The sequence below is a fragment of the Phycodurus eques genome, chromosome 11 (genome assembly GCF_024500275.1).
Source record: "Phycodurus eques isolate BA_2022a chromosome 11, UOR_Pequ_1.1, whole genome shotgun sequence".
Classification (NCBI taxonomy): Eukaryota; Metazoa; Chordata; class Actinopteri; order Syngnathiformes; family Syngnathidae; genus Phycodurus; species Phycodurus eques.
Window position 1 is genome coordinate 7651045 of NC_084535.1, and position 1153433 is coordinate 8804477.

The 1153433-nt window shown below is 41.2% G+C and overlaps 35 protein-coding genes and 1 non-coding gene across 75 annotated transcripts in view; 18 read left to right on the plus strand and 18 right to left on the minus strand.

The window, feature by feature from the left end:
• Positions 1–10968: 10968 nt before the first annotated feature.
• Positions 10969–15766, minus strand: hmx2 (H6 family homeobox 2). Its single transcript, XM_061690480.1, has 3 exons — positions 15687–15766; positions 15207–15549; positions 10969–11696 (listed from the first exon to the last, which is right to left on the minus strand). The coding sequence occupies exons 1-3, from the start codon at positions 15738–15740 to the stop codon at positions 11155–11157; spliced, it is 939 nt and encodes a 312-aa protein (XP_061546464.1). The 5' UTR covers positions 15741–15766; the 3' UTR covers positions 10969–11154.
• Positions 15767–24873: 9107 nt separating this feature from the next.
• hmx3a (H6 family homeobox 3a) lies at positions 24874–26768 on the minus strand. The gene is made up of 2 exons (XM_061690447.1): positions 26471–26768; positions 24874–25529 (listed from the first exon to the last, which is right to left on the minus strand). The coding sequence occupies exons 1-2, from the start codon at positions 26766–26768 to the stop codon at positions 24874–24876; spliced, it is 954 nt and encodes a 317-aa protein (XP_061546431.1).
• A 21304-nt stretch (positions 26769–48072) lies between these two features.
• Positions 48073–52521, plus strand: ikzf5 (IKAROS family zinc finger 5). The gene is made up of 4 exons (XM_061690130.1): positions 48073–48408; positions 49054–49214; positions 49572–49745; positions 50207–52521. The coding sequence occupies exons 1-4, from the start codon at positions 48347–48349 to the stop codon at positions 51094–51096; spliced, it is 1287 nt and encodes a 428-aa protein (XP_061546114.1). The 5' UTR covers positions 48073–48346; the 3' UTR covers positions 51097–52521.
• Positions 52522–61663: 9142 nt separating this feature from the next.
• agt (angiotensinogen) lies at positions 61664–68408 on the plus strand. Its single transcript, XM_061690900.1, has 7 exons — positions 61664–61926; positions 64140–64578; positions 64879–65233; positions 66541–66665; positions 66836–66984; positions 67202–67358; positions 67983–68408. Exons 2-7 carry the CDS (start codon positions 64162–64164, stop codon positions 68160–68162), a joined length of 1383 nt encoding a protein of 460 aa, XP_061546884.1. The 5' UTR covers positions 61664–61926; positions 64140–64161; the 3' UTR covers positions 68163–68408.
• Positions 68409–68566: 158 nt separating this feature from the next.
• Positions 68567–79769, minus strand: cog2 (component of oligomeric golgi complex 2). The gene is made up of 18 exons (XM_061689980.1): positions 79634–79769; positions 79309–79470; positions 79031–79096; positions 78345–78425; positions 78138–78241; positions 76417–76525; positions 76163–76342; positions 75360–75484; positions 74269–74395; positions 74047–74186; positions 72607–72668; positions 71554–71705; positions 71285–71470; positions 70498–70570; positions 70261–70403; positions 70030–70169; positions 69416–69617; positions 68567–69331 (listed from the first exon to the last, which is right to left on the minus strand). Exons 1-18 carry the CDS (start codon positions 79688–79690, stop codon positions 69233–69235), a joined length of 2208 nt encoding a protein of 735 aa, XP_061545964.1. The 5' UTR covers positions 79691–79769; the 3' UTR covers positions 68567–69232.
• A 409-nt stretch (positions 79770–80178) lies between these two features.
• pgbd5 (piggyBac transposable element derived 5) lies at positions 80179–93934 on the plus strand. The gene is made up of 8 exons (XM_061690986.1): positions 80179–80237; positions 81061–81665; positions 87222–87652; positions 89242–89376; positions 89975–90155; positions 90980–91177; positions 92646–92751; positions 93511–93934. The coding sequence occupies exons 2-8, from the start codon at positions 81275–81277 to the stop codon at positions 93707–93709; spliced, it is 1641 nt and encodes a 546-aa protein (XP_061546970.1). The 5' UTR covers positions 80179–80237; positions 81061–81274; the 3' UTR covers positions 93710–93934.
• A 19331-nt stretch (positions 93935–113265) lies between these two features.
• Positions 113266–123717, minus strand: klf5a (Kruppel like factor 5a). The gene is made up of 4 exons (XM_061689505.1): positions 123542–123717; positions 121870–122833; positions 118612–118671; positions 113266–115432 (listed from the first exon to the last, which is right to left on the minus strand). Exons 1-4 carry the CDS (start codon positions 123701–123703, stop codon positions 115254–115256), a joined length of 1365 nt encoding a protein of 454 aa, XP_061545489.1. The 5' UTR covers positions 123704–123717; the 3' UTR covers positions 113266–115253.
• A 1753-nt stretch (positions 123718–125470) lies between these two features.
• pibf1 (progesterone immunomodulatory binding factor 1) lies at positions 125471–155515 on the minus strand. Its single transcript, XM_061689504.1, has 18 exons — positions 154771–155515; positions 153630–153730; positions 153369–153567; positions 153182–153301; positions 149678–149811; positions 148306–148414; positions 147511–147630; positions 147378–147439; positions 147179–147304; positions 146990–147088; positions 138113–138278; positions 136353–136503; positions 136082–136172; positions 134274–134376; positions 131369–131499; positions 129240–129324; positions 126673–126852; positions 125471–125561 (listed from the first exon to the last, which is right to left on the minus strand). The coding sequence occupies exons 1-18, from the start codon at positions 155029–155031 to the stop codon at positions 125508–125510; spliced, it is 2292 nt and encodes a 763-aa protein (XP_061545488.1). The 5' UTR covers positions 155032–155515; the 3' UTR covers positions 125471–125507.
• Positions 138695–138776, plus strand: trnas-acu (transfer RNA serine (anticodon ACU)). Its single transcript has one exon. It is a non-coding gene; the product is annotated as a tRNA-Ser (tRNA).
• A 300-nt stretch (positions 155516–155815) lies between the features above and the next one.
• dis3 (DIS3 exosome endoribonuclease and 3'-5' exoribonuclease) lies at positions 155816–167314 on the plus strand. Its single transcript, XM_061689503.1, has 21 exons — positions 155816–156372; positions 157016–157173; positions 157251–157435; positions 157512–157585; positions 158252–158419; positions 158745–158906; positions 158983–159096; positions 159412–159549; positions 159647–159793; positions 160094–160210; positions 160287–160388; positions 160527–160591; positions 161024–161108; positions 162005–162132; positions 162215–162301; positions 162966–163122; positions 163825–164039; positions 164236–164404; positions 165295–165453; positions 165519–165641; positions 166404–167314. The coding sequence occupies exons 1-21, from the start codon at positions 156154–156156 to the stop codon at positions 166470–166472; spliced, it is 2841 nt and encodes a 946-aa protein (XP_061545487.1). The 5' UTR covers positions 155816–156153; the 3' UTR covers positions 166473–167314.
• Positions 167315–167618: 304 nt separating this feature from the next.
• bora (bora aurora kinase A activator) lies at positions 167619–176628 on the minus strand. Of its 2 annotated transcripts, XM_061690443.1 has the most exons (13): positions 176611–176628; positions 176434–176484; positions 175814–175966; positions 175626–175732; positions 175483–175528; positions 174629–174707; positions 174501–174542; positions 174380–174436; positions 174062–174312; positions 172410–172563; positions 170618–171141; positions 169533–169673; positions 167619–167790 (listed from the first exon to the last, which is right to left on the minus strand). In XM_061690443.1, the coding sequence occupies exons 3-13, from the start codon at positions 175964–175966 to the stop codon at positions 167770–167772; spliced, it is 1575 nt and encodes a 524-aa protein (XP_061546427.1). In that variant the 5' UTR covers positions 176434–176484; positions 176611–176628; the 3' UTR covers positions 167619–167769. The 2 variants fall into 2 exon arrangements, with proteins under 2 accessions (XP_061546427.1, XP_061546428.1); XM_061690444.1 differs by having other exon boundaries at positions 175823–175966; positions 176434–176617.
• A 104-nt stretch (positions 176629–176732) lies between these two features.
• mzt1 (mitotic spindle organizing protein 1) lies at positions 176733–177956 on the plus strand. Its single transcript, XM_061690441.1, has 3 exons — positions 176733–176993; positions 177084–177229; positions 177361–177956. The coding sequence occupies exons 1-3, from the start codon at positions 176942–176944 to the stop codon at positions 177385–177387; spliced, it is 225 nt and encodes a 74-aa protein (XP_061546425.1). The 5' UTR covers positions 176733–176941; the 3' UTR covers positions 177388–177956.
• A 13307-nt stretch (positions 177957–191263) lies between these two features.
• On the plus strand, positions 191264–233513 carry dachc (dachshund c). Of its 4 annotated transcripts, none has more exons than XM_061690846.1 (12): positions 191264–192031; positions 209374–209483; positions 214487–214594; positions 219630–219811; positions 220181–220210; positions 220760–220883; positions 220974–221087; positions 227168–227343; positions 228814–228964; positions 229904–230035; positions 230226–230297; positions 233168–233513. In XM_061690846.1, exons 1-12 carry the CDS (start codon positions 191448–191450, stop codon positions 233203–233205), a joined length of 1821 nt encoding a protein of 606 aa, XP_061546830.1. In that variant the 5' UTR covers positions 191264–191447; the 3' UTR covers positions 233206–233513. The 4 variants fall into 4 exon arrangements, with proteins under 4 accessions (XP_061546830.1, XP_061546831.1, XP_061546833.1 ...); XM_061690847.1 differs by having other exon boundaries at positions 228817–228964; XM_061690849.1 differs by lacking the exon at positions 220181–220210.
• Positions 233514–236826: 3313 nt separating this feature from the next.
• ubac2 (UBA domain containing 2) lies at positions 236827–244846 on the plus strand. Its single transcript, XM_061690042.1, is given in 11 exon segments — positions 236827–237017; positions 238256–238380; positions 238610–238648; positions 238650–238730; positions 239025–239131; positions 239206–239329; positions 239407–239454; positions 239857–239965; positions 240047–240189; positions 241482–241610; positions 242538–244846. Coding segments are annotated over 11 exon segments (1044 nt in total). The 5' UTR covers positions 236827–236986; the 3' UTR covers positions 242646–244846.
• Positions 244847–261310: 16464 nt separating this feature from the next.
• LOC133409578 (ankyrin-3-like) lies at positions 261311–387337 on the plus strand. Of its 14 annotated transcripts, none has more exons than XM_061689784.1 (52): positions 261311–261437; positions 261539–262162; positions 320261–320362; positions 321308–321406; positions 324038–324136; positions 324722–324820; positions 326849–327034; positions 327190–327210; positions 329828–329926; positions 331036–331134; positions 332255–332353; positions 333485–333682; positions 334495–334593; positions 334965–335063; positions 335145–335243; positions 335502–335699; positions 337904–338002; positions 340346–340444; positions 341332–341529; positions 342089–342187; positions 342921–343019; positions 343095–343193; positions 343303–343398; positions 345200–345272; positions 345394–345450; positions 349979–350102; positions 351593–351604; positions 354911–355013; positions 355551–355601; positions 356335–356444; positions 357591–357623; positions 359244–359468; positions 359550–359704; positions 360784–360995; positions 361543–361750; positions 361836–361932; positions 363307–363535; positions 363656–363781; positions 364662–364784; positions 365290–365316; positions 366640–366721; positions 367929–375131; positions 375960–376034; positions 376142–376273; positions 376442–376585; positions 378875–380120; positions 380194–380356; positions 381498–381578; positions 382164–382247; positions 382348–382452; positions 383637–383734; positions 385406–387337. In XM_061689784.1, exons 2-51 carry the CDS (start codon positions 262079–262081, stop codon positions 383706–383708), a joined length of 13821 nt encoding a protein of 4606 aa, XP_061545768.1. In that variant the 5' UTR covers positions 261311–261437; positions 261539–262078; the 3' UTR covers positions 383709–383734; positions 385406–387337. The 14 variants fall into 14 exon arrangements, with proteins under 14 accessions (XP_061545768.1, XP_061545776.1, XP_061545769.1 ...); XM_061689792.1 differs by having other exon boundaries at positions 381501–381578; XM_061689785.1 differs by lacking the exon at positions 357591–357623.
• Positions 387338–389365: 2028 nt separating this feature from the next.
• Positions 389366–401653, plus strand: LOC133410042 (coiled-coil domain-containing protein 6-like). The gene is made up of 9 exons (XM_061690766.1): positions 389366–389737; positions 391727–391876; positions 393545–393673; positions 394525–394628; positions 394729–394889; positions 396581–396737; positions 397924–398024; positions 398602–398723; positions 400428–401653. Exons 1-9 carry the CDS (start codon positions 389483–389485, stop codon positions 400617–400619), a joined length of 1371 nt encoding a protein of 456 aa, XP_061546750.1. The 5' UTR covers positions 389366–389482; the 3' UTR covers positions 400620–401653.
• Positions 401654–403004: 1351 nt separating this feature from the next.
• On the plus strand, positions 403005–418208 carry LOC133410121 (monocarboxylate transporter 9-like). Its single transcript, XM_061690885.1, has 8 exons — positions 403005–403049; positions 403144–403714; positions 406962–407030; positions 408414–408665; positions 411771–411914; positions 413324–413419; positions 415175–416053; positions 416756–418208. The coding sequence occupies exons 4-8, from the start codon at positions 408473–408475 to the stop codon at positions 416941–416943; spliced, it is 1500 nt and encodes a 499-aa protein (XP_061546869.1). The 5' UTR covers positions 403005–403049; positions 403144–403714; positions 406962–407030; positions 408414–408472; the 3' UTR covers positions 416944–418208.
• A 2125-nt stretch (positions 418209–420333) lies between these two features.
• Positions 420334–428821, plus strand: LOC133409400 (protein FAM13B-like). Of its 2 annotated transcripts, XM_061689301.1 has the most exons (5): positions 420334–420397; positions 421819–421897; positions 421986–422192; positions 424816–424890; positions 428800–428821. In XM_061689301.1, exons 1-4 carry the CDS (start codon positions 420371–420373, stop codon positions 424836–424838), a joined length of 336 nt encoding a protein of 111 aa, XP_061545285.1. In that variant the 5' UTR covers positions 420334–420370; the 3' UTR covers positions 424839–424890; positions 428800–428821. The 2 variants fall into 2 exon arrangements, with proteins under 2 accessions (XP_061545285.1, XP_061545284.1); XM_061689300.1 differs by lacking the exon at positions 420334–420397 and having other exon boundaries at positions 421775–421897.
• A 6102-nt stretch (positions 428822–434923) lies between these two features.
• On the plus strand, positions 434924–447219 carry fam13c (family with sequence similarity 13 member C). 2 transcript variants are annotated; one of them, XM_061689297.1, is made up of 10 exons: positions 434924–435731; positions 437241–437484; positions 439288–439417; positions 439570–439651; positions 440688–440905; positions 440998–441081; positions 442390–442494; positions 442991–443181; positions 444406–444507; positions 445911–447219. In XM_061689297.1, exons 1-10 carry the CDS (start codon positions 435506–435508, stop codon positions 446035–446037), a joined length of 1509 nt encoding a protein of 502 aa, XP_061545281.1. In that variant the 5' UTR covers positions 434924–435505; the 3' UTR covers positions 446038–447219. The 2 variants fall into 2 exon arrangements, with proteins under 2 accessions (XP_061545281.1, XP_061545282.1); XM_061689298.1 differs by lacking the exon at positions 442390–442494.
• On the minus strand, positions 444555–464281 carry phyhiplb (phytanoyl-CoA 2-hydroxylase interacting protein-like b). The gene is made up of 5 exons (XM_061689299.1): positions 463848–464281; positions 455479–455675; positions 454332–454506; positions 452856–452973; positions 444555–450373 (listed from the first exon to the last, which is right to left on the minus strand). Exons 1-5 carry the CDS (start codon positions 463954–463956, stop codon positions 449830–449832), a joined length of 1143 nt encoding a protein of 380 aa, XP_061545283.1. The 5' UTR covers positions 463957–464281; the 3' UTR covers positions 444555–449829.
• An 8030-nt stretch (positions 464282–472311) lies between these two features.
• Positions 472312–540768, minus strand: LOC133409397 (protein bicaudal C homolog 1-like). Its single transcript, XM_061689296.1, has 21 exons — positions 540294–540768; positions 522795–522841; positions 510891–510960; positions 503046–503125; positions 501374–501532; positions 498655–498708; positions 494321–494503; positions 491534–491785; positions 488041–488172; positions 484910–485117; positions 483101–483256; positions 482662–482840; positions 482444–482585; positions 480432–480585; positions 479080–479239; positions 478964–479003; positions 478068–478222; positions 477793–477955; positions 477028–477191; positions 476512–476611; positions 472312–474849 (listed from the first exon to the last, which is right to left on the minus strand). Exons 1-21 carry the CDS (start codon positions 540490–540492, stop codon positions 474722–474724), a joined length of 2925 nt encoding a protein of 974 aa, XP_061545280.1. The 5' UTR covers positions 540493–540768; the 3' UTR covers positions 472312–474721.
• Positions 540769–543268: 2500 nt separating this feature from the next.
• LOC133409971 (ubiquitin-conjugating enzyme E2 D4-like) lies at positions 543269–549940 on the minus strand. Its single transcript, XM_061690626.1, has 7 exons — positions 549784–549940; positions 549272–549335; positions 546134–546165; positions 545732–545809; positions 544196–544301; positions 543708–543801; positions 543269–543606 (listed from the first exon to the last, which is right to left on the minus strand). The coding sequence occupies exons 1-7, from the start codon at positions 549805–549807 to the stop codon at positions 543561–543563; spliced, it is 444 nt and encodes a 147-aa protein (XP_061546610.1). The 5' UTR covers positions 549808–549940; the 3' UTR covers positions 543269–543560.
• A 5376-nt stretch (positions 549941–555316) lies between these two features.
• On the plus strand, positions 555317–617084 carry rgs7a (regulator of G protein signaling 7a). Of its 2 annotated transcripts, none has more exons than XM_061690708.1 (18): positions 555317–555526; positions 558685–558805; positions 591742–591838; positions 595767–595817; positions 598732–598838; positions 600813–600864; positions 602632–602696; positions 602981–603057; positions 603926–604007; positions 604968–605042; positions 605162–605260; positions 605344–605405; positions 606403–606513; positions 608277–608402; positions 610332–610518; positions 610718–610807; positions 615105–615141; positions 616116–617084. In XM_061690708.1, exons 2-17 carry the CDS (start codon positions 558728–558730, stop codon positions 615123–615125), a joined length of 1380 nt encoding a protein of 459 aa, XP_061546692.1. In that variant the 5' UTR covers positions 555317–555526; positions 558685–558727; the 3' UTR covers positions 615126–615141; positions 616116–617084. The 2 variants fall into 2 exon arrangements, with proteins under 2 accessions (XP_061546692.1, XP_061546693.1); XM_061690709.1 differs by lacking the exon at positions 555317–555526 and adding an exon at positions 555891–556012.
• Positions 617085–618191: 1107 nt separating this feature from the next.
• Positions 618192–627805, plus strand: grem2a (gremlin 2, DAN family BMP antagonist a). 2 transcript variants are annotated; one of them, XM_061690710.1, is made up of 4 exons: positions 618192–618631; positions 623989–624041; positions 625960–625997; positions 626074–627805. In XM_061690710.1, the coding sequence occupies exons 2-4, from the start codon at positions 624003–624005 to the stop codon at positions 626642–626644; spliced, it is 648 nt and encodes a 215-aa protein (XP_061546694.1). In that variant the 5' UTR covers positions 618192–618631; positions 623989–624002; the 3' UTR covers positions 626645–627805. The 2 variants fall into 2 exon arrangements, with proteins under 2 accessions (XP_061546694.1, XP_061546695.1); XM_061690711.1 differs by lacking the exons at positions 623989–624041; positions 625960–625997.
• On the minus strand, positions 620963–674241 carry fmn2a (formin 2a). Of its 4 annotated transcripts, XR_009769482.1 has the most exons (18): positions 672231–674241; positions 668553–668710; positions 664676–664819; positions 662301–662947; positions 661296–661437; positions 658372–658459; positions 652354–652415; positions 647207–647298; positions 647000–647129; positions 646728–646874; positions 645545–645604; positions 644787–644907; positions 641153–641245; positions 634164–634215; positions 631914–632063; positions 628420–628501; positions 623137–628304; positions 620963–622909 (listed from the first exon to the last, which is right to left on the minus strand). XR_009769482.1 is itself a non-coding variant. In XM_061690705.1 (17 exons), exons 1-17 carry the CDS (start codon positions 674215–674217, stop codon positions 628278–628280), a joined length of 4182 nt encoding a protein of 1393 aa, XP_061546689.1. In that variant the 5' UTR covers positions 674218–674241; the 3' UTR covers positions 620963–628277. The 4 variants fall into 4 exon arrangements, 2 of the variants coding, with proteins under 2 accessions (XP_061546689.1, XP_061546690.1); XM_061690705.1 differs by having other exon boundaries at positions 620963–628304; XR_009769483.1 differs by lacking the exons at positions 620963–622909; positions 623137–628304; positions 628420–628501 and adding an exon at positions 632605–632938 and having other exon boundaries at positions 631978–632063.
• A 4578-nt stretch (positions 674242–678819) lies between these two features.
• chrm3a (cholinergic receptor, muscarinic 3a) lies at positions 678820–748137 on the minus strand. The gene is made up of 3 exons (XM_061690707.1): positions 748003–748137; positions 720155–720269; positions 678820–681284 (listed from the first exon to the last, which is right to left on the minus strand). The coding sequence occupies exon 3, from the start codon at positions 681263–681265 to the stop codon at positions 679319–679321; it is 1947 nt and encodes a 648-aa protein (XP_061546691.1). The 5' UTR covers positions 681266–681284; positions 720155–720269; positions 748003–748137; the 3' UTR covers positions 678820–679318.
• Positions 748138–769308: 21171 nt separating this feature from the next.
• ryr2b (ryanodine receptor 2b (cardiac)) lies at positions 769309–838354 on the minus strand. Its single transcript, XM_061690819.1, is given in 104 exon segments — positions 769309–769799; positions 770100–770151; positions 770660–770760; positions 771352–771416; positions 771829–771985; positions 773938–774072; positions 774279–774425; positions 774771–774831; positions 775803–775939; positions 777888–777930; positions 778513–778643; positions 778754–778945; positions 779194–779295; positions 779389–779524; positions 780083–780144; positions 780257–781509; positions 781988–782069; positions 782166–782270; positions 782360–782488; positions 782586–782674; positions 782819–782899; positions 783021–783094; positions 783352–783428; positions 783595–783674; positions 783842–783941; positions 784053–784106; positions 784334–784382; positions 784485–784591; positions 784867–784963; positions 785480–785606; positions 785904–786057; positions 786519–786581; positions 787031–787192; positions 787245–787346; positions 787432–787519; positions 788281–788518; positions 789229–789528; positions 789653–789783; positions 791051–791132; positions 792356–792603; positions 793238–793298; positions 793474–793523; positions 793703–793824; positions 794502–794578; positions 795087–795202; positions 796177–796300; positions 798600–798675; positions 798750–798827; positions 799040–799177; positions 799372–799461; positions 799580–799658; positions 799781–799932; positions 801711–801851; positions 801925–802015; positions 803042–803262; positions 803517–803686; positions 803780–803900; positions 804374–804482; positions 804932–805118; positions 805816–805951; positions 806977–807080; positions 807282–807414; positions 807521–807635; positions 807713–807989; positions 809240–809380; positions 809526–809637; positions 811995–812195; positions 812590–813153; positions 813246–813459; positions 815107–815333; positions 816080–816166; positions 816306–816465; positions 816597–816757; positions 816976–817087; positions 817227–817359; positions 817603–817783; positions 819105–819313; positions 819405–819579; positions 819763–819971; positions 820224–820371; positions 820514–820673; positions 821414–821497; positions 821610–821713; positions 821828–821932; positions 822337–822556; positions 822635–822827; positions 823101–823342; positions 825629–825762; positions 826633–826751; positions 826867–826962; positions 827095–827230; positions 827315–827498; positions 828247–828368; positions 828514–828678; positions 830005–830161; positions 831752–831826; positions 831911–832007; positions 832262–832385; positions 833343–833455; positions 833537–833615; positions 833712–833779; positions 833946–834096; positions 835497–835616; positions 838251–838354. Coding segments are annotated over 104 exon segments (14787 nt in total). The 5' UTR covers positions 838299–838354; the 3' UTR covers positions 769309–769703.
• A 1392-nt stretch (positions 838355–839746) lies between these two features.
• Positions 839747–866043, minus strand: actn2b (actinin, alpha 2b). Of its 3 annotated transcripts, XM_061690016.1 has the most exons (21): positions 865747–866043; positions 858984–859098; positions 858732–858851; positions 858559–858645; positions 856048–856135; positions 855655–855733; positions 851877–851958; positions 851170–851255; positions 850441–850533; positions 849510–849740; positions 849269–849416; positions 848334–848484; positions 847104–847212; positions 846394–846534; positions 843943–844125; positions 843738–843872; positions 843324–843503; positions 842974–843120; positions 842283–842348; positions 842044–842202; positions 839747–841278 (listed from the first exon to the last, which is right to left on the minus strand). In XM_061690016.1, the coding sequence occupies exons 1-21, from the start codon at positions 865876–865878 to the stop codon at positions 841120–841122; spliced, it is 2691 nt and encodes an 896-aa protein (XP_061546000.1). In that variant the 5' UTR covers positions 865879–866043; the 3' UTR covers positions 839747–841119. The 3 variants fall into 3 exon arrangements, with proteins under 3 accessions (XP_061546000.1, XP_061546001.1, XP_061546002.1); XM_061690017.1 differs by lacking the exons at positions 855655–855733; positions 858559–858645; positions 858732–858851; positions 858984–859098; positions 865747–866043 and having other exon boundaries at positions 856048–856115; XM_061690018.1 differs by lacking the exons at positions 855655–855733; positions 856048–856135; positions 858559–858645; ... (1 more) ...; positions 858984–859098; positions 865747–866043 and adding an exon at positions 855166–855271.
• A 131-nt stretch (positions 866044–866174) lies between these two features.
• On the minus strand, positions 866175–881243 carry p4ha1b (prolyl 4-hydroxylase, alpha polypeptide I b). 2 transcript variants are annotated; one of them, XM_061690105.1, is made up of 15 exons: positions 880958–881243; positions 877066–877145; positions 876894–876990; positions 876678–876829; positions 876443–876580; positions 875439–875678; positions 873613–873845; positions 873341–873517; positions 871949–872019; positions 870179–870278; positions 868987–869040; positions 868836–868901; positions 868657–868725; positions 867497–867593; positions 866175–867415 (listed from the first exon to the last, which is right to left on the minus strand). In XM_061690105.1, exons 1-15 carry the CDS (start codon positions 880969–880971, stop codon positions 867345–867347), a joined length of 1659 nt encoding a protein of 552 aa, XP_061546089.1. In that variant the 5' UTR covers positions 880972–881243; the 3' UTR covers positions 866175–867344. The 2 variants fall into 2 exon arrangements, with proteins under 2 accessions (XP_061546089.1, XP_061546088.1); XM_061690104.1 differs by lacking the exon at positions 871949–872019 and adding an exon at positions 872373–872443 and having other exon boundaries at positions 880958–881242.
• A 6937-nt stretch (positions 881244–888180) lies between these two features.
• si:ch211-248a14.8 (uncharacterized) lies at positions 888181–893267 on the plus strand. The gene is made up of 2 exons (XM_061690145.1): positions 888181–890180; positions 891475–893267. The coding sequence occupies exons 1-2, from the start codon at positions 890012–890014 to the stop codon at positions 891873–891875; spliced, it is 570 nt and encodes a 189-aa protein (XP_061546129.1). The 5' UTR covers positions 888181–890011; the 3' UTR covers positions 891876–893267.
• Positions 892247–899645, minus strand: ecd (ecdysoneless homolog (Drosophila)). 2 transcript variants are annotated; one of them, XM_061690142.1, is made up of 14 exons: positions 899549–899645; positions 899242–899467; positions 899053–899170; positions 898863–898950; positions 898323–898501; positions 897881–898073; positions 897671–897799; positions 897365–897490; positions 897202–897287; positions 896193–896296; positions 895611–895857; positions 895105–895172; positions 894827–895035; positions 892247–893047 (listed from the first exon to the last, which is right to left on the minus strand). In XM_061690142.1, the coding sequence occupies exons 2-14, from the start codon at positions 899444–899446 to the stop codon at positions 892844–892846; spliced, it is 1956 nt and encodes a 651-aa protein (XP_061546126.1). In that variant the 5' UTR covers positions 899447–899467; positions 899549–899645; the 3' UTR covers positions 892247–892843. The 2 variants fall into 2 exon arrangements, with proteins under 2 accessions (XP_061546126.1, XP_061546125.1); XM_061690141.1 differs by having other exon boundaries at positions 892248–893047; positions 895105–895175.
• Positions 899646–899945: 300 nt separating this feature from the next.
• Positions 899946–911042, plus strand: fam149b1 (family with sequence similarity 149 member B1). Of its 5 annotated transcripts, none has more exons than XM_061690136.1 (16): positions 899946–900336; positions 901144–901257; positions 901552–901696; positions 902944–903092; positions 903189–903338; positions 904398–904547; positions 904623–904804; positions 904879–905015; positions 905976–906038; positions 906387–906505; positions 907118–907342; positions 908290–908413; positions 908510–908635; positions 908709–908790; positions 909604–909744; positions 909963–911042. In XM_061690136.1, the coding sequence occupies exons 1-16, from the start codon at positions 900290–900292 to the stop codon at positions 910043–910045; spliced, it is 2037 nt and encodes a 678-aa protein (XP_061546120.1). In that variant the 5' UTR covers positions 899946–900289; the 3' UTR covers positions 910046–911042. The 5 variants fall into 5 exon arrangements, with proteins under 5 accessions (XP_061546120.1, XP_061546122.1, XP_061546121.1 ...); XM_061690138.1 differs by having other exon boundaries at positions 906387–906493; XM_061690137.1 differs by having other exon boundaries at positions 905979–906038.
• Positions 910505–913616, minus strand: dnajc9 (DnaJ (Hsp40) homolog, subfamily C, member 9). The gene is made up of 5 exons (XM_061690144.1): positions 913364–913616; positions 912050–912190; positions 911698–911952; positions 910918–911004; positions 910505–910843 (listed from the first exon to the last, which is right to left on the minus strand). The coding sequence occupies exons 1-5, from the start codon at positions 913535–913537 to the stop codon at positions 910739–910741; spliced, it is 762 nt and encodes a 253-aa protein (XP_061546128.1). The 5' UTR covers positions 913538–913616; the 3' UTR covers positions 910505–910738.
• A 2985-nt stretch (positions 913617–916601) lies between these two features.
• ndnfl (neuron-derived neurotrophic factor, like) lies at positions 916602–925207 on the minus strand. 2 transcript variants are annotated; one of them, XM_061690500.1, is made up of 4 exons: positions 925122–925207; positions 920334–920566; positions 920139–920260; positions 916602–918379 (listed from the first exon to the last, which is right to left on the minus strand). In XM_061690500.1, exons 1-4 carry the CDS (start codon positions 925164–925166, stop codon positions 916971–916973), a joined length of 1809 nt encoding a protein of 602 aa, XP_061546484.1. In that variant the 5' UTR covers positions 925167–925207; the 3' UTR covers positions 916602–916970. The 2 variants fall into 2 exon arrangements, with proteins under 2 accessions (XP_061546484.1, XP_061546485.1); XM_061690501.1 differs by lacking the exon at positions 925122–925207 and adding an exon at positions 924070–924136.
• Positions 925208–938931: 13724 nt separating this feature from the next.
• Positions 938932–986584, plus strand: ccser2a (coiled-coil serine-rich protein 2a). Of its 5 annotated transcripts, none has more exons than XM_061689779.1 (11): positions 938932–939590; positions 943972–944015; positions 947123–948515; positions 948592–948797; positions 952548–952641; positions 956444–956546; positions 957862–958042; positions 959452–959520; positions 962794–962904; positions 966719–966856; positions 979668–986584. In XM_061689779.1, the coding sequence occupies exons 3-11, from the start codon at positions 947165–947167 to the stop codon at positions 980250–980252; spliced, it is 2838 nt and encodes a 945-aa protein (XP_061545763.1). In that variant the 5' UTR covers positions 938932–939590; positions 943972–944015; positions 947123–947164; the 3' UTR covers positions 980253–986584. The 5 variants fall into 5 exon arrangements, with proteins under 5 accessions (XP_061545763.1, XP_061545767.1, XP_061545762.1 ...); XM_061689783.1 differs by lacking the exon at positions 943972–944015 and adding an exon at positions 974567–974651 and having other exon boundaries at positions 979668–979830; XM_061689780.1 differs by lacking the exon at positions 938932–939590 and adding an exon at positions 943562–943598.
• A 45144-nt stretch (positions 986585–1031728) lies between these two features.
• The window catches only part of grid1a (glutamate receptor, ionotropic, delta 1a), a 269061-nt gene continuing 147356 nt past the window's right edge, over positions 1031729–1153433 (minus strand). For 2 of the 3 annotated variants that reach the window (XM_061690419.1, XM_061690420.1), the window contains 14 exons: positions 1150747–1151031; positions 1132335–1132540; positions 1092539–1092592; positions 1080305–1080478; positions 1074588–1074749; positions 1073705–1073824; positions 1059171–1059272; positions 1055005–1055202; positions 1054064–1054394; positions 1050138–1050276; positions 1045647–1045842; positions 1042049–1042215; positions 1038533–1038773; positions 1031729–1032645 (listed from right to left, as the gene is read on the minus strand). In XM_061690419.1, coding sequence (XP_061546403.1) covers positions 1032211–1032645; positions 1038533–1038773; positions 1042049–1042215; positions 1045647–1045842; positions 1050138–1050276; positions 1054064–1054394; positions 1055005–1055202; positions 1059171–1059272; positions 1073705–1073824; positions 1074588–1074749; positions 1080305–1080478; positions 1092539–1092592; positions 1132335–1132540; positions 1150747–1151031 — 2810 coding nt within the window. In that variant the 3' untranslated portion in view covers positions 1031729–1032210. The remainder of the gene's footprint in view (positions 1032646–1038532; positions 1038774–1042048; positions 1042216–1045646; positions 1045843–1050137; positions 1050277–1054063; positions 1054395–1055004; positions 1055203–1059170; positions 1059273–1073704; positions 1073825–1074587; positions 1074750–1080304; positions 1080479–1092538; positions 1092593–1132334; positions 1132541–1150746; positions 1151032–1153433) is intronic. The other variant, XM_061690421.1, reaches the window with a different exon arrangement.

Consider the following 1153433-nt stretch of genomic DNA (forward strand, 5'->3'; position numbering starts at 1 on the left):
CCATTGAGAGTGAAACAAGCAGGACCAACAAGACAATAAAAGAAAAGCGCACTAAGAATGTGAGAGTTCAATCCAGCACTAACCCTGATAGCGATGCTAATCTGGGGGGGGGGGCAAGGTCAAAGAGCCAGTTACACACCAGAGGCTACAGGGGCCCATGGGTGCTGGTCAGACTCTGATCCCTCTTGGAGGTTTTGACCTGCATGGTAAAAGAGAGGTGGCTAGTGCGGTGGCAGTCATTTGCCCCGATCAGTCTTCTATGGAAGACTTCTATAGGACGGCTGCGGGGCCTTGGGCGAGGGGGCTATCGTATGGCCACTGTATCATGTCTTTAGCTCGCAGTGGAGATTTATTGTAATTAGAAGATTCCTTCACAAAAGCTGAGGGGATCAGCGTTTCTTCAATGACCACCCCCCCCCCCCTCCCAGTGCGCTCTCCCATGAGGGATACCCTTTGATCCAGACCTTCCTCCCCTCAGGGGTTAAGCCGTGCCTTTGCAAATGAGTTTGACATGATGGGCCACTTCCTAATTGGCCAATTGGCTGCCGCTCTTTCTGCTTTAACAAGTGTATGTTTTCCTTCTCCGTCTCGACGCATTACCACTGAGTGAGTCCCACCGTTGCCAGATGCAGGATGACTTGCTTGAAATGCTCTTTTTCAACGTGAACACACAGTTACCTTCATGTAATACATTGGTGTGTTATCTACATAAAATTATGGGGCAATAATTAGGCATGTCTATAACTGCGCATAGTTGGTGATGTGTTTAGAGCGTGATTCCTTTGCAAGTTTGCCTGTCTGGATGGATGGAAAGGCACCAATCTCATAAGGGGAAATTTTAATTGTCAACATAGTCTTCCCCCCCCCCCCCCCCCCCATTTTTTCCCTTAAATAGGATTTAAGTAATAAAAAATAATTCAATATTAAATATTTTAAAAATTATATAAAATGTAAAGAATGCGTTGTAATAATTTTTATGATTAATTATTATATTATTATTCTTAGTTTTATTGTTACTATGCTGTACCGTTGTGTACAATTTTATTTTATTTTTTTATTCGTATTATTATGACTAGTTTTCATTATTATTATTTTACACTTTAATATGCTATTTTGTATTATTGAATTATTTATTTGTATTGTATTTTACATTATTATTAGTAGTAGTCGTAGTAATAGTAGTCGTAGCCTTTGTTACAATTGTTATTGTGTAGCAATACTAATAACAGAAAAATTGTAAATTATAGTAAATGATAATAACATAGCATCTGTTACATTTTAATCATAAATAATATCAAATGTTTAGCATGGTATTTTATTATGGATTAATTTTTGTATCATTATTATTATTATTATTATTATACTGTAGTAATATTATATACTAAAATACAGTATATTGTATTACCATTATTATATATGAAATTAGTTAGTAGCCGTAGTAGTATTACTGTTGTATTTATTTATTCTTTTTTTTTTTTTTAGTAGTGAAATATTGGAAACAGCTCACAGCACGGTACAGAGCAGTTTGACACCAATGCAATAATAATAAACACATTGTTATGAGTATTATTAACTACTGTTGCACTTCTTGAATTTCCTTAAATTCTGCAGATTGAATTTGCAATTTCCTGGGTTTCTCGCCCGAACAATCTTAACGGACACTGATGTTTCGCAAGTGTGTGTCATCGCTGTATTCCTATGCGAGTCTTCCGTTTTCTTTTTTGTGCCTCCCACTATGTGCTCGTCATCATGCTGAAGGCTACCACGGCTTTTAAACCATCAGAGACTAGATCAGAACGGAGGCCTGGCGGTGTCAAGTCCCACCCTGCAGCATGCTGCTTGTAAGACACCAAACCTAACCCCAACCTCCAACCCTCCCTCCAACCTCATTCCCCCAATCAGATTAGTTAGTCTAATAGTGAGAGGAAGGCTTGTTGCCAGTGAGGCCCTGCAGGCTATGCGAGAACAGGTGGCCGTGTGATGAAATGGCTTCTCGGGGGCCTGACAAACAGGGCATCCGCTTCGGACTACGGACTCTTCAGTGTCCAACACTGGAAGAGTTGTGCCGTTATATGAGATGAAAATTGGATGATTTTGGTGCGCGCTTGCTTCACAAAAAATTATGGAATGAATGAAACTCTCACGGCAAGGTAACGCTGTACTTGCTAACCTACGGCCACTTTCCCGGGGTGCGTGGCTGTATGATGTCTAAATCCACCTGCAGACCGTTACTCAGATGGATTACCCGGCAACCTTTCCCGATGACCTCTTAAGGTTCGTCCACCTGCACTTCCATGGGAATCTCCCTTCCCCACAAAAGAACTGAACACCCTCCCCTGTTCCGAGAGAGCACGCCTGGCCATCCGCCTCACGCCAAGACGGATTGTGAGGGGGCTCCAAATTAGTCCGGTCAGGGAATCCTCAGCCTTTGGGCACGGCTAATTACTTTCTAATGTGACGACGGGTCTTTCTCGCTGGCCGAATCGCTTTAAAAGCATCTGGGCAGGCCAGAGGGCGTGCTTGGGTTACCGCCGTGCCTGCCGTGACGTATTGTCGGTGGGACGCCCGTGCTCCAAAGGACACCGTCCCTTCTCCACACGCCCAGAGAGGTTGCTGCAGAGTCTCGCAGCGACTGTGATGGAGGCTGCACTCTGCAGCTGAAACCCAACACTCAACTAATGGTTACAAATGTGTTTGCAGAAGTCTCTCGCATGAACCCACACATAACGCACCGGAGCTGCACGGTGGCATCAGCAGTCTGCTACTGTTGTTGCTGAAATAGAAATAGATTTAATGAGTTTTAAACGTAACTGGACAGGTTCTATTTAGGAAGGATTTAGCGGATAGTTGTTCGGTGTCATTTACTTTAAAGCCACTACATTGAATTTCAGTGCTGGCAGTGTAGATGTGTGGCTGAGGTTCAAACTCAGAACCTCTAGACTGTGAGGCAAATGTGCTAACCACTACCACACTAAGCTGGCATTTAGTGCATATATTGCTTTAAAATGGTAGCTGAATGGCGAATGCGACCAAAACTAAATATAATCATAATAATCAATGCCAGGGAATTGCCTCTTGGAAGATGCAGGTGTCTTGAGTCTTTGATGGACACTTCACAGGGATTTTCTGTGACCTCTCAAAAGGCGGTGTATTCCCTTCCAGCGGAGCGATCCCTGATTATCTGTCAGGTGATAGCGGGCCGCCCTTATTGTGCTGCTCTGCAGGCCATGTGGTCAGCAGTCTCCCGGGCTGAAGTGACGGATCATGACGCCGTAGACATCTGAATGAGACCACTTGGTCCTTACAAAGAGACCCCACCTCATTGTATTAAAAGGAAACTCACTATTGAATCTCATAGGAAACAGATCCGTTTGGTTGGTTGTGTGCTGTAGGTCAGGGGTATCAAACGTACGGCCCACGGGCCAGAACCGGCCCATCAGGGGCTCTAATCCGGCACATTGGGACGGAGAACACATTCACTGCTTTTTTTTCCCCCAATAAAAGTAATGGTTGTTGCTAATCGTGTCCACTTGAGGGCGCATTGACAACACTTAAATGACATTGCTGCACTTGTGAAGGCCAAACGATGCCAAGTTTCAGGAGCCCGCTAATATAAAATGCTGCGCCACCTTCGCATCAGAGTTCTGTCAAATTAAATACCACCTGTAGAACTATTTTAAGACATTGGGTATTGAAAACTTTCAGTCAAAAGCTTCAGTTCAAAAGAGGTTGCTTTGCTGGTTTGGTTGGGTCAGGTGGTCTGTTGTTTGTCGGTTGCTTGATTGCTTTGTTGGTCAGTTGGTTGGTTCCTTTGTCGGTCGGTTGGGTGTATGGTTAGGTCAGTCGGTTTGTTGGTCTCTTACTTGCTTTGTTGGTTGCTTGATTGCATTGTGAGTCAGTCGGTCGTTTGATTGGTTGCTTGCTGGTTTTGTGAGTAGATCAGTCGGTCGGTTGGTTTGGTTTGTTGGCTTCAGGCAGGTGGTTGGTCTGGAACACATCCGCTGCAATTAAAAAAAGGTTCAGTGTACCGGCAATTGGCCAGCGACCTGTCCAGGATTTACTATGCCTCTCGTCTAGTCAACTGGGATATGCTCCAGCTCACCCGTGACCCTAATGAGGACAAGGTATAGAAAATGGATGAATGGATGTTTGTTGTGTAGGATATATTTTCTCTATCATATTAGGACCATTCTTGAATAGGACAAAAGCTTTGTTAGCACCCCTCTGGTGTTTTGTACTTGTTTTCCATGCAGTTCCAGTATCAAGACATTCCAGCTGAGGGACCTTGTATGAAGGTCATGTCAGCAACGGGGCGTAAACATTAGACCTTTTTGTGGTCAGGGTAAATGTATGAGGTCGCCTCACGGGACCACTCCTTCCCTCTCTTTAATCGGCATGTAACGGGCCCTTGTAGAGCCAAACTGTCTGCGACACATCAGCACTTAGAAATAAAAACCTCCCTCAGCCAAGTCTGTCACGGCTGCGGTCGGAGAACAGACAGACAAACACGAGACACCCTCCATTGGAAAATACACTCCGAGATGAATCCCGGATCCAAACCAACATTCGCTGTCAATCAGAACGAAGACCTGTCATGTGATTATGAAAGGAGTGTGAAAATCAATTAACCATTGTAATACTAATATGTTGAAACGGTGGTTCTCAAACTTTTTACACCAAGTACTACCGGAAAAAAGAAATACTGAGCTCTCCAAATACCACCATCATGACCAACATTAAAATGCAGTAGTCAAGGTTTTAGTCCTAAAATGTGTCTTCAATGTCATTGTAAGCCATTGTAACATCATGTACAGTTTGAACATAAACACTGCTCTTAAATAAGGGAACATTAAAAACTGTACTAAATAATTTTATTGAAATGTGTTGCACAGAAAAGTTTAATAAAACTGAATTTAATAAATGTTTAAATACAAACACTTCCTAAAGATTAAAATTCAAATGTATTCAACTTAAACGTTAAAAAAACTGCCTAAATGAAATTAGGCAGTGATTCTTTCACGTACCGCATCAATTATGGAATGTAGTTTCAAAATAAAAAAAAACATTGGCTACACCGCCAATATTCTTGCACATTTCTAACGGCATGTCCAAGTAGTTTCAAAATAAAAGAAGTGGGATACGCATTGAATGTTTTTACACATCTGACACATTTCAAAATAAAATGCATAGAATACACATTGACGCTGTTATTTTGAAATGTTTGCACATTTCTGAAGCGGCCTGCTTGACAAAATAGTTTGTAAATAAAATGCATCAGATACCAAATGAATAAGTTTGCTGATGAATACAACCAAGTCAAACTTATTGAATATTTTTATGCCTTCTGACACATTTTTCCCAAAATTGTAGGATCTTTGAGGTTCAAGTGAATAAGACAGGATTTTGTGTCAGGGTGTACCTTCTGTTGTGGAGTGTAGTACGTATTTACTGGATGACAAAGTATGTTCATGGAGACCTTTTTATTTTTTTATTTTTACTTTTCATGTTCTACACACGTGTTCAATACTGTTTGATTTGAATCAATGTTCTGGTCCAAAACACAGGCCCTTAAAGCTGATTGCAATGCATTAAGCCAGCCAACTCTCAAGACGTGTTTGCTCCATAAATGAATTTGAAGGGGGGTGGGGGGCTAACAAGGTTTTGGGGCGTACCTTGTCATCCCAGCTCCTCTATTTATGGATTATTGTTTAAAAAAGTAGATTCATCACCATTCTGTTTTATATCAACTGGGAATTAAGGAGCTGAAGGCAAATTGTGTTTGCCTCCCTCTAACATGAATGGGGGGCGAGCAGGCACATGCAGGGTAGCAAATGCGGTTATGTCATTGCTCTGGGCAAACTATTAGCTACTGTAATCCCTTCATGTTCACGGTTCACCATTCAGCAATTCACTTTTTTTTGTTCGCTTTCTGAAACGCTCTATGATGCCACATGATGCTGGTAAGGCCATGTCTACATAAGAATTGGTGTCAAGGAAGTATGTTGAAATGATAAATCTCCACCGAGAGATGAGCTTTACATGTCGGGGAGGAGCTACGTTTAGCCTGGGTTGTTAGAGGAAGTTCCGGGGAGTCTTTTGCTTCATGTGCATGTTCACACTCATTTTCAATGCATCTTTTTTTTTAAATCGGATCATCTGTAAGCCATTTATTTTGAAGGGGAATGAATGCTGTAAGATGAGTTTGAAATGTATCACAGGTGAGTCTGGAATGTATACCCTGCAATAAACAGGAGATTATAGTTTGTGGTATACTTAGTTTAAATGATTAATATAGGCAGTTGTTTAAAAAACGTAGGTGGGGCATCAGTTACTCATTGAACAATGAAATAAGCATGTACACGGAAGAATGTCAAACTTTTCACTCTTTGCTGCAAAAAGTGTCCTGTTTGAGACCTTCCGAGTAGAATATCAACAGTTTTGAGAATTCCCCACATATGCCGCTCACAAGCAAAGCGTTCCTGTCACCTCGTTAAACCCTGGGAGAACAATATTGAACCACAAATCTGAATCTGCGGTTTAATGGGCAAAAATGTACGCGGGGGGCCTCATTGTTAAAGTAGCGAGCATTTCTTGAACGGCCAATTTTTAAAGTGGCCCTCGCCCGTCCAATATGCATCTGACTATTTAGAGGCGACGCTATCCTGAAGAGAAGCGAGGGCTATTACTGGCCAGATAAGTCCATTAGCATTACCTTTGACACAATAATGGATGTGAGATACAATTTTCGTCTCTCCATTTTGTATTTCTAAGGATAATAGGGGGATTATCTGGAAGGCCTTCTGCCGCCGCACTCAAGAGCGAAGACCACGTTGAGGACAGGGAGCCCCAGCAACAGTTGTTTTTACACAGGGGGCTCTCTCCAAGACCCTCTCGCAAGATAAAGCATGTCATTATTCTATTAAAGACCTACAATTTTTGTAATGGCTCTCGCAGCGGTCGGCAGAAGTGCATGCGGCTTCTTCAATATCCTGGACATTATTTGCTCGTTTAGTTAAATGATCTTTCTAATTACTCCTAATGAGGCTGTCTCCTTCAGTTCTGATGCGGCCACGTCTTAATACGGCATGGCATTCTTCTGTTTTTTGTTTCTTTTTTATTTGTGGGGATAATGACCTCTCAGGAGGCTCGGCCACGCGCTGCACACGTGGCAAATTGCCTTGTTTCCTGCCATCTTGCCTTCCTGCAAATTGCTAAATTGAGTTTCAGGGGCCGGAGCTTTAGAACGCTTAAGTTTGCTTTCTCGGCTCCTTCAAATGATTCGCTCAGCATCTGGTCATGTTTATTTGCAGAGTGCACACTTGTGTACGGTGTTTACATTGTGCATATATAACTCAAAACAGGGGGTCATGGGTTCATGACCGAGTTCTTTTCTTACAGTGGTGAAGTACTGTAGTCCATCACTAGCCTACGCCAACACGGTAGTAAAGTCATAAGTACAGTACAAGTGGTGCCTTGAGATTGAATTTGTTCCGTGACCACGTATTAACTCAACTTGTGCAATATCTCAAATCATCTTTTCTTATTGAAATGAGTGGAAATGCCTTTAATCCATTTAGCTTTCCCCAAAGCACAACAAAAGATGTTGTAATATTGTTATCATGTGTATTTTAATGAGGACAAATAGCACTCCATAATGTTGTACTTTATAAAAAGAAATAGTCACGATGTAAATAAATAGAATTTAAAATAATTAAACAGTTTTTGTCACACTGCATCAATTGAATGGCTCTCGTGCTGCTCCTTCTGGTGTGCCCGCCGAGCCCACCTGGGGGCAGTATAAGACTGGCTTGTATACTGTCCATTGAGACGTCTCAGCTCATTAGTATGGCACTAATGTTAGTCATCCTACGCAGAGGATAAAGATTATGACTGTGAAACCTGTTATATTGCCTGTCTACATTTGTTGCTGATGTACGAGTCACGGAACAAATTGAACTCTTATGTCAGAATGTACCTCGCCTCTCGCCCAAAGTCAGCCGGGTTAGACTCCAGCCCTAATGAGGACGAACGCGATAGAAAATGGATGCCATTAGATTGCTAAGGTGTACCTAATGTTGTGTCCACCTGGGTTCTCTGTCTTCTTCCCACAGTTCCCATTACTTCCATCATAAATTACTAACCCGCGTGACTTACGCTTGAATGTAAAAAGGCACGACGCACCATCTCGACAAATCTTCATCCGCACGCCACGTCCGGCTGTCTCTTTGCACTTTAAACCACTTCAAATCATTTTCATGGTCCCCGCTATTAAAATGTGGCACCTCCACCTATTCATCTTTTTTGGGGTGGGGGGTGGCTTCGCATTCTGTCATTGCGTCTGCAAACATGCGTGCAGGTGCGTGTGTGGCTGTAAATCAAACCGGTCATGTCGGATCATGCAGATTTCCCCATGAACATCCATCCCGTCACGGTTGATGACATAACGACCACTTTGGAAGCTCGTAAACAGCTTCATTCAAGCAAACCCTACTCTGCTGCTTTTCATAAGCTCCCTTCCTCGTCCTCCTTACAATCTGTCACAAATTCATCTCTCCTCGTCTTCTCAGCCGATGGCCGTAAATCACTTCCGCTCTCTCGCCATTTTACCTGAAACACAAGGCGTCCTCTGCGTACCCAATTGGGTCAGGTGTAATCTGCGAGATGACCGGGGCTTGGCTGATTGTGCTACATGTGTAATTTAGCCATTAGTTTGTGCACATAGAGATGTGTGTGTGTGTGTGTGTGTGTGTGTGCGCGCGTGTGTATCTGTGTGAACCCACTTCAAGGTGGTAGACGATGCAAAGCCTTAAAAATGGTGTAAATCAAACATTACATTTAATATATAATAGCTGGTAGACATCATTTGAACAAATGGGGAAAAGATGGTCAGCACAGTGTTCTGGTGAGAAGCACATCTGCCTCCCAGTCGAGAGGTTTTGGGTTCGAATCTCGACTCCGGCCTTCCTGTGTGGCGTTTAGTGGGTCTGTTCTAACAACTCCTCATAATATAACATAATAATAAACATTTGTTTGTTTACACACACAATCACATTCGCACCTATGGGCAACTTAGTCTTCAATGAAGCTAATCTAACCATGTTTTTGTAATGTGGGAGGAAACCAGGGTCGAAATTCAAACCTCAAATTTAGAATTGTTAGGCGGATGTGCTAACGACTAGCTCACCTAGTTTAAGCAAATATATTTCATCATTAATCCATATCTTCATCTTGGCTGGATTACTGTACTGCACTTTACTTTGGAGTCAGCCAGTCCGACCTCAAACCTCTCCAATTGGCTCAAAATGTTGCTGCTCGCCTTAAAACTGGAACATGTAAGAGGGAGCCAATGTTAAAAGCGTAAAAGCATGTGTCAAGAAAATGTGTCAAAAAAATTCAACAAACACAAAACAAACTCACACAATTTGGACTGAAATAGAAAATTTATTGAATGAGGTTATTCCCAGAGCGCTAAATGGCAATAAAAATAATGACATTTGTGTTCCTTAAAATGGAAGAATTGTGTGTTCATTAACAATAATATAATGAGAGAAGGAATAAACTAAACTTTGTTTGAATGTGATATGAAGGCTGAACTGGAGGGTAGGGGTAACACCCCCCCCCCCCCAAAAAAAAAGGTAGAAAATGATTTGAATTAAGAATACACATGGTGTATTGAAATACATACAGGGAAGCTTCGTTGCCTTCTCGTGAGACTTGCTGCATATGAATGCCTCCTCATAGAATCAATATACAGGCAATGGCAACGGTGTCCAAACTACGGCCCAGGGGACATTTGCATCCATTTTCTAGCGGCCCGCAGCATATACTAAAAATACCATTTGACACGGCCTGCAACGCAATCTTAAAAAAATCAAAAGGTGGGGAGGGGAAGTCGGAAAGGTATGGGTGTCGCAAAAGTGAGGCACACCCACGTCAAACTACTACGACTAACAAATTGGTTTGTTCAGAGCTTTTCCAGATATGCAAAGATGCAAAAAAAAAATTTCAATAATTTCAAACTAAAATAGTAACAATGTCTCTGTGTAACCGAATGAAAATACAGTGGTGTCTTAAGACTCAATACGTTTTTCTCAAATCATCTTTCCCCAATAAAATGAATGGAAATCTGTTCCAGCCTTGCCCGCTCAAAAACCCCAAATTTGTAGTTTGTCAATAAGGAAGTAAGTACTCTATAATATTTACTTAATAAACCATATTGAAGAAAAAAATCTATATATTGTAAAGAATTCAAAAGTTTATGCGTCGTGTATGTGAATTGGACACTTGGGGGCAGTGTAATACAGTCACGAAGACAGACACAACTACTGTAAATGATAGTATACTGCAGTAATATTCATTTTTCTCAGAGGATAAAGAAAATATGCCCGTGAGTATTGTTATATTGTCTGCCTACTTGTTACCTCACCGTTCAAATAACTGTTGCTTCAAGGGTTATGACACCGCAGCTACCGATGCTAATTGTTAGCCCATCTGTGGAGTTCAGCGTTGTAGCAGTAAGCTAGTTGTGGGCGAAGTTGCGTGGTAGCTTGAAATACACGTGTAATTCTCTTTGTTTTATATTTAGTTTGAGAAGGTCTGCTTAGTGCAAAGGCGGAAGTATACTATCATCTTTAACAGACAGCTTTGACGTAGTTTTTGGCTTTTTTAACTTACTATAAAATATAAACAATATATAATCGCTTGTAGCATTGGTTTTAAAGCGTTTAATAAATAAAGTCAAAGAATGTTAAAGTGGGCAAGGTGGGCGACCGGTTAGCATATCTGCCTCACAGTTCTGGGGACCGGGGTTCAAATTGAGTTTGCATGTTCTCCCTCTGCCTGCATGGGTTTTCTCCGGGCACTCCGGTTTCCCCCCACATCCCAAAAACCATGCGTGGTAGGTTGATTGAAGACTCTAAATTGCCCGTAGGTGTGAATGCGAGTGCGAATGGTTGTTTGTTTCTATGTGTGTAGGTGTACCCCGCCTCCCGCCTGAAGATAGCTGGGCTCGGCTCCAGCAGCCCGCGACCCGCGTGAGGAGAAGCAGTAAAGAAAATGGATGGATGGATGGATGGATGAATTTTAAAGTGGCCCTCGGCGAAAAGGTTTGGACACCCCTGCAGGGCTATAGGAATAAGAATGTGTATGTCCGTATCAGTAGTCGACCTTATTGTACAGGTTGTATAAAGGCAAAGCCGGCAGATTGCTCCCGGGGTAGTACAGGGGCGTGGGGAAGGCGATGGAGCGGGGCACCGGGACACGCAGCAAGGAGTTCTCCCGGAAAACCAGCGGCATACCCACGAGAGTCTGCGCCGAGGCGTGCGCCATGTTTGCCGCCTCCAGCTCGGCCGAGAGCTGCCGCTTCCATTTGTTCCTGCGGTTCTGAAACCACGTCTTGACCTGCGTCTCGGTCAGCTGCAGGCTGGACGCCAGGCAGGCGCGCTCCGAGCTGCTCAGGTAGCGCTTCATGTCGAACGTGGACTCCAGCTGGTACACCTGGCTGCGGGAGAACACGGTGCGCGTCTTCTTCTTGGCCGAGGAGCCCTGCGTGTGCTTGTCGGCCGCGTCCGACTGCCTCTCCTCGGACAGGGGAGACAGCAAGGCTCGTTCCTGCTCGTCCTCCTTGTTGTAGTCGTGCAGGAGGGGCGGTCGCCTCGCCAGACCCTCGTTGGCAGACAGGAGCCCCTTGGCGGAACCTGCGGGACCACCAAGCGTACATTACGGTTATTAACACCGTTTAACATTGTTTCAAGTAACTACGCGGTGTCCGGAAAGTTCCAGGACTGGCGTCACAATAGATATATTACAAACTACGAGATTCTGCGGCGTTTCCTGAGAGTTGCAGCAGGACATCCACTGGCTGCTTCACCATGACAACGCATCTGCTCACAATGCCCTGAGCATCTGACAGTTCCTGGCCGAGAAGAACATCGTCACGCTGACGCAAACTCCCCTTCACCTGACCTCGGTCCGTGTGATTTCCTCATTACCAAGCTCCAGGGGGTGATCAACGGGGACCTGTTTTCAAGACGTGGACGACGAAAAGATGGCCGTGATGACGGAGATCCGGAGGATCCTTCCAGGAGTGCGTGAAGGCGTCACTGAGAAGGTTGGGAAAGTGCATTGGACTCCAGGGAGATTACTTGCAAGGAGAAAAACTAGAGTTTGGAGTTCAGATTTGAAATCTTATCTGCTGTGACGCCAGTCCTGCAACTTTTCTGACACACGTTGTAACTTGGTTTAAATATATATATATATATTTATTCTACATCACAAAAAGCATAGGAGCAGATGTGGAAGGAGCAGAAGTAGTAAGTATTCGTACTACTCTGAATCAAATCATTCCAACTTCCAAAGATTTACAAAAATCAGGACAATGGGGTATTTAATACTCCAAAAATTCTACATTCCATATGCTGTGGCCTTGTGGAATGAGACAAAAAAAAAAAGAATTTGAAAATTAGTATTACTACTACACTATATTCTCAATTTAAAAAAAAAAAAATAGAATTCCCAAATGAAGATACTTTTGACATATTTCCCTGCCCTTCCACATTTCTTGACCTATTCAAAACATTTCAATACTCACAATTTACATGTTAACGACTTAATTAATTCCACCGCATTTCAGGTCAGCTTTTCAGCATTCCTACACATTTTCGACAGAAATTGTATTCTCTAGTTTATATAGCACTTTTCACAGAGGACCCACAAAGTGGTTCACCTCGTTGTAGAAAGCAGTCAAACATGCGGCTTTGGGAAAAATGAAGAGAGCACTGCAAAAATAATCAGCTTATGCTAACAAAAAACTGACAACTGACAACTAACTACTCTCTCCACATGACCCCACCAATTCAAACAATTCCCACTTGAAAAGATACACAAAATTCAGGACATCTGGGGTATTACTTTTCACCTTCCAAAAATTCCCACCACTTTTCCCAGAATTCTACATTTTCCAACCCCCCCCCCCCCAAAAAAAAAAAAACATTTGAGTGAATGAGACTTTCAACCAAAAAGGTTTTTTCCCATTCCAAATGCAAACTGTTCAGCTCATTCAGAACATTGTGGAAACTATTATCCACATTCCAAAAATTCCCCAAATTCCAGACAGTAAAATGATCAAATTTAAGAGAGATTTTACATATTTACCACCTGCTTCCATATTTCTTAATTGATTCAAAGCAAAACTGTTCTGCTCTTTCAGGGGACTTTGGGAACTATTCCCATTCCCTACATTCCTAAACTTTAAAATGAAATCAAAACAAATCAAAGCAATCTAATCTTTCTGGAATGCCTCATACCTTAACAAATGTGTTCCTTGCCCGCTTTTCAAAAATGCCCACTCAAGAGACAGCTCTTATCTTAAAAGGAAGTGCTTGCCACAAATTTGGGGCAAGGCCTTACCACCTTTTAGTTTTTAATTTTGTGTGGCGTACATTAAAAGTAAATAGCATTCAAGCAGACCGCGGTGACTTAACAGGACAATCAAATGCAAGTATGCACTCTTGCACTCAATCAAATGACTTTATTTTATTTTTTCAGTTTAAATCAACAATTCTCAAGCTGTCTTGACGGGACCTGCGTGACCTCCAAGAGTGCATTAGTGTTTTGTTGTTGTTGTTTTTTTACGCACGAGGATCATTAACGCGTTTTAACACATAATTGCTTTAACTTGCTGGGAGTGAGTGGAGTGTGCACTCTTGCACTAAATCGAATGTGACTTTTTTTTTTTTTTTTTTTTTTAAATCAACAATTCTCAACCTGTCTGTATTAATCCAAGCCTGCACACGCGCGCATACACACACACACACACACGCGCGCGCACACGCACACACACGCTCTGCGCGCCATTTAACGCCCAATTGACGACGCAGGCAGCAAACACGTCCCATCAATTAACCGCCTCAATTACATTTGAAATAAGAGCGAGCGAGAGCAACTCATTATTTTCACCACCACTGTGGCGAGGAGGAGGATGGAACGAGGGCTGCACCGAGTGTCACCCATGAAATTCAATTAGAGCCCGATGCAATTAAAAGCTGACATGTTTTACTTCTATATATGCAAGGCAAATAATCGGCTTATTTTTAAATCGGCACAAGCAAATTAAATCGACCTCGTCATGATAACTACAATGCCGGCCAATAAAAAACAATGTAAGAGAATGATTAATTATGTTTAATAGCGAGTATTTTGGTTGCTTCATATTGGGGGGGGGGGGGGGGGGGTATATTTGAAGTCATTATTTACAACTGCAAATTATAACAACATTGTTACAGTTAATTGTCGTCTTTGCAAGGGCAGTACTTCTTTATTAGATTGTGCAGTTAGTGTCCCTAATGCAGCTTTCTAAGGTGACCAAAATATTAGAAGCAACTTTGTGTACTGCATCATTTACAAAGAAATATAAATCATTGAATTAGTAGTACCAAAACTGAGCATTATCTTTGTAAAAACAGCATTCTGTGTTACATGCCATTAGATTGTGCTGCTGTGCTTAATAGTGTCATCGTGCACCTAAAAAAAAAAGTGAGCAAAAAAAAAAAATCCATAATAAAACGTGGAATTAATTAATTAAAACCGAGCAATGGATTTTACAAGGGTCCCCAATAAAGAGTTACTCTAGCTAAATAAATGAACAAGAATTCTAGAATTAATAATCCACAGTAATTAAAAGTATCGCTGAATTAATAGCATTAAAACTGAATATTATTTTTGTAAATGCAGAGCTGTTGGATCACGCAGGTGTCCCGAGTTAAGTGTCATCGTGCAGCTAAATAAAGTCACCGACTTACTCGAATTAATTATCCGTAATAATTCATTAGGGAATTGATAGCATTGAAAAGTGAGCATGATCATCTTTGAAAATGCACATTTCCGGTGCAGCTCTTGCATTGGATTGTGCCGGTGTACCTAATCAAGTGTCGCCATGCAGCTAAATGCTGGCCAAAAATACTACAATAAGAATTCGACACTACTGAATTGATAGCATGAAAACCGAGAATTATTTGAAAATGCAAATTGGGAGATTTGTTGTGTCGATCTCATTGGCTCGTGCAGGTGTACCTAATAAAGTGGCTGCTCGGTCGCGTCATCGAAATATTAGAAACACTTTGTGCACCACAGCGACCGCAATAATAAGCATCATGTTCAATGATTATGGGAATTGAAACATTTCAATAATCATGAGAGCATATAGTCACCTAAGCACGCGAAAGCGCGATGTTGCCGGTGCCGGCCGCAAGCTCGTCCGTGGACCGGCTCGGAGCAGAAGCAGTCCGCCGAGTCCTCTCCGCCGCTGCACTCCTCCTCGGAGGACACGGACAGCGTCCTCCTCCGCGCCGCCTGCACTAGTCCCTTGGCACCGGAGCGCGGCATCGGCGGCGGCGGCGGCGGGTGCGGGGTGGGCGTCGGGGGCGCCTCTGACGGCGTGCCCAGGATGGACTGGATGGTGAAGCTGCAAATGGGCCCCGTCGTGCCCTTGCTCCCGCTGTCTTCTGCGCTGCTCATGGTCGCCTCATAACACTTACCGACTGGGAGCTTCTCCTGTGTGGCGTTATTCCGTTAGAATGACAACAACAACAACAACAAAGGAATCAAACAAAAAACACACACGCTGTCTTTTTTTTTTTTTTTTTTTTTTTTTTTTTTTTCGTCTGCTAAATCGCGCGGGGGGCTTTCACATTGAAGTGGAGTCGGAGGTGTTTTTTGTCCGGCGTCGGGGAACGTGAGTGCATTGGCGGGTCCTCCTCCTCCTCGGAGGCGCCGATGCCGGCGTGGAGCTCATTTGCATGAAGGTAAACTCCTCCTGGGCCAATCCCGGCATCCATTATTGGCCCGCACATTTTAAAACGCTTGCAGAAGCAAAGAGAGGGAGAGAGAGCGAGAGAGAGAGAGAGAGAGAGCGAAAGAAAGGAAACAATGCTCCCACTTTTTTGCCTTAACAAAAATCACACCACTCTTTTTAAGGTGACTGCACTTTTAGGGGGAAAAAAATCCTGTGATGGGGTTTCCATTGTGCTGCATTGATTTAATCTCACTGGTTGTATTTAGATATTATTAATATATGTATTTATTTATTTCCGCCGTGGGCAAGTACCGATACGAAGGTCTCGGTATCGGGCTGATACTGGCTTTATTTCAAAGTATCGTGTACTCGCGAAGGCTGCCGATACCAGTCGCCGATACTTAAGGCAAAAATTTGACAGTAAGTTCTCCTCGCCAGTAGTTGGCGCTACTTTGACACGTTTGCAAATCCTCATGCGTGTCGGAAAGGAAGAAAGGTCTTTGTTCACAATTATGTTGCATTCTGTAAATTGAAATGTTATGTATCAAAACAGCTTCGGTATCTGTCTGAAAAAAAGTGGTACCGAACATCGGATCTTTACCGGGCCATCTATGATCTTGCCCTTCTAAAGGGAAATTTGCAATTTTCCACCCCCAGCAATCACTTTTTTGTCCTCGTTGTTAAAACTGCAATTCCAGCAGAGCCCTGCTATTTGCGACTGGACCAGATTGCGAATGGCTAAAACCGTGAACAAATGACGCTTGAAAGCGTGAATAAGTGGGACATTGGGAAAAGGATTGCCCTCTCTGGCCCAATCTTTTACCTCTAATTAGATTTTTAGGAAAACACCTCACCTGTGGAAAAACAACCAATCAAAGACAGCAGGCGTGGCAAACGGGAGGGGCTTTCCCACTGCACGATCCTTTGCAGGAACTTCCCTCGCTACCCTGGTAGCTTGAGTTCCCACCCGTGCCGCCACGAAAAAAAACTGCCAGGATACAGAAGGTTCCCCCTGGATTATTTCGTTCCTCGTGGCGGGTAGGGTCTTCAGAGAGCTACCAGGAACTCTTTGAGGGGGCGGGCTGTGCTAACGAACGCTGATCGGTCGACAGAGCTCTGTAGGCGTTTACCTTTTCATTCACAGAGCAACCATTACTGAATGCGGCGTTGCGCAAGGCTAGAAATACTTATTCATTGAACCTTATCCAGGTCAGGCATTTGCAACACCGACCTAGCTGAAGACAGCAGAGTATAAAACAAAGCAAAATAGAAGCAAACACATATACAAATTGTACAATGTGATCAATTCAATTAAAATAATACATAAAAGGCATGTGAGCAGATGTTCTCTAAAGCTGGAGAACTTGCAAGAAGAAAAATGTAATTGCCTGAATGCCGAGACATTAGAAAAACTTATTTTTGAATGAATACATAAAAATGTAAATAAATGTCAAAGTCTACAGATGACTATCGATGTGATTTATTGTTCTCAAGTTTGTCGTGGAACTGTGGAAGGCTTCAGGCTCCCTGTTGCTTTTTCCAGCTGAGAAATCACAGCTATAGTCGTCTGCAAGCTTCTGTTTGCACAATATATTTAGGTTCGTATGTTCTCTCAATAAAATAGAATATATTCACATTTATTGAAATGTATAATAAATATAATAATGTCCCTACCTCAAAGAGTGTCTGCAGCCAGGTTGGCATAGCAAATGAGAATCAGCTCTCAATTGCCTCACTTGGATAAAGGGTTAGATTTTAAAGGTATCAAAAATATATGAAATTTAGATTAACATATAAAATAAGACATTTAAAGCTTGAAAAAAAACAGCCTTTTGGGGGAGATCCTGTAGGTGTCAGTATTGAGCAACACCCGCCTCATTTGCTTAAACTACCCTGAACTAATGAGTGCGATGGAAACACACAGCACATGGGCCACAGGAACCTTTTGCTACCCCAACTATTGCTATTATTATACCAACTATGAGCTGGAAGCTAGCATCCTCGCCGTATAAGGGTAATATTGTACGTTTGAAATGTTATTGAAGTGTTTGGGGATCCCAGTTTGTGGTTAATATTTAGGGGTTTAGTTATTAATACAATAATTGTATTTTACTAGTCACCTGATCTGATGCGAAATGTGTGCGTCGTTTGCTAGTTTGTGCCACGTGATTCATTACCAGCATTTAAGAATTCATTTGATCATTAACAAGCTAATCTGCCTTTGAGTTCAGGACGCCGGCTAATTGATTAATTGGCGGTGATGGCAAGAGGGGTGAACTGTGCATGTGGGTGGAGGGGAGCGATTTGGAAGGTGGGTACCCATCCCACCACCTTTGCCTCCTCTCACCCATTAGGCATCGTAGTGGCGTTTGCGAGACAGCTGCAGGGCTGGAGTGGCCACATGATGCCTGTTTTACTTCTTTGTAAGGGTGGCCCAGACACATTACAAATGGTGGCCTTTAATCATGGTGTCAGCGGCTTTCACTCGCGGCATGAATGTATCGGGACGGGCTGGAGGGCGAGAGGAAAGTGGGGATTCTGGTGATGCGAGAGGTCGATTTTGACACCTTGCTGATTATCCGGATTCAATCTTGACAGTATATCATAGCAATCCCGACATACAATGCAAATATGGCCCCAACGGAGAAGATAGAAACGAAGACCTGACGCAAACTCCTCGAGCAATTGACGCCCACCCAAAAACGGTTTGTAATTGCCTGTTGATGCCACAAGATGGCGGCGAAGCACTTTTTTTCCTATTAGACAAGGCTATGGCATGAGCGCAAAATAAAATAAATGAATACCGAAGCACAAACATGCGGAGACTCAATGTATAGGGACTGTGAACAGTTTGGGATGACATCACTGCCAGTGCATTGGTCCTTAGTTTACAACAGTACCAATATATCATTAGCCTAATAGCATAGTTGCTCATTTTGCACTTACATTCACAATATCAATAAAAACTATCAATGTGCGTGCTGAAAATGTATGTCTGTGTAGATTGTCAGTCATCCAGGTCATTTGCAAAAGTTGAATCGAGGCAACTGCACACGTTAATTGTGTTTGTTTTTCTTTTTGTTCAAAAAAAAATTTTCAAAAATGACTTCGTTCATATATAATCGTTCATATCGTTCATATATCATATATATGTACGCAATTTGGCTGAGGATATGATGTTTCAAGGTTACGAACGCCGTGCATTCAACTAGTTTGAACAAGTGCGTAAAATTACACGCGGCTCACGCTCCACAAGAAGGACCGCTCAGTTATTTACTCACGTAGTCTTATTACATTATACAGCAAAACATTACGTACCATAATGTAGAGCAACTGAAGTCATACAATTACCAATATCATCAAATTTCTCAGTAATAAAAAGACGCATCAATAGTTGCACAAACCTACAGAATTTCAATCGTCGCAATAGAAGTGGTCAACTTTTTTTTTTAACATTTTGCAGTTTTACACGGACAAAAATAACATTTGTTTTGTAGTTAATGAATTTTGCATGCAACCCAGACATAAAAAGTCCTCGGTTTCTGATGGTACCAACATACGGGATTCGAGGTTACGAACAGGAACAGAACAAAATTCTATTGGTTAAGCAAAGACCTCCTGTACTAACGTGAGTTTGAATGTGATTGATTACACAGCCACACCTGCAGTTATAAGAGGGTGTGTACACTTGTGCAAACACATTTATCTCTGTTGTTTATTTGTACACCCCCTGTCGAAAAGATTATAATTTTTTTCAATTACATTGTACTGGTTCTCAGTCACAATGGAGAAAATTTTTTTGAAACGATTTATCTTTTTTTTTAATGTCATTTGAACAGGGGTGTGAAGACTTTTCATACCTCCGTTCTCACTCACAAATTTGTGTGACGTTGCCACAGTGGTAACGGAACTCCGTAGTCAACTAAGCCCCCGCTTTACTAGCCTGGTTTGAATAGCACTGCCTTAGTAATTGCGGGAAACTGCTAAATCCATGCCGCATTGAACACACCAGTCATTAGCAAACAGCATTGGAGGAGCATGTGGGCTGCGTTCGTTTTATCATCGAGGAGACTAGGGGCAGAGTTTTGCCATAAATCGTTTGTCCAATATCTGTTGCATAAAGGATTGTAACACTGCCACGTGGATGCTAATCCTTAGCCCGTGCCTATGGTGCTTCCTATTGTATGCTAGCATTAGCCGTAAACTAGCAGACGAAAGGCTACGCTATGTGGTTGTTGTTTTTTTGTGTAGGTTTTTTTGCCTTGATGCCTTTCCTTCCCTCTATTATTTGCTAATATTATCTGCGTTCCCTGCCAACATTCGGCGCTTGCATCTCAAGTTTACGCTCTCAAGTCAAGGCAAACAAATCGGCCAAACGACGGCTTGTATCTCGAAAAACTCCCTCGTATCTCAAGGCACCACTCTATTAGATTCCGTATTGAGATAGTTGACGGAAAATATTGGGGACAAAAAAAAATCAAACCAATAACAATAAATAGTAATCCACTTGAATGTACAAAAGGCAGAATGTTTAGACATATAGCTTTTTGTATTCGGTTTCATCAGTTGCTAGGTAGATACTTATGGAAGCGTATTGCATTCACTTGGATAAAAAAAATAAAATAATAAATCCTGTTTTTCTGAGTAATTCTTTTGATGGCTTTGTTTTTTTGAGTATTTTTTTCTGTTTTTCTGACGAATTATTTTTCTCAGTTTTTCTGTCTATTTTTTTCCCCCTGTTTTGTGACTATTTTCCCCCTGTTTTTCTCAGTAGTTTTTTCCCGTTTTTCTGACTGTTTTTTTTTTTTCTAATGACAAATAACAATACCGTCTATGTTACTCAAAGACAGGAGTATCTCCCAGTGTCTTGAAACCCATGTGAAAATAATACTTGATCAAACTAAATAAGCCGGTCATGTTGCTTACTACGGGGTACCGCAAAGAGTCACTTGCAGTTCGCAGGTTCTCGCGTGAGTTCGATGTGTGCCGATAACTCAGGGAAAAAATAACTCAGAAAAAACAGAACAAAAAATGTTCAAAAAAACAAAGCCCTCAAAAAAAAATACTCAGAAAAACTATTTTTTGTTTTCTTTTGTTTTTTTATCCAAGTGAATGAAATACGCTTCCGTAGATACTAGTTTATTGATCCCATTTTATATAACTATTTCTAATCTCTTGTCACTAGTATGGCAAAGTGAGAGAGGGGTTCATCATGAGATAGTGAAGGGGACGTATGCTCGCATGCTGCCGATGTTTCACAAAGGGAGGAGGGGGGGGGGGGGGGCAAACGTTAGGGACCCCCTTCCCCTCCCCTCCGCTGTTGGCTCTCTATCACGATGATGGGTGGCGTCCGGCCCCCCTTTTACCTACCGCAACAAGCGAACAAGAGCATCCTTATCTGGAGGGACGGCTGAAGTTATGGGCGCGCTTCGATGTGGAACTCAAGCCTCGATAAATATTAAACAACGCGCCTGGATTATGATCTATGGCGTGTCCGGCATCTACAATAAGGAAATTACCAGAGAAAATGATATCGATAAATTCTCTAAGTATAAACGTTGATTATGTTTCGATTTTCATTCAAGAAAGAAAGGGCCTTGCTCATTTATTTATTTCATTTATTTTTTTCTCCCCCCCCCCCCCCCCTACTCGTGTTTTGGGTGAGGGAGAGAGTTGTAAATGCGAGCGGAGCCCCGGAGGTGCAGCATTTATGTAATGCGAGCGTACGAAATGAACAGGGTAATTTATTGGAAAACACAAAAGTCAGGAAGATTGGATCAGCGCCGCCTATCCGAGGGCTCCCATCCATCAAGTTCCAATTAACAAGCTAACCATTGACTTTTAATGGCTTTCCAATCTACTGCCCTGATAGACTCATCAATTCCTCGGGGAGAAATTAAGAAAATCGACCGCCAAGCGCCACCCTTCGCCCCCCCCCCCCCCCCAACCCCCCACCCGAGGCGCGCCGGTGTCACTCTTCACCGCAACTATATGTCAAATTAAAAACACAATTAAAATTGAAACTGTTCCGATCAGAGGCGGCCTCGCAACCTATGTTTCACTTAATGGAACCTTGATGAAAATCGGATGCTCGCCTTCCATCAAGGACGCAGACGTTGCAAAATGGGGGGGGGGGGGGGGGTTGTTTAGCAAACAAGGCCCTGCAAGTGCAACTGTGTATGTTTATTACGAGCGGGCTTGTACACAAGTGCGCTGTAGCAGACGGTTTCTTATATTGTGCGCCAAACTCAAGGGATAAATCACCTGGGATTTTCATTTCTGCGCGCACATGCGCAATTACGCGCGTACTTTTATTTATGTGTTTGTTTTTATAGGCGCAATAAAGACGACCCAAAACTATGTCAGGCCTAAAAATTCAGTAGAGTATAATAGGACTTTTTTTTTTTTTTTTTTAAGTGGGAAATTATCGAGTGGTAATTTTATTTCCAATGTATGCGCACACATCAAGGTCATCATCCGCGGATATGCGCACGGGTCGATGCACGCTGCGGCTGCCGAGTGTGCGCCGGAGGAAGCGAATAATAATCATGCGGGCCATCCAATCTATTCATCGGCGCTAATGGAGCCGCACGTCGATAACGATGACGGCGAGGATCGGGTCCGAGCATATTGTCTCGCTGATGAGGTCACCATGCGCCGCACACCGCAGTCGGTTTGAGCGTCACTACTAGTATCATTATTAAGATTAGTAGTGCGCAGACCGTACACGCAAAATGGACAAGACTTGAGTTGAAGCATGACATGCATGAAGCGCCTGCAAAGTTTGCGCGTTGATTAAAAGAAAAAAAAACAAATTGGAATTAAAAGCTATACATTATGATGAGCTCATCACGCAGATAAGATTGTATCAACCCTTTCAAATACAAACTTTCATCCCGACAGTGTTAAAATGCATAATTAAAACAGAATGAATATTTTTTACTATCTTAATAGTATGTCGAAAGAATATTGTGTTGCTGCAATGTATTTGTAAAAATAATATATAGGCTGGATGGCTGAACAAATATGTCATTAAAGCATATTCAACATGCTTCGTTGTGTTACTTAGATTTTTTTTTAAATCATATAGAAACAAATATTCTGCTAAAATGAATGCATAACATAAATACACTCCCAAAAATGGCATCATTGTAGCGCATTAAAAAGTAATAATAATAATCCAAGTGCAATCAAATGCAAAGTTACTTTCCTTGAAATGAAACTGAATTAAAATTAAAAATAAATCGCATTATAAGTGTTTTTCCTCCCCCATATTTGGATGCATTAGTTTCTTAAGTTACACACACACACACGGACGCACGCACGCACGCACGCACACACAAGGAGGTCATTGGCTGTTTAGTGGCATCAAGTGTCGGGTGACACTTGTACGATCGTGTGTGTTACAAAGTAGCAGCTAAATAATTCATCCCTTATATAGTTTGAAATGTTACACATGCTCGTCGACATTTCTTTGCTTCAACTAAATCGCTAAATCACTAAAAAATAATAATAATAATAATGAAAAATACATCGATCTGATCAAAAATATTACTAAATACTAAATAGGCGAGTAATATGTTTTTTATCGATTTTTATTTGAACTGATTCAAATAGAAAATTCATTTGCTGAAGCAACAAAGAGATGTGGCGAACACACACACACACACACACACACACACACACACACACACAACTCTTGTGAATGCATTTCTGACGATTATTTTGACAAGATGGTGGCAATTAGGCTTCTAATTGAAGGGACCATTTTTATGCTAAGTGTATTTTTTTTTAAACCCACCTGTCCTTTAAAAAAAAAATGATATCAATTCAAATAAAACATCACCAGAGCAGCGCCGCATAAATGTAGAAAAATAAAATAAAAACGATAGGCGATATTCTCCATTTATTTCACCACTTGCTCCATCAATACAATATCAAAAGAAACGATGCGTGTGTGGTTTTTTTTCTGTACAAAGAAAGAAAGAAAGAAAGAAACAAACAAACAAAAAACTGTCTCCCCGTTCATTAAATATATACATTTACATAACTTTATACAGCAGTGGAGTCTACACCTTCATCAAATCAAAACTAAAACTAATTACACACATAGCAACAATCCCAGTCATGTACAGTTGAGAGTGTCTTGATTGTCACCCGTCACGAGCTCTTTGCCAGAACAAATAGTAATCATAACAAATTAACAAAAAGTACAAATTCTTGTTGGTTGGAATGATGTATTGCACATAATGGTTCAAAACAACAACAAAAGTGTTTTATACATGAACAAGCCAGTGGGTCTTGTTTTGGGCCCTAAACAAGGTGGTCACAGTGTAAAAACTCGAACTTAAAAAGTAGTCGAAATTAAACCAAAAAACCACAAAAAATAGACACTCTTTGGGCAGTGTAAGCAGGTAGACTCCTGAGATGATGATAATAATAATAATAATAATAACTAGAGCTGCAACAATTCCGTTCATCGACAACTAATCGATGATCAAATTAATTGATAACTATTTTGATGATCGAGTCATCATTTACAGACCTCCTTTCCCTTCAAATTGTCCAAATCCTCAGATTTCATCCTCTCGCCAGTAAACATTCGCACATTTCTGCAGTCCTCCATGAAAGCAGGCGGTTCTTTGTTTTCATCACAAGAACACATTTGTAAAACATCAGCTTTACTTAAGTACTACTTGTGCATTTTCTGCACTCAATTTGAAAACGTGTCCTGTTTTTTTTTTTTTTTTTTTAAATGGATAGAATTTTAGTTTTTTTTTTTTTTTTAAATCCAATTCAACGATGAATTGAAAATAATATACAGATTAATTGATTATTAAAATAACTGTTAGCTGCAGCCCAAATAATAATAATAATAATAGTAATAATTATAGCGTGGTTGAATTGTCGGATCACGTGTAAACCGTAAAACAAGAGGTCCCTGCAGGCCTTACAGTTTTTTTTCCACCCCCTCGTTCGTTTCTTCATCGAGTATAAAAATATTTTACTTCTTTTTTTTTTTTTTTTTTTAATTCATTCCTATTCTTTTGTGTGTGTGTGTGTGTGTGCGTCTGTGTGTACTTTCAGACGGGTCTGAGCAGTGGCACGGAGGTGACGATGGGGTGCGAGTAGAAGACGCCCGGGTGCGGGAAGGTGAGCAGCGGCTGGCTGGCGGGCGCGCTGGGGGCGGCGCCCGCGCCCTCCGACGCCGAGTTCTCGTGGTAAAGGATGGGCACCCGGACTATCCTCTGCGCGGCGGCGTGGCTGAGGTTGGCCGCCTCCAGCTCGGCGGCCAGCTGCCTCTTCCACTTGTTCCTTCGGTTCTGGAACCAGATCTTCACCTGCGTCTCGGTCAGGTGCAGCGAGGCGGCCAGGCCGGCGCGCTCCGAGCTGCTCAGGTAGCGCTTCATGTCGAACGTGGACTCCAATTGGAAGACTTGGCTGCGAGAGAACACGGTGCGCGTTTTCTTCTTGCGGCACGGTTTCTTGTCTCCTCCTCCTCCTCCGCCGCCGCCGTCGTCGTCGCGTTTCTTCCAGTCGTCCAGCTCGTCCTTCTTGCAGGCCTCCTCGGAGTCGCTCTCCTCCAAGATGATCTCGTCGCCGCTTTTGCTCGCCGCGCGCTCGTCGTCCTCGTCGTCGTCCTTGCAGGCCTCCGGCTCGGACTTGAGCACCAGTTCCGGAGAGTCCCGGTCCGTGCCCGACGTCGGGGACGAGTCTCTGGCTGTCACTTTTTCTGTGGCTGCGGGAGTACATGCAGACATTACAACAGTACAGCAGCATGCACGTGTGTCGCCCCCCCCCCCCCCTCCCTTAATTCATTCGTTATCATTTTATATTACTACCTTTAATTACTACACGCATGATGTCATTTTAAAGATTGCAATCACCACGTGACCTTAGAAATCACGAGCAAAAACGCACTTGCACAGCTGCAATGTTACATGTTCGACGACCCCGAAAATCTTCGAAAGAGGCCAAGCAAACTCCCGCATTTATCTTGAGTCAATGAGTTATTATTGATATTAGCAGTGGTTTTAATCACCCTGTGACATAAAAAAATAATAATAATTCAAAACACACTAATTGCAATACAGTATATGTTCAATTACAATAATTTTAGTGGTGCACCATTCAACTATTCTGAAGGGGGCCAAAGAAACCGCATTCATCATTATTCAATTAGTTCTTATTATTAGTGTCTTGCTAGCTGAATATCCACAAAGCCTCTTTACAATTGAAAAAATCATAATAATAATAATAACTCTTCTTTTATTATTATTATTTCTTGCCTTTGCAACACTTTTTTGTTGTTGTTAAAATGCAAAGACACTTTTATGGACACCCTCTATATAATGACATCTTATATTATAAATAAACCCTATGTAGCTTAGATGTCCAAGTCATTATTTTATTTTCATATTTCATTTTCATATGACAAAAAAAAATTCAAACAAACATTTCAGACGAGTCGAGCTGCTTCGATGCATTGAATGACTGAGAATCTACACAGACATAAAAAAAGCTACATTTGATCTATCTATCTATCTATCTATCTATCTATCTATCTATCTATCTATCTATCTATCTATCTATCTATCTATCTATCTATCTATCTATCTATCTATCTATCTATCTATCTATCTATCTCATGTATCTACGGTCGAATAGAAGTCTTATTACCTTCACTTCTGTGGATGTGCGCGGACGAGTTGAGGGCGTACGGGTACCACCAGGCCGATGTGCGCTCCAGGTAGTGGGCCGGCAGAGTGAAGCGCTGCGCGGGCAGCTCGAAGCGAGGGAAGCCGAAGTCGGCCACCTGCGCCAGGGAAAAGCCTCCGGCCGCCGCCTCCAGGGCCGCCCGGTGGGCCGCCAGCGGCGGCGGCTTGGGCTTGTTGGGCGGCTTGCTGTCGCAGTTGAGCAGGTTCTTGATGAAGAAGGGCGAGTCCTTGGCCGGAGCCTCCTGCGTGGTCTCGGGCATGGCGGCGGAGGATCGAGGGTTTTGGGTTTAAAAAAAAAAAAAAAAAAAAAAAAAAAAAAAAAACACACACCAAAATCTTTTTTTAAATGTATTTTTTCTTTTTTTTTCTTTGCAAGTGGTGACTTCCACTGCTTCTTTGGGTGAACTCAAACCAAAGCGCACGCACGGAAAGAGACGGAAGGCGGTCGAGGGGCAGCGGGAGCGTGCACAAGGCGTGCCGGATGGATCATCCCGGGGGCTCGAACGCCGAACCGCGAGCCGGTGTGCTAATGACGAAATAAAAATGTCATCCAAGTTAAATGCGGAAAGTACAGGCGATTGGGCTCGCACAATGGCAAATGGGATTAAGGCAGACTGAGGAGGGAGGAGAGAGAGAGAGAGAGAGAGAGAGAGAGGAGAGAGAGAGAGAGAGAGAGAGAGAGAGGGGGCATCCTCCCCTCTTTGGCTGCAGGGCAGGCGTGCGTGCGTGTGCACGCGGGCGTGCGTGTGGGTGCGTGTGTCCCCGTGTTATTGCTCTCATAAAGTCCCGTTAGGCAGCAAATGAGCGCCAGGCTGTTAACGCCACACACACAAAAAAAAAAAAAAAGTTTGCACCTCAACGCTACATTTATAACGCACACTCGGTGGACACTTCATTAGGTACACCGGCACCATCCAAATTGCACCTTTACAAAGACAAAGATAATAATTGGTTACTTATGAGACGGTTAAAATATTGGGAACACCTTCACCCCTAAAATGAGACCCTGTACCACAATTCTGCATTTACACACATAATACTATAATTTGTTTTATATTATTGGTGTTGTTCTTTGCAATGCGTGATATTAAATGTGGTTTCCAATGTTTTAACCATGTCATGAACTAACCAAATATTAGAAAAAGTACACAATAATAACAACTTCTTATTGCCAGAAAATGACTATATACATTTTATTTATTATTATGATTAATTATTATTATTATTATTGTAAAGGCAGAATCGTGTTATATTGGAACTTATATGGTGCAGGTGTTCCTAATATTGTGACCAGTGAGTGGATACCAAGACAACTTGCAGCTACCTTTAATACACCCAACCTCTAAAATGCATTATTTTCAATAATAAGTGCAACAATAAGTGACTATATTACTATTTAACGAGGCAATTGGAACTTCTGAAGTTGATTGGCAAAAACAGCTACAGTAAGTATTTAAGCAAAAATAAATATAGGTTAAAAGTCTAAAGAGGCTTGTTATACTCCTTAGAATAGTTTAGATTGTACTGAAAATAAAAATCATTTATTTGTGTGGCCGCTCACTGTGTTACACAAAAGGCCGATTAGATTCATATTTCTAGTCCATTGATTTTTTTTTTTTTTTTTTTTAACTACAGTGAGGGCCACTTCCAAGGTTACACGGTCATTTATTCCTCTCCAATCGATGTGCTTAATTCATTCGTCGGATTGTAGCTCGTTGTTGTAGATGTGCCATGAATATTCTCTCACTGCTATTAATTGACTTGTTTATAAAAAAAAAAAAAACGTGTGGTGGAGTCTGTTGGGTGAAGTGGACGAGGAAGGGTGGGGAGGCAGCGCCCTCTGTTGGTCGAGAAGTGGAATTGTGAATTACGAGCATAGATGTGCGGGACGCGTGGATATATTGGAGGACTCTGAATAAATGGAAATAATAAATAAAAATAAATAAATTCAATAGTAATAAGAAGTGGTGTTTTTTTTTCACAAATTGTATACATTTTAGTCACTGGATGGGAGTAATATGCACATAGTATTACCAGTATTAATATTGTACAGGCTATGATTTGTATGCAACAGAAATGCACCTCCAGCAACAGGTTTTTTTTTTTTTTTTTTTGCAAATATCGAGGTACTACTGCTAAAGTGTACAGTACACAAATGCTGTACCAATAATCGTGCCAAATTAGAGCAATTTTCCTCCTTTCTGATCAAAGTCAGCAAAGGGCTGATTATTGAATGAGATTATTCTCAGCGATTATCTTGTGGTGTGGGGTGTTTTGAGGGTGATTTCTTTTTTTGCTTGGGAAAAAAAATATGGTCAGGGCTAACGATGGTAAATGTTAAACTTGTTCAATATTTACGATGGCAAATCTTTATGTGTCTGTGTGTGTGTGATTACGGCGTGAAACGTGACAACAGCCAATTAGAAAGCAACACTCGGAGGAGCAAATTTATGTCGAGTGTTTGTGTAACATGTCTCACAATTCATTCACTACGATAAAAAACAACAACAAGAGTTTAAAACCTCAATATTGTTAGCACATAAGCTAACAATTAGCTTAGCTTTTTTTGAATTCTTCTTCTACCACTCCTCTGTTTTTTATGGATGTGGCACCAGGCTGCCTCTCACAGGTCAGTCTTGGTACTACGACAGACATCTGATTGGATGAAGGAGACTTGCTATTCTCGATGTTGATAACGCTTTTGTGTGCATGTTGTGTTTTGTATCAAGTGCACCACACGTGATGATTTTTTTTTTCCCTCCTCACGTGTGGGGTCTCTCTTAATTACGGTAACAACTGCAATAGCTCAAACTGTTGCAACATAAAACTATTTTTTTGTAGCTATTCAGGGAATGTCGCAAGTCAAATTTGATTGTACAAGGATAAAGACGAGTTAACAGCTGTATAATGAAAGTAAAATCAAGTAAAACACCTCAGCCATTAAAGACGATATCATCATCTCGTGGTGTTTCATATGTAATGTATCGTGAGTGTTGCAGTAAGTTCCATTCTTTCGCACTTTTCCTTTTTGCCATTACTTGAAAAAATAAAAATAAAAAGCAAAACACGTGCACGTCACGGAGATGACGTCTCACAGAATTTGCATGCTGATGCCTTGAAGTCAGATTTTGTTTGACTTTCAGGGCTGATAATGTTGGTAGAACTCCAAATCGTAGCACTTTTGGAGTGTTCTGTTGTACCTTTCTTTCGGACTTTGTCTTCACCACACAGGAAAATCCATTGAGTGTGAAAGTTAAATTCAGCTTGACTGTGTGAATAGTCTTAAATAATTCTGGACTCTATCAGACGCATTGATTAAGAAAGGCGCACGCTGCATAGACGTTAAGCACGCGGGCCTCTGGCTCGAGCCCCGTAAGTCTATTTTTGTTGCTCCTCGGGTAGGTTAACGTGACTTTTGATTTTATTTTTTTCAAAGCGGCCAGATATTGATTATTTCACAGAGAGGTGGTGAAAAAAAAAGACAAATGGCAGCGGGGAATGACACGGTCAGCAGGTTCTATTAGAGAAATGATAGTGTTGCCGGCGCTTTGTTAAAAGCTGCAGTTTAGATACTTTATAGGTTTACATCCATCACGGTCTAATGACCTGTTTGATGAAAAACACGCGCTTGGCTGACAACGGCCGCGTGCAGCCAACTTTGCAGTGTAATTGCCCCCATATTAAATATAGATTTTTGTTTTGATATCTTGTGAGAATTCATTCTGCGGGTGATGGGGGAAAAATTTGGCTAAAGCTTGGGAAGGAGAAAAAGGGAGTATGATGTTCGTATGGGGGAACAATAGGAGTCTATAGTTTTAGTATTAGGATAGCAAAAAATAGTCAGATACATTAAAAGAAAAAAAAAGCGTTCTTGTTGTTGTTGTTTTGTCCCCAAATGTTATAGTACGACATTTGCAATGTGTACTATAACAAAAAAAAACAAATGTTATAGTACGACATCAAGAGCAATATAATATTATGGCAATGCATCTGAAGTTATAATCTGTTTAGTGGATATAAAAAAATATATATCTAAAAATATAAAAAGTCTACATTTGGCATTTGAACAGGGGTGTGTAGACTTTCTAAACCCACTTTAAATACACTTACAGACAATAAGCATATTCTTATGATCAAAATTCATAAAAGGACTCAAAGGTAGTGTCAAACTGCTTTATTTTGCTGAAGTACAATGTTGAATTAAGCAACAAAAATGATGAAACAGCATTACAGTATGATAAATCTCTTCCATTTTAATAGTATTTATGTTGTTTTCTTGCAACAGGTGAGCCAGTATGATGTTATATGGTACGTTTTAAGGCAGAAAATGAAAACGATATCGACTGTGTAGCTATATATCAGAATTTGTATTCCTAAAACAACTTTAATGACATGTTTTGTAATTAAACCTCCAAATAAACATTTTCTTTTTAAAATACAATTTCAAACAATGACAGCCTATTTTAACACGTACATTCAAACCATAGAAAAGCCGGTGTGTCTTTGTGCTCTTGTAGTAGTCAGTAAAGTTGACAAAAATGGCCGCTTCCACAGTGGCTGCCACATCGATTGCAAAAAGCGAGGCGCCCCCTTTGTCCTTCTTGCACTTTTAACTGGACCACTCCTGTCGGGACGAGCCATTAAACCCGTGAAGGCCACGCGGAAATTGCTTCGATTTAAGTATTGCATTTAACTTGTAGAGGAATTGGTGGCCCTCCGCTGACCCGGCGCGCTTTAATTGGGATTTTGTGGGCATCGATTGCCGAGTGGCCGAGCGGATCTTGAATTACGGGCTGACTGGCTTTTAGCTCGGCGTCTCGCGCCGACCATTCGAAGGAGCTCGATGTCTTGTAGGGCTGAAACGCTTCAGCTTGATTGAAGGAAATCAGGTTACTTCCCTTGAAAACAGGAAAACGTGGATTTAAGCGACGAGACATGAGGCCAATGTGTTAAAAAAAAAGTACTGTCTTTAAATATCATTCATAGCAACAATTGCATGTCCTCGATAGCCTGTTGTGGCTCGCCTTTAACTAGGGGCAATTGATTAATTGATCGTTAACTCATTCAATGCCAGCCTTTTACAAGACACAGTACTCTCTAATGCTAGCCACATTGTGTCAAAAAAAGTGGAGAAAACAAGCATTTGGTGAAATGAAACATGTCAAGCAGAACAGTACCTTAGTCAAGGTGGGAGGCAATTAGGAACAGTTCCAAATAGACAGTCAGTGAGTGTTAGCACAAGACCCTTAAGTTTCTGCTCGAAGGCAGATGGGGAAAAAAAAAAAAACACATCAGGAAAAGCATACTAGAGCATCTGAAATTCATTTGGGGAGGCGCTTTGTGTGCTGACTTCCATTGAACAAGTTTGAATGTAATTGGTTAATGCTGAACATTCCCACATCCCCAGTTTTAAGAGGGTGTGCACACTTGTGCAACCACATGATTTCCATTGTGTGTTAAATTCAATTGCGCTGAACAGGTTACAGGTAACATTCATGGTCGAACGAGTTTTGAAAGGCGTTAACTTTGGTCTAATTTATTTTATATAAAAACAAAAAACAGCTATTTGAACAGGGGGGTGTAGACTATTTATATCAACTGTTTAAGGGTATTCAGCAGATCCAAGACCAGGGTTTGAAGTTACATACCGACACTAAATTCTTCCGTGTTTCGTCGAAAGCCGTTGTAGATGTTTAGTTCAAACGTTATTTGATTGTGGAATGCCGTATATCTGTGTGAAAGCGCATATATCCACCGAATATCTGGTTTTGCTGGGTTGCGTGTGAAAGGCAAAAGCGGCTAAATGTCTTGTGTACGTGCTATTACGTTCCCATTCAGTCTCTTTGTGTAAAAAAAAAGTCTTTGCCTGTTTGTGTCATGACAACAAACGACAACAAATGAAATCCTGATCAGCATCAGACTGCGATAAAGACACGGGCCAGGTTCCAAACGGTCAAACGAGCATGCCATCAATAAAGCAATTTCTGGTGTCATAACAGCGCCACACTTCCCCAAGCCAACCTTTCCAAAACTTTTCCCACTGCAAATCGCCGCTGCACCGCCATTACAGCCGCACCTTGTGAATTTAATGGATTCTGTACAAATAATATTCCGCCATAATGGAAAAGGTTGAAGTCACCGAAGACAGATGAAGCCATAAACACGTATAATTGAGAATCAAAGACCGATAAATTTTAAACTGCGAGCCATTCTCTCTTTTTAGATGATGATCTATGAGGCGGCGGCAGCGGGAAAATGGAAGAGATTATGGGGGAAAATTATAACAATAAATTTTCTAAACATACACCTTGATTATGCTTCGATTTTCCGGAGGGGTGGAGGGTGCAGGAAGGAAGGCTGTGCCGGCTTGATGGCTGGCTGGCAAAATGGCACCATAAAATAGGCTCCGCTCTCTTTTGCCTGCAGAGCGTCGGCATGCCTGGAGGTGCAACCCCCCCCCCCCGCTGCCCCTCCTAAATGGGGGAAACGAATTGTGTAATTTATTGCAAACGTGCACACAGTGAGATTAGATCAGCATATCCCATCAGAGGAACAACAATCAATCAGCCTCTATTTAACAGCTTGAAACACATCAACCAGGGCTCCTAATGGCTTTCCAATTTAACAGATTGATAGACTTATCCGCTCCTAAGGGATGAATTAAGAAAATCGAGTACTCTCACACAAGTAATGGCACTTTTGACAGGATCTTTTCACCCTTTTGGCACAGTTACTATCTTTACTTATTTATACGATGACAAGGGTAATCTGAAAATGAAAAAAAGTGGAGTTGGATTTCCTTTTTTTTTTTTTTTTTTTTAAATCTTTCAGTTTGAGAACGCGCTTGAAGAGCTGATTTGTGATTCAGATGAGGCCGGGCTGGAAGTGTGTCACATGTGCAGTGAGAATGGGCTCATTTTAATGACCTGATTATCGCGGGTCATTTGGAAAGTGTGAAATCCAGGGAGCTATTGAAAGCCACTTAACAATATCAAAATGTGACCGGGGTGAGCCACTCAACCAAAAAGCGGAGTTGGGTGAAAAAAAATTGTTTTTTTGACTTGTTAGTTTAATTTCACTTGAAACACACCATTGATTTCAAACTAAATAAGCAACAAACAATTGGAAATGACGTTTCTCCATGTGTTGTATGTGCACCTCAAGGACTTGAGAAGCGTAATCCCTTGTGGACTAAGAACTGCTGCACCTCTAAATCTGGATGGTTCACATTGGATTATGAGAAGACTAAGAATGGCTCAGTAAGTCTACATAGTTATACCATCCTTAACTACTGTTCTGCAGGGCTTAAATTCAGCTCTTGCTGCTTTTTCTTATGTATGCTTACACACAGGAAATGGGGTGTTGAATGGGTTCTAGGTTTTAAACAAGGATCATTTCTTCCAGTGCATGAAATCATAGAGGACTGGATCAAAACACACTTTCCTGTCTTTGGGTAGAACCATTGGCAAAGCAGTCACACGAGTGTCGAAGGAAGTGTGCAGTGGCTCCTGTAAAATGGTCATTGTGACTTTAGTTATACATGAAACATGAAGCAGTTTGTTTCACAATCTGTAGTAAAATGACCTTTTTTATGATCATTGTGATATGGTCAAATTTCGGGCCGAGATAAGCAAACCATTTTTGCTTATCTTTATTCACCATCATGAAGAGAATTTTATTTATTCATGTATTTTACTGTTTTAGTTGCAAATGGTTTCTTTGTAACTTTGCATATTCATAGCCTAATAGCATAATCTATCCATGTAGATTGTCAGTAATCCAGGTCCTAGTAATCTGTTGTGCAATTTGTTGCATTTTTTTTTCTTGTTTTCCGAAAATGTTAATAACTGACTTGGGCAATTATTCTATTAGGCAATAAATAAAAATAAGCGATGCGGGCCTTGTCCAATGTTATTTTGAGTGTATGCCGCAGGCCAGCAAAAAATGGAAAGTGGGCCGCAAATGGCTCCCTGGCCATAGTTTGGACACCCCTGATGTAAGTGAAAGGTGTCAATTTATTGAGGACTTGGGAAGTTCAGGGAATTGATCATGCTCCAGGAAAGGAGCGGTAACGGTTAACTGATGGATCAATGATTCAACTCATGAATTGCCTGATCAATCAAACCAAATATTTCTGCACTGAACACAGGATGAGTCCGAAAATGCTAACAGGAACAAGATTCTCCTAATCAACTGGAGTGACTCCGCAGATGCACTTTCCTTCTTAACCTCAACACTCGTGTCTTCCCCGTCAACACAACATGCGTGACCCTATTGTTTTGGTCGGCGGGTGTCAAGTGACCCCCCCCCCGCTCACCCCCCCCCCCCAACCCCCGCCTTCACCGTGACAGACAGTAATTGGCGTTTGTTTGCTCCGTTATCTCCATCTGTTTGGCCACACTATGGCTCGTCTCGCGACCCCGGCAGCTGTCAGAGCGAAACTGGGCCTCGGGCAAAAAAAGGCCATTGCACGCACTCAATTACACAGACACCTATGACAATAAACAACTCTGCCTGATATGTACTTCATTTGTTAAATGTATCTTTACATTTTGGCGCAAAAAACAACAACAACAAAAAGACAAACGTTTATTTGGCCTCGTAAAACATCATAATCGACAGTAGAATTTTTGCCATTCAAGATGTTTTTTTTTTTTTTTTTTAGTGTTTGCCCTTTTTCAAACAGTTTCCTCGGCTCATTCCCAAGTAGGTTTGTTCAACGCCAATTTGAAAGTGAAATAAACTTCCAATTAATAAAAATAAATAAATAAATAAATAAACGATAACAAAAAAAAAATAGACGTGAAACCGGGATAGGGACCAGCATAAAATCTAAAGGGGTCCTTCAAAACTGCTTTCTTAATAAATCAAGCATGGAGAGCAGAGCCGTGACAATTCCATCTTCCTCACATCTTATTGGCCTCAAAGACCCGGGGGGCATACAGGAAAATTAACCATTTAATAGCAATAAATAACCGATTCTGACTCAGGGGGACTTTACATCAGCCGGACATATAAATAAGAGCATCAAATAGCAGATGTAACACCAAAGGGCCCAATCAAATGTTTTATGACAGAGCAAGAACGCCATACGCATTTTCCATTAGCTCAACAAACACTTTCAACATTAATACTAAAACACGTGCGCATTCTCGTACGACTCATATTCTGCGCCTGTAAAAGCCACCCTGCACCGTTTGCCTCCTGCTATTTATCTCCTCTTTTTCCATCAATGCCACTGTCATTAATGCCTCTCCCTTAACCCCCCACCCCCAACCCCTCCCATTCTAGTGACGTATTTGATATCACCTTGTATTAGTCAAAAGGGAGCATTGATTATTTGTAAAAACATAAGTGCAAATCAAATCAACATTCTTCTCCGATGGTTGCGGGGGGCCTGGTCACCTACTTTTACGCACGCAAGGAATGGGGGCAGTTATTGACCAATTGACTTGATGTGAAGAAGGGGCATTCTTCTCCCTGCAGTGTAAAGACCGACCAGCGTATGGGAGCCTTCCGTCAGCGCCGCTATATATTTGGTTTTCTATTTTCCTTTGATAGGGGAGAAACGGGCAACATACGCCTTTACGCGCTCCCTGGCGCCATTAGAAAGCCCGCTGTCATGTGGGTTATTTATGAAAAACTATTTCCCGCTTACTTACATTGGCTGCTTATTTCTTCCCCCGCGTGACCCGCTGTAGATCCATTCCTGAAAGCCTTAAAGATAAAGACATATTCTCGGTGTCCACGGGTCAGCCTTCTCAATTGAGCCTAGATTGAATACCAGTCTGTAGTAGCGGGAAAGGAACGCTACGGCCTTTGTTGTGTAGGGAGCGAAGGAGTGCAGGAAGAGGTGCGCTGAAAGCCCAGTAGAAGGGTTCATTTCAGGATGATAAAGACTCCCGCAGAAATAAGAAGCGATGCACGCTGGTAGAACTGAAGTCTGGCCAAGAATGAGTCAGCAAATTGGCACCGAAAGCAACAACACAGAACATGAAGTACCTCAAACCCCACTATATTTCATATTTCCTCCACAAACATGTCAAATCTCAGCTACCTGCAGGGTTTAGCTCCACACCTCCGTGGCTGTTATATAGCGGGGTTACTCCAAAGTACATGAAGAATCCATAAAATCATTTTGCTTTTTTTGTCTACACATAGAATCAACATCATTTCCCTACAAATAAACTTTTGGGACCAGGACATATCAGACACACACCCTTTTTGGATAATACATCAACACGAAGTTCACAGTTCGGTCCTAAAATACATCTGCCTCGAAGCTCCGTCTGGATAAAATAAAATAAAACCACCGGAAGTAATGTTTCACACAGACATTTATTCCAGACGGATGCATTGTTGAGCCACCGTTAAAACTTTGCCAAAAATGACAGAGGAGCGTCTCTACGTGATTTTTAAGAGACTCTTTGATATCCATCCATTTTTCTGTAGCGCTTTATCCTCACTGGCGCCTATCCCAGCTATCTTGGGACGAGAGGCGGGGTACACCCTGAACCGGTCGCCAGCCAATCGCAGGGCACATAGAAACAAACAACCATTCGCACTCACATACACACCTACGTGCAATTTAGAGTCTTCAATCAGCCTACCACGCATGTTTTTGGGATGTGGGAGGAAACCGGAGTGCCCGGAGAAAACCCCACCCAGGCACGGAGAGAACATGCAAACTCCACCCATGCAGGGCTGGGATCTGAAGCCCGGTCCCCAGAACTGTTAGGCAGATGTGCTAACCAATCGTCCACCGTGTCGGCTACTCTTAAATATGTAATGTGCATATAACATGATTCATGAATGAGCTGAATAGTGTTTTTGACCTAAAATGGTAATCGATAGCACGCTAATGCTAATTGCGATTGCTAACCATTTAGTATTTTGCTCTCTCAAATTCTGTACACCAAATTTACACCATACACTCAGTACCAACATATGCAGTAGAAGAATTGAAGTCTATCCCTCATAGACGAAAATAAAATGCATCATAGCAAATAATAATAATAATAATGGTAGTGGGGATGTGGGGTGATGATTATTCAATTATTCGACCAATAATCAATAGGAGAATCAATTCTTAAAAGATGAGATAGTGACAGCCCTATTCAGAATTCAATTCAGGCATATGAGATTTTATAAAAATGTTGTTGTATGTTGAGCTTAGCTCCCCCCCAGAATGGGGAAGCTATGCCTTTTTAAAAACTGTTTTGTTCCAGGACTTGGATAATAAAGTGCGGCGTGGCCAGGCAGGTTTGTCACTGTCACAGGTAAATGATGTAATTAATGAGTGTGTAGAAGAGTGGACGGGCACCTGGGCGTTAGCTTTTAAACACCTCTCCAGCTGACTGGGTTTGGGGAGGCCCAGCTGGACACGGCCAGCGGATCGATAGTGGGAGGGTCAAGGGTCAGTCAACCCTCCCATTATGGCCCAAGTAGCTCCCATCATCATCTGCCTAACGATGCCTGCAGGAGCGCCAGACATGAAGCCTGGAACTGCAGCTAGTTTTGTGTCATTAATTAAGAAACGGGTGGCTGTAAACGAGCATATTTGATGTGTTGCTGTTGCTGAGGAATTTCATACTTTTTTCCTTTTAAAACAAATTACAGTTGGCAATTTAACCCTACCTTTCAAAAAATAGAACTCAAAAATAGCCTCAATGACTAAGACCTCGAAAGCATTTCATGAATTAACCATGAATCCATTAAATGGGGGCTCCTGTCCTGTCAATTTGATACCACTGACTCAATAACTGCTTGAACAGATCCATAAGGAGAGCGGAGCTCATTTTCAAGCCTAACACCGTGGGTGCTCCAAGGACATGGGACCGTTTTTGTTTCATGATGTTGATGCATTGCTAATATTACAGCGGGGGAAGCCTGGGAAATCATTCCCGGTCAGATTGTGTTTGATCAATAATCTCGGGTGAACGGAGGCCTCATTAATCTCAAACTTTAACTCACATTAGCTCGACTTTGGATTTCTGTTCGATACATTCAAAATCTTTGCATGGTAATTAGGCACATTCATCTCATATGATAGGAAAGACATAAGGGAGTATACAGTATATGTGAAATACAGTGGAGCCCTGCTATTCGTGGCGGACAGGGACCGGGTTGGATCGCGAATAGCAAAAATCTGCGGATAATTGATGCCCATTATAATTGCACAGAGAGAAAAAAAATATTGAATAAGCTAAAACTGCCAATAAACGTTTTCGGGGGTTGCTCCCCCCCAGGAAAAAAATAAATAAATAAATAAAAGAAAAAAAAGAAAAAAAAAGAAAACACTTTGAAAAAAAAAAATGCGGATAGGTGTGTCCATGGGTGCTGAACCACCAGTATGTGGGAGGCCACTGTTTTGAAGCTTAATTAAATGCTAATAATAATGTAATACTGTATGTTTATCAAATGCTCTAGCACTGAGTGATGGTGCACAACAGTTAACGGAATAATCCAATGTCTATCTGGCATAAAATATCAGATGTAGTCTGTTTTTTAGTCTGGGGAACTACTGAAGTTGAATGCACAAAACTTGAGATTTTGCACCGCCATGATGTATTTGGTCACGTGAGACCTCAGTAAACCTTACGAGACCACCGTTCAACCAGCATCATAAGGTTTATTCTGTGCGCGTTTGCTTTTTATTTGACTTATGGGATGCTTTTCGCTACACTTCCTCCAAAAGAAGCAGCAGCCTCAGGGTCTTAAGAGAAGAAGAAGCATACAATAGACCCCCGCAATTCGCCTAGGATAGGGACCGCGCCCGACCGCAAATAGCGAAAATCCAAGAGCAATTGATGCTCATTATAATTACTATGAAAACAAAAACTCAATTTATCCATCTGTTTTCTGTAGTGCTTGTCCTCATTAGATTTATTGATGAGCTGGAGCCTATCAGAATCAGAATCTGAATCATCTTTATTTGCCAAGTATGTCCAAAACACGCAAGGAATTTGTCTCCGGTAGTTGGAGCCGCTCTCGTACAACAGACAGTCAATTTACAGAACACATTGGAGACATAAAGACATTGACAAAAAAAACAATTGTGCAAAAAGATGCAGAGTCCTCTAGCACTTAGAGCAGCTCGAATGACTAATATTGCAATAGTCCGGTGAAATGACCATTGTGCAAAGGGCGCTGAGACTTCAAGGACTGTATGTGGTTTAAAGTGACGAGTAGTGCGATCATCTGGGACAATGTCGGTTGTGCAAATGTTACAGATACTCCTCAATCAGTGTGCAAATGGAGCAGATGCTACTCTGGCATGAGTGGCCAGTGTATGCAAATAGTGCAGCATGGCGAGACAACTACAGTGAGTGCACGACTAATACATAATTGGGCCCACAGAAATGTGACAACGAACTCAAGTCAAAAAATTGCCAGTTTGTTGGAATGGAATTATAGGTTAGGGCGTTTAAGAAGTTGATCGCAAGAGGGAAGAAGCTGTTGGAATGTCTACTAGTTCTAGTTTGCATTGATCGGTAGCGCCTACCTGAGGGAAGGAGCCGGAAGAGCCGGTGACCGGGGTGCGGAGGGTCCGAGAGAATTTTGCACGCCCTTGTCTTAGTTCTGGCAGCGTGCAAGTCCTCAATGGTGGGTAGGGGGGTACCGACAATCCTTTCAGCAGTTTTGATTGTCCGTTGCAGTCGGAGTTTGTCCTTTTTTGTAGCAGCACCAAACCAGACTGTGATGGAAGAACACAGGACTGATTCGATGACCTCTGTGTAGAACTGTCTCAGCAGCTCCGGTGGCAGGCCGTGCTTCCTCAAAAGCCGCAGGAAGTACATCCTCTGCTGGACCTTTTTGAGGACGGAGTTAATGTTGGTCGCCCACTTCAGGTCCTGAGAGATTGTAATTCCCAGGAACTTGAAGGTATCGACGGTTGACACAAGGCAGCTGGACAACGTGAGGGGCAGCTGTGGCGAAGGATGCCTCCTGAAGTCCACGATCATCTCTACAGTCTTGAGCGTGTTCAGCTCCAGGTTGTGCCGGCCGCACCACAGCTCCAGCCGCTCCGCTTCCTGTCGATATGCAGACTCGTCACCGTCCTTGATGAGGCCGATGACAGTGGTGTCATCTGCAAATTTCAGGAGTTTGACAGTCGGGTTCGCTGAGGTGCAGTCATTCGTGTTGAGAGAGAAGAGCAGCGGAGAGAGGACACAACCTTGGGGCGCCCCAGTGCTGCTGCTGCGTGTGGATGAGGTGGCCTCCCCCAGCCTGACCTGCTGTGTCCTGCCCGTCAGAAAGCTGTAAATCCACTGGCAGATGGCAGGTGAGACGCTGAGCTGGAGAAGCTTGGTTGAAAGGAGTTCAGGGATGATGGTGTTGAACGCTGAGCTGAAGACCACTAGGATGAAGTGCAGTCCCATGTTGACTGCATCATCCGCAGACCTGTTCGCTTGGTAGGCAAACTGCAGGGGGTCCAGCAGGGGACCTGTGACACTCTTGAGGTGGTCCAGCACAAGACTTTCAAAGGACTTCATGACCACAGATGTCAAAGCGACAGGCCTGTAGTCATTCAGACCTGAGATTGCAGGTTTCTTGGGGACTGGAATGATGGTGGAGCGTTTGAAACAGGATGGAACTTCACTCATTTCCAAAGATCTATTGAAGATCTGAGTGAAGACTGGAGCGAGCTGGTCCGCGCAGAATTTGAGGCAGGATGGGGACACATGGTCCGGGCCTGCCGCTTTGTTAGTCTTCTGTTGTTTGAAGATGAGTCACTGACTGACTTTGGTGCAGGCAGCGTGGGTTCAGTTCCCACTGAGTGAGGGTGTGAATGTGAGTGTGAATGGTTGTCTGTGTCTATATGTACCCTGTGACTGACTGGCGACCAGTTCAGGGTGTAGTCCGCCTTTCGCCCGAAGTCAGCTGGGATAGGCTCCAGCGTCCCGCAACCCTAACCAGGATAAGCGGTGTTGAAAATGGATGGATGGATGGATGTTTGAAGATGCGTCTCACATCCTGTTCATGGATGGTTAACGCAGAAGTCAGAGGTGTGGTTGTGGTCGCGGTGCGGCCGGGTGGGTGTGTGGTGTGAAACTGTCCTTTTCAAATCTGCAGTAGAAGGTATTCAAGTCGTTGGGTAGTGTGCTATTGTTCTCAGCTTGGGGGGATCGTCGCTTGTAATTAGTCAGCGATTGGAATGCATGCCAGCTGACATTGGGTGAGAGGCAGGGTAAACCCTGGATTGGTAGCCAGCCAAGTCACAGCAAAGTGTACATACAGCAATTTAGCTGTAATCGGTGTTGCGAACATTGCGATGACTGTGTAAGACTTGAATTCTCTGGAGTTTAAATGAAATAGTTAAAGGAAAAGGTCAAGGTAATCCATAAATGATGACCAAAAAAAAACAGTTCTTGTTTGCTTTGGTGAAGGAGAAGCGAAAGAAACACTAGAGTTGTTCACGTGACCGTGACCCACTGGCGTGTGAGGATGGGCTAGTGGACGCGCTATATTATCGTCAGCACGACAGGCTCATTCATTACGGGCCCTGTTGAGGTAAGAGCGCGACGCTGGTTTTAGGGCAACTGTGCGTTCAGACGCATCAGTCAGGACAATGAGCTACTGCCAGAGTGGCGAGCGTTAGGGGGCGGTAGTCCGGTGGGCGGGGGCGAAAAATGACGCCACTTTTCCACCGCACAAATGACGTTGGACCGCGATAACTCACCGCCGGACACTTCATTTCGAGTCACTGAGCGGTCAATAGCGCCGATGCTATCTTCTTTATTTGTAGCTTTTGGTTGCCGGGGTGTCGAATAAATACTCCTAAAATGCCACGTGGGTAAAAAATATTGGCCAATTCTTTTTTCTTTTTTTTCGCGTGGTGACTGGCTCCGGATGGCAACCTGTTTGTTGCGGCATAAAGCTTCCGCAGTCAAGCAAACAGAAAAATGGCGTCCGTCAAGCCAAGTGTGAGTATCAAGTGGATATATCCATCCATGAATCCATTTTCTACAACCCTTGTCCTTATAAGGGCGGCGGGCGAGCTGCAGCCTATCCCAGTTGACTTTTGGGTGAGAGGCGGGGCACACCCTGAACTGGTCGTCACCAATCACAAGGCACACAGAAACAACTATCGGATATTTTTAGAATCGATTATTCGAATGGATCATTCCATCGATAAATCGAATAATCACGTAAAAAATTATTTTGCATTAAAGTTTATTGCAAAATAAATCTGAGAGCATTTACTGTTGACAGGCAAAAATAGAGGATTTGGACAAATTAAAGTTTACCAATGGCTCGGAACGATTAATCGATTATCATAATAGTTGTCGATTAATTTTGGAGTAGATTAGTTGTTGATTAATCTATTAATAGTTTCACCTTTTTGGAATGTGGGAGGAAGCCCGATGAGATCCTCACACCGGAAGGCCTTATGTGAGATTCTAACCACAAACCTCGTAACTGTGAGGCAGATGTGCTAACCACTCGTCCACAGTGCTACTGAGTTGTGAGCGTGAACGAAAGAGCCCAATAGCAGTCTTGTCTAGGCTAATAATCAAATGAATTGATTAAAAATCCATCACTAGTGATTTTTTTTTTTTTTTTTAAAGACTGAAATGGCTATGAATCCATTTTAAGAATCTTTCAGGAGTAATAGTATAATTTGTCACTTGTGACAGTACATCAGATTGTTGCCGATATTTCAGTCCAGGTGCAATATTGGAAGGAATCACTCCTGCTTGTGTGTGCGTGTGTTAGTTTGTCAAGTGGTGCTTGAAAAGTGTAATAAGGCAGTCAGAGGAACAGTTCCTGGGTGACAGCGGCTTTATCGCGCAATGCCTCATAAAATCCTATCATATCTATTCACTGCCGTTATTATCAAATGTCTGTTTAGCACTCTCATGTCAGTCAGTCAGCGTCGTTGCGCCGAGGAAATACAGAAAGACGCCATTCATCCTTTCTAAAGAAAAATAAGCCCGTCGTGTGGCGCATTACTCAAGTGGAACATTTCTCTCTTCGCCGCCTTAAGGACCAGACAGCTGTGGTCAAACTAAGGTCAATAAAATGTCCGTCTGTCCATTGAGTCGCCACATCCATCAAGAGATAAAATTTTGTCTTTCAGGGAGGGGACCCTCTTCTGCGAGACACTCAGGAAATTAATCAAGGAAATTGGGTTTTTTGGTGCGCCTATATCACATCTAATCTATCCCTTTGTCCACGTGGCAGGCTCCAAGTCCCGCCAATCAAGGGAGACACGCTGGCTTTATGAAAAGCCACTTGTTCCCTGCATAATGTGGAAGACAAGAGGAGGGGGGGGCGGGGGGGGGGGGGGTCGTTGCGGAGTTAAATGGGAGGTGGAGGTGGACGGAGGGGGCAGTCTTGTTTGCCCATGTAAGTGTGATCCAGATAATCGCGTGCTCATCAAAGGCGGCAATTACATTCATGACGAAGCTGCGAGGCGCGCCTGCGAGGAAATTAAGTGGTGAGAGGAGAGAAAATCTTAATATCTACCTCCTTTATGCCCACGCACACGCACTCAGCTCTTTTCCCAAATGCTCCATGTGGAGACTCCCAAAGAAACACTTTCCCATCTAATCCCCCCTTCACCTTTTCCGCCTGTCCGCCGTTACTATGGCTGCACTTGTGTGGGATTAAAAAGCTTTTACACGCGGGTAATCCTCCAATGAGGCCAACAAAAATGACGCCGCGTCTTTAAGGAGCTCGCTTCTCCAAATTAAATTCCAATTTGAGGCGCAAAAGAGCGGCCTTGTGTGTGGCTTCAGACACCGCTAACGGCCCACGAATCAAGCGGGTTAAGAGACGCCGCGGAACCTTTTCATTGGCCTCGTTGAAATGGGACGCAAGGCGAGTGGACGACGCCGCGGCCTCCTCAACGACAGGTGGCGCCGCGGAGCTGGCCTTGCTTAAGAGCCGCGCCTTTGCAAAATGGCAAGTTTAAGAGTAATTGTAGAACTTCCTCACGCCCACACAAATGCTGGACTAGTACATTTGATTTAGTGCATCTCCACAGTGCGCTGCAAAATGATTACTTATTACTAGAGATAGACCGATATGTTTTTTTTAAGGCCGATTGTTAGAAGAAAAGAGAACGATAACCGATATTTGGAGCCGCTATTTGTTTGTAGTAAAAGGGAAAATATTGTTGTCAAAATTTTGCATCATACGAACTCCAATACTTTGTTAAAATCCCTTTAAGCATATGTTTATAAAAACGCTTTTCAGATTTGCAACATGTTTTTTTTTTTTTTTTTTTTTTAATCTTAGAAAATAGGCAAGTTTGTTTTGAAATTCTAACAAAAAGCGCAGGGAGTTCCCAGGCTCAGCAACATGTCTAAGAAAGTTACATGAAAACATAAATGAATGAAAAGCTCTCTGCAATTTTCTAGAGTAAATAAAGTTTTCCAAAATTTCAATATAACTAAATGTTTAATCTTTCACTTATCATTGTTTTAAGTAAAAATAAAAAATAATAATGTGCAGCATCTCTAATAAAGTTATGAAATATATAAACAGATTGTGCTGGTGGGGGCAAAAGGTGTAAAAATGGCTGCAGAGCTAAACAGTGGAGGTAAGAGACAATAGTTAATACTACTTGAAGTCCAGCAAGCAAAGTGCACCAGAGGAAAAATCTCAATTCTGTGTTGTGTTTGAGTTTGGACGTTCCACTGTACGACATATTAACAAATCCAGTAGCATATTCTGTGTATTGAACAAAATTAGAGCACGTTCCGCGTCTTCTCGCTAACAAATCATTTTGTCTGCGTGTAAATTATTCAACAGGATCCGGGGCCCGCTGGAAACCTGTGCATAATTAAATTGTAATAAAATAACAGAAGTGCAGACTGGCTGTTGGGAGGTGATGCTAATTGGCTGCTAAAATGTCTCCTGCCAGCACGTGAATGTGCATGCTGGTGATCTGTGGAATATCATGGATCAATATTGATCATGTAGTAGCTCCCAAAGAGCTTCCTCTGCACATTTGGCAAGGGAGTGAGTACTTGTGGAGTTGGGAGTTGATGTTTCACCATTAAGACATCTGCACCATCTTGTGTACAATTGTTGTAACCACATGTAAGGAATACTGCAATTTTGAATGTTTGGTTCATTTTTTTTTTTTGCGTTTGGACACATTCACATCCTAAATAATCTCAGTTGTTACACTGTCATACCTTTATAGGAGGATGCATTATTATGCGCTCATATTACGCAGCTGGAGTTGAATGGTGGCAGGTTTACATTACTGTAATGTACTGCTGTAATACAGTTGGCCTGATGAGATGCAGTAAAGAGATAAAGTGCTCTCACTCCACTCGTGTCCATTTGTCATCTTCTCCTCGGCAGGTTTTCCTTTAACTTTGACATTAATAGAGCAATGTCATCTTCTTCTTCTTCCTCCCAAATTATTGACGGCGATGAAACATGAATGAGTCGATAGCTTTTTTGAAAGTGTTGTGCCTCTTTTGCCACTTGCGCCTAATTACACGCGGCACACGTTGAAAGTGTCTCGTGTCATGCTGGATGTGAATGGGGTCAGTTAGCTAATTACCCGGCAGGGTGGGAAGGAGGTTTCATATTCCGCAGTGTTGCGGTTGTGGACAAAAATGGGGTAGGTTGAAATAAACAGTGAATAAATGCTTTGCAATAAAAGTTTCTCGTTGAAGTTACATTCAAATGTTAAAACAAATATTGGAAAATGTAATTGGTGATGATAACAACTTTTTGTCTAAAGTAAATACAGCAACTAAAGCGGGATACTCATTCTGATAAGATGACTTAATTTGAGCATTTTCATCTCTTTTGATCAAATTTGTCTAAATCAGCGTTGGTGAGCAGTTCTCTTTTGCAGAGATAGTCCATTATCGAGATACCCTTTATTCGTTCCACAATGGGGAAATTTGCAAGATGCTGATTAGACAGCATGATTATTGCACATGGGTGTCTTTGGCTGCCCACGATAAAAGGCCACTCTAAAATGTGCTGTTTTATCACACAGCACAATGTCGAAGGTGTCTCAAGTTTTGAGGGAGCGTGCAATTGCACCAATGCTAATTTATGGAACATGTGCCACACTTGTGAGGTGGATGAATTATTTTGGAAAAGGAGAAATGCTCACGAAACAAATTTAGACAGATTTGTGAACAATATTGGAGAGAAACAGGCCTTTTGCCGACATAGAAAAAGTCTTAGATCTTTGAGTTCATCCATCCATCCATTTTCTGAGCCGCTTCTCCTCAGTAGGGTTGCGGGCGTGCTGGAGCCCATCCCAGCTATCATCGGGCAGGAGGCGGGGTACACCCTGAACTGGTTGCCAGCCAATCGCAGGGCACATACAAACAAACAAACAACCATTCGCACTCACATTCACACCTACGGGCAATAGGTGTGGGATGTGGGATGGAAACCGGAGTGCCCGGAGAAAACCCACGCAGGCACGAGGAGAACATGCAAACTCCACACAGGCGGGGCCAGGGGATTGAACGCCGCACCTCAGCACTGTTAGGCAGACGCTCTAACCAGTCGGCCACCGTGCCGCCTCTTTGAGTTCAGCTCTTGAAAAATGGGCGAAAAAAACATTTAGATTCCACCTGGTTAAAATAAATTAAGTGGGCGTGGCCACACTTCCCACCATTTTCAACCAAGTAGTGTGTCTTTAGTAATAAGCCATATTTAATAGTTTTTGTAACCAACTGTTTACATAGTAATGTCATGATCAGTTCCATATTGCTCGTATATTTGGGAAGCAATTTTTTTGCTGTGTATAGCAACAACTCCCGGAAGTAACGCCAAACGAAGTATGATCATTTTCCTCATGTTTTTTTTTTAAGCGATAAAGTGAAATAATTCAACTAACCTTAATTACCGACAGTCAACTGCGACGTGTCTGTTCTGTCATGTTTTCCAACTCATTTTAGGGGGCACCTACATTGAAGAAAAATATTTGTGTTGATAGTTTATTTTGTGAGACACTACACTAACCAATTCTGGAAAGATGTATCCCAGTGTTTTTGTTGTTGATAATATTGACTCTGACTTTGACTCTGAAATTGTATAGTTTGGTTTCTTCAATAATGATAGCAACAAAACTAAACAAGGCGTTGCGGTAAATTCAATAATTGTTCTTGCAAAATGTTACTTCCACAAATCCAAATTTTGGCATTAAAACCTCTTTTTTTATTTTTGAAAAGGAAAAAAGACAATACGTTAGTACAATATTTAAATATAAAAACTAAAAGCAGTTAAAACTGTTATTTCTATGCTCTTAATTTATTTTTTTGCATCCCTCTGGGTCCTCTTTTGTGTTATTATATGTGTTAATGGCTATTGCCTGTTTCTTATTTATTTATTTATTTTCTTGTAACTTGAATATTTTCATTAAAGATTGTTTAGAAAATATCTCACGGGGCGCTGCACCCCGGAAAAAAATACTGTAGTGACGTAATGTATTTCTAAAATAGAAGAGATTATTATTCATGTATTTAAGTTGCAGTCGCATATCTCACTTAGTAGTGGGAACCGTTCTTCGAGGACCATTTTTTGTGTGGTGGTCGGACTTTTGTCGTCGATGCACAACTCCAAGTCGTCTTGTTTTGATTTAGAATGCTAGGTTCTTAGCGTGAAATTTAGCAAAAGGACCGGGCGTAAATACAAATGACAGCGGGGACATTTGAGGAAAATTTACCCGTACGCGATAGAGAAGGGCGACAATGGCGCTGTCAAGAAGAAACTTGTCGCTCCCGCTGACAAAAAGATGCTTGTTTTAACCCGATGCTAACGTTAGCTGTCAACCTAATATACTTCCTGTCAACATGGCGGTGATGAGGAGCGATGTGTAGCACTCACCTACTGGACACAGTGTATGTGTTCGCCTTTGGTTTTCACTACTGGCCTGGATATTTCACACAAGCAAATACAACGGATGTAAGTATATAAACATATTCGGGAGGTTGTGGCGTAGTTTACAAAGGATTCAATTCTTCCGCATTGCTGCACTTATTATGTAGGTGCAAGTAACCTCCAGGTTTATTAGTCACGTTGTGTCGTCAACCAGACATTTTTCTATTATAACATTGTAATGATCTTTTCACAATGACGTCACGCACTTCCGGGTGGCAGTCATAACATAAACCTCTCTGACATTTGACCAAGGCAGAGTGTTTGAGAAAACAGGATAAAAGCCTTGATGATTGATGATGATTTTAACCTTCTTGTGAGGTGTCAGTCGAAAAGAAGAGATTATGCTCTGTAAATATCTTTGTAGGGAGACGGAACGCCGGCTCTAATTTACCTTTTCAACAGGTAGGTTGATTTAAAAAATAGACAATAGTGGACATTTAGACAGTTAACATGATCATTGAGGCAGACTCGATATCCACACGACATTCTGCAGGATTAATTTACATTATTTTTCTGAAAGAAAGATTTATCTAACAGCGTACGTTTTTGTCATAATTCTCAGTTCAGGTTAGCAGTAGATGCTCACCTTTCTGTCACCTGGAAGTACCCTCTCCCCTATCGTTTACAAACGTTGTAAAGTAGTCTATACTTTTGAAAATGTTGTTGCAGTGTTGGATATTTCCATTCCTTGCTTTCAATGGGCGAGGAAAAGCCAGACACGCTGGACTTCGTGAAGGATTTCCAGGAGTATCTGAGCCAGCAGACGCAGCATGTCAACATGATATCAGGCTCCGTCAGCGGCGTCAAGGAAGCGGATGAGCTACCGGCTGGTAACATTGATGCTTCTTCAGTTTTTATTTTTTTCATGAGTCAACGTTGTGATGATGACGAATCATATAACAGTGAATCCTAGCTATTCACGGGGGCTAGGAATAGCAAACATTTGCCTGTAGGAGACAACCCCCCTACTCACAGATTGCTATTCTTCACCTCTTTTTCTGTAGAGCCTATCCTCACAAAAACTTCTCCTCCGCTAACATGAAACCTTAGAAGGCGCTACAAAAGGACACGAAACATGGATATGTGCGTTTTTCAGCAAATAGTTATACGTCGTACTTAGGTTCTACAGAAACATTTTCGAGTCGGTGAGTTTGCGAATGGCTGAGTGTTTATCCCTTCATGTGCAGACTGCAGTCAGAACGGGCTCGATCACCCGACGGTGGACATGAACCTTGAAGATGGATCTGGGATGTTGGTGGATGGTTTTGAGAGAACCTTTGACGGCAAACTCAAGTGCCTGTACTGCAACTACGCCACCCGAGGCACAGCGAGACTCGTTGAGCACATTCGAATGCACACAGGTATGGCTTTACAGTTTAATTTAAGGTTGTCACTATTGAATCGATCATTCCATCAATTAATCAAATAATCTGATAATTTTTTTTTATTTTGCATTGAAGTTTATTGCAAAAATCTTTGTATTACGTTAATTGATATTTGGTATTGTTAATTATTTATCAACAAGAATTAAGCAATATCACACGAGGGAGTGATTTACTCACCAACATTTTTGAAACTGAGAGCGACTTCTTGGATACTGATTAATGCGAAGCTTGATATACGCTTCTTAGGCTGCTTCAGGTTCAACTACTTGTCAATTACAGGCTAATTATGTTACAGCTGCAAGTAACAATTTTTGTTATAATAGATTGAACTAACAATTTTTTTATAAATCGATTACAAAATACAATATAACGGAATAAATGTAGCGTGTTACTGCCCACCCACCTCTGGATATACACCTGTTTCCTCAATCCACCAGGAGAGAAACCTCACCGCTGCCACCTGTGCCCGTTCGCATCGGCCTACGAGCGCCACCTGGAGGCCCACATGCGCTCGCACACGGGCGAGAAGCCGTACAAGTGCGAGCTGTGCTCTTTCCGCTGCAGCGACCGCAGCAACCTGTCGCACCACCGCCGCCGGCGCCACAAGCTGGTCCCGAAGAAGGACGCCCATTCGCTGTCCCACAAGAAGATGCTGAGCGTGCTGCAGAAAAAAGCTGGCTCGATTAGCTACGGCCGCCGCCTCCTCATCGCCTCGTGCTCTTCTTCCGCGATGACGCCTAGGGGCGACGACGTCGACGACTGCTCCCGTGAGCTGCCGCAGGAGGTTGATGATGATTGCGCAGGCGAGGAGGACACTCAAACTTGCCATCATTCGAACCTGATCATGGACAACCCCCTCAACCAGCTCTCCGCCCTGGCAGGCCAGTGTGCCAGCCTCCCTGCTTTGGTCCAGCCCCCCGTGTCCCCAGGAGCTGAATCCGTCGTGGATGAGAAGCCCCTCCTGATCCAGCATCCACCCGCCTCCTCCTCCCCGATCACCCCCGAACCACGCGCCCCCACTCAATCCAGCAACTGTAGCCCCGCGGGCAGAGCCTGCAGCGAGCACAGCGTTCACGCCAGCACCCCCAGCGTGTCCAACAGCCAGCCCGGCACGCCGGCCCCCGGCCAGTCGGCCCCCCTGCTGGACCACCGCCGCGTCCTGCATCACTGCCAGCACTGCGACATCTACTTCCCCGACAACATCCTCTACACCATCCACATGGGCTGCCACGGCTACGAGAACCCATTCCAGTGCAACATCTGCGGCCACAAGTGCAGGAGCAAGTATGACTTCGCCTGCCATTTTGCTCGCGGTCAGCACAAGTGACAAGTTTTGATAACTTTACAGGATTTTTATTTATTGATTTGTTTTCTCCCCACTTGGCCTTGATGTAGCATTTATCCTTCCAAAAAGATGTCAGAATTCAGATGGAGCCCTTGTCTCTGATCAGTGAACGTTTTTCACAAGCGGAAGGAGTCATAATTTTATGAAGGAGTCAATAGCGCCACTGATGAGAACACATTTGTAACTCTACAATTAATATTTTTAAAATTTCGAGAGAATAACGGGGAATTTACTTTGGAAAAGAGTTGCAATATTACGAGAATAAGTACAGGAAAAAAATGCAAATTTTAGACAGAAAATGTCACTTGCAAATTATTTTATAAGAGTAAAGTTGTAACATTGGAGAAAAAAGTTTTCATTTAAAACAACTCATAAGAATAGAGTCGGAATACTACAAGAATCAACTCATATGAGGAAAGTGCAATATAACACGAATACAGTGAAAATGTTCTAACATCACAAGAAAAGTAGTAATTTTATGACAATAAAGTTGTCTTTTAGGAGGAAAACAGTAAAATCACAATTGAGGAAAAAAAAACATTTTATAAGAAGGTTGTAACATGAAAACTGTGTAATATTACATAGAAAATATTAGATTTTCTGAGAAAAACAAAGAATCTGAATATTTCCTGAATAAAGTGAAAATATTGAAAAAACGTCAACATTTTACATGGGAAAAGTCTTAAAATCCCATGGGAAAAAACATATTACAAGGAGAAGTTAAAATGGTACAATAAATTAGTCAAATTTTACCAGAGAAAAATGTAATATTTCACAAATAAAGCCAAAATATTATGGGGGGAAAAGTCGCAATTTTTTGGAATTTTATAAGAAAAAGTTGATTGCTGATTAAAAGTATGAAATAGTTGTCATATCACAAGAATAAAAGTCCAAATTTTACGATAAAAAGTCCTTTTGCGGGACTGAAGTAATTTACGTGCATACAAAATCTGAATGTTACATGGATAAGGCCAAAATATAAAAAGTCAGAATTTAATGAGCATAAAGTTGTAATATTGCAAAAATCATTATTTTACCAGAAGTTGTAATTCTATGAAACAGAAGTCAGTACGAGAAATGAGAAACTAAATTAAATTAAATGAAATAAATGAGAAATTGTCATTTCAGGTGAAACTATTGTAATATTAAGAGAAAATATTTATAAAATGAGAAACAAAGGTACAATTTTAAACAAATGAAATCTTTGATGTGGAAAAAATATTATATGACAGTAAAGTGGTAATCATCGTACGAACAGTTTAGTGTTATTGTGCAAACTTTTTTTCTGGGGAAAAATATAACTTAGCCCATAATATTCCAATTTTGCTATGGGGGAAAAAAATACTGCTCTCACAAGTCTCTTTTTTCCCCTCACCTTTTTTTTACTCTTTCATACAAATTAAATAAACCAACCATGAAGGAGATTTCTTTTTTTTTCTTTTCTTTTTTTTTTTTAAACATAATATACAGTATTTAGGGATGTAGCCTCTACTCTCCTGGAGCTAATCCTATAAGGTTGCCTCAGAAACACAACTTTGTTAAAAGTGATGTGGTGTTGAAATAATGCCAGTATTTCTTTGCAGTGCCTGACACTTGACTTTTGTGAGTGAAATAGGAAAGAATCTGAAGTATCTCCTGTATTTTGCCAAAATCTTCCTTCCTTAATGCTGCTATGACTCTTTGGAATAAATTCCAGCTGCACCACAAGACAATGAGTGGCCACTGTGGCAATGTTACTAATGCCCGGTCAGCCACTGAGGTGTAAACTGGACTTAATAACTTACTTTTAAATTTTTGTGTACTGTAGTTCCTGAACACACCTCACCAGGGGCCACCAGAAAATTTTGCTTTCCTTTAGTAACATAGCACACTGAACTTGCCATTGTCTGAAGTCACTTTAAGAACCGTATCCCCATGGCCTTACAACCTTACTGATGACAGTTTCCCCAAATGTATCCCACTGAGCCTGGTGCTTTTTTTTCTTGAATATTTACTACATATTGTATTATCAGTGGTTGATTTGATGTTCGGTGTAAAAAATAAAAATAATAATAATTCTAGCGGGGTACACACATACCGAACCTATTTTTAAAATGTGAGGGACTTTTATGTAATTTCTTAGTCATCCAAGTCATGATGATCCACAAAAGTTGACTGGAGGCAACTGGACTCTTCTGGGTTGTTCAAGACGTTGAAGACGTTTCACCTTTAATCCAAAAGGCTTTTTCAGTTCTAAATTTTTGGTGATGATTCTCATTCTGGTTGGTGTGTTCCAACGACTGTTTGTTATGCAGAAAGACACACCAGGCAACAAGAAACAACCTAGGGGGACTCGACAACTAAAATTTAGAACTAAAGAAGTATTTTGGATTAATGGCGAAAGGTCTTAAACAACCCAGAGTCCCGTTGCCTCCATTAAATTTTTGCAGAGTAGTACTCCAAGAAGAGAACAGAAGAAACTATGCTAACTCTTAGCTTGTCTGGTAACTTCTACTACTACGAACGACTTGTGAGATGTTTTACAAACGCTCAGCACAAAAGTTTCAGTTGGCTTGCTAGTTTGCTATCCTTCAGTTTTACGTCAAAATCGCGGCGTCTGACTCTGCTTAACTGTGTTGAATCAATCGACCATCGATTATTGCAATTGTAAACACTGAATAGGTTCAACATTTAAGATTGTCAGCCGAACCGTTTTCCAAGCAGATCGGTGAGGAAAAATGAACCCCACCCTCGCCCACAGGATAAATGGCTCAGGATAATCTTTTAGAGACATGCAATACTCGGGCCTTTGCTGACTCCGTTCGCAAAAAGAAGGGAAAATGCACAAATTCGGTCCAATGTGTGTACCTTGCTGAGACCTACATTAGCAAGTTTGTCCAGTTTGTTGGGTTCTGTTGTCTTTTGCCAAGCAGAGTGTACAGTAGTGACTTGCCGCTGTGCCCAGCACAAGGAATGAATGATGCCTTTTGTCATCACTGTGTTGTCACTTCATGGGTAGCGTTTGTGTCAAAAGCCCTTTCTTCCTTTGGGATGCTAATTTGATGAGATCATTTATAAGTAAAAGTGTGTTTTTTTAACTGTGTTGAGTGTCATCTGATGAGTGTGTGAAAGAAACCAGATAGTCTTTCCTGCAGCTTTTAATCAAAGGTGAGTATGTTTCACACTTTCATTAATGATTATAATTACAATAAGTAGAGGGGATCGTGTTAAACCGCATCCTCTTTTGCAGATCTCTCTTCCTTTTTGTCCGGGTCTAAGAACGAGAAAACATGGATAAATTCATGACTTTGTTCCTATATAGATGTCAAATGCGCTACGCACCGATAAGCTGGATCGGACCCAGGACCAGAGTCTGGCTCTCGTGTTTGGCACCCACATCTCTGGCCTTGCGCTTGAGGCAGCCCCGGCGGCAGCGGGAGTTCCAGTCGTTGTCTTGACATAGGAGGACCTTGCACTGGATGTAAACCTCCTCTGCGCGCCTCAAGAACTGGAAGGCCTTGAAGGAGAATCGAGCGTAGCGGGCGCTGCCACTGACATACGCGTGATAGGTGTTATCTATGGGACACCTGTGTGGGGGTAAAAGATCATGTGACAGCTGAGCTACCCCATGCGTGGCCAACGTAATGAAGATAAAGAGCCGCAAAACAAATGGTTGACCACGCTACTATGCATTCACTGCAGATTGGTCTCAGGTGTGTTGTGTCGTGTCTCACAGGGCTGAGGCAGCTTCATTTCACTGTGCGAGTGGGAAATGAATTGATTCTTATTGTGATCTATATTGTGGTTGAGTTAGAAGTGTTTAAATAGGAGTGTCATTTTGGATTCACACTCGTACTGCTGCAAAAATGAGGTGTTTCCCTTTTAGGAAGACTTTGTGCCACACTCCAAAATGCTAGGGGGCACCATACCAGTAATTTGGGACTATTGGACCCTATTGCAGAAACTTTGGATGAGATCACAAGCTTTGGGTATCAGGAAGAAGACAAAAAGGACCTGCACTCAGGAGTTGCTTGGCGGTTGAGTGGGTGCTGATCTTACCCATTGCGGACCAGGTAGTAGGTTGTCGTATGGAAGTCGTAGGAGGATGGCGAGGCCACACAGGTGTCAAGGAAAATATCCAGGTAGCTGCTGCTGCTGCCTCTCAGTTCCATCTGGATGTAAAGGTCCTGGTTGAGAGAAACTTTGTATGGGAATTCAGCCACCTGGTGGAGGAGAGCATCAAGGCAACACTTTAATGGCTTGTGTGGAGTTGAGTGTCTGTGTAAAAGAAGTTTTTCTGCCTTATAGTAGAAGTTGCTGCTTGTGTAGAAGTCCATGGAAGTGTTGAACATTCCTGTGCCTGTGATGCTGGTGTTGTCATGATTCTGTGCCAGGTACATAATCTGTGCCACAGAGAATTGATCCATCCGACACACCACGTCGATTTTTAAGTTGGCCTTGCGAGTTATGTCTCCGGAGCTAGAGGTGTAGCCCCGCACCTTGTTGGTATATACCACTCTGCCGTTCTCGAACTGAAACAAACATTTATTTGTTTTGTTATAATTGCAGATTGTTAACCCTCCCACATCTGCTGTCAACCTTTCGACTGGTGCCACAGCTGTAGACACGGAAATTGAAGACCACCTCCTTGGTAAAAACTTGGGGTCTACAATACTGGTCATTGAGGTAGAGACTGTGGCCGTCGTAGCCCAGTGAATTCAGGTACTTCCGCCCAATCATAATGTTCATGAAATCCGAGGAGCAGTTGACTTTACCTGGTAAGAGACCATGTTGTTTTACAGGACCAGTAAATACAATTTATTGCTAAATACAAGCAACAACTAGAGGCTCAAAAAGGAGCACTTGTCACCAACCTACTCCACTTACAAAGTTCTCGCCAATCTTCTATCTTCCAGTCTTAATTTTACCTGAGTCCTGCGGCAGAGCGCTTGTGAACTCCGCACGGAATCCTCTCCCGACTACCGATGTGTCGCTCCGGAAGACCACAGTCATGTGGTTGGAGGTCGAGTAGAAAACATTCAAGCTGTTGTTGTTGTTGTCGTTGCATACTTTTCCCAAAAATTGTGAGTTTATGGATGGTCCGTCGTAGACTGAAATGTAGTCACAGTTGCAGCAGCTCTCCAATCTGCCCACAAGTTAATCAATCAAACAAGCATCATCAAGTATTCCAAGCAAACTCTCATGAATTATTTCTCTGGAACAGCTAACTAGGACTCCACTGGTTACTATTCTGAACTGATACTTCTTTCACATTTCTTGGGTTTCCAACATTGTTCAATGTCAAGCAAGAACCCCCGGATCATCATCCTTGTGCCTTTTTTACGTTATTGTCCTCTATCCGAGCAATAACTTTGTTTTGATTGTTTTCCACTACTCAACTCATGTCATACCGATCAGGTGTCAAATTTCAGTGAGCCCCTAGACCTACCCTAACTCTAATCCTAACCCCCAAAATACCCCGACCCTCCTTAATCCTAACCCAAACTACAGAAACCCAAAATCTACACAAACATCTAACCCTAACCCTAATCATAACGCTACTGAAACCCTAACCCTACCCAAGATCTAGCCCTACCCTAACCCAAACCCAACCCTCTCTAATCCTAACCCCACACTGCTCAGAGTAATTTTACCCTATCCAAACCCACCCACTAGCCATAACCCTCAGTGAGCCAACTCTTTACCCTACGCAAACCCTAACCCTCCCAAATCCATACAGTTAAACTGCTCAAACCTTAGCTCTACCCAAACCCTAACTCTACCCTGAACACTGTCTCTAACCCTACTCTAATCTTAATTTTATCTACCATACCCGTAACCGTAGTATTAATGTTCTGCATCAGACTATGATCCCTGCCACTTTAGCATTACGTATGATCCAAGTAACGTGTGGTAGTTGAGCGCTAAGGACTTTTGACGAGCATTTTTATCAAATATAACGAAAACATTCACACACTGCAGGTATGAGAATTCTAGCAGTACTCTTTGGTCATGGAAAGATCTGAGGTGCCAAACACAGTTGGCGTTGTCGTGGTAGTAGTCAGGGTGCCTGGGACTGGAGAAAGCACCAGAGCCAAACATGGAGCCTCCGCATGGCCCCTCTGAAAGTCAACGCGTTTATTTACATTCCGCTTGTGTGTTAACTTGAGGTTAATGTCCATGCAGAAGATCCTACCTGTGCTTGGCATGTGAGTTGTGGAGTAGCAGTGCGCTGTTTCAAAAAAGTCAAATGAAAATACACAGATGTTACCACTTTTTGTGTGCTGGAGTTGTTTTAGGGGCATTTTTTACTCACAGTAGTAGTCAGAGCAACAGCTGCCATAGTACTGGCACGAGCTGGAGCAGGAACAGCTTCCCAGGTCCCTGCCACAGTTGTAACGACACGAAGGCTGGGCTGGACAAAATAAGTGGAAGAATATTACCAAATTACAAACTGTACCTCGTTTAAATGACAGATTTTGCCCGAATATGTCGATTAACCACCTGTGGTCCATGGTTCTGCAGTCGCCCTATCACAGTAATCTGAAAGAAAGAGTTTTTACGCATTTCATGAAGGGCAACACCAAAGGATGTCAAGCGGCATTTGTTAGGGTATTTTAGGGCGGTGTTTCACAGTGTATGAGCACTAAAATAATGAGAATCTTTGACTTGGATGAAATCTGGGCCTTTTTATTTGAACAAAAAGCTAATGATTTTTTTTTGCTATGTGACGCGAGCCAACATTTGAGCTCAAAGCAAGCTTCGGGTATGCTGTCGCTTAAGTGAAGTGAAAAAAACAAAGCCTTTAAATGCACTGTAATGTCTGTGCATTCACGTTCAGCGTTTTGTCACTGCCATCGACGGCCTTTATTGTCAAATATCCATGTTAACTGGAAGGCAATGAGTTAAATAGGACAGTCGAACACACAAATAGATCATAAAAACACTCGCAAGGAGCTGCTGTAGGCCACAACTGACGCCCAGGCACTGAAACGCACACCAACCGGCCAACCCGACTCCAGATCCTGATGTCACTCATGCTACAATAATTCATTTCTTTATATTTTCTTTTATTATGTTTTTATGCAATGGAGTGCTATTTGTCTTTATTAACAATCTACAATAGTCTTTACTATTTATTGGAACAAATTAAACTTGGAAGTCAATGTACCATTTTATGTTGTTATCTTAATGGTTAATTGTACCTTCTGGCATCTAGGGGAAGTACTTTTTCTGTCTGTCATTATACATCGCTGGCATAGATAGATGAACAACGATACATTGTGTTGTAAATAAGTAATGGTTTTTGAACCAATGAAGTGAAATTGGCGAGTGAGGAGAAGCGATACAGAAAATGGATGGATGGATATTTCGTGATCATCTCTCATGGCACAGTAATGTACCACGGCAAAATAATGTACTACGGCACAGTGGTAAGGAATCACTGGTTTAGGGACATAAACTCACAGTTATAGTCACGGCAACAGTTGCTATAGTACCGGCAGGAGCTAGAGCAGGAACAGCTTCCCATGTGACTGCCGCAGTTGTAGCGACACGAGGCCTGACCTGGAGGAATCTCAGCATTTTAGTTCCCATTCATCCTGAAAACTTTGTTTTTGACTGTTAATTTTGTCAAGCAAGTGATGAAGTACCTGTGGTCCATGGTTGCGGAGTTGTGCTACTGCAGTAATCTGAGAATAAGGATGATAAAATGGGATTTTCTTTACCCATTTTTGGCCAGAACAACACCAATGAGGATGTCCCTCAGCATTTTCTGATACTCACAGTTGTAGTCTCGGCAACAGTTGCCATAGTGCCGACACGAGCTGGAGCAGGAACAGGTTCCCATGTGACTGCCGCAGTTGTAGCGACACGAGGCCTGACCTGGACGAATCTCATCATTTTAGTTCCCATTCGTCCCGAAAACTCTGATTTTGTCAAGCTAGTTATGAGGTACCTGTGGTCCATGGTTGTAGAGTTGTGCTACTGCAGTAATCTGAGAGAAATGACAATAAAAATGTTAATTTTGACCTATTTTTCCCGGGAAAACACCCGTGAGGATGTCCCTCAGGATTTTCTGATACTCACAGTTGTAGTCTCGGCAACAGTTGCCATTGTACCGACACGAGCTGGAGCAGGAACAGCTTCCCATGTGACTGCCGCAGTTGTAGCGACACGAGGGTGCAGCTGGAAGAGGAAATATTCAATCAACAAACAATAAAAACTGAATTGCTGGGTGACGACATGACTGAAATGTACCAAATGGAATCAACTTTTAATGCATTTTCTAACGCACTCCTCATTAGGGCTGTGTGTGCGCAGGAGCCCATCCTGCTGAATTTGGGAGAGAGGCAGAGGGTAGACCCCGGACTGGTCACCGGGCGGCCGGAGATCGATAAACAAGTATTCACATTCACACCTACGTATGGAGAATTTAGTCTTCGAACATCGAACCTCAGAACTAGGAGGCAAACAGTGACTCGGAGGTCACTTCCCTCTGAGAACATTCAGTCTGAAGCCACTGTTGATCGTTTGTTAGGTGTGGTCTAGGTCTCATGATTTAATAATTTCAAATTATGAATAGGTCTGTTTAAATACCAATTGTAATTGAACCAGGAAATGTTTTGGTCCATTCATGGATCAAATATCTTTCATGAGTTTTGCCATTTGGCTCCTTGTTCGAGAAATTGTGCAAAAGAACTGCAACATTGCACAGTTGAACTTTGAGAAGCATAGAGAAGGTCAAATTAGGCTCTAAAGGTTAGAGTGCATTTTAAGATGATCCTGTAATGTCGGCAGAAAGTGGAACGTCTCGAACTTTTGTGTATAAATCTTACTGGATGTACCTGTAGTTCTGTACAACAGTGCATCGTTGAGGGCACCATCACCTGATTATGAAAGAACAAAACCAAATCAATACTGAATCTGTCAGCTCAAACACAGTTTAAAAATAACACACAATACCTCGCACTCCGTGTTGGACGACCACGCCACAAACGACCAGGAAGGTCCACATCGTGACCAAGTTCACCTTCCGAACTGCCTCACCAAGAACCACAGAACAGCTTATATGATAATACAAGCGCCTCCTTTCGCTAGCCATAAATTATTCAAATATCACATGGTGATTGTTGCGCGTGAGAAACACACACTTGTGCTCCGTTGTAAAGAGTCAGCACAGGATTGTTTGAAGGTATTTGCTTGTGTAGCCTAATGGTACGATGCTTTCTGGGAAGAGCAATTAATCACACAGAATATATCGGCTCTGACACTGATGGTGAGTGATTATACCTCACTCCTGCTGCAAACTGTTAGTTTTGTCAAATATTTTTTAAACAGGGTCGTGTAGGCTTTTTTTTTTAAATTGTAAATATTTTTGAACAGGGTCATGTAGACTTTTTTTAAACCCACTGTTTATATTTGTTTTGGTATTCAGACATTTGCTATTGCTATTTAAAAGGGAAAAAATGGACAAGATAGTGAGTTTGGTTGACATTTAATCATAGAAAACACCTAAAATATTGTTTTTCAATCATTTTGTATGTTCAATATTTTTATATTAACAGTCGGCATTAACTGCAAATTCTGGTAAGGGAACAATTTATTGTCGAAACTGAAAGATAATTATATATTGATATAAATACTATTTATATTAATACACTACACTGTATATATTGTATTTTATACTATTTTGTTGTTTGAGCCACTTTTTTAAGACTCATAAATACTATTCGTCCACAAACCCCAAATATTGAGTAAATGTTTGACTTTATAAAATGTTAATTTATGGAGCCTCTGCAGCTGCAATCTATTCAAGAGGCTGTGTTGAAGTCAGCCCATAAAAAAATGACATAATATTGTTTCATTTATGATGAGAAAATATAATGAGTGTGTGTGCAAAGGAATTTTCCTCCTGATCTCCCGGTTGTTGGCTTTTTGATACAGTACTTGATAGTAAAGTGTTGTAAAGTGAAGTGTACCATTTGCAAACTAGTTGCTATTTTCCCAGGCCAATTTATGAGAGGCAACATTTCTTCACACTTACATTCGCAAATATGGACAATTGTAAATCTTCACTGAATGGTCGCCAGTGATCGAATGGTCGCCAGTGATCTGAATGTTCGCCAGTGAATCGCAGGGTACAAACAAAGTTTTCACACTCACTTTCAAATTTATGGACAATTTTGAGTCTTCTTCTTCTATGTGGGTAACGTATGTTTTTGGAATGTGGGAGAAAACCAAGCAAACAATATGCAAACTCAGACTAGAAGTTCAGAGCCAATATTGGACCCCAGAACCTTAGAATTGTGAAGCAGAAGTACTAACCACTGTTTCATCGTTGCTGCTCATAAGACTGAAGTCATCCAGTCCACCAAAGAATAGCAAACAACAGCAGAGTAAGCTGTTTTGCCTTCCTAGTAAACATTTGTTATATTTTGACAGTAGTTTTCCATTTCCTTCCACGTCTAGTGATTCATGTTTGTTTTCGTGTCCTGTTTACTCGTTCCGGAACACGATTCCCACGTCACGATTGAACATCTGTGCAACTTTTCGCTGAATGGACCCTTCTCTCTCTGCCTTTCCTATTGTGGCCGCCGCTCTCAGGCCCCTTTTCAGGATGCACTTACATCATGCTCCTTAAGTCAACACGTCAGGGGCGGAGGGGGCACACGGGGAGGGCCTCTGTCAGAGCCGTTATTGATCGCTATCAGGCGGCACAACCAGCCTGAGTCAGTCAGGGCCTGGTGTTAATCAGTAACCAGCACGGTGGTCCGCTTTAAAGTCAGGGGAGCAGAGCAGTTGCAGATTCATTCGGCAGCAAGCCCGCACACGGTAAGAGTCGACTTCACTGTCTCTGTACTTTACTATTTGAAAGATGTTTGTCTGTAGGTTTAACGGGGGGGGGCGGGGGGGGGGGGGGGGGGGAATAGCAAATCATCCAGGTTATCATCAGATCGTTTTTCATAATATGAAGTAGAATAAGGTAACATATGTCATGATTTCACGGGTTTGAAGAGACGGCGTCGAAGTGCATTGATCAGAGACCAAGGCCATGTCCTGCGGTCCATCCGCAGAGTCTACAGAGTGTTTGCTCACTTCGCAAACTCGAGAGGGTAAAGTCCGAGTTTTTCTGCACTTAAAAAAAAATAAAATAAACATTTGCCTAAATTCTTTTTTGCAGACTTTCCTCCAAAAATATCAATCAGTCTGCTTTCTTTAAATCGGCTTTTATATTTGTCGGACCGCTCAGTGGGACACTCACTACAATATGTCACAATTTCAAATCTTGATGATGAATTTGAATACATTAAAAAAAATTATATATACAACGTGTGTGTGTGTGTGTATATATATATATATATATATATATATATATATACGATATTAGTTTATACTTTTATTAATACGTTATTTACTTTAATATATATATATTTTAATTTATACTTTAGTATTTATATATAGTACATAATAAAAATATAATTAAAAAACAAATTATGCATTTAGTCCTTTTGAAATTATTTTACATGGTTATATAGATATATATTTTTGACGTAATAATTTTAAAGGCTTAATTGTACTGTTAATACATGTTTTAATTATATTTATAATTTTCTTATTTTATATATGTAAAATATATTTATATTTACTTCATGTAAATATATTTAATAATACAATAATAATAGCCAATGTAGTATATGTGTATAGAAAATTAAATAATTAAGTAATATACAACAATAATAATATAAAAAAGCAATAAATAGTCTTTAATTCTTTGAAATTATTGAAAATTTGGGGTTACTCGAAATTTTAACCACAGAAAACAATAAATTGTGATTATTTTTTAAAATTATTATCAGTTCATTTGGTTACCAATTTGGAGGAGTTATACACACCTTAAAGAGAGGCATGTAGCGACCCTCTTGACTTAAATTCGAGGTACCAAATATGGTTCCTTGCACTATTTACGTGCATGAAACTTTATATAAAAAATAATAATAATGAAATGTTCCAGGCGATACGGGAACAAAATGTATGATAATTCCACTTCAATAATCTCTCATTTTGCCCCTGACACCCTTGACGCAAATGCTGTAATTTTTGGAGATGGACACCAATGTGCTTCATTGTCAAAGCGACCCTTGTTGCCGAGGGCGATGCGTGCCTTCATTCAGCGGGCAGCGGCACAAAGAAGGTTCCATCCATCACTGACACGTCGTCTCGTCTCCACTGTTCTTGCCGGTTAATGGCGTCGGAGGCTAAAAACCAGATCCAGCCAGATGTCGTCTCATTGGGACACTGAGTCAAAAGTCAAAAGTTGTCAATAAGTTATTGCGCCCCGAATATTGACGGTTCGGCATTCGCGTATTCCACGATGCGCTGATTTTTGCGGGGAACCTCTGTTAATCACTAAAAATGTCACCTATTTACTGTTTTTGTGCTCCGGCCAAAGCCATGTTTAATATACAGTAAATAATAATATTAGAGTATCGCTTTAATAATACTTTCTTGGGGCAAAGGAACTATGTTGAAGTGAGGCGGGGAGCCTCGTTTAGTCGGGCCATAGCTTCATCTAATAGAAAGAAAAAAAAAAAAAGCTTTTCTGCCATCTTGTGACATTTTATAGGCAATTACAAAACTTTTTTGTGTGGACACAAAATGCTCAATTGATTTTCGCCATTCGCTGCAGGGTTGGGTCCGTAGATTAGATCAAATTCGATTAGATTAGATAGATGGAGCAGGGCAGTTGCAGCAGCCTTGTCGTTGTCGCTTAAAACTTAAACGGTTCCTCTGCCTGGAGATGGTGCTGTACAGTGGATGCTTTGGACTGTCCAGGTTGGACAGACGCTTGTTCAGTATTCTCCGTCCTGCCACAGATGTCAGGCTGTCCGTCTCTACGACAGAGGCTGCCATACGTCCTCACTTTGTCCGGGCGCCTCGGTTCGTCCTATGTCCAGCGAATACCAGGGGTTCGCTGCATCGCTGTATTTGTACTTCCCACCATCGACACAATATTCATAAAGTCTTTCTGTGTTCTCTCTGCTAAGGATTCCTAAATTGACAAACAAAATGCAAAGCCTACGCCCAGCTTTCGTGGTCCTGCTGCTGTGGTGCTGCCTCCCAGGAGGCCGAGCCAACCGCGTTTACATCCACCCCTTCCACCTCTTCGCCGCCGACAACGTCAGCTGCGAGACCCTTCAGACCCAGACGGCAAAGCCCTTGCAGACCCTTCCTTTGGCGCCCCTCGACATGGCGGTCCTGACGCCGGAGCCCCGAGATCCGTCGCAGCAGGACACTCAGAAGCAGAACGTCACGCAGAGGACGGCGGTGCTGGCTGAGCTGCTGAACTCGTTGGGTTTGAGGGTGTACCAGGCGCTCAGCGGCAAGCAGCGAGGCGCCAACACGCTCCTGTCGCCCGTCAACACCTACGGATCCCTGGTCACCTTCTACCTGGGGACCTCCAAGAAGACGGCCAGCTCCTTCCAGGTTTGGACCTCGAATTGGCGGACTCGGTTTAGTGCAGGGGTTCTCAAATCTTTTAGGCCGAGGGACCCCTTACTGGGGAGAGGTTTTTCTACGGGCCCCTTCCTTATCCCAAGGGCCATTAAACATTATGACAAATGCCATTGGAATTACAGTAATCGCCTGCTACACGTGGGGGATAGGGACCCCACCATGTACTATGATGTAATGTATTATGTAACTATTGCACTGTACAGTTTAAGGTATAGAAAAAAGTTGTATGGACTTGATCCTTTTCTCTCGTCTTCCCTTCTTTCCTACCAGCTTCTGCTGGGCCTGAGCAGCGGCACCGATCGAGACGACTGCGTGTCCCTGGTGGACGGACACAAGGTCCTGAAGACTCTGCACAGCATCAACTCCCCGGTGGGCGACGGACACAAAGACGAGATGACCACCCAAGTGTGGCTTTTCAGCCACCCGCACGTCCGCCTGTCCGCCGACGTCGTAGAAGGCACCCGAGACTTCTCGGACTCGTCCTTCATCCGTGGCGTGGACTTCTCCCAGCCCGAGCTGGTGAACACTTTTGTGGAGAAGACGTCCGACGGGAAAGTGAAGGACGCCTTCAAAGATGTGGATGTGAACTCCAACCTTCTGTTTGTTACTTTCTTCAACTTCCAAGGTTTGTCACTTCCTGTCGTTTCCTCAATACAGTGGTGCCTTGACTTATGAGTTTAATTCACTCCGTGACCATGCCCTTAACTCGAACCTCATAAATCAAGTCTAGGCGAGGCAGCTTTATTTATATAGCGCATTTCATACACAACGTAACTCAATGTGGCTTACATGATTAAAATCATTTAAAAACAAAGTACAGAAAATAAAAGACAGCAAATCCAATTCTCTTTACTTATTGAAATGAATGGATATGCCCGAAACCCAAGGGAAAAAAATAGCACTAATCTATAGTAGTGTACTTTATTTAGAAGAAAAAAAAAAAAAACAGGCACTAATAACATCAAATAGAATATAAATATATATATATATATATATATATATATATATATATAATATCATGATTTTATGCATAAATTGATTGTGTGGTTCCTTGTGTGCTTCCCTTGGCCACCAGGGGGCAGTACAATACTATATACATACGTATACAGTCTACACACAAAAGAAGATGGTCACAACTGCTCAATAAGATGCAGTGATATGAGTCGTTTTTTTTTTTTTTTTTGCAGAGGATAAAGAATATATGCCTCTGAGTATTGTTGAAATATACGTCTACAAATATGTTGCTTAATGGTTATAACACCGTATTGTTGATGCGAGTTTTGTTAGCCCATCTATGACGTTTTGCATTGTGTGTTAGCATTAACTCTCGTCAGACAAAGTTATTTCGTTTGGTTAAATACACAACTTGTAATTTTCTTTGTTTTATGTTGAGTTTTACAACTGGGAGTAGCAATAAGCAATAAACTTTTTGGAAGAATTGTTCACTATCTGCCAAACTGTTGCTTGTTGAGAAGTTTGCTGGCACCATCCGGCGCGTTAAAATTTAGAGTTAGGGTTAGAGCTTAATTGTTTGGGTTAGTGTCTGGGTGAGGGTAGTGTATATGTGACACCTCAAAAAACATTTTCCCAATAAGAACACCAGGGATTGCAATTTTTCAGTTGCAGCGAGTTGGTTATGTGTGCATTGGTCCATCGCCAGGTTTGTGGGTGTGAGTCTCTGACTGTATTTTGTATTTAATTTTTTTATTTTTTTGCGATTGTCCAGTTAATTGTGAAGGTTTTCGGTCCAGTTGAAATGAAAACAAATTAATTAATTAACTGAGAAATTAAAGCCTTAGTTGAAAGGGTCTCGTTTTACATTTTTGCATTGATAAATCTGGAACCAAAAAAAACAGAAAAAGCCCTCGAATGGATTAAAGAGACATCTTAGTTGTACCCTGCAATCAATCCCGCCTGTCTTTGTCTTTCTAGGCAACTGGAAGACGACCTTCCAACCAGAGAAGACCTCCTTACAGGAGTTTTATGTGGACGAAACAACCACGGTGATGGCTCCGCTGATGACCCACACGGGCCTGTACCACTACTTCAATGATAAGGTACTTCAAATACCTTATAAAGGTCTGTTTAAGTCAGTGACTTTTTACCTAGAAATCCAATGTTTAGGTGAATCTTCTGGCTTGTGTTACCAATACTATATCCTGACAAGCCAAAGACATAATGTATATCTAATACATCCGCAGTAATAATCCATGTGTGTTTTGTGTAGGTGAGGAGGTGCACGGTGGTGAAACTGTCACTAAGTAAACGCTCCTACATGTTGGTGGTGGTGCCCCACGAGGGCGCCAAGCTACACGACATCGAAGCCAAACTACGCACTGACGTCATGTCCTCGTGGTGCCACAGCCTCCAGGAGGGGTCAGTCTGACTGTCTACACTATTGAGCCGTTTATTTCCTCAATAATGAAGTTTTTAGAATCATTTTACCATTCAATTCAGCAATAATAATTGATAGATCAATTAATTAGGTGGAAACGTGTACAGTCGAATGACACTTCCTCCTCCGGTCATAAAATAAAATGAAATAATATCAAATTTGATCAAATGCTGTATTGGTCGTCATGCGGTGTTGCAGGCTGCTGGAGCTGGCGCTGCCAAAGTTTTCCATGTCTTCTGTGAACGACCTGCGTGAGCTTTTGAGCAACGTGGACGCAGAACTGGAGGCCAAACTGTTGGGCTCGCAGGCCGAATTCAGCCGACTGGGCAACACCGACCAGTTCACCATCGATAAGGTAAGCGAGGGGCCACACGACTACTAGCAGCAATTACCGGTTAATAGAGACTGGCGTATGGAGCAAGGACAGAGTCAACTAAAAATGTTTGAATGAGGTAGTTTATTTACATGATTCACCTTCATTTTTTTTAACAATTTTTGTCACCTGTGTCAGAAATGTCTAACCAGTTACATTAATACTTAAGTATTTGCTTGATATTTTACTTAATACAGGGGCTGAGCCCTGCACCGAATCCCCAGCAATTGATCCGCCCCCTCCCCCCAAAAAAGCCTTGCAATTGCCAAGAGATGCCACAAGATGGCAGCAAAGCATTACGTTTGTCGAAGTGAAGCTCCTCCACTTACTTCACCTTTGTTCCTTGACACCAAGATGCCACGACATAGCGGCAAAACACTACTTTTATCCAAATGAAACTCCTCAACTCAATTCCACATAGTGCCTTGGCACAAGATGGCGGCAAAGCACCACTTTTGTCTAAATGAAGATCCTCAAGTCACTTCAACTGACTTGCCACAAAAGGGTTTCAAATTTTGCTAGATGGCCGTTTGGGCCGTGGGCGGGCTTAAGATGTCAAAAAGTATTCCAATTCCATGTTGCGTGCCCTCTTCTTGGCGCTTCTAGGCGATCACCAAGGTGTCGTTCGAGATGTCCGAGGAAGGCGCGACGTCCCGGGACAAAGCGGAGGAGGCGACGGGCACTCCCCTCAAGATTTCCGTCAACCGACCCTTCTTGTTCTCCGTGGTGGAGGGAGAGTCCAACGCCATCCTCATGTTGGGAAAAATCACCAACCCGACGCTGTGAAAATAACCACACTAGACTTAAAATGAAGGAAATCATCAGTTTTATCATCATTGCCATGTTGTCAGTATTTATGAAAACACGTTACTGCTTTTCCACTTTTAAGTTCAACTTTCATTTTTTTTTTCTTTTATCGATTCCTCTCCAGTACTTTTCAATAGAGTTGTTACAGTTCATCAGATGAGCCTTGTATATTGTAACTAAAGAGTTTATTTTTGTTCCGAATAAAATGTTTGTTCCTCAATAAAATTCAATTGTAGTCGTTATTCTGTGTTAGGCACCCAGGGCAAAACATAACAAGCTGAAGTCAAGGAGGGAAAAAAAAATGCAAAATGATTTCTTCAAATTCAAGCCCAAAATTCAACATCAGTGATTCTCAGAGTAGCACTTAAGAACTGTTTGCTTTCAATCATTTATTGAGGTACAATTTTCAACTCTTATGTACAATAGATATTCATTGAATTGAATCCTTTAGTTTGTCTTTTTATATTTATATATATTAAAGAGCTGCATTAACATTACAGTAACCAAAAACACTTTTTAGTGTAGTCTTTTTTGATAAACACGTCATAATTGTATTTCAGTTGTGAAGGTGGTACTTGGAAAGCTGAGTATTTGTTTCCTTCAGGTAGTACTTGGTGTAAAAAGTTTGAGAACCACCGTAATCTCCATAAACTAAACAGCAGAAATGAGTGCAGTGTTGCACAAGCACTACAGTAATACTGTACTAAGTCATTGTACTAGGACCCGATGACACAAATTGTAAGTATTTATTTCACTGCCGAGCTCATTTCAATACGCGGTATAAATAGTCAGTTTCTTGCAGAACACAATATGACCAGTCCACACGTTTGCGTAGAACAGCACCCACGATGATTCGGCTCATCTCGTCCAGCCACTTCGTATGCGTATTCATGTATACATATACATTATACACGATCCAATCACAGTTGCACATTCTGCGTGCACTTTGGCTTTACAATATCTATTAAAATGTCCTTGATCTTCCTGATCGAACATCATTGTGAACCCATTCCCAAACCCTGCGCGGCAGTTATCTTGTTTTATTTTTGTCAGGGGTTGTGCTCAGCGAGATCTCTGGCTTCTTTCACCAGCTCCATCAGTGTGGAGAACATGGAGATGTCTGCCGGGTCCAGGCCCATCTTCTGTATCTGAGGGACAACACACACACAATTTGGGTGATTAAGTGCGAAATGTACTTGTTCACTGTACACGTGACGCCCCCACCCACAGACCTGTTCCCCCAGGTACTCCACATCTAGAGCCAGTTGCAGGCGGATCTTGGTGTCGTCCGACGGGGCGCCGTTGGTTCCGGCCGCGCTGCCGCCGCCGCCACCAGCAGCGGCGGCGGCGCCCTTCCTGGCTTGCTTCAGTCGCTTCAGACTCTCCTCCATCTTCCTCACCGAGCTCAGAACCTCAGAAATGGTCTCATAGTACCTAGCACACACGTGTGTCCATGTAGTTAATTGTGACCCCAAAAATCACAAACAACCTGAGGGCGGCCGACTGGTTAGCACATCTGCCTCACAGTTCTGAGGACCCGGGTTAAAATCCGGCCTCGCCTGTGTGGAGTTTGCATGTCCTCCCCGTGCGTGCGTGTCTTTTCTCCGGGTACTCCGGTAGGTTGACTGAAGACTCTAAATTGCCCGTCGGTGTGAATGTGAGTGCGAATGGTTGTTTGTTTATGTGTGCCTCTTGCCCGGAGTCAGCTGGGATAAAACCAAATCAAACAAAAAATAGAACCATATTTATTTAATGTATTTGTTTTTAACCCTGTATATATATATATATGAAAACTGTATCCAGTAAGTTCCTCCACGGAGAAAACAAACAAAGTTGGGGAGCTCACCTCTGCGTGCATTCCGAAAGAGTCACTCTCAGCCACTGTCGCGCCGTAGCCGCGTCCACCAGGCCCGTCGAGTCGGTCAGCAATTGATGCAACGGCTGCAAGGCGTTGTCCATGTACGCCGACGCTCGCACGGGCGCCCCCTGTCCACGTGGAAAGAAGAAATGTGTTCGACGGCGCGTCAGGCTAGCAGGTGGCGGCGGCGGCGGCGACTTTGGTCTTCCGGCGACCGACCTTGTTAGTCCTGCGGTAGAGTCGCGGCACCTCGGACGCGCTCTTCAGGAAGCGGCAGCTGCGTTCGCTCAGGTGGTCGGTCATGCGGGTGCTGAGGGCGGGGATGCTGCTGGACAGGCACGCTTTGGAGTCCGCTAATGCCTCTAGGGGGGAAACATGTTCCTTCAAATCGGTCACCTTTTTAAAACCTTCCAGTAGCTACAGAGTAGTAAAATTAGACATTTACTTGTCACGTACCTTCCACAATGACAAGGTTTGTGAACCCGATGACTTCCAACCGCTGTCTGGCCATTTCTGACACTTCTGGTAACTAAAAGACAAAAGGAGACCATTTTTTAAAACGTATGGTCTTCAGGGTTTATAATTGCTTTAACAGTAGATGCCACAAGATGGTTGCAAGGCACTACATTCTTATTAGACACATTTACACCTTATTTTAAAAATGGACACATTTTGTTATTTTTACATATCATGCTTTAAAAATGTCAGCACACAATTGTATTTTTTGCATAAAACTTTGATTAATCCAATATTTTTTGTTAACACTTAAGAAAATATTGATTTTGTTCAGTAGAATTCTTTAGTAATTAACTTTTTTTTTTTAACTGTAATAACACAAAATATAATCAGATTTATTTTAGTTAGGCATTTACTTTAAACCTTAATAAAAAGAATTACAACCTTATTTATTGTTATTTTTTAAACCTTATTTAAAAATAAAATGAAACATTGACCAAAGGTTACAAGCTAATTTCTTGTACTTTATTTATTTACTTTGAAACCTTAAACCAAAATAAATTTACTAAACTACTACACATATTTTTGACAGTGGACATAAAATACTATATACATTGAGGATACATACACAAGTGTGAAGATTGTGGCAAAATATGATAGTAAGTGGAGAAAACTAATAACCCCCCAAACGGAGCATTTCTTCGACACAGCTCTTATATTGGTTGTGTTTAGCACGTGCAGGTCTACCTAATGAAGTGTGTAGTGCTATTGTGATCGTTGCGCTTACTTGCTCTTGTAGTTTTTGGACGTCGGCTGCAATGTGGACTAGCTTTTTGGTGGACAGCGAGGCCGGACCTCCGCTCTCGCTGCCCGTCTCCTCTACGGACGTCCTGCTGGAGGTGGACGACGCCGAGCTGGGGAGGGCCCTGGCGGGCTCTTTGCTCACCTCGGGCAGAGTGGTCTTGGTCAGCACCTGCTCGCCGAGCCGATCGATCAATCGAAATCAAATCAGTAAGTCTTGAAATGATAATTAGTAATCTATTATTAAAAGCTGACCTCGTCCAGGAAGGTTCCGTATCGCGAGTAGAGCTGCAGCGTGAGCTTCCAGAAGCGATGAGCCAGCGGCGCCAGGTAGATTTTGTCGGCCCAGCAGCGCGTCAGGCAAGACCACAGCGACACCGACGCCTGAAGGTGGTACGCGCTGCCGGCTGGATGCACGGCGGCACACAGACGAGTGTCGAAGTGGTATTAGTAAGTGTATTATACTGTAGGTGTTATTAAGCTTGGATTTATACTTCAAGTGCCTAATTCCGATTTAATGCCTGTGTCATCTGATTGAGTGATAAGAAAGAAAAACCATCAAATCTCATTTTTATAGGTGTCTTCTAAATGTTTTGTTTTTTTTTGGCCAGTGTGCAATCCATTGAGGATTCATGACATCATCGAGTTGAATTGTCTTGCTCCCCGTTAATCCCCTTCATATTCGCATCTGCATATTGCTCTTTCTGAAACACCCTAAATTGTCACAACATACCACCAAAGCGCTGTCTAAATTGGAAAGTAGTACAGTGGTACCTTGACTTACAAGTTTTATTCAGTTAGTGATTGGGCTCGAAACTCAACGTACTCCTACAGTGGTGCCTTAAAACAAGAGTTTAATTTAATCTGTGACTATGCTCATGATTTAAAACACTTATAACTCATATCACCTTTCCCCAATGAAATGAACGGAAATGCCATTAATGCGTTTCACACTCCGCCCCCAAATCCTTTTTTTAATTTTTTTTTTTCCTGTAAGTTTTTGTCACTTTTTGTTTTGTTTTTTTGCTTCAATTCAATGGGCATTGTGCTGCTCCTGGGGGCAGTATAATCTAATCTATAGAGATGCCCCTGTACAGGTGACCAATCTGTGTATCTGTGACATCGAGCTCACAATGATCAGGTATTTCAGTGCATTTGCTTATATCCTGTACGTATCAGGTTGTTATCCACATTTGGAAGAGTCCTGATTCCGATCTGAAGGTACTCTATTCCACCCCCCCCCCATAACGCATATCCCAATTGTGCCACTTGAGAGCAGAAAAAAATAATGCAATCCAAGACACACACCTGGCGCCGCCTGTAATCCGTCGCTGATGGCGTTCTCCAGGCTTCCTGCTATTTCCTTATACCTGGAAAAGCATTCGCAGAGGAGAAAGGAGCAAGTAATCATTGTGCAATATCAGCTGTGATGTGCAAACGTGAAGGAACACAGTGCTTTCTGAAAAAAAATGGACTTTTCCCCAATACTGTCTGTGGCGTGGCGTTGTGCAATCTTTGTGTGACGTGCAGCAATGAATGTCTACAGCAGTCGAAGTGTACTTTGTGTTGCATCCGTGTTGTGCGTGTTTACAGAAGAAGTGGGTCACAGTCAAACATGAAACCACACGTCCGCAACGCTCCCGCTGTGACGTGCTGCTCAGTTTTTGTTCCGGCATCAAACACGTGTGCGATAGGCGCATCCGTAAATTTGTTTTTAAGTAGGCGGGATTGGACGTGCCGCTGTGTCGCCATACACTTCATTAGGTACACCTGCACATTCTAATGAGATCCAATACAAATGCATAACTGATGAGGGGTTTCTGATATACTGGTCATCACCATCTGAGGGGGCAAGCTAACACATCCATGTGATGCTTTATTTATTGTACTTCTTTTATTATTTTTAAAACTTAAAAAAATATATAACCTGACTTATTTTCCAAATCTTATTAAACTAAATATTTTTGAAAACTTGAACAAAAAGTTAACTTTATTTCTAAACCTCATAAAAAAACTGACTTTTTATTTTCTTTTAATTGTATTTATGAATCAGTTTTTAAACATTGTTGTTTATTGTTTAAATATTAAACTAAACTTAAAAGCTAATTTATTGCTTATTTACTTTTAAACCTTACCTTAACATTACAATATTATTTATTTTTAAAATAATATCAAACAAAAATAATAAGATAATTAGTTGTAAATAATAGTAATTAATTGTATTATTTATTACTTTTAACCTCAACCTAAAATGATCAAAAATGTAACATTAAAATTCAAACTACTTAATTCTATTTTTATTAATTTTGTTTTCAACCTTATAATTACAACCATTTTTAAACATTTTAAAAATTACAAATATGAATTTACATTATTAATCTATTTTCAAACCTTACCTCAAAATTACAATCGGATTCTTTTTTTTAAACCATTAAACAAAAACTACAACCTAATATAAATATTTTAATTATTTATTATTTTTAAACCTCAACCCTAACTATGTTTTTACACGTTTTAAACTGATTTATGTATTGAATTAAGAAAAAAAAAACTTTTTTTTTTTTTTTAACTAATTACCCATAAATTACAACCTTTTAAATTGATTTTCTTGTTATACAGTACAAATTGGAATCCTTCAATTGTGAAGGGGATGCCAAGGTGCTGCTCGATTTTGTTAACTCTAACCTTAACCCACACACACACACACACACACACACACACACAATAAGCACTGTGCAACTTATTTACCTTAGCTGAAAGTATACGGGCAGGTTCCATTTATTGTGGAAGCCGACGTATGACGGGTGCGCTCTGAGCCGTCTCACGCTGGCCTGCGAGCTGCACTGGCGCTCGAACCGGCGTACAAACTCTGTGCTTGCGCTGTAACGCTAGAAATGAAGAACACTACGGTAAGACGAGGAATAAATGCCAAGTAAGCTGACGTCATTTCTTGTCCCCCATCCGCTGTACCTCATAGAATATGTCGGGGTTTCCGGGGTTGAAGAGGTAAGACAGCCTCTCCTCGATGCCTTTCACCATCTCGGGCCACACCGAGTTGACCAGGAAGTCGTAGCCGGGAATGATGTCGGCTTTGTCGCTGAGGAGAGAGGGCATTTCAATGAAGGATCTACAGATGAATTGGGTTACTCATTTGGCATTGTAATCAGGCCCGATTCTGTATACTTTGTCTTGAAGTCATGGGAGCATAACTAACTCGACAAGGGGTGCAACTACCAAATATTTTTAGAATCGACTCTTCTCCCGATTAATTTATTTTGTATTATTAAACAATAACGTGCAGGTGAGCTGCAGCTATTATTTGTCCACTTGGGGTCCCCATCCTCACTTTCTACTGTAATATCTGTGATTCTGAGCGTGTATGGCTTTAAAAGGCAGGGCCTGGCCTGGTGAGTGACATGGGCGTCAGAGAACGCGAGTGTAGATATGGCTCACTGTTAACCGCCTAATGCAGGTTGAGTGACTCGCCGTGAGTTGTGGCCATCGGCAGCTCATGTATGAACATGTTTATTTATTTATTTTTCTTTCCTCCAGGCTTGCCACCAACGCACCAATTTATTTCTGGGACTGCAGTAACATTAGTCTGTGTGGAAAAAAATATCCCTGCTTCAAGTTTTTGAACAATAGTCAACAGAGAGGTCAGAAAGGTCGCTAAATATAGCGACCTACTTCCGAAGTTGGCAAGACGGACTACTTTTGTGAATCAGCTCCTCTCTGTTGGCAGCTATGTTGTTGTGTGCACATCAGCAGAGATACACTTTCAATTACAGAAGCCACAAAAACAGAAAAAAATAAAATAAAATTTAATCGTCCTGACAAATAAAAGTTAGAGAGTTAATCTATAAAATCAATTAATCATATATACAAATAGTTGTTCCAATACTGTCGTTTCTGTCTTCCCAGTTTTCCGGAATGCAGCACTTACTATTCCAAATTAGCTTTTGCTATACCAAGCATGTGCATGTTTATCGAAAAATTCTCTGATTGCACATTTTTCCAATTATGACTCAAATAAATTTATTTCACTATGCACCCTTACTAACCTGGATATGGCTCCTCCGGTCACTTCTCTCAAGAGTCTGCAGTGATGAGGAACAAACTCCAGCAGCCTTGAGTACATCACCTGGAGACCATTGGGACTGGACTTGACCACCTCCTCCACAATCACCTTCAAACATACGGAGGAAGCCATAAGTTCTCACACAGCAATCCCAAGTACAGTTGTACCTTGACTTACCACAGTGCCCCAATTTACAAGTTTTTTGAGTTATACTTTTATATTTGTTTTGCTTTCGGTAGTGAGCCAAAATTCAAGGTAGGAATGAGCTTCCGGTACGACGACGCTCGGGTAAAGTGAAGAATAAATAAATAAATTAATTAATTAAAGATAAAAAGGAACAATTAAGGGGATGTAATGTAAACGTTCATGTGGGCAAGGTGAGCCACAGTCAAACACACAAATACAAAATGAGAACACTTGAACTGCTGTAGGCCACAACCAGCCAACCGGAGGCCAGCTCCCGACGTCTCTCACGAGGCCACAAAAACAACGGAACACGCAAAACACTACATGAAGCTCATCAACTTATTTAAACATAGTTCATGGACAGCAAGAAATAAAAACATGGTGGCAAAGCAATATTTTTTCAGCGAAAAGAGTACAGGTTAAAAAAATAACAAAAATGCAAGTATCAAATCACAAATATGCAGGGGAATATTGTAAGGACATTTCAATTCATTTTAATGGGGAAAATGTATTTCATATGCGAGAAAATTGTGTCACGAACTCAGTGACAAATTAGTCAGGGTACCACTGTAGAATCTTCAACATTAACGCCATGTTTACCTGATCCATGAAGGGTTTGACCAGCACTTGTCCCACCAGCGCCTCAGCGTCTCGCATCTTGTCGATGGTGGCGTACGTCCTGAGACAGTGTCGCACCATGTCCACGTTGGATGTCTGCAGACCCTCGATGAGCAGACCCTCCAGGGAGCGCTGCAGCATGGAAGTGATGCCGGCGATGCGCTGCGGGGGCGGATGCAAACGTTCACGGAGGACCTTTTAAAACGAAGCGACGGTGCTTTCAGATGAAGACTCACAGGTCTGACTTTGTCCAGCAGTGGCATGCCTTTGCTCTGCACGGCGTGGAACTGAAGCTGGTTGAACTCGGTGGCGATCCTCTCCAAGATCTGACCTGCTAACAAGGGGCTGAACACGGACAGAAAGACAAGACGCACAATGTCACGGATTTAAAGAATATCTATGACACAATGTGTCTATTGTTAGGGTATCTTATAGGTTAGAGGAAGCCAGATGGAAGACTTTTTAAGAGCTTTGTAAGGCCACTTCAAACAAAAGTCACGACCTATCATTCTCTAAAAATTATCATGAGGAACAAGTGTTTTTTTTTTTAACATTTTAGAAATTTGAGGACATTTTCTTTGCATGTATGAAATAGTTTACAATGCAGATTAATTCAAAATACATCAAATAAAATAAGGCATTTTATAAAAACCTTTCAATGGGACATTTAATGATTAAGACATTTTTGAGCCTAATGAAAGCCTTCATTTTGAAAAATAAAATTCAAGATATTTTAAGCATAAGGCGACAAAACACTTATCAAATTAATACAAAATTACTTAAAAAAAAAATTTGTTTAGATAATTGTGAATACTGAAAATAAAATAATAAAATATTAATTTAAAAAAAATGTTTGAATGTATGTACAGCAGACTGAACAATGACTTCCTAAAAACTATTTTCAACTTAAATAATTGTTAATAAGTTGAAAATTAAAAATAATAAATAAGACTCATTTGTACAATTCATAAAACAAAACATAAAATGCAATATAAGAGCCTTAAAGTTTGAAATTCTCAAATTAAAATGAGTATGATAGTTATTGTATTTTAACAAAATTCATTTATGAACAGTATTTTCATGCAATGCATTTACTTTTATGTTGTTATGCATCTGTACTGTTGGAATCAAAATTATTGCATTGTAAATTACATTCATTTGCAAAATCCACCCATTTTCTACACCACTTATCCATCCATCCAGTTTCTGAGCCGCTTCTCCTCACAAGGGTCGCAGGTGTGCTGGAGCCTATCCCAGCTGTCATGGGGCAGGAGGCGGGGTACACCCTGAACTGGTTGCCAGCCAATCGCAGGGCACATAGAAACAAACAACCATTTGCACTCACAGTCATGCCTACGGGCAATTTAGAGTCTCCAATTCATGCATGTTTTTGGGATGTGGGAGGAAACCGGAGTGCCCGGAGAAAACCCACGCAGGCACGGGGAGAACATGCAAACTCCACACAGGCGGGGCCGGGGATTGAACCCGGGTCCTCGGAACTGTGAGGCTGACGCTCTAACCAGTCGTCCACCGTGCCGCCCCACTTATCCTCATGAATAATTTAAAAAAATGACAACTTATTTTAATTGTTTGGAACTATTTCTTGTTGTTCCTTGCTGTACAAATATAGTGCTGCACGTGGCCAGGTGGTGACCACAATTGCCTCACTGTTACGACACTAGCTGTTAAAATATAGGTTTCTTGTGTGGAATTTGCATGTTCTCCCTGCGCTTGTGCGGGTTTTTGGGTGCACTTTGGCTTCCTCCCATATTCCAAAAACAGGCAAATTAAGTTCACTGAAGACTAAATTGTTCATCGGTGTGCATGCGTGTAGGAATGGTTGTTCGGCTATGTGTGCCTTGCGATTAGCCGGCTACCAATCCAGCCTAGTCAGCTAAGGTAGCCTTCAGCTCACCGGAGACCCTAATAGGAACATGGATGGAAGGACATTTGACACCTGTTGATTTCTAACGAGTTGGACTCTTTGGGGTTTTGCGAGTTGAGGATTTTCTCAATCTTCTCCACCGAGCGCACCACCTGGATCAGCCTCAGGACGCAAACCTGACGGACAGAATGGAATGCATGTGAATTAAAAGATATTTAAAATGAAATTTGATGGTGGCACAGATGATTCTATAGCAATAGAATAATGTAAGAGCCCAACCTTTTTCTTCTGCAGGTCTTCCTGTTTGGATAGCTGCGCGTCTATGGCTTGTATCACCTCGCTGACGCACGACCGCAGGCTCTGCACCGACAAGGTTCCTCAGCACTCATTCAAACGGTTGTACACTAACTACTAGTGATGGCGAGATGAGGCTTCATGAAGCATCGCAACACTTCAGCCGTTGGTTCGAGTAATGGTTCATTTCTTGATGCTTCATGTGCTCACGAAACATGTTCATAATCACAGGCAGCTGTATCTTATCCACATATGTTATGCGTATGCGTCTTTTTGGCTCTTGGGAATGTAATACAAAACAATGCTTGACCAAGTAATTTTCCGACATAGAAGTGTAAATCATATTATTTTTTAACATACTCTGTGTGCGTAAAACGTTCATCATCATTGGTCTGGCAGGTTGTAAACTGTTTTTCTGTCACTTTCGGAAAATGTCATGTGCTTAAGTGGGCAGAGGACTTTGAAAGTGCTTATTTAGAACTAACAGTTTATCGCCATTTTTGCCGGACAGCGAGGCTTCGGATGTCATCACTACTGGCTCCTCCCCGAAATGAAGCAAGCCTCGATACGCGCTTTGTGGAAACGCCCCTTCCATTACCCGACAGGTGGCTTGAAAACGCGACACATCTCGTAACATCACGACTGACTACATATGCAATTCAAACACGTACCATGACCTCCTCGCGTAGCTGTCCCAGTGGCACGGAAAGCTGATTGAGGGTTTTGTCCATCCCCACCTGAGACAAGATGAGAAACTTGTAGCAATCCAGATGTAAACATGTTGTTGTTGGGTGCACCGCGAAATCTGAGCTGGATAACAAAATAAATATAGTAATATTCTACCTTGAAACAGTACTAAAGTGGAAAAGAACTGGTAAATTCTGAGAATATTGATGCACAAGAAAAGAGTTTACAGTTTAGAACCACATATGATGCAATAAGCACTCACTAGATTGGTGGAGAGGTTGACAAAGTCAGCATAGTCCTTGTTTATTAGCTCCACCATGGCTGTTTTCAGCAACTTGTAGTAGAGCTCCAGGTCCTCCCTCATCTCCTCCAGCTGCACCTGCTTCCGACACTCGGCCACGAACTGGTCCACGTCAAAGTCATCCTGGGGGCACAAAAACAACAACTAGGAAGCCTCTCGGGATGATAGTTACTATAGAATGCAGCCATGATCAACTTTTTGGCGTCGGCGATCGTTTAATTTGGAGCCGGTGAGTGTCTTTTCGCCCACATCTACGATCAATTACGTTAATACAGACGACCCTTACCTTCATGAAAACGTCCTTGTCGAAGCACAGAGAGTCGGGGCCCTTCGGTAAATTCATGATGAAGTCTAAAATGCAGCTACAACATAAGAAGCAGGGAAGGTACAGCGGGTAAGTATTGGCGATTACTTCCGCAAACATGGCACATGAACAGCGAAGAAGAAATTTCAGGCTTGGATAACCGCAGCGCCCCACAGAGGGTGCCGGTAGTAACTGCACCGCGGTACTGCATTGGCATTCTTCAACGGCAGCTTTCTGAATTACAAAAAAAATAGATTTAAAAATAAAAACATGATGAAAAATACAAACCTAATCTTAATCTTTATTTTCCTCAAACATGGCACAGTAGTCTGACAATGGCCGTAGACCGGCGGTACTTCATTGCATGCTATAAATATGCATGTGCTAAATAACCTCTTTTTTATGTGACTTTATAGGAGGGAATAAATCTTACAGGGCTGCAACAGTGTCACGCCATGCAGGAAGAGAAATTACTCCAGCTCCAGTGCCAATGCGATACTGGCTCGTAAATGACGCGTTCAGGGAACACTGGGTCGTCGGAGAACTCAAGTCTTTGACTCGGGGGAAGATGCATTTCTTTGGACAGGTGTGTGGCGTCACTGCGGTAACGATGGCAGGGCCCATGTAGACGCCCTAAAAGAGCATACTAAATCGTCACCGACAAAGTTTATTGATTCTACGCTCAAGAATTCCATGCTAGAAACTTACATCAGTAATACTCGCTGCCTGGCGATGGCGTCAGTTAGGAAAAGTGGAGTTAAATTAATTTCAAACTGCTGTCTTTTCCTGTTCAAAAGGAAGCAATTTTCGTCTTAGCTGGACCTGTGATGTTTTCGACAAAGGCTAAGGAAAGGTGGTGTAAAAGTCAGGAGATTTGACTTTGAGATTCTCAGAATGTGGTACACAGACTCCCTCGAGTGGCACACGAAAGAATCACTGCCAAAGTATAGTTCAGTTGTATTTAACTTTTGTTGTACAATTCATTTGTATTTAATCCTGTAGAACTGAACGTTTTAAAACTTAAATTTAGGTGCAATTTTTATTTAACTTTTGTGTGCAATACTTGTAACCGAATCGAATAGGACAGTTTATTTTATATGCTCTATTGAAGAACAATGTTAATGTTCAAACTAAACTAGATAAGTAGATGTGCGGCTGTACAATTCCAAATGCAATGTAATACAACTTACTGCGATACGATATACAGCATCGAGAGGAAATCGAGTCCACAGGTTACTTGGGTAAATAAAGTTGTCCACAAATTGGGTTTATTGTAAGGACTATTGGTGGTCGGAAGTGAATCTTCAAAAACAAAGATAATCCATGTAGTCATATTTTAGTTCACAGTTGTTTGGTGGGCATAAATAAATAGGTTGTATAGTTCCCAGTTTCTATGAATGCACCAACAGGTTGTGCCCACCAGGGGGCGCAAACGTTCCAGAATCCTTGAGGCGGACCAGCCCCAGATCGTCAAAACGAAACAGGTGCTCCCGAGCCATCCCCGAGTGGAGAAGGTGGCGCTTTCCTCCGACATCGTGACGACTTCCGCGCAGGAGGGAGGACCGAGTGAGTGATCCGAGCACCGCCACCACTACCGCCGCAGAGGGAGAGAGAGAGCGAGAGATGGCGGAGTGCGGCCGGAAGGCGCTGTCCCTCCTGGAGGCGGCCCGCTCCCGATACGAGAGCCTGCAGATATCCGACGACGTGTTCGGCGAGTCCGGGGACGACAGCAGCGACAACCCGTTCTACAGCACCTCCGGGGACTCGGACTCGGACGACTACATCGCCGAGGTGGGCGAGGAGCAACAGCACCACCACCGCCGTCATCATCATCCTCACCACTACCAACACCACCAGCACCAGCACCACCAGAGACGGGCCGACAGGGAGAGCTCACACGGCGGCGGAGGAAGCCCCGGTCCGCCCGGTGCTCTGTCCCGCAGCCAAGCCGAGGAGGAAGGCTGGAAGGAGACCGTGCAGGACGTCACGGTGCCGCCGTTTAAAGGCTCCTACGGTGAGGCGTGATGAAAGAAGGTCACTTGTCACTCACAACACTATCACGTTTTATGACGGCCCATGCAGCAACAACGATGGCAACTCGAGCTCATTTTACATGATGTGGGTGCGTGGGGGGCGCAGGATGACGCTGCAGCATTAATTGCTGTGTTCATGCCTTCGACGCTAATGTTGTTTCATGCATGCATGCATGCATGCTGTGTGGCCTCCCCTGCCACATGCAGTCATGCAACATTGCATTAGATATAATTTTCAGTTAGTAGACAAAATATTCGGGGATCCAATACCATATTAAAAACGACCTTCAATTTAACAGTATGTTACCCCCCCCCAGTGATGGTGTGAATGTAAGCATGAATGTTTGTGAGTTTCAATGTACGCGTCTCAATGTACGCCTTGCGACTGACCAGTTCAGGGTGTAGTTAGCCTTTTGCCTGAAGGCAGCTGGGATAGTCGCCTATTATTGTAGTAGTTTGTAGTGGTGTAGTATAGCGCTGCGTAATAGTGAGAGGTGTCTTTAATATTTTGACTGGACTAATAAACATTGACAAATTAATATAGGCGTGATCTGACAGAGCATCCTGACTTGTACATTTCATATAAAATGCAAACCAGCTATGCACACGCCTGAATTGTAAGGCACCAACGTGGATTTTGTCTTCATCTGATGTATTTTTCTCATTGTGCACTGCGGGCAGCACAGAGTCCTAGTGGTTAGCATGTCTGGCTCATATTTCTGACGTTCAGGGTTCAAATCGCTCTGCTCTGGTTTTCTCCAGCTTCCTCCCACAATCCAAAAACATACACATTCGGTTCATTGAAGACTGTAAATTATCTATTGGTCTGATTGTGAGCACGGATTGTTGTTTGTTTAGTATATGTGCCCTGCGATTGGTCGGCGACCAGTTCAAGGTGTACCCAACCTCTCACCCAAAGTCAGCTGCAATAGGCTCCTTCTCAGCCGCCACCCTAATTAGGACGCGCTATAGAAAATGGACGCTTTGTGCATTGCGTGCCATTATTTTATTACTCAAAGTGCAGTGTCAGGGAATCGGTGAGTGAAGTTCAGTGCAGCACACCGCAATTGGTATAAATGACTACTTGTTGACACATTGCGCCATTGGCCACCGCGTGGAGCACTTCAGAGAGAAAAAAACGCAGCAATCGTATCTTCCCGGTATACACTAGGATGGAGGTAATTGTTTTTGTTGTGCAGAGCACGATATAAATTGATTTGGACCATGCTCTCATTCCGTGCGACAGCGGTACTTGAAATCCCAACATGGACCTAAAATGGCGTCCCTTTCTCTAATTTTGAACACTTAATGACATCAAAGAAGCTATTGTTAAAGTAGCCACAACACAAGAGCAACTCCACTCCAATCGCGCTTGTGTATTGGAGTGCAGAGAAGAATCTTGAAGATATTCTGTGGGATACATTGTCAGGGGTGAGACTTTGAGGCATGCATAAATTTAGAGTCTTCAATTATCCTAACATGCATTTGGAATGTGGGAGGAAGTCCGAGTGGCCGGAGACAACCTACGCAAACACGGGGAGAACATGCTAAAGGGATTTGAACCCAGATCTCCCGACTGTGAAGCAGACTTGCTAACCATTATATTGCCGTCGTTCCAGAGGTCAGGCAAAATACATTTAAATTGTTAACAGGATTATGCAAAAACTATAAAACCAGTTATTTCAAAATTTAAAACATTGGGTGTTTGGATTGGGGCAAGGAGTCAACATTTTGGTGTGCGATTCCATTGTAAAAATATATAGCGCTAGCGGAATTGGTGCTTTATTGCTGTCGATTACAGAAATTCGCCTCTTTAATACCCAAATTTCAAGCGGCTTAATGGGTTTTTCTGTGAAGTCTGAAATCAATCAAGAATAACGTTCAATCACTACTTTCTTGGTGCTTACATGCACACATTTTAATAAGATTCAGCCCTATGCAGGAGGTGTTCGAGTTGGTGTTGATCTGATTTAGGATCGTTTTGCTTTGGAGGAGGTCTGTGCGCTACTACTCTAGTTGTTGTAGCACTTGATCACACTGAAGAAAGTCCAATTAAAGTCATGGATCTTGGTCGTCATCTGCTTCTTTAAAGGCACATTAATGAGATCAATACTACAGTGCTTGCTTCAAGATGTTTGTCACTCCCAGTTGAAGACGACTGTAAAACTAACGCATTAAACAAAAGAGAATTAAACGTATATTTGAGCACCAAAATGTTCAACCAAACCAGTAATGAAAGTCTACTAGCTTAATGGTAACAGATAATGCAAAACCCAATGAATGGGCCAGCATAGAAGAATCGGATGGACGAAATTAACATAGATTACAGTAATTATAAACCTTGAACAAACTGCTACTGTAACACACACAGAGCGGCATCACATCCAACAAAATTAAATTTAAACATGCTATATTTGAACACCAAATGTTCAACCAAACCAGTAATGAAAGTCGACTAGCTTAATGCTAACAGATAATGCAAAACGCAATGAATGTGCCAACATAGAAATATGGGCTAACAGAAATTAGCATAGTTTATAGTAATTCTAAACACTCAACAAACGGCTATTCTACCACACACGGAGCGGCATCACGTACAACACGATTAAAGTTAAACATTGTATATTTGAACACCAAATGTTCAACCGAACCACAAATGAAAGTCTTCTAGCTTAATGCTAACAGATAATGTGAAACGCAAAGAATGGGCCAACATAGAAAAATGGGCTAATAGAAATTAGCTTAGCTTACAGTAATTCTAAACACTCAACAAACTGCTACTCTAACACACTGAGCGGCATCACATACAACAACATTTTATTTTAACGAATATTTGAACACCAACTGTTCAATCAAAGCAGACATTGCAATATTGCTTACATTCACTCTGCTTTATCTTCTTCTCTTCTCTTAATTACACTGCATCTACATCTAGAGAGCACAGTGCAGCCTGACACGTTGTGGCCCAAGGTGGTACTGCACGGAAGGCACACAACTCTCCATTTGGAGTTGCTCGTATACTGTAATTAGCCGTACAAAAGCGATCGACTCAAAATCAGCAATATAGTTGAGGGTTCACCGTAATATTCAAAGTCTGCAATTGATTAGCGACTAGTCCCAAAGTCACCAAGGTTAGGGTCAAGCTCGCCTGGTAGTGACCCGAATGAGGACAGATGCTAAGAAAATGGATGGATGAATGGGTATTCAAAGTTTTTTCAAGATGCTTTGCATCCTACTCCTGTTTGGTTGGTGGAGACATAGCAGGTGTGTCGTGTTTGTGCAGCATTGTTGTGTATTTGCACAACCGCTGCGAGTGCGGTCAGCCGGCCGGATGATCAGCTGGCTGCAGGCACAATCATAGCCAACATTCCAAAAACCTCAAATGGACAAGGTGTGTCCTTATTGCTCTTCAGTGTGATGTTTCTTTATGAGTTTCTCCTGCAGTTGAAGTGAGACAGGACAAGGTATTAACTGTTGTGGGAGTGCATCCCGCATTGTCTTTTTTTGTCAGCTGACTGGCATTTAAGTGACGGCCAAGCGCCGTGTACATTAATCATCGGCTGCCGTCAAAAATCCAGAAATCAAGTCGGCCTCGCTGTAAAATACCATCTGGTTCCCACTCGACTTGGAAATTGTAGTTTGAAAGCGTCGGAATTTTGTGTGCGTGCATGTTGTTGAATTACTCCAGGTCAAGTTTTTCTTATCTTCATCTCGGGGTTGTTCGAGGGTGAAGCAGGAGGGCCAAGATTACAAAGTGATGTAACCGCTTAATCGGGATGTTGTAGTAGTAGGGGATTTAAAACACTGATTATTCATTCGCTTTTAAGAGCTTAACCCCGGCCTCCTCCGTATGCTGTGTTTTAATGGTCGTCTATGTGTTATGCAATGCGACGGAAATATACATAACAGAAAATGAATGTTATTGTTTTATTACAAATGATACCTTACAAAGAGTACATTTCATACAAGCAGAAAATCTCTTCGGAGCTTATTTGTCCATATGTGCCCAGCGACTGGCTGGCAACCAGTCCACGGTGTGCCCCAGATCTCACCCAGATGTTAGAATACGCTCAAAGTCAGCTGGGATCGGCACCAGTGCTGCCCCGTACCGTCAACATGTTCAACAAAACAATCAAGTTCCCATAATGTCAGCTAAATGGTACTTTGTGTGTAGTTCAGGTGTCCAACCAGATTGTGGGAAATTAACCCGTTAATCCGCTGATCGAAGTACTTTGTTTCTGTTGAGGCAGGGCCATATAGTCTAGACATAAAGTGCTCTGTCAGGGCTGCGTAAGGATAAATCCACAGGGAGCAAAATACATATTTGCTCAGCACCACATGAAATAATTTCATTATCTTCCTCTGCTTCTGGTGCTCTGGATTCTCTCCTGCCAGGAGGAAGAAAGGAAGGTTGGTGAGTCACAGCCCAAGGAATGATTCCTTTTGGCTGAATCCTACTTCCAAGTTTTCAAGTCTAATGGAATGCAAACGCAGATGCGTTCGGAGCCATCGGCTGAGTGGGCGATCTCATTCTCCACGCGCGTGCCGGTCTGCTGCTCTCCCACGTGTTACTTTGTACCACCCGAGCTGCTCCCTTTATCTTTAATTCGGCAGCCTCTTACTAGTTTGTTAGCCGTATCCACTGAACGATACATGATGGAGTGTGTGTGAGCACAGAGATAATAACGTTGTGCCAAGCACTGACTGCGTCATAAACATGTCGATTACATTCTGAAATAATGAAGGAACAAATCCTAACGCCAGGTTTAGTGATTTTCACTGGAGTTGGAAACTTTCTATGGGATGTTATGGGGGGTAAACGGGAATAAACCAAGAATGAAAAATTCAAAAGTGATGGTTAGCTTTTAATAGGAATTTTAGAATAATGTTGAGCATAATCCTGAGTAGGCATGGGGCAGTTACCGGTTTCAAGGTTTACCATGGTTTGAAAAAGTCACAGTTGCAAAACTGTCCATTACTGGTATGAGCTTTTTTTTTTTTTTTTTTTTTTTTTCTTGACATGACCCCTCCCCTCTCTTGCACCAAAAGTCAGTGAGACCTACGACTTTTTCGCTTGTCAAAAAAGTCATCTCTTTTGGGAATTTTTCGGGTCCCGTGAAAAATATGATGTCACAATTACAAGAGTGCCGCCCCTAGGACAAATTCAATCGAATTAACCTCAATTCTGAAAACTTTCCAATGTTGAATATTTCCAAAGTGTCTCATCTTAATTTCCCATTTAAAAAAATTACCAAGCAGTTCCCACCCCTTTGCAGCCTTACTTGTCATTCGTTACAGCATAGTGACACTTCGCAAGTGCAGCGACGGCACACTGTGACATGACGGCGGCTGTCATCTTGAAATAAATTGCCCTCACAGCCCCGAGCTTGCTGTCTTTGCATTGTGTTAATGGCTGGCTTATCACGGAGGTGCTGCACTCCAACGTTCTAAAGTAACGTTTCCCTATGTGTTTGTGATCTGCTGTCTCAAAACGCTTCTGCCTTTGAGACTTCCTTCTCTCCATTGTCGTATTCCAGGCCCCGCTCAGAAGATGCCGGCGACCGCCAGCGCTCTCGACTTCTTCCAGCTCTTCGTCCCGGACAACTGCATCCAAAACATGGTGACGCAAACCAACATGTACGCCAAGAAGTTTCAGGAGCGCTTCGGCTCGGACGAGGGCTGGCGTCCCGTCACGGCCCAGGAGATGAAGGCCTTCGTGGGCTTCGTCACGTCCACCAGCGTTCACCACTGCGAGTCGGTGCTCAGCATCTGGAGCTCGGGCTTTTTCAGCAACCGCAGCATCGCGCTAAAAATGAGCCAGGCGCGCTTCGAGAAGATCCTCAAGTACTTCCACATTGTGGCCTTCAGGCCGTCGCAGGGAAGCAACCAGGGCCTGTACAAGATCCAGCCCTTCCTGGACTCGCTGCAGCAGGCTTTTAGCTGCACGTTCAGGCCTTCGCAGACCCAGGTGGGTGCACACGAGTCGTCTACATACGAATACATTTATTTTCTGTAGCGCTGTTTCTTCATTAGTGTTGTCATTCTTTATTCGGGCTCTAGTTTTCTAGAATGCCTCACTTGTGGAAATTAGAATGAATGTGAACCTGTACATCGAGCAAGAATGGGAAAGAATTCCACCTACAAAGCTTCAACAATTAGTGTCCTCAGTTCCCAAACGTTTATTGAATGTTGTTCAAAGAAAAGGTGATGTAACACAGTGGTAAACATGACCCTGTCCATTTAGAACGTGTTGCAGCCATAGAATTCTAAGTTAATGATTATTTGCTCAAAACAATTAAGTTTATCAGTTTGAACATTAAATATCTTGGCTTTGTAGTGTGTTCAATTAAATATAGGTTCAACATGATTTGCAAATCATTGTATTCTGTTTTTATATGTTTAACACAACGTCCCAACTTCATTGGAATTGGGGTTGTACACAATAGCTGAGAAAATTAAATTGCACTTTGTACTGCATGTAAAACGAGATAACGCAACGAAATGTGCTCCCGAGATTGAGGTCGAGCCAAGTGAGTCCCGCAAGGAACGTCAATCTGAGCGCAGTCTGCACATCGCATTCAGATGTGTGTGCCTGCATTGTATAAGTGTATGTGTGTGTGTGTGTGTGTGTGTGTGTGTGTGTGTGTGTGTGTGTCATGGGAAGGGAATCGTGCATCTAGGACAGCTTATTTTATCTGTTAGCCGTCCATGCCAGCGGGTTTGACGGCTGTCCAAAAATCTCTATTTCACTCAATTTGACCCAGAAAGCTCAAGTTTGAAGTTTCCCCTTATTAAATTGATGATTAAATAATGCTCAGGTTCCATTGACACTGTCCGAGAGGTATTGATGTAACTAATATATTTATTAGTGTGGTGCTAGAGTGCAGTACTGCGTTGCACCATACTGAGACTTTGTTCTAATATCGTATTGGATCTCATTATATTACGCAACTGTACACTGTAGCATTAGTTAGCATGATGATTATTACCAGCTAAAAAGATGATAGTGTGCTTCTAATCCAAGCGAACAATGTTCAGCAAACCAGCACTGACACTTTTTGTTTGGACCAAACGATTCAACCAACCTGACCAGTTGCTATGGTAACAGTCACTACAGTACACCAATGTGAGGACAAATATGCAGGACAAGGAGGAATTACATAACGTTCCATGTTTAGACTTTAAAATCCATCTTTTGGATGCAGCAGTACATGTGAGGGTGTGAGCGGAAATCCTCCATCCCGAGCGCGGTCCAAAACATTTATCACTTTGGAAAAACAAAAACAAAAAAAACAGGGAAATGCTCTCCAAAGGAATACTTGGAGAGGGACCAGAAGAATTATATAACAACGTTCCAAATGAATAATGAAAGAATAACAGGACAATTTAGGATAGGATTTTCTTTGAGGCAAAAATAAACGATGTATGAAGTGGCTATAAAAAATCTACACACCCCTGTTTGAATACCAGGTTTTTGTTATTAAAAAAAAAAACAACTTACACCATGATAAATAATTTCAAAACGTTTAACCCGCAAAGTGGGATTTTGATTTGCAGGTTCTTCACGAACCCTTGATCGACGAGGACCCGGTCTTTATCAGCACCTGTACGGAACGTGAGCAGAGGAAGAGGAAGAAGAGGAAGTTCAGTCTTTGGGTTCGACAGTGCACCGCCACTGGATTCATCTGTCAGGTACAGTATCCATTTTAGACTTACTTACGTACTACTTCCTGTTTCGGTTTCAACTTGCCAGATCTGTATTGCACCCTTTGGTGGTTACTGCTAAATAGTGAAACTCATTTTACCTAAATTATTTTAAGTAACAGCAACACAAAATTATTTGATGTTTTGATTAGTAACTGCAGCCCGATTGATTGAATTAACTGAGCACTCTGCTGATTGCCGTGGAATCGATTCTGCTCGCATCGTTTCAAGAAGTGGCGATAACACAGCATTTGCATCGTTCATGCGAAAAATTCCTTGTAATGTGTCCTTGCAAACCTCATCTCGTCCGTTCAGCAAACACGTTACACTTCTGACTGACGATTACCAGTCAACTGAAGCGTCTGCTCTGACTTGTGTTGACGTCGAGACAGAGAGAAGGGAGATGAGTTAATGGAGCAAATCAATCAGATTCCATTAGCCACCACACAGGCACACGCGCGCGCACACACACACGCGCACACAGGCCACTTAGCGGGATAGCCAGAGGCAGGCTACATGTTGGTATGCAATATGTGTCCTCAACAAAAGCCGAGAAGATGGACGTCTCTCGTGTGTGTCTGCGCAGATTTCGGTGCATCTGAAGGAGGGCCAAGGTGCGGACGGCCTGGCTGCTTTGAAGTACAAACCTCAGCTGCACAGTCTGGTGGCCAAGCAGCTGTGCCAGAACATCTCGGGCAAAAACACCATCGTCTTCACGGGCCCGTCCATCACCAGTCTCAGCCTCTTCACAGAGTTCAGCAAGCAAGGTCGGCGCTCTCCAACGGCGCTGTAAAATAATACACATAATTCATAATAAAGATAAAATGAATAAGGAATACATCTAAATAAATGAATAATTAGCCCCGTTTGCATCATTGGTGTTTCATAAACCGAAACATTTATCCTGATATACACATTGGCCACAATATTTGATGCTTCTATCCAAACTAATGCTATTCACTACAGTTTCGAATATTTTGCTAAATTAAAGGGCTAACAGTAAACAAGTAAATTGTAAAATACAGCTTCAGTGTCATGTTTCCATGCCTTTTTAAATAACGTTAATAGGGCACAGCACTAAGATGCACCACAGATATATTGCAGCTAAATGTATTTAAATGGGATGCTTTAAAGACAATTATTTGACACCACAGAGCAGTGATGTTCAGCCTCATTATTGGAAAGTCTTTTTTGGTGTACGACAGCAGATGTGGGTCAGTGTGCTGCTCAAATAAGATTAGACTCATGTGATTCAGCAGAAAAATCCTCGTTCTGTGAGTTTAGTGAGCTTTTTGCATTACACAAGAGACCGGACATTTTAAACTCAATTGGGTTGAGCTGCAGCCTCCAGACAAATAGAAGTTTGGAGATACGATCAATATTTTGTCATCCTAATGAGACCAGACAAAAAGGAAAATTCAATGCTTGTTAAGGCTTTGTTTGCCAGGTTTATTGCAACTTCATCATGCTAGATGAATGAGCAGTTAACGCACAAATGAAGGGACAGGATAGCAAGAAGAAAAAGATGGCTACAAGAAAGCAATGGACGTTGTTTTACGGCTGTGTCACTGCGCTTGGTGTCCCTGTGCAGACATCTACTGCTGCGGTCTGCTGAGCACCAGGAAGAGCGACTGCACGGGTCTGCCTCAGAGCATGCTGGTGTGCAGCTCCACGCCGGCGCAGCGCGGCCAGTGGCGAGTGATGATGCAAGGCAGCATGTCGCTCATCAGCTGGTACAACAAGGGACACTTCAGGTTCCTCACCAACGCGTACTCGCCCACTAAACAAGGTAGACTCTGCTTGGAATACATTGTTACCTCGCTGTTTTGCTGTTCATCGTTCGCATCCCCACTGTATTGTGATTTTTCTTTTTTGGTAAGAGGTCTTTTATGAAGAATGTTATTTTCTGTGGTCTCTCTGTGTCATGGCTTTTTGATCTGCAACGTACAAGTTTATACGTTAAAAATCAAGCACAGTGAAACACATGGTAAACGGGGGTTCACCGTACTTGACTTTTGTAAAACTGCTGTCAGTGGTGCAACAGTAAAGTGGTTATAAGTATTGCTTTGCAGTTGTCTTGTAGGGTCTCGGTGTCAAGGAACTAAGTTGAAGTGAGTTGAGGAGCTTCATGTAGTACTTGGCCACCATCTTGTGGCATCAAAAGGCAATTCTAAACCTTTTGGGGTTATTTACTTGCTGATTTTCACTATTTGTGGCAGGGCTCTGACCCTATCCCCCAAGAATAATTCCATAATCCCATCACTTGTTGCTAGGCAGAATTTGTATAGCGAAATAATTTGTAACCCCCTAAAGCAGTGTACAGATTTTTTTAACATCTAAACCGAGACCCAACAAATGACAATACAAAATATTTGTGTGTGCTTTCTGCTCTTATCGTGTGTGGCGTAGTCAAGACCAACACGGCAGACAACACACATAACGATATCGCCTCCGACAATCAGTGCTCACCGACACAACCAGTTTCTTAAATCTTTGTGTCCGGCAACAATGCCAGCTTCAGGTCGCTTCCTAATTGGCTTTCGTTCCATTTCGCATCACAATCAGAGTCTGTGGCTCAGGCCAACTCGGTGTTGACAACACATGTAAGGATTTGTGATCGTGAGGGTCAAATAGGTTTAACATTAACGATTGTCAGCCTTGACCGTATTCCGAATAGAGGATAAATCACTCCTAACCCACCCCAAACCACAGTTTAATTGCTCTGGGTAATCTTTTAGAGACGCCTGGTAATTGGGCCTTTGTTGACTTTGAACAGAAAGTGTGAAAAGGTTCAACTTCGGCCTGATTGTTATGTAAAACCACAACTGGATTAAAGGACTCAGGGGCCCCGAGACTCCATTTATTTGCAAACTGTCTTTTCCTGCTGATGAATTACCAACCTTTGCAGTACTTTAGTTTCATCTACATAATGCTGCAATCATAAATTCACCTGTCTCCATTTATGTTTCTCCTTGGAATCATTCATTCATCACCTGAAAACAAACAAAAAACATTCCCACAGCCCAAGTTATCAGTTTACTATAGACAACAAACATCACTGTAATGATTGTAAGACACGTTTGTTAATGCATTTTAATTGTCCACTGATAAATGGATGTGTACTACATACCGTTTAACTACTAGAAGCTACAAAAAAATAAAATAAATAAAAAGTCACCCTCAGGCTAGAAACCACAAGTGACGCATTTTAATTTAGTGTGTTTTCACTGACTTTGTTGCATGGGTGTTTGTGTCAGGTCTGATCATCAAGAGGAAAAGCGGCGAGGTTCCGTGTCCCCTGGCGGTGGAGGCCTTCGCGGCGCACCTCAGCTACATCTGCAAATACGACGACAAGTTCAGCAAGTACGTGTGCCTGTTCAGTGTTGACTGGAATATCTCTTCTAATTCTTCAAAGCATCTTGGGTCAGATATAATTCAAAACCAATAGTTTCCTCGCTCACTTGTTTGAAATTCAATCAAAATCAAGGTGGTTCTTGTTCAGATATGCTGCATAACAACACTACCTTTGCTTGGAAAAGATCAACTGGGGATTGCTGATTGAGCAACATTGTCGAGAAATCCCACCCCTACAGATACAGATAATAAAAAAAATACATAGAAAATGTGTCACAACTGTTGTTGTCGCTTAAAAACATTTTACAAATTAACATTTTTAAAAGGAGTGGTGGTACTAATACAAATATATAATATAAAGTTAATAATCATCATTTAAAAAAAATATTTTTACTAAACTTTTCTGAACAATGCACAGTAGTAAAGTGTCCCCATAAAAGAAAATCAATAAATGGTGGCTTTTGAGGCACTGGAACAGATTAATGGAATTTCTATTCATTTCAATGGGGAAAGATGATTTGAGATGCAAGTGTTTTGAGACGTGAGCGTGGAACGAATTCAACTTGCAAGTTAAGACACCACTGTACTCATACAACTTATAATGATTGTGCATTTTTATCCTTTTAAAGATATTTAACGTAACCTAATTGAAACGCATTTTAAATTAAATTTTTATTTTTTATTTTTTACACGTTGTGACTTACGTGTCCCTAATGAAGTGTCCAGCAAGCGTCTATTAACTCGTTATGTGTCCATGTGCGCGGTCAGGTACTTTATCTTCCACAAGCCCAACAAGACGTGGCAGCAGGTGTTCTGGCTGAGCATCAGCATCGCCATCAACAACGCCTACGTCCTCTACAAGATGTCCGACGCTTACGCCGTCAAGCGCTACAGCCGGGCGCAGTTCGGAGAGAGACTGGTGAAGGAGCTGCTGGACGTCGACGACGAATGTTCGCCCACGCCTTGAGGCGACGAGGGGTTCCTTCACACACTCCCCCTACCCGACACACACATTCACATTCACACAATTCCTCGCGCCTGTACAGACTGTGTGTCACCATGCCGAAGCAGTGCCAACTTGTGCTCGGGTCCTTATCGGTTGTACTGTAAAAGATATGTAACATCACTTATCCAGTTGGAGCAGTTGCAGGATGGAGAGGATTGATGCCTATAAAGATTTGTCAAAACATTAGATCACGACAGTACTTTTCCCCCTTTTAATGTTAAAATGCTGAACAAATATACTGTATGTTATTGTATACCAAAATTATTTCTTTTTATTTTTATTCCCAGCACTTTTTCGCCACTCCTTCCACATTGCTCACCTTATTGAAATTTCAAAAGAGTCACAAAATACAGGAAATCTTGGAAACCGTTTTTTCACTTTCCTAAAATTCTCTTTTTTTGCCCCCACATTTCATAGTTTTTCACTCTGCCTCCCTCCCCCTCCAAAAAAAAAAACATTCAAGTGAATGAGACATTTAACAAAAACGTTCCGAATTCAAACTGTTCAGCTCAATTAGAACATTTTGGGAACTATTTTCCACTCCAATAATTCTCAGAATCCCCAGAAATTCTACACTTCACAGTAAAATTCCAATATTTAAGAGATATTTCACATACAGTAGACTCCCGCATACTCTCGGTTAGGCACCCGCGGATTCACCTATTCACCATTTTTTTTCTTTCTTTTGCTTTTCCATTTTTGGGGAGGAACACACCCCGAAAATGCTTATTGCCAGTTTATCCCTGCTTATTCAGGAATTTTCTGGGTTGAAACTAAATAAAATTCCCAATGCAATTATAATGAGCATCAACAATCTTCGGATTTTCGCTATTTGCGGTAAGCTTGATCCTCATCTCCGGCGAACAGCGAGGGTCCACTGTATATGCCTCGTCCATCGACATTTCTTGAACAATTCAAACCATTCCAACTTCAAAGTTTTCCTCTTAGTGCGAACAGCTTGGGAACTTTTTTTATTTACCAATAATTCCCACATTCCCAAAAATGCCACACTTTTCAAAGTACAATTCCTAAATTTTCACTTGTGTCACAGTTTTTGTTTGTCACTGTTTTCACTCCGGAGACACAACTAATTGCATACAACCAATTGAAAAGTTCATTCTCACTTTATCCCCCTTTAAATACCCTTAAAAAAACCTTTGTGTCGTAAATATGGTTCCGGGGAATGTTGTAACCATCCATCCATTTTCTGAGCCGCTTCTCCTCACTCGGGTCGCGGGCGTGCTGGAGCCTATCCCAGCTGTCATCGGGCAGGAGGCGGGGTACACCCTGAACTGGTTGCCAGCCAATCGCAGGGCACATACAAACAAACAAACAACCATTCGCACTCACATTCACACCTACGGGCAATTTAGAGTCTCCAATTAATGCATGTTTTTGGGATGTGGGAGGAAACCGGAGTGCCCGGGGAAACCCACGCAGGCACAGGGAGAACATGCAAACTCCACACAGGCAGGACTGGGGATTGAACCCGGGTCCTCAGAACTGTAAGGCTGACGCTCTAACCAGTCGCCCACCGTGCCGCCATGTTGTAACCAGTCTTTTGCATATACATTTCAAAATCCAACTGTGATTGATCAAACGGTGACCCAAAGGAACGGATATTATTGATGACTGAGAGGTTCTGTACATATAGATGTATGAAATTGAGCCAATCAATTTGCTGTCATCAAGTCATCACCATAGTTTTAGTCTGTTTCTATTTTGTTTACAAATCGCACTGAGTGTACGTCACACAGACACAAGATTGTCCTTTTTTTAATATCACTAATCCAAAGCAATGTTGTCATCACTCGTGTATGTGTGTGTGTGGGCGTGTGTGTGTGAACTACTAAATGTCCCGTACTCACTTGCAGTAACCTTCACTTCAATATCAAATACAGGCACATGTGCATAGTAGCTTCTAGTAGTGATGAAAGAAACAATATGTAACAATGTGTCCATCAACCAGCGTGTTGTCGAAGCTACGCTGGCATAAACTACGAAGCGGAATGACTTTGTCGTCGCCACGGTGACCCCTGGTTTACGAACGTCATCAGACAATAATACTGATGTGTGAGTGTTAGCATTAGCATTGGCGCTAACAAAACACTTTGCGGCCAGATGCATGCGTATTTCAAGACCCGTGTTTGTCGTTTAACGCGTGTATGTTTACGATTTACTTACCAGTGTGGCTTAATAGACGCAAATGACTTATTACAACAGTTTGCTGAGTCTTAAATTTTAAAAGGGTAACTAATTTTTTTTTTTTTTTTTTTTTTTATGTTTGCAGCTGAATCAATAATTATCTAATAATGTGACCAAAACATAAAACATTATAATAATACATCATACTCACTAGAGAGACTGATTATTAAATGTGTTAATCTGTGCAGATATGTCTCGCTAGTTGAACTTGGCTGGAACAAGTTTTGCTCAGATCAACCAATCAGATGACGGAAATGGATGACATCATCGAGGACCAGCTCACTGACCCAGTGAGGACAAATTTAAAATCGGATTGGTTAAAGAAACAGTCCTATTGCTAATTCAGTTTTACGTTACGGTGGCCAGCACTACTGTTTCTAATGGCCCTGGGCAGATTAGATTTACATGGCAACATGGAGAGGCTGAAATCTGATTGGACAAAAAATAAAAATAATTAATTAATCAACATCCACATGCACTGGGCATAGTGAAGCCAGGAGAAAACTATAAAATGAAAAGAAAGACTTATGCGAATAAATGAATCCAATTTAATTAAAAATGTGAATTTAGGTTATAAATGTAAATCAGTGATAGTATTTAAGTATTTGTCAAACCTCTTATCACCCCTTTTTTTGTTTGTTTGTTTTTTAAATCATCTACCACGTTTATGTTTTTCAGTTCTGAAAAGGTCCAAGTGGCTCAGAAATGTGACTTTATTTCTCTTTCTGTAATAATCCCACACATCTATCGTTATTGTGCCTCTCCTTTTCGATTCGCTCCCCATGCAAACTAATGAACGTGTCGGCGGAAACGTGCTTGACACTAAATTACTCGCCCTAGTCGTGGGGTATGAGAAGATGTCCACGTGATGTGAAATGTGTGCGTGTGTGTATCTGCAGTGCTTCATCTGTGCGTCCACCGAGTCAGTCGAGACGTGTAATAATCAGCTCTGATGATGAAAAAGAGTGAGCTCAGGGCACCTTTGCTAACTAACCGCACTTCTTACGCGACACTATTGATAGCAGACTAACACACCTACACTTGGTGGACTTATTTAACTCATAACCGGGTGCTATCAGTATAAAGTCAACTTCAATGTTATGACATCTTAGCAGCCATGTTGAGGAGGTGAATAAAAAAGTAACATGGTAAAGGTTGGTAGAAAAAGAAAAGACCAGAGTTTTAACTTCATGCACCTGATGAGCTGGACAGACGTGTGTGTGGGTGTGAGTGAGTGTGAGTGTGTGTATGCATGTACTGTTAACACTGGGTTGAAATGTGTACAATAACTGGACCAAATAAATTTCAGAAATGTGTGTGGTGACGAGTTGTACAAGACCTTTGTGTCATTGTCATTTTTAAGAAAATATTATTCACTGGACAGCGAACCTCCACCAGTGTAAATCTGCGACGTAGCGAGACGATTAATAGTTTTACCCCCCACGTGCATTTAACACATTTAAACTTACTTAAACGCATCAAAAGATACTTTTTGGAAGGATTTCTTAGCTCCTGTTCTCACTGTCGCTGTCAAGAAATGGGAGACTGTCATATGAAATAACTTTGAGGGAACAAAAAGAACACCCGCTTGCACAGATCTCCAAGTAAGAGACAAAGCGTGCTTGCTTCAAGTTGTTTATTCATCACTACCGGTTGAAGTTTCATGTAAAGATTGTATATTTAAACACCCAAATGTTCTAGGAAACTATTTCATCTAATGTAAGTACGCTAGTTTAATGCTAACATAATGATGACATAGATGGGGGTAGCAGAAATTAGCATAGCATAGATGTTACGGTAATAATAAACCTACCTCTACTTTAACATGAGGCAGCAACGCATACAGCAAAATATAATTAAATATAGGATAGTTTAACACCAAAATGTTCAACCGAACCATATAATTTGTCCTACCAAAGGTCTGCTAGCTTAATGCTAACATGGACCGTGAACCTATCAATATTCACGGTTCAAACTTAACAAATTTATATATCCTCCATTATTTACTCAATAACTCACCTATTAACAGTTGGCATCTTAGTGCCAAAGAACTATGCTGAAGTAAATAGACAAGCTTCATGTTGAACCAAATTTGTGCTTTTTGACCACCTTGTGGCAAATATTGGTAATTATGAACCTTATTGGAAGGGCGTCAGTTAGTCATAGATCTTTGTTATTCGCGGCAAGACTCGGTTTCTATCCCTTGGGTGAATAACGGGGGAACACTGTAATGTAGACCCGCTAACAGAAATGAGCGTAGATGTTAGCGCATTTATAAACCTTCAAACAACTGCTACTTTAACACACACCGGGCAGGCAACACTTACAAAGGGAGCATACAACAATACAGACAAGCATAGTTTCTTTGCTCAGTGGGAATACGACTCTGACTCTTCTTCTTTCTCTTTATTACACTACATCCACTTCCAGTAGAGCTCAGTGCTGCCCGCCATGTTGTGGCACAATGAGGTATTACACCGAATACTGTAAATTTAGACTTGCCTGGCAGTATATTACACAGTACTCTAAAAGAAAAAAATATGAATTACATATTGTACAAATTCATTAAGCACATGGTAAAATACTTTACAAAAGCCAATTACCTAATTTGTATTTTAATTTTTTTTATGTAATATTTTCATGAGATGGTGAATTAGTTTTCTTTTTAGCCATAAGCAATTATAATCCAAATGATTAAAATATATCTGAAAAAGGAAATTTAGTTTTCTACGTAATTCTAATTTATTAAACTACAGCTGGACATGTTACAAATGAAACAGATGTAATACCCAATATGACCTGAGGATGGCAGCATGTCACAGCCCACAGCATTAGGTACACTTGCACAATCTAGTAATGAGCGCCAATGCAAAACCTGCTCACTCAGTGCAATATGGCTCAAGGGGCAATAACTCGAACATTAAAAAAAAAATAAAGAAAATAATAATTCAATGTTGATCGCTTCGTGAGATGATTTTAGTCTTAATGTGAAGAGACTCTCCTCCCCGGCAGAAGAAGCAGTCATCTCCCACATCAAGTTATGGATGAGTACGCAAATGTACAGTGCTTAAATTCTTTTTACAGTTGTATGAGAATTAAAGTTGGCTTCGTTTCCCAGGTTTCATCAAGTGGTGAATAATTTTATTTGTTTGAATCATACAGTGGTTAGCATCTTTTTACACTAAAATGTCACCTAAAGCATTGCCTGTACAGTTGCTAAATGTTTCATGATGGTCACAGTTGGACAGATGTGCTGCCCATGTGTCATCATTAAACTTTATGTCCTAACTTTGTTTCAAAATGCAAATGGAGCTCAGTTTAATTTAGCTTTGCATGTGCAATAATAATACTGTAATTACTCTTTAATATGATCACATGAAGGCAACACGATGGCCACAGTGGCCTAACTCCTTCCTGTGTTGACTTTGCAATGTCTGCTTGCGTGGGTTTTCCCTTGGTACTCACACCCACGTTCCAAAAACAAGCATAAAGACTCTCATAAATTGTCCGTAGGTGGGAATAGTTATGTGATAAATGTCCAAACCGTGCTTACTATTACAGTGGCCTAAACTTTTTTTTTTTTTTTTTTTTTAAATCCAATACATGACATTTGTTATATACAGTTCAGCTGTATTTAACTTGGAAGTATAATACATTGGCATTTAATCTTTTAGAATTTTTTGTTTTAGATAATAAAATGTATATAATTTACATGTGCAATGCATTTCAATTCCTTCATTATTTAAGTACAGTTATTTTCTTTTTGTTCTATTTTCCTATATTTAAATGCAGTGTTAAAGTTCAAACTGTGCATCACGTTAGAGCGGCTTGCAATAATATTAAATATACTTTTTAGGAATAAAACCTTGGGCCTACTAAGTGGTGGGGCCAAGTATTTATTTATTTGTTAAATTTTTTTTTTAGGCGTAAAACGCTTGTGAACCACTTGCTGTCGGTGTGAACATCCCAATACTTTTATCCATGTAGCGTCCATTGAAAAGCGATGGGGAAGACATTAGTCATGACAGGTCTCGTTTTTAAGACATTAATCCTGCCAAATCACCTATAATGGCTGGCAGCAAAAAAAAAAAAAAAAAAAAAAAAGGGCGTTGTTGTTTTATTCCCCTCCCTCCCCCTTTCCTTTCTGTTCTTTTTAGAACGATATCGTAAAAGATTAGTCATCGAGTCATCATGAAAAGCGCGCCGGCGTTTTCATGAGACTTTCCCAACTTTACAACCGTCGTCTCCAGGATGTCTAGGGCTCTCCACCCAACACGACAGACGCGAGGTTAGGACAAGGTTAGGAGTGGAGATCTCACACTTCTCGCCTATTGTTACGGTTCACTCCGTATTTGCGATGAGGAATTGTTTGGGGGACACCATGATCACTTTATGAACAAAGTTTTTCAACAGAAAACAAATTGGAAGGCCTAATAACTACGATATAGACAAATAACACACGGGAGACATCCATCCATCCATCGATCTTCTGTACCGCTTCATCCTCACAAGGGTCGCGGGCGTGCTGGAGCATAATCCCATACAAGTAAAAAAAAAAAAAAAAAAAAAGGTACCTAAATAAATGTTTAAAAACAAACTTCTTAAATATTAAATGCAGTTTACGAAGCATTTGTGCAGGTAAACACGAAATGCACCCATTGAAATGACATGAATTTATTAATTGTATTTCTTGAACACATTGAAAATACAAACACTTTATTTTGTGTTTTTTTTTTTTTTTCCCACCCTGGTTGTATGATCTTGAGTGGCAAATATTATGTCAAATATTGTTTGACCCTTTTGTCCCCATGGTGTGCAGGAACGCAGGCGATTGTTGGTGACGCTCAATGATTAACCCCAATCGACGTCCCCCGTGTTTGCCGTCCCTCTTGCGACACGGCCGCACGTGGCCGCCACGAGATTCTTTTTTTTTTTAAATTGCCGGACGCCCATTTTGACATGAAATATGACTTATGATAAGATTTTTTTCTTCCGAGATAAGGCTCGTTCGGACCTTTGAAACAGACAAGGACGCTCATTAGGCCTGAATAATACGCCGAGGAGGGCTTGAAACGCTCTAGACTGCACGTTTTAGGCCAGGTGCTGTTTGTGTGTGTGTGTGCCATTTCCCCCTTAGGACAAAGTGATAATTACAACATCATAAAACCTTCATTAACTTTACAGGTGATGTTTGAAGTAATATTTTAACATTCCAAGTTTCACAATAAGATCCACACTTTTTCTATAGTTCTTGTCTTCATTATGTTCAAAGGTGAGCTGGAGGCCATCCCAGTAGACTGGATCCAGGGAACACAATGAACTGGTCAAAGGTCAATTCATACAATTGAAATAAGTGTCATAACAAACAAACAAAAACAAAAAAACAAAAACTAAGAAAAAGCCAAACATAAATTGCATTTTTGTGAACAATTTAGCAGAGGTCAGACTTTCAATAAGAATTGCAATGTGCGGAGAGGATTGTGCGTGCGTGTGTGCGTGCGCGTATCGCGTGCAGATGGAGCGCCTCGTCTCCCACTCAGGTCCCGTCCCGACACGGGGGCCACTCGGGGTTGCAAACGGAGCCATTAGCCTATTAGCATGATGATGTTAGAGATACTCGGGGGCGGAATGAGCGGCATACTTCCAATTGCATGCAGCTGCCAAAGAAGAAGAAGAAGAGGAGAGGCGGTGGAAGGGTGGGGGTCATCATAGCACCCCCCCCCAACCCCCCTCCCGCCCCCTTCACATGCATGTGTGTGTGCATGAGAGCCATATGTGCAGCGAGTGTGTAGGTGTGAAGGGATCATGCATCGGGGGGATTCAGGCATGACATCGTCGTATAATAGAATAATGTTTTATGTCATCGGAAGGAAGGGGCGGCTTTTGAGGGGGCTGATTATTTTCATAAAATGCACACACACGCATACACACACACACTATGGAAAGTCATTTGAGCATATTCGATAGTCTTGATATCCAGTTTCGGGTCCATGGACCTCAGTAGGACAGCTTTGGCATTCTAGTAGGACAACTACATATTACTAGCAAGGAAAAACTGTGTACTTGTTTGAATCTGCGTGGTGCTTGCACTAGTGAAGCACTAGAGGTTAACGAGTACATTTCTTTTTTTTGGTCACAAGTAGCACGCAGTTGTCAACTAGTGCACAGTTTTGCCTCATTCGTAACATGGCGTTGCCTTACGAGCAAGGACTAAGAGAATACTAGTACATGAATCTTAAGCTAGTAAAACAATTCAACACGACAATATCGTACTACTAACTAGTAATTTTTTTCCTCACTAGTTTATGACATTTTTTGCACACTAGTAGAACAACTTTGCCATACTATAAACGACTACTAAATGTTGCTAGCGAGGCAGAACTGTGCACTAGTTGGAATCTGCATGCTACTACAGTAGCACTATTAGTAAAGCACGAGATGTTAACTAGTAGAGCTCAATAATATCACTAGTACTACCAGAAGCATTCAGTTGTCAACTAATACTACTAGTTTTGCATCACTATTAACATGTAGTCACTCTGTTAGTGACGTCAAAGACCGTATTAGTCCAAGGACATTAAGCTACTAGAACTATTCAGGGCACTAGTAGAACGATGGTGTCTTACCAGTAATGTTTTTGTCCACTAGTACTGCCTTCAACTACTGTATGGCATTTCTGCACACTTGTACAGGACATCTTTGGCACAAGTGCGATTCATATTCAGCATAAGGTCCATGGACTGGTACGCTCTTTGTCCTCTTTCAGATACTAGTTGGACAACGACATGTCACTTTGTGAAGCAAAACTGCACTAGTTGACTACAGTGTGCTACTAATACAAGTAGGGGCATTCTGGTTGACATATGGCATTTCATAGTAGTAGCAGTAGCGCATAGATGTCAACTAGTGCACAGTTTTGCCTTACTAGTAACATGTAGTTCTCCTATTAATATGACAACATCTTAACGATGCCAAATTACTATGACTGGAAATAAAAGGTTACCCGTAAGACATAGTCGGTGGTTCTATTTGCGCACTCAGTTGTCTTTCCAGCGAGGACAAAGAGTGTACTAGTACGTGAACCTTAAGCCGATGCCCATGACATGGAATAAATGCTCAAATGTCTTTTCATCCACACGCACACGTTGGCTTCCATATGATGTACATCAGATGTGCGGAGACAGATGAGGACGAGCAGCAAGAGAATTACACGCTTCTCCATTATCCCGACAAGAGCGCGCATGCCTGGCCGTGTGCGTGTGCGTGCATGCCGCGCCATCATCATTTTCCCGATGCCTCCTCGAATCAGCGGGGATTCGTCAGCACATTCACGCGTTCCCGTCAAGGCCTCGGGGTGCCTCACAAGTTCATTTAGTCACACGAGAGCAGGTGGAACATAGTGGAAGGAGATTTGTGCTGCTTTTATCCAAACTCCGCTGTAGTAGGGCTTACTTTTGCCACCAAGTTTTCACTTGTTTGCACATAGTTTATCTGAAGTGAACATTTTTAATGGGTTTTTACTAGGAATGGGTGAGTACTGATAACAGGTATCAGTATCGGGCCAATGGCGGCCTTATTTCAAGGTATCGGTTACTCGTGAACCACGGAATATTCACGGTTCGGTATTCGCAAATTCGCATAGTCACATAGTCAGAGTTTTTTTTTTTTTTTTTTTTCAAGAACCTAAACCGAAATAAATGGAAAGTTCTGTTTCGCTTCTCTGCCGATGCCGCTATTAATAGCCTGTGTAGTCTAGAAATAGTCCCATTGCTAATAGTCGATCTCACGTCCGCTAGCACTACAGATTTTTAAGGTCCTTAATCAAATATATAAATCTGCAAATGCCAAACTGCAAATACAGTATGTGGAGGTTCATTGCGTACTTACGTACTGTAATCTCATTTGTTTCTATTTGAAAAGAGGAACATTCTTGCATCAGTTTTCATCCAACTTCAAATTGAACACCATGGCTTTGAGATGTGGGTGGTGTGTGTGTGTGGGGGGGCTGAGACAATGAAAATCGAGTATGAATGTTATTTGCTTGCTAGGTTGTTATGATCCCTGAGGTCAGTTTCCAGACGGGAAACATTTGCTTCCACCGAAGGGTTATGACTATCTGTGTCATGTCATCACAGCTTGTTTTATTATAACGATTGTTATTATTAGTAGTATTAGTAGAAGCAGTAGCAGTGGTACTAAGTGATGAAGAAAATTGCAAATAGTATGGTGAAATAGTGGCCAGCAAGTGTTCCTCACTATTTAGAGTTTCTAGGTTTGTATCGCAGCTTCGGCCTTACTGTGTTAGGTTTGCGTGTTCTCCCCTGTGCTGCGTGGGTTTTCTCTGGGTACTCTGGCTTCCTCCCACATTCCAAAAACATGCATGTTGGGTCCATTGAAGTTCAACCAAGATTTGTTGGAACAATGGGCCTCAAAATATTTTTCAGGGAAAAAAGACAAATGACTTGGAGTTCATCCAAGATTTTTTGGAACAATTTCGAATACAACCAAGATTTGTTGGAAAAATTTGGAGTTCAATAAATATTTTTGGAACAATTGTGAGTTCAACCAAGATTTTTTTGGGGAAGAATTTGGACTTCAATCAAGATTATGATTTTTTTCACAGTTTGGAGTTCAACCAAGATTTTTTGGGAACAGTTTGGAGTTCAACCAAGATATTCTGCAACAGTTTGGAGTTTAATCTTCCTCAAAAGTTGGAAGGGTATTCTTCAACCAAGATTTTCTAAAACAAAAAACAAAAACAAAAAAAAAAGTGCCTCAATTTCAAACAATTCGAAGTACAACCAAGACCATTTTGATTTTTGTTTGATTTTTTTGGGGGGGTGGAGACATCTGTGTCAGAAGTTAAACAATTCGAGTTTAAAGCTTCAACTATACTAAAAAAGGAAGTCCATTGTATATAGTAGTCTCTTTATATCGCGGCTTTTCACCTATCGGCAGCTTCAGAACGTAACTCCCGCGATGAACAGGGGATCAATGTGCAGTATATGCTCGTTCCTTAAGCGCTTGTCCTAAATTAGGGTGGCGGACTTTGGGTGAGAGGTAGGGTCCACCCTGACAATTTGGAGTCTTCAGACTTCATTTCAGGCTTTATTTTCACTTCATTTTTCCTCCCGCCTCCTCCGCCACCTTGCATGCTAACAATAAATAAAATAGATCATCTGGTACGAGGCCACATCTTTTGTTGTGTGCAGCCGCTTGGCTCGGCCGCGTGCCCTCCGTGCGACCGCTCGGGGAAGCTTTAAAGAGCACAAATATTTGACTTTATGGAGGGCAGCGTACACACACACACACACACACGCCTTCACACATGCTTACGCGCAATTAAAAGTGTCATCCGCACAAACTGCATGTTTTGACGCGCGTTCACAGGGAGTGGAGAGAACCGACACGACTCCGGCGTCTTCACATCTGGCTCCCGACCAGATGCGCTTCAGGTTGCTCGTAAAAAGAACGAAGACGCAGGTTCAACGAGAAGTGTTTTCTTTGATAAGTGCCCTTTACATTCTTGCTGATGAAATATAGCAAGCGCTCGTCATTTCCAGGCCTTCCAATTCTCCCATATCTGCCTCCCTGGTTTTCCCAGCCATGTCTCCGTTGGGAAAGATTGTGAATAATTCCTGATAATAATGATAATAAATCAATTTAAAAAATAAAAAAATCCAACTGGAACAAGATACTTTTAATTCTACTGAATCAAGTCACGGACGTCGGATGGTTTCGACACCGCTATGTCTCGCAGGCACCCTAAATCCTGGAATCTTGTTTGTCTTCCAAAGAGAGCAATAAGTAAGAATGAAAGAAACACAACAACGACATGATTGTTCCTTATCACTGGGCTTTTGTTATTGCAAGACCTAACATTGCTCCTGTGAGAGATGTCGCATTAAACTGATTGGTTCCTTAAATGTAGCTATTATGATGACAAACAGCTCCAGTTCAATCTCCATTGGAGACTGAATGCCCTAAAGTGAAAAAAAATTTCTGGAAGCATTCGCTTCAAAAGTCAAACAATCTGGTGTTCAAACACATTTGGGGAGAAATATAGGCCTAAACAATATTTATTGTTTTTAAATAACCTCAAAATCGAACGATTTGGATTTCTTTCAAGATTTTTTGAAAAAATATGCCTCAACTGAGATTTTTTGGGGAAAACGATATCTCAAAAGTCAAACAATTTGGAGTTCAACTGAGATTTTCTGGAAAAACATGCCCGTGTTTTCAATTTCGAGGTTTGTAGCCAACATAATGGCTCGTGCTCCAGTGTGATGTAAAAGCCGCCGCTGCGGGACAACAAATGCGACGATAGGCACGAGACGTGGACGAATGAATCACGAGTCCATTAGCTTTTATCTTTTTCCGATCTGCAAAACCATAAAAACGTTTAATTCACGACTGTTTGGCGAGGGAGGTGGGCCACGCGTACGTGTGCAAGTCAACAGCCAGCAGTGGCGTGTTTGTACAGTGTGACTCTTTGTATATGTATGAATAATAAGATAGCATCGTTCTCTTTTTTTTTTTTTTTTTTTTTTTTCAGGCGTCCCGATAAGAATTCACAGTAAAAAGGCCCCCCGGGTCAAAAGCTTCTTTCTTTTGCGTTGCCATGGGAGTCATTGCATAGTGTGCAATACTTAATGAGCTTAAATGGGTTTGTCCTTTTGAACTGGGAGGAAGGAACCCACCCAACACTGTCAACAGGTGACTTTTCTGACTGAGCAGTTCACTTCAGTCCAACATAACACACACTTCCGCTTAGCTAGAGCCACTCTAGTAAAAAAGGTGGAGAATGTAATTGATTTATTACAAACGTTCACAAATGATGCAGTACAATGACTATCCAGGAAGCAAGTCAGTCTAATTTATCACATCACATTTTTGAGTGGTCATTTGTTGCTAGGCATTCTTCAAAGGGCTCATGCATAACTGCCCCATCGGCCAATGAGAAACAATGCTCGCTGCAAATTGGAGGCAACGCAAAGTCAGGCAATTTTGAATTAATGCTCGCTATTAACTATAAAGATGAAAGTCTAATTTTCCAACAGTTACAGTAATTAATGCTCTGTTATTGATTACAAAACTCAGTCAAGTCAGAATTTTGTAAAACCCACAGGCAAGTCATTTTTTTTAAACATTTGAATCAATGCTCTGTATTCACGATACAACTAATAGGCAAATCTTTTTTAAATTTTTTTATTAATGTTCAGGATTGCTTATAAAAACTCACAGACAAGTGATATTTTGAATGATAATATATAATAATGAATGAATGCTCTGTATTAACTATAAAACTCACAGACAAGTCAGATTTATTTGAAAACATTTGAATTCATGTTCTGATTAAGTATAAAACTCACGTGAAAAAGTTGATGTCAACATTCTGAGAGAATAACATTTATTTGTTCATTTGAATTTCCTCATGTTCAGCATCCTTTGATTCCCATGAAAGGCACATTATTAATATAATCTATCTATCTATCTATCTATCTATCTATCTATCTATCTATCTATCTATCTATCTATCTATCTATCTATCTATCTATCTATCTAACTGTAGGTAGCTTAAGAACTATAGTCAAAAGGACACACTGCTATGAAAAGCTCATTTTGAATAGAGAATAACGATGTTTGGGCATATTAGTATTAGTTTGAGAACATTGTAAACTAAAATAAAAGACAACGTTTGCGTACTGTTGGTATTCGTGTCATGAGACCACAATAGGACAAAAGCCTCACCTCTTTTGAACGTGTTTTCTATTTTGCCTTTTCCTTGAGCGTCTGTTTTTACTGACTGCTTCTTTCCGATTGGCTGCAGCTTTTGTCCATTTAGTGGCCCACTTATTGCTCCTCTTTGTTACATATTGTCTTTGATGAAAAAATGGTTGCAATTACCATTGCGACATGTTGTTCAGGCGTCAATTACTTTCTGTTTAACAGGATTTTAACTTTACCAAGTTTCTTGGAAGTAATTATCGTCGCGAGGCATTTAAAAGTCTCGTTTTTCAGGTTGATCAAAAAGGTCGAGACGTGATTTAGTGTGTGAAAAAAACACCACACGCTTACTTCTTGGGTGCTTTTATTAAATGGAACAATTAATATGTTAAAATTAACAAGTCAGTTGACTTTAGGGGATTTCACATGCTCTTAATTAGCTAATGACTAAAGCTGCACAAATCATTTATATTTTGGCCACAATACCCACAGTAAAAGTCCGCCAAAACGTGTCTTCGAGCAACATCGTAATGATCGTATATACAGAGACCCACCTGCAATAGCTAAAATTACACGATATATCGAAAAAAACACGTTCAACTTATTAAAACACACTTTTTAGAGTATTTCGAAGTGCCTATTCTCATTCTGTCGAGAAATTGGAGACTATCGTACAACATCACGTTGAGGAATTTCAAAGACATCTCACTTGTGCATAGAGTTCTCCAAATACGAGCCACCAAGGTGAATATTTATCACTACCAGTTGGAGTTTACTGTAAATTGGCCACATAAAACAAAGCAGAGTTAAATCTTCTTTGAAACGACGACATGTTCAGCCCAACTGTATCATTTTGTCTAACGAAGGTCCGCTCGCTTAATGCTGACGTACTATACAGCGTTCCCGTATGCTGAAATTATTTGGTGGTAAAATAATGAATGACCTGCTAGCTTAATGCTAACATAATGGAAAAAATGCTATTGATGTGCTAACAGTTAGCATCAATAGTAGCAGTTTTACAAACCTATAAAGCAAACGCACACAAATGATGTAGACAGATTATATACCAACACTCACGGGCATATATTCTTTATCCTCTGTGAATAACGACAACTCTTAATGTAATTTACTGAGTTTGTCACAAGGGTTTCGAAATTGCCTCCTGGTGGCCAAAGTGGGCAAACCAGAAGGAACAGTAAAATGAATTGAATTGCAACATCATGATGAACAATCTGTTTTATTCTTTACATTCGATGGAATTCTGTCATTATGGCATTCTGTTTATATGAAGTACAATACTATAGAGTGCTATTTTCCTTATTAAATACACAAACACAATTATTAATATTTTTTTATAAGGTGTACAACAGTCACCTGAGACGACATCTTCTTGTACATTGAACTCTTTACTTTTAGCATGTCGGATCGTTCCAAAACTGATAACACCATATTCTATTCTGAGAGTATTCTGAGAGTTTGTGTGTGTGTGTGTGTGTGTGCATGCGTGTGTGTGTGTGTATCCGGGCTCCCCGTGGTCCTTCTATTGGTCTTCTGGGTGGGTGGTCTGTTCCAAGAGAGGAGCATTGGAAATATTACACCTACCTACACAAGCATGCACACACACACACACACACACACACACACACACACACACGCGCACACAAACATATGCACACGCACGCACACTCAAGCAAAGTGGGAATCACACCAACGCAGCACAGCGGCGGGCGGAGCAGGCGGGAGCCGTCTTCCAGATGTGTGACGTTAATTTGCTCCATGCAAAAACATGAACCGGTAGCTCCCACTCACTCATCACCACACTGTGTGTGTGTGTGTGTGTGTGCGTGCGTGCGTGCATGCATGTGTGTGTGTGTGTACTACGGAGAGATAAACAACCTTGTAAAAATTAGGCTAGTGTTGGGAAGTAACGAAGTGCAAAAAGTGTTTGTCACTATACTTGAGTCGATTTTTCACGTATCTGTCCATCTTTTGAGTTGTTTTTTTTTCGATTTTCACTTTTACTCCTTACGTTTTTCGCTGATGATAAAAAAAATAAATTCTTTTGACAATTGTTTTTATTGTCTGTCTACATGTGTTCCTGCATCGTTTGTGTTCACATATCCGTTGCATCAAACGGTTGTAACTGCAACGTCAATGCTATTTTCATTAGCCTATATATGGCGTTTTGCATTGCTTGCTAGCATTAAGCTAGTGGACATTTTGTAGGACAAAGTTATATGGTTTATGGAAATACTCAACATGTAATTCTTTTTTGTTTTCTGTCCAATTTTACAGTTAACTTCAAGTGGGAGTGGCAAGAAATAGCTTGACAAAAGACCTTGGCCTTTGATTTTTAAGAATTGTTCACTGCCAAACTGCTGCTTGTTGTGAAATTCGCTGCCACGAACGGTGAGCGCTCGTAACTATTATTTTTTGCCCCACTTTAAATTTTTTACTTGCTATCAGAGTCTGCACTTTGACCTTTTAAGTCAGCTCTTCAACCTTTACCAGATTCTGTTTTTTTTTTTTTTTTTTTTTTAATGCCGTCTGCGGTGAAAGGCCCATCCACCTGTGAGGCTCCACCCCACGATCGCAGGTGACGGAGAAGGTGAGAGGATGTGGGAAAAGCGTCCACTCTGACCTGGAGTGCATCACCCCGGGAGGAAGACGAGGAGGAGGAAAGGGGCGCATGAAAGACAAAGACAGAGCGAGTGAGGAGGAGGAGAAAAATGAAATCAGAAGAGCGGAGGAGGAAAAAGACGGAAGAGGTTGATTGGCTCCCCCGTGAGATTCTTTTGTTTAGATTGTTCCTCGCTCCATCTCTTTTTTTTTTTTTTGGGACATCTGAGGCACATTACAGCAGCGAGGCCTGAGTCACATTTAGGACTTAAACCAAGAACATATGCGCTCTGTGTGAGTGTGTGCGTACGTTGGGATGCAGTGGGATTCCCCCCGCGCCGTTCCCAGAGTGCTGCTGGACTTTTATTTTCTTGTCCATTGTCTCATGCTGCGGTATAAAAGGCTTATTGTTTGCGGAACAGCCAGGGTGCTGCTGCAGGTTACCGGACTGTCCCGAGCGAGAACATTGATGCTTCTCCTCCACTCTTGACTCCTGAATTTAGATTTGAGCGGCTCCGTTTCTTGGGCAGCACGGTGAAGGAGTGGGGAGCACATCTGCCTCACAGTTAGGAGGTTCTTGGTTTGAACCCCACCTCAGGATTGCCTTGGTTCTCTCCGGGTTGTCTGGCTTCTTCCTCACTACATTTGAAAAATATGCATGTTAAGTTCAGTGAATACTGTAAATCACAGGTGTCAAACTCAAGGCTCGGGGACCTGATTCCGCCCCACTAAAGCAAATAAAGTGTGTCTACATCACTTTTCTTGGTAAATGCAGAAATTGCAGTTATACTTCATTTTTAATTGATATCACAAGCATTTTTTCCACCAAATCCCTTCTTAACATTAGTTGAATAATAGTTTTATCCAGTGTTACTTTCACTTACGAATAATCTCGCTCCGTGACCAAGCTTGTAACTCAATTTACTCAAATATGAAACGAACTGACATTTCGTTCTATCTCCCCAACCAAAACACAATATTTATTCTGTTTTTAATTTAAAAAATAGCACTGTATTGTATAAAACATAGTGAAGCACAATAACTGAGAATGTAAAGAAATAAACTGGTTTCATGAAGTGTAATTACTGTACACAACTGTATTATTCCGTATATTTGTTGGGAACACGTAAGTGGGAGCAAATATCTCCTATTCAGGCCTCCTTTCACGGGCTGCCAGTGCACTTTAGAGTTCATTTTAAGATTCTGCTATTTGTTTTCAAAACAATGCTTGTGTTGGGCGCCCACTCCATTACACTCACAGCTGTTTCTGATATTTTGCCCCCCCCCCCCCATTGCATGTAAGTAAAGAAGGTTTTCAAAATCATATTGTTAAATTAATACCTCTCTAATCGTGTCAATCAAAACAGAGTATTATTATCAATGTGAAAGCACATTTTTTGTGTGTAGATGGTAATGTACAGTAAATCTCATGCGTGTTACTCCTCATGTATATTTAACATGTATGTACATGGACTTTAAATGTATGTTGGTAGATGATGGTGTTGGTGTTTACTCTGGAGCCAGCTCATGCACAATACACTAAGTGCAAGAATCCCACTGATTTTGAATGTATAACACATAAGTAAGATTTAATAGTAACGTTTTATTGTCCCCTCACATCATTGTTTTTCAAAGAGAGGGTTTATTGTTCAAAGGTCGACGTAAGATCCCTGCTGATTTTGTGGGGCGAATACAGTAAAAATAATCCAAAATTGACTTTCCTTAATGTTTTCTTTTATGTCCTACTGTTCCACAACTATTATTTTAGTTAAAACAAATGAAAAGTTCATGTTGGATCTGCAGCACACTCACTAATGGTGAGCACATATGCCTCACAGTTCTTAGGTTCTGGATTTGAACCTCTGTGCCACACTAAAGGCACTACAGAAAATGGCCATTCATGAACATGATAAAAGGTCATTCATGTATCATTTTCACCCATGCTTTTGGAATCAGTGAAGTGTAAAATGCACTTGTGAATGTTATATTTTGACCTGTATCAGCCTAACAGTATGCCTAAGTCATATTTTAATATTTTTGTAAAAACAAGAAAAAAACAAACAAAAGAGCATTAAACAAGAGTCCAGTTGTCTCGATTCCACCTTTGCCGGTTATAATGACCAGGATGACTGAGAGTTACACAAACATAAAGAAAAAACACAATTGATATTGTGACAATAATTTAAAAATAACTTGAGTAATGGTGCTAGTAGGCTAACAATTTGTAATTTTATGTCAAACTACCTAACCAGGATAAGCGGTGTTGAAAATGGATGGATGGATGTCAAACTATTTTGTCAATTTAAAATATGTCAGTTAGGCACAAAAACATTTTAAGTTTGGATCGACTTTGTGTCTGGAGCTATCAAAATGCAATTGTGTGGAACACACTGACATAAAACAGAATATGTAATTTATTTATCTCGTGAGTTGATCTAAAATAAAGACATGGATGATTAATAAGATGACTGACTCAAATTGACCATTTTCTCAAGCTGCAAGAATTCAGCACTTACTCATGTCAAACACGAATCTGGTTTTAGGTGGGAAAATGTGACAAAACATTGCAAAGCATGTATAGAAGTGACAGTTTATTTTTGTATTTTATTTGTTTTATTAGGTTTCACTCAGTTGAAGAAAAAACAACTTTTGTCTTTGGAACGTTAAACGAACGAGAGAAAAAGGCCCAAAAAAAATACAAAGCAAATTGCATGACAAAAATTGACATGAAAACAATTTTAAATGTGGGGTGACTTCCTTTTTTTTTTTTTTTTTTTGCCCTTTTGTTTACAAAAAAAGAAAAGCTAAAAAAAATGTATTTACAGTGCGTCTATATATTTACATTAAGGCATTTTTGCTGGGGCCAAAAGAAGACGGCGGGCGTAATACGAACCCCACTTGTACACAAATAAATAGTCAGATCTAGTGTGATATTTACGTTTACAGTGCTATTCTCTGGTTGCTACCTGCTGTGGATGAACACACACACACACACACACACACACACGACCGACAACATTTTGGACTGATTTGCACATCGGCTGAGGAAACATTTGATGTCTTCTGTTGTGACAGTATAAACAAAAAACAGCACCGTGATTGTTTTAAAGTCTCAGTGCATCACAGCTCTGCTACAATTTATTCACCACAAACCAGACTATATAGAGGCACTTTTTAATAAAGGTGGAGATGACGACAGGCTTTGGTTCAAGAACATACCAAATGACATGGGAAGTGGGAGTGTTTTTCAAGCTGCTCGTGTTCGTGTCTGCTTCGCTAAAAGACAAAATGAATAATTGATCAGCTAATTGCTGCTCTTAAGCAGCCTCCCTCTTGGCAAAATAAAAATAAAAAATAAATCCTTCCATATGTCCGCCCACTTTTTCCCTTTCTTCCATCCCCGACACATTGATCGTCCAGCAGTTTAGTTTTTACTCATTCGTTTTTCTGTATTACCAATTTCTAGTGCAAACCAAAGGATTTGGTTCAAAATAAACAAAAAAACAAATAAATGAATAAAGAAGCCCAATCTGGATATTCCAGTTCTAGGAGGTAACAAAATATGATTTGGCTTGACTAGTTTCGCACATCCATCCGTCCATTTTCTATAACGCGTATCCTCATTAAGGTCGACTGGAGCCTATCCCAGGTGACTTTGGGCGAGAGGCGGGGTACACCCTCAACTGGTCGCTACCCACTCGTAGGGCACATATACACCACTCACCAAAAAAGATTTTCAGGTGAAATTTCTAGATGAACCAAAAATGCACTATAACCTTAAAACTTTACAAAAATAATAATAATAATAATAATAAAAACCACCTAAGGTTTCAACCTTTTCAACTGACACCGAATGTGCATAACCAACAGCAAGAGCCAGACGCTCGTTCCGCTGGCATTAGCACTGCTGTCGGTGTTAGCTGAGGAGGATGCAGCAGTGGTAAGTAAGAGTAATATTGAAATGGTAAACTATATTAAATGTTGATTGATGTTCTTATCAATTACATTAAAAGATTACATGATTCACTTGTTATATAATAATCCCCAAGAAGGATTTTATCTAGCTCAGTAAATACAATTTTCTCAAATTCCACACTTTTTAGTTGATAAAAGTTAATGTTCAAAATTAATTTGGCGTACGTGGATTTGGAGGATTGAGGACGACTGGGTTTGCCTTGGGTCACCAAATGACTAAATACGCCCTGGCCAAGGACGTTCACTTTATGCCTTTCTGTGACTCTTCCAGTCTCTCTGTACCTCTGTGGTAACCTGCTGGTGACTCTATTTCAGTGGCCACTTCCCTCCAGGAACATCGTGTTTGACGCTATCAAAGGTTAATTTTGTTGTTGATTGTCAACATCTGTTGTGAATTTTGAGGCAACCTCAAGTTGCACAATAAGCACAGAAATATTGAACATCAAATTAAGTTCACCTGTAAAGGTTACAGTGTATTTTAGGTTCATCCTGCAATTTCACCCGAAAGGTGAATATCCCAAACGTTTTGCGAGTAGTTAAGACAAACAAGCAGTCACACTCACATTCACACCTATGGACAATTTAGAGTCTTCAATGAACCGCACATGCATGTTTTTGGAATGTGGGGGGAACCTGGAGTACTCGGAGAACATGCAAACTCCACACAGGTAGAACAGAGCTGAGATTCGAACCCCGAACCTCAGAACTGTGAGGAAAACGTGCTAACCGCTCGGCCATCGTGCTGCCTAGTTTCGCACACCAGACACGGGTTAAGTGCTTATCATTCCAGTCATAAAAGGACTACGACCTTTTTATTTCCCCAGTCTGTATTGAGTGTATCTGAAGCTCATTCCAGTTGCTCCTGCACCACCAGTGGGAGTCGGCGAGACCTTCCCCATCGGCGGAGGGAGGGAAAAAAATTAACAAAAGAACAAACCCCCAAAATGTCATGAGCGAGTGCTTTCCGCATGGTCAAGTGTTAGTTCTGGTGCCTCTTCATGTGCAGGGCCAGATGGTCCGAGCGGGAGAAGGAACGCGAGCACACGGGGCACTGGAAGGGCTTGGCGCCCGTGTGTTTGCGGTAGTGGCGGGTCAGCTCGTCGGAGCGGGCGAAGCGCCAGTCGCAGCTGTCCCACGTGCACCTGTAAGGCTTCTCACCTGCAGGGGGGCGAAAGGAAAGACTTTGTGAGCAAGTTTCCAGTGGTGGAAGAAGTATGCGCACTCTGTACTATGAGTACAAATATAGTGACAACGTTGAGTGCCCCAACTTCTCTGCACACAAAATAGTCTCCCTTTTTATTAAGAAAAACATTAACAACAACAAAACACGTTACATGTTACATGTTGTTGGGTAAGCGCTAGCTAGCACTGGCTCAACCTTTATGCTATCAAAACATGTTCCTAAACCTAACAACTGTGAACTAACAAAACATGCTAACTTACCTAATGATAACTGACAAAATACCTTCCTTGTATGTGTTTTTTCAGATTAGATGGAGTAGTTTTAAACAGCAGAATCTTGCGGTTTTAAGGCTGGTATAAGACACAACGTATTCGCCACAAATTTATTCATCTGAAGCCAAATCTCCGAGACTGTTGTATCATCGTCGTTATTGCTCTCTGGTTCACATTCTTCCATGTTGCTGTTCAACCTGTTTTTTTTTTTCACCCTAATATCTCAAAGTATCAATCAATCAAGAGCTCAACTGCAGCCGACTTCACATCTCTCTATTGACATCTTTTTCACATTGTGCGGTCATCCGTGAAGGTTGAAAAAAGTAACCTTGTTTGACAAAACAAGAAGTAGAAAGTACACGTCTTTTGTAAATGCAAAAAAAAAAAGTCGTCAGAAAAAAAAAAAAAACGTACTGGTACCTGAAAATTCTACTCAAGTCTAATTTGTACTTGAGTACTGTGAGCAAAGGATAGCAGCCAAATTAACGAACACCGCGTCGTGGTGATTCACACTATCGGATTAGCAGGAACTGGAAAGGCTGGTTGGCTGCGGTACACCGTTCCCCCCAGGGGGCAAGTGGCCCGGAGTGTCGGGCATCTTCTTGCATAAGGACCTTTGTCACCTCTCATCTTCAAAAGGATCTCATTTGTTTCCTTTTTTGCCCCCAGGGGCTCCACATTACTGCGGCGGCCACAAATACCGAGCGATGTACTGTGTGCTTGGGTACGGGAGGGCGTTACCCCCTCCAGTAGCTTTAAGTGGTGTTCACAGATATTGATAATTGGGCCAAATTTAAGCACCCCCCCCCCCCCCCCCCCCCGCCCATGTATTTACAGTTTTCACCATTCTTTTCACAATTCTTCACTGAGACATCCCATGCTCCTACTGCCTTATGGTGACTCATTCATTTCCATTCCAATTCATGTTGCCAAATAGGGTTCCTTAACTTGTAAAGGGCACACAATTTGGCCCCCTAGTTCACCTGCTAAATGTGCTTCATTCTGATTCTGATAAAAAAAATGTTTTTGCGTTTTATATTCATATATATTTTTTTAAACATAGGCAAGATTGTGCAGAAAAAAAGAATGAACAGGGCGGGGAGTTCATATCCCGCAACAGACTCTCAAACACACACACACACACACACACACACACACACGCACACTCACAATCAGGATAATGGATGTTGATGGAGATTAGAGGGGGAACTCCCACGGGAACCCAAACGCATTAGGAATCATCTCATACAGATTAGTGACAGGTGTATGTGCGTGCGTGTGTGTGTGTGTGTGCAGTCAAGTGTCTGAATAAGAGCGGTGCATCGAGTAACAAAAAGAAAGGCGTCGAGGGAGGGTGGGGGCCGAGGGCAGCGGGAGATCCTGGGGGGGTTTTGAAGGTGGAAGAAAAAAAAAGACGGTGAGATTGAGTGAAAGCTACAAAGAATAGACAATAAGGAAATTGGTTGTGTGTCTCTTTGTGCATTGAAGCAATGTTTAATTGTCGTGTTCCAGACCCCCAAACCCCCTACCCCATCACCCCATCCGACTCGCCTAAGGTGTGTGTGTGTGTGTGTGTGTGTGTGTAAGATGTGGAATGTGTAGATATCAACAGAAGCTTTGTTTAGTTAGCTGCTCCGAGGTGGGGCCCAAAAAACACCTTCCAGGGCTTGTTTGTTGCTTCTGCTCGTCCAAACTAACAATTCGGACGACAGGACGGGCGAACGGGAGAGGAGGACTGGAAGCGAAAGCGACTACAAGGGCAGTCCGTTGCTCAATGGAGACCTCCTCCAAGGCCAAATATATGCCAATTTGGATCATGAACAAATTGTACATCTTTGTAAATACCTAGCTTGTGATTAATGCCTGATTTTATCATTGACACATCAGAAACGTCATCATTTTAACCTCAGAAGATTTTTTATTACATAATAATGTTTAAAAAAAAATAGGAAGCAGTAGTAAAAACAAACCAAAACAAAACAGTAATTTATACATATTTTTCATTATTTATTTGTATTTAATAATTAGATTGTCACTCGCATTCTTGGCTGGGAGCAATCTCTTGTAATGAGGTGTGTGGCGTCCTTTTTGACTCAAGGTAACAAATATGGTTCCTTGCCCTAAATAGGGCTATGATTCAGTTCTAAAAATTAAAAAAAACATTTCCCTCAAGTTTGATTTTAAAATAAAAATGGTTAAAATTTAATTTTGAACTAGACTTGATCATGTTTGCGTGAGTAAACATAATGCATTCATTGCTCCGACTTTATTGAAAAAAAATTCCAGGATTCCCACCTTTCAGCGGGGTAGACGTATACCAAATTGTAACATCTTAACTAATTATTAGAATGGGAGAGACCCCCACACATGACAAGGAAAAAAAAAAATAAAAAATCTGTTTTCTGAGCACTCTCAACACACACCACACTACAACAATTGGGCCCTTACGACCTTTGATCAGAAAGGGGAAAATGCTCAAATTCTTTTTCGATTATTGGTACGTGTGTACCATGCTTAAACTATAACGTAGCCAAGTAGATATTGATGCATGTGTGCTTAGTAACAAAATAGATTTCGGCGCAGCATGGTAAGCGAGCTGACATTGTACCCCATACCCTGAGTGTCATTGCCCCCCCACCCACCAACCCCGTCACATGGCAGAAGTGTGTCACTTCCACCTGCTTTGATGGAATAGTATATTAGGCAGACGATGCGGAATGCTGCAGCAGGCTACATTTACACATACACAAACACATGCCAGGAACACAACACTCTGCCTGGCAACACGGTGCCAGGCGCAAACGCCGAAATACAAGTCGCGCGCTCATTTTCTTCCCGGGCAATTATTCTTATTATCGGAAAGGGACGAAGCGACGTCTTACCCGTGTGGGTCCTGAGGTGGGCTTTCAGATGGGACGACTTGGTGTAGACCTTCTTGCAGCCTGTCGGGACAGATACCAACGCAACTCAATCACATGTCATGGGATACCTCGTGGAAACATGTAATGAGAGCCAATTATTGAGCTGTATCAAAAAGTATTCTACTCATACCGCTATGTAGTGAGATGTTTCTCATCATCGGATACCTTATGGCAGTGTTACTCAACATTTATTGAGCCCAGCCACATAGTTCACATTTGAAAAATCTCGCTGTACACCACCAAACAAAGTATTTAGCTACTGAAATAACAATGATGTCATCTCAGTTTACTCACAAATTGACTTTGTGTGCAATCTGGGCCTGTTTAGTTGAAGCTATTCTGTTGTATGAATGGATACAAAGGTTAATTCTTCCTTCTGCCATCTTGTGAAAAGGCATTTCATTGTTCTACCTGTCACAATATGCCGCTGACATAACGGAAACCCGTTTGAGCATTTATTCGACTAAGTTCCTAACTTGGACGCTCTTTGTCTTCACTCGTGAAGAATTCTGTGCACGAGTAGAATGACTTGTATCTTAGTAGTAACATTTTTTTCCCCTACTACTACTGACACATTTGGCCTACTCGTACGGAATTAAACCTTAAGAGTAAACTATTATTATTACAAATTAATTATCAAACGGCTTTATGAATCCTTTAGAGCGTTTATTCGACAATCCTGATAGCCAACTTTCAAAATTCTGGTCTTAAGACACTGGCTTATATTGATGAAAAAGGATACATTATTTGCAAGAAATTAACAACAGAGTTCCGACCAATTATGTCAAATGAAAATTCTGCGGCACACCTGATGATCTCTCACAGCAGACGAATGTCCCAGTAATTTCTTTAATCAAACTCGGCTAATAAAGCAAGCGAATGAACACGCATGTCGAGACGGCAGTCGAACAGGTTGAACCACTCTTGCTCATCGTATGACATCACAATTGAGAGAATTAACATTCACGCCAGCATTCTTAATGAGGTTTTGCCACAACATGGACTAAGGGGGGTCACCTTGAAACACGTCCCTATGCGTTAGTTTCGCATTGAGACAATCTCTCCTTGACGCGTGAGAGCACTCTGCATCATTTGAATTTTAAGACGTTGGACGTGCGCAAACACGCATACGGGAAGCTCCGCTTTTAAGCCTCCTTTTTACACGCTGACGCCACTCGGCCTGCAAGTAGCTGCACATCAAGTACCTCCCGTGAGAGCATTGAGATGATTTTTGGGGAATAAAAAGATTCCAGTGAATGAACGCAGCTAGTTAACCAAGTGAGCTGGGAGCCGTCGAGCTGACAAAACAGGCCTGCTTAATTAACACAAATATGCCCACAGGTTCATTCCATCATCATACCAGTAATGTCTTTAACGCCGCAGCCATCTGTGAGAACTGACTGCAGAGTGCGCTGCGGCTGTAAAACGTGTGATAATCCACAAAGGGACGAAAAGAGAGTTTAAAAAAAGGAAAACAAAAGAAACTCTAGTAACCAGTTGTAATAACTCATCAGCCTGCTATGTTGTACAGACAGTAAACAACAGTGTCAGCACAAACAATCCCGATTTGGATCAGGACCAAATTGTACACCATCGCCCCCTTGCAGATTCCTGAATTTTGTCATTAATACTCAAGCATTTGTCACTGAAAATTGAAGGAATAGTTTCAACAAAACTAGTTGTTCCTCTAGCTGTGTCAGGCAACAACGCAGGATTTGCGATCGTAACTATTGCACCGGTTTAACATTTACTATTGTTGGCTGGCACGTAAGGATTTACATTTTTAATGTTTGAATAGGTTTCTCATTTATGATTTGATGGCTGGTCCTAACCGCCTTTTTCCAAGAAGACTGTGCCGGACAAATGCATCCCACACCTCAGGATAAGCACTCAGGATAATCTTTTAGTGATGTCCGATAATCGGACCTTTGCTGACTTTTATCAGAAGGGAGGAAAAAAATACTTATTCATTGAATTGTTGGTATGATTATACCCCCCCCCCCCCTTTAAAAAACATTAATAAATAACGTTACCCAGTAGATATTGATGTGTATTGACTCTTACCACAAGCTCATCGTTCACCATAATCTTTGGGTCTTTGCTGACTTTCATCAGAAGGGAGGGAAACGCTCCCATTCATCAAACTATCGGTATGTGTGTACCCTCCTTAAGGCTGTTTGATGTAATATAATTTTAAAATCACAGCGATAAACGTCCAAGGTGGTCCAAAGCAAAATGCTAACACCTTCAAAAAAAACGTCGTCCGACCATGTTAGTGAGTTCGTTTGTCCCATCACGGCACACATCTGGGAACACTGAGAACTAAAATTAGCACTGATGTTTTATGTCTGAAATTGGTCAGTAATTTTTAAAAACTTGTAGGAATATTACAAGAATATAATTCTGGATCCATGTCAAAATGTAATGGGCCTGTGACACACCCCTCTGCAAAGTGCTTCAGTAGTTTTGCCGAGGACAACTTTGCCACTTACACAAGTAGTACAACTACATGTTACTTGTGAGGCAAAACCATGCAATATTAGTACTCGTGCACAGTTTTGACTCACTAGTAACATGTAATTGTCCTACTAGTTATGACAAAGAGCATACCAGTACATGGACTAGAATAAAGTGCTCAAACTTTTGACTTTTTGACTTGACAAACTTTTTCCCAGCCGTTTGAGCATTTAATCAATAGATATTGATGTGTAGTGACTGCGTATCCTTGATATCCATCTTCAACACAAGCACTAGTAGAACGACAAGGGCATACCAGTAGAACGACTGTGTCTCATTAGTAACATTTTCCCACAACTGCTCTGCACACTAGCAGGACAACTTTGACACACTAGACTAGACATACTATTATTAGTGAGGCAAAACTACTAAAGGGCATTTTGGTGCGACTAGTAGGGTCCAGGAGGCTACTAGTGCAGGATTATGCCTACTAGTTGGGCCGACTAGTGTTACTAATGGAGCACAGTCGTTTACTAGTAAGGTTTAAATTTGTACTAGTAGGTCAAAAGTGGCACTAGTAGAGCAAAAATAATTACTAGCAAGGAAAAAGTTGTTCTACTAGTGTGCTGAATGGTGTTACTAGTGAGGACAAAGTGTGAAGTAATATATGGACCTTAAGCTGGATATCAAGGACATTGAATGACTGCTCAACCAGATTTCCATACACAAGCAACAAAGCTAAGCATGTGATTTTGTTCCAACCTGGATAATCACAGTGGTGGATCCGTCGCTTCTCCAAGTCCGGGTTGTTCCTGCGGTTGTAGCGGGCGGCGGTGAGGGCCTGCGTGGCCGCGGGGGCGTGGGGCAGCGGCGCGGCTTGTCCCGGGACTGCGGGAGCGGCGCCCGAAGCGAGGGGCAGCGCCATGGCATCGGGCGCCAGTCCGGGGCCGCCGCCCGCCAGCTTGGAGGCGATGGTGGCCGCGTACGAGGGCGGCGGCGACATGGTGTGGAGGAGCTCCTTCTGCCTGTCGGGGCTGCCCGGCTCGGAGCTGGGCGGCGAGGGCGGCAGGTAGGGCTGCTGTTGGAAGAAGTGGGCGTGCGGGCGCGAGTAAGGGGCCCCGCCGCAGAAAGAAGACTTAGCAGTCTGATCTTGTTGGGTGGTACAGAAGGGCGTGCGGACGGTGGAGTGTGGAAGCTGCTGCTGGTGCTGCTGCTGAGGGTCATGATGATGGTGAGCCTCCATGCCGTCGCCATGGTGATGCTCCAAACCGGAGATCAGGAGCTGGAAGAGCGAGGCGCCGCCGTCGTGCTGGTGCAGCTGCTGCTCGAACGGCGACGACATCTCCTGTTTGATGAACACCTCCGGTAGAGCCTCGCCGCCCGGTTGATTGAAAGCGCTGGTGAAGTCGGGCAACCCCGCCATGTTGGTTTCCATGGCGCCGCAGCTACTCGTGGGCACCTGGAGGTTCTGAGAGAAGCACGACGCCGCCGATTCCCTCTTGACCTGGACGAGGTCCCCGTCCGGCTGAGGTGGCCGCGGCGGCTGGGCCAAGCCCGACCTCGGGTAGGCCACATCGGGGAAGAAGAGATTCATGTTGAGGGTGTACGGAGACCCCGTGTGGTCCTCTCCGAAGAAGTGATCCACCCCTGTGGCGCCGTCTCTTTGGGACTTCTGAGTGTCTGGAAGCGGCTGTGGGGAGAGATAGCGGTCCATCTCACACTTTGCCTGTCGAAAGGACCCCAAAAAATATATAAGCATTTCACTCAGCTTTTGACAAGGTGTCACACAACCATTTCAGATTTGATAGGCAAGTCACCACTAAGACATTTATCAAGTAGTCATCAATAGGCGGCTGCCACATTCCCACTCTGCGTGTAAGGCTGAACTCAGAACACCTACAAGCCTTCCTGCATGGGCTCCACTTTTTACTGCTATGACTTTGCACATTTCTTGTAAAAATTCTAACAAGGATTTAGCTTGGAGAAAGAGCATGCAAGAGAATAAAGGGAGGCGAGGGAACACCCATGGATCTGCATGCAGTGGTAGTAGTAGGAGTTGTCTGGGATGGGCTCCTGCTATTTCTAAGCTCCCGTACCGGCTGTTTCCACGGTCCTCTCGCCTTCTTTGCTCTACTGCGGGGCAGTGAGAGTTTGCGGGACCTTTCAGACCAGGGTCAGTTGGTGCGAACCGACAACTGCTCGCCAACTGGCTGCACATGCACAACACGAAAAAATGCGCGGGGATGCCTTGCGTGTTTACCGCAAATGGTTCACGATGTATTTAAAAAAAAAAAAAGAAAAAGAAAAAGAAAAAAAAAGTGGCGCGTGCGGTGTTGTAATGGTGTGGCAGGCCGGTTAGGAAAAACAGCCGCCACGCCCATTGAATCCCAAACACAATCGATCACAATCCGTGTACGAGTGGGAGCTTTTTCACCTGTGTGTAGACGCTGTGTCCGCCTCTGTCCGAGTCGCCGATCTTGCACTCCAAGCCGAAGTCCTCCAGGTGAAATCCTGCGGGCAAGGACGCCTTGTGCAACGGGTAGAAGGGCTCCTCGTGCCCGCCGCCGCCTCCGCTCATCGCCAGTGTCGCAGCCATGGAGCAACGAAAATGGGGGAGAAAAATAAAAAAACAAAAACACTTGGGCCCCGATTTAGTGCGCTGAAATGAGGAGGAGGATGCTACAGTCGAGCCGGGGGAGGGAATGGAGCAGGACGATCTTGCTTACATCCCCGTTTGCACTTGTCTCGCCTCCTCCAGCGGCCCACCATCTGTTTTCTATGCGCGGCGTGCAGGGCGGAGCGGGCCTGGTGTAAATAGAGCACACGCACCGCCTACCAGACCTTTAAAAGGCTGCCCATCACTCATTCCACCGCGGCCACCGCCCTGAACTTGCCGTCTAAATACATTAACGACGCCAGCACCGCACATCCAATAGGGTACGTCAAGGTTGAACAAACCTTGACACACATTGATTTATTTTTTTTTAAACTCAATTTTAAATAATTTTAGATGAGCTCAATTTATAGTGAAAAAAGGAGAAGATGAAACTGAGGCAAAATAAGTATTGATATTAATAAATATTATTAATATATATTATTAAGTCATTGTATGAGATGTCACATAGTCCTTCCATAAAAAAGTCAAATAAATCAGGTGGCATTTATACTAGTGGTGTAAAGGCAATCACATTTGGTAAGGTAGAGATAGGGCCTACTCCATAAACAAACACAGTACAGCTCAACCTCAGGTAAGTTACATGCTTTTGGCAGTACAGGGAGTGCTCAGATTACAACTGAGTTCCGTTCCTACGGCGGCGATGTAACCCATAATTTGTAAGTGTGACATATAATAATCAATCGATAATCTACGCTAACACCGTATTAAAGTCATAATTACAGTAAATAGGGAAAACACTTGTAAGCCAAACACAGTAATTAACAGCAGTTATTGAGCGTCCCTCCTTGTGGCATATGAATGACGTATTCTTACGCCGCCGCGCAAACTAGTTCGTTGTGCGCCGTTAGTGACCTGGAAAAGTCATAATTACAGTAAATATTTGTACGAAAAACACTTTTAGGCCATCATAACAGTTAAAAACTAACTTCCATTGTGCATTCTATCCATCGATCTATGTATAGATCGGTCTATTTATCCAGCTATCGATCGATCTATGTATCTATGTATCTATCCATCTATCTATCTATCTATCAGAAGTGTTAAATATTGGGACAGTGATAAAGGGAAAGCTCAGGTGTGCCTGATAAGCACATTTATTGTATTGGTTGAGTTCGGATGTGTTTGGAAATGGAGCCATGATGACACACACTTTTCCTCAGTAGAAACAGAGCAAATGAATGCCTGTCTGTCAGCATTCACGTGATGAAATCTGTGAATAGAACTCAATGCCAATTCTTGGATTTAGCTGGAAGATTAGGGCGTACATTACAGAATAAAATTGAAAAGCAGATGAGAATGTTAAAAAAAAAAAGTCAGTATAAACTGGCAAGGTACCAAAGAAGGCATTCCAGCCCTGTTGTTCAGCAATGTACCGTGAACAATAATTAATGTGCAACAGCAGCCGCCCTTTAACTACCAGGTGGATTTCACTTTGTACAATATGAGGTCATGCAAAATATGCCAAGCGTCCAATTCCAGACTAAAGCAGTGCGGAACAGATAAGAAGATAGATGGGCTCAAAAACAGAGACGTGTGCCAAGAAAGATGAATACTTGGGCACTTTTACGAGAAATGTGTTACCTGAGGAACATCTGATTGTGTGGGAGAACAGCTAGTAATGGCTATTTCAAAACCTATAGAAGATTTAGGAATCCAAAAGTGAGGGACAAACATTTCAATGTGATTTTTTTTTTTTTTTTTTTTTTTAAAACACCACACATCATTATTTGGGTTTCTGCTTGAGTCTTTGGTACCAATCAGGAGCTTCTCTTTTGGTCTGCAAATAAAACAGAGGGAAAATTTGTTTAAGAGCATGATTTCTTTTTCTGTGGTTATCTAAAAAGTTTCAGACAATGAAGGTATCTTGTTTCAGAAAGAAGATGAACTGGTGTACAGCATTTGATTTTCTTGATAGAAGAAAATCAAATATTGATTTTATTGACAGAAGAAAATCAGGCGACACAAATAAACCCTGCTGTTATGTTGTAGGTCAAATTGACCCATTTAAGAATCTATATATTTTTTTAAAAATTTTACGTGAAATTTTTACGAGAATAAACCTTCTGCTGCTGCCCTTATTTTGTTCTTCATGTATATATTTTATTGTTGGATTTGCTAACACCCCATTACGTGGTATATTGAAGATTGTAACCTGGCAGCAACAGAAGAGGCTAAAAGGAAGGCGAGCGTGGGTGGTAGAAATGAAGTATAAAAGAAAATATACATTCATTCTCCATTTCAAATGCAGATACACCTCAATATTTTACAATATTGCAGAAAATGCGTTTTAATTTCAGTTGTTCAATTCAAAAAGGGAAAATTCATATAGTATTATACAGATTTTCATCTTTAATAATTTTGATGATCTTATTTAAAAAAACAAAACCAGTCACTCTCTCTAGATAGAAAATGAATAAGGAAACTATAAAAATGAATTTTTAATAGAAATGGATAGGAATTGGCCTTCTGAAAAGTATTTTGTGTGTGCATTTCATGAATCTGTATACATTAATGAGTTTTACTTCTTGACTTTAGCTACTGAAATAAATACAATTTTGTACAATATTCTGATGTATTCAGATGCACCTGTATGTCATATACACACACACACACACCTAAACTCACCCCAAATGAACACAAACATAAAGGAATATGTGATAAATGCTTCATCTCCACTTATATAACAGGAGGGATCAGGAGAATATCACTATTCCCCTTTGTGACACTTTGTCTCTTAACTGTTGCTCAAATGAAACCCAACTGTCAAACCCCATTTTTTTTGTTTTTTTCTCCCTTTCTTCTACTTCCCTGCCAACGTAGCGCGTTTCCCTTGTCTCAGGTTGAGGAGTATGACTCACGCATGGGCATTGGCCCCGTCTGACACTTACGAACACGGTGGGTTTAGGTTTGCCGGGAGACTCGTCCTCGGTGGGCCCGCTGTCCTGCTTGGAGCGCCACTTGTCTGAGCGGGAGGTCCTTGGGTCGGCTTTGTTCGCCTCCAAGGGGCTTAGAACGTTTTCCTGTTGGGAGCGCATGCTGATCAGGACCTGCTTCATCATGGCTAACTCCTGCGGGATCGAATGGAGGGATGTGTTAGACTCTATTATGTGGCTTATGTATCATAACTATTTGTCTAGAACATTGTATCCCAAGCTTTATTAAGCCAAGGCACATATTTTACATTGGAAAAATCTCATGGCACACAACCAAACAAAAATGTCCCAAAACGTACAGTATGTACAGTGTTTGTTTTAGTGGTTTTTATAGTGAATAGTCAAGTCTGAATTTAGAGTTCTACACTTTCAGTGTAGTATGTTGTGCTGCAACATGCCCGGAAGCGCTGAGCTCTACTGGGAGAGATGTAGTACAATTAACAGCAAGAAGAAGAGGCAGAGAAGGTGCCCAACTAACTTCCAGTAATATTTGTTGTTTCCACAAAGCAGAGAGAAAATATGCCGGTGAGCATTGTTATATGCTCTGTTTGTATATGTTGTTTCTCCACGGTTGTTAAGTTAGCAGTTGTTTGAAGGTTTGTAATTACTGTAACCTCGATGCTAATTAAATGTTAGCATTAAGATAGTGGAGTTTTTATTAGACTAAATTATATGGTTTGGTTGAACATTTTGGTGTTAAATATACAATGTTTAATTGTCTTTTGTTTCATGTGTCAATTTTACAATAAATTTCAACTGGGAGTGACAAACTGGTTAAAGCAAGCACGCTTTGCCTCTTATTTGGAGAACTGTGCGAGAAAGATTGGGAACAGGTGTGAAGGAATACTTAAAAAATTTGTTTTAATTAGTTTGAGTGTGTTTTACTACAGTATGTTTGAAGCGTGCTGGAGAGGTAAAACTATTTAAAACTTCTTTTTATATAGACTCGCAGGTGGGTCTGAAATGTATCTGCTGCAATAAACGAGAGGATCATACTGAAACGATGATCTCTCAATCTACTCACAAATTTACTATCTCAGTGTGAAATCTGGGCCTATTTTGCCAAACACAAAGCTATTCATCTGTTGTATGAATGGCAACAGGTGGATACACAGGCTAACTGTACCTTCTGCCATGTAGTAAAAGAGCATTTAATTATTCTGCCATTATTCGGCACTGACATACTGTAGATAGATGAACAAATATTATTTTTTTGTGGTAAAATATTTTATGACCATTTAATGAAAATTGGACAATTTCCTCCGGCACACCTGATCATCTCTCATGGCAGACTAACATGGTTGGGAATCACTGGTCTAGGACAAGCTCTTAAAGGCGGCCACAGGGCTCAACGAGCTTCAAGGGTCTTGCAGGGTGGGCTAAGGGAGTGGGGCAGAGGAAAGGACTCTGGACCATTTCGCTGTTCTATTTATCACCCCTGAGGACATGAGCCCTGGCATGTCACACACACGCAACAACGTGTGCACACACATACACACACACACGCTGCAGTGGCATCTCAAACAGGCAGGCGGAGAGGAACAGCTGTCTATGACAGGGCACATACTTAATACAGCAAACAGCAAGCGATGGGGAGAAGGGGGGGACCTGTTTTCACGTGCGCGCGCACGCACACACAAACACACATACTCTTAAAGGAATTGTTGCAACACGGTGAGAGAACTCGCCTGGTGTGAAAAGCCTGAATGTTTGTTTAAAAAGCGACTCTTGCGCACTGAAAAGAGGCAAACAGGCACAACTGGCTCAATCATTGCTTTCTTGGTTTGAGACCTTCTATGCACATGTGAAACTTTTCGGCTGTGTGAGCGAATCCCGACAACATCCGTCGGATAAACACAGCGAGGGGGAAAACATTTAATATGGTAAACCACAGGTGTCAGACTCAAGGCCCGGGGGCCAGATCTGGCCCGTCATATCCTTTTACGTGGTCCGCGTAAGCAAATCATGTGTTCTTTTGTACCAAAATTTTATATAGTCGTTACTTTTAATAATATTGAGAAGTGGCGAGTACTGAACAAATATTATTATTTTTTTAAATAAAAAAGCGGTGACGCGAGCAGGTGGGTGTGTTTGGTGTTTGGACCATTTTCAACTGTACGAAAAACCAAGCGGATACACATAAACTGGGACATAAAAAATATAATTAAATGGCTAATAGGAAAGTAGTAATTGGTATGGGTTGAAAAAAGGGCACCATTCCATTCCATTTTGTTCCAAAATCAAATCATCTAAGGCATTTATTTTTAAGGGTAATGTAAAATAAGGTTAGTTTGAAATTATAATAACATGTTTTGTGGATCATAGTTATATATATTATGTATATGTATATTTACAGTTTAAACTATTAATATAGGCAATTATAAACATTTTCAGTGGGGACGTCTACAGTATAGTTCACACATTTTTGCTCTTCGCGGTAGGTCTTTGTCCCAAACCCTTAAGAATACCGAGGGTTCATTGTACTGTAATTTCCCATACAGAAGGGTTGTCATCACATATACCTCCCGATGGTTGAGGAGCCGTTCCAGATCGGCAGCCATGTTGTTCTTCACTTGCAACAGAGCCGTCCGCTCTTTCCTCAGAGAACTGGTGACACACACGGAGTGCAAGAGATCGGATGTGAACATCACAAAGTTCAATTGAGCTCAACTTATGAAATGAGTCAGACGGTTTACTGATGACTAAGAGTGACTCAAAACAATAGTGGGACATTCACTTCAACTGAATGAGATTTCTTTTGTATCGGGGTGGAGTCTGATTATTATCAGTGCAGAAAACGTGTGGTAATAAACTGCGTCACCGTCCTTAATGACAGGTATGATTGAGGAAAGGAAGACATGAATGGGCTATAACCCTGCATAAATATCAAACGTGACAATAGCTGCTCGCCAGCCTCACAGACAACTGTTGAACATGTGTGTTAATCTCAGCACAAAACTGATTCCAGAGTTGGGAAGTCAGCGTTGGTGCTAGCAGCCACATGTAGGCTAAATAAAAGTAGAGCATTAAAAAACAAATGATGCCACTGTAACAAAGCCATGTGACATTCCACGATTCACAATGAATAGCGAACTGGCGTGCTAAATACTGACTTCCTCTCCGCCCCGTCACATGACCTGAAGCTACTTGTGGGTAGTGGAGTCTCAGGGGCTCCCAAAAGCTGTATTTCATACTTCCTGTTAGGTTTACATTGCTTATATTACATTTAAAGACGACACGGTGAAGTGCTTTGAGGCAGACTTGCGTTACTGGGTTGCCGTGCTGCCAGTAAGGCAATTAATTAAAGAGAATCACATTTTTATATACTGAATAAAAATAGGGCGGAACGGTGGACGGCTGGTTAGAGCGTCAGCCTCACAGTTCTGAGCACCGGGGTTCAATCCCCGGCCCCGCCTGTGTGGAGTTTGCATGTTCTCCCCGTGCCTGCGTGGGTTTTCTCCGGGCACTCCGGTTTCCTCCCACATACCAAAAACATGCAAGAATTGGAGACTCTAAATTGCCCGTAGGCATGACTGTGACTGTGACTGTGAGTGCGACTGGTTGTTTGTTTGTATGTGCCCTGCAATTGGCTGGCAACCATTTCGGGGTGTACCCCGCCTCCTGCCCGATGATAGCTGGGATAGGCTCCAGCACTGCCCGCGACCCTAGTGAGGAGAAGCGGCACAGAAAATGGAATAAAAATCGAAACCCAACACTTTTGTTTTCGTGTGCTGAAGTCCAAGATCTAAAACATTGTCTATGTACACACAAGGCCTATTTCTCTCCAATATTGTTCACAAAAATGTCTAAATCAATGTTAGTGAGCACTTCTTTGCACAGATAATCCAGCCACCTCATAGTTGTGGCATATTGAGACACTGATTAGACAGCATGACTGTTCCACAGGTGTGCCTTAGGCTGCCCACAATAAAAGGCCACTCTAAAATGTGCAGTTTTACTGTATTGGTGTTGCTGGAAAATGAGGGGATGGTGGTGGATCAATGACGCAACTAATCAACCCTCCAAAGGAGCTGTGTTGCACTGCGTGAGACAAATCAGATACTGACTGGCTTTTCTGAACCCCTCAAGTTTCTCCAATATGGTAAAACCTTACATCATAGAGTGGTACTTTATTGTGGGCAGCCTCAGGCACACCTGTGCAATAAATGTGTTTCACTGCGTGAGGCAAATGGTGGTCACAGCGGATATTGACTGGTTTTCTGAGTTTCGAACCTTGGAACCTCTCAACTGTGAGGCAGATGTGCCAACCACTTACTGTACTGCCCTTGGATTTACTGACATAAATGTGTTCGAAGTCTTTTTCCATCATAATTGTATATTGTGTTGTTCTCACCCCCATAAAAACACAAACATGGAATAATAAAGGCGCCAAAGCCATGGAGAGCCATGGAGAAAGAAAAAGAAGAGCTAAATCACCCAAGGACTGGGAGAGATGGAGAACTGCCAATCAGTCATTTACAGTGGAGCAAATTAAATTAGGGTAATGGCCTCAAATTAAAGGTGTTGTTTCAATATACGGTGGACGTTGTGTGAGTGTATGGGTGTGTATGAGAGAGAGAGAGAGAGAAGAGAGAGAGAGAGAGAGAGAGAGAGAGAGAGAGAGAGAGAGAGAGAGAGAGTGAGCGCGTACGTGACATCGTCTTCAAGTGAAGTGACTCGTTGCTTCAGGCTGTTGATCTGTGCGTCCTTTTGTCTCACCGTCTCGATCAGGTAGCTGTAAGGCTGCTGCGTCTGCTCCAGCAGCTGGTTGGCCACTAACAACTGTACGATGCACAGAAAACCAAGAAGGTCACTCACAGGATATCACAATTGCAATTGTTCTGCTCGAGCTGCGCAACAGTTGTTTCGTGTGCTGTCCACTTGGAACTTTGCCTCTGTTAACGAGCACAGTGGATGTGGAAAAACAACATGGTTAAAGTTTGGACTCAGCTTTAATACAAGGGGTCTCATATAAATATTACACAAGGCCCTTTAAAGTGATTGATAAGGTGAACATTTTGGAGTGGATTCCCATGTTTTGCTTCACATTCTGCCAAGCGCTGCATAATTCTGGGCCACGGCCTAGTGGTTAGGAATCCCCCTTCCCTAAATTGCCCTTGTCCTGGGACAGATTTTGTTTTTTGGGGGGAGGGAACTGGAATCAATGGAGGTTGTGAGTGAAGGGCTCTGGACTGAATTCTCCATTGATGCATTATTTTATATATAGGTCCAACTAGATGAAGCAACATCATGATCATGGTTACTTTTCCTTCGTATCACAGTCGAAAAACATGTATGTTAAGTGGGGTACACATATGCTGAAATTTAACATCTTTACCGATTTTCGAAATGTAAGAGAACCAATACATAAAGAGGAAAAAAAATCAGCAAGTGTGTGCTTACTGCTCTTATTGTTTGATGTAACGGAGAGGACCCAAGATGACCCGAGATGGGTGGGATCCTTAAATCTGACCTGATTATCGGTATGGGTGGACCTGCTTAAGATTAACTGAAGACTAAGAAAAGGATGCGAGTGAGAATGGATAGAGTCCATATTTGGCCTTTCTTCCTTTCTAATATGTACATTTACATACTGTTGTTGATGGAGGCATGCTCGCTTCTGTCAAACCTACAAAGACTGTCTCTTGATAATATCGGTTAAGGTGGGTACAAGCCTTAACTTTATTTCTCTATTTGTCCTTGGACGGCAATTGGTTCTGCAGCAAGACAGCAAAAACAAACAAAATAAAACAGTAAAGTACATAAGAAGAGGGACATGGGGGTAAGGAATACAATAATACACAATCGGAAGCAGGGGTGTATATTTATTAGTAGCCCAATAGGAGATTAAACCATTAAAAATACATATATAAAATACAATTAGTGTTCAAACAAGTGAGTCCTGCTCTTACTTCTCCCCTTCCATGCATTTAAAAGAGGTATACAGTAGTAATGGGGATGAAGACGTTTCTGAACCTATTGCTCCTGAAATGGGGCAATCTTTACCTGGAGCCGGAACGCAAAATCGGAAACTGCATTTAAAGGGAATGCGTGATGTCAGAAAAGATGGTTTTGGCCTTCCTCCCAACCTGCCTACTGTACAGATCCGACAGTGCACTTTGCTGTATTCCTGTGATTTTACTGCACATCTTTAGTATTTTACCAAGGCAATGTCTGGCCTTTATGCTGGTATGGTCCAAACAACAAATCACAGAAAAAGTTCAAACAGACTCAATATAATACTTGAACAATGAGCGTTTTGTTCACATGGAATTGTAACACTTGCAGTTTACAAACGTTGCTGGCCCTTCTTGCACATCATCTCTATATTAAGGTTAAAATGAAGTATATTGTCAATAATGGACCCAATATATTTGTAGCTGCCTTGTGATATAATACAGTAGTTGACTCGGAGGCCAAAATGCATGAAATGGAGACGCGACAAATGCAGAGGCAAAACCAGTGTTAGAGTGCCCTTGGTTGTGCTCAGCTGCTATCTGGTCTAAAATCTGGGGGGGAAACAGATAAAGTCGGCTTGTCACACATTAAACCATTTTTACAGCCCATGAGAGACCGAGCAAAAGCGGGTAGGAGGCCGTGCCGAAGTGGGTGGGAGGTTGAGGACAATAGTAAAGTTAGTCAGGGCGTCTGTGTGGGTGATGAAGTGGTTAACACCCTTGGCTTTTCTGCGAAGAGAAACTAATTTTTCATGCTCCCCTTTCATACTCAATGAATCCTAAGGTATTTCTGATGAATGCCATTCAGTCTTAGCTGACAGGTGAATGGCTGGTTTATTTAGCTTCAAGTGGGGCCCCACCTTTTTGCTCTCAACCATCTCAACTCTCGTACGACTCGAAAAGTTAAAAAAATAAAAATAAACACGATAAAAGGACAAAAAAGTGAAACTAACTGGACACCTGCACCGTCGATCTGGCATTTTTTATGCCTTACGATGACTTTTGAATTGGCGCACGAGCAGTAGACGTGAGCTTGCACACACCCCGAATTAAAGTTGCACATGCACAGAAACACAACACAAAGTAAGCCTGTGATTGGTGTGCAGAGGTGCCGAGAGGATAAGAACGCGGCCGTCACGGTTTGTGACCCTGCTTTCCCATTGAGTCAACAAGTGTGACAGACAGACACTACGACTCTGGCTTGTCACACTTTGTTGCCTAAGCTGTTGTGTTTGCCCCAACAAAAACCTGGCATTTTCGTGAGAGGATATAGAGCCAATTGTTAGATGACCGATTACAGTGTGCGAGACCAACCGTCACTGAACCACCAGTGGCTGGCCTGTGCGATGGCATGAAGGTGTGGTGATGAGCGAGGAGGCGGTGTGCACGGCTGTGTGATAACTGTCATGCCATCAAAACACTTCGTGGTAAATCATTCAGACTCTCGTAAAACCGGGGAATATCCGTGTTGTCCAGGTGGAGGATGGAAGACAATGTTATGGATGTGCATGATGCAGGTGGAGACATGAAGGCGTATAAGTTAAAAACAAACACACAACGCATAATAGCGAACACCGAGGTGCGTCGCTTGGTGTTTACCTCCTCAGATATTTGGCCTGTTTGGGTCTGGTGCCTCTCCAAGTCTCTCCTCAGTGATGTGTTCTGCCTCTCCAGCTGCAGCACCCTGCGGGCCAGGTGAACACTGCACACACACATACACAAGCACAAAGAGTGAGGAGAAAATTCCAAAACACTGCAAGTTACCACTAGTGTTACTTCAATATTTCCCTCATGGGTTACGTAACCATGACAGATGAGATCAATATGAGGTTTTTAGCTTGTTTTGACTATCAAAAAGTGCACACGGACTATAAAAACACATACAGGACACACACATGCAATACAAGTCACAACACAGTGAGTAGTAGTTGACTGCAGGAGGAAGCAGGGAGGTGGGGGCCTGTGTGCAGATGATGGCTGTATATCACACGGCGAAACGTCGACATTTGGCAACGAGAAGAGAAAAAGCAGGAGGAATTTGTGCTGGTATGAAGGCTGTCATCCACCCGGGGAGGTCTAATGCCACTGCAAACACGAGTATAGTTGAGGAAGCACTTCTTCACACGGTCGACACACAAAGGAGCAAATCACTCTGCTTTTATAAAGTGAGCTTTTCAGTGAGAAATGACTGTAAAATAAATACAAACGTGAATGTCTGTGAGTGTAGCTGTTTTCAGGATGATGCAAGCTGGCGCGAGTTGCTAGGACGACACAAGGCTTCATATTTGATTTGTACTGACTGCAATGTTATTGAGTTATTGTGAGTTTTACATAATAAAAGGTAAAACCTCATACTTCAAAGGATTCAAGCATAACGTGTGCGGCTTTGGACTCACTGGACTAACATGTTTTATGTAAGAACTTCCATCATGAAAAATGTTTTATTTTAAACTACAGCAGTGCCTTGAGATAAGACTCTTGCCTCTCCAAAAAAACAACAAAAATGTAATGTTTTTCCCCCCCCAATAAGGATAATAGCACTCATAGCGCACATACAGTAATATAATAATTGGAATGTAAAGAGTCAAAAAGTTTGTGCATCATGATTAATTCATTCAGGCTGCTTCTGTTGTGCACGATTTGGCCAATGGGGGGCAGTATAATATAGTCATGCAGACACAAACGAAGAAGAGTTTCACAACTACTATGAGTGACTCAGTAAGCTGCAGTAATATTAGTCATTTTCCGCAGATAACATATGCCTGAGACTATTGTTATATTGTCTGCCTACATTACCATTGCTTAAAGCGTCACAACACCCCCTAGATGCTATTCGTTAGCCTGTCTATGGCGTTTTCCATTGTTTGTTAGCATTAAGCTAAGACGATATTTCTAAGGAAAAGCTATGTGGTTGTTGTTGTTAATTCTCTTTATTCTATATTTAGTTTGACAGTAAACTTTAACTGGGAGTGACATTAAACAGCTTGAAGCCTTTTTTTGAAGAATTGTTCCCTATCTGCTGCTTGTTGTGAAGTGAGTTGAGCTCACTGCCACCATCCAGTGCTTGTATCTCAATTTTTTGCATGCAAATCAAAGTAAAAAATATATAAATTGAGGGGACGAAATCAGACCAAACTTTGGGGGTGAAAAATACAGTACAGCATATAAGTATCACAAAAATTGATGTGATGTTATGCGAAGACCTTAGCAAGTCACAGGCCTGAAAGCATGAAGCATGAAACTATATTTTTGTTGGTGTCATTTATTCCAAGTAAAAAAACAGTCTCAACAAGGAGGAGGAGAAGCGGTTTCGCTGTAGTAACAATACGCAATGTGTTATTGTGTGTACCACTGTTTTCTTTGTGTGGCTATTCCCAGCAGTGTGCGGTGTGCCTCAGGGTCTGTACCTCTGCTGAAGTCTCCTTCTGGCTGTGGTGGGAACGTTGGCTCCATAGCCGTACGAGAAGAGGATCCTCTCTGCTTCCTCCTCATTCTCAACTGGACAGACACCAAAACGAACACAAGCTCGTCAGAAAGGTTTAACATATAGTAGATATAAAAAGTGTACACACCCTTGTTCAAATGCCATTTTTTTGGGATATAAAACAAGTAGACCAAGATAAATCATTTGAAAACCTTTTCCACCATTAATGTAACCTACTCAGACTACAGACTCACTTTCAGCAGCCTGCATGGTGACCTGGTCCAGCTCCTGCTCGAGTTTTTCATACGTCTCCAACCGGGATGCCTGCTCGGCATTCTGCGCATGAAGCTCAGCAGTGCGCTTCTCCGATGACGTCTGTAGCCTGTAAAACTCCTGTGTGAGGACCTACCACAGAGGTGGAAACAATGATGAAACAGATCTCCATTATAAATGTTAATTTCGTCTTTACCACATTTACGTTTTGACGTAAATTGTACACACACCATCCACAAACATGTCAGAAAAGTTGCACTGAGAGTGGTACACATTTGACACAAAAACATATATGGTATTAGAAATGTTAATTTAGTTTTACCACATACTGATTTAAGTTTAGTAATAAACTGTATAAAAGAGATACACCACCCGCAAACATGGTGCACTAAAATGGTATACTTCTGACACTTTTACCAGTTTTATAGCATACAGGTGCATCTCAATAAATTACATTATCATAGAAAAGGGCGGCACAATGGTCGACTGGTTAGCACATCTGCCTCACAGTTCTGAGGACCCGGGTTCAAATCCGGCCTCCCCTGTGTGGAGTTTGTATGTTCTCCCCGTGCCTGCGTGGGTTTACTCCGGTTTCCTCCCAGGTGAGGATAAGCGGTGTAGAAAATGGATGGATCATAGAAAAGTTCATTTATTTCACTTCTCAATAGTTAAACAGTAAATCACAGGAAAATACTTTTCAGAAGGCCAATTCCTACCTAATTTAGCTATCAAACATATTTTTGCTTGTTGGTTATGTAATATTAAAATTTGTTGAGAAGCTAAATTTTGCTTTGTAGTTATTGAAGTACTGAAAAAAAATGTCAGCCATGATATTCCAATTTATTGAGATGATGATGCAACGCAATAAAAAAAATGAAAATAAAGTTTCAGAGCAACCAGAATTCCCCCCGATTAATTACCTGTACTTTTTGTACGGTTTGTTTAAGAACAGCACATTTTATATAAAAAAAGGTAAAACCACCAATGCTAATAAGCAGCAATAACATGTTGAAAGATGTTCTTTTCCCTCTCTTCCTAATTAGTTTTTCCTGAGAACCGCTTGGAGGCAGCTGCGTAAGGCAAAGGAACGAATGTAGCAATCGAGGAGGGCCGTCTGATGACTACTGCTGTGAAAGTGTTGAAAGAATTTTGCCTAATGACAAAGTGTTGCTGACAGCCAGGCAGAAAAACAAAGCAACGATGTATGAGGAAGAATAACTTCATCCATCCATCCATTTTCTGAGCCGCTTCTCCTCACTAGGGTCGCGGGCGTGCTGGAGCCTATCCCAGCTATCACTGGGCAGGAGGCGGGGTACACCCTGAACTGGTTGCCAGACAATCGCAGGGCACATACAAACAAACAACCATTCGCTCTCACAGTCACACCTCGGGGCAATTTAGAGTCGTCAATTAACCTACCATGCATGTTTTTGGGATGTGGGAGGAAACCGGAGTGCCCAGAGAAAACCCACGCAGGCACGGGGAGAACATGCAAACTCCACACAGGCGGAGCCGGGGATTGAACCCAGGTCCTCAGAACTGTGAGGCAGACGCTGTAACCAGTCGTCCACCGTGCTGCCGGAAGAATAACTTTCAGACAAAAATCATAGTGCTGCTCATCTGTGTCACGTTAACATTATAGCAGTCACATTCTTAGCTTCTTTGTATTATTGAATTTAAGCAAATTGTTTTTAGCTCTGTTGTATCCACTCTGGGGATTCTTCAACTTTTTGGGGAGTACCTCCAGTTTTTTGCACTGTTTCTCACACTCGATCTGGCACTGAGCAAGAGCCTTGTCCGTCTCCTCCTTCATCATTTGAGCACGCTCAGCTTCGAAGGAGTGCAGCTTTGCCTGGTTGGACAACTCGGCGACCCTGCTGTCGGTGCCGAGCTGCAGCTGGCGAAACCTGTTGAGTGGAAGGAGAAGAACTTAAATGACTTTTTATGATCCACTTGAGCATAGAAGCATTTTTCTAATAATAATCTTATAATAGTATAAGTGTAATGTCATAGGGCAGCATGGTGGAATGGTGTTAGCACGTCTGCCTCATAGTTCTGAGATTCGGGGTTCGGATATCAGGATTCCTGTGTGGGGTTTGCATGTTCTCCCCATGCTTGTGTGTGTTTGCTGCGGGTACTCCAGCTTCCCCTCACGTTCCATAAACATGCATGTTAGGTTAACGGACGACTTTAAATTGTCCAAAGGTGTGAATGTAACTGTGAACCTGCAAGTAAGTGGAAATAGTTGCTTGTCTAAAAACCCCAATTCCAATGAAGTTCGGACAATGCCCGATTTGCAAATCCTTTTCAACCTATACTTAACCATGAGGTGGCCGAGAGGTTAAGGCGATGGATTACTAATCCATTGTGCTTTGCACGCGTGGGTTCGAATCCCATTCTTGTGAGTGTAACATTTATGTCTCACAACACAGTGGTGAACATGCCCTTTTTGGGAACATGTTCCAGGCACCAAATTCAAAATGAGCAACTATTTGCAGAAAAAAAAGGTTATCAGTTTGAACACAACCTGGAGATGAACACGCTCAAGACTGTAGAGATGATCGTGGACTTCAGGAAACATCCTTCGCCACAACTGCCCCTCACGCTCTCCAACTGCCCTGTGTCAACCGTCGAGACCTTCAAGTTTCTGAAAATTACGGTCTCTCAGGACGTGAAGTGGGAGACCAACATCAACTCTGTCCTCAAAAAGGCCCAGCAGAGGATGTACTTCTTGCGGCTTTTGAAGAAGCACGGCCTGCCACAGGAGCTGTTGAGGCATTTCTACACAGCAGTCATTAAATCAGTCCTGTGTTCATCCATCACAGCCTGGTTCGGTGCTGCCACAAAAAAGGACAAACTCAGACTGCAACGGACAGTAAGGACTGCCGAAAAAAGGCAAGGTTAGGCGCTATCGAACAATGCAAACCAAAACCAGCAGACATTCCAACAGCTTCTTCCCTCTTGCCATTAACTTCTTAAACATTTGAGTTACAATTCCATTGTAATATGCTGCTAATTTTGCAGATTTCTGTTGAGACACTCCTACATTATTTTTGTACTCACTGTAGTAGTCTCATCACTCTGCACTATTTGCATATCTGTTGTTGACCAATAGTGGCCACCCATGTGCTTGAGAACTATCTGCACCATTTGCACAACTGTCACTGTACCAGAATATCACACTAATAGTCACTTCAAACTGCTCTAAATTTCTTTAGGACTCTGCACCATTTGCACAATTGTCATTGTATCAGCATTACCACATTACTGGTAACTAGGGCTGCACGATTATGGCCAAAATAATAATCACAATTATTTTGATTAATATTGTAATCACAATTATTAATCAAAATTATTCCTCATGTTCGGGAAAAAATATTTATATTTTTTATTGCACTACGTTTCAACAAACAATATGTAACAGTTTTCAGTGCAAAATGGATCTTTAAATAAGAATAAATGACAGATAATAATAATAAAAAATACATGTACCCAAAGAAATTCTACTTTACTAAGAGCTGAATAAATGTGCTTTTACAAAGTACAACCAAATATTGCAACTTAATGGAAGCAAAGACATGGAAGCAAAGCATGAAACCATAACATTAGGCTGTAAGCACCGACTTTTCATATGAAAATCCCCATCGATATAGTGAATTGCACGTCTCCACTGTTCTGATTGTCCATTGGTCAGTCATGCATGGTCACAAACTGGAAAGAGCTCGACAGTTGTGATTTCTCTCTCTATTTCCTTCTGGCGTTTTTTTTTTTTTTTTTGACTGCGGTTAGACCAGCTGAAAAGTTGAAGGCAGCCGCTACAATGATTGTTAAGTGTCTTACCTTGACACGGCGCCTCTCTGCCAATGTGCTGAGGGGGCCAACTTCAAAATAATTGCTTGACATATTACTACATCAATAACATTTTATGCTTTTATTTTGAAGATGGCCACGAGCGCGGTGCCTTCATGAAGCCTCAACATTATGTTCGCCCCCCTGCTGGATGGCTGGTTAGGTTGTGGGTACTGCTACAAATGAAGCACATTTCATATGCAGCAGTGCTCGCATTTTAAATGTTTTAAAAAAACAACTACGATGTCAATCAATTGGGCACAGATGCCTGTTTGCCCATCTGTTTGTTAATTAGCGGGCTCCTTCCTGGTTCACTCAGAATGATGAAGAGACGGGTGGTGTCATTATAAATCTGGGAGGTGGATGCTTCCACTCAAACAGTGAACTTGAACTCCTGGATCTGCACCGTTATATCCTATCCCTCACCAAACTTAAATGGGTTCTTATTAACAAAACTTTTTACACTGTCCTGTATATTCGTACCTTGACTTCCAAGTTTAATTCGTTCCGTGACCATGCACTTTACTCAAATCACTCGAGCCTCAAATCAACTTTCCTCATTGAAATGTATGGAAATGGCATTAATCCGTTGCAGCCCCCGCAAAAAAAAACACCAACACATTTTTGTAACATGTACAGTATTGCACTGGCTAAAAATAGAGTACTAACATAATACAATAAAATGAACGTTTAAACAGTTTGTAATATATTTCTTTCATTTCCCTTGAATCGTAATGCAAAGATGGACATCATTCACTTCTTCCCAGCACTCACTTTCTTAGGTCCCATGGCTAGAAAAACAAAAAAATGAAAGGACAAAACAGAACAGATACTTGTAATTTCACTGCAAGGTAAACAACGTGAACTTGTAGTGGCCAGATGTTGTAAAGCTCGCTGCGGTGCTGTCTGAAGCTCACTCGCAAGTAAAATTTTTGGTCGCAACACAAAGCCCCCCCCAAAAAACTCCAAAATTGGGGCACTTAGCCAAGTCAAGGCACCACTGTATAGCATTTTCCAGTGGCGTGATGTGCGTTGCCAGAGCCCTGTGGCACTCTCGAGCCTCTTTTACAAAGAGATTGCAAAATCGTTTCATCTGAACCGCCTTACACCTTTTCCACAGAACCCAGAAAAGCGCAGGATGTGAATTGTCATACAGTGACAAGGCATGACAGAATTTCACAATTATTTGAACAGCGACAATTGCTTTCAACGCAACAAGGCAGGAGGAGTGAGTGTCATGTGTTAATTCCCTGATACAGCGGCATCCTCCGTCCTCTGATACTAAATCGTAGACTACCCACCCCACCCCGTTCCCTATAATCCATGTTACGAATTGTACCTTTTCCTCTCTTTGCAAAGATTTTTCTTTTTTCCTTGTAATAAAAACCCACAAAGACAAGATTGATTCTTTACTTATTCTGTCAGAATTTTTTTGCCAAAACAGTGTCATTTAGACACAACAGCAACCAAGGAAAAGGTCGAAAAAAGCTTTTAAAGGCCGTGTAAAGGGGGGGTTCTGAGTCCCTTCCTTCAGTAAAAGCACTCAGCTTCCACTTATTTCAAAAACTCTTCAATGTGCAAATGACTAGCTGTAAAAATACCAAACTACTAAAGATCTGTTAATCTCATGGACATAATAAAACCCAGTTGCTCACTGGATAACATCTTCATTATAAAAAGCGTCAGGGAAGTAATCATCTGATGCTCTTTTCAATTCACAACTTGGCAAGTACAGTGTCGCCCAACAGGCCGGGCGAGTTTTAGAACATCAGGCTGAAGTGAAGCGCCCACAGCGATGCTTGGCGTCGTTTGATGTTCTGTGATTGCGTTTGGCAGCCGGCACAAGGAACTTAATGAGAACGAAATGTCGAGAGCTTGTATTCTTCTCAGAAGACACGATTCTGAGTCAAAAGTGGTGTAGCCAGTGAAACTGCAAGCTTGCACGCAAAGCCTTGAATCTACTGTACTGGCTTTAAAAAAACAAAAAGTTAATTTTGCTTGCAAATCTAATTCTAATTGATTTAAGTTGTGAGGCAAAAATGTGGATGCAGGGCTTCTTTCCATACTACATTATAAATGAATTGAATGAAATTATATGAAATGTATTTGGATTTGAGCGCTTTAGAGAAATAAAAGCCAAACAATACACACTACACACAAAAGGTTTGGGATGTTGGGGCATCAGGTTAAAATTCAAGATGAACCCAAAATGCACTTTAACCTTGACAGGTGAACTTAAATTGACCTTCTCTAAACTTTTGAATACAATTTTCAATACTTTTTGCACAACGAGCTGTTCTGTAACATGGAGCTCAAAGGCAAAATTCACAACAGGTGCTTGATCCATGAATGGACCAATACATTCCAAGGGTGTCTACTTCTATGCCTTTCTCTGACTCTTCCAGTCTCTCTGTAGCTTTGTTTCAATCTGGTAACGACCCTCTGTCAAGACTCTAAGCTCAGTGGCCACTTCCCTCTGAGAACATCCTGTTTAAAGCCTTATAATGGCGAGGTACTGTTCAGCAATTCTTGTGTGTTGTTAGGTGTACAGCACAATGAAGAGTACTGTTTTAAATACTAATTTTAATTGAACCAGGAAATGTAATGGACGAGTCACGGCTTCAACACCTGTTGTGAATTTTGACATTCAGCCCCTTGTCAGAGAACAGCAATTTGTATAAAAAGTACAGTGAACATCTGGGACATCTGCAGTTCAAGCTAAAGCCGAATATCGCTAACTTTTAACTTTTGTAAGTAGTGTATGTTTTATGCTGCAGTTAAAAATAACAAAGTCGCTGTACTTTAAAAAAAAAAAAGTTGAAGGCAGATTGGAGAGATGTGTGTTTGCTTCCTCAGGCCACAGAGGTTGCTTTAGACAATATTAATAACTCTCGATTACAGCTGACCTGATAGAATTTCATCATCCATAGAGTGCTCTGGGCTGAGCTGTGCATGTGCGACGTGACGGACAAGTGCACATGGTCGCCGTTTTATGTCCTCCTTTATTGATGCCGGCCTGCTCTTGAGATGCAAGCAATGACTTCATCTGAATGTTCTCGCTTGTCTCAGGTTATTTCTTCATCCCTTCAAATGAGATTTTGGCATGGAACCCGATGTGGAGAATCCCGGATTTTCCGCCATTCTGTGGGCTCGAAACAGTGTTTTTAACCCGAATGAAACATGGCTGTGAAGCTAAGTGGCCTGCCCACGCTACTGTCGTCTGACGCCATTTCAAGCTTGTCCGCCTTATTCTTTGCCCCAAAAATAGGGGCATTTGTGGGGTTAGGGGTTAAGGGCTTGTGGCAAGCATCTGTCGTTGCTGGCTTGCGATGAGCGGTGGGAATGCGATCGTGTCAAAGAGAGAGTGCAAGGGACAGTGAGTGTGTGTGTGCATGCTTGTGTGTTAGTGTGCATGGAAAGTAAGACCAACAGCTGGTGGTTTGGATCTGGAGAAATGACAAGCATGCAGTAGTACCCTGGAAACAGGGACCCTGGTGGTGCTGCTGCTGTGTGTGAGTGCGTGTGTCATTAATAGCCTATTTTACATATTATATTTCATGTCAAATATATAAAAAAAATAATATTGGACACACTTTAAATTGTTTACATACTCTGGGCCACATTTCTTTTTCTACATACAGCACATGGAAATAAAGTATGCATGATACATGTGATTTCTTTGGACATAATTTTCTACCACTTATCTAATTCAGGACAGTGGGTGAGCTGAAGCCTTTCTATACTGACGTTGAGCGAGAGACGGGGTACATGAGGACTGGCCATTCAATCACAGGTACAGAGACAAACAACCATTCACACCAAAGGAATACTTTAAATTTAATATGCATGCCTTTTGGAATGAGGGATAAAGCCGGAAGAAACCCACATAAGTACGGAGGAAAAATGAACACGCCACACAAAAAGGCCTGAGCTGGCATTCGTACCCATAACCTTTGACTGTGAGGCAAAAATAAAAAGCATGCTTGTTTTTCAAAAGAAATTACAGTTTAAAACTACAGTATTAGGTTGATTAGTTCAGTGATTCCCAACCACATCACAACATCATGTGTGCTGCAGTCTAAATTGGTCTAAAAATTATTTTCTAAAAAGAATGTCCATCCATCGATTTTCTTTACCGCTTATCCTCAAATATTTGCTAGGGTTTAGAGCGTGTTGAGAGGCTGTAACCTGAATCTCCCATGCACCCTCCTCATGAGTAAAATGACCAACGTCTTCATTCCTTTTGTGTTTATTCATTATAATGTTTGGTGAGATAAATCCAACATCTGTCTATGCCAATAATGTACAGTAGTGACAGGCAGAACAATTAAATGCTACCGGGGACCTAATTAACTTGTGTATCCACCAGAGATGGGGGGACTCGAGTCAAGTGACTTGAGTCAAGTTATTTGACTCGAGTTGACTCGAGTTGCCAGTTTTATGACTTGACTTTGACTTTTGACGAGCTTGATTTTTTCCCCCAATTACTTGGGACTTGGTTGAGACTTGAAGGTTATGATTTGAGACTTGCACATATATGACTTACTCCCACCTCAGGTATCCACTTTATTTACAGTTTTTTTTTTTTTTTGGTGGTGTGCCATGACATTTTTGTAATGTGAAATAACTGCCTTGGCTCAATAAAGTTTGGGAAACACTAGATTAGTGGGCATTTTACAGTAAATCTTATGTGGCTGTGTCCACTTTACCTGCACTGAGAGTAATTCCTTCCCTGGAGGAGAGACCAATAACAAGAGGCGTAACATCCCCCAAACCACACACACCACCTGCACTGAATTGACTTCTGTGTGGCTTTTGAATTTGCTGCTTTGTCTTCCGTAAGAAAGGGTAAATCAAAGTGCCAGCGTGTACTAATAATAGGTTTCAGATATCACACAGAACACACTGGCTTCAATCAGGTACTGTATGCATGTCAGCTGCTGTTTTAGTAATTTACTGCCCATTTTCATTTTGGAAGTCAAGAAGGCTGCCTTGCTAATTACACTATGTAATAATAATTAGACATTTTAAAAGAATGTGAAATAACGATGCAGCTCATAAAAAGAAAAAAAACTGCACCGACTGGCTTAGAGTTCTTTTTGAAAATTCTAAGCATCATCCTCAGTCAAATAGCTCTGAAAGGTTTCTTAAGTTTAAACCACAACCTTGAAGTGACCTTCACGCTATCGTTTTAACGTCAGCACCGTAATGGGCCTGCTGATGTTTCCCCGAAATGCTTGCGTGCCTGATGCAATGAGACAATGCAATAGAGGTATCAAAGATACTGCTTTTTGTTTTGACTGACGCTGTCAGAGAATGATTAATTACCTTGTTGTTGTTTTTTCATCATAGCTTGTTTGCTAGAGAAATAACTGCTTTATCAATTTCCACTAAGGGTTGCCGAAAGGTGGGACATCGACCACCGTGAACTTAGTGGACATTTTTGTGAAATATAATTATGTGTTTTAAACGCCTATGAACTTGTGAGGCGACATGGTGAATAGTGGTTAACGTGTCTGCCTCACAATCAGGTTATTAGGATTGGAATCTCTGGTGGAAGTCATCATGAGTGGATTCTGAGTACTGTTTAAATGGGACAGTCTTGGTAGAAAAACGTGCCTCTCAGAACAAAGAATGTGCAACACCAACCATGATCAGAAGTTTTGTGGCAGCACTGTGTGTAGTAGTCGACACTTCTACCTCAGTGTAAGAGGATCTGGGTTTAAATCTCTCTGGAGTTTGCACGTTCTCCCTGTGGCTTGCGTGTGTTTGCTCCAAGTACTTTGATTTCCTATCACAATGCCGAAAACATGCATGTTAGGATTACTGTAGATTTAAATTTGAATGGTTGTACGTCCATTTGTGCCCTGCGATTAGGTGGCAACCAGTCCGGGGCGTACCCCACCAGCTCACCCGCAATCCAGTGGAAGACAAGTGCTATAGAAAATGGATGAACTTGTAGACCAGTCTACAAAGGGTAACCGTCTGAAGGATGATTGAATCAAAAGCTCAGGTTGCAAGAACAGATCAATTTGGCACATTAACTGCAGCATAGGAGCAGTAGCGCACATTATTGTCTAAGCTTGCTGTTATGTTATGCAATGACACACCTACATTTCACAATATATATATTACACAATACAGTACACTATACTGTATACAGCATGAGCTGGGATAGGCTCCAGCACAAGTGCAACCTTTTTTGGGAAGTAAATAAATACAGTAGCTTTGTTTAAGTAAATACTCATTTCAGATTTCCACTCCAGTGAGGATCCATTTTCTTGTTTTCGTAACCATGTACTGTAAGAGGAGGCATTTGCTGCGTTTCCTCTCAATTCTTTTGTGAATTGTCCATGAATCTAGATGAAGGTGGGTATTTATGAAGGTGCCCAATTTGATGCTGATCAAAGTTGGGATGGCTCAACAGGTTGGGATGGTTGGCCCACCCAACCCGTTTATTTACGTTTGTAGTTTGCGGCAGTGTAGAACTGCACTGCTTGATACTGATGTGATTATATTTTCCCCCTTTGCTGTAGCTAAAAAAGGAAACAATTTATTAGAAACACCTCTTTGGGTAGTTCGACACCACTGCAAATTACAACCACAATCGTAAGTGTTCAAGTAATGCCACTCTGTTACAGAAAAAAACAAAAGGTATTTTAGTAAAGGCATCATTTTCAATTTATGCCGAGACTGTAGTAAACCGAGCAGCCCCTGTACATTGATCAAAGACTTCAGCAATCGAGGTGTACGGAGTTGTCAAACGTACTGTTCCAGAAGCTGGTCGTATCGCGACTGCGTGTCCCTCTCAGCAGCGAACGCCCGCTCCTTCTCCAGCACCGCATTGTCTCTGGCCTCACGCAGGTTTCTACCCAACAAAAACACATTGAAAGAGACCAGTTAAGACACCTGGACTTTCAACCCGGAGAATGAAAAAATGACATTGCGGATGCTGCACCTGTTCTCTCTCTCGTACATCTCCCTGGATGTTCTCTGCAGGTTGTCGATTTCCTGACCGGTCTTTAGACGGATGTTCTCCAGCTCATCTCTCAACTTCCGTTCATACTCAGACTTATAGTGATCGCTGAAAAAGAAAGTAAAAAGGCAGACCTTACACGTCTTTTCCTGACTATTTGTGGCTAAAAACAGAAGCCAACCTGGATGCTATATATTTTTCATAGGCGCCCTCCCTGGCCTTCTTGGTGTCCTCCAGTTGCACCTGGAGCAGGTAGGTTAGACGTGGCCTGGCGATTACGTAAGGCATCGACCGATGTGTGAGACTGTAACAACCTGCAGGCGCTCCAGGCGATCTTCCTCATGCGCACAGCGAATGCTCAGCTCCATGTTCTGTCTGTGCAGGTACTCCTTGTCCTTCTGCAGCAGCGTCGCTGACTGCTGCAACGTCGCCATCTGTAGGACAAAAACAGCACAGCGGGCGTGGCAGGGGATGGATGCTAGAGTTGACTACAGCAGGAATGCTCAACCTTTTATGGCCCAGGGATTCCTTACAGGGGATCATTTTTTCCCAAGGACCTCTCATAATCTGAATACCAATTACACAGAACTACCATGTGTACCCCTAAATTCTGTAGGAATGGAAAAAGTGGCCAATTTTCGACAAAATAAACAATGGCAACATGATATTTTAGCGAGAAAACAAAGATGTTGTCATTATAAAAAGTGATAATCTTATGAAAATAAAATTTTATTTTTCCAAGATAAAGTCTAAATGTTTAAATCTCGACTTGAGATTTATTTCTATACTCTCACATTTGATTAAACCACACTTCATACTAGTAGATGCAAGTCATCTCTCGCCCTGCCTCACCCCCTGACATTTAGATTTTGGCCTGTTTTACTGCCGCTTATCCATCCCCCCCTTCTCTTCTGCTTGGAGAGGGGGCGAGGTGGCGATGACCGAAGTGAGGCTGTTGCTGTGAGGATTTTGCATCGACTGACCAAGACAAGGCCTGAGGAGGACTACTACCACGGAGGAGTCTACCTGTGGCGCGTCATTCCATTACATGGCCTCTGTACCACTGGACTAGAATATATATATGTGGGTGTTCGGTTTGGATGACGCACCTCTTTGCTGAGGGCCTCTCTCTCCCTGCCAAGGGCCGCGTGAGTCAAGTTAAGCGTCTCAAATCTTCTCGTCACCTCCTTCAGCTCGGCTTCCAAGACATCACGCTCACTACCAAACAACACATCACACACATCAACTTACTGTACATTCATGAGAAGGATCCATCCATCCATCCATCCATTTTCTACCGCTTATCCGAGGTCGGGTCGCGGGGGCAGTAACTTTAGCGGGGACGCCCAGACTTCCCTCACCCCAGCCACTTAATCCAGCTCTTCCGGGGGATCCTGAGGCGTTCCCAGGCCAGCCGAAAGACGTAGTCTCTCCAGCGTGTCCTGGGTCGTCCCCGGGGTCTCCTCCCGGTGGGTCGTGCCCGGAACACCTCACCAGGGAGGCGTCCGGCAGGCATCCGAATCAGATGCCCCAGCCACCTCATCTGGCTCCTCTCGATGTGGAGGAGCAGCGGCTCTACTCTGAGATCCCTCCCGGATGACAGAGCTTCTCACCCTATCTCTAAGGGAGAGCCCGGACACCCTCCGAAGGAAACTCATTTCGGCCGCTTATATCCGGGATCTTGTTCTTTCGGTCATGACCCACAGCTCGTGACCATAGGTGAAGGTAGGAACGTAGATTGACCGGTAAATCGAGAGCGGCTTAGCTGCTTCTTTACCACAACGGACCGATACAAAGTCCGCATCACTGCGGACGCTGTACCGATCCGCCTGTCGATCTACCGTTCTATACTTCCCTCACTTGTGAACAAGACCCCAAGATACTTGAACTCCTCCACTTGGGTCAGGATCTCATCCCCGACCTGGAGAGGGTACGCCACCCTTTTCCGACCGAGGACCATGGTCTCAGATTTGGAGGTCTTGATTCTCATCCCAGCCGCTTCACACTCGGCTGCGAACTGATCCAGTGAGAGTTGCACATCAAAGGAGAAATTATGCATTTTTTAAGAATTTAAGAGTTCCCTGGTGGTCAAAATATACTAAGGATAAAGAATTACGGCAGACTTAATATTCACTTGTCACAACGTTTTGTCCCTTGCAAATGCTAAGTATAAAATAGCATGATTGGGCGAAGCTAGGGCATTGCGACGAAGCCAGGGCTACTAGAGCCAGCTTAGCGACGGCATGGATACATTATGCCTTTCTGAAGCTGTGAAGACTATTAATCAAAAAGGCTGTGTTGTCAATTAATATGCGGATGGATCTGTGGCTGTGGTACATCTTGCAGACACAACACCATTTGGAATGGCTGGCTCAGACACATTTTCAGAAATGGGCAGCTAACAAAAGATCAACTTGGTTGTTTAACTTCATACTTGATGGACAGGCACTCCACAGACACATGCAATTGAAAATCTGTTACCGTTTGATGTTGGGGTAGTTTTCCCGGCGGTAGTCTCCATCTTGGATGTGCTGTTTGGTGTCAGCCAGCTCCAAAGTCAGTCTCTGGCTCCTCAGCTCCAGCTCTGTGCGGAGACGGCGTTCATCCTCATAGCTCTGCGCACACACACACACACACACACACACACACACACACACACACACAGTATACAGTATGTGTGCACATATATTGTACATTACATACGGTATATTGAGCTGTGATCATCAGCAGCCTGATTTACAGGGGACACATTACGTGTGGTGGGGCTAAATGACAAGCACCTGGTGGTCAGGCCTGAACCCATGGAACCCCGTCCACAGCCCCAAGAAGCAATGTGGGACTCTGAGGCGAAGTTGAAGTCACTGAGGTGGATAAAAAGTTCCTTTGTTACAGGGCCCCAGGGGTGGATGAGATCTGGCCGCTCTGGATGTTGTGGGGCTGTCCAGGTTAACACGCCGATGCAACATCGCATGGACATCGGGGACAGTGCCTCTGGATTGGCAGACCAGGGTGGCGGTGCCCCTTCTTAATAAGGGGGACTGAGGGTATGTTCCAACTACAGGGGAAAACACACTCCTCAGCCTTCCTAGGAAGGTCAACTCAGGGGTGCTGGAGAGGATGGTCTGTCGGGAAGTCGAATCTCAAATTAGGAGGAGCAGTGTGGTTTCTATCTTTGCCGTGGAACATTGGACCAGCTCTTCACCCTCCGCAGGGTCATGAAGGGTGCATGTGAATTTGGCCAACCAGTCTACATGTGCTTTGTGGACTTGAAGAAGGTGTTCGACCAAGTCCTTCAGGATTATGGGGTACCAGATCCACTATATGGGCTGTTTGGTGCCTGTACAACCGGTGTCAGAATTTGGTCCACTTTGCCAGCAGTAAGTCGGATTGTTTCCAGTAATGGTTGGACTCCGCCAAGGGTACCTTTTGTCATTGATTCTGTTCATAAACTTTATGGACAGAATTTTTAGGCGCAGCCAAAACGTTGAAGGGGTCCCATTTGGTCACCTCAGTAATTCGTTTGGGTTCTGATATCTCCATCAAGCCGCAATCTTTGACACTCACTGGAACAGTTCGCAAATGAGTCTGAAGCGGTTGGGACAAGAATCATCACCTCCAAATCTGAGACTATGGTCCTCAGTCAGAAAAGGGTGGAGTCCTTTCTCTGGGTCTGGGATGAGATCCTGCCACAAATGGAGCAGTTCCAAGTATCCAGGGGTCTTGTTCACGAGTGAGGGAAGAATGGAAGTGGGAGATCGACAGGTAGATCGGTGCAGCTGTATCAGTCTGTCTTGGGGAAGAAAGAACTGAGCCGGAAGGCGAAGCTCTCAATTTTCCGGTCGATCTGCGTTCCTGCCCTCACCTATGGTCGAGGTTTGTGACCGAAAGAAAAAGATCACAGACACAAACCGGCCAAAATGAGTTTCCTCCGGATGGTGTCTGGGATCAGGTGAGAAGGTCAGTCTTTCGGGAGGGCTTCAGAGTCGAGCTGCTGCCTCTCTGCATTGTGAGGAGCCAGATGAGGATGCCGCCCGGATGCCTCACTGGTAAGGTGTTCTGGGAACGTCCCACCGGGAGGAGGCCTTGGGCATGACCCAGGACACACTGGAGAGACTATGTCTCCCTGCTGGCCTGGGAACAAAGTTACGAAATTCATACTCGCCAGTCACCCTCTCAAGTGGGATAACCGCAGACAAGAAATAGAACACGATGTAATTCTTGATCCTTGGGGGTATTTTGACAAAAGCCACAAACGTGTTTTTAAGACACTGGGGAACTTTTTTTTTTTTTTTTTTAAATGCATGTCTCCCTCCAGAGTGAGGACATTTAGTGCTTGTTTCACATGCCTCGTGCATGTGGTGCTAATGTCACTGATCTGTGTGGCACACAAACAATTTACATCACTAATGAGAGGTTGTCACATTTTCTCTGCCCTCGGCGTGTTGAATCAGTCGATGGGAGGTGGGCGAGGTTTGGGGGAAAGGGCTGTCAAAATGGCCAACAACTAGTTTGGTGATTCTATAAATCAGGAACCACGCTGAGGAGCCCGCAGGTCATGAAAGAAACCTTATCTGCACTAAAACTGTCAGAAGGAGAAGCAGCTGACATGTTGTTTTTGTTTTTACAGTCACTTTCAAGAAACCAAACCTTTTGACCCTGCATTTTCCATCACAATTCCACCACTTAAGGTCGAGTTTGTTTATTGTGTTTGCTCATGCAGCGCTTGAGTATAATTCTGACAAAGTGGGACAAAAAAAAAAAAAAGAAAGAAAAAAAAGCAGCATGGTGAGCATGATGATATGATGTAGTGTTTATTTGTGTTGCACACAAGCCTTTTTTGTAGAGGGAGATGAAAGAGATGAAAAGCGAGATAATGTCCGTAAATTGATCTGCGGGGTCTCGGTTGGTGTTGAGCGAGCGGTTGTTCAGTCACACGGGAGTGGCTCGTCAATCACGTGGCTGATAAGCGCCGTTGCTTTGACACGTGCCTGTGATTCCTGCCCTAATAACTAAAGTTGTCAGGGTTATAATGATCGCGACATCTAACAGGTCATGGACAATTTATGAAAACAAATATTACTGAAGAACAGATACAGTGAACTTCCGATTTATAGTGGTTCACCATTTGCACCACACGTTATAACGTAGATTTTACATGAGTTTTTATAGTATACAGGCAAGTCCAAATTTAGACTTGTGTGCCTTCAGTCTATTACTACATTGTGCCGTAAGATGCTGGGCAGCAGTGACGGACTACTGGAAGAGATGGAGTGCTATTAAAAGCAAGAACTGGAAGAGACGGTCCACAACTAAGCTCCAGGAATTGTCATTGTCCCATAAAGAGGAGAGGTGTCAGTTACATATATGTCAGTTATGTCAGTTACACTAAACTGCCACTAAACTTACTGGCAGTGACAAAGCAAGCACAATTTGACTCTGTGAACAAGAGAGTGTGAATAGGCGCAAAGAAATAGTGTGCTGCTGGCAGGGTGTTCATTGCGCCATCTGTAAACATACTGTGTGTGTGCATTGCTAAAAAGCTCTATTTTTGTTTCATCTGTCCATAAAATATTGTTTAGCATTTGCTCTTTTGTATCAAACACAAGTTCTCTTTAGAAAAATGTTGTTCGACTTGATTCATTTTCTCCAGGAGATAGTCCACATTTAGTACTTAAACTTCATGGGTGCCAATAATGGTTAGCACGACTGTACATGTCAGACCCACCCACATTACTATAGGTGAGAATCTGAACTATAAAGAGATCATATGAAAAACTTACCCTCCCACACATTTTAAATAAATTTTAACTTATGAAAAGCACACTTTTTCAATTAAAAGATCCTGATAATATGTTTGGTACATTTCCATTTATTTCTGAAGTTATTGTACAGGTGATGCAAAAAATGAAGCGGTGCCAATAATGGCGAGCATAACTGTATCTCCCATGATAAACGGGGATTGGCTGTATAAGCACAGTGCAGTACCTCCATCAGAGCCTTCATTTGTGTCCGCTGCGTTTCCAGGTCTTCCTTCAAAGTGTCTTTCTTCACACGCAGCTCGGCCACCTGAGCCCTCAATGGAGTCACCACTTCGTAAAAGCGCACCTGCAAACATAATGGAAATGGTCAACAACGTAAGAAATGTTCATAAAAGAAGTACCAGGCAACTCACAGCAACAAATTCCTGAATAGACATGGTCTCCTCGGGAAGGTCGCGGAGCTCCTGGTAGCGCTCGTGCGACATGTCCAAGTCCCGGAGAGACCGGCGCAGTTCTCCGGCCTTCTCCCGCATCTGCTGGTTGGCCTCCTCCAGCTGCTGCTGCCGCAGAAGGATGCTGTCCACTTCCTTCTTTCGCAAAGCATGCTGCTTCCTGAAGACCACAGTTCGGATTCGATGTGTGATGTGTCGTATTCGTAGTGCATCGACGCTCACCTGTTGTCTTCCTGAGCAATCTTCAGCTCACTGTCCAGCCTCAGCGCCAACACTTGTTTCTGATGGAGAGCATCATTCAGCTGCTCCTCCAGGTCCTCCACCTAATGGAGCACAACAGAGCACTACTATAACATATGGAGTATTAAAATATGACTTTTTTTCCTCAAAACAAAAATACGACTTTTTAACAAAAATGTCAGGGAAGCATACTACAACTTCTGAACTTTATTCAGGGTCAACCAGAGGCAATTTAAATGGTGCCAAGCGTGTTGTGTACTGACTGCCTTCGCACCCCCAATGTGGAGCAAAGTGTGTCCTGGAGAACATTAGGAGAGTCGGCACTAGAAAGTACAGCGACGCGAGAGAGATGACGAAATGGGACAAGAAAAATTTGAACTAATCTTTCTGTATATTTGTTGCTCGCCAACGCACGAACTAGATCGGCTGTTGGAGGACTGCAGTTGGTTGTTGACTTTCAAACTCAACTTGTAGTGGGTGACGACACACACGCTGTGATCACATCTTTGATCCCAGCGCCCTCATACTGGTCAAAAGGCGACTCATCTCTTATCATCTAATATCAGTTTTTATATTTTAATTAGAGAAAATGATTTTGACACTTGACTTCATTCTCGTAAGACAACTATTTGTCAAAAAATTAGACTTTTTTCCTGGAAAACATACTCCTTTTTTCTCATAATATTACATCTTTGTGATTTAAAATAAATAAACCATGATAACTACTTTCAAATTGTTTCCACCATTAATGTAACCTATTACCTGTACAACTCAATTAAAAAAATATATGTATTTTTAGAGACTGTAAGTAAAAATAACTGAGAACATGTTGCATGTGGTTGAGATCAAGTGTGCACACCCTCTGAACGTGGCTTGTGCTGTAAGATGTGACACAAGTGACAGGAAAAGCCTACTAGAACTTCTGAACTTTGTGTGGTGTCAATCAGGGACACTTTAAATGTGTGCTGACTCACATTTAAGATGAGTTTGAAGTCGATTGGTTAATTCTAAACCACATTATCCATCCATCCATCCATCTAACCTGGCACTCGAACAGGGGTGTGTAGAATTTTTATATGAACTGTAGGAACATGTGGACTGGAGAAGAACCTGCTTGTGTTACCTTGGACATGTAGTCTGCCTTCATGTCGTCTATGGTGAGGTTCTTCTGGGAAAGCTCAATTTTCAGCAGCTGGACGTTATGCAGCAATTCCTTCCTCTCCAGCAGCTGTCGGATGAGCTTCTGCGAGCCGGGTCGCGTCTCGTCCGATGAGGAGACGTCCTCTGCGGTGCGCACGGTGGTCTCCAGGCTGACATCCTCCGACTCCAGGTCCAGCGAGCTGGAGACGTTGGCGGCGCTCGACTTTGGCTTCCTCGGGGGCATTTTCTTGTTCGACTCCGGTTAGCTAATGCTAACGAGCTAAGCGCGGAATGACAAAGTTGTGTCGTTCAAACTAGCTCGGAAAGTGCGCCATGTGATTCTATACAGATACGTCCGATAAAATATTATGTAAGCATCAAACGAGACGACATAAAGACGAGAGCTGTCAGAAACACACTTTATTATTTTCAAGGGTCCCGCTTCCTTCCGCAGCGGTCCCGGGTACATCTTATTTGCAACTGTGTTCTCCTCCTCGATGTCCGTGTTGGTAAAATGCCGAGAGCGGAACGAGAATCGAGGCGTTACTTTTTACATATACAGAAATGAGATGAAGTCGTAGTGGCGATACATTGCCCGAGATGTATAACTTACAGCGCCACCTGTTGTAATATAGGCGCAGTGCAACCACTAGTTGCCTGTCAGTATGGAAATTTTAACATTTATTCAATATCAATATGCACCAAAAGTTCCTACTAATGGCCAAAAGTAGCACCAGCACTAGTGGAGGGAAAAAAAACAAAAAACGTTATTAGTAAGACACATTCGTTGTACTAGTGCACTCTAGTTGTTCTACTAGTTGAATTGTCTTACTCGTGTTGACAAAAAAACGTATTAGTCCATGCACCTAAAGGTGGATATCTATGGAGATATCAAATATATCGTATAAAAGCTAAAAAAGATTTCATTACCACGGACACAAACATGCAGTTACTACCGCCAAACAATAGGGGCGGTGTGAATAATTTGCCTTGACACTGCCTACTAGCCTGGTTTTATCTTCCTCGTTTTGTTGCTAATCAACAAGATAGCGATGGCCGACCAAAAATAACTCCAACGTACAAGTAAATCGTTCACATATGACGTACAAAACCTTTGTGTGTTATTGATGCTAAATTGCCTTGCATGTTGTAGTTTATGACTGCATGTCATTAATTTGAACAAAGTCACGGTGAATACAGTTGAATTACATTAGGAAAGAACACCGAAGAGCATCCGGCCTTGTTTTAGTCGGCCCGCAGAACGGTTTACACATCCCTCTCACATGGGAACTTCAATTTTTATTTGTAATCAAATGTGAACCGAAAAACGCTCGAGTTTTGCTTTTGAAATATCTGTGCCGTCGTCATGTTGAAGTCTAAAACCTTCGTTAAGAAGACGCGGTCCGGCCGGGTGATGAAAATAGTGCGCGAGCATTACCTGCGAGACGACATTTGGTGCGGAAGCGAGGGGTGCGACGAATGCCAACAGGAGTCCACCGTGCTGCAGAGAGAAGCGTGCATCGAGAGCAACTTGTGCTCATTTTCGCATTACCTCATCCCGGACACTAATGTGGTGTTACACCAGGTAAGGAAACACATTTTGACGCTGTACCACGCTCGCTGAGGTTCTAAACCAAACAAGAAAGATATGCAAACATCCTAAAAACAAGAGTTAACATTATGCACAGTTGGAACATGAACACTGCCTATATACCAAACCATTCCTCTTTTGAAAGTCTGCTAGCTTCATGCTAACATATGATGCAAAACGCCATAGATGGGCGAACAAAAGTTAGCATAGAAGTTACAGTAGTTATAAACCTTCAAACAACTGCTACTTTAACACACACAGAGCCATAACACATTCAAACAAAGCATACAACAATAGTCACAGGTGTATATTGTCTGTTATTACTTGAGCTCCGTTGTGGACCTTCTCTGCCTATGTGGTTTAATTCCACTGCATGTTTTCCAGTAGACCTTCGTGCTGCCCAGTATGTTGCAACTCTAAATTCAAACTTGCCTGTAGACTGAAAAACTGCACGATGAGTTAAAAGTCTATGATATAATGAGAGCATGAACGATGAACGGCGATATAGCGAGGGTTCACTGTACTGTATATGGGTAATGGCCGTGATTTTTTTTTGGGGGGGGATATTTATGTTTTGGCATGTCAGCAATATTGTGTGTTTCATCCAAGTCATGCACATTGTTTTGGTATCCCACAGATTGATGTTTTGGAGGACCCTGTGATTCGTAACGTGGTGATCCTCCAGACCGTCCTCCAGGAAGTTCGCCACCGCAGTGCGCCGGTCTACAAGCGTCTCAAGGACCTCATCCACGAGGGAGAAAGACACTTCTACACCTTCACCAATGAGCACCGCAGGTAGCAAAGTGCATCTGCATGTCTCTCTTTTGGCTTCGCCTTTAGATGGGGTTGTTATTTTACTTTCATTCCCACAGAGAGACATTCGTCGAACGCGAACCGGGGGAGAGCGCCAACGACCGTAACGACCGAGCGATCCGTGTGGCGGCCAAGTGGTACAACGAGCACCTCGCAAGTCCCGATGGCCCTAAGGTGGTGCTCCTAACTAATGACCACGCTAACAAACAGAAGGCGCAAGAGAGCGGTCTGCTGGTGTACAAATGTGAGCTTTTTGATTGAATCTATTAGAATTGCTAGACTAATAATCGCCTGATAAAGCGTCTTTGTTCACACACTAGTTGAGGAGTACATCAAGGGCCTGATAGCAAACCCCGAGCTTGTGGATCGCCTGGCGTTGTCAAATGATGAAAAGGTAAGCACATCAGTCCCGCCTGGATTTCACTGGCTTTTTTTGTGATTGTTGTGCGCTAAAATGACTGATATTGTGGCAGTATATAACAAAAGGGCTTTTTTTAAGGGCTTTTGTTGTGATGAAATATAGACATTTAGGTTTTTTTTCCCCCCTCTTTCCTCTATCTCAGTGACATATAACGCACACATTCATGCACCTTATCTCTGATTACATTACACATTCTACTTGATATTCTAAAGAGGAATTTAGGTTGAATACGAGGAAAAATGCTGGTTCCGTATGAAGGTGGTGAGTTAGTAAGTCATTAATTATTATAGAACAGTGGTTCTCACACTTTTTACACCAAGTACCACCTAAATAAATACTTGGCCCTCCACATACCACCATGACTAACATTGAAATACAGTAGCATAGTAGGCCCACATGTTCATCAAAAACAAGGTTTTATTCTTCAAAAGTATATTTGTTATTGTATGCCACTGCATCGTTATGTACAGTTTGAACATTAACACTGCACTAAAATATAATTAAAAAAGTGTACTTACTTAAATAATGATTCAGATGTAAGTTCAGGTGTAGTACACAGGGATCGGTTGAGTTTCCTAAATTGTTGCGATCTCGACATGCAAAATCCTTATCTAATATTTGGCCTCTGATTCTCCTCAGAACGATATCACCTACAGTAGGGTGTTATTCCCCGAGCACCTCCCGCTGTCCAAGATCCAGGCCGGCATCAAAAGCGGCTCCTTCCTCCAGGGAACCTTCAAGGCTAGCAGGGACAACTACCTAGAGGCCAAAGTCTTTATCCAAAAAGACGAGGAAGACGACACAGAGGTATGCCATTTAAGCACTCAGAGGAGACATATTACAGTAGTACATTAGGAAATCAATTTTCCCCATTGAAATGAATTGAAATGCCATTAATCTTTTCCAGCCTCCAAGAAGCACCGCACATGTTTTATGTTTTTAAATGAACAGCACTGAGCACCATACAGTTTTATTTAAAATCATAATAAACTAGAATGTAAATAAATATTTTTTTTAAAAATAAAGTGTAATAACTGTACATACTATAAGTCAAGGCACACAGTACATTTTCTATATTATGTCTCCTTTAAGTGTATTTTGTGTTAAAACTCGCTTTTGCACATTTTCCCAGGTCCTCCTCCAGGGCCTACAGAACCTCAACCGAGCCGTGCACCAAGATGTGGTCGCAGTGCAGCTGTTGCCACGCAGTCAGTGGGTGGCGCCCTCTTCCGTCATGCTCCAGGATGTGGGCTCGGCCAAGGACGACACCACCGAAGAAGAGGAGGAGGACGCTGTAAATTGGCATTGCGCGTGCAATAGTCCAGTTTTGAGTCTGCTTCTGTACTTGATGATCGTCTGTCTGTGAGCAGCTGAGAAGTTCCGGAGGGGTTGTAGACAGGAAGCCCACCGGCAAAATAGTGGGCATCATCAAGAGGAGCTGGAGGCCCTTCTGCGGCATGCTCAATATCTCCCAAATCAAAGAGGTAATGTCAGACTAAGGCTGGGCAATATGGCCTGAATATAAAACCTTTTTTTTTTTCTTCCCCCACAAAAATCTGATTTCTGATTTTATATACGACGTTCTCCAGCCTATTCGTGAGTTACTACTCACAAATGGGTCAATTTGCAAAGTTCAGTTTAACTTTTCAACAATTTAACATGAAAAACCACCACGACAAATGAACTCAAATAAATTGATTAAATTCGATTCACCGCGCAGCCTTATGTTAGACCGTTCAGTCGTGTCACCTTGACGCCAGGCATCCACGCTCATGGCGTCGTCTTTGCTTTTCCTTTAGTCGACGCGCCACCTTTTCACGCCCGCGGACCGCTGCATTCCACGCATCCGCATCGAAACTCGCCAAGCGTCCACCTTAGCAGGCCAGAGGATCATGGTGGCCATTGACGGCTGGCCCAAAGACTCCAGATATCCAAATGTGAGTTGGAGCCAACTCCATTTACCACTTTTAAGTCATTGACATGTTGCATCTTAAATATTGTAATTGAGATTAAATGGCATTTTCTTCTCATTAGGGTCACTTTGTTCGTAGTTTGGGCGCGGCAGGGGAGAAGGATACAGAAGAAGAAGTCCTGCTGTTGGAGCACGATGTTCCCCATCAGACCTTCTCTCAGGCGGTGCTCAGTTTTCTTCCCAAAATTCCATGGAGCATCAAACCAGAGGTAATTGACGTCAATAGGAAAAATTGGACTTTGCCTCCTCTTTGCTGCTTTATCTTCCACTTGGGAAGACTATAACAACTCAGTACCTATATAATAATTTGAATTTAGTGCATTCATAAGACAAGGTACCATTGTATATACCTTTTCAGAAATTGTTGTTTGGTGGTGTGCTGTGAGGTTTTTAAAATGTAAAATTTGTCCATTAGCTCAATAAAGGATGGGAAACACTGGCCTTGTCCAACCACTGATTTGAGAGGTGTGTCTCAGTACTTTTGTCCATGTGTGTCTGTGTACATGCAGGACATGGTGGGCAGGGAGGACCTGAGGCATCTGACAGTGTGCAGTGTGGATCCTCCCGGATGCACAGACATTGACGACGCACTCCACTGCAGAAAGCTGTGCAACGGGAACTTCGAGGTAGATGTCTCATGCGCGCGCTCCTGTATGCAGTATGTAATGCGTATGTACGCTGTATAAAGTGTGTCTGTTGCAGGTGGGAGTCCACATTGCGGACGTCAGTCACTTCATCAGACCCGGGAACGCTCTGGACAAAGAGGCCGCCAACCGAGGCACGACGGTTTACCTTTGTGGGAAGGTGAGGGGAATCCATGCGCTAACTGCATAAAGTGGGGCACACTGACTGACAACCGGTTCAAATACAGTACATTTATAAATAAGTCATCATGTTTTAGCTGGGCAATTTACTTGCATGTGTTGTGTGTGTGTCCCACAGAGGATCGACATGGTTCCTGAGCTGCTGAGCTCCAATCTGTGTTCGCTACGCTCCAACATGGAGAGGTGAAGGGCGTTTATCCACATCACTGTCTCTCCAAATATTTTGGACCGACTGACTAACCTGGCGGCACGGTGGTTGACTGGTTAGCACATTTGCCTCACAGTCAGTTCTGAGGACCGGGGTCACCCTTGTGGAGTTTTCATGTTCTCCCCGTGCCTATGTGGGTTTTCTCCGGGTACTCCAGTATCCTCTCACATCCCCAAAACATGCAGGTTGATTGAAGTTTCTAAATCGCCCTTAGGTGTGAATGTGAGTGCTAAAGGTTTGTTGTTTATATGTGCACTGCGATTGGCTGGCGACCAGTTCAGGGTGTACACCGCCTCTTGCCCAAAGATAGCTGGGGTAGGCTCCAGCACGCCCGCGACCCTAGTGAGGATAAGCGGTACAGAAAATGGATTGATGAATGACTCTAACCTGGTTTTGTTTTATGCAAGGCTGGCTTTCTCATCTATCTGGGAGATGACTCAAGAGGCTGAAGTTCTAAAAACACGTTTTACCAAAAGTGTCATCAACTCCAAGGTATGGCACTGCCCAGACATGCACATGAACACGCCGTCGTACATATCTGCACTGATATGGGTACATGGGTGGACCAAAAAATTCTAAATCTATTGAGTGCAGTGGTATGTAAGCCACACGTACAAAATCGAATTTGTATGTGTACATAGTACACATGTAAGTGTACATAGTACACATACAAATGAGAGAAAACCAAAACTGCCAATCTTACTACAGGAAGGAAATACAAGTGGAACCAACACTAAGTAACACAGAAGTGAAAATAGATAAAAACATTGTTTTCCTTTCGCCTTCTCCTCTTCCCCAGTCCACTGGAAGAACTCTGCTGCATTTTCCTCACAGCACGCCAACAAGTTTGTTCATCTGAATCAAGTCTGCATCTGCGCAGTAAAAAGATGGAATAGTCCACTGAATGAGAAGCGAGTGGGGCACTCAGAACGGTTATGATAGATTAAGCATTTTTATTTATTTGTAAGTGCGGGAACAAAGACTAAAACAATAATAATTGCTCTAAATGGAAGAAAACTTTATCAGTCTTTATGAGACTTTTGAGTGGGCCCTGAAAATCTCAGCGCCACAGGCAATTGCTTGTGCTTGCCTAATCTAATAGTAAGTCCGCCCTTGTTTTTGGGCATGATGAGTGTGCGCTGAAGATTGCATGCAGACTTTATTTATAAAAGTGAACAGTTAACACACTGCTCATTAAAAAAAGGTCATAAACAGTAAACATGATTTGCCAAGTTAAAGAGTAGCTAAGAAAATAATACATGACACTCCTGAGATCAGAAAGATCCGTAAATAAGCCGCAGGGTTTAAAACTGGGGATGAAAAAAATACAGTCTTTAAGGCGGAATTTATAGTATCTGATTGTCAATTTGTCTCCTGGTTCAATGCAGGCATCTCTGACCTACGCAGAGGCCCAGATGAGGATCGACGACACCAGCAAGAAGGACGACATCACCAAAAGCCTACGCAGCCTCAACAAGCTCGCCAAAATCCTCAAGAAGCGCAGGATCGAGAAAGGGTGAGGTCTACGTAGAAAGCGGGATTACTTGTGTTATCATCGTTTACTGTACATTCCTCATCATATTCATGTTCTCCTTCAGGGCACTGACGCTGTCCTCCTTGGAGGTCCGGTTCCACATGGACAGCGAAACCCACGACCCCATTGAGCTTCAGACCAAAGAGCTCATGTGAGGACTTCCAAAAACTTATTACTAAACTAACTAAACGCAAAACAAAAAGAAATAAACGTGTATTTAAAACAACCACATAACTTTGTCTTAGTCCGCTAGCTTAATGCTAACACTTAATGGGAAAGACCATTGGCAGGCTATACGAATAGCATCCATGTTGCAGTGTTATCTTTTAAGCACAGATATTTGAATACATGTAGACAGATAATATAACCATAATCACGGGCATATATTCTTTATCATCTGTTAAAAATGGCTAATATTACTGTGGTTTACTAGAGTGACTGTCTCCATGTATATCTGTATTATATTGCCCCCAGGTGGCCAAGGTGCACACACCAACAGGAGCAGCATAATGTCCATTGAATTGCAGCAAAACAAATTGGCAAAAACTGTTTAATTTATTTTCATTCTATTTAAATAAGTCATTTAAATGATTTTTAGACCATTTGCGCTGTCCATTTTTAGGCAGCTGCCAGCATATACTAAAAATAATATCGACATTGCCCAGAACGATCTTTAAAAATAAAATGTTATTAAGAAAATGGCATTTCCATTTATTTCAAGGGGGGAAATTATTTCAGATACAAGTGTTTTAAGTTACAAGCGTGGTCACAGATTGAATCTCAAGGCACCACTGTAATAATCTTTTGGTCAACAGGGAGACCAACTCTATGGTTGAAGAGTTCATGTTGCTGGCCAACATATCAGTCGCCCAGAAGATTTACGACGAGTTTGCAGAGTGCGCCCTGCTGAGGAAACATCCGGCACCGCCGCCTTCAAACTACGACATCCTCCTGAAGGCAGCAAAGTCCAAGGTAGGTGAAGCACCCAAAAAAAAATAGAAAATGCAAATTTTGATTGATTTATTTTTGTTCTCCCCCCCCCCACACACACACACTTGGACCTTTTTGTGTGACTACAAAAATATCTGGAAAAGCGTATGAGAACATCTGGACTTTATTTTGGGTTATTCAGTAGACGGTGGCAGATTTGTGCTAACTCCCGTTTAACATGAGTTTGACTGTGATTGGTTAATTCTAAACAAAGTTAAAAGAGGATTTGTACACTTGTGTAACTACATTGTTATTTTTACTTTGCACTATCAAAGACTTTTTGTTGAGTTGTACAGGTTATCGATCACATTAATGGTGGAAAATGCTTTATCTTTGTAAAAAAAAAAAAAAAAAAAAGAACTCACAAAAAGCTGGGACTTAAACAGGGGTGTGTAGTCTTTTTATATCCACTGACTGTACAAAGCTTGTCTCTCACCCGCGATGTATCAGTTCAACGTGCTTACTAAGTAATACGATGGTCAACTTAAAACTTTTTATGGATTAATTTGAGTTTTATATTTCTAAATAAGTAAAATTAATCCAAAATCTGAAAAGAATTGGTGGAACAGCCTCCTGGAACAGATCATGTTCAAGTTCAGGGGGTCCACTGTGCATGCATAAAAATTCCCATGTTCATGTTCAAACTGAAATGCAACACTTTCTTTGTTTGATTGTGTGATTTAGGATGTGCTGATCCACACGGATTCGGCTAAGGCGCTGGCTGACACCCTGGAAGCGGCCAAAGTGGACGGCTTTGCGTACTTCAACACGCTGCTGCGCATCCTGGCCACTCGCTGCATGATGCAGGCCGTCTATTTCTGCTCGGGCATGGACAGCGACTTCCACCACTACGGTCTCGCCTCTCCCATTTACACGCACTTCACGTCGCCCATTAGGAGGTATTACTCACTCTAAACCGCAAACAATAGGCACCAAGGTACATTTGGGTGAAATGAAAATGATGATGACCAAAGCCTGTATTTATGGTTGGACCCCTAGATATACCTCAATAGTTTTTTTTCCACCCTGAAGTACCCTAAAAGGTGTATTTTGACCTCTTCCCAACTAAATATCAACTACTATCCTGATGCGCAGGTACGCTGACATAATAGTGCACCGCCTTCTGGCTGTGGCCATCGGAGCAGACAGCACCTACCCGGATTTGACGGACAAACACAAACAGTCGGCGCTGTGCAACAACCTCAACTACAGACACAAAATGTCGCAGTATGCTCAGAGGGCGTCCGTGGCCTTCCACACACAGGTTAGTGGACAAACACAATGGTTTCCTGGGTTAAAGTGGTCCAGTTCAGGAAAATTGTTAATTTAGGGCAGGTCAAAAACACCATCATTTATAGAATGCATTATATAATTCAGTCCAAAATATTCTCTTCTCACAGCTTTCTGGCTCACACATATCCACTCGGCAAGCAGTCAGAATAAGTAGGCCGACTAGCGTCACATGGTATTGACTTACAATGCACACGATTGGTCTATGTATTTACTTTTCCACATACATTTTCAGTACAGTACCAGTGCCGTGACTATAAAAGCTGCTAAAATGTTGGGCAGGTAAAAATAAGATTATCTTCAATCGGCCAAAATAAAAAATTTAGAAATTAAGACAACCTTGTATCCACAAAAGTTGCGCTGTACCAGTTGCAATAAGACTCCTGTAAATCCACCAAAAGTTGCATCTGTTAAAATGAGAAAATAAACTAAAATACCATAAATCCATCATAAACTGCACAGGTTAAAATAAACCAGGCCTAAATCCTTCAAAAGTTGCAGAGGTTGAATGTGACTACCTTAACGCCCTCATTAATTGTGCCAGTTAAAATAAGACTAGCCGAAATCCCACAAAGTTTGCTCAGGTCTAAATAATATTATCGTAAATTACCCAATAGTTGCGCAGGTGAAAATAAGACTCTTAAACCCTCCAAAATTGCCTACATTAAATAGGAAATGCAAATGTATTTAAAAGTTAAATATAACTGAACTGTATTTGGGCAGTGGTTCTCTTGCATACCACACTGGGACCTGGTATTATCTGCATTTACACTGTTTTAGTGTAAATGCAGATAATACAAAAACAAATGTGTCCGCATTAGTGCTTGTAGCAGTCAGTTTCACCCCACCCCTCCCTCTTTCCAGTTGTTCTTTAAGAGCCGAGGCATCGTGAGCGAGGAAGCATTTGTCCTGTTTGTGAGGAAGAACGCCATCATCGTACTCATCCCGAAGTTCGGCCTGGAGGGAACGGTCTTCTTCGACGGCAAGGACAAAAGCGGCCCTAACCTCGTATTTGATGAGGAGGTAATAAAGGCGCAATGCGTGTTATGAGGTTCTGCTGTCTAACCACTGTCACGTTCTGTATTCAGCGTCCATCTCTGACTGTGGAGCAGCACACCTTCCATATTTTTGACCGGGTGAAGGTCACTGTCAGCCTGGATGACTCCAATGTTCAGCACCAGAAGATACGCATGGCCTTGACTGAGCCCGTGGTAAGGATTGACTCCACTTGTTAGCGCAGAAGTGGGCAAATTTTAAACCCAGGTCATTCATAGATAAGATTTGTTCTGAGTTACTAAACTGGTCACGGAACAAATTGGTCTACCATTGTACCTATAAATAGCAAAATCAGAAAAACTAATTTGCTCTTTGTATAAATGTAAAATTATATTTAACCCATTATCCAATAAAATTAAACTGTTGGATGAAATAAAAAATTAAGATTAAATTAATACAATTACATTTTAAGAAGAAAAAAACATCTACCAATATAAATATACATTATAGTGATGTACAGTGCATCCAGAAAGTATTCACAGCGCTTCACTTTATTCAAATTTGGCTATAGTGGATGGAATACATTTTTGTTGGGGGCGACATAGTATACTTATGTCCATGTATTTGTTTTTCAAAATACATTACACTAAAAAATAGTGTAATATACACTATTTTATAGTAATACACTAAAAAAATAGTAATTACACTAAAAAATATTTTTCTCATGTCATTATAGGGTGTTGCGTGTAGAATTTTGAGGAAAAAATATTTTTTTTCATCCATAACAAATTTGATTGATGTAGATGTTTTTTTTTGTTTGTTTTAAACTGTATGAATATAACCTATTTTGGAATAAGGCTATAACATAACACAATGGAAAAAGTGAAGAGCTGTTAATACTTTGCCCACTACTGGGTTAGCAGCTAATAATACAATGTTATCTTCCCCAAGTGAGATTCCCTCAATTTTCCCTTCAGATCCCAGGTGTGAGTGTTTCAGCCACGGACGTTGAAACGCAAAAAAAGAAGCCCAAACTGGACCGTTGAGCCATCCCTTTCCATCGAGAAATGAACTTGTGATTCTTCTTTGGACAATTTAATGAGACTGCCATACAACCTTGTTTTTTCCTCTTAATTCAAAGGGGTTTTATGCTTAGATTTATTTTGTTTGCACATCCTTACATGATATCTAAAATTCAATATTTTATGTTTTAAAAGGTCAAAATAAAGTGATGGGCAGTGTGCTTCATCACCTCCAATGTCACTATTGAAAGCAGTGTTGGGGCGCAACTAATTATTTATAACTAGATTACATAATTACAAAATGTTATTGCAATCAATTTTATTACTGGGAGAAAATGTGTAATTAAATTAGTTGCTTTTTGAAATTTTCAAGGTTACAATTTTAGTTACATTTGAACAATAGCCACAAAAGCAAATTTGTTTTCCCCCATGTCACTCTCTCTGGTCATGTGCCATTATGCCATAGTCTCAACTTTCTCAAAACATTTTTTAGAGGAATCATCCAAGGGTCATGTTGGTGTATTCATTTGAAATTAAGTAGTCAAACGTAATTATTTATCTTACTTTAAGTAACTGAAATAGTTACACTATTATTACATTATCAACAGGGTAACTTGAAATTGTAACCAACACTTTTTACAAGTAGAAACATTTCTTTTTTAGGGTTCAGGCAAACAGCATCATGGATTTCACGAGTTAGTTATAATTTTTGCTGTATCACGTACTGCAGTATGTGGACATGAGTTGCTTCTTTCCAATGAAGAATGAATCTTATAATCTAATTTTTACTCTGCCATTGTCGCACTGTCATGTAAAAAGAAGCGACGCACCACCATATGGAGGACTGTCATGTTGGCATTCAATAAAGTGACAAGTATTGTTCAGCCATGAGTTTTGTGACTTCAATCATAAGCAAAAACACTCAGGATCACAAATAATACACTAAAGACCAAGAGAGTCAGTCATTCAGGTAATTTCAGTATTCATTAATTGTCATATTATTGGCATACTAAAAAAAAAAAAAAAAAGCCACCTGAATCTTTGAGTAAAAACATTATTTAAATACTGTATAAAAATTGTTGTAATAAAGTTTAACTTAAACACATGGAGTACAAATCTGATCATCACTAACATGATTGTGTCAGCACCTAACAAAATTGCAGCCTCACCCACCCACTACGTTTCCTCTAATGTGCCAGCACCACCGTGTGAAAACCGATTGTACAACTTCATTTAATGCCTCCAAAAACGACTGTATTGTTAAAAAAAAAAAAAAAAAAAGCTGCAAGAAGTGGATGTCCCTTTTGATGTGTGAAACAGTTCATTGATGAGGATACCGCACCTGGAAAAGGACAAAGTCAACAGGAGTTTAAGAGTTTCAAAGTTCCAGACCCACCCGCAATAAGTGAAGAGCTGATGCATCTAGATTCGAGATACTCTATACTGTACTGTATAACAAAATGGTTAGTTTAGTTCCACCCCACCCACAGGCTTGAAACATTATTCCGTAGCACCTGTGCTCCAAATAAGTGCCAAAGTGTGCCTGCTTCAAGGTATTTGTCACTTTCAGTTGAAGTTCGTCATGGCCCGGTTACAGATTTAAAGGTAACTGCTGCTTTAACACACATAAACAGAGCATACAAAAATACCTTATGTATTCTCTAGGCTCTGTGGGAATGACTCTTATTGGAGCTTTCAGCAGTTGGGGACCTTCTCTACCTCTTCATCTTGCCCTAATTATGCTGCAGCTCATCCAGTAGCACCTCAGTGCTGCCTAGCACATTGTGGCACGTGATACTACTCTGAAGGTACGAAACTCTAAATGATGGAGGGAATGTAAGTGTGAATGGTCGTGTGTCTACAGTATATTTAACCTGAGATGAATGATGATGAAAATGAATGGATGTATTGTATGAGAGCATTTCAGTATTATGTGTGAGTGCATTTTAGTACTATGTGAGAGTGAGTCGGTAGCGTGTGAAATTGATTTTTTTCATTTGTGTTCTGAGAGGATTTCAGTTGTGTATGTGAGTGAATAACTGTTCAGTTGTGTGTGTGGCGTGTTTTAGTAGTCTATGTGAGAGAGTTCCAGTAGTGTATCCTTGACAGGCCCTCGTATTACACATTGGTTGTTCAAAAAATCCATCAGAGAGCATTTCAGGGCTGGCTGGAGAAAGGAATACCTTGAGTTTCTATTTATAGTCTGAGAGCCTTTCAGTTATATGAGAGCATTACAGTTGTGTGTGAGAGGTAATCCCAAATTATTTCCCTGACGGCCCCTCATATTGTTTTTCATCCCCAAAAATACTTTTCTGCGTTTTTCTTTTTACGAGAGCATTTCAAAATTTGTGAGAGGACTCCAGTAGCCTGTTTGAGTGTTTCAGTAGTGTGAGCGAGAATAAAATTATTTGGTGTAGTGTTATGTTGACTTGTCACTCATGTGTGTCGTTAATTTTTCAGTAATGTGTGTGAGAGAGGTTCAGTAGTGTATGAGTGAATAATTTTTCAGTTGTATGTGTGAGCGCATTTAAGGAGAATGAGAGTGTGAACAATTTTTCCGTCAGTGTGTTTCAGTAGTGCATGTGAGTGAATTATTGTGTGTGAGAGCGTTCCAGTCCCTGACAGCCCCTCATATTACAGCGGTTTTTCAAATAGTTTTGAGCTTCTCTTGATATTATGAGAGCATTTCAGTTGCCAGTGTGAGAGCGTTTCAGTAGCATGTGTGAGGTAATCCTAAATTATGTCTCCACACACTGCGGTTACTGAGAAGAACATTCTTCTTTTATCTATGGGTAACAGTTAACAGTTTTTAAGTGACACCACATCAGCTTCATCACTAAACATGGACTGTGCGCTGACTACCATCATTTTCTCTTATCCTAGGCAGATGCTTTTGTCCGACTTCGTCATCCTCTGATATAATCAAACAGGAACTATGACCCTGAACATAATCCAAAGTTTAAATTAGTCATTAGCTGGCAAAAGTCAGTAAATCAAGGTACCACTGTACATCAAACCATGAGTCACTGTATAGATTTACCCTCAGAGTTTCTGTACTGTAACAATCAAGGGTGTTCGTGGTACCTTCACTTTTGAGGGTTTGTTGAGGTGGAAGGTATCTTCCGCAATGTTGGTGCTGAAAGACTCTTTGCCGTGATAGTCAGAGCCGAGGCCGTCGATCAGACTGCCTGCCCCCGTTGAGGTTGTTTGGTACCCGCTGTCCACCTGCACAACGCCACATGTCTGGTTGTTATCCCAACATTGATTAAAGAAGGGTTTGAACATGTGAGTTACATACAACATTACATAATTTTTTTACAGTCCTGGGTGAACTGGAGCCTATCCCTGCTGACGAGAGGCAGTGTACATACATTTAAAAAAATATTTTTAAAAGAGGAATTAAAAATAAACAACTGAAAAAAAATTTGGTTGCACCAGTGTGCACAACGGCTTAGAAATGGGGATATGGCTGTGTTCTGAATTTCTTCACATTCAAACTCAGGACACACCTGCCGCAATGTAGAGCGGGTCTGATTAACCCCAAATAAATTTCAAATGTTCATGCAGCTGCAGGAAAGCAAAAAAATAAATAAATAAATGTCAGGAAAAGCCTACGAGAAGATCTGAAATGTATTTGGTCTTCAGTATCCCCCCCCCCCCCCACCACCACAAAAAAATACCATATTTTTTCCAGACCCCAACTACCAAACTTCCCAGTTAAAAAAAATCTGTTACTTCGATGTTAATTTTTTTTTTAAATGAATTTGAGTAACTAGATGTGTAGTATGTAAATCAATCAATCATCCAATTAATTGTTTGTTTTCATTATTCAGAATATGAGTGCCAGTATGTTACCAAATAATTCCAGAAAACTAGGTAGGTAATATAGCGCCTAGATTACATTACATTAAGACCAAACCCAAAAATTTTTAATGTTCAATGCATGGCAGAAAATAAAGTGGCAACAGTCTTGGAAACATACATATTTTACGAAATATGTTTCCATTTCCCATACTTTTCCAGGCCTGAAAATTTATCGAAACCAATTCCATACTTGCATAAGTACTCAGGACTGTGCTCCACTGTACTGCCCAAAACATTTGGCGAATCCCCCCCCCCACACACACACACACAAAAAGAGGATTAAAAAGTAAATAAAAAATACAAACCTGCATACTGGAATCAAAGTGTATACTGCTGCGCTCCGCCAAAAGAGAGACAAATATTTGAGAGGTTTCCATGGCCGACACATTGCCCATACGAGAGCTGGTCAGCCTTCCAGGAAGGCCTCCGTTGTCTCCCTCCTCATCCTCCTCTTCCAGTTTGCCATCCATCCTCGATTCCTGATCCTTCTCCATCTTGACAGGCTCCATGAACCCCGAGCTTTCAGCGTTAGGAGCAGAATTGTCCTGAGCCAGAAGGGAGGATCTGTCCGGCTCCACCGAGAGGACGGAAGGCGAGACCTCTGCCTCCTGGGGGTCTGGCAGCCTGGGGTTGAGGTCCGAGGAGATGAGCGGCGGGGTGGTGCAGCAACGGAATCGAGGCCTGGGATTGGCTCGGGGATGGTGCTGGTGTAGAGAACAGGTACGGATGGGAGAGCAGCCTTCCACGTCTGGACTCATGGTAAAGGAGGGGAGATCCACGTCCAGGGGCACGCTGTGGGGAGTCAAACTGCTAGGTCGCTTCCACTCGGCTGAGGAGGATCAGAAATAAAAGTGTCACACATGAGCTTTAGAGCAGGGTGGGAGAACTTTTGTGCTCAAGGGCCAAATTTGATTTTTAAAGAGAGCCAGGTCATTTGTAGATGATGTAAAAGTCAAAATGTGGATGTAAAATAGTTTATTTGAATAATCCATTTTCCTTTTATTATTATTTATAATTAAATTAATTATAATAAATCCACTATTTAACACAATAAAAAATGTTTTGCAGTAAGTCAACGAAACAATTGTTTAATTAGATGAATTACAAAATTTTTAAAATTTGTTTTAATGAACCCATTTTAGAAGTTAAGTTCTAACCACTCGGCCATACAGTCATGATGGTTAACCTACAGTCAGCTGAAAAGTGATGTCAGCTGAAAAGTGATGTCTGCTTTCACAGTGCAGGCAACAATTTAATAAAATGTGTCTGTGAACTAAGATCTGAATTTACCTTCAAAATTGCTTTGAAATCAATAAATAGTTTCAACATCTGCACCTCTGCAAACTGGCTGGCTGAGATTGCTGCTTGAGAATATTACCGCAAATGGCATGGGCTGACTCGGCTCCATGTCTGGGAGGTGGGAGGGTTTAACAGTAACTCCATTTAGCGTTATAGGCTAGAAGCCACCATCTTTTGTACTGCACATGTCAAACATTTAACGAGAGTCATTAGCTAAAGTGTTTATGCACCCTAAACCGGACGTTGCGTCAGTATATGTGACAACCACAGGTAAACGAAACAATTTTATTTATCATTAATTGTATACTACTTATCCAATTCATCTAAAAATAAATATCACTTTTGTCCTTTTCAAGGGGAGTCTGTAGCATTAACCAAGAGGAGGAAAATCACTATAGAAAATGGATGGACAGTTCTTGAATAAAGTCAGTCCAGTATCGTTCCTTGTCGTCCCAAGGTTGAAACGCAGGAGAGGCTGAGCTTTTTGCTGCCGCAGCCCCCGAACTGGAATGAGTTGCCCCTCCAGGTTAGACTAGCTCCCACACTCCTTATATTAAAAACCAGTTTAAAAACCCATTTGCTCTCCCTGACATTCTCAGAGCCTTTAAGAGAGTTGGCAGTGTGTGCTTTGATTTTATGATTGTGTTGTCTTTTTATGTCCTGCATTTGTTTTATGTAATTGGTGCTACAGTATACAGTATGTTATATTTTATATCTGCTGATGTACATCGCTTTGGTTAATTCTATTGTTTTTAAAGGTGATTTATGAATAAACAGAATTGGATTGGAGTACCATACCTGAGCCTGTGGGTGTGCGCAGCGTACATACAACGATGGGTGAAATGGTGGGAGAGGCTGTGCTAGCAGGTGATGACCTATCAGGGAAGAGCGGGCTGGCATTGCTGCTGTCCCGGAAGTAGCCAGTCTGGATCGGACTGGATGAGAATTGACCCTGTAGAGCAGTGCAGAAAATGAGGTCGTTTGAATGTTTAAGTTACAGTGGTCCCCTGATTTATGAGTTTAATTTGTTCCATTACCAAGCTCGTAACTCAATTACCGTAATTTCACATGTATAATGCGCACCCCCCCCCCCAAAAAAAAAATTGTCAAAAGTCAATAGTGCGCATTATACATAGGTATAGGAGAAAATGAAAAAGACTTTCATATTTTATAATGTATGCCACCTTCTAGAGGTTATGAAAAAGCTGTACACTTGCATTCCAATATGCCACCGCCCCCTAGAGGTTATGACAAAGTTGTACACTGTCATTCTAGTATGCCACCTAGAGATTATGAAAAAGGTGTAGCCTACACTTTCAATCCAATATGACAGGGGTACATATGACTGCATATATATATATATGCATATATAAAATTGTGCTGATAAGCTTACATACCCAGGTAGAATTTGTGAAATATTGTTTTTTAATACAACTGATGACTGCAACAACAACCATCATTAATTTATTTATGGTTATATATATTTTTTAATGCTTTTATTTATGGTATATATTTTTTTAATGCTTTTCTGAAATGCTTGACTGTTTAATTTGAATCTCATTAAAATAAAATTAAATGTGTTTCACCTAATCCATGTTTTCTTTAAAGAATTGTACCCATCTTACAAATTCTGCCTGGGTAATCAAACATATGAGCACAACTGTGTTTTCTCATTTACTAAATAAAAGTAGGGCTGTGAATTTCAAAATAAGTAAATAAAAATAAAGTATTATGTGTTCAAATAAAGTGCTTAACTTCATCATAATTCTTGGGGAAAAAAACTAAAAATACAGATAATAATTCATATTTTGATATGGGTAGAAGCCAAATCATGCATTGTAAAAATGCATTATACCTAGGTTGAAGGGTTTTCCAGAATGTTTAGGTCAACTTTGGGGGTATGCATTATACTTGGCTGCGCATTATACATGAGAAAGTACGGTATCTCGTATTATCAAATCATATTTTTATTACATAAAAAAATAGCACTGTAAAAAACAATGTAAAGAAACAGAGGTTATGAAGGGTAATTACATACTGTAGTTTTTGTATGTTGGATGTGTGCATTTAAGGGGCGGGGTCCAGTGAGTGACAGCAGAAGTTGTAGTTGGATGTTCGTTTGTGTGTAAGCGTCTGAACATGAGTTGTGGCCTACAGCAGCTCCTTGGGATTTGTCTCATTTCGTATTTGTGTGTTTATCTGTTTGTCTCATTCAATAAAAAGCTGAAAGTGCTTTGGGGGCTGCGGGGGCTATGCCCACATGCGAGGGCATTACAGTAAAACAATTCCTTAATTTTTCCCCCCACCTCACTTCAGCGGCGGCGTGTCTGAAACGCGATCGCAACAAAGCAAAAAAAAAAAAAGACAAAGCGAGGGCTTGTAAGTTGAAAAACCTGTAAATTGAGACACTCGTAAGTCGAGGTACCACTGTATTTGTGTTTTGGACTCACCGTAGAGGGAGTTGATCCCGACACACTGCATGACAATGGAGATGAAAAGATGGCAGATTGTCCCACAAAATTCTGGGTCAACAGCGGCCTCTCTTCCCGGGAGTGCCCTCTCTCTGGGCTCGGGGGACTGGAGCTGTCTGAGCCACTGCAGCTGCCTTGGCCATCCAGGAAGAGTTTGCGCCTCAAAGAGGAAGAGCTGAGGCTCTCCTGAGAGGCATCGCTCGTCGCCTCTTCACTGCGGTAATACTCCCCTAGGAGACGATCACCGTGAGATGACAACGGGAGAGAAACATTCGGACTGGGCTATTATCGGCTTACCAAGAAGTCTCTCCAAATCAAAGCCCAACGGTAACGAGAGGCTCGTCTGACAGGCAACTGCAACACAAACTAGTTAATTACTGGTGAAGGGAAAAGTTCCTAACAATGAAAAAGTACGGACCTGTTTTTTTTTCCTGCTCCTCTATCATCGGCGATAGAGACCCTGAAGATACACAACAATACGCTAAGATGAAAACAAATCTTTTAAATCCAGATATGTCTAGAAAACAATATGGCGAGGAAGCAAACCTGTCTTATACATGTGAGGGGCTTTCTGGGTGTCTGACAAAGACCATGGCGAGGGCACAATTGCTCCCTTGGTAAAAAACTGGATGGGGACACGAACAATACACATTATATCCATGTCATGCATGTACATATTATTCACTATATTTCCATCCATCCGTTTTCTATACTTTGTTGTCATTAGGGTCGCGACTGAGCTGGAGCCCAGCTGATTTTGGCCAACAGGACACATGCTCTATAGATAAGCAACCATTCCCGCTCACATTCAAGCCTACGGACAATGTCGTCTTCAACGAACCTAATATGTATGTTTTTTGTCATGTGGGAGGGAGCCGAAGTACCCTTACATATACTATTAAATTCATTGCATTAATTGTCCTTTTCTGATGTTTTAATATTGGTGTTGTTCCATGCTTGATGATCACAAGGCTACATGGTCACACAACTGTCCTGTGTTCCAGCCGCATACCCTGGATTGTTTTGACTATATCACTAACTATGTGGATGTTCACTTGCCTGACATCAGGTTCAGTCCACCTCAGTGATGGTGTGAATATAAGTATGACTGTAAATGTTTGTCTGTCTGTGTGCCCCGTGATCGACTGGTGACCAATCCAGGGTGTAGTCTGGCTTTTCCCTGAAGTCAGCTGGGATAGGCTCCAGCTCCCTCACATCTCTTAACAGGGTAAGGGGTAAATTAAATAGATGGATGGACATTTTGACTACCCATAGCTTTAATAGGATTTGCATCACCTTAATACAGTAGCACACATTATACAGTAGCGTTGATGCGTAGCATATATTGACAAAAGGGGTGTAAAAATGTATAAATTGTCTCATCTTGCATCACAACATACCTGCTCGATAGCATTCTGACGCTTTTCTTCAATGTCGAAGTCTGTCCTTGAGATTTCAAGAAGCAAAAGATACTTTTAAGCCAACTTGTTACCCTACCTGGAAGAATTTCACGCACTTTAATTGAAGCATTTAATTTTACTACCTTGTCTGGCTAAGGTAAAACGACTGTCGCTGGATCTCCTCTTGATCTATGTGCACTGGGAGAAGACTGGCCATGTCGTCGATTGACCAGTTGAAGCCGGGGGGAGCCTGTGCAAAAGTGGATCGACGCTTACAGACACAATATGATACAGCATTTGTCATGTAATATGAAATGAGGGTAGGACTTACATGACTTACATCTTGTGATAACTTGAAAACGGATGGACTAGGCACCAGGGGCTCACGGAGGTGGTGGTAGTCGTTGGGACTCTCGAATGGATTCCTTACTGAAGGTTTCCCTGGTGTTTCTGGAGTGATGTGTGGCTCTGGGTTGTCCCCCATCTTTTATAGTCACAAAAAAAAAAAAACCACAACAAAATATTTTGATCAGCAAAAAGGTCATTGAACAGATCCCAAACAGTAAGGCACAGCATATTAGTGTGCTGTGAGAGATCATCAGATTCCCCACGGGAAATGTTCCAAATACAATTAACTGAAAAGATTATTTTTATTCATTCTTACATCATGCAGTACATACACAATATATATATATATATATATATATATATATATATATATATATATATTTATTTATTCAGCTAAGCCAGCGACGTATAGTAGTGAAAGGTCGAACAAATAAATGCTCTTCCACTACCAGCCACATTATTATTATGTCAATATTAAATACTTTATGTGACATGTTTTGCTTCGTGGTAAACCGTAAGATTTTTCTCATGTAAAATATGTGCTTTGGCTCAATAAAGGTTGAGAAATACTGTCCTACAAGACGACATCTTGTTTTACCTTACCTTAGTTTCCTGGTTTTCGTTCGAGAAGAGAGGATTCCCTTGTTTTTTTAGCTTCAAAACGATATGATATATATATGTACAATTTACGTGATTGTCACATGATAGAATAATCCAATATTTTGAAGCCACAGACGACCAAAAGCCACCCGAGAATTAAGGTAAAGGAAGCGTCCTTACTAGTGAAGCGCTTTTGGACTTTTATTTCAATTTCGCCCTCGGGACCCACCGGCCAATAGAAACATTCCAGGATGTCCGTTGGACCCAATCAGTGCTTTCTATCGTCATGTCCGCTTCCTGTTTCGCCAAGCTAACTCCAGCAGGCTAAACAACGCGAGTGTAGAATATTGCTTCGTCGTCTATTTTCACGAGACAATTCTGTTTTATAACCTTCATAAAATGACCTGAAGAAGTCATTGACACTCAATTGGGTAAATTGTTAATATTCTCGTGTGGGGTCTGTATAAGTGCTTCGTTAGCGCCTGTAGCATGTTAGTATCCATTCAAGGCCATGGCAAGTGCATCCAACGCTAACCTGAATGCTGTCCGGGAGACTATGGACGGTAAGAGTGGCATTTTAGTGACTTTATTGTAATTCATTTGAATGCTTTGTTGGGTTTAGAACGTCTGTTTTCCTGGTATCCTTCTCCCAGTGTTACTGGAGATCTCCAGGCTGCTAAACACTGGCTTGGACATGGAGTCTTTGTCCATCTGTGTGAGATTATGTGAGCAGGGCATAAACCCAGAAGCTCTGTCTTCTGTCATCAAGGAGCTGAGAAAAGCCTCCGAGACCCTCAAGGTACACAGACTTCATCAGTTGAGCTCCGATGTGTTCTGTCAAAATCTTTGCAGTATGTCAATTTAGGAGAGGAATTTAAACTGAAGAAGCGTCACCGAGGTGAGCTAACATTGTTTATTTTTGTTTTACAGGCTCCTGAGAATTGCACAAATGGATGAAGCCTTCACTTGGGGGGTTTAACTGGAATGCACCCGTTTCTTTACCCGAATCATGGAAGTTGCAGCCATTTTGTCCTCACACTCTTCCCTCTGATGCAGATGTCAATCTGAATGTTTTTCTTTAAAAAGAGCACTATCATCTTAATATAAGCAAACACATGACATTTGTTATAATCCATTTTTATCGTGTTTAATTTTAAATGTTAGAGAAGTGTCATTTGTTTTTTGGGTTTTTATATTTTGTAAACATCCATATTGTGTATGTCTAAATCAAAACAACAATCAAAGCCACTAGATGGGGCTGTAACACCCTTTTTATAATCTGCATTTATTTTAGTTCAGGTTCAAAATGGGCAACAGCCACATGTAAAGAGATTAAAAGTAAAACATCTGTAGTGTTTACAAATCATTTTCAGTATTACACATAAGGAAAACTGGTCAAATGAAAAGTCTTGAATAAAAAATTGCATAATACAGTTGAGTCTGATACTATATCCCATAAACAATATCCGATAACTGATACTGTTGTAATATAATTCTGATAATTGACTTTTTGGACAACAATAAAAATGACCTGATACATTTTATACTGTACATCTTTAGTGCACCAACCCTATACAAAAAGCAATTCAATATGATTTGGACGTTATTTTTAAAGTACAATTGGTCAGGAATGTTGACTAGTCATATGAAAGAGAATCTCAAAATACTGTGTAGCTCAACACTTCATGGCCACTTCTTTGTGTAGGGTGTATCCTTTTACCTAAGAGGGGCTATTTGAATTTTTATGACGTCCTCAGAGGGACATACTAAAATATATGGAAAAAAACATGCTCATTATTATATATATAATGAAGATTTTAATGACTTTTTATAGCAGTTCCTCTCTGTGAGGCTGATGCAGGTTCCCCACCTCTGGTGTACACATACATTAGAATCGATGCAAGAACTGTATCATTTGGTATTACAGACATACAGATCATTGGGTTGAATTAGAAATGTTCTCCATTTCCTATCAAAGTCAGCAAAAGCCCGATTATTGAATGTCTCAGAAAGATTATCCTGGGTGATTATCCTATGTTGTGTGTTTAGAGTAATTGTTGTGTGCGTGTGTGGTGGAGAGTAGAGTACATCACAAACGGTAAGAGCAGCAAGAAAACACATGCATCATAATCATCATGTGTGTTGTGTCACACTTAAAAAATATATGTACATACAGTATGTACCCCCAGCCTAACTACAGTATATGTTAACCACATATTAAAGATTTTCTATTGTAAATATTGAGCAGGTTTAACATTTATAATTGGAAGCAGCAACCGTTTTCCAAGCAGATCCTAGAGGGAAAATCACTCAACACACTACACCACAGGATAATCACTCAGCATAATCATTAGAGTCGTCCAATAATCGGGCTGACTTTGATTGGAAGGGGTGGGGGAAATGTTTAAATTCAGCCTGACTATCGGTGTGTGACCCCTTCACACACACCCAACATTTCTTCTGGGGGTGCAAATTCCCCATATGAACGGCAATGATTTGAAATGTAAATCATCGCATCGTCGCATTTTTTATTTTGGGGGGCACGTTGCGGCCTTCCCAGAAATGTTGTCCTGTGTAGCTGCACATATTGCACATACCAGAAACGACCACTACACTTGTGATATATTCTTACAAAAAAAAAAAAAAGTTATCCAGATATCTGGCGAAGATGATCAAGCTTACATCAAGTACTCAAGTGCACAGTGTATTGTTTTCTTTTCTTCACTGTCTGCAAAATAGCTCTATTCATCTTCCAGAAAACATGCTGAAAGCACACAACTTTCCTCCACAGGCCAATATTCAGGCTTGATACAACCTCTCATCTGCGACGGCTTGTAATACTGGCTCATTGTGTGTGTGTGTGTGTATGGTGGGGTCCACTTGCATGCGGGCAAGTTGATTTGCCAATGCTGCTTTAAGATGTCTACAAATGAGGGTTCACCCCACCCCCTACTCTTCCCACCTTTAAGCCATCTGACAATAACGCCCCTCAGAGGAAGTCAGCGTGTGAGTTCAAGGGTGTCGGCGTAAGCATTTTCTACCTTGACTGACAGGCCGGCGCTTCGAACGCTCCGCTTGCTCCTTTTTTTGATCTGTTATCACACTTCTCTCTGTTTTCCTCAATAGGAACGTCATGTTTGACTCGTATGAAGCAGACGGGGCAAACACTCAAGTAGAACTACAGATACTGTACTTGTGTTTAAAAAAAAAAAAAAAAAAAGAATGGTAAAAGTAGAAGTACTAATTCAACTCCTTTAACTTAAACAATACAGGCTGAAATGTAATTAAGTAAAAAAAAAAAAGAGATTTTTTTACTGTCAATAATATATAAAGCAGTTTTGATAATTGCACAATGAAAAGAATCTTGCTAATGACAGTAACTGAAAAAATAGACCTTATCTGTATATTGGCTTTTTTCAGATTAGATGGATAATTTTCGAACACCGGAAGATGTTGGTTTTTAGGCTGGCACAAGACAAAGTATTCACTATGAATCATTCTCGGAACCAAAATCAAATAAGTCTCGTAAATAAGGCCATGGATGGGTAATATGTTGCTTATCCGAATCTGTTGCATCATATTTGTCAATGATCCCTGCCTCACATTCTTCCATATCACCGCTGTCTCTGAGAGAAGAGTCAAACTAATTTTTTCCGTGGCCACATCTTAGTTATGGTTTCCCTCTGAGGGCTGTTATGACTGTGTCATTTAAACATATTCTGTACAGGCGGCCATATGGGCTATAAACAGTTGCCCCTCATTACATATTGTTGACAAATTGACTTTGAAATCAGTAGTCATGCAATAATGTGGCATGCTGTACAACTATTCAATTTATATTAAGGGATTTGGTGGAAATTTTTTTTCTTTGTAAGATCTGTTCAAAGTGAAGGACAATAGCAATTACTGTACAGCTTTTTTGCCCGAACCCCCCCCCCCCCCCCACAAAAAAACTTGACAAGCAACACGAGGTAGACAACATGAGGGCCACATAAAGTGATGTGGCGGGTCAGATCTGCCCCCAGGCCTTGAGTTTGAAACCTGTGCCCTATGGTCTCAATCAATTATTCAAAATCTCAAGAACAGTAAACTTTTTGTGTCGTAATCCACGAAGGCTGGAAAAGTAACAAACCTATTTTGACAAAGCAAAGAGTAGAAAGTACAGATATCTTTTTCGTACCTTTTTAAATGTCAGAAGCAAAAGTTAAAAAGTAATCAGAAAAATAAATACTCAAGTAAAGTACAGATACAGTGGTACTTGGTACTACTTAGTTTAATTTGTTCTGTGATCAAGCTCATAATTCAGTTTACTCGTGACTTAAATACATTTTCCCTTTTGAAAATAACTCAATGCCATTAATCCGTTGCAGTCTAGCCCAAAACACCACAATTTTTTGGCAACGTGTTTATAATAAAGAAAAAAAAGCACTGTATTGTATAAACATAATAAAAAATAACAACAGAAACTGTAAAGAAATAAACTGGTTTTATACAGTATAATTAGCATACGTTGGGAAAAGCCAAGTCACGATAACAACAGCCATCCTATTGTATGCGACCTTTTAAGGGGCGTGGCCACTTAGTTTTGGAATTTTGGCTTACTGTCGCTACTTGCGAGTCTTCTGATTTTTCATTTGTGTGTTTGAATGTTTATACTGTTCACTGAATGGCACTCCATTTTTTTCACTTCAATCGAGCGGCAGCATACCTAATGCTCACACGGAAGTCAAATGTTGACCTACAACAGGAAAATAAGTAAATAAATAAAATAAAATAAAAAAATCAACCAAGCGATGCCACCTTACTAGAAAAACTTGGAGCACATCTAAGTCAAGGTACCACTGTACCTGAAATACTGTATCTACTTCAGTACATCATTTAAGTATTTGTACTTGGTTACTTCTTGGTTACTATACCATTGAGTATGAGTGAGGCATTCAGATGTGATGCCCCAAAGTTCTAAACACCCCCAGGCCTCCACATAGGGAAAAGGGGGTGTGGGGTGTAAATGGCAAAAGCCCCACAGTGTGAATACTTTTCTTTCTTTTTTTTTTTTTTTTACACAAAGCAAAAATACTTGCTTGATTGGCGAGTGTGGGCGTGGGAGTCTTCCGTGTTTGATGTGTTCCTCCTGATCCCCGCTAGACACTTTGATCTGCCGTAAAACAAAAATATTCCCAAATCCCACAGTCCTGACTGGATAGATTAGCAGCCATATATGCATAAACATCTAAAGGGGGGCTGCTCAACTAGGGCAGTGGTCAGGTCACATGACTGCAGCAACTTCAAGCGGGCCCTCGCATCCAAAACTTCTAAAGGTGTTTATGTTTGTATGTCTGATAATTACCCGGGCCCCGTACGTTATTATTTTTTCTTAATAAACGAGGGCATTCTCATTTAAAAGCGCAGGACCCTCGCAGTGCCATAATGGTCCTGGTGCGAGAAGTGGATGGTACAAGAAATAATTAGACTGATTAGTGGCTCCTTGTATGCGAAAACCCAAATTATGGACAGTGCATCTTGGTGGAAAAACAACTACTGTTTATGCTCAACTTCTGAGTGAGAAATGAAGAAGAAAGTGGGAGGCTGACCAATTTATGACATAAAAACAATAATTGAGCCTTTGTATGATGTTGTTTTGATGAGATTGAAGTCCAGTTTGGGTGCTCATTAGATGATCAATTAAAGAGCAAGGCTTTCTTCATGTTTGATGCACCTTTGCGTTAGCATTCGTCTTCTTGTCTCGTTAATGTCTCGTCTCGATTGGGGTTGTGAATGTGGAAATACAGGGTAATCTTCCTTCCATTTTCAATTGTCAATCAAAAACCCAAAAAAAAAAATCAAAAAGTGACTGATTATTTAGTTTTTTGTTCTTCCATCAAACACAAAAAAACAAATACCAGATTTGATATTTAAATTTGAGATCAAATATCATTTGTTCATTGTATTTTCAATTGGCAATCGATTCAAATGAAAAAGTAACTTATTATTTTGTTAATTGCTTTTAAATCTATCACCATTTTTTTACTGCCTCATTTCTCATAGTAAAATTTGGGCTCAGCTCAAAAATACAGAACTGAAAAACTGCCCACAGGACTGACTTTGAGTTTTATATTTCACATTTTCACTGTGACCTGCAAGTTTGGTAACAATCATTGGTGAAGTTGCATTAGCTTGTTAGCCGCCACAATCAGTCCGGACCACGACCATGATCCATCAGCCATATTATAACATTTGATTGTTTTGAGCAGTAATTCTCAAAGTGGTACTAGTACTATTAGTGGTGCGTGAGGTCCCTCTAGTGGTACACAAAAGAATCACTGCCTGACTACAGTTCAGTTGTATTCAACTTTTTAGGACAATACATTTGCATTTAATCTTCAACAACCGTTTGTTTTAAAACTATTATTTGGGTAATTTTTTATTTAACCTTTATGCCCAATAAATTTACAATAAACCTCTACTTAAGTTAAACATTAAACCTTTTGTAACATCTAGTTAAAATTTGAGATAAATTGAGCGACAATTGGCCATGTTATTATTAATTGTATTTGGGGAAAGGTAACTGATTAATTGGACTTTGACTCTTACCGATGGGTGATCTCAGAGCGTCCCGGAATGGATTTTGTTCGACCTTGGCGCTTTCACTCCGTTAATATTATTATTAAGAAGAACACATAGCATATTGGAATTTTAATGCACAGCTGATGTCTTTGGGGGATTGGTTGTCCTTGTCAGAGCAAGAACACATTTGAATGATGTCACAAATTGAGCCCCATTGGTCCGCGTTTTAAAAATCCAAATTATCAGAGTATTGAATGAGAGAGATGTTTTCATCAGTCACGCAGGGTATCCATAAAGTCTCTTTATAATTTAACAAAATGTATACACTCATGTTTCATAATTGTCATCATATTATGTGTGTAGTTGGATGTTGTCAAGCTTAACATGTCCACTCTGTCATAACGTGAAATATCAACTGATATAAAAACCTTTCAGAAATTCAAAATATGTTTTTTAAACAGTACACAGTGGACTTGCTAAGTGATGTTGCTGTGTGGTCCATCATGTGCTCCTGAAATGCTAACATTTGCCAAAAAAGACCACCTTGTCAGTGTCTACCCTGTCAGCATGCTCTTATATTTTGCTCTTTGCAAGTATATTGTCTGCTTGCAGTTCATTTACAAAAAAAAAAAAAAAAGAAGTGTGTGGACTTGGCCAGTATGCATTTCTAACAGCATTACCCTAGAAATGTGTGAAAAGTACAGTACATCAAAGGACTACTTGGTGCTACGTTTGACCTATGTAGGCCTACAAAAATTGGTATGCATATGTAGCACCCCCCGACGCACAAAAAAGACAGAACAAGCCATATCCTAAACCCAACAGAAAGTGACCTATGACCTTCTGAATATAACATTTGGGAAATATTTGCATTTTTGAAGGGTTCATACTTTTGCAAACTCCTCCTACAACTTTCATCCGATTCGCTTCAAACATGGTCTGTACCATATCAAGACCTGGGACATTAAAAGTTATCAGTTTTTTTAGATTTTTTTTCCCTAAATACAATATGACAGGGGTGTGACTTCAATCTTTGTATTTAAAAATTAATACAATGAATATGAAGTTAAATAGAAAATGTCAACTTTTCAGGGGTGAAAAGGGAACGTCTCAAAAGCACTTTATGCTGATCTTGACTCTTATGATTTGCTTAACCCAAATAATGACTTGACTTGTTTGAAATTTAGTACGGACTCGACTTAACTCGCCCAAAAATATTTCCACACTAATTTGGACTTGCTTGAAACTTGAATGTTAAGACTTGAGACTTACAACTTGCTCATATGTGACGTAATTCCACCTCTGAACCTTTTCATCAAATGAAATACTGAAATGCCATGTGATTTTTAAAAAAGAAAAAAAAAAAAGAGAGAGGGAAGCCAGAACTAATCTGATTAACATACTGTATCTCATCAATTGCTTTTGTAATACATTTTTTCTTTAATTGTAAAGAGACTTTGTGGACACCCTATTGTACTGTCTATCTCGCCACACAGTGAGGCTAAGACAGTATGAACAAGAAGCAAAAAGGGGAGAAACATGCTTAACTGCGAGGGGACTTCAATAATTGATTTATTCACATTTCTGTAACCCTCAACGCTTAATCTCTGCGCCTCGTGTTTGCCCTCAGAGGAGTTGTATGACCTTGTTACAGCTGACGCCGATATACCACCCTTGATTAAATACGGGACACACTTCTAAGCGTTTAATATTAAACTATTTAGCTCCCAATTAAATTCATGACGAGGAAATTGGATCATAAACTCTTTTAGGGATCGTTAGCAGCCATTAGACGAGATAATGGCGTGACAATCAAAATCTGTTGGGAAAAAAATAAAACAAGTTCTAAAGTCTTTTGGTGACTTTGTTGTTTTTGGATCTTTTCCAAGATGATTAATGTCGGATTGATTGATTTACAGTTGTAATTAGCCGTCTTCTGCTCAGACGCATAGTAATCATATATTTGCCTGCTTGTTTTAAACTATTAATAGGTTTCATTAACACAATCGCTTAATTGAATAACAATTAGCAACCTTGGCTGCACCCCCTCTCTCATGTTTTCCTCTGCAATGATAATGAAAGCGGCTTTTTTTTTTTATCAGATTGCAATTTGGAATGTTGGACTACGTAATGAAGAGTGTGATGCTGGGCTTGTTAGTTTATTCGAGGGGGGCTAACTGAGGCGTTGAGATGGCATTGAGCACTTTGTGTTTAACAGGTAGGCACCATATGCTGCCGTAATCAGCTGCTGGAATCACATTTGGTTGTAAAATTGTCTTCTAATAAAAGCGGCTAGTAAAACAACATGGTCTAATTCAATTTCGGTTCAGGCTGAAAGTGAACAGCTGGTCGTGTTTGTTGGATTGTTGAACATTCTCGCAAATGCACTGTTAGTGGACAATGACAAAGTTTTTTTTACGATTTGGCCTTCTTAGGACAGCATAATGCTTTTTAAATATGATGGAAGGGTATACTTACGGGTTTCACTTAAGAGGTTTCACAAAAATATGGCATTTACCATTTAGGAAGTAAAGCCATTTTATGCAGACTACCTCCATTTTCAGGTAACTGAATACCTTGGTTGCTGCTTGATTGTGCATGCTCTGCCTTCACTTTTGTCTTCACTAAGTGAGAAGCATGCTCTATTGGGTTGAGATCAGGCCACTTGTCTTGGCCACTGAGGAATACTTCATTAATTTGCCCTCAGAAAGTAGACGTAGTAGTAGTAGATGCAAATAAATATTTAAGAACAGGGGAAGCTAAAAGACATTTAGAGTATTTTCTGAAAACATTCTTTTTACAGAAGAAACCACGGTCAGTATTAGAATGATGGGAGGAGAAAGGTATGGGGACAAATAAGAGAACAGCTCATGTTTTAAGGCATACCAAACCATACGTCAAACAGTGGAGACTGCGTTATGGCTGCTGAAGGAATGTGCTCACTGGTGTTTATTGATTATGTGACTGTGCGGACATAAGTAATGCATAATGGAAATTGTGAGGTGGAGAGGGCCGGCAAAGAGTGAGCCAACTGATCTCAAGGAGTTATTCCACTGATCTCAACCCTATAGAGCATGGTTCTGACTTACTGGAGACAAAAGTGTACACCGGTGTTTCGGACATCTCCTCGTCCACGTAGCTCAGTGGACAGGATGTCGTTGGCGAGTGTATGGTTTCGGCCATTGTTTCGCTGTCTCCTCTCCTCTTCCTCATCGCCTAGTGGTTTTGGCTCTCACCGGCGAGTGTGCTTGTTCTGGCCAGCGTTTTGGCTGTCTCTTCTTCCGCATGACTTGACGGCTTGGATCTCATCGGCGAGTGTGCGAATTCCGGGCATTGTTCGGCCTTCTCTTCTTCCTTGTTGCTCGGTAGCCTGGAGCTCGCCGGCAAGTGTGCACTTTCTGGCTGTTGTTCGGCCACCTTTTAGTTGTCTCCGTTTATGCTTTGCTCGGCGGGCCCTCGTCCTCTCACTAGTGGGTGTGTGCTGCGGCCAGCTTCTACTGGAGCCCCGGATGCGAAAAAAAGAGACCGCCCATTGATAGATAGCCAGACAGACAGCTAGACAGACAGCTAGACAGACAGACAGACAGACAGACAGACAGACAGATAGACGGATAGATGGATAGATGGATAGATAGATAGATAGATAGATAGATAGATAGATAGATAGATAGATAGATAGATAGATAGATAGATAGATAGATAGATAGATAGATAGATTCTTTTTTCATCTATCCAAAAGGAAAACTCATCTGTGTGTTTGTGGCACATGAACACATCACCATTTATTTATTGTGTTGGCGTACAAAGGCAAAAGCAAAAAAGCAAAAAATAAAACAAAAACAAAACTCAGTCATTGTCAAGATACTAGTGGACTGAACTAACTGGATGTTTTTTTTGTTTTGTTTTTTTTTAATCCCACTTAAATCCCACTGTAGATTGCTTTTTCATCAAGTTTTCTGGCAGAAAATAAAGACGGGGGGTGGGCGAGCTGTCCACTCCACTTTAAAGAAGACAAGAGCAGGCACATTGTAGTGACAGCTCGCATTGTGTGTGTGTGTGTGTATGTGTGTGTAAGAGAGACAGAGACAGTGGACAAGGCAAAGAATGTGTGTGTTAGGAAAACAGAAAAATAGGGAATGTGTGTGAGGGTGTGTGTGTGTGCATGTGCAAGTGTGTGTGCCTGTGTGTGTGTGTGTGTGTGTGTGTTACAGTGACAGCTTGTATTCTTTGTGATTAATGATGTGCTGTGTGACTTGATAAGTGCTTCGGAGGACCAACGCTTGTTTCAATTAGACCTTGTGAAGGTCGCGACGCTGTGCCGGCCTCTCATTATCATATCCATAATCAATCCACATTATCATAGGGCAGTGTGCAATGGATGTGTGTGATATCTTGGTCACACGCACACACACACACACACCGAGACATCTAATCACATATCAAAACACAATGACATCGTCTCTCATTCAAAAGAGCACACGTGCGCACACACACGCACACGCACACACACACACACAGCCTTCACTCCAAGTTGATTTGAATCATAACAGTGGCTGCTGGGACGGATTGTCTGTTCATATTAAAAGTGTGTATCAGAGAATTAGGCGGCGTTGATGGTGGTGGCATTTCACATCCCCTCTGCAGACACAAATGCCAAAGCATCATTCTGTCTCCCCCTCCTTCACTCTGATATACTGTAATACCACACACACACACACACACACACACACACACGCACGCACACACGCACGCACACGCACACACACACATACACTTATCCAAGACCCTGGGGCTTTTTTAATAGAGGCGAAGCCATTCGTATGGTTTTACCCCTCTAATGAGAACAGATTGAGTGGTATTTACACTTCATCGGCTGTTCTAGCCACCTACACATTCTCCCCCCTCGCGTTTCTGCTCATTGGCCAAAAGAGACATGCGGAGAGGACCAGGAGTTAGGTTGAAGGAACAGCGTAAAGTGTGCATGTTTACAAGGGAAAACAAATAAGAAGTGTTAAAAGTAAAGTGCAGCCTGGTTTGAGAAAGCAATAGGTTGAAATTATGGTATATTATAGGGGTCAAATTAGAAAGTAGCAATTTTTCATTGGAAAATTGCTATATTTGTACGTAAAAAAGGGTCGCAGGACATAATAAGCTATACTTTCACCTGTCCTTGTGTGTTTGTTTGTTTTTTAAATATTTTCATTTTAGCATTAACTGTAGGCTGTAGGCTTTATTATTGTTTGATGCCCAATTGAGGTAAATAAACAAACTGAAGCGGAACTTTTATTTGCAGTACATTTGAACCGAATCATTATTGAGGATTTTTTTCCCCCTACATTTGAGTGCAGTCAAACTGTACATAATGCTACAGTGGTTTGCAATAATATTAAATATACTTTAGAATTTCTTTTAGGCTGCAGTTGGTGTAAAAAGTTTGAGAACCACTGCACGACAAGGTAAAATATCTGGTTGAACAAAACATGTCTTGCAGACTGCAGATATTTTTGCGCTAATCAGTGCATTGTTTGATTTAAGGGGATCTTAACGACAATAGCTGCTGTGCAAATTAAACCTGTGACCTTCCTGTTGTGAGACACAGTCATTTCCCCACCATGGTATCCTGACTGCACGGCTGGAAAAATTGCACTAAAATCTGAAAAGGTGAGCACACAATGACTTCATGGGCTTGATCGACGATTGACCTATAGATGAGACAATTCACTAATGTGGCAGGAGGTTAAACGCCGCGTTTAAGGTGGGAATTTACTAATCAGCGCCGACGGCTGCGTGCACGTATCTCCGACAGATGGAGAGTGCGAGAGTCGTGACATTTCTATTTGGCAAAGAAAAGGCCACACTCAGCAGGAGTTATCAAAGGCAAAAAGTAAAAAGTTGGAGTTCGCTATCTCCCCCCGCTCCCCTCTTCCCCCTGGAGATACTCATGTTAAGCATAATTAAGCAGATTTGATTAGCATCAAGCCTGGCTTCCTCTCTTGACTTTTAATGAATGTAAATCTACCATCTACATCCTAAAGATTAATTTCTGCCAATTAAAAAACACAAGAGGGCTTATTGGAGAGGGTTAGGTGGGGTGGGGCGGTGGGGTTGTCGGAGTTGGAGGGGAAAAAAATGCGTTCGAGTCCTTTGAGTTGGGAGTACAGTCGGAGTTTTATCCTCTTCCCCCCAGTTGTCGTATGGCGAGATGGTCTCTGGAGATCTGTGTCGCTCCCTCGCCGCTGAGATCGTTATCAGCACAATGTTCCGTGAAAGCCACTTTGAAAGGACTGCAAGCTCCATATGTAAGTGACAGCAATGTGTGTGTGTGTGCGCATGGGAACAGGTAAAAGGGTCAATTTGTCAAGACAAGGTTATTGCTGAGTGATGATGAACTTTGGGTGTCTTTGGACGCCGCCTTTGCTGAGCCACCTTTTTAATGGCGTTAAGATCAAATGGATATTATGACTGAAATTCATTCCCACATATTAGTGATGACAGGCCTAATTTGCTTGAAGAAGGTACCTGTTTGTTTGAAACGTGCCTTGGGATTCTACTGTTTTTATTTTTGCGTGTGTATTTTCTTTATCCCGCAGAAAAATCTGTCAATCTACCCAAGCAATAACCTTTGTTGATTCCAAACCACAAGTGGCTGAAATATGTGCACAGTATTGGAAAGTTGGTAAATGACACTTTTTTGGGGGGGAAAAAAAAATTATTTATCAAAACTGAAAAGACAATTTTTGGCCCATGTTGAGACATCAATAACTGATTGCACACAAAGTGAACATTTGCAATCTCTGTGTACAATAGGCTAAAGCAGGGCACACCCACACCGATAATCGGGCTGAATTTGAGCATTTTCACACCTTCCGATCAAAGTCAGCAAAGGCCCGATTGTCAGACGGCTCGATCTGCTCGGAAAATCGTAACTGTTCAACCTGTTTAATATTTATGAATGCAAATCCTGCCGTAACATAATGGAAAAATCTTCGGTAGCCCCTTACCCACCCTTGAGGACTTGCACGCTGCCAGAACTAATACAAGAGCATGCAACATCCTCTTGGACCCTCCACATCCTGGTCACCACCTCTTCCAGCTCCTTCCCTCAGGTAGGCGATATCGATCAATGCAAACTAAAACAAGCAGAGGCTAAGTGACTCTCCGTAGTGTGTTTTTATGTCTCAAAAGTATTTTTCTTTTTACCAAAATAGCTGTCTATTGTCAGACTAGAGCGGCTCCAACTACCGGAGACAAAGAAGTCTGCTTCCCTGTTATCCGGGTTTGGGCATGTGACGCTCCGCATATTGCCGATTTCACTACTTATTTACTACAATGAATGTATCTTTGTTCATCTATCTGTACCAGCAACATATAGTGATAGGCAGAATAATTAAATGCTCTTCCATTAGATGGTAGAAGGTATGATTTACGTGTACTCGGTTTTTGTGACATTTTTGTTTGGTGGCGTGCACCAAACAAAAATTACATTACCAGTACTTTTTTGTACTGGTAATGTAAAAGTTGTGCCTTTGCTCAATGAAGGTTGTGAAACTGTAAGCTATAACACCAATGACCTCATAAGTTGCCCGTGTGCCGGTTCTAAAAACAATTTACCAGTGATGGGACATGGTGATTTGCTCGGAATGTCGTAGAAGTGATCATTTGAAAATGGAAACAACTTGCAGAGATTTATAGAAATAAAGTTTTTATTATTATTTATCTGTTTCCTACATTGGTAAATCATTGCTGTGAATTGTGAGAAATCATTAAAATGATGTGTCTTAAGTCACATAATTAATATCCTGTATTTGTAACACCAGAAGCGTATATCCAACTATATAGTAGCACTTCGCAATAATCCGTACCCAAGAAGAAGCTCTCAGTTTCCAAAAGTTGTACTTTCAAATAAGATTAGGCTTTAAGGCATGTTTGCTTTCAAAAATAACAATTTGTTTCTATTTTTGAAGCATAATAGGAGTTCCAAATTGTCAGGGGAAGATTACAGTGATCATACCTCAAAGGTATGAATGTATTTATAAGAATTGCTTTGGGTGTTACAGTTAGATTTAGACTCATCATCGGTATTAAAATGAATTATGTGTATTAGGCGTTCATAAATAAGCTTATCTGAAGTTTATGGCGCCTAATCTGTCTCCCTCTCTCTCTCTCTCTCTCTCTCTTTCGTGTGTGTGTGAGAATATGTCCAGACTCCTCCTCTTTATGATAATGTGACAGGAGCATCTCTTTCTGTGAGACAACCCTCCATTCCCAATCAACTATGTGATCTCTTTTCTCCCTCAAATCTGCTCTTTCATCCTCTCAACTTGGCTCCATTACCACCCGCAAAGCATTCAAGCGACAAAGTTACTTTCTTTGACTTAAAAGTTTACTTTTCGCTCCTCTTTTTGTTTTGTTTGTTTTGAATCGCCACTGGTTCGCTAACTCGCGCGACCAACATGGCAACTCCGGCCGCTCCGACTCTTCTCCCCGTGGCTCCGCTCGGCCACCACCCGGCGGCGAGCTCCGCGTCCCCGGCCACTCACTCACCGCCACCTGCGGCCACCTCTGCCACTTCCTCCCCGGCTCCTCCGGCGGCGCGTCCGGCGCTGCTCCACCATTTCCGAGCGGACCTCTTACTCCCGAACGGCACCCAGTTGAAGCCCGGCGTCGGTGTCGTCCCGGTGTCCGGCGGCGGAAACAAGCCCGTGTACGCCACCCCTTCCCCGGTAGAGAGCACCCCGCAGAACAACGAGTGCCGGCTGGTGGAGGTGAAAGGAGCCAAACTGGCGTCGTTCACCGTCAAAGACACGGAGCTCATTTGCCTCCCGCAGGCCTTCGACGTGTTCCTCAAGCACCTGGTCGGCGGGCTCCACACCGTCTACACTAAGCTGAAGCGGCTGGACATCACACCGGTGGTGTGTAACGTGGAGCAGGTCCGCGTGCTCCGGGGACTCGGGGCCATCCAGCCCGGCGTGAACCGATGCAAGCTCATCTCCAGGCAGGACTTCGAGACGCTCTATAGCGACTGTACCAACGCGAGGTGAGGCCGGACACGAGAGGGGTTCTGGGGCGAGGATGACTGGGTGACCCCGGTGGTGTGTTCTGGATGATTGCAAAGCAATGTCGTAGTCCTAGGTGCCGTAAACGCATCACTGTTTTTATTATTATTATTTTTTTTAAACCAAACTTCACTACAGTGTTCCCCCGCTCATTCGCGTTTTTCCCCTTATTTGTGAAAAACTTGCCTATATGCTGTGTAAAAGGCAATTTTTTTTTACAGAAACATTTCACCACCAGTTGAAATGTTACTAAATCTAATGTATAGACCACTCCTGGGAAAAAAAAATAAAGCGAGCAAAAAAAAAAACAACAACACTTTTAACATTTTTGGTATTTTTACCATGTTTTATTTCACATACATAAATGTTCTAAATGACAATACAGTGGATCCTCACATATTCCCTATTCCTGGGTTTGTGTGGGGAACCTTTCCTCCTTTTATTTGCAGAAAAAAACTAAACTTTAAAAAAAATTTTTTTTTTTACTAGTTATATTTTGTCATCATTTCCATGGCAAAATACTGTTTATACTATGTTTGTAAGCATTTGAAATGCTATGAGCCTCTTCCCAAGTGTTTTGAGATCATAGTTTATTATTTAGTTTATTATTTGTAGTTTAAATTATGCAATTACAATCACTTTAAAGGTAGCGTCAATTATTCAAGGATTTTCACTATTTGCGGTCGGTCTCGGTCCCTATGCCCCGCAAACAAATGTTCATTTTACTCAAAGATACCCATAAATAGCAAAATCAGACAAACTGATAATTTTGCAGTGATTCCTTGTTTTGTTTTTCCAGCGCTGCATACTGAAATAATGATGATCTTGTTTCAATTTACTCACAATTTACTCATGCAGTGTGAAATCCGGGCTTGCTCAGATTGACACAGAGCTATTATTCAGTGTTATGAATGGCAACAGGTGGATACACAGGTTAGTTGTACCTTCAGCCATCTAGTGGAGGAGCATTGAATCGGTCTTCCTGTCACTATACGTCACTGGCATAGATAGATGTACAAAGATACATTATTTCTAGTGAATACCAATCATTCTAAAAAGTTAAATTGGACAATTTACCACAACACACCTGATGATTTCTCATGGCACAGACGTTGGGAATCACTGATTTATGGTGAGCTAACCTCAGCTTGTGTCTTGGATGTCAATCAAGTCAAGGCTGTGGTCATAAAATCCCAGGTGCCATGCACGCAGCACTGTTTTTCCCCAAATTCCACTCCAGTACAGTACATTCCAAATTGAGTGTTACTTATTATGGCAAATTAATCCCGTAATAGCTCAGGATATGTCATCTCTGACCGAGTGGAGCCGGTTAACTTTCTCTTTTTTGACTTGCCACATTTAATTTCTTGCTCTGTTGCTAATCATAATTTTAACGCATGATAAGAGCGCTGATGGCGGAGATAATGGACTCGAGTAATCCTCATTGGAAAAAACAACACGTAAACTTTGTCGTGTTATCGTAGGCTGTGATCTCTCGCTCTCGGTGACACACACACACAGTGTTTGACATATACACAAGCGGGCGTGCACGCGCCAAATCTGACACTGTCATTCTTAGAAATTGATTCTTCACAGAAATTAATTAATTTTCATTTGGCCCCAAGCGGCAGCTCAAATCAGGACAAGCTCACTCTGTGATCCCTTCACTCCTGCTCTCTCTCCTCCCTTAATAACTCACTGTCTTATCATATCAACACTCTTTAGCCCAGAGCCTCAGAACAGAGGAGATGATTAAATGAATTCTCGGTATTTATGATGAGATTATGCAAATGAGCTGTTTTTCCACACAACTCCAGTGGTGACCAACCCACGTGGGTCATCAATCCAAAATACCGCAGAGATGTTAGGATAAAGGGGGCTGAATTGGACGGGATTTGTGGCTTCCCGGTGCCTCGCCATTCCGTGTCGGCGACCACATGCTCATAACAGCACGAGTTTACCAGCAGAAGTTTGTGGATTAGCCCCCCGTTTGGGGAATTGGTATTGTTTGGTAGCTAATCCTCGCTCCCCGGTGCGTGAATGATCCAATTTACACCTGCCGCTAAATGCAGATGAGGACATGTCAACAGGGATGGGGATTGAAAAACCTTCATCAGCCCAACTGTACATCAAACCATGATACTGTACTGTCAAGCAGCTGGCCACTTGCACAATGTAATAAGATCCAATACGGAAGCTGTTTCAAAACCTCTTCCCTTAAAAACACAATAGTAATGTTTTGATAGTGTTAGTCATATGCAGTGCGACATGGAAGAATGCAATCCAGAAGTTGTGGAATTTGTTTTTGGAGGCAACAAATGGAACTGAAGAGGTCAGTTTTTTAATAATCAAACCAACATTGCTCCTCACATTTGCTAAAAAAAAAAAAAAAAAAAAAAAAAAGTCCAGTCACAATAGCAGTTATTCCTCTGTAATCCTATAACATTTAACACCAAACTTTATTCATTTATCTATTAAAGGTGGGTCAGAATATCGAGATCGTCATGTATCGTTATCTCCCACAGTACAGTATCGATACACCCACATCCAATATCGATGTTCTCCGCACTCCAAAAATGTTGCGTTATTCCTTTTCCCACAGAAAAAAAACAGTGGGATCTTGATTGAAAAGTTTAACCCTTGACCTTGACCAAGCTCTTAACTCAATTTACTCCGATATCGAATCAGTTTTCCCCAATGAAATGAATTGAAATGGCATCAACCTCAGCCTCCCCAAGTTTTAATGAAGAAAAATAACACTGTATCGTGAAATATGAATGTAAAACATAATAAAACAATAAAAGTGTATATGAAAAATAAACTGGTTTTAGAAAGTGTAATTAAGTCAAGTCACATACACACACACGTGTTGATGTGTGCCTTTAAGGGGCGTGGCCCGGTGAATGACATCAGGACCCTGGGTCACTCGGGTTTGCCATTTACCACACAGTTCATTGTGAGCATCTGCTCCATGTTCCTTGCGAGTGTTTTCATTTTGTATCTGCGTGTTTAACTGTTTGCCTCATTCAATAAACGATTGAAAGTGCAACGGCGACTGTTGCTCTCCTTGCCCACATGCGAGGGCATTCCAGTACCTTAAAGGTCCCATATTTTGGCTATTTAGAACTCCATAAAGTGACTCTCTTCACATGGACTTAGTATAAAAGTGTCAATTTCATTAAAAATAACCCAAAAAAAACACCTTGGTTTTGTCATATTAGTGTCCAGAAAAGCTCCTTACGTAGCTTATTAATCCGCTTTGTTCATATTTGGCTAAAGACCGCCCCCTTTCCTCTGATTGGTTGCCTCCGTGTAATAGACCCACTTGTGAGAGCACATGTGTATTGACATTGTCTATTGACAGAGAGATAGGCGGAGATCTTCGCTAGTGACATAGATAAGCTAGACAAATTCAAATGGCCGGATTTCAGGCCTCTGGGCGCAGAAAAAAACCCCGTCTGGAATTCAGGAATGTGTGGCTGATTTGAATTCATATTTCACCTGTTTACTGAGGCACCATAGAGACAATATTACATCCCAAATACCAGAAAAAGTTGGTTTGTCAAAATACGGGACCTTTAATTGCACTCCTTTTCTTTCACTCTACTCAAGCAACTCCAATTTCACCTCGCGACACAAAGAATAAAATCGACACCTCGTAGCTTAACAAAACTCAGTTGTTCGGGCACTTGTAAGTGAAAGAACAACTGTGATCATTGTATTCATTTTACTATTGTTTTTCCTCCAATCTTTTTGTGAATTACCACACAATCGCTCTATTGCGATACTATTGTATCGTCCATATCGTCACCCTTGGAATTCCGAACCCTTATTATCAGTTGATTTAACAATGTCTTGTAGTCTTCAGTAGTGTATAACTGCATTGCATCATATTACCAAAGAGATTGTCCCTCTCTTGTAACTGAGTCAATCAAAACCCAGTCATATTATCTTATGACGTATTTATAGAGCTTTTGATCCTGACCTCATTAGATTGTGCAGGTGTACCTAATGTTACGGCCTGTTTAATTATCAAATGTGACCTGGCAGGTTGAATAAAACTGGAATACATATTAAAAGCAAAGCAATTACACTAAACTCCAGTTTCCAGTACCGCCACCCACACGTGAAACCCTGCAGCTAAAAAAAAAAAAAAAAAAAAGAAAAACGACAAAATCCAGATCCCTCTCAGGGTGTCTCTGGGGGATTTCTTCCATGTCAGGTGTTAATGGGAACACGGCTATACACACGGCAGAAAAGTGCAGATCCTCCGCCGTGTCTCAATTATCCACACAACACCCTAACAGTCTTAAGTTAATGAGATCTGAGGAGATCACTCGTTAGGAGTATTCAAACGACTTTGGAAGGACTTATTCGTGCTCTTGTGTCAATTTCCTGCTGCGGTGGTCGGAATCTGTAAGAAAAACACACACAAAAAAAAAAAGTTCCAAAAACTTCTCTCTCGCAGCGGGTTACTGATTAAGACGGGCCTTCACTTATTAGGTGTCGGACCGGAATGGTGGCACAAGCAGCGAGGACAAACAACAGCCTGGCCTGGTTTCTTTAAACACTAATGACGGAACAAGTAAACATCGATTTTAGACGCTTAAATGAAAGCGTTTGAAGGAGCAGTCACGGAAGTGTCCTGTTTATCCATCTTTGTCCCTTGCTTTCACCCCTGCTGTGCGCACGCACACGCAGACACACACACACACACATACACACACACTAACATGAGCGTGCATACTGACTCAACCATGAAGAAGAAGGCCCGACTTTTCTCACTGCCAAAGCCTAGTTATAATTCATGGAAGGTAGAACAACACACACACACACGCACACACGGTCACGGCTGTGTGTTTGCTTGGCCCCGCTTGCTAAATGACATTAGTTCCACCGAGGGAACACGGCGGTGTAGGAGGCAACCCGATCCTCCGTCCTTTTCTTTCTCGCTCACAAAGGAACAGTTTCATTCTCTATTAGAAGCACACATCAGGTCAAGTTGTGTATGTGTGTGTGTCGTCTATGTATGCTGACACATAAAAGAAGTGTAATGTGACAAACCGGAGCTCTTGTTACTATTAAAAAAGAGAGCATGTGTCATAGGCAACACACGGTTTCGACTTTTAGACACACAATGACGTGAAACCTAAAGCGACGATACCAGTTGTGCCAAACTACGCAACTTTTCTCCTTCATGTCACATTCTATATCCCATGTAGATAGTGGCGAGTGAACACACCCGTTGAAATATCACTGGTGTCTAGTTTTGTTTTGCATCAAATATCGGCCCATTTTCTATAGCAATTGTCCTGATTAGGGTGGCAGGTGAGCTGTAGCCTATCCCGATTGACTGAGGCAGTACTGTATTTATCAAGGTCTAGATGAGATTCGAACGCAGGTACCTCTCAAGTGTGAGGTGTATGTTCTAACCACCACTTGTTTTAATTGGACCACACATTTATTAATTTAGTGCAAGATTTAGCTTGGCCTGGGTGTTTTTCATTATAAGAAATACTAGAGGAGGGGTCACCAACGTGGCGCCCATGGGCACCAGGTAGCCCCACAAGGACCACATTAGTAGCCTGCGAGCCCGTTCTAGAAATACGGTAACTCACTATTAATTTTCTTTGTGTTGCTTTTCTTTAGAAAAAATAGCACCACTTACTAGTGAATTGCATATAACTTTTTTTTTGTTGCTATTGGTGTACATTTGGAATAACAATATTAAAAAATATATATATATCGATAAAAAGTTAATATGGTAGCGCATGAACAGACTATTATCATTTGTGGAGACAAGTAAGCAGGGGGAAGGAAAATAAGGAGATGATTTACCCCAGAATAATTTGAGCAAATTTGCTATTTCAGAAGTACGTATCAAACTTCACATTAATCAGTACCCAAGAAGTAGCTCTCTGTTTCAAAAGGGTTGGTGATCCCTGTACTAGAGAAACACAATACCCACAGTTAAGCAGTTCTAAATCGGACTCCATTATAGCCTGAAACCTTTCAGCATGACAATGACCCCAAGCAAAATGGCTACACCAGAAGAAAGTGTTTTAGAATAGCCCAGCCAGAGCCCAGACCTGAATCCAACTAAAAATGTATGGGATGACCAGCAATCTGAGACATTCAGAGCAGAGTTGGCATGCTGATAAATCCAAAACGTCATAAGGAGCATAAACAAATGATGGATAGTCTCACCAAATCTTGGATGCATGGAAAAGTCTCAAAGTTCCATGTCCTAAGATAAAGAACAAGTTAGCCATCTTAGTTAAATGCGGCAATGTTGGGCCAATTCCAAGCGTTGTACTTGAACCTACTCCTGAAGGTAAGTCAGCCACACAAGCCCAAATCCGGTTTAGTCAACAGATGGTCCATGATAAATTGTAAAGGATTGGAACCCACACTTCTTTCTTTTTCAGTGAAAATGTACGGGTTTAAAACGGTTCACATTTAAAAAATTTTTTTTACTACTGGTTCATAAGAGTGGTGTGCGTTCACTTTCTGTATCCACTCTATGGTTGAATGTGCCCATGTTAGTGTCTCCTCTCTGATGCAGTGTTTTGCTTTTTGTGACTGTGGATCACAGATTAGGATGGAGATTCCTTCGCATATTTTGGCCATTTCCGGTAGCCCTTTTTACTTTCCTTTCCGTAACAAGGAACAAAGCGACAACAATAGCGACCGTGGAACATTGAGTACTAGAACAAATGGACCTAGATGACCAGATGATATGTTTACTTATGCTGCAAAATCGATAAAGAAGGCGGCGGCGTAGATGGTATGTAGAACCAAGGGGCATGCTGAGTACGTCATCACAGCATGTGACTAAAACGGAGTAATCACGAGAGATGATCTCCGCGGCATTCTACGTGCAGCAACAATTTTTACTGACGCAGAGGGGTCGGGCGGGCCAATTCGTCGGTCACGTGATGCAATGCGGGCGTTGTCGAGTATAAAGAGGCCTTTATACTTCCATAGAGTGACCCTCTAACATGGATTTAGGATAAAAGTGTCAATTTCATTTCCAAAATCACCTTGGTTTTGTCACACGAGTGTCCAGAAAAGCCCCCTCTTACAACTACTTCTGTTTGACCCTGTTTTGTATCCACTTTGTCCATATTTGGCTAAGACTGCCCCGTTTGCTCTGATTGGTTGCCCTCGTGTAGAAGACCCACTTCTGAGAGCGCACCTGTTCGTTATGTTCACAGCGCTGGCTCGGGAGCCGAGAGTTAGGCGTAAATCTTCGCTAGTGATGTAGATAAGCTTGAGAATTTCGAATAATGTGATTTCAGGCCTCTGTAGAAAAACCTTTTGAAATTCCGGAATACGTAGGATGATTTAAATTCATATTTCACATGTTTACTGAGGCATCATAGAGACAATATTACAACCCAAATACTAGAAAAATTGGTTTGGCAAAATACTGGACCTTTAATGTTTGACTGTTTGTTTTTCAAAAAATATTTAAGTACAATTTTTATTTAACTTTTATGTAAGATACATTTATTGAATCATTATTTGAGTAGTTTTATTTTGTTACATTTAAGCACTGTATTAATGTTCCAACTGCATAGTGTTACAGTGGCATACAATAATAATACCTTTTAGGAATCTAATCTCTATTTTAATATTGGTCATTAGGGTGGTACTCGGAGAGCTCAGTATATATTTGGTGGTATTGTACTTGGGGTAAAAAGTTTATACCACTGCTGTAGAAATTACATTCAGACAGGAAGAAATTGCACAACTTCAAGTGTGCAACATAGCCTACACAGTGGAAGAAAGTTTCTCATTTTTGAGGCAAACTGGCCCTTTAAGAGGCTCACCACAGATGGACTGGTGCTGAAACAGAATCAGCACTTTGTAACCATGTTTCGTGCGTGTGTGTGTGTGTGTGTGTGTGTCTTTGAAGCGGGTCATTTATAAAAGAGCCAAATGTGAAGCAGGTGGAGAATAAACATGAGACCGAAGAATCTGTTATGATGATAAATGATAAATGAGATGAGGTGGCCTGCAGAGTGCAACAAAAAACGCTCTTTGTGTGTCTGTGTGTGGTATGCGAGCCACGGCCCAAACAAGTGTGTGTGTGTGTGTGTGTGTGTGTGCGTGTGTGCATTTGTGTGTGTGTGTGTGTAAAAACACACTTGTCATTCTAGCATTGTGTGGCTCAACCCTCGACATCCAACCTTTTTTATTGTGGGGACATTTGTCTTTGTGGGGGCCAGTTTGGCTGGTCCAAATGAGAAAAAATGCTAGGATGAGCTCCTTTCACCCCATTGTGTGTGTGTGTGTGTGTGTCTGTGCGTGTGTGAAGGTGGACTCTTCAAAGCCGAGCCCCATTGCTATATCATAACTCACTGTCAAAGTGAGCTGCATTAGAGTGAGGGGTCTGGGAAGGGGGGCATTGTGTCTGTGTGTGTATGTGTGTGATTGTGTGTGTGTGTGTTTTCGGGTGCTGTGTTTAGCTCAACTTTAACCTTCGTTCTCTTTTGATGTTGTATTGAGAAGAGTGGGGTGACATAGGGGACCTCCACATCTCTGACAGGTCGTAATGGAGTGAACACACAAACACGGACGATAGTATACACACACACACACACACACACACACACAAACGCACAAACGCACACACACACACAGTCTTGACATCATCTTGACCCTAGAATGTAGGAGAGGAATGCAAGGCAGTATCAGTCTCGGAAATCGGATTCTTGCCATGATCAAACGTCCTCTCTGTGTGTGAGTGTGTGTGTGTGTGTGTGTGTGTGTGTGTGTGTGTGTGTGCGTGTGTGCGCACGCGCGAGTGTGTCGTCCTTCCTGCTCCTCTCATGACATCATCCCTCAGGCCTCTCTAATAACAATAGTGCATTTAGCTTTTTTGCCGTTCGCGATCCGTCTTTGTTTTAAGAGGCGGAACGCGACGATCAATCTTACTCGGTCTTCCTTCACACAGCGGCGGCCATTATGACGGTGATGATGGCGATGGTTATGATTTATCAAAGCCGACCGTGACGGCGAATACAAACGCGGTGTGATAAACACAGATTGAAAGGATGGGGATCATGGGAGCTGTAAACGGTCGGTTAATGTATTCCAAACAAAATCTTGTTTGAGCTAGTTCTGTCTTTCCTCTTCCTGTGTACTGTATTTCAAATTTTCCACAAATAGTGGCCTCCGCTCAAACAAATTAGCTCATTTGCAGCCAGAATTTGCATATAAGTCGGAACGCGCCCTAGTCTATCACTAACCTATGCTAACGCAATAGTAAAGTCATACTATCAGTAAATATTTGGATGAAAAATACATCTGGGCTGAAAATAGAAAACAGTCAAATGAGAAACAAGTATTATAACACTGCTGTGCATACTGCAAACGAGTTCATTGCACCATTCGTAACCTCAAAACATCGTACAAGACAGGCATCAGTAAAGTACCCCCTGTATTATTAATGGCGTTACAACAAAATTATTCATCTCTTTTTGAGCGGCCTTTAACGTAACTGTAAATTCACAACATTTTTCTGGAGCACATATAATGGCGAACATTTTAAAGGTGCTGGATTTTGTTTTTTCCCCTGAGATACTAGTTTAATCGATAAACATGGAAGTCTCAAGAACCCATGCCTGAAAACAAACAGGAAGTTCAACATTTTGTTTTGAAACGGCCATCTTTGGTATGTTAATGACGTCCTCCAAGGGAATTTAATCTACACCCATCAAACTTGAACCTCGTATACAGTAGTAGTCTAGTCGTTCCTCGCGGCTTATCGTGGTTCAAATATTGCGGTTTCACTGTATCGCAGATTTTTAAACCATAGATGTCCAATTTTATATTGCAGAGTTTTCCTTCTATCCCTGGATTTTGTAGTGATAATTCTACTGGAAAGTGATGTAGTAATAAGCCCAAACCAGGAGGAAAGAGTGCATAAAAGTCAGAGAATGTCCAAAGTTTGGGATAATTTCACACTTAAAAAATTAATTAAATAAAGTGCAGTGTGTCTATTGCAAAGCAGAACTGTCTTCCGCATCTGCAAATCTACAGTAAACGTTCTTAGCTCATTTAATATAGCCTACCACTGCTAGTTAACTAACTAGAACGAATTGTAATCCTTCCAGAGGTGGTCAAAGATAGACACAGCTGCCGGTGCAATTTCAATCACTTTATTGAATAAACGGTCAGTAAACAAACACCTAATAAGAACATTCATTCACGAGCTGCCGATGGCTACAACTTACACCGAGTAATTCGAGAGCAGACTGGCTAACAGTTAGCCCCTTAACAGGCAGCGCTATCTGGAAACAACTCTACACTCTAATTCGCTGACTCTAGCGTCAATCAGCAAACTAGCTCCCCCCCTTTTAAAGATAGACACATTCCAAATCACACTACTACAGTGTAGAATGTGACCCCAACTGGACAAAAATAATACCTGCACCTTACATGCATATTTTTTTTGTTTGTGTTGCTACTTCGTGTGTTAAAGTAGCACTTGTATGAAGGTTTATAATTGCTGTGACAGCTACATAAATTTTTGTTAGCCCATATATGGCTTTTTAGCCCATCTATAAGCTAGTGGACGTTTGTTACACAAAATTATATAGTTTAGTTGAACATTTTGATGTTTAAATATACAGTGTGTAATGCTCTTTTGGTTTATGTGTCAACTTTACAGTTAACTTTGACTGTAAGTGACAAACAGTTTGAAGCAAGCATTCTTTGGCTCTTTGGAGAACTGTGCGAGCGATAAGAGTAAGAATAGGAATTATGGAATAATACTCGCTGTTTGGCAGCCACTGGTTCACTTATCCATGGATTTTCTTGATGGATTTTTTTTCTTTTTTTCAAATTTTTTAGAGTTTCTTGGGGGGGGGGGGGGGGGGAACCACGAAAACACCTTTTGGCGGGTTATCCCCACTCATCACTTATTTAAGAATTCTATGGGTTTAGAAAAAATTATATTTTTTTTCAGTGCAATTATAATGGGCGCCAATTATCTGCCACTTGTCGCGGTCCGTGAATCCCCCGTGAATAGCAGGCGTCCCCTGTACTTTGAAAAGTGTGTTTTAATGAGTATAAATGTGTTTAAAGCATGTGGGAGGGGATAACGGGGATTTTCTTTGTACAAATGAAGGCCTTACCCTTAAAAGACACCGAGTACTCTCTGCAGTTGAGTAAAGAAAGTCTTCCGGCCACTATATGTGGAAATACAGTACACGCACGCATGCATGCACGCACACACACACATTTGTACATGCAGCTGCTCCCTATCAGCACCTCCTGTGAGTCTGTAGCCGTTCCACTGTTTTGACTGTCACACTTCCTCTTCTTTCATTACATTTCTCCCACTCTTGACTCACCAGTGTGTTTTTGGCCAGATCTGTCATCTTTGTTATGTTTTGTTTCTGTTCCACCTGCGTTAAGCTCCAGCTGCCATGTTTGGCGTTGCACACAGGTAAGACACACAGTCGGGCACACTTAGAGAAACACTCGGTAAGCACAGAGGACAGAACCCAATGTCCTGTAATGCCTTTCTGTGTGTTTTTTTTTTTTTTTTTAAATAAAATGTGTGTATATGTGTGTGTGGCCAGCGCTGGCATGAGGGAGGACGTCTGGGTGAGATTTTAATTAAAGTTTGAGACAAAGAGGTCATAAGCCATACACCCCCTCCTCTGTGCACACCTTACACACACACACACACACACACACACACACACAATGCACTGTTTTCTCTCTTCCCCCTCCTCTCTCTCATTCCATCCCCTCAGCTTGATGACTTTTCCATGAAAGGCTTTTTCATTAATCCTACCTCGGGGAACCCAGCGCTCTTCAACCTCACACACACAGCACACACTTACATGAGCAACAACACACACATACACCTCCCTCTGCGGGTCACTTTGATGTATCAACACACTTGAAGACTAAACACAAAATTAGGTTCCCATTTTTTTATTTTTTTTTTGGTGTCTAGTTGATTCTTCCCCTTGTAAACGCAAAAAGGTGCACCGAGCCATCAGCACGCACAGGCCATTAATTAGTGTGTGCAAATAAACAGTTGTGAAGGAAAGGGAAGCGGCTGCAGTACAAAAAAAAGAAAAGAAAAAACAACCACGCTCTTTTGCTGTCTTATTTCCCTCCAGAGATGGTTTTTGCCTCTCATTTGAAGTGTGTGTGTTATCATCTGAAGGCGCTTTAGCTTCAAACTAGCCGCCTAAAAATATGTATCCTGCTTTTGTGCAGCACAGTATGTCACTAAATGCACTTTAAAAAGAAACAAAAAAACCTAGGAACTCCCAAAGTCAAATGCCCCTATAACTGTACAGTTAAATTTCTTGAAAGATATGTCTCAGAAGTAAAAGAAAACTTGAGTTCAATCTATTGCCTTGTCAGCAAACTTGTGAAGCTCCTGCTCGAGTGTGTTAATCTTATGGGAAGCCATTTGAGCATTTTTTCAATATCTTTGATATCCATCTTAAAGTCAATGTACTAGTAAGCTCTTTGTCCTCACTAGTAAGGCGATTCAGCGCACTGGTAGAACAAATTTGTCTTCCCCGCCCCCCCATACTGCCTTGCACTGCTGTATGACATTTTTGTACACTAGTAGGCAAAACTTTGCACTTGTTGACATATGGGTGCTACTACCACTCATTGGTGGTGCGAGGTTGAATTGCATCCTGTTCGAGACCATCTTTGATATGAAGCATGCAAATTAACACGTGTTATGTTACATGTTATTAATCATCAATACTGGAATACTCTCAATAAATAGTAAAAAAGAGGTCCCCATTTAATTGCACATTGACTACTTTTACAGTTGAACTTACAGTAGATCTACACACTACCACCGACGTTTCTAAGAATACTAACTTACTCAAAGGTAGAGGAAGTCGGAACAAGCAATAACGAGACCTTTGCCGCAGGTTAGCTTGTGTTTTTAATTAACCACTCAGCAAAGCGAGAACATCCACATGCTGCCATGAGATGCTCAGTTACTTTCTAACAAAAAATCTCAGCTCCTTCCCCCAATACAGAGATCGTTGAACAACAAAGATGTCATACTTGACAACGAACACCTCTCACTTCAACATTTATGAGCAAAATTCTCAGAGACGCCTTATAATGTCCCCACAACGGGATGCAAATTCCTCATACAAACCCCAATGGATTTAGATGTCATGATTCCAATAGAAAAACATTTGATGCAGGATTTAGTTTTTTGGTTTTTTTTTGGGGGGGCTCTGTTGCAGCTCCCTTTAGTAAATTTAGTGACTAGCTTGGTCACAGAGGGAATTACAGTGTTGCCTTGAGATACAAGTGACCTGACTTACGAGTTTTTCAAGATACGAGCCTTTGTTCGACCGACTGTTTGCTTTGGCTTGCGAGCAAATACTTGAGATATGAGTGCTGTATGTTGGAATTGAGTGTGACTTCACACCAGGCAGGTTTGCAGTGAATATTTTTTAAAAAGAGGCTTCAATCTGTTTATTGCCACTCCCAATTGAAGTTTAATGTCAAACATAGAACAAAGATAATTACATATTGCGTGTTTCAAACAACCACATAGCTTTACCTTAGGAAAGTCAGTTGAGCTTAGTGGTAACAAACAATGCAAAATACTATAGATGGGCTAATGGATAGCATCAATGTGTTTTTTTTTTACCCTTTAAGCAACAGATATTTGAACACAAAAGGTAGAGAAAGACATCTAGACAGACAATATAACACTACTCACAGGCATATATTTGTTATCCTTTGTGAAAATTGACTGAGTCAGTTGTGAAACTTCTTTTTATGTGTATGTACTGTATTTTCTCGTGTATAATGTGCGCCCATGTTTAATACGCACCCCCAAAGTTGACCTCAAAATTCTGGAAAACCCTTCTACCTATGTATAATGCATTTTTGCAATGCATGATTTTTCATCTACCCATATGATCAAAACATGAAGTATTATCTGTATTTTGTTAGTTATTTCAAAGAATTATTCTTAATTAAGCACTTTATTTGAACACGTACTACTTTCTTTTTATTTACTTGCTCTTATCTTGAAATTCACAGCCCTACTTTTATTTAGTAAATGAGAAAACACACAGTTGTGCTCATATGCTTGATTACCCAGGATGAATTTGTAAGATGGGTACAATTCTTGAAAGAAAACATGAAGGGCCAGGTGAAACACATTTCATTTTATTTTAATGGAATTCAAATTAAACTGTCAAGCAGAAAAGCATTGTCATCAAACAAAACATAACCATAAAGAAATTAATGATGGTGGTTCAGTCATCAGTCCTATTAAAATAAATAAATAAATAAAATAAAATATTTCACGAATTCTACCAGGGTATGTAAACGTATGAAGTACAACTGTACATATATGCAGTCATATTGGAATGAAAGTGTAAGGTACACCTTTTTCATAACCTCTAGGTGGCAGTGGCATATTGGAATGAAAGTGTAGAGCTTTTTCATAACCTCTAGATGGTGGCATACATTTATAAAATGTGAAAGTTTTTTTTTCATTTTCCCCTATACCGATGTATAATGCGCACTGTTGAAAAAATGTGGATTATACACAACAAATTACGGTATGTTTGTATTATACTGCCCCCAGGTGGCCACAGCGCGCACACCAGAAGCAGCAGCACAATGAATTGAAGCAAAAAAGGTGGCAAAACTGCTTAATTTCTTACCTGTGATTAATGTATGTTTTTATAAAGTTGAATATTATAGAGTGATATTTTTCTTATTAGAAACACTTTACACAGTTTTTCTTTTTTTTTTTTGACTGGATTGGATTGGATTAATAGCATTTCCATTCCTATCAATGAGGAAAGTTGATATCGCAGCACACTGTACATGTCTGTCAGGCATCTTCCAAGGGTGAGTAGTATACAGTAGGTCATTCTCTTTACACTTAATAGTAACAGCAGTGTGACAGTGTAAGGCTGGAACAAATTCATTCGCATTACATTACTTCCAATGGAAGAAATTGTTTCAAAATTAGAACAACCTCGAAGTTAACCATCATATCGGCATGCATCTGCCCCCAAGAAGACTTAATACTCACATTTGCCAACAAATCCCTATTGCATGTTCCTGTGTGAAAACCTAAACGTGTCTCTGTGCCGTGCATGTGTGTGTAGGAGTGCGTGTGTGATATCTGATGTCAGCTGTCACATCCCAGTCGGTCTGGGCCCATAATAAGAGACAATAATAACAACTCATTAAAACCGAGGGCAGGAACTGTGGAGCTCATCGGCTCATCAAATTAACCTTTGAACACTTCATATACACACATATTGCTTTGAGCTCACACACAGACACGCACACACACATGTGATAGAGCTACCTATTTTTCGCTCTTAGTGGCTACATAATCTTTCTGTCTTCCACACACATACACACACACACACACACACACTCACAGCCAGTGGGTGTGTCAACAGGGGATTGGTCCTTTCTGCTGGGTAATTGATGAATTATATGCAATATGCAAATGAGGCACCATTAATCTCCTGACTGACAGCTTCGTTTATGGGGCCTTAATGACAGCTGGATTAGATTCTAATTAAAATCTGCTCAAAGACACCCCACGCTAGGAAGCTGCTGCCGCTCGTCTATCGCCCTCTTTTTTTTTTTTTTTTTTTTTTAATCTCTCGGACCCTCCTCCATAAATTTCATCTCTCCATCCACATTTCCTCCTCCTCTGCACACTTTCTTTCGCCTCGCTCCGTCTTTTAATGTCCCTCCTCGCGGGCATACATGCGCCCACAGGCTCATGTTAGGAAGTGTGTAGTATGAGAGGAGATGAGCCGCACTGCTCGTCATTAAGCCTGATGTGGCCCGTGTCATTCCCCCTGTCAGGACATTCACACCATTTAGTCTGAGCCCAAGTGATGTCTGACAGCTTTTAACCAACTCCGCACCCCCTCACGCCACACCCCTAACCCACAAATAGGATTGATTGAGCATGTCCGGGCCAATCAGAGCATAGAAGGGCGCACTCAAGTCCACAAGCCAGACTGTACGCAAGAATGCATGAAACATGACGTCCGGCTCGTTGGACTAGTGTGAGTGCTTTGTAGCATGCTTGAGCACGGTATACTACCCAGGCTCCGACACAGTCGGAAGAGGTGGCGCCTTTTACACCAAGTACCACCTTTTACACCAAGTACTACTTGACGCTCCAAGCACCACCATCATGACTAATGACTTTGACTTGACTTTACCTTATGTAAACCTTTGAATGCACTACTGTTCAAAGTTTCAGTACATTTTGCACACCTTGCTGTTCTCTAACAAGGAGCTAAATGGCATGATTCACAACAGGTGTTTAGTTCATGAATTGACCAATACAGTTCCTGGTTTAATTACAACTGGTATTTAAACAGACCGCTTCATCATGCTCTTCGCATTTTGATATCACGAGACCAAGACGATACCTAAAGCATAACAATCAGACTTCAAACAGGATTTTCTCAGAGTGAAGTAGCCACTGATCTTAGAGTGTAACAGAGAGTCATCAGGATGTTGCAAGCATTTTAGAAAGACTGAAAGGTATACAGGTGGACTTCATCAAACACCTGTTGTGAATTTTGCCATTCAGCTCCTGCAGCAAGTTGTGCAAAACATACTGAAACATTCAAAGTTTAAAGAAAGTCAAAGTTCACCTGAAAAGGTTATAGTACATTTTACGTCCATCCTGAATTCGTTCCTTTTTGTGAGTAGTGTACTTCTTCATATACTGTACTCAAAATAGCCAGAACAACTTGTAAGAAGTCCGGAACGTAGTCATGCTCCCTTTTATCACAAAGTAAACGTGCTTGAGCACGGTTGAGTGTGGGTCAGTGGGGGACAATGCAGGTAGGGGGAAACTGTGCTTCAGCGCCGTCCAAGACAATTGGCCCAGTGTGAGTCTGCTCGAGGTAAGAAGAAATTGGGGGGAAAAAAAAAAAAAGCAACGAATGGCCATGTGAGACAAGAAGGAGTAGTGGGCGAGCGCACACATTTAATAAGCACACAAATTAATGAGTAAGCTGAACAGTAATGAGGGGCTTTATTGATGCCGTAGGGAGAAACTCCTTTTTTTGCTTTGCTCGTATCTACAGGGGTGGGAGGGCAGATTTGCTGTGCCGCAGCCTTCCAGGAAAACACTCAGATTACACTTGTTATTTCCCCCTCCCCTTTTCTCATTGAGTTTTATAGACTTGAAGGCCAGTTTTTGTACACACAGGCCACCCATCTCAGTCTCAGCGTGACTCAAAAAAGAGCAAAAATCACTAAAGTGGCTAATAAGTGATGTTGTGCTCTGCAGTTCGAGGCCCGGCAGACCGCCCAAGAGGCTGCAGACGGTGACTGACGGCGGGGCTCACCACATGCTGTCCCACGGCGGTCTGATGCACGCCGGGATCATGCCTCCCGCAGGTGACCACCCAGCACTCACGCATACACACAGTGTGTCTTTTACCTGCAAACACACAAAACACACGGGAACTGTATAATGTCACACATACAGTATGTATGGAGACACCAGGCACCAGTTGAGCATGGTGGTTGATCCGTTTGCTATCTTTCTCAAAGTAAAAAAGCACTTCACAATCGCCTAAAAACACACCTTGTGTACTCCTGGTTCATAAAAGCACTCTTGGATGAGTTTGTGTGAAAGATCTTGATTGACCTCACCAACGTTCTTCTGGAAGAATGGATGAACACTCCCAATTGTTCTAGAAAATCTTCCAGAAGCTGTTTTAGTTGCAAAAATAGCTATAGCTCCATATTGTCTTCCATTTTTACTTCCTATAGGTTTGGGTCATGTGTCCCCATACTTTCATTAATACATTTCTTTCCTCCAAAGCTTTTGTGCTCAAATGCCCTGTTTTATTATCAAAATAAACAAATGAGCCAGATCATTGAAGATAAGGTTAAAAAAATTATACATTGAGAATTAATTCAAATTGTTTAAATTATATATAATATTAATTATTTCATACAATATAAAGTGTAAAATATACGTGTAAACTTCTTTATTAGACTTATTATTAGATTTTATTATTTCCAATAAATCAATATACGAATTATTTACTCAACTGCAAAATGAATGGAACTAATATTACAGGACTGTTGAAAGTGTGTTGAAAGTGTAACTGCTTGGTGTGCCACATTACAAAACAGAGTGGGCCAAATTGTGCATCTGCTGACCCAATACTTTTGTCCATTAATAGAATCCCCGTTTCATCTATTGGCAGCCATCAGATTAAAAAATAAATAAACAGGTTGACAATATAGCAGCATAGTAATATGGTGGTGAGCACTTCTGGCTCACAGTTACGAGGTTCTGGGTCCGAATCCGGTGTTTCTTCTTCCTTTCGCATTTCCCAAAAAATGCACGCTAGGTTCATTAAATACTTCATTTCCGTAGGTGTGAATGTGAGTGTGATTAGTTGTTTGTTTTTATGTGCCATGCAATTGGCTGGGGACCAGTCAAGGGTGTACCCCACCTCAAAAGTCAGCTGGAATAGGCTCCAGCTCACCCACCTCTCTAATGACGAAAAGCGCTATAGAAAATAAAAGGATGGAGGTGGCTTACATGCAGAACTGATTAAGGATGATGTGACTTTTGCAACTTTCTTTCAATGACAGATAAGTAGTAGCAGCAGAGGTAGAGGGTGGAGTTGAACGAGGTGACTGATTAATAAGATTAACACACACTGCTGACACCTCAAATAAAGACTTGCCTGCAACCTTTTTTTCCTCTAGTTGAACTACAAAGTTCACAAAGGTCCCTTGTAATCTTCAAACCTGCAACATTTGTCAGCTCTTAATTATCTCCTGATAAGTTTAAGCATCATTTTATTTTTGAAACTTAATATAGCAGAACTATAAAAGCAAGTTTGTGGAAGATAAATGCTGGAGCACTTGCTGATGGGTGTGAATGTGAGTGTATGTGGTAAATGCCTGTATGTGCCCTGGGATTAGCCGGTGACCGGTGCAGGGTAATGTACCACACGTCTTGCCTAAAGTGAGCTGGGATGGGCTCCCAATTGAAAGCTTCCCCAAAGAACAAGTTTTTATCATGTGTTTTTATTAAAGAAAATAGCACTCTGTGATATTGTCATTTATAAAAACGTATAGTAATAGTATAATTAAACAAAATGTAAAGAATTACTCAATTTGCGCATCATGATTAATGCGTTGCCGATTCTTATGGTTACTACTGTGACTCAATATGATACAGTAATGTGAGTCATTTTTCACAGAGGATAAAGAATATATTCCTGTGATTATATGTGATATATTCTGTCTACATTTGATGATGCACTGTTGGTGTTAAAATAGCCGTTGCTTGAAGCGTTATAACACTGCCACATAGATGCTATTTGTTCGGCCGTCTATGGCGTTTCCCATTATGTGTTAGCATTAACCTAGCGGACTTCAAGGCAAAGTTATGTGGTTGTTTCAAATACACAACGTGTGATAATTCTCTTTATGTTCACTATCTGCCAAATAGCTGCTTGTTGTGAAGTGAGTTGAGTTGAGTTAACTGCAACCAAACAGCGCTCTGATCTCAAGTTTTTGCTCGTAAGTCAAAGAAAGAAATCGGCCAAACGACGGCTCGTATCTTGACAAACTTGGAAGTGCCTGATGAACATTTTATTTATTCATCCAACATTTTATTATTTAGTATGAGTGTGAAAGGTTGTTAGTCCATATATGCACTGTGACTGACTGGAGACCAGTTTTGGGAGTATCTTGCCTCTCACCCAAAGTCAGCTGGGATAGGCTCCAGCGCACCACAGCCTAATAAAGCGCTATAGAAAATGGATGGATGGAAATTAGTCTTTAATTACTCAAATCCCTCATAAAGGTCATAGCATAGCACTGTGTTATTAAGCTTGTTTGTGAGATGTGTTTTTTGCATGCGTGTCTGTGCTTGTGTGAGTGTGTGTGTGTGTGTGTGTGTAATAAGAGAGTCAAAAAAGTAATTGTTGGCACCTGACCGATCTCAAAGTTGCCCTTGTCTTTGTATCGTCTGTGCGAGCTGATCTTTTCATTCTGCTCCTCAAAAGATTTTCTATTAGCTGCCGCTTCCGCTTCTGTTGTTCAAAGGTGTGTGCGTGCGTGTGTGTGTGAGAGTGTGTGTCGTGTGATTGTTGCTCGAGACCGTCTCTCGCTGGGAAAAAAAGAGTTCTCTTTCCCACCTCAAGGAGAGGGCACGCGGCAATGTCAGCACTCCTGATTAGAGGCAGGCCCACATGAGAGAGGAGAAGAGAAAGAAAGACAGTGTTCTGGCGAGGACATTTGAGCGTAAAAGAAGGCGGCGGGAATCGTTTGATGCAATCACCTCCTTAGTGTCTCACTAGCACACACAAACGCAACATGGCGGCCTGGTGTCCCGCTGTGATGCTGACATTTTGAAAAGGTAGAAGTAAAGCGAGGAAAAAGGGCAGTGGAGAAGATGAGAAGAAAAAAGGGGACAATTTGTTGTGGTTGTCGGCGGTTTTTGGTGGGACAGAACGTCTTTTGTGTGAAGAAGAAGAAGGCGGAGGAGAGAAAAAAAACAACAACAGAGCAGTTGAGCTTGGTGCTAATGTTTCGATGTAGCCAAGATCCGGAAATGAAGACTTAAGGCCTTGTTTGTATTTCCTCACTGCTGTTTGCACAGTTGTGCAGCTTTAATAATTTGCTGTGTTTGTCTGCATTAGTGCAAGACATACTTAATTGTATGAATCTGAAAGGTTGCCCTTGCGGGTCAGAGTACTCTCAGAGGTTTATCGGAGAAATTGAAATGTGCCCCGCTATTCTCCACACTCTCGAAAGGCAAAAAGGGCACAACCTCTATTAAAAAAAGTATCTTGTTTTGTTTCAAATACTGTGTGGCTAAAATGGTGAGTGTTGACCTGTGTGCTCCATGTGGGAGAGATGAATGTCTCTCTTGATTCCCTGCCAAACTAAATGACCGGTGCAGCGGTGCAGCGAGAATGAATGTCTTCCAGTGACAACCTCCTGCACATCCGCAGAGCTTAATCTTCCACTGGGGCCATTGATCTAACTGCTATTGATCCCCCTCCTTTCGCTATGTCTCTTCTCTCTGCTTAAGGAGGTTATGTTTAGTTACATCTGTGTGGCGTTCATTTTGTGTTTGTATGCAACTTCCTGTCCACCATTTGTTTTTTTTTGTTTTTTAAATATACAGTGGATATGAAACATCTACACTCCCCTGTTCAAATGTCAGGTTCTTGTGATATAAAAAAAATAGGACCAAGATAAATGCTTTAAAAACTTTTTACACCTTCAATGTCCCTTATAATCCCTACAATAAAATAAAACAAAAAACTCTTTTAGAGCGGTTAAGTAAAAATGAACAACTGAGATAATGCACACACCCTTATAACTGGGAATGTGGTTGTGTTCAGAATTGACCAATGCCATTCTGGCAAGTACAAATACAACAATGCTCATCACCATAAGAACACTGTACTGACAGTGAAGCATGGTGGTGGATGTTTTTCTTCAGTTGGAACTAGGGCCTTGGACGAAAGTGGATGGAATAATAAACAGTTCCAGTCAGTGTAAGCACGAGGGCTCGGACTCGCCCTCTAAATCCTAAATCGCAATTCGCATTGACAGTAACGAATGACTTGCGAATGGAATCGTTACTCCTCGCACTATTCCATTTTGAAAACTATCTGTTGAACTCAAAAGAGAGTACGCTGTCACGTTTTGGCCGCCACTTTTTTTTTTTTAAGTTTAAAATGGCTTACTTTAACCAGGCTACATGCATCCATGATCAGCTGCAGGACTACAGTGCAGTACTACACAACTGAAGTAACATTTGAAGTAAAAATGGCGTCGGCTATGAACAAAGGCTAAACATCGGGAAATATTTCGTACTTTTTAAAGTAAATGTGGCGTGGCAGCAGTTGCAGCTCTTGTCAGAATATAAAGTAGTAAGATATTCTTAAATTCGTTCTGATTCGAATCTGAAAATTCTCATCGGATGATCGCTTTTCCACGCCCATTCGAATAACAATTCTAGTCACCACCCATTTGTCAACAGCCCTTGTGAGCACAAAACCTTTAGAATTGAACTAAAAAGAGGAAATGTCAGGAAAAGGTTATAGAACTTCTGAACTTTATTTAGGATTAAGCTGAGGCACTTCAAATGGTGGCAGGTGTGTGGTGACGCCCATTAAACATGGGTTTGAATGTGATTGGTTAATTCTGAACACAGCCACATGCCTACTGGAAAAAGCAGTCACATGCTTTTTTTCATCACAGCTCCATCTGCTGGATGTGGTCATGCTCTGCCCCTAATTCAAAATTTTTACTGTAAAAAAAACCAAACAAACAAAAAAAAAAAAGTATTTTAAACCTAAAGTCCTAGAGGAGGTCAATTAGATTTGTCTCTCTCTTATCTATTCCCACAGATCTGTCCGCCCTGGCCAAGAAGATCAAACTGGAGATGGGCGGTTACCACAACAACCAACAACATGGCGGCCACAACGGAGAGAATGGCGACCACAGTCCAGGATTGGGTGGGTGTCGTCTTTTTTTTCTGTGCACGCACACACACACACACACACACACACACACAAAGACACAATTTTAATCTTTAATGACTCTGTTACAAAACACCGCCAAAATTGTTCCGTCTGTCAAAATTGTTCCGTCAATGCGAATCATGCAGCTGTGTTTACATGCAGCTGATTGGACGCAGGATGTGACATCAGCCGCGTTGCTATCGTGTTTCCTGTTAGAGAGGAAGTAGTCCAACACCAGGGAAAATATAGTGGTACCTTGACATTCACGTTTAACTCGTTCCATGACCAAGCTTGGAGCTTCATTTCATAGATGAGGTGAGAAAAATGTTAAAATCATCAATTTTCTATAGTGCTAGTCCTCATAAGTGTTGCAGGTCACCTGGAGCCTCTCCCAGCTAGCTTCAATACATGTTTTGTAATGTGGGAGGAAACTGGAGTGTCCAGAGAAAATGAGAAGGATGTGCACACTCCACACAGCATGGGCCGGAGAGACGAACCTGGTACCTTTCGACTGTGAGGCAGACGCATTAACCACTAGGTTGCTGCTTCCCAGCAATACATTCATCCGTTTTGTATTGCTTTTGCACTGATTTGGGTCACAGGTGAGCTGGACCTAATCCCACGTATGACTTTGGGTAAGAGTTGTTCACCTTGGACAAGTTGCCAGCCAATCGCAGGATTCATATAGACAAACAATAAAAATTTAGATTCTTTAATATGCATTTTTGGGAGTGTGGGAGGATGCCAGAGTACCCTGAGATTCGAACGCAATAGCTCAGAACTGTGAGGCAGACGTGCTAACAACTAGGTTAGTACATCATAAGTTAAAATGGATATGTAAATTAAAAAAAACAATTAATAATTTATTCTAGTTTTTATTTTGTATTATTTATAATTTATTTGATCATCATTAATTAACCAATTATTTAATCCCAAAATAATGATGCATTTTGCTGGCAAGTGACAGAATTGTTGGATCTCCAAACCCCCACCTCCCCAACCACCAAAAAAAGTCATGTTTCTTGAGCCATTAACATGGCATCGTTAAAGAGAAGAAGCCATTTTCAAACCTTTAGATTAGTCAAACAATTTGTAAAAATAACAGACCCATGCTTTGGAAATAAAAATAATTTGGACTCAGGAGGTTTTGGCACGAGATGTAAAATTATGTATGTTTAATATTTTTTAAAAAAATTATTGTCTGAATGAATACAAAAAAAATGATCGATGCATTTTAGTTACCCAATTACAGGTAAACATTTTTTTTAATTAATACAAAAAATATTACAGGATTTGACTTGATATTACAGGTAAATTAATGTAAATGCTCGGTGGACCGCATTAAAGAACAGGGCAAGCCGTACGTGGTCACACGGGGGGCCGTGCTTTGCCCACCTCGTGGCCGAGATGGACAGATAGCGAGATGGCCAAGAAGAGAGGCGGAGGCTCAATCAATAGCCTTCTCTCTAATTCACTACCTTGAATGCAAACGACAAACGGGCGCACGATCGATAGCACACACAAGCCGGATGCACCGCCCCCCCCACCGTTATCGACAGGTTAAAGCGACATCAGTGTGTTTAGACAGATGACAGGGCTTATTCGGAAGCCTGTGTGGAATACACTATCAATGTAGGGCACACACACACACACACACCCGTATAGTTAAAATTAGGCATCTCTTTATATGTTTCTGTCATTACTATTATTAGTTTTCTATTGTACACTTTTCTCCTGGTCCTCACGTCCGCTCGTAAGCTTTGTTTACCACCGCCGATAGCATCTGTGTGGAGTTAGGTGGCATGGTTACCACCGCCCATTACAAACCTGTAAAGCTTAATCACTCTTAATGGTAAAGTCAAGTGGAAACACACAAACACATGCATACAACACAGTTTTGTTTTGTTTGTTTGGTTTTTTTTTTTCGTTTTTTTTTTTTCCTCCATAGCGCCACCCCACTGCCTTCTGGGAAGGGTAGAGCCCCTACTAGGGCTCGAACCACCACAAAGACGGATCTCGCGCACACACAAATGCATGCGCACAAATGCTGAGTGTGACACCTTTCCGGGCGAGAGCGAGCAGCCATTTGTGCGTTTAACAAGATCTTCTGGGAAATTTACAACGACTGTTTTGTTTACAGTAATGGTTTGTTTGGATAAACATGAGAGAGCCACTTTGACTTTTGATGTTTTTTAATGAAACATAAGAGAGAACGATGGGAGGGCCAGAGAGAAGAAGGGGCGGGGGAGAGGTGGAAAGTTGGAGCGAGACTGAAATGATAGCAGGAGGTGGAGGTGTTGGGGGCGACGGAGTCGAAGAAAAATGCACACAGTGGCTGCTAGTTCATTGTGGCAGCAGCTGGTTGTTGACATCCAGTCACATTTTCTTTTGTTTGAAAGCATCCAGTGTGCCAAAACACCAAACATATGTTCACTTACTCACCATGCATTCACCTCCATCTTCCTTATTTTGTTGTTATTCTTTCCTTTTTTTCTTTGCAGTTTGCCATTTTGTATTGCTGTTCAAATGTGTAGTGAGTACGGAGAGTCACCTTGAGATGAGTTCTTCCTTCCTTCCTTCCTTCATCACATCCGTTTCTTTTTTCCTCTGTTCTTCCTTCCTCACTTCTCTGTTAATTTATTTGCCTTCCTTTCTCCATTCACTTCATCCCTTCCTTCCTGTCTTCTTTTACGTCTTCCTTCAGTCGGCCATTGAGTCTCCTTCCTTTATTTTCCTTTACCTCCCTGTTTTCTCATTTACTGTCATTCCTCCTCTGCTTCCTTCCTTCCTTCCTTCCTTCCTTATTAGCTTTCATTTATATTTACTTTCCTCCACATCTTCTTTCTTCCCCTTTCCTGGGTTCTGTCCTCCACTTACTTCTTCCTACCCTTTCTTTTCTTCCCTCATCTATTTTCCTTCTGCCCACTATTTACTTCCTTCCTTACCAACTCTGTCCTTCCTTCCTTCCTTTCCTGCCTTCCTTCCCCATTTACTTCCCTTTCCCCAACCTTTCTTCTGTTCTTTCTACCTCATTTCATTCTTGCTTCATGTATTTTCAGTACTCTTTTCTATGTAGTGTATCTTCCCATCCTTCCTTCCTTTGCATTCCTTCTTTTCATCCTTTATTTACATTCAATCGTATCTTCAATTTCTTTATAATTTGTCTTTGTTCCCTTCACATCCTTCCTACCTTATGCCCCCTGTTTCCATTGCTTTCTTCCTTTCCTCTCACTCTCCATTCCCTCTTCCCGTTCCGTAGCTGTCCTTCCTTCATTCCTTTTTTCTCCCTAACCCCCTTTCATATTATTTATGACAACTGTGCAGAAAGGCGACCGACATTGTGTTTTTTCCCCTCCTTTGTGTGCATAATTACCCATCATGCATTGCTGGCCCAGCACCAGCACTGCCATCAGCTTCTTTTGTTCCACTTCCTCTCCGTGTGTGCCTTTTGTTTTTGCTTGTGCCTTTATTAAATGATAAATATTTATGTCAAAGCCTTACTGCCCCCCCCACCCCCACCCCCCAAATGGAATTGTTTGTGTCCTGAACAGAGGGACATCAACAAGCCACAGGGGTGCTGTTGAGAGAAGGGATTTCCCTTGAAGCGAGTCAATTCTTGACTTAAAGAGAGCTTTGTGAACAATACATCGGCCGAGATGAGATGAGGTGTGCTTGGAAGTGGCGAAAGCACGTCAGGACATCGAAAGGGACAAGTGGTTGTTGGACGCTAGTGAGGCGGACAGTGAGAACATCATCTTGTCTTCGTCTTTGTGCTGTCGTGAGCTCAAAAAGAATATCAGTTTAACGCAATTGAGGAAAAGTGGAATGCAGAAACTATCCCACTTGGGGATCACGAAGATCTCAAAGTCTTCAAACTAGCAGCTTTTAGTCCGCTTTAATGCTAGGCCTACTCTTGTTTGCTTTCCGCCTTGATGCTGTTCACTTGGTCAGGTGTGAACACAGTAATAATTACGGATTGGTTCTGTTGCGGGTCTTTCCTAAAACGCGGGAAATTTCAGGCAACGTTCTATAAACTTTGAATGTACAATTCAGTTAAGAATTTTTTGAAATGACATAAACCTTCTCAACAATCACACTGACAACGAGAATATAACATACAAATATATATATAACAAACAAATAACCAACAGTCTGACCGACTGACTGACGGACTAACTAACTAACAATCTGATTGACTAGCTAAACTACTTACTAAGTAACAAACTAAGTCATTGGTTAACGACTCAACAATCTTACTGACAACTAAGCAATTACACAAACAACTAATCAACAATCTGATGGAAAACTGACTAACTAACTAAACAAAAACAACAATCTGATTTGACAACTAACAATTTAAAAAAATAATCAACAATATGACAGACAACTGACTAAGTAATTAACTAACTAAACAAAGTGACTGACTGACTAAAACAACAAATAACCAACAATCTGATTGACTATCAAACCTACCACAACAAACGTTTTGCAGAGCAATTATGACAGTTAATGGGAATTGACTGGAACTTGTATCACATACAAATCTAATACACATTTTGTTTAGTCAGAAGCAGACTTGTATGAACAAATGAAATAATAGAAAAAACAAATTCCGTATTTATGTAGGACTGCACAGTGCACGACAAAACAATTCAACAAGATTTTTAAATCCGTTTAAACTGACAGATTTGTTTGATTTTTAAATATTTTTTTTTCCAACGAGAATTATTGATCTACAACCTGAAAATTTCCAGTATAAAACTCCAGTTGATTCGCATAAATTCCTGTGGTCTGTTACAATTTGTTTGTTTGAAGAAGCCCTGACTTCATTATATGAGTAAGAGTGCCGTTCCTTTGCATTTTCTAGTTTTCTGGAGTGCTTGAATGGGTTTAGAAGCAGACTAATCATCAGTGGGTTGTATTGTACCTCACCAGACACCTGAAGAGATTACAAAATTCCCCCTCTTATAAGTGTGTGTGGGGAGGGGGGAAATGAGCTTCTTCATTTTATTGTTTTCTTCCTCTCAAGTTCTGGACCAGTTGCCCTTCATGATGATGTCACATCCCCTGATCCCGGCCAGTCTGGCACCGGCCTCCGTTTCCATGGCGATGGGCCAGATGAACCGCTTGAGCACGCTGGCCAGCATCGCCAACATGGCGCAGCTCCACCACGCCAACCCTGCCGCCCGGCCCCCTGCCTCCGTCATTAAGGTGAATGTGCACAGACGCTTGTCGACCTAAAACCGAAAATCATATTGCATCGCTGACTATAACCATGTTGTTTCATTGCTTATGGCCAGTCACATAGACTAATTTTAGTCGGGAATCATACAGTGAAAATGAAAAGTTGACTTTTTGATCTTTTCTCATATTATTATGTCAGCGTGTTCCACACAATTGCATTTTGTTAGTTCAACATGAAAAACATACAGTACAGTATAGCCAACATTGTTTTTGTGTGTTTAAAACATTTTCGCAACAGGATGCCATAAAAGTTTTTTTTTTTTTTTTTTTTTTTTCAGTGTATAAGAAGCGCTACACTGTATTTGAACTGGACTATTTTTGTGTGTCTCCAAATAGATGCAGCAACTGACATGGTGCACTCAAAAGGTTATATTTTTCCATGAAAGAAATATGTATTTTTCTAGTGTTTAATGTGAGGACATGCCCTTCCCTGAAGAAAACTAAACTTTTTGAAGTAAGCCAAACTATATAGTTTTAGTTTTTAGTTTTCTTGATACTTTTACTACAAAATCGTACTAAATTGTTGTGAGAACAGATAAATTTATTTGACATTAATACATGTGACCAGAAAGTATGACGCCAAACTTGTGCTTGCCAGAAGCAGGACATCTTAATTAAAAAAAAACAACAACAAAAAACATGCACTCCTGATTGCAAGGAGGAAGACTGTTTTTCAATGGCTCACGGTTTGCTCACAGTTTAATTGCAACTATCCCAAATTGTTCTGGACAAAGCTTTAGGATAAAATTCACATCACATTTTCCATTTTTATGAGACCTGCATTCACCGGCCAATCCATTAGGTACACCTACCTAATAGTGTGGTTGTCTTATGAAATGAGAATGGATTCAGGGTAAAATTGTGTTTTGTCACATTGTTGGTTTCAGAAATGAACGTTCTCTCATTTGCCAATAGGAGCGAATGCATGACGACAGCCCTTCCCCTTCCCCCTCGCTGGAGGAAGCTCAGATGTCGTCCAATCACAGCAGCAGCGTGTCCAGTTCGCCCTCTCACACAGAACGTGCTACGGAAAACACACGTATGTCCTCAACCTGTGTTTCCCCAAACACCGAGTGATGGTAACGACCGACAAATGCCGGTATTGACTTGGTATACGTTTTGACTTCAGACCAGCTCCACGATGGCGTCACATTAAGTCACTGCGTGTTGGCACAGTCGGGGGTCAGAGAGTCGGACTCGATGGAATACAGCAAAGAAAGCAAAAGGGGGCGCATTGACAAAGGTAAGATAATGTCATGTGGGACATACATACGTACAAATAGGAATTGAACCTAAAATAAGAAGTTGGTTAGGTTTAAAAAGTAAGGCTCTAACTGTAAAGGTAGAGTAGGCACAGGCACAAAATGTTTATCTTTTAAATGAAGCTCATCTATTTTTTATGTCCCAAAATTTTTTTTTTTAAAGTATATAATGAAACTTGAAATAAAGTTATAAAAGTTCTAATATGAATTTTAATAGAAATTGAAAAAATAATATTGGAGGAACAAAAAATTTGGTTTAGGGAGAAAAAATGAGGGATTCGGGTTATGATGGTTAGCGTTAGTGTTAAGGGTTCTGGTTGTGTGGCCTGCCGCGCACTAGGCAACGCAAATAAACTCAACCGAACGGTCGCGCAGTCTGCTGGGTTCTGCAACTAATTTTCTTGAGTGGGCCACCATCTCTAGTTTTTCTGCACGTCAAAATTTGAATCGCAGGTGAACTGCGCCGCAACGTCGCGGATGTAACATGAGCTTTCATGACAAAAATGTGTTTCCGAATATGAAAAAGAGGTTAAGACAAGACAAAGCTGATGTCATCAAAAAAAAAAAAAAACATAACTTTGCGATGTTTTAGGATGCTCACATTAGAACCTACAACATCCACTTTGGGTCAAACTGTTTTTTTCCGAGATTTTCTTGTCACTGCAATTAATCATTTGTAAATGCTAAATCAGTAATGATTATTCCACGGACAAATCAATAGGCAGGGAACAAAGCTTGCCAATAGGATGTTTGGATACTTTGAATAATCCATGCAAACGCTGTGTCCTTTGCAGGATTTTCAAAAACTGTTTAAGTAACTTTTTTATATATGTATATTATTTTATTTTTATATTTATTTTGTTCCTTTCATGAAAGTAGAGAGTACAATACAAAATGATGTTCCACAAAACCATGATAACTTTTGATTCAACACTTTTCATGATTGGAAAAGAACAGTAAGAAGAATATGTTCTTCTTTATATCAAAATTGTAAAAAAATATCAACCTTCGTCTCATTACACACACGCTAAAACGCATTTAAAAAAAAAAAAAAAAAAAAAAAAAAAAAAGGAAGCGAGGTGGTTTAAACATCTCTAAATTTAAATAACCAGTCAAATTTCCAAAGCACACTGGTAATTGTAATTTGTCTCTCTTTATCATTAAAAAAAAATTAAAATATGGTGTACAATCCTTAAAATAGTTCCGCTGAGAATTCCAAGATTCTACTCCACCAACAGAAGTGTGCATTTGTTTTAAGGTAGTCCGAGCAACAATATCATTTCCAAACAAGAAGTCGATGATGTCCTTCCGCTCCCCTGCCGAGAGCGAAGGCGAACAGTTCTGTCCAATGGCGTGGCGTTAGCCCGGCATTTGCCGGGGGCGGTTGGGGGGCCGTGGTCTAACGAGCCGGGCAGCGCTCCCGGACCTCATCTGCATAACGACCCGCCTCCCTGTCGTTAGGGCCCCAGCGTCGACTCGGCGCTGCAACGTCAGTTTGTTTGCTTCTCTCTGTCCTGGAGCTTTGCATTAGCTTAATGAGGACTGCTCAAGGACAAACAGTCAGCAGAAAAATAAAGAGGGGAGCGCCTGTGCAAATGTATTCTAATGCCGAATCGCATTATTCCGTAAATCAAATCTCCCAAATCACAAAGGCATCCTCAGGTAAGTTTTTTTTTGGGGGGGGGGCTGTCAGGTCGCAGTGAACATATTGACAAAGACGGCGACGGTGGCACGCAAAGGCCTCTTTCGGGAGGACGCCGCATTTATGCAATTGACTTTGAATTGATTTTCCCGCATGCAAATAAAGCCTGCGTACATTTGCCGGATTACATGCTTCTTCTGCGGATTGGGGGGAGCAAAGTTTTCAAAGGGCACTTCGGCGCTGTCATTCTGTCAATCCATTGTGCTTAAATCTGTGTGTGTGTGTGTGTGTGTGTGTGTGAGAGTGAATCAGATTTGGCTGTGTGTGCTGTTTCGCGCACGCTTTGAACAACGTATCCATGCAGTAAAGATCAGAGGCCATCCCTGACACCTCACTCCCATTAACCAAACATCAGCAGAATTTTATTCCGTCTCTGTCTCCCCCGCCTCTACTCACCTCTCCTCCATCCCTCCTCCCTCTCTGTCTCTCTCTCTTCCGCTGACTGGCAGTCTTCACGTGGTGATGCTCGATGCCCCCTGGGGACGGCCGGGAGAGGAATAAGAGCGGAGGAAAAAGAGCAATGAAGTTTAAGAGGGGGAGAGGGGGGAGAAAACAGACAGTGACCTTGGTTAGGTAGATGGGTAAATGATCAAACGGGCCAGCAGATGTGTGTGTGTGTGTGTGTGTGTGTGTTTATGACTGATGTGTGTGTGTGTGTGTGTGAGAGAGAGCGGGAGAGAGAGTGAGGTAAAGTAGGCGTAAAACAGTAACTCAATAAAGGATCAGTCACATCCAAGGAGCCTTGGGAGCCCACGCTGCTGACTGCGCACTTCATCGGGCTATCAGTATGTATGTGTATGTGTGTGTACGTGTATGTATATACGTGTGAGCCTGTGTGTGTTTGTGTGTCTGTGTGAGCCACAGGAGTGTCGTTGGATGCCCTCCGCTGAGCTCGCCAGCACCTGCTAATTACCTTTCTCAGCAGAGCAATGCTCTTAGCTAGAAAGTAATAGACGAAGGTGTATGCGTGTGTGTGCGCGTGTGTGTGCGTGCGTGCCTGTGTGTGTACGTGTGGTTGGAGGGGGTGAGTGGTGGGGTGGCAATGCTTCTCATCTGTGAAACACCTTGAATGTGACAGTTGCCAAGATGTGAGGCCGAGGCGGGAGTTTTTTTTGTTTCTTTTTTTTGGGGTGGGGGTGGGGGGTGGTGGGGGGATTGAAAGATGCTGCGGTCAGCTAAGTGGATAAAACACTGTCATTTGTCACAGATAGAAGAGAGAGAGGAAAAAAGTGTCAGGATATCAAAGTCCACGTTTAAGCTCCACTAACACTCCACCGGCGCTCACGAAGCAAAAAAAAAAAGTGTCTGACACGGATTTAAAAAATGGCACTTTTTCATCACCATGCACCAGAGGCAGAAAAAGTACTCATACTCTGTACTTAAGTAGAAGTACAGATATTTGCATGGAAAAAGACTGGTATTACAGATTCAACTCCTTTAAAGGGGGAGTTCGCAGTGTTAAAACTGCTCGTAAGATTTCAATGAAGCTTCACTTCACTAACAGCGGACCGCGGGGCGGTGGGGTCCTGACTCAGTTTCCCTCCTATAGAAACGCAAAATAATATGTTTAGTTAGCTTTTTACAAACGGGAGACAAGGGGGCTAGGTAAAAGGTATTTCCGGTCGTACGTTATTTACGGCGTGCCAGCAAGTGCGCGATCCGGGAATGTCACCGGTCGACACGGAATATCAAAGATCAAAAACCGAAAAATACAGCAAGATGTTTGAGGAGCTTAATCAGCATTGTGTCATCTCCTCTAGTAGTGGCTTGGGTCAAAGATTTTTTTTTAACAAAAAAATTATGCACTGCAGCTTTAAGTACAAAATTATGCTACTTTTGGCTTGCCCACAGAAGTAAAAAATAAAAATGTATTTTTACTTTCAAACAAATCTCGAATATCTTTTTTAGATAACTTGGGAAAAAAACAACAACAACAAAAATCTCTGAATACAAAATGCTGTCCCTCTTATTAACTTGCACAGTGCTCGCCAAAACCTCTCGACACAGCTTTGCTACAAGCTAGATTCTGACAGGATAATCAGGAAAGAACTGACAACTCCTGCGTAAGCAAACCAAAACAACAAAACACTGCAAAATTAGCTAACGATCACAACTGAAAATATACATCAAAAAATATTTGCGTCAAAGTCACCGTTTTGCATGACGTTCCTTTTCACAAAAAGCTTGTTTTCTCCGTTTGTTGGTCACAAACACATGTTTTTGGTGAAATCAACCTATGTTTTACTGCTGATTTACTACAGAACGAAAATAGGTAGAAACAACTTTTTTTTCCTGGTGAAAAAAGAAAGTCTAGTCTGTGTTTACATATTCCTAAAACAAAACATTCTCTGGGTCTTTAAAGATAAGTCACAAATTCAAAGTGCTATAAAATGGCGTAAGGACGAAACAAAGTATTTGTACTTTGTTACTTCCCACCACTGCCATGTACAGGGCACACGAGTGCTTCTCACGTGTCCAAACAGATGGTCATCCATAATGCAGCTTCTTCTTTGCTGCTTTTTATGGGCCACGTCAAGCTCTGATGCATTATCAATAGGCGCGGTGCCATGTCATAAAAGAGAAATCCTCAACCAGGACAAAGATTAGTGTAAACACACATTTAATATGTACTTTTATCTGTTTACAAGGAATTCACTCAACAAATTAGAAATTTGTAAATTATTCAAATGTGTTGCAGAGAACAAAAATATAATTTGGATGAATTTGTTTAAGTGTGGCGAGTGCTCTGCTCACGTTAGTCACAAGAACAAGACTTTAATGCAGAAGTACTTTATGCAGCAGCTGTCAAAATGTGGCACGTTGCAATAAAAATGCTTTACAGGCAGAATAAAAAAATGTCTTGGTGATTTATTTGGGTGGGCCTTTCTCTTTTTTTTTTTTTTTTTTTTTTTTTTGTTGAAGTTGGAGAGCCTTTGTTGAATTCAATTAAAGGCAAAATATAAATTGGAAAGCGGTGCATTACAGTGTACTTCGGCAGAACCAAAATCAGCACAGTGAAGACAATAAAATAATTTTCACTCGTGTCGTCAACACATCATAAAACCCCCGCAAGCACGAGGACAACATGCGAACTCCACACAGGAAGGCCGCAGGAGGGATTTGAACGCAGAACTTCTCAAATGTGTGGTAGATGAGCTTACCACTATCTACCGTGGTACCCTTGGATACATGTCAATTTTCCATATTACAGTTCTTTCATGACAGTGGTGCCTTGAGTTAGATGTTACAATACAATGCTCATAACCCAAAACACTCGTTCTCCATTGAAAAGATTGGAAATGCCATTCACTTAGTCCCAGCCTCCCCCGTCAAAATAAAAGTTTGCAATGTGTTAATAAGAAAAATAGCACTCTATAATATTGTACTTCACAAAAACCTACAGTGATGACATAATCAAATAGAATGTAAAGAAAATTAACAGTTTTTGCTTCAATTCAATGGTCATTGTGCTGCTCCTTCTGGTGTGCCTGCTTTGGCCACCTGGCGGCAGTGTAATACATCCATCCATCCATTTTCTGCGCCGCTTCTCCTCACTCGGGTCGCGGGCGTGCTGGAGCCTATCCCAGCTATCATCGGGCAGGAGGCGGGGTACACCCTGAACTGGTTGCCAGCCAATCGCAGCAGTATTTTACAGACTTACAGATATACTTTACACGGATCCGGTCTCAACTCAGTAAGCCGCAGTAATATTAATCATTCTTCACAGAGGATAAAGAATGTATGTCTGTGAGTATTGTTATATTATTTCTACGTGTTGCTCTACCGTTTGTGTTCAAATATCCGTTTTAACACAGTGCATTAATGTCCCTTAGCTTGTCTGTGGCGTTTCCCTTTATATTAACAGATGTTAAGGCAAAGTTATGTGGTTGTTTTAAACACACAATGTGTGATTTTCTTTAAGTTGAGTTGAGTTACTGCCACCATAAAGTGCTTGCATCTAAAATCTTTGCTCACAAGTCAGTGCAAAAAATTGCCCATCGGGTCACTTGCATCTCAAGGTACCACTGTATGTCCATTTTAACATCAGGAAACAGGAAATCTTCACCTCTATATGAAAACTTAATGAATTCAACTCGTAAAACCCTTCACTGATGCAACAACTACCTTTGTGAAATAAGTATCTATTACAGGTTATTGGATGAATGTGGAAATGAGAAGTGAACAAGCATGTGAATGCTGTGCTTTGGACTTGTGCGGAACAAAAGAGAAGTAATCCACACTATATCAGGTTTTGGCACAGCATGCAGGGATCACGTCTTTTGTTGATTTGTTCTTTTCAAGAGAGTAAAAGTGCCTCCTTATTCGGGCCTGATAAATGTTCGCTTAAATGTCTCACAGAATCCAACCCGTTGGCCGGTGATAGACAAGTGTACCAACACCCCCCGCCGAGCAGGGACGGCTGCGAGAAGGCGCCGTACCCCGCGGGACAGAAGCTCCCAGCAGGTCTCCACCACGCTCCCTTCATCTTCCCGGAAGGCTTGTGCTCCATAGAGACCCTGCTCACCAACATCCAGGTGAGGCTCTGCCGGGGCTTTGTTGCCATTATCATCATCGCCACTATTATACTCGAAGATGAATAGAAGGGCGATGACGAGACGCTCTTTTAAGAGTCCCCCGGATGGTAAATAACAGTGTAGGCAGACATTTAGGAAATGGTCAAATTGCAATGGGCGTGCGATGACCTGCTTCTAACATGTTACATGTCTTTGTTATGGAGGAGTCACCGCTAGTTTGGTTTTCACTCTATAAAAAAAAACAAAAAAAAAATAATAATTTTTCCACCTCTTCTGACCCCCCAGTACGAAGATAGCTACACTTATACCCACACTTATAAAAATATACTTTCTTTAAATAAATAAACTATGCATTTTTAATAAATAAAATAAACCACAAATGATTAATTATTGAATACATTTTATATTTTGTATTCTTATGAATTATAATTTAAATCCCCTAAAATAGCGAAATGGAGAAATAAATACACGACAAACAGGAAAATGACTGAAGAATATTGAGAATAAATGAATCAATAAAACTATAACAATATATATAGAAACTAAATTAAAATAAATACATAAATATATATTATTATACTAATAGTAAAATGCACAATTAAACCAATCCCCCAAACCAAAAAAAAAAAAAAGAATCAATAACTTGACATCCTTGGCAGGGTATAATATTCTGTAAATATAAAAATTAAATTAAATGAATGTCTCATAATTATTTCACCAAATAAATAACCATTAAAGCATCTTAAATAAATTTTAATAAATGTACATTTTACATCAATATTTTAATTATATTTTTATTTTTGTTGGTTTTTATTTTTATATGTTTCATGTGTACAGTATTATACAATTTTAATATTAAAAAATATGTTTTTATATTTGTCTTACTTTTTTAACATTAAAAAAATCTCATCTCATTTCAATATTTATTGCTATATTGGTATTGAGACATTTGTCATTTACAGTATAAGAAGCCAAAACACAAAAGCTCCTATCCGAAAAATTTCCTTTTTTGAGAAAATGCACTAAAAACGTGTTTTCTTGCAGAGTGCTAGATGACATCTGCCAATCATAAAATCCTGCAGAAAGAAGGTTTTGTGTTTCGGCCATCGTTATATATGTATTTGGTAATTTGTCAATTAAAAATACTTACTTTTAAATAAAGATATTTTGCTCCATAAATTCCACCCTACGTATGTCTAAGATGGTTTGGTATCCTTCCGATGTTAATCTCTGGTCCTTAAGTAGGTTTTCATTGCATTATGACACTTTGGATAAAAAAAAAAACAAAAAAAAACTCCTTTTAGTAATAAGCGCCGATAAAAATTGTCCTCTTTTGAACTATTCCCCCCAACTAAGTTTAGATGTTTTGTTGGGCCGTGAGCGGCTGCTGCCAAATGTTTGCCGTGGCTCCTGGCTGGTGGTGTTCAGCGTGTAACCTGTTGTTGATGTGCGCCCGTGTGTGTCTCCAAGCAGGGTCTGCTGAGGGTTGCCATAGAAAACGCCCGGGCGCAGGAGAAGCAGGACCACCTGGAGAGGACCGAGCTGAAGATGGAGCTGGTGCGCGAGCGAGAGCTGCGAGAGACGCTGGAGAGGCAGCTGAGCATGGAGCAGAAAAACAGAGGTATGCCGCCAAGCCCCCTGCGACCTTTTTATGTCTCTTCATATTTTTGGAGTTAGTGGGCTGTGTAGTTTGCTGTGATGTACACAATAATAAACATATTGTCAAGTGAATGCATTTCTAACAAAACTGATTGTCCAAGTAAATGAGTCAATTTTATTTATATACTGTAGCACTTTTCACAGAGGACTCACAAAATGTGTCACATAGTTATAAAATAGTTATACAAAATACAGAATCACCGAAGCATCAAGTGGGCAAAACAGAAACCGAACACAAACTTTTCAGAAGTCATTCTTCTTTTATGTGTTCAAAAGTGTAACTATGAGTCTAACCGTTTCAAAATCTCAGACAAACGAATAGATTGGACCACAAGGTGCCGCTTCGAGGTCAGATTTGGAAGAATGTCATGTTTAATGGCACATGACCAGAGAGAGCCGATCAAAAGCATCGGCATTCGAAAGAAGTGACATGAAAAGACAAAATCTGAGCTTTTTCATCTGTTTTTCTGATGTAACTAAAATTTTATTCATGGCAATTTCCAAAAGCAACTGTATTTCAATTACTCATTTTCTCCCAGTAGTGTAATGGATTACAAGTAGATACATTTTAAATTAAAATATTTGCATGATAACAACCTAGTTACTCCCAACATCTATTTTACTTATATATATATATATATATATATATATATATATATATATATAATATGTTTAAAAACTGGGTTTTAATCAATTTCAATGTGCAAAAAAAAAAATCTAATAATTAAAGTGTTACTGTTCGAAGCTAACCTCCTGTTACAAAGAGTGAGTGCAACAACACTGACCTAATGCATAATGATTTCATCTGACTCTTCATGATATGATGTCAGCCTACAGACGGGCCAAAACTAATAGATGGTTTCATTGTTATCACTTTTCCTCCTCCTGTGCTTTCTTTCAGTTATCATCCAGAAGCGACTGAAGAAGGAAAAGAGGAGTAAGAGGAGACTTCAGGAGGCCTTGGAGGAGGAGGTGAAACTCCGAGATCAGGCAGAGCAAGGCTTCCTGCAGCATGCCGTTGGCGCGCTGTCGGGTACGCCGAAAACACAAAGCGTTCTTTCTTTTCCTTTTTTTTTTTTTTTTTTTTTTTTTACGAAAATGTCATGTCAACAAATGTTTACTCGCGACAGCCTTGACTGTTCGTTAGCCTTATAATTAACTTCCTTTATTCATTAATGACCAAAGCGCAGCACATCAATCATCAGCCGCTTCTCTCCCGACAGAGTCTGTGACCCAGGACGCGGACGTTGTCAAGCTGGAGGACGACAGGCTGGACGCTAACGCAACAGTGCAAGGTATTAAACAAAAGAGCTGTCTGACTGCGACTCACAACAGCTTGTGTCCTTGTTAGTGAGCTTGAACTCAACTGTGATATGATGTATCGTGCTGCATGTGCAAAAAAAATTACATTTGACATGGGCTGCAACACTATTTTAAAAAATGAGGGTGGGGATGGGCAGCGTGAAAAGTGGGGAAGTAGGGAAGTGGAGAATTATGTTGTTTATTTAAAACAACCACCTAACTTTGCCTTTAAGTCAGCTAGCATAATTCTAACCCATAATGACACACCATGACTAACGAATAGCAACTATGTGGCGGTGTTGTAATGCTTAAGGGATGGCTAATGGAACACGAACGGTGTAGCAACACATAGACAGACAATATAACAATATTCCCAAGCATATATTCTTTATCCTCTGCAAAATATTACGACAGATATTACAGACTTGATTCAAATTTATGCTCGCAACACAAAGCAACAAATCGACCGAGCGGCAGCTCGTAACTGGAAAAACTACGTTCGGCCACTTGTAAGCGAAGGTACCACTGTATATTCAAAACTGTAGACAGGAAGCTCACAACCAAACACATAAAACTCCCGCACAACACCCTTGGCCAGAGCTAGTAATTGATCATTTTTGCCCACTCAATGCCTCACTGATCAGTCTGCTGGAAGGACCTTTGAGTGATTTTTTTTCTCGCAGGGAGGCGCAGCACTTCTGAGAAACACCGCTGAGCACGACTCGCTTGACTGCGCCTTCTGTTTTAATGCACCGCGACGTTTAATATATTTATTATTTGTCCCACGCTATTGTCTCCACGGCCATTGGATTAACGACACAATGCAACGTGTTGGACAGACACAGAGAGACAGAGAAGAAAAGCTGAAGTTCCTGGCTGTACCACCTCTGTTCTACCCCCCACCCCCCAAATCCCCCAATGGAGCGAACGCAGGGCCCGCCGCAGCAGTCAGCGAGCTTGTTCCAAGGAGCTTTTTTTTTTTTTTTTTAATTGAATGCCAGTGAAGCAAGAAGAGAACTAGCCACTAATTAACGGCTGTCTTAATTGTTCTCGTGATGAGTTTGTTTGGACATCATTTGCATAATTAACACCCAGTAATAAATCATTTAAAGGAGAATTGTCTGTCAGACGGCGGGGGCAGGATGCGCTTCCTTTGTGCCAGGAAGTTTAATCGTGCAGAAACCGGGATCAAATGCCTTAAAAAGAAAAAATTAAAACAGCTTTCAGCTGAGCCTCTCTTATTAACAGTTTTTTTTTTTAATAATGCTCTTAGGTCAAAACAATGTAGGACCATGTACGTTAATTATCATACTAACGAATTGATCGCGCAAAGCATATTCTGTCATAAGGAATCCCACCTGATATCTGTTGTTTTCTCCTGTGTTTGCCTGAGTTTCCTTCAGGTATTAAGGCTTCCTCCCACATTCTAAAAACATGCATTTTAGGTTCATTGAAGTCTCAAGCCTAAATTGTCCATAGGTGTGAATGGTCATCTTTCTGTATGTGCTCTGCAATTGGCTGGGGACCTGTCCAGGGTAAACTGCACCTCTTGCCCATAACTTTCACCCGCAACCCTAATAGAGGGAGGACAAGTGCTATCAAAAATGAATGGACGGATGTTTGAATGGTGTCCTAAGCACCTGGCAAAAGGCCCTCTTGGATTCACTATAATAATTATTTTTGCCAATCTACCAATATTACCTATTTTTGCACTTGTGTGTATCCTGGTATAAGTGTGTGTTTTTAGGGGTTCCAACACAACTCCCCTGATAATTTCACTCAGTTGGGAACTTGGAACATGAGAAAGATTTATCCACTGATGCCATTTTCAGCAGTTGACATGAAATTGGGTGGACTTGTCTGTCAGAACAGTCGGTCATTTTGATTTGGGCGTATCAAATTTGGGCACATTCCAGGGCTTGTACTTTGATAAACTCCTGCTGAGGAATTTGACAAATTGAGCCGCAATCGAAAGCAGGTATCCTAGACAGGTGGGCGACTAATGTGGGCGTAGCATATCATCAGAGCTTGATTATCATTTCGAGATTTCACGTAAAGTAAAAAATAAAACTCACCCCCTGACACCAGTTTTACCAATCAACACCAAATTTAGTGAGCATCTCTATTATAACAGGACACATATAAATGTCTCAAGTTGGGCCATTTTGGTTTGAAGCAATTTTTGCGCGATTCCAGATTCCAGAGCTCGAACTCCTACTAGAAAATTGGTCCAGATATGTCCATGTCAGACATGTCCATCATATCAGGACACATGAAAACCCTGAAAGGAACCATGCCCGAAACTGAAGAGGAAGTCGTCCATTTTGGTTTGATGCATCGATTTGCGGTGAATTGCAGGGCTTGTACTTTGATCAACTCCTACCAGTTAATTGTCCCAAATGAGCCCCAATAGGAGCAGGTATACTAGACAAATAGATGACACTAAATTGCCAAGCATTTTTGCCTAGGCCATCAATTTATGGGTGAAAAACAGCATCAAAATGTGATTATCATTTCGTGCAGTCTCGGAAAGTAGAGGAAAAAATTTAGCGGCGGGCACCAGTTTCAGCAACCACTATGAAATTTGGTGCATGGAAAACTCTCAAGGGCCCGTGCACGAAGTTGAAGAGGAAGGCAGCCATTTTGGTTTGATACATTGGTTTTGGGCAAATGTCAAGACTTGTACTTTGATAAACTCCTATAAGGGAATTGTCCAAAATGAGCCCCAACCCCGATGTTATATTGTGAAACATTTCTTTCTACCCTGTCCTATGTGGGCAGACTATGTCGTCAAATCTGATGATCATTTGGAGGATTCACCATAAAAACGCTTGAATTGATCTTGCGTTTGCATGTCTTTCAGAGGGCCGAGTATTCCTGCAGACGGCTGGGATGTATTGAAGAAACACACTTTTGACCTTTTTCCACTGTTCTCTACCTTTAATTTATTGCATTTATTACCCAATCCTGGACTGTAGTAGCTGCAATTCCTTTATTCTGATGATGCGTTTGTTTGTGTTTCTTTCACCCGAGATCCTATTTGACGAGGAGCGTAGTTGTTATTTGTCTGGACACAAGTGAACGGTATAACTTGTAACCCAGCTGTGTACATATATAGTTATTGCTTTATGTTGTTATAATCCAGAAAAAGGCATGTTGTATAGTCAGTACATGTATGGTGTATGTTATGCAGTAGGGCAGTTTGACAAGACAATACAAATACTTTTTAATATTAAAATGTGTCTTTGCCTCTCCATCTTTTTTCTCCACATCACACAAAGCATTTTTTATTACGGTTGACATTTTACCATTAGAAACATGAGAATGTGGGGCGGAAAAAGTCTGGAAGTACATTTTTTTTTTTTTTTTTTTGGATGATTATAAGTGGATTCTGACCATTATTTCTGGGAATATACTTGGTAGAATACATGCCATTTGGAACAAAGTATGTGCAACATGATCAGCATGATCAGAATTTTGGGCCCAAAATTTTGTGGCAGTGTGGTGTAGGATTGGTTGACACATCTGCCTCACAGTCATGAGATCTAGGTTTGAATCTCTAATGAAACATTTATTTCTTTTATTGAAACTTTATTTAACGAGGTAAAAGACCAGTTCAGTGGTGACCTGGCTAGTCAAAGTCAATCACATACAACAACATTAGATACAATCAGATCCAACTATCCACACAACAAATGATGACCAAGCACTATGAAAAATATGAATGGGTGGGCGTAACTTTTGTGCTCTAATCTGATGATAGGCAACTAAAAAAAAAATTAATATGGACGTATACATCCAGGGTCTCCATTTTCTATGGCTCTTGTAGTCCTCACTAGTGTCGCAAGTGAGTTAGATCCAAGCTGGTTTTGAACGAAAGAAGCGGGGTAGACCCTGGGTTGTGTGAGGAAGCCGGAGAGCCCAGAGAATAAACACGTAAGCATGAGGAGAACTCGCTAACTCCACACAGGAGGGCCCGAGCCGAGATTCGAACCTAAGAACTTAAAAATGCCACATTGTTGTCAAATGATGGATATAGATAAGGTAAATCGTTTCAATGCAGAATTTCTTCAAATGTTGTGATTGAATATTGAGAGCACGTTACCCACTCCTTGTGGTCATGTTACATACAGTACAAAGTTGCCTTAAAACTGAGTCTTTGGTTTTCCTTCCTCTGCCGATACCATGTTAAAGTTGGGTAATTTTTGGGTTACATAACGCTAGATCTGTTAAGAGGTGGCAAAAAAAAAAAATCACCGTAAGTAGAAGTACAGATTAAAAGAAGACTGCTAAAATTAGTACTGATTAAATAGGTGTCGAAAGTACATATATGTGGAAAATCTGCTTAGAGTCAATATTTGTACTTTGTTGCTTCTCACCACTGGAGCTGATATATGGATTTTTTAAATGTGGCATTTCCTGGAAGAGGTGACACACTGTGTGCTACTGTACTTTTTGTCCTCCTTAAATACGCAGTGTGACTCACAAATGGATTAACGAATGAGTCATTGCCTTTTTTTTTGGGGGGGGGGGGATGACCACATAGAGTTAGGCGAGGTGTGGAAACGCTTTAGTGTGTCTTCATTGGGCACAGTTCTACTGTTTCATACTCCCTTGTCTTTCATTTACACACATACACGCGCGCTCACTGTAACATTGTCCTGCTGAAAGATGTGTAATGGAAAAGATAAATGGAGGATGAAACTAAGGTGACAGGCCTGACTGTGTATGCATGTGTCTGTGTGTGTGTGTGTGTGTGTGTGTGCGTGTGTGTGTGTGTGTGTGTGTGTGTGTGTGCACAACAGAGCAGCAAACCATCTGCTCATCTCCTCTTAATGAACAAAGCAAACAGCAGGAGTCAAGGCTGTCTCCAAATCTGCTCTCTCTTTATTGGCACACTCACACACACATGCAAACATGCACGCACGCACGTACACATCTTTGTGCCGTTTAATCTGATTATCTTTGATTGAGAACAGGGGCAAAGCAACCTTTTTAGACCCGACTCCTACGCCGGTGACAGAGAAGGTCTGAAACACAATTAGCAAGCTGTTCCTCGCACTCAACGTCTGACCACCGGCAAGCAAATAGAGCTAATGGGCAGGAACTAACCAATGGGAACTAACGGGCCGCTGCGTCCCCGTGCACGCAATACTATTAGACAGCTGTTGTACTTGGACATAAGACGGCGCTCAAGGATCAATCGGAGCCACCAGAGCCACACATGAGGGCCTCGTCCCCTACGTTTGATCTGGAGTGACGCAAAGCAGCAGGGCCTACTTGCAAGGAATCTGCACCGTGACAAGTTATGACACTGTGCGCATTGAGGCTACATGGAACAGATGGCCGGAAGTGCTACGTACAGGTGCAACAATAATAACATGGAACACAGTTAAGACTGCGTTATTCAGAGTGGGTGGTGAGATGACTCACCAGGTTTCCCTTTATCGGGAAAATCACGTGGGCAAAAAATACTGTATGCTTAGACGGTAAATCCCAATTTCCATGCATCCATGCATCCTTTCACCGTACCGCTCACTTGGGTCATGACTCTTGGGTGTGCTGACTTTGAGCAAGAAACGGGGTACACCCTGAACTGGTTGACAGCCAATCGCCGAGCACCGACTGTATCAACAAACAAACATTCACACTCACATGCACACTTACGGACAATTTGGAATCTTCAATTAACCTGCCATGCATGTTTTTGGAATGTGGGAGCAAACCGGAGTACACAGAGAAAACGTACGCAGGCACCGGGAGAACATGCAAAGGTCAAACATGGAAGCCGGAGCCCGGATTTGAATCCACGACCTCGGGAATGTGAGACCAATGCGCTAACCAGTCGGGCAGCATGCCACCAAATCCCAATTTCACTCCCACATATAGATTTATCCTAAATTTAACATGCATTATATAGATAAAAGTACATCTCTTAGTAAATAACTCAATCGAAAGTTGGACCACAGTCCCATTTACCAGAGGAACTTAAATGTAACATGTAAACAAAATGATATATTTGTATGTACATATGTATGCTTTCTACTTTGTGGATCGAAAGTCGATGAAAAATCATATTTTTGAATCTATTACACTGTTTATAAATACTACTGCTACTATTATAATATTATTTTTGTATTTTTCAATATATCATACTGGTTATTATTAATTATGATAATATATAGAAAATGATGGTACAATAATATTTGTTTTTAATGTATTACACTGATGATGATGGTGACGATGATGATGAAGATGAATGATTATACTCATTACTGATATTGTTAAGTAGTAATTAATAAACACTCCGCGGTGTCCTGTGTGCTACTGACTGCAACACCTGAATAAGAACGTTCGTTCTTTAAGACTGTTATTATTTTTTTCAGTCTTTTCAGGTTTAAACGCAATGAAACACTTCCCTCTAGTGACCAAGTTGCAGAAGAAAAGTTTAGCTTCCGTTAAAAAAATAAAATAATAATAATAACTCTTCTGGTCTTGTGGGGCTTCCGTAGTAGAGGTGGCGCTCCCCTTTCTGTCCCTACTAGCCAGGCAGCCTCCACAACTACTCCACTTCTCATCCCAGCATGGAGCGCTTCTTCAACTTCACCTCATTGTTTCGTTCGTAGTTTTTATTGACACAACGCCGTGTGTCTTCTCGCGTGTTCTGAAGCCCTTCGACGTTATGTTTAGCACCACTGGTTCGCGGGGCCTGTGTGAGTATTCCCGTCTTGGACACTTAGATGGCTACATAGCTAGCTCAGTTAAGTCGATTAGCATCGAGTTGTCATTTTTTTATTCCCCCCCCCTCGAGGCAGAAGGTATAAAACGCAATTACTTGCATTTACGCTGTTGTTTTTAGCGTGTTGGGTTGAGCCAGCTGAGATGTACCTGTTGAAATATCCAAAATTAGTCTTGTGGATTTAAAGTCAAAGCTACATCTTTGACTTAAAATGAGCCTTTCCTCAGTTTTGTCAAAACTCTTCAAGAAAAATCCAATCATCAAATTTATTGCCAACGGAGCCGAAACCGCATGATAAAATGTTTTCCTTTTGTTCTAATGAACTACCGTTTTTCAAAAATTAAAACCTCAAGATTTCTTCAGAAAATAGTTCTTCAGTTTAACGTTTACAGGTGTGCATCATTCATAGCTGATCATAGTGATTGTATAGAAAATAATTTGAAACTGAAAAAAGTACTGCGCTTTAATATTATATCAATATATAAAGGTTTTAGAATATTTTACTCCATTTTCTACATGAGCATAATAACAATCAAAATTCTCCCCTGCCACTATTACTTATGTAATTTTCCCACTTTCAAATTCACCCTACAGGACTCGATTGACCTTGATTTTGGCCCATTAGTAGCTTTTTTTCTCATTTTGATTGATTGAACTTCTTATTTCCAACATGATGAACAAAAGAGGAAATGAAAAACCTACAAAATAAACACAATGTACTGCTGGTTCAAAAAGGAGTAGGAAGAAATGAAAATGTTTTCCGATCCTACATCTTCATCATCACGTCAGATTAATCATCCGTCCAGAAGTAAAATACAATAAAAGTGCACATTTTATAGAGGCCTTTTATTGTGGGCAGCCTAAGACACACCTGTGAGGTTGATTAATTATCTAGGTAAACGAGAGATGCTCACTAACACAGAATTGTGACAATATTTAAGAGAAGTAGGCCGTTTTTGTACATAGGCTTAGGTGTTTGAGTTCAACTCATGAAAAATGGGATTGAAAAACAAGTGCTGCGTTTATATTCTTGTTCGGTATACATGCATATAAATATATATAATAGTGTACGTACATGAATACATACTATAATATATTTCTAAATATATCTGCCCATAATGCCTATACACATGTACCACATATAAATACATACATGTATACAATACATACGCCCAGCAATTTAACAATAAGGTTCTGTTTTGTGCTTTCTAGACAAGGCTCCTCTGTCCAAAGGCCTCCTGCTAGTACTGAGCGGGTTGACGGTGATGCTCAGCCTGCTGCCAAAATACCAGCACATGTTTGAGTACAACATGCTTGCCGTCAGCCACCAGCAACAGGTATAAAGTCCTCTCAGGACTGTCTTTTATAAAGTACCTGAAAGCAATACTAGGGTAAAAGTACTGTACAAGTACCTTAACAGAAAAGTAAAAGTCACCTTGCAGTATATTACTTGAGTAAAAGTCTTAAGGTAGCTGGCATTTGCTGTACTTGTGGACGAAAAGTCATTTTCTAATATTCAATTATTAATGGGAAACAGTGTCTCACAATTGGGATGTATCATTGTAGGTGTGGCGGTTGCTGTGCGGCCGGCTGGTGTGTCTGGACTGTTAAGGACTCCTTTTGCAGCGGCCTTCTAATATACAACTTCCGAATCTTTGAGAGGAGATTTGGCTCCAGGAAGTTTGCTGTACGTATCAATGATGATCAAACTTTGATGATATGAGATGGTGAAGGCTACTTGCTTCCACTTGGGGCATCGCATTTGCCTGAAATGGCTACTACAAAGCACAAAACGTTATTTATGAGGGCCTCTAACTTCTATTTTCAGCCATTTATTGCGGGCTAGATTGGACTGGTGGCATTTCAATTCATTTCAATTGGAAAAAAAAATGATTTGGTAGTGTGATTAAATTGGTAAAATTAAACTTGTAAGTCAAGGTAGTAAAGGTACCTACTGCCTTCTGTCTGTCTTCCTGTGAAGTCCTTCCTGTTGGGCACTTGGTGTCTCTCTGCACTGCTGGACTTCCTGTTTGCTCAGGCGCTCTCCTTGTTCTTCAACTGCGAGGTGGAGGAGTTGCCCGCAGGGTTGTGAGTAGCATCGACATTCTTGCAAATGAAATCTTATCATAACAAACTTGATCGTTGACTCCTGACTTCCACAGGCTGGCCCCAGTCTTTGCCCTTTTTGTGCCTTTCTACTTGTCCATCCCCAAGGTGCCAGTTTCCCAGGTCCTGGGCAGCATCAACATCAGCAACAAGACTTTGGTCTACATTGTCGGGCTGCAGGTATGGTTCTATTCAGCTCTCTGAATTGTCTCCCTTTTTTCGCACGTCTAATTGTGAACCTTCCACCGTCTTTATAGCTGTTCACGTCCAGCCCCTTCATGTGGCTCCTGGCGCTCAGCGGACTGGTGAGTCACATGATTGTCCAGAGGCCTAGTAGAGGACCAGCGTAAAGTATGTGGACCCTCGAGTGGTTCAGTAGTTCAACAACTCAGAATTTCAAGCTAAAATGTCAGGAAAATCTGGTGCAAACATCAAACATGAATACCAAATCTTTACATTTTGACTCTGAAGTATTTGTTTACAAACAAATAGTGAATTTTCCCTAATAAAATATGTCTCCGAAAGGATGACCCGATTTGAAAGTGAATTGGGTTCCCATTATTTCTTATGAGAAATATTACTTCGAAATCTGTACATCCAAAGTAGAACATTCACCTCAGAGGGTCCACTGTAGTAAGCTAAACTGGGCTAAAAATGTCAACACACCATATCATGACACAATATATTCATTTATGTATGTATTTCAGATCTCAGGTGGTTTGTACCACTCCAATGTCCTCTGGCTCCAGAAGCTGCTCTTTGTGCCTGCCTGGCTGTGTGCTGTGGCACGTTACCTCCTGGAGCCCCTCTTCTCCAGTGAGTCCAAAACAGAGCCATCGCAGTTCACACAGCAGCGATGTACAAACATGATCATGTGTGTTTATTTTACCCTCGAAGCTTCTCAACCAATCAGTGAGGCGCCTCTGGGGATGGGCGCCACACTTGACATCCAGAGGCAACAGCGGATGGATCAACTGGATCAACAACTGTTGCTGGCCCAGTTCAACGAGGCTCGCGCGAACTCCAGACACCAACCACAAGTAGGGCCTGCTATCACTTATTCTTAGGGTCGCGGATGAGCTGCAGCCTATCCCAGCTGACTTTGGGGAGAGGCCGGGTTAGGGTTGAAAAATTCCAGGAACTTTCAAAGTTGGAGTCCATGAGAATTCATGGGAGTTAATTGGAATAAAGCTGGAATTTACAAGATTGATGGTTGGCTCTTAATAGGGAACTTAAAAATAGTTAATGTTTTAGCATAAGCCTGACTAAAACAACTAGATTTTATGGAAATATTGTGGTACCTTGATTTACAAGTGTCCCACCTTGAATTTTTTTAGTTCTGAACCGTTACGTAGTTGATTAATTAATTAATTAATTTTGCTTTGTGTTATGAGCCAGAATTAAGAGCGAGCTCCAGGCACGCCACAGCTCAACTGAATAATAAAAAAAATATATTACAGCACTCTAATACCCTTACATATGGGCAAGGACAGCGATCTATTTTGCAGTATGCTTATGACAAAACAAAATGTTCAAATGTATCTTTTCACATGATACATTTTTATTAGATCAGCCTCAATTCCAAGTTAATCTTGCATATTTGCAGTTTGGCTTTCACAAATTCACCTAATTGCAGAATTTTATTTTGGGTACACATTCTCCATTATTTGCTCAAAACTCAACTATTTGGTGTTTTTGTGCTCAGGTCAAAGCAATACAAGTATAACTTTGGCATCATCTGATTGCATTTCTGGTCAAGAAACTATCTTGAAGTGAGTTTAGGAGTTTTATTTCGACAAAAATAGTTGTCATCTTGTGGCATCTTTGTGTTAAGGAATTACTGTATGTTGAAGTGAGTTTAGGAGTTTCATATGGGAAAAAAATAATACTTTCCTGCCATCTTGTGGCATCTGTAGGCAATATAGACCTTTTGGAGGGGAGGGCTTACGGATTTTCACAATTCGCAGCAGGGCTCCCTCTCTAGCCCCAGTGAATGATGGAGGTTCACTGTATTTCCAAAATTCCACATCTTGACTTCCCATGGTGCCCTGCGATTGGCTGGCGACCAGTTTAGGGTGTACCCCACCCATTGCCCAAAGATAGCTGGGATAGACTGCAGCACGCCCGTGACCCTAGTGAGGATAAGCGGTTCAGAAAATGGATGGATGGACTTCCCATGGAAATTTACCGAAAAGTTTCTTGTTTTAACTTTGTCTTCAACAAACCTAACTTGCATGTTTGTGGAATGTGGGAGGAGGCCAGAGCTGCCATCACTTATTCATCTTAAGTGGAAACAATCTAAATGTCCAAATTTGTTTCCTTTTTGTCTCAGCGGACTGGGTTGCTCCAGTGGATCAGGTTGTTCCCCTCCTTGAGACGCAGAAGACAGGCCTCGCCGCAGGCTCAGACACAGCCCTCGGCACCTCCGCCACCATTAGACAACCCAGTCGTCGAGGAACAGGTGCAGCCATGTTTGCCTGTGCTTTCTGATTTGAACACTTCTAAAGAGATCCAATTCAAGAGACATATAAAAAAATTCTACCTTTGTGACGCTAATAATGCTCATTTGGATTGGTACTGGATGCATTACAACAGGTTTTTCTAATGTTGACCCACTCCTGAAACTAGACAAGGTACCACATTATTAGACATAGTTCTCAGTATGATTCAGTGCGCTTCTACACCACTGAAAACTCTAACCACAATAAGAAATATTATATATTTTCTTTGGAGACAGATAATTATTAACTGTGGATTCTTTTAGTAGAAAATGTCTTTTTAAAGGAGACATTATGCAAAGTGTTTTTTTTGGTCATTTTTCTGTGACATGCTTTTTGTCAAATTACCCCTAAGGATCAAGAATTATAGTTTACTTTTCTCACACTTTTCCTAGTCTTGTTGAAATTTGTGTGATTTGAGGAGGTAGTCCTTTGTCATGCAAATGAGCCACTGCTCCCCAACCCCCTTTACTCTGGGCCAATGTAGAGGGGTACATCCAGCGGATATGTGGCCAAACATCAGAGGCAGTTATTTTTTTATTAACCCCCAAAGCTGAAATGAGAGTGTGAACTGCGAAGCACACACAAGACAGTAAAAGCATCGATAGATATTTTCACTAGTCTTGGCAGCACTTCATCACCAAGCTGTTGACAGTTAGGGCGTGGATCTCTGTATGTGCTACATACAACAGACACATCACCAAACACAAGGTTCAAAAGGAAATATGGCAATAGAAACAAGTCTTGTATAGCCCTACATCGTCACAAGGTGGTGCTAAAGAGCTTTGCTCATTAAGCAAGATGTGCTTTATGTCTATAGCTAAATGCTAATGTCCGTGCTTACATGATATTACATGCCTCTCACTCTATCAATGGCTCGCCTCCTGCAGGTTGCCAGGTTGGTGGAAATGGGCTTCTCCCGGATGGATGCCCTCGAGGCCCTTCGCGCGTCCAACAACGACATCAACATGGCCACCAACTTCCTCCTGCAGCACTGAGACCCCCGAACGTGAGCGCGGGATGAGCAGCGAACCAAAGCCGTGCAGCTGAAAACAAGAAGGCAGAGAAGAGATGGTGACAAAGGAAGTAGTGTATTGTGCTTGTGCAGATAACTTGAAGGCTGCGCACGGCTGATCACGCCTCGAACGGAACAGTTCTTACCAATCGAGGAGGTTTGAAGCACAAAGTGGGATGTCATAGTGGACAAATGTACAAACGGCAAGCCTCACATTACAACATATATAAAAAAAGATCTGTCATTTGTAGAGGGGTCCTTGGTTTATGACAGACCCGACACACAAGGTTTCGAGGTTATGGACTGGTCACAATGAAGTATTTTTCGCAGCGGCATAAAAATACACAGAACCGTCACTATTTGTGAGGATTAGGGACCAAGCCCTCCCACGAATAGCAAAAATCCGCTAGTAATTGTCGCACTCCATATTTGCCTATGGATGTCACAAGATGGTGGTAATGCAATACATGAAGCTCCTCAACTCATGTCAACATAGTTCCTTGGCACCATTTTACCACTTGATGGTGGCAATCCACTACATGAAGCTCCTCAACTCATTTCATCCTAGTTCCTTGGCACCAAAGTGCCACAAGATGGTGCCAAAGAAATGCTCATATACAGGGCTCATCTCAACTCACAGGATTACAAATAAATATTCATAGTTTACAAATGAGTTGATTTGGAAAACAATCACTGGAAGTGTGAGGACCCTGGTGTGTGTGTGTGTGTGTCTGTGTGTGTGTGTGTGGGCAGGGGTGTTGCAGAAAGAGCATAAAAATATGTGGATGGGTGTGAATACTAGTACATTTTAATCACGCAGCACAAGAAGGCGCACTTAGTTACTGCCGTACTTGCTGTTTTTCATTTGGTTGTTTTATTTTTAAGGACTAGAAGCGTTTTTCATCTAAATGTTAGTTGACCTCTGCCATAGTGTGGGTTAGTTTCAGAATAGGGCACGATCCGACTACAAATTCTGGTTACATCGCCATGGTAGAAATGGACCCCTTTGTACTCCATTGTAACCAGTGACCCTCATAACTGTGGTGACCATATGCAAAACATGCCAGAACAGATCCTCAAGGCAGAAATGATATATTTTTTTTTTATACAGTTTTCATCTTACACTGGAATAAAAGGTGCATTGTTAACTTGGCAAGGAGATCGGATAGTCTTACTCTTAATGCCAAAACATTTCGATTTGCAGTATAAAACTATGGAGCACATGAGATGCATTAGCTTTCTTCTAATACACGCTGTCCATATGTTGTGTCTCTAAAATGTTTTTTTTTTTTGTCTTTAACAAGTCAGCAAGTGTGACTGACTGATTGCAGCAGATCTTTGCGAGGATGCATGCTCATTTTGTCTTACAGGTTAGCTGCGTCATCTCAGGTGAGATCATGTGTTCTGTTTAATCACGGAATGTTGCTCTTTCGCACCCCCTCACAGAACACATTAGGTGCACCGGTACAAAAACATGTCCTCACTATGTTCTACTGAGAAAATATTACAAATACAGTAGCTCCCACAATGATGCAGTGCAAACTACAACCACAATAATATACAAATTTTGTCCTTTTTTTTTTTATCATCAAGCTTTTCTCTTGCAAAGGCAGCTCTTGTACTCAATCTCTTTGCAGCTGTACCTAATGTTGTGGCCATTGAGTGCAAATGCCCTTGATGTATTATATTTTCCAATGTTCCCCTATTTGAAACAAACCTTAAATGTTTATTTATTATGCAGTAAATACGACAGAGGCTATAGCACATACCACAATGTGTGTGTGTATACTTTAAATTTTCAAGAGGCAGCAGCTGTGTATTGTCAGTGAAGGGTACCAGTTCTGTACTTTGGTACAAAAATAATATCGCTAATATGTGACCGCACTTGAGTGGAGCCTGATGATTTGTAGTCGAAGTGACAAAATCATGTGGAGATGTTGCTTGGAATCACAATGTAACAGAGCCTACTTTTATTTATGAAATAAATCAACTTGCTGATTGAACTACGCCATACACGGGAGACTTTCACCAAGGAACACAAACATGACTTCCGCATTCCAAAAACTTGCATGTTAGGTTAAATTAAGACTAAAATGTCCATCGGTGTGACTTTGAATGATTTTGTCTGTATATGTGCCCTATGATTGGCTGGCAACCAAGCCAGGGGATGATATTGGGGCCCCGGTCTACCCCGCCTCTCTCCCCAAGTCAGCTTGCACACACAATTGCAACATATTATAATACACAATAAAGGCAGGTGGCACAATACAGGCAATTAAGTTTTTAAAAGCTCTTGAGTAGTATTCACAGATAATATTCCCCCCCGCCCCCTTTCAATGAATTCATTATTCACCTGATTGTGGAACATTTCGAAACATTGCTGAAATTCCTGTATTTACCTTCATCCAGAATTGTGTGAAAATGTAATGGTTTCTTCCTTTACCCAGCCCTAAAAATTGGTTAGTTATATTAACATTATGTTAAGTAGCTCCTGCTAAAGTGAAAGCAAGTTTATTTGTACAGCACCATTCATTCACAAGGTAAATCCATCGTGCTTTACAGAAATTAAAAAAAATATTAAAACGAGATTGAATTAAAAGGTAATAATCAGGACACACCTTAATATAAAACCGCTAATGAGAAAAAAATGCTTAAAGAATTAGTCCATTTGTGGTTGTATTGCAATAACTATACAATCAGTGTTCAAAATCACTATGCTGTCTTGACACACGATGGCGCTCTTTGGTTACAAAATGTTCACCGACATAATATCAGAATTCACCCCCCGCCCCCAAAAAAGTCTGGATTGTTCCATTTAAAAAAAAAAAACAGGCCTCTTGATTTGATTTGTAGCCTCTCATCTAGTTAAACAATGCCACTGATATATTAGAAACAGCAGTGAGTATATGCAGTGCAGTTCCACAACCATAATAATAAGCATAGTGTTAAATGAATACTGAATTTTTGATATACCTTTTTCTTGTATTGGATCTCAGAATGCCTAGGTGTCCCTCATGAAGTGTCCAATGGGTGCTCTGGCCAATAGATGGCCCCATTGAGTCAGCTATTGTTGCCAGGTTACTGTGTGCCACGTCCACCGGCTCCACACTGAGCAGACGACATCTGCTTCGTCCATGGAGTTTCAACAATATAATACATAGTGGGGAAACCACCATTGTTTTAACAAGTGCACTGTGTTCTGCACTGCAAGCTTTTTTGTTTTAATGACGGTTTTTTTCACAGTAGTCATTTTAAAATGGGACAGATATATTTTTGAGGCTCCATTCAATTTAAGGGCAGATCACAGTAAATACTTAAAATACCACTTTAGTACAATTCCCCCCCCGTTATTCCCAGTAATGTAGTCTGATCAGAAGTCTTGCGTGAGGTACGCCTGAGAACACTCACTTCAAAAGCCAGTTAAATTACTGTCACTTTCAATTTGAATAATAAAAAAAAGGCTTAGCGATGATAATCGGTGTCTTTGTGTCTCAGCCGTTTTTTAATTAAATGACGATGAAAGAAAACAAATCCAATGAAGACCAACCTCTTCTTTGAAATAAAATGCCTCCTCACCGTGTAACGATCAAGTTTTGCGCAATATTACCTTTTAATGTTAATCAATGCCACATTGCTAAAATTGGGCCCGATTGTCGTCGCTATGCGTGTACCCTGTATTAAAAAGTCAATTTCGGAGTATTTCAAGAGTTAAAATTAATCATTTAAGGAGAAAGCATGTCAATCATAGCACTTTACATCCTCACCTTACCACATCCACCTTAAATTAAATCACAAATAACATTGGGAGGGACTCTAGTGTTAAGCACTTGGGATTATGCAGTCAGTCAGGTTTGAAACTCTGCAAACATCCACTGCTATGATGCACGGAAATAACACCTTGCAGCTATATTATTAGCTCGGGGCGTTTCCTGTACTTGTAAATAAGATTTCAAGATGGCACACTAGTGCACAGTTTTCCTCACAAATAACATGGTTTTCCACATGCTGTACACATACCTTGAACAAACATTTTTCGTTAGGTATTTACATTTCAGCATGTTTTGTTATGAGTTTGTTTATTTAAAGAACCAATATATGGTTAACTCCAAAATAGTGATCCATGGTTTTACTTTACTTTTTGTTTTCAAGGAAACATCCAAGGGTCTTCTTGATGCATTCATTCAAAATTAAGAAAACTAATCCATATGTAATCACATGTAATTAGTTATATTACTCGAAGAAAGTAGTTGAAATAGTTACACAATTATTACATTTTCAACAGTGTAACTTGTAATTGTAACCAAGTGCATTTTCTACGTAATCTTTCCAAAACTGCTTACTAGTAATGTTTTCCCCCCTCTACTACCTTCCACTGCTGTAGGATATTTCTGCACAATTAGGACAACTATATGTTACAAGTGAGGCAAAGTAACATTTTATAATGTTAATAATAGTACTAGTAGCACGCAGTTGTCACCCAGTGCACACAGGTTTGCCTCAGCAGTAACGTGTAGTTGTTCTACTACTGTAGTATGCCAATATTGTCCTACTAGTGAGGACAAAGACCAAACTAGTGCATGGACCTTAAGATGGATATCAAGGATATTCAAATGTATTTGCTATCCTTGATATTCAGCTTAAGGTCCATGTACTACAAATACCATGCTCTTTGCCCTCACTGATAAGATAATTTGATTAGTAGAACATGTGTAACATGTTTTTCCACCACTGTACAAAATTTGTGCAGACAAGTAGGACAACTTTGGCATACTAGTAGGACAAGTACATGTAAATAGTGAGGCAAAACGGTGCACTAGTTAGATGCGTGTTACTAGTACTACTAGTATAGCGCTAGATGTTAACTAGTCAAATTCTATAATGTCACTGGTCGCTTTGCAGCTGTTTGATCATTTAAGTTCACTTGTAAGGTTTAATTAGTAGGCCAAAGGTGGCACTAGTAGTGGTAAAACATTATTAGTACTGTAAGACAGTTGTTTTACTAGTGTGCTGAATTGTCTTACTATTGATAACAAACTATTGACCTTAAGCTTGATCTCAAGGACGTTGAATAAATGCTCACGCGGCTTTCCACACAAGCTCTATCCATGTCTCAGTCTGAGTGGCCCAGACGACAACTCCGCCGCCGTTCTCTTCCCTCGTTGCCGGCTCTGTTGCCATGGTGAGTGTGTGCCATGGCAACGCTGTATGCAAGAACCTTCCGTCCTGCTCTGATTGTGTGTGCGCGCGTGCGTTCCTGTGAATCATTTTGTATGGCTCGCAGCGATAAACGAGTGATCCCCACACTCAGTGACTTGAATTGTCAAAAGTATGAGAGGAATGGAGAACAATGTCATGTCTGTTCTCCCGCGTCACATGAAGCCGTCGTTACATAAGACAAGAATGCTAAATGCCTCCCACTGGTGTTCGTAACTAGTGGCCACACGTTCCTAAGAACATATAGGAATGTTCCCATCACGTTTTAGCGGGGTGCTTGCCTTCAGGTTGTGCACATGGTTTTGCGGTTCTTTGTAACCATCAGGCCTTAGCTGGGTTCACTTGAGTTATTGTGGTTTAAAGTTATGCTTAACTTGTTTTTCCATACCTCGTTAAATCTTGTTGATGCTGTAATTGTTTTATTTTTTTATAAATCTGATAGCGGGTCTGTGCCTAGACCTGCTACGAGAAACCAAGACCGCAGAGTCTGGGGGGGTGGAGGGGGTGGGTAATTAGTAAGTTAAATAGCTTCTACAGTTCAGTGACAAAGCCAATGGTCATGATGATACTGATCAACCGCACAATTAAATTATGTACAATATTCTTGTAAAACTACGACTTGAATATAAAAAATATCCAACTTTTCATCTTGAAAATAGATAATTTTATTATATAAAGGTTACAGCTGTAATCTAAAAAAATATATATATTTTTTATTTGAGGGGATGTTTTCCAGACCGACCCACAATATGTGAAAATCTGCAAGATACAAACCATATAAAACTTCTTAAAAATTAAATAATTTTACATCCCCCACACTTGCTTTACTGTGACTGAGGAGTGAATGAATAATGCTTGAAATTGTTGTGTCTTTGAGTGCCGAGAAAATTGCTACGTATGGGCAATGCGTTATTATTATTGTTGTTGTTATTGTTATTAAGGTTACGACTTTAATCTTGTGCTTTTATGGGGTTCATAGCATTCCAGTGAAACCAAAGAAGGTATTTTGTACTTTAAAGAGCAAACCAAATGTAAAAGTCATTGTCTTAGTGAGGACACTTTAAGGGAAGTCACTTGTCACTGGCCCTGGCACTATCCTTTGGACACTGACACATCGCAGACATTCGAAGTAAAAATGTAAATGTTCTCTGTTGACAAGAATGGAACCAGAAGCAGAAACCCCCCATTAAACCTCAGCATGGCCCCTTGTAACACCGCCCACAGCCACCCTCTCAAGAATCTCCCAGTGACATCTGACCTTTTACTGAGGTTCATTTCCTCTGTAACTGTACACACACACACACACACACACACACACAGCAGTGCAAGTCAGAATCATCTTTATTCGCCAAGTATGTCAACAACACACAAGGAATTTGTCTCCGGTGGTCTTAGCTGCTCTAGTACGACAACACACAGCCATTTTGACAAAAAATACTTTTGAGACATAAAAACACACTACGGGAAGTCACTGAGCAATGAAAGGGTACTGATAATGCGGTAATGCCGATACAATGATAATTGTGCAAATGATGCAGAGTCCTCTAGCAATTGAGAGCAGTTTGAAATGACTAATAGCGTGATTATCTGGGACAGTGACAATTGTGCAAATGGTGCAGCGTCGTCAAGAAACTAAAGCAGTTTAAAGCGACTAGTAATGCGATAATCTGGAACAGTGACAATTGTGCAAATAGTTCAGATAGTTCTCACACACATGAATGGCGACGATTGTTCAACAACAGATATGCAAATTGTGCAGAGTGACGAGACTACTAAATGATGTTTCCTCTTCTGCGGAATATACACAGCAGATCTATTGCTACCCCTTTTAGTCTACGGAAAGCCGTTTGAGCATTTATTCCATCCAGCTAAAGGTCCATGTACTAGTAATGTACTAAGGCGCTCTTTGTCGTAACTATCCAGCCCAAGGTTCATGTACTAGTACAGCGGTGATTTGAGAGTTTAATTCGTTCCATCACCACACTTGAAACTCAAAACACGCATATCTCCAATAATCTTTCTTTAAAAGAATGGACATGTCATACAAATAACCCCCCCCCCCAAAAAAAAAAAAAAAAAAAAAAAAAAAACACCAAAATTTTTTTAACATTGAAAATTGTACAGTGGTACGGAAAGTAATCAGACCCCCTTAAATTTTTCACTCTTTTTTAATATTGCAGCCTTTTGCTAAAATCTTTTATGTTCATTTCCCCCACATTAATGTACACACAGCACCCCATATAAACAGAAAAAAACTGAATTATTGAACTATTTTGGAGATTTAAAAAAAAAGAAGGGAAAAACTGAAATATCACACAGCCGTAAGTATTCAGACCCTTTGCTCAGTATTTAGTAGAAGCACCTTTTGAGCTAATACAGCCATGAGCCTTTTGGGGAATGATGCAACAAGTTTTTCACACTTGGATTTGGGGATCTTCTGCCATTCCTCCTTGCAGATCCCCTCCAGTTCTGTCAGGTTGGATGGTAAACATGGGTGGGCAGCGATTTTCAGGTCTTTCCAGAGATGTTCAATTGGGTTTAAGTCAGGGCTCTGGCTGATCCTCTGCCATTCCTCCTTGCAGATCCCCTCCAGTTCTGTCAGGTTGGATGGTAAACATGGGTGGGCAGCGATTTTCAGGTCTTTCCAGAGATGTTCAATTGGGTTTAAGTCAGGGCTCTGGCTGCGCTATTCAAGAGCAGTCACTGAGTTGTTCTGAAGCCACTCCTTTGTTATTTTAGCTGTGTGCTTAGGGTCATTTTCTTTTTTGAAGGTGAACCTTCGGCCCAGTCTGAGGTTCTGAGCACTCTGGAGAAGGTTTTTGTCCACTGTACATTTGCTCTCCACAGAACCTGGATAAATGGAAAATGTGAGCACAACGCGCCTCTGTAATTTCTTGTTCTTGTTGGGGTCTACAGTGGTAGATGGACGTTAAACTTCAAATCAAGGATGTCAAAAGCGTTTTAGTATTTGTTTGATATCCTTGACATCCTGAAGGTCACTAGTAGGCTAAAAGTTGCACTTGTAGTAAAAAAACAAACAAAAACAAAAAAAAACATTACAAGTTGTTGTAATGTTTTTGTGCTGCATCATCTACTAGGCAAAGAGCATACTAATACATGGACTTTAAGATGGATATCAAGGATACCGAATAAAATGCTCTAACAGCTTTCCATATACTGTAAGTCTTTTCCTGGATAAACCTGCTCTGCACCTAAATATAGGAAAATTGTACTAAAAAGTTATTGTGATTTCTAATAATTCCAAAGAAGTTAGGGACATTTATGGATTTTCTTTTAACAATTGCATTGATTATTATTAATTATTAACTTGATTCTATTATTAATTATTAACTTGATTCTATTGGTGTGAAACTGCTCAGTTTTGTCACCATTTTAAATAGGTTAGCACAAAACAATAGTTTATTTTAATATAATTTAAAAAGTAATTCTGTTTAATATTAAAAACTATAAATGTTATTAAGATATTGTATTAAATATTTGTAAATATTACAAAAATATTGTATAATTAAAAACAAATGAAAATTTTCAAAGCGTTTAAGTAACCATTTTTTAGTGCATCAGTTGCTTTTTGTTTTAAGTTTTATAAAATTGCCCTTGCATTGAGGGAAAAAAATGCAAAGTACTTAAATTATCTTGACACATAGTGAAAGTGTTCATCAGTTAAACAAAAGGATGATATATGTACATTTCATTCTGCCTGTCTGACATTACAGAGACAACTGTTATGAAATATTATGGTCTGCTTATCTCAGTCACATCTGTAAAGCCAGTTGATCATTGGATTTTGAGTTGCCCAATGAAATTGAATCTATATTACAAATAACTGTAGAAATACATCTCCGATTTTGCGCATTTTGAGCATTGCCATTCATCTTTTCCGTCCTTTTTGCATTTGTCTGTCAGTGTGAAGACAAAGATAACCCAATGTCCCCCCCCCCCCCCCCCCCCAGTTATGTTGAAATACAAAGACGTACACCGCCCCTCCTTTCTTGTCTGTGCTGATTCACAACGGTCAGGAACCTGCCAGCTCTGGAAGCACGTCTCCATGGAGACAAGGGTGGGAAAACGAGTGATGATGTTGCTGGGAGAGAAGCTGTCCCATGTGTCACTTGTGTGTGTGTCGTGCACGCTACGTAACAAGGGGGGAGCTAGAGAAAAAGCGGTCATTTGGTTGTCCGTAGCAACGCTTGACCAGATTATTTTTGTCCTGTGGTCATTACATTGTTAAATCTTTCAAGAGAACTCGAACAGTAATGATATGCAATGCTGCTGTTTGTCATTCGTGGACAGTACAGCTTCTGGCAAACCTTGTGACATGCAGGTTGAAGACATTTAATGTAGCATCTTCTTCATTGTTATTTTAAGCGTATTATACAGTGTCTGTGGAAATGAAATCTTTTTTTTCGCTCCACAGTCACGTCACATGTGGGTAGCATGGTGGTCTAGTGGTTGTGCCTCAAAAATATGTGCCCCAAAAATGGCTGACGACCAGTTCAGGGTGTACCCTGCCTCTTGCTGAAAGTCATCTGTGTTTGGCACCAGTTTACAAGTGACCCAAATGAGGATAGGCATTATAGAAAAGGGATAGATGGTCAAGCAAGTAGCTGCGTAACACGCCTGGCGGTTTTTAACGCGATCATTTTTTCTAAAAATTGCTTTTCACGGTATATTTATTTACTCTAATGCCCTCACAGGTTGTCGCCAATGCACTTTTCAGCCATTTATTAGGCCACCTGAAAAATAAATAAATAAAACAGTGATTACACACACAGAAGCTGCTGTTGGCCACAGCTCTCGCCCAGGTACTCACGCAGACTTGTCGGTGTCACATGCCACCCTATCAAGCCCCGCCTCTTGAAGGCACATGTAGTATACACACTCTACAATATTTATAGTATTTTAAAACGTTGTATGCTTGCCATCAGTTTAAAAAGGTTTAAAAAGTATGTTTTAAAAGGTTTAAGTGTAGTTTAAATGTCTTTCAATTGTGTAGGAGGGGTAAAACAATAGATTCTTTTTTTAATATGGTTTCTCTATTTCACAGATTTTCACCTATTGTGTGTGGGACATAATCTCTGAAATAAACAGAGATTCACTGTATAGATTATGTAATTTACCTGTTGACATGATTGTATCTCAAGTGCATTCATTTGGATATGAAACTGACTGGGTGTCTTTCAGCAGTTCCTCAAAATTTGTGCCGTCCTCACCTGGCTTGAGTGATGCTAAGAAAACTGCTTAAATGCTGCTAAAAAATAAAATAAAAGTCCTCTGCCAGACAACTGCTGATGGGACAGTAGCACAAAAACCAAAACGTTGTTAAACAAGAGGAGGGCGCTTCCTTGTTAACCCTCTTCTGAAACGAAAATGGCTCCTCGGTCTTGTTCTCCATCCGATGACAATGCTGCATCTGACTTAATGGTGCAGTCAGGACAAGCAAATTTAATTTCTTGTGTATTCAAGTGATTTTTATGTCAAGCTATGATATGGCTGGTCCTACAGGAAGTTGTTCGATACATTCAGATGAGTTGTATCGTTGAGTCAATTTGCCAGCGGATGGTACTCAGAGCAAAGTGTAAGTAAATGTAATATTTGATTGTTTTTACTGACTTTAATGATCATGCATCTCACCTGCATCTCCCACAGCTAAGACACCCACGCTATCATGTCAAAGCCAAAAGGTAAGGAGAGATGCATTGGATTTTGTTGTATGCATAGATTATTTTTAGCTACTGAAAAACGGCACATACTTGATTGGTCGGTGAAGAAGTCAACGCGGGTTGAGAGGACAATTTTTGTGTTTGATGTGCCACATCAAGACAGTTTTGTAGTTTATGAATTGCTGCATCCATGAGTGAAACTGTTTTTGTCTTATGCACATTTTTTTATTTTTTTTATTACTCGCGTAAGTCTAAAAAGATGGTAATCCTTGTCAAAAACATACTTTCTGTCTATATTGTGTCAACTGTCGCAAAGAAATGCCAAATGAAAAGCAAAACACATTAATACTTTGATACTGAACTGAGCTCCCATAACTGACATCCAAAATATCGTTTGTTTACATATGTTTTTAACACATTCACTGCCATTGACGGCTTTAGAAGTCAAATATCCATGTTAACTGGGAACGCTGGCAGTGAATGAGTTAAAAGGCCCTACAGTTAATTTTCCTAAATCCCACCCCCAGTGCTTAATTGATTCTTGTAGCCAGTAAACTATCTACCCTCCCTAGTTAGTCTCCCACCTGTGTCATTTGTCTGACATTCGGTTCCTTCCGGTCACAACTTGTTCATCTTTCATCTTTCCACCTTTCTCTGCACTTGAGTTATTGCGCATTTTGCGCTGGAGTCTTGTCAGTATTATTTCACTCTGACTCACTGTACGGTACCGTACATATATCAAAGAGGAATGTAAAATCATGTCATCAAAAGTAAAAGTTTTACCCACTACCATTATAAAAAGTGAAACACTCACTTGAAATCCCCCCCCAAAAAAGAAGCCTTTTTTCCCAACCCTCTACAAGCTGATCATCAATTACTTCGCTGTCCGTAGTTAGTTTCTTCTTTTCAGCTTTATAATTTAGGGTGTTGGAATGAAATTATGATTTTTTACACTCTACTGTCTCATTTTTAAGTCTATTCATCATCTCCTTTTTATTCTACACACGTTGAAGCTTGTTGACTCCGAATGCCAGCGTGGGTGTTTCTGTGTGCTTTACCTCTGTCATGACTTTTTTTTCGTAAGTTGTCCCTGCACTCTGAAGTAGCAATTTGGAGAAATTAAAGTAATTATACATAGTTGCACTTTCCGTTCAAGGCAAGGGAGCTTTAAAAATGACCCTGAATCAGCAACAGTTTCTCAGTAAAATCATCAATATAGTTATATGGCTCTCCTGGTGAAAATAGGGTGTACATGTTAACGATGCAATGTGTCCCTCGAATATTAGGGCTGAGGTAAAAATGGAGCCCCTTCTTCCCCATAGCTCTTTATCAGTCAGGGAGCACCTGTCTGGACTTGACCTGGTTGCAGCACAAAGTTAGGGCTCTGTTGGAGCACCTGGAAGGATAGTGCTCAAAGTCACACTCTTCAAATTAAAGGTTTTCACCCATACGTGATGTGCATGCCTGGCAACACTAATGTGGGTAAATGGTATAGAAAATTGATGTATGAACAATGTGCATTGAACATATTTCTAAATATCATTTTCTTAAGTTTAAAAGGCCATTTTACTCCCATTTCTTCTCAAGAGATATTGTTGAGGCTTGGTTACAGTCACAATGAGGTGATAATTGCATTGTGGATACAGTGTGGAGTTTTCTGCACTTATCCACTCTATTCCAATATTGTTGAACAACTACAAATACCTTGCATTCTTTTTTTTTTTTGGGGGGTGGGGGTTGTTTCCAATTTGGCAGCATGGTGAGCAACTGGTTAGAGTGTCTGCCTCACAGTTCTGAAGTCCGGGGTTCAATCCCCGGCCCCGCCTGTGTGGAGTTTTCATGTTCTCCCTGTGCGTGGGTTTTCTCCGGGCACTCCGGTTTCCTCCCACATCCCAAAAACATGCATGAATTGGAGACTCTAAATTGCCCGTAGGTGTTAATGTGAGTGCGAATGGTTGTTTTTTTTATATGTACTCTGTGATTGGCCAGCAACCATTTCAGGGTGTACCCCGCCTCCTGCCCGATGATAGGCTCCAGCACTCCCGTGACCCTTGTGAGGATAAGCAGCTCAGAAAATGGATGGATGGATGTTTCCAATTTAATAGTATTGGGACGGAACTGTCTGAAATGGTAAATGGACTGCACTTAAACACATGTACACTTACTGTATACACATACATTACACACAACGGACAGATTTAAACAGCCAGAGAACAAGCTTGCATACAGCTGTAACAGCAATGATGGATAAGAAGGGGAATTTTTCAGTTTTAAAACAGCGAGCAATGTTCGAATGCAGCCTCACTTCACTAATTCATTTCTATCAAGAAGAGATGTGGATAATTCCACGTCGCTTCTGAATCCTCAGCCCCTTCGCTCTGCTTCTGTTTGCTAATCTTATGCCCAGTTGTTGGCAAAAGAAGGATGGAGTTTTTATTTGCATTATTTTAATTTTCCCGATAAGGATATTCCGCAATAGTTTCAGCAAAGCTCCTGAAGCCCAAGGCAACAGGTCAGCGTAAGGTTGTTGGGGTGTGTCGGCTATGAGCAAATTGTTAAATTGTTGATACTGTCAGTCATGCCTTCTGTCTCTTATTGGTTGTTTCTCCTCAGATGCGTTGGTTTTGTAAACGTTAAAGGTAAAAGAAGAGGGAGAGAAGGATGATTTTTTTTCACAGATCATTTTACAAATACGATTAGTTCATACCCGCAGTTTTAATAAATACGACAAAACAAATTTGTTGCTTCTCAAGTGAATAAAGTCAGCAATCAATAATATGGACAAAATGTATGCAGTCAAGTATGTGTGGTGTGTGTGCATGTAATTAATGCGTTTCACAATTATTTGCAGCAGTAAAGATTTAATGTTTACGCTGTAACAGTAGTAATAAGGTGCCTTAATAATAAAATGATTGGAAGACATACAAATAAAATTGGAAAAAAATGCAAAAATATCAATTTACAGTAACTAAGATTTTTTTTTACAAAATTCCTCTTTGGGTTGAAATAATATAATAAAAACCAAATAAATAGAAAGAACGATGGTTTCATTTGTTAAACATTTTACTAGTATGGAGAAAGCAAATATGAGTATAGTAATGTATGTATGGAGTACACATAGTATGTATTAATCCTGCGAGTGTGGGAATTTCGTTGACAGTTCTTTCTACATGCTTGACAAATAACACGAAATTCGCTTCCCACACCCAGCGCACATGCACAAACACATCCCACAATGTGAAATTCACTTCAAATACTGGGATTACTATAGGAGGGGTTATACAGCGCAGGGCAGTTTTGAGTGGTTTAGGTGCCTTGCCGTAGGGCACTTTGGCAATCCTCAGCGACCACCTGGATCTTAAGCCTTCCATGCTTTCAATACATACACACATTGCATGTTCTGGCTCTGTTTTACACTTTCACTGTTTTTAAGGTTCCTCCATGATCCTTCTAATCTCAACAGGTGCATGTGAAAAAGAAAATGGGAAAGTCTTTCAAGCACTTTCTTGAACATTGTGCCATTAAATATGTGTATTTATGGCAAGTAAAGTTTCAGTTCAGTCATTGATTGAACACACACCGGTAAATCTAAAATCCATTTTTGTGCACAATACCGTACAGGGGTCAAATTTGACCCGGATTAGCCTCAGTATACATAAACTTTGTACTAACTGTACACAAGAATGATATTTTTGTGTATTTTGGTTCATTTTATGAAGCATCAAAATTTCATGATGAAAGCGAGTGAGCCCTCCACCTCTGTGTACTGCACCGATAACTTTTATTTTCACCTCAACACAAGGATTTTACTGATAAAGTCCTTAAAATCCTTCTCGAAGGTTATTATCTCACAAGTGAATCATCCCAATGCTTTTCATGTAATTGAGGATTTTGCATTCTTATTATTTTTTAGGCGTCACGGTGGCCGACTGGTTAGAGCGTCTGCCTCATAGTTCTGAGGAGCGGGGTTCAATCCCCGGTCCCGCCTGTGTGGAGTTTGCATGTTCTTCCCGTGCCTGCGTGGGTTTTCTCCGGGCACTCCGGTTTCCTCCCACATCCCAAAAACATGCATTCATTGGAGACTCTAAATTCCCCGTAGGTGTGAATGTGAGTGCGAATGGTTGTTTGTTTGTATGTGCCCTGCGATTGGCTGGCTACCAGTTCAGGGTGTACCCCGCCTCCTGCTCGATGATAGCTGGGATAGGCTCCAGCACGCCCGCGACCGTAGTGAGGAGAAGCGGCTCAGAAAATGGATGGATTATTATTTTTTAAGATCATTGCAGATTGCTCATTCAAAAAGGTTATTGTTGTAATGATAACCTCACTTGCTCTTGATTCCTGATAAACACATTGGCCAATAGTCAGATGAAAGCCGCATCTGCCGTTTGCAGTGATGCTTGATGTATGATTCATGGGAAGATGCAGTGTTCATCATATGTGATGATTTGATTTCTGGTGAAACTGAATTCGTACCGGCCCACAACGGGAGGAAGATGCCACCCAGAGCTTTATGTCATGCCGTATCTGTCCTCGGCGCGCAGCATTGCTCGGAGAGGTTCGATCCACTGCCTGATAGATGTGAGAAGACATTTGGAGGCTGATGGCTTCAGTCACAGCCTGGTTGAAACTGACATTTCTTTGCAGCTGTGGCTGAGCTGCCTTCACGTTTCCTTAAAGATCAATGGACTTGTATTTATTTTCTATAATAATGACATCATAGGTTGCAAGGTGAATTTTGAGCAGTGTTGGTAAAACTAAATTATTATTATTATTTTTTAATTGCTTGTTTTCAAACAATTGGGTCTCTGGAGGGCCTACCCACCTGCCCAAGAATGAAATTAAGCTACAAGTAAATCTTTTATCTGCCTATTTATAATAATGTTTGTGGTAAGCCAGTCCTTCGGAATTTTGCTGAACTCTGCTGCAACAAAATGACAATTCATCATGCTTAATGTAAATTCTTCCGAGTGGCAAAAAAAAAAAAAAGCTGAAGCATTCCCTGATATCATCACAAGAGCGATCGAGAAAACAGGAGAAATGGCTTGAATGGCTGATTTACGGGAAGCCTTCTTTACCGCTATAGTTTGAATGCGTGAAGTCTTAGTTGAAAAGAAGATGCTACGTGAGGTAAACTGCTTGAAAAGGGAAACCCAATCGATAAGTTGATTCAAAAGAAGACATGGTGGAAGTTCAGACAAAGTTTTTGTGACCAATGAAAGTATAAAAATCAGATTTCATACTTTTGTATGTTAACCTTGGGGTCTTCTGAAAGCCAGGCAGTATATTCATCAGTCATCTTCCTCTCTCTGAACCTTTGTGTGGTGACTACTGAGAAAGCCACAAGCGGAAAATTAGGTTTCCGTGCATGACGCCACATGTCTGGGTTTGGGATGATCATAGTCACATTAATGGCAAACGCAGAGTCTGATCTCATGACATTGTCTGGTCCTCCCTGCAAGGACACCACTAATATAATATTTTTTTTTACTGTATTTAAATCCATCAATGTGTACGAATATTAGAAACAGCTGTCACCATGATGTCGTACAGTTAGAAGATCACAGTAGCCGAAGTGTTGATTATAGGCCTTGTCGTCTTCCAGTTTATAAATTATCCAGTGAGTGAATAATGCTAAAGTCTTTGCCCCAAATAACAGAAATAAACTCACACATGGCTAATGAACAGACCAACTAAGAGAGTGTAGGCCAGTTTTTGCTTGTTATTACTAAATAATCCCCATGTTTATAATAATAATGGGTATTTTAATCACTGTCTTATTGTGTACCCGAAACGTAAATGTAAGCATTCTTTTTTTAAGCGCTTTCCCTAATAATTTAACCACAATTTAGATGTGCCAGCATGAATGAGCAAGAGCTGTGCGTTTTGTTGTGAAAATCCAACATCCTCAACTAATATTATGATTCATCAACATTAATAAAAATGGCCACTGGGTGACGTTCGTGTTTATCAGTGAAATAAAATTTTAATACATGCGAAGAACAACGGCTTTTTGACAAAATTGGGGAAATTGAGGGATAACATCACAAGCTATAGTTATGATGGTTTTATGACAATGGTTCTCGAAGTTCTGACACCAAATACAACCTCCAAAAATACCAATAAAATGACCAACATTGAAAAATAAATAATAATAAATAAATGCAAATGTAGTTTAAAGTTAAATACAACTGAACTGTACTTAACAAATGTACTCCAACTGATTAAAAAGAAAGTTCCTGTCATGTCCAGTTTAAAGATTTAATTCAGTAATTCAATTGCGTACCACTAGATGGAGCCTGTGTACCACTTTTGCTATATGCACAGTACTACACTTTGAGAATTAGTGTCGCATACCATACAGTTGTTCCTGCTGCCTATTTACAGTATCTGTTTGGAAAGTATTTAATTTTTTTTTTTAAACATGATATACTATCAAATAACATTTTCCTGAGAACAAGCCAACTGCGCTATACTGCAATGAATAGAGCGCAACATATTTGTTTTGTGGTGTTTTCCAGTGTATGTGTGTGTGTTCCCGAATAAACAGCTCGCTGATGGAACTGCCACCAGGTCCCAGATCAATAACTTCTGGCACCGACCTAAAGCAACCGACCACACCCTCCGCATCCACCGTGTGTGCGGCCATGAACATTTGCACGCACCCAATGACGCGCAGGCTCGGCGGTCCCGCCGTTAATGGAGAAAGGAGGGGATGATGGAAGAAGATGACAGCGTTGACAGGTGTGTCATGTGACGACACGTGTCACTACATATGGCCAGTTAGCCTTTCACTGAGGTGAACGCTGTCAAGGTTGTCGAGTGTTTATTGCACATAAATCACCCTTTCAAATGGTTTCTTCCTCATGTGAAAGGTGATTCCGTACCTGTGATACATAGCGTCATTGTTAAATGGCAATACAGTGTGATGAAGTTATCAGTCATTTCAATCATGCAGCTACTTCACCAACTGCCATATTCAACAAATGAGAGGTATTTTTTGGTACCATGTTACAATAAATATACACTTATAAAGGGTTTTAGAGAGTTTATAAATTGGTAAGTAGTTGAACACTTTTGAAAGACTTAATTTAAATAAAGTCTTTATCTAGTCTATTCTAAACAAGTCGATTTTTTCAAATGTTTATTTTTTGGGGGGGGGGGGGGGGGCGGATTTGCTTGATTTCTCCTGATACCAGACAAGCTTCGAAACGTCACCCCCCCCGGCCAAACATTACCTTACATCAAGTTACACAGAAATAATAGAAACCCCCATTTACCTGTTTGTTGCAAACTCGCGACCCACTTTCATAGAAGTTGAGAACAATAAAGAACTTTTTTGTTAAAAATAGTCTCTGAAAACATTGATACTGCATATCATATTTTCAAATGTCATTTCCAATGAGTGTGCGCTGCTCCCAAGGGCATATGAAGGCTAAACTGCGCTGTGGCCGGAGAACAAGGAAGTAACATTTCTTGTCACTCTCCTAATATGTTTCAGGTGCACGCGTCTTTACTGAAAATCACAAAATCTATTTTTTACTAGCTGTCTGCGACCCAACTAAAATGGGTCCGCGACCCGCCAGTTGAGAATCACTGCATTAGAAGAAAGGACCTGTTGTTCAGATGGCGTTTTTAGCTGCCCTCCCCTTTGCTATGTCCCCCCCTCTGCCTCTTCTGTCACTCTATCACATTTGTTCCCTCACCCTTTTTCCCTTCTCTCCCCCGCTCTGATTTGTAGCGCTTTTATTTATTAATTTTTTCGATCCCATTCCCTTTGCTGGCTTTCTCCTCATTCCGAGCGTCTGCCTCATTAGCCACAGTATTCGCTTCACTGTTGGAGGCGCTTTCAAGGCGTGCTCTCCAGCCCACCTCCCTGGCCTGTGAGTAGCTCTTGTCTTTTACCATTGCAACCTTTGCCCCCTGTCTGTGTGTGAAAATCTCTTCTCTTCATCCACATCTCTATCCCGCTCTCTCTTTCCAGTAAGCTGATCTTGCGTGTTGGCAGAGTGTGGAGAGGAGTTCCTTTTCTGGAAGGACCCCCGCCACCTCGCCACTCTCCCCACCTTGAATACACACTCGCCTGTCAGAAATGTGGAAAGCCTCATTCCGTGTCACGCCTGCGAGAGAAGCGCATGGTAAAAAGGCAGGAGGGAGTGGATCTGTTTTTTTCCACCCTTCCCCGCCACTTTCTCCACTTTCCCTTTTGCATCCTTCTTTTTCTTTTCCTGAGCTTTTAGGGTACTCTCAGGTAGACACCCTTCCTTCATCAAATCTTCTCTCTCTCTTTTTTTCTCTGCCGCTCTATCTCTCAGCGTCTACCCCACCCTTGCCAGAGAGCGCCGCTAATTGCGAAGGCAGCCGAGTGGGAGTGGACCTTCGTGGAGAAAGAGGAGGAGGAGAGCATCATCTCCTCTCGATGACTGTGGCCATGGAGCTCCACTGACGATGAGCTCCCAAATGCTGGATTAAACAAGGCACAACAACAAAAAAGAAGGGACAAGAAGAAGAAGTGACTCTCAACATGAGTGAGGAGGCAAAGGAGAAGACGGCAGTGGGAGGAGGAGGAGGGGGAAAAGGGGCTCATCGCAAAAAGAAAGGCAAAAAGGTGAGTTTATTTTTCCTTTGAATGGAAAGTAAGCTTCAAACACATTCCTAACGATATTCGAGCACATGACAGGTGATGTTTCAGTTGCGCAATGGAGCCTGTCAGTCACCGGCGCTAACCCTTAAACTGCAACCGGTCGGTCCGGTTGTTTTCTCTCCTCAGGTGATTGGCTACATGAGCGGAGCTATGCAAAGTAGAGGGTAGGGGCAAGGGGGCTGGGTGGGGTCGTGTTAAAGTGAACAGGCATCTGTTGTACTGTCAAACTCCTCCACAGCTGTATGTATGTGCTTATGTAATACATTACCAGCCTGTTGGTTGGCTCCCGGCTTGTTATCAAGGCGTTTAAAACCCGAGCTGCAAAAACATGTTTTGACTGATGACTTGGAATGTTGAGGTGCGTGTGAGCCTGAACACACGTGTGTCTTCTTTTTTCACTTAACACAAACCCAGTGTGTCTTCTTTCAGAATAAACAAACCTAAAAAGCGCACCTATCGTGCCGTGTCTCCTTTCTCTTTATGCGCGTCTGGCTGTAAAATACACACCAGGACTATGTTTCCGTCTCAGACGGGATGAGGCTTAGAGCTTTATTTGGGGTTGGCCCTTGAGATGCAGGATTTATGAGACAGGAGGCAAAGACCAGAACGGAGCGCGCTGTTACACAAGATTGCCGCCATACATTTTAACAAGGTTGGAATGGGTGTTGTTGTTGAGAAGTGGCACATTATTTTCTTTGGTTTGCAATTAAATTCATAGGCGCCCTGGTATCGGTCACCCCTCTCGTGGTGCAAAAACGTTCTGAATGATAACGCTGGTGGCCCGGAATTCCACCAAAACAAGCGTCATCAAGGATCATTTGAACATTAAACTTGATCATTAACAGGCAGAATAATGTAATTAGCATAACGTTGTGGTGATACACAAAAAGGTATTTAAATTAATGTGGTGCCTTGCGATATGATTTCAATTCATTCCGTGATCATGCTCATCGTTCCCCCTTGAAAATCAACGGAAATGCAATTAATCTGTTCTAGCCCCCCGCCCCCCCAAAAAGAACAGAAATTATTTTTTAAAATAATAAAAATATCACTCTACGATATTGTACTTTAAAAGCATACAGTAATAACATAAATAAGCAGAATGTAGATAATTAAACAATTTGAGGCTGTTTGTGTCTTGTGATTTAATGATTCGATTCTTTGTGCTGCTCCTTCTGGTGTGCTTGCCTTGGCCACAGAGAGGCAGTATAATGCAGACACAAATGAAGGAAAATAGTACTTCTACTGATACTTTAAGTCACTCAATAAGATGCTGTAATATTAGTTAATTTTATTAAGAAAAAACGCCTGTGAGTATTGCTATAATATCTGTCTACATGTGCTGTTCTAACATTTGTGTTCAAATTTGTGTGAGACAGTAAACTTCAGCGAGGAGTGGCACAAAACAGCTTGAAGCCTCTTTTTTAAGGAAATGTTCAATATTTGCCAAAGTACTGCTTATTTTGAAGTAAGTTGAGTTGAGTTCACGGCCACCATGCAACGATCGTATCTCAAACAAGTCAAAGCAAAAAAAATAAATAATAATTAAAAAAAAAATAAAAAATCGGCCAAACAACAGCTCATAAGTCTGGTCACTCGTATGTCAAGGCCACTGTATTGGAATAGTCCAACGGAAACTGGACTTTCCGATGCATGTAAACACGTTCGTCCAACTTGAATGTAGCATAGATGGACAAAAGCACCTGTGTAATTCACCTAGATTTTTTGAATTCATTAACAATTAAAGAGACTTGGTGGGACACATTGTGGTTGTTAGAGAAAAATGAAATAATAATGAAAGGTGATTGGATGAAGGTTGTCAGCCAAGTACTCCTCTGTCTCTGTTTTTCCATCCAATAATCGCATAAAGCCTTCAGTGATGTTCTTTCTTCGTCTTTAAGATTTTGTGTCCAGTTCTGATAAAACTGCTGCTAAGGGAACATTAAGGGGTACACCATTAGATGCTAGTCTGGCTACCGCTCATTTTTTGCCCTATCAATGTGGAAGATATGCAAAATTAAATTCAATGTACGCATGAAAGAAAAATATTTCTACAAATCTTTTAAACATTTCCCAGCATTGTCTTAATCTCCCAGTGGATAGTTGCATTGCAGGTTGGTTTAAATGAACCAATAGGATTATCGCTAAGGCCCAAAGTTCCCTACAGACGTATCTTCTTCCTCAGCAAGCCCATGGTCTGTTATCTCCCTCACGCAGACTCCACTCTGCCGCCACAAAGCACGGAACAGCTCTGAAAATCATGCATATTGATGTTTTTCCTGGTTAGATTCTGTTTGTTGGTTGTTTGTCGTCAGGTCACCGTGTGCGCATGTGCGTATGCAACATCATAACTATGCCAGATGTGTTCATGATTGTAACCATGGCAACTAGGCTCCCTTTGGAGCGAAAGATGTCGAGGGTGAGCGAACGGAAGAGGGAGTGGAATTAAAGAGAGAGCGAGATGAGGAAGCGGAGGCTGGGCTGGTTGAACTTGTTGGCCAGAAGAGAAATACTACATTTTTCATGAAGCAGACGTTCTGATGGACCTGGTAGATCGAACATCCGATTTAATGTCTGTCTGTCTGTCCAACGTGACGCGGTAGTGCTGTAGAATAATTTAAAAAAAACAAAACGGACACAGTCATTTGCATTTTTAAGCAAGTGTCAGTGCTCCTACTTGGGATCCATTTTATATTTCTCCTGACAACAAATCACGATCATGCAGTTAATCTGGAGCCTATCCCAGTTGACTTTTGAGAGAGGCCAGAGACACACTGGACTGGTCCCCAGCCAATTGCATGCCACGTAATAAACAAACAACCATTCACACTCACATTCACACCTGAGGACAATTTAGAGTGCGTTTCAAACTCAAGATCTTTGGTGTTTCAAACTCAGATCTGGCCCGCCATATCACTTTTTGTGATCCACTAAAACAAATCCAGTGTCTACGTCGTGTCTCTTGCTAAATGGATTGGTTCATTTCATTTTAGAATAAAATCTTTACCAAACCTGAACCCCCCCACCCTTTTTTTTATAGCTATTGCAAAAATGTTTTCTTCCCAAATCCCTCCTTAGCATAAAGCATGTTTTTCTTTCTCAGAATAAGTCACACGTGTGCACACAGCATTAAAGTCTAAAATAAATGTGATTTTTCTAATGCCAAAATCATAACCATAACATAAAGTGGAGGAAGCAAAGACTGTGTTCAAAAATACATTGAGTTTAGTTGCAAGTAGTTGCGCAACCGCTACATCGATGCTTCAATAGTCAATATCAGCTGCTGAGGAGGTGAACTTAAGGTTGTTAGGAGGAGATGCTGAAAACAGCAGTTCCCTGTTCACACAGTCCTGCAAAACAACAGATTGGCAATTTTGTAAACAAACGTGCTTGCCTCCCAGATCTTAGATGGAATGTTTTTGTGGTTGGTGTTTATTGTCATTTTAGCTACTCTGGACACTTGCGTTTACATGTCTCGGCTTTTAGCCTTTTTAAAAAAATTTTTTTTATAGTATTTACACAGCAACTAGTTTCCTTTTTCACTTTCAACTTAATTGAAATTTTTCATCGGCTTGCATAACGGTGTGTATGTATTAAAAAAAACCCAAACAAAAAACACCTCCCACTTTGAGCTGGGTTGTCAAATTCAAAAGTAAAATTGGAGAAAACGGCCTTTAAAATTTACTCTCTAGAATGTATTTTCCTCAATACATTTTCTGGTCCAAGTAGATTCTGGATCACTTTAAAGGGCTCCATGGCGGTTCTGTCAGAATAACGTCTGACAATTCAGCACACGAGTAGAACGAAGGTGTCTTCCTCGTAACATTTGTCCACTACTAGTGCTACTTTTGGCCCACTAGTAAGTTGTTAAGATGGATATCAAGGATATCGACGCAGCTTAAGCATTGATTTGTTATTCTTGATTCAAAGTCCTTGATGTGAGCATTTATTTGATACCAAGGATATTGAATCAAGAATATTGAATAATTCACTAGTAGCATTAGTAACAAGCAAACAGTTTTGCCTCACTTGTAATCTGTAGTTGTCCCACAAGTATACCAAAGTTGACCTAATATGGTGCAGGAATGTCATACATTAGTGCAAAGGAGTAGTGAAAAAAATATTACTAGTAGACACCGCAGTTCGACTGGTGCGCTGAATTGTCTTACTAGTAAGGACAAATAGCTTACTAGTACATGGACCTAAGCTGGTTATCAAGGATATCGACTAAATGCTCAAACGGCTTTCCATAGTCTCGTCCATTTAGTTAAGTCTTGGAGTCACTTTGCTGCTATTTTGTTGATCAAGCACGGTCTTCCAGCCAAAGCTGGTGTTGCATTTTTCGATCTCTCCCTCACTTTCTGTCTCTGGTCTTGTCTTGCGTCTAACGAGACGGTCTGGGTCATCTCTCATCATGAGAAGCATAGCTGCTGGAAAGAAGCTGTTGTGTGACTGTGTCTTCAAAGAGGGATGACACATGACGCATGCCCCCCAGTTCAACAGCAAAGCAAAAGTGCCGGTGTTTGTGTGTTTTTGTGTGCACGCTCTGTTTTGATTTTCACATTAGGCTTAATGGACTTAGATCACATTCTTAAGAGGGTTGGATTGTGCATTATCGGCAATCGCAAGAGGCTTTATGGCGATATTATGTTTGCTCAGTAGTCAGATGCGTTTAATGTGCAGTTATGTTTGTGTTGTAGTTCCGTACTGTATGTTACACAAGCTGGAAATTGGGACTAGGTTGTGCCAAAGTGCACATCCATGTGATTTCTTACATAAAGACGCACATGTTCTCGATCAGGTTGTGTGCGGAGGTGTGAGCGAGTGCACGTGTGGGCTTCCCCCTCATCCCAGTAGCGCTATAAATGAATGCATGCATGTGTAGGTGGGTTATTCCTGCCCTTGCCTTATGGATCCTGCAGGGAGATTGAGGCAGGCCTGGGGAGAGAACACGGGGGTCAGCCTGGTGGAGCTCCACCACTCTCTCGGGGATACGAGTGACAAGTGGATGAAAACTGTGATGAGGAATAGATTGGGAAGATGGTTGTTAAGAGGAAGACTTTATAGTAGTTGCATTCATTTGTTATCACTGTTGAGGTTGTGTGTAATGGCTACGGTGGAGTAAACATACTAATACCTCAATTTGGGTTGGTTCATTGGCCTTTTGTAAGAAGTCTGGTTCGCCACAGTAATCTCATTTTAGCCAATTAATATAGTTATAATATAGTTACTGTACTCCTTTTTTTTTTTTTAGCCACTCAATCAATGTTTTTATACCGTCTCATCTAAATTAGTATAGATTGTACCTTTTCAGGGACCAAAGCAACCATTCAGATCCAAACTGACACACGAGAGTGAAGAGTGTCCAGCTAATCAACAAAAGAGACTCTCCTCCACTCTTTCCATCCAGCACTCTCCAAATCTCGCTGCTCGGCCCGCCTTGCAATCACCAAGCACACTTTTTTCTTTTTCTTTTTTTTTATGTTCTCTTTGCAAGAATAAATCGATAACACGGCGAGCTCAGCACTATTTAAATGGCTTTCTCTCCCCGTGTACGAGATGGTGTTCGCAGCTATAGGCCTCTGTCCATGTAAAACCCCGTCGGGCCTCAGCCGGCAAGTGTAACTTTCATGACATTTCGAAGCACACCTTTTTAATCAGTTCTCAACAGTCGCCCCCATTCTAGTTCATTTCAGCGGTTTTTGATGGGTTTCTTTCACCCCCAAACTCACGGACCTTGCTTTGGGCAGAACAGAAATTCCCCAAACTGTTCCCACAAAGTTGTTATTCTCCTTGCTAGGAAGGAATTAAGACTCCTAGGCAAACATTAATTGATTGATTTAAAGAATCTATTAAGAGGTATGTCCCCAAGACTTTTGGCCATATCTTGCATAGCTGCAAAGAGAGGAACATATTCAAGTATTTTCCTGTATGCACTTGCCTGATTATTTTCTGTGCAAGCATCTGCTACTGCCTCATTATGGCAGCCTCTTCCGCTTCCCTCTCTTCCCCTCGTGTTGTGTTTATTCCATTCCTTTTATTCCTCTCCTCATTTCAAAGACTCCACAGTGTGAGGCAGAAAGAGGGGAGGGGAGGTACAAGAACTAGAGTTGCACTGTTGGATTTGTTTAAAAAAAAAAAAAAAAAAAATCTCAAGAATTTGGGATCCTCTTTGAGCTTCCGCTGGATCGGCATTGCCATGGCAACTGCTAAACGCGAGCAAGCGGGACCAAAAAAAAAGAGCATTTTATTAGCTGCCTAAAGAAAGCGGTTTATGGCCGGTGTTTGTCTGTCGACCTCGTTGTGACTGTAGCGACTCTATTTATGGCAGCTCTTATAAAAACACTTCAATTTATTTGGTGGCGTTCTCGCCTGACTTCAGTTCCCGTTCCGTGATGTTGTGAATGTGAGTGGGAATGGTCGGCTGTCTCTATGTGAGATTGACTTGGCGACCAGTCCAGGTTGTCGTCTGCCTGTTGGTCCAAAGTCAGCTCGGACACACTCCAGCTTCCCGCGAGCCCAATTAGGACAATGGCTGGATGGTATTTCCCATGGAGATTAATGGGAATATTTGGTCATTTACAGAAATTAAGTGAACCCTGAATTCACTTAGTTACAATTTTCTATAACGCTCTAAGATGCCACATGAAGGCCCTGAAAGTAGGAATTGGTGCCAAGGAAGTATCTTGACGTGATACATTTCAAATGAGAGAGAATTATTGTTTTATGTCAGGGAGGAGCTAACTTTAGCCTGGGTTGTTAGTGGAAGCTACGGAGAGTCTTCACTGCATATACATGTGTACTTAAAAAAATAATTAAATAAATCAAAGCATCTGTAAGCCATTTTGTTTTAAGGGTAATGTAAAATGAGTTTGAAAAGATATTAAGGTGTTTTGGGATTATCATTTTTTCCTGTCTAACCCAGTAACATGGTCAAATAGAAACATCTTTAGGCTGGGTGTCAATGACTCACACTGTTTTGCTATTCACAGCAGGGCTCTGTCCCTATCGCCCTATATTTACTGTAAACCGAAAAGTCTCCAGATCATAGAAAGTTTCTAGAAATTTATGACAGTTGCAACAGTCGTATTTTGTAGGGCGATAAGATAAATGCTGGAGGTTTAGGGATGCTTTGACTTGTGCCCTGAGGCAACGTCACCCTGCGGATGAAGGGGTGAGTGACATTAAAAACTAGGAAGGCAGATGAGAAGCTGTGCGAATAGAGTTTGGGTTATAGGCAGGAAAATGGCAACCCGCAAGGATAGCAATGTGCAGCAGATCACAGCAGGGATCGGGAGATGTTAAGCAAGCGCAACGAGGATGGGATGCGACGGGTGAAGATGAGAACGTGTTCAAGCCAAACATAACGGAAACTCCGCAGTCCCTGATGTGGCTTTTCACAATGTTACGTAATTTTGTGAGATCACAGTCCTCCCTGCTGTAATCATCCTGCCGCCTTATTTAAGATTTCGAGGAACACAAGTTTTCACCTCATTTCAATTTCCCCTGCTTTTCTTTGCTCTCAGTGATGCGGAGTGGAGACAAACTTGATGATGATGAAGATAGGAATTCTTGTGCTTTGGCTTTTTTTTTAGACTCCATTTCCTGGCAGCTGGTTTGTATGATGGTGCCACCGTTGACTATTAATTGTCAGACACCGCCCGCTCTCTTTTTTCCATCACATCCAACCGTTCTTCACGCCATTGATTTTAATGAGTGGCCCCAGCTTTTCCTCGGGCTCAGACTCACCCGGCGACACAAATCTAAAGCTGTTATTGCTGTTCAGCTCCATTTATGACGTTCTGTTGTTTATGTTCAAACAGCTGATGTAATGAGCCAATAAATTAAAAAGTTGCAGGCCTCGATCAAATCGGTTTCTCAAACTTCTGTCCATGTGTCGAACGAGACCAGCTCCAACACGGTTATTAAATGCGAACGAACCTCAAATTTCAACCGCACAAGTCGCTCAATTTGAAAATTTAGGACGATTATGCCGCAAAAGTCGCACAAAACCTTTGAACCATTATCATGTGACATCATATTCACATATTTTCACATTTTTTTTTTAGCTTTCTGAAACAGCCAAAGAGGCCGCCGAAGCACCTTTTAAATAAGAAAGTAGTACATAAATTGGTCACAAGGAAGTCTTTGTCGCATGTGCATGTACACACACACACACGTCTGGTGAATTAATTTATTTAAATCAAATCCTCTGTTAAGCCGTTTAATTTTAAATGCAATGTAAGAGGAGTTTGAAATGATATCAAAGTGTTTTAGGACCATAGGTTTTGGTTAAGGTTAAGGTTAAACTATTTATAGACACTATAGCCAATTATAAACATTTTGGGGGGTGTAAATTACTCTGTATTTTTTATTTATTTATTTATTTTTGCTATTCGCAGCAGGGCTTGGGCGCTATCCCCGGTAACAATAATTACGGTAACTTTGTTTTGTTTTTATTTGTGGATTTTATTAAGATTTTGAGGCTGATCACAAGGCGCTAGCTAGTCACGGACTGACTTGTCGCTATGTATGTATGTATGTATTCATGTAACAATGCTTATTTTTACACTTGTATGACCTTTAAGAATCTTCATGATACTTGAAACACTGTACTGTTTCTAAATGTTTTATAATGGCACCTCTTTGACCCAAGAACAGATTCATTCAATGTCAATTGCTTCCTCTTGGGAAGTTTTACAATTAATGTATCATGAATATTTGCTGGGAAGCGTAGCACAGCCCTCGCCAAAAAACTGCATCAAAAATGCAGTCTGATACATACAATTACAAGCAGTGATTCCAGTTATACTGTAAACCAGGGTTGTTTTGACTCTAGCAAGTATTCTTTTCAAAAGCTACAATTTGAGTTGCTGTGTTTGAACTGACATCAACAAGGTGACGTGGCAAAGTAGCATGGCTCCAGGCTCACGGGTGTCTGCACCGGCTACCGTTGTCATACATAAGTGTTTGTGTGTGTGTGTTCTGTAGAATAGCCTGCGTGCGTGAAGCGGGTGCGTTTTTGGTTTTGCGAGAACAGTCGCACGATGTGACAACCTCCAGCTGTGAGGGTGTGAGGCTGCTAATGAGATGGCCTCTGGACGTGCATGCGTGTTTGTGTACGTGTAGTTCACGGAAAGACAGTGGGCCGCATCCGAGAGGTTGTTCCCGAATCAGCAGAAGCATGAGCAGAGTAAGCGTCTTCTTGAGCCTTTAACTGAGCTCCCATTAAATATGTAAGGATGATGAGCTGGTAAAAAGGGTGAATATGGGAAAAGGATATTCAGAAAGAATGAATGCGGGGTTGGGGGCGGGGGAGTGGGAAGATGACTAGGGAAGGTTAGATGGAGAAAAAGAGTGACCAGTGTTAAGGGTGAGCAAAGTTATAGCTAACAAGAAAGGATGAGGAGCGAGAATAGTGTAATAGTGGGTAGAGGAGGGATGACGAGAAGAGAGAAGAATGAGTTGGGAGGATGGATGGATGAAAGGAAGGGGAAGTAGGGAGGACGAAGGGCGTGTATATTGGCTGGATGAGAAGGACATAAAGAAACCTTTTGAATTGAATGTGACACTTGACACACACTTGAAGGTAAGCTGAAGGAACAAAGAAAGAAAGAAAGAAAGAATCCGGAGTGGAATAAGAATGAAACAGATTAATTCATCAATTGTCATTCATCTCAGGGGGCCGCCATGTTTGGCAATATCGCCCGCTGCTGTCGACCGAAATTAATGTCACATCTGCTCTCCCGCTTGCGTTGCGAAGGTCACGTGACTAAATCCGGAAAACATCCCGTGTCTCATACACTGTGTATCAAACCCTCATGTCATCACCCCGCAGTTATGCTAGTTATCGCAGCATACATGGGGAGTCCGCCAGTGTTTTCCAGGTTTCATTCTTATTCCACAACAGCAATATCAATCCGAATACTGTGTTTGGACCAGTGGTGGCACATACAATGTATTCTTGCAAAAACATTTGGGGGTTTAGTTCCCCTTGAAGGAAGGAAGCATAGCCAAGGAGGAGATAGGAGAGGAAGGATGCAGTTGTGATGAATGGGGAGGAATGATACACAAAGAGGAAGTGTTAGAGGGGAAAGAACAACAGGAAAAAGGGATGGGTGGTATGAATAGAGTGCAAGGAAAAATGAGTGGGAAGGAAGGATGAGTACAGAGGAAGGATGTGGTTATGATGGTGGGATGCGGATGAGTGATTGCAGAGCTGAGGTGTCCAGGAAGTGGCCTCGGAGAGGCACAGCGGAGTCTTCCCTCTGTGGAGTCATGAATAAATCACTGGTGAGATCTCGAGAGGAATGTCGTCTTAGTTGCGACGCGTCCCAGATGGCCGAGTTCACCCAGAGAGAGGACTTGCCAAGTTGTAATTCCCCAGCTGAGGACACTTCCCCATTGGACTCATCCATTATTATCCAAACACAAGCGTCACATCTCCTGATGATGACCTACCATCAAGTGCTTACGAGAAGAAACATATTTACAATGGTACCTCGGCTTAGAAATTGAACTCGTTCGTATCTCAAATCAACTTTCCCCATTGAAATCAATGGAAATGCCATTGATCCATTTCAGCTCACTCCAAAACACCCCCACATTTTTGTAACATGATTTTTGATGACAAAAACAGCCATGTGTAGTATTAGAACTGTATAAAAACATACAGTAATACCATAATTAAATATAATGTGAAGTATGAAACACTTTTTGCAAGATTTTTTTTATTCAATTCACAAATACACGATACATGCAGTTTTTGATGATGAAACATGAAAAAGCCCGTGTGGCTGCAATAATATTAGTCGTTTTTTTGCAGAGCACAGAGAATATCATTAGCCTCGTAGCATGATTGCCCTAGACATTGTTAACCACTGTCACACTATTAATAGAAAAATACCAATGGCACCCATGGTTAGAATAAAGTAAACTTGTAAATCCAATCAAGGTGCCACTGTAAAAGGAAAATATCAACAGGGAGGCCGAGTGATGACTAATTGATTGTAGAAAGCATGTTGCACGTATGTGTATCATTAAAAGACTGCACTCGCGCAGGAAGTTGTTACGTAAAAAGCGAGTGGGTGGACGAAGATGAGGAAAAATGTTGACAGATTCGCTTAAATGATGGAGTCGTGTCGGCGCTCACGCACCCGTGGAGACAGTAATGGAATTGCGAGGGAACAAAGGGAAAACCATTTCCTCCCAAAGCGTCATTAAAAGAATGGAGACAATCTCCTTCTCTCCGTGGCCGAGACGCAGAGCGATTGAGTGGTTCTGGTCCACCTGTCTTCCACAGTTCTGATTTATTGTTCACCCGCGTGTCTCTCGCTCACTCTCTTGTGGTTCTTCTATGCGAGATGCATGTAAGCTTCTAATTAACAGCATGGAGAATAATGTAAACAAGTTATGCAGGACTAAGCCTCAGACCTCTTGAGCTCTTTCAAATATAATAAATAGATGTGTGGCTCAGGATGTCCATGATAGTTGAACCAAACACACATACAGTAAAACCTCTAAAGTAAAAGGTGTTACAGTTGGGAGTCGCATACAAATTATGAAATGAAATTATATGCATCCATAGCCACAATATATATTATTTTCTAATTATGTACAAAATCATACTAAATTCTCGTTAGAAGAAAAATGGCTCCCTCATTCACAAAAAAAAAAAATCCCTGAAAATGCAATCTTCCAGTCGATGTACATTAGGGGAGAATCATTGATTGATTTTTTTTTTTCTTAGCAGTGTAGAATATGAATTGCTCTATTTGCAAACAGGTGGGCCACCAACGTTTCTGACTCACCAATTCTTCCAACTATAAATGTTAAGGTTAAACTTTAGAGCGTTGCTTACTTTTTCTTCAGGAATAAGTTGCAGAATTGAATGCATTTCAGTTTTAAATCACCAAATCACCTCTTCACCTTCCATGATGAGGGCGCATCACCATTACGAACATTCGAAAAAAGTTATCTGAAGCATCCTCATGAAAGCCCCGCATGAGGCTCTCCCGCCAGCCAACGAGCATTTCTGAGAAGTCGTCGTCTCCTAAGTGAAAGTGGCAGCTAATTGTCTGTTTAGCCAGCATGGTCACAGTCAGAAGCGGATGAAAACAGTATTAGTATTGACCCCACGCCGCCGGGTGGCCGTGTAATCCTCCGGGAGTCGCGCTACAAGCGATGCGAGTGCACTCGCGGGCCAGTGAGGAGGACGTGACTTGTGATCCACTCGTGAAATTAACACCTAACTGGAAAAGAAGAGGAAATCACGGCAAACGACAGATTAAACATCCGCGGGGCCAAAAAGTGTCTCCATCTTTAATCTGCGCCCATTGAAGAAGTGTCGAATGAGGGATTTGGAGGGAATGAGATCGGAGAGCACGGATGATCCTTGTTCATCTTATTATTCCATCTTCAAGAGCGGCTAATTGGAGCTGTCAAGCTTCTGTTAATCCGCACCAGTGGAACATTCCGAAAAACGCCGTACCACCTCAGTCATAAACGGGATTATCAGACGGCCGACCGAAAAGCGCTTTGACCGACGAAAAATGTAATGTAGTCAATCTGTCCACTTGAATGGGAAATTACCTTGAATGATAATTGCATTACCGTACCTTGATTTACAAGCTTAATTCGTTCTGTGACCATGCCTCATAACCCAAAACAGTGGAATCTCAAATCATCTTTCCCCAATGAAATGAATGGACTTGCCATTAATGCGTTCCAGCTCCATTTTGTGTCGAGTGTGTGCCTTGGCTACCTCTTGGCAGTGTAATACAGACATACAAAAAACAAAACTAAAAACAAACAAACAAAAAAAGTAGTTTCACAACTAAGTCACTCAGTAACCAAGTACCACCTCTCAAAATGCCACCATAATGACCACATTAAAATAAAGTAGCGTAGTAAAAACAAGGTTTTATTCTGAAAGTCTGTCTAATATTATTGTAAGCCACTATAACATTTAAACATTAACACTACAATTAACTCAATAATTGCCCACTGTGGGCCTCAGAAGCTCTTTGAGTCTCTTTTGTGATTAAGGGTTTAACAAATAAACTTGACTTAAATATGGGGGCGGGGGGGAACGACGGCACTTTAACATTTAAACAATAACACCAAAAATAATTATAGGGAAGAAAACTGCACTTAAATTATGATTAATTTAAAGTGTGTAGCACATAAAAGTTATATACAAACTATACCTAAATAAATGCTTGGAAACAAACCGTTCTAAAATGTAAAATTTTAATGTATTGCATTCAAAAATTAAATACAAGTGAACTGTACTTAACTTAATTTACTACATTGCACTGTACTGCATTAAAAAAAATAATAATCCACTGTAACATGATGTACAGTTTGAACATTTAATGAGGTGATTCCTTTGCATACCACTAGAGGAAGCCCACATACCACTACTAGCTATCGAAAATGCAAGTAAAAAAAAGAATGGTCACCAATAAATTGGTACCTCGAACACAATCCATTCGTGGAGTTTTCATCTGATTCTCAGATCTATCACCCTTATAATAGCTTTATTAAATGTACAGGCAATGTTTCAGTAACATCTAAAAATAAGTTAACCGCTGTTAATATTCAAACATAAATGCACGTCAAGCAGGAACTTTCATTCTAAAGTGATCGTGGATGTATGGTGATGCTGGAATTTTCTCAGGAATCTGATTTGGATGAAATTTCTGCGTGTACTCCATGTGACTTCCTGTGTATATTCTTCTTTTGTCTCGTTCTTGCCAAGTCATGGGTGAAGAATGGGAGTGGTTATTATGTTAATTAGCTCCACTGAATGGCGGAAGTGTAGAACAGCTCACTCCCAGACACATTTTCAGAAGTAGGCTGATCAAAGGTCTAATTCACCCTTGATTGGCGGACCAGGCACTCCAGAGACCCAAGCAATGTTTACAAGCAATTAAAAAGTAAATTTTCCATTCGAGGTCCCCTTTTAACTAATATGGTTCCTTGCCCGCACAAACTACACTATATCCTTGGTGATGTATACTGTTTATGGGGCAGTGTCACTCTCGGCGTGTGTATTTTCCAAGGGAATTAATTCATCACAATGACGAGAAGCTGCAGCGAAAATGTTCGGAGTGGCTGGTGGACCGAGTGTATTGATCCGTCATACACATCCGTTAGCATCCCTGCGAATCCGAGGCGGAGCTCCAGCTGCCCCATTTCTACACGAGTACATCTTTATATTTATACTTCGGCTTGAGAGCAAAGCAAGCGCCACCGCCGAGCAAATGTGGACATATTTTATTTAGATTTGGCAAGCGTCCTCCCGTTGTCACTTTTGTATCTGTGAGTGATTTATAATGGAAAAAATTATATATATCCGCCGTCTGACCTCCTTTTGTAACTCCTCCCGCTGCACCAGCCTGACTCCCTCGCTTGGCAAGGAGCTGTTAAAAACATGGTGGAATTTCTAAGATGGAGCAGACGTGAGAGCAGACACACACTTTTTAGGTGACGACTGCAGCGGAAGGGTGGGAATGATGTAATGCTCTCGTCTTTTAGATCAGTGTTCCCCAACCTGTATTGAGCCAAGGCACACATTTTACATTAGAAAAAAAAGAAAATAATCTCATGGCACACGACCAAACAAAAATGTCACAAAAAGTGGTGACCCGTGACACGTTTGTTGTGTTGGAGCAAACCATTTAATATACCCAGCAATATAGTCACAGCTTAACCGGCTATGTTGCGACTCTAGACTGGATTGTGCTTTTAATCCGAATTAAAACCCTAATAGCGCTTTTCGCATCCCCTCCTGTTGTTCTGGTAAATAATGGCGACGGCCCGCTCTATTGTCTGTGAGGTTGTGTACTCCTTTCCAGCTCTTGAGTGGCTCATTTGTTGATCTCCTAACCAGATTAGCACTTGTCTGATTAACTGCCTGAAAGCGCTGCTGTCATTCTGGGCCTGCAAGGAACGTGCGTTGGCCTCGGCTTCATGTGAACTCTCGGCGTGTCGGCGTTGTCATTGTCAGCTGGCTTTTGTGTCGTCTTTTGATACGCTCTCACTCTCTCGGGGTCCCAAGAGGTCCCAGATGGCGATGATGAAGTGAAGATGCAAAGAATTGAAAAGGTGAGATTTGAAAGCCTCGCCACATGGATCTCTGATGTATCAAGACTTTGTTATTTTCCATTGGGACGCTAAGAGTTGGTGAACAATACTTTTTTCCACACCTCATATAAAAGTGTATCTCAGTAAATTAAAATATCGTAGAAATGTTCCTTTATTTTAGCGGTTCAGACTCTTGTATTATACAGATTCATTAAACACTTTTAATGACTGGTAACCACGTAATGACAGTTTAACAACAGTGTAATAACAATTCAGTGGTACCTTGACTTACAATTTAAATTTGTTCCATGACCAAGCTCGTAACTCAGTTCATTTGTATATCAAATGAATTTCCCCCATTGAGATGAATTGAAATACCAGTAAACAGTCTGCTCCACGCTCTTTGCGAGTGTTTTCACGTTGTATTTGTATTTGGGACTGTCTGTCCCGTTCAATAAATGGCTGAAAGTGCATCAGCGACTTTTTTTTTTTTTTTTTTGTCATAGGTAAGGCAACTCTATGGTCAATACGATACATCTAGCCCATTCTAGCTATATTACAATCTTGTAATTCTAGATCGCTACAGAAGGTGGTCCAGTGTTGCCATGGAAACGGCTAATGTTATTTTTCTCCTAACAAGCCACTATCGGCAGAATTTACCCTCTGCATTAAAATGATCTTCTGCTAATTTAAAGACTAAAACCTGATATAAATTATGAACAAGCCCTGAGGCCACTGGAGGCTTGCTTTTAACCCCTTGACCTCGTCCCCTTTTCAATGCGGCCCCTGCCTGAGCGGCCATGACAGGTTGAGCTCTGGGGATGAGAATGTGAGGACACACTTTTTGAGAGGGAGACTCGAGTCGTCGTCGCAGATAGATCCACGCGCGGCTGGTCAAACGTGCCCTCGGGCGCCGAAAGTTGGGGACTGGGACCCCGGGGCGAAGGCGCCGGTGGGGAGCAAACAACGCGCATCTGCGGCCTCGGCTGAAGCGCTCCCCGACAATGCAATCACTCTCACCGTCAAACGGAGTGACAGATCTGGAAATGTACACTGATGTGAGACTGCGGGCCCCAGCTGTCAAGTCAGAACAGCAACGGGCGGGGGTGCATGGCGGATGGGTTTTTTTTTGGGCGGGAGGGTGGGATATGCTGTTCAGGGTGAAATGAGTGGGAGGGGAGAGACGGAAGTGCGTTTGCTTATCAAACTTGGCAAGATCTCTCAGCTTTTTCGGCTTACGGAGTTTGATAAGTCGTCGCTTCCTTTTTGTCTCTCCGGGTTATTGCATTCAGTGATGGAGCCCATGATAGGCTCGGTGTGAGACGCGGCCTTATCGGAGCTGACTGACGGCGGTGTCGGTTTCTGAGCTGTCGTAATGTGACAATGAACCACACTGAATGGCTTTCTGGTCAGGAGGGTAGAGTTCTCAATTTTACAGTACAGTGGTGCCTTGAGATACAAGTTCAATTGATTCCGTGACCACGTTCGCATCTCAAGCCATTTTTCCCCATTGAAATAAATGGAAATGTCTTTAATCCGTTCCAGCTTCCCCCCAAAAACAACTAAACAATTATGTAATGTGTTTTTAATGATAATAAAAACATCTAAAATATTATACTTTGTAAAAACAAGTTTTTGTCACATATTTTCCTTCACTGCACGTGGTGCTGCTCATTCTGGTGCGCGTGTAGTTGTTCTACACAGAGGAGAAATATCATATGGCTGTGAGTATTGTTATGTTATCTGTCTACATGTCTTTATGCAGCGTTTGTGTTCAGAAACCTATTGCTTAAAGCTGCAGTGCGTAACTTTCACCCAAGCCACTACGAGAGGGAGATGGCTGATTAAGAGGATCAACTCCTCTTACAACTTGGTGTATTTTTCAGTATTTGATCTTTTACATTTCGTGTCGACAGTCGACATTCCCGCACTCCGCACTTGCTGGTGGCCCTGAAATTATGCATTTTACCTACGGTAGCAATGGGAAGAGCGCAGCCCCCTGTCTCCAGTTGGTAAATGCTAGCCCTTAGCGCTTGATCAGCTGTTAACTTCTACCACTGCCAATCGCGATTCTGATCTTTCTCTGCATCATCTGGGTAAAGTTTACCACCCTACAGTCTTTGCATGTTATAGGAAACAAATCATTTTTTAGTATGGTGGATGTTATATTCAAAGACTACTGGCAAAACACATTATTTAGGAAATTAAAAACGCCCCTGACGAGACGTAATGTTTCTTTTTGAAAATTCATTTTGGAAGTATAACTCTTAACGTGCGTGTTACAGCCCTTGTAGCAACACATTTTACATGCTGGCTGAGTACAGTATGTTGTGAAATTAAGAGTGGCGCACACGCCAAAAAGCCTTAAGTGTTCTGGCAGCCCCCTTTGTTTTTTACAGTGACAAATAGCGTCGTCTGTTAATGAATACTTTCCATTGACGGCTATGAATTATATTTTGGTGTAAATGTATCCATGTGTCCTGAATAATATACAAACTATAAATGCTGAGACAGTGTCTGACCTTTGCTCTGGAATAGATGTGGAATTGTGTGACAGTGTGTAAGTGGAGCGTGTGTGTGTGACGTACGCTGATGGCGCGCCGATGCGCTGGCCCAGTGCGAGGCCTCCTCAGGCGTAGCCATTCTTGGCACGTCTCCGCGATCCATCATACCGAGGGGAACACGACACTGGGTGAGGATGTTCCACCAGCTCGCAGCTGTGGGCGAGGCTTCACAAACACGCCGCTCTCATGCCGACGTCGGGTTCCGCACGTCGACACGCACCCCGACACAAACTCACGTGGCTTTTGCGTAGGTTATTGTAAGCGGTGGAGTAAGTCTGTGAAAGTCAGAAGTCTCAAGTCGTAACAAAAGAGCTACAAACAAGGCCTAAGTTACTGTGGCAAAAATCAAGCAAGTCCAGTGGAGTCCCTGCAAAATTTCAAGCAAGTCAAGCCATTACTTGGGTTAAGTTAGTCAAGAGTCAAGTCGTACACGGTTGCTCAGTCTCATCATATATTTGCAAATTGGCCACTTTGCACTCAAAATCTGTACTTGTAGCTGTAACACAGTCACAATGGCATCATTTCTTTAATGGTTCCAAAAGCACTCTCTGTATTGTCTATTACAGTGAATCCCTGTCATCACTAAATGAAAATCTGCAAAATAGAGAGCATATACATTTCTTAAATATGCTTTAAACACACACAAATGTACTACAACGTACCTTTTAAACACATTTTAACATATTTGAACACACATACAAAAGATCTCTTAAAAAAAAAAAAAAATACAGCGGGGAACACGATACATTGTCTCCTCAATTAAACGCAGAGCAGACATGATAGTTCCTATTTGACCCACTATCAGTGAGCATTAAGGTAGCTTACCTGTCTTTGTGGGTTTTGTAGTAATGGATAAATTTAGATGTCGTAGTTGTTGCCTGTAAATATTCTCATTCATCCAGGTCATAGGTTGTAGATGTTGGGTCTCTTATCTCTCAGTTGCAAACCTTGGCTGTTTACATTCTCTTTTATCAAATACACAATTCTTGAATCCTCCCACCAAAAAAAAAAAACTATCTTGGGCGCTACCGCCACGTACTTGCTTCGTGAAAGGCCTCTGCATTCCACATCATAGCATTATTAGTGGGTTGTTAGGTGTGTGCACCCCGCACACACACAGACACACACGCGGACACACACGCGAATCCCTTTTCTTTTTAAAACAAAACAAATGGCACACTACGTTGAAAAATCTGATTTTCAAATGCAAACAGGCAAGATTTGTCGAGTCATTTAACAAGTGAAAGTCAAGTTGAGTCTTTCATAAGTTTTAGCCAAGCAAGTCCCATGTCCAAAAATTGTCGACCGAAGTCTGACTCGAGTCGTCATGTGACTCGAGTCCCCTCACCTTTAGTAAACACCATTTTAGGCCCTCGCTGAATGACTTGCCAGTAATGCACACAAACACCCCTGGACCGCACTAATGAAGGCTCCCGCAGACATGGAGATGACTGGCACAGAGAAAGTATTAGGCCAGCACATTCAGGCACCCACTGACGGGCACACGCATATGGTGGCGGTGGCGTCCGCTGCTTCTCATGGGGAGGAAAGCACCGAGCTTGCCGCCTTTGATCGGACTCCAAATCGTAGAGCTCACACAGACTACAGCCAGATTTAAAAAAAAAATAAAATAATAATAATAATAATACAAAAACACTTTCCCCCTTTTTCACTTGCATCATTTTGTCCCTTCGGACTGCAGTTTCTCCGCTCTACTGTCTGTTATGCAACATTTGTGTCGAATTTCAATCTGGTTTCAATACGCTGTACGGGCGGTTACCATGTCTGCTTCACAGTTATGAGGTTCTGGGTTTGAATTAGTGGGTATTATTATCTTGGTTGATTGTTGCCACGGTATTATAATAAACGCACACACAAATCAGAAATGTAGAATTCTGCCGACTCCCACCATGCGAACTGCTATCTACTCTTGAGGCTAATGATAGGCAAAGTCAATGGTGTTTTAGCTAAAATCAGCGTTATTAAGCGTCATTAAGTGAAACGGTCTCGGTTTTCCTTCCGCTTGCCTTCACATACAGGCGGTGAGAGACGTTTGAATTCTGTAGGGATTGTAGTTGTTTAGTTAAGTTGAGTTAGTTTAGTTTGTGTTTCGCAAATCTAAGGAGATTGAAAACTATCTGTATATACAATCGCACAAATAATAGTCCACCTCCAGATAATTGACCTGACTGTGATGTAATGTTTATTCTTTCAAATAGAAAAATAATTGGAAAAAAAAAAACGTTCTCAGAATAACTCAGCACTTCGCCCACCAGAGTGGCGGAAGGTTTCTTCCGAGTTGGGATTAGCAGTGGAATCACCCACGCTGGTGCGGAGCCAGTTCCTGTTCGTCTGTAGGCGACATATGCAACATTTCCGGAGTGATGCGACCATGACGTGACAATTAAATCACATTCTCTGCTCTGTGTCCTAATTTAGTTAATTACCACGAATGAATGTGAAGCCCTTTCTTTTGAATCAACCTGAAGTCTCATTATGGTGTTCTTCTCCTCCGTTAAAGCTGTTAAAGGAAAAAAGTATGCACCGTTTACGATCTATTTCCAATTAAAAAGCACTCAAGCCTCCTGGAAATGGTTCGAATCGGAAAAGGATGTTTTATTAATGCCCAAATTGATCTTCCCTCTCGGCCGCAGGTCGTCCATCATTTTGTCTGTAACATATTTCTGGGAAAGTCCTAATGTGATTGGACTTCCTGCGACGCCACAGCAAAGTGTTGTGCTTTGATGGATGCGTTTAATAGAAAAGGAATGGAAATGTTTTCTTTAGGTTTATTTTATTTTATTTTATTTTGAAGAAGAAATGATGGAGACATTTTCATCACTGTTATAGCGGTGGCTACTTTTCAGCTGCCCTGCACTTTGCGGGGAAGACTTATTGCACCACTGTGGTTACAGGCAGACACTGGCCGCGATTGTGCGAGGCGTCCTCGGTTTTGCGCTCGCCAACAGACCGTGAAATTATTATTCCTCAACCTTTTTCCGTAGAAGACGGCGGACCGAGAAACATTCTCCCGCACTGATACAATTCTTCATTAACAGGCGGCTGTTTTGTTCTCGTTGTTCGGCTATTGCGTTGATGCCATCGCTGTAGCCTGGAGGCATTGCAAGGAAAAACAATTAAGATTATTGACATCTTTTTCTTTCACAAAGCAATTTCATGATGAAATGGCACATGATGCAAAAAGGATGGAAGCATTTTGTTTTTAAACTTGAACATTGTTGTCATTTTTAAATGGAGCCTTGCTTGGCTCCAATTGCGGCTTGTGGTTGTCATAGTCTTGTTCAGAAGAGAATTATGTTGGAAATTTTATGAAAAGGAGGCACCACGGTGGACTAGTGGTTTGCACATCTCCCTCACAGTCAAGAGGTGCTGGGTTTGAATCTCAGCTGAATGGAATTTGCAGGTGTGTGGCTTTTCTCCACGTACTCTAGCTTCCTCCAACATTCCAAAATTAGGTTCATGATACTGTAATTGGTGTGGAAAATGGACATGTGGATGTTTTGTTGAACTACTTTTATAGTAAATACATTAAACTTACGAAAATGACTATTACAGCCACTTGCAAAACACAAGCCACAACTTGGTTCAAGCAAGGTTCCAATTAAAACGGAAAAATAAATGTTTGCATATACATTACATTATGTGCCATTTATCATGAGATTGCTTTGTAGGGAAAAAAAATAAAAAAAAAATAATAATCTTAATAGGTTTTCCTTGTAGTGTCCCCAGCGGACAAACACCAAAAATAAGCAAGTAATTGACTCCCCCTAAAATGTTCATAATTGCCCATATTAATAGTTTAAACCATAAATGAAACACAAACTATGATCCCAAAAAACGTTAACATAATTTCAAATTCATCTTCATCATGTTACCCTTAAGAAAATGGCTTACAGATGATTTAATTCAGAGAAGAAGAAAGAGGAAAAAAATGCACCAGAAGTGCACATGCGGAGAAGACTCTCCTAACTTCCACCAACAACCCAGGTTAAATTGAGCTACTTATACAAAGATCTTAGACTCTCAGTCGAGATTTGTCACTTTTACTACTTTGACACCAATTGCTTTCCAGGGCTTCGGCGCCATCTTGTGGCATTTTAGGGTGTAAAGATACCCTAATGATATGCAAATAAGTGAGTTTTTCAAGGAATAATTCAGAGTAGTCAACCTTATAGCGAGAGTTCACTGTATACAAAAAGCAACGCTGGGGTACATTGCGCTCATCTACAACCATGCATTTGCGTTTCTAAATGCTATTGCTCCACTATCACCTTTGAAAGAAAAAACATTACCTTCCACGTTTACATTTTGAAGAATCAGCTGCGGTGATGATAATATTTTCAAGAAAAGCAAATGACATTGAACCACACAGCCCTGTGTAAATACCACCTCCCCTCCGTCTATGTATCCTGATGTAACCTGCTGTGTTCACCTCCTCGCGTACTTAGTTTGGGAGGAGGTCCAGCTGAGGCATGCTTGGTATACTCGGTATGCATCGTGACAACAGATGCACACGTGTAGTGCATTCACGGCTTTTGTTTTTAAAAGACGTGGACTAAAGGGGGGCACGGTGGTCGACTGGTTAGAGTGACAGCCTCACAGTTCTGAGGACCCGGGTTCAATCCCCGGACCCACCTGTGTGGAGTTTGCATGTTCTCCCCGTGCCTGCGTGGGTTTTTTCCGGGCACTCCGGTTTCCTCCCACATCCCAAAAACATGCATTAATTGGAGACTCTAAATTGCCCGTAGGTGTGAATGTGAGTGTGAATGCTTGTTTGTTTCTATGTGCCCTGCGATTGGCTGGCAACCAGTTCAGGGTGTACCCCGCCTCCTGCCAGATGACAGCTGGGATAGGCTCCAGCACGCCTGCGACCCTAGTGAGGAGAAGCGGCTCAGAAAATGGATGGATGGATGGATGGATGTGGACTAAAGGCAATTCTAAGCTGCAGTTTGTCCTCCCCAAATTCATTCATATCTGGTTTCGTGACCCACATTTTGGTTCTCATAACTGATGCATGAATGAGAGCGGTGGAAGACCCACTTTTTTGTGTGGAAAAATAAATAAATGAAAAATGACAAAGACACATCTGTTCACTAGTTCTACTCACCTAGAATGACACAAAAACAAACCTACACCCCAGCCTCAAGTCATTCAGTACTCTCCTCCTCCTCCTCCTCCTCCTCCTCCTCTGCAAATGTATGGCTGCCCCTCTGTGGGTAAAGTGTGCAAGGACACTTTGCTCTTGTTTTTGGTCATGACACACATTTTGGTAGGTTAGTGGGAGCAAAGTGGGTTACGTCTCGTACTTTTTCTGCTATCTGGAGGAGAGACAACATCATTAAATGATGGAAATGGGCGAATGATGCATATGAACGGATAGTATGAGGAAGTGTGTATGCAGCCTCTGGGTCGTAAACCTGGACCGCTTGTGTATTAATGAGCGGATTTAATATAATGTAATATAAATACACTAAATTGAGGCTGAAATTCATCTCTTAATTGCATTTGTCATAAAAGGAAATTCCCCCATTCTCATCTTTGCATGACATCATAGCAAAACCCCCTCAGGTTATGTGTAGGTGTTGTGTTGGTGGATCTATTACTATTCCCCATCAGTCAATATTGCTGTTTGCCCTTACACCTTTCATTCTCGTCTTATGTCTTCCATTTGATTTGGCTGGAAGGGTTTTCTTGTCCAGTCTGAGATCCAGTGAGATACTGTAAATATTCACGCTTAAAATAAGCCTTTGTGCAAGTCGAATCTTAGTGATGATCAAAAGTGAGGCAAAATAAAGAAATATTACGTTCTCGAGGTATTGGTGTATCTTTTTCTCTTTTTTTTTTTTTATTTGCAGAAGCCTCTGTAGCACATTTTCAGCATTCCATAGTACAACACTAGAGGGCAGCACAATACAAAAAGCGGCCAAGTGCACTCAGGATGGAAGAGGAGGCTGAACATTTTCCTGTTTTCTTTTCTTTTTCTTTAAAAGAATTACACATGTGCCTTCTTGAAGATAGGAATAATTTTAAAAAACCTGTTTATTTACTTGTTTATTTTTTGATAATTTCACTATTTGTATGTTTACAATTTTTCACTATTTGTATGTTTACAAAAAACGTTATGCTCTTTGTCAATTTAAGCATACCTAATGTTCAAATCACCTTAACACTTAAAATACTTGTTCTAGAAATTCCCAAAATTATTTAAAATGATTCAAAGATATATTTTTCTCCAAAAATTAAATGAGAGGGAAAATATGTTATATGTCATTTTTTTCGTGTCCTTTGCCAGACGATGCCATTCAAAAGAAGAAAAAAAAAAAAAAAAGGTCATGAATAATTTAAGTGTATATTTGCTTCGAGGGACTAATGATACTTCAAAAGCATCATGAAGCCAAGCTTTAATATTATTAAAGCTATTAGTGTAATTGCTTATTGTGCGCCCTCAGCGTGACCTGTCAATCTCAACCCCCCAAACACACACACATGCTATGCCCCCCCCCAAACTGTTGGTTCCCCAGCCGGGATGCACTATTGTGGCTGTAAAGGTCAAACGGTCAATGAGATTGTTGCCTCGCTTGGCCAGGTTGCACTCTGGGGAATTTTCCGAGTGGGAGCCGAAGTCTATGAGCAAAGGAGCTCACCGGCATTGATAAGAAATGGACAAATGAAGTACAATACATTTCACAGCTGATTTCTGTTTTCAGCGAGGCTCAGGAATGACTAAAATTACAGTAAGAATTCATAAACGTATTCTATAAACTACTATAACCCCCTTATAATAAACTGGTTTATACACAATAAGGACTATAATCCCGCTAGACGCTCAAGTACCAAACTGCACAAATACAAGAATTATCAAACATATTGTAGCCAATATTTTTTGGGTTTGTTTTCTAGTTTTTAATATTATTAGACCTATAGAAGATAATCAAAATACAGTATTAGGAACAGCTCTCAATGCGATATACATTAGTTATACACCATTCTAAACGACCACTGCGATTATATGAGTTTTTATTTTATTTTATTGGATATTATTAGACTTTGCAGGTGTGTCTGTGATGTAGCTTGTTTTAGTGGGCAGCACAGTAACCTAGTGGTTAGCATGTCTGCCTCACAGCTCTGTTTGGGATCTCGGCTCCTTTGAGGAGTTTGCATGTTCCACCTGTGCTTGCGTGAGTTCTCTACGGGTACTCCGGTCAGATGGATGAATGGTATTTTATATTTTTGTGCTGCCTATAAAAATACAAGTGACAGAATGAACAGTTATTATTGTCACAGTGGTCAGGCAGTGTTACAGCCTCTTTTGGGTTAGGAATTACATATTTGGGACTATTTCGTGCCAGCAAATTTGTCATTTTGTGTCCCGTGGCTGTAATATTTTGGCACCTGGGACTAAAAGTCAATGGCCTTATGTATGCCTGGCAACATGCCCGGAAACGGCGGGTGGAAAAGTTCCAAAAGGCCTCAACTCTGGAGCTGACGTGTGTGTGTGTGTGTTGGAGTAAATGTAGTGCCGTGATTTGACATCTACCTTGGGAGTGTTTTTTACTATACAAAGCTTTCCCCCTCCCCGGCCAGCTGTTAGGCTACAAATGGACTTTTATCAATGAAAACCTTTATGTCTTGCAGCTTTTTACATTTAATCGACCATTGCACATTCCTAGATGATTTTTGGTACCACCACCATCCATGTGCACATGTAACCAGCCCCCCTTCCAGTGACCCCCCCCCCCCCCCATCCCAATCCTTTTTCTCACCTCTCTGCTCTCCTTATCCATCCATCCTATCCTCCCCGCAGCCGCTCCATTGGTCCTCGCCTAGCAACAGCATGATCATTTGGCATAATGTGACACCCCCTGATGCACGATGGGGGCTGAGAGTAAGCGTCAGCCCCCAACATCACCACTTTCCAAGGCTGGTGGTTGCATGGTGTTTGAAAGAAAGATAACAAAAGAGGGATGGATAGAGTTGGAGGAGAGAGAGGGGAATTTCACGGGTGTCCACCGGCTATGCGTCCCCTGAGGCTTGTCCGAGCCCACCACCTTTCAGCAATTTCCCTATATGGTCCTGAATACTCCCTCTACGGGTTCAAGACGTGTGCATTCATTATGCTGCAAAAACGACAGGCACATGCTGAGGCCGCCTCACGCTAGTGTCAGGACCCGGACAGGCTCCATGCGACGCCGCACGTGCAGGGATAAACACAAAGATGGCTTCCACACGCGCGGCCAATCGGCTGCGTGTGACGTGAGCGTGGCGGCTGTGAAGTACATTTTAAATCGGGCAGCATTTATTTTTATTTATTTATTTATTTATTTTTAACTTTATTCTTAGGCAAAACAAATGCACCTCTGGTCCTTTTTGACCTATCACGACGTAATATGGGGATCCTGAGCTTTCAAAATGCAAACGTGCAAACATTTATTCAATTCCTATGTTTCGTATCGATCGCTACTTGAATCTCATGGCGCAAGTAAGTACATGCGAGTAATGTGGATGGTGGTCCCCTCTTTCCTCCTCCCCCCAAAGTGACATTCACAACCTCCTCTCAATCACAATTGTTTTTCAACATGTGGTTTTATGGTGTACAGGCAAGTCTGAATTGAGAGTTGCGCGCCTTCAGTGTAGCACTAACTTGTGCCGCAACATGCCACAGTGTCGCCTGGCATGTTCTACTGGGAGAGATGCAGCATAATTAGGAACAAGAAAAAGAGAGTGAGAAGGTCTCAACTAAACTCTAGTATTAGTTGTCACCACAGAGGCGAGAGAATAAATGCCTGAGTATTATTGTATGCTCTATGAAATTGTTCATATACATACACGCACACACACACACACACGCACACAGTAATGTATGTGTGTGGCGCTGCCCACAGGAGTCCCTCAGAAATTTGGTCACCCATAGAACATAAAAACCAGAACATATTATGTACATATGTAAATTTGAGTCTACAGCATTCACAAATTCACCAGTCCACAAATTTTGGGCTCAGTCCACTGTGTATCCACATAGTCCCCTTACAAAATATCTTATTTTGTTTATTTTTAACTTGTAAAGAGACTGTGGACACTCTAACTCAATACAGTGGTACCCACTAGTAACATTCCGAAATGGAACATGAAAACCTGACCCTTGTGTGTGTGTGTGCGCCAGCTGTCGTTTTCTATGAGGGGCCGTTAGGAACATTATTCAGGATTAGCGCTCACGCAAACTACTTAAACACTCTTTCACACACACGAGTCTTGCTCTCATTAACACTACTCAATGCTCTCATTTACACTACTCAAATGCTCTCACACACACGCGTCCTGCTCTCGTCAACACTACTAAAATGCTCTCATTTACACTACTCAAATGCTCTCACACACACGCGTCCTGCTCTCATCAACACTACTCAAATGCTCTCATCTACACTACTCAAATGCTCTCACACATATGCGTCCTGCTCTCATAAACACTACTCAAATGCGTTCATCTATCTAACTAACTAACTATCTATCTATCTATCTATCTATCTATCTATCTATCTATCTATCTATCTATCCATCCATCCATCCATCCATCCATCCATCCATCCATCCATCCATCCATCCATCCATCCATCCATCCATCCATCCATCTATCCATCTATCTATCTATCTATCTATCTATCTATCTATCTATCTATCTATCTATCTATCTATCTATCTATCTATCTATCTATCTATCTATCTATCTATCTATCTATCTATCTATCTATCTATCTATCTATCTATCTATCCATCTCCCTCCCTACCTCCCTTCCTCCCAAGATTTTTTTTGTATGTATGTGAGCATTTGTGATGGAAATGTGAAAGGATTTGAGTATATTTTATGAATAGTTTTGAGCGTGTATTTATATGAGTTGAATAGGAAGTGGTTTCAAAATAAAATATAGCATTGACCAACTGCCATAAAGTACAATAGTAAGCCTAACTTAAGCAGTAGCGTTACATAGCATTATACTGTATAGTACATACATATATATTTTTAATATATATATATATGTCGTATACTTGTTGATTATTATCTTACAATAACGCTTTTCCTCATTGATTTAAAATGGCTGCTTTTAATATGTAAGTGCTGTACGATATGACGTAATGGTCGGCCAATCAGAAGCCGTGTCGTGTATGACGTAGGGGTAGGCTGGCTCGTCTATCAAGAGCGAGACGCCATTATTCGGTCGCGGAATGCTTAAGCGCAGTGGACGTGTGTTTACTCCTGGAATCAAGGCAGAGTTTCAACACCGCTGCGTTACAATCTGAAATGTACACGGTTCGTTGACGCCAGGATGGCCGGATAGTCGTGTTTAAGCTCCCCTGCGCGTGTCAAAAGGGAATGAAGGAATTTAATTGTCGTTGTGAAACTTGTGTCGTAGATGTGCACTACAGACTACACACAGTGAGAGTAAAATTTGCATGACTTTTTTTAAATATAGGTACATCTCAATAAATTAGAAAATAGTTGAAAAGTTTTTCTTCAGTACTCATAGAGTGATTAAACACTGAAGTACTTTTCAGAGGGCAAATCCCATCCTAATTTCTACATTAAAAATCACTTTATTTCTTGAATTAATTGACTATTTCGTTTGACGTTATATTTTAGTTACTCAATATGGGGATTTTTTTTTATTTGCTATGTGCTACAATAATCAAAATAATACATATTTTTAATTTGAAATACTTCACTCTGAGTGTGTGCAACATGCAGTACATGTCTATAATTTCACTTTTTGAATTGAACTACCTAATAAAAGATTTACACTATTCACGTGTGAGCATGATTATCATGAACTCGTGAATGCCAGTGATGTGAGCGAGAATGTGATTGACGTGCTCGCGTGAGTAGTGTTGATGAGAGCAAGACGCGTGTGTGTGAGAGCATTTGAGTAGTGTAAATGAGAGCATTTGACTAGTGTTAAATGAGAGCAAGACTCGTGTGCAGGAGAGTGTTTGAGTAGTCCTTATGAGAGCCTTTCAGTAGTTTGTGTTTATGTGCAAGCATTTGAATAGTAAGTGGCCCCGCATAGTTTTCACCTGTGCCTTCATTTCATTCATTCTCGCACGCACACACGCACGCATGCACGCATGCACACACACAGAGACACGTGTGTATGGTGGGGCCATTTAGGAGGATGGAGTGAAACAGAAGGTGGTTGCCATGGTAACCACTCCCCTCGCAGCCGCCCTCCATTCTCTCTCTCTCTCTCTCTCTCTCTCTCTCTCTCTCTCTCTCTCTCTCTCTGTCTCTCCCTCCCTCATTCCATCCATCCCGTGCCGCTCTTCCCTCCAACCCGGTTTGTCCTCACCTCTCGGCTCACGCTGCCGCCCGAGGAGGGGGAGGAGGAGGAGGAAGAGGAGAAGACTCCTCTCCATCACTTTGAAGTCTAGAAGAAGAGAGGGAACGGACCTTAGCAGGGCAGCAGCCACAAGGAAGGACAAACAGGATACTTGCAGAAACACCCAAAAGAGAGAGCCTACGCTTCTCCATTCTCTTTTTCAAAGGAGGGCATTTTTATTCCCTTTCCCCCCCTTTCCTTTTCTACACTGATTTTTCCCTCTGGGATCCCGGGTTTGTCCACTGCGGCCACCGTCGTCTAACTTCTCCGGGATCTCAGGTGAGGCGCGCGTGCTGCAAGCGCCGTCGGCCGTCATGGCTCACGCGGCCTCCCAGCTGAAGAAGAATCGGGGGGAAGTGGATGTGAATGCGTTGGAGGACGAGAAGGAGAAGCGGAGGAAGAGCAGGAGAGCCACGTCCCGGGAGCAGAAGCGAAAGGTAAACGTAGGAGAGGACTGGCTGGTCGGCGGCTTCATCTGCTCCCTCTCCACCGGCATCGCTGGAGCGTGACTTTCTCTCAATTGTGTGTGTGTGCATGTGTGTGTGCGCGCGTGTTGGACTCTTGATATAGGATAAGGTGCGCTTGGAGGTCACCTCAGTGCACACAGTTTCATCTAAAACACATCTCTGCTAATCATTTAATATGGACTCTCTTCTTGAATGTCACGCTGTCTATTTAAATTCATTGCTGACCTTGTGTGTATGCATGTACTACATGTGTGTGTGTGTGTGTGTGGGGGGGGGGGGGGGGTTGTGGTTGCACGTGCTTCAGTTCTGAATGTGTCCTCCAAACCTGCCATGAATTTTGTTGCAGTTCCTGTGTGATCCTTTTCTAGCCTGTAAAGTAGAGGTTTCCAAACTTGGGGTTGGGTCCCAAAATGTGTGGGTTTTTTTGGGTTGCTGATTGTCAGAGGAAAATGTTGCGTAAGAAGGCATGACATTTCTTGGCAAACGGCTTTTTGACTTGTAGGTTTTTTTTCTGCGTTCTTTGTCATTAGTTTATGTACAATTTGTTATTTTTGGTAGGTTCAGTCCATTGGAAGACTCAAATGACAGTGTTTTCCCAACATGTACAGATTTTTTGGGGGAAACCTATCCACCATTATTCACTGAAGAACTCCGCTATTTGCTGTTTTAGTGCTCAGGCCAAAACCCCGTCTAATATGAAATTGTTTTGAGGCCATCTTGATGCCAAGGAACTATGTTGAAGTGAGAGGAAGAGCTTCATTTAGTAAGGCCATAGCCCTGTCTAATATAGATGTAGTGCTTTGCCGCCATCTTGTGGCATCTATAAGCTCAGTGCCCCTTGAATATTGGAGGAACACTATATAACTAGCTAGATCTGAAAAAGTTGGAGAGATCAAAGTTGGTGTGATCTAAGTAGACATCCATCCGTCCATTCTCTTCGCCTGCTTATCACGGAGCCCACAACCTTTTGAGCTCAAGCAGATGTGCTAACCGTGCTGGTTCAAACCTCATTATCCATTTTCTATTGAGCTCGTCTCATTAGGGTGACGAGTGAGCTGGATCTCATTTGCCTTTGAGGGCGAGGTGCACTCTGGACTGCGGGGGCTGATCGTACAATGCAAACATGCATGTTTTGGGGATGTGTGAAGAAGTTGGAGTAAACTCAGGACTTTGACTGTGAGGCAGATGTGCTGACTGCTGTTTCACCGTGCTGCCACAAATAAAATTAAGTAAGTAAACACCGCAGTGGCAGTGATTGTAAGCATAGAGATGTAACTGAAAACATTCAAATAACCCTCAGCTCCGACAATAGCACCTTACGTAGAGCATACACATTTGCACAATTGTCATTTTCAAACATTGTTGGAAGAATGACCAGCACAGATGTATATATGGCATTAATAATAGCAGAAATATCCTCTCCCGCTGTACTTGATTTTGAGTGCTGAGTAGATTTGTTTTTGCAGTTTATTTTTGTGTAAATGTGTGGGCGCACTTGTGATGCACAGACAGCCATGTATAATGCATACACGGCTGATTTATTGATGACTGTGCTTTTCATATGATGGAGAGGATGCACACGGGCATCCTCTCCATCATGTCATCTTACATGTCCAATGACACACACACGCGCGCACACACACACACACACATGTACACGAACACACACACACACATTTTGGTGAAAAGACTATCAATGCTTATTAATGACCCGGAACCACGGGTTGATCCAGTTGTAACTACTATTGCGCCGAATGAAAGCAGCAGTTGCGTTCCGTGTGCTGACCACAAGGGATCTTGTTCGGTAGTCTAACGGTGACATTTACTGTACTCTACTGTGCCCGAGGGGTGCCTCGGTTTTAAATTATGCTGCTGGCAATGTTATTTGACCCGAGCATAAACAACAAGGGAGTCATCACGGCTCTAATCATCGTCATTGGACACAACATTAGGTACATCATAATATATCATTCGTATTAGGAAGTGAGGATTGTTATCGCAATATAAGGAGACATTTGGGTGCCACTCATTATAGTATTAATGCTTATGTTGTGACTATCTATCCATCCGTCTTTTACATAAGCGTATCCCCACTAGGGTCGCCTATCCCAACTGACTTTGTGTATAAGGGAGGATACACCTTGGACTGGACCCCAGCCAAATTTTCAGACTCCAGACTTAAGATACAAGCGCTGTATAGTGGCAGTCAACTCAGCTTATCTCACTATAAGCAGCAATTTGGCAAATAGTGAACAATTCAGTATAAGTTCCATTTGTGTTGAAAGGATGTGTGCAACACATCCTTTCCTATTCATCACTCCCTGTCCTTTGAATCACTTTGTCCATTATCTCACCTTGACTTGGCTTATTATTAGCTCTGAATGTTCTCTGGCTGATGCTGTGAAACTGGTACCCTACAAAGTCATCGGTCACCCCAGTGAGTGAGTGGATTTGTCACTTGTCCCCAAACTTTTTTTTTTTTTTTTTTTTTTTTTTAAATACTACTCTTCCTCCTGCTTGGTGGCCTTCCAACTCTTTCTGTGTTCTAATGACGGATGACAAAGTCAGAGATACATGCATCATTAAAGAAATGACAGATGTAGTTACAATAAGGGCACTGGGGAGGGAGTAAAGTGCATAATAAAACATGAAAACTCTTATGTGCGCCTATTTAGTATGTCCATAGATGGAATTTCAGTTGTACATGTATTCCAGGTCAGGTAATAGCAGAAGAAGCTCCCTTATATCATACTGCAGCTGCCATGACTAATGTCTTTGCATCAAACTGCTGTGAGTAAGTGTTTCTCGACTCTCAACGCCATATTTCGCTGGTACGGAGCAGTTATAAAAAGTCCAGTATAGATATTGCAATCTTCCGAGGGCTCCGTTGTTAATGTATGTTTGATTAGATGTGAGTGGCATAAGTCAAAATGTAGTGAGGGATTTTGTAAATGAACTTGCATGAGGTGTTTCGAATGAGTCCTGCTGCTTTTATCAGGCACCACTCACTCCGCTGTGGCACTAATGGAGTCAGTCTGCGATGGCACAGGCCAACTATTGAGCAACTTGGTCTTTGTGTGTGTGTGCGAGCGCGTGCGTCTGTGTGGGTTAGCTACACGTTACTGGTAAGGCAACACTGTGTACTAGTTGAAATCTGCGCGCAACTGCTGTAATACTACTCGTGAAATTCTACTCGGACAAAGAGCGTACTATTACATGGAATTTAGGCTGCATATTTAGGATATTAAATAAATGCTCAAACAGGTTTGCTATCATTGATGTCAAAGCTTAGGGCCCAATTCGACACACTAGTAAAACAGATGTGTCTTACTCGTCATTTTTTGCCACTACCAATGTCGAGTGGAAGTCAGTAGCAGAAAAAACTTAGACATGCTCTTAGGACAACTACATGTTACTAGTGAGACAAAAATAAAAAACTAGTGAAGCGCTGAATGTTATTCACTGCCAGCCTTCCCAGTTAACACACATATTTGACTTCTAAAGCCGTCAATGGCAGTGAATGTGTTAACTCTTAGAATTGACAAGAATCGAATGACTGCTGTAGTTATAATCTTACGACTAGTACTAGCAAACGTAAACTAATAAAGTAATGAAATGTCATACAGTAGTGGAGAAATTGTTACTCGACAGTTGTTGTACTAGTGCGTTGAATTGCCATACTACTGAGAGCAAAGAGCTTACTTGTATATGGGGTGGCAACTATGGCCTCTTGCATGTCCCCCCCAAATACAAAAACGATCTGTCAAATAATTGTCCAACATTTTTTTTTCTTTCTTGAAGTGAAAATTCTATTTAACTAAAACTATTACTTTTGATTCATTTGAGAGGTGTGACGTTTGCCTTCAGGTTGGAACTGGAAACCTTGCTTTTCAATTGAACTAATGGCAATATGCACTTTACAATGATACAGTTGCTCCACTTTATTCAGTGTGTTCATCCCCAACTTCCGATAATGTACTGTAGTTCCACCTTCCTGGGATATTTATCGGACGTTTGCCCGTTTGTGTGTTTGCTAGACCTTGGAATGACTCTTAGCCGGAGAATGGCGGTGTTTAAATTGGGTGTCAGCCCTCAAGCCCGTTGGCAACAGTGGCAGCAAGAAGACTGTGCTTGGCCGAGGTGGGAAAAAAATTAACAGACATCAGACTTCAGGCAAGGCAGTAGGCGAAGAATGAGGCCATTTAATACATTTGTCTCCTATTTGTTGCTTGTCTTGTTGTCACTTCTATTCACCTACAGCTGAAACAAAGCCGGCAAGCGTGTTGCATCCCTTCCACTCCTCCTCCTTTTCCTGAGGAGCTCATAAAAGATGGAGGTTAATGAATTCGGTGCTCACGCTTGCCTCGGCTAATTGCGTTGGCTGTGGGAACTCCTCCCAGTGTCACAGAATGTTTGCATGCACAACGCCACCGGCTAGACGGTCGTCTAGTGTGGCCATTGCCAAGCTTCTGCTACTTTAACTCAGTGGTATTACGAGACGTGTGATACGATAAGAATGTGCAAGCAATTTTTTTGGGTTGCATGTTTTTAATAAATTAATATAGCACTATACTATATGAAAACAAAACAATCAAAAATAAATAATCATCTAAAGATATCAACTGTTTTTCTTAGTATAATTACTGTATGTTGAGACAAGCAGGATCAAGCGCCACCAAAACAGGCAATTTCATGAGGCTTAAGAGGATGAGAGGATTTATTATTTGGGATGAAATATTGTCTCTATGGTGCCGCAGTAAACCTGTGAAATATGAATTAAAATCATCCACGTATTCCTGAGACGCAGACGTTTTTCTGCTGAGATTCCTGAAATCTGGTCATTAGATTTTCTCGAGCTTATCTACGTCACTAGCGAAGAGCTCCGCCTTCGCCTTCCGCTCCCCAGCCAGCGCTGTCACCATAACAAACACATCTGCTCTCACAAGTGGGTCTTCTACAACCAATCAGACGAAAGGGGGTGGTCTTAGCCAAATATGGACAAAGCCGTTACAAAACTGGGTCAAACGGGAGGAGTTGTCAAAGGGGCTGTTTCTGATTAGTTGTATGACAAAATTAAGTTTTATTTTATTTATTTTATTTTTTTTAATGAAATACACACTGATATTAAGTCCATGTTAGAGAGTCACTCTATGGGGGTCTAACTAGCCAAAATACGCAATCTTAAAAAAAAAAAACATATTACAGTACGCCTCCTGTTAAAATGGGTCAATTTGAGCTGAAACATAATCAATTTAAATCAGTTCAATTTTTGGTGTTTGCCAGTTCATGTGCTGAAGCTTTGGTAAATTGATCAGACACTTATTCAAGATATCAACAAGGCACTTTCCATTAATCTCTACATTGCTGTGACCATTAAGACAAGAGAGCAATATCACGTGGTTTGTTGTGACACATTTTGGTTCACTTGTATTTTATAATTTTTTTTAACAGTGTGAAAAGAAAACCAACCAAGTGTATGGACTAAATTCAACTGAGAAAAAAGCGCGCTACGGAAGCACCCTAAAGCCAAGAGAATCATGGCCTGCATATGCAGTGATCAACTCGGTCCATTGTAGTTATTCGTTTTCATAATGAGAAGCATTTCTTTTAATCGACTGCACGGTTCCATTGTTCTACATGCTACATGCAACCGCAGGTTGTACTAAGGATTGTTCTCATTATTGATCCACTTCTTTGGGGTCCCCTGGTGGTGGCGTAAGGGGGATGGCGGGCTTGTGCTGTTTTTCCTCAGCGAGTAACTGGAAACCAGCACATGTATGCATTTGTCTGTCCTGTGTTGTGTATTGTTGTGGTCTGCCACACTTGACATTATCCAGCTATTTACCGCACTACTCAACATTAAATGTGTCTTCCAGTCGCATTTGGCGGGAGTGCATTGAAGAGTCACAAGGCAAAGGACTGGAGAAGTAGGTCTACTGTAGAAGAAGAGAGTAGATAAGCACAAATAGAGAGAGAGGACATTTGTGTAAAAAAGAGAGATAATGCAGACTGCAAATAGTTGAAGAGAGAGAGAGAGTGAGAGCGAGAGAGAAAGATGGCAAGCCTAAAGGTCATTTGAAGGTGTGAGTCGTCTTTTCTTGCCTGTCCTCTTCCACTCCACGTGAACGCTCCCTCCTCGTGCTCGCTCTGACGATGTGCTGCCCTGATTGGGAACCGCCAGATGGGCCTTTATGCAATCACTGGCCACTTTACTGGGGGTCCTCGATAGAATTTCGGTTCCTACGACGGCAAACTAACCCGTATTTGCACGGAAGTCGGAACCAGTCGTCAATCACGAATCGCGAACACAGTTGTAATGTTACAGTAAATATTTGTGAGAAAAACACTTCTAGGCTGTCATTATAAGACAATCAAATAGCCACCACTCACAAAGGTATAATATGCCCAATAGCAAAATGGTAATGACCTTGAGAGGACATTACAAAATCAAAATATCACCAAACGTATTCATTATTTTTGTACGCTGGTATGTAAAATGAAACAAAAAGTACAGTACAAAAATATCTGTCCGGTTCCTCCTTGTTGTTGCTATGTAGATTTCTTTGAGTTTTGACAAAATTCACCTTGACATTATGAACACATGCTAATGAGGACACTTGTACCTTGTAATGATGTCATTACAGTGGCTAGATGTGTTGGGGGCAGGGGAGGCCCAAGATGGAGGGAAAAGAGGTGGCTATCGGGCAGTACAGACTTAATGAGGCATCAGTGGGATGGAAATCTGAATAAAAACTCTCAACTGTGCCTCAAAAGCTTTTTTTTTTTGTGCTATTTGTATGTATGTGATATACAGGTACAGCTCAATAAATGATTTGATTTCAGTAGTTCAATTGAAAAAGTCAAATTCCTTTTATAGATTTATTGAACAGATAGGAAAATGCATTTCAGAAAGCCAATTCCTACATAGTTTCTACATTGAAAAACATTGGAATTGTTTCTTAAAATTGAAAAATTGAAAGTTGTAAAATTCAAATTTCTTGTCAACCGAATTTGGGGATTTCTTAAAAGATGTAAATGATCACCATCCAAAAAAAAATAAAATAAAATAAAATCATGAAATATTTCACGATGTCATGTGTGTAGTGAATATGTAGTTAATCTCTATAATATATGAGTTTCACATTATGACTTGAACCAATGAAATACAGTAAATGACATTTTCCACGATGCAGTACACTATTCTAATTCATTAAGATGCATATGTGCACCAGTATATAGAGATAATTCTGTTCCTGTGGGAAAGTTAATTCACTCCGATTATTAAAAGACTGGCTTTGTTAAATAGATTTTCTTATTCTTCTGCATTTTTAATTATTAATATATGGCACCATAATATGATATTTGCTTTTGTAGGTTTGCGGTACATCACTGTGGTGTGTTTGCAAATGCATAAATGGCAGGTGACACTGGGAGATAAAGGTCATTCTATGGAAATGACACACATGTATGCATACACACGCACGCAGCAACTGACCAGTGGGACTCACGCCTACTCGGCTTGATAATTACTTTTTTTCCCCTCCCCTTTTTGGGTCCACCCCCACCATGAGGATGCTCCCAGTCCCCCACTTAACCACATGCCATTCTGATGTCACATCAGAATCATCTTTATTTGCCAAGTATGTCCAAAAAACACACAAGGAATTTGCCTCCGGTAGTTTGAGCCGGGCGGCACAGTGGCCGACTGGTTAGAGCGTCAGCCTCACAGTTCTGTGGACCCGGGTTCAATCCCCGGCCCCGCCTGTGTGGAGTTTGCAAGTTCTCCCCGTGCCTGCGTGGGTTTTCTCCGGGCACTCCAGGTTCCTCCCACATCCCAAAAACAATAAAACATTTTGACAATTGTGCAAAAAGATACAGAGTCCTCTAGCACTTAGAGCAGTTCAAATGACTAATATTGCAATAGTCCGGTGCAATGACCTTTGTGCAAAGGGCGCCGAGACTTCAAGGAGTGTATGTGGTTTAAAGTGACGAGTAGTGCGATAATCTGGGACAATGTTGATTGTGCAAATGTTGCAGATACTCCTCAATCAGTGTGCACAGATAACAAGAATAATGTAGCCAGCCACTCTATCACTATTTTGAAAATTCTTACAACAGCAAGCAATAACTTTGTTGTAATGTCACTGCCAACTTCATAAAATAAAAACAAATAAAAAAATAACGTATTTCTGATTTTATTGATACTTCTGGCCCCATCATCCAGCCCAGTCTTTTCTCGTTTTACCCCTAGTAGAAAGCCTCTGATCTTGGGGAAGGGCCTGGAGGTGCCCCCCCAGTAGACTGTGGAACTGAGGACATACATATGCTGTGTTAGAACAGATCGATGGCAAAAACACCTCTTCAGCAATAGTGCTTGCACGTGGCTGTGTTGTTGTTGCCTGCTTGGGGGAGGATGGAGAAAAGGGGGCGTGGGTGCGCAGGCGTCCGGAGGGGGAGTTTGGTGTATGCATGTGTGTGCAAAGCAGAAAGACATTCAGATTCATGTTGAGAGGAAGAAAATATCATCATCCTGCACCTTGCTCCCTAATGAAATTCCAAACATTAGACGCTCCCTAAACAAGCTCCAACCTGAGTGGAGAGTACCTCTTTTTAACCTCGTGTTTGCTTCTTTTTGTGTGTGTGTGTGTGTGTGTTAAAACACATATTACTATTACTGTGTGAATCACTTTAGCCCCTCTATAATGTCCAACTAATAGTCTCATATATAACACATGCTTTGTCATAACACACTGGGTGTATTTCTGCTTCTGTCTTGAAGCCAACATTTTTTATTGTACCCTAAAGAGGGTAATTTACAATGAAAAGGTACCCTTTATTCCAGTATATATATATATTTGTTGTTGTTGTTCAAAGTGTTTTCACCTTCACCGTGTGGCTTTGTGTCGTTTTATGTGCAGCACTGCAAAACGTATGAGCCTCGTTGAAATAATCAGATTTGTCATCTGCTGGCTGGTACAGTATTATAGTTGCGCATCTTTAAAAGCATGCACAGGCCCTTTGCAGCAGGAACTAATCCAGCATAACGGTATCTGTTGGGGAAAAGGTTGATTGTCGCTCTAAGGTGGGATTGGTATTCTATATTTTGCACAAGATATGTGATGGCTAGGGATAAAAATAGACCTTTATACAGATTATTTGGCTAGATTTTTTGAGGACGCACAAAATAAATGCTGTGTGTTCTGTTTACAAGATGCTTGAATTATTCACAAATGCGCAAAGCGCTTGTTCTTCACAAACATGTCAGGGAACCTAACATAGTGAGGGATGGAAGAGAATTTTATCATCCCTCCAAACACTGAGCATAGAACATACCGAGAAGACACAATACCGATTTTTAACATCTTATCGATTTGAATTTTTTTTTATACAGTGTTACTCCGCCTTTTCACAATTCATTATTTGCAGCATTTTTTGGGGAACATATCTGCCGTTATTCACTGAAAATGCAGCAAAGAGTGATAAACACAAACCACAGGATAATCACTCAGGATTATCAATGAGACACGAGCCTCTTGTGATTTGGATCCCAGAGAAGAGGTAAAATGCTCAAATGTGGCAAGATTATGGGTTTGTGTGTACCCTGCTTGAAAGATACATAGAGCAGGGGTGTCAAACTCATACTTAGTTTGCGGGCCGCATTTACCCCCAATTAGATCTCAAGTGGGCCGGACCACAATATTTGTGGCTTAGATAACAGCTATCCAAAAATTCAGTTAAGCATCCTTTGTAAATGTATACATAACAATTTAAATTGTGGCAGTGAATGGAAAAAACAACAACAAACCAATGTCTTTTGAAGTGAGGCTTTTGACTGAAATTTTGTAATATTCAATGTCTTAAAACATTTCTACAGGAGGTATTTGTTTTCACAGTGTGAACATGGCACACCATTTTACATTAGTGTGCTCCTGAAACTTGGCATTGTTTGGCCTTCACAAGTGCATCAATGTCATTTATGTGTTGTCAGTGCACCCTCCAGTGGACAAAATTAGCAACAAAAATTACTTAGATTGAAAAATAGCTGTGAATGTGTTCTCCATCCCCACAGGCCGGATTGGACCCCCTGGACCGCCAGTTCCGGCCCGCTGGCCGTATGTTTGACACCACTGACATAGAGGATTCTTACAGTATCAAATAGCTCCACAATGTATGACATGCAAGAATGAGGCCGGAGGGGGAAGTGATTTTCACATTACGTTACATTATTACATATTACAAATTCCATTTTCCACACGTCAAATGTATGCTAGCATGAAAATGATCATCGCTTCAATAAATCCACAACCGAGCAAAGGTATACTGTAACTTGACTGATCGGTGTTGTCAACCAACCATTGGAGGGTAGTTGTAGTTTTATTACGCTATGTTATGCGCTCTGCTTGTACACGTTGTAAATCTTTGCCCCTCAAGGCCAGAACATTAATTCAGGGTGGGTTAGCTTGTGTTTGATGCTATAGCAATTTAGCTCCGAGCTCCGCTTATCTTGCCAGGAGTTCACTAACATTGTATGGGATGCATTTTATTTAATTTATGATTATTTTTTTCAGGTATATGTACTTTGCTTCAGTATTCATTTTTCACAATACTTTTGTTAATGTTGTTACTTTTACCAGTGTGTGTGCTTTTTTTTTGTACACAAATATTTTTACTTCTACCTAAGCACATATTGTGTGTACATACGTTTATAGCTGATCTGAACAAGTTTTGTATTTTCACATTCCAAAAAGAATGGAATACCAGCGCGAATCCTATGTGAAGTAATGCTAACTTCCTTAGCATGTTTTAGCATGGGGTTTAGCTTCTCTGTTTAAAATATGAATATCATTCTAAATAGATGCTAAGCGTAGCAGGCTACGAGAGGTGTGTTCAAAGTTGTGCCTTAAGCGACACTTTTGTCACTGGTCAGCATGATGTTTGAATGTGATGCACTGAGACAAAACAATTTGAGTTTGACATCTTGGTAGTGGCGTTGTTGCTGACAAAGTGGCTGTCACCATGTGTGTGTGTGTGTGTTTGTGTAAATGTGCATGTTTGGTTGTGTAAGTGTCTGTGTGTTGCTGATAGGCACACTGTCAGCTGCGTTGACACTCATGGCGGACTTTTAACTTTTGGTGGGACCTTGCCTCCAGACAGCCAAAAAGCTTAAATGGCCGCTTCAGCCATTAGGAAAGACACACGGCAATACAGAATGAAGGGACACTTGCTTAATTGACCAATTCCAAAGATAAAATAACACAGCTGTTCCAGCTGTCCTTCTATCGTATCATCTACCTTTCTTGCATATGTTCGTTCTGTAGTTCATTCTATTGTTTGTTTAAAAGGACGTTGGACTGTTCATTCTGTTGTAGTTTCATTCTTTTTCTTGTTCTATCATTCTTTCTTTTGTCTCACGTTATATCATTCTCGATATCGTTCTATTGGGCAATTGTTTGTTCTGTTGTCCAAGCAAAAGTTTGCACATTTAATCTATTTTTCAATCACTTGAGCTGTCGCTTTGTTTATTTGTTCTGTCGTTTGTTATATTGTCTATCGTTCCTATCATTCAATTGTGATTTAGTTTGTACTGTTGTCCGATCAAACGTTCTTTCTATTGTCTAGTTGTTCTATCATTTGGTAAATCTATCGTTCTATAATTCGTTCCAGAGGTGGGACCAAGTCATTGCTTTGCAAGTCACTAGTAAGTCTCAAGTCGTTACACTCAAGTCCCAAGTCAAAAGTCCAAAGTCCAGACTGGGAGGTTTATCGCTCTATTTATCCAACTACTCTTCTCAGTTATTGTTCCCTCTATTGTTATCATCGAATTATTCTGTTATGCTATCTTTTGATTTGCTGTCTTGTTCTATGTTTGTGGCTGCATTCTTCTTCTTCTTCTTCTTCTTCCTCCATCTGTTGCTTTATCTGGCGTTCTCGATTTCTATCTAGTGTATGCCCTATCATTTCATGTCGTCTAAGAATATAGGCATTTGGTGGCCAAAACAGTTCATTTACAGTACGATGCACTATGATATGAAAACACAGAGTTAGTGGACACATGTCAAAGTGGATCATAGCACATTCAAGGTTGTGAGTGTATTGGAGGCCCTTAGTCTCTCTTGACCTTCACGAGAGCCTCTTGTGCCTCAATGTCAACTGTAACAGGACACACAAACCCAAAAATGTGACCACTATGCCCATCCATTCCCTGAAAATCCTATCCTCCCTTGACGTATATATTTTTTGTTGTTCAAGGTTTGTGTGTGTGTGTGTATGTGTGTTTGTGTGTGTGTGTGAGTCTTCAGCCTTGATTATCGGTCTGCTAAAGCTGCATGTGATGGATGGATGGATGGTTGGTCGTGGGGTCAGAGAGGGTCAGCCAACACGCTCTCACACAGGGTGGGTGGTGGTGGTGGGGGGACTCACAGTAATGTCACTCATAGATTTTAGTGCCACACTGCAAACGCTCTTAAGTAAAAGTGCTGCCGCCCGCAATATAAATTGTCTGTCCCGCACGAAGGCGACGTCCGCCTGCCACTGGCTATTAGCTTTATTTTTACCACTCAAATCTAAAACGATGATTATGTTTACACTCACAGGATACAACATTAGGTACACGTAATGAAATCCAATATGAAAGCTGCATGCCTTTGTGAAACATAACACAGTAAGCCTTCATTTATTGTAGGGATGCATTCCAGACCCACCCAGTGAAAATCTGCTATATAGAGAAACCATATAAAAAAACATTTTTTTAGAAATACTTTTAGCTCTTTGACATGCTTCAAATGCATTTCAATTCATCAAAACCTTTTGAAAGTATTCCCTTAGCGCCTGTTCGTACCCAATGGGTGTCAAGAAAGTGGAGACTCTCGCTCACAAGTTCTCCAAATGCTTGCTTCAAGCTGTTTGTCACTCTCAGTTTAAGTTTACTGTAAAACTGACACATAAAAAAGAGAATTAACCACCGCATATATTAAATTTGAATTGATATTAAACAAAATGTTCAACTAAACCATTTAATTTAATCAAATTAGCTTAATGCTAACAGATAATGCTAATGGAAATTAACATGTTGATGTTATGGTAATTATAAACCTTCGAACTGCTACTTTAGTACAGATAGATGGAGCAGCAACACATGCAAACATAGCGTATAACAGAACAGAATCCAACATTGTATATTGAAACACCAAAAGGTTAAACCAAGCCATTTAATTTTGTGTAAGAAACGTCCGCTAACTTAATGCTAACATATAATGCGAAACACCATTGACGGGCTAACGAAAATTAACAACGATGTAACGGAAGTTATAAACTTCCAAACAACTGCTACTTTAACACATGTAAAGCAGCAACACATGCAAACAGAGCGTACAACAATACTCACAGGCATACTGTATATTCTCTACTCTGTGGGAACAAAACTATTTCTGGAGATAGTTGGGGACCTTCACAGCTTCTTCTTTGTTGTTCTTTTGCAGTTGCATGTTTTCTAGTAGACCTCAGACTCGCTGCAATACAATGTGATCCACAACTCTTAATTTGGACGTGTATATTGTAAAAACCCACAAAAAAGGACCACTTAAAAATACATGGTGTAGCTGAGGCGCGAAGAAATAACCACAATATATTGGGGATTCACTGTAATGCTCATTTCTTTCCTGACACTGTCAGAAAGCTATAACATTATGTGCTGTTATATTTTCCATCTCTTCCACTCTGTAATTGATAATAAAATGCCCCCAACGCCTTGATTTTTCATCGATGCCTTCATTCTGTCCTTGGCCTGGTGTGAGATGGATGAGAACACCGTTCCCTAAATTTAACATGTTTACTGGCCTTGCGTATGTTTGTTTTGTGCACCGGTGACCGAGTGTGTGTGATTGTGTACGGTGGGAGGTCTGGTGGAGACAGATGGCTACAGTCTGGTGCACCGTACCTGCCAAAGATTCATTGAAAGCGGTCACTCTGTTTCTTCTCCCAGCTATTTTTGTTTTTATACTGTAGATGATTTTACGAGACATTGCATTGTAACAACAGCACATTTTGTTCCGTTACACTAGGAGGTAGTGTTTGGCAATGGATGCTTTTGATTGCTGAAGGCCTGATACGCATGCTGCTGTTGTTGTTGGTCACCATTATTTCTTCCATGCAAGAATGGAAAGAAAGATACTTGTGGAAGCATTTTACAGTGATTTCATATATGATTGCCCCGCATTATTCAATATTATTGTTTTAGAAATCAAGAGATACACAATACCATCCATTCCATTTTCTGAGCTGCTTATCCTCACAAGGATCACGGGGGTGCTGGAGCCTATCCCAGCTATCATTGGGCAGGAGGCAGGGTACACCCTGAACTGGTTACCAGCCAATCACAGGGCACATACAAACAAACAACCATTGCTCTCACATTCACACCTACTGGGCAATTTAGAGTCGTCAATTAACCTACCATGCATGTTTTTGGAATGTGGGAGGAAACCGGAGTGCCCGGAGAAAACCCACGGGGAGAACATGCAAACTCCACACAGAATGTTGCAGTGGCTTACATTAATATACTTTTTAGTAGTAAAACCGCTTTCTCATTTTTGATGAACACCTACTACTACGCTACTGTATTATAATCTTGGCCAAGATGGTGGAACCTGGAGAGCCTAGTCATTTTTTAGGTAGTACTTGGCGCAAAACGTTTGATATCCACTGATCTATTTTATTGGTTTTATACAATATGAAATGATCACAAGACAGCTGCGCATTCGGCTTTTCTTCTCCGTTGTCTGGAGAGGAAGCTCCTTTGTCTTTATCGGCATTACAAGCACGCACAAACACACACACACACACACGCACGTGGCTATAAATACCTACATACTGTAGATCTAATCCAGTTATCCTTCCGTGTATGTATCTACCAAACATAATTACCTTGCAAATGATGACATTAGAAGATCATTGAGTGGTTTTATTTCGCCCACCCCCTGTCTGAACACTAATAAAGTTACAGACAAAAAGGGACTGGTATTCATTTTAAGGATGCTAGAGTGGCACTCAATGGACTTGTTCAATCTGCCAGTGGTGGCTTTTCCTCAAGAGCCAGGAACTTCTGTGAACGTCTCCTTTTCTGGAGGGAGTCTCAGAGTCTCCAGAAGTCTTCAATGATGCCACAAAAGTTTTTTTTTAGATTTTTGTTCTTTGTCGCTTTTTTAAAAATTGTTTATTATTCTTTTTTTTATATAAGTTGGTAGAAGGATGGGGAAAGTAGCTAAACACAGTGGTGACTTGAGATACGAGTTTAATTTATTGTGTGATCAGGATCATAACTGAAAACATTTGTATCTCAAATCATCTTTCCACATTGAAATGGAAATGCCCTTATTTGTGTTCAAATAGCCTCTGCTTAAAGTTTTATAATATAAATGTTTGTTCGTCAAAGCAAAAAAATCATCTGAACGACTGCTTGTATTATAGTCGCTAAGTTGGGAGCACTGAGTAGTTTTGCCACATGCCCCAACTCCGCCCCCAATTGTCATGACGGCAAAAGCCGTATTTGGCATTCACGAGACAGAACCGAAGAGTGTGAGAAACCGTTTTAAGACACCTGCGAACTGTTTTAAATTGTAAAAAAAAAAAAAAGAAAGAAAGAAAATTGCAAGTAAAAAAAGTAACATTTTGACAAATATGTGTTTGAAGAGAAGGATGCAGGTTGAATGCAGTCATTTTCCATCCATATGCTCATCCATCACCACTACATTTTTTTCCCATCTTGAACACGGCTCCACCATCATCACTTATTGCGAACGTGTGTCTGAAGCTGATGAAGTGTCTCCATCGCTCATCTTTGCAGAAAGTGATTTAGGGAGACGCCTCTCTTGCCTCCTGCGACGTGAACGACCCACACATCAGGTAGAATTATTTCCTCATCTCGCATTTTAGTCAGGAACTCCAGAAATACCATCTTACACCTACATTGCAAACTTGTTGCCATATGCTGTAAAATCAGTTCAAGTAGACATAGAGTATGCAATTTTTGCACAATTTAACAGAATTTACAGGTGTCTTAATAAAAGGTCTCAAATCCACTAGTCCCACCCCAGTTCAAATCAATCTGTTTTTGCTACCATGACGATAGGGTGGAGCTAGGCGTTTAGACGAAGCGAGCTGCCACTCGGCTATGTTAACATTGCAAATTGTTCGACCGCTCTTGTGACTATTTTTCAAAAAGGTGTTTTGAAACAAGTCTCGCGACTTACTGTGGTGTTATTGGAGACTCTGAGACTCCCTCCAGAAAAGGAACTGTTCACCCCTCTGCGTCCAGACTGTAAATGAATGGTGCTTGGCCAAAGCCACCACTGGCCGATTTAACCATAGACATAGAATTTCACATTAGATCGGGTCAGTTATTGTTTTGTATTATGTCTGATTGATGTGTTTTGCTGCTGTTGGTGTTGCTGTTGCTGTCGTTGTCTGCAGAAGACAATGCAAATGTGTGTATGCATCTACTTTATTTTGAGGTTTTTTCTTTTTATTTTCTGTCACTGTTGATCATATTTAACTGTGTAAATGATTGACTTTTATTTATTTGTTGGGAACTTATGGCAAACCGCAAATGTGTTTTCAAAGTGTTGATACAACAGTTATAATTTATGTTTGTTTTCTGAGTTGTATGTAGGTAACCAAAGAGATGAACGGCACTGCAGCCACTTTATATCCATCCATCCATCCATTTTCTGAGTCGCTTCTCCTCACTAGGGTCGCGGGCGTGCTGGATCCTATCCCAGCTGTCATCGGGCAGGAGGCGGGGTACACCCTGAACTGGTTGCCAGCCAATCGCAGGGCACATAGAAACAAACAACCATTTGCACTCACAGTCACGCCCACGGGCAATTTAGAGTCTCCAATTAATGCATGTTTTTGGGATGTGGGAGGAAACCGGAGTGCCCGGAGAAAACCCATGCAGGCACGGGGAGAACATGCAAACTCCACACAGGCGGGGCCGGGGATTGAACCCAGGTCCTCAGAACTGTGAGGCTGACGCTCTAACCAGGCGGTCACCGTGCCGCCCCACTTTATATCGTAGTGTTAAAATCGCCCAGTTCCTAGAATATAGTGAGTGTGCATTAATATTAACCATATAAATCTGCTGTCATAAGAATTTAAGATTTTGTCTGAATAGTAATGCAATGTTATGCTTTTTTGTATGCAAATGAGGAATTGAGGGGCTTTAACAGCTTCAGTGATGTTCATGTTGGGAAAGGTGTGGTTTGAATATAATTTAGTGTCATTCCATTCTTTGTCCTACTAAATTTTAACATTCAGAGGGGATTACAGGATCCTTACCTCAGGAGTTAGTAGACTGGATAAGGTAATTTTCACCTGGAGCGAGAGAATTGGCTTGATCTCTGCACCTACTGTTTGTTAAACATAAATCATTTGATTCGGCGCACACATTTTTGGCTCTGTATTTGATTATAAACTAAATAATAATAATAAATTATAAGTGTTCGTTCACTATGACAGTTATCAGTCAAAAATGTGACCAATTGCTGACTATGGCCCGTCACCAAGCGGCCTGTGATGTCCAAAGTGACCACCAGAGTCCAGTGTTTGACTATTGGATGGACTCAGAGGAGAGGTGAGGGCCACAAAGCTGACATCACATTCATCACTTTGACTTGATGCCAGATAAAAATTCATTTCTCCAAGGCCTTTCCCCAAACTCACCCTTTTCTCTGAGCTCATTTATTTCACTGCTACTTTCTTCCCATCAACTTATCTTCGTTCATCATTTTTTCCTATGTTCTTTTCTGCTAAATCCTCCTCGTCCTCTGTTCTTCGCTGGGAACTTTTGTTCCCCTCCTTTTTTGGCAGGATGAATATTGATCAAGGGGCTTTCGCCTTTACAGCTGCTGGTGAGCTGCTGGAAGCAATCCAAGCAGATGTTCCGGTTCAGTTTTCTTTTTGCATTGAAATAAACTCCTCACTTCATTTATCATTGTTATTGACAGCCCCGGAAAAAGGTGCTTGTTTTTAATAAAGAAAAATAGTACTGTATTGTATAAAAACATAATAAAACAAAATAGAAGAGAATCTTAAGTGACTGATTTCATAGTGTAATGACTGTACATACTGTAGTATTGGTGTGTTGGATGTGCGCCTTTAAGGGGCCTGGCCTAGTGAGGATCAGGAGTCAGGTTGACAGGTTGATTCTGTGTGAGGGTTTGGATGTGAGTGGTGGCCTACAGCAGCTCCTTAGGAGTGTTCACATTTTGTATTTGTGTGTTTGACTGTATGACGTGCTCACACTAAACGGCCGTAGGCTGTCCTCAGGTGGGAATGTGCGTATGTTCGTTTGTCTATATGTGTCCCGCTATTGACTGGCAACCAGTTCAGGGTGTACCCGACCTCTCACTCAAAGTCAGATGGACCCCAGCTCACCGGTGCCCCTAATGAAGAATGTTACAGTCGAGTGCAAAGTCATTGACAGTACAATTAATATACAGTGTTGGTGATTGTGACACCCTTGTCGAAATTAATACAGAATTGTTTCTAAACATGAACAAATCTGAGGTCGACCTGTGTCCTAGATTTTACTAAGGAGACACTGTATGTATACCCCAAAATGTATGTCCTCTCATTCCCTCTGGCATCTTCCTCTCTCACTTACTATCCTCGTCCTCCTCTTTGTCCCTCCCCAATGGTTTCATGTCCCAGGTGACAGAAAGGGAAGCCGTGCCCTTGAGCGAGCACCAAGCAGCAGAAGCAGTAAATCTTGCGCATGGTGTGTTTGTGTGTGTGCGCGCTGTTCAGATAGCCCGCATGCAGAATGACCGCGGCGAGATGTTTTACTGCTCCTCCGAGATGGCCGAGCTTGTCTTTTGTGTAGCGAGAGAGAAAGAGACAGAGCGGAATAGTGCAGGCGGACAGAGCGTTTGGATTTATAGGCAGGTTGTGACAAGCTTGGAAGAGTCCTGCAGAAAAGCGCTAATTCCAATTAATCGTGTTAGGTATAGCCATGGAAGCGTAAAGCATTTGGGAGTGCTCGAGTTTGTTTTTAGAGCAGATTTTTGTCCTCAAAATATCATTAATATCACTCCATAAAGGAAGGCCCAAGCCAAGATTCAAACCCAAACATCTCAACTATGGGACAGACGTGCTAACCGCTAGTGCAGCGTGCTGCCATGATAAGAATGAATATTATGGGTTACTTTCAAATATTTGTATTATCACAAAGCAGTGTGTTGGAGCACTGGTTAGCATGGGCCTCACAGTTCAAAGGTCATGGGTTCAAATCCAGGCTAGGGGCTTCCTGTGTGGAGTTGCAAGTTCTCCCCATGCTTGTGTGTATTTCTTTTATTACTTTTTTACGGGTACTCCATTTTCCTCCCATATTACCAGTACATTCATTTTAGGCCAATTGAAGACGCTAAATTGTCCATAGGTGTGAATGTGAGTGTGAATGATTGTTTGTCTGCATTATGTGCCCTGCGATTGGTGACATGAATGGATGAATCTAAGTTAAGTGACCCAAGAACTATGTCCTTTATATTTTGTACATTCTCATGAGAACAAGCCCTAGAAAAATTAAAGGGGCACCGTGAGTGTACAAGCACAGCATGAGTCAAAATCATTTTCCCATAAGTAGTACTTTTCTGCTGTAGCCTCCCCCCCATCGTCATGGCAACCCTGCATTCTTCTTTTTTTTTTTTTTTTTTTTTTTATATATATACAAGCAAGGCTGCTCACTGCAGCGCTATCGTGAACAGGGCGCCTGTGATCCACCAATCACGCGCCCGTGTCGCCTCCTCCGGAGTCGGGAGCATCTGTCGCTCCCTCGGTCAGCTCGCGGTCTCCTCCCGTGTCTCAGTCTCCTTCCAATTGTCTCACACTGGCGCTGACTAAGAGCAACAAAATGTACCCGTGATGGTGTGTGAGTGACACCATCACGCTCACTGCTTGACAAACAGTATAAGCAAAAAGGTGAACAACCATTGAGCAGCAATGCATTTGTTTACTCCAAGCAGGCAAGGACAATGGAATTGAAACACAATTCATGGTGGGCCAGTGGTTAGCACGTCTGCCTCACAGGTGGCTCTGTATCTGGGTTCGAATCTCCGGCCTTCCTTTGTGGAGTTGACAGGTTCTCCCCATGCTAACCCGGGTTATCTCCGGGTGCTCCCACTTCCTCCCACTTTCCTCTTCTTTCTTCCACCCTAAGGTGGGCGAGCGCTGTAATGGATGGATAGGTTTTTAAAGCAATATTTCAACAATCTTAACAGCCATACAAGTGTGATATTAGTATGTTAAATATAATAATTAAAGGCACTATTGACTATAGTCAGATTATGTTCGCAACCATCTACCAGCATGACTCGACTTGTGTTTTTTTTTACAAATGTTGTGGCATACTTTCCACAAATTGACAATTTAGGCATTACACTGTATTCTGCAGTGGGTGGCCCTCCTAGATAAAATCCCTTCACCTACCACCCACAGGTATAATACCCCCGCTCTCAAAACACATATGTTAGCTACGCTACACGTTCTGCTTAATCGCAGCCCTGTTTTCACTTGCAAGCAGATAGTGATCAGCTCCACCATGTTTCAATATGCATTTTTCCACGTGTGTGCACGTGTTACCTTCCTGTGTGGCGTTATGACAACCCAGTATGGAGCAGTAGAAAAGAAATATAAATACTTTGGGACTATACCTGAATAGATTTTTCAAGTGTTGTAACTTTGCTTGAGCGTTTACTGTATGTTTCTGACAACATTTTACTTTTATGCCCTACTTTCGAAAACCGATATCTGAGCTTTCTACTCCTAACCCTGTCGAAATACGTTTGTTTCTTAATTTAGCCTGCCGGATGATTGCACAGCACGTGAAAAGAAGAGAGAGCGGTAAAGTCAATTGCGATTGAGATCTTGATTGATTGAGATTTTGGGGTCTTATTTTATAAGGTGGAAAAACAGGATTTTGTGGATTTATTATTTTTTTCCTCCCCCTCCAGAGATCATTTACTAATGTACTACTGTTAGGTCATACTGACAGTTTTAACAGATATGAGGAAAGTGGTCGGCACGGTGGCCGACTGGTTAGACCGTCAGCCTCACAGTTCTGAGGTGCGGGGTTCAATCCCCGTCCCCGCCTGTGTGGAGTTTGCATATTCTCCCCGTACCTGCGTGGGTTTTCTCCGGGCACTGCGGTTTCCTCCCACATCCCAAAAACATGCATTAATTGGAGACTCTAAATTCCCCGTAGGCATGAATGTGAGTGCGAATGGTTCTTTGTTTCTATGTGCCCTGTGATTGGCTGGCAACCAGTTCAGGGTGTACCCCGCCTCCTGCCCGATGACAGCTGGGATAGGATCCAGCACGCCCGCGACCCTAGTGAGGAGAAGCGGCTCAGAAAATGGATGCATGAATAATGAAAGTGATTTAAAAAAATAATAATTTCCGAGTATGTACTTTTCTACTCTGACTTATTTAATTTTTCTTTTTTTTTTTAAACTTTTGTATCTGTACTTGTACTTGAGTACAGCGTGTGAATATGAGTGCTTTGGCCACCTCTGGAATTGGGTGAGCAGCTCATCCCTATCTGTGTGGGTTGAGAGGTGGGAGGACAGTGGGGTGGGTGTGTGTGTGGGGGGGGGGGGTGTCCCTAATACCAGAGCGAGAGCCCTCCTAATCCTCTGTTGAAGTGTCCCCATTGACTGTTTTGTGGGTGGCGAAGGGGGAGGGTAGGCACCCCACATGAAAGTGCCTGGTGTTATTGTCGTTTTTCTCTATGAGACAACATCACAAGAAAAGAAAAAAAAAAACACTGCTCGCTCCCACTTGCTGAGTCCAGGTAGAACTGGTGTGGTGGGCACTCACAAATGCACACATGGTCTTTGTTGGGAAGAAAACGGCTGATGATCAGCGGGATGACAAAGAGTCGCATGCTGAAGGAGGCAGGGATAGTGGGAGGGAATGAGGGATGGTGGGTGGGATAATAAAATCCATGGTGGGAGGGATGGAGGTGGGTGGGGTGACACATCCCCGGCGTAGTCATTTTGGCTCAAGGATTTGCACCAGCGTCTATTTCCAGTGCGCTCGCCTCCCTAACCTTGGATATCCAGGACCACAAAGACCCATCCTCTTCCTCTTCTTCCTCCTCCTGCTGCAGAGTCAATGAAGGTGAGGAAGAAAGGGAAGGAGGCGGATAGGGAGGGAGAATCGGTCGCTGTCATGGTAAGTCCTGGGGTCTTCCCTCCACGCTTGTAATGTGCAGACGCTGCAGGGTTTAAACTGATTGGGAAAATGAAACGGGAAGGGGGGGGGGGGAATTTTTGCATTGTGGAGACTGCTTTACTGCTTTGTTTACTCACCAGTCAGCATCCTCATCAGCTTTACCTCCTCCGCTCTCTCCATCCCTGCAGCCTCACTGAACCGCACTATGGATGGAAAAAGCTCCTTTTGTTGTTAGGGGTCTTTCTTTGTATTATTGTAGTATCTGTCGGTACTCGTGGCCGCTCGAGTGGAATGGATGCCCACGAGGTTGGGATGAATGTCTGAACGGTGACAAGCAGGTGGGCTTGCCGGTCTGCTCTTGGGGGGGATGGTGACGTGGGGGTGGGGGGGGGGGGGGGGTGTTCAGGTTTCACTCCTCTTCATAGAGAGGAGAGAGAGTGACAAAGTGTAAACAGTGAGAGAACATGGCTATGGAGGAAGGTGCTGGCTTTCTAACACGTGTGAGTTTTTGTTCGTCATTTGTCTTTTGAAAACTTGATCGACCTTGAAAAAGCGACACGCTGACGGATTTTCTCAGACGAATCCAGTTTTCTACAAAAAGGCTGTTCGCATTAGGTACACCTGCAGTATTTGATAATGTGATCCAATAAGTGGAATTGCACTGTGTTATACTGATTCATTTCCTCCAAATAATATAATATTTTAAAACCGTTTCGTAGAGGTATTGAATTGGGTGTAATTAGATTGTGCAGTTGTACCTAATGTTATGGTCCATGAGTGTAATTTGTTGTAATATTTCTTTGGCCTTATAGCATAGTTGCTGAAGTCATATGTGAACGTTTTTTGGTGGGAAAACATAACAATTTCAACAAAGAAGAAGAGTCCAGTTGCCTCGATTCGACCCTTGCAGATTACCACAAACTGGATGATAAAGATTATACACAGACATAAAATAATAAAAAACACTATCTAGTATCTATCTGTCCATCTGTCCGTTTATGTGTTTGTCTGTCTAACCTATCTAACCAAACTATTTACTTGATGCAACTGCATTACTGTTGGACAGAAACCTCCTATGTACAAATTTGGTTTGTCTCCCCCCCAAATTTATACTACTGGTAATTCCATAAGAGGCTGTTTTTTGTTTGTTTGTTTATTATCCGCCAGTGTAAAGTGTTGAAAATGGCTTCCTCTCTGTGACCATGCAATGTCAATGGCGCAACAAACATGCTGTTTTTTTTTTGTTTTTTTTTTTGAGTTCCTGAAAAGTGATGGTTTTGAAAATGTGAAGATTCCCCCCGACAAAGCGATTTCCAAAATGTATTGTAGTGTAGTGTAGTGACACTGATCCTGTGACACCACTGAAGCACCTCAATCTGCAGATTTGTGCAAATTTTGTGTGGTGTTGAATGCTGTTGTAAACTGACTACATATGATATGGCATTAAAACAGCCTCCTAAAGTCCTAATTTTACCTATAGACATGTTTATGTTTACGATATACAGCACATAGGACATTTCGAAGTTACGAACAACGTGCGGTGCAAGTACATGTTGTGATGTGGCACAAGAAGGATAAGTATGGAGATGAGTGCGACAACTGAGCAAAACTTACTGCCACTGTTTTGTCTTCGTGGCCTAAAAGATGTTTTAATACAAAATATTTACTGTAATTGTGACTTTAGAACTTACTGTTACTGTAAGTTCGTGATAAACTAGTTGGAATGGAACTCTAATGTAAACTGAGGAGCTCCTGTGCTTTCCAGTATTCCTAAAATCTGCTTTCCTGTCTTTGGAGCAATGGTGCAGAGACATGTTTGGTGCCCAAAATAGCAGCCCCTGTAATTGACAGTCATAAGTGCATTGTGTACTGGAGGGTTTGTACATTTGAAAGCAGAGAAGGGTTTAGAACACACGTGTCACACTTGAGGCCTGAAGATTAGATTATGTGGACCACGTAAGGGTAAAAAATAAACATAACCAAAATTCAGAAGCAAGTATGTGATGTAGGTTTATTAGGTGTATTAGGGTTCCCACATGGGACGTACAGCTCAGGAAAAAAATAAAACACCACTGAAACATTATCAATACACATATTGTCATCTAGAGCATTTATTTGCAGAAACTTAAAAATGGTGCTTTTTTGGTGCGCTTTTTTTAAAGTAACAAAGGAACAAGAAATGTAATTGTCTGACGAAACGAACTCATTGCAGCTCAGCTTCTGGCTAGCAGATGTCCTGGGTAGCCAAATGTAAAACGACAACAACAAAACAATTAAATTATCCCGGGCTCTTCAAAAGGAGCCAAAAGCAATCACAAAAACCCATTTTTAGTGTTTCTATAGAATAACAACTCACACTGTTTACTGATGCACTTGTCTGCATCATTCACTTCCTAAAAAGAAGACAAACCATTGATGTTGTTGCACTTTCCTAAAAAGACAAAAATAAGCAGCTGATGTTTCATTGGAACAATTATTACATCTTCCCATACTGTACAAAATGTAAACCGAACCACCAATTGAAACCAAGGTGTGAACACCCAATAGCAATTATACATTTACTGCATGTGGTTTCACTGTTATAAGCAGCCCCCTGAGGGTAACTCTAACTACGATATGGCCCCAAAATAAGCTGTTCTTGAATGTAAATAATCCTTTCTAAATTTTGCCGTACATTGTGTCTTGCTGAGTTCTTTTCGTCACGAGTTTCGATATGAGAGGAAATAACATGGCGGCTGTAAAGGTGTTTGGCACCAGACGCTGTTTGGGGCCAGCCGCTGTGTGCCCCGGGCTTTTTGGAGCTCTACTGTGTGGTTTTTGTTTAGTCAGGATAGTGGGGGATCAAGTGAAACAATACAGGCGCTTCGGCCGCTCCACTGCTTGTTCTAAACACTCTCAGCTCAGCCAGAATTATCAGCACATGACATCAACCCTCCGTGCCTGTTTGTGCACTTATTGCTTGTAGACACATTTGGCTGGTTCGCACTTTTTTATGATGCCACATACCATCTTAAAAACAAACAAAAGCTGCATTTAAAAAAATCTTTATTGTACATTCTTTTTTTTGTAGTGGTGGAACAATTTTCCTACATAACAGACTCGAATTAGTTGTCTTCCCCGTTATTCATGGGGTAGAGGGGCCCAATAGCAAAAATCCGCCCCAAAAAAAAGTCAGCGATCCTGTCACGTGCCATTCTGCATATAGCGGCTTGGTTTGCATTATCTTTTAAGAGATATCAGACACTTGAGCCTTCGCCGACTTGTTGTCAATTTCCTGCATTGTTTCTTGTTTACAATCATTACCGATGGAATCATCATTAGAACATCTCAAAATATCTTTTGTCATTCATTACACTCATCATAAACTCATGGAACTGTATGGAGGTGTAATATGTTAGTGTATGTCAACTTATAATGTCTAATGCATCTTTGTGTTATTTTTCTTGGGTTGCAACCTTTTTTAGGATTCTTATTTAATACAATGAAGTTCCTGTAATCTGAATAAGATTACATGGCTAAGACTGCCACTGTATAACCTGAGGAGGGAGGCCTTTATAATCAGACGTGGGATGGTAAATTCTCACGTTTGCAGTAATTTTCCCCGCAAATGAGCTGCTTTTTTTCGAGCTCACCAGGCTCTATTAAAAATAAATCTACAACGCTTGTCTCTTAATGTCATCCCCTCGTGTGTCATATTTGTCTAATGCCGTCCTCTCAGGCTTAACCTATAGTCTCTCACGGCGCCATTTTCTTCCAATATCCGATACCGCGGGGGGCTTAGCGATATTTCTCTTATAAATCTGCCACCCCTGCCCTGCGTGACGTACCTTCATCTTGAATGCCGATATATCCGGAGGGCGGAGCCTCCGACATGTTGGTCACTAGGCATTAAAGGATAAAGAGACGAGATCCATGAGTTGCGACTTAAACTATTTAATCTGCCACTTAAGCCGTTCACATAAAGAAGAAGAGAGTATGAAATCACGTTTGAGGAGATCTGCCACATGATGCTCTCCCTAACTGGACTGCAACCAGAACTGAGACATTCAATGTGTTTGACCTACATAATAGTATTTGTGGGCATACATCGCGACGTCACATTCTAACCTGCAAGCTCGTATGTCAGAGGCATGCTGTTGATCATGCAGGCAAGCTACAGCGTAGCGCATGTTTTCAGGCATCAGGACTGCTTATGTAAGAAAGAGGACAACTGTTTGGATTTGTACCAGCAGACACACACACACACACACACACACACAAGCAGATGTTATCCTCCATGGGAAACTTTGGCTTTAATTCCCAATGAGTGAAGACAAAATGGTGCAAGGTCATCGGAGAGGCTATAGTTAGGTCCAGAAGTATTTTGACAATGTTTTTTTATGGTTTTGCTCCAACTGATTTGAAATAAAAATGTACTTTAATTAAATGTTTCACAAATGGACGGTATTCACCATTAACAAATTACAACCATTTTATACACAGGACCTAAATTTTCAGGAGCTCAGAATTAAGGAGATGCCTTGCCAAGCCACCTTCACCTGTTACTTGTTTGTGCGGCTTCACTTTTGTCTTATTTAAGTGAAAGGCATGCTCTGTTGGGTTGAGATCAGGTGTCTGAATAGACAAAGAAATGTTTTTGCTTTGTGACTAGAACTTTGATAGTGTTGATGTTCAGGGATTCAAAGGTTGTAGATGCTTTGCCAGGCCATCAGTGACGCCACCTTGACTCGCTCCTTGTTTGTGGGGCTTCGCTTTTGCCTTCTGTGAATGAAAAGCATGCTCTGTTTGGTTGAGATCGGGTGACTGACTAGACAATGAAACAATATTTTTTTTGCCATGTTATTAGATCTCTGACAGTGTCAATCTACAGTTGCTGAAAAGTAGGAGATGCTTTGCTAGGCCACCTTGACTTGTGGCTTGTTTGTGGGGCTTCAATTCTGTCTTCTGTGAATGAAAAGCATGCTCTGTTGGGTTGAGATCAGGTGACATACTTGGCCATTGAAGAATATGTGTTTCCCTGTAACTCTCTGACAGTGCCAATTTTCAGGGGTTCAAAAGTATGAGATGCTATGCCAGGTCTTTGGCCATGACTTGCTGCTTTATGGTGTGGCATAAGTAAAAAGTAAAAGTAAGTAAGCAAAAGTAGCAGATGCGTTACCAGGCCTTTATTGCAGCCACCTTGACTTTCTGCTTGTTTGTGTGCCTTCCCTTCTGTCTTCCATAAATGAAAAGCATGCTCTACTGGGTTGAGATCAGGTAGCTGGCTTTGCCATTGACAAAATATTCTTAGCTTTCTGACTGTATAACTCAAAACAAAGCATTATTATCTCTGTAAAAGCAGAATTTTGAGTATTCTCCAGGACTTTCTTCAGCTAGTCAGCTGATGTTGCAGAGGCCATGAGAGTCGGGATGTCCTCTGGGAGGGTGGGAGTTTGTCAAGTAAATGTTTCTCGATAGGGGCTGTGATGTGATCTTAAGTGTAAAGCTCTCAGTAATCAGGAAATGACTTAGTGACAAATATTTTCCATTCACAAATTTGCACAGTGAATTGCTCTGTGTCGTTTTTTTTTTTTAAACAAATTTTGTTGTTGGATCAGGCACTATAGTCAGTTGTCGAGCAGGTTCCTGTGCTGAATAAGATTCTGGAATTAGGCAATATTTGGTGATCCTCTATTATGAAGCGACACCTCTCTCGCGCCTGCTGTGTATAAAAGGTACACTTTTGTCATGTGAACCAACGAATGTAAACGGTGCAAAAAGCAGAGCATCGTCTTCAGTTTTTCAGCTTTTCCTTTTGTCTGCTCTTCTGCCCGCCCTCCTTCCCTTGCTCACATTTTCTTATGGGGGCAAAATTATGCTTGCCTCATCATTTTATTTTAGTATACAAAGCGGGCAGCCCAGCACATTCGGGGAGGCTGCAGCCGAGAACTCTCTGTGTCAGGATTGTGCCTCTGGGAATCAAAACATGCTTTGGATTTGAAGGAAGTTCACTGTCCGCTGGGACGTGACGGATGACGTGCATGGTCAGGATGAACCAGCATGCAGGAGCACTGCTGGCTTCCATATGGTTTCGGTCCACAGGATGTTTTGCTTTTCAAATCTTCATCTGGCTAGGAGGAAATCACAAATTTTAAAACATATATGCCATTGGGATGAAGTACATACATGCATGGATACCATCTTTGCTCTTCTTATGATGTTGTTTGCGTTGAGGAATGATGACTGAGTTTTACCTGGTACATGGAAATGCAGATTTTTGTTTCAGTTTTTCAGCATTTTCTGTTTTAACTCATTGTTTCCCTCTGTCCTTCTTGCCTGCCTCTGCAGTCTGACAGTAATGCCAGTTACCTGAGAGCTGCCCGGGCTGGAAACCTTGAAAAGGTCCTTGACTACCTCAAGTGTGGGGTCGAGATTAACATTTGCAATCAGGTGAGCTGAGCACACTTTGCTATGATCATATGCTTTGATTTGGTGAATTTGAATATATAATACAATATATCTAGTCTATGGGCAGCATGGTGGACTCTGGATTGTTTCCAGTTTCTCCAACTTCCTCATACATTTTAAAAACATACATTTTAGGTTAAGGGAGGACTTTAAATTTGTTTATATGTGTGAATGTGAATGTGAATGCGTGTCTATATGTTCCCTGCGAAACCTACGATTGACTGGCAGCCAGTCGAGGGTGTATTTCCCCTCTCATAGAAACAAATAAATACCAATGATTAAGGCTACAACTCACTATTTTGCTGAATGTACTGAATTTGTTGTAATTAGAGAGAGTTTCCTCCTCACCTTGTGTTCCATAATATAACGTGTTTTAAGACTGGACATCGGAGCCGGGCTCCCAAAAATGTAGTGTTTCTCTGTTTCTATATTTACTTGTGCTTTTGTTGTATTTGAGGATGGACTTTCATATTTTGCAAGTGACCATGCAACTGGTTTCATTTTTGCTAAAATATTTCCACACACTTTTAGCTTACTACAGCTGTATGCCGTACTGTGACAAGTGTTACGAAGTGTCCTGATCTTGGCTGCTGCGTGTTGTGATCTGAATAAAGTTCTTATTATCACACAGTTGTTGCCCAAGCATTTTTGCACATAACATTTTGGTGACAAAGATGGAGCTTTATGTACTTTGCGCCGCTGCCCTCATGCTGGCCAGACATTTAGTTGCGTCATAGCGCATTATAGTCCAGTGGCGGCAGCAGACGGTCAAGTCGTAAGTCCTGTGTAAATTAGTCGATTGGAAAACGAGATGCCAAAAACATATGATTAGCAATTAGTCGACTTTAAGCTTTAAAGGAGTAGGGTTCAACCCCTAACCTACAGTCAATATTATATGTCATATCATCTCCTTGTTTCCTTTCTCAGAATGGCTTGAACGCTCTCCATCTAGCCTCCAAAGAGGGGCACGTGGAGGTTGTGGCTGACCTGCTGAAACTCAGCGCCGCTGTGGATGCAGCTACCAAGGTAAGCCACACTTCCCCATTCACCCAATGCAGCTCCCATGATTTAGAAAGCAACATTTGGATCACATATTGTTTTGCTGATGGGCTGCAGTGATTAACAGTGCAAAGCTACTGTAAGAGTGGAGCCTCTGCCTACTTAATAGGTGGGCATAAAGGCAATTTATTTTGGATTCTAAGTAATTTAACAGCCCCCCCGCTGCTGGGGTAATGATATTAAAATATGCTTTAAGAACAAACAAGGCCACAGTGCACGCTTTTCTTTGGGAACGATCTGAACAATAAATCATAATAGTATGCATTATAGGAGGAGTCTGCGCTTTTCAAGCCGCTTTCATCTGATGCTAATAAACACTTCTGGGGGGAAGAAATATTAGCCCCACTAATGTCTGGCAGTCGTTTCCGTCGCCACGCCCATCCGCCACAGGCTACAAACCCGCTGCTGACAAACACATAATGTGATGAAATATTCAAGAAGAATGAGAGAGTCTCCCCAATTAAAGCCTCACAATTGTGACCCCGAGCGGTCTGAGGGATTAGTGGAAGGTCTTGGGAATTTATTGTGTATGCGCTCAAGCCTTTTACACACGTAGTTTTTTACTTAAGACGGTGAGGAGGAGGTGGAAGCGATAGTTGTTTAAATATCCCGCTAATGTGGTTCATGGTTAAGTTCAAGCGCAACATTTGTGTCACCTTCAATGGCAAAGGGACTGATGCATATTTTAACAAAAACAAATACATGAAATAAGATGTATCTGGGCGGCACGGTGGACGACTGGTTAGAGAGTAAGCCTCACAGTTCTGAGGACCCGGGTTCAATCCCCGGCCCCGCCTGTGTGGAGTTTGCATGTTCTCCCCGTGCCTGCGTGGGTTTTCTCCGGGCACTCCGGTTTCCTCCCACATCCCAAAAACATGCATTCATTGGAGACTCTAAATTGCCCGTAGGCATGACTGTGAGTGAGAATGGTTGTTTGTTTCTATGTGCCCTGCGATTGGCTGGCAACCAGTTCAGGGTGTACCCCGCCTCCTGCCCGATGACAGCTGGGATAGGCTCCAGCACGCCCGCGACCCTAGTGAGGAGAAGCGGCTCAGAAAATGGATGGATGGAAGTTGTATCTGAACTGCAAAGCACACTGGTGACACCACAAAGACAGCATAGATTTTATTTTCCCTCATGGAGGCAGCACTTCATCACCAAACACCCAAATTACACTTTTCAATTAGTGCAGGGGTCACCAACCTTTTTGAAATTGAGAGCTACTTCTTAGGTCTCAATTTGATACATACTTCTGATATATCAAAAATGTGCTCAAATGAGCATTAATGATATGTTATTATTAATAATTAACAATATTTGTCTGAGTTAAGATATAGATTGTTAATCATTTCTGACAATAATTATCAACAATGATTGAACAGGGACGGCACGGTGGACGACTGGTTAGAACGTCTGCCTCACAGTTCTGAGGAGCGGTGTTCAATCCCCGGCCGGCCTGTTCTCCCCGTGCCTGCGTGCGGTTTCTCCGGGCACTCCGGTTTCCTCCCACATCCCAGAAACATGCATGGTAGGTTAATTGGCAACTCTAAATTGCCCGTAGGTGTGAATGTGAGTGCGAATGGTTGTTTGTTTGTATGTGCCCTGCGATTGGCTGGCAACCAGTTCAGGGTGTACCCCGCCTCCTGCCCGATGATACAGTCCTCTTCATCCTGCTGTTCACATTTTGACATCATGAGACCGAGACCACAACTAACATTTAATAAATGGCACCTCGCCATTGTGAGGTGCGCAACACAATGCTCTCGGAGGGAATGGGCCGCTCACCAGAGTTTCATCAGCAGGTTGTAACACAGAAACAGAGAGACCGGAAGAGTCACAGAAAGGCATAAGCGTGAACATCCTTGGAAATGTTTCATGGATCAAACACGTTTGAATTTTGCTGTTCAGCTTCTTGTTAGAGAACAGCGAGTTGTGCAAAAAAAAGTGCTAAAACAGTTGGTTATGTGCATTTAAAAATTTAGAGAAGGTCAAATTAAGTTCACCTGTCTCGGTTATAGTGCATTTTAGGTGCACCCTGATTTTTCACCCGAAAGCCAACGATCCCTAACTTTTGGTGACATGTGTAGGTTGCCAGTCAGGTAGGATAGATCCTATGTCCCAGCAAAGAACAATTGGTATGTTATATACGTAATATGGATGGATGGTTATACAGTAGATATGCAAGTTACTTTTTGAACAAAACATTCCTTTGCGGTCATGATTATCTAATTTCCCTGCTAAACAATATTGCACATGTGTCACCATCGTGCAACAGCGCAGCACGAGATGGGCAACTCACGGGGTCGTCTTTGCCATCATGGGGTATGGCGCAGTTTCATAAAAGCCTCCTGAGAATATTTTTATGGCCGAGGCTCGGAGAGAGCTCATTTATGTACGGGACGTGTGGCATCGGAAGTGACACATTGTTGGCAGTGCAAGCAGGGAGAGCTGGAGCCACTTTGGAACTTCAGTGTGATCGGTTTGAGGGGGGGGGGGGGGGGGGGGGCATGGATATAAACAGACTCGGCTGTACACACACGCAGAGAACAGGTGTGTGAGAGCTTAACAGCATTCCTGTGGCTGTTCCGTTTAATCCAGAAAGGAAACACTGCCCTGCACATAGCCTCGCTGGCCGGCCAAACGGAAGTCGTCAAAGAGCTGGTCACTTACGGAGCCAATGTCAACGCACAATCTCAGGTGAGTAACAAACAATGCACAAATCATCTACGCAAAAGCAGATGCAAAAAGCCCCAGCGTGCCTTCCCGTCCGTTCACTTGATGATATTTTATCATGAAGTCCCGGGAATCACTCAGCTGATAGTTCCTCAGTCTGGCTTTGTGCCCAGTAGGCTTCTACCTTTTACAGAGCCGCCGGCGTCACATTTTACTGCATGCTCTGTCACGTCAAGGTGAAAACGAGGTCTTCACGCTTCTATTTTTTTTTCTGCCATCAACAAAACAGTGCTGATGTTCACTATGTGAATCCAAAAAAATGAAAATTTCAGTACGAAGTTAACGTTGAAGTGTCTTCCCCACATATTCGGAATTCCCAAATCCACCCATAGCCATAGCCTTGTCTAATAGAAAAACTGTGAAAAACTGGTTTTAGTTAAGAACTTTAAAATTGATGCATCTAGCTGTAGTGTGTTTCAGCGTAATGCGGGTACACACTAAGCAATTGACACTGCTGAGATTGTTCTAAAAGTATTTGATTCTGATGGGATACGGAACATATTCTAAAATGGTTTTCATTTTTATGCATGCATTTTATTTGTGCTGCAGAATGGCTTCACTCCTCTGTATATGGCGGCCCAGGAGAATCACCTGGAGGTGGTACGCTTCCTTCTGGAGAACAGCTCCAGCCAGAGTATGGCCACTGAGGTACTGTGCATACGCCTGTATATGTCCACTTCACTTCCCCCCTCATTCGTGCTTGTTCTATGCCAGGAGTGTCCGAACCTTTTCCTCCGAGGGTTTAACTTATTAAACATGCTAGAATGAGTCAATCACGCAAATTGTAAAGTGTTCATCAAAGTTATTTTGATAAACTGAACATCACAACTTTCAGTGAAAGGTGATAAGGCAAATAGCACACCGCTCTGTATCATACTAGAATAGATCCACCCCTGCACTTCAGAACCAAAACAAGTGTAATCTGTAATAAGATGACCGTTTTTAAAGCAGTAATTTGAGGAAGAGAGATATTGGTAATTGAAAGAAGTTTCTTTACGTCTTTCTCGAAGAGCTCTACAATGACCCGACAAGTTTTTTCAAGATACAGTATGAGCTGTTGTTCGGCTGTTTTTTTGTTTGTTTTGTTTTTGTTTTGCTTTGACTTGCGAGCAAAAATTTGTGATATGAGCACTGTATTGTGGCAGTGAACTCAACTGACTTCTCAACAAACAGCAGTTTGGCAGACAGAAAGCAATTCTTCAAAAAAGCGTCTTCAAGCTGTTTATTGCTACTCCCAGTTGAAGTTTACTGTCAAACGAAACATAAAACAAAGGAAATTACAGGTTGTGTATTTAAAACAACCACACAACTTTGCCTTCCGCTTGCATAATGCTAACATGATGAAAAACGCCATAAATGGGCTAACGGATGGCATATGGTATATCTCTTTAAGCAAGAGATATTTCAACACAAACATGTATCAACATTAATATTACTGCGGTTTGACCCCCCCACCCCTACACACACACAACATTTTCAACACCCACACTTTTTTGTTAAAGTTAAGGACCGTTTCAAAGAGTCTATTCAGTATATGAGAGGCCACCAATGGCCCCCGGGTCGAAGTTTGGATACCCCTGCTCTATACTGTACAACTCAACTGTCCTTATCATTTCCGACTTCTCTTCCTCTTCATCCTTCCATCTCATCCCCCCTGTCTCACATTCTCTTCATGCAGTAGGCGCAGTTTCATTGATTGGAAGGTACCGTGACCTTGAGTGGATCAATGAGTTTTGCACCGCTCGGCTCTGATTCAACGTTGCTCAGCTCGTGCAGATACACACAAATGCATACGCACTTACCAGTCACAGTAGACTGATAGGGTTAATTGAATAACCAAGGGATCTGAAGTAATGCATATAAGTCAGAAACACAGAGTGCCCTTTGTCATGCAGGCACATCCACTAACACGGGATCACATGTATACGTACACACACGTTGTAGGCTACAGTACTATGCTGAATTATGCACCTTATGTAAAACGTGCATGGATGAAACATTCTTATTATGTAACGTACATTAGTGTCCTACACGGAAGGGCTTAGAAATGTAAAACAATGCAATAACCTCTTCATTTGTTTGACATGATGTAAGATTTATTATTCATGCAGCTTTTTTTTTTTTTTTTTTTTTTTTAATACTACAAGCAATAACATTTTTAGAAATGCTGGTCTGCGTAATAATTTTTAATGTTTTGCAAGTTTTTCATTTTTGAAAAAAAAAAGCACTGTTATCAATAGGAGATTTGTTCTAAAACATTAGAATTTTACTCCAGCGATGGATGACTTGAAAATTAGGCTGTCGTTTGCATCGACTATTTAGGGAAATCAGAGAAAAATATAATTTGCAAAATAATTTGGAATGTGGTGTGTTTTCCACAATGATAAATTAGATACTTTATACGTTAACAATATGGGGCTATATAATGCATATAAAATATGTACTCAAAATTGCAAATGACTCTTACATTACATTGAGCAGCTAGCTGTTAGCATTAGCAACTGCTTAGCTTTCAACACTGTCAATAGAGGGATGCAGCTCTTTCTCTGTATCATCTTGAGAAGTTTACCAACCTGCTTTATCAAGGAGCATCGCCTGCCTGTTGACCTCTTCTGGAATGTGACTGAGATCTTTGTCCATCCATCGCCGACTCCCTCCTCTCCTCACTATCTGCAGGATGGCTTCACCCCTCTGGCGGTGGCCCTCCAGCAGGGCCATGACCAGGTGGTCTCCTTGCTTCTGGAGAACGACACCAAGGGCAAAGTGCGTCTGCCTGCCCTGCACATCGCCGCCCGCAAGGACGACACCAAGGCCGCAGCCCTGCTCCTCCAGAACGACCACAACGCAGACGTGGAGTCCAAGGTGAGGCCGCCGTGCTCGGGCGCGACTGTTTGTGTTCTTTCATTTCTTGCAACCGCTTTTGAGGATTTTTATCTCCTCAGCTCTTCCGCTCACAATGGAGGCCGTTGTTTTCCTCACTAATTATACATTCTCTCCTCTCTTGGCTGACTTTGTAGATGATGAATAGAACAACAGAGGTACACCTCAACTATTACTTAGTCTCTCCATCTCAGCTCATAAACAGTCTGAAAAAAAGAAACCCACCCAAAACAGTTCCCTAGACTTACTGCAGTTTTGAAGCCCCTTTGTCCCACCCTTACCTGTTGTTTCCATTTAACATCATCCTTCTCCTCTTCCATGGCTTCACTCATGTAGCAGATAGTCTTGGAAAGAGACTATAACGGATTAATGGCGCATGTTTCGTTGCCTTTTGGCTGGACTCTGGGGTATCCAAGCGCTCCTTGATTTTAATGGTTTCATGGTGCCTAAAATGTAAGCTTCGGCTGTTATTTTTGGCAAACGATTTGAGTCTAAAAGTCGACTTAAATGGCATAATTCGCTGATCCATGAAACTGATTAATATGATAACCTGTATGTCGAGCATGTCGAGCGGTTATCAGCAGTGGCTTGCCCTCAACCCGCATGGCAACTGATTCTCCATGATGCTACAATGAGCCCAGCCTGATAGTTTACCGGTCTACCCTTTTTATTTGGTGTGTGTGAAAACTGAGAGAAACGTGTTTACATCAATGCTATTTAAGGCCTTCTTGGAATGGCCGTGTTTATTATTATTATTATTGTGATGATTACTTGCCATTTGGGTGGGCCTCAGCGTGACTGAAAACTCCTTTATCTTGGTGAAAATGGTTTGTATATCATAGGAGAGCAAACACGACCCCTCAAAACTTAGTCACGCCCACTTAAAAGTGAGGAAAGAAAATAGCCCCTGACACTACTGTTTAATCGATTGACAGGAAATTGGGTGGACATGTCTATCAGGACAGGAAGAAGTCTTAACGACCCACGCCAGAATGTGAACATGAAGTTGACCTTTTTTTTTTAAGTGGCCATTTTGGGAGCAATTCCAGTGCTCGCACTTACTGTAGATCCGCTCGTACAAGGGAATTGGCCCCCATCTGAAGCAATTATCTAAGACACATTGCCAAGATTTTAGATTTCATGGTGTCAAGGTTTGCTGGTCATTTCAAGGATTAGCCTTGAAAAAAAAAGTGGGTACAAGGAGCCGTTTATTGCTGCGGGCAGCTTTAATTTGGTCTACTATACTTCAGCTTGCTTTTTACCCCCTTAATGCCAATGCTGTTCTTCAAGAGAATGTCCAGCGTGTTCAGTCCAAAGAATCCTTAGCTCGCACACTGATCTGTTCCTAATTATTGGACTCTAACAAGAGGGCTTGTTCGCATGAGATCTGCCAATTCCTTTGACATGCTGTGAATTAATTTGTCTTTGGCATTTTTGGCTTTGGTGACTCTCAGCGTTCACACGCCATTTCCAAGGGAATTTGCACTTTCTAGTTGCCTAAAGCGTTTTGCGTGGTTACCAGAGTAGCTTTGCTGCTATGATAATACAAAACCACATAAGGAAAAAAAAGAAAAGAAAGGAATGTGTTATGGTTTGTAATGATTGTATAGTAGCGTTAGTGCTTTTCTTTGCCTTGGTTGTTTTGGACGGTAGATATCTGTCAGCAAACACCTTCTTTCCCTAGGCTTACCAGTAATGTGGAATGATTACATAGCTTAATGTGGAACTGTTTCGTCATTTGGACAGCTGTCGCTCACTAAGCCAGGAAATGACTGTTATGCAGGATGGTGTGTTCATTTTCAGGGTAATTTTTAGCGCTCTTAACTAAACAACTAAATTTGATTTAGTCCAATTCATCATATATGATGTCTATTATAGTGTAGTTGCAGTTTTATTTTTTTAATAACATTTCGGTATGTATAAAGTTTACTGTCGGGATGTGCATTTGGTACATGGGCCTTCAGTGGGGGACTGAACTCCCTTATGTTACCTCTTAATACGCTACTATCACGTTGCAATTATAGAAAATATCAATACTATACAAAAACACAATTTAACACGTACGTCAGCTGCACCAGTTCAGAATCAACATTTATCTAATTACATGACGAAAACATAAAACATTTACACTAAATAATACACATAATACTCGCCAGAGATGCTGATTATAAAATACATATAAAATGTATTAATGGGTGGCTGTAACAAGTTTTCCTATGACTAACCAATCACTGGATTGAAAAATGCTGACATCATCAAGGGCCACTGCTCCGGCCCTGTGAGAATGGATTTGAAATCTGATTGGTGAGAGAAAAGGTCCCATTGCCCATATAGTTTAAGTCACATTGATCCTGGGCAGATTAGATTGACATGGCAACACAGAGAGGCTCATATCTGATTGTATAAATAAAAAATAAAAAAAATAAATTAAACAAAATCTACCATCCACATACAGTACACGTACTGGAAGCAGAGCAGCCAGGAGAGAAAAATGCTAGGAAATGAAGAGATTAGACTGTAAGGTTGTAAATGTAGGTCATTGCTTCTGATAGTGTTTAGGCCTGTATAAAGCAAAATCATACCCAAATGGTACACTGAAATATATTATCTGGTTGTCAGTATACCATCAATAACGATGCTTCAATTAAAACTAGAGTGAGAAAAGTCAAGTGTGTCATTGAGTGGGCGTGTGTGATGGCACGGCTTTGTGTGCGTGTTTTCATGGTTTGTAATACAATGTGTTTTCACTTGTATGTGTGTGTGTGTCCCAATCAGAGTGGCTTCACCCCACTTCACATTGCAGCCCACTATGGCAACATTAATGTGGCTACGCTGCTTCTGAACCGAGGGGCTGCCGTGGACTTCATGGCCAGGGTGAGTTTAGTGCAACCTCTGCTGTCTGGGAGGTGAACTACATACTGCATATGTCCACCAAACAGGATGCCATGCTACAGTATATTACGATTGCCTCTAAATAAAGTCGTTTACGCCTTCAAATTTTCATGATAAACACAGAAAACAAGATCATACTGATCATGCACTCTAATAAAATTAAAGTAATACAAATGTTCAGTCAAATTTAAGTTCCAATTCAAAGTAAAATAAAAAGATAAATTTGGTTCTAAGCATGATACAATAGTAGGGAGGGAGGTAGCTAGGTAGCTAACAAGCTGGCTAGCTAGCTAGGTAGGTAGCTAATTAACTAGCTAGATAGATAGCAAACTAGGTAGCTAGCTAGCTAGGTAGCTAGAGAGATATTTGTTCAGTAGGTGCAAAGTGGGAAGCACAATATCATTAAAAGTGATATATAATCATATAATGATGTTGGTACTGTGTATGAAATACAGGTGCATCTAAAAATAATTTTGACTATTATAATTACGTTATACTGTATAGACTCACTACACAGTGAAATATTTCCTGATTTTGAAAACTAATTTTGAGGATTATAGTTTAACAGCTAATGAAAAAAAAGACAGATTTATCATCTGACCACGAGAATACGACATGAGAAACAATAAACATTATTTTGAATATTGAAATTAGGTTGGAATTGGTGTTTTGAAAACTGTTTTCCCATGTGTTTTGTGATTCTGTATAGGAATTGAACTACTAAAATAACTTTTCTGCGATATTATAATTTATTGAGATGCTTCTGTTCACAATGGCGATAAAGACTTCCGATCAAAAGCCAAGACACCATTTTGTTCCAATAGTATTTGCTTGTGGCCATTAAAGTGACATCAGCGAACCATAGTCAGCTAAGGTCTGTAATTACATTAGCTAATGTCTGGAGGAGTGTTTGTGCCGTTTTCTAGCACTAATCACGTTGGCCTGTGGAAGGAGGAGGCCTGCAGATAGTGATAGACACACACGCGCTATGTTATCATAGTAATTAAGCGCCACACGATGTTTGTTTTGGTGTCTCGCTGATGAAGCATTGCTTCTCGTAATCTACCATTGTTTCTTTTTCCCTCGTTCAGAATGACATCACGCCGCTCCACGTGGCCTCCAAAAGGGGCAACAGTAACATGGTCAAGCTGCTACTGGACCGAGGCTCCAAAATAGACGCCAAGACCAAGGTGACAACATGATTCTTTTCATAACGGGAGGCTAGTGACATTTAATCAAATCCTGCTGGAGGACTTTAATGCACAACATAGTTGCAGTAGACCTGGGGATGCATTTAACCAATAATATATAATAACCCTTCAAAAGGCACGCATAGCATGAAAATATTTTTTTTTTTACCCTAGTGATTTATTGTAGTTCATTACTAACCATCATTATTGGATTGGTAATATTAGGATATCAGTATAACATACATTAGTTTCTTTGTATTTAATTACAATGGTGCCTTAAGACACGAGTGACCCAGTTTGTTTTTGAGATATGAGACACGATGGAAAATGCCATGGTGGATGGAATCTGTACAGCGGTGTTGTAACGCTTTAAGGAACAGATATTTGAACACAAAAAGGACAGAGACACACACAGATCAACAATTTTAACAATACTCACAGGTATAAATTCTTTATCATTTGCAAAAGATGACGACTGTTACTGCCGATTACTGTGTCACAGTAGTTGAAAGAAACTTTTCGCTTGCCTGCATGAATGTGCTATGGTGTCACCTGGTGCTCAAATCATGTACACCAGAAGGAGCCGCAATTTGTTATTCATGATGCACAAACTGTTTAATTATTTACATTTTATATTTTAATTTTGTTATTACTATAGTTTTTTTATGAAGTGCTATTTTATTTATTAAACAAATGATTTGGCAGGAAGGCTGGAACAGATTGATGGCGTTTCCATTAATTTCAATCAGTAATGATGATTTGAGATAAGAGTGTTTTGATTTACGGGCTTAGTCACGGAACAAATTAAATGTGTATCACAAGGCATCACTACATGGGTATATGGGTTTCACTTTTTGAATTGAACTACTCAAATAAATGACATTTTACAATATATTTTAATCTACCTGTGCTTTACTTAATTTCAATATTTGCTGAATTTACTTAATTTCATATGCATATTTGACATCTAAGGACATCAATGGCTATGAATGATTAATTTGGTGTGCCTTCAAAATTCTCTTGGTGTTTTTAACTTTTATTTTATTGTTTGTTTCCTACAGAAAGACTTATATGCATATGTCTGGCAGGATGACTAAAAATGCCATTGTTCTCCCTGCAGGACGGTCTGACTCCACTTCATTGTGGGGCGAGGAGTGGCCATGCACAGGTGGTAGAAATCCTGCTGGACCGAGGCGCTCCAATCCTCTCCAAGACCAAGGTAGCTACTGGGGAGCGTCGGTTCCGGAGAGGAAAGATTCTTAAGAGCAGAGTTTGTTTTCCAGCTTTCTGGTACCAGGATACAGTGGCACCTTGACTTACGAGTGCCTCAACTTTCAAGTTGTCGGTCAATTTGTTGCTTTGTAAAGCAAATATTTGATGTGGGAGTGAGCTTCAGACACTCCACTGCTATATGGCGGCAGCGAACTTCACAACACATGACCCCCATCAGTTCACATTAGTTACCTGAGTGAAAGTGCAGGTATCTGTTATGTTTTGTGCTTGCATTTTCTGTGTTTTGGGGCAGGTATTTTTCCAAATTTGTAACCATGGGTGCTAAGAAGTTCAGTGCTTAGAGAAAGCAAATGATGTCCATTGAGTTAATGTGACTCAATGGAACAAACTGGAACAAACTGAGCGAGTGTGGTGAAAAAGGCAAAAAAAAAAATAGTCAAGCAGGTTAGGTTATAACGTTACATTATATTTTATTATACTTATTTTTATTTTATGGTATTACTACATGTTTTATACAATACAATGCTGTAGAGTGCTACGTTTCTTATTTGAAAAAAAATAAACCAAAAACATTTGGGGTGGTTTTAGCAGCGCTGGAACAGATTAATGGCATTTCCATTAATTTCAGTGGTGAAAGTTATTTGAGTTACGATTGTCGTCTTGAAACTTAATAAACTTGTAAGTCAAGGTACACTGTATATGACGTTTCACACTGTCACTGACGCTTTGAATAACAGTCAGTACGTTTGAATGAATTAGCTCTCTTCACCATACTTTTCCAGTCACATAGCAGAGCTTTTGTTGTTGCCGTGGTGACGTGGCGTTGCCGTGGTGACCCGAACAGAACGCGTCTGCTTTGACCTGGCGGGACCACAAATGTAACCACGTAGACATTGTTGTAATGGCCTTGTTATAACAATGCTTCCGCAGTCTCCCAACAAGCTTCCTTCACAGTTTTTCTCCACAGCACCTGATGTCCACTTAACTGAGTTTTTATCCATCTCTCTGTCCATCTTTCTTTGTATCCGTCTGTGTGGTTCTCTCTCTCTCTCTCTCTTTCTTTCTCTCCCTCTCTTGTGTCCTCTCCATTTCCCCTCACCCGCCCCCGCTGCTTCAGAACGGCCTGTCACCGCTTCACATGGCCACTCAGGGTGACCACCTGAACTGCGTCCAGCTCTTGCTGCAACACGACGTGCCGGTGGACGACGTCACCAACGACTACCTGACGGCGCTGCACGTGGCGGCCCACTGCGGGCACTACAAGGTGGCCAAGCTCATCGTGGACAAGAAGGCCAACCCCAATGCCAAGGCCCTGGTAGGAGGCGAAGCGAACTCGGAAGTTCAAGGCTCAATTCTGAGATGGATTTTAATATTATCTTGTGTATGGAGGGGGAAAAAATACACACAAAGGTGGATCAGAGATGAACTAAAAAAATAATGATACCAAATTAACTAACTAACATTAGCTCACATTCCATGTTAATAATTCATACATGTATACAGACATGCATTAACTAAAACAAAATAATAAAATGCATTAAATAAATTAGGAATACACCGTGAAAATGGACTTACTGGACATACAAATACATTTCTCTCACTAACCAAAACATTATGTACACAATGCATTAAATATCAATTTTGCCTTTGTAAATATGCTGATCAGTGACAGTGACAAATTCTGCTTTATATTATTATGTTTATACTTTAAATTATGTTGACATCCATGTGGACAGATGGCAAATTAAGAATTTCATTGTACAGGGGAAACTCTTTCCCAACTGTTCATATGATGCTAAACACTTTGAATCTTTAAATCTTGAATCTAATTTTGTAAAGGCAGAATTCTTGATACAGCTGTTGCACTGGACCAACTTTGGACTGGTCAGGTCCACCTAATGTTATGGCCCAAAAAGGGAACTATATGAGCCAGCATACACTATAAAGTGAATAATAAAACAAATTGAAACATGAATCAGAAGGGTGCAGCTGATGGGAAAATTCCTCATTACCGTTACATTCCCTGGCAGCTCATTTGCTTCCACTCTTGTCAGCAGTCACAGATGTTTTCCTACTGAGGAAAGTCCCCTCGTTGCATACCCGCTATGACTTTTCATTTCCCCGCAGAATGGTTTCACCCCGCTTCACATTGCCTGCAAGAAGAACAGAGTGAAAGTGATGGAGCTGCTGCTGAAGCATGGAGCGTCCATCCAAGCTGTAACAGAGGTGGTCCTGCTCATCTTTATTACATTCTACTCTGCATCAAATTTGTAGTGACGGACACGTTCCACACCCAACGGCGATGGGTGAAAATCTGCAATATAGAGAAATCCTATTAAAAAAAAACACTTTAAACACATTTCAACATCATTGTGAGAAAACTTCAAACAGCTGCTTCTTTTTCACACAGAGCAGCAACCCATACAAACAGAGCATACATCAAATGAGAATAAAAAATTGTATATTTAAACACAATCATGTTCAACCAAACCATACATTTTGTTTTACGAAAGTCTGCTAGCTGAATGTCAACATAAAATGCAAATCGCTGTATTGCATACTTTGCTGCAACCGCTAAATAAAGTGTCTCTCCGCAGTCTGGCCTGACGCCAATCCATGTTGCGGCCTTCATGGGCCACGAGAACATCGTCCACGCGCTCACACATCACGGAGCTTCACCCAACACCACCAACGTGGTGAGAGAATCATTACTGCGTTGTTACATGTGGGAAAGGTGTTACTTTCTCTGTAGAAATCTCTGTGTGTGTGTCGTGCAGAGAGGCGAGACGGCCCTCCACATGGCGGCCAGGGCGGGCCAGTCCGACGTGGTTCGATACCTCCTCAAAAACGGAGCCAAAGTGGAGACCAAATCGAAGGTGCGCACTCTGACCGCCAGTCTGAATGTAAAGTGGGTATTAAAAAGTCTACGCAGAACGTCGGGTTTTCGTAAAAATATTTAAGCGCAGCGGGCCTTCACGTTATTTTATCTGGCTTGCAAAAGCTAACACAATTTCAGACTTCAGACTTACTTTAGACTTGCACATGTGATTTGACCGCAATCATAACTATGAAGTGTTTGTGTAGCAGCGTTGTGTACCTGCGTTAAAATACAACATTAAAATATTACTTTTCAGGACGACCAGACGGCTTTGCACATCTCCAGTCGGCTGGGGAAGGTGGACATCGTGCAACAGCTGCTGCAGTGTGGCGCCTCGGCCAACGCGGCCACCACCTCAGGTTACACCCCCCTACACTTGGCAGCCCGTGAAGGTCACCAGGATGTCGCCACCATGCTCCTGGAGAATGGAGCCTCACTGTCCTCCTCGACTAAGGTAGCCTGGTTTTCTTGCTTTTAACTGATACAAATTTACCGGACAGCAGCCACGCATTCGCATTTGTGTTGATGGGTAAAATTTTGTGAGTTACAAGCGAGCTTCAGATACATGGTCGATCAAGTGAAGTGAGAAATAATGGCGCAATTAAGGTACTCTAATGTCCTCGCACATGGGCAAGGAGAACTATAATTGCCGATGCACTTCCAGCCATTGATTGAATGGGACAAACAAATACAAAATGAAAACACTCGCAAGGAGCATGGAGGTGACACTCACACAGAACTAACAATGTGGCAAACGGCCAATCCTAGCAATATAGTGATATTTTTCACATCATGTCTTCATTAAAAGCATGTAACCCAAAAAAATGTTTTGGGGCTGGAATGAATTAATGGCATTTCAGTTAATTTCCATGGGGAACATTGATTTTATTTTGAGCAGCGAATGGAATAAGAATACGTGCAGTACTTGTTTTATATTCATGAGCAAGAAGTGTTTTTGCATACAAATATTTAATGTAATTATGACTACACTACTACTACACTACTATGTTGGCACAAAAATTTGGGTTACGTCGTGCCTTATGAATGGTAGTCCGAGGACCTGCTCTACCTGCAAAATCTGATGAGGTCCAATGCAAGAGCTCTATCAAATATTCTGCATAGTTATGCCCTTTTTTTCAATTTCAACCCACTCTTATATTTAAATACTACAGTCAAAACCTTACCAATAAAGTAAGTGGTAGAAGTTTAAGCGGAGTCACTGATGGTGTAGTGGTACACTGGCCTGACTTTGGTGCGGGCAGCGTGGGTTCAGTTCCCACTCAGTGACGGTGTGAAGGTGAGTGCGAATGGTTGTCTGTGTCTATATGTGCCCTGCGACTGACTGGCGACCAGTTCAGGGTGAAGTCTGCCTTTCGCCCGAAGTCAGCTGGGATAGGCTCCCGTGCACCGCGAACCTAACAAGGCTAAGCGGTGTTGAAAATGGATGGATGGAAGTTTAAGCAGATAATTTTCACGCTTTCAGGGTTTCTCCATCCACACAGTCGAGGATGGGTAGTCACAGTTTCCCAAATGACTAACTGCATCGAGGGAGGTCATAACGAACTGTGAAGGGCAATTTGATCATGGAAGTGGTTTAAGCATGTGTGTGGTATGTTGCTTTGGGGCGTGCCTTTGTGAGGGTGACCTCTGTCATTGGAACAGATTAATGGAGGGTGAACCCCTTAGTGTGCATCCATGCAAATACACACGCACACACACATGCCCGCGCACACACACACACACACACACACACACGGCATCTATTGGGACATCACCCAAGTTAGCTGTTCCGGAGAAATTATGTCACCGTCAAACTGCCCCATTTACATTGTTCGTGGAGCAATTAACTGAGCATTTACAAAACTGTCTACAGTTTTCATATCCAGATAAATATAATGTAAAATCCGTAGTTACAGCACAGGTAAAGACTTCAAAAAAATAAGGTCAAGTGCTTCTGAGCTTCCTGAAGTCCCACATGCGTGCAGGAAAAATTGGAACCAGCATATATATGTACATATACTGTATATATATATTTGGTTTGCATGAGGAAATACAGAACTAGAAGCTTTTCAGAATAATCCAATACAGTTTTATGCCGATAAGGTGCTTGTTCGCGTCCCCAGTATATCATGTTTTTTTTTTAACGGGTTTATGTGTATATATGTATATATTAAGTATATGTACTTTAATGGCTTCAGAGGCGGGAAAGGAGAGTCAGTGATTCACCTTTCTGCCGTTTGAATGCCGAGAGAACAGCAAAACATATAAATACAAGGAGCGCACTCACGTAGAAGCTGCTGTCGGCCACAGCTCATGCCCAGACACTCACGTAGACTCGCCGATGTCACACACCACACCAGGCCCCGCCTCTTGAAGGCTCATGCATGTACAGACACTTTAATACATACAGTAGTTTCTATACATTTTATGCTTGCAGTTTGTTTGTTAAAATGGGTTTAAAAATGTGTTTTTATTAATGTGTGTTTTAATAAGTTTAAATGTGTTTAAAGCATGTGAAAGCGGTAAAACTAAATTTTCAAGGGTGAAACCTATCCCAGCAAAAAAAAAAAAAAGAAAACAGCGTTCACTGTCATCTAAATATTCCCTTTCTACCCTTAAAGCTAAATCTTATTTTTATCGGGTTGTATGTTCCAACAGAAAGGCTTCAGTCCGCTACACGTGGCCGCAAAGTACGGCAAGATGGCGGTGGCCAGTCTTCTCCTGCAGAAGAGAGCTTCACCTGACGCTGCCGGCAAGGTGAGGAGTCATTTAAAAAAGACGAGTTAGATGCCAGGAAGGGTCTCTTTAGGACGTCTACTTCATTCCTGATATGTTATACCACAAGGAACACTTCTCCTTAAGACCTTTTTTTTTTAATGTTATCATTACAATTGAATGACAATTCAGTCCTGGTTCGGCAAAAGGAGAGCTTAAAAATTGGATTGCTCATTCGTGGAAATCAGAAAATGTAGGTTTTGCATAATTGTGCAACCAAACCAGCTAACAACAAGACAATACCTCTAGCCTTTGCGCGTTTGCTTGGCGGTGGTGATAAACGTATTTAACTCTGTTGTTTTGTTTGTTGTATGAGTCAATGTGATCTGGTGCATGTTAATCAAAAGAAGACAATAAAAAATGTATATATATTGTTAGCCTGAGAGCATAATTGTCCAAGTCATTTTTAACTTATTATTAACAAATCATACCAGTGTACTTGCTGAAAATTGTGTGGGTTTTTTTCTTCTTCTTGTTTTTGGAAAACACTCAAGGATGACTTAGGCTACTATGCTATTAAGCTAAGGATTTATATAATAAAAATAACAAATAAAGGCCAACCAAAGTTTTAGCTAAAGAATGTGTGATTTTTACTAGTCAATTTGACCTGCAATGTAAGAGGAGGGTTAATGCATTTTTATTAGTAATCATTTTTAAAATGACTCCCATAACATTTTTATCCGCTGATTACAAATCATCACACTGTTCTACCTCCTTATAGTCAAGTGTGCAGGGCTCCAATATGAACTCCCACTATGTGGCAACCAAATATGGTTTTATAGGAATATCTGTCTAAAAAAGGGAGTGTTCTGACATTGATGCAATGTGTCAGGCTGTAAATGATGCTCCCACACAAAGAATGGATGAACTACTGACCTCAAATTCCATAATAATTAACCCTCCAGTTACCGTTTTTTTCTGTGGTACACCAAATATGTTGATAATATATCATATCAATGTGATGTATGAATGTATGCTGGCAAGCTTCTGATGCATTGTTAGCTAGCGGTATGTGTTCACTACCATCTGAAAGCATTTAGCAGCTCGTAGTGTCAGTCAAGTATGATAATGATGCTTCTGTTAGACCTTTTGGATAACTCAGCAACTTTTTAGGCTCCCAAGCTCATGCTCCCTCATTGAACTCTAGTACAAAATACCACATAATATTTTTCCACTCCTGTAATTTAAGTGTTTAATACATTACAGTATGGTTCAGTATCCACATATGGTGACTACGTTGTGCTCACTGTTGACTGTGTGGGATGCTGCGTGGGTGTAGTTAAAAACACGTGGGACCGCATCATTGAACAGTGGGTCATTGTTCTGGGAAAATGATAAGTAACCTATTTATACAGGTTAAGATCTTTTAACCTAATTTTTTATTTTGATTTTTTGATTTTTTTACATAGTTTTTTTAAATTTCAAACAACAGTTCGAACATACCCATCCATCCCTCTTTATAACACAGTTTTCTGCTGAGCGTTCTTATTTTTTCTGCCTGCATGAACACACACACACCTTTTAGATGCACGTATACACTTACACAACTCCAATTGCACACAAACACACACATACGCACAAACACACTATACAGATACAGAATACATCACAAACTCAACACACAGTCACATTAACACCTACATGCTTACACACACTCTTAGACAACACACTCACACATTCAACACAGACACACACACTTACACACAAAATTACAAACACTTATAATTGAACCTCGAATCTGACACACACACATACAGTGGAACCTTGATTTTACAAACCCCGATTTAACGGACTTCAGATTTGAACTGATAGAAAATAGTTTCCAGTTGGAACTCCAAATCACCCAATATCACCCCTCCCATGCAACAGCGAGGTAAGTATGAATAAACTTGAAAACTTTTCAAACATTTTAAAGATATTTTATATTTATTTGTGATATATTTGTACATAATGGGTGTTTTCAGGCCATTAAAAAAACAGTTCATAACTCTAATTTTGTGCAGTACTGGTGTTTGCAGGCCACAAAAAAAAAAGCGCTTCAGTATAACAGACAATCAACTTTAACGACGACCACTCCCCCCTATTAGTCCGTTAAAACGAGGTTCCACTGTACCTACAAAACTACAGACACGCACACATGCTCACTCGCACGCCTACACAAAACGTCCTTCTGGCGGTTTTCAACTTTGGCATTTACTGACCATGCTGTCTGTCTGGCTCATCTGCGTGTTGCGTGTGTGCACATCTCCATTTAGTCAGTGAACTTCTAACCTGCTGCTCGTTGTGTTGCATGCGTTTTGTCCGTGTCCGTCTGGGGTGTTTCAGAGCGGGCTAACTCCGCTGCATGTAGCCGCTCACTACGATAATCAGAGAGTAGCCCTGCTGCTGCTGGATCAGGGAGCTTCCCCACACGCCGCCGCCAAGGTACACATAACACACAACTGTGACGGGACCATCGTGGTGCGTGTCCAAATAAAAGAAAGCCTCCCATTTCTTCCATTCCCAATTAACAGTTGCTCACATTTGTACTCTTTGGTGATGCTGTCGTGAAGTCGTTTTACCTCTCAGCTATGGGCAATAGGTGAAATCCACAATGAATGTATGAACCTCCCCAGACTCTTATTAATCTTCCGCACACTCCTATAAACCATACTATTATACACTTTCTATATTCTTAAAAACACCTTTTAAACTCTTAAACACACAGTAATGCACTGTGGTACTCCATATTATGTGCATTGTATTCCTTGTAATATGTTTTAATTTTCTTTTTTTTTAGTCTTAATGTTTTATGCTAGGAAGCGTTTATTTTTACCACCAGAAAATACAGCATACACTAACAATCCTGCAATATGTTAAATTATGCGCGATATGAATATGAAAATAAATCTGCAATGCACTGAATCCGCAATAGGTGAACCGTGCTTTAGCGAGGGAATGCTGTAATTGGATTAATGCTTTGGCATAAAATCAGTTTAAAATCAGCTCCTATGGGTAATAGAAATGCTTGAAAAATTATTAGTACGACAAAGTGCCGTAAAGGGCTTGGAAAATCATAGTACAGTGGTACTTTGACTTGGAGTTTAATTTCTTCCGTGACCACACTCATAACTCAAATGACTCAAATCACGGATATGCGAGTAAGATGAGTTATGAGCTCGCTCACAGAACAATTTCAGCTCATATGGTAGTACTGCATTACATGCAACTTACACTACTGGACATCACAACATTTAAATGCAGTCAGTATAAAGTCTGCCCATAGAATAGAGTTCATCATGCAAAAACTTCATTTCTCTCTCGCTCCTCAGAATGGCTACACGCCGCTGCACATCGCCGCCAAGAAGAACCAAATGGACATCGGCACAACGCTGCTGGAGTACGGCGCCGACACCAACGCGGTGACGCGGCAGGGCATCAGCCCCATCCACCTGGCGGCGCAGGAGGGCAGTGTGGACCTGGTGTCGCTGCTGCTGGCCAAGAGCGCTGCCGTTAACTTTTGCAACAAGGTAATCTAAATCAAGAAGTGCCTTCAAGTACACGCGTAGGCCACAATACTAGGTATTTTTAAGCGATTGTTTTTAATGGGTTTTTGCAGTATACGTACTGTCAAAGGAGAGCCACAGTCACCGATACAGTTTTCAGCCGTTTATTGAATGCCGAGAGAACAGTAAAACACACAGAAAACACTCAAGCAGAAGCTACTGTCGGCCACAGATCACACACAGACGCACACCTGCAGATTCGCCAGCGTCTCACGGCACCCCACCAAGCCCCGCCTCTTAGAGGCACAAACACTATATTACATCCAGAATTTTCTATACATTATATGCTAGCAATAGCTTTTATTTGTGTTCAAATACATTTACGAGATGTTTAAAAATGTGTTAAGCGTGTGTGAGTGTTCATTACAGCATAACCTTTACGTTTGTATTTTTATACCATTATTCTTCCATTTTGTGAAATTCTGCTGCACTTTATCATAATGCCTTGCAAGATTCCATGGTTTATTCATTTTACTATTAAATGTTTTTTTGTGTGTGTGTTTCTTTCTTTGGTCACGCTCAGAGCGGACTTACCCCACTTCACCTCGCGGCTCAGGAGGACAAAGTCAATGTTGCAGAAGTCCTTCTCAACCACGGCGCTGATGTCGACACGAAAACAAAGGTACAGACACTGTCACCACACACGCAGTAGTTGCTTGAACGTACACTTGCAGTTTAAGACTACAAGCATATCGCTGGTGTCTGACAGCATCATCACGTCTCCCAAACCATCGCTTTTCAGGAAAGCAAAACAAAAAAAAATGCATTAACATTGAATTGTCAAAGAGGCCAAGCCATTTCAGAACTTTAAATTGATGAATCATTGCTAAAAACAACTAAAAATGCTGCTAGACATACACTTACACACACCTACACTTACTCACCACAGACACCTACACCCACGCATCCACACACCTCCACACCAAAGTGTCCTAGATGCAGTGATGCACCTTACACACGCCTACAACCTTGTACACACAGATATACAGTAGAGCACACAGTATCTGGCAGGCAGCTCACGTTCACACAGACCTCACTAGCTGAAGGTTATACTGGTGTGTGTGTGTGTGTGTGTGTGTGTGTGTGTGTGTGTGTGTGTGTGTGTGTGTGTGTGTGTGTGTGTGTGTGTGTGTGTGATACGGTGCGTGCATTTGTGCTGACAGGACAATTGTTGACAGTGAAGAGGTTTTTCACTCACTGATGCACCCTACACACGCAACGCAAAGGAGTCTTTGTTCCATTTTAAAAACATGCCTTCTAAAATGACTCGCAGATTGCCACTGAACGCTTTTTAAAAGACGCGCCGACACGTCTGATGTGAGAGGGTGAGTCAATAGTCTCTCACTTTCTCACAGATGGACTACACGCCGCTGCATGTGGCTTGTCACTATGGCAACGCGAAGATGGCAAATTTCCTGCTGCAGAATCACGCCAAAGTCAACGGCAAAACCAAGGTAGAAAAGCAAAAATAAAAATCACATAGTAATGTTTTGTTTGACTATTCTTGTTTTCCATCCGCTTGTGTCCAGAATGGTTACACACCTCTGCACCAGGCAGCTCAGCAGGGCCACACGCACATCATCAACCTCCTCCTCCAGCACGCCGCCTCGGCCAACGAACTCACGGCGGTCGGTCGAACTGCTTGGCCACTGGTCAATTCATTTCTTTTCTGTGCGCGTCAGTCATTGTGTGGCTAACTTCCTGTGGGTCTCCCTCTCTCTTTCGCTCTACGCTCAGAACGGGAACACGGCGCTAGCCATCGCCCGTCGCCTTGGTTACATCTCGGTGGTGGACACACTGAGGCCCGTGACGGACGAAAACCTAAATACTGTGGTGAGATGTGTCAATAACATCAAATGTATTCACTTGATACAGAGTAAATGATTTAAACCCGCTTATTTACACTGCTTTCTTTGACCAAGACAAGTACTTCTAATTTTAGATTATTTATTTATATTATTACAAAACTTACATTACATTAAAATACTTTATTATATTTAGATGTAATAATTAGTTTATTTGATTTGATGATTTTTCTTCTAATTTATAATTAATTTTAATCAATATATTGTGAATACTTATATGTTGTTTAAAGTATTAATAATAAAATCATTTTTTTTTAAATAACAACAAATGCTGAACTATTTAAACAAGATATTAAAGTATGAACAATATATTGATTCTAAAACATTCAAATTTAAGCTTATATATTTATTCCATTATTCTGCATATTGAAAGCATTTATTTTATCTATATGTAAGAATTATTTTATGCTAGATATGTTTTCTTATTTTATGAACAAATTATTTGATTTAATATGTTACTAATACTATACGATTTTTATTTACATAACAGCAAACACAGAATTATTTAAACAAAATTAAAGTATTTTAGAATTATTTTAAAAGAAATTATAAAAGAAATTCTCAATACATACTCAATATATACAACCCAAAAATATGAAATGTTTAAGAATTATTGATTCATATAAATTATAAAATAAAATGTATAAATTCCTGAAATAAAATGTAAAAATAATTAATACATTATTAATACTTAAATATTTTGTGTGTATATATATATATATATATATATATATAATATTGCATAGCCAGATTACACAAGTAATTTGGATAGTTTATTTATTAAGGAACCACATTTACTATTTACACTATCGCACTAAACTTGTGTAAGCATCAGAATAAGTGTGCGTGTGTGTGTGTGTTTGTGTGTGTGTGTGTGTGTGTCTCCATCTGCTGTGATGTAATTTAATGATCAAGGTTGTTTCCTTGCGTCACACTGGGATTTATCTATTATTCACTATGCAGAGGCATCTGCTCATATTCTTATATGCCTTCATTGAACATGCAGCTGCAGTCTGCTTTAAAGTGGAGGTGTTGATTATGCCTTTATTATTATTATTATTATTATTATTATTATTGTTATACTGTAACATATCCCTGTAGATGGTTGCGTAGCATCACTTTTGATTTGAAATCAGCATAGCTTTTGAGTAGAAGATAAAGATTAGGGGGTGACTCTCACGTCGATTAAGAGAGAGAAAAATTGTAAGACGGCTAAATTTAGGCACCTCACACTCAAGCAGAGTAGGATAAACAGTATGTGTAACAGTAGGTGATAGTGTGTCGCGATCGTGACAAAATATTACGTAGTTCATGGAATGAAAAGCCACTGACGTTCAACTCGAGCGATGCGGTTAGTCAGCGTCCATCGTGACGTGCGTCAGAGTATCTTTAAATAAATTATTATTATCGTTGTTTTATAGTTCGAAGTGTCATAAAAGCAAAAGATATTAGCGTCAAGGTCACTGTTCTGCCTGAAATCTTTCTGTTCACAATAGGCTCATTTTCTCCACTTTTTGACTAGACAATTGCCAATTTTTGGTGAAGCCAACATACTCACAAGGAGATAGTCGAACCCGAACCTCAGCACTGTGATGCCGATGTCTATACAATACATCACAGTACTGTCCTTAATCTGTTCAAATTCATGATTATCCTTATAAAGGAAAATATTTGTATTCTTAGACTGCACATAGATCATGTATTTTGGAACACATAGATCATGTATTTTGGAACTTACTTTTTATCTTATCTTCCTCTCACGTTGACAGAGTGCAGCTGAAAAACACAAAATCAATGTCCCGGAAACCATGAATGAGTTCCTGGACATGTCAGATGACGATGGTGAGCTAACAATATCTTCTTTTTTTTTGGCTGCACTGCATGATTCTACTGTAGTAGAGACTGTGCTTTGTGAAGTCATAACGTGCGCATGTGTCACCACATATGCATTCAAATCACACAGTTTGGGCCAATGTGCCTGAAAGTCTCGAGCAGGAGTCAGTGTCAGATGACGATGAAGGTACTGGTTCATTAGTTTGCCGTCTGAACCGCTCTGGTTGTGGGTTTGGTTTGTTGTGTGTGGTTCTACTAATTCTTGTTTCAAAACCTGACTTTTCTCTTCATGATACTCACCCCAGGATAAGTTGTGCTGATTTGAGCAGGAGTGAACAAAAGTATTGGGACACTTACAATTATGGGAAGTTATAATAAAAGGAAATACTTAGTGGTACCTTGACTTATGAGTGCTCCACATTACTGTATTTAGTTTTATTAATATTTAGTTATTTTAGTTGTTTTTTTCTTTTCTATTGGTGGTGCAAGCTTTGGATACGCCGCTGCTTAAGGGAATTGTGTATTGTACTTGAACAAAAAAAAATGTTTCATACACAATAACTGTTATGGTTAGTTTAAGCATTTAATTCAGTAATTCTTTCATGTACCAATAGAGGGAGCCTTCATACCACACCACACTTTGAGAATCACTGGACTTGTACGAGACCTACTATGTGTGTGTGTGTGACTGTTCAGCTTAATTGCCCCTCATAAAACCAGTTGATTTTAATTAATTTTACGATGCAATGCTATTTTTCGTGATTAAAAATGTGTTTGCCCCAAAAATGGTGGTGTTTTGGGGGGGCTGTCTGGAACAGATGAATGGCTTTTCAATTTATTTCAGTGTGGAAATTTTATTTCATATAGTAAATTAAGCTACAAGCTTGGTCCACAGAACAAATTAATCTTGTAAGTCAAGGAACCGCTGTGCAGTTTGAAGTTGCTACGTTTCTACAAGATTGTGTAGTGTCTGGGCTGTTAGATAGGCTTGATGTTCGGGTTCCGTGCTTTTTTCTTCCAAAGCAAACTCACCTAAGCTTAGGTTACTTTGTGAAGTGGGACACAGTCATGCAGGGACAGGAAACGGCTTTGCCCAAACTATTCCGACAAAGCTGGAAGCATCCAATGCAAGGCGCTTATCAATTAATTCACTAAGATGTGTGTGCTAATACTTTTGTCCGTTGGGCGTACTAACATTATCATTCCAGAAAACTACAAACGTGCCTTTTTGATGCTGGTTTTGCTTCCGACGTGAGCCTTCGCTGGGTTATTTTGGAGTTCCATTCCTCTCCTTGCAAACTGACAGCACTGATGCTATTTTCCACTAAAAGTTCATTTGTTATTTTTAACACCACCTCGCCGTTCTCCACTTTTGAGAGGAGAGTTGAAGAGGCCTACGAATCTTGTATTATCTCATCTAATTAGAGATAATATAAAGTGCCGCGAAGCTACCCAAATATCAACAACCACGACAAGAAGCTCTCTGGAGATTTGTTTCCAACCGCAACACCCTTGTAAAATGGATGAGCTGCTTCATGGACGTGTTGCCTTGACAACTTTTGTGTGCCTGGAGTTACACTTTGTGTGTCAAATGATCTGGGACTCAACAGGTATGATCCAGCACTGGATGGAAGCTCCCTCGTAGGAGAGTTTCCAGCACGATTCACAGGTGGTGTGCTCGTGTAAAGAAAGAGAGAGTGGATGTATAGAGCCTCTAATCCTATATAGAGGTGGCAAATCTTGTTATGCTGCAGGGTGGTCAGGGTGTGTGGGTAGAAGGGGATGATGGGAATCATCAAAAGACAATTTCAAGAACTATTTATATGAAAAACAGTAAAAACAGTAGTTGCGCTGCTGAGCTTCTTGATGACGTATTCTTGCACAGCTTCGTAAACTAGTTCATTGCATGCCCTTCCTAACCTGGAGATGTTATACAGTAATCCCCAACTATTAGCAAGGCAGGGATAAGGAGAGATTGATAATTGCTTATAGATGCCACAAGATAGCAGCCAAGTGCTATTTTTGTCAAAATGCAACTCCTCAACTTATTTTAACGTATTGTTCCTTGGCCCCAAGATACCAGAAGATGGTGTGTAAACTGTGGTCAAATGGAACTCCTCAATTCACTAAAACATAGTTCCTTGGCATCAAGATGCCACAGGTTGGCGCCAAGGCTTTTATTTGTTTTGGCCTGAGCAGAAAAACGGCAAATAGGTGAGTTTTTCAGCAAACAACGGAGGACCAGTTTCCCCCAAAATTGGTGAATTTGCGAATGCCAAACTGCAACTATGTAGAAGTTCACTGTACAGTGGTGCCTTGACTTCTCTAATTTAATTAATTCCAATTCATAATTATTCATCAATAATTAACAATTAAGAAATAATTGCTCTTTCCCTATTGAAATGAATGGAAATGCCATTAATCAGTTACGCCCCCCCTTCCCATAAAACACCAACAAAAATGTAAAGCGTTTGGACAGCGCTCTACAGTATTGTCCATCCATCCATCCATTGTCTGAGCCGCTTCTCCTCAGTAGGGTCGCGGGCGTGCTGGAGCCTATCCCAGCTGTCATCGGGCAGGAGGCGGGGTACACCCTAAACTGGTTGCCAGCCAATCGCAGGGCACATACAAACAAACAACCATTCGCACTCACAGTCACACCTACGGGCAATTTAGAGTCTCCAATCAATGCATGTTTTTGGGATGTGGGAGGAAACCGGAGTGCCCGGAGAAAACCCATGCAGGCACGGGGAGAACATGCAAACTCCACACAGGCGGGGCCGGGGATTGAACCCGGGTCCTCAGAACTGTGAGGCTTTAGCTGACATCTCAAAATAAAACAATCACAGGTAAGCTGATGTTAACTGTAAATAATACCAGCAAATCTAATTTTAGACCCCACTGTGCACGTTTAGGTCACAAAATGCTGCAGTCTCTTATGTTCCTTAAATGCAACCAAACTCTTCTTTAAATCTTCACTTTTAATACATACAAGGATGGTTTTTTTTTGCAAGAATTTAGCTGGAAAACATTGTGTGTTTTGTGCTTTGAAAGAGTTACAGACATCATTTTTTGGGTCTTGTCTCGGTCCCGGTGAGTTCTGGAACTCGTTTAAGTCGTAACATACTCCGTGCATAGTTGAAATGACTTGTCGTGCATCCCAAGTTGCACAGTTGGACTCTTGCGCAAAGTTTGCAACAAGTGGACTTCCTCAAATTGGTTTCAATTGGCTTCCTCCATGTGTGGTCAGACCTCCCCCACCATCGAAGAAGAAACAATGGCAGTTGGTGCTTGTTTATGGAGGACCACTTTCTCCTTCTTGGTGCGTCAGAAAAGGCGTTTGCGGGAGAGGAGTGCCGCCTCTTGAAAGCCAACGAGATGATCTTTCTTAAGGGAATTAACTCTGGACTTTGCAGACGTCAGATGTCACCGGACTTTACGCTTCTTCCTCTCTGTTAGTGCACCGAGAGAGCAACTTTTTTGTTTTTTTTGTTCGGAAGTTATCAAGTAGATTTTATTGCGTAGACGCAGTTTCATTTGAGATGTAAAAGGAGTCGTTAATTCTAAATTTAAAAAAGGAGTTATGGCAGCGTTAGACAAAGGTAAGTCACTCGAAATTAGATGACGGATTCAATGTAACCATGTCGTGACAGTATTCCACCGTTACTTGAAATCGGTGAGTAAATGTTACGTTTTAATGTTGCATAATATTTGAAGAATAAGAACAATGACGAAAAAGAATTCGAAAAAAAAACCGCTTCTGTGAACGTGAAAGTGGGTTGTCAAGTAACACAATGGCGGACAGTGACAACAGGAAGTAAAGGTTCTGAAAATAAAAGCACAACGTTCGTCGCTGAATACTGTACCATACTAAACTTTGGCATACACGTCTCGCGTTATTTCACATGTGGTGACAATCGTGACTTAATTTTTCTGGACATCATCCAAACCATCCCAACAACTACACTTGTGTCGACTCAAACGGTCAAAATGACCACAATAGTAACTTAAATTGACTTGAATTTCCAAAATGCGGTGACGAATTTAGAGCCTGAACATACATTCGTGGTATAAAAAAAAATAAAAAAAAATGTTAGGGGTTTTATTGTGAAAGGTGAATCCGGAAACGCGTCGAGTGGGGCTTTTGTGGAACTCGAGTGCGATTGTAGTGCGGCACCGGCAAAGGCGAGAGGGGAGGGGCTGCGGTGAAGGAGCACTGTGTTTGCGGGGCTGTGCGGTGCACACGAGCACCTTCCAGGCATGAGGGAGAAAGGCAAGCACGGTCGCCGCGCCGCCCGCTTCGTGGAGCGGCGTGTCATCGTCCACCGGTCCGCCGATCGAGGTGTTCCTCACTTTTCTGCCCATTCTGTCATTTGTGCCTTCAGGCTTTTGGTGGCTCTGCTGTCAGGGAGAGAGAAGTAGAGTGACTATGGATATACCTAAATGGATGTATTTTACATTTTTAATGTTTTAATGAGTCCTGTCTATTGCATGTTCTTCTAGATGCTTTAGTGTCACACAAGAAAAAAGTTGTAGTGGTCTATGCAGGTGCATTCTGCTTATAATTGGGGCAGATGAATGTCCCAAGGCCTCCTGCCTAATTAAAATCTTACAAGGGACTACTTTTGCTGCCGCACTTTTTAATTTTTGTTATTTAATTTAATTAATTATTATTATTATTTTTACAATTCATAATGCTATCTATCCCTTACCAGGTGAGGATGCCATGACCTGCGACACGGACAAGTACCTGCGGCCCCAGGACCTCAAAGAGCTGGGGGATGACTCTCTCCCTCAGGAGGGCTACATGGGCTTCAGCATCGGACCCCGCTCGGCTAGGTAAACGTCTGTCGTTTGTTTTGATGAAGCTGCTCATGGAAACAAAAAAGCATTACACTGCTTGATCCATACATCAGATGTATGACACCTGGTGAAACAGTGTACACTGTACACTCTCTGCTAGAAAGTTGCAATCTAATGATCAAGGGACAGATAAAATGATTCAGCATTTTTCAAACGTGGGGTTACAAAGTTGCCCCAATTAGAGCAATAAACGCGCTGAATATTTGAGCTCGGATAGGCCCTGTGGACTGGTACGCGGACCTGAATCCAGGGGAAACGCTGCAGTGAAAAACACACTTCATCAATGTCAATATATTGACATACTGTGGATGGTCAGGGGAAAAAAACACAGTGACAGTAAATGGATAACATCAGTGAGCTTGGAAAACACTTTTTTTTGTGGGGGAAATTTTCCATTTAAACAACAAGAAATAGTTATGTCATAATTTGTGATTCTGAGTAACACTCGCAGGCATTAGGTACACCTGGACAATCTAATGTGATCAATACATAAGCTCTATGTTAACCTTTACAACCTGCAGTGGTGTAGAAGTGCACTGCATCATATCTGTGTCCGACAACAGCGTGAGTCCTAATTGGCTATACATATACTATATAAATATATAATATACTATTCCATTTCACATTGGCTGAACTCGAAGTTGACCACACACACAAGGATTTGTGATAGAAAGCCCAGACCTTTTTTCGAGGTGAACAAAAAAAATATATATATATCACCCTTAACACACTCTACACTGCTGGATGATCGCTCAGGATAATTGTTTAGAGACATCCAATAATCAGGCTTTTGGAGACTTTTACCAGTTGGGGGGGTAAAATATTCAAAATTGGCTCGCTTGTATGTGTTTATCCCACTTAAATGTATTTGTTTTGTTTCACATCACAATCACAGAGTCTGTGGCTTGGCTCAACTTGGTGTTGACCACTCACATAAGTAATTGTGATCGTAAATATTGAGCAGGTTTAACACTTATAATTGTCAGCCCGACCATTTTCCAAGCGCTTGAGGAGAAAAAAAGCATCTCTTGTCACCCCACACCGCAGGAAAATCACTCAAGACAATCTTTTCGAGACATCCGATAATTGGGCCTTTTTGTCTTTTTTGAAAGAGAGGAAAAATTTTCTTATTGCAAAGTGTATACCCCACTTTAGGGTAAATACCATTTTGAATACAGCCATTGTATGTGATCCTATCAGATTATGCAGGTGTTCTGAGACTTTAGTATATTACAATATAGTCATATGAAACTTCCTGATAACTGTATCATGAGATCTGTTGTTTCTGATGCAACTGAATAGATTTTCCAATGTGTATTAGAACTTTTTTTTTTACTCTCTGTAGCTTTCTGTGTATGACTTCGACACTGCAACCACACAAATTTGGGTTTCTGAAGACTAAAAGTCAGACTTTGCTTGATGCTCTCTTTTGTTTTCTTTTCCTTGCACCTCATCTCTCGCTCTAGCCCTAGAATCAGGTAAGATAAGAGTAGTGTTGTAGGAATCTTTAGTTCTGAATGGCATCCGCTGGCACCCTGCCCTAAACTCACACCCCATATATCCCCTTAACGCCAACTGAGACCTTCCCTCTGTGTCCCACAGTGTTTGTTTGTGGTAGTTTTGTCCCTGTGTTGCAGTGTTGTGATCACATTATTTCCCTCATGTGTTTGCCTGATCATCATATGTGCTGGAAGAATTTTGCAATGCAGGCTCTGCTACATTATATTTACCTGAGCCTTCTTCAGTTTAGATTTTTGTGCACTAATGCCGTAACGTTGACATGGCTTTTCTTTTAAGCGGCAACTTCCAGGGATCAGGCACACAAGTTATCGGCAGGAATCCGTAGTTGTTACTTCAAGGAGACAAATTATGCATTTTATTCAGTTCACAGGTGTCTTAAAATACCCCAAGGATCAACCGTTTGGGTGTTTCTGCATGATAGCGTTTAAGAGCGTGCAGTCTGGTGACTGGACTTTGGCTGTGGCTTGAAAGTGGCTCTGGATTTTCTCCCTGGTTTGTTGTGTCATGGGTGGAGAAACTTGGTTTGGTAGTGGTTATTATGTAAATTAGCATCACTGTTATGTAACAGTGGGGCGGAAATGCAGAGTAGCTCGCTCATGGACAACATTTTCAGAAATGGGCAGATGATTAAAAAAAAAAAATGGCTATTTAAAACTCATTCAGTGCCAGCCCTCCCAGTTAACATGGATATTTGACTTCTAAAGCAGTCAATGTCAGTGAATGTGTTTTCACACTTGAGGGCCCTCGATGGCCAAAACGCAAAATCTCCTATCTGAAAATTTTACCTTTTTGAGAAGACTAAAACAAACTTGTTTTCTTGCAGAAAGCTATTTGTCAAGGTGAAATCCCCCAATCAGAAAATACTGCGTTTCGGACAGCGCTATTAAACAGGCAGTTGAGAAGTCAGTTTTCCATAATACATCCCCTTTAAGCTACCAATGCACCATATGTGACAACGGTTCAGCTCTATATATGTTAGAATATGTGGAGAAAAAAAAAAAAAAAAAAAGTCATTCACTGACCAAACTGTCCACAGCATGCCAAGAAATGCCTCAATGCCATCTTCTACTTACACATTTCGTCTAAAATGAACTCCGAAGCTTGTTCCCCCAAGTATGAGAGTCCGTTCTTGGGAACTTTCATACTGAGAAGTGCTGAACTTGTCACAGGCATCTTCTTCTTTGCTGGTTTTAATGCAAGTTAGTCATGTTGATTACTGAGCACACTCTGTCGCGACCAATCAGTTATAAGTCGATGTGGAAGCTGTTGGACTGTATCTACTGTCTCTTAGTGGCTTAGCGACAGTGTAGCAGGCTACCTAAAGCCCTTTTCCAATCTCATTAACTCTCCTCTCGGCCCCTTGGAGCTGGATTTATATAATCGTAATGTCGAAATCGATGGCCTTTCTCTGCCCTTTCTTTTTCGACTGACACTACCTATTTTTCGCTAGACATACTGTAATATGGTGTAGCGACTGGTGTAATAGTGTCTGTAAGAGAAACAGAGGGGACCTTGGGAAAGACAGCCAAGCTGTAAACAAAGTCGTAAGTTGCAGGGGCCGTAAATCAGTGGAGATGCCCTGGCAGTCATCAGGAGGATTCTGGATGTTTTGTCAATAATCGGCAAAGTTGTGAATGTAACTCATAGTATCAAGTAATCTGGATAATATGCTGTGCAGCTTCAAGAAAGGATGGCAGGCAAATTGATCTCCGGAAAGATGAATGGAGCAGTGTTGAAAGAAGAGGAGGATGAACCAGCTGAGAGGGATGAAAAAGTGCTAAGGAAAAAGTAGCTGAATGAAAGGACTATCATTCTGTAGAAAGAAAGGCATGGAGGAGAGAGAGGGAGACAGGTGATGTGACATTCTGGATACAGACTGAAACATTGCATAACGAACACCGGGGAAGCGACTAGAAAGGAAGGACGACCCTTTGAACGGATGTTGGCTTGGGAGACTTCCAACTGGGAATTGCCACTGAGTCCATTTTGGCTGCGCAGAGTTGCTCGGTAACGCGGCGGTGAATAAAAAGGCCTTCTCTTTGTGCCAAACTGCGCCCCAGCTCGACATGCTGAGCTCCGCATTTTCCTCCCTCCAACCCCCCGTCACAAACAGGCAGCTTAGTTGTTTGTCTTTTAGGACACATGAAACTCTCTACAGTCTTAATTATGAGCCAAAAATCACATATTAGTGGTGTGGACAGACTCAAAAAGACTTTCGATTTTAGCCTGAGATACTCCACAAAATAGCCAGGGCAAAACACAAATCAGCATTCTGTGTGGAGTCAAGTCGTGTAAAGAAAACAGACTAATACTAGTCAGGCATATACAGGGTGTTGCCCAAAAATCATTTGAAATATGATATCACAAAAATTAAATAGGCTTCATGTTGTAAAACAACAGACTTATTCCTCAAAATTCCAACTACATATTCAAACGGGTATAGATTTTATAACCTGTTTCACAAACCTAAAAATGTTTTTCAGTATTCACACTGTAACATAACATAATACGTTTTCCCTCAATCTTTTCAATCCGCTTTTCTGCAGTTGGCAAATTTTTAGTGAAGTTCCTCCAACACTCCTCTTGGATGGTGTTTGAGCATATTCTAACACCCCAAATGCCTTTTTATCACAAGTGGATGTCTTTCTTCATCTTGAAAAAAAGAGAAAAAAGTAAAACATTAAACTTAAGATCTTAAAATTTGAGATCATTTGTGTGAGAATTGTTATAAGACTATGATGTAAATATGTTTGAAACACCCTATACAGTGTTAATTTACAAGTGCTCCAACTCCAGATGCACGTTCAGCTGTTTCTCGAATGGTAAAAACAGTCTAACATGCACATACAAAATGACAACACTCACAAGGAGCCGCCCCAACACACGAATGTTATAGTTTGCACTGGAATCAGTAGAAACCACAGAAGCTGGCCTACTTTTTTATTTTTAGTTTTTTTCTGTGCAAAACCAAACTGATCTTACTCTAGCAGCAGCAGTAGTAGTGGTAGTAGTTGTGATCGTAGTAGTAGTAATATTTCCATCCCCGAATAATCTGCTTCTCCAGAATCACATCCTCCTTTCCGCCTCCTAATTTTCTACTCTGGACACTCTCTCTCTAGTTAGATTAAAAACAAAAACATGTTCCCTGGAGGTTGCATGAAGTAATGTAATTCCTTGCTTTTTTTGTCCTGTATGTATCATGTTGCCCTGCCGCCCGTCGCTTGTCGTTGCCCCGCGACGCTGGCTTGCGTGGTAACATTTAGCCTCCGCTCCTTCAGTTCGGATAGGTCCAGCACCCTCAACCGCAGCTCCTTCGCCCGGGACAGCATGATGATCGAGGAGATCCTGGCCCCCACCAAGGACACGGTAAGGCACGCCGCCATCTCAAAGTCCCCCCTCACACCTTTCTGTGCTGAACAAGGACATAAAAGTGCCAATACAATGCTTGCCAAAGTGTTCAGAATGTATATGTAGCACCTAGAATTTTAAGTTTACCTCAAACCTAATAGGAGCGCACCCCCCTCCTCCTTTCTCTTGTTTGCTCATGGAAAATCTCAGCTCCCCGCCTGTCTGATCATTGTTTTGGTGGTCAAGAGCTAAACCAGAAACTGTAACCTGTCGTATTATAAACGGCAACTGTAATGTAGCCTACTAGTTCAGTGACGACATCACCCAAGAACCCAAACTATACACGGCTAAAATAGGCACTCAAATTGATTTAAAAGTTAAATGAACACATTTACGCGGGTTCAACTATTTTTCTTTAGTAGAGGTCCACTCACATCTGATACATTTAAGTGTCATTACGTATGGTTTAATTGTAATAACGTCTCATCCTCGCTACAAACTAAACATCATAAATTGTGATTAAGCGCAACTCTTGACTGTTTCCTCTTCCCGAAGCTTCAGAGTATCTGTAAAGACATTTCCTACCTGGTCGACCCACTAAATAAGGTATTAAAAAAAAAGAGACCTGACATCCATTCTCTGCTCACCCATGCTTGTTTTTATGTCACACACATTATCATGTGAATCAATTAGAATATTGTTGAAAACTATTTAGTTGAGTCGTTCAATTAAAAGAGTGAAACTCATCTAGATTCACTGCACACAAAGTGAAATATTTGATGATTTTTTTTTTAAAAACAGCTCATGAAAAGCATCTCAAGGAATGAGATTATTGAATAAGAAATATCAAAATAATGAATATGGAAACTAGGTGGGACTTGGCCTTCCTATGCCTATTTGTTTAATAAATATACAGTGAACCCCAGATGTTTGCGGGGGATCGGGACTGTGCCGGACCACGGATAGCGGAAATCCGCAGACAATTGTATATATTGTATATTTTTGTATGTCCATGTATTTTTTTTTAACTCAAACAAATTCTTGAATAAGCGGGGCTGAACCATAGGTAAACCGTTTTGGGGTTGGTTACGCCCAAAAAAGAAAACAAATGAAGAAAAATGAAAAAAAAAAGAAAATCTGCAAATAGGTGAATCCACAGGTGCTGAACCGCAAGTATGCGTGGGTCCATTGTATATGATATATGGGCGTGACTTCTTTTAATTGAACTACTGAAAGTAACTTTGCCACGATATTTATAATTCATTGCCATGTACCTATACCATCACATCCTTCAGCTTGCACCTCTCTTCTCTCTTCACCCGCCTCTTTCTATTTCCAGCACCTGTCAGTGACGCGGGAATACAACTCAGAGTGTATGCGTCGCTACAGCTGGACCCCAGATACCGTGGACCACGGCCACAACATCGCGTCCAGCCCCATCCACTCTGGGTAAGAATGTCAGAGGGCATGCGGATATGTTTATAAGCGTGTGTAAACATGTTCCGTGATTGCATATACAGCTCCACATACGGCAAGGCCGGGTAGTCAGCAGAGATCTGCAGCGCTGGTGCAGGATTTTTATGTTGTGCTACGGTACATGTAGATAGTAGATTTATTTTTTTCTCCTATCAGATTTCAGCCTCTATGTGTTGCATGTCAATCTCATCTGCCCAGGCCTTCACAATCAGCAGTGCTGGCCGATGTAACTTAAACTATAGAAGTAAAGGGACTGTTTCTTTACCCAATCAGATTTCAAATTCATCCTCAATGATGCCAGCATTTTTCCATCCTCTGATTGGTTGGACGGAGCAAAACTTTGACTAGCAAAACACGTCTGTGGAGGTCTGCACACAGGACTGCCAGTCCTCCATATTGACATGGATATTTGAATTCAACAGCCAATAATGGCAGTGAATGAGTTCATATATTTATGAATCGGCATCTCTGGTATCATGTTTTGTTTTTGTCACATTTGTTGTTCGATAAATATTGATTGTGAACTCCTCCAGATTATGTATGTGGCACAGTTGTGTGCCGTTATGTTGTGTTTTTGGATAGTGATGACTGTTTCTCTAATTGCGACATGATAGTGGTGGTATTAAGAAGTGTAATAGGTCGATCTGTCTCTACTGATGGCCCAGCTACCAAATGCACAAACAACAACTGGTGGTGTCAAGAGCTCGGAATTTACCGTAGTTTCTCACTAACCTACCCTAATATAAAACAATGTGATTCAAAGCAGTAAGTATGGCAGTCAGTGACCATGCCCTCTTGTGTCACGTAACGACACATTAGTCATTAGTCGCTTGCAACTTTTAAATCCAGGTAAACTAAGGAACCTCAGTAATTTTTTATATGAATGATGCTTTGGTTCTTTTTTGTGCAAACTTAAACAACACATTATTTCCCTTAATGTGATCCTACATTATTTTGTTAAAACTCCCAGTCAGTGTGTTCTGTTTTCCGTCCCGATGTAGTGTGTAATCTTTGTGTTTTGTCGCCATAGATACCGACAGCGATTGTCAACCTTGATACTAAAACTAGGTTTCGGGGGTTTGCCTCCTCCTGCATTGTCTCCATGTGTTTATTTTACAGCTTCTCCTCCCCGCTCCCTCAGTATGACTCCAGGTGAAGACTGTAATGCGTGACTCCTCCTCTCCCCTCAGTGATTCCACTCACTCATTCACCACTGCCTCCCCTTATCTTTTTCCCGACGTACCCTTTTTTTCTCCCACCCCTTAATGTGTGCTAGTGTCATCCGTGTGGTCTGGTGTTTCATTTGCATTGCCTAGAGATAGTACAAGTGTGTCATCTTGGTGTTATTGATGTGCCACCTTTCTCTTACAGAGTACATGAATAACCTTATACTGCATTTACAGAAAACTCACACTCACTCACACTTACAAGAAGAATATATACAGTGATCCTCCGCTTCAGACCCACTCACAAATGGCAAAAACCGGTGCTATAGAGAGACCATTAAGTTTTTTAAAATACATTTTTGTAATGGGATAAAAAATAAAAACATTAGTTTCATTGTTCCGGCCTTAAAATACCGCTCCCACACACTGTAATCACATTGAAAGGTATTTATAAATGTAAACACAAGAACTCAAGAAACAAAAAATCAGCAATACAGCGGGGGATTACAGTACTGTACTCACTTTTCCAGGTGTCCGACATTTTACTGACGGGACGTACACAACTCACAAAAAGTGGAATATTTGGTATTGGGTAAAATTTCAGGGTGAATCTAAAATGCACTAGAACCTTTACAGGTTAACTTAATTTGACCTCCTGTAACTTTTGAATGTACTTGTCCAACTGTTCAAAGTTTCAGTCCTCTTTTTTTTACTTTTCTTTAACAAGGAGGTGAACAGCAAAATTTACAAAAGGTTTTTGATCCATGAATGGACCAATGGACCAATTTCCTGGTTCAATTAGAATTGGTATTTAAACAGTCCTCTTCATCATGCTCTTGACATTTTGACAACACCAACCACTGACCAACAGTACCTCAGTTTTTTTCAAATTGAATTTTCGAAAAGAGAAGTGACTACTGAGCTTCGAGTGTCATCAGCAGGTTGCTACAGAGAGACTGGAAGAGTCACAGAAAGGCAGAGAAGTTGACATTCTTAGAAATGTAATAAAAACAAACACCTGTTGTGAATGTTACCATTCAGCTCTTTGTTGGAAAATAGCAAGTTGTGCAAAAAAGTACTGAAACATTGAACAGTTGGAAATTTATTCCATTGAAATTTTTTTTTAAGTCAAATTAGGTTCACCTGTAAAGTTTGTTTTAGATTCATCCTGAAATATCACACAGAAGTAAAATATTCCAAACTTGTTGTTAGTGGTGTATCACCTTTTATCTACATTAACCCTGTTGGTGAAACATCTGTGCAGGTGTGTAATATTTGATCACTGACTGCTGCTTCAGAGGATCTGAAACGCTGGCATCAATCTCACCTTTTACCTCCAAACTAAACTAAACCCTATCGCTGTTTAGTTTTCCCCTCAATTGGAGGCATTTCATGTGAGCCAGCTCTCGGAACTCAAAGCACCTTTCTTTGTCGTGTCTCTGGTGCTTTCGCTATTATTTTCCTCTCTCTTTTCCGTTCCGTGTTTGGGTGTCCAGTGATCACAGCATGGGGATCATCCTGCTCACTTTTTTTGTCCATGGCTTCTGTCCATCTTGGCCTCGGCCTCTTCTTCCTCACCCCTCACATCTCTTCTTTTCTCACACAGGTTCCTGGTCAGCTTCATGGTGGACGCCCGCGGCGGGTCCATGAGGGGCAGCCGCCATAACGGCATGCGCATCATCATCCCACCCAGGAAGTGCACGGCGCCCACGCGTATCACCTGTCGCCTGGCCAAGAGGCATAAACTCGCCTACCCGCCACCCATGGTGGAAGGGGAGGGCCTGGTCAGCAGACTGGTGGAGGTCGGCCCGGCTGGGGCGCAGTTTCTTGGGTAAGTTTGAAAAATTATGACTCAAGGAAAGCAGTCTAGTGGCACTGTTACTGAGCTCTTTGATCCCGTGCTTTCTTTCAGTCCCGTGATTGTCGAGATTCCTCATTTCGGCTCCATGCGGGGAAAGGAGCGGGAACTGATCGTGTTGAGGAGCGACAACGGCGACACGTGGCGAGAGCACCAGTTCGATTCCACTCCGGAGGAACTCACGGAGCTGCTCACTGGGATGGATGAAGGTGAAGAAGCGGTTGTGTAATCTTGAATGACCATTCAATGTGTTGAAATAAACTGATCCACTCTGCAGAAATTGTCCTGAATGACCAGAGACATTTTTGATAACTAAAAATACAACAAACAGGACATTATATCATGCATTCTCTTATGCAAGTAGTTGAAAACATTATATGGGGTCCTCGGTTTATTAGGCTCACAACATTAAAATTTACAAACGGGTTAGCATAACGGCTTATGAAAGCATGTAGGGCGGTCACTATTGAATCTTTTTAGAATTGATTCTCCTATTGATTTTTGATCAAATAGTCAAATAATAATCGCCCCTCCTACTATTACAAAATATATATATATATATTATAATTTAATAATTATTAAATATTTTTTTGTTACTAACATGCATTTTATTCTTATTCATGAGGGATGGACTTAACCCTTAAACTGCATATGTTGGTGCTGAGTGTATGGTACAAATTTGATGTGCAGAATTTGAGACAGCAAAATGCTAAACAGTTAGCAATCACGATTAGCATTAGCACGCTAGCAATTACCATTTTAGGTAAAAAAAAGCTAACTACCATTCAGCTCACTCATACTTATCAAATGTACATTAGGCATCTAACAGTGTCTTAAAAATCACTTACAGACGCTCCTTTGTCCTTTCTGGCTCGACACATTTCCCCCCCACTGCCCTAAATACAAGGTCATGCTGCAACAGAAGGCATGGTCATTTACCACTCAACTTAGTTTTTTTTTAATTTCCTTGTTTTATATTTACAGCCTACATGTTTTTGTACCCTTATTTACTGTAATTCTGACTTTAGTACTGCGACTGTGGTGTACACTAACGTAGCAGTTAAGTCATAACTACAGTTAATATTCATAAGAACAACATGAATAGGAAAAAAATCAAATGAATAACAGGAAATATGGTGGTAACTTCTCAGCCTTCTTGTGCCACATGACCATGTATTCCTACGCCGCTGCACAAACTAGTTCATTACGTGCCGAAATTTTGTTCCATTGTCGTAAACGTGTCGTAAACATTTTTCGCTTTTCGCCACTCCTGATCTCCGTGTTGCAGAATTGGACAGCCTTGCCGAGTTGGAGAAGAAGCGCATTTGCCGCATCGTGAGCAGAGACTTCCCCCAGTATTTTGCTGTGGTGTCAAGGATCAAGCAGGAGTCAAACCACATGGGTCCTGACGGGGGCCTGTTGTCCAGCAGCACTGTGCCCATGGTCCAGGCGTCCTTCCCGCAGGGGGCGCTGACCAAGAAGATCCGCGTCGGCCTGCAGGTTGGTATGACATCAGCTCATAGTCTTCTTAATGTGTAGGCTGTTTTGTACCATGTGTGCAGTTTATACAGTGATACATTGACTTATACAAGGGCCTCAATTTACGGCTTTTTCAAGTTACGAGCAGTCGCTTGGTCAATTTTTTAAATGTTTTTTGCTTTGTGTTGTGAGCATGTAAACATGGATGTTAGGTTCATTGAAGACTTGTCCATAGGAGTGAGTGTGAATTGTTGTCTATATGTACCCTGCAATTGGCTGGCCACAAGTCCATCGTGTACCCCGCCCCTCACCCAAAGTCAGCTGGGGTAGGCTCCATCTCACTTGCAATGGTAATGAGGATAAGTGTTATAGAAAATTGATGGATGGACAAAACATTTTTTTTTTTCAAATTAAAAACAGGTAGCAATTTGGGGAATGGGGTTTGTCATTTCAATAGGAAAAATTGATTTGATATAAATAAATTCAGTTACAAGCTTGATGACGGAACGAATTAAAGTCATGAAGTCAAGGTACCATTGTACATGACAATTTTATTTCCTTTCTTTAGGCTCAGCCTGTTCCTGACGATATGGTGAGGGCGGTCCTCGGGAACAGAGCCACCTTCAGCCCCATTGTCACCGTGGAGCCCAGGAGGAGGAAGTTCCACAAGCCAATCACAATGACCATCCCTGTCCCGCCTCGCCAGGCAGAAGGCCACCCCACCGGCCACCGGGGTGACGCGGCCCCTTGCCTGCGTTTGCTCTGCAGCATCACAGGCACGGACACCTTGAAATTATCGGAGCGCGCAAGACATAATGGATTGGCTTTATTATGGGATGTTTTGTCCTTTGCCTCGTATAGGAGGAACGTCCCCCGCCCAGTGGGAAGACATCACGGGAACCACGCCGCTTTCCTTTGTGACCGATTGCGTCTCCTTCACCACAAATGTGTCGGCCAGGTAAGTTGAATTTGAATATACAATACCTTACAACGAACCACTGCAAATTCATAGTTCGGTGGTCGGGAATTCACATATTGTCAGATTTTGGGGGGGAAACCTATCCTCCATTCCCCTTAAAATTGACTTATTTTTGTGCCGTCTTGGTGCCAAGAAACTATGTTGAAGTGAGTTGAGAAGCTTCATTTTGACAAAAGTCGTGCTTTGCTGCCATTTTGTGCTATTTATTGTCAATTATAAACCTTTGTGTGGTGATGTCACTTAGTTGCATATTTTCACTATTCGACTTGGTTACTATCCTCCGGGAATGTTTTTTAAACGCATTGTAAATGATTTTCAACACAAAAAAAATAAATAGGTGTAACAGAAAAATCTCTGATATAACCTGACAGAAATGGGTGAGCCAAGATATCACTGCAGAATACTGTGTTTCAATTTGAAAGCTAAATCAGCGGGAATACTGCTTTTTTACTAGCACTGGTCCATAATAATAATGGCAATAACTAAGGCCCGAGCACCAGGCAGAATTATTGTGTATTACTATTCTTCCAACTAATTTATGTGCCTTTTTGGAGGCATCAACATGCCCGAACACTCACCAATTTTTTCTCTCGTGTGTATCCTAGTGAAAATCAGGATGCTGAACACGAACCCCCAACCTCAGTCAGTAGCACCCTCCACGAGAAAGTTATAAATTATTGCTTATTGACATGAAATTTGGTGTGTATCATAACAGGACGTAAGTTTAAAAAAAATCAGCCCCCTGACACCAGTTATACTGACACATGCCTGAAATGGAACAGGAGTCAGCCATTTAGGTTGGAAGCAGCAATTTTGTAGGAGTTCCAGGGCTTGTCCTTTGACGTACTCCATCCATCCATTTTCCGTACCGCTTATCCTCACTATGGTCACGGGCGTGCTGGAGCCTATCCCAGCTATTGTCGGGCAAGAGGCGGGGTATACTCTGAACTGGTCGCCGGCCAATCGCACAGGCACATCAAAACAAACAGCCATTCGCACTCACATTCACACCTACGGGCAAAAAGTCTTCAATCAACCTACCATGCATGTTTTTGGGATGTGGGAAGAAACCGGAGTACCCAGAGAAAAACCACGCAGGCACAGGAAGAACATGCAAACTCCACACAGGCGAGGCCGGATTTGAACCCCGGATCCTCAGAACTGTGAGGCAGGTGTACAAACCAGTTGTCCACCGTTCCACCCCTTTGACGTACTCCCAATTTCCCAAATGAGCCCCAATTGGAAGTATTTATCGTAGAGAGATGGAAGACGCTAAAAGGTAAATCCCCATTCATTTCACTATCCTTGATATTCCTTAACAAAGTCTCTCTCCTGCCGTCTCGTCCTGGGCAGGTTCTGGCTCGCAGACTGTCACCAGATTCCTGAGACGGTGGGTCTAGCATCTCAGTTATACCGGGAGCTGATCTGCGTGCCGTACCTGGCCAAGTTTGTGGTGTTCGCCAAGATGAACGACCCGGTGGAGGCGCGCCTCCGCTGCTTCTGCATGACGGACGACAAAGTGGACAAGACCCTTGAGCAGCAGGAGAACTTTGAGGAGGTGGCCCGGAGTAAAGACATCGAGGTGGGCTTGTGTCATACTTGACTAAAATGGACCCAACCCCTGATTGTTTGATTAATTGATTAAGCTGTGTCTCAACACTTTTGTCATCATTGTCACTTTTTTGTTAACGGCCTCTTGCAGGTTCTGGAGGGCAAGCCCATTTATGTGGACTGCTATGGCAACCTCTCTCCGCTGACCAAAAGTGGACAGCATCTTGCTTTTAATTTCTACTCCTTTAAGGAAAACAGACTTCCTTTCAACGTGAAGGTACAAGATTTTTACTGCAGTATATGATGCCCGCTAACCCTCTCCACTTTATGAAATGTAAATCGAAATAAGTTCTTTCTTCAAAATACAGTGTAGTTATTCTAATATACATCCAGGTGCATCTCAATACGTCGAAAACGTCACTTATCTTAGTTTCAGTTAGTTCAAGTGGAATTCATTATATCGAATCAATACACATATTTTAAAACTAACAACAACAAAAAAATCACCATTTGAAGAGAATTGTAATATTACATCAAATATATAAATAAGTTTTAATATTGTAATTAGGTAGGAATTGGGATTCTGAAAAGCATTTTCCTATGTGTATATTAGTTTCAGTTATCCCCTTTACACAATTATACTATTCACGTGGAAGAAGCAGGACTGAATGACTATTAATGTGGGTTGTGAAGGTGAACTGCGAATATAAAATTTTGCTTATGTCTGTGTTTGTGATTATTATCTGTAAATGTACGAAAGCTGGATTTAGTGATATGGGTGGAGTTATACATGGGGAAAAATAATTATTTCCGATTTCAAGTTATGTCGAAAATGCTGTGGGATCCAGCAACTGATGTCAGAACGGCAGTCTTTAACAGCAGCTAGGCTTCTCGTGTCCTCTGTTCTCTGTGGAAGAAGGTACACTGGATCTGTTTGTTGTCTGCATTGCAGATGAATGCCTCTGCTGGTTGAAGCCAAGTAGTTCAATCCATTTCACCTCAATTACTTCCTGTGACGATTAATCAACAATCAATTAGAGTGAATTGAGCAATTGATCGGTCATAATTGGTATACAACATCGTATGTCAGGGCAAAAAGCTGTTATATAATTTTGTTTCCCCCCGCTCACCAATGCAGTTCCATGTCTTTTCTACAGATCAGAGATATGGGCCAAGAGCCCTGTGGCCGGCTGTCATTCCTGAAGGAACCAAAAACCTCTAAAGCTTTTCCGCAGAGTGCCATATGCAATCTGAATATCACACTGCCGATACACAAGAAGGTAGGCGTCACGTTATCAAGAGTCCTGCGTGCTTTTCGGCTCATGCCATATCACCGACATGGTATTCAAATAACGAAGAGGAGATGGCCATTGGATTTAAGAGATGATAGCCTATTTGTCTTTTATTGCACATATTGAGCCAGTAAAAAGACCCCACAATGTGCGTGTGTGTATATATATGTATATTTATATATATATATATATATATATATTAGTGCTTTGCTCTGCTGCTGCCTGGCACTATGTTAAGAGGGGTTAACACTTCTCATTTGTTGCAAGAAAATTGTGCTTTTGCTTGGTATGTTTTGCTATTATTGTTATTATTATAATACTGCTAGGTTTTTTTGTTGGTTTTTAAAAATTTTTTTTTACTCCTGATGTTTTCTCTCATTTGTTTTGTTTTGCTGCTCCATTTTCATCACTCCATCTCATTACAATGTCCCCGCTTTCCATTTTGTCATCTCTCTCCCTCCGCCTGCCGCAATGCATCTTGGGAATTCCACAGGATATGGAGTCTGATCCTGACGATGAGGTAAATAGTCTCTTCATCATCACACTTACAACTGCTTCTGTTTTTTTTTTTTTTTTTTTTTTTTTTTTTTTTTTTTTTATAAATTTCTCCCGCTCTGTTAGCTTTTATTGAGTAAAAATGCTTCGTGCATGAATGGAAAAGGTACTTGTTTCAATCAAATTATTTTTATTTACCCTCTTCATCTCAAGTCCTACGCTAAATGTTTCACACCTCTCACCACGTGTCCTCCTTTGCTTGTAATCGCTCAAGTGCAAATCAACAGCTATAAGAACATCCTATTTTTTTCGTCCTATGGTTCTATAACTTTTGTCAAAGTGGAATATTTTCACCAATACTGACAGATAATTGAGTGTCTAGAAGTCCTAACTTTTGCAACTGTATGCCACATTTCTACAAATATATTTTCTGTTTGACGCAGTGACCGCGTGTGATATTCTTAAAACAAAAGTAGCATTGAACGATTTTAATAAGGCACCATGTCAACCTAGTAAAGTAAAAAAAAAATAAAAAAATAAATACAGTGATACCCTGATTTAAGAGGACCCCAACTTAAAAGATTGAGTAACATAACTACTCGGTTTCTTTTTTTTTTTTTTTTTTTTTTTTTATGCTTTGATGCAAGCCAAAATTGGAGTTAGGAGCGAACTTCAGGTACGCTGCCGCTTGAGTGAAGGGAGGGAAAAAACTTGCCCGTGCACTTTTACCAGTCAAACACACAAACAGAAAATGAAAGCACTTGCAAGGAGCATGGATCAGACACTACACTGCACTAACTGTAGTAAGCAGCTCCAGATGTCACTCACTCGGCCACACCGCTGAAAGTCACACATCAACACACAAATGTACTACAGTGTGTGTGTGTGTGAGACCTTTGGGTAAATTACACTCGATAAAACCAGTTGGTTTATTTAGATTTTCTTTTACATGTTTATATTTTACAATACAGTACTATTATGCATTATTATATTACTATTTTTCCTTATTAAAATAAAGTAACAAAACAATTGTAGTGTTTTTTGGGGGAGTTGGAACCGATTGAAAAGGCATTTAAATTCATTACAGTAGGGGAAAATTATTTGATACACGAGTAAATTGAGTTACGAGCTTGTTCCCGGATCGAAAACTGTAAGTCAACGTACCACTGTAGTTACTGCTTTATGTTGAAGAGCATATAGACAAAGTTGTCTTTGGTTGCAACAATGGTGATTCACTCGAAACAGGGCATCTTCCTACTAAATTAACAACTTAACATAATTGTCTTTTAGGTTAGCATAACCATCTGACCATATTTTATGTTCAAGCATCTTTTTGTTTTTGTTTCAGAATGAAAGGCCAGAACGACGCCATACCTTTGCCTCCTTAGCTTTGCGTAAGCGCTACAGCTATTTGACCGACCCTGCGGCGAGTGAGTTCCCCTTTTCTATTTATAACGTGCATGAAAAAAATATATATCAATTAAGATTTTCTACATAATAAACACAATCAGTTAAACTGTCTGAAGGTCCCTTTATATAGTACCTATAGATGTTGCTTACATTGACTTCGTCCAGAAGCAGTATTTACTCGCAAACATGCTCATTAATCATCATTTTCCCAGCCTGACAAACATTCTGTCATCGCTCTTGCATGGTTTAACTGTGTGTCAAGCTTGGCTAAGCCTACTGCATTATGTACTGCCGTTTAAACTCTTGTGTTACACTTTTGAAAATATTGAGCAGGTCAACATCATACATGTCATTCATTGATTTATTTGGACCAAATATTTTTTTATTTGTGTTGTATGAAAATGTTCTTTTTATTTGTTCTTATTCATTTGGTGGCGATTCTCTTATTGGCTTTGTGACTGTGTGGCTGTGTATAGTTTTGTCCTAATAGGTTGCACTTTACAGCTTGATGCTACTATCATTTTGGAACAGATTTAAATTCTAAAACATAAAATTTCAAGAAACTCGAGGATGCAATGTTCGGCTTTTTAATTTGGATCCATCTTGAAACTTTTGGATGCAATTTTAAGATTCGAAATATCAGACAGTAGGTATGACAAATTTGTAGAAAACTGCACAATACGTAAACCGTAGTGGGCATTTAACGGCTGATATACAGACATTTTTTGTAAAGTGCAACCTCATTATTTATTCTAAGTTATTGCCAAAAAGGTAATTTAATATTCTTTTCCAAATGCTATAAACTTGTGGGGTCATCTCTGGCATTGAAAGTGAAGCAAATGTAAGGAATTGCCTGTCAAGCAAACATGGACAGTAAAAGGCACTTTAGTCGGAACAAGTAAGCTGAGCACATTAAGCACATCAAAAGTCAATGGAATTGTACTTTTTGGTTATCATGTTTTGTACCTCGACCACATGTCATGCATTTTTGTTCCACACACACATGCTGTATTTTGCCATGTATGTTTGTTTTGATACGTTCACTTCTCGTGTCATCCTGGATGTGTAAAAGGGACCTTCTGTAAACTACAACTGTACATTTTTGTCTCTTGTCTAAGTGAAGCCGTTTCTGACTGAATTTCTCTTTCTTTTGTTTTCTTTTTCAATTATTTTATGTTATACTTTCTGTTTCCTCCTTTTTTCTTTTTATTTGAATTATTGTTGAAGAAACATCCGATCGAAGTCCGCAAAGAACACAGCCTTCTGGCTACCCTCACAAACATGTCTTTTCAACGAGATCTTATCAGGCGTGGCCGCCTGTTCCTGTCGCCGTCCCTGGCCAAGCCAAGTCTGGGTTTGGCTCCCTCTCCAGCTCATCGTCCAACACACCTTCTGCCTCTCCACTAAAGTCTGTCTGGTCCATCAACTCAGCCTCCCCCATTAAAACAAACATTCCCGGATCACCTGTCTCTTCTGTTAAGTCAGTTAGTGACATGGTCTCTCCCATCCGATCGTACAGAACCAGCTCCTCTCCCATCAAAACTGTAGTTCAACATGCACAGTACCCAGGCCAGGTTACCCCAAGTCCCCTGGCGTCACCTGCAAAAAGTGCTTCAGACAGTGTGTCTATGAAAGGACTTGCAGCATTGTCAGCCAGGACTTCCCCTCCAGGAGGAAGTCCTCTTCTTGAGAGGAGGTCAATAGCAATGACACCTCCAACATCTCCCAAATCCTCCCTCAGTATGTTCAGTTCCCCTCTGTCATACAAGACCGTTGTGGGGGGTTCTACTGGTACGGTATCATCTTCCTCCCCCATCAAAACTGTCCCCGGCCTCTCCTCTGTCCGTTCCTTTTCCTCAGATGTGTCAGGCCCCGCACGGAACCTCTTCTCCTCACTGTCGTCACCACTTAAATCCAACACCCCTCAAAGTGCTGCAGCTCTGATCAATGGAACTGTGTCACCAGCACAGTATCGCTCCTCCTCCCCAACGTCTCTCCTCGCCAGCAGTCTCCAAGAAAGAATACAAGCAACCACAAATGCTGCGACAACAAGTGTCAATGCAGCATTTGATGAGGTTGAAAAAACATTCAATTCTTGCTCGGCTGGCTATGGCACCTTAAAATCATTGTCCTCATCTGCATCCTCCTCATATCAGTCCATTAGGTCCTCAGCATCTAGTTCCCTTTACAACTCATTAAGGTCCCCTCCTAATCCCACCACTGCTGGAACATCCAGCACAGTGACGGTTCCTGTGTATTCTGTTATCCATGTACTGCCAGAGCCCCAGTTTAAAAAGTTACCAGAGGTGTCCGGGTCAACTGCTACTATTCTGTCCCCACGTAAGACTGTGCCCACAGAAATTAATCCTCAATTGCAGTCTCCCTTTGCCAGAACTCTTTCCCCTACCAAACCTCCACTTCTCTCGTCTGGTTTGAAGTCAAACACATCGCCATTGTCATCCAGCCAAGAAATTCTGAAAGATGTTGCTGATATGAAAGAGGACTTAATACGAATGTCAGCTATTTTGCAGACTGATCCCAACTCTACTACAAGTAAAGGATTTCAGTCTGGTTCTGCAGTGAAGGTAGAAGACGAAGAGCCATACAGGATTGTGGAGAAAGTAAAACAAGATTTGGTAAAAGTGAGTGAAATCCTGACTAAAGACACGGCCAAAGAGCCAATGGTAAGGGGGCCCTTGGATGACATTCGCTTCTCAAAAGTACCTGTTGAACAACCACCAAGCAACTGGAGCTATCCCCCAAGATATGAGACTGTGGTTCCTCAAGCAAAAGCAAAAACAATTGAAGACAGAGATTTCAATCTTTCAAAAGTTGTCGATTATCTGGCTAATGATGTTGGTAGCAATTCTTTCTCCAAAATGCACGACACAAAGCATACAATAGATGAGGGCAAGAGAGAAGCGGATGGCAGGGAGAAGCAAAAACGTGTTCTGAAACCCACCATAGCAGTTCAAGAGCAAAAGCTCAAAATGCCTCCAACAAGCATGCGATCATCACCAGCAGACAGAGAGCTAGGTAAAGTGGCTGATGCTCTTTTTGGAGCAGACACTGTGCTGGAATCCCCTGATGATGTATACCATGAACAGGATAAGAGCCCCCTATCAGACAGTGGCTTTGAGACCAGAAGTGAAAGGACCCCTTCTGCCCCCCAGAGCGCTGAAGGCATGGGCCCAAAGGCCCCGTTCCAGGATATCCCTGTTCCCCCAGTGATCACTGAGACTAGGACTGAAGTTGTTCATGTCATAAGGAGCTATGAGCCCCCTGAGGATAATAAACAACCTGCAATGGTGGAGGGAAATCCCATCAGATATATTGATACTGAGTCTAAAGGACATCCTAATCAAGCTCCATCCACCTCTGAGTTGAGTAAGGGATATTCAGTTAAAGTAGTCCCTGATGAGGATCCAATGGGTAAAGGCATACGATTGAAAGAGGAAACGCACATCACTACTACCACCAGAATGGTGTACCACAAACCATCTGGCAATGAAGCTGTATCAGAGAGGTGTGAGGAAACTATGTCTGTTCATGACATAATGAAGGCTTTTCAATCAGGAAAGGACCCTTCAAGGGAACTTGCTGGACTCTTTGAGCACAAATCTGAGGAAACATCGCAGAGATTCTCTGAAGACGTCAAACCAAAGGTTGAAAGAATAATCGAGGTTCACATTGAAAAGGGCAATAAAACAGAACCAACAGAGGTCATCATCAGAGAGACTAAAAACCATTCAGACAATGAAATGTATTACTACCCAGGAAATAGACAAGAGGACAGGGAACCTGAAGAACTTCCTGTATATTTTGACTCCAAATTTAACACTGCCATGGCACATGAGGATAGTCGCCCTAGTTCAGTCCAATTAATGGCAGACGAGTCTTATAAGACCTTGAAATTGCTTAGCCAGCAATCTCTGGAATATAATGAGGATGAATCATCAGAGTTAAGGGGAGAATCTTATAATTTTGCTGAGAAAATGTTATTGTCGGAGAAATTTGACCAGTCCCATCCTGACACTGAGGAACATGTTAGAGAAAGGTCTCACTTTCTCTCACCAGGCAGAAGTCGAAATGAGAATAGGTCAGTAGGCCCAAGAACAGAATATATCTTTCGGTCGTCACGAAATGTGTTTGACACATCAGGTAGAATGGCCAGTGCTGATGATAACTATGACACAATGACAGTTTTGCAGCATTCTTCTGAGCCTGGTAGCCCAAAGCAGTCCGTTTGGTTGCGTGTGTCAGCAGACGACACAGAGAGAAAGGAAAGAGAGCAACTAATGTATGAGGAGAGAGTGGATAGAACTGTAAAAGAGGCAGAAGAAAAGCTCAGTGAGGTATCTCAGTTCTTCAGAGATAAAACCGAGCAGCTCAATGATGAGCTCTCGTCTCCGGAGAGAAAATCTCGCAGACCAGATTTTAGGGAATCACGATCCGGGCCTAGTTCCACACAAAGTAGCCCAGAGAGATCAGTTTATAGGAATGGTGCTAGTGGGGAAGAGTGGAGCAGAGAAAGATTAAGAGACAAGTTTAGCTCTAATGACAGGAAATGTGCCAGTTTACCCAGTAGTCCGGAAAGGAGAGTACTTCTGCAGTCTAGTGATTCAGACTGTAGAAAGCAGGGAGATGGGAAAAGTGAAGGCTCAAAACCTTTTCAGATGTCTTCTTCCAAAGTAAGCGCAGTAAGGCTCAAGTTTGAACAAGAGGCTCAAAGACAAGCTACGGGTTCTCAAGGTGACCAAATTTCTAATCCTCCAGTAAGGAAGCTCCATGAAAGTAAGCTTCCTGTGTACCAAGTATTTGGTGGTTCTAACAATCCCAAAACACCAGACAGTCCAATAAGCCAGAGAAGAGGTCAAGAAAGTGACTCCAAGCTCTCACCCACACATCAAGCCTGTGGGAAAAATCAGGAGGACAAGAAGTTATTCAAAACATGGGAGAACCATGGATATGGGAACTATAAGCCCCAATCCCCAAAATTATCTCAAGCATTAGTCCACGATTCTCTAAAAGATGATAATAATAGTGATTTACAAAGAAAGGAAACTACTAAGAAAGTTATTTACCATGAATTTGTTGTCAACGAGAGTCCAAATAGCAATGACGGTCTAAAAAAAAACTCGGAATCTCAAATTCCTGTAAGAAAATCATCTAATTTTTCTGAAAATCACAGAGCCTCATCTTTACAATTAGATGCCACTGTTGAATCACATGAGAAGGAAAGCTCTCGTACGCCCGTCCTAGTTCGAAACCTGATGCATAGTAGCTTTGAATCCAACAAATCTACTTGTGGATCATCAGGGAAATCCACAGACTCAGACTGTAGCCAGTCAAATATTACTTGTAATGGTATTGACAGTGACCAAATAGAGTATTTGGATCACGGAACTCCTGCAGTTATCACAGAAAGTTTCAAAGATATCAAACCCTTACCTGTGTACGTCAGCATTGACGTGGGCAAGCAGTATGAGAAAGAAACAGCTTCCGGGCAGCTGGGAACATACAAAAAAATAGTAAGCCATGAGAGTAGGACCATACATGAGACCAGGGGAACATTTTACACAGTCAAACAAAAGCAGTCTCCATCTCCTCAAGGTAATCCAGAAGATGACACTCTAGAACAAGTGACATTCATGGACAGCTCTGGGAAGAGTCCTATTACTCCCGAGACGCCAAGCTCAGAGGACGTTACCCTGACCTCAAGAATGCCTGACTATGTGATTGGCTCCATGGCTGGCATGCCAAGTCCCATCCCAGAGGAGTCAGAAGAGGAAGACGGTAAGACCTTCATCTACAAGGAGCCTTCAAGGGAAAAATCTAAGCAAGTAGCTTCAGAGAATAACAGCAAGAAACAGGAAGTGGGGAAACAGAAGTCAAAAGGGGAGAAGAGAGTTCCTTATATAGAGTTTCCACCACCTCCTCCTTTGGACACAGAGCAGTCAGACCCTGAGAAAAGAAAGTCTTGTGCATCCTCTGAGACAGAGACAGAAATGATGGAAGTAAACCTCCAGGAGGAGCATGACAATCACTTTTTAGCCGAGCCGATCATAAGGGTCCAGCCTCCATCCCCCATTCCTCCTGGAGCTGATAACAGCGACTCCAGTGATGAGGAGTCTGTCTTCCATCCCATCCCTGTCAAAAAGTACACCTTCAAAATGAAAGAGGAGGGGGAGAAACGCTCAAAACACCGAAAATCAGAGAAGAATGGAAATAAGGAGGTTGGGATCAATTGTGTTGTCAAGGGGGAGGATGATGAAATAGAACAAAATGGGAATGACCAAACACTCACTGACTGCTCCATAGCAACCACTGCTGAATTTTCCCATGACACAGATGCCACTGAGATTGACTCATTAGATGGTTATGATTTTCAGGATGAGGACGATGGACTGAGTGAGGACCCAAAAACATCCAGTCTATCCAATGATGGAAAAACAGCTGATCGCTCCTTCGGTCTTTCTAAGCTGGAAGTGATTGAAGAAGAGAAGTGTGAGGATGGAGGAAATACAGGGACTTCAAAAAACAATCCAACTTCTACAAAAAGCAGTGGAGAAGAAATAGATTACACCCTTGAAGGAAGACATCCAGAAAGGCAGAGCTTCGCAGACAACTACTTTGGGTACCAACTTGAAGAGGAGCTAAACTCAACCTTTAAAACAGTAGCCACAAAAGGCCTCGACTTTGACCCCTGGTCCACCAAAGGGAGCGATCATGATGGAGTTTATGACTCCAAAACCAAAGACGAAGATCCCAAGCCCTTTGGTTTATCGGTGGAGGACAAATCACAGGCTACAACACCTGACACAACACCTGCTCGAACACCGACTGATGAGAGCACACCAACTAGTGAGCCTAACCCCTTCCCTTTCCACGAAGGGAAGATGTTTGAGATGACCCGCAGTGGTGCTATTGACATGAGCAAGCGGGACTTTGTTGAAGAGAGGCTTCAGTTTTTTCAGATTGGTGAGCATTCCTCTGACCCTCTAACAGGGGAAAAGGGGAGAGGGGGCAAGATCCTGGGTGTAATTTCCTCTCAATCAAAAACAGGGGAGAGGGCCACAGTAGATGGGAAGGTGAAGGTTATAGATACAACCACAGGCAGCAGCACAACACCAGCAGCAGCAACAGCAAAATGCAGCCCTTCGCACCCTGGCAGTGACACTGGCTATGCTGGTACTGAAGTACCCCCCTGTGAAGCCATAGTTGAAACCGCATCCTCGTGCACAATCACAGCCTCCAAGGTTGATCCAAAATTACGCACCCCTATTAAGATGGGCATAGCTGCCTCTATAACTGTGAAAAAAGACTCAGGGGATCGCACCGATTTTAAAGCTGAGATATCAGAGGGCCAGATGGTGCCAGAATATATAAGTATAGAGGGTCAGTGTACGGAGGGCCTGTCTAGCAAAGACATAGAGGCCAAGTCAGAGAGAAGAGATTACCCCTCTGAAAACAGCAACAACAATAATAACCTCGAGTCCTCCAGCATTCAGGCCAACTACATTCAGTGTGGCAGTGTGGTGTTCAATCTGCAGTCCTCCTCTGAGCCCACACTTCAGAAAGCCAGCAGGATAGAAACATTGTGTTGTAGGGATTTAGACGAAAAAGTAGAAATCAGTAATCGCAGTCAAGTGCAGCCACAGCAGCAGCAAAGTGTACCAGTTAAAGAGAGTGAAGTGAAGCTGCCCAGGTCCAGGCTTCCAGTGAAAGCATCAGGGCGGTCGATTCACACCCAGGGATCAGCCATAGGCAAGCAGAAGCCCAAACAAGCAGTAAAAATTGAAACCAGGAAAAGGGGAGAGCCAGCCATTGCCAAAGTTGAACCAAGGTCTAGGATACCAGTCAAGGATATTAAGAAGGGCAGCTCCACAGCCGCAGCTAGCTCACCACATTCAGTTAGGGTTACCTCACGGCCAACAAGGCCATTGGCTAGTGAAAGAGCAGCCATAAGGTTGCCCTCGAGGTTACCACTGAAGGATAGGCATCAGGTCGGTAAGGCGTCAGGTGAGGGAACGTCCAGGCAGGAGAGACAGGAGAACCCTAGCGAGGTTTGTAAGCGCACCATTGAATACTTTAAAGACATTAGCGGAGAGACGATAAAGTTGGTGGACCGCCTGTCAGACGAGGAGAAAAAGAAGCAGACAGAGCAGTCGGAGGAAGACAGCACCTCTCGGAGCACCTCTCTGTCAGACACCTCGCAGCCTTCCCAACCGTCCCAGCCCTCCCACTCGTCCAAGTCTGGTAGAAGTTCGAGGGCTGAAGCCGGGGCACCATCCGTAGGGGCAAAGGTGGCGACGATGGACAGGGCTTCTGGCAGTCAGAGGAGCAGGAGGAGTAGGCGGACTGGTGGGAAGGAGGGCAGTCAGGGACTCACAGGGTCTCGAACACCTCCCATCGCAGAGATCAAGCCTAGTTTGTAAAATTTTCACACTATCAAATACATATATATACATATATATATATTGACCTATTTCACTTATAGTTGCATGATGTGTTGTGGTCGTTGAATTGATTGACTGGAATGCCTGTGGCGTGTTTACATATATGTATATATATATTCTCTTAACACAGTGGGTGTCATTGCACCATGAGCACCGATGTACTTGTGTCCTGTATCGTCTCTCTTTCAAGATTCCTTTTTACTCTGTCTCCTCCCCCCCCCCCCCCCCCCCCTTCCCCTTTTCTCCAACCTTGTGTGCCCTGTGTAGTAGAGTAGCAAGCCAGTTGTAGTGACTGCTACACTGGCACAACCTGTTTGACAATTTCTGGTTTGTTTGTCTCTGTTCAGGGCAAAGTTGTCGTAGTTATGGTTGTAGTCTCGTCAAAATTTTTCATACATTCAACTGTCATAGTAGTTTCTGCAAAGAACATCATAAAGCGCATGTTGACCATTTAGATTTAACCTAGAACTTTCCACCCTACATTTTTAGCTTAAAGTTGTGGTATGCTTTGTTTTGTGTGGTTCTCATGATAGTTAATGCCTGCTAAAATGTTACATAACACAAATAGCTGTAGAACACCACATGAAGTGTGAAATGCCTTTTCTTGCCATCATGCAAAAGAACAATTCAACATTTTGTGCAACCACTGAATTATAGTAAATAATTTTACTTGCAATCCAGTTATCTTGAAATGTAAACTGGAAAAATGGCCAGAAAAGGAGATTTTTTTTTTTTCTCTTAACATGTGAGTAAAGTAGCATCCATAATCTTAATGACTCATTGTCCTCTGTTTTTCCAGGTCCCCAAAGTCCTTGTGAGCGGACAGATTTGCGTATGGCCATTGTAGCAGATCACCTGGGACTCAGCTGGACAGGTGAGGAAATTGGGGAGTTATTATGATCCAATATTCTGGCCAGTGGGTGTACACTACAACGGTTATGTACTGCTTCTAAGAGTCTCAGTTTGTGTGTCCCGTCACAGAGCTGGCTCGGGAGATGAACTTCACGGTGGACGAGATCAACCACATTAGATTGGAGAACCCCAACTCACTGACAGCACAGAGCTTCATGCTATTAAAGAAGTGGGTTAGCCGGGAAGGGAAAAACGCCACAAGTAAGACTTTTTATATGTGAAGTCATATCTTCTGTCTGTGTTAGCTCGATGTTTCAGCACACCTTTCAGCCTCCACAACCTTCTGCGTAAGGTTATCTTAAAAGGTTTACCTCATGTTTTTTTGTATCATGTTGACTTTATGTTTTTGTGTCATTTCATTTTCCACAGCGGATGCCTTGACTGCAGTGCTGACCAAAGTCAATCGGATGGATATTGTGACTTTGCTGGAGGGCCCAATTTTTGACTATGGTAACATTTCCGGCACGAGATGTTTTGCTGATGATCATGCGGTTTTCCGGGATCAGGCTGATGGTAAAGTTTAGCTCTGATTAGCTGATCTATTACCTCTCCCTGCTACCATGTTGTTGTTGTTTTTGCATGCACCACATTGCATGTATCATGTCTCGTGCTAATGCCTAATTCTTTATATTTTTAAAGATGATGTGGGTTTCGTAGCAGACTAAAAATTGTGTTTGGACAACTGGTTTATACATTTTAATAGCACTTCTGTGCTTGCAGGACTATTTCTTGCCTGAATTAAGATTGAATACATGACTACGGTGTAACAGTTGTCACAAATGAACAATCTTTACAAGAGTATCGTGTTTTAAGTGCATGCTTTAAGATACTAAGATAATATTTTCCATCACATCTGAGTAAAGTGTAGATTATGTGACTGTTTAACGGTTTTATACAGTGTAGTTCCCCTAGTGCTCCTCCAGTTCCTCTGAGCCTTCCTTGGATAGATGACAATACCGCTTCCTCTCTTCCGGTTCCTCCTGCCTCCCATCACCTCCCCCTCAGCAGCACCCATTGCTGATAATGGCACATAACAGCTCCTAACTTTTTAAGTCACAAATTGCTGAGATCCATCCCTCTGCACAAGTCACACTATTTATTCATTTTCCTGTTTTGTTTCAATTCAGCACTGACAGTCATTTTCCATTCTCTCCTGTTCTATTCTTTTTGTATCAATCCATGCCTACCCTTTAGTGTGTGTGATTATTCCATTGATTCCGAGCAGTCCTGCCTTCATCCTGCATACAAACCCATCCATCCCATCCCCTCCCCTCACACCTAGAGCCTTGACCCCACGCCGCTCTCCAAGTTACGAGTTCTCCATTTCACTCAAAGACTTGGCACCCCCTTCGCGACTGGAAAAACACTTCAACTTTCTTCCACCGCCTCTTAAATGCCTCAATCCTCAGTGCACCCCTTATGACCCACGGCATTCCCCTGCCCTTCCTTTCTCACCGCATCCATCCTCCCCTATCCCACTCATCACTTCACCAGCACCTTCATATTTACCATCCTCACCCCCAGCCTCTCCCGCTCGAACAGACCCAGCAGCTGCAGATTTATCCCGAAGCGCCTCTGAACTCACCTATGATGCTAGTACCTGTTTTGAACCTACACCCACAGTCTTCCCCATTGCACCCCCCCTTGCTGCCCCCAACCTACTTGAACGTGCTATGACACCCGTTTCTTCAGCTTCCGTCGCCGGCTCGCCTAGCGGGGCTGCTTCCTCTCGGCCGGTCTCCCCTCTCTCCATGCCTGCTGTGTCTCCCGGTGGGTCCTGCTGCCCGAGCCCAAATCCCCTGTCCCCACCCCTCCTCTTCCTGGTTCCTTGCCATGCATGCCCTTGCGCTTGTCCGCCTCCCACTGGCACCCGCATCGACCCAACTTCATTAGAAATATTAATGTAGCATGCTCTATATGATTGGCTCTCAAACTAGGGTCCCCACACCCTCAGGGGTCCGCAAGCCGTAGCTTGGAGGTCCTCAAAATAATTTACGATGGATTTTTTTGTATCAAAGAAATTGCACACCAACTGTACAAATAGGGACTGGAACACCAATAAAAGATACATAATAAACCAGTTACTACCCCCTACCATAGCTTTGAGCCACTTAATTGCTCTAATTTCATTTTGACGTATCATCTCATAAATCTGACATCTGTGCCTGGTTAACGTGTTTTTTTGTTTTGTTTTGTTTTTAGTTTTTTAGAAGAAAATTCATTTATTGCAGGAATAAAGCCGTACATTTTCATCAATATAGTCTTTATTTATTTTTTGGAGCATAAAGATGTCTTTTACAGGATAAAAGGGATAGTATTACAAGAATAAAGTTGTATTTTTTTAAATTCACTTGTTAAAATGTGACTTTCTTCCCTTGTTAAATCTTGACAATATCATCACATCGCAGCTTTATCTTGGGAAAATACGACTTTATTCTCGGAAGAGTAAGGCTTTTTTTTATCCCTATAAAAAGGTCATTGGAACCAAAAGATTTGAGAACCCCTGCTCTATATTTCACCTCTCATCTGTCAACTATCTCATGTGAGCATGTAGCCGCCACTGTTTAATATGACCTGCTGTATTTTGCTCCTTTAAAAACCCGTGGGTTGAAATTCAGGTTTACTTAAAACGTATACAGTACTTTTTTTTTCATACATTTCACTGGTTATGTCTGCTGTTAAGCTACCTGCTTCCCACTTAAGCCTCAGTGCCATTGTCCATGTCTTAGACGTATGCGTGTTTGTCTGTGTTTTCAAATCTTAGCATGTTTTGGTGTCCATTTATCATCATGTCACCCACAGATTATCAGAGCATTCTAGCCGAGTTGCATTCCCCCGCTGCACTGCACTCCGACCCACATTTCCTGGTGCCTGAACTTCCCGTCACACCCAACCCTTCCCCTGTCCACCACCAGCACTACCATTATCCACAGCCCGACTGCCCTTGGCCGGTCGACTCCCAGCCTCAGCCCCCACTGTGGAGCCCAGAGATAAAGCCTGGTAGCTCACACGAGAGTCCCGCTAGATCCTGTCAGCTTGCCCAGTCCCTTTCGGCTTTTGACCTCCCTGATCGTGTCCCGTCCAAGGTGCAAAAGCCCCATATCGCCCTGAACGACCAGCTGCTTTTGAGCGAGGAGGAGGACAGATCTTATCAAGAAATGGAGCGGAGCCGCAAGCCCAAGTCACACACTGTCCCCGCAATGTGTGAGTTAGACGTCAGCATGGCCTACTCAACATCATCCTCTTCAGTCTCATCTGCATCATCAGTAACCCCTTCAACACCTGACAGAGCACAAATGGGAGATAGAAATGTAATACATGTGGACATGTATATTAGAGGAGAAGTGTCAAAAGGAAAGGGTAAGGTCGATGAGACGGTTGCGGTGGAGGGAAATGTATTTGTGGAAAGCTGGGTAGAGCAGGACTTGATTAAAAATGTGGAAAGAAAATGTGAGATGGTGACAAAGGATAGGTGTCACCACGAGGCGGAAAAGAACATTTTGACAGGACAAAAAGAAGAGGCAGAGGAGCAGATTAATGTGTTTGGAGCTGGGTTAGTAGTTGAGACTGACAAAGAGGGTATAGATGAAACAGCCAAGGTACAGCAAGTAGAAGTGAACAATGAAGAAAGGGTCCACCGTGGGGACAGTACGGAGGTTGCTGAGAAAGTACTGCGATGTGAAGACAGAGGCACTTGCCAGGACAAGTCTGCAAGCAACTTGACCCTTCAGGAATGGGCTGAGGCCCTTTGGGACCATCAGCCCACCAATTATGAGTCTAATGAGGAGGAGGATGGAGGAGGAAATAATGAGATCCCAAAAAAGTATTTTGGTTCCCGACATGAAAAGATGAAGACTGAAGGCTCAGAGGAGAAGGAGGAGGACCTGGAGATGACTACCAAGGCCAGAGATCTGGAGATTCCCAATCGAACTGAACAGCCAGAAAAAGACATGTGCTCGCTTTCAGGTTGGCAGAGTGACTCATCCAGCGTAAACGTGGAGCCACCAACGCCGGGCCGCAGCTCGGATCTGCTGGACAAGCGGGAAAGGTGCGTTTTTTCCGTTTGTTAAAATCCAAGAGCCACTCGAAAACGTCCGTCCTAATTCTGCGTCTCTCCTCAGCCACGAGAACTCGAGCGATTCAGTTACTTCCTCATCCAGAGGCGAATCAGGGAGGTCCCGGCAGAACGGCGACAACTCAAGAACCTCACCTCAGAGCGGCTCATCAGAGTCAGTGAATGGCAGAAAGGAAGAGGGAACGCTGGTGTCTGAGAAGAAAGTCCAGGTAGTTCTGACAAACCTATTTGAACAACAGTTTGCTTCACGTGAGTCTAAGGCTGGATTTACAATGCATGTCCGATTGCCCAATTACGATTTAATGCCGATATCCAAAAGTAAATTTCCATTTACATTTTAAGTGACACCGGAATGGCTGTCTGCAATTATTTTGCTTATTTAATGATCAACACACTTCTAATCTTGCCAATGTAGACCATGTTATGTGTCTGTAATCTGTCGGTGTATCTTAGATTTAGTGAATGTTTTTTTTAAATGCGTTTGGTTTGTATGACATTCGTAATTGACTGGATATGTATGTATGTATATATAATAACTCACATTGGAACACATCAATACACAATGTATCACATTTTTATCCACATTTGGAAGAGTCCTGGCAGCACGGTGGACGACTGGTTAGAGCGTCTGCCTCACAGTTCTGAGGACCGGGGTTCAATCCCTCGGCCCCCGCCTGTGCATGTTCTCCCCGTGCCTGTGTGGGTTTTCTCCGGGCACTCCCATTTCCTCCCACATCCCAAAAACATGCATGATAGGTTAATTGACAACTCTAAATTGCCCGTAACTGCGAATAGTTGTTTGTTTGTATGTGCCCTGCGATTGGCTGGCAACCAGTTCAGGGTGTACCCCGCCTCCTGCCCGATTATAGCTGGGATAGGCTCCAGCATGCCCGCGTCCCTAGTGAGGAGAAGCGGCTCAGAAAATGGATGGATGGATGGATGGAAGAGTCCTGATTCCAATATGAAAAAATATGGTATGCCATGATCATGGTATACCTCCTCAAAAAAGGGTGCGACCAAATCATGTGTTGGTGCGACCAAGTGAAAAAGTTGATCGCACCAGTGCTACCATTGCAAAAGTTAGTGTTGTCGAGCCCTGTCCCAACCGTGTCACTTGAGAGCAACAAATTAGAATTATCACTTGAACAAGGCAGTGTAAATCCAGCCCTTTCCCTTTGGTTCTGTTAAACAAAACAAAACAAATCTATTGTATAATTGTGCTCAAGAACATTAACTAGGTCTTTCGACAGTGGTGCCGATGGAGCCAAATTGCATGCCTGCGACCACTTTCCCTGCTCCTGACTTCCCCTTATGAGTTTGTGTCATGATGTTTAAAATATGCCTCCTCAGCAGCGAGTTAGTGTAGAGTCCGGATCCGAGGAAGAACAGACAGTAACCACGAGAATCTTCAGACGCCGGCTCATTCTAAAGGTACCCTGCGAGCTTGGGAAGCGACGCTCTGTTTGGCTTGAGGCTGATGTGTTGTTTTGTGTGCTTGGAGTTGGTGCCTCTTTGGGTGTGGTTGCATTAAATAGTATAGGAAAGTATATTTGCATTCCTGAGGTTGTCCTGGTGTGCCTCACTGTGAATACTTTGAGTGTCAAGCATTTGTACTGTTGCTTTAACAGCACATAATAGCGTTGACATTTCTCAATGGATAAGATTTGATCAAACAAGAAATTCAAGGTAGGTGGGCTATTACTGCTCTCAGTAGAAATGCGTTTTGCCTCAAAAATGTTGCGCTTGCAAAAGCAAAGACGTCGAACTGATGTCATAACATGGCCTAAATGCTCAAAGCCGATAGTTGTGAAGCCTCTAGGGGCATATGTCCATGGCATCTGGGGATTGCTTTACGTTTGCTGTCAGAATTTTTCAGAGGGAAATTCAAGTTTGTCACGCTGTTGGAGACTAACCAAATGCTCTATCTCGCTCTCCTCTTGGTGTGGTGATGGTTTGTTGGCAATATTTAGGTGTGGACTGTTTTATTTTGTGGCACTAATGACCAAACATTCACAGGGCGAGGAAGCTAAAAACATATCAGGCGAGACTGTGACCGAGGAGCACTACTTGGACCAAGACGGTAACCTCGTCAGTAGAAAAGTAACGAATCATTTCATGTTCGCGTCCCATTCAGTTACATGGAGAGAAGCAATCTGTAAAACCATCAGTTCTTTTCTCTCTTTGTTGACACACTGAGCAGGTCATCAGGAAGGTAATCTGCCGAATGTCTAGCTCCTCAACAGACAACCACAGGTGCCACAGGGACCTTCACAAAAGTTCCATCCTGCAGAACGACGGGCCTGAGGTTGGCAGAGATAGCCGTCTTGGGTGCAAAGTCTTGATGGCATGCCTATCTTTTGGGGAAAGAATATCTTGAGATGGCTCAACGCTGCAGTCCTCTTTGACAGTAGAGATCTAAACTTCAGAATGTCTTAATTTATGTATGAAAGACCTTCAAAGTACATGTCAGTGCTATGACACGGCAGCTTTAAGTGACACAAATGTTTGATTTTACTGCGTTGGGAAACATTTCGTTTGCTTCACACCGCCGAGATTCTGGGTTTGAATCTCATCTGTGACCATCATGTGTGGGGTTTGCATCTTCTCCCCATCCCTGCGTGGGTTTTCTCTGGGTAATCTATCTTACCCACAACCGAAATGAGGACAAGCGCTAAAGAAGATGGATGTATGGATGGGATGCTCTTTTCTTTTTACTTGACTAAAACACATAAATGTTGCCATTTGAGATGCAACCCTGGATGTTTTGTTTGGGACTGTGTGGTGTCTATTCTACTTTACAACAAAGGAGCTGCTGACTCCGCTTACCAGCCATGGTATTATGTACACCTGCACAATAAAACCCGTTACCTTGATGGGTTATCTTATTTAGCTTCATAAAAGGGTTAAAGATAAGACACAGTGGGCAGTATGATTCAGTAGATTTGTGCACCACTGTGAACTAAAACTACAACATCAATCCATATTTTTTTTATTGCTTACTGCTTATCTGAATCAAGGTTGCAGGGAGCTGGAGCCTATCCTAGCTGAGATTGAGCGAGAGGTTGGGTACACCCTGGACTGGTTGCTAGCCAATCACAGGACACATAGAGAGACAAAGTGAGATGGGCTAAAGCAACTATATTTGTATTAAAATAATATAAATGTAATTTATTTCAATGCAACTCTTGCATTGATTCCCATTACATTTTCAGGCCTACCTAATGTTGTAACTGAGTGGTTTCAGTGGTGAAACCACCTTGAATGCATCTTTCCACTGTTTTCAGTGGAAATTACTGACGAATGAATGCTGTGATTGTATTTTAATAATATTTCCCCCCTTCTCTCTATAACAACGTATTTTTCCTCATCCAGGCGTGGTGTTGGTGTGTAAATAGAGACTACTAACACTAGCTGCTTTCAGATTACAGTGGTTAATGGTTAGAAATTCCTTGTCTCAACTTTATTCCTGTGTGTTCTTGCGTTTTGCAGAAAGAAGGAGGGTCGAGGACCAGCAGGCGAATGGACGAGAGGAGGCCCGGAGATAAAAAGTTTCACTCATAGGGATGGATGGTTGTTCTCTCCACCAGGTAGGCTACAGCAGCTCCATTGCCGTCATGTTGGTACAGACATCAATATTGTAATCCAAAGTTAGGATCGTTTAGGATGCCCATGCTCTGCGCCTCCAACCTACATCCATGTCATTCATTCAGAAGGACCAAAAAAACTGTATTTCCTCAAATTTATTGACCGAACCTCTGAGAGTGCCAGATTGTTTATGAGAGGTAAGGCGTGTATAAGAAAGGCTTTACGAATGATTATGAAGCTTGGCTACGTTAGCTTGACTGTTGTGATTCTCTTACACGGACCTATTATTTTTGAATACATAGAGTATATTGTATATGAATAGCTTCCTATTTCATTATTATTAAAGTCAAATCAGTACTCAGTTTTAGGGGTAGGACCCAATAAGTGTTTTACTTCTTCCTACTCCTATTGTACACTGGCATCGAAGGACAAAATTAACTGCTGCCTTCTTTTATTTTCTTGTTTTGTAATTTTTATTTGATAGCAACCATTCTTGTGTTGAAATTGTTCGTATGTGCTCAATAAAGTTATAAAAAAAGGGGACGTTGCACATGGTGATTTATTGCGTCACAGTTGATTTATTTGAGGTAAGGTGTTTGTTCAAGTGGATGACACACAGGGTGATTCATTGAGTCCCAGTTAATTTATTCATAGTGAGGCGTTTGTTCAAGTGGATGACACAACCCGTGATTAACTGAGACACTGCGTCTGTTAGAGTGCAGGCAAAAATTTGAGGAAATACGGTCGAAACATGTTTTTCCCCAAAATGGCAAAGCATCGCACTATTTGCTCTTGTCTGTGCAAAAGGATTAGTAATGTCTGAGCCTGCTCATTCTCTGGCAGCATTTGTTTTTACAAAAAAAAAAAAAGGTAGGTATATATATATATATATGTGTGTGTGGGTGGGTGTATGTCAATGGGCATCAGTGACAAAGTGCTGTTGAGCAATATTTAACCCTGAGACCTGTGCCTCTGTCTTTTTTGTCCGCCAAATCCCTGACTCAGAGCAGTGTGTCACTTCCAAAAAGAGACCGTTATCCCACTGGCCTCACTGTTAAGCCACACTGCTGTTCGGCCGTATGCTACATGATCGAGGCAGTGCTCCTTCTGTACCCGTGAGAAAATATATTGGCAATGCTGTGAAGTCAAGCAGCACACCCACAGAGCATCAGGTGCTACCATCATACTATAAAAAAAAAAAAAGAAAAGATCAGGACCTGTGTTATTCATGTATGAAATGTAATTCCAGGGCTCCCCCTGGATGTGTGAAGTTTTAAAGCAGACGTATTATGCTAAATGCTCACAATTTAAAACAGTGCCCAGGTGTCGTAATAAAAGGTGTATGAAATAATTTGTTAAAAATACACAAAGGATAAAGAATCACAGCACAATTGGCATGCACTTCTAACACTATATATATATATATATATTTATTTTTATTTTTATTTTTTTTTGCTTGACTGTCCAGTGCTGGGACACTTGGAAGTCAAGTTACAACTGTAATGGTAAGATTTGTGCCTTGGCTCGATAAAGGTTGGGAAACACTGGTCTGGCCAATACTGTGCAGCAGCATCCGAATGATTTTGATGATGATATTTTGAGGTCACAATACAGTATAACATTGTTTCAGCTTTAAATTGACTGATTTGAATGCACTGTTTTGTGTCCTACAGCCATATGGGGACATATTCCACGTTGCTGGGAACAGGGGATATATGAGGGCTGAGGTGTTCCAGTTTGAGGACTTGAGTCCAGCCAGCATCCGCTGCCAACGAGCGGGCTTCACGAGATGAGAGGAGTCAAACCCTCCTCTTGACCCTACAAGGCATGAGCATGAACTAACTCCCTGTCAATCAAAGGGCCTGAGAGGGTGAACGCTCGGACCACAGAACCCACGGGCGAACATTCCGCTTCCTGTTTTTTGGCACGAAAACGGTAGAATCTCTCCATTGGTGTTTCGCTAGGGCTTTCAGGGGAAGCCCTCTGGGGTGCAGGGGGGCTCCTTCGGTCACATCCATACAACTAGGTGCAACCGTTGACCAAAGACGGCGCAATTCACTACAGAGGAAATATGAAGAAGACACAATATGATCAAATGGAACACGTCAGCCAACGTCAACATGTTCAACACTGGCCTTATAGTTATTCTTCCTGAACCCACTGTTGTCAGGATATTAACCGTTTAGGGACTTTTTTCTTCCTTTTTTAAACTAAGAAAACAAGACTTTCTGTATATAGAGTCAGAATGTGTAAAATTTTTGTAATATACTACTGGTAGGGTGGGGTAGGGTCACATTGGGGTGTGGGATCTTTTCAAGTGCTTTGGTAATCCGCTGAAGCAATTACACTTTTCAAAGATTTGCGTGTAACACAGGTTCTTGTAAAAAAATAATAATTTAAAAAAATAAATAAATAAATAAAATAGAAGACATATTAAAGCAGGTATAATGTTTGTACACAGACTGGTTTGATTTTAACTGGAGGACATTTCCAGAAAATCAGTGTTGGGTTAGTCCCATAGTGGGATCTAATCCCGCACCCTTTCAAGAGTATTTTCACGCATGCTGTTCACATTATTTTAAGTACAATTTCTACAAGTTTGCAAAAGCACTGTATGAAAAAAGGCCCTTTTATCTGTGTATACACGTATAGACCGAATGTTTGTCACTGGTTTTATATTTTAAAACGGACAAGGATGGCATTGAAGCGTTTAGCTTTTGTTTGTTGTTGTTGTTGTTTGGTAGGGTAAGAATGGGGGGATAATAACGTGTGCGTGTGTAAAACTGGAGGGGCATCTTGGGAGCGGAATAATCTCGAATGTAAGCACTAGTAGGCGGGCTCGCTATACAACACTGTAACCGTATATTGTGTGTTATTGGCTATAAGGTATAAGAGTCGCTGTACACTGTTTAGACCGTGTCGTCTCACAAATACTGTGTGGTTTCAAATGACAAAAAAAAAAAAAAACGGGCATCCCCCCCAATCAATCTTTTTGGGTGACACAGCTCTCCATTTAAAACCCACTCAGAGATTATTTTTGACTGTAGCTCTATATAGCATCTTGAAAAAACACTGGATGGTCAACAGAGGCTGTTATGTAAGCATCAAATAAATTGTGTTTGACTTGAGACCGTGTGGTATTTAGGCAAGAGATTCTGTATATGCAGTGTCGATTAGAATCATTTCCATCTTTTGTGTGTTGGTTTTCGCGGACCCATAGATCAAGTGTGTTCAGTATCAATATGCTGATGCCAATGCTGTGGACATTAAAACTATGTGACTTTTTCTTTTTCTGGTGGGTGGTACACATCCCCTTACTCCTCAAGTCTATCAGGGGCTCGATGATCCTTTGGTATGGTTGGACTATCGATTTTCTTTCATATGTGTTTTCACCCAGGCGAACTTTTTGATGTACATTTCTTACTAACAGAGTGAAGCCATTGAAATGTAATAATAATTCTAGCACTTTGGTTACCCGAGGTCTTTTAGAGGCGATAACAGCGGCGAGGACACCACAAATGTTTAAAATGTCTTTCGAGATAAAAAAATAACAGACTCAATATTGACCTAAAAAAGACAAAAATAAAAAAGCATTGGTTTTGCAATACAGTTTCTCTTGTGGTCTGTGTGTGTGTCCTTGTGGTGAAATATCGACATGAAGTGAATTTTCATGAAAGGAATTGGGTGGTGGCGGGATCCTGATGTTCTTGGATGCATCACTGGAGCAAAGAGGAAGTTTCCTCTGGGATTTTTGCAAACCGTGACTTAGATCATATTAAACTGGGCTTTCTAAACTAAAGTCAAGTGGGGAGAAACTAAATGTATGTTGCCTGCCTTGATGTATATTAATAAGGATCATAAAAACGTTACAGAGGTCAAATGATTTGGGGCTTGACAGTCAACCATCTATTTCGTATAGCACTTAAAGTGGATTTTTCTCAGGTATCCACTGAACTTACGTATTTACTTTTCTGATGACTTTTGTCTTTTTCTTCCTCCATTTGAAAACAGATCTACTTTCTACTTATGTCAAAGTAAGCTCGTTGTGTTTTTTTTTTTTTTTTTCAACCAGATGCAAATAGAGGGAGGTAAAGTCACCTGCACTTGAGGTCTTGATGGACTGAGTAGATGTTGGGGATTTAGAAAGCGGGGAAAAACTGACAGCACCGACATGGAGGAATGTGAACAAGGAGCATTAGCGACAACAGCAACAGAATCAGAGAAGCAAGATATTCCCCATCCATGGCCTTTTAAGAGAATTGTTTTATGTTGTCGGCTACAAGAATGATTATTGGCAAATGCATTGCGTCTTGTGCCAGCCCAAGAATCACCATCATCTTATATGAAAAAAAAACACATACAGGCAAGGTATTTTTTTCTGTTGTTATCATTTGTTAGTTTCGCATTTTTTTGTCAGTACACAGTGTTAGCTAAGCTATGGAAACACATTTTGATAGCATAAAGGCCTGAGCCAATGATAGTGAGCTGTTTTATTTTTTCTTTGTGCCAAGTTATCAAAACAGGTACTGTATACAATTGACAATAATAATAAAAAAAAGTAATTTTATTTTACATGCATCTGTACAAACCCAGGATATATATCTGAACTTGAAACCCTAACGCTGGCTTATAACTTTACTTTTGAAACACTGGCTAGAAACCCTATTTTAAAACCGTAACTCTTACTTAACACCCTATTCTGCTCGCCAGTGTTGTGTCATGCGCTTGTGTAAAGGCTGCTTGGCCTCGCCAATGTCGAGATCCTTTTACTCTCACCTGCACTGCTCTGTAAAAATAACATTGCTGAGTTTGCTTCTTGTAATTTTGTCCTTGGGTTGTTAGTGGCCACCCCCAGGGTACACGCCCATTAGAAACATAAATTGAGAAAATTAAAATTTAGAACTTATAAGGTTAAAGGTGAAACGTCTTCAACCAACAAGAAAAGTCTAGTTTCCTTACTTTTTCACACATGACCAGGTTTCTTTGAATTGTTTTTTTCCTCAATAAATAAAATCACCATTTAAATTTAAAAACAGCTTTTTTATATTGACTTGGGTTATCTTAGTCTGATATTTACATTTGTTTTATGAGCTTAAACATCAAAGTGGGGAAAACTATGCAAAAATGTAAGAATTTGAGAAGGGGGCAAATATTTATTTCTATTGATTTAACAACTTATGAAGTGTCATTCTTGACTCTTAATGTTTTGTTTTGTTTTTTGTTTGATGCATGTTTTAGTGCCTAATCAAAACACATCACCTGACCGCCATCCTCAAACTCTGTTTCTACCATTATTTTGTTAAAAAAAAAAAAAAAAGTTTTGTAGACATTGGCCTGTGCCTTTCTATAATTACTTTAAGTTCATCATTATCTGTTTGTGTCCCACTGGCCTTTTATAAAACAGGATAATTGGGGCATTTTCACAGGTTTTAAAGACTCATAATTTTCTTAATATTTGTCACAGGAAAATGATACATCACTGGAATCGTATTTAAAAGATTTGACTGATAATGCTGGTCTCATATATCTATTATTTCTTTGAAGTTTTACACACATACTTTATGACGTCAGACTGAGCGGTTTTCATGGAGTCGCCGCGCTTCTGGAGACTTCCACGCCGGGGCGCTGTCCACGCGGCGCCCCAGCAAGGTGACACGGCGCAGGGGGGCAGAGCGGCGCCCTCGAGCTGCGTGGAAGAAGCCCGGCTCGTCTTCTTCTGCGCGAACCTCTCCTCCTCACACACAGTCGCCATGGCGGACAGCGCGAGCGAGAGCGACACCGACGGCGCGGGCAGCAGCTCGGCCACCCCGATGTCGACCTGCGCCTCCAACTCGGGCAAGCCGAGCATCGTGATCTCGCAGTTTCGCCTGGAGGAGCTCACCAACCGGCTGGCCTCGCTGCAGCAGGAGAACAAAGTTCTGAAAATCGAGCTGGAGACGTTCAAACTCAAGTGCAAAGCGCTGCAGGAGGAGAATCGAGACCTGCGCAAAGCTAGCGTCACTATTGTGAGTAGCTTTAGCCGCTTAGCTCGCGGGTTAGCGTACGTGACAAGCTTATCGCGACGTGGGTTTTTTGTCATCTCGTCGCATGTTAACTCAACTATTTGCACACGTAATGCGTGTATTTTATTTCCCAACACGCCCCTCTCGTGTTTTTGATAGCGAGTTGGCTAGGTGGCTATGCTAACGGAGTTTGCGTGCTAACGTCTAGGTTGGGGTTAGCCAGCCTAGCTAGTTTGGCTTTGTTTTGTTTCTTTTTTTCCCGCCCTTCAACTAATCTCCGCCAACCTTATCTCAGGCGTCCGAACTAGTGTTGACCCCTCACGAACTCATTAATTAAGTCGGCGTGAGCTGTTTTGTGGGTTTAAGTCCGAACGCGCACACACACGCGAAGGATGTGCTATGCGAGTTAAAAAAAAAAAAAAAAAAAAAAAGCGTCGACACGGAGCGAAGACATCAAGTGAATGCATTATTGGCCCTGACGAGATGTGTAACTGATGCTGTGTTGAGATGGAAAGTATGTAGGCCAAACTTGGCCAAGCTCAGCCGAGAGCGAGGCTCATGTGTCGGCCAGTTGAGCCCCACGCTGCACCCGCTGCAATCTCTTCGGGTTCGAGGGGAGGTTCAGCCCGGGTGTCTCCTCAGCTCTGACCTCCCCATTCCAGCTCCTATAAACGCATTGCCAGGATGATTAATTTGCGTGTGCATCATCGTGCTGAAATGTTAGCTGCCTCCTGATTCCACCCCCACCCTCCCTTGAGCCTCCCATTACTGCAAGAACTCAGAAGCCATTAGGGGAAATTCTGTTTCCGTTTTGGATGCCAGTGGAAAAACAATAGTGAATCACCAGCCTACCATTGAAACATTTTGGCCACCGTTCAGTTATGCAAGTCCACCCTGTACAAGCAAGCGTCTTTGGCTGGTTTGACACAGTTCAAGTGACTGGAGCACCGGTGGACTAGTGGTTAGCACATCTGTTGCACAGGTCTGAGCTTTGGGGGTTCGAATCTGTGCTTCAGACCTTTGTGTGGCGTTTGCAGTTTCCCTGTGCTTGTGTGGGTTTCCTCCCACTTTACAAAACCATGAACCTTAGGTTCATTGAAGACTAAATTGTCCATCGCTGTGACCCTAGTAAGGATAAGTAAGCGCCATACAAAATGGATGGTTGGGTTCAAGTGGCACAATTCCTGTTTTTTTTCTTTTGTGTGTGGGTGTGCTCTCAATTGGCTCAAATAGTAATGACCGTATAATGAGAAATTAATGAATATCAAGTCTATCTGTAAATATGGCCAAAGATGTGATGCACATAGCCACCAACGTGAGTGAGTGCATGCCCCCCCCCCCCCCCCAAAATGTTTATAATTGCCTATATTAATAGTTAAAACCCAAAATATACCTAATTATCTTTGGATGTCATTTCCAACTCATGGTACAACATTATCCTTAGCATGTACAGTATACTCTCTCAATTTTCACACTGCACACTAAAGTTTTGCTTTCTCTCAGCATATCCTGGAGGCTTACCTTCTCCCGGAGCATCTTAACCTTCTTTTGGCACTTAGGCTGTTTGCCAGAAGCCTTGGAAAGAGCTGGCTGCTTGGTTGCCATTTAGGGCATTACAGAACGAGTACAAAAATATGCTAATAGTAATAGGTGTGACCTGGTGTGTTTTTCAGCGAATAATTTTAGTTATAAATTTGCAACTAGGATTAGCAAATCAGCCAGTGTTTACTGTACACTCAGATAAACACATGTGAATCAAAATACAGCAAAATAATAACATTTTAAATGGGGTCTAAATATGCTACATTATAAGTGTATGCATCATTAAATAAGCAAAATAGTTGGCGACACCCGCCAGTGGGGTAATGTGAAGGGTAAACCTTATTTAAATCGCTTGGGAGGGAGTTACCCCAGGTCAACTAAATGTTTAACTTTTCTACTATGTACCGTATTATTGTTTACGTCTGTGTTTTTACTGCCTGTTTCCTGCAGCAAGCCCGAGCAGAGCAGGAGGAAGAGTTCATCAGCAACACCTTGTTCAAGAAGATCCAAGCCCTCCAGAAGGAGAAGGAGACCCTGGCTGTCAACTATGAGAAAGAGGAGGAGTTTCTCACCAACGAACTGTCCAGGAAGCTCATGCAAGTGAGTCGGCCTACAACGGCAACCATTTTAGTCACTTCCATTGGCGTTAAGGTCCAAACTTAATGGCACTGAAGTCATAACAAGGAATAAAAAAAAATAATGTTGCGTCTTGGCTGCTCAGTACAGGATGGCAATGAGTGATAAAAGTAGACCGGAATGTACATTGCCAAGTTGGCTATGTTTAGTGTTAATGTGAAGCAACTCTCCACCCAGGCACACTTGGTAATCTCCATGGCACCCCGCCGTGTGTCATCCTAGTTCATGGTTAGTACCCAGAGTATTGCATTTAGGTTTGTTATACAGCAGTTAACTTCCTTTTATACTCATATGACAGTTGAGAGCTTTAAATGCGAGTCGAATTCCACTTCCCTAAATGCTACAAATTTGTTGACTTGCCCTCAACAGTCTGCTTTCTGTCTGCATCCCTAAATGCTCCAGCTTTCATACGTCATGGAGAGAGTGAGTAGTAGAGAGTGGTTAACTTATTTTTACACGTCTGCAGTTTAACACAGGAAAATTATTTATGTTCATATTATTTCCGATGTGAAAATGGAACAGTTTAACAGAGGAACAATAATTACCTCTAAATCGGATGCTCCACTGTGCGGAGTTACCTTGAAGGACTTTTGTTTATGCATACACAACACGACATGATACAGTACTTGTCTTCAGTTTTAGACTCTCTAAATGCTGACATTGGGGTTGGGCTTTTTGCCAGAACCTTGCGGGTCTGTTGCGCCTTTCTCGGACTCACCTTGAGCCGATGTAGGTTGAAGCTGACTGCATCAGGATACCAGATGTTGATGTCGAGGTAGTGTCTCAGGCTGGATTTACACTGCTGGTCTAAGTGACCAATTCTGAATGAATGCCCACTGTTTTACTTACACTGCCAGAACACATGAAACAACCCGTGATACATAAATAATACCATTATTAAGATGTTGTTTTTTTAGCAGATCTGTGTGTATTCACGCTCTCGTTGACGAACGTGATCTATGTGTCCAATTTGAATCTGATTTTTGTCCACATTTGGAAGAGGCCTGATTCCCATCTGAAGATATCAGATCCCCTGCATTTTCTATTTCCACCGCCCTGACGCATATCCAGATTGTGTCACTTGAACCATGCAGTGTAAATCCCGCCAATGTGGCCTGTGTTTGACATCATCCGTCTGCGTCGTCCTTGTGTATACAAGCCGAGAGCAGCTAGTGTATTATCATCAGCTGTATTTTTAACTTGCCCGGAGGCTGAGCGGGCTCGTGATGACATCACTTTGGCTTCTAAACGACTCTCTAATGACTCTCCTTCCATCTGTCGGTTATTTGGTACCCCTCTGCCTTCTGTCGTGTCTGTGCCAGTCGTTCCTGGTTGCCGTCGCCAGTCATTTCCCACAAATTAGTTTGCAGTTTTCCTCGTGATGAGTAATTGTTGCTTATGTAATCTGTCATTCTTGTTTGTCTGGTTTATCTGCCAAATGTGGTAACCATGGTTGCCACGCCGGTCATTTTTCACAAGCCATACTATTTTGCTATCCGCTCAATGTTTGAGCTAATGTAATGATCTTTTTCACTCCCGTCTTCAAATAGTTGACGAGTGACTCATCGTCCGTCGCCCTGTCGCACTTTTCACCCGCCCCGCTCACTTTCCCTTTTCCCTTGTTTCCTTGAGCTCCAACATGAGAAGGCTGAACTGGAGCAGCACCTGGAGCAGGAGCAGGAGTTCCAGGTCAACAAGCTCATGAAGAAGATCAAGAAGATGGAGAACGAGACCATCTCCAAGCAGCTGACTTTGGAGCAGGTATGTATGTTTCAGTCAGAGTTCAACATTCAGTGTTGTTTATTTTTCTATGATGCTTCCTGAACAGGAAGTATTTGAATCATCTCCAGGTCAAATCTGTGCCTTGGAATTTGTTCCTTTGTCATAAGATTTTTCCCATTATGTCTCTGATGTCTGAGTGATGCTTGTGTAATAACCTTCCTATTTCGGAAAAATTGAAAATTGATTTGATTATAAAAGGACATGACTTGTGTTGCCAAATGGTATTCTGAAAGAAAAAAAAAATCTAGATTTTTGCTTGATAGACTACTGGGGAAATTAGCAAATATTTAATCACTTGATGTTTAAAATTTTTTTTCAAATTGATGGAAGAAATGACAAAGAGAATGTTGCAGTTAAAAATGTTTTTCAAATTGATGGAAGAAATTACAAAGCTAGAATAATGTTGAGGTTTTTATTTCAAGGATAAAAAGTAATTGCTTTTTGTAAGTATTTTTAGAGTCTATAAAATAAAGTGCTGACTTTGATCGGAAAGGGAGGCAAAATTCTAAGTCAGTTATTGTGTGTATACTGTGCTTTTTCCATTTGTCTGTTTCTTCCTGTACAACGTCCTGGGTGCATTTAAATATTTGAGTAGAATCGACACATTGAGGAAGTGATTAGATGATCAACATTTCTTGATAAATCACTTTACCTAAACTGAACCGGTGAAATGGGTTTGAAAACTAGTTGGCAAATGTTGAGCAGTGTTTTATTTTACATTTTTTTGCTCACTGCGTCCTCAAAGTGAGCACACAGCAGAACTTTTCTTTACTTGAAGACCTTGGATGTGCTTTGTCTGAATGTTTTTCTTTTCCCCCTCTCCCCTCCAGTTGAGGCGGGAGAAGATCGACCTTGAGAACACATTAGAGCAGGAACAAGAAGCCCTCGTCAACAGACTGTGGAAGCGGATGGACAAGCTGGAGGCAGAGAAAAGGTGCGTATTTGAAATAAATGTCTTCATTGACATTTAATTCAGCAGTCTTTTATTATTATTTTTAAATTCGACTGGTTGATGGTGACTTTTTATTCAACAGGATCCTACAGGAGAAGTTGGACCAGCCCGTGTCGGCCCCTCCGTCCCCACGGGACGTCTCCATGGAGATCGACTCCCCAGAGAACATGATGCGGCATATCCGCTTCCTGAAGAATGAGGTGGAGAGGCTTAAGAAGAGCTTGCGCACCACCGAGCTGCAGCGTAAGTGGGCTTTCACTTCGATGGGACAGGTGACGAGATGGGTGGGGGCTACATCCAAGTGGGCCTTCTTTCAGAGCGGCGATTCAGAACAGAATACTTGCTTGCATGTAAACGGGTTCCCCTTCAACCAAACGTATGTATTTTACAGCCACTTTCTCAATTAAAAAACATTTTGTTTCTGTTTGAAGCAGGAAGTTGCATCCTAGCAACTCGAGACATGCCGTAAATCACCGCAATGTATTATAATCGAGTAGAAAACGTTCAGGCGGCCGTGTGAAACGGACACAGCTCAAACAAATATGATACACAAAGTTTTCAACCGCTGAGTATTGTCTCAGTTCCATCAGTTTCTAAATATGTTTAAGCCAGGGACATGTTTGATACCAGTGGAATGTCATTGATAAAATTCCATTCATATTTTATAGTGCTTTTCCTCATTAGGGTCATGCTGGAGCCAAGCCCATTGGGGCGAAAGGCCGGATGCGCCCCAATTGCCAATTATAGGGCACATATATTTTGGGGTGTCTGATCAAGCCACAAAACCCAAACAAGCACGTGTAGAACATTCAAACCCCACACAGGATGGCACAAGCTGAGCGTTGAACCTGGAACTGTGAGGTCGATGTGCTAAGTACTAGTTCCACTGTGCTTCTAGTTCCATTGACATGCAAAGAAATACATGATTGGTTTGTCAAATACATCAATATTTTAATTTCCGTAGTAGTAGTAGTCATTTCATTTGTAAATAGAAGTAAATAGTTATACTGGGTGATTGAAAAGTAACTCCCTATTTTAAAATACTTATAATTTATTCATATGTTGTAATATTTTTCTCAATTTTTGTTGCGTAGGTTCCATGATTAAAGGAGCAAGTCTATTCTACCAAACCGACTTTGGAAGAACTTGAAGGGCGAATGCGAGAAGTTATGTCTTCCATCCCACAAGAGTTATTTATGAAATCAGTTAATGCGGTTCCGAGGCGGCTTGAGAAACTGGTGGCTAATGCTGGCGCCAATATCCAATTTGAAATTAAAACTCCATGCAATACACTTTCTTCTCATGTTCATTTCTTATAAGAATTATAGTTCAGAAATAAATTCTAAGTACTTAAAAATAGGGAGTTACTTTTCAATCACCCGGTATATTGCCGCACGGTAGGCCTAGTGGTCAACATATATGACCCACAAAATTTAGGTTCGGAGTTGTAATCTGTCCCAAAAAATGTCTATAGCGCGTGAAGGCTTGTTGCTGGGGACCAGTCCTGAGTGTACCTACCCTATGCCCAAAGTCAGCTGGGATAGGGTCCGGTGTATCCATGACTCCTAATGAGGAAAGCGGTATGGAAAATGAATGGATAGAAAGTTATACATTCATAGTGCTTTGAGTTTTAATTAGGTACATTGTCAGTGCATTGGTGGTGATCCTAATTCTAACTGTTGGTTTGTTCTCTCATCTAATTAATGGACATTAAATAGCCAAAACCAGAGAGCCTCTCCTGTGATTCTTCTTTCTTTTTTGCGTTGGCCACTAGGGGGAGCGCTCATCTCAATCATAAATAAGAGGAAATTGTTGATAGGGAAATATAGGCATTTTGCTTCCTTTATGATACAGGAATCGGTCATTGACCTGCTGTTTTGTTTATTGGTGGTGAGTGCATCCTGTCATAAAAAAAATTGTTTGTCTCCTCGCAGACACGGAGAAGCGTGCGCAGTACATCGAGGAGGAGCGACACATGAGGGAGGAGAACGTCCGGCTGCAGAGAAAGCTCCAGAGGGAGATGGAGCGTCGGGAGGCGCTGTGCAGACAGTTGTCGGAGAGCGAGTCCAGCCTGGAGATGGACGACGAGCGGTACGAGCCGCTCAAATTAAGCCACATATGATAAGTGTTTTGAAAGCAGTTGGTGATACAAAGCAAATGTGTCAGATTGCGCATGGCAACTGCTCTTCATGAGACAAGCCCCTTTAATGTGGCATTAGGCTCTTCACTGCTGACTGCATGGCACAAAAATAAGAGGTGGGGCTGGATTTAAGCTGCACGTCCAAGCCCCCAATTCTGATTTAATACCTACATCCGATATTTTCAACTGTCTATTTTCATGTACATATCAACTGACACATACCCGATATAGCTGTGAACACCTGAAACAACCCAGTTTTCACAATGTGCCCAAAATAAGGCCGGGGTAGACATCTTTTATTTGCAGGAAAGGGCCTGACAAGTGTCAACACCTTGCTGTGACAATTCACAAGTAAACAATATGTAAATAATACAATTATTCAGACTTCATATCGTGTTTAGTCAGCCTGTACTTTGATTTTAAATGAGGGCTCCACTGGCTGCTCTCGCCAATTATCTTAACCATATTTAATGATCAATGCTTTTGCTGTAATTTAGAATTACAGCGGCTGTTTATTAATGTTTGAAAGACGCGGGTGTGTATAAGTCGGCATTTGTATTTATCGGTGTAATTATTCTACAATACTTGGTGTATCCAATCTTTTTGTGCTGCAATGGCACATATTCTATACTTACTGGGTTTTTATCGACATTTGGAAGAGACCTGATTCCTGTCTTTTAATATCTGTGTAATATCTATCTCTTTCTTGTTTTCTTCATGGAACTTCAAGCTGCTCAGCACATGGAGGCAATATACAGAGCTATTATAACATTTCCAAAATGTCCATATTTTGCATTCTCCGCATTCCACATTTCTTCACAGATTCAAACTGTTCCAACTTCAAGGCTCACATTCTACAGTTGAACTATTTCATTAATTCAGTTTCAGCTCTTCAAGCATTCACATGCAATTTGTACACAAGTATGTGAATTGTGTCACGCGATAGCAAAAAAATCAAAACTTGAACCATGCAGTGCAATTCCAGCCTGAGTCTGTTGTGATTGCATTTTAGCCATGCTGTTGTGTTATGTAACCTCATAAAGCCCTATGGTGTGAGATCACCTAGCAGAGATAATCATTATGGCAGTCATCATGTTAGCCGACAACATCCCTTTTTATTTTGTGTTGCCTCATCAGGTACTTCAATGAAATGTCGGCGCAGGGTCTGCGAGCGAGGACGGTGTCCAGCCCCATCCCGTACACCCCCTCCCCCAGCTCCAGCCGCCCCATATCTCCAGGTAGGTGCCCGGTAAGATACCTGCTGCTCAAGCGGTCATAAAGCAGCCAACAAGGAACGTCAAAGAGAACTGGCATGAATACACTTCTTTTTTCTTTTTTTTAAATAAGCTATCATAAGAATCCTGGCAGCAGCACACAGACCAACATCATAAAATCATCTTAGATAACATCAATTTTTATGATTATCATAACTTCGTCATGTCAGCGTTGTTGACCTGCAGTTTGACGTTTGAATTAATCTTTGGACCGGAAGAAAGAAATATATTTAATTTCTCTGGACTCTGTGTGTCAGGGGTTTCCCAGCATCTATCACTCACACAAACAACAGGCCTGTCTCACCTTCTTACAAATAACAGAAATGCATTGTTAACTGTATGCTTAGTGTAATACCCTTGCATGTTTTCGCCTATGCGGGTAGGTCTTGAACATATCCCCCACGATAAACTGGGTTTCACTGTACAAATAATTTTGCTACATGTAGAAAAATGGCGGACATACAAATCTGTCGTCATAAGTCTGGGCCCTGTTGAATTGAGCCATTTTCGTTGAGCAACTTTCACTTCCCGTCCCCTGCAGGTCTCTCATATGGCAGCCACACAGTCGGCTTCACCCCACCGGCCACTCTGTCCAGAGCCGCCATCTCCCACTACAACACCCCCGCCCTGCACGTCCACGGAAGCTCCTCCCACTCCGTAGCGGTGAGTCACAGCCGCCCGCACAGATGTGTTGTGTTTTTTTAGATTTTGAAGGAACTTTCTTCTGGTTCATGTTTTACATGAAAGTTTAGTGATATTGAGGGTTTATGGTGAAGCACCTGGTTCGTTAAAGTAGACATACAAAATCCTGTTTCTTAACATTTGCCTTTGTAGTGATAACGCTCAGGTTTAATTTCAACAGCGTTTTATTAGTGTAGTTAGCATTTAGGCCATATGTTTTGGTTACCGTGTTTGTATATATAATAGAGAAATAATGTATATTGTTGTGGGCTACTGCATCATACTGAGGGGTCTTATAGTTTGGTTATCTTATTTAACTACCTGAGTGGCAAAATAACCCAAAAAATATATGATACAAATTTACAAAATATAAAACATAAGTAGACAATACAATTACAGTATATATTTTAAAATGAAAATAAATGATGGCATTACAGTATAGCATGCCCATGTCCCTAGTGAGGATAAGCGGTACACAAAACGGATGGATGGACGAGTGGCAAAATTATATTTAAAAAAAAACATACAAATAATTTAAAAAAAATAATACATTGTGGCATTGTAGATTGCAGTGGGAAATCGAATCAAGAGTGGCAAATGTATGTAAAAATAGTTAAAATATATACAGTAAGTCCAAAACAAATACATATGACAAAATAAATTGTGAGCTACTGCATTATAGTGAAAGGTTATATTTGGGTTTCCCTACTTCACTACGTGAGTGGCAAAATTATTTAAAAAATATAAATTCAATTTAAAATTGATATGCAGTGATCACCCCTCCATCGCTGGGGTTGCCTTCGACAGACCCCCTGCAATAAGTGAAATCTACATTATAGAAATACCCTATTGCAATACACCCCAGGCATGTTTTTCATTGTGTTGACAGCATTTAATTTTTTACGGTCTTTAGACACACTCTTAAAAGAATACGAAAAAATCTAAACACATAATATACTGAGAGAGAGCAACAGCTATGGAATGCACAAAAGTTTGTGCAAACAGTATTAAAAAAAAAAAGCAACTGTAAAGACAAAAAAAATGCCATATATCGGGACTGCAATGCGTGAACTGCGATATAGCGAGGTATTTCTTTAATACAATATGGTATGTTTTTAAAACAAACTACGCTACTGTAGATCAGTTTTTACATTTTGGTTACCTTACTCAGCTACATAAGTGACAAAATTACATTAAAAAATATTACAAACATAAATTGAAATACAAAAAACGTTTTTAAGATAAAACAAATTATAGCATTGTAGTTTGTAGTGTATACTGCATTATACTGAGAGGTGTTTCTTATATTTTGGTTTCCTTATTTTGCTACAGGAGTGGCAATATTTTTAATAAAAGTACTAAAAATATTTAATTCTATTTAGAATTGTATAGGTAATACATTTGTAGTTTTCAAATAAAACTGGTGGGGAGACTGCATCATAATGAGGTGTTATTTTTTTGTTGCCTTATTTTTCACGTGTGGCAAAATATTATTTTCTTTGAAAAAAATACATATACTGTGTATCTAAATAATCCCAAACTGTTTTGACAAAAAATAATTACATACAAATAAATGCTTCTGGATATTCTTTTTTGAATGCAGTTCTGGCATTGGAGCCGATTGTGAACATGTACCGCATATTGTGGTTCATATGTGTGATTGACTGTTTTCTCTCTCTTACGCAGAGGCCCTCGCCAAGAAGAAGCACCAGCCCTGACAAATTCAAACGTCCGACTCCCCCACCGTCCCCCAACACACACTCAGGGGCCCTGCAGCCACAGCCTCCGCCGCCCCTGCCCATGGTCCAGTCCATGTCTTCCCCGGCAGCCATGTCGCAGCACGCCGCCGGGGCCCAGCCGCCTCCCTCCCAGCCTTAACGGCGCACGCTCGCACGCACACACGCACACGCACACAGACACACACACACGTCTCCGTCTCGGGGGCACGAGGGCGCCCAGCGGATGCCACGACGCCAAAACCGCAGCAGCTTCCATCGTTAACAAGCTCTGGAAGAAGCGCTCAAAAGCAGCTTACAAAGTTTTAAAGAGAGAAGCGACACAGCCCAGCCAAAACCCACGCGTCGGCATTTCCTAATTGCTCTTAAACGAATGGATGTACTGAAAAATAATCGCTTCTGGGACTAGTAGGCCAATTATCTGTCCGCCCTCCTGTCGTGTATATGTTTTTGTTTTTTTCTTTGCTTTGGAACTTTAGCTGGTTGGAATTGTGTTTGTGGCGCTTTTCAGATAGCACAAACGGCACAGAGCTTCACCGCGGCTTTTTTGTCGACGATTTGGTTTGCGATACATGGATGTTTGGGTCACCTGATGGATGTATGGCCGTCTCTGTGGATGTGATCGATTGTTTCTACGCCTCTAACGTGGCATTCAACTGCAGTAATGTCCTCCACCACCACCCTCCCCCCACCACTACCTACACTACCACTCCCTTTCATCTGTTCAGCAATTGTCATCGTTCACTCACTTAGCAAGGTCGGCCTAGAGGTGTCATAGAAGACCACCAGGGGGTCTTTGTTGTAGCGTGTTCAACACTGAGCACGCATAGCTGTTATTTCTGTTCCTGCAGACATTTTCCAAGCTCGTTGAAGTAAATTTGGGGATGGGTGAGTCGGGTCGTCTCTGTGGATGCACACTGGTACATAAACCACAGATAAATGTCGCCTTTAAGGTGTTAAATAATGTAGTCTGAGGTGTTACTTCGTCATGTACTCTTTGCTCTTCTCTCTCTCTGAGTGTATTTCTCAACTCTTTATCATCAGATAATGGCAAAAAAAAGAAAGAAAACACATTGTGCTCTTTACACTAAATATACATACTGCTAAAACATTCTAAATGAATGGTACTGTCAAAACAAAATTTCTATGTATGATTAAAAGCTCGAGATGAAAACTTTTGATTTGTGAGACCCATCCAATTTTTTCATTGAGACATTCGGACATGTATGATTGGGCGACAGTTACATCTTCAGGTTTTCTATCGTGTTGAGGTCTGGAGACTGACCACAGACGTTCTCCCAATACTCCTCTAAGCTATTTAGATGCGCACTGGCTATCTTAAGACGGGCCTATACATGTGCCACCTTGAGCATGGCTACGTAATGGACTCATATCTTGCGGTGCCCGCAAGGCCCCCCATGTTCAAGAAAAGATCTGAAACTGGCCCGCCTGAAGATAGCTAGTGAACATCTAAATGACAGTGTGTTACCAACTGTTTTCTTGGTGACAGGTCTCAATTGCCTTCGGATCAATAAGTTCCCGATCGTCCTCACTCCATGAGGCAAGATCATTGATGGTCATTTTGTGAGTTTTCCACTATGGAATAATGGCAACAATAGTCATCCCCTTCTAAGCAAGCATTTTCCTGATAATTTTGTAACCCATTAAATCCTTGCACAGATTTTGATTTGATTTGTTTTTAGCTTCAAACTGCTGGAATCTGATCTTTGTGCCTTTTTAAGTAAATCCACACAGTTCTATCTGAAGAGCTGCAACATATAATTGGGCAGATACAATTTTACCATGTATTTAGTACCCGGGCTTTCAATGAGTACTTATTTAACGTAATCCACCTTTTAATACTAATACCATCATGTCACAATTCTAGAAACCATAAATACTCTACGAAAATGGAATTTAACAGCGTGTCTAGTAATGTGTCAAAAACATTCAAATGTAATAATAAAAAAACAAGCCTCACAAGAGATGCTGATTAATAAATGTATTGTGTATCGGTAGTCGAAGTTGCCTGTAACAGGTTTTGCTTCGACCAACCAATCAGAAGATGGCAAACTGCAAATGTCATCGAGGGCCAGCACGATGGCCTTGCTTGGACAAATTTGAAATCTGATAAAAACAGTCCCTTTGCTAATACTGTAGCCTTACTGATTCTGAACGCCCTGGTTAGATTGGATTGACAAGGCAGAAGATTGGACATACACATAAATAAATAAATTCAACATCCACGTACTGAAGCAGTGCCGCCAAGAGAAACACTTTTGACATCAATTGAATAGACTATTGGGAATATATGTATAGTTTCATGGAACAAATGTTACAATTTATTTTGTCAATGTAGGTCCGTGCCACTGGTTAAGTTATATATGTTGGACGTTAGCCCCCCTTTTCAATTCCAAGAACCTCTGTTTGTTTTCGACTCCCTGTAACCGGCTGAAAAAGATTTGTTCTCAGGATCAATCCACTGCTCATCTTACCATGATGTGCAGTGACCTTTTGAGGGCGGGGTCAGCACATCGGAGGCCTTCATTGGCTGCTACGAAACCACCTCAAGGTGACGGTTTGCCTTTAGTCCCTCGAGAGTCTCATTGTCTTATCTTTCTGTGTTTTTTTTAATACTTGAATGTGTGATCTGTGTTCTCTTCCAGTGACTGTAGCAGTGGGGGGGTCTCCCTGTGTTGACGCCCCCTATGGGAGAGAACAGCAGGTTGCAGCTCCTCCTATGTCACTGCAGAGAGATGGTGAAGCGCATAACATCTGCACATCACTGACGTATGTGCACTAGATGTTAATCGACCCACACTGAGCTTGCAGCAGATACATGACAAATAATATTTTTCTTCAATAAATCATGTATGAAGTTATACAATTACATCACACATGATTTTTTAAAAAAACGTGGCCACAGAGGCAAAATGTTATGAGATATCAGGCTATTTGCTTTGTAACGTTTACGCTATGCTGTTTGTTTATTTTATTTATTTATTTTTATAGGACACCTATCAAGTGAAATTCAGCAACAAAGTAATTTTTTTTTTATCTGCCTATTTCTGAAAATGGCGGCACGGTGGACGACTGGTTAGAGCATCTGCCTCACAGTTCTGAGGACCTGGGTTCAATCCCCGCCCCCGCCTGTGTGGAGTTTGCATGTTCTCCCAGTGCCTGTGTGGGTTTTCTCCGGGCACTCCGGTTTCCTCCCACATCCCAAAAACATGCATGGTAGGTTTAATAGAAGACTCTAAATTACCCGTAGGTGTGAATGTGAGTGCAGATGGTTGTTTGTTTGTATGTGCCCTGCGATTGGCTGGCGACCAGTTCAGCGTGTACCCCTGCCTCCTGCCCGATGATAGCTGGGATGGGCTCCAGCACTTTCGTGTGCATGCATGCATGTTCATGACAATTTAAAAAAATCTTCTTCTTCTTCCCGCGACCCTAGTGAGGATAAGATGTTCAGAAAATGGATGGATATTTCTGAAAACGTGTCTTTGAGCAAGCCATTCTGACTTTGATGTCACAAATTTACGTAATAACCACCCGAGTTGTTTTTGATTTCCCCCCCCCATGTCTTAGAGGCTGGGCTATGTAAGGAGCCGTCATATTCAAAGTGATGGTCTGACTACAATGTTCGAAACACACGTAAAAGCCAAAACGTAAGCAGAGCTGTGTTGATTTTTTTCTGATGCAAAGTTTATCATTAGCTGAGAGAAAAAAAGAATCTCGTGTTACATTTGAGTTATTCCTGATATTCTGTATGTGTGAAACAGTTATTGAGTGTTTTACCATTAATATATTTTAAAGCATGATTTAACTCTTCAGAGGCTCAGAGATATTAGATTATTTTGATTGACGGTCATGTGATCCTGGTAGGGGCCCTGATTGGTTCCTTGGACATCAAACCACCTGATGCAAAAAAAAAAAAAAACAAGGCCACTACAAATTGTTTTTTATGTATGTAAATGTTTACCAGGGAGTCAAGCTATTTGTGACTTTGAACAAAATTTTCGAATGCACTGGTGGGTTACGTCTGGGTAGAAAAGGGAGTTATTATCAGTAAATGAAGTGTACGAAGTGCTGCCTACATGAGTGAAAATGCTTATCCCCACCCACACACACTCTTGGCTTCACTCCTCTAAGTAGACCCCCCCCCGACCACCTACTTCCACCAAAATTGCTTCATATGCCTCCTTTGAATATACTTAACTGCTTACTGTTAAAATGTTTCATGTGAAGTAGTTTCATGGTCCAAGTTGTGGAATCGTCGTTTTAAAATCATTTACAGGTACTTGCAATGTGACTTTGCACTTTTCCACAGCCTTAGTAAGGTCACACAAAAAAGGTAATCACGAGGGAGTCGCATAGGAACTCAACCTGATGAAAGAAAGTGAACAAAGCCCCACTGGGGGGGGGGGGTGAAGATAAAATTCCTCAGGACCTTTGACGCTTCTAAGGCAGTGCTTTGCTGTATTTTCCCGAAAATAATTTGGCCGTGTAATCCTCCTCCTGCCAGGAAAAGTGACAGGAGCAAGAAGTATTTGCGCTGTGCTCACACTGGCATTAAAGTGACATGTTGCCTTAGACCAGTTCCAACCAGATAAAGAGCATGTGCATGGGTGGCGGGCGTGGGGAATGATGTGCAGGAACCCGAGGAGGCGCTTAAAACACTAGAAGCGCCCGTCAATCATCAACAAAACATCAAAGGTAATACTGCTATGCTGTTATCCATAACAACAGCAAGGTTAGAAATAGCTGTACGTCCAATAGAAAGGATGGAAAAAAATATTACAGTATATAAAGATCTTGATTATATAACAATAACTATCATCATCCCAAACAAGTTTTCCGCAGTCACCAAGTATCAAGATGTGTTATCATCAAAGGTCAATAGATGTTCTTCCTTTGAGACAGATCATAAAGAAGATAAGTTATTTTGGTCATCATGGCCTTGCCCCTGACAATGAACCTCATCTAGCAGTATGATAGATCCTTTTACTCTTTAAAAGTAAACATGGTTACAGTTTAAACACATTTATACATATCAAAAACACTTATTACAATACACTTTTAAACACATTGTAAACATATTGGAAAACAAACAAAAAAAACTGATAGAAGAAACATTATTCATAGTGTTTGTGTGTTAGATATGTGCCTTTAAGAGGCGGGACCTGTTGGGGTGGCTTGTGATGTCAGAGAATCTGTGTGCAAGTTTCTGGGCGTGAGCTGTGGCTGAAAGCAGCAGCTGTGTGAGTGTCGGCCAGAATTTGAGGTCCGACCAAGCTTTCAATAAAATGCCACTATAAAGGGAAGTTTAAAAAAATAAATAATGGAGCAAATAAGGTACTGTAATGCCCTCACGCATGGGCAAGGAGCGCTACAGTCACCGATGCACCTTGAGCTGTTGATTGGACACGACAAACAGTCAAACAGACAACAAAATGAGAACACTCACAAGGAACTGCTGTAGGCCGCAACTCGCATACAGACGTTCAACGCCACTCCAGCTCCTGACATCACTCACACATTACATTATGTACCATAAATAGACTTTATAAAACCTGTTAATTTCTTTACATTTGCTTTTACATTAAAATTTTTTTTTTTTTTTTTTTTACCAAAAATCGTGTTGTTTTCCTTTATAACAAAAGCTACTTTGTTTTTTTTTGGGGGGGGGGGGGGCGGGCTGGAAGGTATTAATGGCATTTCAATTAATTTTAATGCGACAAATTTATTTTGATATACGAGTAAACTGAGATATGATCTTGCAACAAATGTGAGTAGACCCCTAAGTGAGAAATTTTTTTAAAACTCCTATGTAGTGTACAGCTTGTACAACAGTGTAAATTTACTGTCCCCTCAAAGATAATGCAACAAAAGTGAGAACACCCCTAAGGGAGACTGTCAAAATGACTGTGTATATGTACGCCTATACACATTTATCTGTTTCATGGGGAGGTGTTCTATACATGCACTCTTCCCTAACACAACAACACAAAACTCCCCTCTTTATATTCCTCAGCTCGTGAGACCCCTTTAACTTCCCAGCTTGCACATATGCAAGTGCACTTCATGATTTAATATACATTTTTAAAAAATATATTTATCTATTTATTTTCCCCTCACATTTTGGGCTCCTATCAGGTAAATATTATTAATATTGAATCATGTATAAAAGAAGGCGTGGCGTGTTTTTATGGCGTATAAAGAGCATCCGTGTGCTTACGGGTTGCGGAGCTCCTGCTGGCCGGCGAGAACAGCTTCGAACCGGTTTGCTCGCCGATCACAAAGCCGCCAGGAAAGAAGGAGCAGGAGGAGGAGGAGGAGGAGGTGGAGGCGTAGTGCGCTGATGCTCGGCGTCTGGTCGTCACTTCTGCTACTAGACGTCACCAAAAATAACACCCGAGGGTTTTTTTGGGGGGGGGGGGGGGGGCTCACTACAAAACCGCTTGTCTTTTTTCCATCCCGGAAGGTCCAGCCTACATGGAAAGTTGCCGTGGACGAGCGCGCATCAGCACCGCAGGCACAGGCTGCTGTTGAGGTGAGTGCCGCATGGATTCTTGAAGAAAAAAGGCGATAACAAATCAAATCAATTAATATGAAATTTTAAAAAGCAGCCCAGCCCGTTTAAATATACTCGTTTCTACCATGCTTGTTACCTGCGTTTGAAATAACCGTAACGGGAAGGTAGACATGTGACAGCTGAACACTGTTGTCGTTCCGTTGTAAACAAAGCGCACCCTGAAGCAGGCTGAACGCTGCCGTTGCTGCAGTGGTGCGTTGCACTTGCTCGCAAAAGTAGGGAGGCACTTTGGAGATCCATTTCCTGAAGGGCAGGATGCCGTGAAACGGTAGAATTTGAAACCGCAACCTTTGCGTAAAGAAAACACCAACCGTGATTTGAAACCCTACCTTGGCGAGGAGCCCCATTTTGAAACCATAACCCTGCCTTGAAGTCTTAAATCTTCCACAAAATTCATAACACTGGCCTTGAAACGATTATTTGAAACCCTAAATTGACACCCAATCTCTGGTTAGTAACTCTGAACCACAAACCCTGTCTTGAAACCCTATTTTGGAACCCTACTTTGAACCCCTAACTCTGCCTTGAAACCCTGCTTTAAAACCATAGTGCGAAGCTCTAATCCTGTTTTAAAACCTTAGTTTGAAACCCCAAACCTACCGTAAAACCCTAACACAGGCCTCTATACCCTAATTTTGAACCCACTCGAAACTGTAGCTCAGTTGGTAGAGTGGGCCATCCACCGGACTGAAGGTTGGCAGTTCAAATCCTGGCATTGACTGTCCTCTGTTGAAATGTCCTTGGGCAAGGCACTGAACCCTAAATTACCTCCAAGGTCGGCTTTGTAAATGAGAAACTGTTCTCAATGGCCTTATGGGGTTAAACAAAGGAAACTGTGACCGTGCTTTGAAACCCTAATCCTGTCTTGATTTAAGTTTTTATTGAAACTAATACAGGTGGGAATTAGTGTAGTTCTTTGTTTTGCGGAACGTTTCGAAGAATATTGCAATTCTGAGGGAGTACATTTTGAACATCTACAAAATTAAACTGTTTAGTGAATGAAATTTCAATAAATGAATGGAAATGGAAGAAACGTTTTTTTCAAAGTGTACTGCGTGCATGTTTTTGGCCCACCCTGCAGTATATTTTGTATAAAGAGGCTGCTGAGTCGAGATGAAGATGCTGGGGGATGGTGCCGTGTCACACAGCAGCAGGCCTTTCTTTCTATTTTTTTTTTTTTTTATTATTTACTTTCCCCTCCTCCAAGGTGTGCGTGCTTATAAGAACAAAAAGTGCACTGGCTTTGTGTTCAGAGACGCATACAGGTGGCAGCCTCAGAGAGTGTGAATATGTGTGCTTTGCGAACGATGACAACTAAATTGACTTGTCGCCCGCTCCAAGGAACCCACCCCTTCCTCACCCGGCGGGCGAGCAGGAGCGGCAGCGGCAACATCGCCGACATGGCTTCCAAAGCGCTGGACGGCGGCTGGGGATGGGCCATCGTGGTGGCCTCCTTCCTGGCCCAGCTGCTGGCCTACGGTTCCCCGCAGTCGGTGGGCGTCCTCTACCCCGAGTGGCTGCACGCATTCCAGGAGGGCAAGGGCATGACGGCCTGGGTGGGCTCCCTGGTGGCCGGAGTGGGCCTCATTGCTAGTGAGTAGGAGACACTTGGACATCTTAACTCTGCGCAATCCAATACAAAGATAAACATGCTCAGTTTTCATTGGCGCTGTCTGTAATGCATTAGTTTAACAATGCCGTGGTTGTGAGTGCTGTTTATGGTACTTTGCTTGCCTTATTTTGCTACATAAGTGGCAAAAAAAGTACATAGTACAAAAAAACACAGTCACTATAATCAGTTCTTCTACACCACTATAATAAGGCTCAGAAATGGGGGGGGGGAAAGCACACGTAAAGGACAATCAAAAGCATTTTCACTCGTGGCGGCACCACTTCATATGCTTGTCAATTAGTGTGCATATCTGTGCATGTGGTGCGTCCAAATTAAATGAACTTTCAAAGTTTATATAAGGTTTAATACACCAGTATGTAGAAGCTTTTTTAATTCAAAAATATATTTTTACCCATGAATTTTCAAATGTATATTTTTACAAAAAAAAAAAAAAAAGAAAACAAAAAAACATGTCAACATGTAGAATCACGATGACTGAACACAGAAATGAGGTGTAGTGGTTGCATGTTATGCATTTGCAGCTCTAATTTTCTTTTTTTTAATTGTCATTTTTACTGAAAATGGTAAAACGTGAAATTAAGAGTGCATTAAAGCACTTCATTATGTTGGACGCTGTCTGAGGAAAATAGGTTTGCTGAAGGGGGAATTTGCAATTTAAATTAAAAATAGATATAACAACAACAACAACAAATCACACTTTGTCATAGCTGTTAAAAAAATCATTTGATAGTAAAGCAGCAGAAATATGATCTTTGAAAAAAGCTGCCATCTCCGTCTCCATCTTGTGGCTCTAATTTGATGTACAGAACAAAGAACCACCGCACCTGAGGGAAAAAAACAATGAGACAGAACGAGGTGCCAACCATTCGTCGCGCACTCGTCGTGCGGTGGTTTCTTCAAGTTATGACTGTTTTAACAAATATGACAAAAAGTGATGTTTTTTTTTTTTTAATTGCAAATTCCCCTTTCAGCACTGTAGCTTGTCTATTGCGTGCTCTTTAGATTGTGGCGCAGTACCTCGTTTTGTGCTTGGATGCCAATTGTGATAGACCATAGATCACCAAGGAGTGGCTGCGCCCTCAAAGAGTAGCAAAAAGATGTTTTGGCACCGCGTTTTATGCTTTGGCATCATCATCTGCTGATATGCGCGATCCGCGATGCGATAACGACCCCGCGCCACTAAAAAGCATCACCTTTACACCTGACCTTGTTTCCAACCCCTTGTGATGTCGCTGATAAAGCAGATACTGAATTAAAACGATGGCGTTACGCTACAGGTGTTTTCTGCTGTGTTGGCAACACGGTGGAAAGCGAAAAAAGGGACGTCAGTCTGATGAGCACTTAGCGGCTCCCGGAGCTGAGCTGAGTTGCTCCTAATGATTTTAGATGGAAAAGCAAGCGCGAGTCATCCGAGCAGTGAATGTGAGAAGATGACATTCTACTCACACGACAGTGGCTCACATCCGAGGAGGAGAAGCACAAACGCAAATAGAGTTTTGCATACTACAATGGAGCCGAAAGGAGAAAAGTGTGGTCATGTCATCACACAGTAAGCAGCCAAGACTTAAAACCCCAAGTAAAATGATCTTAAAATAATCTAAATCAATGCATGCAGCAAAACAATGTTAAATTGCTGGATTTTCAATATTACAAACAAACAAAAAAAATCTTCCTTCAGTGATTATAATAAGTATAATGCAAAGTGGGCAACCATAGCAGCATAACATTTGGTTCAATATTTTCTCGACAAACAGTGTACACAGTGCAAATTTCATGAAGGTCAGATGTTTTGATGGGTTGAAAAAAAAAGTATTATGGTCTTTTATGAATATTACTATATACATTTATGTAACAAATACAAATGGATAAAAAAAAAAATATATATATATATATATATATATATATATATAGAGATGTGTATTTAAAAGTGCATTCCAGAATTGTTGTTCATTGTTATTTTAGAATGTTTACATTGAATTACAATATATATATATATTATAAATATTATGATATAGTTACTCCCTGCTCTGCACTCTCAATGTAAGCCTGCATGTGTTTGATCTGATTCTTTCTCTGGTGCTCGCGACACAAATATACAGCAGCGCGTACGTTGAATTTCTCTGAGTATCAATAACAGTATGAAATAATAACAATTAATACAAATCCCGAAATATAAAAAAATTTTGGCCAACGGGTGGATGAAACTAATTGTTCATTGGTGTGCAATTCACATAGAAATAGATTATTATACATTATAAATAGATTATTACAAAGCGTTGTTCTAAACACACACACACACACACACACACACACACACACACACACACACACACACACACAAAGGATACATATGTATATCTAGGATGCAATACAATTTTTCTCCAGTTCAGTACATACTTAATGTGCTTAATAGCTTGAGGTCAAAGAATGCATCATCGGGGAAGGTTCATGGTAACGAATAAGGGAAAATTCCGGTTCTAGATGCCTCGGACTATTGTCTTAATCCTCTCATCCGATCAATTTATGCTCAAAGATGAGATGGGACAGGTCTCGTCTAAGAGGGATTTTGTAGGAGTCACGTTCATTTGGACCCAAGTATTTATCCTCTAAGCTAAAGAGGTACGCCCCATCTAAGAATGCTTACTCTCTGCCAACCAAGACAGCCGTTTGGGTTGAATCTCTCTTGTTAGTATTCCGTTTAGTTGTCACATGAAGGCACCTGAAAGAAAAAATGACGGGTCGTATTTGTTGAAGGCTCAAATTATTTAATCTCTTACGGAGGACAGTAATGCATCTGGTGTTTTGAATCAAGAAAAAAAAACAAATTTTAGCTACAGGCAGGCAGTGTAGAGGCCTGCCCACTTTGCCCGCCTTCTGCTGTCAAGAGGTCTGGACTGAGGTGATCGAAAGAAGGAGGACCTGGCCTGGGGCCTGATCAGGTTCTGGGCCCACGTGACCCGTGGCCCACGGGGACTTTTCCCTTTGGCTTCTTCGGAGGGATTTGTCAGCACTTCTGAAAGGTTCCTTTTGCCTCTGTGATTAAACAGCATAAACTCTCTTTGCAGGTCCCGTGTGCAGCGCCTGCGTGGACAACTTCGGCGCTCGCCCCGTCACTATCTTCAGCGGCGTCATGGTGGCCGGCGGCCTGATGCTCAGTGCCTTCGCTCCCAATGTCCAGTTCCTCATCTTCTCCTATGGCATTGTCGTCGGTAAGGTGGTTCGGGCGGGGGTTAAAAAGGAAATGCCTTTCAAGTCAAGGCGGTCATATGATTGGCCTAAGCTTCTTATCCTTTGAAATGCCCGGGAATTTTAACAAGTTGGATAATCATCAGAAACATCCATCCGTTTACTTCACCGCTTATCCTCACTCGGGTCGCGGGCTGCTGGAGCCTATAGCAGCCATCTTCAGGCGAGAGGCGGGGAACACCCTGAACCGGTCGCCAGCCAATCGCAGGGCGCATAGAAACAATCATTCGCACTCACATTCACACCTACGGGCAATTTAGAGTTTTCCAGTTAATCTACCACGCGTGCCGGCTTCATCAGAAACAGCATCTATTATATAATGCAGGAGCCGATAACAGCTAATTATGAGCATCATGAAAAAAAAAAAAAATTGATATAACATCAGGGACAGAAAAATAACATCCTTTTATTACCCTTTGCCACCTGTTATCTCAGTGCAGTGAAGTGCAGCACGAGAAATGCTGTAGTCAGCAGAGGAAGCGGTGGCCGAAGGTGGACGCCATGCATATTTCAGTAGCCGTTTATTTATGGAAATGCCTCCTCATGCACGTGCGGCTTATTTACTAGCACACTTTATGCTTTTGTGTGTGTCTGTGTTGCATAAGGTCCTGCACGCAGAGTGCCCTGTGTCGATGGATTTCACATAGCAATGTCGTATATCACAAACATGCAGAGACATGTACGTTTTACAGCCTTTAAAATCAAAGAATGTTTAAAATCAGTGAGCCCCTGATGTTTTCGGATTCCGAAAATTAAAAAAAATCCCACAGTAAATAGAAATAATCCATACCAACGTCAACTGTCGCCATTATAAAACTTTTCTATAAACTGTACATGCCATGTTTAAAGTCACATTTTAAAATTCACTGTCACACAATTGTACAACAGTAATATGGCAGAATGTTGCCATCATAAAACCTTTGTGAAACTGTGTAGGCTAAAACAAATTTCTAATGCCCGCCGGGGGTAATATGGCGAATCGCATTATTGCAAGGAGAAATAAAAGTCAAAATTCAAACTGTCACCGACATAAAAGCCTTAATGAACTTTACAGGCTATATTTTGAGTAACATAATCACAGTATATTCTTTTTTCCTTCTCACATTCTTCTCTGAATGCCTGAACAAGAGACTCCTACTTTTGAAATGTGTCACCAAAAACCAAAAACATTTGAAATGTGTCACCAAAACCCCCAAAACTAAGCTAAGCAAAACCTGCCCCGGGATGAGTGTGTTCAACTTAAATGGTTGCTCTGTAGCCCCTTTAAAAAAATAAAATAAATGTAATTTGCAGTTGACATAGTAGTGCTTTTCTTTACTAATAGAAATTCCTCTCATGTCTTTCCCTGTCCTCTTGTCTCCTCCTCACAAAGGTCTGGGTTGCGGTCTGGTCTACGCAGCCACCTTGACAATCACCTGTCAGTATTTTGACAAGAGACGCGGCCTTGCCCTCGGCATCGTCACCACAGGTACTGCCCCCGCCTCCTCTGAGCTCTATTGGTGCTCAACAGTTCTCCATGCTTACTGCTTTCATATCTGCACCGCTGCTTGGGAACCGCAGAAAACATGTGAGCTAAGCATCTGCAGTGAAGAGTGTTCTGGGAAGTTTGGGAAGTGACAAGTGGGCAAGTTTGGCTGGCAATGCCAAGTGCAGTGATGATTTTTGAAAGGTTTGCAAAAATGCTAATTTGTCAAAAAATCCATTGCACGGGGTGGATTTAAGGACCGCAGTAACAGTTTCTCTGATGGGTTTTCCATTACACCCTACTGTTTATTATGGTCTGCGTATCAGCCATCTGTAAAACGGTCACTTTGCACAAGCCAAACATCCAAAACGTGGATTGGCCGCCAAAGGAGCCGCACCCGCAGCTTCAAAATAGCCGATAAACGGTCGATGGGTGACGCCACGTGAACTCTGTCCACTTCCTGTATAAAGTCAACGTCCACACCCAGCAAACACAGGATGTTATGAAAGCTGCTGTGCTATCACAGTATTTATTTTTCGTATTTATTTATCATCGTTATGGAATCTATTCGATCCTGTGGAATGAGGAATAGGTTGATGGTAATACATATTGTTGCTGTCGGGTGTAACATCAACCCAGATTTGGTCAACTTTGTATTTCACAAATCTAAATCGTTGGTCAGAGTCCACGTGTGTCTAGTTTTTGTTTTGTTTTGTTTTTTACAAATTATTAACCAGTCTAAATAGACCAGTCTCTTTAATGATACAAGCACAAAGAAAAATAGGTTTTTCAAATTTCCTGAAAAATAGTTGGCGATGCGAGGATTCCGACTGACATTGCCAATATGTAATTTGTGATTTTCACATAACTTGATTAATAATAGTAAACAAACTTGTAAAAATGTTGTTTGCTCATTTAGCAATTATTTTCTTTTTGTTGCCTTGGTTTTATACATGTAAATGTGGTTTTGTATATGTAAATATCTCCCATGCTGAAACAGCCATGCTTGAAGTCTCATTTCCAAAAGGTTATTGATGTTTTAAAGTCATAACAGTAAAGACCATCAAGAGAGGAATTCACAAATTTCATGCCAGTCAAATGCAAATCTAATATTAACAAGATTTCTTAAACTTGTATAGAAAGAACTCAAAACCAGTTTTGTGTTAAAAAAAAGTTTGTATTGAAAGTGTGAGAATTACTATCGAACGTTTTTTCTTAGAAACAATTATTATCTTCTTCGAATGATAACTGCCGGTAATTCAAATACGTACTCGTATCATTAAAACTGATTTTCAAAATGAAATTCAGTGGAGTATGGCTTTACTGTTATTGATCAAATTATATGAAAATGACCCTTGTACTTCAGATAGAGGTGTACATATTAAATGACACACCTTGCAAGGGAATGTGTTTGAATGTGGGTCTTGTGTTTACCACGTCTGCCTCAGAGTCGAGAAGTCGCGGGTTCAAACCTCAGTTCAGTGTGACTGTGTGGCGTTGCATGTTCTCCCCCGTGCTTGCGAGGAGTTCCTCTTGGTAGTGTTAGGTTCATTAGAAACTCAATTGTCAATAGTGGTGAAATGTGAGTGTGAACTGTTGTTGATCGAAATGTGCCCCATGATTTGCTAGCGATGAGTCCAGTGCCAAAGTCAGACTGAATAGGCTCCAGTCACTTGCGACCGTATTTGAGGACAAGTGCTATATAGTAAAATAGTGAATGTATGGAAGGATGTCTTTGAATGCCCATCTCTCATTCAGGCACCAGCGTCGGAGCCTTCATCTTCGCCACGGCTCAGAACGAGCTCATCGTGCTGTACGGCCTGGACGGCTGCCTCCTGATCATCGGCGCGCTGGCGCTGAACCTCATGGCCTGCGCCGGCTTCATGAGGCCCCTCAACATGCCGGGGTACTACCTCAAACAGAAGGCGGCCCTGGAACGCAACACAGAGGGGCAGCTCTTCGAAAAGCACCAGCTGGACGACCTAAAGACGGCGTCGGGTTCTACGGCGTCCACTCAGGAGAAGAGTCTGATGGTGAAGGAGCTTCTCATCACCATCGACGGCATGGACGCCAGCATTCAGGTGGAGAAGAGGAGGAGCAGCTTCCTGGCTGGGCTGGGCGTCATGAAAATCATCAAGAAAAAGAGGCAGGCTTACTCCAAGTACATGACCTCTATGTATGAGATACTGCAGGACCAAGCCATGGTGGCCTTCTGCATTGGCTTCTTCCTGTTTAGCCTGGGAGCGTTCCCTCCTGTGCTCTTAATTGAGGACGTGGCACAGAGCCAGGGACTCATCGAAGAAGTCAGTGTCATTCCTCTGGTCTCCATCGGAGCCATCGCAACATGCGTGGGCAAACTGGTCCTAGGTATGCTGGTGGACATCAGGTGGATCAACAGCATCTACTTGTACACCTTCACCATGTTTGCAGGAGGTATCATGCTATTGCTCATCCCTGTCACTAAAAGCTACATGGGACTCCAGATCCTCTCCGCCATCTTGGGCTTCTTCTCGGGAAACTGGTCCATCACCTCGTACATTACCACCAAGATTGTCGGCTTGGACCGACTCACACAAGCCCACGGAATTGTCATGTTCTTTGGTGGATTTGGGATCATGCTGGGACCACCTGTTGTTGGTAAGTAGCATTTGCAGAAGGAGATGTACGTCAGAGTGTCAGAACTACCTTAGATTGGGTCTACTTCGTACAAAGTGACAGAACTACAAAAGAATGAGACCCGCTTAACTACCTAAGAAATTGGAAAAGTGATAGAGTACCAAAGAACTAGGCCACTTTGAGAACTGCGTTCACTTCGCATGTTACGGAACTACCTAAGAATTTGGCCCGCCTTGCAGAGTAACACAACTACCATGGAACTGGGCCCGCTTTGTGCAAAGTGACAGAACTACCTAAGAAAACATTGACTTTGCATGTGACAGAATTACCTACAGAACTGAGTTCGCCTCATGAAACCTGACAGAAATACCTTAGAACAAGACCCGCTCCCTGCAAAGTGAACTACAAACCTGACCCACTTCGCATAAAGTGACAGAACTACCAAAAGAACTGATCTCCCAATATTGGGGCGATTCACATGTGATAGATCTGCCTAAGTTGCCAAAAGTAACAGAACTACCAAAGAACTAGGTCTGCCTTGCTCAAAGTAACAGAAATACAGACGAAAACTAGGCTTTCTTTGTGGCGAATGGCAGGACTGGCTAAGAACTGTCATCTACGAACCGGATTTGCTTTGCTTTAAGTGACAGATCTATCCAAGAACTAGGCCCGCTTCATGCGAACCAGTAATCCTTACTGTGTTTGTCTTTCATCACTTATTAGGCTGGTTCTTTGACTGGACGCAGTCTTACGATTTGGCGTTCTACTTCAGTGGGAGCTGCGTGTTGCTGGGAACGCTGGTTCTCTCCCTGCTCACACTGCCATGCTGGAATAGGAAACCCACGTCCGAGAACGACAGACCGGACGTGCAGTACACCAGCAACTGCGACAAAGTGGCCTCTGTCGCGTGAATATGAGCACATAGGGTGAACGTGCCAACACTCCGGGCCCCATTGACTGCACTGCAAATGCTGTATCTGAAGGACCTCGGACTACAAGCACGGTTTGCCCTCATAACTGCTGCCAGGTGTACATGCACCAAGACACTTAACTGAGAAAATACAGGCCTTTCCTCCAAAAACCATACCTGTATTTCTCAGGTTCACGCCAAACACACATTGCACATCAGTTGAAGGTACAACCCTGCTGTAGGTGTCGGTCCTCTTTTATAGCCTCATTTTACGAGGTGGTCCAAACAATAATCTAGTTAAATGGCCGTGTGCTGAAACTTGAATCCACTGCAAATGCACAAAAAGAATTAAGAGTGAACTTTTAATAATCTTGACTTAAGCAACAAGTTTTGATTTGTTTTTGTAGCTGCATCTGACATACACCTTGTACATTACAAAAGCATCAATGATAGTTAATTCCTGTCAACACATAATGCCTGTTTGAACAATACACATGCCTTGCTTTATAGATATTTTACTTTTCAAGTTTTTTACTTTTAGAACCAGGAATTCCACACCATGAGCTACACCTGCACAATCCAATAAGCTCCGACACAAGACCTATGCCAAAAAGATAATAATGCTGTTTTGATTTGACGCTGTCAGAGGTATTCATTTAAGAATTCTTATTTTTCTGGTTGTATAACTTAAGATATTTACGACGCTGGAGTGTGCAGGTGTACCTAATGTACATAATTTTTTTTCAGGATCAGCAAGTAAAAGCTGATGTTTTTCATTCTTTCATCTTTGCGGCATATTGCGGCATAACTATTTTGACCAGGCTGGGCCTTTTTTTCATGCATTTCTTTATGTTGTGTGTGTTAGTACTGCAGTATAATGCACACGCACACACGTGCGCAGATTTGTGTATTGTGTGATATACTTTTGTATTAGCACTAGTTTGAAAAGTCCTACGTACTCCAGACTTTTATATGCACCTGGCTGTAGATATGTAAGTCATGTTTTAAGTTAGAACTGTGTATGCGCAATCACACGTAGACTTGAGAATCACATGACTTGTTGTTCAGGAGACCACTGAAAATACTTCCAGTAGCAGGTAAAGGTTGTTAAGTGTTTTTAGTGGGATTTTTATGTCTGTGAACGCAGGACAGGGTGCAGACATGATGCAACTGGCACTGACCTTGCATAGAGAAAGTTATGTCTGTTTTCTTACACTTGTTATTTCTAGTCTGTTATTTTGTGTGCGTTGTGCCAATAAATGGAGTTTGGAAGACGTGTGTTTTGTATATGCACTATACAGATACTAGTCAATCAATATAGCAGTTTGATTACTGTACAAAAGTTCCTGACTGATGGATAGCATTCAGCTTTACACCGATCTGATCGGCTTGATAGGTATCGGCCGATAATTAGCATTTTATGCTGATCGGCTTTAATGCCATAATTCGCCGATCGCTCCGCCAAAGACATTTAGTCCGTATCGCCGTCCTGTTCAGTATATTTGAATCCAAAAGTTAGTCGTGTCTTTTGATGTAGTACTATAAATATCTGACCGCCAATAAAGTTATTTAAAATAAACATGTCGGCGGTGTGGGACAGACACGTAATGCCCGGATCAGACTAAAAGACAATTGGTCTTTCACGATTGCACTGTCAGACTACTGCAATAAAATCTTGTATTCCGATACCACTGCATCCTGTCTATTACGAACACTGGGCTTTATCTTGTCAACTCAAACGTGACCGGATACACTCGTTACCATGGCGACGACAATGGATCGCATCGTGTGTATTAGAAGAAGAAAATGGGGGGGGAAATGTGTGCTGGTGGTCACCGGCGCTTGGGAGATGATTTCAATTCAAGGATTGATTGAGCTATGTTCACATACTTTTAATACGATAACCGCTCGCAAGCAGGCAACAAAACATTATGTAGCCGAGCAAGCTAGTGCTAGCACTAACGTTTGTATGTAAACATGCCGGCGTTATGTCAAATCATGCTCTTAAAAGTTTCGGTCTGTGTGTGATGTAGAATAAAGTAATTTAATTATAGTAAGTTAACACCCATTATTTCTGTCGTGTTAGTTTGACCTGACTGATTAGAATACATGACCTGAATACTTTTGAAGGTACTCCGTATACGGTAAACAAGTATATATAGTAAATGAACAAGTCATTTAAATAGACACATTGCTCCATCTTGTGATCGGATCGATGATCGTTTTTTTAAACTCGCTGAATCCTGACCGTGTAAAGCCTAGATAGTACAGTACGTGTGCCTCACAGTCGACAGGTCCCATTCCCAAGTGTGAATTTCGTGGGTTTTCTTCTGGTATTCTGGCTTCCTCCCACATGATGTGGGATGTGATGCTTGTAAGGTTAATAGAATACTTAATTGCATAGAGGTGGATGTGAGTGTATATGGTTGTCTATGTGACTCGCCCAAAGTCAGCCTGGATAGCATTCGGCTCACCACCTGAAGTTGAAAAGCGCTATAAAATAATGGATGGATGGGTAGTGCACTGCCCATTCCAGAAAAAACACTGTCAAAGAGGTATTGATTAAACAAAATATGTATTGTTGTAATTGTCGTTTCCTATACTATTACTAGAGGTGCGTTCGGAAATTCAATCTGGAGCCCTAACTCAACTCTTACGAGTACACATTCCAACAGCATTCTGATTTTCCAAACGGTGCGGAGTGCAGCAGAGAGACATTTTCGAACGCACCTTATATTACGAATGCGACGTCGACAGACACGGAAGTAGATGACCGCAAGTGTTCCTCAAAGAAAACGTCGGCGTTACGCATATTTAAAAGGATAACTACATCACCAGAACACTATATATTTTCTACATATGAGCTGATTTCACAAAAATCCGTCGGTCGGTCATTTCTTTTTGTATGTTTATGTAAAACCCGGAAGTCGTAAGCGTTCAAAACGTCGCGCAAATAGTTCCGTGTTACGTCAAGCAATCAGGTGACGTGCTACAAAGAAAGTACAATACAAGCGCTCTATGTCGAGACCCACGATATTTGCTTTACCTTAAAACCAAATATACTCAAGTGTCGTAATTATTCAGTTTAGTCAACTATATTTTAATTGAAAACAAGCGAGCGTTCGGGTACGTCACGTCATGGTATTGCTTCATATCCATCCGCTAGTCTTTTTTATTTTTATTGTTTATTTTTAAAAAAAATTAATACAGCCGAAGCTAACCTCATATAGTCCCAATCTAAATTGATGTCTTTAGCTAATAGATTAAGTGAAAAACATATTCACACTCACAAAGAACATAATATATATATTTTGTAAGTCAGAGGTTGTTTTACATTAGGCAACTCTTTCCGAGACAAAATGGCAGCAAATGAGAGAAAATGCCACCCTCAAAAGATTGCTTGACGTCCCAGTCAATCAGTCTGCAAAATGGGAGCAAAACTTTCATTAATCTCTGTAAGTAAATCTTAAATAAATTATTTGCACTTTGTCTTCTTTGGGGGGTATCTAAGAGATTGAATGACCTCAAAACTATCAAGTGTAATTGAGTATGAAGACTAATATTTACATATGTTACAACTGCCTTTATGGAATTAGTCTGAGGCATGGTGCACTAGTGTTTAACACGACTGCCCCACAGTTCTGAGGTTTGGGTTTGGAATCTTGGCAAATCTGCTTCCTGCGTGGAGATACAAAATGATGGATGGAATTTGTCTTTGTTGTTATAGGTTAAATTACAATAGAAATTGATGAAACTACGACATTTACATTTCTGCAAATGCAATCACAAATTGGTCCTATGGGAGATCAATAGAGCCAGTTGTGTATCTGAATGATTTCTAACCTCACTCCATAAATCTTGTATTACCGATTTAATTGAAAATCAGTTGGGTTCTGGGAGAGCGCAATAATGGTGACGGTTAGGTGCACTAAAATATTCAAAATCAAAAATGAAAATGCAAAACAAAGTATTACAGCACACACACACAAAAATGAACACGGTCAAATGTATTCAAGGATGGTCATTCTGAACCACCAATTTCAATAATTGATCTGAATTTTTTTTAATTTACTATAAATTGTCTTTATTCATCTATCTACGTGTGTCACGAAAAAAAGTTTTCACAAAAAAGTAAAAAGTAAATTTCCATGTTTTAAGCGTAAACGAAACCCAAGTTACCAAGCCATATCAATACAATATATGCTGTTCAGAATATATACATCTTGTGTTTTACAATAATACTTAACAATATTTATAATTTCATTTTTATGTGCCTGTGGCTAGAAATTAAAGTGTGGACAATTTCTGTCGCCGCAATGCATGAGTGTAGTCGGTGAATGGGGCAATTGATCATTGACAACTGCCTCTCAAAATATCCATGCTCTCTCCTTATTTTCCTCTTTGTGGCTATCCGCTTCTTCCTTGACAATCGCACCATGTTTTTGTGGCTCAATTAAAAGGAATACAGTACAGTTGATTATATGTGGATCCTCAAAACCCGATACAGGGTCGCAGTTTTTCCGTTGCAGTGTGTCAGTAAATGTCAGGTGCTCATTCGCTTGGTGTAAGGTAAAGAGTAAGAAAGTAAGTTTTGTTTTTTTTAAATCATGGTTAATTTAAAGTCACTTTCAGCTGCATCACTCGGTTTGTAGTGGGCATAGTGTAAATTAAGTGGCTTGGCTCAATAAAGGTTGGGAAACCCCGATCTAAGACAAAAGTAAACCACTCATGTTGTATATCTCTCCCCTTGCAGCATGAAAGGTCTTCGGCGATAAAGCTTTGGTTCAGTATTCATTTCAACCGAGATCCAGCTGCTCCTGTCCAGATCTCAAAGCCTGGAATGGAGCCCAACTGTGTGTTTGGTGTTTCCCTGCAGACGCTGAGACAAAACGGGAAGATGAGCCATGGGATACCGCTCGTGTTACGAGATATGGTGGAGTTCTTGGAAAAAAATGGTAACTGATGCACACACCCTCTGACACTTTGTCGTATTCCCTGATTAATGCTCAAACCATTAGTGACTCCATCTTCTTTCATTATCAGGGATGGGCTACCAGGATCTTTTTTGTGTGGGCGGCTCAGTGGTGCAGATCCATCACTTGAGGTGGCAGCTGGATCATGGCGAGAATGTCAAACTGGATCTGGAGCAAGTGTCAACTGTAGCTTCGCTCCTCAAGCTCTTTTTTCAACAGCTGCCTGATCCCATAGTTCCAGAGTACCAATGCAGACATCTCATCCAGAGCTTCAGAGGTACATCTTCTTGGCAGGGGATAATCTACAACCCCAATTCCAATGAAGTTGGGATGTTGCGTTAAACATAAATAAAAACAGAATACAATGATTTGCAAATCATGTTCCACCTATATTTATAATCATTAATATAATAATCATATATACATAATATATAATCATATATATAATAAAAAATCATTAACTTAAAATTTTATGGCTGTAACGCAGTCCAAAAAAGCTGGGATAGGTGGCAAAAAAGTTGAGGAATGCTCATCAAACACCTGTTTGGAACATCCCACAGGTGAACAGGCTAATTGGGAACAGGTGGGTGCCATGATTGCGTATACAAGGAGCTTCCCTGAATTGCTCAGTCATTCACAAGCAAAGATGGGGCGAGGTTCACATCTTTGTGAACAAGTGTGTGAGAAAATAGTCGAACAGTTTAAGGGCAATGTTCCTCAACGTACAATTGGAAGGAATTTAGGGATTTGATCATCGACGTCATCGTCATCAAAGGTTCAGAGAATCTGGAGAAATCACTGCATGTAAGCGGCAAGGCCGAAAACCAACATTGAATGCCCGTGATCTTCGATCCCTCAGGCGGCACTTCATCAAAAACCGACATCAATGTGTAAAGGATAGCACCACATGGGCTCAGGAACACTTCAGAAAACCAATGTCAGTAAATACAGTTCGGGGCTACATCCGTAAGTGCAACTTGGAACTCTACTATGCAAAGCAAAAGCCATTTATCAACAACACACAGGAAACGCCGTCGGCTTCTCTGGGCCTGAGCTCATCTAAGATAGAATGGTGCAAAGTGGAAAAGTGTTCTGCGGTCTGACGAGTCCACATTTCAAATTGTTTTTGGAAATTGTGGACGACGTGTCCTGTGGGCCAAAGAGGAAAAGAACCATCCGGACTGTTATGGATGCAAAGTTCAAAAGCCAGCATCTGTGATGGTATGGGGCTGTGTTATTGCCAATGGTATGGGTAACTTACACATCTGTGAAGGCACTATTAATGCTGAAAGGTACATACAGGTTTTGGAGAAACATATGCTGTCATCCAAGCAACGTCTTTTTCATGGACGCCCCTGCTTATTTCAGCAAGACAATGCCAAACCACATTCTGCACGTGTTAAAACAGCGTGGCTTCGTAGTAAGAGAGTGCGGGTACCATACTGACCTGCCTGCAGTCCAGACCTGTCTCCCATTGAAAATGTGTGGCGCATTATGAAGCGTAAAATACGACAATGGAGACCCCGGACTGTTGAACAGGTGAACCTGTACATCAAGCAAGAATGGGAAATAATTCCACCTACAAAGGTTCAACAATTCGTGTCCTCGATTCCCAAACGTTTACTGAATGTTGTTAAAAGAAAAGGTGATGTAACACAGTGGTAAACATGACCCTGTCCCAGCTTTTTTGGAGTGAGTTTCAGCCATAAAATTCTAAGTTAATGATTATTTGCTAAAAACAATCAAGTTTGTCAGTTTGAACATCAAATATCTTGTCTTTGTAGTGTATTCAATTAAATATAGGTTGAACATGATTTGAAAATCATTGTATTCTGTTTTTATTTATGTTTAACACAACGTCCCAACTTCATTGGAATTGGGGTTGTATCACTGGCATGGTCTTGCCTGGAAAATGCCAATTGCCAATTACAGCCAATAGTCGATTTTATGACTGGTGCAACTTTACAATGACGTCTACTAAAAGGGCCATAGAGCTCAAAATTATGAGAGAAGTAATCAGGCTCTATAAAGAAGAGAGAAAATGAGAGCTATATTTATGGTCTTATAGGGGGAGTATGCAGTTTTAAAACCGCTAGCAAGATTTGAACGTGGCCTAACCATAGCCGCGCCCCTCACTGACGTACGTACACGAGCGCCATTCTCAAGGCCATTCATAATGGCATACAATTATAAAAGTACATAGTTGTGATAATAGTTACAGAGAAGCGTTCTTCCTGAGACTTTTTTCATCAGAAACCTTTACAAAATGTCTCAATCGAGGACTCATCGTCATAACTAATTTTGATTTGAGATGGGCATAAAAGTTGATGTTTTTTAATTTCAAAACTGTAGTTGTAGAAAATCAAGCTAATCATTGCTCTCGACTTGCATTTTTCCTGTCCATATTGTTTATGAGTGTGTTTAAGCTATACTGAACGTTGGGGCTAACGTTGAAATGTGTGAATTTATTTCATGAAACTGACTGTGGGTTGTGTATTAAACAGTGGCATTCCGGTCATGTTCAATTTGATGTCTTTCCAAAAGTATGAGTTGAGATTACTCAGTAAGGTTTCTTTGTCTGCAAAGAATAATAGCCCACTTGACCTTATCTGAGTCATTGTTGCTGTACTAAAAACAAGTAGTCAATTAAGTTAACTGTATCAGAGATGTGCAGGTGAGGAACTACATTAGACTGTTCTATAAAAAAAAAACTGTGTTGCACTGTATAAACAATAAGTGAACCGTAATATAGCAAGGGATTACTGTACTGTCCTTTTTCATGTTTACTCCCTAGGTAATACAGACGAAGCCCATTTGAACATGTCCATGAAAAAACACCTAAGCCGCATCCCGGACGAGAACCTCACTGTTTTGTTGTACTTCGTTAACTTCCTGTCCAGAGTGGGGGCTTGCAGCCAGTTGAATCACATGACGGTGGACACTCTCGCTACTATTTTTGGACCTTACATCTTTCAGTAAGTTGTTGTGAGGTACATTCAGGCTTCCGCACTTTAGACACAGAGGTGGGACCAAGTCACTCCTTTGGAAGTCACAAGTAAGTCTCAAGTCTTCCCCTCAAGTCCCAGGTATTCTACTGACAATTCTATCAGAATAATCAAGTACAGTATAAGGAAAAATATATTTTTGCTTGGTTAAAGAGCAATTATGAATACACAAGAGAAAATGAGACTTTTCACTTAATAATCAACAACTAATTGGTTTCCTGTTTTAGATAATCAACAGTATTTTTCTTGAATTCACAATGGGCATACAGCAGGAAACTGCATTTCCTTCTCCACAAACATTTCTAGTGAGGAAATTTCAAACACAAATATAAATAGATTTCAGTTTAAACTTGGCATTTCTTGTATCAACAACAGAAGGAATTCATTAAAAAAGAAAATAATTTTCTCATTTTGTTATGAAGGCACAATTCTATCCAACTGGGCAGCACGGTGGATGACTGGTTAGAGTGTCTACCCCACAGTTCTGAGGACCGTGCCTGCATGGGTTTTCTCCGGGCACTCCAGTTTCCTTCCACATCCCCAAAACATGCATGGTAGGTTGATTGAAGACTCTAAATTGCCCGTAGGTGTGAATGTGAATGCGAATGGTTGTTTCTTTCTGTGTGCCCTGCGATTGGCTGGCAACCAGTTCAGGGTGTACCCCGCCTCCTGCCCGATGATAGCTGGGATAGGCTCTAGCACGCCCGCGACCCATGTGAGGATAAGCGGCTCAGAAAATGGATGGATGGATGTATCCAACTGTGGTATCTCAGTCAGAACACTAGGGGGCACTACATAAAAATATTACGTCAAAAAGAGGCAAAGATAAAAAGGACACGGAGAAGAATGTAGTTTCATGTCAAATAGATACTAGCTGTGTGCTGATCGATCGGAAAATAAAGTGGATAAAAAAAAAAAGAAATACAAGACTGATTCCTGCTATGCTATAAAAAAATAATCACTGGTAGCATATGTAACACTGGACCTCAATTTCTAAATAAGCGTGGGTGGTAAAGGGTGATTCTTTGGTGGCTTCATGAAGAAAAAAAAATCATACAATGTGTCCTCAATGCGTGGTTACGGCATACGACATAAAAATATGTGATCGCACGGCACAAGAAGACACCCATGGTTAATGTCATGTCCGACAAAGAAGAACATCCAAGCCTGGCTACATTTTTCAAAAACACACTTGGAAGCTCCCAAACGCATTTGGCAAAATGTGATATGGTCTGACGAAATTACGGTTGAACTTTGTGGCAAGAAAGAAATTTATGTTTGACGTAAACACAGCAATTTTGAGGAGCGGTGGGGAGGTTGAGGGAATTATGAACTGTTGGCACAAAACCGTCAGGCTTGGCTTCTGCTTGGAAGGAAAAACAAATGTCTGGAAAAGCCTACCAGAACATCTCGACTTTATTTGGGGTTAATCAGAGGAACTTTAAATGGTGGCAGGTTTGCGCTGATTCCAAATTTGATTCGCATTTGCATGAGTCTGAATTCTGAACACAGCCACATCCCAAATTATCGTTGGGTGTGCACACTTCTGCAACCCTATTATCTCAGTTGTTTGTTTATTTCCCTCCTTGAAATGATTTCATTCATTGTTTTAATTGGATTGTACAGGTTATAGGTTACGTGCTCTGCGATTGGCTGGCAACCAGTTTTTTTATAAGAAAATGCAAACTATAATTTCACTCACTTGTCGGCACTCAAATGTGTGAAAGCATGTTGCGCGTTATGAGCACATGCACTCGCCATGCCGCCAATGTCGCAGCTTGTTTTACAGCTCGACCTCAGTCACTCTTGCACATATTTGCTACCCGAGCCTCTAAACATCACCATTTGCCCATCCGTGCCTATTATGTAAGCCACCCTGACCTGTCATTCTGACTGGCCTTAGTTCACACTCCCCCTTGCTAGTTTTGCCTGTACCTTGTGTACTTTGTCTACAGAGTAAAAGGTTAACACGTGAAGACGTTTTATTATTACACGCTGCATTTGAGGTTTGGAGGACTTCAAGCCGTGCGCGTCACCTCGAGTCATTTTAATTCACATATTGGTGACGTTAAAGCAATTACTGCAAAATAGCAGCTTCTCAGCCACTTTTACGCTTGGCGGGCTTGTTGCCATGGCGACCCCCTCATCGTCCCATTGAACGGTCTATAATGTTGGCGCCGACGGCACAGGGAGCCCAGTAGTGAGAGATTAAAATCCCACTTGTTTCAAACTGTCAGTTTAATAGCAGCACCATTGTGCACATCTGGCTTAGACTTCTGAGGTTTGGAGTTTGAATGTGGAGTTTGTGTGTTCTCCCTGTGCTTGCATGAGTTTTCTCTGAGTACTTGGACTCCCCCCAAAATAATAATAAAAAAAAAAAGTCACGCTCAGTTCATTGGAGGCTCTGAATCATTAGGTGTGAGTGTGGATGCTTCCTGGTTTATATGTGCCCTGCCATTGGCTAGTCCAGGGTGTGCCCGCGTCTTGTCCAAAGTCAGCCGAGTACGAGTACAAGTACAAGTACTGACATTTGAGTACTCGCCGATAGCGAGTACCGATACTTCATAACAATACTTAATATTAGTAATTTTTCGTAGACGCTAATGAATATACTGTATGCTTGCGAGTTTTATATTATCTGTCTCAGACACATGCACAGATATCTTTGGGGGCAGGTGCTCAACCCAAAAAAGGGCTCTTATTTATACAACTAGGAAAAAAACAGTAGTATGTAGTAAACTTGTGTGTTTATTTCACTTAACACAATCAACACACAAAAGAGGTGAAGGGAGGCTACAGTGAATCTAGAAAGTATACACACCCCTGTTCAAATCTGTCTCAGGCACATGCACAGATATCTTTGGGGGCAGGTGCTCAAGCCAAAAAAGGGCTCTTGTTTATACAATTAGGAAAAAAACAGTAGTATGTAGTAAACTTATGTGTTTATTTCACTTAACACAATCAACACACAAAAGAGGTGAAGGGAGGCTACAGTGAATCTAAAAAGTATACACACCCCTGTTCAAATCTGTCTCAGGCACATGCACAGATATCTTTGGGGGCAGGTGCTCAAGCCAAAAAAGGGCTCTTATTTATACAATTAGGAAAAAAAACAGTAGTATGTAGTAAACTTATGTGTTTATTTCACTTAACACAATCAACACACAAAAGAGGTGAAGGGAGGCTACAGTGAATCTAAAAAGTATACACACCCCTGTTCAAATGACAGATTTTTAGAAGGAGAAGGAGGGTGGCTAGGGCTCGGCAGGAGTATATGTACAATACTCACAAGTAGTGAAATAAATGCCTGTCAGGTTTCCAAAAACTAGGTAAAATTGATGACAGAGAGGGTAATTTTCATTATTGTTTTTAAATATTGATGAATGAAGGGGGGACAAAGCGGCTGCTACCAAAAAAGGTTACTTTTTTGTCGAGGGCACGAAGGTCAGGTGCTTGACCACCTAGTGGCTATGTGTGCATGTGTCTTAATAATTCTGTCTACATGTGTTGCTCCACCATTTGTTCAAATAACCGTTGCTTGTAAAACTGCAACTATCGATGCTAACCTTAGCATGTCAAGGGTTTTGCATTGTTTCTTAGCATTAAGCCAAGCGCACTTTACCAAGGTTGTTGTCAATGCACAGTGTGTAGTTGTCTTTGTTTTATTTTTAGTTTAATGGTAAACATCAACAGTTTGTAGCCCATTTGTTGATGAATTGTTCAATATTTGTCAAACTACAGCTTATTGGGACACTTCCAGTCAAGGCACAACTATAAAATCCAATGCTACTTCTCCACTAGATGGGAGTGTTTTGAAATATTTTAAGTTGTAGTCATGACACGTGGCGCAAATGGGTCTGCCATCTCTTCCACATGCAGCGTTCCCGCAGGACCTGAGATGCTGTTGGAGCAGAACGTGTGCAACACCGTGTTGGTGCATCTCTTCAGGAAGCACAAAATCATCCCACTACCCCCCGCCATCTCCCGCCCACCTTCTCCGATGTCGTCTGAGCCTTTCTGAGGTGACTTTTTAAATTCTTGTCAATGTCAAAATAGCCAAGTAATTATTTAAACAAAAAACAAAGAAACAATCTCACATTGAAGACAGAAGCTGAGCCATTCCTACGAGAGCCCTTCCTGTAGACAACAGGACGACGACAGTATGTTGCTTGCATTCAAAGTAGTACTCATAGACTCTATAGGAGCGTAACCAATGCAAGTTAAGAGAGCCGTGATTGACATGCATATTCTTTTCTTGAATGTGTCTCAGTATGGAGCACAGCAGCAATAAATGACATCGAGTGGTTTGTTTGAATGTGAGTGCTCATGTGTACACACTCTGCGGCCTACTTGCAGCTCATTCCTAGGGGCTCCAACTGGCGACATCCCGCTGTGTGTAATATTTATGTGTGTGGGCTCACATTCTAATTGAAGGCAGCCAGTGAGCCGCTCTGCCTCCAGGAAGTCGCTGGTTGACTATGGAGTCATCATCATGTGTGCACTTTCCTTCCTAATGGAAGTCGCCCTCGTGTCAGCTGTTTGCTTGACTGCTGGGCATTTAGATGGAAAAGCATGTTGTTGCTTTTTTTTGTTGTCTTCTTGTGTGCTTCATCTGTTGCTACAGAGAACGTGTGTCCAAACCTTTTGTTACAATACAGAAAAATCAAAGGATGCAATGATCACGTTAAAATTCCTCGCGATAAAACAAATCTTTCAGTGTATATATATATATATATACACACACACACATATCCATCCATCCATTTTCAACACTGCTTATCCTGGTTAGGGTCGCGGGACGCTGCAGCCTATCCCAGCTGACTTCGGGCGAAAGGCGGACTACACCCTGAACTGGTCGCCAGTCAGTCACAGGGACACATATAGACACGGACTACCATTCGCACTCACATTCACACCGTCACTGAGTGGGAACTGAACCCACGCTGCCTGCACCAAAGTCAGGCGAGTGTACCACTACACCATTAGTGACCTACAATATATATATATATTTTTTTTAACACAGAGTGGTTCCTTGAGATACGAATTTCATTTGTTCCATGACCATGTTCTTAACTCAAAATCAGAATGTCAAATCACCTTTCCCCATTGGAATGAATGGAAATGCCATTAATCCGTTCAAATCCCAAAAAACCCTAACAATTTTTTTTGGGAATCTGCTTTTTTTCTAAGGAAAATAGCACTCTATAATATTTAGCTTTATGAAAACTTAAAGTAATAAATCAATAGAATGTAAAGAATTGAAGACTTCTTGCGACATGATTAATTCATTGCGGCTCCTACTGGTTTGCGCGACTTGGCCAACGGATGGCAAAAGGGCTGCAACTAACGATTATTTTAATAATTGTTAATAATTGTTGTATGTATATTTTAGAAGGCAAAGCCCAGTTGAACATGGCACACACACCGTACACAATGCCCATTGAATTAAAGCAAGAAATCATGATGTACAACGTGTTTATTTCTTTACTTTCTACATTCTTACACTTGTTCCATCCATCCATTTTCTGAGCTGCTTATCCTCACTAGGGTCGCGGGCGTGCTGGAGCCCATTCTTACACTTGTTTTTGTTATTAATTTGTTGTAATAAAGTGCAATACTTTAAATTGCCATTTTAGATGTTATGAAAAGTAGACTTTTTTTGTTTGCCTACAAATACCTGAGATCTCTGGGGTGCTTGCCCACCCATCAAATGTGAAATTGAACAACCAAGTAGTCAATCTCTTTATCTGCCCATTTCTGAAAAAGTGTCTGCGAGTGCGCCGTTCTGAAATGAATTTACATAATAACCCCATTTACCCCCACATTGATTATCTCCACCCATGACCTAGCGGCTAGGCTGGCAGATGCTCCAGAGCCACTTTCAACCGAAGGCATTGGGGATTTGCTTTCATTAGCCAGTGGTTGTGTCGGGCAAGGGCATTTGCATTCGGGCCGCAGACGGATGAAACACTACACAAGATAAGCAGAGCTGCACTGAGGTTTGTGGGACGTGCAGATTAGCATTAGCCAGCAGCACTAGCTTCTGATAGTATTTGATAAGTGTAGTTCGGGGTTGCTGCCTCCACAAGGGAAAAAGAAAGATGCTCGCGTGTGCTTCGCAGTTCAGTCGCTTGCTTAGATTCTGAGATTTGGATGAAAGTGTGTCACAGACATGTTTTTAAGACACCTGGGAGCTGTATTAAATTGTAGGAAAGAATGCATAATGTCTCCTCTAATGTGCTATAATGAAGTCATCTGTCCTTTTAGGCATGTGTTTGTTAGGCAAATGTTTACATATTCACCCAGTGTGCTTTGTTTTTGCTGCGAGCTGTTCATTAGAGCTTCATGAGTCGTGTTAAAAGTGTACCAAGTGCAGCACATTTCTGCTGCACACTTGTTTTCTAAATCTAAAGTAGCCGCTGGAGAGGCCCTTCAGGTCTGTTTGTTATGGAGTGCGCGACTCTACAGAGTGTACTCCAGCACTCAATTTTCTATTGTGTTTGTCTGTGGGTGAGCCTATCTCAGCTGACTGAGTGAGAGGCATGGTACACCCATGGTACGCAGAAAGAGATATAACCGTAAACACTTACATTCACAACTGTAGAAATGGAATTTGCAATTGTTGTTGTTGAATCTTAAATAACAACAACTAAAACCCATTAGTCAATAGTATATCAGGACTCCGCACAAAAACGACACAAGTCACAAAACTTTGTTCATATTTTTACAGTAACATGCCAACCAACACATGAACCAAGAGAGCCCATTCAATTTTAGTGAGAATCTCAATACAGGTTCTGATACATATTATTATTATTATTTTTTTACAGCATCTGAGTCACAATGCAATCTTTTTGCCATCCTGCGCTAACAAATATGAACAAACAATCAAATATTGTATATCCTTTCGTGGTTAGCGCGTTTGCCTCACAGTTCTGAGGTTCTAATACAGGAATTAATTTACACCTTCTGAGTCACGGTGCAATCTTTTTGTCATCCTTGGTGAATAACCATGGACCAACAATTCCACATCCATATTTTTTTTTTCAGGCCAGCACGGTGAGCAAGTGGTCGGCATGGCTGCCTCACATTTCTAGGGTTCGAATCTCAGCTCCAGCACTCCTCTATGCATCCTCGCACCTTCCAAAATAATCCATGTTAGGTTCGTTGGAGGTTCTAAATTGCCCATAGATTTGAATGTGAGTGTGAACTGTTGGTTGTGTGTCCCTGCGATTGAGTGGCTTCAGATGTGTGAATGGATTATCCGTTTTGTTAACAGTTTAGCCTTGGAGGAGGCCTGCACTCTACTGAGTGACATTCTAGTCCTGTAGTATAGTCATTATTTTTAGCATTGCCAAAATGCCAAATTCTATTCATTCACAACGGGTGAGCCACATGGCTGGAAGTAAATGGCAACTCTGTAGGTTGATGTACTGTATGTGGTCCGATTGAATTTGAATGATGAAGTACTTGTCTGATTTGCGTGACAAAATAGGTCACCTTGGTAAAGTTGTCTTTGTGAAACTCAAAAAGGGCTGACTGACATTGTTGTTTACATCTTCATGGACGTGATGTGATTCCTCGGGACGCTGCGGTTGTCGCTGTCCTCCTTTGCGCAAGCTCGACTCGCCTTCGCTCTGCTCGTTGTGCGGCCGCTGTGACAAGTGGGTTATTGGAGCAGCGCCATGCCCACAGACACGTTTTTGATATGATTCCAGTCCAAATAACACGGAGCCGCCGCGGGGTTTGGGGGGGTGGGGGTGTCACGTGACAGGGAACTGGCTACTTTGGGCTGACCTAGTATGGTGGGTGGCACGCTGCTTCCAGAGAGCAGAGGTGCAGGAAAGGTTGTCTCGGTTTTGCCTCACTGATGTCGCACATGACTAAGCCAGAACCTTTAATGGACTTGCCAGGTGGCCTCGGAGCAACACAACATCAGACCACACACGCACATACACACACATGGATGTGCACACACTTTGGTGCAGATATGATACAGTATTGATTCGAACTATAGACTGCATTTGCGTCATGATCTAAACATTTCATATTTTATCAATGACAATACTCAATATTTATATGCTATTAACATTATCTTCATATTCATATAATAAGATTCCTATCTATATATAATATCAAAACAGTCACAAAAGTCAGTTATATATGAGCAGAGCTGGAGTAGCCGAAGATTGTTCTCAAGTAAGAGTTCTGTTACTTTCAAACAATATGACTCAAAATTGAAGTAAAAAAATAATCCTCCAAATATTACTTGAGTAAGAGTAGGCACGTACCGAAAAAAAAACTACTCAAGTATTGAGTAACTGGTAAGCATCTTCTGATTTTTTTTATTTTTTTTTTAATCAGCGCATGAATGTCAAATTGACCAAAATAAAACTCTTTAAATCTTTATAAAATACCTCGCACCCTCCCTCCACCCCCCAAAAAATAGATTAAGGCAAATTCAGCCACAAGAAATAATCTGAAAATAACTTTCTTTGTTTACACACGTGAAACAGCACAATAGGCTCCCCAGGCAGAGATTAAATAGAAAACTGGAATGTTTTGTTAAGTTCAAAGTGAAGTTCTTGTAGGCTGAAATGTCAAAATTTTTAGACAGACACATATGACGGCGTTTGAGATCGCTGTTCTTTTTCGTAGTCCACCCATTTTTGATGCTTATCCTCACTTGGGTTGCGTGTGAGGCTGAAGCCAATCTGTACAGTAAATATTCATTTCTGCCATGTTTCATGAAAATCAATCTCTTTGAAATGTTTGCTTCTGTGCGAGGCCGCAGCGTGGAGACTGTGCGGTCATGTGACTCTTAAGGTCCGTTGAATTAGTCAAATGGAGTCAAACCACGAGTAGTTACGTTGGATTGGTGAAACAGTCTTGTGACGCAAGTTTCTGACGAACCGAAATAGTAGTGTTTCTTCTTACCGAAAATACTGAAAGGTAAAATGTATGATGCCTTAAAACTATTCTGACAAGTACAATTTATCCCAAAAGTTACTTAAGTAAACGTAATAGAGATTAAGAGTAACTAGTTACTATCCACCTCTTTATATGACATACACATCTATATTTATAGCATAAAAAACCCAATCAATATAATTGTACTATATTGTGTAGTCTTTTAAAGCTCTATCCTGTTTTTATTATTATTATTTTTTTTAATCAAACACAATATTTATGGTGTTCCACACAGATGATTCTTATTTATATCAGAGAGGAAGAACAACCACCTAATAAAACATAAAAGGTAAATTGATAACTCATACCTCAAAATTAATAGTAAAAGCCAGTATTACCCTGAACTGTCGACAGCTCTTGTATTGGACCTCATTAGAATGTACGTGCACCTAACGTATCGGAATTCAAACCACATGAACACGTAGCAAAATACACTTCGTTTGGCATGATGCTTATGTCACACCGTAAGCCACATATCACATTTCATTGTGTGTACGTGCCACGTTCAATCGACTGCAGCACAATGACACATCATCACTGTGCTGGTCCTCCTTCAGGCAAAGAGGAGGGGGATGTGGTGCTTCTCCTGACGCACGCGCGCGCACACACACACACACACACACACACACACGCACACACTGATAATTACAAAGGCTATGACGTACAATTGATCCCTCCATCCTTGCTGCCATATTTAGACTTCAAATTTGTGACAACAGGGCACCTTCAAAGCTTATGTAAGTATTTATTTATTTTTTACTGTACATCTGTAGTCATGCTTCATTGTTGGTGTCTCATCTGTAGATGCCCTCTCCCTTCATCCTCCTCCTCCTCCTCCTCCTCCTCCTCCTGCCTCCTCCCATCCCTACCCTTGTGACGCACCAGGCTGTGTTTTTTATGAATGAACAGTGCAGGAGCGTGAGAAAGCAGCGTTTGAAGCCGTGCTGATGATGATGATGTCATACATATACCCCGCCCGTATGCCCTCCCGCCCCCAAAATACCTCAAACCAATACTGCTTTCCATTGCAGCCTCCATATTCGTGAACGAGAGCTACGTGACTCCCGCAGCGCCGTCGTGTAGCCGCCCTAGCTCGCGCTGACAACGTTGCCGTGGCAACCCCCTCACATCATCCTCCTCCTCTGATCTCGCACACGGACACACACCCACGCCGCACGCAACGACCCGAGCGGTATTCCCGCCGCGCCCCTTCTTGCGGCGCCTGATGAATAATCCATGTGGAGGCAGTTGAGCAGCGGGAGTGCAGGGAATGCCGGCCGGGAAGGAATGCCATGTGCGTATGAGGATCATCTGCTCGTCGTGTATTCCTGCATAATGGACTTCTGTACTGCATCCAGCACTTGGACGCCGACATATGTGGAATGTGATCCTTCTGACTTCTTTGGTTTGAATGCCATCATGATCAAGGTGATGTTCGAGACGTGAGGAACGCCGAGGGGGAGGACACCACGTTCGATAGGATGCGTGTACTAGCATTTACTATACTTCCCCTTGCGCCCTAAACGCTGCGTGACACCTTTTCCAAGAAGGACTCTCCCTTCATCCCGCTGGAGGACTTTTTAAGATCAGGAAAGACACCTCTTTGCTTGTAGCCATGTTCTGCTTCTGCTTCCAGAGCCCCTCCCTCAAGCTACAAGCCCTGGAGGCTGATTTTAGTCCCCCGGACCCAGAGCACGAAGACCCCCGAGAGCAGAAGAACCTGCCGGCCCACCAGCAGTCTATTTCGAGCAGGCAGCCAAGCCTGCGTTTGGACCACAAGCCGCTTCTCCACTCGCCTCCGACAACGCCAGCTCAGGACACGGTTGACTCATCACAGCACAGTGAGTGCATCCACACGTACTGAAATATCACATTTAGGCATAAATGTGTGCAGGGTGACAGAAAAGTAACCCACTATTTTAATACTTGTTGTTTATAGTGATTTTCTTCTCCTTTTTTGGGGGTTTGTTCTTTAATGCAAGGCACTCATTCGAAAATGTCACGGCACACCACCAAACAAATGTCACAAAAAGTATGAATAGGCTATCTCTTCTCAATTTACTCCCAAATTTACTCGGTGTATATCTGGGGCTGTTTAACTGAGCACAAAGCTGATATACTCACAGGAATCCATGATTTAGTATTAATGTGTTTATTTTACCTTTTGCCATGTAATGGAAGCTCTGCCTGTCACTATAGATTGTTGAACAAAGATTCCAACAAACCAAAGAAGAACCTGAAGGGAAAATATGACGAGTTATGTCTTCCATTCCACAAGAGCTCATGGTAAAATCTAACTGAATTCGTGGGCAGCTCGAGAAGCTGGTCGCGTATTCTGGTGCCCGTATCAAATTTTAAGTAACTTTTCAATCACCTTGCATTTGAAATACTCTTACTTGTAACTCCTAATGTATTGTAGATACTGTTGTCATGGCAGCAGTAAAAACACATTCTGAGGACCTGGCTGACAGAAGGTGGCCAGTTCAAGTCCCAATGGCCCTAAAGTAAGTTGATTGGAGAGGCCGCAAGAGAGATGACAGTTCAATTTCTGTGCACAGCCGATGTGCCCATGAGCAAGACATCGAGTTACTTGGTGCAATCCTTTGCGTGTTGACCCCCCGACACTCCCGATGTGGATTAAGTGGAAAATAGTACAAAAACATCTATGCGATATAGTCCCACTAAAATGCATGTTTTCATTTTCCATTGTGAAATGTTTGCATATTTAAATATTAAATTACAGCTACAGTTTTTTGGCAGGAAATAATTTAGAGGGTAAAATATTTACTTTGATCTTTCCATTATACTGCCACACAATCCAGCCATCCATTTTCTATAACGCTTTTACTCATTAAGGTGAGCAGGAGAGATTTGAACCCTGAATCTCAGAACTGTGAGGCAGACGTGCTAAATTTCCACAGCGCTGTGCTAAATAAATAATTATTATCATGTGTGGGATTGTCCATGGTTGTTTGCTTCGGATGGCAGAAAGATGAGTCACAAGGTGTAAATTAATTCCTGCTCCACATGGGCCCCAATGGAAGCTGACTAACTGTCAAATGTGCAAATGAGTTCTTGTATCAGTGCCTTTGTTTGGATTATCTAAATTAAACAAGTTCTTGTTTGGCACCTGTGGCACCCCTTCGGACAAGTTTCATAAAAATCAGTTTTAGGAAAGATGTGCTTTCTTAAAGAAGACATTTTTTTTTACCCACATTTTAATGCAGTTCCCAGGTCTCTTAATAAGGTGACACATTTTACAAACATACTTACTTACTTTAAATGGTATGCAAACAAAAAGCCAATTTTCCAAAATACACCATATTGTATCGTTCTTCTCTGTCCTACAGTACCTGCCCCATCCCAGGACTCTTCGTGTGCTCCCGCTCCGTCCACCGCCTCCCCTCCTGAGGGAGCCCCCGGAAATGAGGACCCACCACCCAGCTCTCCGGACAGTCCTCCCCTGCTTTCCACTTTCACCACCAGCGAGTGTCCCGTCCCGTCGCCTCGTTGCCCCAACCTGAGCAGCAGCCTACGCTACAACCTGGACCCCGATACAGCCCCGTCGCCGCCTTGCTCGCAGCACATCCGCATGTAAGAGGACACATATTACCATCATTTCTCGTGTATAATGCGCTCCCATGTATAATACGCACCCCCAAAGTTGATCTCAAAATTCTGGAAAACCCTTCAACCTATGTATAATGCATTTTTACAATGCATGATTTTGCTTCTACCCATATGATCAAAACATAAAGTATTATCTGTAGTTTGTTAGTTTTTTCAAATAATTATTCTGAAGTTAAGCTCTTTATTTGAACACATAATACTTTATTTGTATTTACTTGGTCCCATTTTGAAATTCACAGCCCTACTTTTATTTAGTAAATGAGAAAACCCACAGTTGTGCTCAGATGTTTGATTACCCAGGCAGAATTTGTTAGATGTGTACAGTTCTTCAAAGAAAACATGAAGGACCAGGCGAAACACATTTCATTTTATTTTAATGGAATTCAAATTAAACTGTCAAGCATTTCAGAAAAGCATTATCATTAATCAAAACATAACCATAAATAAATTAATGATGGTTGTTGTTTAGTCATCAGTCGTATTAAAAAAGAAAATAAAAATTCACAAATTCTGCCTTAGTATGTAAACTTATGAGCACAATTGTACATATATGCAGTCATATTTACCCCCTGTAATATTTGAATTAAAGTGTAGGCTACAACTTTTCTATAACCACTAGGTGGCGGTGGTATATTAGAATGAAAGTGTACAACTTTTTTATAACCTCTAGGGGGCGATGGCATATTGTAATTAAAGTGTACAGCTTTTTCATAACCTCAAGACGGCGGCATACATTTATAAAATGGGGAAGTCTTTTTCATTTCCTCTATACCTATGTATAATGCGCACTATTGACTTTCGACAATTTTTTTGGGGGGGGGGGGGGAAATGCGCATGATGCACGAGAAATTACTGTATGTTTTTTTTTTTTTCTTTTTTTTTTTTTTACAATTTAGAAGACTGCGAATGTCTCTGATATGCTTGCGTCAAAATCGGGCCTATTTAGTCATTTGGACTGCAGTTTTTGGATATGAACGTTTCTAATCAACTAAAAGGTGAATTTCAAAAAAATCCTCCTACTTTCCTGAGCTAGATAAAGTCCTTAGTATCCTTCTTGAGGATTATGAGCTAACAAATCATCTCAACACTTTTCCTGAAATTTGTAAGAACATTAATCAATATTTAATAGAGTTTACCATTTTGACCGCTTTAATGTTCACATCTTCATGACGAAAGACGTCACTCGTGTCAGTCATCTCACTCGTCTCTTTATCTCCACTGCGCCCTGCTTGGCTGTTATTGAAAGCAGTGCGAGCACAACTGCCAAGAGCGTCTGGCTCTTGCTGTTGTCAGTTATGCACATTTCTGCACAAGTCTGCACATGCGCAGGTAGACGATGGAATAGTCCAGTGCATGAGAAGGCACATGGTAGTGGGCACTTTGATGTTCTTTTAAGCACGGGAATGAACACAAAAACAATAATTGCTTTAAATCAAAGAAAAGCAATCATTTTAGGGCTCCTGGAAATCTCATTTAACTTAATGGTATGTCCGCCGCTGGTCAGAATACCACAAGAAACAAGAATTCTAGCTTAGTTTACACACAATATTCACACACAATATGTATTGTCTTGTGGAAATAAGCTTGTTTAAGTCGTGGGGAATAGTGAATGCACAGAACTTTGACTTTACTTTTCATGGTGACCACTGGCAAAAGCTCAGTCATTTTTTTTAGACTGATTAGATAGTTTAATCATTGTGGATTGTCTCTTTTCTTTTGGATTGTTTAATCATTGTGGATTGTCTTTTTTCGTTTTTTCATGCGCAGGGCACGCTGCGGTGTCCGTGCAGAACCAGACGACTGCTCCTTGTCCGTGTCCGTGTTGAAGAGACACGTTCAGACCTTGAGGAAGAGGATCAGACAGCTGGAGGAGCATTTTGAGCAGGAGAGGCTCAAGGTGAACACCAAAGTCGAACTGATTGAGTCACGGTCTGCCTGGAAGCGAGGGCCAAATCTCACCCCTGCGTCACACACATCATCTCATGTGTTTTCTCTGAGTGTTAGGGAGGCCTCTTACGTGGTTTCTGTTTTTGTTTTTGTTTTTTTCAGCCTTCCTATTATGACAAGACCGCACATCCGGAGGTCGCCAGACTGATCAAGGAGCTCCTGAAGAGCCGCAAGCAGTTGAAAGGTCTGATGCAAACACTCTCTGTTTTGCATGCAAACCACAACAAAACACTTTGTTGTTCATCACAAAAATAAATCACAAAATTCGGAGTAAATTCTTTTTCATATGGAATTTAACAAAATACAGTTTTGGATAAGAAACAACTCACAAAATTTAGGGGTACTCTCTTTCCAAAAATAAGTTAGACAGTAAATAGTCACAACAAAAGCACATTTTATGTGTTAGATAAAAATAAATAACTCAGAAAATTTAGTAATACAATACAGACTTATGTGGTTTTCCTTTTTTTCTTTCTTTTTTTTAAATACGAAACGTAACAAAATTTCTTCATGTGAAAAGAAATATCACAAAATATGGAGGTAAAATTTTTTTTGTATTTGGTATTTAAATTATTTTTATTTCATGTGAAACATATCATAACACATTTTATTTGTGTTAGAAGAAGTAACGAACAAGATCTGGAGATACATGATTTTTTTTTCCCTATGGAAAGCACAAAAAACATTTTCTTCATGTTTTGTATAAAATGATTTTTTTTCTTCCGTTTTGTGTTTTTATATGAAACACACACAAAAAAAAACATTTTCTGAATGTAAAAACAAATAGACATTTGGGGATTGTTTTTGTTTTTAGTTTTTTTAGTTGTACTTTTTTGCTTTTAAATGCGAAACAACAAAACACATTTTCTTCATGTTTTGGAAAATATAAACAACTCACACAATATAGAGGTACATGTTATTTGTGATTTTGGAGTTTATATGCAAAACACAACAAAAAAAGTGTCATTGTTGTTAATGAAAAAAATTACTCTCAGAATGTGGACGTAGATGATACATTGTTTCATGTAAAACATAGAACACATTTTCTTCATGTTTTGGATCAAAATAGTATGATACAGTGTAGTTTGATACCACTGCAAACTATAATTGACAATAATAAACTGACCATTGCCTCTCACTACATTGTGTAATGTTGCGGTGATACAATACAACACAATACAACACAACACAATACAATAGTTCTTTGTGTGGTCCTGCAGACCTCAAGTTGTGTCATGCCGAGGAAGGCGACTCGAAAGGAGGTTTAAACCATCCACAGGAAAGGACCAATCAGGGTGAGGCCGCACTTTCGGGGCTCGAGTTTCAACAAGTGAACAACAACAGCAACGCCAAGCCAAGTGTGGAGGAAACGGTCCACGTCATGACCAAAAGACTGACCGAGAGCCGGCGAGAGCTCAGCCTGCCCGACAGCATCAAGGTTGGCCTACTTTCGCTTTTCAATTGACAACACAGGGAAGAATGTTCCGTAGTAATACTGGCCAGTGTTGACCGTAATATTTTCATGTGCAGGAGATGAACCATTCCCAGATTAGCATGGAGAAGTCCAGCCTGCAGAAGTGCTTGCTCTACTTTGAGAGTCTGCATGGACGCCCGGTAAAACAAACTTTGGATTTGGCCTTGTTCTCACTCCACTACTGTAACTTTATCTCATAATAACTCCACCAGTACCAGTAATAGCTTTTTAGCGATTGTCTTCAAACATTTAGTTTTTACGTATACTATGTAGTGTAACTACTGTTCGTAACCTTAAACACAATTTTCAATGCAAGAACCGTATCAGTCTTGAATGATGTCAAAGGTCAAATCACTCTGTGTTCTTTGTCATCTTTGTTTGTTTTGTTGGTTGGTTGGTTGGTTTTGCAAGACAACAAAAATACGTTTTAAATTGTTCTGGAAAAACACTCAATTTTGACATACATTTTTGCTTTTTTTTTTTACTTTTTGGGGATTTTTAATTCATTTTTATTTTTAATGCAAAACGTCCATCCATCCATCCATTTTCTTTACCGCCCATCCTCACTTGGGTCGCCGGAGAGAGACGGACGGGGCACACCCTGAACCGGTCGCCAGCCAATCGCAGGGCACATAGAAACAAAGAACCATTCGCGCTCACATTCACACCTACGGGCAATTTAGTCTTCAATCAACCTTCCTTTTTGGGATGTAGGAGGAAACGGGAGTGCCCAGAGAAAACCTGCCCAGGCACGGGGAGAACATGCAAACTCCACACAGGGGGGGCCGGGATTTGAACCCTGGTCCTCAGAACTTTGAACTTTGAGGCAGATGTGCTAACCAGTCCGTCCACCGTGCCGGCACAAAACATGTTACAAAAACACATATTCTTCACTGTTGGTCAAGAGACAACACTTGGAGATGCATGATGTTTTATTATATATTTTTGTATCCGTCATTAAGCCAAAACAATTACAATATTTTGAGATTTGTGATGCTTTTTAATGCCAAACACAGTCAATACACGTTTTGCTAGTGTTTGCACAAAATTTGGATATTTGGATTAAAAGAAATACATGTATATTTTTGTTTTTAGTTTTTATGTTTTTCATACATACAAAATTGTCTTTTTTATTCAAATGTTATGTGTTTTATGTTCCATCCATCCATTTTCCATCCCGCTTATCCTCACTTGGGTCAAAGTAATTTTAAGGTAATAGGTTTTATGTGGTGCAGGACGAAAACATCTGTGCTTTTGATGAAACAACATACTGAGACATGGGATTTTTTTTTGTCATAGCAATTGAGTGATATTTCACCTTGCCACCTGCTTTCTTTCCAAGTAATCTAAGTGAATAACGGTTTCATTCCACATCCTTTTAAGTACTACGATCTGCGTCAACTGGACAGTGCTGTCAGTAACACAGTGGTCTATGTTTGTGTCTTTAGAGTAGCGTGAGCGAGCAGATTCTGGTCAAACCTTTCTACGAGCGCTACCACATCCTCAAACAGCTGCTACGTTCCTCCAATACTTGTACACTCATTACCACCATTGTGAGTAGAAAGCGTCAAAGCTTGAATTCACTCATACTGTAACCAAAATCTTCCGCGAAACACAACACAACGAAAAACAAAATTTCTCTGTATTTTGTACAAAAAGAAATACTGTACAGTGAACCCCAGATTATAGCGGGGCACAAATTCCAGACCTTTATTTTCAAAAAATCATGTTTTTCTTGTTGTCAATCAAAAGAAATAACTCATAAAATTTGGCTTCACTCATATTCAAATGATCATGAGCAAATTATTGTGCTTTCTTTACTGTAAATCTAAATCAATAGCTCAAGAAATATGAAGATACATGATTTTTACACAACCAAAAATGACTCACCGAGTCACTCATAATACTCATACTCTGAGTATACTTTGCTGTTCTCTAGTGGCCATATGGCGACACTACATGAATTCTGTCAAGTGTGCATCAACCTAGCTCTTGCTAGAACTGCATTGTGTACATTGTCGTTCTACATGTTTATGTTTGTGACGACAGGAGGAAGAGGAGGGCTCCGATGACGATCATCCCAAAGAGCAAAACCCGAGACAGCAGTGCGTGTCGTCAGGGGGGCCGCCGCCCCCTCCCACCTCGGAAACGTCCGACACGCCCCTGGTGTCGCCTTTGGAAGAAGTCAAGTGTCTCCAACCGCAGCTTGTCACCATGGCAACACTCCATGAGGCTTCCAGGTAGGGATTGTGTGCGATCAACCTTTTTTCCTCAAACCAAATGTTGTAATCAAATGCATCTATAATCTCCCAACCGTTTGGATGGCTTTAACATGCCATAAAACTCACCAATTTTTGCAGGTGTGTGAATCAATTGACATGACAATTTACATATTTCAGGGGTCCTGATCGTGATTCCAAAAAAATTCACTCAGTCGCACCGTTTGAAAGTTAGAAGAAAGAAAAAAAAAATCCCCCGACACCAGTTTGTTTATTATTGACATAAAATTTTGTGGGCATGTCATGAAAAAGTCTCAAGGACCCACGCCTGAAATGAAAAAGGCAGTCGGACATTTTGGTTTGAAGCAGCCATTTTGGGCACATTCCAGGACTCAAACTGTGAAGAAGGGGGTTTAGGGAATTCCTCCAAATCAAACAAATCGGAACAGATTTCTCAACCTATATTGCACATATTTTACATTAGAAAATATCGCCAAACAAAAATATCACAAAAGTTATATACAGGGCTGAAAAAGGAGTTATACAGTTGTAAAAGTTACATCAAGATCTTTATTATTGAACATCTTTATGAATTGTTTTTCTTCTGAATCTTTTCAGATAACCATGGCAGGAAATGTAACCAACGGCCAACGCGAGTGACCAATAAAAAATTAAAAAAAATTAAAAATCTTGACAAAAATGGCCTCAAATATTCAATGCATTGAGTGGATTAACAATTTATAGATTACGGGATAAATTACATTACGTTTCTGTCAAACCTTTTCAGTATTTTCTGTCTTCCGGTGATGTTTCATTGGCGACTGTCATTAGTTCAATGATCTGCCATAGTTATTTGAGAAGAAAGATATATAAAGAAAGTAAATAATAAAGATTTCTGACCACTTTATACCTACTTTTGCGCCCCCTGGATACTGAAAAATTGCTCGTCTCAATTTGCCCCTAAATTTACTTCCTCAGAGTGAAATCTGGACATGTTTAGTTAAACCCACAGTTCCACTGTTTTATGAATGGCAACAGGTGGATTCACAGGTTAATTTTATCTTCTGCCATCTAGTGGAAGCACATTTAATTGTTCCACTATACGTTCCTGGCATAGATAAACAAAGATACATTGTAGTAAAGACATATAATATTATGTGTTTGGAACGATTAAGTGAAATAGCTTTTTTTTTTTTTTTTTTTTTTGCCAGCGCGTGTTCATTGTGACTTATTTTCATCTTGCAGATCAGAATTATTGGATCATCTTCGTGTCACCCGTTTGGAAAAACGGAGGCTTCATCGAGCACTGCGGGAGTTTGAGGACCTTTTCCACACCTTGAGTGGCAGGTATACACACACACACACACACACACACAGAAATATACACAGCTATCTCACGTTTTCATTTTATTCTGTCTTTAAACAAGCCTGGCAGCATTTGGTTCAAACAATGCGTGGTGAGAAAAAGAACAACTGTAATTCAAAAAATGTAATCAAATACAGTGGTTGCTTGACTTACGAGTGACATGATTTCCAAATTTTTCAAGATTTGAGCTGTCGCTCGCACGATTTTATGAAAACAAATTTTTTGTCTTGTGTTGCAAGCAAAAATTTGCGTTACAAGCACCAGATTGTGGTTGATTCAAGTTGTTTATTGCCTCTCCCAGTTGAAGTTTACCTGTAAAATAAACAAACAAACAAAAAAGATGTAGTGTATTCAACCAAACTACATACAAAAGTCAACTCGCGTAATGCTAACAGTCTACGCAAAACACTGTAACTGGGTTAACAAAACTAGCATTGATGGTGCGGTACTTCCATCCATCCATTTTCTGAGCCGCTTCTCCTCACTAGGGTCGCGGGCGTGCTGGAGCCTATCCCAGCTATCATCGGGCAGGAGGCGGGGTACACTCCGAACTGGTTGCCAGCCAATCGCAGGGCACACACAAACAAACAACCATTCGCACTCACATTCACACCTACGGGCAATTTAGAGTTGTCAATTAATCTACCACGCATGTTTTTGGGATGTGGGAGGAAACCGGAGTGCCCGGTGGATTGAACTGTGAGGCAGACGCTCTAACCAGTTGTCCACCGTGCCTCATAAAGCTTTGAAAAACTTATATTTGAACAGAAAAAGTAGTTTACTCTCATTTTTTTTTATCCTCTGTGAAAAATGACAGCTTACTTCTACTACTTGTTTCATCATGAAATGTATGTGTACTGTCTGCACACACACCAGACACACAAAGCCCATTGAATTAATGCATGAAATCATGATGCACAAATGGTTTAATTCTCTACATTCTATTTAATTATGTTATTAATGTATTTTTTTTATTGAGTAAAATAATGTACAGTGCAATTTTTTTTTTTTAATTAAAAAAAAAAATTGTCTCGAACAGATGGAGGGCGTTCATTGATTTCAATGGGGAAAAGATGATTTAAGATACAATTGTTTTGGGTGATTAAACTTGTAAGTCAAGGCACCACTGAATAGGGGAAAAAAAGCATCCACAAAAGTAAATCCACTTGAGTACAGCACAGAGCTCAGGTAAGAAGTGAACTCTACACACCTTTTTTTTATCTGTACACATTTGGCGTAAATAGTCATTTTTCTTATTTGGATTACAATAGACACTGTACAAAACTATCGGAGTAAGGCAACATAGGGAGCATCGACCGGTTCAGGAAGCTGCTGCGGGTCAAAAACAAACAAAACGAGTTGAGCATCCTCTCTCCTCCCACAGGGTCTGTCAGAAGGAGGACCGCGGACCCATGGCGGAGGAGTACTGCCAGTACAAGAACCTCAAAGCCAAACTCCGCCTGCTCGAGGCCCTGCTCAGCAAAAAGCAGGACACGGACAAGAGCAACTGAGCTTCTCACAGTGGAGCTTTTTTCGTCCAAACCCAAAAAGAACTTGATGATGATGATGGCGGTGATGATGACGATGATGCACTTTACAGGAGGATAATGGCGTGGAAAGTTTTTTTTTTTTAGTCTAAAAAAAGCACATGAGGATGAAGCAAGTGTATGTTATGTAGCATACTAAGTCTTAACTTGATGATGAAGTTAATGTACATTGTGAGTTATGTAAATATTTGTGTAGGTGTATTATGACACTTACTTTGTTTTTTTTTGTTTTTGTCATTATTGTGGAATATACAATTTCTAAATATCTTGGCAAAAATAGGCATCAAATGCATGAGGGGGTATTAAGGACATGATGAACAGAAGAAAATTGTACAATTATGAGAAAAAGTCACAAAGCTATGACAAGTAGCATTTTTTTTTCAAGAAAAAGTTGTAATACTACTTGTGAAAAAGTAGTAATATTTGAGAACAAAATTGTTTTTGTCCCGTAAAGATTTTGTCCTGAAAATACAAATGTGTTTTCATATATTACAATTTATTTTCCTCGACTATGAGTTTTTTCATGTATTACAATTTTTTTTCTTGTAATTTTGCCACTTTTTCTGAGAAAATGAACCTTTTCTCAACAATATATTTTGTGAAATTGCTACTTTTTTCCTTGGAAAAACAATTTTTTCTCATCAAAACTATGACTTTCTTTATGTAAAAGTCTGACTTTAATTTAAAAAAAAAAAAGAAAAAAGATATATGAATTCGGTTGCCGTACTATTCCGTTGCCTAATTCTTTTTCAAGAAAAAAAGTCATTTTATAAGAATAATAATTTGAAACATCGGAGGAAACAATAGTATTTTAGTGGCAATATTACAGGAAGATAAATAATGCGTGAACAAAATCATCGATAAAAGTCGTAGTATCACGAAAACACATTTGGATTTTTTTCAGAACCAAATCAAAATTTGGGGAGAAAAAAATGTTGTAACATTATGAGAAAAAAAATATTTTCAAGAAAGTCACAATGTTAATAACAAAAAAGGTGAAATATGACTTTTTTTTAATTACAAAAATGGGAACACGGTATTTATGTTAGGAAATGTTAGTTTTTTTAAAATATATTTTCAAGAAAGAAATGTTAATGTTCGAGTTTACAGCAATGTTATGTTACGTTTTCCCCCTCATAAATACAACTTTTTCTTGAAAAAATATGCTGCCGGATTATGACTTTATCCTCGTACTGTTCTTTTTTTTCCCCCCCTCGTCAGTGTGACCTACTTTTCATATCAAAGTCAATCATCGAGACAGCGTCGGATTTGAGTCCTTCATTGTGCTATAATGTGCATATATTTTGAAAACAATTTTCAAAATATATGTTTGCTAATGTTGACTTTGCAAACTGCTGAATGTTGGCATTGCAGCGCATCACAGTTCCACCTCACATCTCGTCATCCATGTCTCTCCCCCAGTTTGGTTGATGGGATTTCCTCTTAAATGTTGTCAGTGACATGAATCAGAGCCCTGTGCACTTCTGGTTTCTATAGCACTCTATATACCCTATATGTACATATGAATGTTTCAATAAAAAATAAATATTTTTTTTCACATTTATCCCGCTGAACAAAGTTTTTACTTTTTTACACCTTTCCACCGACCACTGCACAACAACGACAACAGACTGTTGCAGAAAGGGTTGCCATGGCAACTACACACTCACAGTATATCCGTGCTCAGACTGCATCATGCTTTTTTTTTCTTTTAAAGGTTATCACTCTTGTTTATCACAGTAGACACCTAAGAGGCCTGCTGTATGAGTTTCAGTCAGATTCCACAGCTTGTTGTTTTTTTTTTTTTTTTAACTTTTTTTAAAGTCTTCGTTGTTTTTAATACCTTTGGTTTAAGGAAATAACAGGATGCTGCAGCCTCAGAAAGTTGTATTATCAATTCATGCCATAAGTGGAGGTAGCGAGAACGTGTCCCTCCCCCCCACACTGGAACAAAAAAGGAGTCGAAAAACGAAGCTATAAAGAGTAACGATGCTTGACAATAATAATAACAAAGCCAAAAAAAATTAAAAAGTAACTAAAGTAGAGAAGTAGTTGTGTTAATGTTGGTTCAAAGTGATCCTCTTCATGGATGAAATGAAACTATGTTGACAGATGTGCTCGTAGCACGTGTGTGTGAGTTTGTATGTGTGTGGGCGCGTGTATAATGTATATTTTCTCCTAATATTACACATTTTTCTCAGCACATAACTCTTGAAAAACGTTTTCTTATGAGAAGTCTCTTCTTTTTTTTTTGATGAAGCCATAATAGTTTGAGAAAAAAGTTGTTTTTCGATTTAAAAAAAAATCGCAGTGTGACAAGACTGATAATATGGTGGATAATATGGTATTACATACGTTGAAATACGTGAAATGTGAAAAACGTTTTACTGCAAGAACATTTTTCTCAATAATTTTCTATAAAAATACACAAAAAAAGTGGGCCTAAAACGACCCCCCCCCAAAAATTATTTTTTTAAGGAAAAAAAGTCTTTCTTTACAAGAATAAAGTTGGAATATTATAAGAACGTCATTAACTTTCAGCAAAAAAAGATGTAATATAATGATAACAAGTTTCAATATTTAGAGAAAAATAACTTTTGTTTTCTGAGGAAAAACATAATACCAAATTTTTTAAAAAATTTTTTTTTTATGAAGATAATAATAAAGACCTGTTTTTTGGGGGTGAAAAAGTTGTAATAGTACAAGAAAAAAAGTTGCACTGCGAGAACAAAGGCGTTTCTGAATAAAATGGAAATTGAGCATAACGAGAATGTCTTTGTTATGTGAAAAAAAGTGTTTTCTCGAGAAATATTAGCAATATGACGAGAAAAATGTTATGAGAACAATTCTGTAATCTTATAACAACAAAGGTTGTTTTTGTTTTTCCAAGACAACAGCATTTTTTTAAATTCAAAAAAATGTATTTGCAATATCATGGAATAGAGTAAGATTTTGTTTGTGAGCAAAAGTCGTAGTAGCACGAGAAAAACATTTTGTACTGTGACACTGAAGTATTGTAATTGAATTTAAAAAAAAAAAAAGGAAGAGTGGAACGAAAATTAAGTCATAATTTTGCGCCAGTAAGTCAGACTAACAGAAATAAAGACATTTTGGGAAGTAAAAATGTCCTCATGTTAAAATAATAAAGTAGGAATATTATGAGAAGAATTGCAATATTACGAGAAAAAAAAGTTGTGATGGGAGAAAAATGTTATATCATGAGAGAACTAAATGTGGGAATATTACAAGAATAATGTTGCAATTTTAACGGTTACTTTTGTTTTTCCAAGAAAACACAATTTTTCTCTCAAAAATATACATTTGTAACATCACGAGAACAAAGTCAGCTTTTTGGGGGGAAAAGTCCTAATAATATAAGGAAAAAATTGTTGTACTGCGAGATTTTATCAAACAAGTATAACAAGAATTAAGTCAGAAAGTCACTATTTTGGGAGAAAAGAAAAATATTATATTACCAGAAAATTGAACTTTGTTTTTCGAGAATTCTGTTTTCCAACTTCGTTCTTGAAAAAAATGTGAATATGTGACGAGAACAGAATGTGATTTTGGGGGGAAGAAAAAGTCGTAATAGTGCGAGAAAACAAGTTGTGTTCATGGTTGTGGTGCGTGCGCGTGTATGTGCGTGTGTGTTTTCATGCAAGTGTTGCTCTGCCGCAGCGCAAGGGGGGGTGCAGTCCCCCCGCAACACCCCGCCGAAGTCCCGCCCCCGGCCGAAGTCCCGCCCCTCGCTCGCCACTAGCGTCCCACGCTGATGTTGCAGGTCTTGCAGCTGGGGTCCTTCTTGGCGTTGACGGTGGACAGACTCATGAGCTGGTGCCCGCTGATCTCGGCCACCGTGCCCAGCGCCAGGTCCACGGGCTCCGTGAAGATGACCTCCAGGATGACGTCCTGGGCGTGGCGGAACAACAGGCCGTCGCCTCCGCCTTCCTCCCGTTGGCACGTGAGGAAGCGGTTGTCGGCGATGTCGAGGGCGGGCAGCCTCTGCTTGCAGAAGTCGTCCCCCCGGGATCCCTTGGGGGCCAGGACCAGGATGACGTAGTGGTAGGCCGTGTACATGCAGTAGAAGTCCCCGAAGTAGAGGTTGGTGTCGGGGTTGAACAGGGCGTCGGCCCGGACCTCGAAGCGGTGGCGGCCGTACGGGGAGTCCTGCGGGGTCTTTCCCGTGTTGAACTCGGTGTTGCAGCTGAAGAAAAGACCCTCCAGCTTGCCGCTGATGGGAGAACCGTGGCTGCCGCTGTTGTCCTTCACTGACGGAAGCATCCGGTTGCCCTGCTCCTCCCTGGAACAAGAAGGAACAGAAAAACATCGCAGATGCAGTGACGACCGAAAGTTGAAAGCATGACGGAGTTGCACCACGGCCTCGATGTCAAGAGGTTCTGGGTTCGAATCTTAGTTCAGGCCTTTCAGTGTGGAATTTGGAAAAGAGTTTCTCATTCTTAACTGTTATGTCAACCCCTAACCGCTTTGACAACATGTTTCTTTCGCGTTTTTTCTTTTACGTTTATGTTTCTGCTTCTCTCCCAATGCGACCTGTGTCGTCTGTTTTGCTGTCCCTACAATTATTATTGGTAAAAGGTGAGTTCAAAGACCTAATACTGATTGTGCAAAGTGCTCGTGTGCATATTTGTTCTGTCGCATCAATTTTACCCTGCGTGTATTTAGGCTAGCATGCGAGCTACGACTAATGATAAATCATGTGGAGGTGGTTTGTTGGTGTTGATTAATGGAACTACTCAATACAGTTATGTAACATGGGTTCCTGATTGTGTACATGCTAGAGGCATGGTGTTGATGCTTTATGATCTCGCGGAATCGATATCAAATTACGAAATACTTTTGGAGGTGGGGCAAGGGGTGTCAATTATTCAGGAATCTTCGCTATTCGCGGCGAGCCTTCCAAAAGCACGCATGTTAGGATCATTGACGTCGCTACTAAATTCTCCGTGGCATTAGATTAAGCATGTGTGTCCAGAGAGTATTTTGCCCTGAAAGCACATTCCGAATTCCAAAAGGGTTTGGCAAATGAAGGGAAAGCTGATTTCATTTGCAGAACTAAATTAACTCAATTAAACGTAGCTCTTGTGTCGCTTTGCTGCATTCTCTGAGCTGCTGTAATGACATTAGCGCAGTGAGGGAAAATTGCTCAGAGGGAGAGAGAACAAAAAAAAAAAGGATTTCATTCTGACAAAGTGCTGGAAACAAAAGCAGCACGTGAGCCAGGCTCGCCCTCTCGTGTTGTGCGACCGGCATTTCTGCCCTTTGAGCGCGCCGACACTCCAATTCTAAAAATTGTGATGACACACCTCCCACGTCGGAGGCTGCTGTACAGTCCAAGCTTTATTGGCGTCATTAAAAAATTACAAAACTGGATGGAAGTGATTTGATACGCCAGGAAAGAATCACTTACATGAGACAGAAAATCTAACAAGCTAACTATTAAATAACACAACGCTAACAATGCATGAGTTGCATTGACTTGTTTTCATTCTTTTTTTTTTTACCCTTTTCCTGTTAGGGCAGTTTCATCAAGTTTTGTTGTGCCGGCAGTACACTCACACTAAATCCTTGGCTTAACCCTCTTGTTATGTTATCGGTCAAACGGACGCGTTAAAGTTTAACACTCCTGTTGTGTTTGTTCAGGGGTCAATGTGACAGCATTGTTGGAAGATAACAAAAGGCAAATTCCTTTTTGTTCAATTATTATTTTGATGAATGTGAGAAGGTGAAAAGAAATAGGCCATCAGTATTTGTATTTTAAAGAGAATTTCAAATGGTGAATTTGACCTACAACATTAATTAATATAAATAAAATTAATGGGAATTAATACGTTGCTTGATAACATTTTTTAAATATGAAATAAATGACTAAAATATTTGTAATAATTAGATATCGTAAATACACTGTACGTGTGAATATATTCCAAGACCAGGTTTTGTAATATTAAAATGGTATTTTTAAAACAAATCTTATTCCCCCCGTAGATTTTAAAATGGTGAATTGGATCTCCAATATCACTCGAGGGTACATCAATTTACAATATTGTATTATAATTTTAAAAATATTCTTTAAAATACAAAAGTGATCATTAAAAAAAGATTAAATAATTAGATAACATAAACATAGATGTTATAACCAGTAATTAAAAAAAATACATTTCAAGGAATAGTAAAAAAATAAGGCCACAAAATGTAATGCTACATTTTTATGATGAAAAAAAAAAGATTTTTAAATAATACATTTCACCTGCAAATACATGTAAAATAACATTTTCCAAGTTTTTAAACATGATAAAAACATGATGATACAAATACAGGTACAATTAAAAAATATATTTCATATTTGTTATCATTAATAATTAGATAATGTCATGTTCATTTACGTATATTTTATGTCAATCATTAGTTTGGCGGTTATTTCTTTTAAACATTTAATAAAGAAAAATGAAAGAAAAAAGGCCAGCAGAGGGAGATGAATCCAAATTATTTTTGTCTGGAACTTTAAAATTGTCCATTTGACACGCAACATTAGAGGGTAAAGATCATATTATATGTTAAAGTAGCACTCAACTAATAAATACTGACTAATAAAGACCAACAAATTAATTGTAGACAGGCCTTCATTTTTTTTTTTTAAAGGCAATGTGCTCATTTGTTACCTAAAGAGTGACACAGACAAGCAAAACCTCTCAGACAAAGAGACAAACTCACATTACAGTAGGAATACAGTCACACAGTATACATTTGAATCGTAAAGTGGCTACCTGGCATGGTCGAAGTATTCCTTATTCTGGTTGCGGTAGAAGACGGAGAAACGCAGCATCCGGCCGGAAATCACCTCGGCCTTGGCCAGCAGCTGGTTGAGATGCGCTGTGGAATAATCTGGAAAGACGAGGCGTCATTCGAAGGGACACACACATCCTCCGGCACACATCACCATCATTTTGTGCTAACCGTGTGCTGTGTGCATTTTAAAGGACTATCGATTTGCTGTTATGCTCAAATAACGCGCGTCTTTTTTTTTTTTTATTTTTTTTAACGAAAGCCTCACAATGCTTCCAGTGTTGATTTTGTGTTTCTTTCAGGCCAGCTGGTGCAGAGCCCCCCTCCCCCCCCCAACCCTGCTGTGTCACATGACCTCCTGCCTCCCCCTCCCCCAACGTCAACCTCTAGCGCCATTAAATGCATTGACCTCTGCATCGCCAGATAAACCGCAGCGCTCGCCTCGCTGCTTTATTTCATCCCGCCGTCCTTTCCTAATCTTAACACCCTCCATCTGCAAAAATCCCGTCCCTATTCGGCTCTCGTAACATCATGCGGACAAAAGCGGCGGGTCGCAGCTAACACTAGCGGTTAGCACATCTGCCTCACAGTTGTTTAAATCTTGTCTCGGGCCTTCCTGTGCGGCGTTTGCGTGTTCCTGGCGGGTTCCCGACACGTGCATTGGACTCCAATTTGTCCATAGATCTGAATGTGAGTGTGAGTGCTTGTTTCAGTGGTGCCTTGAGGTACAAGTCACCCCACTTATGAGGTTTTTTTTCTTCAAAATACGAGCAACGGCTTCAAGCTGTTTAATGTCACTCCCAGATGGAATTCACAGATTTAAAAAACAACCAAACAACGTTACTGTGTTGATAACGGTAAATGGCATTGACGTGCTAACGGTTAGCATGGATAGTCACCGTTTCGGAGCCCTTCAAGCAATGGATATTTAAACACAAACGGTGTCGACAGATCAAATAGCAATGCTCACACACATATATTCTTTATCCTCTATGAAAAAATGACTAAAATGACAGAATATCACTATGTCACTTACAGTAGTTTTAGTACTATTCCTTTTCGTTTGTCTCTGCATGACTGTACTGTATTATACTGCCTCCTGGTGGCCAAGGCGGGTACAACAGAAGGAACAGCACAACACAATGAATTGCAGCACTGAATTGTGATGGACCAAGGGCTTAATTAGTTACATTTAATTACATTATTACTCATGCCTTTATACAGAACATTATTATAGAGAGAGATATTTATTATAACAAATGTTTGTGTTATTAATGTGTTGTTTGTGTTATTAATGTGTTGTTTTGGTGTGGGGGCTAGAATGGGGGAAAGATGATGGACAAGCGGTTTATCAAATCAATTCAAATCTCAAATGAGCACTCTTCATTTTCAGTAGAGTTGGTCAAGTACAAAGCATGTTGTGTTACGTTGTGTCGTGTCGTGTTTCCACAGCTCACCGGCGGTGCAGAACTCGACGATTTCGCTCCACTCCGAGACGGCGTAGTCCCCGTCGGTCTGCTTGGACGCCGTCTGGACTGCCACGGTGTACTCGGTGCGCGGGCTGAGGAACCAGTGGCCCCGCACCGTCATGGGCAGGGCCACCGCCTTGGCCACCAGCTTGGTCGGCACATCCTGGAAAAAGAAGATTGAAATGCGTTCGAGCCAGCAAAAAAAAAAAAAAAAAAAAACACCACCATTTTTTTTATTTAGAGACAAACATATTTTGAACCATACTCACAACATGTCACACATGTCAGGTCTTTAAATGGTAAGCGGTTATATAATGAACTTTATTTACTTTTATTATGCGGACCGATTTTTAAAATTTAGAATTGTCTGTATAGTTTATAATGATGGTGATGAAGGCTGAATCCAACCTTATTAGGTGCTTCCAAATTCACCTTTTCACAGATTTGTTTTTTTTTGGAACCTATCTTACATTATTCATTTTTTTTGTGCTCAGGCCAAAGCCTTGTTTTACACAGACGTGTTGCTTTGGCGCCATCTTGTGGCACCTGGTACCAATGAATTCTGTTGAAGTGAGAGGAGCATATTCATCTTCACAAGCCATAACCTTGTCAAATCTAAAAGTATTGCTTTGGTGTCATTTTGTGGTATCGTGTTGCCAATGAACTATGTTGAAGTGAGGGGCGGAGCTTCATTTACACAGACCATAGCCCAGTTTCATAGAAAAGTAGTGCTTTGGTGCCACATTGTGGCAACTTGGTGCTAAGGAATGATGTTGACGTGAGGGGAGGAGCCATAGCCCTGTCTAAAATAAAAGTATTGCTTTGGCGCAATTCTGTGGCATCAGGGTGCCAAGGAACTGTTGAAGTCAGGGGAGGAGCTTCATTTCCAAAGGCCATAGCCCTGTCCAATAGCAAAGTAGTGCTTTGGCGCCATCTTGTGCCATCTATAGGCAATTACAGAGTGCAAAGCGCTATAGAAAATGGATGGCCGGATGGGGATGTACTGCTGCTAATGCATTAGTCGACCATTATGCCTTCACCGCACCTGAACAACAAACATCAGCGAGCCACACAACAACAACAACAACAACAACAACAAAAGCAAGAAGAACAAAAGGCTTCCCTGGCGCGTTACCTTGTGTTTGAACTTGTTGGAGTTTTTGTTCTCCTTCTTGTTCAGGTCAATGAAGTAGTGCGTGATGCGCTCCTTGCCGCGCTGCTCCATGTCCCAGCAGATCTTGAAGGAGTCGCAGGTGATGTTGCTGATCTTGATGCTCTGCGGGACGGGCAGCTCCTCCATGTCGGAGAGGGCGCCGTCCTGGGATTTACTTCCTGCGCAGAAAGGAAGTCACGTTTTGAAGACGATCACAAACGCCCGTGAGCAAACAATGTTGACATTTGACCTCGAAGTCCTGCTTGTGCATTCATTACTCACGACTTTCGGTCTTTTATGCTGCTTGTGATGATTACCCCTCCCTGATGGTCACTTTACAGTATAACCAGCAGCGCGCAGGTTGCCATGGAAACAAATCACCCCCCCCCCCCACACAATACAAACTTATCTGCTTCCACGAGCAAAAGCCGCACTGAATATATCAAAACGGAGCTGATTGAATGAATCAGCGGATCAGCGGCTCCATCGCTAATCGGCGATGAGGGCTGCAAAAAATGACATTCGGCTGTCAATATGGTCCAGTGCGTCCCATATTTCTCAACTGCGATCGCGCACGTAGGCGTGCGACCCACAGTGCAAAGCGAGGGCAGAGAAAATGTCGGCGTGGCAACGATGCGACGTGTGTGTGTGTGCGTGTGTGTGTGTGTTTGTTGTGCATACTTGTCTATGGTGTGTACAGCGTAAAGAATGCACATCTAAACAATGGCGGAAGCAGCCGAGCGTGGTGCATCCATCTCCATTCATCATGGGCCAATATTAAAAGAGCAATTCCATAATTGGACTGCCTCGCGACCACACGCGTGCACAGACACACACACACACACACACACACCTACACACGCGTGCACACTCAATTTGATAACAAGAATGCAGAATGTGTAGATTCCTGTTTGGAAATAGCCAATCAGAAAGCAGCTTGATGAGCAGCTCTCTCTGGAGTACTGGACATAAATACTAAATGTAAAACAGAATCAGCTTTAACACAAAATAAAAATGTGGTAGTGTTACACATATAGGTAAACACACAACTAAATGTATAAAGTGGAAAAAACGAAAAAGTGGATATTGTGGTGATATTTCCCCATAGGAAATAATGGGAATAGACAAAATCCGTTTGTTAAACTGTGGCCATCATATGAGCGTTTTCGACTGTGCTCTCGTTTTAAAGTAACATTTTATCATGTCAAGTGTCAGACAGGTGTAAAAGTGCAGTAAGGGGACAACAGTCAGTCTTAACTTTTATGACCAATAATGATTGCATTAAACGTTTAAGAGTAAAAAAAATAAAATAAAAATAAAATATTTTTTTAAAATAAATAATTCATATAACCGAGTATACTGTATAATCGATTTTTTTGTAATAATATATTATGAGATTAAAAATATATATATTTAAGGACTAAGGGGTAAGACTAGATGAGTTATTATTATTTTTTTTAACTTCCCTTCAACTACTTTTGAACATGACATATAAACTACAAAGTACATAAAGTACATAAATTGGCACATAAACTGTACTTTTTTAATTTTAAAATGAATGACCGAGGCATAACGTAACATATAACAAGTTAAAGTGTGTGTAAAAAATTTGTATCCACTGTAAAATGTCCTCTCACTTAATCTCTTAAAACCCTGAACCTCAGAACTGTAAAGCAGGTGTTCTAACCACCAGACGACCGTGCTGAAAATTATTGATTGCAATCTTACCAGTGGGGAAATATAAATCTTCCCACTTCCTGTCAGTTTGTTTGAATAATTTACATGGTGCATTATGCTGGGCTGATAGTAGGGCCACTGGGCGTTTTCTTCGGCCTTGCCATTCTGCAGTAAACAGCGCAGTGTGCCGTCCCACCTTTTGTTGCTGACCTTTGATTAAAGCAAGGCCCACCGGCACCCCCCCCCCCCCCCCCGCCCAGAAAAAAAAAAAAAAAAGGGAACTACTGTATAACCGTTGAGAGCCTCAATACATCATAAAAGTAATTTTGGCACGCAGCGGTTCTCATATTTGAATTTGGTGAGATCGTACAGCGAGCGAGCGTGGCCACTCAAGTTAGATAATGACCTCGGCAGCAGATACCGCCACTATATTTCAAAGGAGGCTATTATTTCTTTCGTAGCGTAGCAGTCCTCTGCGCAGTCATTTACCAAGATCCACGAGGGCTCGTAAAGTTGAGCTATCTGTGTCGTCATTCGCTATAACGATGAAACGTAACAAGGTCTCCTCCTAAAATGCAAATGTCAACACAGACAGGGACGTTCTTGGCACATCAACAATGGCGTTCACATTATCTACGTTTGTTTGTTTTTTGCAAAAATTTTCTCATTTTGAATTTGATGACTGCAACAGCAGTTGAGGAATGCTCCCCCCCCAAAAAAGAAATTGTTTGGAACATCCCGTAGGTTAATTGGAAACAAGTAAGTGTCATGATTGGGTATAAAAGGAGCATTTTCGACAGCCTGCATTGCTTATCTGCCACCAATACTCCAGGGACGGCGAGTATGAAAGATGAAAGAGGACCAAGGTCAGATGGAGGAAGTAGAAATGAACCCTTGGTGGTATACAGCTCGCCTGGGAAGACTAAGTGTCACCGTGACTCACATTTGTTGGCAGGTAGACTACATTGTAGCATGCAGTATATCCACTTTGTTGCATCACCATTTCGCCGTAAAAGCCGCGGAACTACTATTACTGCCATCTGAGCACATTTACTACTTCACTAAGAGCGTTTGCAGAGAAGCAAACATTCCTTACGTTCACGAGCATGTTTCAGGAGTTCCCTTTTTTTTATTCACCGCGCCATCAAAAAGTACTATACTGCACAGCAATAGATGGATGCAGAGGGATCAATAAAAATCTTGTTAACATGCAAACACATCACCCTCCTAATGGCTCTCCCTGCTCCGATCAGTCAGCAAGCTTTTTTTTGGTTGTGTTTTTTTTTTGGGGGGGGGGGGGGGGGGGTGGATTAGAAAAGCTTGGAAGTAAGTGAAGCATCACAGAAGCGAATGTGTTTGGACTTTGCACCATTGGGTCATCATGAAATCGAACTAAATTATTCTCACATTATCTAGGACTGTACTCCACTCTGACAAGCCTCCCAACTTTTTTAGGTTAAGTGGGCCGCAGTGGACGCGGACGTTGGCTCGGCCTTTACAAAAACACGTCTTTGTTCGTCTCGCTACACGGACTGCGAGCCCGACACGGACGTCACGCCGGGAGCGTGAAGCGGCCAGAAACAAGAGCATCTTTCTTTATAGCGGGCAACGCAAACAATGTCCCCGTTCATCGGCGTGTTTACCCATCAGCAAGCTCCTCAGCCACCAAGTACAGACGCAGTAAAACCATAATAATAATCACCACAATAATAACAATAAATATACCTTTAGTGGGGTTGGAAACAACCTTTGTCTAAATTCCATCCATTCATTTTCTAGAGCACTTGTCCTCTTTAGGTCGCCCAACTATCCTACAACCATTCACAACAAACACACCATCAATTTCCATTCCAATAAGGAAAGTTCATCCGAAGTATGAAAAACTCAAAGGTTGGACAGTCTCCTGGAACAGATGGTGTTCACATGAAAGTACTAGGACCCATGTGTACCAGCTGTCGTAGCCTGACAAGTCATCGAGTTTCGTGCACGAATCCATCGGCTAAAGTAAGCAGAAATGTGATCAACTACAGTAAAAGACTGAATCACAGAGCAACAACAAGTGTCGCTTGTTGGAGTCAACCAGAAGAAGAAATACCCATTCCAATAAAACTGCGGCTCAAACAACATCCATACTAATCTTGCCACACTGCCCACCATTGTTTTCAAGATTGTAATTCGATTGTTCATCCACCAAAGAGACAATCTATTTGCCTCGATGTAGGATGGCCTTTGGTCTGTTTTTAAAATTATTATTATTTTTTTGACTGTCTCAGATTTGAACAAGAGGGATTTGCACAATTACATAACTGTGTTCTCCCTATCAGTTAAGTAAGAAAGTTTGAAACCATCCAGAGAGCAGAGATGATTTTTTTTTCATATGACTGCAGTGTAATGAATGGATGCATAACACATAACTGTCAATCTTGCCATCACAGTCATGTTGTTGCACACGGCCTGCGCGAAATGTCAGCTGAGTCACACGAAGCATTGCAATTTATGCCCAATTACCGATCGACGCTGACGTTAATTTTAGCAGTAAGCGCACGTCTGAGGCCGACAACATGCATTTCCATTGGATTAAAACTCAGCTCTTCGGAGAACAGCGCAGGCTAATTTAGTTGCCGGTTGACCTTCCATGATGAATCAAAACAATCTGCTTGAAATGGTTACAATAACGCTCAGGTAAGATGGTCAGTACAGAGTGAAATGACACATCACTGATATGCACTATCATGCACATGCACTAATATACCCTTTAGGGGTCATTATTGGAGTCCAACAGAACCGTTTGTACCTTTGTATTACACAGAGTGTGTGAAAAAGTAAGAAGGCATTAAAAATTGGTAGTAAAATGCAATTTCCTTGAAACAAATGATACATGCTCTTTAATATATGGGAAAATGAAAGTAAATGCTCATATTTCAGCATAAGCAATGTTGGCGTCAACAACAACAGGCAAGTGACTGCCCTTCTGTAAAATAATAAAAAAGAAACAATAAAATATTTTTTTTAAAAAAGGAAATAAGACAACAAGAAATCCTCATTTGTGTTTTCGTAATGACTTCAGTGATACTAAAAATTCTGTAAGCAATTTCTAATGCCTCGCTACTTTTCACATACGCTGTATATTTATTTTAGGGTACCATCCCAGTGACAAACCATTGCATAATGTACCACCAAGCAGAGTGCACACGTTGATTTTACGAGTTTGGGGATTTTCATTAGTTTTAGTTTTTTTTTTTTAAACTTTGTTTTGACATTTTATTTGTTAAAAGTTAGGTAGTTAGGACAGACAAATAAGGAAGCGTATTGCATTCACTTGGATAAAAAAAACCAACTCATTTTTGTCTGAGTATTTTTTTGAGGGTTTTGTTTTTTTGAATATTTTTTTCTGTTTTTCTGAGTATTTGTTTCTGACTAATATTTTTCTCAGTTTTTCTGTCTAACTGTTTTATGACTATTTCCCCCCCTGTTTTTCTGAGTAACCTTTTTCCTGTTTTTCTGAGTAATTTTTTTCCCGATGACAAATAACAATACCATCTTAGTTAGTTTTGTGAGCAGACAATGCAGATTCAATTAGTTAGCGTTTTATTTTTTAAGTTGACAAAATTATTTCAATTCTAGTTTTCGTTATTTCATTCCTTTTTATTAACTATAATAACATTGGTCCACGCGTAGCGATTTTTTTTTCCTTTACTGATTTTTAAAGTGAGAGATCCCACACCTTAGCGTGTGTGGTGTACTTAAGACTAAAACAGCCCGCACTTAACGACTGCACCAGTGCGCTCACCCAAAACGGGTGTCACACACACTTCATGTTGCCGTGATTGATCTGTCAGAGGCAGCATGGTGCCACATGGTATCCAGAAAAAAACATTTAGCAGTAGGAGAAGAATTAGGAAAAGATAGGTTAGCTGAGTTTTTCTGGTATCTACATTGCATTTTCAAATTCTTGCCATTTGTATTGAATTAATGACTGAAAGACACATCGCACAAAATGTCAACACAAACAGTTGGTCCTCTATTTGTGTCCTGCAACAGAGCAGGCTTCAGGTCGCTTCCTGATTGGCTATTGTTCCGTTTCACGTCCCACTTGTGGAGGCCGTGGTTCGAACAAACTCGGCGTTGACCGCACACACAAAACAAATTTGTGATCGTAAATATTGAAGAGGTTTAACATTTGCAATTGGAGGCCCTGACTGTTTTACCGAACAGATAGGGGAGGGGGGGAAAAAAACTAAACACTCATAACACACCACAAGATAATCGCTCAGGTTAATCTTTCAGTGACATCTGACAATCAGGCCTTTGTTGACTTTGATTGGAAGTGAGCAAAAAATAAATAAAAAATAATCTAAAACTCAGAACTCAGCCCTGGAAGGACAAATCCTGCATTTAGACTGCAGTATTTTGTCATTCACCGCCACACACTAACACAGTTGTCCCGCCACGTGTTTAGTGCATCGACATGCACTGACAGTTCTCTGTCTGTGTGTGTCTGTGCGTGTGTGAGCGTGTGTGTGTTCCGTTCCCACAGACAGGAAGAGGCCCAGTGACGCTGCACGCACTCCCATTTGCTGGCTCAGCGTGGCACCACGCAGCCTCTCATGTTGCCAATTAAATATTAATGGCTGTGAGAGGTAAATTTAGAAAGCAGCGAGGTATGGCAATGAATATGGTCGTTAGGAAAAAAAATAAAATAAATAAATAAATGAAAAAGTTTTGCGGATAAGGACACTGGCTATTTCCAGGGAAATCAATGCGAGTACTTTACATGCAGGTCACGTTCAGGGTCAAGGCTGCTTTGCCAGTGTTCCAGTCTATTCTCTTCATTTTGTAGCATTTCTCTTGGCTGCACTGCCTCCAGTACATGCATGTGGATGTTCGATTTTTTTTGTTTTTGTTGTCCTATCAGACTTCAGCCTCTATGTGTTGTCATGCCAATCTAATCTGCCCCTGCAGCCCCTTCAGAATCAGTAGTGCTGACCGATATAACTTCAACTATATTAGCAATGGGGCTGTTACTTTAACCAATCAGATTTCAGATTCACTTCACAGGCCACAATAACGTTCGCATCGTTTGGTTGGTCAGCGCAAAACTGTTTGACGAGCAAAACTGGTAAAACCCGTCTGTAACTTAAATGCAACTTGAACAACGTAAGTTGGGACTGTTTCTTGAACCAGTCAAATTTCAAATTTACCCTCAGAGGTTGGTCAGAGCGAGTCAAGTTAGCAGACTTAGTGGATGAGCAAAAGACATTAATATATTTAATCAATCCCTTGGTGAGTTTTATGTAGTTTATTTACGTTTTTGTCAGGCGGCACGGTGGGCGACTGGTTAGAGCGTCAACCTCACAGTTCTGAGGACCCGGGTTCAATCCCCGGCCCCGCCTGTGTGGAGTTTGCATGTTCTCCCCGTGCCTGCGTGGGTTTTCTCCGGGCACTCCGGTTTCCTCCCACATCCCAAAAGCAAGCATTAAGGCATGACTGTGAGTGCGAATGGTTGTTTGTTTCTATGTGCCCTGCGATTGGCTGGCAACCAGTTCAGGGTGTACCCCGCCTCCTGCTGGGATAGGCTCCAGCACGCCCGCGACCCTAGTGAGGAGAAGTGGCTCAGAAAATGGATGGAAGTTTTTGTCATGTTGTTACAGATTTTTTACACAGTCCTCCAACTAATAAACCGGTCTCTCCGCTTCTCCGACAACCGTTGTCGTTCTGCATAAAAGTGGCCAGCAGGTGTGTTTGTTGTGCTGTAAACAAACATCACGTGAGTGTCTCAAGGACACATAGGCTATATCTACTTGGACCACTCGATGAAAAGCGCCTGCAAATGCTATGAAAAATGCTCCCGGGTTGTAGCTGCGGCCTACGAGAGAGACCCCCCAAAAAGCTGGCACCGAGTCGAGAGAGACCCCCAAAAAGCTGGCACCGAGTCCAGTCCTGACCATTATGAAAATTAAAGCTTTCCAATGAAGCCAGCAAAGCACTAAGAGGATATAAAGCGCACCGTGGTGCTGCGTCTTGCGTGATGAGGAGTGGCTCGGGAAGCACAATGACCAGGTAGAAAGCACACACACACACATGCACGCACGCACACATGCATTTCATGTACTTCAGGTTGTCATTGATCTTTTTGGCGCTGTTGTAGAAGCTTTGCACTCACATGTGGCTGCAGCCATGTTGGTGCCTCACAGACCCCCCTGATGATGACTTGCTTTTTTTGTTTTGCACCTCTCAATTGAGGGTTCAGCACCTGTGATCTTCAACCGTGCGGACTCATTACGGCATCGCGTGGACTGCCGAGGCCACCTTATTAAGAGCATCCACCTTTCATTGAGACTATTCAACTAGAAATTGGGATGTTTGCAGTCACGGTGCAGCTTTAAGAGAAAGCAGTTAGGTGTGGTGGGGCCTGCGGGAGTGAGATATGAGCTTTTTTTTTTGTGGGGGGGGGGGGGGGGGGGGGGGCGGGGTACATATAGCGACACCAAAAGACGTTTGTTGCCACACAGCAGACACTCTTGCAATTCCACACACGCACCAGCCATCCACAAGACCCCCTGTTAGTCCCTTTAAAGGCATATACGTGCAAAAAGCAATCAAAAGCAGACTGCACATCACGGGAATTTGGGGGGGTCGTAATGCACAGATGCATACGTGAGGAACTTGCTTACCATCTCGCTCACAGAGCTGTATGGCGTCCAGACTCAGGTCCTTGATCATCCCCTCGCAGGGGCTGAGCGGGCTGCTGATGTCGCGCGCCTGCAAGCCTGGTACCTCCATCTCGGGGCGTGATGCGGATGCCGCAAACGGTGACGCTCGAAGCTGCGCTGCGCTGTGCTCCTCGATGGCCGGCGGAGTGTTTCCCTCGCTGGTCCACGGGGGGACGTGGGGGAGGAAGAGGAGGAGGAGGGGGACAGTGGAGGAGAAAGGAATCGACTCTCACTCTCTCTCTCGCCGGCTGGCTGGCTTTCTCTCTCTCGATTTGAAAAGAAAAAAACAAAACTCCCCTTTACACCCAATTGAATGAACGCAAGTATATTTTCAAATTGCTGAATCGTTTGCTCTTATTTGCTGTATCTTCTCGCTGTGCATCCACGCAGAGCCACAAGTGTGCGCGCATGCGCGTGGTGCATGAGCGTGAATAGTTCGGCGGATGAGAGAGAGAGAGAGAGAGGGAGAGAGAACGAGAGAGAGAACGAGAGAGAGAAAGAGAGAGAGAGAGCGTTCCGTGAATTGAATGGTCGTTTACGTAAGAAGATTATCCCGCAGGTTCTCCTCCTCGGATGCCTGCTGCAAAAACACATCCGAGACGTGCTTATAGCGACATTCAGGACATTTTGTCTGGCGTTCTGTCAGTCTGGCTGCTTTGGACCTCAGCTGCAAGAGGACCAATGAGATGAAGGAGTCACCCCCCCCCCCCCCCCCCCCCCCGAGTGCCTCGATTGATGCCTAATTAACGTCTTTTCTGGACAAATGAGCAAATCACCCAGGAGACAAAATGCCGGAAAACCGAATTTCCTATCATGAATGGTCAACGGCCTATTTGAACCACAGTTTCAAACCAAGTCTTGATAGCATGTCTGCTTTTGTCAAAATACACCAAGGGTCAAGAATTGTAGCGCACTTTTCACTACCGATTTATTTTAGCTTCGCTGAAGTGGGCCTTATTTTGAGGGGAAGGTCCAGTCCCCCCTCTACTGCGTGGCCAATGCCGAGTACAGCTTTTGTTACGATATGACAAACAGGGGCAGAGTTAGTGACAGTCGGGGGAAACAAAAACAAGCAAGTGGCCATTTCATACCCTAAACTGCGTGTATGTGGCACATGGTCAGCCCAGTATTTAAGCCTCCTATTATGCAGCCTTTGACACGCGTGAAATTGACAGTTCACCCCACCGCCCTCTGCTGTGGAACCAACGCAGAGTACTGGTTTCATTACCATGACGACCAGCGGTGGAGCAAGGGGCGTTTGAGGCGAGGTGAATGATTTAAATAGCGACGGTTAAACTATTGATGATGATTATTTTTTTCATCAGCGGAGACAGCGCTTCATTACCGAGCATAAGAATATCGCAGCACGCGACGCTTATCAAAACGAAACGATGATACCGGTGCATTGTAGTTGTAGTTTGTATCCCACTGTTCATTTTATACATAACAAACCCCGCCGTGTACAATTGCACTGCGTCAAACGAAGACGGGTGTCTAATGTTATATAACCTCAATAATGTGTATGTTATTAGGACCTGTATATCTTTGCGAAGGCAGAACACATCCATCTGTGGATCTGATTCGATTGTGCAGTTGTAGCTAATGAAGTGTTGGGTTTGGTGATAAAAGGTGCACAGCTGGCTGTGTGTGTGTGTGTGTGTGTGTGTAATGCCGATTACACGCAGGAAGGAGGTCTCGCAGAGGTCAAGAGTATGATAAATGGAAGGCAAAGCGACGATTTGCAGGCTCGGGGCCGCCTCTAAACAGCATTTGGCCGTGTGAGAGTCAGGAGCGATTTCCGTGTGCGTGGCTCCCAAAAGCATTCAGTGTCACTTTGTATTTGTTTTTGTCTTCCTCTCTGTTACACGAAGCACCCCGAGGAGAGACGACGGGGTTGGACGACAGAGTCTGTAAATGGGCCCCACGAGACCCCTGAGTCACCGAGTTTAATATGACCGGGGGTGCGGGGGCTAACCTTATGTATTTGCAAATACCGTAGCTGTAGAATAGTTATTGTCATACATTGATTACTTTCTTTTTCTTGTAAGACAAAAAAATGGACAGGAAATCAATTCCTAAAGCCGAATTGATATCAGGACCAAAATGTAATGGCTTCTTCCTCGTCAGTTTCATGACAATCGGTTATGTCATTTTGGCAGAGTCTCGCTAACTACAGGGACAGTCTAAAACGCTTAACGTAAGCGAAAAAAGTGTCCAACAATTGCGATCGATCGTCACCCAAATTTATGTGGACCTCTGCACTCGTGCCCACTTGAACTTCTGAAAATATCAAAACGATAAAGCCAATATTACAGATTTTGTGCACATTTTGTCCTTTTTCCTCATTAAGCGACATTAAGCTTTTTTTCCGGATAGTGAGCACCAATGGAGAGAAAAAGGCGTAACATGTACAAAATCGATAACATTGGGGTTATCATTTTTGATATTTTCAGACGTTGAAGTGGGCATGAGTAGAGATGCCCCACAGTTCCTTTCGGTGTCGATTGATCTTAGTTTGTGGACGTCAAGCGTTTGAGACTCTCCCTAACGACAAAGCACATTTCTCACCGCCATGCTTGAGAAATGTTTTTGCAATATGAAAAAGGAAAGAGACATTTCATCAAATTTCACAAGACAAAAATTCAATCATGAGCGAAGCAAAAGAGGAGTATTTGAAAAAAATGGGTGTCCGGCTGAATTTGGGCGACTGGTCAACTGGCAGTGACTTCATTTCCTGGCGGCAATGAAAACTCTAAAAATGGACGGGTGGGTGGATTTGATGTCTATCTAAATTTCGGGCTCATCCGTGCTCCATTGGCAGTTCACCGTACTTATTTTGGACTCGATTTGTCGGCCTGAGTCTACAGATCCACAACCTGAGTTGTGCTGGGTTTGTATTCATTGTAAAAATCAATGAGGTATTCTGGGTCTAAACAAATGATTTGGGAGGTACAGTATTTGTTTTTGGTGATATTGCCATGCGCCACATACACACAGTGTCGTCCATGTATGAGGTGCCGACTCCATGAGTGAAAATGCATTTATTGCTCCCCCCCCCCCCCAACCGTCTGGGGCAGGTTCTCCATCATTGGCCGGACAGTATATGGGGCGCTTTCCAGTCACTCACTGGCATGAGACAGGACCGGCCTGTAAATCTAAGGCTAATTTCACGCCTTAGATTGTGAAAAACAAAAAATACGTCTCCTTTGAAGACCATTGCGGTAGCCTAATTGAGAAATGTTTTTTTTCTTGGTGTTTTTGGAGGCACCACGCTTCTCCATATCATGACATTTTCGATCACTAGGGTTCAAATAAACTTAGCACACGCAACACACTTCCGTGATTGGCTCACAAAGAGTTGCTTCAAATCACTTAAGGAAGGATTGTATTCCAGATTTACTGCCAATGAGTTCCTGGTCAAAGTCAGCGGTGGGCAGGATCCGATTTTTTTGTTTGTTTCAGTACTTCAGCAGATTTTCCAGTTATCTGTACTTTTCTTCAATATTTTGCTTTTACTGCCCTACCTTGAAAATAAGATGATTTTTGTTGTTGTATGTTGTCTAATACAAGAATGATTCATTGTGAATATGTTGTGTCTTGTGCCAGGCTAAATAACATCAATTATTTTAGTTACCGTGAGCTAATTAAGCATGTTTTGTTTTGGTTTTGTTGTTACTCTAGTCCTGATTATCCTGAAATTATAGCTTGAAGCAAGTTGATTTTTTTTTTTTCTTAGTACGAGCACTATATCAGTGGATAAATGTGCGCATAGTTGTTGTTTTTTTTGTACTGCCAAGTTACTAAAATGGGTATATATAGCTATAATAAATTTGTACTTTTGTAATGTACTTTTTTTTTTTTTTTTTAACTTATGTACATGAGATTAATTACGATTTATACAGAAAAAAAAGGAAAAAAAACTGTGCACAGTCCAAGTATCTGTACTTAAGTACAAAATGTGTGGACTTTTGCCACCTCCGTCCAAACAATGCGGCAGTGAGCGTTGTTCTAAAAGTGTCACTTTGAGCTCTTGGTTACAAAAGCGTGCCGTTTGACCTACATGTGGACTCCGCTTTGATTGCGAGAGAAAACAAGCTGCATTTCCATTCACATTGCGGGATTATCACGGACGGCTTATGCGGGCCAGCGGGATCTAACTCCAAACTAAGCTCATAATCACGCTGCATTCAGTAGGAAGCGTTTGCGACGAGAGGAGCGAGGCCTCAGGTCACCTTTTCAAAAATCCCGGCAGGGCAACCGGAGAAAATCTTGGCTTCCGAATTCCTTTCCTGAAGCTTGTGCGTGCTCATGCTGAAGATGCAACACAATGTACGTACAGAGAAGCTTGTTCCACACTTGATGCTCTTAAGCACACTTAATAGGACCCAGCTTGTGACCATGACTTACCAGCTACTCCCTGCTGTGTTTAAATGCCTTCATTGCTAAAACAGCTCAGTCCCCTGACAGCCACAGATTGATTAGCACAGAAGCATTCATTTAAAGGACTTTTTCACTTCATAAACAACACGCGTTACATCATCAAAAGACTTCAAAAAGCTCCGACACTGCACACAAAAAAAAGGTCATTGTTATGCACGCCGTGCATCGTCTAGTTCTCTCTTTTCCTCCAGTTATAGAAGAGGAGGAGGAGGAAGAAGAAGAGGAGGCGAGTGGCTGGCTGATTCCGGAGGTTTCCTACCTCCATCCGTCAGCCGGGCTCATTCCCTCCAGCTAGAGTCATTATGTGTTAAGATCAGTGCTGGGCAGCGAGGGGAGGGCACTGACACAGCATCCTATGCAAACTAAGATCAACCCCTACCCCCAATCACACACACACAATTCTCCTCCATCAACTCGCTTTGTTCTTCGTCATCATCGCTTTCCTAAATCCCTGCCATGCTGATACTCATCTACTTTGTGTGTGTTCACGTGTCCGTGCGCGTGCGTGTGATTGGCTCACCTCTCCTGTGAGCTCAGAGGCCACACGGCAACAGACGGAGGACGTGCAGGGGAGGTGCAGCATCATCCTGCAGCATATAAATGGATGAGCTTGTATATGGAGCAATATTGTAAATTAGTGGCGAAAAACACTTCATTAGGTACACTCGCACAATCTAACGAGACCCTGACACATATTCAAGTCTACTTTAATTGTATTGTTTCACCAACACCTCTTTGACAGTGTCATCAAAACTGAGGAAGAGGTGCGGCGTCATGTTGTGGCTCCAAAAGCTGAGAATTGCAAACAAAAAAAGTAACATTATTTTGCAAAAGGAATGCAGTACTGTACACCTGCAATACTATTTAAAGGAGACGTACGTATGACGGCCTCGTTATAGACAATGACATGACAAGGTAAGATCCAGAGCCGCGTTCATGCGACGGCTTGAGTCACACAAATTCGTGCTTGGTGATGAGGCCATGCGCCACATACACACAGTGTAGATTGGCGGCGATTCTCAAACTGTCGCACATGGGCTCCCTCTAGTGGTATGCTAAAGAATCACTGCTGAAGTACCACTTCCGTTGTATTTAACTTTGCATTTAGTCTTTAAGAACTCATTTATTTCGGTACATTTTTTTTATTTATTTGTATTTACAATACATTTTATTTGAATCATAAGTAAAGTTGTTGTTTTCCTATGTTGAAGCCCACTGTTAATATTCAAACTGCACATAATGTAACAGTAACAAAATGTTTTTAAAATTCCAATAACATGAAATATACTTTTTTAGTTTTGATGAACACTGATGGCTGCGCTACTGCATTTTAATATTGATCATTAAGGTATTAATTGCTTGCGGTAATTCCAGGTCAGCAACGAGCCTTGCAGTCGCTTGCGGTCTGGCGTCTGATGTTGGTGTCCGTTTCCTGGGTCGGATTCTCACCTCCGCGGACAAACTGTCCTCAGACAGTAGGGCAGGAGGACAGCGGATTAACAACTCCGTCTACTCGCCAGCATAGCAGGTTTAACAGGTTTACCGGCCTGTTGTAAAAGAAGCAAATGGAGTATATACAAGAATGAACGAAGATGTGCATTTTCCAAATATATTGTAAAACCACATACAAAAAAAATAATTAAAATCACACCGTATCTCGTCCACACTTTTCCTGCAGTGGAAATCTGCGGACAACATTGTGGACCGTCAAGTGGGAAGCTTGCCTACATGTTGATGGGTGGTTAGTCATTAAAGTTATTTTCGCTCCGCAATTTACAGCAGCTGTCTGCCCTCACATCACTGACGCAACCACACTGTCCACTGACAACGATTGTCTCATATGTGCTCTTGACTTGATTGACAGCTTTTCTCCACCAATGTGACGTTTGATTCAGTGAGGATGTATTTTATTTTATTTTATTTTTTTATTTTTGGGGAGATGTGACATGTTAAGAAGCTTCGAGACATCAAGTGAGATGATTTGAGAGCGAAACCCAGTAAGGAGATCATCATTTATGTCACAAAAAGTCATCGATATTTCAAAGTGAAATTACTGGATGATTCCTAAAATGAACTAGAACCGTTACAGGTGAATTAATTTGACCTTCTATAAAACCTTTGAATGCACATGTCCAACTGTTCAATCATCCTCAGTGGAGAGCATGGTTGTTGCATTTCTTTTTTGCCCCCAAAAGGAAGCTTTAAAATCGCTCTAATCCCCCGCGGTGCATCCATGTGTGCAACTGGCACTGTAAATGTTTTCCCACTGCAGCCTCCTGCATATTAACTCAGAGAAAGCAGTATTTACACAGTCATCAGTGCGGCGCTGTTACACAACAAACAAAGGCGGGAAAGCTTGTATGGCGGAAGGAAAAAAAAAATGGTGACGGAGGGAAAAAGTGTAAGTGATTCACACGCTGTTGACGAACAGACGCTTCGGTGGTGCCACCTGTTCCTACGCCCTCCTCACTACCGCCACTGTCCATCTGACACTTGGATGACATCACACGTAAATGATTAAAAACATTCTGAACATTCAGATAAACACAATAACTTTAAATGATTGAACTAAATAAAAGCAGATAAATGCAAATGTAATTAATTTGATTTAAAAAAAAAAAAAAAGAAAAACTACACCCCATGTATAAAAAGCGCTCATATCTAAAGCAGGTTACTTTTCTTGTGGGTTGGGCACCAGCTAGCCAGATAAACGCCGAAAGATGTGCAGGTTTAGGATTTTATAGTAAAATAACATTACAAAATGGGCATTTCTCCTCTCCCAAATTTAAACGCTCAGTGACAAATGCATCAAAACTCTACAGGACAACATGGAAACTTAAACGTGAGTCAAGATGGATCCCACAAAACTCACTAAAGTCCACATGTGGTGGCCTATAAAGGCTCAATGTCAGTATGTATCTATGACCGTGTATGGTGCTGATCCAAATGAATAATTTGGTCTCAGTCGACTCACTACTGCTATGATTGTGCACCACCGCCTTTAAAACGTCTGTTTTAAGCATCAACACTGCCCCCTTGAGGCTTGACATGAAGTCATTGCTATTTAAGCAAAACTCAATGGACAGCATGTAGAGGCAAATAACCATTCACTGGAATTCAGGCCGATGGACGATTTTGAATATTTACTGAACCTAACATGCATGTTTTGGGAATGTGGGAGGAACTTTTGGATCCATGAATCCACCAATACATTTCCTGGTTCAATGTTTTTTTTTTTTCCCCTTCCATTTTTAAACAATCAAATTCACCATGCCAATCACATTTTCACATCATGAAACCAAGACGACACCTAACAATTGATCAGCAGTGCCAAGGCTTCAAACAGAGATACAGAGAGACTAGAAGAGTAACAGAAAGGCATAGAAGTGGATGTCCTTGGAAATTTGTGGCGAATTTTGCCCTTCAGCTCATTGTTAGAGAACAACAATTTATGCAGGAAAATACTGAAACACTGAACATTAAAAAGGTCAAATTGAACATTAAAAAGGTCAAATTAAGTTTACCTGTAAAGGTCAAAGTGCACTTTAGGTTCATCACGCAATTTAGCCCCAAAACCCGAATATCCCAAACGTTTTCTGAGTAGTGTACATGTAATGATCAGCTATTAAATATGCGAGTAATATATGACAGGGTTCATGGAAAAACAGAATTTTGGTTCGCGATACTACAATTCAAGTCGTGTGCATACGTTACGATCACACCAATTGGATTAAATCGATATCTTCCATATGGATTGAAAATTTTGAATTTATGATAAGCATAAGAGACAGAGTTGATCAGATTCAGCACTCACAATTGCAAGAAAATGTGCATCTACTACCATATCACAGCAAAAAAATATTCTTTTTACTGGCTTCATTCTGCCTAAAAATACACCAGACACAGTGCAGAACCGTTTTGCATATCAGCTGCATGAGAATGTTCTGGAAGCAGAAAGGTAGCAAGAGAATTAAAAGCTTTTCGATAGCGAGAGCGATGATTCTCCACTCTGAGCTTCCCTGGAGTCTCACTGCAACATTTTGAAGATAACCGCACACCAGATGGAAGAGTTCCCAGACAAACCACAAGAAAAGAATTTGGCATACATTTATTACCTTCAGAATATCAATGTTTGAACATGTTTTTTTGTGTGTGCCTGATTCATGGTTTATTAAAAACTAAAAAAAAAAAAAAAATACTTCGATATGATAAGACAACTGGAATATCAGACTGTGAACAAGAGCTTTTTGGCCACGATGCACAAATCCTTGGGTGCAGAATTGTATCTTTTCCTAACAAAAAACAACAACAATTGTTCAGGATTGAAAAGTTGCACAAATGTTCCAGAAATCTCTTAGTGGTTTTACATGAGTTATAAATGTACCAGAAAACTGCAGTACAAAGACGTCTTCAAATAGAACCTTTTTGGCAATAAACAATACAACCACACATTGACGGCTGTATGACTTAATGAGAGGAGCCGCTCGTAAACTTTTTTGACAGAATGAGTCCCTTAATGAGCCATGGAAAAAAAAAAAAAAAAAAAAAAAAAAAAACATCACACCTCGGACGAAGCGCTTTTTTATAAACAACATTCACCGGTTAAGACGAGAAGCTGACCTTGGAAGGACAACAAAACGAGTCACAACATTTTCCATGTAGTGCTTCAGGATAAAGTAACAGTTTACATTTTGTATTTTTTTTTTTAAAAGACTTCTATATAAAAAACTAAAATATCCCGTTTGCATCGGCAACCTTGTCAGAAAATAATTCACTGCACTGTAGAGTTATTAATAACCGTAAATAGACGTCAAACAGGTGAAAGTGGTTGAAAAATTAGAATTAAACGGAAAGGCACTCATTTATTTCCTGCTGGTATTTTCCGTCATAGTTTAGATGCTTTTGATGCATCTGCGCTCGACAGGCGGTCAATCTTTTAAGGCACCTTTTACACACACAAAAAAGAAAATCTTGATTCTTCATTTGTAATACTGAAAAATATTAACACGACGACTCTTAATTGCACTTGAGCTTCAAATCTAGCGTCTAAATCTTCAATAACATGTCTGACAAACTTGAAAATTATGATTTACTGTAAATATGATATATAGTCCTCTCGTTTAATTAAATGGTGCTTCACGGGTATTAAGATGACCCAAAAATATGATAGTGGATCATTGTAGCTTTTCATTGCATTCCTTCAAATACCGTTTTTATGTTCACTGTGAGATGCAGTCATTTTCAGAGCAAAACATCCCTTCTTCACGCAAAAAAAAAAAAAAAAAGTTAACTGGCACTTGAGGCTACAAAAAGTTCTCTAACGAGGTCCTTGCTCCACAGAGAAGGCAGAGGAGTGCATTGTGGGGTTTCGAGGCCACCGAGAGGCCTACGCTGACAAATAACAGACGGGACAGGAAGAAAGAAGAAGGAGGGAAAAGAAACAAAAAAGCATGTGCTATAAACAAACAGACGAAAACCTGCTGCGGCCATTTAAGCACTCCACAGACTGAGAAACGAACATAAAATGACAATAATAATACCAAATAATCATATTAAGTCATTCATGACGTATAAAAAATACACATGTAAACTGATTACCATTATACATCCTGCCCCTTTCCCCTAACATGGTAGTTAAAAAAAAAAAAAAAAAAAAAAAATCACAAAAAGAGTACAAATTTTTGTCTAAGAAATACACGGACGCAAACGATGGCGAGATGGCGCAACAGCTGCTGAACATAAACATTGACTTCGGAGGTATGTTCCTAATCAAAACACTCTACACTTCCCTTTTTGGTACACGACACGACTTTGGTGCGCTGACCTACTTTGCACTTTGCTTGGGCATGCCCTCCCACCCCCAAACGGGCAAGCTAAGTGCTTACATTTGGCTTGGTACACAAAAAAAAAAAAAAAAAAAAGATCTGTGCTTTTTAAGTCCAATGCATAATTATTATCAATATTCCAATCTAAGCAATGAAGGCGTTCACAGGCAAAAGTCTAGTAACATTAAAGTGCATGTCACCGACACAGCTGCAGCGGCGTCAGTGGGTAAAATGATTGTACTAATCATTCTGCCTGTTCCCTTGAAATACTGGAGTACCTTTAGTCAGAAGCGCCACAATAACTTCCACACAGAAATGCTTCGGATAGACTTAATGGCTCGGACAGGAGTGAACACTGAACCTCAGGAATCCCTCCCCCCCCCAATGTTGGTTGGTACTTGGAAGGCAAACTATGGCTTTTAACTGTATGTTTCTACAAGATGGCGCTGTGAACAGTCTGAGCTTGATAGAGGTGCAACAACCGAATGAAAAAGGTGGTGCTGGGCCTTGAAAAAAAAGGACGCCGCTGGGACGGACGGGACAGGACCGGACAGGAGGGGACGGGACGGCCTACCACCGCCCGCTGACGCTGGCCATGTCGGCGTGGAACTGACGGGACAGGCGACCGCTCGCGCCCCCTTCCAAGAAGGACGACCGGATGGGGGGCTCGAATAGCTTCCGCCGGTTCTTGTTAAGTTCTGAAATGAGAGCCCACATTGGAAGCAAGATTAGCAAAGGAAATCAGTCACAGTACCTAAAACCCTACTCGCAAATTCACCAGCTTTTTTTCCCCCTGTGGAATCTTATCCTTAGCTATTGGCCCGGAAGTCTCTTTTTACAACCCTACAGGATGACACAAGGTGGCGCCAAAGCCCTTGGCTAATAGGAAAGTAGTACCGTGGTACCATTTTATAGATTTAGTTTTTCAAGTTCTGATCTTGGTTGATTTTTTTGCAAGCAAAAATTTGACTTAGGAGTGAGATTCAGACACTCCACATTAGATGGCGGCAATACCTTTCAGAGCATCCGGCCACTATTAGTTCACATTGCGTTACTCGCAGTAAAAGTACAGGTATCTGCTGTGCTTACTGACCACATTTTTTTTTACTGTTTCCAAAAACAGCTTGTGGTAGATCTTTACATTGGAAATCAAATCGTCAACGTTCCAAGAGGCAAATTTACATTACAAATAATTCCGTTGTCTCCCGAGAAGGCTAAGGGATTTTACAATTGTGAGCGGGTGAAAGAGAAAACAGCCAGCAGATTCACAGTTGAGAAGTTCTGGGTTTGAATCTCAACTCAAATTACTCCTGCGGGCACTTTGGCTTTCTTCCACATTCCAAAAACTTGAATGTTAAGTTCATCGATGACTCTATCAGGTGTGTCAAACTCGTTACGGTTTCCCTCGGAAGACCGTTATAACTGTGAACCCAAATAAATGTATGATCGCCTCATATTATTACATATATACGAACAATTGAATTGAACTATTTTTGAAACCAGAAGCCAGTAAAACATTGTTTGTTGAACTATTGTTCAGTTTATGTTGAAAGGGGGGTTAGTATACATGCCATTTCTCAGTGTTATTAACAAAGAAGACAATTTGCCATTTTGGTATATTAGCAAGAAACATGAAGTTGACGTACATGATTTGCTTTCGTGGACCACATAAAATGAGGTGGCAGGATGGATTTGGCCCCCGGGTCTTGAGTTTGACACCCGTGCACTTCATTGTCCACAGGTGCAAATGTTTGTGTTAACGGTGGTTTTGATTCAATTGACTGGTGACCCCTGCCTCTCACTCAAAGTCAGCTGGGAAAGGCTCCAGCTCACCCGTGACAAGCGTTATAGAAAAAAGATGGATAGAAGTGCTTATATTTTTCAGCCCATTTTCCCGTACACGCTCTCCTGCCTTGTTCCAGTCAAAATCACTGCAGCTACACTACTGTCGAGTCCAAAAACATGACATCACTGACCAAGAATGACACCCAAACATGAGCGTTGGAGCCGCTGTGTCAACAGAACAAAAGCAACATCACAGAGCGGAAAAATGTAAAAACACAGACACGCTCATCCGCAAAGAATGTAAATGAATCCATTTTACTGTAATCTTGCTGCTGCAAACAAATATTACTTACTTTATTTTCCACTGACTGAGCGCGATCCGCCATTACTAATGCGAACACGCAATAGGGAGACTATAGTGGTAATGGATTAGATAGTGGATGAGTAAATTGAGTTAGGATCTTGGTCACAGATCGAATTAACTTGTAATACAAGGTACCACTGTAATTGACTGATCTGCACAAACGATTATTAACAGCACTTCAACACGATAGAATTTGCCGCTATTGAAATACCTGAGATGGCCAGTAGCATTTTCCTGCGGGCGCCAAAGGTAGTGATGCCCAGTTCCTTTAGGTCCTGGTCGGTCAGAGTCAGGAATGTCTGGAGGTCGATCTGGAATCCGCAACAAGTTGCTTTAATGACTAGTTTCACAAGACACAAATGTCAACCGATTAACAGTTCAATTAAGAAGTTACACTAGATTCCTGAGGTTCCCTTGAAGGTAAATTTTTCATCATTGCCCAACTTTATGGGGAATTTGTCGAAAACCCTTTTCTTTTCCCAAGGTCCATAAAGGCATGGTTGGATTAGTTTAATGTGGAAGAACTTGACTTAAGCCCTGATATCAAGCTCATCAAAACTCGTGAGGCTGAACTAGCCCCTCCTTTATCAGTGAATGGGGAAAGACACCTGTTTAGACGGTCTTCCCAAAGAGTGTAAGCTCTTATAGCTGCAAAGAAAACACACATTCTTCCACTTCCTTATACATTTGTCCACATTACGGGCATTGCGTCTTGCTCCCCGCTCACCTCCTGTTGTTGGAAGACGTCGGTGTACTTCCCCAGACCCAGCTTGCTGAAGAGCTCGGGCAGGTCCGAACCTTTGAGCGAGGAGTTGAGGCTGCAGCCGTTGCTGCCCGTCACCGATGAAATGCAGTCCATGTAGTTGCTGCTGCTCAGGTAATGTTCAGCGGCTGTCCGTCAAAGAAAATACAAAGGAAAAAATAAAACAAGATGTAAAAAGTTGGCACCTAGCAAAGAGGTAGTTGTAGTAGAAGTTTGAGTAGTGTATTTTATCATACATTTGTCTTCTCGCTTAGATGTTTAAATTATAGAACATAAATAAATGGATGGCATTTTGTAATGTGCATATAGTTTATTAAAATGGCAGACTTGCAAGAGCGGAGAAACATTTTGCTGGAAGGTTTGTCGATATTTGACATAAAAAAAAAAAATGCAGCCCACACCCCAAAAAGTCATGGAGGCCAATTGCCATGGCAACCGTGCAGAGAATTGGGCTCACTGACCAAGAGTAATGATGCGGAATCGAGAGCAGCTGTCACCCGAGGGCAACTTTAGTTCAATAGAGAGAAGCCGTTTTTATTTAGTATAAGAGCACATAACTAACACACGTAACTTTACGGCTAAACCTGAACCTTTAATAGCTTTATCATGATCACAGATAATAATAATAATAATAATAATAAATACAATAAATACATGTGAATAGTAACCAAGCTTCCAGTTAAATTTAATAGAACTGCGCTCCATGCAATGCAACGTCACGCTGCTGACCAGATTTGTTCTGCTTCCTCTTGGGGCTGCTCACAGCGGCGGGGAACTCAGTGTGGGCCTGCAGCCCGTTCGACGTGCCGTTCCTCTCCCGCCAGTTGTCCGAGTCACTGCCGTTGGCCACGCCTTCCCGGCTGCTGGCGCGGGACAGGGACAGCGGGGAACCCTGAGGGAGGAAGTTCACCCAAATATTACAGGTGGCAAACGCATCTGAAAAGTCAATATTGGGTACAGAGACATTGATCCGTAAGGTCCAAAAGGGGAGGGTGGAGCCAAACCTCGTAGGTGGTGCTCATGCTGGGCTTGTAGGGCACGTGATTGGCTCTCCTCAGCTCCTTGATGGTTTCGGCTGGCATGGACTTGGAGAAACCAAGACCGCTCCAGGTGTTAGTCGGAGTCCGCACCTCCGTCACCACGGGCTTCTTCAACATAGCTGCGTGAACACGTGTACATATTTGATTGCACCAGTTCATTTCCTCCCTATTTCCCCCACATTTTAAAAAATTAAAGCTATATTATTTTGCAATTTGAGAATAACAACAAAGCGGTATCTTGACTTATGACTGCCTCAACTTCTGAGTTTTTGTGTGTGTGTGTGTTTTTTTGTTTTTTTTTGCGAGCCAACGAGTTATTTACACGCTTGGTCATGCAAATAAGTAAAAGGTACCAATATATAAGGAGTAATAAGTTAAGTATTTGAGATTTTGACGACTATATTTTTAATATTTGCACATGCTAAACTACATCTGACTTTTAACAACACTGTTCTGGGGTGAGATGAGGGGCATGCAAAGTTTTTGTGCTCAAGTGCCAACTTTGAATTTTAAAACAAACAGATGGGCCAGGTCATTCGTAGATTAGGTAAAAAAAAAAAGTTTAAATATATATGTAGAAATATGAAAAAAAGTGCTTTATGAGAATACAAGAATAAATCATTCAAATTTGTAATGCTATTATTTACATTTTATTTAATTACAATTAATTAACCAATCATTTAATAAAATAATAATAAAATAGAGTCAAAAACAATTACTATTATTGCACATACATAAATAAATGCAGCACAGCTAATACAAGCCAATCCGTGCTTATTGGTTAATATAAAGACCCTTTGACTGACATTTGAAAAGGAAGGTATACACGAACACACACACACACACACACGTTAACTCACCTTTGGTTGCCAGCAGCTTTTTCTGTTCATAGTCAAATGCCTGTAAACAAACAGTATTCCTTAGTATCGAAAGACCTGTTTGTATTTTTGTACGTACAGTATGCGTTTGCACGAACCTGCATGTTGGCGAAGGAGGTCTGCGGGGCTAATCTGATGCGCTCCCTTTCGTTTTGCTGCGCCGCCCTCTCGGCCGCCCGCTCGCTGCCCGGCGCCCTCTTGTCGGCCACAGGGCTGTCTGACGAACTGGACTCGGCGTCCGACAGGAGGCAATCGGAACTGCACAGGAAATGCGAATTTTGTGAACAAAGAGAAATGGCACTCCATTTTATACATCAATTTTCTAAAGGCTCATGTGCAAATACATATAATATATCTGCCAATATTTAAACCCAATTTATTTTAATTAACATTTAAATTACATGTGTATTTTTTTCATTAACTATTCAATTACATATTAATTTACTTATGTAAATTTGTATTTCACATTACTGTAATGCCCTTTACTTTGGAGTTAGGCAGTCCTTCCTCAAACGTCTCCAGTTGGTTCAAAATGCTGCCGCTGGCCTCTTAACTGCAACACGTAAGAGGGAGCACAACAACTCCACTGGCTGCCTGTGCATTTTAGAGCTCATTTTAGATTCTGCTAATTGTTTTCAAATCTCAAACTCGTCTCATTGCTCCATCCCTACACTCTTGCCTGGTGCTTTAGGTGACCAGCTGCTCATGGAGGTGCTAAAGTATCAGGGGAAGCTCAGAGGGGATAGGGCTTTTTGTTGTTGTTGTTGTTGTTGTTGCCTGTCCCAAACTATGGGATGACCTCGCAGTGTACTTTAGACAAGCTTCTTTGCTGTCCATTTTTAAAGGCCTATTTCTGTTTCTTAGCTTTCTACACAACACGAGACTGCCCTTGTTTTAGTGTCTTATTTGTTAAATTTTTTTAAAATACATTTATTGTTTTTGAACGATGCTATGTTCAATTGTCTTATATGTTTGATTTTTATTCAGGTACAGCCGTTTGTTTCAGCTGAGGTTATATTTAAAGGGCTCGACAAATAAAACTCAAATTGAGAATATTTTTTGCTGTTGAATTTAATAGGTGGTTCTTCAGTTTTTAAACTAAATTTGGAATTAATAATCTCTTAAACTAAATTTGGAATTAATAATCTCTTTTTCCTTTTATTACATGATATAGTTTATTTATTTCATATGAGCATTTAACATTAATCTAATGGAAATATTGCAGGGGACTATACAATTGGTTGTCAGTTTCTTACTAATTTCAGTGTATTTTGTATGAATCTTACAAAATTGTTATTGTTGGAGTTTTTCAAATGGCAAAGCTCAATTGAAATCTTCTTCCAAAGGCGTCAACAGGACTTCTAAGCATCATGAGTGTAGCTGTGAATGGTCGCGTGAAGGCATTAAACACACAAAATCTAGTGTCAACCATTGCTTAATTTTGACATACTGTAGGTGGGAATTCTTGGTGCCCTGGAGGAGCTCCACGGCTTGCCGTTTTCCCGACGACGTCTTGCACGAGGCCAGCATCTGCTTCAGCTCGCTGCCGCTGGCCGAGTGCGAGGGGCTCCTTGGCATGCCCACCTCCACAAACGTGTCCGAGCCTGGAAGACATAAACCAAGACTGCGTTAAAAGTCCTGGCAGATTTGTGGATTAGTGAAATCAGCAGCTGTAAATCAGCTTTTCGCTATATGCTGTGCAACAGGATGTGTGAGAGTTCACATGCGTGTAATCAACACTGTATGAATATGCATTTAAGTTCTGCACGGCCGAGAAAAAGAACATGATGTCAGACGATCTCATAGAGCTCTCGGGGGATTCACGATGGAACAGCCCACCCTGAAAAAAAAAAAAAAAAAAAAAAAAAAACTGAGCAAAGCCGGGGGGGGGGGGCAAGCCAGTCCAAACACTGTTAGACACAGGAGGAGGTGATGGAAGGATGGAAGCAAGTAGGGAAGGAGGGAAGGAGAGGAAACCTGCGCGTGACGCACCAAGTCAGGGAAGACGGCTTTGGTAAACACGCGAGGAAAAGGAGACGCGTGAGAGAGAACGATTCGAGGGGGAAAACCGCCTGCGTGCACCGCGAGGAGGGCAGAAACTCTCGCACGAAATAAACACACACTGTGAGGTTAAGAACTGCAGAGGGAAATAAGTTCATTTGAGGTATTCTTCAAGGGGCTTAAAAACTTACATAAATCTTTAGATATTACTAAATTATATATTCATAGATTATCTTTTTGGTGTTTAAAAGGAGACATTTTATGCTCTCCTCCCCACAATTTAATTCCCCAGGTGTATTTCTACTAGGGCTGGAGCTATTGAATATTTTTTTATCATCAATTATTCCACAGATTATGCCATTGACTAATTGAGCAATCAGATTTTTTTTTTTTCCATTATTGAAGGACAAAATGTACATGTGAAGTGCTGGTATTATTATTGTCCACTTGGGGTCGCAATTCTGATGTCGTAAACTGTATCATCTGTGACTTTGCATGTTTATGGCTTTAAAATGCCGGGCCTGGTCTGGTGAGCGACGTGGGCGTCAAGTGAATGAAAGCATTAACAGTTGTGAGCTCGGGTGAAGGCTGGCAGTTAAATGTGAAATAATCCCAAATTCTCTAGTCTTTTACCGCAGCATTCGAAGCAGAGATTTTACTTCCGCATTTTTTGTTTTCTCTTTAGGGACCAGTCCTTTCTCATTCATGTCAGTCACTGCGTAATGACACTGTCCAACTCTTTTAGGCAGTAGTTCAATGTGTGGATGTAGGCATGGACATATCACCAAACACAAATACTCCCCTCTCGAAAGGTGGACAGGCATATTTGTATACAATCCATTAAAAAGTATTTCGAGCCTAGCGAATGAAAGTAGTAGAATCAGTTTGATAGAAGGATAAAAGAGGCCGGCTGTAGTCCGGAACTGACCCAGACGTGACCCAGAATACAACAACATCTGCAGAATGTGCTTATATGGCACATAAATTACACTTCATATTTGAGCAGCACTTTTGTTTCTCTACGTGATGACAAATGATGCAACTTGGACAGACTGCAGGCCATTTTGACCTGGCCGATATGTGAAGTAATATTTCACAAGCTGACCGAGTGACTGTCATGGGGGGTAGGGCCCAAAAATTCATTCATAAAATTCAAAATTCATAGAAAAACAATATTAAAGATCGTTATTATAAATAATTACCATTCATAAATCCTGTTGGATGAAAGTACATAGAATGTATACTTTTTATTTGGATTCAGTTTAAGTGAATTGATTTGTGTTTTTTGAACTAAATGTGAAACGTTGTTTATGCATTTAATATATGGATGACTGCATGAAGCAATTTGTAAGTCCTTTCTGTGAAGTGTTCTGTCTATAAAATGTACATACTTAGTTACTATAGTAATGCCACACATTTAATTGATAATAAAAAGAAAAAATGTGTGAATGCGATGAGTACCTTCATCGGCACTGGACTTGCTCGACAGCGGTTCTGATGGACTGTGTCCGCTGGCCTCTTGGACAGAGTCGCACGGCGCTGGACTCAAAACCGTTTCGGCGAGTGACGCGGTGGCTATCCTCCCGTAGACGGAAGCCGGATGCTGCGCAGAAGGTGCAAAGTCAATATATGAAATTAAGTCATTTAAAAAGAACACAGAGTTGAGAAAATGGGCTGACCTTAACGTGACCGTTGAGAGCGCAGGCTGCCTTGGCGCAGTCCGGGACGCCGTTGGGCTGCTTGTCGATGGGCGCCAGGCCCGGTGGAGGGGAGGGTGTGCTCTGCGTGTAACCCTGCACGCCTGACAGCAGGATGCTGCTCAGGGTGGCCGGGTGCAGCATCAACTGGGACGTGAACGCTGAGAAAGCATAACGAGTCAAATATTTGGAAGCAATATCCATCCATCCATTTTCTTCTCCTCATTAGGGTGGTGGGTGAGCTGCAGCCTATCCCGGGTGACTTTAGGCGAGAAGCTGGGTACCAGCCTGGACTTGTCGCCAGTCGCAGGGCACATAGAGACAAACATTATAGTCCTCAATTCATTATGAACCTAACATGCATGTTTTTTTTAATCTATATATATATCTATATATATATATATATATCTCATACACAGACCTTGGGTGCTGGTAAGCGAGCTGGGCCAGAGGGAGGGCGTGGGGGTGCCGGGACTGGGGGCCTGCAGGGGGCTCATGGATGAATTTAAGGTGTTTAGGACGGTGTTGGGGCCCGCCGAGTTGGCCAGCGAGTGTGATGCCGTTGCACCCAGGAAGCCTGTGGAGAAGATAGATAGATTAGCGGAGGTCTGCTCAAAGCTCAAGATTTTTTTTTTTCCTGTAACAAATCACATGTTACGCCAAGGCCTTTGGGAAAATAATTTCACTCTTCCTGCTGTTTAACAAAAATTCCATCGAGGCAGCAGGCAAGTGTGAGAAGGAATTTCTCGCGTCTCTGCAAGGTCGGTACCTAGCCGACGTGTCTCGGTACCCAGTGAAAGCTTGTTATTGAGACAATGTGCCGTTGAGTGCTTTAACCTAAACACAGTGTATGAAAACACAAAGAAGCAGGTCTGTGGCTTTAACAAGGGGCTAGTTTGGCTCCGGGAATAAGGCACGGGACTCTCCTGGCAGGCTCTCCTCTGTAATCTAAGCAAGAGAAGCATGTAGCAATTACTAACGGCCAGGATGTGGGCCCGTCCACAGTTTCATCCACCAACTTTAAACCAATTCTACAACACTGGGCCTGCACGGAATGATATTATAATTTTGCGACCGATTATTTACATTAAATCTACTCCCCCCCCCCACCCTCCATTTTCATTTGGCAGGAAAAGTGAGGTCAGAAAATGTACGTTCATTGGGTTTAAACAGGGAGCACACCGTCCATAAGGAAGCATATATTCTCTTCTCTCAAAAGGCAGAAGCGTGCAACACAAAAGATACAACAGGAAGACTTTAGCATTAAGGAGAGTAAAATAAAAAGACAAGAGTAACCAGGGGAACAACCCAGAGCAACTTTTTGCGTGTGAAAATGACGCTTAGCTAGTAGGAAAAAAACTGTTTTGGGATTATTTTGTACGAGGTTTCTGTACAATTAATGACACGGCAACTTTAAGGCATTCTTAAAATCCAGTGTTCCTTCGCGGATTCGCAATTGGCTATTCACAATTTCAACTATCCACAGATCTTTTTTGGGCACCTGCCCTCTATTTGGTTGAAAATGAAAAGTAAATGAGCTCTGAAAAAAACTCCACCTGATTTAATTCTTTCTGTGTTGGGTTCCATTAAAAACCAATTGGATTCTTGTATTGGCAAAAAGAAATAATCCTGAAAGTTACCATGCATGTGGAAAGTATTCACACCGCTTCCCTTTTTCCACATTTTGTGATGTTACCGCCTTATTATATTAACAAAGACCAGGCTCTAATTGCTGCCAAAGGGATATATTAACAAAATATTAAGCAAAGGCTATGTTTTCCCAGTTTTTTTTTTCCCATTCATCCATCTTCTTCACCAGTTAGTCCCACGAGGGTGGCGAGTAACCTGGAGCCTATCCCAGCTGACTTTGGACAAGGGGCGGGGTACCCCCAGGGCTGGTCGCCAGCCAATCGCACGGCATAAATATACAAACGACCATTTACACTCAATGAAGCTAACATGCATGTTTTGGGAATATGTGAGGACGCCACGGGAGAACACGCAAACTTTATTTTTTTCATTTTCACAATACGGCCTGCTGTGTGTAGAATTTTGAGGGGAAAAAAATGACTTCAATCCCTTTTGGAATGAAGCTGTAACGTAACAAAATGTGGAAAAAGGGAAGTGTTCAGTTTCACTTTCAGGATGCCCTGCAAGTTAAAATAAATCCAAGAGTGGCAATTTCCCACGAGCAGTCCACTTATGACAACTTTCTATGTCTTATTAATACCCAGGTTGCTGAGCCCCAGACCAGCTGAGGCCAGGATGTCCAGGCCAACGGGGCAGATGAGGGACGGCGAGGGCACGTTGGGAGCCGGCGGGTTCAAGGCCACCGAGGGCGAGCAGCAAGACACGCCGTTGCTCTCCAGGCCCAGGAGGAACTTCCGGGCTTCGTACATGTTCACGGCGTTCCTCTCCACACTCTTGACTATTACAGACTGTAAAAAGGTTGCACAACAAAAGTGAGAGCAAAGAAAATGATCAAATGTGTGTGTGTGTAAGTACACGTGAGGCGCATGGGAGGGGATCGCAGGGTTTGGGAATGTTGGACGCAGCGATAGGGAGTGAAAGGGAGGACGAAGGGGGAGACAAACAAGATGGAGAGGAAGGAAGAGGGGAATTAAGAAGAGATTAGAATGACAAACAGCGTCTGTGTGGGAGCAACATTTGAATGATGGCTTTTTTTTTTTTTAAAGCACATCACGCTCACTTAGATACACGTGGAAATATTAAGGAGATATTGTTCCTCCCTTTGACGTCACCTTAGGAGGCATAAACGTCAACAATAAAAAAAAAAACTTTATGATCAGGAAAGCTGAGAGAAACATGTGGGGACAATTATCACACACATTTGACTACTATGTAATAATGATACCACAAATTGCTGGTTTATCCAGCTTTTATTTTAACATTTTTTTTTATGGGATTTTCAACATCATTAAGTGACACAGCCAAACCTTAACCATCATATGCTAGTGATGGCAACTACTGCAAGTTTTTAAAATGCTGCTTATGATGATGCTGATAGGATGGGAAAATATACTGCAAAAAGCATTAGGGGACGTCAGTGAGCAAACCGCAACAAAACAGGATCGAAATAACTAAAAGGACATCAGGTTTCATCGAGAGCAAGAATTTGTGGATATGAAATGGGATCATAGAAAAACAACTAATTACACGCTGATCTGATGAGATATGCCAGAGACATATAGTAAGTGTATACAGAATAAGTTAAATGGGCCAATTGCTGCCAAATGTCCAATCTGGATCAGATCTGAAGGAAAGTTGCTTTGATTTTATGTCGCCCAAGTTATGGTGACATTGGATACAAAGGACATGATTTCTTTGCATTTTTTGATTATTATTTTTGATTATTATTAAATGATCTGTTTTACATGATGTGATCAATGTATTAAATCACTCAATTTGTTCAGATCTGGCTTTGAATTGCTTTGACTACAACTTTTGACGTTGTATATGTTGAATTTGTTCAAAATCTGCTAAACAAAACACATTTGAACAATATAGGAATTATATTATTTCTATGAATTGATCAATGTGTTACATCACCTGAAAGCATTCAGATATGGATTAAATCTGGTTTCACTTCTGACTGTATACACACACAGGAAGTTTTGTTGCTGTCATATTTTTTTGCACATTACAGAATATATGATTTTCTTTCATTTGTTTACAAATAAAGTTCCATTTTTTAAATACATTTTCTATTCAGTGATCAGTATGTTAAATCACCAAAATTGATTTAGATCTGGATTAAATCTGGTTTGACTTGCGACCTTGTATAAACACAGCACATTTTATTTGTATTTTCCTAGTATTAGATTTGCAAAGACATATATTTTTTGTCATTCTTTTTGCACATGATACAAGATATAATGTTATAAATGTTTAAAAATATATAGTTTTATTGTTCAAATGACATCAGGGAAAACCTGTGACGCAAAGTACCAACCCATCAGAAACAGACAGCCACAATATTTGTCAATCCCATGCAAAATAACATATATTCTCTTTGCCTGCACTAATACATGATGTAAATATCTTCATAAAGACTCATAGAACTTAAAGCCACACACTCACACTTACCAAAAATGTTCCAAAAAATTCATGCAATATGTGTTATGCAGAAAGCGTGGCTGTTTCAAGCCAGGTGACAAGCGCCGCTTTCTTGGATGACAAACCATCATAAATGCAGGCAATAAAATTAAAAATAAATACAAAATAAAAAAAAAAAAAAAAAATCATGTTTGCATTTTGCCAGTCTTCTAAAAACAGAATCTAAATCTTTTCTTTAGGGCTGTGCCAAAGCGCTGAGGGAGTAGAGTGTGTTTGGACGAGCCTACTGCTGTCACCTCGTTAACATATTTAAGTGAAGGGTTCTTAGGAAGGTCGGGATGGGGTGGTGGGGGGGGGGGGGGTGGTGGTGGTCTTGGAACAGTGTTTGGCATCTTACACTAGTCCCAGTACGTCAATATAGGTTAGGCACTCCGCCCCAGGCCCACTGAAGGACAATTGGGGTGTCTTGACTGCTCCAAAGTAAGCAAAATATGCACTGTGGAAGCTTAGCATATACATACTGCTGATAAAAAGTGAGAGATACTGGGAGAATTGTCTGGAGGAACTGAAAATGCACTATGACCTTTCCAGTGAACTTTTAAGTACGCATGTTCATCTGCTCATTGTTTCAGTGTTTTATTTGCCATTTGCATTTCCTGGTTCAATTAGAATTGAAATGATCCTCTTCATCATTTAGGTTCATCCTGAAATTTCACCTGAAAGCCAAATATTCCTAACATTTTTGCGAGTAGCTTTTCTGCTCTCTCTCTATGTTTTGATATATATATATATATATATATATATATATATATATATATATATATGTGTGTTTTTTCCCTTCCTAAACTTAACACTATGTTGGCCTCCATGTGGAACGCAAAGTTTGAATTTCACTGTACAGCGGAAAAATCTTTCCCTACTGTTCATACGATAATAAGCACTTTGAATCTACACGCGTATTAACTAAGAATGCATGCAAGTAAGTCTTCCTGATACACAAAACGGAGCCGGTCTTTCCTTTGCACGCAGTTTGAGGACAGACTGTGGTTCTCTAAAGCGGCAGACGCTGAGTGAACATGGCACCATTCCCTTTGATTTTCCCTTCCTGCTTTTTCCTTTTTAAATCGCTCACATACTGAAATGCGACCTGTCAATATGTTTGTTTAATACAATTGGAAAGACCGACACCGCCCTCGCTCGCCTTTGAGGACGCGAGACGCTCATGATGGAATGTTGTTCTTTCCGTTACAAGTGGCACAAGGCTGGCGATTCCGACGACCATACCTTGCTGGGCTGCTTCGGCTTGGGTTTGATACTGATGAAGACATCCAGCTGTTCCATGAGGGCCGTGATACACTGCGGCTCCACCTCCACGTCCTCTTTAATGTCGAACATCAGCACCAGCGGCAAGCAGCCCTGAGGAGCGCAAAGAAAAAAGGGACAACGCTTCAGCACTGCAGGCAACTACACCGGGGTGGGCAAACGTTTTGTGCTTCTGAAAAAAATAGATGGGCCAGGTGATTTGCATATTAGTTAGAATGTGTACGTAAAATTGTTTATTTTGACAATGATCTAATTCATGTTTTAATTGTATTAATTATATATATATATTGAATTTTTTATTTAGAATTAACCAATTTAATGAAATAAATAAATGTACTATAGCTATAAAATTGTTTATTTTACAACTCTTTTTACTTTATTATGTACAATAAAATTGCACCAATTATTTCATAAAATAATATAAAATGTTAGGGAGGAAAGAGGGAAGGAAGAGAGGAAGAAAGGAAGAGAGCAAGAAGGGAAGGGAGAGAGAAAGGAAAGCAAATTGAGGAAAGAAGGACAGAAGAGAGGAAGGAAAGCAAATTGAGGAAAGGAAGGAAGGAAGTAAAGAAGGAAGAGAGGAAAAAAGGAAGGTATAGAGAGGAAGGAAAGCAAATTGATGGAAGAGGGAAGAAAGTACAGACAAAGAAGAGAAGAAGGAAATCAACCTGAACGAAGAAAGGATGCGGGCACACTTGAAATTAGCACTGCAGGAAACTTTGGCGGGGGGATCAAAAAAAATAAGTTGCACTGAACGTATCATTCAGAATGAGACTTACCAAACAAACAACCACTGTTTATTTCATTTAATTGTCCGCATTCAACTGTTCGCCACAGTGAAGAGAATTTGTTCATTTGTTTTTTTCCCTCAGAGGAGACTAAGGGCAGCAGGAAATTATTTATTTATTTTTTTGGTCCTGTTCGGCTGACAGTCGAATCACCTCATCATATTATTACACCCGTAATTTATAAACTAGTTTTGGAATAAAAAATCAAGGGTAATGGGATTTTCAACTATTGTTCATATTTGGTAACACAAAAATGCTTGCAATATCTCAATGTTATTTAGGAAATATGACAATTTTTTAACAAGAATCATGGAGTTGACACACATGATTTGCCTTCGCGGGTCACATAAAATCATGTGGTGGGCCGGATGTGGCCCCCGGGCCTTGAGTTTGACACCTGTTGGTCTAGCACTAGCCAACGTTAGCGTGTGCGTTTTTTTTTTTTTTTTTCGCTCATTTTTTTTAAGCTGTAAATGCGAGGGGATGACTGCCCGACCAGCAGTGGTTTATAGTACATCACCAACATAGAACCGGCTGGGCATGCTTGGAACACTACCTGAGCAGGTAACAACTGTAGCACCTTGTAGTACCTGCGTTTGCAAGTGGAAATGTGGCAATTACGAGCAGAAGTGTTCAGTGGAAGACAATTCGAAGGACATCTGTAGTCGGGTTGTTGCACTTTTTCGGACTTGGCAGAGGTCAGCATTGTTCTAGTTCTTCATAATGGCAGAATTTCTGCCTCTTTGTATTGTGCGGGTGTTTTGGCCAGCGAGCGTATGTTTGTTGTGCACATAATGTCTAGCTCTTCCTATAAAATCAGCTCCCGGAGCAACGGCATATATCCTCGATACTATTATCACTTGTAGACTGGGAGGTAAACCCAATCCAATAAATACTCAGACTCCCCGGTGGACTTTTTGCATCTTGAGTTTGGGGAAACTCCGCCAAGTGCAATATGCTTCACATTATCACCACCACAAGACCACGGACATCTATATTTTTGGGGCCGAGCGCTGCACGGCCGCCGCTCCTATTGCGAGTAGGTGTAATTAGCAGCAGAGTAGCGCTGCTTCTGACGGGCTTCGGATTGGAGCTGTAATCAACAGTCTGACTGTGAGTGGCCAAATCACAAAGTACACACTGACAGGCAGGACTCCCCGTTCCGTACTTCCACTTGACGTTTTATTTTAGGCCTTTCTGCCTTACTTCTGCGCTTTTTGTTTTTGGATCCCTCGACCTCCCGTGCCTGCCCTTCGCCACATTCATAAAACAGTTTTTCTTGCTGCTTCTTTAGTTTCCAAAGCATGAAAAAGCCCTGTTCAGTCACCACAATAGCTCTGGCATTTGTTCAGTGTGCTCCATGGCAAATAGGCGGCTATAGGAAGAAATTAGCCTTCATTATGCACCAGTTCAGATGAAACATTCCATGGGTGGGCAAATTTTGGCAATCCAGCCCACTTAGAATTTACCTTATCCAGAAGTGCTGTCGACTTAGTAGTATATTTTTTTTTTCTTAAAATTTGTTAACTAAAATAAATGATATACTATTTATTTTCATTTTTATTCACGTTTCAACCTATAATTTGGTCAATTAACTTATTGTGAATAATAAAATGTAAACAATTGTTCAAATGTTTGGCATCAACCAGACAATTTCATGTTTTCCCTCCGAGGGCCGGTAGAACAGTGAAATGTTTAATCACCAAATCATATTATTACCATTACACAACAAATTGAGGGATAACTAGTTTTGAAATCAGAAGGAGGATAATAGTTTGTTCAAGTACTGTTTAAGTTACTGTAGAAGAAGGGTTTGGTAACAGAAAAATGCAATATCTCAACATTATTGTTTATTATTATGACAATTTGGGTACAGATTTGAACAAAAATCCCGGAAGTTGACGAGCATGATTTTGCTTTCGCGGGCCACATAGAATGATGTGGCGGGCCGCATCTGAACCCCGGGCCTTGAGTTTGACACCTATGCCCTAAACTTTTAAATGGTAGTGTAGGTTTGAATTAAAAAAGTAATAATTCGTTTATTACTTATAATTATAAGTAAATAAATTAAAAATGAGAATGAATTATTTTATTATTTATTCAAATTACCCAATATTTTACATACACATTTAAAAACAAAAATTTTAAAATCAAACTTGGCCCTTCAGCACACCCCTGATTTAGTAATTGGCCAAAAATGATGACAGGCCAAAGTAGATTTGCCTCAAGGATTTCCTAAACAAAATGTGAACCATAAAGCACTTAAGGAACCCAAACAGAATGGACTAAAAAGAACTCGGAATTGCTATTTGCAAACCGAGCAAACCATTATCATTAGCAGCAGTCAAGATAATTTGTCTAACTAGCAGCTATGTGGCAGCTTAATAGTTGTTGTTTAACTGCACATGCACATTTTTAGCCGGAGCCAAAGCAAAGCCAGCCAAGGTTCTTCCCAAACCCCAAAGGTCATCGTGGTTAAGGTCCCGAAGCCCGCGCATCCCTCGCATACCAAGCCGATGTTAGTCCGACTGTGGCATCCATCATAGCTACCACGCAGACCGGGGAATCAGTATATGGTCGGAACAGATGCCCGGTGCCAAAACGTGACCACAAAAAACAATCTTAGAGGTTGAAGTCATTCCTGGTAACCAGCACGAAATACGCACCATGAGGTACTGCCGGGCGAGGCACACCGACTCGATGGTGCCTTGGATGTAGACGGTGGACTTCTTCTGGGGGCTGTTAGGGTCGGGGAAGTGGATCTGGGCGCCCGTCCTCTGCATGATGTGCTTGATGTTGCTGCCGTTGCGGCCTTTCATGAAAAGGTGGTGCTGGGGGGCGATGTCCAAGTGGGTGGTGACCGAGATGGTGCTCACCAGGCTGCCTGCCAAGTGCTCCAGAAGCAGCGCTGTGCCACGCTGGAAAGGAGAAAAAAAAACAACAACACTAAAAGTAAAAAAACAAAACAAAACAAAACAACAACAATAAACTGTCTGCATTGTCACCCTCATAGCAACAGTAAGGAGAAACTTAACAGTGAACCCCCCGTTTATCTTGGGGAATACGCTGCAGAACCGCATGCAATTAGTGAAAATCTGCGATAGAGAGACAATAAATATTTCTTTTATAGTTTCACCTCTCCCACACCTCTCCCACATACTTTTTAAAACACACTCAAAACTTAATTAAACACACTTTTTAAACACATTGTGAATGTATTTGAATGTAAAAAAGCAAATTCAGAAACCGATGCGGAATTAGCAACATTCCTGCTCGACAGGTAATTTTATTTATTTTTCCCCAATCTGGAAAGTCAGTGAGTGGGCAGAAATGACTTGTGTGTGACCTTATAAAGTCCACAGTAGAGTTAGGGCTAATGTTACTGTTCAGAGTTGAGTGCAGAAAAGCACAAAAAAAGACTCCCCCCCCCCTTACTGTTGCTTTACCACCTATATAAATATTGTATCGACACTAAAGTTATTATTTCTGGCTGGAAAATAAAAGCAGATTTAGAACACTGTTTCATTTAGATCTGCGTCCACACCACATTATAAAATAGCCCATATCCTTGAGAAAATACTCATGTTTTCTAACGTCTTTGGAAAATTTGATATGTATCTGTCAACGGGTTGAGGAGACTCACTCGGGGTTGTCTCTCTGCGATGCAAACTATCGCTCGGCCTTGTAAAGCCAAGTCTTTCCCGTCGTGCGAAGGGGAATCCATGCCCACACACGTTGGCCAACGCAACCCGGCCCATCGGCGGCGGCTTTGGCAATCCTCGAAGGTAATCCCAGGGTCTCGCAGCGCCGCATAATGGCGCTCACGCATTCCCCTAATCATGGCGGCCTTCGTCTGCCCTCCTCACCCTCTCTGACCTACCGCAAACCCGTCGACACGCTGACGTTTGTAGCACGTTTACTGTACAAACTGCCTTGATTTAGCTCATATAAATATGTGACTGCGAACGTAGATGAATAAATGTATATACGGAGACTTGGAAATGCAGTCGCGGGGAAACCAACACGAGATCCGGGAGGCTCAGTGTAGTTGCTGGGTATGATTTATTGGCAAAAGAGATGGGGAAACTTCTTGGCCAGTTGAAGAAGTACAGTATGTGTGTTTAGTATAGGCATGCACACGAGAGATGGCGACCATCCTGCGGACAGAAAATGAGCAGATCATTTAGGCCAGTGCTTCTCAAATTGGGGTCCCCGGACCTTCGGGGGTTCGCTAGTTGAAGCTTGGTGGGGGGGTGTCCTGCAAAATAATTCGTTTTGAACAAAAAGATAATAAAGCACAATATAAATAAATAAAGCCGTTTTTTGATATAAAGTGTAATTACTGTACATACTGTATTATTTGTGTGTTGGATGTATGCCTGGTGAGTTACGTCCGGAGTCACTTCCTGTGCGTATGAGCGTGAGTTGTGGCCTACAGCAGCTCACTGAGAGTGTTCTCGGTTTGTATTTGTGTGTTTGACTGTTGGCTTCATTCAATAGTCGGCTTAAAGTGAATCGGCAACTGCGGCTCTCCTTGCGCAATTGCGAGGTCATTAGAGTACCTTAATTATTTTTTTCCCCCACTTCACGAGAGCACCGGCTTACGTGAAGTCAAATTTTGGTTTGCAATGCAGAGCAAAAAAAATTCATCAATTTGACCAGGTCACTGCTCAAAACTAAAAAAAAAAAAACATTTAAGTTGGAGCATTCATAAATACAGGTACCACTGTAAATTATTATGCATCATTTTAAATAAATCGGGACTGGTGTGGCAATAAAAGAAACAAACCAGTTGGTACTCCTTAAAAGCTCTGATATGATTGTGATGTACTATCACATAAATCTGACCTCCCTGCATCAATAACGTCGTTTTTAAAGGTATGTTATTACAGGAATAGAGTCCTGTTTTTAATCAAGAACACAAGAGAATGAAGGCGTCTTTTACAGAATCAAAGGTGTAATATTATGAAAATAAAGCTGTATTTTGAAATTCTCTTGTTGAAATCTGACCTTCTTTCCTTGTTAAACTTTAACTTTATAACATAATATTACACTTTATTTTGGAAAAATACAATGTTATTCTCGTAAAAGCATGACTTCTTATCCCGACAAAAACATCTTTGTTCTGGTAAAGAGTAGGACTTTGCCTTAAAACAAACTTTATTCTCACAAAATTACAACTTTTCTTCTGTAAAAAATATAAATTTGTCATCATGACATTTATACTTTTTCTCAAAAAAGGCAATGTTTAAATATCAATGGAATTTAGGGTACACATGGTAGTTGTTTGTAGTTAAATTGGCGGTAGGCTTATAAGGGGCCTATAAGTTTGAAACTCCCGTTTTAGGCCTCTTATGACCTTATGATTTGTTCTATTCATAATTGTTCAAATCAGCAAAGTGATAGAGACAACCAATACCCATCCAGCATCAAATCGCAAGGTCACTCCTCACCTTGACGGCGTTGGCGTTGTTTTGGGAGCCGCGCACCACGCCCGTGGCTCTGTAGAGCCGAGTCGGCGGTTTGAAGGACACGGCGAGGTTGTAAGTCTGCGAGATGGCCTGCACGCTCGGCGAGCTGGGGTCCGACTGCATGATGGCTGGGAGCTCGAAAGACAGCACGAGAGGGAGCAGCTCCTGTAAGTAAGGCACGTACGCATATTAGGGTTGGGCGCTTCAAGCAGATAACTATGCAAAATGGACTTTTTCATGATCTGTGTACAAATAATTCGGCCTCTGGAGTGGATACCGAATCGAATCGAATCGATGCCGAAGTGTGAAATTAAACAACCAAGTCAATGTTTTGCCATCTACCTATTTCTGAAAATGTTATCCGTTAAGTCATTTTACATTTTCCTCCACTGTGACATTACAATGGGGTAAATTTACATAACACCGTCCCCACACTGAGTTTCTTCGCCCATAACTTGGGCCGGACTACTCTGAAGCACTAACTACCACGTCAATGCCAAAAGGTAAGCAGAGCTGCACATATTTGCATTACTTAACACCGTTACCTCCTGATAATCGGTACATATGCGAATGTTCGGCAAAGTCTTCGATGTGGGTGTTAAGTGTTAAGCAATGTGTCTGCTGCATGTGCCACATGCACAGATCACTGAATGGCAATGCGTAATTCGGCTGCTTAGCAACGAATAATTAGATTTATTAGATTCATATAGCGGTCGCCATAGTAACGAAAGCCGTACTCTGCGATTCCCGTAATTTACATTTGATGTGATTTTCTGTGTCTGCTGCATGCACCATGGATCTAACACTAATTGATAAGTTACAGCTTGCCTGGTTGCAACGCCCTGCCTCTGCTACCAAAACCGACTGGTTTCAAACAGTGTGACAAGTAGATGACAAGTGTGCTCTTATTTATGAATTTTTTTTTGATCAAAGAATGTCAGATACTTTTGATGAAGTGTTTCAAGTTGAGCAAAGAAATGAATGTTTCCTGAAATGTTCTATTTTCATTTCTAGCGAAATTTGTTTCGCCAGCAAGTTGGTGGGATTTAATTCCGTTTCAGGTTGCTGGGCAATGCCATTGTTCTGTTCTGACCCGCCATAATCAATTAGGCAGACATTCGGCGAACAAATGTCAGTCATTACTGTAAATATGCTCCAGTGTCTTCAACTTTATTACATTTGAACTATGAAACCAAAGTTTTCTTCGAACCCAGAGACATTTTGCCTGTTCGTTCTCATACATGACTTTTTAATCATTGATGGTGACCACAGCAGCAGTGGCAGATATCAGCGGTCCAACAAATACCGCACACCGACGGTACGACCTCAATCCGTGTTAACCTATGCGTGCAGTTACACACACAAAAAGAGCAGGCTATGGACGCACACACATACAGAAACACACTGAGTTAACCAAACATTGGCTGTTGGGCAGAATGCCACGATGGGTTTGGCTTCCAGTGAAGGGCAAGCAGCATGAATTGCTCCCACCAACGAAATGCTTTCCTGATCAGTCCCATATGCGCTTGGCCTTAGTTTTGCATCACGCTTCCACATTTGCCCTCTGAGGGATCGAGAAATTTAGGTCAGAACAGAAAGGACAGCCGAACGCGTGGAATGAATGAAGAAAAGGCCGACTTTTATACTTCAAGCTGACCACAGCTTTACTCAAAACTGAGTACCTGGAGTACTGTTTCAAGTTGAGAGCATGGGTGGGAAAACCTCGGTTAGGGATAAAAGACGATGGAAAACGTAAATATGTCTGAGGTAAGGCGATCTTTCATCACCTGCCCGTTTAAGTTTAGCACGCAAAGCTTCTTGGAGCCTCCTGACAACCCACCACCTCAAAAACCCATTTGTTATACTTGAAAAGAGACGGCGACACAGGAGCACAGAAAGTCCATAAAGTTCACCATGCGTCTGTCTGAATGCACATCAGGCTCGGTCAAGGGGGTGTGAATGATGAGCCGCGATATAGTGTATGTTTCTATGTCTTTGTTAACAACCATGCCAAATTCGAAGGATTAAATAAATTGACAACTATATAAAATGAGTATTCGTCGAGCATCTTTCTTATGCCTACAAATAACTACATGTTTGAGCCGCTAAAATACAGTGTACTGTATGTGCTCAAAGCCTCCGGCGGCTGGAATACTGTTGCACAACGAGGCGCTCTAAAGAAGCCACACCAGCGTGAAGCCCTGGCTGTCACGTTGGACTTTATTCCCAAACTTTTGCAGTTCAGGACCCAAAGTGGACCCTTAAAAAAAAAGTATGACCATAATATTGGCACAGATGTGTAAATTCATAATAAAAGACAGAACTTATCACATAAAACATTATGTTAAATGACAGTCAAAAAAAGGTTACAGAATTTTACTCGACCCAATACGAACTGACCAAGACCCAATTTTATTTAAATTTCCATCTAAGGGTACTTTCAAGACTCTTAAGGTCTTTTTTTTCAAGACTTAAACTGAAGCTGAATAACAATTTCCTGCAAAATGATCATTGTTAAACCGTACACAAAATGAGTGAAAGGCAAAATCAACGACTGGCCAAGTTGTCCAAAGGAAAACACGCCTCTGTCCCGCCCCTCTCTTCCGCTGACTTGGTGTTCTTTGGATGAACATTTTTTGGGACGTTGGCGGCGGTATTTGTTGCCTGTGCAAACAAGGGTTAAGCTCGCCGAGGTACGGCCAGAAAAACCAGGACGCGTTTCAGCAGACACCGCACAAATATGCGGCACTTCAAATCTCTCGCACACAAGCAGAGTCGTGTTAGTTTTGGCGTGCCGTCTACCATAACGACCACAGTGATGAAACACTTTAACAGTTGACGGACAAGTCACGCAATCATTAAAAAAATTGCAAAAGTATTGCCCCATGGGAATCTTAGGAGCTTTAAAACGACGAAAGTCACGAGACTTAAGGATGAAATACAGCGGTACCTTGACTTTCAATTTTAATTCGTTCTGTGACTACTTCAAATCACTTGTATCTCAAATCATCTTTCCCCATTGAAATGAATGGAAAGGCCCTTAATCTGTTCCACCCCGTGAAACAACACCAAAAATGTTTTTTTTAATAAGAAAAATAGCACTTTACTGTACACTATTGTACTCTGTAAAAACATAAATGATAACATAACCAAATAGAATCAAAAGAATTGAACAGATTTTCAGAATTGAACATGCTTTAGTCCAGTGGACCTTGTGCAACTCCTGTTGTGTGTGCCTTGGCCACCAGGGGGAGTATAATACATTCATACATAGTGGCGGCTTGTAACTTGAAGAACTCCCAAGTTGGGTCACTTGTAAGTAGAGGTACCGCTGTATTATGGAAAAGTGATTTAATTTGAATATGAATAGTTGGATCTCTGGAGTGCCTGTCCTGAAATTAATCAATTGAGTACATCTTTTCTTTATCTGCCTACTTCTGAAAATGTGTCAAGAAGTGTGGCCTTCTGCATTTACGGCCCACTGTTACGTAACAGCACGGCGAAGATCCTGAGCCACTTTCAAGGGACTACACTGTCTGAAACGACACCAAGCAGAAACACCCATATCCCTCACATGTGTGACGCTTGTGCTCTCATGTCAAAGCCAAAAAGGTAAGCAGAGCTGCATTGTGTTTTGTTGGATGTGCAAATTACAGCTATTAGCATTCGCTTCTGAGCCAAATTTAATTCCGTTGGTGAACTTTTTGACACGGTGGAGTGTGTTTGGTGGTGTTTGATGGTGTACTCGAAGAACTGCCCCCCCCCCTCACTCCACCCCTGACACACACACACACACACACACACACACACACACACACATACACTCTGGGGCCCCAGCCATCGAAAGGCAACGAAAGCGGGACTCGCCATTGGCCCCACAGTATATGAGGATGACTTTGCATGGGACTGTAATTCTTCCTCCTCGTCCTCAGGGTATTTTGACAAAAGCATTTCACAGATGTGTTATTAAGACACCTGGGAACTGTTTTACATTGTGAAACAAATATGTGCGTAATGTGTCTCCTTTAAAACAAAACAAAAAAGAGCTGAGTCAAATGAGGCAAATGAGTGAAGACAGATGTAAGGAGTTCTAAGTTGTGCAAGTAGGAAATCGGAACGCGTGAAACCAAAAACGGGCACTCTCAGGTCCAAACATTAGTTCAGAACGTTTAAAGAAAAAATATATGGACGTCCTAAAATCAAACGTCTGGAACTGACGCCAGAACAAATAACTGTAGCAAGGATAGGAAGTGTTCCTCTAAATGGTTCTGGTGGGAGTATCCCTTCCTGACACGTCAAGACTCGCTCCAACTTACCCTGATCTTAGCTCGAGCCGCCTCCACCCCTCCCGGCTGCCCCGCGATAGACACCTGTTGAGAATAATAAAAAGCAACACATCGGAAAGGAATCCAAGACAAATACAAGGTCAGATCGTCGCATAGAATCAGACTCAATTTCAATGTTGAGAGCTATTGCAAAAAAACCCCAAAAAAAACTAAAGAACACTTTGGGTTTTTTTCCCTACTTTATCTTTGCTAGTAATGCACCATATGTGATTGCTGCTCCCTTCGAAGTAATTCTATTTCATACAGCTGCGATTGCATCTGAAAAGGCATCCACATGCACGTCACACTCATACTACCGCCAAATCCCATGTCAGTAAATAAACCGGCAGATTGCGTTTGAAGCGCTTATTCACTTCCTGTTTGGTGCGTTACATCATTGACTGGACTTTAAGAGCCACTCAGCTGCACGTCTATGCAGTCCAATATGTTCCGTAGCGCCGTGGCTCTTATTACACACCGGTAGGCTTTTAAAAGAAGGAAAGGAGGCTCTCGAGTGTAAGAAGGAAGCCCCTCGCCGATTCTCTGCCGAGTGTTGCGTCATCAGACAGAATGAGAGTGGAAGAGGGTTGAATGCACTCCAGCAATCATGCAAATTGGGAGAAAACAAGGATTTGCTCTGTGTATTTTTATTTTAAAAAATTAAACTCTTATTCTTAGCCCTGGTAACGTGTCAAACAGAGTTCAGTGCTTAAACGTTCAAACGATTGAAACCTCCAATGTCATAAAAACAATACAACCAAGGAAAAGCACTGAAGGCTTTTCTTCATGCAAAGGACGACTTAAATTTTACACCTCCAGGGTTTACACAACAAGATATGTACCCATATTCCAATATACATATATATTTTTTTACCCATGTAGACCAGTTAAGATATACACTATGGTACCTTAAAATGAGAATATTCAAATTTTGGAGAAAAACATGTCTTAAAAGATGCACAACATTTGAATCGTCCTCTTTATTTGTGAGTGAACATAGTAAATAATTAAATAAAAAAAAAAAAAAAGTGAAGTGTATTTTGACATTTGTCTAGCCATTAAGTTACTTGTACATTTACGGTTGGATTTACACTGCAGGTACAAGTTCCCAATTCTGATTTGATACCTATATCTGATTTTTGGTACTGTATATTTCCAAGAGAGCGATATGGCTGTTCACACTGACGGAACACATGAAACAATCCAAATACAATCCATTGAAACTGGAAGTAATTCAACAATCGTCAACATCTTGAAGTGACCTAATGGAAGTAAACAATAATAAATAATAATATACATAATAAATATTTCATGACATTTACATAGTTGACCTGGGCTAACTCTTCCCCACATTGATTTAAAGGAGTGTAAACCCAGAATTACTCCACTGGTTTCCCTCAGCAATTATTTTGCTTATTTAATGATGGACACACCTTTACTGTAATTATTATAGTTAGGCCACATGTATAAGTTAGTTTAATGTAATTTAAATTTAAAATGTATTTTGATGTTGCTGTTTGACCAGATGTGCATTTAGGAGGTATATCTGATCTCTGCATTTACCCTGCATTCGGTTGGCACATTTCCGACACTTATTGGATGCACATTTGGAAAATGCCTGATTTCGATCTAAGTATATAAGATTTCATGCAATTTTTACATTTTTTTATTTTATGCTACCATTACGCATATTCCGAATTGCACCGCTTGAGAGCAAAATTTAGGAATTGTGTCAACTGAACCATGCAGCGTAGTCGGCCTTAATAACGGTTTGATGATGGTGACATGAGCATTTCCATTATTTTCTCTGGAAACATTTGCTGACATTTGAACGAATTGGACGTCGACCAGCGTTCCGGAAAAGATTAGCATTGGAGGTTCCACTGCACGTCATGACAGAGCAAGCCAAACAAAAACAAAAAAAAAAATGAAAAAAAACAGATATCCTGACACATAGACTCATGCACACGCCAGTAAATAAGGAAAATGATTACCACCTAAAACGAAATTCCAGCCATTCCTGTCTTTTTCCAAACACTTTCTATCACCTAATTCCCACATTGATTGTTGAAACAAACCATCTGCCATGCGGTTATTTCCTCGATGCCTTTAGCAGAGAGAGAGAGAGAGAGAGAGAGAGAGCGAGAGAAAACAAACAAAAAACAACAACACTATTTCATGGTCACAATTTTGCCCACCCCAACAGGGTAATTGCAACAACCTATATCTTCATTAAAAACCAGCATGTTTGCAATTTTGCAATCAGCAGGGGAGTTAGGGTCATTATAGCCCGCGGTGGGTCGCAGCTAATCTGCACAGTTATCAGCCTTCAACAGTCGTCTGCTTCTCCTGTTCTTCATCACGTCTGCATGGCAACGCGGCCAAACTCACAAGGTGATTGCTGTATTTTGCATAATTCTTGTTTCGGTGTGAGACTGAGAAAGCCATTAACTAACCTTGGGGCACCGACATTTATTGAGACGATGCATGTTTTTACGAAAAAAATAAATTCATAACCACGTAAGTGAATTTAGGTGAAGCACCAAAACACATAATTGGGGGGGGGAGCGTTCAGCCAGCAGTTTGACAATGACTTTTAAGTCCAAACATAATCACGCAGCAATGTTGCGGTTTAGTCGATCAAAAGTAAATATTTATTGCAGTGGATGTCTCAAACATCTGCCACACGTGTCAGCGCCAGTGCACGGACCTGGTTGCTTTTCTCCGCCTGGTTGTTTCTGTTGGAGTCGGGGAAGTGGATGTGGCAGCCCGTCTCCTCCATCACTCGCTTGATGTTGTTGCCGCCCTTGCCGATCACGTGGGAGTGCTCCGTGTGCGACACGTCCATTTTCAGTGTTACCCTGTTACTCTGGGGAGATCGAGAAGAGATTATTCTTTATATATATATATATATATATATATATATATATATATATATTTTTTTTAAATATATATTTTGTATATATATATATAATATATATATATATATATATATTATATACATATAATATATATATATATAATATATATTTTTATATATATTACTAAAATTATAACCTGCGCTCTTTTTAACTTAAAATCTAAAGCAGCCCACTCCTGAAGTCATAAGCCATAAGAACATCCACACATCTTTATAAAAATTTATATAGCATACCAAAAAAAAAAAAAAAAAGCGTTAACTTGCATTTCCATGGCAAATCCGTATAAAATGCTATTTGCTCATCAATATGTACACCTGCACCATCAAATGACATCCAAACCAAAAGCGCTATTTATTTTTATTTGTTTAACCCTTTATTTATGCAGTTAAGGCAATTGACAACAGATTCTCATTTGCGACCCCGACCTGGCTGCAGACAGCAGAGGAAAACAAAGCAAAGTAAAAGCTAATATATACAACAATTATCCCTTGACAAAGATAACAATATGTTTCGTTTGGGTGGTTAGAAATTGCTACCATATCTTATACAGTTAATAAAAAATTATGTCGACAGGCTTTTTCTAAAACAAGTTTATTTTATTACGACTAACTATTGTGACTTAATTTGGATCTTTCTTCTTTTATATGAAAAATATTATTGTTTCTCTTTTCAATGAGGCCCCAATACCCCCTCGCAGTTTGCACTTGTGTAGAACTGCAGCCTGAACCGCACCGAGAGGTTTCTAATTGTATGGTTACTCTATTCAGCCGCATGAATCTGGTAAAATATGACAAAAGAGCGCTCAGTATGATGCAGTGCACTTCTACACCTATGCAAACTACAAGCACAAGTATATACTGTCCACGTGTTACCTTTGAGACGGTGGATTTTTGATCCAGCTCTTCTATTGGATGTCATGGGCAGGTGTACCTAATGAAGTGTCCACTGAGCGCCACTTGAACGCGCTTGTCCTATTTCGTCGCCATCCAAAGTGCACGGATGATTGGTTGCCCCCAGGGGGTGCCACAGCACAAGCGCATCACCTGGGCGATTGTGCTGCTGCCATGGCAACGAAGCCTTTCCCACATACAGCAGAAAACCAGCATGTCGGATTGTGGGAAATTGGCAACTGTGCCATGTAGATCACATTATTAAATGTATTACTGTGCGCAGATGACTACAGGTGTGTTTTGCGAGTCAAAGTTAGCTGAAACAAGTTTTGCTCCAACCAACCAATCAGATGACAGAAAAATGCTGATGCAATCGAGGGCCAGCGCTCTCGCCCTGTGAGGACGAATCTGAAATCTGATTGGTTAAAGAAACAGTGCCATTGCTAATATAGTTATTAGTTAAACCAGCCAGCAGTTCTGATTCCGAAGGGCCTGGGCAGATTAGATTGACACGGCAACACATAGAGGCTGAAATCTGATTGGACAAAAAAAGTTACGCAGCGATGTTTACCTTCGTATCCAGCACTGACATAATTCTCTCTTTGGCGTCCTTCACGTGTTCCCTCTTGCCGCACACCTTGATGTGTGGATCTGCAGGGGGGGGGGGGGGGGGGAGAGAGAGAGAGAGAGAGAGAGAGAGAGAGAGAGAGAGAGAGAGAGAGAGAGAGAGTCAGGACAACATGGCCGCTCGGAGTCACTTAACCCAACATCCCAGCAGTCTGCCTCCGTCGACAAATTACAGGCGGGACTGAAAAGTTCTGCGACGGTAATTGCAGCTTTTGATAAGCGGACGGTCGCATTTTGAGTCTGCGAGCGACAGCGTGTGCGAAAAGCGGGTGCGGCGGGGCGTCAGGCACCAGTCTGCTGACTTACACTCAGTCGATCTGTCAGTCATTCGGAGATGGCTGAGCTGAAGATTATTGCTTTGCATGTCACATTTTAGCCTGAATAGATGACACGAAAAGGTCACGTGACGCTTATCACGATAATCAACTTCATTCTGTCACTGCAAAACCCTACGATACGTCTAAACAAAAAACATTTTGAATGCTTTATATGAATGTGTGTTTGCTTTATGTTTGGCTTTTTTTTTGCAAAACACATTCCAAAAGAAGAAGCGACAGCCACAAGGGGTCCTAAGAACATAATACGTTTTATGTCTTCCTATTCCTTTTCGGACCGGCATTACACGGTTTTTCATAATTTCATATTCATATTGTTAATGAATTATCTAATATTTCTAGCATTCTAAAAATAAAATGTTCAATCCGTGACAGGCTTTCATCAAAATACATGAATCAAGAATTACAGTACGCTTTTCACCCTCTTATTACAGTCCGGGTCCCATATCTTGCAAATGGAGCCACTGCCAACACAGATTAATGATTTTGTTACTATGACAACCGGGGTAGCACTGAGGGTAGCTGCCACAAAGCGAGCACCTCCTACTTGCGTAATGTGGAATTTTATTTTATTTTTTTTAAATAACCGAGTGCTCATAAAGACAGTAAAAGTATGGATTGCATTTTCACTCGTGGTAGCAGCACTTCATCACCAATCACTGCGTGTGGCGCATGCAGCGGACACATTGCCAACCACCACAATTTTACATTTGTTCTCTTCTATTCCTAAATGGTGTTGTTGTTAATCAACTCAGCAGACAGGTGTGCGACTCTTTTCCATAAACGCGACTAGCGAGTTGCTATTGCTAAGAAACCAGCAGAGTCATTTTGACATTGTTTTCTGGATGACAAGAAAGGAGCCCTGTGGGAGGCAATCACGCTAAACATTGTCAAAAACATGGTGCCCTTCTATAGCTTGCAAAAACAGTGATATATCAACATGCTGGAAACTTTTCACCCAACGTATATTTTGCAGAGGTCACCTTGGGTCACCTGTTGAACTCTACTTTGAGTTTAATCTGTAAGAGCGCTGGAGGGGTTGCAGCGTGACAGACATACGTAGCGGCGGAGTCATGCCCCGAGACGGCTCATTTCATGATGTGAAACTGTTGAACACTTAAAATGTTGATTTCTGAAGAATCATGTTTACATCCATATTTTGACAAAAGGGATATTTTTCAAGAAGATGCTTATCATCATCTATTATTTCTATTATTACTGTATAAGTTGATTTTGAGTTTTGTTGATGCGTAGGAAAAAAAGAAAACATCTTGTTTGGTATCAGGAGAAATAACACAAATCAAAGGGGAAATAAAAACAAAACTCGATTTAAATACTATCATTGTCATGTTTTTTCATAAGCGAATGGAAAAAAAAAAAATCTGAAATTGAATTTACCTAGGCCGTATCGCCTAATATTTGTGTGAAAAACACTTCAAGGTCATGAATATACAGTAAAACAATCACGACTGTACGACACTGAGTGTGCCTTCCTGTTATTACAACATTACGCATACTACTTCATTGCTCGCCGTTCGTAACTCCGAAACTTTGTAGCTGTTTGTCGGGACCATCATAAAGCGAGGCCCCGTTGTACTTATTAAAACTACGCAGACCACTTTCAGGTCGTATAACCAAACAGTGCAGTGGCAGCTAATGGTTCCATCTGTGCAACATTGGGTACGCCTCCCTTTCGGGGCCCTGCAAAATCAAACCCACACGCACTGACATACAATGGTGTACTACACGCATTGGAGGAAGTTCGCTCAGGCCCCTTTCCAGGAATCTCGCTGCCCTCCCTTATGCATACACACAAAATTACTTGCAGTATCTCAGATTTACAGTTACAGCCTTCAAAGAAGACTCGCTAAATCCGATTTATTGTTACAAAGTCGCCCCACACCTCCGTGGACCTCACGGTAGCATGTTTACACTTTTCGAGGAGCCCGGGTGGGGGTGGGGGGAATCCTGGGTGGAGCGGAACAATTTGTGATGACGAGGGGATTCTGAAGTGTATGGAAACAACAGAGAGCCAGAAAATAACATGACAAAAAAAAAAAAAGAAGAACAGCCTTTCACATTCCTGTATTAGCTTGGAATAACCTCTTGTAATACACAATATGAGCGTTAGAGGGAGCTCCTCCAGTGTCCCCACTCTAACCTGCAGTGCACATCTGGCAAACATTAGTCAGCCTGCAGTTGTGATGTAGAACATCCCCCGCATTTTTTAAGCGAAGTGTGGCATAGGCTTTTTTTTTTTTTTTTGGGGTGCGGGGGGAGTAAAAAATGTGCACCTAACAGCTTAATATGGCACACGCAACACCTACAACAACAAACAAAAATAAAGTGCAGACGTTCAGCTGCAGAAGGTGAAGGCTTTCAGTCACACAAAGAAGGAACCTTTTGACCTGCAGCTCAGTACTGGAAACAGATAGTGTCCTAAAAATGAAAGGAAACGAGAAATGTTGTCTTTTATAACGGATACGTCTTAATAGTATTCAGACATTTAATAAATAAAGAGTAAATAGACAGTGTTCCGGGCGGAAAAAAACTACGGCATTTCGTAGTCGGATAAAAAAAAAATAATAATAAAAAAAAATTAAAATTGTCAAAGCTAAATTTAATGTTAAACTTAAGTCGAAGTTTGTTCGTATGACAGTGAGCATGCCATGTTCAATTTTGAGCAAATTCAATTAAAATAGACCAACTGAAAAGCTGATTTGGACGTGCCACAAAACATTAAGAGGAACGTGATGCACATAATGAACATTTGAGAAGCTTCATGAAATTGGTTATACAATTATATACATTTCAATATGTTGTTGAAATTTTGATAAAGAAATATTTTTGTTTTCAAAATGAAGCCTATTCAATATCGTTTGTGGTTAAGCGGTGCTTCAGCCCCCCCCGCTCTAAAGTGGGCTAGAAACGTCTATGGTTTGGAGCGAACCATTTGAGGCAAAATTGGGAGGGTGCTGTTGTTTTTGTTGTTAAAATATGACATTTCAAGCACATACTGTATGGTTTTACACTTATCTAGGCTGCTTAAAAAGGACATACAGTTTAAAAATTTTTTTTTTAAATCTTTCAAATTTTAGGGGTGGTGAGATTTATTAATTTAAAAAACAAGAAACATCTACAGCTTACAGTACCTTACTTGCTACATTTCTTTTCACTTCACTCAAGTGGCACTGTATAGGAAACCCCCCCACCCAATCGTCCCCTTGCAAAAAAAAACAAAACAAAAGAAAACAAACAACCAAGCTCCGCCTCGTAACTCAAAAAACATATAAGTTGGGACACTCATAAGTCAAAGTACCACTGTATTCCTATTTCAAATGATGTGAAAAAAAATGGAATAACCCTGGAAATACACTTAGGGCCAAGGAGTGACTGTTGCAACACATAGAGAACTTCATGTGTTATTTGGTTCCTTGGAGCATTAAATCACTGGAGGCGCGCGCACACGCACACGTGCACACGCACACGTGCACACACACACACACACACACACACACAAACAGACGACAAAGTGAACATCTGCTCTTATCGCGACCATGCAGGTGGCAGAGACGCTTGGCCCGTAGGTAATAAACCAAACAGGGCAAGCTCACATTTTGATGGAGAGCAACGCTCGCTCAGGCAAAGGTGACAAACATCTGCCGCTCGCCTGCGGAGTTCGAAACTGTTTCCAGACTTGGCGCGAAAGACGACGGCGGTGCAAAGTTACGGGAAAAATGTCTAGCCTGCTTTTGAATGGGAAGAGCAAAAATAACAAGCAGCCCCGTGCCTCACGTCATCAGTGAGTCTTAGGTTAGTCAGTCACTGGTTAGAACAAGCTCGAGTAAACCCTTTTTCTTTCTTTCCAGAAACACTGTTGCCATTATAAAAATTGTACTGTAAAGATGAAATAAGTAACATCTTAATATTCTAAAAGGAAAAGTTTAAAACTATGTTAACCACTATATGTACTGAGTACTGATATTAACTCAGTTTTGTGGAACTTTCAACTTTTATGAGGTGCCACTGCCATGTAAAGTACCAATGCAGGGTTTTTATGGCATTGCAAGCTTCGTGTAAACACGTCACGTTACCTTGCTACCAATTGTTACAAGCTGTGGCAGAAAATAAACAGGAGACTCGCAGCTCCTAACTGCACTTTTCTTTCATTGGAATCCATGGTTAAAGAAATGTTTGCTTTCTGCCATGACAGTTTACACAGGACTGCTAAACACATTAACCAATACACTAATGGATATGAAAAGATAAGATTACATTACTGGTGCAAACCCATCTAACAGTATTTTGTGTTTTTTTATGAACTGCTTTATTATTTTATGAAATATGAAGAATATTTGTTTTCATTGGACACCACTTCTTTTACTGATGGTTTTTTTCACCACCAGATGATGCATCACTGCTTTCATTTTGCCCTTGAGACCAGCTTGTTAAAAACGTGCGGTCAGTCAGTTTCTCACGTCGTCTTCCAAGAATACATGTGCTCACAACTATAAGAGAATGCCCAACATACCCCCCCTCTCTTCCCCCGAAAAAATTATGACACCACTCTGGAAAACACACGACGCTTCCACAGATGATTAAAACGTTGTCTATTTCGCACACAGAACACGCGTGCCAGGTGATGACGGCGACTACTTTGTGCAAGACGGCTTCTTATGTCATTTTGTCAAATACGTTCTATTCCGAGTGAGTGACGAAGTTACATAATGCCGATGGATTCCACATCTGGCTTGAGGACTCGCGTTGGCGAGTCTCATTGTCGAACTCATTGTCGAACCTCGCCGATCGCCACGCCTGCTGGATGAGCTCCGAATGAGTGTAATCACGTTTTATTACTAACAGAGCATTGAAACAACTGACCGATAAACACAGGACCCGTCGGGTTCCGTATCCATCACTATTGATTCTGAAGGAATGGGCAGATTAGATTGACATGGCAGCACACAGAGGCTGAAATCTGATTGGACCAAAAAAATAATAAAAAAATGTAACTGCAGCCAACAGAAAATAGACTGCTGAAATAAATCAATACAATTTCATGGGACATATATTAGCATTCAGATTGTAAATGTAGGTCAGTGGTTCTGTTAGTGTTTAGGCCGGCAGAGAAGGCCTGACCCACCAGCCACTGCCAACGAACCTAACGTGCATGTTCTTTGAATATGGGAGGAAGCCGGAGTACCCGGAGAAAACCCAGAACCTTCGAACTCTGAGGCAGGCAAGCTAACCACTGGCGCACTGTGTTGCCCCGGCTCCACATCCAAATCTCAAAATTCCTTAAGTCGGGCACGCACAGTTTCAACATTTACATTCCTCATCCTTACGTGTGGTCAACAACACTGAGTCACAGACGCCGTGATCGTGACGGGAAACGGAACGATAGGCAATTAAGAAGCGACTTGAAACTCATACACAAATAGAGGAGCAACTGATTGTGGTAAGTGTTTGTGCAATGTGCCTCACATGTCATTCGTCACAATATAAATGACAAAGAGAACAGTTTGCAAATGCAATGTCGTTACCAGCGTACCCTCTAGCTACAAGCTAGCTACAGTTAGCCTAGCTTCTTGTTTTTGTTTTTCTACTATACTAATACTCTCGTCTGGATTCCTCATGGCACCATAATTCTTCCTTGTCGTGTGTGGGCGTCTCTCACATTTATCATCATTGGTTAAGATGTTAATAATAAGAAATAGCTCTCTTCTTGTTGTTTGACTGCTGTTTCTCCCCCAAGAAAAACACCACACCACACCGGCTAATTAACGCATTGTTGGCGAGTGAGGTGTGATAACTACATGTGGATTTTACTTAGCGGTCATTGTTGCTACTACACATGATGGTGCTATGCAAAAATATGACTCAGAACAAAGTATTTTGGTTACAGTACGTCTACACAACATTATGAGTACATACACAATGTAACATGATCCAATACAAGAACTGCTTTAAAAATGTTTGCCTTGATGTTGATCTTGTTATTGTGGACATAACTTGCAGAACTGCACTATATGAAGCGTGATTGTATTTTGGTTAGCTTAATTAGACACATGGGAGGGGTAAACCATCAGAATCAGGTTTCAGTTTGATTTACCATAATTTGTCGTGTATAATGCACATCCCCCCCGCCCAAAAAAAATATTTGTCAAAAGTCAAGAGAGCATATTATACATAGGTATAGGGGAAAATGAAAAAACTTCCCTCCATCCATCCATCCATCCATTTTCTACCACTTATCCGAGGTCGGGTCGCGTGGGCAGTAGCTTTAGCAGGGACACCCAGACTTGGCTCTCCCCAGCCACTTCTTCCGGCTATGAAAAAAACTTACATTTTATAAATGTATGCCGCCATCGAGAGGATGAAAAAGCTGTACAGTTTCATTCCAATATGCCACCGCCCCCCTGCGACTGACTGGCGACCAGTTCAGGGTGTAGTCCGCCTTTCACCCGAAGTCAGCTGGGATAGGCTCCAGCGTCCCGCGACCCTAACCAGGATAAGCGGTGTTGAAAATGGATGGAATGATGCCACCGCCCACCTAGAGGTTATGAAAAAGGTGTACAGTTTCATTCTAGTATACCAACGCCACCTAGAGGTTATGAAAAAGGTGTAGCCTACACTTTCATTCCAATATGACAGGGGTACATATATATGTACAGTTGTGCTCATACAGAATTTGTGAAATACTGTTCTTTTTTTTTTTTTTTAATACGACTGATGACTGAACAACAACTATCATTAATTTCTTTATGTTTATGTTTTGTTTAATGATAATGCTTTTCTGAAATGCTTGACAGTTTAATTTGAATCCCAATAAAATAAAATGAAATGTGTTTTGCCTGTTTTCTTTTCAGAATTGGACAGATCTTACAAATTCTGCCTGGGTAATCAAATTCAAATTATTTGAAAAAAATCTATCAAAATACAGATAATACTTCATGTTGTGATCGTATGGGTGGAAGCAAAATCATGCATTGAAAAAATGCATTATGCATAGGTAGAAGGGTTTTCCATAATTTTTAGGTCAACTTTGGGGGTGCGTATTATACATGGGTGCACATTATACACGAGAAATTACAGTTCTACTATCAGAAAAATTATCATTATTATTGAATTAATATCTCTCTGACAGTGTCAATGAAAAAAATTGACATCCAGAATGCGTGTTGGTTCAGCAGCTATGCCTAATGAACCGTCGGGTAAGAGTGCTGTACATGGTCGCGTTTGCTCAAGGATCATCCAGCATCATGAAATGCTTTAATGCAGACTCAATTCAATTTTAGCAGGAATAAAAACCCTTTAAACTGAATTCACCTTTTATACCCACGTTTGAACTGCTCACAATAACACCAATTTACTGGGTAATGGCCAAATACTGTAAATCCAACATCCGATCAAGTGGTACATAACACAGTAAGTAAAGCAGGGAACGTTCTCACCTTTTTTCGACTTTGCTCCAATCTTCAACTTGGAAGGCCAGGCTATTTGTGTTTGTGTTTCATCCATAATCTGCAACACAATAAACATTGATTAACATCATATGGTGCATCAGGGTTAAAGAGGTAGTTGAGCAGGTGCAGTTTTGTTTACAATCAAAACAATCAAAAAACCATCCAACATTTCAAATGTGGGTATGGATGTAAAAAAACAAAGTAGCTTGAAGGTTTCTCCATTTTTTTTAACGTAATACACATTCAATGTACCTCATTACTGCTAAAATACAACTACAGTGGTACATTGACTTACAAGTGCCCCAAGTCTTTCGAGCTGCGAGTTGTTGCGTTGTCAATTTCTTGCTTTGTGTTACAAGCCAAACTCTGACTTACAAACTTCAGATTCACTGCCACGGAAGCAAAGTGGAGGGAGGAAGGAGAAAAAATAAATAAAAATAAAAAAGGAAGGCAAGCAAAGGAAGGCACTTTCAGTTATTGAATGGGACAAACGGTCACACACACAAATACAAAATGAGAACACTCACAAGGAGCTACAGTAGCCAAAACTTGTGTTCAGATGATCACACAAAGACTAACCAGTCGTGTTCCTAACGTCACTCATTAGGCCACACCCCTCAAAGGCACACATAAAACACTGCAGTTGTTGTGACTCGGGTTGTTCCAACGTACAGTAATTGCACTTCATAAAACCTGTTTATTTCTTTACATTCTCTGCAGTACTTGTGAAAACATTTGTTAGCGCCTGTTTGCTCTCTCACAATGTCAAGAATTGGGAGACTGTTGTATAACATCACTTTGAGGTAACGAAAAGAAGACTCTCGCTCGCACAGTGCTCCAAACAAGAGGCAAAGTGCGGTTGATTCACTTCACTGTATGATGCTGATAAGATCATGAGACCACTCAACTAAAAAGCAACTAGTTTTTGGTCAATTTTCACTTGTTTCAAGCTATTTTCTACTTGAAATAAGTAGGAAAAATGTCAGTGGAGTAAGTTTTTTTTTTTTATTATTACAATGGCATATTTCTCAATTTCTTTCAAGTGAAATTTTGCTTGAAACAAGTGAAAATTGTATAAAACAAGTTACTTTTTAGCTGATAGTCTTATTTTAAGTGTGATAAGTCCTCAATGTGGCTGTGGCGGAATCCATTTTAAACATGTATGGTGATAGAAGCTATACAGTATTGTGTATTGGTACTGCGCAGCACAGAAATCATCTCAAAACGAGTGCAGAAAAAGAAAAGCCCAAAAACTTTGGCTTGGCTACCTGTGAAAAACGCCAAGGACAATCTGCGTGAGAGGCCCTTGACAAATCCAGTCGTCGTAACCGGGAGCACATGCACGGACGTTAAGAAAGCAAACCTCCAACCTCCTGCTCGTCCTTTCAACCACAGGAAAGCTCACCTTGCTTGGCTTTCTGGTTACAAATCCACAGACAAACCTCTCGAGAGCAGCTCGCCAGAAGTTAGCAGAGTGGGGGAAAAAAATTCAGACCTTAACATTGAAAAAAAGATGATATATATTCTCTCTCTTTGTTTTCATACTTTCCAGGCATCTTCGGGGTGAAGAAGGCAAGAATTTCTCCAAAGTGCTCCCATGTCTGACACCGGAGCACCATTTAAAACTACTTAATATTCCTCAGTGGTCTGCGGCAATAAGAAATAAAACACCTAATCTCATTTAAAAGTGCACCCTATCAAGATTAGCTGGACAGATTAGCAACACCACTACAGTCATCATAATAATTCCCAGCTTTTCCCAGCGTTCCCCCTTAAAAACATTTTGGAATTCTAACATTTCTCTCGCCAAAATATAAAACAGTCTGTGTCCTTAAAGCATGCCTTTGGGGACACAAATTAAAAAAGGGAAGTGCTTAAATTCCACCATATGCTCTTGTGGGAGTAGCCCGGTCTGGTAGGCGTCGTGTCTAACACATACTGACAGCTTGTCCTTCCCAAGCGTGACACGCATCACACGAGCCCGTTTTTCCTCACACTGCGCACACATGATGGTTGATTGCAAGTGCTGTCGCATTAAAAAAGGACAAGGAACAGAACACATCGCTCAGAAGTCATTAGCAAAAAATAAATCCAAAACAAGCTTGCTGCTTGTCTTTGAAATCTAATTTGCACACATTTACACAATGGGATTTTTATCTTTTTTATTAATTTTTTTAAATACTAAACACGTCATTATTTCCTCTTCTGAAGTAATTGAGTCAAGCTGTGGACTTTGCAATTGTTATCATCTAAAAGCAACTAAAATAAAAATAGCAAATAATCAGCAACTTGTGAAATATGAGGCTGGCATAGCCAGATTTCAGCAAATGCAAAACAGCCAGAATTCAGCAAATGCAAAACAGAACTCCGTTTTGGTATGATAATGGGGAATGAAAATAAGGCAGAATTTGTTTGCAGAAAAATTGTTTTTAAGGAATTTGTTGGATTTCTTTTTTTTTTTTTTAAAGCCAGGGTAACTCTGATGCATCCATTAAAAGACATACGACAGCAACTGTGAGTCAATGCATTTATTATTATTTTTTTTTAATTACACTAACTACTGGACTAACATGGAGACTATAGCATCAGCATGTTTGTGGTGCAGCAATGGAAAAACGTTAAAAACAACAACACAAAACGAAAAGCCACAACGTCCTGAATTGAGTGAATACGAGCAATCTCGATTCGGCTCAGCACCACATTGTCCACCTTTATGTCTGACATTGTGTATTAGACAATTTTCCCGCACAATTTAAAAGCAGGTCCCAGGTGTCTTCATAAAAGGTCTCTGACATTCGGCAAAAAAAACACAAAGCATAAAGAATTGCAGTACACTTAACTTGGAACACTGGTTGAAATCACTTCGTTTTGGGGGTTCAGTTTTCTGGCAAATACAGAGTAGGGTTTCCCATGACAACCAGTGGTGGGGCTATATGGAGTATTCGTCCTAGTGAGCAGCTACTCGGTGATGCCAATTTAGCCGACTTTTACGACTCTCTTGGGGAACTTTTTTGAAAAGCAAGTTGAAAAAAAATCTCATGACTTTTTGTGGTGTTATTGGAGATTTTTGGACACTGAGACTCTGGAGCAGATGTTCACCCCTCCACGTCCAGACTGCAAATGCAGTGAACTCAACTCAGCTCACTTCACAACAAGCAGCAGGTTGGCGTAGTAAACAATCCCCCCCAAAAAAGTGTGTTGTAATGCCACTCCAACTTGAAGTTTACTGTCAAACTTAAAACAAAGAAATACACAACGTGTATTTAAATCAACCACATGACTACTTTAAAGTCAGCAGGTTTAATGCTAACACATCATGAGAAACAGCGTAGAGATAGCAAACAGCAGCTATGTGGCGGTGTTGTAACACTAAGGAACAGATATTTGAACACAAATGATGCAGCAACACATGTGGGCAGACGATATAATAATATGCACAGGCAGCTATAGAATATATCGTTATCCGCTGCGAAAAACGACTAATGTAGTGCAGGTTACTGAGACATTTTCTGTAGTTGAGTGAAAAAAATAAATAATCCATAATATCATCAAAATGTTCAGAGAATCTGGAGAAATCACTGCCTGTCAGCGGCAAGGCCGAAAACCAACATTGAATGCCTGTGACCGTCGATCTCTCAGGCGGCACTGCATCAAAAACCGACATCAATGTGTAAAGGAAATCTGTTATGGACGCAAAGTTCAAAAGCCAGCATCTATGATGGTATGGGGCTGTGTTAGTGTCAATGGCATTCGTAACTTTACACATCTGTGAAGGCACCATTAATGCTGAAAGGTACATACAGAAAAATGTCTTTTTCATGGACGCCCCCGCTTATTTCAGCAAGACAATGCCAAACCACATTCTGCACGTGTTACAACTGCGTGGCTTCGTAGTAAAAGAGGGGGGGGGGGGGGGGGGGGTACTAGACTGGCCTGCCTGCAGTCCAGACCTGTGTCCCATTGAAAATGTGTGGTGTATTATGAAGCGTAAAATACGACAACGGAGACCCCGGACTGTTGAACAGCTGAAGCTGCACATCAAGCAAGAATGGGAAAGAATTCCACCTACAAAGCTTCAACAATTAGTGTCCTCAGTTCCCAAACGTTTATTGAATGTTGTTCAAAGAAAAGGTGATGTAACACAGTGGTAAACATGACCCTGTCCCAGCTTTTCTGGCACGTGTTGCAGCCATAAAATTCCAAGTTAAATGATTATTTGCTAAAAACAATATAGTTTCTCAGTTTGAACATTAAATATCTTGTCTTTGTCGTGTATTCAATTAAATATAGGTTGAACATGATTTGCAAATCATTGTATTCTGTTTTTATTTATGTTTAACACAACGTCCCGACTTCATTGGAATTGGGGTTGTACAAAACTTTGTGTAAAGTAGTTTTTCCATAATCCTGCTAGTAAACACATTTACTCACACATTTACTTCTGTGGAATGAATACAAAGCAGAATTCCTTTCAAATGACCCACCCTCATCTATTCTAATTCGGTATCCTAATGATTTCAAAGAAGAAAAGATGAGGGTGCTCAGTGATGTGTCGAAACAAACAACGATATCCTCGTTCATGTCCTGTAGGAAAGTCCCCTTGGCTGCAACAAGTGTTGCAATAACAGCATCAGTGCAGGGATTACGAGCAGCTTTTCAGAACATTCGGGGCTGAAAACAAAACAAAAAAAACCCTGATGATTTCTGCGCTGGCCCGAGGCCCAGGTCACCGTTCTCTGCTGCATGTCAAGCAGGATAAATAAATAAAAATACCTCTGTAGCTGAATAAAATCTTTTCATCATTAAATGAAGCAAGCGGCATTTGCTTCTCAACAATAACAAATGGAGTGTGTCCTAACGTGTGTTATTTGAAACCAAAAGAAATAGATGTCCTTGGTAATTTATAAGTCAAGCTAAATAAAACTAATACAGCCCAATACAATACATTATGCAATCTATTAGTAGCAGGTGCTAGATGTTGTTTTTAGACTGTATGTTTAACGGACTTACTCGGTTTGACATAACATTTGGCGCATCACTCACAAAGACCTAGTTGAGGTCAACAGCAACCAAAAATGTGCTTTAAATATCAATCAACCGCAAGCTAATTCCATAAAACGTCAACACGAAGCATCTCAGATTTTAAGACTTTTGTATCACACGGAGATGGTTTCAGGAAATAAATTCACCTGAGGGTGAAATGATGCTGCTCACTTGACAGTAACAGTATGGAGACAAATGGCAAAAGCATTTCTAAAAAGTACAACTTAACACAAAATGAGGACAAGGCAGGGCAGCACCGTGTCCTAGTGGTTAGTGATTTGGATGGGGAAAAAAATTATATCAATTACAAAAAATACACATTACAGTTACAATCCAATTAATTTAAATTGAGTTTAAATATGGGAAGAGATGCTTTACATACAAATAAACGTTTGAAGATGAAAAATTATGCAATGTGGCAGCACAGAGTTATAGTGATCAGCGTGTCTGCCTTACAACTGAGAGGTTCTGGGTTCGAATCTTAACTGCGGTCTTCCTGTGGGCAGTTTGGATGTTCTCCCCTTGCTTGTATGAGCTTTCTCTGGGGACGTCCGCCCACATTCCAAAAACTGATGTTAGGTTCATTGAAGACTCAATTGTCCATTACTGAGAATGTGACAGTGAATTATTGTTTTTATATATGTGCGACTGACTGGCAACTAGTCCAGGTTGTACCCTGGGGTACACCGTCTCTTGCCCAATGTCAGCCGAGATAAATGCCAGCTCAGTCGCGACCCTAAGGAGGACAACAGGAAATGGATGAATGGAGGACAAGGCACAAGTAAACCCTATAAGGACGAGAACTGCATTTCGAAAGAAGACACTGCTTTGATTACTTCCCAGAAGTCTTCAAGCTTCCTGAGCTATGCTTCATAAGGGATGTCTTGAAAAAAAAAAAAAAAAAAAAAAGGTCCTTGTTCAGCGAGCGGGAGAGACATTTCCTGTTCAGTGCTGCTGTTCTTGGCGGCGACGTGCAGATGGGACTGATTTCTGACAAGACCACACACAGTTTTAATTGGAGAATGCTGTTTATTTTTGATGCGAGGACTCGCGTACAACAATCCCAAAGCACAAATTTGGCGAGCTACACCTTTAATGCCTCACCTTTCTCTGCCTACGCCCCTTGTGGAACGTATAAGTAGAAAACGTCGCGTCTGATCAGTTTAATCGCACAGCCTTGACATGCTGATTGGCTCTTAGAGGTTTCCAGTTGCTGTGCGAGCAAAATCAAACAGGATTACATTAAATAAATAAATAAATAAATAAAGTCCCGGAACGCAGCACATGTGGCGGACACACGTGACTGTGCACGTGCACGTGCATGTTCCTATGCTGGCACATAGTACATCTACAGCTACAGCAATCAACATGGCAGAGGCATGTTTCCTCCTGGCCCGCGCTGCGATGGTGCAGCTGTTGTTTCAGCTGGAATGTGTGTGTGTGTGTGTGTGTGTGTGTGTGTGTGTGTGTGTGTGTGTGCGGCAGCAGGACACGAGGGGCTGTCGGGGGTGTAAAGATGTGAGCAGACCTTGAGGCGGCATCAACAGAAACGATGCAGTTGACGGTTTCGATACAAAACGAGAAACTTTCCTGGCATCGTAGTCGTTCCTTTCGGATGATGCTTTTACCTTAACTTAAAGTTTCATTAGTTCCGTTACCAAGCTCGTAAACCCCATTTAATCGTTCAGTCGATCCCCCGCATTCTCGCGGTTCAGCAACCACAGATTCGCCTATTTGAAGACCCCCCCCCCCCCCCCCGCCTAGTTTTTTTCAATTTTATCATGCTTTTGTTGTTTGGTGTTTTTTCTTTTTAGGGGTTGTTTCCCCCAAAAACGCTTAAAGTGGCAGTTTGTCCCTGCTTATATAAGAATTTTTGGGTTATAAAAAACAAACAAACAAAACCTTTTTACATTCAAATAGTTTATTATTATTTATTTTTTTTACAATGGAATTATAATGGCAGTCGGTTATCTGTGGATTTGTGCTTTTCGCGGTCTAATTAAATTTCCCGAGTGAAATGCAGTGAAATAGCATTACAATTAACCGTTTCGTCCCCAAAAACCATCGTGCGGACACTGAGCCGGGGGCCTGTCACCAGCCGAGTCACTCTGAACTAGTTTGCTGTCTAAAGACGACAACAGGAAGTCTGCTTTGAGAGTTTGAACTACATCCATGCAGACCTCCGCAATGGCTCGACTCCTCCACGCAGAATTATTGTGCTTTAATACAACACTGGCACGGCAGAACATTCAGATACAGTTTCTCCCATCCCATAAAAAAATATATATGTATTCAATTAAATTACCTAACGTTGCCTGACCAAAGTCTGCTAGCTTAATGCTAACAAATGATGTAAAACCCCAAAGGCGTGCTAACCAAATATGTATCAATGTTGTTGTAGTTATAAACCTTTAAACAGACAAACATTTGTATTTATGTTATGCAAAAACAGCAAATACATTTGCAGCTTAGTTGTGACTATCTTCATGTTACACAATCAAATGCACTTATGTTAATGTGTATGTTTTATATTGCCCCGATTGGCCAAGCGTGCACACCAGAAGGAGCAGCACAATGTCTATTGAATTAAAGCAAGCAATCAAGATGCAAAAACAGTTTAATACTTAAAATTCTATTTAAGTATGTTATACTGTGTGTTTTGAGTCAATACCATACCGTAGAGTGCAATTTTTCTTAAACGTTACAAATTGTATTCTTTTTGGGGGGCTGAAACAAATTAATGGCTTTCCCATTCATTTCAATGGGGAAAGATGATCAAATTAAACTCATAAATCAAGGTACCACAATGATGATCTTGTCTCCATTGACTCACAAATGTACTTAGTCTGTGTTAAATCTGGGCCTGTTTAGTCTAACGCAAGGCTAGACCTAATGATCTTTTACAGAAGATTAATGCGATTGGGAATCTCTGAATTACATTAACACAACACATTAGACAGCTCAGGGGTACCTAATGATGTGTCTGGTGTGTGCAGATTGTATTTCTGCCCGCTGAAAGGAACAAGAATAACTGGCTTGAGATTTGGCACTTCAACATCACGCCTGGTCTTATTTACAGAACCGCAACTGTCGGGATGGAGAAGTGGAAAAGGGTTCAGGGACCAAGTGGCCAAGGCTCACTTCAAATCCCCTCCAAGTTTGTGCCGAGAAGCTCTGCGGTCAATATACTGCAGTGGTTATTGGTTTAAAGCCGCTGGGTTTTTCGCAAGTATCACGGTGAGCCATGATTTTACACTCATCGGTGACACAAGGCCTCTGATGTAAAAAGGTGCGTGAATCTGCGAAGACTTTGTTTGACTTTACCGCTAAAGCAGTATCCTGCGCTTCCTGCTCCTTGGAAACCCATTTGAGCGTTTATTTGCTACGCTTGATATCTCACGTAAGTTCAATATACTAGTATACTTTTTGTCCTCACTCCCAAGACAATTCAGCGCTCTAGTAGAATGACTTCCTTACTAGCAACCTTTTTTTCACTACTGCCGTCTACTACTATAAGACATTTCAATTTTCTCGTATGACAAATTTGGCATACTACTAGGACAACTACATGTTACTATTGAGGTCAAACTACGAGTAGGTATTTTGGTGCTACTAATAGTGTCCAGAAGGCTACTAGTGTGTGTAATGCCTACTAGCTGATATCCAACTTAAGGTCCATTTATTAGTACTGTATGTGAATTGTCCTTGTAGACAATTCAGTGCATTAGTCGAACAACTAGGCTAGGGCACACTAGTAGCCTTATGTTTTTTTTCCACTAGTATATGACTTTTCTGCACACTAGTAGGACAACGTTTCCAAACTAGTAGGAAAACTACGTTACTAGTGAGGCAAAACTGCACTAGTTGACATGTGTGCTACTAGTAAAGCACTAGATGTTAAGTAGAATTCTATAATGCCACTAATAGTGCTAGCGGCATGCCGTTGTCAACTAGTGCCCAACTGTGCGTCACAAATAAGATGTCCTGTAGTTGTCCTGATAATATGCTAAATAGTATACTAGTACACATGGGCTTTAAGCTTGTAAGACAAATCAGCGCACTAGTAGAATGACTAGGGTGCCCTAGTAGAACAATTCCATCGTCCTAGGATAGTTTTTTTTCATTACTATATGACAGGTCAACTTTGGAATACTAGTCTGACACGTATGCTACTAGTGAAGCAAAACTACTAGTGGACATTGTGGTGCTACAAATAGGGTCCAGGAGGCTACTAGTGTGTGAAATGCCTACTAGCTGACGTCCATAGTGTATGACCCATGGCTACTAGTTAGGCCTAGTTATGTTATTCATGCAACACAGTAGTTGACTAATTGCATATTAGTAGGCCAAATGTATTATTAGTGTCGCACTAATAGTGGGGGGGGAAAAAAAGATTCCTCGTAAGACACAGTTGTTCTATTTGTGCGTCGTAGTCATTCTACTAGTGTGCTAAATTGTCTTGCTAGTGAGGCCGTTTTTGCATACTGTTGGTCACCTTGTTGGTTTTGTGTTGACACCATGAGGTTTTCTGCCGCTGTGGAGTCAAAGGAAGTCCAGTAGACGGTGAGTAAGAGCTAGTAACTGGGCTTGGGGAGAAAATGTGGGGGCGGACATTGTGTCTGTGTGTGTGTGTGTGTGTGTGTGTGTGTGTGTGCGCGCATATTGCTGTCTTCAGTTTCTACCTCTGAGTCTTCCGGCAACTGTGGTACCTTTACGAAAAGTAGCATGTCAGTCATTAGCCAAGACGAGCATGGGCGTGATAGGCCGGCAGGAAGTGGTCAAACATTTTCCATTTTTCATCAGCTTGAAGGTATCACGCACACACACTTCATTCATTTACGCTCGACAATACACAGTCCAAAGCTGTGTTTATTTTCCAGCCTTGAGCAGAGCATGGACACAGATCACGCTATCTGAGGGGCAGTTGCAGACAAATGGATCAGAATGGAAAGACTGTACTTGAATGAAAACATTGTCTTTTGCGGTCTTCCAACTCAAATAGCTTCACTCTAATTTCGAACTGACGATTTAACCTTGAGCCGTGACTACTTCGCTGAGGTCTTGAGATCTTGAGGGGCAAGGTTGAAACACTTCCAGGCAGATTTTCCCCTAATAGCTTTGCGGAGCACCAACGATATTTCAACTTGTACTGCAAAATTTAAAAAAGTGGAGAGTTGCCAACAGTGGAGAGTTCTTTTAAAAATTCCTTCCGCCTGTTTTGCATTACTTGCCTTTTGAAATGTGCTTCAGGAACTGTTAAATTGCCTTCCCCACTCTGCTTCATTAAGTCCAACACCAAATACTTTAAACAAACAGGAGGACTGCTAAGACACTGAAAACCTTTGGCAAAAAGTTCATTCATTGGAGCCCTCGAACCTTTTGACACTTCTGACATACCCTTTGGCTGACAAAACTCCTTCAGTTTTGAATTTGTTTTCATAAACATGACAGGATTAAGTTGTCCATTCGTCCTCCCTAGAAAATTCTGATTTGGCCTCAGTTCCCCACGTCCACACCAGTTCTTTGAAGTGCAGGTGATTCTCCACCAATGTTCCTCAAATTTTCAGGGCTTATTTCTCTATGTCAAGTCAAGGTCCCAATTCCATAACTATAGTATTACAGTTACAAAAAATAAACCACAGAAACCCAATATAAAAAAAAAAAAAAAAAAACGAGACCAGTTAATCCATTGATAGTCAAAGAACTGAGATCCAGTGAGATTTGCCGACATTTTGTGGCAATTTGAACTCCCAAGTTTTGTGCAACTTTAGAGACGTATAACTTCTGGAAATATTGGTCCAATAACTTTTACAACCTTTGAGAGTCCAGTTTTTTTTATGATGTTCTAATGAGAAAAACCTTTTCTCACCCTCCCATTTCTCATTTTCAACAAATCTCCTGTAGTCCTTCAAGGATTATCGTTCACAGCCAAAGCAACAACCCGATACATTTTTAATGGAATCCAATACAAGATGTTTGAGCTAAGTAGAAACAAAACGGGTTGCAACTTTCAACCATTCATTCATTCATCTTCCGTTCCGCTTATCCTCGCGGGCGTGCTGGAGCCCATCCCAGCTATCTGCGGGCGACAGGCGGGGTACACCCTGAACTGGTCGCCACCCAATCCCAGGCAACTTTCAACCAATGACCATAATTTCTAATCTATTTAAATGACCTGAAACTATGGTAAAGGTTCACAAAAGGGGCACTTCGCACAATTTGCCTCAGTGTCGAGAGGTCTCAGGATCAAGGGTCCTTCGTTTACGTGTTCTCACACGCTTGCGCGGATTTCATTATAGTGGTACTTGGAGCGCTGAGTAATATTTGAAGTATTTGGTGTAAAATGTTTGAGAACCACTGCATTCAATCGGTATAGGGTCACATTCTTAAGTGACATAACATTCCATGAGTCGTACGTGGATGAGAGGGTGTTGTTGACTAAAAATATTCATGGCACTCAAAGTTCAGAACATTAATTAAATCACGGATGAAGTCAATGAGGCAGAGCCTCTACGTTCAACCTGACGCACATGCTTTAAACTTTTACAGCACAAACGTGTACTTTGTGTTCCGTTACATAAGTGAGAAAAAGGCCCAGTGTTGTGTCAGCTGCGTTACGGGGAGCGTAGTTGCCTGCGGTGATTCAACGTCAGTGTCAGTTCCATCGTTTTATGTTTTGTTTGGATTTTTAATCAGGAACAACCGGCCAGAGCACCTGACATGTGCACGACAGTGCGTCCCCCACCTTCCTCGCCTCCCACTTGCAAGAAAAGACACTCAGTGGGCAACAACACAACCCAAAGATAATAAAGCAAACAAGCAAGTGTGGACAACACTCTTGACACTCACCTTCTGAAAGAAATCCTCCCCGCCATTGACTCTCCCCTCTGAGGCAGCTATAGTGGGACAGAGAAGCATAAAAATGATCATTGTTAATCATGGCCACAATGACCTCTCTTTAAGATTGTGTCTTCACATGGCAGCATTTATGGTTGATTTCACTTTCTTGCTCATGTTATGCTTGGCGAGTTACTGGTACCGCTCATTTACAGGAACGGTATTAAAGTCATTCTCTATAATCCCAAAGACTGGACAACAATCCCATGTGACTAATTGACGGATGTAGGGCAATCATTATTACAGGATACAGAAGCCAGGAATGGTCTAATAAATACAATGTTTGAGTCAATTGTTGTGGACTTGCACTTTTTTCAGATTCTTAGGCACAATTCTGGGAATAACTTGGAAACTGCAGTTTAGGAAAGAAGGGTCCCAGTGCAAACAAAAACCAAAATGTACAAGAGCTGGATGCTTCAGTCATTTTCCGAGCACGAAATAGAATACGGAGGAATTCCCTCAGCCTGTCCAACGAGTTGAACTGCCACTGGCTGTTAATTAATGTGAACTAAGTCACTTTTTTTGTAAAATAAGACTGAAGAAATAAAACTGAGGCTTGTATATTATAAGGTATCAACAATGCTGACTTCAGGCAATACATGTAATCATGCTGTCTACGTAAAGTACTCTGTAGGGTGATTCATTTTTATAATATATACTGAAGCAGAACTCCAAATACTTTCAAATGGATGATAATTGACAACATACGCGATGTTAGTTACCTAGGTACAGCCATTTTCTAGGTCACTAGCTAGAGAAAATGACTTTAGTTTGTGAGCTATGAAAATTACTTTAGCAGCAATAAAATAAACTGAATTGTAATGGATCTTCATTTGCCATTGACAGTACATGAAGAGGACAAAACATTTTTTTGTTTCTCATCCAAGTCCAAAGTTAAACAGTTAGCTTGCGAACCTTGCCCTGATATTTCAAGAATTCGTCCACATATTTGCTCTTGCCATGTGAACAGTGATCGAGATGAAACACTCGGACTACAAAAACTGTTAGAAAACACCAGATTGTGCTTCAAAACTTCTAGGAAAACAGTTCTATATACAGTATTGAAAGGTATTACATTGCTGACTTCAGGCATTACATGTAATCATACTAGCATTCATTTATAATATACCTGTATATAGTAGTCATGACGTTCGATTCTATCAATAATATAAAGATAAAGGCAAAAAGACCTTATCTCTATGTTAGAGATGCTTTTTCTGCTTTTACGCTATCTAGCTGCACCAACCAAATTAAAACATCTGATGAAACAATTTGAATTAATGCGCCATTTACATGAATTGCATATGGGGGAAAAACATCTGGTTTCAAATCTGTGACAGTGAAGACAGCCGATAGTTAGCTTGCAAGCTAGCGCAGAAAATTCGAGAATCTATCAACACTGCGGCACATTTTCTCTCGACATGAGAAGAGTGATCGAGATGAAACACTTGGACCACAGTAACTGATTGAAAACAGCAGACTTTTATTCAAAACGTTTTGCGACGCATCTTTAAAACAAATGACATCTATCCAGAGTCAAATTTCTGCTTCATACGATTTCAATTCGGGCCAAGGCTGATGCAACAGGCAGCAACCCGTGCAATTAATCAGTTGTAAAATATGACAGATGCAGTTTGAGTTTGATGAAGTAGTGCTTTGATTCTACTCGAATTGGAAGAGCGACCCACGCTGGATTGAAGACGGAGGGCCAAACACCAAAGCGAACGAGGCTTGTCGTCACTCCAACACATCTGCAAGTCTTCCAGATTGTGGCAGCTCTGCTGATGTAAAATACATATCTGTCCTCCGAGGAGAATTCTCATGTTTCGCTATCGTTTGGGAGAACAGGAAGTTTTAATGACGTCTCTTAACCAACGTTCCCTGAGATAGATATGTTGCCGACTGTCGGAATCTGGGTCAGGAGCATCCACGGATGCAAATGTTGGTAGTTGTATCAAAACTGCCCAGACATTCCCATATTAACATTGATATTTTAGATGCATATGCAGAATGTGAGAAGCCTACTTAAAAAAGTAGCTTTATTTCCATTCAGAGCAGACATTGTGGCCTTTGGCGATGCACATCTACATCATCTAGGAGATATTACACATTTAAAGGCTGCCTAGTAAACAACAACCCAGGAACTTTATGATCACATTGAGAGCGTTTTGCTGTAGCTACATTTCAGACGCGATTTAGGCCAAGCAAATTCTCAGTCTAATATTGCCTCAAAAACAGATGCTGTCTGGATATTTGCTGGATTATTACTGAAAATAAAAAGGGAAAACTATTGGCTGTTGTGTGGAGTTACATAGGCTTAAAATGAAGTTTTCCGATAGCAGTCATATTGCAACCAAGGATCACCATCCTTCTCGTGAGACTTTACCAGCAAATGAAATGGGCAGCCAATCAAAGCTTATGTAAGTCTTTCTTTCAAGACTTATTCTTATTCTCTACAATAAATAATCCAATAGTAAATGTAAGATTAAGAAACCAGGGTGGTTTAACAGGTCTCGCTCAACTCCAGATAGACAAAAATCGATGGATTTCAAGTATATCACGGCACATTTCATAGACAGATACAGCAGATCACAGAGACAATGAGGCTGCAGACTGACAGGAAACTTTGAGAAAACATGAGCAAAAACCTCAGATATGCTGAAAAGGGAACATCCTGTCGACAGATGTGTGGCATGCAAACCAGCCGTGGGAGAACCCAGACACAAGATGGGAATATTACGACACACACTGGGGCTCTTATCATGACAAGGACCCCATCGGCACACCCTTTACAACACGTACTTCCAAACCGAGATCGGATGAAATGGTTCACTTCAAAGAGAGACTAGAAAGACTATTGCAGTTTGTCGATATTTACGGTGCGTCATTTTGGAACAATGCTAAGAGGCTTGGCATGGTGGGGACAACTGGTTAGAGCGCCTGCCTCACAGTTCTGAGGACCGGGGTTCAATCCCCGGCCCCGCCTGTGTGGAGTTTACATGTTCTCCCCGTGCCTGCGTGGGTTTTCTCCGGGCACTCCGGTTTCCTCCCACATCCCAAAACCACACGTGGTAGCTTAATTCACAACTCTAAATTGCCCGTAGGTGTGAATGTGAGTGCGAATGGTTGTTTGTTTGTATGTGCCCTGCGATTGGCTGGCAACCAGTTCTTGTAATTAGATGAATTGAGTGAAAAATAATTTGGGTGTTTTTCTATCAGTTCAGCTCAAAGGTTTGTAACAAAGATGGTTGCAGTGGGGAAAATGTCTTTGCCAGCCACTTGAGGCCTACAATGTCTTTTATAGGCCTGCAACAATTTTGTCTGACAAAAATCTCCTGTATAAACCTAGAATATTCTCCAATATAGGCCAACAACAAACTCCTGTGTAGGCTTATGACAATTTCCTGTACAGGTCTGCAATAATATTTTGTACAGGCCAACAACAATCTCTTGAACCGGTCTATAATAATCTATATAGGTCTATAATAATCTCCTGTGTGGTCCTAAAATAATGAGAATCATGAGGTCAAAGGAACTGCCTGAAGAGCTCAGAGACAGAATTATGGCAAGGCACAGATCTGGCCAAAGTTACAAAAACATTTCTGCTGCACTTAAGGTTCCTAAGAGCACAATGGTCTCCATAATCCTGAAGACGTTTGAGACTATCAGAACCCTTCCTCGAGCTGGCCGTCCGGCCAAACTGAGCAATCGGGGGAGAAGAGCCTTGGTGGGCGAGGTAAAGAAGAACCCAAAGATCACTGTGGCTGAGCTCCAGAGATGCAGACGGGAGACGGGACAAAGTTCTAGAAAGTCAACCATCACTGCCAGTCGGGACTTTATGGCAGAGTGGCCCGACGGAAGCCTCTCCCTCAGTGCAAGACACATGAAAGCCCGCATGGAGTTTGCTAAAACACCTGAACGACTCCAAGATGGTGAGAAATAAGATTCTCTCATCTGGTTAGACCAAGATAGAAATTGTTAGCCTTAATTCTAAGTGGTGTGTGTGGAGAAAACCAGGCACTGCTCATCACCTGTCCAATACAGTCCCAACAGTGAAGCATGGTGGTGGCAGCATCATGCTATGTGGGTGTTTTTCAGCTGCAGGGACAGGGAGACTGGTTGCAATCGAAGGAAAAGATGAATTCGGCTAAGTACAGGAATATCCTGTACGAAAACCTCCAGAGTGCTCAGGACCTCAGACTGGGCCAAAGGTTCACCTTCCAACAAGACAATGATTCTAAGCACACAGCTAAAATAACAGACTGGCTTCAGAACAACTCCGTGACTGTTCTTGAATGGCCCAGCCAGAGCCCTGACTTGAACCCAATTGAGCATCTCTGGAGAGACCTGAAAATGACTGTCCACCAACCTTCACCATCCAACCTGACAGAACTGGAGAGGATCTGCAAGGAGGAATGGCAGTGGATCCCCAAATCCAGGTGTGGAAAACTCATGGCTGCATTAGCTCAAAAGAGTGCTTATGACTGTGTGATATTTCAGTTTTTCTTTTTCAATAAATCTGCAAAAATTTCCATCCCTCCATTTTCTGAGCCGCTTATCCTCACCAGGGTCACGGGAGTGCTGGAGCCTATCCCAGGTATCATCGGGCAGGAAGTTGCCAGCCAATCGCAGGCCACATAGAAAGAAACAACCATTCGCACTCACATTCACACCTACGCGCAATTTAGAGTTGTCAATTAACCTACTATGCATGTTTTTGGTATGTTGGAGGAAGCCGGAGTGCGCGGAGAAAACCCATGCAGGCACGGGCACTCCACACAGGCAGAGCCGGGGATTGAACCCCGGTCCTCAGAACTGTGAGGCAGACGCTCTAACCAGTCTTACATTTTTTTCTGTCAGTTTTTTTCTGCTGCAATATAACAAAGAGTGAAAAATTTAAGGGGGTCTGAATACTTTCCGTACCCAGTGTAAATGATAATTATGTTTTTTTTGACACAATAATGAGTTTGTTTTTTTGTCTTTGCATTTGTCATGCAAAGTTGCTGCCTCTCAACTGAGACAGCAGGGAGTGCTACTCTTTACGCCACCAACCAAAATTACAGGCCATTGTGGAGACACAGTGACTGAAGGATTGAACAAGGGCTGCAGAGCACATCCTTTGTTTTAGTATATTTTCGGCATTTTGTTGGAGAGATAGTTCCTTCTATTACGATTTTAAAATAGAGCGTTCTTCCTTTGTAGCTCAGGTTACACAAGGACATGGACAGGATTTGTCTGCGTCCAGCATGGAGACTCATAAAAGACTCAACTGGACAGCAATAGCCCAAACCACAGATCACATGATGCAACAATAGTGTTCCCCTGTGGTTCATCCTTTGCACCTCTCAGTAGCACACTCACGCAGAAGCTGCTGTCGGCCACGGCTCTCGCCCAGACACTCACACATAGACTCGCTGATGTCACTAGCCCCCCCCACAGGGCCCCGCCTCTTCAAGGCAACATGCATTTATAAAGACACTAAAATACGTACGGTATTGTCTATACATTTTATGCTTGAAATGTGTTTTATTTGCGTTAAAATACATGTAAAATGTTTTAAAACTGTTTTTGAATAAGTTTAATGTGTGTGAGAGGCAAACTATTATATATATATATATATATATATATATTATTTTTATTTTTTTTACATGGTCTCTCTGATTTTCACCTATTGGGAGTGGGTGTGAAACGTTCCCCCCGCGATGGAGATTCACTCTACTGTCGGGGAAAAAACTAATTACACAATCTTAAATGGCTCATATTCTCCTTTATGTCATTATGTCAACAAAGTGAGCAGCAGTTTGTCAGAACCACACCCTACAACTGTCATAAACAATAATGTAATGCAGCAAAAAATATATATTTACATCAGCTCCAGAATGTGCCGAAGGTTTACTAGTCAAAAAGAATAGCATTCTTCCCTAGAGATAAATATCCCGGACAGTTTGAAGACAGTCGCTTGAGATTTCAAACCAATTGCAGGCTGACAAGAAACAGAGTTTAGGTCCTAACTCGTCTTGTCATTTTAGGGCAGGAAAGCCAATTACTGAACGTATCCAATGAGAGTATCTGTCATGACATGTAAAGAACCAATGAGCTGCAGAGAAAACATGAAGGCCTAAACCCTGGCAGATGAAACCAGGGTCTGTTCTCCATTATTTCATGGAGAGAGACTACATTTGGGAGATTCCATTGTTGTGACACCAGTGGAATGTAAACAGTGTTGATTTCTACATTTGTGGCTTCGATCCACGTGCAACAATCAGGCAAACAATACCTTCTAACTCCATCCAGAAGTCTTGGATGGGTTTTACTGGTGGATTCTTGCACTCGCATACAAGTTCAGGTTTGATGGGAAGGGTGAAATACAGGTTGAGGGAAGGCGAAAAAGCCAAAAATATCCACTCTCATCCAGAAACAGCATTGGTCACAGTTGTGATATAAAAAAAGGGTCCATTAATTCTAACTAGTTTACACTTTTCAGTCAGTAATAAACTGCAGATTAGCCAGAGGGTTTCCCCAGAATGTATCCTGTCCATTGTGTATCATAGTCTATGATGAGTACTCTGTCTTCAATAACAATTATTTTAAACCAAAATAGCTTTATCCTCAACTATTACTATTCAACAAAATGGGGAACATGGTGTACATGTGGTTAGCCCCTCTGCCTCGCGGGACAAGCGCTATAGAATATGGATGGAAGCAGTAATTATGCAAATAGTCGAGGGAATTCAACAGATTCAAATGACTAGTACAGTGAATCAATCAATTGAAAAGAATTAAAATGCCAGTAATAACTTCCAGGCCCTGAACTACTACAACAATTTTTGTTGTTTCGTTTTTAATGAAGAAATATAGTACTGTATTGTATAAAGCACAATAAAACTAACGAGAATTTAAAACATTTAAACTGGTTTTATGAAGTTTAAGAGCTGTGAACAATTTTTGGATTACAACACAATGCAAATAAAAAAATGAAAAAAAGAGATGGCTCGTAGTTCGAGAAACTTGTAAATTTGGGGACTTGTAAGTCAAGGTACCACGACTGTATTGTTGAATGAATACCTTTATGACAGTGTGTCAATCAAAACTGAGCATCGTTATCTTTTGCTGAATTGTTTGGTTCACCTCTTGTATTGAATTTATTAGATTGTGCTCTGAGGTCGCACAGGAGGAAAAAAAAAAAAAAAAAAAAAAAAAAAAAAACTCTTTAACCCTACAAAGACTCAATGACGTGAGCAAGATTTCGAGAGAGAAGTCCAGATATCAAGCCGATGCTGCTAAAATTTCATTTCTCGCCTCCTCCCGCATCATCCTTCATAAGTGACGCCAAGCGATTACACAAGGCAAGCGCATTCCTGGTGCCTGGTATCGCCGGTACAGTATCAGGTCCCCTGCCGAGCAGAGGGAGGAAGCCTCGCTTGGAGACTGCTGCTGTGTAAACATGACATTGTTGGGAAATCGCCGTTAATCATATTAGAACCATCGCCGCAGTATTCTTCTCAAGTCTACTTGGCAGATCTCACCGCTCGACTGTGTCTTCTGATACCAATCAGATGCTCTCCCTGCATAACTGGACAGAAAATTAATATTAAGTTCAAGCAAATCATATTTCCCTTCTCTGCACTGAAGTGGAGTTCTGTCCAGAATGGACAGAAATAGATCCAAAAGTATTCAAAAAAAACAAAAAAACAAAAAAAAAAAACTTCTCTAATCAAGGCAAGAGGATGAAATGCAGCTTGGAGTCAATGCTAAGTGATCAGAGAGAACAACAAACCAAAACCAGAGCTTCTCCCAAAAAACTAACACCAAAAGCTCTCGAAGGGGAGTGGTTAAAATGCTGAGTAGCGTGCACGCATGTACGTATGTGTATATAAGTCAGGGTTGCGCACCATTTCATTTCATCTCTGCCCCCACCACCGTCCCACCGTCCCCCCCCCCACACACACACCCTCAAAGAAACATTTCTAAAATAGCAACCGCAAACCAGACAGAATGTAAATCTGCACTCTGACAAGGACAGAAGAAAAAGACGTTGGAGGGCCGTGGAATAACAGATATTCATTTACAGCTCCGGCAGCACAGAAATGGGTCAGAGAGCTGTGCAGCGCTGAAATAAGACTCCCCAGGCTTTATTTTATTTTATTTTTTTTCTCCTCTCTTTCTTTTTTAAGTAATGAATTACAGGTTTTTCCACCGACTGGAGCTCAATTATATTACAGCTGCTGAGAGCTTCATCATGGCCGTGATGGAGGAATGCGGCACGCAAGCAAAGTTTGAATAGCATGAAAAGAAACGTTTAATTGTACCAGCATGTTATTGTGGGGACGGCGGGGGTGGGGGCACGACGAGAAGGTGCGAGGAGGAAGGAAAAGGTGGCGACAGATCAGCAGAGAGTCCTGCTGTGAAATCAACTTGAGTTACACTGTCGTTACTGGCGACCAGTCCGGGGTGTGCTTTTAGCTTTGCTGTCCAATGAACTGCACGGATACCTTGGAAGTGAAAAACGAGCCATCGCTGAAGAGTGGGCCCGCGGCAAGGCAGCAGATTTGAGAGAGAGAAAGGGAGAAAGTCGATCTCACTAGCTAGTGCAGCTAGGTAGCCAGCAGGCTAAGTAGCCATCAGGCTAGCTGGAAAGGCCGGAAGCTTAGTCTGGTCCGTGAGAATTTATGGCACCCGTGACGAGCGCAACACAGACCCGGCCGGGATACTTCCTGTAACCAAGTTACGGAGAGGGATCCTCGTAAAAGTAAGCCATTTTAAACTAAATTTTATTTTTTTTATACGGAGACGCAGTAGCTAAAATACGGAGACACAGCAGCTAAAAAACATCAGTCAAAACGTGCCTGCGTCCTGTCTTCCCGGTTCAATAGATAGATATCAAACAATCTAAGTGGATATTTCATTTGTTGGATTATTATTTTGGAATAGTACAAGGAGTAACGATTTGATTGTTTGCGATACCGATTGCAAGGAGAGCCACAGTCGCCGATGCACTTTTAGCAGTTTACTGAACGGGACACACAGTCAAACCCACAAACACGAAATGAGAGCGCTCACAAAAGGATGCTGTAGGCAAAGCCATAAAAAACCAAGTCTGGACAGTAACATGCTCTCCTGCCATATTGTCACCCAGCTTGACATAATGTCACTATGCAAATGAATTACAATGCAACGCAATTGACGAGTTCCAAATTGTACCATATGTACCACAGAAACCTCACAATATATATTTTTGTAAATATGAGATTATCATTGAAACAGGTTACAATTAAGACAACACATTTTTTGACCAATGCTGACAGAAGGGGGCGGGGGGTGCGTTGTTGATCACACTGCATAGTTTTTGACACAAAATAATTTCATTATTTGTTAGAGTAATAATGCTAGAATTTTTTAAATTCCTTTTTGATTTAATATAGGGTTCACCTCCCACAGGCATTGTCTTTCTGGGGTTTTCAGGAAACAATGCATCTGCACGCCATGTTCGGGATGAGTGGAAGAGCCTAGAGCCACATAACAAACCATTTTGCCAAAACCTGGCATAAATCCACTTAAAAATGGCGAAAAACAGACCGAGGCTAACGCAAGTCAATGCCGGGATTGGAGAACATAGCTGAGACCATAGAGCAGTGCAGTGCGAAGTCTTCAATGAACCTAACATGCATGTCTATGGAATGTTGGCAGAAAACTCACACAGGTATGGGGGATAACATGTAAATTCCACAAAGGAAAGACTCAAACCCAGAACCTCAGAACTTTGAGGCAGACGTGCGAACCACGACACCATCGCTTTAGATGTAATACTTAAAATGCCTTGTCGGAGATTGGGATCAAAGTTTCATCCATTATACATTGAAATCAATTGTTCCACCAGTCATTTTGGGTCTCTAAAGCTTCAACTTGTGCATTAAAACAACTCCGGCGAAAGGTATTATTGAGGAACGAACAAGCCGCGAGCTGGAGGAACATCTGCAGAAGGAACAGAATCAAGACCAGATCAAGTTCATTCTAATCCAGGAAGGTCATTGCGTGCTTCTGCGGCTTTCACATTTAAAAGGCCTTTCACCGTTGACAGCCGTGTTTGCTTTTATTTTGAAATCGTCATCGGAAATGTAAAGCGACCTGTCCTCCGAGCAGTTTTGTTTCGACAGCGGGACCCGTTGGAAATGATGCGTGGAGTAATGTTACAAGAAGGAGCGGCCTGATGGGAGCTATGCGGGGCTCACAGGATGATGGAAAAAGGACAAATGCCCAGTTCTTTATTTAAGAAACACAGGTTTGATTTGAAAATAAGTGCCATCATGTCAATGAAGACTTTATATAAATAAATAAAAAATCTTAATAAAATAAAGAAGTGTTTAACATCCTGTAACTTGTCAAGATTTTTGTTTGGTTAAGTTAGAAGTACAGCGTGAGGTTTTTTCTCATACATATGAAGAATTAGGACAACAGACCACTGTTTAAATCCTCAGGAGGAAGCAAAAGAAAGGCAAGGACTGTGGCGCATTCCCCCTCAAGGCACCCACTTCCTGTCCAATGGTCTTACTCAGCACCCGAGAGGAAGAGGAGGATGAAGCCTCAAAAGGACTTTTTTTATTATAATTTTTTTTTGGTATGACATGACAGAACAAAATAAATATGGTGAGAGCTGTGGAGGCACATTGCCGTGTGTGTGTGTGTGTGTGTGTGTGTGTGCACAACTCATTATCTATTGTCCGACAAAGCTGCCGGATAATAGTTTGGAGTTTCCGAGGTGCTACACAAATTAACTTCATGGAGAAAATGATTCACTAAGCTCAATTGCAGCTTTTTCTCGCAGTTAATGTGCAACCCCATGGACAGATTCTCGTTCACAAGAGTGGAAACCTCATGGGGTTGAGAGTAGGGAGAGTAAGTTGAGTAAGTTCTGTCCTCTGCCCGCGGAACTGTTTTTGTGCCCCCGGAACCAATGTTGCACACACATTTATTGCAGGCGAACGCAGTAGTGATTTTTAGAACACTGTTGGATGTGTAATGTACATATAACATGATGTATGAGTGAGCTAATGCTGATAATGTGACACTCGAGTCACATGACTTGACTCAAGTCAGACTTAAGTCGACAACTTTAGGATTTGAGACTTGCTCGGCTAAAACTTATGAAAGACTCCACTGTACTTGGACTTGAACTACATGACTTGACAAGCCTTGCCTATTTACATTTAAAGATCTGTATTTTCAACATAGGGTGCAATTTGTTGTCTTTTTGAAATAATGTTCTTGTGTGTATTGTGTGTGTGGACCAGGCAGCCCACCACCAGGCTATGATGCAGAGTACGGAGGTCGCCTCATGAAGTAAGTGAGTATCATGGCGGGAGCTCTGGAGATTATTCAATTGTGACTTATGGAGTGTTTTTTTTGTTTTGTTTTTTGGGATAAAATAAGAACAAAAGGAATGGCAACATGCAAGGTTTGCAACTAAAAAATAAGAGACAACAACAACTACGACATGTCAACATCGAACTTCAGCTGTCACGATTGAACCCGCAAAGAATGGTCATTCATGAACTAAGTTTGATGTCGGTTATGTGTTTAATTGAGAAGACAGAGTGACAGACAATACAGAGATTGGGTTTAGAACCATTCAAGAAATGACGTGATTGTGAATGTATATTTGTTGTACAGTATAGATACTGAGTCCAAAGTGACTAATGTATGAATATATGTTGTGAAAAAGCAAAAGTGTATGACGAGCCTTATTATACGACTCACAGAAAGGAATATTGGAATATCCATCCATCCATCCATTTACTGAGCCGCTTCTCCTCACTAGGGTCGCGGTCGTGCTGGAGCCTATCCCAGCTGTCATCGGGCAGGAGGCGGGGTACACCCTGAACTGGTTGCCAGCCAATCGCAGGGCACATAGAAACAAACAACCATTCGCACTCACAGTCATGCCTACGGGCAATTTAGAGTCTCCAATTAATGCATGTTTTTGGGATGTGGGAGGAAACCGGAGTGCCCGGAGAAAACCCACACAGGCACGGGGAGAACATGCAAACTCCACACAGGCGGGGCCGGGGATTGAACCCGGCTCCTCAGAACTGTGAGGCTGACGCTCTAACCAGTCGGCCACCGTGCCGCATATTGGAATATACAGCAACTAAATGGCAATCACTAGTACAGGGGTACACCGGCTTACACGGTTCCCAACGTACGAGGTTTGGAGGAATGAACTAGTTTGCACAGCGGCGTAAGAATACGCGGTCACCTGGCAAAGCCGGCCCACGACTTCATGGGGGCCAGAGGAAAATTGGATTATGGGGCCCTCTATTTCTGCTAATAAAATTTATTATTGATCATTCATCCACCGACTATAACCTTATTGCAGCAGTGTTACACGGCAAGAGAGGACTGAGAAAGCACGATCAGTTACAGATATTTTCACACGATTGTTTTATATTTATGGCCTAAAAGGTATTTGCATACAAATATTTACTGTTATGATAACTTTACTACTGCAGCTTTACTACCGACCTACATACAAATTCGGGTTATTTCGCTATCATAGGAATGGAGTTCCATCTTCAGCCAAGTACACCCTGTATTATTTAATGAATCGCATTTTGGAAGTTACTTGTCCAGCACTGACTAAAAAGGGAAGACATGAATCCAAATGTAGACAAGGTGGATAACTGGCCCAGGAGTAAATGTTAATGCTTTCCCACCACACCGTCTTGTCTCTTAAAAGATAGAAGGGGAAAAAAAGCAGAAAAGTGACCACACAGGATTTTCTTGTCCACATTAAGCCGTCTTTCAAGCTTTCATGCTGCTGTCAAGCTCTCCAAGCTGTTACAACTTGGGAGTTCTAGTCTGCAGTGCCAAGAAGACAACAGTACACTTAGATGGCTACCAGGGTGAGATTCTGTTTTTACTGTTTTCCCCCTGCAAAAAAAAAATCTATTTACTGATTTGACCTGCCAAGTCCAGAGACGGTCAGAAAGAGTTGGAACTGCTGGCTTCATAGTTTCCACTTTCTCCTGGAGAAAGTGGGCCAAAAACAGAGACAGCTGCAGGGATTTCGAGTAACTATGAAGTCACGCCAGCTAATCATCTTTTTAATGGTCATTTTTATTTTCCAAAAGTCACACAACCCGTGACGACATGCCCGTGCACCGTCATGAAGTTCCTATTTCCAAATGACACCTTTTTCTTGACTACTTTTAGCTTGTTTGGAAGGCTTCTTTAAATTTTTGACTAATGGTTCATATAATTGCAGACTTTGATACAGTTCCATTTTCCAAATTCTAAAAAAAAGTGTTTCAATCCATCTTAGATAGCCACTGTCGTGTTATGGGATGCTGGGAAAATGTGATTAAAGACTATATCTATCTACTAAAAATACATTTTGGTCCTTGATCCTCCAAAGGATGTGTGTTGTGTACCAGGCCACAATTGGGATGCAGCTTTGTTGGCAGAGTGAGTGTACACGACAGATTTTTGGGCCCTTCGGTCTGGCCCAAGTCAAATTTGCCTGCACGCAGCACAGCGGTCACTTAAGTGATCGTCAGTGCGACCACCACTGTACAAAATTTCCATCAACAGTTACGTTTGTTGCAAAATTGCAGTTAATGTGTTCTCTATCCTCACGGGCCGGATTGGCCCCCTTGACGCGCCGGTGCTGGCTCGCGGGCCGTACGTTTGACACGACCTAGTCTAAATGATGAAAACAGCAGTTTGTAAAAACGGACGACACGTACGTGAATGATACAGGAAGTGTAAAATTGTCAAAATATCAAATTGTAATTAGCGTTAATACTGTATTCAGCGCAATGCGCCTGTGTGCGCTGTCTGTTATAATAATACACTTTCATGTACATAATTGCGTTTTCAATGGCAGCAATCTGTTTGTGTATGTAATAGGTCGATGGAAAATAAACATTTGTGATTGAATTTTATTATGTTCAGGTATGTCTACTCATTGACCAAAATCTAACTGAACAGTAAAACGTTTGTGTTGAACATACAGTATTCTGATTTGATATACTGATTAAAACGAGATAAAAAGCCTTCAAGTTCATATAAAATAGATTAATAGCTTAATAAAGTGCTACCACAAATAAATGGTCATTTAGTCATTTTAAATATGTTTCGTGGGGTCTTCCATGCGTAGTAATTCTAATTTCAAAAACTACATTGGGTTGTGTGATGATTATCGATTATTATTGTACTCAAAATAAAGCGGGTTGCTATGTTTTTAGAGGCTGCATTTGTCATTTTTTGTTTACATTACATGTGATATTATCATTTTAGCCGTGACAATTGTGAAATTTAAAGACAGTTTCATCTACGTACCATAAACAGTAAGTTTATACACTGACAGGTATTCAAAAGACAGTTTTCAGATCAGATTTGGGATGGAAAGTTACTGGTTTATATAACTATTTTTACAATATTTACTTTACTCTATTGGCTGTATTTTATCTACTGTGTGCCGTTGTAACACCCGAATTCCCCCTCTTAGCATCATTAGAGGATTGTTTTATTTTATCTTGGTTTAAGTGCTTCACAAAGAGTCGCCACCATTCTGAGCAACTTCACTCTGTAACAGCCAGTTGGGCATTCAGGCCGCCAACTCGTGCAAAAATCGCAGATGCAAAGCTATCATTTGTGCAGTGACCGCAGCATAGTTTGACAGTTGCTTTCGGCCAAACGTCGCATTTTTTTTTTTTTTTTTTTTTTTTTTAAACAATGGAGCGAGCCAGCAATATGGTCACACACAATTAAAGCAGACATAAAAATACCCCAGACCTCTCGTGAAATAATGTCCATACAATAAGAAGGGGTTATAACATGTCAAACAGCAGCTAATCCAATGAAAACACAGCCAGATGTAAAGACGGCTCAGTTTTAGGACAAAACGCTGAATCGAACAGGAAAGAATTGTTTTTGGGGTCTGATAGAAAAGCGAAGTTAACTTCATAATAGTCCAGTTGAATACAAAGTTAACAAAACAAAAACAGTGATGTCATACAGTGGACGTGACTCAGTAAGTAACTTTGGTTTTTGCTTGTACAGGATGCCTCTGTTTGTATGTGTTGCTGCTCCTTTTTTAAAAATGTTTTATTAAATTAGCAGTTGTTTATGCTGTGAGAATAGATAGCCTTTTGCATGATATATTAGCATTAAGATAGCAGACTCGAGTGCTAAATTACAAGGGTTGGTTGAACATTTTGGTGTTAAAATACACAATGTTTAATTATTTTATATGTGCCAGTTTTATAGTAAACTGCAACTGGGAGTGACAAATGACCAGCGTGAGGCAAGCGTGGTCTTTTATTTGAAGAACTGTATGTGCGATGGAGTAAGAACAAGCACTGAGTAATACTTTAAAAAGCGGGTCTTAATAAATTCAAGTGTGTTTTAATAAATGTGAGTTTAAAGCGTGTGTGAGGGGTTTTTACTATTTTTCTTTTAATATCATTTTTTTTTAACCTATCCTGGGTGGATTTGAATCGTATCCCCTGAAATAAACAGGGTTCTCTATGCTGTGCACGCAAATAATGATGAGTGAATTTTCCATGAAGTCAGTTTTCAAGGACTGAGATCAGAATTTTGATATGACCCATTTGTCATCCATTCATATGTTTCCATGCATCTCTGCAACTGGAGAAAAAGCGTAATAGTGGAGTTGTATCTCGAGTAACGAAAAGACGCCTCGGACTGCCTACTGAGAAATAAGCAGTACAACATGAGCAGACATCCTGCATTATTCCTGGAGGCAGGATGAGGTCAAGGGTTAAAGAGGTTGCATGGTTCAAATAATGCGGCCTCCCGAGCTGAACTAATAAATAAAGCAGAGGAGTGCGGTTGACAAAGGAACGCACGCAACATTCTGTGCTCCAACCCAGCCAGAGTGAAACCATGGCTGCTGACAAACCAAGAAACCAGGAACATCCAATCAACTAGGTCCGTTTACACACAACACGAAAACATGACGCATACAACAAAGTGTGACGTGGCGCACGGTATGTCCGGGACACTTGGATTTTGGGCCGCTCTCGAGCTAAGTTGTTTTCCTGGAAGAGTTTGAGATGACATGGAGCTTTGAGGAATGCACTTGAGCAAGCGCAGCAGCGCCAGACATGGGCGACGACATGTGCGCCGAGAGATAAACATCAACTTAAGCGGGGTACGGCGAAGCCCCCTTTGTTGCAGGGGATGTTTCAGAACCGCATTCAATAGTTGAAAATCTCTAAAAAAATACATGTTTAAAAAAATTGTAAATGCATTTGAACACAAAATAAATTACCAGCATGAAATGTATAGAAAATACTGTATGCATTGTAAGGAGTGTACGTGCATGTGCCTTTAAGAGGCGGGGCCTGTGGGATGGCACGTTACATCGCAAGTCTGCGTGCGAGTGTCTGGGCAAAAGCTGTGGCTGACAGCAGCTCCACTGTTCAGTAAACGGCTGAAAAGCGGTGTCGACTACACACACGGACATGCCATTGTAAATACCGAAAAGGTTTACCATTTACAATTGTCAGGGACGAAAAATCGCACGGAACACACCCCACAAGATAATCGCTCAGGATAATCTTTTAGAGCCATCAGACTATCTTGCATTTGATGATATAGCGTGTACCTTGCTTCATTCGGAACAACAACAACAATTTAACCGAAAATCCTCTAACCTAAAACAAATCCAGAGTTAACGCATTGCTTTCACAATACAATCCAGGTTACAACCTCAGGTACACGTACACACAAATCCTGCCTTGACAATGCTTCCACCTCTTAATACCACCAATATTACTTCACAATTACAGAAACCATTACTACGATATAATAACGCAATAAAAGAGCACCCAACCGGGCCACACATCTGGAGCAGTTCAGAATCTATATTTATCTAATAGCGTGACCAAAAAAAAATAAAAAATACAAATACATATAGCCACCACAGATAAATGTATTAACGTGCAAGTATTACTTTTGTGCAGACCAGCACTACTGATTCTGAAAACAGATTGACATGACAGCTCAGAGGTTCAAATCTGACTGGGGAGAGAGAGGAAAGAGAAGAAAAGAAAAAAAAACGCACTGGAAGCAGTGCAGCCAAGAGAAAGGCTACGAAATGAATAGACCACTATCGGTTCTACAGGTATAGTAGAATACTTAATTTGTTTAGTAATAGGTTGGCTCACTGCATGCCAACCATTTGAAGTCAATTGCTCTAAGTGGCTCGTTGCTGATCATCTCCGTTATGATGAGATGATCACATGGCAATCAAAACAAATCACGCGTGTACTTGAACATGACTCAAATGGGTTCAACGTGACTTAGGTGCAACTTTTTTTTTTTAATGCAAATTAAACAAAGGCCCATTAAGGGACGTTGCTCAAAAGCGAGGAAAATAATAATAATAATAATAATATGTTTTTTTTTTTTTTTTTTTTTAAATACCTAGTAACATGAATTCCAGCTTCTTTCGGTCCACTCGAAAACGCTCCTCGGTCCACTCCGGGTCGGGCAGCTGGTGAGGTCCGCTCAGGTCCTCCTCAGAGCCCGGCAAAGGCGAGTCTGTGCTGCGCTCGCTATTGGAGCCCTGGTCCGACTGTTGCTGCTGCAAGTATCCGCTTAAAGCGTCGCACTGGGCGGCCATGGCGGTGCTACTCGTCGGCGGTGGCGATGCTGGAGGACTCAAAAAAAGTTGCCGAGTTGTGTTGCACCGCGTGTTCCGTCACTCGGGAGCTGGGCCTCGCGAAATCTTCACGCACCGTCATTTCCCCCCATTTGACCGCCGATTTTGGGGGGGACTAAAAATAGGCAGACTCCGACCTCTCTGCAGGCTGTGTTCAGAAGTGCAGCGGCTGCAGCCAACACGCCGAGAAACTCTTGAAGAAAAGTTTCACATGTCATCCTGCACCAAAACTCCTCCCAGACTTTTCCCTTTTTTTCTCCTCTCCCCCTGGCTTCAAGCATCCATTTTTTTTTTTAGTAGGTAGTGTTTGGAAAGCCGTTTGAGCATTTATTCATAGCCTTAATATACAGCACAAGGTTCATGTACTTGTTCACTCTTTGTCCTGACTAGTAGAACGATTGTCTCAGTCATAACATTTTTCCCACTACTGTATTCTCCACATTAGTAGGACAACTTTGGCATACGAGGGCATGTTACTAGTGAGGCAATACTGCAGTTGTTGACAACTGCTCACTACTAGTGCTACTAATGAAAGCACTAGATGTACTACTAACACACAGTTGTCAAATAGTGCAGTTTTGCCTCAAAAAAACATGTACTTGTACAACTAATGAAGACAAAAGCATACTAGTACAGGAAGTCATTCACCGTCATTGACGGCTGTTGAATTCAAATACGTTAACATGGAGGAGAGGCGGTTATTTAAGCTACGATCCACAACTATTCTTTCAAAAATGTAAAAAAGTAATTTTCACACAAGTCACTACAAAAGTAGATGACAGAATGCTGATTAATCCCATCAGCTTCTCACATATCTTGCTATATGTTTCAGTATATATTTTTATTAATTTAGTGACTATCCTATACATTCTCACGCTGGATCACTTAATGGCTCTCTAAAATGACGTAGCGGAAATGGCGTATTTCATGGGTAGGCCCGTATATGGACAACACGCAGGTCGACTGAGCCAGAGAAAGCATACGGGTTTGGAAGTAGGAGGAGGCTGGACACGCATTTAGTCTATGTCATATCAAAGCAACGAATGATTTGTTGTAATGCCGACTTCCAGCATTAGGGGGCGCTGGAAATTGTGGATTATAGCTTTAAGATAATAGACTACTAGTGAAGTGCTAGATGCACTAGCAACACAGTTAACTAGCACAGTTTTGCCTCACTAGTAACATCTACGACTAGTGAGGACTAAGACCATAATAGTACATCGACCTTGTAGAACTACTATGGCACTAGTATACAATTTACTGAGTTTTTTTCCACTACCGGATGACATTTCTGAACGTTAGTTGAACTACACAACTAGTCAGGCATAACTAGCACTAGTTGACAACTGCATGCAATAAGTACCAGTGACATGAAATTCTACTAGTTAACATCGAATGGTTGACCAGTAGTACAAGTGCACCTCGTCTTTGTTTTACAGAACCAGATTGTCCAACGAGGGAGGTCAAAGAGCGTACTAATTGACAACTGCTCAGTAATGAACTTATAAAATCCAATTAGTTAATCTCTACCACTTCACTAGTAGTATTTGCAGGGCACAGATGTCAACTAGTTCAATATTCTACCTCGCGACTAACGTAGTTGTTCGACGAGTACGCCAAAGTTGTCCCGACTAGTGCGCTGAAATGTCATCCTACAGTCGCGGAAAAAACTGTTCATTCTAAGAGCCAGTCGTTCCACCATAGCACTCAAAGAGTGTTATAGTACATGACCTTAAATTGGATGTCAAGCATATGGAATAAATGCTCAAACTACTTTCCATATCAGTGATAATACATACTCTATACTGCTCGTAGTACATGAAACACTGCAAATGGTTTCACGTGGGCAGTCTTGCGTTCAGGCCATGGATTATGCACCACACAACTGGTTTATTGGCCTGTAGAGGAAACAATCCACATCCTGTAAGAGGGAAAGAGGAAGCAATACTGGAAAGTTCAAGCAAAACAAAACACGCCTACGCCACGTGAAACGGACCCACCAACCGAGTGCAAGATGCAAAGTAGAACACATTCTGGAGTTAATTGTGTTGCTGTTTCTGTTAGGAAATGAGCAATGACACTTGTATGCTCTTTGTTTATAGAAAAAGACACTTGTTTTTCCCCTTTCAAGGATTTGCTTTTATTCCTTAATTAAAATTTGAAATGTTCCAACAATTTAACAAAAGTGAGCCGGCTAACTGCATAGATTTAAAGTCGCTAGTCACTTTTTGGAAAAATAGTCACCGGGGGAGGTGGATAAAGTCAAAAATACAGTGACAAAAGTTGCTGATTTGGCAACACTGACTGCTTTTGTAAACTAGCTCCACTACGTACGCAGCCTGATCCATAGTGTGTATTCATTTTCAGATCAGTCGTATTCATGTATAAAAAAAAAAAAAAATGTAACAACTTTTGAATGGTGAATTGCCACCATACAAATCAATTTGCTTCCATGCTATTCTAAATGAGTAAAAGCCAAAACGACTCGAACAGACATAACTTTATATACACCGATTGCAAAGCAATTCAATAACCTTATGCTCTAATGAATGTAGAACATAATTTCTGACAAATATTTCATAAACACAAAGGCTATTTTGTACTGGAGTGAATTTGCAAGGCCCTCAAGGCATGTGCAGAAAAAGTTGAGGCTGCCCCCTAGTGCTCACCAAAGTTATAACTGACATGCAGGAACTGATGGGCGTGCTTTTCTTACCGGAACAAAATCAAATCCAACTCAAATTTCCATGCGTTTAATGCAAAGTAAAATGAGCATAGTTTTATTCAATATAAATCTCTTAAAAGTAAAATAAAAAGAGGTATGATCATCATCATTGCTAATAACATAATAAAAAAAAGAATTCCAATTTAATGAAATCAGAATAAACTTAACAGTTGAGAACAATTGGGTCAGGTCAAGTTTGAGTAGTGAAAGTGCTCCCAGCACAGACAAGAACCAGCGTGACTAAAGTACTTTTCTTTTTTAACTTGAGGTGTCCAGGGGACTGTTGCAGAAACTTCACTTGCCTTCACATCGCAAACTTCTTAGTCCATTCTCTGGCGACTTCGTTGTACCTAGACGCAACAAAACCACAACAGTACAATTTGTTAAAAAGGAGTTTTGACCGACTACAACAACAACAACAAAAATAAATAATTGTGCCTTTCACACTTACTTTTGTCTGTCTGATTTGTACGTGTGCGCTATGTCAGGGACTAATGGGTCGTCGGGATTGGGATCGCATAGCAAAGAGCATATGGATAATAATACTGGAACGGGACAGAACAGAGAAACGCGTTACTATCAGTAACGGGCAACTCAAACTTGGGCATCAACAAAACTAAAATATGTGTACATAAACATTTTTAATTGACTTTTTGTTATATTTCACCCCAAATCTTAGGCTGGGACACAATTTGAGTGTCTGCGCATGCGGGTTATTTAATGTGTTACGTTAGTATAAACACAGTCATATTGGATAAGTGTCCCTTGAAGTGGACATGGAAATAGTCAAATGGGACAGATATAGACAATGAAACGGAAACTTGGACCTGCAGTGTAAGCCCAGCTGTAATCCATATTTGATTAAATACAGTAACAATCTAAACAAAGCATTCCTGCTGTCACCACTGCGCTTAGCATGAAGCGCTAACTTAATCATACCTTTTGATACGGTAAGGGCAGGTGACCACTGCGACCTTAGGATGTCGAGGCAGATGCTTCCATTGCTGTTTATATTTGGATGATAGATTTTTGTCGTGAAAGCCACCTGTGGGAGGAACGAGTCAAAGAAACAGAATGTTAATTGGTTAAATGGCATGCTTTTATTGTTTTACATAGAATGTTACAAGGACCCAAATGATATCCTAAAATGCCTTCAAGGTGACATTATGGAAAACTGAATTTTTAATTGCTTGTATACAAATAGTTGGGGGTGTGGAGGGCCTAGCCCACCCAAAAAGTGTGCGATTAAACAAGTAAATATTTGATTTTCCTATTTCTGAAATGTGTGTGAGTGAGCTGTTCTGCACTCCTGACATTATCATGTCAAAGCCAAAAGCTAAGCAAAGCTGCACTTGATCTCTGGGTAAAGTTGTCATTGCGGTGGGGATCGGGGGTATTTGTCTTTGGTCATGTGTCACTGTGTAATTCAGTGGCTTGGTTGGTAACAATGAAGTGCTGCCTCCACGGAGGAAAATAGAATCCATGCCATCTTATAGTGTGCTTCGCAGTTCACGGTCGCTCTTTTAGAGAAACAGAGCTCTAAGTGCAGCCACCTCCAGTCGGCCAGGTAACAAAAGCCATACTCGCTACGGGCCCCACAAGTATGTGGGGCTGGAAAAGGGAGGACTCACTTGTATGTTACAGGGTGCCCTCCCAAACAGGCTCATCAGCAAGACACGGTGTGTAAAGTGTGCTATTATGTTTTATTCTTGGGTTATTATGACAAAAGCATGTCACAAACGTGTTATCAAGACCTGGGAACTGTTTCAAATTGTGAAATAAAAATGCTGTGGTACCTCGAAACTAAAATTTTCCAGCTGTGAAATGAACCAAAAACCTCTGGAAAAGTAAGTCTCATACCCACACAAAAACTGCAGCGGTCAAACTAACTTAAAACGGTGCCTGTAAAGTTAATAAAAGGCTTTATTGTGGTGAGAGTTTGACCCGAGCATTGATTAATCTAGTTTCCATTATTTTCTATGGGGGGAAAAAAAGCTTTGAAAATCAGTAACTGATTCTGTTAGACATATAAGGTTTCACTGTACCCAAACTGGCGGGACGGTGAACGAATGGTTTGCGTGTCTGCCTCACAGTTCTGAGGACCGGGGTTCAATCCCCGGTCCCGCCTGTGTGGAGTTTGCATGTTCTCCCCGTGCCTCCGTGGGTTTTCTCCAGGCACTCCGGTTTCCTCCCACATCCCAAAAACATGCATGGTAGGTTAATTGAAGACTCTAAATTGGCCGTGTGACTGCGGATGGTTGTCTGTCTGTATGTGCCCTGCGATTGGCTGGCTGGCAACCAGTTCAGGGTGTACCCCGCCTCCTGCCCGAAGATAGCTGGGATAGGCTCCAGCACTCCTGTGACCCTTGTGAGGATAAGCGGCTCAGAAAATGGATGGATGGATGGACCGAAATTTGATTCATAACAAAGACTTCACTGAAGGTCGCAGCTAAATCTGTGAGATTAAAAACCTACCTTGGGTGGTTTGAAGGGATAGTCTGTGGGGAAATGGACAGATAAGAAGAAAACCCCTCCATGATATGGGCTGTCATTCTGAGATGGAAAGGAAAACAGGTCAATTGAGACAGCGAACATTTTCATTAGCTCTTGCCATCCATTGAAGTCATGACAAAGAAGACATGCTGATATTAAAAAACAAAAAAAAGAAAATCTAATGCTATTATCTTAGCAGTGTCACAGGACCACCATATGTTCCACTGCGACAGTGTGTGCCAGGTTAAACTCTTTAAAACAGGAAACGGGGTGCTGCAAAGTCAACATAAAGCCCTATTGTCTACACGTTCAGAAGCAGCATGCCTAAAAGAAATACAGGAGAAGAAAAACAAAAATAAAAACAAAAATCTAGAAAAATCTTACCGGTCCTGCGATGGTGGCTTGCCAATGGAACACTATGGAAGACAATAAAGGTTATTAAGCAACTAGAAAGACAAGTTACTTCAGAGATTGTGTGTGTGACTGCCGAGAGTCCATGTTACTGTGTAAGAAGTCAAATACCATACATATTGTAACAAGAACCATGGATACTATCATGCAAACATGCCGCACGAGAACTACAACCCCAACCTATTCGCGATTTGCAGACTCACCTACTTGTGATTTTCCCGTGGAACCGGACTAACAAGTATTTGCTAAAAAAAAAAAATACGCACTATTCACGGTTATTTACATATTTCGTAGCTCTTTCTACAATGCCACAAGATGCCATCAAAATGCCCTACTCCTCCGAGGGTGGCATGTTAGTGGAGAGGTAGCTAGCCCCCTGGCTGATAGTCAGCCAACATCAGCATTTGACATCTTAGGCTTTGCAGTTTTTATAAACAGATCATTCCCTTGCCCATGCGTCACCAACTGACACTGAAGCAGCAAGGCAAAAGTGGCCACCCGGTAAAAAGTTTTTATGTCCCTCGACTGAAGTTCAGCACCAGTTTGAGAAGCTTTATGGCCGTCACACTCCACCGCATTGTACAACTTACACCATCCATTGCAAGTTTCTCGAAACAGGATGTGTTCTTGACAAACCAGACAGAAGGCCACTTACTAACACTGAACTTCTAGAGCAGGCGTTCACGCAAAGCCAGGGAAAGTCTATCCAGAGGGCTACACCGGAACTCGGTATCAACAGAAGTTGAATTCAGTGGGTGCTTCGGAAAGTGATAAAGCTTTACCTGTACCGACTTCAGGTTGTTCAAAGGCTTCAAGCGGAAGATTATTGATGCTCAACAACCTTATCGGTTTACCAAGAACAGATCCCGTTTCAAGAAACTTGCAGCGTAAAATGGACAGCGTAAATTGTACTACGCAATGGAGCAGGGTGACGGCCAAACTGGGGCTTAACTACAGTTGGGGGCAGAAAAACGACTTGCCTGGCAGCAATTTTGCAACGCTGCACCAATGTCAGTTGGCATGCCCTGGGCAAGGGAATGATTGGCTTACAAAAACTGCGAAACCCAAATTGTCAAATGTTGATGGCCTCATGTTGTCCCAGTGTTACCTTAAATAAAATAGAAAAAAAGTAAATGTACAGTGACTTTTGGGAGACCCTATACTATACAGTGAACCCCCGCATTCTGATGGCTCAGATTCAACTATTCTTTCCCCCCCCCCCCCCCCCCCCCTCTACTTTGGAGGGAACCAACCCTGAATCGATTATTGGTGGTATATCTCCTCCTTATTCAATAATTTTGGACTTATCCCCCCACCACCCACAAAGCAATTATAATGGGTGTCAATTATCCACTGATTTTCGCGAATCAAAGTCCAGGAAAATGACGTCATTGATTGGCTCCGCAAAAGACATTGACTCCTCGTTCCCGCGTGCACAGTATATTTGAATCCAAAAGCTAGTTTACTTTTAGCCTTGTTGCGTGTCTTTTGACATAGTACTGCAAATATCTGACGGCCAATTAAGTTATTTAAAAAATGGCGGCGACATGGGACAGGCAACACGTATTGCCCGGATCAGACAACAATACAAATTGGCTCTTTCACGATTGCACTGTCAGACTACTTCAATAAAATCTTGTATTCCGATATCACCGCATACCGTTTTTTACGATCATTGGGCTTTATCTTGTCAACTCAAATGCGACTGGATACACTGGTGACCGTGGTGACGAAAACAAGAGTGGAGCGCGTCGACTTTGTATTATAAGGACAAAATGGGGAAAACGTGTGTCGGTGGTCACCGGTGCTCAGGACAGGAGAGGACGTTCGTTTAAGGCTTGCTTGAGGTATGTTCACGTACTTTTAATACGATACGGTTCACAAGCAGGCAATAAAATGTTATGTAGACTAGCAAGCTAGTGGTACCACAAACGGTTGGACGTAAACATGCCGCCGCTCTGTCGAATCATGTTCTAAAGTTTCGGTGTGGGTGAAGTCATTTAATTAAAAATAAAGTAATGCAATTACAGTAAGTTAGGACCCATTATTTTTGTCATGTAATGTTGGTTTGACCTGACTGATTAGAATACACAATCTGATTAAAACAGTGATTTCCAACCGTTATGGAGCCAAGAAACATATTTTACAATTGAAAAATCTCACAGCACACCAACAAACAAAAAGGTCACAAAAAGTGGATACATTAATTACTGCATTTACTTCGTGCCATCTAATAGAAGACCATTCATTTGTTCTGTCTGTCACTATGCTTCACTGGCATAAAGATAGATTATTTATTATAAATATATTTTTGGAGCAATTAAGTACACAAGTATATACAGTAAATGAACAGGTCATTTAAGTAGACACAGTCCTCCATCTTGTATCGGATCGGTGATCGGTTATTCTTTTATTTTAAACTCCCTGATCGGTCCCAAAAATCCTGAACATGTAAAGCCTAGTTATAGTGCACTAAAGGGTAGGTTAATTTAGGATTTGGAATTTTAAATATCTAACTTTTTTTTAGTAGGGTATGTATCACTTAGGGGGGCGGGGGGGGGGGGGGGGTGAGGCTAACAGGAAAGTAGTAAATAGTGTTTTTACAGGTTGACAAACTCCAGCATCTAAAAATCCAATTAATGTGTAAGCCATTTATTTTCAATTTTAATTTTGTAAGATGAGTTTGAAATTTTTGCTTTGAGATCACAGTTTAGAGTACATATGGTTTTAACAATTACTATTGACAATTGTAAACTTTTTGGGGGTATTTGGCAAAATTCCATATATCACAAGCAACCCTGCATACTATGTAAATGGGATTATGAGATGTCATTATCATCAAACAGCTATGATCTTTTCAGTAATGCCATGACATTGTCACGTTTCTGTCCATGATCTGTATTTTTTCAAAAAGTCAAATCAGGGAATCAGGGAGGTTTAAAAACTGTATCCGTTTTGTCGCACTATGGTTTCGACACTCAGCATTAGAGGGCTTTAAAACAGACCTGCAGGTATTAACACACGTCTGTGTATCACCTACAGGTATTTACTTGGGGAATAATAGAAGTAGATGACGATGATTGTAAAGACAAACCATCTTATATGACTCACTGTCGTCTCCTACGGGTCCAGCCGAACACGAAGCAGGAGGGTCCCGCTGCAAATCCGTCAATTCCTAACAACAAACACAATTTGAGCCATTTTTGTAACACTTCCAGGACTTGGGTGAGGAACCCGACGTTGAGCTCAAGTGACGACCGGTGGTCGGACGTGTAAAAAAAAAAAAAAAAAAAAAAACACACACACGATGAAAAGTGAGTCAAAACACAAGCGAACACGCCTTACATCCCTTGCTAGGCCAATTTTAGCTCGCCGCAAAGTTAGCTTACTCGTGATTGGAACTCTACGTGCCAATGACTTAAATGTTAGGATTGTAGCGTCAGGGGTTGTTAAGATTGACTGCGTGTCCGTTTTACGTAAAAAGTTAAATCCGTCCACATGAATGTTTATATTAAACTAGTTACCAAACAAGGCGCTAATGTTTGATGAATTAACCGGCTATATCGACGTGTCCTAGCGACTTTAAATCAAATCAAAATAGAGGCGATATGGGGAAAACTCACCTTCTTTATTCTTTTCAAAGCCATGATAAGTCTTCGGTGTTGGGTAGCGGAGAGTGTGGCGTCAAACCGACAACTGTCAAGGCGTAACTAAGCTCACTTTGACCCGACTCGATGTTAATTGTTTGGAGACGAAACGGGTTCGCTTTTGTTTCCGCGTTTTTGTTTGAGCTTGGTGCATTGTGGGGATTGTAGTTAGCGAGGCCAGCCTCTCTTAAAGGGTCCGCGCGCTCAAGACCTTCAAAGTCAGAAAGTAAGGACACTTTGCGAACTCACCGCACTGCTCTGTCATTGGTTACGTATGCGTCACATGGGCAATGGGCACCATGCTGTTACCAAGTGTCTCCATGTCCCCCGTCGGCATGCGGTTAAGTGGGGTGTCTTTGCGAAATTTTTGCCATTCTCTGAGGGGATTTTTGTCCAAATGGTTTGCTGTGTGGCTGGAGGTTGTTCAAATCATCCTGGACACGGCATGAGTATGCTTTGTTTCCCAAGAAACCCAGAAGACTACATCATTCATACTGCATTCTTTTGAAAAAACAAAAGAATTAAATGAATATTTTTTTAACTTGAGGCTGATTGTTTCTTTGTGGTAAGAAGTAGCTTGTCGCTGTCAAATATTGCTCACATTCAATTGTTTTAGCTTGTTAATAATTAACTCGTACTTCCGTGTTGGCTGCAATGACGTGTCAGTAAAGTTCATTCAAACCAAGCACAGAACACGAAAGCTGCATAAAAATACATGTATTAAATACGTCATTGCATATTGAGTCAACATTATGCAATATTAAACACACTGCATTTCCATAAAGTGTTTGTTTATTATTGTTAGGGATAATTTGACAGTGAACGCAATCATAAGGCCCATGCTGGCTACTATATAAGGTGGGTAACAACATGGTGCCCGCGCACATAGCTGTCCAGCCTTTCTTTATAGACGACTTTAGAGATCTTTTCACCGTGACGTTACACATATTTCTGGGTGACAAACCCTTCTATGTCAGTCATTCGACCTGGCAGAACAATTGGGAAAATGGGGTCAATGGCCTTCAATGATGATTTTAGCCTTCTTCTGTAGTTGAAATGTGTCAAGTGTCAGTTGAAAAGATGTTACGGAAGGTAAATGGCTTCCAAGGGAGATCCAACGCTGGCCGTAATTTACATTTCACCAGGTTAAGTTAGATGTGGTGGAAATTCAGACATCGCTAACGTGATCTAAGAGTACTGTTACTTTAGAATAACATGACTCAAATAAAGTCAAAAAGTTGTCCCTCTAGTTATTACTTGAGTAAGGTTGAATAAGTATTCAGCGGGGGGGAAAAAAATCAGTAATATTCAACTACATGAATATTAAAGACACAAATATAAAATAGGAATGTCGAAATTCAGATAATGCCCAACAATATCACTTGAACTAAAACAAGATCTTTTTATGAAAGAAACTGATGCAAATTGAGCCACCAGAAATTATCTTAATTTAAGTGTTTCGTTGTTTACACACTTGCAACAGTGTACTGTAGTTCAACAATTTGCTTTCACGTATTGCAGTTGACCTGCTGGTTTTATTCCACCGAGCATTGCATTTTGTAAACGCAGAGCAGGACAGCCTCTGGTCTTGTTTGTTTCTCAAGTTCCAAGTGATGTTCTTGTAGCCTGAAATGCCGCCATTCTAGGCAGACACAGGTACAGCTTTTGTTTTCTCAAGTGCATCCATCCATTTTCTATTTTGCGTCCCGTCCCTCGGGTCGTTGGTCAGCTAAATATAAATTTTCTGCCATGGTTCACCAAAATGAGTCACTTTAAAAACTCCGTTTGATTGGTCAAATGGCATCAAATGTCACTTGCTGTTACAGTGGAAGCCAAAATTGATCACGCAAGCAATAATAGGTTTGGTAGATAAAAATACAAGTAGCGAGCGGAATGTAGTCCAATGTAACAGAGTAAAAGTAATATTTTCTGTCTTAACTAAAATACCAGTAAAAGTAAAATGTATATTGCTTTAAAACTACTGTACTCCAAAAAGTCATTAAATAAATGTAAAGGAGTAAATGTGGTTTGTTAAGATCCACCTAGTGGTAGTTAATTGCTTTCTGTCAAATGTAATACCCTGGCACCTATTATTTACAAACATGAAAAGGTCTATTTATCCTCTGAAAAAAATCAAACCATGAAAACAACAATCTTGGCACATGTAAAGCAAAAAATAAAAAAATAAAATAAAAATAAATATATATATATATATATATATATATATATATATATATATATATATATATATATATATATATATATATATATATATACATTTCTAAGATTACAAGCTTTGAAGGGTATGTTTTCTGTATCTTTTTGGCCTTAACTGGCTGGCTTTGAGCATGGTCATCCATTTAAACAGCTTTTATTGCCCCACAGGTGCACTTTCAAATTTGATGCTTTGGCCTAAAATACCCTTTATGATTAATGCTTGACCTTCAAAGCAGATTTATGATTGACTTGGGCAGACAGTTGCTGATGATCAAATTATTATGCATTTAAAAAAAAAAAAAAGAAGAAGAAGCATGCATGCACATGATTGCGTTCAGGTTTCAAGCCTAAAACTACTACAATTTCATGAGCACCGATTCAAGAGCGTTATCAAAAATTTCAAAATTTACAAAGTTAACAATGCTCAGGGCAGGACGTTGAATTAGTGGCTAATATGTCTGCTTTATAGTCCTGAGATTCTGGTATCAAATCTTGGCTCCGGCGTACCACTATGTTGTATTTTATTTAAATACTTTATGTTCCCCCCCCCCCCCCCCCCCCCATTTGACCGCTTCCCAAGATAGGGAGACGGGTCACATCTCCAATTTTTCACACCTCGGCTGCGCTGGATAGCTAAAATGATATTCTTACTATTTGTTGCCACCGCGTTGATTCACACAGAATCAAAACAGCGCATTTCTAATTCACAATATTTTCTCAGAGTAATCAGTGTCTGATGCAGTTTGAGGAAGAACATTGTCTAATCAATTTCTTTGCAAAATGTTCGAGCCATCTCTCTTTAGAGGATTCAAACTCTGCTAAGGAATATGAATGAGGGATTATTCGACAATCCCCTATAAAGTTTCCCTGAGACCCTATTTTTGTCAGCACAGTTCATTTGGAAAGCAATTTGAGTGAATGTTAAAAACAAAAAAAGTTACTTCCTAATATCGGAAACTATTCCAATAACAATAAATAGGAAGAGTCACTCCCAATGTATAGTCACATCTGAGTTCCAAATGCATTGGCTGTTTGTTATATGTAAATACAGTATGATATTCACTTATAATATCGTCTCCTCTCGAGGATTTGCCCACCGGAGGGACATGAATGCAATCTGCCAAATAGTAGTGCAAGGATATGTAACATATTGCCAGTAAAGTTAAAAAATCTGAGTGCATCCTGTGCACAGCAGTGCCAGCTGGGGGACATCTAAGACAAACTGAATCAATAATCAATTTTATAGGTCAGATCGGGGTACTTGGATTGACTCTTTCCAAATTTAAATGTTTTATTTTGCAGGTTTGTGTGTTTATTAGCAAAATGTACACTTACAAAGTCATGGCATTTGGTACAACTGCTCAACTGAATGAGATCCAATGCAAGAGATGTATTAAGAATTCTGCCTTTACAAAGATAATTATACACAGTTTTGATTGACAGATGTCAGAGAGGTGGCAATATAATGCTGTTCTCCTAAAGGGGTCATATTATGGAAAATTGACTTTTTAATTGCTTGTACAGTGAACCCTCATTTATCACAGGGGATAAGTTCCAAACCCACTAGTAATAGATACAAATTTGCGACAGAGAAATAGTATAAAGAACATTTTTTTTTTAATATACTGTAGTTTTACATGATTTTTAGAAGGAAACGTCTTTAAATTGTGAAAACATTACATAATATGCGGGCTTTCACATAATCATTACCGAATCCCTTCTCCAAATGGGGCTTTGCAGGTCTTACATTACAACTCCGCCAGTCTACCCAATGTGGTGGTCTGCGCGTGAATTCAACGCACAAAAAGTCGCATAAAGCAGTTGCCAATGGCCTCAGCGGAACAATAATAATATTCAGTATAATGACAGGCCACAATTCAATAATAGAGCTGGCTGCGGCGGAATTAATTTCCACCTATCTCGCACAAGTCAATGGATGGGTGCTGCAATTTCCTCAAGAGGCACTGCATTGCATTATATACCAATTTAGTGGTGAAAGAGAGCATAATTAAAACACTGACGTGGATGTACATCAACATACAGATGCTATTCCTGTGTACTATTTGTACTATATTAGCTATACCTTTCAGAGGCAAAGAGGCATATTATATACAGTGGCGACTTGAGATACAAGTTTATTTCGTTCCGTGATCACGTTTGCAATTTTTAACACACTCATATCCTAAATCATCTTTCCCATTGATATGTATAGAAATGCCATTAATCTGTTCCAACCTATCCCCAGAAAGAAATTAAAATAAATGTTGGATGGTAATGTTTTTTAATAAGGAAAATGGATGGATGGATTAACAACATAGGTAATGACAATTAAATAGAATGTAAATAACCAGTTTTTGCCACAATTCAATGGACATTGTGGTGGTCCTTCTGGTGTGCACTCATAGGCCACCTGGAGGCAGTATAATACAGACAGAGACACACACGAAGATGTTTTATAACTGACTCAGTAAACTGCAGTGATATTAGTAATTTTTCGCAAAGGATCAAGTATATATGCCTGTGAGCATTGTTTTATCGTTTGTCTATGTGTGTTGCTCCACTGTTTGGATTCAAGCATCCATTGCTCAAATGGGTATAACAGAGCGACACCGATGCTATTTGTTAGTCCGTCTATGGGATTTTGTATTGTCTCCTGGCATTAAGCTAAACATACTTTAAGTGAATGCTATGTGGTGATTTTAAATATACGACCTGTAATTCTCCTTGTTTTATGTTGAGTTTGACAGTCAAAATCCAACTCGGACTGGGAGTGGAAATAAACATCTTGAAGCCTTTTTTTTTTGAAAGAATTGTTCACTAGCTGCCAAACTACTGTTTGTTGTTAAGTGAATTAAGTTGATTGCCAACATACAGCACTTGTATCTCCCTCATATCTCCAAAAACTCAAATTTGGGTTTTGGGGTACTAAAAATAATAATCTGCAATTAATTAATCTCGACGTTTATGATATGCTGTGATGCACTAACCAGCATAGTCAGTCAATTATTTGGCTATTATGACTCATATCTAAGATTCAATACCTGACGTATTGTGAGTACAGCAATTTTTAGGTATAATTAAGACAACGCCGTCTTGCTAGGAATGCACTATAGGTTAATTCTATTTCCGAACAAAACGTTCCTCAAGAAAAATATCGGCGATATAGGCGTGTGTCTCCAAAACGGGCTGCAATTTATTCCGCACACGCGATTGGATCGATGCGCGTCCACGGTGCTGCGAGAAGGGTGCGCGCCCGCGTGCTTCGCAGCATAGCAGGGAGAAAGGAGCGAGGCAAGTGTGGGGGAGAGAGAGAGAGAGAGAGCGTGAGCCGGGCAGCGAGTGTAGTCCGCCGAATGTCCGCCTCCTGGAACCGCCGATGAGTCCGCCTTGCGTTCCTGTGCGCGCCGCTTGACAACGCTCAAGGCCAGCTGGGTCCACGGCGTCCGCGCGCGTCCCGATCCCCGGGTCCCACCAGCCTTGGGGGGCTGCGCGTTTTTTTCAGGTGAGCCAAAACCCACCACCCCCCCACCCCCCAAACACACACACACAACTACCACGACCACTCACAACACACACAACGCCGTCTGTCCTCGTCTTCCTCCTTTTTCCTCCTGTGTCGTGTGTGTTCATACGCGGACGAGGGGCGTTGTTGATCGCTGTCCAAGGTGCTGGCCAAGAAACAAGACAGCCTCATGCACGAGCAGCTCGCATGTATGCACCACTTCGTGCTTTTTTTTTTTTTTTTTGCATGCGACGTAAATCGTGGGGAGTGCGCGATATCCACGCACGAATGCACTGTGCGGGGCATAAATGACAGCAATGACGACGGAGCGGAAACGTGCACACGCTCCATTTGCCTATATGTGAGCACCCGAGTGGCTGCTGTGTCTAAGCTGCATTGTGGAGTACCTCCTCCAGGGACGGTGTGCTGTTTCGACAACATCTGCCTCTTGTTCAGCCTATTCAGTTGATGAAGGTTTTCTACAACGTGAGTACAAAAATATGAAATTAGTGTACAGTGGTAGGTCACTGATGGTGTAGTGGTACATTTGGCTGACTTCCGTACAGGCCGCGTGGGTTCAGTTCCCACCTACTTCTGGTGTGAATGTGAGAGTGAATTGATGTTTGTCTCTATATGTGCCCTGTGATTGACCGGCGACCAATCCGAGGTGTCATCAGCCTTTCGCTCCCCGTGACCCTGAACAAGATAAGCGGTATAGAAAATGACTGGATGGATGGATGTACAGTGGTCCCCTCCCTTTTTGTGAAGAATTTCTTCAATCTATCCTCGGTTATTTGCTGAGAAACTCACCAATTTGCTATTTTCTTTCTATGCCAGCAATGTCTAGTGACTAAATTAACCTGTGTACACACCTGATGCCATTCCTACCAAAGAATAACAGCTTAGTGTTCAACTAAATAGGACCAGATTTCAAACCGAGTAAGTACATTTGTAAGTAAATTGAGATAAGAACATTATTATTTCGGTGTATACCGTATACTTTTTGCAAGATTTTTGAATGAGGCAAGCGGATTCTTTTGGCAGAAGCTTAGCCTAGAGTGTGGGAGGGGTGGGTGGAGAAAAGCAGGAGCCCTGACAGAAAAAAAGTATTTTCACTCTTGGAAACAGCACTTCGTACTCTACTTCATGCACTTGTCAATAAGTGTGTGGATCCGTGTATGCGGCGCATGCAGCCGACATATCGCCAAACACAAATACCCCTCCACCATCATCATCATGTCGACAACTTCACTGAGCAATCAAGCTTGAAGCAAATGTTGTGAGTTATGCAAATCTGTGCATCCACTAAAACACAATGCAGCTCTGCTTACCTTTTGACTTTGACATAGTGGTGTATCAAACCGTGTAGTTCGACCGTGGCTTGAAAGTATGGGCTCTTCACCCAGGCTAGCTGTCAAGTAATTAGTGGAGGTGGCGGTTATTATATAAATTAGCCCCACGGTTACATAACATAATGGCAACTTAACAAAACAATTGACTTGGTTGTACCAAGTCAATTGTTTTGACTTGGTACAACCAAGACAAAGTGACAAAGTACGTGACAAAGTACAATTATGTTCTGTACATTTTTTTGAGCGTGTCTACTGAAGGTCTATTTCTCACAGTGACAATGCAGTGTTCGGGTCTTGAATCATGCTGATGAGTTCTCTAGCATAGCAACATAATGAAAGCTTAAAGCCTAGGGTATACAAGCATTCATCTAGTAGGGGTGATTATGGGACTCCTGTGTAACTGTTTGTACCTTTTCGGGGGCCAAAACGGTAGAAGCAATAACAGGCAAAATGTTAACGCTACAGAAGGAGTTGATGAGAAGTGTGCTACTGTACCCCTAAACATGCAATGTACTGTATGCATACAATGCTGTCTTGAGATATGAGTCACCAGACTATATATATGAGCTGACGTTTGGCCCTTTTTTTTCTCCTTTCACTTGCAAGCAAATTTGAGATATATGAGCGCTGTATGGTGGCAGTGAACAACTTTACTCACTTTATAACAAGCAGCAGTTTGAGAGATAAGGATTCTACAATCCTGAAAAAAAGTCATGTTTTTTGCCACTCTCAGTTGGAGTTTACTGTCAAATTAAACACAAAACAAAGAGAATCACACAATGCGTATTTAAAACCACCACATATAATTTGCCTGAGACAATGTCCGCTTAGTGTATTGTTAACAAACAACGCAAAACACCATAGACGAGCTGATATATGGCATCGTTATCAGTGTTATAAACCTGTAAACAACTATTTGAACACAAAGGGTACATCAACAGACAATATAACAATACTCACAGCCATAGATTCTTTGCACACTGCGAAAAAGACTCGTACCGTATTTCTGCAGCGTACTGAGTCACTTACAGTAGGTGTGAAACTCTTCTTTGTGGGTGTCTGCATGATTGTATTATACTGACCACTGGTGGTCAAGTCCCACACACCACAAGGAGCCGCAATGAATTCATCACGATGCAGATTAACAAGTAAACCATATTGAATGCTTTACATCCTATTTAATTCCTGAATTTTATGACTGTTTTATCAAGTACAATATTATAGAGAGAGCATTTTACTTCTTAAAACAGATTCGGGAGGCTGGCATTTTTATTGATTTCACTGGATGAAGATGATTTGAGTGTTCTGAGTTCCCTCACGGAACAAATGAAACTTGTATCTCAAGGCACCACTGTTCTATGGACTAATGTTGCTAAGCCTCTAGTTTTGAATTTAGAACCAAGAGCACTGACCCGCATGCTGGAATGTAACCAAAGCAGTATGACTGAATAGTGAAAGCCTCTTTAGGGCAGAAGGCCCCCGAGGGCAGTCTACTTGCACTACATTACATTTCCTTCCTGAACTTTTGCCTCCTCCTCCTCCAAGGATTCACATTGTGTCCGCCTGCCCTGACAGTCCTGGGGAAAAAATAAAATAAAATAAATAAATCCCCGTCCTTGTGGGATGTGAACAGGTGCACAGGCAGTCAAGAGAGCAGCACATTTGTTCCACGTGTAAATGTCAAATATGTTTAAACATGATCCAGGCTATTCTGTGGCGTTCTCTTTGCGGCCAGGTAAGGGCAAGACAGCCTTTTGGCTTCATTGTCCTTCAAACAGACTCAAATATCCGTTCTGCCCATCACAGGAGCACCTGACATTTCCTGTGGCAGACCGACTTATACTGGAGCATGGCGCAGACCAACAGCGGCGGGCAGGGGACCAACGGGGTGGCGGACGAGTCCCCCAATATGATCGTGTACAGAAAGGTAAGTTCGCTGATGTTATGTGTGCTTTTGGTGTCTTTTGCAGAATTGTACCTGACTACGAACTGTGTGAAGGGAGTAGCCCCAATTGTAACTTGGGATGGGACAAAACAGGAATATATACAGGGTGTTCCAATGTCATGCTTTTTACATAATTTGAAACATGAATATACAGTATAAGTAATTACATGCCCTAGGCCATATACGTCAAACTCAGGCCCAGGGGCCATATTTGGCCCACGTTGTAATTATATTTGGTCCGCAAGACCATATTAAATGTGTATTAGAGCTGGCCCGCCAGTATATAGCACATGCGCCACTAATATTACAAATCCCAGAATCCTTTGCTAGTGTGTTGGCCCATCAGTCTAGACCGGCGAGCGGCCATTTCCTTTCTGTTGCAGTCGTTAGCAACTATGCTACCAGTCTTCTTGAGCAAGTTTACTCTTCTCCTTTCCAAAAATGGCCAAACGAAAGATGGAAAACAGTTCACTTCCACGACAGGTGGGAGGTACATTATCTTTTCACGAAAATAAAAGACAGGCCTGTTTGTCGTGTGTGTGTGTCGTAACAAAGAATATAACACAACTAAATTAATGTTTTTTTTATGCCCTTCATCAACTCCTAGACAGGCACTATTAATAGTTTGGGGTTTGTATTTTTATTGAATGACGTTCTTATTTTGTTGTTGTTGTTGTTGGCCTTTGAAAAAATATTTACATAAAAAAGAAAGGTAGTTGAAGATAGATAAATAGAAGATAGAGAGACAGAAGAATTCATGTTATCTATTTAAATACAAAACAACAAACAAATACCACTGATGTCTTTTATCGCAAATTTGATTTCTCGTGTTTATAATTTATAATTAGTTTATATATTATATATATTTAATTAGTTTATAATATTAAAGGTTGTTTATTCCAGATTCTATCTATTGTAACTATCTATTGTATCTTTGTCAATCTATGACAGTGACGTATAGTGACAGGCAGAACAATTAAATGCTCTTCCAATAGATAGCAGAAGGTACAATGAACATATGTATCCACCTGTTGCCATTCATGTAACAGAATAATAGTTTATTAAAGCTTAATTAAACAGCATTTGTGAGTAATTTGAGATAAGATCATCATTTCAGGAAATATTGAAAGCATTTTTTGGTGTTTGGTGGTGTGCCGTCAGCTTTATCTAATGTAAAAAAATAAAAAATAAAAAGTACCTTGGTTCAATAAAGGTTGGGAAACACTATTAAACTTTGAAAGTATGTAAACATTTTTGGAACACCCTGTACGTATAATGCATTTTCACCTTATCTCGTGATACATTATTGATACGGCAGCATCGAATATTGATTCATTTGATTCATATTCCCCCCTTTCGCTGCAGATTTTGTTTTTGTCCCATTCAATTCAGCAATTTCTAACACAATGCTCCTACTGTATGTCTTAGCTAATTTTGGGGCTATATTGCAACATCAACTGATGAAGCGTCTTGTAGTTTTCCTATCTCACAGGCAGCACACTGTCACCGTCAAAGCTTTATAGAGCACGCGTGTGCGTCTGTGCGGGGGCCCCTGTACGTGCACAGGCTGTTTGTACAGGAGCTGACATAGTTAACAATGTTGGTAGAACGCACTTTTGTCCGCATTAATGGAGGAGAAACGACACCGCCGGGATGTAAGAGCGTTATCGCATGTATTTCGGGAATAGCAAAAAACAGGGAGGGGAGTGCATTGCAGTGCTGAGACACCTTAATCCAGCCCTGCTTCACACATCAACCAGATTAATTAACCCATTAAAATCTAATGAAACATTCACGTTGGCCCCTCCGAGCCTTGTTGCAACGCGGGGTCCGTTTGATTGTGCTTCTTGAGTTCTTGTTTTTAAATATGTTCATGAACATAAAGGCAAAGGCGATATCATCCAATTCAATCCTCAGTCTTAAAGATGCGTATGTATTATGCTGGCAGAGAAAAAGGATTTCGAATTGAGCGTTAGCCGGAAGATAATATATGTTTAAATCTTGAGGTAGAATTCTAATTTTAATACCTGTAATGTGACACAAAGATGTACGAGCGTGGACACTGCTCATTTGATTGCAATCTTTTTCTGCGTTTAGATGAAACCATTTTTGGAAATTGCTTCCCTGCCAACAGGAGAGACTTCTGTTCCCCGGTGGCCCAGACTTTATTATCCACAAAAAGATAACAAAAAAGGGCTGATCCATTTTAGTTTCCTACTTCCTGGCTCGTAACACCTAAAGCCACATTCACTTAGCCTAGATGGTACGGTTCCATAATGAAGTATGATCTACAGTATTACAGCGTTCGATTGGTGATAACGTGTATCGTTGCCTCATGGACCATTTAATGCTTTACTTCATGTGCAGGTGCACCTGTAAAGTGGACATTTTCTCATTTTACTTGTGCATGAGTCAGGCGTGCAGTCAATTTTCATCATTTCGTCCGCTTCACCCTTCAACGAGCGCCACCGTTCCATCTGCTCCCGCACGGCGGGAAGAGGATACGCTTAGCATGATATCATAGATCGGCGCTTTTTTATGGCGCTTGCGTGCTAGGCAATATCGTTGCCAGCGTGGGACCGGATTTTGTGGGTAGTGGCACACAAAGAGCACTCGCTATTTTGAGCCATAACCAAAGAAAGTGACAGGATCACTATGGTCAATGAAGTAGGTTTTTTTTTTTGGAAACATTTTTTCTTGGTTTCCATATAATAATGTTCTAACTGTCAGTCTTTGTCATTAAATAAATGCATGTTTACTGTAGTCCAGTGATTCTGAGTGAGGTACACGGCTTCTCTCTAGTGGCATGTGAAAGAATTACAAATACAGTTCAGTTGTATTTAACGTTTAACTGCAATACATTTGCATTTAATCTTTAAGAACTGTCTGTTTTTAATTTAATTTAGGTGCAACTATGTCCAGTACATTGGAATCGAATCATGTACAGTTTATTTTTAAAATATCCTATATCAAAGCACTTTATTAAAGTTCCAACTGTGCATAATGTTACAGTGGCTTAAAATATTATATTTACAGTGAACCCCTGCCACGAATAGTGGAAATTTGTGAATAATTGTTGCTCATTATAATTGCCATAAAAACAAATATGAAAAACATAAATAAGTAAAAAAAACAAAAAAAAAGATAAATTAGGGGGGAGGTGAATTTGCGAATGCCGGAGCGGGAATATGTGGGGGTCCACTATACTTTTCAAACATTTGTCTCGTTTTTGAGGAACACCTAGGCCTCCTATGCTACCATATTTTAATGTAGGTCATGATGGTTATACTTGGAGAGAAGTATTTTTTTTTAGGTGGTACTTGATGTAAAAAGTTTGAGAACCACTGCTGTTGTCCATTGGAAAATAAATTACAATGGCGGTCAAAGCGTAGACCTGTGCAAAGATTAAAGGAAATGTATTATTACAGTATATATTATTAATTTGTGAAACAGTTCCTAGTTGTCTTAATACCATGTCTGTGACATGTGTTCTTTCAAATACTCAAAAAAGCTAAGAATAATAACACAGTTTACAAGCCATTATGTAGGCCTACGGAAACTAGTTGGGCAGTTTTGTTGGCCTCTTACTTCGGAACCAATCCTGAGTCCGCCTTTTGTTGCCATGGTAATGGAAGGGTAAAGCTAGGGGGTTCAATGAGATAAGCAGCTTCTACTGCCGGAACATGAGCTCAGAGCTCCCCTAAATACATAACATTTTCACTCATGGATGCAGCACTTCAAACAAGACATAATTAGTGTAGAGATCTGTGTACAGTTTGTGATGCATGCAGCTGACACGTCACCAATCATCAATATCCCCCCAACCACCAGGACAACTTCCGCTTATCAGAAACTAATGCCTATTGATCTGTTCATCAAAAGTGCTAAACTTTTGCCTTCGCTCTGTCACACTGTGTAGCCCAGCTGTGGCTTGGTCTAGCTGCCAAGTTAGGCTGGAGAAACTCACGTGTGGGTGGTTATTATATAAATTGGGGAACATTCAGAACGGCTAGCTCACTGGCATATTTGCAGAAATAAAAGACATAACAAAAGATTTAACTTGCTGTTTGATTTCACACAAGATGGGTGGACACCCTAGAAATCCAAGAATGTTTTATACAGTACAAGCAATGTACAAGTCAATTTGCTAGAATAGCTCCTCTTCAAACAGATTTGTGTTTCTATATGTTAGCAGGCAGCAATCCAAGCAAAACTGTTTTGTATTCGTCACTTTAGGAATTACATATTTCTTACTAGTGTATTACTCTAGGTTACGTTATATTTCTGGCCCGATGTAAAACTCAAGCTTATCTGAAGCAAAGCATCCTTAGTCCACTTTGAGCTCCTTCTGAATGTATTTCTTCAAAATCGGGGGGTTCGGGTCACGACACTTTCACACACAATCCGACTCTCTGCTTCTAACGAACTTTTGTGATGGTGCACACTTCCTGACCTACATATGCCGCACCATGAAAGGGAGAATGCCGTGATGGCAGCCAGGATGAAAACACCACTTCTGGTGTTGCTTCGGGTCAAACTTCAAGGGGAAGGCTGCGGTCTTCGGTCAGGCAGATGCCAGATGCTTTTTAGATGGAAGTCGAGGCGGTGATCCCCGCTCTGACTGGGCCGCGCTGTCAGGGAAAAAAAAGAAGAAAAATAACATTCTGAAGTGGAGAGAGATGGTTTTATCGGTTACGTCTCCTCTGCCTTCTTGTGCATGAATGTCATAAACTCACTGTGTAAACACTGCGGTCAATGTTGATATTAGCTCGCTCTCATCTCCTCAATAGTTACCGTTGAGAGTTATGTAACAAGAGCACAGGGAGTTCTCTGGTTAAGGACAGTGGATGGTAGTTGGTCCTACCACCAGGACCGGAGCTGTATCCTCTTTCCGTAGCCTGTCCGCTGTTCCACTTGTTCCAATAACCTCTAATGAAAATGGATGGACAAGTCGAGGTGTTGACCCGCTTTCCTTGCAGATCAGTACTGTAGCGATGTCGATTTCCCTCAAGGATGCCTCAGCGAGAGTAAATCCAGGCACTTGTTACCAGAGGTGGCAAAAGTACTCACACTGTACTCTGTCCTTAAGTGGACACAGACACTTGGATATAAAAAAATAGTAGACTTTACACCGATTTGATCGGTCTGATCGGTATCGGCCGATAATTAGCATTTTATGATGATGGGCTGATCGGCTTTAATGTCATAATTCGCCGATCTGATCAATGCGCCGCAAAAGACATTTACTCCACATCGCCATCATGTACAGTATATTCGAATTAAAAAAAGCTAGTTTATTTTTTGCCTTGTCGCATGTCTTGACGTAGTACTGTAAATATCTGACCACCAATAAAGTTATTTAAAAAACAACATGTGAGACAGACAACACATAATGCCCGGGATCAGACTACAAGACAAATTTGGTCTTTGACGATTGCCCTATGTCAGACTACCTACTGCAATAAAATCTTGTATTGCCATACCACCCGTTTTTTACGATCACTGGGCTTCATCTTGTCAACTCAAACGCGACCGGATACACTCGTAACCATGGCGACGACAGCAATAATGGATCGCGCCGTGTGATTATGGAAGAACAAAATGGGTAAAAACTTGTTTTTGGTGTTGTTTAAGGTTTCCTTGAGGTATGTTCACGTACTTTTAATACTGTACCGCTCGCAAGCAGGCAACAAACCGTTATGTAGCCTAGCAAGCTAGTGCTAGCACTAACAGTTGTAAGTGAACATGCAGGCGTTCTGTCGAACCATCCTCTAAAGTTTTGGTGTGTGTGAAGTAATTTAATTACAATAATTTAATTACAGTAAGTTAGCACCCATTATTTCTGTCATGTTGTAATGTTGGTTTGACCTGACTGATCAGAATACATGATCTGACTAGAGCAGTGATTTCCAACCTTTATGGAGCCAAGGCAAATATTTAACAATTGAAAAATCTCACGGCACCTCCACAAACAAAAATGTCACAAAAAGTAGAAACATTAATTACGGTATGTACTTCCTGCCATCTAATAGATGAACATTCATTTGTTCTGTCTGTCACTATGCCTCACTGGCATGAATAGATTAACAAAGATACGTTATTTATTGTAAATATAATTCTTTTGAGCAATTAAGTGCACAATTATATACAGTAAATGAACAAGTCATTTAAATAGTCACATTGCCCCAGCTTGTGATCGGATCGGTGATCGTTTTTCTTTTTTAAACTCGCTGATCGGCCCCAAAAATCCTGATCGCGTAAAGCCTAAAAAAATAGTGTTGTAAAAGTAGAAGAAAGTAGAACTCATTTACATATTACTCCTTTACTTCCCTTAAGTACAGAAAACACAGTCTCGTAGAGAAGATGAACATGTCCAAGTGACCCTGGACATTGCATCACTAATGTCATTGTAGGAAAGACGTAAACTCTTCAGATCAACAAATCTAGATAAAAGTAAAACTCCCACTTGCCCCTAGTGCATGTGTATGCCTGCTCACCTGTGCGTGGCATAAATAATATGGCGATGCATGCGTGAACATGGTGTCGTATAGCGTTATGTAGGGCGAACGCTGCGTAGACACTAGAGAGAGAGAGAGAGAGAGAGAGAGAGAGAGAGAGAGAGAGAGAGAGAGAGAGAGCGAGAGAGAGAGCGTGAAAGAGAGAGAGAGAGAGAGAGAGAAAGAGAGAGCACTTAATTTTTAATACAAGCCTAAAACACAAGTTCACAGCTACTCAGCATGAGGAGGGAACATCGTCGCTCACCAGCCGGGGCCTTTGTGTGCTTCGTGTATACCACATAATACACTACACATAGTGTAAAATATAAATCTTTTTGATACAGGATTAATCACCAGTGTCTTACGACTGTGCAGCTCAAAGGCTGAAAATATCTAAAAGCGCCCCTCTTTATGTCCTTGGCGCTTGCCGTTAGTATTTAAAAAAAAGTTCTCTCTGTATTTGCACCAATAACTGTCAGTTTCTTATGTGAATGCTGAGAATCAAGCATTCTCACAAATGCAGTTGTGCACTCATATATATTGTGTGAACTTATCAAACATCATCGAACATTCATTGGTATTGTGCTCCAAAAATTCTTCTTGCCACAAAAAAAATGCCACAAATGACCCTTGTGAGACATATTTAGCACTAAAAACATACAAACAGACATCACTGTATGTTGTACATGTCAGTCGAATGTTTTTAATTGTTTAAGCAGACTTAGATGTACAAGATTGCTTTATTGTCTTATTATTCTATGTTGTATTCATCTTGCTTATATCTGCAAGAATATTACATGGACTGAGATCATGGACAGAAAAGAAATGGATAGCCTGGCATTGCCAAAAAGATTCCCTGGTTTTATAATGGAGTTCCGTTCCTTCCTTTGCAACATAACCTCATAACCTCAACATAATCATAATCTCATAACCTCTAGGTAGCGGTGGCATTTTGGAATGAAAGTGTACAGATTTTTCATAACCATTAGATGGCGGCATACATTTATAAAATGTGAAAGGTTTTTTTCCATTTGCCCCCATACCTATGTGTAATGCGCAGTATTGACTCTTGACAATTTTTTTAGGGAAGAAAAATGCGCATTATACACGAGAAATCACGGTACTCTTTTGCTCGAGTGAAGTGACAAAAAAAGGAGAGCCATGGTCGCTGATGCATTTTTGGCAGCATCATATGCCACTACACTACAAGTCCTTCCTTACCTTGTGTTTTTTGGCATTTCAGGTTAGCACTGTTTTTACAAGTGTTACACAGTTCATTTCTCTCGTTTGCATTTCAGCTCGTCAACAGTACCTCTCAAGATTGTAATTTTCGGAGGGAATCGCAATCATTGTGTAGCACCAAACAGTACATTATCCTGTGAAGTATCTGGCTGCCGAGCCACCAGTCCACTCATATTTACATCTCAGCTGCCGATGGGCGTCCAGTAATTGTTCTCACAGCAGCCACTTTGGCTTCTGTCTGTGTGTGGATCCATTAATCCCCAACTGTACCTATACTGTTTTTGTCCCATGCACCAGTATTTCTCGTCAGTCGATGAGGGAAAGTGTACTGTTTTACATTCTGGTGCTTACGTGTGTCAATATGGATCGCCTTTGACGTAACCAGTCCCCTGGTGACATGCGGGCTTTGCAGCAAATGAGGTAAAAGGAGCGTACGAGTCTGATTTCTATTGTTTTCCTCCCCCTTTAAGCACTTAAGGGCTGAAGCTCAAACACAGTCACATGTGCAGCATGTAACCTTTCATTAAATATAATTACAGTCATTTTTTTATGACAGTAGCACCAGGATGAATCATATACACCTCCCTTCTCGCCGTCTCTTCTTACAAGTTAGTGGCATCATAATTTAACGATATCGGTCACATGACGAAATATTACACTTTTCTATACCTCATATTCTCAGGGTGTATTCACACTATTCCTGTTCAGTCTGTGAACCTCCTTTGTGCATTTTTTGTTGTTTCTGGCTCAAAAGATTACTTTGTAATGTAATTTCCACTCAATAAATCTATTCACTGTGCATTAAAAAGTATTCAAAGTACTAAAACTAATTGTGCTTAGGATAGAAATTGAAAATTTGGATGAAAAATAAAGTCAATACAATAAAAACAAGATCCGACATGACTAAAACAATACGACTGACTTTATTTTTATGTTATCCTCGACAAGTGAGTCTCGGAGCCTCGCACACTAAAGCCAGGTACACGTATCCATTTTTACATATGAAGTGATTTTCAAAATGTGCGAGACCCCACACATGACAACATCACACTGTGGAGTGAACTTTTCCACAGGGCATACAGATTTCTAGTAAATCAAAAGAAGAAGAAAAACTAGTTGTAGTAGTAGTAGAAACAGCACAATTCCGGCCAATTCCTATTATATCGATGAGGCAATATTTAGTAGAGGTGAATCGCTCAGGATAATCTTTTCGAGACATTTGACAACCAGGGCTTTGGAATTGCTATGAAATTAGGCACCACTTTTAATATTAATCAATCACAGGGTGAAAAATACTAAATGTATTGTACATATGTTCAATATTAGGCACAGTACAAATGTCGATTTTTTTTTTCTTTTACATTTATTACTGTGATTCTTTGGCAGCATGGTGAAAGTGGTTAGCATGTCGACCTCACAGTTCTGAGGTTGTGGGATCAAATCTCAGCTCTGGCCTTCCTGTTTGGATTTGCTGGCTCCAGCTCACCTACGACTTTAATGACAGAAAGCCCTATACAAGATGTATTTTGTCTTTGTCATTTGTACTGCATTTCAGATGGGCTGTGTTTTAATATTTTAGCCAGATGGGCAAATTATTAGATCAGAATTGTTGACAGTGATGATAATAGTATCCTGGCAGAATTAAGGTTATGTATCATTTTATGCGTGGGCCTTCTGGTTACTACTGACTAATACAAGAGCTAGAGGATAAATTATGAAAAGAAAAAAACTAGAGCTGCAGAGAACATTGGAGAAGCCATACAAGAGCACAAATAGTGATAAAATGAAGAAGGGCTTGCAGTCAAATCACACACGATCTCATCAGCGCCGCCCGCCTTAAGTGATTGTCTGATGGGAGCGTGCCTCTTCCTGCCGGTGTCTATATTATAACATTATTTATTTGACGCCGCCTTACCAGACGCTCATAAGCGCGATCCCTAAAAGTCAACTTGTATTCTCCCTGGCTGGACCGTAACCCTTGCTATGCTTCAGGTCATGTCACACTACATATTACTAATATTTAGGCCTGTCATGATCGAATCTTTTTGGAATCGATGATCCTATAGATATTTTGTCGGGTAATAGCTGCCACCCCCCCCAAAAAAAAAAAAAAAAACATTTTACTAACATGCAATTTATTCTCATTTTTGAGGGTTGGACTGAAACTGCATATGTTGATACTGAGTGTATGGTATAAACTCTGTACAGAATTTGAGACACATCAGCCTTTACTAAACGGTTAGCGTTCGCGATTAGCATTAGCATGCTAGCAATTACCATTTTAGGTAAAAAAAACTCATACATGTTATATGTACATTACACAACTAATAGTGTCTTAAAAATCACTGTTGTTTTTGGTCAAGTTTATCAGTGGCCCAACCCTGTGTCCATCTGCAATAAATGTCCGTGTGAAACATTGGTTCCGGTGGCGCAATTATGAGCGGAATGCTGCTGTTCACACTTTGGAGAAGGTGTTGATGCTGCACAGTGAGAGCTACAGTGTCTGCCCCCCCCCCCCCCCCCCCCCGGTGAAACTCACTAATGAAGCAAGGAATAAAGGGAATTAACAAGCAAGGCAAAGGTATTAGTGCATGCTATTGATCTGCCCATTGCCTAGGCGACATTTTGCAGGAACAAGACTTTGCCTCATGCCTGCATTACTGCAACATGGCTGTAGTACAGTATTGATGGATAATGTGCGACTAGAGCCTTTATTGAATGCATACATTCGGTGTGTTGCTCCTTCGACAGGAAGTCTCGCCCTTTAATCTGTATAGCTACTCTATACTCCTTATAACGTCTTATCGATATCGTTTCCTAACCACCCTCAATCGTTCATGTGTCATAACGTGGCTTTTTGCTCAAGAGTGAGATTGACGGGCTTTTTCACCCCCTTTCTCCCTTACTTTGTAATCAGAAGATTAGGAAACAGAGAGAAAGATGAAGGCGGGATGAGGTGGGCTGATCTATAATTACAAGATTAGAGAGAAATATTTTGTACATCTGCTCCCTGTGTCGGAAAACATGCATGTTACCGCAGCTCAAACTGCAAATTATCGAACCATGTGAAGCCGTGGCCAAACTAATCCATCGTGTCCATATTTGCCGTGGTCAATACCTAAATGCCAATTAGAGGGGCTTGCATCACACACGCATGCTACAGTCAATAGCGGCGCCGTCCTGCTATCTCAACATGAGATAATCCCCTGGACCGTCTATGTGGCTATATGTTGTTTACAACACTTTAACTGTAAAGTCTCTGACGATTAAGCAAGGAAAATAATTAAAGCCATGCAATTTGCCAGACAATAGATTCACATTGTGCAGCATGTTAAGCTGTAATCAAATGAGTGGGTTACATTTAATTAACGTTTGAGTAATCAACAGTCAAATTAGTGTCGAACTAAGATAACTGCTATTAATATTGAGATGGAAAAACAAAAACCTTAAAGGAGACCTATCATGGAAAATTGCCTTTAATTGGTTGTACTGTATTTAAATAGACATTCTGCACTTCTGCTTCCGTGAGGCAAATTTACATAATAACTGCCGCTACACTGAGTTTCTTCACCCAGGACATAATCAGCGAGGCTGAGCGAAGATTCACAGCTACTTTCAAGTGAAGGCCTGAGTCCACCCATCGGACTATAGTGTCGGAAACACTATCGTACAGAAACGTTATTGTGCAGAAACATCCATATCCCCCACGTGTGCGACTTTCCATGCTATCATGTCAAAACCGAAGGGTAAGCAGAGCTGCGTTGCTTTTTTCTTTTCAATACTAAGATTAGCATTTACCAACAGTGGTAGATTTTAATCAGCGGCACATACTTAAGCCACGAAAAGCAAAACATGCTTTGAGCCGACGTCTCGTGACGTCATGTGTGACATTTTGAATTTAGATGTGCTTGTACACCACCTTCATTTCATCATGTTTCTAAAATGGCATTTTCTTGAAACTTTTGCAACTGGTTATCATGATCAATGCATGTCTAGACAGAACAAAAAAAAAAAAGACATTGGATCAGTACCTGTGTTGTCAGATACTCTGGGGTGCACCAGGGTTAACGACATTGGACATGATTAAAGGAGGTATCGAACCATCCCTGGAAGAGAGTACTATTGATCGGCCGGCCCATCTTCCAATCTGCAAGAAAGCAAAAAAAAAAAAAAAAAAAAAAGAGAAAAGAGAAAACTGACTATTTCCCATAATGTTAAATTATTCCTTGAAGTTTCTTTCTGGGCCACACTGCTAAAGCTTCTGTAAAGTTGTGATTAGATGTGATAAAATAAAAAGTTTTGCCTCTTAACAGGATACAAACTGGCGCCTTGGGTATCAGAACTAAACAATCAATCCCATTAGCACACCTGTGAATATAAATGAATGCATATGATTGATTGAGTGGATTCTCTTTGTGACGATAAATAAAATTTCTAATCGCAGCGTTCTAGTTTGAGCTGCTCTGTGAAGACAGCGAAGATAAGGGGGGCTCTGTCTTGTTCTAACAACCCCCACATCTGTATGTCTGCCACAGATGGAGCCTTTAGTCCTGTCTGTTTGGATTATATAAGGGTCGAACGCAGCCTGAGCATTAAGATAGCAGCTGACTCAGGCCTCGCCTTCGTCTGGACATTTAATTCCAGCTCAACATTTAGGGAATGATTACAGGAAAAACCCTTGTCGGGAGCTGTGATGATCTGAACAAGGACTAAGACGCTAAAGCGGACATGAAGAGGGAAAAGGAAACACTTTTGGACGTATCGCTTGGTCTTTGTGACCTTGCATTTCTTTAAAAATGTCCGTCCTTTACTCACTCCATCGGCATGATCTAGTCTCTATTTCTAACCTAGTTCTTAACACCTTTGCCATGTCCTTTAAGCAAGTGTTTCCCAACCTTTAATTACCCCAAATATATTTTACATGAAAAAAAATCACATAGCATACCACCCCCAAAAAAATGTGAAACAAAATGTACGGTACAGTGAAACACCGGTTATTTGCATTTGGGCGTTTGTGAATTTGCAAATTTGCTAATTTTTGGGGGAACCAGTTCTCTGTTATTCGGGAGGGGGGGGGGGGGGGGGGTCTAGCTATTTCACTGTTTTGTGCTCAAAACCTGGGGACATCTTAGTGCCGAAGAAACAATTTTGAAGTGAGTTGAGAAGCTCCATTTACACAAAAATAGTCCTTTGCTGCCATATTATGGTGTTTACAGGTAATTACAAACCCTTTGGAGGGAGAGGCATCAAGGGAATGCTGGGAAACTGCGTGAGACCCCAAGGGGAGGTTACTTTTCAGGTCAAAATTTTTAGTTTGGATTTAAAATACCGTAATTTCTCGTGTATAATACGCACTCAAGTATAATGCGCACCCCCAAAATTTACTCCAAAAAGCAGGAAAACCCTTCTTCCTATGTACAGTATAATGCACACCCATGCCTTTTTATTCATTGATATATTTATATGTTAGTGGTGACCCTCTCCTAATTTTTTGTTCTAATCAATTCTGCTCAGTAATATTAATAATACTGAGGTTTACTTGTTCCCTAAGAATGTATTTAATATTGTGGCACACCCTATAATGTTTAGTTTTAACACTGCGGTTTTAAAACTTATTTATGGCTGTTCGAAAACATATCCACTCATATACCTAATTTCACTCGGAAAGACTTTTCTAACTTTTACTATACCTATGTATAATACGCCCGAATGAGTTTTGAAGATTTTTTGGGGGGGAAAAAAATGTGAGAAATTACGGTATATCGTTTGTGACACCAGTCCTGGAACTTAGGTACAGAGTAATATATACAAACGTAGGCAAAAACAGTGACCATCTGCCTCCGAGTAGCAAAACAAACTTCTTTTGCATTCACCTGATGAAAGTATTCAGCCAAGGAACAACAGCATTACTGGAGGAGAGCACTCTTTCTCTACAACTGCGCCTCTATGTACATTTGCCCACCGCATCATTTCATTGCCAAAGCCCAAATCGTATTTGCAGCCTTCAAAAGTCAACAGCAATAAGAAATCTTGTCATCGACTCGCAGTATTTCATGCATCGCCTCCGCTTCGCTGCAGTTTATTTTGTCAGCCGGAATCAAGGATGTTGTTTTCTTCCCACTAAGCATCCTTCTTGTGATTCTCTCGTCAGTCTGTCTCATAACTTTGGCCTTGTCCCCACTTCCTCTGCTTTATTTTACGCTCCCTTCCCATTTCTGCTCCCTGCCATGAACACCCTAACGCTCCCTTTTGTTCGCCTTTAGATCTTTGATGTTGCCCGTACACCTGCACTGTAAAACTGACTTTCTCTGCTTGCTTCACCTGTGTAAAGTAGGTATGCGCCTCTCGCTTTGGTGCCATCCATCCCGACAACCCCCCACCAACCGCTAACTCCCGCCGGTTCCATCCTCCTCTCACATCCCTCTCGTCTCTCTTTGAAGTCGTCAGAGCCCGATTCGGAGCACTGTGGCACTCCAGTCGGCTTTTATCCTCACAAAGAGATGACGGGTGGGGGGAAAGAGCAATGTATTCAGACCCTGCTGCAGTACAGTCATCCCTTCTCCTTGTGTGAAATGATTCAATTGTGACTCATAGCTTTATTGGGCACTCGAGCTAAACAAAAACAACAACACTGGATGTGTTGTTTTCCATCCTAGCTTTTTGCAACTGTTACCCAGAATAATGACCTGATTGTCTCCCATGCAGCTTTGCACAACTCAATAAGAAGTTGATTTCCCCCAAAGGAGGAGCATTCCACTCGAGAAACTCTTGCAAACTAATGAGTAAAGCGGGTACACACGTACAGCGAATCGGGACGAATGTGAGGATTTTTTGTTTCCTCCCTTACAATCAAAGTCTAGGAGGAGGTTAGGTTATCGGAAGATTATTTTAAGCGATTATCCTTTGGTTTGGTGTGCTGAAATGTTGCTCGCAAATTCTTATGTGTGTGGTTTAACACAGTTATTGTGATGGGAAACGGAATGATAGCCAATAAGGAAGCGACCCGAATCTTGTGCTGTTAACTGACTCAAATAGAGAAACAACTGGTTGCGTTGTGTTAATATGACGTGTCTCACAAGTCAGTCATTTGCAACCGCAATTAAGTTGACAACAAAGCGAACAGTTAGCCTTGTTCCTTCTCTCCTACAACTACACTTTCTTCTTTTTTGCATTTTCCGTCAGTCTTGGTACTACTACCACGTTTGGAGGAGGAGTCTTACGATTGTTGATGGAGATACGGTTGTGTGTGTCGTGTATGTGTTGGTCTTCTCGAGTACACCACACACTATAAGAGCAGTAAGAACGCACGCTCATTTTTTCCTTGCCACGTTCAGGGTCTCTCACATACGTAAAAAATGATTAAATTCCCTGGTTAAGTGAAAATAAAGATGTATTTGATACACCTCAGAGAAGAGTTGTTAACAACCCTGCCAGATGTAATTTATTTTCAAAAATCGTTTATATATGGCTCCGTTGGCTGGAATATATCCCATTAGGTCATCACGAGACTTTTCCACACCGTTACAATGAGGCGCTCTAAAGCGGCCACGCCAGCCCGAAGACCAAATGCTAACTGTCACGTCTGACTATATTTTCAACTGCCTTTTCTCCCTGACATGCTCACGGCTGACAACGCAGTGCTCGAAAGTGGCCATGGCAGCTAACTATCCAGAGGGAAGATGCATTTTCGGGTTGTAGGCATCACTAACTAGCTAACTGCACATCGCAATTGTGCCAGATGACCATTTTCATGGTCTTCGAATCTATCTTCGCACATGTTAATGTATTTAGAAACAAATCTCTGAATTCACTTTACAGAGTCTTTTCAGGTATGTGTACACTACTTAATACAGCATTCATTTAAAATAATACGTAGCCGTTTCTGCAAGCTGACAGAATATTAAGGACCTCACCATGGAAGACAATTGAGTCTAGACCCAAGGAGAGTCCAGTGCTAGGATCCCGCTTCTGACACAAACATCTAAGAAAGATCATCGAGGTTAAGATTTCATTTGGATCCCTCCACCTGCCTGAGCCGAGTAAAGGACCAAAAAACAGAGACGACTCATTAAACATACATTATATGGTACCCAAAACAGTGACAGCATACATACTTGTGTGAAGCCATCGTCTTCACCGTCGATGGCCTTTCCACACACTGCCTTGTTCATGGCACATAACAACAGACAATGAATTTCATGAGGAAATGACTACCCAGTGTCCTATTAGGTATTCCGTTTTACCATTACAGCTGAGAAACGTCTTTTGGCAAACACTTTGGGACTGGATTTGCATAAAGCTGTGCCTGTTTGAAGTCATCATCAGAGGCGCACAAACACTCACAGCTTGCAGGTTAAAAGTAGCTGAGCAGCTTCCACCCGCACCCGACTGAGGCACACAGCGTTGCACTGTTAGCTCAGCTTAGCGAGCACACCAAACCGCATCCCGAGTCCACATGCTGCTGCTTCTTTCTTTTCTTTAAAGGAGGCTTTGTAATCATGATGAATCTTTTGCTTATCGTCATTTGTATCTAATGTTGTGCATTGCTGGTGAGTGCATATTTAACTAAAAGGTAAAACATACTTGTTAGACAGTATTTACATTGATGTTTGGATCATATTCATTTACATAATAAGATCAAGACTCACGAGTCATATTTCCGTGCATTTCTTTTGGAATACGCAGCTCAGTGTGTTTCCTTTTCAAAAGCACATTACACTTTATTGTTAATGCACACGGTATACAGTATTTTATAGTTTATTTAGACTCATATGCAAAAATAATCTCATGGACAATGTTAGCAGTCCAAGCCATCTCCTAATTAACCCTCAGTGCAATTCTCCTGGATATGAACGTTGACAGAATTATCTGAGCTTATGTTCCTACTTTGTTGGGGGAAAAAACAAATCTTATCTGAGTTTGCACAAACAAAAGGCAAGGTCAAGGTTACAATATTTTGGGTTTGAATAAATTCATAAGGTCCCTTGTGTGCAATGCAGTCTGCATCAGTGTGTGTATAAAGCAAGACAGATAGGATATTTACCCGCTGATTCCAGCAAGACAAGGCTGATGGCAAAAACCTACAGTTGATTACAAATTCTGGGACCGTTTGCTTGAAATTTGATGGAAAGAGATACAAATGACAGTTTGTTTCACTATGGATGTATTGTAAGAGGTGCTGCCCTGTATCTCACCTCTGGTGCAATGCAGCTCTAAAATATCCACTTTGTGTACAGGAATCTGCTACATCTCAAACATTTAACAACATTTGTCAATCAGACATAAGAGGTGCACAATACTCACGAAAGAGATTTCTGTGCTGGTGCACGTGGTCGATGTTAGTGTGCATGGTTCGATAGATGACATGATCACCGCTTTAACACATAATTGCTGTCATATTGTACATGGTTGCTGTTAATGTATAGGGTTGCTGCTATCACACATGGTTGTTGTTATTGCACATTGTAGCAACGAGGGCATACAATCGTGCTTTAGCAGTAACCTTGTGCAATTCCAGCAGTCCCAAGGTTAGCACAAGCAGTGTTCCATAGTCTTGCTGTTATTGCACAGTGTAACTATAGCTAATGTTATTGTACATGGTTGTTGGTAGTAATCGTGGTTCTTGGACATGACTATCTCCTTTAGTTGCCAATATTGCCTATTGTTGCTCTTAAAGCACGTATACAGTGTTCCCCTGCATAATTATGATTCACAAATTCATTAAGTCATTTGCTTCTCTCGCTCGCTTTATTTATTTATTTGAAAAAAAAATATATATATATATCCTCCGTTTTTTGGAAAAACTCCCCGATAGGGAGTTTAGTGTTCAGGCCCTGTCAAAAAAGTTGCTTTGTGGCATATTGTTGCCAAGGAACTATGTTGAGGTGAGGAGCTTCATTAAGTAATAATAATAATAATAATAATAATAATGCATTACACTTATATAGTGCTTGTCAGGCCACAACTGTGTGGATTTTTTTTTAATTGCCCAGTATTGTGTTCGTTGTTTACTGTTTGTGAACACATTTTCTTTTTTGTTCATGTTAGTTCTGTTAGTCTGCCTCTAATTATTTGTGCTTTCCAAGCATTTCCAGAATCTCTTGTTAACCAAGATATCCTGCATCCATGTATGCCTTTCTCCTCAATGCTACCATCCATCCATATTGTAGCAAACCTTATGCCCCAGCACACCAGCATCAAAAAAATAAATAAAATAAAATAAGATGCATCCATCACTTTTGTCAACCTTTTATGGGCTCGCACAGCAGCATGGTAGAACCACTCCAGAAGTGACTGACGTTGTGAGGTGTCCATCATCTTCATTGCTCCATAGTACAAATATCAAAGTGGCGATGCGTCCTCAAGTGTTTGTGTGCGCCCGAGCAGACACTTCTCCTCTCCTTGTTGGGTCTCTCCAGACGGGAAAAGGCAGAATGTCAGTCTGCCAGCATCCAGCTGCTTCTTTCTTATTGCTATTCAGGACACTCGCACGTCTATTGCACGTGCCAAGGAGGAATGTGGGAAATGAAGGATGGAGAGGAAGGAGGAGTTGAGGAGTAAGCACCCCCCCCCTCCTACCTCTCATATCTAAAAATAGAACATCACTTCTTTTCTATTCCCAACACACCTCCGATTCCATACTCACTCGACTCCCTTCTCTGTTTTCCTCTCACTCGTTTCCTTGTTATTCTCGACTCTGTTTGGTCGGGGTAAATTTATTCCCTGCTGCCCAATAAGGAGACTCTTCAAATGTACAGACACTTTGGACACTGCTAACAGGCTTGCCGTGATGACAGATTCACTCTACTGTACACGCAAATTGAGTTAACTCCCATGATCACAGTCAATACACTTTAACCAATAAAAATAACTACGTTAACGTAAACGTAAAAAGAATGTAATCCCCTTTAACTACCCTACGTCCTAAAATCTTAAAGGACCAAACCATCCATCCATCCATTCATCCATTTTCTACCGCTTATCCGAGGTCGGGTCGCGGGGGCAGTAGCTTTAGCAGGGACGCCCAGACTTCCCTCTGCCCAGCCACTTCATCCAGCAGCTCTTCCGGGGGGATCCCGAGGCGTTCCCAGGCCAGTCGAGAGACGTAGTCTCTCCAGCGTGTCCCACAATAGGGGAAGGGATGAACATAGACCACCACGATAAGGTGACGGCTTCCAGGAGGGTTAAATGACCAAACGATACCGACCATAAAATGAAAACCCCCTCCCACAAGCTCTAAACACATTTGACACGTCAAAACATTCTTAAATTTATCAAAACACACTTTGTAAAACACATTGTAAACTTATTTGAACCCAAATAGAAATTCCAAGCAAAAAAATTTACAGAAAATACTGTAGTGTCAGTGAAACATGCATGTGCCTTTAAGAGGCGGAGCCTAGCGGAATCTCATAGTGACATCGGTGATTCTTTGAGTGAGCCTCTGCGTGTGAGCAGTAGCCGACAGCAGCTCCTGCGTGAGTGTACTCACATTTATGTTTCACCATTCTGCCGTCATTCAATAAACAGCTGCGACTGTGGCTCTCCTTTCCCACATGTGAGGACATTCCAGTAAGTATATTGTGCAAAGCCATTCCAATCGCCTGAAAACATGTGATACACTGGGGGCCCAAATGTTGAACCGCGCTATATCGGCGGTGTGTTGCGAAAAAAGAAAAGCAAAACCGCGCTCAATTAAACCTTTGGCGGTTGGCCACTGTAAGAGAACAGCAACAGTTGTTCAATTGTTTCTGTTTTTGGGGAGAACTTTAACATTTACCTCCTAATCTGAAAAAGCGTCAGTGCTTCCTTTATCTACTAATTTATGATAGCATGCTGTTTGAGTGATGAAATCATGGTGGGTGAGCAAGCGGGATATTTGCTTTCAGTGGATTATGTTCCAGCAAATGGCCAACCTTGGCTTAGTCATCGCGCCCACTGCCCGCCCACCAAGATGATGTGTGTGTGTGTGTGTGTTGTGTGCATGTGAATTAGCGAGAGTTCCTGCCCCAGGAACACTATTGCACCATCCAATCATTAGTTTGGGAAAGAAAAAAGAAAATATAAGTTTCCAAAGGTGAACGTGATGGGGAACAGACCTTATACGATGCCTTCCCAAAACAGGCTAACGATGTAGCCTTATGAGGTACACCTGCACAATCTGACGAGATCTGATACAAGGGACTATATATTTTGCATTCTCAGTGATCATAATGCTGATTTTGGTTTGACACGGTGAGATTAATTTAACAATGTTTATTCTAAGTGACGCAAAACTGCGCAGTGTGCAGGGGGTTTGGAAACTGTTTTCAAGAGTGACAATCGGTCGTTCAACATTTGAATCGCAGGTGCTCGATGCAGCAATTAGCCAATCAAAATGTACATAAGCGTTCACTCCCGCTAAAAATACATTTCCGGGTTTTAAGCGAGCGAGAGACAGAACGGCGTCCGCGCCACCCAAAGGCCATGTAAATACAGTGTATCAAGTATCAAATATTATGTTTTACAACAATACCTAACTATATTTATAATTTATAACGCGTTTGGATGAAATAGCAAAGCTTAAGGCTGGGTATGTTCAAATGAATGGGAGCCAGGAAGAGAGATATCCACACACTCTCTTTTATTCTCGTCCATGTCCTATTTCTGTTTAATCTAATTTGTTATGGTTTAGTAAATGTGATAAACTACAATATACTGTATGTGTAGCATCAAACGCCTATACAGGCTGGCTGTTCAGGGCATCCAAATATTCAAATCGCTCAGCTGTCGTCTTTTTTTTTTTTTTTTAAAGCGATGATGCCGGGTACGAGCATATCAGTGTGGCACACATTCAACACATGGATACTACACATTTTTATTTCATGAAATTCTCTTTTACGATGTTTATTTTTTATTTATTTTTTTTTTATATAGTTCATTGCTATTTTTCTGTATTAGAAACAAAAACAAAATGTGTTTCTTGGTGGCTGGAACAGATTAAAGGTATTTATCAAGTTATTGTTAACTTAGTATTGTTAAATGAGTGACCTCTCTGACAGTGCCAATCCAAACTGAGCATTATTATCTTCGCAAGGGCAGAACTGTTGGTGCATCTCGTACACTGGATCTGATTGGTCTGTGCAGGCATCTCTAATGAAGTGGAAGGCTAGGCGCATGCTGTGATGACGCGGGTGTTAGTCACACATTGCTGTAGGATGCGGGGGGTCAGTTTTCGTCAGCTGTTGTCTGCGCGAGGACGGGCATTGCTTAAAAAGGAATGCAGCCACGGCATGGAGATAATCATCACGTACTACGTACCGTCAAATATAACAGGCATTTAGGTTGAGCTAAAAGTGGCAGCATGATATATACTGTAAAGCGGGGTACAACATGCTGATAATCAGGCCTAATTTGAGCCTGATTCCCAACCTTCCAATTAAAGTCGAGAGTCAAAAGATGTCTCGGAAAGATTATCCTGAGCGATTATCCTGTGGTCTTGGGTGGTGTGTTAAAAGTGATTTTGCCTTCCCGATATGCTCTGAAAACAGTCAATCGAGACCCGAGACGATCAGTGTCAGTGGAGACAATGTCATGTGCGTGGGGTTATATCTTGGTCATCTGAAGGACACCACCCACAATAAGAGCAATATAAACTTTAAAACTTTAAAAATCTCTCATTTTTAAAGTCGGTTAAGAAGTTAAACAACGGTGTGTTTAAGAAGTTACAACCAAAAAAATGGTAAATTTATCTCCGTAGACCCTGTAAGACCTAAATGAATTGAAATGTAGCTCCTCCTCAGACTTCAAAAATTGCCAAATTACATTGTGTATTGTTATAACCTACACTTTTCAAATGAACACTGACCCTTTTTGGACCCTAAGCTTGGGGAGATCTACTTTAGACTGTGTTATTGGTCACTTCAATGTGATGCCCAATGTAGGTGGTATGTATCCATTTGGAACAAGTCTACTTTGAGCAAATCTGTCAAATGAGGATACATTCCCATGTTTAACCAGAAAGAAGCAAACCATCTCCCATTTATGATTCAAAGCGTGCCTCTTCGTCTCCAGTGTGGGGATTGCTCCTTGGGGAGGGAGATGTTTGGCAGTCAAGGACATATTGCACGTCCTCCTGCTGCTGCTGCGGCGCGCCAGGGACGGCGGGCCTCTGGGGAAACACAAGCAGGAAGGGGGGCCGAAAAGGCTGCACGGTTGATGGCAACACCGAGGGGAGGGGCGAAAGAACTCGGTGCGCGTTGGCATGAACACAACACAGCAACTTGTGTCCGCTACTGAGCTGTTTGAAAGTTACAGTAGTTTGTACACAAAACAGTCCAGCTTTGAAATATTGGCTATGATGCAGTCAATGCACCTCAGTCATTCAGGTCTCGGGTCTCTTACAAACATCATATTTAATGACATTGGTCAAGTTTTTCCCTGAAGTTTTGTTGATTAAAAACAATTCTACGAAGGGATGAACCCTCAACAAAATATGAAAAAAAAATAAAAATAATTGCTGCTTATTAACTTTTTACTTCCACACTTACCCAGTATCATAGGATTTATACTGTACATTCATCCATCCCTTTTCTATATCACAAGCATTCACACTCACATTCACATTAGGCACACAAACATACCTTTTTCTGGAATGTGGGAGGAAGCCAGTGTGCGAAGCAGAGATTCGAACACCTCAGAAATATGACGCAGATGTGCTAACCAAAGTGCTGCCATCATTAATATAACAAATATTCCTTCATAATTTTGATTGCTTTTGAGCCGACACTGGAGCTGTGTGGTATTGGCCTTTGGGAAAACAAATTCCAACAGGCATGCAGGAATTAAAGTTACCATTGGCGAATGAAAGACATTGTTAAACTACTTTGCTGACAGATTTAATCAAAACTGAATAACATTTTCTTGGAGACAGATTTTTGAATACAGAACAAGTGAGAAGCAGAACAGTTTACAAGGTGATGCTGCCTGAATTGAGTTCTATCAGAGGTCCAAACATTTCGGTCATCTTTAAGAATTTAAGGTGTATAAGAGTTGCACATTTAAAAGTGAACCTGGACAGTGAGCCCCTGACTTATAATGATATTAGAATTTAGAGTCCATTTTGATTTGAGTCGAAATTCTGTATTCATCTGTGTGTAATCATCATTGTTCAGGACTCACAACAAGGTAGACAGCTGCAGTGTATTTAAGCGCAGACACGACAGCAAAACATGCACCTCGGGAACCCTAAGAGTCGCCGCAAAAAAAACCAAAACAAAAACAAAAAAAACAAATCACTCCACCTTCCATCCATTAACAAATAAGATCAAGCCATTAAAAGGCTTTCAGTCACACCTCGGAGGAGCATTTCCAAGCTGACGAGGCATCATGGCTGACAACATCCATTTGTAAGCGTCCGAAGAAAGCCTCTCACTGTCCATCAGACGTGTTTACGATAATGCTACTGCTATCAAGAGTGTTTAACTGTGGCATTAGCCTTGTCGTATCACTCGCCTCCATTACCCGCTGAACATTTTTCCCCATTCTGAAACACACAATCATGTTGTTTGGTGGTAGTTCCGTGGTAAAGCATTCTCGTGTGAAAGTTTTTCACACGAGAATGATTGCCGGAAATATGAAGTCGTGAAGAGCAAAACAAAAATAAACAATAATAAATAAATAATATGAAAACGCCACGCCAGAGATGCACTTTGTCTCCAGGCTGTGCAAATGTAACGGAATGATGAATAAAGACAGCGAGGGGAACACATTCCGAGCAGCAGATGCTCCGTGTGACTAATTGTGTACACAGAGGGGAAACTACGTTGATGAAGACGAGTGACAGCGGGGCTTATCAAGCACCAAACCGCAGATGCTGTTAAATGGCCGACGGCAGAGTGTGCCCGTAGAAATAAACTTTCATGTTGGATGGCGCAATCGCCGCCTGACGCTTCCAGGCACCGCCGTCACCCCGGCATCTGTTGCTCAGGTCTTTGCCGGATGTCATACGGCCCGCTCGTCATTCTACAACTCCCAGGTGGGAGATTTCAAATTTCATGTAATGTATCATTCAGACAGATATGACGCCATCAACATTTGACAGTTTGGGATTTACAGGTTTTGTAAGCATTTCATTCCCTTGCCTGTGGCTTGCAACATTGGAGCAGTGTTGCAAAATTGCTGCTTGGCAAAATGTTTTTCTGTCCCCGAATGCAGTTCAGCGAGAGTTTGAGAAGCTTTATGGCTTTCAGACTGCTCCTACACTTAGCATAATTTACGCTATCCATGGCAAGTTTTTAGATAGAGGATCTGTTCTTGACAAATCACGCTACTACCACAACTGATGTAAACACTGAACCTCTAGAGCAGGCATTCGATCCCTAACAACCTGAACTCGGTTTCCACCATACTTTTACTTGGTTTTATTCATACTGTTTTCCACTTAATTGCTTTAAATTTAGGGCCTAGGAGTGTTTGTTATACAAATCTTTACTGTATTTATGAGTTTACTCCTGCGTCAGTGAATGTTAGTGACACACTATGGCGCGTTCCACCCTACGTATAAATTCAGGTGACGTCGCGACCGTACGAACCTCTGCGTATAATAATTGTTTGATCTTGAAAGCTTTCCCGGCCATCGAATCCCTTTCAAAATGAATAATGTTCTAGTCCGGATGAAGAGAAAGTCTGAAACTGATCCGATTACAATTATGATAAGGAGAGCAGATCTTGCAGGGATTCTACGGATCCAGAGTCCAAATGTTCTAACTCCAATAAACAATAACCCTCCAAATTTATTATAAAAGATATATGAGTTTTCCTTTTGGCTGACAAAGTATTTAACGATTACTAAAACATGTCTGCAAAGTTTGTAGAATAAAATATGTAAGTGCAAAGGTCCATGTTCTGTGTTTCTCCAAAAGTGTATAGTGCGCTCGTGTTTCTTGCCCCAATGCGTCCCCCGCCGACAGCCGCCTTCTTTCGTCCTCGCTCGTGAATGAGCCACAAGAAGCTGACAGAGATGTCCTTGCGATTGTGGTCGGACACCGCGTTGCTGTGGTAACTCACAAGTGAAAGGCAACCTCGGAAAGACTTGAGATTCACGTCATCGACTCGACAGCTTCGTCAGCATTAGCTCACTAATGGCCCCCCCATCACCACCACCATCATCATCACACCCGCCTTTTCCTCCGATTAACACAGTTGTTTTATTGTGAGGGTGCATTGTCATTGAAACTTTATATAATCATAATTTGTTGTCCTGCATTGTGTGAGCCACAAAATGCTGTTATGCATCTCATTTAGAATGCAAGGCTGTGTTGTTCATCGATTTCATTTCTGCCTCAGTAGAGACATAGTGCACCCCCCCCCCCCCCCATTTAAAACAGTACTGATAATTTCATTAAAATAGCCCAAGGATCACGAATTATAGACCACTTTAGACTTAGTTTGTTGTCTTGCTGAAATTAATCCATTTGAGAAAGCATCCCTGTGTAAAGTGTAAACTGGGTTACTGGACAACCTACACATATACTGCTGGGCCAATGGCACGTACGGATTTTCTTACCATGACGTCCGGGGGCGGAACCTAAGCGTTGGACGACAGTGGCTGCGACTTGCAAGAGCAGAGCCAGAGTGTGGACAGAATAAAATAATTTTCACTCAAGGAGGCAGCACTTCATACACACATGGGCACCTCACAAAACACAAATACTCCCCTCCCACTGCGTCGGCAATTTCCCCGAGCAATTAAGTATGCTCTACGTATCAGAAGCGAAGGCTTATCGGTTAGTCTGACCAAACTCAATGCAGCTCTACTTACCTTTTGGCTTTGACTTTTAAAATAGTTTTTCAGACAGTGTTGGACGTGGCTCTGGATCATCGCCCGAGCCGAGTCGATCATATCGTTAGTGGAGAACCTCTGTGTGGGGGCTGTGATTATGTAAATTAGCACCACTAGTCATGTACATGGCGCTGCCTTTTCGAGCAGACGGCCCGAGATCGATTTCCCATTATTCAGCCACTGCTGGTCCCAAGCCTGGGTAAAAAAAAAAAAAAAAAAAAAAGGTGCTTGTGTCAGAAGGGGCATCCAATGTAAAGACTTTGTCAAATCAAATCGTGCGAGTTACTCTCTGTGGCGACCCCAAATGGGACAAGCCGAAAGTCACAACAACAATAACATAAATAAAGGCGGCACGGTGGACCACTGGTTATAGCGTCTGCCTCACAGTTCTGAGGACCGGATTTCAAATCCTGGCCCCGCCTGTGTGGAGTTGGCATGTTCTCCCCGTGCCTGCGTGGGTTTTCTCCGGGCACTCCGGTTTCCTCCCACATCCCAAAAACTTGCAGGGTAGGTTGATTGAAGTCTCTAAATTGCCCATAGGTGTGAATGTGAGTGCGACTGGTTGTTTGTTTCTATGTGCCCTGCGATTGGCTGGCAACCGGTTGAGGGTGTACCGCGCCTCTTGCCCGATGATAGCTGGGATAGGCTCCAGGACTCCCGCGACCCTTGTGAGGAGAAGCGGCTCAGAAAATGGATGGATGGATGGAATTCTGTTTAACCAATATGGTTGGCAAGGAGTTGCTCAGTTTTATCATTGTAAGGTACAGTTGGAATCAACAGACGCTATTGCATGTAAGTCAGCACACGTGGCGTCTTCATAAACTGGACCCCTGCATCCTTGCGGTTCATCACCCGCGGATTCAGCTATTTGCAGATTTTTTTTTTCCATTTTTTTCTTTTTCCCGGTTATTCAATAATTTTTTGGGATTCAAAAATGTAATTTTATTTTTTTCCAATGCAATTATAATGGGTGTCATTTATCCGTGGATTTGCACTATTCGCAGTCTGGCCTGCTCCCTATCCCCCATGAATAGCAGGAGGTCCACTTTATTCCTCAGTGGACGCATGGAAACAAGCATTGATCATCCACTTGTTATGTTTATTACAAAATTGGCCGCCCTCCGGCATTGCAATCGAGGCCACCACTTTATAGTATGCTTTGCATGCATTCTGCTATGTAACCTTATACCATCCCAAAGGATCCCATAGAGAACATTGTACCTACAGGATTGTCCAAATGGACCAGTCTGTCAAGAGGAGATGCATGATTCATATAGTATATGGTGACATTGATTGCGGCGTGCTGTAATGCATCTTTGAATGCTTTCACTTGCCTTGATCGGGTAAAGGAAAGACCGGGCGAGTGCCTGCAATGATGAAGTTGCACTCCTCTGTATTTTTGATGACGTTCTGGGTTGTGTTGGGTCTTGAGGCAGACTTTCTTTTTTTTTCTCTGCAAACCATTGCTGGTTTTTGATAGGGCATAATATATGAATTATCTTCCCTCACTGCTTATGGTGCTGTCTTATTTATTGGACAGCTTAGAGGGGAGTTATGTCAATGAAATGCAAGATGTGGTTGCCTGTTGATATATTACGCATTTTTTTTTGTAGCCAGAGGTCTTCCAGATGGGCTGAGGCAGCAAGATTTTTGGCCTCGGATTTTTTTGAGGGTAGGATTTCCTGATACAGTTTCATGCGATCACTTTGATCTGCTTGTCAGGTTTTAACAAATGCTCATTTGTCTCAGGATTATTATATACAGGTAGTTATAATGAGCCAATAATGTTATCATTCTGTTATCATTTAGTGTTCTTTATTGTAGCAATTTTCCGATTTATCAAATTTCTTGCACAAATCAAGTTGATATTAATTGGAATAGCAAGAGACAGAGGCTGTCATTATCTATCTCTTCTTTGGTAAATGGGGTTCGCTTGTATACTGCTTTTTTCCCAAGGTATTAAAACTGTCTCCTCGTTCACTTATTCTCTTTATGGAGTATGTTGCCGTCGAAGCGTTCAAATGCTGGAGATTGCAATCCTGAGCTTGCTGAAGAACCCAGGGAATTTGGGGATTGAACCCACAACCTTCCGATTGCGAGACTCCACCAACGAAGGAATGGATGGATGGAGGGTAGGAAGAGGGACTGTTGAGAGGTTGGAATGATGAACGATAGATGGAAATAGATGAGTGGTTGAACAGGGAATTGAAGGATGGATGAACTACTACTGTTTTTCCACTACCTCTCCTACTTTCCCATTGCAAACTACTTTCCCCTCCTACCTCATGTTTGGGTGTTTGTATGGATGTACAGTATAACGGGGATAACTACCTTCATCGTAACAGACTAGCCTCCTCTTTTCTCAACTTTAAGACGGATGAATGGGCATAGAAAGGACAGGCTGTCGCTATCCCACTCTTCTTTGGCAAATGGGTTTCGCTTGTATGGTGCTTTTTTTTTTTTTTTTTTTTTACTTTCAACGTACTCACCTCATTCACACAATGATTAATGGACTCTGTTGTCGTGAAAGGAGATGAGCAGTATTCAAACACTGAGGACCCAGCATGAATATCCTTGCTGAAGGATATTTAGGGGGCGGGGGGTACGACAACCTTTAGATTAAGGGACTTCCACCTCTTAAGGAATGGATGGATCCATGGATGTTGTGGTGGTCGGATGGATGGATTGTTAAGGGGGTTGGTGCTATAGTTAAAAGTAGGCTTTAGAAGATCAGGATTTTTGGGGCCGATTACCGATCAGTGAGTTTAGAAAACCGATAACAAGATGGAGGAATGTGTCTATTTAAATGACCTGTTCATTTACTGTATAGACTTGTGTACTTCATTGCTCAAAAAATTATATTTAGAATAAATAATGTTTGTTCTTCTATTTATGCCAGTGAGGCATAGTGACAGATGGAACAAATGAATGGTCTTCTATTAGATGGCAGGAAGTAAATACAATCATTAATGTATCCACTTTTTGTGACCTTTTTGTTTGTTGGTGTGCTGTGAGATTTTTCAATTGTAAATACGTTCCTTGGCTCCATAAAGGTTGGAAATCACTGCTCTTGTCAGATCGTGTATTTTAATCAGTCAGGTCAAACCAACATTACTTGACAGAAATAATGGGTGCTAACTTACTGTCATTAAATTACTTTATTTTTAATGAAATGACTTCACCCACACCAAGACTTTAGAGCATGATTCGACAGAATCATGCTCGAAAGACATTTACAGTACTACGTCAAAAGACATGCAACAAGGGTAAAAATAAACTAGCTTTTGGATTCAAATATACTGAGCACGTGGCGACGCGGAGTAAATGTCTTTCGGCAAATTATGACAAAGCCGATCAGCATGAAATGCTAAACCGATAAACCGATACCGATCAGCCCGATAAAATCGGTGTAAAGTCTTGTTAAAAGACTGATATTTGGAATAATTAATGGATTGGAGGTGCAACGGTGAATCATTTAATTGACAACTAATCGCTTATCAAATGAATCATATTCAATAATTGCTGACATAACTTAACTTAAAATTTTCCAAATCCTCAGAAGTTCAGCCTCTCAGTAAATATTCTCCACTTTTTGTAGTTCTCAATGAAAGCAGACAGATTATTTTGTTGGTGTTTCATCAAAATAAGACATTTGGAAACATCTGCTTTTACTTTGGAAAGCAATGATCAACATTTTTGCCAATTTTCTGACCGATGTTAAAGACCAAACCAGTAACTGAATCATAATCAGTATATGTTTGTGCATTTTCTGCGCTGTCGATTTGAAATGATATCCTCTCTTTGAATAAAGGGATGAAAATGAAAAATATATAATTTTTAAAAATCTGATTAATCGAAAAACATTAGCAATTGATTAATCGATTATGAAAATAATCATTGTTTGCAGCCCTAGAATGGATGGTTGAAAGGGGAATTGAACCATGCCTCACTATGGATTGCGGGACCGGTGGGCTACTACTTCGACTTCCCCTTCTCTTTCTGTTGCAATCTACTTTTCCTTCATACCCCAACATGAAGATTGCTGGCTATAGAGTAGAGGACAGAAAGGCAGACACTCCCACTCGCAGCAGACTGCTTTGGTCTTCCACTCAACGTGAAGCTCCTTGAAGAGCTTTGGATGGTGAATATTCACGCCGGTGGCATTTTAGCATGTGTAGGCGGGTCAACGTTTGTGAAGAAAGAAAGAAAGAAAGAGAGAGAGAGAGAGAGAGAGAGAGAGAGAGAGAGAGAGAGAGAGAGAGAGAGAGAGAGAGAGAGAGAAAGAATTGATCAATCTTGTCCCCATTTGGTCTGAGGCTCTCGAGCCAACAGAGAGCAAAGACACCGAGGCAGAGCGATGGTTGGCGTCCTGTGGCACAAATCTTCAAAAAGTCATGAGATGAAACCAATTTGGATTAATTAACAGAGATATGATGGCAGGGGGGAAAAAAAGGGCCCATGTTCCGTCACACATAAAAGAACCCTCTTGCATGTCTCACTGAAACCAAGCAACGTCTTGAACTCCCTTGGTCGGCGTAAAAGGGAAAGAAAGCCACTTGCATTATTTTGTGATGAGCTCCTGTCACCATTTTTTTTAGCCTTTCATTATTGCAGCCTGTCTGCAAGCTCCTATTAGGCAGAGACCTGAATAACCGCAATAAATAACCAAGTGAAGAGAGCGACTCCTCGTTAAAAATGAAAACCGTCTCCTGACTGCACAGCATTGCTGGTCCATGAGAGCCCCTGTTGTGGTGATTCTGGCCTTGCTCGTACCAATAATAGTCCACAAACAAGCAGCCGAATGGAGACACACACTAGGGGCTGTTTTATCTTTAACTTGAAAATCCAACCAACTTTCGAAATAAAGTGCTACAGTCCTGGTATGTGAAGTGCTCAAGCCAAAATAGTCCAAATACATATTCAAATTGAGCTCTTTCATAATAAGAACTCTGCTATAAAACCACATAAATACCACATAAATTCATTTTCAAAACACTCACAAAACACTCATTTGTGCAATCCAATTGCTTTCCCTTTCCCGAATGAGCTCCACTGACAAGTTTTTTTTTAGTGTGTATCTTTCATGGACGGGGTGGAAATATAACACTGTAGCGAGTTATAATCGGACATGTCCGTGCAACAGAACAAAGGTTCAGTATGGTGAGAGCACTTCCGAGACGCCACGTTATACACCACAAGACAATAACAATTATGGCAAAATGAACAAACATTCTGATGCTGGACATTGTTTGTGGACACGTTTCAAATCAAATCTGAGTAGAGTTTATATTGATCTCTGCTTGGCTGCCAAGGTTCTTTAGTTAATCATTGTGGGACAAAGTGCTCATTAGGGACTCCTTGCTCCTGTTTAAATAAGATCATATCATTTAAAAAGAGTAATCTTGGGATATCCCTCTCTTACTCCATGATGAGTCATGTGGTGTACTCTAAGGACATGTATCGAGTCCCATATTCCTAATTACGCTGCATCTGTTCCAGTCGACCTAAGTACTGCTCGGCATGTTGCAGCAAAACACTGAAGGTGTGCAACTCTAAATTCAGACTTGCAGAAGTGTTTGTTTTATTTTTAATTAAGGCCCGCCACACACTGAGTGACGCGGCCAGAGCCGACTGAATTGTCATGGGGTTCGGCAATTAGTTTTCACGAGTGGCAGACTGTCAGCCGCCGGGTTTGTTGAGATTCAAGGTTTGAAGTCGGTTTATGGCATCGCAATTTCGCAGACGCAACAGCCAATCAAAAATGCACAAGCTTTCACCCCAAAAAAAAAAAAAAAGTTTGTGGGTCTAAGCATAAGCAATATCCAGTCAAGCCGTACCTATACCCTAGTCGTATACAGCATATTTATATAACATATATAATGTAATGTATTTTACAATAATAATCAACTATACTTATTTTTATTTATGGTTACTCTCCTTGTGGACAGCCGCTTGTTCTTTGAAAATTGTGCCGTGTTTTTGTGGTTCAATACAAAAATAAAATAATCAACTGTACTGTTTGCGGAGCCTCAAAACCTGATAAAAACGTGCAGTTTTCCGTTGCAGCGCGTTGGCAGATGTGCGCTACTCAATCTCGAGAGTCGCCAACTGGAATTTTTATTTTTTTTTGCAATGGTCCTATTCAGTTGCGGTCCTCCATGTTGCTCAGTGTGCGGTGCGAATGTTCATAAGTAGCATTTGAAATCTGCGCTCTAGCGGGGGTCGAACGATGAACCCGCGATATAGTGTGGGAAAACTGCATATCGTGTAGTAAAGTGTTAAAACACGGGGTTAAAATGGTAGGTAAAAATGGGAGGAAACAGGGAGTCAATCCCCTCTTTTGCAGCTATGACAGCTTTCCCTTTTTTGGAGTGTCTGTGGGGAATTTTGGCCTTCACCCAGAAGAACAATTGGTCAGTGGTCAATGACGTTGGACCTGTGAGAGGGCCTGCTGCTTCTGCTCCAGCCTCTGTTGTAGCTCATCCAAGCATGTCTTTATGGAGCTCGCATTGTGCACTGGGGCTACAGTTATGATGCCACAGAAAAGTGCCTTTCCCACAAGGTTGGAAAATGTGTATCTCAGTAAGATGAAGAATTAAGATTGAGGGGGGAACTGGTGCATGTATTCATCATTCATTCATTTCACTTTCTCGACACTCAGTTTAAGGCCGCGCACCCTTGACAAAACTCTCATAACTTTTCTGTCACCTTGACGTGCGCAAATGCTTTAATGCGTCTGTCATTTGTTTTTCCCTCCACTCTGCAGTTTAAATTTGTCACTCAGTCAGGCACACTGAAGAACTAAAATGTGTCTGCTATGTTGTGCCTGCGCCTTTTACTAGACAAAATATACTGTGATGGATAATGACAGGAATGTCCACTTGACAGTACCAAAGTGTACCTTTTTTGTTGCAGCGTGCAGCTAAGAATATGACAGCAGGGATTGTTAGTCACAAACATTGTCTGCCCTGCAGACATGATTGAGCAATGTCTGGGGTTCAGGTGGTAAAGTGGGTGGCAGCAATCACAAAGACGGTGCTTGAACCGAAGACGGTGCCAAAGCATTCTATTTCGAGTATGCTTATGTATGACTCTCAGCCTGTAATTGCTCCTGATGAGCAATCCGCATATGAACGATGTCATAAAGCAGGGCTTCCCAAATGTTTTATGGCTTCCATTCCAAAAACATGTCTGCTAGGTAATTACAAGTCTCTAAATTGTCCATAAGTGCGAATGTGAGTTTGAATGATTGTGTATTACTTTTGGTAGAATTGCACAAAGTATCTTTTTAGTTGTGATTTTCTAATCCACAGCATCTTCTCACATTTTGCCTCTTCTCTCCCACTGCTTATCTCCAGATGGAGGAAGTAATAGCGCGCATGCAGGAAGAGAAAAACGGAATTCCGATCCGAACAGTCAAAAGCTTCCTCACCAAGATCCCCAGTGTTTTTTCAGGTGAGGCTCTTATCTCAACTTTTCTTGTCTCATTGCGGGCAGCGATGCCCCTCACCTTGCGCTTCTCGTCATCTCACAAAGCGCACGGCGACTTTACTCCTTTGTTCTCCCCAAACAAAACACACAAACATTTTGGTAATTCATCTAGGGCAGAATGTCAGGAATACGTCATCGAATGAGGACCTGAGCGAGATAAAACAAACAATACATTCCGTACTCTAATATATTATTCTAAAACTGCTAATGTGATCCTCTAATGAAATAGTAAAATAAAGACGCTTGCACGTGCTTTTCCATGCTAGATTAATAGCAGATCCATTATGAACAGTTATTCAATAAAAGCCAATGCTTTTAGTATTAGTAATGACCCGGTTAGATGGTATCCCGAAACCTCAATGCACTTTTATTTTTCCTGTGAGGGCCTTGTTCCTACTAATTGTGCACAGGGTTATTTTTATTGTGTGTGCGTGTGTGTGTGTGTGTGTGTGTGTGTGTGTGTGTGTACAAGATGTTGCCACCGAGGCTGCAATAATGCCAGAATCTGCACTGGTCAACACTGCTAAAAAAAAAAAAAAAGGGGGGGGGGGGGTACTGGCTTGTCAAAACCACAATCATGTCGAGACTGCATCCAGTTTGTTCACAACATCTGTGACCCCCACACACCATATTATGCACACCTCAGTAAATTAGAATATTTTAGGTAAGCTCATTTATTTCACTAGTTCAATTAAAAAAATGAAATTCAAATTACAGATATTCATTAAACAGATTAAACACACAGGCCAATCCCTACCAAATTACTATCTTAAAAAAATAATTTTATTATTTTGTTATATTCTATTTATTTATTTATTAATTTTTTGCTAAACTGTAAATTATAATCTTCCAAATATGGTTATACAAAAAAATACAATCTGGAAATATTTCACTCTTGTATAGTGAATCTATAAAATGTTTCACTTTTCACCTCTGAAATGAATTGAGTTTTCCCATAATATTCTAATTTAACGAGATGCACCTGTATACAGTATATGACTAGTAAACTGTAGTGATTTGATGAAGCAATTCCAAATAGTTGGACAGTTTGACTGTCTTCCCTTATTAACATTGATAAGAAGCATACTAACGGTGGAAACAATGGGTTCCTGATTCATTACGATTACAAAGTATAGAAATGGAAATAATACAAATTTAATTAATCCATTCCAGATTCAAATTCCTGCAATCAAAACAAAATTTACTGTATAGGCAATGTTTTAGGTAACGTTTTTTTTTTCTTTTAAGCATTAACACGTATTAACCACTGTAATATGGATAGGTTAAAGTCACACCTAAAGAATAAAATGTAAACAATTAAGGCTTAGAATCATCTCTGTGCACACTAATCAGGTAACACAAAACATTGTATCTATTAGCTTGTTTTTTGTTTGCTATTTTTTCAATATACAGGTTTTGGCCTCACCTTTATTAATGTGCAATATAAATTCCCATCAACTTGCTTCTCAAATTCTCAGTTGCGCACACGCACACATGTGCACGCGCGCACGCACGCACACACCCACACAAATGCAAATCTCGGTCCAAAGGCATCATATTAATCAGGCCTTGTTTGAAGATTACCTTGCACATCTCGTTTAAGCTCGCTCTTGGAGAAGTGGGTCACGCGTGACGGTGTGAAAACGGAGCTTTTGCTAAGGATGGTAATCCACGGAAAAACTCTGGTTTTATCGGGGGCACCGGGACGCAAGAGGGCACAAGGAAATAGGAACCAAACACACATTAATAACGGTCTAAAACTAGTTATGATGGGTGGACAGCCTGACAGACAGCCGCGGGGACCGTCTGACATTTCACACTCTCGTCCTCTCACCTGACAGCTCGGTAGACAGCAATAACCGCTTGGAAGATATATTTATTTATTATGAGATATATTTAGCCCAAAATGACTAGTCGCAGGTTTTGATGGCGTGTGAAAAATTACCGAGGGGTGGGAGAGAACACAAGGTGCTGCTGTGCACTGCTCGGATGTGAAATTACTTTAAATCAGGTGTGATAATTACAGCATTGTGCAAAGGTCTTACGGCGCCATTTGATACGTCACTCCCCCTGTCCTATCCTGTACGATAAGCTACTTGTCGCATCCCTTCCCCAAAGGGTCTTGGAGTGCCTGGATCACTACACTGACCTGTCCTATCTGCTACTCGTCGTGCCCCTTCCTCATAGGTTGTAGCACTGCCGTGCTAACTACGATTGCCTTGTCCTGTACCGCCCTGTCCTGTTTGCTATTAATCGCGTCCCTTTCTCACAGGGTGTAATACTACCTGGCTCACTACCCCTCACTGGTCCTGTCCTATTTGCTACTTGTCATATCCCTTCATACCAGGGTGTCGCACTGCTTGGCTTACTACCCCTGCCCTTTCCTGACCTGTGTTTCCCTGTCCTGTCCTGACCTGTCCTATTTGCTACTCATCGCATCCCTTTATCACATAGTGTAGCATTGTCTGGCTTTCTACCCCTGTCCTGTTTTGTCCTATTTGCTATTCAGCTCAGTCCTTCCTCACAGTGTGTAGCGGTGCCTGGATCACTACCCCCGTCCTGTCCTATTTGTTTCTTGGCACTTCCCTTCCTCATAAGGGTGTAGCATTATTTGCTACTCATCACATCCCGTTCTCACAGGGAGTAGCACTGCCTGGCTCATTAGCCCTGTCCTATCCTGTCTTATTGCTACTTGGCACTTCCCTTCTTCACATGGTGTAGCACTGCTTGGTTCATTAGCCTTATCCTGTCCTATCCGCTATTGATTGCATCCCGTTCTCCCAAAGTGTAGCGTTGCCTGGTTCACATCTCCTGTCCTATCCCGTCCTGTCCTGTACACTACTCATCGTGTCCCCAATTTACAGGATGTTGCACTGTCTAGATCACTAAACTGCACTGCTCGGTCCTATTTAGTAGTCGGCGCCTCCCTGGGTCACTACCCCTATACTGGCCCATCCTGTTCCTATTTTCTACTCATTCCATCGCTTCCTCACAGTCCTGTGTGCTACTTGGCGTGTCCCTTCCTCACAGGGTGTAGCACTGAATGGCTCAAAACTAGTGTTTTTCCGGTCCTGTCCTTTTTGCTACTCATCGCGTCCCTTCCTCACAGGTTCGAGCACTGCCTTACCAGTCCACATGTGAATAAAATAGATCTCCTTTGTAATATTAGTATCATTGTTTCTTGTTCTTTTAGCTCTGTCCCCTCTCAAACCTCCTTTTGTCCTGCTGGATTTTGGGAAAATATCCATCGCAATGCAAATAACAGCAGAGGTAGTATAATGTATCAAACTCTCCCGTTGCACCGCAAATCTGTTCTGTAATGAAAAGGCATACAGATTCACCATACTGCATGACTTAACAGCAAAAAGGATAGGCTGATTAAAAAAGAAAGAATGTAGGAACCAAAACCAAAATAATGCATAAACAATAAATAGCAGAAAGATGCTGCTCTTCAACCTAAATTAAATGTGACCATAATTTAAGTGTATTCAATTATTTACCGTTATCAAAACGACTGTTGGTGGTAAAGTTCATTAAAGCAACAAAAGGTAATACCGTTTAAAGCCCACTCTATCATAATAAAGCTAAGCTCCTGTAAGAATTGTTTGCTGTGAATCATCCTCAATTGTTTTGTTATTGTATTTAGTAAGCACTCCATTATGCTGCCGTACCTGTGGTCATTTCAATTAACGGGATGCAGCTTTGGAGAGGCTGTCTGAAAAAGAGGAGCTGGGATGTCATCCGCCCACACAGTGTAAGGCGAGAGGAATTGCCATGCACTGTGATGATGTACAGTAGGAAGGGTTAAGAGTGGCATCGCTATCATTTCCATGAAAATCGGAGGGATACACTCCCATTTCATACTGATGAACGCTGTTTTTTATCCTTTCAGGTTCTGATATTGTACAGTGGATGGTCAAGAATCTAGACATTGAAGATCAAGGTAAGAAAACTCATTTCTCCAGCAAGTATACAGTATGTACTTAGCATCATGCTAAAAAATCAAAAAGAGGTCCATGTTTTCCTTTGATGCCTCTCCTAATTACCAATCATTACCATCGTAACATATTTGGCTTTTTCTCATATTGCTTTACATTACAGTTAGATTGAAATTTCTCTGTGGAACCTTCACTGTAGTTTGTGAGCACTTTCTATTCCACTCGAAGATGTTGGCGCCAAAGCCTCCTGACTAATAGGAAAGTAGTAATTGGTGACAAGGAAGTATGTTGAAGTGATACATTTCGAATAAGAGGCTAACATCTTTGTATATCAGGGAGGAGCCAAGTTTCGCCTGGGTTGTTATCGGAAGTTACAGGGAGTCTTTGCCATATGTAGGTTTTTGCGCTGCTGAATGGCTATTAAAAAGCCCATGGTAATAAACAAGTCTAGAGATTGCTTGACAATATTTTTTATGGGTTGCCAAAGGTGCACTTCAGGTACATATATTTTATTTTTTTAAATCAAATCATCTATAAGCCATTGATTTTATATTATTATTATATTATTTGTATTATTTTTATTTTTAATAAAATAGTCCTAGTTTGTCGTGTAGTTATGGTTCATATCAATATTGTAAGTATTAATATTGGCAATTAGAAACCTTTTTGGTGGGGTGTCAATTACCCACGTTCTATTTTTGTTATTAATGGCAGGCCTTGGTCCATATCCCTTGCTAATAGTAAATATATAAAAGGAGGTAAATGCTTTATTAACGGTTAGAAACCTAACGAAAACAAACATGGCTGTGAATCAGTTTTAGGCACAAGGCTGATGGACAATAATAAAATTATATATATATATATATATATATATATATATATATATATACATACACACACACACACACACAATAATAAAAATATAAAAAGTGCAAAACACAGCAAAACACAAATGGTTCCGCAAACAGTGCCGTGAGATGTGGAGTTAGCCGTTAGCGTGACATGGTAACTATCCCAAGCATCAACGTTAACATTGACAATAGACATGAAACAAATGAAGCTCGTTTTACTTTTTCACTCTAACGTGGAGAGTTTGACTATTAGTCCACTGTACTTCAATTCGCGTCATGCCTTTATGTCATTTAGTGGGGGCTCCACACCCAGCAAAAGTTACACAAAGTAGTCCAGAAAATGCTAAATGAAGCCAATTGATCGTTAGCCGCGTTAGCATAATGGCCAAGAGTCCGCTCCTGTGTGTACATTAAATGATGAGTGTGGCTAGGGGCTTGCAGTGACATCTCGGGGCCTCTCTCCTTCCCTTTGGCTTTATCTGATGAACATTCACACTTGCTTGGCTTGAAGAGCTTTTGTGTAGTGTATAATAAATCAATAACAAAATACAATAACTCTTGTCTTCGATATAATTAAGTCGCTTGAATACTCCCACGTGCCACTTGGCGGGGCTCCAATCAGTTTGTATTTTGGCAACAAAAAGGTAATTTGATTAAATCAAAGGAAACTTGGCAACTTGAATCCTTGTTCATTTAATTTTAATTTAATTAACACATTGAATCACCTGTAATTGCAGCTGACTGTTGTCCTAAGCTAAGTTGTTGTCGTACGTCTGTGTGGACAAACCACACCTAAAAATACACGTTCTACCAAACCCACCGCCACTGTTCCTCCTTCCTCCATTCCCGACTGATTCTATGAACTCAAACACTGGATCTCATCCAACTTTCTGCAACTCAAAAGTAATTACTGAAATCTCATTCATAGGTACCAAGTCCATACTAGCCAAAATTGTTTCTCCATTACACTTGATAATTCCTCTGTTTCTCCCACCCCTCAGGTTAAATGTCTGGGTGTCAACCTCGACAGCACACTCTCCTTCCAAGCACACATAGCATCACCCAGTCTGCATACTTTTGAATCTCAGAAGTGTGAGGCAGACGTGCAAACCAGTAGTCCGTCAGGCTGCCTGACTGTACTGTATTAGAGTACAAAATAATGCAAACAGTAAAGAGCTAAAACTGTGTGCGTTTCTGTGCGAGAGAGGTGATTATATAATATAATCCTTCAGGTTACGCCACAAAAGGGAAGTGTTTGTACGTAAACGGCTTTGAATAAATTATGAGTCATTACGTATTGATAAATGGAGCCCTGTTACACACACTGATGCACACGCATACCAGCTACAGCTACATTTGTGTTTGCTCCAGCAACATCATTTGCCAAGATGTAACTGTAAGATCGCCCATTTGGACGGAGTCAGATATTTCAACTTTGTTTTTCCACAGTACAAATACTGCTGTACAAATTCAACACCAGGCAACATGTAAACAGTTTGGACTATGTATCGTGACACAAACAGGTGGCCAAAGGCATGTAGAACATGACTGTTGGGTTTTGACATCATTAAAGGGTTGGAGCTTGAGCTGCGCGGCAGGTGGAGGGCAAAGATGATAATGATGATGGTTAAGTGTTTTCATTATGTGATGGTTTAAAATCACGGACAGTCGAGTGAACGCCGTAGGAAGCAGATTTTCTACGCAGCCACCCGGGCAGGCACAACATGGGTGATGGGACTGATGAGTTTCTCCTCTCAAAGTGAAGGTGGAATCATCAGCGAGAACTCCCCGCTGTGCTGTTCAGTTCCAGTAGAGAACTGACTGTCCTCACTGTGATACAGTCCAATAATAATGGACATATTGTGAAAAGAATTCCTCTCTTACAGTGAATCAAAACTGAGCATTCTTTTGCATTGTTATGCATGAATATGCCATCTGACAATACACTTGGTGTATTACAGAGTACTGTAACCTCTGTAAGACATGGCTTTGAGTGAAAAACAACAGAAAGGCAAACACATAAGTGATGGAAGACTTCGTTTTTTGTGTGTGTTTTTCTTCTCCCCAGTTGAGGCTCTTCACCTCGGAACGCTGATGGCCGCGCATGGTTACTTCTTTCCCATCTCAGACCATGTCCTCACCCTCAAAGATGACGGCACGTTCTATAGGTTTCAGGTGAGAATGAGGCGCGAGATCCCCACATTTTTGTCGAGTTGGTCATTTGCCTTTAACACGTCTTTGAATCCTAAACACAGTTTCTGTGAAAGCTGTAGTATTAGGAACATCTCTCAGTATAATCCCATTCGAAATGAAGAACCTTGAAAATTAACCTCTGAAGAAGATTTGATTCGACTAGAGAACCATGAAGGCCAGATTTAATGCGGGATGTTGAGTTATACCCATCTTTTCTTTATCAGCCCTCAATAAATCAACACACACACGTCCTTGGTTTACATTGGAGTTCCCGTCTTACTGCAATGACGTAACCCAAATTTGTATGCAAGTTGGAATGCGTCATCATCTTATCACTAACCTACGTCAACGCAGTAAAGTCATAATTACAGTCCGTATTTGTATCATGCATATAAAACAATCAAATGGAAAACAATAAGTAAGGCCACAACAGAGCCTGGTTTCTTGCGCCGCATGATAATGTCTACTTACGCCGCTACCAAAAAAAGTTCTTTGGGTTCAAAACATCATATGTCGGTGCCGTTATAAAACGAGGACACCCTGCAGGTGCATAAGGGAGCAATGCAAAGATGCTCAGTGTTAAGGTTTAAACTAGTAAATTAGGCTATTAAAAACATTTTTAGAGGGAGTGTCACTTACTCATGTTTTTCCGCTGTTCCAGGGCTGTCAAACTTATTTTGCTCGTGGGCAACGTAGTTATGGTTTCCCTCTGACAGCAGTTATGACTATGAAAACCATACACAGTAATGTATAATCAGTAACATGTATAATTGCTTATTACCTCTCAACCTCCTATGTCCCATTATGGTCCATTTCAAAATTGTTTTCACAAATCCACACTATTGGTCAGTCACCACACGTGTCTGTTCTGAAAAGTGATGGTTTTGGTGATGCGAGGATTTCGCCTGATGCCAGCGTTGTACACATTTGCCCCTGAATTTTATTATTATATATTTTTCTAACAATAAATTGAGTAGTGTAAACCAATGTCCAATTTATGTTAAGAAGTAATTTGGTGAATATGCAGTAAATACTTGTAAAATAGTTAAAGTGGTGGGAAAAAAAATAAAATAATGCAATTTCAGTCTATATTTTCCACCAAAAATAAAAACAACAAATCAATTTTGCCAGAAACGGGAAATAGACACAATTTCAATGCTTTAGAGGGCCACATAAAAGGATGTGGCGTGCCAGATCTAGCCCCCGGGCCTTGAGTTTGACACCTGTGCGCTATTAGCTGCAGGGCTCGCTCCTTAGCCCCTGCTAGGATTTTACTGTACTTACTAAAAGGAGGTCTGAAATGTTTTGTCTGACCCATTAACATCAAATATTTACTACATACAGGAACATCTTTTATTAAAACAAAAGCTATCTTTCAACTATCATTGTACAATTGTGGTTAGTGTATTATGCGTACACGGTATTCACACTGTTGACAGGCTAAAAGTACCACAGCGCCATTCTACAATCCACTGAATCCAATGTAATGAGGGCCCTGTGTTACACTTATGGCCAATAATTTATACAGTCTCATATAAAAACATGGACACAAACACCACACTGAGGTTTGTGTGAACATCAATTGCAGGATTGACACCTTTAGCGTTTTCCGCCCAATGAGCTGCCTCTCGTGCGCTACACAATGTAAGTGAACCCTCAAGGCTGTTTGTGTTCCTTACACGATTCGCCTTCTCATTGGAAGCTGCTCACAGTGTCGCCCGAAGAGTGGCAAGATACATGGGTGCGCTGAGCGCTTGCTGAAAAGGAGCTTATGCGCTTTCAACGATGTTATAAGACAAAAAATGTTTTATTGTGACAGATGCGATGATGCTCCTATACCCCCGCATCCTCCACCTCTCTCTCCTCACATGACAACACACCATATGGTCCTCTGTCAGAGATGTTTAGGTTTCTTCTTGGTGTGCGCTGGGTTTCTTATCAAGTTTCTGCTTCCAGACTCCATACTTTTGGCCATCAAACTGCTGGGAACCAGAAAACACAGACTATGGTGAGCACTATTCAAAATTGCAATTAAACTGAGAAATAGCTTGCAAATACTGATAGATGTTGTGTCGCATTTATTAAATTGGGTGGGGGGATTAGAAATTACAATCACAATTAAAATGTCATGTTTATTTGCCAATTAAATGATTAAAAACGGCTGCATAAGTGATTCATAATAACTTATTATTAAGATAGGAAATTTGAGTGGTATGCAAATGCTGACAGATGCTGTTGCCAGAGCTGAAATGGCAATGAGAGAAAAGAATAAATTCAGTACTACAACACCATTGCAGCATATCATGGCAACCTGTATATACACTACAATGTAAATATGAATAAATACATGCCCGGCAAAGTCGTGTGTCATGAGAGATCGGGAAATAATCCAATTTCACTCAACTGGTCCAAACATTATGATTAACTTATCACAAAATATATCTCTGTTCAACTATCTATTCCAGTGACATATACCAGGAGGCATAACTTTGAATAACATTTTCTGGCACTCATCACGATTTCAATAAATGTGTATAGAGCTGCGCGATTAATCGATTTAATCAATATCGTTTTTTTAGGGTGTCACATTGATTTTGTTTGTTTACATTTGCAGTGCCAAAGGTTACTTTTGTTTGGAGGCATGACATTTTTATTCATGTTATGTTCAGCGACAGTCTTGTTGTTACATGTCAATTTATTGATGGTAAACTGTCGGACATTTCAAATATTTTGTTCAAATGTATGAAGAGTTGTGTTCTAGTTTTGAAGAATGTCAGTCATTCACCTTTTGTTTTTTTATTTTGTATTTTATTTTATTTTTTATTTCAATTTCTTTTAAATGGGGTTGTTATTTTAAGGCCATTATCGCCCAACCCTATAAATATGTTCTTGTGAAATTTTGTTTGGGAGTGTGCTTTGAGATTTTTCTCATGTAAAATATTTTTTTCATGTAAAATACTTTTTTCTTGCTTCCCTTGGTCTCTCCCCAAATAAGATTGGTCACGTACAGCGGCCGACAGTCACATGCGCAGAACTAAATACACTAAATCTGCGTTACTCTATTGTTTTTGTTTGTGCCTCATTGCGACGGATGCGTTCAATGCGGCGTGTTTTTCCTACTTTCCCGCCATGCAGACCGCTCTAGAGTTTGAGTGTATTTCTCTAGTAGATTTGCAATAGAGTTGCAGAGATGAAACACAAGTGACTTAACTGTATCACAAGCTAAATTGGAATTTAGCCCTCCTCTAATTTCATCAGACAGACTGATTACAGTGAATGAAAGCAGAGCCATGGCTTGTGTGCAAGCACCTGCTGAGCACATTTAGGAGGAACATTTTAATGGTGACACAGAGATGGGCTTTTGGCAGTGTATTAATTCCAGCGGTGTTTTTTCGGTTGGTCTTGTTTCGAGTCATAGAGCGGGAGATGAAGTAGGTCACGGTGATGTTAGGGACTCATTACCAGACCAGTGAATGATGTCGTTTGAATTTTAAAAACAGTCTAAGGGCTTAATGACCACCTAATGGTCAGTTTTCAATGGGATGAACGCAGGATGATAATACACAGAGACATCAAAAGTCAGGCACACACATACACACTAAGTAGTAACAGAGGCTCAATGCGCAGCCAATGACCTTTGTGATTTACAGGCCAGTTTAAATGTGCAGTTGAGAGGATTAAATGAGTAAAATGGAGGGCCACTTAAGGCCGAGCTGAGATCCAGTTGTCTAACCCACCTCTATACACCCGCTCTCCCTCTGTCTCTCTCTTTCAGCTGTTTACCTCTGCAAAAGAACAATGCAAAACAAAGCACGTCTGGAGCTTGCAGACTACGAAGCAGTAAGTGAAAGAGCATTTAGCGTTGGCGCCACTTTCCGCTTTTCTCTCGCACACTAATACCAAAGCATATTTGTTTGTCTTCTGTGTTTCTGCATCATTTTAACTCCCTCCAACAACCAGAGCTATTAAAACACCCGGCCCTGTGTGTGTCTCCTCTTTTGTACATAAGCAGGGATCATTAGTAATGCTATCCAGCCGTGCACTGTACACGGCGTGTGCAGTAAACATAATCAGTCCAATCACCTCAAAACCTTTTTTGGTTTGTTTATTTATTTTACTTGCAGGAGAGCTTAGCAAGGCTACAGCGAGCTTTCGCCAGGAAATGGGAGTTCATTTTTATGCAAGCAGAAGCACAAGCAAAGTAAGTTTCTGTACAGCTCTGTATAGTTTGGTATTGACCAAGTGGTGCAGTTCAGTTGAGCTCAGCACTGTACGATTCAAAATTTAAGATCAAAACTTAAATCCTGCCTTTCACTTCTTTTGCTATGAAAATAATGTCATAGAAATGCCACACACGAAGGACAACTTGAATGACACTTGGTGTAGAGCAGACTTAAGCCAAGGTGGAACTGTTGTCAGAATGCAATGATGCATTCCAGGGAACTAGGACATCTGATATTTCTGAGCACCTCCTAGGAAAAGTGGACTAGCAAATATGAGGGAAAATTGATGGACCCACTGACAAAAGATGAAGACCTCAAAAATAATGTGTTTGTTTTCAGTAGAATAATAATAATACATTTTATTCACTTTATATCACCGTTTCCGTCAACAGGAACATTTTGAGGTTCGACCTCGGAGGTTCCAAGTGTGACATTTCCTAGTTCCTGGCAGTCAGGAGTCTTGGAAATGGACTGGCTTTGTAGAGGCAGCAGTGAAGGACATTAGGCAATTTGTGTTCTTTCTTCCTGGAATATGACAATTTCATTGTAAGAAAAAAAAGATAAGCTTTGATTGATTCAAAATTACGCTCCCCACCCCCATTTTTATACATTCTTTGCAATGATTTAAGGTCCTCACTTTAGTTACTGTACCACTGTAGTACTCCAAACCGAGGAGTACCAAAGTGCTGTGTTGTATTGTACCAAAATGAACAGAACTACACTGCTTGGTGGAACTCGGGCATAATTGGGTCCTTTTAGCGCCTCATTATGTCATGTTCCAACGTCCTGTGTCATAGCTGCACTGTTCTAAGCTACATAGATTAAGTCTGTCCTTGTTCTCCTCAGAGTGGATAAGAAAAGGGACAAAATCGAGAGGAAAATTCTCGACAGCCAGGAAAGAGCCTTCTGGGACGTGCACAGACCAGTGGTGAGTGCTCATGATTTGCCTTGCAGAAGACAAAAATACCTCCAGTAGAGCATAATAATAAATGGTACCGGTGGCCTATGAATGGTGTGAAGGAGTATGCACCCCGCCCCCCCCGCCCCCCCCCCATACACACACAAATGCCAAGTCGATAAGCGTCACAACACATCAGCATCACCGCTGCTCTTTAACCACATGCTCGTTTAGCATTAGCCTTTAACTTCCCCCCCGAGGTTAAAAGACCTTCTGCCGCCGCCATCCCCAAATAGCATCAGCCTCTCGCTTAATTGGCAAATAACACATTCAATTTATGCGTCCTTGGGGCAATACAATCAATATTAATTCCGATTTTACACCGACGCCGTCACACAGAGCAACTCCACACGTTTGTTCCTGAAGAGATCTGAGCCACTTACTCAATCAGAATCAGAATCATCTTTATTTCGCCAAGTATGTCAAAAACACACAAGGAATTTGTCTCCGGTAGTTGGAGCCGCTCTAGTACGACAACAGACACTCAATTGACAGAGAATACTTTTGAGACATAAAGACATCGGAGAAAAACAGTCACTGAGCAATAAAAGGTTGCTAGTAATGCCGGTACAATTATTATTATTTTTTTGACAAATGTGCAAAAAGATGCAGAGTTCTCTAGCAATGAGAGCAGTTTGAAATACTAATGGAGCAATAGTCCGGTGCAATAACAATTGTGCTCAACTTTGCACTCTTTAAGTCCCCTCCAGGTTCTCTTGCTTTGCAAGAAATGGCGGATTCAATGTTTAAGTCACCAACGTCAGATACAACGTCTGCGCATCCCGCTAATTTGACAAACACTTGGAGAATTTGGATGGTCACTTTTTGTATCAGCATTTTTGTTGGCAAAGCAACAGCAGACAGAATCAAAGGAAGTGCTCAGAAATGAACACTTAATGAATTCAATTTCTTCTCCATTCTTTCTCCCAGCCTGGATGTGTGAATACAACAGAGGTCGACATTAAGAAGTCCTCCAGAATGAAAAATCCACACAAAACCCGAAAGGTGCACAGTTGGTTCACCTGCCTTTTAGAGTCTGGGGAAAATAACGTTCGGCACAGACAGGTTTGGAGTTGAATGCTGTGCTACCGCTGCTGATTTATTTCATGTTCATTTTGTCGCAGTCCGTGTATGGCCTGCAGAACGATATCCGTGCGCACAGCCCGACCCACACTCCGGCCCCGGAGGCCAAGCAGCCGACCGAAGAGGAGCTGCAGGAGCAGGTGAACCAATGTCACGCTCATCTCGCTGCCTAATAGGCAGACTGTGACCGACGCCGGCTAATTTATGGCCACTTTGTTTTCAGATCACATTTTGGCAATTGCAATTAGACCGGCATCGACTGAAAATGTCCAAAGTGGCGGAGAGGTGAGCAACGTTCATCGCCACTTCATTCAGTAATGATCCGACTCCCTGGCAACGTGACACATGTAATGTGTTGTGATCCATTGTCTTCGTCAATTACAATCTTTGCTTTGGGATGATGGGGTGTTTTCATGATTTTTGTTTTTTTACCTCATTTACACTCATTGAAAAGGATAACTCCTTTAAGCGTATTATAGCGACACCATACTATAGTCAGAACTGTACATCCATTGCGTGTATTCCAATTTAACGCCACGGCGATTAATCGAATAACTCCCATAATTTGATTACAAAAAAAGGTTGAAGCAAAATCTTTCCCGCGAAGCTTCACAGGGATAATTTTTCTCACGGACGAACTAACTAACTTAGCACTTTCAATCACGTTATTGGACAAAGGGTAAGAAAACACGTGATAAGCACATTCATACATGAGCTGCTAATGGCCACAACGCACATTGAGTCAGTCAACAGCCAGCCGACTCGACACTCTGATTCGCTGACGGCCACGTCGTTCACCAGGACAGGCCCCGCCTTTTAAAGTCATACACACTCCAAGTCACAGATACTACAGTAGAACGTGAGAATGGCAACCACAAGGAGACAAAAATAATACCTGCACCTCACATATATGTTATTGTGGTCAATAATGCAAATTAAATGTTTAGCCGATTATTGGATTATGATTGGGATATTTGTTAGAATATGCGATATTTAATTCACCCTGGACTGGTTGCCAGCCAATTGTGGGGCAAATATAGACAAACAACAACTGTTCACGTTCACAGATAATTTAAGTCTTCACTGAACCGAACATACATATTTTTGTAATGTGAAAAGAAGCCAGCATACCCTGAGATTCGAACCCTGAACCTTTGAACTGTAAGCCAGATGTGCTACCCACTACCAACTCACCGTGCTGCCCTAAGCTGAGCTTTACAAAAATGCAAAAATATCACATGCAGGCAGTAGTCACACATTTTGTCTTCTGTGTTTCCCTTAGTTTGTTGGGTTACACAGAGCAGTACATAGAATACGACCCCTTCCTCACGCTCCCAGATCCGTCCAACCCCTGGATCTCAGATGACACTACACTGTGGGAGCTGGAAGCAAGGTGGGCGCAGAACTAAAGGACCTATTCGCATGAATATTAAGTGCTTTTAAGTCACATTTTAACCAATTTGGGAGTCAAGAATATTTCTGCATGTGAAAATCCATTTGCAACCTGTCAGATTCATGTCAATGTAACAGGTGGCATTTTAAATTCTGAACTTCTACTCAGATGCCTACAAGGGCGCCAAGTGTGATCAATCAGGAAAACCCAACAAAAGCAGGGTTGGATTCAAGAGCCTGGAATCAATATCGGAGGACATACTGTACACCCACTGAACACTATCATTGGATTCGCATAATCAGTACAACAAGGATTTTAAAATAACGACATTACACGATGTTATTGATTGATGTTCTTTTGTGAGGAAGTGAGAGTTCAGTCCAGGAAAAAAAAAAAAAAAAAAAAAAAAAAAAGATTATTCAGTTTTATTGGAGAGAAAAAGGTCAGGATGCACCAATACCACAATTTTCAGACTGAGTATGAGTAAAATGACAGCACTTACATTTGAGTACTCACAGATACTTGATAATGCCATTACATCTTGCCATTGAGAGAAAATGAGTCTTATTTTAAGCAAATAATTGTTTTAAAACACAAACTTTTCTTAAACATAGCATGTTTCACTCAAATATAATACTTTTTAGAGTAACAACTTCTCATTGCGACACAAACAAAATAAATCCCATATTACAAAACAAAATAAGCCAACCAAAACTAATCAACTGTGTGTTAACTGAAGCATTCCAATACAAATGTTAATTCACCCAGTAATCCGTTTTATGATACTGTACTGAAAGAAATAAACATCAGCTGAATTTGACAAACAAGTGAAAAATTTAAAAAAACAAACAAGTGAAAAAAAACAAAAAAAAAAGAAAAATCTAACCATGCTGACAGAGATGCATGGAGTCACCTACATCACGTGTTTCTGTCTGGAAAACGTGACTTTAAATAACTGAATAATTAACGAAAGCTGTTATGAGCACATTACACGGTAAAATTCAAAACACAAGCAGAATATGAACTTCTATAGATATTGATGACCGTCAAAGAAACGCGACTCACCACACAGGAACGGAGCGGGCGGCTGGGTTCACGAAACTCAGGGCTTGCCAGTCAGCGGCCGCCACCGCAACTTGAAGGGCAGCTCCCTCTGTTGCCAACAGAGGAGTTCATCATCAAATAGTATGCAGAGCAGAATTTGCAGTAGCCTAGAAGTTTTGTCATCCGTGTACTTAAAGTATCTCCGCACACACACAGCTGATATGGCTGGAAGGTGGTGATGTAGTATCGGTGCATACAGTATTGGATGAATTTTAAGAGTACCGATTCTGTACCTCCACCCTATACTGGTATCGATATCGGTGCATCGTTAGGAATAAGTAATTTGGAGAAAACCACCACTACTTTAAACCTTAAATACACCACAAACTATGGCCACAAATCACTTTAATATAATTATATCATAACATTACTCTTAAAAATAAATCAATAAAAATGCACCAGAAGTGCGAGCGTACACTTCCACTAACAACCCAGCTCTCCCCTGATATGCAAACTCAAAATCTCCCATTTGCATAACTTAAACATACTTCCTTGACACTGATTGGAGCGGTATAGAAAGAGCACAAAAACGTGAAGTAGTTGGGGTTTTCAGTGACTAGTCGAGGATAGTTTCCACAGAGAAAACACAACTGGGTACATTAGTGTGGGGGTTCACTTTATGATATGCACATGTATGTATGTGTACTCCCTCCGTCCAGTAAGGAGCCCGGTCAGCAAAGGGTAAAAAGGTGGGCTTTCGGCATTGACGAGGTTCTCAAAGACCCCGTGGGGAGGGAACAGTTCCTCAAGTTCCTCGAATCTGAGTTCAGCTCGGAGAATCTCAGGTAGGATATGTTTTTTTTTTAATTTCTTTTTTGAATGTCCTTAACTGGCTTTTATGAAGCCAACAACCGATAATAGGCACCCACACACAGGAAGCGACACTGTGTAATCAAAGAAGCCTCTGATTGCTGCTCATACTTTCATCTCAAGCTAAATGCACTGTGCCCTCTCGCTGAGATTTAAATGCTTCTCATCCTACTACAAATGTTGAACCTTCACGGGGACAAGCCTCCAGTTCCCACAGTGGGAGTGGGAGAATGTGTTTAATATGCCCAGGCTGTGACTGTGGAGGATTTAATTCACACTTTTCCCTCCCCCAACGTGTGTGCCCACACACATTTATTGATGCAGTACACGCATACCTATGCATTAAAAGACAGGAATCCCTGAGTCTGTGCCAAACTGGAGAAGAAAAGAACTTGGGGAAACTTTTCCTTACTATTTGAACAGATCCACAATTATGGTTCCCTAATACAGTATGTTAACGAGTGTATCAACTAACTGTCATACAGGAAGTGCATGTACAGGCGGAGAAACCCTCTGAGGCTAGAAGGTGCAGTATTTTTGTTAATAGGCACAACAGCAGCTACGTGCAGATGGCTGAGATTCCTATGCTAATTGGTTTATTCATGGCAGCATGAATACTGCACAAGTTTTAAAAATGCATGCAAACAGCCATTTATGAATTAAGCATGGCTGTGCCACGAGGCTTTTGCATTTACATCCATTCAAATCCCACACAGGCGGCTCCTATTATGGAGCGTTTTGTGGGAACGTACCATTACCGCTATTATCCTTCACTATTTTCCTCAATTCAAAACATGATTCTTTTACTGATTCAGAAACATTGAAAATTGATCAGAATCTTCAAAATAATTCATGGGTTGTAATAACAGTGGCACCTTGACTTAAGAGTGATCAGACTGTCAGTGCTCGATGGAGGGAGCGAATTTAACTCACTGCACAGCAAGCAGCAGTTTGGCAGACAATGCTTCCAAAAAAGTGGTTTCACGCTGGTTAAGGCCACTCTCAGTTGAAGCAGTAGTTTGCTTACTGCCAAACTAAACACAAAACAAAGAGAATTACATGTATATGTATGACCACATAACTTTGCCTCAGGAAAGTTCACCAGCGTAACGCTAACACACAATGCAAAACGGCAGGCTAACGAATGGCATCGATTGTGGCGTTATACCCTTTAAGCAATGGCTATTTTTACACAAAGTGCAGAAACACACGGAGACAGACAATTTAACAGTACTTGCAGGCATATACAGTATTCCGTATCCTCTGCCAAACAAAAAAAAAACCAAAAAAACCCTGACTAATATTACTGTAGCTTACTGAGCAGTTGTGAGCGTCTTCTCTGTATACAGTTGTATGTCTGTATTATAATGCCCCCTGGTGGCCAAGGTGCGCATACAAGAAGGCGCACAATGTGGGGTTGAAACAGATTAATAATACCGTATTTCCATTCCATTCCAATGGGGAATATGATTTGAGATACTAGTGTTTTGAGTTGCGAGCGTGGTGGAATGAATTAAAGTCGTAAGTCAAGGCAACGCTGTATAATCATTCTACGTACAGTACATGTAGCCCAACAATCACTGAAATGGCATTGAAAAAAAAGATGTGGGGAAATCTAAAGATAGTGCAAAATATTTAATAAAATAAAAATATAAATATTGAATATTGTATTTTCTTAATGTCTTTAATCTTTTTCAGTGCCAATGCTCGTTTTGGTGCCAGTACATCTTTCTCTACAATGCCAAAAACAATGATAACTCTGGTCTGGCTCCATATGACCCCATATGTGCTTAACTAAATGTGGTTTGGTCTCTTTAAATGAATGATGTATTATCCTTTCTAAATAAGTAGTTAGGGTTGTAGTTCAGATGCGTCTTATTTACTAAATGTCACATGTCCGAAAGGTTCTGGCTAGCGGTCCAGGAACTAAAGAAACGCCCCATCCGAGAAGTCCCAACTCGGGTTCAGGAGATCTGGCAGGAGTTTTTGGCTCCGGGCGCACCCAGCGCCATCAACGTGGACTCCAAGAGCTATGACAAAACCACCCAGAACGTCAAAGACCCGGGACGCTATGCCTTTGAAGACGCACAGGTATGTGACTGAAGTTTTCTTCTGCACTAGTGTGCTTCCATAATGTCGAAATGAATAATAGACTCGTTGCCAGAGGTCTTCTGCTGTGTCTTCATTTCTGCTTACGAATGAGTCACAGCTCCGTTGTGAAGCTATTCGGCATAAACACAATGTGACACCCGCGTTTGATGTTTTTATGCATTACTGTCATGCGTTACAGGAACACATCTACAAGCTGATGAAGAGTGATTCCTACAGCCGCTTCATTCGGTCCAGTGCCTATCAGGAGTTATTGCAGGCCAAGAAGAAGGTAACAAAAATCACATTTGGATTTTAGTGTTTTTTTTGTTGTCGTTTGTTTTTAATGGAATTTATTTCAGACAACACTATAATCATATACAAAATTTACAACATACAAAAAAATAATAATTCCATATAGCTGGCCTAAAGGCTTAGGGCTGAAGCTAAACGCTTATAAATGCCCTAACCCAGATAACAATGTATTCTTTATTTTAAAAACATTTCTACACAAACATTTAATTTAAACAATAAATATTTAGAAATGTATATTTGTTTTCCATTTTCCCGTTCATCCATATATTTTTTTAACCAATTTAAACAGTATCCAGGTTTCTTAATATTTTTCTGTGACATGCTAGGATCAAGGATCTAGAAATGTAGTATACTTTACACACCCTATTTGTTGTTTTGTTGAAAATAGCGCATTTCAGAGGCGCGGCCCCAACTCATGCAAGTGAACTGGGGCTCACCCCATTAACTGCTGGGCCAACAGAGAGTACGGCTTTTGTTACCATGATGACCAGGGGTGGCACTAGGGGCTGGAGAAAGACAAATGGCTTCTACTTGCAGATGTGTAACCCAGATTGTGAAGGAAAAAAAACAATGGGCATAAAGACAACAACAGCATTTTCCTTCATGGAGGCAGCACTTCACACGCTTGTAAAACACAACTTCACCAAGTAATCAAATATGTGCTGATTATCAGAAGCTAACGCTATTACGTAACACTGTGCATCCAACAGAACTCAATGCAGCTCTGCTAACCTTTGGGCTTTGACTTAGTTTTACAGACAATGTAGCTGATGGAGAATCTATACAATCATAGTTTAACACTTGCTGACTCTATGAAAACTGACTGATGGAGTATGTTTGTGATTGAGGGAGTTCTCATTTGATTAAATCAAACCATCATCCTAACACGTGAGGAGACGATGGTAGATAGTGCACGGTCCATGTTTGGTGAAGATAAAAAGGTGTGACTTCCAAATATATAAAAGGAAAGCCCACAGAATTACTCTTTGAACAACTTGCTGTGTACACTGCTTTTGCTCCAGGTTGTTGTTCCTTCTTGCAAAAATTGAATATCCTCTTAAAGTTTACCCAGGCCTCTGAGAAATTTAAGTCAAAGAGTAGCCCGGCAAGCGGACTCTGCCAGTCGCTAAAAATGGCAGATCTTCACCCAGCGTAGCTGCAGAGTCATTTCTCGTCACGGTCGAGTCACAATTTAGCAACATTCACAAAGGCACACTCAGAAATAGGCAGATCAAACATTTGTGTAATATGAGCAGGCACTACAGATACCAAAATGTTTATATCTTAGCAATTATGTTTTGTAAACCTAACCAGGAAGCTGTCTACAAACTAATAATCTAATCTACTGATGGCCTAAGACTTTTGCACAGTACTGTGAATTTAATTTCTAGCTACTGTAGTATAGTACTGTTTTTTTTTTTTTACACAAGGTTTTACACAAACTGGTACACACAGTCACCCTTTTTCAAAGTGTGTTGGATCACACTTTAAGCCTGCTGCGGCTAATCCCTACACGTACGCAGCCAGTGTGGATGCGGAGGTGCTGTCGCTCGCACCTCAACGGGTGCAAGGTCAGTGTACAATGTTGTCCCAATACCAGATTTAAAACACGGTTATTTTTGTCATCACAGAAACCGCATATCAGGTCACTGATATGCAGTTTGTGGGGTAAATTCCAGCCAGTGATGAAGACAATTCAAAAGCATTTGCATGAAGATGGAAACAAAATTTGGTTTCATGCCCAAGAATTACAATCCACTTTTCACCTGTTTTGAGAGGGCAGTCGTGTCTCATCCAAATGAGCCACTGCTCAACTCGCCTCCTCTACAGTGAGGATCTATGTCGAGTACAGCATTCGTTACCATGACGACCGAGGCGGAAGTAGGGTGTTGTGACGAGGCGAATGGATAGAGCCCATAGCCTGAAGCAGTCTTTTACAAACACCTAAGGAGACCCAACTATTTGTATAAAACCAACGAAAAATTCATTTTCCATAGTTGTAAACTCCACTTTAATGAGCAAATTTGCTAATGATAGAAATTGCCTCACAAACACTTAATTACAAGCAATAATGGTAGAGCAGCCGCACACACACGCATACACAAACAGCTTAGTAAAAGAGCAACCACCAGGCAACCGAATATTGATATCACGCAATGATCGCTGTGCAAAACAGACACATTTACATCGTTAATGAGAATGACACCTTACATAGCAATGGCACAGGATGAACACTTTGATAAGTGCTAACAGGCTAATTGTTAGGCTTCCTGCACATCAGCTGTGGCTGAAATATGTGACTGACCTTGTGCTAATTACCCCAAAGGTTTTCTTGAGCTTGATGGAAGATTTTGCTGTTGATGCTGGTGTTAATTTATTCTCCTTTTAGCTGCAATTCTTTGCGCTAGTCGCGCTAGCTTCCTCCTGATCCTGTTAGACTATAATGCTAATGCTAGTGCGAGCTAGAGCCTTACGAGTGGCATTTTTTTCACTTTTGTACATTAAAAAAAAATAATAATAATAATTACTCTCTTCTGGTGCATTTTGACACTATTTTGTGAAACTTGGTGCGGGGGCGGTTATTATGCCCAAAACAGCTTGCTCACAGACATATATTCAGAAATGGACAGTTAAAAGATTTACTTGGTTGTGTAATTTCACACTTATGGGTGTGCAGGCTCTCCAGAGGCCCAACTATTTGTATTCGAGCAAGTAAAAAGTACATTTGACATAATATGTCCCCTTTAAGTGTGATAAGTCATTCCCCTTCTCCCCCATTAACCATTGTGTCTTTTCCTGAAGTGAATTTCTTCCGGCTTCCGCCTGGCTAAATTGCTGGGCAGCTGGCAAATGCATTTTTTGTACATAGAAAAAGAACATTGGCTTCCAGAACAAAAGCAGAGCTGGGTGTTGTTTCTCTGTGAAATCCTTTCATACGCTGATCTCCCCCCACCCCCTCGGAATCCTGAATAAACCTCACAGAGGTTCATGAGCAGTTCAGTGTGAGCGGCGTGAAATAGACAGCGCTATGTGTGCAGAAATTATAATATATCTGTGCCGCATATAACAATTGCAGAGGACAGCCGTGTTCGAGTCGGAGTTGCTGAAACGTGCAAAGCCCCGGTCAAATTGAAGGACGCGGCAAACAAAAGAGGCACCCACGCACCAGTTATACCGATGAGTTGCACGGGGAGGATAAATGCCGCTTATTAATAGACTTTCCTTTCAGGTGGGGACAACGGGGTGCTTCGTCAGGCCTGTCTGGCAAGTAGACCACAATGAAGAAGAACATTGAATTGTGAGGCTGTCGTCGTTAGATTAATCAGCGTCAAATGAGTCTTAGAAGTTTCTGCCTGATCTCCTCGCAAAGAGAACGTTGGCATTGAGGTTTGAAATTCGAAAAACAGAGTTTCATGAGTCTTTTCAGTAGAATTCTGTAGGAAACAGTACAAAAAGTTAAGTACCATATTATACAGTGTAACTGGACTATGTATTGGTTCAATTAGCGGCAGCTCTCTTTTATAGTCCTTTCTACGGATGCCAGTATCGGTGTCGATTGGATACTGAGACTCGTAAAAATGCTCCGATACTACGACACCTGATATCAGCCAGTCATATACGTACCTGTACGTACTACGTGCAGTTTGGCAGATTGCAAACAGTTCTTTAAAAAAGGGAAACGTGTGCTTGCTTCAAGCTGATTTTTGACACTCCAGATCAAGCTTACTGGAAAACCAATCACAAAAGACAATTACAAGCCTTGCATATTTTACCAAACACATACTTCTTACAAATTGCTTTGTCTCCGCTAGTTTAATGCTAACAGATAATCCAAAACGCCATAAACAGGCTAACAAAAAAAAAACGTAGTTATCGCAGTATAAACCTTTATATAATTAACTAATTCACTGTCAGTCCTCAATATTACAATGGATATTTGAATTCAACAGCCGTCAACGGCAGTGAATGAGTTAATATTGAAACACAAATGGTACAGCAACATATACAGAAAGATGATATAACAATACTCACAGGCATATATGTTTTCTACTCTGTGAAAAACAAGTTATACTATTACTGCAGCTTTGCTGGAACATTCTGCATACGAGGAAACACTTCACAAACGTGACATTCTATAGTGAAAATGTATTTTTGAATTATTGGTTGATTTGATTTGATTTGGGAGTTAACAGATATACAGTATTTGCCAAGGTGTATGCTGTGTTAACATGTGTTCATTAAAACATTTAACGGTCTTTTTCTTTTCCTTACAGAAGAGTAAGAACCTCTTCTGAAAGCTGTTCTTTCCAGGTAAGGCTTAGGACTAAAACATGATGACCACTGTTCGTTTTCCATAGCGCTTGTTCTCATTACAGATATAAACTCATCAGCCACTATACTATGCACACCTGCACAATTTTGTGATCCAATACAAGAATTGTATCAAATAATCAGCCTTTACGAAGACAATAATTTTGATTGAGGTGTTACAAAGTACATTATCTTTTATTTATTATTATGGTGGACTGTACTTTTGTGGTTGTACTTTTGCAGTGTTGTGGTAACCAAAGTATTAGATAACAGCTCTCAGGATGATACAGTGCAGTTCTACACCACTGCCAACTACAACCGCAATAATACAAATGTTCATACCGCTCTGACAATGTCAATTAAAACTGAGCATTATTATCTTTGTGAAGGCCGAATTTTTGACACAGTTGTTGCATTGGATCTTTCTGGAAGGTGCAGGTGTACTTAGTGTTGTGGCCAGTAAGTGTGATCCTGTAATTCAGTGGTTCTTGATCTTTTTACACAGAGAACCAACTCGAAAAATACTTGACTCTCCAAGTAACCACCATAATGACCAACATTTAAGATCAGTAGACTAGTAGGCAAAATAATAATAATTTCAAACACGGCAGATGATGTATTTGTAAAAAGTATATTTGTGATTGTAATATTATGCAATTACACTGTGCATAAATAGCTAAATGAAATGTATTGCATATAAGTTGAATAAAACTGTTTTCTTAAATGTTCACAAGCAAACAGTTCTTAAAGAGTAAATGCAACTGTATTGTACTTTAAAGTTAAACACAACCGAACAGTAATTGAAAAATGTACTGATTTTGTTTGCATTTAATTTGGTGACTTTGTCACTTCCCACAAGAGGGAGCCCGTGTACCACACCTTGTGCATCCATTGCTGTAATGTAATTAAATTTATTTCCAAATAGTGTGTTTATTCCTCTTCGTTCCACATCTTTGCGTTTCTTTCCACTGTAGGAGGAGACCACGGGGATCCAAGCGGCGGAGCAGTCGTGTGCCATCATGCTAAAAAAAAATGTTAAAAATAAAAAAATAAATCAATGCCATCTCTCTCTCTCTGGGACATGGAGAGCAGCCATGTCATCGCTCCATCATCGTTGTCTATCGGCCCAGCCGGGTAACGAGTGGGCCGGGCCCGATCTGTTCGTCTCTCGTCCATCAGCCGTTGCACATCCGTGGAGACTGGGATGCTCCTTGTCCTCTCTCCTCCTCTTACAATAACTGACATTACAAGATTACTTTGAAGAAACAAAACAAAAAAACAAGAAGCATTGCTGGACTTGAGAGGATGCTGACAAACTTGGAGAGATGGGGGAGGGGGGGAAAAAAGAAAAGAAAAAGGGGCTAAAATCCGGTTTTGTTCCGGTGCTTTCCATTGTCAATGCTGGATCTGAGGCCTTCTTTCACTTCCTGCTAAAACAAATGATGTCAGAGAGAGAGAGAGAGAGAGAGAGAGAGAGAGAGAGAGAGAGAGAGAGAGAGAGAGAGAGAGAGAGAGAGAGAGAGAGGGGGGGGGGGGGGAGGAGGGGGAATAAAAATAAATTAAAACATAGACAAATAAGCTTCAAATGATAAATCTAGCCAGTGTCATTGCTTTACATGATATGGTGAAAGACTTTGTCACACTACGGGAAAGTGTTGTGCAGAATGAATATACAATATATATACACACACACACACACCTATATTAATATGATTGTTTAGTGTGCATTTATTTATGTTTTGCTTTGCATTACTTTATTGCACTACAATAATCAGCACATAATTGGTTTCCATTTCACTTGTAAAAGTCCCATCCAAACCTGGAGGAAGCTACTGTCTGCTGTCTTATGTAAAACATAACTAGGTTTTTTTCTCTCTGCATTTATTTTTATACCATATTTAAAGACACTTTTACTTACTTGTGTTATTAAAGTCGGCCCTCTGTCTGGTCTTGTGGCTCGTCTGTGGGGATTGTCAGCCCTCCTGCATGCAAGTGACACGGAGGATGCAGGATACGAGTGTACTTGAGCTTTCAACCACTAGAGGGGGCTAGGTTATTTTCCAAAGAAATGAAGGTAAGTGGATGGGAAGAAGGGGGCTTCTTAAGACAGAACAGTGGAATGCACGATGGTGCCGTCATCAAGATCAGTCACGCAAATATTTTGACTGGGTATAGTTTTTATATAATTACTCATCTATTTTTTCGATGTTTCCAGAGCGGGTTTTCTTGCGCATTTTTTTACCCTTAAATGGGGGGGCTTTTCCTCCCAATTTTCAGTGTCCCCCCCACTTTTTTATGTTCCACATTTCTTTCGTTTTATAGTTTTCCTTTTCCGTTTTCAATTGCCATTTACTTATTTTTTTCACTTTTTTTCCTGTCTTTTACTTTCATTTTCAGCGTAGGTTGTTTTTTTTTTTAAATTATATAGGTTTCAATTTCTTTTTAAAAATGTTTTCAGAGCAAGATATATATAGCGTAATGCATATTCTATATTCTTAAAATGTTTCCCCTTTTCAATTTTTTGGGGGTTTTTTTCACTGAGTTCTGTTTTAGTTTTCACATTTTTACATTTATTTTTTTCTCATGACTTTGTCTTATATATTCTTATACATATATAATTACTAGGTCTATTTTTTACTGTTTTCATTTGTTATTTTTTAAAATTTTATTTGCTTAAAAATTAGTTTTTAATTATTATGTTTTTTTTAATACTCTTTTTGCAGTTTGTTTTCCATCAATTTTTTTTTTTTTCTTTTTCCAGTCATGCCCTGGAATGGTCTTGTCATTTTGTTCATTGCATTCCACCAACTGTATTGATTAAGCAATACTTCAAATAAGAGGTGGCAGCGTCAAAGCTTGTAATATCCTCCACTGAAAAATGTGAAATATGTGATGAATCATCTGAAACTGCAAATATACACGACTTAAGTGTGGCTTAAGAAAGATTGGAGGGGAAAATGATAGATGGAAAGCTTTTTTTTTTTTTTTTTTTTTTTTTTTTTTTTAATATAAATCAGACAAGTACCAACAATCACACAAACACAAATAAAATGAGTGCGGGCTGCTTGAGCACACAAGGACTAGACCAATAGGAAAAAAAGCCTCCCAGTCTTGAGGAGGGAAGGGGCTGGTGGTGACTCAAAGCAAGTCTAGAGGCTTTACAGTGAGTGGAACACCTCTCACGGTCCCACCACACACACATTGATCCGAGAGATTTTTCCACTGTAAGACCTGAAGTTGCTCTCTAGAACCTTCATAGAGGAGACAATTATCACGACAGACCGGAGAAACAACAACAATATGACGGAGAACTCACTGCTTTCAAGACTTTGACTCTCAGAGAAGAGCGGAGTGGAGAAAAGCAAGCCTCGGGGATAATTGCATACTTTGTTGTCATGGAAACCGGAGCCTGGCAGCGGACGCAAGGACCGCCGAAGGTGGAATGACCTGGCCGGACCGCATCCTTGACAAGTTACTGTCACGCTGAGAGGTATTACTCACTTTCCATACTCTTTAGCACTTGAATGCATCACAACCACATAGCACTGATAACAGCACTAATTAATTTAGAGCTGAAATAATGGCTGGATTGACTCAATTCAATGATTAGCTGTCAGCTGCTAAACTGATATTTAGCATAGAAAAGTGTTGTTTTATGGAAAATATGGTGTCCAGATTCTTATAGAGAGATTTTTCTGCTTCGTTTTCTCTTCTGTGAGTGCAAATGTCTGAGTTGTACACCAAAGGTTAAAGAAGAGGTCAAAGCTTTTCCAAATTTGGTGACATCAGGCCAAAAACTGAACTTAATATAAAATCTCATGGGAGTGCTCACTAGAGTGAAGGTGGATGAGATATCTTGTGGAGCTACAACACAAGTGGCCAGTCAAGTCATGTTATTAAAGATAATCATTTGAACTCCTGTTATATGAAAAATAAATTTCCAGATTTCTGTACTTTTCTCGGAAAGCAAACTGATTTTAAAGAATATACAGTAACCGATAGGAATCATTAGCGGTCCAAATGTAACATTTAGTCCCAAGAATGGGGGGGGGGGGGGGGGGGGGGGACAATCCAATGTTAGGTCTGTTTCCAGTGTGCAAGACGTGAACCCTTGTTCTTTCCGCCTTGTAAAGCATGAGGAGTTCAAAGCTTTACACTTTTGGAGAACTTTATATCAAAAAGTGAACTAAAAAGTATGAAATCTGTTTACAAAAGTGAAGGTGAATCAGATACTGCATCATATGGAGATACAAAACAGTCATTTTATTACAAAACGGTCATTTCAATTATTGTTATGGGGAAAGACGTTTAAAAAAAAAAAAAAAAAAAAAAAAAAAAATAGGGAAAATTAATGTTAGGGCTGCTTCCAGTGAACAGGACGTAACTCCTTGTTCCAAAGCAGCGTGTAATCGGAGCATCTGTACTTATTGAGTAACTCAATGTGGGCTGTTTGACTCCCACCAGGGGCCCACCCAGAGCCCAAATGTCCTCCTCGATGGTTCCGTAAGGTGCTCTGGATAAAAGTGTCGGGCAAAATGACTGGAATTAGTGACTGCGGATTGCTGGGAATTAGTGGTAAATTTGTGATGACAGTACATATCAGTGAGATGAAGCGTCGTTATGGGAAAAACAGTAATCACACCAACATAAGTACAACCCACACAATCTACAACCCCAATTCCAATGAAGTTGGGACGTTGTCTTACACAAATAAAAACAGAATACAATGATTTGGAAATCATGTTTAACCTATATTTAATTTAATAAAATACAAAGACAAGATATTTAATGTTCAAACTGATCAACTTTATTGTTTTTAGCAAATTAACCTAGAATTTTATGGCTGCAACACATTCCAAAAAAGCTGGGACAGGTGGGAAAAAAGACTGAGAAAGTTGAGGAATGCTCATCAAACACCTGTTTGGAACATCCCACAGGTGAACAGGCTAATTGGGAACAGGTGGGTGCCATGATTGGTTATAAAAGGAGCTTCCCTGAATTGCTCAGTCATTCACAAGCAAAGATGGGTTGAGGTTCACCTCTTTGTGAACAAGTGTGTGACAAAATAGTCGAACAGTTTAAGGACAATTTTCCTCAATGTACAATTGCAAGGAATTTAGGGATGTCCTCATGTACGGTCCATAGGATCATCAAAAGAGGTAAAGAACCATGTGTTATGGACATAAAGTTCAAAAGCCAGCATCTGTGATGGTATAGGGTTGTGTTAGTGCCAATGGCATGGGTAACTTACACATCTGTGAAGGCACCATTAATGCTGAAAGGTACATACAGGTTTTGGCAAAACATGCTGCCATCCAAGCAACGTCTTTTTCATGGACACCCCTGCTTATTTCATCAAGAATATGCCAAACCACATTCTGCACGTGTTACAACAGTGTGGCTTCGTAGTAAAGGAGTGGGGGTACTAGACTGGCCTGCCTGCAGTCCAGACCTGTCTCCCATTGAAAACGTGTGGCGCATTATGAAGCGTAAAATACGACAATGGAGGCCCCGAACTGTTGAACAGCTGAAGCTGTACATCAATCAACAATGGGAAAGAATTCCACCAACAAAGCTTCAACAATTAGTGTCCTCAGTTCACAAACGTTTTTTGAATGTTATTAAAAGAAAAGGTGATGTAACACAGTGGTAAACATGACCTTGTCCCAGGTTTTTTGGAATGTGTTGCAGCCATAAAATTCTAAGTTAATGATTATTTCCTAAAAACAATCAAGTTTATCAGTTTGAACATTAAATATTTTGTCTTTGTAGTGTATTCAATTAAATATAGGTTGAACATGATTTGCAAATTTTTATTTATGTTTAACACAACGTCCCAACTTCATTGGAATTGGGGTTGTATAAGTTTACGCAGCATTTTCTCTTTGCGTGCGACCAACACTTAGCGAGTTTTGCTTTCTGATCCCTCTTACTGCTGCGGCGACTGCACCACCTTGTACAGTCGGCGCTGACGGTAAAAGAGGATTTAGCCAGCACCCTGACACATTACGATTTCTTAAGCGACACACAACAAGTCCTTTCCCCTAAGGCTAAAGACTTTCCAACTGCAGTTTGATGGGAGCGTTGACACATGAGGAAAGAGAGAGGCCTCAGCCTGCACTGGAAAGGGTCTCTTGAAATTGTTTCATTTTGGCTATCTCCAAATCACTGAACTAGGCACTATAGAAGTTTGGGAAAATTCAGTCCCCAAAGCCAGTTTCATTAATCTTAATAGGCATGTCTATCATGGGTAGACCCACAATAAGGAACCCATAATTCTAAAGACAGAGGAAGTTTACCATTTTGATGATATTTCATTGACTTATAGTAGGCCTACGTACCACTAGACAAAACTCACTAAAATGTCAGTTTTTGTCACTGCTTGTGGGCGCAATATGACATCAAATTTTGATGACTTGCATAAAACCTGAAACTGTACACTCATAGGTGCCCTCTACTGGCGGAAATTTATAGATGCAATACTATACTATACTGATACTCTAATTTTCTTCAAACTTTGTATACTTTCATCAAATTCTCACACGCTTCCCAACTTTCGGCACGACAGGCTTGGGTGTTCATAGTTAAAGGTCAGGGCCCTCAAGTTCTCCCACATCAAATTTATCCAAGCAGCCGTTTTCCTGAGTATGCATAGGGTTGAAAACTGTTCCCACAGAATTGTACAGATTGTGCATAATGTCCAAGTAAATTTGACTGATAAATTAGCATTCATGAAATTATATTGAATTAGATCAAACTGGGGAATTTACTTTTGTGCCTTTTGGACAAATGCCAAAATATAATTTGTTTAAAAAGCGTTGTTAAACGACATCACTGATTGGCCCAGTCCTGATTGAACACACGAAACCAAGAAGTCTCTCTAATTGGCCATCATTCACTTGCAAAAGGTTCCATTTGGCCACTGAGGCGAAGGGGTTTTCTCGCACTCGAGTCAGTAGTTTACAGGGAAAGGCTCAATATCTACGAGTCATTATCAAGATAGATTGTGATGACAAACAGGCTGACCAATCAGCCTGGAGCAACCTCCTGGCGATGCTAGCGTTTGTCACATTGACACAGCGGCGCAGACCCCACCCCTCCTCCTCCTCCTATGAGGGAGGGGGGAAAAAAATTAAAAACATTCACCCATCCCAACTGTTAATGGGCCAACAGCAGAGTGAAGTTTGGGAAAATCCACAATCCAACGCAGATAATGACACACTTCCTCTTTAAGTGGAAGAAGAACATGAATTTGGCCAGGCCTCCACTCTGCAGGCATGTGTGGTCACGTGTGGAAGTGTGAGTCAAACGCAGCTCTCCTATAATTAAACACACTTTGCAGCATGTGTTTGAGACGCTCTGACAATTGAGACATCAGGTTCTGTTTGTTTTAGGTTTCCTTTGCAGACTGGTCGGGACAATGTGGGTCGTTGATTATGGCGTCTTTTCAAATATCCTGCCACGGCTTTGAAAGGAGAGCCATTAGCGTACAGCATTGCTATTTAAAGTGCCGTTCGGGAAAATAAAATGCAGCAGAGCCTCATGGTTGTTTTCTCTCTGGTATTAGTTTCTGGTATTTGTAATTTCATTAGAGGCCTGAATTTTGGAAGCAAGGTCTGCCACACTTCAGTGAAGCATGTCCCCCAAAGTATTTGTGGTTGCGCTGCAGTCACAGAGATGTTTACGTGGGCGATATTAGTCTTGCGCAGACAGAGAGGTTCGCTTCGCGTCGGTTTTTTGACCACAGTCTCCTTCCATCGGCAGGACCCTGGAATGATGAGTGCAAGTGTCAGACGGAGTGACAGAGTGGGGAACGTTGCAAGGGGGGAGAATAAAAAAATAAAGAAACAGTTGTGGGGAGAGACCCCAAACCTCAACATCTCATTCCCCTTCCTACTGTCTCCTTACATTGACCACTAACCACTTCACCTCAGCAGCCACCCCCTCCCTTTCCAAAGCCTCAAATCCCTCAACCGAAGCCTCAGATTGTCCTACCGCAGGATTGATGAGGAGAGCTTGTCAGGACTGGCACTATCAGGCCCGGTTTTCAGGCGTGGAGACAGGAAACTCGGCTGCAGACTCTTAGGGCCATCTGTCATGTCCTGCGTACACAGTCGGTCAGATAGTCCCTTCAACGTCTCTGAGGCTTTTGGGGAGTTTGACTCACCAAAGTTGAGGGGAGGGTAGCACAGTGGCTTCAGAGGTTAGCACTTACCGGTCGGTATCCATCGCAGCAAGAAGCTTCCGGGTTGAAACCTGTGGAGCTTGCAGGTTCTCTCTCTACACAATCACTCCTGTTAATGTGGCTTTGTCTCGCAAGTCCAAAAACATTGTTCACTGAAAAGGTCCAGCACAAGCTGAATAACGTGGATGGATGATGATCATAAACTCAACTTTACAGCATTACCCTGAGAAAATAAAATGGCTTACAGATGATTTTATTTCGAAAACTGCACCAAAAGTCCACGTGCATGCAAATGCAGTGCAGACTCTCTGTAATTTCCACTAACAACCCTGGCTAAATTTAGCTCCTCCCCTAAACTGTAAAAAGCTTTTTCCACAGTTAAGATGCATCACTTCACCATACTTCCTCGACACCGATTACGATTTAGACAGGGCTTTGGCAGCATATTATGACATTTAAGAAGCAACACACCGCATGTTTCCCATCAGGCATCTGTAAATTGTTACCTAAAAGTTGTCATAACTTCCTTTTTTCAAGCAGCAGAGGCATAGCCCTGCCCAGGTCCACCAGTACATGAGCAAGCATTTTTTCGGGCAACTGTATAGCTTACATTTGGCAAGGCGGAGATAACGGTCATGTCCTATTTGTTTGTGGCATTACAGGGGGTCCTTGGTTTATGACAGAGTTCCCTGCCTACGGCGGTAACGTAACGCAAGTTTGTATATTTCTAAGAATGTGCGTCTATCACTAACCTGCACTAACACAGCATAATAGTAATGTAATTGCTACAGTAAATGTTTGTATGAAAAACACTTCCACGACGGAAAGGAATGAAAAACAGGGACGAACAGGGACTCTTAAAAAGATAGGAGTAAAAGCAGAAGGCGAGGGTACACAATGTTCTTAAAGCACTCGTAACTCTGAAATTTTTGAAAAAAGACCACTGTGAGGGGCCTGCCTCAGTTTATGATGGTGATCCATTACTACAGTGGCAATGGAGCCCAAATCTGTATGCTAGTCGGAACACGCCATAGTTTATCACTTACCTACGCTAATGCAGTAGCAGTCATAATTAAAGTAAATATTTGTAGGAAAAACACTCCAAGGCCATAAATAAAGGAAGAAAAATATTTGGCATTTGATGGTATCGTATGTTGAGCCCATCATAAACTGAGAACCCCCTGTATTCTGTCTGTATAATGTAAGCGGGGAAAAAATAGTGAAGATCCAACCACAGAGATCTGATAGCTTGCTACCTATAAGATGGACAGGGACTCTTAACGGGTAGTAGAGGGAAGATCAAACATTCCAGTGCCAATACTGAGATCTGGGTTTTGTTAAAATTATGACCACTGTACTATTACTCTCTTATGTACCACGGAAGTGGTCAATAAAGTACAGCAAAAAATAAAAATAGAGCTATAACCATGTAATTGTTCCAAACCTCAGAAATTAAGGAAGGAAGGATTCATTGTAGGAAGATACTTATTAGAATTCATCTGGCGTCTAAGCAGGATGGACGAACGTCTGCCGAGAGTTAAAAGCGATCGCTCGTGGCACGACGACACGGCCGCCATGACATCAGGATCACGAGCAGCACAAAATGAGTCAAAAATCCCAAAGTGGATTACCATCAAGTAATTTGTTCCAGGGCAGGGTGAGTCGCAGGTCGCAGAGAGGAAGACGTAGACACTGAGCATAAGAGAACTCTGTGAATAAACAGCACACGATGGCCTTGAGGCACTTTGGATTTCTGTCAGTCCTTTTCAGGAACATCTGCTCAAAAGATGCTTGAGTGATGGTCAAAAATGTGCTGGCACAAAACACTGACAGTACGCACGCTGGCAGACGTGGGATCAATTCTCCCTTTATGGCATGAGGACGATACAGAAGACAATCGGTAGGTCATTCTCAGTTCATCCTTTAAACAATAATATATCAGCACAGAGAATAAAAAGAGGACAAGGTACTGTAGGGTTCCAGTACTCCTCCCCTAATGGCATGCAGATGGCCCTGGCCAATCCCGGTTTACATATCCATGGCATAGTTCATGACTAAAGTAAGCAAAGGCCTAATTATTTCACCCGGCGACTGGACCAATAAAATCAACTTCCCCTTCTCGTTATGAGTGTAAGTGAATCCTTTAATTGGAGGGCTTTGTTTATTTTAGGGAGGGTAGCATAACCAAGAGAAAAAGAAAATACATGAAACCCCCGTTTGTGGGTGATGGGTATCGAGCCCTGCCGCGAACAAACAAAAAAAAAAATGTGGGGAAATGACATCTCCCCCAAAAATCTTTTAACTGCCAATATAAACATTTTAACTGTAAATATAGGACAAACTATGATCCCCAAAAACTTATTATTATATTATTTAAAACATCATACATTACCCTTAACCGGGAAGTGCGCGTATAAATACACATGCGGCAAAGACTCCGTAACTTCCACTAAACCAGGCTAAACTTAGCTCCTCCCCAACATATAAAGCTTGTCTCAGGCGTGATGTATCACTTCGACATACTTCGTTGACACAAGTCACTGTACTAGTTTCCTATTTATTGGGGGAGATGCAAATAGGCAGGGGTTCACTGTAGAAGTAATGACATGCTGATGCTGACCAATTCCTTTCAGAAAGGCCAAAACGTAAAGGTGGATAACATCAACATGAGGTATGACTCCAAATGCAATAACAGATGTTCTGCATTTTGTTCTTAACACGCAGTCATTTGTCTCTGTCCGATCTAGAATGCTGTGGAGAATAACCATCGCAGCCATACTGGCTGGAGTGCTCTGCATCACGGCAGAAACCAAAAGGTCCCGCCCGCAGGGCTACATCCCGTCGCCATACAAGACCAAAGGGAACCTGTCATCCGAGCGCCACCACCGGCTACTGCAGCAGAAGCCCGAGGTGCTCTCGTCTAGCCGCGAGGCCTTGGTGGTGACCGAGCGTCGCTACCTGCGCAGGGACTGGTGCAAGACCCAACCCCTGCGCCAGACCATCAGCGAGGAGGGTTGCCGGAGCCGCACAGTGGTCAACCGCTTCTGCTACGGCCAGTGCAATTCTTTTTACATCCCTCGACACATGGGCCCCAGCAGCTCAGGACACGGCCAGAATCGAGGACAAGGAAGAAAAGGCCACAATAAGGCCCAGGAGCCATTTCAGTCCTGCTCCTTCTGCAGGCCGCATCGCGTCACGCAGCTCACGGTGCAGTTGGATTGCCCAGACCTGCAGCCCCCTTTCAGGCACCGCAAAGTGCAGAGGGTCAAACAGTGTCGCTGCAGGTCTGTGGACGTGAGCGGCCACGGAAAGCTGTGAAGACCATGATGAAACTCACCAATGATGCCAAAAAATGTCCTGTCTCCTTGCTTGGAACTTAATGTAACACAGAACGAGAAGACACTGATTAAATCAAAGACTACAGGACATGTTAAGAGACTGGTATGTGTCGGTCTGGACCAGACATTTTCCTTTACTGCCAGGGGAAGGAGTCCAAAATCCCCAAAATATCCCGGACCCAAACTGTGAAAAGGTGTTTACCTGTAGGCGATGTTCAGGCGTGCTACTTTTCTTAATCCTTCTCATCTTAAATCTATTCAGTGTCCTAAATGATACACAGTTGGTTGTCAAGAGGCGACACGATGAGGACTATTTACATGTTTGGACACACAGTATACGAGAAAAACAATAAGAAAAAATAATACTGCTCAACATGTTCTCACAAGAATTTAGTAGGAAATTATACAAAAACAAACCATTTTACTAGATATGGTTGACATGCTTAAAATTATTATTATTATTATTATTATTTTGCTGGTTTTGTAAATTTTTAAAGCATTCTGCATTCACATCGTTAGAAACGGTTCAAGGTATTTTCTTTCCTAGAAATACCCAAATACAGTACGCTTTCTATAGCATTTGCTTTTTGTATAGAATTCTACTAAATTCGTGTGAGGACAGGCTGTACTGCTGCATGTGTAATTGAAGTGCAATGCAATATATATAAAATACAATATATACATGTATGTGTGCATATGTGAAAAAGTATATTAAATCTATTTCATATAAAACATTTTTTTCATGGCTGCTGACAAACAGGAACACAAAAACCCCACCCAAATGTAAGATTACTGTATTTTATTCAATAAATATATATATATATTAGCTTTTTCAGGTTCAAAAGGAATTCAATCCAAAACATGTCATGTAATCCTCTCGTTCCGTTAGCACATAGGTGTATGATGTGAATATGACAAAATGGCAAAACGAGCTGATGGGAATTAAAGCATAAGACAAGCAATAATAGCTTGATGGCATTACATCACTGCCACTTTAAGGGAGGTTGTGGCCTTTTTAGGGACAAGCGAACGTGGCGGGGGTGCTAAACATGTGGCTACCAGTATGTGATGGGATGAAAGTAAAGTATGTGATGGGATGAAAGTAAAGTCATGTCTTAACCACCTTTCCTTTAAATAGAAATGTTGAATTAAAAATGATTTGTCTCTAAAATCATCACTGCACTTATTTGTCAACTACTGTGTGTAATAAGGCACTGTTTCACGGCGATCTATACCTGGTATATTTTGATAAACTAGAAAAAAAATGTGCTTTCTTGTAAAGTAGGGTGGGCTATTGTAATACAAGAAAAAAACCCTCCACATATGGCTTATAAAATACAACGCAGGGATACAGTGTTGCTACAGTGTGAGCATTTTTTGGCATCTACACCCTAGTCCCCAATGCCTGACTTTGTCTTTTGCAAGCAATAATTTAAAAAGTGCTGCCAGAAAGGGGTTGAGCATTCCACTCTCAATACGCCTAAAATGGGCCAACTCGCGCTAAGAAAGTTTTCAAATCCATTTAAAAATATACATATACTCGAGTAAAAATGACTAATGTGTCACATCTGATGGTACTTGCGCAGTAGCCTCGTTGATTAGCGTTCTCTGCTTTACATCTTCTGGTCCAGTTTTGCTTTCTGTGGAACAGAAAAGTTTTTTTTTTTTTTTTTTTTTTTTTTTTTTTTCATGAGACTACTAGACAAAAAGCAGATTAGACTAGCAGAATTTTGACAGACACAAAGGAAGACGTACTATTCCAGTTGCATGTTTGGGTTTGACGTTGTAGGATGCTTTCTCCTTGGCCTGTCTGAAACACTCCTCTGCCATTTTTAGCCTAAAATACAGGGTAGAGAATACATACATAGACATGAACACCTCAGAAATATTATTTTTGCCACAAGCTTATGAATTTGTTGTACAGGGCAAGGTTTAAATCTGGCATGTGTATGTGAACTATGACATACTATTGTATTATTGGGCCACATTGAAAAAAAAAATAAATACACTATGGGGGAAAAGTAATTTACTGAGAATAATTTTATCAGGTTCAAATAATAGTACAAGGAAAAAGTTTTAATTTTAAGGAAGTGTGTCAGAATTCTACCAGAACAGTCATACTGTGACAAAAAGTCATACTTTTTTTCTTGAAAATGTAATATTTTTCTTTACCAGAATTACATCATATGAGGAAAAAAGTATTTGAAATTCTGAAAATTTCAAACAAAGTCACAATCATTTGAAAATTGTTTTGCTACCATTTTACCATAGTAAAGTTGTCATAGAATGACAAAAGTCCGTTTTTTTTCAAGTAAAAACAAAAAAAAGGTTGCAATATTTTGTGGAAAGAAATTGTAACGTTTAGGATACTTGTAAAATCCCTATAGAAAGTCATGGTTTTTCAAAGACTATTTCCCCCCACCACAAGAATAAGGTTGTTATATTTATATAAAAAAAAGGCAAAATATTGTTAGAATGTTCAGATAATAAAGTAAACATTTTCAGGTTAAAATAATAGTACAAGGAAAAAGTTGTAATTTTAAGGAAGTGTGTCAGAAGTTTACCAGAACAGAGTCATATTGTGACAAAAAGTCATACTTATTTTTTCTTGAAAATGTAATATTTTTCTTTACCAGAATTACATCATATGAAACATTTTGACATTTTCAGACAATAGTAAAAGGATTTTTAAGGCTTACTTCACAAAATGAGAAAAAAAGAATTTCCTGAGACTAAACCTTACATTAAAAAAAAATTCAAAATTTTTAGGGAATAATGTAATATTACAAGGGTCAAAAAGTTTGAGAGCAACATTTTTTGTATAAGAATAGGGTCACAATAGAAGACGAAAAGGTTGTAGAGTCAGAGAATATATATATATTTTTAAGTAAGATCAAATAAATTTGGAATATTAATAGAATAGAAAGTCGACCACAATGCACCCACTCCTCTCATTGTTTATGATACTCAAGTATATGTATCATTATGAGGTGTTCGACAAAACCAGAAAAAAACTAATTAGCTCAAATCAACAGTCAATGACACTGGATTAAAGAAGCAAAATTCATAAATTTATCAAAATGGAAGGGGTTCCCACCTTGATATCTCAACTATAATTACAACCTCCCAGAACTTTTTAACATGATCCTCATAAAACTGTGACCTGTGTTCTGCTCACAAAATCTCTTCATCGGACCAATAATTATGAACGAGCAACTATCGATTCAGCCCTAATGAAAATGCTGGTTCTCCATTTCAACTGTCCTATGAAAGCGAAACAATAATGGATGAGGCCGAGCATACTAGCGAGGGACTAAAAGAACAATTTGGGGTCTTCGATTCAATAAGACAGGAAAAAGCAGCGTGTGAGCAACAATAACTTGATTTGTCAGTGCTGCTTTTGCCAGCACTGTGTGTATTTGCACGACAGTGCACGGCGGGGGAAGATAACAATCTTTCGTTGTGCTTGAGTCTGACCACCACCACACAGCGAGAGTTGCCATGATAGCTAGGGGCAAAGGCCAAAGAGTTAATGCTTTCAAATTTTGTTTGTATTCTTTCCTGCCATACAAGCCAACCTTTTACCCAGGCCCCTCTGAAGAGTATCACTGTATCACTATGTGATCTTCATGTAGCATAATGGAGCAATTTGCTTTCTGTTGACATGCATTGTTATCTGTGTATCCATCACACTACTGGAAGCCAAGTGGATGCTGCGTGTGTTCTTTTCATTACAGGGTTGAAGACCGGGATTTGGGTCATTTCATGTCTTTTCCCTTCATGAATTTAAATGACCATGATAGGATCTGCAGAGGACACCTGATACATTTAAACTTATTCACGAGTTGGGAAAAATTGTTTAATTCAAGTAGAACTAATGACAGTCAAAAAAAAGTCTCCAAATGAACTTTCCAAAGACAAAGACAAAAAAAACAGGATGTAATTTTCTCCACTCAAAAAACCCAAAAACAAACAAACAAAAAAACCATTCAAATTCAGCATAAATTTTACTAACATTCAGTAGCTGGGAGCTTGCTATTTGTTGAATGTTGAAATACTGACAGAAATAATGACAGTTGGCAAGGACCCAAAATGCCTCACCTTTCCAAAGACAAAACAAAACAGAATTTAAACTTTAAAGGTTTCACATTAGGCATAATTGTGAGCACAAAGCGCTAAATGAGTGATTCTCTAAGAGTGGTACGGGTACCACTAGTGGTACACTAAAACTTCTATTTAAATTTCATGTACAATACATTTAAATTGAATCAATATTTAAGTTTTTTTTATTTCTATATGGAAGTGCAGTGTTTATGTTTAAATTGCATACATTTGCAATGGCTTACAATAATATTAGATATAACCTTAGGAAATAAAACCTGTTTATATAATGTTCATTAAAAAAACAATTGTTGTAGCAGTAGTAGTTTTAAAAAGGTTATTTTACAAGTGTAATGTCATAAAATCGAGAAAAAGTCAATTTTCTCAAAGTATTTGTTTTTCTTAAAAATAAGGTCATAATCTTATTTTCGCTTATGAAAATACAGTCGCAAAATTATGAGAATAAAGTCCCACTGCGGTCTGCAGTAGATCAGCTAAAATAAAACTGTTTTTGAATGGGATTTTACCAATGATGGAGAGAGAAAAATTTTTTTCTTTCCTTTTCATTCTCCATAGTAGCTAACATGTAGCTAGCCATTACCTTTCTACAGATGTGATTTTTTTCCCTCACTATTGTTGGAGAACAACTGCTAAACTGACTCAGTGAAGCAACAACAAGTAAACTACAGTAGCATTTGTGCTAGTTGTTGGTATTACCATGTAATAATTCTGCCAACAAACCACATCTTAATCTTCAGTTTTTTTCTTGTTTACATTAGATTTTGAATTTCTTTAAATAACTCCTCAGTGCTGCTATTTTTAACTTGTACTTTACTATTATTGAGTATATATATTGCTGCTGTAATCATCTATTTCCCCCTCACAGAATAAAGTATCTGCCTTTCTGTGCCAACTAGAATATATCCGGCTATTTATGTAGCTAACTAGCTAGCTAGAAATGTATGTATGTATTTGACTTTTAGCTAGCTAACTGAATACGCTAAACTAGGCTAACTTTGCTGTATTTGACTAAGCTCATCTATGCTAACTTGGCTCCATCTTACAATTTATGTAGCTAGCAAGCTATCAAACAAGTGGACTATCCATCTATTCATCCATCTATCTATGCAACCCTCTGTGTAACTCACCGTTCCTTTAGCATTAGTTTATTTTGCTTCTTCCACTGTTCTTTAAAATCCGTGGAAAACTCATGCCAAAGACCGAAAAGAGTGTTGGGAGACGCCTCCTTTTCTCCCGCTTTGGGTTTGACTGAAAAGGACGTGCTCAGTTCCAAGAAGCTGTAGGAGGAGGAGACCAAAAAAAGAAAACATCAACGTCCAGACAAAACTATTACAGCATGAGATAAAACAACAATTCACAATCATTGCAAACATTTGGAGGTGTCAAGCAAATACACAGAATCCAGACACTTATGTTGTAATTTTGTGCTTTTGAGAAACAAACCAGTGAATTCAGAGAACAGACCCGAATTTGTACTTTAGTCAGTATGTGCTGTAGTTTATCACTAACCTACCGCTAATGCAGTAGTAAAGTCATCCATCCATCCTATTAATTTTCCATAGTGCTTGCACCAGTTAATCTCCACAAGGTGGCTGTGGCTCAGTTGGCAGAGCAGGTCATCCACTGACTGCTTCGAATCCCAGCTATGACTGTCTGCTATCAAATTGTCCACATTAAAGCATACTGTGGAGTTTTCAGATCTCTAGACACTATAAAATCACTTTTCTTTCAAAAAACAAACGGTAGACCTTAAAAAGGATGATTTTCGTACGTAAACCAACAATTTTTATAAAGTGGGACATGCCCGGAGCACCTCACCCTGGCGTCCGGGGGGCAGGATGCCCCAGCCACCTCATCTGGCTCCTCTCAATGTGGAGGAGCAGCGGCTCTACTCTGAGCTCCTCCAGGATGACCGAGCTTCTCACCCTATCTCTAAGGGAGAGCACGGACACCCCGCGGAGGAAACTCGTTTCGGCTGCTTGTATCCGGGATCTCGTTCTTTCGGTCACGACCCACAGCTCGAGAGACATAGTTCGACCGGTAAATTGAGAGCTTCGCCTTTCGGCTTAGCTCCTTCTTTACCACAACGGACCGATACAAAGTCTGCATCACTGCAAGTCGTGACTTGAGTTCCACCTCTGCTGGTAACAGTCTGTACATGAAGACATAACCAAAACAGGCCTCAAATCTTTGCTTACTGTTAAGAACATTTGTAAAATCCCCAAAACACTGACATGCATTAGGTCATGGCCTAAGCATTCATGTATGTTTCAATGCATTCGTAACCCCGTTGTGGTGGATTACACTTTTTAAAAGAGTATTTGAGGCAAATCAGACTATATTGATGATCTTTTTAATTAATTATTTTTTTTAACAGAGCAAGTATAGGATCTGTACTGACATAGAATTGCCAGCTGGTACGGTAACCGGGATCTTTCAAGTAATAAAAATAGCTGTAAAGGTCACGGGTAATGTCCACACTTCTGAACACCCCTCAGGTAATATTTGAACAGACAGTAAAAGTGGCTCAAAAAATATTATCTGACCCTCTCTGCATGTACTGTGAGTACGGACTATTAAAATCTGGCCTCAGACAGAAGGTATCACTGTGCAAATATAAGAGATGTAAAAACATTCATTCCTCAGTCAATAAAGATAATCAATATGAACAACCAATAGGATGAATATGGATGGGAATAACAAGGTATATTGCACTAAAGTAATGTGTATGTTGATGTATGCAACTGCCCCTTGCCCAAAGCCAAATTTGCCCTTAGGGAGACAAATAATGAGAAACCTTGAAACCTAGAACCTTGTTGTACACCTTTAGGCATTAATGAGAGGGAAAAGCGGCCAGCCGATGAGCCATCAGAATCGCTGGCGCCGCAGGGTGACGTACGCCAAGGTGTTGAACGGTGAGACCGTTTGCTGTGGATCAATACAGTGGACAGGTTGGGCTCTCTTTGTTTGGAGTGCGCAGTAGGAACACATTCCTCACCAGCCGTAACAGAAGCCTGGAGCCAAGGCTGTCTCCTCTCGCTCCGCTTAGATAAACAATGCAGACTCCTCACGGGGGTGGCCTCCCCTCTACTGAGGCCCCCCGGAACGATGGCCTGCACCGTACTCATAACTGAGGGAACCAGAAGCCCTAAATATTGACAAAGCGGCTAGATTATGTTCCTCCTTGAATATGGCATTTAAGGCTTTGTTGGATTTATCACCCCGTGTTGCCTTTACTTCCAAACTCACAAATCGGGGCTTTGACGCACAAGGAGCAGGCCTTATGTAACCTGTGAAATGGAATAAGAGGAATGGCCTACCGAAAAGAGAGGTGAAGAAGCTGCGGGAAAATCATGAAAGAAAGATCAAGGGCTTACGTGTTTTGAGTGTCTGCCAACTGTTTCTCTTGTGTTTCCAACTCAGTTTTGGCTGAAAAAAAGAGAGAGAGAGAGAGAGAGAGAGAGAGAAAAAAAATACATTTTTGGGGAAAATGAGAGCTTTGCGAGGAATGCATGCAGGGATGAGATCACTGGCAGGCGGACTTGTATGTACACGAGCATTCCCGCCTGCCACCGTCGCTTAAACTAACAGTCATCTTCATGGTTGCTGGTGTGCCACCGAGCGGCAGCTTGCTTCACTGTTCCACAATTGACAAATGAATCGCGCTGAGTGCAGCACAAGTGCCTCTTTGTGCAGTTGCCTCCAAATGGAGACGGATGGCTGTGTGGTCATCAGTGCAAGAGGTGCGAGACGGAACAGGAGGGTGAGGAAATTACGATCAGCACATGACAGTATCCATTAGTCCAGCAGTCCCCAACCAGGACCAGTTGGAGACTGAACCGTAAATATTTTGTTGATCCTCAGAGGAGTGGCATGGCGGATGAGTAGTTAACGCATCTGCCTCACACTTCTGGATTAGGGTTTCAAATCTGGGCTCTGGCCATCCTTTGTGGACTTTACATTTTCTCCCTGTGCTTCCGTTGATTTTCTCCAAGTACTTGGGCTTCCTCTCAAGTTCCATAAACACACTTCTTACGTTCATTTAGGACTAAATTGTCCTGTAAATGTGAGTGTGAATGGTGGCTTGTCTATAAGAGCGCTTCCAGAAGCGGCGGAACAACTTGTGGAGGTGGGGGGCACAGTGCTCAGGGAGCATTTCCAACAAAGAGGGCAACCATGATCAAATGCATACCGTTGTTACAGTTACTCTTTGATGGGCTGCTACATCTAATTATGCTATTGATGAGCAATATACTGTATGCTCAGATAGGCACCAGCCAGTGCAATTAATTAGGGGTGTGAAAACATAAAAAAACAAGAGCAAAGGGACACATCAAAGGCAAGGCAAAAAGTGTGTGTATGTTTCTGCGTGCGTGCGTGTGTGTGTGTGTTTAGGTGCTCCCAGTGCCCCCCCTGTATCCGCTGCCTCTGTGCCCTGCAATTGGGTGGCAGCCAGCCCAGGGTGTATCCCACCTCTAACCCAGTCAGCTCGGATAGGCTCCAGCTCACCCGCGACCCTGGTATTGAAAATGAATGGATGATCATTGGTGTCTTTTATTTTGAAAATCAGGTGCATCCACCAGTGCCTCTGTACACAAGTCAAACCATGAATCTGTCCCAGTGTTTTTTAAATTTATTTTATTAAATAAAAAAAATAGGACAACTGTTTTTATATGATGTAATTACTGTACGTACTGTAGTATTCGTGTGCTGGATGTATGCCTTAAAAGGGTTGTGACCTAAGGAATTTATGTCATGAGCTAAAGTCCGGATGGCCGGGTAGTTCAGTGTGAGAAACTGGGTGTGAGTTGTGGCCTACAGCAGCTACTTGCGAATGTTCTCATTTTGTATTTGTGTTTGACTGTTTGTCAATAAATGGCTGAAAATGCATTGGACACTGTGGCTCACCTTGACCACATACGCAAGGGCATTACAGTACATTAATTGCTCCATTTATTTTCCACTTGAGCAGCGATGAGACAATTTATAACAAAAAAACAGAAAGCTGAATTTAAGAGACAATATCAGCAATCTTAGTTTAAATATGGATTTATCGCAGCAAGCCCGCTCTGTGTAATATGTGGCAACAGGCTCGCAAATTAGGCAATGAACCCTTCAAAACTACAAAAAAAACATTGCATACCTTCCTTCCATTTCCAACAACTTTGTGAAGTGGAATTTCCTGCAATGATGGCGACCAATACAAGATTACAGATTAGACAGGACAAAAGTAACACGTCAAGGGTGATTATCTCCCATTACCCCCAAATGGGACCAGCTCATTCAAGAGAACCAAGTGCAGAGCTGGTAAATTGTATTTTGAAGCTTTTTTTTTTTTTCCTTCCTCTCCTTCTTTGCTTGTCCTTCAAAATACTGTATGTCTTTACGTGAAACCGGCCTGTGGTGCGAAAAAAGTTAGGGACGGGAGCATTAGTTGAAATTTCAAGCAGGCTACAGAGCGCTAATCTCAGCGGCCATCAGGGTCACTTGGAACGGCGAAGTGTGACAGCCTGGCTCGATGTAGGTTAACTCATCTCATTTCTGATCCGCAGGCTGCCCATTTGCAAATAGAAAAAGGGCGACAGTGGATTCGATCGAGTGGTGTGTTTTTCCCCCTTGGTCCATACCGTCAATGGTGCTGCCGTGTAATTGTCAAAGAGGGAGCCAGACATCTTCGCAGCCCTCTCAAGGTCAATAAATATATGCTAAAACTGCATTAAACTGTCAATGATCAGACATGTCCTAAAGTCGAGTATCCTCATGGATTCTTTTCGCGAGGCAGACATGACAGCAGATAGAACCGACAATCTTTCCTGGCGCAAATATATGTTGAGCTCTTATCCCGGGAATATCTGGTTGCGATGTGTAATTGAAGCCAGAGCAGCATCTAAAGATCACGGAGAAACCCACTGGGACCGATGCAATTCCACAGCGCTAAATCACCCATCAGCCCCCAGTTCCATTCCAATGGGATGACAGCTCATCAATATATTATGATAAATCTGTAAATAATAATGGGGTTTGATATCTGGAAGTTGCTTTGTTCCTTGAGAAAAAGTATTTTAGTAGTAACGTGAACATTAATGAGAGATGTAATGTTCATCCGATATCAGTTGGGTTCTTTATTTGATGAAAAAAAATACTCCCTAAAGGTTTGTAGTTAAAAAACAATGGTGAAAACCTAAACAGGTTTCCTGCTCTAACAAGGATAAATAATCCCTTGAAGTCCGATGTAGATTAGTGGAGCATTGTGTTGACTACAGACTGGATATCACATTACAAATTTCCATCCATTTTAAATTGCGTGGTTGATTGGACTAGTTTATTTCAGCGAAAGGCGGTGTGCACTATATATATGTATACGGTCTTACAGTACAACGCATACACGTTAAATTGCATAGCATATCATTAAATGTATAAATGCAGATTAGTTATATATTTCATTTATCACTTTGGAAAATATAATTGCAAGGGTATGATGGACATTCCTTCTTCCACCCTCCTCAGCCTCCTTGGTAAGGTCTATTCAGGGGTGCTGGAGAGGAGGGTCTGTCAGGAAGTCGAATCTCAGATTCAGGAGAAGCAATGTGGTTTTCGTCCTGGCCGTGGAACAGTGGACCAGCTCCACACCCTCGGCAGGGTCCTCAAGGGTGCATGGGAATTCGCCCAACCAGTCTACATGCATTTTGTGAACTTGTAGAAGGCGTTCGACCATGTCCATTCCTTCTTTGTTTTAGTTTATTTTAGCAAACGGAAACTCATATCTGGGCAGCACGGTGTACTAGTGGTTAGCACGTCTGTCTCACATTTCCGAGGTTTGGGGTTTGAATCTCAAATCTGACCTTCCATCGTGTCGTTGAATGTTCTCTGTGTGCTTGCCAGAGTTTTTTCCGGGTACTTCAAAAACATGCATGCATTGGATTTAATTGAAGACTATCAGTCAATTGGTGTACTGTGAATGGTTATTTGGACAGTATATGCCCTGTGACTGTGTGGCGACATATCCAGTGTGTATCTCGCCTGTCACCCAAAGTCAACTGGGAAAAGCTCCATCTCAAGCACAGCTGCAATACTCATGAGGACAAGTGCTGTTGAAAATGAATGGATATTTTTTTTTTACTGTCTGTCCATTGCAAAGCACGCATCTCCAAAATTGGGGATTTTACTATCACGCGGAAAACTACAACATTTTTCTTCGTGTCTTAGACATAGTTAAACTGACAAACTATTGAAATACATGCTTTTCTATTGGACAGTGGTGATAATAATAGTAATACAACACTGTAGTTTAGCTTAGTAATAATATGGTGGGCTAAACATCAAAAACGTTTTACAAATGTTTTTGAAAGAATTGGAGAGAATGGGATGCAATCCTATCCTCTCGTAATCTGGATGTCCATCAGAAACAGATCCAACAAGACCCAAAAACAGAGCATCAAAGAGTCGAGAGAGAGAGTTTGTGAAGCGAGCGGCGAAAATGGAGCGAGACCAAACAGCGGACTTCCAACATGTCCGCTCCCACTGTTATTCTGTGGTTAGTTTCATGGTCAGAAAAAGGCATCTTAAAACTGTGGAGCCAGAAACAGTTTAACCCCCGGGCCTTTTGGAGATTAGCGAAATAACAAAAAAATAAGACATTTGGCTCTTTACATGTTTTGTTTTTAGTTCCCCCCCTTCTTTCTACCGCCTCAGTGGCGGAACCCCAAGAATCCTGTCTGGAGCCATGCAAGTGAAACTTCCACGCTCACAATAGTCTCTCAGAGGAAAAACCTTGTCATGTGAATCAAAGCAGGAGCTCCCATATTTCTCTCCACAGCGAAGAAAGGGAGCACACGAGAGAGGGGATGGAGGGAAGCAAGGAGGTGGAGAGTAATGGGGCAGGGGCGCCAGGAGCTTTCATCTGCAGACTTTCTTTAGAAAAATGGACAGCGAGCTTTAGCGCCACATATGCTCTGTATTATACACCCTCATTTGAATACAAAAGCAGTCGGTGCGAACCCTGTGGCGTGTTCCTTCACAGAGATTGGTCACAGTCAGTTAAATGTAGTCTGGGTCAAAGCCAACAGGAGGCAAATACATTTATTGTTATGTAAAAACACTCAGCAAGCAATGGAGTACAATGTTTGGCTGCTGTTGCACACAACTGTGGACCAGAAGGGACACAATAGATGTTTCACAATTCTCTTGACTCCCTATTTAAAAACATATGATGTCAGTGTTATAGTTATGGCTGTCCCTAGTCGAGGCTCCTTCAAATTTATTTTAGAGTTTTTGTTTGCTTGTTTTTTTGCAGGATGCATAGCAGCCATCTTTCAGGGCCATAAAAGCTCTTCAGAATATTTGAACACAGCAGCATAAATGTAAATGCTTCATTGGGCCTTAAAAGTCTAAATAAAGTGATAAAGAATTATAGCACACTGATTTTGTTTTTTTTAACCTCCTCCTGGAATGAAGATTTTCGACTAGGCGATCCTGTCTCATGCAAATGAGCCACTGCTCACCCCGCCCCCTCTACTTCATGGTCAATGCCATGTAGAGCTTTCATTACCATGACAATCGGAGGTGGAGTTATGGGGTTGACACACGGCAAATGGCTACCGGAGCACAGAGTGTGAATACAAAAAGTGACCGCCTATAAAAATAAATAAATAAATGTAGGATACACAGCTAATGATTAAGTTCATTTAGTACTTTGTGTATTTACATTTCACTTTTACGCATAAATATCTTTATACAGTATGATTTTTTTGTTTGTTTTGCCCATGGAAGATGTTCCATTGGAATCCAATACATATCCATCTGGGGAACAGTGTACATTGTACCTTAGGGGACAAATATCTACTCGACTGTACCGCTTTCTGTCATTGGATGATCAGTTTAACATCTATTTGTTTTAGGGATGAACCTCAAAAGAATTGGCTATTCAGCTTTGGTTGCAAATTTCAGAAGTTATCAACTTGATAAAGATCGTGTTGATCTGGCGATGGACTGTGATGTCTCAGAGTATCATGTTCACATTTTTGGTTTGTTTAGAATAATATGAATACTTTTAAACCTAAGAATACACTGTACTCTTATGGTACATAAAATACACTGCATGCACCAGTAGATAGTTTACGTTCAGTAGATTCTGGTTGTTTTTGTCAGGCTGACAACACATTTGATGTAGCGGGCTTGGCGTTACATGGGGGAGGTAGGGAGAAAATTAGAAAAATAAAAAAATCTGTTTTCAGTTTTTAAGACTTTTCCTCTAATCTTTGATTTCTCTATGAGATACTGGGTCATTTGAACATTTATCGAAGCAAAACCATGTGCAACCATGGGAATGGAAAATCACTAGTCAGTGGGGCTGTTGACATCTGAAATGTGACACCAAGTCTACGAGCCTTTTTTTTGGAAGCTGGATTCCATTGGTTAATATATCCACATCTTTAAAAATAAGTTGCACGTTAGTAGCTTGAAAAAGCATACATTAAAGTACTTTTGTACAAAGTTGTCATTGGGTAATAGAATTCTGAAACGACAACAGTGGAAGAGGAAGTGCACAATTCAATTCACAATTCCTTATCTTTTCAACTGCTCTTTTGATAAACATCTCATTGAGAAGGTTGTATTTAATTTAGATCAGAGTAGAAATAGACGGAGAAGAGGTCAACAAGGTGACAGGGTTCTTTTTTCTTGTTTTCAATTTGCAGTTGTAACTGCATCTTACTGAAGTGTTTCAAATATTTTGTCACTCCGATATCTATCCATCCATTTTCTGTAGCGCTTATCCTCATTGCGGTAAGCTGAGCCTATCCTAGCTGACTTTGAGGAAGAAGCAGGGAACACCCTGGACTACTGGTTGTCAAACCAATCGCCGGGCATATATAGAGACAGACCATTCACAATCGCATCTTTGGACAATATAGAGTCATCATTAAATCTAAGATTCATGTTTTTGGAATGAGTTGGAGGAAGTCGGCATACCCGAAGAAACCCCACATAAGAAGAGAGATTCATACCCATAACCACATCACTATGAGACAGATGTGCTAACCACTATGACAACGTGCTGCCTTTGACAGAGATAAATAATGTCAATATTAGCATATGCGTTTGAATAAGAAGGGGGGTGGGGGGGTAGTGTTTTAAGCACGATGTGCATTTTATCCAAAAGAATAAAACTGTAATGTGCACAATGTTTGAGCTTAAAATAGCTTTTTTTATTTTGTTTTTTTTGTTCCCCCCTAAAGTACACTTAGTAATGGACTATTTTCACCAGCATATTTACTGTATCCTTTGTCCTGCCTGCATTCGTATACATTTATTCAACATTCTGGCTGTGGATGCATTTCCAAAATGGGACAAAGTGAGAATAACTCACCTTGGCTAACAAACGCATCCATCTTGTCCTTGAAGGGCTGGACGTTGTCTTCTGAGGACACCTTGCATACGTTTTCTGTCTCTCTGGAGCACGCTGAAAGAAAAGGATGTGATCACCATGTGAAGATACGCAGTGGTGTAGCACGTCTTCACAGGTTATACTCCGGGTTGCTTGCAAGCATAGACTTTATGACCCTGAATGCAGTGGTGCGAAGTAGAATTATTAAAAAAAAATTTCACTGTACTAAAGTAGATTTTTCAAGTATGTGTATATTTGAGTTATTTAAAAAAAAAAAAAAATTCTGACAACTTTTTACCTTTACGCCCCACATTTGAAACAATACATGTTGTAGGGCTGTGGGATGTGGGGATGGGGGGGGGGAAATCAAATAACTCTGCTAAGTCAGCTTGAAAAAAAATACTGTAGGTCGATGTAGAATTTCTGCCACTAAGCTTCACCGGGACCAAAAAGAAAAAAAAAAAAAAAGAAAAAAAAGAAAAGAAGTTTGGCCTGGAACCATGCTTGCGCCGCCGGAAGCAATGTTTCACACTGACATTTATTACTGACGGACACAGTGTTGGGCCACTGATAAACTTTGTAAAAAAGACAGATGTACATCTGGAAGTTCCTTTTAAGACACTATTAAATGTGTAATGCACATATTACATGATGTATGAGTGGGCTGAATGGCAGTTAGCGTTTTTCTTTTTTTTTTTTTTATTCTTTTTACCTAAAAGGGTACTCGCTTGGACGCTAAAGCTAATCGGGAATGCTAACCATTTAGCAAAGACTGATTTTGTTTCCTCAAATTCTAAAGAGTTTATACCACACACTGAGTACCAACATATGCAGTTTAAGGATATAACTCCAGCCCTCAGAAATTAGAATAATATGCAGTTAGTCGTAAAACAAAATTTTTTTTAATTAAAAACGATTTTTTGGGGGATGGGCGGGTGGCAATTAGTCGAGTACTCAAGGAAATATTTATAGGATAATAGATAAGATACAGACATAAGAATAAAAAGATTAGATCCTGATAGCCCTAATATGTTGTACTTTCTACTCCTTATTTGGTCAAAATAGGTTTGTTCTTTTCAATATCTGTGGCTGATGACACAAGTCAACCATTGCTGAGATTTTGATTGAGAAGTTGGGGTCTTATATAAGGTGAGAAAACAGGGACACGATATTCCTCCATCCAAGGCAAGGAAGTGTTTGATGTTGGCTCCAAGAATGATTGGTGGCAAATGCTTTGTTTAAGCCTAGAAACCACCAGCTTCTGGCGTTCAGAAATTTGCCGTCTGAAAAAAAAAAACAGATACAGGGTGTATTTTTTTCAGTTGTTATCACGAGCTAATCACACATTTTTAATTACTCAGTTCACAAGGTTAGTAAAGCCATGTGTACACGTTTTTTGGTGTTTGTGTATGAAATTCAGAAACCATGTCGCCGTTCCTAGTGGGACAAAATGACTTCTTCCATGCTCACGTCCGCTGCACTTGCTGAGGCCATTTAAGCGCTTATCGCTAACACCCCAGCCTCCCATTTGGGAAGTCCACGTCTGTTAGAGAACTCAGCGGACACTAGGTCAGGAAGAGCTCTGCAGGTCCTGCAGAGCAGGTGATGACGTTTTTATGTGCCGCAGTTTGCGGCAACGTTGTCCAGAGGGGGTAATGGACACAAGTCCACCCCCAGCCCGCGCACACCCCCCACCCCCCGGCAAGAGTGATTAAATGTTCACGACTTGCAAATTACAATGTTGAATAAACATTATCGGGCAACGTGGATTGGACAAGCTAAATAGTTTAGCAGCAAAGATGAATAAAACATCCCAGAGACCAGACCTTGTTTGGGGACTTGACGAAGAGAGACAAACTCACACAATATTTGCACAAAAATATATTTATAACTGCCCCTGAACATGTCAGTACTTGGAAAGTGCTGCTCAGTGTTCATGACCCATTTCCCAACAGCCTCATTCATTAGTTCTTCACTTCCTTGTCAAAGCACAAGCCAAGCAGCGCACTTTCTTCCAGAGATCTTGATCTAGTTTTCCGCGTTCATTGATGGAATATCTAACCAGATCGAGGTATCTTTTGTAACCAGAAATGACGACTGCCTCAGACGTGAGGAGTGATGCTGTTGCCAACGACAAAATGAATTTAGAGCTATAGGTGTATAAGACATCACAACATATTATAGACATTCCCAGATCAAATTAAAATGGGCTTCTGCAGTGAGCAGTAAAAGGTATGACATCAGAAAAATACAATTGGATGTTTTGTAACCACTTTTGAGGATTCTGGCGCTGTGAGACTGCTAGGAAGTTGGAAATATGCCACTTAGAACTAACAAGATCCAGCTTCATGTGTTCAACATGAAAAAATGGCTGACAGACACTGTACAGTACATTTGTACTGCATTTTTTTTCTGCTTGCCTTGATTATGATGATGTAAGATTCCTGCATCCCTAACCTTCCCTTGTCGGAGGTCAATCAAAATCCCGGATTATCCATCCATCAAATTTCTATACTGGTTTTCAGGTATTAGAAATTAGGGCACCGGGGGGTCATTCACAGGGTGATCGTGGGTGGGGTACTGAGTGGGAATTGAGCAGACACCAGCTGCATGAAAGTCAGCTAAGTGAACCACTATACTACAAATGGCCGTGGGGCTCTTCAAATATTTTTGTTTAGCTACAAGAGAGAAGCGTTTCTCGGTATTACGCAATGTTATTGCTATCGAGTATTCCGATGAAAAGCACCATGTGTTTTCAGACTATGCGCGCTTTGTGTACCACAAACCTACCAATGGCCCTGTGGTGTTTCCAATATTTTGATTTCGCTACATGAAACATGGCTCAGTATGATGCAATGTAGGCCTATATCACGACAATGTACCATAAACATGAAATGATGTTGTTCTTACATACTAAAGATTTTTGGGTCTCAGATGATAAGTATAATGTATTTTTAGGCTATGTCAGCTATGTGACCCACTATACCACCAGTGGGCCTGCGTCTTTTCTAATATTTTGGTTTAGCTGCATGAGAGAAAAATATCTGAATATGGCAAAATGTAGTCCTATGTCACACCAATGTACAGCAACCATGATACTTTGTTGTATCATAGTTTCTGTATAGTCTGTCTGCCGTTTTTGTGGCGGGTGTTGCAACACGACACTATGAACAAAATGCTCAAATCTTAAATTTTCAACTAATTTATTCACAGGTTTACACTGGGTGAAAGTAAAATGAGCACCCCCATCATGTACGCGGATCTCAATTTCATGAGCAGCTCTGCTGAACCCATAGGGGTCTCATCCTGCACCATTCACATCTGTTTCTGCTTGTTGTCTCGACAACAACCAGATGTTATCTCGCAGTTGACACACCTCCGCCAATCTGACCTCGGCCGTAGCATGCTCGGTTTTTGAGAAAATTAGTTTCCGTTTCCGACCGAGAAGTTATGTTAAAGTCCTTGTGCATAATTCATGGCTCCACATGTTTCCTCACGCGTTGCCCATAAACAAATAACACCTCAGGGTCAAGGTAAGCAGCTGGGGAAAATGCAGGCAGCAAGCGTATGTCCAGGCTGTTCAGTAGTTCGTCGGCTAGCAGTTGGGTGACCTTACCGGTCAGGTCTCTCCGCAGCTTGCGTAGATCTTTTTGAAAGTCCTCAAACTTCATCTGGGATGCCTGGAAAAGGTCATGTGGCTCAGGTAGAGGGTAGGCACACGTCTCTCTTCCAGCATTCTGGAGAAGCACAACATACACATTCATGCAGAGAAACACCTAGTGCCTCTTGACTTGGGGAAGGCCTCTCTGGTGTACATTACAAACACTGAGCCAGATTGATACAAATGTCTTCAATGACCCTTGTGTACTTATGAACAAAGCAAACAATCCTGAAAAGATATGTTTGATTTTACAACACATTTAGAACCATTTAAGGAGGGCACATAGGAAAAAAAGCATCACAATCCTCTCCATCACTGTCACTCCAAGGCCATTATGAGTGCTGCAAGCATGTAATGTAGGTTGATTTTGGCAGGCAGCACTCTGGGCTGAGTTCATCTCATCTGGCGAAAACTAATTATTTACACCAGCCTCGTTAGATGCCTTGCCAGTGAACGGACGACCAGTTTGAACGAACCCAGGCCGAGAGATGAAGAGTGAAACACAGACAGAAAATCACAAGCCAGCCAGAAGAGGAGGAGAGAGATTTCTCAGTCTGCCGTATATACGGAAAAGAAAAATAAATAATTTGATAAAGGATAAGTCATTGTATCCTCTGGCGAGAGAGGAGATGAAAAGAGGGCTCTGGAAGGATTTCTGAGGGAATCGGACCCGAACGGAAAAGTGATTCAAATAAACAGAAATGAAAACATACCTCATCAAAGTGCCTCAGATAGTAAGCAACAACGTAGGACAAAAGACTCTGGGAGTTATCCTGAAAGAAAGGAAAAGACCTAAATAAATAAACCTAAATCCCTTTATTTATTAATCTAATCATCTCGGAGCAGGACGTTTCAATTTGTGCGTGGGCACACCAAAATAGAAACAGCACCCTTAGAAGGGGAGCATCAATCATGACATTAGGGGAACAATGTAACAACACGCTTGGCTGACTGTCATAATTCAGAGTGGGATGTTCTTTATGGTTGTAACGCTTGGTCCACCTCCAGTACTGCGCAAAGCATCATGGCCTTATATGGCGGTGCCAAGGGCAGACTGGGACCAGTGTGATATTGAGCAAGAAGAGTAAACACAATGGCCTCTCCTCCAAAGCTCTGCAGCTCATGCGGACCAGAGGTTCCAAGACTGGACTCTAATCCCAGGTCTGTGGAGTCACTGGAGGTCAAGACTTTCCGATTACTCTCTCTCTCTACTATTTTTATATATAGCGGAACCTTTAAGCTTGAACACAATCCGTTCTTCTCTTTTCAAAACATTTTGTTCCATAGGAAATGTCAAGTGAATTCAATTATTCCAGGCGCAAACTGTCTCCATCACAAAACATATGCACATCCAAAGTAATAATTTAAAGTTTAAAAAGTTAACACGGAGTTAATCAATCTAAAACTAAAATAAAGTAAAGCTACTCACCATTTGACGTCAACTGACATATGGAATAGAAAGGGAACAGGAGACATTTTGCTGTCAGGTTTCATAATGTTTGTGCTAATCATTAGCATTGTTCGTTCAGCTACTTGCTGTGTAGCATCTGGTTGTAAAATTAATTTGTGTATCTAATTCATATTGAATTATTGTATTCCTCATGTTCTACTAAGCAGCCAGATACTATGTCACGGTAGGTTTCATTTCCGTTTCTATGGTTACATCATACTATAACCATCATTGGTAATATATTTCAGGGTGGCTTTACAAAAAAAAAAAAAAAAATAAAATAAAAAAGGTACCAAAAAGCCAAAGATGTTGACTTTTGAGGTATAGTTTTTCCCAGAGAAATTAGTCTGAACTCCAAATAGTACAACTTTTGGGTTGTCGTTTCATTTTGGAGGTTCCACCGTACCATGAAAACTTTCCCTGAGCATTTTCTTCTCAACACTTACGCTGCTCTTTACATCCTTGAGCTTGGGCAAAATGTCCAAGGTGAAGCCGTCAGCCTGCCCCCGGGTGCGATTACCTCCATTCATGAAGTTCCCGAAAGCCAGAATCAGGCTTAGAACCTGAAATACACACTTGCCACTCTGAAGAGACTGATCACACACACACACACACACACACACACACACACACACACGCACACACGCAAACACACCCATATACAAATCAGGGAGGCTCATGCTAATAATTAAAAAAGATCAAGATTATGGTGGCTCACCTTGCATGTTTTTTGAAGGATTTCCATTTTACGGGCAATTGAGGTAATGCATTCAGAAAAAGTGGACTGGAAAAGGATGCAGAAAACCCTTTCAGAGAAGTTGGGGATCTCAGATAACTGCAACAGAAACCTGACGAAAGGATGAAGGATGTTCACTTTCATCCACTGAGACGACTCCAAGTAGCTAGTAGCGCACTGTAGACTTACTGCTCGGGCTTATCCAGTGGCTTTGCGTCCTCCTTGTCTTGCGCTGACTTCATGTGTTTCGTGATGCTCTGCAACTCATCGTTTTGGGCTCTCTAATTGACGGAAAAAAAGTTTCATTTCACTGTAAATTTCGTCAAACAAAAAGGGATGCAAAATTAAAGTAGACTAAATCATTGGCACTGAGGGTTTACAACTTTTGCTGGAACTCAGAAACAGCGTCACGGTTGACTCGTCGACATACTCTACTATTGTATTGTGTCGACATTCATGTGCCTTTAAGAGGCGGGGTCTGGTGGAGAGTGTGTGCCATCCGTGAGTCTACGTTTTAGTGTATGGGTGTGAGGTGTGGCCAACAGGAGCTTCTCCGTATATTGTTACTGTTCTCCTGCCGTCCACTCTGCGGCCAAAATGTGTCACAGTGACTGACGCTCTCCTTTTTACAGGGTCTTACAGTGGGTATACATATTGTAAAAAAATAAAAAAATAAAGATCCCAAAAAAAACATGGGGGCGAACACTATATGGCAATGTTTTTTCCCAGCCCTTGTCCATATCAAGTGAAGATGAATATTCCAAGCACAAGTGAAATATGTTAAGAACACAATAAATGCTTTATCCTGCCAGTTCCACAGTTCTTGATTTTTATGATGAAGCTGGACAAATGTAAACGTGCTGCTCCCCCAGTTGTCCATAGAGCCCGGGAGCAGTCCGGCCTTTGCGTGGATCCTCGGTAGACATCAAACACGAGCATCAAACGTGCCGAGGGTCCGATTAGTATTCTGCACACCGCTGCCTTCTTCGGGCGAGGGCGAGCTCTCTTTTGCCCTCCTCTCGAGACGTTTTCAAGTGTAAATATATTTAACACAAAGCAGATCCGTTTCAAAGGGTGGCAGTACAGCCCAGCAGTGTTTGGCGTAATTAGGGACAAGTAGGCATTAGCGTGTGATCTTTGAATTGCAAGGGCATGTTGCAACGGTTGTTAGCATGGGAATACAGTCCCATGTGGAATATCAAATGCAAAGGAATGCAGGATGATATTCGTGATGCCAGATTTCAAGCAGTACCTCGCCAAATGGTATTTATTATCCGCTTTTCTAGTTCTGGGCAAAGGGAGCAGACTATGGCTAATTCTCTCATTTATGTCACTCAGTTTCCTCTTTATGAGAGTCTCCGTGCACTGAAGTGCAAATAATACTTTCCAAATGAGCGAGGGTATAATGTAATAAACATATAAAGACTTCAGAAGCCACACGCTATGAGGAAAATAAAGAGACAGACAATCATGAAAAGATTGTACAAGAGGGGCCGTGGTTCTGACTGACCTGCGTGACATTTAGCTACAGTCAGCAGTCTGAGCTTCAGACAGCCAGTCTGGGCCCAGATTACGGCTTGTGATATTGCAAGGGAGGGAGCTGTGTCCCACTATCACTGCGACCCCCTTTTAATGGCTTATTGTTCAAAGCACAGGAGCAACTATAATCCACAAGATCGCAGACTGAGCGACTCTACGCCTGCAGAAAGAAAGAAAAAAAAATCTCTGTGCTTGAATTCAGTTTGTTTGCGAGCGTGTTCGTGTGCGAGCCGAGGCGAGGAACATGAGGGAGAGCAGCCTTCTTTCACGAAGCAAGCAAGGGCGTAACCATTAGAAGCCCCCTCGCATTCCTCAAGACAGGCTGACTGTGCTGCCAACTGTGGTTTAGGGGTCTGGAGACCCACAGACAGGATGGAGTCTCGCAATACAAAAGGGAAACAATTTGGCTCCTCGACTCAATAACACAGCCCAAGGCAACGATGGGCGGGGGAGGAGAAGGGGCGAGAGGGCTTCCAAATCGTGGGGTGAGTGGTTGAGAGGTTAGAGGAGACTCTTGACACATCGATTCAGAACAGCAGCTTGTCTTGTTCCCATGATCAACATCAGCAAGACACTGAACACCCACAATTTGTGGTTCGCTATTCATGAATTCACCTGTGGAACCTGAAAATGTCACATATTCCACATGTATTGTGCTCTTTATGTAAAAGCCTAAGATGCCACAAGATGACACCAAAGTCCTGACTTAAAAGGAAATAAGTACTTTGAATATAGTGGTAACTTGACTTACAAATAGGCGAGTCCCAAGATGAAAAACAAGTATTAGATTATATCAGATGGCATCTAAAATCTCCAACAGAAGGACTCAGATACAAGCACTCCATTTCAGACTGGGCTCCAGCACTTCTATTCATCCATCCATCCATCCATCCATTTTCTGAGCCGCTTCGCCTCACTATGGTCGCGGGCGTGATGGAGCCTATCCCAGCTATCATCGGGCAGGAGGTGGGGTACATCCCCCTGCACTGGTTGCCAGCCAATCGCAGGGCACATACAAACAAACAACCATTCGCACTCACATTCACACCTACGGGCAATTTAGAGTTTTCAATTAACCTACCACGCATGTTTTTGGGATGTGGGAGGAAACCGGAGTGCACGAAGAAAACCCACGGAGGCACGGGGAAAACATGCAAACTCCACACAGGCGGGGCTGGGGATTGAACCCCGGTCCTCAGAACTGTGAGGCTGACGCTCTAACCAGTCACCCACCGTGCCAGCCATCACTTCTATTCTATTTTTTCTATTCAGTTGTAGAATATGCATGTTTAAAGCTAAATATAGTGGTTATTTTGCAATTAATTTTTTTTTTATTTTTATTTTTTATTGGATTTGTTGGTGATTTATTTCAGGATTTTCTAATTTATTTTTTAGATTGTAGTTTAGTGTCATCAGAATCATCTTTAAAAACACACAAGGAATTTGTCTCCGGTAGATGGCGCCCCACTAGTAGGACAATAGACAGCCACTATGACAAAATATACTTTTAGGACATAAAAACGCACTACATAGAGTCATTGAGCAATGAAAGTTTACCAGTAATGTGCACTAATGGTGAAAGTGTCCTTTTCAAATCTGCAGTAGGAGGTGTTCAAGTCATCAGCTAGTCCTTTATTGCTCTCCGCTTGGGGGGGGATGGTCGCTTGTAGTTGGTTAGTGATTGCAATGTTTCAGGTTAAACTTTATGCAACCCATTGGTTAACAATAAATGGGTCAGTTCATACTTACTGCTGCTGATTATTCTCTGAGTAATATCACTTGATTGAAGCCTTTTCTCACATTTCATATTACATAAGTACGGGTAATAAAAGTATGTATGATTAGTCCTAGGCGGCACGGTGGACAACTGGTTAGCACATCTGCTTCACAGTTCTGAGGACCCGGGTTCAAATCCAGCCTCACCTGTGTGGAGTTTGCATGTTCTCCCCGTGTCTGTGTGGGTTTTCTCCAGGTACTCAGATTCCCTCCCACAGCCCAAAAAACAAACAAACAAAAAAAAAACCTGCATGGTAGGTTAATTGAATACTCTAAATTGCCTGTAGGTGTGAATGTGAGTGCAAATGGTTGTTTGTTTATATCTGCCCTGCGATTGACTGGCAACCAGTTCAGGGTATACCCTGCCTCTTGCCCGAAGATAGCTGGGTTAGGCTCCAGCTTGCCCGCGAGTGAGGATAAGTGGTACGGAAAATGAATGAATGAATGATGTGTTGATCTGATACAATCAGATCGATATCAGTATCAGCCAATACTCAAGACTCCAATGTCTTTATCATATCGGAAGTGAAAATTGTATCAGGACATACCTACTTACAAATGCCCCAAATTCTAAGTTTTTCAAGTCATGAGCTGTCACTTGGTCAATATTTTTGTTTGTGTTGCGAGCGAGCTTTGGCAACAGTGCTGCTCGAGTGAAGTGGAAACAAAAAGGAGAGCCACAGTTGCCAATGCACTTTCAGACAATTTTTGTGCAATGACAAAGAGCTGGCAGCATTGAATTACTTTGGTTTTGAGATCAGCACAGCTTTTAAGTAGAGGAAACAAATAAGGCACTGATTCTCGGCTTGTCACATCAATTATGGATAAGACAAATGCCTACACGTTGGAAGCACCTGAGAGTCGAGTCGAACAGTATGTATATGTATGGAATAAAATGTGTCTTGGTAGTGAGTTCAAGGTACCCTGTACTGTATGTTGAAGTGATGCATCTCAATTTAAAGACAAGCTTTAAAATATTAAATTCTAAATGTTTTATTTTTGAAATACAATCTTCGCAGCAGGGTTCGGTGTACATCCCTTGCGAATAGTTGTGGTTTACTGTACCTTTCCAAAGCTTTCACAGCATCTTAAAACTGGAACATGCTCATTTTTAGATCTTTATTGTGTGGGTTCCAAATGGTTTTCTACCGGTTGCAAGAGAGCCCCTGTTGAACGGAATACAAGGTACGGTTTTATTGTCAGAACATCGAAACATGCTTTTGTGCAAATATTACAAAGGCGCTTGGAAGTGTCCTCCTCAAACACAAAGACACTTTGAGGGAAGACGAGCGATCTCCCAGAGCAAAATGAAGTCGATCAGGTCCAGCGTGACAAAAACATGTTTACCATGTAAAATCATCACTCCCGAATTCATGCCCACTCCAACATCACATGGTTTGTGGCTCGCTGCTTTGCTTTGGTACTTAATGCCCATGTCCTTTAGTTCAACCCTTTATAGGGAGGCAGGAAACTCCAAATCTGAAGTGAAAAATCTCTTCACGATGGAGTGGCGTCGAGTGGAAAAACATGACGCTTGATTCTGGAAACACAACAGACTATTTTTTTTTTTTTGCGCACAAGTTCAGCATTTCGCTTCTGAAGGACTGCTATTGTGTGAATTGTGGTTTCAGAATTTAAAAAAAGCAACACTAACAGCTGACGGACGCCTGCTTGGAAGTGCAATGAATCACAATCTCACCAAATCCTTCTCAGGTTCCCTTCCGTCATAAAATAACAGCCTGTTTATTTATGTAGTTGCCGTGAAATGTGCAAGTATGTCTTACTGTTTGCCGTAAGCTGCAATTTAAAAATAAAAGCTACATGGAAAGGAGGAGGAAAAACTACTTAGATGTGTTGACGTGTGGCTTTTGTTGCTCAACTTTGTGTATTTATGTATTTTTGCACTGGCGGGAAAGTGGAAAAAAATTTTATGGTTTGAAATTGATGACACAAACCGCCGTCTGTGTGACACTCACTCATTTTTCCCTTCAAGAAAAAAACAAAAAGCTTTTGATACTCACGTTCTCATAAAGCGCTTGTAGGGTCTCCAGATCCACAACTGCGTTGTCCATATTGAGGATGGCTGAGGGGGGAAAGGAGAGGGTGTTAAAACCAGGCAAGGGCTTGACCTTTTTTTTTTGTCACAGAGCACAAATAAATCATAAAATGTATCATTATAACAAAATTATAAGAGATATAATGCAATATTTTTACAATTTAAAACCATTCCTAGCTGTCTTAATAATATGACTGTGCCATGTGTTCCTCAAAAGAAAGAAATGGGCTAATTTTAGCAAAAGCAGAAGTTGATTACCTCATTATTGGTAGCCTCATTGCTCAATGACTCCTCGTACTTGTGTTTTTATGTCAGAAATATATGTTTTACCATAGTGGCTGTCTGTTGTCATACTAGAGTGGCTCCCACTACCGGAGACAAATTCCTTGTGTGTTTTAACATACTTGACCAATAATGATGATTCTGATCCTAGGAGTAACGAGTAAGTCAAAGACAGAATGTACAGAGTTTGGGATAATTTCACACATAATAAACAAAGCCAAAATGCAGTGTGTCTATTGAAAAGCACAACTGGCTTATTTTACACAACTGCAGGTCTACGGTAAAGTAAACATTGTTAGCCAATTTAATATAGCCTACCACGGTTAGAACGAATTGTAATCCCTCCACCAGTGGTCAAGGATAGAAAAAGCCACATGTGCACTATCAATCGCTTTACTGAACAACAGTAACAAAATAAGCATAAGCACATATTCACATGAAGCCTGCCATTTGTCACAACTGATAGAGTCACTCAACACGCAGAGTGGCTAACAAGTTCACCAGTTAACAACCTAACCACCCTCAACATTCTCATTCCCTGACTGACGTCCCTCGACAAGACATGCCCTGCCTTTTAAAGTCACACACATTCAGTTACAGTCACAGATACAGTACTTCAGAACGTGAGGATGGTTACCCCGATTGGACAAAAAATAATACCTGTCCCTCACATGCATATTGTACTGGTACTGTGCATAAAGCTTTAAAATATATAGCCAGATTTATAAATAAAAGACATACAGTATGTGGTCGCTATTTTGTGGATCGCAGGGGTGGTCTGGATCATAAGCCCTGCAATTAACCTGTACATATTTTGTTACCAAGACAACTAAAGCCGGAGCGAGGCAGGTGGACTTAGAGTCTTGAATATAAAAAAGCGACCCACCAACTGAGAAGTACACACCAGCCCCTAAATGGACAGGATGGATTCTATTTTCCCTTATGCAGGAAGCACTAAGCTGTGTCCATTACTGTGTGGAATCATATGCGGCGCATGCAGTGGACACATGCACAAATACACCCCTCCGCATCGATAACTTCACCGAGCATTAAGGGCAGTGAAGACCTGCATATTTGCAATTTAGCATTTGCAAATTCAGAGATTTTTGGGGAATGTATTCTCCATTAGTCACCGTTTTTGGGCCCAGGCCAAAACAATAAAACTAGAATTTTAATGCGGAATCTTGGTGCCAAGGAGCTATGTTGAAGTGACTTGAGGAGCTTCATTCAGACAAAGGTAGTGCTTTGCTGGCATCTTGGTGCCAAAGAACTATGTAACTAATTAAGTTGAGGAGCTTTATTCAGACAAAAATGGTGCTTGATCACTATCTTGTGGAATTTTGTACAAAGGAACTGTTGATGTGAGTTGAGAGCTTCATTTAGACAAAAGTAGTGCTTTGTCGCCATCTTGTACCAAGAGACTATGTTGAGGTGAGTTGAGGATCTTCATTTAGATAAGACAGTGCTTTGACACTATATTGTGGTATCTACAGTATCGGCAATTACGAACAGATTTTTGCTTTTCACAGGATCAACTGGGTTTTCGCTGTCACTTCTCAGAAGCTAAAGCTGTTCGCAAACGCTAATCTGTGCATCCAACAAGACTCACTGCATTTCTGCTTACCTAAGAGAGTGTTCTGTGTTCAGACAGCAAATGAATTGTGCTTGCCCAAAGCCACCGCTAATTTAACTCTAAGGTTGAAAGTGGCTCTGGATCTTCACCCAACCTGGCTGATACTGGTGTGAAGGTGGTTATTATGTAAATATTTTTAAAAAACTGTTACGTTACAGTTAGACGGAAGTGCAGAATGGCTCACTCACAGACACATTTTCAAAATGTGGGAGATAAAATATTTACTTGGTTGTTTAATTTCACAGTTGGTTGGAAAGGCACTCCAGAGACCAACTATTTGTAAACAAACAATAAAAGTCATTTTCCCATATGTCCCCTTATGATAGCTGAGATCGATGCTGTGGTTTGAAGCTGGAGGGGAAAACATGGCTTTAATTCCCACCACATAGCCAGGCGCGTCGCATGAGGCCATTTTCATATTCATCAGCTCTCGTCGTGATAGCTAGAGAATGGGGCTGCAAAGTACAACATAAATACAGAGGTCTTACAAATGTGTCAGTGCTACACTGACGTGTGTTTGAACTCGTGTGTTTGAATTCCTGCCGTCGCCTTTTTGTCTCGGCGCGAGGACCCAGGCGCCCGCGAGCATTAATCCTTTGAAAGTAAATGTTTAAAGACAAACACAGCACCAGGGTCTGCGGTGTTGAGTCCGATGTATAGTCGCTCTGTGCATAATCGCATGGCGAAGAACACCAATACAATATTATATTCAGTATTTCGTCATGTCACTTATGACACCCATTGTTTTCTTGTGCAAAGTGTCAGGAGTGTAAATGCAACATGGTGCAGAGGTAGGTAGGAACGCGATACATTTACTCAAATAACATTTTGGATAAATTGTACTTGTCAGAGTAGTTTTAATGAAACATACTTTTTACTTCTACTTGAGTATTTATGTTAAGAAAAAACTTTCACTCTGTTACAATAATCTACATGCCGCTCGCTACTTTCATTTATCAATAATTGGGCACGCGATCTATTTTCAGACTTTTCGTTTTCGACTTCCGCATCGGGTGCCGTTGCGCCAATCCACCGTGTCTACTAATGATGTTTGACGCAAAATCACCAATCAAACGACAAGAAAGTCACATGTCCACACACAAAGTCTTCTATTGGGCTTCGCGGGCCAATCAAAGTGAGTTGTGACTAGTTTACATTACAGGCTATGAAAAACAACAGCTTTAACATGCAGTGTATAGTTTTGTTACTGCCCAAATTTGGACATTTCAGCCCACTTTTAATGTCAGAAAATACCTTTTGGTAAGTTGCAGATGTCTGCCGTTGTTTTGATTGCGCTTATGGCAACATTAGCCTTATTTTATGGACAAGTAACTGTAAAACATTATCTTGTTATCTCTCAGACAACAGAGAACTGTTTTTATTTGTGGGAAAATGGCATAATATGTCCACTTTAAAACATTGGTTTTATGAAGATGAAAGTTTGGAATGAATTATTCCTTATATAACTGATCTGTTTGTTTTTAAAATCAAAATTTCAGGATTGTGATGATGCAGGATTGCGGTACCCACTGCAAGAGAAGAGCCTCTGGCAACTAATACAATCAGTTCTGCTGAATGTCTTTAACATTTATATGTCTGCCATTTTATTCTCCTTAAGAGTCTGAGGAATTCCAAAATCGTAGTTCGTCACTCACAAATAACTCCCTTTGTTGCCCTCTTTCTCGCTTGCTTCCCCGCAAACCATTTGGTTTTCATTCAAACTGAATCAGAATCTGGCAGGCTGTTTTCGATGAAGGCACGTTTTAAAAGATTGCAACACAGACCGATCGCCACGTTGAAATCAGACACATCAGCCATCATCTCTCGGGCCGATGGACACGAGACAACAAACAACAACAGCCATATGTGGACTGGTCACTGAGCAACAGCGCCGACGAACACAAGGGAGCATCTGAACTGGTGATTCAGAGGTTGTTTTCCTTTGGAGATTTTGAAACGATGAAAGCCGGCGCCGTCTTTATCGTCGGGAAATAAAACGCATGATTAACAGCATCAAAAGTGACAATTACTCAAGTATGTGAAGCAGGGTACATTTCCACTGTCTCGTGAAGTTCAGGATGAACTTACATTATTGAGAAGGGCCTGAATTATATGTTGGAAATATTTTCTTACTGATTAAATTGAACAGTATGGTGTACAGTATTTTCATTTGATTTTGTTTTGAAATGACAGTGGCATACATCCCCCAAGACTGCTGACACTATCACTTTTGTTGTTTGACATAACTGGAGGATTGGAACTTTCATTTTCAGAATCCGATTCAAATCTTTTTGAGGTATCGATCTGTGGCCCACGTCAATTGCACGGCACAAATGTTCACTTAGCCCTTTATCCAGCCATCAATTTCTCCATTGTTCATCCATCCCTCACTTGTCTATCTATCCAGTCTTACAGTGATGACATTGGGGATCTGACTGTCATCCATGCCTGTTGATCCATCCCCACCCGTCTATCCATTCACTCAAACAGTCATGACATCTGGCATCGGATCAATCAATTCATCTAATCAGCAGAGCCACCCACCAACCAATCCAACCCTCCTTTCACAGGGACTCTGGGCGGTTGCCCCGGCTGCATAATTTTCGGGGCCTCCGCAAAATTATACATGAGTTTAGGAGTCACCGGCTAAGAGAACTTTGCAATCCTAAACATGATATGTTCAGACTTGGTTCGCCTCAGAAAACAAAGCCTGAAGAGGGTCAGAGTCCATTGGTTGAGTAGCACAAATACATTACATACTAATGCATCCATCTGATACCATCCGAAAGTTCCTATGGAGAAACTGCAATATAACTAACAATTTAAGTCTTGTTCGCTAATAGAATGAAACATGTTAAGGCCCCAACTATTTAGAATACACGCATTTGGCCGTTATGGAGTTAGTAGTATGCAAGGCTCTTTGTTTGAGTTTGACTAAGTTCGACCTCACCAAAGCTCTTTTATCTTTTCTCCCATCTTACCCTCTATGATATACTGGTTTCCAATTAGCGCTAATGGTGGGCTATGGTAAAAGTTGTCCTAACATTGGAGATGAACGACAGCGCTAATGAGCGTGGCCCTCACACGCCCTCCAGCACTAACCTGTGATGGATGTCCTTACGTTCAAACATGAATTACAAAAGAGTGAAACCGTCCCAGAATGCTTCGAGGGCAAAACAACACACCTCAGAGTGAATTACTGTACCTAAAATGTTTCCGTATCCACTTTTTTTTCATGGCGTACATCCATTTTGATGAAAGCTTCACAGTGAGGACAGAGCTTTCACCGCAAAGCGAGGCTTCTTTGACGAGCGCAAGTGTTTAGACACGTCAATGAGTGACGACTGCAGAACAATCAGAGACAAACTAAAACAGGAAGACAGTCCTTTCTCATCATCATCTCCTAAGTGACATCACTGACAAAAGGCGGCTCGACAACATGGTGACAAGTCGGAGAAAAACAGAGTCGTTTGGTTGTTAGAGGGGTGGCAAACAAAAGAAAAAAGCAAAATGGTGAGAGGAAGGAGCCAGGGACGAATTTATTGAGGTCTGTACTGTGATGCAACATTTATTTTATTTTTGCACCGATGCACAGATGATTCGTTTTTTGTTTTTGTTTTAAATACACCCAAAGTCCGCATGTACTGTACATGCAGCAAATACTTTCTTTGACTTCTGCTAAGATCAAGGACTGAACTTTTGCTCCACCCCACACTCCAATCACTACTTTCCTATAAGCCAGGGCTTTGGCGCCATCTAGAGGCATCTTATGCCATTACAAAAAGTGCACAAAATATACAAACAGTTGAGTTTTTTAGTGACTCGCTGAGGATAGAAAAAGAGGGGGAAAAAATAAAAGTAGGTCAATTTGTGAGTAGCAAACCATGAGTACACATGAGAGGTATAAGTTTATCCAACTTATTTTTTTAGTCTTGCATGGCTGTTAAGACCTTTAAGACCACTCAGGAATCAATTCATTGCATTTCTCTGAGAGATTTTGACCAATTGGAAAAAAGTGTTTCCTCATTTAGCAGACACATCCACATCACTGTGTGTGACATCACTCACCATTCTGGATGTCCTTCATGTCTAGATGGATGCTGGACATCAGGATACCAACAGCCTGAGAACGCTTGTTGCTCAAAAGCTTTACCACCTACAGTCAGAGTAGATAAGACAAAAAAGACAAAAACCATGTGAGGGAAACAGCAAATAAGAACAAAACTGGTGAAAAGATTTAATAATTGACATGTTACAAAAGACAGAATCATTACTTCCCCTTTGACATTTCTCGCGTGGGTGTGCAACACAAGCCTACTAACCACAAACATTTATATTAAATTATAATGCTGTCACACTGATTTATGATGTCTCAATTTACTTTACCGCCACTATCATCTCCATCACTCATCTCCCAGTCGTGATGAAGAACGTCTAGGACTGGTAGGAAAAAGGTTTCTATCATGTTATTGCCGAATCAAGACAAAGCAGTATCAAGTTCATACTGACGAGAAAGGGAAAACGATGCTGCCTGAATAAATAATTTTATTTTATTTGTTAAAAAAAACAACTACTTCTGCCCTCCATGAGCATGCTGTGTGCATTTCTTCAAAAAGACTCCAACTGTGTTTACTTCAGGTTGTTTATTGAGACTTCAAGTTTAAGTTCACTGTAAAACTAAACATAATAAAGAGAAAAACACATCATATATTTAATCAAACACACAGCTCTGTCTTCCAAATGACTGCTATCTTAATGCTAACAAATAATGTGAAACTCCTGAAACCAGCTTATGAAATTTGCATTGATTTGTCGGTAGTTGTAAACCTTCAAATAATGAATACATAAATGGTGCAGCAACATATACAGTCGATGATATAACAATAATCATAAGTATTTGTTCTTCCTACTCTGTGGAAAAATGAGTTATATTACAGCTTAGTCACAATAGTCTTCGTTTCTTTTCATCCACCTACGTGGATCAGCTACATGATTAACATTTACCTACTAGATACAATTCTCTCATCCATTAAATTGTAATGTAACTCAAGGAATAGTTTCTGCCTGTATATCATTTGAGGATGAAAATTTCCCTTCCAGAGTTGTTGCCTTACACCTTCACCTTCATAGGTCTTCCTTTAGAGGATGCGTCACAGGTTCTCAATAGGGTTGAGATAGGGGGATGATGATGGTCACATCATTACTTTCGTTCCCGTTTTCTCTGGTTTAGTTGTATAAACTTCGATGGTATTTTTCACAGCGTGGGAAAGTGTGTTGCCCTCCCATGTTACTCCAGATAATTTTTGCCAAAATCCCTCTGCCACCTCATTGCCGATGTCACATCGTGGTGGGAATCCACCAACCATCAAGAACTCCATTAATCTGGACCAACTACAGTGGCATGGTGAAGAAAACTGTTTGAAAATTAGTCTTCACATACTGTATATCTGAGCCCACTAACAACATAATGTCTCCCTGTGAGATTGGGTAGGGGTAGCCGAAATGAAGCTTTATGCATGACTGCCAACCTTTGGAGGATCATGCATCAAGAGAACTGTACTGAATTGCTCTCATAAATGGAAAATGACATTTCACTCTTACGATTTTGTAATGAAACAAACAAAGGGAAGTCATGATTATTTTAGTTTAGTCATTATAAATTAAATGGGCTCAGGCACAATCTTTTTTGGTCTTTTTCTCATTTGCGCTTGTGTGTTTGAGAGCATCCAAAGGCAGTACCATCCCGTGATGACCACTGGAATCGAGGAGACTACATCCAGCAATTTGTCACTGAAGTTTGTCATGTGTCTTTCCTAATTGTGGCCACAGAAACCACAGAAAGGAGTTGCTTCGTGAGTGACTGACTTTTCAAGAAGGGAGTGCGTAATTGCAAACAGGGAAGATACGTCTACAAGCAAGCAATGCATATAAGGAAATAGCCTTTGTCATCTGCTACATGGACAAAATAAATAGCTAGATAATCTAATCAATGGCAGTCATTTTAGGCATAAATGATAAAAGCATTTTGCCGATGAAAGCTAAGAGCTTTGGATGGTATAGTTATATTCAGACACAATCTGGTTCAAAATCATCAAATAAAAGAAACACAGGTACAACACTTTTGAGCCCCGTAGTGCAAATGTTTGGCTGCATCACTGCCACATTCTGTACTCACTATGTTCACAGGGAGTGATGAACTGAAGATTAAAGTGATTTAAAGTCCACTTAAATGTTCTCAGACCTCTTTGATAAATTAAATAAAAACAGAGGGCAGATACGAAAAGAATTCAGGGCTTTTGATATGAGATGGCATCCAAAAAGGAGTCGATTTGACTATTTTCGAAATAGATGTTCAAGGAAGTGTCCAACTTTCACTTCAATGGAAAATTTTTGGGAGAGGTTCACGTCCGTTGGAAGTCACCCACTCCCATGAAATCATTTTCATTCCTGAAAACCACATTTCCTCTTCGCAAACTGTCAGATGATTCCTCACGGATGGGAAAAGCAATATTTGTGCTATTTGGGATTGAAACATAATTTAGGTGTTAAATACATTAAACATACAACTCCTGACAAGAACATGTTTGAATTGAAGCTCAAGCATTTCTTCGCTGGCTGATTGATGGAGTAGCATGAAGCGCACTGGCAAACTGAGATGCTTTGGCTCAGAAAAGTGAATCACACAGTGAGCACAATGGGAAGAACCACATCATGAAGTACGGCTCCCAGGCTCCTATCCCCCAAACCTCATTCTTTTTCTCCCCCTCTCAATGAGGAGTCATTGCCACCGCGAGGTTTCTTTTCGCCGCACGCAAAACACTGGCTGGCTGCCATAATATGGTCGGGGGGATTCTGACAGGAGCCAGAGCTCACGCCACATAAAAACTGTCTGCCTGTGAGCACTCCTCAGTGGGACAAGATTGAAGCCTTGAGGTATCCCCAATCATAGATATCAGAGTACACATCTGCATTGACATTTTAAAAGATCATACCTGCTTGGCTTTGGATTTGCTGATTGTGTCGGAAATTGGCTTTTTCTTTTCTTTGACAGCAGTTTTGGAGAAGAGATCCACAAATTCTTGAAAGTCCACTGTTGGTTCTTGAATTTTCTCCCAAACTAATGAGCCGCTTGGCCTGCGGAAAGAGAAATGATAAGTTAAAACATGCAAAGACAGTAATGTGCAAAAGCTATCATTAGGTCAGTTTTACACCTTTGTTGGCCTAAAAACAAAAATATTTTTGCATCGCACAAGGACCAAGTAAGAAGCCATTGTCTTTTTGTTTTTGCCCAAGTCTAGAGTTTGGTGCCTTGCACAAGCATTATTTCACTGTGAGCGCAAATCATCCTTGTCAGACTTTCACTTTATAAACTGACATCCATCTTTTGACACACTTCCTTATTTGGGTCATGTGTGAGCTGGAGCCTAAACCCATCAGACTTTGGGTGAGAGGCTAGATGCACCCTGGACTGGTCTCCACCCAGTTGTAGGGCACATATACAGTAGACAACTATTCCCACTCACAACTATGAACAAGTTACAGTCTTCAATTAACCCAAAATGCATGTTTTTAGAGTGTGGGATAAAGCTTGAATGTCTGGAGAAAACCCATACAATCATGGGGAGAACATGTTAACTCCACACAGGAAGGCCAGATCCAAAAATTTGAACCCAGAACCTCAGAACTGTGAGACGGACATGCAAACCACTGCCTGACCCAATGATTTGTGAACAACTTCCAGCCATTTTAATGACATTGGGAACTAGGAAGCCTACTCCGAGATCTTAGTATGTTCTTTTTGGTACCAAAATATCCTGCACGGCAATTCATTTGTGGTCACAGCGCCTGGACTGCGTCACATCCATTTTCCGCAAGGTTTAGCATCCCCATTGCCTCACAGTATGCGGCAGATCTTTATCTTAAGTGGACAAGTTTCCTCTCTCCTGCATGGAGAATAGCTTGATGCCAGCGATGCATATCTGTCTCTGTGTTCTTACTTCTTAGTGTGCAACTGAATGCGCGTCCAGTAGAGGGGCTTCATTGGCTTGGGGGGCTCGATCGCAGCCTTGGCAGGAGCGGCTTCCTGTACAGTCGTGGAGAACCTGGGGCCCGGCAGTGGTGGCAGTGGGGGGCCAAGGCCTGGGGGTGGGGGTGGAGGAGGGGGGCCCATTCCGGGAGGAGGGGGCGGCGGCGGGGGGCCCGTACCTGGGGGAGGAAGAGGTGGGGGTGGAGCTCCAAAACCGGGTGGTGGAGGAGGGGGAGGGGGACAAGATCCAAGCTCAGGTAAAGGTGGTGGAGGTGGAGGAGGGGGAGGGGGACAAGATCCAAGCTCAGGTAAAGGTGGAGGAGGTGGTGGAGGTGGCATAATCTTGTTCTTCTGCTGGCACGTGCAGACAAATCTTCCCTCAGGTTTGGGAAAGCCGGTGGTCATGTCCAACTTAAGCCCATCCCCTAATGGCGAGGTCTGGGCAAACGCTTCCTGGCTTCTGGAATCATCCTTGCTGGCCTTCGCCGAGGAAACCTGCTGGTTCTGCAGCACGGCCATCTTCACGCGAAGGTCAAGGATTGTCTTCTCCAGCTGGGATATGACGCTACCTTCGTCCTCGGAGGAAGACTGACCAGACTTCAACCTGCTGGAGTCTGTCTGTCGGTGCACAAAGGACACAAAACCATTACAATGAAAAAATATACAGTGCTTGATACGTTCATTAGACCAGTCTTTCCAACCCTTTAATGAGCGAAGGCACAAATTTTACATTTGAAAAATCTCACAGCACATCACTAAACGAAAATGTCACAACAAGTATATTGATGTGCTGAAATAATGAACTCCTCTCAATCTACTTAGAAATCAATTTACTCTATAGGAAATCTGGGTCTGTTCAGTTGAACATTGACCATTGGCTTGGAACTCGAAAAACTTGTAAGTTGGGCCACTCATAGGTCAAGGTACCACTGAATTCTGTTGTATGAATGCCAAAAGGTCGATACATACAGCAGGTTAATTATACCTTCTGGAAGAGCATTTATTTGTTGTGCCTGTCTCTATATTCACTGGTGCAAATAGGGGAACGAGGGTTATTTGTCAAATAACGAATAATTTTTAGACTAGTTAAGTGAAACTGGATCATTTTCTTCAGCACACCTAATGCTCACGTACTGTATTAGACCACCTGGCACGATAATGAAGAGATAACACAGCATTATGTAGTCTTTTAATGGAGAGGCCTTAAATTTCGACAAGCTCTTGATTAGTCTAACATTTTGAAAGGCAATGGGGAATTTCAGGCTGAATTCTCCTTTTAATAACTAAACTAGGACATTTTTCCATTTATAAAAGGAATGAGGAATTTCAAACTGAACTCACCTTTAAAACCCATATTTTCAAACTGAATTCGTCTTTTAATGCCCAAATTATGATGTTTTACCAATATGAATAGAAAAAGAATTTCTAAATAAATTTACCTTTTACAGTAATACCCACATTTTAAAAAACTAAATTCAACATTTAATCCCCAATTTTGTGTGTGTTTAACTCCACATATGAACATTTATGGATCATTGTTTTAAATGTTTTGTTTTATTTTAGCGTCACAAGTATTAACATTAAAGAGCTTCAACCGTACATACTGTTTTTAAATGTTACGTTAACATTAAAAATGACTTTTTTTAAATCAGTATTGTTCATTTATGGCAGATGTGGCATAAACACTGCATTGAGAGGTGGTCAAAAACATTTGTAGAGTATTTCAACACTTTAATGTACATGAGAAAGAATAACACATCCAAGTTTGGTTCTTCATATTCACTGCATCCCTTATATTGAGAGACTTTTCTGAACATGTGATCTATTATCTTGATATAAATTCCAAATTTAAAAAAAAGAGCCAGCTGTAAGGTACATGAAGGTCAACAAAGTCTCCAATGTCTAGACTCCAAGAGACCTCATGGCTCCAGACTGGATGAGTGGGATAGCGAGAGATTTGACCCCAGAGACAGTGAGTCTCGTTGGGCCTCAAATAAGGCGAGGGGGCAGGGTGGTCTCTTAGTACCACAAAACATTTGCAAGTTGCGGTCGCATAGTTTAATATTAATGAGAAATGTGGAGCCATCCTCTTATTTATTAGTTCTAGGATTAAATAAGGGATGCCCGTGTGCTTGGTCAAATGAGACAAGCCTGACCTCTGGTGGCAGCTTTTGGATTTTCATATTTTATGCACACAATCCTGGAGATGCATACTGGGGGCGTTGTCAAGCATTTGAGGGCCCGTGAAAATATGTCAATTGGCCCCATATTGTTTTTGACTGTCAGTCATGCCCTCTTAGAATCATCATTTTTCTCCTCCTTACAGCACCCATGGATGCCACCAACCTGAGGGTGAGATGCTGCTGTTGACTTGGCCTTCAAAGGTGATCCGGAACTCTGTGCTTTGGTTGGTGTTTTCCCGCCGTACAGCTCCCATAGGTGCGAGGACACGGGCAGGCCCACAGTGGCCCAGGTGTACAGTTGTTCCCCCTGCATGCAGGTAAGGCATCATGACAACCACATGCTTGTGTATTAAAACTCATTCACTGCCAGTTCTCCATTTTCACATGGATATTTGAAACAGCCATCAACGGCAGTGAATGAGTTTTTGGTCGCTTTCTACGTCAAAAAAAATCAAACTGCACTTTCCCTCCTTTACATCAGGCCATCCATTTTCCATAGCACCTGTCCTCAATAAGGTCGCTATCGGGTTAGCTGGAGCCTAACACAGCTTACTTGGGGTGAGAGGTAAGCAACACCCTGGACTGGTCACTTGGTGGGCACATACAGTATAGACAAACAGCCATTCACACTCACAGCTTTGGACAAGTTAAAGCTTTCAATGAACATAAAATTCATTTTTTTTGGGGTGGGGTCAGAGTACCCAGAGAAAACTCAGACAAGCATGGGGAGAATGACATGTTACATGTACCCCTTCGGCTCCCTTTAAAATGCTGCATCAATCCATTTACATTCTATTAACGTCTCCTGTTCAGGATCACAAGGAAAACTGGAGCCTATCCCAGGTGACTTGGGTTAAGGGCTGTTAGGACTATAACCATATAAATGTAAGTCATATTATGACATATACACAATTGCCCCTACATTTGATTGGTATTATATTGTTCACAGCCAGGATAAACTTTATTGTTACAGAGCAAAATTAGTTTTGAGCACTACAATAATGCTGTATACAGTATGTATACAATCATTCATATAGAGGACAACTCACAACATTAAAACACTACATAAACAGACAACATAACCCACAGGCACTGCTAACATAGCAGACATAATACAGCTACTGATAATGTTAAATATGCTTGCAATAAAACAGTGGCAACAACAGCGAATATGAAATTATAAGTTATGGAAAAATAGGAAGCAAATATTTACAGTAGGTATACAACTATTGTTCCATTAATGCTAAGAGATTTTATGACTCAAATTAGCAGGAAGCATGAAGTAGACATTCTTGATTTGCTTTAGTGGACCATATAAAACAATGTATTGGACCAGATCTGGCTCATGGGCCTTGAGTTTGATACCTGTGCCCTAGACAGACCACCTGTCACTCAGAGGACAGACACGTTCAATGCATATTTAGGTTATGACTTTCAGGAGACGTAGTCATTGTTAATTTACAGTATAATAGATTATTTTAAAGGTGAAAATACAACCAAACCGTTTTTGTATTTGCCAACACAATCATTGGAGATAGACTAGTAACATACAACACAATAGAATAAAATGTTATTTTCCCCCGGGCACATATAGTACAAGGTCTAAATGGGATGCAATAGTTAATTTTTCTTTTCATGTTCAATCAACAAATTGTGCTTCAGTTATTCGTAATAAAAAGCACAGCTCATGTCTGTCTCCATGAAGCGAATTAATTTCAGCCACTTTAACGCTTTATGTTGCCTAAATGTAATTAAATGTTTTTTTTACCCTTCCCTTTACGGCGCTCACATGATGGTAAAGCTTCGGTCTTTATCTCCAGTATGTACAGTAGGCTGTGTGTTTAAAAAGAGCGAATAATTGAATGCACACTGGCCCTGCTTTTTTTTTTTTTTTTTTTTGGCAAAGCTATTTAATTGAATAATGAAGCACTGTAGTGGTCCAAACCTCAGACAGAGTTTTTTTTTTTTTTTTGCCTGGGAGGAGCAAGTTTGCTGAGCTGGATGGAGGCACGCGGAGCGATTACATAACGTGGTCAGCAGATGGTCCATGCGAGCATCGCTGACTGTGACTGTGTGAGTGGGTGTCAGAGACATTTTAATCCACTCATGGGCAGAAAGCCCATGAGCATGGGTAAGTGCGTTCCAGGATGGTATAAGAAGAATATATTTCCTTAACAAAATGCACACATCACTGGAACAAATGAAATGAAACTGAATCTGTTTGCAACCACTTTAGACTAAAAAGTAAACAGGGGCTTTAAATATATTGTGTACTGTACTGTATATACTTATTTCAGAGAGCAAGCTTGTGACATTTTACACTGACAACAGCCGTCTTCGCTGCATGCGGACATGCTGCTCGATATGTACAAAAGTAAAGGGTGAGGATGATGAGAATTGCAGTATTTTGTATGGTTTTTAAGCATAACCTTGAGCTGTGATTTAATTATGACAATTCTAGGCAGGCCCATACCTTATTTGCTAACAGCAGGACATCAGACTAGCAAACAGAACAGAGGGAAGGGACCTAAGGCAGCTAAGTGGATTCAGAAGCAAGGTGGAATTTCTGCTCGACAGGTACGTTTATCCTCTTTTTGAGTTTTAATCAATTGTACATTCAAAAAATAAATAAAACTTCAAACCAATAACATTTAGTGTTATGGTAACACGCTATTACGAATAAAGTCATGCTACCAACTTAGCAGCCATGGCTGACGTTGGCTTGTTTAGAGTGCTAAAGCTAGCTTTGTATTGCTAGCACCGCTCTTTTATTGCTGCTGGACAGCATTCTCTGGGACTATTTATCACAACTATGCATTTTCATAATCGCATGCCATTATGAATGGCCATGTTTGAGAATTGTGGTCATGCACGTTAGTGAGGTGCACAGTTTTGCTCAGAGACTCGAGAGGTGGAGGGATTAGTGAATTGAGGCTACATTTAAATCCTGCTATTTGTTTGAAAACTGTAAACTCCCTTTTTAACTATATTTATCAGGTAGCTGTACTTTACTGTAGTATTAAATTTACTGATGACATTTTACTTGCACTCCCTATATTTGAAAACTATACTTTCTACTCCTTACTTTGTCGAAATAGGCTTGCTAATTTTTTCAACCCGAGTGAATCACAAATCACAACACAATTGTTTTAAAAAAAAAAAAAAAAAAAAAAAAAAAAGTGTAAATTGAAAAGTCGACCGTGGTAGAGATCTTGATTGATTGACTGAGATCTTGAGGTCTTATAAGGGGGGAGGGGGGGAACAGGAATCGAAGCAACATCGAACCAGGGAGAATTTGTGATGACGGCAACAGATTTGAAGACGCAAGATTCTCCCCATCCATTGGCTCATTTAAGGAAATTGTGTGATGTTCTTGGCTACAAGAATGATTTGTGGCGAATGTCTTGTGCCAGCCAAAAAAAGACACCAGCTTCTGGTGTTCAAAAGGTCGCCATCTAACCTGGAACAAAACCAGTGAGGTGTATTTGTTTTTTCAGTTGCTATTAGGTAATTTAGCATTTTTTGTGACACAGTTCAGAATGTTCGCAAAGCTATGTGAACACATTTTGAAAGTATAAAGGTTAGCTAGCTCTAGTTAGCTAAAAAGTGGATTTAAAAAAAACAAACATGCAATGTAACAGGATTTTTTTGTTTCTTCTTTCTTCTTGTTTTAATATATAAGGTAATAAAAAAGGAAACCATTTTGTGTCCAGAGAAGTTTTTTTTCCCCCTCCTCTCCAGGGTGCCAAGTAACAGGTATTGTATAAATAATTGACAGGAGAATTTTTTTTTTTTACATTTGTTCATTTCAATGTCTGCATTTTTACTTAAGTAAAGAAATAAAATTACTACTTCTACTCTAACCCAAGTACTGTACTTCAACTTACAGAGTGTAAGTACTTTAGCCACCTCTGCCCAGGACCCTAAAGAGGACACGCGCCATAGAAAATGGATGGCTGGATAGTTAGCTATTTGCCATTAGCCCCCACATTTACCAAATATTAGCATTTTAATTAAATATTTCTGGCATGCGGGCTTACGTTAAAAGCGGGCTTTGCATCGCCGTGGCGGTCCCTTCCGTTGTCACTGAAGGGGTGCAGCAGTCCCTGAGTCAACATTTGCTGACACATTTCCTTGGCCTGGTCCTCTGAAGAGCCCTCCTCTTGGTTCATACACAGCCTGTCCAGCAGAGTACGGCCTGAAGACACACTCCCATTAGTGAAAATCACATTCTGGACGGGAAAGACGTTGCTGTTCAGACACAGAATGTGGACTCGTATGATCAGTTAATTAAAACAGATTGTTTAAAATAGGGCGGCACGGTGGCCGACTGGTTAGAGCGTCAGCCTCACAGTTCTGAGGAGCTGGGGTTCAATCCCCGGCCCCACCTGTGTGGTGTTTGCATGTTCTCCCCGTGCCTGCGTGGGTTTTCTCCGGGCACTCCGGTTTTCCTCCCACATCCCAAAAACATGCATTAATTGGAGACTAAAATTGCCCATAGGTGTGACTGTGAGTGCAACTAGTTGTTTGTTTGTATGTGCCCTGCGATTGGCTGGCAACCAGTTCAGGGTGTACCCCGCCTCCTGCCCGACGACAGCTGGGATAGGCTCCAGCACGCCCGTGACCCTAGTGAGGAGAAGCGGCTCAGAAAATGGATGGATGGATGTTTAAAATAGATGTGACAGTTTCAGAACACTGCAAATTCCAGTAACTTGATGTGAAGGTGTTAACACACTGAGCAGCACCACTGCTCTTTTAACACTCTTTTAACACACTGAGCAGGTCCACTGCTACTTTTAACACACGGAGCAGTGGAGCTGCTCCGTGTGTTAAAAGTAGCATTTTTATTTATTTATTTATTTATTTTATTTTTCTTTAAGTTTACAACTACAACATGAATGCTAATTTCTATTACTCTCCAGCATTTCGCTCAAATGTTAGCATTAAGCTAGCATACTTTTGTTTGATAAAATTAAGGTACTTATTGTTTAGTTGAACATTTTGGTGTTTTAACATTTAATCTTTCATTCCATGTTGTTTTGTTAGTTTTACAGTCAACTTCAACTGGGATTGACAAATAACTTGAAGCAGAGTGTGCTACTTTGCCTGTTATTTGAATGATAAGAATGATAATTGCGGCGAGGCAATAGTACTTTAAAAGTGCATTTACATATGTTTGAATGTGTTTAAAGCTTGGATCAATACAACTTTTAAATGAATATTTTATATGGTCTCTATAACAGAGATTTTCTCCTATTCTGTGGGACTTGACCTGTGATAAGCAGGGGTTCACAGTATGATTATCCTTAATATTGTGAATAACGGATGCTAAAAAGTGGCAGAGGTAATTTAAAAATTAAAATAGTCATATACAATGACTGTACACATTGCAAAAGCAGAATGTTTGATACAGCTCCTGAATTGGGTATGTAGATTGCTATATTACATTATGCAAGTGTAATTTAAAAAGACTTTTGGGGACAATTACACACAATATATTCTGTAATAATTCTACCGAAGTCTAAAACTTGATTCCAGTTTCAGGACTAATAGAGTTCATTAAATTTAAACAGAATAATGTCAATTTTTCCTCATGGATGGCTGTTGCAAATAGTTTTGGCTCTCCCTCCTCAGACGCCTTCACTCCTCAGGGCTGCGTGTGACCTGGAAAACTCATAACAAATTCCGCAGCATCACATGCAGTGCAGAGGCAGTGAATGGTAAGACAAATCACAGACACTCGCACTGTCTGATTTCTCCGGATTTACTACACCTAAATGGCACCGATGCAACTTGTTTATCATAATAATACACTTAATACACAACCTCTTTGTTAGGTCCCATCTGATGAAATGTGAAATGACGTCATGTCATGACTCATATTTATCACGCAGTTAAACTGTCACTTTGGTTTCGCATCACCGGTGTTGCACTGTGGGTAAATCTGTGCATGTGTGTATCACCATGTCGTCAGTTGTGGGGCATACACACAGACAGACAGTGGAGAGCAGCTGAGCTCATCTAATGCGTCAGAAAGGAAACAAGGTAGCATTGTTTTAATAGACAGGCCTTATAATGACTCACTCAATGGAGAACCTCTGTTTTTTTATTTTGTTTTGCCATCACTTCTAATCAAAACTCAGCTTTTCTTGCAATGATTATTTTCATTACGGGATTATTTATCATTAGGATTTAATTGTCAGTGCAATTACGATAAACAGTTTTTTTTTTTAAAGCAGTTGCATGACAACCTATTGTCACATGTAGATTGAGCTATGTGGTAAACAAATGCTTTCTTCCCAAAAAAATGTGGACTGTTTTTGCAAGATGAGCAACAGTCGTGTATGTGCAAAACAAGCACAGGCGCACAAAAAGTAAAGGTCAATTATGAGACAGTGTAACACACAAATAGGGTTTTTTGTTGTTGTTTTTGGACATTAAAACAAGAAAAAAAATAATTTTGTCACAATTTGCCATAATAAAGCAGTTAGGAGTAGGGCATTATAATGAAATGAATGAGCAATAACTAATCAAATGAAATGGTTATGCGGTTTTTGATTATTCTAGTAATGTAAATTTTCACTTTATTTAAATCAACCAGAAAAAAAAATCTGTCGTTTTTCTGTTAAATAGACGGTGTCCCCTAAAGTCTCGACACAGGGGCAAAAATGCATATTTTGAAATGCCAATTTTCAACATCTTCAATGTGATTTCCGACATTTGTGACACAAAGGTTGATGCAATATTTGCTCTCGGTTTGTGGAAAATGTTAAATTATACAGAATTATGCAATACTTTCAAGTGAATATAAAGAAGCCTTACTCAATGAAAATCTCACTTAATTGAAAGCATAACGAGTGACTGAAGTTATTGCAGTTATTCCAGTTCACGTCAGTCTTGCTAAACGCATCAACCTTTGCATCATGACTGTCTGAAATCTTATTGAAGAGGTTATTTGTTAAATTAAATGTGGTTCTTAATTTAATTTCTCGTGTCTGTGTCCAGACTTAAGAGACACCATGTAGAACATTCTTTTGTTGTTGTTGTGCAAAACCCTACTAAGTCTTCTACAGAGTCACATGTTCCCCTTTGTGGAAAGATTCAGTGCATTAAAGAGATTAAATGATAAACTAAAACCTGATGTTCCTTTTCACTGGATCTATTTTTTAAATCTGGGCTTCTCAGGGCCACTTTGCAAAGCAGATGTCTTGCTTTATGCTCTACTTCCTGTGAGACATGCCTCCGTTCATTCATACTTCATTTACAAAGTCTTGAAGGCAGCATGCCACTGTTCATCAACATTTTATTTTTTTAAACTGGTCAAATAATAACCAGTCAAAGTTCCCCGGACTAAAAATGTATTAGGTAAAATCTCTGAGTTTTTCATGCAAAGTCAGCACAATTGTACCATTTCAATAATATCAATAACTATTTTGCTTTTGAATGCAACCTTTTAATCATGTTTGCTCTGTTGTCATCTATGTTTCTGTACTATCCCTTTTCCTTTTGGAATCACTAAAATTAAGGGCTTGCCCTGAAGTATCCGTCGAGATTGAAATAAAAAGTTTAAAATACTCTACCCCACATGCGTACAGATCCTCAGCCTCTAGGAGGCCCCACAAAATATCTTCAACTTCCTCAAACCTACAGCTGAAATCACTTCTTTTAAACCTTTAGCCAGCAGAGACTCAAACTACATAGGCGTTGTCACAACCCACCAGAGAAGATATCAAGGTAAGACGTCGTCCCCCTGGAAGACCTGGACTGTGCATACTGGGCTCTCCTGGAGCCCAGCGTCCAGTAAGTGCCACCTGTAGCTCCCTTCTCGGGTTGCTGCTGCTCCAAGAAGACAGCTCCATCACGACCGTTGGGCTCGCACCAATCCGCCGATGTGCCGAGGGGCCCCGCGATGGAACTGGACCTCTGCTTCCGCCCCTTGACTCCCTGGGCCTCGTCGCGTTCCCCAGAGTCTGTTCTCCTAGGCACACAGGGGCTGGTAAGCGGAGAGCCGATGGGGGAGGTGAGTTGCCTCGTGGTTGTCTTCACGTAGGAGGGGTGCACTGGGGGGTAGAGTTTGACAGTGGATGGGGAGATGGCAGAAGTCGGTCTGGTGGGGCTCTCGCTGGTGAGCAGGCTGATTGATAGACTACTCTTCTTCCTCAGGGAAAGGAACTCATGTCCAGCATTATGGTCTCCCACCCCTCGCTCTGAAGACAAATCCATACTGCTTGCGCTCTTGTGAGCCCCGACGGGCCCTGCGACTACAGATTCCACCTGGACACACGGCACACTTGGGAAGTTGCCTTGAGCCGTCCAGTCTTGACCAGGACGCACGGCCGGACTCTCCAGGTCATCCTCAGCACTCTCATAGGAGGTGGTGGTGGTAAAAGTGTCCGGGAAGCTGAAAGTGCTGTTGGTCTTTGGGAACAGGCTTCCACTGCTCCTCTCCGTCTCCGAGGATGGTCCACTTTCACTCAGTGATCCGGGCACGGACGGATCTCTGGACATGAGCTCGCTTTCGTTCTCTGATTTGTTGTTCTGACGGGAACAGACGTCCTTGTCGAAGTTCAAAGCCTGATGGGATAGAACCTTCTCATCGGCTCTGCCTCCTTGGAAGGTCGAGTCTTCACACTGGACCCTCATGGCTTGTTGAATGTCCGAGAGCAGATCCTCGGTGTCAGCCGCAGCCGAGTGGAAACTGTAGAGGTCCACGTCCGATCCAGAGCCGCTCATGTGGCACATTGCATCTAAGATGGATTGCTGTTTGCCTGCCGTCAATCGGCTCAGATCGCCCTCAAAATCCGACAGCGTTCCCATCTCGTCGGCAGACAGGCTGGTTTTTGCTCCAGGCTTGAGACCTGCATTTACCAACCTTTCGTCCTCCAGCAAGTCATCCTTGGACAATACCTTGGCCTTTGAACTCTTCCTGATCTTCATCCCGGAGAACACGGAAACCTTGGAATCTGACTTGGATTTCTTTTTCTCATTTTGTTCCCCTTTGCTAGTCTTGTTGGACCTTTTGTATTTCTTCTCCACTTCCTTCTCTCCGGCCTCGCACAAGACATCCCTGCCGCCTCCGCCGTTCCCTCCTTTCTTCTGCTTGGCCTCCTGGTTGCCCATGCTGCGTAGCAGGCGGACCCCCCTCGCTAAGAGGCCGTGCTGCTGAGGTCGAGAGTGGGCATGGGGCTGGGGGTCCTCGCGGGCTCCTCCGCCAAATCCCGCCTGCTTACGCACCGCAGTCAGAGGCAGCTGTGAGGATGCTGCAGCCGATGACGACGAGAGGAGGCGGAGACTGGCGGTGACAGCCGCTGGCTCGCAGCCACCGACGCTCACTCCTCGCTCACCCCGCCTCCCAGTCAGGGCTTCTCTGGCACTCTGATCCTTCCTCTCCCTTTGCCCCTCCTTTATGTCCCCATCTGCTCCTCTCCATTCAGATCTGTTGCATAACGGGCTGCTGTTGGAACGAAAGCGCCGCTGCTCCTTGGCACGGGGTTGCTCTTGACCACCCCCAGAGGGCAAAGGGTAGAGATCCTCAGGAAGACCAGAAATGTATGGCGCTTGCAACTGTTGCTGCGCGCCGACAGAGTGCTGTTGTCGGCGTAGGAGGCTGGTGGCGCTGCTCTTCCGCCTGTCTCTGAAGGTGCTGGTGAAGAAACTCTCTTTAAGAAAGGGCACTTGGGTTTCCACAGTCTTAATCGTGTGCATCGTGACCACTGTGGCGTCACCCTGGGGGGGAGGACTGGCGAGGTGGGCTGATGCTAAGGGAGAAAAGACAAGTTTAGCTTTTCTATTTTATTGTGAGGCCAACCAAAAAATGCAAATGTTATGACTGCAGTCCGTAGGTTTAAAATGAGGGTTTTCTTCTTTATGGCTTGTAGTTTATAGTTTCTCAACATGTCCATACCAACCACCATTACCAAAACTTCAATAGAGTAATTAAAATTATTCGAGAAAAAAGTTTGATAATGATATATTTATGATTGTGACATATCATGATAATGATTAGGATAGTGATAATTATAAACATCACAAATATAGTAAGAGTGTAAATAATTTATGTGGGATTTTTCTTTTTCCGTCCTGTTTGACTGCTTGGTTGCAGAATAATGGATCTGGATGCCTTTTTATGCCTGAACGGTTTTCCTGTGTACCATGGGAGTTTGATAACTTCTGTTGTTATTTGTATCATGATAGATATTTATTGGAATTGTAGTAAGACAGAACGAGGTTTGAGAGGGGACAAACAAAGGCAAAAGAGAGCACATTGAAAAAAAAAAACTACAACAATAGCAGTATAAAACAATATATAACTACTGTAACGTTTTATGGGAGTAAGGTTCTATCTATATTATGTGGACAGAGAAGGCAATGGTACACCATGAAAGAACGGGACACAACAAGTAGCAAATAGGATAATTTCAACAAATACGATCACATTCTAAAGTTTAAAAAAAAATATTGTAACATGATCAGATACTGAAGGCAAAAATGCAAACAAACACGGCCATATGATTAGATATACAACGGTAGATATTGTAGTACTTTTTTCTGCACAAAAGAATATTAAGGTGGTCCGATATCAATGACGAAGATTTTAAGTCGACATTTCATTTCTTTGTGTACAATTACACACCCGGCATTTAAGTTACTTAGCGTCCTTGGGTCTGTTGAAAGGCACTATTAAAATCCAAGCTGTTATCATTATTACTTAAATACTTACTTACTTACTGGATGTTTCTGTAATCAACTAATTAATAAAGCATGTTTAAAAAAAAAAAATTCCACAGCATATGCAAAACAAAAGCCCACCAGAAATGGAAGCAGATGGTAAATAACTAAATTAAATTAGACGTCAACTGAAATGTACATCAGGAAAGCTAAATGCTAAATAATCGGGACTTTTTAATTCATAATTTTATTTTCAAAAATACACGGTACAATTTTGCACTTTAAATTGAGATGGCAGCTGACATGTCAATACAGCAGCCAAATGGTAAACAACTGACTAATTTACAAACTAATTTTCAGGAATACATTTGGCACCATTTTGCGTTTGCCAGGGTAATCACGCTTTTGGGTGTGGTGCAGCAAAAGCAACACTGACTAACTCTAATGAGCAAAATGTTGCTCCTCTTTATGTGTTTTTTTTATTTAAGTGTACAGAAAAAAAACATGAATCAAACATTCGAACAGTTAAAATGTCATATATGCCCACTGAGGACAAAGATGTTGTAGTTAACGTGTCTAAACCCATGCATTTAATCTTCCCCCTGAACACATCCTCCAAACATGTGGTCACCTTCTTTCAAACAAATTGTTTCTTTAAAAACAATATAATGTAAAATATGTCATTCAAAAAAAGGAAGGAGAGTGAACTTGCCTGAGTGCAGCGCTCGCTGACTGAGTGAAAATAACAACACAAGCGGGTGTTTGTCCTCTTCTACAAGCCGCCCCTCAGCCATGGGTCACATGAAGTTGCCATTTGCCTCATCACATGTCTACTTTCCTCAGCCATCTTCCATTAGAATCCCTCACCCCCACAACCATCTCTACCTTCATCAGCAGCTGTGGACATGAGAATCCTCCACTATTGGGAGAAATCACACATATTTGTTGATGTGACACATTGTGGAAAAATGGGAAATCGCATGTAACATATAAGATATGGCCCTCACAAGATGTGCTTACATCCTGGTGCCTTCTTTAAGGCCGTCCCACTAATCAAGACACAGGTGAGCCTGACCTATGCACCAATGAGCTGTGTCTTAGGCCGGTGTTTTCCAACCTTTACTGAGCCAAGGCAGATAATTTACATTTAAAAAAATGTCACAGCCCACCATCAAACAAAAATGTCACCAAAAGTATAGAAATTGAAATAATGATAATTGATAATAATAATAATGATAACGGCAGCAGGTTGACAGGTAAATTGTACCTTCTGTCATCAAGTGCATTGGTCCTTAAACTTTGTACATGTACCACCTCAAAAAATACTTGGCTCTCCAATTACATCATCTTAATAACTAACAATAAAATAAAGTAGCATGGTAGTGTTCATGAAAAATGAGGCAGAGGTTTGATTCCCCCAAAATTATTGAAGGCCACTGTAACATTATGCACCGTTTAAACATTAACACGTTGCTTAAATATAGAAAATAAAAACGTTAAAATGAATTGCACACGTTAAATACAAATTGCACCCAAATAATTTTTTTTTAATGAACAGCTGTAAAAGATTAAACGCAAATATATGATACTTAAAATTCAAATACAACCAAACCTTACCTAACAAATGTACTGTGCTGGATTAAAAAAAAAAAACTATCATTATGCACAGTTAGAATATTTAATTCAATGATTTTTCATGTGCCACTAACTAGATGGAGCCCACATAACACTGCACACTTTTTTAATTGCTTAAACGTCATTAGACTGGTCTAGTGTACCTAATGTTGTGACAGGTCAATGTAGGCAATATGAAGCCCAAGTTGAAAACATAATTAATTGATGGAAATAACACACTTGTGACACAATCATTTTGGACTGTTTATTGACTTAAAAGATGAGTATGATTGGCATATTTGAAACGTAACAAAAAGACATTTGCAATCACCATGTTTACATTCCCGATATTTGAGAACAAACGTTCCGCACTGATGTAAAAAGTCTGTGTTGGATGCATATCAAATACAGTGTTGAAAGAACAACTTTTTTTTTTTTTTGTACACAGCACATAAAAGTAGAATGGCAGCTGTCTGTCAATGCCTCTATACAATATTCATTGTGACAAGCATACACTGTACATAAAGATGGATAAAACAATAGCAGCTGTCAATCATGACATCACATTCCCTGTTTATACCAACAAATCCATCCATCTAATTTCCAATCTCGCTGACTGAGGTGACAAGAGGTGAGATGCACCCCTGACTGGCCACCAGTCAATCTCAGGGCACATAAAGACAACACCAAACATTCGAACACACAGTCACTACTATAGGACAATTTAGTCTTCAGAGTACGTAACATTATTGTGTTGGGAATGTGGGAGGTACCCAGAGAAAACCCACTCAGGCACTAGGAGAACAAATTCCACGTAGGAAGGCTGGAGCCGAGATTCAAACCCAGAACATTAGAACTTTGAGGCAGACATGCTAACCCCAAGTACACTGTGCGAACTATACCAACAAATGTAAATTTTTCTTTCCTCAATTACCCAAACAAAATTGATCAAACACGTATGTAAGACAGCACAGTGATATATTTGTTAGCGCATCTGCTTCACAGCTCTGAGGTAAGGGGTTTGAATCCCAGCTTTGGCCTTCCTGTGTGAAGTTTGCATATCCTCACTGTATTTGTGTGAGTTTTCTCAATGCAGTCAGGCTTCCTCCCACATTTAAAAAATATGTATATTTGGTTCATTGGAGACAAAATTTTCCATGGGTGTGAATGGTTGTTAGTATGGATGTGCCCTGACATTGACTGGTAACCGGTCCAAGCATCTACTTATGTTTGGAATTTGTGTGTAATTGTTTGTGGTCCCTGGGCCATTTATTTATTTATTATTCCACACTTTATACAGAGTCAAACCAATAGAGTTTCTGATAATGTGGATTCAAATCAATTACTTATAAATAAAATATTACTAAAACAGTATACAAGGTACCATCAAGTGGGGGTGGTAAATTATAATCATTAACAGAAACACAAAAAAAATCTGAATAAAAGTTCCCTTGGTTTTATTAAACTTTCTTTTCTCAAGGTCGACTGGGGTTGTGAATGATACTACACTACAGAAAAGCTAAATTGGCAGCGAGCACATTGGGTCCTCCACACACCACTAGAGTCCGCCCTGGCTCCACAGGTAAGCAAAAACAACTTCACTGTATTCTGACAAAAGCATTACAGTAGAAAGTTCAAGCAAGGCCTTGTCAAAGAAAATCGAAGTCTTTCTGTGTGGGAACGCTCCAAAAATACATCAATAGAACCATTATCATCATCACAATGACGTCAAGTAAATGAACACAACCGGATGTACTTGTTGTCTCCATTGTTTTAAAAACCACAACAATCACATTGAACACAACAGCAGTTCACTGACTGTGGTGCCACATGGAATACTCATAGAAGAAGAGTCATTTGAAGACTGGCTCAAAAGTTCAAGATGAGTAGCACAAAAATAAATGCTCTCTGTTGGACACAAAGAATATTTTATATCCCATCTAACACGTTATATCTATGTAGGAAGGCAATACACAGAAGGTCTGATACAAAAAAAAAAAGAAAAAAAAGAAAAACATGCCGGTCAAAAAGGCCCAGTGAACACAACACAGAGTATTGTACAGAGAGTCTTGGCTTTTGGTGATAAATTACAGATGCAAAGTTTGGTTTGTTTACAAAGGCGAAAGCACTCGAGTTTGTACGTTACAAATCTAGCTACCGACAAAGAGAAAACGATAAGAACTGTCAAGCCCTAACCGTGTGACAAAGCTGTCCTTTTACCCTTCAATTGCACTTAAATACTCCACTCCAAAACAAAACATTGTGTTCTGTTTAAAGCTCTTTTTTCTAGCAAATCCCGCTCGGTTCTCATTATAAACCTGCATGAAATGGTAGAGTTCTTCAAGACAAAATAGTCTTGCGTCTCTGGATCCCACCTTGCACAGCCCTTCTTGCATGCACATGGGCACAGGGACATACATCGAAACCACCGCAAATGTTTGCTATGGTGCCTCAGACTAACTCCCGAAAGAAGACTGTGGATGTTTTTATTTTTCATTACATCATCAACCCACTCTCTTGTCCTTTACGTGGACTCTCTGGGAATCCTCCTGTGGAAGACCACTGACTGCCTTTGCTGGAACTGCAGCTTCCTCCGTTTTTTCTGGTCCCAGCGACACAGCAGTATCATCTTAAAGGTTGTACGGAATGTCTTGTTGCACAGGGCGTAGCACATGGGGTTGACGGTGCTGTTGACGTAGCATAGCCAGTAGCCCACGGCCCACAGGGTGTTCGGAATGGAGGCTTTGCAGAAGGCATTGATCAGGACCATAATGTTGTATGGCGTCCATGTGATGATGAATGCAAAGAGAATGGCGCTGAGAGTCTGAGCGGCCTTCTTCTCTTTCACTAAAGACATGCGCTTTCTCTTGCTGATCTGAGTCCGAGCTCGGGCCGCAAAACGCTTGGCGAGAGCTGCCTCTTTGAAGGACATCGGGACAGTGGAGGATTTGGTGGCTGTGCTGGTGGTGGTAGAGTCAGGGGCCGCGGCCGTCGTATCATCCAGAGACCCAGAGTTGGAGAAAGACCTGATGGTCGACATGGACTGGATTTTACCGGAACATAAGCGTTGGTGATAGCTGTTTTCCGTATTATTTGCCCCATCGGGACTGGTAGCCGCGCTGGTGTTGGTTGCGACCATGGCGAGGCCTTCCCTGTTATATTCCGCTCCCCTCAGTGGGTCCTGTTCTGAGGCTTCATCCAGGTCCTCACAGGAAGTGAGTTGAGAGTTGACAGCTGCCTTTAAACCAGGCAGACTGAGAACGATAGAGAAAATAGTGTGGCTGTCTCTTCCCCCGCAGTCTTCATCATCTGATGAGCCCGACTGGTCCAGCGAAACCGCATTATCATTATTGTTCCAGCTATCACTGCTGCTTTGGTCCGGATCCTTTTCTCCTTGCCGGATACTACCGGGCCTCCAGGATCGTACACCTGGCCAGCAGTGCAGGCGACTGACCAGCTCCCGACACACGCTCTTTCTTTGGGACAACCTCGTCAGCTCGTAGCTGTTGCAACTTCTGGAACTCCCAGTTTGACGCACAAAACGGGCTCTATCAACCCCACCATTGCCGTTTCTTGCCGCTATCCCACCGCCGCCACGAGCCCCTGAACCCTGCAGTCCCGCTAACTCTTTTGAGCGGTTCTCAGTCTCCTTGTAAATCCGCCAGTAGAGAACACTCATGATGGTTACTGGTAGGTAGAAAGCTGCCATGGCTGTGCAGAAGGTTATAGTGGGCTGCTGGAGGAACTGAATGTAGCACTTATTTGGAGGCACTGTCCTTTGACCCTCAAAGTACTGCCACAGAAGGATGGCCGGGGCCCATAGAACCAGAGAAACAAACCAGGCCAGGCCGATCATGATCCCGGCTCGCTTTGTTGTCCGTTTGGCCCGGTAAGTCAGAGGCCTGGTAACTGAAAAGTAGCGGTCAAAGCTGATGACCAGTAGGTTCATAACTGAAGCGTTGCTGGCGACATAGTCAATAGCCAGCCACAGGTCGCAGGCCCAGTTCCCTAAGGCCCAGTAATCCATTACGAGATAGGCTGTGTAAAGGTTCATGGAGATGACCCCAATAATGAGGTCGGCCACCGCCAGACTCAGCAGGAAGTAGTTGTTGACCGTCTTTAGCTGCCGATTGACCTTGAAGGACACCACCACCAGGATGTTCCCGATGATGGTGACCAGCGAGAGCGTTCCTGTCAGCAGGACAATGAGGACCACCTGCCACACGGTGTGCCCACCCAAGGGATCCGGGGCTGATGCCCCGTTCCCATCTGGTGATTGGGTGGAGTTGAAAAGGGAATTCACAGAAGAGGAATTGGCACCTGGGGTAGTCACGTGAAAAACCAACCAGGGTCCTGTCCCTGCTTGGTGGAGAGAATTGGATTGTGAGGACAATCCTATTGCTGCTCCTGCTGCTGGGAAGGTATTGGAAATCAGGAAGAGACCAGAAGAGTCTGTGCTGTTGGAGGTCATTGTTATGTCCTGGCATATTCTGAAGAGAAACAAGTGCAGAGGAAGAGAGACATAAGAGACAAGGGAGTCGTACACGCACAAAAAGTGTTGAGAGCATTTTTATTACAAGGCAGGACCATTAAGTGTCCACTAGGTGGGCGTAGAAACCTTTTTCATCTTTGATACTTTTTTGGTCAATTGGATTTAGATTGAGAAAATTACCACTCAATGCTGCTTTACACCAAGTACCAACTAAAAAGAACACTTAACTACGATGCTCTCCAAGTGCCACCATCATAGCCAACATTAAAATGCAGTAGCACAAGAAGGCTTAGGTGTAATATTATTGTAAGCCACTGTAACATTAACACTGCACTGAAATATAGGAAAATTTTAAAAATGTATTGAAAAAATTATTCATTTAATGTATTGTACAAGTTAAATAAAAATGTAATCTTAATAAATCTTTAAAAACAAAAGGTTCTCAAAGATTAAGTGCAAATGTATTTATCTTAACAGTTAAATCATCTATCCATCGACTTTGTGAAAATGTACAGTAGCTCTACTTGTCTATGGCTAATTACTTAAGAAGGGTCCATAAGGACTGGCTGAGTTTTTTTCTCTCCAATAAAACTACGTTATACTGGCACTTATTTCTCGCTTTTAGTTCAAAACAAAGCCAGCGTTTTTTCTACGATTCAGAGACGCAAACTTGCTATGCAGGCACTGAAACGAGACCAATGAAATACTTCATCACTAATGGCTTGTAAGTGGTGTTTTCAATTTAGTTCGAGTGTGACTTAAGGAAGCCCATGCCAAACAACGAACATAAGATCTTGCTTTTTCTGTCCAAGCCATTTCTTTATAATTGGATTATAGATGGGAAGAGTGGCACCATGCTTAGCCTTGTAATTACCATTTGCATTCAAATGTTTGTGCATTTCAACCAAAACATTACACAGCAGATTTTGCTTCGTTTATATCACGTCAGCTGTCGAGCAATTGTATTGATACCTGAGCTCACCTTCCTTTGTTCAAGGAAAGGAAAAATACAAAGCATTATTTGAGCACAGTTAAAGCTGGATCAATTTAAGTTCGGTGAATGAGTGTTCATCGGATGTCACACTAGAATGTGTGAAGATAATAATGCATTAAAGCAATGGTGGTCACATTTTTTACACCAAGTACCACCAGAAAAAAATTATTGGTTCTCCAAGTACCCCAATTATGACCAATATTAAAACATAGTAGCATAGTAGGCCCAAGTGTTCATCAAAAACAAGGCCCTGGTTTTATTCCTAAAAAGTATATTTAAGTCTTTTTTGGTAATCACTGTTACAATGTGCACAGTTTGAACATTAACACTAAATATAGGAAAATAGACAAATGGTACTCAAATAATGATTTGATTCATTTCAAATGTATTGTGCATTTAAAAGTTAACTAAAAAAGAATGACAAAATAAATTTTCATAGAAAATCTATTTTAAATCATTAAATGGAATGTATTGTACTTAAAATTAAATACAACTGAACAGTAAATACAACTGAACTGTACTGGATTTTTAAAAAGTTGAAGCCACTGTAACATTATGCATAGTTTGAACATTTCATTCAGTGATTATTTTTCATACCACTAGAGGGAGCCTGCATACCACGAGTGGTACTCATGCCAGACTTTCATATAATGTAAAATGCACTTTTTATAGGCTTGATTACAATTGAATTTATCTGCTCCTTTTTTAGGTACTTATGCTAATGCTAAGTTCCTCTGCATGATATGATCAGCTAGGGTGGGGGAAGATCCAGAGCTACTTTCAAGCATCCAACTGCCGGATTACACTGTCTGAAACACTGTCACGCAGAGGTATTTTAATGCAGACACAACCACATCCCCCAAGGGTGCGGCAACCCATGCTATCATGTCAATGTCAAAAGGTAAGCAGAGCTGCTTTCAGTTTGGTTGGCTGCGCCGATTAATGTTTGCTAACAGCGTTAACGCCTGATATGTGGCACATTTCTCGGTGAAGTTCCCGAGCGAAGGCCACAACATACCACGTCTCCATCACAATTTGAAAAATGACTAAATTGAACACGGAAGTCAAGGGACCACTGCATTTGTGTTTGCTGATGTGTTCATGCACCACGTACACACAGTGTAGTGGATGTAGTGCTGCTTCCATGCATTCACCATTGGACTATGAGTATAGGGTGTGTAAAGTCCGCTATAATTCTTGATCATTAATCAAACGTTATTAAAGACACTTGGAAACGGTTATAAATTTTGACGCACAGAGCAAGTGATCCCACTGGGAAAGGTATTTGGAACTGAGAGCGCTCCCACAGAGCAGGTAAAGAACTCAAATAGCCCGAAGCAAGCTCACAGCTCACAGTATGCTGACTTGTTTGAACTCATGCTGAACTCCACTTGAAATATATATATATATATATATATATATATATATATATATATATATATATATATTTAGGGGTGCCGCATTTGCCAGCAGAAAGAAGCTGATGCTCGAATGCAATATGGAAAACCGTACATATTCCACTATTGTGACTGGGAATTTTCAAATGACTAAAAATTCATTCAATTAACTGACAGGGAGTTCTGGGAAGGAGCAGGAATAAAGTGAAAATATGCATACATTCGGAGGGGGGTTGGTGTGTGGTTTATTTGGTGTTCTTATCATAAAAATATAATTAAAATAAATGACATTTTGAAAATACCTGTTTTATGTTTTTAATTGAAAGAAATAATTTTTAAAAGTATTTAATATTAAGTATTAGTAAAATTGACAATACAGTCTTCTAATATTATATCAGAATGATGACGTTTACTTCAATCAGTCAATCAAATCTTATTTATAAAGCCCTCTTCAAACACTGAAATGCAACTCAAAGTGCTTTCAATAGTTAAAATTAATCCCCTCCCGCCCTTTATCCACACAAGCGCGCGTGCACACACACACTCAGTTTCAAAATAATACACAATAAAAATACTGTTACCTAACAGAATGAAAATGGGTTATAATATTAATTGTAAAGGAATTTTCAAGATCTAATATTATTTTTCATTAGAGAGTGTGCAGGTGTACCTTCTGTCGTGGCTATTGAGTGTACAGTACACATATACAACTAGTTTTAAGGAAGTGTCCAAAGACAAGACACAAACAAGACAATTCCAACTTGGCTTGTGAGAATAATACAGCGAATCCCAAAACATTTGACAGACCGAAAAAGTAGTCAGTGGACTTTGTATATGTGTGTTTTATATATATATATATATATATTTTATATATATATATATATATATTCAAAAACAGCAACCAAAGACAGTATATTCAAAATTCCACAAGGTATAGTCTAGTGAGTCTGTTTGACAGTAACGTGTACCTGCACCTGTTAAACATCTTTTAATTGGCTTACAAGTGTGAAATGTGTCGGAGTAAAGATAAGGGCTTTACCGGTGGGAGCGGATCTACTACCTTGGGCTGCTATCAACACAGGAGAAAGGGTTGTGTACGAGAAGGAAGTCGAACGGTAACAAATAGGAAACGGGTTCTTATTTGGAGAGGTGACACAAAGGTAGATGGAACAGTAGAAGAAGGATTGCATCCAATTAGAAGAACATCAGACACTATGTTTCCGTCCTTTTCCATGTCCTCTATTTATAGGAGGTTAATTTAGAAGGCAGACTAGCGACTGTTAGTAACTATAGCCCATTAACAGTGACCTGATTTTGTGAGCCATGAATGCAACTCCTGTGATTATGAAAAGACCTATTGTGCCTTATTCGCATTTGGATATCAAGTCTGAGGCATGGTTATTTGTTTCAAAAGTCATTTGTTGGTTGATTTCACAGACTGAGGCTAAGATACAATTTGGCCGCAATATTAGGCACACCTGCAGAATGCAATGAGATCCAAAAACAAGTTCTGTCTTGACAAGAGTGACACTGCCAATATGTCTATTACTGTGGTGGTGGAAAACCACACTGAACCATCCTCTCATGTAGTTAAATAAAGATTTTGAACATCGTCATCATCACCGCGTAAGAGAAGGAGGAGCTATGATAAATATGTCTTAAAACTGCAATTTTTATTGTGAAAGTGTGGGAATTCTATGTGTGTTATAATATCGCCATATACTTTATGTCCTGAATGAGCTGAACAGTTTGAATTTGGAATGGTGTGAATGGGTCAAGAAATGTGAAAAGAGGTGATAACTATGTGAAAAGTAAACATGGGAAATGTCTCTTTAATTTGGGATTCCAATAATGAAATGTGTGGAATTTGAGGAATGTGGACATTATTGTAAATTTGAATTTGGATTTGTTGATTGTCTCAGTCACTTGAATGTGGTCAAAAGTCCCAATTCCTACAGAATTGGGACTTTTGGGAATGTGAAAAAAATGGTTCCCAAAATGTCCTGAATTTTATGAATATTTTTAATTCAGAATGTTTTGAATCAGTTGAGAAAAGGAAAGGAGGAATCCTCAACCGTGGCGGGAATAACTGTAAAAATAAAGATTAAGAATTTTGGTGCAGAATAGGAAAAGATACGGTACAATAACATAAAATAAATCATTGTACTTATGATGACTGCTCCATTTGCAAATGTGTTTGCCATTACTATATGTGCCATAATTACAACATGAGAAGTCGAACAATATTTAATCTCCATGGAGGGAGCAGCGATGACTGATAACTGTCGCAATATCTGCTTTTCTGGTGGACAAACATCTGCTGACTGATGTATTGTCTTTTTGTGCACTTTTTTTTTTCCCAACACACATTACTATAACCATTCGAATAAATGGCCTCACAGTCGAATGAATCCACTGACAACATGCTTTACTAACAAGACTATTACACCAACATTATTATAGCGTCGCTGCTTTCAGGTACAAAAGGCAAAATCGATACTCATTTTCCAGGACACAACACCACGCGTTGGCTGACATTTGTCTAGGCGCACCACGGATGTGGACCGATCCGAGCAAGCGAGGTCACAGAGCGGGCGATGGGATGCAGTTTTCTATTTTCGGCATCAGCAATCTATCAGCAGTGATGAGGTCGTATGATGTCCGGCAAAGTAGGGGCCAAGTTGACACCAGCTTTTTGTTTTGTTTTTGTTTTTGTTTTTTTTATAGTAAAAACTGCTCTCAAAGACTTCATGAGCTTGTTGCTGAGTTGAAAAGAAACCCTTAAATGACACGATTCATGAAAATAAATCTCAAAAGTTAATTCTAGTGGTACATATTACATAAGCTAATTCAGAGTTAACTGTATAGAATTGCTGCGTCGTACAGGATGCAAATTATAGCTGAGTGACTGCAGAACAGGAAGTGCACTCTGATTAATTACTCATTGACAAGAGACACACCACTTTTGTGCATGCACTCACCTTGATAACGACTCCAAACAACTTTGCTGTGTCAGATCATCAGGTTTACTGACGGAAATGATCCAAGTTCACATAATTGGACCAAAAATTATTTATTCACAACAAATAAAATATCTTTATCTATCTATGCCAGCTACGTATAATGGCAGGGAACAACAGTGACAACAACAAAATTTGTATTGTAAATTTGGAGCAAAACATTGGTTCTGAGTTTTCTTCCTTGAAATCAATAATACTGGACTTTACACTGATTTTATCGGCCTTATCGGTATCGGCCGATAATTAGCATTCTATGATCATCGGCTTTAATGTCATAATTCGTGACATGACGTCATTGATCGGCTCCGCAAAAGACATTTACTCCACGTCGCCATCGTGCACAGTATATCTGAATCCAAAAGCTAGTTTATTTTTAGCCTTGTCGCGTGTCTTTTGGCGTAGTCCTGTAAATATCTGACGGCCAAAAAAAAACAAAAACAAAAAAAAATACATGTCGGCGGTGTGGAACAGACAACACGTCTGAGACAGACAACATGTAATGCCCGGATCAGACTACAAGACAAATTTGCTCTTTCAAGATTGCACTATGTCAGACTACTTGCAATAAAATATTGTATTCCGATACCACCGCATCCCGTTTTTACGATCAGTGGGCTTTATCTTGTCAACTCAAATGTGAATGGATACACGCGTTACCGTGGCGAAGACAACAAGAGTGGATCGCGCTGACTATATTATGAGGACAAAATGCGGAAAAACGTGTTGGTGGTCACCGGTGTTCAGGACAAGAGAGGACATTCGTTTAAGGCTTGCTTGAGGTATGTTCACATACTTTTAATACGATACGGCTCGCAAGCAGGCAGCAAAACATTATGTAGCCTAGCAATTTACTGCTAGCACTGACGGTTGTACCGCGTTTTGTCGAATCATGCTCTAAAGATTCTGTGTGGGTGAAGTTATTTAATTAAAAATATAGTAATTTAATTACAGTAAGTTTGCACCCATTATTTCTTTCATGTAATGTTGGTTTGACCTGACTGATTAGAAAACACTATCTGACTAGAGCAGTGATTTCCAACCTTTATGGAGCCAAGGAACATATTTTACAATTGAAAAATCTCACGGCACACCAACAAACAACAATGTCACAAAAAGTGGATACATTAATTACTGTATTTACTTCCTGCCATCTAATAGAAGACCATTCATTTGTTCCGTCTGTCACTATGCCTCACTGGCATAAAGAGGAAAAAATATACATTATTTATTGTAAATATAATTTTTTGAGCAATTAAGTACATACAAGTAAGTATATACAGTAAATGAACAGAAATGAACAGGTCATGTAAATAGACACATTCGTCCATCTTCGTTTATTAAACTCGCTGATCGGTCCCAAAAATCCTGATTGTGTAAAGCCTAATTAATACATATGTAAGGTACGGAGAGTGGCTGGGAGGTGTGATTTGGTGAAATTAGCCAGTGATGGCAAGCACCTTCTATTTGCGGTCTGGCCGTTGATGGGTGAACTTCTGCTCTGGGGTACTCTTACTCCTCACAAGTCCTTCATAACACCATAAAAAGTTGCTAGCTTTGCTGCTAGTCGATTTTTTTCAAATTAGCCGCAAGAGTGGTTGGACAAGTCACAAAATACTGTATAGCGACTAAGTTTCTAAGTCAGCAACACTGAGTAGCCGCTTGTTTCGTCGCATGGCCGAGCTCCGCCCCAGTCGTCATGGGAACAAATTTTGCAATTGCATAAAATAGAGCCACCCCAAAAAACTCTTGGATTTGAACCAGACTGTGGCAAATGGATGTTAAGTTTACAGTACTTCTTTATCCATTGTGTATTTGGACCAAAAAAATGACAGATACTTTACTTGATATACCATTTAAGAGTAAGTAATTAATATTTATAAAAATTAATGAATTTATTGGGTTATTTGATTGAGCAGAAATAATCATCAAATATGCTTGCAGCAGAAGAAAATGCTTGGCACAACAGTACACCACTAATTTAACAACACATGAAAAACGCATGTGTTGTTAAATTCAAGCTCTGAAAATACATAAATTCATCAATTCATGTATCTAAAAACTAAAATACAGGCCAAAGGCAAAGGGTGCTTGCTTCAAGCTGTTTATTTTTCACTCCCCAAGTTATCTGTAAAACTGACATATAACAAAAGAGAATTAAGAATTGTATATTCAAACACCCAAATTTCAACCAAACCATATGCTGTAATACCATTAAATGGAAGGCTGCTAGCTTAATGCTAACATACAATGTGAAGTGTCATAAATTTGCTTACGGAAATTAGCAACGATGTTATAGTAATTATAATCCTTTAAACAACAGCGCATAGAACAGTGTTCACAGGCATATATTCTCTCTGTTCTTTTCAAATTCTGTTAGGGACGTTCTCTGCGTCTTCTTCTCTTCCAGTAGATCTCAGTGCTGCCCTGTATGTTGTGGCTGGCACAAGATGATACTACACTGATACTACTCACAAGGGATAGAGAACGAGTCCTGCTGCGAAGAGCAGAAATCCACAAATAATCGATGGCCCGCCTGAAAAGGGTTTGTAAATGCGTATAAATGCCACAAGATGGCGACAAAGCTCTGAAAACGGAGAGGATCATAAAGCATTAACAGCATGCATTTAACATGTACACGATCATAAACCCATGTTACATAAATGACTATTCAATTATTAATTATCAACACAAACAAACCACCTTCACATTAGGCTCATCAATAATATTAGCTAGCATACTAGCCTAAGTAATGTGCAGGGACAAACTGACACATGGGCAAACAAATGTGTGCACTGACACTTTACACAAAATGGTATTAGTCTTTAAACTCACTTTTTGCCAAAAACACAATAATAATTGTTCTGGAATACAGGCAAATTGTAACGGCAAAGGCGACTACACATTTAAAAAAAGGACTTTGTACAGAATGGGGTTCATCTCTCTAAAGATGGCGAAGCTGCCACCAGAAGATAGAGACCAGAAGTTGTGAAACAGCACAAGGCCATGTGTCAGGTAGTCCCTGCTGACAAGAAGCAGCCGACATGCGAGAAGATGGATTTGTTGGAACTGAGCACAGATAATCCGAGTTGGCTCTTGAAGTTGACGGATTTTCAGCGAGGAAGATTTAAAGCGAGGATGTTAGACCGCGAAGCTTCTGCTCCACAGCAATGGCTGCAAACCAAGAGCTACGCCTACACGCTGGAAGGTGGAGGGGCACTGCTAATATGGACTTCAAAAGCAGGTTGACCAAAAGCCTGGAAAGGATACCATCTGCTTTGTCCATCCCTCCAGCTGTCTCTAATCAGGATGGGAATTGACGAATGGGTAAATTGTCGGCCTATGGGAGCTTATCAGTTGCTTTTATCTTCGACCAAATCCCAGTTATAACTATTATAACATTTGCGGCTTTAGCAGATTTTCCCTCTCAGACTTGGAATGTCCGTGTGAAAATTAAAGCCGAGAGGCTCCGTCTGTGTGCCAAATCCCTCCGGCCGCCCAATCTCCTGCTTTGGTTGTCTGTCTCATCTGTTACATGGTTTATCCCACTTGTTGCCACTTCAAGCACAGATTGTGTCAGTCTTGGTCAAGCATTTTGGATTTTGGGTGTTAATTAGTTTCAAATGAACCATCAGATGAATTCCTGCTTTTTACAGTCCTAACCAGCTTCTTCATATTAGGGGATGAACTAACTAATATTTCATCTACAGTGCTCCACCGCTTACATTCAGTGGCAGTTCTAGGGAGTGCCCCCCTAACACTGTGCTTGCCCTCCCCTCCCTGTGAAGGCAGTCCCAAAAATTAAAAATATACCACAAAGTTGCTTTGGGACTGGTATTGTTTGGCAAAGTGATGCCCCGCCCCTGCCCACCCACTGATAAATGGATTTTTATGGTTCCCGGAACATTGTTGTTTCGGGAAATGTTAAATGTTCTGTCAGTGCCCGTCCAGCAAACACCCTACCGCCCAGCCAGACCCCCTGTCAATTGACAACTGTAGTCCAAGGGGGGCGCAAACTACGACCCCTCTGAAAATACACTTGGCCCCCCCAACTAAAATTGGTCTAGAACCGCCACTGGCTACATTGTGGTTCACCATTCATTCGTTTGAGTTGAGTCTCTCTTTTTCGAGGATTTTGACCTTCTGTATTGCAGGTGGGCCTGAGAACTATCTGGCGGTTCATTGTATACTCTGGCTAATATATCGGTTACTCTACACTTTAACACAGTTTCCTATTACTGGACAATTATAGTTATTAAATGTTCATGGTTTTCAGTTTGTATTTATGTCTCTGCAATGGGAGTATGGAATCTATGGTCTTGGTGCCTCCGGGAGAAGAACTCTTAAATGTTGCGACAGCATGAGCTCTGAATCGGAGGCATTAATCACTTTACAATTGCCACCTGGAAACTTTGCAGCTTCTCTCGTTTGAGCCCGTGGCTTGCACACTATGAGACAAGTCACAGGCTATTATTGCAGCATGTTTTTGACTTTTTTTCTGTGTGTATTTAGCAAACACGATGCACCAATGGGGGAATGTTTATGGTGGGAAACTGGGAGGAAAACCAAGGTGAGATCACGACATGACGTTCAAGTGTTTAAATATTCAGGGCTATTTTTGCTGTTGCTTTACAGTACATTATTGAAAGTCTTCTTTGTATTTGCATCCAAGCGTCAGCAATGCCATTAATTAGGGTTCAACTGATAGTTGCGTCACTTTGCATTGTTGTGCAATTTTCTAGTTTGCTTGCTTAACGGTGTTTTGTATGTTTGGATGAGAGTTAACATTGTTATGGACAGTCTTAAAAATAGGCCTTGTGATGGTTTTGGAGATGCGAGGTTTCCACCCCATGATACCAATATGCTTATTATATAATTGCTAAAACAGCCAAATCTAATGAGGGAACAAGACTTTAGCAGTACTGTGTATTATTTGCAGTGTTTCTGGTAACACATTACAAAGTACTGGGGAAAATTTATTACTTTTCAGGCAGAGTGAGGCCCAAAAAGGTGATTCATTTTTGTCAGAATAATATAATAATGATAATAATAATAAAACAAAACAATCCAAGAGGGCCTTAGCGCCATCTTGTACTTGGGCCTTAGTGATCCTTTGTGTATTTATGGTAGGACACAGCAGTTTACAACAATGTTTTCAAGGTTTAGGAGTTGGATGCAGTAATATTCCTGTTGCTGAAAAATAATCCCCTAATTAATTCAATAGCGTGGCCAACAACAAAATGGCAGAGTAAAGTTTGTTATTTATTTATTTGCTGTTCACACGTTTGGTTTCCACACCAACCCGCAGGAAGTGTGCATAAAATGTTGCGTAACACATCATTTATTTAACACCACATTTGCAAGTTTTAAGATATTTCGGTCCGTGCACAGGCCGCAATCCACCTCTAGGTTTTGTGAAATAGAAGCTATGTTGCTAGCAGGGACATTATGTGTGTCAACACTTTGAGTCCGAGTGAACATGTTCGGTGGAAGACTCTCAGGGATTGCTATTTGTATTGGACTGACAAAGTCAAAGCAGTCCCTTAATACCAGGAAACACCTCAGCATAATTATTCTGCCTAACCTTGTTTATTCTCCTTTATGATCCGGGCAACCAGGAGTTGCTCTTTTATTGAGGTGACTCGCTGCTGCTGCAATCCAGATAAGTGCAGCAGAGAGGCTGCTCGCTCTGGCTCTGGCAGATCCTTGAACAGACGGCAGCTTGAGGGGGGCTGGCTGCGGTACCAAAACAATGCGGGGAACTGGAATAATAAAAATATTCAATGAGAGTGAGAGGTTACACAAGGTGCCAGGGATGTCCGCGAGTGGAATCTGCCAAAAGCAGTTATCTGGAAAGACTGTTTGCAGAGAGAGTGGGGAGGGGGTGAGTTGGCATAACATGGTTAATTTGCCAATGGCATTTACAAATCACTGTTTTATTGAGAAAAAAGAAGTACATATTTCCATGTTTCATTGCAAAACAAAAAAATGACCATGGTGTAATGTTGAAATTTGTAAAGCCAGGGGAAAACAATCAGTTATTGAGTTATTGTTCATTTTTCTACACCAGTTTTAAATGGAAGCAAATCAGTTTGTTTTGTTCAATTATAACATCAAAGAAAAAAGTATCAGACTGAAAACCCAACGCATTTCCATTGAAAATTGCAAACCAACGCAGGCAGGCTCACTTCCTCAGCCTGGGGAACTTTGCTCAATTCAATTTGCACAGGTCGGTGTCATCGGTCTACATACTTTATTCCAGATTACTATTAAAAGAAAGATGTCCTGCTGTCAGATGACATACTAACCGCGTAACAAAAACGTCCATGTTAACCACTACACTACCAAGAAGTCTACTGACACACAACCCAGAAAAAAAAAATATTTAATAGATAATTAGCTTTTGGGGAAAAGTTCACTTTTACTATGAAAATCATTTTAACCTTTAAAGTTGAACTTAAACTGACCTTCCCGAGAGACAGCTGGTTGGGATATTGTTCCATTTCAACGACACGACTGGAAACATCATAGAGACCGTAATGACGCCTTAGGATTTGAAAAGCTCCCTAATGGGGCCCCATATTAAAAAGGTTGTTTATTTTAAGCAGGCTTTGTTTATGTCAATTACTGTTTTTAATAAAATGTATCTTTGCTTAGTCATTGTCCTGTTTTTTTTTTTTTTTGTGTGTGTAGGGGGGGTGGGGGGGGGTCCAATCCTTGTTGGCTGGGGCCCCTGGATATACAGAGAGACTGGAAAAGTCACAGAAAGGCATAGAAATCCTTGGAAATGTTCTTCATGGATCAAACAACTGTTGCAAAATTTGCCCTTCAGCACCTTGTGAATGAACAGCAAGTTGTACGAAAAGTACTGAAACATTAAAAAGTTGAAAATGTACATTCAAAAGTTTGAGGTCAAATTAACTTCACTTGTGAAGGTTATATTTAAATGTAGGTTTATCCTGAAATGTCACCCCAAAGCCGAGTTTTGTGAGTAGTGTATGTTAAAACGGGTCCATACATACAGATTTTATCATCTTAAAACTGAATTAATGTCACAATCCTGATTTTGGATGTGATTTTGAGTTAAAATAGCAGGTGAGAAGAGGGAGAAGAAAAAAAAAACTCTTGACGTGAATGTGTTTTGAGCTTCACTGGAGGCTCATGGGATTTCACAGACATACTCACCTCTGCGGTGGGTCGCTGTGCTTCTGACAGTCAAAGTAACAAGCTGCTGCATCTCTTTAGACATGGCAACTTGGCAACATTGAGTGTGTGTGTGTGTGTGTGTGTGTGTGTGTGTGTGCGCACAGTTGTGACAGGCAAAGAAATTGTGCTGAAGAACAACGGGGACGTGTCAAGCTGAAACACGAGGATCACCAAGCTTCCAACTTTTCTTTCTTTCTTCCTCTTACAGTAAATCTGCATCTGGATGAGGTCCAAGCGCATACTGGGCGTCTGCTTCAAAAACAAAAGTCGCTGCATTATAAATTAAGCTTCGGTTTCTTTTACGGTCACACGTCAACATGGAACGCCGTTGGCTGCCTGACTGCTCAATCCAAACTTTGAAATACCAACCAGCCAAGCTTGGCGCTTTGTTTTCGCGTGAGGACTAATTCCGACGTGTGACCCTTTGTGCCTCGCAGCTTGGTGCCTTCGGGTCAACACACGCCTGCCTGTGCAGATGCTACACTTATTGTGGGTAGCGGGCGATGGGCGATGAATCCTTAAAAGGAAGTGCAAATGTCGGACTATTGGAGGCACACTGGAGAGGCGAGGGGAATGGCGGGGGGCGTGCACACTCACTGGAGTGTAAACATGCTCGAGCATGAGGAGAGGGCTCTTGAAATCAGATGCAAGGGGTCCATACAAACCAATAATCGGGCTGAATTTGAGCATCTCCCCAGCAAATGTCTGACTGTAGAGCAGTGTTGGGAAGATTACTTTGGAAATGTAGTTGGTTGTGATTACCAGTTGCGCTGTTGAAAATGTAAGAGAAGTGTAACTATTTCAATTACTTTCTCAAAGTAATACAACTAATTACATTTGATACCTTGATTACTTTTCTTAATTTTGAATGAAGGCATCAACAAAGACCCTTGTATGTTTCCTCTAAATAAAAGTAGATTAAAAGTACAGATCATTATTTTGAAATTTAACCACTTATTAATTATTAACATAAATAATAAACTGATAACAAAACCCGGATTCAATGTAAATATATAGCGTAATACAAAATGTGTTTATTGCATTTTATCTGTACAACATGTGAAAAATCACAATACCATACTATGTTGACCTAATGACAAATGTGCACAAATTAAACAATAGCACTTTATATGACAACCCAGAAAACCAAATCAAAAATGTTATCTTTATAGCACTTTTGCTACATTCAAAGGCAACACAAAGTGCTTCACAGAAATTAAAGCAGACAAAAAAATGACAAGTATCCAATACTCAAGCCTCCCACCCCCACAATCAAACTGCAAAATAATTCCGTGCAGCCAGAAATAAGTGAATGTGCCGTTAAAAAAAGTCCAAAATTATAAACTGTTCAAAGTCAATGTTCTGTCTTCAAAAGTGTAATTAACCCTTAACCTTTTCAAAATCTCAGACAAAATACTAGCATTGCATGACAAGGTGGTGCTTCAATGTCATTCATACAGTTATACAGTTGCAGCGTTAATACATTTACTCTCAAGCCATTTTAAACACTTTATACTGATTAATGATCTGTAAAAATAAAAGACACTGTGTGGACTCACCATTAATAAAGCCTTGTTAAAAAAAAAAATCTTAAATTAACCTATTTGGACACAAGGTTTCCAACCAACAGCAACGATATATACCAATGGTAGGCTTGGCTCATTTAAGAATGATGCTAGAACTTCGGGCTACATATACCATGACCGAGGTTAAGGCATTACATTTATTTTTATCTTCTGAATCAATTAGCCATTCCCTCAGTCATTGTGTTAACTATGTCTGCAATTCCCCCATGTCTATTCTAGAATGTAAATTATCTGTTGAAATGTAAATTACGACCCTAGTTCGGTCTTGTTCCTTTGAAGCAATTGATCTCACATCTTTTCGACTAACACTTCACACATTAAAACTATGGCGATATAGTAGAAGGGTAAAATCATCATTGAAGCCATTTACCCTCTGTTCTCGATCGCTCTGCCTTGGTCAAATGACGTGAAAGCGTTTGTTTACTAGTGTGTTTGTCATCCGGAAAGTACTGTACTTGTGACGCCATGGTGACTGGTTGTATTTTCAGGTAGTCTGGATACCCTGTGGCACCATGTTATCTCTCACAGCTCAGTCTTGGTACTACAACAGACATCTACTTTGCGGGAGGAGACTTGCGATTGCTGGTGAAGATAAAGAATACACAAGTACACAACATACTATAAGACAAGTAAGCTTTTTTTAAATTATTTTTCCCCGCCCTGTGTGGGGTACCTCACATTTTAAAAATTGGTCAATATATTAAAAATCGTTAGGCCTTTGTATGTACCCTGCTTTAGAGGAGGGGAGCGTTGGAGAGCTCTCAAAATTTTCAAGGTGGACAAACCAGGAAGAAAAACCCAAACACTCCTCTGGGAGTTTATTTCAATTGTTTCTGTTTGTTGCCAAGTAGAGGTACCAAAACAGCCGCACGCCAACAGAGCTGTCACAGGTGATGGAGACCATAGCTACAGTACAAACGCACACCCGCACCCACGCGCACGCGCGCAAACACACACACACACACACACAGAGTTATATAAGAGCGCCATTTAAAATCGAGGAAATACGCACACCGCATGTTTCTCTTTCACTCAAGGCACTTACAGGAATGCAAACACAGCCACGGTCGCGCTGTCAACGCTCCAACACCCAAGAGGAGCAGAGAATCAACAAGGTGATGGAAGGAGTCGGGACTACTTCGTAGAATCATGTGCAAAAGGTTAGGCAGCGTAATGCTATGAGATGAGAGGGATACTGAAATTACTGTTATAAAAGTGCAAAAACGTCATTACTGAATGTTATGAAAATAATATGCTCATCTTGGGGGAATATACTGTACAGTAGATTCAATATACTTTGATAATACTTGTATGTCCCCCTACTTTTTAATGGCATGACTTTTTAGTGCATACTTTGTTCGGGTAAAGTAGTCTAGTACTGTATTAACATAATGTAGCAAAATTAGTAAGAGTAAAAAAAAAAAAAAATAATAAAAAATTAAATAAATAATAATTTTAAAAAATCACATTATAACTATAAAATAAAGAATACATGTTCTGACAATTAAATGGAAAAGTTTCAGTTACCCGGTACTTCCAAATTATTTTAAATTGATTAATGTCTAGAAAAAGAATATAAACAATAAAATCTATAAACTATTTGAAGTTACCGTAACATAAAGTCCACTCTGTTTAAGGAAAGTTGATGGCAGGACATGAGTAATTTTATGTAATTTTTTTATGACAATGGGATAATTATAGAAAATTGACTAATTAATTGCTTGTATCCAAATAATTTGTTTTCTGGTTTCTGCCCACCCATCAAGTGTGAAATGTAAAGTAAATCTCCATGCACCACATACACACAGTGTAGTGTATGAACCGTTACATCCATGAGTGAAAATACTGGCTCTCTCTCCCTGCTTGTCTGTTCAATCCCCAAGTTCCACCCTGGTCGTCATGGTAACAATTTCAGCAAGACAAGAAAGAGGGTATGTAAAGCATGCAGTAATTCTTGGTCCTTGGGGTATTTTGAAATGTTATTTAGACACCTGGAAAGTGTTTTTTTTTTGTTTTGTTTTTTTAAAAAGCATAGTATGTTTCCTTTGATAAGTCGAATACAAATCAGATACATTTCAAAATCAAATGCAACTAATATTGGATTAGTATGACACACTTATTGCTGGAAAATATTGTACTTCTTTAATAATACAATGGTTATGTTTGTTACATTTTTTTTTTTTATGATTCCCGAATAAATTTTAGTGGGAAGATGTTAAACACATTCACATTAACTTCATTCACTCAAACGGCTTTTCTTCCCTCCCTTTGCTCTGTGTCATGCACACGGCAACCCTCTCAGAACACCCCCGACGCATATACAGTATTGCATTGGAAGGGGTTCTATCCTATTTCATCCAATAAAGTCAAACCCAGGTGATGTGCCTGTACCTGACACGGACGCCGAAAATAGCTTTCAAATTCGATTCCCCAATTCTACGGGGGAGACATAATGGTGGTCTCATCTCCAAGCTCATTCTGAGATAACTAGCACCACATGAACACCACGCCGCCTTTGCCGCCACCGCAGGCTAAGGGAGCTCCAAAAAGAAAAAGATACATCATTAAAGCACACGAGGATCAGTACGGTGCTTTCAGAAAAAGGGAAGGCCGCACAACACCCAGAGTGCTGGCTAAGCCACATTAAATTAAATAGTTGATGGAGTTGTCTATTATATTTGTATGAATGGACAGATGGGGGAAGGGTCAGATATATTAGTTGGATGGATGGATGGATGGATGGATTGGACAGACAGACAGATAGATAGACTGCAGACATGCCAAATTACTAATAGTTAAAATGGAAAAAAAGATATCTGTAATCAGTAATTTTATTAATACAAAAATTGCATATATTATACGATATAGTATACTGTATTCATCTGTGGCTGTACAATAATGTGGAATAAAGCAGCAGGAGAGTCGACTGGACTGATTGCTTCTCACGTAATGTGATCAATGCTTGACGTCCTTGCCAACGCAACATCTTCAGTGCACTATTTTGGACTGTTGCCTTTATTCCTGCTTTAGCTCTGTGGCATTGGTAGCTGCAGCCGCTCAGACCTTCTGCGAAACTGGCTGGTACTGAAACCACAAAATGTTCCACACTTAAACTGTTCAATTGAGACAGGCTCGGGTGCTGTCCATTTCTTCTGATTATTATATTAAAGGCAGTAAATAAAAACAAATCTTTCTTTATGACATGTTTTGGGCCAAGAGGATAAAAAAGTATAAAACACTATAAACAAGCATGAGCCTTTAACAGAGTGAAAGTATTGTCCAATATAATTCCTGGCCATGTTTATATTATTGTATATTTAAACACTCAAGTATTAAGAGACTCAGGAGATACGCATGCATAAATATGCAATACAATTACTGAGAACGGCCACGTTCAATCCCATATTCAGCGGTTGGCAGTGCTCCGGTGGCCTCACAAAGTTCATAGCCTATAATTACATTTTATATATGATGTGCTGGCTGTCCGATGAGGCTTGAATGAGAAAGTAATTGATCTGAAGCCCTGTGAAGAAAGAGGAAAAAGCCATCCTGGCCAGCAGGGGGCGATGAAGAGAACACACGATGAAGACCCATGAAACAAATTGGGAAAATAGCATAATGGCGATCCATCCAATCATGCCTGAAGGCTACGACAAAGCACGAGAGGCACTCGCCTCCAAATGAGCATAAGGATGCAAACACCACCGAGCTAAATCACCGAAGGGCTAATACGCGGCGTCATAAAAGTGCCAGTATTAACGTGGGCCCCTGACTAATGATCTGTGCCGTGTAATAGTCGCCATCCGCTGCACTGACAGGGTCATTAGTAGGATGGAGAGTGATGAGAACGCTCGCTGATAATGTATGTATGTGGCTAATATGAGTCGGAAGGTACAACATCCAAGAAGATGACGTGGGTGGCCTTGCCATAGAAATCACTCTCATAGAACCAAATCGCACCTTCTAATAAATCTCATGATGCAGAAAGAGCTCACCCTCTGGTGTGGTCAACTCCAGGCTTTGAAAATTGTTTCCGAGCTTCAATTTTGGTCAGGACGTTTTACCAAGGAACGTTTGCTTTGTTATTTATACCACTCCTCATTAGGGTTAATGTTGAGCTGAGGCTTATCACCCTGAGTACACCCTGAACTGTTCACCAGTCGATCGCAGGGCACATATAGACAAACAACTTCAATTAGCCTACACTTACTGTGTTGAATACGCGTATAAGGATATGTGATTGTAACTATTGAACTGGTTTAACGTTCACGACTGTCAACTCCGATTCGGGGATTAACACACCCACGTCACCATATAATCGCTCAGTATTAAACTTTAGACACATAATCAGATATCAAGCTAAAATTCTCCGGGGGAAATGGTTCAAACCTTCCCGATTACTGACATGTGCACCCCGCTTTGGAGGCCTGTTTTGGTATGTGATGTTTTTTCCGAACTATTCTACCGTACTGCCACAATGAATACAGGTATCTGATAAATATTTGTATGGTTTCCAACTAAATTACTGTGAGAAGTCATTATTTTCCGTTGAAAGCAGTACATCACATTAATAGTGGTCTCTTTAATGATTCTCAGTAATCAGGTACGTAAAATTTCTGGATTTTTTTTCTGAGTGGTGTTGCTTTCGTCCATTTCCAAGATAATACAGTTTTTTATTATAATTATAATATTTGTTCCATGTCTGCTGCCGTGTTTGTGGAGTTGTTAGAAAAGTCAATTTCCAATAAAAATCGTGTTGCATTTTTGGGGTTTAATTTCCTTGAAAATGATTGTGGAAAGACATTACTTTCTGCTGAAGCAGTACAGAAAATGTAATTGTGTACCCTTTATTGAGTTGCAACAATGCTAACATTTTTTGGAAAAAAAGAAAAATAATGTTTTTATTAGTATGTCACAATATTACAGTTCATTTTGTCACATCATTAGTATGATTTCCTACTAAATTATTATAAGATGTTAAGCGTGGACACACAGGTGTTCCCCTTAACGAAGTTCAACAAGAAGGACTACGCTTCAGCACAAAGTTGTACATCACATCTAATTGTATTCACTGTAATGACAGGAACCACCATTCAAGTTTTCTCCCTCGAGGGTCTCCCGCTTGTCTCGCTTTTCGAACGTCAACTGCAAACGAAGAAACTTGGAGGCCCTTCAGCTTATTTAAACAGCGCTGAGAGCGGTTAAATTAGTCCAAAGCTGAGGTCAGCGCGTAGAGATAAACACAGAGTAAGGAGTTCTCTCATTCCAGAGGACCGAGCGCATATTTTCGTGTCGAGAAATTCAAAATAAAAAGTAATCTCAGTAGGGGTCCGCAGAGACTATCTACTTGCAGATTTCATGGCTTCATCTCTTATGACTTAAAGGGGACATATTTTGCCAAACCAACTTGAATATTGTCTCTATGGTGCCTCAGTGAATATGTGAAATATGAATTAAAATCATCCATGCATTCCTGAGTTCAGGACATTTTTCTGCCGAGAAGCCTGAAATCAGGTCATTAGAATTTCTCTAGCTCATCTACGTCACTAGCGAAGATCTCCGCCTTCCCTTTGCGCTCCCGAGCCAGCGCTGTCAACATAAACACGTGTGCTCTCACAAGTGGGTCTTCAGCACGGAGGCAACCAGGAAACAGGGCGGTCTTAGCCAAATATGGACCAAGCGGTTACAAAAACTGGGTCAAACAGAAGTAGCTGTCAGAGGGGCCTTTTTTGGACACTCGTATGACAAAACCAAGGTGTTTTTTTTTATTTTTTTATTAAATTGACACTTTTATACTACGTCCATGTTAGAGAGTCAGTCACTGTGGAGGTCTAAATAGCCAAAATATGGAACCTTTAACTGACTTCAAGGTCTACATAAAGGCAGCAAGAAGGTAGGGAGAAAAAAACTTAGATGGCTAAAGATGGACGAGAAACCCTCCCCAAGTGGCCAGCATTTGAGCGATATGATTCTATTATTAAAGTCATACCGGTTTGTCATCCATGAACAGACATTGTGCTAATGTATCACAGCGTCTCCCCAAGTCTCTTGGGTATTTATACACTCTGGCGTAAAGGACCAATGCTGAATGAGTGTCACATCATTAAATATATCAACACTATTGTGCTAGTTGTCTTCTCTGTCATATGCCAATCAATATATAACTCGTATGCACAGAAGGTTATCCACAGTATGTGATTATTTGTGCCCGGGCAGCGGGCGGTGCGAAGGCCTTCTTTGAATTGCATTTATTGTGTTTATTATTATTCTTCCCATTAATTTTTTTGGGGGGCCATCAACATGACCATATGCTTGAAGATCAGCAATTGAAATCAGGTATAATTGACAGATGGGTGAAGCTTTCTTGTCTATACGAAGTGAGCGGAGCATTGTGTCAAAGTTAGATGATCAGTTTGAGGATTCACCATAGAAAAGTGGGTGCCGGGGACCTCTACTGTTTAAGGCTTTAATTATTATATCTCCAAATACAGTACAAATAAATCCGTCTAGTATTGTGCCACTTATTAGATTATATTCATTCCTGAACCACAATATAGCTTACCTATAAATCTCAATGTCTGCCAAAAATAAACCCAAGACCTCCACTTTGTGCCCATGAGCAGTAACAGCAGAACTAACTCTGTGCTCCATTAACTTACTTAATGATCAGAACTTAAAGGGACCCTCATGGAGTGATACACTTCTTTCACTGCCTTTTACAATGACAATCAGATTTATGGTTTATACAGCTGAGCGCAATAAAAGTAAAGTAAATAAAAATCCACATCCGGGATGTGACCGATTAATAGAAGAGGGCGAGCTCGCAATGGCCATTTGTTTGCTATGTGATGTCATTCTACGTCCTCGTGCATTGGGAAGTCACCTCTGTAAACAGCAGCCAAGTCAAACAACTGATCTTAATCACATGCTCTTTATAGCAAGATAGTTTTTCGAAGTGAAAAAGAATAATCCGTGAGTTAAACATCCACACTGACATGACTGCAGGAGAAAAATTGAGCTGACTGAATGATTTAGCCGCAGATTCGTCAACCTCTCATTTGATGACCCACTTGCACATTTGGTCTATTGGATCGGTTTTCACCCGAAAAACCTCAAGGCCAGCAGCATCTTTTGAAATCTTCAAAAACAACATTTCTTTCCATTCACATAAGACATTTATGATATCGCTCTGCTAATGCTGTTTGGGGAATGTGTTTTCTTAATTATTATTATTAATGGTGCTTAGCAGAAAGAAACTCAAGCATTGTGTTGGTGGTGTTTAGAGCGATGAGTGAACAATATTTTGGAATTGAGCTAGAAATATTAAATATCCAATGTTACCAAAAAGTTAAACATTGATTCTGGTCATTAAACTTAAAGACTAAAGCTTATTTGGGTGGTTTTGGAATGGATGTGTGGGTTATTCTGCTGAATTACCTTTTTTGGGAGCCCTTAAAACTTGAACATTGAAGACTTATCAAATGAGATCCAATAATTTGCATTTACAATACAAAGACAAGCTCAGTTTTGATTGACGGTGCCAAGAGATTGGATCTCATTGGAGTGTGAAAGTGTACCTAATATTGTGGTCAGTGAGTGTAGTCTTTTCTTTGTTAATGTTGTTGTTTTTGTGTACATTTTACTCTATTGTTGTGGCCTTCTATCAGCAGATCTGTAGTTGCAGTCTCTTTTTCTTCGTTAAAAAGAGTCCAGAAGCATTGACGTTAAGCCTGAGGCTCAGTAGACTTGGTCAACATCACTGTTTGAGCCTGTTCACTTAGTAGATTAGCCACCCAGGTGGTTGTCATAGCTATAAAACACCGGCTGCGGGCATAATGGCGCTATTTGGAAAATCAGATTTACTTGCCAATGTTGCTGAGCTCCAAATTCGTGTAATATCTATAAAGCAAATGTTTCCGAGAGCTGCAGATCCTCATTTCATCCACACTGGACACATTCTTTCCCTTGTTGGCTTCAGGTTTGCTAAACTAGCCAGTCCGAGATCAAACACCTACTTTTGCCGTCATAATTTCCTGTCACAGTGATTACACTGTAAACCTCGTCAGTTTCATCATGAAATTGTTTCTTTCTTGCACAAGCTGCATTTTTAACTTCTCGGGCAGCACATTTGATTAGTGGTTAGCATATCTGTCTGACAGTAGAGAGGTTCTGGGTTTGACCTCCCTGAGTGGAATTAGCATGTTCTCCCTGTATTTGCTTGGGTTTTCTCTGCAGGTACTCCGGCTTCCTCCCACATTCCAAAAATATGCATGTAAGGTTAATGGAAGACTCCAACTTGTCCATAGGTCTGAATTGAATGTGAATGCTTATTTCTTCTGGATGCGCCGTGCAGTTCGTTGCATAGGCATGTTCATGTGGACATTTAAAGTCTTTGATGACTCTAAACCCTCACAAACATGATGAGATTTGAACCCAGAACCTCTGAGGATGAACTGCTAACCACTTGGTACCGGCACACTGCCAAAGAGGGTGGTTTAAGCTAGAATTTCTTTTGATGGACATGTGAGCAGGTTGTGTTGGGTTACAGACAGGCTGTCTTGGTGAAGCCTGGTGTGAAACAGTCATATTCTTGTCTTTTTATTTTTTTGTTCTAAGTTTCTCACGTCTCTCTCTTGAACAAGACAATTCAAGCCAGCTCATAATCCACTTTCTGTGCAGCTTCTCACATTTACACCTTCCAGCCTCAGTGCAATAATACATGTGGCCTGTATCTTAAAATAACAGCTTCAGTGTCACACACATGGAGAGTATTGTCACTTTCACGGCAACTATAGTTTTTAAGTTGTATTGCAATCATAAAAATATTTTAAATGCCCATCCTGCCACTTCTACATAAAAACAATGGGACCTCCAGGTCAAAATAATATCCCCACTAAAAGATGTCTGGCAGAGATAGAATCAGGTAGAGGGATATTAATTAACATCCCGTGACCCGATCAGAAGGCTAAATGAGATACGAGGACATAAGACGGAACCCCATGCAGACCGACCCTGCGATTAGATGTCTGGTGTTCAGCTTATGATAATAATTATTGACTGATTGTAGTCTAAAGCTACTGTCAATTATTAACTATTTTTTTCATTTTAATTTGATTCCATTTTATAAAGCCTTGCCGTTTTCTCAACAGTTTCTTTCCTCTCTCCCAGTTTGATTTGTGAATGATGCTCCCGTGTGAAGCGAACCATCAGGCCTGTCAGGTTAATAGCTGTTCACACTTCATTTAAAATCATTTACAGTTCATTGCCACAGGATATTAGCAAATGAGTCGACAGTCCTTCTGCACCGCGGGCTCCACTTCAGCTTTGCTTAGTTACCTGTTCAAATATGAACTGTGTTCTCCTATTAACCACCTTTTATTGCAAAAAAACCGTACAGTGTTACCGTTCACACACTGCAGGCTAAAAACTTTTACAGCAGCGCAGTCGTACATTTTCAGCCCCCCCCCCCCCCCAAAAATGATCTGTGTATGTCATTAACGTTCAGAGAATCTTTTCACTGCTCAATAAACAGCATTCAGTTTTATGATGTTCCCTGTGCACTTCAGCTGTCAGGGACACAAATAATATTTTGTCTAGCATCTGACAGGTAAAAAACAAATTATTTTTTTTCCAATCACGGTTATTACACATTGAAGGACAACCAAGTATTTTTAAATACTTATTTGCAATTTAAAGTTAACGCTACAATGTGGAGAGAAAAGTTTGGAGTGCAATCACCAGATACTGTTCTCCAAAAACTAATTTGATGATGGCGTCGAGATGATGCAACTTGGATGCAATGCATAATAAGGGTTTTGCTAACTGCAGAGAGTTGAGCAGAAAAGGCTCACAGAGAAAACGTTCGAACACATCCAGTGTTATCGTCTTTCATACAGGCTCAATTCAATTACAATAAGAACATTGTTTTGGGAAATTGTGGAGATTTCGTTTCTGTTTTGTAAACCACACGGTGACAATCGACAGTCATTTCCGTAGACTAACCAATAAATCACCATTCCCTTTTAGACAGACACATTTCAGATAGCTAAGACGACGTTCACCAGCCACAACACCACAGCAAAAGCCTATTAAGATTCTATTCAAAAGATCTGTAGCAAACGTTCCATCATACATAATGTACATTATACATGATGAATACAGTTAATTATTGATTTAAAACACAATATTTGATGCTTTAAATACTGTTTATATGGCTTGATACGGCACAAATGTGTTTTCCCTGTTAAGACGGCGATTCCAACTTTGATTTGCGGCAAAACCAGTGGCAGACAAAAGTGTAATGGAGAAGCGACCGCACGGGGCGCAGCGAGGCTGGTTGGGGGTAGAACCGGTACAATGGAAAAGGGGCAACACATTCATGCATTATTCACTGATACGTTAAGCAAAATGATATAAAATGCTGGGATCAGCACCTTCAGCCAAAGATTTTTTTAAAAATTAATTAACAAGATATCTATTGTTAAGTGAATTGTATTGTAGTGAACTGAAATAGGAACCTTGAATGGAAGTTGAATGCCCCTCAAATCATACTATTCGAAAATATACCAGGAACACTTTTGAATTCAAACTGCAATTATGCTTAATCGATGGGGAGGACCAGGACTTTTATCTGAAATTTCCAGATGAACCTAAGAAGCACTATAACTAATGCACTATAGCGTTCGGCCACGTCACTCGGTATTAACGTTTTGTGAGAAGTGTACCGTATTTCCACCAGAGTCTCAGATCAGATTGTGTTCCACTTTATTGGATCTCATGAGATTCCTCAGGTGTACCTAGTGGTGAGGCCTGTGTGTGACTATTGTTTTGGAACATTAACCAAAAAGTAGGAATAAAAAGGTGTAAACAGGCTGATGAAGACAAAAATATGACAGTAGGGGTCGGGTCGCCAAGGCCAACACGAGTGCCGGGAGCCGTCGGACGATTATGTGAGGCGAGAGCAGGTCAAGGTAAGAAGGAAGCAAAATATAAGCACATTAAAAAAAAAAAAACAGCAGTGACATCCTCTAACGGAGTGAGGCGATTATGTGGTGCTTGATGTTGCGTTGTCCCACTCTGGGCTAAATGGTGTGTGACTCTGCTGTGTGTCCATCATTGAGTCTCCACAGTTAATTAAAAGGCAGTTCCACCAAAGTTTCAGATCTCCACAATCGCATGCAGCAGCACTGTTCCTCTCTATGGGATGTTACTCAAATTCCAGCTCGAAATTATTATTTCAGCATCCTCGTGGCGATATGGGAATAATAAGTCTTTTGGTTGGACCTAACAAAGCTGCCGTTATGAAAAGTACCCGCCTTCCTTGGAAGGATGTTCCTTTGTTCCCTGAGAAACACAATGGTGGAGATAGAAGGGGAATAATACGACTGCAGGCCTCCCTTTATCGAGCTGTGCACTTTTTACTTACTTTGTATTACGACCCTGACATTCATTGTGAGCGCTGTCATTCAGAGTCACAAGGAAAGGAAATAGAACGAAGACACCGCACACATTTACACTTATTATAGTCACGCTGGGAAATAATCAGCTATTCAAAAAGCTTGTCATTTGCCAAGCTAATTGCACGACAGGGGAATGAGACTTCATCTTTCGTCATCTTAAGTGGCTCAGGTATCCTCCTGAATGATCATAGATTGGCATCAAAATGCATGATGCCACATTTGTTTGACATTACCAAGGCGTTACCACTCACCCCTCGCGGTAATAATGAGCTTATTTTGAATTTGGCTGATTAAAGTGGACAGCCTTTCGGAGGATATAAGCAAGAGTGCAGAATTAATAAGACAAGTGTGGCACGTAGACAGGAAGGGTCTGTCTAAATCACGCTTGTCATGTGATGCGCAAAGTGGCTTTTGTAGTGACGGAAATACCAAAGGAGGCAAAAGGCAATTAATTAAAACAGTACGAATGAAAGCTGCGAGCTGCAACGAACATCCCTCGCACCCCCTTTTTCATGGTGAATCCATGATCATGAAACTTGGACACCACACTCTGCCCACATTAAAAGCTTCACACTCTAACATCGCCCAACTGCCTAGGATACCTGCTTCCGATTGAGGCTCATTTGGGCCAGTTCTCTAGTAATAGTTCATCCAAAATGGTTGCTTCAGACCAAAATGTCCGACTCCCTGTTGAATTTCACATACCATGGGGTCCTGATGCCTTTAGGTGTGTCCTGTTATGATAGAAAAGGCAACCCAATTTCATTTTGATCGTTTAAGCTGGCGTCGGGGCCACATTATTTTTTTTTAACTTTCTGAGAATAGTTCCTTAAGTAATTGAGTCCCACCCAAAAAGGTTTGGAATTGCCTATAGATGACAAAAGATGGCGTCCATGCGCTTTTTTCCATTAGACAAGTGTATGACTTGACTAAATGCCCCTCAGTTCAACACCATTGTTTGGTGCCACAATGCGACCAGATGGCACCAAAGCAGTATTTCATTAGATATGGCTTTGGCCTGAGCAAAAACAGCAAAAAGGTGATTTTTTTTTAAGCAAATAATAGAGGATAGGTTCCCCTGAAAACCAGTGAATAGGCGAATTTGCAAATACCAAATGGCGAACACGCAGTGGATCACTGTGTATTTAACACCTTAGTCTCTAATAAATGTGGTTCTCTCTATAATGACTCTTCTTTTAAGCTTTGCATTCCTGACAAAAGCGTTTCATATTTATCATTTCTCTGCCAATTCATTAAAAACAGTGTGAGGTGCAGAGATGTAGTGCAGAAAAGGTTGAGATAACATTTCATGCAAACGGTGAAGTACTGTTCTGAATGTGGGAGGTGAGACAACAGAATCAAGTGGAGCATTTAAAAACCTGCACTCCTTGGCCCAAATGAAATGTGAGACATTTATTGCTGTAAACCTTAAATTACCAGATGGAGCCACTTGGAACTCTGACTTCTCCGCCTGTTATATATTTTAAAGTCGTCCTCCTCGTCATCCTCCTCCTCCCACGTGACCCGTGGATGCGCCAATTACACAGCACACGTGACCCGCGTTACGTTAAGGTACAAACAAAAGATGAGCTATTTCTGTCTCTCGGGTCAGGTGTCAGTTACACCCGCTGTGACGACACACACACGCGCACACACACACACACACATATATACAGTGGGTATGGAAACTATTCAGACCCCCTTAAATTTTTCACTTTTTTTATATTGCAGCCATTTGCTAAAATCATTTAAGTTCATTTTTTCATATTAATGTACACCCAGCACCCCATATTGACAGAAAAAAACAACAACGCAATTTTCAGGTCTTGCCAGAGATGCTCAATAGGGGTCAGGGCTTATATATACACATATACTTGACATATAAAAGCATGAATTATTACAAGTAAATTGTGGCTGAGCTTAAATCTCGTGATGTCATGCACAGAGGCGGTTTGACCATAACGTTCCATACCGAACAACTTTAGGGGCATTGAATGCAGAGCTTCCGGTGTATTTCATCATTTTAAAAGATAGAAGTTTGGCGCTCCATGCCGTCTGTATAGATTTTGGCGTGTCATGAATAGTGAGTGTCACATTGGCGCACGGCTAACAAAGCAAAGGCATTCGTTTCCACGCATGCTGTGGCTCCTGATTAAAATCGCAGATGGTTCAGAACTGTTTGGGAATACACTGAATATTAGTCTGCATCGTAGACACAGCTGTGTACAAATCCGCATCAGAACACATTGTTACGGGTCCCAGCTGGACATAGTGAATAGTATTTATCATTCAACGTTGCATCTCTGGTACCAGGACAAATTCATCAACAGTTTCCTCGCCAGCCACTGACCTTTGCATTATGTTGTTTAAGCAAGGCCGTTACACTACTCGGGGTGGGGTTTGCGATCCCTGTTGACGCCGACACTGAATTCCCATCATTTCCAAGCTCTTTGTCTCAGCGAGATCCAGGTACATCCATATAATCACTTCAATTTATCGAGGCCAGGCCGTCCAGGATTAGAAGCGATTCCAACCGCCTCGCCTCCTCCTATTGGCCTGCTGGTTCGGCGAGACACGCTGTGGGCGAAAATTGAGGAGAATGCCCCCCCAAGCAATACAGGCAATAATCTAGGACAGACAACATATTGGGATGAAAATCTATGAGGCGGTCAGTCATACAGCTTGTTTCATTGATGGTAAGTAGGATTGACTTGCATGGTGACACCCCATGTGTATTACCTCATTGTGTCCTATATACCAGTGGTTCCCAACCACCGGTCCGGGGACCGGTACCCATCCGTGAGGACATTTGTTATCGGGCCGCATAGAGAGAAAGACTAATTTATATCATTTCTGTTGTATTGCTTGCGCGTGTCAAATGTGTTTGATTTTTAAAATTGACCGGATCTTGTCCGCCGCAACAGCCGTGCGTCTCAATTGACAAGTCAAGACTGCACAGAATGTTGCAGCAGTTCCGTTTCTGCTCCCAGCCAACTCGCTAAGGGCCAAGCTCAAAGAACCAATCATTTCATAAACTGATTCAGTTCATTGCATTCACTGAAAAGATTTGTTCTTTTAAACGAATAATATGCAAACAAAACAACACTAGACTGCACGTCGGTCACGTGATACGTCGCTAAAAATAAGGTGGTATGACCTCAAAGAAAAAGAAAGTTTCTTTTAATAAAAAATATCGGGAGTCCTACTTAAAATACGGGTTTATCTCAACAAGTATCTCTCACGCACAGAGTCTGCTTTGCATCATACTGAATGTGGCGACAAGCTCGCCAACAACACATGGAGACCAAGCACCATGGACTAAAAGATAAGCCGCTGGAGTTTTTGGAAAGAAGAAAAAAGATCAACTGAATACCCTGCTCCCATTTCCAACATCCTATCTTTGTAAAGCGGACTTTTCTGCTGTGACTGTTATGTAGACAGAATTACGGAGCAGACTGGACATAAGGAACGAGCCCAAGCCTCACACTGATTCTGCGTTATGGTGAGTTGTTGTATTTAAGCCAGTTGTGTTCATTTATTTTTGCTGTGTGTGTGTGTGTGATATATATATATATATATATATATATATATATATATATATATATATATATATATATATATGGCTACTCTAAACCGGTCCGCGGTGCAAGAAAGGTTGGGGAACACTGCTATAGTGTGCAGTAAGTATACTGTCGAAAGGTGGGGGAAATACTTTGAACCGGTCTTTCCGCTACATATTTCATCATGAAACTACTGAAAGCAAGGCTAAACATGAGCATCTCTTGTCTTTGCTCTTGATGAAAGCGTCTGTTGAATATTTTATTCCTGAAGAGCCCTGAGGAAGCTCTTCACTAACATGCTTCAAGTCCATTTCAAGTCCTAATGACCAGCACTTGAAGTATAATTACTTGAGTTTAATTATCTGCGATATTTACTCCCTTATTGTTTTCCCATTCAATTTCAAGGATATTTTAATGCAAGGGTAAACATTTAGGATAGTAAATGTTTGCTGACCATTGGGATGGATCCTCACCAAGGTCAGGACGCTAAATACGATACACAAGCGGTCGACTCAAGGTAAATCGTTTACGCTCCCTGTGAGGATTTGAAGAGTGAACTGTTTGCTGATCACAATCACTCTGCAAATGTATCGGTACGTCCCCTAAATAGACCCCGCCCACCCGCTTCTCAAACGCTCTTGATCCTGCAGAATGCTGCCTCCCACAGTATTGGAAGTTGACCAACATCGGAGTTGCTCGACCTATAATGCTGACGGGAGAATTTCAGTGCCATCTGGCTGTCATGTCTGTTTGCAAGTGCATACGTAAGGTTATTTCTGACTCAATAAAGCATGCTGGACCACTACCTTTTCTGGGAAACACCTGAACAGTGATGTAGGTTCACTTAAGGTTCATATTTGCTGGTTGTTTACATCTTCAGAGAGCACTGAAGTGCATCTGACTCTTTGACAAGCATCCCCAGGGAAGCAGAAACCTTCCATAAATTGTTTTTTTTTCCCCCCTCCCAGATTGCAGTGTCTCTAATTGTAAAAAGCGGGCGGTATATTCGCCTTTGCAATAACTCAGAGGAAATGGCTGGGAGCTTTAATGCAGTGCACTAATCACACAGACAGTTATCTCAGCTGATGGACAAGGTGCAGCCAGCCTTGAATGTTCCGCTAAAATTAACCAGAAAAAAAATACATTAGAGCTGAAGCCTCATTAAGTCACTTTGAGTAAGAGGTCTATGCTCGACTAATTAATAATAAGCCTCATACTTGGAAAGATAGATTGCAAAGACATTGAACGAAGACATATCATGAATTCTTTTGCAAGTTTTAAACATTTTCCAGGTGTCTTAACAGGCTTTAAGAAGAATTACAGTACTTTTACACCCTATTTCTTGTCCTCTACACAGTTTTACGGAGGCGTTCATGTCATGCAAGTGAGCTACTGCTCACCCAGCCTTATCTCTGCTCAGAGAGGCACTGTGACAGATAGGTGAGGACTGGTGCAGCTGCTCCCTCATAAAAAGCTACTTTTGCAGAGCGGGAAAGGCGAGGAGGCAGGTAACGAGTGGAATTAGTTTGCTTAATGGAGGGGCTCGGCTGCTCCGCCGAGAGCTGACCTCCGAAGTCGACTAAGTTCTCCCCACCTCTGCTGACGGGCGACAATCGGATTTTCATCAACCAGGTTAAATTGGGTCAGTCACTGGAAGTCAAAATTGTCATAAATAAGCTCATATTTAAATTTTTATTTTTTATGTATCCCTTCAGGGTTTAAAAAAAAAAAAAGACCTCCAGCAGGAACTGTCTGACATTATGAGAAATTAACACAAATTTCCTCAGTCGGCCCCTGCTCTGAGCGCTCCAGAATTCTAAATATGTTTTTTTTTTTTTTTTTTTTTGCATAATCAATTTGAAATGAAAAACAAAAGCTCCTGCGCCTTTCAGTGGAGGTTTAAAGATAAGTGAGCATTTGGAAGGAAAAGTCTCACCAATTACTTGTGTTCCTCCTCGATTGCCGTAACAGAATTATCCACGACATTATTTCCACTGATGAAATGACTGATAACCCGACGCAGAGGCCGACTCGGGGGGAATTGATCATTTAGAGGAGACTTTATTGGACTTAAGATAATGTTTGCTGGGCTAAGTAATTCAATCATTGGCTTTCTGTAAAGTGCAATGCTGCGTGGGTCACACAGAAATATGGGGGTTTTAAAAGCTGGACTACATCCTAAACATGCAAGTGGATTGCTGGTGGCCAAGAAAAACAGACATTGCATTAACATATACAGTGGTACCTTGACTTACTGTGCAAGTTTAATGCGTTCTGAGTCCAACTTGTAACTCAGTTTACTTGCACACGTATGTCCAAAAAATATATGTGAATTAAAATGCCATTAATCTGTTCTATCCTTGCAGAAATCATCATGATTTTTGATTACATTTTTAGAAAAGAAAAACAGCACTGTACTGTATTGTAAAACAAATATAAAAGCACAATAAAACATAGTAAACAAGACTGTAAAGAAACAAACTGGTTTTAGGAAGTGTAATTAAGATGAAAGTCACACAGACACAGTAGATGTGTGTAAATTGGTCCAGGTACATTTTAACCCTTAATTCCGGAATAAATCATTCTGAGTGCGAAGGATTAAGTTACCATCTCTGCATACAGTACTAAATAATAGCTCATTGTAAATTATCCCAAACACCCCCCCCCCCCCCACCACCACCACCACCACCACCAATTGGGTGATTATATTAATTGGAGCATATTTCTCCTCAAAGTGACGCAGGTGGAGATTACTGCTCCGAGGCAGACCAAGTGGGGATGAGGGCTGCGGAATAAGCGGGAGGCCTGACGGATTGGCAAGTCCGCACACGTTTTTCCTCACGTCCGTGTGTCGGCATTTGGTATCGGGCCTGCGGACGCCGCTGCCATTTGCTCTCCTGCCAATCAAAGGCCACCAAGAATGCCAGTCCCTCAGTGGGCTGCTTTACAGGCAGCTCACCTGTCAGCCACCGCGGCATTCATTAGTCACCATGGATCTGCATAGCGTAATGCTAAGGTAAATTTTGTAATACACATGCTGAAAATGTAATCCTCTGTCGTAACAAGAAAATTGGCAGTGTGTCACCCCCGGGGTAATTAAAAGGATTTTGCACAAAAAGTGATGCAAACTATACACAGTCGACTGATAAATTTTACCCTTACTATCCCAAATATCTTTTGATCGCATATCATCCCCAAATCCGTAAAGTTGTATCAGTGACACATCTTCGCTAACGGTGCGTCCCACTGCTTCTCAATTATGCAAAATCCCTTCAAGTGTTAACAACTGATTGTCAATCAGCAAAAGCCACACACAAAAAAAAAATCTTCTACTTGCTATGCAATGCTTGTTGCAACATAAGGGAAGAAGACTATTACAACTAAAAGTGAAAAGTCATTGACGACCAAAGGGTATCCTAAAACCTTTTTATGATCCTGTGAATTTGTAAAAGTGCCACAAAAGCAGTGGTGGGAAGTAACAAAGAACAAATACTTTGTTACTGTACTTACAGTAAGTAGTTTTTTCAGATATCAGTACTTGAGTAAATGTTTTTTTACATAAATGACATATTCCATGTCAACAGTCAAAGCGATGTCTCTCTCCTAAATAACACGGCAAAGCTTTAGTAGCAAATTTACTTCAGATGATGTCACATAAAATAAATCTAAAAGATCCTAGGGTCCTTTTCTGAGACTTGGTCGACAGGATCTTTAGGACATGAAGCAAAGAAACAAAAGTTGTGAATCTCATGACAAAGTGTATGAAGGATCAAAGGTAAACATTCTTCACTTGCACGTCGTGTTTATAATTACATCTTTTAGTCTTTGAATGTCAGCTACAGAAAGAAGAAACAAAGCCAAGATTTGGAATCTCAGATTAAGCACCCGTGGCGAGCGGAACAAGGTAATTTCTTTGTACTTTTTCAAACATTTTTTGCTTCACTTTAATTTATCTTGATCTTGGAAATGTTCATGCATACTTAGTTTTCACAGTGTTAAATGCACATGGTGTCTGATGATTCCAATCTGTAAATAAAGTGAAGCACTCCCCTGGTAACGTCTGACCTGTTGATTGAGCTGAGGGGACAGCTACAGATGACTTTTTACTTCTACGCTACATTTCAAAATAGACATCTATTCTTTCTACTTCTTACGTTGTCCATATAGACTTGTTACTTTATTCAACCTCGACGGATGACAGAACGTAAAAAAAGATGTAAACAGAGAGAGGTAAAGTCAACCGCGTTTGAGAGCTTGATTGACTGATTGATTGATTTAGATTATGGAGGAAGAAAAAAAAGAAAATTCCAGTGACATGGAGGAAGGTGAACCACGGAGAATGAACGAATATGACACCACAGATTCAGAAAAGCAGGAAATCTTCCATTCGTGGCCTCATTTAAGAGTATAGTTTAATGTGTAACAGTTCCCAAAAAGGATTTGTGGTGAATGGGTTATCTTGTGCAAGCAAAAACGTGTTTCAGTTGTTATCATTAGCTAATTTAGCATTTTCTGTTCGACAGTTCACAACATTAGCATCACTATGGGAACGCATTTTGATAACATGTCCAGTGATTAGTTTTGCTTCATTAGCAACATTTAGTTGCCCTACTAATATGCCAAAGTTGCACATACTAGCACATCGACCTTAAGCTAGCCATCCATCACCTGATAGTTCACGCACATCTGACGTGCACAATTACTGGGAAAAAGTTGTGTGCGCAAGTATACGTAGGTGCTTTGATACAAGGAATACAAGCTCGGTACATTTATCATCGCAAAGGTTGAACAGGGATAATGGCTTTTTCAAGCTATTGACACACTGGTAATTAAATGTCTATAGGTTAGGCGGATATAGGTTAATGGAAGCGCATCAGCAAATCACGATGGCAGCTGGAGGTGGTGGTGCTCGTGTCTTTTCATGCCAAAAAGCCCCCGCTGCCACCACCACCACCAACCACCACCATCCCCATTTATCCTGTTACAAAAGGTAAAACAAGGACAGTGGATGATATATGCACATTAGTTGACACTTTAAATTCATTAAGGGTCACCCCATTTGTTTTGGAGAAGGGATTGAGAGAAGAGAATACGAGATTTTCTGGTGGCTAGTGTCATGACATAAGGTTGCCTCTTTTTTTTTTTTTTTTTTTTTTTTTTTTTAACCAGTCTGGCTTCCGTTACCATGACAACCAGGGGCGACACCTAAGCATTGGACTAGAGTGGCTACTACATGTAGGATATACAAAAGTGAGTGCCCGTAAAGAAACGAAAAGTAATTTCACTCATGGATGCAGCACTTCATACGAAGCGCAGAAAGATTCGCTCGCAGACACATTTTCAAAAATAGGCAGATGACAAAAAAATTATTTGATTGATGGGTGGGGCAGGCACTCGGGAACTTTGTCTACAAGCTGTTAAAAAGTCAATTATCCATAATAGGCCTCATTTAAAACTCTCTGATAGATGAAACAAGTGCAAGCAAAGACCGTCAGGTGCATAGTGGAAAAAAACTTATCCGTCACAATTGCATTGCTGATTCTGGCACAGATTAGCATAGCCTGTAAAGAATTGCTGATATCACTAAAACAGGCTATACTAATTAAAGCCAGAATCATCAATCACCCATCTTCAGACCCCGTCATCAAAGTGGAGGATAGTTTTTTGTTCCGAGCTGAAGCTGAAGTTGGAAGTGAATCAAACGTTAGTGTCAAGAGAGGAGCAGATGGATAGAAGAAAAACAGATCGCTCGGCTGCATGCAGATAAAAATAAAATGTATTCAAGGATTAAATGTGAACACCTTCTTTCATTTCATTCTATACTATCGCCTTGCAAAAGGCTTTGAGGAGTGGAACACTTCACAATCCTTCTTCCCTCATGACTGAACTCAACATGTGCTCGAGTACAGTTAGGGAGCAGAGAGCAGGTCCTGAGGACAGACATTATCTCGTTCTCCAAGCTTCTATGATCACACAGATGCTATGTCAGACTTGTACAGCATTGCAAAACCTTATGCGAGGTTTGTCTTCATAATGACACCGTGCATATAATGGACGATCCGCCTCGGGAGAGCGTACAAAGAAGAAGGAAGACAAATGTGCAATGTTGGACACTGGAAATTAACAAGCGCAAAAACTTCGGAAGATCCTGTGTGTTTTACACTGAGCTGTGGGCCAGAAAATATAGCCCAGTGACAATTTAACATCACAACCATGCACACACAAGATCAAGTTCTCGTCACAATAATGAGATTTTTATCGTGGACTTTAAGAGATAAGAATTCCTTGGTGGTTTTTGTAAACCAAATAGGTAAACTGGTATGTTACAATGTCTAAAGATAGAAAGAGCAGCAAGGCCATGTTACAGTATTTTTAATGGATCAGGGACAACATAAGCCTCCTATTTGATGTGATGCTGACGATCTTTATGTGGATTCATCGTGCTAAAAATATGTAATTTCACTGAGGAGATGTCCAAAGTTGGAGTTTGGGACCTATTTCAAAAAGATATTTAAAGGTTGATTTTCTTTTTTTCCGAGGTATTTTAGGATTTAATCCATAATAAAGTGTTTCAGAAGCTACTGTAATTGGCAGTCTCTAGTTTAAAACCAGGGCGGAGCATATGGTAAGGTCATCATTTTACTGCATTGCGAGTTTAAGGCTTATCTTGTTTTTTGGTCACACCAGCATTTTTTAAAAGAGATTTATCAGAAGATGTAAATGGTGCTTGACAGGCTTAGAAAAGCAGAAGAGTGCTGAGGGCAGTCCATCTCTGCGCATCGTAGAATCTTTGAAATGGTTTTCCTTACTTGTTGTAGGAGCAAATTCAGTCTGTAAATCTGAAGCTGATAATCCCTAATGGAGACCAGTGCATATTAAAAATACATTGTGTGAAAATCATGAGTAGGAACCGTTGGGATTCCGGGATGGATGTGGAGAGTCTTGCAGGAATTGAAGAAGTTAAATTTTGAGTACAACCGTTAACGTCTTGTAATTTCCAGCAGCTAAAATGAAAAATATATGAATTGGATTTAATATGTGCCTTGGTAGAAGGATGGGAAATCAATTTAACACCCGCCTTTATCAAGTTAACGCCCTTTCTCAAGGTGTGCGCTTACAGAAAATGAAATTGGAAAAAAAGTAAACAAATAATGCCTTGAGGTATAATAACTGACCAAACTTGATAAAGACACGTAGGGTGAGGGCGTAACAGGGAAAGTCAAGTCAAACAAGAAATGAGTACGGCAACCACAGTGGAAACACTGACTGGAAGAGGCCAACAATGTGAGTCCTTTTAGACAAAACTGTCACTGGATGAGTTACTAAGGCACACGGGCGACACTTCGCTATTGGGCTGCGCAATCTGGGCAGACAATCCAATTAGACTTGTGACATGCCACCTCACTGTGTCCAAGCCTGCCCCTGAAAACCCTCACTGGCTGAATGAGGGAAGAGGACAAGAGGCTGGACAATAACCATTTGTCACTGTTTATTAAATGTCACTCGGCTATTTAGCTGAATATTAAAACACATCAAGGGACTAAATAAACTAATTTGTCGATAGTTTCCACATATATTCAACTCTTTTTCTTTTTTAGACCATGATAACACACTGCATTAAATGTACCTTTGAAGTTCCCAAAAGTGTCATCTTTTGCTTTGATATGTGTTACAATAGATAATAGATACACCCTTACTAACCACAATGTAGGAATATGTATCCACTTCATGGGGTGTAACACAATGCTGATTTACTACACAGTGTCATTTGGGAAACTAGCTTCTTCCCATTCGATCGACCTCCTCAAATCATGTTTTGTTATTCCACAAAACCAATATCTCCTTCTGTCTGTTGAGACAGATGCTTTTCAAAATACAAATAAGGCGAAGTGGAAATATTCTTCCGACTGCGTGTAATCTTTAAGACCAGTTGACTCTCGTTTTGAAGGGATTTCTGCGCCGTATCTCGCAACTTAAGCGCTTAAAATCCAGCCCCCAATTTCGCCCTACAAAAAAACATGAAAGTCATATCAATTTACCCAAAAGTGACAGAGGAGCTGCATTGCTTGAGACAGGTAATTACAGTGGCAGGAATGAAGTGACACAAGTGGTTTGTCTGCGCCTTCCTGTCTGAGCCCACCCAAATGTGCTTGTTGCTATCTCTTGTAATACCACCCCTCCTGGCAGCGCCCAGCCAAATGAGGTGCACGCTGACTGAATTCTATCCAACGCTCCACTGCTTGTAAAACATGACTCACACACTTACACACGCAAATATACACACTTATATAAATGCACACTAGGTGACAAATTGTAAGGTCACTGAAGTCCAATCACCCAAAAGGCATTTACACTCGACTCGCTCCAATCACAAATAAGCCTTTTGGCCCATTAATGAAAATGATGGCTTTCATTTTTTCGCTGTTAGTTTCACTTACGGAGATGTTGCATTGATTGCAACCTCAAGCTGAGCTCGCAGAGGAATACATGAATGCAAATGGAGCATCACTTGATTTGCTCACACCAAAAAGCTATTTATTTTCTTTCGGAGATGAAACCGTTCGGTCTGAAACAACCGATTTATTGATGAGCAATAGTAGTGATTGTTTTTGGTCCTTTTTTAAGTTCACTGTTTTCAGGTTTGTGAAATGAGAAAGTCAAAAAAGCTGTGGAAATCACAGTTTATGTAATGGGACGTTTCTGGAATCTTAGCCATTCAGACCTAGCCTGCTCCATGTTGACAGAATTCCTTTATAAATAATTTGACGCAACAGGGGAGCAAAAAAAACAAACAAAAAAAAAACATTTTCCCAGATAAACATGAAAGGTAACGTGTTTGACAGACATGGCTGACCAAGGCTGTAATACTGGATTTTTCTATAACTTTGACTTATAAGATTCTCATCCCCCCCCTACATAAAACATACCTCATTTAAAGATGTAGAGGATGAATTTTAAGAGTTCTTTTTCGCAACAAAATAAAAGCCAAATTAAAAAAAAAAAGGTATATCTAGGCATGCCATTCATTTTGATTCTATCATCTGTTGTTCATACCAAGCCAAGGTATGAAAGTATTTTATGTTTGTAAAATTTTGCAGGACAAGGTAAATACATGTAATTTTTCAGAATAACTCAAAAGGATTTAATGCATTTAGGAAAAGAACGCTTTGTATCCAAACGAAAATTTTAGCAGAATTCATACACACGGTGTAAAAGGCGAATTACAAGCTTTAACACCAACTGAAACTTGCATCAGTTGGGAACCCCTGTTCTGAATATGTATGATTTTATCCCATGTGGCGTCAGATGATTGTCACAAAGAACCTGAAGTCCTTATATTAAAATTGGACTTTGGATACTTTTACTTTTTCCTCACACCTCCTACAAAATACTATATACGTAATTTCAAAATGCAAAAAGTTAATTAATGACCCAATTTTTCATCTGTCGGAAACTCGGCATGTTGTATTGAATTGTTTTTTTTTTTTTGCAAAATTGACAGTACATACATTAATTAATCCGGTGGGGAAATTTGTTTGCGTATGTGTTTTGTCTTTTGCACGGCTTGAATTTGTATCCTTCAACACAAATGTTGTTGGTTCACATCCATGTCATCATGCTGAAGAGAGTCTGAACGGGCTCAGCTTACCAAACATTTTGGGGAGGTGAAGTGTCTGGAGGTCACCTTTCAGCCGGATGCCTTTCGGTGTCACTGTTGTCTGCTGGGGGAGCAAGATGATCCCTCTCGCCGTGAATCATGGCGTCTACATGGCGGACACAAGGAGTGAGGGAATGCGGAGATAGCGGGAACAAAAAGGAGAAGATAAAAGAAAATCTATGAGAATGACTACATTTGGAAATGCGTCATTGGAGCACTTTTTGGAAACGATCAAAAACAAAAACAAGGGCCAAAGCAACATGATGTCCTGAGTATAATGTACCAGACAGTACAAGTAAGTCACTCCCAAACATCTCGTATTGCGCCTAACCGTTCTTTATTCATGCAATTTGATTTAATCAAGGTTGTTCTTAAGTAACGAGCGCTCCAGGCTGGGTAATATGTGTCAAAGGAAAGAATGGCATGTTTTTATGTCTCGTGAAGTCTGCACGCCTTATATAGTCGCAGTTTAATGTTGCACACTGCTTGATGGAGCCAGGGGTGTGGTAACAACAGAAGCGCACCCACAGACAGCTCATTAAGCGCTAGTCTTCCCGAGTACAAAGAGACAACATACAGTAACGGAGTGCTTCCCCAGAGTGAAACGACATTCTTTAAAACGGAAGTTCCAGCTCATCAGGATGGCTTAATGTAAAAATAATAATAATAATAACAATAATGGGAGAAAGGTGGGCAGAGGTGAAGGCTGAGGCAGCGTAATAAAAGTCAAGGATATCACAAACACCTCGAGGTCGCGCTAACAAGTGAGCACAAGCATCTCATTTTCATACTACAAATGGAACAGCGAAAGGTCAATGAAGCAAGCGTTCCTCATCTGATAGGAGACAGCGTGACATTTATCGCTTTGGCACCCAACCACTTAATTATTCCAACGTAGTCCAGAAACCTTTCATAAACAAGGTGAAAATTGGAGACATTTCAATCAAGAGGAGACTGAGGGCAGTAGAGAAAGGGGGCTACTGCCGGAAAGCGGAGACTGCAGAGTATAATACCCAAGAATACATATAGCATTCACCGTATAAGTCAGAACAAGACACGTGAACAAACAACCACCATGGAGGAGAATGGGAGTCTCCTGTATTTACTTGGACACACAGTAGGAGGCAAATTTCACCCGACTGGAGACTGAGGGCATCTGCAGTAAAGCGGAGAGTGTGAAGTCTAAGCGCAGAATACATGCCGCGTTGAATACATACCGGTAAGTTAGAACAAGAAGACAAAACCACAAAAACAGCGACCACGTGTCTTATCTTTTATTCATGTTATCCAACAGGAAACTGAGGGAGGTGAAAAGAAGGGCCTGAGATTAAGGGCAGTATGAAAACGGACCGCTGCAGCAAAGCAGAGTATAATACCGCAGCCACCTGTGACCTTCAGTCATCTTTCCCCATCGATATGAATTTAAATGTCGTTTCGCCATTGCAGGCTCCCCTAAAAAACAAAAGTTTTTGTAATGTGCTCTTTAATATGGAAACTATCAAATTGCAATAGCATAATTAATTAAAATGTAAAGAATTAAACAAGTTCGTGCATCATGATTAATTCACTGAGGTTCCTTCTGGTGTTTGTGACTTGGCCTTTGGGGGGCAGTATAACCCTGTCATGTAGACACAAGCAAGGAGGATGTTCACAACCTCTGGAAGCTGCAGTAATATCAATCATTTTACACAAATGAGAAAGAATATATGCCTTTTATTATTGTTATATTACATGTTGATGGTTCGTTTGTGTTCAAATATCATTTGCTTAAAACGTTACAGTATAACACGAGACATAGATGCTATTTGTTAGCCCATCCATGGTGTTTCCTATGATGTGTTAGGATTAAGATATGAGACTTTAGGACAAAGTAATGTGGTTTTAAATACACAACATGAACTTCTCTTTGTTTCATGTTTAGGTTAACAGGAAACCTCAAGTGGCCTGCGAGTGGCATTAAAAAAGCTTAGTGCCTCTTCTTTTTTTTTTTTTTTTTTTTTTTTTTTTTTGCTATCTGCGAAAACATTGCTTATTGTGACGTCAGTTGAGTTCACTGCCACCATACAGTGCTAGGGGCTCAAATGTTCAAGTCAAGCAAAAAAAAAAAAGAAAAAAAAGAAAAGAAAAACGGCAGAACGATAGCTCATATCTGTCACTGCTATGCAGAAAACAGCTGCAATGAATCTATGTCAGATTTACTTCTAAACAAGTCTAATATAATATATAATCATTTGATTAATAATTCTTCAAATTGGCTAATTAAAATGTATTCATTCAATTTGTATTTCTTTTTTATTTTTAAATAAATACAATTACCTAATACAATAAAATAAGAAGTCGTAAAAATTTAAAATATTACATATACATAATTGGGTAATTCATCCAAATTCAAATAATTATAAATAATAAAATAAAACATGAGAATTGAATATTTCATTGTTAAAATAAGCTCTTAGATATATATATTTTTTACTACTCTATGAATGACCTTGCCTATATGTCCGTTTTAAAAATTACATACTGGAGCAGAAAACTTTGCCCTGTCAGTTTTAAGGGAAATGCATGTATTCCCAAATATTCTTTTTTCAAAAATGTTTAGTGTGTAACTAAAGCAAGAAACATTCAGTCATGCTAACATCATTATGCCATTGTATTCAGCAAACTCAAACAATGTAATGTAGATGAGTTTCTTTCATTAGCAACGTTTGCTATATTTGATTTACCCTACCAGGTCAGTCAATATTAACATTCTTTTTCATTTCATATATCATTATTAAACACTGGTTATAATAGGGTTTAATGCTAATGCTAATGCTATGTCTGTTGGTTAAACCAGCAGTCCAACAATCACTAATTGCATTCCTGTAAACAAAGCAGGTAAACGCGGGTCTGTTGATATCTAAAACAGTTATAATTTTAGTTTAGTTGGAGCCCATTAACACCGTTTTAAATACTTTCACGAGCAGGGAGGCTCATTTTTTGCAGAGGCTTTGCATCTCATGAAGGAGTTTGCCAGCACCTCTGCATGAAATATGCAACAGTCCGATGTAAAACGCAGACATGCTGACGTGACGCATATTTAAAGCAGGCCCACAGCTTCCTTCAGTCAACTGAATGGAGGGCACACGCGCACCGCCCGCCATTATTCCTCCTCCATGTTGCAGCCCTCTATCTCACCGTGCTAAATGAACTCGATGCACTTCTAATGTTTTTTCCCCTGAAATTACATTGATATTCTTCTCTCCGATGAGCCTTACAAAGTTAAACACAAGTTGTAGTACCACATGAGCAAAGTGGAGAGTGTGGACGATAATACTACAAGAAACCACACCATATTGACACATCAGACAACTGTTATTCAAGAGGAGATTGGTCGTGGCAAGGCAGTGGATTGCTGCAGCAAATTGGAGAATGTAAAATACTGTTGAAATTGCGACTGTAACGAACCCATCAGTCTAGACACCAGACACTCTAACAAACAACAACAATTAATGAGAACATCGGTATCCTGTATTGACTTCAACATCAGAGACAAAGTTTACCCGAGAGAAGATTGAGGACAGAGCGGAAACGGACCACTGCAGCAAAGTGGAGACTGTGATGAATAATACTGTAGAATGCACGCCCCAATGAACTCATAAATTGGGATGAGAAATGCTACCAATGTAGGAGAATGGGGGTCACCTGTATTTATCGGAGACAAATTTAATCTGAGTGGTGGCTAAGGCTGGCGAGAAAACAGACCAATGAAGCCAAGCAGAAACTGTGGAGTATAATACTGTCGGAAGGAAACCGCATTGAACACATCAATTGAAACAAAACAAGTCTCCTGTAATTATCTACGCAGAGAGGAGACTAAAGATGTCGAGAAAACTGACCTCCACAGCAAAGTGGAGACTGTGAAGCATCAGCTTTAGTTTCATCATTTCGAGCAGTGTCTCCTCACATCTTCTAAAGACAAATTCGCTCGACCAGTTAACATCCAGAAGTTATTTACATCACCCATATGAAACCAGGTGACCAGGTACAAGAATAGTATCCCTTTGTACTTGGTACTACTTTTTTTTACTATATGAAATGTATCAATAGTGAGTGGCGTCATGTCAAGAGCACTGAATGAGCTTTACGCGACAAACAGGATTTAATTAGTCCAATTAAACAAATGCTGAGATTGGTGGTGACATTAATAGATGGAAGGAACAAAAGCACTGTGGTTCCTAATCGGGGCTGCAGCCAATCCTCCCAGTAATACAACTCTGTCTTCGGAAATTATTTATGAGGTGAAATAAAAAAGAAAAAAAAAAAGAAACCTTTCTGGCATATCACAGGCACCATATTTCACTTTCCTTTTTGCGCTTAGAAAACGCACTAGAATACAATTCAAAAGGATGAGCCCGCAAACAGAGAATAATAATAAAACAAATGAGTGAGACAGACAGACAGGCAGATTAGAAAGGCGCCAATCTTAAAATAAAGCATCAGATTAAACACTCACAAAGGAGCAATAAAGCCATATAAAAAAAGCAATAGTGTTTGTCGAAGTGGGAGGAACGTTTGTTTTTTGCAAATGGTAGCACGCAACTGCGCAATTACATGCGACATCACCATGCTCACAGCAAAAATTCAACTGCTCCCGGACAAGCCCCATTTAGGTTTTACATGTTTTTTTTCTTAGTCAATTGTTTTAGCGTCTGGGCGGGTGATTCTCCACCGTAACAACAGTTGAGCATCTCATCTTGCGACGTTTCCTGCCAAATGAGCTGTAAACCTTGGAGGAGGCGTGCTGCTTACTTGGCAGAAAATGAAAACAAATTGATTGGGGAAACAGATGGAAGAGAGGCTGAGACCGTGACAGACCTTGACACCGCAAAGGAGACCAACAATAGACTACAGACTAATCACAAAATGTTAGGGATATATTCAGCTTTCAGGTGAGATTTTTGAATGAACCCAAAATGCACTATAACCTTTACAGGTCAACTTAATTTGACCTTCTCTAAACTTATGTCAAACTGTTTCAGTACTTTTTTCCCCCACAGCTTGCTGTTCTCTCGCAAGGACATGAAAAGCACAATTCATAGTTTCAATGAACCCAAGGTTGCAAAGGGTAAACAGAAAAAAAAATAAAAATACCACATACAACCAACAGAAGAATTTGAGCAAGTGGCAGTAAAGTTAAGTTATGAAGTTATTGATTGAAGACCACTTTAAAGAGATATGATTTTAGGCTGGATTTGAAGCAGTCCAGAGATGAATGTCCACAGAGAGAGAATTCCAGAGGGTGAGTCAGAAGTAAGGGATGGTGAGGAGACCAGAGTCCGTTGAGCGCATCACCCGGGTTGAGTTGTGGGGTGGAGTTGGTTGAATAGGTGCTGAGCGGCAAAGGTAAGAAGGGCCTGATAGGTGTGGAGTTTGTATGTGATGCAGGATTTGATGGAAAGCCAGCAGAGGGTGGGTGTGATGTGATGCCATGGTTTGGGTGTGATGTGATTCTCATGGTTTTATGTTTTATGCAGCTCAGGACCCCGGCAGCACAGTTTTGGACATATTGTTTGTTTTTAAATACACAATGTGTACATCTCTTTTGTTTTATGTTTACTTTGAAAGGAAACTTCAACTGGAGTGGCAGTAAACATCTTAAAGCCAATCTTCTGAAGAATTGTTCACTATCTGCCAAACTGCTGCTTGTTGTGAAGTGAGATGAGTTGAGTTCATTCCCACCATACAACACTTATAATCTCATTTTTTTTCTTCACAAGTTAAAGCAAAGAAAAATTTTAAAAAAATAAAATAAAATTTGTTTTAAAAAATCAGCTGAACAACAACTCGCAGTGGTGGGAGTAAGTCAAGTATGTGCAAAAAGTCGAGTCAAGTCATTACTTGGTTTGAACAATTTGCAGGTCAAGTCATACAATGTTGCTCCAGTGGCAACATATATTGGAGCGGTCATGAAATGTTTTTCCACAACTTATCTTCCCCAGAAATCATAACACTAAAATAAATATTCACACCTTATAAAAGTTAAATGAACAACAACTGAGAAAATGGTTGATTTAACTTATTGCACTGAATTGTTTTAAAGTTGTATTTCAAACTCAATTTAACTGAACTTTCTTACAAAACTGCTGTGTGATGACAGCCTTGTAACTCCAACGGTTCTTAAGAGAACACAATTCAGCAAAAGCCAAGACTGTTCTGTTTCTGTTGGTCAAATATAATTACATGTGTACCTAATGGGCTAAAGCAGAATGAAAGATTCATAACTCAGGGAATAATACATGACATAAAAATGTTGCCATCCTTTGGAAAAAAATGTGAACAAAATCTGCATTCCTCCTGTGTCCTCTACTTTAATTAAAACACTCAGTCGGATTTGTTAATTTATTTTTATTTAACATTTTCATGACACTGGACCGCTCCGTCAAAATAAGTTCTGGACATTCTGTCAAGACACTTGGGAATTGTTTTAAATTGTGGGGGAAAAAAGCAAAGCGGCTCAGAAAATGGATGGATGGATGGATGGATGGAAAAAAGCATAACTTAATACTTTAAGACTCTATCCGTTAATAAAAATTCTAGAGACAGCTCTCAGTAAACCACATACCGTTACATCAACACCTCTCTGACAATGTCAATATCGCATTATATGTACAGTATACAATGATCCTTGAAGCGACACATACACACGGAGGCATGACATGATTGGCCGGGCCATAAATTGCTTGTTAAGCTGCGGAATACCTGCTGGCCGCATGCTACATCTACACTCAATGGCCACTCAGTAAAAAAAATTAATAAAAAAAAAAAAAGAGAGAGAGAGACTGTCATCATAGCAGATGACTCACAGCCGGCTATAATGACTGTCAAGCACACACATGCACAAAACCTAATGGGGCGAAAGAAGCACTCAAAACCTCCCCAGTCAAGACAAGTGCCCACACGATAAAGGCGCAAGGTGAAGATGATGCAACACAAACAAAGAAGGATAACATTACAGTTTATACACACACACACACACACACACACATACACACACACACTTTGGCAATGCATAGTATGTACACTGAATTCTAAAAAGCTTACTAAAAACATTTTCTCCTCAACGTGGTCAAAAATTCATACATTTTTGCAAGTGAGTCTATCCTGTTGAAAATGTGTGTAGCCCACAAAATTCCCTAAGTAGACCCCGTGGACAAAAAAAAAAATTGCATGTTAGCTTACCCATGTCACAACAGTTCCAAACAAAAATGAATGAATCCGTGTATCATAGGTAAGTAGCTTCAATTGGATCAGGTGTGACTAATAAAGTGCATGTCAGTGCAAAAGATTAAAAGGAAGCAGCAGAAGTGTAGTAAAATGATCTTTGGAATGTTCTCTACACTCCTTCACACTTTTTTTTTGTGGGCAAGTATGCATCCTTATCACGTCTGTAGCCTCTTTGTCGTCAAGTGAGTGTGTGAAGGGTTGTTTGGAGTCAAAGGACGGCCACAGTCAGTTGAACACGCTCGAAATATACAGCAAAGTGCAAATTAGCTGGGAGCTTGAATGAGAAATTAAAAGAGAGTGCTCTCGCCACATCATTAACCCCTTGGTGAAACGTTTACCCCACCGTGCCCTCCCGATTTCATCGCATTCTGCCGAATGAGGGACCGAGGGGATCGGGATTGGGACCATGGCCCCCTTTGACGTTTTAATACCCAATGTTTTTCATCTCGGGCGCAGCGAAGCAGATCAAACAGCCTGTCCAAAAACTTAATTAGCGGTGCGCTGAATGTGAACGGACAGCCTAAGAGGAGGCGTGAGGCACAGAGGTGTGATCTGTGGTGGAAGAAACAAATGGGACGAGCAGGACCGCCATTAAGAGGTTTTAAGTATCAGTGCTGCTCTCGTGAACAAACAGGAAGCCTATTCTCATTCTTAATGTGTCATCATCTGCAAATAAGATCCTTGTCCCCTGATGATTGTAACATTACGTGCACTTTTCAAAAAACACATTTCCCACAAATGATACGAATACACAAACTGGAGTTTCTAACAGTCGCGGAAATGGCAAAACACGAATGGCAGACCTCCACCAAGAACAAGCAATTCTTATTTAGATTATCCTTACTGCCGCTGTAGTCACGCAAAACCTCTGCAGATAACAAAATACCGCTTCAGCAAGTATCAAAGCACTAACTCACTGTTTCTTGCAGCAACAAAAAGCATTGTTAGGAGTACACTCACATTCAAAGCAATAATACTTCATCGCTTATCAAAGTTAAACTGCTAGATATCAGTCTCACTATAGATAACTAGATGCATAAAATCTATTTATTGACAGATGTTTAATTTGATAATTTACGAATTAGCTAGCTATATAACTCATGAACTGTCTAGTCAACTTATTAGATAGTTGGCTAAAGACTGTGAGATTTGTCTTTTGTTTGTTTGTACCCAATATCATTAAAATATAAACAATGTACCTAATATTATAGTATTATATTGCAAAACAAGTTATTAAAAAGGTAAGTATCTTACCATTACTATATAACGTGCCGAAAGCAAACGTGGTCGGTCAGTATGGTTCCACTTGTGTCACGTAATGTGGCTATACGGAAGCCTTCAATGAGCTCCATGTGTCTTTGGGATGCCGTAAAAGCTCTAAGAAGCCATAACGCAACACGACAGTACAATTTATTAATTAACGGAAATAAGCGTGAATAACCCGATAACTTGTGGTCGGCTATTGACTTCCATAGGTTTTCCGCCAACCAAGACACCACGTGACCATTTGGTGACGACAAGGTGAACGGTCCCGTAGCGGGTACTCAGCTAGCTAACTTACAAACTAGCCAACTAGCTAGCTCATTAACAAATAAACTAACTAGACAGTTAGTTGGCTTGCTATTGAGTTAGCTAGCTAGCAAATTAGTTTACTCAACAACTAACTAACCAACTGGCTAGATAACTAAAGTAGATCGAAATCTAACTATTCAGCTAGCTAACAAACTAGCAAGCTTATCAGATCGGTTGACTAGTTTAGTTTTCTAACTAATTAACTGGGCAGCTAACTAACAAGACATCTAACTAACTAGCTAGCAAAACTAAGTAGCCATCGATCAAAAGAGATTGCTAACTAACAAATTGTTTCATTTCTGTTTTACGATGGTTTTACAACTTTATTTTTTTAACACGTTTGCGACATTTAAGAGTGTGATGACAGTTGAACCCGGAGGAGATTATTTATTTTTCGATTATTTCCTATGGGAAAAACATGGGGGGAACAATAACAGAAGCTAATAGTTTATCAATACCTTTTGTGGATCCAGGTACTTAAGCTTTGATGGAACTAGCACTAGAGACAGAGAGCCAATGTTTCCCCAGCTGTGATGAGCTGTGGCGAGACACAAACAAGCGGTGGCCTGAGGCAAAAAGATGCTCGCCTAAATTGCTGAGCATCTTTTCAGCAGGCAGCGCCGACAGTCCTCTTTACACACGCCAATGCAAACGCACGCAGGAACAAAACCTTGAACTTGCTCCATCTTTCTACAAGTTTTTGTCTATTCATCCAGAAAACCTGTGCGGTCATATGACACTGATGCTGAACGGGTTGGAGGATCTGGGCTCTCACAATTTCTTTTCTGTCATCCCCAGACATGCTTGATCAAGTTGTTCCGCAATAAACTCATGCAAACATGCTTTTTTGCACTTGAACAGAAAAGGGTCTTACTAGGCTCAAGCGGTTTCCCTAAAGACGGTTAAGAGGTTTTTCACAATACTTCTTGTCCATTAAGTGTACCAAAAGTGATGCTCAATGGGTGGGTCTTTTCGAGACGCATCATACTGAGAAGTTTTTCTTAAAACACATTCACTGCCATTGACGGATTTAGAAGTCAAATATCCATGTTAACTGGGAAGGCTTAATGAGTTATTAAGGGAAAGTTGAGATTGAGACTGAGATTTATTGATTGATTGATTGATTTCGTAAGGGCGTTACAGACTGATTTTTTGGGGGGTTGCGTTCTGGATGTACACACTTTTCCCAGGATGCACACATTGGTGACATTTCATGTTTAGGGCCCCAGAAAGGAACAATTATAATTGACTTACAAACTATCATACTGGAATTAGTGGTGCGACAGTGAGTTAATAACGGCAACGCCAAGCCAGGAGTCTTCACTTTTTCATTCGGGGGCGAAACTTGGTTCAAGCAGCTGAGGTTTTCTCGCCCATTACTGCTGCCACACTGGCGTGAATGAACAGCTGAGACTGTGACACGAATGCACGCACACACAAATAGACGTGCGGGCGCGCGCACACACTCAGCAGTGAGCCAGTCGAGTTGGACAAAATCCTCCTTGAGGTTCCCGTTTGGCTAATAAACAGCAAAGATGAAACAAAGTCAGAAACCAATACTGCTGCTGAGCTTCAACTCAAAGAATATTTATGTTTGTTCCTCTTTTTAACACACTCATTTTGTTTTCAAATCGTGCAAATTGGCCTTTTCTGTCCTCGGGAAGCAAGCGTCCCCACAGCGAGAGCAAATGGTTGACTGCGACCATCAGAGCTGCTTTCTAGTGATGGTCACTGTGTAAGCAGATCACATGACAGACTGACAGACAGACACCTTAAGGCCACTGCAGGTCTTTCACTTGGACACACTATATAATGTGACGTTGTGGTCTATACAATTCATTACAGCAGTACAACAGACAGGATGATCCTGAACCCCAAATGCAATTGACAAACCTTCAAAAGTCACATAACTGACCTTTTTATATGGAAAAATATCAATATGGGGCCCTTTACCACTGAGAAAGACAACATTCCAGGAAAACTACAGTACAGTAGCACATTTCCATTACAAAATGTGAGAAATCTGAGCTTGTACAATTTCTGTGATTCTTTTTTCTTGTCGTTTTGTCCCAAAAAAAGAACAAAAAATATTAGAAACACAAATCAAATACTGAACATTAACAGTCGGCTGCCCCAACTAGAAATTGGATGCCTAGTCCTATATGTCCTATATTGAGGTATTTGATGAAAATATGTCACAGACATGTTATTCAGACACCTAAGAATTGCTGTAAATTTTGAAAAACTATGTTTCCTTTGAATAATTATCAATGACTGCTATAAACATAACATGGCTAACAATCTGAGCCCTTTTAAATGAGAAAATAGCATATAATACACTGTTTTCATTGCAGTGTTGACTGTGTTATGTGAGGACTGCACTCTCAACATAGTATCTTTCTGTTGGATTCTAGTGAAACGCTACTTCTAGTTGATGTAAACATGTTTGAGTGAAGGCAATACTAAATAAATAACAATAAAATTTCAAAAATCAATATCTAGTAGTAGTTTAAATGTCACTGTAGTAAGACATGCCCTTTCTCCACCCGACTTAGCATGAAAAATGTTTCCGTTTTGCCGTCACGCTGAAGTCTGACCTTTCTCAAACGAGATGCCGTCGAGTGCGCTGTAACATGACGCTAGGGGTGATACAAAACCAGCATGTCACATTGTTGTGTTGCATTCTTGTCCCTGCCTAGTGTATGATATCATAGTATTAGTCGCATTCCACTCTAAAAGCTTATAGCTTAAAGAAGATGGGGAGGACAAAAAAAAAAAAAAAGAGAGTGAATTTAGGGATGGACATCCTAAATATGTCAAACGTTCAGTCAGTAAAACCACAAAAACATGCACCATGCACATGGGCGTGTCATGTTTAGAAAACCATCCACTCTCTTCTATTTATTTGCTGTTCAAAGTGAAACGAACACAAAAAAGCTTCTGCTCGCGTGAGTCTTTGGATAAAGTCTTAATTCTGCTGCGAGCTGCGAGTGGCAGCAGCCAATGAATGATTCATGACGCCCATTGTGGGCACACAGTCGTGAAATGGATTTTTAACACAGCTGATGCTGGTTCAATATTCTTCCTGTATGACAAAAACGTGCCTTGAGGGGCGGGGGGGGCACACCCCGATGATCTAAAATGCAATGTTCAGGTTTGCGGGAAATGATAACTGCATCTAACAGCAACAAGCTCCCCTCATCGTTCATTAGAAATGTGAGGTATGGCCTGCAGCTGTACACAGCGCTTCCATTTGGATTTTAAAGAAGACGCATGCACCTTTCCATCCATTTTCTACAGTGCTTGTCCTCATTTTAGGGTCTCGAGTGAGCTGGAGCCCATCCCAGCTGACTGGGCGAGAGGCAAGTGTACAACATGCACCGGCCGGGGCTCCGCCGTATACTGGAGATAGACAGACGGACGACAGACATGCAGATATATTGATAAATAGATTCTGTTGACAGACAGATACTATGGCTAGTTGAGCTGCTGATTTTCAGCGATAGGCAGCTAACAAAAGATTTACTCGGTGGTCTAATTTCACAGTTGATGGGTGGACAGGCCTTCCGGAGACCCAACTATTTGTATAAAAGCAATTAAAAAGTCAATTTTCATTAATATGTCTCCTTTAGGGCAGCACGATTTTGTGGTTAGTGCATCGGTTCTCCCCGCGCTTGTGTGGGTTTTCTCCAGGTACTCAGGCTTCCCCACATGTTCCAAAAACATGCATGTTAGCGTCATTGAAGACTAAATCAGGTGAGCCAAAATGTAGTTATGGTTTCCCCTCAGAGAGCTGTTATGACTGTGAAACCATACAAATGTACAAACTGTATAATCTGCTCATCATATTATTACATATACACATCAAAATGATGTATCGCTAGTTTTGGAATCTGAAGTCAAAGAAAATAGCTTTTAGTTTAGTCAATTTATTATTAAATGGGGTTTGGTAACAGAAAATGCGTGCAATAGCTCAAGGATATTGAAAATGAAGACAATTTACAGTTTGGTCCAGATTTTAGCAAGAAACATGAAGTCGAAGCACACCGACGCACATACTCTAAATGTGTCCATACGTGTGAAAGTGAATTGCTGTTTGTCTTTAAATGGGCCACTTGAGTTTCCATGTTTCCCAGGGTCCAACATGGACGCCAACGGCAAAGCCAGGACTCGTACAAAAGATACAATCGATGCGCGGAATACTGCCAAATTGCAGCACATGCATATTCCAATAAAGATATACACCGCTGTGTATTTACGGATGGCGTTTCTCTCTTCTGGGGAAGTCACGGCACATCGTCGGACTACAAAACCTCTTCTGAGATTGGCACACATCTGCAAACCTCTTAATCTCCCGTGTCCACAGATCACCGGCGGGCTGTAAACTCAGCCGAGTGTCACAGATCGCAATCGTGCTTCCCCGGCTTCTATTTTAGGGCGGATCATGTTTTACGCTTGCAAATGTTACATCATGCCCTCCCCTGCAGCAACCTTTGCCTATCCTGCCTTTTGTCACCATGAAAAGATGGACTCAATTATTCAACACGCCAGCATCTGAGGTAAAAAGAGGTAATTGGGAAAGCTGGGAGCCTGCCAAGTACAGATGGGCATAAGAATCTATTCAACCATTAATTGATGTTTAAGAATTCGGTTGATTATGTGAAATTGCTCTTTGAAGCAATTGAAGATAAATGGAGCGCACTTGCCGAATAACAGAAGCTCTGTTGATCCAGTCTCAACTAGTTTGCCGGCTAATAAAGGACAACATGACCGTCAGCTATGGGAAGTTGTCAATATGCCGTTATAGAATGAATACATACTTGCAGGGGATTATTGTACTGAAAAATATCCAATAGCAGTCATCTGTCCTTTAGTGTGATTTTACGAAAGACTACGAAATGTTTTGGTAACTGGGCAATATGAAGCCACATGCCTTCAGACCTCATGCGAGCAACCTCAACGTGTCACTGTGATAGATAAGGCAGGAGCAGAGATCAATGGACCTTGCTGTTTGGATGAGCCGAGCATTAGCGTGGGCCGCGTCATGTCACTGGCGCTCGCTGACGAATGGTCGTAGGAAACACAAATGCGCATGGTCTCCACAAGGGATTTAGTTTTTTTCCTGAAGGGGATTGAAAGCTAATCAACGCCAAATGAGCGTGCGTGTCGCGCTCCATCAATCAGAGAGAAAATGGAAGACAAGTGCAAAGAGCGTTGGCGTTTGAGCCAAATAAAGAAACAATGGCCCACCGGCACGTTGGGAAATGTGCAAAGATATTCTAGCCCTCTGACGTATGAGCAAGTAAGACATACAGACCTCCAAAGAATGCAGAAGTAACACTAGATGTAAATCAAAGAGCATTTGGGCTCCACACGGCTCACACAACAATGTGACATAATTGCAGCTGCTCCTCTTATTTTATTATATAACAAACTTCAAGCGAGTACCGTCTTTCACAAAGATTATACTAGGATTGGAATTGTCGTCGCTAAAATGAGGAGGCTATGATAAAGTTACATAACAGAACGGCGAATGTTTACGTGCCGTCATTTCGCTGTGAAAATGGCGGCGCTAGAATAATGGCTTCTAGTTGAGGTACGACACTGCTTGAGAGAGCATTTCCTGTCTGAGGTCAAGGGACTCGAAACAAACAGCTGTGTCTGAAACATCCGTCCACACAGTTTGTTCTGATTGAATAACTCGATTAGAATACACTCGCTCCCAGCAGGCTTCATCGTTCAAAGGTGTTTGCGCATGCCGGGCAACGGGAAGAATGTTCATTTACTTTAGAGGGGACTCTCTCTTTTTTTTTTTTTTTTTTTTAGTTTATAGACCAGAAGTGTTTTGCAAACACTTACTGTAATTTTGACTTTACTGCTGCGTTACCTTAGATTTGTGACACACTACGATGTCTTAGAGCTTGTATACAAATTTGGGATACGTCGTGGCCGTGGGAACGGCATTTCAGACCCCCTGTACAGAGTTTGAAACCACTTGGAGCACCAGCAGTGGTATTATCGGAGCTATACATTTTAGAGTAGTGGCTGTCTTTGAATCTGAATGACCTTTATCATACTCAAGACCTTTGGTCAAGCTCTGACCTTGTGGAGTTTTATGGAGAGTCATCAAACTTTGCCATCATGCTCCGCCCACACCCAATAAGGAGAACTCAAATGCGTCGTAATTTAACGTAGTCCTGTCTCAGGGAATTGAATCGATCGCAAATTGACTGTTCTGAATGTCTTAGAAGACCTTTTGCTTGTCTTCAATCAGTCCATGCAACAAGGCTAGTGGTGTCCCAACTATGTTGAAACCTGCTCGGATGAGGGGGAAAAGGTCTTCTAAAACAACCACAACGGCGATCGATTCAATGCCGTGAGAATGAAACGACCTGAATGAATAAGAATATTCAAGTTTTTCTAGAAAGGACCCCTGGAAAAACAATGCAAAAATTATATCTTTAAACCAAAATTTGACGTGTTGAACTCACGAGCTGTTGTTAGTAGTTAGCGCACACGCAAAGTGATTTGTTTATCGTGTGTTTAATGCTGTATTGGAGCCTGCTCACAAGTTTGAGAAATGCATTTACAAAAAGATGTTCCAGTCACACGTAGACATTTCTGACAGCTACAATAAACTACTATTTAATAATTTGACTGTCAGGAGTCCTGACAACAATTGTAAGCATCCTGGAAGACTTTTGAAATTTGTTATGCAGAATACCTTCACACGGTGATGATATAGCGACACGTCTTCACACATTTCCATCAGATTTATGATTCTGTTGTTAAGACAACAACACCTTCGTTGACAACCAAGTAAATGGGAAACACACTTGATAACCTGATATGCTCTCCCACATTAAAGGACAGAAGTACTTGAACAGCTTCTGGAGTAACCCTGTCAGAGTCCTAACTGCAATCCAACTGGGATGCTGCGGCATGACCTCAAAGGTGTGACGATTCACACTAGACATCGCACAAACATTGCTGAACAGAAACAACTTTGTGAAGAAGAATAGTCCAAAATTCTTCCTGACCTTTTCGCACGATTTGCAACTCAGGGAAATGTTTGGTTGAGGTTGTCTCTGACAAAGGGAAGCTCAACAAGTTATTGAATCCAAATATTCAACTACTTTTTCTGTATACGTCAACAAGTAAAAACATGTATACATATAATTGTTTGTGCGGTATTACTGTAGCATCAGAAAACTGTATATTGCTATGACTTAAATGACAATCACATCGCATTTTATGCAGAAATCCAGGTAATTCCAAGGGTTTCACATACTTTTTCTTACAACTGTATCTGAGGACTAATGCAATATTAGCTGCAATGCTTCAAAGCACAACGTTTGGTTTCGGCTACATTTATTGTTATTGCTTTAGAAAGAAAGGTGTATGCATGGTTGCGCTTAATGTCCTAGTGCAGAATGCGTACACGCCCGATTCCCACCAACACCCAATGAGTTCAGCTTAATAAAGAATCGGATAAGTAGCTGGGTGGGAATTAAAAAGGAAGTCAAACATTAGCTTGTGGACAGTGTAAATAAGATCTACCACATCCTGATTATGATCTATGGATAGCAAGCTCTCAAATTTGCCACTATTGAAAAGGGACAGCGGGAAAACAAAGATAACACCTCCCTTCCATTGGTTCTCCAGAGAAGTGGACCTGTTTTGTAGACTCGTGAGCGGAAAGCATGTCACAAGGTTACTCCTCTCTTTCCTGGTAGTTCTCAGCGGAATTAAACACAGCACTATGATGCGATGGGATTAAGGGGGAAAAATGAAGACAAAGTCTAAACTAATCCGATCCAATCTCCTTTTCAACTGTTTGACAAGTCATGAATTGTTCAACTAACAAACAGCAAAGTGGCTCCCGGAAAGACAATGCAAATCCTCCCAGAGATGCTCCAACGGATCCAGATCTCCAGTCTGTGAAGTAGACGTAGTTACCATTATTCCACCATGCTGCCCTGTTCATTATCCATATGGACACAATTTATAAGAACAGCCAAGGAGGAGGACACTGTCATGGAATCTCATCTTTGCCATTTGCGGGTGATATGGTCCTGGAGGTCATGCTTCTCAGTCAGATTAAGAAGAATCGCACCCTTTGGGATGGGAATGAAGTCTTGCCTCAGTGAAAGGAGTTAATATATAGAGGAGTGATGTAAGGCTAGCTTGTATATCAAGAGACCGACAAAAAGGGCATTTGCAGTGAAGCGGTTGCCATACCGGACTGACCCGAAAAGCAAAGCCCTCAATTTACTGGTCGATCAACTCTGATCATGAGCTTTAGTTAGTGCCAGAAAGGGCATGCATACCAGTCTGAAATGCATCCACAGGGTGTCTGGGATCACCCTTGGAGATAGCATGAGGATCTCTGTCAGAGGCACTGCTTCTCCAGATCAAGACAGACACAGACAACTATTTGGGATGCCCCCCGGAATGCATCTCTGGTGAGTTTTCTGTCCAACCAGGAGGAGACCTCAGGGCATACCTAGGACATGATGGCAGGACTACGATATGTCCGTGGCCAACTCAGTGGAACTAGAGGTGGATAGAGACAGTAAAGTTCCATCCATCCATGGTTAGCTTCGTGGACCTGATGGATCACTCTAGCTTTTTACTGATTGAACTTCAATTCGAACAAGAGCTAAGTCCCTTCACTGTGGTCTGTTAAGGGCCGGCCAGCAGGACTAACAAACTGTAGCTCCTTCATGTGCCGCAACCCATGTTTTTTTTTTTTTGGGGGGGGGGGGGGGGGGGGGGGAGACCCAGGCTTCATAATTCGAGCTGCTGCCATTGTATTTTGTTGTTTATATCACTTGGCAGACTGAAATATTGATGAACAAAACTCCAGTGTGTTGCCTGTACACGTACGCAATAAATATGTCCAGCTTGGGTTGTGGTTACATTTCAGAGAGAAGACAGTAGGGAGGGAGCCAATAAACACTCTCTCTTTTTTCTGCCAACACAACTCTTCCAAAAAAACTTCAGAATGGAGGCACGCCAAGACTTCATGCTAGCGTTTGTGTCTTGTCTGCACCACCAAAACCAGCCTGTCTGCTCTTGTGGACCACTTCACTCATGGAGAATAAGGTAAGCTTGACCATTCTCGGTCGAATGAGATCAGATTTATATCATCTGTTTTGACACACAATCTCAGAAGTGATCCATGAAGAAGCATTATAGGTTGACACTGCTACCATCCTCAATAGGAGAATGTCTGGAAAACAGCAGCAAGAGAAATGTGTCTACTCTTCATCATGGCAGGCAGAATGGATGTCATCAAACCCGCTATTTGTTTTTAGGTTCCTTACTTAAAGTTGGCTCCTCGCTAAAATAATGGAAGCCAGGTTGGTTAATTGTTATAATAATAAATACATATTATAAATGAAAAAATATTATAATTAAAAATATCCATCCATCCATCCATTTTCTGAGCCGCTTATCCTCACCAGGGTCGCGGGTGTGCTGGAGCCCATCCCAGCCGTCATCAGGTAGGAGGCGGGGTACACCCTGAACTGGTTGCCAGCCAATCGCAGGGCACATACAAACAGACAACCATTCGCACTCACATGCACACCTACGGGCAATCTAGAGTCTCCAATTTATGCATGTTTTTTGGGATGTGGGAGGAAACCGGAGTGCCCGGAGAAAACCCACGCAGGCACGGGGAGAACATGCAAACTCCACACAGTTGGGGCCGGGGATTGAACCCGGGTCCTCAGAACTGTGAGGCTGACGCTCTAACCAGTCGGCCACCGTGCCGCAATTAAAAATATCCCAAAAAGAAAAGAAAATTCAAATTTAAAAAAATTCATAAAACACACAAAAATAGGTAAGCCAATGACAATGAGATGTTATGCTCCTCAGTACAAGCCACAAAATGTTTTTTGTAAAAGGCCAGAAAGCTAAGACGCCCGTAAAATAATGGGATCCTGACTTTCTTAATTTCTTATTTTTGCAGCATTTGTTTTCCAGCAGCTCATATATTAGCAATGAACACCAACAGTGAGCTTCCCCACTTGACAGTGAATGATTCTCCTATGTGGGGTGGAGAAGTTCTCTGAAAGTATTCAGCGGCCGCCATGACACACACTTTCATGAAAATGTTAGCAGAGGTTTCATTTTCATGGCCTGCAGGCGATGTTGCTCTCGCTCATTTTCCTCTACAGAGTTCTAGCCTCAGGGTATTCACTCTTGTCCTCATTGTGACTGCTACAAGATCTTCAACTTTTTTATACGTCAATCAATATCATTGAAAGAGACAAACTGATGCATGATGGCTCCACTGAAATCTAGTGCTGCTACATTGCTGTACCGTGAACCCAAGTTATATCGCAGGTTGTTTTTTTTTGTTTTTGTTTTTTTTTGGTTAAGGTAGCAGTTGTTTGAAGTTTTAGAATTACCGTAACATCTATGGTAATTTCTGTTAGCCAAACTATGGTGTTTTGCATGGTAAGTTAGCGTTAAGCTGGCGGATATTCGTGTTTGAATATTTATTCATTCATTCATACCTATGGGCAATTTAGAGTCTTCAATTAACCTACCCTCCATTGTTTGGGGGGGATGTAGGAGGAAACCGGAGTACCCGGAGAAAACCCACGCAGGCACGGGGAGAACGTGCAAACTCCACACAGGCGGGGCCAGGATTTGAACCCCGGTCCTCAGAACTGTGAGGTAGATGTGCTAACCAGTCGTCCACCCAATATATGTTTAATTCTCTTTTGTTTTATGCTTTGGTTTTACAGTAAATGTCAACCGGGAGTGACAAATAAAAAGCTTGAAGCAAGCACATTTTGCCTCTTATTAGGAGAACTAGGCTAGCAAGAGTCTTCTTCTTTTTGTTTCTTCAAAGTGATGTTATAGAATAGCCTCCCATTTCTTGACAGTAAGAGAGTCAGAAAAGGTGCTAAGGAATGCTCCAAAAAGTGTTTTAATAAGTTTTAATGTGTTTAAAACATCTGGGAGGGGTAAAATTATGAATTAATTTTTTTATGGTCTCAATATCGCAGATTTTCATCTGTAGGTCTGGAATGTATCCTCGGCGAAACATCAGGGTTCACTGTACACAAACATAACTCTTGATCATTTGAGGAAAATCTGATGAAAAATAATGCGTACTGTTAATCTCAGCGATAGCTCGCAAACCAATAATCGGGCCGCATTTGAGCATGCAGGCCTCTTCCCGATCACATTTTGCAAAGGCAGATGATTGGATGTCTCTAAAAGATTGGTATTCTCATTCTCTCCTGTGCCAATCATCATAATGCAATCTCAGTGGATGCATTAAGTCCAATTTATTGGGAAGCATAAAGAAAAGAACAATTATCCACAAGGTTTGAGCTCCTCGTTTCCAACATCCTTCAGCTATGACAGGCTATCGTAGTTGAGGATCTTTATTACTTTAAATGTTTTACGCGCTCTCTCTTCATTGTCAACACGATTAGTTTAAATGTTTTACGTGAGGCATGTTCACATACACTACACACACACACACACGACTGCACATTTTTTAAAACCCAGTTTAGGAACAAATATGGTTCCTGCATCAATATAGTGACAATAACACCGGGAGGTCTGCATGAGACCGTTTGAGAACCGTGAGAAAAAGGTTGTCGTGTTTATTCATGCGATGACTCAGCACACACAGAGTTTGACGTGCCCCCACCCTGACAGACGCCATTACCGAGGGTAACCTGCCGTCCGTCTATGGCGGTCGCCTTAATAGAAGCCGCTGTGTGCGTGTGAGACGGTATGCTTCATGACTGGAGGCAGGTTGCTTCTCTGTAAAAGCCTTCACACAAACACACACACGCACACAAGCTTGTGTTGTGCTCATGAGAAAATATTCTTATTGTGGAAATAACAGGAGATTGTCGACTGCTGCATTCAGGGCCACTGTGGTGCACATGGAAAGGCAGCGTTTCAGGAGAGCATTTGACAACAAATATATATACATATGATAAAAGTGTTTCAGCACTGACAAATGGAATCGTTTGAATATAAAAGTGGTGACTAGGGCCCAATGTCAGTACTGGAATACAGCAAAGAGCCCGATTAGCTGTCCATTGGTCTTTTATCAAGTGGCTGTTATGTAAATTGAGATTTATCAACTCTCTTTGTGATTTAATTAGGATCAAATGCTCATATTGCGCCCTGCCGCTGCTGCATTGTTTTATTGTGCCTGAGTTTCTACTGATGCAGTTATGATGTATTGAATGTGGTTCACAAACTGCATATATTAGCGGTATTGTACCAATGAGAAGTAAAATAAATAAATAAATAAAATAAAATAAAATGCGGTCAACAAGTCTGCTTCACAGTTCTGAGCTTCCAGGCACAGATCTCAGCTCTTCCCTGTTTGGAGTTTTCTTCGGGTACTCCGGCCTCGAAATTGTCCATAGATAATGGAATGAATGATGAATTTGTCTATTTGTGCCCTGCGATTGACCCACGACCAGTCCAGGGTGTACCCCGACAAAGTCAGCTGGGATTGGCTCCACCTCACCTGTGACCCAAACGAGGATAAGCGCTAACTAAACTAAACTAAAACTCTATACACACACACACACACACACACAATGCACTGGCTGAGTGCCAGATGTTGAACTTGTGTGACTTTACCCAACGACTAAGCAAGGAGCTCTCAGTACACAATGTTTCCCTTGAGCCAATTCTATTAGCCGGGAACATAAAGCCCACATACTGGCATCAGCACTAACTTTGAACAGATTTGTTTTGTAGTACTGTAACTTTTTTTTTTTTTGATTCCCCCGTGAGCGCCTTCCATCTGTCTTGTTCTTCACAGGACAAATCGTCAACTCACGTTTGCAGGCATCGTGCCACAGCATTCCTTACCGTGATCTCTTACGGAACCGTTCATCTGTCACTGACGGGAAAGCCAAACTTAAAGGGAGGACGACCGCGTTCTTAGTAACTACACGGCACGAGCTCTTGATTTTAATGTGTGCAAGGCACATATTTTACATAAAAATCTCATGGCACACCACACAACAAATATCTCACACCAAACAAAAATGTCACAACAACAGCTGAAATGGTAATAGTCTCGGCTCAATTTACTCACAAATGAACTTATTATTCGCTTTGATACATAGAATTTGAATTAACACAATAACAGATAATTGTGAACCAAGACCTTTGGTTCTGTCTGATGCACACGATGATTGGCCGATGTGTCAAACCACCGCAGTGGTGCGGCAACGACTGGCGAGGAGGATTTACTCCATGTCAGATTTTTTTGCCTTAAGTATCGGTCGCTGGTATCGACAGCCTTCACGAGTATCCGATACGTTGAAATAAGGGCAGTATCGGCCCGCTGGGTTTCAGTATTTGCCCATCCCTAGTTTTTATACAATAGGTTGTTTTTTGGGGGAAATGGCTTTTAAATTCAGTTTAATAGGGATTATTATTTTTTTGATCGACAAGTAAGTTGAGTTAAAAGCTTGGTCATGTAATTAATTAAACTCGTAAGTCATGATACATACATTTTCGCTTGCAAAAATTGATGAGTTTCTGGTCTTGTTAAGGCCACCAAAAAGGTGATTCATTCGTTAACAGTGATGCCGAAACGTCCTTCTTACTGGCCGGTGCTCCAATTGATCACGCGAGGATTGATCATGTGAGGGCCAATGATGTGCATTATAAACATGACTCAGGATTATAAAAGCAAGCAATAAAAATGTAGACAGTGAAAAGACGCATAAAAAGATAATAGTGCATGTGTAAATAAATGCATCATTTATTTTTAGCCATTTATGCTGTCTCCTTGTGGCCTACCTTTCCATTTAATTCTGTTTACAGAAACCTACAACTAAAAAATAAACAAAATAATAAAGTATTTTTGAATAAAAATACATTCTGTAAAATAGACATGGCCTGCTAATTTAATACATTATGCAGTAATCAGGTAGGGAAAAAAATGTGCGGTAGTTTCGTTCACAAGATGATCAATACGGTGAGAAGCCACCACATTACGCAATCATAAATAAGATGACAACATGAGTATGGGCACACAAACACAGAGTATTAAGGTATTGACAGTGGTCTGCTGAAAGGCCGCCAGGCCGTCTTCGCTTTAATTTCTCCCAGACTTAAACATTTGTTATTTCAAAAACGAGGCTGATTTCGTATTGATTTATTTACTAGGTGCAGACGGCACGCATAAGAGAGCAGTCACACATTAGACATGAATCAGATTTCCCAAAGCGAGGGAGACGGAGCGAGGGAAGGGAAAAGATCACAGGTGAGGGGAAAAAAAAAAAGAGAGGCCTTGGTCACACATGCTGCAGGCGTTTGTATGGAAATTGCGGAGTGAGTGGCAGCTCTGGAGGCTTTCTTTCAACTCCTCAACCTATCAGATATGCAATCTTCGATTTATTTGCATGAGGTTAAAATCACTCTCCCTTGTCCTTGCCCATGCCCTGTTCTTTGCAGACACGCCAACACTATAACACACACACACACACACACAAACACGCACGCATATTATCTGGCATGGTGCGTGCAGTGGTGAACGTGCACAATATCTCAAGACAAAAAACGGAGCGGCGCTGCTGACGGCCCTAAAGTGAGCGTTATTGCTGCCGTGCTTGTGATAGCTAGATAAAGGTCAGAGACGGTCAGCGCCAGTGTGGCACGCATGATTAGTTTGCAGTAAAAACATTTTTATGTTTCCTTGATCATACAACCATCTGACTGAAGAATGACATCAATAACCACATATTTGTATTAGATAATGTGATTACGAGAAAACACCACCTGTGCCGTGTCACAATTAATGGCCAGAGAAAAATTATTGCACAATTAGAAGGGGGTACATTATGGGAAAATCTATTATTTATAGTTGCTTGTATACACATAGTTGGGTCTCTGGAGTGGCTGCCCACCCATTAAGTGTGAAATTAAATACCCAAGTACATTTTTCATTGGCTGCCAAGTTCAGAAAATGTAGCCAGAATTTGACGTCACATGGGAGTGCTAATTACCTGAACAGTGACCAGTCAGCTCATTTACATAATACCACCCCCACACCAAGTTTCTCTGCTCCATTTTCAAGCCAAGGCTGGACTACACTGTCTGAAACCCTATCATATCACAGGCAAAAGGTAAGCAGAGCTGCAGGGAGTTTTGTTGAAAATATAGATTAGCATTAGCTAAACAGTATTAGCTTTTGATAAATTGCACATACTGGATTGCTCGACAAAGTTGTCGACAGAGCGAGGGAATTCATGTTTGGCGATGGTCCGGCTGCATGCACCACATACACAGAATCGGCACACTAATTGACATTATTTTGATTTAGTTTGCTTGACGTTTTTTTTTTTTCTTAACTGTAAAATGTTTCTGTACTTTATAATGTATGACTGTATTATATAACTATGTGAAACACCGAGTCGTCTGTGCTACACAAACATTTACTGTACTTGCTTATTTATGAGTGTAATTGAGCAGTCTAGTGATGAAGTGCTGCCTCCACAAGGGAAAATTCAACCCCCTGCCCTTTATCATGATAACTACCTTGTGGCATCTTGCTGCCTAGGAACTATGTTGAAGTGAGGGGAAGAGCTTCATTAAGTCAGGCCATATCCTTTTCTAATGGAAAAAAATGGGGTTTGGTGCCATCTTGTGTCAAGGAAGCGTGTTGAAGTGAGCTGAGTTTTATTTCGACGCAAGTAGTGCGTTGCCACCATCTTGTGGAATCTATAGGTAATTATGAACCTTTTTCAGGGGGCGTAAATTACATTTCGTGGCAGGTCAGAACAGCTTGGGTTGACTGTGATACTGTTATTTGGAAATATAAAAGTTTGTCCATTCCTGCTATAGGAAACAAGAGTGAGTGACATCGCTCTATCCGAGCTAAAAGTCTTCATTAGCATGGATCAGCAGAGGTTGGTCCGGCTCTTTCACTAAAGACATTAAAAGGGCGGCTACAGCGGTTTCATGGTATTGTTTTAATTATGGGAGCCAATGGCCTGTGCTTGCGCGTCGTCTAAAGATAGCCACCGCAGCTCGCTGCATTGTGGTCTGCGAGGCTGTGAAAGTGGATTACGCGGGCTTTAACATCAAGACGAGCTCTAATGAAACCCAATGGGGGATGTCAGGCCGTCTGTTTGACCAGCTGACTCCTGTAAAGTAGCAATCAGTGGCTCCTACGGCTCTAGACGAGGAAAGTGCTCGAGTGGTGCCGGGCAGTGCCCGGTGGCCTTGATGGAGAGCTTTGGGACGACGGGAGCGGGCTACAATTCTTGCTGTTGTTGTTGTTTGGGTCGCACAGCAGACAGGACAGAGAAGCTTTCAAGCCTTCGTTAGATGAAGCGAAGCCGTCTGTGTTGACTTGCAAACGAATATATTGGCTGGAATTAGCTTTTAGTTTAGCGGCAATTTCAACGCGTCAAAACATTAGGGAACTACACCTACATGTCATTATCACACCAATTAGATGTCTTCATTTCAATGAAATTAAATATGGCTCAGTCACCAACAGCCTTGGGGAATAATTCATTATGTGTAACTACATTATAATTTTTTTCAATGATGTGTCCATGCACATGTACACACAGTGGAGTGTATGAAGTGCTGGCTCCACAGGTGAAAATAATTGTGACGTCAACTTTTTGTTTCTACCCCCACACTATACAGTAGCCGTCATGGTAAGGAAATCCGGACTTCGCCCTTGACCAATCAGTATATGGGGCTGGGTGTCAAGTCGGTCACTTGCATGAGACAGGACCACCCTCTCAAAGGGACTAATTTCAGCAAGACAAAAAAATAGGGGGGCTAACGTACACTATAATTCTTGATGCTTGGGGTGTTTTCTGACAAAAGCATGTCACAGACGTATTAAAACACATTAAGAACTGCTTTAAACTGTGGGAAGAATGCACTATACTGTACAGTATGTCTCCTACAAACACAAACGCATTCCCGAAACCAATAAACCGCCTCGTGTGAGCAGTAAAATTATGAGTGACCGCTCAATAAACAGACAATGGGAGCAGATCCTCAGCCTGTTGCAACGAGAATTAAATACTTCAACCTCACATATATCATGAAAGTAATGGTGGACCAGTGGCACCAATGTACCAACTAAACCACGTCCATGTGGCAGCAATAGGGCCTAGTCAGTGCTCTATAGCAGGGATTCTCTAACAGGTGTGAAAATTGTATTTTGTTTCCTGCAAAAAAATGTTTTATCTTTGTTCATCTATCCATGCAAACGACATACAGGGACAGGCAAAATATTGAAATGCTCTCCCACTCGATGGCAGAAAGAACAATCCAACCCGTGTATCCACCTGTTGCCAATCATACAACAGAATAAGTCCACATTGGCAAAATTAGCGACTCAATTGGGACCATCATTATTTAGGGATATATACTTTTTGTTGTTGTTGTTGTTGGGTGGTGTGCTGAGAGATTTTTCTGCTGTAAAATGTGTCCTGGGAAAGACCCCGCTGAAGCCGCCACACAACAGCAACCTGCATTTGGAGGGGAAAGACATAATGAAGATCAATACGGAGGGTGGAGGTTAGTGCAACACAAGAACCATCTATCAACACCCAGTTTGTCTTCTTGTCCTCCATAGCAGAGTCTGCAGCGGGGAAAGTCCAAATAAACACATTCCTGCCCACCTCCAACAGACCAGTGACACGCACACACTTGTTCCCCTAATATATATAGATTATACCTACTGTAGCACTCTGGGGGGGGGGGGGGGGGTAAAAAATGAGAGCATAACAACACTGCACCCTCTTTGGCATTTTGACCATTTCTCATTTTTCTGCAAATAAATGCTCTAAATTTGCAAAGCGCTGCAGTGGTACATGGGCTCCCTCTAGTGGTATGTGAAGAATCACCTAATTAAATGTTCAAACTGCATCGTTACAGTGGTTTCAACATCCCTCCATTCATTTATCTGTACCGCTTACTTTATTTTTAAATTCAGTACACCACATTTAAGTACAGTTCAGTTGTATTTGACTGAAGTACAATTCAGTTTCATATTTAGCTAAACGTTTTATTTTAGGACATTTTAATTGGATCTTTTTTCCTGAATTCCAGCACAGAGTTAATGTTCACATTGTGCATAATGTACATTAAATATAACTTAGGAATAAAGCTGCATGCCTTCATTTTGATAAACACATAGGCCTACTATTCTACTGCATTTTAACGTCGGTCACGATGGTGATACTAGTATACTCTTTAGGTTTTAGAACCACTGCTCTAAATGACAACGCTTCCTTTAGAATTTTAAAGTTGTGTTATCAGTATTTTACAGAATAAAAACAAAAACGGTCCTTTTCCTCAGACACACCTAAAAATGGGAAAATCAGAGCAACTGATAATTTTACAGCGGCCTCTAAATCCCCCCCGCCCCCCTCAGAACTGTATATTCCATCCATCCATCCATTTTTCCAAATCAATCCAATTAACCTACCATGCATGTTTTTGGGATGTGGGAGGAAACCGGAGTGCCCGGAGAAAACCACCGTGCCGCCAGAACTGTATATTGCTATATTAAAAAACAGCGTGGTTGTTGATCTAAACATGACACCATCAGTTGCTGTCCAACTCCCAACTGATTAAGTGCAGCCACCGTGTTCAGGGGAAAATATTTGCACCATGGCGCACGCGCACACACACACACACGGATGCTTCTGCGCATCATCATCATCATCACCACCACCACCACCACCATCATCATCATCATCACGCAGCATGCTACAAGGTATAATAATTCTAGGGTCACTTGCAAGGGAGGGTTTTTTGTCTTGCAACAAGCGTGTGGCCATGTATGGGCATCACAAGAAAGACAAAGCAAATCTACCAGTATCCTTGTATGTATCAATAACAATTCAAACAAAAATAGCCTATTGGTTAAAAAAAAAACAGCATTCGGCATCATTCAGCATAATTTTTGCAACTTCATTGCGCTGAATGTAACTTTTTCATCCACTCACCTTTAAAGCATTGGCTCATGCGCACAAAACAGAACAGGAGCGACAATCCAAAACATATCAAGCCGGGTTAAATTCGGCAGGGAGCCGCGGTCCAAGTTCGGAGGGATCAGGAGAAGCAGGCTGGACACCTTCTGGCGAATCTCGCAGCCACGCGTGTGGAGACGCAAGGAGGGATGTCCAAAAGACGCACGCACACGCGCGCACGCACGCAGATGAGGCGCGCCGGGATTGGTCAGAGAGGCGGTGACGCGTCGGCAGGTGACTCCTCCCTCCGATAAATAGTCCCCTGCGTGGTGCTTCATTGACAACATATTAAATAAGAGTCCTTCCAAACATCCAATTGGGGCGAATGTGAAGTGATGTCATTTTATTGGCAGGGAAAAGACTAACCAATTAGGTACTGGACATAACATTAGGAACACACTTGATATGTCCAGGTCGACATCTGGCTTTTTCCTCAATAGTTAGTTTGTAGGGCAGCAGAGCACAGAGGATAAGAATATGCCCTGCAACCGCGGCGCCGCCGGTCGCGTCCCTGGGCAAAAGACCCTCCACCCACATCACGTACGAACGAAAGCCGTCGGATGTTTGGTGGCGGTCGGAGGGGCCGTAGCCGCAGAATGGCAGCCACGCTTCTGTCAGACTGCTCCAGGGCGGCTGTGGCAACACCAGTAGCGACCACTGGGTATGACTGTGGAGTGAATGAATAATGTGTACAATTATATAGCATCTTTGAGTGTCTAAAAAGCACCATATAAGTGTAATACATTATTATTATTATTAGTTGGTCAGTAAGTCTCTTTATTTCCATGTGCAATTAAAGATAAAACACACCTGTCAAGTTCAGGTTTTCATGGTGTCGGAGGACCCAATTGCAGGGAGGTAAGGCAGGAGTGTAGGAAACGCAAAAAGGGACTTAATTTAAAAAACCAAGGCAAACAAGGATCATGGAGGCAAATGTGAATTAACAAAAAAAAAAATTCAAACAAACAAACACTGGAAATAACAGATAATAGACAGCACAACTGATGACAGATAACATGTGACAATGAAGCAGCAAGGACGGAAAGAAACAAGGGAGCTAAATAAAAAGCTCACTGACGAGAAACACCTGGACAAGCACGAGTGGTTGAAAAGAGCTGATTGGTTGACACAAGGTAGAAGGCTGACGAGAACAGGTGCACACAAACCAGCATGTGGACAGAAAACGAGAAAAACTACGAGACAAACTAAGTCTAATACAAGTCAAAATACAAAAAAAAACACAGATCATGACACCTTCATAGATTAAAACTATATATATATATATATATATATATATATATATATAACACCAAAATGCAAATTAATCTTTTATACATAAATTACCCCTACCCCAAAAAAACATTTGCGCCCATGCCGAACATAATTAGTGAAGAATGTCTCTCTTTTGTTTTTTTACTTATTAATTTTGTCATTGTTACTGTTATATAGTATATTACACACTATCGCACTATATATTATTTTATACACACACTATTATTATTTAAACCAACAATTAAATATAGAAACAAAAATATTTGATATACACATACTGTACATACATATACACGGGCATGTTCCCTTGTAGGAGTTGGTCACAGCACGAGCCCTGAAATTTGCCCAAAATATTAAATTTCGCGCATGGGTCCTTTATGAGGCCTTTTTTGTGCATCCTGTTATGATAGACTTGTCCACCTCATTTCGAGTGGATTCATGAAACTGGAGTCAGGGGCCATTTTTTTCGTACCTACCGAGTGAGGTTATTATAATTTGTTTTGTTTTTTTTTTGGGGGGGGGGGGGGGGGGCTAAAATAATCACATTTTAAAAGAATGTTTTCTTGCAAAAAATGGTGTCTTTTGGAGCATGTTGAGGGTGATTGATTGGTTGCAATAATAATAATAAAAGATTCCAAGGGGCCCTTTAATATTACAAAGAATGTATAAATAAATTAAACAACAACAAACAAATTATTGAAAAAAAGAATTGAGGTTTATTGAAGTGTTTTGACACTTGGCCAGGATGTAATTCAGGTCCCAGAGCAAATGTTTTAAAAAAAAAAAAAAAAAAAATTATATCTATATATATATATATATATATATATATATATATATATTTTTTTTTTTTCCCCCAAACAAATACAGCACGAGTTAATGTCTGTAAGCCAATTATGGTCCCCTCTTGCGCTGGGACCTGAGCCTTAGAGTTTCCTGTTCAGCCTCACTGCACATTTCCTGTTACACACACACACACACACACACACACACACCAACACAATGTATTTCTGTGAAAACACCCAGACTTGTCACAGGCATGCATCAATGGGACATCACTCTCACACTCTAACGTGTGTGTGTGTTTCTTGGATAGGATTACATAAGATGTTGTCTGCTAGGTGAGAAAGAGGTAAAACAGATACTGATCTGGTTCGTTGACTCCTTCGACATCCCCTGCAGAATGCATTAAATGCACCTAGAAGCTGCCCCGCCATTGGCTAGCGACCAGTCTAGGGTGTACCCCTGGGATAGGCTCCAGATCAGCCGCCAACCCTAATGAGAACAAGCGTTGCAAAAACATGAGGGCACATAATTAAGAATGATCTTTGTTTACATACAGTACATAGGGCAAGACTGTACACTAATGGTTAGCACGTCTTCCTTGCAGTTCTGAGTTCTTTGGTTGAGTCTTTCTGTGTAGAATTCATTTTAGATTGCTGACATCTCCTGATCTAAACCCCGAACCTGGCAAGGAAAATCCCTAAACTCCATTTGAGGAAAAAAAGAAGGAACCACATATGGTGGAATCCCCCTTCCAGGAAAACCAGCCTGCTCACTTATCACCCTAATGAGGACAAGCATCATAAAAAAATTAATGGTTGGACTCGAAAACAACAAAATATGAAAATATGCATGTGAGAGCCAATGTGTTCCATGTTATTGTTGACCCAAGTAAACACAGCAAATAAAATCTCAAGTCAACAGGAGAGAGTTTGCAAGATTGATGCGTGTCAGGATGTGCAGTTGAACTAACCGGCGGGGGAGGAGGTGGACACAGTCTGATTGAGACCAACTCACCCGCTCTATACAAACACACTCCCCAAAGTCCGAGTTCACTTTCCTGCAATTTCACACCGTCTGACTCCCCCGAGAGCTGCATGAACACGCTGATAACTGAGGCGCCCGGTCCACACTCACCTTGACGGCATCTCTCCTCCTCGCCCTCCTGCGCCCGAGGCTCCCCGATCTCGAGAGTGTCAACAGAATATCAGATAACCAGAAAATAAAGTGGAAACTTGGGAAAATGTTTTGGTCTGCTTGACACCTGCGCAAAAAAACAAACAAACAAAAAAAAAAAAACGGTAATGGAGGATTTCGTCATGTTTATTTAGTAGGAATATGGACCAAATGTGTTGTGTCGGTAGCACGGTTTGCGAGTTTGAATCTGAGCTCAGGCCCCTCCAACCTCTGCCAAATATCAAGTAATTCCAGTCGAGCCCCGACTAAATTTCAAGCTAGTCGACTCAAATCGTTACTTGAACTGTGAATGTTACAGCGACCTAAACATTTGTTAAGCCAGCTTGAATTTATTAAGGCCGATTTCTGCTCATGAATGTATTTCCTATAAATCTCAACTGTGTGATCAACAAATGACTTCCTCCTCAAGTTTTTTTTTTCTTTTTTACACACAGATGGGGGGGAGGGGATCCATTGTCATTAATATGTTGTTCAAAGCACTTGTCTTGGATTTCCTAGTTTTTTTTTTTTGCTCCCTCCACAATTAATTTTTTTCCAGAAAAATAATCAGAAGCTCCCCGAGGTGCGTTTTCGAAACGTGATCTGATTGTTCCAAGAACGCATTAAGTGTGTGTATACCAAATCATGTGTTCAATTATCCGGCCCGACCTTATCGTCCGCTCTCGCTCCATCGCCTTCAGCTTTTGTTCTTGCCGTGCTTTCCACCTCTTTTACCTTGTATAGGCATCTCTTCCTCCTTGCCTTCACGTGAATAAAACGTCTAATCTTCTCACTTGCTGCTGTCTTACTTTTCTCCATTTCAGCACCTTGATCAAAGCCTGATGTTTTTACCTTGTGCTTGGAAGAATATATTGGCCCGGTGTTAAACTACAGAGCCCCAGAAATGACCTGCAGAGGGGAATTCAATTGTGGCCACAACGTGCAAAAAAAAAAAAAAAAAAAAAAAAAAAAAAAAGATAATTAGTGGCCACAAAGTACTGTATCTGTGGCTTCGTACTGGACAGTTGGGCTCCTTTCCGCGGCGTTATCTGCTTAGCGAAACAGTCATCTAAGACCATTTGCTCAGTAGATTGCGCGTTGTACACGCACAAGTTTTCGCTGAGTTTTCTGCCTCTCGAGGCCCTGAGACGAGTAGCTAACATGTTTGATATTTTTCGCCTCGAGGTGAAAAACTCACAGTATGCGCACTACTTGAGCTACACGCTAAGTGCTAAAATTCAGGTGACCAATCAAATCGCATTCTGTGTTCACGTGATTGCAAGCTGGCGGCCCCGATGAGGTTGTCAGCAGCTAAACATTAGAAGCTAAATTGGTCAATATGTAGCCACACGTTGCCTCGTCCGATTTTCATGAAACTGAAGACACTGAAAAAAATGACGTTACTTCTGATTTTATTGATGAGGCCGCCCTGTCGTTCTAAAGTCTGTTGGAGAATGTGTATGGAGATGTAGTCGCTAAGAACTTCAATGTGGGCCGCCTTCTTGAAATCATGTAAACGGGAGATACGTTTTGATTAGATTTTAGTCTTGGAATGCGCAACACAGACATTCTGAAAAATGTGGCATGACAGGCTTTTGACAAGAACAGTATAAGAAAAGACACTGACCTGAAGGACCTCGAATAGTGCGTGTTGGTTCTATTTTGAGCTCCAGGTACGGGGAAACCATTGTGAAAGCAATCAGGCAGTACTCACACAGAGGCCAATAACCTGTGGTGAGAGGAGAAGCCGCATTGTGTCGGCAAGAGCAACCATAATCAAAAGGGACTTGATGATAAAGGAAGCGTTCCGCCGCGTGAATGGATGGGTGACGCAAGGCTGAAGTCGATCCATGCGTCTCTTAAAGTGGGAAAGGTACAACGGTGAGCCGCGAGCGCCTTGGAAATTACTCGGGTGAATGCCGAGCCGAAGCACCAAAGAAAGAAACGCATCCCAGCATATCAGGACAATCCCAAGATACAATGTACATGAGAAGCTAACAACTCATCTGTGGAAAAACAACTTTTGTGCTCTTTCGTTTCGGTTTCATCGAAAGTTTTATGTTAGCGGAGGGGAAGCTAGCGTTGACAGCGAACAGCAGCATGATGGCTTGGTTTCATGCTATCTTGTGGCATCTTGGTGGCAAGGAACTATGTTGAAGTGAGGGGAGGCGCTTCATTTAGTCAGGCCATAGCCTTGTCTAATGGAAAAGTAGTACTTTGTCACCGTCTTCTGCAATCTATAGTTAATTAGAAAACTTATGGGGTGGGCGATTTTCATTATTTGCGGCACGGCGCGGAAACATTATTTATGAGTCAAAAATATGATAATAATAGGGAAGTATTAATTGGTATTTTTACAGGTTGCAAAGTGGCGGCCTACACAACAGCATCCTTGGGTTTGAAATTATATTTGAGTGTTTTGGGATCATAGTTTGGGCCATGTTTAGTGTTTACACTATTGATAGAGGCAGTTATTAAAAAAAAAAATGTAATCAAGGATTTTTGCTATTCGTGTCAGGCTTCCTGGGGTTTACTGTATATGTGTTGCTAAAGGAACAAATGAATGCAAAGGAACACTTCAGTCCTCAGGTCTTTGCTATTTCAGTCCATCAAAACATCTCTCAGCATCCAAATGTAATTTCCATCTCAGCCTATCCCATCAAACCACTTTAGAACCTCCGCAAGATGTCAAATTCCTCTTCATTAATTCAGATAAAAATCAGAGCAGCTGCACAAGCCCACTGAGGAGCACCAGGACAGTCTGACTCGCTCCTTCCTCCACTGGACCATCTGCCGCAAGTCAGCATGTCGGAACAAAGGCCAGATTAGCCAGAGATTTTAATGATGATGATGACGATGGAGGCATTAGCTAATTAATAAACATAACCAGAGGTATGGATCGTGACTTTTGATCCAACCAACAGGCGTGCAATTATCTAGTGTGCTCTCTTTGTCTGTAAGTGCCACGCGTGATCATCAAAGTCAAACAGGGGCACACCAAATAAATCCTTTTTGTTGGCAGCCATTAGCTGTGTGCACACAACCAAAGACAAATGCACAAACAAATGCAAATACGCAAACAAGAACCAACACACACACCCAAACACAACACACAAGTAAAAACAAGCAAATGCACCCACAGTACATAATCAAACAAACACACACGCACAAAGAGACACATTCAAAACACACTAACAAACAGGCACAAACAAACATGCAAACAAATGCATACCCAGACACATAAAAACAGACATCTGCACACACACAAACATACAAAAATATGCACAATAAAACACCCACTCACAAACAAACATACAATCCAGCACAAACACACACAAAACAAACAAACACACACACTACACGCAAACAAAAACACAACCACAAACAACTAAAGACACATAATGCACAAACAAACACAATCACACGCAGAACACACACACAAAAGAAACAAACACATATACACGCACAAGAATAATCATTAGTGGATATACACACAAAAAGAACACACATTAACACATGCAAACATACACAGCCACACACATATATAAGCACAAAAACATGCAGAAACATAAAAATATGCACACACCCATACACACAAACTCAAACACCACAATAAAAACGCACACACAAATACACATCCTCACCGACAAGCACACAAATCAAGATACAAACACAAAAAGGGATGGATAAGAGCTTTTCTGCAGCCCTCCATGGCCGTTTTCTTTCTAGCGGCAGAATAATTAGTGCCCCCCCCCCCCCCCATATTTGGCATGCCAGTGAGTGGTGCATTTGTATCAAACCTGCCTCAAACGATTAGTCAATACGTCCCCAAAAGTGGCAATCCGCTGTCAACAAAACCTCGACTGGGCGTACTCTCGGGGCGCGAGTGTGCGCGCGTGATAAGCAATGACAGTGACAGAAAACAACGCGAAAAAACAAGAGTGGAAGAGTGGATCACGCACACAAGGAGCATCCTTTGAGAGTTTAGAGGCCTTCTATGTACTGCGTGACGGCCCAAGCCAAAAGTGAAGGTGGCTCATCCTTTTTGCCTTTAGAGCAAATTATTGGCTGAGCTCTGCCATGGATATGCAGATGTTTCCTTTTTTTTTAGGGGGGGGGAGAAATAAATAAGCACCAGAGATGAAAGCGGTGAGGAGAGATGTGTGAAAATTATCCAACCATTTTCTATAGCACTTCACCTTATTAGGGTCGCGGGTGAGATGGAGCCTAACTCAGCTGATTTTGAGCTAAACATACGGTACGTCCTGCACTGGTCGCCGGCCAATCGCAGGGCAAATATCGATAAACATACATTCACACCTATGGACAATTCAGAGTCTTCCATGGACCTAACATGCATGTTTATGGAATGTGGAGTACCCGTTGAAAACCCGTCATAAGGAATTGGAGCCGAGTCGCACGCCTGTCTGCTCGCGTCTTCCTTTATCTCTTTGCACTTCCACAATCACGTTAAGTGCAGATGAATTTCCCCTCTCTCTGCTGCTAGACCACATCTGGCCCTGCTTGTTCAGCCCTTATTAGCGGCGCGCGCAGGAGTAATCAGAGGCATCGCAGTCCGGCTTAGGCCGGATGAGCACCGCATCGTCACTGGATCACTACAGCATTAGCAAAGCATATGGATGATGTGATGGACATGAGGTTTATTGACAGCAGGTACAGACCAAAAAAGCAAATATGGACAAAAATAAAACATAACACGTTACTGCCCATCTCTGCTAGAAAGCCCTAATGTAACGTTGCTTGAATACTCCGTCCTGTATTGCAAAGAAAGTTCCAGTATCCTCTATGCCACAAAAGAAGTCAAAAATAGACTTGAGATGCCCCCTTTCTCACGCATGAGCACCCGTTTTTCTTTTATTACTGATGCAATGTCAAAATACTTTGATTTGAAAGAGAACAATGGATGGAACTTGACAGCGTCGGCCCGCTGATCAAGTTTTGACTCCCTCCCTGACTTAGCCGTCCTCATAAATTCTTAATGCTTAGAAAGCTTTTGAGTCTCGCAAGCTGGCAGACGTGCAGCCCGAAAAAGGCTTACATACTTGGCTTCCTCTGGCAACAAAAACATAATAAAATTGTTGTCTGCTACAACAATACCCCCTGCACAGATTCAGATTCTTGCAGGTCACATTTGAAGCCCTATCAGACATGTACAAAAAGGTTGCTGTCTAGTATGTCATCCTTGACACAACAATAACAGACATCACCAGAGGCTAGGAAAATAATCTCAAGATAACAATACGGAGTTTTGGGGCCGATCAGCGAGTTGAAAAAAAAAACGATAACCGATTCGATCACAAGATGGAGCAACGTGTCTATTTAAATGACTTGTTCATTTACTGTACTTAATTGCTCAAAAACTATGTTTACAATAAATAATGTATCTTTGTTCATCTATTTATGCCAGTGAGGCATAGTGACAGACAGAACAAATGAATGGTCTTCTATTAGATGGCAGGAAGTAAATACAGTAATTAATGTATCCACTTTTTGTGACATTTTTGCTTGTTGGTGCCAGAGGTGGATAGAGTAGCCAAATATTGTACTCAAGTAAGAGTACTGTTACTTTAGAATAATATGACTCAAGTCAAAGTAAAAAGTAGTCCAAATATTTACTTGAGTAAGAAAGTACTAAATGAAAAAAACTACTCAAGTAGAGAGTAACTTGTGAGTAACTTCCAATTTAAAAAAATAATAATAATAAGAGCACGAATATCAAATAAAATCAATAACATTTAAATTAAAATATATGACACACACCTGCCACCACTTCAATTTTTAAGTGCCCAAAAACCAAGAACACAGGCATTGGGCCCTATTTGCTGACCAGACTTATTGATTGTGTGTCCGTGTGCGAAACCATAGGGATAGTGCTAATGTTGCCATATCCACTGCCAAAACAACAGTAGAAACATCTGCGTACCGCAAGGTGTTTTCTCAAGTTAGAAGTGGGCTGAAATATCCAAGTTTGGGCAGTCACAATTTAAGAGCTGCATGATAAAGCTGTTGTTTTTTGAGAGTCTGTAAAATAAACAGTCGCGCGGCTGTTCTCCGTGATAAAGCCGATCAGCATAAAATGCTAATTATCGGCCGATACCGATCAGGCCGTTCAGATCGGTGTAAAGTCTAATTAACAATAATTAGAACTGACATCAACATTTGACACCATGCTCCGATTACCTTAGATGTAGTAGACAATCACGTTTCACAATTTAGCACAATCTGTCTCGGACAGTTTTCCCCAAACTTTATTGAGCTAAGTCATATATTCTATGTAGGGGCGATTGATTTTTTTGTTCTAATTTTCCAAATTCTCAAAATTATCAAACTTCAAACCCACATTATAAGGTGTAGACAAAAAAGCTACACCATTTCTGTCTAGGACATCAGGTTCCAGTTGGGACTCATTTGAACAAATTTTCCAGTAGGACTTCATCAAAGTCATTACATTTGGCCAAATTCTTCTTTAAACTAAAATGGACAACTTCCTGTTCCATTTTGGGCATGGGTTTTTGAAACTTTTTGGTACGTCGAGTTATAAACATATACTAAGTTTGTACACCAAATTCGGTATCGATCGGTAAATTTGGTGCCCGGGGGCTAACTCGTTCTAATATCAAGAGGGCTGCTTTGTGAGCTTGGGAGGGTCGTAAATCAGCATCGGCCGAAATACAATGTGCCCTTTAAAGAATTTAGTAAGAAATGACACAAAACGTCAGGCACCAGAAAACCACAACAAAGTGAAGTGCAACAATACAAAGTAGCACTTTATCACAAAAACGATATTTTTTTTTTTTAGGGTGTAACTGGATGAGTTTCTTCGTCTTGTTTCCTTTAAGATGCCACCCCACTGAATTTCGATAAGAAAATAGTTGAACTTTCTTAAAAATGTTTGTTTACCCTCACTCATTATGTTAAAAATGTGCTTGAAGTTCCTTCACAAAAACATGTTTTCCTGCAATCACCACTGAACCATTTTTTTTAAGGATTCTAAATTAATCAGCTGGCGTCTCAAACAAACAAACATGCCACAAACAGGCCTGGGTGCAATGTTTGTGTTTCTTATTAGGAGGACAAAGAGATAAGATGCACTCACTCCAATTTGGGATGTGCGAGTGGCCCAATTAGCAGAGCGTCGGGTGCTTGGCATTCTCATCCCCTCCTGTGCCAATCATCATAACGCAATCTCAGCGGACGCATTAAGCCCAATTTACTGCCGTGCATTAAGGAAGTAAAATCATGCACGGGGCTTCGGAGTTGACAGGTGGTTATCATTAATAATACAATTTTTATTTCTAATGTGTCAGTTTAACTTTCTTTTGAAGTAGATATTACCTCCACTTAACACATAATGATAATCGGGCTGAATTTCAACATTATTCACCACCATTCTGCTCCAAGTCAGCAAAGGTTTGATTTTCAGATGTCTCTAAAAGATGATCCTGAGTGACTATCCTGTGGTGTGAGGTGTTAAGTTTTTGTCCCCCGTCCCCGATCCCCTCGGAAAACATTCAAGGCTGACATTTGCAAATGTTAAAACTGTTTGATATTAAACGATCGCAAAGGTGTGTTATACCTTTTTTTTTGTGTTAAATCCTGCAAAGCATTTTCATTTTGGAAAATTCTAAATATGTTAAGGACCATACACATGACAAGGAAAATAAATTGCTGTGTTCTAAAGCGGTGTACCCACATACCGACAATAGAGCAACATTTTAGCACACTTTTCCCCTTGCTATCAAAATCAGCAAAGCCTAAATTGTCGGATGTCTAAATGATTATCCTGAGCAATTATCCTGTGGTGTGGGGTGTGTCAAGAGTGATTTTTCCTCCACGAGGACAATCATAAATGTTAACTTTAATAATTGTTTATGATTGCAAATCCCTTTGTGTGTTTTATATCTTTTTTTTATAATCTTGCAAACAAAACAAAAACACCTGTCATGGATTTGAGTTATTATTGTGGAGGACCCAAGCAAGAGGCAAGGTAGGAGTGCAGGATGTACTCAAAATATTTATTTACAACAACTGGACAAAAAAATCACTACAGCATTATAAAAAAAATATACTGAATTTAAAGTAAAAAAGTAACAAAGTAACACAGGGGAAACAAAACACTCAATCCCTGAAGACTAAGGAGAAAACATGATTAAGGAGGTGACGTGACACATGACAGCAACAATGAACCGACACAGACTGGAAGAAAGCAGGAAACTAAATAAAAACAAAGTGACGAGACAACGAGGCACACCTGGATAAGATACGAGTGGCTTGACACAAGGAACAGGAACAACTAAATGCTAAATGTGTTCAATATTTACGATCACAAATCCTGGTGTGTGGTCACATACGGAAGCAAACATAAAAATTTGCCATCGTAAATATTGAAGAGTTCCAACATTTACGATTGACGTTTTTCCCGAGCAGATCGGGAAGGACAAATCACTCTTAACACACACCAACACCACAGGAGAATCGCTCAGGATAACTCTTTAGAAACATCCAACAATCTGGCCTTTGGCTGATTATGATCTCAAGGAAGAAAGAATAGTCAATAGTCGGGGTGTATCTCGACTTTAGAACACACAATGAGGAATTTTTTTTTTTTAAAAAGCAGTTGTTTTTGTGTTTTTAAGCGATGCTTATTTGCAGGATTATGAAAAAAATAAAAATGACGCAGTTCTAGCAATATTTGATCACTTAAAACTGACGATAGGGTATTTTAAGACTGAAATACTCACTCAATAATGCACAAATATAAACAACAAATTGAGGCGTAAGGTGTCTTGGGGTCTCTTCAAGGTTTCTTCCTAAACATACACCGCACATACAGAATCAAAAGACGCTTGAAATAAAATGTATTCGAAAATCAAATCAGGACTGCGCTGCGTGTTTACTTTTATTCATGATCTTGTATTAATTTAGTGCTCCTTTTTGAATTTTATTTGCATGTGAAAGGGGGGGGGGGGTGGAAATGCAACATAGTTGTATAAAATAATAAATCCAAATTTGATGCCACCTGTGCTTCTGGACCCGCCAGGTCACAAGGATACTCCCAGTTCAGCACGGTAATGAAGCCCCTCTTTGACTCGATTTAGCCGCCGTGCCAAAAGGGAGGGAAATTAGCATTTTTTACTGGAATTAATATGTGGAAAAAGTCAACTTGAGCAGTTGAGAGCGAAAGACGAGCAGCATACAAATTTGGCGCTTGACACTCTCGCGTCTCTGCTAATCTACTGCGGCGGGGGGATTTGAAGGCGGCGATGGCCCAGCGTTTGAACCCGACAGCCACACCCGCTCGATCGGACCCCAGAGATGTACTCGTGGGCTGCCTCGGGAGAGGGGATTGGCAAGGACAGATATGGTCCCGCTGGCTGACTGAAGCAACAGTTGGATTCGGATTCATTCTTATCACATTTAGGAAGGTTTTTTTTTTTTTTAAAGGCTCAAAGTCTTAGAACATGATAATAATACAGGTGCATTGCAAAAATAAAAAATAAAAAAGAAAGAATATTGTGGAAAATGTATCTATTTCTGTAGTTCAATTCGAAGATTGATTACATTTACTACACACTAAGTGAAATATTTCATGGTTTTACTTGTTTATAATTTCTAATAACTAATAAAACTAGCCAGCTCACTAGCTAATGGAAACCCCAAATTCACCATCTCAAGAGATTAGAATATTACATGAGAAACAATCCAAATCATTTTAAATATAGACATTAGGTAGGAATTTTTTCAATGTGTTCAATTAATCGGTAGGATGAGTTTCACTCAACTGAAATTAAATGCTCAACTGTATTGAAATGCACCTTTTCAGTCAATGATTTAGACTTGTTTTACAGTCACTCTGCTTTTTCGCTACACTTCTTCTGGGGAAGGACGTTTAAAAAGACTTGAAAAATAAATGTTACCTTGACTGGTCATTGATAAACAAGGCACATAGCATGTAATGAACTTGGACGGACGGCCATGAAGGCACTAGCCTGGTGCATTAAGAGCCTGCGGGCCTTTATTTAATGCAAAGGAGCAAACACTTGAATTAAATAAAAGTGCGGACAAATGTAAGAATAAAACACGAATGTGCATAAATAAATAAAAAATATTTTAACGAAGGAGCGCAGCCTCGCCACACATACACAATCCTAATCAGGAATTGATTGGAAGACCAACAAGGATGACACAAACACACACAATCACACACACGATGATGATGATGATGATGATGATCATGATGTTGTGATTTGATGAGGCTTTTGTAATGGTGGCCATCAGAGTGGACAAAAAATAGTAAACGCGCTTGATGACGGATTCATCTCGAAATGCGGTCAATCAGATGGAATCCGGCTCAGTCAACACAACAGCAGTCACACTGCAAATAATCAGCAGAACAGAAATGGTCTATGCCTATATGAACAAAAGTAGCGGGTTTAAAGTGTTTTATTAGGTGGTGTAAAATGTTTTAGAACCACTGCTATAAATGACAAGAAGGACAAAGCTGAGACAAATGTGGACCAGCCCAGAAGTTATGAAAGACAATTTAAGAATATTTATAAAGTGGATTAGAGGATTTCAGCGGCAACCGCTTATCAGATCTGCTTCCACACGTCTTTGTGTGAACTTTGATCCCCCTCCCCCTAAAGGAAATCTTTCAGATTAGCGTCAGTCAGGGGGGGGGTTAGCAAAGTCTAGCCGTGATGTGTGATAACATCGCTATGATAACCTCGCCTCGCAAAACAGCCCCTCCGTGACCTTGAAAAGGGGGTGGCACATGCAGGAGACGGACATGCAAACATGTATTCTTGCCTGACGACTGCAAAACATTCCGTTGTTATCTTAAAATGTACATTTTGTGCATTTACTCTGGCGCCTGATATGCCATCGAAGCTATCTCCCTTCACTAGCACACAGAATGAGTTAAGGCCTATCATTTCTTCACGGAAGCTCTTTCAAAACGTCCATTTTCCGCAGCTCATTTTGTGCTGATGCACTGCGCCCTGTGTACAGATTTTAATGTGACACTTTGAAAAAAAGAGTCCAATTTTGTGAAAGGGTTGGAAAGGCAGAAACCGGAGCTTTGGACATAATGACAAGAAGGTGTTTGCAATCTGCATCGCAATATTCTTATTTTTCTCCTCCAGTGATGTTCTACTATCATACATTGAGCTAAAAGAATTCATTACAGTCTTTTTTTTCTGAAATATGAGGGTTTATTAATGTCTTATTATCACTGTGTTTCAGCAGAAACTTGCAACATGCAGAGTAAACTGATATTAATATAGGCTATATGGTGAATGGGATTAGATGAGGCTCCATTAAAATCAAGAAGCATCATGCTTTGTGTTCTAAATTGAGTCATTACTAATGTAGAGGCGGTGATTTATCAGTGCACGTGCTCAGAAGAGGGCAGCACAGTGGATTAGTGTTTTGCATGTCTGCCTCACAGTCCTGTGAATTGGGTTAAAATATTGGCTCAGTAAATTCTCTGCATGCTTGCGTGTTTTTTCTCCGGGTACTCCGGCTTCCTCCCACATTCCAAAAACATGCATGTTAAGCTCATATTCATATATTGCATACTCATATATTTTTTCTTGAGGTGAAAAATGCAGCATCGGACTTAGGGGAGCAATTTATTATTGTATTTTTTTGATAAACCAGTATCTCTCTTTACGAATCATGAGATTGAGATGAGGCATCTTTTAGAGCGGGGGAAATTCGAGAATATACGGTCAAAGCTTTGTGCACATACCCGCTGATCCAAACAACTAAATTAAAAAAGGAAATTAGGCACAAGGATGAATAAAAAAAAAAACAATTGATTTCCATATCTTCTTTTTGGCTTTAAGTCAGCTGTGTTTAGAAACCACATTATAGAAACACCTCACACTAAGGGGTTAAACCGAACTGTGTGCTAATGAGAACTGAATTTATCATCGGAGTTGTACGTCACAAGGCTTGCCATGTTGCGACACCGGTGTCGCTTCTACAGCACTGAAATCGACACGCGTGTTCTTTACGACACTTGACATCAGTGTTTACGGCCGTACGGACGCTACAAAGGTGTGGAAATATTTCACCCAAAATGAGACCGATAGCACAGTCACAAAATATGGAAGTCTATACTCAAAGACAAAGCAAATGTGAAATAGGAACAGTGAACATTATGTTTTTTTTATTTATTTTATTTTTTTAGCCTGGCTAGAATGTGGTATCTTATAACATGCTATGCAATGGAACTCAAGATACACGTGATCTTTTTGAGAGGGCCCCATGGCTACTCTACATACTCCATGGCAGGAGTAGGGGGGGGGGGGGGAAATGGGTCAGTTCCCAAACTGCAATGGCTTAAGCCCTGAGTGAGCTTATTTGTCAGTCTCAATTATTTAAAGCACCACCTGTCTCCTTTCAAATTCCAGTAGCTCAGATCGTTGTGCAAACAGCCCCGCAGACGAACTCCGCCGCAGACTGTCAAGCACAAGACAAGAAAATGTTGGACGAGCGACGATGCTGTCGCCTGAACTATCTCCTCGCTGGTCTCCAGCCATTCACCATTCCTCTTACTTAGTGAACCTCATCCAGCCATTTCTTGGCATGGGGTTGTCCAATTTAAATGGTAATTTGGAAGGGCTCTACTCTAATCACCGCTGCTAATGCGCGTTTACTGGAAGACAGATACTCCATACAAAAATTCAAGCTGTAATGAGAATGCATAGGTCAGTCTGACTGTCATAAGACAATCCTATCCCCCAAAAATGAAGCGGCACAGTAAGGCAAGAGGCAGCTGGGCTAAGAAAGGATTTCTGTCTCCAGTAATATTTCCTGCATTTTTTTATTCACCAACTCAGCCTTTAATATTTGTCCTCCACCCCAAGGGCAGGTGCGAAGCGGGCGACAAAAATCCAATGTCATGCTGTTTCGCTCCCAATTAAAAAAATAAATAAAATAGACAGCACAGTGGACATTAAAATGATGTCATCATCGGAGTGACTTTCACCTCGCTGCACACCTTTAAGAGACAATTCCATTGTGCAGACTGTAATATGAATAACTGAGAAAAAGTCAACAGTTTTCATAAACAATGGGTGTTTCTATTACTCCTAAAATGAACTTGCTCTTGCAGCAAAACACAAAGTAAATAGCAAGAAAATTATAAATGAATGTATTTCAATATTTACACACGTACATTATATATTTTTAAATTTAATAAATAAGGTTATGCCAACAATACCCTGAAATGCAATCAGGTTAATTTTGAAGTTATAGAAAAATATAGTGTTTTTTTGTTGTTGTTTTTTTTGTAAAGTAAAGGATTTTCAGAGATTGTGTTGTGGAAGACACCAATTTTTGAGGAGTATATTTCTGAGGTGATTTTAGATGGAAAATACACCAATAGACATAATGCAGACACATGTGCAGTATTATATAGTATATGATATAAAAAGTTAGGACACACAAACTGTATTGTAAAAAGACAAACATACAGGTACACAAATACAATAAAATCACTTTTAGTGTCATTGTAGTTTTACAGTGAAAGAAATGTTTACCTTTTTCTATGATTTTTGTTGTGAGATTACGTTGATTGATGTCTGGAAACAAGTTAAAATGTTGGCATGCAGACCGTCAATTGGGCCGAATTTGAGCACTCCCCACTTCAGATTAAAGTCAGCAAAGGCCAGATTGTCTGATGTCTCAAAAAGATTATCCTTAGTGATTATCCTGCAGTGTGGGGTGAGTTTTCCTCCCCAATCTGCTTGGTGGCGACAATCATTAATGTTAAACTTCAATTTCATCTTTGTATTTTCTGGATGTTTGGATTCCCTGTGGCACCACGCTGCTTCTTACAGGTCATTCTTAGTACTACGACAGACATCTGGTTTAGGGGATTAGACCCGTGACTGTCAGTGCATGCGTGTAGTGTGCGTCGTTGTTCATCTCAAGTACAACGAAGAACAGTGAGAACCAACATTGCAGATTGTCGGGGTTTCTGACATTCTAAAAATCTGTACGTGTGTACCCCACTTTACTTTGTGAATGAACCTTTGTATTGCGAATAAAGACTCAGCTTGTGCTGAAAAAGCGCTCACATTTTACTATGTCCCCAGCATGCATGCTTCTAGTGATTTCCTGCATCAGTATTGATAGAAAAAAGCAGCAGCCTCCAGCTGGAGCTTAATCTGAAAGGCCGTGAAGTCCTGCAGAGTGTCATACCAGTCAGTGTGTGATCTAATGGGCCAGGCAGACAAGCGCTTACAAAAGTGAAATGAGAGCAAGTGCGGCTCATATTTGATTCGGCGCTCTCAGCTGCAGGTATGAGTGCCATCAGGGCTGACACTTGCACCCTCCCCGTGCCCCCTCCAGTCACCTTGCATTGATTTACACCACAGATTACGTTTCCATGATAGATTCAGGGGCGCGCAGAGGCGACATCTTCAGAATGACAGAGAGTATCTGAGGCGGTATTCACGGCCGTGTGTAATCATTCCACAGGGTGCTCCGTGCATATCCATCCGTCATGTGCCAACCTGAAGCCCTATGTCTCAATTGCTTATTACGCCTCCACATACATTATCAGCTGAATAATGCAGAGCTGCCAGGTATGATCCATATGTTATCGATTTCACATTGAGTGTGATCATAAATAAGGCTGCATTCATTTATCACCGCATAGCGGTCAAATCAGTTTATATTTGTGTGTCTGGTACACCACAATACATGTACTCAATAGTACGAAAGTATATAGTGCTTAGTGAAGAAACAGTAATGTAATGTTTTTGTTTTGTTTTTTTACATGGTTTTACTTTGCTCAGAACGGCTTGAATCAGTAGCATTTGTACGACTGCTCGTGCTACAAATGTATGAGACGTCCTGGCTGATCCATCAATAGCATAGACCACAACCATAGTTGATTTGGGAGACACTATACTCATTATTACGAGTCAAAGTAAGGCAAAAATATGTTATTTTCATGTCGCTTAATCTGCATTGTTGCTTTAAAGGATGAGAAAACAAAACTGTTTCATACGAGCAAAGGGAGAAGAATCGAATGAAATAGACTGCCAGATTTGTATTATTTCTAATGAGAAATAGTCTCAGTGGGATAGCTATTTGTTGATAAAGAAATAGGTCAAATTTAAGGGGAGTTTATGAAACTACAATTAAAATTTAAGCAGTTTCCTACATCTTAAGCCTTCATAAGTTAATTTTGGATGTTGCGCTGCGGCACTACAGATCTACACGACTGATGAATGGTCATGTCATCTTTTAAGGTCACAATTTTTTCCCTACCAGCGTAGCAATTTGCAGCCATCAATCCCATTTCACAACGTGATGCATAACATTTTACAGACATCACATAGCCTTTCACTTGTGCACGTCAAAACAAATGTCGGCAGCGTATGTTGAAGTGTTTAACAGCAGTGTTTCTGGCAGGCAGTCATTTGTGGAAGAGTATGACTGAGACAGACAGCTTGCAACGTGTGGTTCAAGTCATTACGACTGCCAACGTGTCGCATACTGTTACCATTGTACCGTCCTACTGAACACATTCTACGCAGCCAGTATAAATTCAGCAAATGTGATACAACCTCAACTGCAGCCAGATCCATCTGGCTTCAGCGCACGGATGGCAAGAGCATTGAGAACACAAGAGAAGCTCTGCACATGAAATCCATCTTGTTCACAATAAACTTGGATTGGACACGACTAGACATGGGCAGTCGATTTGCACAGGCCCACCGTGAAATTAAGTAAATCGAGCCCTCTGATTGTTGTTGAGGAATATGTGCACGTCAACATGGAAGGGGGAAAAAAAACACCCACTAAGCTGTCAGACTCGGAACATCACTCACTCAATTCAACTCTCTAAAGCGCTTGTTCTCCTTAGGATAGCGGATGAGCTGCGGGAGCCTATCCGTATTTTGATTTCGAAAAATGATTGTCCCACACTGAACTATACATTCTTTCCTATTACTTCCTATCAGTCTGTTTAAAGCCACATTGCAGTCAAGCAATCCAGTTAACACCCTGTGGTGGAAACACATGAGAAGTATGTAAATTAATTGTATGACACACATGTGACTCGCTAATGAATTAAAGAAAAGAACGCAATTTGTAGTTTATAACGATTTTTCCCCCCACAAGTCGACTGCAACACAGAAGTGACAATCCTCCCAACAAATAGACAGCCCATCTAGATCCACCCTATACAAGTGTAGCAAAGTGAACTACTGTGACCACTACGGCAGCAAAAGTGTACAGAAAAATGGGGAGGCTATTTTGGAGACCATTTACAATCACACTATCGATCTCTCTTTGTTCACTCAGTGTCTTTTGGGTTGTCTTAGTGATGGACTGCAATTAGCAATCTCACGAAGTTATCTGTTAGAGGACTACTTGTTAAATTACAAACTGTGTAGTCCAGAGATGTGTGGATGTTTTTGGGTTTGAGCTCATTGATTTTTTTATTTTTTTTTTCTACCCACACACAAACACGAACACACACTCCAAGGGGATTCATCCCAAAGTGAAATGGGATTTTGAGGAGAGAGGTTTTCACCCTGCTGCTTAAACACCAGACAAAAAGTGACAGTACAAATTGTCAACTGAGGTTTTCAATCTGGACTGTGGGAAGCTGCCACAATTAAGGGTAATTCAGAAGAATCCGTAAAACCGGCATGCTTTCGTAGTAGTGATGCTCTAACATGTTCTTCCTCTACCGATATGTAAAGTGTCACAAAGTCATTTTATAACACTGAGTTTTTCATAACTGGGGCAATAAAAAAAAAAACAATCCTTCAAAATAAATAAATAAGTGTAGCTATTAATCAAGGGAAACAAGTCATCACCAAACCCACATTGGCTTGAAGGCATCAGGATCCATCAGCCCAGTGAGTGTTTTATCAATAGCTTCCATTATAGTTACCATCAATAATGATTCAATGACTTATCCTATAAATGCCACAAAGACTTTTTCTGACATCATAGTCGATGTTGTCATGAAAGAAGACATACATTTTTTCCCCCACATTTTAAAACAGTTCCCAGGTGTTTTAACATGTTTTTGGCATGCTCTCACCACAATAAGGATCAAGAATTATACTTTAGTGAACTTAACATTTCTTCTTTTGCTGGAATTAGCCCGTTCGAGAGCATGCCTCTGATTCATGCAAGGGAGCGACTGGACACTCAAGTCCAAAACTGCTCAGCCAATGGTGAGTACGGGTTTCAACTTGGGGTAGAGCTAAGGTGTTGAACTGGCAAGTAAGTGCTTCTAGAGCCCAGAGTGTGTGGGGCGGAAATCAAGCACTCCATAAACAAATATTTTCACTCATGGAGGCAGCATTTCATACACTACACTGTGTACGTGGCGCATGAATACATGCCAAACAAAGTTTTCTGAGCAATCAGCTATATGTTGCTAAACAGAAGCTAACGCTGTTAGCTAACCATGATTTGTACGTTCAACAAAATTCATGCAGGTCTGCTTACCTTTTGGCTGAAACGAGATAGCAGAGGTGTCGCACCTGTGGGGGATGTGGGTGTTTCTGCATGATACGTTTCAGATGAGAAGTGCAGTCCTGCCATTGCTTGAAAGTGGCTATGGATCTTCACCCAGCCTAGCTGCTCAGATTATGGGCGGAGAAAATGTGAGGGTGGTTATTCTGTAAATTAGCCTCACTTATTTCATAAGAGTTAAGCCAAAGTGCAGAACGTCACACTCATCGGGAATTAAAAATGGAATATTCCATTATATGTCCTCTTTTTGGTTTGGCAATCCATTTCCATGGAAACAATGTGACCTGAGAACGGAGAGACCTGCCAGCGCGCTACACGACGGTTTATAATGAGGGTGCAAACAAGCTGAAGATGAGGGATGAGGTGACAGCGGGAAAACGATGAGAAGGACAAGAAGGATCCCGAAGAGATTGTCGTGAGAGGCAAAGAAGTGCCCCGCAAGTGTGCTGAGGAACGTCGAGAGAACAAATGCCACAGGGAGAGTGTTTATCTGGATGTCACAATGGGGAGAAGGGTTGGGAGGCTGCGATTAGCCAGACAAATGACTTAGTTCACAAAACATGAGCTTTACTGAGACACACATCACTGCAAAGGTTAACTTGAATTGCAGGTCTTTGTAACTTGAAAACAGCCCATGGAGAAAAACAATTACTTTTTTGACAATTGTTTTGTTGAAGGATACCATACAAAAAGCATGCTAGTTTAATTTAAATAAAAATGAAAATAAATTATGGCACTGAATCTCTGGTATATACTGGAAATACATCTACAGTGTGAGGGAAAACTACATCAAAGTCCAAAATCGATAGTGTGCACACCAAGTTCCGGTTAATCCAGACCGCATCAATGCAGATGGCTTCTATGTGATGACATTATCTAGGGAGGTTTAAGATCGCTCAGATTTCCTTTCATCCCAGCTGATCTTCATTTTGCTTACGGAAACAGTCTCCCACAGGAAAGAATTCCCAGCAACGTTCCTGGTACATTTTCCACACGTAGGATTCCTATGTCAACACAGGGATAATGTATCTTAAATATTTACTGTTTGTACACAGTACCAAATTAATTATACAAAGCAAAAAGCTTTTAGAGACTGTAGAATAGGTATTTCTTTTTATTTTTTTATTTTGTACACTAACACTACAGCAATGAACCATGAAATCACATTGTAAGAATGCACAATTGCATAATTTTACAACTGACAATGGACCTATAAATGCAAGAACTGCTTTGAAAAAGAGCACCCAGTGTGTGCTGACATTCATACGGCTCAGGTATTTAAATGGAAGAGAAAACGATTATACCTGTCCTGTGTGTTCGGTTTCGTCTTTGTTAATGAGGTGCATCAAGAAAAATCTGCAAAAACACAAGAACAAATTATGCTGCTGCTCATCAACCTCTCACTCAGTGAAAGCAGTACCTGTGTGAGTCCAGGTATTGTGCTAAGTTTTAGAAATGGTTATGAAGCTCTTGGGTATTAGTTCACTGCGTGTTCATTCGTGTCTTGTTTTGGGCAGAAGATTAAGTAGGCCAGTAAGCTAAGTGAAGAAAGAGACCCCAAAATCACCCCAAAGATGCAAACACGTCTGATAAGATCCATAGCGTGACAATCATTGATGGAGAAATCATGCAAATCTGCAACACATAACTCTTTGAGAAACATTATTTAGTGCGGAAGGTGTTAATTCATCAACTCTGTTATCAACTCAAAGTCCAAGCAGATAATTTGCACTACATTATACATAACTAAATCGTCTACTGTGTCACAAACGTTAGTAGTCTCATAAATATTTACTGGTAATGATGGCACATGTAAGGACAAGGTGTAGTCTGGCTATTTTTCAGTAAAGTACAGTAAACTCACAGATAGTTGGCCAAGTTGTGCTCCTGCAGAGTGTGAGTCTCAAAACCATGAGGAACTTTATCAAAGTACTCGTTCCCTATTCCACAAATAAAACACTTGGTCTGCAGGGAGGGAGAGAGAACTAAATGTATAAACTTGGCGTGTTACGGGATTTGGTCACAGTGTTTAGTCTGCTGGCACCATAATGTAAAAAAAGTTGTTCCTTCTTTTCAAAGCCACTGTCACAATCCAACTGAAAGGCAAACAGCTTGAATAGAAAAATGAATTGGGGAAAGCTGCCAGGTTTACACACATAATTTGTATTCTCTGCTCAAACGTAGCAATCGCATGCGGCAATACGGTTCTGAGTGCATTTTGGGGTGAAGGCAGTGAACAATCTCGAGCATTTCTATTGTGGGAGCAGTCGCTTGGCAATTTATAAAACCCCAGCAACACAATCACGAGACTACAGTATTATAAACTACATATCATTTGTTCCTATTATTGTAATTACAAAAATGATCAGCACGTGACAAATACAAAGGTACATTTTATCAAACTGTAAAGTCAGGCACCTATTTGTTGTGAGTCGGATTTGTGGATTTAAAGCACCCGTGGGAACCCCCAAAATTTAAACCAGAGAGAGAGAGTGTGTGTGTGTGTGTGTGTGTGTGTGTGTGTGCATGTGTGAGTGAGTGACTGTCACTTCTCACCTCCATATCCTCTTTCACCTGCTCCTGCTGGTCACGCAGCTCCCCAAAGGCATCAATTATCAAGCCTGTGAAAAATGGACAAGATTGTGTTTTGTTTGCATTTGTTGACTCTGAAGCAAAAGAAAAAAGCACAACATGAATTTAGTTGTTGGTTTTTGCCACGGCTGATGCTAAGTCAGGTAGCGTTTCCCTTTTTTTTTTTTTTTTTTATCATACAATCTAAACAATTTGGGGGGCTAAGACACATGGATTCATGGATATGCACATACTAATTTAACTTTTTTACTGATTTTTAAAATGTGTGAGACCCCACACTCGACAGGTAAAAGAAAAAAAAATCACCGTTCTTTTTGCTCTAAGAGTGTGTAGTGTACTCGACGTGACCAACACAGCATACCACGCACATTACTGTCCTGCTACTGAGATGGAGTATAAAGGGCCGGCGCGATTAAAACCCATTCAACACATCCGACTCACCTTGAATGATAGCGAGCAGGATGACGACGACAAAGAAGAAAAACGTGATGTCAAAGACGATACGTTCCACCTCAAAGTCATCACCAGCGGGGTCCTCAATCTCATCCCCGATACCCCCTCCAGCACGCACTCCCACGTACATGTGGAACATGTAGCACTGAAACAAATGTATGGGCAATACAAAAAAACTTAAGGCATTTAAGACAAATCTCCGAAATACAATACATTGCTGTCATTATTCAGTGCCCGGCCTGCCTTTTTTTTTCTTTTCTTTGTTTTCACAGAGGAGCAGTGGACTGTGTAATCAATATTCTTTGCCTTTTGACTACAGTTCCCCAAAAAGATTTTGTAGAAGAGCGTGAGGCAGGACAAATTAAGTCTGGTTGCCGAGCAGGGATGATACCTCGCTTCCAAGAGCCAAGGACATTTCTTTGAAGAAACAAGACCAAAAGCACAAAATGGCTTTTAGTGGTGGCTACTAAACTGTTGAGAAACATATCAAACCTAAGACAGGAGGAAGAACTTTTCTGACCAACCTTGTATGGATGTATTTGTTGTCTAATTATACTGTTAAGACTCAAATAAAAGTTTGGGTTACAAAACTGCAATGCAACAATTATCAAAATGTAAAACAATGGTACCTTGACTTACGAGTGCTCCAACTTAAGTGTTTTTTGAAGTTAAGAGCAGTTGCCTGATTTGAATTTATCAGTGAGCTTCAGCTATACCGCCATTGGAGTGAAATGGGGGGTAAAAGGAGAGAGACAGTTGCCGATGAGCTTTCAGCTCTTTATTTAAAGGTACAAACAGTCAAAACACTCAAAATACAAAATAAGAACTCTTGCAAGCAGCTACAACTGGCCAAAACTCACATCTAGAGGTCACACAGAGAGTAACCGGCCATTTTGCTTACTTCACTCACTAGGACAGGCTCCCTTAAAGGCACACCGCTTAGGCGCACATTTTTTATTGTGACTTTTGGCTCCTCCCAACTTACAACGTAATTACGCTTTATAAAACCAGTTTATTTCTTTACACTCTCATTTTATTGTGTTTTTATAGACTCCAGTGCTATTTTCCTTTATTATAAAATTGTGTTTTATGGGGGCTGGAGCAGACAAAATAAATTTTAAAGTGAGTTGTGAGCTTGGTGACCGAACCAACTAAGCTCTTAAGTCAAGAACTCACATACTAAAGAAACACAAATAAGTATTCACGTACTTCAATGCAAAAATGTGCTTCCCTGATATCCTGAAAACTGTGCTTGCTCAAGCGCTGCTCAACGTCAAGCATGCACATTAATTCAGTAACTGTGACTGAAGATTTGATGTAAGCGCTCCCGCCTCCAAAATTAGAAGGGATTTATTCAAATGCTATTGCCACCCCTCCGTCTGTGAGTGACAGGGGATTGCACATCGGAAACCGCGCAGGCAGGGGGGTGTTACAGTGTTGTGACTGGCCAAACAAAGAGATATTATATCTTGAGCAGATGCTTTTTGTTTTATCCCGCTGTCCATTATTTTATAGAATAATGGTGGGAGGAATAAGAAGTGGATCACAGACAGAAACGTCTTAATGTGACTTGTGGCCGAGGCATGTGGCTCTCCAGATATATAGAGAAAATATATACTCCTGGGACGGAAAGTTGCATTAAAATTCTCCATTAACAATAGCAGTGTCAATCAAAACTGATCATTTTCACCTTTATAAAAGCAGAATTTGGGGGACACTGTATTGGATCTCATTAGACTGTGCAGGTGTACCTAATGAAGTACATTTAATATGTAGGGGTTCCTTGTTTACAACAAAGTTCTGTACCTACGGTGGTGACATAACCTGTAATTTGTATGTTATAAATTTAAACACCCTGTCATCCATCACTAGCCTATGCTAACGCAGTAGAAAAGTCATAGTTACAGTAAATATTTGAAAGAAAAACACGTCATATAGTGGAAAACAATGAGTACAGTGCTAACTAAGCGTGCATTCTTGTTCCGTGTGCTGCGCCAACTAGGTCATTGCGTGCCATCAATAACCTCGACACGGTGTGTGTCTGTCCATCGTAAACCGAGGAACCCCTGTACACGTGTGCTTGCTCATTTAACTCACAGTGAGCATGTCATTGCATTTCATGTCTCTGGCATCCTTGTCGTCGCTCTTGTTGTAAAATTTGCGGAAGAAATTGAAGGCCACCACCGTGTAGAGATAGACCACCACAGCCAGAAGGCCCAGAGTCAGGACCAACTAGCAAACACACACAAACAAAAGCACAACAATAGCAATTGGGATTAGATGTACTTTGGAGGAATACTGACCATCATCAAATAAAATCCTGGTTTATACATCGATAAATTTTGACAACAAACAAGACACACATACGAACTTAACCTCCCCCCTTCCATTCACACACACATATATAAACACACATGCGTGCACACACACGCACACACCTGTTTTCCATTGTGTGTGACAGATGAGAGGATGGTGCGAAGAGTCTTAATGCCCATGGCAATGTCCAAAAGGTGGGCCGCGAAGAAGAAGTTGTTATAGTGTCCCAAAACTGACATGGTCATGTAGCAGGCCAAGTAGAGGAAGGACTGCCGCAACACGACGAGTACACACATCAAACACACAAAGAGAGATGAGCAGACGGCATGGAGACAAATGTGTGTTGTAGATAAGGCAAAATCACAGGATATTACGCTCATCACTTGAGCACTGCGTAGATTTGCATCAAACTACAATCAGCAGGTCACAACATCAAAATAAATGAGGAATCTGTCATAAAACATTAAATATAATTTATACTGGAGTAATGTCATCTGTCACCGTAAAATACAGGAAGCGAGCACGAGATAGCGACTGGGATTGTACGCCGGCGAACAAATAGAGAGTCATAAAACATATTGTACGACGTACGTATAGCGCCAGCTAGGACTTACATTGTCTGTGAGAACAACTCCAAGTTTCCAGACCTGGTATTTGATGTCAATGGAGCTGAATCTGAAATAATCAGACTCATTAAATCATCGGGCACACAGAAGTTATACCACACTTTTGTACCATTGTTGATCCATTGTCTATTTCCAAGACCTTCTCAGATGGCTCTTAACTAGGATGTCCTGTGCTTTCTCAAGTGAAACATGTTCTAGGTCTAGGAGCTCATTGAGGAATACCGCACAAAGCATGAGTGAATCATCAACTAACAGCCCATTGCCAGTGTTCTCTCGACAGTTACGGGGAATAGGATGTGCTGATTTGACACTATATTATTGTTCTTCATAAAAATATACAGTAATGCAATAATTAAATAGAATGTAAAGAATTAAACTGTTTTTTTTACTTCAACTCAATGGACATTGTCCTGCTCCTATGTGCGCCACCTGGGGGCAGTATAACAGACATCCTGTTGTACATGGAGACGGTCAGAGTCAGTAAGCCGCCGTAATTAGCTGTTCTTCGCGGAGGATAAAGTATATATGCCTGTGAGTATTGTTATATTATCGATCTACGTGTTGCTCTACCATTTCTGTTCAAATATCCGATACTGAAAGAGTTATAACACAACATCAATGCTAGTCGTTAGCCTGTGTGTGGTGTTTTGCATCGATTGTCAGCATTGAGCTAAAAGGATTTTAAGAAGGCGAAGCTATGGCTGGTTAAATACACAGCGTGTAATTCTTTTGGCTTTATGTTTCCTTTGACAGTAGACTTAAAGTAGGGGTGGCAATAAACAGCGTGAAGCCTGTTCATTATCTGCCGAACCGCTGCTTGTTTTTCAGTGAGTTGAGTTCACCGCGGACTGGAAGAATGATAGCTCGTATCTTGAAAACTCGTATGTCGGGTCACGTGTATCTCGAGGCACCACTGTATTATCATCTCATCATAAATGCACAATTTTCCACAGAAACATTAAAGGCACTCAATGTAAAATGGCCTCAATGTAAAAGTGACTTTGCCACTTATGTACTCACAGAGTGACCCAGGTGGTGTCTTTTCGGAGCCTGTTCCTCTCTGTTCCTTCAGAGCTGAAGTCTAAGGACACCTGGTCCAGACCAAGAAGTTCACTGATCTTGTCACGGCCACAAAAGTCTCCGTACTTATCCATCACCTGGAGGGGAGAGGTGGGTGACAGCAAGCAACTGATAAAAGAGTTTCCAAAGGCATCTATGTTGCAAAAATAGAATGCTGATGTGACACCAATTCAAAGTTGTTGGAATAAAATAGGAGGGCATATCTATTGTGTTGCTGTGGCAGCGTCAGTTGATTTATCAACTTTCAAACAAGAGCCAACAGCTCAATAGACGGTAAGCAATCTCCACGACCTCCACGCTGGACCAGAAGTGGATTACCAGAAGCACTTACTGACATCACATCATCTGTTTTGCTGAAGGCTCTTAAAATGATGCAGAGGGTTGAATACAGTAATTAATGCTAGTCTTGTGACTTAAGACAGATGCTATTGTCTTCAAAAGTGCCCACAAAAGTTAATCTTGACACTGATGTCTATAACACCGTAACTGGTCCCTTTTTCGTGAGTCAGTAAAAACATATTTATTTTGAAATATAAATGAGCATGTTTTCCTGGCAGGAGTCCCATCTCATCACAATCCTTCAGGCCGTGTGCCTTTGCTGTGAACTTGCCGTAACCGGGTAAACGCTGATGTAGCGGACATGCACGCTGCAACTTTGAGGCGTCACAGAGACACGCGACCACCTGAGAACTCCCACTCCTCCACGCTGCCCTGCTGTGAGACGGTGACGAGGACAGGGCCTGGTGCACGTCAAGTGGACCTTAACCTAATTAGCAGCTTCCCATCAAATCTTGATTCCAGTCTTCAAAAGACCCCTTCTCGGACCAAATGGTCTGGGAAGACTATGTAGTTAATATCCACCGATGCGTGTGAGGCTCTACCCACTGGCGTTGAGAGGAACTGCAAACGGCAGAACTTGTGGACATGCCTCTGATGTTTGTTAACAGAGATAAAATGTCCGTTTTTATATCTTTCAAACTCTGTAGAAATATTCAAAATGTATGTCTTGGTGTCTGTGTCCCCATTCTCACTTTGACAGGTCCTCTGCATGATTTTGAAAGCCAAAGTTTAAACAATTATCCTATGCGTGAGAGTACAAAATTGGGAGTGTTTTAGATTAATATTATTCTGAAGTCTATTTACTCAAATTTGACAAGATTCAGGCTGATGGGTGTGGTCTTCTCCAAGTCGGCACTCCCTCTTCCTACGCCCCGACGCCGTTCAAGGTACTTTGTGTGCCGTATTTATACAGTGACACGGGCATTCTCGCTGTGCAAACATAGTTATTTTTGATGATTATGTATCAAGATGGCAGAAGGTGCTTCTGATGGAGTCAAAGTCACTGACAGATGATGGGAGTGCGTCATAATTAAATGCCTCTCGCTGAGTGTAATGGAGACCTGCTGCTTTCAAGAACAGGAGCTATTATAATAGCATTACCATTCAGTGATGAAACTACTGATTAAAGAACTCTGCTGAAGTGACGCAGCTGAGAATTGTTTTTTTCCTAGCAATGTAAGAATATGTACATTACATAAATAATTAAACTAGTTAGAAAGTGTAATTACTGTATGTTGGGAGAATTCAAAAGGGACAACATTGGTGGGAGTGTTACGCTATACGTCTTTAATGAAACCATCTGTTCTTTTCCTATATTCCTGATCATTTACTGGATACTTTCCACTGTCATGTGGTTTCCAGTTGACTACAGGTAAAGCGTTTCAGTCAAGAATTCACTCCTTGTTGGATTGCTAGCTCCAGAGCTGCTAGCGGCAGGGTTGACTGACACCAAACAACCAAACTCCCAATGGACCCACCCTATACATCTATTGAATGACTTGACTCTTCCAAAGCTCCGGGTTCCGCGTGGTTAAGTACTCATATGCAGCTTGAAATTGAATCACCTTTGGCTAAAATTGAATATGAAACAAAAGTGAAGTTTGTTTCTTTAATTTACACAAGATGGACACGCTTACTTGATTTTTGGCCACCCAGAAAAGAAAATACTTGGAAAAAGGACTTTACCTTTCTCTTAACGAACTTATCCCAGTAATTACTTGGAAATGACCTGAAACGACAAACGGTATAGTACACGTTAGCATATTACCTGAGACATCTGCTTCACATATTACGTGAGCCTGCACAATCTAAATGAGGTCAAAGAGTAGTTACCATTATCAATCCAACGTTGAAGAGGAGTTTATAATGTTTTGTTTACCTTACAGAATTAAACGGGACAAAATGTTTTACCCTTATCAGATTTCTTGATACAGCTCTCAGCCAGAGGGGATGGAACCAGTGGGGCACCCCACTTTTTGGCCTCCCTTTGATGTCCCCATTTATCACGTATGTTTTCTCACAACTTATGCATTGCACCATATGATTATATATTGCTTATAAGCGGCATAATTACATGTAGCAACCCATCAAAGTGATGTGTATTTAATTTTTGAGCATGGTTCCCCCTTTGTTGTAAGTGCCCTCTGAGCACTGTGGCCCCTCACTCCACAATTTGTTCAGCCACCTCTACTCTCAGTGTACTGGCTCTGGTATTAGATTGTTAAGGTGTAACTTAATAAAGGCCTAATGAGTGTAAAACAGTAAATGCTTTGAAACAAATGAAATGTGTGCCAGCTAAATGTGAACATACACAGTGTTAATGACCAGCCGATCCCACTGGCCTTTAATGTCCTCCTCTGGGGGCTGCTGTGTCACATACAAGCCATCAAACTCAAGTCTTCGGGCCACTTCCTTCTCCCGTTTGAAGATCACCAAGGGTACCTGCCGAGCGCATGATTTGAATAGACAAAGCCTGCGGTGTATTTGTGAAATGTTAAAAACGAAAAAAGCTCCCATGGGCCCATTTGATGAAGTGATTTGAGCGGGTGTACCTTGAGGCAGTAGTAACCCATAATGCAACAGAAGGAGATGAGCGTGTGCGCCACAGCCAGGAGGAGAAGTGATGGCTCCATATAACCACTGCTTTCTTCCAGAACATAATATACTCCACCCTCATCACCTTCAGCCACTGGGTCAAGTGATGTGTCGACTTCCTTTTCGGGTGATGTTGGCAAAGATACCACCTATTAAGAAGGTGTCAAGGCCAGAGTCAATATGCACTTGGAGCCTGTTCTGTCATAAGAGTTGTTATGCAACATCAAGTGTATGTTTATGATAGACAAGTTAAAGCAGGTAAAACACATAGCGAAAATCGGGCCTAATTTGAGCATTTGTCCTCTATTCTAATCAAAGTCAGCAAAAGGGCAATGAATTTGATTTATTAATTTAAATCAGCCCAATCAAGTACCTGAATTTTAATTTCATTTGGAACTGCATTCACACCAACCTTATAAAAGAGGAGGATGAAGTTGATTGCAAAGGTAACGAAGAGGGACAGCAAACGCATGTTATAAAATGTCCTGGCAAAGTAGTTCTGGAAGAAAATGAAACAACATTAGGGAATTGTCTCAACCATATAATAATGTGTAAAAGCATTTTTTTATTATTATTTTTTTTTAAATCACACCAGCAGGCTCTTATGATGAGAGCTTATCATCTCGCCAAAAGCGGAATTCTGGCTTCCTGTATCCTCTGATTTATTAGAGAGTCTCTTGGCCCTCTGTTCAACCTCGTTCACAATTGTCTCCTCACATGTCGCCCATCTGCAACGACAAAGCAACAGAAGGGAAGTCAGAGTTATATTTGATCAAGGGTACATCTGAAAATAATGACTTGTACCACTCCGTCATAGACTGATTCATTTTTAATATATAGCTTTTAACATGGCGGCACAGTGGACGACTGGTTAGAGCGTCTGCCTCACAGTTCTGAGGACCGGGGTTCAATCCCCGCCCCTGCCTGTGTGGAGTTGGCATGTTCTCCCCGTGCCTGCGTGGGTTTTCTCCGGGCACTCCGGTTTCCTCCAACATCCCAAAAACATGCATTAATTGGAGACTCTAAATTGCCCATACGTGTGAATGTGAGTGCGAATGGTTGTTTGTTTCTATGTGCCCTGCAATTGGCTGGCAACCAGTTCAGGTTGTACCCCGCCTCCTAACCGATGATTAGCTGGGATAGGCTCCAGCACGCCCGCGACCCTTGTGAGGGTAAGCGGCTCAGAAAATAGATGGATGGATAGATATATATTTTTATATCATGATTTGGGAATGAGTGAATGATTCCAAACAAAGCTTCTGTCTTTTCATAAAGAAATCACTAACCTTTCTGGTTCAGGCATCATCTCATCCTGAGCTTTTTTCTCTCTAACTATGTGAGCCTTGGGCTGTGAATAGAAAAAAACGGGCGAAAAAAAAATATTCTATGAATCAATGGTAAATTAAAGCAGAGAACATGAATTACTTCATATTTTGGAATCGATACAATCAAAGAAATACCGGCCCCTGATGTCTGTCAGAGAAAGTAGCGTCAGCCGGGATGGACAGGTCAGTGTGACTGCTTGTCATGTCTTGTGTCGCAAGTCTATATTGTCCTCCGTCCCTTTTCAGTTTGAGGCCAAATATGTCAGAGAGTACATCCATCTCCCTGGTGGAGGTCATGGCTGCTGTTTGCTTGCTCTCCCTCTGAGGGAGGAAAGTGGCAGAGGGCCTCCTTACCCGGTCCACGCTACTTGCTACGTCTGTGACCTCATCAAGCGTCGGTTCGAGAATACCGCTGAGCAGGTCGGATATGGTCATCCTTTTGGCTCCCTCAATGAGTCCGCCGTTAACAAAAGCTACGTAAAGCACGTGTATAGTGTCGCTCACTACACCGCAACTGCACCAGAGCATAGTCATTAAAAGAAATCTGAGGAAGGCAACGGTTGACAAAAGGATATCCTTCAGGGTCATTTTTGTGACAGTGCCAAGCTTTTTGACAGAAATGAGAAACATCAGCGAAAACCACCACTGAGACACTCCCTTCCTGTCCAGGCCTGCTTCTTCATTCTCCTTTTCTTCTTCTCCCCCATGACGCTCTCCGCTGACAGAGCCAGAGATCTGGGCCGCAAGCTGCATCTCGAAGATTGTGTCTTCACAGAAGTTGACAAACATTTCCATTTTTTCCTTCTCTCCACTTTCGTTGACCACGTCAAAAATGAATTGCCTCTTGGACTCCTTCACCTGTGGCTTCTCCCACTGCGTGCGGCTGGATTGACTGATCCCGAAGTAAACGCGTTCCATGCGTTTACCGCCGCCGAGGATCTCGATGCGGCCTAAATAGGGTTGGAAGTAAGTCAAGACACACTCTGCGAGCTCCAAGAAGGCCCTCAGTCTTAAGTCCTTGGGCATGTGTTCAGACAAATTGGTGAGCAGCACGGCGATGCTGAAGCCGATGTCTTTGGCCGGCTCATGGAAGCGATCCGCAAAAGCCTCGTAATCCAGGATTTCGCTATCATCCGTCTCAATGCAGGAGAGAAGGAAATGACTCTCATCTTGTGAAAACTGCTTGGAGAGCTCCATGGCTTTCTGGAAATCCTTCCTGGAGATGCATCCCTTGCGATCAGGGTCATAATCGTGAAAGAGGTCCGAAGCTGTCAGGTCTTTAAGTTTGAGGAACAGGTCGAAAAACTTGAGGATCATCTCCACGTTGCTTGACGATTCCACCAACATATCCACCATCTGCTTTCCGATGGTCCCACTGACAACGTTACCTACAGTGACGTAAAAAGAACATTGTCCAACATGAGCTCATTAACAATTAACAAGGCTGTACAGTGAACCCTGCAGGACCAAGCCCTGGGAAAAACAAAATCACAAATAATGGTCGCCCTACCTCAAAATGTTTGTAATTGCTAAATAATTAATAGTTAAAACCCTAAGCATGAGGGTATCCCAAAACAATACCATATCATTCCAAACTAATCTTACAACATTACCCTTGAAACTAAATGGCTTACAGATGATTTGATTTTTAAACTATACAACACAAGTGTGAAGACGCTGGCATGTATGTCGCCGCTTTGTGGGTCGTAAAAATAACAATTACTACTTCTGAATTAGGCATTTTATTGTTTTTGACTCAGTAATATAGATACTCTCACTTTAAAATACACAGGTATATCACAACAAAAACCTTTAGAGAGCCAATAGCTAGCCAGGCCTTTCTCTGCATCATAGCGGTTTACATACCTTCTAGCATGGAAAGCAAGAACACAACCATGTCCTTTTGTAAGTCCATGAGCTCTTTCAGGAGCTCTATTTGCTTTGAATCCTGCAAGAATTTTTTTTTTACTAAACTTTAAACTGACACAGGTGCACATGTGTTTTAGCGTAATTTTAGCGGGCAACAATCAGTGAATGGGCATACCTGTGAGAGCTTCATCTGCATATGAGCAAAGACATGGAGGAATCCAACCACGGCATCCCACAGACGACTGTGAGCAAGACTCTGCTGGTTTCCATTACACGGGCCCTGTGGGTAAACACCAGCAGCAGGAGATGCTGTATTATAATTGAGTACACAGATGCTGTGAATCATTGAAGAAAAGGAACGCGGCCGACCTGTATGTACTCGGTGAGTGTATTGAAGACCTGCTTAGCCACTTTGATAGCCTTGGAAAAATTGTGTTGGCCTTGTGCATCAATGGCATTCTTTCCAGAGTAGTACCAGTAGAAATCACTGATAGACTCCTGGAGAAGAAGTAGAAAGAATCATTGAGTCGGCTTCAAACCAAACTGTTTAAATTCAACAACTGAGGGGGCTGTGGTATTATTTAATCATGCTTACCTGTATTCTTAGCAGATAATCCACTGTGGAAATGATCATGTTGACAGTAGTGTTGTTGCCTGTCTGTGTTCTCAAGTAATTCTGAAAATCTAACATATGAAATAAATGTGAGAGTTGAGAAAAAGGCCATTTTCCCCTTCTATTGTGTGCTGTAATCTCAACGCTTGCATTGGAATTATAAATCTGCGCAGAGTTAATTAAAATGTGTCAAAGAAGGCAAAAGAAGCAATAACCTGAGTTGTGCCCTTCACAAAGCAGCTGTAGAAAACGGAACAGGTCGCAGGTTAGCTCTTCATCAGGCATCACAGTCTCTACTGGGGAAAAAGGGATTAGAGGTCAAGAAATCCAAAGGTAAACTACTAGGGATGGAGCAACCCAAAGAGTGTAGGCATCAATGTACTGAAAGGGTGACATCTTTCCATATGAATGCAGTACCTGAGCGTTCATCTGTGGCCTTGCCTAATCCTTCAGCTTTGTTTTGCCTCTCAAATGCGTTCAGATCCAGTACACTGAGGAAACATACACACAATATCATAAGTAAAGCCTTTGAACCATTAACATTTACAGTAAAGTAATCTCTCATTTAACGCGGGGGATAGGTTCTAGACCAACCCCGCTATAAGTGAAATCCACAAAGTGGCGACCACATTTTCTGGATTATCTATAGCTGTATGACCCTCCCCAGACTCATATTAATGTTCCTCACACTCCTATTAATCTCTCCCACTACCAAATTCTTGTAAACACTTTCCATACACTGACCCACCTGCACGACTGCATGAGTCCAGCCATGCTCTGGAAGAAGCAAACATCTCGTCTTTCTCTCAAATAATCCAGCATTTTCTATTCAAAACAAAACGGGGTCTGATTAGATCAGGGCATTTTGCTTTCATTAATTAAGTTTAGCGAAAGACACAAAATTTGGAAACAAACAGAAGCGTCATCTTTTGTTTTGTTAAGTATACCCCTGAAGATACAATTTTACGGAGAAGTCAGCGCAACAATACACCTGCTGAACAGTGGCGTTTCCTCCATTGAGAACAGCAATACCCATCTTCAGTGTTGGGGCAATCATGGAGCCCATGGTCCCTGATTAGATGTGAAATTATCACAATCAGGAAATCTAGCACTCACTCAATGACGACAATGGAGCAAAATGCAACCTCGAAAGAACGTGTTCATGAATAAATAAATAAAATAAAATAAATCGTCGAAGGAAACAAAAACTTTCTGAAATGCTTCACTGTTGCTCATACCTTTACTGGCACTAATGCTTTGCAGGACCATCTCCGAAGCTCCACGAAGATGCAACCTGGCCTGCTGGTACAGCAACTTTTGCTTGTCCATCTCTTTCTCCTAAAACACAAACGGGACGATGTTATTAGCCTTTTCATACTATAGTGATCAAAGCTGTTAAGGCTTTTTTTCTGTTCATTACATGTGCATGCCTATCAAAAACTGACTCACTTCAAAAGTTTGCACCTCCTGTTGCTCATCATCATCATCTTCCCTATGGCAGCTCTGTGAGGACAAACAGGTGGCGATGCAAAGTAGAAGTAGATATTAGAACGATAAGGATCAACATAAAGAATGATGGCCCAAATAATATAAAGCTGCATACATAAACCTTAAAACACATGCACACACACACACACACACACACAGACTCAAACACACGTTTCCCCAAGGGAGTTGTGCAACACTTAAAAATCCCTTTTCTTTCACTCAGCCCTCTGTCGTCTCATTACCTTAGCCATTATCTCCACATAGGAAACATAGAGCCAGTCAATTCCAAGATCACTTAGGAGGCAAAGCACATGAGATCATATCAGTAAGAGATATGCGAGGCTGAAAATGTGAAGAAAAAGAAAGAAAGCATTGCATAATCTTGTATCATGACGACACCTTTCTGTCAAGGCGCTGCAACTAAAGAGCGTGATGAGCTGTAGGAGGGGATCGATCAGTTTGGCGCCATCTCTTTTCTCCTCTCGTCTTCCTCCCGCCAGCTCCATCACACTGAGCTTCTGCAAAAAGAATGACATTTTAAAATATATTTTCTCCACCCGCTGTACTTCTTTGGAAAGCCTACCACAGTGAATTAGTGTGCTCTCAGTCATATACTTCTACAGCATACACAAACAAATAAGGAAAAAAGAAAAAAAGTCGTATTTTACGATTGCTTTGGAGTTCTACAGTTGATGTTTATTCAAAATAAGGCCCTTATGACATATAATAAATTATAAATATTATTATAAATAGTCCAAAGTTTTATACCACTCACGGCTAAATCCTCCACAAGCTTCTCCTCAAACGTGTGCTCCTCAGTTGATATCCAGGATTTATTGTAGCCTTGGAGGAACAGGTTGATGGCTCTGTGCCTGGGAAGTGAGGGGGACTTTTGAGGGGACAGCAAACCTAACACTGGCAAATGTTCCTGTTTTCATTAGGCACTTGCAAATAGCAGATTTAAAAGTAGGCAGCATAGAAATAAGCTTTCAAACCACCGTTTGCCCGTTTGTTGTTTATTCATGATTGTCCATAAGCACAGGACACTTGGATTATTCTTGTGCATTTCGATAAACTATTGGATGAAAACAGTACAGTACAGTTTTTTTCCAAATGGTCATAGAATTGTTCAAAAATGTTACATCGAGCCATGCATTCATTTTTACAGCGCTTGTCCTCATTAGGTTGAGCTGGAGCCTATGCCAGCTGACTTTGTGTAAGAGGCAGGGTACAGCCTAGACTAGTCGCCAACCAATGGCAGGGCACATGTAGACAAACATGAATTCACACCTATGGGACAATTTACAGACTACACTGAACCCTGTTCACCAGCAGTGACCAGGTGGGGCACAATTATCTCACAGTTATCATTTAGCAGGTGTTTGTACCTGGGGAGGTTGTAAAGAGGAGCCATCCTTAGACAGGCCACCACTGCTTGCTTCCTTTGCTTGGACAAGACTTTGTGCCATGTCGCTCTTTTATGCTTGTGCGGATGTTCGACCTGAACATGAAATCAAAGATAGATAAGGGCAACAAGGTGTCATGCACATTTAAAAAGCAGGGACCTGAAGGATTTCAGCAATAGCATTCCATTCATACATAGTATACATTTGTCATTCTTCAAGAGGGCAAGCTTAGCTTTCTTCATATCAGAATTCAAACTGGGTTTCTAATACGAAGCACGTTTCTTATGTCATTCAAATTCAAAATTCGTTTGAAGTAAATACGATAAAGATAAATAGCAGCATTGAAAGAAAATTACTGATGAAGTCTTGCACTTAAGGCTGTCACTTCTACATTTGAACGGAATGTTTTTCACTGTATAAGAGGTCACCTGATCAAGGTAATAGAGGACTCGAGCAAGTCTCAGGATCTTGTCCACAGTCGTCTCCAAGTCAGCCGTGGAAAACAGTGGATTCTGGTCTTCAGAATTAAAGATGCCTCTGTGGAAGCTTGTTGATGACTTCTTGTGGAGGGGAGAAACAATTGAACTGTTATTTATTCAGTTGCAATGTTCTCGCATTGCAATCACTGGAAAGTACTTTTTGAAATGCTGCTAAGGTGAACCAATCCAAGAGTGAACTAATAATTCATACACAGTGCCTCTTTCGTACTTTGTGACACATTCAAGTCACGGCATGATGGAAGAATGGATTTTACAGGCTACAAGACCATTCCAAAGTCTAATTAACAGCACTCTTGTTGCTCAAATTAAAAATCACGGCTACTCAGGCGTATCAGTGTGCATGTAGAAAGTGAGCAGAATGTACATGCACTTCATTCAAAAGACAGAATCCTCAAGGGAAAGTGGGGACATATTGTAAAAAATAAATAAAATAAAATAAAAAAACAAGTACGGTGACCGTGTAATAAAGGTAATGTGCAATACAGTACATTGAAAACAAAATGCAAAATGGAAGTCTTTACCTGACCATGAGAATGTAAAAGGTATTTATACACATAGTCACGAATCTCATCTTCAGTGTTCTTCTGTGAGAAGCAAACAAGTTTAAATATATTTGGTACATAAAAATGCCTCTTCATATCAACTTCATATTTATTACCGTACTGTACATCAAAATAAATTTTTCATTGGAACATTTTCTCATCTGTTATGATGACCAAGTATTGTGTTGCATGCTAGTAAGCTGTCCTCATGATTCCCTTTTCATAATTCTTTTTGTGTCCATGAGTGGGCGAAATGGCAGTGCCCATAGGACACTTTTGATCATATTGAAGCTGTTGTTTACGGTTTGACCATTTAAATGCCAACTGGTCAATTAACGTTACAGTAAACACACCAAAGGCAAAACACTGTAACGATCCAAAAGGTTTCCCTACGGTTGCTGTTTCTTTTCAAACTGATCCATCAGGAAATACATTGGTAATCATTCCCCATGCAGCAATCACTTGGCATGACGCCCACATTTCCAACCAACCTGAGCGAAAGCACTCTTAGCTGATATGATGAGACTCTCGTTGCTGGGAAAACAAACTCTCAGTCCCACCGGGAGAAGACGCTTCATGGAAGCCACAATGAGAGACGTGTGTACGGAATAACGATCACCCTTCCTCTTCATCCTCCTTTTTTCGTAGTCAAGCTGTAAATGAAATAATATGACATGATTTTACTGCTTCATTTATGAGGTCCACTTGAGAATACCGGCTCACCTTTGACGTGTTGTCATTGACCAAAAATGCTAAATTGTTGATTTCGTTTTGGACAACGTAGTTCTGTTCCTCCCACTTGAAATTCTTTAGTGCGACACCAAATTTGATATGTGAGGCAAGATGTACACCCAAAAGAGCAGTGACAAAAGACAAAGTTTGACAAACTCACATGAGATTTGGCCCAGAAAATAAAGACCTCTGCCACCAAACAGAACAGCTCCTCAGCATCAGGGTTTGACTCTTGCTGCCAACGGGCCCTGAGACAGTTCAAACAAAAAAGGTGCGGGGAACCAAGCAACATGGCTGACACATTATTGAAATAGCACAATACGTACAAACATTCCTGTACCTAGAAAAGTTTCAGAAGAGAGTTGGTCCTAGTGTCAAACTTGTTTTCATTGCAGGCCATATCATAGTTTTGGATGCCTTCGGGGACTGGCTGTACAAGCGCATAAATGTGTAATAGCTACGGGTCGAGCAACATGCCAAAAATCATTACTAAGCACCTTGGTTTTAAGTTCATGGTTCAGTTCACATAAGTAAGGAAACAAAATACAAAAAAATAAAAAATACAAATAAATAAATGGATTAAAAAAAATAAAAACTGGCTATCTTTTGTGGAAATAGTAACACATTTAATGACATTTAAAATCAAACAACACCTTAAATATTTTCCTTTTAGTGAAAAATTAATCATTGGTCTTCTTTTTGGGAAATGAACAATGTAGGCAAGAGTAACAGTATGAAAATTGAGAATTTATATGCTATGAAAACACTTAGAATGGGATTTGTTATTGTTTTGTTACACTTCTTGTACCTTACCAAATATGTTCAGTTTGGGAACGTTATTACATTGCATCAATTTCCTTGTGTTTGGTCATTTTCAAGTTTTAAAAAAATGTCACAAGCTTTTACAGGCCACAAAATAATGATGTGGAGAGCCAGATTTGGCGTGCGGGCCTTGAGTTTGACACCTGTGCTTTAGCCCCTTTCAAACCTCCGTAGTTGCAAATCTTACCGATTTGAGTCCACAAAGGGGATGAGGAGCGGATAGAAGGCGTAGAGGTCGCGCACGAGAACGGTGAACTTCTCCTGTATCAGCAATTCTGCTTCCGACGCACCGCAACCCTCTGCTTTCATTCGCTCCTCCTCGAGCAGGACAAGCGCCGCCCGCTTTCTCAGCTTATCCATCAGAGGAAGGAAGTGGCTCTTCAGCAGCTCAGCACGAGCTTTGCAGATGATTGGCTGGGAATGGACTGAGATACACGCTACTCACAAAATATACTCAGCTTTCGGGTAAAACTTCTATATGAAACTAAAATGAAACATTTTTGGGCTTAAGTTAATTTGACCTTCTCTAAAATTTAGAATGCCCATGTCTAACTGTTCAATGTTTCAGTACTTTTTGAACAACTTGATGTTCTCTAACAAGGAGCTGAATGGCAAAATTCACAACAGGTGTTTGATCCATGAAAATTTCCAAGTATATCCAATTCTATGCCTTTCTGTAAAAGTCCAGTCTCTCTGGTGTAACCTGCTGATGACAGTTTGTGACACTCTTAAGCTCAGTGGTCCCTTCCCTCTGAGAACATCCTGTTTGAAAACTCACAATGACGAAGTACTAAATTTTAGCTGTTTTTTTGGTCTCATGATGTCCAAATGTGAACAGCATGATGAAGAGGACTGTTTAAATCAAAATTCTAATTGAACCAGGAAATGTATTGCTCCATCCATGGATCAAACACCTGTTGAATACTGAAATATTGAACGACTGCCCAAGCATTCAAAAGTTTAAAGATGGTCAAAAAAAGTTCACCTGTACAGGTTATGGTGCATCTTAGGATCATCCTGAAATTTCACCAAAAAGGCAAATATCTTGACCAATTTGTGAGAATATTATTGCATGACTGAAAATTACTTGAGTAACTAAAATGTGGTAAAATATAAGCAGGAACGCGCAGACTACCTGCCAGCTGCTTCATCCAGTCAACCTGGCTCACACCCACGTGGTTGTGGAGGATCCGCAGAATGTGACCAAGCAGGTCGCTGGCGTGCTGAGCAGTTACAGATGTGAGGACCGGGCTGTCTCGCCACCAGCGGGACACGTAAGCACATAGCATCGGCAATGTGACGTCCATGACATGGACGTAATGGGCCTGCCGAGCGGCGGTGCTGTCGTCCGTCAACTCCTCTGCTTGCCACATCGCTTGCTCCAGTGAGGGCAGGAGGGGGCAAATTTCTTCCACATCAACTGGCAAGCCCAAGTCTAGCAGAAGCAGAAAAAGGAAAAACAATCTTGTAAAAAAATATTTGTTTTAAATTTATAAAAAAAAATAAAATAAAAAAATTAAAAAAAAGTCAAATAGACAAGTAAATTTTTAATGGATTACCATCTCTTTCAGGCATACTCATGGTGTTGTAGATGGAGTGAGGGTTGTTTCGATTGATGGCTGGCTCCAGGAAGCATACAGGAAAAGCGGCAGTCAGCGCTGCTAGACAAGCACCTGCTGCTGGCCTCTGTCTGGATGGAAACATGCTATTACACAAGTAGATCCATCCATTTTCTATAGCGCTTGTTCTCATTAAGGTGAACTGGAGATCCTATCGCAGCTGACTTTCGGCAAGAGAAGCAGGGGACATCTTGGACCGACCTGTTGTTTATCACATGGCACAAACTATATAAAACCATTCATTTACAACTATAGACAATCTAGTCATCAACGAACCGAACGCATATGTTTTTGGAGGATTACCCTGAGAAAATCCAAACACTGGGAAAACATGCAAACTCCACACAGGGATCTCGGAACTCAGATTCGAACCTTGAACATGGTAACGTGCCAACCACTATGTCAACGTGCTGCCACAAAAGTGCATGACTGAATAAACTAATCGGAAAATAACTTCTTCCAAAAGATCTGCTCTCGCAAATCTTCCATGTTGACCCTGATTTATTTATTATTATCTCATGATTGGTTGTTAAGCGTTTTGATAATAATTTAGAATTTGATGTGGTTAAGTTGCTTTGTCATGCAGAAATAACAGATTTTTCTAGGTGTCACTAGCAAAATAGCAAGAGTTTGCATGTTCTGCCCGTGCAAGAAATGGGAGGATATTATATAACATCACTTTGAAGAAACGAAAAGAAGAAGACTCTCGCTAGCGCAGTTCTCCTAATAAGAGGCAAAATGTGCTTGCTTCGAGCTTTTTATTTGTCACTCACGGTTGACATTTACTGTAAAACCGAAGCATAAAACAAAAGAGAATTAAACATATATTCAAACACGTTGCCATGGTGGACGACTGGTTAGCACATCTACCTCACAATTCTGAGGACCGGGATTCAAATCAGGCCCCACCTGTGTGGAATTTCATGTTCCCCCTGCGTGGGTTTTCCCCAGGTACTCGGGTTGCCTCCCACAACCCAAAAACATGCGTGGTAGGTTACTTGAAAACTCTAAATTGCCCTTTGGTGTAAATGTGAGTGCGAATGGTTGTTTGTTTATATGTGCCCTGCGATTGGCTGGTGACCAGTTCAGGGTATACTTCGCCTCTCGCCCGAAGATAGCTGGGATAGACTCCACCACGCCCGCGACCCTAGTGAGAATAAGCGGTTCAGAAAATGGATGGATGGATTTACCCAATAACTGACTGAGGTCAAGAACTGGACATACATGGATCACAGGGTTAAAAGTTGCCTTATAGCATTTTTTTCATCGTTGATTGCAAGTAATAATTATATTGCACAGGCACTGAATGAGTTGGAATGTGTTACATAAAGTCAGTACCCCTCCATGTAGATGGCGCTGCTGGTGCCAAGTAAGTAGAGGCTGTTAAGGATCCTGTAACAGGACGCCTGCACGCTTCCCACTGGAAAAGACGAGGTGACACTTCAATCGCTTAAATCCTCATAAGAGACATATTCCAAGGACGGCGAGAGCGGGAAAGGGGAGAGCACAGAATCACAGAGAAACAGACTTGCGAGACGACTGCTGATGCAGGAAATGGATGATACCTGTGGAATGTCATCATATTAGTGAAGGAGACAATAGGCTCCGGCTGCTGCGTGGCCATGACTGAGCCGCTTAATGTGAGCTGACCTCAAAGGTATGCAAACCAGGTGCTAATCTTAGCATATTATCTTTTTTTTCTAGATTTACATATACTTGTTTCTGTTACTATTTTCCTGTGATTGAACATTTTCATTTGCTATACATACACAGGTGCATCTCAGGACATTAGAATATGGTGGAAATCTCAATTTATTTCAGGACTTTAATTCAAAAAGTGGAACTCATAGATTCACTACACACAGAATGAAATATTTCACTTATGTAGGTTTTTTTTAAATATAATTTTGAGGATTCTAGTTTAAAGCTAAAAAAAAATCATCTCCAGCTCAAGAAACTAAAAAAACACAATCAAAACTTTTTTTAATAAAAAAAATGTATTTTTTGTTTGATGAGCCTACATAATAGGGTATTCATCAAAATATAAAAATGTTGTTGAGTAATATTAGTCTCGCGCAATTGATCTTAATTTTTAATGAGATATGTACAGACAAAATTATTATTATTATTTTTTTTACTTTTGATGAAGAATTACATTAACTATCAATAAAAAGCCATTATGTATGTTAGAGAAGAATATGCTTGAAAAGTCAAACGAGCATGCAGCAAGCATTTTCACAAAATTTTCAGGAAATTAAATACAAATGCGCGACAAGCAAGCAGATTTGTACATAGCACACACAAAAATCTAAGAGGAAGGCAAAAAGGAAAATTTGTGTCGTGTCACAGGCGGTGCGTAAATGGATCATTTGTGATGCTTTGTGAAATCCGTTATAAAATCTATATCTGTGTAAATATGGTGTTGGAATTTTTATCACTTCCATCTTTTATTTTTCAACATGAAGCCCATTTAATATTGTTTGCCAAGAATGCATAGTTATGCAAATATTCATGTTTAAAAGTTAAAATTTTGCACACCCTGTAGTTCACTTTTCAACAATAGTCTTATTCATTGAGATGTCCCAATATATAGACTGCTTAACCAATGTGTAGGAAAACAATGAAACTGCTTTCTCCTCTCACCTAGGAGTTGAACACCATAGTTTTGGCTATCAAGATGCTGGAAGAGGGACGTGAGCGTTGGGAGGAGTACGGAAGTTGTGTACCCGAGAACCTTGGAAACGCCTTTTGCCTGTTGACTCCGACACTGAGGAAACGAGACCGAGGTGATCGAGAGGTTTTCCACGGTCACCTCAAGATCAGACGCGGCCGCCTCAAAGAAGGAACACAGAGACGCCCGGATGGATTCTGGAGCTGAATTTATTAATGTCCTATTGTGAAAAGACAACAAAAAATAATAATTGGATGGCCTGTCGACATTATGGTTAATAATTTCAGGCAACAAATACTGTTGCAATACAACCAGTCTAAGTGAGCAAACATGGTCTCTTATGCTGAAAACAGTTAAATTGATCAAATCAATTACTAGCTAATCATCTAGCATCATGTTTTTGCCTTTTGATACAAGTTAGATCGATTGATTGCTTTAATGGATCAATGAAGCCATCAATTTAATTCTCAGAAGTTTTGTGACAGGAGAGAGTGACTTAATAGATTTTTTAGGCCAAATGTGACAAGAGTGGGGGCATCACAGCGGTAGAGATTAACATTTCTGCCTCAGCGTCAAGAGGTCTGGGTTCGAATCTCGGCTCAACCTCTCTTGTGTGGAGCTTGCATGAGCTTTCTTCTTCTTCTTCCTCTCACATTCCAAAAACATGCAGGTTACGTTCATTGAATACTCCAAATTGTCCACAGGTGTCAATGGTTGTTTGTCTATATGTGTCCTGTGATTGATCGCTTACACCAGCCCTGCCTCTCAACCAAAGTCAGCTAGGATAGGCCTCAGTGTGACAAGTGATATTGAAAGTGGATGGATGGATGGATGGATGGTGACAGAACAGCTACCTTGCATCCAACGCTTGGGCCAACACATGAAGGCAGCTTGTGACAGCTGAGGTTTCATTTCCTGAAGGAAGAAAAAAAATACAAAACTGATATTAGACGATTATACTACGCATATGCAGAGGAAATATATATCACTGATGGCCAGATATGCCTGAAAGACACAAAAGTGAAAGGCATAGTAGCAACAATGGTGTGATATCAGGGTAAAAGCTTTTTTTCCCCCACACGGTTCTTACCAAAGAGAAAGAGCCTGTGTCTTACAAGAGCTGCAAGCCTACAGAAGAGGCTGGATTTGAGAGGACAGAAAAGTGAAGTGATCAGAATGAGGAGAAAGAAGTGAAACAATAGCCAAAAGAACAAATGCAAACAACCCGTTGCGTCCTACAACAACATCTATAATCGGTAATAAATACATTTGAAAGGGAAATGTGTGTCCAAGATAGATTTTATGGGGTTGACACATGCCTTGCAATGATTTCTTTTTCCTTTTTGGAGGCATGGCGTCTGTTAATGACCGAAGGGACCGACACGGACAAGAAATACAGCCGGTGGCCTTTTACATATTCTTCCAAAAGTGGAACGATAACCTGTTGAAGAGGTCAAAGCAAAGCAAAGCAAATTTATTTATATAGCACATTTCATACATAAGGTAACTCAATGTGCTTTACATAATTAAAAGCAATTACAAACAAAGAAAAAAAACAGCTTATAAACCTTTAAAACAAAGAGAAAAAGGCAAACATTTGTTATATTCGTCGACAAATCTACCCTATTTACAGTATTTCACTTGGCCCATGTCTCCCTTAAATATTCTAAACATTTACGCTTCATTGCATAAAAATGTTGTTCTATAAAAAGCAGAAACTATTTTTTTGTCATTCAACAAATCATTGACATAAGTCACGTATGCGTGTATGCATGTGTGTGTGTGTGTTTGGTGGAGACATTAGGAGATGCGAGCCATGACTATGCAAATATCTCTTTCCGTTCCCTGCTTTGGAGGCAGAACGGCGTGGGAAGCTTTAATCGATGTCATGATGGGAATCGACATGCCCGCATGGATTTCTCAAATGGCTAAATATATTACACAGCCACAAAGAAATTTTCATGGGTGGGGGGTTACGTACCAACCATTAAACAAAACTAATTGCATGACAGAATTGAAAATCGTAACTCAAATGTCAGCATCAATGCGAAAGATTCCATATTAGAACGATCCCATTGGAAAAGGTCTGTCTTCATACGCATCTAATCATGAGCAAACCTTGAGGAAAAAATGAACAGGGTGCTGGTGTGACACTCTCTCTGCTTGAGAGGCATGTCCTCTGGCTTGCATCACCTCTGTAAAAAACAAAAAAATTAACATATACACAATAAAAAAATTACAAAGGAAGTGACATTTCTACATGACACATGTCCTATTGTCCTATTCTTAACAATGTAAGGATGTATCAAATCTAAATTAGCCCATGGCAGGACAAATACTTAGTACCACATATAAAAAAATATACAATAAAATAAAAAAATATTTAAAAAAACTATTACTTCAGGTAGATGCCTTGGTGTCATCATCCATGGATTCATATAGTGGCAACGTAACAGAAATTTGAACTTTGAAGTCGGAACAGGCCAAAGTCTATCACTAAACAATATTAACGCAGCGGTAAAGTCATAAATACAAAACACTCCTATTCCATGAATATGAAAAGCCTTCTAGTGACCACGTATCCTACGCTGCGTGCTGTTTGTAACCTTGAAACGTCGTATGTCAGAACCGTAGTAAATCTAGAACCACCTGTATTTTAGAAGACACAGTTTTAGACTGTATTCTTTTAACTTAAAGTGTTACCTAGCTCCAACATGTGTTCCTGAGCTTCCTCTGTGTACGACAGCAACCGCTGGAGCAGAGTGTGGCCAAAACAGTTGGCTGTGGCCGGAAAATCCAGATCCGATTTCTTGCGATCCCTGCAGTGAAAAATAAAAGCAATTAAAGCTTCAAGCAGCGATGAGCCATCCCTCTTACCCCAATTTTTCAGGTGAAACCTCAAACGACAATCAAACTTTGATGCTATGCTGGCGTAGGCAAGAAAACTTAGCAATTTAACATCGCCAAGCTCTCTTGGAGAGCTGCTTCCGATTGAGGCTCTTTTTTGGCAAATTCCCTTGTAGGAAATTGTCAAAGTGGAATTCGGCCACAATGGCAGCTTCAAACCAAAACGGCCAACTCCCCGTTGAATTTTGGGCATGGATGCCTAAGACTTGTTCGCTCATGTAGTTATGATTAACGTGTAACCAATTTCGTCTTGATCGGTGAAACTGGTGTCAGAGGCTTTTATTTTTTTTTTTTTTTACTTTACAGAGGGCACTATCGGGTACCTAAAATACCATGAATCACCGCATATTTGTGGTTTGGCCTTTGCGAATTCACCTATTTGTGCATTGTGGGGCACCTATCCTCCGTTATTTGCTGAAAAACAATTTGAGGTTTCTACGGTCAGGCCAAAGCCATGTCTAAAATAAAAATAAATACAATAATTTCAAATGGATCGTGGTGCCAAGTAACTACTGTAGGCGAGAAGCTTCTTTGAGTTAGGCCATAGCATTGTCAAATGTGAAAAATGTGCTTTTTCTGCCATTTGGTGGCATGTTTAGGAAATTATAAACCTTTTTGGGTCGGCATCATTTACTCGTGGATTTTCGCCGGCGGTGGTTTCACTGTACATTTGAACATTTGGTGAATTTAAGGGCACGTTGAGGCCCCCAAAAAGGCAATTCTTTCTCTCTTCTTTCGTGAAACAGTATCAGGAAACGTGAATGCTGAGAGATGCTCTCACTACAGGTATGCTCAAAAAAAAGTAATGCTGACTGACTGTCTCATTCATATTCCACTCTGAATGCAGGAATTTGCTTTCGCAGCCAGGAGTTGAAGCTGTCCCCACCTCCACACTGTGTAGCCGTTGAGCTGAAGGAATTTGAGCACATCCTGGGCTCTCTGTAGGAATTTGCTCTTTTCCTTCGCAGTTAGGTTGTCATAGGGCACGAGGACTGTGTGCCCACGTACCACTGAGAAGAAAGAAAGGTAAAAAAAAATATATATACAAAATTTGTGAAAAACAACACCCGTTTCTCCTAACCTTTTTTTTTTTCCCCCACATCCAGGCCCACTTTAGACGAGGTCGGAATGCACTATAAATACAGTGGGACTTCCACATAACTGGTATTTCCTACTGTGACCTTTCAGAAAATGGGATATGCGCTACCCTGGTAATCAATCTTCCTTCTCTCTCTACAGTACACCAATTTATTTCCAGCAATGATACACACAGAGATTGTCTTTTAATTTATTATTTCCACTAACACAACAACTTAAAGACATGCATGTGAAAATTGATTTTCAATTAGTTTTGTGGATTTCTGGAGTGCCAAATCACTGAAGTATAATTTAGTGACTTGGTGATTCAATGGTGCCTCAGCAAGTGAAAATAGAATGGAATCTGTATGGGTGCTCGGTTTATGGAGCGGATGGTTAAATTAGCCAGAGGTGGCTTCCCAGACACGGCATTCATTTGCAGTCTGGACACGGAGGGTTGAACATCTCCTCTGGAGGCAGAGTCCCCAGAAGTCTCCAATAATACCACAAGTAGCTGAATTGGCTACTCATCACTTATTTTTAATCGTCACTTCAGGGGCTCCGGCACATACCTTTGTTCTGGCCTGGTCGGCATGATAACTTAAGCCATATTCGGCATTAGAATGAGACATAACCGCCCCCCAAAATTGGGTAAGTTTGAAACAGCGTAACAAGTGGACGTTCAGTATGCTTTCATTCTTTATCCTTTGTGCATTTTGAATGAAGAATGTTACAGACCAAAATCTTCAACATAAAAAAAAAAATAATTCATTAAACAATTAAAGCTCTCTTGCCACATCTCCATTCTACAAAAGTAATTATAACAGTCACTTTTTAAATAACTGAAACTGGACAGTTTTGTCCTTGGAAATGCAAAAAAAACAAAAACCTACACCAGATTACATAACACTTTCAGCTTCCTTTTTATGAGGTTCTTTTATCAGTGATTATGGGAAATAAATGGTTGCTATTGTGTGAATGTATCTGCTACCTGATAGTGTCGATAAACTCAGATTTCTATACATTCTAAGACTGCCAACGCTATCAGACACAGACAGACAGGGACATTCATGCAGTTTGTTCATTATAAGGTCGTAGCCGTCAATCAAAACTAATCAATATTTACAACTCACTTTCATTACAGTTTTGCCATGAGAATGGGATTAATTTTTTTGAACACATTCAAGACCTGAGACAGCATGAGAAATAGGGCCAAGAATGAAGGAACAACACAGGACGATGTCCATTCCCATATTAGGCTATATCCTTGAATTTGCCCTGTTTGTTTCAAGTAAAAGAAAGATGTGCAGCTACACTGCATTGTCCACAGACATATCTAATATATCTAGTCTATTCAACTTCAACATAAAAGGAAAAAAAAATTGTTGGAAACTAAAGCTAAAAAAAAATAAAGCTCAACCTCTTAGGCAAACAAAATGGGCCTTTGAACAAACTTCTTACTACGACTTATTAAAAGGAAGGATTTTGATGTTGGATGTTTTATTTCAGTGGAATGAACTCGGACCACCCGCTGCTCCCCTGTTGTATGGAGATATTTTTCAAGTTCTACCACTGAAGAACAAAAGCACAACTTGAGGGCAATGCTGAAACGATTCAGAAATACTTCCCAAATTGCTCAGGGGACCGCTACCAAACTGTGGCCCATATACTTATAACATTTAAGACTATCAAAGGTAATTTACATTCACATGGAAGCAGTATGGTACGTTAGTGGTTAGCACGTCTGCCTCACAGTTCTGAGGTTCAGGGTTCAAACTTTAGCTCTCGACCTACGGTGTCGTGTTTGCATGTTCACCCCATGGTTATCTGCATCTATCTATCTATTCCTCCAACATTCCAAACATTTGCATGTTAGGTTTATTTAAGACTAAAGTGTCAATGAATGTGAGTACAAACCAGCGTTTGTCTATATGCACCTTGCGGATGACTGGCAACCACGGTTTACCCACCCTCTCCTCCAAAGTCAGCTGGAATAAGCTCCAGCTCACCAACGACATGCAGTTATGAAATTTGGATAGCATTTGTCATATCTTGTACTAATGATTCGTGCACTACTATTTTACATTTTGAATTTAAAGTATTTTAAATCCAAAACCTAAAGCCCATGCACAGCTTTGGTGGTCAGCTCAAAGATCTCAGATGTGGGAGCACGAAAATACATTTATGATGCATGATCGACAGCGATAGCTGAGAGATAATCATTATATGTACCTTTACTCTCTAGTTCTAATTTCTTCCTCTTAGCCCAGGAATTGTGGTAGTTTTCAGCCAACTTTTCAGCCATAGCCTAAGGAAAAAGGAGAAATGAAATCTCATCACAGCTGAGGGCAAATAAGTTTTAGAGAAATCTTAATTACTTACACACTGATCCCATGATAAAGTAATGCTGCTTGTGTTCAAGGGTTTAGGGCTGAAGGTCGACGCTCCTTCAAATGACAACTAAGAGCAAGCAGAAAATGAGTAAATACAGTAAGTCCCACTATCCGAAAATCAGCAATTAAGTCCCTAGAGATGCCGCAGGATGGCAGCAAAACACTTTTTTTTCTATTTGACAAGGATATGGCCTGACTATATAAAGTAGCTGAATGAAAAGAATGTAAATGCCATCAATGAGGACATTTCAGAGCGCAGAAATGACTAAGTAGACACACCTGACCGGACTGTGAGATTCTTCTCGTGCAGGTATGCAGGCCGAACGCACCTCCTTCCTTGGTGCGCTCTATGGTCCACCCGAAGGCCAGCATACTTTTAATCGTCTCCTTAATGGCCGAGCGGTACACTTCCTTGTCCTGTTAAGATGCGGAAAGCCAAACAATGCTTGTGTAAAAATTAAATTTGTCAGGAGGGAAACGCAAAACCTATACAAGCACAATAAGAAGGGCGGTGATTTAAATAAGCAATAATTCAAGAAGAGGCATTTTATATGGCATAGAAAGCCTGTGGGTTTTGTCATCTTACTTTATTCCCACAAGTTATACGCTACCTTTTCAGCCAGGGCCCTGTAAGGTTTGAGGAGGGGGTGAACCTTGGTGTTCTCGCATAGCTGCTCCCCATGAACCCAGCCATTGGCAAACTTACAGACACAACACAGAGATAAATTATTTAAAGAGCATGTAAACATTAGCATTAGTGCATTCCTAACACACAGTCTAATTTCTCAACCACTGGACATTGAAGGTTAAAGCTACTACCTTATCTAGCGACCACTTGTCATGAGTATGCTCGGCATATTTGTTCACCGAGAATTCCAGTCTCTCTGGCACAGTCATGCTAAGGAAATGAATCATATTAACATATCTAAAATGAGTCTCAGTCACCAATTTTGTCTTGCTAATGCACTATTATTTTTTTGATGTAGATAAATACAAAACCATGGTCAGCTCCTTACTTACTTGGAGGTTTCTACAGGCTGTGGGTCAAAGTTTCTGTCAGTGTTTTTGTCCGTTTGGGACATACAATGTGGGTTCAAGTGGTCGGGAGGAAGGGCATCAGCCATTGCCCCGAGACATTGGACACACAGTTTGGATAACTCTGGCTCATATTGCTTTAGAAAACACAAACAAAAAATATGTAGCTATAATAGACAAACAATGCATATTTAAAAATGGCCCATTAGTCATATATAGTCCATATAGTATGGGGACTTTTAAAGAAAGAAAGAGAATGTTTTAATAATTCAGGCTAAGTTTATGGACAATTAAAACACATAATGAGTCACATTTTTCATAATGTGTCAGATTTATGGCAAGCAAGCAAGCTCGTGTTCCCTCATTAAAGCCTACAGAATGTATGTGAACATAAAGCTAATGTATTTTTTACTACAGCAAAAAGATAAGTTCATGCACAAAAAAGAGGATCAAGGACAAACAGTATAGGATATGATATATAAATGACATGAGAATGCATTACACTGGTAAGAAACTGGTATTTACAGGTGCAACTCAATTTTAATATTGTAAAATTTCAGTATTTCAATTCAAAAGGTGGGAAACTCTTGTTATATACAGTCACTACACACGAGTGAAATATCCATCCATTTTCTGAGCCGCTTCTCCTCACTAGGGTCGCGGGCGTGCTGGAGCCTATCCCAGCTATCATCGGGCAGGAGGCGGCGTACAGCCTGAAATGGTTGCCAGCCAATCGCAGGACACATACAAACAAACAACCATTCGCACTCACATTCACACCTACGGGCAATTTAGAGTTGTCAATTAACCTACCATGCATGTTTTTGGGATGTGGGAGGAAACCGGAGTGCCTGGAGAAAACCCACGCAGGCAATGGGAGAACATGCAAACTCCACACAGGCGGGGCCAGGGATGGAACCCCGGTCCTCAGAACTGTGAGGCAGACGCTCTAACCAGTGCTCCACCGTGCCCGAGTGAAATATTTCCTTTTTTTTTAAAAATAAATAATATTAATGATTATAATGTAAAGATTTCACCATTTCAAGAAATTATAGTATTATATAAGAAAAATATTTTCCTGTGTTTAAAGGTGCCATATTTTACCAAACCAACTTTTTCTAGTATTTGGGATGTAATATTGGCTCTATGGTGCCTCAGCAAATGTGAAATATGAATTAAAATTGTGTGGACAATTTTCCTAAGTTCCAGACATTTTTCTGCCCAGAGGCCTGACATCAGGTCATTCGAATTTCTCAAGCTTATCTACGTCACTATAGAAAAGATCTCCGCCTCCCCCTTGCCGCTCCTTAGCCAGCGCTGTCACCCTAACAAATATGTGTGGTATCACAAGTGGGTCTTCTACACGGAGGCAACCAATCAGAGGAAAGGGGCAGTCTTGGCCAAATACAGACAAAGCGGATACAAAGCTGGGTCAAAGAGAAGTAGTTGTATGAGGGGCCTTTTCTGGACACTCGTATGACAAAACCCAAGTGTTTTTTTTAAATGAAATCGACACTTTTATACCAAGTCCATTTTAGAGAGTCACTATATGGAGGTTTAAATAGCCAGAATATGGGACGTTTAGTACATGTCTCGTAGGAGTTTCACTTTTTTAACTAAACTACTGAAATAAATGAATGTTTTTGTACACATAGTAGGTAGAAACAAGTTGTGAGTTGTCAGCAGTAAAATAGCAGATAATGTTATTTTCAGTCGTACAGGTAGTTCTCTCAAGACACTACGACACAATTTCTTGCAGCCGTATGATGTGAGGCAGATTTGGGACAGGAATGTGTTCATGAAAGTCATTCTTTGATGTTCCTATGTTCTGAGTAAGTCAGCTACAACAACATTTCTTGGGTGCGGGGAGCTCTCAGGTCAAATATCGTTGGAATGATTGTTGAATTGTCTTTACCTTTTTTGCCAAAGCCTTAAACACACCCCAGAATAGCTTCAGAGATAAGTGTAGCTCCTCTTCAGAGGCCAGACACTGGTTTCCCTGCCCGCCAGTTAAAGAGTAGTACTTGCATCTCTGCTCGTAGTGACTAGTCAAGAGCTGTGTATATAAATGAGTAAGTGATCGTGATACATTTTCACATAGAAATAAAAACTCAGCTTTTAGCAGTTACCTTTATTGGTATCTTGCTTTGGTCTGTGAGAATGGGAACATCAAAGACAAGACGTCGAAGAAGAGGCTGCATCATAGCCGGTTGGAGTTTACTGAGAAGGCACAAGTAAGTCAAAGATGACCTTGCTCTTAGTTGAATTAAGCACAAAAAAATACATGCATTAGTAGGCAAAACACTTTAGATTTACATGGATATCTTATATCCAGAACAAGGATGTGTTAATTCTTTTGTCTTTTTTTTTTTTAAAAAGAAAGAAATAAAGAAAGGACAGGATATTTGTAGATGAGATTAAAAAAAAAAAGTTGTATGTAAATTAATTTATTTAAAAATGTAAATATTTTTTCTAAATTAATTTAACTCAAATTGATTAATGATTTAACAATACAAATTGTTAAATGTATATGTAAAATTGTTTATTCTACTAATATTTGTAATGTTATTTACTAAAACTTGATTAATAAATGATTTAATGAGTTAAATGAATAAAAAATGAATAAATACATTTTTTACATTAATGAAACAAATATTGCAACACTTGATTAAAAAAATGCTCTGCCGGCTGGACTGAATAACAGAGCAGTATGTGGCCCGCTAGCCAAAACTTTGTTTTCTCACCCCCAATAAAGACACACTGTAGATATATAGAAAGTAAATATAACACATATTGTATGACAAACTACAAACCCGTGCGGACGCGGGGATGGTCATGTTCCTAAAAAAATATGTAATAATTACTAAAAAAATATGTAATAATTACCAATTACTGTACTACAAGTTCTCGAAAAAATCTGGCGTAGACTACAGTTACTGTATCACATCCACTAGGCATGATGAATCACCACTCACTGACTGATCACATCATTAGAGAAAAAGGAATCTAATTAACAATTGTCATTAGCAAAATGTTGATCAAATGTTTGACTTGGTAATTCGAAAATGATGTCCGAATCATGGCAAAACATTGATAATGCATTACAAACCGGGAGGAAAAACAGGAAGGGACAGCAGATTGTTGTCAATTTGGTTTTCCTACTTGGTATGATGCAGGATTCATTCTTCCAAAGGAAAAAAAAAAAAGAAAAAATTGGAACCCCAATACAAGGATGTTGTACAGTACCTGCACACAGCCAACAAAGATTTCTCAGTTGTGTCCCTCTGGGCTTTGGTTAAACTTGACGCCCTGGAGAGGCTGTAGATGGCCTGGATGAGAGAATCCATTAGGGCAGCGTGGTCCTCCAAACCGTGGAGGAGGACTGAACACTTGATGAGCAGCGGAAGCACAGCTGAGCACAGGTATCTGTTGAGGGCCAGGGCCATGTCAGTGGATCCAAATTCATCCTGTGATGAAAAAAGTCCAATTCACTACAGTGAAGTCATGAAATCAAATTGGGGGGGAAAAAAACCCAGAAAAAAAACACCCATACATCCATTTTCTATAGCGCTCGGTCTCATTAGGGTTACAGGGGAGCTGGAGCCTAAAACGTGGTATAGATGCATCCCGAGTTATTTCGCAATAACACAAAAATTTAACTTAAAAACCAAAAAGAAAATATAAATAAAATTGAAAAATTCAATAAATAGACAGAGCTCACCGTGTCGAGAGAGACAGCTGTCTGAAGGTCAGACAAAAAGCCAACTTGAAGGAGGTGGATGAGAAAACTTTGATTGTTTATACCGTAGACACGGTCCACAAAGAGAACCATAGCTGCCTTGTGATCCGGGCAAAACACTGACGATAAGTTAGGCTCAACCACCAAACCATCTGTAGAAGAATGTTACAGCTTCATTAATGTGTTTTGAATGTGAGCCCAAATCTGAATAAGATTGACAGTCAAATTTAGCGATCCTACTCAACCTTTTGACAGCAATGGGGTTTGAAAAGAGATGCTAATGACTCCCTCAAGATCCTGGATGGGTATAAGCGACCTCAGAATGGCCCGCATGCGGATGGCTTCTCCTTTGCCTCTTTGAATCAACTGCCACATTACAGAAATTCGATTAATTGACAAATGTGTGTGATGATCTGTACCGTACGCAAAGTTAGAACGCACAATACAAAGGGATAAGGAAGTTAGAAAAATGTTTTATTTATGACCATTTGGCAAGCCAACAGAGCTGGGAGCAATCCTGTATCTATATTATTTTTATCTACAGCATAGTGTGTTCATTTTCAGTTGTTTTATACTTTCATTGTGTCAGTCATGTCGGCAAGAAAATATTTTTTCCATTGTGGCATCAAATACAATTAGACAAGCTGTCAATGTTAGACTGCCTCAGTATATGGAAGCAGACTATATGTGGACTTCCACCTTTCAGTGGAACAGGTGAAAGCACGTCACGCTTTCTTTTCAAGATGCAGTACACTTTCTCCATTAGGCGTTATTGTTGGGAGGCATCTATGGATATTGAAGCCAGGAAGGGCTGCTGAAGTTTGAGGAAAAACACTCACTTGCATCTCTGGAGCGCAGCGCCCCAGCAAGTCGATGAGGGCCGAGTAGAAGGTCATCATGGCGTGCCCCATATGAATGAGGTCATCCTCACCATCTTGGACAGTATCTCTGTATCAGGAAATAATTAGAACAATTACCATCTTGGCGTTAATTGCATTATTGCAGATTTTGAGCAGAGACGCCCTTAAGCCTTTAGTATTATCTCCAAATAACATTTCTAATGATAATCAGGGATGCAGATGCAAAATTCAAGGAATTTTATATGCAGTTTTAGTTAATTGTTTTTAAAAGACATTTTAACATAGTTCCACAGTACCAAGTTGCCACAAGATGGCACCAAAGCAATATTTTTATATTGGACAGCGCTTTGGACAGCTAATGAAAGATTTGTTCAAAGACAAATCCAGCTATCGGTAAATCGGGAGTAGCAAATCCTGAATATGCAGAGTAACACTGTACACCACTTCTCTCCCAAAATTGGCTGGGATAGGCTCCATCTCACCCATAGTGCCATAGAAAATTGATGGTTGGTTACCATCTAACAATAAGTGACTGACATTGTTGCGTTGGACTGGTAGGCCATGCAAGCTCCATTCATAGACGAGTCCTCTGATATGCTGATGGCCTCTTTCATCGCTGCTAGGAGGCCATGTCCCCCGTCACCTCGCAAGGCAGGACCAAAACACTCGGGCTGACGAATCAGCAACCTCAACACTAAGTAAGCGTTTTCTTCAACACTTTCACCTGTGGTCAAAGAGCACACAGATATGGAAAGCTGTTTGATTATTTATTCAATATCAGCTCAAGGTCATAACCTTTATTTTGAACCAGTATGCTATGTCCGTACTAGTAAGACAATTCAGCTCACTAGTAAAATGACTGTGTCTTCCTAGTAATGTTTTTACCACTACTAGTGCCACTTATAGCCTGCCAGTACGACCTTAAGGCTGGAAATCAAGGATAGCGATTAAATGCTCAAATGACTTTGATATCCCAGATATTGAATAAATGCTCAAACCATTTATTTCATATCAAGCAGAACCAGTTTAAGGTCCATTTACTACTACGCTCTTTGCCTTGACTAGTCGTACAACTTTGGCATACTAGTAAGACAACTAAATGTAAGTGAGGCAAAACTGTGCACTCGCTGACAACTGGTTGCTAGTAGTACTATTAGAGACAACAACAATAAATAGAGAATAATAATAAATGCTCAAACGGCTTTCCGTGCAGAGGCAGATTTACTCTGTCATTTATACTTTTAATATTGCAGTTTCACAATGTATCAGGAAAGGACTATGTGAATGGCAAAAAAGTTCACTGCAGATGCAAGTTAGATGTCTAAAAGTATAAGAATATGTGTGTAATGCTACTTGCTGATACAAGAACATTTCTAGACGGAGACAAAGAGTTTCAATAGCGGAAGCGCCATTGTAAATACCATTGCAGAATACAGCAAAACGTAGAAAATCCAGGTAGCGCTCCCCCTCCACAGGGTTCCATCCAATATCAGGGTAGCCTTTGGCCACAAGTAGTGAGCAGCTTTTCAGACCACAGCCAGCAAGGTAGTGCACCACCTAGATATGAGAAACTGTCAACGTAGCTGCAAATAATAACTACAGGGGACCTCATGTAATAAAGTTTTGGCTCGCAACACAAAGCAAAAAAATGTACCAAGCAGCGAATAGTAACTCGGCACACTTATAAGTAGGTCTAGGTACTGTACCACTGCATTTCAAAAGCATACTGTACATACAGTATATGACTAGGGCTGCAACGAGTACTCGACTGTGTCGTGTATTTTGAGTACAAAAAAAATCCTCAAAAGATTTTTTTGTGCCTCTGGGATCCACTTATTTAACTCGAATATTTATTTGTATTTGTTAGAAATTGCCTCACTGAAAATATTTCGAGACAAGAATACAGTTTCCTGCTCAATGTGAATCTAAGAAATAAAACAACACTTCAGTTGTACAGCCGGGTTCACAACCCTTGTCCTGCATGCTCCTTCTCCTGTCCTTGTCCTGTTCTATCTTGTCCTGTCCTTCCCTCACAGGGTGTAGCACTACAGCCCCATGCAACACTCATATTTAATGTTTCATTGTTGTAGATAATGTAATGATTTACTTCTCTCATCCTCTTTACAATTAGTGCTTTGTCTTTTGTCCTTGTTTCTCTCTCGCTTTTAGAAACTTTGTTCTGTTCGAGTGATCAAGTCTGATTTTCTCAATAAACCTCAACTATAATACTAAGAAAGCGCAGCGGAAGCTTAAAAACTCCACTGTGACACAGTAAAACTGTTCTGGCATAAAAGAGATACAGATTTTCCATTCTGCTTGACCTAACAGCCGAACAGGACCAAAAAAACAAAAACAAAAAACAGTTATCTCCAAAAAGAAAAACAAATGGACATTCATTTTTAAGTGAAATAGCTTATGTTTTCTTGTGTATTCATTATTGCTTTAACTAAGCAAAAATATAATTTATCCGAATACCCGATTATTCGATAAAAAATTTGTTAAGATACTCAAATACTAAAATATTCGACAGCTGCATCCCTGCATATGTATAAACCTAAAGCTGAGGTAAGCTGTCAGCTCACCTTCTCTAGTTCAGGCTCCCTCAGCGCGAGGGCCAGCTCATTATTGTCCATGACTGAGGCTGTTGCCACATCCAGAGGAGTGGCCCCACGCATTGATGGTGACGCTGAAGGGAGAGAGTAAAATCCCACATAAAACACTGACCATGAAGATAATGTCTGGTCGTTGGAAATCCATGAGATTACTTTGAGGGCTGGAATTGATGCATTACAAAGGATACCCACACGAGAAAGACATTTTTCTTTAAATTTAATTTTTTTTTTCCTCCAAGGATATGTCAAACAGAAGTGATGAGATAGGACATTACCTAGTCCAACGCTGCTGTTTTCTAATAGATAGCTGAGGTGGTCAAAAAGGGCTCCCTGGTTGTGTCGGCTGATGCGGCAAAAATAACAAAGGAATCGACAGCAGCTGGCTATCATCTTTGGAAAGGAAATCTCCTAGCAGAACCAAATCAATTCATGAATATGGAAGAAATATACAGTACAAGCAAGGTGTCAGATGAAAACAGAGACAGAACACAAATTGTCAATATATAAGACTGACCTTCGATTCCTTCTCTCCAAGAACATTGACCATCACCTCCATGACTGTCTCATGCATGCCCAATGCCCTCATTAGGTTGGGGTGCTGGTAGAAAACCTTATTGTTCATGATGTCTCTGTTTTAGTAAATGGGGAAACAAATTGTGGGATGTCTTACTTAAATTAACTAATGAATACTATAAGCTACCCTTACCCTAGTCTTCTGATCATCAGCTTTTCCTCTTCATTCCCCATTCGAACGCTGAGTAATGAGCGGATTTGGCCCAAGGAGGAAAGCAGGGTCATGGTGTCCTCCACCGAAGCTTGGCTGATTGTGTAAGCTTTGGATAGAGGGGTCGACATTTGCCCACCAAGGCCCTGATACTGGCGGTGCAGCAATGAGAAGACGGCCCTGACCAAGTCGGGCTCCTCCATCTCAGTGTCTTGAGCCCATCGCAGCATTGTTTCAGAGATCAACATCTTGAGGGACTCTGAAGGGGCAGAAAAAGGGCGTTCGGTACAGGAAATCGACCTCATACACACACACACACACACACACACACACACACACACATTACATTTTACATCGAACCCCTTCATATTCGCCAATCAGCATTCAACAATTAGCCTATTCACTGATTTCTTTTGGAACCTATCCTCTGTGATTTTTTTTAAACAAACAAAAAACTCACAGTATTCCTCTGCCCCATCTGGTGGCATCTTGGTGCCAAGGAAACAATTTGAAATTAGTTGAGGAGCTTCATTTAAATAACAGTCCGTTGCCACCCTCTAGTAGCACATATAGGTAATTACAAACCCTTTCAGTGTGGGACATCAATTACTTGCAGATTTTCATTAGCTGAGGCAGGGCTCGGTTCCTATCCCCCGTGAAAAGCCGGAGATCACTGTATTTGTCCGGCCAATGTATTAGGTAGAGCTGCTCTCACAATAGTAATTTGTTGGTGCAGTTCAAGAACCTGCAACGAATCCCACAGTCATCCCAACTTTCTTCTTGATTATTTGTTCTACTGAAGGGTGGCCTACTATGGAAGATTGACTTTTTTATTGCTTGTACAGAAATAGTAATAATTAGATAGTAATAATAGATCCCTGGAGTGCCTCCCCACCCATAAAGTGTAAAATGAAACAAACAAGTAAATCTTTTGTTTTCTGCCAACTTCTGAAAATGTGCCTGTGAGTCAACCATAATGCATGTCTGCCCCATTGGTACGTCCAAAACAGTAAGGACAATCTCCGCCCCCACATTACGTTTCTCTGCCGACAACATGATCAACTAGATCCTGAGCCATGGTGGGACTGGAGAGTCTGAAGTGTTATCAGGCAGAAACACCCACACCCTCCATGGGTGTAACGCCCTTGCCATCATGTAAAAGTCAAAAGGTAAGTAGCGCTGCATTGAGTTTTGTTGGATGCACAGATTAGCGTTGGCTTCTGTTAAGCAGCACATATACTCGATTACTCTGTGACGATGTCGATGCAGTGGTGGGGGTATTTGTGTTTGGTGATGTGTCCATTTGTCAAAAATACAACACGTACACACAGCACAGAGTATGAAGTGCTGCCTCCATGAGTAAAAATGCCTTTATTGTCTTTATGGGTGCCTATGGTCTTTAACATTTTACATTGAAATGTCCCCCAAAGTGACCAGTCTCTTAAAATTATGCGCTGGCCCTACCTGGATAGCATCAAATGGCAATCTTATTACTAAATGTGTACTTACTGGGGCTCTGTGTTCCATTATCTTCCACTTCTGCGGGCATCTTCTTCAGTCCAAGAACTCTTGCCCCCAGGCTTAGAAGTTGATCCTTTACCGACATCTCAGCTGTCTCACCCTCTTCTGAGGCACTGTCCAATTCAATGCCTGCACAAAAGCAGTGTAATAAAATGAAGCTCACTGGCAGATAATCACAGTAAGTGCTTTCTCAGAACTTCTTCCCGGCTCACTGAGTTTTACTGGCTCAGTGAGGATGAACAATTAAGCGCTGAAATAGCAACGGTGATCTGACCGCAGTGGGTGTTGAGGAGCTGGTGGAAGTCTTGCAGGAGCTGTTGCATTTCCACTGGACATGGACAGTTCTCCTGCTGGTTGCCATCTCTGAAGCTCAGAAGCATGTTGATCTAATGCAAACAGATGAAAAACTTCAATGGTACACTGAGAAGCGCAGTGTAGAACAGTGAACCATTGTCGATTCGCGATCCACCATTTGCAACGTCACCATCTCATAGTTTGGGGTATCTTTAGAGTTTAAACCACAGATGTCCAAACTTTTTCCACAGATGGCCATATATGGAAAAATGCAAGGAGGTGAGCCCACTTCAACTTGTGTTTATGAAACATGCTAAGCTCAACATAGGTCAATATACAACCCCAATTCCAATGAAGGTTGGAGATTGTGTTAAACATAAATAAAAACAGAATACAATGATTTGCAAATCATGTTCAATCTATATTTAATTGAATACACGACAAAGACAAGATATTTAATGTTCAAACTGATAAACTTTATTGTTTTTAGCAAATAATCATTAACACAGACTTTTATGGCTGAAACACGTTCCAAAAAAGCTGGGACAGGGACTGCAGGCAGGCCAGTCTAGTAGTCTCTTTTACTACGAAGCCACGCTGTTGTAACACGTGCAGAATGTGGTTTGGCATTGTCTTGCTGAAATAAGCAGGGGCGTCCATGAAGAAGACGTTGCTTGAATGGCAGCATATGTTTCTCCAAAACCTGTATGTACCGTTCAGCATTAATGGTGCCTTCACAAATATGTAAGTTACCCATGCACTAACACAGCCCCATACCATCACAGATGCTGTTCTTTTCCTCATTGGCCCGGAGGACACGACGTCCACAATTTCAAAAAACTATTTGAAATGTGGACTCGTTGGACCACAGAACACTTTTCCACTTTGCATCAGTCCATCTTAGATGAGCTCAGGGCCCAGAGAAGCCGGCGCCGTTTCTGGGTGTTGTTGATAAATGGCTTTTGCTTTGCATAGTAGAGTTTCAAGTTGCACTTACGGATGTAGTGCCGAACTGTATTTACTGACATTGGTTTTCTGAAGTGTTCCTGAGCCCATGTGGTGATATCCTTTACACATTGATCTCGGTTTTTGATGGAGTGCCGCCTGAGGGATCGAAGGTCACATTCAATGTTGGTTTTCGGCCTTGCCGCTTACATGCAGTGATTTCTCCAGATTCTCTGAACCTTTTGATGATATTATGGACCGTAGATGATGAAATCCCTAAATTCCTTGCAATTGTACATTGAGGAACATTGTCCTTATACTGTTCGACTATTTCCTCACGCACTTGTTCACAAAGAGGTGAACCTCGCCCCATCTTTGCTTGTGAATGACTGAGCAATTCAGGGAAGCTCCTTTTATACCCAATCATGGCACCCACCTGTTCCCAATTAGCCTGTTCACCTGTGGGATGTTCCAAACGGGTGTTTGATGAGCATTCCTCAACATTCTCAGTCTTTTTTGCCACCTGTCCTAATTCAATTAAATATAGGTTGAACATCCATCCACCCATCCATTTTCTGAGCCGGGCAGGTGGCGGGGTACACCCTGAACTGGTTGCCAGCCAATCGCAGGGCACATACAATCAAACTATTCACACTCACATTCACACCTACGGGTAATTTTGAGTCTCCAATTAATGCATGTTTTTTTTGGGATGTGGGAGGAAACCGGAGTGCCCGGAGAAAACCCACGCAGGCACAGGGAGAACATGCAAACACCACACAGGCGGGGCCGGGGATTAAACCCCGGTCCTCAGAACTATGAGGCTGACGCTCTAACCAGTCGGCCACCGTGCCGCCTAGGTTTTGATTTTAACATGTCCCAACTTCATTGGAATTGTGGTTGTATGCTAAGCAGTTAAATTTTTTTAAGGAAAAACAAAAAGTTATATCTCAGCTTTGTGTAATCTGTGAAAACGCAACTTTAGCATTAAAATAATAATCATATTAATATGTAAATGATATATTGTAATATTCAACTTTAAAATGCTTTTTAAATCTTGTAAAAATCAAATGTATTTAAAATTTTGAATTTGAAAAAAATCGTGACAAATTTGACAAACCTTTCTTTATGTTAAAACATATCTAAAATTAAAAGTGATATTTTTGTAAGATGAAGTGTTTGTCACATTTTTATTTATAATAAAAAAATGGTGCCCTATCTTTCAACATTTAAACATTTCCTCATAGCTTTTGATGCATGCCTTGTTTAAATTATTAAAATATGTGATGGGCCAATAAAATAAATGTGCAGTGGGCCACAGATGGCCCCTTGTCTTCAGACACCTTAGGTTTAAACTATAATATCGGTAACTACAAACATTTTTAGGAGGGGCGCCCATTACTCGCACATTTTTGCTATTCGCATTAGGGCGTCGTCCCCCATGCCCACAAATAGCCAGGGTTCACTGGATTCTAAGCTCTAAATTCTAATATTGAAATTGAACCTGCTCTTGTGGAGGTGAGCGGAACTCCTTGGTCTTGCGGGCCGTGAGAGCGGCGGACATGTTGAGCGCCTGCATGACTTGGCTGTAGCGGAAGCGCTGGTTCTCCTGCAGTTGCCCCACAAAGTTTTCAGAGAAAGCCACCACAGCTTCTACCCTGTGGCACACTTGCATATCGCACAGGTAGGTCAGCACGTTGCACAGCTGGAGAGACAGAAAGAGAATATATTGGCTGTGTTGTTTGTCTGGATGTATCATGAAATATATGCACAGTATGTATAATAAAATAACATTTAAAAACACAAAAAAAGTTTCTGGGGGTGAGTGGTAAGTTTTTTTGATTTGTGAAAGGTTTTTTGGTGTGTGCAAGAGGTTTGTGGTGTGTGAGCTATAGGTTTTTGTGTCTGTTAGAGGTTTTTGGTAGGTGCGATGATTTTTACTGTAAGAGTTTTCTGTGAGATGTTTCTTGGTCTGTCTGAGTTTTTTGGTGTGTGTGTTTTTTGACTGTGTGAGATGGGTTTTTTTCGTGGCCTATATGGCTCCTCATAGGAGTCTCAAACAATATGCACACAAAGCTAATTCCACTCTATGCATTCACCTCAAGTTTGACCGTTTCTGGAAGTTTCATTTGCAGCAGTCCTTGTTTCGGATAATTGTCTTGAAAGTCTTCTCTCAGCTCTCTTCCATCTTCATCTATAGAGAAGACTCCAGGTTCTATCAGCTTGAGAACTTTAGCCAGGTCCTCATCAGTCAGTACCCCCATCACCAGAAGAGTGTAGAACAGTTTAATGAGGGGAACCAGCAGAAGCTCCATACTGCCACCTACAGGGTCCCTGACACCCCGATGCACAGTCCACACTGCTGCAGTCAGCATCTCCACTGTCAGGGTCTTCAGTATATCCAGAGGGATTTCTGGACTGTCACTGCAGGATACTTCCTGTCCCATCACATCACTGGTGACAAAACAAGGCCTGGAGAACTGCATCCGTGGTTTCAGGGAAGCGCTTCCGCTAATGCTCGGGATGCCTAAAGGAAGTGTAAATTTTCTCGCATTGTCGCAATTTAATGGATAAAGGGTGATGTCTCTGGTTTGATGTGACATAGGGACAATGTATTCATTGTTCATCATGAGACATGCAGAGGTATGGCTGCTGAGGTGAACCTAGAAAAACACAAAGGAACAAGATTAAACGTTTGATCAGTCCAAAAGCCCAAATTTTCCAAATTGAAGGATGAGATCGAGCATGAGATCACCTGTACAAGAAGCTGATAAAACGCAGAGCGCAGTGGGCCAGGCAGGTGTGGATTCTGAATGGCGTGAAGGAACTGGGACTGGTCCACGTGGCTGCAGATGGCATGGCACACTCTTGAGTTGCCCAGGGCACATAAAGCGCAGTAAAGGAGTAGAGTGTGGTACTGAAAAGTCAAGATGCCATTGAGCTCGGACAGCTCCAAAATGTCCACGCACCTGTGTCATAAAAAGTACAAATATGGTCATGTAGTAGGCTGCTACATTAGGGCTCTGTGATATGGTCTTAAAATAAAATCTCTGGGGATCCACCCCCCCAAAAAAATATATTTTTGGTTATAATAACTGTATTCCATTTAATAAAAAGAAAAAGCTATTGACAATAACATTAGTCAATGTTTTGCTCTTTGGACTTTTTCCACCTTGTGGAATTTGGTTTATTCATCCTCAAAACCAAACATGCTTTTAAACCTTTTTTTTTTTCATGAACTGCATGATCTTCCACACTAAGAATATATTATATATTTTTTTTTCTTTATAGAAAATGTGAAAGTAAAAGTGCTTCCTCTTGGGGAAGATGGCCCTTTAAAAACAATTCTTATTACAGCTTAATAAAAACATTTTAAATTTAAGTTTGACATCAATAAAATGACAAAAATATTCCCTTTGACTGTTTCTGGAAGCTTAATATGTAACAACAAAACTCACTGAATGTAACATGAATAAAAGGTGCTGCTTCCATACAAATTTAACTTTTGTGCCTGGAAATGTAAACAAAATCCAGCATATAGCATATGCCAGGTAGGTTCCTAGTTTGAATGAAAACAAACTTTGTCAAGGAAAATAGGCCTGTCTACAATATCAGGCTTTAGGCATGTTGTTACATGTAACAATGCCACCCCATACATTAAAAACTCTTTCTGATGAGGCAGCATGAATAGAGTTATTTCTTGGCGATATCCCTCAGCTGTGGGGAGTTTATTTCACGCTGCTTCCACCACTGAAGTGTATCAGAATGTGGATAAATGACTGCCGTTGCAACGTATAAATATACAGCGACTCCGTTACTGCCTTGGCTTTCTTATCCTATGCAAGTAATGTGAAAAAGACTCTGGTCATGTCTGTTTCTTAGCGGGAGTTTTCCCTTTTGTGTTCGTCTGGGTCGCATGCAGAGCAACATTTGCTGCATGTGTCCGTTTCAAATGTTGAAATAATGTTGAAATAATTTGGTTGCGCCACACCCTTTGGTCGCAGCAGCCTTTGAGCATAATTTGCAGCGGACTGTTTTTATGTGCATTGTCTGACGCTGCAAGCCGGAACCAATTTCAAATGACTGAAAAAAACTGTGCCTCTTTTGATAAAGTATAAGCGGGGACACACTTTGAACTACACAGGGAACCCAGCATGAAAGAAAAAATACAGGAAATATTCATCGGCTGGGGAATGGGGCGGGTGGTACGCAATTTTCCAACGAGGCTGCGGGAGGGGGGGGGGCAGAACAGAGTGAACCGAGTTTCCCATTCTAAAACTATTTGTCAACAGGGGGCGGGGGGTATTACTTGAGGCGGAGGCCCCACGTGTGGCAGAGGCATGACTTTGAGGGCTCCGAGTTTCTCAAGCTCTCACTGCTCCACTATGCTTATTCGTGCAGATAAAAAAAAAAAACCTTTAGATTTTATATATATATATATATATATATATATATACACACACACACACACACACACAGTATATAATATTAAATAATATATTTTGACTACAGAAGCCATTAAGATTTTTTTCTATAGAATCTTCCTGACCCAAACCCAGCCTAATCAATTAATGCCCAGTCCTACTGCAGATAAATTCAATTGTGCTTCATCAGACCTGCTTTCATCAAGGATTTGGAGGGTCATGACTTGAAGAGGCTCGAGGCACTGGACTCTCCAGCCATGGCGCGCATCAGGATGGTCTACCATCACCTTCAGTGATCGGTCAGGCACTCGCGTCCATGAGACCGGGGTCAGATGCTGGACCTGAAACCTGGGCGGGCAGTGGGGTGTGGAAGTCGTTCTGAGGCTGCGAAGCAAGCCGGCCGATAAGGGCATCACATTCTGAATGGAGATGAAGACAAATAAAAGGTATTGTAATGATTTTTTTTTAAAACAAATAGGGAACAGAATCCATCCATCCATCCATCCATTTTCCATACCGCTTATCCTCACTAGGGTCGTCGGTGTGCTGGAGCCTATCCCAGCTATCTTCGGGCGAGAGGCGGGGTACACTCTGAACTGGTCGCCAGCCAATTTCAGGGCACATAGAAACTGACAACCATTCGCACTCACATTTACACCTACAGGCAATTTAGAGTCTTCAATTAATGCATGTTTTTGGGATGTGGGAGGAAACCAGAGTACCTGGAGAAAACCCACACGGGTACGGGGAGAACATGCAAACTCCAAACAGGCGAGGCCGAATTTGAACCCAGGTCCTCACAATTGGAATAAGCGTCAGGGCAATAAACGGATGGAATCAGATACTCACTTTGGAATAAGGCCTCTTCCAGATGTAGATAAAAACCAAATACGTATTGGATATGTGCCAATGAAAGTGCAGCGTAAAAACACAGAGATCGGAAATACCCCACTTATACGAGCCTAACATTATCGAAATACACTGGTCACTAACAAACACACATCCGCATCTGCCCAAAAAACCAAAAAAATAGTAAAACACACCTGCTGTAAATCCAAAGTAGAGAAAAGAATGTGGTCTTTTAAAGGTGTATAAACAAAACAAATAATCAATGTTGTAAAACTATATTGTCTTTTATTGAGTTCCTTACAAAAAAGTGGTTTACCTTAATGCTTCCCAGTTCAAATTGAAACATGTTGCTGGTGGTAGGTTTGACGAAAACAGCAGGAAACAGCTTTGTACTGGCCTCTACCTGATTCGTTGACAACAAACAACACTTTCGTCAACAGAATTAGTTAAAATATGCTACAATAAAATATCGGAATAAGACATTAAATTCATCTTAAATAAGAGCCCCAACAAATCCAATTCTGTTTCCTTGTGTTGCCTACTTGGTAGAAGGTGGTCATCTCTACTCCACTGGAGGTAAACGTCAGCAGCCCAGATGCTGTGTCGATCAAGCATCCAATTTCCAACCCAGCACTCCTCCGGCTCCGAGACAAACCTGTCGCCTCTCCGGCACAAACCATGTAACAGTTACTCCTCTTCACACTGTGGGTGTCAAGAGGACTGTCATGATTAGGCAGCTGTTCGGTAATTTTCACTGAAACTGGAAAAATGTGAAAATGGCACACACCAATTCAAAGTTACTGTATTTATAAATTCGGCTATAAAACACTTACCTCTCTTGGACTTTGCCACTATCGTCACCAAGAGTGACAGTCACTGTGAGGTTATTGTCAATGTCAAACATCATGTCATTTTGATGAAAATCAGGGGTTACCCAACCCACCCACACATTGAAAGGCTCCTGGCTTGGAAGAACTTTCACTGAGTAGTAATACTGAAATAAAGAAATTGTTTGGTTTCATCACTGTGGGTAAGAAAATTGCGATTAAGTCTAGACAAGTGCCAAAATTATCATATTGTGACAATAAGCATCACATTTACGCTTAGTTATGGATCTGACTTTGCAAACTGCAAAAGTGCAGGAATATGTTATTTTCTAGCAAGCGTAGTCATCATACTGATTGTGGCGAGACGAGAAGATTAGGGTCTTACTCTCGTGGTCTGAATGTGATCAGCGTTATCTTTGTCAACTAGCACGTCCTCAAGGAGCCGAGCGGAGGAGTTGCTGCTGACCAGGCCTGGTTTGGTTCGCTTCAGCATGAACCTTCAAAGAACAACTTCAACTATATCATGCATTTTAGTATAAGTCAAATAAATTAAACATCATTTCCCTGGTTTTATGCTTCCAAATATCAGGTGACTGCAATACATGACCAATTTTCAGTTTTTTCTCCAAAGCCTACCGCTGCTTCAGTCGTGACGTTTTGTCCTGGCCGTGATCCTTGTACTCAAACTCATCTCTTGAACTAGCGAAGCTGGTGGCTGACTTCATCAGCACTTCAAAGTCAGAGTCCACCTCCTCCTGCTCTCGCCTTCCTAAAAGGACAACAAGAATTAATTACAGCTTAAGCAGAGCAGCTGTTCCAAGGTCGTGAGATAGTGAATAGCAAATAATGTAATGTGGTTTTCTCGAAGAATTTAGATAATATATTTATGAAGTGTCCATATATCCATTTCCTGTACAGATAATCCTCTCCGAGGAAACATTTTAGAATTTTGAGTATCCGCAAAAGGAAAACCTGGACAAAATGTTGTAATATGATGCGACATTATGCAAACCTGGAGAAAAAGAGCTGGATGCCACTGGCAGCCCCACCGGGCTGGTGAGGACAGCGGCACACTGGATGGACATGCTGAGACGGTAAAAGCCCATTTCACTGCCTCCGCCGTGGTGTGCCAACAACTGCTGTGAGACCCTCAGGCTTGATAAGGACTCATTTGAGCCACTGACTCTATTGACCTTGAATGAGATTCAAACAGGATATAGAAGATCAGTTTTGTCAATAAACCAGTGCTGAGAACAACACAGGCTCCTGTCAAAACCTGCGTCATCTTGAAGTGGACGTAATGGAAAAATTACTTTTTAAAGGCTTATATATAATTAGCTGGGTCTCTGGAATGCCTGCCCACCCATCAGGTATGAAAATAAACAACGTTCAGATGTCCACCCACGTGTCCACCCATGTTATTCCTGGACAGATTTGGAGCGGTACAATGTTCTGTGCTCCTTATACACACACTGTAGTGTATAAGAGCTGCCTCAATGAGAAAAATGCTTTTTCTGTCCTCACTTTTTTTCATACACTCTGGGATGTGCACGAACTAATAGAAAGCTCTGCCCCTGGTAGTCATGATAATGGAAGCTGGAATCGCCATTGGCCCAGGATTACTGTACCTATTTGGAGCAGGGTACACAGCTTCTCTTGCACTACAATTCAAGTTCAGTGTGCTATTTTGACAAAAGAATGTCATACATATGTTATTTAGACACCTGAGGTTTAAATTGTGGAGAAAAAAATGCATGTCTCATGTAAGACCCTTTGCTGAATGATTGCTAAATACAATATGTTCAAAGACTGAGAACTATGTAGTAGTCAATTGTGGCGCTATAGTGTTCAACTATTTTTCACCCTTTCAGTTTTCCTGATTTATTTTGGCCATCGCTAAAACGGCACTTGATAATACACTTTGCCATCCAGCAGGAGTTGCCTCTCTCCCACTACATAAGAACTTGAGCGCCGTCATTCACATCAGTGGTTAGAGTGGCTCCTTGTTGGCTGTGAGTGCGTCCACGTCACGCAGAGCAGGCGGAAGACTGAGAGGGAAGAAAGTCTGACTTTCCAGCGTCTGTACCCGGGCTTTAAGCAGGCATGGCCGATTTAGCTGGAAAATCCCAGCGACGACCCGGTGGGATATATTCCAGCCACCGGAAGCTCCAAGCGGATGTAGTATTTTCGCAGCCCAGACATGTTGTTAGAATAAGTATCATCCATTTTTCCAGGTCGTAAAAGTGGTATTTCTTTGACAGTTGACAGATGAGCGGGGAATGCATTCAGTGGACACGCGCGTCCACAGCATTTGAGAGCGGACAGAAAGACTTAATTTTTTAAAATTTTGAAGCCTCATTTTATATACAGTACTGGGTGATTTCTTTAATCATTCAAATTTGGGAGGTAACAACACTCTTCTTTGTGGTGTGCCAAACTTGTGAGACATTTATTTTCACTATACAGAGGCTTTAATTACACGATACAAAGACAAAAAGTAGCCTAAAGTCAAACCTGCAAGGTAGGATCGTCTGGCAGTATCGACATAAACTGAGCCTGTTTCCAACTCATCCACAGGGAAGGATCTCGAGCCATATTGACAGCAAAAGGCTCATAACCCTCCTGTAGACCGCACGCACTAAAGTACTGGAGAGAGCCCTCTTGGCGGCCGAGGTTAAGCCTCACCACCTGGTTCACACCCACACTGACCACGGGGAGCAGACCTAAAAGGAAGGGAAAATGGAAGCATTTATCTTCTAGCCTGATGGGTCTGTGTGAAAAAAAAAAAAAAAAAAAAAAAAAAAAAGATATTACCATCTCTGATGTCAAAGTCCTTAGCAGCCAACTCTGAACCTCGGTCATTAAACAGCAACTCTCCATTGAGCGTGACCATCATGGTGCTTTCAGTCATGTCTAGCAAGCAACCCACCACATCCGCCCGCTGCCAGGCACGTCCCAGAGGCTCTCCACCCTGATGGTACCAACGAGCCTGAAAGGAAAGAAAGTCAGAAAAGATGAAGGCTGGTGTGCATCAGTCATGTAAAGGAACAGCATGAATAATTCATATTTTATGACTGAATGATTATGAGACAAATACCCAAACAAAACCATGCAGTGCTTTAACATGTTGAAGAATGATCAGGGGGAAATGTTAAGAATATTTAAACCTCACCTCAAATCCATCATACACAAACGCTTGGTCATCTGAGCCCAGCTCTTTATCAGGGGTGCAGCCAGGCCTGGCCCAGCCGACTCTCATATTCCCCGAAGTGACCAGTTCGCATTCAAAGTACCACTTCCCCAGAGTCACGGCAAATGATTTATCTGCTCGGAACACTTTGCACTTTTCACTAGAGACGACGCATCCGTTTGATAAAATGACTGCAAAAAAGTCAAGAATAAAAAGAAAAGTTAGATGCAGGGTATTTTGCCATAGAATCGTGACAATGTCCAAATCTTTAACAGTTAATTTAAGTGCACTTATTAGTTTCCTATTACAACCAGAAAGTTTTTTTTAAGTCAGGTTTTTTTTTTTTAATTACAACTTAATAATGTATTTTTAAACAACACTTCTCATCAATAAAGCATTATCTGATTTTAATCTAACTTGGGAGTAATGGTTTTGAAACCTACTATTTTCCTGATGGAGGCTCTCCAGGCTGTAACCATAGGCCAGTAGGGTGCAAACTGCTTCCTTGACACATTTTTGTCCCATTTTTCTACTCCTTTCATCAAGGAGACTGTACGGCACAAGGTTTGGGCTCCGCTTTAGTTTCCCATCCTGAATTTAAAGGACAAAAATCGGAAACCTGATCAACCGTTTGTGTTGCCAGAGAACACTGTTGCTGTGAAAATGTGATTACAACTGCACACATATGTTCAAATTTGATTTTCCCTTTCCCGGTACAGCACACAACCCCAACCTGTCGAACTCCGTGAGTCCATCCCTGCTTGATACGCTCTCTGGCCCAGATGGTGTGGTCATTCTCTGCCAGCAATTTGACCGCTTCCTCATGAGGGGGGCTCAGAAAAACGTGGCTCGTATCTACCGGCGCAGGTCTGTAGCCACCGGGCTGCTCGTACCTAACCAAATAGATTACTATAAAGCAGTCTTTACCAACATTTACTGAACCAAGGCACATATTTTACAATATATTCGAACAATCTCACAGAAACTTCATCAGACAAATGTTACAAAAATTACGTACACACACAGTTAGATACACAGTCAGTGGTACCTTAACTCACGAGTGCTCCCACACAGTTTTTTGACCCATCGCTTAGTTTATTTCTGCGAGCTGTGTTGTAAACTTAAAATACCCCACTTGACTGAAGTAAAAAACAGGAACAGATTAATGGAATTTAAATTCATTTCAGTGAGGAAAATTTTTGCTATCTGAGTAAATTTTGTTTTAAGCTTGGTCACACCACAAATTAAACTTGTAAGTCAAAGTACCACTATTGTACTGTATACAATAATGATGATTTCATCTCGATTTTCCCACAAATGTGCTTACTCAGTGTGAAACCAAGACTTTTTCTGTTGTATCAATGGCAGCAGTTAGATACAATTATGTATTTTCTGCCATCTAGTGGATTTAATTGTTCTGCCTGTCAGTACACATCGCTAGCATAGATAAGTGAATAAAGATACAATATTTGGTGTGAATAAAAACAATTTAAAAATTTATCAGTTAAGTGAAATTGGATCATTTCCCATGGCCCACTTCATGATCTCTTCCACCACACCAGTGTTTGGGAAAACCTGCCAGAGAAAACAATGAGGAGTAACATTAAAACCTATGAGCTTGAATCATACATACCTGTTGGAGAGTCTCATGAAGGGGATGCTTTCCTCTGTACGCTCATCATTTAAGCCAATGTGAAAACCAAACGCAAGAAGAGTCCTGCAGTAAATGATGAAAATGATGGGGAGGAAAAAAATCCCTAGATTGTATATGTAGATTGATGTATACTTTCAATAACTAATGAATATGACTCAGAGATCACAGCGCCTACCTAAGGGTGTCCTGGGCAGTCTGAAGGTTCTGGTTCCTCTCCTGATCGGGCAGCTTGGAGAACTCCACCAGACACGGATCAAGTCGCTTCCCTTCATCTCGCTCCTGTTTGACGAAAAGCCATATAATAATTTTCCACTCTAAGCGAAACCGTGTAAAGTGAGCGAGGTAATATTTCATGTGATTAATGTGATAGACAACAATCTTTTTCCTTCTTACATTGCCTTGAGTCCATCCAAGATCAATCCTTTCTATAACCCAGAGTTCATGGATGTTCTCAGCGATTTTATCCCGGATATCCTCAAATTGCAAAGGTAGTTCCACCTGTTACAGTTGAAAACATAATAATTGTATACTGAGTTTTATTAAGTTTAAGTTTAATGTTAGTATAATGTTTGACTTTTTATGGGAGAAGAATGACATTCACTAGCAAGAATAGCGCATGTTTCATGTTAGAATATGCAGGAATACAGTCACACATCAGTGTGCAGCATGCATTTTGGAGGAAATTAAATAAACATACACCAACTGGAAAGCAGATTTGGATCTGTTGTGTCACGGGTGGTACAGATATTGAACATTTGTGAATCTTTGTCCAATCAGTTGTCAACTCTAAATCCGTTTGAAGTTGTTGTTGGAATTTTGACAAATAATGTATTTATTTTTCAACGTTATTTGGAACACCCTGTACATTGTAAAATATCTAACACACCTCTATATTACTTTACCTTGCTGATGTCTACTGGTGAGGGTGTGAAGGTAACTGGAATGATGGGCTCAAAGGGGCCAATAAGCTCTCGTTTCCCATCTTCATGAGCCAAGAGGTACTTATGGCAGGGTTCTACCTTCAATTCCACTTTCGGGAGCAGAGCATCAGAACACGCCACAAAACCATGCGGGGGAAGGAATCTGAATTCTCCGTGTTCTCCTCCAAACAGAAACCGAACCCTTGTTTACACAAACAAAAGTATTCACTGCTCATACTGGGATACAGTCGAGTGAAATATGCACATTTGCAGTCCTAACTTGACTCCAGGTGAGAAGCTGACAACGGGATGAAGAAGTCCATCGACACAGAAGTTCTCCAGCATGCCCTGCACAGGGAGACCGTTGACCCGAAATGAGATGCAGGGGGCGCTAAGGTCCAGGCAGCAGCTGACAACGTCATCGTCTGCCAGCAGGTGAGGGAAAGGAGAGCTTACTCTGCGGGCCACGCAACCTGAATGCAGAAGAGACAGTCAGCATTATTCATAAGACGCTATACATAAAAGATATGGGCCGTGCCCCGCCATGCGAGTATTTGATGCTCCCACCCCGCAATGTTTATTAATTGCTTATAGTAATAGTATTGACTATTGGTTAACCCACAAACTATCATACCAAAACACTTTTATCATTTTAAACTCATCTTACAACATTACACTTGAAAATAAATGGCTTACAGAAGATTTGATGAAGAAAATGCATCCTATGCTCCTTAGTATAACCTCACCTGACCACAAGTGAAGCCCATCAAAGCCAAAGGAGCAGAGGTCATCTCCCACGCCGTTGCCCCCCCAGCCGTGTCCTCCAGTGGGCCTGGGCTGGTAGCCGTCGGTTAGAGCCCAACCGATGCGCAAGTGCGTGGGCTCCGCCGTGAGGAAAGGCTCGACTTGATCCACGACCAGCTCATAGTACCACTGGCGAGGCTGTGCCGAATCTTCCCCAAGAGACAAGAAGACGTTGGGCCTCACACTTCGGTGTTTCACAAGCAGATGACAGAAAAAGTAGCAAATAAGAGGTGAGTGATTGAATGTGAGTACTATTGCTTGAATCTATTTAGCATGTTATTTTCTATTTGAAAGATAAGAATGTGTCCCTGAAATTCAAAGACACCTTGCGTGGAAGGATTATGCAGGATAATGGACACAGATGAGTGTATTATATATGGACTAAAGCATTGGGCTATTGGCTATGACGCCACCAAAACTTCACAGGATGTTAACCTGAAGAAAATGGTTTATGAGGGACCAATGGCTCATCATCTCTGTTCTAGTTCATACCAAAAATTTTTTTATGTGGCTAATATCAAGGCTCAAACGAAGTTCCGTATTTTCACACCAAACACATGCCTTTAAAGACCTTGCTTTGTACACTGGGGCACAGTCATGCTGGAACAGAAAATGACCTCACTTAAACTAACCCTACAATGTTGTTCAATGTGTCTTAGTGAAAAGAAGAATTTAGAAACGGGGTGCTTGACATTTAGTATATATCAATGTGGCCATTCAACTGAAAACTCCAAAACACATTGAATGCCCACCACATACCGCAACTGGAGAATAAATGTCAGTTCTTACAAGAGACACCACCCATCCAGGGCTCTCAGGGCAACAGAGAGAAAATTCTGTTGAAGAATAAATGGAGAAGAAGCCAAAAAGGTAAATTCAAGCAAACATACCAAGGAGGTGTTTGGTTCGAGTTGAAATGGAGGTGACAGAAAGCGAAATGGCTTTAGGAGGGAGAAGAGTGGCTTGGACGGGTGGCGTTGGGGATACTTGGTGGGGAGGAATTCCAGACAAAATAAACAATAAAGACTAATGGGAACAATGGCTGCTTGATAGAGAGAAGTGTGATGAAAGGCAGCAGGTAGGAAGGAAGAAAAGGCAGATAGTTGAGTTCCTCCTCTAACCATTCACGTTGCACGTTTTGTCTATGCTAGAGGGAATAATGGGGAAGGTCTTGCTTTATCATCTTGGCCAGGTCACTCTTGGAAAAGAGGTTTGAAAGTTTTTTTTTACCTGGTTAAATAAAGGATAATGACGTTGATTACCAAAAGCCATTAAAGTCTCAAGAAATGTGTTTTTGCTGATGCAAAGTGATTCTTGAGTCCGTCCATTCTATTTCTAGAGTGCTTGTCCTCAGTAGGGTCATGGGTAACGTGGAGCCTATCCCAACTTTGGTCGAGAGGATGGGTCCACTGGACTGGTTGCAGGTCAATCGTCATTGACAAACTCACATTCACCCCCATGGACAATTTAGTGTCTTCAGTTAAGCTAACATGTACGCACGCCAGCATTCTCCCACATTCCAAATCATGCATGTTAAATTCATTGAAGACTATGTGTCTTGCAACTGGCTAGTAACCAGTCCAGGGTGTACCCCTCCTCTTTCCCAAAGTTAGCTGTTACTGCAAAATGATCAGTTTCTCTGATTTTTGCCGTATGTGTTTGAGTAAAATAGACATTTAAAACCCAAATTTTGTAGAATCTACTGAAAACCATTAGATTCCTTGACTCTAAATTGTCCACACGTGTGAGTGTAAATGGTTGTTTCTCTATATGTGCCCTACTATTGGTAGGTGACCACTCCAGGACGTATCTAATCTCTTGCACAAAGTTAACAGGGATAGGATCCAGTTACGTGAGAGGAGCAGGCGAGATCCACTCAATGCCACATTTGGCAGTCGTAAATGTGGTATTTGGTTGTCATCATGGCTACCAGTGGCACAGCATTTACAAGGAGGATGGAGACAGGCACACAAGAGTTGAAAGCATTAAAGTGAAAGACGTGCAACGATAAGAAGTGTTGACGATGTGATGAATTACTTATGATAACCCTCACTCACTGACAAAATATTCAGCTCGTCAATAAAGGATGGTGGGATTCTTTTCCCCAGCATTTCAGAGTTCATCCATAGGGATGAAGCTAGTTATAGTGTAGTGAATCATCATGATGAAATGTGCAAAACAGTTTTCAAATAATTTTGCTGCTCATATAGAATTCAATCAGTAAAACTAAAAGGTGGATTTCACTCATTGGCAGCAACAAGCAGAAGACAACTAATTCCGAAAAAGACCACTTTGGCGGGGCAATTTGAACTGAAAAATAAACTTTGCTGCAAAAATGTTGATCTTTACCGTTTTAATTATTTCCCAACCTTATTACAAATATCCATATAAAATGAAATTAATAACAAATTCAAAATTAATTGATCATTTAGAAAGTTATCTCAATTATTGAGAATGTTCACACGAGTACCTGGTGACCTGATTAACAAGACGTGTTTGCAGCAGCAAGTCTCTCTCTGGCAGCAGATTGTCACAGATGAGGTTCTGATTGGAGCGCACCGCAACGCCATGGCACACGCACAAAGAACACAGCACCTCGAGCACCTGGAAGGCAACCTGTTAGCAGTTTACCCGGCAACAGCATTATCAAATCAGTCCAATCAAATCCATTAGAGCAATGGTTTTGTAAACTGAGGTCCCCGGAACCCTGGAGCAATATCTTGAAAGTCCCCAAAATAGTCATAATATTTTTAAAAAGTAAATCCCAACACATGGGGACCAGCGTCCCAGTTAAACAAACCCATTACTCCTCGCTACCTTAGCTTCGAATCAAATAAAAGCTCTGACATAATTGTGATGTATCATCACATTAATCCGACATTCATGCATGAAAGAAAAAAAAAAGTTGGTTTAGAACAAAAGGTGTACTTTTACAAAAATAAAGTCCTTTATTTTTGGGGGGGATCAAAATACATTTTTTAAGAATAGTCCTATTTTTTTTTTTTTAGAGAATATAAGGAGTCTTCCAAAATAAAAGGCATAATATTACGACAATAAAGTTGTTGTTTTTTTAGTCTGAATTTCTCCCTCATTAAACTTTAATTTTAATATCATAATGTTACAACTTTATCTCGGAAAATACGAATATTTTCATAGTATTGTTTTTTTATCAACAATTTTAGTTCTTGTAAATATTACTTTTTTCTCTTTTCTTTTATAATACAACTTGTTATAACATAATTTATTTCTTCTAAAAAAAACAATTAATTTCCCATCGTAACATTGCGACTTTTCTCCCTCAAAATTTGGCAAGTTTTCATTCCCATGGTCTTTAGGGGTACGCATAGTAATTCTATTCAGTTTGCGTTAGGATTATGAAGGGGTCTTTTTCTCCCATGTTTGGGCTCCCTGGACGCAAGTGTGCTCTTCAAAGTTTTCAGTTGAATTAACAAAAAACGAACAAGTGAACACTACCTTGTGGTTGCATCCATGCTTGTCTAAAAAAGCAATGATAGACTGGATGTGTCCCTGTTTGATGACATTAAGTGCTTCAGGGCTTTCCACTAAGACGCAGTGCAGAACCTCCAAAACTCCTGCGCATGACATGGGTAAATATGAGGTATGAACCATGTAGTAAGCATCATGTTCATAGCATCAAAATTTTGAAAAGAAGTTTTGTTAATAATGGACTATATTCAAGGAACCCACCAGAAGAGGCCTCCAGTTGGTCCAGTCTGCTAATGAGCCAGTCAAGCGAACTAGAGAAATGTGCACAGTTTGCACGGTTTCTCCTAATCAGAGACGCTGAACCGAAGAAAATTACAAAAAAACAGCATGAATGTAGAGGACATTTACAGAATTTAAATGACATTTTAAGCAATGGATTTATTTATTTCAGGCACATGAATGACTTAAAATTCCAAAAACGCGTGCTACCCAGAAGCTCATAAAAGAGCCCAAGGATGTTCTCCCAGTTTTCTTCAGCATTATTCGCAGCAGCCTCAGCAAGATGCGAAGCGTGACTGTACTGGTGTAGACGGTCGATACACTCCAATACCAACTCTATCACTCCCTGAGAGAAGCACAAACATACATTATAATTGCTTTGAACACTGCATAGCAACGATATATTCGGGCACACTTTTTTTTCTTCTACCTCTTCTTGAAACATGTTCTGCCGATTCTTTAATGCTGATTGGCTGTTTTGTCGCGCTTCGTGGCTCTGCTCCTCTCGTGGCGCCCGGAGAAAGCTTATTAGGTCCTGCAGACTGCTTGTCACAATCTCCATTGGTAAAACAATGGGCTGGAGGTTTACTTGGCCACTACAAGAATCAAGTTCCCTTAAAGAAAAGGTGATTCAAAGCCATAACAGTAGTTTATGTTATCGAGTTAGGTTCCACAGCCACACATAAAGTGTGAAGTTAAACAACCAAATAAATCTTTTGTGAGCTGCCTATATCTGAAAATGTGTAAAATGTGTGAAACAGTCACAACAAGTTTCTCTGCCCATGACTTGGCTAGGCTGGGTGAAGATCAAGAGTCACTTCCAATCGACCGCTGGAGTACAGTGTCTGAAACACTATCACGCAGAAACACCTGCATCCCCCACGAGTGTCACACCCCTGCTATAACGTCAAAGGTAAGCAGAGCTGCATTAAGTTTAGCCAACAGCACTAGTTTCTGGCCACATACTTGATTGCTCAGTGAAGTTGTCAATGCTGTTTTTGGAGACATGTCCGTGCGCCACATTCACAGTTTGTACGGTATTAGCTGCTCTCTCAATATGTGAAAATTTTTTCAATGTCTTCATCAGCGTCCCCACAGTTACAGTATATGGGACAGGGTATACAGCTGCTCACCTTGCATGAGACAGGCCCCCTAAAAACTGACTAATTTCAACAATACAAGAGGGTCAGTTAAGCCATTCTTGATCTTTGGAGTATTTTGAAAAAACATTTCACAAACATGTTATTAAAAATACCTGGACAGTGTTTAAATTTTTTATTTTTTTTTTAATTCATAAAATGTCTCCTTTAAGCATGAGTCAATGCATTGGATACGTTCATCAGTGTGTGCGGTCTAAAGTACCTGATAAAGGTAGTGAAGAGGAGAGTGGCGCTCCGGATGAGACTGGCAGTGTGAGATTCTTCCCTCTGAGACCGAGACAGCGTCAATCCATCGTCCATATGACCCTCACTGTGCAAAATAGCCTAAAAAAAAAACATAATTTAAGATGTTGGGGGGGATTCTTTAAGTATGTTTCTCTCTTTTAAACAGTGTCATATTCAGAATATTGGTAAGACGCAAACCAAAAGTGAGAATCTTCTATAAGCAGTTGTAAAAATGGCACTTTACCTTTCGCTTAGCTCCTCCCACACATGCAGACTTGCTATCAGTCACTTGGTAGGTGAGCCACAGGCCAGAGTCGACATGCTGAAGGTAACAAACGGAGTCTCCGTATTTGATCTCTGGGGATCCCATGCCATCCACATGAGTCTTTGTTCCAGAGTCCAGCTTTTCCTAAAAATAGTTAGATATGTTTGGTTATACTAGGCCGTCACGGTGTACAACTGGTTAGCACATCTGCCGCACAATTCTGGGGACCGGGGTTCAAATCCCGGCCCCGCCTGTGTGGAGTTTGCATGTTCTCCCCGTGCCTAGGTGGGTTTTCTCCGAGCACTCCGGTTTCCTCCCACATCCCAAAATCATGCGTGGTAGGTTGATTGAGGACTCTAAATTGCCCGTAAGTGTGAATGTGAGTGCAAATGGTTATTTGTTTGCATGTGCCCTACGATTGGCTGCGATCGGTTCAGGGTGTACCCCGCACCCTGCCCAGAGATAGCTGGGAGAGGCTCCAGCAGCCCGCGACCCAAGTGAGGATAAGCGGTAAAGAAAATGGATGGATGCATGGTTATACTAGTGTTTTAACACTTGATAACAGTCTTTGTCTCGAAAACGGTCTCAAGACTACATTTTGAAGGTCTTAGTTGTGTGTCAGTCTCGACTACTAAAAGTCTTGGTTTTGTCTCGGTCTCGGAGTGGCCGGACTCAGGATTTTCGGTCAAGAGCGGTCGAGACCAGCACTGATGTGCTATTCTACAACTTCATTATTGTGATAATAAGGACAAGCACTGGCTAAAACAACAAATACCTACAATTCATGTGTGACTAACCCCCCAAAAACCCCTGTAATAACTGCAACCTTCGCTGTGTTGTGACTGAAGGACACCGCCCCCCGCACACAAGCTGAAGTAAAAGGTGCGAGACGTAAGTACGAACCTGGGGGAGGAGAGCCCGAAGCAAGACGTCCTTCTAACTCAGCGGTAATTAATGAGGCTTCCTCAACTACAAATACTGTACTTCATATGTAAAACAACATGCAAAATAAAACACTCGGCAGTCTGCAAATTCTGCGGTTCTCAAATTCTCACTGAAAGGGTGGGGACAACATTGAACTTTAGCCGGATTCTCGAAAAGGAAAAAAAAAACACAGGGAAGCAAACGTTAACTGTTAGTAACACCAGCTAATTTAATTTTGTCTTTTTGAGATGAATATTTCTGGAAGGAGGTTTTAATTGCACCTTAAATTGGCATTATTATGAGACCCCACCATCCACATTTAGGTCACAAAATTCTTCTTCTTTGAATCTTAATTTTTAAATACATACAAGGGTTTATTTTTTTGAGCGAATTTAGTTGAAATAATTTTTTAACATTTAAGATGTTGTGATTTAAAAGAGTCGCACGTGTTTTTGGCTGTCAAATGTATTTAAAAGAAAAACTACATGAAAGAGAGAATGCGCTAATGATTCTTATGTCATAGAGGTACAGTGTATTCATCCAAACCTTGGCAGACTGAAAGCAGAAGGAGGTTGCGTTGATGTCTGCCTTGGTCCGATCAACCAGATGGAGGCCTCGTTCATCTGTCAGGCCCAGGTAGCGTCCAGTCGTCACATGGCAGAGTCGAAAGGGCTCTCCCCAGCTAGTATGTCGGCCGCTCCACCTTAAGAAATAGTTGTCAAATCAGTTGATCTTAATCAGTATCAAAAGTCAAATTTAACGTTAGAAAAGATTCCTACATCTTTTCTAACGTCAAATTCAAGCACTCTCCAAGGACTTTTCAGTTTTCGCGAACCTTGCAACTGTGGTAAGTTTTATATTTACACAATTCTGTTCGGGAAAATACTTGTAATAAAGAGCCAAAACAATCACCATTTTGGCGCTGTTGGGCACAATCCTCGAAGCTCCAAAACCATTACTTGTCATGAAATCCAAAAAGCGCAATACTGCTTGAGTTACCAAACACTGTACCGTTCAAGTTGGTATTATTTATATTCTCATTTACTGTTGCGCACCAACATCAACACAACAACATTCCAAAAATCATGTTCAATCGCTAATTTAATTTGCGGGGAAAAAAATCATTATCAGTCATTGATTAGAATGGTACAGAGTACAGACACATCGCCGCCGCCGGCATTGGCCATCGAAGTCTGCTGTCCCACAGAGCCCCCCTAACAACTGTGGTTATGGTATTTTTACCAAACTCTATTTCAAAGGTCTAAGAGCCATAAGTGATGCAAAAAAGAAAGAAAAATGGCAAGGCAGACTGTGTAATAGGTGGAAATTAATCTACATGCAAATTTACTTTATACCTCCATGGCTTGGCTTACAGGCTTCCATCTGCACCAAAGTATTCCAGGTATTAATTTTTGAGTAGGCCCAAACAGGCCTACTCAAATGTATCTAACCTATTTCCACTTGTTACTGTCTAAAAAACATATATACTTTCAATCTCGAAGCAACATAATGCCACGATAATGCCTGTAGGCTGGAGTTATATGACACTTCAGACAGCTGCAGTGTCCAGTAAAGTTAATAGATTTGCTCTCAAGCTATTTTCAATACTTTAAATTGATCAAGTATATGTAAAAATAAAAGAGCACGTGGGAACTGACCAATAGCTTCGATCTCACGATCTGTGAAAAGAAAAATACAAAATTTACCAAATTTAGACATATTGGGTTTCTGCACGACAATTTATTTATAATATTGTTCAGTGGGTTCTTGATTTACGATGGTACAAACATAAGAGCTTTCAGGTTTTAAATGGTGTGCTCTGAACTAGTTTGCACAGCTGTCATATGCAGCACAATAAACTAAAAGTTACTGTTGAACTGTAGGGACTCTTTTGGCCTAGAAGCGTTTTTCATACAAATATTTACAGAAACTACCAGTCCAAGGTGTAACCCGCCTCTCGCCCAGAGTCAGCTGAGATAGGTGCCAGCAGGCCCGCGACCCTAGTGAGGATGAGCAGTATGGAAAATGCATGGATGAATGGATGGATGGATGACATCACTAATGTTAGTGAAGGTTCTTGATGATGACGATAGACTACGGCGTGTTGCGACTTACTGTACATACATATGCGGGTTAAGTCGCCATACTAGAAACAAAACTGTCGTAAACCAAGAACACCCCTGTATACAGTACCCGAGATCCCCTAGTGAGTTCTAAATTGCTGAAATGACAGGAGACATCAGTCACCAGAAGTGTAACACAATTTGATAACTGTAGGCCCCTTTCTACTTACACCACACGCAGGATCTCCAGCCTCCACAGAGAGCGGGCATGTCTGCACACTGATCCAATCTCATACTGCATTATCCTAGATTAAGCAAGATGCAAGATGAGATGAGAAGGGTGTTTTGTCAAAATGACATGTGAGGATAGATTAGACCTTGCGACTGACCTTTGCAGCTCTTCATCCTGCTCTGCTGTGGGAATAGTCAGACATGCGTCAGTGTGGCTGTGGAGCAGTCGCAGCGTGTCGCCGCCCCTCAGGTATCCTAGAAGCAGACCAGCAGACAGCAGATCTCATCTCCGCTCAAATAAGCACAGTTAAGCAAAGATACTGTAACTACTCATGCTGCTTAGTAATCACAGGCACAGCTCTTGTATCCATTACTAAATAGCAGCATTTAGTCATACTTATGAACATTTAAAAACAATTACCATCTGATTAAATAGTCATGGCCTTCTGAACACCGGCGAATCATTAAATTTTCAGAATGGCAAGAGAGCAAATAAGAGAAAAGTTTGCCTTGAGCGAGTCTACTTGCAGAGCAGACGGGGGCAACACTCCACAGAGAATGCCGGAAGGATGCATCCACAATTAGACTGTCACCCAAGCCTCTGTTGCCACAGGCCGTGCCAAAGGACAAGTGCTGGGAAGAAATAAAAGATGACTCATCAGAAATTAATTCAGCCTCTTATTTTTCAAAAATGTGGTTTGGAGCCTCTTGCTGACATCCTCAGGCTAAAGTTGACAAGTCAAATGGAAACAGCTAATAAAAACTAAAAAAATAATAATAACAATCATTTCCAAAAATTCAGCCAGAACCACCCTAATCATGAGCGTCACCAAATGCTACATTCATATATACCAATACTCTGCATACGCCTGAAATGGGTACTTAGAATTCAATTTTATTGACTGAGAAATGCTCAAAAATACTTCCATCCATCCATTTTCTACAGCCGTTTGTCCTCATTGGGGTCACGGTTGAGCTGCAGCCTATCCCAGATGACTTTGGCCAAGAGGTGCGGTACGCCCTGCATTAGTCGCCAGCCAATCGCAGGGCAGATGCAAAACATACGCACAAATAACCATTCACACTCACATTCACACTTACGGATAATTTAGACTAGAGTCTTGAATGAACCCAACATGCAGGTTTTGGGAGTGTGAGAGAAAGCTTGAGCATATAAACTGTGTGAAGTCCGTCCGGTAGTACAGTGAAGGAGTGATTAGCACATCTGCCTCTAAATTCTGGGGTCTGGATCATTTAGAATCTTCAATGAAACGAACATGCATGTTTTTGGAATGTGGGCGGAAGCAGCAGTACCCGGAGTATACCAAACACAAGCACAGGGAGGACATATTACACATTACATATATTATTAATACAAATGTACGTTTATGAATATTGCTACTGTGACAATTTCATTTCCCTAATGGGATGAAAAAAAGTATCTATTATGCAAAACCCACACAGAAGTGCAGAGGCCTTAACCTCTGAAATGTGACACAGACGTGCTAACCACTAATCTACTCCGCTGCCCTAAAATACCATATTATTTACTGAGAAATTAAGAAACATTTTGAAAACACACTGACTTACCAAATATCTCTCTGAGGACACATTGACCAGGATGAGGTCATCACCAACACGTACTTTCTCTCCCTCCGACCTCTGTCTGGAAGCTGGATGCACAGTCCACCAACAGGCCTCACCTGAGACACAAACACAGCACAGTAGTCCTATTGTATCAAAGATCTAAAGTTATTGGCTTTGCTAGAATTAGCTAAAAATACCGGCTTTATCCTCCTGCAGACCAACATCAAAAGCCAGCTTGTCAGTGGAGGATTGAGATGTGGACAAGCAACTAAGATACTGCAAACAGAATGAACACCAGATATATTTCATCAGAGAACAACAACTAACTGTGGCCATGTTATTTATCCCTACAGGGAAACTGGGATGACTCACCGTGTCGCTGTACGAATGCCGGAACAGCACAGCCTGGCCATACAGAAGGGTACGATGGTTCCCCCCAGCTCCCTGTAAAGCGCATTGAGTGACATTTACTGAAAATATAGGGATTTATAAGAAAGATAGTACTGCATAGCTAATGAAAACTAGACATCCAGTACAGTACATGAGCCATGATATCAGTTAAAAGGTTTCAACACTTTTATCCCCCCCAGCAGTAGTACTGATGACTCTACAGAGTGTGGAAATTAAATGATAAGTGATGGTATGAGATAACCTCTGCCACCAAGCTTTCGCTGTGTGCCAGCATCTCCTGCAGAGCTCGCACAGACACACACTGGGCCAGGAAGAAGCGGCACACTGACAGGTCTGGTGGAACATTCTATTGGGGCGAGGGAAAAAAAGACATGTCAGTGAAGTAGTGTCAAATGTGTGCACTTTTGCCACAGGCTAACAGTGTCAATGTCAATTGTGAAGAACCTTAAAGGAAATGTATTGTTAATTTAAAGCAGTTACCAAGTGTCTAAAACCTACTTTTACACTGTTTTACCACTGGCCACGGCAGCCTTGTTTATTGAAATTTACCGGCTGTGGGATATTGGTCAAGTTTTCTCATGGTCTCCCGCGGGGGGAACGGGGATGCTGAGCCCCGGAGGCTCAAAGGCGAACTACGATTCAGCCCGTGGTCAAACATGGATGCCAGTACGTTCCCTCCTGGTCCGCTCTGGGGGGGGTCCCTCACATTTTTCATGTTCGGATCAAGGTCTGAGGCATTTTTCCACCTTCTGTCAAGGTCTCCCGGGGAAATATGGACACCGGGCAGGTTTGAAGCACGTTTGTGGCCACGGCAGACTCGGCCGCAGCTCCCAGGCTTCAGACCCCATCCAGTCGGTGTCAGAGCACGTTTAAACAAGGGCATTAGGTCAAAAGGGGGAACTTACTGTCACTCAATAAATGTTTGATGACATTAGTTTTTTTCTGTAAACAACTAACCCACGAATCAATTTCTTGTACTTAAATATGAGAAAGAAGCCATAGTTCACATACACACTGCATAGCGTGCTCGCATTCCCTGAAAATGTGAGTGTGCACATCGCGTTACAAACAGGTATGCAGTGGCGGGCTTTGGAACGTAAATTAAATACATGGTTTAGCTTTTGGAGAGTTACAGGTGGGGAGTATGAGCACTTTTCTATATGTGAAAGACCCTGCCAAACAACAAGCACAGTTTCAGACTGTTTCAGACAAGGCGTATCATGCCAGGCCCGTAAACTGTCATTGTCATGCTTGAACGCAACAAAAAGGCAACATAAACCTTAGCTTCCCATGAGAACTGTGACAAAACACACACCAATGTGTAAAAACTTGAAAGGGCCATGCGATGCCAGGAAATACCTCTGCTTTCTGTCCCACTACGGATCACCCCCATGTTTTATTACGCCCTATTACATACTTTCAGGTTTTGTTGCGTAATTTTAAAATTGCAAACTACGGGTTTCATCTGCATCGTGACTGCCGCGGCAAATTCTCTGACAGTTTAAAAATCGTGCTGGGCATCCAAGGCAATGACAGTCTCTCACGTTTGCCCGTTCCGTGTCTCCCCTCCATACCGTTTTGTCAACGGTGATCTGAAACTGGGTTGCCGTGGCAGCCGAGAACATACTGTAAAGGACGGCTAAAGAACATTTCTGTGACTATCTGTTGTCAAATATCTATAGAATCAAGAATTATATTATAGGAAAAAATATTGATATTTATGATGAGGTTGAGCATGTCCCTCACCTTACAGTTGGAGGTGGCCTCCAGCCTGCACAGCCTGCTGCCAAAGCCCTCGGCAGCAAGGCAAAGTTTCACATGCTCTTCCTGAGAAGTGAAGACGCTTTGCAGAACCACCTCGTCACCCTGACGTGAACACACAGAGCGTACATGAATTAATAAATCTGTTTTGTGAAGGTTTCAACAGCTTCTGTGACTGGTCCATTCAGTGTGTATAAAACCACAAAGCCGGCCCCGAACCATGTATAATAAGTGATATAATGGCAGCTGCATGGATGGAATTGCTCTTTTGAGGTTAAAGTACTGTATTAAACCTGGGACCTTCCCAAACCTTTTTTTCATAGCGAATCCTCGAAATGATAAAAAAAATATGATGCCACGATACTCCCACATTACATGGTGCAGGCAAAAAAAAGCTTCACAATTTAGCATCTCTCGGATTTGGATTACTTTTTCCAAATGGGTTGAATTTGGGCATATTCCCTGGTCAGAGTTCGGCACAATACGAGCCCTACAATTTCCCCAAAATGGCTGCAACAAAGCGAAATGGCCGACTTCCTCTTGAATATCGGGCATGGGACATTTTAGACTTTTATGTGCATCCTGTCATGATTGACATGTCAGCCCAATTAAATTCAATGTCCATCAGTAAAACTGGTGTCAGGGGCTAATTTTGTCAACTTTCTGGGAATCCTCAAAATGATCATCAAACTTTGATGCTATGCTCTCCCCATGGGCAAAATGTAGCATATACCTGCTACTGATCAACGCTTATTTATGCAAATTCCCTAGTAGGTGTTTGTCAGAGTATGAGACCTGGAATTCTCCCAAACTGCTTCAAACTAAAATGGCCTACTGCCTGTTCAATTTCAGTTGTTTCATGTGTCCTGTTATGATGGACACATCTACCAAATTTCTTTCAGTGAAGTTGGTTTCTAGGAATAATTTTTTCGAACTTTCTGGGGAGCGCTACAGAGTGAGTGGAGTGTCATGTTCCCTAAAATATGAACATTTTCATGCGCTTGCAAAAATGGTTGCATTTTCGGGCATACTAAGGAACCCCCAAAAGGTGATTCTAAAAATAAATAATAATTCAATAACATTTAGTTAAAACCCACTAAAAGGAAGGAGAACTTATGTGGAATTGTTGCTCTGCCTTATGGATGTCTGGATTCTACAGAGTGCTCTCGTTTCCTAAGAAAATGGGGGCCAAAAACAAAACCTACTGTAAGTACAGTGTTTCCCCTCACACGCAGACTTGCCGACGGCACAGTCCAACCCACCAAGCCTCGCCTCTTGTTCAAATACATTTACAATGTGTTTAAAAAGTGTCTTTTAATACATTTAAGTGTGTTTAAAGCATGTGGAAGGGGTGGAAGTGTTTTTTAATGGTCACTCCATATCGCAGCTTTTCATCTATTGCGGGTGGGACTGGAATGTATCCCCCATGATAAATGGGGGTTCACTGTATTCATGGAGTGAATGGCAGGAGTACAACATGAGTCTCCAGTAGATCCTTGTCACCCGTGTCAATCTTATCTTCATTCAACTATCAAATGGACAGAATGAAAGCCATCAAGGCTCTGCATCTATTTCAGGAACATGACCTGGGTCCAGCCAGGGCCACAGACACCTCTTGATGCCCAGGCTGTGTAACTCCATATTGGGAAGATACCCTCATTCACTATCCCTTGTTCCACTTCTCCATGTCAGCAGGACTCTGCAAGCAGTCAAACACACGGGCCAATGCCGTGACACCGATGACTGCGGAAATGTTTATCAAGCATAACAGTTCTTTACCTCCACCAAGGAGGTTTTCATCTGTGCAGGTTGATTTGTGGTTAGATGTTTTTTCCACAAATCAATTATATCTGTTTTTAATGGTAGATGGTTAATATTCCCATTACATTTGGGTGAGAATCCACACAAAAAATACATCTTATTCATATTGTTTTGAAGGAAACATTTCAAAATATAATAAGCTCATAGTCAAATCTTGTCTGATTTGAACATCATTTTGTACATCTACGCAGGGGGATCCCATGTTAAATTCTAAATGCTACCATAAATTGCTGGATGAACAAGGTGTTCAGATTCTCATGCTCATCTGAGTCTTTCAGGTTTACCCTTGGTTTGACATTGCAGCGTCTGAACTTGCAGACCCATTTAAAATCAATTGTCAAATCGATTAAGTGTAGTCCTTTCAAGCTTATGTAAGATCTTCTTTTTCTACATTTTATAAAACTTTCTGTGCCCCTTACAAGATAAGATCGTATGCTTACAACTGGGAAACTGCGATAGCATCGTGCACTAAAGTTGAGATAGTGAGGCCATTTGTGGTCTCTCTTGACAGTGCCTGAGTGGTCAAAATAGTCAAAACAAGGATGGGACTTGTACTCTCAAATCCGCAGTGTTAGTATTCTGTCTGTGCACCCAAGTTGCTCTGTCGAAACGGAATACGCTCCAATAAATCCAATGTGAGTTACAACAATGAAAGGTGAGGTGTGCAGCCAGTAGATTAGCATAATGTATATGAGGAGTCAACCTTGTCAGCAAATTTGTCTCATAGTAGTTGAATGTCACTTAGTGGAAAGTGAGTCATTACAAAGTATGACTTTGCCAATAATAAACCCACATAGGACAAAAAGAGGTCATGTTTAGTGCCTCGTGACTGTTCTGAACCACCATGTTCCCTAACTGTTGGCTTTCATGACAAGGGTTATGCTAACATTTATCAATAATTAACAGAAGACAACTCACCGTTCGTAGAAACTGGAATTCGTCATCGCCCTCGCCAAAGACAGACATTATTTCCCAAATGTGCTGGTAGATAATTAAAGGCACGGGACGATGACGGGAAGTCAAGTTCCAAACAGCAAGTGTGAGCTACTTAGTGTGTAAAAGAACGTCCATTACAAGTGGGCGTGGCCATTAGACAAGGGCTCATGATTAGAATGAAGTCATGTACAGTATTTGTCAATCTTTTTCTTGAATGACTGTTCAATTTGCGTTGATTGTTATCTTGACCCTTATATTAGACACAGTGCCGCGAAAAAGTATAGCCCCCCCTCTCTCAAATTCATATTCCTGAGCATAGTTTCCGCGTTTTAATTATTAAAATCATCAAATAAATGTAAATATCAGAAAAAGACAACACAAGTAAACATGTAACGTTGTTTTTAAATGGAGATTGTATTTATTAAGGGGGAAGAAAGACTATCCAAAGCTAGCTGGACCTGTGTGGAAAAAGTAATTCTCCCCTTAACATAATATGTGGTTGGGCCACGCTCAGCAGCAACAACTGAAATCAAGCATTTTCTGTAGCTGGCAGTGAGTCTTTCACATCTCTGTGGATATATCTTGGCCCTCTCTTCCTTTGATAATTGCTTTAATTCAGCAACAATGGAGGGTTTTTGAGCAGGAATGGTTTTTTTAAGGTCAATCGGATTCAAGTCCATACTTTGACTTGGCCACTCCGAAACCTTCATGTTTTTTAAAGCCATTTAGAAGTTGACTTGCTGTTGTGTTTTGGATGGTTGTTCTGCTGTAGAACCAAAGTGTGCTTCATCTTATACTGTAGGTCATAAACTGATGACCGTAAATTCCCCTTCAGGATTTTCTGGTAAAGAGCAGAATTCATGTTTCCATCAATCACAGCAAGTCGTCCAGGCCCTGAAGGATAAAGCGTCCACAGACCATCACTACCACCACAATGTTAGACTACTGGTATGAGTTTTTGGTTTTTTTTCTGAAATACTGTGTTACATTTATGCCAGATATAATGAGACCCACTCGTTTTCTCCAAATGAGGATAACATTTTACAAATGGCTTTGGAAATAAAAATAAACAATTGAAATAATGTGGTTGCACACCCTCTTTCCTCTTACTGTGTAAGTGAGATGTGGCTGTGTTCATTATTAACCAATCACAGTCAACTGCTACCACCATTTAAAGTGCCTCTGATGAACCCCAAATAAAATCCAGATGTTCCAGTAGGCTTTTTTTTTTTTTTTTTTTTTTTTTTTGCTTTCTAGCGGAAGCCTCAAGGTTGGTTGATACGGCGCTAACAAAGCGCCCTGCGATTATTAGGCCACCAGTCTGCTGTGTACCCAGCCTCTCGCCCAAAGTCAGCTAGGATGGGATCCAGATAACCTGCGACCCAAATGAAGACAAAGTGCTGCAGTAAAGAAAATGGACGGATGTCTCAACAGAACAACACACCACATTACAGAGATTGTTTGAATAGCATTTAATTCATTTTGTTCCTTAGATACAATGAAAAGTAACATGAGACCAATCGGGCTCTGTTGTTGGCCAAATCAGGATGAATGTGTGTAAATCTAAACAGAAATTGATACATGCATGAGCAAAGGAAATTTGTGTAATAATACAATGGTTAAGATATTTAATCAGCAAATACATTAAAAGCATAAAAACACACAAAAGAAAGTTTAAATTATTTATCTAAATAAACTTTTGTGTCTCGTGTGTATGTGTATGCCTTTAAAGCATAACTTCTTTGAAATATTTTACTTTTGGAGTAATGTTTTCTTTGTCCATTTGAGTAATATAGTTTGTGGGGGTAATTTGGGAATTCATTCATTGAGTACGTCTTTAATTGCTTTCTAAACTTCCTTAAAGGGAACATATTATGGAAAATTGAGTTTTTTAATGGCTTGTATACAAATAGTTGGGTCTCTGGGGTATCTGCCTACCCATCACAAATGTGAAAGTAAACAACCAAGTTAATCGTTTCTAATTTGCCTATTTCTGAAAATGTATCTGTCAGCGAGCCGCTCTGCATTTGTGCATTTACATAATAACCAGCCACATACAAGTTTCACTGCCCATGACATGATCAACTGGGGGGACAGGCGAAGATCCAGAGCCACTTTCAAACCAAACTGTCTGAAACACTAGCATGCAGAAACACCCATACCTCCCAAGGATGAGACACCCGTGCTATGATGTTAAAGCCAAAAGGTAAGCAGCGCCGCATTGAGTTACCATACATTAGCCACATTCACAAAGTAGTGTATGAAATTCTGCATCCACAAGTGAAAATACTTTGTAATGTACATTATACACTCTGGCCTCTACCCCTGCAAATCTGAAACCACTCTAGTAGCATCGGTCAGGCGCCCCAGTCATCACTGTAACAAAACCAGACTGGCCATTGGCCCAGCAGTATAAGGGGCAGGGTATACAGTCGCTTACTTGCATGAGGCAATTAGCCCCTAAAAATGGGCTAATTTCCGCAAGACAAAAAAATACGAGTGCAATAATTCTTGATCCTTGGGGTATTTTGATGAAAGCATGTCACAGACATGTTATTAAATAAATGTTTTAAATGTGGCATAATTTGTCTCCTTTAAAGCATCTCAAAATGGGCTTGTAGATGGTATCAGGCTTTAAGTGGACATGGTATTCCCAAAGGGTAACTGCAAGGACTTATTAAAACAATGCATGGCATTTTGAATATGGATATTTCAGTGAATCTAGCAGGCATCTTTTAGCAGGCAACGAATGAATCCAAACATTCAACACAATTGAACCTCCTTTCATTACAGATTCCCTAAATTCCTAAATCAAGAAAATGGTAGCGGGCGGAGGCTGCCATGTGAGGGGTTAGAGGTCGCTCTCTCCGTAGAGGGCGGTGGAGAAAGCGGTGTAGTCCAGCGCCCCCGGTGGCGCTCCTAGGATTTTGTAGGGTGGCATCCTCATGATGCAATATTCGGCTTGCTCGGGAGGCAGTTCTCTCCTCAGTTCCTCCACCAGGATATAAGGCTGTCAATTCAAAGACAAGGAGATGATAAAAATTACAACTCTGTATGCATAGCCCCGCAGAGTAAACAGCTGAGTATGAGCCTTAAAAAATAAGCAAAACAAACAATACTGTATCATGAACATTGTTTTCAAATGCGCACAATCACAAATTCTGGCTGGTGAGTATTTTCTCGTGAAAAGTTCACTGTCAACACACCAATAGAAACTACAGGCGAGCTCGGACAGAAAGCACAATGCACATTGTGGGTACAAAATTAAACCGTTAAAGCTTCTGTAAGTAATAAGAATGTCCTCCTTTTTAGGAAATAATTCTAATACAAAGTGCGAACAGAATGTGAACAATGACACAACAGCATTATAAACAATGTTTTTGTTTAATTGTCATAAATTGTAAAGTGGCATATTGTATAAAGTTAAGAAATAAATCAAACATTTCTTACTCTCCCGGAGTTTCATTAAAAACAGACACACACACACATGCTGTTCTCGTCTCACTGAGAGACACTTGAAATGATCACACGTCTGCCTAATTTCTTGAGCATCTATGTCCAATTGAGAAATCGTCCTCTCTTCAAAGAATTTGTACCACACACATCGCATAAAAGCCTGACTATATTACTCACAACAGCTAGGACCTCACAGCATTATGTGCAAACTAAGTCAATGTACCACTTGTACTGAAGCACTAATAACTTGTGTGTGTGTGTGTGTGTGTGTTTATCTGTGTTGCTGTATTCAAGTAATTCCTATTCCTCACACACAAACCTTGTCAGCCGCCAGAATCCGGAAGGATGCCACAACCTGCTCAGCAGTGTCAGTATCAGCAGTTTCTCTGGTCATAAAGTCGATGAAAGACTGGAAGGAGACGATTCCAGTGCCGTTGGGGTCAACAAGGATCATTATCCGGGCAAACTCCACCTCGCCCTAAATGGGATACGGACAGACAAACAGGTGTTTTGAATATTATGTACAAACAATGGAGATGTGCATCGAAGGCACCTCACCAAATCATAGCCCATAGAGATGAGGCAGGCTCGGAAGTCATCTGTTTCCATGGCACCATTTTTCTTCTGTGGTAAGAGTGGTCATCATCCATAAGTTAGAAACATGAAAGTAAGGCTCGATTTATAGTGCGGGCCCAAGTGCCCAATTCTAATTTAATGCTTATATCCAATTGTTTTGACAGTCAAATTACATGCGCAGATGCCGTAGTTGTATGTAAATAACGGTAAAAAAAACAATAATAGAAATATGAAAAATGTAGTTGGGCTGACTTTAGTCTCTCCCCTACTGGCAGAGGCGGTGTATTTACATCACCAATGGGTGTATTTCAATGACGTCGAGCATTGACGGGCTATAACCAATCCATGCACATATCCGATGTGCATCGGATTTGTATTCACATTTAGAAGAGGCCTGATTCCCATCTGAAGATATCTGGTACCAATTTTTATTTTATTTTTTATTTTTATATTCACACTGCATGACACATAGCCAGATAGTGACACACACACACACACACACACACACACAATCAGGCATGAGTCACTTGAACCACACAGTGTAAACCCAGCCTAATAGTCAGAGTAGATTACAGATGACACTGAAGTATCACACTTGGAATATTTTAAGATTCATTTAATACACGTATTAATGCAGACAACGTAAAATGGACCAATCAACTGTGATCTTTACCCGATCGAAGTGGTTGAAAGAAGATCTGAATTCATTCATCTGCTGCTGGCTGATGCCTTTGGCGTCACGGGTCAGGATATGGGTTTCGATCTCGTTGATGGTACGGGCGACGGTCGTGAGGAGCAGCTCCCAGCCGACACGGATGTGCTACACATGCAAATGCGATGACAACATGGAAGACAGCGTGAGTAGGTCCATAGTTTTCCCTGAAATAGTGGCCTTTGGCAGCACGGTGTACTATTGGTTAGCATGTCTGTCTTTCAGTTCAGGTTACAAAATAAGTGCAACTTGTTTGAAAGGAACAAAAGCAAATAACTAAATGTATTTTATACAAAAAACTCCTATTTTACCTCCATGGTGTAGTTAGTGTGTTTGTTGTCAAACACTAGCGACTCCTGGATGAGCTGGTGGTCTCCCTCCAGCTTGTCGATGTTGGGCTTGTATGCGACGATGACGTGCTCGCACTGCTTCAGTTGGGTCATCTGGTCCTCCAAGGTGCCTCCTATCTCCAGGGAGCAGCGTCCAATCTCCTGTTCAAAGAGGTCAATTTAATTGGTTGCTTTATAAAGATGCTGATCTAAAGTTACCATGGCTTCTAAATACCACACAATCTTTGTCACAGCCTTTGTTCTGACCACATCTTCCCCATATTAAAGATCAATAATGTCTGTCTGTTATGAGGATGCCTCCATTACGTACAATGTATTTAAATATTATTATCCTCCATTACATAGCCATTCCCATATGAAAGAGTCATGTCTAACCTCCATCCTGGCCTGGATCCAGGGTCCAATTAGATTAGCCTGTGCGGCAAACTGCCGCCTCAACCTTTCATGGGAATGCTGATGTGCCAACTCTTCCTGCATGGCGCTGTCCCTCTGAGGAACCAACTTCTTAACCTAAAATAACACACAGCTGACTGCATATTGAGAAATTTGACAATTGAATGGTTTTCAAAGCGGTAACTACCTTGTCCCATTTGGCAAGGAGCTCGTCGGTCGTGATGGTGCTGTAGGGGTTGATAATGTTGGCCTTGATCCCGTAGCTCTGGGAGATTTTCTGCACCTCATTGTGGATTCCCAGGATGGCCTGTCGCTCAGCATCCGCCTCCGGGAGAGTTGCTTTGAACTGCTCGTGAGCCGCAATTAGACTCTGGAGGCAGGCAGAGAGGAAGACAGAACTGCTGGAATGCTGTTAAAATGTCGACGTTTTGTCAGGTGTGATTTATTTTTTCTTCAGTATACAAATTTGATTTGGGAAATCATCAATCAGTTTAAATTAAAATCAAATGATAGTAAATTGGACTTGGAGAATGTTAAGTGTGGTACTACACTTTTATATCAACCTACTTTCATGGCCACCAAAGTGTTATGTAAACTTTGCCTGTACAGTATAGAGGTTTTATGATGATGCCAGTTTGATCCTGAAACAGATTACTGTAATTCAGTTTCCATTAATTATTTACCTCATCAAAAAAAAAATTCATTGAAGACTCTTAATCTGGGGTGAGCAAACTTTTGTTCTTAAGGGTCACATTTGATTTTTAAAACAGATGGGCCCAGTCAGTTGTGGGTGAGGTAAAAAAAAAAAGCTTTTTAATAAAAAAAAAAAAAATTAAAATTAAAAAAATTAAAATCCATCCATCCATTTTCTTTACCGCTTATCCTCACGCGAGTCGCGGGCATGCTGGAATAATAATAATAATACTGTGTAATTGTAATAATTTTTCTATTTAAAATTTTTTTTATTATAATCTATTAAACAATTATTTAATAAAATACATTCATTGTTTAGTAATAGTTTTTATTTTATTATTTACAATAAATAAATTCAAAAATTATTTTGAAAAATGAATAAGAATTTCACTAAAACTTCATTTTAATAAACTTTAGTAAATATTGTAAAATGAAAAAATTAAAATATAAAAAATACATTTAAAAATTAGGGTAAAACACTAAGTTAATGAAAAACAAATTACAGGACTCAATTATAATAACAAATTACAACAATTAGTAAATAGAATAAATATATATAAGTGTAAAATTGTCTCTTTTTCACATATTTTTTATTTGATAATTTACAATAAATAAATTTAAAATTATTAAAAAATATACATAGACACTATACGGTATTGCCAAAAGGATTCGCTGACCTGCCTTGACTCACATATGATCTTAAGTGACATCCCATTCTTAATTCATTGGTCCACCCAATGCAGCTATAAAAGGTTAAACTCTTTTCCAAAAGGTTTAGGAGTGTGTTTATAGGAATTTATGACAATTTTTCCAGAAGCCCATTTGTGAGGGTATACATGCGTAATGTTGGACGCATGGCTCTCAGTCTCTGCTCTAATTCCTCCAAAAGTGTTCTATTGGGTTGAGGTCAGGAATGTGCAGGCCAGTGAAGTTCATCCACATCAAACTCTCTCATCCGTGTCTTTATGAAACTTGATCTGTGCACTGAGAAACTCATGTTGGAACAGGTAGGGGCCAAACTTACCACAAAGTGGGAACTGTCCAAAATATTAGCCCCTGAGCTCGTGTGAAAGGAACTCTGAATGCATCAGCATACCAAGAGATTTTGAGCAGCCAAACAGTTTGGGCATTACCCCTTTCCGTTCTAACATGTCTGTGCACCAGTGCACAAAGCAAGGTCCATAAAGACATGGTATGGCTGAACTTGACTGGCCTGCACATAGTCTTTCCCTCAACCTGATAGAACACCTTTGGGTTGATTTCAAGTGGACAGTGAGCCAGGCTTTTTCGTCCAACATCAGTGTGTGACCTCACAAATATGCTCCTGGAAGAATGGGCAAAAATTCCCGTGAACTCACTCCTAAACCTTTTTGAAAGCCTTACCACAAGAGCTGAAGCTGTTACAGCTGTAAAGGGTAGACCACATCATATAAAACCATATGGATTTACAATGGGATATCACTTAAAATCATATGTGAGTCAAGGCAGGTGAGTGAATACTTTTGGCAATATATTCTTAATTATGAGCCAAATTTAGAAGGAAAATACATGACTGCAACAAATATTACAGGACTCTTGATTATGTAATGTTCAGTGGGTCGGATTAAAGAACGAAGAAAGCCATACTTTTTCCACAGCTGCTCTAAATTGTCCATTGGTGTGAAAGTGAGCGTGTGTTGTTTGTCTAGTTTGTCAAGTGCAATTGACGGTCGACCACTCCACGGCTCCAGCTGCAACGCTAATAAGAACAAGGGCTCAACAAGACAAATGGATGTATGGAGTTTTCTGCACACAAGAAGTGAATTATTCAGTCACAATACTTTGATTTCAAGTAATTCATGCGACCTTTACCACCCTGCTGATTTTCAGATAAACTCAAACTACAGTATAAGGAGGTCTCAGTGTGACGTATTCTCCAGCATTGTCCGCGGTGCTGTGAGCCTACCTGGACCTCCTCTATTGTGTGCACCATAAACATGTCTTGCAGGTCTTCCATGGCTCCCTCCATCCAGTTGTTGAAAGGAGCAGACCGCTTGGCAAACTCCAGGAACAATTGATCGATGGTTTCCAGCAGCTTATCTGTACGCTGGAAGAATTACGACATGAGATAAATACGGGGGAAAAAAAGACTCAAAATGCCCAAGATGACCTCTTCCATACAAATCCCTTTACAAATACTAGCCCCCACCCCCATCCTACACACACACACACACACACACACGCACCTGTTATGAAGATTAAGCCCAGAGAGAATAACATTAACATGGCCTTGTTAACCCCAATTTTGGCTCGGTCACTGGAGGATTGTGTTGAGTGGGACGTGGACAGACAACGGGCCCCCTGTTGCTGTCATTCACACTTAATCCTCAGACCTTTTCCTGGGCCATCATGCAGTTGCAAGTCAGGAATGGTCAGCATGGTTCAGAAGAAGTGGCCACTTGGAATGTAGCCAGTCATAGGCCACATGATGACAGCCATGTCTCAATCCAATACCATATGAAACACCTCCTGATATTTTTGTTGAAACCAATAAGCATTTACTGATTGGATCATTAGCGCACTCTAGTGGCGACTTTCCACAGAAGCAAAGACATTCGTTTGTGATAGCAGGCAGACTCCATGCTCTTCTTGCCCCTGTATTGTAATACTCCTCACCTCCAATGCCTCCCTCCTTTTCTGGGTCAGGGTTCCAAGTCGGTCCCATAAGTCGCAGATGCTCTGGCAACGCTGGTTTACAGCTGCCACGTCATGGTAGTCCAGCTCACTGGAAAAGAAAACATCGACCTTTATGTTGGAATACATGATGTTGTTTTCCCCCCCAGAAAGGATGGGAACATTTATTGTAGTGGGTCATACTTCATCCAGGACATCTCACCATTAATTAATATCGAAACAATGAACCAAAACAAAAAAGGAACTATGCCAGCGCATTTAGGCCACAAGAACACAGATATATACATAGTACTATTAAAAATAAATAGATAAAAATAAAACATAAATAAACTTTTTTTTCCACACAAATGTAGCTTTTGCAAAACTCTGGCCAGAGTGAAGACCTTTCCATGACTCTGTCTTCAGTGTTTGTGTGTTTCATTTCAAATGTGTGGCATTACCTCATGTATTTATTTTGAATGTATTCCGCAATAGAAAAAAACCTAATGACATTGTTGTCTTATGTGTTCTGATTTTATTTTGCACAATAAGATGCAGAGGCAATTGGATTGAATATATTAAGTCACGCTGTGTCCAGTTTTTAGTAAAGATGAGTGTGGATTTTAAAATATATATTTAAATATATGCATAAATGTGCAGGGCAGAACAGTGCAGGAGCGGATAGCACATCTGACTCAAAGTTCGAAGGTTCGGGGTTTGTATGTGAAATATGTATGTCCTTCCCAAACTTACTGTACATGGATTTTCTCTGGATACCTACCAAGTTTCCAAAACAAGCATGTTAAGTTCATAGAAGACTCTAGATTGTCCGTAAGTATGAATATGAATGGTTGTTTGTCTAAATGTGCCCTACGATTGGCGGCACCCAGTCTAGCTCAAAATGAGTTATGCTAGGCCCCCACTGCGATAATAATGAGGACAAGTGCTATAACAATTGGATGGATGGCATCAATTTCCATCATTTAACAAATATCTCTCAACAGTCATCAAGTGTTGCTTTTTCAAACTTCTGACTGGTGAAAATTTACGTGAAGGCCAACGAATGTGTTTGATTTGTGATTTTTTTTTTTCAAACCCCAGTGGTCGGATGATTTATGTTTTTAAAAATATCCATGTACATGTGGGCTTGGCCTCAGCCATTTGTGGAGTGACGTCACATTCCTGATACACTGTCTCGGACAATGACTACAAAAGTCGAGTGGGTCAGCGTACTTTAGCTCCTGCGCAATGGCGGCAATCTGCTCCACTCTGTCCTGGTGGGCTGCCAAGTCGCTCTCAAAGGCCTCGTGTTTTCGAAGCATTGCTTTTATTTGTGTCAGGGTGGCTGTTTCGTAATCCTTTAGGGAGAGTAACATTTCTTTGCCTGATAGGACACATTGGAGAAGAAAGAGATTAGTTGTTCAAACATAGACTTTCTCATGGTGATAAAGAACACTATGGACTGATCCCATCTCAGCTCAAACCTAAAACAAATGGCAGAGTATTGCAAAAGAAAGAAAGTGTCAAGACAGAAGGTAGAGATGTGCAGAATATATAAAAAGTCTACATCCCGGTTCAAATGTAAGATGTTTGTGATATAAAAAATGTTCACCAAGATAAATAATTTTCAAACTTTGTCTACCATTAATGTGACCTATAACCTATGCAATGTAATTTTAAAAAAAGAGAGGGGAAGAAAAAATAAACTGGGACTGTACACACCCTAACTGGGGATGTGTCTGTGTTCAGAATGAACAAATCTCATTCAAACTCATGTTAAATGGGAGTCAGACACAAGAACAGCTGAACTTTAATCAACAGCACTTTACATGGTGGCAATTGTTGTGTTATTTTTACTTCCCCACTCGAAAAGATTAATTTTAATTTCAATTGAGTTGTACAGGTTATAAGTCACACTAATGCCAGAAAACATCTTGAAATGATTTATCTGTCTCATTTTTTATATCACAAAAACCTGGCATTTGAACAGGGTTGTGTAAACGTTTTGTATCGACTGTATGTACAAATTGCGATTGGCTGGCAACCAGTTCAGGGTGTACCCCGCCTCCTGCCCGAAGATAGCTGGGATAGGCTCCAGCACTCCTGCGACCCTGGTGAGGATAGGCAGCTCAGAAAATGGATGGATGGATGGATGTACAACTGCTCACCGCTTGCCCAGTTTTCATGATTGTTGGCTTTTTGGCGAAACTTTTCGGCCAGGTGGTCCAGTCTCTCCAACCTGCGAATCTCTGTAAGGAGCCACTCCTCGTAGCCCTTCTCTGCATGCTCCAAGCCCTGCCATGCTGTGGCAATATCCTGGAGGCACAATCAACACGCTTCTGTGACTCTCTCTGACCCTGGCAACTAATGATGCCAAGTTCAGTGAAGGAAGGATTTAGAGTAACTTACAGACACCATCTTCCCCTCGGAGGGCATGAAGGCGGGCCGGTTGCTGATGCGCAGCTTGGTCTGCAGGGTGTTGAAGTTGATTTCCAACTGGCACTTCTCCTGCACCTTGGGAGGCTTGTGCTGGCGCCTGTAGTCCCTGAAGTCCTCCAGCTTCCTCTGCATCTCTGCCATGGTCTTCTCCGGGGTCCGGTTCTCCAGCCAGGGAGTGGTGCGGCGGATCCATTCCAGCAGCTGGATGGGCCGACATCAAGGTAATTATGACATAATGCGACATGATGTGAGTGGGAATACTGTGATATAGCTTTGCATGATTCAATTAAATAGTCAAAAACCAACTATTGTAGCTCCTGTCTAAGAACCACCTTTTCTTCTGATTAGCTCATTTACAGATTGATTATGACAGCATAGGATTGTAAAGTTGTTTTTATAGTAATTTTGAATAAATCTCTTGTGAGATTTAATAGTGGGGAAAACTGACAGTTCAAACGATGATTATAAATTATGTGTATTATAATTCATCATTATAGCATTATATATCACGGTCAATAATAGTCTACTTTCGACTTTGCAATAACTGTACATTTACAGGTAATACTGCTGCATGACTAGACTTATCTGGATCTATTTATGAACTGGCTACACGTTTTTTTTTTAACACACAGTTCATTCAGTGTACCATAATATGTGTTGACAGACCTACTTTTATGTATGATTTATCGAAAAGGGATTGTTGTGGAAAGCAGAAAATCCCTTTTGAAATCCTTTGAGTCTCACTTCATTTGTCATGTGAATTTAAATAGCACTCTTGATGTCATTTACTTTGTTGGCTATATGTATTATATTTCTGTTTTGTCATTATTTCTAGTATGTGTCACAATCTAAAAATCTGAACATGAATATCTACTTGCACAACATTTTTCATCATCATTACCTGGCTGGCCAGCCTCTCATACTCCTCCATCAGTTTCTCATTCTCCTGGTTTACTCCTAGCACTTTACAGATTCTGTTGGCAGCTGTCTCAGCCTGAAAGAGAGAGAGAGAGAGAGAAAAACAATCTTATTGGAGTCAGTAACAGTGGGCCACGCTGAGAGTGATTCTATCAAAAAAAATCCAGCATTTTCTCAAAATGTCCTTTTTGGGGTCACTATCAATTGGAATGTGCTAAGAGAATGAAAACTGAACTCATTAACACATTGGTTCTCAAACTTTTGACACCTCAAAAAATACTAATGACTGACATTAAAATACATTACCTAGTAAACCAAAATGTTCTTCAAAAACAAGCCAGGCTTTAGTCCTAAAGATACATTTAATATTATTGTAAGCCACTGTAAGATTATGCACAGTTTGAACACAAACACTGAGCTTAAATGTAGGAAAATTGAATTCATTTGAATAAGATTCAATAAAAATGTATTGCACATAAAAAATAAACGTATAGTTCTAAAAGATGAAATGCAAATGATTACACTTAGAAGTTGAATATAACTGAACTATACTTAACAAATATACTGTACTGGATTAAAAGATTGCATAGTTTGAACATTTAATTGAGTGATTCTCAAAGGGCTCCCTCTCATGGTACACCTACCACTCTCTACACTGGCATATAAGGATGGAAGAGCAAATCATGTTATACGATAAGATGATTTTAAGTACCTGCTCCGCACCAGCAAAAGCATGATAGAAGCAGGACACATATGTCATGATGGCTCTTTCGTCAGGCTTAGGGGTATTGATGATATCTGCGGAGGAAGTGGTGTCAAAATGACAAGAATGGAAACAAGAGACATTATTGTAGTGGACAAATGACAGAATAAAAATGTAAAAAAAAATCCTTGTATTGCAACTGTAACTACAATTCAAGCTGTAAGCAGCTATGAATGGCGCTTGCACCATTTGAACGAAATTACGATCAAAGGTTGATGCCATGTGCAGCCTACATTTTTCTTTGTCTACATACGTAATAAAAAGTAGTAAAAAAATGCCCAGTAATTTAGCATCATCCATCTTTCTAGGATAGGTGCTTCCGATTCGCGCTTATTTAAGTACTGTATAATCCCTCGTAGGAGTTCATCAAAGGCCTGGAATTCACCCAAAATGCTGCTGCTTTAAATCAAAATAGCTGATTTCATGAACAATTTATGCCATGGGTGATTGGAGACTGATCCATTCCTCCTGTTATAATGGTCATGTCCACCCAACTTTGTGTTGCTCGGTAAAACGGGTATCGGCGCTCATTTTTTTCGCTACCAGTTGAGTTTTGAGGGGTTTTCTACGGTACTCCTAAAATACATTTATCCATGAGTGTCTCTAAGCACAAAATCCTAAAAACAAAGGTCTTTTCAGCTTTCCGACATGATTACCTTCAGCATCGAGCATTTTGGGAATGTCCAGGTGTTTCTCTGCTATGTCAAAAGCCAGGTTCAGGTTGCCCAGAGGATCATCCTAAATAAAGAAATACAATTCCACGTGACTGAACAGCAATGCAAGACTTAAAATGTCACTGAACCTGACCTTCACGCTACAGCAGACACGTTATACTTCCTCATCACTTCCATGCAATTCTCATTTATCTGAAGATCTGTAGCTTAAAACGCTCACTTCTAACTTTTATTAGAGTGATGTGCAGCATTTGATCAATGAGGTCGCTAGTGTCTCAACGGGAAAATCAATAATGTTTTGGCGCAACAACTGCAGAATCCACTTAATGACTCCTTGTATCGTTAATTCTGTTTTAGATAAAGCAATTTATCTTCCCCATCATAGTGGGGTGTTAAATTCTGTCAAAAAGCCACGCAATCTGCAGAAAGGTTTGATTTGCACCAGCACACAAAATGAATCCATGAGAAAAAAAAAATCTCTACAAATAGTTTGATAAAAGCATTGCAACATGCTGCCAATTTTTTGTCTTGAGTTTGTTGTCACATTTCTGTCAGGCCAATTATACATTACTCGTGCGCTCAGTGTAGTAGTCTCGCCACGCTGCACTATTTGCATATCTGTTGTTGACCAATACTGGCCACTCATGCCAGTGTAGCATCTGCGCCACTGCACACTGATTGAGGAGTATCTGCAACATTTGCACAATCGACATTGTCCCAGATTATCGCACTACTCGTCACTTTAAACTGCATACATTCCTTGAAGTCTCGACGCCCTTTGCACAATGGTCATTGCACCGGACTATTGCTATATTAGTAAAATTGTCAAAAAATATAAATTATAATTGTACCGGCATTACCAGATTACTAGCAACCTTTTACTGCTCAGTGACTGTTTTTCTCAATGTCTTTATGTCTCAAAAGCATCTGTTGTCGTACTAGAGCGGCTCCAACTACCGGAGACAAATTCCTTGTATGTTTTTTGACATACTTGGCAAAATAAAAATTATTCTGATTATAACTTCATTCTCTTAACAAATAAGATTTTATTCTTGTAATATTGAGGCTTTTTTTCTTGAAAAATCCTACTTACAATAATTCGTATAACATTACATCATATTTTCCCAGTGATATTACGACTTAATTCTCGTAACTTCTAGACTTCTTTCTCGCTGTTTTACTTCCCCCCCCCCCATTGTAGATTAAAATTCACTACAACAACAGTAATGAGGGGTTCATTGCATTTTGAGTATCTTCTTGTAATTTTGAGAGAGTGTGGGGAGTGGCGTATTGGACCAACAGCTTAGAGTATCCCTGCTAACTGGACAGTCGGTCTAACTGGACAGTCGGTGAGGATGTACGAAGTGCTGCTGCCATTGTCTCTGCACCACAAAGGTGGTTGCTCACTACATGAATGACAGGGCCAACTGCTCCACGATCCAGCAGAGGAGATGGAGGGATCAGATGATGCCAGGATGGAAGCTTGGATAGACTAGAGAACACCCCTAGCGGCTCTATGCTTCAACAATGCAAGCCCAAAAGGGCCGCTCACCTGGAGCCAAGCTCAACAGCTGCACAATGATACTGTCTGCAATCTAAAAAGTCCATGGGTGACTGAGAGTGTGAATGTGTGCATGAGAGAAAGAGGGGGAAAAAACAGTGGGAGGGAGCAGCTACGTTCCAATGTGCCTAGGGGTGATACTCCACTAAGCTAGTGAGTTCTTCTTAACTCTCATGAGGACTAGCAGCCTCTCACGGTGTATGTGACGTGACTGTAATAACAGGGGCGAGGCCGAGGTCCACGGGGTCGAGGCTCGTGTTTCTGTGACCGTTCGAGCCAGAGTTGAAAAGTGAGGGCTTCTGGTTGCAAGACTGACAACAGACAAGTCAATCCTGCTAAACAGCTACAGTGGCCACGCTTGGAATTAACATGCTCAATCGTGATCTCCAATGTAAAAATTCTAATAGAAAACACTCACAAAGTGCTCTTGTATAAGGAATATTCCCACAATAGGGAACGTGTTAGAGTTCCTTTTGCATTATAAGGATGTGACAGAAGGCAGGAGGAACACCTACACAGCTCCCCTGTTCATACACCAATGAAGCCACAACATTCAAATGAGATACAGAGAAGATAATATAATGTAGCCATCCTCTATTTTATGTTACGAGATAATGATAAACATGTTCCAAGAGGGCGACACGGTGGACGACTGGTTAGAGCGTCAGCCTCACATTTCTGAGGACCGGGATTCAATCCCCGGCCCCCCCTGTGTGGAGTTTGCATGTTCTCCCCGTGCCTGCGTGGGTTTTCTCCGGGCACTCCGGTTTCCTCCCACATCCCAAAAACATGCATGAATTGGAGACTCTAAATTGCCCGTAGGTGTGAATGTGAGTGCGAATGGTTGTTTGTTTGTATATGCCCTGCTATTGGCTGGCAACCAGTTCAGGGTGTACCCCGCCTCCTGCCCGATGATAGCTGGGATAGGCTCCAGCACGCCTGCAACCCTAGTGAGGAGAAGCGGCTCAGAAAATGGATGGATGGATGGATGTTCCAAAAGTTCCTTACATACGGGCGCACAATATTCCCAAAACTAATTTGAATTCAAATGCATATACACATGCATCACAATCGATCTAAATATCCCAGATAAGTTTATTTATTTTAGTACAGCAGTTCAATTCAAAAGTGAAACATATATTATACAGAATCATTAAACACGTGAAAATACTTTTCAGAATGCCAATTCCTACGTAATTTACATATTAAAAATCATTTTGAATGTTTCTCATGTAATATTCTAATTTCTTGAGATGGTGAATTCTGGGTTTTCATTAGCTGTAAGCTAAAGATATTAAAATTATGCAAAATAAAATAATGAAATATTTCCCTCTGTCTGGAATGAATCTATAAAATATGTGAGTTTGACCTTTTGAATTGAGCTACTGAAATAAATTGAGTTTTGCATGATATTGTAATTAATTGAGATGCACTATACAGAACACCACATTAGATACACCACTAATGAGATCCAGTACAAGGGCTAAAATAATAATGCACATTTTGATTGACGCTATCAACGAGGTATTCATTATGACGGCATTTGTAGTAGTGAAAACGTCGTATGGTTAAAATTCTTTGACTTTTTTTAGAAGTACACTGCATCCTACTGAGATGTCCTTCTAATACTTTTACCCTGCTCGTGCAATTAAACTATAACTACACTAAACTCAGTAGTGGGGGTAGTGGTTAGAATGAACTCTGACTTACAGTTCTGAGGTTCTGGGTTCGAATCTCAGCTCCGGCTTTCCTGTATGGAGTTTGCGTGTTCTCCTTGGCTTATTTTCGGCAGGTAGTCCGGCTTCATCCCACATTCCAAATTCATGCATGTTAGATTTATGAAAGACTCTGTATTGTCCATATGTGTAAATGTTACTGTGAACGTTTGCTTGTCTAAATGTGCCCTGCGATTGGCAGATATTGCAGGGTGTATCTCGTCTCTCGCCCACAGTCAGTTGAGATAGGCTTCAGCTCAACCGTGACCCTGATGAGGACAAGCGCTATACGAAATGGATGGCTGGAACTCTCTGACAGTGTCAATCAAAACATGGAATTAGTTTAACTCAATTCCTAGTGCACAGTTTAGTGTGTTTTTATCTGATTACACTGTGAAATATTATTTTGCATGTGGATGGCAGTCATGTTAGTGTTTGGGGCTGACACAACATCCTGGTTACAGGTGAAACACACGCACGACACCTTGCTGAGCTTAGAGTAGTCGAGCAGGTCGGGTCTGTGTCTGTGAATCAGGGCGCAGAAGGCCAGGCCGTCCTTCCAGCTTCATCGGCCGATGAGCAGAGAGAGCCAACATGTCAGTTCACAGAGGCACCTTTGCAAATCAAGCCACTCCTTCAAGGCTATTTAAACCATGACTTTTGGGGAAGTCTAAATCATGCCAAAATCTTGCCTAAAGTTTTAATTTGACAGGTTATGCTTCTAAAGTAAATTTGCTAAATTTGACACGGTAACTATAAAACACGACAAATGATTAGATTGTGTGTTCATTAAGAAAACAATTCTGACATATGCTCTGAAACATATCACATCCATTACTTTGGGAGGTGGAAGGTAGAAAAGTATTCGATGACTTACCTGACATGGAAGTTCTGGACATTGACATTCCTGTAGGGGGCGGTCTTTCTCTGACACCACAAGAGGAGGCCCTCTTTGGCTGATGTTTCTGCACAGATTTTAGAGGTACAATAGTGGCTTCGGTCACATTATGATGATGTCATGAGTGCTTCTTTACCTTTTCTGGTATACATTAACAGACATTATATAGTGGTGCCTTGAGATAACAGTGACACGACTTCCAAGTTTGTCGAGATACAAGCCGCTGTTTGGCCGATTGTTTGCTTTTTGTCAGCAGACATTTGGCATACGAGTGCTGTATGGTGGGAACTAACCCAACTTATTTTACAACAAGCGTCAATTTGGCAGATAGAGAACAATTCTTCAAAGAATAGGCTTCAAACTGTTTAATAACACGCCCAGGTTAGGTTTACTGTCAAACTAAACAAAACAAAGAGGATTATAAACAACCACATAACTTTGACTTAAAGTCCACTCGCTTAATGCTATAACATAATAGGAAACACAATAGACAGGCAGCGATTGGTTCGCGACCGGTTCAAGGTGTACCCCGCCTCCTGCCCGAAGATAGCTGGGATAGGCTCCAGCACTCCCGCGACAATAGTGAGGATAAGCGGTAAAGAAAATGGATGGATGGACATTAGACAGGCTAAGGAATACGATCTACGTATATTGCAGTGTTATAACGGATATTTGATCACAAACGGTGCAGCAACACATCATCATCAAATCAAATAACATTTTATTTGTATAGCACTTTTCATACATAAAAAATGCAACCCAAAGTGCGTCAAAGAGATTTAAAAAAGACAAATCAAATCGCAGGATGAATACACAAACCCACCCCTACCAGCCCCATGGTAAATGCAGATACAGCCATACGAACAGTCATACCCAAACACACACACACACACGCACGCAGACACACATACACGCACACACGCACACGCACACACACACACACACACACACACACACACACACACAGAAACTACTGACTAAAAGTGTAGAGACATGGCAACAAGGCAAGGCACTGAGGATCCAGGCTAGGAAGGACAACCTGTGGGAGTCTTTCACACCGAGAGGTGCCACAGCTCGCAACCACAGACGATGCCACCACAGTAACCACAACAGCTGGGGTAGACTGTGTGGGACCCCAGCCCACCCGGCCCCAGGAGGCTGCAGGATGGCATCCCCGCGGGCAGACCGAACACATGAGTAAAATAAGAATATGTAGTACATGTAGTCAGGCAACATAACACTCACAGGCATATATTTTTTATCCCCTGCGAAAAATTACTACTATTACATTACTGCAGCTTACTAAGACAGCTATCATCGGGCAGGAACTGGACTGAACTGGTTGCCAGCCAATCGCAGGGCACACATAAACAAACAACCATTCGCACTCACATTCACACCTAGGGGCAATTTAGAGACTTCAATTAACCTACCATGCATGTTTTTTTGGGATGTGGGAGGAAACCGGAGTGCCCGGAGAAAACCCACGCAGGCACGAGGAGAACATGCAAACTCCACACTGGCGGTGACGGGGATTGAACCCCGGTCCTCCGAACTGTGAGGCAGACGGTCTAACCAGTCGCCCACCGTGCCAAGCAAATAATCATTAACTTAGAATTTTATGGCTGCAACACGTTCCAAAAAAGCTGGGACAGGGTCATGTTTACCACTGTGTTACATCACCTTTTCTTTTAACAACATTCAATAAATGTTTGGGAACTGAGAACACTAATAGTTGAAGCTTTGTAGGTGGAATTCTTTCCCATTCTTGCCTGATGTTCAGATGCTTCAGATGTTCAATAGTCCGGGGTCTCCGTTGTCGTATTTTCAATGGGAGACAGGTTTGGACTGCAGGCAGGCCAGTCTAGTACCCACACTCTTTTATTACGAAGCCACGCTGTTGTAACATATGCAGAATGTGGTTTGGCATTGTCTTGCATAAATAAGCTGGGGCATCCATGAAAAAGACGTTGCTTGGATGGCAGCATGTTTCTCCAAAACCTGTTCACAAAGAGGTGAACCTCGCCCCATCTTTGCTTGTGAATGACTGAGCAATTCAAGGAAGCTGCTTTTATACCCAATCATGGCACCCACCTGTTCCCAATTAGCCTGTTCACCTGTGGGATGTTCCAAACAGGTGTTTGATGAGCATTCCTCAACTTTCTCAGTCTTTTTTGCCACCTGTCCCAGCTTTTTTGGAACATGTTGCATGTCTTTGTAGTGTATTCAGTTAAATATAGGTTGAACATGATTTGCAAATCATTGTATTCTGTTTTTATTTGTTTAACACAATGTCCCAACGTCATTGGAATTGGGGTTGCATAAAGTATAATAGCAGAGGGGGAGGCGGGAAATGATTAATGGCATTTATATTAATTTCAATGGCGAAAGATGATTTGAGACAGTGTTTTGAGCAACGAGCATGGTCACAGAACATATTAAAATATCTCAAGGCACCTCTGTATTTTAAAATGTGTTTTATCATCCCACCTTCAACAGAAATGTCCTGAATGGCAAAGCGGAGGATTATTGTCCAGATCATTCCAAGCGTCATCTTTACATTCCCGTCCACAATCTCTGAAAAACGAACACAAATCATATTAGTGAACAAGATGGTGATACAGTACTTTCTGTAATTTATATTTAGCCAAGGCCTTTGGTACCTTCTGCTCCGATGGAGACCAGTTTTACCCCTTTGCTTGTGATGAAGTCCAGTGCTTTGTTGACATTAGCAATCTTGTGAAAGCGCATCTTCCCTCTGTCCGGCTTAGGTAACCTCTCACCTGCCAACATGCCATAGTGGGAAGGTCATATGAATAAATATTGTCCACATTGAGTGGTAATTACAGAAAACTGTTCAAACAAATTTAGAACAGAACAGTCAGAAACCAACTAGTACAACAATTTAATCTGACCTGAGATCACTTCCAGAAGCAGCATGAGTTTCAGTCCATTCCTCAAGTCTTCTTCAATGTTTTCAATTTGAGTGCCAGCTTTCCTCAGGTGGGAGTTACACCAGGCAGTGAAGGTCTATCGGAACAGAGACTCCAAATCAATCAAACTTTGAGACGGAATATAACTAAACATTGTATTCCGCAGTGGCAATGTGCAGACCAGAGCATGGTTCCAGAAAGAGCAGGTCTTATACCGGGTATGGACTAAAAACAACAAGAATGGAGAGGTTACAGACAAAAGACAAACAGAGGTCGGGACCAGAGATCCTCACTTACTTTTTGAGCACCGACAACATTCCTTTTAAGAAGGTACTGGACCCCCAGTTTCTTGAATTGTTTGAGAAACTGCACCTTTTTATTCATCCCATTTCATTCCATTCTATGGTGACCAATCAATGGTTTCATTTTTGTTTGGTGGTGTGGCGTGAGCTTTTCTAATCTGAAATAGGTGCCTTGGCTCAATTATGTTTGGGAAACAGTGACCAGTACTGACCCAGAAGAGTCAAATGTCATTTTTTTTCAGTCTGTACATACATAGCATCAGAGCAAATGTGCTTTGTGAGATACTGTAAATCCAGTTAAGATGGGATTATTGTCCTTCTCCTATTTTTGTTGGGTCGCTCACTCGCCAACATGAATGAAGATCCGGGAGCCGACCACAGAGCTCAGCATTCCGGCTGATATAAGGTGTTAAATATAGAGCGCTCTGGTGTGCTTCATGATAAGGGACCCACCAGGCGGGAATAACGTCAGAATGTGCCGTTGTGTCAGCGCAAGCGAAAATGTCATGTGGACGGAGAAATTGTTCCCTGTTGTCCGTCACTGTGCTGACACTTAAAATGCGATTGGTTACAGGCGCAAGGTGGCTCGCTTATCTAAATCATTCTTCCACGTCACTCTCATTACAGAGTTAGAGATAAGAGAATACCTCTAAATAAGTGCCAGAGTGGCAAACATATTGGGACTGTCACATCAAATAGGACAATTTGCGTTTGAATGAATAGGTCAAAATATGAACAATGCCACCTTCGGCCTCTAATGTACACCACGGAGGAGGAGATATTCAGTGGTTCAGTGAAGTCACTTAAGACAACACCTTTTGAGAGGAGAACCTACCAGCAGATTAGTTGAACCACTATGTACACAACACTCCATAGAAGACAGAGGAGAGGGAGAAACTAAGACCTTGGAGGCTAATGCGTTCTTCTGTTTAGCTGCCTCCTTTTTCAAACGTCAGGATGTGACCCATGGATTAAGACAGATGATGAAGATTCCTCTCACACTCCAAAACATGCATGCTAGGTTCATTTAACACTCCAAAATGTCCTAGGTGTGAATGTGAGTGTGAATGGTTATTGTCTATGTGCCCTGCTATTGACTGTCAACCAGTCCAGGGTGTACCCGCCTTTAGTCCAGCTGGGATAAACTCCAGCACAGTCGCGACATGAACGAGGAAAATAATTTTCAATAAATGGATGAATCGAATATTTGTTGTATTGTGTAAATTTAACAATAAATGAAGCAATTTGAGAATTGATTTTCACATCCTTGCACCGCCTGTGGCTGTAAAGCACAAATACATTTTAACATTCAGAGCAAAAAGGCCATCACATTTTACGAGATCTCCCCCTGGGTGTGTGACTTTGAGCTGCTGCCATCCTTGTTACAGAACAGCAGCCTGCTGGTGCACCAAATTTGACTCGGAATACAGTCGCAACAATCCCGCGGTCCATGTTTCCAAGCACTCAAGACTCCCTACCACATGGCGGTACTGGCCAATGACGGCTTGGACTAAAAATATTTATGAATCACATACAGCAGGGACCAAGCCTTACTGGCTGATGCTTCTGGGGCCCCGCTCGGGTGCTAGGCTGAGAGCCTGAGAAGGATGGAAAATAAATGACGAAGGCTAAATAGAAAGACAACATGAATATGAATGTTTCCTTCACTCTGATTTTTATTTCCATTTTACATCACACAGTTTCATTCCACTCTTTTAAAGGTACATTTATGCAGATAATCTGGTTTGGTTTGTATGCCTATAAAATACGACAAAATAAACTGTTGTTTAACTCTTCAAGGTAAAAGAATAGTCAATTTGATGACGTGTGTTTCAGATGAAAGGGTTCACTCTCATTTGAAATGAATGCAGATTTCCAACTAGAGCTAGGAACACATGGTAAATGATCGCAACGTATTCCACTGGACAGCCAATGGAATTTCTCATCTATTCCAATATGAACGCATATAAAGGCAGAATTAGAGTGTATATATATCGTCACCTGCAGCTTGTGGGGCGGCCGCATCAGTCGCAGCCAGTTCATCATCCATTTTGCCAAGAATAATTTGCAGACAACTAACAAATTGTTGTCATTCGTGTTTGCCTTAAAGTATCTCAAAACAGCTGAAATGTCTCCTACTCCAGCTGCCCGAAAGCTTTATGTCAGTCTGGTGAAGCCTACAAAATCTACACTCTTACCTTAAAAGTTGAAAACTGTAGGCTGTGAAAATGAAGAACATGCTCATAAGTGTTAAGTGTTCAGTCAGGGTGTGCGTGAGTATATTACAACCAAAACCACAATGGCGGTTGAAAACAGTTGGAAAACATTTGGATGTTCTTTTTTTTTAACGAATTGGTTAATCCGCACGTTCTGAACCACGGGTATGCGGGGGTCTACTGTATAGTGGTACCTTGATTTATGAGTGCACCTACTAACGAGTTTTCCTCAGTTACAAGCCGTCGCTCGGTCGATTATTTTACCTTGTGTTGCGAGCAGTTTATCCCGAGACTCTTGCTCAACTGAGCTCTCAAGATACTGTTCATTGAGAGTTCTCAGCTCCTTACAGCTCATCAGTATGGCACTGACACCAAAACCTACTGGGAGCGTCTTTGAATTTGACATCAATATTAGTCTTTCTTCACAGAGAATAATGAATATATGACAACTGTTGTATTATCTGTTTATTGCTGCACCATTTGTGTTCAGTCCATTGATTAAAGGGTTATAGCCATAGATATGAAGACTAGATATACCTGCGCGCTATAGCAGCCCGGCTAACAGATGTGGCTATGTGGCGGCCATGTTGCGGAGGTCGACATTCCCATCAAAGTCAATGCATGGACATCGAATTTAACTCATAGTCTGCTTATTTCTCAACTGATTTTCATGAGGTTTACTTTTGGGTCAACGTCAAAGTGTATGCTATCAATACAAAACATTTCCAAAATATATATCTATTTTCTTTTTTTAACCTGCATGTACAAGCCGTCGCTTGGCCAATTTTTTTGTCTTCAGTTGTGATAAAAGGGTTGGACTTTTGAGCCTTAAATTGTGGCAGCAAACATTGCAACTAGCAGTAGTTTGGTAGATAGTGAACGTTTCTTCAAAAAAGAGGCAAAGTACTTTTAAGTTGTTTATTTCCATTCCAAGTTCAAGTTTTTTTCCAAAACTAAACAAACAGTATTACATGTTGCGTATTTAACCAAACTACACAACTTTGTTTTATGAAATTCCGCTAGCCTAATGTTGACATACAACGCAAAATGCCATAGACGGGATAATGAAACAAGCATCAATGTGCAGTAATTATAAACATTTAAATGAATTATACATACATACATACAACCATACTTACAGCCACAAATTCGTAATCCTCTGTGAAAACCAACTAATAATATTGCAGCTTAGTTGTGACGATCTTCTGTGTTTCATCATCAAATCTACATGTATTATCCCTGTCTGTATCATACTGGTGGATTGGTGGACGACTGGTTAGAGCGTCTGCCTCACAGTTCTGAGGACCGGGGTTCAAATCCAAGCCCCGCCTGTGTGAAGTTTGCATGTTCTCCCCGTGCCTGCGTGGGTTTTCTCCGGGCACTCCGGTTTCCTCCCACATCCGAAAAAACATGCATGGTAGGTTAATTGAAGTCTCTAAATTGCCCCGAGGTGTGAATGTTAGTGTGAATGGTCGTTTGTTTATGTGTGCCCTGCGATTGGCTGGCAACCAGTTCAGGGTGTACCCCGCCTCCTGCCCGAAGATAGCTGGGATAGGCTCCAGCACTCCCGTGACCCTTGTGAGGATAAGCAGCTCAGAAAATGGATGGATGGATGGATGGATGTATTATACTGCCTGGTGGCCAAGGTGCGCACACCAGAAGAAGCACAATGTAAAACACAACTGTAATGGACATTGAAGCATGAAATCGTGATGCACAACTGATGAATTCTTTACATTCCATTATATTACATTATTACTGAATGTTTTTAGAAAGTTAAAAAAGACTGTATAGTGCTTTTTTTCTTATTAAAAACACATTGCAAAAATGTTAAATGTCTTTTGAGGAATGAAATGGAATCATGTCAAGACAACAGTCATGTTGTCACCTTGTGTTGCTACAAATACACGGTTTCCTCATCCTACCATGGGGGCCACAGGGAGGTTAAAGAGCTGGGGGCCTCCAGTTGTGCAAAGAAGCCAAATCAAAAAGCCCTAAAATCAACTAGAGAGCATGGGGGGCCTGAGGCTATATTCAGTCAGCCTCGTGCAATATTTTCTGTGTGCCGTCGCCATAAACAAAAGAATTCCGCGCGAAGAACAGCGGCTTAGCCCTACTACAATGCTGGCCCGTGGCGGTGGTTAAAATTAGACGCAGCGTCCATTCTAAATCCCAAGAGTGTCACCATGTGTTGGGAGCATCTGTTGACAGCTTGCATTCCAAGCGTATCACCGGAGAGAGAGCAGAGCCGCTGGAAAGCAGGGCTATTGTTAGTCTAGCTGGTACCCGCCGCATCCGTCGGTCAAAGAGCCAGGGGGGACTAGACTTGATGCCTGGAAGTTGGGCACATTGTACTTCATTTGTAAGAAATTTAGATTTTTGGCACAGATCGTCGGCACATACGTAAAATCGCTATTTCACCAATCGATGCCAGCGACATATCTTGACAGGCAGAACAACTGCATGCTCTTCCGCTAGATGCAGAAGGTGAAACTAACCTGTGTGTCCACTTGTTGCATTTTACACAACAGAATAAAAGCTTTGTGTTTAACTAAACAGGCCCAGAATCACGCTAAGTAAATTTCTGAGTAAAGTGAGATGAAATTATTATTATTTCAGTATATATCTACGTTTTGTGGCATTTTTGTTTGGTGGTGTGCCATGAGATTTATATCATGTAAAGTATGTGACTTGGCTCTCTAATCAGGGTGGGAACTAACTACTATTAACACCAAAATACCCACTAGTAGTTTGCCTCACTGGTAAAATTTGTCCAACTTGTATGCAAAAGTTGTCTTAAGTGTGCAGCACGTAGAGGAACTACTCTTTTCACTAGTGGACTGAAGTGTCTTCCTAGTGAGGACAAAGAGCATATAGTACATTCTGCACTAGTAGACAATTGAGAGCTACTACTACTATTACTATTACTAGTGACATTATAAAATTATACTAGTTAACATGTAGTGCTTCACTAACAGTACTTGTGGCGTGCGCATGTCAACAACTGTGCAGTTTTGTCTCACTTGTGACATGTAGTTGTGCTACTAGTTTGTTAGTAGTTGTTCCAGAAGTGGAAAATCTTTGCGAGTAAGACATAGACGTTCTACTATTCGCCTGAATTGTCATAGAGTCCTAGTACTAGTACGCTCTTTGCCCTCAATAGTAACGCAACTATATTCTACTAGTGAGCCAGAACTGTGCCCTAGTTAGCAATTGTGTGCTACTAGAACAACTAGTTAACACCCAGTGCTTCACTAGTGGTACTCATAGCACAGATGTCAACTCATGCAGTTTAGCTTCGCTAGTCACATGTAGTTATCCTAGTAGGGTGACAAAGTTGTCCTACTATGGTGAAATATCATAAAGTAGTGAACATTTTTTACTAGTAACACTTACTTATATAGTTACCATCATTTACCGCAGCGCTGTTGTCTTACTAATGTAAGGTCCATGTACTAGTAAGCTCTTTGTCCTCACTAGCAGGGCAAATACAAATTCGGCAAAACTGCACTAGTTGACAAGTGTGTGGCACTAGTATTACTAGTGACATGATAAAGGTCTACTAGTTAACACTAGCTTAATGCTTTACGAGCAGTACTGGCAGCTTGCAAATGTCAACTTGTGCAGTTTTGCTTCACTAGTAACGTAGTTGTCCTACTCGAGCAGCCTTCCGAATTGGCATACAGTAGTGGAAAAACATTACTAGTAAGACAGTCATTCTACTCACTAGTGCCCTGAATTGTCGTTCTACCTTCATACAGCTAGTGAAAGCCAGTAGTGGAAAAATTTTACTGGTATGACACAGTTGTTGTACTAGTGCGCTATTGTCTTATTAGCTTCAAGTCCATGTACTAGTGTTCCTGGTGAGGACCTCAATATAGGGAAAATATGAGGCAAAACTGCACTAGTTGACATGTGCGTGGTACTAGCACTATTACTGACATTAAATACCAACTAACGCACAGTTTAGCCTTAACTAGTAACGTGATGTAGTTGTCCTACTAGTGTGCAGAAATGTCTTGAAGTAGTGGAAGAACGTTACAATTAAGACAGACGTTCCACTAGTGGGCTGGATAGTCTTAGTTGTGAGGACAGAACATACTAGTATACTAGTACATGGACCTCGAACTGGATATCAATGATTTTGAAGAAACGCTCAAAGGTCGTTTATGCCGACTGTCTTCGTTTGGGGTTTTGGGTGCGTTTCAGAGCCACTTTTGGACTTACTTTCCTCTGCTGTTGCTCCCAGGCCGGGTCGAGCAGCATGTCCCGGTCCCACTCGTCCTCCTGGAGCATGTACTCATCCTCGTAGCCGTTGTCGTAGCGCACTGTGGTCTCCATTTGGGTCATGGTCATCATCTTTGAGCTGGCCCCTCCAAAACTCGACTTCAGGTTGAGTAAAAATACAAATTAAATTCTTATTAAGGACGGGAAACTTCTTGTGGTTATCGCTCTCACTCGGTCACACACACGCACTCTCTGCCCTTGTCCCCACGACCTGACAGATGTCTGGCCCCGGTTGCTTTGGTCGTGGGGGGCGGTAGGTTATCATTGGTAGGGGCGTGGCCATGTGACCCACGCATACCTTCACGTTGAGGGGGGGCGCGCGCGCTCATGTGGCCACGCGCACGTAAACACAGGAAGGACAATTGATCCAACTTCATAAAAACAGCTTTTAATGTCTTTAAAAAATATAACACATGACGACTGTCATAACAATAACACATGTTTTGGGTCATATAAATAAAATGATTCTTCCTCGCAAAACAAAACACCAAAACCTACTGGGAGCGTCTTTGAATTTGACATCATCAAACTCTTGACTTTATGTTGGTTGTTTTCAACTGGATATGTTTATTTAAGAGACAGCCCAGGTAAGTAAGGGCGTTGCTCCCGTACGGCCAGGAACTGTCAGATGCTCGTGCCATCGTGAGGCAAAGGGCACAGGATCTCTTTGTAGATGTGCTGGTGGATCGTCTGGCCCACAATGAAGGGTTTGAAATACATCTTTTGTGACACCAGTACTGGAACCTTTCTGACACATTTCGTATATAGACAACCAACCATTCCCTGAAACCTTAGGGCAATTTAGAATCTTCATTGCATATTTTCGGGGATGTGGGAGGAAGCGGGAGTACCTGCAAAAATAAACAACAGCAGCACGGGGAGAAAATGCCAACACACAAGAATACCAAACCTGAGATTCAAACCCCCAACCTCAGAATTGTGAGGCAGATGTGCTAACTGCTCAACCATCATGCTGCTTAAAAGACAGCCATTATGCTTAAAATTGCTTTTTCATTGCAAACATGACAAACTATTCTTTATTTCATGCTGTCCCTGCAATCTGAAGACCAACTTGTGTATAATGTGCTGTGAGCTTGTGGCACTCGGTTTGCAAATTGTCCTGCAATGAAATAGTGTAAACTTGAGAGGTGTGTAAAGGAGTGAAAGAGCCAGGCTTTTTAAGAATGCCAACCAGCAGGAGTGGTGGGGGTGAAGGGAAGGGGGGAGTGTTTTCTCCTACTTAAGCATAGCCACAGAACAGGAGGTCAAACGGAGTGCAATGATAAACACAAGGGAGTGAAAAAGGCACAATCTGGCAATCAGGGATCTGTCTATCTGCAGCAACACCAACACTGTTCTGATTCAAAACAATCTCTTGGGCTCTGAGTATTATGACTTGGAGGAAATAAAGGGAGTTTGAGCTAGGAGGAAGTGAGACATTTGGACCCCAAGCATCCATGATGTGTCATCTGTGATCCGTGGCAGGGTGCTCTGGGCCGGGTGAAGAGGTGAAGGGCCTGGGGGGTGTTGTTTTTGCTTCAGTCAGTCTCATTTAGACCGCATGGTCGCCGCCACTCTTGGCCTCGTTCATGAATCCATTTATTGGATACTAAAGAGAAAGAAAGAAAACAACTACATTTTTCTTGTATTCATTCACAGGGCTTCAATGGATTCACTTCGAGGAACTCACCCCATTTGTTGCCGACCAACACAGGACAAGCTGCATGTCGTGTGCTGTAGTCGCCCTCCCCACTGGGAAAGAGATTGTACCAGAACACTGCAGAACCCTGAAGACAAAAAAAAACAACAACACACAAACACACATACTGATTTGTCTGGCCTAATTTGACCCAGATTCCACACCTTCATATCACAGTCAGCAAAGACCTGTTTATCGGATGCCTCGGAAGATTTACTGTTCAATATGTATGATCACCAGCAGTGGGGAGTGTATTCAGTGGAGACTTACCCAACTTAACAGAATAGAATAGAACAGAAAATAATAATTATTTATTGTCCACCGAGGTGGGGAATTGTATTTGGCTCACTAAGACTTACACCGCTCTAAAATCATGAAAAATAAGGCCTGCCCTCAAGGTGCAGGACTGTGTGGGTGTGTCTGCTGAAGGCGCTGGAGACAGGCCCTTCACCTGTCAATCAAATACGTTCCCTACAGACGTGTTTTGCTCATCTTGGCTTGCTCTGACCAACTAATCATCCATCCATTTTCTTTACCGCTTACCCTCACTAGGGTCACGGGCTGCTGGAGCCTATCCCAGCTATCTTCGGGCGGGCGGCGGAGTACACCCTGAACCGGCCGTCAGCCAATTGCAGGGCACATTGAAACAAACAACCATTCGCACTCACATTCACACCTACGGGCAATTTAGTCTCCTATCAACCTAACACGCATGTTTTTGGGATGTGGGAGGAAACCGGAGTGTCCGGAGAAAACCCATGCAGGCACAGGGAGAACATGCAAACTCCACACAAGCGGGGCCGGGATTTGAACCCCGGTCCACAGAACTTTGAGGCAGATATGCTAACCAGTTGCACACCGTGCCAGCATCTGATCATAGAGAAAAATCTAAATCTACATACAGTATTGCAGCAGTGCAGCCCAGAGTAAGCTACACAATGAAAATAATAGAATGTTTGCAATAAATATATTATCATGGAACAAATAATTATAATTTAGGTTCTACATGTAGCTGATAGTTTTTCGGCCAGCAGTCAGGGCCTTGCTGGCCCCAGACACAATCTATTTGATTTCATGAGAGGGTAAAACAATAACAGACGCTTGTTTTATGCAAGCCTTCAATATTTAGTCAGTCATGTGGAAATAGGAACCTTTTGGGGTCTAATTGACGCGCCGACATCTGGGAATACTGTGGCGCCGCCTGCTGCCACGTCACTCATCTACAACAGAAACGAAAGACTCAACTTGAATGCTGCTTATGCTTTGCATCATTCCTCAGTTGTTGAAAAAATAATTGAAGCATGGAGCCAGTGTTGGAATTGAGACTCACATAGAAAAGCCACGTTGCTATGCGGTTGCCTGTTCCCAGCTCTTTGAAGGCATCTGGCTCGTCTTTCTGCGGAGAGAGAATAAAACACAGGTTTAGAGTCCTGCTGTTAACAAAAATCCTGACATATAAGTGAATGCGTGCGTGGACATACCCTTCCAAAATCAAAGTGAGGCTCGTACTGACCACCAACACCATAGTTCGCAACCTGTCAAGACCATTGTATTAGTGCATTGAGCATCTATCCATCCATCCATTTTCTGAGCCGCTTCGCCTCACTATGGTCGCGGGCATGCTGGAGCCTATCCCAGCTATCATCGGGCAGGAGGCGGGGTACACCCTGAACTGGTTGCCAGCCAATCACAGGGCACATACAAACAAACAACCATTCGCACTCACATTCACACCTACGGGCAATTTAGAGTTGTCAATTAACCTACCATGCATGTTTTGGGATGTGGGAGGAAACCAGAGTGCCCGGAGAAAACCCACGCAGGCACGGGGAGAACATGCAAACTCCACACAGGCGGGGCCGGGGAATGAACCCCGGTCCTCAGAACTGTGAGGCAGACGCTCTAACCAGTTGTCCACCGTGTCGCCGTGCATTGAGCAATATTTTTTTTATTCGCGATACACTATATAATCTTTTTTATATTGTTTTACCCCTTCCACAAGCTTTCCACACATTTAAACTTATTAAAACACTATTTGAACACACACACAAAGTTGAAAGCGTAAACTGTATAGGAAATACTGTACATATTGTAGCTACCATGTACATGCTTGTGCCTTGTGTGGTAGCGTGTGACAGTAGTGTGTGGCGACAGCAGCTCCCGCGTGAGTGTGTTTATGCCCTGTACTATTCTTCCAGCATTCAATAAATGGCTGAAAAGTGCATCGGCAATTGTGGCTCTCCTTTCCCACATCATGTAAGGACATTACAGTAGGTAAGTATACTGTAAAAACCCATGAATACAATCGCTTTAGAAACACCGTACCCCTCTTTAGTAAACCGGGAAGCAAAACAAACAAAGTACAGGTACATTTTTATGAACCAATGTAACAAGTATGAGCTACTAACTGGAATGGTGCCAAACTATAGGTGTAAGATGACTCTCAACACAATATGCAGGCCATTTATTGGTCTAGGGATTACGATGAGGAGAGAACACAAAGCTGTTTGTCTATTGTGCTGAAAAGTGTCATGTTCCCCGTACAACTGTCATAATGTCACATTCTTATTCTGCCTACACCCACACAAGGCAGATCGGGGTTTACCATTCCAAATTGTGGCTAGCTGCATTGAACTGTACCGCTTGGTAGAAACTGTACAAAGAGCATTTTACCTGCAGCTCTTCTGCTGTATCCATTTCCAAGCCTGTGAGATCCTCGATCCTCTGGTTAATCCTTTCAATCATTGGATCTTCGTAGGCTGTGAGCCAAGCGCTGGAACAGAGCAAGGATATTGAGATAGAACAAGACTTCCCAGCACAGAAGCGATTGCGGGCGTCGGTTAAGAAAATCACTATGAACGAGCCGGCAGCCAAAGGTATCATGCTGAAGTAAACGTAAACCACAGTAAAAAAAAAATAAATAAAAAAATAATAATAATAATTTAAAAAATGGGTGCACAGAGAAAGAAGCACAAGGCAAAAAAAGGCCCAAGATTCAGAATCTCCAATCAGCTCAGGGTTCAGTGCTGGGGTGATTTTTTTTTTACCTGCTCAGTGGAGTTGACGGCTCAGACAAAATTAAAATTTTTATTTAATTCAAGTATTTCCGAAATACTTCACATCTAAAGAGTTTGTGTGTACATAAGAAGGTAATAAGTCATTTGTATATCCTCCAAGAATCTTTGTGTTGATAATGAGTCATACTTTGGAGGTCAACGTGACCCAACAAAGACTTTCCCTCATGTGTCTTGCACAGTGAGTTCATAAAGAGGTTAAAGTCTCATTTAGCTCAACATTCCCTGAAAATGGACGTAGATGCTCGCAAGCATAAGGAAATAAAAAACTTTGCTCTTGCACATAAATTGCACAATATTTTACAAAATTGTAAATTTGAGGGGCTGGTGGCCAGCTGCTTTAAGTCACTTCCACAATGAAGAGAAATTTAACATAGAAAATGGATGGAAAATCTACAACGTTCTACAATGTGTCTGTTTTGGTGCTTTCAGACTCAAACCTTAGTCTGACTGCCCAATTCCGATTTAATGCCAATATTTCATTGTACAAGTGACATTTATTTGACTGACCAATGACTGTGTTCAACTGATGAAACAACCCGTATGTGCAAAGGCCAAATTGCATGTAAGTAACTCTACAAATGTCAAAACCGGGCAGTGACAAGATGGAAGTGAAAATCCATCCATCCATCAATTTTCTGAGCCGCTTATCCTCACAAGGGTTGCGGGAGTGCTGGAGCCTATCCCAGCTATCATCAGGCAGGCGGCAGGGCACACCCAGAACTGGTTGCCAGCCAATCACAGGGCACATATAAACAAACAACCATTCGCACTCACATTCACACCTATGGGCAATTTAGAGTCTTCAATTAACCTACCATGCATATTTTTGGGATGTGGGAGGAAACCAGAGTGCCCGGAGAAAACAGGAAGTAAACAATAATACATAAATATTACACATATGAAACGTATGCTCAGTTTAAGATTTACAGTGTCTTTTTGAACACATTTATTTGTGTTGTTTGAGCAGAAAAGTGTGTGCATACGTCACCAACTGGTATACAGTATTTCAATGACGTCAAGCTGACATTGAGGGGTTTATCTGGTCTACCATTCCAGCCTTTGAATTTTCAGACTTTACATGCTGATATGGGGGCTAAGGAGCTTAGGAAGTGTAGCAGAACCGCAGCAGCTGTAATGAGCTCATGAAAGAATGCAGTAAAGTAGAGATTAATTCCCAGAAGTATGAATATTCTCGCATGAAATCGGCCAAGACTATTTCAACTCTGCAGGGCAACAAATCAGAGCAACCTGAGAGAACAGCTTTTACAATGCAAAAGTTTCACATAAGCGAGATTATTTTTTTTTTATTTTTAATCAAGCTGCGAGCAGTCAGCATGAAGAGTTTGTTTGAGCTGTTACCCCTTACCTCTTGGAGACTCTGTATAGGGCTGTAGTAAGCTTTCCAGTTTGGGGGTCATGCACCGTGGCTCGCCTTAACTATGGGAGTTCCCGCCGCGAGATGAGGGTAGACAGAAATAGAAGCAATACACCAGTTGACAGTGAGAGAGAAGGAGGAGGAAGGAGGGAGATAGAGAGAAAAGCAGAAACAGTCACTAGATGTCAGTGGTATTGTTTAAAAATAGCACAAAGAATATGTTTCATGAGGCATGACTTGCACTTTCCACTGAACATCCTTTTTGCCTCTGAAACAGCTTCGGGCTCATGAAAACGCAACTATGTTAATATCAACTATAGCAGAAAAAAGAGGAGGGAGAGGGGAAGAGGAGGAATGCCACTTCCCCCATCTGTGTTCCCCTTTCTGTCTTGGCGACCACTTGGATGTAACTCACCTTTTACTGATTCTGTACGCCGCTGTCTCTAGCACTCCCGTGGTGGGGTTGGAGATGGTGGCCCTGCGTAGCTGTGAAGCCAGGGATAGGATTTACCGGACATGTGCCCAAATGTGTGTGTGTGTGTGTGTGTGTGAGTGTGTGTTTGTGTGTTCTATTCATATATGATTAGATCTCCACAGGAACACGACTATTTGGCTTTAGACTTGATTTAAAGGGGGGCATATTCTGTAAAACTGAGATTTTAATTGCTTGTATACAAATATACTGGTACCTTGACTTATGAGTTTAATACATTCCAAAACCACGCTAAAAAACACTGGTATCTCATATCATCTTTCCCCATTGAAATGAATGGAAAGACCGTTATTACGTTCCAGCCGCACGTTGTGCTCATCCAGGTTTGCGCACTTTAGCCACTAAGGGACAGTACAATACAGACAGACAAATAGTTTAATTAAAAACTGACTCATTAAGTTGCAGTAATATTAGTAGTTTGTCACAAAGGATAAAACATTATATGCCTGTGAGTATTTTTATATTGTCTGTCTCCATGTGTTGCTGCTGTTTGTGTTCAAATATCCGTTGCTTAGGGTTATAACACTGCGACAACGATGCTATTGATTCATCATCCCGTATATGTTGTTTTATATTGTGTGTTAGCATTTAGCTGACAAACTTTCCGAAGGCAAAATTATGTGGCTGTTTTAAATATAATAAATCTGTAATTCTCCTTGTTCCCTTAAAATTATCATCACAACTAATGTTTGCATTTAAAATCTCAAACTTGAAGGTTGTTTCAAATAATATTAAGATGTTATTAAATTTGGTTAATCACCTTTTGAACTGTAGAGATCAAGTGCACAAAACAGATACTTCTGTTTCAAGAATGACATATGTAGTGCTGAACAGTACAGGGCAGAAAAACTGAAAGTAAAACAACCAGAGACTAACATAAGACGACTGACCCTTGGCTTCGCCAGCTCTTTGACCTTCTCAATTTCTTTGTCGGAGATGATGTTGAGGAAGCGGACGATGTACGGACTGTCCCACTCATCTTGCTGCTTGACCGGTCCCAGCAGATAGAAGGGGTTGCGATTGCTGTCATAGTAACGGCAGAAAAGTCGGCTTTCCTTACGGGGAGTCTTTTGAGTGAAGAAAAAAATAGGGAACCAAGGATTTCAGAACACTACATCCTGAAAAAATGTGTAATTTTTTTGGGTGATTTAACAGTCCTCACCATTTTGATGCCCTCCCCGCGACAAAGCATTTCGTACTTCTTCCTCTCAGGCATCAGAGTGAAGGTATTCCTGTCCTTCTTCTGCTTCTTCTCCTTTGTCGTCTTCTTGACTGGTGTCTCTTTTTTCTCAGGCTCCTTCTCCGTCGCAGTGTCCTCTTGCTTTGCCTTTTTCTGCTTCTCCAGCTGGAACTCAAAGTACTTCACATTGCCTTTGGCCCGCTGATGTTCTGGATCTGAACATTGGGGGGTAAAAAGGAAGACGATTGTGACTGGTATAAAATAAAAACTTCTTAAACTGTGTCGTAATTATACAACCCAAATTCCAATGAAGTTGGGACGTTGAGTTAAACATAAATAAAAACAGAATACAATGATTTGCAAATCATGTTCGAACTATCTTTAATTGAATACACGACTAAGACAAGATATTTAATGTTCAAACTGATTAACTTTATTGTTTTTAAGCAAATAATCATTAACTTAGAATTTTATGGCTGCAACACGTTCCAAAAAAGCTGGGACAGTGTCATGTTTACCACTGTGTTACATCACATCATTTCTTTTAACAACATTCAATAAAACTTTGGAAACTGAGGACACTAATTGTTGAAGCTTTGTAGGTGGAATTCTTTCCCATTCTTGCTTGATGTACCGTTTCAGCTGTTCAACAGTCTGGGGTCTCCGTTGTCGTATTTTACGCTTCATAATGCGCCACACATTTTAAATGGAAGACAGGTCTGGGCTGCAGGCAGGCCAGTCTCGTACCCGCACTCTTTTACTACAAAGCCACGCTGTTGTAACACGTGCAGAATGTGGTTTGGCTTTTTCTTGCTGAAATAAGCAGGGGCGTCCATGAAAAAGACGTTGCTTGGATGGCAGCATATGTTTCTCCAAACCTGTATGTACCTTTCAGCATGAATGGTGCCTTCACAGATGTGTAAGTTACCCATGCCATTGGCACTAACACAGCCCCATACCATCACAGATGCTGGCTTTTGAACTTTGCGTCAATAACAGTCAGGATGGTTGTTTTCCTCTTTGGCCAGGAGGACACGACGTCCACAATTTCCAAAAACAATTTGAAATGTGGACTCGTCGGACCACAGAACACTTTTCTATTTTGCATCAGTCCATCTTAGATGAGCTCGGGCCCAGAGAAGCCAGAGAAGCCGGCGGCGTTTCTGGGAGTTGTTGATAAATGGCTGTAGCGCCGAACTGTATTTACTGACAATGGTTTTCTGAAGTGTTCCTGAGCCCATGTGGTGATATGCTTTACACATTGATGTCGGTTTTTGATGCAGTGCCTCCTGAGGGATCGAAGGTCACGGGCATTCAATGTTGGTTTTCGGCCTTGCCGCTTACATGCAGTGATTTCTCCAGATTTTCTGAGCCTTTTGATGATATTATGGACCGTAGATGATGAAATCTCTTTTTTGCCACCTGTCCCATCTTTTTTGGAACGTGTTGCAGCCATAAAGTTTTAAGTTAATGATTATTTGCTAAACCAATAAAGTTGACCATTTTGAACATTAAATGCCTTTGTAGTGTATTAAATTAAATATAGGTTGAACATGAGTTGCAAATCATTGTATTCTGTTTTTATTTATGTTGAACACAACGTCCCAACTTCATTGGAATTGGGGTTGTATTCTGTAACATTAACTGAATAGCATTCATCCTAAAATTAGAACATCCATGTGGTTTACTTCCTTAAAACGACAAGTAAAGAGTTTTGGTCTTGAAATAATCTAGCATCTTGACAAACAAAATTCTAGCCCACAAGACACATCAGTTTTGTTAAGATGACATTTTGTTAAGGGACTAACCGAGTGCAAGGAGCCTCTTGGTGTACTCCAGGGCACGCTCCAACTCCCCTTGCTGGTAGATGGCATAACTGAGGTAGTCCAACACGGTCACCTTATCCACAGTGGACTCCTCTCCATCGTCCAGCTGCTTCAGGGCCTGTGTCATCCACAGCTCTGTGTGGTAGTAGTCAACATCAGTGTAGGCGATCTTTCCCAGCTCGTAACAGTCCTCCGCCGTCATAAGAGTCTTGTGCTTTGCTCCTGATATGCACATAAGGATATTGACATTAACAAAGAAGAGCATACAGTATATAGAGAATACATGGTGTATTTTTATTACATATTCATGGTTCGCACTTAAAGAGGACATTTTATGGAAAGCTGTCTTGGATTGTGTACAACTATTTCAGTCTCTAAGGTCCCTGCTCATCCATCAAGGATGAAATTAACCAAGCAGGTAAATTTTCTTTGTCAGCAGCCTGAAAATGTGCCGTTCTGCCCGGCTAATTTACATAATAACCAGCCCCACACCGACATGATCAGCTAGGGTGGGCGAAGGACCAAAGTCACTTAGCTGCATTCATTTTTGTTTTGTGCACAGATTAGCGTTAGCTTCTGAAGTGTTTGGTATTTGTGTTTGGTGATGTGTCCATGAGCTACATACATACAGTTTAGTGCATGAAGTGCTGCATCCAAGATTGAAAATTGTCTAAATAGGCGCTCGCTTTTTTCCCCTCACAAGCTGTGGTCTGCCCCCGCAACTAGAAGCTGTTGGTCCAGCAGTATATAGGGTGGCATATACAGTTGCTCACTTGCATGAGACAGGGCCTAAAAATTGGCTAATTTCAGCAAAATAAGATATAGTCTACCATATTTAAAATTACTGTAATTCTTGGTCCTTGGTGTGTTATGATATTAAAACACTCAAGAACTGTTGTAAATTTTGACAAACTTAACATAATAAGTGTCCTTAAGTATGTAGTTTGTCCACCGTAAATTCAGACTTCATGATGGTTGGTGTTTACCAGGTAGGTTTCCTGTGGAGATGGTGTTGGCATCCAGTTTGTAAGTGTCTTGCAAACGGAGGAGAGCTTTGGCCGCACCAGTCTGATCATCATCCGTAGGGAAGTACCGCCTCTGGATGGTCAGGTTGGAAATAAAACCTGGGAGAAAAAGAAAATAAAGCCTGATTTGACAGACAGGAAATGATGCAGCACAAAAAGACCCGTAAGGGATCAAACAACGTAGGTATTTTCGAACCATCTGTGGTGTCGCTGAGGACAAGGCTCTCCAGATCCCCCCACTCAGTGTTGAGCCTCTTCATCAGCTTGAAGGCATTGACTGGGTGCCCCAGGAAGCCCTCAGGGTCTTGTGTCGCTGTGGCCGTCAAAGATTCCAATTTATCAGCCCACCTGCCAAAGAATGCGAGTTAGCTTTATACTTTATACATCGTGATGGGGTCGATGATGCACTGACTTTTTGACCCGCTCCAACTTGTCCTCCTCAGCTTGGATGTAGTCCTTGAGGGAAGTGACGAGGTCCTTCTCGGTAAACAATAGATCTGTCATTTGGCCTGAGGAACACACATGACAATTAACACATATCATTGACTTCTCGGCTCTAATGTTAGAAAAATAAGACCTTTTACCTATAGAGGTGAAAAAGTCGTGGGCTGAGAGCGACGGCCGACAGCTCAGCAACAGGAAACACCAACATGGCAGCAGCTTCCTGTGGAGAGAGGGATTCAAAAAGACATTTACAAAGAGTGTCATCATCTGTCCCTGCTCGGGATTGTGCTGTTTCCAAGCTTCCACTTCAATGTACATTACATCTTCTGCAGTCTTCAAAACATCACATCATAAAGTCATTGTTCATTGGATCTGGCCGGAGTGTTGTCGTTCCCGCATCTAGTGCCTTACAATATAGCTCTAAGGATCCATTCCCCTCTGGGGCAGGTTGCGATGGGCTCATTTTTCAAATTCAGGATGGATTTTGACATAAAATGTGCATACTGACATTCCGAAGGCCTCTGCCTCGCTGTTCAGGCAGGTGTGTCTATCATATGTGACATGAGAAAACAAGTTGAGAATGATTATTTTTCCTGTCAATGCACTGCAATACTGATGGGAACCAAGAATAAAGCGTGTGTGAATAGAATCTACTTATGTGGGACAGTCATACATTCTTGACTCTGTGTCTAAGCTCCACTCTTAGGTGGGGTGCACACATACCATTTTATAACATTTTGACCAATTTTTTTAAATATGAGAAACCCAATATGATGGCGGAAAAAAAATACTGAGTGTGTGCTTAGTGTTCTTATGTTTGGTGTACTTCAGATGACCAACACAGCAGTGGGGGAACGTCAGCGTCAGGTTGGGGAGGACTCTCGGCCAGGTGTTCTTGTACTCAGGTCTGCTCTCTGGCTCGCCATGCCTTTCCCCAGTGGTTTTTTAATCCACCGCATACGTTCACACATCCTTTGGAGAGCTGGTTGGCCTGGGTGGGGGTGTTGGTTGCATGCCACTGGTCGGGGCACTTCAGTTGGACTGGGGGACTGCCCTGGGTCCTGGCGAGTGGGTGGTGTCCCGCTGGCTGGCTCCTCCACGGTATGGAGTGCGGTCAGGCCCACCCTTCCTCGATGTCCTGGCATAGCCCTTCCGTACACCAGTTGACTTACATGCATGTGATATGGTGTTCATTCACTAATAAATTCCATAGACACGCTATAGGCTTGAATTGCTTATGCTGGGACCACTAATATTAACACAGGTTATATTAAGATATCAACTCACAGGTTCTTACAGGTGTTGAGACACTATAAAAGCATCCCACAGCACCACTCTTCAGTAGCACTGATTTCTCACATCCTGTCCTGCCTGGCCCTTTTCTGTCCTCTCTCATCTTCTCCTATTGGTTTAGTTGTTGCATGTCCTCACTAGATGTGTGTGTGTCCCCTTCCACATATAAGAACACATGCAGCTGAACAGGACAAAAAAAAGGTTGACCAACATAGCACATCACACACATAACAATATCTCCAACAATTTGTCGTACTATCAAAGCAGACTTGTGGGAGACAGCATGGTGCCACTGGGCATCCAGACTGATGGAAAATACAAAGAAGAGTACTAACAGTGAGCATGTCAAGTCACTTCCTAATTTCTAGCGTTGCATTTTGTTCCAGAAAACCAAAGAGATAGTCATTGACTTCAGGAGGCACAGCACCAATTTCTTTTTTTTTCTTGACAGTCATTTGCACTGGAGAAGGAGAGGCTTTCAATCTCATTGTACATGTGTATTTAATGACAATAAAAGGCATTCTTTTTTTTCATGTCACAATCATGGAGTCTGTGGCTCGGCCCAACTCGGTGTTGACACCACACAAAGATTTGCCATTGTAAATATTGAACAGATTACAAATGCACAAGCAGATCGGGGAGAAAGAAAATCACTTTAACACACCCCTAATCACTCAGGATAATGTTTTACAGACTTTCGGAAATCTGGCCTTTGCTGACTTTGATAGCAAGAGAATGAAAATGCTCAAATGTGTGTACTACCCCTTTTTTCAAAAAGCATTTGGACACATGAAATATAAAATAAATGCCTTGTATGCTACAGTTAAATAACTAAAGGATGAGTTTTGTTTTGGCCAAATCTAAACCAGTAGCTTCTTTAGAGAATCTAAAGGCCGGTGTGGTGACTGCCAAATTTCCGGTAGGTGTGAAAGTGAATAGCTGACTGACTCTCTCTACATGTCGGGGCTGGGATTTCCTGCGGTTCACCGCTCGGCAAATGGCATCTAAGACTGACTGCATGTGACCCTCTGCAAAATAAGCACAACCGATGATGCGGAAATTATCTCAACCAGTCACATTGTTCCACTGTGTGTGACAAAGGAAAATTGTAGTTAGCAGCACATAATTTGGATAGAAACACATAAATACATACTTTGGAACATGTTGCAAAGACACTCTCAGAAAACTCTATATGTTATTCTGGAAGCAAGACAAACGCAGGTTCAGGCAGGTTCTGCTACACAGACAAGCTGCCAAAGGGAAAAAACAATCTCATGTGGCTTTTCAATTTAGGTCAGTGGCGGGACAAAATAAAATATGCCATGCTTTTTATACCTTGTAGGAAACACAAGAACCAACTTACCACCCGTTAGACCTCTGTTAGAGACACACTGAGGCTAGCTGTTGTTCATCCCTTGTTCTCGTCAATTAACCTAACATGCGCATTTTTGAAGCTGGAGTACCCCGAAAAAACCCACGCAACCACGAAAGAATCATGCAAATTCCACACGAAAACCACAGCAGAGATTTTAACCCAGAACCTCAATAATGTGAGGCAGAAATGCTAACCATTTCACTGTGATGCTAAATAATTCAGTAAATTTAAAAAAAAAAAAAAAAAAAAAAAAGAACAATTAAATTAAGAGCTCCTAGATATTATTATTATTATTATTATTATTTCTGATACTTTGTGGAGAGGAGCTTCAGGACACAAAGCAACCAAATGAATTAAAAGACAAGCAGAACAAGGTCATTTCTGTGTTATTAAAAACAGACCAGAACTGTGCTTCATTGAAAATTTTCCTGGCCTTGAAACTGATATTGTTTTGTACATGGTGATGATAATACTGAATAAGATCAAAACTAATATTTTTTTTTGGTGTGTATCTATCAACAACAACAACAAAAAAATTGCATATGTATTTAAAAACATCATAGTGTAGTCCTTCTTTCATAAACCCCATTTTAAGTTGGACTTTGAACCAATAATAAACTATTTTTCTTAAACTGCTCGTGAGTTTTGTGACTAATGCGAGATTACAAAGCAAGAAATGTGTCCTCCAGCGTCTCCTTGGGCTAACTTCTCATTGAGTGAGTGGAGAGGACTGCCACGTCTTCGCCCCTCCCCGCCGGAGAGACTGGAGCCTTGCCGGATAAACACGAACGATCACAAGTGCCACATTTGAACGAATAAGCATTCAAATGAATGATTCACTTTTAATTCGACTCAGTGCGTTCGGTTTCCAAGTCAATTTTGTTTATCTTGTGAGGAAACCGTAATAAGGCGAGTGTTAGCTTTTAGCCTCTGGGAGCATTCAAGCTCAACGATGACATATGATACGAAGATATAAATGACACGGCTACGTAACTTTAAATGACATTTTAAGACTTGTGTGCCAACAAATACAAAGCTGCCTCCAAAATCGTGTTTATTAAGCAGTAGTAGCGCTCTACGTAGCACAGGAAATTCAATGGCCGTCACAATCCACGTTGTCTAGGTTACCACATTATGCTCCGACACACTAAATAATTTTCCTCTCTTACGTGAAACAAGGTTGAATCACTCTAAAAGCGACACGTTGTTACAAAATATAAAACGTTTAACCTACTTTTCAGCTAGCTAGCGTAGCATAGCCTAGCTTAGAAGGACATCGAACTGGAAAGTGAAAGTACGTAATTGGAATACGTAAACAAACTAGTTATGACAGTCGTGTAAAGTGTTATACTGACAGTATTTACCTGATAAAATGCATCGTGGCTGTAGAAAAGAAAAAGTGTCCTAGTGTTCGGTAGGCTCGGTGGTGCAGTCAGAAGAGCGAAGGTAGATGAAGAAAGTCAAGAGTGGTTTTGGTGGTCCTATCTGACGAGATGTCCTGACGGACCGTTGGACATCTGCTTCTTTCTTGTGGGTGGACAAGCCAAGACCCAAAAGGACTACGTGCAGACTCTCACATGCCTCTCAGCCTCCTCACTTTTGGGGGGCCGTCGTTTCGAATCTTCAGGGGAGGTGGCATCCTGCATGCGGCGACAGATGAGTACTACTTTGGGTTTTTTTTTTTTCATAAGGGAGTAACTGTACCGTGCCCCATATTCAAAATTTTACTTTAAAAAAACGTGTGTTTGTGTATGTTTTTGCATGCTTTGCAATCACACCCACCCACATATATTTTTTATTTTTATTTTATTTTTTTGCAAATAGACTTCCTATTTCTCCCACATTCCAGAAAAATCCCTCCAAACCAAAACGTGTCTGGTGGGAGGGAATTCCTGAGTTCAAAAGGGTGGAGTTACGTAAACGTGTGTGTGTGTGCGTGCGTGTGTGCGTGCGTGCGTGCGTGTGTGCGTGCGTGTGTGTGTGCGTAGCTGCGCGTGTGTGCATGTGTGTGCGAGAGAGTAAACTGTGAGGATGACTTCAATGTGTGCTTTGGATGCAATAAATCTTAGCAAGCAGCATTCTGTCGGAATGTCCCACGTAAACACTACAGTAGTTTAATGAGTAGTTCATTATATACAGAAGTTACATTATTGCAGCAGCACAGTGAGCTTGTGGTTCTCTGGTCTGCCTCCCTTTAGAGAGGTTCTGCGTTCAAATCTCAGTTTAGACACTTATGTGTGGAGTGTGCGTGGGTTTCCTTCAGGTACTCCGATTTCCTCCCATGTCCCCAAAACATGCATCTTAGGTTCGTTGAAGACTAAACATAAGTGTGAATGGTTGTTAATCCAATGAGCCCTGTGGCGGACTGACAACAAGTCCAGTTGGTACCCAGCCCCCTCGCCCAAAGTCACCTGGGATAGGTTCCTGCTCACCCCTGAACATAATAAGAATAAGCAGTATAGAAAATGGGTGGATGGGGAAATTTAAATTTTAGTATATATATATATATATATATATATATATATATATATATATATATATATATATATATATATATATATATATATATATATATATATATATACTCTTAGGCTTAGTCATCTCCAATATGTATATATATATATATATATATATATATATATACATATTTGTCCAGCAACCAGTCTGAAAATTCCATATTTTGGTCCTCAGAGGGTCTTGAAGCTGCATCATGCCAACACTATCAGAAGCACTGGCTAACATTTACCCTAAATTCTAATATTTGTTCCATTAAAATGTATTAATTTATTCCCATCAGTCTATTATCTTCATTTTGCAGCATTTCTCTTTCTAGTAGTGTGTGAGAATTTTTATTTCAGTCTCTATGTCAGGGATCTTCAATTAGAATTCGGAGGAGTCAGTTGCAAGTGATTTCTCAGGGAAAAGGTCCGGACCTCAAAATGTTTCGATTTGTGCAGCTGAACAATATAAAAATGGAGCATTTCCTTTTTTTGACATTTGTGGTTTTGCAAATACGATGTTTTTGTTTTACATGAAAAAAAAACAACAACAACACCAGTCTGCACCACATAAACTATTTTGAATCTTACTAAAGGAGAACAATGCATGAAATGTATACACAAAAACAAAGAAATACAAAGTGCTTATTAAAAACACATCTAAACCCTAAGAACAGATTACATATAAATACAAAGAAAACCAAGAGCTTAATTATCCTGTGAACTGGCACAAACACGTCAGGCCTACATTTCAGTACAAATTGTATTCCGATGCCTGCAACTTAAAAAAGAAAGGCTTGCAAACATTTAAAGTAAAGCAGCATTTCAGTCCTGAATTTCAAGCAACAGTGAACAGGAAAATTAAGCCTTTCAAGTAAATCAGAACACGTTGATGCACATTTCAAGTAAAAAGAAGTGATTTTGTTTACCTTTGAGTAACTCGGCAGCTACATTGAGCGAAACGTCAACATACATACATACAACATATAAGACACAAAGGTTTTATATAAGACACAAAGGTTTTGATTAGGCTTCTGGAAGAATAGAAAAGTACTGCTCTGTCCATTCATTAAAAAAAAAAAACTTTTCTGAGTCAATTTTCTGAATTTAGGAAAAAGCCATGCCATGTCTTCAAATCTCATCCTGGAAACTAACTGTTCCATTGGTTTATTATTATGGGCACATGATCACAGCAAAAGAGCTAGCGTAGTACTGAATGTAACCGTCTCACAGTTTGTGACGCCGCCCTAGGTGAGAAAAAACGGTCATGTGACAATGCACATACTTTATCTTGATTTAACAGCAATTGACCGTGGGTCCTCATAAGACCTTGACTTGGTCAGACCGCGGTCCGCCATTTGAAGATATGTGCTGCCATATCAGAGTAATCTTCCCGCGGCCTTCAGAATCAATATTCCTGGCCAATTTAAATTAAACTGTATTAGCAAATCATTCTAGAACCAGATTTCAAATTCATCGAGCTTGCGTCAGCATTTTTCTGTCCTCTTATTGGTTGGTCAGAGCAAATCCTCACTGAAGGCCCCATTACCAAATACACAGCCCGCTACTGCTTCAGGGGCCATTCAGACGTTTCACTGTACTCGTTATGATTTAGAGGAAAAACTTCTGTACACAAAATTATGGTACACTTTTTCTCAATGTGAACTGCTGGACAAAAAAAACATTCTATCTATCCATTCATACTCCAGTCATCGTCGGATATCGTCCAGGGAGGTGAGTCTTCTCCCAAAGAGTTGCTCTTCATAGGTCAAAAGCTGGCGCAGGAAGTTCACATTTGGGGCTGTGCACGCCTTCCTCTCCTTTAGCCAGCGCAGGGCGTGCAGCAGCAACCAGTGCTGATGCTGCATGAGGAAAGCCAGCGTCAGCGCAGAGCTGCGGCCAACGCTGCAGTGGGCCAGAACCCGGCCGGCCGGCTCGGCCCTCAGCGCCGCGTTGATGAACCTGGGCGCCAGCCGCAGCCGCAGGTAGCTCAGCGTGTTGGGGAAGGCGTCAGGGCAGTTTGCGGTGGCGTTGACCACGTGGCTGATGTGGAGGTTCTTAATGATCTTATAGTCAGAAGCCAGTTTGGCAGAACCCTGATACAAAGTGCCTTCCAGAGTCTCTGAGGGGTAAATGGTGAGCATTTGCCGCTCGAGTTCCACCAGGACCATACGCGGCGTGCAGAGGAATGGGTACAGGGCCTGGAATGCTGAGAATCCACCCAGCAGGATGACAGGATCCATTCCAAAAGTACTGAGCTGGAAGAAGCAGCGCTGAAGCTCGGGGGAGTCGCTCCGGGCCTTTTAACTTCCCACTGAAATACACATAAAATATACAGAAACAAGTAACTGAGCTAATGATTCCGAACAAGTCCCCTATCATGTGAAGGCTTGAGCTCTGACCGGGGCTGGTGCCGTACTCTGCATAAAGAAGTATTATACAGTACTTTTGCAACTCTATGCAGCTGATGAGACATCCAAGCTCTGGGTGGATTACTGTCACAGAGGGCCGCGCTGTCACCACGTGGCTCTCCTTGTACCTTGACACATGTTCAACCGTATCAGCATAATATGGTCTTTGAGTGATAATTTGTAGATATTATCATTAACAAAGATTATCTTTCCATCATGGCCACATTCATTTGTATTGTAACATTTTGGTGTTGCCAACTGCCCAAAAATTCGCACAAATTCCATGGGTGATAATGGGAGCTATTGATGGCATAGCACGCCACTCTTTGTGCAACAACTGTGGTGTAAGTGTTGGTGTTGAGACACCCAAATCTCTTGGAGGTGCAACGAAAAGAGTAGGTGTTGAAACATCTCACAAGAAAAATGTGGGTGTTTCAACAGGAACATCACCGGCGGTTGCGACTAAAAGTGTGGGTGTTGAAACATTTCACAGGGAAAAGTGTGGGCTTTGAAACTCCCACATCCACCTTGGACTCAGTGTACAATCTTTTCCCGTTGAATTGAACACAAGGCTGATATACTCGCATGAAGCCATTGTGTTGGACGAACGGCAACAGGTGGACAAGTTAGACATACATAGGTTTATTGTATCTTCGGCCATCGAATGGAAGAGCATTTAGTAGTTTTCTGCCTGTCACGATACACCGCTGCCCTAGATAGATGACCAAAATATATTTGTACTTAATAAATAATAATTTTCAGACAAATTAAAGTTGAATAATTTCCTACGGCACCCCTGCTGCTCACTCACATCACGCTAGTGTGGAACAGCACCCTGGTTGGGACATACTGATCTACACTAATAAACTTTGATGACTGCACTAAAATAAGGAACTGGTTATATATTTTCCAGTGCCAACAAGTGGGGAACGCCATCGTATGCCCTAGAGGTCTGACGATTTAATTATAGATGAAGACTGAATGCCTACAATTATGGTTGATCCACCCACCTCTCTGCATTAGCGGCAGTCCAGGATGAGAATGTAGTGAGGATCGTAGAGGGCGGGCTGGCCTTCTTCAGCGTTCAACAGGTTGTACACCTGCTGTGGGATGACGTAGCCTCGTTCCACATGCTAACTCTGGCAGAGCAGGAATTAGCACTTCCTCCGGTTCACCCACTGATTGCAGAAAGAACAAGAAACATTGTGCACTTATGCGCTTTTTCTGTGAATGGACAAAAAGCCTGTTTACCTTTTCTCTGAAAGGGTATGACGGATGAGCGGTCACTGTCCGTGCTATTGACCTCCCTGTCAAAGATGCTCCTCACTGTTTGCAGTGTGTCCGCTTGCTCACTGGGGACCACGCTAAAATTGTTATTTAATCTGACACAAAGGACAGCATTTTAGATTGATGTTTTCAGCCATATACAAAAATAGAACTGCGCCATACCTGGAGAGTACAACATCCATCTCGTCTTCGTCTTTCTCGTCAGTTGTCAATTTCGGTCACATACAGCCACGTTGCTTCGTGTGCGGCCTCCCTTAATTTCTTTAAAGACTCTGAACTACGCTAAGGTGTACTGTAAATGTCTGTGCAAATGTCTGTGCTGTAAAGTATCCTTTTGTGTCCTGAAAGACGCTATAGACAGTATACAGTAAATCTAATATATTATTATTACTATTATTATTATGTGTCCTGTGATTGACTGCCATCGACAGGGTGTATCCTGCCTCTCGTCTAAAGTCAGCTGGGATAGGCTTCAGCTCACCCGCAATTCTATTGAGGACAAGGAGTGGATGGTTCATAGGTTGAGTAGCATAGTCACATTTCCACTGTGCAACAACAGTGAGTTGATCCTGCAGGGGAGTGTGTTTGCCATGCTGTTTACTTTACATGTTGCCATGTGCCCGCCGGCATCCATTATGGCTCCAGCGGGTGCAGGGATAACAGTGGCGGTGAATGTCACAAACAGGTGTCAAAAAGCCGAGACAAACCGGACCATTTGTTTTAACTCTCCCACATTAGTTGTACATCAATGAAGTCAGAGGGGAAAACTCTATAATGACATTGAGCTAGATAGCAGATTTAACTTACAATTATCTCTGTTTATATATGTATCATAAAACGCATACAGTACTAGGCATAATAGACACTAATTGTTTATTTATTTATTTTGGGGAGGGGGGGGTGGCAAACAAAGCTGGACCAAAGTCCATCTGGACATTTCAAGTGCACAAATGAGGAGGTAAAAGCAGCAGCAGACCATGTCAGAAGGCAGGCACTTTCTGTTGAATGGCAACGCTTCATCAGAGCATTTCTAACTGTATTTGTATTTTCTATTATCACAGTCTGTAATTGAAATAAGACTTCAGGATGATTGCCAGATGGTGAGAAAAACTATCTTTCCCTTCATTGATTTTTCCATCGTCTGTTTTTGTGTTCACTATTTCTTAATTAAATGAATACGCAGGCTTAGTTTACATGCAAGAGGTTCACTATGAATACAAAATGGTTAAGCCTGAGAAATCCCTACATTTGTTTTTTGTTTTCTTAGGCTCTCACCTTTCCCACCTCCGACTCCAGATAAGAACACACTGCATTAACTGTTGGCGACCTTGCGCAGAATGACAGCGTGCCTCTTGGCTGAGAGGTAATCCTGCGTGCTTTTACATGTTCTATACTGTATCTTTATTTTCCTTTTTATATAAAATATATAAAGTTCAACTATATACTGTATATTACATATAGTTATCACCTGGCTAAATTTACTAGATATACTGTATACCAGCACCAAAAATCAAACATTTTAATCCTCATTTTAATGATAAACCCTGGCAGATATGAGCCTTGCGTTTTATGGAAAGACCTGTTGCGCCAGATATCATGATTAAAATCAACAAAGTGGTTCAATAATTTCTTAACTTTTGAAAAAAGGAGCTTTGGGGATGCAAATATACCACAATCCGTTGCTTTTGGATATTACAAATACTGCAGCCCAACTTTCGGAAAACCTGTTTTTACGAAGAAGTTTGTGTCGTGGGAAAAGTGCGGGTGTTGCACCACCAACGTCCTGTGCTTGTGCAATCAAAATGGTGGGTGTTGAAACCTTTTACTGGGAAAAGTGTGGGTGTTAAAACATGATTATTATTGTTGTAGTTTACATACTGACTGTTCTAATATCTTATGTACACATGCACTGCTTGACTTCCAGACCGATTGTTAATGTATTACTGTATTTATTAATGTGTGACGTGGAAGGTGGAGGACTTGGAAATGGTACATTCCCGCCATGAGGACACTTTCCTCCAACCGTGCCCTGAAACCTGTGGTGCCCACCCTCGGCGCGGCGGTCGTCTTCCTGTACGACTTGACCGACAAGCTCCGCTCGTTTGTGGCGGGCATCTTCCTCCCCCAGTACCACTACCCGTACGTGGTGGCCCTCTGCTTCGGCCAGGTCGGTGCCTGACGTCACCTCACAAACTAATACAGTATTCCATAGATCTTTTGCCAACAGTCTCTCTTCATTTCATTACATTTCTCTTGGCTGTAATGCTTACAGTACATGTGAATGTTACAATTTCTTGTCAGTCAGATTTCAGCCTCTGTGTTGCCATGTCAATCTAATCTGCTCAGAGCCTTCAGAATTAACAATGCTTAAACTACATATATATTTCTAATGGGACTGTTTCTTTTGCCAATCAGATTTCGTTTTCGTCTTCTTTGTGCATGGCGATGTTGACTTAATACATGCTGATGAAGGTTTTTGAATGAGCTTCTATTTCCTGTGCTGCCAAAGGGTATTGTTTGGGTGTGCGAGCGGCGGTTCGCGGGGAGACCTTGGGTGTGTTTTTAACCAAATACTTCAAAGTCTTTGCATGCAAGTGAAAGCCCGACCAAAGGTTGATGCAAATGACTGAGCTGTGTGAAGGACAATCACTGGAGCGAACCGTGCGTGGTGCGGAGGGTGAGAAGTAAATGTGGAAGGTATGTAGGCGAACAAAATTTGTGGCATTTAGTAGAACACATACCTCCCTCAAGGTTTAACTGTTAACCAAATTTGCGGAATGCCATAATGTAGCATGTTTGTTTGTCCGTCCGTGATGACAAGAATGAACGAAGAATTGATGTGGAACATGACAAAGGGTAAATATTATGGAATATTTTACTTGAAACTGACTTAAAATGATTTCAATATTTTGAGATATGACAGATGACAGAAACGATGTTTCCGAAAATATGCCTGTGAGCGAGCCGTTCTTAATTTTGACGGATTGTGGCCTTTTTGGCCTAGTTTACATAATACCGTCCCAAGCAGAGTTTCTCAACCCATGACTTGACAGCTCGGCGGGGCCGAAGATCCGCCGATTTCAAGCGATGGTCGAAATGTACTGCATTAATGACTATCATGTCAAAGCCAAATGGTAAGCAGAGCTGCATTTAGTTTTGTTAGATGCACAGATTTTTTTTTAGCTACCGATAAGTGACACATACTTGACTGTGACGTTGTCAACGCAGCTGAGGTATTTTTCTTTGGCTACATGTGCCACATGCATTGATAAAGTTTTGTATACGAAGTGCTGTTTCCATTGTTGGGCACTTGTCCCAGTAGAAGCCGCTTGCCACATTAAACTCTCTAGTTCTGCCACGGTTGTCGTGGTAACGAAAGCCAAACTAGGGCGGGTTGACCAGTCGCTCGTTTTCATGAGACTGGACCCCCCCCAACCAAAAAAGGCTGAGTTCAGGGAGGTTTAAAAAATGGTAATGGTTCTGTAATTCTTTATCCTTCAGATATTTTAACAAAAGCACATTGTAATGTTATTAAAACACCTGGGAACTGTTTAAATAGTAAAATAATGCATATTATTTTACTGACAAAAATAATGCATATTATTTTACTGAGCCAATTTTCCATCAAATTATTGGAGTTGTTAGTATTAATTTGGCCTAAAAACATGCTGAAAGCAGTGAAATTATTGCAATCTGCAATATAAGTTACATTTCAGTTCAAAACCAAAGTTTAACAATGACCTTGTAATTCGCATCACACTCCCCGAGATCGCGATTGTAAAAGTTCAGACGTCATTACTTGACATGCCATCTGCTGGGTTCCCATTTATGGTGGAGCTAACGCTTGCCTTGGTGCTCCATTAAACACACCATCTGTGAATATCAATTGGGCCCCTTTAATTAAGCTAAAAAAGGGAACCAAAACATTAGCGCAAGCTCTCAGTATGATGCTACACAACTGCAAACTTCAACAGCGAAAACATGCCCACTTCATCCAAAACTAGCATTACCCTATTATCTTTTACAGGGACAACTTTTGCATTACATTACAGTAGATTGTGCAGATGTATCCTACAGTTTTGTTTTAAAGGTCCTGGTGTCTGTGTTCTTCTTCAATCTCCTCCACGTCCTGGGCGTGGCGCCACTGAGGCAGTACAGTCATCCACTGGCAGAGCGCCTCTTGGTGCCGTCCATCTGCAGCAGCGCCTACGCCACGCTCACCATGTGGGCCGAGGCCAGCAGCTCGTACGCTGGTCTCTTCCCGCTCGCCCTGCGGCCACTGCCTCTCATCACGGTGGGCCTGAGCTTTGTGCTGAAGGTGACAGCGCCTCCGTCTGTCCACACTTCCATCCTTGTGTCCATCTTGACTGGGTTGGCGCTGGTCTTCACAGGTAAAACTACATTTTCGCAAGCCAACAGGGCGAGAGGTGGGGTCGCTAGTCAGTCGCAGGGCACATACAGTATAGACAAACAACCATTCAGGGTCACCTAAGTGTGCTGCCCTGCTGCTAATAGCGAAGATCTGGTAATAATTGACACCCCCTGAAAAGGGATTTGTAATTGTGTAAAAGCAAAGGACTTAAAAAGGCCAGGATCATAAAGCACAAACACCATGCATCTAACATGTACATAGTCATAAACCCATGTTACATAAACGACCAGTGTTGGAAAAGTTCATTTTCCACGCGAACTATTTCATAGTTCAGTTCACCGTTCCAAAAAAGGGCTAGTTCATCATAGTTAAAATTTTAAACTAAGTTCACCATTCCAGACTTTTGTCCTTAATGTGCAAATAAAAACATGCAACACATTGTGACAGCAACAATGGTGAAAGGACATTGATAACATTGCATTCCTACAAAATATTTTATCCCATGTAGTCTTATATTACAAAACAAAATAAATTCCATGTTATGACAGTGTAATGACAGTGTTTTAACTAAAGCATTCTGATACAGATAATAATTTTCCTAAAAATCAAGTTTTACCATGATGCACTGCATTACAAAACAACCAAATAACACGTTTACTCCCATTTATGCAGTCCCTGAATGCACCTTGCGAACACGGGCTGCTGCGACGTGCCTGTGGAATGAAACATAAATGGCAGTTGCCAAATACAGCGTTCATCCCAGACATATGACTGCTCGTATATACTGTGTCCAGACGGGTTTTGTCCTGAAAGTCACAAGCAAAACCTGGTACTCTTGAATGAAAATGAAATATAGTTCGAAAACAGTTCTTTGGGGCCAGAATGAGCGCATTTTCAATAACGTTCATCAGGCTGAAATGAACTAAGCTCAGTTCATGTTCGCCCAAAATACGAACTAGTTCATGAACTTTCGTTCATTGAATTCGTTCAGGTACAACACGGTAAACATCTATATTCAGTGGTTAAATTATTCAACACAAACACACCACCTTCACATGAGGCGCCACAATTGTATTAGCTACCTAACTAGCCTGAATAACACACCTGCAGAAACTGGCATGACGTCACACGGGCAAACAAATATGATAAATAATATTACAGCAAATGTCAGATACTGGAAGATTTGTACTCAAGCAATATTAAATAAGGTGACTACCATCTACAAGTAATTTTCTGTTAACATACTCTTACTTTTACTTAAGTATGGCTTTCATGTACTTTCTACAAGACTGCTTTTTGGTTACCTCTCGCAGCCTGGCGTGGTCTATCAGTCGTAGAGCCTCTGGAGTACATGTATGCGCCTCTGGGGGTCATTCTGCTCAGTCTCTCCCTGACTTGGCTGTCCAAAGTGTCTGAGGCCGAGCACCGCCACCTGCCTACGGACAACCAATTCTCCGCTTTGGACATCTACTACACTCTGCTGGTGAACCAGTGCTGGCTGCTGGGCCTTCTGTGGACGTTGCACCCGGACGGCCCCCTGCTGTCGCTGAGTCGGGCCAGCTGGCACAGCCTGCTCTTCCACGGTTACCTGCTCGCCATCTTGCTGCTAGGGATGCTCCTCAACTTTGCGCTTGTCATGACAGCGCTGTGCATCTCACCGCTGGCTGCGGCTCTATTACACTCGGCCAGGGAACTGTTGCACCCTTTTCTATAGGTTTTAAATTATGGATGGATGGATGGATTATTTCATATTTATTACCTCAGTCAATGAGGTTATAGTCCTACCATCTATTATTTGCTGGGCTGGGATATACATGGGCCTTCAGTGGGGACTTACCCGACTTCATACACCTCTTAATACCGTCACTATCACATTACAATTATAGAAACCATCAATGCTATACAAAAACACAATATAACAGAACAATCTGTGCCACGTACATCATCGGGAGCAGTTGAGAATCAATATTTATCTAACAAAACATAAAAAAATACCCATACCACACCCACAAGAGATGCTAATTATTAAATGTTTTAATGTGTGCAGTTTGCTCCAGCCATGTTTTGCTAGTCGAATTTGACTATAACAAGTCTTGTTCCAACCAACCAGAGGATGGAAAAGTGCTGATGTCGAGGGCCAGTTAGCTGGCCCTGTGAAGACGAAAACGAAATCTGATTGGCAAAAGAAACAGTCCCATTAGAAATATATATGTAGTTTAAGCATTGTTAATTCTGAAGGCTCTGAGCAGATTAGATTGACATGGCAACACAGAGGCTGAAATCTGACTGACAAGAAATTGTAACATTCACATGTACTGTAAGCATTACAGCCAAGAGAAATGTAATGAAATGAAGAGAGACTGTTGGCAAAAGATCTATGGAATACTGTATTAGAATTTTGAATGTTGGTCAGTGCTTTTCATTTTGTTCAGTCCAGGAGAGAAGCCATCGCTGGCCTGGAATACCCACTGGTAAAAGAAAGTTTTAAAACAAGGCACTTTCATTGCAAAAACATTTATTTCATTACTGCCAACCAAATGTTAAGCAGTGTCAAATTATCTCTCTTTGATGTATTTTACGTTATATAATAACTGCAGATGCATCTAGAGCGTACCAAATTGTTCATTCTTCCTTTCGCTTTGAGTAACAACTTTTCCTCACTCATTATGGACTCACTGGCCGCTATGAGCGGTCCGAGTTTGGGGGGAGGTGTATCCCCAGACTCTGCAGCAAGTTGGAGGCGGGTCCGGTCAGCCCATCCTGGCAGCTGAGAGACTCCATAAGGTTGCTGACCAGGTTGAGGTCCACGTCGAGAGGCTGGATCTCCGCATCCTCAACCGGGTTCAGGAGGCCCTCTGTGGCCGGTGGATGGGCGGACGGAGACGTCTGAGGAGAGGAAAGCTGTTTTCATCTGTGTGGGTTTCTGCAGTTACTTGTGCAACTTCCCTTACAGTATATGGCTGTCTAAATTAAGACCTGTGAATATAACTGAAGCCATCCATTGATTTTGGAGGTGGTATTTGTTAAGTGTGAAATACACACAATAAGTATTGTATCATAAAAGCCTAAACAAATACCATTAAAAAAAATTACTAACTTACTAACAGATGAACAACCATCCACAGATCAAATACAGGTACCATAGGACAGTCCACAGACTTCGAAGTACAATAAGTGCTGTGCATAATACTGCTCCTAATGTTAGATCACATCACAACATACAGTGAAACCATTCATGAGACATTCATGAGTTGTTGCAGTAGTTCGTTCAATCACCTGTTGTGTCAGCGAGAGAAACTCATTTTCTGCTTTTACATCTGCCTTTCGTGGCAGGAAACAGCGGCATTTTGTGACTGTTGGTAATTGGCCTTTTCTTTGAATTTTCCCCAAAAGACGAATGACAGACGTGCAGGTTCTGTGAAGGCACTAGCTAGTCGGTACCCGTCTAGCAGTTTCCGTTAGCAATATGTAGCAACAAAAACAACTTGGACGTCAACGTTAGCTTCGCGGCAAAACTTGCGTTTCATTTGGCGAGCCGTCAATATGACGGCGCTGCCCGATGGCGTCGCTTCTAGAAGACACACAGTAAGTAAACTACAATTCCCAAATGACTGTTTGACCTTCCTTCCGTACCCGTTCTGTATCTCATCCATCCATTTTCCACTTATCCTCACTACGGTCGTGGGTATGCTGAAGGCCAGCTGACTCTGGACGAGAGGCGGGGGTAAATCATGAACTGGTCGGTCACATCATAATTATCATAATTTAGAGTCTTCAATTAACCTATCATGCATGTTTTTGGGATGTGGGAGGAAACCGGAGCTCGTTCTGTATCTATTTATGCGAAATCAATACATTTAAAAATAACGCTGAAAGCTCATGTAATAAATTATTTGAAATTTTTTTTTTTTTTTTAAAAACACTTGTTTTTATTTTATTTCATTTACGAAATACGAAAATGTTTTTTAAATTTTAGCTTGAGTTTTCGTTTGCTATAATAACCTTGGTACTGACCAGAATGAGCTTAACTGAATTAATCATGATGCACAAACCTTAATTATTTACATTCTCTTTAATTATGTTATTACTATATGTTTTTATAAAGTAAAATATTACAGCACGCTATTGAAAACAGAGTGCAAAAATGTTGGCTTTCGATACAAGCATTTTCATTTTCAAGCGTGGTCACGGAATGAATTAAACTCATATCTCAAGGCAACACTGTAACTGTACCCTTTCTAGCTACCTCCTGTAGCTGTTCACACATTGATTTCGATCCGTTTTCTATACTGCTTTATCCTCACTAGGGTCGCGGGCAGGTGAGCTAGGTCTATCCCACCTGACTTTGGCGGAAAGGTGGGATCCACACTGTGCTGGTTGCCGGCCATTTGCTGAGCATTCACACTCATAGTCACACCTATGGACAATTTAGAGTCTTCAGTGAATCTTACATGCATGTTTTTCAAAAGTGGGAGGAAGCCAGACTACTTGGAGAAAACCCACATAAGCACGGGGAGAACATGCAAAACTCCTCACGAAAAGGCCGGAGCCGAGATTCAATCCCTGAACCTCAGAACTGTGAGGCAGACGTGCGAACCACAGGAACAATATGCTGCCCTACTTCTTTTGATAGGTGACAAATCTAAGGCAGAGGTCTTTTCTTACCGTCTGATTAAAGCTCTGCCCGATGTGTGTGTTCATCAGCTCCTGGTCCATTTGGTCCATGTATCCTTTAAGAGTACCCAAAGCCTCCATCCCATTTATTTCCCCAGGAGCAGAGGGTCCCTCGTCTAGCTCTTCATCCTCCTCCCCGACTACGGCCCACTCATCTTCGTAAAGATCATCCGAATCTAGCGTTTCTACGTCACTTGTGTCTGAAGAAAGAAAAAAAATGGATGGATTCAAGTTCAGTGATCAGCAGTCAATTTCAAACATCAACGCACCTAATATTAGTTCCAGTTCACTTATGACGGTTGCTGTGTCGTAGGTGAAAGGATGATCGCATGAAGAGCTACTGCAATGAAAGACAAGAAGCAAATATTGAATCCATTATATCTTAGTGGTACTCAAACCTTTTACACTCAGCATCACCTAGTAAGTATTTAGTACTACCATCATGACCAACATTAAAATAGTAGGCCAAAGTGTTCAAAACGTTTATTTAATATAGTATTATTGTACCAAGCTATCATTACACAGTTTTAACATTAACATTGCGCTTAAATGATTCAATTAAAATGGTTTGCGCATAAAAGTTAAATGAAAAATGTACTGAAATAAGTGATTAAAAACAACTCAGATTAAATGCAAATGCTTTGAACTCAAAAGTTGAATCAACTGAACTGTACTCAGGCAGTGATTCTTTTGCATACCACTCGAGGGAGGCCGGATACCCCCACACTTTGAATCACTGCATTAGCTGACATAATGGGTCAGAAGCGGGTCTCACCAAGGTAACTCGGCCCCCATGTATGATGACTTGGCATTGAGGAACCCCTCCATCCTCCGGCTGACCCCCAGCAGACTGTAACCGGCCTCCTCTCCTTCCTCGCTGTCCTCTGTCTCCGTTCTCCCAACGTACTCCGCTTGCCTGTCGGGCTGAGAGCGTTTGCCGGGTGTAGTGTCTGGTCCGGACCCGGACCTTTCCTCAAGCATGCGTTCCAAATCCTGGGCGGTGACGTCCAGCCAACTGTCACCTGGAGATGAGCACGAAGAAACATATTGTTAGCATCTGAACTTGAGTAGAAGCAACTCGCCTCATCACTACGCCCTAGCTCTCCACTCTGTGATCATAGTAACGAAAGCCAAACTCTCTATTGGCCCAGCAGTATGTGAAGAATAGGGTCACCCTCTCAAATGGGCTCATTTCAGCGAGACAAATAGGGTGTGTAAAGTGTTCTATAATTATTGATGCTTGGGGTATTTGGACAAGAGCACGCCTTGGAATTGGTAAACTGTGGGGGGAAAAAAGCACACCGTGTCTCCTTTTAAGATGCAGCATCATTCAGTGCCAGTTTGCTGTTGCACTCACTGTCCTCTTGCGGGAGATGTGCCTCTTGTTTCCTCAACTCCTCCACGTCGATGGGACCACAGGAGCTCAGCAGTTGGAGAACCTCCTCCCCCAGAGACATCTCACTGCAAGACAGGTCAAAATCAAGCATGTTCAAGATCCAATTTCTAGCTTTTCGAACACCTTACAGTTTTGGTAAAGTATACATGAAAAATATTTTACTGTGGGGAAAGACTTGGATTGATGGAGTACAAATCCCAATTCCAATGAAGCAGAGACGTTGTGGAAAACGTAGATATAAACAGAATACAATGATTTGAAAGTCCCTTCACCCTATATAAAACTCAATATACTACAAATACTAGATATTTCATGTTGAAACTGATAAACTTTCCCCCCCCCCCCCCAAATATTCTCTCGTTTTGAATTTGATGCCTGCAACACGTTCCAAAAAAAGCTGGGACAGTGGCAAGTTTACCATTGTGTTACGTCACATTTCCTTTTAACAACACTCAATAAGTATTTGGGAACTGAGGGCAATTTTGTTAACTTCAGTTGCTCAACATTACGGAGTCTCTGTTGCGTCGTGTCATAATGGATATGTCTACCCAATTTTGTGTTGATTGGTCAAACGGGTATTGGGGGCTATATATATATATATATATATATATATATATATATATATATATATATATATATATATATATATAAATCTCTCTCTATATATATATATATATTTTTTATTTATTTCCAGGGGGCCTTACTTAGTACATTTTGGCAGGTTGTAAAAATCCATAAAGGTTCATCAGGATACATGTGATTGCATTTTCAAATATGTTGAGGCCCTCAGAAAGATTATTAATTTGTCAGAAAAATAACCACAGTGATTCCAAGATGGTCTATTTCGGTTTCTTTTTTTTCTTTTATACAAAGGAGAAAGGAATTGAAACAAAACACTAATATCTTCGGCACACGTTTATGCATCTATGCTTTGTATTCATAATGACAAGTTCACAATAAAAGGTCTCACCTGGATTTTGAGGCGACCGACTGTCTAAAGAAGTTTTCTGCCGATGTCATCAGCAGTCTCCAATGTGACGAACCCTCCATCTCTTCCTGCGCTTGAACACAAAAGCTGAAATGTCTTCATGGCTAATGTGCATTAATGTAGGCATTCAAAATACCAGACTAACCCGAAAGTAACCGTTGCTTTTCAGACTTTGCAGAAACCCTTTCCACTGAGAGTTACAGCTGACCGGGGAGTCGCCCCCCGAAGACGGCAGCCTGCATTTGGAGCACAGGATCTCGAAGCCATGAGCCTGGGGGGGGAGAAAGAGAGTGAGAGAGAGAGAGAGAGAAAGAGAGAGACACACACACAAGGGAATGGGGGACACCCACACAGGGCACACTCACCGACATAAACATAGTGGTTAACATTTGTCACAGGCGTCAGCAATGAGCCATTTATAAATATTAAAGTATTAACAATATTGTCTCACCAGCTTCATGCCAAGCTCGTGTGCTTTGTACAGCGGGTCCGAGCGCGCAGGCATGGTGAAGCCGCTCCTCCTGTCTGGGACGAACTGTTGCTGCTGCAGCTGAGCGTACAAGCACCGAGTGAACGTCACCTGGAAGAACACACGGCATCTCAATGGTAACAACTGGAAGGTACCATTGTGAAATCACGTACTGTATTGGCATTGGCGTACCGAGGTTAAGACCCGTGTGTCAGGAGGGAAGTTCTTGAAATTTTTGCAGGCCTGGAGGTCGATGGGGTCTCGCAGGTAAAATGCGGACACGGCGGGGGCCACAAGATCAGGCCGCTGCTCCAAAACCATGGCCACCCCCACCGGTACAAAGCAGTGGGCACGGTGCAGGCTGGCTGCAATCTTCTCTGGATACCTAAACCAAGGACATGAATAAATAGTAAATCTATAGTAGCTGCTAAAGATGGGTCGGGCCAATATGAACATTTACTCCCTATTCCAATCAAAATCAGTTCAGGATCGATTATCCTGTGTTGTGGAGTGTGTTAAGAGTGATTCCCTGCAGGAATTGCTCCTATAACAAATATAAACACCGTTTTGGCCTAAGCAGATAAAAAAAAGAACAGGTTGATTTTAGACAGAGTAGCCATTTGTGTCCTCTCACCTATCCAGCCGCTTATCCAGGACGCAAGTTATCTTGGGGCTTGCCCGGCATGCTTCTGGCTGGGAGGAGAGTAGTGCTAGAGCTTCTGGAACACTCGGTACCACATCCTTCTGGATCCCAGTCGGACTGGAACGCGAAGGGCAGGGCAGGAGATGCAATGCGCCGCGGTAGAGGAACACCTAACAAGAATTTTAAAAATGAGTGAAACATGAAAATAATTATTTGCCTTTAATGGGGCAGTGGTGGGAAGTAACAAATACTTTGTTACTGTACAAAAGTAGATATTTCCAGGTATATTTAGTTTACTTGAGTATTTTTCTCACGACATTTTACTCTTATTTGCAACATTTGAAACATGATATATATATATATATATTTATATTTACATTGTACTCCTTCCTCTTCTTAATCTTCTTTCGGGTTAAATTGTTTAAAAAAAAAAGAAAGAAGCCTGATATGTCTCCTTTAAAATGTCAAGTATGCATACAGTATATGAACAGTAATTGTTGTATTTGAATGCACCTCATCCCAAACACTCACCCTGTTCTCACTGGTTTCCGGATTCAGCCATTTTGGGAGATGATCTGCTACTTCAATTAGAAGGAATTCCCCATCGTTGTCCTCAACTCTGTGAAGTAAATACATAAGTAAATAACAAAATATAAGCACCTGACCAAAAACAGCACAGGAAAATTATAAGACGTGAATCAATAGAGAATGTTTTCCTCACCTTGCAACAAGTTCCGGAAAAGCCTCTGTAATTTTCTTCAGAAGGTAAACAATAAACCACTCATCCTCCACATTATCACCAAACTGGGTGCTGCCACCGATATGAGCTGGAACACCCCCTGAACATAACAAGAATCAAAAATCAACCCTCGCAGAGTAGAGTAAAATCATGGACGGATGGCACTCCTACCTTTCTCAGGATAATACTTGATGTTGAATGGCTGATTCTGCCAGATGTACTGCATGGACAGAGGCGCTATTTTTGCAAGGATCTCCTCTACAAGGCAGGACAGGTGTTCCTCGATGTGTTGTACCGTAGAACTGATGGGATGCGTCAGAAAGAGTTTGTACTGTACTGCATCCTCCTGAACCACTCTCCTCTGGAGCACATCCATTGTTGTAGTAAAATGAAATCCCTGTGGGGAAAAGATATTGAGCGTAATTCACAAGTGCGAGGGGCACATTTTTACATACATAAAATAAGTTATTAACCTCACCTCGACTTGTTTGTAAGACGTTATTTAATGTCGCCAATTCAATAAATGTGGCGATTTTTATTTACGCCACTATCACGCCGTTCCTTATTATCATGGGTTCTACTCTCAAATCTCTTCGACAAGCCAAGTCGGAAACAATATGTTCCTACAAAGTGTAGCAATAGCAACATGGCCTAAATAGTTTATTTTGTAATTTAAAATCTTAATTAATTGTATATGTTTATTTAATATTTTTATTCATCATTTTATATATATATATATCATTTTATTCTCCAAATCAACGAACGGTACAAATGTACCAACGGGAAGACGGAAATATTTAAGAGACGCATCCTTATTGTTACAAGGAATTCTGGGAGTTGAAGTCAATCGCGATTACCCTGCCAGTGTAACCATGACAGCCGTGTTGTTGGCGGTGCTAACGCTAGTAGCATAGTTCACGTAACGAAAGATAGCGTGACAGGCACCCGTTTGCTATGTAAACCGGTGAGAAAGGTGAACGTCAAATTTACCGTTAAAGGCAGCAATGACAGGAATTGACTTTTTTACGCTGCTTGTGCCATTTTGGCTCAGCTATAAAGCGTAGCTACTAGCCTAACGTTAGCTCCCGCGTTCGTAAATCCGGTTAGCATCTTTGGAAATGTCATTATTATTCCGCCTAAACTGTTACCTGCGGGTTCAAGATGCGGAGACGAGAAGGTGAGGCGAGGCCTTGAGCCTTTAGACACAGAGGGAAGGAGAATGATTTCACGGTACAACAGGAGACCTGTATCGCACAAGCTTGAAATGTAAGTACGATACATTATTTTGGTTCTTAACAATATGAAACTGTCTCAGCATCAACAAACTACAACCATAATATTAATGTTGTTGCTAAAATAATAAATTTCTACCGAAATCAATTTACATAGTGAATAAATATATTTAATAGGGCATATTGTGGATGCAAGCCTTGTATTACGTCTCTTTACATTGGCTAGGAACCTGGCTTTACGACGTTTCTAGGTTACGAACGGCGCGAAATAAACTAGTTTGCCTCGTCACGTGACACAAAAACAGCACGCTCAGTTATCACCACACTTAAAACGGCCCTACTGCTGTTTTTCATATGATTATTTTATGTTTATGGGCTAAAAGTGTTTTTTTTTTTTTTTTACACATCTTTACTGTATTCGTGGCATTACTGTTTTAACTAGTTAACTAGTAGATTGGTGATACAGTTTGGCGCCCGTAAGAATACGTCGCAAGAAGACACGGTCAGTTACCACCGTACTTACTGGTTTTCATTTGATTGGGTTCGCTTCCTAGCCTAGAAGTTTTTCATCCAAATATTTACTGCAATTATGGCTTTATTACTGCGTTAAGTTCACTGAAGACGACATTTTCCGTAGGTGTGAATTTGAGTGTGAATGTCTGTTTGTCGATTATGTGCCCTGCAATTGGCTGGTGACCAGTCCGGGGTGTGCCGCTTTTGTCTTGCCCAAAGTTAGCTCAGATGGGCTGCAGCTGACTTGCCGCCCTAACGAGGACAACCGTTATAGAAAACGGATGGAGTTATGGTACACGTTACTTAATGGATGTGTTGTTGTGTGCAGCCGTGGCCTGTCTCGCAGCAGTCTCGACCACCATCCACTCCCCGAGGAGGCAGACCACCAAACCCCTCAGTGCCCCCTCGATGACGTGGAAGAGGTTGTCTCCATCCGCAACAGGTGAGGCAGCATCACTCCCTCTACAGCCAATCGAACAAGTCAAGAGCGAGACCTTGAAATGCGAAACAAGATCCACTCCTTAGATTAATTGATATTGTGTTGCCTCCTTCAGATGTGCTGCTAAAAGAATAACTAATCAAGACAGCTTCTTAGAATATGCTATTACTGTACTTTGACATTTAGCCTTTGTATCCACTTGGAAACCCTGCCTTTGAATATATGATCAACCCCAAAACACAGACCACACTAATTGTAAAACTAATCCTTTTTCTTTTTATGTATCTATATATGTAGTTCGGAGACATCTGGCGCTTCCAGCCCCTCCGACTGTCCCACGATCATCTCCGTGGACTCCAGCCGGTCGTGGTCAGGCATCCATAGCTCCACAGGCACCGCCGTGTCCACAGAGAGAAGCTCTGTCCTCTCCTGGGGCTACGATGTAAGACGCCGCTCCTCAGTACACAATGTGATGTCATGAATTTAGTCACAGAAAAAAAAAATCATCAACAGATACACATTGTGTGATTTTAATTAGAGATTTGATTGACAATCACAGGCTGTATAGAATGTAAACTCCTTTGTTTTTTCCTCCTGCTTGTATATTTTCACAAGGCCTGCACCCGCTGAGTATTGTTTTTAGGGACAACTGGTCCCATAAACTTTTTTTCAAGGATTCGAAAGTTTATTTATTTCGACTTCCTCCTGCTGCTTCTAAGAAACAAAACTGTGTTTATATGGAGCACTTTTGTTCAGATTGAGCTTCTAACCCGATTCTAATCATGATACAAGGCTCCATGTAAACCAGGCAAATTTGTTATGATAATTACAACTTCTGATCCTGGCTATTTTAACTTTTGACTAAGATACCATACACATTTTTTTTTTTAATCATTTTGATTATGTGTGGCTATTTCCCAAAATGGACATGCTTTACAGCACCCTTTAAATAAAATGTGTTCATCAAATGCACATAGGATAAGACATATATGTATTTGTAAAAATCACATTATTAAAAATACTGTATGAAGGCCTCAATGTTTGGATTTAATTGTTGCCACCCACTGTAGTTATAAGATCAGGTTTTTGTAATTTTCAAAAAATATTTCATGATGTCACTGTTCCCAAAATATAGAATAAAAAAAATGTACAATTGAACCATTATTATTGAGTTATTTTGTTTTATTTGCCCACTACATAAGGTGGTGACTTTGGTCATTTTTAAATAAGTTTCTTGATCTCATCGACATGAACATTCTTCCAAAAACCAAAATATCCGATTTTTCTTAACATTAACCCATTATTAGCTAGGTATTTTATTTATTTATTTGCCTACTGTACAGTAGAAGAGACATTTTTGGAATTTTGAAATAAAATTCATGATGTCATTAGTACGAGGATTCTTCTTTTTGTAAATTCATTTATACCCCCCATAAAAAGGGGGAAGTTTTGTAATGATTATTATTTTTTAATATAATGGCATCAATGTGGCTATTGTCTCCTCCCAACTATTATAAACCCAATATTATTATTTTTTAGTATTTGTTTATGCAATGGCTACCCATTTAAAAAAAAAAAAAAAAAAAAAAACTACTCACAGAAGATGGAAGTTGCCATCTAACAAACAACCAATATCCTCTTGGTGGATTTAATAACTTCCTTGCTTCCATTGCTGATCTTAACCCGCAGGAGTTCGACAAGGCGGCGTCACGCCAAGTGCAGCAAATGTTTGAGGAGATAGACAAGGAGCTGTACGAGGGTAAAGGCAGCGGGGGAGGGATACTCCCGGGGATGCAGGAGGAATGCCAGCAGTGGGCCACGCGCTTCCCTCATCTTCGGTTTGTCACCCACATGGAAAATAGCGCTTGATCCTTTCGATTAAAAGACACGTTTGGCTGTTTTATTTTCTATTCTATTGTGTCTGTGTGACTCAGGATTCTGGGTACTCAGTTGGTGTGTCCAAGTGATGAGGGCTTCCAGTGGTACACGACCTCAGGAACGGTCGGCAGCAGCTACAGTAGAAGCCCATCAACGTCCCAGCAGATCATCGGAAAGTCAAGTCAGAAAGATGACAACAATATGGAGTGAGTTTTCTCTTTGCTTTGACACTCACTCAATGGTGGCAAAGGTACATCACCACAGTCTATTTGTGCTCATATCAAACTGGGGACATATTATGGACTATTTTCTATTTACATGCTCATATACAAGTCGTTGGGTCTCTGGAGTGCTTTCCCACCCTTCAAGTGTAAAATTAACAACCAAGTATTGTAAATCTTGAGTGTCATTCTGAATTTTGCTGATTTGTGCAATCATAGTTCATCATGTTTACATAAAAAAATTAAAAAAATAAAAACTTTAACACCATCATGTTAACAAACAACTACAGTTTCTGATAAGCGTCACATTCTTGATTGCTCGGGAAGTTGTCAACACGGTGTGGACGATAATTGTATTGCAGGCGATAAGCCTGCTTCATGCGCCACATGCACTAATCGACAAGTGTAAGACGAGCTGCTTCCATGAGTGTAAATGCTTTTACAGTGTTCACCGTGATATGGATAGCCAAATAGCCCAAATTTGCGCGTGATTAATGCCCGCGCCAGAAAGGTTTAAAGTACTCTATAGATTCCCCAAGATGATGGCAAAGCTGCTCAACTCACTTCAGCAGTTCCTTGACACCATAATGCTACAAGGTAGTGGCAAAGCTTTATTTTTATACTAGACATGAGATCGGCCTGAACACAAAAACAGCAATAGTTGAGTTTTTCTGTAGACAGGTCCTCCCTTAAACATCAAATACGTGAATTCGCGAGTAGTGAAAATGTATTTTGTCTTTTTACAGGCGCTCGTGTTTTTTTTTCACGCACACTCTGGGCTTCACTTCCCCAAGAAGGAGCTGCTTGCATAGTCGCAATGTCCTACCTGGTAGTCGCCATTCGCCAGGTGGGGTAACATTTGCTCACTTGCATGAGACAAGGCTTCCCCCTTAAAAATAGGCTCATTTCAGCAGGACAAAAAAAGAGTGTAAACTCTGCTGTACTTCTTGATCCTTGGGGTATTTTGACACAAGACAGGTTACTAAAACTCCAGCGAACTGTTTTAAATTGTGGGGAAAATTGTTCAATTTGTCTATGTTGAAGGTTGAACGTGCTAGGCCGCAGCGCGGCGCTGCTCAAGTCCAACTCAGCAGAGTTAAACGGGGCTTTAGCCACCTCAAGAGACTCCAGGCCAAGGGTGATCGAGGTGGAGGGCTACATGGAGGAGTACCTGGCCTTTGACAGCATCAGTCTGTGAGTTGGTGGTTGCGCGCTCGTGTTTTAAAGGCAAATGCAGCATTACGATGTGACCACATCTGCCTCGCACAGGGAGGACGAAAAGGAGAGGACCTGCCCCGAGCCTTGCCCGAGGCGTCACTGCATGCCTCCCGTCTCGCCCTACAGGTCTCGCCGTCAGGCTGTACTCGATCATTTGTTCGACGACGTGTGGCGGCAGCTTGTGGGCTGCATGAGCTATCTGGTCCACCGCCAATGGGAACATCGCACCTCTGGTATGCCCACCCCCACTCTATGTTTCACTTTATTCGCACAAATAATTGAGGTTGGTTGAACTTGTGATTGACAGGTCATGAAAAGCCTTCTGGTAACTTGAGTCCAGTGCTGCAGAATTCCATGACATTGTTCTCCACACTTCCAAGCGTGTTGCCCAAACTTGGCCAAAGCTATGCTCTGCCTCCACCCGCCCCTGGTTTGCCCCTCCAGGTTAGTGACTGCGGCAATGAATTTCTTTGGCCCACATTTAGCAGTGAAATCAGTGTGAAAGCTGACAGACAAGATATTATGCATCAAAAATCTGTACGCGCGCATGCGTGTGTGTGTGTGTGTGTGTGAATGCTGACAATTATTTAGATACATTTTTTTAATGTATATTTTTAGTACACAGGGAAGCACCATCCTTAATATTCAAAATCAGTTAGAAAACAAAATTATAGGTGTAATAGAGTAATTGATTATCAAATTAATCAACAGCTATTTCTATGATCAATTCATTGTTTGGAGATATTCTTTAACTTAAAATTGTCCAAATCTTCTATCTATCTATCTTCTTTATTCGCAATAAGACATTTGCAAACATCTGCTTTTACTTTGGAAAACAATGATCAACATTTTTGCCTCTTTCTGACATGCGATAGACCAAACCAGTAACTGACTCATAATCAATTTATGTTATGGAAATCAAAAACTGTTTTGTTTATTCGATTAATGGAAAAAATATTCGAAGAAGTAATCAATTATTAAAATAATTGTTTGTTGCAGCCGTAGTTTCATTCTTTGTAATTTTGCTGCCACTCTCAGCTTTCGCACAAGGTTTTCTGAGTAATTTCTAGCCCTGTGTTTTTTTTTTCGCATTTCTCTTGAATAACATGTATGAATTGAAAATGTAATGTTTACAGATGGGTTAATCGTACAGATAAGTTCAACTCATCAGTCCTGATTAGTATATAGAATCATGTAAGAGCCTGGCGTCCTTGATTTATTTTCACTCCTGTTGCTCTATCACCGCTCCCAAATTCATTAACTTGTGTCACTGTTTCCTTCTCTTCCCTTTTTCATCTCCTCCGACCTTGTCGTCTGTCTACGTCTGTTCTTTTCCTCCCTTTGTTTTACCGTTACCTTCTTCACGACTGTCCGGTGTCTCTCACTGTGGCCGCTCACTTAAAGAAGTCGAGGGACTCAAAGCACAAGTCCCGCCGGAAACCCCAAAAGCAGAAAAGGCCACCCAGTGTATGTAAACTCCCTTGCTCAGAGGCAGGATGGCGACATGCTGCCATTCTGGCTCCTCGTCTTTTAGTTCTAGATTGAATGTGCTTGTGCCTGTCCATTAACCAAAAAGCAGTTTATGAATTAACTGCATCTTACCGTCTTCTCGTGTTTCCAGAGAATGCTTGTTTTGTTTCAAAGTCTTGTGAAAGTTGTTTTGTTGGTGGCCTTGCAGATTTGGGAGGCCTGCTGCACGATAATTAACTGAGAAGATGCTGGCTGGATTATTGACATTAAAACAACTAACCTTAGAGGCACTGGCCAAAGTAGTCTTCTATAATCTTTATCACTTGTTTTTGCCTCTCTCAAAAGGCCGGAAGGGTCTCGATCGGAGGCACCCAGCACAACCTGAACGACCTCATCATGATCCACAGCATCCCGCTGCAACAGAGGAATCTGGCCGCGCTGGACAGAACTCAGTGCGAATTACAGTAAACGTCATAGCAACCGAGCCCTTCCACTATAGCGAAAAAGTGCGAGTAATTGATGCCCCCACTAAAAATGTTTATAAGTGCCTATATTCATAGTTTAAACTGTAAATATATTTCTACTCATTTAAAACTACTCTTCCAATATTACACTTAGAAATAAGTTGCGGTAGTGTTGATGTGTTGGATGTGTGCGTTTTAGGGGTATGGCTTAGTGAGTGTTTTCAGGAGTGGGCCGGTTAGTCTGTGTGTGAGTGTCTGGGCGTGAGTTGTGGCCTCCAGCAGCTCCTTGCGAGTGTCCTCCTTTTTGTCAAACTCTTGCGACAGAACAAACAAATCAACCAAGCTACGGCTGCTAAGTCTTAAATTGAGGCACTCATAAGTGAGTGTATTGCTGTACTTCCTTGAGACCAGTTCTTATTTACACTCTGCTTTGGTGGCATCTTAAGAGTGTTGTAGCAGAGCACAAAACCCCTGAATAGGGGAATCTTTCAGTGGATAACAGAGGCACGGTTAAAAAAAAAGAATAGGTGAACCGTGACTAGGCAGGGGATTACTATACACTTCTAGAACACTCTCATTTAGCACTCATCCTTTTTTTCATTTACTCTGTAGGGATCCAGAGGAGCGCGGCCCCCTGAGGCCGGCCTCGGGCACGGCACCTGCCGGTAAGTCCCGTCCCCGCCGAAACCTGGAGCAAAGCTCGTCATCATTGACCCGCCCGCCCCAGTCGGCCCGCCGCAGAAACCTGGCACCCCGCACACTCCAGCCGCTCGTTCCCAGCCTGAGTCAGTCCAGCGCGGCCAGATCTATGGATGAGGTCATCCGGGTTACACGGCTGTGAGTTGGCTCACTCGCATACGTAGCTTGGATTCTCTCGCTCAAGTTGTACAAAGTAGGGACTTTTTTTTCACTTTTCTTAATTTGCGCCTTGTGGCGCTGCAGTGTAAAATAACAGGAGGGAGGTGATGGAACTTTCACATGAACTCAATTTATTCCTACCATCTTGTGTCAAATATAGAAACTCTTAACATTGTGTCAAATTTACAAACTCTAACATTGTGTCAATTTACAAACTAACATCTAAACCCCACACAAGCATGGGCGAACATGGAAATTCCACACAGGAAGACATAAGCCCAGATTCAAACCCTTAACTTCTCAACTGTAAGGCAGATGTACAAGTGACTCCTTCACCATGCTGTCTGCCATCAGAAACCTCACAAAACAGTCTTGTTTTGTTGTTGCTAAATTAAGTACATTGCAAAAATCTCCCTTCCTGAAGAAAAAAATAGAATCACGCTCAATATTGCTTGACACTCAACGCTGTCTATCTGATTATGGTTACCTTATTTAGACACATGAAAAGGTTGCAAAATATATCACTGCAAACAACACCCACAATAATAAAAGTATTGTTAAATTGACACCTCGCTGACATAAGAACTGTCCATTATTTTCTTTTTAAGGGCATAATTTTTGCATAGGATCTTATTTGGGGCAGCACGGAACAGTAGTTGTTAGTATGTCTGATACACAGTCAAGAGTTCCCGGGATTGAATCTCAGCTGAGGCCTTCCTGTGTAGTTTGTCGACTTTCTTTGGGTATTCCGGCTACCCCCCACAATCCAAAAACATGCATGTTAGATTAATTGAAGACTCTAAATTGTCCGTAGGGGTGAATGTGATTGTGAATGGTTGTATGTCTATAATGAAGTAGCTATTTTGTTTGTTTTGCTACATTTGCATTCTGTTGTCTCATATTAAAGTGTGCGTATTCCTCCAAAGACCCACGGCCAGCGACTGCCTGATGTCTCCATTGTTTGCACTGAGCAGGAACACGCTCCTGCCGCCCATTGGCGCTGGAGACACAGAGTCGTCCCCGTTGGGACAGCAGTCCAAAGCTGCTCAGGTAAAACAAACTTCACACTTGACTCTATCAACTCCATTATTATTTTATGACTTGAGAGAAACTATGGAAGAATTCTGTTAAATTCCTTCCCACCAGCGCCAGAAAGGCTTGTCCAGCCGAGCCCACAGTGCCCTAAATGATGAGGTTGCTAGTTCCATTCCGAGGGATCGCCTTTACCCGGTGGACGTCTTCTCCCGGCCCAGCACCACACACACTTACAGAGTAAGTCATTGCCTCTGTGGACATGATCCTTTCCATGTGCGGTGTGGTTTGAGCGCTGATGTTTCCTCCTTAGTCGGACACTCCTTACCGGCGCTCCTTCACTGTGCTGGACAACATCGGACAGGCGAGGCCTGGAATAGCCTCGGTAGCCACAGGTGTGACACTTAACTTTGTTTACACTAAGAAAAAATGGTTTACAGTACAGCAGGAATAAGAGACCCACTGATGGAAAAATACAAATTCACATCTCCAGAAAGGCAAATGAATCCTAATTTAGATAAGAACAAAATTTTACATCCTCATAGTTTGAATCAGGGATGTCAAACTCATTTTCATCGCGGACCACATCATAGTTACGTATGGGCCGTGTATAATCACTTCATCATATTACGTATGCACAATTGCCTCTGCATTTCATTCATTGTACAATGAAACCTTGGTTTTCATACAGCCTTTTTTTTTTTGTATAATTGGGTTTTCGATTATTTTTCCATCAAAACTTTGTCCCAGTTTTTGTACATCCGTTCGTTTTTCGCAGCAAAACTGCGTGAGGCAATGGTGGGAAGTGTGTGCTGACTCCAATTTCATGATTTTGAATGTGATTGGTTATTTCTGAACACAGCCACATCCCCATTACGAGAGGGTGTGCATTCACTTACTTTTACTTACCTTCACTCAAACCTTTTTGAGTTGTACAAGTTATAGGTCATATGAATGGTGGAAAGTATTTTGAAATTGTCGTGGCATAATTTTTTTTAAATCACAAAAACCTGCTGTCTGAACAGGGGTGTGTGGACTTTTGATATCCAGTGTACATGTACCCTCTAATTGGCTGCAGCCTGTCCAAGATGTACCTAGTCTCTTATTATGCTCTATGCACAATCCTGCCAAACATACTAAGGAAGAAAACATCACTTCCTTAGAGGCGGTAATAAACATCCAGGACATTTTCTCCCTGCTTCCGCAAGACTCCCTCGGGATCGGTGTGACCGGCGTGAGCCTCGGCATCGGCAGCTCGTCTTTCTTGGAGCCGTTTTCCCACCACCCCCTAGGCCGCTGGCCAATCAGGAATGAGGATGAAGAGCCAGACTTTCAGACGACGCTTTCAGGTTAGTAGCCAGAGGAAAAGGAAAAAAAGAAATAATGCTTTCATAGTTCAGTTACCGTACTTGTAGGGTTTTTAGACCTTTCAGCACCTGACAGTTGAATTGCATGACATATTTACACAAATATACTGTACACGTAAATGTCAGTCACTCATAAAAATTATACAACACCAAAGTAGTTTAAAAACCCTGATATAATTGTAGCATTTCCTGTCTTGTAGCGCCACTGGTGCCTGTGTCCGTCCCACCTCTGTCTCACAGCCGGGGGGGCGTCTCTTCCAGACCCAGCAGACCGGGACTGTAGCTGGTGGCTTCCAAATGTCTCCACGCACTTTAGCCATTCTTTATACTGCGTAAATACACAGCAGTTGTTGTTTTACAGAAATGTTTCATATTATTATTACAGTATATAGCTTTGTTAAAGGTTTATTTTTGTATTTCAAATCAGCTTCTGAAGCTGCTAAAAGAAGAACACTTGGAGCTGGTGTACGCGTGCTTATTTTAATGTAACAACTTCTCTCCTCTAAGAGGGCGACAACACACTCTGTGAGACAGAATTACAATGTATTAGTGCTGCATTTGTCAGCCCTGAGTATTCTTCGAGCAGATTGCGGAGGAAACATCACTTTTAACACATCCCGCACTAAAGGATAATCGCTCAGGATAATCTTTTAGAGACAGCTGACAATCAAGCCTTAGCTGTCTTTGTTTTGAAGCGGAGAAAAATGCTAAAAATCTGCCCAGATTATTAGTATGTGTACCCTGTTAAGCAATAAGTGTGCAAGGCAACTACACTAATGCAAATGATGTGGAAGAATAGTAACTTTATTGCCCAATCGTGACATTCACAACATAAAATCAAGTTACATTTTATTACAGGAACATTAAAATATTCAAACATTGAAAATAACAGGGCTTAACTAATGGGATTCCATCGTAGCTCAAACGTGATCTGTTGGGAAAAATGTCAATAACTTGGAGGAGTAAGGCTCCTTCCTCACTTCTTTCCCCTCTTTGAGGATTTTCCACCTTTTTTGGAGTACTTGGCCTCCAAACCAGACAAGAAGCTATTAAAGTTCTGTTCCCTTGACGCGTGTCTTTGCTGAAGAATAAGAACGAATGAAAGTTAAGAGAAAATAAAGCAAAGCAGATGTGTACAGTAAAAGCGTTTCCTACTTTGATCATCATCATGAGGCTGTCGTCCTCCTGGCCAAACCCCATCTCTTTCTGCATTTCTTCTGCTTCTTGTCGCTCTCTATCCGCCTGGAGTAGAAATCACATTTAGGATTCGACTTTCCACCAATCTGATCGGTATTTGCCGATTATTAGCATTTTATGCCGATTGGCTTTAATGTCATAATTCGCCGGTTATTGATCAGATCCGCAAAACACATTTACTCTGCGTCGCCATCTTGTACAGTATATTTGAATCCAAAAGCTAGTTTATTTTTAGCCTTGTCGCGAGTCTTTTGACGTAATACTGTAAATATCTGACCACCAATAAAGTTATTTTTTTTTAAAAAACATGGCGGTGTGGGACAGACAACACGTAATGCCGGGATCAGACTACAAGACAAATTTGGTCCTTCCCGATTGCACTATGTCAGACTACAGTAATAAAATATTGTATTCCGATATCACTGCGTCCCGTCTTTTCCGAATACTGGGCTTTATCTTGTCCGCTCAAACGCGACCGGATACACTCGTTACCATGGCGACGACAACAGTGATGGATCGCGCCACGTATTATAAGAACAAACGGGGGAAAACGTGTGGTGGTGCTCACTGGTTCTCAGGAGAGGACTTACATTCAAGGATTGCTTGAGGTATGTTCACGTACTTTTAATTAATACGATACGGCTCGCATGCAGGCAGCAAAACGTTATGAAGCCTGGCAAGCTAGTGCTAGCACTAACGGTTGTACGTAAACATGCCGGTGGGGGGTGCGGCACTCACCCTCTTCCTGCGAGCCCTCTTTTTCTTGTCGCTCTCCTGCGCAAAGGCAGGGAATTCTTCCACATCCCCGCTCTTGATGGCGGCCCGAATGATGTCGCCAAGCCTGGGCTCGTCGTCTTGGGAACTACACAGCGCCGAGGCCAGGATGGCATCCATGTCTCCCTGGTGCTGCGTGTACAGCTGGAGTAAGTCCTTCCTCTCCTCATCGGAGCCCTTGTATTGTTTCTCAAAATCAAGGATGTCCTGCACAGTAATCTAGAGGACATACAGACAAGATTTTTACTGTGCATATTATCGAGGCTCTCTTTAACAGCCTAACAGCCAATCTACCATTAGGAAGTTCAACACCCACCTTTGGGAAGAGCAGCCTCCAATAATCTTCCCAGCAGCGATCTTGACTCAAAACATCTGACTCTTCGTCCACCACGCCCTGCTCGTCGTAGACAGCCCGCTGTTCCTTGTCGCTCAACACTGCATACAACTTGCCCAACACCTGCGGGAGAGGACATTTTTAAAAATGGTGAGAATCATTTTAAAGTGACCTCTTCAACCCATCAGTTCCAGTAATTGTTTTGGTTATATTATAATGCATTCTAAAAGGGGTGTAGTAATGCTGTGCACACAATTCAGGTACTGTGCAGTTCTGACAGACTCACAATTTCACATTTTTTATTACTATGAGTCTTTTGAAGTTTAGAAGAGCTATGATCCATTATGCTGAGAGCTGTTACTAATAGGTTCTACAAAAGGAGCAAAATGGCTCTCAGCGCAACCACAAAACTACATCTAGTGTATTGTTAAATTACTATCTGTGACTGTCAACCAGAACTAAACACTATAATCACTGTAAAGGCCGACTTTTTTGTTTGTGGCAAAATAATGTGTCAAGTGAGTGTAAATTTGGTTGAAAATTGCATTATCTAGCCAAATGATTAAAAATGTATCAAAACGATGCAAAACCTTGAAAATTAACTGTAAAGTTGCCCTAGATCAGTGACTCTGAACCAATGTGTTTGGACATGTATACTGTATTAGTGTGTAGTGTCACTTAATTGGTCCTAAAAGTATTATTTCCAAAAAGTAATGTATCTGTTTATCTATCTATGCCAGTGGTTTATAGTGACAGGAAAAACAATTAAATGCTGTTCCTCGATAGCAAAAGATACAATTAATCTCTATATCTACCTTTTGCCATGCATACAACAGAAAATACTGAACAAAAATATAAATGCAAATCTTGTTTGTGCCCTGAATTTTTATTACGAGCTGAAGTCAAAGATCTAGGATTATTTCTGTGGACAAAAAAGGCCCCTCACTTTCAAATATAGTTCACAAATATGTCTGTGTAAATGAACACTTCTCCTTTGCAGAGATAATTCATCCACCTCACAGTATAGCTTTATTTAACTAAACATACCCAGCTTTTACACAGAGTAAAGTAAACGAGTGACAAGAGGATTCATTATACAGTAAGTTTTGTGACAAGTTTAGTGGTGCGCCGTGAGATGTTCACAATGTAAAATATGTACGGTTGACACTGCCTTCGATAGTCACGTCTCTGTGTTCCGTTCAACTGGAAATTCAATTAGAGGACATACACAATAGCAAAACAGCATTCTTGTCGTTACAAGTAGCTGACTGCAGCTAAAAGCTAGTCGAGGTTCACCTGGAACTTCTCAGTGGCTAGCGGGTCGTCGGGGGCCCGGTCCGGGTGGACCTTTAGCGACACTTTGTAGTAGCTCCTGCGAATCTCCGCTTCGTTCGCCTCCTTGTTGATGCCCAGCACCTCGTATAGGCTCGCCGTATTAAACAGCTCCTGGCACCGATCGAGCAACCCCATCCTGCCGCCGCTTTGCCCGACCTTTTTATTTTGATGTTGCTTGTGAGTTTTGGCGCGCTGTACTGTCACACACGTCCGTATATGCACGAACGCGTTGACGTCATACTCAAACGTATTATACTATTGGTTAGAGTGACGCATGACGTAACATCGCCGCGACAAACCCTGTTGTGACAGATTGTTGTGAGATAAACTGAAAACGTCATAATAGCAAAAATTGTTCGTTTCTTAACATTTATAAATGTCATATATCGCTTTTAGATAACCGGTACTAATTATGTTTTTGTAACCAATGTATATCTGCTGGGATGTTTATGTTATAGATATAATTTATTAATTCTCCAAAATGAAAATAATACAAGGCAAAGCAGGCATGCCATATTACTATCCACCATCCATTTTCTGAGCCGCTTATCCTCACAAGGGTCGCGGGAGTGTTGGAGCCTATCCCAGCTTTCATCGGGCAGGAGGTGGGGTACACCCTGAACTGGTCGCCAGCTAATCGCAGGGTGCATACAAACAAACAACCATTCACACTCACATTCACACCTATGGGCAATTTAGAGTCTTCAATTAACCTACCACGCATGTTTTTGGGATGTGGGAGGAAGCCACAGTGCCCGGAGAAAACCCACGCAGGCACGGGGAGAACATGCAAACTCCACACAGGCGGGGTCGGGGGATTGAACCCCGGTCCTCAGAACTCTCTAACAAGTCGTCCACCATGCCACCGCCATATTACTAATAATATTAAAAACAATTACTCAACATAGCATGTCGTTTTTATAAAATAGAATCAAAGTGGTATATTAGCCTGACTTCAGTAGCCTACAGGCAGTGTGTTGGGTTTTTCACTCATTGTGAGTGTGAATGAGACCCCGTCCGCATGGATACATTTCAGTGTATCTGAAAAGTATTTTTTTATTATTATTATTATTTTAATCGTTTCTGCATTTCATCCACACGGAGCCGCCGTTTTGGGAAGCCGAATCTGATAATTTTTTAAAAAACAGCTCCCAGAGTGCATAAATCTCAAAACACTACCCTCCCGTTTCCGTGTGTACGACACATACACGTTTTCCTGAAACAATAACACGGTTGCGCCAGTTATCACGTGACCATGCGTTAAGACTGCCACCATTAACAACAACGATGGTGCATTACATGTGTTGCATTCGTGCTGCAGAAACTCCTGAGAATAATGTATCTTTTCCAGCAAAAACAAATCTCCACAAAAGTCCAGTCCACACAAATGTCTCCTTTATTCGTCGCTATGCATTCACCACCATTAGTGTGAGTTTGTTTGCATCGTGAGGCTCCTTATTCACTGTTTTTGGTTACTTTCCGTGGCAGCGAGCAAAGGGTGTATTCCAACTGCAAGGGTATCACACTCCTCAGCCACCCTGGTAAGATCTTCTTGGGGGTGCTAGAGAGGGGGTTTGGTCTGGCAGTCAATCTCAGATTCATGAGAAGCAGTGTGGTTTTGGTCCTGGCTGTGGAATAGTGGACCAGCTCTATAACCTCAGCAGGTTGTTCATTTCAAAGTGGATTCAAACAAAACAAAATGTGTGGCTCCTTATTATTTTTCACCATCACCAAAACGTATTGATTCCAAGTTACTGGGCCTTTTCCGTCAAAACATACTAAATGGTCAACAGACTGCACTTATATAGCGCTTAATCTCGACCATCACACTGCCCATGGGCGACTGCTGCCATGCAGGGCGCTTCCAGGCAAATTAGGGTTCAGTGTCTTGCCCAAGGACGCTTCGACACGCAGACAGTCAAAGCAGGGATTCAAACCAGTGACCCATCGGTCACTGGACGACATGCTCTACCTACTGCGCCACAGCCGCCCCAATACTAGTGAAGTGAGATCATAGACAGAAAACTAATGAGGCTGCAACTGTATGTCATGATATTGCTTGAAAGATCATGGTACTTACCTGGCATCGCACAATAATGTGACGTTTTCTATCCTGCTCACAGCCACTTGGGGGCATAGTTCCATGGTATCTGGGTATTGCTGATAGGAAAAGCAATTATTATATATGTCTTAATAATACACTGTCTTAGCATAGGTTTCAAATCAATTCCATCAAATCTAATTCTAATAGACCATTTCATGTTTGTAAACAAAATGCATCAGGATACTTTTGGGTGGTAGCAAGTGGTTGACTACCACTGTGCTACAATGACAAAAACTTTTGTTTGGAGTTTCAGCCCCAGATATACCCCAAAAGATTTAGTATTATTTTTAAAAATGTCCTTCCATATAATAATTTAGCAAAACATCATGCCCAGCCTGTTAGCTAACCTTGGCGCTAGTTTGAGCAGTGCGAATGCATTCAATCGATTTCACCGTCAAAACAGCATTACAGTGCCAATACTGTAAGCAACAGAACAGTGAAGTAATGAGTCAGTCCCTCAATAATCATGTTGCCTAGGTCTGAATGTCCACCACGTCTATTTGTGAATCAATTTACCTGTTGAAATGTAAATTACAGTTGGCATTGTGTCTCCATTGGAAGAACTGTAAGAAAGAAGATGTTATATGAGGTACAGTTCTTACCTCGTTTTTAGCTGACACTTTGCACATTCACGCTAAAGCGGTACAGAAGACTAAAGTCATCATTCAAGCCATTTTCTTGTCAATCAGTCTGGCTATGTCAAATTATTTTTTTAGTGGTGCTTTGGAGAACGCTCAGGCTTTTGTCGCTTGGAGGTATGAGTTGTTATGGTGAAAAGTTCTATTGTGATTTATAGTCAAGCACGTAGAGGTACCTCAGTATTTATTGGTGCATTTGAAGCAGCACAAGAATACATCAAAGACAATGAGGCTATAGTCACAATTTTTTTCTTTTTTTTTTCTTCACTGCTTCATGCGAAAAACACAACACAAAGATACATATTTTTGACTTTGAACTTAGCATCTGTAGATTGCACTCCAACTGCGCCTATACAATACGCAGCACCGGAAATATACAGTACAAATCCCCCCAGTCCCCTGCTGCTCCCCCGGCCCCCCACACACATCTCTCAGATGTCATCCAATTATTGCCCCATCTGTTTCTGTTGCACGTTTGGCACACGGTCTCTGTTGTTTGTGCGTGTGTATTCTGAAAACGCAAACCTCATCTGTTCTTTGTACTCACGCACAAAACGAGCACTTGGACCCCTCCCACATCATTATCATGATGGACGATGAGAAGAGATGTGAGCATTCTTTTGTAAGTACTGAATATGATTATTATGAATGTTTGCTGGTGTGCGGATTCATTTCGCATCCTCAAAAGAAGACAAGCGGCCAGTCAAACCATTGCTCCTCCAGAAGGTAATAAATACTTCCTTATTTCCAATGACAGTCAAATGGCTTCATTCTCATGGTCAGTCTTTACAGTTTAGTCCACAACCCTCCTGCAGGGGGCGGCATCTCAACACTCCTTCCTGGTCTTGACTATCTTGCTGGCATACTTGACAGGGATCCCCCAGCGTCTCATTAAATAGACATCAAACACATAAGTGGTCCCGGCCTCCAGGCTCCCAATCACAGCCGTGGTGACGGCCCGCCTCGGGTTCAGCTCCTGGAAATACTTGCAGAGAACCCTCTCGGTATCTGAGCGGGATTCCGGTCCCAGGCAGGATGCATCGAGGGCGTCCTCGCCATGTCGGCTCCTCAGCTTTCGCCGGTAGACACAGTAGAGGCTCCTTTCCTCTGTGCCCATCCAAGCTAGGGTGACGCTGTCGCACCCACGTAAGCGGTTGAAGGATTTCACTTGCAAGGTAGACGGAAGGGATGGGACGCCCTTTCGGTGGTAGGCGGACGAGGTCTGCATTTTGACCGAAGTCTTCAGAACCCCAGGTAAAGCAGTGGTGGAGCTCTTGCTCATAGCGGTTCCTTCCCTCTCCAAGTGGATGAGATAGACCTGGCTTCCGTGGAGCCAAATCTGCACCATGTCCTTCCCCACAGCCTCGGTGGTCAGAACACGACCTTTACTCGAGACGGTGATCTGGACTTTGCTGCCTCCACCGCAGTTCTGTGCGGTGAGGAGGCCGTTCTGCTGCGAGCCGTGGGGACGGAAGCTGAAGAACTTCTCTGATCTGGGGCCTCCGTCGTAGAAGGTGACCCACCTCAGCTCACCCTCCCTTAACGTGGTGATGGACGGCCCGGCCTCGCCGTGGGTCCAGGCAGCGGTCCCCTCGTAGGCCATGCTGGTCCCATTCAGTCGGTCCCTCACGAAGACGTCAAAGTAGTACTGTGTGTCAGGTAGGAGCTCGGACACAGTGCAGACGCTCTCAGTTCCCTCGCAGACACACTGGAGATCTCCATTGGAAGTTGGAGTCTGTTTCTCCAAGTCCACTTCCCACTGCTCCCACCACCACTCCTTTAGGATGGGCCATGCTGTCACCCTCCTCTTCTTCTCTGTCTTCTCTCGGGATTTATCTCTCTCCTCCCTGGCATTCTTTTGGGCCGCGCAAAGACTGTGAAAGTTGCGTTCAGAGTTGACCAGGACACAATAGTCATATTTGTCTTGAGCGGGACTGGCCAGCGAGGCGCTGGGAGCCCAGCTGAGAGTGACGCTCGTCATCCCCACACCCAACGTGTGTACTCTGGGGTCAGCCGGAATCAGAGGGAAGGCACCCGAGGGCCCCGGACCTTGGTGGAGGTACACTGTAGCTCTGCTGCTTTGTTGCTTTGAGTGCAGCCTCAGGATGTAGATGGATGCACGGGGGTATGCCGGACTGCTGTAGTTGTCCACTGCACTGCCAGAAAAAGTGTGTATTTTCTCCTCATTCCCAGGACCCCTCCACCACATCTCGGGCATGCTCTTTTTGGAACTCCCTTTGGGAAAAAAGAATGGTATTCAATATAGAGTAGCACATGAATTAAATTTAGTAGACAAATATGGTTATTTTTGTTACTTAACGAGATAATATTATGGAAACTTGTTTAAACATTAACACATAATACAACACATTTGGGGATGTGTCCATTCACCACATACACACAGTATAGGGTATGAAGTGCTGCCTCCATAAGTAACAAAATCTGTACTCGCCAGTGTATGGGGCTTGGTGCACAGGCTCTATGAATGAAAAAAAGCCACTCCTAAAAATTGGTTAGTTTTTGTGAGACAGAAAACATGGGGTGTGTAAAGTGTCCTATAATTCTTGATCCTTGGGGTAGTATGAAGAAAGCATGTCACATACATGTTGAACCGTATGATTTCTCCCAATGAATGAAGAAAAATATAGCTAAGATTGAAAAACTGTTTCACTGAGCGCCACATAAAGAGCAAAATGATGAATGGTAGAAAAATAATTTGTGTTGCATATTCCAGCATGTTTACATATTCAAACAGATACCAAAAACTAACTTACAAGTTAAACTGTAGCCTATTTTTGTGCAACGCACAACCACTGAGAGGTTTGGAAAACACCGTTTCACTGTATTGACACATTTACTGGTTGCTTGGTTTCATCAAACTATGATGGAGTTGGAAAAAATACCAAAATCTTTCTAGTTGTTTCTGACCTATATTTACAGACAGATATCGGATGAATATTGAATATAAATCCAGTTTTTATAAAGAGGAAACACAACAGCAAATAATTGAACAAACGCTAAAAAAAAATGTCAATTCATTTCAAAGTGTGCAAACCTCAGTTGAATTATGTCACTGATAAATGGGGGGGAAAACTCCGAGAAATCTCTCTACAAACCTTACAGAATCAAAGTGAATAATTTACACTGGCAATGGGGGACCTGCCAACAGAATCTGAATGATTCATGTGTTATTTTATGATGTCATTTTTGTTATTTTACCATGTGGAGAATCTTGTTAGGCTGACTTGTGAATGTGCGTAGGAAGCCTGGGATAGAAGTTCTTCAACTTATAGCAGAAACAGTCAATTATCCATTGTTGAGACATGGTGATTAGATCCAGGGTACTCTCAGGATCTCATATTGAGACATCTTTGTAGCGGAAGTCAATAACAATAGGGTTTTTGCTTCCAGTCTCCCCCTCCAGCTGTGAAATTCCACTGACTTTAAGCCACCATATAAACCGACAGTGCTGAACATCCATTTATGTTGATAAAGTTAATCCACATTATAACATAACTTGTCTATGACATCAATATTGTCTGGTAATTTTAGTGTGCACCAAAACATACGTAACACGAAGCAGTACCCTTAGCAGCGCCAATGCTAACACAACACAATACGTGTCTTGGCTGGTCCACCAATATTAGAGAAGCCAAAACACAGCACCCAACTCGTAACAGTACACTTAGCAACAATGCTAATAGTAACACAACACAAGAGCTGTCCTGGCAAACAATAAAGAGTGCCGTTAACATCAATGCTAATGCTAACAAAACAATTATAGTAGGTGATCCAGGGTCACCAGGGCAACAACAGAAAGTATTTTCCTTATGACAAACCAAAGTACTGTTAACATGATTTTAAAACTGTTATTTTAAGGTGACAACTGAGATAAGCGCCAACTCACCCACGACCCTAATGAATATAAGCTGTATAGAAAATGGATGGATGGATGCATGTTGCTTTAAGGTTGGAGGTCAGATGGTCCACTCACACTGCTGACTCTTGAGAGGTTTGTCCTTCAGGGTGCGAGCAGACAGGCTCCACTCGATGGGGGAGTCACACGGGCTGACAGTAACCGACATGGCCGGGGCCTTCCTCAGTGTGAAGTACAGCCTGTGGACAAAAGTTGGATTGAGACATGGATGGTAGTAACAACAAGACAATGCAATAATTCTCGTTGCTCTACCTGCGAGTGCGTCCTTTAGGGAGCGTCATGGTGGTGATCTTCCCTTCCGATAACCACGCGTTGGGCCGGAGGGTCACCTCGTTCTCAGGTGCAGAGGCCGAATGGACCGGGGACCACGACACGCTCCAGAACATAACCAGAAATGTGCCGAGACACTGGAATAGCGATGCCAGTGCCATCTTTCCCGTTTCTTCGCTTTGCTCAGCCACCGCGTCTGTGATTGCCCCTTGGTTCTGGAAACACACAAAAGGAAAGGTCATCCATCACATGACATCAGCACTTAGTCTATCATTGGATGTTTGTGTGTGCGTGTACAAGTCCGTATGTGTGTGCACCACATTGGTGTCAAGTGTGTTTTACAATGTCACATGCTTTAAAGCTACACTAAATGGACAAAAACCTTGGGACACGCCTGTTAATCAATCAGTCTGGGTTTGGTTTAGACCACTTAGTCACTTGTCACTTGTACATACTGTATAGTACTTTAAAAAGTGACTTTTCAATGGATTAGGTTAGGCCTGTCATGATTATTACTACATAAAATAATATAATAATAATAAATAAATCAAATGGACACGGTAGTTTTTCTAGACTCGATAGGTTGTAATTGTTGTGGTGTGGTGGTGCTCACACAGTAACCCGACGGCGAGTTGAACAGCTGTGTCTTTAGGTGCTAGTGGGCTCGTGGAACACCTTGCGGATATTGCTCCATGTGCAGTGTGTAGCACACAACAGAGACACTTAAGGGAGAGTTAAACGTTTATGTCCACTAGCCCACGAGCTAATGAGCTAGAGAAGAAAGGAGCTAAACATTTTACTCTACTGCGGCGACATCGTTTAAAACGTCACTCCCTCCCTCCGAGTTGTTAACACACATGGGAAAGTTAACCGTTTATTACGTTGGCCAGCCCGCTACCTAACGAGCTAGCGAGCTAACAAGCTATACAGCTTGCTCGACGGTGGCCATGTCATACAACCCCAATTCCAATGAAGTTGGGACGTTGTGTTAAACATAAATAAAAACAGAATACAATGATTTGCAAATCATGTTCAACATATATTAAATTGACTACACTACAAAGACAAGATATTTAATGTTCAAACTGATAAACTTGATTGTTTTTAGCAAATAATCATTAACTTAGAATTTTATGGCTGCAACACGTTCCAAAAAAGCTTGGACAGGGTCATGTTTACCACTGTGTTACATCACCTTTTCTTTTAACAACATTCAATAAACGTTTGGGAACTGACGACACTAATTGTTGAAGCTTTGTAGGTGGAATTCTTTCCCATTCTTGCTTGATGTAGAGCTTCAGCTGTTCAACAGTCCGGGGTCTCCGTTGTCGTATTTTACGCTTGAGACAGGTCTGGACTGCAGGCAGGCCAGTCTAATACCCGCACTCTTTTACTACGAAGCCACGCTGTTGTAACACGTGCAGAATGTGGGTTGGCATTGTCTTGCTGAAATAAGCAGGGGCGTCCAAGACGTTGCTTGGATGGCAGCATATGTTTCTCCAAACCTGTATGTACTTTTCAGCATTAATGGTGCCTTCACAGATGTGTAAGTTACCCATGCCATTGGCACTAACACAGCCCTATACCATCACAGATGCTGGCTTTTGAACTTTGCATCAATACCAGTCCGGATGGTTCTTTTCCTCTTTGGCCCGGAGGACACGACGTCCACAATTTCCAAAAACAATTTGAAATGTCGACTATTCCGATCATAGAACACTTTTCTACTTTGCATCAGTCTATCTTAGATGAGCTCGAGTCCAGAGAAGCCGGCGGCGTTTCTGGGTGTTGTTGATAAATCGCTTTTTCTTTGCATAGTAGAGTTTCAAGTTGCATTTAAGGATGTAGCGCCGAACTGTATTTACTGACATTGGTTTTCTGAAGTGTTACTGAGCTGAGCCCATGTGATGATATCCTTTACACATCAATGTCAGTTTTTGATGCAGTACCGCCTGAGGGATCGAAGGTCACGGGTATTCAATGTTGGTTTTTGGCCTTGCCGCTTACATGCAGTGATTTTTTTCCAGATTCTCTGAACCTTTTGATGATATTATGGACCGTAGATGATGAAATCCCTAAATTCCTTACAATTGTATGTTGAGGAACATTGTCCTTAAACTGTTCGACTATTTTTTCACGCACTTGTTCACAAAGAGGTGAACTTCGCCCCATCTTTGCTTGTGAATGACTGAGCAATTCAGGGAAGCTCCTTTTATACCCAATCATGGCACCCACCTGTTCCCAATTAGCCTGTTCACCTGTGGGATGTTCCAAACAGGTGTTTGATGAGCATTCCTCAACTTTCTCAGTCCTTTTTGCCACCTGTCCCAGCTTTTTTTGAACGTGTTGCAGCCATAAAATTCTAAGTTAATGATTATTTTCTAAAAACAATAAAGTTCATCAGTTTGAACATTAAATATCTTGTCTTTGTAGTGTATTCAATTAAATATAGGTTGAACATGATTTGCAAATCATTGTATTCTGTTTTTATTTATGTTTAACACAACGTCCCAACTTCATTGGAATTGGGGTTGTATAAAACATCAGCGCCTCACTCCGATTTGTTGTGTGTTAGTCCCCAATTAACACACACGGGAAAATTAACTGTTTATTAAGCATAAACTCAGTGGCACACGTTATTCCCAGCTATCATCGGGCAGGAGGCGGGGTAAACCCTGAACTGGTTGCCAGCCAATGGCTGGGCACATACAAACAAACAAACAACCATTCACGCTCACATTCACACCTACGGGCAATTTAGAGTTGTCAATTAATCTACCACGCATCTTTTTGGGAAGTGGCAGGAAACCGGATTTGCCGGAAAAAACCCACGTAAGCATGGGGAGAACATGCAAACTCCACACAGGCGGGGCCGGGGATTGAACCCCGGTCCACAGAACTGTGAGGCAGATGCTCTAACCAGTCGCCCACCGTGCCGCCCTGTGGAGTTGAAGTGGTAATTTTTTCATGCTGATGGAGAGACGGTCAATCCTCAAAACACTTGGCCAACATAATACCGAGGCTTGAGAATCAAGATATTTGGTAGACCAATATGGTGGTGAAAACTTAACTGGGACTCGAAGGTTGGAAGACTCAAGTCTACCACTGACCAAGTAGAGAAAAACCTGTTGAAGACAAAAGGGAAAGAAGGAGGAACCCCTTTGTGTGCAGTACACAAATTGAGGTTTAGGGCTCGAAAAATGTTTTCCCTGTGTGGAGTTTACATGTTCTCCTCGTGCTTGCGTGGGTTTTCCCTGCGTACTCTACTCCAGCTCCCTCCCACATTCCAAAAACACACACTTCATTGTTCATTTTTTCATTGAAGACTAAATTGTCCATAGTTTTTAATGTGAGTGTGAATGCTTGTGTGAATGTTTGTCTACTGTATTTGTGCCCTGTAATTAAGTAACTTGTCCAGAGCGTGCCCCGCTTCTCTAGCCAAAATTCAACTTGGATAGGCTCCAGCTCACACACAAACGCAGCACAATCGGAAATGGATGGATGGATTGTTGTCATGTGCATACCCTATGACTCCGGTGTATCCTTCCAGGGTGGAACACAAAAGCCTCTTAGAATTTTGCGCTTGTGTGAATGAGTTTTTCAAACTGGTGTGGGTCTTGCGGCATCAGTGTATGACTCTAAAACCCATTTCTGTTCTACTCTATAGATGTATTTCTGTGCTGTGCAGGTGCAAAGATCCTCAGTGTACTTCGCTTACAGACTAGATGATTACAGGTCTGCGTGTACTTTTTGTGTCCCCGGAGAGGCCCACGTTTGTTTAAAACAACGGCGTCTCCGCAAAACGACACGAGCGCCTTTTTCTCTAACAAGATGTTAGCGCTGTGCCCCCGCAGATCAGATGACAATCGCGGCGGGAAGAACCACGAAGGTGGCTGCAGAAACACACAGACACACGCACACACACACACACACACACACACAGACACACACATCTGAGTCTTGCGGGACGCTCTAGGATTCCAAACTCGAGCTACAAAGTCGCACAAAAAGAGGCAGCGGTGGCTCATTACTCTTGCATGGTGAAAGGAAAGGAACTGGAGGGATGTTGTTGGTTTCTGGAGTAATTAGAGGGGAAGGAAAGTTAGGGGGGAGATGGTGGGAATCAGAAAAAAAACAGTCAAGTCGGTTGACGTTTTAAGGACAAGCTGATTGACTTTCATACTGATTTTGTGTGTGTGTGTGTGTGCTCGTGCACCCACTGATGAAATATGCATTTAGCTGCTTGGCAGATGAATTTTCATAAGGCAAAAATGAGAGAGCGAGTGGAAGAGAGGGAGCTTAGTGAACTTAACCAGCGGCCTCTATAAATACACACGGCGTCCACTTAAAACACTGCAGCACACCACTTTTGATGGCCCCGCTAGCTGTTTAGATTTAAATATATATTTCTCCCCTCCTTTTCCATAACTCCATGCTGTTTATTCCTCTTCTTCTTAGTCACTTGGTTTGTTGCTCAGAAGGAAGCCAAAGGGACAGGTTGGAGAGCCGTGTGGTATCCATTCACACATCGTATTCGCTTCCAGGACCATCTGCCTTTCTGTTATTTGTATGTAGGGAGGGATTAAGTTGCATGGTGGTACTTGTCTTTCCATTGAGGCGGAGAGGACGGTTGACAAGGTGACGGCTGGCGTGCGACTTGATGTTTAACACCCGGCGGCGTTCTCTCTCTCAGTGTGACTTTCAATGAGCGATTCAACATGCACGCATGCAAAACATCCCCCGAAGAAGTTGTAAAGCATCTTTTCTTACCGTCTCCTCTGTCGTGCAGGCTCTCCTCCGCCACTGGGATAGCATCAAGTGAGGGATGGAAGAGGAGAAGGAGGAGGAGGAGGAGGAGTGATGGAGGAGGAGGAGGCGAGTGGAGGGAAGAGGAGGAGCAACCAGCAGGTTGTTGTTTCTTCTTCATACAGGCTCTTGGAGACAACTCCTCAGGGGAGGTGGAGACACACTACAAACACTGGGACAAAACAACAAAAAAGTAATACCATTAGGAATATTTTACTTAATTTAAGCAAAATTATATGCCAATGCAACAAGAAAATTAGACTTTGAAAGATTCCTTTAAAAAAAAAAGAAGAAATGTCTTACAAATTTCTCTCAGCTCTCGAAGGCTGTAGCCGTGTTAAACTATGCCACGCTCAACTGTCAATCAAATACCACCGCTGTGAGCTGAAAAGGGGATGCCACCTCGTCTAGCATCTTTCTTATGTCGGCACTACACTTTGTCAACTGTGGGCCTGTAAAGCCCTTTGAGACTATTTTGTGATTAAAATAATCTTGACTTGACACATAACTATATGTTTGAGCTGCAAAAATACAGTATATCCGCTGAAAGACTCCAGTGGCTAAAATATATCCCAGTGAGTTGTCATGGGGCTTTTCCCTGCCACGACAACGAGGCGCTCTAAAGCGGCCACTATAGCCTGAAACCCCGGTTCACATGCCACCCCACCAGGCCCGGCTTCTTAAAGGCATACCCATGTGCAAAGATGATACAGTACTACAGTATTTTTTAATACATTTTATGCTTGACATTTTTGGAGGGAGTGTTCAAATGCATCTCAAATTTGTTTAAAATTGTGTTTTGATAAGTTTAAAGCGTGCTAAAACTTGTGGTAGTGGTAAAACAATTTAAAACATTTTTTTTAAACATGATCTTTCGATATTACCGGATTTTCACCCATTGCGGGTGGGTCTGGAATGTATCCCCCGTGATAAATGGGGGTCCACCGTAAACAACAGCTACCCTCAAAAACACCATGAATATCTTCAAACTAGTGTATTTATACTATTTACACCTATTCTCATTTTAAGGTAAACTTACTCATCAACAGTAATAAAATCTCAATAAGTTATTTTTAAGATTTTTAAGGAATAGAAATGCGTAAAGCTCTTGTCTGCCTGTTAAGAATAAATAGCTTTGCAGAAAAAGAACAAGCTTTTTTTTTTTATTATAATGGTCTCGATTGGAGGTATTTAATCGTGGTTTGATTTGAGTTTTACATAGTGTACATAGTGGGGGAGGTCGCTCCAGTTAAGCAGCTGTGTCAATGTCATCCAAGTTGGTCCCTTCTTGTCCTCTTCCCTCTTGTCTTTACCTCCTGCGGTGGTGAACACTTGCAATTTGTATTGGCTCGTGTGTTGATGATGAGGTCACCAGATGCATGCAGGAGAAGAGAATGAGAATGTGGAGGCCCTATTTGATGTGCAAAGCGGCATTATAAAAAAAGTTAATTCTCCCGATAACATCTGTAGGAGGCGGGCTGCATGCTGACGTGTTTTTAGAGGTGACAATGACTTTGGGCCCGTTATCGCCGCGCTTGATCGAGGCGCTCCGGCTGCCTCTAATTGAACATGTTTAAATACAAAGAAAACCCCATCAGACATTTCATGGATTGTATGCAAATGTGTTGTGTGTGAGTGTGTGGCTTTAAAAACTAATTTGAAACAATAAGATGTCCATTTTGGGGACATTTACCAAGCAGAGGTGGCTTTTGAGAAAAAAAAAGGACCAATTACCAAATAAATAAACATCTGCAGAAATGCCACTCGTCCTAATATCTAAAAATAATAAACCTACCTATTACTCCAAATGTATTCAGCAACCTGCAGAACTAAAATATCAAGGAAAACATGGTCAAGAAGTTTTTCTCTAAAATAATGTGGTAGTAAAGTAGTACCCTGACTTATAGGTGCCCCGACATACGGGTTTCTCCAGTTACGAGCCGTCACGTGGTTGATTTTTTTTGTTTTGTGTTGCAAATTCAAATTTGAGTGACATGCAAGGTTCAGAAAAACTGCCACTCGAGTGGAACAAATCAGTCGCTGATGCACTTTATGTGGGATTTAGTACAAAATGCAATTAGTAGATGGTTTTCATATGTTTAGATTGCTTTGAAAAGCTTTTTTGTAAGCAATTTAAAAGCGTTTAATCCAATAATGTTTAATTTTACAAAATGTACTTTGTACTCCTTTGAAATGCTGGCAAAATGTATCATTTTTTGGAGATAAATGTGTGATATGTTTAACTTTTACTATGATTTGCTATTACATTTTGTTACTAGAACACTTTGCGGTAATGGACAATAATTTCTATTTGTGTCATTGTGCAGAGTGATGAGGAGGAAATGCTTCAGACATCAGAGTGAGTGCTAGGAGGTCTTCTATACGGGGCAGCGGCCGTATTGGTAGCTTAATGTCCTATGCCTATATGTGAAGTGCGGCTTTCGGGGGGGGGGTCCTTCAGATCGGCGGCTCTCCACACAAAAGGTGAGTGTCGTTCTCTCTTGAATCAATATCATCAGGAACATACAAGTCCTGACACATTGTGTGAGGACCCCTCCCCCCGCCCCTCTGCTCTCTTATGATGGATCCTCATTGAGCAGATACTCCAGCACAGGCCTATTGAGGTCACTCTGAATGGGACCCCCATAAACAGCCTTAGGGAATATTGCCTGTCGTCCCTTCCCTCTCCGTCTGTAGCTTTCAAGTGGAATTTTCTAGAATCTATGAGCTATGAATAAATGTGTCCACAACTGCTCTCCTTTTAATGGAGGGCCCTTTGCGCTGTGGCTGGACTCCCCTTCAAAGTCTTCAACTCTGGATGGCTCGCTATTGGCTGGCCGACTTTGAATTGAGAAGTTGTGAAAGTCGGCAGTCTGGCAGCGGGAGATATGAGGAGGGAGTGCGTTTGATGCCTGGATGGTGATTAACCTTGGAGAAATTAATATGCGCATGCAAAGGATATGTGATATGGAATGTGTATATTACCCTTTGTAGTGCATATTTGGTAACCAAACGGTTGTTTAAAATGGACCCTGAATGCCTAATATTGGAAAAATGAAATAAAATACTGTATGTAAAAAATTTACATACATAAATATATTTAAAAATTACATTTTATGAAAATATATACTGCATACTATATTTATAAAGGTGTTATAATGATGCATCAATTTAGAGAAAAAAACGAAACAACTCGGCAAAAAAACACATAATACTTAATCAAAAGGTTTTGAAATTTTGAAAAATTATCTAATTATATTTTAACATGAGAGATAAAATGTCCATCTTACTAAACAACTACTGAAAAAAAATCTGAAATATAGAGAACTATAAACTACAACAATTAATTGCACTTGAAATAAATGATTTTATAAAGATAATTATAAACTGTTATAGCTAATTAAAATAAAAAACGTTCTTGTAATGGTCAAATGTCTATCACTTCTATTTGGTCAGTTTACTATGTATCATAATCCTCTTTCTTTGCCATATTGTCTCCTTGAAGTCAGATGGATTTGATGTTAACTTGAATTTTAGTATTATGTTTTTATTCAGTCAAAAGTAAATATAATCCCACAATGGGAAATTCAATTTAGGTGTATATTAGCTGTAAACCACGCAGTAAACTTACTACTTTTTACTACTACTACTGCTACAACTACTACTACCTCATTGTGAGGCGTTCAGGGACTTGGCATGTTATTATTGCAACAATTGTTTTCAATTTTATCTCATCATATATATTCATTATTACCCTTTTGTCTTTCTTTGCTAATTGACAAGTAGAAAGAACAATTTCCCCTGTGAGGCGTTCAGGGTCCATCTGGAGCATTTGCTTATGTGACCAAATTTGGTCTGTTTTCCATGTATTTCAAGTACCGTTCCCTCGCTTTATGTTATATTTTTACAGGATGCTGTAATTCCCTCGCATGTGGGAAAGGAGAGCCACAATCGCTGATGCATTTTTCAGCCTTATTGAACACGGAGAGAACAGTAAACACATGAACATAATGTGTAGAAAACTGTAGGGGTGATTTTTGTTTTACACTTATGAACTTTTGCCACACCTTGGTTATATATATTTTTTGTAATTATAATTGTTATGTAATTTAATAACAGAGTACGCTCAATCTGAAATCTGACCAGGCGGACTACATGCATCCATGTCGCTTTAAATTATATGGTCTCACTATATCCCAGATTCTCACCTATTGCGGGTGGGTCTGCAATGTACCCCCCACCATAAAAAGGCCTCCAAGTTAACTTTTCTTCACATTGAAGCAGGAAGTGATGGAAACACTTCCTCTCCCTTTTCACCACTGGCATGAATATTTTCTTTGATCACCCCCTTTTTCCACCACTGCATCCCCCCTCTTGTGTGTCCATTCAATAATTAATGGACATACATACAGTTGTCTATCTGCGGGGCGGAGATGTTAAATCTCACTTGTCATAATTGCAGCAAAAGCAGTCTTTTCATTTATTATTGATGGGCGCTTACATGCTATATATAATGCAGGGGAAGTGAGGGTTTGTGTGGGGCGTCCTATTAAATATAACTTTCAAGGGGTCTCTTTTACTCTCACTTTTGTAGATTGACACAAAAATGGGAGTGGGGGGGGGGTTACATTTTTATTTTTAACATGAGCAGATGCCCATCTGCTCCTATGCTGTCACTGTGCGTGTATGTGCGAATATGTGTATCACACATCACATCAGCACCCAAAGGGGACAAGGGGGCGGGAGGAGGGTTGGCGGCAAGGTTAGAGAGGGTGGCCGGTGGGTGGCACATGCATCATGTCCGTCGTCTTCCGTCCAAGCGAGGTGTGACAAGAAGAGTGAACGGCTCGTTTGGAAGCGTGTGACAGGGAAGCCAAAGCGGGATTAGGGTGAAGCAATCTACTGCTGTCCCCCTTTGGAGGAGAGTGAAGGGGGTGGGAATCTATTAGCAAAGATGAAGAAGAGGAGGAGGGTGAAGACATAAAGAATAAGAGGTGATAAGGAGGAGGAGGTGTGTGTGTAGGCCTCAGGGGTGGCCTCGACATTACATGTTTATTTCTTGCATAAAGAAGCTACCAATGGGACTAAAGTGTCTGAAACTGGTGGACCGTCACTCATCATTAGCAAATTCATGAGAATTATCAAATGTAAACTAGAGTTCACTACAAGTCCACTCTGTTTGGGGGTGAAGAGTTCAACCGCAAAAGCCTACAACCCCCATTTACAAATAAAAATAAAAAATACAGCCATGCCCACTAGTTGACTGCCTATCACGGCATTGTTAGATGTTGCATTTCCTAACCCAGCCAAACCAAACAACTGTGTAAAACGTGTTGGAAATAAAGGTTTTATTTGAGAAACCGACAAATGCCATAGGCATTTTACTCCAGCGAGCATCATCTGCAATGAAGCCAATCACCAGCCATATGTATTTACATAAGCCAATCACCAGCCCATACATTATACGTTAGCCATTAACCAACCCATACATATTTACGTAAGCCAATCACCATCCCATACGTAGTTACATAAACCAATCACCAGCCCATGCGTATTTACATAAGCCAATCACCAGGCCATACATATTTACTGTGCATACCATTTCAGAGTGATTTTTAAAAAAAAATAGTTTTGTGTGACAATTTTAGACTCGTCTGTTTTTGCAATGAAGTACTTCAAAAACCTCTTTGGTAGGCTTCTTCAATCAAAGTTGGAGTTTTGCAAAATTAGCCTCTGAATTGCATAATATACAATATATTAACTTAGAACACCTTAAATAACAAAAAAAATATTAGCATTAATCTGGAACCAGAAATAATTAAAAACATGTTTTATTTAATTCACAAAAAAAATAGAAGATTTGTGTTTGGACTCTTCACATTACATTAAAATAAGGTTTTAATGGCTTTTATAGAAATTGTTAAATCTCTGTGAAATTAAACAACCGAGTAAATATTTTCTTATCTGCCTGTTTCTAAAAATGTGTCTGCGAGCGAGCCGTTCTGAATTTTGCAAATTGTGCTGTCACAATTCACCTAATTTACATTATACTGCTCCCGACACCAAGTTTCTCAGCCCATTACTTGGCAGCTTGGGTGGGCAAAGATCCAGAGCCACTTTCAAGCAAAGGTCAGAGTTTTTTGTTTTCTGTGTAACCTATCCTTAGCTATTGGCTGTAAAACGCTTTCTGTGAACTAGAAAGTAACCTACGAACTAACAAACAAATAAACATGGCCTGTCTGAATTTTCCCCTTTTCCTAACTAAATTTACTTCCTCCTTTTCGCCATCTTTTCACCCCCGCTCCCGAATAGAAATGGTTAGTCTCATCAGTCAATTCCAAATGTCATTTTCCATAGACCAGAAAGAAGCCTGCTAGCCAGCATATGGCTATACAAACAAATCCAAAGACGGCAATCCACAAACCTTCACTTGTAATTCACCCACCACCCCAGAGTAAAAAATGGAACAGTCTAGCCATTTTATGTAAGTAACCGGACAAACAGAAATACCTTTCAACCTTGGCTGCGGTCTACACTCCATTCAGATTTAATAATTGCAATTTTTCCTCAGGCCTAATTTGATGTACATACAGTATATTTACTATACAGTCAATTTGAAATCCACCCCAAGCAATTTGGTGAAAACCTATGTGAAACCATCCATCCATCCATCCATTTTCTGCGCCGCTTATCCTCACAAGGGTCGCGGGAGTGCTGGAGCCTATCCCAGCCATCATTGGGCAGGAGGCGGGGTCCACCCAGAACTGGTTGCCAGCCAATCGCAGGGCATATACAAACAAACAACCATTCACACTCACATTCACACCTACGGGCAATTTAGAGTCTTCAATTAACCTACCATGCATGTTTTTGGGATGTGGGAGGAAACCGGAGTGCCTGGAGAAAACCCACGCAGGCACGGGGAGAACATGCAAACTCCACACAGGCGGGGTCGAACCAGTCGTCCACCGTGCCGCCTACCTATGTGAAACCATTGCATTTAAATAAATAATAACAACAACAACAATCTGTAATAGTATTTTTTTATTTATTTGGTATTTTATCCCTGTCCTTTCATTTCTGTGTGGTGCAGCAGAATCCCTTGCCCCAGGCTATGATAAAACCAGTTGTAGGTGTGAGCAACAAATAAAATGAAAGTGTTTTTATTGTGCTTGATTCTGCTTCATATTTTCAAAAAGTGAATGTGCAATCATGACCAAGAAGTTGAACTCATACCACTCTGTTGAGATATGTTGTTGTGTGTGCTATAGAGCTAAAATCAATTCAGTTGTGAAACTTTGCATGGTGGCGTCGTGGTTAGCGAATCTTTCCCACAGTTCTGAGGTTCAGGATTAAAATCCAGCCTTCCGATGTGCCATTTTGACATTCCAAAAACATGCATGTTCGGTTCATTGAAGACTCTGAACAGTCCACAGATGTAAATGTGAGTGGGAATATATTGTCTAGTCCATGTGCCGTGCGATCGACTGGCGACCAGTGCAGGGTGTACCCCATTTCTCTTTCCAAGAATTCAACTGGGATAGACTCCAGCTCAGCCGTGACCCAAAATGTTCCATAGGTGCAACTGTGAATGTATTTATTTATTTATTTATGTTGTGTATATTTGCCCTGCGATTGACTGACAACTAGTCCATGATGCCAAGCTTTAATGGCACCCTGTGTGAGACCCCCTTTGGCGCCCCACCAACACACACTGATGAAAAACACAAAGGAGGGTTCTTATAATTTTTTAAAAATGTATATTGTATTATAAACACATAAGATTGTGGCAACATCAAAATATAATTAAAATTAAGGAAACTAAATGCAAATCTTGCATTGCACAAATAAATAAAAAAGACTTGAGGGAACCTCATTACATTATTTTTTTTTGAAATCTTCATGTTTCTGATTCAATTTTACGGAGCATTTTCTTTTATTTTAGTGCGCGTTTCCACCCCAATGCCACCATGTGCGGCCGCACATAATGCGAGTGCCAGAAACCGCCACTGCATGGTTTACCAAGTATTCAACAGAGATAGACTGCAGTACACCCATGACCCTAATGAGGCAAGCGTTATAGAAAACGGGTAGATAAAAACACCTTCAATGAACAGAAGGCTTAATGCACTTGCAATGCAATCTTCTGACCTTGGTGGAGGTCGAGTGTTTCAGCTCCGAGATGTGTTTTAAGTTTTTTTATATGCGGAATCGAAACCTTTCTCCTTTTTTTCGCATCTTTTCCATCCTTTCATCAGCCAGCCCCCCCTTCCTCTTCATCCCCCCCCTCCCTCATTTGTGATCCATTTTTTATGCATTACGCCCTCACTCCCATTTACTGTGCATTTCCTCCCATGTCTCCCAAACACACTTTATACTTTTCACTCCTGCTCTTTCCTCGCTCCGTTTCCTCTCATTCGCCATCTTTATTATCTGCCTGCCTCCTCTTCCTCCCCTCATATACTTTACTGTTCTTTACAAGGTGCCATCAATGTACCCCTCTCTTTTAATTACTTGTTTACAGCGTTCCTTATTAAGTTCTTTTGTGGCGCAGATGTGCTGAAATGTCAGCGATTTTATTGAACAATCCTCAGTCAGGCCATGTGTCCAGACATTTATTTGTACCATTTCAATGCGTCATTGCACCACAGACACCAAACAGCCGTGATAAAATCAAAGATATAGTGTTGAAGAGGTGAATGAGCAGAATTCAACTCGATTGTGTTGATGTACCTAATGTATTGTCAGTTGACTGTATTTACAGTGCACTGGTGTCTGGTTAGTTATGATGAATAATTAAAAATCAATCATGAGCTCATACAGTGAAATATCTATATTATTAAACACAATTTTCTCACAAATGCCTGTTTGACCCCCTCCGGAGGTCATATTAAACCCGGGGATGCTCGCCCTAATGACACCATCAGACTTATTTAATGGAGTCTGTAAAATGTCAGGATCAGTCTAGCAAATAAAGACCAAGCACCGTGTTGAATTTTTAATAAGCGGGTGTCATTTATGACATCGTCCAGCCGGAAGATGTTACGGTGGTGGTGGTGGTCATGTTGCCTGCAAACGCAGTACATGAAAGAGCACGCTCAGTTTGGATGTCTGTAACACCCGCATATTGCATATTCACGGTTTGGAATTCATAAATTCACATATTCATAAAAAAATGTTTAAACCTAAATTATTCGCTGAAACACTCACCGCCCAGTCTAATATAAAAGTAGTGCTTTGCCACTATCTTGTGACGTCTTAGTGCCAAGGAGCTATGTTGAAGTGAGGGGAGGATTAGACAAAATTTGCGGGGGTTAACTGTACTGTATTCTTGTATTTTCGTCACACAGCGCAATAAATGTCAAAATTAAATAAATGTCAAAATGTGATTGTGCATTTAGGCCAGTGCCCCACAACATCGAGCAAATGGCATTAGACAGAAAACGTTTTCTCATGATTCAGTGCAGAAATAAATGGATTAAAATTGTCTTGCGATCCCTATAGTGGTGCATTTGGAATCATTTCCCAAAAGTGTGACTTCCTGCGACAAAATCTGTGCGTCATTGATGTCTTCCCGAAAAGGTTTGTAATTGCCTGTAGATGCCCCAAGATGGCAGCAAAGGACTACTTTTATATTAGACAGGGCAATCCATCTATCCATTTTCCGTACCGCTTATTCTCACTATATTGTCTCTAAATGATGCTCCTTCCTTCACTTCAACATAGTTCCTTGGCACCACGATGCCACAAGATGGTGCAAAAACATTACTTTTATATTAGACAGGGATTTGGCCTGAGCGCAAGTAGTTGAGGAGGATAGGTAATGAAAGGAAAAAAAATCGTGAAACGAAAGCTGGACTCATCATTGGCCCAGCAGTATACAGTATAAAAAAAGCATAATATGTCTTCTTCAAAGCAGGCCTTTGATTGGTACACTAGTTTGTGCTAACATGGCGTGCACTGAGACAAAAGCCATCGCCTCTCTGTTCACCCTCGTGAAGGGTGTGTCTTCAATTTGCGTTAAGCCATAGGCGCTGCCGGGTAATAAAGGTTGTCATTGATGGGGAATGGCTTGACATTGACACCAAGCATGTCGCTGCAGACTGGTGTGATGATGATGATGATGATGATGATGATGATGCTGGTGGGTGACATGCACGCTATGTTAGGAATGGAAGTGTGAAAGAATCAGTGGAACATGCAGGCAGAAGAGAGGAACATAGAGGAGGTCGAAGATGGGGGACGTACGGAAAGCAGTTCGAGCAATTATTCGATACACTTGAGATCCAGTTAAAGGTCCATGTACTAGTACACTCTTTGTCCTCATTAGTAAGACAATTCAGCACACTAGTAGAATGACTGTTCTAGAATGAATGTTTTTTTTTCACTACTAGTGCCTCCTTGGGTCCATAAGTAAGTAATGATACCTTACTAGTAAACTACTGTACTGCAATAGTAACACTAATAGGCCCAACTAGTAGTCTGGTGCCATACACTAGTAGCCTCCTGGACCCCGTTAGTAGCACCAAAGTGCTCACTAGTAGTTTTGCCTCTCTAGTAACATGTATTTGTCCTAATACTATAACAAAGTTGTCTTACTAGTGTACAAAAATGTCATACAGTAGTAGAGGGCAGTTACTATTAAGACAGTCATTCTCCTAGCATGACCAAATAGTTCAATTTGAACATTTATTCAATATCCTTGGTATGTAGCTTAAGATTCCATGTACTAGTATGCTCTGTGCTTACTAATATGACAACTTTGGCATACTAGTAGGACAACTACAAGTTGCCAGCGGGGCAAAACTGTGCACGACTTGACAACTGTGTGCTACTAGTACTACTAGTGATGTTATAAAACTAGTTAACATCTACTAGTAGTAGGGCTCGGATCCTACTAGTGTACAGAAAGGTCATAAAGTAGTGGATAAAACGTGAATAGTAAGAGATTTTCATTCTACTAGTGAACTGAAATATCTTACTTGTGATGAGAAAGAGCGTAGTACATGGACCTGAAACTGGATTTTAAGGAGATCTGATAAATGCTAGTGTTCAGTTTTGCTCAGTAGTAAGTTGTAGTTGTCCGACGATATGCCAAAGTTGTCCAACTAGTGTGCAGAAATGTCATCCAGTAGTGGAAAAACTTTACTTGTAAGACAGTCATTCTACCGGTGTGTAGTTGTTCTATTAGAGAGTTAAATTGTCTTACAATTGAGGACAAAGAGTGTACTAGTACATGGACATTAATCTGGATATGAAGGATATTAAAACGTCTTCCCACAGGGTTTGTGATATCAGAGGAAAGGGGGATGCAGGAAATAGGGATTGGCAAATCAGATGGATGGATGGATGTCATGCAGGGAGGACAGCATGGTGGGAGGTGCCGCCTGGATTCAGCGTGACATTATTAACCCTTGTTGTGTGGGCAATAACGAGAACATATGGCATGGAGCATGTTTTTTTTTTTGTTTTTTTTTTAACTAACTTCACACGGAGAGCGACTGTGTGAGTTGTGGGAGGTTTATGTTCTGGACCAATAAAATACAATGGTGCCTTGAGATACAAGTTGAATTATTTCCGAGACCACTGTTCATAAATGGAAATCTGTTCCACCCCTCCAAAAACATAAAAAAACAAATAAAATTTAATAAGGAAAGATAGCACTCTATAATATACCTCCAAATAGACAACACAAATATTGTAATGTGTTTTAATAAGGAAAATAGCACTCTATATCTCTCTATTGTACTATAGAAAAACATAAGAACATAATTAAATAGAAAGTAAAGAATTAAAGAGTTTGTCCATCATGCTTGATTTGTTGCAGCTTCTTCTTTGTGATGTGCACAAACTGGCCACAAAGCAGCAGTGTAAAAGTCATGCAGACAAATGAAGAAGAGTTCCACACAAATACTCTGATTCAGTAATATGCAGTAATATGACAGTAGTTGTTTTTTTTTTGGAGTAAATGAAGACTATATGTCTGTGAGTATGGTTATACCGCGTGTCCACACGTGTTGCTGCACCATTTTTGTTTAAACGACACAGTCACATAGATGCTATTTATTAGGCCGTCTATGGCGTTTCTCGTTTTGTGTTGGCTAGTGGACTTAAAGGCAAAGCTTTCTTTTGTGTTTAGTTGGGCAGAAAACTTCAAGTGGGAGTGGCATTAAACTGTTTGAAGCCCCTTTTGCCAAGATTTGTTCACTTTCCAAACCGCAGCTTGTTGTGAAGTGAGCTGCGTTGATTTCACTGCCACCATACACTGCGCGTTTCTCAAAGTAAAAAAAAAAAAATCTGCCAAATTTTATCTCGAAAAACCCATAGGTTGAGTCACTCGTATCACAAGGTACCACAGTATATACAGTGTCGCCAGGTTACACGCATTTAAAGGATATTATGGGAAGTAGCGCATACTAAAACATAACATTCTTGGCAGAAGACCCAATGATACAAATGTAATTTCTTTCTGCATATGAAATAATAATAATCCAAAGCGGCAAGCTTCTTGTGTTACATCATTCAAGAGGACTGAGAGGAGGATCTTAAATTACGCTTATTGAATAATTTAGTGCTTATTGAGCAAATATGAGCAGTGTCCAGCGTTCCCCCGTGAACGAGCACAAAGGGGGGCACAAAAACATGCCATTTACAGTAGCTCTTTAACGTCCACTCATGTTGCTTGCGTCTGGTGAGGTCAGTGTTAGGTTTCATTGGGAAGGAAATAGAGCCCTCGCTACATTATTCTTCTGCCCGTACTCGCATAGGGAGCCTGTTCTCATGAGAACCTAAACAACTTTTTTGTTTTTTTGTTGTTAACAGTGAAGACAATTTAGGTGTTTGAACATGCAAACTCCACACAGAAAGGCCGAGGTACAGCTTTTATACCCAGAATCATTTTGTTTTGAGGCAACCGTACGAACCTTTTCTACCACTGTACCCCATTACGATTACTCTGTTGGTGTATCCTCCCTGAAACATTACACATCCCTGATGTGCAAGATAAGGCTAATGTCTACAGAATCACCAAAATACATATTTTAAGTTTTTAAAATAGTTACTTCATAATGTTTTTATTTTACCAGATGAATAAAGGTAACTCTTAATATCTTTTATTTAGTCAAAATAGCTCTTTTCGTGTAAAAAGGTTGGAGACCCTTGATAAATACAGACAGAACATGAGAAAATGTAAGGAAGAGTCTGATTTCAACTGAACTTGAAGGCACCACCTTATCTATCTATCTATCTATCTATCTATCTATCTATCTATCTATCTATCTATCTATCTATCTATCTATCTATCTATCTATCTATCTATCTATCTATCTATCTATCTATCTATCTATCTATCTATCTATCTATCTATCTATCTATCTATGCTATACCTGATTTAGGCCTCAGGAACCGTCTGAAATTCGAGCTTTCCTCACAGTCATCTGTCTATCACGAAGAAAGTGAGGAGCCCCTTGAAAAGAAAAGTATTAAAATGCTTCCCTCTAGTGGTCGGAATAGACAATTACAGTTTTTTTCAACTCCATTTGGAGCGCCCTCGTGTGGTTTCAATGGACAACAGCAGTTTCACCTATAATCATTCGGCCATGATACCATAAATTATACGCTTTATAATTTACACTATAAGTGTAAAGTAAGTAGATACCAAAAACTTTAAAACTCAGAAACTGTCAGCATTAACACAGGTTTGAGAACGAAATAAATAAACTACATTTCCGCAATTCCCACTAGTGACGTCATATCGACGGCAAGCGGTAAAGGCCTCGCTGGAAACGAAATTGGGAAAAACGTCGATTGTTGTAGATTTGAATATTTTCCCACTCAAAAAGTTCCCAACATCCGCACAGGTTTCCTCAATGGAAGTTGTCGGGTGTTGCCGGTGACAGACACGCTCCGCCCCGCCACAGCCGTGAGAGGATGTCGGGAGTGGGAACCGTCCGGAGGGGTTGCTTAGTGGTGGGCTTCTAGTCGGGTGTTTACACTGGTAGTTTACTTCCAGCTGCTCGTCCCCCACTTCATATTTTTATTTTGTATTTTTTTACCCGGTTTGTTTTCGCTATGGTCCCACGGAAGGGGCGCCTCGTTCGGCTTCGAAAGCCCAACATCACGCGCAGTCTTCGGCTTTGGAGGAAGAAGTAACGGCGCTGCGGGACATTATTGACTGGATGCATCCTTCTGGAGCGTGGCTGCTGCTTCCCAATATAAATATATATATATATATATATATTTTTACTTTCCGCACTTTTTACTTTCCTCTCCTCGACTATCTCTACACGTCTTCCACACATATATGGACGTGGAATAATATTTTACAAATATCGAATATTTGATGAAACTTGGTTACAAGTTGCTATGGGCTAACCCAGCTAGCATCTTCGAATCCCAAACAACAAGAGGACCGTTTACCGGCTTTCAAACCAAGTAAGTACCACTATACCACTTGGTTACTATACATATTTATTTTATATATGTTTTACTTAAGCTCCCATAGACACAAAACCCGCTTATGTGCCTTTTAAATGGGTAATGTGCGATGTGATTTGGTGACGTCACCCAATAGAAATGAATGGAATCTGTCACAGTACCATGACCAGCTTTTGACATTAGTTTGTTAAATAAACTAATTATGCGTAACATTAAGGCACAATATAGTAAACATACGAATTTAACAAATAATAAAACATTAAAAAACTATTCGTTTGATTAGTTTTACATTTTTTAAAAATTCCTCCTCAGTGCTACTCTTTTGTTTTTATTTTTTTAGTTCTACCTATCTGTTTTCAATATTGGACACTGTTAGAGAGGTAATGAAAGCTGTTTTAACTGCTTTGCATTCCACCCCACTGAGAGCTATTTCTAACGGTGTGCCCATCTCATGCATCTATATGAGGTCATCAAAATATTAGAAACAAAGCATGTGCAAACAATTTATTTTTGTATCAGATTTATAGGTGTTTCTTTCTAGTTTACTTTGTACCCCGGGCCTCATAATTCCATGAAATCAGTAAGTAGGGAGAGAGCACGTGTCATGGTTAAAGAGTAACTAAAGATGACTCACATGCCACTTTGTTGCCCTCATGCTGTAAATTTAGATCTGACAGGCAAGAGTTCAAATATAACTCAGGGTTTTTACTTCATGCCACACGTCACCTATTCATATTTTTACACCATGTCTTAAGCTGCTGTCAGTCAAATTTGTGTGTTTAAATTTGACCCGCTGCAGTCCAGACGGTGCAAAGTGCCGCGACATCAAGTTGTCAGCAGATATACAGTGCTGTAATAAGGGTGGCCCCTGCTGTGTTCCGCAGACACCTGTCAGCTCTGCTTCTGGAGCCTCACCTTGGCTGGGAGTGTTTTTACAATTGGATTCCCCCTTGGCCCAACTAACAGCTGAATATCTTCAGACTGCACGACAACCCACAACCTTGGCTGTCTTTACTTTTTGTGTCTGCTTGCTTGCTGATCTTGGTACTTTTTAAAAACATTTTAAAGAGAGGTTTGTGTGTTCTGATCTGCGGTCACCCTGTCACTTCCTGCCTTTTTGTGGGAATGAAACCAGAAGGCACTGGACTGGTGTCCTCGAGGTTGCCAGATAAGGTGGGCAAGTAAATTCTGCAGTCAGTAGACTGGAGTGACAGTTTTATAGCTGCTAAAACTAATAAAAATTTGCTATAAAGGGGTCCCAGTAACTAATAAATATTTGCTATAAAGGGGTCCCAGTAACGCAGTCCATAAAGACCACAAAGTAATTGGCAGGAGTGCTTTAAGGGGGAGAAAAGTGATGACAATTTTAAGGGACCATGCCGCGTCTAGAAAATAGTGTTTTCAGTTTTTGGCATTGATGCATAGAAGTTTGCTGAGTAATCTGTGGTCCCTCACTGATTCAAACATCTCCATCTTCAGTACCATGGTGTCAACAGGCTTCTCAATGAGTTTATTGATTATTTTTGCATCCCTGGCACTGATGCTGCTCCTCCAGCAGAAAGCAGCAAAGTACATGGCACTTGTTACAGCAGACTGGTAGAAAATCTCCATCATCTTGCTGGATACATTAAAGGTTCTGAGCTTCCTCAGGAAATGCATTCAACTCATTCCCTACTTGTACACAGCATTCATCCTGGTTAGGTTTAGGAGCCTGGACTGGTTGTCAGCCAACCACAGTGCACAATCACCCATCACACCTACAAACAATTTCAGTGGAAAACCTGAATATTACAGGTTTTTGGAAAGTGGGAGGAAACTGGTTTACCTGGGGGAAATCCCAAGTGGGAGGGGAGAACATGCAAATGCCACAGAAATGTTCCAACTGAGATTTGAACCCTGATCTCCTCACTATAAAGCAGACACACTAACCACTATCATGAGTGCTGCCGTGAGGGTGGAGATCTAGGATTTGTTTCCACATTTGTGAGACAGTGGTGAAACAAAAACCCTCTGAGGAAGTTCTGTGAAAAGATTACATTGTATGAATTCCCCCATGGAAGGATTACTGAGAAAAGCTTTCATGGGACCCCCATCCAGTTTAATAATACAAAAAAGAAACTCTGGACTTAAAGACAACTGCCCAGTGAGTTGTAAGCAAATACATCCCAGAGGAGTCGAACTCGGACAACAATCTCCTAAAAAGATCCATAGGGTGGTTAGTTAATCTTAAACCAGGTTGCCTTGGTGGTGGTTTGCACTTTCCACTCCGGTGATGTGGTGATCTAATTGATGGCTCTCACAGGAAGCTGAGATGAGGTCATGGGGGATAATGAAACTGCGGTTACAGGTTATGTGCCTGCGTGCTGTGTAAGTACCCGAAGCCTTGTGGGTTGCTGTGACTTCTACTCTGATCCGCCTTGCCCCCTCGCTCTCTCTCCATGTGGTCTGTCATTAGAGCTAAACTTAGGTTCGCTGTTCACGTCTTATTCGTTCCTCGGCAAGACCACAGATGTTAAAAGCCTTGGAAAAGATCAGCTTGCTGAAGGCAGATTCTCTGATGGGTTTGCAAAGTTGCCAGCAACTCCTTCAACATCCTTCTTCCCCCATCTGTTTGAAATGGTGCCCATAAAAGATGCTGGCAGTGATTGACATGATCTTACAACAGCTTAGCTTCTTCAATCCTTGCGCGACGGTCAGAATGTGACAATTAAATGTGGCTCCTAAATGCACATTAATCTCATCAGCAGGGCTCAAGTCAAGGTCAAATAGCAGAGCAACAGCAGACAGTTGCTTGTGTGCTTACTGACTACAACATTACTGACACCATTAGAGGTGGGTACAGTAGCCCAAAATTTACTCGAGTACTGTTACTTAAAACATATCATTCAAGTAGAAGTAAAAAATAATTATTTAATAATAATTACTTGAGTAAGAGTAAATAAGTACTGTACTCAAGGGAAAAAAAAAACTACTCAAGTACTGAATAACTGGTGAGTAAATTATTATTATTTTTAATCCGAGCATCAGCCCAGTCCTAGGCAGTTCTCCAGCTCCAACATTTCAGCAGCTGTTGCAAAAGTGCTACCTTTCAAGGCACAAAAGCAACAAGCGACGACAGTCGAACATTGCCAACATTGCCATCCTTAGAAACGGGGGCGCTGCAAGCCTGCTGCCGAAAAGGCGCAAGCGCCGATATTCTCCAATGAATGTCCTGCTGCCGCTATAAACCGTACACCACGGGTCCGCACGAGGGACAACAAACACTAAATGACAAGAAGTCATTTTAAATCAAACAATACATTAAATCTTCATAAAATAACATAAATTAAGGCATATTCAACCATAGGAAATGGGCTTAAATCCACTTTATCTGAAACATTAACGCTTTGTTGAGGCCTTTTAGCTCTTTGACAGTGATGTCTAAAAATGGGTGTGTACCAGCTGGATCGTAAACAGAGCAGGACTTAAAATCTTTTGCTTTTGCCATTCCTTGGATATTTTAGTGTAAATGCACATATTTTCTTCACTATGTTTTATTTGGGGCAGTATTGAATTACACTGGCTCATGGTTACTTGTACTACACAAAAAAAGTCGAATAATTAGCATGTAATTTTGTCAAATGCATTTGGCCACATCAAGAAAATAGAAACATTTTGATGGTTCTACACTGTTTTCGCATTCAACGTAATACATTAGTGTAGATTTGACTACACCTGTGTTGATTTTTTTAACAGATGATTATTATGCCCTTCCCTAAGTGTATATACTGTATTTTTGTAGTAAATAATCTGTTTACACCCCAAGGCTCACATGAAACATATTGAAGTACATCCATCCATCCATATTTCTAAATAATGCACATTTTATAACTCTACAATCACTGACGCGTATCATGTGAACAGGAAGCGTTTGAACCAAACAAACAGATACTGAAACTTTTACAAAGGGAATTTCCTGTCTGAGAAGGGCTGGGCAGTGTCTAGATTGCTTTTTCATTCTCTCTGGTGAGCTCACGGCATCACACAGCAGCATGTACACTGACAGATTTATGTGGTTTTCATCGCTTTGCCAGATTATTGTGCATGGTTCCTCCTTTTCATTGTCACACAGTCAGGTTTCTGTCACCAGAGCAAATTTTATTACTTTAACTTACATTCAACCTCGTCATAACCGCTACTTTACCTTGCTTTCCTTTGAAGCTAAATCTGGAATTGAATGATTTATATAGCAGGGAGATTGTTTTTGTCCCCAAGCATAAGGTGGGTCCCACCAATGCTACAGTAAAACATTTATGTCCCCAACCAGACAAGGAATAGTAGCACACACATACACGTCTCTCTCTGTTGATGCACTTGCCTCTCTGATGCTTACTTTCAGTTTCGACAATGTTGGAAACTAGCTGGTTAATTCAACTTCTAAGGGTAAGGCCTTCATTTTTATTTTTTGAAGTTGTGGAAGTATTGCGTCTTAGCTTTTGTTATGTTTTATGTTCACGAGTGCCTCACCCTTTATGTCTCCATTTGTACCTCTTCTGTGTCATCTCTCCCGTCGCCGTCCTTGGTGTCCCATTGACTTAGCATCACTTAGCATCAGAGCCCGCTCAGCTTGGTGTTGTTTTCACTCAATACACATTAGTCCGGCGTCAGTGTTGCTTTCATCCCTGCCTCATTCTATTAGCCCGCTCTAATGGCACTCTGTTAATCGCTTCATAGAGAGCACGGCGGCCCAGCCACCGGCCTTTCCGCATGACCGGTCTAGGTTATTACTCCGAAGAGATGCCGGGACTGTCAATATGAGCGAGATGAAGCTGCACTTTGGTGTACATAGAAAGGTTAGAGTTTGTGTTGGGCTGGGTTGATTATTATTTTTTTATATTCAGTCATTTATATGAGATATATTTTGCTGTACTTGTTTGCTTTTAATGTTATCAGTGTTCTTCAGTGGATTTTTGATATTTTGATTCTCACTGCATAGTCAGTGATGGACATTTTTTTAATAAGAAATAGAAATAGAAAGAAGTGCCTCAATTATGAAGATTATTATTATTATTTTTAGTTATGTTTCTTGATTGCTTTTTTTGCTTTTTGTTGCAAGCCAAATTTTGAGTTAGAAGCCAGCTTCAGATACGCTGAACTCCCTTGTAAACTGAGGACCCCCCCAGTATTAACTGTATAGGCAATATGTTAGGTAAAAATTTTAACTGCCAGACAAGTGTAAATACAAGCTAACCACTGTTACTATTAGGATATAAAAACACTTGGTCTTTCAAGGTTAGAGTGCAAGGATTCTATGGCGGTCAGTTGAAAGTCATATTTGCATTTTTATTTTATAATGCGTCTTGTACCACAATCTTTGATTGAGCACTCCCGAATGTTCCCGACTTTTAGACATCCTAGGTGTAGTTACTGTATCCACCGCAAGGGCTACCTGAAGATATGTAATGTTTGTCAAGCCTTAGCGTCCGATATTTTACTCTAAATAGGGAGCTACGATTTGGAATACGAGCAGGAGCCGGCTGAAAGTAGACTTGTGGTCAAACCCTACTTGTTTGAGCAGATCAGGAGGTCGGAGACTGTCTGTGACGACGGCTACTTAGCAGCTCCCGCTAAATGTTTCCGAAAACACGCAGGTTCAAAAGTTACGTGTATTTGCTAGGCGAGGTGTACAGTTTACCCCCTTCCCTCCCCCCTCCCCCCACAACCTGTGATGTATGACACAATAGTATCAATAGATAAAAAAAAATTAAACACTACACCCATAAAAAAAACTCTTTACCTCGACAACTACTGATGACGTGCAAGTTGTTTCACTGCTTAAAATGCTAATATTTATTGTTGAAAAAAGAGACAGAAAAAGCAAAACTAGTAGTTCAAACCCAGATTTTAGAGTCATACATTTTTGCCATGTTGTTAAACGTAGAAAGTACATGTAATGAAGTATCCTGTTCGTGAAGTTGATGGGTAGAGCAACCGCTTTTCTTCATTCCCTTCTCAGGACTGAATCATAAGCTTATCACTCATAGTGTCTTTCGTGTAGTTCTAGAAGGTGGGGGTGGCCAGGGGTGTAACAGATGGCCAGCACAATTTGCTGCCCCACCTTAGAATGTGTGTCATCCCTTTAGATGCTCAATGTTCACTGGTGATCAGTGGTGACCCACATAAACACCTATCACAGCAAATGTGTTAAGGTTGCACTTCTGTGTGATGTGAATGGAACTTGAGCGCCTGTATGGTCAAATTCCAATTTGCGCAAGGATGCACGTCCGTCCCTGGGGGGCAAAGAGGCTTTTGCGGTGGCCTTGCCTAGGCACGTTGACCTGATTTCCTGTGTGGGTGAAAGTGTGTCTCTACGTTTATTTGCCCATGTATGTTTATTGATGCGGATTAGGACAGTCAGACAGTTCTGTGCCAGTGGCAGAGTGTGACTGATTGTATACACGTGTGTTTGTGGGATTTCATATGGGAATGTGGGGCAGCACAACATAGACACCAACACTGATCCCCTCCCCTCCCCGGATGCAATGGATAAATTAAATATGGATTATATTTCCCGAATCTGCAGTTCATCTACTGGTCAACTGTAGTGCGCCATTGAAACTGATACAATGAATGGAGCAATCGGTGACTGTCCATTGTTTTCCTTTCTAACCACACTAACCAACCAGATGGATCTAACATGCTAGTTCATCAACCGACACATCCACAGCTCTCCCACCATTGGCTTACACCATTCACATTCATTAAAACAGTGCTGGCCTTCTTCCCAGATTCCCTTTCATCCCTCAGGCATTCTGTCTGTCAGCCCTTTTTGTTATTGACCCCGTGTGCTGGTGCCGTGTTGCCCAGTAACAGCTACAGGATTTGTTGAGTGGTTTCCCTTTGATTCTGATTAAGAGTTGCCTGTTTGTTTCTTCTATTCAGCAGAGGATACAAACGTAGAAAAATTACACTTGCCAAATTGTGCACCTGCCTGGGTACCAAGCTTCTGCATGTCTGATTTAAAAAAAAAAAAAAAAAAAAAAAAAAAAAAAAAAAAAAAAAAAAAAAAAACAAAGTAATTAAAAAATTTTTTTAATTTTATTTTTCTTGAAGAGCAATGCATTATTTATTGGAAAGTGAAGGAAAATGTCAAAAAACTAGAAAACACATCTCGGATGTTTGCCTTTATCTATTATAGGAGCTTTTGTGTCGTCCTGCGAACAAATGGTTTATACAAAATGAACATCCTTGTTGGAAGTAATAGACATTCTGTTAGTTTGGTGAAAATCCATGACAGCATGTAGGGTGGACTTTGTGACAAACTCTCAACCCACCTTGGAAAGCAGTCACATGACTTTGTAATGTTTTCTCGGTGGCAAGCAGTCTTTCAGAGGCAGACATGCCTCTGTAGACATGCCTCATCTCTTTTGAGTATGATTTTATTTGTTTCAAGGATTACTTAAAGGTGGAAACAGCAAATTAAGCAATTGCCAGACAGAGTTTTGCATCCAAACCTTAATGTGTTTTATTTTTTTTATGTCTATCCCCAGCTGTTGTGAGTCCACGCTCATTCATGTTTCCGTCGGCATCTAATGGAAGGTAAAGCATTGACCATGGTTTCAAGACTGCCCAAGTTTGGTGGGCGCTCTGCGAGTGGTGGTGCTGGACCCTTGTCCAATGGTTCATCTACCCAGGATCCCAAGACTGCTCCTGCTGGAACACGTCCAAATGGTGCAATTCGAACCTCTCCTTTTTCCTTGAAATGGAAGAGAGATGAAGGGACAGTCCCCTCCAGCCTTACCACTCCTACCAGCCCTGGAGAAGGAGGCAAGGACAAGTCAAGACAACTTCCCTCATTGGCAAAGGAGGGAAAGAGTGCCTCCCCAGGGACGCCTATAATGCGGCGGTCGGGTGCACTGGTGGTGGCTGCCTCAAGCCCCAAGGCCACCCCGAAGCAGTCCTTAAAATTGGCTCCCAAAGACAGCATCAAGCTGGGTCAAAGCTCTCTCAATGGAGCACCTAAAACAGACCACAGTAACAAAGAGTCCTCCCGCCTTGTACGGCCCAAGTTATCTTCCGGCTCGCTAAGAAGCAGCTCCCAAGACCGCCTTTCCCAGTCCAACGAAAGCCTGAAGTCGCTGGAACTAGACAAGATGGTGCGCTCAAACAGCTTCACGCATTTCAAGCAGATTCCATCTCCCAACAGTCAGCCTATGATACGTTCCTTCTCCTTTAACCGGGCTGTGGAACTGGCCAAACCTTTAGCCAACACTCAACTTCAACCACCTCGGAGTAGTTTCCTCAAACCTCCTCAGCTTAGCAATGGACGATTAAGTTTAGGATTCGGGACTCTGCGTGTTGGACATGGAGGGTCAGGATCTTCTGGTGGTGGGACTGGAGGTGTTCAGTACAGCAGAACACCGCAAGCTGCCTCCTCACTACCTACAGCGTCAGCTCCCACCACTCCCAGTGCTTTGAAAAAGCCGCTGCTCTCCACTTGTGGTTTTAACAAGTTATTGGGAAATAGTAGTGGATCTTTGGGCATCAGGCAGCCAAAACCTGCACAGGACAAGGAGCAAAAGACTATACTTCCAGGCTGGGTTAAAGGAGTCGTCAAACCTTCAGCTGTCCCTCCATGTGGAGATGCTGAACCCACAGAAAAGGTTGAAGAAGCAGTCTGTCACAATAACTTTGTTCAAAGTCCTACTGATGGAGGAGAAAACGAAGAAAGCGGTGTACTTCGGCAAAGCTCATATCAGGCAGTAGGGGATGGTCAGGAAGACATGTCATTGTCTTCTGCTTCATCCCAGGAGAGAGGGAACACCAGCGAAGAATTTCTAGATGACTTGGACAGTGTAGGGGATGTGTTCAGTGATGGGGACCCTCATGACAATAAGAAGATAAATAACTTTCTCAATGAGACCAGTGACTGGGATCTGGCAGGTAAATGTATCAAATAAATCAGCCTAAATTCTCCTCTCATTGTATTTTGTTGTTGACTTTTTTACGTCTCACCCAGGCCAAAATGAAGAAAGCCCTATGCAAGACTCTCGGGGAGCACTTGTGAAGTCTCCGGAGGAAGGTGATGTCTGCCAGGCGTCATCTTTAGAGCTGTCACCCTCCAACAGCTCTGGGGGAACCTACATGTGGGACGAAGAAGGTCTTGAACCACTTGGAGGGCCTGGGACATATCCATGCGATCTTTACGACGACCTCAACAGCATAGTGAGTCCCACTGCCTTAGTGTAATGATTTTGACATGCATGTGGACAGATAAGCCCTTATAGTGCCTGTAAAGGGACCCAAAAATGCCTGACACACCACAGAGAAGAGTTTTTTTAACAACCCTGCCAAATTACAGTGAATAAAAAAACCCCCATGTATGTAAAATAAGGCTCTAAAATCATGAAAAATAAAGCCCACCCTTGAGCTGCAGGATTCTGAGAGCGTGTCTGTTGAAGGTGCTTTAGCTGAATGAGCCCTTCACTTGTCAGTCAAACACTTTTGTCCGCATGCTCTGTGCTCAATGTCATGAAACGAACGAGTGGGCAGTGTTTTCAGCACATTTAGCGGACACGCCCACAGTGTCCGAGAGCTGGAAGGAGGTCTTTTTCACCACTCAGGTGCCTCATTTTATATACTGGTAATTTTTTAAATTTTTATTTATTATTATTTTTTTTAATTCATTCATATTTGCAAGGCTTGTTAGCAGCATACTTCTCTGTGGTGTGTCAAATTTAGAAGACATTTTATTTTCACTTTACAGGGCCTTTAAGTACCACCACAAGGACCAACATTAAAATACAGTAAAGTGATAAGCTGAAATGTTCATTAAAAAAAAGGCAGAGGTTTTATTTCTAAAAAGTATAAATGTATTTGTTGTTGTAATTCACTGTAACAGTATACACCGTTTGAACGTTAACACACAAAAGTACAGCACTTATAAGTTAAATACGACTGAATTGTAGTCTCTTTGTAGTCTATTCACTTGAAAAGTGAAAAGTAAGACCCCCCCCAATACCATCACAGATGTATGCTTTTGAACTTCGCGCTGATAACAATCCAGATGGTCCTTTTCCTCTTTGGTTCGGAGGACACAACGCCCTTGATTTCCAAAAACAATTTGAAATGTGGACTCATCAGACCACAGCACACGTTTCCACTTTGTGTCAGTCCATCTCAGCTTAGCTGGGGCCCAGAGAACCCGGTGACGTTTCTGGGTGTGTTGTGATATGGCTTTTGCTTTGCATGGTAAAGTTTTAACTTGCATTTTTAAATGTAGCGACAAACTGCTAACTGACAGTGGTTTTCTGAAGTGTTCCTGAGCCCAGGTAGCAATATCATTTACGCAATGATGCCGGTTTTTAATGCAGTGCCACCTGGTCACGGGCCTTTTACCTGCAGAGATTTCTCCAGATTCTCAAAATATTGTTATGATGATATGAACTGTAGATGATTAAATACCTTAATTCCTTGCAATTGTACGTTGAGGAACATTATTCTTAAACTGTAGGACTATTTGCTCATGAAGTTGTTCAGAAAGTGGTGAACCTCGCCACATCCTTGCTTGTGAACAACTGAGCCTTGAGGGATGGTCCTTTTATTCCCAGTCATAACACTTACCTGTTTCCAATTAAATGGTTCACTTGTGGAATGTTCCAAACTGGTGTTTTTGAGTAGTCCTCAACTTTCCCAGTGTTTTGTTGCCCATGTCCAAGCTTTTTTTTTTTTTTTTTCGTCACGTTGCAGGCATTAAATTCAAAATGAGAAAGAACATTTGCACAAAAACAATTAAATTCCTCAGTTGGAACATTAACTATTTTGTCTTTGTAGTCTATTCAATTGAATATAGGTTGAAAAGGATTTTCAAATCATTTTAATCACTTTTATTTACGTTTTACAAAACGTCCCAACTTCATTGGAATTGGGGTTTGTAGATGAACAGCAAATAGATTTTTTTAAAAAAACTGAGCCTTGTCTTCAAAGCAACGTCTTTTGTTTTCCACAAAAAAAAAAAAATACAAATTTAATGCATCAACTATGAAGTCAATTCTCTCTTCATTTAGAAGCATGCATTTAAAGACTTGGGGGCCATTTCCAAGTAGAAATAGCAATGCTGCCATTCAGGATGTTCCCCTCTAAAAGGAAGAACAGTCATTTAATATCCCTCAATGGGAAATTCCCTCTTCCATTTTTTTTCATGCATAAAGATAATAAAACACTGGCTCAGTGCCTTGCTCAATGGATCACGGATATCAATCAAACTGGCACATCTCCGGTCTCATGTCCCAATTTCCAGTGAGCCGACCACCTTCTGGTCCACAATCGTCATACAAGATTTTATTGTCTGCTTAAAGAGCCGCCACCATTCCTTCCTCATTAAGCAAAGCGGTTATCCCTGAGAGGAATGCTGTCACAGCCACTACTTGTGCTTAATAGCATTTCTAGCCTTTGCTTCTCTGTGTTCACGTACCATGGCACCTGATCTCGGGAACGTGTAAAGAGCTTTCTGGAAGCCAGATTAGAAATTGTTTAATAAGCCATGTCTATTTAGTACTCAAAGCATGTGATGTTGTGATATGAACATTCAACTTGATCATAAAGAGAGAGAAATAAGGAAATTTAGATACATTTTTTGTCTTTAATTCAGCTAGACAGGCGGGAGGCAGTCCATTGATGAAGCTAACTGACAGCACAGATTGCGCATCAAAACGTCATTTGAGGCATTATTAGACGTGGTCATTATTTCAACAACTTGCCAGGTCATTTTCTAACAATATGTCAATTTTAAGATTTTTAGAAGAAAATGAAGCACCTTTTTGCTACACTATCCAGATATTGTACACCATTTTTGTTCGTGTTCCCTGACAGAATGAAAACATAGTTTGCAAGAATGTGAGATTTTGTGTGTGTGTGTGTGTGTGTGTGTGTGTGTATATATATATATATATATATATATATATATATATAAGGCAGGTGTTCTTTATCACACCTCCCTTAACCATGCATACCCGATTAAAAGTCATTTACTTTGTCTTAAGGACATTTTTGCATACTAGATTAGTGCAGTTACTACCATGTGCTTTGCTTGAGCTTTTGACATTTCTTTGGACATTATTTTATTAATTTTGACCTGCTTTCCACCTAGTGAACACAGTAATCCTATAGCATTGGTGTGGTTTTGCTGGTACAGAAATAGAACTTGATAATTATTCATGAGCATATCAGGATGATTTTTGAGGTAATAGGTTAAATGTACACTGTAGTAGCAGGCTAGATGCATATGGTGGCGCTCTGCCTCCATAACACATCTAAAAGTGTCTGTCTGCACTTAAAATTGCTGCTTGTGTGTGTGCCAGTCATGTTTTGGCTATATTTGGCTCTGTCTTCATTCAAATGGCTCTGTGCAAAATCACTGTGTGGGCTACCGGGGCTTGATAACATTTCCATGACGCACCAGTTCTGAGAGGTGCCCATTTTAGAATGTATAGGTTATTGTTCATGTATTTTAAACTTTGTTCTCTGTAAGAGTTCATTGGGCAAATGTATCCTGTTTTACTGCTGCTGCTAAGTGACCCCCGCCACCCCACTTTTTACCCTGTGTGCCCCTCTGTGTGTGATGCGCCTCCTTGCTTGGACACAATATCCTTTTTCAGGAATGGAAAATTTCAATCAGCACCTCCACCCCCGTCAATGATTGGTTTTCGGGCGGTTAAAATTGACCCCGTAGTAGCAAAAATTGCCCCCAAAGTACTGTGTCCCACCCACATATTTGTAATGTGCCCCTTTGCTCGACCCCAATAACCTTCTTCTGGACTGGAAAATTTCGATCAGAAATTTTGTTCGGTTCAAGAAAAAAAAATCTGCGAGTATGCAAGGGAACACTGCCCCACTTTTTCCAGTGATAATGTATCTGTAATGAGCCTCTAATACAATTTGGAATGTTTTTTTTCTTCTTTCGTTTGTGATTCCCAGGATATCCTGAACACCCTGCACGGCCCAGGGGCGGAAGAGGTGAATGATGATGACCTCATGCTGGATGTAGACCTCCCAGACGATGGTTTGCATGGTGAGGTCACACTCTTCATTGTCCTGTAACAGAACAACCTCCAGCAAAGTCAGTGTCAACGTCTGGAAAAAGTTTCTATTTCCAGCAGTATGCTTCCGCGGTTTATTATGGATTGATCAAACCCCTGCTTGGCTGTGCAACATCTGTTAGAATGGTCTTGTCGTCGTTTGTGATGTGTATGCTGTTGCTGAAGAGTTATTTATAGGCTATTTATTGTGCTTGAAATGACAGCTCGGCAGCAAACCTGCATGGAAGAGAATTTTGCCAGCTGTCTTGACGTCGGAGCAAACAGATGAAACATGCACACGCAGGCACGATGCATATTGAGGTGCAGCAGCAGACAGTTTGATTGCCTTGACAGTAGCAACAAGGTGATTAGTTTAACGCCTCATTGTCCTACTTCATATCCCCATGTACCGCTGTGGCTTCAGCGCCATTGTAGCCTTTTGGTTGTGGGTTTCTTTATCGCTCTGTGAATGTAATCAAATTCCAGCCTCTTTATAGTGGAGTAAAATTGCTTAATTGTATGTGCTCGAGGTAGTCAGGTCATGGTGATTGTGCAGGCAGTTTTATTATGCGTTTATCAGATGGTGTGTCACATACGTGAGAGAATGAAGGGAGGGGGTTCAGAGACGTTGACCTCGCCCGTCGCGAATTATAATGACTGATTGCGACGATAATTCGCTTCTGTCAGCGCTGAAGCAAACTTGGATCGGCTACTCTTGCCTGGCTTGTTTATCGCGCCAGTTGATATGGAATGCCTCTGACACAACCCGGCTTGGTATGAATGACAAGACCTCCTTCAGGAACCACAAAATCTAATATACGGAGGTCACATACCTGCTAAATGGTGGCGTCAAGTGCAATAAAGTTAAAGAAAAGACTATCACACTGGATTATTTTGAATACGGAGAAAAAAAACCATTCAACAGTACAAGATCACTGTAAATTTATTCACAAAATATTAACACTTTTTATACATACATTTGCTCCTCGGTTTACGATGGCCCTGACATACAAGGTTTGGCGTAAGAATACGTGGCCACATGGCACATTGAAGGTGTGCGCAATTATAGCTGTATTTACTCTTTTTTTTTTTTATTTATGGCGTACAAGTGATTTTTACATACAAATATTTACTGTAATCATTACTTTACTGCTACATTAGTCTAAATAGACTACTATTCACATATTCAAATTTGAGTTGCGTCTTCACCGTCAGAACGGGACTCTGTTATAAACCAAGGAGCCCCTCTATTTGGGGAAAAGACGACTGAAAGCTCAGCAAGCAGCGGGATTAATTCTGAGTACGTCTTTTGCTTTTCTTTGGCAAAAAAAAAAAAAGCTTCTGAAAGCTGGAGCAGCATCTGGAATGGCACAAAGAAATCAAATCAGCATATCACATGAGCTTTCAGCTGTCTCAGGATAAGCTCTGCGCCTGGTTAACTTTTTCTTTGACCTTTTGTAGCATTTTTGCACCTGAACAGAAGAAAAATACAGTGGTGCCTTGACTTGCGAGTTCACCAACTTACCTGTTTTTTGAGTTACAGGTCAGTGTTTTGTAAATTTTTGGCTTTGTGTTACGAGGGTTCGCAATGATGTACAATGAACTAGTTTTCACAGCAATCTAAGAATATGTGGTTACGCGACACAAGTAGGCATGCTCAGTTACTGCCGTACTTATTGTTTTTCATTAGATTGTTTCATATTTATGGCCAAGAAGTGTTTTTCATATAAATATTTACGGTAATTATAACTTACCTGTTTAGTAGGTTAGTAATACACTACGAATGTGGTACGTCGCCGCTGTTGGAACAGAACTCCATTGTAAACTGAAGTATATTGGGTATATCCTGGTGCAGTCCACTGTGTAACGCCCTCCATCCATCCATCCATTTTCTGAGCCGCTTTTCCGCACTAGGGTCGCGGGCATGCTGGAGCCTATCCCAGCTATCATCGGGCAGGGTGCGGGGTACACCCTGAACTGGTTGCCAGCCAATCGCAGGGCACATACAAACAAACAACCATTCGCACTCACAGTCACACCTACGGGCAATTTAGAGTCTCCAATTTATGAATCTTTTTGGGACGTGGGAGGAAACCGGAGTGCCCGGAAAAACCCACGCAGGCACGGGAAGAACATGCAAACTCCACACAGGCGGGGCCGGGGATTGAACCCCGGTCCTCAGAACTGTGAGGCTGACGCTCTAACCAGTCGGCCACCGTGCCGCTGTGTACTGCCACGAAGGTTCAAATGTTTGTGTTTTTTAACGGGTCCAGAGGCGCAGTAATTCACTTCGGTGGTCGTAGCGGAGGCTGCACTCGGCTGCACTGTTGAATTGGATTCCATTAATGCTGAGGCTGTTTTTTTTATATATATTTTTTTGCCCTTACTGATATCAGTTCTATTGCCAAAAAGACCTCAAAAGTGAATCAACCGCAACCAAACATGAAGTGAACAATATCATATTCCTGAGTGTTTTATTGTGTTGCTGCAGGTTGGAGGCAGCTTCATTCTGCAGCTTCATAACACCCTGAAGATTGTAAACATTCATAGACAGGCAAGGGAATGTTCACTCCAGAGGAATGTGACTGGCATGCTGGTCCCCTTCCTGCTCCTTTTTTGGGAAGTGTCCATATTTATAGGCCCGTGTGTCAGGACAAGTACCAGAAGAGGCACAGTGAAAGTGAGATGGGGCAAAGGAGTCCATCTTAGACCCAGCCCACAAGGCCGGCCCTAAAATCAGGGACCGGGAAGGCGGTTTGTTTTGCCTACAGAGTCTCCACAGGCCCTCCCTTGCTCTGTCCTTCATTTCATCCCTCCCAGAGACACTCTGACTCTGCCACATAACAGGAAGAAGGCGAAAGGGAAGAATAGGGAGGCGAATTAGAACCGGGTGAGAGGCTCGCATGTGACATTTTCTTTAAACCCAGCTGTCAGGGCCAGCGGAGGCCCCAGAGTTTCCCCTAAACTTGGACTCCAAAGCACCACCAGTCTCCTCTCCTTGGGAGTTCCCTGAAAAACAAGCCTGACAACACAGACAGGGCCATGCAGGGTGGGCTCAGGATTTCTGCCTAAACGACTGGACAGGGCGGACATTTCTTTCTATTCTATATTCATGGACCTCTCCTAGATGGAATATATTCCCATTGTTTGGCTTTAATGACTTGGATTCTGTAAGTTTCTTGGAATGTAATACTTGAGTATGAAACAAGCTGCCTGCTTCTGTGTTACATGATGACACTTTGGGTAAAGTATTTTAAGCAGCAGCATTTCTATCCTGCTGTTATTGTCTTTTGTGTGTGTGGTTGTTTCTCACTGTCTCCCTTCCTCGCTGTAGGCCTCGCTTTTCTGGGAGGGAGGTCAGCCACTATTATTTTCAGTTTTTCCCTTAGCCATGGCTCATTTCTCAGCTCTATTCTTCCGAGAGTCTCCAAAGACTCACTATCCTTTTTTACATCCTTGAAAATGAAATGCCACTCATGTTTTTGTGTTTGCATAGCGAGGAGGGAGATGGAAGAGATCATGATGTGCTTGCTTAGTGATATTTTAGTGCATTTGAAATGTGTACAGACGTATTCATCGCCAGAAAACGTGATAAATAGTTTGTTTTATGCGTGTGTCTGTGTGAACCTGTCAGAAAAACAAATTCCTACCTTCCTTTTTTGCATGGCACATATCAGCTTTCACAACAAACTCGAACCATTTGCAATAGGTTTCAGAGGCAGGGACAATTTTCTGCACATATACCTTCAGAATGTTTTCAAGTGTGCCTCACCATATTCTTAACTTTTGTCATAGACTTGGACAGAATGTCCAACGGTGAAAGTGCACCCCGTCGACAAGGACAACGGCGTGGGCACCACCGCTGGAACAGACCCGACCACTTCCCCAATGACGGCAGGTTGGTGACCCAATTTAGTTTAGTTTCCTGAACGAAAAGGCGAATATTTGTGGTTTGACAGTTCAGTTTGGCATTTTTCCACATGGACTAATGTTACCGCAGACTCTCGTACCACTCTGTGTAGAAACAAGTTGTTGCGATGGCGTCGAGCCAGGAAGAAAAAGTACGTAAAAGACAGAGAATGTCCAAAGCTTGTAATCATTTCAACCGCTTGTATCCGGGATCTTGTTTTTTCGGTCACGACCCACAGCTCGTGACCATAGGTGAGGGTAGAAAAGTAGATCGACCGGTAAATTGAGAGCTTCCCCTTTCGGCTTAGCTCCTTCTTTACCACAATGGACCGATACAAAGTCCGCATCACTGCAGACGCTGCACCGATCCGCCTGTCGATCTCTTGTTCCATTCTTCCCTCACTTGTGAACAAGACCCCGAGATACTTGAACTCCTCCACTTGGGGCAGGATCTCATCCCTGACCTGGAGAGGGCACGCCACCCTTTTCTGACTGAAGACCATGGTCTCAGATTTGGAGGTGCTGATTGTCATCCCAGCCGCTTCACACTCTGCTGCGAACCGCTCCAGTGAATTGTTTAATACTGAACAATCATTTTTATCATATTACTCAATTCATCCATGGCATAATCGGTAGACTAACCGATTGTAAAATAATTAGATTGCTGTAGCCCTATGGGGAAGCGATATACGTCAGCTACTAAGGATCAGAGTAGTGAGAAGCAGTGTAACCTGACAATTAATTAAAAAAAAAAGGAAAAAAATTCACAACAAATAGCGCCATTCAAGGGACTGAAAATTAGTTTTTTTTATATCCTTCTGACAGTGAAAATGCTAAATATTGCTTATTGAGCTCAACCTATCTTTACTACAGTAAAAGAACTGCCAAGGTAAAAACAATACTTTTTTGGACGCTATTCTCTATGAGCAAATAATGGAACTGAACCGTTCCAGGGTCAAACCGTCACCATCATAAAACCTATATTAGCTGTTCAGGTGTTTAGTACCATTTTTTAAATTCTTAATTGTCAAATTTAAAAATAAGTAAATAGTAAAATGCAATACAAAAAATCATTGCCAAGTAAGGTGATGCTTTGAATGTGAGCCTGCTTAGTTCACGCAACTTCCAATTCATATTCTACAAAATTCTAAAGGAAAAGCAAATCCTTTGATGCTTGGTCTTGCATGATCATGCATGACCGTGGTTTGAATAGTGGTTTTATGGTTCTTTTCTCAGAAAATGTTGGTCAAATTCTTACTTTAGGGGCTCCACTGTGCTTAACCTGACTGTTTTGTCTCTCTCAGGGCACCGTTTTTCCATCACTACGACGGCCTCAAGTCTTCGAGGATGTCTTTACAGGCCGTTCCCTCCGAAACCAGGCGACATGGCCACGCACCCGTACCCGATGAGCTCTCGCTGGACCATATGAGCCAGGACTGTAGCTCGGTCAAGAACCAGCTGCTCAGGCTGAAAAACCTACTGCAGGTTCGACCCTCATTATTAGATACGCCTGACTGGCTTGGCTTTTTACGCGTTGCTTGCGCCTTCCTTTGTGCTTACATGCGTTTAAGTGTGAGGAAATCAATTACTCAGTCCGTCTGTCTCAGTTGGAGGAATGACAGGATGGTGACAACAAGAGCCAGAACAAAGGATGCTAGAAATGAATTATGTCGTTCTCGAATGAATACACTCACAAGCCACTTTATTACCTACACCTTCCTTAGTGGCATACATTTGATCAAGTGTTTGAAGGATTTGGTCCATGTTGACATGATCACGTCACTCAGTTGTTGCTGACTGGTCTGCTGCACATCCACAATTGGAATTTCCCATTACACCAAATTCCAAATGTGCTCTACAGGATTGCACTTTGGTGATTACTGAAGCATTTGAGTACAGCCTGTTAAAGAAAGCATATTTTAGGTAGCCATTATGAGCTGAAACCATCTAAAATGTGATGTCTTTAGATAAGCTTTGGCTTTAAAATGATGCTCAACTAGCACTAAAGGTGCCAAGACAATACCGTACACACCATGAGTCCAATACCATGAGCCTGAATCATTGATATGAGGCAGCGTGGATCCATTCCATGTTATGTATGCCAAATTTGAATCCTGCTATTCGAATGACTCCGCAAATAAGGCATGTTTTTCTCATCAAAATTTCTCTTTTACTGACCATTCTGTGTAAACCTTAATGTCGGTCTTAATACCAAGATTGGTCTGTAAGAAGCAGGATGATGTCACAAGGCATCCAAATGTCCACAAAATACAAAGAAGAGTTGAAGTGAAGGAATAAGTAGAATAAGCTAGGCTAACTTTTAGTTTATTTGGTAACAAAATTACGGTCACAAATAAAGGAATTGCGATTGTAAATATTGAACATGTTTGCCATTGACAATTGTTGGCACAACTGTTTTCCAAGAAAACCGGGAAAAAACAATCACTTTTAACACGCCCCATAGTAGAGGATAATCGCTCAGGATAATCTTATGTCTAAAGGATAGACATTCGACAGTTGGGCCTTTGCTGACTTTGAGCGGAAGGGTAGGAAAAAAATTTCGGCCAGATAGTGGGTGTGCGTGTGTTAATTTGTCTAACCTCTAAATTACCTTGCGGCTAAACGAAAAAATATACAAAAGCATGGATTTATTCAAGCAGCTATTTGACATTTATTCTTACTTGTGAAATAAATGTGTTGAGTATACTCAGAGATTGGGCTGCAGATATGTGTCACTGGTGCCTGGCAGTCCAAGGCCAGCGGGGTATATGTGAAGGAGTAAAATTATTCCACCGCACAACATTGCTCTTGAGGCGTGCCCTACGGCAACTGTCATTGATTCTGCTTACCGTGTACTTTTTGCGTTTCTGTGTGTACGTCTTGTGCGTTTCCAGCTCGAGGATACGGACTCGCCAGCAGATGTTGAGGGGGAGATTGAAAGCAATACCAATACTGCATCCCAGGTAAGAAAAACACGATTTTATTCCATTTCCCTCCTGTGTAAGTTGTGTGTGTGTGTGTGTGTTGTGTGTGTGTGTGTGTGTGTGTGTGTATATATATATATATACACACACACACACACACACACATACATATACACACACACACACGCACCTACCTAGATAATATACAGTGGGTACGGAAAGTATTCAGACGCCCTTAAATGATTTTAGCAATTGGTTGCAATATAACACTGAAACGGGGAGAACATGCAAACTCCACACAGGCGGGACCGGGGATTGAACCCGGGTCCTCAGAACTGTGAGGCTGACGCTCTAACCAGTCGGCCACTGTGCCGCCGCACCCCATATTGACAGAAAAAATTTTAATTGACGACATTTTTGTAGATTTATTAAAAAAGAAAAACTGAAATATCACACAGCCATAAGTATTCAGACCCTTTGCTGTGACACTCATATATTTAACTTTGGTGCTGTCCATTTCTTCTGACCACCCTTGAGATGGTTCTACACCTTCATTGGAGTCTAGCTATGTTTTATTATACTGATTGGACTTTATTAGGAAAGCCACACACCTGTCTATATATGACCTTACAGCTCACAGTGCATGTCAGAGCAAATGAGAATCATGAGGTCAAAAGAACTACCTGAAGAGCTCAGAGACAGAATTGAGGCAAGGAACAGATCTGGCCAAGGTTACAAAAACATTTCTGCTGCACTTAAAGGTCAGATGACAAAGATGTTATGGGGTCAGTTAAAATTAATATTTGCATTGTTTATATGATATGTAATACGTAACCTCCAGCAAGTTTTCAACCATAGTTTAGCTAAAAATTAGGTTTTTATGACGCATATTGAGTCCTCCCCGAACATACCCGAAGCTCAAGACACCGGGGTGTGGTTACTCTATCCACCGCAAGGGCTACCAGAAGTGATGTTGCAATTGACAAACACAGCGCGCTACACACTGCACGCAATGGCGAGCAACGTGTTGGAATATGTGGAAGGGAGGAGAAGGATTTCGACCGTACTCGCAGCATCCAACTGAACTTTGCATCGTCAAAGCCTACATGTTTGAACCGATCAGACAGTGACGACGACGAGCAGCCAAGTAGTAGCTGTACAACAGAAAAAGAGGGTGGCCACTGGCTCGATGTGATGGTATGTCAAAAGCATGTCTTTTTATACACTCATGGCTTGAAATAATGCCACCCCAGGGGTGGGAATATTTTTTAGCACGACTATACGTATTATATATTCATATATGTTTCAGTGACACGGCACAAGCTTTTACAAAGGATGCAGTATTCCTATATATTGTGTGCCCCTCGCTCGAGTTGAATTATAACACGCCGCACACAAAGTCTTTGCTCTGTGTCTGTTGGCTTGTCATATAGGCAAAAGTACAGGCGACAGTACTGAAACGTACTGTGTGGGTCTTTTTTTCCTACTCCCCAGTGCACAGTAACCATAATAGAGCCGTAGGTATATACAAGGAAATGCTCACCTTTTTTCTGCACCGCTTCGTTGCTGCGAGATTTCGTTCTCTTGCTGGCGGTGGAGGTCCCGATGGCCGTAGGAAAAATAGTTAGCACGACAGCTGGTTTCAGTCTCTGCCTTACTACACCTGTGTATCCAATGCTTTCTCAAAACACGCCAGTTCGAAGTGATCGGCACAGAGTATGGAATGCTTGCTAGGCACCCATAGCTGATCCACTGGTCACGTATTCCTTCTTCACTTGGAAAGCCAAAAAAAAAAAAACTCTTGCCGCCGCCTGAACCATTTGTACAACACAATAAACCATCGTGACATCGTTAAATCATACGACAACAAATATACAAGGATGGGAACAACAGCATGGAACAATAGCCCACAAAGCCGAATGAACAGGATATTTGGCTTGTGTGACATCACAGCGCCGGAAAGAGACGAAGACCGGAAGGCGCGGGATGCAAAAAGCAGAAGGCATCATATTTATTGATTTAACTGCTGTATATCTGCCATATAATCACTTTGAAATGGCAGATGTGGTTTGTAAAAGGGTTCTAGAGTTATCAAGAAAAAAATTCAAATATTTGTCCTCTGACCTTTAAGGTTCCTAAGAGCACAGTGGCCTCCATAATCCTTAAACGGAAGATGTTTGGGACGACCAGAACCCTTCCTAGAGCTGGCCGTCCGGCCAAACTGGGCAATCGGGGAGAAGAGCCTTGGTGAGAGAGGTAAAGAAGAACCCAAAGATCACTGTGGCTGAGCTCCAGAGATGCAGTCGGGAGATGGGAGAACGTTCTAGAAAGTCAAGCATCACTGCAGCCTTCTACCAGTTGGGGCTTTATGGCAGAGTGGCCCGACGGAAGCCTCTTCTCAGTGCAAGACACATGAAAGCCCACATGGAGTTTGCTAAAAAACACCTGAAGGACTCCAAGATGGTGAGAAATAAGATTCTCTGGTCTGATGAGACCAAGATAGAACTTTTTGGCCTTAATTCTAAGTGGTGTGTGGAGAAAAACAGGCACTGCTCATCACCTTCCAATACAGTCCCAAAAGTGAAGCATGGTGGTGGCAGCATCATGCTGTGGGGGTGTTTTTCAGCTGCAGGGACAGGACGACTGGTTACAATCGAAGGAAAGATGAATGCGGCCAAGTACAGGGATATCCTGGCGAAAACCTTCTCCAGAGTGCTCAGGACCTCAGACTGGGCCGAAGGTTCACCTTCCAATAAGACAATGACCCTAAGCACAGCTAAAGTAACGGTGTGGCTTCAGAACAACTCCGTGACTGTTCTTGAATGGCCCAGCCAGAGCCCTGACTTAAACCCAATTGAGCATCTCTGGAGACCCAATTGAGCATCTCTGGAGAGACTTGAAAATGACTGTCCACCAACCTTCACCATCCAACCTGACAGAATTGCAGAGGATCCCCAAATCCAGGTGTGGAAAACTGGTTGTATCATTCCCAAAAAGACTCATGGCTGTATTAGCTCAAAAGGGTGCTTCTACTAAATATTGAGCAAAGGGTCTGAATACTTATGGCTGTGTGATATTTCAGTTTTTCTTTTTTAATAAAAGTTTTTTCTGTCAATATGGAGTGCTGTGTGTACATTAATGAGGAAAGAAAATGAACGTAAATGATTTTAGCAAATGGCTGCAATATAACGGTGAACAATTTAAGGGGGTCTGAATACTTTCCATACCCACTGTGTGTGTGTGTCTGTTTATATATATATATATATATATATATATATATATATATATATAAAAAAAAATGTGTGTTTGCAGTTTGAGGAGCTGCTGCAGGAGATGCACATTCTCCGAGAAGAACTTAGGCGTCGAGACAAGACCATTGTTCAGCTCACTCTGAAGTGTCAGCAGAATCAGCGGGAACAAATGGTAAAATGGCTGCAACATTCCTTCTCAACATTCATTCCCTGGAAATGCTCACTTTTGTTTCAAATTTTTTTGTGCAATATTTTTGTCTGTAAAAATTAAAAACACTCGCAGATAATTGTGTACAGAAGGTAACAAAACTGAAAGCATTCACCAGTATCAACTTTGAAATATATTGATTAAACATCATGACTAGTCCCTCAAGCAACTTAATCCCATTCAGAATTAATAGGGTTCTTGGTCTGGTCTACAGTTACATTACATACTGAGTTGTCAAATGGAAAAATAACTCCACTGGTGTTAATATTTAAATGTAACTTCATCTCAGTCGATACTCAAATTACACAGGAGTTAATTTGAGGGTGATTCATATCGCTGATGCGCCTTAGACACCCCAATTTTAAGCATTCTTACTTGTCATGCAAGTGTAAAAAAGAAGTTAACCACTGTTAGTACAAGCAGAGTCCGCTTACCTCAATTGACTTCTGGTGTATATGGTATTCTTCTCATGTCACCTAATTCTTCTTGTCCCTAATGAGGGTTGAGGTTGCTCATTTTAGAATAAGTGTCACAAAAAAGACAAACACACCCAAAGTTAATCCTTGGATTAATGACACGGAGGTCCCACGGGTAGTCATGCAATGACTTGCTGATGAAGTTTAATTACATTTTTTTATTTTGTTGTATTTGTAATTCAAATGTACCAAATTCGTTAGCTAGTTTTTGTATTTGATTGCATCATTTTTTTTCATCTTATATTAATCATCTGCATAGTCCCTTTTTTTTAAATCACTTTTTATTTTTTCCTGTGGAATCTTACCCAGGCTTTTCGCTGAAAAACTCACCTATTCGCATTTTTGTGCTCTTTCGAAAGGTGGCCCGAAGATGCCGCCATAGCCCAGTCTAAGTAGGAAAGTAATACGGTAATTGATGTCAAGAAAGTATTGTATGTGTAAGTGATGCATCTTGATGGAGAGACCAGCTTTGTATATTGGGGAGGAACTAAGTTTCGCCTGGGTTGTTAATGGAAGTTACAGAGTCTTCACGGCATGTGTATGTACAACACACACTTCAGGTGCACTTTATTTCATAATCTAACCACCTGTAAGACATTTTTTAAGGGTAATGTGAGAAGAGTTTGAAATGACATTGAACTATTTTGGGTTCATAGTGTGTAGTATATTTTACATTTTAACTATTTGATTCAAGGGGCTATGATTTACTCACAGTTTATCGCTTTTGCAGCAGGTTTGGGCCTGGGGGATTACTGTATTTATACTGTATTTCAGTTTACTTAATTTTTTTGTTGTACAGTGACCCCCGCCTCCCCACCACCACCACTGAGGTTATGTTCCAGCCCCCATGCAATAAGTGAACAACCGCGATATAGAAATACCCTATTTACAATAAATACACCGTAGGCATGTTTTTGTAGCATTCATGCACTTTCTTTTAAAGGTCTTTAAACACACTTTCAAAAGAATACAAACATTCAAACAATATATTGAGAGAGAGCAAGAGCAATAGATAACACAAGCAGTACAGAGTAACAGCTGTAATAACCCCCCCAAAAAAGCTGCGATATAGCAGGACTGCAATAAGTGAACCCCGATATAGCGGGGGTTACTGTTTTGTTTTTTTCTTCATTTTTACTTTTCAGAGGAGTTTGTTTATTTTTTAAATGTTTCAAACTCGCAAATTTTACTTTAATTCCAAACTGTATGATTGCCACTGTTTCTCTACTTCTTGCATAAAGTGGAGCACAGTGAAGTTTAAAGAGAGACACCTGTATAAATGTAATGGCGGATGGTGCAGATCTTCACTGCCCTGATAAAATCAAGAAAGCTAGCTTCTATCGCGGGTGGGCGTTCAACACCGCAAGTGCGCTGCCGCGTGTTGTCTTCCGGCCATCGCTGGCTACCAATAACCTCTGTTCTGTTTGCTTTTAGCTGGCTCCATCTCTGTCCTAACACTCATTAGTGTCTTGAAGAGTCTGCCTTGTTAGCCAAACAACCGTATGCCTGGCTGACATTATTCAAATTCGCTGCCGCATCTGCAAATACCAAAATGTCAAAGCCAGGCCTCCGTCGCCACTGCATGCGAGCCTTCCCAATTAGAGTTAGCACCTACCCAGCTGGGTTTCCAGTCCCTCACAATATTGCTGCGCTCTCACCCTCAACAGGCAGAAAGGAGGGAGGAGTGGCATTATTGGATATAAAGGCTGACAGAGTGAGTTAAAAGAACAATATAGAAAAATTCGACTGTGCACAGTTCTGATTATATTGGCTTCTGCATCAGGTGAGAACCTAAAAATATTGTTTGGCAGAGCTGTTTAAAATTGCCTGTCATCCCGTTTTGACCGAGTAGCTTGTCGTTGGACCTTGAAATTGGCTGCATCCAGTTTTTGCTGCAGCTGTCATAAATAACTAAAGCAGGATACACACATACCGATTTTTAACATCTTAACCGATTTTTTTAAAATATGAGAGAAACGACACGAGGAAAAAAATCCCAACACAGCACACTGCGAGGAAAGAAATTCCAGCACAGCACACCACAAACATAATGTTATCTCCAACAATCGTGAGTATCCTCACCCAAACCAGAAATCTGGCATAGTACCTGTGAGAGGCAGCATCCAGACTGCTGGAAAATACGAAGAAGAAAGAGTAGTAGCACAAGAAGCTCGGTTGACTGTTAACATATCTGGTAACCATAGTGCAGTTACAAACTCTTCTCGTCATTTTTTGGAGAGGAGAGAGAGGGGGGGGGGGGGTCGAATGACTTGTGAATTACACAAACTCTCGACACAACCAGTGGGCGTTCTATTTTTGTGGGAGCTTCAGCAAGCTTCTTAATCTGCTATTGGTGCATAACTCTGGCCTATTCTGTGTGGACCACACACGTAGCGATTTGTGATTGAAAATACACAACATTCACGATTGTTGGCTCGAGCAGATTGTGGAGGGAAAATCACTCTTAACCCACCCCACAGGTCCACACCATGACAGGATAATCGCTCAGGATAATCTGTCACAGATATCCGATAGTCTGGACTTTGCTGACTCTGATTGGAAAAGATGGAAACTGCTCAAATTCAGCTCGATTGTTGGTATGTGTGTAATGCGCGTGAAGTTGCTGTCTGGTTCTGCGTCAAAGCTGAGTTGTCGAGTTGGGAGCTTTGTCACACAAGATGTGAGATTTAGCACTAAATTCTTGAGCCCACGCTACAAAAGTTGATTTATCAGTTGGCAGTTGATTAGTAAGATACAGTTTGGCTTTAACAAATAAGACCAACTAATAATAATAAACGCGTGTTTTTAAATTGTATGTGAGCAAACTACTTCCACTCCATTAAATTGTCATTAAGTATGACATGGCTATTAGTCATTTTTAATGCTTGTCAGTTTTGCTCCAAATAGCATTTTAAGGTAATGATGACAATATAACGGCTAAGCCATCGATCTGTTCTGTCCATTTTCAACTGCTGTGTTTTGACATTGCAATGCATGCACTTGACCTCCGCTTGGCATGCGAGTGCTTTGAAAAAGTAGCACGCAGCCAAAAAGAAAAGAAAAATAGAGATTGCAGCCTCTACAATAGACTAGGTCAGCCTCATTGCACACCCGAGTTGTTAAAACAAAAAAAAAATCTTGCCTGCTTTCACTAGATACGTTTTCGTCCTCTTAAAGATTATTGTTTACCTCCCGAGCCGCACAGGCAATTATGGCTGAGCTTGTTATTCAGCATAGTAGTCCACATTCATGTAATCCTTTGTAAAAGTTCATCTCGTCTTTTCCCTCCTGGCCTTTCTCAGCTCGCTCAAGAACGTCAGGTGCGGTGCCAGTGCCAGCAGCAGAGGGCGCCCTCGCTACTGCGACAGCCGGGGGACAAGCGACTGCAGCGCCTGTGTGACAAGGCCACCCAGACCCACTGGAGACCCTCCAGCCACTCTGTGAGTCCACATACCATCCACACCAAGGCTCACACTCTTAATGCTTTTTTAAATTATTTTTTTATGTGCACCACTTCCACAAAAAAAAAAACCACACACAGAGGCTGGTCATCTTCTACATATCGCTGAGTCACTCACCAGCTCCACCTCCCAGCAAAGGAAGCTTTATGAGCTTGTCAGCCGCCTAGTCACTCCATCTCACACTTAATAGCTGAGGTGAGCTGCGAGGCTGTAGTTTGTGTTGTGGAGGGAGGGAAAAATATTATATGTAGGAGACGAATGAGCGAAAGAGGCAAGCAGGAAGTGGAGGGTAAAGGATAGCATAGCAGCAATGCCGCTACAACGTGTTGATCCAATGGCAAATCCAAATTCTGACTCGAAAAATTCCTTCTGAAATTTCAAATGAGCCTGCTCTCTGTTGCAAATCTCTAACCCAGTATTTGTGAAGGATATAGTGCCAGCTGGGGTGGCCTTGTAGAACTATAACCTTAACCACATCGAAATTTTAATTGTCGTGATGCTAAAAGCTAACATGCTAACATACAGTATCGCATACCAGCAACAAATTAAAAAAAATAACTAACTAGTGATGGGACATTGCGATTTCCTAAACATATTGTAGAAGTGATCATTTGACAATATAAACACTTTGAGATTTATAGAAATAGTGTGGCATATTGATATTTGTTTGCTGCCTTGTTAAATCACTATTTCTAATTATTTTAAGAAATAATATAGATGAATCTCATTCATTCTTAACAATAACAATAACATTTGTGTTCAAAAGTGTGGCTCAAACTGGTAGCCTTTTGGATTAATCAGTACCCAAGAAGTAGTGCTCAATTTCAGAAAGGTTGGAGACCCCTCTGCTGAAGCATACTGACATAGATAGAATGCTAACAGTTAGTATGCTAACATATATCAAAAGAGCAACCTGAGTACAGAAACCTTTCAAACAGCTCGATATAGATTTTGCATAGTCTTGCAGTACTGTATAGTGTAGTGCTCTTTATAATGAGATTTGATAATATGCTAACATAAATGTAGTATTTTTGTATGCTTAACATTATAAGAAGATGGCAACCTGGGTACAGAAACCTAAAAAAAATAGCTTCATGAGAATTGATAAAATGGCAACGTGCTTACATATAGCAATATAACAACCTGATGAGAATGATGATGATTTGTAGTGATGTGATCTTTGCAAGGAGAATTGGAAAAAAAAAATTCTAATGTGTTACATCTGTTTGTATGCTGACATATAGCAAGATGGGCCACACATACATTTTCACCAGAATACATGCACTTGCAGAAATGCAGAGTTTTTGAGCACGTTGAGACACCCAAAGAGGTGATTTATTCATCAAAAAGATAACAATCAATGCATCGTCTCCAAGAGGGTCTTCGCACCGCCTGGTGCTCAGGCCATAATAAACACGACTGGTTGAGCTCCCCAAGCACAATGTAGCCCCCCGTCTAGCACAACAGCCTGTGGTTTCACTGTTGCCGTGGCAACCAGCCAATAGAACCCACTTGTTCTCAACGGGGTTTTAGTGACGTTAACTAAAAAGAAGTTCAAAGATAAGATGAGCAAGTTTGGACTTAAATCAGGGTGAAAGTAAGCGGCAGCGAGGCTGTATCCTTCATGCTGTGGTGTGACAGTGAGGAAGTTTGCGATGCATCTTTGTCTTGAAGTGACTCACACCGAAAAAATCTTGAATTTGGGGTATTGGTTCTCTGAAGCAGTCTTTTTTTAATCTATAGATTTCCTTACTTAAGTCAACTTGTTTTTTTTCACTCACATTTCAAACATGGGGTTAAGTGCCCTTTTGTTTTTCTCTGGTGACATTTAAATTGGCGCCCAATCAGGTAGCTGGAGTGGCTCAATGCCATCTGGTGGCCTTATTGAGTGCGAAGCTGAATGGATCAGCTGAGGAACATTCTCATGTCAAAGGCCAGCAGCTTGTTTTTACGACCCTAATGCTGATATTTGGTCGCCCCAGGCATGTAAAGTGGACAACTGGTGCTGCCGGGTCTAGGAAATCTGGTTTGGAGCGTAGCACTACATTCAAATTAAAACAAATTAAAAATGTGTTTACATACCAGGGAGTTTGCATGCTCTCCCTGTGTTTGTGTGGGGTTTCTCCCAACTGATTCTAATCTGAAGATATTTAATTTCATGGGTTTTTGTCTTTTTATACTACCGATTTGTGCCACTGGAGCGCAAAAAATTGGAATTGGGTCACTTGAACCATCCATCCATCCATGCAATTTAAACCCAGCCTGAATTGCCCACAGGTTTTGAATGTGCGTGTGAATGGTTGTTTGTCAATATGTGCACTGTGAATGAAGTCAGGCACCAGCGCACCCGTGACCCTGATGAGGACAAGTGCAATAAATGTTTTTATGAATGTTCAATTAATTTATTAGCATTTCTATTATTTCCTCAATCTTTTGCCAACATTAAACCCATACCCGCCTGCCTACTGTCTAATTTTCAGTCCAAATTTATGTTGGGTAGAAAGTCGCGTGATATTTGTGGGACAAACGGCGGGAACAGTGCTCTACAGTGCTCGTAGAGTCGCCCTAACTGCTGTTTAAATGTCAATTGCATAAAATAAATATATATATATTTGAATGGCTCCCAGAGGTAATCTTGAGCGCGGGGAGAAGTTTTCTCTGCTTCCTTACCCTCTCAGCAAACAAAACGGGAAGATGTTGTGATTTCAGTAATTTGGGACGGAGCGGATTATGCGTGCGTCTAAATATAGTGTACATACTAACGAGAGCAAATTCAATGACATACACCTGCAAAATCTAATGAGTTTAGAAACAAGTGCTAGATACAAAGAGTCTGCCTTTATAAACATAATAATGCAGGATTTTCACTGGCACTGTCAGAGAGGTGTTCATTCAACTATGTCTTCATTATTATGCTTGTAAAACCAAACCACACTGCATTAACGGAGATTCGCTTGTTATATTTTGGTTGCGCCATCATAGCAATGGTGTGTAAACCTTAAGTCATTTAATATATTAATATAGTCACCCATTTGTGACTATATTAATATAATTGTAATACTGTACACTGATACACAGTCTACACAATAAAGATTTCCTCACACATATCACCCAAAAATGTTAAGTTATTTGTTAATTCAATGCAGTTATAATGGGCATCAGTTGTCCGTGGGGGCCACTTTATGTCAACATAAATATAAAATGTTAAAGTAATGCATGAATTTATACAGCACTGTTTATTGTTGTTATACCAACAAACTAACTGCTAAAAATAAATGCCTTACCTGAATTAAATGCTTGCTAGTCTCTGCTGTTGAGTAAATAGAAGCCCTTAGATCTACAGGATTTGAGGAAATGTTTGTTTGTGTGTGCGTGTGTGTGCATGTTGGACGAATGAATGGCTCACCTTTTTCGTGCTGATATCAAACACACAAATGTACAAAGGCAGCAATAGGTGGCCTTTCATTCATCTTAAAGCAGCCTCCCCTCACATATCTCTTTTGTCATACACTACTTCTTCTTTACTCTCTACTTTAATGAGTTTGATGTCGTGATGACACAAGCACACACACGCACAAAATGAGAGTTGGAAGGATTGAGTTGAAGGGAGTTAATGATTAGGGGGAAACTGATGATGATGATGATGATGAAAGAACCCCTCTGAAATTCTGAAATCCTTGCCATGACTCATCGCCAGCACTTTTTCTCACACACACACACACACACACACACACACACACACACACACACACACACACACACACACACACACACACACACACACAGGAGGAGGTTGCCATCCTGATGTGAAGTAAGATCACAGTCGAACTCTTCCCCCTTTGCTTTTGAATCTTGTCCTGCTTCATCAGCTTCCACCATCTGCTGGTGGGACTGTGCAGGCTCGGCAGCCAGGTGACGTCTAGCAAGCACGCCGTTTCTTGCGATTTGACACCCACTTGGCAGCTCTTCTCCAAAACAGACAGAATGTTTAGCGGATGCAGTTTTGTCCCCCTCAGTTTTACTTGTTTTGCTTTGCAATATAACATTTATATTCTCTTGGTTAAGTCATGTCAATTTTATTTATAAAGTGCCAGTTAACAACAGAAGTTATCTCAAGGCACTTTATATATGGAATAGGTCTACAACCATGTTTCTCACACATTAAGAAATGAACTAAATCGGCCATGAGCAAAAACTAGGTAATGAAGGAAAGGGGGAAAAAAACTCCCTCTTATGCCTGGATCAGACTACAAGACAAATTTGGGCTTTCACGATTGCACTATGTCAGATTACTGCCATAAATTCTTGCTGTATCTCGGTCAGCCACTGGCAACACTATACAACATATATTCCGATACTACCGTATCCTTATCTTGTCAAATCAAACACTGTCGGAGAGGCGGAACCACAAAACGTGTCACTGGTCAACGCAACCGGATACACCCGTTACCGTGGTCACAACAACAACAATGGATTGCGCCAATGCATTGTGTGGACAAAAAAGTGAACAAAACGAGGAAAAACGTGTGGTGGTCGTCAATGGTGCTCAGGAGAGGACATTCATTCAAGGAGCTTTGAGGTTTGTTCACGTCCTGTTAATACAATACGGCTCACAAGTATGCAACTAGCACTAGCTTGCTAGGCTAGCACTAGCTTGCTAGGCTAGCACAACTGTTTGTATGCAAACATGCCAGCGTTCTGTCGAATCATCCTTTGAAGCTTCGGTAAACGCTGTGCGCTTGAACAAATGTTGACAACTGCAACCAAGTATGTTAACAACGGCAAGCACAGGAGACAATACGCAGTCCTATTGGTCGACGCCAAGGTGCTCTGTCGAAGAGTTTTCGTTGATATGTCACAATACGCAGAAGATAGCCAAAAAAATCAAACATGCTAGACTTTTAATTTGGCCGTTGTAGGGCTACCGTAGGGCCAAATCATTGGTCGTGGGTGACACTAAAATAAGTTTTGTCATTCCCACCAAAATATGTCAGGTCCGATCTGGGAAATCGCCCGCGATAGCTAATCTGCCCCATATCGGGGCTACAATCCAGTCGTGTGATGTAGGTTGTTGTACAATATAATTTCGTATGTACCTGTGGCTAAAAAGCAAAGCATAGAGAGTCTCCATCTTGCCGTTGCTGAAACGCACGTGTCGCGGACATGCACTCTGCAAATTGAGGGGCCACAGGGACTCGCAACCACTTGTTAACCCCACTCCTCCACGCTGCCCTGCTGTGAGACTGCGACTAGGAGAATGCCTGGTGTACACCAAGTGGACCTTAACCTAATTAGCAGCTTCCCGTCAAATCTTGATTCCTGGCTTTAGAAGACGCCTTCCCCGACTAAAAGGGTGCGCGAACGCCAGCCGCAACGGCTTTGATCGCTTTCCCTAGCCACGATCGGTCCGCGGAACCTCAGCGAGCAACTACCGGCATCCCGTACCGGTCCGGCACACCTCTGAGGGCCAGAGCTCGGCCTGCCACCAGTTCAACCGCCAGGAAAGTTATGAGCGCAACCCAAATGGGACAACAACTTTACTTTCCTTTTTGTTTTATTTTTATTTTTGTGCGTCTTGTTTTTCTTCAACCGAACCTGCTTCGTTTCCGCCTGCGGTCCGGAGGAAGACCACCCCCAAAGACCAGGTGATCTGCGGTCGTGAGTCGACACTGCAATCCTTACTATGATGTACAACATCAGTGTTTAATAATTTTGGGGAAATTACTAGCTTCACCTGAAATCCCAACTTTGCCTTCTCTCGCTCTGACTCAACACATTAAACGCTAGCCCAGCGACCACACACATGATCCTCTTTTCCATTTTCGTACGCCTAATTTTCTTTCTTTCATTTACCATTAGTGTTATTTTCTCTTTTTGTAGTTTGTAGTTGTAGCTGTGTGTTCCTTACATGTCATTAAATATACCACTAACATCCACTCTTGGTTGTATTTTGTGTGTTTTGAGTTTAAGTAAACCTCTGTGATCTAGGACTCGAAATTTCATAGTGTTGCAACCTTCCGATTACGAGACTGATAAAAAGGTTTCTCATCATTTCTCCTAAAGTTTGTACTTGTGACGTGGTGCCCTTTTCGAGACATTAGTTTGATTTTAACAATTGAATTTAAAATTACGATAAACTGGAAGTAACGTAAGCGTCGCTTCTGGTTTATTCTTTTCTCCTAAATTAATGAAATTCTTATTTGACCACGAGAGCTTTCACAATAATAATAATAATGTTTCCGGGTACAAAGCGGGATCTGTTGGGCCACTGCCAAGCCTTACCAATACTGTATCTCCACTATATATATTGCGTTTTACAATAATACTTTACTAAATTTATAATTTCATATGTACCTGTGGCTAAAACGCAAAGCGTGAAGATGCTCTATCGCCAAAATACTCAAGTTCAGTCAACAAATGGGGCGATCATTGCCAAGAGCTTCTCAAATATCCACTCTCTCTATTTCTTGCACATTTCAGTCTGCATTGTTATAAAATAGGTAACGTGTCCAGAGCAATCTGCTTGCGGTTTGCGGTTCAATAAGAAATAATACAGTATATGTGGTGTCTTAAAATGTTGTTTCGATAAGAACAGCAGGGGTCGCAGTTTTTCCATTGCAGCGAGTTGGTCAAGTGTGCAAGGGTCAATCGCTTGGTGTGTGTGTGCGTGCGTGTGAAAGATTTGCCGACTGTATTTTTTATTTTTTTGGCTGATTGTCAAGTCCAGTCACATTAAGCCTGTAGTGCGGTGGACCTAAGGAAGAACCATCCAACAAACCTGATTGAAGGATGGCTTTCTGCCTCGACTGGTTGAGTTGAAATAGAACCTCACATATATCGTTTTGTAAACATTGAAGACAATTTAGTTTTCTGTGAACGTAATATACGTGGTTTTAAAAACATCAAAAACATTTAGTCTTCAGTGAACGTAACATCCATCCCTCCATCTATTTTCTTTACCGAGCCTACCCCAGCTATCTTCGGGCGGGAGGCGGCGTACACCCTGAACTGGTCGCCAGCCAATCGCAGGCCACACAGAAACAAACAACCATTCGCACTCACATACACTCCTATGGGCAATTTAGAGTCGTCGATCAACCTACCACACATGTTTTTGGGATGTGGGAGGAAACCGGAGTGCCTGGAGAAAACATGAAAACTCCACAGAGGCGGGGCTGGGATTTGAACCCCGGTCCCCAGAACTGTGAGGTAGATGTACTAAACATTCGCTCACCGTGCCGGCCTGAACGTAACATACATTTTGTTATCTCTCCACTTAGGAATTCTTGCACATTTATGACTAAGGTCATATCTTTGTGTGTGTGTGTAAGCTTCTTGCGCTCATTAACTTAACTCTGCACGAAAATAACCCAGAGTGGATAGACATAATTGATAGATAAAATATGTCTCCACAAGCTGCCTGAGCTTGTAAAAGCTGTCATGTTAGCTGTCAGTTTGACAGGTGACACACTTCTGTGGACGGAAGACAACGTGTGTAAGTGCGTGAATATTCCACTTGGTCAGAGGAAACACTTTGGCCTTTTGTGGATGTGATGTTTGCCTCTACTGTATGTGTCAGTGTGTGCTTTATTAATATTTCTGCCTATAGGTTTCATGTGGGCGCTTCTGCGTGTGTGTGTGTTCTGGTTCGTCATGCCTTGTTGTTCTGTGTATTTTCTCTCTGCGTAGGGTGTGCTGCCCACCCCCTTGCTGCCCCCGTGGCAGGCACAGCACCAGGCCTTGACCTGTACCGGCATGCCCCAGCGCAGACAGAGTGAGTCACTAACACGCTTTCCTGCCTTTTTTTGCCAACTTTTTCGAAGAACTACTTATACCATTTTAAAGCTCAACGTCATCTCATGCAATTTGCAGGGTTTTATTTTTGGGTTTAATTACACACAGATATTTTTTTGTGTATAACACATCTTCCCCTAACACAATCCGTGGTGGTCGTTTCCCACTATGCTACAATTACAGTTATTCTGCTGCAGAGCATAATGTCCTTTTATATCAGGTGTTTTCATCAGTTACAGAACATCGGGTTCTACTTATGAATAGTGCACTCAGCCATCAGTGAATCACCACAACAAGTTGTCTATTGTAAGCTGCCAAATAGGTGGCAGGAAATGCACATGTGAGCAAGTAAAAAGCAAAAAAAAAAAAAAGATGGTATAAATGCACAGAACCCACACCATGCTCTTTTCAATCAAGAGGGACTGTTAAATAAATGGAGCTCATTGTTCGAACACCTCAGGTTATTTCAGAATCGTCGAGTGCTCTTGAGATTTTTTATCAGCCTTTTTTTTTTTTTTTTTTTTTTGAGAAATGCGTCAGTGTTGCCCGCATTCTCCCAACAGCAGTGGGAGTGGAGTGTGCTTGCAAGCAGAAGAAAATATTCTATCTGAAATAAAGTCAGATTTTCCCTTGATTTTACATACAGAAATATCGATGTGATTTACGTGTAGGCTTTCAGATAATTTTCACGTTAGAATTACAGCCATTTTATGCCGAGTGCCTCCATTTTCCAGAGCTCAAAAGTATTTTGTTTTTTGACTCATAAAAGATGGCCTGTGAGATCTCAGCACAAGTGAGGCCATCCAAAACAACACAGCATCAATCTAAGCTGTGAGGAAATCAACAGTTTCTTCACAAAAACGAAAGCTCTGGTTAGCCCAACCATATCAAACAGCCTTTTTTCTTCACAACATTTTCGCGCCCGCTGGGGCTGTAGTCAAACCTTGTCTTAATCTATCTCATCAGACATCTAAAATTAAATACACTGTTCATACAGTACATTTGCATGATCTTGATTCTTTATTGATCTATTATGAGACATTCTTGTAAGCATAGGTAGAGGTAGATATTAATCCTGGATTGAATTTGTTCCAACCGCAACAAGTCTCTTTGCCTCCTTCCTCTTTCTTCTCTGTGACTCTTGTAACGCCTCCTCTCCTCATCTTCTCCTCTTAACTCTGCCTGCCCACACATAATGACTGTGGCAAGGAGTGGAGCACCTAGTGCAGTACTTCACTGACCGGGCATGGTACAGTAGAAACTCTCTAACATCTTAACCGTCAACCATGGCTGTAAAGCATGCTTCCTTCATCTTTATGCCTTTGGTTGGGTCACAATGGGAGATTTCAGTTCAAGCACATATTCTTTTTTTTTTCTCTCTCTCTCTGTTCCCCCCCACCCCCCAGTGTGCAGATGTTGACATTTTTGCATTGTTTTTTGTGCTTTAGGTTTTTATGAGGACAAAAGTATTGGGAGACATTATACATACAAGAAGTACAAAAGAATGTAGGAGTTGCAGCTACTGGAAGCTTTTCACAAAATGTTGCAGTGTGTGGAACATTTGTGTATTCATCTCAAAGATATTTAAATGAGCATTTTCTACACCAAAGTCTTCCAAGCATGCATTTATGCTTTGAGTACTGGAACAGAAAATTAATTTTTCTCCACAGCTTTGGTCTGGTTAAACAAGTGTTTCCCAAGACTTTTGTCCGTATAGGGGGTCCTCGGTTTACAACATAACTCGAATTTGTACGTAACTCTCTCATTAACCTACGCTAACACAGAAGTAAAGTCATAAAACAGTAAATAATTGTATGAAAGACGCTTTGCTAACTAGTTCACTGTGGCTTTCACCATAACGTAGGCTTGAAACGTCGTTTTTCGATACTGTCGTAAAACCAAGGACTCCTTTTAAAGTGCTTTTAGTTGATTTCTTCTATGTCATCAAATAAAGTCAGACACTGCATGCATGGTTTAATCTCCCCGTGTGGTTCTTGTTCTGCATTCATGTGAGTTTTATTGTTAAAGCACTTTGATTGTTCGGTATTTCAAGGAAAACGCATGTAATTGGACATGACAAACTCTCTCGAGCAGCCGAACGCCGTGCTCCGGAATCCATAGCACCATTTTCTCAACCACCTATAAACAACGTGCTTGCTTTATCCAACTTTAAAGTAGAGTTGCACTATATTAGCTGTATCCTCTGATGATTATGTGCCGCAGTGACACGCCTCATCCTCCTCTAGGCGTCGTCTAAACGAGGAATATTTATTTCCTTATTCAAATATGCGCAACCGTGGTCGGATTTCACGGAGATAAAAGCGGCAGATGAAATCGGTCACGGTGGGCGCCAGGTGCGTCAGATCTTCAAAGTGTTTTCATTAACACGGCCACTCAAACTGGTTTTGCAAGCTTGGGTATTTACATAGCGGTAACTAGGGTTGCAAAGGAGTGGAATAGTTTTGGAAATTTTCTGGTAAATTTCCATGTGAAATTAAGCTGGACAATTTTGGAAATATTTCAAATTGGAACCTTTCCATGGGCGTTATTGGAAATTAACTGGGAATGAAGGGTAATCTCATGAAAATGTATCATATTGAAGCATAAATATTAACTTTTTGTTTTTCCATAAGAAGACATTCATGCAAAATACTGCAGCTAGTTCTTGCCTGCATCACTGTACTTTTAATTGAATTGCTAATTTTCTTTCACTTCACTCTGTTCCTAATGTTGTGAACATTTATTTGACTAGTCTAACAAACCACCAATTCAAGCAAGTTTTGTTGGTCGCCGCAGAAATCAAATGAAATGCAGGTGAGGATAACCAAAGGTTTTTTTTAACAGAATATGTGCCAATGTACCAGGAGATGGCGCTGTGGTCTCAGCCATCCAGAGCCAGCCTGTAATCAATAGAAATCCATAGAAACAGACCGCAGTAACTTGAACTTGACCAGCACACAATCTCATATCTTCACACATCCTGAAGAGATGGCTGTGCTAAAACACACTTCATGTTGTTAATGGCGCTAAATGGCTTCAGGCAGGATTCAGAGTCATAGCTTCAGTAAAGTGCCCGTGCCTTAAAGAATCCACCTCAACCAGAACTAAGTAGAATTTCATCCTCACAGGGGTCACGGGTCATTGGGAAGCTGTATTTATGCACTGGCAGACGACCACTGATGGTGCAATGTTTGCTTTTATTCTGACCTGAGCAGCTGCACCATCGCCTCTTGTTGACTGGATTTATCTAATAAGCCTCCTCGGCTTTTTTTCCGAGCTGCCTGAACTGTTGAGAGAAGGACAAAGTTACCTTACAGCACCAAGTGTCATCTGGGAATGTTGGGGGGTCACAGGTCAGGCATTGCGCTTTGCAGGTTAATCATTCCAGCCCAGATGAATTGTGTTTTTGGCAGGCCATTAAATTGTTGAAGTGACAAACAAATAGGTGATGTATACTGTTCATCCGGATCTGCGATAATAACAGAATTTCAGTATGTCATATTAAAGTGAGAATTGAAGTCTCTACAATGAACATCATCAATCGATTTGCCACATTGTTTTTATAATTACATTCAACAACAATATATGAGCCACAAGCAACCACTAGCATTGGTTTTTAAATTAATTTTTGGACGTACAGGACCGATCCAGTTAGCAGGATTTACTTTAGAGTGGTGGCGTATGGGCTTCCTTTTGATCAGGATCTGGATAAAGGTGCAGATACAGGAATTTATTAGGGCCCAAGCACTGGATGGTGCGAATGATCCCGCAAAAACTCCATCACTAGTGCTCCCTGAAAAGACAAAAGAACCCCCGACACCAGTTTCACCAGTGATCGGAAATGTTTGCATATCTATCAGAGCAGGATGCACGAAAAAGTCTCAACGACCCATTCCAGAAATTGAGCAGGATGTTTTGGTTTGCAGCAGCCATTTTGGGTGAATTCCAGGGCTTATACTTGGACAAACGCCAACTAAGAAATTCTCCCAAATGAGCTCCAATAAGAGGCAGGTGTCCTAGACAGATGGACGTTGCTAAATTGCCAAGCTTTTTTTTTTTTTTGCCTAAGCCTAGAGCAAGGTGTCAAAGTTCAATGAACATTTTGAGGATTTCCTGTGAAAAAAGTGGTTTCGAGGGCCTGCTAATTATCATTCTTTGCATTTGGTCTCCCTTCACAAAAGTTCAAACAACCAGATGGACAAACAAAGGAGAATGCAACACTGCTATAATTTCTCTCAACTTTTTTTAGATTTAGTTCATACATGATCATTATAGTATTGCTAAAACACAGTCATTGGAGTACTGTATAACTATGTCACTGTTTACCAATAGACATGCACAGTATTTGTAAATGTGCAGTTGATTTTGTCCAATTTATCAACTATGACATGCATGATATTCATTGAACATGCTACTTTGTGAAGTTGTCATGTGTTATTTTGCAGGTGATGCTGGAGCTCATTCAAATGTTATTAATGGACACTCTTAGTCACCTGTGTAAAATGTCAATAGTACTCCCATGGAGTTTTCTGTGGCCGTCCTGACATATTTTCCAGTAGATAGTTGCTCAGCGCTTTGTTGTGACACAGGTGCCATTGCGGGCCAATGAATTCTTCTGAAGCCACTCGTCACAAAGCGCCTCAAAAGATGCGAATACAGCCGCTCACAGGGCAAGGTTATTCTTCTCTAAGGGCTGAATCGGGGCTTTCTCTGTGACTTTGTCTCTCCCATTTCAGGAATAGTTCAGTGACTGGCACTGCAAACATGCTGTGATGTTAGGAGCAAATAAACAAGTCAAAGAAATTGAGATTTTAAATTCAGAATTTCCTTTTGCAGCTGGAGAAATATTCAAATGCCTGAGCGACATCAAACTATATAAATGTCATTTCTGAAACAGCATCAAAAAACATCTCCAAGTCTGCCTCATTATGCTGTTTCATAACTATTTCATCCTCATTTTTTAATCCTTTGGATTTTTCTTTGCTCTTTCCTGCAGCTTCAAATACCTTTCAACCTCAACGAGCGTTTCCACCCGGGAAGACCAGTAAAAGCTCTCCCCACCGAGGGCCGCAGTGACCAGACGAGAGGTGCGAGGGCCTCTGTTGATGCCGACGCCCCTCTTGATGGCCTCGCATCAAATGTGTCACCCCCAGCGGACCCGTCGGAGCTGAGTCATCCCCGCACTATTCAGTGTTCAAGCTCAGGGGTCCAGTGTGAGCGGCAGGGCCCCGCCGCTATGTCGCACGATTCGGTCACTCCCGCGTCCGCTTATCGCGAAGGCGGGTCACTTCCTGCTACCAAGCCGCTCAGACAGTTGTCCTCCTTGAAGCCTTTGGCCAGTAGGAGTAGGCAGCTGCCCCCTCCGTCCAGAGGCCTTCCTTGCTTTAACAACGCCCCCCGGCAGCAAATTCTCAGCGTTTGTCGCACCTCCCCGCTTCAACTTCACAGGATCTCTGAGCCCCACGCTGTTCCTCACGGCGGCGTAAACTCAGAGAACTCCGACCGGGGATCGCTCAAGGAGCCGGCCAAGATGATCGCCGCTTCGGGTCGTTCGTGTCTCCCCAAGCCAAAGATTCCCTGAGGAGGGTCGTCTCACACATCAAACCAAAATAGAAGCGGCTGCAACACTGTTGACGACTTGCAACTGCCTATTCAGACTATGTAGTAAGATGAACAACACGACTCCACAGGCTGTAAGTCTGTATACATGTCACTTTTATCAGTGTTGAGCACAGGGGTGGGCAAAGTATGGCTTTGTTTTTTAATATATTGTCAATGTATTTATTAATTTTTTTATTGTTATGGAAAGAGTGCAAAAATTAAAATGGGTGAGTTTTTCAGTGAATAGCTGAGGATAGTTTTCACAGAAAAAACCCCCACAACTGGGTACATTTTGAGACTAGAGAACCGAGAATAGCCAGGGTTAACTGTATTAATAAATTTGTCTGTTTTAAAAATTAAATGTGGCCCTTCATCACAAAAGTTTGCCCATCTCTGGTTTAGCAGGTGCTATTGTCCAATTTGCAGAAGTCACTTTCAGTCCCTTCTGCTGTCTCACTTAGTTGCTTAGTTCACAGCGAAACAAGATTGCTTGCCGTCACACGGCCGTGCCCGCCGATCCACGGTGGCGCACGGTCGTAAAGACGGCACAGATGCGACCTTTCCAGTGTAGTTGAAGGGCCCCAGGAGGTGGAGCATGAAGGCTAAAAACAAGTTGTGCTAGAGAAAGTGAGTCATGGCAGAAAAGGTGGATTAGGTGTGAGACAAAGCTGTCTTGCAAAAAGAACTAATGTGTGTCTGCACCAGTGTGTGCGCCGAGTGGAAGACAGCAGCACTATAAAGTCACTAATGAGATCCAATACAAGACCTGTTCGGCGTTACAAAGACATCCATCCATCCATTTTGTATAGCACTCGTCCTCATTTGATGGCGTGTGAGCTGGAGTCTATCCCAGCTGACACCCTGGACTGTCAATCGCAGGACACAAACAACCATTCACACCCACATTCACACCAATAGAAAGCCGTTTCAGTTTTTATTCATTGTCCTTGATATCCATTTTAAGATCCATGTACAGTCTAGTCATAAAGTACAGGAAGGCAGTAGTGGTTTTCCACTGCTGCCTTCCACTACGGTATGAACTTAACTACAACCCCAATTCCAATGAAGTTGGGACGTTGTGTTAAACATAAATAAAAACAGAATACAATGATTTGCAAATAATGTTTGACCTATATTTAATTGAATACACTACAAAGACAAGATATTTCATGTTCAAACTGATCAACTTTATTGTTTTTAGCAAATAATCATTAACTTAGAATTTTATGCCTGCAACACGTTCCAAAAAAGCTGGGACAGGGTCATGTTTACCACTGTGTTACATCACCTTTTCTTTTAACAACATTCAATAAATGTTTGGGAACTGAGGACACTAATTGTTGAAGCTTTTTAGGTGGAATTCTTTCCCATTCTTGCTTGATGTACAGTTTCAGCTGTTCAACAGTCCGGGGTCTCCGTTGTCGTATTTTACGCTTAATAATGCGCCACACGTTTTCAATGGGAGACAGGTCTGGACTGCAGGCAGGCCAGTCTAGTACCTGCACTCTTTTACTACGAAGCCACGCAGTTGTAACACGTGCAGAATGTGGTTTGACATTGTCTTGCTGAAATAAGCAGGGGCGTCCATCAAAAAGACGTTGCTTGGATGGCAGCATATGTTTCTCCAAATCCTGTATGCACCTTTCAGCATTAATGGTGCCTTCACAGATGTGTAAGTTACCCATGCCATTGGCACTAACACAGCCCCATACCATCACAGATGCTGGCTTTTGAACTTTGCGTCCATAACAGTCTGGATGGTTATTTTCCTCTATGGCCTGGAGGACACGACTTCCACAATTTCCAAAAACAATTTGAAATGTGGACTCGTCGGATCACAGATCACTTTTCCACTTTGCATCAGTCCATCTCAGATGAGCTCGGGCCCAGAGAAGCCGGCGGCGTTTCTGGGTGTTGTTGATAAAGGGCGTTTGCTTTGCATAGTAGAGTTTTAAGTTGCACTTACGGATGTCACGCCGAACTGTATTTACTGACATTGGTTTTCTGAAGTGTTCCTGAGCCCATGTGATGATATGCTTTACACGGGCATTCAATGTTGGTTTTCGGCCTTGCCGCTTACATGCAGTGATTTCTCCAGATTCTCTGAACCTTTTGATGATATTATGGACCGTAGATGATGAAATCCCTAAATTCCTTGCAATTGTACATTGAGGAACATTGTCCTTATACTGTTCGACTATTTCCTCACGCACTTGTTCACAAAGAGGTGAACCTCACCCCATCTCTGCTTGTGCAATTCAGGGAAGCTCCTCTTATACCCAATCATGGCACCCACCTGTTCCCAATTAGTCTGTTCACCTGTGGGATGTTCCGAGTAGGTGTTTGATGAGCATTCCTCAACTTTCTCAGTCTTTTTTTGCCACCTGTCCCAGCTTTTTTGTAATGTGTTGCAGCCATACAATTCTAAGTTAATGATGATTTGCTAAAAACAATAAAGTGTATCGTTTTTTTTTCTTGTCTTTGTAGTGTATTCAATTAAATATAGGTTGAACATGATTTGCAAACCATTGTATTCTGTTTTTATTTATGTTTAACACAACGTCCCAACTTCATTGGAATTGGGGTTGTAGTAAGACCCAATCATTCTATTAGTGGGGCCTAGTCGTTCTCCTAGCATGCTGAATTATTTTACTAGTGAGGATAACGAGCGTACTACTATGTGAACCTTAAGCTGGATATCAAGGATAATGAATAAATGCTCAAACACGTTTCCATAAGTACCCCCCCTCTCGCCCAGTCATTCAAGTGTGCAGATGTGCCTAATATTTCGGGTTGCGAGAGTTGTGACAAACAGTTTACAAATGAGTAATTTGTAAAAAATCAGCTATCAAGGCTTCATTATGGTGTTTGCCTCTTTCACTCTGCTCCATCTGTGGACAAGAATAGAGGTGTTTATATGGCCTTTATATTAAAAATAGAAATCTTCCCTTTTTCCTTTTTTTCTGGACTGTCAAATGCTCCCTAGCACGTGCCCGCATGGCGGGCAGCGGTGTGTTATGAAGTGCCACTGACACGGACTGTGCTCTCTTTACTGTCGGGGCCGTGTGACCGCTCGCCTCTGTACGCCTCTGGCTGGGACCGCCCGACTGTGTCCCCTCTACACAGACACAAAAACATACAGGCCCTATGGCACAACTGGAATGGACATGAAAGGAACACACACACAGACAAAAACCGCAACAGACGCTTAAAGTGGAACCTCTGATGTCGAACACGACCTGTTTGAACTGCCACCATTAAAAAAATAAAAAAATAGTCGCTGGTCCATTGCAGGGCACATATAGACAAACAACCATTCACACTAGGGGTTGAACGACTACAGATTTGTGTTCAGTCGAGTCGACGTCGACTCATCGAAGACGTCATTGATATCTTTTCAGTTGTCAACGATTGTCCACGCAATTGTTTGCCTTATGCCAAAAGTAACTGGAGCCCACTCTCCCTGGGGTCCCTGGTTACACTCGTCCCACTCGGTCACATTCAGACACTCATCCAATCACATTCAGACTCCTTTGTGGCCTTGCAGACTGTTGTAACTTGAGATCTAAAACAAATGTACGTAGCACAACTGCAGGGTCATTGCTTGCTATGTACTATAATAAAAAAAAAAAAAATCACAGGAGAAGGGAATTTCTTGCAATAATATTAGCGATCCTGCAATTGTGATACGGTCATTGTTAGAGTTTTGTGATAGTGTGATTTGTGATTGGATGACTGAGTCGGGGGAGTAGAATGAAGAGGAGCGTGGCATCGTGTCCGTGGGATGAAGGCTAACGCTTGGGCGGAAGAAGTTGGATGTTTTTGACAGTAACCGTTTATTTTCACAATAAAGAGGTTGTTGATCGACCACCGCTCGTCCTCGTTTCTTCATCTAAACAGATGCTACAGTATATTCTCTTTTTTTCTGTTACAGGAGAGCATTTGGTGATTTACCTAATTGATGGCTGATGTGAGGATTTTGGCTTTTCACCTGCTAGCATTAGCTATTGCCTTCATAGTTTGACATGCTTTTATTATGTTTGAGAGTAGACTTTCATATTTTGAAAGTAACCAATTTCCACACGCTTGAGGCCGCTCGACTTGCTTTCTCCGAAGCATCGATGTTGTTAATGCCAAAACACACGATTGGCGATTAGTCATCTTCAAGCTCTTAACCGTTAACTGTAGAGTGGTAAAGTCAACTTTTTAACTAGTCTGTTCAACCCCCAAATTCACAGATTCACATATCTGGACAATTTAAGGTCACATACCCAAAAGGGAAAACATTTTGCAATTTTGGTATAGATTTGAGCAAGAAAAATGAAGTAGACTTCCATCGATCCATTTTCTTTCCCACTTAACCTGTTGAGAGTCGTGAAGCGCTGAAGTCTATCGTTTGGTGCTACTTGTCCCATACAATTGTGGTCAAATTCCAAAATAGGGCCGCTTGAATTAGGAGGTTCCATTGAAATAAACAGAATGGGAGGCTTCATGTTCTGCGGATCCATCGAACAGCTGCCGGATGTTTCAGCTGTGTGCCAAACGCAGCACCGAAAGCCAAAAACAAATAAAATGGAGGGCGATGCAGAGGGAGAGCCTGAGAACCAGCCTAAAACATCAAATGTGCCCGTGAAGTTGTTTAGACGGTTCAGAGGGGGACGTGGTGAGTGGACGAGCGTGAGGTGGAATATGTTTGTTTGAACGTGCCTCCCCCCTTTTTCACCACTCTCGGCCGTGTCGCTCAATGCTTGCTAATGCCGACCAGGAAATCAATGCGCTGTGTTTGTGTGTGTCAAAGATGCGTCTGTCCACAGGGTGGGAAGGGAAACACGGTGCACGGGAAAAAGCAGCACCGGCGCCGTCCTTCACCCCACCGCGTGCCGCTGTAAGGCCCTAATCTCCGAATCAATGCCCTCACTCAGTTTAAGAGTGCGGCCAATCTGTCTCGCGCTCGCCGAAAGCACAAAGACTGAAAACACTACGGCACCGTCGATCAATTCTCGCACGGGGTAACTTGGCTAACTCTTATTTTGGACTGTTTTTGGTTAGTTCCTTTTAGCGGCGTTTGCACGAGGAAGAAAGGCACCATGAGAGGAAGGCGGGTTGTTGTGTTGATAGATTGTGTCGTCAGTTAACGCCGGAATACAGTATTGTCACATACTGTATAATCCAACTTGCATTTTCTAGAAAAGCAATATTTGCACTTTTCAAGCTTCCCTTTTAACTCAAGTTGCCTGCAAAATCATTGCTATTCATGGACTGTTGCACACGTAATTTGATTTAAGTGCCAGAAATGTCAATTCCTTATGAAATAGTGTCGGGTTCTCAAACTATTTACGCCAAGTACCACCTTCTTTGAACATTAATACTCTCGCTTAAATATGTTTTAATTCAAAAAATGATCCAATTGAAATGTATTCTACATAAGGTTAAATGCAAATGTATTGAATTTAAAAGTGAAGTACAACTGAACTGTACTTAGGCAATGATTGTGTGTGATGGTGGGGGAAGACTTTGTTGTGGCCACTAAATTGTAGCTATATGAATGTTAATTGATACAATTTCTCGCTCTCTTTTTTTTTTTACAATTACTTACTGCTCGATGAAATTTGACATATTGTGTCCGCTGCATGCACGAATCTGCTACACAAATTGACAAAGTGTAATTCGGGTGTCTCGGTGATGAAGTGCTGCCTGCAAGGGTGAAAATGCAAATGGTTTTACTTGGTCTTTGTGTGAGCTGCTTGAGGAAGAATTGGCCGCTCACATATTCAAAAGCCCGAGTTCTGCTTTTACGAGATCTTTATTAGGGCTATTAAATTATTATTATTATTATTTTTTTTTAAAAACTGACTTTTTTTTATTTTTTATATACCTTGATGACTTGGTATTATTCATTTTACATCTTTCTAATGGTAATGAATTTCTCATTCATTATCATTAACGAGGCCTCAAAATTCCAGGAAATGGAATAAAAGTGTCTGCTGTGACAATTTGGAAGTAAAACGGAAAACTTGAGTAAATCTTTTTATGTATTCAACTTGTAAATATGCTCATTTTCATTTAAAAAGACACAAATGAATAGATAAACAACAAAACATGGCATACTTTAGATGACTAGTAGTTACTGACTTGCATGCGGTCGTTGGCTGTGGAATATGGTGAAAAATGACTAACCCGATGCACTTTAAATGTTTAGGTTTTACAGCCAAGAAATATGCTGCCCACCAATGTTGTGGACATTGTGTGCTTCCTTACATGTAAACAGTGTTAGTATGAACTCTATTGGTTTTATCACTGTGGAAATAAATTGATTTGCAAACAAATGTTCTCTGTCGGACTTTTTGTGAGGATAAGCGACTCAGAAAATGGATGGATGGATGGAAATAATTTTTTTGCTTGCTTGTGAACAGTTTGGTCTCTGGAGTGCCTGCCCACCCATCAAGTGTGAAATTTAACAAGTAAGTAAATCTTTGGTTAGCTGCCTATTTCTGAAAACTTTTTCAACAGCTCTATTTTCTAAAACCAAAAATTATGCATATCTAAAAGTTTAGATTGATCTGTCTTTTTTTAAGGCCCTTGGAAGCGCACCTACGATGTTTGTGTAAGAGCACACAGTGTTCTACCATGGGTTTTGGTGAATACTTGATTCTGATTGGCTCAGAAAATTCCATCGCTGTATATTATCAGCCGATAATGTACACCCTTCGAACGTCTGAAGTAGTTCCTGTCAAAACATCATTTCATTGTTACAAATTATGCGTTAGATTACACGAGCAACCATAACAACCCGACAGTCAGATTTTCTGAAAAGTAAACGTGAATTTCTCTTGAGGACAGAAATGAGCAAATGTAACATAATAATGAGTGATTTTATTATTTAGTTTATTTGGCGTAGACAACACCTTTGATGACTCAGATGCTGCTGAGTAATTTAAGAAAAAATGAAGAGACAGAAGAAATGCAAAGAGTTAAGGTTGAAATCTAACGTGAAGAAAACAACAAAATAATTGGTGAAAACGCCGAGACAAATCTGAACTGAAAAACTTCACCGGTGATATTTTGAACGGTAACCTGCGACAATTGTATGCTGCCGATCAGTCAACGAAGACCGACAGAGAGTACAGCCTTGCCAGCCGGAGAACTTCAACATCAACCGTGACAGAGGAATATAAAGAAAATATGGAAGAATATAGGGATTCAAAACAGGGCTAGGGATTCAAAAGAGGGTTAGGGTTTCAAAGTAGGGTTTCAAGACAGGGATAGGGTTTCAAATTAGAATTTCAAAAGAGGGTTAGGGTTTCAAAACATGGTTAGGGTTCCAAAAGAGGGTTAGGGTTTCAAATTAGGGTTTCAATACATGGTTAGGGGTTCATATTAGGGTTTCAAAAGAGGTTTAGGGTTTCAAAACAGGGTTAAGTTTTCAAATTAGGGTTTCAAAACAGGGTAAGGTTTTCAAATTAGGGTTTCAGAACAGAGTTAGGGTTTCAAGACAGGAATAGGGTTTCAAAAGAGGGTTAGGGTTTCAAAACAGGGTGAAGTTTTCAAATTGGGCTTTCAAAACAGGGTAAGGTTTTTAAATTAGGGTTTCAAAACAGAGTTAGGGTTCCAAAACAATGTTCGGGTTTCAATTTATGGTTTCATATCAGAATCAGGTTTTCGAATTAGGGTTTTAAAACAGTGTTAGGATTTCAAATTAGTGTTTCAAAAGAGGGTTATGGTTTCAAAACAGGGTTAGGGTTTCAAAACAGGGTTAGGGTTTCAAAACAATGTTAGGGTTTCAACTTAGGGTTTCAAATCAGAGTTAGGGTTTCAAGTTAGCGTTTCAAAACAGGTTTAGGGCTTAAAAACAATGTTAGGGTTTCAAATCTGAATTAGGGTTTCAAATTAGGGTGTCAAATCAGAATTCAGGTTTCAAATTAGGGTTTCAAAAGAGGGTTATGGTTTCAAAACAGGGTTAGGGTTTCAAAACAATGTTAGGGTTTCAACTTGGGGTTTCAAATCAGAATTAGGGTTTTCAAACAGGGTACCCTCATGTTCAAATGAGGGTTTCAAGAAAGGGTTCGTATATCAAATTGTATTTATAATAATCCAAACTGATTTTATATATAGTAATAATTTGGCAGCTCAGTAATGAAGTGCTGCCTCCATAATTGAAAAGACAAATGCTGCTTTTAGTTGGTCTTCATGAGGGCTTCCCTTTTTCTTTTCTGACTATGAGCTGCTTGAGGTAAGGTTGCGCTTACGTCAGGGGCTTGTGACTACTGACTTGTGCTGTTTTGCAAACAAGCATTTTTATGCCTTTATGACATGTGATTTGTGTTTGGAAAAGTGTTCGCTGCACGTGCCATATGTTTTGGAGAGGATGTAATTTTTTGACTCAGTGATGAAGTGCTTCCTCCGTGAGTGAAAATGCGTCTTTTTGGTTGCTCGCTACACCGATACCTTTTGATAACTATTTTTGGTTGCATTTCTCACACCGCGATGCCATGCTATTTCTCTTTGGAAATGTGTCCGCTGCATGCGCCACATGCACTGATGCGCTACCCTAATTGACCAAGTGTAATTGGGCGACACGGCGATGAAGTGGTGCCTCCACCAGTGAAAATACAAATCGATCTTGTTTTTCCTCTTGTGAGCAAGCACAGTGGTTTCAACCACGATGTGTCAAGAAGTTGTATAGTTATAGTTATAGCTATAGTTCTTTATCCTTTGTGTTTTTGACCAAAGGATATGAAAAACCTTTTTTTAAAACCACTTGGAGCTGTTTTGAATTGTACACAAATGCATGATGTCTCCTTTAAGGTTTAAAAAAAAAAAAAAAACGGAGCTGAAGGGTATTTACAGTAGCTACTAAAATCTGCATTGACAAATCCGGAGCGGAGTTTTTTTTTTTTGAGGGGGGGCATTGAAGCTGCACAAAGGGGCCACGTGCTTCGAGGTGTATTGGAGTTTTCCAGTTAACGGTGATTGCACAGCGTGTGACTTCAGTCCCAGTTGCGCCTTAGCAAGGTTAATGTTCACAGAGACTTTTTTCGTGTTCAGGTGGCAGCTTCCATTGGAGCTCATTAAGTCCCGGATGTTCTCTTTGCACTGATTGCTTTCCATTGTTGGTCATTATGTAGCAGGGCCGCAGCACTTCTGCATGAAAAAAAACCCCTCTTGCTTAGTTGGTGCACCAAAAAAAAGAAAAAAGAAGACATTATTACATCTGCAGGCCTTTTCACCGTTTTCAGTGTGATGTATTTTTTTTTTTTTTTAGAACTACATTGATTCATGACCCAGTGAAAAGCTCTGAAATTCTACCTCATCTACAACATACACAATACTTTATCTTCTATGTGAAACGAACAATATTACTGAAGCTTATTGAGTCACTTGCAGTTGTGAAACTCTTCTTTGTTTGTGCCTGCATGACTGTTTCACAGTGCTCGTGATGCACAAAATGTCCAATTCTTGACATTATGTTTAATTATGTCATTACTAGATGTTTACAGTTATGTTTTTTTGATGAAAAAACATCACAGATTTTTTGTTGGGTCTTTTGGGGAGGTTGGAGGGATTAATTGCATTCTATTCATCTGAATAGGGAAAGATGATTTGAGGTCCGAATGTTTTGAGTTGAAAGCGTAGTCACAGAATGAATTAAACTCATATTTCTACGGCACTACGGTATTATTTTACATTTCATGTCCAAGTTTCAAAGTCATTATCCATTCAATTGCGATATATACAGTATAAAATAAAACCCCGTATAGATTATATTTTGTTTGTATTTATATATTTTCATGTTATTTTTACATCATAAAAATACGATATAATTAGGGCCCGAGCAGTGACCTGCGAGGTTCCTTCCTTTCTTGTTTCCTTTCTTGTTTCCTCATTTCCTCGTTTACTTGTTTCCTCATTTCCTTGTTTCCTCGTGTCCTTATTTCTTCCTTCCTTGTTTCCTTCCTTGTTTCCTCATTTTCTGCTTTCCTAGTTTCTTGTTGAATGTCCTTGTTTCCTCGTTTCCTTGTTTTGTTTCCTTGTTTCCTTCCTTGTTTCCTCGTTTCCTTCCTCATTTCCTTGTTTTCTTGTTTCCGCATTTCCTTGTTTCCTCTTTTCCTTGTTTCCTCATTTCCTTCCTTTGTTGTTTCCTTCCTTGTTTCCTCATTTCCTCGTTTCCTCATTTCCTCGTTTCCTCATTTCCTCGTTTCCTTGTTTCCTCGTGTCCTTATTCCTTCCTTGTTCCCTTCCTTGTTTCCTCATTTCCCCGTTTCCTAGTTTCTTGTTTAATTTCCTTGTTTCCTCATTTTCTTGTTTCCTTCATTGTTTCCTTGTTTCCTCGTTTCATTTCCTTGTTTCCTCATTTCCTTCCTTTGTTGTTTCCTTCCTTGTTTCCTCATTTCCTCGTTTCCTTGTTTCCTCGTGTCCTTATTCCTTCCTTGTTCCCTTCCTTGTTTCCTCATTTCCCCGTTTCCTAGTTTCTTGTTTAATTTCCTTGTTTCCTCATTTTCTTGTTTCCTTCATTGTTTCCTTGTTTCCTTCCTTGTTTCCTCGTTTCATTTCCTAGTTTCCTTTCCTCGCTTCCTTGTTCCCTTGTTTCATTTCCTTGTTTCGTTTCCTTGTTTCCTTCCTTTTTTCCTCCTTTCCTTGTTTTCTTTCCTTGTTTCCTTCCCTTTTTCCTCATTTCCTGGTTTCATTTCCTTGTTTCCTTCCTTCCTCGTTTCCTCATTTCGTTTCCTTCCTTGTTTCCTCGTTTCCTCATTTCCTCGTTTCCTTGTTGATTTTCATCCTATGTGAACTCGTTAGCAAATATTCTCTCTTGGTGCACTTATGCTACTGCATATTGTATTAGATATTTTAAGTATATACACTATATATATATATATATATATATATGTATATATATTTACATTATAATATATGCACAAGGCTCCAGGACGCCCGCGACCCTTGTGAGGAAAAGCGGCTCAGAAAATGGATGGATGGATATATATACACATGGCTATTTTGTTTCCATCCATTTTGAGCTCATACTGAGTTACCAAATGTGGTTCCGTACATGATGATTGATGTTTTTTTTCCCCCTATAAATTCACATTTGTGATGTGAACTCGAACTGAGAGATTGTCAGGCGTGCCATTGGAAATGAGCTGGTTTCTCTTCATTGGTCCGAAAATGATTTACTACAAATAATGTATCTTTGTTCATCTATCAATGCCGGCGACGTATATTGACAGGTAGAACTATTAAAAGTATAAATCACTGGCAAAACCCATTAGACTGACAGAAACCACAATATTGTTGTTTTCAAAAGAATCTTTTTCACGTTTGACTCCGAAACGGCAAGGTGAAGATTTTTTGCAGGTAAACATGCTCTCTGTTGGATAAAGTACCTGCCTTGACAGGAACTCTGGATGCTTTTGTTTTTCTGTGTGGGCTCCAGCAGCGAAAGAGATTCATGTCCCCGGGAGAGGTAGTGTATTAGTAAGAGACCGGCCGCTGGTGAGGTCCTGGCAGGTACCTCCATCACCTCGGACTTGCCTCCCCTCCCTTGCATTGATCAAATCCCCGCGTGTGGTTAAGTGCAGCGCAGAAACCGATGTGCTGCCAGAGAGATAGACTCTCCAACAACTGGTCTGCGCAGGCTTGTCATGGCCTTCCTTCCCCCATTTGGAAGCCCAGAAGAACTTCAGCACTTCCATGTTTAGTGTGTAGTATATGCACACACGGTTTGCGCTTGCTGTACGTCGACATGCAATCCCGAGTGGTCCGATATCCAAAGACGCAGCTGTGTGGCATGCTAACACTAACACCTTTGCCAACGTGACTCGGGCTGACAATCTCCAGGGAAACAAGATGTTCACCGTCAACATGTTTGAAGGACAGATTCATTCACAGTGTGTTTTTCACCCATTTTCCAACAACACGGTGACAGGAGACGTTCCATTCATTCTCCGCTTGTTTGCGCCCCTCACAATGTGGAAGATATGATTAATTAGTTCATATACATATTTAATTTCAGATAGAAGGGCACAATATGGAAGGCACAGCTTCCCTGTCGTGGTTGTAATAAGTAATGATTGGAAATGTTGCTGACTGAAAATGGTGAAGCACCTTTTCCTTAATTGTCCATTACAATAATGTAGACGCAAGGACTGTAGAATGACCCTACCTGAAAAAATGGAATACAATGAATTCCATTTCTTTATTTATTTACCTGCAATAGGTGAAAACCTGTGAGATAAAAGACAAGGTAATTTTGTATGTATAGTTTTCAACTGTTCAGCCAGTTGACTCAAGTCTTGTACTTGCACCGGATTACACCGCCAATTGATAGTAGGTACACAACGCCACCCCTGTTGCTAACAGCACTGGGGCACATAACTGCAGCTACAACTACTGCAAACCAATTTTCTTCCATGTCACATTAGCAGTGGCGTATTCTGAAACTCGCTTGTAACACCAAGCAACAACAGTCTCTTTTTGTTTTTGTTTTCCAGTTGCTGTCATGGCTGGGTGGAGCCTCCTGCGCGCACCTGGCCCACATTGCCATCGGCTTGGTTTCTGAGCATGTAACAAACTGAGGACAGACGCCATACTTTTGCCTACTCACCACCGTTGCCTTGTGCTCGTTTCTCATCATGCTCAGTTTGCTGGTTTCCCTTCCTCGTTCTTGGTTGACTGTGAGTAGTTTTCTGTTTCTCTGTCTTTTTGTTCGCTAATCTTGTGTAGGTTAGCTTCTTTTATTTGTTTCCGTTTGTTTGCCTGTACTTTACGATCTTGTGTAGACTAGATCTCGCTCTTTTGGTTGTAGCTTTTTTCTTCTTTTCTGTTTCAATTGTGTAATTAGTATTTCGCACGTTGCGCTCCTTTTGTTACTCATCATTTTTCCTCTATGGGTAAGTCTTTTAGTTATTTTTTTGGGTGCTTTTCTTATCTTTGTTTTCTAGCATACTTTTTCATTCATTGTGTTTATTTTCCTTTTGGCCTCTGTTCCCTGTTGTGCGCCATCATCCACTCTGTGGATATTTGTTCCATTCAGGTTTATAGGGTGGACACCTTTTGTCCTTGTTTTATTTTTTCCATAATTGTTGTTGTTGCTCACCGTCCGGTGCTCTTTTTGTTTAATGAAAGTCTTGTTTATACATTCAATCTTGGTTGTGTGCTTTGGGGTCTGATTTTGTTAATGTGTACCTGTAACAGGCTGCTTTCATTGCACACCAGATCAGTGTTTCGAGTCCAACCTGTGCTGCAGCGGATCAAAGTGAACTGTACCACTTTGTGTAAACATGGCTTAATATTACATTTTTTTTCTGAATCTGTCGTGCTGGTGGCTTTTATTCCACAATTACTGAGATGCATCTAATGGCACATTTGATATTTACATAGTGCACATCAAATCCAAATTAGCATTAATCAGATCTAATGAGTCGTAGACGAGGGGGGTGATAATGACAAGCAGTGCCCCAAGATAAAAACAAACTCCAAAGCTTCTTCAGATCAAAAGAGGCTTCACAAAAGGGTAAAAATTGAGACATCATTACAGGTGCAAGCACTCTTTGCTCCTCAAACACAACCCTCTAATGTGAGGGTTCGGATTCAGACGTGCCAGGGCCAGACAGATCGCTGAGAGCCTCTTCCAAACATGCTAAACTGGGCTTTCGGCTTTAATGAAATTCTACCTCCCTGGAAGCCAACAGAGACAAATGGAGTGGGAGCAAATGACTCCCCGCGTGAGCCTGCAAAGACAACAGCTCTCGCTTCAATAGCCCACCCCAGAAAAGTAGAACACAAAACACTGTCACACTTGGTGCATCTTGCAGCTTGCAGAGAGTGGGGAGGGGTGGATAGAGACCTCGCTTGGCTTTTTATCCACTCGTGATCGAACATTGCACCCATGAACCTTTGAGACAGCTTTGCAAGACAAAGAAAACTACAATAAGTAGCTGATCACAAAATAGAGCTGTGAAACAAATGTTATTGATCAAGCAAAGGGTCAGCAATGGGTGGGTGCTGTCTTGAGTATTTATTGTCCATTCATCTATTTGCTAGTGCACAGTACATTGCTTATTCCGGTGAGGGTTGCATGTGAGCTGGAGTCTATCCCAGCTGATTTTGTGCAAGAGTGTACACTCTGGACTCGTCGCCACTCAACCACAGGGCACAGGATAGAAAAATATCCATACGGTTTCAATACTGGTCAGGTCACGCCCTAACTCAGCCTTGTTGCATGAACTGATGAAGCCTGCTCGGATGAGAAGCGAAACGTCTTCTAAGACAGACAGAACAGTCCGGTTGCAATCGATTCAATGTCCTGAGAATAATGGATGAATGAGAATATTCCCAGGCATGATACTGGTGAGGGTTGTAGGTTATCTGTACTTCGGGTGAGGAGCAGGGCTACACCCCGGACTGGAACCCAGCTAATTCCAGGGCACATCTAGACGGAATTCCTTCCATTTTCTATACCCCTCATCCTGTTCATGGTTGGGGTGAGCTGGAACCTATTCAGCTCAGTTTGGGTGAGAAGTGGGGGCAACACCCTGGATCAGTCACCACTCAATTGCAAGGTGGTGTATTTGTTCTGAAAAGTAAAATTGGTTATACAGCATTGAGACTTGAGCTATTCATGAAAAGCTGAATAAACAGAGGCGAGTTCATGAATTCTGGCTACCACCATGAAAACAATTTATACTTCAGATTGGATGCATCGGTATGAGCTACCTTTTCCAATACTCCAGTTCATCTGCACCCCAGATAGCCTATTTAGGCTCTGAAGCAGATTTCCTGAGTTGTCACGTAGGCCTCGGCCTCCCACATTTTCATCAATTACCCGGCGATGTTGTGGGACACGTCAGCAGAGGCTGAGGTGAGGCCTCCTCTGCAAGATCCCACTGCGCTGATGCAGAGTGACGCTTGGCGTAAAAAGTGCCCTCGCAGAAATGGCACAGAGGTGGAAAAGTGTCATGTTCATCAGGCAGAGGAGGAGACTTCCCATCAAGGGTGTTTAGGAGATCTGGGCGTCTTGGCCAAGTTCATGTCGAGTGACAGGAGGACTCACCCGCCTATGACCTTGGCTGTCCGGGTCACAATGAGTCAGCACCTGTGTCGCACTGTTGTCTAAAAAGACACTACCCTGTTCTTATAGTCGTGCTGTCTTTTATCTTGGACAATACTGTTTAATAACCTTCTTTTAATATTAACATTTGAAGGGATTATCATACCACTAAAGGTATAAAGTTATTGGTCATCATAATCACAAACTAAGCAAACAAGGGATTTGGTCGACTTCGCCTTGAAAACGATACTTTTCTGGATATTTTTTTTTTTTTAGTAGTTTGCTTGTTTGTTTGTTCATATTGAGAGAGCTGTTTCCTAAACTACCATAACCTTAACCCTACCTTACTCAAGCCCCTAAAACTAATCCAATCTACGAACTCTGAGCCTAACCCAACCCTTCCGAAGCCCTAACCACAAACCCTTGCCTATTCCCTAACACGCAAACTTTAACACCAAAACCCATCCCGACCAAAATCCCAATCGTAACCCGAAACCGTTACCTCTAAAACTTTACCCCAAACACGACCTTACACCATACCCCACTTTAACCTTTTTAGCCCTAACCTGTAATCCTTTACCATATAATAACCCCCTAAATGTTAACCCCAAATGCTAACTATACCCAAATTTAGACGAGCCATAACCTAACCTCCAAACCCTTACAATAACCACAAACCTGAATTCAACCTCACCATAAACTGAACTCCCAGACCCTAACGATAACTGCTAACCCTAATTTAAAACTTTAACATAGGCCTAGTCCCTAAACCCAATATTACTCTCCAACTCAGTGCATCATTGAAATACCAATCAAAGATGCTTGTGGTAAAGTAGCAGACGTTAAGGGCATAAGAATGCCCCATTTCTAAAGTTAAATGCCATGCAAATAGAGTAGTTCTTTTTAGTGCAAGCTTAAGGAATCGATACACATTCTTCATCTTTTTCAACATAAGGTAAGAAAAAACAGTCAACATCTTTGGAATGTGTTCTGTTACTTGTCAAATATTCACCTCACACGCTCTCCGAATTACACACTCAATGACTTCATAGCTTGTCCACTTCTCTTTCGTCGCCGTTGCCGTCTTCTCCCCGAGGTGGCGACCGCAACACGGGCCCGTGCCAAGCGTCCGCCGCGTCGGGGAGAAGGGAGGAAAAAAGGTTACCTGTCGACCCTAGCCCTTTAATAAAGCTTGTCCTCATGAGTGCTGCCTTTTTGTGTCGCCACCGGATTTTTAAGTGCGAGCTGGCGAGGGGAAGAGGGACGGCGTGAAGTGATGCAGAGAGACGAGGCGAAGTCCTGCGCTTAAAATATTTATTGTCACAGGCCCGCCGACCACATTTGCTTAACTTTCACACTCCCGCGCAGGGCAAATGGGGGTGGGGGCGATGTAGCAGCTGCGAGTGCGTTAAATGATGTCTTCTGATCCAGCTGCTCCTTGCTGCCTCGTCTTCACGTTTGGCTTTAAATATTTGTCATGACAGAGAGAGTGCAGGGAAGGAGCGCTGCAACGCGCCGCGAGCAGCCGATCGGTCTGACTCCGCTGCTTGGACTCGGCAGCTTGAGAGTAATGCGAGCAAATAATGTGACTTGTGAAAAGTAAAAGGTTGGGATTCGTTTGGATCGTGGTGCTTTTATCCTCACGCCCACAAAGACTTTAAACGGGGCATATTATGGAATATTGACTTTTTATTGTTTGTTTACAAATACAAACCTAAACATAACCACTAACCATAAACCCAATTGTGAACAACTACTAAAACTTAACTAACCCTACTTTAGCGGAACCAAAATGTTCACCCTCCCAGAAACGTTATTAGGAATCACACTCGTGTTTTAGGCAGGACACGCCCCGCTGCAACATGATTTGCTCCTGCATTGCTACGCAGATGTAACGAGATGATCATACAGAATATGTATCACATTTGTATGAAATAAAAAGAAAGACGTTTCTTATGGTAAGGTTTAGGGCTAGGGCTGGGGTTAAGGCCGTTTAGGATGGGTTAAGGTTAGGATTAGGGTGGGTTAGAGTTAGTGGCATTCATATTAACACCACCACACTTGAGCCGCATACTTCTTTCCCCGTCTGGAAGCAGGGCGTGTTCCACTGGGATACAGCAGCCAATCATATTGCAGCAGTGGCATGTCCTGCAGCCAGTAATATTGGAGTGGGGCGTGTCCTGCGTAGAACACGAGTGGGATTCCTAATAACGCCTCCCAGAAGCCAACCCAAACCCTAAAGCTAACCACTAACTCTAAACTACCCGCCCAGCCCTCAAAAAGTATAAATTTAAACAAGAAAGTAAATATTTTGTAGTCTGCCTATTTCTGAAAACATATTTGCAAATGAGTCCTTCTGCACTTCCACCCCACTGTGACATAACAGTAGGGCACAATTACATAATAACCTCCTTCACACCAAGTTTCTTCGCCCATGAAATGATCAGCTAGGCTAGGTGAAGCTCCGGAGACACTTTTAAGCAACTGCTGGCCTACATTGTCTGAAACACTGTCATAGAGAAAAACTCACATCCCCCACGGGCTGGATACGACTACAATCATTTCAAAGCCAAAAGGTAAGCTAAACTGCACTGCATTTTGTTGGATGCACAGAGTAGCGTCAGCTAATGACGGTAGCTTCTGATAAGCGGCACATTGCTCGGTGAAGTTGTCGATACAGTGGGTGTGATTTTGTGCGACAAATATGGGACCACACTAGTTGAAAGTCATATTTGGCAGCTCGGTGATTAAGTGCTGCCTCCACGAGGGGAAACAGAAACCATGCTTTCTTATAGTGGCTTGCATGTACTTTGCAGTTTGCAGTTTTTTAACACCTGGGTACTGTTTTGAATTGTGAAACACCATCTTTTATACATGCAGTCCACTTGTGCAGTAGACTGTATTAAGTTCTTACATAGGACTGACACATACACGCACACACATGATGATAAAAGTCATGAGCTGCTATAGGGACATGAATAATATGTGCCACATTAATTATATCTCACAGACTGAGTAAATCAAAAGTGTGCATTCGTCCCATGGCGTGGCTAGACGGACATTTAAAAAGTCAGCCGGACAACTAGCAGCAGTTGCTGTCGTGTATTCCAGAAACTGTTATATGGGCCAGGTGTGATAGCCAGTCAATCTCAGGGCACATATAGACACAAAAGCATTCACTCTCACATTCACACCTATGGACAATTTAGTCTTCAATGAAGCCAACATCCATGTTTTTGGAATATGAGAGGAAGCTGGAGGACCCAGGGAAAACGTAAACTTCACAAAGATTTTTCCAACAGAGATCTCCTGACTGTGATGCAAGCATGCGAACCACCGTGCTGCCCAACTGTCCATCCAACCGTTTTCAATGGTCCTTTTCGGGTTGCGGCTGAGCTGCAGTACATGCTAGCTGACACTGTGAAAGAGGCGGTGTATACACTGGACCTTGGACACTGGAAAATTGTTGGTTGATGCGTAAAAAGTTAAATTAGATTTCAACGTTGACAAGCGGTTTTGAAAGCCAAAATACTTCAGTCAGCACCCCCCACAGCCTCTGTTGACAATTTGTTTTCGACCAATGAGTTCTGTGCCCCGGGCACCAACACACCTTATGCACTCCACTGCCCTGGGCTGGTCACTAGCTATTCACAGGGCACATATAGACAACTGGTAACATTAGAATTTAAAAAACATTGAAACAGTCAGTCTTAACCTGAATGGAAAAACAACAGAATACGGCTCATCTTTTTTTTTTAACTTCTTACTGTAGAAGGAATATAACCATAGTAAAACAAACTAAAAAAGAAGCACACAACAATTCACGTAACTTCCACGGGCTTTTCTTATCATGTTCTTTCCTTTCAATTTTCCTGCTTTTGGAATACATGTCACCAAAAGCCAAATAAAATACATACATACATGCATAAAAAATAGCCAAATAAAAAGTACATTGATTGAGGCAAGGGCTGTCACTATGGAATCGTTTTAGAATTGATTCTCCTGTTGAGTATTGGTTGAATAATCGAATAATAATTCCCCCCTCTTATTATTATTCTACATGCATTTTATCGTCATTCATGAGGGATGGACTTCGCGCGAAACATCATATGTTGGTACTGTGTGTGTGGTATAAATTTGATGTACAGAATTTGAGACAGCAAAATGCTAAGTGGTTAGCAATCGTGAGCATTAGCACGCTAGCGATTATCAAAAAACGCTAACTGCGATACAGCGCACTCATAAATCGTGCTATCTGTACATTACACATCTAACAGTGTCTTAAAAATCACTTTTAGATGCTCCTCTTTTTGGCAAAGTATATAAGTGGCCCACCACTGCGTCCATCTGCAATAAATGCCTGTGTGAAACATGGGTTCCGCCGGCGTGAACTTGGTTCCGGGCAGAACTTTTTTTTTTTTTTTTTGGTGCCGGCGGAGCTTTGAGGCAGAAGCCAGCCATAACTGAGGCACTGATGTCAAATGCAGGAGTTTGGGGGGCATATTTTCCAGATAATGTTGGTCAAATTTGGCAGTAAGTGGTTAGCACGTCTGCCTTACTGAATCCCAGTCCAGGGTGTACCCCACTTTTCTCGCCAAAAGTCAGCGGGGATAGGCTCTAGCTCAACTGCAACCCTAATGAGGACAAACACGATAGAAAATCGATGGATGGATGTTTGTCAAATACCTTGTGAGGGTTTCCTCCGCACTGAAGTCATACAACGTTAGCTCGGCACTTACATTGAAGTCAGGTAACTTCAAGCATTTTTATGGGCCTCGTCAAGAGTGTAATGCTGTGCCAGTTAACTTCGCTGGGCTTCTCATTTAGTTTCTCCTCTGCTAGGTCGGATAAGTGAGCTCGGAGTCGCACGGCCTCTGCAGAGACTTGTTGTCGGTTACCTGAACTTGAACGGAAGTACAGCTGGGGCAATAACTCTTGACATAATGATCTTTAATAGCGGCAATCTACCGCAGAGAGGCAAGACATTAAGAAGCCAAGTATTGTCAGGGGGTGACATCAGGCCTCACTTCAAGAGGATTTACTAATACTTTCCGAGGAGCATTATAGACAACATAGCTGGCTCTAGTATTTTTTATTTTTGCCGCAGAGCTTTCAAAAGTAATGTGCTGATGTTTCAGCACAGCCTCAGCCAGCTAGCGAGATGTCCACTCTACACCTGATGTGCCTTGAAGGAGCATGCTGGCGTAATTATAATCCAACTATTGCTTTTAAATTACAGTCGGGTAATGAGCTGCTTGCAGGGGAAAAGTAAGAAAAGACTATTCCACTTTTCACGCAAGATCAGCATGGAGAACACGTGGAACCACTAACATTCATCTCATCAGCAGCGTTTCAAGACAAAAGTAGCAGAAGACCCTACTTCTTGTTTTTTAGTAAGAGCTTGTTTTATTTCACAATTCTTAATGTCCCCCCCCCCCCCCCAATCTGCTGAATTGGATTTTTAGGCACACATTTCATAAATTCTCCTTCAAACTGCAGCAGACGAGCCACATGTAAACACTTCTTTAAATTGAACCTGCCATCCCAGTTGATGCCCTGGACTGGTTGCCAGTTAATCACAGGGTCACATTTAGACAAACAAAAGTCAGATGGGATAAGCTTCAGCTCACCTGAGAACCTATCGAGGACAAGCACTTTAGAAAATGGATGGATGGATGGTTCAACTGACACAATTCCGATTATGGAATACATGTCTTCGCAAAAAAGAAAAGAAAAGTACGCTTGGACTGATATCTTAAAATCTGAATCAGGCCTCTTCAAAATGTGGATATAAATCCAACACATATCATATATGCGCCAACGCGAGTGCAGCATAAACAGATCAGCTATACTAAATACTCCAATTGGGGAGGTACTGTACGGCGTCTGTCCAAACAGACCATGGAGCTTTCACACCTCACTTGTTTTGTGCAACGTTCACCGCGAGATAGGGTGCAAGGGAGGACAGTGACCCAGCTCAAACTTGCCATATTCGTCACTGGTTGCTACGAAACCAAACAGGAAGTAGCCTGGTGGGTTTTCCCCCTTGTTTAGACGTGAAGTAGACTGCAGCTCGGCAATATGGATTTATCACCTTTACAACGAAAAGCCCTGTCTTTACTTTTCTTGAGGAGAGGAAGGAGATGACAACCGGCAGCAAGAAAATGGAGTGGGTTCATTGGATTATAAAGGCATGGTAGGATTTCGGGAAGTTCTCGCTCCTCCGTGAGCTAGGGCATTCGGAGACCTTCTTGAGGTGTACTTCAGGCTTCTTCAAGTTTATCCATGCTTTTTTCACTGTAGCCTATAACACCGCCAAAAGAGACACTCTAAGCTCACTCCGCCACCATGTCTCCTATTGGATGCACCTGACACAGGGAAACTGTGGTGTAGGACCCAAGTGCAGCACACCGAACCACCAGCTATAATATTAACTGTGACAGGTCACTTCAAAGCCCGGATACAGAGCAGTTAACTTCATAGTCCAGAGGGTGAGACGTTGAAGATTTGACTTGGGGCAAAGTCATGTCATGCTCCATAATCCACAGGTAGCAGGCCAGGGATGCTCACATTTTATCGTCTTAAGTCGCAATTCACAGAGAGCAGGATAGGGAAACTCACACTTTGTTGTCTTTGTAGCAGAGTCCCAAAAGCCACGGGACAGGCAAACAAATGTGCTTAGGCAGAACTCTGGGTCGGAGGCGGAGGGGATTCATGGAGTAGTGTTGTAGCATCTGGCATGGATGAATGTCAAACAATGTGACAATGAGTGAGTCATCAACAAAGCCTGAAATAGGTGGGCATGGCTGACAGACTGTGACAGACCGTTTGACATCTTGCCGGTGACACGGTGTTCCGTCAGTGTGCCGTGCCAGCATATACACAATAAATGGGTTCGTCGACGACGCGCTGCACTTTGCTATGTGCAGTGTGAAAAGGCTCATTCACTGCCAGCCTTCCCAGTTAACATGGATATTTGACTTCTATAGTCGCCAATGGCAGTGAATGAGTTTTAAATCAATTTGGTTGAAGAGTCAGCCAATGCAAACTAAATCCTATGTTTGGTTTAATATTTGTACTATTCACATATGTATTCTTTACTTCTGTGTTGTCTCTGCCTGGTGTTTATGCTTGTGGAGATATTTACGTAGTATAATTTGGTGTCTGCCAATTTGGGTTGTTTCATGCCTTCTGTCAAAGTAAACACAGCCATGTCAGATATTTAGCACTTGAAATTTATATGGATATAGACAGTCAAAACGGATATAGGCATTAAATAGGGGATTGGGTACTTGGACCTGCAGTGTAACTCCTGCTCAAATTGTCATATTCCAATAAACGTCACATCAAATCCCAGTTTTGTACTTGACTCAAACAAGCCAAGGGAGAATTGAGAAGAATGGCTCTCAATTGACGGTTGTTTATGGAAAATATTTGGACGTTCGGTGTGAAAATTGGGTTGAAAGTCATCGTGTTTTGGTGCCAAAATCATCACATCCATCTGCTCCTCCCAGCTGCTCACTTAAACCAGCTTGAAGCGTCGTGATCAGGTTCTTTCGATTAAAAACAAAACAAATGGAAGTCAGTTGCGCAGACCGCCGCCAAGGCTCAACAAACCTTATTTGAAATTTGACATTAAGGGTCATGCTTTAATTTTTCTTTAAGTTGTGTGGCATATTAAACACATTAACAAAGTTAAACGTGAATTTAACTATTGGCATTTTAATGTTTTGGTGGCAAAATAGTGTTTTCAGGCAAAATGGAAAATGTTCATAGCCTAAATGCAAAGTTTTTGTGACCAAATATAGTTTATAGCAAGATATTGCATTTCCATGGAAAATGACCACTTTACTGGAAAAATATATATATATTTTTTAAATTCTTTTATTTTCTATTCTAAAGGAATGAATCTTGAATTGGAGCAGCATGCTGTTCAGAATCAGCATGGCTGTTATTTAAACCCATACATTACAGCAACACGTTCTGCTTGGAGAATGACGGAAAATAAGTGCAAGAATAATAATACTCATAACAAAGTGCAGCTGGTGCCATAAATAAACAATAAAAGCATAATGAGGGCATCATGTTAAAAATTATTGTGCTGACATAAATGACATCAGCACCATCGCTCTTCCTTTGCCGCAAAATTTTGTTAATTTTTTAATTACCACAGCACAGTAACGACCTAATATGGATCATGTAGAGGATGTAGTTTGCTGTTAAACACAACACTGTCATGAAATCCGTCTGTGTAGTGTCACTAATTGCCTTTTTTTTTTTTTTTTTTTTAAGCATTTCTGTCCAACATAACAAGACAGATGGTGTTTTTGGAGCTGTGTGACATACTTGTAGTACTGTCTGCATTTGGGACGAAAACTGATGAAATATTAAACAGATGAGCTGGGCTTGTAAAATGGTTAAAGACTTTCAGGTCATCTAAACTTCGCTTGGAATAGAATAAGATAAGAATATGTTTATTGTTGCTGCAATTCACTTTACTGCAAAGTACAATGAAGTGAGGTGAGCAGCTTTGTTAGCCTAATAGAACAATAAGATTAGGGAAACAAATAACTAATTGAAATAGTTTAACATAGCTGTGAAAAAATATCCCAACATTTATATGATTTGGTTTTATTTGTATAGTGTGTGCAAATGGAGTAGTATAAACAAATAACAATACAGTATAATAACACAATGGCAGCAGTGTGTAGTGAGCAAGTTTGTACGATGGCAGAGTATGTATGACAACACCATATTACAATAAGGGATCATAAATGGCTCGTAAGTGGGTAAATAATTGTTATAAATCAGTATTTAACAATTCTAAACTACTTATGGCAATTTTCAACATTACGTGTCAAGTCAGTATTGTTTGATTACTGACACACAGTAAATCCTAAGATTTATAGACTCATTACATCTTTATTAAGTGCAAACCTAGTTAACAACTAAATAAACCTGACTGGTACATATTTAACAATATATGAAAAGTTGTAAGAATATTGCACCTTTATCCAATGATGCAATTATGTTTTTCTTGCACGGTTTGGATGCGTCTCGTGTCTTGTTATGTGGCTGATCGTGGTCTGACAAAGCTCGTAATTGTCAGAGAGCACCATCGTGCTCTGTTCAAAAAGGCGCACGCCCAATTTGAGGTGAGACGGCACAGATGTCGTGTATAAAAACCTCACTTTAACAATGCCACCGCTGCCGCATATATTTTGCGCAAATAGAGGTTCTTCTGTGTTGGCAGCTGTCAAGCCTGTCACATTCATTCTTCAGCGCATGTCACCTATTTGGTTTCAAAAACGTCGTATATGCCAGGAGAAATGATGTGCGCACGCATCTACTTTGCACATATACCGTGAGCCACCGGGGGCCATTAACGGCGGCCGACGGGCTATTTTGCAACAAGTCAGAGTGCATCATCCATTTTGGATTATTGCTAAGCAAAGAACGCCAATCAGGCCTTGATTTGTTTTATATTTGCTACTTCATTGCTGTTTGCCATTCCACGTGCGCTTCAATATTTTAGGAATCCTGACCTCCCTCTCAGTCAGTTCCATTCATTTCCATCTAATTAACTCTTAGTAGCCCTTGCATCCATCCATTTTTCTCTACCACTTATTCTCATTTTGAGAGTGAGTCAACTGTCTTTAGGCAAGGTACACTCTAAACTGGTCACATTTTTAAAAACATGTTCTGTCCATCCATCCAGCCATCCATTTTCTACACCACTTATCCTCACTTCGGGTTGAATGTATGCTGGAGCCTATTCCAGCTAACTGAGGGCGAGAGGCAGGGTATACCCTAAACTGGTTGCCAGCCAATTGCAGGGCACATATAAACAAACAACTGTTCGCACTCACAATCACACCTACGGGCAATTTAGAGTCTTCAATTAACCTAGCATGTATGTTTTTGGGATGTGGGAGGAAACCGGAGTACCCGGAGAAAATCCACGCAGGCACGGGGAGATCATGCAAACTCCACATAGGCGAGGCCGGATTTGAACCCGGGTCCTCAGAACTGTGAGGCAGATATGCTAAACAGTCAGTAAATAATAATAAAAAATAAATAAATAAATAAAATAACTTTTTTTTTTTGGGCTCAAACACCTTCAGTGAATTTTAACATTCTGCTCCTTGTAAGAGAATGGCAAGTTGTGCAAAGGTACTCGAACACTGAATAGTTATGTGTATTCAAATGTTTAGAGAAGGTCAAATTAAGTTCACCTGTAAAATTCATAGTGCAGTCTAGGTTCATCCTATAATTTTAAAAAAAGCCCAATATCCCTAAGTTTTTGTGAGCAGTGGAGCATGACAGCAGTGTGGCCTATCCGTTGGTGTTCTCCAAGGCTCTTTCCTCAGCCCGCTTTAACTTATGATATACCCGTTTCCCCCCAGTCATTATCCTACGTAAATACAACGTCCAGTTCCGCTGCTATGCGGATGACACCCATCTTTCCCTTATCCACCAATTGAACTGAGGTCTTGTGGTAGAAATTACAAAGTTTCAATCAAATTTTGAGGCGCTTTCCCCCATTTATTTAATTTTTTTGTCAAATTCAAAACTTGTTCAATCTTAAAAGGACAATAAGCAATTGTAAACATTTTCCCTAAAAATGGAAAGTGTTTACAATTGCTTATATGCAAATGGTTGGGTCTCTGGACTCTGGAGTGCCTATCCACTGCAATTTTCTCCACCCATGGCAGTAACTGCTTGGCTGGGCGAAGATTCAAAGCCACTTTTAAGCTACGTAGTCCGGCTGCAAGATTACATTGTCTGAAAGACTAATATGGCACCATCATGCATAAACACCCACATCCCCCAGAGGTACAGCCACAGTATAGTTAATGAAGTGTTGCCTCCGTGAGCAAAATGCTTTTATTGTCTTTCCAGGCTACCACTTCTTTAGTAGAAGCACTTGCTTGCTTCACGCAATCCCCTCGCTGGTAAGGAAATCCGTAGTTGACATTGGCCCAGCATCGTATGTATCAGTCACTCACTTGCATGAGACAGGGTCTCTCTCTTAAACAGGCTAATGTTATCGAGACAAAAACTAGTGTGGGTAAAATGTAAAATAATTCTTGATCTTTGGGGTCTTTTGATGAAAGCATGTCACACATAGGTTATTAAAACACCTGGGAACTGTTTTAAATGTGAAAAAAATATGTATTTTCCAATAAATGTACTGCAAAGGCTTTTGCCTTTTATCAATATGGATGAACGTCACCATTTTTGTCAGAGGCAGCCAAAGAGCAAATAAAAAGAGCAGGGGGGAAAAAAGGACCATTGGTCTTTGCAAATTGTGAGGTTAATCAGTTGAATGTGTGTTGCTACATTGCACTGAGCACATCCTGCATTGCCACACAGGCTACGAAGTGGAGAGGACAACACAGAAGAACAGACAAGGACATGGCCTAGGATCTTTTCTTTTTCTTTTTTGCTCTATTCCTGTCCCTGGATTCTTTTCACTGCTTTGAATGCTTTTATTCCCTCCGGTTTTAAGCATATGGCCATGTGCGCCATTCTTTGGTACACAACAGTCCTTTTTTTTTTTTTTTTTTTCTTTCCTTTTTTGAAGTTCGACTGCAAAATCATCTCTGCTCTTCCTGGCATTTTGTGACATTTCTATTACGTTTCATTAAAAGCATTCACCTGCGCTGCATCATAATAAAGACGTTTTATAAGAGCCCAACCCCTTTAACGTACTTTAAAAATACACTTACTGTATGCTGAAGAGGAATGTTTGTTGTCACATTCCTAACGAGTTTAATAGATAGATACATACAGACGACATGAAAGGAATCATTTTCACATTGTATTCCATAGAACAAGAAAGGAGCACAGTGGAAGGCAATCACGGAGTCAATCGTGCTAGAACATTGCCAAAGACATGGTGGCCATTTATAAATTGCAAAAGCAGTGATTTGTCGACACTGGAATCTTTTGACGTGAGGTTTGTGCCTCCAAGCCACAAATATTTTCCCAAGGTCACCTGGTTGCCTCACCTGTACAACCCATGCAGGAATGTCAATGAGGAATTGATGCTGCCGAAAATGGTTTATAACTGCATATAGATGCCACAAGATGATGAAAGAACACTACTTTTCTATTAAAAGGGGCTTGGCCAGTCTAATAAAAACTCCACCCCTCACTTCAACATAGTTCCTTGGCACCAAGATGCCACAAAAGCACTACGTCTATATCAAACAGGGCAGTCTTCTTTTTTCCAATGCCTTGGAGGACATGCTAAAGATGGCACCAAAGCACTACTTTTGTATTAGACAGGGCTTTGGCGCCATCTTTTGGCATGTTGGTGCCAAGGAACTATGCTGAAGTGAGGGGAGGATCTTTTGATAGACAAACCAAAGCCCTGTGGAAAAGTTGTACTTTTGTGCCATCTTCTAGCATCTAAAACCTTTTTAAAGGGGGCGTCAATTAATCGTTTGAATGTTTTTCAATGGTTTTAAACACACAGCCATGTGTGCTATTCACTTCACAGCAGTCTTTTTTTGTTGTTATTCATGTTTAGAGGACCTGGAATGATCACAAGCTGTTTCAGAATAAAAACAGCAGTTATTGAAATGCCTGCAAGTTATTCAGCAAATAATTGGGGGTAGATACAAAGTCTTGGAATGGGTGAATTCGCAATCCCCGGGCGCTTTCAGCTGCCCCCTGCTCCAGTGTATTCCACTAACGTGTATGTGTTCACTGTGATGGGTTAAATGCAGAGAACAAATTTCGTGTACATGGAATGACAATGACATGACAAAAGGTGATTCTTCTTCTTTTAAAAAAAAAAAAAAAAAAAAAAAAAAAAAAAAAAAAGGTACCAAATTGCTAATTGGCAAATGAAAACAATGCACTTTAAAATAAATAGATATATACAAATAAATAATTTCTTCTGGGTGTCCCCATAACCCAGTTTGAGAGCCACAGGTCTAGGATACCTGCTTCTGATCAGGGCTCATTTGGACCAGTTACGTATTCGGAATTTGTCCAAGTACGAACTCTAGAATTCACCTGAAATGGCTGCTTCAAAATGGCTGACTTCTTGTGGAATTTTGGGCATGGGTCCTCGAGGCTTCTTCATGCTTCCTGTTATGATAGACATGACCAAGGAATTTTGGTGGATGACTCTTTAGGGCATATCGAGGGCGACCAAACGGACAATATTCATTGGAGGAATGGTAATAAACAGCGATTCCAGAAGGGCTTTCACACGACCAGGTTAGGGTGAGCTAACCCTGACCTGATAAAAAATTACCCGCCATTTAAAAGGTCTCCACTGGGAAGACAATTAGAATGACCAGTGTTAATAAAGTAGTCACTTATAAGATTTGCAGAAAGAGAGCTAAAACGTGGGGTGGAAGGTGGCTTGTTGCCATGGCGATACTTGGCGCTCACTGAAGACCCTGTTTGTGTTTCTCGCCGCCCTCCCTTTTGAAGGATGATAGAGCGGACTGGTGGATAGCCGAGCTCCAGACAGCCAATCCATTCTCCTGATTAGCCCACCTCGTTAGTCCTCCCCTCTCTTCCACTTTTCATTCATTGTAATCATTTCAGCACACCGGGCGGCACTGCAGTTCTTTAAAGCGTATTTCTTAGTGTTCTCAAGCTGGAACATCAAATAATATCACTCACTTCCACACGCGCCTAAATTGGTTTTGGTATCGTAGCATTAATAAGCAAGGAATTATGGGAATGTGGCTGTGGCTCATAAATCAATAGATCTTTCTGTGCGGAGGCCAGCCAGTTAAAATAAAAAAAAATATTAAATAAAAAAAAAAACACACACACAGAGAAAAAGTGAATTTGTTTAAGAACACAATATGCAAAGTCAAAATACAATAAATTAAAGCGCTATATTGTTCTTAATAATAATATACAGCATGTCATTAGAAGTATTGGACAGTAAAAAAAAAATATATATAATGCATAGGACTAGAAAGAAAAGAAAAGTTTTACAACAAATAAATACGACTAATAATAATTAATACATGAAATGAAATGTTGTGACGTGGCCAGAGAAAAAGACCAAAATACATAAAACAATGTTTTTATTTATTATTATAAGCAAAGGTTTTGGACAGTATAAAAAAGAAGGCTCTTTAAATACTATAATAAATGTTTTTTTTATATAATAATAATAATAAATAGTTATTTTGAAATTTGATCGCTTAAAACATACTTTTTGGTTTACAGTTGACTATTTATCCTGTGTTTAAAAATACAATCTGTCCTTCGTTGTGAAGATGATGAGTTCAAATTAATTAGAATACGATGAAACCTCAAGGTGGAAGATGCAGTGCCATTAAACAAGGATGCTGGCACCGTATTGTAGATTAGTTTATTAACATCCGGACACGGTTCACAGCGGAAGCTAATCCAAAACTAAATTATTACCCAAAGTCGTCATAGCTGATGTTAATGGAAGCCTAATATTATGCCATGGTATAGTTAATGGAATTTCAAATGCTAAATGTAATTCCATCTGCTACATATACAGTAACGGCTTCGGGTTTTACGTGCCTCGTGATTGTTCGGCTCGGATGTGGAAAATGCCTCGCGGCGAACTGGCATACGTCCTCCAAAACAAGAATACAATAATAAGATACTGGAGTTTCGCATTAAGCATTAAGTATCACACCGTCCTTTCTGCGAGTTTTTCGTCAAAACAGCAGCAGCCACTGAGAGAGCAGACAAAAGGAAGCGAATTGTTCTGTTGAATGTTGTATTGAATTATAAGCATATATTTTTTTTAAAAAAGGCCAGGGGGACAGGAGCTTTTTTTTCTTATGCGACTCCAAATTCCTATGCATGACATTTTTGCTTCAAATTCCTCAAAATCCTTGCCACTGTTAAACAGGGCATCTAAAGCCTGGTACACACAACAACGACTTTTAACACCTGAATGATTTTTAAAAACTAAGCAGTGGATATAAAACGTCTACATGCCCCTGTTCATTTTTTTGGGGATGAGACCAAGATACATCCTTTGAAAACTTTTTGCCCCCCTCCATTAATGTAACTTCCAGTATAATCTTTACAACTCAATTGAAAAAAAGAAAAACATTTTAGAGAGGGGAAGTAAAAATAACTGACAAATAAAAAAAGCCTATGAGAACATTTGAACTTTATCAGAGGGTGTGCACATTTTTCCAACCACATTTTTTATTTTTGTTTTAAGTTAAGTTGTAAAAGTTTTAGGTCACATTAACAGTGAAAAAAAGGTTTCAAATGATTTTTTTTTTACTGTCACAAAAACCTGGCAATTTAACAAGGTTGTGTAGACTTTTTACATCCACTGTAAAGTCTACCAAGGAAGGCCGAGATTCAAACCTCGAACCTAAGAACAGTGAGACAGACACACAAACCACAAACTCACTGTGCTGTCATGCAGTATATCTGAAAGACACTCGCAAATGAATCTCGACTCCACTCCAAATCCGCCAATCTGCCGGGAAGGCAGTGTGAAAGCGCCTGATTTGCTCCAGTTGTTACTTCAAGTAATTTATTTTACGATTTCTGTTCCCTTCTTTAAATGTTTACTAAGACCCAACTGACAGGCCGGAAATGAAAACAACTCACGGCGAATCCCCACGCCGGCATTTATTGGTGATTGGGAAATGTGCGCGTTCACCGGGCAAAAACGGGATGTAATGGTCACAATAACGAGGCGATAACTCAAACACACGCCCTGGATGGAGAGGGTGCGTCTCTCAAGAAAGAAACAGAATGATCTAACGCTTGCCAGGCCTCCTCAGCCAGATCCCCCGCAAGGCATCCATCTGGACAACAAGCCACTGAAATCTGGACTGTCTAATATATATGAAAGGACGAGCACGAGGCGCCCGGGGAGCTACGAGGACCCGCGGCTTCACCCGTCAGCTGGACCGCGGAGTTCTGCCACACGCGAGTACGCCACAATGCGCAAAGAGCCGAAGAGTTCCAGCAGGGACACGATGAGATCGTCTGCATGAGTCGGTGTGTTTACGAGTTTCTTAATGACAACAGCAACAACAAGTCCTGTTTTAAGTGTTATGTGGGGAAATGCAAGAGTGGAAGTCAACAACTTCCCACAACCTCGTCATTGGAAACCTCAAGCTTGCGCTAATCTAAGTTAAAGATGTATTTGACTGCATCATTTCTATAAACCACAATTTTGCGGCTGATGAGGTGTCAAAAATCTGCTGTGCTATCGCAGGCACACTCATAGCCGGTCGCACTAGCCCCGCTGCCTCGTGCTGACCTGTTAGTTTGGGCTTCAGGAGCTTTGCGGAAAACTGAAACTATGTTGGAATAACCATCACTGGAAAATAAATAAAAATGCCCATTTTTCTGCGACGCAGAATTGGCAGCATTTTGGCTCGACAGCTAATTTTATCCCCTCTTTTTGATTTTTAATTGATTGGAAATAAATTTTTAAACCGGTAACATTTAGTGGTAGAGTGACACTTTATTAGAAATAAGTCATGCTACCAACGTAGCAACTGTGGCTAACGTTGGCTTGTTTGCAGTGCTAATGCTATCTTAATATTGCTAGTGCTGTTACAGTATTTTCCTCGCTAGATTGCAGATTTTTTTTTATGGTTCTGTATACTGTACAGTGGGGGTTGAACTGAACCGATGAATAGACTAGTCGATGAGTCCACTTTACTACTCGCATGGACGTTTAACGTTTGGAGTCGAGTAATAGCTCATAACGTTTTTTGTTTTTTTTATCTCAACTTCCAAATGGCCACTTTACATAGGAACTTCGACTATAATGCGCTGTGGAGCAGTGAAATGTCAGGCCAACAAGGCGACACGATCTTCATACATCTTCGCGGGTCAGAGAGTCCAAAAATAAGCAGGTGGCGGATGACAATAGTAGTTAGCCTCGCTCGCTTTGGCTAATCTAGTCGTAGTAGGGTAGTCTTAACATACACCAGCGGTACCTCCGGACTGGCAGCGAGAAACCAGCGTAGCGGCGCAACGTCAACGACACTGTAATATGACATTTTTGTTTACTGTAAAATAGGTGCCTTGGCTCAATAAAGCTTGTGAAACATTGAGCTAAACAGCCAATGAAAACATCACCATATAACAATAGCACCATGGTTTTACGACCAGAACCGCCCTTTGAAAAGAGAAAAGCCGCTTACCATTACTGAACAAAGCACAGAAAACCTTTGCTTTGCAGATAATTGCCAATAAAAGTTCAATTTTCACTGATTGATGCATGCAGGACAAAACTGGGCAGCTAAATTAGCCATGAAATCATGAATTATGCTCCTTTCGATGTAAAATATCAGTGCAAAAGGTGAGTTTTGTGGGAACATGCCCTTTGACGTTACAAGCTGAGAGGAACATAAACAACTCATTTGAGGAGGCCATTATCGTCTATTAGTGCACATTCAGGTCCAAATCCACGTAAACATTTCAAAACATTAAACCTCCATGTGTTTAAAACTCCACCTCCTGATTGGAAATAAACATCTGTATCGGCTGAGCTAACGCCGCCCTTGCCTTGAGACGTACCATATAACCCCTTTCTAGGGTTTGCATCATCTAATTCTCTTTTAAGAGGCCAAAATCAATAATCTACACTACATGTGTAAACTAGCAAACTGTGGGAGTGATACAGGGCGATTTTCTCACACCAAATTAAATCCTCACTGTTTCTGTCCTTTATACTTGAAACATCTATTTTTGGAACATGTTCTTACCGTTCATGCCTACATTAATAGTTTAGAGCGTAAATATATACCACAAACTATAATCCCAAAACAGTTTAATATCATTTTAATAGAAAAATAGACATTGATAAAATAAGTAACCGTCCGACTGTTAGTGTATTTAATTTTTCCCTTGGCGGGGTTGAGAACCCCAGATATAAAGTGAAAATATCTGTACATGTCAAAAAAAAAAAAAAAAAAAAAAATCAAAAAGTGGCCATAGTTAAAAAAGTTGACCTGATTGACCAAAACTCGTTTGATATTTGGATTCTAAATTGTCCTAAATCAGCTTACAAATCTTAGACAATACATGTTTGGTTGACCAGTGTTATCGATATAAGTGCACCCTGCTTTACAAACTGAATTACAGCCTTAAATGCTTGTCCAATTTCTGTTACCAACAAATTAGTCACTCTCCTACAACATTATTACAATATATTAACACTTGCATACTGTTCATTTTCCATGCACACAGTAATTCTTTTTACAGACAATTTTGACACGGGCCATGAATATCCTCATAATAACTGTCTATATGAAATGATGAACTACAGATATTTTCGAAAACTAATAGTGCAGATCTTGCACCTCCGTCAAGAAACGCTCTCCCAAACAGACATAATCAATAAGACACCAGCTGAATATATGTTTATATATTAGCATCAATGCTTGAAGCAAATGTTTTTATTGTTGCATATTCATCTTACCTCGACATTGGCAGATGTTGTTTATTCTCGTTCCAGATGCATTTTTTTTTAACTACACTAATTTGAGATCGATGAACATTATTGTTTTCGTAGATGTCAGATGTGTTATCAAAAAGTAGCTTATTGTCCCGCTCCGAATATAAGCGCAAAAAAAAAAGAAATAAAATAAAAAAATGGCCACATGGCCACCACTTAGAAACCTATTTAAGTCAACGATTGACGTCGCAATCGAAGTCGCTTTGTTTAGCCACCTGGGAGAAAATGTGGCTGACCACGCAAATGTGTTTATTTCGCTCAAAACATTTTTCTCCAGCTTATACTATTTCATTCTCTTTTGGCTCATTGAAGAATTAATTACACGGACCGGAAACTTTACATTAACAATTGTCGCGAGCGTAATAACCAAAGTGTTTCTCGCTGGATGTATTAACATACTTAATTATACTTTAATCATATGAATATATGCCACATATGCCGTTGGCAATTCAATTCTGGATTTGTCGAAACTTTCCAAAAAGAACGAATGACTGGAATGTGATTAGATTTCATTAAATCACGACAAGGATACTGAAGGAATGGAGTTGCATATGTTGTGATATTTTCCCACTACTAACAATAACATCACAACACTTGTTACACGATAAACATAATAAACAGGAATGTGTGTTCAAAATGAGTGCTGTGTCGTGAATCTACAGTATGTAATATATGAGTTCATGGTTTTAACGTCGGGTCACTGATGGAGTAGTGGTACACTCGCCTGACTTTGATGCAGGCAGCGTGGGTTCTGCCTTCCACCCGAAATCAGCTGGGATATGGTCCAGCGCCCTGTGACCCTAACCACGATAAGAGGTATTGAAAATGGATGGTTGGGTTTTAATGTCCATCCATACCTGTTTGGATGCTCTGTCTTTCGGGGTATATCGAGCAGCACAACACATGCACATTTTTGTCATTATTCCAGTTAAGGACAGTGGTAGTCAACTACTTTTCTGCCACATGGACGCATGACGCCTATTGTTTACAAACATTATGAAATGGTCTATTCAGCAGCTATGAATGTTTGAAAACAAGCACCATCAAGAAAAACTCTCTCTTTTGTGATTGTAATCCTAAAAGCTTTCGCTTCATTCATTCATTTCTCCGGTGAGGCCCGTTCCGTCACGGGATACAAAAAGAGACAAGTTAGATTTTTCTGGCAGGTGGCACAGATTGGAGCGGCCACGGCGACATTGACGGGCGGAGGGAAGCCATGTCGCGCTTTGATTGGATGCTGAAGATAAACATCTTGAAGCGAGACAGCTCAGGAGATGACCGTGTCGCTCTTTAAGCCTCACGCCGGCGTTTAGAATCCGCATTTTATTCTCCGCAGGTTTTCCCCGGGTCACAAAATGTCGCCAAATGGCTTCCTCACGCTGACTTTAATTTAAATGCGTTTATTGGCAGTGAGTGTGTAGGATCTCCAGAGCGTTTAACAGCAGCTTTAATGAGCAGTCTGTCCAGATGTTACACAGTTACACAAAAAGACAATATAACCACTAGAAATGGACTCAAAATAACACAGTCACTTTTTTTTTTGCACCTCATGAGGTTTGATTTGCCTCCGTTGTGATGCTTTTTACTCCCTCTACAACAGTAATGCATGTACGTAAGTGTACTCTATGTACTCCATTGTCCATCCGTCCATTTTTTTTTTTTTTTTTTTTTAATAAAAGCTGGAGTCTATCCTAGCTGACTTTTGGGCAGAGGTGAGGTACACCCTTCACTGGGTTGCCAGTCAACCAACCGGGCAATTAACATGCCTGTTTTTGGAATGTGGGAGTACGCCACACAGAAACGATCCAGTGTAGATTTGAACCCAGATCTCCTGACTGTAAGGCAGACATGCTATCCAAACTACGTGACTTCTCTCAGTCAATCAGTGATGTGAGATAATGCTACTAATGGAAAGGTTACAATTGAATTAAACATATGTAAAAATATAGATTATAATGACGCATTATAATGAATACAAATACAATGAATTTGATGAAATTATATAAAAAAAGAAAACTATTAATGTAGTACAAAAAGACTACAGTATACAAAACTGCATTATTAAAGTATGTGATGTTCTGTTTTGTGGTATTAGTTTAACGAAAGTTTAACGAATGTTAATTTTGTGCCTTCATTGTTCGTGTAGCTTGGTCGGCTCACAGGAAGTCACGGTCCGGACAACAGGAAGTCAGACTGCGCAAGATAGCAAGAAATATAATTATTCATATTTCTTTGTTCCAAAAGCATTTCAGCCCAAAGGGTTTGCCTGTAAGTGTTACTTTATGCCCAGGTTTCATAATGTGTAATACAGAAAGTTTAGTTATGGACGATAACAAGAGATTCCAATACTGAAGACATATGTGAAGCTCACCGTTAACGTTCCTATTCAATTTACAGTAGACGTTAGCATTAAGCTAGCAGAGCTTTGATATCATTTTGAAAAAGATTTATGCGAATGTGTTCAGTTGTAAATTGTCTTATGAGATACTTAACATATATTTCTATGTTGTTCCAGTTTTATAGTGACTATTATGATGATGAGAATGATGCTGTGTACTTGTACATGTTGACATGTGTGTTTCTTTAAAGACTAAAGTGAATTCAGAGATTTGTTTGTAAATACATTAACTTGTGCATGTTTGAAGATAATTACTGAAAACTAGAAATACAACTATGAAGTTCTCATTTGTACAGATGTATCATGAAACAGTTTTCAATCATTTCAAATTTCTCAGATTTGTTTGCCATGAGTCATCCCTCCCACTATATAACAACTTGAACGCCGCCTTCGCTCGCAACAGCCCTATCTGGTGCAATTTGTAACATGCAGTTATCTAACTAGCAACAGCTAAAATCCGAAAAGACATCTGCCTTTCAGACAGTCCACTCTCGTAGCTGCTTTAGAGCGCCTCGTTTTTGGCCGTGAGTGCACGCGCGCCATATCGAGAAAGACGGAAGAGCGAGGACGATGGAAAGTCTGACTTGACAGCCAATGCGTGGACCAAGGCTTCACGCTGGCGTGGCTGCTTTAGAGTGTCTCGTTATCACGGTGTGGAAAACCGCCAAGATGACCCAGTGGGATATATTCCAGCCACCAAAGGCTTTAAGCGTATATATTTTCGTGGCTCAAACATGTAATTATAGGCAGACGTAAGAAAGATTGAAGACGAAGTAGCATCTTTTTTCCAGGTCGTAGTACTGGTGTTTGACTGACATTTGAGCGCATTCAGCGGACACGCCGCAGCGTTTGAAAACGGTGAGATTTGCTTGATTTTTTTTTTTTTTACAAATTTGAAGCATTATATTATATACTTGATGATTTTTTTTAGTCAGTCAAATTTGGCAGGGTTGTTAGCAACACTGTTCCCTGTTTTCTGCTTGTGTGTTTTAGTGTTCTCCTAGCATTCGATTAACCAAATGACGGCGGATGTGGTTCTCCGTTCCCACATGCGAGGGGATTACAGTAAGTAAAAAAACAATATAGCGGGGAAACACTGTATGTTCCCTTTACATCGTCACATAATACCCATTGTTCTCTTCACTGACATTTCTTAAGAATCATCTAGCATGCTAAAGATCGCATGAATGCTACAAAACAGAAAAAAGTAAACATGTATGTTGTTCACCCTCCCTTTTTTCTGTGAGATAAGAGCGAGGATGAAGGCTGTCGACGGCGAGTGGGAGGGAGGAAGCACCCGAGGCCACTGCGCACGGTGTGGATGTTGATGAAGTGCCGGAGTAATTGGCTAATGAGATCTAAGCTGTCTCCTCTCTGCGCCTTTCACCCGGTGAAGTGACGCGTGGCGGCCCGCCGCGGGCTGTGTGTGTGTGAGTATGGCATCGTCCGGGCTGGTCAGTAGGTAGGGCGCGAGGGTGTCAACATGGGTGACATGGACCCACCGTGCTCTCACCTGACGTCTCTCGGCTTGAATGTTCGGAAGGAGGTCGAAGGGAATGTTTTTAAATAGCACGGTGTTGTCACACACATTTGCGGACTTTTTGACTAAACTGTATGCAATTACTCTGACCGGATTCACTCAGTCTTTTTTATTTACATTTAGATTTGAAGTCCTTTAAGAGTCAAGGTCTATCAGATGTACACAATCCTGTTGACTGGTTTACTGGAGAGAGCAACTGAAAATATGGGAATACTAGGGCGTGGGGTACAATAGTGACATTGTGATGTGCCATATCACTGTCCATACAATATCAATACGGAACTACTGTACGTATATGCTACCAGGGTCAAAAGGGTGTGCTCAGAATCACTCAATCATCATAAAAATAGACCCGGATAATGAATAAATGAATGAAATTAATAAATAACAATTACAGCAGACAGTGAGTGAACTTTGTGCACTTAGCTGCCGTAGACATACAGAGAACACGTTCCAATAGTACACAACTCTACACGAAAGCAGTTCCACTAGTTAATCAGCAATAGCAAGATGCGATGTCACCTCCTTAAAAAGGAGTCAAAGGGTAAAGGTTTTTGCACCACAAACCATAAGTGCGTCACAAAAGGAGACAACCGCAATAAACGAAACCATTTTTACTCATCGGTAAATTTATACTATTTATCATGCAAATCTAAAAATAGATGAACATATGTTTTGAAATATTTTCATGAATTTTTGTCTTATTCAAGGTGACTCAGCTGAGCGGTGAGGCAGCACCCAAGCGCCCTCTACTGACCAGCCGCTACTAAGTTTCAGTATAGCAAAACAAAAACATTAAAAAAAATAAATAAATAAATGGCTGAGATGGGCCAATATGCATTTTGTGCACAAAATTGAGTATATTATCAGATTTAGTGTTGAAAAAATACAAATTTAAGTTAGTTAAACTTTAAATGATCTAAATACTTTACAGATTGTAATGTAAAACATGCTAAAACAAGAACCATGTGATGTTTTTGCTATGAGACAATCCATCTTCATTAACGCTTACACTCACTCAGGGTGTGGTGGAACCTGCCAGCTGACTTCGGGCGAGAGGCGATACCGCCGGACTAGTCGCAGGCCAATCGCACAAATAGACAATGAAGTAAAGGAATTTTTTTTATCATCTTTCCCTCAAACATGAAATCTGCAACCTCTCCTTGACCATAGGGGTAGTAGGCGGGGTCTGTTCTTCTCGCTATATTGATGAGGGAGGGGACTTGTATACTCGGAGATTGATTTTGGGATGTTATTCAGACACAAGGGAGACGTGCTTTTTTTGGCATGCTCCGCGTTAACTTGATTTTGGCTAAAACAGATATTTTATTTCCTCACTTCACACTGATAAACCACAGTTTCTACAACACAGATAATATCTTAAGTAACATTTGAGCAGAGTTAAAATAGTTAAGTCAACAGTCGTAACTGCTGATACTTGTAGAAGTTAAAAACTATCGAGTGTACATAATGCAGGGTACATACACACTTACAGATAATTGGGCCAAATTTGAGCATTTCCTCCCTTCGTATTAAAGGCCCGATTATTGAATGTCGCTAAAAATATCCTAACCCATGACCCTGTGGTGAGAGCGATTTTTATGTGCCATGAATCGTAAATGTTCAACCTGTTCTTATCGTTATGTGTGTGATGTTGATCATCTAAGGAACACCGCACACTATAGGAGCACTAAACATATACATGCTAATGTTTTTCCTCACCGTGTGCGAGATCTCAATTAAAAAAAATCGCAATGAAGTAATTTTAATGTAATTTTAGATATAAAGATAGATATGCAAAAAAACTAATGGGAAAAAAAAACAGTAATAGAGAGCAGAACCTTGACAGGGTGGAAAGAATGTGGTCTGCATATGAACACAAAGATTTACTGGCAAAGAACAGTAGAAATATATATGACGCTAAAAAGTGCTTCTCAATGGTATTTGATTATCACTGCAGAATTTTGTTTCTAGTGGATCTGTTGATATAGTATGTCACTATACGGTCACAAAATGACCGTGACGTGATGTGAAGACGCGCTGCTCAATTCCAAAGCCATTGAAAGCAAATGCCGACGAGATCAATTCCACAATAGTTGGACTTTTAACTTAAATTCATTTGACGGCAATCTGGACTGTACAGAGCACATTATTATCAAGTATGCCCATTTTATTTTCATTTTTAAATCATTTTCAATGAGTAATGCATGAATTGCCATGTCAAAAGTTAAGACATATGATAGTAGTACTAGTATTAAGTCATTCTGTTGTATGTATTATTTCTGAATATTGAATCCATTATTGAGTCTAACAAAGGGCCGATAGGGAAACACGTCCTTTACAATGACATCTTCTAATGTTGTTTCAATTAAAGCAGCAAAGTACATTAAGTAATTTTCTATGCGTCGAATGATTAATGAATTACATCAGCTGCTAAAGGCTACATCTCCAATCATTAATGTTGGCTATTGCGCCGAAATGTTGCCGTGATCTACCATCAAGGACCATAATACAGGAAGTGCAGATGTTTCATTCGGAATAAGACATTTTTTTTTCCACTTCAAAAATGAACAGTGTTCAGCTGAGACTGTTTGTTTCCAAGAGACACCTTTTACGAGTCCAATCACGTTTGCCCAGCAGACGGGACATCAAAATCTGAAGCATGCGCTCGAATTCAGGTGATCACATGTGAAGGTTTCGCAGATGACCTTGAATTAAAATGAGATTTTTGGTGCTTCCTGTCAATCTTTTACCCTCCTTGAGTCTCTTACGTTTGGTTTGTCTAAACAAACAAAGGATGATTTAATGGAACGACTATAATGATGATCACCAGTAACTAACTAACTAACCCACACCGTGGACTGTTTAGCCCAATGGTCTGTGGCAAGATGTTCTGCAGTATTTGTTGCAGAACCTTCAGAACCTTGTTAACCGCCCACTGATCCCCCCCAGCTCCCCCTCACCTCCCGCCCACACAATTTTCACTGACTGACTCAAGTCAGACTTCTAGATTATATGGCTGCAGAAACTCAGTTCCTTCAATTGCTGGACTCATGTGAAATTTGTTTCGGATGTGACTGCAATACATTTGTTCTCTTTATGTTTATGTATAGATTTTAAAAATTGCAGTCTGCCATTTTGGATCGAAGTGGCCATTTTATGGTCATTTGCAGGGATCCTTTAAAGACAAACGTCTGGTTCAAAACTTTCAGACTTCAATCCAATTTCATGCATGTACTGTACTGTGTGACTTTGCATAGTCACGATTGACTACTCGCGAATTTACCTATTTGCTGATATTTTTGGTGAACTTAGCCTCCGTTACTCACTCAAAACTCTCCTATTTGCTGTTTATGTGTTCTTTTCTGAAATGCCCTAAGATGCCGCAAAATGGCACCAAAGCTAGGTCTAGTAGAGAAGTAGTGCTTTGGCGTCATCTTGTGGCATCTTGGTGCCAAGGAACTATGTTGAAGGGAGTGGGAGGAACGTCTAGTATTGGACAGACCAACCCTATTCTTAATATATAAAAGTAGTGTTGTGGCATCTATTGGTAATTCTAAATGTTTTGGGGGCTATTCACAGCAGGATCTTGATCACTGTCTTTATAATACAGTACTGTATAAAATTCTGGTCTTTACGACTTCAATGCCATTTAAAGCTACAAGTAATGATGAGGGTCTTTGTGACTTTTGTGCGTTCTGTTATGATGAACGTGTTCACCCATTTTCTTGTTGATCAGTGAAGCTGGTGTCGGGCACTTTTTTTGTAACTTCTCAGGGGGCGCTACTGAGTGAGTTTTAGGAGGTTATGTTCGGGATTCCTAACTTACATATATTTTCACCAGGATGTGGGCATGTTGAGGCCCCCCCAAAACAATAACTATTAAAACTGCAAGGAGAGATAAAACAGGTGCTACCAGCATTTTTAATGGCAATTTTTGAAATGATGACTTCAAACAGTAAACTTTGACACCATGTTCAAGCCCATATTAGATGATGTAGACAACAATGCTTGCCAATTTGGCATCTCCCATCTGTTTAGGATACCTGCTTCCAACTAGGGCTCATTTAGGTGAATTCCCGAGTAGGAGTTGGTTAAAGTACCATGGAACTCCACCAAAATGGCTGCTTCAAACCAACACGGCCAACTTCCTTTCAATTTCAGCGTGTGTCCTTGAGACATTTCCGTGCGTCCTGTTATGATAGTCATGTCCACTCAATTTCATGCGTGAAATTGGTGTCTGGGGCTATTTTTATTTCTAACTTTCCAGGGGGGCCTAATGAGTGTTCAGGAGCCCTAAACTACTGAATGTTCACCAGGATGCATATGCTTGCAAAAACTGGTGACTTTTTTGGCATGTTGAGGCGACCCCGGCCAGCTTCCATCCTCACCAGCTGACTCATCCCATCGCTCACGGCGTGACACGTCCAACTCTGGACTGTCCGAACGAAGGTCATCAAGTGAAAGCAGAACTGTGTGTGTGCGTGCGTGTGTGTCAACCCCATTGCTACGTTGATGTATTTGCGCTTTGTCCTTTTTGACGGAGGTAAAGGGAGATTAATATTCCGGCACTGCCGCCGTCCGCCCGATGCCATTACTCATCCGACATCTGCGAACACCGCTTTGCAGCTACAAGGCCTAACAGCGTTACACAGAGTGGGACCAATTATTTCCTATAGAACTTCTGCCTCTTCAACACAATTCATCACATGCCTCAAGACAAATATTGTGTCTGGGAAATTGCTCGTATGTGAAATAAGTGAAAGCCCGATTAGCAAATCGCACAATGGCGACTCTTGATAATAACAAGCAGGAAGTTGTTTCTTTACTGGATGGAGCTGCTCACATTTTCCCCCTGGAACCATCGCTTTGAAGCAAACGTCGGTGTATTTTATTATTTTTTTGCAGTTATATAAGATGCTCATGCTTTTTTGGAGGCATTAGGCCCGATGCTGCAGCGAGAGCTCGTGTACTGTCAGTATCAATATCACGATGTGCACTTATAGATGAACACTCCTACAAAGTCCTACACTCCTCCTATTGGGATAACTGTGTCGAACCCTGCACAGAGGCTTTTGTGTTTAGAATTCAGGTTGTGGCGGTTTTCTGTTGATTAACACAAGTTAAACTACCTGGTGGATGTTTCATACAAATACAATTTCAGACATATCCCTCAAAGGTAATGTTTTATAAAAACAATTGTCATTTTAATTGCTTGGACACAAAGAGTGGGTCTCTGGATTGCATTCCAACCATCATGTCTGAAATTACACAACCAGGTAAAATTTTGTTTTGATCTGCTAATTTCTGGAAATGTGCCTGTGAGTGAGCCGTTCTGAATTTTGCCAGATTGTAACATCACCATTCGGCAAACTTACAAACTAACCACCACCACGTTGAGGTTCTCCGCCCATGACTTGGCAGTTAGGCTCCTCATTTTGCCGTTTTCAATTAATGTCTGGACTAAATGGAAGTGCTATCTTGTCAAAGCCAACAGGCAAGCATATCTGCAGTATTAGCACAGATTAGCATTAGATTACATTTTGGTTAAATTAGCTAGCTGTGGCTATGCGCAAGCACCATTTATCTATTTTTTTTGTCTGGTGAAAGAAACCAGAAGTCTTTAAGAAAAAGGTGCTGGATTTGTTGCTAACATGGTAGACTACTGGTTAGCATGTCTGCTTCAGAGTTATGAGATTTGGGGTTTGAATCTACTTTTTGAATGTACTTCCTGTGTGGAGTTCGCATGTTCTCTTGCATTCCTTTTCTCCTGGTACTCTGTCTTCCTCCCACATTCCCAAAACATGCATGTAAGGTTCATTGAAGATAAAAAAAACAAATTCAAATAAAAAAAAAAAAGATTGTGTTCGTGATTGTCTATATGTGCCTTGCGATTGACTGGGGACCAGTCCAGGGTGTACCCCACGTCTCATCCAAAGTCAGCCGGGATTGGCTCTACCTCAGCCACGACCCAAATGAGGACAAGCGCTATAGAAAAACGATGGATAAATGACAAGTTGAGCAGTCAAGGTGACAATCAGTCTTGACATAATTGATGTAAACGTTTTACAGGTCAAAGACTGATCAGGAAAATGTTTGATGAGGCAGTATGTGACACTGAGGCAAATTAGGTCTTGAAGTGTAGTAATACTGACTTCTAATAATCCTGTACAAACATTTCTCAGTCAAACTTTCGGAAAATGATTGCCTGATGTTTGTAGGGGAAAAAGGCTCCAGAATACTCTTAAGTGTCCACATACTCTGCTGCAATATGCTGCAATAATGATCACAAAATGTTTTTTTTTTTCATCTGTTTTCCTTCTTCCTCCCACTTTTATCGTTTTTATGTCTTTATACTGGTAATCATCCGCCAGCAACCTTCAGCGAGTTTGCACTGTGGGGCAAAAACTAACAAAAAAACCCAAACCGACTACTGTGAGTCACGTCAAGTGTTTACATCTCACACCAGAAAAAAACGTCTGTGATTACAATAGAATAAGCTCTCATTTTCAGCAGTACAACTGCATCATTGTCTGTCGGCTTAAGGACAACATAGCTACAGCGCAAGATTTATGGAAGAAGTGGTGCATTGATTAATGCCAGGAGGCCAAAACAACAAGCAATTTTTCGTATTCTACATTCATTACCGTTATCAAAGCCACTGTCAGGACTTCGGAAAGAGCTACCATATGAAATCCCCTTGAAAAGTATTGGAACAGTGAGGCCAAATCCTTTATTTTCCCTGTAGAATGAAAACATTTGGGTTTGATGTCAAAATATGACATTCGGGACATCAAAGAGGACTGAGACGAAATCAACATTTCATCTTTTCTTTTCCAGGTCCAGGGTTACCTTAAGTTACGAGTGCCCCAACTGATGAGTTTTTCGAGTCACAAGCCGTCGCTCTGGTCGATTTTTGGCTTTGTGTTGCAAGCAAAAATTTGACATACGTTAGAGTGCGCTTTAGGCACTCCCGTGCTCATTGGTGGCAGCAAAACTCACAACAAAGTGTGAAAGCAGAGGTAACAATTGTTTATTCCCACTCACAGCTGAATTTAACATAAAACTAAAGACATATCAAAGAACTACTCATTGTGTATTTAACCAAACAACATAGCTTTGTTTTATTAAACGCCACTGCCTTAATGCATGATGGGAAACACCATAGATGGACTAATGAAACTAGCATTGATATAGGGGTAGTTATAAACCTTTAAACAACTAATATTTGAGCACAAAAGGTGAAGCAACGCATGCAGACAGAGCATGTAACAATAGTCGCATATTGAGTTTCTCCTTTTTTTCCATATAAATATTATCATGTTATATATGTGCTGTGAAAAATAACTAATATTACTGCGGCTTAGTTCCGACCGTCTTCTTCGTGTTTCATCATCAAAGCTACTTATTAATGTGCACACACCAGAAGGAGCAGCACATTGTATGAAATCATGATGAAAACAAATTGTTACATTCCAATTCATTATGTTATTACTATATGCTTTTATGAAGTACACAACTGGACTATTTTTTACTTATAAAAAAGATAACACTTTTTGGGGGGCAACGGTTCATAGCATTTCCATTCATTTCAATGGGGAACGTTGTTTTGAGATAAGAGTAATTTGAGTTACGAGCGTGGTCACGGAATGAATTCAACCGGTAAGTCAAAGCACGGATGTATTTACATCTGGATCCGATACACAATCTAGAAAAATATCGGAAAACAAACAAGAAAGCGGAGATTTTAAAAGAAAGAAAGATCTTTAGGGGAGCAAAATATAGATTTGATTAAAGTGAATAAGACTCCATATTTAGTTGCAAGAGCAGCACAGTGGCGCTATATCTTCCTTGTGATTGGCTGGTAACCAGTCCAGGTTGTACACTTTCCTCTTTCCAATAGTCTGCTAGGACCGGCTCCAGCTCACCCGTGACGCTACTGAGGACAAGCACTATAGAAAATGGATGGATGGACACCTGTTCGTCTCAGAGCAAGTAAAATGCGTGCTCTATGGGGTGTCAGTCAGTCTGGTGACTGACTGGTCGAAAAGCGCCCACTTCTTTGCCCTGATGAACTCTTTTGTTGTTTTGGCAGTAGTGCATTTTGGGTCAGGATCTCGCTGCGTTTGGTTGCATCATTTCTTAAATTGGCAGGTAGAAGCTCTGCTTCAGAGTTCATTTTGCACATACCAACCATGATAATACTTCCACTCACTTGCACAGAGCCACACCCTTGGTCTTAGCCGGCTTGCCAACATGTGAAGTATCAAAGTTTGCACCCTGCTGCCATGTTTACATCTCTGCAAAGCAATTTGTAAGCAGAACACAAACGCAAAGACGGGAGACAGAAGTCTCCCTTTGTGTATTGAGGATGAAGAGAGCGAGACAGAGTCAGAGAGAGAAAATAAGCGAGCCGGCCGTCGGATAAGAAGTGGAGCCATATTAGAATTCTCGCCAACTGCCCGCCTCATGTCTGGCGCTCGCCGCAGCAGAGGCCATAAAACTTTCATAGCTCTGTCAGGATGCTGTGTTTCTGCTGGATTATTTATCAAGTAGCATGGAGTTGTTTATCAGACACACACACACACACACACACACACACACACACACTGGTCAGGTATGTTAGTGCTTACCCCAAGGATAAGAGGCATTTGAGTAAGAGATGTAACCGAAGTGTTATTGCCACTGAGAGTTTCTTATAGAACATGTATGCAATGTAAGCTTCAACAAGGATATCGATCCACATCAGTCATGAGATTCCCCCGAACATCATGACAGTGGAAGCATTGGCACTGCTTCTGCAAGACCAAACAAGCGAGGGACCTCATGTTATCAAAAGTCTGAAAAGGTTAACATGCAGCTTGCACCACCATTATTGGTACCCATGATCTTTGACTTTAGTGGTTCCACTGTCATACAGTTCCGACCACCGTAATTGGCACCCATGATCTTCGCCAAACCGTACCTGGACAAACCAGTCTAAGGGGAAATCTGTCGACAGGCTAAACAGAAATAAAGATTTTAAGCACGGTTGAAGAACCATTATGCTGCATGCCCTTGAACTTGAAGGAATCATGAAGTTGGAGGTTTACCAAGGGATTTTAGAGCAAAAATGTGTGACCCCGTGGAAGATCATGGGGTCTTCGGAAAAATAAAGACCATTCGCATGCATCCAAAGCACACAAAAATGGTCAAGAAAACATTGACGGATCTGCACACTAACTGACAATTGTAATTCGACAGCGTGGCGCCTCCATGAGTGAAAATACAATCATGGCTTGGACTGTCTCAATGGGGTCTTGCTTCTGTTGTTCAGACTGGGGCTTGAATAGCCACTAGCCACTCAGTGGCTCTAACCTCGGTCGTTATTGTAACCCAAAGCCATACTCGTGTTGGCACACCACACAGTAAGGGCTGGTGAGGGTGGTGTAGGATTTCCATGAAACAGGGCAGTCCCCTCCAAACTGAGTGATTTCAACAGAACTAAATGCTCTGGAGAAAATTGTCTGTAAATCTTAACACTTGTTTTTTTTGCTTTTACTGAAGCATGTCACACGTTTTATTCAGACACCTGGGATCTATTTCTCTCCATTACACAAAACACACAAGTGTGCCAATAATTGTGGCCATTAGAACTGTAGGTCACTGTTAGTTGAGGACACTATTGTCAAGTCACAACAAAGTCATTAACTCTTCCTAATTAATCCCTTTATGAGCCAGGAAGAGGTCAGCGATGGCGGGGGGCAAGTTCTCCAAGCTCCCTTCGGTGCAGGGCAGCCTGCAGGCATTTGCCACTGGAATCCTAATGACTCCACCGCTTCACTGAAACATCCATCCGTCCATCCATTTTCTCTGGCGCTTGCCGTCAGGGTTACTGATGGGTTGGAGCCTATCCCAATTGATTTTGGCAACATGGCGCCGCTGTACGATATAACTTTCAATCATTTATATCATTCTTTCGATGTGTGAGTTATTGTGTTAGCTCTGTTGCTACACTAGTGTAGCGTCCAAGAGGGTAAAACAACAACACTCGCCTTTCTATCCTCATGCCTCACTCTTTAGACATGACCAATCAACCCAAGCTTAATCCAAATGTTTTATTAGTGTAACAGCTGGATTGAACGTAACTCGATTACTCACGCCGGGTGAGTGGGGATGACGTGCTAAAGCGGCCACTGTTAATGTTCTGGTGGTCACTTGTAAACTGCGTTCAGTGGGTGGGTTAGCAGCCCGGTTTCTTAGCCTACTAGTTAGCACACTCAACTCTCAACCTGGGAGATGGTTGGTAACGTGAGGTTTGAGCCTCAGGTAAGAGACGCGCCGGATGACCACATCGCACATGTGCTCCGAGATACAATAAGCTCGGGAGTTTGTGTGGAAAGAGTGACTTCCAGACGCGCTACAATAACATCACAACTTTAATCAAAATGCAGCAATGCTACTCCATCACCAACAGATACTGTTTTATGGCACTGCTATTGGAGCATGCATGTAAACAACATGATACATTACACCAATTTACGTGCACAACAGCACGTTGCATTCCTTGAAAATTGATTGCACTAACAGATGTTTTGAACATCCAACGTCCACAAAGGAAGAACCCAGAGTCAAACACCAGACGTCATACTAAGCTTGATCCCGACCATGCTGCCCCTCCCTGAAACATTATTGATTTAATAGTTAATTTCAGCTCTATGATCTTGCTGATAAAGTCTATCGCTGGGAAACAGACCAGAGTGTGGTAGGCGGGCGTTCAGGAGGGAATAGGAACATTATTTCCTCGTTTGAGGCAATAAGGTTAAATAAATGCATCATTTATTAGTGAAGCACTTATTCATCTTAACTTAAATAACAGCGTGTTATACCTGTAATCTCGCAGCAGAAGCCCCCACGGCCTCATGAAAAATTCATCCTCTCTTCAAGTCACAGTGCAGTTTCCTTCCCACTGAGTCTTTTGAGTCCCAGAGGTGCACATTGGCTTTTGTTCCACCTCCAAATATTCTTTTTCTGCACCGTCTGCACAGCACAGAAAAGGTTTGACTAAATTATTCCGTTGCATGAAAACTTTGGTTATAACTTTGTGTTTGCTAGGTTGCTTCTTGAAAAGCTCCAAAAAGATATATGTCACAGCCAAGCAGAAGATGCCTCAAGACCTTGTAAACACAAACATCCAAACCTTCAACGAGTGCCAAACAGTAACGGTCTTATTTCTGTTCCATTGTCTTTTCATTTTTTTGAAGACAGCGCAAAGGCCTGGCTCATCTCGTAACACCACCACCTCGGCCACCGTCGACAAGTTCACCATCTGTGCATCCAACAAAATTCAATGCAGCTTTGCTTACCTTTTGCCTTTGATATGATGGGTGCCATACCCATGGGGGATGTGGGTGTTTCTGCATGATAGTGGCTCTGCACCGTTGTCTTTCGAACAATGTACAGTAGTCCAGTGGCTGGACTCTGGCCGTTGCTCGAAAAGTGGATTTGGATCTTTGCCCTGCCTAGCTGCTGCTCACGAGGAATAGGAACTGAATCTTTGTTCACTTCCTGCCCAACTGCAGCTTGTTGTGAAGTGAGTGGAGTTCATTGCCATCATACAGTGCTCACATCTTAAATTTTTCCTCGCAAGTCAAAGCAAAAATAAAAACTAAAAAAAAAATCGGCAGAACAACAGCTTGTATCTTGAAAAACTCCTCAGTCTGGTCATTCGTATCGCAAGGCATCACTGTACTTACTATTGACCTTACTTACTGTAGCATACACAGGATAAGATACCAGCACCGTGACGAAAACCTTGGCAGTTTTAGATTTGAGGACCCAGCGATTGGATGATCATGAGAACGGAGCGTCCGTCTGGCCCAGCCGGTCAGCCATCTCCCTGCGGGCAGAATAGAAGTTATTAAACAGCAGATTGGCCATACGAGCCAATTATACAGACTATCCATGCGAGTCATGTATGGCGGGATTACATAATTACAGCGTCCCTGCGTGCATGTGATACGCGGAAAAAAACGGATGGAGACTTTTGGTTTCACAAGTGAACAGAATATTAAGCTTTACTCATCCCAGAATATATTTGCCAAAACGTGTGTTCATTAGCTCCGCACGTTTTCTTCTTGGATTTATTACGCTTCCTGTTACGCTTGTTTCCCAGTAACGGTAATAATGTTCCTTGGTCAATTTGGGGCTTGTTTAACGATCCAGAAGGGCCAAAACCAAAAGCAAATGGCAATAAATATTGTTTATATCTCCTTATTAAAGCCATTACTTACAATTTAAATCAATATTTAGTGCAGTGGTGTTCTTCGTGTATCACAAAAAACATATGCAAAACATATGCAATGGCCACTGGGAATATCTTACATGTAAAATATTGTCTTACGAGACAAATTCAAAAGGGAAGATTTTTATTCACATTTAGATTTTTAGGGAAACCTGACACATTTTTGCTTTGGGTCAAATTGTCCCGCTGACTTAAAATCCAGACAAAATTCCTTTTCAGTCCATGTTGATTGAGTGCACTTCCTTACTTATGAGAAGGTTTTATACCCCAAAACCACTTAACATTTTGTTTTCATTTGTTAAAGTAAACTTTTTAAATGTACATTACAAATAGCTACACAATAGTTTTACAAGACAATTATTTTGTTTGTTTTAATTTGATTTAGATTCAGATTTTTATAGACGCAACCAACGTTTCTGTTCTGGGTCAAATTGACAGACTGGCTTAATTCTCTCCAAATTAACCATTTTCATATGTGTTTAATAGGTTTACTAAGCTACGGAGAATGAGTTTCATACCTTAAAACTATGTTTAAACAAATCTAGCTTTCGTTAGTTAAAACTTGTAAACACTGGAAATGTTGACGTGTGTATATATATAAAAATTGTCTCTATTAATTTTGAATGTTGAATTAGAATTAATAAGACAAGCAGAACGAGTTGCATACTGAAAAAAATACTTAGCAATATTTTCCTTAGATTTTATAACTTTAAATGGGTCAGTTTGACCCCAAAACAAAAAGTACAGTACATGCCTGACAGGTTTAAGCACCCGTGACAAAGTCAGCGCTTGACCGGCAGGCAGGACCAATCATGTCCTCAAACACAATGGTGAAGACGCATCCTCAGAGTCCATCTGAAAAACTCACAGACGATGAGTGGCATGGTGAAGTCAATCCGTCCGTTCAGCCATCCCCACGAGTTACAGTTATCTCAACAGACTATGACAGGCATTCTCCACCTGGACTGTTTGAACATGTACTTTTTCCCCCAGTCATGTCACACCCATGGGGGATATGGGTGTTTGAACAAACCGGCGGTGTTGCACTAAAGGTGGATGTAGGAGTTTTAACACACCCACACATTTCCCAGTGAAAGGGTTCAACACCCCCACTTTTTTTTTTTCAAGTGATGTGGATGTTAAAAAAAATACACTTTTCCCAGGGAAATGCTTCAAAACCCACTCTTTCCGTGCTGTTACTGCACGAAGAGCAACAAGCAGTTCGCTACGCCGTCAATACACAAACGCTCTATCCACTGTACTTTTCGCACAGATCACAATAGAAACAGCTCTCACTATGATAAAATCCAATTCTACACCGCAGAAGATTACATTAAAAATAAGCATAGGACGACGACTGGTGTCACAAAAGGGAAATACTGTATATTTCAAACCCAAACTATGAGAGAACCGCCGCCCTCCTCAGCTGACCTGATGCTGATACTTTTTTTTTTACTTTTTGGTTACTTTTTGGTCACCGCTTTCCCAAACTCAAGGGGATCGTCAAGGGCACCAGTTTTGAAGATGTGGACCACATCATGATGGTCCTGATGACTGAGCTGCAGGGGATCCTGGAAGAATCCTTCCAGGAGAGCACAAATAATGAATTGGAAGTGGAACTTTTCTGATAAACCTATTATTATTAAAATTCCCTGAGGTATATAGCCAGTGAGTGACATCTCAGACACAAAAACAGACAGTGACATTTAGAAAAGTCTCACTTTTTTTTTTTTTTTTTAAATATTATACCATTTTATTCTTTTCATAGGAAACAAATCAGTCATTGAAATGTCTTTTTTTTCCTGGTGTGAAATGTCTTTGTTGATCATGACTTCTCACAGTACATTCAGTTATCTGAAAGAAAACATAGTGGAACTTGGCACTTAGAAAACAACCACAAAGAATTGTCCCTTTTTTTTTTGAGGACAAAATTTACAAAGCCATTCAAACAGTCATTTTTTCAAATACTTTTCAATTTTTTTTTTTTTTTTTGAACTCAATTCTGGGGAATATTCAAAATACACTTTGTAATGTCACTTTTCTCTCTCTATAGTTACAAATATGTACATTGGAGTCTCTTCTGTCTCGTCTTGCGTCACCTCCCCACGGGTCATAAAAACATTAGTTTTTTTATTTTACTTTCAATTTCTATTTATATCTCTCCATGACGTTGGCACAGTTTATGTGAGTGACCTTAAGTGCTCAGATGGAGGTCCCGTGGCTGGCCTCCCCTTCCGGGATGGTCCCCCCCGGCACCGGCTGGTAGGACATGGGCATGGGCGTCTTGAGTGGGCTTTGGCGGAAGAGCCCCCCGTTGGGTGCCCTATGTTTGCAGCGGATAGAGGGCATGGTGGCGCTGCTGAGGGGCAGGGGCAGGGTGCGGCCGCCCACCGCGCCAAGTGTCCTCCCCGCCCCGTGACCCTCGCGGAGGAAGGTGCTCACTGAGAGCGGCGGCGGCCCCCGGTGGGTGGGGTACTCCCTCGCGGACAAGACCTCCAGCGACTGGCTGGGCTGCATGCTGCCAATGTCTAGGGCTGAGATCTCAATGGACTGGCCCGGCAGCTGCTTGTGGGCCAGGTCTTCGTCCAGGAGGCTGTTTAAACGCTGGTGGACTTGCTCCAGGTTCACCTCTTTGTCCTAAAGAAAAGATGTGTGGAATAGAATGGGGGATAAAAGGGGAGTGTGATTTAAAAAAAAGTTGAGGATAAATAAATGTGAAAATATTTTAAATCAGAGTGGAGAGAAAGAGAGAAAGAAGTTACACCGGTTGTTTGGTCCTCCAACTTCATGACATCCACTGCAGTCCATGCAATATAGTCTACTAGTAAAGTGAGGCTGGATTTACACGTACAGGCCAAAACACTATCAGAATCAGTGACCTACATTTGCAACCAACATTCTATTAGTTCCATGAACTATATTAGCAAGAGAACTGTTTTAACCAATCAGATGTCAAATTTACCTCACAGGGCCAGCCAGCTTGCCCACAATAATGGCAGCATTTTTTCGTCCTCTTATTCTTTGGTTATATTATTAAATAAATATTGATTCTGAACAGCTCCTGATGTATTTGGCACAGTTGAGTCCTGTTATATTGCGTTTTTTTTTTTTTTTTTAAAGAGTATTGATAGTTTCAATTGTGAAACTATCAATACTCTTTAAAAAATTGTGACGTGATAGTAGTGTTATTAAGAGTTGCATTAAGGCCTGCAGCGCACTCTGCAAGGTGGCTGAACCCGACTGTAAGTGAGTTGGTGACGCACACCCTCACATTGAGCCCTGTCGGGAAATAGGAAACTGCAACCATGTTTTGAGGCTCCATATACTGTACGTTGTGCTGTATTACTTTTATTGAACCACAAAAACACGTGATTGTCAAGGAAGAAGTGGGTTGCTACAAAGGGCTTTTTTCGTAGACTGTGCATCTGCAGCGGAGCGCAAATGATGGCGGATCCTGATTTTCGTGCAAGTGCAAAGCTCATTGCGTGCGTTTGCCAATTTGGTAGACTGGTCTGTAACAAGGTCGCCATTCCGGCGCAGCAGAGGGAGTGTCCTAAGAGATGCAGCTGATAGAGTGACAGCAGTTTGGTGGTTGAAAGTCGATCGAAACTTATGCATGCTCAGACCAAGTTCTGGCGCAAGCTTGACTGTTGGTCTAACGTGATTTGAGTGAATTTGATCGGGGCACAGGCAGACAGATACCAAGCTCTGCTCACATATTTAAGTCACCAGTGGTTACCACCAGCTCATTCTGTATTTAATAAGGGTACCTGCTCACATTTTCGGTTGCCACAGTGCAGTGACAATGCTCCATTCACACACAGATCACTGTGATTACACATTGTGCTCTAACGCACACAGAATGGTTCATGAGTCTCCTGTCTAGATTGCACTGGCTTAGTGTCTGAGTAATTATTAAAAAAAAGCCTAATAATATTAATATAAAATTTTAAATCATGATCATGAGGAAAATTCCCATGAATTATCAGATATGCCAGCCTCCGGGCCGCCAAATCCCGATCGTTTTACGGTAGGGATGGTGTAAGCCACTGACGCGCCGCATTTCAAGGGAATGATAGAAGCCGCTATGATTGGCAGTGACTGAAGTCGGTTGCTAACACTACCACAGTGACGCATCCCGTCCACTCTCAGAGCTGCCGGCCTGCGCTCATCTACAAAATTACCAACATCTGTCTAAACAACCTCTGGCGCAGAGGGTCTTGCCGTCCGATGCGCAGGATTTACGCCGTTGAGGCAATTGAAATTAGATTTTTGAGACCAGTGGCCACTCATGGAAACTAGTTGCCGAACCGCACCCACTGCTTGACAGTTCATTCGGGTTCTGCCGCGTCGCTCTGTGTGTGGTGGCCTGAAGTCGGGTAAGTCCCCAGGTACCAAATGCATGGCCCGCCACTGATTTACACCGAAAGGTTCCAAATGTAATTTTTTTCCTCCTATGTGGCCTGTTGCAGATATGCGTGACGGTAGCATCAAGAGAAAACCCTGCCTCGTAGAATTGGATTGCATCAGATCAGAACGAGGCCTCGTCAACAACACATTGTAGAATACTGCGGTAAGGCAAAACTATAGGAAAAGAACCAAGCAAATATAAATATTGTCTAACAATGGTACAGTAGAGGCCCACAGACCATTAAATAAAGAAAACAATTGCTGATTGCAGCCGATGGAGTAATGCTGAAGTTTCTTTCATTTAAACCTGACCGGTATGTAATGTTTAATAACTGCACTGTATTACTTTTTTTGGTGGATTTTTTTTTTTGGTTTTAACGTAGATCTGCGTTGTCACTGCCTGATGTTGACATAAAATGCAACCAGGACCTAAACCAGAATCGGGCACTTTGACCTGTAGTGTAAATCCAGCCTTAGAGACAGTCTGGTACACGCCAACAGCCAACCAACAATGTGCAAATGAGATATGATGTTGTAACATACCTGCTTACTTTAGAGAAAATGCCCAAAAATATCTGAGTAAAATTTCACTTTAAGACACAGAAAAACTGCACATGAGGAACGTTGGCCGACGAGACAGTCTCCAACATACTTTATGACAGTGGTTCTCAAACTTGAAACTGGGGGTCCCTATGGGTCTGCAAAATAATTTGCAATAAAATATTATGTCGTATGCTTTACATACTCGGAGCGTGGACTGGCGCGCCAATGTAACAAACCAATTACTCCTCCATAACTTAGCTTTGAGTCGATTAAAAGCTTTGCTAATGATTGTGATATATCATTACATAATCTGACACCCCCGCATGAATAATGAATGAATAATATTTTTTACAATAAAAGATGTATTTTTTCAAGAATATAGTCATATTTTCCACAATAAAAGGCATATTACGAAAATAAAGTATTTTTTAAAATTCACTTTTTAAACAAACCTTGCTAAACTTTGACTTTAATACCTTAATTCATAACTATCCTGGAGAAATACGACTTTATCCTTGGAAAATCACATCTTTTATGCTTACAAAATATGACTTTATTTTCATAACACTACATTGTTATTAGGGGTGTCACATTCTAATCTTTTAGAATTGATTCTCCTATAGATATTTCGTCAAGTACTCAAGTATTCGCTGCCCCCCCTAAAAAAACATTTTTTTGTCTTTCACTGCTAAAATTCCCATTTTATTCTCATTTGAGGGGTGGAGTTCTATCCTTAAACTGCATATGTTGGTATTGAGTGTATGCTATAAACGCTACATAATTTGAGACAATAAAATCAGCCATTGCTTAACGGGTAGCATTCGCGATTAGCATTAGCATGCCAGCGATGACCATTTTAGGTATAACAAAAATGCTAACTACGATTCAGCTCACTCATACATCATGTTCCATGTACATTACACATCAAATAGTGTCTTCAAAATCAGTGACAGATGCTCCTCTGTTGGTTTTGGCAATGTTGTTCATTGGCCCAACAGTGCATTCGTCTGCAACAAATGTCCATGTGGTAAACATGGACAGTGGCCAAAGGGTTCCAGGCGGCACAAACTGGTTCCGGGCACCGCAAATATGCTCTTATTAATATTTTTTATTGCCTCAAAGCAGAAATTTTTGCGTCGAGGAATTTTTGTGGTCGACTTAACTGATTTTTTTTTCACACTCCTAACTTTTTCATTCCTAAGGCGTTGGATTATTTGGGGGCCTTTGGAAAAATGTCTGTCTTGTAAGCGCTCCCTGGACCCAAAAAGTTTGAGAAGCCCTGCTTTAAGAGTTAATAAAATGAAGAGGGAAGTGGCCATAAGAGTTAAACAAGACGACATGGATGACGAAGGACAGCATCAGAATGGTGGAGGCAGGTTCACTCAACTGAGCAACTTGACCTCATGAGAACTTTTCAACCAAAATATTTTTGCCTTAATGTCAAGGCAGTTAGTGTTATGTCACAACACTTCAATAAATTAGTTTTCAAGCCATTTAAAATGTATCTCATTTTTATACTACTTTTCATACAAAATACTACTAAACTCTCCTGTCCACATCTATGCAGTCTTTGTCCGCCTCCAGCTTCCATGGTCATGCACACTGAAGATACCAAAGACAATGACGTGAGATGACAGACGAAGCAACTAGAATCTACCCCTGCCCGGCCCCATATCCCCCCAACCCTCTTTTTTTTTTCTTTTTTTTTTTTGTGTCCTGACACGGCCAATTACCACATAGGAATTTTTTCAGGCCGATCCTGACCTGGGTCAAGAGCCTGGCGTCTGTAATTGTCAAATTGTGAGCTTGCAGGAGGGGTTTCTGTCATAATAACCACCTAGTGCTATCAGGTCAGGTCAGGACCTGGACTGAAAGGTGTTCCCAGGAGCAGTGGTTCTTGTGGGACGGTTGTATGTCAAGTCTAACAGGCGGGTCAAGGCGCAAGATTCTATGTCATCTGCTTGTGCTCACACTTTAGTTTAGGGATCCATGTCAAGCCTTAGTAGTCTGAATGCCTCGTGCAGAGAGGGGCTGCGCAGAAGTCCGAGCTCTACGGCATTAAGACTTGAATGGATGAGCTAAAGAGAGCTATTGTACCACTGAAGTGCGGCTGGAACCAGAAGTACAATTATGAGGTCTTACAAATTAACACAATGTCAGTGGTGGGCCGTCAAAGTGAGCAAGGCCTTCTCTGGCCTGCGACATATACTACTTGTTTTAAATTGCTATTACATAATTACATATACCTTTTCTTGATATGCAAATATGCAAAGAAACTATTTACAACAAAAATAGTAAAACAAATTCTCTTCATCATGGTGAATAAAGATAATTCAGTTTAAGAAGCAAAAAGGTATTGCTCCACTTTCGGCTCCATGGAAATGTTCGATTTGTGAGCACCTCACAATAATTTCTAAGTGAGTGTTTAAAAAAAACTGTGTTCTTGTTTCGGTTCTAAATGTGGAGATCTGCTTCATGAAGGGGTGGATTTATTCTAGTGCGATTCCTGAAAAACTATTTGCACTTTAACAGAAAGCTGCGACATAGCAGTTTTTCAATGAAACTACACTAGAAAAAAATAAAATAAAATTGCTTGATGGTTGGTTTTAGCATGTTGAATAAATTAGTTGAAGAATTTCAAAGTGGGCCTTGCATCCTTCCATTCTCTATATGCAGCCCTGAGACGAAAAGGTTTTAACCCCCATGACCTAAATTTCCAATATTTGTTTCATAAAATGGTATTAATTTATTCCCAACCGTCCATTGTCTTCATTTCGTGTTTCAAGAGGATGCACTGCTTCCAATATGTGTATGTGGATATTAGATGTCTTCGTCCAAGCACATTTTAGGCTCGATGTGTTGCCATGCCAATCTAATTTACCAAGGACATTCAGAATCAGATTTCAAATTCGCCTCAGTCCTCTGATTGGTTGGGAGCCAACCAAGTACAACTAGCAAAACATGTCTGTAGCAATCCGCACACATTAATACATTTAATAATCATCATTTGTGTTGACGACAATGTATTTTATTTTCATTTATGATTTTGTCATGTTATTACAGCACAGTTGTGTGCTGTGATAAAGTGATTTTTGTATCCTACTGCTGGTTTAGGAAGTGGATTAACTCTGATGGGGTCCCCAATAAAAACCCAGGTACCAAATGCACGGCCCGCCACTGCACTATTTGGTTTTGTTGTTGCATCTGCGCTTCTCTCACACGAGCGCCAGTAATTCATGGGTACCGATGAGAGAGAACCACAGTGACAGTGAAATACACCCCAACCACTCTCCCGGCATGAGAAGAAATGATCACAGACCGATCACATGACTTCTGGATTATTATCGGGGCACACCTATTATAACTGCGTGTACTGCAGCTCTACTAAATCGGGGCTGGCGTCTGTGCTTGCTGGATCCATAAAGTAGAGTGTGGCAGTGGCGTCTCTGGGCAGGACCGGGGGGCCCGGAGGTCTGGGTCTCGACCGCGGCCTCAGCGGGGCAGGGGGACCCGTGGCAGCGGCCACCGCGGCCCGGTTCGTGCCCGGGCCGGACGAGCTGTCATTGGTCACCTCTTTGGGCTCCTTTCGGCGGCAGTGGTTGCTGTTCCACCAGGTCTCCAGGGCAGCCACCAGCAGGGCCAGCAGCAGCCCGGCCGCCAAGATGCAGAAGACCCCGGCGAAACTGTGGAGGTGCAGCGCCCTGCCTTCCGTCTGGGCGTCTGCGTGGCTCTGCAAGTCGCAGCGGCCCTTCTTTGGCCACCACTTCTGCTTCAAGATGTCCAGGTCGCCTTTTTCTTGAAGCTCTAATATCCTGAGGAGGACAAATAGTCACTGTTACAAAAACAATACAGGAACGCAAGGGATGGACAAACTGAAAACTGGGATAGAGTGGAAAGAAACTGATGACCAGAATAAAAGAAGGTAATGGGACCAGGGGGATGTGGGTGTTTCAACACCCACACTTTTCCCAGTGAAAGGTTTTTAGACCCACACTTTTCATCGTAGCTGCAGGGAGGATGTGGATGTTTCAACACCCATCATTTTCCCGGTGCAAGGTTTCAACGCTCACACTTTTCATCACATTGATGGGGGAAAAAAACAACTAATTCACGGTTGCTGTTCTTCTACAGCATGTTATCCAGATCTGAGAAAAATTGCAGCTATGCTATGTAAATACACTAATTTCCCTTTGGTGATGCCATCATTTAAAACCCCCCAGTCACGTCTTGCTTTATTTGTAGAGGAAAAAAAAAAACAACTTTATTCTGAATCCAGTTACAGATCCAGTCATGCAGGAGAATTATTTTTAGTATATCATTAGTTTGGCTCACTCAATAAAACAAAACAAAAATGGAGCAAAGTTATTAATGAATGATACTACAACAGATTTATTCAGTAACTTATCAATTAGGCAAGAAACCACATGTGGTTAAAATAGGAAGAGCAGATGGATGTGGCAGTGTCACGTTGAAGAAGGACGAGAGAGACGTGGCCTTGAATCTTATGTGCTGTGATTTTTCAACACTGATAACAAGGACTGGCACATAAATATTTGAACATAATTCTGCACATTTATTCCAAGTCAAAAAAAATGAAGCACACTCAAGGAACATGCACTCACAGACATTGAAGCGTTCGACATGGAGTAATTTATACACATTAATACTCATGACTACAGATGCCTCAAGTGTTTTCCATTCATTTTTCCACATGCGATGCATTCAAGATCTTTCGCCAAGGCACCGCTGGTATCGTCCCTCGTGTATCATGTTTCACAGGTTGGATTTAAAATTCACATCAATCCATCTTCTGTGTTTTTCTGCTATGTATGTGTCGCAAAAAAGCAACAGGGAAAACAGGAAAATGCAGAAAAATAGTAAGACATTCAAATTGATTACTCTCCTGTGCAAAACTGTTTTATGAAATAAGTGTTTTAGGTTACCGTATTTTCACAACCATAGGGCGCACCGTATTAAAAGGCGCAGTCTCAGTTACGGGGTCTATTTCTGCATTTAACACATACATAAGGCGCACCGTATTATTGGGCGCTGGCATGGTAAAACACATGCTATCGTAAAACATACGGTAGCATGCATGCACGCTAAAACAATGTTTTTAAAAAGGCAGCGGGAGCAAAACTGAGTTCGGTTGTAAGTATTTAACAATGTACTCACGTTATTTTTTTTAATCAATCCTCATCCACAAATCCATCAAAGTCCTCATGCTCTGTATCCGAAATGAACAGCTGGGCAAGTTCTCAATCAAACACGCCTGGTTCGAGTCAGTCTCGTTGCCGTGCGGCTCCTCAGAAATGATGCCGGCTTTTACGAAAGCTCGAACAACAGTGCAAGCAGACACGTTAGCCCAAGCATCCACAATCCAGTCACAAATTGTGGCGTAACTCGCCCGGCCGGCGCTGCCTCCTTGTCTTAGTAAAGCTGTGATCGCCATCTGTCATCCATGGCTCCCACCCCGCTCGCAACTGCACTTTGTACGCCCCGTTTACACCGATGTCCAGCGGTTGGAGTTCATTAATCCATTGCTCGAGTTGGTCTTCCAACTCGGGCCACCTCGCCTTGTTTTTCTTTTTTTCCCACGGAAACTCAGCTTCGTCTTCTTGACTTGGCGGAGCTCGTTTTCCTGCTTCCTCTACTTGCGAACCATGGATTCGTTGATCTTGAATTCTCTCGCGGTAACTCCGCGTAACTGATAGCTTGCAGTTTAAACTGTGCTTCGTAAGCGTGTCTCTTCGTAGGTTCAGTTTTCGACTGCGGTCAAGCCAGCCTGCACTCGTAAAGTAGCAGTCAAGCCAGCCGGCCCTAATTTTGTTCATACTAGGCATTATGGTAATAGGTCGCCAACTCGTGAAAATACGGTAATTGAGGACTAAATTGTCCGTTTCCAAAACATGTTTGGTTAATTGAAGACTGCTGTCTTTGTTGTTTACAAAAACGTTAGGTTAAGACTAAATTGTCTGTGATGTTTACAGAAATATCTATGCTAGGTACATTGAAGACTTTCAAATGGATTAAAAGTGTACTTACTAAAACAATTAAGCCGTTTTAAAGCCTGTTCGGTTCTTTGAACACTAAAGTGTCTTAAGGGTTTAAAAAATATGTATGTTAATTTCATTACATTTATAACAACATGTAAAAACATCTATTCTCGGTTCTATGAACACTCAGTCTAAATCGTCTTCAAAAAAGTATGCTGGTTAAGTTCATTGAAGAATTAATTGTTTCCAAAAACACAAAAGACTTAAGTTTCTTTGATGATTAGGAAAACAAATATGTCCATTGAAGACCCCAAACTAAACAAAAATCATGGTACGTTCATTGAAGATAAATCTTAAGTCACATATGTGATAGTTACAAAACTAACTAAATGTCCAAATTATCTTCGACGTTTAAAAAACATAAGTTCATTGAAGACCACAGTGTATTTGACTATTATAAAAATAAATATGTACATTGAAGACCCAAAACAAAAAATGTAATGTTCACCATGTTTTGTTTTTTTAATCTTTTTACACTTTTAAAGTGCTTTGTAAATAAAATTAAGTTTCAGTATGTTATGTCATTGGAGACAGATTTGTCGATGTTTTCAAAAACACGTACTGTTTGTTGGCTGCATTTTAAAGACTCCATTTTCTTGGATCTTTACAAAAACATGTTATGTTATGTCCATTGAAGACTCCAAAGTGGCTTCAATGGACAGCTGTGAGGTTGCCAGGCAACAACTCCAGCCTCAAAACAGCAGCGCACTTTTATCCAACAAATAGGAGTGCACATCCCCTATTCCCCTGGCTTTAAACCACTCCTTTTGGTTTTAACATCCTCTCTCACACACACTCTTTTTTTTCTAAGTGAAAGCCATAAGGTGCATTCATTTGTGAGCTTATGAGCTGCACAAAGTCAGCCGTTGTTCCCTTTTGTTCCCAGCCCACCAGGGCATCTGCACACACACTCTACAATGTGACCCGCTGCAGCTTCTTATTAAAGTACCGTGACGGTTATAATAATCTTCTCGTATAAATGTGGTGCGTAGCTTTCGGGAATGAACGATAACGTGTCGTGGAGTGCGTACTTCTGAGAGAAGAGGTCTCTGTAAGGGCTGCCGTGCTGCAGGGCAATGCCGTAGCCTCTGGTGCTGATGCTGTTGCTGGCGACCGTCAGCGTACAGTCGTCATCGGTGAGAGCGGCGTATTCCACCACCGCCATGTCCCACAGAAAGGCGTACGACTCTCGCTTAGCCTGGATTGATCACAACACAACATCACAGCAAGACTGTCCTCTCATTTGCTTTTACAGTAAATTCTTTATATGGGTGCGGTCGAGGTTTTTGGCATGCGCGATTTGTGTGGCGGCACAGGGCGGCATTGCTAGGGACGGTGCTAACAGCGTGTGTCAAATTCTTTTTAAAAAAAACAAAAAAAAAACAACGTAACAACAATATGTATGTCGGAAGACGCCGTACTGGGCTAATCCAGTCACAGTGTGGCATATGCCCAACCTACTTCAGCATTCGCCAAAACAGGTCTAAGCACTTCCTCCTGTTTCGGGTGAAAAAGCAACCATAGGGACTTTAAACATCTACACAGAGCCACCAAAGATTACAATATTCAATGTTTAGGCTTCGTTCGTGTTTACATAGATCATATTAAATGTATATATTGAACTTTTGGCCCAAGAAACCAGCCATAAAGAAAACAAGTTCGGCTTACAACGATCATGTAATCTAACCGTAGCCATGCTCGTTAGCGTAGCATACGCAGGACATCAGCTATCCCATTTTCCAGGTTTGGTCATGTGACGTTGCCCATATACAGCAAATATTTGCATGAAAAACTTCTAGGTCAAGAATATGAAAAGCTCAAATGAAAAACTAGGCACGGCAGTAACGGAACGTGCCCTTTTGTGCCGCATCATTGTGCACAGTTCCTCATCTGAAAATGTCAGGAGTAAATAGTAGTAAACACATCTAGGTCATAAAACAATCATATGAACATTTTGTATTCTTCAAATGTCGCATGTCGGGACCGTCGTAAATCAAGGACCTCCTGTAGATTAAATCCAACTCCTATGTAAAGTTATTGTTGTCATATACTGTCGTTATACTGTTGTTTTTATTCTGTTCTTTTTGCTTCTCTACGTCTGTCCCACCCTAAAAAAGGAAAAAAAGATTAATTACAACACACACACACACATACACAGGGTTGATACACAACGGATAATTATGTGAGCTGACATCTGGATGGCAGCAAAAACATCAACTTGACTAAGCATGAGTCGCATTGATTTCTGACAAAGATCAATTCGGCATTGTTCGGCACATACTCTTTACACTAGTAGACACAGCGCAGCACAACAATACACACCGAAAACTTTCTTCCTGAGACAGCCGGATGAGTTCTATGCTCTTCCCCTTACTTTTTGTAGTTCAACTTTGGTGAACTTACCGGCAGTTGAATCTTCAACATCTTTGTTCCAATTATGTGTATGTTAATGCCAAATATAATTTCCTGAAAGGCTCTAGAGCAGTGATTCTCCTCAGGTTTCACTCTATTGAAGCACAGTGTTAATGCTCACACTGTGCATAATGTTACAGTGGATTAAACCAGATTTTTTAATAAAGTTTTTTTTTTTTTTTTTTTTTACTTTTCATGTAGAATACTTTTTTAAAAGTAGTTCAGTTCAGGTGTATTAAACTTTCAAGTACAATACATTTGCAATTATCCTTTAAGAAATGTTTTTAAACATTTATGTCATTTATGTGCTATACATTGTAATTGAATCATTTAAAAAAAAAAATTCAAGTATATATTTTTTATTTTCCTACATTTAAGCACAGTATTAATGTTCTAAATGTGCACAACGTTAACACAGCTTACAATCATAAACGTGTTTAGGAATAAAACCTATGCCTTGTTTTTCACTTGGGCCTAGTATGCTACTGTATTATAATGTTGGTCATTATGATCGTATTTGTGAGAGCTAAGTATTTTTTTTTTAGGTAGAACTTGGTGTAAAAAGTTTGAGAATCCCTATTTGAGAGGTTTCAATACAGATAGCACAATAGATTTTTAGCTGTAGGATGGAGAACACTCACGGTGCAATTTGAATGTAATTAAACTAAAGGTACAACGGGAACAAATTTCTTTGGACAATGATGATAAAAATAGATGCGCCGACACGCACTGCAGCCCGCGAGCACACACTGTGCGTGAAAAAGATGAGAATGGCTCTGGAATCCTTTTGGATTTCCACTTTCTAGTTCTTGTTGTATTCACCGCTGTGACGGTCTTCCCCGTGGTGTTCTCGCATCCGACGGTTGCCGTCAACAAATGCAACAAACGAAGCCTCTGCACCTCGCGTCTCATTAGGACCGTGTAAAGTTGGTAAGTTGACTCGCCCTCGTAAACACACATGCGTCGGAAGGATGCTCATTTGCTTCATGACAACAAGTGAGTCACACGAGGACATCTGTTGGTTATTTAAATGGATTAGCAGCAAATACAACTTACAAAGCTTTTCAGGGCTTTAACACCATGGAATAAGATCTAAGATTATTATGCTTTTGATTGACACTGTCAGAGAGGTATTCATTACTTACCTTCTGACTAAAATAGTTCCATTGAAAACTTTGTGGACCTGTGGATCCAGGATATACTTCGATCACGTCTTTTACGTTATATTACCGCAAGATGATTTCCTTCTTTTCTCAAGGAATAATGATAAATTGGAAGCCCAAGCAGGAGGTACGGCTGAGTCTTCATCAAGAATGTGACCCTTGAACTGCATTCAGATATTGCCATAAATGGCTATAAATAATACAACAGGGGGTCATCGGCTTATGACGGCATTCCGATCTGCATTTGTATGTACTGTAAGTCGGAACGCACGGTACTCAACCACTGGCTTATGCTAATACATTATTTATAACTGCGGTAAATATTTGTATGAAAAGTCGTCTGACAGTACAGTTTGACCCTACGATATCGCGGTTCATCGTTCATGCGCCGTGCTTTGGTACAGTACGGCGTGCTCACGCTAGTCAAATAATCTGAATTGTAGGTGCAAAGTGCGCTTAAGCACGGTACAGCCTGCCTGCCTTGAGTACATTTAGAATCACTCAACGGTGTGTGTTCACTACTCTGCTGAATAAAGCGCAGGAAAACAAACACAATATAGATATACTGTAGATATATGATTGATGTTAATATGAACAGAAGTGTGGACATCTATGAAGGATACAAAGAGTCAAGTAACCCAAATATAACCTAAGCAAACGTAGTACTTTGCTCAATGTAGTTCAATGTGTGGCTTTTGTAACCGTGAGGTCGGGGCCGTCTTCAACTGAGGACCTCCTGTAACTGATCCAAATGAGACTAGGTGGAGGTTTACCCGGTCATCCATTTTAGCTATGCGGACTTGACAGATATTTGTTAAATTATGGGTTCTACCTTCTCTGGCTTACATGTGCTTGTGGCTGTTTCATTTGATAGAAAAGAGAGGAATCATAAAATATTAGTTCATTACCACAGTGATTGAAATTCTCAGATTTCAAACCAAAATAAGCATCAAGTTGCCTGAATACCACTAAGTTTTGTCGCTACTTGGTTGTGTGATGACAGCCGCAGTAAAATCTTAGGCTTAATTAAAGCTCAGGTCTTTTTAACCGTCACCTTTTTGATGCCTTCGCCGGGGCCTGAGACGGAGTGCTCGAAGCCGTTGTTTTTGTTGATGGTCTTCCAGAGGTCGGCGAAGGTGCTGTCTTGCTCCAGGGGGTTGGTGCCTTTGGCTTGGAAGTAGTCGTACACTGCTGAGTCCCTCACCGTACCGTACGCCAGGTCTCCCTGCTTGGACAGGTCCTGGAAAGACCTGGAAAGTAGTCAGTATGACATCAGTTACTAGTTTCTTTGCCATAGAATTATGGCATGAAGAAAGAGGACTTACATTCTAAGCACTGACAAGAAGCAGCACTGATTGAAGATGTAGGCTCTGCGTTAGCTTCTTGCGTTAGCTACCGACTGGGAGGTGCATGCATTACCCCCTCTTTGCTCATCATTAAAATGATTATGGGGTGTTTTGCGGTTTTTATGGATGAATACCAATCAGGGCAACACGATGATTTAGTGGTTAGCCCTTCTGTCTTAGGTTCTAGATTCTCAGCTCTGGCCTTCCTGTGTGGAATTTGCATGTACTCCTTGTGCTTCAGTGGGTTTTCTTCTTTCCACATTGCCGAAACAGGCATGTTAGTGTAAAGACTAAATTGTCCGTATGTGTGAATGTCAGCGTGAAAAGTTGTCTATGTGGGCCCTGTAATTAGCTTCAGCTCACAGACAACCTTAATGGATGTTACTTAAAATGTTGCCTGTACACTTATGATGGTTTTATGATAGTGGCTGTTTGGTCTCCAGATATAATAGATCTCAATGGAAGTTTAATGATTGTATTTTCAATTTTTGGTACCACTGTAGCCCCACTCCCCCCATCAAAATGCCATAGATTATGTAACGACACACCCACCACTACCGACGTTCCCCAAGTAAGAAACATGAATTGTAACACTTTAACCATAGACATTGGCTCATCGGACAAAATTTCCTCTTTGCTCCAAGCCCAAGCACTATATTAAACTCGCACTCCTGAGTCCTTTGAGTCAATCTCTAATCCTCTAATCAGTATGCTTTTAATCAACCAAATGAGCTGCACCTGTAGCTTCCCCGCCTTATGCCAACCGCTTTCCCCGCACGCCTGTAGCGCGCCCACGGCGACCGCACTCGCTCACGACAAGGAGAAATCCAGGGGTTGGGATTCGGAACAATTGCCTCATTAATCGATTCGATTGGCCATTAACTGTTCATAAGAGTGTGTGCTAATGTACTTTTCATGAACAATACTGCATATCTGTAAATGACTCTCTCATGACGCTATTATGCAGATGTGGTGTCGGCATACAAGAAGAAAATAGGACTTCTTTTGGAGAGACAAACTCCCTCCAATTATTTACTTTGACCTGCAAAATCTAGCTAAATTGGTTACCCAAACTAATATAAAAATAACTATACTGTTCAAAGCTGAAAATACACTTAGAGATAAACAATGCCAATATCATGTGATGATATTTTGCTTTTATATTGGTTTTCTGGGCAGTACGGGGATAATGGTGGACTTTCATTGCACAAACCTCATTCAATTATTACAGTTTAGGGTGTTTTATTGTTTTAACAGGCTGATTTTTGATGCCCTGTGATTGGCTGGTGACCATTTCAGGGTGTACTCCACTTCTTGCTCAAAGTTAGCCCCAAATGAGGACAAGTGATATAGAAAATGGATGAATGAATGGATGAATTGTTATTTTACAATGGTTTACTTTATTTTCACACTTATAAGACTAAGAATGTGAAAAAGGCACTTAATAATTGCCTGCGGTGTAAATAATGTTGATAGATAGATTTCATTCAAATTTCCTTTATTTCGTACCGTGAGATGTTGGGGCCAATCAGTGTAATTGCTGTAATTTACACAGCAGAATTCCTTAATATCCATGTAATTATTTTACCTTCCATTCAATGTCAGTTAAACGGCTGTGTCCCCAGTCGCAAATGAGGCAGGTGATAATGTAAACACAATGTGTTTTATCTATTTTTCTGCAGATAAGCAACACATTAAAGTAACACCACGCTGTTTTTACAACCAAGATTGCCTCCCCAAAAAACAACAACAAAAAAGGAAATCGAAAACCTCATCTCAGATGATGACGTCGGGCTAATTCAGCCATTTAATTAGAAGCCTCTGGAGCTCTGCTCAGAATAAACTTAAGTTAGAAATAAGCGATTCACTAGTTTATCATCTGCGGCCTCTTTAGTTAGGTTGAATTTCAAGCTTTTGCCGCAGTGATTAAAATAATATATATAAATGTATAGTGAAAATTTTTTTTTTTTTTTAAATCTGCCCACATTTTCTTTTAACTGTAGCGAGCTGAGCCGCAGTGAACAACTATGTATTGAAAATGAATCAACTGTGTAAGTAATTGGAGCCCCCAGCTAAGGTGAGGTGAAAGCCCCTCTTTGGTAAGACAAAAAGCAACTATAAAAGCTGCACAGATAGAAAGGCCTTTTCCTTCTTCCCCTCAAAACAGTCTCTGGTGATCAGACATAATGTACCTAGAATAAAAACAAATATGCAAATTATTGTCAATATTGTGCTTAAAACTCTTTTGAGTGGGGAATTTTATGGAAAATTGATTCTTTCATGGCTTATATACAAACAGTTGTGTCTCTCGAGTGCCTCCCCAACCATCAAGTGTTGCAAAGCTCAAGGTAACAAATGCTTGACACAGCACGCCCGCTCAAAACGGGCAAATTTCAGCAAGACGAGAATAGGTTGTGTAAAGCGTATTATAATTAACGATCCATGGGGTATTTTGATGAAATAATTTCACGATACCTTGGAACTGTTTTAAATAGTGAAAAAAAGACAGCATAATATTTCTTTAAATAAAATTATGCCTTTTGCGATTAGATTACCTGCTAAATTATGAAATTTATGGAGAAATATGCTCATAAGTAAAATATTTTGTACATATTTGGCACTAAATTCCCTCCAGTGTGCTTTTTGGCAGTATTTCTTGAGGGAGATAAGGAATTGACTACTTATAGACCCATAAAGGAGCTTTACTGTTTTCCAATTGTACTATACGGGAGTCGCAAACTGTGTCTTGTTAAATGGGCCGGGTAAAATATGATGCTTCTAATGTCTGTTAGATTTCTCCTCGTTTGGACTTTAAAAGTGAGACAAGTGAGACATGGGCATCATTTCTAGAGCAGAAAAGACAATATTTGGGGGTTATCGATCGGTTCAACGAAGTATGAGGTGTGTTTACTGAAGAGAATAGAAAAAAGCTCTCAATTCATTAGACTTTGTGGAAAAGTTTAAAATTGAGCTTCCTGCCGAGGGAGTACAAGGTCACAGTTTGCAATGTTGCCAAGTCTTAAGATTCAACGTTGTAACCTTCACGTGGACTGCACGCGTCGTCTGGGAGGCGAAGGGCAACATCGGCTCATCAGGCTAGTGAGGCATCAGAGACCAGATTTAAAAGGGAGGAACGTTTCCTAACATGTCTCTCGGCGCTCCAAAAATGGTTGGTTCCCACCTCCCATTTAAGTCCATTTTTACAAATCATATAATCAGTGAGAACTTGCTCTGTTTTCTACAATGTTTTGCACTTCAAGGGTGCTCGCTGACTAATCTTGTTTGTGAGTTTTTTTCCTTTGCAAAACGACAGGGCTGCTATCAAATTCACCACTACTTTTTTCTGAATATTTTGCATTGATTCTGTCACATTGATTCCCCTCCCATCACCTCAGCCTCTCTCTTCTTGCAGTTCTTTCCCGCCCTTGAATCCTCTCCAAAACAAACAACATGTAATACCTTCCCGGGATTGTTTTATGTTCACAAAGATTACTGCGTGTTTCTGGCAAATAATCCCACATGAGCTACATGATTTATAAAGCAGTTACTTCTCAGAACAGCGGGGAGAACATTTTGACAAGGCCATGTTATTTTTTCATTGTTATCATTCTACATGAGCTCATACAATTATGATTTGTAGTAAGTTGGTGGCATAAATATGTAAGACAAGACAAACACACAAATGCGCACAAACATGGAAGTCTTATGGAAGTAAATATAGACACTCGCGTAGGTCTCTCCATCGAGCTCAGATTTTGTGCAACCGGAACAAAGATTTTCTCATATTTATCAGTTCTAAAGCATCTTTTTTTTCACCACTGACTATTTTCCGGTTCGATAAGCGCAACGTGAGCGTCCTTACTGCACTCGCAGCGTCCTTACTGCACTCGCTTATATCCACGTATGAAAGAGGCCTGGGTTGGATATGAAAAAAAAATTGGAATTCGACTGTTTACATGAAAAAAAAAATCAGATATGTGACATTGGGGAAAAAAAATCTGAATTGACCTGCAGTGTGAACATATCTTAACGGATGTATTTTAGCTGATTTCATATTTTACTTCTACTATATGGGTTCTCATCAAACAGTGCAGTTATACCTAATGTACAGGAGTATATCCAGTCTTATGCAGCAAAGAATTCAACAATCCACAAGAAGGGAGCCACTAGCTGCTGACGGTATCAAAATAATGTCTTACCGTATGGCGTTGTCCATACGGGACACGGTGAGGTAGGCGGCCAGGTTGGCCGTGTAGGACGAGCACACGATGAGGGTGAAGAGCCACCAGCTTCCCATCACGATACGCAGGGCCACCGAGCTGAGGATGGAGTCGCTGCCTGTGTGTGGGCAGACATGCACAGCACATGATCGTGTCGAGCATATCTCGCATTGAAAATCAAAAGGGTTCTGGATTGCATGTGAGACAATAATGTCTGAATGTTTAAAGACGGTAACCACTGATTTACCTATTTAATCATATTCAAAATCAATGGGTTTCTCGCTTAGAAGTAAAACAAAACAAAAATTCTTATTGTTATTATTTGTGGTAGTTTGAAGAGCAACAGCACAGGAACGTCGACTTACTTGCTATTCTCCTCAGTTATCGTGCACACCATGTGATCCTTCAAAATAAGTAGGGTTTTTGCTTACATGTAATACAATATGATACAATACTTCCTTTGACAGGGAAATGATCTACTGATTCAAAGTTTGACATTAGCCATGGCTCATTCAAAATAGGGGTTCTTGTCTGACATGACCTTTATTTATTACAATTACACTGGTGCCTTGACATACGATTTTAATTAGTTTCGTCACCACACTCTTAACTGAAAGCACTCCTATCTCAAATCATCTTTACGCATTAAAATGAATGGAAATGCCATTAATCTGTTCCAGACTCACCGACCAAAAAAAAAAAAAACCCAAAACAAACCTACCAAAAATTTTCCAATGTGTTTTTAACAAAATAAATAGCAACCTGTAATATTGTACTTTATAAAAACAGATAGTAAATACATATAATTAGAATGTAAATAATTAAACTGTTTTTGCCACACTTTTTGCTTCAATTCAATTTACCAACCAGGCACCACCATACTGTAAATATATCTCTTTTGGAACACCCCCACCATAGAAGACCATTTGCTGATATTTATCCTTTAGTTTTTCTTGTTTTATTGTGGTATTGGGGTACTCACATACTGATAATCTGTCCTAATTTTAGCCCAATTGCCCCATTCTGATCAAAGTGAGTAAAAAAAAAGACTAGATTATTGAATGTGCTCAAATGATTAACCTGAGAGATTATCCTGTAGTATGCGGTGTGTTACCGATCTGCTCGGAAAACTGTCAGGGCTGGCAATCGTAAATGCTGAACTCCAAGTCGGGCTCCTTGATTGTGATGTGAAACCGAACGATGGCCAGTTCGGAACTCTTTCTTCTTCTGTGTATTTTGTGGCAGTCTGGATATCCTGTGGCACTGTGCTGCCTCTCACAGATCAGTTTTGGTACGATGACTGACAGTAAATTAAGCGGAGGAGATTCGCGATTGTCTGTGGAGATATGCTCATGCGTGTGGTGTGCTATGTTAGTAATTCTGAGTACACCACACACGATAAGAGTTGTAAGATCATGCCAATGTTTTTCCCTTCATGCGTGGGGTCTCTCTCAGTTTAAAAATTGGTTAAGATGTTAATAATCCGTAGGCATATATCCAGTTTAATAGATTTAATAGAAATTAAACCATCAGAAAATCGTATCATATATTACAACCTACACCTCAAAGTTTTTTCCAAAGAGTGAAGTCTTCATTAATAGTGGTCTTTCTTCCTCCAACTTTCTTCCTTCCATGTCTTTTGGCTTTTTGAAGAAGATCAGTTCATCACATTAGTTTTGCACATTTCTGACTCTCCCGCTCTCTCAATATGAAATCAAAAAGAGCTTATAAAGTATTCGAGAGAAATGTCAGGATAAATTTGAGTTTTTGAAAGGAAAAAAAAAAGTTGGGCTGTAGAAATGCCACGAGGAAGCTGGCGCGAGTGGAAAATGATGAGATGAGAGTGTATTTGGCTGAGTGTGTCACCGTCGACAGCTGCGGCCTCGGGACGGAAGTGAACGCCTTGTCAGACGGGCGGCGCTCGGGCATCCGTCACTTTTATTATACACGGTTTTGAATGATCTTTAAAGGTCATCGAATGTGAAATGTGCATCGTGAAAGTCAAGTGGATCTAGTGCAGCGGTTCGTCTTCCTCTTCCAAATAAACATAAAACTTTGTCATCAGAAGCAAAACCGTGTTTGCTTGTTTCCACTTGCTGCGCAAGATGATTTCCAATCTCTAAGTTAAAGGGGAAATATTACTGGAGAAGTGACTTCTCATTGTGTCTAAACAAATAACTGGGAGTGCCTGCCCATCTATTAAGTTGTTTTGTTTTTGGTGAAGTGTCCATTCGTTACATACTGTACACAGTTTACTGCATAAACTGCTGCCTCCGTGAGTTAAAATGCTTTTACTGTCTTTACAAAACATACTACACATTCATTTAATAAATTTAATCAAAAATGCAATGCATTTAAACATTTTCATTTTACTGTTATTTATAATTAATGAATGAACCAATTATTTTGATTAAAAGTTACTTATAAAATTGTTTATGTTACAATTTTTTATTAGTTACAAATACAATTACCAATTATTTAATAAGATAAATTATGTACTTCATTCATCCATCCATTTTCTGTACCGCTTATCCTCACTAGGGTCGCGGGCGTGCTGGAGCCTATCCCAGGGCAGGTGATAATGTCTTCGGGCGAGAGGCGGTGTACACCCTGAACTGGTCGCCAGCCAATCGCAGGGCACATAGAAACAAACAACCATTCGCACTCACATTCACACATACAGGCAATTTCTTCAATTAGTCTTCAATTAACCTACCACGTATGTTTTTGGGATGTGGGAGGAAACCGAAGTACCCCGAGAAAACCCACGGAGGCACGGGGAGAACATGCAAACTCCACACAAGGAGGCTGGGATTTGAACCCTGGTCCTCAGAACTGATATAACACAATGAATGATAAATATATTAAACTAGCCAATGTTTAAAAAATGCTAAATTAATTCGACAAATATTACAGAATCCATTATATAAATTCTCACTGGCTTGGATTAAAGAACGAAGAATGACGCCCATACTTGCACACACCTGCTGTAAAGTATGTTATAATTCTTGATCTTTGGGGTATTTTGAAAAAGGATGCCAAAGACATGTTATTGGGAAATGTTTTGAATTATAAAAAAATAAAATCCTTAATGTCTCCTTTAGAGAAGGGTTTCAAAACCCAGCCAAATGTCGACATATCATTCCTAAATCACGGCTGATGCTGTAGCCGAGTTCATGCTGTCTAACAAAGCCACAATACATCAGCTCTCGTATCTACATTAAAGCGAACCGCATCTTCCCGGAAGAGAAACCGTCTGCTTGACAAAGACTAAAACTGGCAACGTTGGGAGTCAAAGCCAGGACAGGACAAGAAAAAAATAACAAAATTCATGTTCTTTTGGCTCGTGGGTGACGTGCCACTCGATGATGGATGCTGCTCAGTTGCCGGAATAGTCGTTTGTCCAAATCGGACGTAGCTGGATCTCTACCAGCTGTAAAGATGGGACGGCGTCCTTGACGAGGACACCTTTAGAAAAATGCAAGGGTGTGCACTTATTTCAATGACGGATGACTCAATCACCAGGGGCTCTTCAATAAATGTATTCTAATTGATTTGTTCATTATTCACCTTTTCTGCTCTGTTTAAAAACAGAAAGTGTTTCAGACTCCTATCTAATATGTGAAAATAGTAATTCAAAACCATGTTGATGACACTTTAGCTTTTAATAAGTATAATACTGTAAATAGTGTCTCTATGAGTACAACCTGGCAATGCTAGATCGCCTACTTTAGTAGTGTACGATATAGGCTGACCAGCCAGGACACCTCTAATGTTGCGTTGTTTGTTCTATAGCTCTGTTGTATAATTTCACGTTTTAGGCCTTACTTCTTTTTTGTATTTAAAGCCACATTATGCACAAATTTGACCATAAAGGAATAGCTTCAAAATTCTTGTTCACTTACCTTGTTGGACAAAAGCACCATAGACGATCCAGATGGCACTCTGCAGCGACGTGGAGGGTGATGGCTGCGGGTGGCCGACCGTGTTTTTCTGGCATCGGATGGCCTGGATGCGCCTGAGCAGAAAGATCATGACGCCCACCACCGGGATGGCGGCGGCGATGCAGGCCCAAACGGCAAGGTCGAAAGGCGCCAGCAGGGAGAAAATGTTGATCTTTTCTTCTGACTTGCGCATCAGGATGCCCACTGAGTAGTCCAGGTAGCGCTTGCTGAAGTCCACCACGCGTTCACGCTCTGGGGTGATGGTGATGGCTGACACGGCAAGGTCCGCCCTCTGTTAAATAGAATTCACAAGATTACTGCTGCCACTACAACTACTACTACCTGCCACCAATAATAATAATAATAATAATAATAATAATGTCTAATTCATAGTGTCTGGGCCACGCTTTTATGAAAATAGATTTTTTTGTATTCAGGCAGCTTTTCTCGCCAGAGTCTGCGGAGTGATCATCTCAGTGAAAGCCAACCGGTGGTCTTAATTAGGTCAGGACTGTTATGAAGTAGAAATGTTTCATGCAGCCATCTGCTAAAAGTCAAAACGAAAGCTTCAATATAGAAGAATAAAAAATCCCAGCGAGTTGTTTTCCATCAATGGGATGAGAAAATAACCTGTCACTCCATTAAGGATGGAGCTAAATTAATATTATGATTCACCGTCATGTTCTCAGATGTGTTCTTCTACTTCCAAGTATGAATCTGACAGACTGATTCGCAGATAAAGGCTTTTGGGCCAAGTAATGCTTTTTCTGTTTTTCTTCCATTATGGCGAACTCTGTAATTGGACTCTTTAAAACAAGAAAATGTGGCCTCGCTGCCAGAGAAATCATTTGGATCTTAATCTTGAGACTGGTTGCCTGATTTGCAAAAGACATTGCACTGACCTTGGCAATGAGTTCTCCAATCATTCCGTTCCAGGAGCCATTAGGGAGCGTCGAGCCGTACTTGCCATCTCCAACTTGGTAGATGTCATACTTAAATCCCAGGATCTTGGCCAGGGCATCCAATACATCAATGGAAAAGCCCTTGTATCTCTTGGGCTGGCCCAGAATGTTCTCTGCTACCATCACGAAAGGCTCTTCCTGTTAACATATTTTTTTTGTTTGTCAGCATGACAACACAAAATTTGTTAGAGATATTTATCATAAAAGGACGCACAAAAACATTCAAGAACCGATGAAATTGAACAGCAAGTCGGCCACTTGGAGGGCGAATTCTAGGTATGTCACATTCTCGAAGTTAAAGAAAAAGGAGAATTTTTTTTGCTCCTGACACCAGGTTAACCGATTGAAGCGAAATTAGTTGGAAATGTCTATCATAACAAGGAACATCTCAAGGAACCTTGCATAGTATTTAACAGAAATTCAGCCATTTTGGTTCAAAGCAGCCATATTTTTGACTTGGGAATTCACCCCAATAAACCCCAAACAGAAGCAGATGTCCTAGACAGATTGCCAACGCTAATTGCCAATGACCTTTTATGGACGGGGTAGGGTGTCAAAATTTATTGATCAGTTCGAAGACTTGCCGTTAAAAGGGTGCAAGGGGCTGCCTGTTAATAGTCATTCTATCTGGAACTGTCCATCCATCCATATTCTGAGCCGCTTCTCCTCACTAGGGTCGTGGGCGTGCTGGAGCCTATCACAGCTATCATCGGGAAGGAGGCGGGGTACACCCTGAACTGGTTGCCAGCCAATCGCAGGGCACATACAAACAAACAACCATTCATACTCCTATTCACACCTACGGGCAATTTAGAGTTGTCAATTAACCTACGATGCATGTTTTTGGGATGTGGGAGGAAACCGGAGTGCCCGGAGAAAACCCACGCAGGCACGAGGAGAACATGCAAACTCCACACAGGCGGGGCCGGGGATTGAACCCCGGTCATCAGAACTGTGAGGCTGACACTCTAACCAGTATTCCACCGTGCCGCCCTATCTGGAACTGCTTAATTATTATGATGACATTCAACGGACTGGCTGGTAGAACTCACATGGATTCTCCATTAGTAGTACATAAATTAGTAGACTGTTGAGTTGAGTAGCCTGTGTCCTTTTGCTCATGCTAATACCAATATTACTGTAAAATATGTCTGCATTTGTATTCATTTATTATTATTATTATTATTATTTTTAGCATTTCCATTGTCAAAGCTCCAAAGACACAATGTGACACAATTTTTAGCATCCTGTCATTGTGGTGCTGATCTCAGTAGTGTGGTAGAGAGGTGTAGGTTAGTGCAAAACACATTGGCGGCAATTGATTAGTCACAATTTCACACTGTGAAATACAAAGAGTTTACTTCTGCTGTTACATACCAGGATGGCCAAGAGGTTAAGGCATTAGAATTAAGCTCCAATGGACACATGTTGACAAGGGAAATTGACCTTTTTAAAAATTTGTCACAGCCCGTTGTCTGTCTTTATGAAGTGTCAGAGTGGAATTAAAGGTGGACTAAAAGAGAGTCGAAGGAGGCAGGAGAAGTAGGGAGGTTGGGTTCGTCGGGGCCTATGGCGTGATAAAGCAGACAGTGCTGAGCTGAACTTATGTGAATAAATACAGTGAGGGGGAAACCATGCATGAAGAGGAGGAGAAAGTGCAGTGAGTGGGAGGAGGAGGCGTGAGCGTAGGGCAAACTGACTTTGAAGGGTTTCCCAACGGCCCGAATTCGTGCGGGAAAAGATCTCTAAAAGCCCTCTCAGGCGACAAGTGGCCGAGCTTTGTCACACCGTCTCCACGTTTCCAGCGGTTTTGGCCTTTGTTTGTTCGCCATTCGCCTGGTTGGACTCTGTGTCCTACTGGTTGCAAGGTTTTTTAGGACACAGAGTCCATTCCTGTGACCTCTCCCAACTCAGGCAAGAACCCGTTGACTCGCAAGAGAGTGATTGTAGAATGCAATGTTCTTTTGCCATGTTCTGCCCATTTGCAGTCTTTTGCTGCCATTGTCTTGTGCACATTGTTGCTCAAGGACTCACTCAAAACTACTGGGGATGTTTCTACTCGTAGTTATTAGTTTCTTTCTTTTTTTTTGCCTTATGCCACGACTGGTTAAAAAAACTGTGGATATTTGTCTTTCAGCATACAAATTTTATTACTGTGCATGAGAGAGAAGTGATATATTCCTGCCCTCTCTGGAGCTAAAAAAAACCTAAACCAACCAACAAAAACAAATAAAATAGAACACCTTCATTTCTCTAATATTTGAAGCTAAAACCTATCGTTTCCAGAAACGACGTGATACGCTGTTGGGCGGACACGTCCTGTGTCCAAATTTGGTCAATTTCATATTATAGTCAATGTTTTTGGTCAGTCTGCACATAGTCCTTTTTTTTTTCCTAGTGTTCAAAATAGCTTGCGAGCAAATCACTTCACTCTATTGGGCTTTTCAACTGCCCAAGGTGTGTAGTAACTCACTTTTTCCTCACCCCACAAGAGCCTTACTGCATTATAGCTCATCAAGATTGAAAGTTGCAACGAGTATGAAATTCTTCTTGGACAATAACGAGTGAAAATAGGTTAGATACATTTGAGTAAGCCTGTTTTGCCAAAGCTGTAATTGAAGGTAAGTTTGCGTGCAGATTAATTTCTGCCTATTGACAGCATAGTCAGATCATCAATTTTGTATTGCATCACTCATGGATTTTAGCCCTATGAAATAAGAGTTTGGGAAGATGATAACCACAGTCGTTAGCTTTGGTTAACTATTGGAGCCTTTTCTCGAGTCGGGGGACGGTCGTGACTGTGTCTGTAACATTCTAATCAATGACAGCATCATTGTGATGTCGGCCAGAAATAGAAAGATGTACGATTGAAATACAAGGTATAATACTTTAAAGATTTCCTGAAAAAGTGGCTTTGAAGACACAAGGCTTCTGACAGACAGCGACAATATGCAAAGCCAGACAAAAAAACAAAAAAAAAGACAAGAGGCAAAAATTTGAGCAGTAGACTAATTTGTAATCCCCTTCCTGCCCAGAACCCAGGAGTTCTCATATCCATACATAGAGCAGCTGTGGCTATAAACACCTATGCAGCACCAGTTCTGTGCCTGAACAGTACTGAAGACTAAGGCGCAGCGGTTGTTGACTGGACGGCCGTATATTTGGCTAAACTCATGCAGAGAACCCCTTGACAGTTAGCAAGGTGCTCAGCCAACCCCCCAGTTAGCAAGGTGCTCAGCCATTAGTGGACTAGTCGGACCAGAGTAGTGTACTTTTTAGGTCTATATTGGACGTTGGATTTCTTTGTTATGTAGCAGCCTAATGCTAAAATGAAGCCATTGTTTGTCATCATCATCAAAATACAGTGTTTTTTTTCATAAATGGGGAAGAAGCAAAAACAAAACACCAGCATGGGAGACTAGTGGTTAGCACGTCTGCCTCACTGTCGAGAGGTATACTTTCTAAACCAGGCCCTCCTGTGTGACGTCCTCATCCCACATTCCAAAAACATGCATGTTAGAGTCATTAAAGACTCTACATGTAAAATAGAAGGTTAAAACCAAAATTTCTATTGACTGATTGATATGATTTTGATTTCTACATGCAGTACATGCATATAACTGGCCACAATATTAGGTTTGCCTCCATAATCTATCCATTTATTTTATATGCAACTTGTCCTCTTGAAAGTTGCAAGTGAGCTGCAGCCCATTCATGCTGACTTTGGCCGAAAGAAGTGGGGTACACTTCAGACTGGGCGCCGACCAAATTGCACGGCACAAATACAGATACAGTCATTTACGCTCACATTCACACCTATGGACTATTTACAGTTTTTTTTGGAATGTGGGAGAAGGTCCCAGTCAAGAATCACTCAACTGTGAAGCACACATGCAAACCACTAGCGATGCGATTTATAGCGATCCAATAAAAGAGGAAGGCACACAGCTCTTGATGTAAAATACATGTGAGGTCTCACACTTTACATACGAGAACAAAAATCGAGCCATGAGGTCATGGTGGCAAGGTTTCAGATCAGGTGTACCTAATGTTGTGGCCACTGTCTATATGCTACAACTCAAATTGTCACTGGAAATCCGACTCACCAGCAATGTGACGATCTTGAGCGTCACACCCTGCATCCCGCTCTCGATGCGGCTCTCCTTTAAGCTTCCGTTTAGACCTCGGGTAGAGTCCCATGACGCCAACTGAAAGATAAGAAGAAAATGGAAAATTGGAGTCAGAGACTGCGAGATCTATTTTTGTGACTAGCGCAAGTCCAGAGCTGCGCTTGCTGTGACTCTGCGAGGAGGCGGGTAAGACTGGGTGTTTGTAATTTTCCTCGTAGACGAGCGCTACGAGGCTGTCTGCGTCTGCACACTTTGGTTGTCATTCTCTCCCATTACCACATGGACCGGCTCCCTCTAATGACAACTACTACAGTAAGCGTAATGATAACTTATTTATTATTATTATTTTTTTCAACAAATACTATTTGTTTCTATGCCGGTCTGTCTAAATATCACTTTACATGGAAAACAGATTGTGGTGCAAAAAAGGTCAGGGACAGCTGATCTGAAGGAGGTGAAAATGGTTTTAAAAAAAAAAATAAAAAATGCAGTGAAGTCATAATTACAGTAAATATTTGCACTGTATGAAAACCACTTCTAGGCCATGAATACAAAACGATCAAATGAAATATCGTAAGGCTCTTTTGCTCAAAGACCAGCTGGGATAGGCTTCAGTTTCCCGCTACCCTGAACAAGATAAGCAGTATAGGAACTGGATGGATAAATGTTTAATGCTTAAAGATTAAATGCAAATGTATTGCTCATAAAATGTAAATACAACTTAACTATATTTAACAAGTGTTCTGCACTCGATTAAAAAAACAATAAATACAAAAAAAAGTTGAAGCCATTTTAATAACATTATGCAACAGTTAGAACATTTAATTCAGTGATTTTTTTGCATACCACTAGAGGGAGCCTGCATACCCCTTGGTGTACACGTACCTCACACAGAATCACTGTTCTACTTTAACCCATAGGTGTTTGACTGTGTTGTTCCACATAAACCCACCCAAGCATGCCATAAATGACCTTGCTTTGTGCACTGGGGCAAAGACGGGACAAAGTCTTCCCCCAAACTGTTGGACGCATTAAAAACGCAGAATTAATATCAAGAAGAAAGAAGGGATGTTTAACAAAACATGAAATGAAGAAGGAACAAATGCAGTCATCCCGGCTAACAATTTATGATTCAGCTTGTTGTTGGAAAAACAACAGCAGTATCTCACAAGACATCTGGTTGCCAAGGCAACAAGTGTCAACCATTAGCATGCTGTTAGGACTCTCCAGCAGGCCAATCCCGCCATGTTTTGCTGCACTTTGGAAGCAATCTGCTGCGTGCTTAGTGATCAGAGATGAACGCGACAGTGATGAGGAATATGATGACTACAGGAAGAAATAGGTTATCGTAACAGCACAATAAGACATTATGGGAATTATGTGAAAATGTGTTTGCCTTCCACCTCGTCAACTTTGTGAACTCTGTCTCCGGTTACGAAAGAGATGTCGTTTAAATTGTTAATCAGCGCTTCTAGCTGGACGAGTATCCCCCAGGATGTGACACGTCACTTTTCAGGTGTCTTTCCCATTCAGGCTGACAGGACAAGAACGACGGCCTCGGGCCAAAAAACAACTTTTTCTGGCCACCTCAGAAGTCACCTTTCTCGCAAAGAAAACATTAGTAAATGTTTACGTTAATGGAACTTTTTCAGGTTCCTTTTTGGATCATTTTCAATTCATTTGATAAAATTAAAAAAATATCTGTACAATGAAACAATTACAGAATATTGATTAAAAAAAATTAAGTCCTTTAAATTTCAATTAAGTCTAATTTCCCATTTCTGTTCTTTTTACAGTATATTATGCATATAAATATTAGATTCGCTTTGATGCAATTTCTTTTTACATGTTATTAAATTTACCAGTGGCATTGTGTGTGATATTCTTTTAAGCATCAAGGTTGTATAAGTGGACCCCTGCACTTAATTTTGAACCTTGGCTTTATGACACATTGACACCACTTTGCTCTTACAATCCATTGTAAGTGCTTGAGTTTGAAAACCTAGGATAAACATCAAAAGGCATACAGGTAAATGAAAGCAACTGATATGTTTTGTCTGCTGTATTACTGTATGTAAAATGTCAAATTGACGAAAGTTTCCTTTGATTAGTGACAGCTTAATTTTAACTGGCTCTTTTGTTTTAATTAAATAGTCTTTCTTACACACCCACAGACTCGCAAGTTGCTGACTTTACATATTCATTCATTGATCTGAATGCCGATGCTGTGTTGTTTCATCTGCCGACATGACAAAAAAATGTGGAAATTGAGGTAAAGTTTATCTCCAGCTTCGATGTTCCCCTTTTCTTCAGTGCACAGTCATAATTGTAGTCATTCCGTGTGATGTCACTCCATCTTATGTATTCTCAACTTGTCTGTTTTGACTCGTCATTGTGCAATATCGAGTTATAACTTGAGACGCTACAGTGACAAACAGACGCTCAGCTCGTGATAGCCCATCAGGAGAGATGAGACTGGACTAATTTGAATGGTCATCTTATATTGCCTCGTGCGTCTGGAAATGAGCGATAGTGCCCCCTTCTTCCACAGGGGGCGGACGAAGCGAAAGGAGACTTATGCAATAAATATGCACATATGTTTCTTTTCAAATTTAGGAGCAAATTGTACAAATAGCCAGGTGCCACATTAGTAGAGTGTGTACTTCCCGAGCAGAGGTGGGTAGTAATAAAGTAGTGGGTAGTGCTGCATTTACTCTGTTACATTTACTCAAGTAACATTTTGGATAAATTCTCCTCGTCAAAGTAGTTTTAATACAGAATACTATTTACTTTTACTTGAGTATTTATGTTAATAGTAAATAGTAATTGTTCAGCCCACTTCTAACTTGAGAAAACAAATTGCAGATGTTTTGTTGTTGTTTTGGCAGTGCATATTAGCCCACATTAGCCCTATTTTATCACAACTGTAAAACATACATCTCTTGGGGGACGTGCTAATCTCGCTCTCACTGTAAACGCGCGCGCACACACACACACACACACACACACACACACACACACACACACACAGCAATATCAGAATTTGCTCATTCACATTTTATTAGATTTTTATTTTACTGATGTTCCTACTCTGATTTAAATAATAATAATAATAATAATAATATTTTTTTAAATAAGAAGTTACTCACCATTTTCTCAGTACTTGATTAGGTTATTCACTCTGTACTTTTTACTCTTGAGTATTTTTTGGGAGAACTACTTTTTACTTGAGTCACATTATTATCAGGTAACAGTACTCTTACTCGAGTGCAATATTTGGCTACTCGACCCACCTCTGTTCCCGAGTGCGCACAAACCCACCTCTGCCCCACCTCCAAGCGACCCCCTTAACACAATAGCATTTTTCCAAGTGGAGACAACAGTTCATACACTACACTGAATGGAGTGCATGGATGCATCACCTTGCACAAATACCCACCACCCCGCTTTAACAACTTCACTGAGCCATAAAGAATGTCACTTTTCAGAAGCTTACACTAATCTGTGCATCCAGTAAGACTCAATGCAGCTCTGCTTTCATTTAAGCTTTGACATGATAGTGGGGGCGTCGTAACCATAGAGGATGTGGTTATTTTCTACATGATAGCATTTCATGGAAGTTGTCCGGCGGGGGCACGGTTAGCACATCTGCCTCACAGTTCTGAGGACCGGGGTTCAAATCCCAGTCCCGCCTGTGTGGAGTTTGCATATTCTCCCTGTGCCTGTGTGGGTTTTCACTGGGTTCTCTGGTTTCCTCCCACATCCCAAAAACATGCATGGTAGGTTAATTGAAGACTCTAAATTGCCCGTAGGTGTGAATGGTTATTTGTTTATATGTGCCCTGCGATTGGCTGGCGACCGGTTCAGGGTGTACCCCGCCTTTCGCCCGAAGATAGCTGCGATAGGCTACAGCAGCCCGTGACCCTCGTGAGGATAAGCGGAACAGAAAATGGATGGATGGAGAGTCCGTTGCATGAAAGTCAATCTGGATCTTCACCTAGCCTCGCTGATAAAGTCATGAGCAAAGAAACCTAGTGTGGCAATGGTAGTATGTAAATTATCTAATTTTTCACATTACAACTCGGCATAGGTGACTGTAGGAACGTAGATCGACCAGTAAATTGAGAGCTTCGCCTTTCGACTTCGCTCCTTCTTTACCACAACGGACCGATACAAAGTCCGCATCACTGCAGACGCTGCACTGATCTGCCTGTCGATTTGGATGGATGGCTGGATGGATGGACAACTCTGCAACATTCCCAACAGCTCACTGAGACACATTTTTGTATAAAAAGCAGGAACACAAAAGATCTATTTGGTTGTTTGATTTCACACTTGATGGCCAGGCGCTCCAGCGACCCAACTATTTCTATACAATGGGCTCTGTTTTTTTTGTTTTGTTTATAAATGCAACACAAACAATACCATGGACAGTGATGTTTTCCAATGTTCACATTGTCGTCTAAATACAAGAGCGATTTGACAACCACAGATTTCCCAGGGATATTGAACTCACTCATGATTATGTTATATGATTATATTTATAATTTATAATGTACCTGTGGATGAAAAAGCAAAGCTTGTGACCAAAATGTTTGAAAGCGGTATGTACCACACCGGTTAGCAACTGATATGTTTTGTCTGCTGTATTACTGTATGTAAAATTGACGAATGTTTCCTTTGCTCGTAATCTCCCTTTTTGCTGAAATACGGCTCTGTCTTTTCCAGTTTTGAAAAATTGCATTAGTTTTCATGTCGTGTTTACAGGACTAACCAAACAAACCATCACAGACGTATATCTTCTTTATAAGTCCTCCTCCAAAGCACCGAGCTGCAAATTAGAGGAAGGCTTTAATGTATGCCTTTTCTTACATCCACGGGTATGAAGATATACTGTGAATCAATATTCTCCCTAACATTGTGGTTACGTTAAGTTATCAACAAACAATCCTGGTTCATGATAGAATATGCATGTGGTATTGTATTAATGTTAGTATGAAGATATCCACTTATTTAAGTAGAAAATATACAACATTTAGTTTTATTTGTATTTAAGTTTTTTTTTTAAATTTGATATCAGTGTTTGGCATTATTAGTAAATAAAGACAGACACACATGGTTAATGTGAAGGCTATCGACTTCAGATCCATAAAGAAGCATGAAAAAAGCTTAGGCCTGCCGCACGCTGCGTGATGCGGATTGGTCCGGACCATTGCAAAAAATACAAAATAAAAACAAAGACAGTCGGTGACTCAGCCCTGCACATTGAGCGACTGGATACTATATATGGACCTCCTGAACAACGAACCTGTATAGGTGCTAGATGCTGCACATACACCATTTTATCTCATTTATTAAACCATATTGGCAGGAGTCTTCGCCTGCTCTCCATGTGGGGTGGCCTTCCACAGAAGTCGCTCCCTTCAGATGTTGTTCAACTGAGGCCAGAGCTCTATGTTTTTAGACCTTGAGGCTTCAGGGTTTTCAAGTGGGCACGCCACATTTTTGATTTTTCGTCGATAAGCCCACGACCCCTCCGTGGGGTTCGACAGCAGAACCAGCATCGCAAAAGTGCTCCGTCTGTCCTTCAGTTCAGCAACACACAGTTTTGACCCCCCTCCCTCTCCTCTGCAAGCCTGAGTTAGACAGAAAGGAAGTAGCAGGTTTCTACAGAAAGAGGACGTGGGCGAGAATCACAGTGAGTGTGGGTATTTTAAAGGGTCTCGCTCGCTCCCATTCATTTAAATGTAACCGGTGTGGTACATACCACTTGCAAACATTTTGGCCACAAGCTTCGCTTTTACATCCACAGGTAACATTATAAATTATAAATATAATCATATAACAATCATTAGTGAGTTCAATATCCCTGGGAAATCTGTGGTTGTCAAATCGCTCTTGTATTTGGATGACAATGTGAACATTGGAAAACATCACTGTCCATGGTATTGTTTGTGTTGCATTTATAAACAAAACAAACAAAACAAAAAACAGAGCCCATTCTATAGAAATAGTTGGGTCGCTGGAGTGCCTGGTCATCAAGTGTGAAATCAAACAACCAAATAGATCTTTTGTGTTCCTGCTTTTTATACAAAAATGTGTCTCAGTGAGCTGTTGGGAATGTTGCAGAGTTGTCCATCCATCCATCCATCCATCCATCCAAATCGACAGGCAGATCAGTGCAGCGTCTGCAGTGATGCGGACTTTGTATCGGTCCGTTGTGGTAAAGAAGGAGCGAAGTCGAAAGGCGAAGCTCTCAATTTACTGGTCGATCTACGTTCCTACAGTCACATATAATAATTTTAATAATAAATAATAATTTACATAATACCATTGCCACACTATGTTTCTTTGCTCATGACTTTATCAGCGAGGCTAGGTGAAGATCCAGATTGACTTTCATGCAACGGACTCTCCATCCATCCATTTTCCATCCATCCATTTTCTGTTCCGCTTATCCTCACGAGGGTCACGGGCTGCTGTAGCCTATCGCAGCTATCTTCGGGCGAAAAGCGGGGTACACCCTGAACCGGTCGCCAGCCAATCGCAGGGCACATATAAACAAATAACCATTCACACCTACGGGCAATTTAGAGTCTTCAATTAACCTACCATGCATGTTTTTGGGATGTGGGAGGAAACCAGAGAACCCAGAGAAAACCCACACAGGCACAGGGAGAACATGCAAACTCCACACAGGCGGGACTGGGATTTGAACCCCGGTCCTCAGAACTGTGAGGCAGATGTGCTAACCGTGCCCCCGCCGGACAACTTCTATGAAATGCTATCATGTAGAAAATAACCACACCCTCTATGGTTACGACGCTTAAATGAAAGCAGAGCTGCATTGAGTCTTACTGGATGCACAGATTAGTGTAAGCTTCTGAAAAGTGACATTCTTTATGGCTCAGTGAAGTTGTTAAAGCGGGGTGGTGGGTATTTGTGCAAGGTGATGCATCCATGCACTCCATTCAGTGTAGTGTATGAACTGTTGTCTCCACTTGGAAAAATGCTATTGTGTTAAGGGGGTCGCTTGGAGGTGGGGCAGAGGTGGGTTTGTGCGCACTCGGGAACAGAGGTTGGTCGAGTAGCCAAATATTGTACTTGAGTAAGAGTACTGTTACCTGATAATAATGTGACTCAAGTAAAAAGTAGTTCTCCCAAAAAATACTCAAGAGTAAAAAGTACAGAGTGAATAACCTAATCAAGTACTGAGAAAATGGTGAGTAACTTCTTATTTTAAAAAATATTATAATTATTATTATTTTTTTTTAAATCAGAGTAGGAACATCAGTAAAATAAAAATCAAACAAAATGTGAATGAGCAAATTCTGATATTGCTGTGTCTGCGCGCGTTTACAGTGAGATTAGCACGTCCCCCAAGAGATCTATGTTTTACAGTTGTGATAAAATAGGGCTAATGTGGGTGAATATGCACTGCCAAAACAACAACAAAACATCTGCAATTTGTTTTCTCAAGTTAGAAGTGGGCTGAAATATCCACATTTGAGCAGACAGTGCCATACAAATACTACAATACATGAACGCTGTTGTTTTTCTTTGTCTAAATCTAAACACGAGTCACGCACCGTTGCCTTCAATGGTAACGACGACCTTTCCAACATGGTCGCCACGTAGGCACACCAATTAGCTGGGCTGGCTTATCTCGTGTTATGTCCGGGAAAGCCCAATAGAATATGTGTGCAGTTATGCGACTTCATTGTGTCGTTTGATTGGTGAACTAGACTTTAACGTCACTAGCGCTTAAATTGGATTGTCGCAAACAGTCGAAGTCATAGTCTAAGCAGATCACGAAATAGTTGATAAATAAGAAGTAATTGATAAATAAAAGTAGCGCATGGCATTTAGATTATTGTAGCGGAGTAAAAATACATTTTACTATTAACATAAAAACCCAAGTAAAAGTAAATAGTGTGCTGTATTAAAACTACTTTGACGGGGAGAATTTATCCAAAATGTTACTTGAGTAAATGTAACAGAGTAAATGCAGCACTACCCACTACTTTATTACTACCCACCTCTGCTCGGGAAGTACACACTCTACTAATGTGGCACCTGGCTATTTGTACAATTTGCTCCTAAATTTTAAAAGAAACGTAAGTGCATATTTATTCCATAAGTCTCCTTTCGCTTCGTCCGCCCCCTGTGGAAGAAGGGGGCGCTATCGCTCATTTCCAGACGCACGAGGCAATATAAGATGACCATTCAAATTAGTCCAGTCTCATCTCTCCTGATGGGCTATCACGAGCTGAGCGTCTGTTTGTCACTGTAGCGTCTCAAGTTATAACTCGATATTGCACACTGACGAGTCAAAACAGACAAGTTGAGAATACATCAGATGGAGTGACATCACACGGAATGACTACAATTATGACTGTGCACTGAAGAAAAGGGGAACATCGAAGCTGGAGATAATCTTTACCACAATTTCCACATTTCTTTGTCATGTCGGCAGATGAAACAACACAGCATCGGCATTCAGATCAATGAATGAATATGTAAAGTCAGCAACTTGCCAGTCTGTGGGTGTGTCAGAAAGACTACTTAATTAAAACTCAAGAGCCAGTTAAAATTAAGCTGTCACTAATCTTACATTTCTTTTTTTTTTTTTTATAAATATGACATAAGCCAAACGATCGCAGCAATAAATGAGGTATTTTCTTCCCCTTCACTGATATTTAACATCGGCTTTTAAAAATGTGAGAGACCCTGCACATCAGGGAAAAAATAAATAAATGTTGTTCTCTTATTGTTGTATGGTGCTCTTGAGATGACCACCAGAGCACACCACACACATATTTGCACTCATAATTGCGAGTCTCCTCCCCAAAACCATTTTTGATTGTGAATATCAAATAATGTTTAACATTTAGGATCATCATGAAGAAAACTCAATCGCAACACATCCCACATGATAATCTATTAGAGACAACTATAGTCAGACCTTTGCTGACTTTGATCGAAAGGGGTGAATTGTAGTCAAATTCTGCCCAATTATCGGTCGGGGTGTACCCCACTTCATAATACAAATAACAATAAAAACAACACATCCTTGGTTGAGGTCTGTCAACCAATTTTACACACAATGCTAAGCAAAATGGACATGGACTGTGGTTAGCGCGTCTGCCTTACAGTTGAGAGGTTCTGGGTTTGAATCTCGGCTTTGGTTTGGAGTTTGCATGTTCTTCCTGTACTTGTGTGGGTTTTCTTCGGGTACAGCGGCTTCCTCCCACATCCCCCAAAACATTGCTCATTGAAGATTCTACATTGTTGAGTGTGGCTGGTGGTTTGTCATGATGTGCCTTACGATTGAATGACAAACAGTCCAGTCCAGGCGTACCCCACTTTTTGATGAAAGTCAGCTGGACAGACTCCAGCTCACCCTAATAAGGACAGACCAAATGGATGGTTGGATGTTAAGCAACACAAACACCGCTCCAACTTGACTCCACATGAGTTGACTCTCTTTGGTGATGTTTGGCCAGAAAGAAACAGTCTGTCCACTTCTCTGGGGACGCACGTTGAGCCAAACATGAGCGCCAAATAAGCGCTGCTATACAGCGGCGGAGGACAAAGATGGCAGTCCAAATTGGCGAGATGAGGGCGGGGACCGCTGGGCCTCATTTTGGGCTCCAGTTAGCAGCACTTTGGCCAGTAATGGGAGCCATAACAGAATTATTCCTATGATTAGGCAGACGCCGCTGTGTTTTCTTCACACGGGCGAGACAAACTGGCGACCGCATGTGCCAGACAAAGGTTGCCAATGACAAACCATCTTGGCAGGTCAGTTGAGATGCCAGCTGATGATGCCCTTTTTATTTGTTTCTTAACAACACTGTTCATAGGCCAATATGCTCTATGTTTAATCATTAGAACATAAACAGTTGTGCTCATAAGTTAACTACCCTTGTAGAATTTGTGAAATACGTTTATTGGCAATTTTGATGGATCATCTCATTATTTTCTTTATTGCTGTGCTTTGTTGAGATATTCTGCTGTACTAAAATGTCATTGTTTAATTTGAATTCCATTAAGAATAAAATAAATGTGTTTTGCCGGACCACTCATGTTTTCTTTAAAGAATGATGCATTCCTTAAAAATCCGCCACAGAATGAGCATGACTGTAAAACCACAATGCAAATGGTATCTAAAAAAATATATTTTTGCAAATTAAATGAAAAAAAATATGGCTAACAAAAGAAGGAAAAAAAACATCTATATCTAGATTTCCAAACAGGTCAATTTGACCTTCAACATAACTCTTCCAAGAACAAGGATGATTTCATGTTTCCTTGGCTGCGGCACTCCCAACCTCACATTTAACCTCTGTGGTTTGTTTGTTTCGTAACAACAATGGTCATGGGTCAATATGAACCGCTCTACATTAAATCATCCAAAAATATATTTTATAATTTTTCTCATTTTACTGTTTTGTTTCTTAGCAACAATTTTCATGGGTCAAAAAAGGAAGAAAAAAATAGCACAGTTCACAGAACTTGAACTTGGGCAGTGTTTTGAGACTTTAGAAGCACGTTTTTCTGGGAAGCGCTGGTTTAAGTATTAATTTAGCTACGTGTTGTTTTAAAGTGTACTGTCACAATCTTGTTGAGTACGTCTGGTCTTCTGAGGTCTAATAATGAGCAGATTCGTCATCTTCGTGACTCCTAAAAATGAGCTCATTCAGGAGAGGTTAATGCCGCACGATTGTAAAGCCATGTTTCCATATAATGTTACACTGAGCACAGATGGCTGTCATCGTTGCTGAATGCGCCAGCGAGAAATCAATTCTGACTGATGCATGAAAGATGCTCGGCTAAGAGGAGCCATTACATCTCAACGAGTGGACTTTCTCAGCAAAGAGGCTCGCGCGAACTGGAAGTCAATTGCAATATCTGCTTAGGAAGGAGCTGACGCATCAATAAGCGCAAAGCGGGGGAAGCAAAACAACAAAAGCGGCATCGATCACTCTGCAGCAGGCGCAAAAGCGGCGAGCTGGTGGGGCAAACTCACAGTGGCCATCCAGGAAATAGTATTTCAGTCTTCATTAGAGTGTCTTAAGCAGAGAGACGCCTCATCTAAGAGCCATCAGGCTGGGAGGAAAATGGACTGGATGCAGATAAATGATGATGGAGAGGGAGGAATGCTTAGCCAAGGGAGGAGGACGGTTACAGCGGTAGTGAGTTAAGAGGTGAGGATGAGGAAGATGGCGCGTAATGGTGTGTCTCATCTCGATGACAGTACCGAGATAGGCGCAGCAAAGACAAGACAGACTTTGTGAATATTTATATGAACACCCTAATAGAGAGCATTTGAGCCTCGGCAGTCCGTGTTGTTGTGTATAGACACGGCAAGTAATCACATCTGGCATCCCATTGCTGTCTCTTCTTTCTGCCTCTAATTGGAGATACATGCATGTTCATGTTTATGTGTATTCACTGTGGACATCTGAGAGCCAACTATGTGTGTGCGAGTTAAAATATGGCGTGACGTTCCTGTGTGATGCGTCTCCTCCTCACGACTCCTTAATGGCAGCGTTATGATGAACCGGCGTGGTGATTTCAGCTCCAGGCTGAGTGGTGATTAAATCTTCATTACGGCTTCTGGTCAGTGCTGCTCGGCATAGATTGCCACCTCCCAAAAAAAGTCAATTCCTCTTCATTCCGCAGGAAGCCCCTTGACGGAATCGGGACGTCGGTGGTGGCGGCGACCAAACAAATTATAGCTGAGAGTACGCAGATGATAAGCTTAATCTCTCTCAGCAGTGCGCCCAAACAAACTACACTGAAGTTTGTCAGCTCACGTTATTATACGCTCCCTAGACACTTCATGAGATCGATAAACTCTAATGATAGCCAATAGAAACACCTTTACAGGATTATATAATGAATTTTCATTAACACAGAGATGTTTTCATTATTGTTTGTTAGTGAGCGTAATTGTAAACAAATGACTAAACTGACTTCCCAAAACTAGCATTAAACCCAAAAGAGAAATGGAAATAGGATTTTTTTCCCCCCACGTGTGTTAATATTGCAAGATCAACATTTTCCTAAATTACTCAGTAAATGAATGAAAAAATGTGGTCATCTATGAACTTGGTGCTGATCCATCTAGGAATGTTCGGCCTTGGTGGGAGTCTGGGCCCTTCTGAATCCATTATTTTTGTAGTTTGCATGATAACATGTTGTGTTGACTGACCAACTAATCCATCAACCAACACATCCAACCAACAAAACAGTCAACCAAGCCAACCAACTAACCTAACAACCAACCGACCAACTAATTAACAAGGCGTCAACAACCCAACCTACCCAGCCAACGAACCAATCAGTTGACAAGCAGCAGCAACCAAACCACCTGCTAACACCAACCCAACAAAAATGGGTAAATACAGTACAAATTGAGTTCTACATGACTAAAAACAAAACCCACAATAATTAATTAGCTCGTGCAGGTGTACATAGATAGCATTTTTCTACTGCTTCACTCACAAGGTTGTCATGAGGCTTTTTGTGTCACTTTAATGTCATCCGTTGTGATCCTGAAGGACATGTATCAATTAATGGGCTCCTTTCTGATGTCTAATGAGGCACAGCAGTACGTGTCATCTACTTTAAAGTATCTGGCGGATGCCACACCATGAAAAACGTAGCTTTAGAGAGGAGCCAAAGGTGTTTTAATGCAGCAGCGATGCTGCAGAGGTTAGTGGCGAGGTCTCGCAAAAAATGATCGAATTGTTTCATTCACACAGTAAGAGGTCACATGAAGAGAATATTTAATAATAAAAATTAAAAAAAGCTGTTTTTTTAGCATTTCCACACCGCCTGCTCCTCACGCAGAAAAGGACAGCACAGTGCAAATCCATATCTGCTATAAAATAGACCCGTGTATTGGATATGCAAACGATGCTCATGCTTTGAGCAGTAAGAACAAAAAGGGCACCCTGGGGCGAGATACCCAGTTATCTCTGACATACAGTATAGTGAAAAAAGGACAAATCAAGACCCACTAATGTAAAATCTCAGCTACTGCATATGCATGGGGGGTCTTTTCAATTCATGTTACCATAAAAACTGGTCAAAATAGGGGCTATAGAAAAAAAAGTATGCTGTCACTTCTGCTCTGCCCTGGGCTGGTTTGCCTAAACACAAATGAATGCAAAATAATTTCATAGTTATTTTCAGAACTATTCTATTAATCTGGTCTCAGGTACATGGGGTCTAAGAGGTGTAGGACACATTACTGGCTAACGCCACCATGTTATTGCTGTCCACTTTTATGACCCTTTTTAATTCCCAACATTTTGAGATTCTCGGTGTTCTGTGAAATATCCTTCAAACAGATTATTGTGAATGTCTTCCGGTTTAAATGAGCAAAGTTTCGAGCAAACGCCATTACTTTTCTCAACCACTGTGCCATGGCACAATACTGCAGTGCACCGTCAGAGATGATCAGGTATGCTGAGGGAATTTATCCAATTCACTTAATTGGTCTGAAAAGTATGATTTATTTACTACAAATAATGTAACTTTGTTCATCTGCCCATGCCAGACGTATATTGACAAACAGAATAATTAAATGCTCTTCCACGAGACCTGTGCATACATCATCATTTAAGTATGAATACTTCTTTTGAGATTTTTGTTTGTTGGTTTGCCGTGAGATTTTTCTAATGCAAAAGATGTACATAACGGCTGGGAAACACTGTATTAAAGCATATGCGGACGACTTTGTATAATCAACATAATATTTTGAACCAAGTCTGAGTGGTGAATGCGGGTCAATGTCTGATGGCTAAATCGGCAATCAAACTAAGAATGATGTTCATTTCATTGTAACATAATTGGTTTATTTCATTGTAACATAATAGAATGCATCATTTTACCTTGCTATGAATTATTATTATTGTGTCACTTAAAATTTAAATGAACACATACAAAACAGATGCATCAAGAAATTCAGTTTCTGGTTCTAAAACTGTCTCTTAAGAATTTCTGCTATGCTTTTATTAAATACTTCACTGTAAATACAGCTGAGGAAGAAAAAATGGAAATGTGACATACTGTACATGGTTCTTGTCATAGATCAGTATGTCTGCATTTTGTCATTTAGCTGCATCATTCATAAATGTCATTGGAACTGTTGCAATGTGAAATACAATTTTGAAACCTGCATTAAAATGTAATGCGTAATGTAACCCTCCATGAACGTCTGTGCGTGCCTACTACAGGTAGGTCGTTTTAACTCAATTTTGTGGGACAATACAAATGGCAATGGCTATCATTTTATAATAGACTATTATATTCTAGCTGGACCTGCAAACCCCATCTGCCAGACACACGCTGCTTTGTGTACATGACTTCAAAGCATAAGCTAACTTTGGGTGAAAGGGCACCCGCAGTAGAAAAGATATTTTGGGGAGGCACCCTGCTAGGATGTCCATCAAACACAACACAGATGAAACGTGCGGTAATCACTTAGGACTTACCCGTTTCACATCCTTCCCAAAGGTCTCACTGTAGCTGGTTCCCAGAATCTCAAATTGCACGTGAGAATTAGAAGCCTCCACCCGGAAGTCCATCTGTCCAGTCAATCCGCTGATGCGTCCCTGCAGCCACAAGCGAGCGGGAAAAAGGGGAATGTCACAACAAACTGAACCTTGTAATGATGCTTATGCTATATTCAGTTTCCAGTGTGTGTTTATAATCTGTTGAAAGAAAAACACCTGCAGCCACAAACTTGACTAGCGTATCATGTTTTCCGTCAGAGCTTAATGGAATGACATGATATTCATCAATGTAAATCACGTTATCATTATGTATAAACCGTGTCAGTTTGTGAAGTATGCTTTTATTCTGACATTTTGCAGGTAAGTGAAAGGGGAATTCTCAGCTTTTAATTTTATAAGCCATTAAAAAGTGTCTTTTTTGTTTTTGTGAGTTAAAAAAAATGAGTCCAGAAAAAAACAGCACTATTTCAGTCTGAAGATGAAGCCAGCGTGATTGTCTGCAACCACTACAAATTCCATTATCAAGATTCAGATAGATGAAATGAAGTCATTTCTTCCCAAACATGTTACCTTATATCATTACAGTGTGTACGTGTGTGTGCGCGTGTGTGTGTGTGTGTGTGTGTGTGTGTGTGTGTGTGTGCTGCAAGGATGTGGCACGGGTCCCAGTAGATCAGATTTTTTCACAAGACAACCCTGAGCATAAAAACCTTTTGTATACTTGAAAATCATGAAAACCTTGGAAGCACACTTTGTCCGCCCTCATCGCCCCCAACATTCTAAAGCTAAAAAATAATAATATTGCTGCAAACCAACTGCACATACATAGAAGATTTCAGATAAAACGCAAACAGATAGATACCTTTTGGATGGTGTCCAGCATGGACCATCCTCCATTCCATGGCTTGGTGGACTTCCTCATGCAGTTGAGGCTGGCCATGCTGTGCCACTTCCTGTCCTCCAGTTTCCTGTAGAAGGCGTTGGCCAGCATCAGAACGCTGTCATACAGGTAGAGGTTGGACACCTGTTGAGGGAAAGGTTTAAAAAAATAAAATAAAAAAATAAAAAACGTTAAGCTATTGAACTAGAAAACTACTGCAGACAAGAGAATAACAGAATTATTTTTAAATATGGCTCTTGTCTTTTGTTTATGTTTTTCAAATTTGGTGGACATAGCCACATAGCCATAACGACAGCAATTGTGTTCAAGACTTGTTCCTATTGTGGGTCTACAGGTGATAGACATGTCATATTTCATTATGCTAAGTGAAACTGGCATCAGGGGCTGAATTTTCCAAATATTTCAGCGGTTGGGACCAAAACGTTTTTTGGGGGGTGTGGGAAGTCATGCCCGCACACAAAATGATGAAAAAATAAAATGTTTTTTAGTTAGAGTTGCCCATCTGTACAGTACAAGCGGGTCAAATTTGGCAACAATCAGCAAAATCTGACAAGCTTGTTTTTGACATATCGTTGGAAATAGTCTAAATTACTCAAAATGTTTGCTTCAAACCAAAATAGTGTCTTTTCAGCCATGAGTTATTGACTTTTTTGAGCGAGAAAACTATTCACCGGGATGAACGTGCCTGCAATTTTCTGTATTCTTTCAAAATGAGGAAGCCTCTCAAAATGGCGATTACTTTCTGCGCATGAGTGAACTCCTGTCTTTCAAATAAGAGAAAATGTTAGTTTAACGCTTTGAGGTGATAACACCACACTTTGATAGATTGTACATTGCTTCATGAAGAAAAAAAAAAACAAAAACAAACAAAAAAAACTCGTTCTTGTGTTTCGTGACGGTGGGTCAATAACTTGTGCCCGCAGACACACGCGGCCGTCTCCCAGCGCCCGTCAAAGTCTGCGCCGCGCTGTCATCCTAGCGCACTTCCAGGTGGCGTATTTTCATATTGATCATAGCCTGGCAGACAATTAAGTGTTTATGTCCTGTGACGGCAGCGAACCCCCCGCTCGCCTTGAGGAGGGAGAGTAAGATGACTTATTAATAAATCCATTTTTGTGCTGTGTGGCTTTGTGCGCACGGCGGTGTGCATGCCGGACAGGCGTTAAATCACGACGGGGGCCGAGAGCGGGGAGTGAAAAAAGAAATACAAGTAGTTGTCAAAACAGGCTTTATTTCTGCTCGCCTCGTCTTGCCTCTTCGATAACTGTCTCAGCAGTGCATCCTGTCAGGAATCATGTCCGCTGGCTCTGCTGTGGTGTGAGAGTAGAGTTTGTGGCGCATCCCCACCCCTGGGGTTAAATCCTAGCACTGTGCGAGACGTGTGGAAGCAATACAAGCTGCCACTTGGGGGGTTTGGCACATGAAAGGTTGAAGACTCTCAGGGGTAAGACATCGCCAAGTCAACTTCTCTTCCCTTAAGGTCAAACAATCATAGGCTGGTATAGAATAATACAAATGATAACACACCAATAGGAGTTGAACTTGGGAGAAACCATGGAGAAGACCCAACCCCAACTTTGCAGGTACAGTAATGCCCCCCACCTATTCGTGGTTCAATATTTAGGAGTTCAATTTTTTGTTATCCTATCCTCCATTATTGGTTAAAAAAAATCACCTATTAGCAATACTGTGCACACTCTTACTGTGCACAGTAGGTGCCTAAATTTGGCCTGATTGTTGGTATGTGCCTATACAGCTTTAGTGGTCTAGTCAGACTACAAATTGATTCATGAATAAATAAATAGATTAGGAGGATGTGCGACCAGATGGTTGGTTGAAGTGGCTTTGGTTACCATTCGAGGAAAGTTTCAAAGTACATCTGATGTCTCTGTAATTGTGAGGTTGTAAGAAGACCCAAAGGAGGCAGCGTTATCGCATTAGGGAGTTTTTGTGCTTTTATTACACAGATGATTTTATTAGGCAAAGCTAATATTCATTTCACTGATTTTATTATCCTCTTACTTCTTTCCTGAATTGAGAGTGGTTCGATTAAATTAGAATCACCAAGTTGGAAAGGCCACAGAAAAGTGAGGGAAGGTGGAAGCAACCAAGTTGCGAGCCAGCTTCTGGTCACATGACTGCAGGCGCGTCAGGTCATGAGCTCTCAAGTTTATTCTAACTAAAACAGCAACAGTAGTAAAAGTTTTGTTTTCTTGCAATTTGAGTGATGACAACTGAACATAATAGCATCCTTTCTGGTTGACAAATTCGTACATGAACGCCATATGCCACGAAGAGCATAAGTCATTTCCACTGAAAAGGCAACACGATGGAAAATTTACTAATTGCTTGTATACAAAGTTTTATCACTGAATTACCTGTCCACCCATCAAGTGTAAAATTAAACAACAGAATAAATCTTTTTTTAGCTGCCTATTTCTAAAATGTGTCTTTAAGTGAGCCATTCTGGTCTGTGATATACGATGTGATGTTGATGTCATTTACATACCATCAATTTTATCGTTTGCATTTATTGTAATTAACCTTTATTTATCCAAGATAGAGTAAATCAATGACTCAAAGCCAAAATATAAGCAGAGCTGCGTTGAGTTTCGTTGGATGCACACATTTGCGTTAGTTTCTGATAAGTGGCACATAAATGCTGGGTGAAGTTGTGGATGTTGGACTTGGTGGTTATTTTCGTTTGACGCTGTGTCTGCTGGATACGCTGCATCTTCAAAGTAGTAGATGTGTAATTCGGAGCGCCTTGGTGATGAAGTGCTGCCGAACAACAAATGGGGGGAAAAAAAAAAATACACACACACACACACACACACACACACACACACACACACACACACACACACACACACACACACACACACACACACACACACACACACACACACACACACACACACACACACACACACACACACACACACACACACACACACACACACACACACACTATGGTATACAGGCGGCACGGTGGAAGACTGGTTAGAGCGTCAGCCTCACAGTTCTGAGGATCGGGGTTCAATCCCGGGCCCCGCCTGTGTGGAGTTTGCATGTTCTCCCCGTGCCTGCGTGGGTTTTCTCCGGGCACTCCGGTTTCCTCCCACATCCCAAAAACATGCATTAATTGGAGACTCTAAATTGTCCGTAGGTGTGAATGTGAGTGCGAATGGTTGTTTGTTTGTATGTGCCCTGTGATTGGCTGGCAACCAGTTCAGGGTGTACCCCGCCTCCTGGCTGATGGCAGCTGGGATAGGCTCCAGCACGCCCGCGACCCTAGTGAGGAGAAGCGGCTCAGAAAATGGATGGATGGATAGTGGATCAGGTTTGCTTAGCAGATCGCCCTTACTTTTTTAAGACTCGGGGCTCAACATGCAGCTCTGACACTAGTCAACCCTACTCCTCAGTGGCCGAACAGTATATGGCCCCTCAAAATGGGCTAATGTCAGCAAGACAAAACATAGGCAGTGTAAATTATACTGTAATTTAATGATCTTAGATGAAATTTGATCAACAGCCTATGCTTTTAAGAAACATAAGAACTGTTTTAAATTGCATGCAAAATGCATGTCTTCTTTAAGAGGATTGCAAGAGCATGTAAGTGTATTAAAAAATAAGAAGCTACCTGCTACACTGCGGATAAAAATAATCTTTTATAACAATGTTTGACTCTGTTGTGCCACTTATTCCCCTGTCACATTGAGCTCCAGTCATTTATATTCATAGGCATTCATGTGCCTCATGATTATCTTATCAAGGGCCTTTAATCTACAGTATATTCACTTGCATACATAATCAGCTAATATCTGCAATAACATTCACGAGCCACTTGTGATGTCATCCTGTGTGTTCACAGTACGTGTGCAGCAGAAGGTGGGAAAAAGTAGAACAAAACAATATGCCACAACTTTGGTGTTGTTCTGGCTCAGCAACCAGCGGCTGATAAGTGGCCCTCTTGTCAGCGTTGAAGACAGCAGATGAAACATGCTGCTAGTTCCCAAAAACAAACAAACTTGTCCTACAAATACTTGCAAAGGAATAAAGAACACGAGAGGGATGATGGCGCTGAAAGACCCGAATCACCAGCGCTCTGCTTGCGTCTTCTGTGGTTCTCTTTACTTGGCCAGAAACGAATTTTCTTTTTTTTCCTTTAGAGTAGTGATTCCTAACCACTGCCCTGCGCCACTTTAGCTTGTTGTGACAGATTGTCAGGTCTGCTGTGGAAAATTATCCAATATCACTCCATTTCATTTTCAGAAAAAATATGTATTTACTACATATAATGTATCTTTGTTCATGTACAGCACAGGTGTCAAACTGGTGGCCTGGGTGCCAGATCCGGCCCGGCAGATAATTTTATCTGGCCCGCGAAAGCAAATCAAAATTGCTCATTGTGTTCTGGTGTAACAACATTGAGATATTTGCAAGCATTTTTTTGTTACCAATCGCCCTTTGAAAAGAAATGTAATAGTTGATAAATATGTTTTTATAGGCTTCTGATTTCAAAACTGGTTATTCATCATCGTATAGCCTATGTAATTATATGATGTAATCTTTCATTTATATGGGTTCACAGATGTAACGGCCCTCAGAGGAAAGTCATAACTATGATGTGGCCTGTGACAACAGTGCGTTTGACACCCTGATCGACAGTATCTATACCACAGATGTATAGTTAAATGCAGAAAAATGAAATGCTCTTCCACTACCTTAGATGTGTAGTAATGGTTTATTGTGTTTCCACTTGTTGCTACTCATACAACAGAATATTGTAAGCTTTGTGTTCAACTAAACAGGCCCAGATTTCACACTGAACAGGTAAATTTGTAAGTAAATTGAGAGATGATTATCAGATCATTATGATTTTCTTTAATGTCAGATATGTGTGTGAGGCACATATTTCATTGTTCTGCGAAGTTCTTGCAGGGGCAGGCGAGTATTCATATTTGGCAATGTGTCCAATGTATACGCCACACACTTTGAACTACACACTAATTGACAAACGTAGTTCTGCTGCTTGGTGATCAAGTTATGCCTCTGTGAGCGAAAATACAGTCCACGTTGTCTTCGTAGGGGTTTATGTGCACTTCCCAGTTTTCACTTGCTTGTCTAGATTAAACATTCTGCCCATAGTTATCATGGTAATGAAAGACTTCGTTGACTTTAACCCAGCAGTAGATGGGGCAGGCTGAGCAATGCTGTTGGGCCAAAAATGGGCCAATTTCAGCAATACAAAACCAAAATCTAATAAGAATTAATTTGGAAGAATTTTCTACAAAAAGTACCACACTACAATTGGTAGAAATATGATATTTAAAAAAAATACTTTTTGTCTTAAGTTTACTTGTTATGCTAGTTTTCTTTTTCAAATTATTTTCAAGAAAGTTTGTGGAACGATATACAGTGGTTTAGGGCTTATGGTGCTTAAGGATTTCTCTCTGTGATACAATTAATCACTAATTGGCGACTTCTTATTCGCCAACAGCAATCTTGAGTGTTATTTAGTAAAATGTCACGTTACGGACCATTTGCTTTGGTTTTAATACAAAGTCTAGAAGCCAATTGCATCATGATTGATGGCTGTATCGCCCCCACATGATCAATGAGTGTGAAAGGAACAGAAGGAACAAGCGGTGACACGCGGAATGTGGCAGCGTTACCTCCAGGGACTGCAGATAGCCTTCCTGGGGGTCACACAGCAGGGAGGAGATGCGGTGATTGTTCCTCATGCAGCGGACGTTGGTGTCCTTCCACAATGGGAACACTTGACGGATGAGGGTCATACGGCCCAAGGAGCTATGAACCAGCTCCATGATGTCAGCGTCACTCACTTCCTGTTAGTGGGAGGAGGGGGGTTACTCTGACACGTTTTTTTTCAGTCAAAGCAACGGGACTGTAGTATTCTACTTATATAAATAGAAACAATATAAATACAGTATCACACTAATATAAATACATATGAATAAATGTATATCATATACATTGATGCATGTAATGTACAATTGTATATAAATACAAATATAAATAAAAACACAATACACTGCATCGCCTCCTGCTAAGTCTCGTGGGTCACTGCCCCAATGCATGAGACTGTAACGGCAAAAATGAAACCAACATTTCCCGATTTTACACTTAGACCTGGATCAGCAGGTCTCTTCCTTGGCCAAACCGCCACGACTCTGCAAAGCGTTGTGGAAACACTAAGTAACTAACTAACTAACCCACCGACTGAATCAACCAACCAAAAAACTATCCAAACTACTGAACAAACCAACCAACCAACTAAAAGACAAATTAACAAACAAACAGACCAACCAAACTAGCCAACCAGGAAATTAAATAACCAACCAATGAAAACATAATGAATCAACCAACCAGCAGACAAATGAATAAACAAACAAACCGACCAAACCAGACAACCAACAAACCAACCAACCAACCAACCAACCAACCAATTAAAATGAAATTAACGAATCAACCAACCAACTAAAAAACAAGCAAGCAAGCAAACAAACAAACCCGAACTCACTAACCAAAACACCAACCACTAAAAGGTAACTTGGCGAGCATTTTTAACTTGGTAAGGCTGAATTATCAATACAGTTTATTACTGAAACAGATTTTCCACTCACACCAACAAATTGATCATCTTCCTTGCTAATATTATAAGTGACCCTCAGCCATTTTCCCTTGGGGTGAGGGATGGGTTGCTGCATGTTTGGAGCGTCAGCGAAAAATTATTATTCATGAGCAGCCGTGTTACCCGTTTGTAACCAGAGCGAGACGGTGGACTAGGGGCCAGTGCTGAGCGGGAGTCTCTGGAGAGGCAGCGGTTTCATGTAAAATGTGACAATAATGCTGCGGGGTTACCGCCGGGTCGCAATTTAAGAAGCAGGTGCGATCCCTCTGCGAACGTGTCCTGAATACATACTCCAGGTCTACTCCCCTAATGAGACATTGTGATCTTTGACTCTTACATCCACCCCTGCTGCAAGCAGTCATCAGAGCTTTTGTCTGTCCTCCATTACGGTTCATTATTATTTGCTTTGTGCGCGGCACAGCATCTTCAGCCCTTCATGATGTTGTCTTCGGTTCTAGGGTATGCGGGAATCTTCAAATACAACATGAAAGTGCAGCAGCGCATTTTAATGCTGTCAAATGCAGCCACGCAAGGCAACAAGTGGGACTACGATCCCCCAGATTGTGTGAATAATTTACCCAATCAATAAGCCTTAAAAAAATAAATAATAATAATCAGAAAAGCAGCTTTAATAGGAAATTTAGAAAAAGGGGAATGATAATGGAATAAACATACATTTCCAGCTATGAGGAAAATGAACAATCAAATGATATTTTTTTGTTTATTGCTGAAATAAAATTATTTAAGCGAAAACCACATATCTAAAGGGCAGTTCACAGGTGTTTTTGGTCAAAATACACAAAGAATTACACGACACATAACACTTGTTGAAATTACTCAGTTTTGGAGGGTGGTACTGTGTCATGCAGATGAGCCAATGCTCTCTCAGCCCCCCTGTACCACAGGACCAATACGGCTTTGTTACCATGACAACTGGAGGTGGCGCTTGGGTTGTTGCAACTAGGCAAAAGGCTAATTGTTCTCAAAAAACCCAGACTCGAAAGAGAAAAGGATGCAAATGCAAACGTATTTTCATTTGTGGGGGTAGCACACTTATCATTGAGCTGCTGAATTACACTTGTCAATGAGTGTGCGGATCTGTGTATGTGGCGCATGCGGCGGACACATCAGCAAACACAAATACATCGGCGTCCTCACACTGGCATCTTCTGAGTATGTGCCAGTTATCAGAAGCTCTTCTAATGCTGTAAGCTAATGCCATTATGTTCTTATGCTGATTCTCTGCTAACTTTTTGGCCTTGATATGATGTTGCTTCTGTTTGAGTACTGGAAAATTGGGAGATTTTAGCCCTGCCTAGCTGCTCAGTCATTGGCAGAGAAACTTGGTGTATAGATTCAGAATGGTTTACCTACAGAGACATTTTCAGAAATAGATAAAAGATTTACTTGTGTGCGTTGTTTTTTTATTTTAATATGGATGATGGAAAGAGATGCACTCCAGACACCCAAATATTTGTAAATAAGGAATTATAAAGTAACTTTCCCATAAGATTTTCACATTTAAGAGGTGGGAAAATATGTTCTGAACTCCTACCAGTACTATGTTGCAGTTTTTCCCATGTAAATGCAAATGGCTTGGGAAATTCTTCCCCTTGGTTAGCAATTTTGAGCAGACTGGAACTATTTCTTTCTTGCACAAGATGATATTTTCTGTCCCCCCCCCCCCTTTCAAATCATTGAGATGAGCAGTCAGGTAGAACCGATGCATATTCATGAGTTTTCGTGACACATTAATCAGATGAATTATGCCGCGCGGTTCATGGAGCCAAAACCCTCACGTCCAAGGTAATAATCGGTAGTGGCGCCCTGCTCCAAATGCTCTGTCACCATCACAGACGACCTTTGTGTCGGGAGTTGAACCTGGCAAAGGCAGGTGTTTAGCATCTCTAAGGGTAAACAGCTGTCATGGTTTCCTCTTTGTATTATTATGCAGTGTGTTATTAGCCATAGCATTGGAAGCTAACAAGATGAAAGGAGGTGTTAGGGAGTAAATTACATTTTGGTTTTTATATAATGCTTTGTCGTCGTAGTAGTGTCACCAAATGAACCAGCAATGTTGCTTTTCGAGTGGAAACGACACTAACAGCCTCTGTTATTTAGGTGTTTGTGTATCTATCCCAGGAATGAAACGGTTTACTGATGAACTGTTATAAAGTTTCAAACGGTTAGCACAGTGCTACCATTTTATACTGTCATTATCGTTGTTACAATATTTTTTATTGTCTCTGAGGGTAAAGGGCTCTGTCGCCGGCTCCTCTTTGTACTCTGACGCAGTTTTTTTTTTTTAAATTAGCAATAGCATTGGCAGCTAAGAGAATAAAAGGTGTTATAAACCAAATTTCATTTTGATTTTGCCTTTTATCTAATGATTTGTACTTGTCATTTAATGAACCTGCAATGTTTTGTTTTGAGTGGGAATGACACTAGTATGTTGTTTTTAGGTATGTACTAGGGATGAAAACAATTTATCGATAAACCATGAAAATTAAAATGTTTAATATTATGATTTTATATTGAAATTATTGTTAATACGGTATTTAGCCCTCTTTGAGGAAACGGCTCTGTTTGTTGCTGGTCCCTCTTTGTATTGTGACAAGAGTTATTAGTGATCACGTAGACAGTTATGGTGACGTAACTACAGGCCCCATGTTAAGAGATTAGCGCGTTGCTTAACATATACAGGTTCAGTTTGGCAGGCTAGTCTTTTCACTGCTGAAACAAGGGTATTGTATTCGAGTAATGCTTTTAAAGTGCACTATATTTGCTGCTTCGTTATAGCCTTCTTAATTGTTAGCTATCAACAAATGGAAGTTTTGCGGGATTTTGTGTTTTTGTGTGCTGCTTTATTCACGTACCACTTGTTAGTTCATATTGCAATCCTCCTTGCGACCAATTAGAGAAGAGATCAATGTCACAAACATTATTTCAATGTTTGTTGTGCGTTAGCTTGGGATATGCCAATGTTTCAAAAATTCATTTTGGGGACTGCTGTTAATCATTTCTCATGTGCAACAAGTGCATATGATTGCTACTTTTATGTTTTATATTCAAGATAAAAGTTGTTGCAATGCTTGAGGTAATTCCTTTTTTCCTGATAATACCGACAACTGTAGTAATTTTGGTCACTATAATGGTGATAAATGTTCATACTGTTGTATCTCTAATCTAGTCATATAATTCATGTGCTGTGTGTGCTCCCTGTATCCTCCACCTGATCCAGTATTCACTGCTCATATATTCACACTTGAATACAGTACATGAGGCCACAGACCTCGTCTTTTCTCTACCCTCAAACACCTTAGCCGTCTCGTCTTTTTCACCACAGCAACACTGCTGGCTCCTCACATTTCGACAGACTGAAAACATCATCTCGCATCACCTCTTGCTGCTGCACTCTAAAGCACACACTACGCCCAAACTGTAAAGAAATCTTCATTTAGGTAATCTTTAGTGTGCTAGTCAAAATCTGGCTTGAAATGGGCCTAATTCGCACATTAAAGTCCGCGGAGGACACGCATGCCCGATTTAATGAAGCTTTACGTGACAGACCCCACACATAAGGAAAAACCTGCCATGTGTGTTCTTACTGCTCTTATAGTGTGTGGTGTACTCAAGATGACCAACACAGCACACCACACACAGAATCTCTCTATCAACAATTGTAGTACTAAGACTGACGTGTGTGAGGCAGCATGATATCAAAGGGCATGTAGACAGACAGAAAATACAAAGAATAAGAAAGAGTGGCAGTAGAAGAATAAATAGAAGATGCCAGGCTAACTGTTTGCTTATCTGGTAACTACATTACGGTTGCCTTGCCGTTTCTACTGAGTTGCGTCTATGACTTGTGAAAGACATAGAAACTCAACAAAACTTGAAGTTGCTCCTCTATATGTCTGGCAAAGCTGCAAGCTTCCAGGTGGCTTTCTTATTGGATATTGTTCAAACTTGGTACTGACCATGCACAAAAGGATTTGTGATGGCAAATGTTGAAAACTTTAACATTTATGATTGTCTGCCCCGACAGTTTTCCCAACCAGATCAGGGCGTAAAAATCACTATTAACACACCCCACACCACAGAATAATACTGATTTAGTAAAATCTTTCACCAACATATGACAATCAGGCCTTTTATTTATTTATTCATTTATTTAACCTAAATTGGAAAGGGGTAGTTGACTTCAAATTATGCTCAGTTATATGCTGCACATGCCCTGCTTAAAATTATAAAAACAAATTAACACTATTTGGACACTAACACCTCTTACAACTGTTTTCTTCATTCACATCAATCAAAAGGATCAAACCACTAGAAAGGCAACTGCATCAAATTTGGGGGGAAAAGAAAAGTGAAACGTGGTGCAACTTTGCGCCAATGACAGCCAGACGAGCCGGGGCATTAATCAAATCCAGCTCATCTGACAGAAAGGTTAAATGATCCTCTGCGTGCCACTCAGTCCTAGCCATTAATCTTTCATCAAGAAATAAATAAAACATTTTTACCAGTAATCATGGCGGCGCTTTAATTAATTGGACATCAAGGTGCTTTACCCAAGATGCTGGGAGCGACAAGTGCCTTTTGAACATTGAAATACATTTATAGGAATGGTAAGCATACGAACTATTTGATAACGATGAGATCAGAAGTGGAAAAGAGAGAAATGTGCCATAATTTCACGCCAGAGTGGAAACACTTCGCACGATCCAGGGAGAATCGCATTGTAACTGCCTTTGCACTTAATATTGGACTTTTTGTGAGACTGCCTAATTGGAATGAGAGCCTCCCATCTGAACGCAACAAGGTGGAATGATGTGTGAATAATTCAATTATTTGTTTATTTAATTCACGCTCTGGCTTCCAGTCGAATGCACCTGTAAAAATAAACCGACCCATTACAGAGCTCATTGCTCTACTTCAGGGCTGCCCACGTAATGCTGGCATGAGCCTGACCCGAGGTGGGGAGGAATAAGCCACACTTTCACCAATTGGTAAAGTACAGTGTGATTTGCCTCGGTTCACTTTGCATCGGTAAATTTCAAACTGGCGCATCTGGTGCGTAGGCAGGAGGGTGAAAACTGCGTCAGCTATAGAAATACCGTGACTTGACACCAGCGCGACACATGTTACGTGCCAATGGAATTAACGAGGAAGAAGGTACACTGCGTTTGTGCTCTTCCTATTCCATTGCTGATGGAGCGTGTCTAACTCCACCAAACCACAGTGGTACCATATCACATGGTGGAGATAAATGTTAAGGTAGATCAGCTATTTTGGAAGAGAAGACATTTTCGTATCGTGAATGAATGGAACCAAAATGTCCCCCATTTCTACCAGGCAGTAATGTTTGGTTCACTTCTGTACAGTTTTTAACATTTCCATTGGAAAGGGTCCCAAAATATCTAACCAGTAACATTTCAGCATGCATTTTTTTGGGGGGTCATTTAGGGTAAAGCTAACTACTTCCTGATACAGGGCTTTGGTAAAGGAAGGCCTTCTATATGAAGCTCATCTTCAATGACACAATAATACGAGTCAAAGCAAATGGCTGTGGCTCCTGAAGTATTGCAGTTAGGTCAATCGTTACAGACTGGGGTCCTCTGTCTGGGCTTCCTTGGATTAATGATGATGAGGCTCTGGACCTTCCATAGTCACCATTTATGGTTTAGGGCATTATGCATTGATTGATCTGAATTAGCTTTCAGCACATTCTCCTTTAGATTTGACAAATATAGATGCTTTGGCATCTGGTGTCCATGGACATGGTAGTGATCCATCAGTGGTATTACAGGTCTGTCCTGTACCACCATGTATATCCATCCATCGACTCATTTTCTGAACATTTTATCCTGTGCAGAGTCACAGATGAGCTCTGGACCTAATCCCATCCTGATCTGGTCACCGGTCAGTTAGCGACTATGAGGAACACAAGGAAGAGATTATCACTGGTTTCAACATGTATTTTCTAATCCAAACACGATCTTTTCATCCATTTTCTATAGCACTTGTCCTCATTAGGGTTACGGGTGAGATGTAGTCTATCCCACCTGACCTTGGGCGAGAGGTGGAGTAGAACTTTAACTGGTTGCCAGCCAAGTGCAGAAAGCTGCTTTTACAACCCCAATTCCAATGAAGTTGGGACATTGTGTTAAACATAAATAAAAACTGAATACAATGATTTGCAACTCATGTTCAACCTATATTTAATTGAATACACTACAAAGACAAGATATTTAATGTTCAAACTGATAAACTATTGTTTTTAGCAAATAATCATTTACTTAGAATTTTATGGCTGCAACATGTTCCAAAAAAGCGGGGACAGTGGTAAACCTAGGGGTGACCTTATGTTTACCACTATGTTACATCACCTTATCTTTTAACAACATTCAATAAACGTTTGGGAACTGAGGACACAAAATGTTGAAGCTTTGTAGTTGGAATTCTTTCCCATTCTTGCTTGATGTACAGCTTCAGCTGTTCAACAGTCTGGGGTCTCAGTTGTCGTATTTTACGCTTCATAGTGCGCCACACATTTTCAATGGGAGAATTAGTCTGTTCACCTGTGGGATGTTCCAAACAGGTGTTTGATGAGCATTCCTCAACTTTCTCAGTCTTTTTTACCACCTGTCCCAGCTTTTTTGGAACGAGCTGCAGCCATAAAATTCTAATTTAATGATTATTTGCTAAAAACAATAAAGTTTATCAGTTTGAACATTAAATATCTTGTCTTTGTAGTGTATTCAATTAAATATAGGTTGAACATGATTTGCAAATCATTGTATTCTGTTTTTATTTATGTTTACGCAACGTCCCAACTTCATTGGAATTGGGGTTGTAATTTTGAGTCTGTAGCGAAGTTGTACAAAGTGACTGAGTTACGAGCATATTTTGTCCACACTCCTTAAACTGTAGCTAATCTCTGCTCCCAATCACAACCCGACATCTTTGTCTTCATCCAATTACTGTTAAGCCATTAAGTGTTCCCTCTACTGAAAATTCTCACTATCTGCAATCAAGCCCACCAATCAGAGGCTTCCTACCCCCTGCTCACCACGGCAACTCTACTTTCACTACAATTTCTCATCATTGTTCTCATTATGCAGGCAGTTATTCTCAGCAATGTGAAGCAAATGCTTAGAAATGAGAGCTAAAGCATCTTTTTCTCCCCTGAAAAAGACCAGGCAAAACATGATGCACTACTTGCTCAAATGCCTGAAATCCAATGCATCCATATATTAGTCTTGTACCTAGTGTAGTGCACCTACGGACAATTTAGAGTGTGAATGAAAATTCATCCTTTGGTTGTTTCTACATGCCTCCTGTTTGACTGGTACATACTACCACTCGCTCTTGCACTGGGTATCGTGCTGGTGTATCTAACATTGTATCCTGTGAGTGCACACCTTTAGATGGCCTTTGTAATAATCTGAATCTTTCAATTATGCAACGCCGGTTACCTGAGGATATCAATAATCTCGCGACTCTCCTCCTCAACTCTGCCTGTCACAGCGGGCGCAGCCACCTTATCCATCACGCGTTGTTGAGTGTCACCGTAACGCTTTTTGAGAAGAAAAACAACACAAGCTCCAACTCCTTCCTGGATGTGCAATCCATCTGAATTTTTGACACCAAAACAAGCGCGCATCTGCCGCCGCACGCTGCTTTCGGCCGGGCCAGCGGGAGGCTCGGCCGCCTCTCACCCCCCGCTGATACACTTGCTCTCGAGTCCTGCCGCAAATATCCAATTCGGAATCCTCTCTTCTTTTCTTAAATGACTATGTTGTCCAATGAGTTTGCCTGTGCTCTCAAGCCTCAAAGCCTTTTATTGACTGTGAACAAAAAAGCCCATTAAAGGCAGTCAACACTTGTCCAGTTTTACACATGGGCTCTTTATAGTACATTATGTACAGTACATGTATCAATCCACTGTATATCTAGCTAAATTAATGTGTATTTATACTACAATGCATGCACATTAATTATGCCATCCATTTATCTTAAAGTCTGCAGCACCCTAATGGTTTCACCCTGCGATCTTCCTCACACATCCTCCTCCTCATGGCCTTCCATCATCACCATACATGACACTTCTGAGCTCTCGCACTTCTCTTTGGAGCAAAATTTTAACATTCATTGCTCATGGCCGGTGCTGGATTAACATATCCTCCAGTGGAGCTGGAGTTGAATGAAATGTGAGAGGCTTCCCGTTAGGGATAAGGAGGTGTTGGGGATTGGGGCTTCGTCACTTGTGGGTCGAGAGCATGCGTCTGAAATGAATGTCATGATTGAGTTATGACCAGGGAGCATGGACTCGCAAGAAACATGTACGATTATTTCTATCCCTTCAGGATCAAGCGATAAAACAAGACTAATTTGAACTAAGGTCCAGTGGCACAAGTCGAAGGTCATGATATTTTTTTTTTCTCTTGAGGCTTTCAAAAATACATGTAATGGATTCTGTTGAGTGTTCCCCCCATTCCTCTATTTAATGAATATCGGGTCTGAAGTAAAAGCTTAAAACAACCTTGTTTGTTTTCATTCTTTATGGGTGGGTGTCTGTCACATACTGTACAATAAGCATCTGTCCACTCACATGTCAGTCAGTTTGTCTGTTCAGTCAGATACACACATAGTGTGAATGAAATCATCTGTTTGTCCAGTTCTATTTTTTCCATTGAAATCCACGCCCAATTGTAATGTGGAAACACCTGTCCATTGTAAACATAGATGTCCATTCACTTCCACACACTGTCCATTCTCATATACAGAATGTGATTATCTTTCTGTCCATTCATGTACTATACACACACATCTGTCCTTGTGTCACACCAGAACCAATACCGGACCACAATGTTTCAATGTCAAAAATGGTACGGTACCAGTTTTTTTGAGTAACCGGTATTTTAAAAGATATTTTTTTTGAGTGTGCTCAAATATTCAGTGTTTAATGTTGTATGTGCAAATGTGTTTAAAACCTTTCACTTTGTTTTTTTTTATTTTATTTTTTTTAAATCAAGTATCCTAAAATTTTGAATTGATAAAAATAAGAATTTGAAGTTTTGTCAGTTTTCATTCCGCTTGTACTGATCTTGTAGATTTTTACGGTGGTATTGTTTCAGTATTGGTATCGAGCTACTTTATGCAGGTATAGTATCGAATTTAGAATTTTGGTATCGTGACTACACTAGTCTGTCCATTCACATATACTGTACAGTACACAATGCAATTGTCTATTGACTCACATAATGTGAACATTACGTTGTTCATTTAGATATTTCCATTCACACACAATATAATCATCGGTCTGTCTCTGTCCGTTCACCTACACATAATCCAATTCGTTTGTCCATGTAGTTCCCTGAGCACAAATGAAATGAACTAAATCAGGATATGTAATTCAGTGTGCAATTACATATCTACGTCATTCATTATTCTGAAGTATTGTCCGTCCTTAAAATCTCCTCGCACAGCAGTGCTCAGGAACTTCTGGGAAAACAAATTTAGGGATAATAAATACAAATTAGCTCCCCATGATATCTCCTCCCACCCTATTGAGAAGCAAACATGCCACTATTTATTTTTGTAAATAAATGCACACTGAGATCCAGCTTATAGTGTGGTTCTTGAAGAAATAAAAACAAACACCATTTAGTTAACCTCTTACTGTAAGGGGTCATAATTGTATTTAAAAATGACTTCCTGCACAAGTGAGCAGTTCTGAAGGACAACTATGCATTGTCCTCATTTCAAGGTGAGCATCAGCTTCACGGGCAGTTTACTTTGGATAATAAAAAGGAAAAGAGAAAGAGAACTATAACAAGGAAAGACAACTATAACTTTTTTTATAGTTCCGAGAATTAGGTTAGAGAGCTGAGGGAAATCACCCTTTCGAAAAGAACATATGTTGATATGACAACATAGCTCTAAAGGAAGCGAACGCAGCATTAGCTCATACATAATTTCTCTCACTGTAATAAAAGACTTTAAGCAATGCACCAGCTCAAGTATGAAGACGGCTTCAAATTAAAAATTATCACCTGTCACTTATCAAATATGCTCAGACTGCAAAAGCCTTTCCAGTGCTGCTTTGTGAGGCATACAAAACCAATAATATGAATTAAAAGAGGCAGACAGAAAGGCTTTTCAGAGAGCTCAAGGCCTCTTTAGCCCATGTGGAGCAATATTTTACAGACATGCCGGGATGAACTGATTCAAAGCAAAAGGTAGTTATTTTAAAAAACTAAAACAAATGTAATGTTAGGGGAGGCAATTTGGACTGCAAGCTCTGCAATACCAAATGCCTGATTAACCTTGAGTAATCAATATTCAACCCCCTTGGTTAACGATTTATCACCTGAACTAAATTACATTTAACTGCAACAAGACTGCCACTTTGGTTTGCAAAATGCTGTGAAATTACGCATTCCAAAAGAATAACAGCGAACTTGAAAACTTGGAATGGGTGTGTTAATAGATTGCTAATATGTTTCAGGTCAGTTGTGTGGAATATATTAGTGATGAATTGTATCTAGAAACAATTAAGGCACAATAGGGTGTGGCACTAGGCTGTAACCAAATTCAGTAGCTTGCTGTCGAAAAGTGTGGACTATGACATCATCAATGAGACACGTGACACCACATGACAAAATTCACAGTGGGGCCAAAAATAAAAACTGGGACAAAGTTGCGAGCCAAACTCAATGGCATAATCCCCCCAAAATGTTCTACTCATGAATCATCTGGGCGGATCAATTGAGCCTTATGCACTGATTCCAATGATATCTTTCCGCACTCTAGCAAGTGATGTTTCAGCATGATAAATGCTCGCCAGTCTTTAAGTGTTTGTGTGTGTGTGTGTGTTATTCCAGACAGCGAGTTCCCTCCTGGGAACTGAAATGCTAATTTTTTGGCAGGTCAACTGGGAGCAACCCTTTATTCACTTCCATCCGTTTTCTTTTTAGAATAATTGGAATCATTGGAAACATACAGAGGCAGTTAAAAGAATGGCAGGGCGGCCCTTTATTCACTAGAAGCGCACTTCACTGTTCTGCTATGATGTCCACTTTAAAGCATTTAGCTTGATGTTGGTTCAGAACATGCTGACATCACGTGTTTAAATAAAAAGGGCCATTGTGCGGTATCAAATAAAGGTTTGTCAAACAAACAGCGTAGAAATTACAATACCCGGAATAAAAGTGCATTGAATCAGTATGTTTGTGTTCGGACTCACCTCGTTGGCATAGACCCAGTGACTGTCCTTGGACGCCAGGTTGGTCTCCACAGCCTGCACAGATAAAGCGAGAGAGATGGGGGGGGGGGGGGGGTAAGCCAGTGGAGCTTTTAACATCCCTGTGAGCGATTCATGGCGGTCTTCTAATGTCAGTCAAGCCTCAGGGAGCCTCACAGCTTCGTTTTTGTAATTCAAGACCACCTGTAACATGGAGAGGGTCTGACAGGCCATGGGGCAAGAGTGATTAGCATTAAAATCACAAGCTTTTTTGCCACAGTAAACCTTATGGTGCCTCCTGAAATCATAGTTCAGCAGGCATCTAAGGATTAACTCTGGACTTTGCGTTTTCTTAGAATTTTACCAGCTTTTTGCAACACTCAATCCAAAAGATGGACCAGTCTTTTGTTTGGCCCTTGGCATTCCCATAGTGTGGCATGTGGGGGTGTGTGAGCGCCCTCCAAAGCGGTATGCAATACGAAAAGTATAAAGTTGGACTGTTACACAGTGAACTTCTGTTTATGGATGGCAATACATCCCAGAACACAATATTAAACACACCATTATTTTTTTTATATACGTACTTCAAACACATTTAAACTTATTTACTTTAAACACAATTTTACAATTATTGTTTTTTTAAACCGGCACGGTGGACGACTGGTTAGAGCGTCAGCCTCACAGTTCTGAGGACCGGGGTTCAATCCCCGGCCCCGCCTGTGTGGAGTTTGCACGTTCTCCCCGTGCCTGCGTGGGTTTTCTCCGGGCACTCCGGTTTCCTCCCACACCCCAAAAACATGCATGAATTGGAGACTCTAAATTTGCTGTAGGTGTGAATGTGAGTGCGGATGGTTGTTTGTTTGTATGTGCCCTGCGATTGGCTGGCAACCAGTTCAGGGTGTACCTCGCCTCCTGCCCGATGACAGCTGGGACAGGCGCGACCCTATTGAGGAGAAGCGGCTCAGAAAATGGATGGATGGATGTTTTTTTTAAACACGTAAATGTATTTGAATAAAAAAACTAATTTTAAGCATAAAATGTATAGAAAATACTAGAGGTATAATATTGTTGTGTCTTTGTACATGGATGTGCCTTTAAGAGGCAGCGTCTCGTGGGATGGCGTGTGACAGCAGTAAGTACTGTATGTGTGCGAGTGTCTGGGCGTTAGCTGTGGCCCACAGCATGACAAAATCAACAATACTTTCAAGAGCGTGGGTTTGGATTTTTTCGGGTTGGGATGCACTGGGTGGGGTACGCTAAACCTGTCAGCCTGTTGAAGGGGGTAAAAAGGTTTGGGAAAGGCTGTTACACAAATTAAAGCAGTTTTAGGCTATACACAGTTTCTTTTTAATTCTTTTCACAGTTTGGGAATCTGTTTGGGTAGTGTGTCTTTTCATTCAATAACAATTAAAACACTATTGTACCACTGTCATTTCAAAGCAGTTAGATTTATGATTTGAACCCAGGAAATCAGAATGTTTTCTACTCATTAGTTTTTGGCATCATCTACTACATTCTACATGAGAACAGGCTCAACGTGGCGACGGAGGCACGCACATTAATCACCTGGGTGAATCAATGGGTGTCGTGTATTAAGGCACGAGCACGGATTCCACTGACACCTTTTCGTACGTTTGGATGTGATGTTTCAGAATGATAAATGAACGCTAATACTGTATGTCTGTGTGTGTTTCTTTGGACACTAAGCTCGCACTAGGCACTGAAATTTGGGAGCAACCCTCTAACTTGCTTCTTTCCATTTGTTTTTTGTCTGTTTTATTTTATTGTATTTATTTTTTTAGAATATTTTGAATCATTATTAACAGAGAGGGAGAGTTGGGGATAAAAGTGCACCAACTTTGGGGGTGCACTACATACCTCAAGTTTCAGAAATGCTGTTCGATGATGCAAACTCAATGTAGCTGTAGGGCAAATGTGGCTTGTTGAGATTTTTTGCTGGGGATGGATGCAGGTACACTAAGTCAGATTGTTATTGGAGTGCGTGGCTGAAAGGAAATGGGAAAGGCTGTTGTACAACAAAATCACTTAGCTTCTGTATATGATAAACCAGGTTTCTTAGGACTCGTCGGACCACAGAATTCTTTTCCACTTTGCATCAGTCCATCTTAGATGAGCTCGGGCCCAGAGAAACCGGCAGCGTTTCTGGGTGATGTTGACAAATTACTTTTGCTTTGCATAGTAGAGTTTCAAGTTGCACTTACGGATTTAGCGCTGAACTGTATTTACTGACATTGGTTTTCTGACGTGTTCCTGAGCCCATGTGGTGATATCCTCTACACACTGATGTCAGTTTTTGATGCAGTGCCGCCTGAGGGATCGAAGGTCACGGGCATTCAATGTTGGTTTTCAGCCTTGCCGCTTACATGCAGGGATTTCTCCAGATTCTCTGAACCCTTTGATGATATTATGGACCGTAGATGATGAAATCCCCAAATTCCTTGCAATTGTACGTTGAGGAACATTATCCTTAAACTGTTCGACTATTTTCTCACGCACTCGTGAACCTCATCCCATCTTTGCTTGTGAATGAATGAGCAATTCAGGGAAGCTCCTTTTATACCTAATCATGGAACCCACCTGTTCCCAATTAGCCTGTTCACCTGTGCGATGTTCCAAACAGGTGTTTGATGAGCATTCCTTTCTCAGTCTTTTTTGCCACCTGTCCCAGCTTTTTTGGAACGTGTTGCAGCCATAAAATTCTAATTTAATTATTATTTCCTAAAAACAATAAGGTTGATCAGTTTGAACATTAAATATCTTGTCTTTGTAGTGTATTCAATTAAATACAGGTTGAACATGATTTGCAAATCATTGTATTCTGTTTTTATTAATGTTATATATATATATATATATATATATATATATATATATATATATATATATATATATATATACACATACACACACAACATTAAGAGTACACTACAAAATTGAGCAGTTTCTCTGATTTTACAAGTAAATGAGTAAAAGTTGGTTTTATAACTACTAACAACATACTGTGATTCCCAATTGTAAATACAAGTCCAATGGACCCCCACATACTTGCGGTTCTGCACCTGGATATATATATATACATACATACATATATATATATATATATATATATATATATATATATATATACATATATATATATATATATATATATATATATATATATATATATATATATATATATATATATATATATATATATATATATATATATATATATACATACATACATACATATATATATATATATATATATATATATATATATATATATATATATATATATATATATATATATATATATATACATACATACATACATATATATATATATATATATATATATATATATATATATATATATACATATATATATATATATATATATATATATATATATATATATATATACATATATATATATATATATATATATATATATATACATACATACATACATACATATATATATATATATATATATATATATATATATATATATATATATACATATATATATATATATATATATATATACATACATACATATATATATATATATACATACATACATATACATATATATATATATATATATATATATATATATATATATATATAGGGATATAGGGCTTGGGCGCGGCAGCGGCTGTGAAAGCTCATGTTTTTGTGAAAGCTCATGTTTTTGTTACATCTGCGATGTTGCAACAGTGTTCACCTGCGATTAAAATCTTGAATTGCAGCACAACCAGTGGCCGACGGTCGGCCTCTCATGAAATGTATTTGCCAAACCACGCACACCGCATGACCGTTCAGTCGGTTTCCACTACGTTGTTTGGTGTGCAGCAGGCCTTTGATTTTTTTCCATGTTGTGCTGTCGGGGATTGGGTGTGGCAACTCTGTCAGGGTGTTGAAGGAGGTGCATGGTATGAAAAAGATAGGGAAAGTCTGTTGTAAAATATACAATTACATACTAATCCACTATTAAACTGGGTTTGTTTAAAATTTTTCAGGTTTATTGGGTTTCAATTTAAAAAATAAAAATGGATGGATGGAGTTATGTTGTTGAGCACAGAGCGTTAAGGAGGTGTGTGGCTTAGAAAGTATGGGAAAGGCTGTACTGAAAGGGACAGGGAAAACAGCCCAAAAACAATCAACCTCAGGTACGCACATGACACTAATCTGAAAAAGCAATCCGATGGAAGCAGCAACAGTTCATACCCATCAGCACCACCTAATACGCTCGTTGATGAAAAGCCAGCATGAATCTAAGCACCACAAGCCACTAATCTTATCTCCCAAACTCAGAACAGTCACGCTTAGATGTTAATTCCCCTCTCATTTATAGATTTCATCAAGCCATACGACGTCCATCGAGTCCAAAAGCAATATTTACCTCCACGCTTCAGACGCCACATCTCGGGGCCTAATTGCGCAAAACTGCTTTGAAATTTAAATGGGGTGCAATGAAAACATTGATGCGTGACTTGCAAGACGTGCTGCTCATACAGTTGAGTACCGTATTTTCACGACCATAAGGCGCACTTAAAAGTCTTAAATTTTCTCCAAAATGGACGGGGCGCCTTATAGTGCAGCACGGCTTATATGTGCACCGAGTTCCAAAATCTAGAAATGTTGTTGTGTGATGAGCGCTCCGCTTGACTGGCTGGGAGCATTTCCTGCCGACACGCTGCTTATGCAGAGGAAAAGCAGACGTGGCTGAGGACAGCATGCGGACGTAAAGGGGAAAGGGTGAGCGTGAAGGAGGACGCTAAAGGCACACCCCCAGCAGGTATTTAGCGCGGGTATGTGCATTGTGCAAAACATCGGTTTGGCTAAGGACCCCCGAAAATGACTGCGGTCAAGCCAGCCTCCACTCGTAAATTAGGAATCAAGACAGCCGCCCCTAATTTTGTTCATACTAGGCATTACGGTAATACGTCGCCAACTCGTGGCGAAAGCCACCTTCAAAATAAAAGCCTCCCAATAATACGGACGTATCTCATAGATTTTTTTAACGTATTTTTTTCTGTCAGGAGTAATGACAGCAAAATATGCAGTATTCAGAGACTTTTATTTTGAAATACAATATCAGATCTTCATCAAACCTCTTTTAGTGGAGTCCTTGGTGGTCTGTCACACAGATCTGGACTTGTCTTGCGATACCAATGGGATTATGTTGGGTTGGCTTTGGCTCAGTAGGTAGAACAGGTTTGAATCCCTGCTACGACTGTCCGCATGTCGAAGTGTCCTTGGGCAAGACACCGAACCCTAATTTGCTCCCAGTGGGCCTGGCAGCGCCTTGCATGGCAGCAGTCGCCCATTGTCTTATGAATGTGCATGTGAATGTGAGGCTTTGTCAAGCGCTTTGGGCACTGTGATGATGTAGATAAAGTGCTATATAAGTACAGTCCATTTACCATTTATATTTCTTAAGATATCAAATAAACTACATTTTTTTTAATGTATCTCAAGATTCAAATCAACTTTGCTGGTTGCATTCCTTAACCGAAGAGCACTGACTTCCGTATTATTGGGAAGCTTTTATTTTGAAGGTGGCTTTTGCCGCGAGTTGGTGACCTATTACCGTAATGCATAGTATGAACAAAATTAGGGGCGGCTGGCTTGACTGCTACTTTACGAGTGGAGGCTGGCTTGACCGCAGTCGAAAACTGCACCTACGAAGAGACACGCTTACGAAGCACAGTTTAAACTGCAAGGTATCAGTTACGCGGAGGAACATGGAAATCGAGCAGCCGCAAGAGAATTCAAGATCAACGAATCCATGGTTCGCAAGTGGAGGAAGCAGGAAAACGAGCTTCGCCAAGTCAAGATGACGAAGCTGAGTTTCCGCGGAAACAAGACGAGGTGGCCCGAGTTGGAGGACCAACTCGAGCAATGGATTAATGAACACCAACCGCTGGACATCGGTGTAAACAGGGCGTACAAAGTGCAGTTGCGAGCGGGGTGGGAGCCATGGATGACAGATGGCGAACACAGCTTTACTAAGACTAGGAGGCAGCGCCGGGCGAGTTACACCACAATTTGTGAATGGATTGTGGATGCTTGGGCTAACGTGTCTGCTTGCACTGTTGTTCGAGCTTTCATAAAAGCCGGCATCATTTCTGAGGAGCCGCACAGCAACGAGACTGACTCCGACAATGACGAGAGGGAACCAGGCGTGTTTGATGGAGAACTTGTCCAGCTGTTCATTTCGGATACAGAACAGGAGGACTTTGATGGATTTGCGGATGAGGATTGATCAAAAAATAACTTGAGTACATTGTTAAATACTTCAATAAAGTACAACCGAACTCCGTTTTGCTCCCGTTGCCTTTTTAAAAACATTGTTTCCGTGTGCATGCATGCTACCGTATGTTTTAAGCTAGCGTATGTTTTACCATGCCTGCGCCCATTAATACAGTGCGCCTTATGTATGTGTTGAATATAGAAATAGACCCCGTAACTGAGACGGCGCCTTTTAATACGGTGCGCCTTATGGTCGTGAAAATACGGTAATACATTTAGCACTTTCATACGTACTTACAAATTTGAAACATCTACTGAACATCTAATGTAAAGAACAGACAACCTTCAGGCACGCCATAACAGGACTGAAGGGCTTCTTCTTGGAAGCTGCATGTCACAGAGAGGCAGTGTGCATTTGTGAAGAAAGACAGGAGTAAGAAGAGCGTAGGCTGCACAACTTAAAAGTAAAAAAGCCGTAGGGACACTTTAGTCGTAGTAGTAATAGAGGAGAAAAAACAAAACGCAGACAAATGCGGGAAGTCGTGCAGTCTCCCGCAAGGCGGATGAGTGGGCGCATGTGTGCACGTTAATTTTAGAACGTCCAATGAACAAATGCATTCTTCTCTGCAAACACTCTTCAAAAACTCTTTAATGCTTGGCTTGCTAAATATTTTCTTTATCAAATGAATAAAAGAAACAATGCAATTTCTCACTGAGGTTAAGATACGAGCTGGAAATTTTTTTTTTAAATTGTAGGACCACTACTGCAACCAAGATTGATAGTTCTTGCCCAGACCTACTGAGCAATAATCCAAGACATATTTAAGGTGATTAATAAAAAATGATAAACTGAAGAAGGGTGGTGGGGAGCATGTCCTAATATCAATATAAATCAATAGTATTCTTGTCCAGTCATACAACAACAAACTCACATATTTCAAAGAGACAGTATGTTCAACTTGAAATTGATAAAAGAGTCTAGGACTTCCCATCACTGACCTAAGATCCCTGGTCTATCATTCAAAATCAGTAGGGTTCTCTCTCTGACTTCGAACAAAAATCCATGACATGTTTCAGGTGATCAAATTAATTCGAGGAACCAAAGAAGGTTGATGTTGGACCTCAGCTAAAATCATCTTAGATCACATAACAACACGAAATAATGTTCTTCTCCAGACATGAAAACATCCTCAGATAATTTGTCCACATTGTGACTGGTCAAGGTGAATAGGACGTAGGTATCATTCAAAATGAGTTCTTGTTTTGTCATTGAACAATAATCAAATGAGACATTGAAAAAGGTCTTCAAGTATTAGTATTCTTGACCTACAACAATAACCTCAGAAAGAAGAAGAAAGTCCATCAAAAATTATGACCAAAAGAAAGGTGGTAAGGGAATTTTACAAGTGTTTGAACTTTGAAGAATATCAATTGAAAAACATAGGTTTGACATTTGAGCCAGACTACCTCAGTAGGGTTCTTGCCTTGAGAGCCAACAATAATCAATTAAATCACAGGAGTCAAACTGGTGGCCCGGGGCCAGATCCGGCCCGCCACATCATTTTATGTGGCCCGCGAAAGCAAATCAAAATTGCTCATTGTGTTCTGGTGTTATACCATTGAGATATTTGCAAGCATTTTTTTTTTGTGTCCAATCCCCCTTTGAAAAGAAATGTAATAGTTGAAAAATATGTTTTGATAGGCTTCTGATTTCAAAACTGCCTATTCATCAATGTGCTGTGTATATTGTATGTAATTACAGTATAGGAGGTAATCTTTCATCTGTATGGGTACACAGTTGTAGCGGCCTTCCGAGGGAAGTCATAACTACGATGTGGCCCGTGACAAAAATTAGTTTGACACCCCTGAATTAAATGTTTCAGAAGAGTCGTAGGGTTCTTGCTTTGACCTACAACAATCGTACAATATGTGTTCGGTAGAGAGATGGTGTACTAATTTAATTTTGGAAGTTTTCCAGCTAGGTTCTTGCCCGAACATGCCCTGCCCCCCCGCCTAAAAAAAATAAATAATCAATTGATAAATGTGTAATATAATCAATTAAACCTTTGAAGAATAAGTTTTAACTTTTGATTCCAGCTATTTCATTTTCTAAAACCACTAGTGATCTTTGCCTAGCATAGCGCAGGAGAATTAGATTCATTCCACCGTTTTGTTTTATTACATTATCGACAACATGGAGCATAGGGAAGACAAATCCCATGCAGCTCTATCGCCTGAATACATATCCCATACATAAGCCATCTGTTGCTTTGTAACAATATAATGCAAACGACGTGTAGCATAAAGTAGGTTACTAATTAGGATGCCAAACGAGCAGCATTTAGAACACAAAAGTCATCTGGATTACTATTCCTCCATGTTGTAATGTGCCCAATCAGCCTTTTCCTAATCAAATTTGGAGCCAAGCACGGATTCTCTCCAGCCCCCTCAATTGCAACGTATCACACAGCCATCTCTGGAAATCCACTCTGGAGCTTAAATGCTGTCAACAAACTGGGCTGAGTAATTTTGGCTTTGTGAGTCGTCAACAAAGGTAAAAGATGACGCAAGTGTGAAACTCCGGAGAGCAACACACGCAATGAGATGGGAGAGCCTGGAGTGACATCTGAAGAATATTCTGTGCCCTTGATACCAACATCTCAGATCGGCAAAAAAAGGCCCCAGGCGTGTTCTTATGCGGCCGCCATAGCACAGAGGCGGGCCCAGGGAAACGCCAACGCCAATTTAAAGCAGAGGCAAGTCGAGAAGAGGATTGAGAGAAAGTGCAGCGGCGTATGCGGAAACAGGTGGTGGTAGTGACGGGGGGGGGGGGGGGGGGGGGGGTGTTCGGATGCGCTCCAGACGGCTGAATTTCTTCATTGGGAAAAACATTCAGGAGAATCATTTGCTGTAAATTCGCCCCGACGTTCACTTTGAATGCCGAGGGGGAAACGAACACAGGGCTGAAATACATCAAAGACTATCATAACACACAAGAAGCTGGCAGGGTACACACATACTGATTTTTAACATCTTAGACGACTTTTAAAATGTGACAAACCCCACACATGACCAGAAAAAAAAAAAAAAATCTGCATTTGTGTACTTACTGCTCTCATAGTGTGTTGTGTACTCGAGATCAGCACAACAAGGCACATACATAACCATCTACAATCGCGAGTCTGTTCTATGGATGCACCGATACCAACACCAGTATCGGGTATTGGTGCTGATCTTGGAAACATTTTCCAATACTGTACCAATACCTTATCACCAGTCTGACATATACCTTGGAGCCATGTCAGTCGTGTGTGTGTGTGTGTGTGAAGATATATATATATATAGTGTGATGAGCTGCGTTTCTTTGCCGGTCCGGAATAGTTAATAATTGGGTGTATTCTGTATATTCTGTGTATTCTGTTCGTGTTCTTTATTTTGCTCATTACATTAGTTTGTTATGAGCCTGTGATCTGTGTCACCTTTGAAGTGACATTTTGCAGTCAGAAATGCACTTTTTCCGCATTGAACAAATTAGAATTGTTTCGTGTTGTGCAGAGAAAACTAACTCCATCGATCTCTATGTCAGTTTTGTTTTATTTTTTTTGTTTCTATGTTATTTTTCACCTTTTTGACATGAAATTAATACTGGCGTGTTGTTCAGTGCGTGAAATGAAAGTAAATGAGAAATAAGGCTGGATTCCAATCTTGCTAGTATTCTGAAAACTTGCGTAGCTTACTTTAAAGGGTATGTGTCCCCCCCGCTTTAAGCTTCACTTAGTACTGATACAGTGGAATGTCTTCATTTTCTAATGCCCCTGAAGTCATACAATTCAGACAATTTTCTAAAGCCGCGTAAAACAGAGGTCGGAGGGAGAGACTTCACCTCAGTGAGCAAGTATTCCAGTCCCATAGTGTTGGCTTTCTATGACTTTTTTGCGCCACCACCACAGAAGAGTGCCGGTAATGGAAAACAAAAGTGTGCTGGAAACCCTACAACCAGAAATGGAGCCTATTGCGACGTAGCGGAAAGTGGTACATGCGTCTCACTTTGTCTTGGCTCCTTGGTAAAGTAATGAAAATGACTTTGCCAAACAGCTGAACAATTTTAAGAAAGAAAATAGTCCTCAAAGCATGGAAGAATATCCATCCATTCTCTGTACCACGTATCCTTATATATATATATATATATATATATATATATATATATATATATATATATATATATATATATATATATATATATATATATATACACACACACACACATATATACAAACAACCATTCACACTCACACTAAAAGACAATGAATGTTGGAAAATTTACGCAGGCACAGGGAGAGCATGTGCAGATTTTTGAACCCACGAGCTCTGAACTGTGAGGCAGATGTGTTGACCAGTCGACCACCGTGCCGCCATGGAAGCATATGACACTAGTAAATTCAAAGCTTATCATGGAAATAACCAAGACGCAATGTTAACGCTAGCTTCGGTCCCTGTGTCGTTAGCTTTCCACACATACTCCATGGTGTTAAAAGCACTAGCATCCAAAGCAGAAAGCTAAACTCCTAGCTTTTCCCAGAATATCATTACCTTCTGTCATGCCATGACATCCACAATGTCACTTTTGATTCTGAAACAGAAACTGTCAAGTAAATAAAATACAAACCAATTAAAATAAAGGTTCATCTAAATTAAGTTGCACTTTGTTTTTTGTTTTTTTCCTCTCAGCATTCACGTCCCAATCTAAATATCTTGAGATATGTTATATTTTCAAGCTAAAATATTCTACCGTGTTGAACTCATGAGGCGTGATGAACATTTATAACAGCTTTCTTCAAATAACCATAACCAAATCAATGACACTATATTACTTATTACCATAACAATTAGTGCCGGTCATTTATCGGTCATACTAACACCTGATTGTAGGGACTTAAAAAGGAAACCAATGGCCTGAACAAATGTGGCCTAACCATTCGTCAAGGTCAGGCGTCATCTCATCTCCCTATTGAAGGTGATACTACATGAGTACTGCAAAACAAATAATGACTGCCATCTGACACAGTGCTAATATTGCTAGCTTCTCTCTGCATGTTGCCTTGGTACCTTGTTAGCCTCCCATGTTTTTAAAGCATCTAACTTTCCACAGGTACCCAACTTAGTCAAAACTGTTAGGTTTCCTTAGCATCTCGTTAGCTTGTTGCTGAATGTGCTATTTTTTTCGGTCATCTTGTTAGCTTCTCACAGGTCGGGCATGTAGCTATTAAATAGCTATTTGCTTTTTTGTAATACTATCTACGTTGTGTAAATATAAAAATGTGTTTTAACAAAGAAAGTGGCACGTCCAATTTTTTGACGTCGAGATGAATTTATTTTTAATTCAATTTTATTCATTTGTATTAATTATGGCTTTACCGTTGCCTGTTTTTTAGTGGACTGTTATGACCTCTGTTTTTGTTCAGCTAATATTAGTAAGGATACGCGGAATGTAAGATGAATGTATGAATGAATAATATTATTACATATTATGTGTGGAACATTGAGTGCTGCCACGTGTTTGCAAAAAGATTTAAACATCACGCACGGCGAGGCACTTTAACGGAACATGAATTTGCATTTCTGAAGGACTCCCTTGGGGAGGTGCTGAGCACAAACTCCACACTTTCACCTGGGGGAAATTTAGCTTGTGAATCTTTGATAAACTTCAATTGCTGAGCTGATAGATAGTAATGAATCGGGATAATGAAGAGAGAGGAACCAGACTAGCACACCAAAAGCCTTTTTTTTTCATCTCGTGTAAATACAACTATACCATAAAACTACACATTTTTAATACTATTGTTTTTGGTTTTTTTATAATTTACAAGAGGAAGACATCAATGAGATGAAGGAGGATTGTTTATAAGGAGCTGATTAAATGTGTGTTCCAACTGGAATAAAAGTACATTTTTTTGAACCACATAGCTGTGTTTATGATTATTCATTGGTCGAAATAATTGCATTTTTGGGGGGCACAACAAATTCTTTTGTAAGGGTGTGTGTATGAAAATTTATGTATTTTAAGGGTGCAAACACAGCTCACCCCAAAACTATCTCAGTGGCAAAAGTTAGGGAAATTAGTCAGCGACACCAGTTTCAGCGATTAAATAAAATAAATTAATTAATAAAAGTTATCTCTATACAGCTACTGCAACAGGATGCACGGAAGTCTTTAGGACCCATGCATGAAAATTTTACAGGAAGTCATCTATTTTGGTTTAAATCAGTCATTTTGTGTGAATTTCAGGGATAGTACTAAACTCCTACCAAGTAAATCTCCCAAAGGAGCACCAATCTGAAGCAGGCATCCAAGATAGATGGGTGCTGCTAAATTGTAAAGATTTTTTTGCATGCATGGCATCTTTTGATTTTTAGGATTCACCATGAAAAAGGGGGTGAAAGAATCCAGGTTTAATAGCTGTTTAACTGTATTTTAGGAGCATGTCTTTTTTTTGTGGTGTTACAAAGAAGAACAAAGTAAGGTAAGCGCATGGTTAAGTTAAAAAAAACTTCAAACAAGGAAGCAGCACTATATTAAAACAAAGTTAACCATGTATTGTAATGTTTCTGGCCGCGAGGAAGGAGAGCCCATGGTTTTAAAAAAAAATGCTATTTAAATACATCTGAATAATGCACACTGCCATTACCTGGCATCAGTTGAGTGACTTCAGGTGGAAAAAAGCCAGTGTAAGCACTTTGTACATTTCCTATCTTTTATCTTTTTCCTTTCACACACTGGAAACACATTCTGAAAGAGTTAAGAGTTAAGTTTTATTTGGAAACATAAATATGGAACAAGTCACAGCATGGGGTGGGATAAATCGCGTCCGAAAAAAATAAAAATAAAGTAAAAAACGCTAAAATCTGTCAACTTGTTTTCAAAAGAATGTCTCTAAAATCTTCAATGCAGAGGCAGATTAAGTGTACGATAGCGACCTCTTCACCTTGTTTCCCTGATACATTGTGAAGACATGATTGCTCCATTTTCTTTGCCGCCAGAAATAGACTGTGGCTTTGATATGTCAGGACGCGTGCGGCGAGCTGACACATTAGCATCACATTAGACTTAGAGCGGCTTCTCGATCACATAAATGTCACGCCCCGACATGACAAACATGGCTGGTGAGGCCTCGCTGTTGCCTCGTTTTTATCATGCACGATCTCTGAAAAAGGACCACTGGGTCAGAGCTGACTGACAGTCTGCAGAACACTGCACACTTATTCCATCCATCCATCCATTTTCTATCGCTTATCCGAGGTCGGGTCGCAGGGGCAGTAGCTTTAGCAGGGACGCCCAGACTTCCCTCTACCCAGCCACTTCATCCAGCTCTTCCGGGGGAATCCCGAGGCATTCCCAGGCCAGCCGAAAGACGTAGTCTCTCCGGCGTATCCTGGGTCGTTCCTGGGGTCTCCTCCCGATGGGACGCGCCTGGAACACCTCACCAGGGAGGCGTCCGGTAGGCATCCGTATCAGATCGATGTGGCGGAGCAGCGGCTCTACTCTGAGATCCTCCCGGATGACCGAGCTTCTCACCCTCTCTCTAAGGGAGAGCCCGGACACCCTGCGGAGGAAACTCATTTGGGCCGCTTGTATCCGGGATCTTGTTCTTTCGGTCACGACCCACAGCTCGTGACCATAGGTGAGTGTAGGAATGTAGATCGACCGGTAAATTGAGAGCTTCATCTTTCAGCTTAGCTCCTTCTTTACCACAACGGACCGATTCAAAGTCTGCTTCACTGCAGACGCTGCACCGATCAGTCTGTCGATCTCCCGTTCCATTCTTCCCTCACTTGAGAACAAGACCCCAAGATACTTGAACTCCTCCACTTGGGGCAGGATCTCATCCCCGACCCGGAGAGGGCACGCCACCCTTTTCCGACTGAAGACCATGGTCTAAGATTTGGATGTGCTGATTTTCATCCCAGCCACTTCACACTCGGCTGCGAACCGCTCCAGTGAGAGTTGGAGATCGCGGCTTGATGAAGCCAACAGAAATCATCATCTGCAAAAAGCAGAGATGCAATACTGAGGCCACCAAACCGGACCCCCTCTACGCCTCGGCTGCGGCTAGAAATTCTGTCCATAAAAGTTATGAACAGAATCGGTGACAAAGGGCAGCCTTGGCGGAGTCCAACCCTCATCGCAAACAAGTCCGACTTACTGCCGGATATACGGACCAAACTCTGACACCGGTCGTACAGGGACCGAACAGCCCATATCAGGGGTTTCGGTACCCCATACTCCCTAAGCACCCCCCACAGGAGTCCCTGAAGGACACAGTTGAACGCCTTCTCCAAGTCCACAAAACACATGTAGACTGGTTGGGCGAACTCCCATGCACCGTCGAGGACCCTGCCGAGGGTGTTGAGCTGGTCCACTGTTCCACGACCAGGACGAAAACCACACTGTTCCTCCTGAATCTGAGATTCGACTTCCCGACGGACCCTCCTCTCGAGCACCCCTGAATAGACCTTACCAGGGAGGCTAAGGAGTGTGATCCCCCTGTAGTTGGAACACATGGTCCGGTCCTGCACACTTAGTCTTCATGTTTCAGAGGGGACATACTGTACATATTTAGTGTCTGGAATTCCTGCCCACTCATCAAGTGTGAAATTATGCAACCATGTACAGTACATTTTTCAAGTGAGCTGTGAATGTAAGAAAATGTGACAATGAACAAGCCAGGTTTTGACCTAGCTCTGACGCCACAATTAGGCTAAATTATGTTATGCATGTTTTCTACAATTTAAAACAGTTCCTTAATGTCTGAAATGCTTTCATCCCAATAAATAATGCACAAAGATATTAAAAAAAAGCATTTTCACTCATAGAGGCACCACTTAATACACTACAACTTATACACTTGTCAATTAGTGTGCTGAGCCGTGTATGTAGCACATGCAGCATCTTACAACAATCAATGCAGCGCTGCTTACCTGTTTCCTTGAATGCAATACTCCTATTTTGGGCTCAAAATATCTACGGCCTCGAGCAGTATGGGGGGCAGGTTGAGCAGTGTACTTATCCGCATGAAAAAGGACAGCCTCCCAATTTTTCATTTTAACAAACTGTTCAGGGTGATAAATGTGCTGTGATCACACTTTCAATTTATCCATCCATTTTCTATAATCTGTTTGTCCTCAATAGAGTGGCGGGTGAGGTGGAGTCTATCCCAGCTGACTTTGGCCGAGAGGCGTGGTATATCCAGAACTGGTTGCCGGTCAAACGCAGGTCACATACTTTACACAAAGAACCATTCATACTTACATTCACACCTAAGGACATTTTTGAGTCTTCAAATACCCTAACATGCATGCTTTTGGAAAGTGGGAAGAACCCTATGTACCCAGAGAAAACCCATGCAAGCACGAGCAGAACACGTAGACTCCACATAGGAAGGAAGGCCCGGGCCGAGAATCGAACCCTGAACCTCGGAACTGGGTGGCAGATGCGGTAACCACTCTTCCATCCATGCTACATTCCCTTGACAATTACATTTTATTAAGACACCTGGGAATGGTTTTAATTTGTGGAAAAATGACATAAAATGCCTTCTTTCAAACAAAATGCTGGAATGGTTTGTATTTTTTTCTGGAGGTCCACTGTTCATTTTTAGTTCAAAATGTGTATTCAGTCTACTTTTAGGATGCAAATAACTTTGCATGCAAAATATTGTAGATATCCTCCATTCCCCACTGTTTTCATCCATGCATATATCCATCCATCCATTTTCTGAGCCGCTTATCCTCACAAGGGTCGCGGGAGTGCTGGAGCCTATCCCAGCTATCTTCGGGCAGGAGGAGGGGTACACCCCGAACTGGTTTCCAGCCAATCGCAGGGCTCACATCAACAAACAACCATTCGCACACACATTCACACCTACGGGCAATTTAGAGAACATGAGAACATGCAAACTCCACACAGGGGGGAGTCGGGATTTGAACCCTGGTCCTCAGAACTGTGAGGCAGATGCTCTAACCAGTATTCCACCGTGCCGCCCCATGCACATATGTTATATATAAATTCTACCATGGTGCATCTCTTCCCAGGATAAAAAAACTAATTTGACATTAATTTCCTCCATAACAGGCACAATTTGGCTGTGTGCGATTTGATCATTATCTTCTAAACTACAGCCAAAGCTCTGGGAAGTGGACCACGAGGGCACGAGAAGATTAACTTCCTGACAAGGATACTCATTTACAATTTCCTGTTATGCGGTTTCACCACAATGTCATTCTGATTTCTGAAAATTGCTTGAAGGCACAAGAAAAGGTTGCAAGATGCCAATATTTAACATACCCTTTGGCATTAAACACTCCAAAGGTGTTTGAAAAGGGCGTCACGTCTGACATAACAGAAAATAACTCGCGTTGCTTTTAAAAAGGTTGGCTTTGTGACAGCTGAGGAAACGAATACAATGTATCTAAACATTCAAGGCACTTTCACTGCTCAAAGTGGGCTTTGTGATCTCAGAGGAATGTCTGGAGTTGACAGGAAAACATGCCAATTGAGGAAAGTTGCCACAAGTGGGTGCAGAAAAAACATGTCATGTTGTAGCCCAGAAGCTGTAATCGATGCTACAGTACTCTACGAGTCGGGAGCAAGTAGTTTTCACATTGTGAAATGTTCCTATTTTATTCTGGAAAATTTCTCAGGCAGAATGTGATTAGCTTTGTGTATTAAGGACAGTAGTTCCAGGTTCACATTCCAGAAGTAACCTTGGAGCAAGAGCACAGAGAATCGACCATTCCACTAATGGAGGGGTTATTAAGCCTCAGGGGTAATTTTCCATGTAACTGTACCATCACCCGAAGGGAAAAAGGTGGCGATGAGGTACGTGGTGTTAATGTTTTTGTTGTACTTTGCAAACTTAAAACGATCCGTAAGGACTTTTGCACTTCGAAGTGCTTCCAAAAGTCATGAAAGTGAATACATAAAGGCCAAGGTGAGATTACAGGCACATCAAACACTGTATACCTTCACCAGCCATAATATTAGGTACACCTTCACAATTTAATCTGATCCAATATGGAGACAAATGTTGCCTTCGGTCATACCTCATACCTCGCTCACGACATTGTCTAACCTTACGTAACTCATCTTTATCAAAAGTCAATCACGTCAACCTCAGTTCATTCCAAAACTATATCAATTATCTTTAATATCCATTCACAACTTTTTGAGATTGGCCCATTTCAAATATGAACTGCATCTAGGTCATAATTAAAGGTTAATCAATTCGCCCTTGGATCAAACTGGAGCAACACCCCGTATTAAATCCCGTAGTTGCTATGTAATAAATTTATTCATTACATTTTGAGTGGCGGCACGGTAGGCGACTGGTTAGCACATCTGCGTCACAGTTCTGAGGACAGGGGTTGAAATCCCGGCCCCCCCGTGTGGTGTTTGCATGTTCTCCCCGTGCCTGCGTGGGGTTTCTCCAGGTACTCCGGTTTCCTCCCACATCCCCAAAACATGCGTGGTAGGTTGAGTGAAGATTCTAAATTGCCCATAGGTGTGTATGTGAGCGCAAATGGTTGTTTTATGTGTGTGGTTGGCAACCAGTTCAAGGTGTACCCCGCCTCTCACCCGAAGATAGCTGGGATAGGCTCTAGCACGCGCGTGACCCTAGTGAGGATAAGCGGTACAGAAAATGGATGGAAAAACGTTTTGAGTATGTCCATGTCACAAAAACTGTCCACACTGTCATTTTGGGATAACTGCTCTTAAGAAACACTTTGATGTTTTCAGTGACACTACTACAAGCATTTTGTTTTTCTTTAATGGATGGTTTCAGAGTAAATATTTACATTTTTGTTTCATACTTTTTATCATATTACGCATGTATTTTGATGTTGTCAAGCTTAACATGTCCACTCTGTCATAGTGAAACAATGTATATAAAAACCTCGGTGAAATTCACAATATACTGTATTTGTTAAACAGTACACAGTCAGCTGGTCATCTAAATGAGATTGCTAAGTGATGGTCCACCATGTGCACATTAAATGCTGACAATAGCCAAAAATGTCCAACCTGTGTCATTGCGCACAAGATCACATATTTTGCTGTTTGAATGTACATTGTCAGCTTGCCGTTCATTCATTAAAAAAATAAAAAATAAAAAAACAGCAGTGTGGGCTCTTGACCAATATGGATTTCCAACAGCATAACATATACTTAATACAATGCATATTAAATTCAATGGGAGGGGGAATAAAAACATAAAAAATAAATCACAGCTTTTTTTGGAAGTGAAATTGGTAAGTTTTGGAGGCAAGTTAATGGTGATATTGTGACAATAATACGAATAAATGGTATAAAAAAATTGAGGGATAGATGGAGTTGCATACCATTATTATATTTTTGGATGACTAAACAATTGGGGCGGCACGGTGACCGACTGCTTAGAGCGTCTGCCTCACAGTTCTGAGGTCCGGGGTTCAATCCCCGGCCCCGCCTGTGTGGAATTTGCATGTTCTCCCCGTGCACTCCGGTTCCCTCCCACATCCCAAAAACATGCATGGTAGGTTAATTGACAACTCTAAATTCCCCGGAGGTGTGAATGTGAGTGCGAATGGTTGTTTGTTTGTATGTGCCCTGCGATTGGCTGGCAACCAGTTCAGGGTGTACCCCGCCTCATGCCCGATGTGGAGAAGCGAAGAAGCGGCTCAGAAAATGGATGGATGGATGGATAAACGATTGGTCACATTGACCCATGAATATTGTTGGCAAAAAACAAATACAACAGGAAGGTTAAAAAAAACAAATAAAAAAAAAAAAACAAGAAGGGGTGAGAGAAAGTTGGCAGATGAGCATGGACGTCATCCTGCATGTACCAGACGTGTTTTCACAGTCGACCAGGAGAGGTGCCAGTTTGTCGAGTGGGAGTGTAAGGACTTTGACGTAAGGTCCAAACAGCTCTGATAAACAGCACGTCTGCAGGGAAGGTGACAAGAAGCAGCACTCAGTTCGATTGGCGTATGTAGAATGTGCTGATAAGAGGCTGCAAAGTGGCACGTATGATGCCTCGCCAAAGCCATTGCTTCTTGAAACACAGGCTTAGCCAGACGTGAAGTCACAAATAAACAACTGTGCACTTTTTGCGGACAATAAATTAGTCAAATAAATAAAGCACTCGCGCAAGTGCTTCGCTGTTTTCTTGGCAGACCATTTGGGCCTTGCATCAAACATGCTAAGACATTTTCACACAACAGTGATTCATGTCTTTCCAGGAGGGAATCTAATTTGCTAGCATGCTCCATTTGTAGCCCCAAGTAATGGTTACATTTTTTATGTAGCAGGCGTGCACATTTCATTACACCTGAGGAGCACTAAAAATGTAATCTGTCTCTTTAGGATCAATACGGCGGTCTGAATAGCGACTCTTTGACACGTGCTGCTTGCTAGTTAATAGGCCACGGTGGTTTTAAGAGGGAGATAGACTATTCTATAACCTCATACTTGCATTGTCGCTGTGCTACACATTTCAAATCAAGTCCAAACAAAGTGCAGAGTGTCCCAACTGTGTAAAAGCAAAGTTTTTTTGCATCTTAACACAAGCCTAGTACAGTGATAATCTCTGGCACAGGACCGTCCGCACATTTAGGAGTGTGAAAATAGAAAGATAAGTGCAGCCGAGAGGAGACGGACTCCCGAAGCGAGGCAAAAGTGAGGATGGCGGCTGCATGATCAAAGCCTATATTTTGAAATCACTTACTTCTCCATTAGTTTGATTAATGTGTCCAGTCTCCCAGTCAGACACAGGCAAAGGGCTTGAAATATGATGCAATTACTGCTTTTTGAATAGCAGACTGAAAAGGCCTGTTTCAAAAGAAGGTTCGGCTGGAGATTCTACAGGGCAACCTGGACAGCTGACGACCACTTCTTCATCCATCTAGCTTCTCCCCCACACCACCACCCACTGATAGGCAGCCTGAAGCCCCATAATCCTTCTTGTTCTACACCCTCCTCATCCTCCTCAAGGAATCCCATCAGGCTTCGTGGCATGCTTGAATGGAAGCACATCATAGTGTGATGAATTTGCATCCCCACTATTTCACTTTACTCTCAGAGCTTCCTTGTATGTACTCACAACAGATATTTCCCTACTTACACCTGCACAAACTATTGACATCATATACACTGGCAGTTAGTTATAGTTTTAATTGGCATTGTCAGAGATAAATTAATTTATTACCTTTAATGTGTTTGGATTTCAAAACAGTCTTTCCCCTTACGAAATAGTGGAAATTCAATGACTCTATTGTTAGGTCAAACAGTGGCAATGTTTCGAGTAATACAGTATTTTAACAGGAGATACATTATGCATTTTTTTTTCACAATTGAAAACATGTGCCCTAACAAATGGTCTTTGACAGTTTTCATTCAAAATGTAATAAGGATAAAGAATTACAGCACTCGTAGTTGTCACTCGGTTTTTGTTTTTCGGGAGGGGTTAGTTCGGTCTCATGCAAATGAGCCACTGCTCACCCTACCCCCTGTTCTTCGTGGCCAAAGGGCTTTCGTTACCATGACATCTGGGGGTAGCGCTTAGGTGTTGGAATCTTCAAATCAGTTTTGGGGGGATAATTCTGAATGAGCCTGAAGAGAAAACAAGCCCTCATAAAGACGAATTCAAAGCAACAATGGTATTTTCATTCACAGAGGTAGCACTTAGAGGTAGCTGTCAAACTACTCTATTTTTTTCCATCTATTGAGATAAGTGTATTGTTCCGTGCATGTGGCCCATGTAGCGGAAACTTCGCGAAACACAAATACCCCCTGCCCCAATGTCGACAACTTTGTTGGTTAGTCACGTATGTGCCGGCTATCAGAAGCTAACACTGATAACACTGTTAGCGAAAACTAATCAGGACTCGCAACCATCCCTTGGAAATGGCAGATCTTTGCCCAGGCTAGCTGACAAGTCATGGGCGGGGAAGCTCAGTGTGGGAGATGTATTTTGTAAATTGGCCAAATAGTGACAAAATTCACATCTTGCTCATAGACACATTTTCAGAAATAGGCCGAAAAGATATACTTGGCTGTTTAATCACTTGATGCATGGGCAGGTATTCTTCGGACCCAACTATTTGCAAAAATAGCAATTCAAAACTCAATATTCCATAATCTGTCCCCTTTCATGGTGTCACCTCCAAGGTTTTCTGCAACTTAATTTTGTTTGGTTCCTGTCCAAGATTTTCTGCAATGATTATCTTTGCATTTGTAATAGAATCACACTGCATCCTATTGGGAGCCATTTCTAACATTGTGGTTACTACTGTAGTAGTGCAAAAGTAGTGCAGTTTCACACCACTGCAGATTAGACCTTTCGCCAGGACATGTCTCGAAATGAACTTTCCAGGCGATGGTACTTAGGCCATAATAAAACTATTGTCCACTCTGCTATTATGAGCTTCTGCAGAAGTAGCACGGTATCATAGGAGACTTGAACACACAATAATCTGTTAGATTGAAGTTAACTGATGGGCATACTCCACCACTGAGAAAATGAATAGAAAAGATAACAAAATCAATTGAAGGAGTGGAACGAGAGCTGATTGGTTTGTGTTGAAGGTCTTACTTGTCAAAATCTCTACTAAAGCAAGATGGTTCACGGAAATGTGTTTGGAAAGCCGAAATGGCAGAAAAACATTTGACTCTTGTTGCCCCTTATCTGAAATGCCAAGCAATGCTTGAGGTTTTGTTTGTTTGTTTGTTTTTTAACTCACTGGCTTTTGTAACTGTGATTACAGTGTGCACTCTGTCGGCGGCTGTTCCAATTTTGACTGTACTGAGACACCAAATGTCACTTTTATGACCAGCGTGGCAGCTGGCAGACTCTTAAACTCTCATTTTTTATCATCTGCTTGCCCTGAGTTAGATGTAAAAGCACACAGACCGCAAATGTCTCGCTAGCATTGGCCCGCCTGCGCTGCTACTACTGTGGATAAGTTCCTGGGTACATGGTTACAAGTTACCCCTTTAGAGAGCACTTACTGAAATACTTTTGTAGTACATTACCAAACTCTTGAACTTCACTATGGTTTGGATAATATGTTTGGGAAAGTAGCATGCTGTCTATCACCCAAGGCTTCCCTGTATACAAATTTCTCGTAACAGTAATAATAATAATAAAAAAATAATGCATTACCGCCATGGTGGGCGACTGGTTAGCACATGTGCCTCACAGTTCTGAGGACCGGGTTTCAAGTCCGGGTCCCGCCTGTGTGGAGTTTGCATGTTCTCCCCGTGCCTGTTTGGGTTTTCTCCGGGCACTGCGGTTTCCTCCCACATCCCGAAAACATGCAGGGTAAGTTAATTGAAGACTCTAAATTGCCCGTAGGTGTGAATGTGAGTGGGACTGGTTGTTTGTTTATATGTGCCCTGCGATTGGCTGACAACCAGTTCAGGGTGTACCCCTCCTCTCGCCCGAAGATAGCTGCGATAGGCTCCAGCACGCCCGCGACCCTAGTGAGGATAAGCGGAACGGCAGATGAATGAATGAATAATGCATAAGCATAAGAACAGTAATATAGTGCTTTTCTAGGCACTCAAAGACACTTTACAATTTCATGCATTATTTACTATTACTAATATTATTAACTCCTCAGTCACACCCTGGTGGTGGTAAGCTACTGGTGTAGCCACAGCTGTCCTAGGGCAGTCTGACGGAAGCGCGGCTGCCATTCTGCGCCTACAGCCCCTCCGACCCCCTCCAATCATCCGAGCACATTCATTCGTAGGCAATGTGGGTTAAGTGTTTTGGCCACGGACACAATGATGGCACGCTTGGGGATACGAACCGGCGACCCTCTGGTCTTACCCTCTGCGCCATGCTGCCGACAGTAAACAAATATTAATATGTCATGATTGTGAATGTCCGATAGTTTAAGTGCCCCCAGTGCTAAATCTTAATAGGTTGTGTAGCTCACCCTGAAAACTGCTTTCTCCAACCTCTCCTTAGTCTTCAGCCACTATTGGATTTTTGGTTTTAGCAATTCGATACTTGCCATTAGTCAGAACAGCGGTATAGTGTTTAGCACGGCTGGCTCACAGTTAAGAGGTTATGGGTTCAAATTAGGGCTGGGCGATAAATCAGTCAATATGTTTTGCGATATACACATGATCAATATCAATAGAAAATATATTTGATAAAAATGAAAACCACACTTTAAGGCATTCTGCAGGAGGCTCCTCATTTCTCTTTTTTCCAGGTCGCTGTCAATCTACTGTATGTGGAGGAGGGAGAACCTTGAGATCTACCCTCAGCCTCTCGACCCATCACGGCCCAGCTCAGGAAATTTGCTTACATCATCAAACTCACTCGGTAGCTCTTTTGTAACCTAGAAATAACCTGTTGAGTAACGATACATCGGGTTTCACCGTTGTGTCTCAGAACCTCTCTAAAAACAAAGAAGAACACCGAGCACTGTAACAGGACAAAATGTGTGTGGCAGTATGAGAAAAAATAGTTGACGAGAGGGAAGGTCACATCACTAGTTTAGCAGTATTTTCGATATTTAAAACCGAGGCTGTCTGTAAATTATACAGGATTATCGTCCCTACAAAGTCTGGCAATATGACCAATTTATTTTACTGTCTTAGCTGCTGACATTCAAGCCTGCCACAACAATGATTGTTCATGCTATGCATTACAGTAGCATAACAAACAACTTCTCTGGCGAAGGTACAACTTTAGGCAGGGTTTTCGTCACAAGTCAACAGTAGGTGTCGATATAATTGCCTGGCAGAGGATGAGGTTAAAGCGCGGCCTATTGAGCTCATTAACACATAAGCATTTATGTTGATTCTCAGCAAGAGTGCTCTCTGGGTTTGGGCTCACTGCAAAAAGTAGTTAGGGATTTCTTTTCAACACTCCACAAAACAAAGCCGTTAATGGCATTACAAAGGCTCTACTCACGGCCCCCTCAGTGGTTCTCGCGTTCCTTTCAAAGTGACACATTTCTGCACTGAAGTGTTGTTGGTGGATGAATACCCTAATTGAATAATTTGGGACAGAATCCACCATGATTACAGTGACACAAGTGTCTCTGCTCACCCTCCCAAACTGAACAAAAAAAGTGAGCATTTGTGCCCTTTAGAGGGACATGGGGGAGTGTTTTTGTTGTGCATGAATCACCGTTGAAACCGAGCCATTAAAGCGCAGTTAGCTTTAAGCTAAATAAGTACCGTAGTTGACGAGAGAAGAGGTGGCATGATAATAATGGCTTCCCTTTAGAAGGAGAGAGCAAAATAAAATGAAGGAATGGTCATTATTTCTGTTTGTCCAATCGTCTGCCAATCCACCCATATAAGTGTACATAATGTACATACCACCCACTTCACACGTAGAAATTATTTATGCATACATGCAATATATGTTTCAAAGGTTGTAGCATATACCAATGGACGAGACGTTAAAAGATCTTATGAATATGTGCACACGGCGAATAATTAATTGTACTGCATATGAATCCATAACACTAATAAAAGGGCAAACATACATGCAACATTTTTATGCTCCCCACTGGGGCTGTGCTGCATTTTAATTCAACATTTTATCAAGAGCGTTCTTTTGCATTGCGGTTTAGGCTGCATAATAGAAAAAATAAAATAAAATGCTTCAGTATTTGTTTTCCAAATGGTTGGCTTTGCAATTACCCTCGTAACTCCCATTATATTTTTCGACGGCATCGGAGAATAGGGAAACGCATTGAGGGAGTCCGCTCCCTGACAGCATTGTGGCTTTGATATAATTGCATGTCATGTGATGCTGCAGGGTGACAAATATGCACAGCGGTAAAGCCATATATGTTTGTAAAGGGACTCTTTTAAGATCTTCTAATTTAACACGTACTAACACAGATAAGAAGAAATGGGCTGCTTGATGCACAAGCAAAAAAACAGGCGCTCAGTAAAGAGCTTACCTCTACCAAGGCAGAGGTATAATGTGCGGTATAAGTGGGTGCATTTTTCATACTTTTTTTACACAAATAATACATTGCTAAAATAATTGATTGTGCTTTTTGCTATTTTCATATTAGTATGTCAGCATCATATGTAAATGCATTTTCTGCACATTTTCGTACGTAGATTTTCTGAATCATGTTTCATGGAGTCAGCTTAGTAGTAACCACCCCACCCCCCTTCATTTTTTAGATGCTGCCTTCCCCTAAAGTTCTCTGTTGCCTCCATGGGCATACAAATATAATAATAATACATTTCTATCATTGAGCCAAACTTCTTGACAATGAATTAAAAAAAAAGTACCAGAGGACAGCATGTTGGGCTCGGGAATATCACGATTCACAGTTCTGAGGTTCGGTCTTGGAATCTAGTGTAAAGTTTGCATTCTCTACCCGCGCTTGTTTTCGCTACATGTGTACGTACTACGGCTTCCTCCCACATTCCAAAACCATGCATTTAATGTTGATGGAATCCTCTAAATTGGGTAAATGTGAATGGTTGTTTGTTTATCTGTGTCCTGCGATTAAACTTACATAAGACCGGGTCAATTCCAGCGGACCGTCAATGAGCTTGCGCGGCCGACTGAGAAGCACTCAGAGGCGGCCAGGCGAGCGTGATGAACCGGTCTCTCCCTGGTTCTATTTTACTGTCCAAGTTTAGTGAGCTGGGGGCGTTTCCTTGTACAGAGACACGAGGTGGCGGCGGGGACTAAAATGAGGCTACATTCAAATACTGCTATCGGTTTGAAAACTTGTGTCATTGTGATTCTAATGAGGACAAGTATGATAAAAAAAAAAAAAAAAAAATTAAAATGGATGGCTTGACATACAAGCACTGGTTGGACAAACTGATGTGAACACAAACGCCTTCGCTATACAAGTTTTAAACCCCAAGTGCAACTTACATAATTACTTACAAATTATTTATGAAAAGCTCTTTAACTCCAACCCTGTTATTAATTGCAGCACGAGCAAGCGGCATCCATCAAGTTAAAAAGCTCGTCAGCTTTTAATACCAGTCTTTGGGTACAAAACATCTGATTATTCCGCCCTCCCGCCGACTGGGAAAGGACATTTGGTTTTACTTTGATGTCGTCGTTACAATCTCTCTACTCCAGCCAACCATACCTTGCATTGAGTCATCACAAAAAAGCAATTACCCTTCTCTAAATTTCTCCATGTTGTGTGGGAATAGCACCCTTGGTGGCCAGTGGCAGGATGGATGGTCTTGTGTAATAAAAATGGGGGGGGGTAAACAAATTAAAACACATAGGGAATTTCTTTTTTCTTAACTAAAACTTACGTAAGTTCCAGCTTGCGGACACCTGATTGCAGTTTGAGAACCACTGCACTAGACTGTCTTGTTGCGCACCGTATTTCCATGCAACTAATCACAGCATCGAGACAAAGTTGGTGTTCAGAGTGCACTCATTTATGATATGATGTACTCTTCTATGTTTCAAAGGCTGAGAGATGCACAAACACAACCTAACCAACGTAGAGGGAATATCACAGAGAGGCTAAAGAGAAACGGAGACAATGACAAAAGCGGGCCGAGGTTAACGAAGAGTAAAGACAAGGGCAGAAAGATTGTAAAGAGAGAAAGAGGGAGCCATTAGGACCTAGAAAAAAATACACACAGAGGAAATAAATGTTCTGTAAAGGGGACAGAAGGGGAAAGAGAAACAATGAAAGCAGGGGATAGGAGGAGGGCACGCGGTCCTGAAGAGGATGAGATGTAGGACAATGATAGATCATTTTATGGCAGCCTCAATTTGTCATGCTGTTATTGGGGGGGAAATGGAAGTGGGGTGCAGCGGGGAGAGCGCGAGGGTCCAGAGGTGGCGCCGTCAAGCCAGGAGGGAGCAACGGGAGGCAGATAAACTCGACACAACTCTCCACCTCTTTGCCGGACCGGCACGGTGGTCACGGTGGTCTGATAAAGTCCTGCGAACGTGGTCCACTGGGCTGACTCGTCACGCTTTTACAGTGGATAGACAACAGTGTGCAACATATTTACAACCAGGGTTGGGATGGTTCCTTTCAAAATGTATTCCGATATAGATTCTAGTCACCTGTTAAGAAATGTAGCCAGTAACGTAATCCAAGTACCATAATGTTAACGTAATGTAACTGTATTATGTACTCCAATAGGAAATATGCTAATAAAGACAAATGAAATTAAATACAGTTATAATGTGTCACGGTCCCTGACCTCTTTATGGACTCGTGGGACAGGTCACATGTGACTCAAAACATTGCCTGCAGAGTAATTAAGGTTTCAATGTCACTATAAGTCGTCCTATGGAATCCAATGTGCATATTTTCATGAGGTGTTAAACGATCATAGTATGTATACTGGATGTGATATTTCAAATCAGTAGTTTTGTCTTTAAAAAAAAAAAGAATAAATAAAAAAATATATATAAATAAATAAAGTAAAATGAATGCTAGTCTTTGCCTGAGTCATTTGTCATTGCCTTGGGCTTTTTCTTGCACTTTAAACTCAGCCAGTCTATTGTAATTGCCTGATATAGGTATATAGTTGGTGTACTTGATAAATTTCTTTGTTGTAATGGAAATTTACCACAACAGACTGCTGCATGTCATCAGATACTAATGTGTTTGTCTTCAGAGTTGAAGTAGCATGCGGCCCATCACCCAAGGCCAACCCTGTACACAATGATCCATGTAACTGTAAAGAAATTATATCTCATGATCACGAGTCTCCTATAAGTGGCCGCACTTCAGCATGAAAAGAACTCTAGTGCACGCTGCTCTTTTGAGTCCATCATTTTCATCCTCTGCCTTTTTCTTTTTTCCCCCACATTTGTTTCATCAGTTCAATACTGACCTCAGAGCAGTACGGTGTGCTAGTGGAAAGCATGTCTGCCTCACAGTCTGGAGGTAATGGGTTTGAATCTCACCTCAAGTCTTCTTGTGTGGTGTTTGCATGTTCTACCCTCTTTATTATTACTTTGGGGATTTAGTTGATCAGAGAACACAACAATGAGCACAAGAACAGTCCAGTTGCCTTGTTTCAACATTTGCGGATTACCATGACCTGGATGACTGAGAATCTATACAGGTATTCAATTTACAGATTGGCTCCAGTTAACCTGCAACCCGGGTGAGGATAAGCGGTAAAGAAAATGGATGGATGGACAAGGGAAAAGAAAAGCTATGTCATGCACTGTCATTTCTGCCTGCCTTAAGGCTGCTGCACAGTGAGTGACGCAGCCGAGCCCGATTGAACTGACGCACAACAGTGTGCGTGGTTTGGCAACAAAATACATTTCTAGGTTTTAAGCGAGCGAGACAGAACGGCCGCCGCGCCAACCCTAAGCCATATGAATACAGCATATTAAGTATCAAATGTGTTTTCCAACAAAAACTATATATTTTTTAATTATTATATATTAACAATTTCTAATGTGGCTGTGAATGAAGAAGAGAAGGTTGTGGACAAAACGTACGCTCGTTGTCCGGGTACGGACCGCAGACATTTGAATTAGCCATGTCTTCTCGACCAATTACGTGAGGCGGACACGCCGACTTTGAGGATTTAATTAACGACTTCACAAAATCCTGTCAAGAAGATGCAACAGGAGAGGCGCACTCTGTTGGCGTCGCCACACAAGTCTGGTCTGAATATAAACGTGAAGTAATGTCACGTTGCAACAGAGAAAAATCAAATTTGCTTTTTGATTTGCAATTGGCTAAATATCTCTTTGTTCCACTTTTAAGAAGAGCAAAACATTTGATAATCGACAATTTTATTAAATCACCCTCATTGTGCACTGACACACTTCTGAGTGCTATTGTTCCGACAATACCTTTCTACATTACAAAAGGAAAATAAGTTCTCTATAAATGTTATCTGCTGTTCATTGTAAAAGCCTTTTAAATTCAAAGTGAACCCAATCAATATTCTCTTTTCACTCATTTCATGTTCAGAAAGACTGACAGCACCACCCACAACTACTTTTTTCACAGGTCTGATTGGATTTACACTGCACATGGCTCTAGTGACACAATTCCCATTTCTGGCTCTCGGTATTGGGATATGCGCCATGGCAGCATAAATAGAAAAGAAAAGAAAAAAAATGCATGGATTTGGATATCTTCAGTTGCAAATAAGGACTTTTCCAAATGTGGACACAAATCTGATACATCTGATATCTGCTAGTTCAAGTGAAACAAAGCACATAGATCAGATATAATATAGTTTTTTTTATTTTTTATTCTGTGTTGTCATTGCCTGATGTTGGCGCTCGTGAAGTTATTTACATGCTCCTTATTCACTGACCTAGAATGGAAACGTACCTAAACTACAATCTAACATTTAGTAGACATGTTTCCCAAGAATTCCCCTGATAAAGACATTGCTTGGATGGCAGCATATGTGGCTCCAAAACCTGTATGAACTTTGTATATACATATTCCCCATTACAAGTTTACATGGAGGTGTCCATTTCAAATAAGTGTGTGTGTGTGTGTGTGTGGGTGTGTGTGTGTGTGTGGGTGTGTGCGTGCGATGCCCAGTTACTGTGCCCTCTCTGTCAGGTTAATGAGTCATGCTGCCTTTGGCCTTCTTCATTCCATCTAAAGAGGGAAGAAGGGAAGTAGCAGGAGGAGGGGGGATCTATGGGTGCTAATACACCTGTGATGCATGCTGGGATATTTTTAGCCTGCAAAAAGCAGCGTGTCAGATAGAAGCTGATGACGTTTGATATTCTTTGACGCTACAGGGGCAACAGTGACGACAGCGTCAGGAAGGCAGGAAATGAAGATGGTCTGGGCTTTAGGGGCGTATTAGCTGTAACTGCAGAGAGATGCTGCAGGTGAAATTTGTTTTCCCCAGATCTCTGCTACGCTTTGATAACATACAGATGCATCAGATAGTAAGGAGTGATAATAGGTGTACTGAAGTGCGACAGAGCAGAAATCAAAGTCTTTTCTCAGAGTTTGTACTGGGAGTGTATGCTCCAGGTCATGTAGCAAAGTTAAGTGGCTAACTGTCCATTTTTCCACATTAGTGCTTTCCACCAGCTGAATGACGACGAGGCACGTTACTGAAAGGAAACTGTTGTTGAAAGTTATTGTAACTGACGTGCTGATGTTGTTCTTTTTTTGCACCACAATGCATTGCTTTGTGTCCTTTTATAAGCGCTCAGGTCAGGGGCGACAAATTGCCAGAACACAAAAAAGCCATCATGCCCGTCTTGTTCCCTGAATAGTAATACATGTGTCAACCAGGGCTTCTCCTTAAAGAGACAACCACAAGCATTTGTGACACTAACACAAATGAGTCCTTTGAATCAACAGAATTGTGAGAAAACGTATCAAATTCAAGCATCGCTAGGAGTTAATTTTTGTTCAGAAATTTCAAGACATATCTCATGACAAAAGGTGGATTTCAAATGCAGTCACGCGTGTCCGCTTCTAATAACCTTTGTGTTTTAAATCCTAAAGTACTCGTCTGTTTCTCTTATGCAACCTACAAAGTGCAATAAAACTGTCAATCTCAAGAATTTTCTCATCGGCTGATTTTACTTACAATGGTTAAGATCATCGCCTACCACCGTGGGGGACCTATGTTCAAGTCCCCGACTGGATCATCCGCCAACATCCCATGGACTCACGGCTGTGGTGTCCTTGAGCAAGACACTGATACCCGAAATGCTCCCCGGGCGCTTCAGCTGCCCCCTGCTCCAGTGTGTTCCACTAACGTGTATGTGTTCACTGTGATGGGTTAAATGCAGAGAACTAATTTCGTGTGCATGCATGCATGTTCATGACAATAAAAAGTGTTTCTTCGTCTTCGGGCGAGAGGCGGGATACACCCTGGACTGGTCGCGAGACAATCGTAGATTCATCGTAGATTGTTAATACATGATATCGGAATATAATCCAAAAACAGTGTACAGTATATTGTTCTTGGTATTGTTAACAAATAGCATACATTTATTTATTTTTTAAAAACTTTTTTGCAGTTTGATATCCCAAGATTCTTCGATATCCTTTAATCTCTCAATACAGTTGGGTAACGTGGGAACCTAAATAAACCACACCACATTGAACGCATCGGCTGGAGCGAGCCATGCTACACATACAGTAAATCTCCTGCAGTCTCGTAATGAAACAGTGTACAAATAATTCAATACTGTACTTTAACAGAATTTTCACATATCAGTTTCCCCCATCTATCCATTTTCTGAGCCACTTCTCCTCACTAGGGTCGCGGGCGTGCTGGAGCCTATCCCAGCTATCATCGGGCAGGAGGGCAGGGTACAACCTGAACTGGTTGCCAGCCAATCGTAGGGCACATACAAACAAACAGCCCTACAAACAACCATTCACACTCAGATTCACACCTGCGGGCAATTTAGAGTCGTCAATTAACCTACCATGCATGTTTTTCGGGATGTGGGAGGAAACCGGAGTGCCCGGAGAAAACTGAGGACTGGGGATTGAACCCCAGTCCTCAGAACTATGAGGCAGACGTATCAGTTTCCTTTATTCTTTATATTTCTGGTGACTTTCACTTTAATGCCATTACATTTCCTATACTTTTACTCCAATACATTTCCCCTAACCATCTTCGTTACTCGTTACTACAAAATAAAATCCAAAGAAATTGTTTGTTGAGGTAATGCCTGAACAGAGGAGCACAAAGTGGAATAGTCCTGCCTGTAATGATAACGTAGGGATATCTGGAAGGGAAGTTGATGAAAATGAGTGGTAGGTGTTCATAAAGTCTTTATATAAGCATATCTGCTTGAGGCCAGCCGACGTCAGTGTTGTGTGATGGCCAGACTACCCCAACAGTTTTTTGAATACTTTTATTTTTACTTCAATAATTATTGTAAATTGGGTAAGTTTGATATCAGAAAATGACTGGATACTTAAGTAGAGTAAATCTCACATACTTTAAGACTTTATTTAATACAATATTCTACAGGTCTACCAAAATTATTCTCTTTTACTCACGTATCATTTCATGTACTTTTTACAAGACAGGTCTTCTGTATTTACTTCTTAGCAGGAGACACTCCAGGATATGCCCGGCTTCTCTCGCCAAAAAATGATAAATACAATTTAAAGAAAATCCGCTAGCATAGGCCAACTCACTCAAGTGCAATGGAAAATGGATGGATGGATTTTACTCAAGATGAGACTGAGGGCAGGAAGAAAACAGACTGCTGCTGCAAAATGAAGACTGCGGAGTAGGACTCTATGCTATTGTTAGCATGTGTGTTTACTTTTGTCATTTTCCAGCCTTGTATCAGCAAGCAGCAGTGGTATTCTGTACATCATCTGTGTGTTAGGTAGCTCAGCCCTATGCGATATTTCACATACAATACTTTCTATGCACTCATATATTTCCTCCATCAACCCAGACTTATTGGAAACGCACTGAATTTATTTTAATAAGGCGGGGCAAGTGGATAAATGCTGGTCTCACACTGTTGTACCGCAGCACTTACTTTAAGAGTTTACCATCAGTACAGTCTATCCATCCATTTTCAACACCGCTTATCCTGGTTAGGGTCTCGGGGCGCCGGAGCCTATCTCAGCTGACTTCGGGCAAAAGGCGGACTACACCCTGAACTGGTCGCCAGTCAGTCGCAGGGCACATATAGGCACGGACAACCATTCACACTCACATTCACTCCGTCACTGAGTGGGAACTGAACCCACGCTGCCCGCACCAAAGTCAGGCGAGTGTACCACTACACCATCAGTGACCCAGTACAGTCCAATATTTTCTTAGTGCTTGCATGTCTTATTCCCTTTAAGAGAAATACAGCTGGGACAACGACGGGCCCAGTTGGCCAAGATGGTCCATAAAGTCACATATTGAGAAACGAGCGGCAACTTCGGTACTCAATAAAAGGCAAAAGTAAAACAGCAGCAGCCTGCTACCAGCGGTCCAGCACAGGCCATCCAAGCTCCTTAAATGTGCTCCTGCAGTATCTTACACCATCCAAAGTGTCAATAGTACACTGACATTCTTGTTAATTCACCACATACCATACATAAAGTGATTACACAGTAATTAACTAGTTTCCACTGTATCATGGGATTTTGGTTGAAGTCACACAGAGTGTTACTGTATTTAGCATGCAGCAGAATTGTGAAGCTGTGTGCTCCCAGCATGCATTGCGCCACAAAATGTTGAACTGTTGCATAATAAAGACGTTAATCCCTAATGTTCATGAATGATAAAGATACGTAACATTGATCGTGTGTTTATGTTACCAGTAGTTCATTGAATGCGTGTCTTATTTAACTCTCACGTTACATGTATGTTGGACTTTTTATTTTTCATGAAACCCTGACTGTGTGCCATAGAGTCAACTGCTAAATGAAGCTAAAATAAGCATTACCTGACCTCGTTCTTCTGTGAGCCAAAAGAGCTCCCATTTATACCATGTGTAACTCATCAACACCGCAATGAATGGAAACATTGATTTGACTCTGTTGTCAGTAAGTTATTGCAATTCAAGTTTACAGGAACTTACCGGTAACAGTGTTGTCAGTATCCTACTATAAAAACCCTATGAAATGTCTAACAGTGTAGATACAGCAAACCCCCAATGTTCACGGAGGATTGGGACCGATCCCTGCCGCAAATAGCGGAAATCTGTAAGTAATGGACGCCCACCCAAAAAAAAGGTTTGTAATTCCCTATAAAGGCCACACGATGGCAGCAAAGCATTTTTTTTTCTTTTTGACAAGTCTATGGTCTGATAAAGTGAAGGTCCTCCCCTCAGTTCAACATAGTTGCTTGGCACAAAGATGAAATCAGATTGCACTAAAGCAATCTATAGACAAACCTTTGGTTTGAGCATTAAAAACAGTAGGTAGGTGAGGTTTTCAATGAATAACAGATGATAATCGGCGACATGGCAAATTTGCGAATGCTCAACCGTGAATTTGGGGAGGTTCACTGAAAAGGGCTTTGCTGAGACAACTATTTACATTTTTTTTGGTGCTCTTTCTATAGCACTTCATGATTTCAAAAGATGGCGCCAAAGCCTTGTCCAATGAGAAAATTGTAATTGTTGTCTAGGAAGTATTTTTTTTCAAGTTTTATTTTTCTGAAATCATCTGTAAGCCATTTATTTTCAAGGGTTTGCGTTTGAATTAAAGTGTTTCCTATCTTAGTTTGTGGTATATATTGATACAGTTTGAATTATTAATACTGTATCGGCAATTATACAAATTCTTAGCGGCATCAGTTACTCACGTTTTTTCAAGGCAGGGCTTGGTCCCAACCCCCCGGGAATAGCTCGGGTTTACTGTATTTATTTTATAGAAAAATAAATTTCAAGTTTTCTCAAACAGTTAAATATTTGTTTTGATAGTAAACAAAAGCCAGAAGATTCAGTATTTCCTCAACACAACACGTATGAGTCATAGATTTTTATTTGATTGACATTTAAAAAGTGCAATAATGACACACCACAATGCATCGCCAGTCTTTCGCCGTCTTTCGGCGTGTCGGAAATGATTGTCGCGTTGACTTTTACTGCTGCACTGAGAAAACAGATTTTTTAAACTGTCACGCCGGTAGACGTATAGACATAATTACCTTTAAAATGATTCACTGTATTTGTATAATTTTTGTATTTCTTCTGTACGACTCACACAAGAGCAGCTTTCACGCCTATGGGGAGGTAATGGTGGTGAGGGCTGTCAGAAATCTTTAGTTGGATATTAACACAATGGAAAGAGTTCATTCAAAAATGATACAGTATATGCTAAAGAAGTTGGGTCGGTCAGACTCAAATCACGCTCAATCTTTTCATCCCTCAGCAAAACCCTGTCTCTTTAAAGCATTCATCTTATCACAATAAATCAAATAATATTAATTACTTAATGACTAACATAACAAATACATTGTAAAAATAAACTGTCTATTCATGTTTTGAAATAATACTACTGTAGTACGTGCAATCACTGTATATAGTACAGGAAGTCCTCGAATTGCGAACGAATTCCGTTCCTACGCTGGCGACGTAAAACGATTTTCCGCGTAAGTCGGATTTCACCGTTAAAGTCGAAATTTACGGCGAAACACTTCTGTTACGGGTATTGTCCCACGTGATTGTGACAGCAAGCTCAGTGTGTGTGGGCGTGTGCGTCGATGTGTGAGTGAGACGGGACTGTGAAGGAGGAAGGAGTGCGCGCCGGTGCGAGTGTGTACAGTGGCAAGTGTAGTGACGGCGACCGGGGAAGAGTAGCGATTAGCGGAGGACCCGTTGACGTTGAATGTGCAGAGGAGCTAAAAAGCCATTAAAGAAGCAAATCGGTGCTTCGTGCCTTTATTGTTGCCGCCACCCAGCTCAGCTGCGCAACGAGAGAAGGGAGTTAACCCCTGCATCTCCCGACCACGGTCAGGTGACCGTAGCAGGAAAGGTTAACACTTCGTATAAAGAAACTATAATACATTAAGATAAAAAAATAAGATGCTGTACTTACCATTACTGCTGAGAGTGTGAAAAATGGCAAAGATACTCCCCACGCACAAACACAGACAAGCACTATGCACTAGCTAAGCAGAAACACTATGGTGCTGGGACAAAATGGCGGACGAGGCGCGGGCGTCGTAAAGTCGAAACGTCGTAGGTCGAGTATGTCGTAACTCGAGGACTTCCTGTATTAGTAAAATGTACAGCATCTTTTACTAGTACGGTTTCCTATTCAGTTCCGCATGTCACATTCCGTTTTCACAAATTTGCCTAAAGCATTATAATCATTGCTGGTGAAAATATAAATGACTCTCTCTTAAAAGCCAGAAGAATCCACTAGACTACAAGAATAATAATCATTTGTCGAGTTACCCCCTACCCTCTAAAGATGAATACTCTGAGCAGCTCACTTGTTAATTGGGGAGTGACTTGGTATCTCACAAAACCGGTCACGTCTTTTGCACCTACATCAAGTGCTAAGTGATTTTACAAACGCTCGCTACTACAAGCCAAGGACGCAGAAGCAACGTCGGCGAGCTTGAAAATGCCACTTTGCGACTCCCGCGGGAGGCTGGCGTGACTCGGCAGAGGGGTCGCCTCACATGAGGGGTGCACAGAGCCGTCAGGTGTCAAGGAGGGAGGAGAGACTGAGCTGACACCAGACGCCGCACCCACTCACGGGCGATGTGAGAGGAGAGACGATGTGGCAAGTGCCTGGCTGGCTGGGCCCAGACACAAGAGGCGAGGATTCCGTGAATCGAAACATGAGAGACGACATGAGCATCATGAGGACAAAAAGGGCGAGGAAGGAAAGACATGGAAGGATGATGTCATGCTAATCATTAGGGTTAAGCACTTAAAATAGATTTAAGGGTCCAGGCCAAAGTCAGACTCAGGAAAAACGTGACTTCTTAAGCCTGATGCATTGTGCGAGATAGACAAGTGACCTTGACAAGGATTAGATGCGTCGAAGCAATGAATGAAAATTGGATAGAGTACGAAAAGGGACTGTAATGGAGCTGAAAAGTCATCAACCTCAAACACTAACAATACTTAGAGACATATTGTGCATTTGTTTTCACAATTTAAAACAGCTTGCAGGTTTCTTAATTTCCAAAAAAAAAAACATAAATAAAAAATGTAAAAAGTCAAAATACAGAATACTTACACACTCCAGTTGACCCCTTGATTTTGGGGGAGCGCTTCTGTCTAATACAAATGCGAATACAGCTTTGTTACCATGACGACCAGAGGAAGAGCTAGGGCATTGCGACAAAGTGAGGGCTACTCAGTGTTGCCAATTTAATGACTTTTATTATTGATTTTTTTTTTTTTTTTTTTTTTTTATAAAAGAGAGACTAGCACTAAATCTAGTGACTTCTTGTGGTGTTATTGAGAGAGTTCTGGAGACTTAATGTTCACCCCTTTTCAGCCCTCCCCCTGTTTTTGTTACCATGACATCCAGGGGCGGAGTGTTGCAACTAGGCAAGCAGTTTACTATCTAAAGAGAAAATTGAGCCGCCAAAGAGACAGAAGGCATCGGTTGTATTTTCACTTACGGAGGCAGCACTTCATCACCAAACGGATGAACTACACTTTGTCAACCACACACAAATACTCCTTCTACTCCACTTTACATTTTGTACATTTTCAGTGCATGCTGGTTATCAGAAGCTAACTAATTGTTATATGTCTTAACATTGCCTGTTGGCTTTGACATGGTCATGCTTCTGTGCATGCTTGAAAATGGTGAATCTTCCCCCAGCCTGGGTCATGTGGCGAGAAATGCAGAGTGGGGCGGTTTTCATGTAATGTGTCAAAATATTAACCCACAATTCAAAGACGGGGAAAAAATCTGAAATAGGCAGCCAATAAAAGATTTAAACTTGGATGTGTAATTTCACATTTGAAGGACAGGCAGACACTCCAGAGAACCAACTGTTTGAATGCAGGCAATTAAAAATTCCCTTTTCCATAATATGTCCACTTTAAGGCTGTCATTGTGTGTCATCTGTAATTAATTTGCGATAAGAAGCTATCCAGCAACTTTTACCTAACATGCTCAAGGCACCATCTACATCATTGTCATTCCTCACTCAAATTTTCCATGCACTTCATACCCTTCCCAACATCCATCAGTGTCTCACCTGAGCTCTCTGACAACAGGTATTAATGAAGCTCAGATGGATTATCAAAGCTGGGAGCACGTCAAATAATTCAACGTATTCACAGAGGCGTTCGGGAGCTGGCGTCGGAGCGTGACGCCGGGGCTTATTGCCCAGGACGCCTCGTATGAATTATAAGAGGGAAGACAGAGAATGTAAACGGGGTAGATTAAACAACTTTGGGAGAGAAATAAAAGAAGGGAAGAAAAGACTATGGTTTTAAGTGCAAAAACGAAATTCGTGTAGTGCAAGCAAAGCTCAAAGCCAGGTCATTAATAAAAAGTAGTACATTTTCACACAGTGAGTGATGTCTTTGGAAGGGTTTCACTTCCATGTTCATCAATCGGGACTCACAAGTCAGCTTTTTGACTGACTTTTTCTGTCACTGGGCTACTTGCCAAACAGGATACAGTACACATAAGGAAAGCACAAACATGGCTAACTTTTACCACAAAAACCCTATATGTGAATGTCATTTTAAAAGGGCAGCGGTGTGATATATTTCCTTTTACTCATGGCAGTAAAGCCTACAAAAGTCTGGTGAGAACCAACCGGCTCCGAGATGAGATGGATTTCAGCAAAATGTCACATCTGAAAGACAAGCGTCTAATGATTCTTTGTCTATTAGTGCTCTGTGACTGGCATGGGCCCAGTCAAGGGCATACATCGCTTCTTGCCTAAAGTCAGCTGGGATAGAGTCCAGCTCCCTTGTGACTCTAAAATGCACTGAAAATAAGCTAGTAATTACAAATTTACGAGATAGGGACATTGTATCATAATGTTCCAGTGACAAAAGTTGAGGATTTGGATTCGGAAAGTATTCCTGACTACTATAGAGATATATAGAGTGGATTTTATGTTAATTCTCTCAATTCTGACAACTACAAAACTTGTGCATCAGACTCTTTGGAAGGGAAATGTATGCATGGATCAGCCAAAGACAAATGAATTGGAATAGAAATTCATAGGTTTAACGAAGCTTCGCCTTAGCAGGTACTTGCACTCTCCTCCAAAATGAACTGAACGGTGAGGCCAATTTCAATGTTTACGCATTTAGTTCCAAGTATTTGCATTTGTATCTGATACACAATTTAGAGAATAACATTATTTGTAAAGAAAGACTACATTCTTAGGCGAGTAAATGTTTTGGAACAGACCGCCTTAAAATCAAGACTTCATATTTGCTTGCAAATCATTTGCTTGCATCAAGCTTACGACCCATGGACATCAAACTTTTGCAAGTAAAATTAATACTCTTTACGCTTTAAATCTGGGAATTGACTTGGCACTCTTGTTCTCATGTTGGTGACACTTCTAATTGTAAAATAATAATAATAATAATAATAATAATAACTATTCTGAACCTGAGCATTCTTCTATTGTGATGGTTCTCCGGGCCTTCACTACAGCCTCTTTCAGTCGTCAGTTGTAAAATTCATGCTCAACAGGATTTGAGTCCGGAGATTTACTTGTATTGTCATTCCGATACTTTTAATCATCTGAAAAATGTGGTGTTTCATTCTAAATATTGCTATATTAATTTGTGCTTCAGCTGTAGATCTAAATACCTGAAAGACAAAATACAAATGTTCCACTTATGTCTCATTTTCCTCTTTTGACGTAATACCCAAATGTTTTTAGTTTTTAGAAAGTAAAGAATTTGGCTTTACTGTTCTAAAAGTTAGAGGGGAGTGTAGTTCTCCAAACTAGCGGACGTAATACGGCCCTAAATACCTCAATTAGACAACATGTTTAAATATGTAAACCGCCTGCTAAGATGCTAACGTGTAAGGTTGCATTATTCGCAGTTTCTGGAGTAGTCTGAATTATTGTACTGTATTCTCCTGCCCTCACATCACTGACAATAGATCCTACCTGGTGGATGAACACCTGTGCTCCTCGGGGGCTCATGAGCAGCACGGCCCGCCGCAGAGTGTCCCGGTAGCGGTTGAGCTCCTCGGTGCGCAACGTGTTGAAGAGATCGTTGAAGACCCGGCTAACGTTGCGGTCGACCCGCTGCAGGGAGACGTCCAGACCCAGACGAGAAGCCTGGTCCATGAAGGTCTGCAAACCGCGGATATCTGGCGGGAGAAAAGATAATAATGTTACGTTTAAATTATGTTGTTGGTAGCCACGCCAATCACGTTTTAGGCTACTGTGGTCAAAACGGGATGGACATGACGTAATGTCGGGGGGATGGGACGTTTAACCGTGACAGGCCATGATTGCCATGGACACCTGGCCAGATTTTTAAACTGTCCACAAATTTGCCACAGCAGTCACGGTGCAGATCACAAACCAGATCGGCCGCAGTAATATAATGTGAACGCAATAAAACGTGACAGTACCAAATAGGGCATTACAAAACTTGGAGGCGGTCTGTAGTGGGACAAAAAGTACGGAAAGTATTCAGAACCCCTTATACGGAAAGTATTCAGACCCCCTTAAATGTTTTCACTCTTTTTTATATTGAAGCCATTTGCTAAAATCATTTAAGTATTTTTTTTCCCACATTAATGTACACACAGCACCCCATATTGACAGAAAAAAACAGAATTGTTGAAATTTTTGGAGATTTATTGAAAAAGAAAAACTGAAATGTCACACAGCCATAAGTATTCATACCCTTTGCTCAGTATTTAGTAGAAGCACCCTTTTGAGCTAATACAGCCATGAGTCTTTTGGGGAATGAATGATGCAACAAGTTTTTCACAACTGGGTTTGGGGATCCCGAGTTAAATATATGAGTGTCAAAACAAAGGGTCTGAATACTTATGGCTGTGTGATATTTCAGTTTTTCATTTTTAATAAATCAACTAAAATTTCAAAAATTACCTTTTGTTTCTGTCAATATGGGATGCTGTGTGTAAATTAAGGAGAAAAAAATGAACTTAAATGATTTTAACAAATTGCTGCTATATAATAAAGAGTGAAACATTTAAGGGGGTCTGAAAACTTTCCTTACCCACTATATGTATTTCCTGGACATGTCTCAGTCCTTTCAAGTTATGTTTCATTCCACTGTGTTTGGTATATTTTTTGTCCTGGTTTTCCACATTGTTCTTCTTCTTATGACAAGCTAAATTTTGTCGCGTTAAATTTCAGCACGTCCTGGCTTGTGACAGTTTACGGGCCCAGCAGGAGATCTTTTTTCCAGTCTGCCGTGGGGCCAAACATCCTCCAAAGCTGCATGGTATCCACTGTCATCTGGAAAAAGCCTTGATAAAACATGAAAAATGTGTAAGACCTTGATCAGACTGTAAGAAACGTGAAGGACCCCATCAAATCGTGACAGCCCGGGGTGGGAACATACTGGCCTCTGTGGTAGACCGCCGGCCGAACTGTCGTGCGCCTTTGAGCCTTCGGGACTCAGCGGCCCCTTTCCCCAACGGCCTATCATGACTACCGTGATGGACTGTGAGAAAACAGCAAAACCTGAATACTGAAAAAAATAAAATAGCCACAATCCCATGGCACACTATGTTTCGAGGGAAACGGGGCTGCCATGGCATTAGAAATTCAGTTAGCAGGTTGTGCAAAATAATTGAGGCAACCTTGTAGAAGGGGTGGTGCATGGAAGAAGGAAGAACACATTAAAGTTTCATAAAAAAAAAACAGGTGCAGCTACCCGAACTTATTTGAATGGCACCAATGGCATCATCAGCATTAAAAAAACAAATACAAATATGACGTTCCACTGATTTTGCAGTCTTGCACATTGTGTGACATTGTAATTATGAGAACTAGCACAATACCGTACTGCATATTTAAACAATCAATGTGCAGCGTAAGCCTATCCCTCCATTTTCTAGGCTTTTCGCTCCCTTTTCCATCTAGTCAACCCCAGTTACTTTTACTCATTAAATGTCATTTATTCTCATTATCACAAGAGAATCAATAAGATAGAGAAAGTGTATTCGTGATTTCAAAGGTCGGTAGATAAATCTTCACTCCTGCTCTCTGTGGAGATGGCATCCCGGCAGTGATGCGTTTAAAATTTCAGCGAGAGATGTAATTTTCCTCCTCCCACAACAGCGTCTCTTTCATCTCTTTTTAGGATAGTTTACTGTGTCTCTTGAAATATGAGAAGATGCCGCTTTAAAGCAAATATTAAAATGAAATGTAAGCTGTACATAATGAATCACGTCATTAGACACTTTCGTACAGTTCACTGTACTGTATTTCTAGGAATGGCTCCAGGGCAGATTTCGCTCTCAAAACCAAAGTATGACAAAACAAGTGTTATTGTCTTTGGGTTCCCTCCGGTCAGCAGGGGATGAGACTTCAGGCACTTCCAGTTACCATAGCCATTTGTTTTTGTTTTTTAATTTGTTTAATTTTTATTTTATTGTCCCTTATGGGTAAATTCAATCATAAACAATATGAACTATAATTTCTTATGAGCATTTATGGCCATTATCCATTGTTTTCACACTAAAGTCTTAATAAAAGGTGTAGAACTGAAATTATTACAGAACCCTAAATATCCACGTGTAAGAGTGGTTGAAATAACTGGGGCTATTAATACCAAGACGGTGAGGGCGGAGCTATGTCATAGAAAAGAAAAAAGTGAGCCTCCGTAAACATTTGATTGCTCGCACTGCAGCTCTGCTTACCTTGTGGCTTTGACACGATAACGCAGCAGTGTAGGCAGGCAGCTGTTTAAAAATGGTGGCTCTTCACCCGGCTTAGCATCAAGTCATGGACGGAGAAACCCGGTGTGGGGGCGGGATTATATAAATCAGCCCAATTTTGACGCCTTAATTCAGCAAGAATGGTTCACTTTAGACACATTTTTGGAAATAGGCAGATAAAATATTTGGTTATTCAATTTCACACTTGACGGGCGGTCAGGCACTCCAGAGACCCAACTACTTGTATACAAGCAAATAAAAAGTCAAATTTGCATTATATATATTATTTATATTCTTATGTTTTGTAAGATTATCCTACACACATTAAGAGTGGATTTGTCCCAAGTAAATTGACTGTTCTGTAAATGTTGTACTAGAGCGGCTCCAACTACCGGAGACAAATTCCTTGTGTGTTTTGGACATACTCGGCAAATAAAGATGATTCTGATTCTGATTCCGGTATAGGGTCCGAAAAAGACTGGGGCCGAAAATCTTAAATATTAAAAGTGTTCAATATTTACAACCAAAAATCTTGGTGTGTGGGGAAAGACGACGACTCCCGTGTCGTGACTCCTTGAATTGTGACGTGAAACGGAACATGGCCAATCAAGAAGCGACCTGACAGAGGAACAAGGAAGCGGCCATAAACAAACATGTCCTACCGGATGTCGTATTTTGTATTAGTGGGGTCACCAGACAGACATAAGTATTTTCCAAAGCAAGTCTTTTTTGATAACATCATCATTGTACAACACTCCCGCCTCCGGTGCTTTGGCAACACTTGGGAAATATCCGCTCTACATATCCTGGATTCTAGAATGGAAAACAATCCTTAATTTTGTAGTCTTCCTTACTGATAATATCAGAGCACATCTCATTCAATACTACCAAAACTGTTAAATGGTTGATTTTTTATCATCATGTGTGGGTCTGTAACAGATAATCTTTTAAAATTTGACAAATCCCTCTGTGTGTACCTTGCCTAAATCACATACTGTATGTGCAAGTCATAAATTCATGCAAGTCCTTTAACGTTTACATTTCAATCAAGTCCCAAGTGACTGCGGCAAAAATCAAGCAAGTCAAGCCGGGTCGCCACGAAATTTCAAACAAGCCGAGTCAAGTCATTGCTTGGGTTAAGCATGTCACAAGTCAAGTCATACAAGCTTGCTGAGTCAAGTTGAGTCTCGTGAATACCGAGTCAAATTCAAGTCCAGTCTGTCATAGATTTTAGCCAAGCAAGTCCTAAAATTGGTGATTTATGTCTATGTCAAGTCAAGTCACGGGACTCGAGTCCCCGACATGTGCCTTTCAAATGTTTTTTAGGCTTTTTAAAACAGTCCCTCCCGGGCTTTATTTTCTTTTAGAATTGTATGACAAACAGGCTCAGATGTGCATGCATTTTGTTCTTTAGCCTTTCTATATGTAAGCGTGTGTTTTTGACTGCAACATTTATGCGTTGCAGTTCTTGGAGCTGTGATGAGCACACAAATATGATCACAGGAAAATCAATAAACAGCGGGAGTGCGCCAGCGCTAATTGAGTTGATGTTTAGCTGCTCAGGGCAATGTATGCAAATGGTCTTAAATGCGTTTTTTGACTTAGTCCTGTCGCCAAAGCGACATAATGGTGGGTCATTGTCACTGCACTGCCTGACCAGAGGCTAAACTAAAACGATATATGACCAAGCACCCTACCAAAGCACGTCTTTGCAGAAAGAGTGCAAAGCGCACGTTTGCTGTTTTGCCATTTAAATTTTAGGTGCTGCTGCATAAAACTGTTCAATGTGCAGAACAAAACATGAAATCAATTTGTCAACTCCGAAGCAGTGCCAAGCTCAGTAAATTGAAGTGGCCACACTCCACGGCGCTACTTTGAATTGAACGGACATTATCTTGGACACTTTTTTGACGGAGCACAAACATGATTTGTGATCTAATCGCCATTCCCTCTGGCCTCACGAGGTGACTGAAATTAATATATTTTGGCAAAATTATTCATCATAGTAATACACTGTGATAACTGCACCAAGGCTCCTGTTATCAGTAAAAAGATGTTGGTTACACACCAAGCCCACACAGCGTAAAGTTGAATGAGATGTGACGAATTACCACTACACCTACATTGTGTTTCTCAATGGCCATATTGCCAAATTTTACAAGTGCTCCTTCAGTGTTATTACCTCCCCCGAGCGGAGGGAGGGACTGGTTTTATGAGTGGGTACTTTTGTTTACAGTGTTTTAGTCTCTAAAAACATGGTCGTTAGTTTGGCAATAGGCCATAGAGGCAACCAAAAATGATGGAGTTCAGATTATTTTTTTCCAAGAACTATTGCATCAAATTCAATTCTCTCTGGGTGTGTGCGTGACATCTGGAGAGCAAGTTGCTGTTAATTCTTGCAGTGTAAATCTAGCCTCACATTACAGTAGCCTCTAATACTATAACCATGGAAATATCAGCTGTATTCAAGCCAGTTCACTCTGAGCTGCCTACCAAGTTTGTAGTGGGTCATGAGGTTAAATACCTAGCAAATTGTTATATTTTCTCATAAAATGGTTGCAGATGAAATCATCGGAGGACTGTCTGCTTCTTGCTACCCTGGCAGCAGCCTTGTAGATCTGAACATTTTAACAGAGCCAGTGCAATGACCATCGGCGTAATCCAGTCAACCCAAGAGCACAGCCGGTACCACATCATCTGTCACCCAACACTCTCATCCTTTAAAAGGCAGATTTTGTTATGAATTTTTAAAATGTGAATATATATATATATATATATATATATATATTTTTTTTTTTTTAAATCAGTGTGCAGTTGTGAGAGTGTGAAGCTACTCTAACATGTCTCCCGGCGTTCGTCTCACTGGAGCTGAAACGCTAGCCGGGGCTCCCTCTCGGACTGCAGTGGTGCGGCAATGAGCGTATCATGATGAAAGGGCTCAGAGGTTTTTACCGAGCTGTCAAGCTGCGTCGCAATCTGAGCGGAAAACCCCGAGACGTGGCGACGCTGTAAGCCCATGTTTACTCAACACAGAGATGAGTCTGTGTAAGTGATCACAGACTCTTACAACAATAATGCCACTTCATTCTGCGATATATACTGTAAATCAATTCTTAAAACTGAATTTTTAGAAGGTTCTGAGTGGGATATTAGAAGTTCAAGGTCTTATGTAACTCGCTCTGATGTAGACTCTAATTTTCAATGAGATGTGGCGCGGGGATGTCCTGTCTCATGCAAATGAGTTATTGCTCAGCCCGGGGTTGGGTGTTTATTTAGCCTAAAAAAGAGAGCGTGAACTATGAAGCGCACGAGCCCTGATAAAGATAATTAAAAAGGAGGCAACACTTCATCACCAAGTCGCGAATAAGGCTTGTGTGCACATCTGTGTATGTGGTGGTATAAGTGCCGCGAAAATGTATTTCTCATTTTATTGTTCTTATTCAACACATTTAAATGTTTCAGATCATCAAAACAATCTTAATATCTCACAAAGATCCATCCATCCATCCATTTTCAACACCGCTGATCCTGGTGAGGGTCACGGGACGCTGGAGCCTATCCCAGCTGACTTCGGGTGAAAGGCGGAAAATACCCTGAACTGGTCGCCAGTCAGTCGCAGGGCACATATAGACACGGACAACCATTCGCACTCACATTCACACCGTCACTGAGTGGGAACTGAACTGTAGTGGTACACTCGCCAGGCGAGTGTACCACTACACCATCAGTGACTTCTCACAGAGATAATTCAAGTAAATATGAAAAGCAGTTTTTAAATTAAATCCAAGGCTATCTGGCCTTTGTGAATGAGTAATGCCCCCCCTGAACCTCATAACTGGTTGTGCCACCCTTGGCAGCAATAACTTAAATCAAGAGTTTGCGCAAACTGGTGGTGAGTAATTCGAATCACTGCAGAGGAATTTTGAAACTCTGTCTTACTGGTGTATTTTTTATTTTTAAATAATTAACTACCCACTTAAGGTCATACCCCAGCATCTCAATTGGATTGAATTCTGAACTTTTCACTTGGCCACCACTCCAAAACTTTTTTTTTTTTTTTTTTTGCTACTCAGAGGTGGACTCGCAGGTAGGTTTCTGATCATTGCTCTGAATAACCTAAGAGTGCTTGAGCTTGAGTGCACGAGCATAGCTGCACATTGGCCTGCAGAATTTTCTGGTAGAGAACAGAACTCATTCTTCCATTCATCAAAGGAAGTCATCCAGGTCCTGAATTAACAATACAGCCCCAGAACATCACATTGCCACGACCTCGTCTGACTGTTGCTGAAATGTTCTTTTCATTAAATGCTGTGTTATTTTTTACACCAGACCAGATTTAACTTTTGTCCAATCAGTCCATACAATATTTCACATTGGGCCAGATTGGTCAGGATTTTTTTGAAAGCATGTTTAACCATTAAAAAAATAATAATAAGTGAAAAAATAAATCAATAAAATTCAGACAATACTCACTCTAAAATTAAAAATTAATTTTTCTGTGAATATTTAACATTTTACACATTTTATGCTTTTATACTAAACTGTAGATTAAACTGTGGCCAACTGGTTAGAGCGTCAGCCTCACAGTTCTGAGGACCCGGGTTCAATACCCTGCCCCGCCTGTGTGGAGTTTGCATGTTCTCCCCGTGCCTGCGTGGGTTTTCTCCGGGCACTCCGGTTTCCTCCCACATCCCAATAAACATGCATTAATTGGAGACTCTAAATTGCCCGTAGGCATGATTGTGAGTGCGAATGGTTGTTTGTTCCTATGTGCCCTGCAATTGGCTAGCAACCAGTTCAGGGTGTACCCCGCCTCCTGCCCGATGACAGCTGGGATAGGCTCCAGCACGCCCGCGACCCTAGTGAGGAGAAGCGGCTCAGAAAATGGATGGATGGATGAATTTCTGTGCATGTGTGGCAGATACAATATTATGGGAATGAGTGCACAATATTTGCCAAAAAGAAGTGTACAAATGAGACATTTATGTCTCTCTTTTAGCCCATTGTGTTACTGCGGAGTCAATATATTGAATCTATCCATCCATCCATTTTCTGAGCCGGTTCTCCTCACTAGGGTCGCGGCCGTGCTGGAGCCTATCCCAGCTGTCATCAACTCCACACAGGCGGGGCCGGGGATTGAACCCGGGTCCTCAGAACTGTGAGGCTGACGCTCTAACCAGTCGGACACCGTGCCGCCTTGTATTGAATCTACCACTTAGTAAATAAAAAATATAGAATCAAAAGAACAAAAGATGGACCATCTTATTTAAAACTCCATAAATGTATGATTTCATTTTTGCAAACTTTAAAATGCTTTATGACAGGGTTTTTTTCCTCCTAGAAAACAGATTGAAACTTCACTTCACTGGCAGAGGTAATGAATCGATAGAACAATCAACAAAGATAATCTTCAAAAACAATTTATTTCTTTTCTTTTTGAATTTTAGACCTTAGTCACACTCAAGTGATTCAAGCTATTATGTTTCCTCAATCAGTAGGATTGTAGTGTCTTATTTACGTGAGAATAATACTGACAACACAAACTGTCAAACTATCATCCCGTGTCATTTATATTGCAGTTATTCTCTGTTTTACAAGCTCCTTGTCTTTTTATGGAACGGCAATTAGCCAAAGGTCACTCGCACCTTTCCTTTGCATCACAAAATGATTTGACAAGTTAGTCAGCGATGTTATAGACCTTACGACTTGAGTGAGTGCTTAAGTGAGACGGAGTTAAATAACTCATTGTGAAGGCATACAAAGAAAGCGCACGTGACATTAAAGGGCCCGCTGCCGCTTTTGTCGTGTGCCTTGTTTTGTTTTCTGCGACGTGTCACCCGTGGTGAGCTTCCCGACGATTCAGGCGCGCTGCAGGAGATATCCTTTCGAGTTTGTCATTTGCCTTATAAATGCCTCCTCTCGACGAGACAGAGTGCTTCGCCCTCAATGCAGTTTAATCAAGCCCACATCTAATCCCTGCCTAATTCTCTGCTGTGCTAACATGGCTAAGCACTAAAGGAACGCTAGAGTGTCAAAAGAGACCAACTAATCTCAAAGAACACACTGTAACGCCTTCCTTAAGCGGGGTAGACACACTGATAATCGGACAGAATTATTTCTGATCAAAGTCAGCAAAGGTCCGATTGTCGGCTGTCTGCCAGCGATTGGCTGGCAACGAGTCCGGGGTTCACTCCATTTCTTCGCCTAAAGTCAGCTGGGATTGGCTCCAGCTCACTCGCGACCCTAATTCGGACAAGTGTTGGAGAAAATGGATGAATGGTTTGGTGATTTCATTTATATTGTTGAAAAAGTAGCCTTTAGCACTTCTACAAAAACTCATAAATGTGGGCAAATGCTGACATGATCAATCATGCCGACTCAGGCTCTTTTTGACAAACGAAAACATTCTGGAATATATAATTAGAAAGGGAGGTGTTTGTTTCTTGGCAGACGTTTCGCAGATGAGTTCATATTTTAGCACGCTGTGATGCCAACATTTGCTAATTAGCGCTGAAAACCAAATGCAGAAGGTTTGCTTATTACCTGACAGCCAAGTTTACTGCTTGGGAGGAATTACCAAAAACGATTACAAGTCATCCGGCGGGAAGCAAATTTACCAGCAATTTAATGTTGAAATCTAATTGGATGAATTCACTGGATAATGTTTGTTTAACACTTTGGATGGATGGATATATTTTGATTGCAAAATAATAATTTATTTATACATATACAACTATGAAACACACTGAAAGGAACACTGATTCACCGCTTGACCAGAGTTGAAGGCCAGTGGCTTGTTTACACGGCGCTTGTCATTCACTCCATGAACTGTGTCATCTTTTTTCACAATCTGGACACACACTTTCTACGAACTACAGAGACACATACTCTATTTATACCATACATATACGCACACTGTTCGAGTGTGAGGTGCTTAAACTTATCCGATTTACGTGTTGCTATTACGCTCCATCATAATCCACGGGACAAGCCGAAAGTCAGACCGTAATTCTTCTCCTCACAAGCAGTGCTGAGCTCAAATCCAAAGCGCTGCACTGCTAGCTGCAGGAATCAGTTCTTCATTGAGTTGTTTACAAGCTTGATATTCACTGACAAGCTGTGCCAGACACTCCACTGTGCCTCCTTATTGAAAAATGTACTTAACGTCAATAGACGTTAATGGCGGTGAAGGGTTGGATTCCAGTTAACATATACTGATGTCAACACTAGTGAATGAGTTCAGATCATAATTATATTTGCCAATTGAATGTGAGGACCTGTTCATTGCTGCTTTAATTTTTAATTTCTCTTGCATGAAGGTGCTAAAAAAAATAAAAAATAAAAAGTGTTCCTGCAGAGCTGATTTTTCTCCATTCTCACATTAACAAATTATATCTGAAAATGTATAATGACCAAGTGAACTAGTAGCAAAACAGTAAAAGTGCTTTATGTGCCTTTTTTGTATTTTTTTGTATCTTTTACTTGAGATTGGAATGAATGAGCTCAACAGATTCATTACATTGAGCATCATTCTGCTCCACAAACGGGCTGCGTAAATGCAAATAAAAGACCCCATCATCAGAGGCTGACTACTGAATGCCTTTAACAAATATGTTAATTGACCACATACACATGATAACAGAACCCATACTTGTATTCAGCTACATAAGTTGGATAAAGGTAGGATTTTTATTTGTTTGGATACAGCTCTCCATTTGCATTCATTAGTGCACAAATCCATCACAAGTTCTGCATGCTCATGAATAGTGAAAAGTGATTTGGGTGTTCTACTCATCGCTGTATTACTTCAAACTGTCAGATAAAAACTAAATTGAAATAATCGATGCCATCTTTTTGCACTTAGTCACACTAGATGGAGACGGGTGGAGTGCAACAGACGCGCTGATTCTCATAGATAAGCACACGACTTTCAGTTTTCACTTGAAGACACTTATCAACAGAAATGGTATTATAGCAGCCAATTGAATCCATCCATCCATCCATCCATCCATTTTCTGAGCCGCTTCTCCTCACGAGGATCGCGGGCATGCTGGAGCCTATCCCAGCTATCATTGGGCAGGAGGCGGGGTACACTGGGTGCCAGCCAATCACAGGTCACATACAAACAAACAACCATTCGCACTCACACTCACACCTATGGGCAATTTAGAGTTGTCAATTAACCTACCACGCATGTTTTTGGGATTTGGGAGGAAACCGGAGTGCCCGGAGAAAACCCACGCAGGCACGGGGAGAACATGCAAACTCCACACAGGCGGGGCCGGGGATTGAACCCGGGTCCTCAGAACAGTGAGGCAGACGCTCTAACCAGTCGCCCCAATTGAATCCACTAGAGCAGGGGTGCCCAAACGTTTTGGCTCAGGGGCCACATTGCCGTAAACAAATTGTCATACGGGCCAGCATTAATTTTACATGCTACCGACGAGGGGAATGCTTTTTTGTATTTTTATTTTACTGTTTTACTGTGCTGTCTGCTGCTAGGTAGATCTTATAACTGCCTGACCTGGATAAATGAAGGTTAAAATAAAAATTAATGAAATGCCAAATAAAGTATTTTTATGAAATTTGACTCAAACTCAAACTTTATTCATCAGAATCAACAAACAACGTTTGCATTAATGTGAAGGGTGATACTGAGATCTCGACTGCAGTAAATGGGGCAGGTGTGGCTCAAAAGCGGTGGTTTTAATGCGCAAGATGTCACGCAGCTGGGAGTCACTTAGTCTTGTCCTCGCGCGGTTCTTATTCATGTTCATGACTGAGAATGTCTTCTCACACAAGTATGTCGAGCCAAACAAGCTCAACATTTTCTTAGCAAATGTACAAATCTCTTGGAACCTGTCTTTATCCAGCTGCTGGTAAAACTTGACAAGAGGGAGTTGTTGGTACCGGCTGCAACACTGTGTCACACTGCAGCTCAATGAGCTCCAGCTGCAGGTGGGCTGGAACGTCACTGAGATTCACGGAAACGGTTTGGCACATAGAACTTTTTGGTGAATAATACAATGGAGTTTTATAGCTTTACCTCCTTCTTCGCTTACTTTGTGACACACTAGGGTTGATAATCCACTGTGCTCGCCAACCATGGCAGGTGCGCCATCCGTAATAATCCCCGTGATTTTATTCCACTTTAATTTTATGTCATGTACGGCGGAACAAACAGAAGCAAATAAATCTTTCCCTCGTTTGGTCCTTAAGGCTCTGGAGGTCAAGTAGCTCTTCACGCAAGTTCATTTCACTGTCCACTCATCTAAAAAAAATCAGTAACTGAGCGCTGTCGGATGCATCCGTGCTTTCGTCACAGGCTCACGAAAAAAATTCAATCTCCACTCCTTTTGCGTCCAACTGTCTCTTAATATCAGAAGAAACTTCTTCGCTCCTTCGTGACACAGTGCTACGAGCCAGGAAAACATTGGCGAACTGTTGCTTTTTCTCAGGACAAATGTTCTCCACCATTTTCATCACACAGTCTTTAATAAATTCACCCTCAGTAAAAGGTTTGCGGTGCTTGGCAATCAGCGTTGCCACCTCATAGCTTGCCTTTGTTGCATTTTCATTCGACTCACTGGGTCTTGTGAAAAAGTGTTGCTGTGCCGTTAAACCAGCTTCCAGTTGCTTCAATTTTTCACTGCGTTCGTTCCCAGTTAGCTTGTCGTGATTCGCATGTTCCGTCTGGTCGTGCCTCTTTATATTGAACTCCTTGAACACAGCCACAGTCTCTTGGCAAATTAGGCAGACGCAGTTGCTTCTAAACTCAGTGAAAAAATATTCAGACTTCCATTTGTCCTGGAAACGTCGGCCCTCGCTATCAACTTTCCTTTTCTTACTTCCAGTTGCCATTTTAGAAATGGGCAAAAAACAGATCATGCGCAAAACGGCCCCGCGAGAGTTCAGCCACAAGTTTACTGCCATCCTGTGGTGAAATATATAATTGCGCGTGTATTTTGTACTGCCGGGCCACATATTATTGGTTTTATGACAGAGGCTTCGGGCCAGTGGAAATATGAACACGGGCCGGATTTGGCCCGGGGGCCGGACTTTGGGCATGTCTGCACTAGAGTAATTACCATCATGATGAAATATTACAGTGGAGAATTATTCCTTAAAATATATATAGTTCTAATACATTTAGCCTGTGTGTGTTGGTGTCTAGTGGGGTGGCATTGGGTCCCTGCGGCCTCCACCGTGGCCAGTTGTCGGGGCGCCTTGGTGGGGCCGTCGGACCGCCCTGGGTCCCTCAGTGTGGGATGTGTCCTGTCCACCGGGCTGCTCTCGGGTGGACCTCTGGCCCCGATCCCGCCCCTCGATTGATTGGGTGGGGTCATGAGCCTCCGCAGTGCAGCCACAGCAATTACGGGACACTTCTGTCCGCAGGCACACACACCCCCGGGACTCTTTCGCTGGGTGTGGGGCCACTCACTTATTGCAACAAATAACTCATGAATATGCGAATTGCTTGGGTATCCCCCGCACTCACACTCTCGTCCTATAGACTTTCATAATTTACATAGTCAAGCCCACCACACTTCAGTTGTACAGCCGGGTTCACGACCCTTGTCCTGCATGCTTCTTCTCCGGCCCTTGTCCTATTCTATCTTGTCCTGTGTCCTTCCCTCACAGGGTGCAGCACTACAACCCCATGCAACAGTGATATCTAATGTTTCATTTTTGTCGATGTCATAATTTACTTTTCTCATCCTGTTTACAATTAGTGCTTTGTCTTTTGTCTTTGTTTCTCTCTCCCCTCTAGAAACTTTGTTCTGTTCGACTGATCGATTCTGATTCTCAATTCTCAATAAATATAATACTAAGAAACCATAGCAGCAGCTTAAAAACTCCACTGTGACACAGTAAAAACTGTTCCGGCATAATAGGGATACAGATCCTCCATTGTGCTTGACCGAGCAGGCTGTTAGTATGGAGGAGAAGAGAAAAGAGAAAAAAAAAAAAAAATGTACAGTGGTGCATTTAAAACAACCACAACTTTTCCTTGAAGTGTGCTAGCTTAATGCGAACACAAAGGGAAACGCCATAGACAGGTTAACAAATTGCATCTACGTGGTGGTGTAATGCACATTAGAAGGTGCCGCAATGAATTAATCATGATGCGCAAACTGTTTAATTATTTACATTCCATTTAATTATGTTATTACTACATTTCTTCTGATGAAGTAGGATAGAGGGCTATTTTACTTATTAGATAACACCTAAAATGAACCATTAAGGCATTTCCCTTCATTTAAACGGGGAAAGTATGAGTTTTGAATTACAAGTGTGGTCACGAATTAAACTCTTATCACAAGGCACACTGTAGTAGTAATATAATTATTACCCACTGAAGAGTCTGCAGGGTGTTGGGGGGAAAATTCAGCAGAACCACAAAATAGGCTGAAAACTCAGTTTCTATAACGATGTTCAACCAAGTTATCTTTTTGACTTACTTTCCGGCAAGTAAGCGCTTGCCCGCCAGGAGATTGTGCGTTCTGTGTAAATTGAAGAAGAAAAAAACAAAACAAAAAACAAAAAACATGATCTTGACCTCCTTTCTTTCCACTTCTATTTTTCTGCAGGCGGTTGTGCTTTGGCCTCAGTAATCGTGCTGCAAGGACAACGAGCTTCGTGGCTACTCTGACTGCTCTTGGATGAGGATCCTAATTTGTCGCTGGAGTAAGAAAAAAAGCGTATTAAGTAGTCTTAAATGAGCCTCGTTTGTTTGTATTCCAAAGCTCACTTTCACAGTTTTATAACACTTATTCACCAAGAGTAGCTTGTGATTTGATGAATAGATATTTCCACATGAAAAACACTGCCTGGGGTCATTATACGCTACATCACCTGTGGGTTCCGCTGCACTGAAACAATAAAAAGATAAAGCTCATTAGCACCCTGAATGGCACTCCTCCAAACTTGAGCTCACTTAGAACGCAGCGTCTGAGGAGTCACAGCGCAACAATGTGGCATGTCCGTGTGCGGCCTTGCCAATCAAGAGTTCACGCGCGGCCATCTGCCTTTTTGCCAATGAAAGGTCGGGTCCACAGAGCCGCCGTAATGAGAGCGATGAAACTAGAATGCAGAGTGTCTGAAAATACATAAGACACTATTGGGACACGCTTGTCTTTCATGGTGCCACAGATGATCCAATTAGGCTCTGATTTGTCTCTTCGTCTGGATGTTAATAACCGCCTCCTATGCTATCCTGTTGTTGTTGTTGTTTAACAGTGCCGCCCGACGAGCCGGATGGTTTGTTTCCCAAATACATCTGGGAAAGAGACTGCAGAAAGTGTAGTGTGACTGCAGGAGCTCCAATAAAGCTAACATCAGAATCGGAATCATCTTTATTTGCCAAGTATGTCCAAAAAACACACAAGGAATTTGTCTCCGGTAGTTGAAGCCGCTCTAGTATGACAACAGACAGTCAATTGACAGAGAACACTTTTGAGACATGAAGACATTGACAAAAACAGTCACTGAGCAATAAAGTGTTGCTAGTTATCAGGTAATGCCGGTACAATTTTGATTTTATTTTTTTACAATGCAGTTGCAGAGTCCTCTAGCACTTAGAGCAATTTGAATGACTAATATAGCAATAGTCCGGTGCAAACTACCAAACTCAGTTTTGCTCCCACTGCCTTTTTAAAAACATTGTTTTAGCGTGCATGCATGCTATCGTATGTTTTAAGCTAGCGTATGTTTTACCATGCCTGCGCCCAATAATATGGTGTGCCTGATGTATGTGTTAAATACAGAAATAGACCGCGGAACTGACACTGCGCCTTTTAATACGGTGCGCCTTATGGTCGTGAAAATACGGTAGTCATGCAAGAATCTGAGACAATGTTGATTGTGCATATACTCCTCAGTCAGTGTGCAAACGAGGCAGATGCTACTCTGGCATGAGTGGCCAGTAGTGGTTAACAACAGATATGCAAATAGTGCAGTGGCGAGACTACTTCAGTGAGTCAACGAGTATGTATAATTGGCCCGACAGAAATGTGACAACAAACTCAATACAAAAACCTTGACAGCATGTTGCAATGGAATTGTAGGGTAGCTGTTTAAGAAGTTGATTGCAAGAGGGAAGAAGCTGTTGGAATGTCGTCTAGTTCTAGTTTGCATGGATCGCATTGATTCTGACTATTTGCGGCTTGGGAGCACATACCTCGGGGTCAAAGGTTTTGCATTGCAGAAATGGGTACCATGTCTTTAGCAATGTTCACCGTGATTGACTCCATGATTGCCCTCTACAGGGCTCCTTTCTCGTTGTACGGTAAACAATATGGAAATAACTCAGCTGCATATTTTCTATTTCTTAGTAGTGGAGGGGGAGGCGGGGGGGTGCTAGAGTGGTTGTCATTAAAGTCTGACGGATGCATACATACATTAAACAATTGCTTCCATGGAGTATTGAAGTCTTAAAAGAAAATTTTGAAGTAATATATAAAGTAAAGCAGATTTAGTAAATTTCAAGGATTGATAAAATATCAGTTGAATCGAGATTCACGATATACAGTATTTCCCAACAATATAAGACTCCTTCAATTGGGTTCTGTGTAAAAAGACAAAAAAACAAAAAAAAAACAAAGGCAGTTTTTTCTAATAAGACTCTGATGTGGTATCGCAGTTTGATAAAGAGCCTTTTATCTTCTCAAAGGATGTTCAAAGGCCACAGTCATAAATGATTTATACTTACGCCTCATTGCCATTGAAGTATGCATTACATTGTAAAGGTCCATTGTCACTATTCGTGTAGGGTTGCGGATTATTACTCAGGTACCAAACAAAAGTGTGTGAGTAGACTGGTTGGTGAAAGAACAGCAAATACTGCATGTACTCCATTGCTGTCTACTGTGAGTCCTTCTTTATTCATTTGTGGCTTGCTCTAGCACCTTTCACACTGAGGTTTGGCTAAACTGGTTCTTTAGAGATGTAACAGTTTACTCACCTGTGCCTTTCACAGAGTGCTTTTGGCATGTGGGCAATATTAGCATGTGTTGCCTTCCCGCCATCAGATGTGTGGTGACGTATAAAATAGCTGTCGGACAAATGAGTCTGGTGTGTTCAACTTTACATCCAGCTCCTAGCTTTCTGCTATCCCCTTGTGTACAGCTGCAAAGCCTCTGTACCAGTTCGGAAACTGTAAAAATTTGCAGGTCAACTCAAGTACAGTAGCCCATTCCATGTTGGTACCTGAGCCCGAGCTCTGATGCGAATTGTGGAAAAAAAACGAGTAATAAAGGCCACTCCCTCAAAATGTTTATTATTGCCTATATTAATAGTTTAAACCACAGGTGTCAAACTGGTGGCCCGGGGGCCAGATCCGGCCCGCCACGTAATTTTATGTGGCCCGCGAAAGCAAATAAAAATTGCTCATTGTGTTCTGGTGTAATACCATTGAGATATTTGCAAGCATTTTCTTGTTACCCATCCCACTTCGAAAAGAAATGTAATAGTCGAAAAACATGTTTTTAAAGGCTTCTGATTTCAAAACTGGTTATTCATCAATGTGTTGTGTATACTGTATGTAATTACAGTATATGAGGTAATCTTTTATTTATATGGGTTCACAGTCATAGCGGCCCTCCGAGGGAAGTCATGACTATGATGTGGCCTGTGGTAAAAATGAGTTCGACCCCCCTGGTTTAAACCATAATGATCTTAAAACAGCTTGATTTTTCTAAAAAATGTACCAGAAACGCTGGTGTACATTCACATGCGACAATGACTAACAACCCAGGCTTCACTTAGCTCCTGACCAACAGACATACATAAATTTTGTTGAGCTGTATCACAAAACAAATTTTGTTGAGCTGTAATTGGTATCTGTGACACCAATTACACTTTTACACTTAAGGATTTTAGGGCATTACAGAAAGAGCACAAAAAAACGTGACTAGGTGAATGTGTAAAAATGTAACCACAAATAGGCAGAGGCTCACTATACTGTGTTGCATAGCTGTAAAATCATACTATTTACCTTAGGGATGGGTATTGTTAAGAACCTCATGATTTGAGTCAATTTTTATTCTTTAGGTTGCGTTTCAATTCGATTTTCATTATTCAGGTTGTGATTCAATTCGATTCGATATTGATTTAAATGACTCGGTGTCGATTCATCAAGTAGAAATTCACAAATACAGTACCTATTGACAGTTTTAAAAAAAAAAAAAAAAAAAAAGTATTTTCATGCACATTTTTGACCAATAAAACATCTGAAAATTGATGAAAGAATTTACTTTTGTCTATGTACTTTGTTCAAGAATTACACAGAAATTTTAAATTTGACGTTAAAGCTACTGCTTGCTTTGGTCACTATTGTGTTGTTGTTTGGTCAGTCTCTGTCCATACAACAAGAGACCCTCACTGGCCAGGAGGTGATTCGATCAAGATGATTTGTTGAGTGTATATTGGATTGGGGGGGGGGAAGTATTGCGATGCATCGATTAATAGATATTTTTACCAACCCCTAATTTACTAACTCTGGCTAAAAAACAAAACTATCAATATGGAAAGCAAGATCTGGATATACCATACCAAATCTGACCATTTCAAGCCATACAAAACTGCACCGCCTGGAAGAAACATGGATTTGGTGTATTCCTTTCAGCAATCCAAATAGATGAACTGAATCTTACCATAGTCACTCTCGTAGAAGACGATGAACTTCTGCCAGTACAGCTCCGAGATGAGGGTGAGCAGGACGTCATTGATGCGGACAGGTGGCCGGGCGGCCAACGTGTAGCTCTCGCCGTCCGGGCTGCGGTTGAGCTGGCAGGCGGTACGTGGAACGCCGTCGCCGTTCCTCTGGATAAACAGGTGGGGGATGTGCATGGCATCGGTCAGGGACTGCAGTGCGCTGGCGGCGGCGCAGCCTGTGGAGGTGACCAACGCGAGGATCCCCTGATTCATCAACTCACATGCTGGACAGCAGAAGAGAAAAATGGAAATCAATTGATCTGTGATTTAAGTCGTGCTGTAGAACTCAAAATCAGTCTTCAAGTCTCAAGTTTTACTGGTCTTGGTCTCGGAATCAATTGACCAGTATTTCAATGCTGTCTTGTCCTGCACTCATATGGGACAAATGTAAGGGACTCTTCCCACTCCTTGTTGAACATGGAAAACTAATGTTAAGTGTTTCATTGTCTGTTCACATTTCACAGATTTCTACAAATGTTTCATAACTAATACTAAACATAATAACAAATGTATTTAACCTCAACCTGGTTTCTTGGTCTGAACTCCTCAAAGTCTTGATCTTTACTTGCTTAATGTAAGACGGGTGGCCCATCATTCAAGGCCATTGCTCTACGCAATCTCTGTCACTGTTAAAAAAATAAATAAATATATATATATATATATTTTTTTTTAATTAAAAAAATCCCACTATCCAGCTATATATCCCTCCATCCATTTTTTGAACTGCTTATTCTGTTCATGGTTGAGCAGATCCCAGATGACTTCGGGCAAAAACTTAGACTCCACCCTGGACTGGTTGCCAGTGAATCACATCTCCTCCACTAGCACTCTGCTAATCAGACGACCTTGTCTAGAGCATCCTGCAAACAGCTCCATCCAACTTTTCTTCAATGCAATGGCAGAAAAGAACACTTGGTTTTCCTGGTGTTTATTTCAGTCATATATTAAATATTACCGACAGAGGTGTTCTGAACAAAAACACTAAATTTAATGATGGGAAATGACAGCCGGATAAAATGAATATCAGAACAAAGCACAGAAAACAGACACTCTTTTGAGTCAATTCGCAAAGCAGTCAATTAAAAAAAAATAGATATATATTTGTATTTATTATTCAACAAAGTGTTCTCATCTGGGCTTCAGAATGTAAGACGGGTCTTTGTGTGTCCCGCTGAGGATTACGGCTGAGCCTCTGCACTTCAGCAGAGATCACATGAAACAAGGAGGAGGTCGCTGCTGATGATGTAAAGTGACAAAGAGAGGCTCAGCAGGAAGGCATCTGCTGATCTCTGTCCTCCAAAATGAGACAAGCTCCCATTAACGTCATCTCGAAATAGGGGACTCGAGCATCGTCTCTGCCATCATCAAGTTTTGATTGACATGGTCCATGTATGTTAATCAGCCAAGATTAAAACCCCAAACGCATGTTACGAGTGCCTGAGTTGTTCTTATCGTCCCGACATCTTTTATTTACATATGCTGCTCGGACTTTTTATCCTCTTAGAGTGGATCAGGATGTCTGCCGGGAAAGGTGCCAAAATATCTTTGAAAAATGAAAAAGTCATCCTTAGCATTATTAATATGTCAGTATCTGGCCAAAAAAAAATTTGTTTTGTCTGGCTTGGGGTAAATAATGTATTACTGTGAAAAGACTTGAAGGGTATGTTTGTCATCCATTATTGAGAGTTTGACAGTTCATCTGAAGCCAGTGAGGCTGACAAAGTGGCGCAATAGCATCGTATCAAAATAACTTTCTATGTGATGGAATACACACATCACAAACCTTAGTAGAAATGTTAAACGGCATCAATTCAATCTTTCATACAGTTGTCAGTTCCGATGGTATTAAACAGTTCCTAGGATTGTACAAGCACACCGACAAAACTGAGCACTACTCCGCGAATAAATTGATTAACTGACGTGAGGAAATGCAGTTATATGCCAATCAATATTTCTACCAAAGATGCCATTAACAGTTGAAGGTTGGATCTCGACTATTGACCTCATACTTCTTATCATGCAGTCAACCACAAATCCAAATATATCTGCATTCTCTCCTTGATGAGTTGGGAAAGCCATTTTCTCCAGAGATGCAATTTGATTGCAAAATTACAGTCCAAGACACTATGTGTGGCGCTCAGACAAATTGCAGCGCAACAGTGGGGAACATATTGTACAAAATAGCAATCCAATGTCCTCCAGAAGCTTTTCACACTGCCCAATTACAGCATGTAGTATGCTTGAATAATGGAACAATTTAGGACAAAAACAGCAGACAAATGACATCACGTTTTAAAAACTTGCTATAGCAACCCTTTTAAACAGCCATGTACAACTGGAGAAAGTACAGGTACAAAAAGGAAAATCAATGATGCCCGTTGATGTGTGGAGGAGGAGGCAAGAAAACTACTGACCGCAGTCCAAGTGTACGACTACTTTAAGGCACAACAAATTGCAGTAGTAGGTGCAGCCAAATAACGTTGAGGAAGAATGGAAAAGTAGGACTGAAAGCAAAACAGGATTCATACGTGTGGTTGTTTCGTACGTGCTCAACAAGGGAGTGCGGAAGAGATGGTGTGAGGCTTTGTAGCATTTTACATTAATGCTTGAGAAGTCCCAGGTAAAT

Bases quoted from the DNA above. Each gene is read 5' to 3' on its own strand.
- hmx2 (XM_061690480.1), bottom strand. From the start codon at position 15,740: ATGCACTCACGTTCCCCGACGCCGGACAAAAAACACCTCCGACTCCAC. The intron at 15,550-15,686 runs GTGAAAGCCCCC...AACGCCACACAG, and splicing joins ACCTCCGACTCCACTTCAAT to GAGAAGCTCCCAGTCGGTAA. The intron at 11,697-15,206 runs GTGACTATATGC...GTGGTCCCGCAG, and splicing joins TCGCGCTTTCGCGTGCTTAG to GTTCCGCCAAGGGGCTCCTG.
- hmx3a (XM_061690447.1), bottom strand. From the start codon at position 26,768: ATGCCCGAGACCACGCAGGAGGCTCCGGCCAAGGACTCGCCCTTCTTC. The intron at 25,530-26,470 runs GTAATAAGACTT...GTACTCCCGCAG, and splicing joins GCACATCCACAGAAGTGAAG to CCACAGAAAAAGTGACAGCC.
- ikzf5 (XM_061690130.1), top strand. From the start codon at position 48,347: ATGTGTTCGCCTTTGGTTTTCACTACTGGCCTGGATATTTCACACAAG. The intron at 48,409-49,053 runs GTAAGTATATAA...ATGTTGTTGCAG, and splicing joins CACAAGCAAATACAACGGAT to TGTTGGATATTTCCATTCCT. The intron at 49,215-49,571 runs GTAACATTGATG...CTTCATGTGCAG, and splicing joins AGCGGATGAGCTACCGGCTG to ACTGCAGTCAGAACGGGCTC.
- agt (XM_061690900.1), top strand. From the start codon at position 64,162: ATGCAAAGCCTACGCCCAGCTTTCGTGGTCCTGCTGCTGTGGTGCTGC. The intron at 65,234-66,540 runs GTTTGTCACTTC...TTGTCTTTCTAG, and splicing joins TACTTTCTTCAACTTCCAAG to GCAACTGGAAGACGACCTTC. The intron at 67,359-67,982 runs GTAAGCGAGGGG...TGGCGCTTCTAG, and splicing joins ACCAGTTCACCATCGATAAG to GCGATCACCAAGGTGTCGTT.
- cog2 (XM_061689980.1), bottom strand. From the start codon at position 79,690: ATGAATTTACCGAAGGGCCCCGACTCTCTGTGCTTCGACAAGGACGTT. The intron at 78,242-78,344 runs GTTGGGCTCTTA...TCTGTCCGTCAG, and splicing joins AAGACCTGCAGAAGAAAAAG to GTTTGCGTCCTGAGGCTGAT. The intron at 69,332-69,415 runs GTCTGTGGGTGG...GTTGTCCCTCAG, and splicing joins TGGAGTACCTGGGGGAACAG to ATACAGAAGATGGGCCTGGA.
- pgbd5 (XM_061690986.1), top strand. From the start codon at position 81,275: ATGGCGGAGTGCGGCCGGAAGGCGCTGTCCCTCCTGGAGGCGGCCCGC. The intron at 89,377-89,974 runs GTACAGTATCCA...GTGTCTGCGCAG, and splicing joins CCACTGGATTCATCTGTCAG to ATTTCGGTGCATCTGAAGGA. The intron at 92,752-93,510 runs GTACGTGTGCCT...GTGCGCGGTCAG, and splicing joins TACGACGACAAGTTCAGCAA to GTACTTTATCTTCCACAAGC.
- klf5a (XM_061689505.1), bottom strand. From the start codon at position 123,703: ATGGCTGCGACACTGGCGATGAGCGGAGGCGGCGGCGGGCACGAGGAG. The intron at 122,834-123,541 runs GTGAAAAAGCTC...TCCTTTCGACAG, and splicing joins GACACAGCGTCTACACACAG to GCAAAGTGTGAGATGGACCG. The intron at 118,672-121,869 runs GTTGGAACAAAA...CTGTCCCGACAG, and splicing joins CCACCACTGTGATTATCCAG to GCTGCAAGAAGGTCTACACC.
- pibf1 (XM_061689504.1), bottom strand. From the start codon at position 155,031: ATGCCCCCGAGGAAGCCAAAGTCGAGCGCCGCCAACGTCTCCAGCTCG. The intron at 147,305-147,377 runs GTTGGCTTCTGT...TTTCTTTTTCAG, and splicing joins GAAAAATATATAGCATCCAG to CGATCACTATAAGTCTGAGT. The intron at 136,173-136,352 runs GTGAGTCTGTAG...GTGTCTGTCCAG, and splicing joins CACCATGCAGGCTGCTGAAA to TTGAGAATGAGGAGGAAGCA.
- dis3 (XM_061689503.1), top strand. From the start codon at position 156,154: ATGTTGAAGTCTAAAACCTTCGTTAAGAAGACGCGGTCCGGCCGGGTG. The intron at 159,550-159,646 runs GTGAGTTGGAGC...TCTTCTCATTAG, and splicing joins AAGACTCCAGATATCCAAAT to GGTCACTTTGTTCGTAGTTT. The intron at 164,405-165,294 runs GTTAGTGGACAA...CCCTCTTTCCAG, and splicing joins CCGTGGCCTTCCACACACAG to TTGTTCTTTAAGAGCCGAGG.
- bora (XM_061690443.1), bottom strand. From the start codon at position 175,966: ATGGGGGACAACCCAGAGCCACACATCACTCCAGAAACACCAGGGAAA. The intron at 174,543-174,628 runs GTTTGCTTCCTC...GTGTATCTTCAG, and splicing joins CCCTCACATGTATAAGACAG to GGTCTCTATCGCCGATGATA. The intron at 174,313-174,379 runs GTAAGCCGATAA...ATCGTCTCCTAG, and splicing joins TGATTTGGAGAGACTTCTTG to GGGAGTATTACCGCAGTGAA.
- mzt1 (XM_061690441.1), top strand. From the start codon at position 176,942: ATGGCAAGTGCATCCAACGCTAACCTGAATGCTGTCCGGGAGACTATG. The intron at 176,994-177,083 runs GTAAGAGTGGCA...TCCTTCTCCCAG, and splicing joins TGTCCGGGAGACTATGGACG to TGTTACTGGAGATCTCCAGG. The intron at 177,230-177,360 runs GTACACAGACTT...TTTGTTTTACAG, and splicing joins AAGCCTCCGAGACCCTCAAG to GCTCCTGAGAATTGCACAAA.
- dachc (XM_061690846.1), top strand. From the start codon at position 191,448: ATGGCAACTCCGGCCGCTCCGACTCTTCTCCCCGTGGCTCCGCTCGGC. The intron at 220,884-220,973 runs GTATGTCCTCAA...TTTTGACTTCAG, and splicing joins ACGTGCTACGGAAAACACAC to ACCAGCTCCACGATGGCGTC. The intron at 221,088-227,167 runs GTAAGATAATGT...AATGTCTCACAG, and splicing joins AAGGGGGCGCATTGACAAAG to AATCCAACCCGTTGGCCGGT.
- LOC133409578 (XM_061689784.1), top strand. From the start codon at position 262,079: ATGAGTGAGGAGGCAAAGGAGAAGACGGCAGTGGGAGGAGGAGGAGGG. The intron at 366,722-367,928 runs GTGAGTTCCCCT...TTATTGTTGAAG, and splicing joins TTTGACCGACCCTGCGGCGA to AAACATCCGATCGAAGTCCG. The intron at 382,248-382,347 runs GTAACGAATCAT...CACACTGAGCAG, and splicing joins GTAACCTCGTCAGTAGAAAA to GTCATCAGGAAGGTAATCTG.
- LOC133410042 (XM_061690766.1), top strand. From the start codon at position 389,483: ATGGCGGACAGCGCGAGCGAGAGCGACACCGACGGCGCGGGCAGCAGC. The intron at 394,629-394,728 runs GTGCGTATTTGA...TTTATTCAACAG, and splicing joins AAGCTGGAGGCAGAGAAAAG to GATCCTACAGGAGAAGTTGG. The intron at 394,890-396,580 runs GTAAGTGGGCTT...GTCTCCTCGCAG, and splicing joins GCGCACCACCGAGCTGCAGC to ACACGGAGAAGCGTGCGCAG.
- LOC133410121 (XM_061690885.1), top strand. From the start codon at position 408,473: ATGGCTTCCAAAGCGCTGGACGGCGGCTGGGGATGGGCCATCGTGGTG. The intron at 408,666-411,770 runs GTGAGTAGGAGA...CTCTCTTTGCAG, and splicing joins CGGAGTGGGCCTCATTGCTA to GTCCCGTGTGCAGCGCCTGC. The intron at 416,054-416,755 runs GTAAGTAGCATT...ATCACTTATTAG, and splicing joins GCTGGGACCACCTGTTGTTG to GCTGGTTCTTTGACTGGACG.
- LOC133409400 (XM_061689300.1), top strand. From the start codon at position 421,783: ATGGAGCCCAACTGTGTGTTTGGTGTTTCCCTGCAGACGCTGAGACAA. The intron at 421,898-421,985 runs GTAACTGATGCA...TTTCATTATCAG, and splicing joins GGAGTTCTTGGAAAAAAATG to GGATGGGCTACCAGGATCTT. The intron at 422,193-424,815 runs GTACATCTTCTT...CTTCCTGTCCAG, and splicing joins TCTCATCCAGAGCTTCAGAG to AGTGGGGGCTTGCAGCCAGT.
- fam13c (XM_061689297.1), top strand. From the start codon at position 435,506: ATGTTCTGCTTCTGCTTCCAGAGCCCCTCCCTCAAGCTACAAGCCCTG. The intron at 440,906-440,997 runs GTTGGCCTACTT...TTTCATGTGCAG, and splicing joins GCCTGCCCGACAGCATCAAG to GAGATGAACCATTCCCAGAT. The intron at 443,182-444,405 runs GTAGGGATTGTG...TTCATCTTGCAG, and splicing joins ACACTCCATGAGGCTTCCAG to ATCAGAATTATTGGATCATC.
- phyhiplb (XM_061689299.1), bottom strand. From the start codon at position 463,956: ATGGAGGTACCAGGCTTGCAGGCGCGCGACATCAGCAGCCCGCTCAGC. The intron at 452,974-454,331 runs GTGAGCTGTGGA...TCGTCTTTCCAG, and splicing joins CGTCGAGTTCTGCACCGCCG to ATTATTCCACAGCGCATCTC. The intron at 450,374-452,855 runs GTAGCCACTTTA...TTCTTGTTCCAG, and splicing joins GAATACTTCGACCATGCCAG to GGAGGAGCAGGGCAACCGGA.
- LOC133409397 (XM_061689296.1), bottom strand. From the start codon at position 540,492: ATGGCCGCCCAGTGCGACGCTTTAAGCGGATACTTGCAGCAGCAACAG. The intron at 482,841-483,100 runs GTCTGTGTATGA...ATGCTTTCTCAG, and splicing joins CTCGCTTACCAGCACCCAAG to CGTTCACGTCCCAGTTGATG. The intron at 474,850-476,511 runs GTATTTCAATAG...CTCTCATTTCAG, and splicing joins AATGCTACTGGCCATCTCAG to AACTTAACAAGAACCGGCGG.
- LOC133409971 (XM_061690626.1), bottom strand. From the start codon at position 549,807: ATGGCTTTGAAAAGAATAAAGAAG. The intron at 549,336-549,783 runs GTGAGTTTTCCC...GTTTGTTGTTAG, and splicing joins CTTTGAAAAGAATAAAGAAG to GAATTGACGGATTTGCAGCG. The intron at 546,166-549,271 runs GTGAGTCATATA...TGTCTTCCATAG, and splicing joins TGGACCCGTAGGAGACGACA to TGTTCCATTGGCAAGCCACC.
- rgs7a (XM_061690708.1), top strand. From the start codon at position 558,728: ATGGCGCAGACCAACAGCGGCGGGCAGGGGACCAACGGGGTGGCGGAC. The intron at 605,261-605,343 runs GTGAACCAATGT...CTTTGTTTTCAG, and splicing joins AAGAGGAGCTGCAGGAGCAG to ATCACATTTTGGCAATTGCA. The intron at 610,808-615,104 runs GTAACAAAAATC...TTTTCCTTACAG, and splicing joins TATTGCAGGCCAAGAAGAAG to AAGAGTAAGAACCTCTTCTG.
- grem2a (XM_061690710.1), top strand. From the start codon at position 624,003: ATGACAGAGTTCCCTGCCTACGGCGGTAACGTAACGCAA. The intron at 624,042-625,959 runs GTTTGTATATTT...AATTCCTTTCAG, and splicing joins ACGGCGGTAACGTAACGCAA to AAAGGCCAAAACGTAAAGGT. The intron at 625,998-626,073 runs GTATGACTCCAA...TGTCCGATCTAG, and splicing joins GTGGATAACATCAACATGAG to AATGCTGTGGAGAATAACCA.
- fmn2a (XM_061690705.1), bottom strand. From the start codon at position 674,217: ATGCACACGATTAAGACTGTGGAAACCCAAGTGCCCTTTCTTAAAGAG. The intron at 664,820-668,552 runs GTAAGCCCGCAT...ACCTGCATGCAG, and splicing joins ATGCAAAGCCCGCTTTTAAC to GGGGAACAACTGTACACCTG. The intron at 662,948-664,675 runs GTTGGTGGCATC...GTGCACCGACAG, and splicing joins CAGCAGCATCTCACCCTCAG to ACAGACTCCAGCAGGTTGAA.
- chrm3a (XM_061690707.1), bottom strand. From the start codon at position 681,265: ATGACCTCCAACAGCACAGACTCTTCTGGTCTCTTCCTGATTTCCAAT.
- actn2b (XM_061690016.1), bottom strand. From the start codon at position 865,878: ATGATGACCATGACCCAAATGGAGACCACAGTGCGCTACGACAACGGC. The intron at 851,256-851,876 runs GTAATCATGTCG...CTTCCTCCGCAG, and splicing joins CAAAATGCTCGATGCTGAAG to ATATCATCAATACCCCTAAG. The intron at 843,121-843,323 runs GTAAAATAGGAG...TTGCATGTGTAG, and splicing joins ACACTAACTACACCATGGAG to CACATCCGTGTCGGCTGGGA.
- p4ha1b (XM_061690105.1), bottom strand. The intron at 875,679-876,442 runs GTAAACACCAAC...TGTGCATATCAG, and splicing joins CTCCACAGGAAACCTACCTG to GAGCAAAGCACAAGACTCTT. The intron at 868,726-868,835 runs GTGAGTCTCAAT...TTTCTGTTGTAG, and splicing joins TAGCAACGTGGCTTTTCTAT to ATGAGTGACGTGGCAGCAGG.
- si:ch211-248a14.8 (XM_061690145.1), top strand. From the start codon at position 890,012: ATGTGGGCCGAGGCCAGCAGCTCGTACGCTGGTCTCTTCCCGCTCGCC. The intron at 890,181-891,474 runs GTAAAACTACAT...TACCTCTCGCAG, and splicing joins GTTGGCGCTGGTCTTCACAG to CCTGGCGTGGTCTATCAGTC.
- ecd (XM_061690141.1), bottom strand. From the start codon at position 899,446: ATGGATGTGCTCCAGAGGAGAGTGGTTCAGGAGGATGCAGTACAGTAC. The intron at 896,297-897,201 runs GTGAGACCTTTT...CCTGTCTTGCAG, and splicing joins TCGGTCGCCTCAAAATCCAG to TGAGATGTCTCTGGGGGAGG. The intron at 895,858-896,192 runs GTGAGTGCAACA...GCTCATCTCCAG, and splicing joins ACATCTCCCGCAAGAGGACA to GTGACAGTTGGCTGGACGTC.
- fam149b1 (XM_061690136.1), top strand. From the start codon at position 900,290: ATGATTTCACGGTACAACAGGAGACCTGTATCGCACAAGCTTGAAAT. The intron at 901,258-901,551 runs GTGAGGCAGCAT...CTATATATGTAG, and splicing joins GTTGTCTCCATCCGCAACAG to TTCGGAGACATCTGGCGCTT. The intron at 907,343-908,289 runs GTGAGTTGGCTC...ATTCCTCCAAAG, and splicing joins GTCATCCGGGTTACACGGCT to ACCCACGGCCAGCGACTGCC.
- dnajc9 (XM_061690144.1), bottom strand. From the start codon at position 913,537: ATGGGGTTGCTCGATCGGTGCCAGGAGCTGTTTAATACGGCGAGCCTA. The intron at 911,005-911,697 runs GTGAGTGCCGCA...TTTCTACTCCAG, and splicing joins AGAGGGCTCGCAGGAAGAGG to GCGGATAGAGAGCGACAAGA. The intron at 910,844-910,917 runs GTAGGAAACGCT...CTTATTCTTCAG, and splicing joins GCCTCATGATGATGATCAAA to CAAAGACACGCGTCAAGGGA.
- ndnfl (XM_061690500.1), bottom strand. From the start codon at position 925,166: ATGCTATCCCAGTGGCGGAGGAGAGCCTGCACGACAGAGGAGACG. The intron at 920,261-920,333 runs GTAGAGCAACGA...TTTTGTCCACAG, and splicing joins CCTAAAGGACGCACTCGCAG to GCTGTACTTCACACTGAGGA. The intron at 918,380-920,138 runs GTGAGTGGACCA...TTTTTCCCAAAG, and splicing joins ACCTCTCAAGAGTCAGCAGT to GGAGTTCCAAAAAGAGCATG.
- ccser2a (XM_061689779.1), top strand. From the start codon at position 947,165: ATGGAAGGTAAAGCATTGACCATGGTTTCAAGACTGCCCAAGTTTGGT. The intron at 948,798-952,547 runs GTGAGTCCCACT...TGTGATTCCCAG, and splicing joins ACGACGACCTCAACAGCATA to GATATCCTGAACACCCTGCA. The intron at 956,547-957,861 runs GTTGGTGACCCA...TGTCTCTCTCAG, and splicing joins CACTTCCCCAATGACGGCAG to GGCACCGTTTTTCCATCACT.